The sequence below is a fragment of the Cyprinus carpio genome, chromosome B8 (genome assembly GCF_018340385.1).
Source record: "Cyprinus carpio isolate SPL01 chromosome B8, ASM1834038v1, whole genome shotgun sequence".
NCBI classification, from domain to species: Eukaryota; Metazoa; Chordata; class Actinopteri; order Cypriniformes; family Cyprinidae; genus Cyprinus; species Cyprinus carpio.
Window position 1 is genome coordinate 8,110,044 of NC_056604.1, and position 955,000 is coordinate 9,065,043.

General features: G+C 37.1%; 19 protein-coding genes and 7 long non-coding RNA genes across 71 annotated transcripts in view; 14 read left to right on the plus strand and 12 right to left on the minus strand.

The window, feature by feature from the left end:
• The window catches only part of cep350 (centrosomal protein 350), a 34,207-nt gene extending 26,311 nt beyond the window's left edge, over positions 1-7,896 (minus strand). For 10 of the 17 annotated variants that reach the window (XM_042729506.1, XM_042729504.1, XM_042729505.1 and 7 more), the window contains exons 1-8: positions 7,747-7,896; positions 6,764-6,854; positions 3,793-3,889; positions 3,664-3,710; positions 3,334-3,448; positions 2,429-2,585; positions 1,720-2,279; positions 1,369-1,482 (exon numbers count right to left, since the gene is read on the minus strand). In XM_042729506.1, the coding sequence (XP_042585440.1) occupies positions 1,369-1,482; positions 1,720-2,279; positions 2,429-2,585; positions 3,334-3,448; positions 3,664-3,710; positions 3,793-3,877 (1,078 nt within the window). In that variant the 5' untranslated portion in view covers positions 3,878-3,889; positions 6,764-6,854; positions 7,747-7,896. Of the gene's footprint in view, positions 1-1,368; positions 1,483-1,719; positions 2,280-2,428; positions 2,586-3,333; positions 3,449-3,663; positions 3,711-3,792; positions 3,890-6,763; positions 6,855-7,742 lie in introns of all 17 variants that reach the window. The other 7 variants (XM_042729510.1, XM_042729507.1, XM_042729511.1 and 4 more) reach the window with 4 other exon arrangements.
• Positions 7,897-9,484: 1,588 nt separating this feature from the next.
• LOC109101305 (voltage-dependent R-type calcium channel subunit alpha-1E-like) lies at positions 9,485-147,029 on the plus strand. Its single transcript, XM_042729512.1, is given in 51 exon segments — positions 9,485-9,739; positions 30,650-31,151; positions 54,720-54,986; positions 64,212-64,317; positions 64,962-65,101; positions 103,354-103,457; positions 103,855-104,013; positions 104,953-105,143; positions 106,771-106,874; positions 108,077-108,192; positions 108,663-108,716; positions 110,192-110,281; positions 110,389-110,598; positions 110,697-110,809; positions 111,840-111,951; positions 112,090-112,222; positions 112,578-112,647; positions 113,144-113,261; positions 113,663-113,730; positions 113,815-113,906; positions 118,691-119,450; positions 119,453-119,529; positions 120,531-120,793; positions 121,648-121,756; positions 121,856-121,985; positions 123,022-123,081; positions 123,199-123,305; positions 123,666-123,677; positions 123,801-123,865; positions 123,868-123,896; positions 124,983-125,143; positions 125,340-125,474; positions 126,534-126,735; positions 127,924-128,088; positions 130,601-130,711; positions 130,911-131,003; positions 131,210-131,320; positions 133,947-134,012; positions 134,162-134,253; positions 134,422-134,590; positions 134,854-134,981; positions 135,609-135,705; positions 137,834-137,939; positions 138,040-138,147; positions 138,367-138,467; positions 138,745-138,851; positions 139,757-139,880; positions 141,752-141,880; positions 142,688-142,829; positions 143,158-143,333; positions 144,603-147,029. Coding segments are annotated over 50 exon segments (7,350 nt in total). The 5' UTR covers positions 9,485-9,739; positions 30,650-30,675; the 3' UTR covers positions 145,095-147,029.
• Positions 147,030-163,452: 16,423 nt separating this feature from the next.
• Positions 163,453-166,828, plus strand: LOC122138227 (collagen alpha-1(XXIII) chain-like). Of its 3 annotated transcripts, none has more exons than XM_042729514.1 (14): positions 163,453-163,498; positions 163,590-163,680; positions 163,767-163,839; positions 164,072-164,129; positions 164,224-164,277; positions 164,426-164,533; positions 164,656-164,709; positions 164,798-164,851; positions 164,921-164,974; positions 165,061-165,078; positions 165,350-165,412; positions 165,541-165,619; positions 165,775-165,919; positions 166,218-166,828. In XM_042729514.1, coding segments are annotated over exons 4-13 (489 nt in total). In that variant the 5' UTR covers positions 163,453-163,498; positions 163,590-163,680; positions 163,767-163,839; positions 164,072-164,126; the 3' UTR covers positions 165,777-165,919; positions 166,218-166,828. The 3 variants fall into 3 exon arrangements, with proteins under 3 accessions (XP_042585448.1, XP_042585449.1, XP_042585447.1); XM_042729515.1 differs by having other exon boundaries at positions 163,471-163,498; positions 163,590-163,701; positions 163,786-163,839; XM_042729513.1 differs by having other exon boundaries at positions 163,479-163,506.
• Positions 166,829-167,219: 391 nt separating this feature from the next.
• On the plus strand, positions 167,220-175,790 carry LOC109059086 (sterol O-acyltransferase 1-like). 2 transcript variants are annotated; one of them, XM_042729517.1, is made up of 16 exons: positions 167,220-167,371; positions 168,186-168,298; positions 169,488-169,546; positions 171,336-171,478; positions 171,731-171,790; positions 171,966-172,073; positions 172,894-173,176; positions 173,338-173,416; positions 173,506-173,587; positions 173,775-173,820; positions 173,939-174,068; positions 174,223-174,320; positions 174,516-174,614; positions 175,004-175,139; positions 175,431-175,576; positions 175,655-175,790. In XM_042729517.1, exons 2-16 carry the CDS (start codon positions 168,193-168,195, stop codon positions 175,730-175,732), a joined length of 1,653 nt encoding a protein of 550 aa, XP_042585451.1. In that variant the 5' UTR covers positions 167,220-167,371; positions 168,186-168,192; the 3' UTR covers positions 175,733-175,790. The 2 variants fall into 2 exon arrangements, with proteins under 2 accessions (XP_042585451.1, XP_042585452.1); XM_042729518.1 differs by lacking the exon at positions 168,186-168,298 and having other exon boundaries at positions 167,271-167,371.
• Positions 175,791-177,821: 2,031 nt separating this feature from the next.
• On the plus strand, positions 177,822-229,482 carry LOC109059082 (tyrosine-protein kinase ABL2-like). Of its 3 annotated transcripts, none has more exons than XM_042729519.1 (11): positions 177,822-178,547; positions 216,310-216,474; positions 218,474-218,769; positions 218,854-219,126; positions 219,339-219,423; positions 220,159-220,336; positions 220,444-220,628; positions 220,758-220,910; positions 221,414-221,503; positions 221,811-221,972; positions 224,850-229,482. In XM_042729519.1, the coding sequence occupies exons 1-11, from the start codon at positions 178,313-178,315 to the stop codon at positions 226,559-226,561; spliced, it is 3,534 nt and encodes a 1,177-aa protein (XP_042585453.1). In that variant the 5' UTR covers positions 177,822-178,312; the 3' UTR covers positions 226,562-229,482. The 3 variants fall into 3 exon arrangements, with proteins under 3 accessions (XP_042585453.1, XP_042585455.1, XP_042585454.1); XM_042729521.1 differs by lacking the exon at positions 177,822-178,547 and adding an exon at positions 212,967-213,633; XM_042729520.1 differs by lacking the exon at positions 177,822-178,547 and adding an exon at positions 214,598-215,232.
• Positions 229,483-230,198: 716 nt separating this feature from the next.
• Positions 230,199-275,613, plus strand: LOC109059090 (formin-binding protein 1-like). Of its 2 annotated transcripts, XM_042729524.1 has the most exons (15): positions 230,199-230,394; positions 257,785-257,900; positions 260,337-260,387; positions 261,901-262,048; positions 262,147-262,209; positions 264,159-264,263; positions 264,455-264,583; positions 265,093-265,239; positions 267,696-267,899; positions 271,292-271,401; positions 271,798-271,930; positions 272,206-272,300; positions 273,046-273,188; positions 273,307-273,465; positions 274,283-275,613. In XM_042729524.1, exons 1-15 carry the CDS (start codon positions 230,371-230,373, stop codon positions 274,288-274,290), a joined length of 1,635 nt encoding a protein of 544 aa, XP_042585458.1. In that variant the 5' UTR covers positions 230,199-230,370; the 3' UTR covers positions 274,291-275,613. The 2 variants fall into 2 exon arrangements, with proteins under 2 accessions (XP_042585458.1, XP_042585457.1); XM_042729523.1 differs by lacking the exon at positions 274,283-275,613 and having other exon boundaries at positions 273,307-273,924.
• Positions 275,614-276,278: 665 nt separating this feature from the next.
• Positions 276,279-340,906, minus strand: bcar3 (BCAR3 adaptor protein, NSP family member). Of its 5 annotated transcripts, none has more exons than XM_042729526.1 (14): positions 340,531-340,906; positions 332,147-332,270; positions 328,695-328,809; positions 309,950-310,295; positions 304,719-304,758; positions 285,703-285,831; positions 282,413-282,852; positions 281,308-281,408; positions 280,078-280,811; positions 278,719-278,834; positions 278,357-278,528; positions 278,136-278,247; positions 277,851-278,057; positions 276,279-277,106 (listed from the first exon to the last, which is right to left on the minus strand). In XM_042729526.1, the coding sequence occupies exons 2-14, from the start codon at positions 332,234-332,236 to the stop codon at positions 276,931-276,933; spliced, it is 2,778 nt and encodes a 925-aa protein (XP_042585460.1). In that variant the 5' UTR covers positions 332,237-332,270; positions 340,531-340,906; the 3' UTR covers positions 276,279-276,930. The 5 variants fall into 5 exon arrangements, with proteins under 5 accessions (XP_042585460.1, XP_042585459.1, XP_042585461.1 ...); XM_042729525.1 differs by having other exon boundaries at positions 332,129-332,270; XM_042729527.1 differs by lacking the exons at positions 328,695-328,809; positions 332,147-332,270; positions 340,531-340,906 and adding an exon at positions 320,628-320,874.
• Positions 340,907-345,563: 4,657 nt separating this feature from the next.
• Positions 345,564-346,546, plus strand: LOC122138175. The gene is made up of 3 exons (XR_006155356.1): positions 345,564-345,834; positions 345,933-346,038; positions 346,225-346,546. It is a non-coding gene; the product is annotated as an uncharacterized LOC122138175 (long non-coding RNA).
• A 236-nt stretch (positions 346,547-346,782) lies between these two features.
• On the plus strand, positions 346,783-348,043 carry LOC109085148 (39S ribosomal protein L55, mitochondrial-like). Its single transcript, XM_042729530.1, has 3 exons — positions 346,783-346,982; positions 347,335-347,536; positions 347,798-348,043. The coding sequence occupies exons 1-3, from the start codon at positions 346,933-346,935 to the stop codon at positions 347,945-347,947; spliced, it is 402 nt and encodes a 133-aa protein (XP_042585464.1). The 5' UTR covers positions 346,783-346,932; the 3' UTR covers positions 347,948-348,043.
• A 329-nt stretch (positions 348,044-348,372) lies between these two features.
• LOC109085060 (sodium/glucose cotransporter 4-like) lies at positions 348,373-353,947 on the plus strand. Its single transcript, XM_042729532.1, has 13 exons — positions 348,373-348,574; positions 348,678-348,749; positions 349,080-349,184; positions 349,339-349,503; positions 349,627-349,732; positions 349,831-349,911; positions 350,003-350,208; positions 350,311-350,446; positions 350,615-350,722; positions 351,228-351,351; positions 351,695-351,863; positions 351,976-352,191; positions 353,420-353,947. Exons 1-13 carry the CDS (start codon positions 348,392-348,394, stop codon positions 353,753-353,755), a joined length of 2,007 nt encoding a protein of 668 aa, XP_042585466.1. The 5' UTR covers positions 348,373-348,391; the 3' UTR covers positions 353,756-353,947.
• Positions 353,948-354,539: 592 nt separating this feature from the next.
• On the plus strand, positions 354,540-359,579 carry LOC109085167 (glutamate--cysteine ligase regulatory subunit-like). The gene is made up of 7 exons (XM_042729541.1): positions 354,540-354,856; positions 357,056-357,121; positions 357,666-357,747; positions 357,833-357,889; positions 358,443-358,645; positions 358,732-358,846; positions 358,979-359,579. Exons 1-7 carry the CDS (start codon positions 354,734-354,736, stop codon positions 359,149-359,151), a joined length of 819 nt encoding a protein of 272 aa, XP_042585475.1. The 5' UTR covers positions 354,540-354,733; the 3' UTR covers positions 359,152-359,579.
• Positions 359,580-360,515: 936 nt separating this feature from the next.
• Positions 360,516-366,057, plus strand: LOC109085158 (deoxynucleotidyltransferase terminal-interacting protein 2-like). 2 transcript variants are annotated; one of them, XM_019099796.2, is made up of 7 exons: positions 360,516-360,673; positions 362,020-363,992; positions 364,088-364,226; positions 364,359-364,454; positions 365,049-365,213; positions 365,436-365,545; positions 365,696-366,057. In XM_019099796.2, the coding sequence occupies exons 1-7, from the start codon at positions 360,599-360,601 to the stop codon at positions 365,799-365,801; spliced, it is 2,664 nt and encodes an 887-aa protein (XP_018955341.2). In that variant the 5' UTR covers positions 360,516-360,598; the 3' UTR covers positions 365,802-366,057. The 2 variants fall into 2 exon arrangements, with proteins under 2 accessions (XP_018955341.2, XP_042585467.1); XM_042729533.1 differs by having other exon boundaries at positions 360,520-360,673; positions 362,023-363,992.
• Positions 365,783-379,471, minus strand: LOC109085079 (spermatogenesis-associated protein 6-like). Of its 6 annotated transcripts, none has more exons than XM_042729536.1 (13): positions 379,323-379,471; positions 378,286-378,423; positions 378,135-378,183; positions 377,987-378,028; positions 377,397-377,521; positions 377,097-377,177; positions 373,432-373,848; positions 372,459-372,576; positions 371,560-371,600; positions 371,359-371,465; positions 369,421-369,517; positions 368,555-368,649; positions 365,783-366,348 (listed from the first exon to the last, which is right to left on the minus strand). In XM_042729536.1, exons 1-13 carry the CDS (start codon positions 379,410-379,412, stop codon positions 366,165-366,167), a joined length of 1,584 nt encoding a protein of 527 aa, XP_042585470.1. In that variant the 5' UTR covers positions 379,413-379,471; the 3' UTR covers positions 365,783-366,164. The 6 variants fall into 6 exon arrangements, 4 of the variants coding, with proteins under 4 accessions (XP_042585470.1, XP_042585474.1, XP_042585472.1 ...); XM_042729538.1 differs by having other exon boundaries at positions 366,205-366,461; XR_006155405.1 differs by having other exon boundaries at positions 366,327-366,348; positions 369,392-369,517.
• A 255-nt stretch (positions 379,472-379,726) lies between these two features.
• agbl4 (AGBL carboxypeptidase 4) lies at positions 379,727-706,964 on the minus strand. 2 transcript variants are annotated; one of them, XM_042729534.1, is made up of 13 exons: positions 706,776-706,964; positions 704,904-705,026; positions 680,885-681,009; positions 583,692-583,786; positions 528,848-529,064; positions 480,357-480,396; positions 418,246-418,335; positions 415,798-415,912; positions 412,996-413,107; positions 402,520-402,672; positions 398,445-398,607; positions 382,492-382,588; positions 380,835-381,441 (listed from the first exon to the last, which is right to left on the minus strand). In XM_042729534.1, exons 1-13 carry the CDS (start codon positions 706,810-706,812, stop codon positions 381,360-381,362), a joined length of 1,449 nt encoding a protein of 482 aa, XP_042585468.1. In that variant the 5' UTR covers positions 706,813-706,964; the 3' UTR covers positions 380,835-381,359. The 2 variants fall into 2 exon arrangements, with proteins under 2 accessions (XP_042585469.1, XP_042585468.1); XM_042729535.1 differs by lacking the exons at positions 680,885-681,009; positions 704,904-705,026; positions 706,776-706,964 and adding an exon at positions 606,472-607,516 and having other exon boundaries at positions 379,727-381,441.
• LOC109074942 (BEN domain-containing protein 5-like) lies at positions 458,389-467,178 on the minus strand. 2 transcript variants are annotated; one of them, XM_019090944.2, is made up of 6 exons: positions 466,813-467,178; positions 465,133-465,254; positions 463,594-463,966; positions 461,939-462,087; positions 459,720-459,933; positions 458,389-459,444 (listed from the first exon to the last, which is right to left on the minus strand). In XM_019090944.2, the coding sequence occupies exons 1-6, from the start codon at positions 466,979-466,981 to the stop codon at positions 459,248-459,250; spliced, it is 1,224 nt and encodes a 407-aa protein (XP_018946489.2). In that variant the 5' UTR covers positions 466,982-467,178; the 3' UTR covers positions 458,389-459,247. The 2 variants fall into 2 exon arrangements, with proteins under 2 accessions (XP_018946489.2, XP_018946484.1); XM_019090939.2 differs by lacking the exon at positions 466,813-467,178 and adding an exon at positions 466,459-466,702.
• A 4,968-nt stretch (positions 706,965-711,932) lies between the features above and the next one.
• Positions 711,933-790,548, plus strand: LOC122138228 (ELAV-like protein 4). Of its 10 annotated transcripts, none has more exons than XM_042729542.1 (9): positions 712,354-712,493; positions 713,055-713,183; positions 744,777-744,863; positions 749,760-750,000; positions 763,596-763,699; positions 773,101-773,254; positions 780,773-781,007; positions 784,104-784,142; positions 786,523-790,548. In XM_042729542.1, exons 1-9 carry the CDS (start codon positions 712,446-712,448, stop codon positions 786,848-786,850), a joined length of 1,365 nt encoding a protein of 454 aa, XP_042585476.1. In that variant the 5' UTR covers positions 712,354-712,445; the 3' UTR covers positions 786,851-790,548. The 10 variants fall into 10 exon arrangements, with proteins under 10 accessions (XP_042585484.1, XP_042585481.1, XP_042585476.1 ...); XM_042729543.1 differs by having other exon boundaries at positions 780,782-781,007; XM_042729547.1 differs by lacking the exon at positions 713,055-713,183 and having other exon boundaries at positions 711,935-712,493.
• Positions 712,844-713,388, minus strand: LOC122138229. Its single transcript, XR_006155406.1, has 2 exons — positions 713,256-713,388; positions 712,844-713,177 (listed from the first exon to the last, which is right to left on the minus strand). It is a non-coding gene; the product is annotated as an uncharacterized LOC122138229 (long non-coding RNA).
• On the minus strand, positions 719,734-728,037 carry LOC109068986. The gene is made up of 6 exons (XR_002014127.2): positions 727,936-728,037; positions 726,693-726,772; positions 726,331-726,453; positions 724,792-724,826; positions 721,151-721,259; positions 719,734-721,073 (listed from the first exon to the last, which is right to left on the minus strand). It is a non-coding gene; the product is annotated as an uncharacterized LOC109068986 (long non-coding RNA).
• Positions 790,549-793,885: 3,337 nt separating the features above from the next.
• On the minus strand, positions 793,886-800,525 carry LOC109068987. The gene is made up of 3 exons (XR_006155357.1): positions 800,176-800,525; positions 799,905-799,998; positions 793,886-794,281 (listed from the first exon to the last, which is right to left on the minus strand). It is a non-coding gene; the product is annotated as an uncharacterized LOC109068987 (long non-coding RNA).
• Positions 800,526-821,526: 21,001 nt separating this feature from the next.
• Positions 821,527-851,662, minus strand: LOC109089496. The gene is made up of 4 exons (XR_006155407.1): positions 851,508-851,662; positions 850,244-850,326; positions 822,776-822,870; positions 821,527-822,394 (listed from the first exon to the last, which is right to left on the minus strand). It is a non-coding gene; the product is annotated as an uncharacterized LOC109089496 (long non-coding RNA).
• LOC122138230 lies at positions 826,857-832,431 on the plus strand. Its single transcript, XR_006155408.1, has 3 exons — positions 826,857-827,166; positions 827,652-827,724; positions 831,167-832,431. It is a non-coding gene; the product is annotated as an uncharacterized LOC122138230 (long non-coding RNA).
• Positions 851,663-853,461: 1,799 nt separating the features above from the next.
• On the minus strand, positions 853,462-856,452 carry LOC109059299 (DMRT-like family A2). The gene is made up of 2 exons (XM_019076484.2): positions 855,525-856,452; positions 853,462-855,142 (listed from the first exon to the last, which is right to left on the minus strand). The coding sequence occupies exons 1-2, from the start codon at positions 855,985-855,987 to the stop codon at positions 854,286-854,288; spliced, it is 1,320 nt and encodes a 439-aa protein (XP_018932029.1). The 5' UTR covers positions 855,988-856,452; the 3' UTR covers positions 853,462-854,285.
• A 47-nt stretch (positions 856,453-856,499) lies between these two features.
• On the plus strand, positions 856,500-859,365 carry LOC122138231. Its single transcript, XR_006155409.1, has 2 exons — positions 856,500-856,929; positions 859,177-859,365. It is a non-coding gene; the product is annotated as an uncharacterized LOC122138231 (long non-coding RNA).
• A 6,265-nt stretch (positions 859,366-865,630) lies between these two features.
• faf1 (Fas (TNFRSF6) associated factor 1) lies at positions 865,631-934,456 on the minus strand. 3 transcript variants are annotated; one of them, XM_042729556.1, is made up of 20 exons: positions 934,137-934,456; positions 931,335-931,403; positions 928,013-928,059; position 927,899; positions 921,567-921,831; positions 920,217-920,308; positions 919,764-919,855; positions 912,422-912,527; positions 906,157-906,243; positions 898,819-898,914; positions 897,545-897,668; positions 897,384-897,447; positions 897,077-897,158; positions 890,243-890,397; positions 886,554-886,690; positions 885,727-885,815; positions 880,999-881,079; positions 880,707-880,784; positions 877,666-877,881; positions 865,631-866,347 (listed from the first exon to the last, which is right to left on the minus strand). In XM_042729556.1, exons 1-20 carry the CDS (start codon positions 934,185-934,187, stop codon positions 866,264-866,266), a joined length of 2,016 nt encoding a protein of 671 aa, XP_042585490.1. In that variant the 5' UTR covers positions 934,188-934,456; the 3' UTR covers positions 865,631-866,263. The 3 variants fall into 3 exon arrangements, with proteins under 3 accessions (XP_042585490.1, XP_042585489.1, XP_042585488.1); XM_042729555.1 differs by lacking the exon at position 927,899 and having other exon boundaries at positions 934,137-934,455; XM_042729554.1 differs by lacking the exon at position 927,899 and having other exon boundaries at positions 912,422-912,530; positions 934,137-934,454.
• A 1,441-nt stretch (positions 934,457-935,897) lies between these two features.
• Positions 935,898-940,342, plus strand: cdkn2c (cyclin-dependent kinase inhibitor 2C (p18, inhibits CDK4)). Its single transcript, XM_019075308.2, has 3 exons — positions 935,898-936,084; positions 936,498-937,175; positions 939,169-940,342. Exons 2-3 carry the CDS (start codon positions 937,044-937,046, stop codon positions 939,538-939,540), a joined length of 504 nt encoding a protein of 167 aa, XP_018930853.1. The 5' UTR covers positions 935,898-936,084; positions 936,498-937,043; the 3' UTR covers positions 939,541-940,342.
• A 7,245-nt stretch (positions 940,343-947,587) lies between these two features.
• rnf11b (ring finger protein 11b) overlaps positions 947,588-955,000 on the minus strand; it is a 17,328-nt gene continuing 9,915 nt past the window's right edge. The window contains exons 2-3 of the mRNA XM_042729561.1: positions 951,056-951,225; positions 947,588-950,040 (exon numbers count right to left, since the gene is read on the minus strand). Of these exons, the coding sequence (XP_042585495.1) occupies positions 949,869-950,040; positions 951,056-951,225 (342 nt within the window). The 3' untranslated portion in view covers positions 947,588-949,868. The remainder of the gene's footprint in view (positions 950,041-951,055; positions 951,226-955,000) is intronic.

Genomic DNA, 955,000 nt, shown 5'->3' on the forward strand with positions numbered 1-955,000 from the left:
AAATAAAAACACAAAAGCACCAAAAAAAAAAAAAAAAAACCAACCTAAAATGCAATAAATTAAGCATAAAATTAAATGCTAATCCAAAATATAAATAAACACTATATTAGTATATAAATATTACTAAAATTGCACTGCTGTTCATTGCACTACACTCTTGCATAATGACCACACAACCGCCCATATTTACACATCAATAACTAATCAGTATTTATCAAATTGCCCGGTATAATAGTAAAACAGGTAAAACTACAATGATTCAATGAATATTCACAATGTAAAATTAAATGGCGTGAATTTTCAAAATGATATAATACACTTAAGTGTATTAAGTTCCCTTAAGTGTCCTAAAGACCATCATTAAACTAATTTGACATCTAGTTGGTATGAGCACATTAAGACGGATGATTGATTCATTCTCGTAAATATCAAACTACTAGTTAATTCAAAATTTGGAACAGATAGAGTATGGAAAATGGACATCTAAAACAAAATTGGATTTTTCTGTGAAGCAAGAATCCTTATATAATTATAAAACAACTAAAATGGACTGCTACAAATGTGTACCATATGGCCTCTTTAATGACAGCAACTCAAATCTATAGTAGGCCAACAGGGAATTAAGCAGCACTGTTATGCACATTATAAATGAGCTTGTTCCATAATGCTATTTTAAGGAATGGTTAAGCAAACTGATGCAATCCTTACAAATAACCTTGAAGAAAACTCCTATGAACAGTCTGGGCAGACTGGTAACTATGGCTGTGGCAAAACGCCTGGAAACTCTGAGCCAATTAGGAGGATGTAAGTCATCGTCCAAGAGCGGTTTGGATTAAGCATACTTTTTGACCATACTGCAATCCGGCAGAAACACATGAATTCTGTAAGTGTTTCATCTCCTTTGAGTGGCAGGTAAAACAGTGTTTTTGTCCTACTTCCTGTTCATTACTCATGCTTCCTGACTCAGAGGGTAGTAAAACACATTTGAGCTCCAACACATCAATGGATAAACATTTTAATTCCATATAAATAAATAAATAAATGCCCAATTCACTACGCTGCAATTAGGCTGAAATCAAGAGGATGACTCAAATGTAAAACACATTTATAGATAGCATCATTGACTTTAAGATGACAACCAATGAACTGTGTATGATCGAGATACTGTAACATTTTTGTGAGTACCTTAATTACACCACTCATGTAGTGTGAATGTGTTGTTTCTTATAGCACAGGTTAAATACTGTGGCTACTCTGTTGTTGTATTGCTGTACTTCTTGAAATGTTTACACAAAGATATTACAATAATGTATACTTTTTTTATTATATTACACTACAAATTATAACATTCTGGAAAACTATGTATACCTGTGAGCCGTTTTGTCAGGTCTTTGTATATTTCCCTGCTTAAGTTCTGGAAGTCCTCCTCTGCCCACACTTTCCCATCAGTTGTGCGAATCTTAGTCTCACTTGTGTTGAAGCCTAGAAAATGAGAAAACATAGAAGTGAGCTTCCTCTCATTCGACAACCTCATAAATCATTTATCTGATGCTTTTATCCTAAGTATTTTCGAGAACAGCTATTTTTGAGACGGAGCAACCTGATGTGAAGCGCTTCGCTCAAGCTCAATGGTGAAAGCCTTTTCAGGGTTTGAATCTGCTACCTTTCGGTTACCAGCCCAACACAACGGAGTCACTTTCCTCTCTGTAGTCAGCTTACCTTTGTAAATAGGCGCTGGAGGGGCTGGGGCCACTTTCCGAACTTTAGCAGTAGGTACTGTGGTACTATGTGCTGCCGCTCCAATACCCACAGGTTGCTCCAAGTATCCCAGCAGCTTGTTTCTTTCTTCTGTCTCCTCCAAATGTTCCCTCTGTCTGCGGATCCTCTCTTTCAGCTTTTCCAGCTTTTCATCAGGTTGCCGACGCCGCAGGTTCTCCAGCCGTAAGGAAGCTGTGACTGAACCGGTGATGGATGTCAAGGAAGTCTGGGATGTCTCTGCCTGTAAATGTGTTCTGGGGTTGACCTCTGACCCTAGCGGGGCTTGGTCAGGTTGGTGAATGGCGTTGAGAGCAGACAGGTCATTAAGGTAGCGTACAGATGTGCTGTCTACAGCTGAGGAGTGTGGGCTGTCCAGGTCTGCAGTCTGCATGTCTCTGGTGTCACGCTGATAGACCAGCTGGCTTAGAGCAAAGTCAGCCTGAGGGACGACCACCTCTGTTGGTAACGAATGGACTTCTGGTTCAGAGTGAGTCTGGGACACTGGCAGCGGAGATGCTTCCCTATAAAAACAAACAAAAAAAAACAAGTCAGTTTAAAGTGAAGAGCATAAGAGGATTTCCAAGAAAAAAAACTATTATCATTATTATTGCAGTTTCTGGTTGCAAATAAACACTTCAGCTTTAACTTATTAATTCTTTGCAGCTTTAACCTGTATGAAACGAGTGGTTCTCTGAACTCCACTGCACTGAGTTTCCTGGCGTTACTGTCCAGAGTGCTATTCCTCAAGGGACTACGGGAACTTTTGTCTGGACTGCGTCGACTCCGTGTTCTGGACTTGGATCCACTTTCCTCCACATGACACCCATCTGTAGTAAATACATGGAAAACACGTAAACAATGGAAGAGGCAGAACTTTGAAGAATGTTGTACTATTCCCAATTTTATATATTTTATATATATGTGTGTGTGTGTGTGTGTGTGTAATAGTTTCTATTCCACATTGCATACCTGTAGAAGAATTAGAAACATTAATTGTCACGTCACCTTGACTGGCTCAAAAACAAGCACAGCAACTAGTGTTGTCCAATTCACAAATGACGAATGACTCTCATGAGTCAGTTTTTTGATGAATCACTCAAAACTCACAGAGCTGTTACTAAATTAACATATGACTCACTGCATTTCAAGCCTATAATTTCAGTCATATCTGACTTTTAATGCAGCAAGAAAAGTGTTTGTACTAAATATTCATGAAACTTCATGAAGAAAAAGAAAAGCTAATTCTAGTAATAAATGTAAAAAATATGTTTAAAATTTAATTCAATTCAACTGAATACATTTTAAAAGACTGACCATTAAAAAAGTAACTTTTAAAAACATACAAAAAATACAATTCTGACCACATATTAAATAAAAAAAACCTGTTTTGACAAGTTAAAAATATATTCCATTTAAAACATTCCACTGTATGTTTCATAGCGATCTGGTACAATACGATATAAGGTGACATTAAAAACAACTAGCTTAGGGATGTACAATAACGATACCTAGCTATATGAAATAAATAAAAACGGACTGCCTATGTATGTGTTACAGAGGATGTGTCTGTCTCACCTCTGCGGCTCATTTTCCGACTGCCACTCACAGATGCTTTCTTTGTGTCAAGCACTGAGTCCAGAAGCACTCCAGTGCCTGGCGCTGCCTCCAGACGATTCTCAATGTGTCGCAACTGAGACAAGACCACAATTAGCCATTGAGTCAACAGATCTCTGCACTCATGAGGATATTGCTACAAATTCTAAACCTACAGAGCATACCTCTGAATCTTACTTTCTGATTTCTTATAATTGGGCTTCTTCAGAACTATTATGTATGTAACAGGTATCTGTTTTGGCATCATAAGTAGGCCAGAACCTGAAACCTGGAAAAAAAAAAAATACTCACGGCAGCTTTGGTTTGATTTAGACTATTCCAGGCATGAGATATCTCTGCTGAGAGATAAACATTAACATAAGTAATCACGCAGACATGCTCATGATGATGTTCGAGGTATAAGGTAACAGTTAGACAAACCTCTCCTGTTGTCTTGCCCAGCAAGGGCAGACTGGGAAGAGACAGAGGCTGGCAGCCCCGCCTCACTTCGCAAGCGACTCCACATCGCTATGCCAACCTTAGAGGAAAGGGGAAAAACAGGCAAACAATGTGAGAGAAGCAATTATCTTGTCAACATCTGCTGTCAAACATTGTTTTCTCTGGCAATGGCTTGCTTAGATTATGACCCTAAGTGGCTCTAAAGCACATGACTTCATTCACAGTTACTCTTTGTGCTATAAATTTGGCCAAACCATAAGTTTAACTGATAATTACGAAGATAGATTGATCAAAGCATACGACTTATAGATTTAATGTCTCACCCACAGGCTTCAGTTGTTCCATCAAAGTGAGGTTTATAGCAACGTTGTACAATTTGTTTGATTGCCTGGAGCCCAGACATATGACATCTCAGAGCTTTTCAAGTCATTTGAATCAGACTGTCTTCCTCTAAGCACTATAGTTGTAACAAAGAGTCCCAGTCCCCAGAGCAAACAGATTCAGTGGTCTATTCTAGAGTAAAAAACAAAATGTTTTGTACAGATGCAGTGGCAGATGCACAGAGTATTCCAAAGGGACACTGAAATCACTCCCTGCTCAGAACCTTAAATTATATTGAATTAATAATACATACATATCTTAGAGGCTTGCATGCATGTTTTATTGATTTCAGGCCTATGCTGGAAAGCAGAGGTGAAGAATCATTTAAACATGTTCTGCTGCTTTTCTAACAGAATGGAATGAGGTAACAGAGATACCAAATGTGTCTGGAATGAGGAAAACAACTTTAAAATCAGCATTAAATTAATCTTATCTATTTTCTCAATGCATATTATAAACCTTAGTAAACAATGAATCTGTTTATACATTTGTTTCACTGACTTCGTAGTGTAATCAAAACATTACATGGAGGTCCAGTGAAAACAAAAGACTTCTCTCTGGTGGCGTACGCCAGATAGATACATCAGATTACATTAAGATATTTTTAATGAAATCTGAGAGCTTTCTGACTTTGCATAGACAGCAACTGCACTACCACTTTCAAGGTCCAGAAAGGCAGCAAGGACATCGCTGTGTCCATGTCCACGTGACATTAGTGGTACAACCTTAATTTTATGAAACTATGAGAATATTTTTTAGTGCAAAAGAAATAAATAATAAACAATCATTTTATTCCACAATTTCTTATCTTTCGTGTCCGTCTTCGTTCACGAGAGTGTATTTTTTCTTTGCATACAAAACATTTTCTCGTAGCTTCATAAAATTATGGTTAAACCACTGATGTCACATCGACTTATTTTAATGATGTCCTTGCTGCCTTTCTGGGCCTTGAACTTGGTAGTTACGTTTCTGTCTATGCAGGTAAAAAGCTCTCAGATTTCAATCAAAAATATCTTAATGTGTGTTCTCAAGACAAACAAAGGTCTTACAGGTTTGGAACGACATGAGGGTGAGTAATTAATGACAGAATTTTCATTTTTGGGAGAACTATCTATTTAAATATTTTTAGCCAATCTGATGCTTTTAGCTGCCAATAAGAATATAGGCCTAATACTGTAAGTTTCATTTAGGACAACAGTTCACCCAACACTGTCTTCATTTAATCACCCTCATGTTGTTCCAAACTTTTTTTTTGTACAGCACAAAGAGATGTTAGGTAGAAAGTTACACTGACAATTTCATATTCATTATCTTTTTTCTATACTATAAAAAAATGAAAGGTAACTGAGACTCATTCTGCCGAACCTATACTTTTGTGTTCCAAGGAAGAAAACCTGCCATACGAGTTTTGCCCAACATTGAGGAAACAAGGAAATCATCTAATTCTACAGAACCCATCATGGAGAGAAAAACACTGAAAACTGTTCTTTTTAATGACAAAGATTTTGCTCATAACAAACAATCCTTAAAAGTGACAAGGTATGTGTCAATGACACAATCTATTGACATATGTGACCCTGGACCACAAAATTAGTTATAAGTAACATGGGTATATTTGTAGCAATAGCCCAAAGTACATTGTTGTGGTCAAAATTATCGATTTGTCTTTTATGTCAAAAATCATTATGATATTAAGTAAATATCATGTTCCATGAAGATATTTTGTAAATTTCCTACATTAAATATATAAAAACTTAATTTATGATTAGTAATATGCACTGCTAAGAACTTCATTTGGACAGCTTTAACTGCGATTTTCTCAATATTTTGATTTTTTTGCACCTTCAGATTCCTGATTTTCATATATTTGTATCTCAGCCATATCCTAACAAACCATACATCAATGGAAAGCTTATTTATTCAACATATGATGTATAAATCTCAATTTTGAAAAATTGACGCTTATGACTGGTTTTGTGGTCCAGGGTCACATATGCAAGGATAAATGTTCAGTTAAACACTTTTTCCAATTATAACATGCCTGTGCATGTTAGGTTGCAAGGGACTTTGATAAGAAATAATAAGGCCACCTGTGACCCTCACCTGTTAATAAAAGAGATTTGGATTTAGAACTGTAGAAGTACAAACAGAACAAGCACTTGAGCAAAGTGCTTTAGACTGGAGATACTGAGAGAAGCAACAATCTGATCCAATTCTATTTGAACTAATCAACACTTATCAAAAACGAACAAAATAAGCACAGCAAAAGAATCAAAGCTTTACTTTGATTTAAGCAACTGCCAAGAAAAGCACAAAACATCCTTTGATTTACCCATAAAAGCTACCCATCGCTTCAATTTCACATCACATTTTGGGAACTGACACTTCATCTAACCTTATTTACACAACACATACAGTTATGAGATCATAGTTTCAGTTAATGACTGCTCACATTTAAACAATTCTAACACACTGAATGGATAAGGCATTCATTTAGTGCTTTACTAATGACTAATGAGCAAGATGGACATGTTACGCCTCCATACATTACGTATAATGTACCAGGACTCACTTTCCAGCAGCTTTATTCAGAGAGACATGAGTCCACCTTGTCTTCCGGACTGCTGGACACATCGGACAGCTGGTGATTCTGTCACCTCTACCTGCACCAAGACCCAGTGAAAAAGATGATTTGACAGTGAAAGCTCAAAGTCTTGAAGTATTAAACTACCAGTTCAGAAATATTATACAAATCAAACTGACAACACTCTTCAGTAGTAAGGTGCTGGAATCAACACAGCTAACTTTACAGCAACTGATTAGCCCCCCCAATAACCAATCATAAGGATCACTCTGAATTAAAGGTAAAAGGAAACGTGACAGATAAGCAGCATCAGCTGACGTCACATTCAAATTCAAGATACAATCTTCAGCGGAGGATTCTAAAGAGTCTGGTCGAATTAATATATATATATATATATATATATATATACTCTGCTTTGCCAGAGCTAAGCAAATAGACATAAAACATAACTTAAAAAATAAAGTAAAAGAGAAAATAAACACAAATTACAGCTAAAGAGCAGCATACGAAGCATCATACGCTTTATACTAAAACGGAATCAGAACTAACTTACAGTACTCTAACAGACAAGAAGAAAAATATATATATGAAACTTTCATATAATACACGAATATAAAGAAAAAAAAGCTGACGTTCAACAAAACACATATCGTTAGCGTAAATGTCAATCACACAAATACAACTTCACCTGAACATCCTTATTGAGGAGAAATCCAACAGCGACTTAAATCAACCAAACAACCAACTAGACGTCTATTTTTTAACCGACAATTACGCACCTTAGGCAGTTTCACAATATTTAAACGAAATTTGTGGACTATGTTTTTAAATCCTCTGGCGAAAGTTATTGCTAACAGCTGCTGCTAACCGGCTAAACCATTAAAGCTCGCTAACAAACTTTTTTTGCGTTTCTGTGACCAGGTTGTCTTTCATGAAGCGTTTAGGTCAGGATGTAATTGGTTAGTACCTACCCAGCGGGTTTGTTGTACCCGCTACCCGCCTTTTGGTGTGTGTTTCCCGGCTTTAATGATAAGTTAGGGCGGCCGTTGGCTAGATTTGACGGTCCGCCATTATCCAAACAACTGTTCCAGGAAGTTCTCGTCTGAAAAAAACTCGCGATACTTCCGTGAAGAACGTGTTTTTCCTTGGCCGTGTTTGACATCTAGTGTTCACTAATGGAATTGCAACAATTTTTTGAAAGAAAGGTTGTCTGTGTTTTCTCTTGCTTTAGGATTGCACAGAGCAGAGTGAGGTGGATTCTTGAATCAAAGGATAGACAGAAAGACTATTGTAACCATGAAAATTGGTTTGTCATTTTGTTTCTACAGTAACTCATTAAAGGAATAGTTCAGAAGATCACTGTAATCCACAAATTATCCATACAACTCCAGTCCATCAGTTAGTGGCTTGTGAAGGGAAAAGCTGTGTGTTTGTAAGAGGCCAAATCTATAATTAAGCCATTTTATTTTCTTGCTAAAATACCAGTCCATTATCCATAATATCGCTTCCTCCAATGAATCAAAATTCACTGACATTACAGAACTATTACAGACTGTTTTTTGTTTAAAAACAATACTTTATCCATGCATATTTCTCTTTTGACTTAGACGAGGCACTTTTTTACTGGAGAAAGCAATATTATGGATTGAGGACTCGTATTTTAGCCAGAATCAAAATTTGGAAATTAAAAATATTGTAATGATGGAGTTGTTTCTTACAAACCCTGATGTTAGCTGATGAACCAGTGTGGATTATTGTGATTATATGTTGGTTGGACTCATTCTGACGGCACCCATTCATTGCAGAGGATCTATTGGTGAGCAAGTGATATAATAAATTTCTCCAGATCTGTTCTGATGAAGAAACAAACTCATACAACTTGGATGGCATGAGGGTGAGTTAATGGAGTTAATTTGGTGACCTACCTTTAAAATAAACCATTCAATGCACAACTTATTCAAAACATAACAACAAAACATAATGTTCAGCTTTTCTAAAAGCAAAATTATAGTTTTATATAGTTATATACCTCTACAGAGGCCGATTTTCAACCTATATTTCAACAAAATGGAAAGGTCACAAAGAACAATCTCAGAGCGCTATTAGGCCAGCCTTTATCATTAAATGTTATGACATAAAGTAAATCTATAGAGGAAAAGACGTTTGCTCTACAGAAAACATATTTAAATTACAGATGCATATTCATAGTATCTTTTTCATATTTAAAACCTGAACTTACACAAATAACAGACATTTAGAACAGATGAATGCAGAAATATTGGCTGAAAAACTGAAAAAATATTCCTCAGTAGGCTGTATAATGAAGCATAGCCTATTCATAAGCCTATACTGATCATTTGAATTTCCGTACTGACCTAAAAAAATCTAGAACAATAACTCAGCCAAGGATAGGTTGATAGCCCATCAGTTAGTTTGGAATTTCTTTCTCCAATAAAATCAATCAAGCCATGCATTTAGTCTAATGCATGCGTGAAATTTCTCGCGCCACTAACCTAAAACTATTTCCAGATTAAATAGTCATTTTAATAATAGTCGTATGAACCGGGCTGCTGACCCTACTATCATTGTGTTAGAGCCATAATGTGACACATTTAATAATTTATGTTTCCTAATTACCGAGACAGTGACTCTCGGACCCCCTCTGGTGATATAACCTGTCGTAGGCTACTCAGTTTGAAACCGGGTATTTGTGTTCAGCACCCGCAATCTCCCCCGTACATTAACCATTGAGGTGCTGTATCAGAGAGCGCGCGCGAGGGAAAGACAGATACTTACTCGCTTAACAGAAACATATTTTCAGAATACGAGCACGGCAGAAATGGAAAAACGGCATCCACTCGCAGGTGCATGTGAGGAATACTGAAGGAAACTCTGCGTTCCTGCGCGCTATTGCGGTGATGGAGCTCAGAGCACTTGTAGCTGCGCTCCGTGTATCTGATGCTGGTAAGCTTATGTTTTTATTCATCCACATTATTGTACAGAGGAATTACATAGATGTTTATGTTTAACATTGCTATCCACTCAAAATGTATAATTACAGTGCTTGCAGACGCTTTGGTTACGTTAGAACTTCTTTCAGTGTGCTGAAAAATTTATTTTTGATTCATTTTTATTTATTTGTTTGTCATTAGTCTTATTTGTAGTAAATCAACGTGATTTGCAATGTTGAGTCATTCATCAAATCAAAGTGAAATTTAAATTCTTGTTGCATTGCGGCTGCTCGGATGAAATTGTGATTTATGAGTATTATTTCAACAGAAATTATAACAGTCTATTAGAAATATAAGCTATAGGCTAATATTCTACTTGCAGTGTGCATGTGTGACTTTTAAAATGACTTTTAACAGACTGATCCTAGACAAGCTATTAAATAACAACACTAAATAAACAAAAATGTGGTAATTTAGTTAATTCATCATTGTCGTCGTCGTCGTCGTCATCGTCATCATCATCATTATTTATAAAACGACAGAAAAACTCATAATGTATATATATATATATATATATATATATATATATATATGTGTGTGTGTGTGTGTGTGTGTGTGTGTAGCTATCTAACTAAAAGTTGTCAGCCAGTACTAAGTTACCAAACTGATTTAAGTGTTAAGAAACTTAGCTACAACATAACATAGTTATAGCCATTCTCAATTCGAAAGCAATAACTTGTGATTGGGTCAGAGATGATTCATAAGAATCGGTTAAAGAGTCGAATCAGTTAGGTCATTCATTCATTCTTAAATGGGACACGCGAGATTCGGTTCACTAAAAAGAACCGGCTCACATGAGTAATTTGTTCGAGATTCGGACTGCTAGCGTTGTATGTTGTTGATTCACTAAAAAGAACCGACTCAGATGAGTCATTCGCCCCGGAATCGAACTGCAATGGTCGCGTTGCATATTTTGAGCGCACCGTAGATCAGCTAGGTTGTAGAGCAGGAACACTGACTACGTCCGAGAGTCAAGTCAAGTCATCTTTATTTATATAGTGCTTTTAATAATACAGATTGTGTCAAAGCACTTTACAGTATTACATAGCAAACAAGTGTGTCAATAATGCAAAATGACAATAGTAAACACTCAATTTTCAGTTAAAGGCAGTTCATCATTGAATTCAGTGATGTCATCATACAGCTCAATTCAGTTTAAATAGTATTTGTGCAATCAAGTCGACGATATCGCTGGATATTAAGTGTCCCCAACTAAGCAAGCCAGAAGCGAATGCTGCAAGGAACCAAAACTCCATCGGTGACGGAATGGAGAAAAAAAATTGGGAGAAACCAGGCTCAGTTGGGGGGTAAGTTCTCCTCATGGCCAGACGAAACCAACAGTTCAATTCCAGGCTGCAGCAAAGTCACATTGTGCAGAGCTGAAAATACTGTTTACTACGGTGCCCGAGAGAGCTCAGCGCGCTGCAAATAGAAAAAACTCCTGCAAATTAAGACAAAAAACAACTTCATCAATTTGACAACACACGCATTGCAAATGCTCCCAAGTTACAACACAACCAAATAAAGAAAGGCACTGCAAATAGAAAAAAGCACTTGCAAATTAATAAAACAACTTCATCAATTTGACAACACGTGCGCTGCAAATGCTCATAATACAACCAAATAAAGAAAAGCACTGCAAATGTCCACAACACAAACAAATAAAGAAACATACTGCAAATGCTCACAACATAACCAAATACAGAATTTTAGTTGCAGTACACTTCTTTATTTGGTTGTGTTGTGAGCATTTGCAGCACGTGTGTTGTCAAATTGATGAAGTTGTTTCATTAATTTGCAAGTGCTTTTTTCTATTTGCATGTGTTTTTTGAAGTTGCGGCGCATTGAGCTCTCTTGGCCACCGTAGTTTACAGAGGTAGGAATCAATAGAAATCATGGTCGAACTGAATGTTCTAGATCACGAGACGTTAAGTGTGAAACTAGTTTCACACAGTTCATACTACCAGAAACGTTTTCGTTCGCCAGTGTTACTTTTTGGTAGCTAGTAGTAGCTAACACCCTGCGTTTGACCAGAAGATTGACAAGACAAAGCGGATGTTCTTTGCAATTAAGGCCATTTATCTTTATCTTTTCACGTTGTGTATAGCAAAATATACTTATAATTGCAAACCTTACCCTTTAAATGCAGCTTAAAAGAATAAGAGCTACACCTGTCACTGACCACAGTCCAGTCAATGTTCATTTCAGGATAACATGAGCAAGGGCCTCTCAGTGCACATTGATTCTTGGTCAGGGAACAAGGTGTTAGTCAATACAGGTTCTCTGTTGCACAGTAGATAACAGACATCCCCATTTAAATAGTCAGCACTGCAGGCGGTGCTGTCGATATCCAGGTGCATTATGTAGTGCTGCTTGAAAAACTACAGAACTGCCACATCAGTCATTAACTGTAACAGAACTAACAAATGGCTTTCCCCATTCACTTATTACTGCATTATTTATTACTTAAGCAGTTACTGTGAAAAAGATGTAATGTTCATTAAAATGCACTTGAATGGAAGTTCGATTCACTTTTTAATTTGAGAAATAAATATGGCTATAAACCAGTGGTTTTTAGCCTTAGATCCAGCAATGGTTTCTTTGGTAACACGTTATATAATGATTTGCATTATTAATAATATCATAATTATTTTCATTATTAATACTGTGATATTGTTATTTTATATTATACACACACACACACACACACATGCACACAGGATTTAATAAAAATCTAACATAATGAGAGATTTTTAAGCAATTTTTTGAAGGACAGTCATTTTTATTCTTTTTTTTTTTTTTTTTTTGGAAAATCGTTAAACCCTGTGTGAACGAAGTCAGTAAGTTTTAGTGGGATTTCATTAATCAGCATTTTCGGGGAGAAAAATCCTCTCCAGGTTGAAATGACCGAAACACACACACACACACACACACACACAAAAACCTTTGGATTCAATATTTTGTCAACCAATTTTTTTTTAGTTGACAGTTGTTTTAAATTTCATGAAATCGTATACCTCATGCATCTGAGATTATGCTTGTTTTCACTCAAAAATATAGGTGCATAAATGATGAATGATGAATTAGGCCTACAATCAGGCACTTCAAATTGACAAAAAGATTGAATCCAAGATTTGGTGATAATAACAAGAGGAGATATAAGACAGATTTTTTTTTTTTTTTTTTTGTGGTTTTAAGATGTTTTTGTGTATATATGATATCTATAGTTTTGAAGAGTCTAGTGTCTAAACCAAAGAGATATTCTTTATAAAAGTTAAGACTCGTCCACTCCCTCCTAAAATGACTTGTTTAAAAATGCCCCCACGTGTCTATGTCACTGTGTGGGAAAATTTGCATAACGCCACCCAAATGTTCATGCAAAGAAAAGCGTAACTTTTATTCTTGCTGTAGTATTGTTGCTGCCGCCGCCATGTCGTGGAGACACTGTGTGTTTCGTTGTGAAAGTGAAACTACTTTGTTTGGTCTTCCAAAAGAGGATGTAGTTGAGACGCTGTCCGAAAATTGTTTTTTTAACACTGTTACAGAACTGTTAATAAGTGGTATTCAAATGTGTGCAATGCATTTTACGGAGGACGAGGACTGTTTCCTGGGAGAGTAGCCTACAATGCTGTGTTCTGACAAATAATGCTGACCCACAGCCTGTAAGTAAGTTTTTATTTTTAAAGAATTTGCCACTGACTATTCAAACGCGAGTTTTGAGCAGTGTAGTGTAGCACTTGTTGTTTGTGTTTCTCCGATCACAAATGCAGACATGGTTTTATGTTTATGCAGCACGATATGCAGCACAATGCATAAAAAGACAGTATAAGTCATTATAATCAGTAATTATGTCCCCACTGGATGCTACAAATGCCTTGTTTGTAATGGGTTTTGTTAGTTTTGTCTCGTTGAGCCAGGACACAAGGCATCACAGTATGTTAAGGGGCATAACATTAGACACATAGATAGCTGGCCAATCAGAGCACACCTCACTTTTCAGAACGATGAGCTTTGTAAAAATGTATGCGTTTCAGAAGGCGGGGCATAGAGGAGAAACAATAATGTACAGTATGTGGAAAATAATGTTTTTTGAACCTTAACTTGCATAAACACATTTCATTAAACAAAATACACAAAATAATGTTCTTTTTTAGCAACGTCATATGACCCCTTTAAAATCAAGGTATTTCAGCACAGCACTATCAGAGTTAAAATATCATATCATTACTGTACAATATATATTATGAACAACATATGTTTTAGTTCTGTGCAGTATATATTGATTTAAGTTTTATAAGAAAAGTTAAACAGTGAATAAAATGTTACCTACAAAGACAGGGTGCCAGCAGTTCCACATCAGGGTGATTCGATGTCTGGTTTAGTTTCTTTTCTGTTTTGATCTCCATGAAAGCTGCCTGTGAAGTCAGCAGATCTCCTCACCGCATGTGCCCGGAACTTGTCGGTCTGAATTGCAGAGTTAAAGAGGCTTGTACCAGACATGCAAAAGGCTTCAGAATATTTATTGAAGTCCCAGCCCATTTATCCTATTTGCTGTGCACATGTGAATGAGGTCTGAGTGAATACACCACGCTTGTGCTTTGATCCAGATTCCCTAGTGCGCAGAGTATGAAGCAATGTGAAATTTTCTCTTATTAATGTATATGACATGGATTCTTTGTTTGTTGTCATGGAGACAAGGGTTGAAATTCAAGTTCATTGTTGTGTTCCTCTTAAGTTTTAATTAATAAAGGTTTTTTGTTTTCATGCATCATCTGTTTGAATGACCCTCAGAATATGACTTCTTCATGTGACTGTGAAGACATGACCTTGTTGACAACAACTTTTGTGCGACCACAAAGAAGTGTTGTTAAGACACGTTGCTAGAATTAATTAATATCCCACAGGGGCATCTGTTGTTTATAATAAAAAAAAAAAACAGCTAAAAAACTCACTCATATGAGGTGGTCTTTCAAATGTATCTTCTATCTTATAAAGAATATATTTTAAATGTGATAAAAAGATGGGAAAGAATATATTTGATTTAGAGGACTGTACCGTACCCATCACTCAGCCATAAGAACATTTGCGGCGAGTTCACCAGCCCTCTTTTCACATTAATAAGTCTTTTATTGTAATGTGGTGGCTGCACTAGAAATTTCTGAGTACATGAGTGGTAAAATAGGCCTTTTTCTTAAAAAAAAATCACAGCTAGTTCTTAGCAGCGAGCATTAAAAGTGCACCAATGCATGAGCGAGGCTGTAATTCAGAGTCTGGCAAGTCATCGATTAAAGCATCTTTTTAGCATAATTAGCCCCTGATTAGTTTTGAGCTCATTCTCTCCATCTGCTCTGATGTGAAAGTCTCCTCTCTGTCCTCAGAGGACGTTATATGCACCTTGATTAAATTAAAAGCTGTTTAATTCAAATGCTCCTAAGGTCTTCAGCACCAGCATTTACAGAAACTCAGCGTGACGTATGGAGTCTCATTTTCAAAATGGGCAAAGCCGTCATGGTGACACAGGCCATTTAGCATGCCATTATAGGTGACTTGTCAGGGCTCTCCAGAATTCAAACACGCCTTGTAACCGAGTATTGTTTTTTCAGGTTTCTAAATGAGATAGCCAGACTATCCTATACTTGCTGTAATTGTATTTCACCCCAGTAATAGGGTCCTTTATCATTTCACTGAATGTGATACCTCTTGCCACCTTAAATGTGACTCTCAGAGATTAATAAGATAAACTGACTTGTTATTTGCACGATAGACCTATTTTTGAGTTATACGATAGCAACATGTTTATTTATCTCAGGGGCCATTTAAGTAGGATGTGTTCTATTGTTCAGTCTTTGCAAGAGTCTTATGGCATTTTTCTACAAGTTTTAGAGTTTAAAACAAGTGATTCATGGCATAAGATGTGGAGAAAGCAATAAGATGCATCACAAGGGTCAAAGACATTAAAGTAATGTTATTTCTTTAAACTATTATGCAAATGAGCTGAATCTGTCCAAATGTGTTGTTCGCAAACTAAGTGCTTTGGTTTGTTTTCTTTGAAGCTCTTACAGTCTTACGAGTCTGTATGAATATTGAATCTGATGGTCTGCATAACAGTAAATCTCATGGCTTTCAGGCCCTTGTCTTTGAACCCAGAACTATGCTAATAAATATCCATGATTTCATGCGCCGTAAGAAATGATTTCCAAGGGCACTTTGAGCCCTCGCCATATTTCCCAACTGTTCTCAGCTGTTTCATCATGCTTTTTGAAGAGGAGTAACGGATGATCTTCATGTGTTTAGTCTTGTTTTGTGTCCACAGTAAAGTTGATGATTGTTGTTCAAAGCAGCTTGGGCCCATTCTATTCACGGTGGTGATAATTAAAATGCATATAGTGCAAATGAGTGTAATTTTCATGGTAGACTAACAGCAGGGGACGGGGCAGAATTTTTAACTCAAACTATTTCCTTAGATTCATGGTTTATTTTCCCAGCCTTGGTTTAGGATAACCATGCAGGTCTGGTATAGCCGCTATTACACCAGAGAGAAACAAAGTGGAGAATGTTGAGAGGTTGGATAAAAGAAATGGATATATTTTCTCAGATGATTCTCCCGAAAGCTCTTTAGGAAATCAAAATAGTCAGAAGTGAGACATTGTTGACATAGAGGAAGTACATTGCTGTATAATTAATGTGGCTAGCATAGCTCAAATAATCTGGTCCTGGAAGAATTTGATGAAAAATGTTGAGGTTATATTGAAATTTCTCATTTTCGATGGCAGACTTTGGTATCTTAATAAATCTGAGCACAATTTGTTAAATTACACACATAAATATATACATATACATACGTACATATATATATATATATATATATATATATATATATATATATGTGTGTGTGTGTGTGTGTGTGTGTGTGTGTGTGTGTGTGTGTGTGTGTGTGTGTGTGTGTGTAATTTAACAAAACACACACACACACACACACACACACACACACACACACACACACATATACACCCACATTTTTTGTTTTTGTTTTACTGGTTAGATTTTTCATTCTTTAATTCTATTTATACTCTCAGTTCTACTGCTGGACATAAATATGCCTGCATGCCAAACACATCCTTTATATATGTGTGGATATTTCTTTGGCTCCTTCTCCACAACTCTATAAACATTTTCATCATCTTTGAAGTGATGTATTTGATTTGAACCTCAAAAGCAGAAAAGTGTACAATCATGAGGTCAGGCTGCTTCTGGCTGAAAGTTTTTAAGTCCTGTGTTGAGGGGCACTAAAACATTTGTGACTAAGCCTGGATTTATTTGTCAGGTAGCTTTCCAGAAAAGGATACATTTGATATTAAACTGTTTTATTATTTCATAACTTTTCCTGTCTTAAAGTTGCTTCTATAGGAGTGAGTTTCACTAACGTTTGTTAAGACTGATGCCATATTTTATCAAGCTATTATTCTTAAAACTATCAAGTATCAGCTCACATGAAAACTCCCCAATTAAACCAAACTAAGAGATGTGACATTCTTGATTTGATGTAAAAATGGCAAAACTAAAGCAAAAATGCTTAATGAAGAGATGTGGTTGTTTGTTACCAGAAGTTTTACAGCTTAAATCAATGTCATTATCATTATTTTGAGATTAATTTCATGTGTCAGAGGTTTCAGTGGTGTGAAAATAGATTTCTGTCTCAAGAATGTGTCTGTTCATTTCAATGAGTGCTAAACTATATTGGCAGTATATGTAGGCATTAAAGCTCAGTGTATTTAAGGCCAACCAGAAGACGTGTGCAGTCTTCACCACTGCTTAGTGAAAAGGCAGCTGTAGCACACTGTGAAGGTTTCAGCGGCTATTCTTATCTTCCAACACAGTGGCCTTCATTTCAATGGCACCTCAGTCACACACAATGCCGGTCTGTATTCAGAGACTTAATGTGCAGAGTTTTCCTTGTGATGAACTTAATTAAATTCTGAATTTTTTTTTACATCAATTAAAATAAGCATTTTATTTATTCATTCGTTTTTTTTTTTTTAACTGGAATTGTATTGGTCTTGTTGTCACATGAACTTTGTTGAACTAAGTTTAACATCATAATAAAACTACTGTACTACTGCCAAACTATGGTATGTGTTTTTAGCATACATCAAGAAATGAATTAATTACCATATTTTAATTTAGTAGAGTGCTTAATTAAATAAACTACATGGAGGATGATGTTTGGCTTAAAAAAAAGCTAAATTAGATTACGTTGTTTCTGAATCTGGATTTTGATATACAGTATATCTGGTTATGGTAGATAAAAATCATGTAGTCCCGATGCAAATAGGTTTGCATTCAATTTTATTTTGTATATTTTAAGAATGAGTTCACCCATAATTGAACATTTACCGTTTGACATTCTTTCTTCTGTCAAGGTTTATGGACCATGCAGTTTTAGGATACTCTTATGGTGCTTTTGTGTCATCTTTGAAGATTGAATGCTTCAGTCCACATTTATTGTAATAGAAAAGAACAGAGCGACTAAAACATTAGTTAAAAAAAGGGTCAAGTTGAAAATTTAGGTGTGATGACAGAATATTTGTTTTGAGTGAACCTGTAAATTGATTGTTTAATGAAATTATGTAAATTGTGTCCAAACCTTTCACAGAATTATCTCATTTTAAATAAATTATTTTGAACAAGCAGCGAAGAATCACTTTACGTGGTCCAACTACTAAACATAGTCAAATAAACAAGCAAGCACATTCCTGTAAGTGCCAATTATAACACATCCATTTTCTTCCCTGTGGAAGACACATTTTCTTTGAATCTGGTTTTGTTAACCCCAAGCTCCTTACTGTCTATGTCTTTCCTTTCTTGTGTTTTATCTCCCTTTCATTATCGTTTGTTATTTACTTTCCTCTGCGCACAAATATATTCTTTCTCTGGTAAATAAACCGCCTCCTCCAGGCAGCACGGGATGAGCCACGTTCTGTTCATCATCTGTTTCAGCTCTGCAAGATACGCACACACACTCCAGTCACCATACTACAGTAATTAGACACATGCTCTCTGCTGTCTCTGTCCCCTGAGCTCTATTGTTTAGGGACTGACAGGTGCTGTAGCTCAGGTGGGCATAGAGGTGAGTTCCTGCAGATGGGTCTTTGCCCCTGGCTGATGTGAGAAACGGCCAGACTTTAGGTTAGAACTCGTTTCTGCTGGTCTGCATGTCAAACAGACAGCACTTCATACCGTTTCAGTCTGTCAGCGATGAGTCATGTTCATTGTGAATGTAGCAGAGGCAGAAAAAAATAATCCTCTCCATACAAGGTTGTTTAGTCTCTCTCTATTCCTCTTATGAATTATATTGTTTTTCAGAAGAACAGAATTGCAGAAGAGTTAAACTTGCTGGGAATATTCTGAGGGCAAAGAACTTTCGGGCAGGTGTTTGAGCAGGTTGGAGCTACGCTATTGTAGTGCTTCTCAAACCTGTCCCATTGCATTGGCAGGCTTCGTCCTAGAAAATCAGCATATCTCGACTGCCACATTATCAAGATCCATCAAAGGATGTCTCAATTTAAAGGATCCTTGGAAGGCGGTCTTCATTTCTCATTCTTGTTCGCCTGTTTGGAAGGATGCATCAGCTGTATCCTTCAGGACCTTCAGTCCCCTTCAATCTTTTGCAGACGTTCCAATTCACGAAAAATAATTAGCTGAAAATGAATTGGCACTGAGCTAGTCCAATGTCATTATGTAATGCAAGACACAATAAATGGTTTTGGAGATGAAGGCATTGTTTTCTTTTGTGTTGTTGTAAATTAATCACATAATGCTATTCTGTGCATAATATAAACCACTGGGAGACCAAAGGCACAGATTGTTGTCATTGCCTGTACTGTATTAATGTGAAGTAAATTAATATAAAGATTTTTAATATGAAGTGTTCTTCAAATTATAATTTTAATAGTGGTTTCGTGTGGGCCACTCCTGCAGTCACAACACAAAAATACTATTAAAATTCATTGGATGCCCATTTTCCACAAGTTGATATGATTCTTTAGGGTCTTAATGAAAAGTCTGTAACATAGTTTGGTTAAAATTTCTCAATGTTAGTGTAAAAAAACACCTCTTTTACCTTGTCAAAAACAGCTCTTTTCAGAGCAAACCGTTCTGTAGCATTTTCCTTTAAATGTTAATGAGCTCTGCTGACCCCGCCCCTCTCTTCCGAGCTGCCCGCTGTGGGACTGTTTAGTTTAGCTGCATTCATCGTGAAACTTGCTGATTAGCACATTATTAGGAAAGACGATTTGCAAAGATTTATTAAAAAAACTTAAACTCACTTCTTCTGTAGGTGAAGCTGGATCAGGAATGATTTGCGCGAACATAAACAAACAAACAAACGTAATCCACTGCGTCTTCAGCGGCTCAGATGTCGGGAGTAAATTATGACTGCTATGTTAATTATTACATCCAACAACAGAACACCTCAATCGCTTAGGAGTCATTCTTGTGTACATCTGCTCCGGCGGTGAAACAGTGGCGGACTAATGACAGCTCAATCAGGGTGGGTCTAAGGTAAGACACCAGTCCAGTCTGTGCTGAAATGTCAATCAAACTATCATGGGAGGGGTCTGCTTTTGTGACATCACACAGACAGGCATCTGAGATCGGCTAGAGATTTTAGTAGATTAAAAAAAACCCCACTGGGTGTATTTTTATGGCGGTTGTGTACACACACTGCAAACACACATTTCAGTTCAAACAACTTGTAAAAGTGCAAGTAGCATCCTATGACCCCTTTAAAGAATACTTTCTATTGAAAATATTTATATTATCTGACTTTCTATTAATGCAATACAGGAAATGAGAACCATCTGTGGTCTCCCAAAGGTTCATATTATGCACAATTTATCATGTGATTCATTTAGAAATAAACAAAACAACAACAACAATAAAATGCCTTCACCTCAAAAATCTTTTTTTTTTTGTCTTACATAACATGATGAAATTTATCAAGCTCAGTGTCGATACACTTTCAGCTGATTCATTTTTTGTGAATTGGAATGTGTGCAAAGAACTGTGGGCAACTGAAGGACGTGAAGTATACACCTGATGCATCCTTCAAAACAGGCCGAATAAAGGACATGAAATGAAGACTGCCTACTAAGGATCCTTTAAAGTGAGATGAACTTTGATGAAGCTTTATGATGTGGCAGCCTAGAAATGCAGCGTTACAACTCATAAGCTTGTTAATATGAGACTACAAGACTTGGGTTGCATCTGAAAATGTAGGCATCTGACTTGTTGCCTTCTCAGGCAATGACTCTACAGGCAGCATTTCAGCACAAAGGTACCTCCCGAAACTGATTTTTAGAAAGACTTATGAGGCAACATAATATTTTAATGATCTTCAACAAAACAGTGAGAGTTTTGGTGATAACTAAGTGAATATTTAATTATTAAAATACAATTTTTTTTGCTAGAAAAGACATCAAATGTGGAAACAACTGGTCAGAACATACATTTACACACAAAATGATCACCAACCACAACTTTCAGATCTTAATTTTTAGCACAACTGTCATGGAATGGAATACATGGGATAGTGGAAAAATATTTTCAGTAGGCTGTGAGCTACACAATGATATTTACTATGTATTACCCATGTTTAAGAATCTATATGTGTCAAGAGTCCTCATAGGCTAGCATAAACCAACCCACACATGTGAAAACAATACAGACCTATTTATGCATAAATACAGATTTCTGATATTTAGTAGCATTATTTACATTTGTGAAAGACCTCCTTTACAACAGAATATAGTGACAGATGGAAAAGGTGGAAATAGTAAATGCATAAAGGTTTGCAACTGTTACAGTCTACCAAATAACTTTATACTTTTTATAATGAATGATAGATATTATTCTCTAAGCCTCCTATGTGCAACTTATTTATTCCAGATCTTAATGCAGAATGAGACAAATAAACTACTTTCAAGTCTTTCAGGTTTGTGGTTTTACCTTATAGCATGATAAAAATTAATGAATCAATAGAGAGATTCGCAGTTCAAGTCCTGGTGACGTAATACAATAACATAAGTTTAACTGTTAACTGTTATGTGATGCAAGAGTTTGAACAAAGGACATTTTCTCGGAGGGTGCTGCCTGTACTGTCAGAAAAACTACATTAAGCATGCTAAAGTGATCTGTTGCTAATTCAGTCACCTAATTCAGTCAGTTAGGTTTCTACACAAGGTATATGAAAAACCCATTCCCAACTGAATTAAGTTATAACAGAGCTTATACAGTATATTTATTATTCTGTTCTAAAGTGTGTTTTGACATTGATGGTCTCTCTTTTTCCCTGTTTGCTCTGCGATGACGATAATTATAATGAGGATGATGATGTCGATGATGTCGATCATGACTAATAAAGCTATGATTAATCCTTCACACAGTGTAATGTACCATACAAAAAAGGACAAAAACAAACCACAATCCAATGATTCAGCCAAGAATTTGAATGAAAACCTCCTCTTTTCACAGCCATGTCATAGCTGACACAATGCAACCGAAGCTGTGTCATTTATTGCCTGTAGTTGTTTCAGCGTATATTTTCAGCTTCTGCCATTTGTGAAAACTGCACCAGTACTTAACCTAACAATCTGTTTCCTGGTGAATCATGAGAATGCCCTCTTACAACCTTATGTTTGTACTAATGTCACATGTTGTAAAAATACCAGTATTGCACATAGTGTAATCATATAGCCTATAGTTTTATGCAATAGTGTCTATAAAATATTCTTATTCTGTGATAGAACAGTAAAGCTGTCGTAAATGGACTTTTATGGTAAAATTCATTTTGTGCCATTAATTCTGTTATGTTGATGCCACTGAACACAGTAGAAAATTTCAGAGGAAAACAACATTACCATGCTAGATACCTCAGCTGACACATTAGATTTTGACTCTCATTATTTATCTGATGGAAAAGTGCTTGAAACCATTAACATTGACCATTTTTCTTCACTCAGTGGTTGTGTGAGAAAAACTCCTTATTTGTGGCTCAAAACACTGAACTTGGAAAAGAGCTTATGCTTTTTATTAACAAGCATACAAGCATGTAGAAAAATAGTAGACACTGATTGTTGTTTACAAAGACTTGTGAAAATTTGAAGACACAAAGAACCACGTTTATTATTTATTTTTATTTTTTTAAGTATGTTAAAAACAGGATTGTACACCCGGTGTCTATCGTTCTCTATGTCCATATGGGCTTCAAAACTACATTAAAATTAGGAAAGAAATTAGTACAACATGGCCATGATTTAACTTAAATGAGAAAATGAATAAAACGTGCCAAAAAAAATTATAACTCATGGGAACTAATTCTTAAAGCTTTTGTTCACCCAAAAATGAACGAAAATGGAAATTCTATTAATTACTCACCCTCATGTCACTCCAAACCTGTAAGACCTTCGTTCATCTTCAGAACACAAATGAAGAAATTTTTGATTAAATCCAAGAGCTCTCAGTCCCTCCATAGATAACAACACAACTGTAATGTTCCCAGGTCCAGAAACGTAGTAAGGACATCGGTAAAATAATCCATATGACATCAGGGGTTCAACCATAATTTTATGAATTTTATTAATATCTTAATTTGAGAAGATGAACGAAGGTCTTACGGGTTTGGAATGACATGAGGGTGAGTAATTAATGACAGAATTTTCAGTTTTGGGTGAACTATTCCTTTAATCTATGGCCACAATATACTTTTCTGTGGAAATCATATGTGGAAATCCATATATATTCCTGCAAAATTATTAAGGCTTCAAGGCTTTTTCAACTTTAATTTACTGAATAATATAAGGTCTAGAAATAGTTTTTTAGAAACAGAAATAGAAATACAAAAAAAAATACAATTGTAAAGAACAGGCAAGTATCGCATTGAATTAATCATGAAAGTAGAAAAATTAAATTAAAATAGTATTTTATTGTAAAACAAACTCCAATAATCTTTTTTATATTTAAAACTTAAAAAAACTTTTTTTTTCCCCATGCCAACTTCTAAAGTTTCTCTTGACAAACTTTGGATTACATATACACTTATGAATTCCTTAAATTTAGTTTCAAATTTGCAATTGCAAATATTTTTTTTCATGCCAGCATCTAAAGTTTCTCTTTAACAAACTTTAGATAACTTATTGAAAATTACAGTTATGAATTTCTTAAATTTCGAATCTTTACAGTCAGTTTCAAATTGCTGCCTCAATTCAAATTCAATTCAAATTCAGTAACTGATTTGAAATTTAAAAGCCATTTTCAATTGAATTGTGAATGGCGCACAACCCATGTAAATTCCATGGTAATCATCCAGTACCAGGGTATTTTTTCAAGGTAAGTTTTTGTAAAGGTCATTGCACACTGAGTCCAAAATTTTCATCCGAAATTTTTGCATGTTAAAAAATAAGTCATAAAAAATTCAGATCAGGTTAGATATTCTGCGTTTTCGCATTCCAAGCATTTTCATAGGAAAGGATGACAAATATGAAAAAAAAATTATACGAAAATTTCGTACTCTGTGTGCAAGGACTTTAAGAGTTAAGGTCCATTCACACCAAGACGATAACTATAACGATAACTATATTAGCGTCCACACCAATGATAACTTTTTTCTCTGCTGCTTTAAATGCTCAATTTTAATTGTACATCTATGTTTTTATCATTCATCAGCTTGAATCATTCTGAAAGTTTCAAATGATACCATTCCTCTGTGCCATTATCGTTATAGTTGTAGTGCGAAATTCTTTTCAATTTACATTTTTTTTAAAACAATATTGTTATAGTTTAGGGATATGATATCTTGAAATTAATGTTTTTTAGTATTCTGTTAGTCTCTTAGTTAGCATAGTGCATTTCAATACAAAATGTGTAATTGTGGCCTTTGTGTAGCATGTCAGCTAGTCATATTAAAAAGCCCTTTCTGCTTTTAGCCGTATTTGTGTTATTTTGCATCAGATGGAAGTGATTCTAAGAGCTGTGGAGGTTCAGAAGTTCTCATTAATGAGATAGAAATGGTCCACTGCTGATGTTCTCTTCACCTCCCATGGTAAAGCAATAAAGGGAAATCAATTTCATCTCCTGTATTTCAGGCTGTCTCTGTTGACTCGAGCTCTGATAATACTCCCAGACAGGCTTGCTAAGTGTCGGAGGTGATGAAGGAGGGCAGGAAAAGAGGGGGAGGACAAAAAGGGATTTTGCTGCTTAAAAGGGATTTGGTCAGGGTAGCAGGTGTTTGCAAAGGTTACACGCTCTTTCACCCTCACCTTGAATTATCCAGCGCTAAGGGATTCGAGTTCAAATTCCTCTGAAAAGCGTGAGGGCATGTTTCCGCTCTCTCTGCCTCGCTAACACATCTGGTTCACTGTTCTAAGCATTCAAGGCTCTAAAATGTTCGCTTTTGTCCATTTGACTTGAAAGAACTCGAGTCAGTTTTGATTATATCTGGTTTCCAACCCATTCAAAAACAGGACATTTCTCATTATTGTCTCTCCTTTCACTCTCAAGTGAGTAATTCTTTCCTATGATTGATTCACCTGATGTTCCCCTGCATTCCTCTTTTGCTGATATAACTGACAGTTTTTTCAGAGATGCAGCCTATATATGACAAAAATGTTAAAAAAGAAAAAGCATGTTAGATTTCCTAATGGACTAAGACTCTTTGAAATGGAGTACTTTTAAATATGCTGGGTTAACATAGACAGCAGGAAGGAAAGATAAACAGTACTGATAAAAAGAAGAACCTCCAAACCAGCTGTGTTCCTCTTGGTCCAGGTGCAGCTTGTTAGCTATTGGAGTGGAATAATGGATCTGCGTCATTCACTCCCATATATGATTATTACTGGAGACGCTCTGCTGTTGTGCTCGTATTTCTTGAGATTTACAGTTTGGATGTTTCACTTCTGTCAGAGTGTGATGGTAAATGGAGGAATGTATTGCTATAACAATGTACTTGTATTTGTATATGATGCTACAATTGATACCTTTAAGTTGCTTACAGTATATGCACCCTTTAGGTGTACCTTTTGAAAGGTTATTGCCCCAGTGACAGCTTCTATGATTTTTTTTCTGAGAGTGTATGGTAAAACCATTGTACTCCTTGAAGCATCTTATACACGGTGTAAATGACTGGTATATGAATATGGTAATTATTCGGGAATGAGAGAGACCAGGGCTAGTCATACAGTCATACTGTTATCCAAAATTATGATTTAATATTTTTTAGATGTTACTTTTTACATTTTTGCTGTTTAATGTATCATCGTTACTTTTATTATTACTTCGTTATTGTTTCAATGTTTAAATAAAATAAGAGGCTGTTTAATGGCTTTTTTTCTGACAACTTAACTCTTATCATTTGACCATAAAGTATTTATTTCTTTTCTTTTCTTTAAATCTTACTTAACCTTACTATTACTTTGAATAGTAGAGTGTCAGTCACATTACCTTATATTAAATTAAACTGTAAATAAAACAGTACTATATTTCAATTTAAAAAGGCAGTAAATAGTCTACAACAGGTTGTGACAATGTACCCCTATATAATTTGACAATATAATAAACTATTGGGGCATGTTGTCACAAACTTGTGTAAAAGAATACTATATATAGTAGCCAGTATATAAAGTTATATGTCTGGCTTATTAATAACACAAACTGACTTATAAACAAAGAAGTATTCACTGGAATCTGTTTTCAAAAGACCATGATATTATCTGATACAATAGTAGTGCTACAGTTCTTTTTTTATATATCAGCTTTCTCAAAGGAGGTCTGAAACTTCAACTGATTTATATGTACTGAGTCATCAGTTTAAAAACAATTTCACAGCGGCATTGTTCAGATGTGTTTAGTTCAGATGTGCTCCGGGCTCATTTGCTGTGATCACTTAGGACGGTTTCTTTGATCAGTGTAGGAAATGGAATCATTATGCCCATAATTAACTGACAGTCTGCCACCGAGAACCTTTCCTGGTTTTTGTTTTTGTACAAATGCATTTTTATTTTTCAAGCATCCGTCTTCTTTTTCATTTCTCAGAGTCTAATTAATGGCCTCTGCTGCAACTTGGCACAGGCAGGTGTATGTTTCTCCCTCACTGTTGGAAGCTCTTATTCGTTATTATGCAGCTGCAATTAATCCCTGTACTTCCGAGTCAATACGTGGCCTGTCATTAGCTCGCCACGGGTTAGGCTACAGCGAGACTCACAACTGGGCAGAAATGAAATGGATGACTTGGACCACTGGCGTCAGAATAAAGGTGTGACAAAAATATCTTCTCACAATACAATTTTGTCTGTTGTTTAAATAGTGGTAAATAATGATGACTGATTTGAGAAGTCTTCATCTGGACCTAGACTATTTAAGAAACTGTTAAATCACAAATTAGATCTCTTTAGTAGCTCAGTTGTGTCACAGCAATAAGATAAAATGGAGAGCTAATGGTGCCTTTTTTCTAAAGTCTTCTGCAGTTTTCTTTTGAGGAAGAAAAGTCTACAATCAAAGTCAGAGATGGCAATGATTGTTTTTTATTTTTTATTAAATTTTTTATTTTACCCCACACTTTTGTATTGGTAGTTTATCATTTTATTAAGCAATACAGCTATTTTCAGCATTGATAATGTTTCTTGAGCACCAAATCGACATAATAGAATGATTTCTCATGTGACACTGAAGACTGGAGTAGCTAATGGCTGCTAAAAATTTGGCATTGCCATCACAGGAAAAAATTAAATTTTTAAAAATATGAAATGAAAATAAAATGATAATGATTTATGATATAAAATGAAATGAAATGAAAACTTAAAGCAAATGAAAGCATTCTTCTGAGAATTAAACACACATTTACATACATAGCCACGTCACTGAGATAATAATATCCACTTTTAAACTCGATTTGGTCTTTTCCCCGTTCACCGAAGGCTAGCATCATACTATATTTCACCCCTATTAGTGTTTGAGATGATGTTGGATGTGGGCCACTGTGGTAAATATAGTCTAAACACAAACACCCCTGCATCCTGCTGCAACTGTCAACAGCTGCCCCATTTTCAGCTGGGGTTTAATAAGATGCCACACCGCTTCTGCGTAGATTTGTGTGATGAATCACAGAGCTCGCAGCGCAGGATCAGTTTGTATTTTTCAGTCACATTGTTTTATTTGGCCAGTCTTACTAATTTATGCCCTGTCAGCTCTGGCTTCATGGTGTGTTAAAGGGGGCGAATAATTAGACTTGGATCCTGCAAACAAGGTGCATTGAAAAGGAACAGATATACACTGAAAATGTCTTTTATATTAGACTATAAATAGCCAATACTATTCCAACAGTATTTCAACTTGAAGCTGCTAGAGATCAAAGCACATATGTATCAGATCAGCGGAGTAAGAGTCACTATGGTGAGCTGACTAGTATTCTGTGATCATGTGGTTGTATGGTAATGACCTGGTTTTTTGAGAGCCAGCTAGTGACGAATGAGATTAGTTACCAGAGAATCCACCAGTGTGCTGTATGAATCACGCTGAGAGCAGACTTTCTCTGGACTAGATGTGTCTGCCTAGATGATCAGGTGTATTAAAACTGTAGTCTGGGGTATGCTGAGTGGTCCATGGAAAATTTATGTGGGGGGGGGGGACTAATTATTTTACAAATCATATTTTTTAGGACTGTCAAAGTTAAAGGAATAGTTCACCCAAATATGAAAATTTGCTTATATCCAAGACATATATGAGTTTGTTTCTTCATCAGAACAGATTTGGAGAAATTTAGCATTACAACACTTGCTCACTAATGGATTCTCTGCAGTGAATAGGCGCCGTCAGAAAGAGAGTCCAAACAGCTGATAAAAACATAACAATAATCCATAAATAAACCATATGACTCCAGCCCATCAATTAACATCTTGTGAAGCGAAAAGCTTTGTGTTTGTAAGAAACAAATTCATCAAGGTGTTTTTAACATCAAATGGTTGCTTCCAGTGTTGAATTCATTATGTAATATTGCTTTCTCCAGGAAAAGTTCTAAATAAATATGTTGGTGGGTTTTTATGTGCGAGGACAACAAGGGATGGACTTTCTCATTTTTTGAACTATTCCATTTAGAAACTTAAGATATTTAATATATACAGTTATTTAGTACATTTATTTCTTTATTTACTTCTGCTTATAAAGATTGGAAATTATGATAGTAGTTACAGTTATTTTATTCTGTTGACAACTTTTTATTATTCTTATATATATTTTTTTAAATAACTAGCTTCTTACTGTGGATTTTAGGCCACTGCCTTAAAGTACTGTGAAAATTATTAAAAGATGCATTTTTATAGCACATTTTCTTTTCAGGTTTCTGCATCTATTGTTACTTTCATAGTGGGCATAATAATATAAATAAATATTTATCAAAATATAGGAAATATAGAAAGCCAGCTATTTAATCACATTGCTGTTAAATACATATTATTTTATAATAGCATGCTTATTTCTCACACAGTAAGAATGGGTCTTTAGATATTAAGTTGCTGCCTATATTGCTTGGCTTTTACTGTAGGAAGGCTTCTCTGAGAATTCTGGCACTGTTGCGTTGTTAAATGAAGTCTAGATATGTTTTGTCAGAATAATATGAGAAGCTAATATGAAGAGGACAGACATTCTTGAATGAGTTGTTTAATAACACTCTTTTGCATGATTTGTGAGCTTAGCTGGGATTTTATTAGGATTTAATTTGTTTATACACAGCATAACTGATTCCCTCATTAGGTTGATGTGACTCTACTAGAACATTGTCATGATTTTTTTAGGGCTGTCACTGTTCCAAAATTGTTTTAAAGGCAACACATTAAACAAGCTTCGTAATGACAGCATTCTTTCTACAACAATGAGGGCTCCTCGTGAATGATACTTGAGAGAATATGTCATTTAATTAGTGTCACATTTGACAGCGAATAAGCTAGGGATGCTAAAACTCTTTTCCTTAATGCTCTTGGCATTATATCAGCTCTGTGTTTGTTATTAATATTACAGTCAATAGTAAATGTGTTTTTAAAACCTTTGTTTCATGTTGATTACCTCTTTTTTAATTTACAGGAAATAGAAGGGGCAAAATATGAATATAATTAATTAAATGAATATAACTTGAAATTTCAAGAACTAAATGTTCTTCATGGTCATATTAATGGATTTACATAATTTACATGACTCTTCCAATCGTTCATTATTATGGGTTTAGTAAATTTTTAAAAAATATTGTTTTACTCATAAGTAGCCATTTCTTCTAAAGAAAATATTTTACAGCTTGGCCAAATTATTATTATTATTTTTAAATGACCGTTGTTAGAGGGACAAATTAAAATAAGAAATTTGATGTCAGTTTACATCTTGATTTTTAGCTGTTTTTACTTATTTTAAAGCCTGCTTTGTCTTATTTAAAATCATCTTATATAAAGTCATCTTGAGGTCCTTGTGGTATTTTAGTTTTGTTGAGATACTGTTAGTTTAAAAAAAAATTAAATCTTTGTTTTTTATTTGTGTATATTTTTTTTCATTAATTTTAATTTCAGTTTTAGTTATTTTATTATTTTAACATCAGGTTAATCTAAATGAAAATGAGATATGTTGCCTTGACAACTAGTTTTTGTCAGGTAATGCACATTTTTATGGTTTTTGTTTTAATAAACTATAATAACCCTGCTTTAGGAAGTGTGCTGAGGCCCTCTAATGGCTCCTGGCCGCCTGGTTTAGAACTTACCCACTGTTTGAACTTAAAATTGATTTCTGAAATTAATTAAATATAATTGTCTCCTCTCTCTATTTCCTCCTCAAACAGAACAATGCTGAGAGTCTGGCCTCAGGATGTTGGAATTGGGCACTTGTTCGGTCAGCGCTCAGACCCTCTCTGACCGCAATGCCCTGGCAGTCCCGTCTTTCAGTCAGGGCATGTGTGGCGGGAGCCCTCCTTCGCGATGTTTCCTCCTCCAGCCTCAGGATGCAGAGAGCTGGCTCAAGCACCGGGGAACCCTGGAGGACGGATCCCGCTCCTGTTCGCTCCTGGAGCCCCAGAGCCTGGCTGACAGCTTCCTGTCCCATGCATCCAGTTTCGACACTCTCTACGTCCCCCACGCCCGTCCCATGGGTCTGGCGCCATCCTCCCTGGATCTCGGAGGGTTGTGCGAGGGGGCGGCAGCGTTGGGTCTGGACCCCGACATGCCCGTCAGCCCGAATATAATTAAACGGCGCAGGGGGGGACTCATTGAACAACGGGACATCATTAAAGCACACCAGGCACACAAGATCCAGAGCACCCCACAGGCCCGGCGCAAGGAATGGGAGTAAGTGGCACATGCACACGCACAGCATGCAATTTAATAAGCTCTTCACACACTTTGTAGAACTTTCTCTTTTGCCAGGCTTTTATTGGTCAGACTACGTAAAGGAACACTTCACCCAGAAATGAAAATTCCACCATTTACTCACCCTCATGTCATTCAAACCAGTATAAATAATACATTTTTTAATAATGTTCAGGTTCACTGCCATTACAATGAAGGAGTCTAAAGCTTTCAAACTTCAAAAGGCAACATAAAATGATCATAAAAGTAGTCCACATGACTTGAGTTCCAAGTTCCTGAAGTCATATGATAGTTTGGTAAGATGGACAGTCCGAAATGTAGGATGTTCTTCTCTTCACGTTCATGAGAGAAGTAGCAATGTCTGATTCACAAACAAGTTGTTGTTTTAGAGCTTGAAAGCTCCATTCATTGTAATTGCATGCAAAGAGAGAGTAGTAAATTGCTAGAATTTATTTTTATGCCCTTCTTGGAAGAAAGAAACTTCTATGGGTTTGGAACAACATGAGATTGAATAAAAGATGAGTCTGAGAAAATTCCTTGAAGATAACTATGACTAAGCAAAATTTTTGGCATTTTAGGGAAACAGTTTACTTCTGGGCAATTACTGATATCTAGTGTTTAAATGGAAGTGATGACATGCTCAGAATAGGCCTCCTATGTTTGAAATATTATCCAGGCTTATACATTGGCATGTATTTAACTACATTTTTAAATGAATCTGAACTAGCATATGTAAGACGCACTTGTGTTGGGTCAATAATCTACCAGCAGTCAATTGATAATGCACAATTTTATTATTATTTTAAATGTAAATATAGTGAATTTTGAGTAATTACTAATTCAATATTGATACATACAAGTTAATCTGATATGTTAAATTCAATTTTAAATTTAAATGTAATTTCACAAATACTTAAAATGTAAAAAATCTAGTTTTGACAGTATTTTTTATCAAATTAATTATTAAAGTGTCAAATTTTGAAGCGTGTAGTGTATTTGTTAGCAAGATAAAATTCATCTGCAAATCTGTTTCCAGATATTGTCACGAGTTATTGAAACCTAAAAAAGTTTCACAGATGATCATGTTTCCATGGTGATTAGATTCTGTGTATTTCAGGTTCCGAAGGTGGAGGGAAACATGGGATTTCACACTGTTTTCCATTGGTGATGCTTTTATATACACCAATGTCGGCTTTGTGTGTTTTTGAGGGCTAGTCTTCATCCACATACACTTTTTCATCATTAGGGCATGCCGGTGTGGGATTGACAGTTGTTAAACCAGGAGAAAAGTGGGCAGAAAATAACTATTTTATACATTCTGAGCTTACTTGTTATCGCTGCCTTATATAGTACATGTCATAACACTGGGAAATTATAGGTGTGTTGCATCAAGCAAGATTTTCAGTATAGTCATTTGAGTGAAAGGACTACTGTATGTTAGCACAAAAGAAAAGACTACTGTACCTTTGCAATGGCTATTTTTCATCTCATAATAATCCATATAATAAATGAATGAATGAAAGAATGAATGAATGAATAAATAAATGATTTGAAAAAATAAGTGAGGCATAAAATAAGTGTTTTAGGCATAGAATTATGTTAACTCAACCGCTTTCATTAAAAACATGTTTGAATATCAGTTGACAGCACACTTTTATGTTAAGCATATTTTCCAAAAATTATACAATTTTTAAAATTATAAAAAATCATAAAAATTATTAAAGTCACTGATCACATAGTTTTACTTTGATCTGTTCAGCAAGTCATCTGAAATGATATTATGTAAAAATGCTTGCGTTTGATTTATAATTGTGCTGGATAAAGGGTCAGCAACCATTTTGACATAATGTCTGATTTTTCCTTTTTCTTTCTGTATTGTGGATTGTTATTATTATTCTATTTAGAAGCAAGAAGTAAAAAAAAAAAAAAAGAAACTGGAGGCAGACCAGACTTCATCACCGCTGCAGCACTTGCATGAGTGTGAATGGCTTAAGAGAGTGTGGAAAGAGAAAGAGAGAGCTGTGTCCCGCAGTGCTAGGACATTACACTACTGAAATGATTACCTCTCATTTGGCTTTAAACACAGTATGAGGGCATATAATGACCCTAACACCCCTGAGACACACTCACACACTCTCACAGCCTCCAGATATACTTGATCCCGCTGAGCTGAGCACATACTGTATCAGCTACTGGTTTGTTCCCCGTTTTGTTTTTGTTTTTTTTTACCTAAATGCACCCTAGTGCTGATTCTGATGTACAAAATGTTTAAACAGTTATGGGAATGTGTCTAAAAGGCATTTTATTAGATAAGATGGTGGAGTTAAGATTAAATATATTAGGCGACCCGTACTTTGTATTTGATATGTCCTTATTTGATCTATGAATGGCAAAGTAATCTGTTAGCCTGACAGAAAAGCACTGTATGTTCTGTCTCTAGAGCTCGAGGCATGTTGTCACTAATATAAATGGTGGAAATGTTCAGTGTTTTGTTTTTTTGGAGTCAAGACAGTATAATCATAATTATGTTAATGGTATGGTGACCAAGAAGTGCAAAACAAATCAAATTAGCTAAGTTGTGTTTTTCTTTTACACAGTATGGCTAGAATTTTACTATAAGGGTTTAATTCCACCAATGCAGCGACATTACCTGAAGCTGTTCACAAGTACAGTGTTTCTCATCCATCTAGCCCTGCTGGATAATTAAGACTTCGAGGGAGAGAAGAAAATGAATGTTCCATTCTTTGCGCTATAAATTGTGACCTGGACATGACTGAAAATGCAGCTTGTAAGAGAGACTGCTGCTGATAATCTTTTTCTGGTTGTGCAGTTTGTATATATTATAGTGACTTATTAATGCAGTTTTTATGAAGATATTTTGCTTTCAATAGAATTGACTAAATTTAGGTCACGTAAATGAAGGTAACATAAATGTATTAATGTAAATGAATGTATATTAATGATTATTAATGTTTAAATAACCTAAAATGAATAGTTCACCCAAAAATGAAAATTCTGTCATTAATAACTCCACATTTTGGTCCAAACCTGTAAGACCCTCTTTTATCTTTGCAACACAAATTAGGATATTTTTGATGAAATCCAAAAGCTTTCTGACCCTGCATATGCAGCTATGGAACTGACACGATCAAGGCTTAGAAAGGTAGTATGGACATCGTTAAAATAGACCATGTGATGTCAGTGGTTCAACCGCAATTTTATGAAGGTACAAGAATACTTTTTGTGTGCAAAGAAAACAAAGATAACGACTTTATTCAACAATTTCTTCTCTTCTGCCATTCACGAAAGTACCACAACAAGTTTTCATTTTTGGGTCAACTATCCCTTTAACAGAATTTATCTCAAGGGTTAAGCTTAAATGTGTGAAATGTACAGACAAATATAAATTGTGCCTATGTGAATTTTTTTAGATTGATTCATTGATTCATTCTTTCTTTCTTTTATTAATTCAAACAATATTTATAATCAATACATTTTCTATAGCCTATATTTTTTATTTTATTTCTGTGTATTCTATATATTTATTTCTATGGACAAGTGTCTTGCATACAATGGAGCTCCATCACTACTGATAAAGGCATCCCAGGATGCATCTCATGTAGTTTATTGAGAGAATGTCTGGACTAATATGCAGAGCTGGAATGTAGTCAAAGGATGGTGAAGGAGCTCAAATATAACATAGATTAGTTTTATAATTAATACATTCTATATTAATGTATGCATTTATTTATTTTGTACTGGATAGTGATAGTGTGGTTCAGATGTCCAGACTTGTTGCTGGATTGGAGGCAAAAGTGGTGACTTCGAAGAAACTTAATTATAACAGTTGTATATGTAAGCTTACATATAACATGTTCACAGCATAATTTCTACAGTTGCATTTGTGTTATTTCATACATTTGATCACTATTGTTTTTCTAATTATGTGTAATAGAGTGGTAATAACAAGAATGAGTCTAAATTATGGACATAATATGTCAAAATGTGTCTTTTTTATGGGAAACCTTATGCATGATACAGATAAGCTACGTGTTTTCTTGTCTATATTATGCTCAGCGTGCTCACCCATCACCCGTCAAGATAGTATTTCAATGTGACTACAGTAAGGTTACATATGAGTCACAGCTCTCATAAAACATAAGCCTTTATCTTCCTTCAGCACATACGTAAAAGAGCCTGTGCTTTTCTTGTCAGCAAACAACTGTTTCATATCTTTCCTTTATACAGGAAAAGGTTATGTTTCTTTTTTTCTCCAGTCACTGGAAGGACACATTTACCAGTGGTTTACAAAATGAGCAGTTTTGCATTTAGCAGTTAACATCTGTCCAAGCACATAATATCGAATCTGTGAGCTTAGCCCATTTTTCTGTCTTATATTTGGTCCAAATTGTTCAGATAGACATGCAAGTGTACTAAAACCATGTTACATGACTCTGTTGTGTGTGTTAATGTGCTGTGTGACTGCGTGGGAGTCTCTGTTCAGTTGTTAAGTAGCAGACAGGAAAAAGACAAAGCCTAAAGAAAAAAAAATTGCTGTCACAAGCGCACAGCGTCATGTGTCATTTCACACACATGCAGAGACAATTGCGCTTCGCAGTATGTCTTGCACTGGGCTATTATCGCCAATGTCTCTACAGATGCCTAATGGTTTGTTGATGCTCGCCTGGGTTGCGTGATTAAGCACTGTCAGGATAATCCAGTGCATGACAGTAGACAATAGCACCGGTTCAGTCAAGAGTGACACAATGTTTTCATCTCCCATCTGACTTTACTGTATTTAAAGAGGCACAGGTCATAGGCATCGCCATGGCAACCTGGCCACTGAATGCGCTAAAATCAAAACTCTTGAAAAGTGGCTGGAGCGGATCCTCGAACCACCCGTCCCCATTGCCTCCTTTCAAGATCAAATTAAACCTCTCACTCAAACTGAACTTTGACCCTCATTCTGTGAAACATAGGCAGCTTTGAACACACTTTACCTAGGCCTTTTCACGGAGGTGTATCAGAATGCAACGTATATGCTTGATCACTGGTTATAACTGAAGAAGCAAAATAATGTTGTCATTTAATGGCACTGTTTTTTTTAATATAAAGACTAATAATAATAATAATAATAAATTATTGTAATTCATAATTAATAATTAATAATTAGCATCTGTAGATAATAGGCAGGTCTGTTGTCACAGATTTGATCTTCAGTTTTGGTAAGACTATTCTATTCTATTCTATTCTATTCTATTCTATTCTATTCTATTCTATTCTATTCTATTCTATTCTATAAACCACTTGCACGAACCACCCTGGAACCACCCTTGTTTCGTTTTGTTTTATTTTATTGTTCTATTCTATTCTATTCTACAAACCACCTGCATAAACCACCCTGGATGAATGGCAAGCCCATCACAGTTTTTATTTTATTTTATTTTATTTTGTAGATTTCATACTAAGTATCGTTCGAATCTATTACCATGTTTACTGACATATTGCTCAAGACTTCTGGATATAAAATTATGATTAAACTTTATTTGAAATACTACTTGTGCACAATGCACATTTCTTAATGTTAAGCCTAAAATGTGTGTGTGTTTGTGTTTGTGTGTGTGTGTGTATATATGCATGATACAGATACATATATATAGTTTTATTTTTAGATATAATGTAACATATAATATAACAAACATTACGAACATCATTTTTCTTTAACAAAAGCAAAACTAAAAAAGAGAAAGAGAAAAAGAAAGAAAGAAAGAAAGAGCAACTCAGAAATAATCTATTTAGCTGTCTTAATTATTAATATAAAATAAAATCTAAAAAAATAATGTACGTCCTTGCAATTATTTTGCAATAGGAGAAGGTAAATTCTCCAAAAAAAGAGCCCCGATTTTTTTCAAAAGATTTTGGTGATTTCCTAACATTGAAAAGGATGTTCTCGGGGGTGCAATGATCCAATGTTTTCTAGATAGAGAATGAGTCGACTTCTAATTCACTAATATAAATTTTTTCCTAGCCGTACCAGACAAAAGTATGAAATACTTTTTTCAATGCAAGATAGAATTATAATAGCAATATACAGCACAATCGAATATACTTCAGTATATCTTTAGTTGGACTTCAGCACTACTTCCACACAATTAAAGTGCATTAAGTAAAAAACAGGTTGTTCAAATTTAGCAGACTTTAAGTATACCAGTTTATTATACCAAATTGCAGGTTATTTCACATCAATATATAAATGTATTTGTTGCATACTTAGCATAAAATAAATGTATTTCAAATACATTTTAGTATATTTATTATTCACTAGGGCAGGTGTCCTAAAAAAGCACATTTTATTTATTAAATGGTTTGTTACACCACTGAGGGTCAACTCTGTTTTTCAGTCAGGTATATTTACATGTATTCGTTACAGTTCCTTATGAGGTTATATTCAAAGCCTATTTCTTCTCAATAGGTGTTAATTTTGGACCCTGTGCTCAGGATGTCACTGGAAGGGAGACACATTGTAAGATAATGAGAGAAACAGGGTGGGCTGGAGCTGCTCTGAGAGGAGAACAGTGTAGAACAAAGGCCAGATGACAGACAGGCCTATATTTAGATTATATTCATAAGATGGAGTTACTCGCACATACATTCACAAAACATACAGTACGGTAGCTGCACAGATACATATACAAGCTAAACCTAACCCTTACACAAAAGTTATTTTCCTAATGTCTGTAGGTTTTATTTTTACTATTTGTTGGACATTTGGTGACCCAGATGCAGTCACAATCATTCATGAAATCACATAGATATGCTTAGAGACATTTATGATAAACACACACTCACAAACATTCATAAACACACACACACATTGAGTCTGCATTGCCCGTAGCTTGTGTGATCCTCCAACAGGAGTCGGGGTCGTTCATCCAGGTGGTGTTCTCTAGCGTGGACCTGTGGTTGTGACGTGTAGAATGGGATGGCTCGAGGCGCTCTGCTGTCTCCATCATTCACCATCATTCTGTGCTCTGGCCAAGGGCAGAAATGGGGCAGATAGCTTGTGCAGACATTTAGATTTTGTGTCTCAGATGTCCACAACAATCACTGAAAGCGGTGCATGATAAGACTTTGTATGTGATCAGTGTAGTCGATGTATCAGGAATACTGAGAATGATTGATGTTTATTGTCATGATGCCAGGTGCAGCAGGTCAGAGTCACACTTACTTTTCTGTTTATAAGTTTTGAAACATGTTTTAATGGAAAATGTATTCTTTCGATTTTTACATATCTTTTGATATACCCTATTGTTTAAAAGTTTGAAGTCAGATATTAAAAGAAAGAGGTCAGTAAAAAAAATACTTTTGTTTGGCAAGAATGCATTAAATTGTTTAAAAGTGACAATAAATGCATTTATAATGTTACAAAAAAATTACATTTCAAATATTTCAAATCAAGAAACCTACCTGCAAAGCTACAGTACTGTTAAAGGTTTCAGGCACTTGTAGAAATGCTGTAAAATGAGGATGCTGTCAAAAGTAATGTCATAAATAGATATTCTTTATCAATTAACTTGTATTAACTAAATTTAATTTAATTTTGTTGTAGATTTTTTGTGTTTTGAGGATGTTTTGAATAGGTTAGATTTTGTTTATTTTTTAAGTTGTATTAACTAAATTTAATTTAATTTTCTGGATTTAGTCTGTCTCAGTTTGTTCTGTTTCTTCATATAGACAGACTTGATGATGATGAGATCAGATCTCTGTGTGGAGCATTGGATGTTGTCAGACTTCTTGTGCAAACAAAACTCTCACTGGATTATTACAATTAATGGCAAACTGAATGTTTGGAAATGTAAACTGATATTCCCTACTGGCACACTACTGCAAAAGATAGAAATAACTTAAAACCATTTTTTAGCTGGTGAAAATACTAGTGTTCTAATAATTTTGGCCACCACTGTATACAGTAGCATTTGTGCAATTGAGAAATATAATTTTCTCTTTCACTTATGTTGTTATAATAAAATATAACTGTTTGTGCAGAATTATGTGTGTTTTTTTTTTTTTGGGGGGGGGGGGGGGTTGCGGCGCTTGAAGGGGGTCTCGCCCAGGGTGTAATGTACAATCGCCACTGACTGTATATAAGTAATTATTAATCAATTTCTCATTTCTTATTACATTCTTTTTTCTTATAAGTCCACCCTGTCTCCTACGAGAAAATTTTCCAATCACATATTCCCATAATAGACATAACGGATCTTTGAGCCCAGGCTTTACTGTACTGCATGACATTATCTTAAATGGCAAACTGAGATATCTCTGATCAGACATGATCACATATTCAGGGTGCTCAACTATTTTAAGAGGTGTGGGTGTTTATTTTGAGAGGCTGTGGGTGTTTTTGTCTTCAGGGGACATTTAAGATGCATTTGAAAGCATTTTCACCTTAAATTGTTCTCTTCAACCTATAAATGCCCCCCCAACAACAACCAGCAGAGTTTAAATGTCAGACTTTGTCAATGCTGAATAATTTATGTTGACATGTTGAAAAGGCCTATTCATCAGCCTGATCTGATGTGTTTGTCAGTCACAAAAGGAGGAGGGACAGAAATGAAGAATGATGTGTTTGGATGCACGAGCACAGTCTCTTATTTGTCAATGTGCTCATACATTTAGCTTAATGCACAGTATCTAGTCAATAATCAATAATGCTGAAAAAAGCTGACCCATGTTGTTTTACATAGCCTACTATTCTGAAAGGTTTTTGATAAATTCTAACAATTTGCAGTAATACGTGTAATGCTTTACCATCTATTCTGTCTAATGTGTGTGTGTGTGTGTGTGTGTGTGTGTGTGTGTGTGTGTGTGTGCTTTACCATCTATTGTGTGTGTGTGTGTGGTGTGTGTGTGTGTGTGTGTGTGTGTGTGTGTGTGTGTGTGTGTTTATAATATTCAAAATGATTCTACACTTGAGATGTCTAGTGAGGTAAATAAATTTAATCATTAAGCAATATTAGATATTCAGGGGCATTTTTGACCCTAACAAGGGCAAACCATGTAAAAAGCACAGTGTCCATCAATTTCAAGTACTTCAATGGAATGAGTTAACTGAAATAAATTTTCAGTCTGAACAAATCATGCTCTGGTAGAAATGCACTTTAAATAATTGTTTGGTCCCTCTTTCCTGTATAATACCACATGCACAAAACCCATAAATAGATTGGTCCAAAATCATGAAATGGGAATAGCATGAAATATATCAGATATTGGATACAAACAAATATAAAAATATAAACTGAAGCACATATTAGCAATATAAAATCATGTAAATAAAGGGTCACTTTTCATAGAACTTTATAGTTGATATAACTTACTTATTTAAGATAATTAAGTTAGTTAGTTATTGACTTAATGTGTTAAATGAGACTATTTATTTATTTATTTTAACAGTACAGTAGTTTGAAAAGAATAGTTTGAGGTTGATAGGGAGGGACCAGAGCATGCCAGGTTGATGCATTACATCTGAATGAGTTACTTTTGGATGTATTGATCATCTAGATATGTCTTCAGTCTGGAGAGAAGAAAAATGAGGATACTGACAGAAAATGTAATTGGTCGCTAAAAATGTTTTTTTTTTTTTTTTTTTTTTTAAAGGATCTGAGTGATGCACATAGGACTTGGTCTGGGATAAACATTTTCAGGAACACTTTATTTGACAGTTCATTCCTGTTTTTACATAAATACTATTACTTGTTATTTCTTGAAGCTGCATGCTTTGAGTTATACTTGTTACTGTTATGACTACTGTTATGTTGCAGTATTTCTATAGGAATATGTAACTGTAAACAAGTGTTACTAAATAATTTCTTACAATGCAATAAATAAACAATTTCTTGCAATATACCAGTTGTTTGCTAAAAACCAGTGCTTTTCACCACAGATAGACATAAGCATTACTCACAGCTGCTTCTGAAAAGACTATATATATGGAGTCATAAGGTGTCCAGGACTGGTTTGGGAAATGGTTTAATGTAGGGCTCATGTAAGCTCAAGAAAAACCAGGGCAAGCTTACAGACTGACCTTCTGGATAGATAACCATTAAACTGACAGTTTCCTCCTTTTTTCTGTCCAGACACCTTTAACAAACATCTCCCGCTGACCGTAAGATGAAGGCTGCGTCTCTTAGCTTCAGAGAAAATTGATATTTCTTTTTTTTTTTTTCAAATCTTTTTGTTGTTGATGATAGTCTGCATTCAGTCTTTGTAGCGAGAGCATTTTGAGGTCCTTTTAAGGTCTAAATTTTTTTCCATTTTGCTTTTAGGTGGAAAATAAGCACTAGTTGTACCTGGAGCAGACTGATGATGTATTTTTTACAATAGTTTACTGTATGTAAGACTAGATTTGTAGTATGCTAGATTCTATCCTGAAATGATTCCTCTTTAATAAATAAATAAGTACATTTATTTAGGAACGAATACCTTTTTCTAATAAACCAAAGCCTGTTGATTGCAGATTGCATGGTTTTCTCTATAGTTATTTTGCCTCTAATATATAATGATATGCATAATGTAACATAACCTCACCAGCTGTGATTTGATGAGTCATTTCAACACCAGGGATGAGCAAACTCATTAAATTATGTAGCTTTAGAGATTGTTTATCACCTGTATATAATAATAATAATGCAATAATAATAATAAGCTTTTTCAAAAAACACAAATAGCACAAGGCGTGTTATATTGCACCTTTCATCCTTGTTACTAAACGTTAAACACCCAGAAATTTTATTTCACTACACATGGGGTGATAAACGATCCATCCATACCGTTCCATTTTTAGCATATTTAACATTACATTTCTGCCGATTTAAGTACAGCGAATGAGATCAACCCATTTGTTTCAGCCGCATTCTAGGTTATGGGGTAAGTAACACAGCTTGTGGAACGTCTTTTGTGTTAAGAATAGACTTCACAAATCATTTTGTTTTTAATTTCAATCTCTCTCCCCTTCTGTTTCTTTGAGATCATTGCCTCTATCAGCTTTCTGTAGTAATGTTGTTGTAGCTTTAATAGACCCAGTCTCAGAAAAACAAAACATGAAATATGTGCTCTCACACTCCTGTCTGACTCTGTTGTACACCAACACACAGTCTTGTGTGTTTTTAATTATTTATGCCCCAGATTTATTGATTTTATGGAAGCCGCTGCTGGCAAAGTCATGAAATTACATGTCAGCCTCTTTGCTTGATGAAAGCGCTTCATTGTAAATTTGCAAGTTTGTCAGTTTGTTAAAAAAAAAAAAAAAAAAAAAAAAAGGATGAACTGATTTTTTTTTCTTTGAAAATAATTACAGAAAATAATTATAAAAATTATTAAATGTTACTGTCACAGATGTTCATTTGACTGTCATTTTTCATTAGTGTGTGCTAATTATTTAGCGTTCTCATTCTCTTGATTAATTAGTAATAGATAGAATCTAAAGATATTTGATATGAATCAAAGGATTCTCATAATAAAGGGAGGTCATTGTCTAAGGCTGAATCATTCATATCAGACCACATGAAACAGCTTATGAATTCATTATATAACATGCTTCTTCAGCCATTAGGACATAATTTGCATGAACAAAAAGCAGAATCCAAAAAGAAGACTCCCACATACTTCTTGTAGTCTGTTAGGTTGTTTAATTAATTTTCTTTCCCCATTAGCGAATTTCATAAATGAGATTAAAAGTTCCACTCACTCTTATTTTCCCATTTTCTCCATTGATGTGTCCTACAAATGAATTCAAAAGGAGTTATTACAGTGGTCTGTACAAAAAGATTGCTGCTCATAAAAACTACATCATGTTCGTGACTGAACTGGGTGGTTAACTAGTGTCTTGTAGACTGTATATCCCCCTAATAAGCAATGTGTTATTGGTCTAGAGCAGTGGTTCTCAATTGGTGGGTTGATAAAGCAATGCTAAATGCAAATAATAACATGCAACATGCTAACCTTATAACTGTGCATGTAGTTTGAATGGTAAAATAGATGGCAGGGCTCAACCATACACATGGCACACTATTCTATGATTTTGCATGTTATTGTACCTGTTTAGTTCATAGTAACATTTAAAGAAACAGTTCACACAAAATATGAAAATTCGTTGAAAATGTACTCACCCTCAGGCCAAGATATAGATGAGTTTGTTTCTTGATCAGAACAGATTTGGAGAAATTTAGCATTAAATCTGCTCACCAATGTATCCAGTGTAGTGAATGGGTGCCGTCAGAATGAGGGTCCAAACAGCTGATAAAAACGTTATAATAATCCACAAGTAATCCACATGAATCCAGTGCGAAAAAAAAAATCCATTAACTTTGTTAAGAACTATTTTCATTTGTAAACACTGCTTGATCTGTGCATATTTCTCTCTTGAATCACCTTTTTCAGTTGAGAATACAGTATTATGAATAGAGGACTTTTTTTCTATTTTAGCCTGAAGCAATTGTTTGAAGTTAAAAAGCAGCTATTTGCTTTAATTGATAGACTGGAATTCATGTGGATTATTTGTGCATTATTGTGATGTTTTTATCAGCTGTTTGAACTCTCATTCTGACGGCACCCATTCACTCCAGAGGATCCATTGGTGATCAGGTCTTGTAATGCTACATTTCTACAAATATTTTCAGAGGAAGAAACAAACTCAAACTACATCTTGGAAGGTCTTAAGGTGAGTGCATTTTTAGCAAATTTTAGTTTTTGTCTACTAAGTAATATTTGTTTACTTTTGTACATTTTGGGACATGATTTCTTATGTAAAATCTTCATCTGAAGACAAATCTGTTGAGAATCTGGTCTTCAAGGGCACTTTGGTGCTTTGCAGCTTGTGACGTACAAAGACAAGCATTAAGCAATTGTAAAGGGAGGTGAGTATAGTTGGGGTGGGAGCTTTTAGGAGCATTGCTTCATGCTCAAAACATAAAAGTGATGAGAATACAGCAGGCCAGATGGATGTCAGATCTTTCCTTTGCTGTGGAATCACTCACATACACGTTCACACCACATTTAAATATCAAAGGTGGCAACGTGTTTGGAAACCCTCGGCATACCTGTGAAACAGTCTGCTTTGGGAAAGATCTGACGAAAGAATAGCATTAACCCCATTTTGGTCTCATATGTGATTATGACAAACAGCTGCAGTGCCATTCCTTATAGTCATTATTACAAAGTAGGTCTTAATTAATGTGTCTGACCTAGCAGTTGTGCACCTGGGATAGCCTGAGGATTGTTTGGCCGGTGAAAGATGGTATATGTGTGTGTGGTTACTTGTTCTCTTTAGATGCTCCATCATCTTGCCTCTCCATACCTCTGTTGGGAGGCCACAGTCTTAGCTCATGTGTGATGAGTAATGTTTGTTTGGAGAGTGTGCTGATAGATGGAGACAGCTTATAGGTGCATTTCATGGAAGCATCTCACACCTGCTTCCAGCATTATACTTATTATATATCTCATCATATATCCCCCCCTTGTGGTGAATCATGATACTGCATTAACAATCACATTTTATTGGAAATACTCAGTTTTTCAGTTGTAGAGAAGGAAATCTATAATATTGGGAGAAAACTATGCATTTTAGCATTATCATTCATCTCAAAGGCAGCAGCTTTTTTGGTGTAAGACTATATATAGCATGGATTGTATGTAGCAAGGTTTTTGAAAATGAAAAAGAAAACTGAAATAAAATAGAGAGTGCTTGAGGGTCAAGCTTACACACACACACACACACACACACACACACACACACACACACACACACACACACACACACACACACACATATCTGCATGGTTGGTTTGGTTCACAGCTTATAACTCTTTATTGAAGATTTTTTTAAAATCCCTTTGAAGTAAATGAATGGGAAAAAAATGCTTCCACAACCAAGGCCGCTGAAAAATTAGGTGGCACTGCTGTGCTCTATTATCAATAGACCTTAGTCAGGGTAGCACCATGTTTAATTTTTGACAGGAATGAAAGCGAGTTTGTGAGGGACAGAAGTACAGTGTGTTCAATGGATTGCATTGTTGTTAAACACCATACCGATTTGTACAGTGTGTGCCATTGTAAAGACTAAGTTTCTTACAGCCTTATTTCCATCCATTAAATTCAGTATGGTGTTAAACCTAACTAGGGTCTATAGAGTGAATAAATCCTTTGGTTAAAGGGATAGTTCACCCAAAAAGTTTATTTTCGTACAGTGGAAGTCAGTGGCTACTGTCAGCTGTTTGGTTACCTGCATTCTTTAAAATGTGTTCTTTTATGCTCAGCAGAAGAAAAAAAACTCATACAGCTTTGGAACAACTTGAAATGAGTAAATGACAGAATTTTATTTTTGGATGAACTAACACTTAAAGACTTAGCTAATTCTCCTTTAGACAAAAAAATCTCTGAAACTGTATTAGTGCTTGGACATTTGTGACCCTTATCCTTGATTGCTTTGCATGCACTTTTTGTATTCAATGTATTACATTGTCATAATCAAAAAATCTATCTTTGATCACTTGATCACATGGAGCGATGCTTCACTTACAGATACTTACTGTAACTGAACTTGCCAAACCAACACATCACTCAGATCTCACATACACAGAACTATCTTCCTCCACCTCATCCTCAGCCCCATCTGTCCCTACCCTGAATCTGTGCCCCTGACGCCCTTGTCTGTGCCAGCGGGGTGAGAGCCAGGCATGCCATCCATCCTCCCTGCCATGTGGGTTATAAACCTCCGGCAAATGCTGCCAGGACCATCTCCTGAGGAAAGCTTTTGAATGGCCACTGTACAGGCATTGTAATTTACAGTGCTGCTCTGATCTCCTCTCCAAATGCCAGTATGAATAATAACATTCATTTTACTTCATTTTAATATTCAGAGTAGCAAAATGTATTTTACAGAGATGGATTATTTAATCTCAAAAATAGGAGAACTGTGCTATGGCTTTGATTAGGAGGTCTGGTGCACTTATTAGAGCTTGTTAGAATTGCAGATTTTTACTAGCTGTTCAATTTTTTATCATAAGGTTTCATACAGTGATGTTTGTATGCAGCCAGCAGTTGTTTGAAATAATCCTCCTTCATTCATGCCTCTCTGAGGCTAAGTGTCTTTAAAATGTACTTATATTGCGTCATACAAATATTTATTTACTTAGTTAACTTAGTCTACCATTTAGACAGGCTAGAGGAGATGCTACTGGTTTTAGACTGGAATCCAGGATTCAGGAGGCTCTGTTTTGGAAATAAGACATATTATTTCAAATCTTATTAACATTATTCTTACAAAAACATTGTACCGAACGATCATTTTTCAATTTTAATATGTACGGTACATGACTCTTCAGTATTCAGTTATTTAAATCATTATTATTTATTTATTTTTGAAGGAACAAAAACAAATTAGTTGAATTTCCGAATTGCTCTTTTTCATTTTATGACAGTCAATTAGGATGGATTCTATTAAAAGTGTAAAAGCACAAACAAACAACTAAATAAAATCACAGAAATATCCCAAATGAGCCATATGGGTAAATGATGACAGAATTTCAATTTTTGGGTGGACTATTGCTTTAAACAACTGTTACTCGTGTTGTTATTGTTAACTAAACATAAGAATTGAAAATGAAAGATGAAATAAAATGAAATATAAATATTAGATGGAAAACTTACACTTAAACATGCAAACAAAAATTATAAATATTGAAAACAAACAATTGAAATAAAGTTTAAGTACTACAATTACATAATACTTATTTAAAATAAAAATAAATAATAAAAATGACAAAAGCAAAAAACACATTTACTAAAACATAACCTAAAATTAAAATAAAAACCAAAAGCTAATTTATTAATATTAATAAATACTATCATTTTTATTATAGTTTATATATTATATATTATCTTAACAATAATACTAAAATAACACTGTTATTCTCACGTCTATTGTCTGTCAGATTTCCTTTTACGCTGTTGCTTCAAGCTACTACCACAAGATGGGGCCAGGTGTCTTCACTTCACACGCACTACAAAGAGTAACAGGTGTCTCAGTTTTTTGAGCCATAACCAAATATGCTTTCACCTTCACAAAAGGGAAAATGCATTTCAGCCCTTTGATATTTTTTTTGACAAAATTTTTTTTGGTTTTTTGAAAATATGAGGGGGTTTTATTTTTAGTGTGATTTTGTACTATGTCACATCAAAAAAGAATGAAAAGATATTAAACATTCATATTTTTCTCTTGAATAATTCAACATACTTAGTGTGATGTGATATCCTGGTCATACTAAGTAAACATTTACTTGGCTTGGATTTGCCATTCGTATCTTACTGTATATCTGAAATGTTTGTAAATTCACAGTGCAATCAGCCTTTCAAATAATTACATTTTTAAGAATGATGTAGAGTGAGCATGTATAATAATTAATATCCTGTTTCATGTTGTTGTTCATAGTCCTCCTGTTGCCCTATGTAATTATGAATTTCTGAATCACTGCATAGGAAGGTGGAAACAAGATTGTGTGGCATCAACCTAAATCAAACAAACACGCATTTATATATTTTCTGCTGTCCTCCAACTGACGATCAGTTGTCATACACTAAAATAAAACTCTGAACATGTGATTTATATAAGCTTGAGTTATGGTTTCAGCCCAGTCGGTTGAGATGAGGAGAAGACGATGCTGTTGCTAGGTAACAGAGCACAGAAATCACAAGCCAAATCGCTTGAATTAGGGCTCGGTTGAGATACTGCACTGATCCTATAGATGGGCTTCATTTAGTCTATGTGAGTTATGATCAAGTGCTCTCGTCTGGGCTTTGTGCTGCCGGTGCTTTTGTGGTGACATTTCTAAGGTGATTATTTCAAAAGCTACCCAGGCTCATTGTGCATGAAACGGGATGTGAGAAAGTGTCTCACGTCACTAGATTGGCCAGGACAGGGTGTGTTTTTTCCTGCTGAAACTGTATTTCTCCAATTTAAATTACATTTTGGACGATGTTTAATGTTACAGATACATTTATAAATTTTAGTTTATGACGTCTGAAAGAAATAAGGGGGCTTTAAAGAGATAATCTGTGACATTTATTGTTGATAAAAATGATAATTAAGATAATTAAGTCAATAAAACATGCACTGTTGCAATAAAAATGATAAGAAGCTTCTGGTTTAGTGGGACTCGAGGTGTGTTTCATATTTTGCAGCCTCTCATTTCAAATCCCATTTGAGCTGAACAATTAAATACAGGAGACAATTTGTCCTTGACGACAGATATAATGGATTAACTTTCCTCTTGTTTATAGTCCATTTGTACCATAAAAGAAATAAAAGCTCTGCACTATTTTCTGGCATTTTCACCTTTATTATGAAAGGACAGATCAGAGCTGACAGGAAGCGAAGTGGGACAGAGATGGGAACTGGGATCGGGAAAGGTCCGCAAGTCAGGTTTCTAACTTGTGCAACGGTGCTGTATTTTGGTTTGCAGCCCAAAAGGTTATCATCACCAACAACTCTGCCTATGTGAGTATAGGAGAACATAAGTCTAAGTATGTGCGGAGTCCCACAAGGCTCAATTCTTGCACCGCTCTTGTTTAGCCTGTATATGCTCCCACTAAGTCAAATAATGAGAAAGAACCAAATTGCCTATCAAAGGTATGCTGATGATACCCAGATTTACCTAGCCTTATCGCCAAATGACTACAGCCCCATTGACTCCCTCTGCCAATGCATTGATGCAATTAACAGTTGGATGTGCCAGAACTTTCTTCAGTTAAACAAGGAAAAAATGTAAGCCATTGCATTTGGAAACAAAGATGAAGTTTTCAAGGTAAACGCATACCTTGACTCAAGGGGTCTAACAACTAAAAATCAAGTCAGGAATCTTGGTGTAATTCTGGGGACAGACCTTAGTTTCGTAGTCATGTCAAAGCAGTAACTTTATTTAGCATACTATCATCTAAAAAACATTGCAAGAATTAGATGTTTTGTTTCCAGTCAAAAGTTATTCATGCCTTTATCACCTCCAGGGTGGACTATTGTAATGGTCTCCTTACCGGCCTTCCCAAGAAGACCATTAGACAGCTGCAGCTCATCCAGAACGCTGCTGCCAGAATTCTGATTAGAATCAGAAAATCTAAGCATATCACACCAGTCCTCAGGTCCTTACACTGGCTTCCAGTCTAAGATTGATTTTAAAGTACTTTTAATCGTTTATAAATCACACAATAGCCAAGGACCTAAATACATAGCAGATATGTTCACTGAATATAAACCTAACAGACCACTCAGATCATTAGGATCGAGTCAGTTAGAAATACCAAGGGTTCACACAAAACAAGGGGAGTCCGCTTTTTGTTATTGTGCCGCCCGCAGTTGGAATCAGCTTCCAGAAGAGATCAGATGTGCTAAAACAATAGTCACATTTAAATGCAAACTCAAAACTCATCTGTTTAGCTGTGCATTACTGAATGAGCACTGTGCAATGTCCGAACTGATTGAACTATATTTTATGTATAATCATTTTCTATTCTTAACTGTTTTAAACACATTTTAAACCTCTTAAATCAATTTTTGAATCATTTTCAAAGTTTTTTTAATTCCTTGTTTTATTGTTGTGATTATTTTTTGGATTATTATTATTTTCTTTTCTTTTATGTAAAGCACTTTGAATTACCATTGTGTATGAAATGTGCTATATAAATAAACTTGCCTTGCCTTGCCTAATGAAACAATCTGTCATTTTCAAAAAACCACAAATGCTCGTCTTGCACTAGCTCCACTTCTAGAGGATAAATTATCAGGAAATGATTATTCTGGAAGTGAACTAATCTATAAAGGAATAGGTTACACCAAAAACTGAAAATACAGATGAGTTTGTTTCTTCGTCAGAACAGATTTGGAGAAATTTAGTGTTTCTTCATTAATAGATCCTCTGCGGTAAATGGGTGCCATCAGAATGAGAGTCCAAACAGCTGATAAAAACATCATAAGAAATATGCACAGATCAACACTGTTTACTAGCTTTTTAGAACTGTTAAACAAGTATGTCAGTGTATCTTGATGTAAGAGGACAACAGCAAATTGACTTTTTCATTCGAGGAAGCGTTGGATTATGGACACAATAATGGAATTAACAAACATGCAGACTGGAGTTGTGTTGACTATTTGTGGGATATTAACTAGTAAACTATTAGTAAACTATCCCTGTAAGAACTTTAGTTTGCTCTGGAAGGATGATTCACAATTGAGGTATATATCTAGATTTCATTTGAAAGTCGCCTTGTAAGGGAGTGTGTAAATCCTGCAGGTTGGACATTTGGATTGCCTATAGCATATACAGCATGTCTCTGAGTGTGACAGTGGAACGTACGTATAAGATTACAGCTGTGAAAGGTGTCTTCTTGTTGAGCGAACCTTGTGCATCCAACAACAGGAGGGACAAATTAGAAATTCAACGGTGTACAGTCACCATGGAGACCACTATTAGGATGACAAGGACACTATATTATGTGGGAGCATAGATGTCTCGCAGGTTCATGCCTCTTGGTTAGCTTTTAATTAGTTTAATATAACTACTAATTAAAATAAAAAACTTAAACAGAGAGGTCAGGGTCTGCTGATTTACCTTGGATTGAGGTACTACTAGAACTGTCAAATTAATTGTGTTTTCTGTGATCAAACACAGTTCCGTTGGACAGAAGTAGGAGGAGGGAGAGAGAAAGACAAACACAAACACAGAGAGAAAATTACCAGTCTAGACATTACGTATTTTAAATGATTTCTTTTATGATCAAGTTTATGAAATGAATTGGCTTATGAAAGGCAGTGGGAATCTGTAGTTTTGTCATTGGAAAACAGCAACAAACAGCCAGCATGTTTTTTTTGTTTTTTTTTTTGCATATTTGACTCATATCTGTTTATATGTTCATTATGTCTACAGCTAAATCTGAACTAATTTTACTCATAAGGCTTAAATATGTAGTGAATATTGAATGAGTAAACAAACAAGCAGTTTCAAACACAGCATGATGAAAATATCCTCTGATTTTGAAAGACACAAGGAGAGGTAAAATTCCAATTTTCTTTGCTTTCCTTTTACAGAGCTTACAACGAATAGGAAAAATTAAATAAAATAGTTCAAATTAATACAATAACAAAATGTAACTATATATGTGGTATTTTGTAACAAGTATTATAACACTGAGATTCTATATTTTTGTTAATATTTTGAATTGGATTTTTATATTTCCAGCTTTCATGTTCATTTTTGTTAATGTTTTAGTAATTTTGCTGTGTTTTTGTCACTTTTATTAGTTTTTGTTGTTTTTAAATGATTAAATCGTTTTTTTTTTAATTCATTTTAATTTCAGTTTTGGTTTTATAAATGAAAATATGAAATGATTTCAGTAAAGTTTGACTTCAACATGTTGCTAACCTACCTGTAATGGCGTGATTCTCTTGTAAGCATAAAACACATAGCACTAAGAAATACTGCATCATATTAAACTTTTTAAATGTATTTTTTCAATATAAAACGAAATATGTTTATAATATCTGCCTAGGATTTTTATTTATTAATTTATTTATTTACTGAGCTCTGTGCATTGCATTCTGGGACTGCACTCTCTGTGAACAATACATTTGATTCTGCCGAATTCGGCCAAAATAAGGTATCTTAAGAGGCAACATAATTAAGTAGTCTACCTTGATGAATATGACTAGGTTTTGGAACAGAGCAACAGTTCCTCTGTCAGCACAGTCAGGCCGACTGCTGCTCTGACCACTCCCATGCTTTTCATAAGCCTTATTCAACAGAATATAATGAAAACGTGTTGACATCTGATGAATGCATATGCTACAGTACTTCCACCCTGCTTCTTTCATTCTACCATTGTCTTTTTCTCTCTCCGACACACTTTCTCTCATTTTGTCACCCTTGCACACACACACACACACACACACATATGCTCTTTTTTTCCATCGCCTCCATGGAGCACAACTGTACTTTCGCATTCTGAGTAATTGGCCATTGAGGATGGACACTGGCAGCTCACTGTGTGTGTGTGTGTGTGTGTGTGTGTGTGTGTGTGTGTGTGTGTGTGTGTACGTCATTTTATTTATAGTAGACCTCGATATAGGGCACCTGTTTCAGTGTACTACTTCACCTACTCATCTCAGCTGATAAAAGTATACACTACCCAGATGTATCTGTAACTGGGGCAAAAATCACAGTGGTCCACACAAGCACACCCCGAAGGCTACTGAAGATCATTAAAGTCATCAAACAGGAAGCCTTCAACTGTATTTTACATTTTCATCATCTGTGCTTCCTAAATCAGTCGTTTCTATTCATTTTTGAGGGAGAGAGATGAAAAACGTCTTTTCATTTAACGTTCTGTGCTGTTTTGCGATAATAACCTCAATCTGGAATGATCTACTGGCTCAGTGGACTATTGCTTTTTCCACCATCATTTTTATTAGCCGCATCCATTTCCCCCCTTTTCCTCTGTGTGAGATCTCTCACTTTGCAGTTGACTATTATTAGCAGGTCCTTTCGGGCCCTTAAACTGTTCTGCTCATTAATTTTAAACAGATTAAGTGACATCATGGAATGCCTCACTGTATCTCCTCACATTTTGTTGGGTGCGGTTATTTGCTATGGATATTTTATTATTTGGTTTCTTTAATTCTCTGTGCATTTCTCTGTTTTTATCTGTAGTGAGGTAGAGGTGCTCTACTTCTTAAAAATAGAATTAGTTATTTTTTCTTCTTCTTTAATGGCCCAATTGGGAAAGGAAGTGGTAAAAACATTTTATAGCTGTTTTTATTGCCTCTTCAACAAATGTAAAATTCAGTTTTTTCTGTTGCATGGTATTATTTTAATGGTCCAATATGTGAAAAAAAAAGAAAATGGTAAAATCTCTAGGCTAATTTACTTATTTAGTATGAAAAAAAAGACAGAAACTTGTAAAAATAGTTTTTCTTTTTCAAATAATGATGTACCATGTTTCAGGAGAGTACAAGGTTTAGTTCAGGTTGATTTAAAGACAAATGCATCCTGCATTACACCTGCACAAACATCTTTGAACTGTGACAGCTTTGTTCCACTGATCCCGCCTTGTCTTGTTTTTTTTTTTTGTGACAGTTTGTGTCGTTACCACGCCAGCAAGTGCATTCTCTGGCACAAGCCTGTCAGTAGAGCTTGCACACGCGCCTGAAGAGTGAGTTTTAAACACCAATTATCTTTGAGCTCTAAGTCAACTGAACAAGCTGCTCCCAGAATAGAGACGCTTACACTTGGTACAGGTGTCTGTTATGAGTGAAAAAGATGTTACAGTGCTTGAAATTGATTTCCTTCAAACATTCTGAGTTTTTCTTTATTTGACATGTAAACTGAAACATTGAGGACGGGTCTTTTATTTATATTTTATTGAGGGAGAGAGGTAGAAAAATAAAAGGGCGTAGTGACGTCTGCGGGAAAGAAATGCTTTTTTATGTTTTTATTTCTTCCTTTATATTTTGCAATAGTGCGAACCGAAAAATAGTCCAAGTAGGCCTTTATTAAGAAAAAAATGTCATTTTGATTCCAAGCTTACTTTCTTTTTATGTACTTACTGTAAAGGAACTACGTAAAAGAAAGTCTTAAAAGAGAATACGTTTTAAAGATATTTTAGTCCAGCGGCTGGTTTACGTGTGAACAGTTCAAACTTTGTGAAATGAAATGCTTTCACTCCTCTTTCTAATCGCTCGTTGATTGACAAAACTTTAATAATGACAAAATATCGTAACCTATTGTTTATGAAAAACAAAGTACCCTATTGGAATCGTATTTGCATGTCTATAGAGGTTATTTGTCTCGCTTTCAGATGAATTTGCGCACGGTGCCGTTTGGAGAGGCAGCACGCGCTCAGATACATCGCGCTTGCCATGGTGAGAGCCAACCTTAAACAAACCACATCCGCGCCTCACAGCACACAGAGTGAAGATGGAGCTTGTTGAACACTGTCGTTGACGCATGGAAAGATTAAAAAAGAAAACAAACAAACAACAACAACAAACAAACCAAAAAAACTTACAATTAAGTAAGTGTGACGAAGGAGGTCAAAACAGACCTGGAGAGATTTAAAAACGATGGCTTTTTAGTTTTACCGCGGTGTACTGAAAATGGGAGCTGATTTCTACTGTTCCTCAGAAAATAATTTGCTCTCCTCCTGTTAAAAAGAACATCTTCATGGGATGTACGACTGGATATTCGGATTATAAACGGTTTTATTTCCCATTTTGCGTTCAGGTAATGTTACTTTTGGTGTTTGGCGTTTGTAGGGATGTCTGTTGGAGTAAGCTTTACGTGTTGCTCGTGCTTGGAGGATTTAATGGTCGTTTAATAACTCGTCGTTTGTCATAGCAGGGAAACTCTTGCCGTTTGGATGCTTATATGCAGTGCACTGTGTGGAAGTAAACGTACTTTTTTTTTTTTTTGCACTTGGCTTAGATTTCTCTGTTTTTGCTCCACACAGAATGGCTCGCTTCGGAGACGATGTTCCCGGTCTGCTGGGAGCCGGGGATGGGGGTTCGGAGCGCAGTCGGAACCGGGATGCACCGGCGGTATCCACAGGTGGAGTTTCACCAGCCTTCAAACAGACCAAAGCGCAACGAGCCCGAACCATGGCCCTGTACAACCCCATCCCGGTCCGACAGAACTGCTTCACCGTCAACAGATCGCTCTTCATCTTTGGAGAGGACAACATCGTTAGGAAGTATGCTAAGAAGATCATAGAATGGCCATATCCTTTTGTCTAAACGGTAAAACACGCCCTGCCCCTTAAAACACGCTAGATATGTGCTGTCAACACGTATTTTCAAAAGCGCTTGCAACTCCTGTGTTCATTTCTGCTGATCTGAAACTCAAAATTGTTTACTCATAATCAAACTTATTGGTTAAATTTGTTACAGTCTCCTCAAAATCTCGACTTTAATTTGAACTCACTTGCTTATATATGGTTCATGTAAAGAAACTTTTGGGTCTCAGTAGTTAGTAGTAAAAAAAATAAAAAAAATAAACCTTGTAATAAAAAATGACTATTAGTAAAAAAAAAATGTACAACAGGTGTATTCAAGTCTTTTTTTTTTGTATTTATAAAAAATTACGTCTATAAGTTAGTAAGAAATGCATCTTCAAAATGGAATTCATACAAACAATGACTTTATAAATACAATTTAATATTTTATGGGGCTTAAAGTAAAAAATCTCTCTCTCTCTCTCTCTATGTATATATATATATATATATATATATATATATATATATATATATATATATGAATATTGCAACAAAAAAAAAGCTAAAAAGAAAAACGAATGAAGCGTTTTTTGTTTTGTTTTAAAATATATTAATAATTCAATGCTACTGTCTGCCAGTCATTAAAACTTTGTTTGTATACTCATGCCTTCAACAGCACTAGACTAGTTTCTAGTCATTAAATTGATTTTAAGACAATTATATAAATGTTTTTTTCAAATGTTACATTTCTAAGAATTTGACGTTTTAAATAATTTTTTCAAAGATTTTTTTTTGAATAATCTCTTTCTCAGTGACCCACTAACATAGTGATTTGCATGTGCAAGATCTGTTAAAAGGCTGGTGCGTGAGATTGTACTCATTGACCTGGTAATGACACAAAAGTAAAAAATTATGTATTCGGTTTGTAAATGTATTGAAAATTTCAAAACACATCTTCTTGTTTTACACTAAATAATTCATTGAACTGACTTGCTTTCAGGACCATGGACAGAGACCATGGACATGAATGTTCCACTGTTTTCAAACATCAGGAGCAGGGCTTTATAATTCAGGGTTAAGAATAGTATGTTTTAGCATTCCAAATTACAATCTGTGCTTTAGTGTCTTCTATTGATGATGAGGTTTATGTTTTGTTATGAGCTCTCTTTGTAATTAATGCTCTGTCAAGATGGTTCCCGATGATGAAAAGACATATAAACAATCGTTGATGATTTTGTCAGATGAGGGAGGAGAGATCTACAACATAATCCTCATAGTAGGTGTTTGGACGCATGTCATTGATTACAAACTTCAAAGTACAACGGTGTGATTAAAAAAGCCTTCTCTATGATGCAAATGAGATGAGTCAGTGACAGGAGATGATAAGCCCATCGACCATAATTGTCACATTTGCACACTACTGGAACAATTGTTGGGTTTTCATTTGCCCTTTTTTAATGTCACAGCAGACTGTCCAGACATGACCGTGTGGCTTAGCATTTACTTAAATTAGGCAGAGCTCAGCGACTAACTGTAAAGGATCAGTTGAAACCTTGTTGTAATCCAGTTATTACAGAGTTTGCTGGTTTAAATCAATAGTGTTTGAGATTTAAAGTCATTTTAGGGATAAGTAAGAGTGTTGTTTGATGAAAGCCATTGTCAGGTGGAACACAATACTTATGTAGATATTACAAGGTTTCTATGGGACGTAAAAAGTCTTAATTAGCCCTTCAACAAATTAAGGCCTTAAAAAGGTATTAAATCAGAGCAAAAAGTCATAACATTGTTAAAAAAGTAATATTTTTTGTCTTGTTTCCTATACAAATATCCTAAACATCCTTAAATCAAGATACATTTACTTGAGATGCAAATTTAAAATAATAAGGCTTGTTTTCTGAGTAATGTATCAAAATTATGTGAGCTTATGCTTAAAACATGAGCAAATATTTGTCAATTGGGTATGGAACTTGTTCTTGGTTTAATCATAACTTAATTTTGATTGATTTCACAGAAAACAAGACTCATGATCTTATGTTATTTTGAGTCAATTTATTTTAGGAATTTTTAAACATTTGCACCGGAATCTTCAAACATTTTTTAATGGGAAACAAGAAAAAAATACTAACGAAGAGTATCACTTTTTGCAGAATGATCAGAAGGTACAAAAAAATTATTCCCATATTCTAGTGAAGAAAAGGGGCAGTAGCATTCATTCCCTTATGGTAAAACCTTCAATACCCATAATGCACCCTCACACTTTTTGGTGCCACTTATCTGTTGATCCAATTGCCTGTGGGTGGAAATACAAAAATGTGGAAGTTTGATCTCTAGTTTTAATAAGATCTGTGAAAAGTTCTCTTTGTGTGACATTTGATGTCAAATTTGAAATGAGAAAAGCAGCTATTTGCTCCCACATCTAAAAACAAACGTCTACATGCCAAATGCGTATGCATGCTAAAAAGAGAAACTTCTCACTATGCAGGCGAGGGCTGTAAAGTGTGAACCAATCTGAGTCTTACACAGAAGTGTAATTTCCAAAGAAGAGAGACTTTCAATAATGTGTCAGTGTATGTGTTCCCTTGTTTTCAGCTGACTCCAATCCTTGCCTTGTGCTGAATGTCATTCCTGTTGTTTTGAATGCCACGAAGGAGGGATAAAATTAGAGCAGGCACATGCTACAATCATGTGACAAAAGGTTTGGTTGTTTATTGATGACTGTTGTAAGACAGTAACATGCTTAATGTTAAAAGCTGTTCAGCAATCTAATGATGAAAGATGGAGAGCGATTGAGGCTGGTGATATCATGGAAATGTGCTTGTCTGCACTGATTGATATGTCTTTGTGCGTTCCCTCTTTCATTTGCGACATCGTGACTCAGAATGTGTGTGTACCCCTGCATGGTAAATTCAATTATATCATCTATCTGGTCTCAGCTCTCTCATGTACCTAATGGCCCACTTGTGACATAATGCAAGTGTCAGTGTCAGCGATCACTTTAGGCAGATTTTAAACATATGGTCACACATCTCTCGCTCTTAGACAGAGAGCTTCAGGGGACTGAAGAGACATAGGCTCGGCTAATGGTGCTGTAATGACTTGGCATTGCCCCAAAATAAATGCAAGAGTCTGTTCCTCAGAGAAATGAGCAAACTACATCCATATGGGAGTGATTCTCAAGTGTATTACAAAAAAAGATCAAGAGCGTGATTAAATATATGTTGTAGCCTCATTATGTTTTGGATTTGGAGTCATTAATAGCCAATGGTCATAAGTTGGCAGTTTTTTATGACTTTAGAGCTGTTCACACCCTTGTGAGGAATTGAAGAGTTTTGATCCAAAACCCAGCAAACTGCCTATGGAGGGAACACTTTAAAGCATCGTAAGTGCAGCACTGAGACAAAGAGTGTTCTAAAAGGTAGGCGTCTTATGCTACCTCTTAAGGTACCTTATTTTGATCAAGGTTACCATCACATATATCCTTCAGGTACAAGGCAATCCCATAATGCATAGTAAGAAACTGTGAAATTCAAGGGTGAGAGAAATGTTGATTAGAAACATTAGAAACATTGTTATTGCTCAACTCTATTGAGATCAGTTGTAAGTCAAGTGTTTCTTTGTGTGGCATGAAGAGATGTTGGCTACTGTATATAGGTGTTCCAAATCACTCACTTAAGAATAGGGTGACCATACGGGCCATTTCTACGGGACGCGTCCTTGCCAGGATTTCTATATTGCCTAAAATATCTAGGTTTTGGCTGTTTGCACTGTGCAGATCGATCGTTGTATGACATTTACAAGAGCTATAGAGAGCAGAACAAATGGCTCCTTATGTTTTCGAATCGCTCTCACGGTACTTTGGTGTTATTTAGTGATCAGTAAGCAGCTACGCTTCAAGTAAAATGAACAGCAAACACGTGCGCATATTTGCATCACTTTGATTGTTCTCTTTGGATCTCACCTTCTCACGGACCACGATTGGTTGATTATATACAATACCTGCATGTTATTGGCCAAACTACTTTGGATGTTTTAGGCAATATAAAAATCCTGGCCAGGATGTGTCCCATATGAACGGCACATATGGCCACCCTACTTAAAGGGGTCATATGATGCTGCTAAAAAGAACATTATTTTATGTATTTGGTGTAATGAAATGTGTTTATGCGGTTTAAGTTTAAAAAAACACATTATTTTCCACATACTGTACATTATTGTTTCTCCTCTATCCCCCGCCTTCTGAAACGCATCGATTTTTACAAGGCTCATCACACTGAAAAGCGAGGTGTGCTGTGATTGGCCAGCTATCCAGCGTGTTGTGATTGGCCGAATGCCTCAAGCGTGAGACGGAAAGGTTACGCCTCTTAACATATTGTGCAGCCTTGTCCGGCCAGAGCGACGATGCACAAAAACATAAAACCCATTATAAAGGTGATATAAACATAATTTCTAGTCGTGTTTTCTTTTGGAAGGCAAAAACATATTATTTTCACTTTCTCAATGGAACAACGTCACACACCGCGGCCGGCTTGAATGAGCAGAGGCGGGCGGCTTGAGAACGGTGCAGCAGGCGGATTCTACGAAGGAGCGTACCTTGGTCTTGCTGGGATTACATCTGATGACCCCGGGCTGGATGCCGCTTCGTCCACGGTGAAAGCCGATTTGGCGATCCACAGTGCAAAGTTGATGTATTTCCTCAGCGACCAGCACGGATCAGCCCCAGGCATGACGAAGCGAATATCGTCCTCTTTTGGAAGGCCAAACAAAGTAGTTTCGCTTTCACAGTGAAACACACAGCATCTATACGACATGGCGGCAGTGGTAACAACAATACTACATCGAGAATAAAAGGTACGCTTTCTTTCTTTGCGTGAACATCTGGGCGGCATTATAAAAATCTTTCCACATACTGATGTAGATATGTGGGGGCGTGTTAGAACGAGTTGTTTCAGGGGGCGTGGACGAGTGTTAACTTTTCTAAAGAATATCTCTTTGGATTAGAGACTTTAGTCTTTGCAACATCACAGATCTTCTTTATTCACCAAGAGCTTGTAACACCCCAAAGAGAAAGGTTTTGGAAAATCTCTTCTGGCATATTTGTAAGCTTTATTTTTTTTTTGTAAACTTTCTCCTGTTCTGAATGTGTGACTGAGCACTGTGCGTGATTTTTTTTTCAAATACATGTAATGCAACATGTATTTTGAAATACAATGTAATGAACATGAATGTGTGAATAGGTTCATATGTATAACCCACATACTTTATGCATTTCTGTTGCAAGCATCCTATATGGATGGTTCTTGTTGTATCACGTTGCACTGTATGACAGCTGTGGCAGACCAGGAAAAGTATTACCTCCTGCCATGTCTCATAATTATAATGCAGCCGAACAATATATGGAACAGCTGTTGAATAAGACTTTTCTAGGTGCATTTCAGGTGCAAATAAAGATATTGTGACCTTCCCAAGGGCAAAATAGCTCCCATGCTAGTCTGTCAAGTTCTTTTTGAGTGTTTTTCTAGATGCTGATTATATCAGTCAAGATGTCATCAGGATGCTAGGGTTTATGTTGTTATGGTTTCCACAAGATTACATTGAAGCTATTACTTGGTGTTTGCTCCTCTGAGTGAGAAAAAAAACATTATTTTTGACAAAAATAAAGTTGAATCTCCATGAGTCAAACACACTTTAAAAAAGCCCATCTTGCTCCAATTTAGATGCATGCATGTCTCCCACACAGTGTTTATTTGTATGGGAGGAACAGTCAGCATTTGCATGTGATAGTATTGGATGCTGCCCAATTTTGCTAATCTTGTGTCTTTCTAATAATGAACGTTCCTTTTTTAGATTTACTAATGTGATACTGTACATCATGGGATTTTATCAGAGCAGTAAATTTTAATGGTAGACTTTTGAAATATATCTGAAATCATTGGCTTTTCAAAAGGATTATTCAAGCTTAAGCTTGTCAACATGGATTTTTGTAATATCATTAGTAAATTTATAATAGATTTTTAATTAATTAATTTATTTAGCAACCAGTGTGTCTTAACCAGGTGTGACACAGCAAGTTTCCATCAACAAGTAATTTGTCTGTTCACACTGAAAGCAAAGATACTGCAGAATGTGACATTAACAACCAGTCAGAAGATGTCAGAATGTTTTATGCACAGTTATGAGGAGATTTTGGACCATTGAGTGATGTGGAACATCAGGAATAAAAACAAATAACAAAATGTTTGGTTGTCATATGGACTATAATTAGGGAAAAATAGATTTTTAATTTGTATTTTTAAAATTTTTTAAATTACATTTTGAATTGTATTTGTCTGTTGTAAATAAATGATATCATAATAGATAGCAAATTTGTGAAAAAAGACACGCCTCTCCTCATATGTACACACAAACATGCACACACATAGCCTGTGGCATAACCAAAGGTCACACCGGTTTGCAAAACAGCATGTTCACGAGCCCTGTGTGGTGCAGCATCGACAACCTGTGTGTGAGAGCGGTAATTTAGGAAGGCTTTGTTTGAAGTGCCGCTCGACATGTGACTTGAGCTCAAGCTGATGGAGTGCTTGGAGGAGGGACAGAGATGTGTCTGGAGAGAAATGCAGTCATTTGGTGAATTGGAAAACTTAACTGATGGAGTCATTAGGGAAGAACATGTTTGTTAGGGTGTGTAGGCAGTGAATGTCATGGAGGGGTGGAAGCATGTGTTGTTGCCTCTGTTAGTGACGCACATGGGAAGGAGATGATCAGGGGATGTCATTATTTGGCATCTCGATTCCTGAAATGGGCCGGTTCGGCCACGAGGTCAGGTGGACAGGTCGGTTGTGGTGGATCGATGGCATCTGCGGGAAGGACAGGGGCTTAATGAAGCGAGTGGGGTGCTTTGCTGCTTGGCCAGTGGGGAAGCCGCAGCTGTTCACCCCTCTGATCCCCACTGTATGGCTGAGGGAGGAAGTACCCCACCGTGCCCATGCTTACTCAATAATTGATCCTGTCAATCGGCCCTAGGCCTCCCTCCAGTGAAGAGGAGCGGGAGAAATAGAGGATGTGGTGGGAGCTGTTAAAGATATCTTAATTTGCCTTAATCAGGTTCGGAAATTCACCTGATGAATGAGAGTTCTAAATTCAAATAAAAATTAATTCTGTTTGGTTTCCTAAATCATGTTCCTGGTCTTATCTTGCCTGGTATTCTAAAGAAAGAAAGTTTGCATTTTGCTTATTATTATTAAAGAAAGAAAGTCTGAAATGTTTCTTGAGCACCAAATCAGCATATTAGAATGATTTCTGAAGGATCGTGTGACATTGAAGCTCAGAGTGCCAATGAGAGTTCACTGTGGGCTTCTCAGAATGATGATGTAGAAATAGAAAGTATTTTTCCACGCATTTATTCTCTGTATATCTCCTAATCACTTTCTCTCTCTCTCATACGCCAACCTTTCATTGGATTGAAATGCAATTCATTCTTTTTGCTCATTGAATGTACTTTGAACTGTATCACATTACATTGCCACTACTTGCACTGCTATCTTGAATTATATTCAAGCAAAATGTAGAAATAGAATGAGAGAGCTTGGAAAAGAGAATTTGCTGATAAAGTTGCTGAAGGTAATGGTGATACCTGTGATCCTGTGGCTGGACTATTCAATATTGCCAAATTTCCTGAACTTATTTAGAGCTGTTTTGAAGAAATATTGAGCATCGTGTGTCATGGTGGGTGCATTGAAAGGATGTTTGTGTAGTCAGTATTGATTGTACGAATGCATTCGGCAGCATGTAGAGAACACTGATGGCTCAGAGACCATATTAACTCTGAGTACTGACTTATGGCAGACAGGAGAGAGCCTGTTGCCACGGATACCGTTCTCTCTCCCTCTCTCGCTGTCTTTCTATTGCTCTTTCTCAGATTGCAATGGCTGTGGTCTCTCTTTCTCTCTCTATGTTGCTCTCACACTCTTTTGCTTCTAATAAAAGCTAAAATAATGCATCCACCTATTAAGTTACCAGCAGCACGTTTTTTAAAGAAATACTGTGAGAAATGGCAACATTGTAGCCAAAAACATGTCAAAACATAGCAAATTGTAGCATAGAGATGTCAGATTCATTTCTGATAAAGAGCCGTACTGTAGGGGGAAAAAGTCACTTTTTGCATTCAAAAATATATTAAATATATGCAGAGCATGTGCATAAGTTACTTTAGTTTTGAAGATTATACAGCCTTTTTAGAACACTATTACTTTTGAAATGATCCTTTTTGTATTTATCACATTCTTTTATTTAAATATCCTTAACATATACTGTCTATTTTACCAAAACATATGTTGATTTTACTGTTCATGCCAATGCCAAAATGTTGCCATTATGCTACTAGAACAAGAACTAAGTAAAGTCTGGGCTTAATTTAATTAACACAAACTGAGGGAAAGAAAGGCACAGAAGAGAGAGAGACTTCCCCAGAGGTCTGTCCTCTAGCTGCCTGTTCTATTTGTACTGAACTCCCTCTATATTCTCTGTCTTAAGCAGATTTGGGCTCTTTTATTTACTGTTTTTTTTTGTCCCCACACACACTGGCAGAAATTGGCAGGTGCCAACATAACCACATCCAAAAATTTTCTGTACACATGCAAATCAGTGGCTGACTGTGAACTCACAACCACCAGGGGTCCTGAAAACATCTTGTGAACTGCTGCTCTCTTTCAGTTGACAGGACAAGGCATTGGTCTTCATGCACTTGTTGGCTGTGTGTGTGTGTGTGAGGGAGAAAGAGAGCAGCTTTTTTACACATGCACACTGAAACATGATCTAGGGGTCCCACCACCATGAAAACCCTGGAAATATTAGGAAGTTCTTTTAATAGTTTGGAAGTTTTTATAGTGACTACAGATTTTTTTTTTTTAAATGACAATCCATAGTGGTTCAGTTTGTCAGATATGTGAGTGAATCATTCTCTCAAGTCGTTTCTTTTTAAATTCAAACAGGTTCACAAATCAAATAGGCTGTTTTATTAATGTACTATTAGGACTATTAGCAAGGAACTAGGATTGTAATAATTAATAATTTAATAGTTTTTATATACTTAAGTACAGTATGTGCTGTTTAATTTTTTATAGTGAGCACAGTAACAGGGTATGATCTTGTGTTAATATGCATTCCCATGAACAAACATCATCAGTTGCACAATCTGTCTCAAGTATGTACTCTTCCTTAACATTCCTCCTCAACTCCGTTTGAATATATGATCCTGGCCACCATTATTGCCAACTGCATCGTCCTGGCCTTGGAGCAGCATCTGCCTGGAGACGATAAGACACCCATGTCAAAGAGACTTGTAAGAACACGTCTACACTCTTAAATATACATACTGTATATATACTGTACATGAAGCATTGCTATCCTTATCTCCTTTCAGCTAATTTTCAGTTTTCATTTGAAAGTTTAAAATTTTTCATTTTTTATAAATGAATCAATTTGGCCTTAGTTATCTACTTATAGATGCATTTCAAGCAACTTGTATAATGAGAAAACCTACTATTCTGGATCATGGTCTAGAGACCACAGTTATTCTTTAAATGTACCACAGCAGTTTTTCTTGTGTACTCATATTCTTTCCATCCTCATATTCTTCGTTCTTGACAACTTTATTCAGACTGTAGTTTCCCCCATTGAATCACTCACCACAAGCTTATTATTCCCATTCAAAGAGTGTTTCATTACTATTTTACTTCTGCAACATATTTCTGAGGAGTGCTTGTTTAAACAGAGGCAAGAAGTGGCACTCTTACCTCAGTAAGTAAAAACTCAATTAAGGCTTAATAATGATTAAATCTTAAAAATGAATTTGTTGAACTGAACATTCAAAATCTGATGAGCAACCTGCCTAGTTTATGTTTAGGGCAAGTTTGAATTCTACTTTTCCCCCTTTTATATAGGTAGCTTCTGTAGTCTTATACCCAATCTATTCTCTTTTTTCAGGAAAAAACAGAGCCCTACTTTATAGGAATGTTTTGCTTTGAAGCTGGAATAAAAATCATCGCTTTGGGATTTGTATTCCACAAGGGCTCGTACCTGAGGAACGGCTGGAACGTCATGGACTTCATTGTTGTCCTAAGTGGGTGAGTGACAAGTGCTACTATCTTCTGAATGGCGCTGTGTTTGCTGATTTTAAATCTTCACTGGTTATGAATTTCAGTACATGGTTTTATTCCACCTTTGCTTGTAGATCAGAGTTAGTCAGCTGAATCTTTTGATAGTTTCCTTGTATTTTGCACTGTTGAAATGGAGAGACTGCATTGGCAAGATGTTGCACAACACAAGGTTGTGGATTTGCTGAAATTTGCTGGACTTTTGCCTCATTTTACCTCATTAAACTCTGCTTGATTGAATCATCTGGGGAGAGTGTTAACTTTCAGGCCAGACTGAGTGGAAAAATGAACAGCACCTTGAAAACACTCTATCGCCAAGAACAGATATTGCTTTAGCGCTGTCAAAACAAAAGTGTCAAGAAGTGCTCTCCTCAAGGGAAAGGCTGCTGCAGCTTTCATTTGCAGAGTAAACGACAATTTAGAAGACTAGGTGACGGGCAGTGGCCATTTTGCTCAAAATGCTCAGTGCCGTTTTTTTTTATCTGTTTTTCAGAGAGGGCAGCTGTCTAAAAGAGAAAGAAGGAAGATAAAGAAAGAAAAAAGCAGACACACACATACACAGTGCAATGTAACGATACATATTAAATATTAATCGCTGTCATTGTGTTAAAGTACAAAGGGAGATGGGCTTCTTAGAGAATTTTACATGATTCCAGCTCACTTTCATTATTGATGAGCCCTGGATCTTTGTCTGGATTAAGAGAGAAATAAAATGCGAGAAAGGCTTTAACCTCTCAACCCCAATTTCTCATGGGCCTGTAAGATGTATACTGACACCTGACACACACACAGCAATAGCAACACACACAAACACCCTCGTTTATACACCTCTTTGCCTGTAAGTCAGGACAAAGTTGTTTATACAAGCAATCATCAGCAGCATAATATAATCGTTTTAGAGACATCACAGTAGCAGCACTGAGGTCTCGTAATCATAAAGTACAGACAGGTTGAAGTGTAATTAATTTGATGACTGAGAGTCTAAAAACACTTTAACATGACTCATATCAAGAAATTTCCTCAGCATGGATCCTACATAATTCTGGTTTTGCATCCCAGCTCTAAAATGGTCATTCTGTACCTACACTACTGTAAAACAATTTGGGATCAGTAAGTTTTTTTTTTAATCTCTTATGGTCACCAAGGCTCCATTTATTTAATCGAAAATAGTGGTAATATTGTGGAGTAATATTACTATTTAAAAGTTTTGAATATAAAAATGTATAAAAATGGATTTATTCATGTGATGAAATGAAATGTCAATGTTGAAAACCTTTTCTGCTGCTTAATATTTTTGTGGAAAACGTATATATTCTTTTCAGGATTCTTTGATGAATAGAAAGTTTAAAAAACAGATTTTTTTTTTTTTTAATGCCAAAGACTTTACTATCACTTAACTGACACTTTTTTAATTCATTCATTAGACTGATTCAGATCGATAAGCTCTGAGATGGTGAGTTTTTCAGATTCGTTCACTAAATGAAAGTAATTTGTTCATTAACTGGGCTGTATGGTCATACAGCATGTTTTTGTTAGCAGCTAGTGTAGACAATGCAGTAAGGCATTTTGTATATTTAATGTCTTTGTGTTAATTTTTTCTCATCACATTCAGACTACAAGCTAAAATGAGATTAAGTAGCAGCACTGCTGAATGGTGGTAAAACATGTAAAAAGTGATTGTACTATTTATTAATTTCTGTAGAATATCTGTTGTGTATATGATGATGATTAATTTCTTAATGTCTTTGTCGTTGTGCTGTACATATTGTTTCTGTATGTGCACAGGATCAGTTTCTGGCATCCTGGTTAGATTTGTGTGCTGGCAGTGACCACATAATGATATTCCTGATTATCTGGTTATCTTTGGTTGATGAGGTCAGAGTTAAAATTGATTCAACTTTGAGTGTCATGTTACTACACTTGACCTGTGTGCAAGGTGTTGCCCCCTGTAGCCGGATGATTCCTAAAGTACATGATTTTTCCGATGGAACAAAGGTGTAAAGTCGGTAGTATTTTGCATATGTGTAGACTAAATGTAGGCAGTCAGATCTGCACAAGTTTTCTCTGTTCCTTTTAATTGCACTTATCCTGTCTATGTTCCTCTGTCTAGATGAAATGTTGAGGCAGTATTTCATCAAAGCCTTGCACCCTCATTAGGAGTTGAGTGAAGATTATAAGATCTGGTGGTATCAGATAAGTCATAGTCACTCATTAGATTTTAATGAAGTCATGTGCACAGAGAACAAGGAGAAAGAACAGAAAATGAATGATAGAGAGAGAGCGAGAGAGAGAGAGGCAGGAAGAGGGTGGAAAGCTCATCAAATATGTGACATCATTGTTACTGCATAAAAGCTGCATTGAAAATTCATGGTAATTGCAGTTATTATTTTCAATTTACTAAAGTCATTATTAAATAAACAATTTACTGTTGTACAAGCTTGCAACAGTGGCATGCCAAGTAATTAACTACAAATGCACATTTTGTCTTACTGAATATATTGTTTTGGGACATTATTTATTAATTGAAAACTGATTGATTTGTGAAAACAAAGCGAAAAGAAAAGCATTTCGGTTTACGAAGGTGAACTTTTTTTTATTTGAAATAACTTGGACTGATGAATCATGCACCATAAGACCAGGAATGTATCTTAAAGTAAATAGTTTTTAGGTTTTTTAAGCACATACTGCCTGGTTTATCCAAGCACTCAGCATCGCATTGAAGCATTTGTTGACACTAAATTCATGTGTTCTTGTGTCCTTTCCAGTGTCGCTGCATTCACAGTTATCAGTGCATGCGGGCGTGTTTTTGTGCTAGTTATCATTCCTCTGCTCTTGACTGTGTCTTAGCAGCATTGTGTACAGGAAGTACAGATTAGTGCAGTATGGTGGCATGGTGCAGAAGTCTGATTGTATAGTCGCTGTGAGTAGGTGGATAAATGGGTTGCCAGTCCTTCCTTAAAGCCTATTATCGGCTGGCTCAGGACTCCAGTCATTTAAATGCAAATGGTGTCTTGGCAATCTTGGGTCTGGTTGCAAGTCAACATCCAGCACCCAGAATCTTAGGGAATGAGAGGACCTCATCCCTAATGGCGTTAATAAGCACTGGTGTCTACTAGTCACCCGCCCCCTCTTTAAGCTTTGGGCATGTGGCATGGTGTACTCCCCTCGCACGCTCTATCTGTGTCTCTCCAGCTCTGCCAAACATGTAGAGCTTTCTCAGAGAATCTGAGAAGCATCCTTCAAATCCACCAACATTGGTCTGTGATGCCAATTTTATGAAAACATGCATGCATGACAGTAGACATGATTTCTTTGGATGATGAAAATGATGAATTCCTCTAGTGCACAAGCACACAGCAGTACTAAAAACAGTAATTTTTACTTTAAAACATATTTAACCCTCACATGTTCAAGTGTTGATATTGGGTGTATTGTTTTCCACATTAAACGTGTTTTTAGGGAGCCATTACTTTTAAGAAGTGGAATTTTTAGCTGCTAGGTGCTGTTATATGCCATTTTAACTCAAATGGTCAAAGCTTGGCTGGTTAGCATGGCCCAGTTAGCCCCTGTTGGCTAGATACTATAAGTATACCATCTGGTTCACTATTGACTGCTATTAAAAATTCACTTTGTATTTTGAATTGCAGAATCTGCAAATTGTTACGAATAACTGTAAACCTCTGTAAAATAGCTTATTCATGCCAGTTAGGGCTGTGCAATTAATCGAAAAACAGTTTAGATTTCGATTTTGGCCTCCAACGATTATGAAAATACAATAATCAAGATAAAACGATTATTTCACCCCATTCTGCCCCCATTTCAGTGCAGCACGTCCTCCATAAAATCACAATTTTACGTGGAAATCAGTAAAATCATGTAACATGACTTTTGCAAAATCGGACGTACTTGATTTATAGAAGTACATTTATTTATGTTTTTAAAAGCGTGAAAGAGAACTTGCGCTGCTCCTCAGGAAGATATATAGCGCTCAGCTAAAGTCATCTTTTAGCTTAAGGTGTGCGCCTAAATGGTCAAATACATGCAAAATGCGGCGCTTAGTGGTTATTCATGTATACCTTCGTCAGTCATGTAATAAATAAACTTAAAACGTTGAGAATGTAAATACGTGTGTAACTGTAAATTGGATCCGTGTGGCTCTTAAAGTGACAGCGGGCTATACGGCTGCGTTTACATTTGGCATTAACCCTCTGGAGTCTAAGGGTATTTTTGGGGCCTGGAGAAGTTTTGTCATGCCCTGACATTTGTGCTTTTTTCAGTTTCTTATAAATATCTAAATGGCTAAAGTCTAATCTCACTGTAATCAGCACAAACTGGGCTATAATAATATGTGAGCAGCATGTATGTACATGATTGTGTTTTTGAGAAAAAAAATGTTATGTTATGTTAAATCACTTGAAAAAGGCAATAAAACACATACAGAAAATTGGTTCCGAGGACTTTTGAGAACTGGAGCTTGTAGCCTAGAATTTTTTTTTTCTAAATGATGTGAAAATCATCTTGTTTACTCACTTACAGAAAACAATATATTGATTTAAATTTTCTAAGACACTTTTTGTTGGTAAAAGTCATATGCGAGTAGGCGTCAACTATCATGAATTCACACCTGATTCACACCTAAACATTTTAGACTTTGTTTACACCACACAGAGAGGAGCTTACAAAGCCCTCCCCCTCCCCCACCTCGGTGCCTCAGACCACATCACTGTCATGCTAATGCCTGCATACAGACCGCTCGTTAAAGTCGCCAAACCAGTTCAGAAACAGATTCAAGTGTGGCCAGAAGGATCGTCTGAGGCTCTTCAGGACTGCTTTGATACAACTGACTGGAATATGTTTAAGCAGGCTGCCACTTATAATAACTCCACTGACCTCCAGGAGTACTCGGAGACTGTCACTGCCTACATCACCAAGTTTATTGAGGATGTAACAGTCACAAAAACCATTACTGTCCGGGCCAACCAGAAGCCGTGGATGACAGGGGAAGTCTACAGACTCCTGGAGACGCGGAACGCTGCCTTCAGAGCTGGAGACGAGGGGGGCCTGAGAACAGCCAGGGCCAACCTATCCCGCGGCATCAGAGAGGCTAAGAGACAGTACTCCAGGAGGATAGCCCATCAATTCAGCGACAGCAGAGACACTCGGAGCCTGTGGCAGGGGATACAGACCATTACGGACTACAAGCCCCCACAGCGGACCTGTGACAGCAACATCTCTCTGCTGAACGAGCTGAACATCTTCTTCGCTCGCTTTGAGGCACAAAACAGCTCCACTGCACAGAAGACTCCACCTCCTCCCAGTGACCAGGTGATGATGCTGACCCCAGACAGCGTGAGGAGATCCTTCAGGAGGATCAATGCACGCAAAGCTCCGGGTCCTGACAACATTCCTGGGCGTGTACTGAGAGACTGTGCAGCAGAACTCACTGATGTCTTCACAGACATTTTCAACATCTCACTTAGTCAAGCTGTTGTTCCCACATGCTTCAAAGCTACCACCATCATTCCAGTCCCGAAGAAGCCATCTCCATCATGCTTCAATGACTACCGTCCTGTTGCACTTACTCCCATCCTCATGAAGTGCTTCGAACGGCTAGTCATGCACCACATCAAGTCTGCCCTCCCCCCCCTCCCTGGACCCATTCCAGTTTGCATATCGGTCCAACCGGTCGACCGATGATGCCATCTCAACTACCCTCCACTCAGCACTCACACATCTAGAGGAAAAAGACTCATACGTCAGAATGCTGTTCATAGACTTCAGTTCAGCATTCAACACAATCATCCCTCAACAGCTCATTCACAAACTGGTCGAGCTGGGGCTCAACACTTCGCTGTGCAACTGGCTGTTGGACTTTCTGACTGGAAGACCTCAGGCAGTACGTGTCGGCAGCAACACATCCAGTACCATCACGCTGAACACTGGGGCCCCCCCAAGGATGTGTGCTGAGCCCCCTCCTCTTCACTCTGCTGACCAATGGCTGCACAACGTCACATAACTCTGACCTCTTTATTAAGTTTGCGGATGACACGACTGTGGTGGGTCTCATTGGCAACAGAGATGAGACAAACTACAGGAGCGAGATGAGCCGCCTGGCCGGGTGTTGCAGTGACAACAATCTCTCTCTGAACGTGGAGAAGACGAAGGAGATTGTTGTGGACTTCAGGAGAGCGCACACTCAGCATGTTCCTCTGACCATCAACGGTGCGACTGTGGAGAGAGTGAGCAGCACCAAGTTCCTGGGTGTGCACATCACAGAGGACCTCTCCTGGACCGACAACACCACAGCACTGGCCAAGAAATCACAGCAGCGTCTCTACTTCCTCCGCAAACTGAGGAGAGCCAGAGCCCCACCCCCCATCATGTACACCTTCTACAGAGGCACCATCGAGAGCCTTCTGACCAGCTGTATCACTGTGTGGTATGGCGCCTGCAACGCGTCCTGCCGGAAGACTCTGCAACGCATAGTGAGAGCAGCTGAGAAGATCATTGGTGTCTCTCTCCCCTCCCTCCAGGACATTTATGGAACCCGTCTCACTCGAAAAGCCCTCAGCATTGCAGGTGATCCCACTCACCCATCACACAGCTTCTTCAGTCTGCTGCCATCAGGGAGGAGACTGCGGAGTCTCCAGGCCAGGACCAGCAGACTGAAGGACAGCTTCATCCATCAGGCTGTCAGGAAGCTGAACTCGCTCCCGAACTTACCCCCCCGTCCCTCTTCTGCCTCAGGCACCACTGAACTATGAAACCCCCCCCCCCAGGTCCCACATCCCCAGGTCCTTCCACCCCCCCCCTCCCTCTAACATACGAATGTCATGCACCAGTCACTTTGTGCAGCAGTGGTCTGCTCACTACCTCATTCACCATGGATCTGACATCATTCTACCTCCTCATCAGTCAGTTTAATAAAATAACTGCTCTGAGCCCTTTGTCACTTTGTCACTTTTAATCAGACTGAATAAGCTATTTTTTTATGCACTAAAAATCTTTTTATCTGCACTGTTTGTTCACTGGTTTGCACTCTATCTGCCATGTGCCTTGCGCTGCTTTTATTTAACCTTATTTTTATTTTATTTTTTTCTATTATGTCTTTTTTACATTCCCTTATTGTATAGTTTTATCTTATATTTTATATTTGATCTAGATTTTTAGGCTCTACTGTTAGTGTTATCTGTATGCACCGGGGGTCTGAGAGTAACGCAATTTCGATTCTCTGTATGTATGTACTGTACATGTGGAAGAATTGACAATAAAGCAGACTTGACTTGACTTGACTTGACTTGACTTGAGAAGACAAAGGCCTGCATAATGAGCTGCATAATGAGCCATTCAGTCAGCTGTGTCACTGAGAGGGATGAGTTACAAGAAAGAATGTGAGGACAAAATAAATGTATATAATTTTATGTTTGTAGTTTATTTAGAATATATTTAATTATCCCACAACATAATTTAATATTCACTTGTGAGTGCAGTTAAACAGTTTATTAGGAACAATCAAAGCTGACTTTCAAACTGAATTTTTTGCATCATTACTCCAGTCACACAATCCTTCAGAAATCCTTTTTACAATCTTATTTTCTACAAAAAAAACATTTATTGTTATTATTATCATTATTATTATTATTATTATTATTATTATTAATGTTGAAAAGAGCTGAGAATATATTTTTTTCAGGTTTTTTGGGGGATAAATTGAAAGAACATTATTGTTTGTTACATTTGTTACAGTTACATTTATTTGTTACATTTATATTAGTTACATCAAGCTTTTGAATGGTATAGTAGTGTATATTGTTATTGAAACTTCATAATATTTCACTTGATTATACATTTAGTCAGGAATAATATTTTGGAAAAAGTCTTTGGAAAAAGTCTAACTAGTAAAATGTTAACACATTATGTGAAAACTAGTACAAGTATATAAATAAATAAAAAAAGACTTACTCATGTTTATGATCTCTGCTGAATAAAGTGCTTCATTCTTTTTACTGAGGAAATCCAAATCTCTAATCCTCAACCACATCACATCTTTTTGGGGTGAATTATGTCTTATTCCTCTCATCGCGAAGCAAACAGTAAAATAAAAAAACTTGAAGAACAGTCTCGCTGCGTTGTCTTCTGTTGTGTGGGCGTATTCAAAAGCCGCGCGCTTCAGTGAAACATTTGAATCTCAATAGCGCGCTCGCCGGCGCGGGGGCGTGGTCGCATTAGAAGATAATGAAGGGAGACGTGAAAAACGGACATCGCGTTGTTTTCATATGGATTACTTTATCACAGAATATGTGTTTTCGGCAGCACTTGTTTAGTTTAAAAGTAGACATGTCAGGCTTTCTATAGATATCTCTCTCATGTCTCTGTGTTGAGTATTCACTGAGTTACAGTTCATTTTAATGACGCATTTCTAAATGAAGATCAGCGCAGACAAAGGCTGCAGACAGCACTCCTTGTTTGTTATCTTTATTTTATAAGTGCACAAAGTTTTGTTGTTATTATGTCTGTATACAAAAAAAAGTAGACCCTTTACAGATTCTATTGATGTATTGCTCTTATCTGTATGATCAAAACTGAAAGTGTAGTTTAAGTTCTTTTCGGGGTTATCAGGACAAAATGCCTCAAAACGCGTATACGCGTTAATCGACTTCAGAGGGTTAACATGCGACCTGTATCCGGATGTTGTCCACATATACATTGAAAAGACAAGTGTAAACACACTTCTGATTAGAATGTTATCCAATCAGCGTGTCCTGGTCCAGAGGTAGTCGAGGATGCATTGTGATCGGATCTCAGTGTAATGTAAACGCAATCCAGCCATCGTGTCTGCATTCGCAGGTGGACGTCACACAAAATGCCGCCCCTCTCTTGCAAACTGTCAGAAAGAAAGACGGAGAACACCCATGTGGAGCGCTAATGAGACACCTACACTTCTTAGGGGGCAGCTGTGGCCTAATGGTTAGAGAACTGGACTTGTAACCAGAAGGTTGCAGGTTCGAGTCTCGGTTCTGGCAGGAGTTGTAGGTGGGAGGGAGTGAATGAACAGCGCTCTCTTCCACCCTCAATACTCCCCGGGCGTTGGATATAGCTGCCCACTGCTCTGGGTGTGTGTTCACTTCTCACTGCTGTGTGTGTGTGGACTTGGATGGGTTAAATGCAGAGCACCAATTCCGAGTATGGGTTACCATACTTGGCAAATGTCATGACTTTCACTTTCTTTTATTTACTTCTCTTTGATTTGTAAAATGTCCCGCGACTGAAAATGCTTTTCAAAAGAAAACCAACCACTTCAGGTTGACTTTGCACCCGCCCATTCTCTGTAGACTTATTTAAATATTGCGCGGGAAAGACAGATCCGATCAGTTATCCAGATAGAAAAGTCCGTCGATGTTGCCAAGTGTAAACACGCCGTGTTCTGCTTGATCGGATCACGGTGATCGCATGTTAATGCCAAGTGTAAAAGCAGCCATTGATGTTTCATTAACAAGGTTCAGGAGGAGCACAATCAGATAATCGATTAGTCTGGCCCAGGTGGAGCTCGTCAGCTAATTACCTTAACAAGCACAATACAAATTATTGTGCTGAACAGCATGCCAAATATGCTACTAATTGCTCAGTCATATTATATGTTAGTGCGAACTTGTTAATTTACTGCTGTGACTGTGTGCTTAATATTAATCAAACAACAAAAGATAAATTCAAAATCACACATGGCTCTTGAGTGAAGGGCTTTTGTATCTTTAATAAGAAACAAAAAAATGTAATTCTTACAGTGAAGACTATGCTGTTTTAGTTTACATTTGATTATTCATTTCTGTAGTAGGCTGTAAACTGCTTGAGACTTGCATAAAAACATTAAAGCACAGTTTGTTTTATTTGTATCTTTTTATTCTATTGTATTTGTCTTTTTTTATTACTGACAGTTTGATTATTTTAAACAATTTTGAGGACTTTTTTTTTTTTTAATTCCGCCAGTCTCTACAATGTAGATGTCGTAACAACCTTATTTACAGTAAATATATATTTGATATGTATCACTAACTTTAAATAAATCACTCATATAAAGTTTTGGTCGCATGGCCCCCTCATAATCGTGTTAAATAATCGAGATTACAATATTGACCAAAATAATTGATTTTTGTCATAATCGAACAGCCCTAATGCCAGTACTAAATAAAACCCTCTTGTTTTTTTAACTGACATTTTGCAGATTCTGGAGCCTATGACTAGCATTAGCATGCTTTTCTGGATTTAATCAAAATCCCACCATCATTGTACTGTTGACCCTGTGTTCAACATTCATATCTACCTGTTATAATTAGATTAGAAAAGCAAAATCACAGTGTCGGAAAAACACACTAAGCTCCAATTAATGTTAGGTTATCATGTTTGGTGACAGGTAACAAATGTAAACACATATCCTAATGAGATTGTGTGCCTGGCCTGCTTCACATAAGCCCAGCGGTAGCCTAATTATCATAAACAGCTCTTGATTTATTGATTAATCAGTTTAAATCTGTGCTTCCCATCTCCCCGCGGATGTGTGCTGTAAAGAAACTGTGGCATGAGCCTACAATAATTTCTACTTTTGGTGAATAGGCGAACATATAGGAGCTTTCCCTCCTGACAGGAGTTATGAGTTCGTCTGCCGGGAGCCTGTCGCACCATGGAAGGTGTCCACCCTCTGACAGGACAGACAGCTGTCATCCATGCAAGGCCCCCATTGTTCTAGCAGGGCTTTACACCCACGCTATTTTTAAGAAGTGCTAGGCTTGAAGGGAAAATGCTGTAATAGAGGGAGCTGGGTGACGTGAGAGCAGGGAAAAAGAGCCTGCCTTAGTTTTACCGCAGCTCACCTGTCACAAGCTTGCTGGAAGAAACCCAGCTGATATATTCATAATGAGGAGTATATAGAAGACAACATCAACTGGGCTAGTAGACAACACTGGTTGCATGCTTTTCCCCATATATCTGTGACACACTAAAAGTATGTACTTCACTGTTGATGGAAAGGTACATACTTTTGAATATGTAATGAGACCACATGGCAGTATTGTTACCATGATTGTTAAAATGGTAATATTTAAGGCATGTTAAATTAAGAAAGCTTGTCAGTTATTGATATAAATGTTTGGTTTACAATCTGGAGACCTATAGCATGCTATAGCATGCCATTCTTGCATTTACAATACCACCTATGAGAACATGCATGTAAGCTAAGCTTGTGTGTGTCATGTGCACACGCTTTGTGAGTTAATTATAGTGCCTGTCTGCTAGCAGCTCCTTTACTGAGCCACGTGACTAGCACAATACAGCTTCTTTTGGATAATGCGTTCACACACTCTATCATTACCTCAGCTGCTGATGTAAGAACAGCAGGCTCGGGTCTTGACTATGAGACGCAGATGCTCCAGTGAACAGGAACAGTGTGAAACTCTATGTCACCCTGAACTGTTGTAAATATAAAAATCATTTTTTATTTTCCATGTTATCAAACACTTTTGTACAGTTTTGTTTTACACTTGTATGTTTCATGACAATATTTCAGTCCATTTCTGAACCTTAAAAAACACCCTAGGCAACCTGTTTTTGTACTTTTAGCACTTCTATATGTAAATGACCCCCAGTATGATTACTTAACCACATTATACCGGCATACTTTGGATTATCTTTAATTGAGTGGGTCAGTCATATGTTAATGTTCCCATGGTTCTACAAATTTGACAATTTATGACCCTGTTTGTTGCATTTACTTCCCATAAATGCTCTGGGTGGACTTGGGAGTGTTGAGATGTGACCATTAGATTGTTTGCTTAGGGCATCACATTTCCCATGAAATTAAATTATGTGTAAATATATTGCAGTTGTTTGTATATTTGCTTTTTCTAACCAAACTTTTTGCCTGATATTTGCATTGCATTGCTCTAAAAATCCTCTCTACTGCATGTCTTGTCTCAATAATTTTGCCACAACTGGTGTATGGATGGTTGATCTTTAAAGACTGCAGGCATCCAGTTGTCATTCAAATGCTCTGGACCAATCAGCTGTCAGCTTGATTGATGTATATGGACAAGGTGGGGGTCTGAGCAAAAGACCTCACCCACTGCAGCTTTCTTTTGATGTATTAGTAATGTTCCATATGGTGCTCCAGGATCCTGTAGTATGTTGATATACTGTACTCTACTGCATGATCTGATCAGCCTTAAAGGGGTTACAAAAAAGGCAGATACATTCCTTCACAAAACACTTCTGTGGTTTGCTCGGAGACGTGCAACAGTTCTTCTTTGGCTTTGCATGGATTTTTTTTCCAAATTCCATTCCAAACTGCCAGCAGGTGGTGAAGACACTGGAAGTGTTTGAGCGACCATATTGCTATTCCCTACCGACAGAGGGCATCAATGACTGACAGCCTCATCAATGACCTGACATACAATCACCCAATTTTCAGCATATCATTTGCAAAGGATTCTTTTTTAGGAAAAAAGTATGTAAATTAATTGTTACTTCAGATGTTATCTGTAATGATTAGGGTCTTTTCAGGAAGGATAAGCAATATATGGAAATTGTTATGGTGGGTGTGACATGCTACACAAAATCGCATTCAAAATCACTGGCGATTCATTGCCGATTTTGAACATGATTTCATGTAGCTTGTCAGTGAACTACAGCTCTGTGTTGTAAATGCCCTTCCTGGAGTGGCATTTACATTTACTGGGAGCGGAGTGATTAAATGCTCAGAGCGCGTAGGGGAAATTGTTGCCGCTTCACTCCACTCATATACTCTGATCTGAACGCATGTGCAGGAGATTACCCACTTATCACAGGAGCGCCTTTACTGAGGAGATGCGCATGAAAATCACATTTGATTTTTTGCCCAGCCCTAGCAGTAATATTGAAAACTGAGAATGTGACACATCGCAATAATTGAGTTGATGATAATTGTATGTAATTTATTTGAATTGTGAAACCAGTGAAGATTCACACCCCTATTTTTAACATGGCAGTACTGACATACAGAGATTCCAACTATAAACAAAAAGCATAGAAACTGCAATTTTGGTTCAAATGTAAAGTTGTAAAGATATATTTGCACAGAAGTATTAATTAGTGCCTGAAGGTTCCCACCCCTAGTAGTAAGATGTCACTAGGGGATAATTGAATTTTGCTATTTTTCTGACAAAAATGTACTTGCAAAATTAGTACTGCAGCTCTTTTAATGAAGAAATATAAGAAGAGCAAATCAATTGCAAAAACTTTTCAAATCCATACTTTGAGTCTATGGGAAAATGAAGATGTTAGACACCTTTTTATTTCATAAAAAAGAATGAATGGTTTTTTAATTGATTTTCACAAGCTCACTGTCTTTTCAAAGCAAAGCAAACTTGACAGTTAACAGTTTGCTGGATGATGATCACATGGTCAAGTGTTTTGATAGTGTGTTGGTGGAGTGTGTGCTTTAGATTGATGTAGTTGAAGTCCGTCAGTGATATTTTAATAGACTTGTGTCCGCATTGTTGTCTGAAAAAGCTTGTAGGCTGCTATTTCTCACCAACAGCTGTTAAACTACAACTCCAGGATGAATTGTGACATCAAAAAAGGATTGAAAAAAGGATTGATTTAAATGAATGGCTTCTTTTGTAACCAGATACCCATTAACTATAAGTGTTCAGAAGTTTGTGTATAAAATTTGTTCCTATAATGAATTTTCAGCATTCATTGCTCCAGTTTTCAGTGTTGTGATTCTTCAGAAATCATTCTAATATGCTGATTTGATATGAAGAAACATTTCTTCTTATTAATGATATTGAAAACTTGAAAGCTAAATATTTTTGTGGAAACTTTGAAACTCTACCATTAAAAATATGCAGTAAGTAATATTTTGTAAAAAAATAAATAAAAAAATAAATATATATATATATATATATATATATATATATAAAATTCATACACATTTAATAGATCAAATATGACATTAAAGACATTTATTGTATTACAAAAGATTTATATTTCACATAAATGTTGTTCTTTTTAACTTCATCAAAGATTCCTGAACAAATGTATCATGGTTTCATGGTATCATGGCCCTCAACAATATTCACATTGACCACCACAAATATCCACCACCCACTGACATTGGCTCCTACATCTCACACACACGAGAGCACTGTAGCATTGTATTTAGCATTATATTTAGCAACTTTCAGACCCTTTTAGCAACTTTTCCCCATATAAGGTACATACTGACAAACTTAGCAACTCTTTTGGATAAACCTTAGCTATCCTTTAGTTAGAATATTTTGCCAGTACTGCCCTGTGAGCGTGAGGTCTGACTTTCCTGGCGTAGTATCCCCACTCTCAACATCTATTCTGTGCAGTGAGTGGCAGAGAAGAAACACATTCAGTTGGCCATACCGCAGCTGACTCGTCAGTAAAATTAAAAATCAAGTCAGGAATCTTATTGTGATTCTGGAGACAGACCTTAGTTTCGTAGTCATGTCAAAGCAGTAACTAAATCAGCATACTATCATCTAAAAAACATTGCAAGAATTAGATGTTTTGTTTCCAGTCAAGACTTGGAGAAACTTGTTCATGCCTTTATCACTAGCAGGGTGGACTATTGTAATGGTCATCTCACCGGCCTTCACAAGAAGACCATTAGACAGCTGCAGCTCATCCAGAACGCTGCTGCCAGGATTCTGACTAGAACCAGAAAATCTGAGCATATCACACCAGTCCTCAGGTCCTTACACTGGCTTCCAGTTACATTTAGGATTGATTTTAAAGTACTTTTACTTGTTTATAAATCACTCAATGACCTAGAACCAAAATATATTGCAGATATGTTCACTGAATATAAACCTAACAGACCACTCAGATCATTAGGATCGAGTCAGTTACAAATACCAAGGGTTCACACAAAACAAGGGGAGTCTGCCTTTAGTTACTATGCTGCCCGCAGTTGGAATCAGCTTCCAGAAGAGATCAGATGTGATAAAACATTAGCCACATTTAAATCTAGACTCAAAACTCATCTGTTTAGCTGTGCATTTGTTGAATGAGCACTGTGCGATGTCCGAACTGATTGCACTGTATTTTATGTAAAATTATTTTCTATTTTTAATTGTTTTAAAATCATTTTAAATAAGTCATTTTTTAAAATCATTTCCAAAGTTTTAATATTGCTTGTTTTATTTTTGTTATTATTTTTCTTCATGATTATTTTACTTTCATGTAAAGCACTTTGAATTACCATTGTGTATGAAATGTGCTATATAGATAAACTTGCCTTGCCTTGCCTAAATGAGTACAAAACAGCATTTCCATTTCCAACATGTCGCTTACTGACTGTTTGGGCTTGTAACTGTGAATATAGTTTGTCTATTAATATGCTCATAGTTTGTTACTCAGACACAGGCAGTGCACTGCATGAGACAAAAAAGTAATATAGACAAAACAACTGCACACAACTGCTCTTTAGTGTAGAGGTATATTGATTTTATCAGATGATGTCGCAATTATAAATCAGGATTTAAAGAGTATAGTCAGAGTGACTCCTGGTAAACAAGTAGAATTAATGGGTCATGTTTAGTCACTTTCTTTTTCTTTCTCCTTTCTCTTTTGCTCACTGTTCAACACCTTAGCAGTAAAATGATAAAGAGCAGGTAATAACAGTAAGTCTCTAAGAGCTACGAAACAGCATTGTGTGAATATGCCCTTTGGGAGTATTGAAAGTGCTGTTTCCAGTAATATAAGTGTTTGTTGAGACCAGTGGGTGGTCTCTTCTGACTTGACCACAACCTCCTGGTATATTCTTGCTGCAAAGACTACCTTCTGTCTACCACAGACAGTCAAAAAGATAACATGATCTGCTCAGCCAGGGACTTGTCTGTCTATGGCTGGGGTCTGCAACCTACCAACCAACAGTGGCACGCAGAGGGATAATCACTGGCATGCGAACAATAGGGAAAACTACAAACTGATGTACATTTTGAAGTAATAGTAATAATAGTCACACAGCCTGTTAGGAGCTATTAATACTATTAAAGTGTGAGAATTAACTTGCGCTAGTCTATGGATGCACGCATGACCACTGCACATACTAGGCACTTCAGATCAAAGCCTCAGCGATCTAACAGTGCTCGTCAAAGTCAAAATGTCTGAGATGGCAGATCAAACCTAAGTAGGTGTGGTTTACTGTTCACAGAAGCAGAGTGCAAAGCATCAGTTTAACGTTAAAATCAACTCATTTAATATTAGTCAACTTTTAACAATATGTTTTATGATAGAAATGTTAACCCTCTGGGGTCGACCAATGCAGATATGCGTTTTGTGGCATCTTCTCCTGATAACCCTGAAAAGAACTTAAATTACACTTTCAGTTTTGATCGTACAGATAAGAGCAATACATCAATCTAATCTGTAAAGGGTCTACTTTTATTTGTATACACATAATAAAAACAAAACTTTGTGCATTTACAAAATAAAGAAAACAAACAGGGTGCACTGTCTGCTGCCTTGGTCTGCGGTGATCTTTATTTAGAAACGCATCATTAAAATGAACTGTAACTCAACAAATACTCAACAAAGAGACATCTATAGAAAGCTTGACATGTATACTTTTTAACTAAGTAATTCTTATCGAAAAAATAAAGCAGCGATTCTTTTTAATTTTACTTTTCACTTTGCGCTGAGAGGAATAAGACATAATTTACCTCAAGACCCGCTGAGAGGAATAAGCTTTGGATTGCCTCAGAAAAAAGAATGAGGCGCTTGATCTAGCAGAGCTCAAAAACATGAGTAAGTCTTTTTATTATTATTATTATTAATCTACTTCTATTAGTTTTCACATAACTTGTACACATTTTACTAGTCAGACTTTTTTCAAACTATACTTCCTGACTAAATGTATAATCAAGTGGGGATAAAAACGTCATGCAAACCCGCTCTGACGTCCCGATCTGAATCAAATGATTCGCGATACATGCTCTGACGTCCCGATCTGAATCAAATGATTCGCGATACATGCTCTGACGTCCCGATCTGAATCAAATGATTCGCGATACACGATCCGATTGAAGCGCTTCGAAACAGTGAATCATTTTGCGACGCAATGGTTTAACTGATTCAGAGTTTCAAAAAGCTCTGTTGTGTTCTTTGCGTGTTTTCTCTATATAATTTGTTGTTTGAATAACCATGGACATTAAATCATTACAATTAATAGGCCTAACGTAGGCTTACAATGTTTATATTAAACTGAGATCACACTAAATACAGTTTCTGTCGTATTAAAAACATTTCATAAAAATTTTCAAAAGCACCCCCCCCCTCTGTTTTTTTCACAAATCGCACCCTGGTCATGCCTATTTGCATATGTCCTTTCGAAACAAAAAGTGTCTTAGAAAATTTTAATCAATCTATTGTTTTCTGTGAGCGAGTAAACAAGATGATTTTCACATCATTTTGAAGCAAAAGTTCTAGGCTACAAGGTCCATGTTTTGGACAGTCTTGTGAACAAATGTTCTATATGTGTTTTATGACCTTATTTCAGTGACTTCAAAATTGTAGTTTTTCACTAACCACGCATCATTGTTTTCTCAAAAACACAATCATGTACATACATGCTATTTACATATTACTGTAGCCCAGTTTTTGCTGAATACAGTGTTTAGCCATGTATATGTTTATAAGCAACTGAAAAAAGCAAAAAATTTAGGGAATGTCAAAACTTCTCCAAGCCCCCAAAACCCCCTAGACCCCAATGACCGACATCTATATCCAGTGATGCAAACTATTTTTTTCTCTCAAATATGGCCATTTTTAGAGAGAGAGAGAGAGAGAGAGATGTAAATTGTCTGCGTATGTGTCTCTCTCTACAAACAATGAAGCTGAGTTTAGTTACTTAAAAAACAGTGATTTTACCCCCCTCTTTGCTGAGAAATATAATGTAGTGATTCAGTATCGATTAATAAAAGTCACGTTGCAGTGCTGACAACGAGTTTATGAGCTTCTGAATGTTACTTTTTGCACAGTGCTATCTCAGATCACTTTGTGCGAGTGGTGTGTGTGTGCACACATTAATATAGAACGGTGATTAAACTGAACAATTTTAATGCATTGGCCTTGTGACACACACACATGCAGTGAAGTTTAGTATGGTCACACTTTATATCTGTATATAAATTAAAAATGGCACCTCATGCTGAAAAGGTTGCCAACCTCTGATGTATGACCACGAGCTGAACTGATATTCTGTTGAGGCCTTTTAAAGGCACACTGAGATCAGTATGTTGCAGCACATCATTGGGTAGTCTGATTCATTTTACTGAATCAGTTAGTTTTGACAGTTACTGTACTTGTCAATGAATCAGAAAAAAAAAGTCTATGTGTGATATGTAACACTATTTCATTGTAGGATATCCACGTTCAGATTTTTATAATGCTACTATGTTTTTCATTGAACCATGTATTGTATTATTTTTTTTTTGTAAAACTAATGAGCTCTGGAAATTGATTCTAAATGATATTGAAAAACAGAGATGTTACAAATAGAGAGCTAAATGAAGGAATAAGCAGATAAAATGGATGCAATAACTTTCTCTTCTTCAGGCTGATCTCTACTCTCTATTTTAAGTAATTAGGGTAAACAAGTTCCTTCAGGACAACGACCTGTTCTGGGGCCTGTAATTTCTACTTCACTGGCTCGGCACACTGACAGGATGGGTAATAACTGGCTGGGACACTCTGTGTCTGTCTAATCATTTTCTCTCTCTCTGTCTAGTAAAGTAAGCTCCTGTGGAACAGTAATGCGGTCAACAAACGTGGAACTACTACTGCATAGCTGTGCAAGTATAAAAATGTAATTAACACCCTTGGAACGTGCCAACCAATCAGGAATCTAGCATTTCTGTAGTAAAAATGCATTTATGAAACCATTCATAATACAGTTCGATTCTAATTATAGTAACAATTATACGATCACACCAGTGTTTTAAATAATATTCACTGTAATCAACAGGAAAGACCATCATGGGCAGTGCTAATTGGTCTTGGGGTTGCTATGGTGAAAGCAGGGAGTGTGTCTTATAACCAGATGGAGGTAGAATTTCCCCTGCTGCTGTGTGAAGCTTCAGTGACGGTGAAGGAAACGTTTGAACCTCAGATGATTAGCAAACTGATACACATTTTGCAGTGGGGGGGAATGGAGTCATAATCCAAACGAAGGATGGGTGGGCATCACTGTAAATATCAATATCTGGGGTAAAGCACACATTAATTTATAATTAATCTGAAAGAAAAACAATCTAAATAATTTTTGGTTCCTCTCTGAGGGAGGTCTTTGAAATCTATGAGATATTTGCAGTTGACCCTCCGAGGTCTAGGGGGTTTTGGGGGCCTGGAGAAGTTTTGACCTGCCCTGACTTTTGTGCTTTTTTCAGTTGCTTATAAACATATACATGGCTAAAGTCTAATAACACTGATTGTCTTTTTGAGAAAACAACGTTTATGCGTGGTTAGTGAAAAACTACAATTTTGAAGTCACTGAAATAAGGTCATAAAACACATACAGAACATTTGTTCACAAGACTGTCAAACATGGAGCATGTAGCCTAGAATTTTTGCTTCAAAATGATGTGGAAATCATCTTGTTTACTCGCTCACAGAAAACAATAGATTGATTTAAATTTTCTAAGACACTTTTTGTTTTGAAAGTACATATGCGAGTAGGCGTGATTGACAGTGAATATTTGTGTGATTCACACCTGAGAAGACAACGGCCCACATAATGAGCTGCATAAAGAGCTGCATAATGAGCCTTTCAGCCAGGTGTGTGACTGAGAGGGAAGAGTTACAATAAAGAATGTGAGGACAAAATAAATGTATATATATTTTTTATGTTTGTAGTTTATTTAGAATATATTTAATTATCCCACAAAATAACTTGAGATTCACTTACAAGTGCAGTTAAACAGTTTATTAGGAACAATCAAAGCTGACTTTCAAAGCTGAATTTTTAGCATCATTACTCCAGTCACACGAGCCTTCAGAAATCATTCCAATATTCTGATTTTCCACTCAAAAAAACTTTTTGTGTTTTTTATTATTATTATTATTATTATTAATATTATTATTATAATATTTTTTGGATTAATTGAAAGAACAGCATCGTTTTTAACATGATTATTGTATTTATCATCACTTGTGTGCTAAATAAAAGTTTTAATTTATATATATATACACTGACTCCCAGCTTTTGAATGGTATAGTGTATATTGTTACACTGGGAGTAAGACTGGAGTAATGATGCTTTGATCACAGGAATAAATAAAACAGCAATTTAGCTTTGATCACAGGAATAAATTAAATTTTAAAATATTTTCAAATAGAAAGCAGTTATTTAAAATAGTTAAAACATTTCAAAATACAACTGCATTGTTTTACATTTTGTAATTAAAAGACAAATATTTTGTCATTTGAAAATTTCTTAAAAGTATTAAAACATTGTCTCATTCTAGTGAACCAAGTATCTGCATTTTGTCTCACCTTGTGAGCTAACACTGTGTCTACACCAGACTCGACAGTTATTGCGCTGCGCCGCACCGCACCGCCGCAACAGCTAAAGACTGTCTACACTGGACACGACAAAGCGATAGCTTTCATTCCTCAGGTCAATCATATATTCATGAAAAAAAGAAAATCAGTTTGAATAAGGAAAGGATAACTTTGCCATAGTATCCTTTCAAATGTTAAAGTTGCCACAGTCACTGCGTTCTTTGCATGTGCTGCACTTTATTTGTACCATTTTGTTTTATTAGTTTATTTAATAGAATTTGAAAGAAAACAACATTTTATATTAATTTCTTTCTTTAGAACAAAATCATTTCAGAAATGTCATGTTTTAGATTGTAGATCATCTTGTACCCTGTTAAGGACAAAGCTAACCAGCAAAACTTGATATCAAAAACATCCTAAATGTTAGATGTGTTTGCGCCATATTGTAGTGAGTAACTTTTCTTGTTATTGCTGTTTCAAATATCCCACAAAAATCTGTAGTCTGAGCCTGTCAAGGGCTAATAGCAATGGCAGATACGTTACTAATTAGTTTCAAGGAAAATCATTTTCTTTTTTTTGTGGTAACCCTGTGTATGTGTCGGCCCCTAAAAAAAAACCCAAGCCCCGGAAAAAAGTTCAGGCTCAAGATTTTTTTTTAGCTTGAACCCCTGATAATTTAACGAAAACAAAAATTGCATAATTAAAAAAAATACATTTTATAAAGAGATTTAAATTACACTGTGAGATAGTTTGTGATTCTCAGGTTAAGTACTGTTTGGCACAGTAACAAGCTCCATATAATTAAATATATGAATGAACAAATGCATGAATTAATGAATCAATGAAAGAATGAATGAATTTATATACGACAACAGATTTCATTTATTATCGGTTAGTTCAGAGGTTCTTTTCGTCCAAGATAATATTTGAAGGTGCTTCTTTCTAAGCTAATATGTACAGGTCCTTCTCAAAAAATTAGCATATTGTGATAAAAGTTCATTATTTTCCATAATGTAATGATAAAATTAAACTTTCATATATTTTAGATTCATTGCACACCAACTGAAATATTTCAGGTCTTTTATTGTTTTAATACTGATGATTTTGGCATACAGCTCATGAAAACCCAAAATTCCTATCTCAAAAAAATTAGCATATTTAATCCGACCAATAAAAGAAAAGTGTTTTTAATACAAAAAAGTAAACCTTCAAATAATTATGTTCAGTTATGCACTCAATACTTGGTCGGGAATCCTTTTGCAGAAATGACTGCTTCAATGCGGCGTGGCATGGACGCAATCAGCCTGTGGCACTGCTGAGGTGTTATGGAGGCCCAGGATGCTTCGATAGCGGCCTTAAGCTCATCCAGAGTGTTGGGTCTTGCGTCTCTCAACTTTCTCTTCACAATATCCCACAGATTCTCTATGGGGTTCAGGTCAGGAGAGTTGGCAGGCCAATTGAGCACAGTAATACCATGGTCAGTAAACCATTTACCAGTGGTTTTGGCACTGTAAGCAGGTGCCAGGTCGTGCTGAAAAACGAAATCTTCATCTCCATAAAGCTTTTCAGCAGATGGAAGCATGAAGTGCTCAAAAATCTCCTGATAGCTAGCTGCATTGACCCTGCCCTTGATAAAACACAGTGGACCAACACCAGCAGCTGACATGGCACCCCAGACCATCACTGACTGTGGGTACTTGACACTGGACTTCAGGCATTTTGGCATTTCCTTCTCCCCAGTCTTCCTCCAGACTCTGGCACCTTGATTTCCGAATGACATGCAAAATTTGCTTTCATCCAAAAAAAGTACTTTGGACCACTGAGCAACAGTCCAGTGCTGCTTCTCTGTAGCCCAGGTCAGGCGCTTCTGCCGCTGTTTTCTGGTTCAAAAGCACACGCCTGTGCACGGTGGCTCTGGATGTTTCTACTCCAGACTCAGTCCACTGCTTCCGCAGGTCCCCCAAGGTCTGGAATCGGTCCTTCTCCACAATCTTCCTCAGGGTCCGGTCACCTCTTCAGGTTTTGGTGCTTTTTTTCAATCTCCCTTTTTCCTTCCCACAGACTTCCCACTGAGGTGCCTTGATACAGCACTCTGGGAACAGCCTATTCGTTCAGAAATTTCTTTCTGTGTCTTACCCTCTCGCTTGAGGGTGTCAATGATGGCCTTCTGGACAGCAGTCAGGTCGGCAGTCTTACCCATGATTGCGGTTTTGAGTAATGAACCAGGCTGGGAGTTTTTAAAAGCCTCAGGAATCTTTTGCAGGTGTTTAGAGTTTAATTAGTTGATTCAGATGATTAGGTTAATAGCTCGTTTAAGAGAACCTTTTCATGATATGCTAATTTTTTGAGATAGGAATTTTGGGTTTTCATGAGCTGTATACCAAAATCATCAGTATTAAAACAATAAAAGACCTGAAATATTTCAGTTGGTGTGCAATGAATCTAAAATATATGAAAGTTTAATTTTATCATTACATTATGGAAAATAATGAACTTTTATCACAATATGCTAATTTTTTGAGAAGGACCTGTACATCTAGTACTTCTGCTGTAACAAAAAAACTCAAAATTATGATGTCAGGTAAAGGTTCTTTATTTTCAAAGTATCTTTATTTTCAGTGCACTCTAAAAAGGACTCACATAGTACTATGCTGCTGTGTTAAAGTAGCCTATACTGATTGCTTTATAAGGCAAAATAAATCAAGCAGTTCAGGTGACGAGTTAAAACACTCTGCTCATGCGTCATTAGCACTCATTTGTAATTTATTACGGTTTCAGATGTCTGCTCTGTCTCTTTCTGTTTTTTGCTTTCTCTGTCACCTTCTCTCTTTGTCTGGTTTTCCCTGCGTGTTTGACAATTAGTTAAGTGTTTGCTCTTTACTCATGATGAATAATTGATCTACTGGTGTCTTAATGATTCATATGCCATCTGTCACAATGTAACGGTTGCATGTGTGAGTCAGGGGCCCATCAAAGAGCCATGTTTCTGCAGCGGGCAGAGAGGGATAATTAACGGCAGTGTCTGGCTAAGTGACAGAATACAGGAAATACCACAATATCTACATAGTGAGGTATGCAGACTGCTAAAATGCATATGATATAATCTGAGAAATCTTGAGAGGATTTACACATATTGACATTTGGTTTGCAACTCGAATTAGGTGTTATTTTAAATGGCACAGAGCTCTTACATGGTAATTAAGGTTGGGATCTGCAAAAGATTATGTTGACTAACAGAGATAATACCACCCACAGGTGTTGTATGTCTTTTTTTTATAGAATAGCCAGTCTTTTTTAAGGCAAGCATAATTATTTCTGTTGCCCTTACTAAGGGATTTGAACAAAAACACAGTATTTGCTATGGATATTAAATGACTTAAAGGGGTGGTTGATTGCGATTTGACTTTTTTAACGTTAGTTAGTGTGTAATGTTGCTGTTTGAGCATAAACAATATCTGCAAAGTTACGATGCAGAAAGTTCAATTCAAACGGAGATATTGTCTTTTAAAAAATGGCTGGTAGGGACTACAACGAGCTACTTCCCGGGTTCGTAACGTCACGAACCCAGAAATTTACATAAACCCCACCCCCAGGAACATGCAACAAAGGGGTGCAGCTATGTTGCGCGGCTTTAGAGAAGAGGAAGATTTGGATTCTCAAGTTTCAAAATCAGTGTTCCAAAGCAGTGGTTCCATACTCCCCCGGGGAGATTTTTTTCACATTTCTAGCAATACAGTCACGTAACTCAAGTGTTACAACAGTGGATTCACAAACCTGTAACACTTGTCCGCGGTTCATCTGACGCTGCTTCTGACACTCTCTCCGGCCGGTGAGGTTTACTGTTAGTGTTCCTTTAAAAAAAAATTTAAAGCCACCAGCCCCTGATGACAACGACGAAGAAGAAGATTTATATTCTTCTTCTTTAGTTTTTTATTGGCAGTTGGCAAACAAGCTGAGTGATGCGTGATGCATTACCATCTGCCACCACGCACGGTAATACAGCTTTTGTTTCATTTTTTGCTGCTCCAGTCTGAAAGACTGAGAGGAAATGAAACAAAGTTGAAGTTATTTTAAAACAACTAAAACATTCGGGGCTTTTGACAAATCATTCAGGGCTTAAGCCCAATTAGCCACCCCCCCCCCCCGCTCCACCCATGTTTTGCACGTCTCTCTTTGTTAACACACCTGATTCAGATAATCAGCTCATTAAAAGTGAGTTCCGTGCATGAACTGTGTTCCCATTGACATGCTCACTACTCCCTGAGCAGGGGAAATCTGTTGAAGTTTACCTCACTTCAGAACATTCATTTACGGATTTGCGTTATGCAACGTCTTCACACACGGACAAGTGTGACATCATATACCTTTGTAAATAAATACAATTAAAGTTCACGTCTCACACACTTCAATGCACTTTGAATGGAACATACGTTCGTTTCGAACTGGAATCATGGCGGAATATCCTGGGATGTCCACTTCGCAGGGCACTTATGTTCGAATAGAACAAACGTCTGAAGCCATAAGAGAAACATACAAAATGTGCAGAGCAGCAGGGCGCGAGGACTGGAATAGAGAACCGCTGCTTTAAAGCAAATGTTTTATTACTTTTTTTTACACTACACATTTGATCACTTGAGCCTTAAGTGATCAAACGTCACTTGGCACATGTTGAAACCTGCAAAACAATCCCGACTTATTCTGAAGGAGGGGCTGCATTATAGAAACTTTATCTTAATCTTAAATCAAGATTAGTGATCGACAGATGTGCCTACAAAGTATTTGGCATTTTTTAATACGTTTTGCTGTTTGGCCGATGTAGAGCAGAGTTCCCATTCACGGTTTCAAACTAGTTTAACAAATTGTTAGGCAGAACTGTTAAACAACAAAGTAAATGTTATAGGAAATAGTATTATTGCATTTATTTTTATTATTAGTAATAGAAAAGGCAAATTCAATACTTTTTCATCTACAGTCATGGCCAAAGGTTTTGGCAGTGACAAATGTTGTGTTTTGCAAAGTTTGCTGCTTCAGTATTTGTAGATTTTTCCACATGTTTCTATGGTATATTAGTTTTAAAGGCTTTTTTACAGTGTTTTACAGTGTGGACCCTTGTTTATCATAACCTCTGGAATTCACACTGGCATGCTGGATATTAGCTTCTGGGCCAAATCCTGACAGATGGAGATCCATTCTTGCCTTATTAGTTCTCGGAGTTGATCACAATTTGTGGGCTTCTGCTTCTCCTCTCGCCTTTTGAGGACTGACCTTAGGTTCTCTATGGGATTGATATCCGGGGAGTTGCCTGGCCACAGATCCAAAATTTCAATGAACTGATCTTCGAGCCACTTCTTTATCACTCTTGCTTTGTGAAATGTTGCTCCATCATGCTGGAAAATGCACGGATCTCCAAATTGTTCATGGATCGTTGTAAGAAGTCGCTCTTGCAGGACGTTTTGATACTATTCTTTATTCCTGGCAGAATTATGAGAGCCCACTCCCTTGGTTGAAAAGCAACCCCACACATGGATGGTCTCAGGATGCTTCACTGTTGTCACAACACAGGACTCATGGTAGCATTCACTTTTTCTTCTCTGAACAATCGATTTTCCAGATGTCCCAAACAGTCGGAAGGGAGCTTCAGAAAATAACTTTGCCCCAGTCTTCTGCTGTCCAATCCTTGTACTTCCTGCAGAATTTCAGTCTGTCCTTGACATTTTTCATGGAGAGAAGCGGGTTCTTTGCTGCCCTTCTTGACACCAGGCCATTGCTCAAAAGTCTTGGCTTCACTGTGAATGCAGATGCTCTCACACTTACCTGCTGCCATTCCTGAGCAAGCTCTGCAGTGCTGGTGACACTATTCCGTAGCTGACTCCTCAGGAGGAGACGGTCCTGGCACTTGCTGGACACTCTGGGAAGTCCTGAAGACTTCTTCACTGCAGTCAAACCTCTCTCCTTCAAGTTCTTGATGATCTGGTAAATGGTTCTTTCAGGTGCAGTATTCTTTGTAGCAATTTCCTTGCATGTGAGGCCATTTTGATACAATACGATCATGGCTGCATGTGATTCTTTGGAGGCAACCATTGCTAACAAAAACACAATGATTGGGAATGCTTCTTCCCTTATTTTATAGCAATCAGTCTGCTCTTACAATCTAATTAGTATGATAATGATTTCACCTCACTAGAACTCATTTACACTTTCACATGTGCTGCTGATATGATTAGTGAATTAATGTTAGCTGGTCATTTTGTGTCAGGATCAAAAAACAGTGAATTTTTTTTTGTTTTTTGTTTTTTTGTGAAAAGTAAATTTTTTGGTCAATGAAGCTTTTAGCAATTATTTAAAATACATCTGATCACTCTACACAATAATCTAGAAAGAATGTATATGAACACCACAACAGCTTAAGCAGCAAACTTTGTAAAACACAAAATTTATGTCACTGCCAAAACTTTTGGCCGTGACTGTACCGTCAGCATTCTTGCTGATGGACTAGTTATATGGAACATATATCATAGTTTATAGTTATATGAAAACAAAATTGGTTAACATTCAACCTGTTATTTTTCATTAGTAGTATTATTTGTGATTTGAATTTTGTGAACGTGGGTTACTCTTTTGCTATGTTATAAGCCGGGCTTCGGATGCTTTCACTTTCATATTTGCGATCTTGTTGTCATGTTTTACATGTTTAGATAATTGTCTGTTTTGCTTACATCTTTACACCTTTCACTTTTAAAGACTAAACAAAAGATGGATTCTTTGTTATTCTTAATTAAAAAGCACAACAATGATAAAACCGTAAGATTCAATGACATTAGGCATGGCATACACATGCTGTATTACTGTATATGCCAACTAATAAATTACAGAATGTTAACATAAGGTGAGGTAAACTTTGCTGTTTACCTCACGTTATGTTAACATTCTGTAATTTATTAGTAACAAGCTTTTCAAAATGAAAACAAAAAGAAAAGTAAAACTAAACTTGCTGTCATTAACAGTGCTTGCATGTTTCCCACAAGAATACCAACATTCATCTTCTCTGGTTTAAAGCTGCAGTTCGTAACTTTTTTTGGTTAAAAATGTTCCGAAATCAATATTTGAACAAATACATGACCAGCCAGTGTTCAAAACTATCGCCTTACTGTAGCCCAATTCACAACAGTAAGCTTATAATAATGTTTTTTAATTTGAGTGGTACGGGTAGGTTTTCGCAGGAAGTTCGAACATGCTGCTGCGTCAATACGTCACGTCTGTAAACATTAAGAGGTTGTCCTGGCTACTAGGCTATCGCATGTGAGGATCCTGCAGGAGGTGGATCGTTTATAGCCTTTTCTCACGTCAGCTAGAATACTAATTTCTTTTATCATTTTGATGGCAGATTGTAATCCAGAAATGATTATGTGTTTATGAAACACATGTGAATGAAATTAAATTATATTTCAGTTTCAAATGTGCTTATGATTACAGATAGCCTGGGAGTACACAAGATCTGTATTTTAAAGACAACCAGTTTGAATGGAGCATAATTTGCTTTTTGGGTTCAAAAAATTTCTTAATATGAAATTCGAATGGTATGACAATTAGAGATTAGACTGTACAGAAACTGAAATCACACGCTGATACACACTATACACATATTCACATAATGGTGATGTTGTTAACATTAAGAACTTGAGAATAAAATTTAACAATAATAATTTGCACGGTTTGATGTGATATGAGCTAACTGATTGTTACATTTAATCACCATTGGTAGCGCTATTTATTGTAATGCTTTTTTCCTCAGTTGGTCAGAACAAATGTGGCAGACTTGTTACTTGTTTAGATGACAGTTTCCGGTGAAAATTCTTATTTGGGTCATATATTGCAAGACGTAGGCTAAAATCTGTGATTGCGAAGTACAGTAAATATCCACACCGGATCCGCGCTGGAGCACAACCCACGCAAGGAAGATAATTCCACACACAGCTGCAATCCCCGGTTTTAAGAAGCTTTGAAAAGCGGTCTTTTACTTTACTTTAGCATTAAAACCATCCATCGTTTCCTCAGTATTCATGTCATTTTTGCTGCTCGCACCTTCGTGCTCCTGCTGACGTGGCAAGTGTAAACCAGTCTCTACACTCTATTCGCTGCATAGTTCAAACGAGTAGCGCAGTTCCGTTATGCTTTCAGCTACATTTGATGTTTCTCATATGCAACAGAAATGGCAGCGTTTAGGAGTTGAATAATGCAGTGATCGCGCCAGTGCGACTGCACACAAAATTTAGTCGCACAGGCAGAACATTTTTCGCAGTCTGGAGCCCTGCTAATAAACATTTCATTTCGCAAACATTGTTGAATCCTGTTGTGAAATCTTTTGAAGTATGCATTTGTTGTCTGAGTAATGGGCCATCTGTCCATGCAAATTGGATGCGGACAGGAGAGTTAAGCTATTACTGCATACTACTACTGCTACTTCATGGTCAACAGATTTTGAATCCTTGATTTTAAACCATAGAGCGCAATATCAAGTTGGCCACTATGTCATATTCATGTCATATTCACTGTGTGCTGTATATGAAATTAGTACTACCTTGTGTTTATTAGAAAAAAAAGATTCCCAGTGCGCATGACTTACCTGATCCCTTACTGCACTGCTGGTAACAGTGCTTACTTCCATTTATTCATATTTTTTGACAATTTCTTTATTTGTGAAAAATACTACAGTGTCATTTCTATATATTTGCGGAGCTTAATCTTTCATGTTAATCAGCTATATTTATGGTATTTTGGTCTTTTGTTTGTGGTAACATGTCATGCTATTCATTCAGTGCCAGGGAATTGTCTTCACACCAGCTTTGTGTTCCTGACCCGCCTACACACAATATTGTTTTCAGTGAAAACAGTCAAGATCTCCCTCCTTCCTCTCAACCTCCTCTCAAAGTGAGGAAGGAGCTTTCCTCATATGAAATTAGTGTTTTTTTCTGTGTATATACATATGAATGCATGTTGGCATTAGGCTTAGAGAGCATTTGTCTCTAGGCAGTGATGGTTTGTAAATGTTAATGTTATAAACACAAGCTGTTATGAATTATGTAAGCATAATTGAACATGTGCTAATGTTACACAATTTGTACTGATGGATTCATCTCAGTACTTGCAGGGGGCATGATAGTTTTATAAACTTTTGACAACAGATTTCATGGTGACAGGTATCATTTTGTCAGTTAATAAATGCAACACATAATATTGTAGGATGTCTCAGAGTATCACGGTAATCATAAAATTTTCCATTGAAATTATTATCCATTTAAAGATTTTTTTAAATCATTTTCTGATAGCACCATTTGTGGCCTTGCCATTTAAAGACTCCCAGAAGCTGTAGGAGCAATTTTCTCTCTTTCTTTCTTTAGCAGTACTTTAGTGAAGTCTTTCATCTCATTCCTGTGTTGCTATTTTAATTCTTTCTCAGGTCCTAATTGGAATTGCTGACATCCTGCTACCTTGACACCCCAGATGTGACTAATATGCAGGACAATCTGGGATTAATATTCCACTCTTATAAAGCCCTGCTGAAAATGAAGTGAAAATATTGAGTGGGGAATATTCTGTGGTTTGTGCTATGCACTTATTAATTTCACTATGGGTGGGCTACTGGAGCTGTTTAAGGCTGTATTGAAGTCTTATTTTATCTCTGATGCATAGTTTAATAGATTAGATTAGATTTAGATTATTATTTATTGTCATTGTACTTACATCCAATGAAATTATAGATTTACCAACATATCCAACTGCAGATTATTTAAACAATTAATAAGTAATAATTAACCCTCTGGAGTCTAAGGGTATTTTTGGGGCCTGGAGAAGTTTTGTCATGCCCTGACATTTGTGCTTTTTTCAGTTTCTTATAAATATCTAAATGGCTAAAGTCTATTCTCACTGTAATCAGCACAAACTAGGCTATAATAATATGTGAGCAGCATGTATGTACATGATTGTGTTTTTGAGAAAAAAAATGTTATGCGTGGTTAGTGAAAAAAACTAAAAATGTTAAATCACTTGAATAAGGCAATAAAACACATACAGAAAATTGGTTCCCAGGAATTTTGAGAACTGGAGCTTGTAGACTAGAATTTTTTTTTCTAAATGATGTGAAAATCATCTTGTTTACTCACTTACAGAAAACAATATATTGATTTAAATTTTCTAAGACACTTTTTGTTAGTAAAAGTCATATGCGAGTAGGCGTCAACTATCATGAATTCACACCTGAGAAGACAAAGACCTGCATAATGAGCTGCATAATGAGCCATTCAGTCAGCTGTGTCACTGAGAGGGATGAGTTACAAGAAAGAATGTGAGGACAAAATAAATGTATATAATTTTATGTTTTGTAGTTTATTTAGAATATATTTAATTATCCCACAACATAATTTAATATTCACTTGTGAGTGCAGTTAAACAGTTTATTAGGAAAAATCAAAGCTGACTTTCAAACTGAATTTTTTTGCATCATTACTCCAGTCACACAATCCTTCAGAAATTATTTTAACAATCTTATTTTCTACAAAAAAAAACATTTATTGTTATTATTATCATTATTATTATTATTATTATTATTATTATTATTATTATTATTAATGTTGAAAAGAGCTGAGAATATTTTTTTCAGGTTTTTTAGGGGTGATAAATTGAAAGAACAGCAATGATTGTTACATTTGTTACAGTTACATTTATTGTTACATTTATATTATTTACATCAAGCTTTTGAATGGTATAGTAGTGTATATTGATATTGAAACTTCATAATATTTCACTTGATTATACATTTAGTCAGGAATTATAGTTTGGAAAAAGTCTTTGGAAAAAGTCTAACTAGTAAAATGTTTACACGTTATGTGAAAACTAGTACAAGTATATAAATAAATAAGAGACTTACTCATATTTATGATCTCTGCTGAATAAAGTGCTTCATTCTTTTTTCTGAGGAAATCCAAATCTCAAATCCTCAACCACATCACATCTTGTTGGGGTGAATTATGTCTTATTCCTCTCATCGCGAAGCAAACAGTAAAATAATAAAAACTTGAAGAACAGTCTCGCTGTGTTGTCTTCTGTTGTGTGGGCGTATTCAAAAGCCGCGCGCTTCAGTGAAACATTTGAATCTCAAAAGCGCGCTCGGCGCGGGGGCGTGGTCGCATTAGAAGATAATAGGCTTGTTTGAGATGCACCTTGCCTCGCCTGAAATGTAGGCGAGAGTCGGCGGCTGCAGTAAGGGGAGGGGTCAAAAAAGACCTTTGAAGTCGGACACTTCCTGAATCTCGCTGTTTTGTCGCCTGCAAACGTCAGCAATGGAGGAGATCGCGATCGCGTTCGCGTTTTTTATCGCAGACGAAGTGAATGTAATCGAAATACCACTGTTTTTGTCATCATGTGCATCAATCCTTTGTTCTGCTGAACACAAAGGAGGAAATTTAGAAGAATGTTCGCAAACAAGCAGGTTTCTGCCACCATTTCACGTCCATAGTATTTTTCCATACTATGCAAGTCAAAGCTGTTTTGTAGCAAACATTCTTCAGAATTTCTTCCCTTGTTTTAAAGCCAGACCCTGACACTTCTCAGATGAAACCACACAAAGATGAGGCATAATGGCTAAACAGTCCATTTAGATATGTATGTGTGCATGTATATTTTTAATGGATTGATTTATTAATTCACACAAACATACAATAGAATAAAGTGAAAATTACAAGGAAGAATTCTAATTAAGAGAAAAATAAAATAAACGCATTTCCTAATTCTTAACTTCACTAGGCGTGTTTTGTTTTTGTTTAGTTTCCATGTAATATATAAATAAATGGGTAATCTAATTCTTAGAATAAAGAGAAAATGTATCAGTTGACATTCTCAGCCAATGAGCATGAAGCTGTGTCGTCAGTCAGTCGTTTCCCATCATGCTTTTGAATAGCGCAGTCGGTGGAGAGCAACTGCGCTCGACTGCTCAATCCGACACAGCCGCCTCGCCGTCGCGAGAGTTTTTTGACACACGTCAGCATGACATCAGAGCAAGGCGGACGTAACTCGGACACTTTTCTAACCGGCATGCTTATTTTGGTGGTGGGTGGAGATTTGGCACAAGAAGATTTTGCTCATCTCAAACAAGCCTAATGAAGGGAAACGTGAAAAACGGACATCGCGTTGTTTTCATATGGATTACTTTATCACAGAATATTTGTTTTCGGCAGCACTTGTTTAGTTTAAAAGTAGACATGTCAGGCTTTCTATAGATATCTCTTCCCATGTCTCTTCGTTGAGTATTCACTGAGTTACAGTTTCATTTTAATGACGCATTTGTAACTGAAGATCAGCGCAGACAAAGGGTGCAGACAGCACTCCTTGTTTGTTATCTTTATTTTATAAGTGCACAAAGTTTTGTTGTTATTATGTCTGTATACAAAAAAAAGTAGACCCTTTACAGATTCGATTGATGTATTGCTCTTATCTGTACGATCAAAACTGAAAGTGTAATTTAAGTTCTTTTCGGGGTTATCAGGAGAAAATACCCCAAAACGCGTATACGTGTTAATCGACTCCAGAGGGTTAAATAAAGACCATATTACACATAAAGAGAAAAAAAATGATAATAATAATTTAACTGAGTGAAATAAAGTGCTCAGTGCTCAAAATAATTACACATGACTGGTTCTTCTTACATGTCAAGAATGTATTTTCAGGTCAGTGTTCAGTATGGTTATAGATTCAGGATAAAAACTATTCAAAAATCTTGTGGTACGTGTTTTGATAGACCATGTGCAGGGTGATACGAGTCCTTCAGAATATTGTGAATTTTCTGCAGACAGTGGGGGGTAAAAATATCGTCCAGTGCAGGCAGCTGTTGTTTTGTGATGATGTTCTGTGCAGTCTTGATAACTCTCTGCAAAGCCTTTTTGTCAGCTGCAGAGCTACTTCCATACCACACCAGTATACCATATGTGAGGATACTCTCGATGGAGCAGCGGTAGAATGACAACAAGAGCCGTTGTGACAGGTTAACCTTCCTTAGCATTCTTAAAAAGTATAACCGCTACTGTGCCTTCTTAACTATTGCCGTGATATTTATTGTCCATGTAGGCGCAGGTCTTCATTAACGCTCATGAGCATGGCTATTGGAAGTTGGCAGAAATGAGGGTTCTGCAGAATACCGTATCCTCATCTGCACTTACAGCAGATAAAAACCGTGCTTTTTTTTTTTTTTTATGTGCTTTTTTGAACTTATGATAAAGTTCAAATTAGAGGGCTGCATTGGGTTTGGGCTCCCACAGGACCCAACGCAAATCTCGCGGGAGCGGCCGGTTTTACCTTTGCTGCGGGCGGGTGTGGGCGGTCAGAACATTTCGTGGGAGACCCGCAGGGAACGGTGGTGTGTAGTAGAAAGGGAGCCAACACAAGAAGTTGAGAAGAAAATTAAAGCTGCTGTTTACATGACAAAAGCAAAGCAAGTCAGACATCTGTAAACAATTCTCATTTGTCACTGAAAAAAATGGGAAAGAGCAATTTCCTGCCCTCTCAAAATTCACACGTTTTATTTTGAGCTTTCCGCTTCTAGTGCGCCGTCAGAGAGGTGTATGGGCGGATCTTGGAAGAAAGACGCACACGTCTTTCTTCCACGTGACCGGGCGGGCTCACTTTTAATTGTGCATCAAATTATAGATTTTACAGTTTTGAATTGCAGACACTTCTGAACATATTCATATAAGATAAACTTATTTTATGTGCTGCCCACAGTTTACTAATTAAACTATGTAAAATAAATGTATCTGTAAAATAAATTGTTTAACAGTGTTAAAAGCTATTGTGTGTATTTTCCGTATAGAATATAAGAACATTTTCATAATTATTTTCATGAATTTTCATTAAATTAATTAATAAAACTTTAATCACTTAACAACAAAACATTGTATTCTTATATTTGTAAAATAAGAGTCTGCACAAGAGAACTGTACAAATTGGCACATTCTCTTTGATCTGTTTTCTGTTTGTTTAAATCAGTATTTTACATAATTCATTTTCATCCTGTTACATACTGGACATGTCTTTAAACATCTGTTGAATTCAAAATTTGGAAACCAGTGGAGATAAATTCTCAGTTGCTTCAGCTAAAGCCAAATCTTATCTGATTCTCTCACTCTCTGTGTATCTTCCTCTTTTTATGTGTCTTGTGTTCATACACCTTTCTTTGGCAGTCTTTTTCATCTCAGTGGGGTGGAAGGGGATGAAGTTTAATTAGCCAACAACAGGAGTGCCAGGTGAATTGGGATATGAGAGAATCCAGAATTTCAGCTTTGGTAGAAATGTTGGAAAGGACGGTTCATCCCAGGTTACACACATGGCATCCAGTTGGTAGCTGTTAGGAGCCGAATGCTGCCAGCAAAAGCTTTTCTCTCACATACACTAATGCTTCTTTCATTTCCCTCTGAATGTTGCATGCAGCATCACAGATGAGTTGCTGTTTCCTGTTAGGTGGCACAGCAAATAAGGGACAACATTTGCATTTTATAATGAGCCGTGTCCTTGATGGGTTCCCTTTGAGAGATGAGGGATTCTGTTCATTCTAACCAGAACAACAATAATCATATCATATTATTGCAGGGTCCTACTGGCCAGCTTCTTGGGAGGGTGCTAGTAGGGATGGGTATGATTACTTAACCCTCTGAGGTCTAGGGGGTTTTGGGGGCCTGGAGAAGTTTTGTGACTTTTGTGCTTTTTTCAGTTGCTTATAAACATATAAATGGCTAAAGTCGAATAACACTGTAAACAGTACAAACTGGGCTACAATAATATGTAAATAGCATGTATGTACATGATTGTTTTTTTTGAGAAAACAACGTTTATGCATTGTTAGTTAGTGACAAACTACAATTTTGAAGTCACTGAAATAAGGTCATAAAACACATACAGAACATTTGTTCACAAGACAGTCAAACATGGACCTTGTAGCCTAGAATTTTTGCTTCAAAATGATGTGAAAATCATCTTGTTTACTCGCTCACAGAAAACATTAGATTGATTTAAATTTTCTAAGACACTATTTGTTTCGAAAGGGCGTATGCGAGTAGGCGTGATTGACCATCAATATTAGTGTGATTCACACCTGAGAAGACAACGGCCCGCATAATGAGCTGCATAATGAGCTTTTCAGTCAGGTGTGTGACTGAGAGGGAAGAGTTACAATAAAGAATGTGAGGACAAAATAAATGTATATATTTTTATGTTTGTAGTTTATTTAGAATATATTTAATTATCCCACAAAATAACTTGAGGTTCACTTGCGAGTGCAGTTAAACAGTTTATTAGGAACAATCAAAGCTGACTTTCAAAGCTGAATTTTTAGCATCATTACTCCAGTCACACATCATCATTCTGAATGCTACTCAAAAAACATTTATTATTATTAAGGTTGAAAAGGGCTAAGAATAATTTATTCAGTTTTTTTGATGAATTGAAAGAACAGCATCGTTTGTAACATGATTATTGTATTTATCATCACGTGTGTGCTAAATAAAAGTTTTAATTTCTATATATACTGACTTCAAGCTTTTGAATGGTATAGTGTATATTGTTACACTTGGAGTAAGACTCGAGTAAAGATGCTGAAAATTTAGCTTTGATCACAGGAATAAATTACATTTTAAAATATATTCAAATAGAAAGCAGTTATTTTAAATAGTAAAAATATTTCACAATATTACTGCTTTAGCAAATGCAACTATGTATTTTGGATCAAATAAATGCAGGCTTGGTCGGCTGAAGTTCAATTCTTTACAAAAACATGAAAAATCTTACTGTTCTAAAGTTTTTGACTGGTATTGTGTCATGTTGAAATATATAAATGAACATCACATACCTAGAATTTCCAAAGAGTATATTGTTTATGTGCTCTGAAGGACATAAACATTTTTTAAGAGACTCATGGTAGTGTGTTATAGAACATAAAAAAAAACTCCTGGCATCGTGAAACATTTAGATGATGTGAATGAAACTTCATAATGTTGCACTTGATTATACATTTAGTCAGGAGTTATAGTTTGGAAAAAGTCTAACATACGCATGTTTATGATAAAGCTGCTTCATTCTTTTTTCTGGGGTAATCCAAATCGTATTCCTCTCAGCACGTGTTCTTGGTGTGAATTATGTACCGGTATTATTCCTCTCAGCATGAAGCGAACAGTAAAATTAAAAAAAACTTGAAAAACAGTCTCACTGCTTTGTTTGCTGGTATGGGGGCTTTTACACGCCGCAAGCTTCACGTTGTCTATTAAAATATCTATAGCGTGCTCGGCGCGTGGGCGTGGTCGCATTAGATATAATGAAGGGAGACGTGAAAGACTGGACATCGCGTTGTTTTCATATGGATTACTTTATTACAGAATATTTGTTTTCGATTTAACTAAGACTTGCTTAGTTTAAATGTAGACATGTCAAGCTTTCTATAGATAGCTCTCTCATGTCTCTTCTTTTGAGTATTTGCTGAGTTACAGTTCATTTTAATGGCGCATTTCTAAATGAAGATCACCGCAGACCAAGGCAGCAGACAGCGCACCCTGTTTGTTTTCTTTATTTTATAAATGCACAAAGTTTTGTTGTTATTATGTGTATATACAAATAAAAGTAGACCCTTTATAGATTTGATTGATGTATTGCTCTTATCTGTACGATCAAAACTGAAAGTGTAATTTGAGTTCTTTTCGGGGTTATCAGGAGAAGATACCACAAAACGTGTATTCACGTTGGTCGACTCCAGAGGGTTAAGTTCCTCAACAGCAATGATCAATCATGAAAATGCATTTTTTGAGTTCAAATACTGTTTTTATATATTGTCCACATTTACACTCCTTTTTTCCTCAGAGCAGTCACATTTTAAAATCTAATTATAACATCTACAAACTCATCCAAACCATAGCCCTAAAATAAAATATATACTATACAGTATATGCAAAAATTAGTTTATAGTATAGTTTGGGTAGTTTTTTTCTAACATGTTCCTCAAGAAAGGTTTTTTTTTTGTTGTTTCCATTGTTATTTTTCACAGTTGGCTAGTTCTGTGGATAAATAGATATAGACACATCAACATATACAAGGTACAGATATGTAAACACACTTTCATTTTTGGGTGAACTGCCCCTTTAAATTCATCATGAGTGTCACATCTGGTTCCTACTGGCATCTTATTATTGTCACACAAATATGAAAAATCAGGTTTCTCCCTATATTAAAGTTGTGTGCTCCTGTCTGATTGTGGCTATACATGAACAACCGTGTGGAATGAAAGACAGAGATTGGTCATTGGTCATGCCTCATGAATACCACTTGTGCTTAAAAGGAAGCTGTGAATCAGAAGTGACCCTTATTAGAAACTGTGCTGCCCATCATTCACTGAGAGGGATTACCTCATTAAGGACCACACACATTTAGCACCACTGCTCTAATTGCTCCCCTTTACCTACAGTATCACTATGAGTCATCACTATCTCGTTGATTACCATGTCACTAATGATGGAGATTGCATAGTTTACAAAATATCATCATTAACATTTTTGTGAAATATTCATATATCGTGCATAATTTCTGTTGATTTAGTTTCTTTGCCTAACCTATGTTTGTTTTTATTTTGTTAACAGGATTCTGGCCACAGCAGGAGCCCACATGAATATTTCATTAGACCTGCGCACACTCAGGGCTGTGAGGGTATTACGGCCCCTTAAACTGGTTTCTGGCATTCCTAGTAGGTTTACGGTTCTTTGAAGTTTTTAATCAAACATTGTGTTGTTTCATTTGAAATGAGAAGTATTTCAATGCATCCTAATCAGGTGCAAAGTGATAAAACAAGACATAAATTGCAGCAAGATACATGCAAGGCATTTTCTTTGTTGCTAAGTGTCCAATTATTTTGGTAGCTGCACAAAGAAATCTCACTGGTCCAAAAACCCACTCCATGTATCTGATTTGTCACATCACACTTGGTTAGGACACAGTGTTATAGTTGTTCTTTTACATGTGGATGCTGTAGTGTTAAAGTTTTTCCACATGTGAAGGAATTAATAGTATAGTATTTTTGTTTAGATTGTTTATGTGTAGAAAGGTTTGTTGATATCTATATATTTTCATGTTTTTTTTTAAAGGTCTGCAAATAGTTCTTAAATCCATAATGAAGGCGATGGTGCCACTGCTACAGATTGGTCTGCTGCTGTTTTTTGCCATTCTCATGTTTGCTATTATTGGATTAGAGTTCTACAGTGGAAAACTCCACAAAAGATGTGTAGCTTTTTCAAATATTACAGGTGAGGATCATACTCTGACAGACACAGGAAAAATAACATGCACAGACCCACATATCCACATATGTACAGACATACAGTACATCAATATATTTATTACATGTATGTGCTTTTCAGATCATGGAATCCAAACCAAATATTTAAATCTTCAGAACACTAAAAAATAAAAAATAATGAATAAATAAATAAATGGAAACAGTATTTCTGAAAATTTTCAGTAAAAAAAAAAAAATAATAATAATAATAATTGTTTCTGTGAAAGTTGGCAACCATTTAACATCTTTTAGAGTCACAAATAACTCCATGTTCTTAAAGTGATTGTCCGCCCAAAAATGTAAACTGTTATTATTTACTCTCCCCTGAAGTAATTCCTAATCTGTATGCATTTCTTTCTTCTGTGGGGCACTAAAGAAGATATTTTGAAGAATGTTGGTAACTAAAGTTTCGGGTCTCATTGTCTTCCAAAGTATTTTTTGTCCATACAGCAAGAGTCAATAGGACCCAAAATCGTTTGGTTACCAACATTCTTATATATTTCTATAAAATATTCCTTTCTGTTCCACAGAAGAAAAAGTTATAAAGGTTTGGAACAACATGAGGGGAAGTAAATGAATTTTCATTTTGTGAGTGGACTAAATACAGATGCACATTATTAAATATTAAATTGAAGATTACTATTGACAAGAATACCATCATTGACATTTGCAAGAGCAGAAAATAAAATTTGGCAATCCCTCACGGGTCCATACAGACCTGTCGGTCAGGGGCTCGGCTCCTTCTATACAGGAAGTAAACACTTCATTCTTCTGTTGGCCTCTTCTATTAGCTGCATGAAAACAAATAGCAAAACAAGCAAACAAATGACACGGATGGATTAAAAAAACACTTATACAGTTAGTATGCAATTCATGAAAAAAAAAATGTCTTTCTCATCTCATGCAGACTCTGAGAGAGCAGACTCATCTGAACTTGACTTCCCGTGTGGGGCCAAGCCTTGTCCTGAAAATTATAACTGCACTGGCCCCTGGCAAGGACCCAATGATGGCATCACTCAGTTTGATAACATCTTATTTTCCATACTCACTGTCTTCCAGTGCATCACCATGGAAGGCTGGACAGCTGTACTCTATAATGTGAGTTACTCTCTCAGCTGAATGATATGTAGCAGTTTTGTTTCTGTGCTTGAAATGATGACACTTCTGTATTATAATTCTAATACATAAAATTATAATCTTATAGTCCATTGTTAAATCGTTACTTCATGTAAAAGTCTTCCTCAGGAGATCTCGGGGTCATTAGCTTCTTTGTAGTATTTCACGTTATATGCTTTTTAATGACTGGTTGTAAAGTACACTGATTGAGTTTTTGGTTGGATGATGATATTGTGGCTTTGGGAGATGTTGTGTTCATGCAGGCAGCTTGCATTTACATTGTTCCCTAATCCTGTTCCTTCTGTTCTCCCCAAAATAAAAAACATAAATCATTCTAGTTTTGAATGATGAAATTGCACTTATGGTTGGTCCATTTTAGCTGAAATAGTTGCAGTTTATGTTGGAAGAACTTTCTCTTTCTGTATTCTATCCATCTGTGATCGTATTTGTACACTGGTTGTACATACTGTACAGCATGCAACACTCTGTAGCTTTCCCCTGACTTCTCATCTTTTTTCAAGCGGATTCAAGCACAGTAACAACTCCCTTTTCATAACAAGTCACATTTGGAATGGTTTGTCAAAGTGGTTTTATCTCCAAACAGCTCCAAGTACTGGAAAATGAGGTGTTACAGTAGATACAATCTTTATTCTGCATTAGATTATTGGAGCTTTTGGTGAAATTAGCTTGGATGGTTGACTGCTATCATACTAGTGCCATTTATATGCTGAGTTGGCTCTGTTCTTCACTGTCATCCAATAGTGCTGGTATCTGAGCATGGAATTTCATTTTCTTAGTTTTAATATGTATTTTTTGTGGAGGAGGACTTACTCAGGCTTTCATGCATTTAGTTTGAGATAAAATCTTTATACAACAAATAGAAAGCTTAGAGACCTTGTTTGAAGGAATTGGAAAGTTTGGAGGTATTACTGTTTGCACCTCTGTTGTTTATTCATGATTTTTGAGGATGAGTCGATGACTGCATTGACTGCTTTAACCAAGTGCCAAATGAATTTGCACTGAAAAGACCTGTCATTCCACTTCTGGGTTGTAACACTGCAACATTCAATTAAAACAAGTAATTTTTTATTTTTTAAGGTGACTTTAAAATTTAGATTTCTGGTACTTCATGAAAAATCTTGAAAAGCCATGGACATTTCTAGAGTTAATTTTTTTCTAGTTATGCTCACCTTTAAAATATTTCAAAATTATCCTTTGTGGGTTTGATTACTTAAAAATTATGATCTCATAGTTTTGAATGTCTGGAAGAGTCCACAGTGTTTTTAATCAGTCACATGGTGTCATGCGTTGACATGAGTCATGCTGCCACAGTTAGAGGTGTTTTTCACACTCATAACTGAGCTGATGCAGCTGCATCTAGATGTGGGGAACACCCTCTCAGCTTGGCTGGGCAACAATGCCACCTGCCCACACACTGATCACACCCTTTGCACTGCCAAGCAGAGCCCCACTGAATCGTCACTATTGCAAGGGCAGGGTTTATGGTTTTCTGACCATCTGAACCCAGGAATTTAGTAGCTACTGCAAATTATAACCATAATGAATTATTTTCATTGTTTTAATCACTTCCTGTTTTGTGTTTGCACAGACCAACGATGCCTTAGGCGCTACTTGGAATTGGCTCTACTTCATTCCTCTAATAATAATTGGATCCTTCTTTGTGTTGAATCTGGTATTAGGAGTCCTGTCAGGGTAAGTACTGATTTCCACAATGGACTCTATGACTAACTGACTCTACACCTAACCTGATGTCTGAGCTGACACAGGGGTAATGAGTTTTATCAGAGGTTAATGTGTAATGTATTAACTTAATGTAAAATATTATAAAAAACAACAACTATTTTCTATTTTAATGAATGTTAAATTGTACTTTATTCTTGTGATGGCAAAGCTGAATTTTAGCAGCCATTATTTCAGTCTTCAGTGTGAAATGATCCTTCTGAAAGCATTCTAATTTGCTGAAAAACATAAAAAAAAATTAATTATTTAAAACTTTTTACCGGTAGTTTAGTTCAAGTGCAAGCTAAATGTGCATACTTCTCTTGTGACATAAAAGCGTATACATTTGAGTATGACGAAATACAATACAACAGTATTAAGACATAACTGAAATTTTATAAAATTGATGACATACATCTTTGTCATGTACTATAATGTGAGTATTTGTAAGTTAAATTCATTGCCTTAAAATTCATTTATCAGTTCATTTAACTTATCAATTTGTTGCCATTTTTTTGCCAGTTTCTTCATGGGGGAAAAAAATGTTTAAGGGGTCATGTGATGCTATTTTCAAAGATTATTGTTTTGAGTATTAGGTGTAACAGAATATAATAGCATGCTTTAATGTTCAAGAAACACATTATTTCCACATACTGTACATTATTGTAGCTCCTGTATTCCCAGTCTTTCTAAAGCCTGTTGACCTTTACAAAGCTCTTTCCTCCAAAAAGCTCAATGTTCTCTGATTAGCCAGCTGACTCAGTGCATTGTGATTGACCGTTCATTACAAGCATGTGTCAGAAATGTAACCATAATCAAAAGCTTCAGCTTTCAAAGCAATTATAAAGACAGTTAATAATGTTGTGAGTTTGCACGACTTGAGGAGAATGTATCAGAGTGGAGCGTGACTCTGCCAACAAACAGCAACATAACACACTAAAGAAAAAGGAATACATAAAAATGCATCATATGACCCCTTTAGCAGTGATGATGTAATATGTAGATGCCACAAGTTGGTGTGATTTCAACTTAAAAAAAAGGATGCAAATTGGGATGCAGCATCTCTCTCTGCCTTTCATTCCTTCACTCTGCAGGTGAAACACTTTGATAAATTAAGTGTGTCATCCCTGTGGTTCTTCTCTGTGTGGGTAATTGTATGCTGTTGACTCATGTAGAGAGTTTGCTAAAGAGCGAGAGCGGGTAGAGAACCGAAGAGCCTTCATGAAGCTCAGGAGACAGCAACAGATCGAGAGGGAGCTGAACGGATATCGGGCCTGGATCGACCGTGCAGGTACTCTTACATACTGAGCTGGCAAATGCACCATGCAAAACAAATAAAGTAAATCAAATCTGTCAAAACACAACGTGTCACAGCATCACTCCATTTTACAGCAGATGCTCAGACCCATTAAAATGAGACACACTTGTAAAAAATATGCTTCTATTTTGCAATTTTTTTTCATGCCAAATTATGTTTGCTATATATCAGTGTAACAATTCAAGTGAAACATAAACTAGAAATATATACGTTTCAGAATGCTTTAAATTACATCAGTTAAATTCCCAAAACCTAGTGATCATGTTCATCAGCATGATTTAAAAATGATCCAGAATGCACTTTGTGCTAGAAGCAGGAAAATCTGAAAATAAAAAGCGGTGCACATGATTTATATATATATAAATAAGAATATGAAATGCCAGTTTTTCAGTGAATTGTATGTGCACAACGTGATAACATTCAAATGCGTTTTTATTTTGCAGAGGAGGTGATGCTTGCAGAGGAGAACAAGAATTCTGGACCTTCTGCTTTGGATGGTGAGATGTTTGACCTCTGCTGTTTTTCTCACGTAGATTATTTTCCCACGTAGATTTGTGGGATGCAGTTTTTTAATTATGTGTCAGGGTAAGGGTCATATGATATTTTAAACACAATAGTAAATACACAGTCTCTCTGTCCCAGATTTCATCATTTATTCAATAGCCTGTTCTGGAGTATAAAGCCTGTTCTGGTCCCATAAAACAGCACAGGGTTTGTACAGTATATTCAATAGACTGATGTCACAATAAACAAAACGCCATGATCCTGCTCATGGCGCACATCTGTGAAGCGAAGACCCACCACATGACATCCAAACCCTATACAAGGCGACAGGTTTTCCCCAGAATAAACTTTTTTATTTTTTATTTTTTTTTATTAAATGTTGATTGACAGCTTCCCAGAGGCTGTGTGAATGGAAAACAGGCAGTTACCATGGTGAACTGTTATTTCGATTTCCCTGCTGTTCTGCTGTAAACGTCCCATCATCCCATTTAAGATGATTGTCTTGGGCCCTATATGGAAAACATTTTTTAGGAGGTCAGGAGAGACTGAGACCTGTTTTGGCCCTTGTAAATGAGGATTGACAGCAGTAGGTATCCAGGTTGCACTCTGAAGAGAGTATAAAACATTAGATGTAATTGCAGGCATTCGTATTTACTTCATTGTTGCCATGACAACAGCGAAATCTAACAAGCGGACTTATTTGCAGTTGAATGCATCCCTTAGTGCAAGCTATTAGGCTAGATGCTTTGATTTAATTGGGGAACTCTCAGTTGCTGCTGTCTAGCCTGTTATATTCTATAAATGCTTGAGAAGTAAATTATTACAACGGGGTGATGGCTGTACATTTGTCATATTATGTCCTAAGCTGGCTGCAGTTTTCAGTGATACATAGTTTCTCTGTAGCCATTTAAAGCATAAATTCACCAAAATATATTCGATGTTTATGAAAAGTTACCATCACTGATTAAAAACGGAAATAAAATCGAAAAGTAAATATTTTCCAGATAATATTTTAATAGTTTGCTTTAGGTTCAGTTTTTCCACCTCGGCTTTGGCTACAGATGGAAATTAGCCACCCTGACACATTTTACATTGATTTTATGCATTATTTTAAGTGCATTGTCCCTGATTAAATAATAATTAAATAAACAAATGAACACAAATAAAAATGTATACATAGATTTTTGGAAGGTGCTAAACATATTTTGAGTTACATAAAAATGTGAATGATTTTTATTTGTTTATAATTGGGAACATGTAATACAATAATTTCCCACAGGACATGGGCAGGGCTATTCATCGTGACATGACCAAAATGCAAATCAAGTGTCTGTCAATTTTTTATAACCCGTATATGCTTTCATTTCTTATAGTTTTTGGTTTATTAATCTGTTATTTGTTTAGTTGGAAATAAAAGAAATAGAATAAGATAAGATCATGGGATAAATTATTTGATATGTGTTCTCAGTGCTAAAAAGAGCCACCACAATAAAGAGAAGAGGGATGGATGACGTTCGGAGAACTCCAGAGGAACAGTATGCTGACATATCGTCTGTAGGTGAGTGGTTTCCTCCCACAAGCCTCCTTCATATCCTGTCTAGATGATGCTAAATATTTACCCACATGTCATTATATGCACATATTACACACATTTTTGTCCATCAGGGATGCAGTTGAACAGAGCCAGCATACGCAGTGCTAAAAGAGGACCAACGTCCTATTTCCGTCGGAAAGAACGCATGCTACGGATCTCCGTTCGCCGTATGGTGAAGACTCACACCTTCTACTGGATCGTTCTGAGTCTGGTGGCCCTCAACACTTTCTGTGTTGCCATCGTACACCACAAGCAGTCTCAGTGGTTGTCTAATCTCCTTTGTAAGACCACAAGCAAAATGAAACTTTTTTTTCTCTGTGGATATGCTGTCATACATGATCAACAGTCTTAACTTTAAAGTGATTCCTTTCTATTACAGACTATGCAGAGTTCCTGTTTCTGGGCCTGTTTCTTACAGAGATGTTTCTCAAGATGTATGGACTCGGACCCAGACTCTATTTCCACTCCTCCTTCAACTGCTTTGATTTTGGCGTAAGTGTCATCCTTCCCATACTCTTCTTTGGAATAAGGATAGCACAACAGTGCAAGTGTCAACGAGGATCAAGGGTATGAGTCCAAAAATGAGTTGTTGTTTTTTATCAAGAAAGATAAAAGCAGTGCAAAGAAATAAGAGCGGATGAAACCGTAAATCTAATTTGATCTTTTTTGAAGTTACACTTCTCCACTCTGAGCACTATGAACATGTCTCTAATTGCTATGTAAATTTGAGGACCCAGCACTGAATATCAGTATGTAGCTTTATTTAATTATAATTCAGTTGTAGTTCTGGACTGTATCAGTATATAATAATTAGCTAATGGCTAATCTTTAATTTAATCAGAACTTTTGTACCTGGTCCTTTCCATGAATACATATCCTGTTACATTTTTTTAAATGAGTAAATCTCATGTTTTCTGTTTGTCATCTAACATACAATTAATGTTTGATTTAATTTTGTATTTAATGTGTGCATATTATATATATATAATATATATATATATATATATATATATATATATATATATATATATATATATATATATATATATTGCATATGTATACTGTACATACAGATAGATAGATAGATAGATAGATAGAGTAGATAGATAGATAGGATAGATAGATAGATAGATACTGTAGATAGATAGATAGATAGATAGATACATAGATAGACAGATAGATAGATATACAGATAGATAGATAGATAGATAGATAGATAGATAGATAGATAGACAGATAGACAGATAGACAGATAGATAGATAGACAGATAGACAGATAGACAGATAGATAGATAGACAGATAGATAGATAGATAGACAGTCTCATTTACCATTGTGTGGTGAAGTTTCATTGTTGAATTTCATTAGGTAAGTAACATTTGTTGTGCTTCATACTCATTGCTACACAACTGACAACAGACAATGGACCTTATTTCCTTGTGAAATTTTGCTTATGTGACTGCACCTTTATTTTTTTTAACATCATTGACATCATCATTTTGGCATATTTAAATTTCATCCAGGTGATAGTGGGCAGCATTTTTGAGGTGCTGTGGGGGTTCTTCAGACCTGGCACATCCTTTGGGATCAGCGTTCTGCGTGCCTTGCGATTGTTGAGAATTTTCAAGATCACAAAGTGAGTGCAAGCTTGCCTGGAATAACAGCCTCTTGGGTTTGTTTGCTTCTTGCAGAGACAATAATCTATTTATTGACGTCTTTGCTCTGTTCTGGTTGTCCCTATTTTGAACTTAGAGATGCTGTATTTGTGTTGTTAGTACTGGGCGTCCCTGAGGAACCTGGTTGTGTCTCTGATGAACTCCATGAAATCTATTATCAGTTTGCTCTTCCTGCTTTTCCTCTTCATTGTGGTCTTTGCACTTCTGGGCATGCAGCTCTTTGGTGGAAGGTAATATCTTATCAGTCTAAGCACAGACAGCGCCCGTAGACAGTTTTAAATTTGGATTTATGACTGAAAATGTCTGAATGCTACACCTGTAGTTATGAGCTGCTCTTTATGTCATTTGCAATAACAATGTTAAATCTTCAGCTTGCTTTAATCCTGACTCAACAATACCCATATCAACATTAAAAAATAATGTTTAGAGTGGAACTATAACTCTATGTGACAGGTGTAGCAAGACAATAGAAAATAGATCAGGTTCAACCAGTTGGAGAAATGCAAATAATCTATTATTCAGTAACCTGGTCAGACACATTTTGAATATAATGGCTTGCAAATAGGTGTTTTTTTTTCTTTACAGGTTCATTTTTGAAGACTACACACCCACTAATTTTGACACTTTTCCAGCATCCATCATGACAGTGTTTCAAGTAAGATTTCACCCAGTTGTAATCTGAGTATAATGCTAGAGTCCGGATGTTTCTTAGTGAAAAAATGGCTTAGAAAGGAAGGCTAATTAATTAGACCAAGATTTAATTGCACAGATAGAGAGGAAATTAGGATCAAAGTGCAGAACAAAAACATACTTAGTCACAAAACATAATCTATCTTCCCTTTATAATAATGAAAATAAAAAAAGGTCCAGCACAGAAAAAAATACTTTTAGGCCCAAGCAAAATTTGTAGATTTTGTGTCTGTGGCAAATTTCAGGGAAAAATCATTACAATTCTGGGGAATGGAATTTGGTAAAATATGTTATTGGTATCACTTTTTATTGGTTGCAGAAAGTATTATCAGATTAGCTGAAATATTTAATAGACAGACATGCAAGGGAAAGCATCTGTCAAATTATTCTGCTGAAGTATGGGAAGCTCTCTGTGAAGTTAGATTCCACATGGGCCTGAAATAAGTTCACTGTGTTTATAGATTCTCACTGGGGAGGACTGGAATGAAGTCATGTACAATGGAATCCGGTCTCAAGGTGGCGTGAAGTCGGGGATGTGGTCATCTGTCTACTTCATTGTTCTGACTCTGTTTGGAAATTGTATCCTACGTTGATTCTTTCTCTATCCATGACCAGCAATACCTAGTGTGTGTGTGTGTGTGTGTGTGTGTCTATGTGTGTGGGTGATATTCTTCAGGTCTATAATAATTTTTAAGTCAACATGAAATCAAAATTTATCTTATTTACTTCTTAATACACATTCCTTTTCTTTCTGTGCATGATTCTTCACTACAGTTTTCTCTGTGATCCTTCAACAAAATTTAACTAGCTTTTTGTATTTGCCTGACTTTGCTAAGATTATAAGATTAGTGCACGTTTACTTGATACTCTGTGCTGATTGCATAATACTGTATGTTGGGTTAAATCTGTCCTCCTTAGTTTTGGTGGTTATTGCTGTATAGCTCATTGTTTTGAGCCAAAATCCTTGACAAAATGGTCAGATACACTGCTCAACGTCTTCTTGGCTATCGCTGTTGACAATTTGGCCAATGCCCAGGAGCTCACAAAGGTATATCCAGCAAGGTTCTTTTAGCTTTATATGCTGAAGGATTTGTAAGGCAATTGTGTAATGATAATGCATTGCTGTTCCAAGGATGAAGAGGAGGAGGAACAGGCGTTTAATCAGAAACATGCTCTGCAGAAAGCCAAGGAGGTTGGGCCCATGTCCTCTTTCATGTCCTCAGAGTAAGTGAACCAAGTACACCCTTGCCTGCTCGTTCGCCCTATCACAAGAGATGCTAACACACCAACTAACACTACTAACACCAGTCTTATGTCTGAGATATTTTAGTCTGGTTTCAGAGACATCTAAATTGGCATGTCGGCCAAATATACCTGTAGGACTTTGCAGCTTCAGTACCTGGCCAAATTGACCTAGATGCACAAGCTAGTTTGAGCCTACAGGGTTATTGCTGTATTGTTGCCAGAGTATGTAAACAGTTGAAGTCTTTGCTTTTACAGATATGTCTTTCACTCTGTACTGTTTAAATCAAATGCTACACAGTTACAGAAACAGTAAAGAAAATGTATTACAACCTTTAGGGTTTTGCTTTCCCAGATAGTTTGCGAGAGGTAGTTACTTCAGACCAACAAAATTATTTACCATTGTTAAAGGTTGTACACAATGTTCTTTCGGTTGAATGCGTAGGGATTTTTGGGGCTCTTTATTCTCAAAGCACAATAATTTGCTTCAAAATCAACAGCAAGTTGTCGTAGCAACCGGCAAGCTTCCCAGTCTTTGCAGGGATGAGTCTATGATGTTGTCATAGAGACGACTTCCCATCAAAAAGAAAATTACAGAGTTTTGAATGCCTTTACACTGGTCAGACTGGATATGTAGTCATATGTTAAATCCTTTGCAAGAACAGAAGAGGCATCCAGCTACCCTAAATCTCAAAACATAAAGAGAATCTTATAGCTAAAAGGGAGGGTAACCCACAGATAAAAGTTTCTATAGCTGGAGTTTATACACACATGCATCTTTCTGTGATTTTGGGAATTTAACACTGCATGGATGTGTGATGTCAGACTCCTGGAGCTGAGCATGTGCAAGTTGGGATGACCAGTCATAGTGTGTCCTCAACGTTACAATCCAATCACCTTTACATCTCTTGATTGATCATAGATGCTGTAGAAGCTAATTTTTCCTTTTTTTCTTTTCATTGATAGCACAGTACATTTAGTGTCTTGAGTGAGTTTTGGATGCTGAATTGAGAGTGGTTATATATCATGAAAGTCCCCGTACTCATGGATTCACCTCTGCTAACATGCTATTTAATGCTGGGGGTGATATATAGGGTGCTTCCTGAACCCATTACGTACTGTGACTAAAAGGGGAAAAAGTCAAGTGTGAAGTTTTCAGTCAAGAAATGTAAAATCAGGGTCCAAAATAACTTTTTGCTACACCTTTTTGCCTATAGCAAGTGATATGAGAAAAATGATAAATATATATATATATTATAATTAGGGATGACGATATGATTCACAACAATTTTCTCACAATATTTTTGAACAAAATGTAATTTAAGATTACATTTATTATCTTTTCAAATTATAAATGAAAAGATGTCCTTTCATTATTTCTCAGACAAAATGCTGCACATTTCTTTGTGAAATTTAAATATGTCAAATCCAAAATCATATAAACAAATCATACAAACAAAAGAAATCTCTTTATATAAACAAACTAAGGGTTTGCTTGTGCCTTTTACATTGAAAATTAGAGGCAACCACTGCCATTTTAATCACAGTCCAAACAAAGATCCTGCATACATGCTGCATGAGCATTTTATATAATTTTCTAAACTGGAGCCCATAATTTTCTAAATTAGATTGTATAATTTCAAATTTGAAATGTGACTAGCTTTGTGAAACTATAATACATAAAACATACCTTAACATTAGCAGACGGGCTGAATGAGAGCGCAAATTCACTTTCTGACAGCAGGTGGCAACTATGGAACAGCAGCATTGTAGCATTTCTTTGGTTACTGCTGTAAACAAAACGGTGCTGGGGTTGTAAACAGTGCTTTGTTGTGAATTGTGTTGAGGTAAGATGAAAAGAAAATGCCATTTAAACTTTTCTGAAGACAGTTCCCACCAGAGATACATTCATATAAACCCCCACCCCCAAATGTATTACAATTTGTTTAACATTTCGACCAACTTAAAATGTCACTTATTTTTATAGATTTGCAACCGGCTCCTTACATGCATTGTCACATCCCTAATGATGATTGATTTATTTAGCTGTTTACCTTGCCTATTGGTGGCAAATAGCACAAACAGCATTATTTATAGGATCATCATCACAAGATGAGTCAGTGTTCATCTAGTTGTGAATCTGCACCTGTCATGAATATGTTAAGCTACATTGTGATTTTCTTTCTATTATTTTCATTTGGTGGCTTAATAAGAGAAATATTGTGTTGCCACATGGAGTTCTGGAGAAAAAAAATTATCCCAGCCTCCTAGATAAACTTCTAATGGTATGTTTCCCACTGTGATTAACATTTTTAGAGGATACATGAGTATTTTTAAAAGATAGTTTATATCTTTCTCATTTTAAGACGTTCTTTTACATGTCTTACATCATTCTTACAGTTTATGTTGAATTGCAACATAATACATAATTTCTTATAGTTGCTAGCCATTGGCAATTTGATTTCCTCAAATCCAGCTTTTAATCTCATTTGGTGCTTGGCAAGTGTTATATTTGGACCCTGTGAAAACATTTGTTGTAATATACTGTATACTTATATACTTTTTTTGGGCATGCTCGCAATTTGAAATAACTAATAACCAATGTTTGTGATGAGTGTCATTATATAGAAAAGAGGCTTTACTGTCATTATTGAATGATGAGAGACTAATATTATACATCTTTGCTGGATAATTACTGAAAACAAAACCAAACAAACAAGATTCTGTATGAGGCAATGGAGGCCATGCCTTTGTCAGAATAAATTGATGTATGATGTGAATACCACAGGGTCTCTTCTCTACTGCATTTTGGGAGATAATGTGAGAGCTGGTTTGTTGACAGTGAACTCAGACTGGAAATTGTGGCCTGTGGCATTTGGATCTTGCATGTTTACTTTAAAGTTAAAAAAAGGCTGTTGCAGCATGTCCGAAACTGCTTGACAAGAACTGGGAAATGAATGCATGTCTTCAGTTAGCATGACAGCTATGGACGTCATCCCTGGGAAATGCATATGTATGACCAGTTGACTACTAAAGAAATGAATCAGGGTGCTCTCTCTTTCTGATATTGTGTGCTTATGCATATGGATCCCATTTATATATGTCTTATATCTGTGCCATGTTTCTTACTGTCTCAGCATTTCAAAATGTTTCAGAATACTGTATTTGTTGCTTCTTATATAATATAATTACCATCATGTTGTCATGTGACGCTTTGCTGCCCTGCTACGCAGCCCAAAACTTTTTTCTTTTTAATTTTGAAAAACTTTGTGACTTTAGTCCAGTTGTAACGTTAAATAAAATAGTATAAAAACATGTTAAACGTAAAAAAAAAAAATTGGCAGAGCATTGAAATACAACTGAAAAACAGTATTTGTCTCTGCTTTAGTCAATGACGTTTTTGGGCTGTGATGCTTGGCTTGTTTTGTCCTTGTTCTCGAAAGCACTAATGTCTTGTTTTCAACCAATCGCTCGTTGATTACACGGACCACACAAGAGTACAAGTACCAGTAAGTAATAGTCTGTTTATTTCCATTTTAACATTCAGCACCCCCTAATTTATCTATCTGGGTGAAGCTTTCTGTTCCACCATCTCTATCAAATGTCTGATTTCACATTTTCAAGTCTGATCTTTGGTTGGAATTTGATTTGTCAGTTTCCTGCAATGAAATTTCCTGCACTCTTTTTTCTCTCCCCATTCTGAATCAACTCTATTTCCAGTTTCGCTGTTTCGTTTTTCACTTTGATATTGCAACTCTATCCAGTTGTTTTCCATCTCTGCTGTCGTTACAAGCTGGACCATGAATTCCAGTCACACAAAAATACAAAGTCATGAAAACAAAATTAATGGACCCTTTCTACCACGTTGCAGAGTACTTGTTAACAACAGTCTGTTAAATGTTTTGCCCACAGATACTTCAATTCTCATATTCAGCTACCCTGCTGACCTGACCAGTACACCTGGTCACCATGTTGTTGTTTTTTTATGCCGGTGCCCTACATATTTCTTAATTAGTAAAATGTTCTTGGTGAACCAGCTGTTAACTGAATGATCTAAGCCAGTGGTTCTCGACTGGTGGGTCGCAGGTTTTCTCGGGTGTAAACTAAATATCAACATAAATCAGATATTTAGAATAGCAATATAAATAGTCTTATCAACATTTAATAGGAAAAATTGTTTTTGTCATCTGTCCAATCAAAATCTACTTAGGTGCAAATTCATCTGTCACTTGGTAGAAGCTGCCCAAGTGTATTTCAATGTGGACAGGTGTGTTTTGTACAATGAATTATTGGCTGCTAAGAGCACGAGTCCATTGAAATTCTAGATACATGTAGAAACCAAACATTCAAACTGTAAAGGTGAGGCTAAACTGACAGTAAATGGTTGATTTTAATGGATCAAAATAGCTCATGGTTGGAATAATAAATGTCAATGTTTAATTTTTGAGATTTGTAAAACTTCAGATAAATTTTTATAAGCAAAAAAAATGTGAACAAACAATAAATACATGAATAGATAGTATTAGTTATAGTTGTACAGTTTTTTTTTTTTTTTTTTTTTTATCTCACTTGATGTTCATTGTAATATAGAGTCCTAAAGCGAAACCAACTGAGAACCACTGGTGTAAGTTGGTCTTTTCAGATGGGTAGAAAGGGTTTTGTTCTGCTCAGTGATAATTTTTATGTAAACAATTGTTGTGGCATGGCAGTTGAAACATTTAGTTAGGCATCCAGTCTTATTGTGTGTCCTCTCTCTTTTTCCTTAGGAGGAGGAGGAGGCCCTACCTGTACAGGAAGCGTGCAATTCACCGGAGCCGTGCGGCCTACTCCTTTGAGGATTCAGAGATTCTGGCTGATGCTCGTCCACTCAATGCCTCTAACTCTTTCATGTCCAGGAGAGAGAGAAGGAGGAGATTGACCATGTCAGTTTGGGAGCAGAGGACCAGCCAGTTGCGCCGACACAGACAGATGTCCAGCCGCGAGATCCTTTTCAGCAGCCCCAGTGAGGAGCACGATGGACCACCTGGCTGCCATCACCACAGGAAGCCTGGAATATCTCCATCTAACAGCAAGCGCAGCGCCATAGAGACCACAACATCCACCACCATGCCAGATGCTACCTTGGAGCCACCTATGCCTATGGACATGCCTGTGGATGAGCAAGCTCTGTCCATTCCTATTCCTGAACCCCCTTTAGCTATTCCAATACCGGAGCCACCAATGCCTATGGACATATCAGTCCCTGAACCCCCAGTGACGCTGAACCTACCCCTGACAGAGCCATCTGAATCAAAGACCTCATTCGAGGGCACTCTGGACATCAACAACCATTGCCCCAGACTGAATGGAAACAGGCGGCAGCGGGCAGTCCGTAAGTACAGGCCTCCTGCACAGGGGGACATGCTGACCCCTGATATGGGGCCCAGGCCCCGACGCCCACGCCACCGGGAACTTCACACAGATGCAAGGGGTAAAGAGACACAACTAGGAGATGGTGGTGTTGATGTGTTGGTAGAAGGGAAAGGGGGTGATGGAGTTATGGAGATGAAAATGATTTAAAGAATGACAGAGAGATCAGTCCAGAAGGCAGAGTGCCTGAACAGAGGTAGTTTGTTTAATTATTTATTTTGATTTTTATAATTGTATCAGTTTTTGTACTTTATATACACAACTGTTCAAAAGTTTGGGGACAGTATTTTATTTTTGTAAAGAAAGTAATACTTTTATTTAGCAAGGGCAAATTAAATTGATCAAAAGATATTTATGATATTACAAAAAAAAAATTCTTTTAAACTTTCTATTTATCAAAAAATCCTGAAAAACAGTGTATCATTGTTTCAACAAAAATATTAAGCAGCACAACTGATATCAACATTGATAATAATAAGAAATGTTTCTTGAGCACCAAATTAGCATATTATAATAATTCCTGAAGGATCATGTGACATCCATGACTGGAGTAATATTCAGCTTTGCAATAAAACAAACATGAGCGTCAAGTTAAAGATACAGTTCACCCAAAAATGAAAATTCTGTCATTAATTCCTTAACTTTATTGTCTTTTATGTATTTATAAGATCTTTGTTTATTTTTTGATCTTATGTTAAGATATTTTGATGTTTTCTGAAGTTTTATGGGTTTGTGTTTTTTTTTTTATTTTATCGATGTCCTTACTACATTTCTGGGCCTTGACTGTGGTAGTTGCTGTCTATGCAGGGTCAGAAAGCTCCAGGATTTCATCAGTAATGTCTTAATTTGTTTTCCCAAGATGAATAAAGGTCTTAAGGGTTTGGATCGACATCAGGGTGAGTAGTTTATGACAGAATGTTCATTTCTGGGTGAACTATTCCTTTAACCACAGACCTTATTTTACTCATAAATCAAAAGCTATTGCTTCAAAAACCCATTGGAACTTTGTGAGGAAACTGGCCCTTCAGGTTGATCTACAAATTGACATCATGACTGAACAGCTCTATTCACATAACTTCATGGTGACAGTTTACATAAATTTCACATATACTTATTTATTTTTTATAGCCAAGTTCAGTGTTCTTTGTTGAAAGACTGGAGAGAGAAATTTAGCTATTAACTTCTTCTTTTCCACAGGCAGAACAAACCAGACAACTCTGAATCATCAGAAACCAAACCAGCCAATTCCCCCCGCAAAAACCCACCTCAGGACTCAGAACCTGTAACTCTGCAGCTCACTGACAGCACACTCCAGCAGTCCCCACAGGCAACTTTGAGTTCTGGCGAGAATGATAATAACAACCATGGATGCTTGAATCAGGATAAGTCCTCTCTCAACACCAGCATCGTGATAGAGGTCACCGACACTCAGCCATCCATGGAGCTGACCTCCATTACGGGTTTGAGCATCCCTGCACCTCTGATAACCCTACTGATAAGACCAGCTAGACTGATTGTTGTTAGTAAGTGCTGGATTGGTGCTGGTCTAGCTAGAGGAAGACAGCAGAACCAAGCTGTTCATTAGCAATGGCCATTAACATGCTCTTTCTGGTGAAGCTGTGTAGCAAAAGAAAATTTTGCTGGTTAAGCTACTTGCACCATGACCAGCAACACAAGTCTTCTCAGCAGGGAAAGTGCACAAATATAAACTTATGTTATTTTATTCAAATTTCTTCTTATTAGTACAATACTTCACCTAGACTTGTGACTTTGACTCCAATATATTTCTAATGCCCAAAAAGGACAGTCTCATTTTTTAAAAGATTTTCAGCAAATGAATAATTTCTCTTTTATATATTCCAATATATTCTATAGAAGATCTATAATATTTAATGTAATACAATGTTATAATAATAGAACAATTATAGGTGTATATATACATGATATTTATCCTATATGCAATAGCTATATTAGTAATATTGTGTAACAAGCTCCCAGTTGTCTTCATTTAATGAGTCAAACTGAGTTGAAATAAACATAAAAATAACATTAAAATTAAAAATAAAAATAACAATAAAATTGAGCTATTCAATTTTTATTATAAATGATCTATAATGTCTTTAATATTTAATATTAGATAATAGTGTTTATATATATATATATATATATATATATATATATATATATATATATTTTTTTTTTTTTTTTTTTGTCTTTTTTTTGTCTTTTTTACTGAGTTATAATAAGATAAAATATCCATAAAAATCCATCATGTAGAAGCTCCCAATTTCTAATAAATACCTGGATTTCACAGGTAATAGTAAAGATGTGGAGCCGTCAAAGACAGAAAAAGAAGAGGAAACCCCAGATGCACCAAAAGCTCCTCCTCCTGTCAGCATGTTCATCTTCAAACCCAACAACCCGTAAGGCTGAATGTTTATAGAGCCACAGCTGTATTCTATATTTTATGAATATTTTCTCATTTCGTCTCTTACTCTTTCTATTTTACATCTCTTTCACAGGGTCCGGAGGGCCTGCCACTATATTGTCAATCTTCGTTATTTCGAGATGTCAATCCTTCTTGTGATCACCGCCAGCAGTATCGCCTTGGCTGCTGAAGACCCTGTCAACACTAATTCAGACAGGAACAAAGTAAGAACTCCCCTCCACCACCATGTCAAGAGCATTTTCAATAATTTTGTATACAACAACCATATGTAAATAGTTCTGCTACAGTTCTCAGATGGTTTAAATTAGAATTGCATTTGTATTTTATTAAGTGCTTCTAAGGATACTTAAAAGCAATTCTGAGTATCTTTAACTCACTTAATTTATACATTACCCATCATTAAATGACATAAATATTTTGGGATAATTTTCATGTTCTGCAGTATGACAGGCTATATTTAAAACTACTGTAAACTGTAATTTCTTTATGCCTTTACAATGCATGCAAGTTTCATGACCTCATATTAAATGAGATACTAAATGGAATATTGTACTTTTAAAAATTAATTTGTCATCTTAAAAAAAAATTCTGACCTAACACTTTTCATAATGCATGCATAGGAAATGTAATCTAAAATGTTGATTAAAAACAATGTTACAACTACCCAGTGTCATTACAAATGCAACGTCTGTCTGTTACTTTGAATAAATAAAAAAGACAATTATTTCCAAATAAAATCTTTCATTTTTGACAATATAAATAAATAGACAGTAGATAGATGTTTGAGTTTCTTTGGTCCTGATGATATTGTTCCCTGTTGGTCATGGAGTGTTTGGCATAGTTTGCAAGCTAATAGAAATTAGATTTTTGTTGCCGGTTTTAAATTTCCCTAGTGACAGCGCACCAGCTGTATAAAACCACAGCTAATTACATGCTAAGACTCTTCCACTAATAGTTGATGAGATCTTGTGTGTATGTAAACGAATTACATAAGCTATGTTCTCAGTGTTGAAGAAGCTGAAGAAGTCGCCTCTTTCCCTTTCAGAAATGCATAAACTTGTATTTGTCAGTGCTGTGACGTTGGCAGTTGATCCATGATGAAAATAGCAGCATTCTGGATTGTTCAAATTTAGTCGTCAGTGGCAAACAATGCTAACGTCTCATAAGTCTAATGTATTTTCTTGTTTGTTAATGCTGACATTGTAATCCTTTTTGGATTACTGTCTTTATGTGTAATAGGTGCTGCGCTACTTTGACTATGTATTTACTGGTGTCTTCACATTTGAAATGATAATCAAGGTAAGTTCATGGATTGTTCTGGCTTTCATGTGCTGTATGTTCCTCAGTCAGTGTGTATGCATATATGCAATATATAACATAAATATACTATGTATGTTGTTATCATATCTTTCTCAGATGATTGAGCAAGGTTTGATCTTACATGATGGCTCCTATTTCCGTGACCTGTGGAACATTCTTGACTTTATAGTTGTGGTGGGAGCTCTGGTGGCCTTTGCTCTCACGTGAGTCAAAATGAATCCAAACATGAGATATAACAAGTGTAAATTAGCAGTCTGTTGGTAAATCTGAAACATGTTGATGAAGCTTTTTAATGCTTTTTTAAATGCATTGCTCAAATGTTTTGTTATTCATCTTCAAATTCCATTAATGCAGTGTGACAACTACATGAGTTATGTGAGGAAAAACATTCAGACATTTCAAATTCTTGACACATTGATTTTAGTTGATGCTCTCTTTTCTGTGTTGTTAGTGTGAAGCATTTCTTTGTTCATTGAGAAGCTCTCTGGTTCAGAATGCCTGTCTGTTTCTCATTTTTTTCTCTGTTGGTCTTCTTGTGGATTGTGGCTCATGGCATCTGGCAGGAATGTGATGGGGTAAACACATTCTCTTGTGATTTTGTGCCATATAATAGTGTTTGTGTGTGTTTGTTTGTACTTATACATGAGAAATAGGACAGTTTTTTGATTGTTTAGTTACACATGTTTCATGCTATACAGGAGTAACACAGGAAGAGACATTAAAACCATCAAATCACTGCGTGTTCTCAGAGTATTGAGGCCTCTTAAACTATTAAAAGACTTCCCAAACTCAAGGTATGTGAACCTGAAAGGAATACACAACCGTTTCAACAAAGGTATTTGCAGCACAACTGTTTTTAACATTGATAATAATGAGATGTTTCTTTAGCAACAAATGAGCATATTAGCATGATTTCTGAATGATTTCTCATGTGTTTTTACTGTGGTTTTGATCAAATAAATTCAGCTTTGGTGAGCATAAGAGGGTTCTTTCAAAATAAATATTTTTAAAAAATGTTTGTGTTTGTGTAGGTACAAATCTTTGTTGAATTGCAAGACATTATTGGATTAGGCAATTAGTTGAATACTTGATTAGTTGAACAGTGTGTATCTGCATTGCTCATTTTGAATTACTTGAAGTTGATTATTTGACAAATGTGGTCAGCAAAGCAGCAGAACGAGATCAAATAAGAGGGAAAGTGATGAAACTCTCTTGCCATGTGTGAAAAGACTGCATAAGTATTTTCAGTTCCCAGTCCTCACACATGGGAACTCTCTCCGGTCTGACAGAGCTCTCAGTGTGTATGTGTGTTTGTGTATTTTGGGTTTGTGTATGTAAGAACGTGGTGGAAGAGGTGGAAAAAGAGCCAGCAATGTGTGGAAAAAATAGGCAAAGTGATAACATGTGAGAGACAGATTTAAGAGACAGAAGGACAACTGCTTTTATAAAGCAGAGCAAATTTCACTGGAGACTTAAGGGTTGCAAATTTCTCAGCTGGGAAAAGATTGCTTTTTTAACTGCTTTCATTTTGTACTGACCATTACAAGAACACTTTAGCACAAGATTCAACTGAAATATTTATATTATCACCAAAGAATGTCAATTTTACATGCCCAAATTTTTGTCAGTCCATATTTTTGTGCATGCATAATTTCAGTTATAAAGCCGAAATAAAATAAAATATGAATATTACAAGAAAAATGTAAATGAAAAAAAGAAAAAAGAAAAGAAAATTAGAAATGTTGCCGTGGCATTCTAACTGAAATAATGTTTAAGTACTAAAATTACCAAAATAAAAACTGAAATAACAATTAAGCTTAAAAAGAAATAATACAGTTGTCATTATCTCTCATTGTTCTTTCTCCCTTTTTGATTTGCAGGCCGTGTTTGACTGTGTGGTCACATCGCTAAAAAATGTCTTCAACATCCTCATCGTCTACAAGCTCTTTATGTTCATATTTGCAGTCATTGCAGTGCAGCTTTTCAAAGGGAAATTTTACTACTGTACCGACAGTTCCAAAGACACAGAAGATGAGTGCAAGTGGGTGCCCATTACATCTGCAAAATAAATTCTAAATATAATTCTAAAATTAATTTTAAAGCTGCTCAGACATTTTTCAGTGCACAGAAGACTTTAGAAAATGTCAATGCTGCTATGAATAGAAGAATGACATTTTAGGAGCACAAAATCTGCCCTGCAAATGATGTGGAAAATATTTTTTCTTAATGCTTTACAGGGGTTACTACATTGACTATGACAAAGACAAGAAAAAGGAGAAACGAGAGTGGAAGAGACGTGATTTTCATTATGATAACATCATCTGGGCTCTGTTGACTCTCTTCACTGTATCCACTGGGGAAGGGTGGCCGCAGTAAGAGCCAACTTTAGTATACATGTTTTCACACTGTATCATTTTGACAAACTAATTAACACCTTAAGAAGATTAACATTCTACTTGACACCTTTCTAGAAGCTGTGTGCTGATATCTGTTAATTCAAAAACTCAAATTTTCACATTCTAAAGCAGTGGTTCTCAACTTTTTTTATGCCAAAGCCCCTCTCCTCTCCACATCAAAACAGCAAGCCCCCCGTCCAACCCCATTTTCTTATTCACTATTCTTTTTTTTGCAAATATTTAAAAATAAATAAATAAATAAATGTCACTGCACACATTCTTTACAGCTTAAAAGTACTTACTCTGCTAAATCTGGTTAATTTGTGCATCAATAATAACAGATTCACGTGTGCCTAATGTACGACTCCTGTATGCTACTGTACTTCAATTACAGTCATCACCAGTCAAAACTTTACTAGCATGATGCTGGTTTGTTTTATCCAACCAAGAGCTGTAATTTGTGTATCATATGCTCCTGCAGTGGTTAGGTGTTTTGAGCCACCATTCAGTCTGTGTTTCACAGCACTGAAAGAAATGGCTTGGGCTGTTCCGAACAAATCACAGAATACATAGGAGAGATTTGGTGTTTTGTTAATTGTTTAATTTAACATAATAATTGTACAATTAATGAATGATATATATATGTTTAATTCTCGTGGCCCTCTGGAGAATCAATGATGCCCCATAGTGGGCTGCGGCCTCCCGGTTGAGAGCCACTATTCTAGAACATTGCTTGCAAGTCACGTGGCTTCCAACTCAGTTGGCATATTTGAACAAATGTTGCAAGAGTACTAACTTCACTTTTCCGAGCCATTTTGCAATGATATTAAACAAACTACTCTAAAGTAGTTGTGAATGTATGAAATCAGCTCCAATCAAGTTCAGACAGGTGTCCTTGCAGAGTAAACAATGTGGTTCATCACTTTAACTATTCACATGTTCCACTAATGTTTGGCAGACACAAAGTGTCCAAATATAATTTAGCATAGATAAATGTATATAGTCTGTCTGTAATTAGATTCTTTGCCATTGTAGAGTTTTGCAGCACTCTGTGGATGTGACCGAGGAGGACCGGGGTCCCAGTCAGGGAAACAGAATGGAGATGTCCATCTTTTACGTCATTTATTTTGTGGTGTTTCCCTTCTTCTTCGTCAACATATTTGTGGCCCTCATCATCATCACCTTCCAAGAGCAGGGTGACAAAATGATGGAGGAGTGCAGTCTGGAGAAAAACGAGGTTACTGTTCTCCTGTTTTTATGTTTGTGTTGCAAATCCAGCCAAGTGCATGCGTGTAGTTATGTGCATAGAAGCAATTGCACATACTTGAGGCAACATAAAGATAAATTTTGATGTTCTTATGTGATTTGCCGTTGAATGTTTATCAGTGCACTGGCTCTTGTGTACACGACATGAGTGCTTTTCATAGAAGTATTCATTTTCTTCACTTCAGCAGTCTCAAAGGACCTTTTGAATGAAAAGTGCTCTGGATTCAAGACATTATTTTGACATCCAAATATTTGTGCGTGTATACATTATCAACCCAAAGCTAATGTCTCTGAAACTGGCATGTGTATCATTCATAGTGAACTCACAGATAAATCTACTGGTGCAATATATATATATATATATATATATATATATATATATATATATATATAGAGAGAGAGAGAGGAGAGAGAGAGAGAGAGAGAGAGAGAGAGAGAGAGTTAGTCCAGGCCCGTTCACAGAACTTTTGAGGGGCATGTGCTGAAACTGAAAAAAAGCCCCTCCCCCTTTTTATTGGTCACATCTTAGTGACAAATTAAATAGTCCTTATCCCCCCGCCCCTCTCTCTCTCTCTCTCTCTCTCTCTCTATCTCTATATCTCTCTCTCTCTCTCTCTATATATATATATATATATATATATATATATACACACAAAGAGTTCATTTGCAAAAACAGATAACAGATTTTTAACAATTTTCAAAAATCGTGTTTTTTCATTGTGCATTCCAATTAATCTCAATCAAACTGCAGTTGGGTTATATTTATTAGGTAAAAGATAACTTAAAAATACACCTAATAAACACAATAAAACACAATAAAACGTGATAACAATAAAAAACATGATTTTTGAAAAAAAAAAAAGTTATCTGTTTTTGCTAATAAAATAAAAAACAGCACCAACAAAAAAGGGCACTTCGAAGTGTACGGGCACGGGTTGAGCCCTACAATTTTCATTGCATTTTTTGTCCATACTGTGGAAGTCAGTGGAAATCTGAAACCATTTTTTGGCTAGACTATCCCTTTAACCATCAATAATGTCATATTAGCTTTTTTCTCAGACATTGTGACCTGAGTTGTGCAAGCGATTTTATGTAATCTTCTAAAAGGTTAATTGCAAATGTGTTCGAGAAACATTTTTACTGTATATTTCTCTCTTAGAGGGCTTGTATCGACTTTGCCATCAGTGCCAAACCTTTGACTCGCTACATGCCCCAGAACAGACAGACCTTACAGTACCGGCTGTGGCACTTCGTGGTGTCTCCTGTATTTGAATACACCATACTGACGATGATCGCCCTTAACACCATCGTTCTCATGATGAAGGTAAGGAGGAATTTCTTTATGTTGCTGCACTGTGATCTTTCTTTTACCTTAATACAAATAATTTAAAATCACTGTTTCCTCCACTTATTTATTAATTTATTTGATAAGTAGCCATGCAAAAAAAAATACTTCCCTTCAATTTGCGTTGAGTTATGCTTAAGCTGAAAGGGTTTGTTTGCAATAACTGTACATTATCTCTTAAATATAATGACAGAAATGTAAGGATTATTATTCTTTTAAATGTCTTTATGAAAATTAAATGTAAACTTATTTTAACCCTGTGAGTATTTCTGGGACCATACCTCTTTCTCTGTGGGTGTATTTGTCAAAATAAATTAGGTTGATTTAGCTGTTTTTCAGCCCCTGCTGGTGACCCCTGGTTTGTGATACTGCTAGAAAACCAGACAGTCATGAGTCACAGCTTATTAAATATTGATTTGAAGCACCAGCTACTATTTAACTTCTCCTCGTTAGCTTTAGCCTGACATCTCCCGTGACTAATTTCACCTGGAGTTAGAGGTCGGCATCCACTAGTCACCGTGTCTGCAGTGGTCTGCCTAACACTGAAGCACAGAGAAAGTAATAGAGCACAGATATTATTAGCTATTGTACTGAACAGATTCCTTTCTCTCTGTCTGTCGTATTCATTTAGTTTTCAGTTTCAATTTTCAGAGTGCTTTATTGGCATACTAGCATCCATGCAGGTTTTAATTGGATCGTGAAATGTGGGAGTCCACATTAGAATGGCTCCAGACCTGAATATGTGTAAAATGATGCTTACCGTAAATAGCTTTGGCTATTACTAAACATTATTTGTAAGCCTGCACAGCACAAGTGACATTAGTAGAAAAGGATTGTCTGTTTTGTAATTAGGCCTAGGTCTTAAGTTGTTTGAATACCTGGGCAGTTTTAAGAAAGATTTGAAGTTGGCTCTTAGTGCTTTGTATTGATTGTAGTGATTTTAATTACTAAGCTATTGATATATTCAGTGGTTTCAAAGACATTGCTAGGCAAAAATGTATGATCGTGATTCGTATAGACATCAAAAGTTTATGGCAAAAAATTGGAATACATAGAGTGAGACAGACAGAACTGCGATATTTGGTCATCTGTAGCCAATTAATGCGTTTATTTCTAACATTTTAATAGCACATTATATCAGTGTTGTTTTTAAAACATTTTAATTTACCATGGTTAAAGATCATGTTGTTGTTGTTTTTCAAGTCACGTGTAATCAAGTTTTAATGTTCATTGTGGTTTTACTAATTTCGTGAGTCATGGTTACTGAGGATCTAATTAATCTTAATCACACATTGTTGCAAATAAGTGAAATATAAGATTAAATTAAATTTAGTTTTGATTTATTGTTTTTTGATTTTTATTCTTATTTAAATTTCTAATATTTTTATATTTTTATATTATTTATATATTTAAATTTATTTTAGTTTTTGTTTTTGTTTTTTGATTATATTTTATGCATGTTGACTTTTGCTTTTCACTTATTTACAGCAGTGTATTTATTAATACATTTCTAATAATCCAAATAGCATGTTTTCCTTGTATATGAAAGTTTCTACATTACAAATCTGTTATCAAATGTGACTGGGACAAAGTAATATTACAAAAAAACACTTTTGTATGTTGATTCAGAGTTGGCATCATCTGAATGTCCTCGCAGGGGTAAAAATCTAAATATGGCTGTAAATATGGCTGTAAAGACTACAACAACAGAAAAAAAAATAATAATAATAAAAAAGTGATGTAATCATACTTTTCCACAAATTTCCACAAAGATAACACCAATAGGAAGTTCAAAAGAAGTATTTTCTCGAATTACTCAGTGATAGATGAAACTGCATTAAAAGAATTGATTTTACAATTACTGTAATAGGCTGTTTATTTTTTTGTTATGCATTGCTAACTAATCCAGTAGACTGTCCCAGACAATGGTCTCTTCTTCTGCAAGTGTGCTGATAGTATTTGCAATAAGTTCCAAGAACTATTGAGAGGCTCCATGATCAGCCATTGCCATAAAAACAAAATGGTCTGTTGGAGTGAATGTAAATTGACACAACTCTCTCTCTCAGTGGCCCTGGTTTCTAGGTGGTTGCTGGGGTGTTGCTCATTTGTTGCTTAGGAGCTTATCTGGTTGCTAAGTCGTTTTGGGTGGCATTTGCAAACCTGTTGCTGCTTGGGTGTTACTGTTGTTACGGTTGTTAGGACATTACCAAATAATTACTAAGGTGTTTTGAGTGTTTGATGTGGTTATTAGATAGATAGATAGATAGATAGATAGATAGATAGATAGATAGATAGATAGATGATAGATAGATAGATAGATTTGTTGTTGTTTTGATAGATAGATAGATAGATAGATAGATAGATAGATAGATAGATAGATAGATAGATAGATAGATAGATAGATATGTAAATTGTAAAAAATAAGTTATATATAAAACTAATGAAAAAAATAAAACCTTTCTGTTTGTCTCTCTTTTTTGATTTCTATCAGCATTATGACCCTATTGACGGCTATGACAATGTACTAAAATACCTCAACACTGTGTTCACTGTTATATTCACTGTGGAATGTATTCTCAAGATCCTGGCATTTGGTATTATGGTAAGCAATTTCTTTCTTTCTTTCTTTCTTTCTTTCTTTCTTTCTTTCTTTCTTTCTTTCTTTCTTGCTTTCTTTCTCTCTCTCTCTCTCTCTCTCTCTATATATATATATTTATATTTATATACACTGTACATATATATACTGTATATATACAATGAAATGCATTTCTAGCATTCATTATTACTTTTATGTCTTTCAGAATTATTTCAGAGACACATGGAATATATTTGACTTCATCACAGTTCTAGGAAGCATCACTGAAATTGTGGTTGACAAAGTCCACACAGCAAAAGTGAGAAATCAATCAGCCTCATAAACAGAATGTGTTCTTTGTGGGCAGTAGTCATATGCATAAGCAATTAGAATACATCCGTATTCTAATTGCTTTTTAGCTAGTATTTATTTGCAAGAACAAGTAGTGACCTTTGTATTCAGATTGGTTTGTGTCCAGTATTTATTTGCATAAACAATCACCTTTGTGTTCTGATTGGTTTGCAGAGTTTTAATATGGGCTTCCTGAAGTTATTCCGGGCAGCTCGGCTGATTAAACTTCTGCGTCAGGGCTACACCATCCGTATCCTGCTTTGGACTTTCGTCCAGTCTTTCAAGGTCAGGCATGGCTTTTACTGCAGTAGCACTACATTGAAATGCTTAGGCCCCAATCAGACAGAATTAATTTTTTGCAGTGAGAGGCACTTTTTTTTAAATTGTTTTCTATTGGCAGTGAGCATTATGTGCATTATGGGCACCTTGAGTTTTAGCCACCAGCTGCTTCTCACATTTTTGTAGGAGTGCTCTGAGCGCCTGAAATTGAAAAAAAGTCCGAGCAGAAAAGTGCCCAACGTCATTCTTGCTTCTTTTTTTTTGGTTGTCCAATAGAATGAATGGAGAGGCGGACCTCCCATTATGGGGACGAACGTTTAAAGTTGCTTGAGAAGTCCGGAGACTGCAATAATGGAGGAGAAACTTGTGGTGGTGGCTGTAATTTTTTCAAGTTTCTGCTAATATGACAGTTTACTTAACAGCAAACCAAAGATTTTAAAGTGCTCGTGCTAATCCTGGATTAGACTGACAGGACAGCTGATTCCGTAGTTTCCTGGAAACATTTTAAAAAACGCAGCGTACTGCTCTTTTCATAAATTAAAAAAAGTCAACCAAAAAAGGCAGTGCGGTCCGCCTCATGTTTTCAAACCTGAAAAATGTATTCTGTCTGATCGGGCCCCATTCTTCTTTTTTTAACTTTTGAACACTCTATTTGCTTTTATTTGAACCAAACATGCTTATTATAAAAGATTTTCTTTTAGAGAATAGATTCAGATATATGCAGTTCTGCAGTTTCATAAAAGCCACTCAAAGTTTTGCACTGCATGGGTTTTTTTTTTTTTTTTTTTTTTTTTTTTTTACAAAATGTTACTTTTAAACCTTTAAACCATTAAACCTTTGTTTTGTGGATAATTTCAACATTAATTTGCTTTGTATTTTTTGTAAGATTTGTACTTTAGTTATTGCTATTCAGTAACTATCAGCAGTTATGTAATCATAATATTTGCACATTATTGAATAATGATGGGTCTTTATCAAGCATCTGGGTTACATAGTTTATTAATGGAAAGAGTCATTTTACCTAAAACTTTAACACTATTTTTGAACTGGTATTTTCATCAGGAAATGTAAATAAAATTTGGGCTGTCAATTGATTAAAATATTTAATCGTGATTAATCGCATGACCGTCATGAGTGAATAATCCCAACTTAATTGCACTTTTTAAATCTGTTTTAAATGTACCTTAAATTATTACTTTTCAAGTTTTTAATACTCTAATCAACAAGGGCATGGATAAATATGGATGCTTTATGCAAACTTATGTTTATTATTAGTGAGACCATAGTCAACATAGAGCATGAAGACTAAACATGTTTCAAAAGTCATAGATGTTTTTCAAAGAACTTGTTCATGTCTATTAGACACATGAAAAAACGACATAGAAATACCAGGTTCCCATTACTTCTCTTTCTCTGCAGTGAGCAATTTACTTACACAAGCCTGTTTACATTATTTGCAGGACAGGGCAGCTCACTTCTTCTGAAATTGCAAAATTAACATTTATTATTTATTATTACATTTGTTTGCCTCTCTGTGCCCACATACTGTATTTTGATGCAGCTAAATTCTCAATAAAACTGTTTTCATTTATGTATGTTACTGTTTCTGTTGTCAGACAACGGAATGAAAATTAAATGAATATTGAATGTTGACTGAAACGCGACCCATTAAGACTACAGCTCTCCCTTCCAAGATGTTAATCTGCACAAAAATCCTGATTTATAATCAAGCCGTCATCTGATGAAATCAAATAGGCCACACATAAGATAAAGACAATTGTGCTGTGATTTTGGCTATATTTGCATGTAAAATTAGAGAAGCAACATAATATCTGTTATAACTGAAAGCGCTGCTCCTCACCGCCACTTGCTGAACAGAGCAGATGCAGAGAGAGGTGTGTACGCAGCGGGAAAGAGAGACCTCGTACTCGCACGGAAAAAGAAAAGAAAAAAAAGTTGCTAAAGGGATCTGAAAAGTCGCTAAATCGCCAAGTTGGCAGCACCATGCATCTCCATTGCTCCAACTGCAGGTTAGTCTCGCGTAGCCAGACCTTCAGACTGACAGCTAAAGGTCGTTTCGTTTCGTTCATCGTCACGTTTCGGGACGTGGAAATGTCGCCACAATAACAGACAAGAGTAAAACTCTCGGACATATTTTAAAGATTCTATGCCGCGAACTTTAAATATTTCACACACTTTTGAAAACCCAGCGTTTAGTTGATCCTGATAAGCACTCGTCGTCACAGTTGTAAACACTGCGGCTTTCTTCTTTCGTGATGGGGGTTTGGTGCAACGGCATCTTTGTTTCCAGGCGGAACGTTAAAGAACGCGACACACATGTCTCCCGGAAATCCTATAGAATTCAACCAATCCGATGACGACTTCGACACTCCTGAAGTGTTTCCACTTTTGTGTCCCATATGCATCAGACTTTTAGCCAACGGTCTGTGGGCGTGACATCTGAGACAAACTCCGGGTTAGACAGAAAATGCATGCTGTGTTAATAAAATTAGTGCCGTTAAAATGAATTTGCGTTAATGCATTATTAAGGCGTTAATTTGACAGCCCTAAAATAAACATAATTTAATATACATTTTTGAGTTCAGTGTTTAACATGAAATTTGTTTTGCAGGCTCTTCCATATGTCTGTCTGCTAATCGCCATGCTGTTTTTCATCTATGCCATCATTGGCATGCAGGTAAAGGTGGTCTTTGTCCCCAGACAGTCCATTTTTATATTCTTCCCTCTATCTTTTCCTTTGTTTTTTTTCCACCTTTTTTATTACTTTACCTCATTAAGCCTGTAAATGTGACAGACACCTTTTATGTGTTTGTAATTTCATTAAAGGTATTCGGCAACATCAGGCTAAATCCAAAAAGCCATATCAACGAACACAATAACTTTAAGACATTTTTCGGTGCACTCATGCTGTTGTTTAGGTAAGATTAACTTATTTTTTGTTGTAAAAAATGGGTGCTATAATTTATGGCATGTTAATTATTTTACTAGGAAGCTAATACAATGAAGCAGTCCACCCTTTGGGGATGAATAAATGTGACTTAATTTAAGATATACATATATGTGTCTGTGTGTGTGTGTGTGTTTAGGAGTGCAACAGGTGAGTCATGGCAGGAAATCATGTTATCGTGTTTAGGAGAGAAGGAATGTGAAAAAGATGAGTCTCTCAACAACTCACCAACAAATGTGAAAAAAGATTGTGGTACCGACTTTGCATACTTCTACTTTGTCTCCTTCATCTTCTTCAGTTCTTTTCTGGTGAGACGCAATTCATTTTAATGACACAAGTACTCAGCGTTACACTCAAAACCTATTCACACCAAATCCAATTTTTTGGCACATAAAATATATATAGTGAGATTTTAAAATGAAAAAAAAAACATTAAAATATTTTGAATAAAATGAAACTAGTATCATTGAAAACATGAATATCCGCCACTGCTTAATACTCTGAAGCTCACTCTAAATACCTTTCTGCCTATTTCGCTGTCTCTATTTTCACATCTATAACTCTCTTTTAGATGCTAAATCTGTTTGTAGCTGTGATTATGGATAACTTTGAGTACCTGACACGTGACTCGTCCATTCTGGGTCCTCACCACTTGGATGAGTTTGTACGGATCTGGGGAGAGTATGACCGTGCAGCATGGTGAGAGAAACAGCTTTCCACTCCTTTCAGTTGATCACATGCAACACAGATGTCAAAAAAAAGATTTATTTTCTCATTGTGCAACATAATATTGAATTGATTATAAGGTATTTATAAATACATACAATTGTTTATTTACCTTTTTTTTAAGCGTATGCCTCATGAATGTCATGTTTAAAAAATGCAGAGGGAAATTTGCTTTGTCATTAATGTTTCTGTTTCTTTCTTAACACAAATGTGTAACCCTGCAGGATTATTTAAAGGGGTCATATCATGACGAATTTTCACATTTTCTTTGGTCTTTTGAGATTAAAGAGTTAATTAGACTAAGAAAGCAAACTCTTGCTGAATTTGGACCTCATTTACTGAAACTAACCTGCAGAAAATGGTTGTCTGAGCATTTATTTTGAAAATTACAGCTGCAAAATTACAGTAGTTTGATTTTACAATTCAGAGAAAGGGTGTAAAATGGAATAGCTGTATCATGATGGTTTTTGGTGCAAAAAAAACTTCAGTAATGTATGGTATGACCCCTTTAAAATGTATTTAATGAAAAATAACCTCTCCTACTACATTTATCTTGAAGTTGTCTAATTTACTGTTAACGGCCAGTATTTCCCTCTCCAGTGGAAAACTACACTATAAGGAGATGTACAAAGTAGTACGTTCAATATCACCTCCACTGGGCTTTGGAAAGAATTGTCCCTACAGGGTGGCATGCAAGGTTTGGCTCACCCACAAAAAAACTACCCCTCTGCCTCTCTCTCCTCCTCTCCTTTTATCGTTCGCCACTCCTTCACTAGATAACACCCCTCACCCTCTTCTCGTTTCCGTGATCTACTCCAGTGCTACTTTCAACCGGGTCAAAGACTGGCAGAGACAAGAGCTCAGTGCACAGAGAGACAGCTCATCCCTTAAGCCCGTGTCCTGCTCCTGAAGTGTGAATAACTGCTGCAGTTAATGACACTGAGAGCCATCCATCAGTGAACTCCATTAGATAATATCTAACACTGCCAATGGATGTCAGAAGGGATTCAGTCTCTCTGTGTCTGAATTGGATTTGGGGCTTTTATTGAATATTATTGCATAAATGTGGGTTTTAGGTTAGAGGAGGGCAGACTCCTCATGTTCGCCATTGCCTCACCTGTTTGTAAATCAAGAGAACATTATGCTCATCTCTCCCCTGACCTAACTTAACTTTATAAATTAACTTTAATTAATACAATTATATTACAATTCATTTTTAAAGGAGAAATATTTGCTATTTGGCTGTTTTTATCTTATGATGGTATTTTTTAAACCTTTTTTATTATAAATAACATGCATGTTACCATTTTATATTTTGTATTAGAATTAAATAATTAATATATTTAATCTAACAAATTATATAAAAACATTATATATTATATATTTTATATTATATTTATGTATTAATATAATCACACACACAATATATAATATTTTTATTTTTATATTTCACTATATTTTTTATGATTATCTTTTATATGTATGTATTATATTTAATAAATATTATTTATACACACATACACATACATTTAAAAAATATATATTTTCAACAAGTCTTTTTTTTTTTTTGCTGCCATTTTTAACCAGAGCCCTTGTTCATTTCTGACTCTAAGCACAATGATCATTGTGGGTTAATTTATTATAATAGCAGTGCTTCCTTTTCAATACAGCCAGTCAAATCCTCAGATCCACCTGCTTGACTCATCAGATCTTTGGCTGCTTTAATATTTTCTCTCCTTTAGCCTCTTCTATGCCTGCATTGCATAGAAAGTCCTCCACCTGACCTCACCTCTATGTTTAATCAGTTTCCCTTTTTGACAGTTTTTCTTTTCTTAAGTATGAAACACATTAAAATGACCTTCCCTTTCCTGTCTCTTCCTTCTCCCTCTATTTTTTTTTTTTTTTGTTTTTTTTTTCTTCTACAATATTCTTCTTCTCCTTCGTTGTTTGTTGGTGATGAATTATTCTTCTTCCTCCTCTTCTTCTTCATATTGTTGCTGGTGGTGACTGCCCCCTCCTAGTGGTATTCATTACACTGATATGTACGAGATGCTGACCTGCATGTCGCCACCGCTTGGCCTGGGCAAGAAATGCCCCTCCAAAGTGGCGTATAAGGTAGTCTGCAGTATTACAATTTGAATGAAGTCTGCTTGGTTTCAAGAGGCTCAAGCTCAGGGCCGTAGTTACAGTGGCCCAAAGATTTATTTGGACACTTTAAACTAAAAGAATATGAATTCTGTATCTTTGCATTATGTAAAAGCATATTGAACCAAGTGATAATGATTTGTGAAACACAAGTTAGCTAAAAGTTTGCACTTGGTTTTATTTTTTCTATCTAACGCAGTGACAGCTTAAGAGTTTTAGGACCATTTTATGTCAAATAATTACAATACATATAGTTATAATTTGTAGAAGATCAGTTATGGTATTCTTTGTCATTGTCTTTTAATCATCCTACCGTGAAGTCCCTGTACATCTGCCAGTGATACTTTATTTGAATATGTCACCTTAACTTCTTCAAAACACTGTCATAACCCTGACATTTATTCCAGTGTTAAAGACAAATAACAAAGGGCATATTCATAAAGTGTGATCCTTTTACTATTTCAATGCATAAATCTCTAATCTGTCTCTATCCAGTATATGTTTCAACTGTGTGCATGAATGTTTGATGTTGTGACGTCTTCTTAGTGTTAACTGTAGAAGTTAAAAGACAGCTAAACCTAGATGACTATTAGATCATTATTTTAAAAACATGCTCACTCCCAAGCTTTGCAAAACTTGTGTTTCAACTGTCTTCTATCCTTATGGTGACTTTCTCTCAGAGGTTGGTTCTGATGAACATGCCAGTGAATGAAGATATGTCCGTCCACTTCACCTCCACTCTTATGGCCCTGATACGCACCGCGCTGGACGTTAAAATCGCTCGAGGTTGCCACTACTGCTAATTTTCAGTTTTGTAAAGATCAAACATCGTTTGATTTGTCTTTTTTTCCAAAGTAATATTAGTTAAATGGTCTTTGTGTAACAGGGGGTGAGGACAGGGGTCAGATGGACATAGAATTGCAGAAGGAAATCAGTGTCATCTGGCCACACCTCTCCCAGAAATCTCTTGATCTGCTTGTACCCATCCACAAAGGTGAGAGATCTGAGTGAGAATTTTTTTATATATATTTTCTTAAAGATTTAACAGCATTTTACTTACAATTTCTGAGTATAATTCACCTTGAACTTGACAGTTTAGCTTGTGGTTCCATTATTGGCCACTAGGGGCGCCCACTGACTCCCCTGAAAGTGAGTGTAAGTTGCAGCCAGCATAGAAATCATAGTTTTCACAACAAACAAATCTTTCTTCCAGCCAGTGACATGACCATTGGGAAGATTTATGCAGCCATGATGATCATGGACTACTACAAGCAGAACAAAGCTAAGAAGCTCCGACAACAGCTTGAGGAACAGGTAAAGTGTCTTTTACTTTCTACAGCACTAGAACTTCAGAGCTAAAGACTTTTCATGCCTATTCAATCAGCTTGCAACATTGACATTGCCAATGCCATCATATATCTAACTGTATAGAATGCTGTTCAGTTTACTGAAGACACATAACAAAAAAACCTTTATATCTCAATTTGAAGCGTAAATTTCCTAAAGTTGAAAAAGATGTACTGTTTTTTTGGGGTACTGGATCACTGTGTCGCTGGAAAGATTGTGCTGACCATCTAATGTTGTCTTGCAGAAACATGCACCGATGTTCCAACGCATGGATGCATCTTCACTGCCACAGGACATTCTCTGCAGTGCCAAAGCTCTGCCATTCCTGTCCCACAGTGCAGGATCTGCCCTGTAATTGTACATGTTGTGTGTGTGTGTGTGTGTGTGTGTGTGTGTGTGTGTGTGTGTGTGTGTGTGTGTGTGTGTGTGTGTGTGTGTGTGTGTGTGTGTACTTAAAGTACATTCGCCCTGTATCTGTCTGTACCAGTCTTATTTTAGTATCATTGATATACTAATATAGTTTTTAAGATTTTGAATAAGATTTTAATTTTATATTTTCTGTTTTCATTTTATTTTTAGTTAAGTAATTTTTTGTTGTTTTTGTAATTGTTATTAGTTTTTTAAATGCTATATATTAATATAAAGTTCTATAATTGAGTTTTAATTTAATTTAGTTTGTTGTTTTAGTACTTCAGCTTAAATTAAATTCAAATGAGAAATGATGCTTTGGCAACTAGCTGAAATATATTTCAGTTAATGTATATTTTAAGAAGTGAAAATGTTTTGGATTTAGTTTTAGCTTATAGGGTTAGGGTTAATAATAACCCAGGCCTGCTGCTGTATATACACTGTATATACACAATACAGTGCAGTATTTTAAACCATTAGCGACACAATTCTCTATAACAATTTTTGTGATAAAGATTAAAATGTTATATATACTTTTACATAATATACAATTTACCTGTCGGTTACATGTTGTGCTATATAATTAAAAATATGTTGTTTTTTATGCATCACAGGTTTATATCCCCCTTCTTAAAATTATAATTTTGGCCTGTCCCAGCTTGGGTCAGCTTGAGGTTTTGATCTTTTTAATTATATTCAATCGCAATGTCACAAACATTTGAAATGACTTGTGATAAAAATCTTAGTTCTTTATCGCCAAAAACAATGTTTGGACCCACAGTTTGCAACCTATTTGTGGTGCAAGCCAACATGAGCATAACTGACAAGTTTCTCTGTTGTTTCCTCAGGAGTAGAGGTGGATTTGTGGCACTGAGTCCCATCTCCCCTCAAGATCTCTTCATGCAGCCCTTGGCCCAAGACAGCATGGAAGAGAGGGATGAATACCAACACCATTATCACCTTCAGAGTATGGTAGGAGAAATTAAATACACAAAGAAATACATCTCACCTTGACATGTCTTGCATGATGTGTTTTATTCATTATTTTATACATGTGCATGAAATACCTGATAGCTACTTTGTTTCTGAAACAGCATTCAAATTCACAATCTATTTAAAATTCTCAAACTGCATGTGAATTCAGGCTCATTCTCAGTCAATTCCCTAGCGATTTATGAATAATTCAGTTTGGAAAACCGATACAAATGGTAACAGGGTCTGAATACTAGACAGCTAGACACTGATCAGTTTGTAAAAGTCTTAGGAATAGAAAAGTGTAACAAAATTTTCAGAGTCTTAATTTTGAGATATGATTTGCAAAGCACTGACTGTAATTGGCATTGATATTTAATCTATCAGAGAGTCATCTGCATGGACATCACTTCCCTGATTCACAATCCTGCATGGTGCTTCTACTTTTCCTAACTCATTTTCTATTCACATTTGCAGCTGTATTGTCATCCCTTTATTATTTGCTATCTGGCCTTGTAAAGGGAGAGATTTTAGAGAGCTGTTTTTTTTTTTAAGTTTGGAAGGGTGTATTGATGTGGTTTCTCAAGGTTAGACTGCCAGGTCCAGATAACTTCCAGCACTTATATAACCAGTGAGCAGCTTAGATGTCTTTCTGTACTCTTATTTTCTACACCTCCTGGTAGCTTTTTCTTTGCCTCTCTGCCATGAACTGTGATATAACACTAGATGTCTTATGGGATTTTAAGTTGGTTTATGTTTGGAACTCTTTTGTGCAAGAGTGCTTGTGTGTATGCACAATATGTGTGGCTTCTGCTTTGAAACTTTCTACACCCTCTTTGAGTTGCTTATACGTATTGGCTCTATGTTGTGCTTATGGTGCTTCCCTTTTGCCACTTTACTTTTCCTCTATGACATTTTTGGATATAAGCTTATCTTTTCTTATCTTTAAATAAATACTTGCTCCTAAAAAGGAGTATAAGATTAGCCAGGTTATTTTGACTTTAGTACATAACATTGCATTTTTATTCGATGTCCACTCCTAACAATGACACACTTGGTGCGGTGATATTTGATGCCTGTTCACACCAAAAACGGCAATAATAAATAAGTTCTAAAAATCATTCTAAATTTAGGAGAATAGCAAATTTCACACCACAACTATAACGATATGGGAAAACAGTATTGTTGGGATAAATTTCAGAACAGTTTTTACAACTGATGAACAATAAAACACTGACAGATTTCATTTGAATTTGTGCATTAAAATAGCAGAAGGCATTGCGGAAATGTTCTACAGACCAAACAGTGTTACATGAAAACATAAAACTACCTCATGTATGCAGCACTAGTTTCGACAACATGTTTTATTCCACTACATTGACTGCATTAGCTAAATTCAATGTTAAATCAAATAGATTACACTAGCTAGATTTAATGATATGCTCAAAACAAGGCATTCTGAAGACATCTGCTGGTTAAAGCCATGTAAATGCAACAGCAAAAAATGATACTGACCCATACAGAAGTATTAATAAAATTTGCCTTTAAACACTCTTTAAACACTTGAAACTCTATTAGCAGAGTGACGGATTCTCTTAACTCTTTCGTCTTTATCTCATGTAGGATATCGATTTCTCCTTTGTTGTCTTTTCGAAACGTAAAGTAACAGCAGGTCACTTACATTGTTGTATGTTCATTTTAAAACAGGAGTGTGTAAGCTTAAAAAAAACAAATGCTGGTGTGAACGCAAATATAGTTATCGTTATAGCTATTGTTATTGCTCTTGGTGTGAATGGGACTTTAGAGCTGCTAAGTGTTGTGGACTGAATGTCTTTCCCTCCTCCCCGTTTTTTCTCTTTCTAACTGCGTAGGTGCCAGAGCACAAAGAATTTAGCAGTGCGCTGTGCCCCACTAGCATGCAGGCCGATCCTCTGCAAGTGCCAGGGAGAGGCGTCTCTATCCGAGCCTCTTCCATGCCTCGCCTGGCGATAGAGCCACAGGTACTACCTGTGTCCGCATAGCCTAGAGATAACTTGCAACTCTGTCTAAATCTGCTCTGTGGTTTAGCGTTGCAGTTGATCCCAAAGAGAGAATGGAAGCAGTGAATAGAAAGGTGTCGTTTGTGATTTGGTGGCAATGTAATGTGTAACCCTGCTGGAAATTCAAACTAAAACCAGCTTCTGATTTGATTTGGTAACATGTTTATATAGCAAAACCTCTGAGAATATTAATATGGAATCATAGTGTTTAAAATATGAATTCTGAAAATATCCTAGTTATATAAATATATTTGATTTAGTTTTGATCATTTATATAAATATAAAAGTAAGATCATATTGATATATTATTAGTGTATACAATAATTATTAATATTATATATGATTTAATTGGGGTAAAATGTTTTAGATGGTGATTAACTGGTGTGCCCAAGGTCAACCTGTTTAAAACTGTTGGACCACCTTGTTTAATTTAGTAGGGACCTATGGTGTAACCAGCAACCAGAAACAAACCATCTTAACCAGCTTGTCCAACCTGTTTTTTCCAGCAGGGAATGTAAGGAGGTGGTGGTTGCCTTTGTTAGAGCTCAGTTCAGAAACTTTTTTATAAAGAAACTCATTTCATTTACATTGTTTAGTGTAATGTCATTATGTACGGTTTCAAAGAGAGAATGTGTAAATCTTACAGCATAACATGAATTTGTTTCATTTTGTCTCTGTTTTTGTGTTCTGTTTGTTGATGCATGTGTGCTCTTGGGGTTCGTGTGCGTGTTTTGTTTGTTCGCTTTGTGTTTTGTGCATATATAGCAGGTGTCTTCAGAGAGTAAACTGATGAAGCGCTCATTCTCCACAATTGGTGATCAGTGTGTGAATGGTGACTGGCAGGAAGAGTTCTCGCTGGAGAGGGTGAGCCCAGACCGACTGGAAAGACCCAGGCAAAGAAGCTTCAGAGGTCAGTTTGCAGTAGGGATGTCAAAAGCACTGGTACTTTGGTACCAAGTCAATAATAATGTTGAAAAAATAATTAAATCCCGGTTTTGGGGGTCTCTCCCTTATTTAATGCACCTGATTCAGATCATCAGCTCAGTTGAGAGCTCAAAAAATTGAGTGTATCAGACAAGAGAGACATACAAAATGTGCAGACAGCAGGTTCCCCAGGACCAGAATTGGTATCGGACATGTGTATGTGCTTTATGAAGATGCCCAGGCTATGGCAACATTTATGTGTATTTTTGTGTCTGTACTTGTCCTAACATGTGCTTATGCTTGTGCATGTGCAGCTGTCAGGTCAAACCTGCGGGAGCCAGTGGACAAAGAGAGAGGACGGTCTAAAGAGCGAAGACACCTGCTGTCTCCAGACGTGTCTCGATGCAACTCAGAGGAAAGGAGTCAGTCCCAGGAGAGACGGCAGTCTCGATCGCCCAGTGAGGGCAGGAAGCACACGACCCTCAGACAGGTGAGGACACAAACACATGTGCACACTCTGACCTGGCAGAATATTTAGTGTTTGCTATGGAAAGGAAATGCTAAGGGTTTGTAATCTGAACAAACCCTTAATCCTGAGTATTGCACTTTTTCATGTACCATTTGTGCTACAGGTATTATCATAAAATCACGGTGCAAATTTAATAGAGGTGAGCCATTAGTTCTTTAAATGATTGGACTTAAATGGTCAAAAAATCTCACTGACTTACAGTATCATTCAGAAGTTTAGGGATGGAAATGAATATTTTTATTCTGCAAGGATTAATTAAATTGATCAAAAGTGACAGTAACAATGTTACAATGTTACAAAAGATTTATATTTCAAATAAACGCAGTTCTTTTGAATTTTCTTTTTATAAAAGAATCCTGAAATGCATCATGATTTCCACAAAAAATATTAAGCGGCACAACTTCTTTTAACATTGATTATGATAATATGTGACCCTGGACCACAAAACCAGTCTTATGTCGCTGGGGTATAATAGTAGCAATAGCCAAAAATACATTGTATGGGTCAAAATTATAGAATTTTTTTAATGCCAAAATTCATTAGGATATTAAGTAAAGATCATGTTCCATGAAGATATTTTGTAAATTCCCTGCTGTAAATGTAATATTAATAATTAATATATGCATTGCTAAGAACTTCATTTGGACAACTTTAAAGGGGATTTTCTCAGTATTTAGATTACAACTATGACCTTTCACATAGTTGTATCTCAACTAAATATTGTCCTATCATAACAAACCATACATCAATGGAAAGCTTATTTATTCAGCTTTCATATGATATATAAATCTCAATTTTGAAAAAAATACACTTGAGACAGGTTTTGTGGTCCTGGGTCACATATATGTTCCATGAGCACCACATCAGCAAAATAAAATGATTTTGGATGGGTCATATGACACTGAAGACTGGAGAAATGGCTGCTGAAAATTAAACTTTGTCATCAAAGAAATAAATTACGTAATTATGTAAAAATATATTCAAATAGAAAAGTTATTTTAAATTGTAATAATATTTTATTGTTAATTGTGATCAAATAAATGTAGTCTTGGTGAGCATAAGAAACTTCTGTCCACAACTTTACAAAATCTTAGAGACACCAAACTTTTAAACAGTAATGTGCATAATTATGCCTTTTATTTCTTCCCTCCATCATCTCATTGCTTTCTCTCTATCTCTCTCACTTTATTTACCCATAATCATTTACCCCATCTCTTCTTATCCCTATAGGGAAATAGTTCATGCAGCCCAGTTCCCTCCACTTCTGATTCAGGGACGCCTCGAGGGCGCCGTCAACTCCCACAGACACCTTCTCGGCCTCGGCCCCACATCTCCTACTCTCCATTAGTGTGCCGCGCTAATCTCAAACAAGAGGAGGTTCAGTCACGGGCCCAGCCTGCAGAGGAAGGGGAGGTACCAACCGGGACGGGGCCAGGCACTGCCATGGCCCACTCCACCCCTCACCGCTACATCTCAGAGCCATACCTGCCACTGCAGGAGGACGTTAACAGTCCAGACTCAAGTGGTTTACAGGAGACTCTCACTTTTGAGGCTGCCATGGCAACCAGCCTGGGTCGCTCCAACACCATTAGCTCCGCTCCACAACTACGTCACACCTGGCAGGTGCCTAACGGACATTTCCGTAAACGACTAGCACAAGCCACGTCGGGGACGTCAGGCTGCGAGCTTCTCAGTGACACTGATGAGGATGACCGGTGTTAGATTGACGTTCAGATTGATGCCTCTGAACTTTGTGCCTGGATCTAAGGAAAACATATGCCTGTGTGTGTTTATTTGTGTGTCTGTAAATGTGGAGTCTGATCAGAGATGTGTAATCATCTCAGAAGGACCATACTAAAGAACTGATTGTGGTGAAAGGAAAGCAGCAAACATGTTGAAATGATCAACAGTCCAAGCATGAGCACACTGAGATTGAAGATCGGGTTTGTGCCCTTACACTTTCTCTGAACCCGCCCATAGATGAAGCGCTGGCTAATTCAGATGCATCCAAATGCATCATCAGGATTTTGGTCTTGCCTGAACGCACTCAGGTTTCCAAACCTGCCTTCACATATTGAGATGTCCCATCAGCAGAAAATCTGTATACTGCCATTAAGGACAGTGTGTTCAGACACACCGTTTACATTGACCTTTCCTGACATGGTATACAGCAGTGTACATGTGGATACCACTTGTTTCTGATTTTCAGAGGCTGATGGGCAGATGACAGATGCGTAAGGGGGGCTTTGACATCCTGATTGTTCTGCTACCTGTGTCAGAGGTTTATTAAGGAGGTACACACAAGCATACACTCCAATCCACACACTCAGAATGCAGGCAGTCATGTTCAGTCTGTTTATGACGAGAGGTAAATACCCCTTTAACTACATATCGTAATAATGACTGATATTCCGTGAAGGTAACAGGGATGTGAAGAGCCTGATAAATAGTGCATGACGTTAATGCAAGTGGATCCAGGTGATTTTCCTGGCCTTTAAAAGTGGAGTCTATATGAAGGACTCATGTATCGTATGTAAATAATATAAATCCAGTATATGTACTGAGAAGTTTCCAAGCCATGTTTTCTGTAAAGAATCTAAATTGTCTTAAAGATGTTATCTTTTGTGACACAATGACCAATCCCTGTCCTTTCTATTTGTAATGCAGTCTATTTGAAATGGTTCACATATACCATGTTATGTTTTATTAGACTTATCTCAATCTTTTCTAGCTGATTATTCTTGGCCCTTAAGAAAATTTCTAAAGTTTCTCTTGGGGTGAATCTCACAAAGACTGTCAGGGTCATTATTTCACCACAAAGCCAAGAGGAACAATGAACTATTATATTTTGCGGAAAGAAAATAAAGCATCCAATATGCAAGCAACCATTATGAATTTTTGCATTGCTACATAGAATTTTTACCTGTGCAGTAAATACATTACAAAAGTACAATGGGTTGCGAACATTATATCAAAATGCAAAAATAAAAAAAAGGATATTGTGAAGTTGTGAAGTATGAATACAGGAGAGTCTTATGAGAATATTGTGAGAATAAAAAATTCTGGATCCATTGCAATCATGAGAATTTGGGGGAAATAATGTCCTTAAAATAATGTCACAATGCAAATAATCTTAATGGTACACAAATAGGGATCCTTGCTTCCTATGCAAATTATAATTTCTGAGCAACAACAAAAATGGTAAGATATGACCTGTACATATTTTACTGTGATTCACCCCTCTAGCTCTGTTAAAATAATGGGAAAGCAATTACAGTGAGTGTTCGTTGCCTTCCGGTTCATTTGTAATGTTTATTGTGAATTTCCGTTTATAGTTTGGCATAGAAACTGAATGAGTCTTGTAGTTTAAATTGATGAGAAGCATCACCTCCTTCTTACGTGCTAGGCCTAGCAGAAAAGCTGCTCTTGCGAATGCATTTGCAAAATTCAGAATGTACCTTTAGCCTGAATATGGTGAGCCTGGAATGAAAAGTAGCAATAGGAAATGGGCGTAACTTGTAATATTAGTCTTTTGAGTATTGTAGCAGAAGTATGGAACCAGTGTTGTTGGTCACCCAACATGCCTCCGCAGACTGGTCTCCTCTCTCGATTCCACATAAATGATTAAAAAAAACAAACAAACAAACGAAACAAAGATAATTAAATAGCATTTGTGAATTAATAAATATATTTGGTTAGTTTCTGTATATTCCAGCATCTTATTATAAGCATTTTAAAATCAGTTGCCCCTCAAGAGAATTTCTGTATCATGTGTTGTGTTGTAATTTGTTTTCTTGACATGTTCCTGAATGTGAATTGAGAGTATTTGGTACTTGTTCTTCATGGCCTGCTGGGGGTCGCTGCCTTGTGAATTATATTAAATAAAAAAAGATTCCCATTACAGCAGTCTCTGCTTCCTAAATCTTATGGTTGATGTTCTGTGTGATTTGTTTTACAGTTTATATTTGATGCAATGCCATGTGTGAGTGAGTGGTTAGAGTGGATTCTCTGATCTAGCATACTGTTTTCAGTCAGCTCTGAGGGTGTTGAAAACTATTTATTCTGTCCTATATGGCTCTATTGGCAGCATCGTGGTTATTTATAAACTCTATTTCAAACTGTGAGATTCTCTATAGCGCTTCAGCAGCATGTTGTTGATGATGATTTACTGCTGCTGTCTATATTTGGCCTGTCCCACTTTTCTGAAAGCACAACCATCTGTTTTTTTATAAAAACAAAAAGTGAGAATGCCCACAAATGTGCTAAGCATCTATGTAGCATTAGACTGTAAGGATCATTTTAGAAGCATTTCTGAGGAAAAGGATATCTTGTGTTCCCTCAAGAGATGGGTAGGCAGTTAAATGGATGGATGGATGGATGGATGGATGGATGGATGGATGGATGGATGGATGGATGGATGGACATATAGGTGTAGATAGATAGATAGATAGATAGATAGGTAGATAGATAGATGATAGATAGATAGATAGATAGATAGATAGATAGATAGATAGATAGATAGATAGATAGATGGATGGATGGATGGATGGATAGATAGATAGATAGATAGATAGATAGATTTACACTGTCCCTTCTTAAAGCATTTTTAATTCAAAAAATATTGTGCCAGGGTTTGAGGAGAGTCCATATAGACATACCACACTGACAGTTGAAGCGTTCTTTCTTTCATGCTCATGGATGAGTGACGCCAAGAACGCTATATAGAGCTGAACCTGTTCCAGGTGCTGCCAATCTGGCTGTTACATCAGGTCAGCATATGTGAGGGAACTGAGACGAGACGGACCATCTGCCGTTGGTCCAAACGAATATATCCATTGGTCAAACTTTTGTTTGTATACAGGAGCTGTCACATTTTAACATGGGACAACATCATGGTCAACGCGTTTCTTTATATCAAAACAAAAACCTTAAGATACTGGCAATGGAAGTGGGCTGGTTTGATGCTTCACAGTCTCTTTGTGTCATCAGTCTACTCTTTGTATGATATTTTTTTATATACAAGTATTACGTTTTAGAAATCTCTTTGATTGCAGATGAAAATTGTATTTGTTTGGATTTGATATTAAGTTAGACTTTTCCCTCCAACACTTTCTTTTACTGAATGTACTCGTCAGGTCTATGGTAAACCTAACATTAGTCTGTGAGCTGAAGCTAGGTGGGGAAAACATCACTCACTGTGTAGTGTGTATACAACAGCAGAACTTAATGATTCATCACAGATCTAAAATGATCTTCTGTACTCGTGCAGACTGATGAAGTGCTTCTGCTATATTTAGTGAAAAGTAGTATGTTATTTGTTCTAATCAATTGCTCACAGCAATTATATTTACTTTTTTTCTGTCTGTATGTGCATTGGGTTATTTGTTGGTGCGTGAGCCCATTTGAGAGAGAGAGAGAGAGAGAGAGAGAGAGAGAGTGTGTGTGTGTGTGTTTGTGTTCCAGGTTCTCTGATGAGGTAACAGTTTATCTATGCAGAGGGGTTTGAGCAGTGCAGGTGCAGATCACTTTCATCACCACCTGGATCTGCTGATATGTATGAGACACAAAGACACACACTTACACACACACACCACCAAAATAAAGTAGACCCTCGTTTTAGCTCATTGTTCAATATCATCCCAGACAAGAATTCTGTATCCCTTAATTAATAGCAATAATTCATATGTACCATTGTTATAGGCATGTATGTAAAGGACAGTTAATGATGGTTTTAATTTTATTTAATTTTATTCATCATTCATTTTATAAGAAATGCTGTATCCCATAATAACAAAATAACATGTACCATTCTTATGGGCATGCACATGGAAATGAATTTTGTTTTTTTAATGTTTTTTTTTTTTTTTTTTTTACAGCTCACTTAAAATCACATTTGCATTAGTGTTCATTAAAAGGATATTTCCACTGAAAAGCCCTCTCAGTGTGGAGTTAATTTGAAGTGACATTTGCAACAGCTATATTAACTAGAATGTGTAACGATATTAACTGAAATTCAGGTCACCGTATAAACACTCCACTTATGTAACATTTCTCTAGAGGTATAAAAATTGCTTTTAAAACCTCATAATTGTGTTCGTATTTTCAGTGATGTGGCATTTGAACGGGACCTCACTGAATGACTGACTGTCTTCCAATAAACCCTTGTAACTCTGGGAGGAGCCGCACAACTTTGCCTCACACCCTTTACTGTAAGTTAGACACTCCTCTAAACACCTTGTCACATTCCTCACTGGAGCCATATGTGAACAGAACACACACACACATATGCTTAAGAAAAAAAGAGCTATAGTGATGATGAGAGAGCTTTCTAGACCAATGCTTGGTGTGAATATGACTCGCTGCCCACAGTAGACTTTAAATATTTGGTTGTCCCATGAGCTCATGGTTTAGTAACAAAACCAAACAGTAAATTACTAAGATCAGTATGAATCACTAGTTAACAGTAAATCCTAATAAAGGACCAGCCATCTAATGCTCATCATTGTGGCATTTAATCTGTTATTCATTTGCTGTAAAGTACACTTTAAAGTAGTGCATCAGAACCCAGATTTGACTTTAGACATAAGGTGGCAACCTAACTTTGTCCCTATGGCTCTTCCATACTTTCGGTTGCTGTGGGAAGGTGTCCAAATGGCCCTTCTTCATCAGGGCCATAGTGAGGGTCTCTAGCATTTCCTCTGGGATCTACATTGCTTATGCACTAAGTTGTGTTATGGAGAGAGTGTGTATGGCACAGCCCATCTCTGGCATTTCTCCAGGTGCCATTCTGTTTTAGTGGCCTTCAGAGTTCAGAGACTGATATTCCCATACCTCCTTCTGAAGTGCTCACAAACCGGCCTGCCTCTCTGAAGCCATGCAGGACTCTGAAACTCTTCTCAAACTTCTCTGCTGTGTAGTAAGTGTCTCCTTTTATTCTCATACACAACAAATGCATGAAAGTAAATTTACATTTGTTTGTTTGGAGACCTTTTTTTATATAGTTTGTAGCTATAATTCCTTTATTCTGAGCATGATTCCTGCATTTAAACACTAAGCTCTCTGTACTTCTGTCTCGGCAAGCACCGGTGAACGAATTTCCATCTGTGTTTTGATGTGGTTTGAGCTTGGTGTGCATTCTGAGTGTTTGATTGCCCCAGACCAGGCCTGAGGCCTTTGTCATGAGCATGTTGAGGACAGGAAGAGGCTTTCAGGAACCAGAGCTAAAAACCTCAAATCCAAGAGAATGTCACACTCTTGCTTGTCTTCCTTTTTTTAAAGTTCAATTTATGTAGTTATACACAAAAACATTTTCATTGAAGAACTTCAGTGATAGGTCTAAACCTATGGTACATTTTAAAATAATTTATTCATACACTACCGTTCAAAACTTTGGGTTCTGGAAGATTTATTTATTTTTGTTTTTGGAAGATTTATTTTTTTGTTTTTTGTATTCTTTTGATGCTACTTAGAGAAAAATTTTAGATTGTAATAATATTTCATATATTACTGCTTTTTTAATAAATAAAGAATTTCGGTCTTGTTAAGCATAAGAGACTTCTTTAAAAAAAAAAAAAATTTTTAAATTTTTCAACAGTTGTGTATATATATCTCAGTAACCAAACATTTTTGAGTGCCAAATAAATGCCAATATCATATTCTTTGGTATAGCTGCTGGGTAAACAAGTGAACACAACAAGACCACTACATATTTTTTTACTGTTAAAATTGGGGTAATTGGCGACTTACATTGCCATTCAAAAGATCAGCTGGATTTGAAAGGTTTTTTAAGGTTTTTTTGGGGTTTTTTTTTGATTATCTTTTGTTCATTTATTTCATAAAAAAAATAAAAAAAAAATCATATTATTTCAGAATTTTCATCAGCCTTTACTCCAGTCTTCAGTGTCACATGATCCTTCAGAAAACATTCTGATTTATTATCAACAGTTGTGCTGCTTAATTTTTCTTTCTATTTCTTTTTTTCAGGATTTTTGATGAATAAAAAGTTCAAAAGAACAGCGTATTCAAATTAGAAATCTTTTCTAACAATGTCTTTACTATCACTTTTTCTCACATTTTTTCTAACACATCCTTGCTGAATAAAAGTATTCATTTCTTTAAATTCTAAAACTGATCCCAAACTTTTGAACTAAAAAAAAGAATTATGAACAATTAATTACAGTTACTTTATTCTCAAATAACTTAAACTAAATACATAATTTAAAAAACGTCAGAAAAGATAAATCCAACTTAAGTCCCAATATAATCAAGTAACCTTTTTAAATGTTATGTTTGTTAATGGATGTCATCATGATGTATCTTAAGAATAAAGTAACCATGTAGTTGCATGCACTGCAGTCTTTATAGTTTGTGAGGACATTGATGCTTTCTTGCGAAACTGTTGCCCCTGACAGCCGCCTTTGCCATAATCACAGCCCAAGTTCAATGTCGGCTGGAGCGCTGGCACAAACAGCTAATTCTCTTTGCAATGCAAACTAGCCAGTCCCTACAACACCGCAGGCTGGATGAAATGAAAGTGGAGTTCAGAGAGCTCTGGAGCCCATGTGAGAAAAGCAAACACAGGCTGTTATGCAGTCAAAGGATTGCCTTCAGCTCAACAGCCGCTTGAGAGAAACCTTTCTAACACTGCTTTATTGAGGCTTTACTTTTGTTATTATGATGCTGAGATTGTTTCAACAGACAATTCCATACTGCATGTCACATTTAAACCTATATACAATAAATCCCCCTCTTCTGGACCTCAGAATCAATGCTACAGCAGCTAATTAAACTTAATGTTTCCTTACCAAATTACATGGTTTCAGCCTTGTGTTGACTCAAGCCATTAAATAATCCAAACAGCATATCAGTATAAGAAAACAGTGGATGTTTGCAGTCTGTCACAAGCTGACATAATGTTAAGGAGGATGCGAAAATTATAAATTATTTTCACATCTGGTCTTTCATAAAAATGCCATGAGACATTGTCATGGCAACTGTGGCTGTGTCTCACGTACAGTATTTGTTGCTGATAAATTAATGAAAGGTCAGTGACAAATAATAAATGTCTTCAATACTTTATTTTTGGGCTGTATTTTATTTGGAGCTGTTTGTTGTTACATGATTTATACAGTTTATTGGGTAGTTTATTTTATGAACAGTTGTCTTGTAATAATCAGCATCTCTGTTTGAACTCTATTGATGGCTGAGTTCAGCCACTAATATAAGCTCCTTTATTTCCAATATTTGCAGATGATTTGGTTTTATATAGTCAGGTGTAAATGTCAGGGAGGTGCATTATTGCAGTCAGTGTAATTGCTTTGAGTATTGCATGTTTTATTGTGCTCATCAAACACATTTCCCTCTGTATGGATCTTGGGAATTTGTTGTTTTCTAGATGTCTATTGTTTGCCTTCAGCAGTCAAAAGTAAAATCTGTAGACTGGAGATGGTTGTCATCCTTTACAGGGTATCATGCAGCAAATGACCTTTGTAACGAGTGACCTGACTGAAGATGACCTCAGCTGTCCTGATCACAAATCCCACTGTGTCCAGGAGTCACAGGTAAAATCACACAATGATTAATTTCCTTCCTCACAAATCCCACTGTGTCACCACTACAACTAACCCAGTCAATGAGAATGAGTCACAACTGCATCTTGATGAATGAAATCCAAACAGTAGGTACAATTTTGTCTAATTTACTGTTTAAAACTTTTTTTGTAAGGTATACTACTGTGCAAAAATTTGAGGACGGTAGCATTTTTAATGTTTTTGAAAGAAGCCTCTTTCAAATAATCCAGCTTCACCAAGGATGCAGTAAAATACTGTCAAATATTACTGCAATTTCGGTAGGATTTTTAATTTTATTGCAATTTAAAATATAAAATATAATTATATTAACATAATTTAGAATGCAATTTATTCTTCTGCTCTTATTTATTGTGAATATTTTTTTCAGGATTCTTTGATGAATAGAAAGTTCAAAAGAACAGTATTTATTTGGAATACAAACATTTTATAACATTATTAATGTCACTTTTGATCAATTGAATGCATCCTTTGTAAATTTTGTTTGATTGAATGCATCCTTGCTAAATAATAACTTACTGACCACAAAATCTTGAACAGTGGTACATATTTTACTGTCACTTTTGACAAATGTGCTTTATTTTTAAAATGTGCTTTAGGGATTTTTTTTTTTGTTTTTTTTTGGTTTTTTTTTTTTAAAAACTTTCCTTATTGAGTGGTGGATTTTTTTAGATGTCCTTATCAGATAGTTGTCATGGAATATCTGTGTACCTGATATGCAAATCTTTGGATAAAAGAAGATATTAATGGCACATGAATTTATCTCTGCTGTGTGACTGCTTCATGTTTGGTTGGAAATGTGGTTGTAGATTCTAGATTGTGTGTTTTTCCATTATGGAGATCTAGAGAGCCATGAATCAGTCAACATCAGTGTACTAAGTTTACGAGCGGATAAAACTCAGTTTACTTTGCTCACAAAAGTGTCACTCAAGAGACGCTCTGTGTCTGATCACTGCTGTCTGGAAAGCTCTTAGATATAAATGAGAGGACATTAAAATGGGTTGATTTTAGAGTTTATGTACATCATCTAAATTGTAAACCATACTATATTACTATGTATCTATTCAATCTTATTTCAAGGACGAAGATGAGTCAGTTGCGATGGTGGATATAGAAGATGAAAATAAAAAAGTGAAGACTGACACAGAAAGAAACATTCGTCAGTGCCAACATATGATGTCATTTCCTTTGTCACCTGTTGATTTAAGCAGGCCAGATTCACAGACACTAGCAAATGGATCTTTGGAAAGACTTTCCAAATTAGAGATGGCAACATTGAGGTGCCATGCTGATTCTACATATGAAATCAAATCTGAAAGGACCGAAGCCTCTAGTTTTGACCAAGAGAAGGCAGGTGGAGGTGGGATATACATGAAGTAAACTTTAATTTCCTCTCTCGCCATCCACCCGACTAAAACAACTCAATAATTTATTTTTCCAAAGAACACAAGCATGCTTGACCCTGAACCTCAGACCGTAAGCGTAAGAAATATCGATTCTACAGCAGGTAGTTCGGTTTCACAATCTAAAGAGTCTTTCAAGATGAACACTGAGGTCAAATTAGAGGTCAAAGGTCAAAGTAATAAGAAGCCCTTGCAGACACTACAGTCATCTGTCATAATTCTGAAGAACAGTACAGAGCTTGCCATTTCAGTGAAATCAAACCCAGTGGAAATGTCTAGAACAGCAACAAATGTCCATCCGACTGATATTTTAGGTACAGCCAAATATGCGTCACAGAGAAAATCTGTTAAGGATTCAATCACAGCCCCAAATGGTTCACTTCGAAACCTGACCCGTGCAACCATGGAAACCAGCACTGGCAGCGCTTCAGTCAATAAAGTAAAGTCACTGGAGAAGAATGAAGAAATCAGAGCGACTAGTCGACCCACGACACCGATGCAAACGCAACCCGTAGCAATTACTCAGCAAATGCCTTTTCATCAACCTGGGAGTCCCAGTACTGAAAGAGAGGAAGCTAGTACTGCACTGGAGAGAGAGCAAGAGCAGATTAAAGATACAGATGAGACTCCACAGATTAGACAGGAGGATCTCAGATATAGAAGTGAGCAAAAAGCCCCTGTGACTAAAGAATCAGAGACCTATAAAAGTCATTTTTTTAAGCTGAAGTGTGTACAGTTTAAATTCCATAATATTTTATCCTACCCAAAATGAATTTGTATGTAAGCCATTTGCCTATGTTAATTCCACAAATAATTAAATTAAATTTGCATTTTTTATTTTTTAGTTTATTATAATATATATTTAAAATAATATATTTGTTTTTTAATTTTTACTGATTTAATAAATGCAATATGTAGATAATGTCTAATTTGGCTTTTTTTTGTTTACTCAGCCAATCAGATGCACATAAACATAAACAGAGAAGGAGGTCTAGTACGCACATCAGGTTTCAGAGGCCTAATGGTAAGAAACTTACTTATCTCTGTAATAATCCATTAATATCACATTATCTTTGCATTGATGTTTGTCAGTGAAATCTATTGATAGTGCTGTATGGTTTACATATTACTTTAAATTAATAATGGTGTTGTTTATGAGTCTCTGCCAAATATACTGTTATACTGACAACTTCACATATCTGTTCCACTTTTAAACGAGAGAGAAATGCAGTGTTTTGTAGAAAGTTAAAGAAAATCATTACAGCCTTAAAGATATGAGGGATTCTATAGTACAATATTCTTGAATACAGTATATCAATATAGCTAGATGGTTGTTTTGAAGGAAAATCCTCTTCTCTGTTTTCTAATACTGCAATTCTCACCCACATGGTCATCTCAGGCCCATTACTAGCCTTTATAGGAAATTGAGTTTGCAGAGGCATTATTCAATTAAGTGTGGAGAAGAGGAGAAGGAGGGTCATTTAGCTCCAGTGAATGGAGGTTATGAACAAGAACTGACTTATTGTATGACACTGAGAGAGAAATATTATCCTGAGAAGAGGAACAGGATTACAGGAATTATTTAATAATACCAGTGCTGAGAGAGAGAATGAGGGAACAGTACTGACACTACATAGGCCTTCCATTTTTAACCATTTTAGTGTATTTACTGCACTTCTTGTACATTAAACTGTTAATCTGTTTATTTCATTATGCAGTTGTTATGTAAATTCTAAAATGCTTAAGCAATGTTATAATCACTTTACATTACTGAGGATAGAAAGGGAGAGAGATGTAGTTGCAGTGAAGCAACATTAACTGAGCACTTGCACCTCCCTGTGGTTTCAGTGTGTCTGTACAGAACTGTTGTCTATTAGATATTATACACATTAGATAGATAGATACTGATTATTATATTATATTATATTATATTATATTGTGTTTTTATATTATATTATATTATATGTATATATATATATTATATTATATTAAATATAGAATTTATATTATATTATGGGGTATCCAGGCCCACCTGGTTGCCAGGTCCTCCAGGTAAAAAAGGAGACAAAGTATGTATTAATCATTAATTATCCTGAGTCATAAATAAATTTCAATCACATTTTTAATAAACCTTGTCTTCTTGTAAAATATTTTCAGCAAAATCTTGTCGTATTCATTTTTCAGTCAAAAGATTGAATGTTTTAATGGGTGTTTGGGTGTCACACAGGGGTATGCTGGAGTGATGGATCGGATGGGCCAGACAGGGTACAGAGGACCGATCGGACCACCTGGCATGCCTGCTATTATAGTCTGGTACACATCAGAAGAAAAATGGCAAACATTCAAGGTGCATACCAATATTTTTGCTCATTTTAGATTTATATTTTGCTACCATTTATTCTGAAAACATACAACTTAAGTAGCTGATTCTGTGGATAGTTGAAATTCAAATGTTGCGTACATGCTTGAAGTCCTCGAAAACACTGTGTGGTTCTTATTATACTTTTAATTTTGCTTCCAGAAAAAGAAATTCTACAAAAAACTAGTGTCACTGTGGCCGGTGGGTTAATGAGAGCTTTATTTGAACTGCATCAGTACACTGCAGATTTTCCCCTCCTTTTCTTTAAAGAGTGAAGGGATAACCAGGACCTCTGAGACTACATGGACAGCCGGGACCACCCTTAAGTATACATATATTCTTTGACACATCATCTCCATTTCTTTGTCCATGTAATTTCCACAAACTGTTGGTGCCAGTGACAATGGAACCAAATTCCTTATGTGTGTGTGTGTGTGTGTGTGTATATATATATATATATATATATATATATATATATATATATATATATATATATATATATATATATATATATATATATATATATATATATATATATATATATAAACATTCTATGATATAATTATATTTTTACAGTTTGTTTATCTATTTTAAGGGCCCTCCTGGAGTTCCAGGCAAACAGAGGAGGAAAGGAGAGCGAGGGAAACTCATAGGTATCTCTGTCTCCTCTCTTCATCACACAATCATCTCTGGCAACAGAAAAATGCTAGGTCACAATTACATAGAGAAACATGGTGTGTAGTGTGATCAAACCATGTGGAGACTTGAGATGGGTTAGAAAGAATTTGACAAGCTCAATGGGTCAACAAGCGTGAAGTCAACAAGAGTCACGTTGTTCAGATTCTCAGCTGATTCAAAAGCAAAGGCATGCTATGTTTGACTCATGCAGGCTTGTTGCCATTCAAATCATAAGAGCAGTAAAATCATTGGCGTCAAGGGAGAAGATCAAGATGACATTCATCTGAACTTCTGTTGGCTGCCTCCTCATTTACAAGCTTTTATGCTTTTGTAAATGAAAGAATGATTTAACTGGTTTAATAAAACCTTACTCATCCCATCTTCTCATAATACAACCTGCCATTGATGACAAATAGCAAATCATGTTTCTTGGCTGTGATGTAACTTAAAGGGATACTCCACCCCAAAATGAAAATTTTGTCATTAATCACTTACCCCCATGTTGTTCCAAACCCGTAAAAGCTCCGTTCATCTTTGGAACACAATTTACGATATTTTGGATGAAAACCGGGAGGCCTGTGACTGTCCCATAGACTGCCAAGTAAATAACAGTGTCAAGGTCCATAAAAGGTATGAAAGTCGTCGTCAGAATACTCCATCTGCCATCAGACGTGCAATCTTAGTTATATGAAACGACGGGAACACTTTTTGTTAGCGAAGAAAACAAAAATAACGAAATGTCTTAAATTGTGTTCCAAAGGCGGATGGAGCTTTTACGGGTTTGGAACGACATGGGGGTAAGTGATTAATGACAACATTTTCATTTTGGGGTGGAGTATCCCTTTAAACACTGGCTAACTTAAAAGAAAAGAAAACTCCCTGTTTAAGGAAATACAAAAACAAAAATTTTTTGTAAAATATTTTAAAGTGTTTTTTTTTTAATTTTTATTAAAAGTAAAGTCCAAGTGAACATAGCTCAGCTGCATTACATTATTAACTTAACCCAGTCAATAAATGTGGTTGATCTTATCTGATGAGTATATTTTGCATCTGTCTGGTATGCGATTGCTTCCTCTAACAGAGTTGGGCTATATGGCAGTAATGCTTCACTCTGATTGGTATTAAGAAACCATTCATTTGCAAGAAGATTCTAAGTAAAGAACTACTGTGAAAAAAATCCTTGTTAATGCTAAAAAGCTTATCTATAAATGTTGATAAGGAGACTGAACCATATGCTATACTATCTGTATCTTTTGTCACGTACTAGGGAAGAATAGGACCGGTTGGAATGCCAGGGTCACCTGGGAGACCAGGACCAGAGGGCACAGCTGGGAAGGATGGGGAGACGGGCCCTCCAGGACAACCTGGGGAGGATGTAAGACTTATGGGAATCTCAATGCTCCATATGCATCTTTCCAAAGTGATTTAAGTTTTAGTAGTGTTAAATATATTGTATATTCTGCCTATAATTGCATACATGTCTCTGTGCGTTTTTTCTGTAGGGCCCAAAAGGTTATGTGGGAGAGAAGGGCAGGAGCTGGGTGAGTGGGTAAGAATGACCAGGGTTTTTCTGTGGTTAATGCAATAACTAGTCCCTCAGGAAATCTGTGCTTACAGAACTCCAGTGAAAACTGCACAGTTTTCCACAGAACTGGAACTTCTATCAAGCATTCAATTCTGCAAATCCTTTGACACATTTGTGCCAGCTATTTTGAATACTGACATTTTGTAATATTGAATTATATTCTGCAGAACTCCGCAAATTCCATTTGGGCCTAGCCATAACATAACATAATCTAAATATCCAAGACATAAACAGGAGTCCACTACTGTCCACACAGCGTGCTTATTTGACATCTCAGCCATAAATAAAAAAAAGTGATTGATTATATCACAGTCCATATTCCATTATGCAGATTTAAAGAAACTGTATCTGGTGTGTTCAGGGTGATCTTGGCAAACAGGGGCCACATTTCTGATTGTGTGTCATTTCTTTATGAAGCAGATATTCTGTCTGTACGTACAGTACAGTGCCATTCAAACGTTTGAGATTGATATCTCGACATGATATTGAGATTGAGATTTCTAACTATTTTTGAAGGACATCTCTCATGCTCACTAAGTCTGCATTTATTTGATCAACTATACAGTAAAAACATTAATATTATTACAATTTTACATAACAAAGAGTTTCTTAAAAAAAAAAATCCAAATAGCTCAAGAAAAAAGTCATATGCCATTATATATTTCAGGGAGAGGAAGGGCCTGATGGTATTATTGGTATTCCTGGTGTTCCTGGACCCCAGGTGCTGTAGACTATGCATTTGACCTTTCTCATTTACATAATGTATTTGTGTGCTCTTGGTCACCATGATTACATGCATAGTATTTTACAGTTAGGATCCATATTCTGGTTAAGCCATTATTCTGAAATGAAGTTTCAGTCATAGTTTTATATAACTGGATTTTGTAATCCATAGTGTAGTATTGTACTTATGCTGGAAAATGTGGAATATGACCCAATTCTTATATTAATCTGGATATGTATTTGCATGTAAATGTAGAGAGTCTGTTCTCTCTCTTTCCTCTCTCAAAGTACTATGTCTAACCACACTCATTATCGAACAATCTATTCAATTTCAACTTAAATGATTTAAATATACAATCAACACTTTTCAGTGTGTTGTGAAACGGGACTTTTATATTGTATTTTAATGCTGTTTTTGTTATTTATTTTTGACATTTATGAGCAGCAGTATGAGATGTTGATATGAGATGAGATTAAATATTTTCATATAACAGGTCAAATTGCAGTATAGTGATGTTGATTATTTGTATGACACTAGAGAAAATAATATAATGGTTTTAGGATAATTAAATTTGTTGTCTTTGTCTGTCTGTAAACTTCAGGGATTGAAAGCACAGCGTGGAATGAAAGGAGATTCTGGCCAAAAGGGAGATTTAGTGAGTTCACTAAAATATTTACAAAAGCTCTGGCCAAGTAAACAACATTTTTTATTTAGAGCCAGATGTACACTGTTCTCAGACCAAAAAAAAAAAAAACCAGAGACCTAGAAATCGAGGGAGTAAATGTTGAAAGAACTAATCTATCTTTTCTTATCTGTGGCTTCTCTTTGTCAGGGTCCTCCAGGGCTGCCGGGTAAACAGGGATTTGGAGGCGGAGGAGGGCAGTCTGGTGTACAGGGAGAGATTGGCCCTATTAGACCTGCTGGTTTATCAGGGCCAACGGTGAGCGGCGATGGGCCTTTTAACTGGTTAAAATCTGACTCACTGAAAGCCAGCCGCTTAGTCATTACATTGCTTTTACTTCAGGGCTATGATGGGTCTGTTGGAGAGGGAAAAGATGGACCTAAGGTACAGTACTGTATTTCTCTATTTGTCAAAGTAATCTAATATAATGTGCTATTCCATAAAAACACAGTTACCTTATTTAAATGGCATCTTTAGGGAGAGAGAGGCCACCCTGGTTTCCAAGGTGCTTCTGGACCACAAGGAGACAAGCTGATTGATAATTGTTCACAATGTCTTTTTGACAAAAGTCATACATTAGATTTCACATACATAATTTCAATAAGACAACATTATTTGACATTAAAAGGGTCGGACTGGCCAAAGGGGATTCGCTGGTTTTAGTAGATTTGTTTGATCCTAGCACCCCTAGTGGTAATTTTAGGAAAAAAGTATATCCATAGATTCAGTGGGGTTTTTTTAGCATCATTGATATACTATTATAAGTAGATTATATATTTTTTTATATATAATTTTTTACATTTTGTTGTGTTTTTTTCATTGTTATTAGGTTTTTTTTTTAATTATTTTTGTTTGTTTAATGTGTCGTTTTTAGTTTTAGTTCAGTAAATGTACCATTATCTATGACTGCTAAAACCAATTGACACATTTGACCAGTAGGTGGCACTGCAAACTGCAAACAACATGCAAACATTCATTCAATTCTAGGGCCTATAGACTTGGGAAAATTATAATAAAACTAAAAAATACGACACCAGATGCATATGTACAGTACCTTGGACTAAATAGTAAAAAAATATATATTTTTCCAAATGTTTGTTTTACAGGGGGAGATGGGAAAATCAGGAGAACCAGGACCTGAAGGAGAGCCCGGTATTAAGGGTCCATTGTACACCAAATCGTTAACTTTTAAATATAAAAGAACTCATGCAATGATTTGCATGATTTAGTAAGGTTTGATCATAATTTCCTTGTTCCTTTGGTCAGAATTATTTCAGTTACAACAGAAAATCTCATTCATGCTCATGGCCTAATTAACCCTATATATCAGATTACTTACATTTTTCATTTTTTAATGGGACAGGGTAGACCCGGAGTCCCTGGAAGAGCTGGATTTAAAGGTCAAAAGGTAAACCCTAAAGATCCAAAGTTCCCTAATGATTAGTCTAATAATATAACACTGAATGTCACAACAAACTTACAGAATAGACTATGGTGGATTAGCATCCATTTTAGCAAAGTCATGATGTTTATGATCATTTAGGGACTGCTGGGTGTTTCAGGGAGCAGAGGACAGGATGGCACTCACGGTGCAACTGTAAGAGCCACAAATACACAATTTTATACAGAATGCCCTGTTAGTTTGCTTCATTAGCCACTAAAAGTAATTTGTGTTACAAGGATCGATTGGACCACCAGGATCAGATGGAGATAGATGACCTCAGGGTCCCCAGGTAAGACCTCCTCTTATTTTTTCATGCTTTGTTAGACAATATTTATACTGACATGGACAATACAACTGATTAAATCTGATGTCTGAACAGGGTTTACAGGGAAGGCCTGGTGCACCAGGAATCCAAGGTCCTGTTGGAAAAAGTGTGAGTTTTATTTTCCTTTCCTGATTGACAGGATTTCCAAGCCCTTCAGTCTCTTAGTTATGTAACTCTCCATCTTGTGGTATATTTAGCTGTTAAAAATGCTGACATTACGGTCTAAGAATATGACATCCAGCACAATGCTATTAAATACTTTTTAAAGGGGGACCCAGGGAGCTTGGATCTCACTGGCAAACCTGGAAAGCCTGGAATCAGAGTAAGTAATGATTTCATAAAATTCCGACCAATTTTTTATATTACATGACACCCAGTTCTTTAGATCAGACTTTGTCCAAATTTGGATATTTGTTTTTTTTGTGCTCTTTTATTGCAATTGGCAATGAATTTTATATGGCTAGTTCAGTCTTAATAGATTTTTTTTTTTAAGATATTGTGGTCTGTTTTCCTCAGGGTGTCAAAGGCAGAGAGGGTTCAGAGGGGCTTCACGGCAGTCCTGGAGACAAGGTTAGTGGTTTTGTAAAATGTAACACTCACATCATGTGACACACCATATGATGACAAAATGTAATGCAATAAAAAGCTGAAAACATTATTAGTTACGTTTAACAGTAATCAGCAGCAGAAGCAAAAGTTTCCTTTCATTTTTTGTGTTCAAATCAAACCTCCTTTCATTCACAAGCCATATGTTCTACTGTCTGTTCTCTACTTATAATTTATATCCAAATGCATTTTAGAATATTTTCATTTGATATAAGGGAAAAATGGTCCTGAGGGGCCCAAAGGAAAACCTGGTCAGCCAGTAAGTGCCTTATAGGTTGTATATATTTACATTTTTTCCTCATTCAGTAACATTAAACTTTAGGTTCCAAAACTCTTTGAATATATTGATTTCTCTGTTTAGGGTCCTCGAGGCCTACCAGGAGAGAAGGGCTACCGAGGACCTCCCGTAAAGCATACATATAACATACATTTGCAGTCTTTTTGTCATGATGCAATAGCAGGAATATTACTATGTATTTATCCAGTTAGTAATGATAAAACATTTGTAAATGTAATCTTCTAAAAGGCCCACAAGGAAACATAGGCCAGTGGTGTGAGACAGGTCTGCAGGGGCCAGTAGGAAATCAAGGGCCCATAGGGCCACCGGGGCCACATGGAGTGGCTGGGTACCCAGTGTGTATTTTTGGTTTATTAACAAAAAATGTTGTGTATTTGTTTTTTTGTCAGGGGCTGAGTGGTGCTCCAGGGCAGAAGGCAGATCCTGGATCCCCTGGTGAAAAAGTGAATTTTTTTGATGAAGTTTGCACAGGTGTTTGAGTGAAATAGTGCATTGAAATATTTTTATTGTTGACATGTTTTCTCAGGGTCAGACAGGTCTGAGAGCTTACTCGGGGTTGGTAGGAAGGTACGGTCCTGGAAGGAACATGGGAAAATCTGGTGGAAAAGGCGACAAAGGTCTACGTGGACTTGTTTTGGGTACCACTTCCTCTTTTGCAGCTAATGAAGCCTATGAAGAAATGAATTTATTTTGTTTATTTCAGTGTTCTATGGGTATCATAGGGCGCTGCAGGAACAAATGGGCCGCCAGGTCCAAATGGTGCTATTGGGTTACCGGTAAGTTAGGTTTGATATATTTAACTTATTGTATATTTTTGGATATACGGTTGACATTAATTTATTCCATTCAAATTTAGGGTTTGCCAGGGAAAAAATGATTTGTTGGACAAAGTGGAAAATTTGGACCAAAAGCATGTTTTTATTATTATTATATTTTTTTTTTACTGATTAGACTTGACTATTACAACATCGTATGAGTAAGTGCATCTGTTGTTTTTGTCCCCTGCAGGGAGTGAGAACCTGGAGTTAAAGGGAATCCAGGCAGCCCTGGGAAGATTGGATCAATGGTAGGTTTTTAACTTTGAAGATGCATGCATTATTTAGAAAATGTTGTCTGGTCTTACTGACCTGAATTTGTTGAATTTTGCATGTTGTTTACAGGGCGTTTCAGGCCCAAGTAAGAAGAAAGGAGAGCCTGGAACAAGAGGCAGAATGGTGAGATAACACTTTACAACCAGATTGGTTTCCAATCTATTAAAAAAAGGACAAAGACTAAGCTATTAAAAAAGACATTTCACACTGGCATATGTTATGCTCAAATGGACAGTGTTAACATATCTAAATGATCTATGCTCCTGTCTAGGGGTCATTGGGTCAGCCAGGAGCTGTGGGTCCTCGCGGACTAAAGGGAAAACCAGGATCTTCAGGGCCTTCAGCGGAAAAAGGAGTCAAGGGTCAACCAGGGCCAAAAGTCAGTGTCTCAATATTTTATAGACGTATCATTTAATCTGGTCATTTTAAGTCTTCACCAGTTGTTTTGATCATATCGGTCACTTCAAGGCCTTGGTCATTGCTCATTAATGTAATTTACAGGGCCATGTTGGTATTAGAGGATTGCAAGGGCCCAGTGGACCACCAGGAGAAAAGGTAATTTCAAATGAAACATAGAAAGCACATAAAAAAACAACCAGTTGCTTTTTTTCAGTAGTTAGGAATGTTTTCCTTCATCTTGCAGGGAAAGCAAGGTGCTCCAGGGTACAAAGGACGACCTGGGCTGAAAGGCATACAGGTAAATAACTGCCTGCTGTATTTTCGTGGACATATTATTCTTTATTCATAAATATGTTATTTGTTGCAGGGTGTAGCTGGTGCTTGTGGGCCTCCTAGTGGCAAAGGATTCCCTGGTTCACCTGTATGTCTCTTTGTAAACACACTGACCAGCTTTATCTGCTTTAGAACTATGGCATAGATGGCACAGTTTCTTGTTTTGCTCTACAGGGTCCAACTGGAAGGAAGGTGTGTACTGAAAGTACAGGTGTGATTGTAATTTATATTGTTCTGCTTATCTTTGCCCTGTACCTGAACCAGGTAGGTACAGTACAGATAACAGATCTTATTAGAGTCAAACTGACCTGCAGTGCCCCGGCATGCAATATTTAAACAGCAATGTACAATAGGGTGACACTGAACCACTGAAAATATGGGATTTGAAATATGATTTCGACCTCATTTAATGATCTGGTTACAATTATTTAATGATGAATTTGTAATAGTGATATATTAACAGTGTCTGAAAGGAATTCAGGGAATATCAAGACAGAAAGGTGTGAAAGGTCAGAGAGGACTTCCTGTAAGTGGAATAGTTTCCCTGCATGTGACTTTAATTTCACACTAACTTTAACGTCTTACTTATTTTATTCCTTTTTAAGAGATTGTGTCTTAATCTTATATTCTGGCTCACTCTCACCATCTCACAAGGGAAAACCAGGTGTTCCCATCCAGCAGATACCAGGGCATCATAATCCACCTCAAGCTCCAAGAAAGAGGATCACAAAATGTTGGTACAAACTCAAACAGTAAACCTTGGTTTGTCGAGCACTGAAACACACTTTTTATTGTCAAATATAGAGGGAAATGTGGGGTTGGGTAGCAGAAAGACCTAAGATGAAGGTTTTAATATATTGATTGATTGTCTTTGCAAATTATTTTCAGAAAGCAAGGTTATTACCCAGAAAGTCTCGATTTGATAACCCTGAAGAAGAGACTGAGGAAAGTAGCCGCTCGCAAAACAGCACCAAAGACAAACCAGCAAACACCTGCAGAGAACTCTGTCTCATCCAGCCTCACCTCAGAGATGGTGAGCAGACTTCATAACAATAAATGTTGCTCGTTTTTAAAAAATTAAATCACAGAGTGGACTTTTAATTTACTGTTGTCCAGTTTATAGGAAATCCATCCATCCCATGTCCTCATATCACAACATGGTTGTGAGGTTAGAAGCAATCTTAGGGCGTTTAATTAGTGTAGGACACTTGACAACAGCTTTTCTAAATGAGAAGTTTACAAAAAATGGCATACATCCAAACCATGTAACGTAAAGTAAAACTATTCCATAACAGGAAGTCACCAGGTATTTCCCTGCCTTATCTTTACAGGTAACAGCACAGGTGAGGGTTCTTGGGAATTTGGACCTCCACGGAGGGGACATACAACTCCTTCCCATAAGAGATGTTCTTTTGCAGGGTGGAGGAGAAACCTGGGAAGGAGATCCGAGCATTGTCCTTGGACATTTGTGCTTTTTATAGAATCTTTCCAAAATTAGATTCCATTCACAGAGCACCTGGGAGGAGTGCATTGTTCCCACGATGTATGCTACAATTAGGCTTTGAATATTGTATAATAATGTAAGCTAGATTATGATTAGTGAATTTGTTCTCCGGGTTTATATTATTCAGATTATTGTTACACTGAAAGTGGTGCAAAAACTGTGTGTTTGTCTGTGAGAGCATGTCAGTTTATCTAGACTTGTGTGTCAGTGGGTTGTGAGTATTTATGTAATGATTTATGTAAGTTTGTAAGATTTTGTTATGGAGGAAAAGATCATTTATTAAACCTTTACCTGGTGCCTCTTTTTTAACTGATATAAAAAATAAATTAAACCCTATAGGGCATTTGTACTTTATATATTGCAGAAATGTTCTCATGAAAAATATGTCATGAAATTCTCAGTATTTTTGCCATCTTCCTAAATGATGCAATAAACAACCCCTGGATAAATAATTTTTTTTTTTTTTTTTTTTTTTTTTTACATTTATACATCATTTTACAGTTATACATCCTCACTTTAATTCAGTATCATACATGTAATATTCACAAAGATAATTTACAATATTTTATCATTTAACATAAAACACATAATTAAAACTAAACAGAGCTATAACCACATCATTTGACACATTTGTATTTGGGGTGAAATATGGGCATATATTCTTGAAGGGTTTTGAGATGCATATATTTATTCCACACATTACATCTTTGAGAAGCGAGAGATAGCAGTAATGACAAAAACCAGGCAACGCTGTATTGATACTGTTACTGTACATTTACGGTGGAAGCCGCTCGTCCAATCAGATGTCGTTTCGAAGCAGACTCCGCCCCCGGTAGAGAACGGACGCCTGTTGTTTCAAGAGGCCTGATGCTGCTGAACTCTTTCAATCATACGGCGTCGCCAGCGTCAACATTCACAGAGTTCGTCTTAAGAAAGCTGAATTGATTATTACCAAAGACCTTTTAAGATATATTACTTAAGGTATGCTATAGTCTTTGTTATTACACACGTGTTTATTGAGAAAGAAGCACAAGTAAGTGATCTAAACGTTGTTTTTTGTCTTTCTTAAACGGAGCCTGTAAAACAGACACTATTTTTTATTTCCTGGTACGTTCAATGAATATATATTGTGTAAGTTACAATAAGCGTATAGAGTCTCGTGTGTGTATTTAGTGTCGTTTTAAGTTAGTTCTAAATACAGACGAATAGTTGAACCCCTTCAAAAATGACAGCCCAGCATCAACACAGCTAATTTAGTGCAATGTATAACTCCGTTTTAGGGTTAAAGCTTGAGTCATTTGCATTTGTGTGGTAAGCCATTTTAACGTTTATTCTATCAACTAACGATGGTCTTTTTTTTATCTTGGTTGTATACTTATACTTATTTCCAATAAGTAATTAAATATTAACTAGTATTCGTTAAGTTTGTCGCTTACAGTACTTTTACCTTTGCTACTAGGAACTATCCTAATAGTGACAAGTAGGGTTTCCTTTGCACATTTTTGTTTATTGATTTTTATGGAATCTATGGTTCAGTTTCAATTGCTCACTTATCCTGACTAGTACTGTATGCAAGTTATTCTGATACCAGTTACAGTTTCACAAGGATAGATAATTTAGCTTATTTCTAGTTGCTAACTAATACAAATCTTCTTGCTAATTACAGTATTTTTTTCTGTCATATTCAATGACTGGCAAGAATGACTATTTTTAAAATTCAATTAAAATCTTACTAGTAAGTTTAAAATGATTTAATAGATGCAATCAAGATGTGTTCTTGGTGTTGGGTTTCCTGCAGCAGGATGGTGAATGAGGGTGCTGGCGCCCCACGCAGTCGCAGGGGGTCTCATAAGGTGGTTCCTTCATCAGACCAGGATGGCACAGGAGAGGTGCCCTGTCCCAGTAATGGTGAGACTGAATCACTAAACAAAAAAAAGACCTGATCCTTCAAGTGCAGAGTATTATTATTTTTTTATTATTCTGATTGCCCAGTCTGTTTAGGAGTTTGCAGTGGGGAAATAATAAAATAGATTTTTATGTGGTAGAAAATAGGTATATTATTAACTAAATGTTAATTTTGCTTAAAGTAAAAGGTTTTAGCAATAACCTTGCTTGTATTGAGGTCTTAATTGAGCTGTGTAGTCATATATGCATTAAATAAAAATGAGGAAACAATGGCCATGACACATTCATGTTACGTCAGTGAAACCATTAAGGTTAATTCTGGGATGAACAGACTGCCTTGTGATTTGCCGTGTGACCTGATGGAGAAATTGCCATGTCCTGCCCAGTACTGTTATCAATGATGCAGTCATTCCCATTAACTCTGACATGATGACACTGAAAATTCTAGAGTAGTGTTTTATTGCACAGCCTCACTGTCAGATAGATTCAGGTTAATGCTTCTCACTGTAGCATTTGAATTAGTGTTAGTGGTTTTTGAAATAAAATATCATATATAATTTAAGGGTTTCATTGGGACATAATATAGTGCTTTTTGTCAAAAGTCATCAAGTTCTATGCTTACTATTAATTCATTGCCTCTTCTTTTTACTGCATTTTAAAACTTTAACTGCATTTTGAAACTTTTAATGAATTGTAATAAGTCTAGTTCATTCATTGGCTTTGACATATGTATCCATCCATCTAAATGAAAGTGACTCTTTTTTTTAGTCTTCAATAATATAGCAATGAAATATTTGTATTTATACTGAATAGTAAATATTGTATCTTCATTTGGTTAAAACCTGCGGCCTACAGACTAATGAAATAATTAATTTGTTTTTTTGATTGTATACATGTGGTGACTTTTTTGATGTCATCTTAGTGCATTTTATCATTATAAAATGAGTTTTCAGTGCTTTATAGAGCATTTTTCTGATGTCAGTGTCCTTATTTATGTTAGTGTACAGTAGTGTTGTATGAATCACCGTCTCTTCTGTTTGCACTCTAACGGATGCAGGTGTTCTTTTTGCATAATGTTAGATTAGTTAAAGATTAGTGGTATGGTAACCAGGATATGTGTCCAGAATGACCTGCTCCATCTGTGTATATTTGTGAGTATTCATGAGAGAACTGTAGTGATGTCTCATTTCAGGAACAGTGGAAGTGAAGCACATTATCAGCGCAAAACTACAGCTGAAGAAGAAAGCTGAGGTAGGATGGCTCAGAGGCTTTCAGTACTTTTTTCTTGTTTTAAAGAAAATTAAATATCAAAACAATGAATGCAACGGTGTTAAATGTCATATGTGTGCAAATCTTGTTTGTTATCACTGTATTGTAACATATTATCAGTATTATCAATATCACAGATTATCTGTATTATAACGTATTATGTCACAGATTAACAGATCCTAAACTTTCAAGCATGACCTTTGGTTTGACTAAATCCTTTCAATGGTTTAAATGCAATGCTTATTATTGTGAAACATATTAGTGCTGGGCAATGATTAATAGCATCCAAATTAAAAGTTTTTGTGCACATAATATATGTGTGTACTGTGTATATTTACTTTACCTACCTACAATAATTGTAGGTAACATACATACGTACATTTTTACATACATTTATTTATTTATTAGTGCTGGCCTGGGCAACGATTAATCGCATCCAGAATAAAAGTTTTTGTGTATATAATATATTTGTGTAGTGTGTATATTTACAATATATATATATATATATATATATATATATATATATATATATATATATATATATATATATATATATAAATATATATTGTAAATATATATATATATATATATATATATATATATATATATATATAAATACACAGTCACACACATGCATGTATATATTTGAAAAATATATGTTGTTTATATATTAAATATATTTATATATAATATAAATATATACATGTAAATATTTCCGAAATAGTGTCTTTATATGTACTTAATAAATATACACAGTACACAAACATGTATATTATATAAACAAAAACTTTTATTTTGGATGCAATTAATCACAATTAATCGTTGCCCAGCATATATATATATATATACAATTTTATACATATGTATTCGTAATATAAGATTAGCATTAGATTTAATAATATAAATAATATAAGATTAGCAGAGTTATTGTTAGTATTTTATATATGTATATATGTATGTGTATATATATATATATATATATAATTATATACATGTATATTAAACATCTGATCTTGACACATTGTGTCTACAGATTCTTTATGAGAATTATTTTTTTTATGATTTGCTGGCCACATGACAATTTAAAATATCAAAATATTAATTGCATTTTTTCTATTAAATATTAATTGTGTATTCAAGTGTATTTAAATCTTCATGTGAATTGTATAATTATTACTGAATAATTTAATAGATTTAGACAAAAAGTATATTTTTAATAGATTCAGACTGAAAGGTATTTTTTTCATTAGACTTTTTTGACTTTGTTTTTAGGGGTCAAACATTGTTTCATGCTTTAGATTGTTTTGCGCTGCTTGATGTAAGTGCTTGTAAAGGTTACAGGAAGTGCAGACAGAATAGGGAAGGATGTGGTTGTCAGACAGGGGCAGTGAGGTTTGGGAAAATATAATGTCCTTGTTTGTAACACACATATCTTCTATCTAGATTTCCCTAAAAAAGACATTTCGTCAAATGATTGGACTTAAGAATTTATTTGAGTTACAGACCTCCGATGTATTGCGTCATCAGTTCAGTTTCAGTTCAGTCTGTGACCGAATTTAGTATCTGTAAAAGTTTCTTTGAGATACAAGACCTTCATTTGTCTCCATTAAGAGCAGCTGCAGTTAAAAAGACATGACCATGACAGCTTGAGTTATCACATGGGACCTGATTCTCTGGCGGAATTACTCTTATCTTGTGGATATGATGCGTAGAGCTTCCTTAGAAGAGGCTAGCTGTTCTGTGTCTTTACTGTTTTGCTATTTGTTTTCAGCATTTGAAGGCAGACCTGATGAGGCAGTTTGACACTCAAGTCAATGAATTCATGGACAGTCTGATAGAGGAGTCTGCCAGTCTGGGTTCCTCCCATGTGAGCACAGTCTTTCCTCTCTCAGATAAGGAGAAAAGCAAACTCAGGTAATGAAACCATGCCCAAACCGGATTGCAATGAGTGCCACAGCTGTCTAGTACACTTCATTCTCTTCTCTTTTACTGTCATTCAAATCTGCTTGAATTCACTGCATTTGTGATCTCTTTTTCATTGAATGATCTCATCACATGACTAGCATGCCAGTCTATCAGCATAGTGCTTTTATCTCACATTCTTTTTTCCTTTTTCTCTTTTATTCTGTTGTCTAAGCCTTTTTATCTTCCTCTCTGCTCCTGTAGGCATACACGACCTTCACAAGGCCAAAGCAAGCAGTTTGTGATCCGTCGATCCCTGTTAGAGTAAGTCATGGATGATCTTGCTGGTATGTGTAAAATCTGAGATTTGTTTCTGTCTGTGGTCAGATTAGCTGACCTTAATAACCCTTAGTGTTTATTAGGAAGACGAGAAACATATGGTTGTACTGCTTATGAATATTTGTAAAGTAATAGTGCTTATTACATGATTTTTTCACAGTGAACTGTTTGAGGTGAACCACATTCGCACCATCTATCACATGTTCATCGCCCTCCTCATCCTCTTCATCTTCAGCACACTTGTCGTGGATTTCATCGATGAGGGCAGGTTAGAACATTCACCGTTCATAAACACTTTTGGAATCTGTTTTGCTTCAGTTTTTGAAGCTGCAACCTTGTTTTAAATGTTGAAGTTCTGACCTTGCCAACAGTGTGGTTTCATAAATGCATAATAGTTTTGTTTTTGCCAAAATAAGAGGAGATATATTTTGTCTTCGCAAGCACAATGTTTGCAAGGTTTCCTAAATGAATGAAAAGGAGCCCTGAAACTATTCAATCCATACTACTTCTGTCTCGTGTTAAAAATACATTTCTGATATGTGTTAGAATTTTGAATAGTTTTGGCTCTTTATGTTATTTAAATTGGATTTTCTCCACATTAAAAGAAAACTAAACTAAAAACATCTTCACACATGGAACATGTTTAAAGTTAGTGTATTCTAGCTGGTGTAAGGATAAAGTTATGAAATAATATGACATTTTCATTTGTGCTTATGTGAACAAAAAGAATAAACAAATCAGTGATTTTTATCAGACTGAAATATAATGTATTAAGAATTGAGAAAGTAATATGCTCTTAACTATTTTGTTAAAATGATTTTATTTTTAGTAATAATATGATGGTAAACATTTTAGTTTCTTATGTAATGTTATTGGATAGCCTAGGAAAATTATTTAGCAATTTCAGCAGAAGCTAATTAATATTAATGTATCAAAACCCGCTCTAAAATACATGTAAAAAGATTCAAAAGTGTTTTCTTATTAGTTTATCATGTACCTTCAGTGTTACTTGGAGTAAAGTAAGACAGTGAAAGGAGATTTACTTAATTGTGGAATCTGCAAAAATATGTATTCCCTGCTCTCTGTAGATTGGTGCTGGAGTTTGATCTGTTGGTGTACGCGTTTGGCCAGTTCCCCCTAGTGGTTGTCACGTGGATGTGTATGTTCCTGTCCACGCTTGTGGTTCCTTATGTGTTGCTCAGTGTCTGGGCCGGTGTTTACCCCACGTCAAACCATCGGGCCTTATGGACAGTGCTGGCCGGTTCTCTCTTGCTGCTGTACCAGGGACTGTGTTTGGGTTTCCTGCCCACATATGTGGTGCTGAAGAACGGCCTTCCCCCTGCTTCATGCTTCATACTTATTCTAGAACAGGTACTACTCAGTAACCATAGCAACAGGATTTTTTAATATCACTGTTGATTATTGGATGCTCTGTTTTCTGCTTTAATGTGTTTAGTAAGTCTAGTAATATTTGAAGGTATTTACTTTAATTTCACTGCTCAGTCTAGTTGTTGCTATTGTGTTTTAAACAGGTGCGACTGATAATGAAGGCTCACTCTTTCATCAGGGAAAATGTGCCAAGAGTGCTATCCTTAGAACCAAACAAAGCAAGTAAGAGCCTTACTTAGATGATAGTAACTTCACAGAAATAAAATGACAAGAACTTACATTTTATTTTGTCTTTTTCTTTTTATTTCCAGATTCGTTAGCTGTACCTCAATTCACCCAGTACATTTACTTTCTCTTTGCACCCACCCTGATATACAGAGACAAATATCCACGGTAAGAAAATAAGTGTATAAAAATTAAATGTACAGACACACACATTTATTCATTTATTTAATATTAAGCTAAAAGTTTTTGCAGTGTATTGGTATCTGTTTTCATAGATGTAGCATGTATAAAAGTAATAAATAAACATATATTTTTATTCAGTTTTGATTTCACTTATGTTACTTTGTCCTTGTAGAAATCCATGTATTCGGTGGGGTTATGTGGCTACAAAGTTTTCCCAGGTGGGCTCTTTAAAAGAGTACATGCTTAAGTTGTGATTTTTATAAACATTTATGTCAAGAATTGGTAAATGTTATGTTGAGATCTTGAAATTTTTTTTTTTTTTCTGTGTCATTCCAGGTGCTCGGCTGTTTGTTTTATGCATATTACATATTTGTGCGGCTTTGTATCCCTCAGTTCCGCAGTATCAGTATGCAGCTCTTTGACCTGAGGGCCATGGTGTTGTGTGTCTTCAACTCTATACTGCCAGGTAGAATGTCGACAGGACGGACACTTTTTAATTTAGTACATCTTTAGATACCTTTATACTGCTAAGATATCTACACACTGAAGAAGACACAGATGTAATAAAAGAGTGTACAAATAAATGCAGTTTGTGTAATGGTGTTGTCCTATATTCATAGGAGTGCTGGTGCTTTTCTTGGCATTTTTTGCCTTTCTGCATTGCTGGCTTAATGCATTTGCTGAAATGCTACGGTTTGGAGACAGAATGTTTTATAAGGTAACAGACAGCACAAAAACGTGCCCTGTATTTAATTTAACAAATATAGACCCTTTGATCTTATAGACTTTATACTGCAGTGTTATTCTTCATGTTCAACATGATCAAATTTGTTTTATTGAATAAAAAAAAGATTAATGCTAAATTATGTTGCCATTATACAATTGTTCATTGAATATTGTGCTTTTTCTCTAGGACTGGTGGAACTCCACTTCATTTGCTAACTATTACCGCACATGGAATGTTGTAGTACATGATTGGCTTTATTACTATGTCTACAGGGACTTCCTGTGGGTAAGTCATCAGTCAAAAATTAGCACAGAATATAAGATAAATGATTCTAGTTATTCTTTATTTATTAATAAATTTTTATACAGTTGTCTTATTATGTAAATATTTACTTGTATTTAATTGGTTATATATATATATATTAAATGATCCTAGTTTTTATTTATTTATTTATATTTTTTTATAACTTTGAGTGTACCTCTTTACAAAAATCATCCAGGAATCAGCGAAATTTATTGATGTAAACAGTGTTTCAGATTGGACCTTGACAATGGCCCTATATTGTGCTGTATTTCAATAAACAGTCTGTTTTCGGTTTATTTGAGTGGAATTTGTGTGAAATTGTGTCCAAATGTGCATCAAACTAAACCAAGTGTGATCATCCATATCTACAGATGACACAGAAGCGATTCCGTGCGGCGGCCATGTTGGTTGTTTTTACTGTGTCTGCTGTGGTGCACGAGTACGTTCTGGCCATCTGCTTTGGCTTCTTCTATCCTGTCATGTTCTGCCTCTTCATGTGCTTTGGAAGTAAGAATCTCATTTATTACAAGAGCATGTCCCTGCTAAAAAAAAAAAAAAAAAAAAGGAAGACTTAGATGGATTGAGGTGGTTTTATGGCTTAAGATGGTTTTGTTTATGTGGTAGGTGGTTTTTATATGGTAAGAAGATGGTATCAGACCAATTTAACCAGCTTGGGCAGGCTGGGATGCCAGATAACCACCTAGACATTGGTTTAAGCTTCGGTTAAAATGACTCTGTTTTATATGACATAAGAGAGCCTGAATATGAAAGTCTCTAATGCACTCGTGTTTCTCTCAGTGGTGTTTAACTTCGTTCTTAACGACCGGAGAAAAGGGCCGATCTGGAACGTGATCATGTGGACTCTACTGTTCTTGGGTCAGGGCGTTCTCATCTGCCTGTACTCTCAGGAGTGGTACGCACAGCGATTCTGCCCTATTCAAGAGGTAAACAAAGTGCTTGTTCTTGGTAGGTTCATCTAGTTTGTGAATTTATTCATTCATTTATTCTTTTTGTTTCCTCAGCCTTCTTTCTTAGACTTGCTGAAGCCTCGATCCTGGACGTGTACTCCACAGACTAACACTGCTGTAGATGCTCACTAAAGCCACACCACCAGCCTCCAGATGAATCAGATTTGTTCTTAACGTATTCTGGAACCTTTTTTTTTTTTTTTAATTTTTATATAAAAAAAACACTCTGACCAAACGAGGTGAAAAATGACAAGCTTACTCTATAATCATGAGGACAATGTTTTATGAAGAGGCCTTAGATATTTAATATTAATTATAGCATCCATAATAGAATTTAGAATGTCTATAATGTGCATTATGAATATTTCTTTGTTTCCTTTCAAATTCCTAGTTAGCATTTGACAATCTATTTTAGGATATATCTGATCTGGCTAAAGAGATTCTGTTTTTAGAAGCCTCTGTGATGTTGTTCATCAGATTATACAGTACATGTGTTTTATTTACTGCCACTTCTTAGATAGTGTTTTATATTGTGGTGTTACTCCAGTACACATGTTGTACATTTTAATCAGTTTGCCTGGACTACACAAAACTGTAGAATGTTTACAAGCGGGGTTGCGAATTCTAAAACCCCAGTGAATTTAAATGATTTGCCATACTGCTGTGAAACACAAAAATAGTACTATACTATTTTACTATCACTGATAGTCTGGACTTTGCAAATTTGGACTTCATGTTTTTTTTTTCTTTCTTTCCCTAAACTAATTAGATACTAATTTAAAAACCATGGTTTAGGACTTATTTTTACAAAAGAGGGTATCAGATTTTTGGATGTGTTAAGATTTTGCAGCTGGCTGCACTCGTGATCATTATTATTACTAATGGTTTCCAAGCACAATCCCTTTGCTGGTTATAAATTATTATGTACAGTGACATACAGGGGATTTATTTAAAAAAAATAGCAATAATAAAGTCTAGGACATTTTGAATAGCATTTTTTAGTGCAAAAAAGAGTTTTGAGTGAATAATATCTCCAATCCTAAAAGATGTTTGAGTGAGATTGTATTATATTTTAAAAACACACCTGCAATAACTGTGATGACCAGCAGGTGGTGATGGAGAGTTGAATGTTAGGACTACTGTATGTCTGCACACAGCATTTTAAGAGTTTTTTTTTTTTTATGGCACCTGCCATGTAAATGTTCCACTGTAATTTCTAGAATAGCCATTGACTGTAATTTTCATCACAAAAAAGTTATCAATATTTTGGAATAATCTAAACTGATGCCATATTTTTAAACTTCTTGTGAAATGTTCAGTGCGTAGGTCTGTAATGGACAAATAAACAGTTTGACTGTAGTTGACACTTTAACTGACTGTAGTGGTTTGCTTGTATTCACTATGTACCATGTTGTGTATTAATAAGATATCAGTATAATATATCAGGCTAATATGTTTCATGTGAATTGACCATGTAAAATCAAACTTGAAGAGTGAATTAAAATATTAGCCTATTTCTTTACAGATTAAATCATGTTGCCGAAATTAAAGATTATTATTTTAATATTAAGACTATTAGTATTGCTCTAGGTAGAGGTAAAAATGAATTAAATTAGGAGCAAAACAGATATTTGCTATATTAAGATTATTTATTTATATTTTAATTAATTTTTAATTTTATATTGTCCATTTTCTAGTTGGAAGCTGTATTCATTTAGGTATTTTTATTAGTTTTAAATATGTCTCCATAGTTTTTATTTTTAGTTATTTTAAGACATTAAGTCAAATGAAGGTAAGAAATGTTGCTCTGGCAACTAACTGAAATAAAATGCATTTAAATAAAACACACACATAGGTATATAACCTATATATATAACCTATATATATATATATATATATATATATATATATATATATCAGTTTTATTTTATTTTAAGTAAATGTTTTTTTCATTGGTTTTAGTTTTAGTTAACTATAATGATCTTGCTATCAAAACACATGATATTGATATAAGTGAGGTAGCGTTCTATGCTTTATATTGCTTTATTAACACGCTTCAATAACACCTTTTTGTTTTTATTATTGTACTGTTGACATTACTCCGTTAATGACCTTAAGATGTTATTCACTGTACATTATGAATGAACAATTCTCTTAATTTTGCTTATGTTAATATTCATGTATTAAAAGAGAGGATCTTTGGCATCACGGCGATGATGGTGTGCTGCGCTCTCCGTCATTGGCTCGTGCAGCGCACGCCACTGATTCTGCGGTAAAGATGGCGGCGGCGGAGGGGGAACGCAGCGGCTGGAGCAGAACGGAACGACCCCAGACGGGTCCGCTTTAAGAGAAACAGCCCTGGGGGCAGGAGGATCGTACATTCCCGTTTAATAGAACCGCTTATCCGGTGCCGTTTGGTAGAATTTAACGATTAGACTCTGCGTTGTTAGCTGTTAGGTGGTGGGTGGGTTCTCTCGCTCTCTCTCATACACACACACATAACGTTACACAGACGGCTAAGCTAAGCTAACGGAGCTCGGTCCGGTCCGGTTGAGGAGGAAGAGAAAGGGTGACCAAGAAGGGGAAGACTATCATCCCGAACAGAACAGGCCGTCGTCCCGCGGGTTGTTCTTTGGGGGATGTGAGCGGTCCAAACGGACGGCGGGTCTTTCCACGGATCTGTGTTATTTTCCCACCCAGAACATTCGCAGGATGGGACAACAGGTAGGCCGCGTGGGAGAAGGGGCTTCCGCGGGGATCCAGACCCCACCGCAGGGGCAACAGCAGCAGGGCAGATCGAACCGGACCAGCGGCTCCGGGAGGAGACCCCGAGACGGCGGCGGCGGCAGCAACATCACCGGGACTCCACCGGGCAGAACTGCCGCCGCTGCCGCTGCAGCGAACATCATACTGGATCCAGGAATCAATGTTTTCACCCTGCATTCAGGTATGAGCCCATTCAGCTCTTCATTGTGCATGTTTATTGCTTTGAGCCACTGCCAACTTGCTTATCATTCTCGGTGAAGTGCGGAGCTGCTCTCCGGTTTAACGTTATGGATCGGCGGAAATACTCCTTGACTCTCAGGCTGTGTTGCAAAGTCTAGTGTGCTGCCTATCTAGACAGTGCTATTTTCACATCACGAATGAGTTCAAACACTTATTTAATCCCTAAACTTGCTCTCTAGGTAGACAGCTTATCACAATCACCGAAATGTGTTGAATATAAGAGCTCAGGTCAGGTTTGAATCGCTATTTCTTATAAACAACACTTTCATATCTAAGTGACTTGGTAGTAAACAAGACTGAAACCATGTCTTGAACATTGAGGGGGACCAAACAAATAGCCTTTGATGGATTTTGACATGGACAAGCACTGTTAGACCAATTGAGGCTGACCATCCTAAAAATGTAGCCTAACATATTAAACTTGTTTCATCCTAACACGCACAGCAGAGCAACATAAAGACAGTATCTGATTTTGGGAGTGTCTGTGGAGTTTACAGCTCTGTAGAAGCAGTTTGTGAATTTAACATGGGTTTTGTAAATGGTCAAGCACAGTCCAGCGTCTGGTCACCTTCCTATAGTACCTTTCTATGTAGAGTATAACAGTGTTGCTGTAATTTTTAGGTTCGAACCATGTAGATCCATTTAATAACAACATTGTACCTATTCCAAGATTGACTGCCAGCGAAATTAGTGTATTGGGAAACTCTTGATTGGTTAAAAGCATTGTCAAAATGACAAAATTAGTGTGCTGTCACTTAAAACTACCCAAAATATACTTCTGATATGTATCAGCCGAACTGACAATATTTACATCTTCTTTTGAAGATCTTCTTGTTAAAGCTATAGAAATATACCTGTGGAAATGTTTTTTTTTTAAAAATAAAATTAGTATTTTTATTATTTATTTTACATGTAAATTTATTAATATGATTTGAATATGAGCTAATTCCTCTTGACCACCTTAGCCCATAGTGTAAAAGTATATAGATAAAATGCTGCATAACTGCATTTATGCCACCTCTAAGCAGCATTAAACATTATGTGTAAAGAGACGTTTCTGCGCCACCTTGGCAGTGTAAATTTACCATTTGATGTAGACGATTGTGGTTGTTTAAGGGCGGTAGCTAACTGAACTGAGAAGGGGAAGTTCAGACACAATACTATCCTAACTGTAGAAATGCTATCTGATGGCTGTTATTTGATAGGGACTGGCATTTATTGTCTCTTATGAAGCACTTGCTGGTGGGAAAGCTGCTGGGGAAGCCACCGCTTTCTCGGATTTCGCTTGTGAGTGATTTCACTGACTCATTTGTTTCAGGCAGTAACACAAAACAGATATTTGATGGTAATACTGTTTGTCTGGCAATAATGTGTCACACAGATTTATCTTTTCCTAAATCTCATATTCCAGGTGTTGTTGGGATTATTGTGACTGTGGCTGGGATTACATTAGCTGTCTTGGATGGTTTTAGATGAACAGTGTTGTCTGTTTTCCATTACCCAGGAGTTGTGTTAAGTCTCTATGAAGCGTTGTGCCCAGTTTTGGTCTCTTCTCCACAGGGTGGGTTGATCAACACCAAAGAGGAGCTTGTCACATCTTGACAGCGAAACCCTTCGGCTGGAAACACTGACTTGTGAGGGCTGCAGATGAGTTATTTTTACTCATTGCTTATAGCCAGATGTATAGCTGTGGCCGAAAGTCATTTGAATAATCAGGATAATAATTGTAGGGTTACAGGCATGACTAACTGCCATGATCAGCTTCATCAGACACATCTTATATATCCGACGCTGAAGTCTGTTAAAGGGAGACTAGGACATCTTTTAATGTCTGTCTAGGAAAGATCTGATCTTGAGTCATTTTCCTCAGTCAAACCAGATTGTTTGGAATAAACACTGATTTTTCTCCCTGTAGCACAGTTAGTTGGAGTGACTAGCTTAAAGATTTAGAGGTTTTTAGAAGATTTAAAGATCGATGCCAAAATATTCTGCCCTTGGTCACATTTAGTTGTTTATCTGTGAAATAGTTTTAATAGGGTGTCAGAGCCTCATCTCTGAGGTTAAAGAGATAATTCACCTTAAAATAAAAAAAAATGTGTTGTTGTTTACACATCCTCATACAATAAGGTCTGATTTGTTAACATTACTTAAGTACATTAGTTAACATGAACTAACAACAAACAATACTTCAGCATCCTTTATTAATCTTAATTTTTATTTTGATATTTACTAATTATTTCCTTTTAAAGCAAAAGTTGGACATTGTCATTAATCCACTGTAAGCTAACATGAACAAACCATGAACAATTGTGTTTTTGAAACTCACTTAAAAAAAAAAAATGCTATGAAAACACATTGCTCATTGTCAGTTCTTGTTGGCTAATGCATTACAGGGGTCATATGATGCAATTTCAAGTTTTCCTTTCTCTTTGGAGTGTTACAAGCTGTTCGTGAATAGATAAGATCCCTAAAGTTGCAAAGATCTCAAATCCAAAGAGATATTCATTATAAAAGTTAAGACTTGTCCACGCCCTCCTAAAACGCCTCGCTCAAACACGCCCCCACATGTCTACGTCACGATGTGGGAAGATTTGCATAACGCCGCCTAAATGTTCACGCAAAGAAAGAAGGCCTAACTTTGATTTTCGCTGTAGTATTGTTGCTGCTGCCGCAATGTTGTGAAGATGCTGTGTTTTGTTGTGAAAGCAAAACTACTTTGTTTGTGTCTTCCATAGGAGGACACGACTAGAAATCAGTGGTTAAGTTGCATTTACAACACTGTTCCAGAACAGTTCAACCCAAATAATCAGATGTGTCTGTAAGTACGTTTACATATTTAAAGAATTTGCCACTGATGATTCAAACGCTTTGAAGCAGTTTTGAGCAGTGTAGAGTAGCGCTTGTTGTTTGACGTTTCTTCGATCACAAATGCAGACATGATTTTATGTTTACGTGGCGTGATAAGACAGTGTAAGTCATTGTAATCTGTAATTATGTCCCCACTGGATGCAAGAAATGCCTCGTTTGTATTGTTTTTTTTATTTTTATTGTTTTTGTCTTGTTGTGCCGGTGTTCTGACTGGGACTTGTCTTGTCAGTATGTTATTTTGTCTAACATTTCTGTCACACGCTTGAGGTATTCGGCCAATCACAACGCACTGGATAGCTGGCCAATCAGTGCACACCTCTCTTTTCCGACCGATGCGCTTTGTAAAAAACGACGCGTTTCAGAAGGCGGGGCATAGAGGAGAAACAATAATGTACAGTATGTGGAAAATAATGTGTTTTTTGAACCTTAAACCGCATAAACACATTTCATTACACCAAATACACCAAATAATGTTCTTTTTAGCAACATCATATGGACCCATCTAGAGACCATATTGATGTATTGTTTTCCATTACTTAAATTTTCTTAACTTCATTTTAAAAATGTTTCTCTATAAAATCTTTTAGTAATCATCATAAATTATATATCATTTGAAAGCTTAGAAGCCCAAGATTCATCCTGTGAAAAAACCATTTTGAAATCGGACATTGCGTTACCATGGAAATGGTACTTTAAAAATCTTATGGCGGTCTCCTCCCCCTTAGTGGGCAGTGTCAAGTGTCATATTACAAAATGCATTACGATCTTTTAGAATCAAAACTTTTTATAATCTTGGCAACAAACATATCATTGGAAAGGTCTGAGTCTCAGGATTTCCATATTTGGTGGTTATTTTGAGTATTGAAGTAAAATTGACAGAGAAATCTAGGGAAAAATTCATTAAACAAAATTCAAAGGAGTTTTGATGGCTCCCAGTGGCTGTTTGTGGTATGACGCCCTAAATAAAATCTCACAGGAACCTCAATTTTTTTTCATATCAACTTCAAATTTGGAACATAACTTATTTAGACACAAGGCTTTAATTTTATACCAATTTTAGAGTAAAACCTGTTATGAAAAATATTTATAATAAATAAAATAAAATAAAATTAATATAGCGCATTTTATTTACAGTACATTTAAACTTCTATAACTTTTTAATACTTTAATTTTTTGAAAAAAATTCCACTTTTGACAAAATCTGCTAATTTTCTTCTATAAAAAGAGACCAACCTTAGTTCTATATTTCAAAGTGTTCATAAAATACAACAATTTAAGTTTGGATAGTGCACTTTAATGTCTATTTAAAAAAATGGGGGTGACAGTTAAGGGGTTAATTAATGATAACATGTAAAACATTATTGCAAAGTGTAAGCCTACAATTTTTTCTAGGAACAAAAAATATCTAGGCCTATGTCATATACCAATATATCAAAATATGGTGACCAATATATCAATAATATGTGATCTTGTCTGATAATTGGCATTTTTTAAATGATCAACATCAGTTGATATGTTTTTCTGTTTGGCCAAGGAGTGTCAGAAATGGTACTTATTTCTCGTATCTCTTTATTTGTGAAAATTATTAGTATGATTAGTATGATAAGATTTTTGTATTAAGTGTTTATCTTAATTTTTTTTTTTTTTTAACAGTTTATGTTTTTCCAAGTTTATTCTTTTATATTGATTTATTTTCAAATGTAAATCTTAAAAGGAAATGTGTGATGTCATTTAAATTGCCCATCTGCCACTCTTATCTCTAATATAGCAGCATCGGTACTTAAAAAAAAAAATCCATATTGAAGAAAAAAAATGCATATGACTTTGGATTTATTTTGGAATTCATTTTAGTAAATAGGAAAAAAAAAAAATTAAGATGAAATGTTACTTGAAATCGCTGAGGGTTGCAGAATCACTGTAGTACTCTCATTAACATTCTGTTATTACAACATCAACAGGAAGCTTCCTCACTGTTTGATTTTGAAACTCTGCAGTGCGGTCATCACTCAGAGTCTGATGACTATGCAGAGGCATAGGGGGAGGTGGACTACTCGATTTTCCAAATAATTTCGGCCCAATAGGGCATTTAGGACATCGACAGATGACTCATTTCAAGCTCGGAGCAAAATTTCGTCAGATCCAGGAGAATAGAATATGCATCTCTTTTCTAACTAGTGGAATTCCATAGGAAGCGACTGTGACGAATAGTTCTAAACTGACCTCCCTGGTCAGACAGAGGGATAAATGAATAAATGAGTGGTCCTGTCTGCGTCTCCCATCCCCTGCGGACAGCCAGTGAGTCAGCCTGCTGCCGTTCCGAGGTCACAAGGCCAACTCCACATTCTTTTTATTTATTTATCAACTCTGTCCTGTACAAGCAGGCTTTTATTATTTCAGTAGGGTGGTGCAAAGTGCTGCCCTGAATCTAATGTAGTCCAAAGTACCCAAAACCATTGATATTTAGAGCTCAGAACAGTGTGGACCATCAATTGCCACATTTTCAGAAGGCAAAATGTATAGACAATTTGTCTAAAGCTGTTCCATCATTTTATATCTATGCATTTTCAAGCCACAACAGCACAGTTAGACACATTTAATACAATATTGATATTTTGCCGTGGCTTCAAATGAGACTCATTCAATGAGAATTCAGTCCAGACTGACTGTTAAAGAAATATGAGAGAACAGTGCGGATGGTTTTGAGTGAAGTTGTGGCTTTTGGGCTGTATGTACATCATCATTTTGTTTCTGGTAAGCAGGCATAGTGCTGCTGTAATTGAGTTGTAATTGTGTTACATAAATCTCTGTTTTATCTTTTATCTTTGAATGCACAGCACCATGACACGTGTGAAATTCCCAGGGTGGAAGATGATAGGAATTAGGGACTGAATTAGATTAAACAATCCATTTTTTGATATGTGAGAGAGATTGGAGCAAAACAGCTGAGGAGAAGTTTTATAAAGTAGTCCCAGACTTCTTTCTGACTCATTGTGAACTTCCTGATCAGACTCTCTTGGCCCACGGTTCGATTGGGTTCTTGTTGCACCACTAGAGGTCATTAGAACACTTTATTTGGCACTAGGCTCAAATAGAGTATTAATGTTCATTTCATAGTTTTTTAAATGTGTAGTTGAGATTGCAGTCGTCAGTTGTGATTTGGATACTTATTTTAGTGTGAAAGTGGTGCCTGTGCTCTCCTAGCCACCCTCTAATCCTGCTTCATTTTAACAGCCTTATCCGGTTCCATGCTCTCCTTGTGTCCTTATTAAGGACTGGATTAGATGACACACTGGAGTAATTCTTGTATGTTGAGGCAGTGATGGAGATAAGGATCTCTTCAATTCAGTGTCAGTGCAGATCAGTGGTTTTCAGTGTTTTTATCTCTTGGCAAGTCATAGTTGGTTAGATATTTTTAGCACGTTTTGGCCTTGATTTAATGTGTGATGATACGAGTGAATCACTGAATCAGTGCTTTGAACTGATTCACTGAAACAGGTAATTTGAAAGAACTGATTCATGGAAATTAAAACAATTAAAAGCATTTTTCTGCACTTCACTGTGAAGAAAATTTTATTTTTATATATTTTTTTAATCCAGGCACTGAAAACGTTTCGACTGTGAAAGCAAATGTTATTTACATTTTTTAATCTTGTTTTTTAATATTTATTTACTTTATTTTCCCCCCCAAAAGACGATTGTGTCTTCATCTTTGCCTTTAGATGGTCTTTGCCTTCTCCTTTAGTACAGTTAAAATATCCAAAAAACATTTCTGACCCAATAAAAACTCTGTTTGGTCTTTCATTCTTGGTCACATACACATCAAAGTAGTTCTAATGAATCCCAGTTGAATCCCATCAGCAAGGCGTCTGTAGCCTGTCTGAGCGCTACGATATGTCTTGGAACGCAGAGTGAGTAATCCCACAATTCAGTAGTGAAATCCAAAGGGACAGAGGGGATATTAGGGTTAAATCCAGGAGACCAGCATTATCACCAGAGCGAGACGTGTCCTAGCATCTGCTTAGTTTGAGTGTCATCGCCATTCACTTTCCCAGCCTTTGTGCATTTTTATGTTGTGATTGTGAATGTTGTTTTTGTTTATTTTTTGTGCGTCATGATCACTCCACGGGAAGTTTCTGAAACAGAGTGTTCTGTTTCACTAATAACATAGATTCACAGTGTTATATCACGATTTTATCACACCCTCGAGCTGTAGTACAGCCCATTTGGTATTGATAATGGACGTTTGAATCAAACATGTTATGATCTGTGAAGTACACATAATTAAATCCACTTTAAGGTTTGTCAACACCCAGCAACCATGGTAGTTATTAAATGGACAACGCCTCCTTGGCGCTATTGAGGTCCTGATGCGTGTTCAGACAGGACCTTCACAGCCTGCCAACACTTCCTTATTGCAAGACCACTTGGCTGATTCAATCCATCCATCTCATTTACTCTCCATCAACTGTAATGGGTTTAGCCCACCAGGCTCATTAAATACTGAAGGCTTAAGCTGTCTTATCTATGAGACAGAGTTAATGCGGTCACCCTCACCTGGTGACGTGGTTGGCTTAACCACCATGGTTTAATTTCCTTTGAGAATGTGTATTTTAAAGCTTTCGTCTTTAAAAATGTACTTCTCACATCCTATATGAAATGCAGGGCCTGTAGGTGTTGCTTGGTTAAGAAGGCTCTTTTTAGACCGGCACAAAGAGGTGTTATGTTTGTGCTCACAGAGATTTGTCTAACACTAATAATAATTCATATTTATTATATGACTGGTTAGACATAACACTATCAAAAATTTGGGGCCGGTAATTTAGTGTTTTTTGTTTTTGTTTTTTTTTAAATAAACTCTTATGCTCACCAAGGATGCATTTATTTGAATAAATATTATTATTATTATTATTATTATTTGTGAAATATTATTACAACTTGAACTATTTTTTTACTTTAATACATTTTAAAATGTAATTTATTTCTGTGATGTCAAAGCTGATTTTTTGAGCAGCCATAACTCCTGTCTTCAGTGTCACATGATCCTTCAGAAATCATTCTAATATGCTGATTTGGTGCTCAGAAAACATTTTTTATTATCAATGTTCAAAACAGTTGTGCTGATGAATGTTTTTGTACAAACTGTGATACTGTTTTTCAGGATTCTTTGATAAATAAAGAATTCAAAAGAACAGCACTTATTTGAAATTTAAATGTACTGTCACTTTTAAACAATTTAAAATGTCTTTACTGTCACTTTTTTTTAATTTGTTTTTAATGTAAATTTTTATTTAATGATTTGTTGTTGTATTGCATAATGTAATTCCATTTCATCAGTGCCTATATGGAATGAGCAAGTTAGCTGTTAAGAACCACAGAATGAGGCTGCTATGAAAATTTCATCAGATATGGAGGATATGAGCATTCTGACGCATTCTGTGCTACCCACTCTGTTGTGGCAACCAGATCAACCAACGGTGCATCAGATTTGTGTAAGCTGAGGTGGATGTTATTTAGAGGGAGCAGCCGCAGGTCTGGATGCAATCTGCACAAAAAATGACTCAAAGCAAAGACAAGGATGGAAGGATGGAAAGAGATTAAGGATTGTCTGATTAAGTATGTAAATATGTAAATCTGTGTAAAATCTTTTTCATTGATGTCACATCTTCTGGTTACATTGCAGTGTTAACTAAAACCTCATGCGCTTATACAATCTAACACTTTTGTGGTTGTTGCTGTTATTGTTGACTGCAGCAGAGAAAAGATGATACGAAATTATGCAAAAATCACATTGCTCCAGTGAAAAGAACATATAATTTCATAGTTTCATCCTGATGGGGCTTGTAAGTGTCTTGAGGCGGCGTTGTGTTGCATAAGCTCTTTATAAGTACCTTTATGCTGTAGGGTGTGTGTGATTTTATTTTTATTTTTTTATGCTTGTACATGCTTGTAGAAAATTTGCATAAGATTCGTACCATTGTAAAGAGCATTGTAAACTTTAGAGTATGCCCACATGTTCAATCAAACTTGTGTCAGGTCAATAAAGACAACGCTGACACCTGACCACGGGGTGAAAATATTGATCAGGTATCAAAACAGTGTTCCTTCAGAAAACCTCCTTCCTTTAGGTTATTATGTTTGCGCTGACTTGTCAAGTTTGGTGTTCTAGTCTTCTGATCCAGCATAAAGGAAAAGAGGGTCCCCGGGAGAAGCATTAAGCAGCCCCACAGTGCTTTGCAGGTGTAAGTGTACTGTGTGAAGAGCCCCATTAACACCTCCAATGGACAGGTAAATTACAGTAGCCAGGGTTCTAACTGCTGTGTAAGACATCAAATGTAGGCCTGAATGAATGGAACTGGGCAATTTCCCATAATCCCAAGTGCACTGTTATTCAGACCAGCCTGTCAGATTGATGGCCATAGGAATGGGGACCAATTGAAGGTTCACTCAGCACAGGTAAAAGGACATATCTGGAGAATTTATGAGAGATGTGGTTGAGATTTTCTAAAAGCTACAGTAACTGTTCAAAAGTTTGGGGTTTTGGAAAGAAAAACTTCTATTCAGCAAGGATGCATTAAACTAATCAAGTGACCATAAAGTAAATGTAATAACACAAAATATTTAAAATAAATACAGATCTTTTGAACTTTCTGTTGATCAAAGAATTCTTAAAAAAATTGTATTATAGCATAATTTGGGCTGGGCTATAATTCTATAGTGATAATTTGCCTAGATAAAATTATATGACGAGTTCAGTAAATGTTCGATACAATGTTTATGCGCCAAAAGCAGAATGAAACAGCGCAACTCATTTGAATCGCGCCACACAGACCGTTTAGCCGCTCTGATCAAAGTTCAAACTTCTGCGATTAATCACTTTAATTCAGCTTGCACTCACTGTTATACACCGAAGCAGTGTGATTACATATTGAGGACGTATTGACGCATCAACGGAAGGTTGATGATGTATGAGGTCAGCTTTGCAAATGCGCCGCTCAGAAGTACAAAACGAGGATTTGTAAAGAATGTCAGAGAATTTCGATATAAGCCAAGAGGAGACTAGTTTTCCTTTGCTAAAGTAAGGAAACTTTGCTTCCTTTGATCCTGTAAACAAACGTTGGTTTTCACGAGACTCACTGGCGCATGACCTGACCTCATACTTCATGCTCCCGGAACTGCTTCTGTGTACAACTGTTGGCGCAAGCTACATCAAAGTGATTATTACATTTTGAATATGAATATTTTTCTTACAAAAACTCATCAATTTGCTACAGGAGGCCTTTGTTCACCCCCCGAGCAGTGTGAGACACATTTTTTTTTATGAATGGGCGCTTTTTATTTCAATTCTTTTGGACTGAAACACTGCAACACCCACTGAATGCAATGATAGAGCTTGGAGTAGCCAGGAATTTTTTTTATATAACTCTGACTGGATTCGCCTGAAAGAAGAAATTCATATACACCTCGGATGCTTCTGGGGTGAGTAAAACACAGCCTAATTTTCATTTTTGGGTGAACTAACCCTTTAACTCAAGCTACTTTCAAATGTGCATTTCTAAGGGACAAACAGTTATATTATTATTATTAACAGGCAACCCAAACCTGTTTCTTGATTTGAACAATATCACTCATTAGAACATGCATAAACTAAGAAATTAATTTTTCTATTTAGATATTTATTTTGTAAAGAAAAATTAATGGTCTGGTTTCTACAACTTTCACTTTGGAGCAAAAATCTGGCTTTAAACTTGAAAGAAATAAAGATTTGACATTTATTGTGATAATAAGGGCTGGTCCAAATACCATTTTTTGAGCTTCGAAGCTTCGGTAGTAATCAACACCGAATAGTCGAAGCTTCGGAGGGAGGGGCTGAACATATTCTTCTCTCTAATAAAGGCAGGAATCTCTGTGTGTCTGTCTGTTTGCATTTTTATTATGTTGAGAAGCGTTCATCCAATCGACTTCACACGTGGTGGGTGTGTTGCTGCGGACCCAAGGCAGTGAAGTATCGCATTTTGGTGCAATATGGACACACAACACATTCAGAATTAATAAACTTTTAATAAACTAAGCGGTGTGCCTCACGTGGGCAGGGCTTATATGCTCCGAGAACAGACATTGCACTAGTGATGCAAAACACACAGGTCTGTTACGAGCAATACTTTAAATATAGTCAAATAATTATTAGACTGGGCTACTGTACGTTTTTTTTATGATTGGCGTATTCTCAAGTATTTTCAAGCAAATTAAGTGCATGTTTTTATCATGTGTAAAATTACTGACTAGTGGATAAAGGCAGCTTGTTTTTTTTTTTTACACCAACAATATACTGTAGGCATACTACTTACAGAACTCAGGTGAATTTTCAAACTTTATGTGCTGTTGTGGTAGGCCAGTTTCAAATCGCATATCTGGCACACTGCCTTTGTCTTGTCCTCACTTAATTTAAAGTGCTCCCACACATCTGAGGTCTTCGGCATTTTTGTCTTCTCTTCCAGATTAATTGAATCATGACATTCACTCATGGGCGATTCATAAGCCGCTTTTCCACTATCGGGCCGAACAGTTCTCTTTGATTAACTGTTCGATTCCATGCCGATCTGGGCCAGTCAGCACAGATACGGTTTCATTTTCCACTGTGGTGCTGATAACAGAGCTCTTTGGAATGCAATACAGTTACTTTGGTAACGCAAGTGTAATATAATCAGCAATATGGATGATGATCAGATATTTCTGTTTTTGGGACTCCTTTTTTATCTGATATTTACTTCGTAACTCTTGACGTGAAAAATAAAAGAAATAGAAGGTGACGACTGGTATAATATCAATAAGCGCAAATGTTTCCTCCACAGACCAAACTGTCTCAGACATTTTTTTTCTTTTTTATATTGAACGTAGCATAGCTGTTTACTTGGCTGTTTGATCAAATAGAGCACTTCTGCTTATTTAGCCTGCTATGGAGAAACTGGTAGCCAGGCAACAGAGTGGCAACGTCACGCACATGCACTCTTAACAGCACCGAGAATATCTAACCGTGCCGAGAATTCCGGGCCGAGAATGTTTTGTAATTGTGCAGCACTGTACCAGGCTCACTGTAACCGTACCTGACAGTTCTTAGAATTGTTCGGCCCGATAGTAAAAAAGCGGCTATATTCAAGAGCGAATGAGAACAGTTTCGCGGGGGATCCGAGGTGTTCAAAAAAAGAAGAATATTCAAATCTCAAATTTCAAAATCGAATGCCAACCCACCAAACGAATATTCGAAAAATCAAATATTCTGTTCCAGCCCTAGTGATAATTATCGATATCGACTGATTATCGTGATTATTTTTCTTTTGGCCATATTGCCCAGCCTTAATATCAACCATCACTCCTGTCAGCAACTTTTGTAACCTTTAATTGGAAATTTCAGCAAAATCTACAACTCTTTATGAAAACTTGACAGAACTATTGTAAATGTATACGTAAACATCAATTTTGACTTTTTTGTTTCACATTTGGAGGTAGTGAAATACAAATAACTTGATGCTTAAGTATTGTCAGTAGTGTTTTATAAAAATACATGAATAAATGAAAAGTTTATTTTTTTGTAGTTATTAAATATTTGTATTTGTAAATATTAAACATTTTATATGTTTATTTAATATATTATAGTATAACCTATTAAAAAGTCTGTGTAAACACTAAACAGACCTTTGAGATTATCGTATCATTTCTCATTAGAATTGCATTCGTTTCCAGATATTTCTTCCTCAAAGGAACTAACAAAATAATTTATTGGCTGTTAAGAATGGGAATTGTTACATTCATTACTATTACTATCCCTGTTGTTGACATTCAGTTAACTGCATGTGGTAATTTCACAAGTTCTCTCTTTGTATTGTAGTTTGTCTTCATTATATTGTCTGTTGGCCTGTAATACAGCAGTAGTCTCTTCAACTGGAGAGCCATTTACTGGAAAAGAGGAAGAGACTGAGTGAGAGGGGAGACAACTGTGCAATTGTTGTTGCTGAGTGCTTATGTTGGATCCTCATTATTGAGAATGAACAGGATCTGTCCTTCTGTTTATGTGGGCCCATTGTTTGGGGAATCATTGTTCGGTGGTTCCTCTGTGCACGTACATAGTGTAATTATTCGGGGGGTATTTATGGCCAGATAGTTTTGTTTTGTGCTGGATCTAAAAATAGACCTCATCCTGCACCACATGGCTTCTGCTGTGATGTGCTGAGCGCTTTCAGATAAACAGGTGAGCATGTGCTGTCATTCCCTAGTGAAACACTTTACCAGCACTCTGGAGTGTAATGGATGTTCTTGCCTCACACCTCTGAAAGCGCCAACCACATTGTTCATTCTTGAAGTAAACTGTTTTAGACCACCACTTGAATTGAACGCGTCACGTTTGTGTGTGTAATACCTGTGAGTTGTCCGTGCAGCACTACGCTTTTACCAAGCGTGTGTCTATTATTTTGTCATTGTGATTAGATAATCATCAAGTGTTCTAAAACAGAAGCAAGTAAAGTGTGACGGTACCATAGTATGTGAGCGGAGTGGAGCAGCAACAATTTCCTCTCCACGCTCAGAGCATTTAATAATCACTCCGCTCCAGCTCCGCTCCGGGTTCACAATTTCCCGCTCTCGCTCCACTCTGCGCTCACTGATACCAGAAACACTGCTCCGCCTTCGCTCCGTGGCTAAAGTATTTTAGTATGTTTGAAATGTTATGTTCATAACATAGCCTATATTCAAATAAAAAATAAAAGAAATAAAATAACAGGAGAGTTTCAAAGTGGCTTAGGCTGTTGTGTGCAAACTTTTTTTCCTACCACATGCCAAACTAATAACATGGTTGTCAGCATTACATGGTATAATTGATGCTTTCTGCTGTCCAATTTATTTTTTGTGATGAAAATAACAGTACATTTTCGTCAGTTATTTTTATCTACAGATCGATGCATTTCTTACAGATTTCTGCTCATTCAAAATCAGATACAGATGATGTAGCACTGTAAGATAACATTTGTTTGAATGCATTATTGCGAAAGTGATTGTGTGTGAATGTGCTGTTTTACCCGAAAATTTTCAGTAAAAGGAACAGACAAACTCCTTGAGAACTTCCTGCTCGGCTATTGCCGTCATTATAACCTTCTGATTTGAGAGATCCATCTGTATCAAGCTATAGCTAAAAATGTTTAATATGTGAATTCTGGCATAAATATGCAGTTATATTATGGGCCGTTGGCATGAATTGTACTCGTGATGGAGCGGTGATCGAGCGCTCTTGTAGTGAGTGAAAAACACGACTCTCCAACTTTTAAAAAATCTGCTCCTCGCTTCAGTCAAAATCACACCGCTCCACTCCGTACTTCGCTCCCACTCTGCTCCGCTCACCTACTCTGGACGGTACACATACAATATCCATATGAATGTAATTTCAATGCTATGGCCTTTGTGTAGATATTTAAAGATCTTTAAGCATGACTATTGAAATTAAATGGTAACACTTTACAAAAAGAGCCCATTTGTAAAATGAAGATTAATGAAAGCTGTATAAGTATTGGTCCTTGTTGGAGTGTGTTAATTTCAACATTTACTATTACTAATACATTTTAAAATTTTAAAGTTTGTCAACCTTAATAAAGTATGAACTAACTTTTAATGATCAATATAACATAGTAATAGTAAATCACTGCTTTGATTTTCGTTCAGTATCCATTTTAAAAACCATCGGTTGATTAATCGGTATCAGCCAGTGCGGTTCAACCTAGCTATCAGTATCAGTAAAATCCACTATCGGTCGAACTTTACTTTCTTCTATCCCAGTTAATGGAGTAGTTCACCATGAAATGTAAAGTTTGTCCATTCATAGATTGATTCCCACTAAAAAGTTAATGCTGTGGTGCTATCGAAATGTGACTCTGTTTGCCCAACAAAAGCACTAATTAGCTCAACTAACTGCATGAGTTTGGAGTGGAACTATCTGGCAGAAAGGGAGATTTTGTTGAATCCTGATCAAAAACAGTCAGTTTTGCATTATTTATTATTTTTGGTGACTCAGAAATTAGTTCATTAGTTCGTTTCTTGGAAATAACTGTTTGTCTGTCCATACTCAGGCAATGAACGCAGGCAATTAACACCCTAACGGGATACCTGGCACCGTTTGTCTACCTGACGATTTGCTTATCTCTCTGTCTTCTGGTATGAAAAGTTCTTCAGTCCAGAGAAAACTCCTGCAGTATAAGGGAACGTGTTTGTCCTTGAGCAGAGCCGTCTCCTGTGAGCTGCTGTTGCATATGAGAATGTTGGTCGTAATTTCCTGCATGACAGATGTACTTGTCTCATTCTAGTGTAATCTTATGGGGGCTGTTCTGTACCTTGGGAATTACAGAGCTGGTGACGGGCAGGTGAGGTGTCTGGTTTATTGGATTTCGGAGAGGAGTTGAGACTGTTGGCCCATCGCTATACCCTGCCCCCTCTTGTTTAGTCCTCCTTACTCAGACAAACTTTACAAAACATCCTGTGAATAGTGGGATTTTTGTGTGAAATGGTCATAATTTGGTGTAATTATTTTTGAATGGGGTGGACTAAAGTGTAACGCATATTATATTGCATAGAATTGTTAAAAATTACAGTTATTTGGGTGGTGTGTAATAATGTTTAATGAATATTATATTGGTTTTTATTGTTAAAAATTACAGTTATCAATTTGTCATATTTTAAGCCAGTCATGTAAAACTTTATCATTTTTGTTAAGGAGACTTGTGCTGCGTATATTTTGACATGAAACCGAGCTCGTGCAAAAAAGTTACATCGACGATCCAGCGTAATATGAAGACGGAAAGCGGCGGAAGAAAAATGGACGAACATATACAAGACGATGACTCTCCTATCTCACTGAGAGCACTTAGAACGGAACTGCATGCACACCGAGAAGCTGTGATTAAGGACATTAAGTCACAAATTGAAAACCTACATCTGGAAGTGCAAAAGAATCGAGAAGAGATGAAAGAAGACATGCGCGCGCGCTGCGAGAGGAAATCTTTCCTGAGCTGGCTGCCTTACACAAAGCGCAGGCCGAATCGGCGAGTGAGTGCACGGAGATGGGGAAAGCGCTGAGTGACACGATGGACAGGGTGGCAGCACTAGAACAGTCCCACGAAGTCGTGACCAAAGAACACAAGAAAATGCACGAAAAAATGTATGGATTTGGAGAATCGAAGTCGGAGACAGAATTTACGTTTCGTTGGGGTTCCAGAAGGAGTGGAGGCGGGAAAACCCGATTCGTTTCATTAAAGACTTGCTGTTGGAGTTATTCGGAGCCGATGACTTGGGGGATTCCAGTATGATTGTAGACCGTGCGCACAGGACTCTCGCGCCAAAACCGAAGCCGGGAGAGAGGCCCCGAGCAATAATTGCTCGTTTTCACTATTATTCTGACAAGGAAAAAATTCTGAAACTGTCGAGAAATAAAGGCCGTCTTTACTACAAGGGATCACCGGTACACATCTTCCCCGATGTAAGTCCAGAGGTTGGCAAACTGCGCGCCGCGTTCAATCCAGTGAAGGCCAAGCTGCGAGCCGCCGGGATAAACTACAGTTTGTTCTACCCAGCCAAACTGGCAATCACCATGGACGGAATCAGGTACACGTTCGAACACCCTCGAGAAGCCGAGAAATTCATCGAGAAGAAAATTCAAGCCTGATAGCCGAACTGTAAGTTTATACTATTTGATAGGCTGAGGTGCCGCATCTGTTATCATTTACAGCACGTAAGCAAAGACTCTTATCATTTAAACACATCTCTGAACTCTTATAGTGGCTAAGTATATATCGGTCAAGTTCACCAGGAAAAGAACTGTAACCTAACCACTGACTATGTTAAAGTGAAAAAAAACATAAGAGTGTAAATAGGTCTATAGAGCATTTTTTTTTCTTTATTGTTTCTAGAAAGGAGCTAAGTGGTAAGTCAGATTGATTGCTAACCTTTTTTGTTGGAATGATGGGTAAAAAGGGATTTCTAAACTTGCTCCGTTTTTTTTTGTATAACTCTCAATCAGAGAAAAGTGAATGGAGCTATTTTTCAAACTGTTCATGTTGTTCGAAGTTAAGGAAAACGAATTGGCACTTTTTTTTTTTTTTTTTTTTTTTTTTTTTTTTTTTTTTTTCTTCTTTCTTTTTTTCCTTTCTCCTCTCCCGTTTCCCCCCTTCTCTACAAAAACCACACTTTACAGTTTCAAGTTTACTTTTCAAGTTTCTTAGCCTGAAATGAAAGTAAATGCTGCTAGGAAAAATTCAGTTCAGTTTGTCTCATGGAATTGTAAGGGACTTAATGGGGCTATTAAACGGGGTAATGTACTATCTCATCTTGGAAGACTGGGGGATGATATCGTGTTTTTACAGGAAAACGCATATAAGGAACCAAGACCATGGCCGATTAAGAGGAAAGTGGGGTGGGACAAATCTTTCATTCAAATTTTAGTTTTAAGTCTAGAGGTACAGCAATACTCATAAAGAAAAATGTACAATTTACTGCAACAAAAGTTATTTCTGACTCCAATGGGCGTTATGTTATAGTAGCAGGAAAACTCTATAATACATTAATATTGTTAGTTAATATATATGCCCCTAATATAGATGATGAACAATTTATATCATCTGTTTTAAACATTTTGCCCAACCTAGATACTCATCAATTGATAATGGGGGGTGACTTTAACTTTGTATTAGACCCATTCTTGGACAGATCTTCAAGTAGAACGGTACCCCTTGCTAAATCAGCCAAATTGTTACAAACGTTTATGAAAAACTTTAAAATTATAGATCCATGGAGATTTACTTTCCCAAACCAACGAAAATATTCTTTTTTCTCACCCGTCCATCACTCCTATTCTAGGATAGATTTTTTTTTTTAATTGATTATAAACTTTTGTCAGCGGGTTTACATTGTGATTATGAAAAAGCAATGGTATTATCTGACCATAGCCCCCTAGGTCTTCAGATATTATTTGAAGCCAAATATGATGCTATTAAATGGAGGTTTGATAATAATTTATTGGCTGATAAGGTATTTGTAGAACAAACCAAAGCTCAAATTGGATTGTATTTAGAGACAAACTATACGACTGATGTTTCCAAATCCACAATTTGGGAGGCATTTAAAGCGTATATGCGCGGACAAATTATCTCTCATAGTATCTCGATCAAGAAACAGCATAAAGAACAAAAAAAGAAATTAATGGACAGAATACTAGAAATAGATCGTGAGTATGCAAGTTTCCCCTCACCAGAATTGTATAAGAAGAGGCTCTCTCTCCAGTCAGAATTTCAGTTACTTTCCACCTCAGAGACTACTGATCGGTTGAGGCGGGCAAAAGCCACATATTATGAGCATGGAGAGAGAGCAGGTAAACTCCTGGCTCGGCAAATTAAAGAAACAACAGCATCAAGACTGATAACGGAAATTAGGAAAGATACAGGACAAAGTACATTTGACCCACAGGAAATAAATAATATTTTTAAGAGATTTTATGTCAAATTATACTCCTCAGAATCTATTAATGACCCAGCATGTATAGAGCAGTTTTTTGAATCACTTGACATTCCATCTTTAAGTATGGAAGACAGAGATATCTTGGAACAACGCTAACTATTAATGACCCGTTTCGTTTCTTTTAAAGACTGCTTTTGGGAGTTTTTGGGAAGACTTGGGGGATTCCAGTTGATTGTAGACCGTGCGCACGGACTCTGCCCAAAAACCGAAGGGGGAGAAGGCCCCAGAAAATTGTCGTTTTCCTATTTTTCTGAAAGGGAAAAAATTCTAAAACTTCGGAAAAAAAGGCCGTCTTTATAAAAGGGGACCCCCGGTACCATCTTCCCCGAGTAAGTCCGAGGTTGGGAAACGCGCCCGCTTAATCCAGTAAAGGGCCAAGCTGCGAGCCCCCGGGAAAAATCAGTTTGTTTACCCACCCAAAGGGCAACCCCCCCTGGACGAACGGGTACACGTTCAACACCCTCGAGAAGCGAAAAATTCTCGAGAAAAAAATTTAAACCGATAGCCAACGAATTTTATACTATTTGATAGGCGGGGGGGCCCCCGGTTATCTTTACAGCAGAAAGCAAAGTTTTCATTTTAAACCCCTTTGAACTCTTATAGTGGTAAGTATATGGGCAAGTCCCCCGGGAAAAAAAACGTAACCTAACCCACTGACTTTTTAAAAGTAAAAAAAAACATAAATGTAAATAGGTCTATGAGCTTTTTTTTTTTCTTTATTGTTTCAAAAAGGGGAGCTAGTGGTAAGTCAGTTTGATTGCAAACCTTTTTGTTGAATGATGGGTAAAAAGGGGTTTTCAAAACTTGCTCCTTTTTTTTTTTGATAACTCTAATAAAAAAAGGGAAAGGGACTTTTTTTCAAACGTTCTGTTTTTCGAATTTAAAGGGGAAAACGATTGGGCCCTTTTTTTTTTTTTTTTTTTTTTTTTTTTTTTTCTTCTTTTTTTTTTTTTCCTTTTCCCTCCTTTCCCCCCTTCTTACAAAAACCACATTTTACAGTTTCAAGTTTACTTTTAAAGTTTTAGCCTAAAGGGAAAGTAAATGTGCTAGGAAAATCAGTTTTTTGTTCAGGGAAATTGAAAGGGACTTAAGGGGCTTTAAAAAGGGGTTTTAATGTATTTTTCACTGGAAAGCGGGGGTGATATGGGTTTTTTTAAAGGGAAAACGAAAAAGGGAAAACCAAAAACCAGGGGCCGATTAAAGGAAAGGGGTGGGGACAATCTTCTTTCAAATTTTGTTTTAAAGTCTAAGGTACGAAATCCCATAAAAAAAATGTAAAATTTACTGAAAACAAAAGTTATTTCTGACCCCAATGGGGTTGTTATAGTGCAGGAAAACTCTTAATACAAAAATTTGTTATTTAAATATTTTGCCCTATATAGATGATGAACAATTTAATCATCGTTTAAAATTTTTGCCAACTAGAATATAAATTTGATAATGGGGGGTGATTTAAAACTTTGATTAGCCCCATTTGGCAGATCTTCAAGTAGAACGGTCCCCCTTGCAAAATCAGCCAAATTTTTAAAAACGTTTATGAAAAATTTTAAATTATAGATCCTGGAGATTTACTTTCCCAACCAACAAAAAATTTTTTTTCTCACCCGCCAATCTTTCTAGGAAGATTTTTTTTTTAATGATTAAACTTTTGTCGCGGTTTTCTTGTGATTAGAAGAAAGGGTATATTGCCATACCCCCCCTGGGTCTTCAGATATTATTGAAGCCAAATATGATGCTATTAAATGGAGGTTTGATAATAATTATGGCTGATAAGGTTTTGGAAAACCAAAGCCAAAGGGATTTTTTTTTGGGGGAAAAAAACTTAGACTGTGTTTCCCAAACCACAATTTGGGAGGCATTAAAGCGTTTCCGGGGAAATTTATCTTCAAGTTCCGAAAAAAAACGCTAAAGAACAAAAAAAAAAATTAAGGGACGATACTAGAAATAGACTGAGTATGCAATTTCCCCTCACCAGAATTGTATGAGAGGCTCCTCCCCATCAAAAATTTTCAGTTTTTTCCCCCCTCAGAGACTAGATGGGTTGAGGCGGGCAAAACCCAATTTTATGGATGGAGGAGAGAGGTAAACTCCTGGTGGGCAAATTAAAAACAACGCTCAAGACTAAAAACGGAAATTAGGAAAGATACAGGAAAAAGACATTTGACCCAAAGGAAAAAAATATTTTTAAGAGATTTTATGTAAAATTTATACCCCTCAAATCTTAATGCCCCAGCTGTAAAAGGATTTTTTTGAATACGACATTCCTTTTTTAAGTATGGAAACAGAGAATCTTGGAAAAGGCTAATTTTAAATAAAATAAAAAACAAATCAAATGCAATTCAAACCCCCAGGCCGGACGGTTTCCAACCGAGTTTTTAAATCTTTTTAGTGATAAAATCTCCCCCGTTTTTTAGAGGTTTTTAATGAACATTTGAGAAAGGTGTTTACCAAAAACTTTTATCAGGCAAATTTTCTTAAACAAAAGGTTTAATAAAGCCCCTTTTAGCCCCGGGTTTCTATAGACCATCAGCTTCTGATGTTGTAATAAAATACGGGCCCAAAGGGTTTTTTGGCCCCGTTTTAAAAAAGCTCTTCCAACTGTGTTCCACAGATCAAACGGATTCATCAAAACGTCTTTTTTTTTTAATATTAAAAGATTATTAAATTTTTATACACACCTATCCTCCCCCCCAACCCAGGTATTTTTCATGGATGCAAAAAAAAAAGCTTTGTGGGGTTGAGGGGATTACCTTTCGCCACTCAAAAAAAAATTTTGGGTTTTGGTTTCAAATTTTTTTTTCTTTATTAAATTGTTATATCCCCACCCCAAGTTAACAAACAAAAAATATAACTCTATTTTTTTAAATTAAACGCTCTAAGACGGGGATCCCCTCTTCACCCCCATTGTTTACAATAGAGCCCTTAGCAATTTTTTTACGTGCATCACAAACCACAGGGAAATAAGAGGGGGGGAAAGAACACAAATTTTCATTATTTTTGGAAGTTTTGTTGTTTAATCCCAAACCCCTTTAAAATCGTCCCAAACCCATTATGTCAATCTTAGATAAATTTGGGAAAACTCAGGGTATAAGATAAATTTTTTCAAAAGGTTAGTTTCCATAAAACCAAAGGCCCAATTTTAAGCTTTCCCCTTTCCTTTTTAAAATATAAACCATTTAAATACCTAGAATTACCAAACAAAATTTTTTCTTGCTTTTAAAAAATTTTTCTAAAGTTGTATGAAAACAAAAAACAGATTTTAGAAATGGTAAAAATTTTTTATTTTTTTAGGGGGTCGTATTAATAGGGGAAATGAGTATTTGCCCAAAATTTATTTGTTTTTCAGGTAACCTTTTTAATTCAAAATCTTTTTTAAAAATTTGGATAGAATAACCCCCAATTTTTGGAAAACAAAACCCCCAGATAAAAAGATTTTTACAGGGGATCAATGAAAGGAGGATGGGTCTGCCCATTTCCAATTGTATTAGGGCATGTAATATAAGGCACTCCTTGGCTTACGGAGGGGTCAACAAGGGTGTGTATGGAAATAAATATGCCCCTTCCTTTTGGGCCCAGTTTAATTTTTTTTCGCTTTTTCGCCCCACTCAAACCGATAAATAACCCGGGGGTTTTTCCAACTTTTAAAAAATTTGGAACCAGAAAAGAAAACACTTTAAAGGGCCGATGTGCTCTTTTTTAAGTTTTAACGGCTAATCTTCCCCCACCTTCCCAAATTGATTCAATTTTTCACCGGTTCAAAAAAAATATTTTCCTTCCAAATTTTTTATTAAAAAAATGTTTTCCAACATTAACAATTACAAAAGTATTCCCCCCTAATACTTTTTTTAAAATATACAAGCTCGCATTTTGCTAAAAAGAATTTCTCTCATTTCCTAAGAGCCTAGCCTCAGATGGTCACGTTTTACGGGATCCATTTTTAAAAGGGGGGAATATCCATTATAATAAATTGTCACAGTTGGAATGCGATGTTCATAGAGCTTTAAAAACCCGCATGGCAAGATGATTTTTGGGAAGACTTGCAGAATGGCAGGGGAAGAAGCACAGGAAGGGGTTCACTCTTTTTCTTTGCTTGACTTTTTTTGATCAATTCAGATCTTACAAGATTTCACCGTCAAATAAATTTTCAAAGATGTTTTCTTCGGTGGCCCCAATATGTGACAGATGCGTAAGACCAGTTCACTAGGCCAATGTTCGGAATTGTCTAATTCTATTAGGATTTCAGTTTTCAATTACATAAAGGTTTGGGAAAAAACCCACTGTCCAACCCAAAATCTGGATTTTCGGTGCCAGTGGACATTGGGAGTCCAAAAAATCAGGTATTGTGTGGAGTTTTTTACACTTTGGGACGTAGATTGATTTTGCTTAATTGGAAAAAAAAAAAAATCCCCCTCACGCCTGCCCTGATTAAAGTTAGACCCCCCTTCAGTTGAAAAAGTTTAGATTTTCTTTAAAAACAAGAGATCTTTTTATGCAGTAGGAAACCCTTTTAAATTTTTTTAATAAGACGCAAAAAAACCCCAATTCCACAACCCCCCCCCCCCTTTTTTTTTTTTTTTTCTTTTTCTCCTCTTTTTTCCCTTTTTCCCCCAACTTTCCTGAGTTAAAAAACATAAATATTTAAATGGAAAAATTTTATTGCACTTGTATCAGAAAAAGGAATTTGTTGGATTTTTTTTTTGTCCCAAATTTTAAAAACCAATAAAAAAATGTTCAAAAAAAAAAAAAAAATTCAGTTATCATTTGTATATTTTACCTTTTTAATGTGATGCCTAATACTTTTATTTTTTTTAAAAATGATGAATTTTCTAGGTTTTTTTTAAGTAATTTTTTTGGGAAAAGAATGTATAATTTGAATTTTGGGGGTTTTTTTTTAACCCCGGGGCCCCGGTGTAAAACTGAGTGTGCATTTTGAAGTAGTGGTCGCCCGATATTGTTTTTTGAAAGCCGATCGTTCTTGGAAAGCAGGGGGCCAAGGCCCGAAAAAAGCTGAATAATTTTTATTTCATATTAAAAAATAAAAATTTTGAATGGAAAAAAAAAAAAATTTGAAAAAATAAAACGTTATATTTTAAATGACAAAGTATTTTTCCTATAAAAATATTTAATAAAAAAAAAAATTTAAAAAAGGAAGTAACCCTGTAACCAACAGGCACTCTGTATTCGGGAATTTGTGGATTGGGGAAACAAATTTTTTTTAAAAAAAGCCAAAAGGGAACCCTTTTTTCATACAGCACACAGTGAAAAGAACGGGTCCCTCCCGTCCAAATTTTTTTGCACGGAGGGGCCACCCGATACACACGTCTTGCAGGAAAAAATGACCTCTAAAACCACAGCGGATTCGACTAGGTTTTTTTTTATTATTGTTCATTAGTCATTTTAAAAATTTTTTTAAATTAATAAAGATTTTGCGAATGCTGACAGCAAAAAAGAAAGTTATAAAAATTTTGCTTTTTATTTCTAACAAAAATTTAAAAACAAAACGTTAATCTTTTTTTGTACATTTTAATTTCCTTTTTTTAACCCTTTTGTCTGATTAGGACAGATTCTGCCATGACGAACTCTTTCAGCAACAGCGAAAAGAGGGGAAAAGGAGCATTTTGCTAGGGGCTGCCGTTCTCAGGCCATCAAAAAAAGTCCCCCCCCAAAAGCATCGGCCCCACAGAAAAAACCAGGGGGTCCCCTCGCCCCTTAAAAAACTTACAAGTTTAATAACGTTTTCCTAATTAAAGGGCCTTAAAAAATCTTAAAATGCTTAAATTCGATTTTTGGGGGCTTAAAATTTTTGGTCCATGGGCACACAAAAAAACAACATTTGGTCGGCAAGTTTCTTACCCCAAAAACAAAAATATAGCCTAAAATTTCCTTTTTTTAAAGCCGAAGATGCTGAAATTTTTGTTGAGCGTTCACCATTGTTTTTTTCTCCCCGAGTCCTCTCAAACACATTCAGGGGGCGCGGGCCCCTCGGCACGACTTAATATTTCAGTGTCGTAAATGGACGTCAAAAAAAGAACGGTCGGAAGGGGGAGATTTCCCCCGGTCACCCTCCAAACCCATCAGGGGGGAAAAAAACGGTAATTCCGGTCCCTGGCCCCTCATCGGTGCATCTCTAGTTCATAAGGCAGTTTTTGAGAGCAGCCAAAATAAAGAGGTGTGGTGAGGGCCCCCAAGCCGCCTCAGCCCGAAAAAACAGCTGCGCTAGATTCCCCCAGGACAAAGGGCCCTGCAGGGCATCCGTTTAGTATGGCCATCACACCGCACACCAGTTCTCCCCCGCTTCTCACAGCGAAGTCCTGCCACAAAGAACATACAGAGACACACCAGGGGCAAAACACATGCGGGCCCCGCGTGGCCAACGCGCTCAACGCTACCTCGGGAGCGTTTAGATAGGGGGGGAAATTTTTTGAAGAACGGGGCAGGCTTCACATTGTATCTATTGATCTATGCTGTCCTTTTTTGTCTTCATTTTTTTTTTTTTGATCGTCTGCATCTTTCTTCTTCTGTCTATACATCTATCTATTACTTTATTATCATTATCTTCTATCAAGGCGCGTAAAACCCCTTTTATGCCAATTGGTTAAGGACCCGACTAAGTTATTTTTTTTTTAATCTTTGGAAGAAATTAATTTCATCATTAAAATTCCCGGAATTCCCCAATAAAAATTTTTTATCATCACAAATTTTTATTTTTTTTTTCTTTCTTTTTTTTAAAAATAGTTTTGGTCAACCCTTTTTAAACACAACTGGGTCTAAAAGGGCCCCTATCTTTCCTATGTTATTTCAGTTGGGAGTGTTTCTATGGAACTCGAAAGAAAGTTTTTCAAATTTTTGTTATTCCCGATAGTCTTTAAAAATCTTGTTTGTTTCAAAAAACTTTTTTATTTGACCTCCTTTACTTTTTAAAAAAAAAAAGACACTCTTTTTTTTATTTTACAGGGAAGGCAAGGGTTTTTTTGTTTTAAAAGTTTTTTTTGCATTTAAAATTTTTTTTTATTCTCTCAAGTAGTTATAGTTTAAGTTTCAGCAAGGGCTGCCTTTTCCCCTCAGTGCTTGACAGAAAAGGGTGCGTGTGATGTGACGAGACGTGGTTTAATGTTTTTGAGATTTGGGTGTTAAAAAAATGTTAAAAAAAGTAATGACCTGGGATTCTGGGGAGTAAAGAATGAGAACTTAGGGGGTTACCTTTTATTGCACATCTAAAAAAATTTTTCCCGGAGATTATATTTTTATTTTAAATACCCTTCCAATGGTAAACCGCACTGAATCCTACCCCCTTTGTCTCAGATCATCCGTGAGTTGTAATTGTCTCCTGATTTTATCAGAGGGCCAAAAAAATGGGTTTTTAAAACAACCCTTTTGCAAAACGAAGACTTTGTTTTAAAAGTCGTTCCATTTGACTTTGTTTCTTTAAAAAAATACGGGTCATTATTAAACCCCCAAAACCCAGGGAAAAAAAAAAAGTTTTTGAGAGGAAAAAGTATTTCTTTTGCTTCTATATAAAAAAATCCGAATAAATAAAAAGCTCCTTTGAGGGGCCGTTAAAATTAGAGAAGGATCTTAAAAAAATTTTCGGAAAAAAAGAGTAGGATTTTAGGAATTTAAGAAAAGATTTAAAAAAATTTACTAAAAAGGGCAGGGAATTTTTTGTACCCGTCAAACAAGTACTTTTTAATGAACCCAGTTAACTTGGTTTAATTTTTAAAAAAACGAGGTCTGTCCTCTATATGCCATTAAGGGTAGTGCAGGCACCTTCAAAAGTCTGGGGGGGTTACGGGGTTTTTAAAAAAAATTTTTTTTAAATTAGAGTCAAAAATTTCCCCCTTTCTCTCTGGTTTGAAGAAAAGGAAGAACCCCCTTTTCTGTTCAAGCTTAAAGGCCAATTTTATTAATTGGTATGGGTGCTAAGATACGCAAAATTCTATCCCTCGTTTAGGAACGTTTTCCAGTTCCTAATTCCCCTGACCCGAAGAATTTTCCCCGGACGTTTTTGTACATTAACGGGAAAAAAAACTTATTAAGGCCCCGTTGCATCGGGCCCAAAACTGCATTAGTGTCCCCCCGATTCCCAATTTGTGGACTTTAAATATTTAGGAATTCAAATTTTCCCCCTGCAGCTATTGTAAGCAAAATTATATCATTTATTCACTGCCCATAGGCGAAAAACAGAGATGGGGGTTTCAGTTTTCCCACAAAGGCGGGTCCCAAATTAAAATGAAATCCTTCCTATACTTATTTTGTTTTTCTATGACCTTTTATAAAAAAATTTAATCCTTGATTCAAAATTATTTGGAAAAAGAAAAGCCCAGAATTTAAACTCAAAAAAATACAGAGAAGCCGATAAAGGAGGTTTTGAAATTCCAAAATTCCCGCTTTTTTCTGGGCATTCAGCTGCCTTCTCAAAACTTGGTTGAGACTGACAAAGACGTTTCGTGAATAAGCATCGGCAGTGCTTCCGCATCGGCTTTAGGTGGTTTTTTTTACGGTTTTCCAAAAAAAGCCAGAAGTTTGGAAACCAAAATTTGGGGAATTCTTTAAAAAATTTTGGGCAATGTCTGAAAATTTTTTGGGGTTTTATTAAGTTTTTAAAAGAAACCCGATTTTGGCCTTACCCCACTTACAATCTGGTAACAAAAACCCCTTTTCTTCAACTAAACTTTTTCACAGACTTTGTTGTCAAAGTCTGACACAGAAATGATGTTGGTTAAAAGAAAAATTTTTTGTTTCTCTTTCTGGATCACGCAGCCGAAAATTTATAACATGGGCAGCGACAAAATGTGCTTTACGCTCTAGACACCCCGATGTGAAACAGTTGTAATAGACAAACTGTTGTGCTTTCGGAAAAGGATTGCGTGTGTTTTTTGAATGAGATCGCTCTTTAAACGATTAATTGGCAGCTTAATGAAACGGCAAATTTTTTGAGGTAGTCATTTTTTTGCAGACCAGCCATCTCGCGGGCACATCGGATTGCGGATCTGTACCCCAGACCTATCACATCCCTGTAGTTTTTTTCATCATTTAGTCCTTCACTACAAATTACTACAGTTGACAAGAAAGCTTCAGTGTTTTTGGTTATCTTGGGGATTAGTGGGCAAAAGGGGGAAAAAACGCATTTAAGTGTAAAAAGTGCTGGTCTAAATAACTGCTAAAAAAAATTTTTTAAAAAAATACTTTTTCTTTTGTTTTTTCATGCTTGCGTAATGGGCATTTTTGACCCTGTGTGAAAATTGAGCGTAACGAAATTTTTTTTTATTAATTTGTGTATTGTAAAAAAATATTTTGAATGTCTGGATATGGAATTTAAGTGGAAAATTAATGGGAAATTTTTTTTTAGCAGCGACGGAAAAAATTTTCATGCCTGGGTTTTTAAAGGTCCCCAAAAACTGATATTTTGCCCGGAAGTGTTTTTTACCCGGGGGACCCTGCCCAAAAAACTTTTACCCCCCGGGAAGTAATTTAATCTGGAACCCCACTCAAAAGTGTTTTGGGTTTTTGAGTAGCAATTTGGGGGGGTTTTTTGTGAAAACCCCGGCAACCCCGAACCATTGATTCCACAGCCCAGTACCCACTAGTAAAAAGGGGGATCAAAAGGGTGATCAGTTCCGCTTTACCTATTGGGGGTCTACACGATCTATCAGCCACTTAAAAAGTGCCCAAAATGGGATTTATTGCTTAATTTTTTAATAAAATGGGTGGAATTTGGAATTTTGTTTCATTCAAAAGTAAAAACGTACAAAGTTTGCCTATTTCTATGTACTGGAGGGGGGGGCACTAACGTATGTGCGGTTCATTTATAACCAAAAAAAAATCGTTGGGATTTTTAAAAATTATATTGGGGCAAAAATGAGAATTATAAAATTGAAAATAATTTTTTTTTTTCCCAGCCTTTGCAAATTTTTTTGTTTTTAGTTCCTTTTTGGGGTCACTGCGTGGTAGTGTTTAACATGAAAAGGTGCCAGTTTCCCCTTTCTCTTATAAATAAAAAAAGCATAAGCCCCATAGCTTTTCCGTAAAATTTATTATTAAAATAAAGGAACAAAAATCAGGCAATTTAAAGTTTTTAAAAAAATTGAAAATTAAAAGACGGTTAAAGATTGACAGAATTTTTTTTAAAACCTTTTTCCGTAAAAGACGCACAAAAAATTTTTAAAATCTAACGCACCTCTGTACTGGTCGTGTCTCTGTCTGCTGTCTCAATATCTTTTTTTTATTTGTTGTCTGTCTATCTATCTTGCATGTCTGTCATTTCATCTGTCTGGTCTGTCATACATCTGCCTGTCCGGGCCTATGTAGCTGAATTTAGATTTGAAATTTTTTTTCTTTTTTATTTTATAGAAACCTTTTATTCATGTATTGTCTGTTGAGGTCTTGTGTGCTGATTTTTGATTATTTTGAGAGGTTTTTGGGGAACGAAAAACTGAGCTCCATCTTAAAACATTTTATGTTCTCTGAAATCAAGGGGACGTTTAATGTGGCAAGGGATTTTTCATAGGTTTCCCCCCTCCTGCTTTTCCAGCCTTCCCAAGAGGATGTTTTGGGGAGGCAGCACCTGGTGTAGAAATGGAACCATCTGTCATTCTACCCCCTTTTTGAATGCTGACAGCAAACAAGAAAGTATTATAATGTTTGCTTTTCTATTACTAACAATATAAAAGCAATCGTTATAATACTTTTTTTGTGTACATTTTAATTCCTTTGTTTAACCATTCTGTCTGATTATTGGACAGACTTCTGTCCATGGACAGAACTCTTAACAGCAACAGCGAACAAGAGGGAGAATGTGAGCACTGTGTGCTCAGGCGCTGCCGTTCTCAGCGCCATCAAAAAAAGTCCCGCCACAAATGCATCGGCCAGACAGAAAATCCAGGGTGTCCGCTCGTCCTTAAAAAGTCTTACAATGTCTTAAATAACGTTTTCCTAATATAAGGCCTTAAAAAGTCTTAAAATGTCTTAAATTCGGATTTGATGGGTCTTAAATATTTTTGGTCACATTGGTCACACAAAAAACAACATCTTGGTCGTGCAATGTTGCTTACCAAAATCAAATATTATAGCCTAAATTCCTTTTTAACTGCCGAAGTATGCTGAAGTTTTTGTGTGAGCTGTTTCACTCATTAGTTTTGATTTCTGCACGAGTCTCTCTCACACACATTCAGGCTGCGCGAGCCTCATCTGGCACGACATTAATATATTATCAGTCGTCGTAAGTGTGACGTCAAAACAGAACGGCTCGGAATGGGTAGACTTACCGGCCGGTCACCGGTCCAAGCCGATCATGGGGAAAATCGGCTAATTCCGGTCCCTGGCCGGTCGATCGGTGCATCTCTAGTTCATAAGGCATGTTAGTTGAGAGCAGCCCAAGAGTACAGAGGTGCTGGTGCAGCTGCCATAAGCCTGACCTCAGCCCAGCACAACAGCTGCGCTAGATTCCCATCAGGACAAGGCCGTGCAGGTCAGTCCGTTCAGTATGGCCATTCACACCGCACACACAGTTCTCCCTCAGCTGTCTCACAGCGAAGCTCCTGCACACAAAGACACATACAGAGAGCACACACAGGACAAACACATGCGGCCACGCGTCGTGCCCAACGCTGCTCAACTGCTACATCAGTCAGAAGTATTGCATTAGATAGTGAGGAATGTTTGTGAATGAACTGGAACAGAGCTTCACATTGTAATCTATTGATCTATCCGTCTGTCCTTCTATTTGTCTGTCATTTTGTCTTTTATTGTATCTGTCTGCACCTCTTTCATTCTATCTGTCTATCTATCTATCTATCTATCTATCTATCTATCTATCTATCTATCTATCTATCTATCTATCAGAGGTCGCGTTAACCCTTTGATGCACAATATGGGTCTAAAGTGACCCGACTAAGTTTATTTATTTTTTTTATATCTTTGGAAGAAATTAATTTCATCATTCAAAATTCCAGGAATTCCTCAATAAACTTTTGATCATCACAAATTCTTATTTTTATTTTTTCTTTCTTTTTGATTAAAAATAGTTTTTGTGTCACTACCCTTCTAATGCACAACATGGGTCTAAAATGACCCGTATTCATTTCCTATGTTATTTCAGTTATGGATGAGTGTTTCTATGCTGAATCTCTGAAAGAAATGTTTTTCTATTATTTGTTATTCCAGATAGTCTTTAAATATCTTGTTTTTGATTGCAACAAATCATTGTTTATTTGACCTTCCTTTACTTTATAAAAAAAAAAAGACACTCTTTTTGTATTTCTACAAGGCAAGGCAAGGTTTGTTTGTTTTAAATGTTTGTTTTGCATTTAAATAATTTCTGTTTTATTTCTCTCATAGTAGCTTATAGTTTATAGTTTCAGTTCAAAGTGGCTCGCGCTTGCCCCGTCAGATGCTCTGACAGAAAGGCTGCGTGTGATGCTGACAGAGACGTGCTGTTTAATGTGTTTGAGATGTGCTGTTAAAAAAATGTTAAAAAAGTTAATGACCTGTGTGATATCTGGAGAGTAAAGAATGAGAACTGTAGGGACTATACCTTTTACTCTGCACATCATAAATCATTTTCCAGGTTAGATTATATTTTCATTTCTAAATACCTTACTCAATGTGTAAACCGCACTGATATCCTACCCATTCTGATCTCAGATCACTCCGCTGTAGTTTGTAATCTGTCTTCTCTGATTATACCTCAGAGTCCAAAAAGATGGCGTTTTAATACAACCCTTTTGCAAAACGAAGACTTTGTTAAACAGCTACGTTCCAATTTGACTTTGTTTCTTAAAGAAAATACAGGCTCATTTATTAACCCACAAATCCTATGGGAAACAACTAAATGTTTTTGAGAGGCAACTGTATTTCTTTTGCTTCCTATATAAATAAATCCAGAATAAAATAAATAGCTCACTTTGAGGGCCAGATTAAACTATTAGAGAAGGATCTTAAAAAACTTTTACGGAAAAGAAGAGTAGGATTTTAGGGAATTTAAGAACTGATTATAAAACAATTTTACTAAAAAGGGCAGAATTTCTCGTACACCGTACAAAACAAAGCTACTATTTTAATGAAGCCCAGTTAACTAATGGCTTTAATTTTGAAGCACAACGAGGCTCTGTCCTCTATATCGGCCATTAAGGATAGTGCAGGCAACCTTCATACAGCTCTGGGAGAGGTTAACGGGATATTTAAAGAATTTAAATTTAGAATTTTAGAGATCAGAATACTGCCCTTATCTCTCTGGTTCTGAAGAAAGGAAAGAACCCCCTTTGCTGTTCAAGCTATAGGCCAATTTCATTAATTGGTATGGATGCTAAGGTATACGCTAAAGTTCTATCCCATCGTTTAGGAACAGTTGCCAGTTCCCTAATTTCCCATGACCAGACAGAATTTCTCACAGGACGTTATGTACTATTAACTGGGAAAAATCTGTATTAATGCCCCTGTTAGCATCGGCCAATACTGCATTAGTGTCCACCTCGATTCCAATTAGTGAGACTTTTAAATATTTAGGAATTCAGATCTTTCCCACACTGCACGCTATTGTCAAGCAAAATTATATCACTTTATTCACTGCTATAAGGCAAGACCTACAGAGATGGGGCGCTCTTCTAGTTTCACTACAAGGCAGGATCCTAATTATTAAAATGAATATCCTTCCTATACTCTTATTTTTGTTTTCTATGATCCTTTTTATAAAGAAATTAACTCCTTGATTACAAAATTCATTTGGAACAAGAAACGCCCAAGAATTAAACTCAAAACACTACAGAGAAGACCCGATAAAGGAGGTTTAGCACTTCCAAACTTCCAGCTTTTTTTCTGGGCATGTCAGCTGCGCTCTCTCAAGACTTGGTTAGAGACTGACAAAGATCGCTTGGCGTGATATGGAAGCATCGGCAGTGCTTCCGCATCGGCTTCAGGATGTGTTATTTACAGGTTTACCAAATAAAGCCCAGAAGTTTGGAAACACAATTGTGGGTAATTCTCTTAAAATTTGGCGCAATGTCTGCAATTTTATGGGAAGTTCTATTAAGTTTACAACTGAATCCCCGATTTGGCATTACCATCACTTACAATCTGGTAACAAACCCTTTGCTTTCAACTATAAACTTTTATCACAGTACTTCTGTTGATCAAATGTCTGTCACACAGAAATAATGATGTGTGGTTGAAAAGAATTTTGTGTTGCTCTTTCTGGATCAGCAGCAGCCTGAATGATTCATTAACATGGGCAGCGACAAAATGTGCTTCTCACGCTCTACTGACACTCGCGATGTGAAACAGTTGTAATAGACATAGCTGAATTGTTGTCTTTCAGGAATAGGATTGCGTGTGTTTCTGAATTGAGATCGCAATCTTTAAACGATTAATTGTGCAGCTGTAATGTAAACGGCAAATTGTTTTGCAGGATATCGTCACGTTCTCGCAGACCAGCCGGATCTCGCGGGACACATCGGATCTCGCGAGATCTCGTACCACGAGACCTCATCACATCCCTAGTAGTTTTATTTTCATCTATTCAGTCACATTCACTACAATTCACTACAGTTGCACTACAGACTAGTCAATTTCAGTGTTATTGGTTATCATTGATGTGGATGTTATGTGTGACAAAGTGGCAAATAAACGCATTTCAGGTGTTAAATGTGCTGGTCTAAATAACTGCTAAAATAATTATTTTAACAAAATATCTTTATTCTTTTGTTTTATCATGCTTGCGTAGATGGGTCATTTTTGACCCATGTGTGTAAACTTGATGCTGTAACGAAATTTTTTTTAGATTAATTTGTGATCATTGTAAAAAGATATTTTGAATAGTCATGGATCATGGAATTTATAGATCAGGAAATATTAAATGGAATTTTTTTTTAGCAGCGACGGAAAAATCTGTCATGTCCGTGGGTTAAAGCGTCCCGAATAACGTGATATTTAGCTCCTGGAATGTGTGTTTTACCGGAGGAACCCTGCCAAGAAACTTTTACCCCCCGGAATGTAATTTTTACTCTGGAACCCCACTCAAAACGTGTTTGGGCTAGTTTTGAGTAGCAATTGGGTGGGTTTGTTGTGAAAACCTGGCAACCCTGATACCATTGATTACGCACAGCCGAGTACCCACTAGTAAAGTGGGATGATCAAGAGATGATCAGTTCCGCTTCACCTGATCTGAGGTGTCTACAGCGATCTATCATGCCACATTAAAGAGTGCCAAAATGGTATTTATTGCTTGAATTTCCTAATAAAATGGGTGGAATTGGAATTTTGTTTCATATCAAAAGTAACAACGTACAAAGCTTAGCCTATTGCTATGTACTGGATGGGAGGCGCACTATACAGTATGTGCGGTTCATTTATCAACTCAAAACAGAATCGATTGGGATTTAAGAATTTATATTGGATCATAAAAATGAGAATCTATTAAAATTGAGAAATCAATTTTTTTTTTACCCAGCCTTAGCAAATTTTCTTGTTTTTAGTTGCCTTTGGTGTCACTGCTGTGTGTAGTGTTGAACATGAAAAGTGATGCACAGTCTCTTCATCTGATCTCTTCATAAATAAATAAATGCATAAGCCTATATGCTTGTCCTGTAAGTTCATTATTAAAAATGAAAATGTGAACAAAAATACAGGCAATTAAATGTCTTATAATTAAAATATGAAAATTAAAATGACAGGTAATAATAGATTGACAGAATTTTTACAACCTTGTCCGTCAAAATGACGCACAATGTTAAAAGTCTAACGCAACCTCTGCTATCTGTCTGTCAGTGTCTCTGTCTGTCTGTCAGTCAATATCTTTCATTTTATCATTTCGTCTGTCTGTCAGTATCTATCTTGCATGTCTGTCATTACATCTGTCTGTGTCTGTCATTACATCTGCCTGTCTGTCTGGCCTATGTAGTCTAGAATTGAGATTTGAATCTCTTTTTCTTTTATTATGTTTATAGAATCCTTTTATTTCATGTCATCTAGTCTGTTGAGGTCTTGTGTGCTGATGTCTTTGATTATTGTTGAGAGGTTTTGGGTGTAACTGAATAACTGAGCATCCCATCTTAATACATTTTACATGTTGCTCTGAAACTCAAGGGTACGTTTAATGTGGCACAGGCATTTTGCACTAGAGTTTCCACACCTCCATGCTTTTCCAGCCTCTCCCAAGAGGATGTTGGGTAGGCAGCACACATGGTGTAGAAATGGAACCATCTGCTCATTCCTACCCCCTTCTAAAACCAACGGGCCCCCCACACGCCTCCCCTCACAAGACATCCAATAAAACCACCCTCAGAACTCCACTCTTCCCATATCTCACACAAGCACATGTGGACATTTCTTACTCAAGGCAGTTGGCATGGAGGCCCACAATCAAGTCGCACTGGCATTCCGGCTGCGGGGTTGGAAACTCTGAGCTCTGAGCTGCACTGGAGACTCTGAAATGATTCAACAAAGAGGAGCGTTGCAGATTTTCGACTGAGTGTTGTAGTGTGAATTAAACTCATAGTCTGAGGATAAGGAGCTAGAGTGGTTTCCCATTAGCCCTTATACTGGAACTGGGATCATGTACTGGGAGCTGTGGATAAGTCAGCTGACTAGGACTGGGAAGCACTGTATGCTGGTCAGGAATAAAGGTAGGGCTGTATGTATCTGTTTGCATGTGTGTCTCAATGTCTTAAACCTGACTTTGCCACACAGGCCTTGACTGTCTCAGCTGCGTGTTCTTGCAGGTTTATTAAGTTGTTTAAGACCAGTCTTTGTTTTGTCTTGGCTATTGTGTCTTTTATTCATAATGATTGTTTCCTGTTTAATTTATAGGGACATTTTAGACTTGTTGAACCATTGATTACATTTTGCCCTAATATTATTTTTAAGGGTTATTTATTTAGTCAAGTCTTATCTGCTGTGTTGTTATTTCTGTGGATAAATGTGCATGTGTCAACAACACTAGGAGTTTTGTGGGTTCTTTTAGGGATGTTCAGAACTACATATTTTAAAAATCAACTAGTTGATAGGGGTGCTCAAACTAATAATTTACTAATCCATCTTAACTGGTAGCTTTGGGTTTACTTGATCTGATTGAATGAGTTTCTTAGTTGGCATTTACATAAGACACATTCTCTTATTTAACAACAGTTTGTATAAAACGCTGATGTGTTTTAAAAACTTAGACCATTGGTTATTGCTGGTATTTTTGTTACTGTTGTACACTAATAATTCAGAAGCACTGTTAACTGTAATCTGTACATTAATATTTGGTTGGTAATATAATGCTTTCAGTTATTATTTTGTGATTTTTAGCATATGCAATACCATTCAAAAGTTTGGGGTTGGTAAGATTTCTAATGTTTTTAAAGTAAGTCTGTTATGCTCATCAAGGCTGCATTTATTTGATCAAAAATACAGTAAAACTTATATTGTGAAATATTATTACAATGTAAAGTAGTTGGTTTCTTTGAATAGAAAGTTTTAAAGAAAAGCATTTATATGAAATTGAAATAGAACTTTTGGCTGCTTTTTAGAATTTTTTTGAACAACTAGTCACCCATTGTGAGCCATCTATTGTAGCTATTTTGTATCATGATGGCCTTTTTTTTTTGATGTTGTTGATTTTGTGATACATGTTGAGGATGAATAATTTAACTGAATTTAGCTATTTTTTTAATGTACCTTGGGATGTGAATGCGTTCAAATCTATGGTATTACTATTTGATTCAGGCCCTCTACTATGGTAACGCCACAGTAGTTTTGTAAAGGTAAACCTATTGCAGCCTTATCTCAGTGCCAGAATTTGTTTCATAATGATCAGTAAATGGAGCTACTGATGCCTTTTCATTTCTAACTCATCCGACGGTTTGTTCTGCCACACTTTTCCCTAAGGAAAAGGGCAGCTGCCCAGACATGCTTGATGGGTGTGTTTGTGGCTGGTTGACAGCTGTAGAGGAAGACCAGCAGACACAGGCATGCTCAAGGCGTGGGGACTCTCCCACACCATTTTTCCAACCTCAAAGCCATTTCATGCTCCTCCTCTCCTTAAGAAGTTCCTTAAGAATCAAACCCTCCCAGACAGAAGCAGAACCCTCAACACATCAGGTCTGTGTTTTAGTACATGTGAGATCACTGCTAGATTATGCCATTGAGGACCCTGCCGTCCAGCAGCAGTTTTGAGGAAGAAAGGGTCAGGCTGACCAACCTGTCCAACCCACAGGATGTGGACCACTATTGCTTCGCAGGTAGACAATGTTATAACGGTGCCCTGAGTCGCAGTGATTTTTTTGTGTGTGTGTGTGTGGAGGATTTCAGGTTGAGGGATGTGTATTTGTTGTTTGTGTGTTCAATGTAGAAGCTGTTACTTGGTCAAATGGTTTGCTCTTGGGGTGTTTCCAGTAGTCATCTACTTTTCACAAATTAAGCATTTGGAGTTTTTTAGGAATTCATTAAAAAAAAAAAAAAAAAAAAATATATATATATATATATATATATATATATATATATATATATATATATATATATATATATATATATATATATATATATATATATATATATATATATATATATATATATATATAAAATTTATCAATACTGAATTATTATAAATATAGATGTAATGTATAGTAAAATAAATTTTATTATTTTGAAAATATTTAATATTTTATAAATTTCATTCTGCTGCATTTATTGCATTTGTATTGAAAGAACTTCGGTTTTTATAATTTATTTATGTATTCTAACATTTTAAAATAATAATAATTGTCATTAATATTATTATTTATATATATGTTAAAAATATACATGCAACATTTTCTCCAATAATTCTTTTTGGACTGTAAAATATTTCAGAAATTATTGATTGTATTATTGACAAAATTAATATTGTTAATTTATTATTTAAATTAATTGAATGTAAAATTAACCATTAAACGTCCCTAGCATCTAGTACAGCTTTGTTTTTATTTTGTTTTTTTAAAACAATGACTTATCACAGTTTTGTGTAGCCTTTGTAATATTGTTTGTGCATTAAAAGTGAGTTGAATTTATTACTGGTTTTTTATTATTTTTTTCATTTTAAATCACCCTCCTTGTTCTCATTTTGCGTCAAATGGTTGCGGTTTCTTCACTTCTCTTCTCCCTCCCTACCTTGACGTTAACATGTTCGTCAACTCCTGAACCCCTCCCCTCATACACTGACTCATTTTGCCCTTCCCAGAAGCCTCGTCTCATTTGAGATGCCATATGCTCCATCAACAACTGCTTATGTTTTCTGTTACTCATATAGCGTGTTATTTCTCTCTCTTTCTTCCTCACAGAGGCCCTGCACAGGCCGTTTGGACTGGACTCGACGTCGCTGACGGAGGCGGTGCGCTGGAGCTCGAAGGAGAATCTGCTAGGTGCTGCGGAGAGTGACCCCAACCTCTTTGTTGCGCTTTACGACTTTGTTGCCAGTGGTGACAACACACTGAGCATCACGAAAGGTATGATTGTCGAAAGGACATGTGTGGTTGCGCAACATGCAGTGCTTAGTTTCACTGAAAACTTTTAACAGTTTGATCTCCACCTCTGTACACAGATGACAAATCACATTGTATTGATAGTGTAAACTCAAGTGAAACCCAAGACCAATTTTAATACCTGGAAAAAACAAAGCTGAAGAATGTCTTCACAACTGTTATGGATAACTTCCTCTTTCTCTATAACAAAGCCACCATGCATCTTTCCTTTTCCTTCCATCCCTCTCCTTCCTCTTTGCTGTACTTCAGAACTATTTGTTCCTCTTCCCAGCAGCAGTTTGTAGGATCAAAGTACCAAGCTAAAAATGAAAGCGGATGCTAAACTTTTTGGTTTTTATTCAACTGAGGAGCATAAGCACATGGGCACCGACTTTAGCCATATGCGCTAACGCCCACAGCGCTTTCCATAGACTTTGGGACATGAGTCAGGCGATTCTGTGCTCAGATGCTCCACACTGAAACAGCTACTGCTAATGCCCATTTTAAAGTGTAATCCCATCAGCTCGGTGAAACACAGGTGGGTAAACACACTAGCTCAAGAGAAGAGAGTTCAGAGAGAGGGAGTTAGCAGTCTGCTTTCTCCCTCTGAAGTACCCGCTAATGGCCGGTAATGTACCATATAAACCAAAGCACCAGCCTCTTCTTGTCTTTTCGCAAGGGCCATGTTGCCGCGCCAGTGTCGATTTAAGATTGGCAAAAAAGCACTTGGTGTCTGAAAGCTAGCAGGCCTGAACTGTGTTTCCTTGGCAGGAGGAGAGCACCCTCTGCTGGACCTATGCTTGATCAAAGCAAGAGGAAGGAAGAGGACGGAATTAAACAAAATTTATCATTCAAACTAACATTCAAAAGTTTGGAGGCAGTAAGATTTTTCAAAGCAATTATTATTTTCAGGAAGGATGCATTAAAATGATCAAACGTGACAGTGAAAGACATTTATTATGTCACAAAAGATTTTTATATAAAAGAAAGTCTTTTGAAATTTTTGATTTATCAAAGAATCCTGAAAAAAAAGAATCCGGGAAATAATTTCCACAAAAATATAAAAATTCAGCTTTCTCAGCATCACAGAAATTAATTAATCTTTTTTTTGTCAAATAAATGCAACCTTGGTGAACATGAGACTTCTTTCAAAAACATAAAAAAAAAATCTTACCAACCACAACTTTTGAACATAAATTTACATGCCTTTTATAAAAATACAAATAAAAATTCAATAAAAATTCAGCAAAAAAAATACACAAACATGGCAAAAAGTGGCCTTATTTTTATTTTGGTAATTGTTTATATAATTTTTTTTGACTGTGCACCGTACACACAGATTTAACACTCTGCAGAGGGTTTGGAGCGTTCTTTTTTCCAACAGCTTGATGGAGCACAGCTTAATTAAACAGAACACAAGGCTCGTGGGATGTTCTCAAAAGTGCTTTTTGGAGGCATATCTTGTAAAAGAATTAATAAAAAATTATATTTTTAACTTCCATGGCGTCTTAAGACACGCATATTTGCTGAAATTAAAAAACAGCACATTTCATCGAATACTCATTTGATATATTTGATTGTCATGATTGTCACTTTTCTTCCTCCACTCTCAGGTGCCTTCGGTGTTTGTTCAAATCTCAGAATTCTTATATAAGACTCTAGGTTCTTCTTTTATGGGTTGAAAACATTACCTAATGGACAAGTTCAAACTGATCTTATTTATGAATTATTACTGTAGTTACCTACATAAACATGCACTTTGCCTTTTTGAAAGACCTGATGTGCTTTTATAGCTGAACGGTGGACTTGTTGTGGCTTGCATTTCTAGTCTCTCATTCCATTCCATTCAAGGGAGATGCACTGGTATGAATAACAAGGGATTACATTGCTGAATCATAAGGAAAACATTATGCACAAAAATGTGAGAAAATCTGAATATCAAGTGATTGCTTTGTACAATGATCTGTTCTTTTTTGCATTTCAGGAGAGAAGCTGCGAGTGTTGGGGTACAACCAGAATGGCGAGTGGAGTGAAGTCCGGTCGAAGAATGGCCAGGGTTGGGTGCCCAGTAACTACATCACCCCTGTGAACAGTCTGGAAAAGCACAGCTGGTATCATGGGCCCGTGTCCCGCAGCGCCGCTGAGTACCTGCTCAGCAGCCTGATCAACGGCAGCTTCCTAGTGAGGGAGAGTGAGAGCAGCCCTGGCCAGCTCTCCATCTCGCTTCGCTATGAGGGACGGGTCTATCATTACCGGATTAACACCGCCTCTGACGGAAAGGTTGGGCTGCTTTCACTCTACTTTACAAAAGTAAAGCTCCCTTTCCTTTGATTTTAAAGTTGGTCTCCTTCTCTTCTGCCTCAGGTCTACGTAACAGCTGAAAGTCGTTTCAGCACATTAGCTGAGCTGGTTCATCATCATTCCACAGTGGCCGATGGTCTGGTAACCACATTACACTATCCTGCTCCAAAATGCAACAAGCCAACCGTCTATGGCGTCTCCCCCATCCACGACAAGTGGGAGATGGAGCGCACTGACATCACCATGAAGCACAAGTTAGGCGGAGGCCAGTACGGAGAGGTGTACGTCGGAGTTTGGAAAAAGTACAACCTCACTGTAGCTGTAAAAACACTAAAGGTTCGTGTTTTTGTGCCTATGCTCCCATTTCAATATTTCCCCCCTATTTCATTGGTTTTTATCCCATTGAACAGTTTATGTGGCATTGTGTGCCACCAAGTGGCTGGTCATTTTATTGCACCCATGGATTTCTGTTTTTGTAGTTGTTTTGCTAGTTCTGTTATGTATTATTATTTCATATTCCATGTTTATTGTATTACTTTGTTTCAAAGGAGGACACCATGGAGGTTGAGGAGTTTCTGAAGGAAGCTGCAGTCATGAAGGAGGTGAAACATCCCAATTTGGTACAATTGCTGGGTGAGTGTACTAGGATTTTTTTAACTAGTTGATATATTGACTAAACAATTAGTCAACAACTCCAAATTTGAAGCTATATGTGACCCTGGACCACAAAATTTTCATGCAGCACGGGTATATTTGTAGCAATAGCCAACAATACATTGTAGGGGTCAAAATTATGCCAAAATTCATTAGGATATTAAGTAAAGGTCATGTTTCATGAAGATATTTTTAAATTTCCTACCGTAAATATATCAATAGTTTTGATTAGTAATATGCATTGCTAAGAACTTAATTTGGACAACTTTAAAGGTGATTTTCTCAATATTTCGATTTTTTTAAGCACCCTCAGATTCCAGATTTTCAAGTAGTTTTAAATATTGTCCTCTCCTAACAATCTATACTTCAATGAAAAGCTATTTATTTATTCAGCTTTCAGATGATGTATAAATCTCAACTGAAAAAAAAAAAGACCCTTATGATTGTTTTGTGGTCCAGGATCACATATATGCTTTAACTGGTTTCGGTGCAGTTGACCAAATAAGAGGTGTCCTTGTCTAGACAGTTTAGAAAAAATCTCAAGAAACTTGTCGACTACATTAATCAACCATTAGAGAGTATGCATTACCCTCATGATTCCACTATAGAAATCCAGGGTTTTGTTCACATAATAAACAACAATTATTTGTTTTAACCAAAATATGTTTCTAGATTTGTCCCAGATTGGTCATTTGTTTTGATGCTTCTTTCTAGGTGTGTGTACATTGGAGCCTCCATTCTACATAGTGACCGAGTACATGCCTCACGGGAACCTGCTGGACTACCTGCGTGAGTGTGACAGGGAGCAGGTGAATGCAGTGGTTTTGCTGTACATGGCCACTCAGATCTCCTCTGCCATGGAGTATCTGGAGAAGAAGAACTTCATCCACAGGTGAGCGTAGCTCTTCAAATGTCAGTAGATTTCAGGAGTTCTCATTGGTTACATAGTCTTATATCCCACTGAGAGATCTCACTCCATCTTCTCAATTTCTTTCTCAGGGACTTGGCGGCTCGTAATTGTCTGGTTGGAGAGAATCACGTGGTCAAGGTGGCTGATTTCGGACTGAGCCGGCTGATGACAGGCGACACCTACACTGCTCATGCTGGGGCCAAATTCCCCATCAAATGGACAGCACCAGAGAGTCTGGCCTATAACACCTTCTCCATCAAATCAGATGTGTGGGGTGAGTTACTAATTTCATTTTGTCATTGTGTTGAAAGTTCTGATACTCCATAAAGAGTTATGTGTTACAGACAAAAATGCTCGATTTGCTTATAATTAAGTGACTTGCTTATTTTCCCCAATTTTCCAGCATTTGGAGTTTTGCTTTGGGAGATTGCTACATATGGCATGTCTCCATACCCAGGAATCGACCTGTCTCAGGTGTACGATCTGCTGGAGAAGGGCTACCGCATGGAGCAGCCCGAGGGCTGTCCTCCTAAAGTCTATGAGCTCATGAGAGCCTGTGAGTATCAGCAGTTCCTTCATAGTTTTTACTTAACATAAAAAAGTATCTCAGTAGTGTATATTCAAATAATGTCAAGTATCATTCATATATGTTCATACATATTAAGCAGTGTGCAAAGTTGTGAAATATTATTCATATTATTTCTATTTTGATATATTTAAAATGTAATTTATTCCTTTGATGGCAAAGCTGAATTTTCAACAGCCATTACTTCAGACTTCAGTGTCACATGATCCTTTAAGAAATCATTCTAATATGCTGCTTAAAATGTTGTGGAAACTGGACACAATTTTTCAGGATTCATTGATAAATATATTTTTTTAAAGATATGCATTTGTTTGAAAGAAATTTTTCAACAATTTTTTTTTTTTACTTTTACTGTCACTTGTGAGCAATTTAACGTAACATCGCTTCTTTTCAAAACAGTCTTGCATGACCCTAAACTTTTTAACCATAGTGTAAGTTTAACGTAAAGCCATATTTTGTTTGTGTGTTGGTAGGTTGGCAGTGGAGTCCACTAGATAGACCCTCATTTGCTGAGATTCACCAGGCCTTTGAGACCATGTTCCATGACTCAAGCATCTCAGAAGGTATTATTGCATCATCTGTTTTGAGTGAGAGAGGAAGCCGTAAACCAAGCTGACTTTTATGCAGATCTTATATACTTAATGACTAAACAGAAAAAAATTAATGCACAATGTAGTCTTAAACATGCTTAACAGGAAACAAAGAATAAATAACATAGGTGCAACTTGTATTGAATTTAATATAAAAAAAAAAACATTTATGGTAATTTACCATTGAAAATTTACTGAAATAAAGTTGAAGATACGACTCACAGTACTTAGATGTAAAACAGTATTAACATGTGCCTTCTTTCTGCTGACTCCTCTCCAGAGGTCGCCGAAGAGCTGTGTAAAACCGCATCTGGTGGGCAAGGTGGGCTCGCGCACACCTTGGGCCACGATATGCCACTCTTGCCCTCAAAGTCACGTGGGCAGAAGAAACACTCTGAGAACAAAGAGAATATGGAGGAGGCAGGAACCCACGGCCCTGCAGGTATACAGGCTCAACTCCGGCTCAATCGGCTCAGACAGAAGCTGAAGAGAATGGGAGTGGTGTTCCTTATTGATTAACAGAGCTACATAGTATATAACCCTACCAATATATATTCACAAATATAGCATGATTTAGAAAATTCTGTGTATTATATCACACACACACATATATATACACACACACACACACACACACACACACACACACACACACACACACCCACATACGGGGTGAGTGAAAAGTAACTAGGCATTAAAAATTGGTAGTAAAGTCCATATTTCTTTGAGATTTATTGAAACAAATTGTACATGTACTTTATTACATAGGAAAATGAAAGCAAATCTTTAAATGTCAACGCAGGCACCGGTGGCATCAACCAGTTTCCTTAAACGGTTTTCCTCAGTTTCCTAAACAGTCAAGTGGTTGGCCTTGCCTCTCACAGCTGATTCCTGAACTATGGACACAGGAAATAAAATCCTATTTACAATTGTCTATTTAGAAACCATTTTCATCATGAATCCATTGATACTGCAAGTTCTATAGCCATTAAATATTGCCTAGTTACTTTTCACCCACCCTGTGTTTGTATATGTATATATATGTATATATATATTAGTGCTGTCAACTTTAACGCGTTAACGCATGTGATTAATGTTACTATCCTTAACATGTTAAAATAATTTAACGCAAAATTACTGAAGCACAATTTCTATTCTAACTCTTTACCCCAATTTTGCTTCTCTGCTTGCGATCAGATCATTTTAAGCTGCTAAATTCTGGGAAAGTTTTCAGTCCAATGATCCAGTAAGCCAATGCATTCAAACAATCCGTCCAAAACTGTGCTAATATAAAGGAAACCAGGCTGATTACATCAGAGATTGCAGAGAGAACAGAGGCTCGCGTTGCGTTTTCAGTGAATTATTAATTCCAGTGTGTTTGGCTTTAAAACACAAGCTCTGTCATATTCTGTGATTGTCTCTGAAGAGCGTGAGCCCTCACACGTAGTACAGACTGAACTTATTGTCAGCACATCCCACTGCTGTATGGCCAGATGAGACACAAACTAGTAAAGTCTCGCTAGTAAAGTTTTGATGGATGAAGACTGCAATCAAGGTAAAGACGATTGCGGTGGCGTACAGGAGTCTTGCGCTGGGATAGAGTGGTTATGTTATAATAATGCGTGTATGAGTGCTCTTGACACACTGATCACACATTGTATTTATGCACAGGCACAGACATTTCTATACATGCACATTGTTTCCACACACATTCACAATAATGTTTTGATTCGTCATTTTTATGTGGCTGTGTTTAGTTATACTGAATGGATCTGTGTACTGTAGTAGATGTATTCAGTCAGTAGGCGGTTGGTTTAGTTTTTTTGTTTTTTTCACATCTCCATGTGGTCCTGTTCATTATTGAAACATTTTAAAATGTATAAGAGCTCTTTGCTGTTGCACTGTACACATACTATACAATTCTGATTCATATGTGCTTATATGGGCTCCTTATATCATTTGGGTCTTTGGTGTCTTTTTTGGAGTTTCAAAGTGTCCTTTTTTGGAAAGACATCTAAATTTATCTTGAAAAAAGCTTGCAGAAAATACAGATTTTTGAGAATCACCCTTAAATCTTTTGGTTTATTTTGTTGGATATAGCAAATGATGACCAAATAAACATTTGAAACAAGATAAATGGTCTATGCTTAATTTCATGAAGTGTGCAATTAACAAACATTTGAAACAAGAAAAGGGTGTGATTAATTAGATTAAAAATTGTAAACAATTGACAGCCCTAATATATATATATACTTCACTTTTTTTTGTTCTCATGTTTGTGTTTCAGGTTTAAAATGTATTGTGATCAGAAAACTGATGTTCATGAATGTTCATAACAGATATTTCCTCTCATGTTTTAATTACCTTTTTGTAAATACATCTGATTTAATTCTATTTGTCCCGTTTGCTGCATGTCACTAAACCCCAAGTATCCATACAAGCACTGCATGTGTATCTATATTTTGATTAAAAGTTGTTTAAGCATTTTTCATGTATTGTGCAATATTGTTTTTCTACATAAAACTATTTATATGATATTTATTAAAATTACATAAAGTTTATATAAAATAAACTTTCAAGGTGGAACTGTTTATATTTATTTTTTTGGTTGAGATGCATCTTTTTGTCATGTTATTAAACCTTTCAAGCATGCAAAAAGTTTATTTTTAACGTTTATACATTTCTTGTTTTGTATTCCTGTATCTTTATTGTCCTGCCTTTGATTGCCCTGACAATCTTTCTTTTCCGCACATATCAAGTGATACTCTCTATATACAGCAAATACCTAGACATCCTGTTTGCCACCAGACCTGTAAATAAATAAATAAATAAATACATTAAAAATATCTTGGCCCACTCATAAAAAAAATTGCCCCATCAATTAAAGAGATGTGTCATGTTTAAATTATGACAGCAAGTAGTAGCAGTAGCTCATAGAGACACTACACAGGTTCTTGTATAAAAGCATATACCAGGCTATTTCTTACAAATTGCAGTCAGGATTAGCAGCAGTGTTATCTAATACCATCCCACAGCCTTCATTTACACCAGGCGTCACCATGCTTTACTTCTATATGTTTATTTTTGAGACCTTTGCTTGAGACACTACTATTGGTAACAATGCAATAAATTAAATATTTATTTTATAGCCAAGCAATCATTGTCTTGCACAATATACTATTAGTGCACTGTATAATGCAGTAAGCAAGTGTTCCAGCTGTTTATATATGAAAGCACTGAAGATTTAGTTTGCATGTCTACTGCTACCACTTATTTTTCTGTTCTTTGACTTTTGGTTTTGTTGTCCTATTGTGTTCAGGTCTTGCAGCATCCCTTTTTGTGGGTGATGGACGCTCCAGCAGCTCTCCTGCCCTACCACGTAAACAAAGGGATAAGTCTCCCTCTAACCTGCTGGAAGACTCCCTAGACACTACCTTCACCCGAGACCGCAAGGCTGGCTTCTTCAGTTCTTTCATGAAGAAGAAGTCCATGTCTTCCTCTTCTACTTCATCCTCACCTCAGCAGCAACAGAATCTCCCTATGCCTCCCAAGAGGAGCAGCTCTTTCCGGGAGATGGAGACCCAGCCTCATAAAAAGTATGAGCCCACGGCTGGGTTTGCAGGCCCTCCTCCTCCTTTGCCCCAAACTGATGGGTTGAATTTTTCTCCATCTCATGCAGAGGGGAACCATGTGCAGTCCCGCTGTTGTGGGGCCACATTTGGACAGAAACCCTCAAGTTCAAACTCTGGAGCAACTTCTGGACAAGTGGGAAGCAGCAGTAGTTGGGGAAGCCTTGCGGGCTTCTTTACCCCTCGCCTTATCAAAAAGACCCTGGGATTGCGGACTGGTAAGCCTTCTGGAATAGATGAAGGAAGTGGAACCAAGCCATTCCCTCGTTCCAATTCAACTTCCTCTATGTCTGCCGGGTTGCCGGACTTAGAGCGCATGGCGCTGACGTTACCAAGAAACCGAAGCAAACCCCCATTAGAACGTACAACTTCCACCACCTCACAGCCAGAGAATGGGGCAACACGACCTTCAGATGCAATCCTGAGGAAGCTTGACGAAGGTACGGCTCAGATACGAGATCGTCCCAAAGCCAAACTCTTGCCACGAGGGGTCGCAGGTGGAGTTAGGGCACCAGGTGTAGGGGGAGAGGCAAATTCAGACTCCAACACACGAGGAAAAGATGGGCAAGATGACAGGCAAGGCTGGTCATCTCCATCGAAAATCTCCACTCTTGGTTCGGTCAATCTGCACAACCACAAAGTTCCAGTGCTGATCTCCCCAACCCTAAAGCACAGCTCAGCTGATGTACACCTAGTTGGTGTGGACTCTCAGGGCAACCGCTTTAAACTGCTGTCCGACAGTGGCGATCGTGACCGACCGCGACTGGTGAAGCCCAAATGTGCACCTCCTCCTCCGCCCATGCTCCGCTCCCTCCAACATGCCTACAGTGCCGATGCAGCTGACGAAACGGTCAGTGGAAACATAGAGGTCAATGGAGATGGCGTCAAAAGGTCAGGAAGAGACGCCAGAGGAGCACGTCCATCAATACCACCACCACAAGTGCCTCCAGCCCCCATAGTCCCCTCTAGTAACAACAACACCCAAACTAAGATGGCCAACGGTGCTTCCAGTGGTGGACCTGGCCCTACTTCCGCCAAACCCACCCTTAGACGGACTCGGCAGCAGACAGAACGAATCCCACTGGAGAAGATCAGCAAGGAGGCTCTTTTGGAATGTGCCGAATGCTTGAGTAGTGCTCTTCAAGGCAACACTGAGCTTTCCTCCAGCAGCCAGGTCCTAGATGTGGGACACCAACTTTTGGACTACTGCTCGGGGTATGTCGATTGCATCCCCCAGACACGTAATAAATTTGCCTTTCGTGAGGCAGTGGGGAAACTGGAGTTGAGTCTACAGGAGCTGCGCGCCTCCTCTACAGGTGGGGGAGTGGGACCTGGGACCAACCCGGCTCTTGACAACTTGCACACGTGCATTAAAGAGATCAGTGATGTTGTGCAAAGGTAGCCACTGTGTCCACCTCCAAAACTCCTCCTCCTGTACCCCTTGAGACTTTTTGCATCAGAATCAATTTAGTTTTATTTAAGTGTTGGGGGACAGAGAGTATTCTCTAAGAAGTACCTCAGAAAATTACTACAGACACTCTCTCTAACTTTTTATTGTTTACAGGTGACTTTCTCCTTGAAATTGCCAGGTGGGAACAGAGTTCTTTGTATATAAGCTTTTTGTCACTACCAAAATACACAGTTTTGTTATTGACAAATTAATACTTACAGTTTTATCTTGGTATGACAGAATCAATTTTGACAAATATACAGGGGTTGTACATGTTAATGTGAGCCGACTACAAATAAACTGGTCCGCTTATCATGCATTTTGTTTTTAGTTACGGATTTCCATTTGCTTTTTCAAGATTTCATTTGCATTGTTTCCACAGTAACTGGATATTGCATCAGAATGTCAATGCAAACATAAAAATGCCTAACATTTATGCCATAAATTGAACATAAACAATATTGCTATGTGAACTAACGAATGTGGATTGCAAACAGCTCTTTGTTCAGTCTCATATTACACACTAAAACTGCTTCTGTCTACATCCCATACTGTCATTTTTTTTATTTGACCACATTTGTTAAACAATACAGCATTTGATGACCATTCATAATTTCTGTAATTAGTCTTTATTTTGACATGGTCCATGCATTATTGTTGCTAGCAGTGATTTGCTGTGGCATAGTTGAAATGGTGTTGGGTCTGTCACCACATGGATCATATTTGCCATTTTATATCCGTGGCCTTTAGATAATGCCCCCATCAGCCAGATGGCACAAAGCTACAGTCTGACTCTAGAGTTCTCAACACTTAAGAATTCAAAATATGTTTCTAGATTTTATTGATTTGCTATGGGGGAATTATGTGATGTGTGGAAAGTCAGAATTTATTTTATGACCATCATGGTGCCAACACAGAAGCAGCAACACTAGAGATACAAGTATTTCCAAGTCTTTTAACACAAACTGCATTTTCCTTAGCACATTGATTTGTGACTTTATTTTGATTTCACTTTAGAATGTCGCCATTTGTAAACTTGAATTTTAAATTATTCTTTATTAAAAGCACAGGCGTTTTTATGATATTGTAGATATTGCATATTATTTTATACCCACAAACAGCCATGAAAGGTCATGCTCACTTGTGTCCTTGTGTTGAGATTTTGGTGTGAGGGTCTCCATCTGTGCATCTACATTATGAATGTATTCATTTGTTGAAAACAGGATTTTGTTTTTTTTTCGTGCGTGTATATGTTTTCCATAGTCTCACACAGTTCAAACTTTATTATTATAAAAAAGAACCATTATTAAAAGAAACATTTTCTTCAGGACATTAACAGTTGTTTTTCCTTGTCTGCATTCATAAAATGATAGATTTCTATTAGAATTTGCAAAAATGAGATTGTTGTGGGTACCCTGCAATGTCATAATTAAAATGTAATGAAGATGATTTGTACTGATTACACTGGAGCACATTTTTAAAGCATAAATGTTAATTGCCTTGCCTTAATTCACTATTCTAGGGTATGTCGTTTGGAAATTTTGGAAGGAGAAATTGTTTTTGCCATGCATCTCCATGACATTTCAATTCCACTGCAACAGAAAATCACACATGTTGTTTGTTCAAACCCATTTTTTGTATTCTAAATCATTGCATAATTTTCCTACACTAACTTAGCTTGTTTTGCCTTTTTTTTTTCTGCCGTGGGCAGTGTTTTTCTGATATTACATGGTGCCTTTTGTGAGAGATTTAATGTTTTGTGCACTGCAAGGTCATGTTAAAGATCTGTTTATGTAAATATGTTTTGCGCTAAAATATTCATTATCAATTTTAAGGTGGCAAATGGGATTTTTCAAGCCTTTATTATCATTCAAGCTCCCCTGTTCAGACATCTGGGTATGTGAGGTGTCCAACTTGAATAGGAAAAAGTGCAATGATCTGTCCTTTACTTAGAAAAAGACAGTGCTTGAAGTCTGGTCTCCTTTTACTGAAAGAGCTCATGAATTTGTTTTGCTTTGTCAGGAATACCTCTCGTAATCACATTAACAGAGTAAAAATATTTTTCATGTGTGATTTAGCAGTTTGTTCTTTCAAACACATGCAGGTCATCTATTCCATTTATTATGATGTCTAAAAATATTTCATTACCAAACAACTGAGGGGGAAAAGAGTTAGTGACTGTTTTTGTCAGTTTTACATGATTGTCAGGGAGTGTTTTGCCTTTTAAACCTTTTAGTAAACAGCAAAGTGTTTTTCTTTTTATTGCCACTTATCAACGCAATTTATATATTTTTTTTCTTTTGTTAAAATCAGTCAATTTTATTTTAGTAAACCTCCTCTGAAAGTTTGTGCATTAAATAATGTTTTATTGTATCATGTATAAAGGAACAATTTGGAGAGAACAATCTTGTCCTATAGTGTATGCTTTATGAGCCACACAAGGCCTCTGAGGTGCAAAGTTGTACTGTTTGTCTCAAACTCAATTACCCAATTTTTTTCCTTTTAATTTTTTGTTTGTCTGTTTTATTTATTTTTGGTTTATTTATTGATCTTCTTTTTATGTTGAATCCTGGAACTCGCTTTTTTTTTTTTGTAAGGTCAGATTTTAAGTGCTGAAGAAATATATACCAAAGGCCACCTCTCTAGTCCTTCAAGTGCAATGAAAATAAAACACTTAATTTTGAATATGTGAATTTAACAGGGATTAAAAAGGCAGAGGTTGACAGATTAACAGTATTTTCTTTCTGTTTTGTAAAAAGTATATTTTGTGTGATTCTAATTTAAAGCTCACTTTTAATATTATATTACTGTGAAGTCCTTCCTCGTTGTTACACTTGATGTAAATAATGAATAAAGAAACTGTTGAAACATTGGTCTGAGAGTTTATTTTCTATTTTTATTATTATTATTTAATCTTTTAATTATTTTTATTACTAAAGCATGCCGTGGTGTGACACGCTATACTTTATCAAGTAATGAACGTTAATTGAAATATTTGTAAAACCTTGCCAAACCTATATTTCTCATTTTCATTTAGTTTAACTTGAAACTGAAATAAAAAAAATAACTAAATCTGTGTAGACTACAATATATTTAAAAACACAAGAACTAGAAAGGACAAAATCATATCAAAATGACAAAAACTTAAAAAAATAGATATTAAACAAATATATAGTATACTACAGTATATCAATAATACTAATATATATATTTTTAAATCTAGTGTAATATTCACATGCAGATCTAATGGGCACATATTAATAGATTGTGACCTAAATTCTTCATTGTGAAGGAAAAAAGTTAATGTTTGATATACATAGTAATGGATATATAAAATGAAATTAATATAGCAATATGAATATATTTCTTAGCCTACAGATTACATTATTTCGTATTACATACATTTTATATATATTATATTATATGATATTATATTACATATATATATATATATATATATATATATATATATATATATATATATATATATATATATATAGACACACAGAGGTTGTGCAGTTATTCAATCTCTCCACTTACAAGCTTTGGTGAATAGGGGGCGCTATTGGACAAACGCATCCCTCCATTTCCCCGCGGCAGAGGTGCATTGTGTGTCGGAAATGGGAAAACCCTGAGCCGTGAGGTTGTCGCTGCTGGCTTCATTGAAGGAAAGAGAGTTACACGACGGCGGAGAGAGGGAAGAACAAGCAACCCTGGAGTTTTAAGCGGCGGAGACGTCAGTTCTTGGAGTTTTTTTCGCTATGAGCTGGGGAACGGATCTTTGGGTAAGCGCACTTTCCCATTCCTTGCTCCTTGTGGCCTTTTGTTCACAAACAAACAACTCGGTTTCTGACATGACTTCAGGAAAGGTGTCCTAGTCAGGCTGTCTGTGTGTTCTCGGTCTGACCTGCTGGTTTACAAAAACACCTTTACCGCCAGAAACAATGCCAGAGTTTGATACATTATAACGTTTAGCTTTTAGAATGTATCAAGTTTTATATAAATATCACGCGTGACGTTCCGTTTCGTTTGATTCTAGTGACATTCCAAATCAAACCCAGTCTAAAGGTTTCACACCCAGTTTCGATGACTAATAAGTGGGGAAAGAATCACCATCTCGTTTTCCTAGCATACAACCGATGTAATATCGTATATATGTATTATTAATTTAAGACAAACAACAGTTTCTCCCAGCTGTATCCAGAATCTGTTTCTATTGTTGGTTATTGGTGACGGAGACAACGCAGAAGATGATGTGCTGTAAAAGAGTAACCTGAGATGAAATCTTCTAATGTGGATATTTGTTAGATGGATTTTATTTGTTTTTTAGCTACCGGTTCCATTTGGCAACGCTTCTGCAGTTTGATCCCACATCTTTTATTGTCTGGGTTTCGAGTCTGCCATGTTTCATTGACAAAACCTCGCATTTTACATAAAGAATAAAACATCGTTTCGGCATAAGCTGAACTATTGAGAGACAATGAAGCCCGTCGAGTGTGTGTGGGTCTGTTACAGGGGTGTTGCCCTTCAGATTGGGCTACTGGACAAAAAGCAGAGGATGTGTGAGGTATTGCTTGAAATATCCCATGCATCATTCTGTGTTTTTGAGGTTTATGGGTTTAATCTAGATGGTTATTTTTGCTTTAATTGCTATGCATGGAATTGCCAGTTTTGTGATTTGGTCATGCAGATAAATAACCATAGTTACTTTTTTGTGAGTGAGTTTCTGGTTTCTTATGACACTGTAACTTGACTCATAATGTATTTGTAATGAACAGATTTTAAAAGGTTTAGCTAAAGATTGGCTAAAGCTTGTTTTATTGTTATTAATAACTTGAATAGTCTTAGGGTTCCTGTTGGTAACATAGTAGCTGGGTTCTAACTGGTTCAAGCTGGTCATTAGCTGGCTGACCAGTAACCATCTTCCAAAATCCAGCTTGACCGTATTAAACTCTTATGACCAGCTGGTAGTTGGTTTGTTCCTGCTCCAAGATGGTCTGTCTGCTTGGACCATCTAAAGACCAGCTAGAATCCAAATACTATTCAAAAATTAGGCTAACTACCATCTTATGCTTGAAAATGTATGGCTTTTTTAAATCCTGTATTCTACCAAACACATTGTTTTGTAATTAAGACATTATTACACAAAAGAAAAAGACTTTCCAGCACTTTTCAAGTTACCAGCAATGGAGCAAATTATACTGTCAACTGAACGTGTGGCTTGTTAGACTGAACAAATTCCAACTTTTACGTGTGGCTGGATGTTCGATACTGTATGTTTGACTTGAATTGGCTGTCTTAATTTCCTGTACCGTAAATCCCTTATGCTGTGAAATATGGCATATCCTCCATGGTGGCGGTGGTCTTTAGTAGATTGTAGGCGTCTGTAATCCTGTGGCAAATCCCTTTGTACATGGAACATGCTGAGTAATCATGTTTGTCTGCTTGTCTCATGGTGAATGTCTTTTTAACCATAAAATGTGGAATTATTTTCCATCCGTAGCCTTGGCTCTGATGAATGAAATGCCATTCTATCCTTTAAATGCATGTGCACTTTTCATCATGGTTATCCTCAAATGCACTCTGCCTTAGATCCATTTGTGCTCTATTAAGAGTCATGTAAGCTCAATTAAGATGTTTAATGCCGCTCATTATCTGTCAAGTGTTGATTTTGATTTAAAATGAATGGTGTAACATCTTTGGTGTGATTGGTTCACACCTTTCACAATTACCCAATTGTAACACATAACAAGAAAACGCCTTATGCACAAGACGACTTGTTAGTTCTGAATGTCCTAAAGGATATTAGTGTGACATATTTGTTGTGCAGATCTGTTATTAGTGCAAAGTGGACTTTAAACAAATCAAGAACAAAGAGCTTGATTGAAATTTAATCACACAGTGCTCTGCTGAGTACGTTTAAACACACTGTTATTATTAAAGCGGTTTCCTTGAGTTTGTTGCATCTCCTAATGTCATTTATTTGTTTAAAGTCTGTATGATGGTCTCAGAGGAGCCAGTCCAGAGTTCTAATGATTTGTATACATCTTTATGGAGTGTGCGGATGGAACTGTCAGTGTGTGCTGTTAAAAGAATTGCTTACAGGGCTTGGATGTAGTGATTCAGTCTTTTGTAGAGCAGACTGGTCAGACCTGTTAGTGCTTGGAAGGCTTGGATAGTAATTGTTTAGTCCATGCGTTTCGTGTGTTGTAGTATTTTGGGTTTCAGAAATGAATTGAATTGGGCAATGTCAGCCAGCTAGTAAGTACATGAAAAGACTTCCTTGTTCTCTTTCAGGTTCATCATTTTAATATATTTTAATATATAATTTATATATTGTAAATATGTAAATTATATATTTGTTCTCTTTCTCCCTGATCTAAGATCACACACACTTCTTGTAAACAGTCATGTCAAGATTTGACTGAGAATCTTGTTATACATCAGCTTAAAAAGCAACTTCTGTCTTCAACCCCTGCAGTGACCCAAGACAAAAGGCAGCTGTATGAGGCTCCTGTCAAGATGGTTCAGTTAAAGGTTATCTGTAGGACTTGAAGGCTGCTTTCTGTTTTTGACTGGTCAGGCTTTTGACAACCTGACTTTGTGTTTTTACAAATAGCACTGAAATCAGGCAATTGTACATTCAAAACAGGCACACTCAAGTAAACTAATGTGATTTGTTTTATCTAACCTTAAAATAACCTCCCAAATGAAAAAAAATGCCAGTATTTACTCACCTGCATATCCATTCCAAACGTGCTGTTACTTTGTTTTATTTAAAGGCATACTCCACCCCAAAATGGATACGTAGGTGTGATCGTGAATCTTGAAAGTGATTCCAAACCCATAAAAGCTCAGTTCGTCTTCGGAACACAATTTTAAATATTTTGGATTGAAACCTGGAGGCTTGAGACTGTCCCATAGACTGCCAAGTAAATAGCAGTGTCAAGGTTCATAAAATGTATGAAAGTCATGGTCAGAATACTCCATCTGCCATCAGACATGCAATCTGGGTTATATGAAGTGACGGGAACACTTTTTGTAAGTGAAGAAAACAAAAATAATTACTTTATTCAATAATTTCTTTGTCAACGGTCTCCCCTGTGTCTCTCCATGTCACCGTATGCTGTGTATGCTCCTCTACCATAAAAATGCAATGTATTCTACATTTTATTTTTAATCAATATAGTATTACCAATATAATTGTTATTGGAAAGTTGTTTACTGATGTTTTTCTTTAGTGATACTATTCAAAGCTTCACAGTTGAGGTGTGCAGATTGCTGGAGCTGGTAATCTTGGATACCTGGAGTTCAGTCAGGTGAGACTCTGCCAGGTCATTATGACCGAGTGCCAAGACTGCTGTCGCTGCAAATATGCCAGAGGATCTATCTATAAACACATGCTCTGAACATAGTCGTGGGAAAGAGTAGGTCAGGAAACAATTTGCTTAAACCTTTGACCCCGACATTTAGTATGTCATTCCAGTGCTTTCCGAAGTTTATTGGCATGTGTGAGTAATGCTTTGCTTACATATTACATGTGTCTGTGGTGAGAGAACCAGTTTGTGCTTTCGTTGTCACTGACCCAATTTTAACAGAATGAATGCTGATCATGAATGGATAGCTTTCTGTTTTTCTCCCTTTATAGTGTGGTTATTATTTAGTTTTTGTGTCCTGTGTCATGTTTGATAATTTCTCTTCTTGGCCCCTTTATTTTTGGAGTTTTATGCAGTTTTATTTTCTGTTGCTTCTGCCATAATCAGAACAAACCTTTTAAAGTCATTTCACAGTTTCCTCCTTAAACACAAGCTTTCAATATCCACACACAAATGGATCTTTGTAGTATGTAAACCCCGCTCTTGGCTCTCTCTTCGGGCCCTGGTGCTCTCTGAAAGACCAGCAGCTGGGTGCAAATGTCCGTCCATATCATACAAACATTAATTTAGTTTTGAGGTCAATGTTATCGTAACCAAGGGTGCGTAGCTTATTTTTCTGCGGGAATCGACTAATTGGAACATCAAACTCTGGGCTAAAACCATTTTTTTTTCCACACAGCCAATATTTATAGAGCACGACTCACACAAACAAGTTTTGTGCTCCTTGGCCCAGAACCGGAGTTTGAAAAACTGGCAGAACGTCCTGTGATCTTCTCTACCAAACCCTTTATGATGTTGGTCCAAAAATAACTGTACTCTGAAGCTCTCCTTTGTCCTTTGCCATAGATTTGGTGGCCTCATCAGAAGCAATTAGCCCAGGTGAAAACCTACATTGAATACATGGTGCCACTAGGCTCCACTGTTTTGGGTAAACAGAGACACTTTTGGATCCAGATCCTGAATAATTGTGCCCAAGCCATGAAGCATTTCATAAGACTAAATGGATATAGGGATCATTTTGGCCTGGGAATTTTCAGCAGTCACTTGTCACATGATGTCTGAGCCTTTAATATCAAATTTACATAAGTGGGGAATTCTCTTTTGGTTTGTTTTTAAATCCTCTTACTCACTTCCTTTAGAGGAATAAATTCTGTCATTTGAGTCACCCTTATGTTGTTCGAAACCTGTATGTTGTCTTGTTTCCATGGAACACGGTGTTCTTTTTTGAAGAATCCTCACTTCTGCAAATGTAAAATTATTATTCTTTTTAACAGTTTTTTGCTGTATATTTCCCCTGAGGGTCTTTAGACCCTGGGTTTGAAAACCTGTGTGTTAAATTAGAGTAAGCAAGCATTAAACACTCCTGTACTGCTACATGCAGCTAATGAGCTTCTCTTGCCTTGCTGTTTTCAAAGGATTTTTAGAACTCTAGGAGCTACTTGGGGAAAAGGTGTCATAAATTCAGCTCAAATCCATTACATTATAGCTCTGTTACATAACCTGAAGAATGAAGAGGCCCTTCAAAACAAATCACCTCACAGGATGCCACTTCTGCACATACTTTTTAAATAATTCATAAACTCAAGACCTCAGCATTTGGAATTAATTGTTTGCAGCTCTTGAATGGAAAATGAATTCAGCTTTTGCACAGGCAAGCTTGATGAGAATTGGCTCGAAACTGTGTATCGAGGGTAACGGAGTTCATTGTTCACACAGCTTCTTTCACGTTTACAGGGCCCCTCAGTCCCCTGACAAATCACACAGGCCTGTTTACAGAAAGAGAGAGAGAAAACACAGGGAACCAGACTGGTCGTTTTGTCGTCTCTCACCTTTTGTTGGATGACACATTTTGCGTTGCATTTTTTATGGCCTGTGGAAATGATTCTGGAGCCGTGAGACCGTTGCTTGGAATGGTAAGAATGCACTGGAAATGTATATTTATTCACTTAGATTGGTATCATAGGGACAGTTTTACAGGAATTTTTTTTTTTTTTCACACGGGGACGGCATGGTGTATCAAAACAGCTTGAGATTGTTTCTTGTTTCTAACAAGTGAATTGTGGATTTGCATAGGAGAGAAGTGGTTTCCAGGGTAATCTCCTAGCACAGTACGCTAAGTCGGCTCTGTGCTGAAATGCACAGCTCAAGTGTCTTTTGTTTTTAATCTAGTTATGCAAGTCAGGTAGCAGCTCATTAATCTGTGAGCCTTAACCTGACTGAAAATCTTGGCTCCATGTGTTAAACTTGGATTAAACTCACACACTGTTAAACAGTCTGGACAAACGTAGCGTGATGGAAGTGCCTGCTGTCTTGAAGTTAATCATTAAAACGAGGTCTATGAGCAGCTCTGATAGTTAAAGCCCTGCCCTTATAGATTATACAAGGTGAAGAGGGCTTGCTGAGAGCTTTAGGAGAACATGTATGTTAAATATCAAATCATGGTTAAATAGCATTCTGTCATCCTATCATTTATGATATATGAAAAGATCCAAATGAAGTGAAATGCATTTCACATGACTGACAGTGCAATTAAAGAACATCCTGGTTCATTTTGGAGACTTTGTTCCAGCCTAGTGAGCTGCCGATGTATGCATCATTTTAAAGCCTCATAAGCACAATTGCAAAGGTTTACTATTAAGATGCATTCTTTCGTCACATCGATTATATGTGTAATTAATTTAATATTGAAAGGTAAGGGAAGTCAGAGTGGAATATAATCCAAAATGTTTGTGGTATTTACTTAATGCTTAGAGTCAGTCAAGTATTGTTAGCTTACGCCAGTCTCTGGTGGAATTCACATGAGCAGCAAGATTTTTGTGATGCAGTGTTAATTTTAACAGACATTTTTGATTTAGTCTTAGTCTTTATCTTGAGACGAAAATGCTTAATAGTCTTAGTCACATTTTAGTCATTTGAGTCTTTCATAGTTTTAGTCTAGCTTTAGTCGATGAAATACGAAAGAGATACAAATTAAACAAATTTTTCAGATACCGTAGGTTTACTGAAAATATTTAATATTTTTAACATTAATGACACGGATAGGTACTTAATTAGGAATGCTGTTCCTTTAAGACGGAAGGCAGGCATGAAATACACATGTTCAAGTTTTAACCAACCTGTTCACGTTCACTTAATCCATAACTGTATTTATGTGAGATACTCTACACGAAAGACATTTGGACTGCTGTGTGTGTATTTGAGCGCTGAGAACTGATCGCGCAATGTATATGAGAACTGAAGAAGTGGAGCGTGCGTGAAAGAGAGCACTTCTATCATCCTGCCTTCACTAATTTTTAAGTTAATCGACAACGAATTGTGACTCCCGGGGAAAATGGGACATCTGGTCACCTTATCTCTACCCTTTCGCATTCTGAGGCCATTGTTTCAGATCACTAGTTCGCCTTTTGGTAGCCTGACTAGATATGCAAATGCCCCTTATCCGAGATAGTCCAAGACAGTAGCATATAGAATGTATTTTGTATTTTGAATGTCCGGTAGTCTTCAAATAAAATTATAGTCCTGTGTCGAAGACGCTGCATTAATTTAGTCATAGTTTTTATCATCAGATATTAGTTTTAGCTCATCAACGTCTCGTCTTCGTCACAGAAAAAATGTTCGTTTACAATTATTTTTCGTTGTCGTCTTCGTTAACTAAATTAATACTGTTTTGATGCATAAATTTAGCTAAAATATTTGATAAACAAATGTATGCGGCTTGACGTTTGTAGGACTTTGTCAGTGCCCATTGAGAGTGACATTTCAATTCTGTGGGAAGATGCGGAGTTATGCAAATCTACTTATTTCAGTTAAGATCCCTAGAAGATTGACTGTAGAGAGCAAAGCATCTCCTAGATGTTGGAATAAAGCCATGCATTGTATTAAGCTGGAGGGGTGTATGCTTGCATTTTAGCTGTTGTAGGTGTGCTTTTGTCTGTGTAATCGGGGTTATTTTCATACAGGAAGACAGACAGGTGTTTGGGGGATGGAGGTCTTAATTCTTAGGCCTGCTTTAAACATGGCTTCTAATGATTTCCAAATGATCTCCTCCTGCGACAGTGCAGCCCTGCACTGTAACTGAAAAATGAACCCCACTGATTTGCATTGACTCGCATCAAGTTCCATTGAAATTCTAAAGCTGTACGTGTGTAGCCTAATTGCCTTTTACTTCTGGAATGTAATATTTTTTTCCGATAACCGTAAACTAACGATGGGATCTTTTTGTACAAGGCTTTTTTAATGTCGTCCTCATGTTTTCCTTTTTGCATTCGGGTTGATAACAGAAATCGACATGGCTTTTTAGAAAGAATGCATTATATATCAGGGACTGTTTCAGTATTGTCCAGTATTCACATTTTAAAAAAATGGATAATGGGACAAATGATAATCAGATTTTTTTTATCTGATTTAACAGGTTACTGTTGGAGGTTTGAAGGTTGAAGGTTTCAACATTAGTAAACTATAATACCATTCGGAAGTTCAGTTTGATGTGAATGCAGGGTGCGATTTGCTAGGAGGGATGGACTATGCATCCCTGCCTCTGCTGAATTACTTTTATCCCCAGTGGGGATAAAAACATCCTGCAAACCCACTCTGACGTCCCGATCTGAATCAAATGATTCACGATACATGCTTTGAAGTCCCGTACTGAATCAAATGATTTGCGATACGTGATCCGATTGGAGCGGTTTGAAACAGTGAATCATTTTGCAATGCAATGGTTTAACTGATTCGGAGTTTCAAAAAGCTCCGTTGTTTTCTTTGCTCGCTTTCTGTAAATAATTTATTGTTTGAATAACTGTGGACATTAAATCATTACAATTAATAGGCCTAACATAGGCCTACAATGTTTTTATTAAACTGAGATCACACTAAATACAGTTTCCGTTGTATTAAAAACATTTCATAAAAATTTTCAAAAGCATCCCCCCTCTGTTTTTTTCACAAATCGCACCCTGCGTGTATGTAAGGGAAGTGTATTTTACTTGAGGGGGAAAAAAAAAAATTGTTGCAACTTCTTTTGTGAACTAATCGCATCCAAAATAAGTTTTTATTTACATAATATGTGTGTATGTATTGTGTATATTTATTATATATAAATACACACACATACAGCATATGTTTTAAAAATATTTACATGTATTTACATATAATTTGAAGATATAATTATATAATTTATATCATATATAATCATATTTAATATATAAACGTAACATTTTTCTTAAATATATACATGAATGTGTGTGTATTTGTATATACATGAGAAATATACAGTGCACACACATATATTGTGTAAACAAAAACTGTTATTTTAGATGCGATTAATCATTTGACAGCACTAATAAAAAAATTTAAAAAGGGAACTGCAAGTTTCTCTCGTTATTTTTCGCACAATTGGGAGGTTATATCACGCAATACTGAGAGAAAAAGTCAGAATTGCGAGATGTGAACTGAACTCGCAATTATGAGGAAAAAAAGTCTGAATTGTGAGATAAAAAGTCGCAATTACCTTTTTCTATTTTTAATTCAGTGGTGGAAATGGGCATCCATAGTTTTTCCAGAGAGATTGGACAGAGAATTATTATGAATATTTATTTTTTTAAAAAAGTTTCTATATTATAGAATCCCTTGATTTTAAGAATTTAAGTCCTATGTATGCTCAGTTTTGCACAGTTTATGAATTGTTGTTTGACGTTTCAACTGTCTTATTGGAATCAAGCTGGTTGTATTGTTAATCTTTCTTTATTCACCTCAGTTTCGCATATTATGTTTGGACGGCCTAAAATGAGTCGGGCAGGAGGCCTGAATATCCTGGAGCGCTCTTGCTTTGCTAGCAGCATGCTAGTGCTAAAGAAACCTGCAGCTCTAACTGTCCGACACAAAACTGTGTGGGACACAGGAATGCATGACTTGCTGAAACATGACTACAGAAAAACATATCCTTTTGAAAACTTCTCTGCAATGCAAGTACAGTTCATTTGACAGGTGCTAACAAGTGAATAGGTAAATGTTGTCCTCTCTTTTGTCCTTTAAATCCAGTATAAAGAGCTAACAAGAGGCAAAACCAAGTCCTGTTTCAGACGACATTGGGGCCTTGGTGGTTTAACACTTTTTCATGAAAAACCCAAACCTCCATGTGAAGCCCCTCACAGTCTGGTGCATCCATTCTGCTGGCTTCAACCTGGCGATTGCGGTCAGACTGTGTGGTGTTGGTGGTGTTATGTGGCCTGCTATATCCTGCTCGTCTACAGGAGAATTTGCTTACATATTCAGGGAAACCAACCTATTCAAATACTGTTGCCTTATGAGTTTACTTATGGTTAAGGTTAAAATTAGTGCTGGTGGTGCGAATAAGTTGATTTGGATTGGCTGCTAAAGTATTGTTAAAGATATTGCAGGTCATTTTTAGCATTTAAATAGTTACGTTGCTGCTTAATATCCAGGGACAGCTATAAGTAAACTATTTGTACATTGACTTCCCAGAGGGGTGTAAACACTGTGATGCTTTTAAAACATTGTTCTGTTTGTTCGAACCATCTGACATTTACATTCATGCATTTGGCAGACTCTTGTATCCAAAGTGACTTACATTTTATTCAAGGTATTTGAAAAGTTCATGCATTCCCTATGAATCAAAACCATGATCTTGGTTTTGCTATCGCCATGCTCTGGTTTTTGAGCTTCTGCCATAACCAGTGGCGTGAGTATCAAACTTTTTATCTGAGCAATGGTGTTGGTGTTGGTGTTTAAGAAGCCTTTTTGGTGCTTCTAGCATCACAGAAACAACACACTTTATCTTTAAATAGAGAGAAAGTGATGGTGGTATGTTGTCCATTATGTGTCCTTATGCTGTTTGTCTCCAATGAAGGAAGGAAGCCATTTCTTTCCTCACCAAGCGTACTGCAGGTTTAATTGATTGTGGATGTTTGAACCTCTTTTTTTTCTTTCTTGGTACTCATGGAAGAGGATCTGTAACAGCAGTTTTAGAATTAAGTTAAGCTCTTAAGAGTTGGCTGCTGTGTGTGGCACTTATAACAAGCCATGGCTGACACATCTCTGTGGGATGGAGAGTGTGAAGTGCCGTCTCCAAACTAGGGCTGGCTCGATACCACTTTTTCAGAACCGATTCCGATCCAATACCAAAAATTCTGAGTATCTGCCAATACCGATATCGATCCGATACCAGCACAGTTTTTTTTGTAAATCAGTGTAGAATTTCTATACCTCAATGTGTGTTGACCTGTTCATCACTCATTTGTATGTTACGCAGTCTACTAAACATAGACAGCTTCATTATAAAGAAAAATAACAAACAAAAAAATATATAATCATAATCTTCTGTGTCAGCCGCAGTGCTGATGCACTGTTTTCTTTCAAACCAAAGCATAAATACATGTAAAAAACGTATCCTAGTGGCGCGGCTGACACAGAAGAGCATACACCACCTGCGTTCTGTTCAGATTTGCCAAAATGGCGCTACGCTGATTTGGAGAAACACAGAGGAGAGGAATTGTTGAATAAAGTCATTATTTCTGTTTTCTTTGTGTACAAAAAGTATTCTCATCACTTTATAACGTTACGGTTGAATCACTGATGGCAGATGGACTATTCTGACGATGCTTTTCATACTTTCCTGGACCTTGACAGTGTTACTTACTTGGCAGTCTATGGGACAGTCTCAAGCCTATCGATTTTCATCCGAAATATCTTAAATTGTGTTCCGAAGACGAATGAAGCTTTTATGGGTTTGGAACGACATGGGGGTAAGTGAATAATGATACATTTTTCATTTTGGGATGGAGTATCCCTTTAATAATAATAACAGAATGGAATATGTACAATATTGGATTTGGAACGGTCTCATCTGACCGTTACCCGATTTGGCAGAAAATGCCAGTATGAGAGAGATACCGATATTGAATATCGAATCGGTGCACCCCTACTCCAAAAACACTTCTTTAGCACATCCAGTGACGTGCATTCAGTTCCAAACCACATGCAAACTTTGGAACTATGAAAATGCATTGCTATTTGTACTACTCCCAAATACTCTGGTCAGAAAAACAAGTTGTCTCACCCTGATCTCATGTCATTGGTTGAGCCCACGTTGCTATTTGGGATGCTCAGAAAAAGCTTTTAAACTTCTCGGTGAAATGAGCCTACAGTGGCTTACTTTTTTGAAAGAAATTAACTTTTATTTAGCAAGGATGCATTAAAGTATGCTGTGCATAGCTTTTGATAATAATAAGAAAAGCTTCTTGTGCACCAAACATCATATTGAAAGGCATATTTGAAAGACTCCTAAAAATTCAGCTTTGCTGTCACAGAAATAAATAAAAATGTTTTAAAAAGTGAAAGTGAAAGTGAAAGTGACGTGACATTCAGCCAAGTATGATGACCCATACTCAGAATTTGTGCTCTGCATTTAACCCATCCGAAGTGCACACACACAGAGCAGTGAACACATACACACACACACCCGGAGCAGTAGGCAGCCATTTTATGCTGCGGCGCCCGGGGAGCAGTTGGGGGTTCGATGCCTTGCTCAAGGGCACCTAAGTCATGGTATTGAAGGTGGAGAGAGAACTGTACATGCACTCCCCCCACCCACAATTCCTGCCGGCCCGAGACTCGAACTCACAACCCTTGGATTGGGAGTCCGACTCTCTAACCATTTGGCCACGACTTCCCACCTTTGCTATTTTATTTATGTTAAAATAGCAAATCAAAACTGGTTAAATTTCATCTTTAATGTCATTGTTGGTGGTATTGCACAATAGATCATGTTATCTCAGGCAGCTTGTAACCTTTAGCAGAGAAACAGGCATTGTCCATGTTTTTTCTCTCAAGCTATTTAGCTTTAGAGACATGATTGTGCAGTTGTTCACCGCTCAGTGGGCAGTTTTGTAGCGAGACAGAAAATGAAGTGTCCCTCAGAGCAAAGGATAATCAGTGTCAGAGCATGCTGTAATGGTTTAAAAAGTGTGTGTCAGCCTTAAGTCACAAGGCAGTGAACCAACTCCCTTTTTACACACACACGCGTCTCCTTCAGACTGGCATGCCTTTTAAAGTCCTTTAATCTTGAACACCAGACCTTTACGAAGTTTCTCCTCGGGGTACAGAGGGATGTGACCGTGTTAGAAGGGATGTAGGTGGTTTTGGGTACATTTTAGCAAGTCTTCAGAGGCAAGGAGATGAAAGAGACTGTCTGTGATGTGAGGCGCTGACAGCTACGGGAAGAGTGTGAATCTGAAGTGTAGAGAAATATGAGATATGACAGGCATATGAGTTGTAGACTGTGTTTCCTGCAGGATTTTAGTCTCTCTTCATTTCCATCACCACAGCATGATGATGTCCTAATGTTCTGCATTCCATGTCAGGTGCTTACAGACACGTCTGGCTCAAATTATGGCTCGGACAAACGTGCGCTACATGAAGTTTTATTGGGACTGATTCATGGCAATTTCCTTTGGGAACAAACCAAATAAAACATGTGGCTCTGAAACACTTCTGACACACAGAGAGTGCAAATTATACTGCCTTGTGTGGAGTGCCTTTGACTCATTGCTGAAAAATATGAGTGCACCTTTTAATAAACTATAGCTGTTTTATCTACTGTTTGGTGGCTATGATAAGATTAAATGTCCCTTGAACATAGAGGTTACAACATATATGAATAATGTAGGCTTTCTCAAATGTGATTTTAGATTTATCAATTTATTTGTGAGAAAGTTTAATGCTAAACTTCTCCATAACTGTTCTGATGAAGAAACAAACTAATCTACATCTTGGTACCTACACTCTTCAAAATAAAGGTGGTTAAAAGGTTCTTTATTGTGTTGTGATAGAATTAGCTTTTTTGGTTATTTATTCAGTGGCGGAAATGGGCTTCCATAGAAATCAATACATTCAGTTTTGTAATATGAAGAAACCTTCTTTCACCACAAAGAACCTTTTGTGAAACCATTTAGACAAAAAAGGTTCTTCTATGGCATCACTGTGAAGAACCTTTATTTTTAAGAGAGTATAAAGGTGATTTTAATTTAAAGCAAAATTTGTTTTTGGGTGAACTATTTCGTTTCCAATACTTGAAAGTGTTTTTGAATGAACTGCAGAATTAATCTACATTAAGGAGCGCTTCTAAATCCTAATATTACTGGCAATCTTGCCTTCCACCATAGCTCAAAAATCATGTTTTAAACTATATTTTGTGCTTTTTTTTTTTTCTTGTCCTCATTTTTCTTTTTCGTATTATGTTCTTATTCGCATGCGAGTTCTTTTTATATCATGAAGACCAGAAAAGATGGATAACTTAAATTTTGATTTAGTGAATACCACACAAAGCTAAATAATGACATAATTTTTATTTTTGGGTGAATTATTGCTTTACCTATGTGAAGGACACATGTTCTTCTCAGACAGGTTCTTCTTTAGAAACTTGAGCCTTGTTTGTTTTGGTGTTTTTGCAGGCCTCTGTTTTCTTTTCTTTTTTTTTTTTTTTTTTTGTAGGGGGTGGGTACTGAATACAAAGTCATAATTGGTACACAGATCTCCTGTTGTTGTTACCCAGCCCCCTCCTGTACCCTGCATGTGCTGTTAAGGCTTTTGTTTGTTATGTAACTAAAACTGCCCAGTGCTGAGGACCTAATCACAGATCAGTCTTCTTGCAAATCCCTGATTCTAGATTTGTCTTAGACTGTATTTATCTAAGAGTTTGTTTACATTTTTTAGATTTTAGATTTCTTAGGGCACCGTTTACAGGAACCAGACATGTACCTGTGTTTCTGATAATACAAGAACTGTACTTTGCACAGTGTTGTTATCAAGGGTACTTAAGAACACATGAATAATTCTGTGTAACATATGTAAATTGTTTTAGTTTTTAGAATGCACATTAGCTTTTTTTCCAGCAGTCAGTTATTGGCTGCAAATGTTCTGATTCTTTATATTTGTTCTTTTGCACCTAAATCTGTTTAAATAATTTGTTTAATTAAAATTCATTGTGTATTGTTTTGTTGCATATTTAATGTTTTTGTCTTTTTGAAAAAGTTATTAAAAATATTTAGAGGACAACAGTGGGGTTTAATTTTTTTTTTTTACCTGTTTTTATAATGTAATTTAGTACTGTAATTTAGTACCGTATTTCGTAATATGTTTCACTAGATATCTGGAAAATGTGATACTGTCAAATGCAAAACAAGAACTCCATTCATTTAGTTATAAATGTATTAATAGTTCATTAGTCTTGTTTTTATTGGAATATACAAGAACTATTGATCTCTTGTATAATGCATTTTATTATGTTCATTGATGACTTATTCAGGAAGTTACTATAATAAAGCACCAATCAGTTGTTTATTTCTATGATAGTTTACTCATGCATAAATGTGTACTATTTAATTACAGAGAGTGTTTGAATGATACAACCACAAAGTCTTATGCAATTATGTTTCACTATTATAATTTAATATTTAGTGATGACACTCCCTGTGGCTTTGAGAGATGCCTTGAGCATGCGGTGACCTCTGGGCTGGTTTAACCTAGACTCACCCAGGCAGGCATTCATGAAACTCATGCCCATCCTGTCTGGTTCCTTACTGAGCACTAGTGAGGACTGGCGCTGCAGTGACAACTGTGGGATTCACTCCTTTTGTGTTTGTGTGCGCAACTTTTTAAAAGTAGGCTAGTTTGTTTTACATTTATATGATTGTTTGTTGTAGCATTCTGCTATGAATTTGAATGTGTGCATATGTAACATCTGTCTGCACTCTTCTGTAGTTCTCCTTAGGGAGACAGGAAATGTCACTCTCTGGCTTGGCCTCAGCGATGACCTCACCAGCTCGGGCCCAGATGGTGTACAGGTCATCCACTCTCTGCTACTGGCTACTTTTTCATGGCTAATGAAATGTTTTTATGTCTGAAAATATAACCTCACCAAATTTCCTTCTGTTGCCTCAGTTGTACGCCAACAATTACTCATGTCACTGCAGTAATGAAGGAGCAGAATGTTCTATTTCTGTATTCTGTATTACCATACTTGTTCCTCACTAAGCAAGGTAGGGCATTTAATGGCCTCCGGGTCAGCTATGTCATTTGATTAGTGATATAATTAGGTTTCTGTGAGTAAATCTGATTTATGGGCTTATTAGAGATATCCTGTATCTTTTTAAAATGATTAATCCTGTGCTCACTGTCTCCTTAAAGCAGACTTTTGCTAATTTAATAAGTGCTTATAAGATCTTATATGATCTTTATTGACCTGACTTTGGAAAGGGAGATCAAAATGAGTTTTGCGGCTTTATTCCATGTGTTAAATTTGAAGCAATATTGACGAATGTATGTTACTATACTTCTAAATGCTGGCAGTCAGAATTGTCCAATTAAATGCTCTCTAGAATGAGAATTGAGCAAGTCATAGTTTTTGGCTGTGAGGCACCAAATTTTCTCAAACCCAAAATATTCAACTGATAATTAATTCAGTGTTGATTATTAAATTAATGTGATCCGTTAATTGATTATTAAATAAACTTTATATTCAGTTTCAGTTTTCAACTAAATCAAAACTTGAATTGCGGTTTCTGTAAAATCTTTTTTGTACTCCCTTTTTCAATAGGCAAGCCCTTTGGTATAGTTCTCTCTCAAATTTCATGTTACGAAAGGAAATGCATAAAACTGCACTATTCAAGCCACTTCATGGGATCTTTTTTGAAGCTCTTAGGCACATCTGGTGTTTAGAATTGTCTTATTCAGTGTTTCAATCAAATAATGATGTCCTGTTTGGGTTAGAGGTTATGTTGAGTTTCCTTTTTGCCCCCTGACTCAATGGATGGCCAATTTATCAGATGCTACAGTCATTCTTTTGTTCTTAGAGTAAGTTTTCTGGGGACATAAACTGTCCAAGTGTCCCTAGCACCACAAAACAACAATTGTTCCCACTCTCAGTGGTCCTTGTGTTAATGACCCCAGTAATGTGTAGCTTTACAAACATGACTTGTGACCTAATAATGATTCAGGCACTAACCCATTTCCTCCAGATGAATGTTGCTCTTTGATTCACAAAGCGTTCAAGTGATGCCTCATACAAAGAATTTATGTTTTTATTTCTTATACATTCTTTTGTTATAAATCATTAAACAATTTTGAAAATTGAACCAGTCTTATGAGTCAATACATTGAATAGATGAAGAATGGAAAAAGATTTGTTGATGACTGAAACTCTACTAATGCCTTTCCTGCTCCTGAACGTCTCTGTTTGGCTGATGAGTCACGCTTATCTGTGGGTTTAGTTTGACATTAAATTGCAAGTTTAACTTGGTGTTTAGAGTTGGATATGACTTGCATGTGATTGCCGGGTGCGTCTTGTGAGCCTTCGCTGTGATACACTATACAGTGGACTCTTTTTCTCCCTCTCTCACAACTTCCCTTGCTTTTATGGACCAGTGCCACTGACAGGAACTTGGACTGTAGTGAACAACCTCTCCTGAGGCCTTTTCCATATGGTTTCCTGTTCCGGCTCCTCCGCAGGCAGACTGATCACTTTCAGTCTCAAACATATGATTCATTGCCCAGTTCTCTCAAACCTTTAACGGATACAAAGTAGTCTTCACCTTCGTTCATGCCATTGGTTCATAGCAGCTGTATTCTACTTTGACCCCTGGTTCACCATTGGTGTTTGAGTGTATAGTGGGAATGGCACATTGTTGGGGAAGCTACAGAAAACTGTAGGTTGTCAATCAAAAATTAGTTACATCTATTTTATTTAAATAATTGTAAAAAAAATAAATAAATACAAAGTAGTGATGCTGTGTGTTATTGTGTACCACTTTAAGGAAACTGTTTGCATGAGAGACTGATCGATGTAGCCTGTAGCATTCTTCCCAGACATTTTACAGAAGCAGACCATTGGGACGGAGATCCAGGTTTGTAGTTGTGTAGGCTGAAAGTGATCTTCCAGTCTCCTTTTGTCTCTCTCTTTTCCCCCTCCCCCTTGCATCTTCCCCTCATGTGATCCTTTCATTGGGCAGACAGACTCACATTTCTGCCACCACAGGTCTACTGTCATTTTCTGGCCAGTCAGCTTTTGCCCCAGTTCAATACCTGCAGATCAGCTAACCACAGCTATAAATGCTTCACTGCTGCTGGCAACTTAATACAAGGCAATGTTTTCGTCTTAACACTTTGATTCTCCCTTTTTTGGCAGCATCAAAAGAAGTGCCATGTGGAGGCTGAATTAGGCCTGTCCCTTGTGTTGCTAGAGAGGAAGGATGAAAGAGAGAGAGGAAGAGGTGGTGCCCTTGGGCACTTCATTAAGCACAGCAGGTTGTACTGAGGATGTGGTGAGATTTTAGAGCCCCCCCTGCCCCCAATTCTTCATTCAGAAGGGAGTTTTGGAAGCATCTTGAGATGAACTATTTGAATGCTAATGCATGGATTAGCCAAAACAATGGAAAGCTTTTTAGAAAGGCATGAATTTGAATGAACCCAGTGCCACCCTAAAAATCAGACTGAGAGTACTGTAATCAGTGGGTGGTATGACTCTTGGAGAGTCTACCAAGAGTCATATGTGTGTGTGTGTGTATGTATGTATGTATGTATGTATGTATGTATATGTTTGTTTTAGAAATTATTAGATTTTTGTATTAATTTTTTTGTTAATTGTATTGTTAATATAATTTTATTTATATTTGTTTTATCTAAATAAAATTATAATACTATTACATAATGTTTACTATTATCTAATTAGTGTCTAATGTAGCTTGATAAACCTTAGTGAAGTATTTTAAGTCTCTTTTGTATTCCATGTATAACTCATGGTATTAAGATGTAGATGCAGATCTTTTGGGGTCTCTCTGCTACATTTAGGATATATTGGGAGGACTGATATTAAACAGTGCCTGAGGCTTGTACTCTGTGATTCAAGGAATAAAGACTGAGTGGCCTTTCTGCCTTTCCCCGCCCCCCAACAGGTCATAGCTGTGTGTGTGTGTGTGTGTGTGTGTGTGTGTGTGTTTTGCATGGTCACTGTGTAGCTAAGATTTAATCTTTTTTGTTTGAATCTTCCAGACATGCATGGGAAGATCTAACAATAATATCTAAGAGCCATCAAGGAACAGTTTGCATGAATTCCTTAATGTCCTCAATTGCAACCGTATGCAAGATGTTCACTGACATGACATGTTCACAAAGTAGTATGGTTCTATGATAGTTCTTTTGATTCTACCGTGGTGGAACTCAGTGAGATTTTCAAGTTATTGTTCATGTACTGACCTCACTTCCTGTCATTATTTGAGCACAGGATGTTTGCCTTCTACGAAATGCCTCTCCTGAGTCGGCCATTGTCCTTTAAGACCCCCAGATTTTTGTTTGTGTTGTGTTATCTGTGATTTTCAGAAACATTTTGTTCTGTTTTGGAAGTTTTTAAAACCTTTGTGCTTTGCAAGCAGTCTGAGGTGGTATTTGGAAAGGTGCAGACTTTAGAAATCGAAAAGAGCAGATCAATTGAGTTGTTTCTCACTAAAAACATTTTTTGAGGAATGACATAACTGAATATCTGTGGGAAAATTGGCTGCTGAGCTGCTAGTCTCCCTCAGTCTTTTAGTTTTCTTAACTTTTAATGTGTTGTTGTGTACTGCATTCTAATTGGAAATGTTGTCTTGTAGGGGGTTTTGCTTCAACACCCAAGTGGTACCATTATCTCAACTCTTAACTAGTTTAGTTTGTTCCTCATAGTCTTCAGTCTGTCTAGATTCACAGATAATCATACTGTTCTTCGGACAGTTCTAGTTTTCACATACACAACTCAACACTTTTGACTTAGTTTGTGTTTTTCTGTTCCATGTTTTCTGTTCTCTTCTCATTGTAATGTTCAGTTTAGACATTTACTTAAGGTCAGTTTGTTGACTTGACTTTCTTTTGTTCCTGGTGTTGTTTTGCATGATTGTTCCAAAGTTCATGTTACTCCAAATAATAATTTTTATTAAAACATCCAGCCAAATGGCAATCTCCTGTTATATAGAAACATATCGTGCCTTTGTAAAACTGATTTGTCTTACATTAAGGCTCAGGAAAATATGTATTTGTATAGTTGCTCAGTGATCTATAAAAACACAAATTTTTTAGTGTTTTCTCACAGTAGATGAAAGTGGCAAAGTTGTGCATATTGAAGAGCCTTGGAATTATATATGCAGATATTATTCACAGAAAGTCTTGATGAAGATCATCATAACAAAAACAGAGGCTCCCCTGAGAGAGATGGAAAGAAACACAAAATAACTAGCAGAGAGACAGGAATCATGAGATGGGAATGTCTGGAAAAATGTTAAAGGAGCACTGCTGGAATCACCTTGCATTAAAGTGCTCTTCTTTATTCAGTGGAGGGAAATCCAATCTGCTTTTGCAAGCACCACAAGTTATATGAGAACCTCCTTTTCTTTTCTCTCAGAATATTCTCATTTGTTGCACACATCAGAAGTGAATCTGGGCATACTCACCTCTGCAGGGGGTCTGGGACGTTTCCTTCCCTTGAGACTTAACTTTATGAATTCTATCAGGTTTCTGTAAGCTGAGATTGGCCCACCTCTTTTTGTCTCCTAGCAACTGCAGTTGCCAGTCAGCCTGTGGAGGCGGTGCCTGCATGAGCTCATGGCATTAATTATTCATGAGCGCTTGGAAGAGAGGGTGATGTAAGGATAGAATCTGAGCATGCTCGCCTAACTCTGGCACCAGCGGTAACCGGGCACCAGGCAGAGAATTGGATGTATTATGCCAGCCCTTGGCTACTGCCTTTGTTTCATTTACACTATAATATATGAACAGACTGGGTTTTGAGTGTGAACAAAGATGTGTGAAAGATTTTAATTTAGCATCCATAGTCATGAGCTTGTGTAATCACTCCAGCCAAAAGAACAGACCCTCACAACAAGATGACAGACCAGCATCTCCATATCATCGACAGTCCATATGAGCCAGTCAGAGAACACATGCCACTAAGAACCATGGATCAAGCTGTTTGTTGGATGCCATAGGTGTATTTTGGTGTGTGTTTGTGTGTGTTTAGAGAGAACCCGCTGGTTGGCCAATCTGCCAGTGTGTAGTTCAAAACCCTATGACTTTGTATGTATGAATACATATATATATTATACATTTATATTTACATATATACGTGTGTGTGTGTATATAAATATAACAAAAACCTATTTTGTGATTAATCGTTTGACAGCATTAATATATACACACACACACACACACACACACACACACACAGTAACATTGTTAATGTGAAAAAATATGAATGTTGATATAAATGTTAATTTTAAATTATATAATTTTTAATTATTCATGTTAACATACATATTAATGAAAATACATATTTTTAAAAGTTAATGAAAAAAAATATACAATTATAAATGCAGCAAGTCAAACCTAAATAAATAATAAATTAGGAAACCAAAAAAATATTTGAACTGAAATAGAAAGGAGCAAGTTATCTCAGCCAAACCTTCCATTTGTGTTCAACTCGTTAGTGTTACTGTAGGACATTTCAGTTATTATTTGTGTCACTATAAGCCACACCCACTCCAGGAAACAATATTCTGTTTATTGGTATAAGGTTCACTAGTTATGTGATATGACTTATGCCTATGTCGATAGATGTCCCTCTTTATGCTGACCAGTTTTAAGGTTAATCTTAATGAATGGAGCTGGGGTAGTTTCCTGCATCCTTCAAAGTATTAGAATATATAGGAACAATTATTGTAAGATATTAATATTGATGGTACTTTTAATAATGAATAATGACAATTCTAAAAGTTCAAGAATAATTACTTTTAAAACTTGCAGCATAGAGACAACTAAATGCTATATTATAAATATTTTTTTTTTTTTTTTTTTTTTTTTTGTTGATATTTTTATATTTAAAAAAAATAAAAATTAAATAAAGGACTTCCACTAATGCCAACAAAGTTTTCTGGTCTATTCAAAAGAATGTTGTGGTCGATAGTGTCTATTGCATCGCTAAGATCCAGTAGCACTAATAAGCCCCCTTCACACTGCGATTCCAGCAAATACATGGGTAATGTGTCCCGGCATTTGTACCCGGGTAGCTAGATTTTGCACTTTCACACCGCCAGTGATTACCCGGAATATGTGCGTGCGTTCACACACAACCCGTAAAGGTCCCGTAAAGACACGTGATATAAGGGTGTGACGTGTAATGTACGAGTCGAAAATGCTAGGCACGTTAACTTTCACTGAAGCTGGGGAACGATCTCAGCTTCAGCGCGGAAAGTAAGGAACTAACTGATCTCTGCTTCGTTACAGTTTGCACATATTTGCTTCGTCGCGAATGTTGATCTGCCTTCAAAACATGCTAAAAGAGTCGCGCGATAACGCGCGTCATCACTAAGACACGGCATTAGTTCTGGCTTTTGTTCACACAGCGCTTGTTCCGGGACTGAACCCGTCAATGTTACTAGGTCCACGACCCGGGTTCAATCACGGAATCAGTGTTTTTGATTTCACACAGAAGGCGACCCGGCAATGTTCCGGCAATTTGCCGGGTCCAGCGTGCAGTGTGAAAGGGGCTATAGAGAGATACAACCACAATCAGATGACTAGAGCAGGTCATTTGTATCTCTAATGAGAGCAGTCTCTGAGCAGCACTATGATACGGTTGGAATCCTGACTGGAAATCCTCACAGATACCATTTTTCTCTAAGAAGGAATATAATTGTGAGCATACTACCTTTTCTAGTAACTTTGACAGAAAAGGCAGATTTGAGATGGGTCTGTATTTAGCTAGTTTTTTGGGGTCATATTGTGTATTTTTTTTTTTTTTTTAATGAGAGGACATGTCCTAGTGACAGTGACAAATTAATAATAGTCAGATCTTTGACTTCTGGAAGCACTTCTTTTAGGAGCTTAGATGGAACAGGGTCTAGCATACATGTTGTTGATTTAGATGATTTAATAAGTTTATACAGTTCTTCCTATCCTATAGTAAAGAATGAGTGAAATTGTTCCTCAGGGTCTGTAGCGCATTATCTGATGCAATACTGTAGCTGTATCAAGTACATCATCAAGTTGTTCTGAGCTATTGGATATGCTGAGGGATTGAGATAGATCAGGAAGATTACTTACAGAGCAGTCTTTTGTGGTAGAAGTGATGGTTCTACCATACTTGTAACAAGGAGTAGAATTTATAGTTTTAGTTTTATGGAGTTTGCACAAGACTAGATAATAATCTGAGATATCATTGCTTTTCTGCAGTATTTCAACACCATTAACATCAATTCCATGTGACAGTATTAAATCTGGAGTATGATTTCGACAATGAGTAGGTCCTGAGATGTGTTGTGTTAACCCCAATAGAGTTCAGAATGTCTGTGAATGCTGATCCCAATATATTTTTTTCATTATCAACATGGATATTATAATCACCAACAATTAAAACTTTATCTGCAGCCAGCACTAACTTGGATATAAAATCAGCAAATTCTTTAAGAAATTCTGTATGGTGCCATGGTGGCCTGTATACAGTAGCCAGTACAAACATCACAGGGGATTTATCATTAACACTTGTTTCTCTGGATAATGTAATATGAAGCACCATTACTTCAAACGAGTTATACTTGAAGCCCGCCATGGCTCATATTTATAACCGTAATCTTGGGGGGTAGACTCGTTTAAAATAATGTAATCATTAGGTTTTAGCCAGGTTTCTGTCAGTCAGAGCACATCTAGTTAGTTACAAAAAGTTTGGATGCGTGTCTCTAGTTCTGAAATGTTCTCTGTCAGTCTAACTATTTCCCTGCATTTATCACATGTGAATCCCTCGTCGCCGACAGAGAGAGATAAACTGAACATGTGGCAAGCAGTGCAAATAACAATAGCAGGAGAAGACATTACTCGCTGTGATTAATTAATGATTCTGACTTACCACTGTTGTTAGATGAACTCTTGAAAAACGGCGCGAGAGAAAAAAGAAAACGGTAATAGATGCAAATAGAAGCGCAAATGGAAACATGAATGACAAGCTAACCAGCTAATAAATGCTAATGGGCTGCACTCGCAGTTTAAAATTAAAAGTGAATGATCAAATTAGTCAGATTTGTTTGATGGATAATATCAGATATATGGTGGGAATTAAGTTATATTTAATAGGGGGTGCTCAAAATATCGATTCTTAGCTACATACGATATAATAAAAAAAGATACAGTATCGACATTCTAGCCCTTAGTATCGATACTCCGCCCAGCCATTAGGGGACGCAGCGGCCCGCGAGGTCTTTAAGTCATAGGATAAAGCTAGCGATTACCAAGAGTATCTCAGGTTATTGTTTTGTTGCTGCAGTGATTTTTGTTCAACCTGCCTTTTGAGGACAAACCTGGTTAGCCTTAAGATTTTAAAAAAATCCATCCTGTTATGAGGTAGATTAGATTTGTGTTGTGCCAGATGTTAAAGCAAGATGTAGCATTTAAGTGATTTCATAGTGAAATATGTTAATGGCAGTACATGGTGTCACAAAAAAATTATAAGAAGATTTAATAAGAAGAATAATAATAAGAAGATTTTGTGGCTTGTGTGAGCTCAGACTGTACCCTTGGAAAGTTAAATGTTGGGACTTGTGGTAATTCCAGATTAATACAATTTGTGTACAATTAATCAGAGCACTTAAAGTTGCAAATATATTTAAGCAAAATGCACTTTGTTATAATGCACTTTTGTCTTCAATAAATTGAAAGAAAAATGCCAGAGTTCTGTTTGTTGAGTAAATGTGGTTCAGCATTAACTAATTGGCTCTGGCCCATGTATTTTTATTGAATCGGATCGAATCGTGTCACCTTGTATCAAATCGTATCGAGACAGCTCTGTATCGAGGTACGTATCGAATAGTGACCTGGTGTATCGAGGTATGTATCGTATCGCCAGGTTCTCCAAGGTATACAGCCCCTAGATTTTATTATGTATATTTTGGGGAGTTTGTCTGTTTTTAGCTGAGATAAATAGTGTAGATTGGAAATGTGTCTGATCAATATCCTGTTGCCCTAAAAGCAGCCTGACAAGCAGACTTGTTAATTTGGAAAACTTCCCTATTATGTTTACTTGGATATGAGTGATCTCAGTATTTTTACCTTAACTGCCGTGTATGAATGTGTGTGTCAAATGACACTTAAAGTCTGGCAGATGGAGGGGGGATGCTGTTTTTCCACTTGAGTGAAGCATCAGCGTGCTGCTAAGGTGATTTCCTCGATTTCAGCAGCGACCGGTATTAAACTAACAGGACTGTGTGTAATACTCCCTGGTCTGGAGACTCACCCTCACATGTCTGCGTTATGTGTTTATCAGTTTTAGGAAGATAATTTGGATTTAAACCTCCCACCTGATGTGATTTGACTGTCAGGTGCTGTCGTTGAATTGCTTGCTCTGTTAAAGGTGGGCAGGATTCTGCCTAATGCCTGTCATGAGAGTTATAGCCCAGAGTAATCATTAACTACTGGTCCTGTGTGCAAACATAGCAGGAGAATTCCACTTTTATCTTAATTGCACTTCATTGTCCCCTCTGTTTCTCTCTCTCTCTCTCTCTCTCTCTCTCTCTCTCTCTCTCTCTCTCTCTCTCTCATTCTCTGATTTGTGCACTCATTAGCTAAGTAAGATGCTGTCAGTATAACAAAAACATCAAGTCAGCTCAAAATACAGGCCACTGAACAGATGAGCCCCAGTGTGTTCTATTGGCTTGACTGAAGTATTAAAGTGTTAGGCTGAGGATCCTGTGACAATGTTAAATTTAGCATATGCGTGTGTGTGTGTGTATGTATATGTCTATGTCTATGTAATGCTGCAATGGCTGAATTCACTTGTATTATTTACAATGATTGATTTCAGTTGTTAGTGCTTACTGTTGTGGTGCCAAAAGTAATATTTGCTATTTATTGGTTATTATTCAAACCATAATTAATATAGCCTATTTAAAATAATAATTGCCTTATTTGTATTGATTATCATAATTTATATTTAAATATGCATCCTTGAGTGAAGTGAAGTGACATACAGCCAAGTATGGTGACCCCTCAGAATTCATGCTCTGCATTTAACCCATCCAAAGTGTGCACACACACAGCAGTGAACACACACACACCCGGAGCAGTGGGCAGCCATTTATGCTGCGGTGCCCAGGGAGTAGTTGCGGGTTCGATGCCTTGCTCAAGGGCACCTCAGTGGTGGTATTGCCAGCCCGAGACTTGAACCCAAAACCTCAGGGTTAGGAGTCAAACTCTCTAACCATTAAGCCACGACTTCCCTTGAAGAAATAGAGTATTAATGAATACTCTATTAATTTTGTTGGGGTCAGTGTGTTAATGTGCTTTTCCCTTCCTGTTGTGTACGTCCTTGGTATAACATCACACAATAGTCAGGAATCTTTTGCTGGGTTCACCCAAGGTTCCACTTTTTCTCATCAGTCATGTGCTCTATTCCTGATGATGTTCATCAGAAGTCCTCAGGGTGAGGCTGATTAAATGAGCTTGTAATCTGTGCTCCATGCTCCGTGAGGTGCTGTAAAGACGTTTGTTCATTGTTCTTCAGTGGAGGAAGTACGCTGACTGCATCTAATCTCAGTGTGTCTCACAGGGTCAGTGCCAGAACTCCAGAACAAAGCTCTTCTCTTCTCTTCTGCCATACAAAGGTTGTAGGTTCAAGCTCTGCTAGCTGTAATGTACCTTAAAACGGAATGGTCATTATTTTTGACAAATGTTGACTAGTCACCATATTCGAAAAAAATGTAATAAAATGATAATGTGATATCATACTTTGTTAGGACACATAAGTAGTTGTGGATTTGTGATGAATCCTTTGAAGCTGCATTACTATGTCTCTCTTGTCTCCTGTTGAACAGTGGATAGTCTTGTGCCCCCTGTGAACAGAATGACTCGGCCTCGGGCAAATACACAGCTTGTCTGTCCCTCTCTTTCAGTCTCTACTTCTCAAACATCATCATCATCAACAGAAAGCCCTGTCTGACCCAAGACAGACTTAGCCTATAAAGCCTGTTGCTGCATTCACATTCAGTTACAGGCAGGTCTTCAGCCTGAGACCTCACAGGGATCCACACTGTTACTGCAGTGTTCAAAAAATAAATAAATAAATAATAGTTTATAATATGTATCTATATGTAATTGATTACATTTGATAGATTATTTAGCTATTCAGTGTTTGTTTTAGAAGCCATTGTAGGTGTTCTCACTCTCAGTCTGGCTACATCCGAGGCTTTACCATAAATAGTTCTTGAATGTAATGCTGTAGATGTCACTTACTCCTCCGTAGGGTTGTTTGTCGCTCAGAACCCAGATGGACTGTGTTTGGATCCACCGTGTCTGTGTTGTCGGGTTGGTGGTGAGGAATGTGATGTAACAGAGTTGAGCTGAAACTTTCAGCTCACCCTTTTCTACATCCAAGCTGGCTGGATGGAGGTGGTGGAATCGTTCTCAGCATGTCTGGAATAACAGATAAAGTTAAATAGCTGCAGAGGAGAATCATATTTGCCAAAACTATTCCTTGACTTAAAACGTCTCTTAAAAGATTTTCCTCTTGAGTTGGTTGAAAATGTGTTCAAAGCAATGAAACAATCTTTGTTTGCAATGTGAACGTTTATTCATTGTTGATTTATATTCTGCACTCACCCTTCAAATGTTTCATATTCTTCAAACGAGTCCTTCCATATTCATGTTTCCTGTCTGGCACCAGCAGCCAGATCAAACTCCATCTCACTGGACCTCTTTCTCTTTTCTGCTTTCTTCCCTGATCAGGACCAGTTCGAGAATCTCGACAAACACACACAGTGGGGCATCGACTTCCTAGAGCGCTATGCAAAGTTCGTCAAGGAACGCCTGGAGATCGAGCAGACCTATGCAAAGCAGCTACGGTGAGCATCTAACAACATGCCTTAAACAGCAACTTCTGTAGACTCATCTGATGTCAGTGAGGGGTTTTATTGCTCTGATTACATGAAATAAGTAGGTTAATAAAAAAATTATGCTATCAGTGAGTGATACTGATGCACTGGTTCAGATTCAATATTTGTAGCCATGTGTAGAAGAGATGCACATAACTGCAAGCTTATAGAGTCAAGTTGGTCAATTTCCTGAACAACTAGTTGACTAATTGGTCAAAAAAAAAAAGCTCAGTGTATTATAATAATGATTTTGGTCCATTGTGATTCATTCCTGAAGTTTACAGGCATTGCAACAATTTATTAACAATATCTAATTCTTCATCTGTGGTGATATTGCTATTAAAATTAACACACTAAATAAAGTTTTTCTGTGGTTGTATTGATTTTTTAATTATATCTATTTATTAATCTTTTGTGATTTTGAATCTCATGTGCTTTTATTATTGGCAGCAGCAAAAATGTTAAGGCCATTGTCAAGTAAATAAAGGCTGATTTGAAAAGTGGAGATAAAGTAATTTACAGTACTCTACATTTTTTTATATTTTCATTTTGTTTTAATATTTATATGATTTGACTTTTGTGGTGTTTATGTTTTTAATGTTTTTATTTTTATAGTGGAACAATCCATTTTATAATAAGGCTTTAATTGTCCTAATGAGCACATCTGGTTTGACCCATGTTATTGATTTCTTTCTTTTTTCCAGCCTTCAGTTCCTTATGTGGTAATATTGGTTTTTGCCTTGCGATACAGCTTGAGGGGTGGGTGACAAATCAGGGGTCAAAAATCCCTGCAGGCTCTAAGTTGTAAGATTTGTAATGAGATCAAACTGAGAATGAGACACACGCCGTGATTTTGCCAAAGGACACGCAATGACTGCAGCTGTGGCCTCCTATCCTCTCCCGGGATGTCTCTGTCCCTGTGGACATTCTGCTGTTGCCTGGATACGGTTATAGAGTCTCTCCTCTTCCCTCTCTCAAGTCTCATTGAAGGTTCTAGTGTAGTACCACATTCATTCTACCTGACAGGTCCCACACTGCTCTGTAAACCCCCCTCGAGACACGGCCAGTCACACATGGCAACACCCAGACTCTTTTCTCTCTCAAGGGTTTCCATAGTCAGGGGTGAATGGAGCCGAACCACAGTACCCTTGTTCAATTTTAATAACTTTTTTCAAATTAATCATGTATTACTGCATTATATATTTTATTTGTTCAGCAGGATTGCACATAACAACTATTTTGGATCATTAATCAATTAATGATCCAAAATAGTTGACCAAATTTTTTTATTAATCTGTTGGAAAAAAGTCAGCTATTGCAGCATTTTATCAAAAGCATATTGTTCCGCATATTGTCCAGTTGTCTCCTTCAAATCCCGTTTAAATTTAATAAATAATGTTAGTAATTATTTTTATAAAAGTTGTTTATAAATTAACATGCAAATTAACATAAAATGTATGTTATTTATTAACATGCATATGTGTATTTATAAAAAGAGTTTATAAATATTTAGAATGGAAAAAAATATCCTAACAATATTAATACATTTTTAATTTAAGTTTTCACATTGTTTGATGACAATAATTATTATTTCATTTTTATTTTAATGTTTTTTTTTTTTTGATGACAATAATTGTTTTAATTATCAGTTTGTTAGCTTAATCTCTTTACCGTTTGGAAATAGATTTATTCATACAATGATACAAAATGTTTGACTGTATTCCTGCCGCTACTATTCATAGTGTTAAAAAACATTTTAACATTACACCTTGAAGTGCACATATCTTATTTTTCCACAACTGTTTGTTGATTATCAGATTATTACTGCAACCCTAAAATTCAGCAAGATCGTCTGAATCAAAAATAGATTCTGAGATACTTTGGGTATGAGTGTACTAATCAAAACCAGACTAAAGGAGAGGGGAAGTGAGTGTTTGTTTGATTTATTTCATGAAGTGAATTTGAGGAAGCTATCATAAAGGAAGTGCAGAACATCAATGCAGCATAGGGGTCTGGGTTGGGGAGAAGCACACTCAGCGGACCCCCCACACCATCCCCCATCCCTGAAGACAGCAACATGCCTGAGCACAGCAGTGCAGCTTCTCTCAGGAGCCCCCACAAAAGATTTGTTTCTGCATTCCTCCCATGAGTTTATACTGCGTGGGACAGCTTAGCATACCATCAATTTTTGCCTGTTTACCATGGCCTACTTTAATTCTCTGATGCACAAAGTAAACACACTGTGGACAGACTCCTTTTTGTCTTCATGGCTGTATGAATAACTTTAGTTTTGATGTTAAGGGATATTATAATCCCTAATGAGTAGTTTTGTTTGAATCATTCATAAAATGTGCTGTTTTTGTGCCAAACTGTGTGTTCTGAATATTTATTTTTGTTGCCCAACAGGAGTCTGGTTAAGAAGTATTGCCCTAAGCGGTCCAAAGAAGATGAGCCCAGGTGAGATAAATTGCATACTTTTGGTTCTTTTCAATAATTCTAGCATGCTCCAGTGATTCTCAAGTGGTTATTTTCACAGCTGTTTACATTTTTAATGAATGATAGCAAAAAAAGTTAATTGTGTACAGGTAGTAACAGACTATTACATATACCTCTAGAATATTTGATTCTGTTTGGTCTGTCAGGACATTATTTTGGTCAAATATTCAAACTGTATTATTGACCATTATCCACAAAATGTAATTTCCTGTATAGATAGGCTAGTTCCATGTGTCTTATTTGACTCCGCAGTCTATTTCCTCCATAGATAGACTATCTAAAATGAATAAAAACATTTCTGGTTTGAATAAATGCTGTTCTTTTTATCATTTATTTATCAAAACATCCTGAAAGAAAGTTTCACAGGTTCCAAAAAAATATAAAGTAGCACAACTGTTTCCAAGATGGATAATATATCAGCATATTAGAATTATTTCTGAAGGATCATGTGATTCTGAAGACTGTAGTATGACTGATGAAAATTCAGCTTTGCCACCACAGGAATTCATTATTTTATATTGTAATAATTACTATAATTTTATTTATTATATTTATTATATTTTTTTAAATAAACTAATAATAAAATAATATATGTGTGTGTGTGTGTGTGTGTGTGTGTATATGTATATGTGTGTGTGTGTGTGTATATGTATATGTGTGTGTGTCTGTATATGTGTATGTATATATTACAAAACTGGAAATATAAAAATAAATGATCGAACTGTCATTAATTCTTTAAATTTGAACTCATGATATTATTTCATTGTATGTTTTGGTTGCAGTTGCTATCTTAAGCAGCATGTTTCTTCCCTGTTGGCTGTAGTTTTAGGTTGAAAGCTCCAGACCCTCCCATATCCCGTAATGAATTCCATTAGAAAGGCATAATTTCTCCCAGCATGTGTTTTTGTCCCAGGACATTCATGTAGTGTACAGACAGCCCACCGATTAGAACTCAGCCCTGGAGGTGGGGGCCATTTGCTTTGGACAAAAAAACAGCCTTCCCAACACACACACATGCCTAAGGAGGAGAGACGAACAGCTTTTTGTGTGTGCATGTCTGTAAAGTTTTTATATATATATATATATATATATATTATATATATATATATATATATATATAGTGAGCTAGTCATACCTTGCAGACTGGCCTTTAGTCAATATCAACATATAAATAGAGTCTGCTGGCCCCCAGGGCCCATGATGGCTACTTGAGCAGAAGCTGCATGTGACTGGTGATAAATGCACTTAATTTTTAATGAGGTAATCTCTCTAAATGTCTCATATTAGAACGTAGGCCTTAAGTTCAGATGCAAGACATTCACAAGTCCAAAAATTAAAGTTTTTATTGCAGTGTTTTACTTTGATTTTGCCCTAAAAATGGTCATTGATGCTGTTATGCCAATAATAATAAATAAAAGATCTAAACCGATCATGTTTACCATTTTCTTCATTGTTGAATATTTTTTTCCTGTAGGTTCACATCCTGTCTGTCATTCTACTCCATACTGAATGAGTTGAATGACTACGCAGGTCAGCGAGAGGTCGTTGCTGAGGAGATGGGGCACAAAGTGTATGGGGAGCTGATGAGGTACTCACAGGATCTGAAGGGAGAGAGAAAACATGTGAGTGCCAGATACATGCACCCGAGACACCTGCACGCTCTGGTGAAGTTCAGTACATGTTGTATTTTAAATATTGTTGTGTCTTGTCTGATCAACAGCATCTCCAGGAGGGACGGAAAGCCCAACAGTCTCTAGACCAGTGCTGGAAACACATGGACAACGTGAGTCATTGAGATTTGAGATGTCAGAAGTACTGGTACTTTGCTACCCAAAAAATTACAGTCGATTATGTCTGCAACAGGTGGGGAAAAAAAGTGTGCATTTATGTGCAAGTAATTTATACTACTACAAGTACTTCAAAAACTTTTTTAGTTTGCATCATTTTTTTTGGTCTCTTTATTTCAATTTGTTTAATTTTTCATTTATTTTATTAGTGACTTTATTTTAAAAAAAAAAGTTTTAATAATTAAAAACTTGAAGCAGTGTTTGCATAATTTAAATACTGAATAATAGGGGTGTACTGGTACAGCAGGAGAGAAAAAAACTAAACTTAAATATTTTTTTAAATAAACAATGGTTTACTGAACAAATAGCTTTTTCTTAAAGTAAATTCAATTAAATTTATTGAATAATAGCTTTAAAAAGTCTACCTCAGCTTCTGCTCTAAACTATAGGGAGCCCTTTTACATTAAGGATACAGTTAAAAACAAAGCCCAAAACTCAATTACTATTTATTTTTAACAATAATAATCAATACTCAAACACATTTTTTATGCAAACATGTAAATTGCACAAAATGTAGTTTTTTCAATTAATTTCTTAATGATACAATTTATATGTTGTTGTTGAAATATAATCATTTACACAGTGGCTGTCATAAAAGATTTATTTAAACATATATTAAATAATTAAGACATCACTAACAGGTAAAGTAAAATATAAAGAAGTATAATGTATCTCAAAATGCTCTTTTCTAGACTATAACGAGCTGTAGACACTGATGACTTGCCTGAGGTAAGTTTACAAGCTGTTTTAATGCCGTCTTTTCGCAATTGAAACACTGATTGAGCGATTACATGAGATGTTCATTCATGTATATTTCACGTTAAAACTAGTAGTAATGATGAAGGGATGCTCGCACTCAGCGCTTCCGTCAGAACCGAGGCTTCTATACAGCGATCTGTTGCGCCACATCAAAGAGCATCAAAAACGGCTTTTATTGTCTGAATTTCCTGAAAAAATGGAATGATTTGTTTGTTACACATTCGTCCCGAACCGAAAGATCCGTACCGAAGATTTTCGGTACAAATATGTCTACTTTTACACCCCTACTAAATAATAATAATAATATGGACAATTAACAAACATAACAAAACTACAATTCGTAGACCAAGAGCTGAAGTGTGTTTCTAAGCAAGGAGGAAGCGTTACTGTATATATATGTTAATTTATAATAGTAATATGGACAATTAACAAAAGAAACGTGAACTTTTACTGGTATTAGTATCAACCACAGAAGTTTTGTAATAGCGTCAGCTCTATTTGAGATGGTTTGTACATCTGCTATTTGCACTGTTGTGTCAGTCAGTGACCGATTCACTACCTCTCCTCCAGCTGTGACCTGAGATCCAGATATATCTGTGTGTGTTTATGTGCAAGTATAAAACAGAAGAAAGTGTCAAAGACTGTTGGCAGTGTACGAATGGAAACCTTCCTGCACCACATTCAAGTTATCAAGCTCTCTCTTTCCATTCTCCCTCTCTCTCCGATTCATACCCTGCACTGCGTTCCTGCATCCTGTACATTTCCTGCCTGTCAGTGCGTCTCATAGTCTGTACTGCTGGAGTATTTTTGCAGCTTTATGGTTGCTGCAGCTAAAGGCCAGCAAGAGCTGAATTTGGCATTGAGAATGGCCATGTCGTAATAACATCGGTATTCCTCGTTCTTGCACTGTCACGAAATGAAACACAGATGCTTTGGAAGCTGTTACACAAATTTCATTATCGCTTTCACTCTCTGTACTGTTTTGGATGTTTGTTTGTATGTTTATCTGTATTTATGTTGCTACTTGATTTAAACATGACAGTATTTATGACTGTATTTCATGCAGGAAGTCATGTGTGTTTTGACAGCCCAAAAACATGTCTCCTTTTCCGTATGGATTTTACAGAGTAAAAAGAAGTTTGAACGGGAATGCAAAGAAGCTGAGAAATCACAGCTCATCTATGAAAGGCTAGACAGTGATATCAACGCCACAAAGTCAGAGGTGGAAAAGGTAGTTTGTGTGATCCTGATATACTCTACATGACTTCTTAAAGTTATTGACTGAATATTATCTGAACCATTTGAAAAATCATTGTAAAACAGCACAAATGCAGTTTTTGGCCTAAGACTCTAAGTTGTCCGGGGGCTTGAGCTGTATTCCTGAAGTATTAGTAATACAGATGACCATTCATTCTGTCTTAGGCAAAGTCCCAGCTGTATTTGAGACAACACATGGCGGAGGAGAGCAAGAACGAGTATGCAGCCCAGTTGCAAAACTTCAACTCTGAACAGTGGAAACATTTCAACGTGGCCATCCCTCAGATATTCAAGGTGATGATATCCCTGATTTGTAGTTTCTGATATTTCAATTAATTTTTTAGTAAGTTTTTAAAGGCTAAGCTTTTAAAGACCATACTTACTGAATAAATTGTTGATAAACTTGTTATTTTAGTATTATTTTTAAACTATTGTAGTATTTATTAATATTCTAAATTAGCTCAGATTTTTTCCCCTCAGTATTTTAAGTTTTAGTAATTTTTTGGTGCTTTTTATTTATTTTTTTTTTATTTTTTTTTATTTATTTTGTTTTTTTTTTTTGTTTTTTTTTTATTTTTTTTTTTTTTTTTTTTGTTTGATTGACAGGGCAACATAAAATTGTAATTTATCATCTGATATTTATATTTTATTTCAGCTTTATTTCAATTAACAAACTATTTTTAGTAGTTTCAGTTAACAATAACACTGTAATAAATTGCATTTGGTTTATGACTGCTCACAGAAAAGATCTCATAAATCAAACCTCTAGTGTAGTAGTTGAACGTTTGTGTCTGTGCTTGTAGAATCTGCAAGACATGGATGGACGGCGGACAGTCAAGCTTGGGGAGATGTACCAGAGTTTTGCTGAGGTGGAACAAAGAGTCATTCCCATCATCTCAAAATGCTTGGAAGGCATGGTTACTGCCGCTAAAAATGTGGACGAGCGTAGGGTAAGTACTGAAATGCTATTAAAATATTTAAGAACCCTACAAAAAAGAATTCCATATTAGTAAAACATCTATAAATTCTAGGATTAAATATTAATAATATATACTGCTATTCAAAAACAATGTATTAAAATAGAAAACAGTTATTTAAAATTGTAATAATATTTCCGATTATTACTAATTTTACTGTATTTTTGTTCAAATAACTGCAGCCTTGGTGAGAATAAGAGACTTCTTTTAAAAAACATTTGAAAAGATCTTACAGAACTTCTGTGGTATATATTTATGTTGCTTGCAAAAAAAATTTTTTATAACTAGGTGGTGTAGTTATGACATCTTACTTGCTTTGATAACCAGCCTTCATCCATTTGTTGCCTCAAGTAACTTATTACACTCCATTATGAATTTAAGGAAAGATACCATACTTCTCCCTGAGGTGATTTTGTACCTGTGATCTCCATGGTAGCTGCGGTCCGCTTGAAAAAAGGGGTTATCAGAGACGGCGAGTGGGAGGGAGGAAGCGAGGGAGTGGATGATTGAGAGCAAGGGAGGATGAGAGAAACATAAGTTGCTCATTTTCTTAGTGCTGTCGCCAGCTCTGATGCTTATGAAAAGGACGCTTGTGGCGCCGTAACCACTGATTACAATTTCATCGTGCCCTGTTTTAGTCTTCCTCTCTCTTTCTGTCCTGTTCTTGTATAAACACTACAGTTAAAAAATTTAGTGTTGGTTAAATTTTTTTTTTTTTTATGATTTAGAAAATTCTCTTATGCGTTATTTAAAATAACAGTTTTCAAATTTAATATATTTTAAAATGTAGTTTATTCCTGTGATGGCAAAGCTGAATTTTTTGCAGTTATTACTCCAGTCTAATGTGTCACGATCCTTCAAAAATCATTATAATATGCTTAGTATTTTTGTGAGAACAGTATTTTTTTCCCAGAATTCTTTATTGAATAGAGAGTTCAAGAAGTGCATTTATTTGAACCATAAATCTTTTGTAACATTGTAAATGTCTTAACTGTCACCTTTGATCAATTTAATGCATCATTCTTGAGCCCGAACTTTTAAGAATTGCTTTGACTTTGGAGTCAGAAAGTTCTAAGCTAAGCAGGACTTCAGCTCTATATGAAGAAACTAAAAATAACTTTCAGTGAAGTCTAAGCCTTCTTTAATACAGGTCCCACTAGCCAATTTTTCTTTTGCCAGTTTTCCATATTAAGTTATGTTTTAAAGAGGATCCCCCTTATTCTTGATCAGCTATGTGTGTAGCCTCAGGTGTGTTAATAGCTGTGCAGATCTTCCGACAAGGTCTCAGTGCTCATAACACACACATTTAGCAGCTCCTAACTAGGTTAGGATACCCCTCCAGGTCTCTTAAATAATTTAGGATTTAAAACCTACTAATTTATGCACAACTCTTTCTTTATACCAGGAATAATGCTGCGTTCACATTTTGGCGAATTACTGTAATTTCAAGATTCTACTCGGAGCAGTTAACATCTTCATACTCAGAAATGATTAGTTTCTTTGGTAACACCCATAGCTCCATGCCACCCTTGTTTTTCCTCTTCTCCCCTCGCTTTCCTGAATTCATTGGTGGATACTTGCCCTGCCCAGCAACAAACCAATCAGCTCTGATTGTGACCTGATTCTGTTTACGGTTTTATTTATGAGCTCGCTTACGTTGTTTTGGGATTTCCTAATGCCCTCTGCTCCAATGCTGAGGTCAAGAGAGGCTCGTAGAGGCTGTTAAATGGGTGACTCGAAGCCAGAGCACTTTTGTAATGGTACCACACCCTGGACAAACACACAGTTGTCCCAGACCAGTTAACCATCCTGCCTCGTGCCTCATTTCACAGTTTACCAACACTAGAGCACTCACTATTCCTTCCTTCGCATAACATTAGATAGATACATAGATTCTTCCATGATAAGTTCTCTCTTTTTTTCTCCCAAGATATGAATTGTTGCAATATCTTTTCCCTCCATGCAGTATATTACTGCTACTGATGGTGGGACATGGTGATATGGGCTGGTAAGCATAAGGTTGCTAGTTCAGTCTTTGAAAGGAATGAGCTTATGCTTATAGTACTGTTAAACTGTAAGTGTCAAGTGTTGATGTTCAAGAGTGTAAATAAATAAAGGAGTGGTACCAGTGTGCTCAAGAAACATTTCTCATTAACAGTTTTGAAAACAGATGTGCGGTTTAATATTTTGGTGGAAACATTTGTGATAATTTTTAAGGATTATTTGATGTATAGAACATTTAAAAGAATAGCATTTATTTGAAATAGAAATCTTTTCTAACAATATAGATGTCCCCATCTTTTTTTCTTTTTTTTACAATTTGAATGTATTGTTGCTGAAGAAAGAACACTCCAAACTTCTGAATTGTAGTATATGATTCTTGCATTTGGCTTTACAAAAAGGTTATGCATATTGTTGCTGTCCCACAGGATTCTGGGATTGTAGTGGAGTCATTCAAGTCAGGGTTTGAACCCCCGGGTGATTTCCCCTTTGAGGACTTCAGTCAGAACATCCAGCGAACAGGATCAGATGGCACCATTGGGACCCCCAAAACGGAAGGAGGCAAACCGGACCCTAAACACGCTGTTAGCAGGACCAAAAACAAACTCTGGCTTTTTGGGAAGAAACCGAAGGTGAGTTTCACAAACTCTTTTCATTGCTAAGCAACTTTGTTACATTTTAAGGCTCATTTGCTCAGAATAGTTGATGAATTAAAAGTCTGCATGATGTCCAGGCTCTCTGGTTTGGCTTGTGTAAACAGTAAAGGATTATATGGCTAGGTAAAACTTTAACTTCTGCTTTCAAACCTATGCTGTCAGTACCTACAACCTTCCTGACCTTTTCATGTCTTTTTTTAACAACATGACTTCACGTTTTTCCTTCCCTTGAAAGTAGTTCTTGTTTTTAAAAACCCTTCATTTAAATGATGTGATGAAAGTTAAAACTTACTTCTAAGCAACATTTAACAAGCTAGACACTGTTCATTTAGGCATTTAACTAGCTAGATGAGCGATTATATTTTTGCATGTTCATTTGTTTGTGTTTGGTTAGTAGTTCACCTTAAATCCTTGTTGTCCCAGCTTCCCCCATCTATCCCTCCCCGTCCCCCTTCCCTCCCGAGGTTTCTTTCTGGCCATTTCCAGCCTCCTAAATTTTCTACAGAGCGGATAGCTAACCATCTATCCAAAATCAGAAATGCAAAATCTAAGATCCCATCCTTCCGAGCTGTGAAAAGAGGGGTAAGAGTCGGCCCGGATCTGGCGTGTGTGTGTTTGCAGTGATAATGACGTTAGTGCTTATGCTTGGGCCGGTTTCTCTCACCCAAGGTTTAGCTAATTTCTGCACGCGAGGAAAGTGTGAATCACAATTATTTTTGAGTGAAGGAATAAGGCTTTATCTGGGTCCAAAGAGCTGTGCCCCTAATTTTAGCTGTGGGCTTTGATTGTTGCATAAAGCAGCAGAACATGGTGGAGGGAGTGTTGGGTGTTTGTTTTTTTTCTTGATTTTTTTTATTTTTATTTTTTTTATGCACATGCAAATTTGCATATTACAGAATACAGCTTAGTATTTATTTTTTTCTACCTGCGTTTACACTGACTAGCTGGGTAAAAAATTATTGATATCTCGACATTAATTGATTCTCGTTCTTACGTAACAATATCGATTCCTAAATCCCAAGAATCTATTAGTCTAGCCTGTTTTCATATAATGGATGGAACATTGAAGGGTACTTCTCATCAAATAAATTGTAATAAGCATTTTGCTTTGGCACTTTTAATATGAAACAAATTCTGTTTATTGCATTGCAGTATTTAAACAATAAATGCCATTTTGGCGATGTTTAATGTGGAGTTACAGATCACTGTAGCACTCAGTTCAACAGACGCAGCAGCGTGAGATGCACGTGAACTGATCATCTCCTCCACTTTAATACTAGTTTCAGCACAAAGTAAACATGACTAAACATCCAAAGTTAAGTTAAAAGAAAGAGTACAACTTTACAATCCGTATCCTGTCTCATGTAATCGCTCAATCAGTGTTTCAGCCGCACAAAGACGTCAATAAAACGGCTTGTAAATGTCACATTTACCTCAGAAAAAAAAACATATTTGGTGGCCATAAACTCATTAGTCAGATAATAAACTGTAGAGAGGGGTATTTTGCTTAATATATGCACCATATAACTTATTCATTATAATTTTTACTTCAATGTTTAATTTATATTTGAATAAATCCAAGTTTTTATGACAGCCGCCATTTAAATGTTTATATTAAAAAAAAAGTATTGAAATTGAAATTGAAAAACGAATATGAATATGTAACTGTAACTTTATTATTGTAAAAGCTACATTAATTTTAATCTTCAATATTGTTGTAATGTTGTACCAACTGACTCTCATGTATATTTTACAGCATTAGTTTAGTTTTTTTTTCCTTGAGAAAATTTGCCATGTACTGTACGTGATGTATATCCAAAATAATCGATAATGAATCGAATCACAAGCTTGTGAATGAAAATCGAATCGAATTGTGAAATTTGTGTCAAAACCCAGCCCTACACTGACAGTAATTTTTGGTCACACAAGTTGCATTGCCTGCACTCTCATTGGTAGATGCTGCTTTTCTGCATTGACACGATTGATGTTGCTTATTTCTGTCATTGTAACTTGCAGTTACTTTAACAGTATAAATCGCTGTCATTGTGAACGTCTCTCTAAATAGACTTGAGGATGGGAACACAGAATAAATTTACAAACATGAGAGGATCGTCTTCTGGATATATATACATTGAGTTTAGTCTGGGAGACTCATTATTTTGAATAATTGTCCTTTCAAGTTCTTTTAAATACAGAACAAAGCTTTTTGGATGAATACCAAACCAATTTTGTTTACCAGAAATGTATAACATCCAATTGTGAATTGTTTTATAGAAAAGTGTCCATCAAAGTCATTTTAATTATCTTCAAAGAGTTCCAGTCTGACCTTTTCTAAACAACAGAGCAAACAATGACACTTCAAATATATATATATATATATTTTTTTTGCGCTAAGGTTTAATATTTGTGAATGGCTCTTTTAACTAGACACAGCTATTCTGAAATTTCACAAGCACCATCTTTGTTTTCTCAAGATTTTCTTGATGTACGTATATAGCCAAGAATCATTGTGCAAAAAACCTGCTGAATGTTTGCAAATTCAAATTACAATAGAAGCATATTGGATTGCTGTCATTATTTAAAACATTTGTTCTAGTGTTGACTAACACACTGCCAACTGCCATAACGGATTACTTTTTCCTAGTAGTTCAGATGAACTGATTCGAAAACCACATCAGGGCCTACTTCTGTAAAAACAAATGCCATGATATCACCTGTTCTTTTTGCTTCTACTTTATAACCAAGCTAAAACACAAATTTTGAAACAAAGATGAGATTGTTAGGAGGTTTCAGGCTGGTTCAGGTTTTCCATCACTGACCAGACTTCCAAAATGCCTCTCTTGTGGTATAAACCATACTATACTCACAAGAACTGAGCTAAAGCTATGATATGATGGTGCCATTCTGTGTAAACATGACTAAAATCATCAGTCAAAATGCATTTGATTGACTGATGTTTATAAGTGATTTGTCTTTGTTCTTTTTGAAATGGCGTGACGTAACCATAACCTCTCAGTGGTCTTTAAAGCTGGTAAGTGATGTGTGTTTTAGACTGCTGTAGTATAGATATGAGGTTTAAGAATAGACTTAGTGTTTAGTTCTAGGACATTATGACTGCAATGAAACCCTCTCTTTCCTCATGTCGTACAGCTTAAAGATGTATTTCTTATAGTGTGGCTAAATGTTTATACATAAAGTGGAATTGCAAAATTGAAATGTATGCAAACAAATGAGCCTATTAAAACCCTAGGAAGGACATCTCTCTTAAGAATGGCTGTTTATACCATGTGCTATGCGATTGTCTTCAAATGCGACTGGATGCTTGTCAGTGCTTCTTTGTCTCAAACCAGTAACCTGTGTTTGTACAGGCACCAACACTAGAGGATCTCAGCCACCTTCCTCCTGAACAGAGACGCAAAAAACTTCAACAGAGGATCGATGAGCTGAATAAAGAACTACAGAAAGAAATGGACCAAAGGTAGACTGTGGAGAATGCTTTTTTTATTGTCTTTTTTTTGTTTTATTGGAAAATGTGTTTTTTTTTTTTATGTGTTTTTATTATAAAATTCTCTGTATAGCATTGTTTCCATAAAAAAATGTGAGTAGCCGTTTTTTCTTTTGCTGAGAAAAACATCTTTCTATTGGCTAAACTTCCTTTTGGCATAAAGACCAAAAAAAAATTATTTAATTTAAATTTTTTTTTTTTTACATATCCATTTATATTTGTTATTTATTTATTTTAATTGCATTGTTACATTTTCCTTCATTTTTTTCCCTGTGTGTTTGCAGCCATGCATGCTCACAGCTTAAACACTTAAAAACCTGTTAAATAGCTAGAGAATAGTATCTCAAAATCATAATGTCTTTATCGCAGAGATGCTCTTAACAAAATGAAGGATGTTTATGAGAAGAATCCTCAGATGGGAGATCCTGGAAGTCTCCAGCCCAAGATTTCAGAGACCATATGCAACATGGAGAAACTTCGCTCTGAGATCCATAAAAATGAGGTAACTTCCCAGAGGATCAGCTTATTGTTGCAGTCTTATAAGGAAGCACAGCCTCCGGGAATGTACATCTGGATAAATTTGACATAAAACAGCTGAGCGGCTCTATGTGTCAGCGCCATCTAGTGGAAGGATGGATATAATGCGGTTTCTGCATCACATGAAATGCAATTCATCTTGAAGTTTCTCATAATAAGCCTTTGAATTTAACAGATGTTCATTAGTAGTACAGAATGTTTGGACCTGTATCACTCTTCACCTCTGTCTCTCCATCTCAGAGTTGGCTAGCAGAGGTTGAAGGAAAGCATGGATCCCGTAGTGAGCGACGTGCCAGTGCAGATGTGAACCATCATGCACCTCATGGCAGAGAGAGGTCTGCATTTCCTGATTACGTTCTTCATTCTCAAGATAGATAGACTAATAATATGCCTATGTATACAGCCGTCTCTTTTATGAGTGCCTGAACTGTTTGTAAATCCATGAGTAGAGGGAGCTGTTGAGCTGTTCTGCAAGACTTTTCTAGATATAAATGAGTAGAAAGGCACAGCAGTGGTATTCAGATAGTTCTGTAGTGGGAATACCAATCATAAATCATTCAATGCTAAGGCAGATTGACTAAAATTTTATATCAGCTGTTTTCAGCATTGATAATAATAATAAATGTTTCTTAAGGCACTAAATCATCATATTAGAATGATTTCTGAAGGATCATGTGACACTGAAGACTGAAGTAATGAGAAAATTAATTCAGCTTTGCCATCACAGGAATATTTAATTTATTTCTAAATATTACTGTATTACTGTATTTTTGCTCAAATAAATGTATGAGTGTAAGTATAAGATGTTAAGAGACATATTTTAAATAGTAGTGTACTTACTGCAAATGTACTTAATCTCATTACATTTTCTTTTTATTTGGATCTTGATGTACGTGAACCAAAAGAAATGACAAAGATACATGAATCACTAAATATGTGATATCAGTGGAACAGTAGCTTGTCATTTATATAGCATGGTTGTCATATGTAACGACTGTGCCTTCCAGTCTTATTCAAATACATGTCACACCGAACATAAAGGCTGCTTTAAAACATTGACGCTCTTCTTCTCTCTTTCAGCCCTGAAGGCAGTTACACAGATGATCACAGTCAGGAGCATCGGTCTCCACCGCAGCCAGACCCACATGAATTTGATTATGAGTTTGACGATGACGATCCTCTCCCTGCCATTGGCCACTGCAAAGCTCTCTACTCTTTTGATGGTACAAAAACACCTTGCACTAAATGTTCCTTGTTTACACCTTTGCACATAGTTTCTGTGTTCATTTATGTGGCGTAAATTCAAAATGTTAAAGTACTAAAAATGTGTTTGTTCTTTAGGCTCTAACGAAGGCACGTTGGTAATGAAGGAGAACGAGGTGCTGTACATCATAGAGGAAGATAAAGGCGACGGATGGACAAGGGTTCGGAAACAAGGCGGAGAGGAGGGCTACGTCCCCACGTCCTACGTGGAGATCTCACTGGAGAAAAACAGCAAAGGTGCGGTCACCTACATTTGACATCACCCACGGCAGCACCGCCTAGTTATGACATCACACACTGGGGAGTGTGTTTCAGATTTACCGTGACTCATCAAGTGCAGCTCGGCTGACTGCCATATGCCTTTGTTCACCATGTGACCTCAAAGACAAACACACACAGACACACTGGCTCAAGTGACTATTTCCTCTGCACTGTGACTTTGCTGCAGCAGATTTTACTGTAGACCTGTAGAGATTTGTATAGCTTTTATTCCATTTTTAATTAGTGCTTAATGCAAAATGTTTTTAATCAGTTTTATATCGTTGGAGCAAACCTGAACAAAATGCATCAGTTCATTTTCAAATGTCTGTTTGTCTGAGCGGTAATTTGCTCATGATAATGAGAAAAACTGTCACACTTCAATCATGAGCTCTTATGTTTGTATGCATGTTGAAACTAAAGTACGCTCTACTTGGAGCATCTTCTCCTTGTTCCTACAGTCCGATCACAGTATGTACTTCTGACCTTTCAGTTCATGCAGTTCTTCCAGCTTTTTCCAAAGTGTTATTTCCTTGCTGCTAAATTTTCCTCATTGCAGCACCAAACCTGATTCATTTCAACTTCTCCAGCAAGTGCTACTCTTCTGTTTAAATTTGTAGTGGCACAAGTTCCTTTTTAATTTGTGCCCTGAAATTGAAAGCATATAATAAATATGATCCAAGATCGACTTTGGCTGGCTCACAAGAGGCCTCTAACCTTTTCTCTGTCGCTGATCGATCTTTGTTGTCGGTGGACCTGTCAATGACTCTGTCCTCTCTTTTCTCTGTGGCTACAGGTTCCTGATTGGATGAGTGGGGTTCTGTGGTGTTTGGTGGACGGGACTCACTGCTGTGGGTCTGTTAGTGGGGTGAATTTAAGACCGAGATTGTGTTGGGGCAGGTTGCATGTTTGCATGTGGTTTGTGTCATGGCCATTAACATCATTCCATTGCAGCAGACATTCCAGGGAATATCTAGTAGGGCATGGGAGAATGGGGAAAGACGCTCTCGAGCAATAATGGAGAAGCCAAAAAGAGTCGTTGTCTGGCACTAACATATTCAGCAGAATGCGTGTCTGTCTGTACAGTCATCTCATGTTCGTCATAACATGCACCTGCATGATCCAGCAGCCTTTCATTCCTCCTTTCATTCTGACCAATTGACCCCTTATTAGGATTTAACAACTTTTTATCCCAACCATTCTTTTAGTGTCTGTTTCCGTTGACTTTTCTCTTCCTCATTGATGCATTCCATGTTAACCATGCTGTGAGTCTCAAAAGCATGACCAATCAGAGTAGAGGAAGCATGGTGCTTCGGTAGCCAATGCAACAGTCCCCACAGCAACATCCGCCCACTGGCCCCGCCCCCTTTTGCCATGTCTGGAGGATGGAAGGAATCGGATGCAGTTCTTTGACCAGCAGGGGGACCCAACACCATATAAAACAAGCAGAGAACAACCAGCGAAGACTTCTGAACACCAACCATCATCTCTGCCTTAATTACAGGCCTCTGTGTGGAAACAGGGGTCTATCTGACCTTCGGTGCCCCAAAAAAATCTGCTTCTTGTTGGGTTGCCAGCTCTCTGCAGTGCTTTCTCCATTTCTCATCCAGTTCCTGATGTCACATGTGCTAAAAGAACATGCTCACTGCCTCCTAACAAGGGACCACATGTCTCCAGAATCCCATCTCAAGTGTGTGTATTTGTGAATGTGATTCTTACATATAAAACTGTGTATGCATATGGATGCATATATGCATATGTATATACCTAGTTAGTTTTTATTATTAAACTGTATGTATTAACATCTTTATTTCAGAATGAATGTTTTTATCATGACTTTTTTAACCGAATGAGTGACTTGCAGGCTTTGCTTTTAAGAACCGTGCCGTAATCGCTTTGTAACCAGTTCTTCTTCCTGTCTGAACTCTGTTCTCAATAGGACCCTGGTCTTAACCGATGCACTTTTTACCCCGTTGCATTTAAATTGGAATTTTAGGGAGTGAGTGATGTCGGATGTGAATGCTTCCTTTTGTGTGAATGTGTTGTACAGTAAGACAACGTTGACCACTATATACTGGGGTTTGTGTTGGAGCAAGAGCAACTGAGAAATAAATACCTATGTCTGTCTGTCTCGTTCATCCTGCCTTTTATTTCTTCAGTCTGTGTTTAGCCTGATGTATTTTGTGATTTATTTCATCACTATTGCTTGTTTTTTAGCAGCCAAGGATTCTAACCTGAAATTGTGTATATGCAGTGCATTATGTGCTTTTGTAGATAATAGTTTTGTCAATAACACACACACACACACTACTGTTCAAAAGTTTGGGCTCAGTAAAAAATTTTTTTTTTTTTTTTTTTAATGTTTTTAACCAGAAATCTAATATTTTAGACTCACCAAGGCTGATCAAAAATGCAGTAAAAATAGTAAAATTGTGAAATATAATTACAAAATAGAAGAACTGTTTTGTATTTTTATATATTTTAAAATGTAATTTATTCCAGTAATTATATCCAGCTATTACTCCATTCTTCAATGTCATATGATGTTTTTATTTGGTTCTCAAGAAACATTTCTTATTATAAATATTAAAAAACATTGTGCTGCTTTATATTTTTGTGGAAATTGTGATGCATTCTTTAATTAATAGAAAGAACAGCATTTACTTAAAATAGAAATTTTTAAATTAAAAAATGATGCTACTTTTAATCAATTTAACGCAAGCTTGCTGAATAAAAAAAAAAAAACATACTGATCCTTATACAGTATATTTTACACATGAGGAAAAATTGTGTAACAATTAAGAAGCTTTATTAGATATTTATTCAATATTTTCAGAATATTTCATTTATGGGTGACTATTTACAGGTCAATAATACTTAATACAATATATTACACAAACTAGCCTTCACATGCTTACACTAGTGATGATTATGTACATCTTTTTCTATGTGGGATTTTTAAACCTCAACATTGCTTTGACCAATTGGCTTCATGATATTTCTAAGTGTACAAACTTTACTACCTTGTGTTTCTTCATAGAGCTGCATCCATCATCTCAGTCGTCTCTTATCCATAACTTCATGTGTCAAATGATTGAGCACATCCATACACCTCTGTGTTCTCTCTGCCTCCAACATTATATGTATTTCATAGGGTGGATGAAATATAGGAAATTAGAAATATTCTATTTACCCTTCCTTCTTTTCTTGAAGGCAAAACTGGTACCTGCTCATTTCATAAGTGTGGAGCACAGCATACCTCTGGAAGATGCATATGGAACAAAGTAGCTGTCCATAGACAAGTGCCATTTCTGCTCATGAATGGCTTTTAACGCACAGCGCAAAATCTGGTGAAGAACATCCTTTTTCAGATGCCGATGACCTTTGACCTGACTCCACAGAGAGGTTCAGAGAGTCTAATATGTATATAAAGTGTCTGGTTTTTCAGAGTTCTGTGTGTTTGATTGGAGGCTCCAGTTTTCTGGACAGGGCCGTAAGGATGAGTTTGAATTTGTCGTATCGCTCTGTCTGGTCCACGGCCGCCCCCCTGCTGCCCCAGAGCAGACGCAACTGGAAATCAGTCCTCAAGATCTCTAGCATGTCATCATTAGGTTGGAATCCTGGAGAGAGAGTCAAATGTCATTGAATGATTTTTGGTAACACTTTACAATAAGTTTCAATTTATTGTCATTAATGCAATGGATATCAGGAAATAATTTTTTTTTTTTTTTTTTTTTTTTTTTTACAGCATTTATTATTTAGGGTCCTGGTAATAATCACAATTGTTCATTATTAATTTGTTTTTACTTTAGCTAATGTTAAATTACACTGTTAAAAAAAACATATTAGTACTTTCTTTCAGTATCTCAATATTAGATTGTTCTTTCTTTTCTTTCTTGATTATCTTGTAAAAATGTAATTGTTTTATAATAACCCGGTTGGTAATTATACTGATTTAAGTCTCAGAAACCTTAAGTACATATCAGTGTACTTGTGAGTCAGACATGACTAAAGTAATAACTTGTTCAGTAGATAAAGGATTTCTTAAACAGTTTGTGAGTCTTTATGAGAGATTCTTTTAAAGAACTTTCTCATAAGAGTCTAGGGTTCGTAAATCAGACTACACTAGTCATGCTGTGTGCTTGTTTTGGTACCCAAGCCTTTTACCTTTTAACTTCCTGAGACAACCCATGATTTAAATGCAAATTTTCTTCTGTATTTCATGACTATGGCCTGAACAGCATTATTCCAAATCAGTATCAATCCAGTGGCATATGAACATTCTATTACATAAATGTTTTTGGTTCACCAGTTCCCTCAAGTTAAAGCACTATGTTATTCCTGAAATGACTGCCTTGTCTTACCCTGGAGGATCCGCTGTGCATTGCAGGTGTATGTGTCCGCATTGCGTGCAACAGCACGAGCTCCTTCCAGGTGCCGGAACATGATTTCGCAGCCTTGGTCGTTGTTCTCCCAGACGTCCATACCTTCAAAGGTGACCGCAGGCCTCTCCATCAAGGTGAGCAGCGGCATTAGCAGCGGAACACTAGCATTGCTCAGTGGCATTTCAGCTAGAAAGACAAGAACTAGAACTTCACTAAAGGTGACCTATGGAGGGCATTTAATGTGTTTTATTGTAAGAAACTCACCACTTCCTTCATAGAGTCCTTTGTAGAATGGTTTCAAAGATTTCTCGTACATAATGGCAGTCTGCGTGTATTTTCTTCGCAAGCTAGTCCACGTATGATCCAGTCTGGTAATCTGTTCATACGAGAAAGATCACACAGATTAAAGCCTGTTTCTGTTGACCACACACTAAAGGAGGAAAAGTCTCAAGCACAAGTGGCAGCTAGAAGTAGCTGTTGGGTACCTGAGGCATGTCCAGTGCTTTCATTATGGAGGAAAAAGCATAAAGATCACCCATGGAGTCTTTCAGCTCTAGAGCTACTAGAATGATCCGGTTTAGGGTGGCTGCTCTCTCCTCCAAACTTCCTGTACACCCCAGGATATCCACAGCAACTCCAATCGCCATAGTGTTATGCCTGTTTAAGAAGAACCAGCCATGCATGTTAAATGTGTGGCCTACATGACATTGGATACTGCAAAAAAAAAAAAAACTCAGTTTTGTTAGTTTATCATATGCAAGAGTTAATATTCTATGAGAGATTTGTCCGTCCTTATGAGACATCAGAAATCTGCTTAATACATCATATGTTGACAGCATCTGTTTACCTTTCCGTGAGGTCCTGTCGCAGCTGCCTCCCATGTGGAAGGGTCACCAGCTCCAGCCCAGAGGTCACACCCATTTGACCTTTCACCTCCTCAGAAACATTTAATATCCTAGCAACCTGTAGCATGTACACACATTGTTTGCATCAAAGGACTTAACATCCAGAATAGAAAAGTATTGCACAGAAGCGAAGCTAAATTTGGGCTGTGGATGGGTCAACTGTTTTTGTCCATAATATTGGTCCTAGGACTGCCATAATCAGCCAGCTTAAAATTTAATTCCCGTATACACAGACAAACAACCTGGAGCCGCTTTTTAAAAGCAGAAAGACGTGGAGAAGTGGATAGTCACATGTATAAGAGGCTTTTTCTACATTTAGCCCCTGCTGTGTGGCACTACTGTGATCTTGTCCTCTGGCTGGCTGGAAGAACCAGTCTCCAACCTGAAGAATAGGCTGACTCACATAACGAGCCTGTAATTACAGACCTGTTGGTCATGATTGTATTCAGTAAGTAGGTGTGGATGGCTGTCCCTAATTCTGTTTTCATCTGTCTTGATTTTCTCCTTTGTTGTTGAGTGCTTAGTTTTACTTTTTTTTCCCCTATTTTTTGAAATCGAAAGCTATCAGATATACAATCTGTTATGGATAAGCAGTGTATTATCATACCATTTTATAGAGACTATTTTAGGATTTTCATGATCAATTTTAGCTTTTGTAATGTGTGACTGTGCAATACTGTTTTATTCAGCGAGGTTGCATTAATTGATCAAAGTGACTAAATATAATTATACTGTTCATGTAAATTATACTCATTTTTATTGATTATGTAAATGTATGACATTTTGCATAAATTCACAATTTTTAAATACAATAGAAGCAGTTGTTTTAAATTGTAATATTTTACAATATTACTGTTTTAACTGCACTTTTTTATATCAAATTAATCAAATTAAGTGAGCATTGCAAGAATATACTACTTTCAAAACCTTTGAAAATCAATTTCAAATATTAAGGCTTAAAATTGCCTGTTACATATTGGCATTTAAGCTACATTACCAGTAATAGTTATTTGGAAGGTCCAGTTTAGTTAATCCATTAAGTTTCATGAACTACTAAATTTAACTATAAAGTTAATTTAGCACTTTTAGCATTTGTAGAGATTTATATTAATGTATCATCAACAAACATAAATTAACAATGAATAATGGCATATTTATAAATTAACATGAACCTAGATTAGATGTTGTTCATTGTCAGTTCATGATACCTAATGCATGTTGATAAATTAAAAAGAATAAATATTAATTCACCAAATTGATTTGATTTTATGTCGACTTCAAAGGCTCATGATTAATATTACCTGACAGTCTGCTTGCAGGATGTGTTTGGCGATGGTCTTTGGATCCTGACTGACGAACAGCTCTTTGGCTTTCTTAAGCACTGTCATCTCTAGTGGTTTGTTCTCCACTGGTAGAAGCCGGAAGCTGATGTCACCAGGTCTGAACGCAGACTCGGTTTCAAACACAGGTCTTTTGAAACCTTTCTTGCAGTCCTGTTCTCTATCCACATCCTCCCCATTGTCTTCCTCGCTGTCGTTGTCTAGGGCCTCAATGGCGTTATGATAAGAGCTACGGTCAAGTTTTATGCTACTATCACATCTCCTTAACTCCTCCTCAGTCTTTAGCCTCTCCACATAGCCATTAGCTTGTGAGCAAGTCATCTTTTCCCAGTCAGCAGGGCTGCATGGACTCAGTTCACAGTAGCTTAGTTCTGGACCCGATGGGCTGCCCAAGTGCTGCTGTTGCTGGAATGAAGGTCGCTGTTTGTGGGGCTTTACTGGAGGGACTGGTGGGGAGAGGGTCTTCAGGCCAGGGGTGCAGGATACTCTCATAGAGGGAACCTTGCTGGGTTTAGGGGGCGGTTTGGGACACAGCTGGCTGTCGGATCCACGAATAGCCTCACCAGCCTGGGTGTCAAAGGCCATTCTGCGTGGCACTGTGGGGCTCAGAGCTGGTTCACTTCCTGTGCGGAAAACTGGAGATTTGGGGCACGGCTGGTGCTCCATATGCGGAACCTGAGCCTGGGGCCTACAGCCTGAAAGCAAAGTCACATACAATCAGCTTTTTATTCATTAAAGTATAAAATAAGTTGTAGATGGACATGGTAAAAAGGAAGTTAAATTCAAAGCTGCAAAGTTTTCTTTCTGCATTCTGCACAGTAAAGCAGATTCAGCGCTCTGGATTCTGACATTGACAGCAGAGCTGCATTTTTCGCATAACCATATTTATTCCACTGACACAGGCATAAATTATCTCTATCCCCACTTTCATTCTTTTCCACAGAGCTTCTTCAACAAAACATTTTATTTTGCATTTCAATCCCATGTCTCATTTCACACATTTATTGTTCCGTAAGCCAAAGTGAATTTCAAAGGCAGAAACGTCAGCTTGACTTTGAGAACCACTTTCTCTTTGGCACAGAGTGAATGTGAGAAAGATGACTGGTTTTCAGGGCTGTCAGACGTGAGTATCACTGGAGGGTTGGAGGCGTGATGTGGTATCAATTTGGATGAGAGCTGACAGGCACTCACCGATAGGGAGAAAGCTCTCCGACTGATGGGTCTTCAGTGGCCGTCTCCTCTCCTGAACGTGGTTTAGACATGCTGGTTGACTTCCACACTTATCTTTGTTGCTGTGAAGGAGAAGGACAGGTCATTTAGTTTGTTCTCTAAAAGTATTTTGGACTATGACATGAAGTTTACACCGCTTTAAACTGAGTTCATTTCAAAGCTGCGTGGCATGAATTTTTTAAAGTACAAAAATAAGTGCAATCTCTCACTTAATGTTAGGCAACCTGCACAATTATTTTAATACCATTTTTAAATTGCTAAGTTAATAAGCTATTTTGACACATTGTTTCGAAAAGTCGACTCCCATGTGCTGAATCTGCAAAAATAAGTAAAACTTTCACTTATTTTATGATTATCGATGCTAAAAATCTCTTTATATTATTGTGGAGCTGTCACATTGTGGGACTGAATAATTGCCTTATTTAATTCCTCCTGGGTTCCTAATGAGCAAACCTGTCAAGGATTTCCAAAAAATTGCAGTTAAGACATGGGAGTTTATGATTTACACCCCAAGACCCAATAACCATTGACACAATTCTATAGGTTTTACTGTATAAGCTTGGGGATAATATGCAAATTCACGACTAGTCACTTTTCAAAGTAGACCCCAATTATATATTGCAAATTTATTTCAATTGTATCACTAGTATTGTTTATTTTGATGCTTCTTTTCTAATTCAGAGTTCAAGATGGACAGTCGAACCACAGATGAATTTCCTTTTACTTCAAATTGCATAAAAAGATTGAATCGTGAGCTAAATCTCTGTGATTTACTATCTAGCCAAGTGTTGAAAATATGAAAGGAATTAATTATTGGCCTCTCTTTTAGAAGCAGCAAAATTGCATGTATTACAAATTACATGAAAAAAAGGCTAAATACAGATTCTGAAAAGGCCACATTACACACACCGTTTGAGAACTAGAATCTGTAATTAATAATTTGTCAATCCTTTAATGGGTTTAATAATTAATCTCTATTATTTTCTCAAATATATCATTAAAACGCCTTCCAGAGTATTTCTTCTTGGCAATGCATAACAGTGCCATAGGACAGTCTTTCTCTCACCTGAGGAGATTCCCACGGCTGAGGGTGTGATCCTGGGTGTGTCCGTTCATGATATTCAGACTCAACCGTTTGGAAGTCAGGCTCTTTCTCTCGGAGTATCCCGCCTCTACACGTATAGATCCAACTCCATATTTCTCCTCCAGGCATCTTAGAGGCAGAGCTCTGTTGATTGGCTGAAAGATAATCGCTCCGACAACCTCAGATACCGGCTCACGGTTGCCTACGTAGTATCGCACCAACGCGGGGACGCTGTCAAATCCCTCCTTCTCAAACAGGTACTGAACACGCGAGTAGGCCTCGTTCATGGCTACCACGCGTTTGTTGATTTTGAAGTGTTGAGGGGTGTTCTTCCACTGGCAGGTCAGAACGTAGTTCCCCGGGCTGGACAGCGAGTCTCGGATCAGAAAGTCTCCATCTCTCTGAACCAGGTTTTCAGCCACTTAAATTCAAACATACACACACAATTTTTTTTGTTTTTGTAGTCACTGTTTTTTTTCTTTTTCATATATATTTTCCTTCCTCTTTAGTTTCAAGACTATTGCATGCAGGATCTTGGCCTAGATGTTAGTGCACATGAAGTTTTGGTGCTCATGCAGGAGCTCAAACAGTGGAGGAAACATTTTGAAGCTTTGTACTAATGATATTCTGTCTGATCAGATTATGTACACATCCTGCAAACATTACCAGACTACTTTTATGACAGTGATTTATGGCATGACCTAGATATTACTTTCTTTTGAGGATCACTAGTGCATTCAACCAGTTTAGAATGATGGACTACCTCTCCAAGCTGAATGTTAGGTTTCTGGAAGCTGTTCAGAATATTAATGAGTCTGCATGTAAATCATTCTGGAGATCAGAAAAATCAGCCTGGAATAATTGGGGGGGTATTTTTATATATTTCCTTATTTGTTTTTAATATCATTATGTTGTACATTTATTAGTTTATATGAGAAATGGGATTAGATTAGATTAAAGTTTATATGTCATTGTTTCATATTAATTCTCACTATGTGCTCATGAAAAGATCAAACACTAATAAATCTGTAAGCACGTGTGTTTGGAGCTGTGGGGCGGCAGTGGCTCCAGGAAAAAGTCATTAAGTGTGATTAGAATCTCTAAGTGTTTATGACTGTTTTCATGACGGTGTGCTAAACCGCTATTCTCAGGACTTATAGTATAAAACAGCAGCTAAAAAGCTTAGCTTAGTTTCACAAGTTGCTGCCTGTCTTGTCATCTGTTATTAATAAATATTCGTCTTTTACCATCTTTTCTTTTCAGTGACAAACAAAACACAGACAGGCATTTACAGGAAACACTTTTTAAAATCAAGCACAGGTCGTTTCACACCACTGGTCATAAAGTGATGCATGTCAAATCGGAAAATGCCTGTCTTTCCTCTTTCCTTGTCTGTAGTTTGTTTGATTAACTCGAGCCGAGCAGGTCAGACTCGTCCAGCTGAAAGACTCATGGGTAAACACAAGCTGTAGTGCACCACACACGCTGTCAGGGGTTTTGTGATAATCACAGTGTGTATAGTGATCCAAGGACCACTCAAAAGAATCAGACTAACTGCTGATTCCTCTTAACAGTGCTGATGGATAGCATGACTGTAGAGAATGAATTAACAATCAATCCTCACAGGTATGCAGTTTTAAGGGCACCTTTTTATTCATTGTTGTAAGTTTGTCTTACTCATGGACTCGATGAACTACAGTAGTCAACATTTGAAGTGAATCAAAAAAGTTCTTAGGCAAGGACACATTTTGTTTTAGGTTTTAGGACAACTTTGATGAAAGGTTTTGATCCACTTCAAATGTTAACTAGTGTATATTCTAAGGTCATTCATAAGGTGTGTTGAGCCATGATGAATAAGTTTGTTCTTTCTGACTATGTTTGTAGTGTAAGCAGTAGCCAGACTCTGAATGCTGGTAGTTCTGATTATATGATGCCGTTAAATAAATACACCTCGGGTCAAATAGCAGTCATGATTCATCACTGCATTAACCACTCTTGCTCTGTTACATTTATGATGGATGAGTTGTCAGTTTCAGGGGCATATCCTGCAAAGGAACATGGGAAAGAGGAGCCAGGGTACATGGTTTTCATAAGGGCGGATCTGTAGCTGTCAGCACTGTGGTGTTTGCCATGATGAGAAACTGTTGATGGCTGTTTTTGAATAAATCTTGGTGTTAATGAACCATCCAGAATATAGTGGTTAAGCACAGTGAATTGTACTAGAGATATTGTTAGTCTGAGTTATGCTGTTTGACAAGCATTTAGTCCAGACTCCACATTTAGTATTTTGTTTCAGTGTGAGGTGTTTTGTTTTCCTTGATCATGGATCAAGTGTGGGTGTGAAAGTGACTTTTCTTGTTCTGGACAGGTTTGGCGCCTGTAACCAGTTCAGAACAAGTATTGATCAACCATAACATAGGTTCTTAAATACACCATAGCCCTTGGGCCTTGCAAAGCAAATGCTTGCCACTTCTAGATGCTTATTGTTTTTCTCATTTCTAGCATCTAATCATTAATATGCACTTTCACATAGTTAAGCAAGTAAAATGGCATATTAAAGGAACATTTTTAGAACACTAGACACTGTATTTATAGGTTATTATTTTGCACAACATGTCTACATGTAATCTAATGTTAGTAAAATGTATAATGTATACATGTTTTAAAATCTTTGACCATTGTTTTTGAAGTATAAGGACACTGTAGCCTATGAATCATGATGATACAGTAGTATTCTTTGAAGTAACTTGTAAAAACAGATGCAAGAAGGAAAAAAAAAGTACATGCAAGTGTGATCAGAGAACTGTGATACTGATCTCCTACATCATTTTGTCATGATACTTCCATGGTACCTTTTGTACATTTAGCAAGTTATCCATAAGAACATCTAATGCAAGTCATATCCTCAGTGTTTTTCTTCCCTTAATCAAGTATTACTGGCCAGAGCTCTAGCTGAAGCAAACATGGCCACATGTCTTTAATTCATTATCTTTTCTACAAAGAAAGTGAATGTTTGAGTGCCAGATACAGGCATGACTTTGCTGTCACTAAAGGAGAGAACAGCTATGCTTTGACAGCAGAAATATCTCTACTCTCTGCCATATTCAACTTCTGAACAATATTGCAGACACGTGGTAACCATACACATATATTAAATCACAGAAACAGCCACTCACAACAGAAATATTCTATAATCCAAACATTATCCCATAATGATCACCCCCCCCACACACACACACACACACCCCTTCTAATGGCCAGGAAGGTTGTACCTGTCTAGGGATGGCTCCATGATACCAGGCATGGCTCCTTGGTTCCTCACTGCTCAGTTTCAGTTCTTCTTCTAGTTCTCTCCGAAGCTTCTCCGGTGGTCCATCCATGATGTACCTGTCCCTCGAAAACTGCACATAGATGGGCACAGAAGAGTATGTTAGAGCCATGGTGGCCCTAGATAGTATGTTGGTCTCTATGATTGAAGTATATGTGTATCAGTCTTTTATTAGTCTTGTCTCTCTTTCTATTCCCCTCCCTTCTTTTTGCCCTGTGACTCAGTATCTGACTGGCTGATGGATCCCGTGCTTCCTGTACTGATCTGTTTACTGTGATGCATAAGTCCCTCCTTCTTCCTGTCTGTCTCCGCCTCCTTAAGCCGCGGGGCAAGCCGTACCTTTACCTGCACACACGCCCCACTGCTCTGATTCATCATGTATTTTCTGGTTTGTTGGAAAAATGCGTGTCACCTTAGAGGGTTGTGGATTTCACAATTGAGGAATTTACGAATAGTTCTTTTCAATAAGCTGCTTAAAAGAAATGGACTCTTGGTCATTTTATATGAAACATGAGCTTTGTTTAGTTTGTACTAATGCCATAAATCAAATTTGTAATATATTTGATAAAGCACAGTTTATCTTTACCAACTAGGTTGTGTTTCATTCATAGGCTTGCTTTCAGTGTCTCAATAACATAACTCAGTCATGTGAGCAACAGAATTTAAAAACAAATGACACAAAGAGCACTTTATAATCTCATGCGTTTCAACATTGATCCCTATCCAACAACTGAAATGTACACAGATTATGCAATTTTAATTCTCGCAATATTCTCCATGTCTTAACAGCACATGCCATTGTTGTTTATCAACAAAGTAGTTGTAATAATGCTCTTCTGTTGTCAAATGGAATGGTATAGAGTACTATTGTACTGCACATGTAATATGTTATCAATGATAAAAGCTTTATTAATTAAATAAGAAATTATTCATTGTTAGTTTGTGAAACCTAATGCATTAATGTTAACATTCTTTTAAAATATTATAATTTGCTTGGCGTATACATATTGCTCAAACAGTATGACTAGTACAGACCTAGTAAAAGTAGTAGTACAGGGTTTGGGGCAGTGCAGCATGTGAGAGAAATCTGTTATAATCAAAGAATTTTGGGGGAAAAGTTTCAATGGTTTCCCCAAAAATATTAAGCAGCACAACTGTTTTCATCATTGATGATAATGTTTCTTGAGCACCAACTCAGCATAAAAGTTATTTTAAATTGTAATGATATAGTAGTTAACAATATTACTGTTTACTGATTTTAATCAAATAAATGCATCCTTGGTGAGCAGAAGAAGACTTCTTTCAAAAACGTTAAAATCTTACAGATGCTAAACTTTTAAACTTTTCAACCTGTTTTTCTCAATCATAAACCCTTATTTTCCTGAATTTGTGATTTTTATTAAAGGGATACTCCACCCCAAAATGAAAATTTTGTCATTAATCACTTACCCCCATGTCATTCCAAACCCATAAAAGCTTAGTTTGAAGACTTTTTGTACGCAAAGAAATCAAAAATAACAACTTTATTCAACAATTCGTCTCCTCTGTGTCTCTACGCATCACCGTAGAGCCATTTTGGAGAATATCCGCTGGACGCAAGCAGCGTATGCTCTTCTGTGTCAGCCATGCCACAAGGATGCGTTCAAATCAAAGCATAAATATACATTAAAAAAAGTATCCTTGTGTCGCAGCCATAGACTGTATAAAAACAGGTTGCGGCTGACACAGAAGGATATTCTCCAAAATGGCGCTACGGTAATGCGTAGAGACACAGAGGAGACAAATTGATGAATAAAGTTGTTTTTTTTTGTTTTCTTCGCTGTTTCTTCATAACGTTACGGTTGAACCACTGATGGCAGATGGACTATTCTGACGATGTCTTTCATACTTTTCTGGACCTTGACAGTGTATTTTACTTGTCAGTCAATGGGACAGTCACAAACCTTGCAGTTTTCATCCAAAATATCTTAAATTGTTTTCGGAAGATGAACGAAGCTTTTACGGGTTTGGAACGACATGGGGGTAGTGATTAAAGACAAAATTTTCCTTTTGGGGTGGAGTTATCCATTAATATTTCTATGAGGCTGAGGGCTTAAGTGCTTTGTGGTGTGCCTAACAGCTTGCTTTCTCCTTTCATGGGTTACTATCATGGTTCATTGCTTTATCGGCCATGAAAGTTTGAACTGCATGCTGTGCTTGTGTTACAACCAGGGCAAAAAAAGAGGCTTTTACATAATTTAGATGGGGGATTTCAAGCACAATCATGTGTTTCCTTCTTTTTGGTTAAGTGCTTGGAATGTCAGCTATGTGTGGTACCCAACCTCAGAGACCTAAAGTGGTACCTTTGTGCTCTAGCTGGTAGTAGTACGCAGTAGGTACTCAAGGAAGGCACTGCAGCATAACCCCAAGCTAAATCTGTGTGTGAGGGGAAAATTCCCAGCAGGACTCCTCGTTTCAACTTTGTAGTTGTGGTCTATTGAGTAATATGTCAAATTAAACCGATAAAAGGGCAAAGGTAATTGGAATTGATGAGTGACTGACTTTTTGCTTTTTTTTTTTGTTTTTGTGTATTGATTAGTGTGTGAAATTGTGTGTGTGTGTGTGTGCGCGCGCTCAGTAGTGGAAACTTAAATTGATACACACTGTTTGATTTAATTAAGTCAGCTGCATCGAACACTGGCCAAAGAGCCAGTGATGCTGTTGTGTATTTTTATTAACATGTCCCATTTTAGTGTGTCGCTGTAGCTTTGTAGATTGAAATAGCTTTTATGGCTTGATGATTAAGAGCTTTGGGTTTTCTTAAAACTGCCAAGACATCTGATTATGGCTGAGAGCCATGGTGATGTACAATGACATCAATAATCATAACAAGTGATCTCATAAAGACAATGTGCTGTCCAATAGAAACTAGAACCTGGTGCCTATGGACTACTGAGGACTCTTGTATTAATGGGCAGTGTTTATAATATTATATAAAATATTTATCAATACACACATTATTGTGTAAAGCCATGTAAAGTACAATAAAAATCTGTGTAGCATGTTAAAATCACATTTTAATTATATAAAAACTGACTATACATTTCATGTTTTTCTAGGACTGACAGTAGCACATGAGCTACATCAGTTTTCTGTGATGTTGAGAAGAAGCTTAGCTGTCACTTTCTCTCTCTGTCTATGTCCACTGACCCACAGCTCAAGGAGCGTCTGTCAAGCATGTCTTGCAGTTATTAGGATCTTACTGCCCACAATCTTTTACTGTGGTCCACCACAAACCACTGCACACAGGCCTGCCAATGCTGGACATCTTTAAATCTGGCAGACACTTCTCTATATAGCAAAAAATTTTGCAAAGCACCTAAAAAACTACACGGCCCACAGGGATGAAAGCATGTGCAATCGATTGAAAGTCCTCTGATTACAATATATACCAATCATTCTAAATTATTTGACTGATATCAAGGATTACAATAGCCTGTTGGCTTGGCCATATTCAAATTATGTTCTTCAATTTTCAGTTATGTGAACTATGTAAACAGATTCACTGTTATTTATTTCTGAATAATTTTATGGGTGTTGATAGGCACATTGTGAAGCAAAATACTTTAAATGCTCTTAAAAATAAAAAGGCACTCTGCAAAAAAAATGTATAAATTATTTTAAATTGTTAGTTTATAAATATTTATTTATTATTTATTTTATGGGGGTTTCAAACACTTTGCTTTACTACTTTATAAAACATTTGACCCTAAGTGGATAGTCAACAGATTGCTTGGAGAGATATACATTCTGCTATAAGAGCTCTTAATTCTAGCCTCTGAGTTGCTGATTTGTGTTGGGAAAGCATCTCACACAAACATATGGCAGAGCCTTGTCGCTTCCTTTTTTGAGCAGCTAGTGGATAATCCTGGCTGATTTATCCTCAGGTCAACTCTCTGTCACTGATCATTCAATAGCTTTAAAACCGCAAAATGTTTTCAGAGGACTCCATCTGAAGGGCACTTTTTAAATGGTCAGGTATTATGATTACTTGAAAGGCTGTAACAAACCCGCTGAATTAAGGAGTTGTGCATTTCTTTGAAAGCAAACTATAAAAGCAATACTGCGCTTTTGTGAATTTATTCAAGTCATGCCACGCAAAAGACGGTTTTTCCCTTTATATGGAGAAGCTTCTAAGATCCTTACTATGTATAGAGACTGACAAACCCAGGCCACAGTGAGGACTGAAATACACTCTGATGCCTCTGGTATTGTAGTGAGGGACGGGCGTCACACCCCTCTCCATTTAGACAACAGCGAGCCAAGCCAACACCCCGCAAGCCACAAATTACAGTGACCAGACGACACATACTTTTACCCTGGCTGGGAAAATCATTCCAAAGCACTTGTTTGTGTTTAGTGTCTTCAACTGTATTACACAATACAGTGACTAAAACAACCGATCAAAATAGAACTTTTAGTAAAAGCATACGAGTACGAGACTGTATTCTGGTTATGCGGAATGCAAATATTTTTTGGACCTTATGTCCACGTTTTAGGTTTTATGACTGCTTTGTGATTACATGCCAGCTGAGGTGGTGTTTATCTGGCATGGCCGTTGCATTCATTCTGCGCTACGACATCGTGGATCCATTTAGAGGTGCACTGAGGCCGTAAATGTTTAAAAATAGCCAAAGCTCAATTGCTCGAGCAGCTCGATAGCAGCATGACGAATAATCTCGCCATCGAGCAGCAGTGTAGACGTATTTGTACATCAAATCAATCACCTCTACTTTTAGTTGTAGCCATTTATATATTGCCATTTTTATCTTTGCACGTCTAAGGGGCTGATTGCTAAGGTTCTTTTTAAATAGTGGCATGCATTTTGAATGTGAAGCATTTGGATATATTGAATTAAGGTTCAAAGGTCTCATTTGGTAAGTGCAGAGCACAGGTTAGCTATCGACAGAAGGATCAGCGTCATAATGACGATATATGAGACACTTTGCAGTATTAATAAGAGTCATTCTCTGTAGTAGTTTGTGAGACTTCAGAAGCATGGCTGAGTGACTAAGCGCACATTAGATCATATTGGCACACGTCAGAACTGACTCTTCTCATGGCTTTTCTGGTCAAAGATGATGCGCTCAGAGGCTGAATTTGATCTCGAAAGCTGCTTTTGGATGATGATTATGGAGATGACATTCCCCTGCTGATTCTTGAACATCTAATCCTCTTTAGTTTATGCCACAAGTGTTCGTTCAGCAGCTTAGTGAGTGAACGGTTAAAAATCCATGTTTGATTTGTAAATTGTGCAGATTATGGCAAAGTGCACGACTGAAGATGGAGTTCATTTTCATGAGTTTGAACATTGTGATGGAAACCAGCAGGACTGCTAATCCAATGGTACATGTAGAAAGTTAGTCATACTTGTACTAATGATTAGAGATTTGAACACCATTTGTGCTACAGACATGAGTAATACCTTTAATGTTGCAGCTTGTTGAGAACTAATTCTTTTCTAAGTGATCTGACTTACAATAGCTGGACGATGGAGGAAAAAATTACACAGACTTACAGGACCTTATTAAAAGAGGTATCTTAGTCATACCTAGATAAAAAAATGTAAATATCAAAGAGACTAGCCACTCAGAACATCCTAGTGGCTGTATAGTGATGCGCTAAAAATGACTTTGAAGACCTTGGCATCAACTGTCCTCACACTGTGGTGGCAACATTGCATGGTTAAGCATCACTCACATTAACATATAAAATGTAAATATCTTGTTATTTCCTGCTTTTTCCTGTGGGGGCTTGAAAGATGGAGACCCCCTGTCTCAACCCTGTAGGTTGAGATTCCCAAAGGGTTCAGTGGGTCATTAGCAGCCTCTTATGTGCAGGACAATCGACCTGGTCTGGGCTTTGGTGTTGGGTCACACCCTTCCTGAACCATAGTAAACAAAGAGGGCCATCAGAGTGTCCCATCAGCCTCCTGGGACTTTAAACACAGGATTTCTTCCTCTCTTATCTCACCCCCATCACATTGTCCATTTAGATGGTCCCTGGGGTGTCTGCCATCGTCATGTATTCCTGGACAGGGCGGGACAAATCTTAGCTGAAAGAACAGACCATCAGAGTCTGGGGATGTGACTGATGCACATGAAAGATTTATAGTCCTTTAAGATTAATTTAAATTACACATTTTAAGTGCAATTTAGGGTTGAGAATCAGTATGAACCTGGCTATACAATATTATACTCTGCAATTTGTCAATGTATTTTTTCTGTTGTATTCTCACAACAATTTTTTTCAGTTTTTTTTTAGTATAAACGTGTATATGTTTATATATATAATTTATTATTTTTTAGTTTATTATATTTGTTACAGTATTATACTGATATCTAACTCATTTTTTCCCTATTTTTATTAAAAGTATAGATTTTTTAATTCACAATACATATCAGTATACAATACTATCAATATACCAATTTATATATATATATATATATATATATATATATATATATATATATAATTTGTTTATATTTTATAAATCTATATTTTTTATCATTTTTGTAAAATGTACAATTTTTAAATGTTTTCAGTTGTCATGAAATGTCAATACTTTGATATATTGACTTTTCTCTCCATTCTTACTGAATAATAATCTAGTCAAATCATATTTTGTGGATTGAGAGGGCATCTTAGTATCAGAAAAAAAAGCAAGATCCTCTCTCTCTTCCTCTCTCTCTCATTTAATCACATTTTCTCCATTTCAATCTATGATCCCCCAGCCCCCTCATTTCCACTCCAGTTCTGTCCCAATCAGCGTGGCCCAGCCCAGGCTTTGTAAGGAGGGCAGAAGGGGAGATTAGGGCCCGGGGCAGCTGTGCTGGATCACTTTGAACATGGCCTCTTTTTAATGTTTCCTCAAGCATGCTCAAATTGCTGTATAGCAAATGAGAGAAGAAGGGGAAAAGTAGGGGACACGCTTGTCCTGGGGACTCAAATTTGCTGGAAGCCATCCTGTTGGAAAGGAAAGCCTTGAGCCTGGAGAATGCCTTGAAGTCCTATGGATTGCTTGAGGAAGGTACAAATAAAGTAGATAAAACTGACAAAATACGAAATTGTTACAAACTTTTTTTTTCTCAAGTTCTCAAATTATACATTTTTGATTTTTTTTGAATTTTGGATTGTAGATGATTTTGAAAGTCAAAATTATTGTTCATGTTCATGCTATGACTATGAATGATTCAGTGCACATTATTGCATGAAAAATTATTGTAATTTTTCATCAAAATGTAATAGCTTTCTCTGACTCTGAAATGTCTTTCCTGTTCAAACACAGGTGTCAGTGTTGTTTCAGGAGGGTAGCTGTCCTCCAGCTGAATGCTCATTCATAATGCCTACTTTTCAATGGATAAAATCTTTTTTTTAAAACAGTGCAGGAGTAGTTGTTGCTTGGTCACTCTGAACACATGAAGTGCTTTCGAGAATTATGTGTTTATTCCCTGATCCAAAAACATATTCTTTTATCACAGACAGGAGGTGAAACCTTGGGGTAGACTGAAGGGACTGTGCCAGGCTGTGTCAGCAGCTCTCCAGCAGCCTGTCAATCAGACAGCCTTCCTGCTGTCCCACTGCTCTGCTGAGCTTTTATTTCTGCCACTGCCAAGATACTTCTGCTTGTTACATTGTCAGTGCATGGGGAACCTCTGCTGCATGTCCAGTGTGTGTGGGAAGTGTTAGAGAAAAGGAGACATGATTCCTTTCAGTTAATTTCAATGAACCAATTTGTTTGGGTGTTTAAAAATGACTCACTGATTCGTTTTAGCAATCACACAAGATCGGGACTTTAACACAGAAACAGCTAGACAGAACCAAGAATGAAACCAAATACAGGGATCTCAAGACTCTGTTCGGAGTTAGACTACTTTTAACTTTATGCCATCTTAAAAACACTATTGGCGAGACACTCACAAAACATATGCCGTAAAGTTTTAGTCCCAAACAGTCACTTAATCATTAGAAAGAACTAACTGAGAAGAACGATTTATTCGGCATTCATTAGAGTTCATGTCTGTCAGGTGTAAATATACATCTCTGCCAAACGAGTAAGCTTGTTTATTTAAGGCTGACTTGTCACAGTTTGAGTTTCAAGCCTCTGCAGGGTGGAAGACATTCACAGCTGTACCGTACAGTACACGCCGCCCTCCTTCCCACAGCTGCCCCTCACACTGACCAAAATAAAGCCCTCAAGTTGTTTTCACCACTGAGAAATTTACTTAGAAGTCACTCGCTGCCAGATGAAGCTTTCTATGACTGAAGCCGTTCTGTGAGAAACTTCCTCGCAAAAGAAAGAATTCATACAAGAGGCACCAACACTGCCCTCTCTGTCCCTGTTGCCCATTGACCCCCAACACCATCGCAAAGACCGGAAGTCTCCATGACAACCTAGTGCTATTTTTAGAAACAAGCCCAAAAAATGTGGACCAGACTCAAATGTTTTTAACAGACGTTCTAGCCCTGAGAGCGAGGATCTGATGAGTTGGCCAGCCAGACGCGAGAAATAACAAACATGCTGCTATTTCTGGCCAATTCAGCCTTAGAATTCAAAAATATAGACTGTTCTGATAAACAAGCCAGGAATCTGTCATCAGTGTTGGTGCAATTTGCATTCATGACACTTTTATTCGAAGCAATTCTATGCATCTTTTCAGTTTATGCACTCCCTGGGAATTGAACCCATGACCTTGGTGTTGCTAGTGCCATGCTCTGGTGTTTGAACTACAGGAACACTGCTATGAAAGCAGGACTGTTCAATGAATTTCTGTTTCCTAACATGCTCTACTTTATTGTGTTCTAGGCTTTGAAGGACCATAGATCAGTAGTTCATGCGCCCTCAGAAAGAAAGAACCGATTAGCCACACCTGTGGAGACTCCTTCAGTCCACTCAGAAATTTGAATGCATTTCGTCCTGTTGGCCAACACCCCCTGTAGTCTCTGTGTAATGTAAGTCTTTGAACATTCTTGCTATTAATAATCCATACGTTTTGAATAGTTGTATGACCCGCTGGCTGATGGTTTCCTTCCCACATCGGTTCCATATAAAACTGTAACAGCCTCATGTAGGGCAACCAATTTTATATCACCCATAAATTCACTCAACCCGACCTGAGCAGCTCTCTGTCCTTATCACATGACACATTAGATGAGTGAATAGAACTGCACGTGTTCACACTTACGACCCATTTGTAAGCCACAGAGATAAAAGATTTCAATCAATACTGGTTAAATGGTTTTGAAGACAACGAGGAGGATGTGCAGCTAAACAATTACAAGTGAATGGGAAGAAACACACATACACACTTGTAAGTGAGCGTGTGCCTGACGCCTTCACTTACTATAATGAAACAAAGCCATATATCTAAAGAACCCAGACCAAAGACTGCCACAGTAAAACTACACATGGACCTGCTTTTTATGGCACCTCTCTATCAATCTGTTCTTTTCTGCCACATTTTTTGCCTTTTTAAAAATTTCCCTGCTTTTTAAAATAATCTGTAATGCTACAATCTATTTATAGTATTTTACCCTTTTTATTTAAATTTTACTGCTAACCAACATAAATTGTTACATAATTATGTAAATGAACAGTAAACCGTTGTTAAAATATAAATATAATAAATATTACACATGAATTAGATGCTACTAAAACGCTTAAATTGACATAAATTTATACAGATGTAATTTTAACAAGCTTTCACTCACCTTGGCTCCAATAACAGAGCTCTTCTGATAGAAGCAGCACAAAGCTGCCGTGATGGTCCTTAAAATATTGCATCTCTCCGACATCTCTCTTGTTTCTGTGGCACTCATCAGTGGAAATATTCTTACACGCTTTAATCTCCAAAACTCAGTGCTTTATACCTCCGGTGAACAGGAGCATGTTAGCTGCCCAGCGACTGTCTGTGAACTCTCTTAGTGCGAGTGTGCATGAGTGAGTGTGAGTGTGTGTGCATGTGTTTGAGCGCTCAGCAGTGCATATGCTGCTCCATGCTGTTGCTCTCACCCCCGGGCAGCCCATGTAAGGAGCCGTGCTAAACTCCATGTGATATGACTTTCCAGCCAATCAGAGTTCAGCCATCTGCATGAGCGCCACACAGCCAGCCTCTAAACCAACCCCCCTTTCCCCAAAACCTCTAACAGCTTGTCAGAAAAAAAGATGAGGAGGGAACGGGATAGAAAGATGTATTTAGATTAGGACTTCAAATTTCTTAGGTTCTTGCATTTTCTCTTAGAAATTCCAAATTTCAAAGCTTTTTTCTTTAGGTATATGCTAATTAGGGATTGAGCAAAGATTATATTTAGCCATTTTGAGATTTTCAGTCACTAACTGGCCAATTAACAGAAGCTTGTTTTGAGTTCTGAGATATATAGCTGCATTCCATTGGCCATTCAAAAATCCATATTGACTGACCAATGATCCTTATTTCATGGATCATATTCACATTTAATTTCTAAATGCAATCTGCACACTTTTCCTGATTTTCTGCACTGATTTTAGAAGATCTGTGATTTAAACATGATAAAATGGGTTAAATTGAGTAGAAGTACTACCTCCTTATTTGTAGCTAAATGCATAATTAAATTAACCAAAATACTGTTTAACAAACTAATACTGGATTTTACAGAAATCTGCAGCATTGCATATGCTCAAATTCCATGTGGGCCTGGTTATCAGGGTTTAAAAAGATGAAAATTATCACTTCATACCAAAACAGAATAAAGAACATTGCTGACCTATATTGCAAGTAAATGAGAACATGCTGAGAGACAATCTGATATCCAGCAGTTCAGTGACATGAAAAAAACATTGCTTATCACTAATGACATATGAAATTAATCTTTTTAGACAGGAGCGAGCATTTCCTGTGGAGGACTTTCAGGAGCAGTTTTCCAGGCAGATGAGGAGAGTGGTGATACTGTGTGACAGGTCTGCACTGAAGGACCAGGACTGTGTCTTTTAGTATCATCACAACATTACACTGAAATCCAGCGGGGTTTCAGTAACAGCAGGGGGTTAATATAAAAGAGCATTCCCCCAGCAGGCAGGGCTCTCTTCCCCAGCTGGGACTATCCTGACCCTGAGAAGAAAGCTCGGTTGAGCCTGAAGGGTCCCAGACGGCCAAATTCACTCATTTTTCCCACTGGGGTTTAAATAACAAGACTACTGTCTCTAGTCACACGCAAACAGCACTTAGTGATATTGTGGCTAGTTGGTTGGGGGGCTAACAGGGGCTTTTTTCTTGATTAGCTTATTTGTTAACAGCATTATGAGTTCTGTCATTTTCAGGGAAAGGAACCCCACCCCATAGAAAAGGCTCAGAGAGTAAAAGAGGCATTTGGAAACCAGTAAGTTTAGAAGACAGAAGAGAATTCATGTTTTCCAGACCATTTCACCGGACTGAATAAGAGCTCACAGTGTTTGTGTGAGGTGAGTCTGTTGGTGTGGGTGTGGGTGTGTGTGTGTGTGTTATTTGCACCTTTTAATATTGTGTGGCTATTTAGTGAAAGGACCTTTCAAAAATTATTTAATAATGTCAGAATTTTTGTGGGGTCTGCACACAAAAATCCATTAGTAAAAAATCCTTCTTTGCATTTTTTTCTCCATATATGTGTTTATTATTATTATTATTATTATTATTATTATAAATTATTTTATTCGCAAAGCAGTTTGAGTAAAAAAATTAAACAAATTAAGGTGATTATCTTTTAAAGGGGTCATCGGATGCCCATTTTCCACAAGTTGATATGATTCTTTAAGGTCTCAATGAAAAGTCTGTAACAGTTTGGTAGTTGGTAGTGTAAAACAACACCCTTTTTACCCCGTCAAAAATATGTTTTTTTAGTGTGTCGATTTTGTGTTTTTTTCATTTTGGTTGTTGGTGGTGTATGATGACCCCGCCTCCTCTTCCAAACCGCTCTCTGAGGGACTGTTTAATTTAGCCGTTAGTTAACTTGCTGATTAGCACATTATCAGGAAAGGCGATTTGCAAAGATTCATTAAAAAACGTAAAAACTTAAACTCACTTTTTCTGTAGGTGAAGCTGGATCAGGAATGATTAGCGTGAACATAGAAGCATTTAGGTAGATCGGGGGTGCATTCCCTTCAAAAACAAACGTAATCCACTGCCTCTTCAGTGGCTCAGATGTCGGGAGTAAATGACGACTGCTATATTCATTATTACATCCAACAACAGAACACCTCAATCGCTTAGGAGTCATTCTTGTCTACATCTGCTCTGGCGGTGAAACAGTGGCAGACTGATGACAGCTCACTCAGGGAGGGTCTAAGGTAAGACACCAGTCCAGTCTGTGCTGAAACGCTACTGTCAATCAAACTATCTGAGATCGGCTCGATTTGAGAAAGAGGAAATGATTTAACAAGAACAACCAAAAAAAAACACTGGGTGGCTTTTTAACAATATAGGGTGGTTGTGTACACATACTGCCAACACATATTTCAGTTCAAACAACTTGTAAAAGTGCATGTCATCTTATGACCCCTTTAAACCTTGTTGTATATTTTTTTAAATAACCAACAAAAATAAATGAATATGAAGTGGAAAGCAGTATGAATATGAGGGAAAACAGTAAAGTGTGCTGTTTGTCCTACATAATCCAGAGCCATTTTTGGACGCAAAGAGTTGGATGTCTATCAACAGATTTGTTATGTTTCTCCCAGATTGCTCTTAAGAGGTAAACAAAGACGTTATGGCTGGCTGGCACACCCTCGGACCAACACTGGAATGTTCTCCCCGAGTGGGCTCCTAAACTACCTAATTATGCTCAATAAAATCACCATGGCCCTGCAAGCAAATCTGCCTTTCCACAGTCTGCTAAAGAAAGCAGCCAGCGGGATGTTTTTGTACATAAGAGCAAAAAATATATTTTAAATACATGTCTGACTTCACTTCAAGAGAGCATAGTTCAAAGGGTAAAGTGCTTGCATGTGACCGTTTCTAGCTGAATACCATATTTGTATTTTAAGACACATTAGGGTAATCTGGGAAACCTTTGATTCCATCTTGCTCATTTTTTTTTCTGAGCAGGCAAAAAATGCAGACAAGAAAATTAGATTTACAATTCAAAAATGTAAAATATTACAGTGTAATATGAGCAAGTTCTTTTTCTAAGGTGACAGGCCAGCAGCAACTCCAGTGCATAAAGTCTGAGAGTTCAGACTTCATCCAGTGGTTAGACCTTAAGTTATTTTTGTTTTCTTGTTGAGATTTCATTATAATTTGTGACCCTGGACCACAAAACCAGTCATAAGGGTCAATTTTTTGAAATTAAGTAAATAAATAAATAAGCTTTCCATTGATGTATGATCTGTTAGGACAATATTTGGCCAAGATACAAATATTTGAAAATCTGGAATCTGTGGGAGCAAAAAAATAAAATACTGAGAAAATAGACTTTAAAGCTGTCCAAATGAAGTTCTTAGCAATGCATATTAATAATCAAAAATTAAGTTTTGATATATTTAAGGTAGGAAATTTACAAAATATCTTACTTATTATTATTACTTAATATTATTACTTGATTAATGATGACTAATGATTATAGGCATAAAAGAAAAATCGATCATTTTGACCCATACAATGTATTTTTGGGTATTGCTGCAAATATACTACTTATGCTACTTATGACTGATTTTGGAGTCAAGGATGACATTTGCTTTTATTTTTCTATAATGTTTTAATATTTTTATCATTACATATTTTAATATAAATTTTTTATTATTGTACACTACAGAAACTATGATTGGAAACTTTTTCACTCAAATCACTAGACCTGCTATTTCAAAGGACTTCACTTTTTATAAATTCTGATATTAAATCAAATGTGAATGAAAACTTGCTGTAATTTATTAGATAGTGCTGCAGTGTGTATACATGAACACTAGGAGGTGCTGTGCCTCTGTAATGTGTGCAGTAGTTATAATAATCAACGCAAGCTTTAGTCATAGCGGCTTCCTCATAGTTTTCCTATTCTCACCTAATAATGTTTGTTAAACCTCTAGATGCACTGATGATCTTCCTCTTTGTTTAGTGATGTGACAGTTCATCTCTGTTGCACTATGTAATACAATGTTCATTCAGCTTTTGCTTTGACCCACTAATGTTTGGTTTTATCAGTCTTGATCCAAGTTCACAGTCATGTAAAAATCAAGAGATTTTCCATCCTAATAGGAATGTGATCAACGATCTTCAACACCAGTCAAGTTATGCCTGTGGACAAGATTTTAGTACAATCTACAGTGTTCCCTGAGGTAAAGCTCTAAAAATACTACTTTTAATATCACTGCATTAAGTTCTGGAACACATGCCAAAACACTGTATTATAATAACTGGAGGCTTTGAAGCAGGGAGTGTGCCACATGCTATTTCTTTCATTTCGATTTAATGAAAACTCTGGATATCTGACAACACATTTATTTACTTATATAAAAGTAAAACAATAAGTCATAGCATTCATTAGGGATAATCTGCTGAATTTTTTACATGGTTACTTTAGTAACACTTTATATTACCTTTGTTAAACATTGTTACATATAATGTTTAATCGATCATTAATGTATCAATAGAAATATCACCCTTGTAATATTTTCATGTGTATTTACAGTTGAATTCTTTAAAGAATTATATGTTTGTTAATGTAAAATAGTGTGCTGTGTAATAATAATGTTACTGATTAAATCTTTAGCATTTTCTTCTATGCAGACTGACCTAAAGTTCCTACTGTACCTACTTTCATGGCCATTACTCTATTCTTTGTCTGTATATCTACAGAATATGAAATATCAAGCAATGGTGATATGATTTGCTATAACAATATGAGTGGGTGTGTCAGTCTCTTCCATCAGGTCTTCATGCTTCCTGTCTCTCTCATCTTTTGAGAGACAGAAGCCCTTTGAACTGTTCAGTCTATGTTCTCTGTTCAAAACCGGGGTTTCTGTGCTTCTGTCTCTAGCTGCTGTATACTTTCAGAGAGGCTGCAGGCCGGACTAAGGAGGTCTTTCTGTGGGTTCACAGGGCAGCAGATCCCACAGAGGGAACAGTGCCTCATTGTTCCTGTAAAGCTCTTTCATGAGTGCTTAGCAGCTTACTGAGCAACAGTGTGTGTGTGTTCTCCATCAGGCCATCAAGAACAGAAAGATGTGTGTGTACATGTGCATGTGTGGGAGAAAACAGGAAATAAATCTGTTGTTATTAAATATAAAAAAAATATTAAAAAGTATAACATAGTAGTAGTGACTAGTCAAACATCTGAGATTACAAGAATATAGTCAGTATCACAGTTTTGTGATTGACTTTTTTTATTTACATTTTACTCAAATTATTATGACTGTTACTACAACTTTATCCTGCTAATCTTTGATTTTTATGTATTTATTTATGTATTTTTATTTAAGCTCTAAAATGCTTTCATATGTATGTTTTTTTTTGGAGATTATAAAAAAAGTTCTTGATAGTACATTATAAGATCTTCAGATTAGATCACTTTTCATTTTGTATCGGCCTATCCTGATTTTGAATAGTTGTGTATTTATCTTTCTTAAAACGTGTAATGTGAAAATTAGTGTTTACGTGCCAATGAGACCAACATGTCTTGTAATTTATATGAAAATTAAATGTGGCACTGATGTTTCATTTCCATCCATGAATCACAACAAGAAGTCAGTGATTCATGTGTCATATCCGCAGATCACAGATTTGATTCCCACCCTTTAAATTTTTTTTACATTTTTAAACATCAAGTCACCCAAACAATTTCCACCCTCCAGATCCTCTTCGATGATAATAGCTCCAATTTCTTCAATCTCTGCTTCACACGCAAGGAGAGAGACAGAGAAAAATAAAGGCTTGATATTGTAAAAGGAAAAAAAAATCATATCATTCTTGCTTGATATTAAATATTAGATAGATGACTTGCCATTAGTTGCTTGGCAGGTTTTGTCCTGGGGTTACATATGTAAACTGAGTAGAAGTTGTGCATTTGAGCTTACATCTAAACTTGACTCATTCAACCCCGAACCATGATGGAAAGCACCACCTGATCTGATATCATCTGAAAACAAACAGTTTTCACTAACAATGCTAAAACCAGGGTCATCTGACTTCAGGAAGTGATATCAGTGCATGAGGTCTTGGAAGTTAATTATCCAATATTTTTGATGGCTGGCTTCCTGTTAACTTTGAAGAAAACATTCCTTAGCTAACAGCTCTTCATAAAAAAAAAAAAAAAATAGGCCAAGGTTTTAGGTTTTGAATAAATGATATATGAAATAAAAAAATAACCAAGACACGCAAAACTAGCCAGCTGAATGTTGAAATATGTTAAACCTGATAGAAAAGAAACGCTTTTAAATTGATTATTGATTACAGACCTTGTGTATAGATAGCGTATTTAATGTAATGTGGATAAACAAGCTGTAAGAGACAGGAGTATCATTTTAAGGTCCTTTTTTGTAGCAAAGACTACAGTATTTTCATCGTTTCTTGGCTGAATGATCAACATCAGGTAACAATTTGAGAGGAAAGCAGCATAATTATAGCAGCATAATTTCAATATATACGTATATTATATTAAATAAGTTACTATTTTAGATGATAAACTCCATCTGTGGCTTTCTGACTGACGGATTGAATTTGTGCACAGATCTGCATGGGAACCTTCTGTTACTAAGAGAGATCAGAGATCCCAGATTCTGTTCAGACCCAGGTGTTTGATAAACATGATGCTGGAAACTCAACACCACCTGAAGAGGGCAAGTTGAGGTCCACATTCATTCAGTCTGAGGGAGAGGACGGGGGATTATTTACTGAAGCTATGACTACCTCAGACCTTGACGCAGACACCCAAACACACAGGTGTGATGAAGACTCTGTCAACATCTAGATTTAGTTGTTTTCAGCTGAGTTTTTAGTGTTGTAAACAGAAAAGCTTCACATGGCAGTACAGATTACTACAGCTGCTGATGCATGCTTACAGATGGCCACACATTAAACAGGCAGACAGTTCTGAGAATAGAGTATAAAGAGCCAGTGTATATGCAGTTCATCTGATTGAAACATTTCATGGCTATGTAATTCCCCTGAGGATATGTTTGTCAAGTTCTGTTATAGGCCTCTCTAATTGGCGGGTGAATCTCACGAATGTCTGAATCAGATTTTGCTCCAATTTTTATTTTTTATTTTTTTTTATTTCATTAATGAGATTACACTCCATTAATATCCAGATGAGTTGGATTTTTACAGTAATATTGCCATATATCATTTGTATAAACACAATCATTCATTTATTAAAATAATAATTTTTCACTTTTTTAGTCATGTAAATATTAATTAGTAATGGTAAAATGCTAAAAAATAAAATTAAATCACTCCTATTTATTTATTTTCAAAATTCAGTTCAAACAATATGTACTTTTTATATTAATTATAACAATTGCATTAATGAAAATTTTGTGGTAAAATGTGTTTAATTGTCATAAAAATCACAGTGCAAAAAAAACTGTACTGGTACAAAAATAGGCTTGTGCAAAATACATTTTCTGTAAAATATGGAAAACATTCTTGGACAGGCTGTGGGATTCACCCTGTAATGATGTTTTATAAAAAATAATCTTCGATTATGGTGACCGTATGTTCAACTGTGCTGGAGCACTGCTAAGGTATTGTTGCTATTGACTGTGTGTGTTTGTGCTGTTTGCTTTGGTTTGTTGTCTGTGTGAGGTAATGCTATGAAGTGTTTATTCTTCACAGGGAGCTGCTAGACCCCAATATGATGCAAGCCACTGAGCTACTGAGTACAGGGAGGACAGAGAGAGTGAGACGGATCGTTTCTCAGCAGGCTGACAGAGGTAGCTGTGTGGTGACAACACATTCAAGGCTGCAGGTGATCACAGTGGAAAATCTCATTCAGGCAGTGCTAACAGAATGAGGCACTCAAGATATATGTCACACCATATCTTTCATCAGAGTCGTGGGTGCTGTAATACAGTCATGTTGTGTGATGGAGAGCTTTCATAACTACTAGATGATGCCCCAGGTCAAAATAAAGCCAGGGAATGTTTCTGCCTTTGCTGGCAAGTGAAATTTGTCATTTGTTCCTAACTTGATAGTGTAAATTCAACTGCATATGTTGTTTGCAGAGCCTTGAAACATCACCAACTCATTTCCTCCTTGTAATTGTGCTGTTTTAATTGAGGATGTGTCTACAGGGGCCCCTCACACAGTAGGAAATGCAGAAATTGTCAGATCTTTATCGAAAATTTTGGCTGTAGAGTTTCCTGTGTTTTAAGAACAGCTCTGGCTTAAAGTTGCAAGAGTCTAAGGTCTGATATATTAATTTATACATTGCCTGTCATTTCCCTCAGAATCAAATGTGGTCAACTACCTAGACGGGTCAAGGAGAGTGCACTTTATTTGTTAACTCGGAGTTAAATAACACTGAGAAATGGAACGAAAGTATTGTTTTTGCAATTGGCTTAACTGTAATCATTCTTAACTAGCACATAAGATACATCAGGAAGCGTAAATGTTTATACAACAAAGATAATCACTCCCACTGACGCACACATTTATCTCTAATGCAAATCCAAGTATGCAATGTAATACGTATATTTACTCAGCACTCGGTCAATAAACTACAGTCCTTCATATCCTTAACATCCAGCATAGATGTCATTCCTGTCCTGTTTTAAAGACTCTACACTTACAAAACTCCTTAAGCTGAATAGTATTGGATATCTCAAAGGGTTAAGGGTTGCCCTAAGATCATTTCTGTCTTCTATAAACCCTCACCCACAATACCATGATTACCTCATACACTGCCAGTGGCTTTTCACCATAATAAAGCAATCATTTCAAACTCCACACGCACATGTTAAGGTAAAATGCGAAGCCTTACCTTGACATACTCCATGGTAGGGTCCATGCCTGCACCGTCCCTGCAGGAAAAAGAAAGAACTCTCTTCAGCGAACACATCAACTCTCCTTTAGCTCAGCTGGCTGCCGGTTTAACTGTAAGTGTGTGTGTGTGTGTGTGTATGTGTGTGTGTGGGTCCTTCTCTGGGCAGGCTGTACATTGGACTGCAGTAAAGCGCCTTTCAGTTCAGCCCCTCTCGCCTGAGGTCATTACACCACAGTATATACCACAACATGTGGACACAAACACCCACCATCCCCCCAAACACACACAATTACTTTCAATTACTTCCAAACCAACCCAAATGCACAAAGTTCAGCTGAGATTAATGCAGATATCAATTTTGACAATGAATACAAAATTTAAGCAGGCTTTAAAAGAGAAAAAATGTAGGGTTAAGCGATCAGGGATGAGCATGTCAGGTCTTTTACTGGCTCTCTGTCTCACACACAAACACACTCTTGTGACTCTCCGGATTTATGCTTACGTGAAGACTTAAACCCCAAATTCTAAAGGATTACAGCCAGGAAAAGGGAAATTAATTCCTTGAGTCTAAATTTCCCACCTGCTCGATAAACAGCATAAATAAACTTTCAGTGCTGCCTTCGGGTAAGAGACAAACTGTAATGTAACACAGACTCTATACAAAACATAGGAGACAGGACATAGCAATTTGTTCACATGACCTCTATTCTTGCCTGCAGCTTTAGGGTTATGGTCTAGATGTGACTTACCCTAACTGCAGAGATGGCCCTTGGTCAGAACTGCATTTTTTGTTTTATTTAGATTCTCTATGTGAAACGCAGGAACCATGGTGGTGAAGAGAGTCACGGAGAAGAACGAGCAGTCGAGGTACACTGCACAGCTCAGCTTTTTCTCCATTTAGATGTTTCCGCCCTCTCTCTTTCTGCCTTTCATCTCAGCTTACACAAAAACCTGACTTTTCTTTATGACTCTTTCTTTCCTCCTTTCTTACCACCAGGGTGTGTGGTGGACTGTCTCACCCCCTTAGGGGAATAAGGGTGGCTTTCAGGTTCAGTGTGGAGGTGGCACCTGGGGTGAGAACTCGGATATATAAAAAGTGTCACATAACTGGAAATATGAGAATGTGTGAGGATTTTTTTTTTTTTTCTTTTTTTTCTGGATTGTTTGTTTGCTTCGCATTTGATGTAACTTAAAAGCATAACTGATTTCCTGTTTAAGTTCCCACTGGACATTCACTAGAAAACTACTCTAGAGGCGGTAGGTCACGCTTTAAAGCTTCTGAACACTGACATTAGAGCGCTATAAGAGTACACTGTCAGCACTCCCACGGGTCGACCCAAGAGTGACTTGAGTTTGGGACCAGGCCGAACATACCGTCTTATCCGCAAAGAGAGGGCATGCTGTGAGGACATGTCCTCAAGAAAAACATCCATCTCCATCTCTGGCTCGTTCTGTGCCAAGCCACAGCTGTATTGTGTCTCAAAGTGATGATTTGTACCTCACAGTCTTGCCAGTCATAATTAGAAAGCTGAGGGAGGACATGTCAAGTTAGAGAGATGGACAAGCTATTATTGGGTTTCCAGAAACAGATTCATAATGCTTAAGCCACAGGAGAGAAATTGGACATTTGACATGCAACACTCCCAAAAATCACCCACACATTGAAAGACATAAATCAAAGGCAGTTCACAGCCAAGACGACAGGGGCATTGAACCGATACCAGTTAGGTTCACTAGGGAGCTCAGGGAGTTTCAGTAGGAAATCAGTCCATTGATGTGATTGTTCTGATTAGTGTAAACTATGGCGAGAGTGTTCTAAGATGTGTCTGTGGTTAAGCTGTGTTGCCCCAACGAGTAAATTGGAGATGACCTATGACTATACCGTACAAACCTACCTTCCTATGTGTGAGGAAGTTTAATTACCATTTGGGGACAAAATTTAAAAATAAGGTAAAAACTGTCATTTATTTTTGTTTTATGCTTTTTTTATGTTTATTTACAGTATTTACCTCAAACTGCAAAGGTTTTCCTTCTTTATGCAGATTTAGGTGTGGGTTCAATATAGTTTTATATAATGTAAATGGGTGTGTGAGAGGAAAGAGAGTGCAAAAGACTCCAACAAAAACTGTTTCATGTAACATCAGCAGAACTGTGTGGCAGAAGGAAATCCTTTGGACCACCTGGTAGTCTGGGTGGAATGTTTGGGTTCCGTAGAGCTTAGCAACCCTGACAAAGTTACATAATAAAACCGGACGGCCCAACAAAGACCTGAGTCTGCCATCACACACAGAGCATTAATATCATTACTTTTATGCATTTCATGTCAACTATCATTACTGTTATGCATTTCCTGTCAACTATTCATGACCTAATTTTAATTAAATGACTACATGGAATATTTGTCCTTTTAGTTCATAATAAAAAAGCTCTCATGTAAGTACATTTATCTACTAAGGTAATAGTATAACCAATAATACAACTGATCTCTTGAAAATGATGTTGAACATTTTGAAAGATAGGTGGCACTGTCTGGTGACAAAATATGCTGGTATTTTTTCTTTTATTTATATATTTTTTTTTATATATATATATATATATATATATATATTAAATTAAGTTAACAGGTAAATTTACTCACACGAGAGATCTTATCCTGTATAATGCACAATGCAGGTGTGATGACAAAGTGATGGCTGATTCATTGTGATAATAGCAGTACAACACCAGGAAATTGCTGATATCTTTCCATCAGAGATTTAAAACTGTTTAATCATTTGATTGTTTGGTTTAATGTTTACCATGTGTCATTTCTATCATTTGGCAGACTGAACCAAAGATCATTTTGGCATGTTTCAAGACAAGGCCTTGTAGTTAAAGAGGGTGTTGAGTGGATTCTGTCAACAACTAGAACCACTTTAATCAGCTTTAACAAGTAAATCAAATGGCACTGTTGCTCCTCCATCTCTTTCATCTGTCTCATCCTCTCCCTTTGTCTCTCTTTCTTTGTGTTTTTATCTCAATCTCTATTCCAATCTGTGTCTTCAAAAATTCTTTCATCTCTCGGTCAAGTTATAAATCTACAGTCCTCAATATAACCTGTGAAGAGTTATGTGTGTCTGTGTTGGAACAGCTGGCTCACACATGCAGGTAGTAAAGCAAAGCACTTAAATCCTTGATGTTTCATAAAAGGTAGATGTTTCAGTACTAGAAACAAAACCTACAGGCATCTTGTCTCATCTGACTATTCACCTGCAGGCAGATACTCAAACTGGTGAAGCATTCTGCAGCCAGACGTTTAGGAGGTTGGCATTTAATCACAATGCCATCCAAGTCTCCAACTCTGATAAATCTAATGTAAGAAAAAGTCATCCAGGAGTAAGCTAGTTATTGCTTCTGGGCTGATTCAATGTAGGTCCATGTTGATAATGAGAAGTGTCAATCCTTTTCTGTGCTGTAGGTTCCTCTCTCTCTTATACCTACACATTGTTTATGTTCTACCTATTGCTTTTTCCATGTGTCATGCAGAGTCGCAATAAGGTGTTGTTATGGTGACTGGGCCGCTATGAGAGGTCGTTGCTAACCTTGCTGCCAGCACGGAGCAGCTTCTTTTGTGTGCTGTGGTCATTTTTCACCTCCCATCTCTCAGTGAGCTTTGTGGCTGTGAAATAGTAGTCTAATATTAGGTAACCTTCAAATGTCAAGGGACAGATGCAGCCCACTGGGCTTACGGAAACCCAAACACACCCCTACACCTCAACAGACACACAATCACACGTAGTTACACTTAATACTGTTTTTATAAAAGCCGCTATTTAGTCTGTCTAGATTTCCTGAGGTGCTTCTGGTAAAAGTACTTGCTGAAGATGTTAACAACAGCTCGAGTTATCAATGATTTGTCTTATGGTCTGTAAACTCTTTCAGTTGTGGAAACTCTTTGGCACTTTCCATATGAATCCTATGTTTTTATTTTTTATTTTGTTTACCTGGATTCTTTTTTGTGAAACATATTAGATATGTTATGTCAATTATCATCCAGCAAAAATAACTTTGTAATTTCAAATGTTTCCAAAAATTAAGATCACAAAATAATGTTCTTTTTTATTTGATCTATTGAATTGATTTTTAATTTAGCAGTAATAATTAATTATTTGTTGTTTTTAACAATTACATTTTCATGCTTTAATCATATTTGTGATGCTGTATTCACTGTATTATCTGTTTGACTGAGTTCATCTTTGCATCCAAATCACTTTATAGGTTATATTTTAGTTTAAGATTATGCTACATTTATACTAAATTTATGTAATTTTTATATACCAAAAAAAAGCAACCCTTGTGGGGTCACAAACCCTAAGTTTAGAAACTGTTCAGTTTGATTGTTAAACAGTTGACAGTAGATGACATCTTATTACCCATTATATAATACAGTGTTTAATTCATAACACATTGTACTAAAGGTAAACGGTAATCCTGAGCTCTTAATGTCCCATAACTCTGTGCTCTAACCGGGCGAAACACAAGTGCTTTTATCAATTGTTCCATTGTCATGATTAGGACACGGTGTAATAGTATTGTAGCATTTTTGTAAAATGTAATCTGTTCTTGCTAATCAGTCTTATTCTATAATCTGACAAGCTGCAAGAGGTAAATTTATATGTATATGAATTATATGTGTATATATATATATATATATATATATATATATATATATATATATTATTATATATATATATATATATATATATATATATATATATATTCAGCCAATTCTGAGATATAAAAGTCTTGATCATATTCTACTTTTAGTCAGAAAAGTGACCAGTTTGGCTTGTTCACAGTCACACTGTCATTTGTTGGGTTTTAGATATACTTAGTTAAAGAACATAAGCCGTCGTGAGCAGGCAGGTTAAGCTGCTGTTGTGGCAACCTTCACCTAAATCTTGACCTTAATCTTGACTGTGTATTTGAAAGCAACATTGCTCTAATCTGGAAAAGAGCAGCATATGATTACATGAATTAGGACTGTGTTTTAAACCATATTACATGTTACTTCCTATTTACCTAAAGGAGCATTCAGACTGAGACTGACAAGTCCATAGAATAGCAACACCTGAACAATTGGGTAGCTTTGAGTTCTTTGCAAAGATTTATTTTTTTGCAGGTGCTGTAGGGCTTTGAGTTTGAATCACTGGGAGAGGACAGGCGTGTGGACGTACTGTGTTTCTTACCTAGATGTGACACTGCTCTTTCTGTCTGAGTGGAAAGACTGGTGTTCTTCGATAATGTTGTGTATGAGCGGTGATGGTGGCAGGCGATATCGGCCTGGGTATGGTGTTACTGATGACCCCATATTTCCATTCATCTCCCACTGCTTCACAGGAGAACCAGTGCCATTTTTCTTCTTGCGAGGCAGGGTACCATGGATGGAGACTCCCTGGTAGCCGCTGACTGGCATCTCGGCCATGGCAGGCCGTGAGCTCAGCAGATCCATAGAAGATGCGAGTGGACACTGGCGCCCGACGTGCAAGTTCCTGGGCAGACTAGAAAACCTCCCTTCTGCCATCATCCTCAGCTCTGTAAAATGGTAATAAAGACAACATAACATGAATAGTCTGCAAAAAAGATATACAGTAAAAATGTAATATTATGACATATTATTAATACAGTTTAAAAGAAATGTTTTCTATTTTAATATTTTTTCAAATGTAATTTATTCCTGTGATGGCAAAGCTAAATTTTCAGCAGCCAGTCAGTGTCACATGATTTTTCAGAAATCATTCTAATTTGCTAAATTTAGTGCTCGAGACATTTTTTTGTCAATGTTGGAAACCGTGATACATTTTTCAAGATTCTTTGATGAACAGACCAATTTAATAAATGTCTTAACAGACACTTTTGATCAATGTATCGTGTCCTCGATAAAATAAACATCAATAAAAAACAACTTTTGAATAAATTTATATGTATGGTGATTTATTTATTTTTAAAATTTTGGTTATAATACTGACAGTAGTCTGTGAGTCTGTGTTTAGCCTGTATCTATTATTAACAACACAGATATGGCAAAAAGCTACTGGGTGTTATTTGTTCTGACATTTCTTTCAGGTGCTATCAACAGCTAGTGTTTATACGAAACCTCCTGCCATGTGTGCCCTGTGGCACAGGTAAGTTGGAAGGCATCACTGTTTAATAGACTTGTCTCTTGGCAGCAACAGAGAAAAACAATATACAGACATCACTCTCAAAGAGAGGGAACTCCGTTCAGTCTGACCACAAGAGGTGCAGATAAGGATCTTCCCTTGTTGTCTCCAAACGCATGTTTACTTCAGCATTCCACAGCTGCACGGAGACCACTAATTGGTGCAGTGAAAGTGGAGACTGATTTTATGAAATTATGGATGATGATGGAGATTTGATGGCATCACTCTTTCTGTTGAGCTTTCAAAGGAATAGTTAACCCCCTACTGGTGTCCATAAGACTTTGACTTTCATATGTTTATTGAGGGGCTTCAAATTAAGAGAAAACTGTGGGTGTGTGAGTTCAATGACCCAGACGCTGGATGAATGTGTGTACGTGTTGACCCAATTAAAGAGCGCCGTTAGGGTTATACGGAGCACACATGCACACAGCAGAGCTGGTGTTGCCGTCACCCTCTTTTGTCTCTTTTGTGATGAGTGAAACTCAATATTGGACCCTGACAGCGCTTCTGTTTAAAGTCTGGCATGATCTCATCTCATTCCACACCACCATTGGCCCCCAAATGTTCTTTCTCTGCTACATGTAGCTGTGCATTAAGTTCTGGACTAGCAGCTCATATTGTTTGTTTTCTCAAAATTTGCAGTGCATCCCGGGTCCAAAATGAACACTCACCGAGCTTCAAATGTGACTGAAATTTGGCTTTGGTGAGTAAATAAAACATCTTGATTCATTTAAATAAAATAAGATGCCCAATATAATGATAGACTGTCCCTCCCTCACTGTTTATTTATCTGATGCAAGCAATGTAAGTGAATCAAATTGTTAGGAATAGATCAAGTGAAATTATGCTCAGAGAAGGGTCTTTGTTTTAACATTATATAACACTTGAAATAAATATGGCACCATTCCTAACATTAAGAGTAACAAAAGCTCCCATTGTAATGTTTTCATTGTAATATTAACACTTTTGTTAGAGGTTTCACAGACTGTATAGGATTCTGTGAATTAGAACTGCACCCATCATAATCAACAAGGTGTAGGCACAAGCTGAATAAGATTTATTCTGTGTAGACAGCTTAGTTGATTATTGCGATATAGTAATAATAGGATATATTTATATTGTTATAATATTGTCACATAGCTTTTTTATCATTTATTTAAAATGTAAATTATTGTTTTGTTATCTGCCACAAGGGCTAATGTTAATTTAAGGAGTATCTTGATTTACTGATTTATAAAACATCAAATTATTTCAGAAACAGAGTTCTTATTTTGAATGTGTAGCCTATATAAAAACTATAGCATAGATGCCACAAAGAAAATAAATATTTTAATGTAAATGTAAAATTTGAAACTAATAATTGTCATAAAAATAAGAGAAAATAATTATGATTTATCATAATCGTGCAGAACTACTGTGACACAATGACCGGTGTTTGTTGCAAATAAGCAACATTTTTTGTAACAGAACGAAACTTTTTTTTCCAAAGAGTTAATTTTGGTCCCTTACACAAACATCTGTGAAGAATTCCCTGGTAAAGCCCTGCTGGGATGTTTGAACCTACAAACTAACCAGTCACCTCCACCCCACAGATCCACTCATTCATGACCACCAACGTCCTGAATCAGCTTATCATGTGACTATGCTCATTTAATGTTGTTATTCAGTTTCTCACAGTAACAGTTGGGCTGGGTGTATAGCTTAGAATATTTTGTTCTTAAAGGATAACAAAACATATGAAGAGTTTGGTTCCAAAACGTGATAAATGCCTTTTTTTTCTTTTTTTTTAAATTGAATTTCAGCCAAAATCAGTATTGTATCTGGTTGGTTTTGAAAAGTAAATTTTTTATTTTATGCAAAATGCGATATCAGCAGGGTTATTCTGTCATGTTTTCTCCCTTTTTTTCCATACCGCGACAAATGCCAGTCTCCTTTCTTTGTAGAATGCGATATATCCGCTCAACCAATCACAGAGCACCATTCCATGCACTCTAGACAGTAATGGCGGTGCTTTGAATACTAGTTTTCCTCATCTGCTTTGTACTTGTGATCATTAAACAAGGACTGCATGATAAATCTCATGTGATTGTCATGCGCATCTCGTCAGTAAAGCCGATTCTGTGATAAATCTCCATTGCGTGCTTTCAGATGGAGCGGCATTTAATACATAGAGCCGTAGATCACTGGCAAGTTATGCAATATCACATTCATAATCGCAGATGAGTCGCATTCGATTATGAACACGATATTGCATAGCTTGTCAGTCTAAGTGTTTTTATTAATGCCATTAATGTTTTTATTAATACAGCATATAGCACTAGTCAACTAAATGAATGTAACATGGCAAAGAGGAATGCACTTTTGGCAGCTAGTTGAAGAAGGGAAATATAATTTGGAATTTCTGTGGTCTACTGTGATGTTGTTGTTCATGTTTGTTCATGATGAATTTTTTTTCATTTTAATAAATTTTTTAATTTTAATTAATTGATAGCATTAACAAGATGACCCGTTGAATTCATTTTGGGAGCGATGACTGATTAAATGTATTTTTAGTCCAGTACCTGTACATAAGTTTAGTATTGAGTTCAGAGGTCAATAAGCTCAGAGCCTGTCATATGTGGATCAACTTACTATGTTGTATATTTTCAATAGTTTCAATATGAAAAAATAACTTTTATATTGATTCAATGGAGAAAAAAAAAACGTGTCATGGATTATTGCATTTTGGGAAAAAAATAATGCAATTATATAATAAATCTTTGAAAATCAAAATCTGGATTTGAATTTTTAATGTTATTATAACCTAAAGATGCTATGTCAAAGTTTAAAACAGAAAATAGTGGTTTTCATCTTGCCACGTTCTTGGTAAAAAAAAAATGGTTAAAATGGATTTATTGCATTTTGTAACCAAACTCTTCATATGCACTGTCATACACCTGTAAATCATTTTTTTATGTGTTTATGTAATTCTTTACACATTCTGGGTGTTCTGGTGTATAATGACTAGATCCACACAGCGGGTTTTTAATGGTTTGATCAGGGCACTTTGCAGTGTTATGAAACCCTGCTAGAAATACCTGAGCTGTATATTTATGCACCTGGAGCACCTGTGCACCGTCCCGGGGCCCTGAAACATGAGACTTCATTCACTGGAGCTGTTTTCATGTGGTGTGTAATGGCTAGGAGACATTAAAATCCACAGATCAGTGTTACTGAGTTATCATACTGGCTAGTCAGGAATCCCCTGTTGGTTTCAGATTAATTTGTCTCACATGTCTCAGAGTGTGAGGGATAGTCATGCTCATCTGAGAAGGCAGATCTGTTCTTCCTCTGTCAGGGGAAGTGAGGGGTCTGAGTCATAATACTCCATATACATCAGTGATTTTAGGATGGCAACTGTGACATTTCTAAAAATAAAAATAGCAACATAGAGTGGAAAAAGCTGGGGCAGACCCTCCAGGTCCCTGAATGAGGCCATTTCAAAAGGTATGATTATAAATCTTTCCCTAAATGTACATATTTCACAGGTGATTGTAATTTTAAAGGTATAGATCACTGAAAAATGCCACATTTTTTCAGCATTTACTCACCCCCATGTCTTTTAAAATCCATCATACAAATGTTTATTGTAAAGGAAACATAAGGAAAAAAAGTCATACAGATTTAGAATGACATGAAAGTGAGTAAATGATGAACATTTTTATTTTTGGCCAAATTACACTCTAAAACTTTTGACTCTCATAAGAAGCCTTACTGAGGTAACAAGGCAATCAAATCATATTAATGTGCATTTAAACAGCCAAATAAATTTATTTCAGTGTAACTGGCTCTGGTCATTTTTTTATTGTGAAGAGATGTTTCATCATTAGCCACAAGAGTCTTTAAATTAAATCAATGCTTTTTAATTACACCCATTGTCTAGGTTGGATGAACTTGAGTCAGGTATAGTCACAGACAAAAGAAATCTCCAGTCTTACTGATTTCATCAGTGCTTTTTTTAACTTTATACTTTTAAATAATTAAGAACCACTGAATGCCTTTTTTCTTTAATTCAGCTACTTTTACCTAGATTTTTATTGACACAGTCCCCTTAGTATAACCTAAGTACAAGTTTTTCTCTGTACAAAATGATGTATGGTTATAGTTTAGAAGATATAGCTGAAGTAGCAATGTCTAATATTGTTTAATCTATTAATAGCAGCAACGTGTAACATGGACACTATAATGTAAATTGTCCCTGTTATTTGTAACTCTTACATAAAGTACTCTGTGTAATAGGAATCTGAAACATAAGTGATTTCCCTGCTCTCAGCCCAGGTCAAAAGGCCACTGTAGGCTAACATGGTGTCTAAGAGCTCTGCATGGTGTAATTTTCAACATTTCAGCATGCAGTGAGGCAGAGAGACAGCTGTCAGCCCTGCAGAAATGCAGAAACGAGTCCCCTGTGGCTCTAGATTACATATGCTAAACAATTAAACCATTAACTTTCTCTTCCTCCCCAGAGGTCATGAATATGCAAAATGCTCATTAAATGGTTCTTAATTAATTCTTTGCTCTTCTATTATCTCTTTAGACTCCCTTTGATTATCTAGTTCTCTCTCAAGTGCTTGTTTTATTCTAGACTGACATGCCATCATATGACCTAACTCTAAAGTGTCAATCACAGTAGCCCATTCTCTGTCTCTCTGTCTCTCAATACTGCAAAGCACAGCTGGTTGCTGGCTGACATCATCCTCTATATCAAACACTTATTTGCCTTGGGCTAATACAATGTCATGTCTGGGAATGTTAAAGTGTCTTTGTTCTCCATGAAAGCCATTATCTTATTCTTTTTTTCGACTGGCTTGGACACACTATAAAGATAATTACCCCCAAAAAAATCTGTCATCATTTATTCACATCATTTATTCCGAAATGTTGGAAAAATGAAATGATGCTTTTAAATATGAAACCAAACCACCAGTAGGTGGCGGCAAGTCACTGTCTTAATGAGTGAGTCACTGATTCAACCAGTTCATTCAAACGGCTAATTCATTCAATAAAGCACGTGACTGTCTTTAAGAATGGCTCACTGAATCATTGACTCAAAATGCTGAATCATTTAGTAATGAAACATCACTGTGTGTTTCTCGGAGAGGCACAACTGTTCTGCCGTGGCTTTGCTTAGAACTATTTTCGTTAGCAAAACGAAAAATACTGTGTCTAAAATGTAAGTCAGGTAATATTAACTACTTGTTAATTGAACTTCTGTTATCGTTAGGGGGGGCGGAGTCAAAAGTAAAAAAAAATATATTATATTATTTTTATATTAATTTAAGCAATTATTATCAAACAATTATATATTTATTTAGTAACATAAATATATCTTAGTAGAGTTTTATAATTAATTATCTTCTTGTCGATCCACCAGTTCACATTTACAACTGCGTGTTTTTGAAAAAAGGCAAATTCATTATCTGCCAGCAGGTGGCGCTCATCTCCAGGAATATAGCTGTTTCCCCAGTAACCACAGTAAACAAAGTAACCTTGATATTTGTTGTTGTGATTATTCATATAATGAGGTTTGGCTCATACAAATTACGGGAGTTTTACCGGAAGCGAATGTAGCAATCCGGCTAAAATCTGGCCAGTGGGTTTTTTTTTTTAAAATAGAAAGATTAAAAATATGGGAAAATATTTAAAAAGGATGATAGTGGGATTGAATGATAAAATACAGGAGAATCCCGGGAAAAACGGGAGGGTTGACAGGTATGGTTTGGTCGTGTGATGTTGCTTAACTATATCATATGTTATATAGAATATTTATCTTTTATCTACCGCAGTATGTTTGTACATGTTTGTTTCCTTGTGTGTGCAGTTGTGCCTATTAGTTTTGATTTCTCCGCAAGTCAGACAGGTGCACGAGCCTCATGTGATGTAACCTTCACGTACTGTCAATACATTATATGTTGTCAGTCACCGTTTACACTGAAAGTAATAAAATCAAAATCGTTCTCACCCAAGTTTCAGTGCTGTCCTAGTTATTTGTTTGTTGTTAATGTTTTTAATCAGGTTACTTGTCTGGTTGGGCAAATTCTTTCACGTGCCCCTTCACAAAATCCACTTGTCCCGGACAAGCGTTAATGTCGAGCCCTGTATATGACTTACTTTCTCTTGTGGAACACCAAAAAAAGAAGTTTATCAGAAGGTCTGAGATGCCCTTTTTAATGCAATGAAAATGAATGGGAAGCAGGGGTGTTCAAGCACTGAAAAAAAAGCTAATTTCAAGTTGTTTTAAAAGGATTATCCTGAGGCAATTATGCAAAGGTATTAAAGGGGTATAGATGTAGGAATTGTACTGGGCACAACAACAATCACAGTCAAAGTCGCACTGTTTTTGTCATACTCAAAATGCGCATGCAGTTTTCAAAGAGCTCTGACTCTCAGAGCAAAAAGGTTAAACACATGAAGGAGGAGAATTCTCTGCGCATTTCAAAACAACAAGATGACTATTCTCACTCTGGCCCTTTCACTGTCCAGCCATCCCCCACAGGAGTTGGTGGGAATCTTGTGAATAATGCAGTTCTCCTTTAATTAATTCAAACCTGCTTTTGGAACACAAAGACTCGAGTGAGAGGAGAGCATGTGTAGTGTAGGGTTTAAAGAAGTCTTAACACACAGCCATGCATCAACCAGGATGGCCTGAAGGAGTGGAGAACACATTCTGAAGTTCTTATAGAACCAACCACTAAATTTTAGAATCACAGTGCATACATAAGTTAACAGAGTAGTGCAGGTTCAATACAAGTTAAGATGTTTGATATCATGTAGATTACTGCATACAGTTATGTTTGTTTAAAGCTGTGAAGCTGTCTGAATTGTCCTTTTAATGGTGGGATTATTATAGGGAGATTTACATCTGGTTATTCTGACATAATTCCTGTGGTCATGTCCTAGGTCACGTCCCTTTCTGGTATCCCTGCATGGATCATGTGAAAGTTACCAGGTGTAGCGGCTTTAAATTGTCATGACAGAAGTCGAAAAATTGGATTATAACTTTGCAAAGACAAGGCAAGTACAGCTTTTTATCACATCTCTCATGGTTATATGTAAGCCTTGTGGCTGTATGAAGTGGCTTAAGAAGCAATATGTATTTGAAACATTTTTAAAGTACAGGAACTTTTTTGACTTAAAATATGTACTTAAAGTGCCCCCTGATAGTTAATATTACAATAATTTAACAACAATCACATGTTCACGGTTCTCTGATGTTGAATAATGATCACATAACATGCAGGAAAACTAATTAAATAGTTCATGATATTTAGTTTAGTTTTCTTATTCAGCCAATGGTAATATTAGTTTAATTTAAGGACCGTTTGGTTGTATTTTAAATTATTGTGAAACTGTATTGGGCCAACAGTTAAATATCCAATATAAAATGTACACTCAAAAGTCTGGGGTCAGTGAGGTTTCTTTTAAAGGGATTGTTTACTCCAAAATGAAAATTTCTGTCATTCATTACTCACCCTCATGTCATTCCAAACCTGTAAGACCTTTGTTCATCTTCAGAACACAAATTAAAATATTTTTGATGAAATTGGAGAGCTTTCTGACCCTGCATAGACAGCAACGCAACTGCAATGTTCCTAGACCCAGAAACAAAAATAACGTCTTTATTCAGCAATTCTTCTCCCCCGCGTCACCGTCTTCCACCATTTTGGAGAGTACCACGAGGCATGTGCACGCTTTCCAGTGAACGTAAACAACACTGATTACTTTCTGTTACTTTACTTGTTTTCTTTGTGCACAAAAAGTATTTTCATAGCTTTGCAAAATTGAAGTTGAGGCACTGATGTCACATGGACTGTTTACTGATGTCCTTACTACATTTCTGGGTCTGGGAACATTGCAGTTTCATTGCTGCCTATGCAAGGTCAGAGAGCTCTCCGATTTCATCAAAAATATCTTAATTTGTGTTCCAAAGAGGAACAGAGATCTTACGGGTTTGGAAAGACATGAGGGTGAGTAATTAATCACAGAATTTTAATTTTGGGTCGAACCATCCCTTTAAAGAAGTTAATATTAAGCATAACAGCAATTTCAAACATTAATAGTAAAAATGTTACACAAGAACCAAATCAGCATTAAAATGATTTCTCACAATTTCACAATATTACTGTTTTTACTGTATTTGTCATCGTTGTCATCATCATCAAAAAATAAATCTTACTGACCTCAAATTTTCAACAGTAGTACTGTAGGTCTTGAAGCAAAAGTAGTTAAGACCATTGGTCTACATTTTGTAGAGTGAGAGTTCTAGTACTTCCTCTATGACATCACTGTGTTTGTCTCATTGATTGAGGGTCCCATTATCACTGACAATAGCAGTAAAGCAACAGGAGACAAAACAGCCAAGAATGCACCATAGTTCTCCCAATGTAGACCACTCAGCTGCACACAGAGAGAGGAACATATGGGCAACAATACATCAACATCTCTCCTCCGCCCCCATGACAGACGCAACACTTTCTGCTTCAACTCGGACTCCTGTACCAGTAGTCAACAGCCACAAATCAGGCCTGAGCAGTTCATTACGCAGCCCCAGTACTAAGGCTTATCAGAATAGAAAGTATGGAAATACATACAGACTTGTGAACACACCACACGCCCATTCAATGAAGGCGTGGAGCCAGCAGTCACATCCGTCTCTCTCAGGTCTACGTGCTAAAAGTAGATCCTTTAAGATCTTCCAGTCCAATCACATGCAACACAGCTGCTACCTAATTACTGTAATAAGCATATTGAGCGGAAAACACCATAAACAAACAAACACCAAGAGCAACGATGGGAGGACAGAACGAGGCCAAAACAAAAAGGGTCCTGCTTCCTCTGCTGGATATTTTAGAAGTTATTAAGCATGTTTACATGGACAATCTTACACTGATATGCTTAATAAGATAAGTTAATCAACCACTAGATTTTCAACATTTTTATGTACTTATTCAGTATGTGCATATATGTGTACATTTTGACATTAAGATGAGAAAGAAACCAGTTTTTACATGTAGACATGATTTTGTTTTTGTTTTTTAAATGAGCTGTTTTTGATATAATAGTGTTTTGTTGTACAGGTAAACACACTCATTGATAGCTGTTCTTGTTATACATTCATATTCATAGCTTTCACTGGTACAGACTACTACAGTCAAACAATACTGCCAATTTCTGATGGACTGTTCTTTTGTTGAGAAGGAAGGGGTGAGAGGAGATGTCAAGCCCCAAACCCCCTGCTACCCATCAAGTATGTGACCCACAGTGCTATATTCAGTCTGAGAGTCAACTAGTGAGATTTGGGACATATTAATCACAAATTTATTAAAGTCCCCTGCAGTGACTACCACTTTTTTCCACATGAGCAACTCAAAAGACAACAGATGCTGCTGCTGTGAGACTTTATAACACACACACACACACACACACACACCTCTCTTAACAACATCTACTATCAGCTACTGAATGTAACACACAAAGTGTCACAGTTTGCAAGCTTAGACAATCATATTTAGCATTATTTGTTCAAAAAAACAAAATTATACTTAAAAACTACATATATGTATAACTGTGTATGTAGTCATGATAGATAGATAGATACATACATACATACATACAAAATTAGAGGAAACTTTAATAACTGTACCACAACCATTTGTATTTTTTTCCTTACCTGGCTAAAGGTTGTAGCTTCTCCAAGTACGCAAATTCTGAAATATTCTCCTTTGCAGTCTGTTAGTAAGAGTTTCTCAGTTCCACAGCAAGCATAGTGACCTAGTGCATAGATTCACACTGACTGACAACAAGTTAAGCGTGAACGACAATCCTGTTATGTTGCCACTGACCTCCCACTATGAGCTGTGCCGGTGTTTCCCAAGCAATCTTACAATCTCCTCCAAGTCCCTCTCTCTCCTGCTCACGCTCTCTCCTTAGTTCAGCCCCCAAGGGAGTGATTTAGATTTGCCAGAAACACCCTCTCCAGTGGGCGGAACTTATGGAGTCATCTCACAACTGACTAGCCGGCCCCTGCCCCCAGCAGCTCTCTCCTCTGTCATGTGTCCAGTCCAAACATTATTGGCCCTTCTTTGTTCAAGTTAACTTTTTGGACAAGTAAAGTTCGTGTTGTGTGTCAAATGAATACTGAAGATGTCAATGTTAAAACTTAAAATAGTCTAAAAATAAACTCCTCCTCTCATATTTTGCACCTAATATGGTCAACAATAATTTATTTAACTGTCAACCAATGCTTTTTCAGAAAAGGCTAATCAGAATGGCAAAAAGTTTTTTTTTTTTTGTTTTTTTTCTGTTGTCTGAGAGGAACAGAATTTCCCTTATCTTTGTCCTCAGATTCCTTTTCATTGTCAGTAGGATGATAACAAATGACAGAGGCAGAGTTCCTTCCCGAATGATTCAGGCAGAGAGATGGGGTGCGGTATGATCTGACTAAAGGCTGATGAGAGTGCGGTGATCATGCAGGTTGGTTTTGTCATTCAGTTACTGTCTGTATGTTGTGCAAAACATTGTGCAAACATCTAGAACCAAGCTAACCATTTTAATACATTTTTAGTATTGTAGGGTTGCATATATATATACCAGAAGTGCCTAAACACTAGTGCCACAACAATGAATTCACTACTAACAAAGTGTGTGCACTAGGAACACTGAAAAGGATACATCTGGATTGAAATAGGCCTCCTTAAGTTACAGCACACCTGCCTAGAGTACCATTTGTCAATTGTCAAAACCAGACATTGTCCTGAAAACAGAGATATATATCTGTCAAAGATACCACTCGAAGCACTGTTATCAATCTTCAGCTCCATGCAATTAAACATGCAAACTTTGAAATTGAGCGTTTATTATGTGACATGGGCAATAGATCACTAGAAAGGAAGAGTTATGGTGAATCTGTCAACATGTCAGCTTTGTTCAGCCCTTGAATTCTCAAGTAATGTAGTATAGACAACCAAAGATAACAATATCCATAATGAATGATAAGTCTGGCAAAACAGCTTCACATAAAGTAACACTCTAAATTCTAATTGCACATCAACAACAGTAACCGTTTCAACTTTTTAACTTGCTTTTAATAACAAGGTCTTCTTCGCCTTGACTTGTATTCTCTCATTATTCCATGCTTTTTTTGTTACTTTCGCATATTCTGTCAATAACATAAAGTAGTCCTGCCTGCTGACTGTGATGTCAATATCTCTACTGTGGTATAAACAGTATTGCACAATCTCTAGTGCTTGACACATTTCTACCATTTCATGGCATTTACCGTCATGCCATAATGCCAGTGACTGAGAGGAGAAATTCTTTGCTTTAATCTGATGATCTCATCACCTTAGGCACCTTGACGTGGAGTCAGACCGCCTGACTGGACCTATACAGCCTCCAGCTGAGCAGTTTTGACTGGAGGAGGACTGGATTCAGTAATTTGACTAGTAGCTCACAATTCAAACAGGTTATAGAAGACACAATTACAGACAAATGAGAACAACTCAAACATAGTTGTTTGTTTGTAATGGTCTGATGTATTCTGACCTCAGTGGGAACAATATTTACCATTATAATATTTAAAGCAATAATAAAGTTTCTGTGAAATCAGTTTTCATGATATATATATATATTTTTTTTTTCCATACACTTTAATATTGTTATCAATTCATTGGTACAAATTATTTTAAAGGTAAAAAAAAAAAAAAAACTATTTTCCTACATTTCTCTGAAACTCTTTAGGTGACATGAATTAGGAAAATTATAAAAATTAAAATGACAATTACATCTTGAATAATTCTGTTTTTTTTTTTTTTTTTAAGAAGAGTGTCCTTATTGGAATGTAATTTTTGCAGTTGTTTTCCTTATAAATTTGTGGCAAACAACATAGCTTGTTGAGTATTCATGTGATTAATGAGTTAAGTATTAAGTTGCAGTTCCTAATAAAGTTACCAGTAAACGGACAAATAACTATTTTTACCTTGATTTGAGCTTGGTGAGCAATTTTGAAAGCAATTTTGTATTGAACTATTTTATGTGTTTATGTGTTTCCATACAGGAACAGAAACACATGTGAAATGGAATGCATCAATATGAGCACGACAAATTCTGTGTCTCACAAACAGTCACAGGAAGTTTCCCTTCGAAGGGATATAGAGCTCATCTATTTCTGCCTCTCTCTCCTACTGGTTCCACCCAAGGCTGAGAGTTAGAGCAGTTATCAAAGTATGAAATGTTATCTTGCCCCATTCCACAACACGTAATCATCAAGCCAATGTTTTCAACAAGAAAATAAGAATTTCCTCTCATGAGCGATTTTCTGAATCATAAAATCGTTGACTGTAAATAATGGAATAATCATCATTCTTCGCTGACTTTTACAGATTTTATCAACTGAAATAAGATTTTAAGTCTTTACACAGTGATTATTTGTGCAAGCATAATTTCTTTGTGTATCATGGGAGAATAACTAAAAAGCCTTATTAAACTGTGTTATTGGATAAAACCATGTTTAAATGTTAGCAATAACTTGCCTCATTCTTGCCAGCTTTATCTTATGCCCTGTGCCTCAGATAAACATGATGTGGAATCTGCTTGTCATGACTGGTATTTTCCAACACTGGCAAATAGCTTCTCAACAGTGAGCACCACTACATCTGACCTGTCGGTTTACAGTCTAGCTGTCATCAGATGGAGTTAAGCTGCCACTTATACATGGTCAAGCACGGTCATATTGATGGACTAAGTGGCCACTGGTGACTGGTTGTCCAATTCCAGCCCCACATTCTTTCTTATGTAAGTGTAACTCTATTCCAAGTCCCTGGATAAATATGGCTAGTGAAAGTAAAAGGGTCTTTACTAGGAAGGAGAATTGATATAGACTGTATTCAGAGTAGACAACATATTTCATATTCAAATTCATGTTAAGCTCCCATCTAATTTCCACAACTTTCTGGAGATTTTATAAACAGGAAATTTATTAAGATGTATTCTTCTATATTTAAGTCTCCTGCTATTTAAGTCTATTTAAAAAGGTAGACTCAACCTATTTTACTTCCATGTGACATATTTCAGAGTTTTATACATATACATTTTTTATAATTATAATTTTATACATCAGGATTGTAAAAAGTGATTTGGTTAAAATAGAAAAACTAAAAAAAAAAAAAAATGAGGGCTTGATGATTTCAGCCAAACAAGGAAAGCTTCATCAGAGGTGGAGTAATTTTTGATTATACATAATCCAAAGACATTTTTAACATCTTTTTTTCTTTAAACTAATGTGCATTGATGAATCATTCACATTAAGACCAGGAACATGCATTAACAAAGTAAAAAGATTTCTTGAAATCCTCAGATGTTTTTTTTTTTTTTTTCCATTAATGCATTTTGTATTTTTAGAATAAATCAAATGTGGCATCTGCTCTGAGTCAAGTCTTTTGGGCATGTTGTCGAACTTGGCAAAATGCTAACAAATCCCTCCTCCTAAACATATTTAAACTCAGAAGAGTAATGGACACTTTCTACAGGTGACATTTGTCTAGCAGACAAGAGAGCTTAATGCAGGTATCTGAAAAGCTTTTTAACAGAGCAGCAGCAATGACTACTTTACGACCCAGTATCATCCTTCATGAAGGATATATTTTGGACATGTATTAAATTTCAAAACAGAGGTTTTTTTAAGAGGGGCCCAGCTGTCGTTCTGGCTGAGAAATGTGTTTACATTTATGAAATGCTGGCACAGAGCTGAATGTGACTGAGGGGTGACGGAGCTGATGCCAGCTCTATACTCTCACACCCAGTATGAGCGCAAGGACAGGGAAGAGTTTCCCACAAAACGCCCAAGAAACGCCCAGAATATATCCAAGAGACACCCTGGGCTTTCACCTAACTGTGATTTAGTTTTCTCACGTTTTCTCACAAGGCTCAGCCCTGGCTCACAAAATATTTAGAATTATGCTGCTTTTTCTAATGCTTATGCTGGATTAGGTTTTACAAAGCACCCAAAGTGCTTAATGAAAGAACTGCATAATTGGGATTTAATTTGAGCGTATATCCACTCTGTAATTCAACCATTTTTCTGCTTAGTCTTAATCATAGTTTCTGCAACAACAAAACATATACTGGATAATAAATAAAATAATAAGAAACAAAATTATGAAACCCACATAGAAGGCATTGCTGACCTTGGAGTTTATGTAGCTCAGAACTGCTTATGTATGGAATTTTATATACTGTATGGTGGCATCCCTTTGAATGAATCTGCAATCTGCACTGAGAGCAGGGAAGGCAGTGAGCCAACCACCCATTTAATAGCATGCTTAATTTAATAGCAAACTCCAGGCCTTCTATACAAGAGCAGCCTGTCATCATTGCACATCACTGCAAATACATGGAGTACTGTGTTTATGCATTGGCACACACTTTTCAACTACACAAAAAGCACCAAATAAAATAGTGCCTTAAGCTAAATGACTACTGGAATAAAGAAAAAAAACAAAAATCATCATTTAGACATTTACTTGATCTCAAGTCATGTCAAACCTGTACGTTTCTCTTTCTTCTAGGAAACACAAAAGAGATGTTTTGGAGAATATACAGTCTGTTCTTTCTCCTACAACAAAAACAGTGATTGTCAAGCTCCAAAAAAGTACAGTTCATATATGAACCATAAAGTAGTCCATATACAAAACAATCATGTGGCTTTAGAAGTCGCACAGACCACTTTTTTGGTCTTTTTGCTTACAGATGATACAGGTTTGGAACAACATTAGGGTGAGTAAACAAATGACAGACATTTAGTTTTTGGGTGAACTGTTCAATTAGGAATGTAATGCTTTAAATTTAGCACTTTAGCAGATTGAAATGCTTGGGAGGTTGATTTCAAATAACTATAAAAGTGAAAGGGTAGAGGGTAAAAACTTTGAAGGACATAAAATAGTAAATTGGTTGTTACTGGAAATAATAGTTTCAATAAATGTATGCATTTTTCAGTATAAGATTCAAAAACACATCTGTTAAAATAATATTGCAGCTGTCCAGGAAAAAACAAGATATGTTTCACAGGGCTGCAGCGGTGGAGATTTAACCTCTTTGGTCTGAGGAAGGTGGTCTATGAAATTGTGTGTGCAACATTTGCATTTCTCACAGGATGTGAAGGCTACAGGAGTTGAATTGAGATTCTACTAGAATGGGATGTTAAAGGTGTCGAACCCGGTTTAATCAGACCACCTATTGAGTCCTCAAACAGCCAAAGCATTTCAGGGAAACAATGATTGTTGTCCTCAAGCATGGGACCATGCCAGTAGAGACCAGACGTCTTTTAACCACTGACAGTAAGTTTTTAGACTGCTTAAAGCTTTTGCTTATGCTGTAATCCTTTGTAAATTTGTGTTACAGACTACTTGATTTGTAATATTAAATAACCCAAGCTTTTGTTCAAAAGCTGTTCAGCACTATTCCTATTGGTTACAAAACATAAAAACCATTTTATTTGCAAAGTCGCTGATCCAAGACATCTAATTCAACAGCCCATTTTCTAAAGTGTCAGAGTCTCTATAGCAATGGAGTCGAGACAGTATGTTATGCCTGGGAAATGAGCCTCGGCCCGTCAGCCCACTGTTTGTATGTGTGTGTCTTGACATGCTTTTTAAGGACTTAATTACACACAGTGGAGGGGTGCCCCCACAGCAATGCTGACTGCCGGGATTGCGGGATTTGTGAAAGAGTTTTTAATCACCTGGCAGCTCCTGCACACAGCAGCGTGTGTCTGCTCCTCCTCTACATAGACATGCATCTGTGTGTCTGTTTGATTGAAGGTTAGGGGTGGCAGTGTTGCCAGATTTTTCTAAAAATATAAAACAAGCCCAGAAAAAGTGACCTGCCTCACTAAAATAAGCAGCAAGTCAGTTTCTGTGCTCTTGGTGATGGGTGGTTGGTGGTAATAGATTAAGGAGAATTCCTTATTTCGTTAATTTTATTTAATATAGAAAAAAAAAACTTCTTTTTTTTTTAAATAATTTATTTTAAAAAAATTTATACTTTTACAAAAAAAATGTTTTATGCATTCAACTGCCCATTTAGATTAACTGGGTAAAAGGTCTTTTTTTCTTGTAAACTATGGCGATTAATGATAAAATGTGAAGTGTGGCTTGATTATCAGATGGAAAGTTTTTTCATGATAGTTTTCAGACATACTTTATTGTAATATGTGGGGCAAGCGCTATCAAATACGTGATTGTATTTCGCAAATAAACCCCATAAGAACACAACCCGCAACTGCCCATATTTATAAGAAACTTTATTAAATCTATGACAATGTGAAAGAAGTAATTTTTATAAGAAGCAATTATTACTTAAAAATCCATGTTGTTTCAAAGTAAAAAAAATTTTTTTAAATTGTGACCGTAAAGCCCCCCATAAGCAACTTTGCAATGAATGTACTTGTGCTAATAATTGTCTAGCTATAAAGTATGTAATCCAACTCGTGTTCATTGAATACATTAAATTATACAATTTTCACTATGTTAGTAAGGCAATGTTTAAATTGTAAGGATAACGATTTGTTTTTTGTTTTTCAAGTCAATGCTAAAATAAGCAGACATGGCAACTCTGAGGGGCGGATAGTCTGATGTTAGGATGTCTTTGTGTGTGAGTGTGCGGAAGCAAGTCCATTCATGACTCACTATCAGTGTTGACAGTAAATGCTTCTTATGTTTCTTAGTGTTCTCTGACGAGCCGTTATCTCCATAATTTTAGCATGCTGATTAGATGCATATCACTTTCAAGGTTTCGAGATGACTCCTTGAAGATCTTGAGGATAGCATAATTATGTTTGTCTCAGATTAAAACTTTTCCACCAAGCTGAGCTGGCAATGAGTTTACTACCATTATACCCACACAATACTCCACAGGGAGATCTATCCCATACGCCAATGCTTAGTTTTGTGAGCTAATCCCTGTTGATTTGACCCCATATGCATGTGTCCCCGTGCATGCAGCCTGAACTGCTCTCCCACCCTACGTATAGCCTTGCTGTGATTAACGAAGCTCTTCAGTGTCGGGCTCTACGCATGGACAGACATGGTCACAGGCTGTCCAGTAGAAGCAGGACTATGGAGCAGCAGACTCAGCCCAGCCAGAGAAAACATCCACAAAGAGATAAGCTCCTGCTTCTGTTTTCACCGCTGTGGTTTATGAGGAGGTGTGTGCATGGAGAGAGATACTTTAATTGCTGGTTTAGTTCTTGAGTTTAATGATTCTGTTACACCTTTTGTATTTTAAAAAGCCCTTAAAAATAGCAGAAGGCAAGTCAGTTCAGTAGCCACCCCTTGAGCAGCTATCGTCTATGTTGGCAATCAACAAATTCTGAAAAAAATATGTTAGTTTCCACAAAACTATTAAGATAGAAGCACAACTGTTTTCAACATAATAAAAATGCTTCCTGAGCACCAAATGAGCATATTAGATTTCTGAAGGATCATGTGACATTGATGACTGAAGTGATGCCCGCTGAAAATCCAGCTTTGCCATCACAGGAATGTGAATTTATTTTAAATTCTAAAAACAGTTATATTAATTTCTAATACTATTCCACTTTATTACTGTTTTACTGTATGTTTGATTAAATAAAATCAGCCTTAGTGAGCATGAAATACTTTTTTCAAAAACATTGAAAAATCTTACTAACCCCAAACTTGTAAACGGTAGTGTACTTGAGTGGGAAAAGACCGGGACTAACCTCTTTTTGTTTCACGCTCTCGCAGCACTTGGATACTGGAGAGAATGTGGATGCGATGGAGATGACTTTGGACCCCCATACCCAACAGATCCATCTCTGTAAGGTGCAGCAAGTCCTAAAGAGAGACAAAAACACAGAGTTGAAGTGGTTTAAATGTGTGGTGAGAATGACAAGGGCTATGACTAATGGCCATCTATCATTCACACACAAAAACAAACATCAGAAAAGTGTATGGTTTAAGCTGGCGGTGTGTCATTATGGCCGGTGCTTCACCATTCCTCAAAGTCAGGCCTTGTGTGGCTTTCAAAACGATGCATTCCTTTTGCTTCTGACACAACAAAAACGCACGGCTATGTTTTAGACGGCATCTCTGCTTTCATTGTTCCTGGCAGGACAAAACAAGAGCTGTTTAATTGAAGGTTATGTGCTATTTTCTGCTGTTTAGTATTTACAGTCCACATGCCAAAGCATTCCTTCCAAAATAAACAGTAACAAATGTGCTTTCACAACATATTGGGTTATTTGGGACTGCCCGTATTTTCTCAATGCAACTAAAATTGGTTTGCTCAGATTTTTGAGGCTGCATTCCAATTTGCATACTATCCATCCTAAATATGCAAGATTTTAATTTGTTTGTCTTGAAGTTAGTTATTTCTGTGGATTGCATCTATAAGAACGTATCCGTTCATGGAAATGCCAAAGATATCGGTACACAGGAAAAAACATAAATTGAAGAAAGAATTTTCACTCAGAAATTGCTAGTAAAGATCAATATTTATTACAAAGAAAAAGCATGTAACATTGAATTAAACATGAAATTTTGAAACAGAAAGACTGCAATCCTGAAAGCAAGATTTCCTACTTCAACTCGTTCTTGTAAATTGTTCTCCAATAATTTATTTACAACTTCTCTGTTTTTACTTTGCTAAACGTTATTTTAAACATTTTATACTACAAGTATAATATTGTAATGCCTGAATATACTTACTATATCATTTAAAATGACCAATAAAAAGTTTTAGTATATTATTTTTAATAAAGAAAAAAAGAGAAAAAATGGGAATCTTAGTGCTGTTCATTCTCATTATTCAAAGGCCTTTACCAAGTCATTCGTTAAGTTTAGCTATGAGGATCCGTGTGAAATCTGTTGTGCTGAATTGGTGCAGTGAGGTGAAGCAGTGTTGATCTAACTTTGGAGTAACAGATGCATGCTGCATTGCTCTCTTTGTGTGTTTTATCTCGTCTGCTCCAATGGTTTCATCGAATGGATTCTACCCAGAATCTCCTACATCAGCAGCAAGTACTCTTTCCCACTGCCATGTCTCTGTTTTTACAGGCTAGTTTGGGGAAGCAGAGAGAGGGTGGTGGACAGGGACGGACAGAGTGGCAGACACAAAGAAAGTCAGTGAAAGGCCAGAGTGTGGGAGAGAGAGGGGGAAGAGATGGAAAACTAGGGGATAACATGCTGGTAAGGGCCTATTGTTCTTCTGCCTTCAACCCACATCTAAAACCCACAGCTAAATCTAACAAGCCATGATAAAGCCTCTGCACCCTCAACTCTTTATTTACCATGTGTGATCTCGTATCAGTCTCTCATGCTGAGACTTCAAAAACATGTCACGAAGCATGCAGCTTTTCAGACACCTCCTCTTGAGTGGGCAGGTAGATGTAAGAGATGTGCTACTTTGTTGTTGTTTTGGCAGAAGGTTTGTAGATCTTAAGCCATTGATTAAGCCATCCTATGAAATGGGTGATTTGCGTGCATGTGTGTGTGCCCATGACTCATAATCTAAGCATTACTAGTTGCCCTTATAAAAACTTCCCTGGTACAGTGATGATATCAAATGACAAATCTATGGTACTTTGATATGATAATAGTGATGATGGTACTAAATGCAGGTTTGTGCACTCTGAATTTAACTGACAGTGTTTTTGAAATTCTAATCAAATTCCTGAATTTTAATAAACTTGATGCTGAATTGAAATTTAAAACGGATTTTATGGTTTTATATAAATGTGTGTTTGTAAGTCAAACATATTAGTCACTCAAATCAGTTATAAAATAAAGGGAAAACACCTCTTTCGTCATTGGTTAAAGTGGTAATGGATAGTTAATAGCTGTTTTATTGGTGCTGTTCTTCATTCAGGCTTTACCCTGCACTCCATTAGTGAGTTGAAATCACTGAAATATGATTCACCGTTAATGTGCATTGCACAGAGTAATCAGTGAGCCTTTAATGGACATGTACTGTAGTTGTCTCAGAGTCAACACTGCTGTTGTTTCTGATCCACTGTTCGTTTCTTTCTTGGCAGTTGAGTGTTTTTTTTGTTTGTTTGTTTGTTTGTTTTTTCTAGTATTTCTAGAAAATAGGGAGCTGGTTAAATTGTAAAGTGGATACTTGTGTGGAAGACAGTAACCTATACATCATGTTATTTGTGGAGCATACAATGAATTATTTCAGAGCAACTGGACTTCTTTATAGGGCACTGAAAATGAGCCACCTGGGGCTCATGTTGTGTGTGACAGGTGGTGATCAAAATATTTCCATCGCATACAACTATCATGGTTCTGACTAGAATGAAAATTATGTTTTGAGGTGCAAATGCATTAATGTACGGGTGTCCAATCCCGCTCCTGAAGGGACACCTTCCTGCAGAGTTCACCGGCAACCTGTTTCTTCACAGCTAATGGGAAGTTTTTAGTTATCCTGAGGATCTTGATTAGCTGGTACAGGTGTGTTAAATTATGGATGGAGCTAAACTCTGCAGGAAGGTGGTTCTCATGGAAATACATTGGACAACCCTATACTAATGTAAATGGGATGCCCAAAAATTAATCTGAAATGGAGAATAATAAGTATTAAACTATGTTGGACATAAACCTTTAAAAAACTCTCACTCTCCTCCTGAGTATTTGAAAAGTTACACCAGGAAGTGAAGATAAAAAGTAAAGTACAGTATGTGTGCAATGTAGAGTATGTGGATTATGTGTGTGGTTAAAGTATTTTGTTGGCAGTAGCTTAAGAAGTGAAGTTTAGCACTATAGTCAGAGTCAAGCATGCATACCTGTATCTGTAAGCCATGGAAATACTTTCAGAATCTCTGTTTTACTTCTGTTCCTGGACACACTTACATTCCAGGTGAAGTGTACTGCCAAGAGTGCATGGTTGAAAATGCAGATGTCAGATCAGCTGGTCTAAATTCAGTGAGATGCGTGCTTTTAGATTTCACTTTTCTGTAGGGTTTGCTGCTTTTCAAAGCTCACTTTGACTGACTGCTCTATAAGTTGTTTATGATTATAAATAATAAAGAGAAGCTCACAGACAGTCATGCAATTTCAAATAACTGTGTTTGAATAATTGCATGGTACAGTGTGCGGTATGCAGCTCTGCGTACATGTGTGTATAAGCATGTGCATGTATGTCTAAACTCACAGTGTGTGCTGACTTTACCTCCACTCCATCATATTCTTCATCGAATAGCGTGCAGTACTGAGGTAGCCCCAGCTGACTTAACCATTTCGAGATGGACATGTGCTTCATGATGGAAATTTCAAAAACCCCTCTGTATGGAAGGCTGGAAGAAAAGCAAAGCATTATTTGCATTAATATTGTGATTTACTGAATACTGTTTTCAAACAGACCAGAGATCAATTTTGGGTCATGTCCCACTGGTCCAATCCACATCAGGTTTTTTCCTATATAGCATGATGAGTTATCTGACACATGACATTTGAATCATTATTGAGCCTTCCCTTCAGACAAAAATAAAACAAATTGTACAGAATCATCTGCCCTCAGATTTGACAGCTCATCCTGGAAACTCATATTACGGGGTTGCAACATTCTGTCTGCACATTATTCTTTCTCAGGGAACCCTGGGGTTCCACAAAAAGAAAGTACATGGTACTTAAGGTGAGCAATGCAGTCCTAAGAAATCTAATAAACAGTTTGAACGGTTTCATTATGATTAAGAAGTGATTCACAGTGCATTTTTTGAATGAGTGTGTGCATGTGTGATGGGTGGAGCACATGTGCATAAATGCATATGTGCAATTTGGATGTGTGCTTGACTCTGAATATCCTCCCTCTTACTGACTGTGAAACCGCAATATGGATTTATGGTGTTGGCGTAGGCTTTAATTACTATATGAACCAGCTCCCCTTAGTTTAATAGCTTATTTATGATAAGGCAGCATACCCCTTTTCTCCTTCAAAAACTCTTAAGTATGATTGGTCACATCAACAGACGTTTCTCTTCTAAAAGACATAATCTGTGTGGGCAGTTATGCACAGCTCAGAAAGATGTATGTCTTCTTTTTAAAGGCATGAATTCTAACACAAACAAATGACCAACAAAATGCAGAGGAACTGAATTATTAAATAAGTTGGATGAGGCAGCAGAGTGTTTTTTCAAATCTTGGCATGATATGTCCAATCATTTAAAAGATCACCCAGAGAGGAGGCCATTACAGTTATTAGTATGTGAGTGTGTGTGTATGAGAGAGAGAGACAGAAAGAGTGTGTATTTATAGACTGTATGGGCTCAAGTTAGAGAGCAGAAGACCCTGTCACCTTGCCTGAGAGAAGTGCTTTGTCAAGGGTTACTCCTGCCAACAAAAGAATCCACTTCACAAATCATACAACTAATCATACCCTAAACATCATCACATGCTTTATTTAGTACCTCATCATGACAGGGACATAGATTCAGACAAGCAATATGACTGCATATAATATTGCTTCTACACAACTGCTCCTTGAACACACTATTTCCAGTTAGTCTATTTCCAGACTCACACACTTATTTTATTTCTGCATGAATTAGTGTGTTTCAATGAAAGAGTTGAAGAATTTATTAATTGACTCACTCACAAACACACTTGTCACCCCCTACTGGAATATCCATGTAACTTGTATCAAGTTCCACTGTTGTAACTACACCTGTTGTATGCACTGTTGTAGTTATTATTACTCATACTTCAGTATGAGCAATAAAAATAGCAATATTTTCTTTAATAAGCAGCATTAATTATATAGTGAAACATTTCCTGTTTGTTCTCCCCCTGCATTGATGAGACATCCTTGAGCCTACAAATGACAGTAAATTAAAATATGATTTGGAGTGGGGAGGATATTTGGGACATTATATTACATTTCAGTTTCTAAACTCAATAGTCATCTGTCAGCTTCAACTATCTTGTTTGTGAACCCTGCAGTATTTCATTTCACAAATGCAGACGTGCACCAGTTAGAAAGATCCTGATGTCCCTGTTTTCCCAGCAATCAACTTTCATCCACTCTCACACAATGGGCAATAAAAGCAGCTGTGGAAGTGGTGGAACATGGCTCATAAAACACTGCTGGGGCAATACAGCATAAAAAGTTGCAGTTAATCCAATATAGCTCACAGGCCCAGCTGTGCTCGCAGTCGGCAGCCCATCCCTGGGGTAAAGCAATCAGAGGAGTAGCTTGTACAATTGTGGGGAGGTTTATTTCTGTCATGAATGTCAATGCCCCTGTGGCAACATGAAGAGATGTATGGCGGGTCTCACACCTTAGAGGACAGGTTGTTTGGCTGACAAGAGAAGACTGACTGTCCTTGGAGCACTTAAACCAAACAAAATGCCTTTGTCTTTAATCAAGTGATAGTAGATGCGGTTTATGTGATATTCAAGCCATTAGCTTCACAGTTTAAATTATATTCAAGCCATTAGCATCACAGTTTAAATTATATTCAAGCCATTAGGTCCAATACACAGCTTGCTGTTTAGTTTCAAGCCATTAAAACTATTCCACTTAGCCATTTGTACAATTAATATATTCACTGAACAAACTAAAAGTAGCTTTTAGCCTTTTTTTTTTTTTTTTTTTTTTTTTTTTTTTACAGATTTATTTATTGTACAATTACGTGAAAGAATTGTAAGCTAAATGTGTTAATGTGACCCAAGTGGATTTGAAATAAAGTAAACAAACAGCATGTAGAACATGACAATCTTTCAGTAATTCTTCCACATTAACATACAAATAACTTAATTGTTTATATACTACATTATTTTTGCCTCATGTAATGAAGCTGAAGGTGGATACCCTTTCGGAAGCATGATGATGATGATGATGAAGAAGCACAGTTATTTGGCTGATCCAATCTTCTTAAAAGCCGTTTCGTAGATACATCCTTACATGGCTTAATCGCATTTAGGGTTTAGTATGCACACGCACTCACATATCAATGTCATATATGCCTGTGAAGCTTTACCATCAATAGAGTGCAGAACAAGAACATGTACATCATATTCAACATATTCTTCCTGCACTCCTTTAAAGGTGCCATGTGTAAAAATTGAGGTAAAAATATCCAAAAAATGACCTACATGCATCAAAAGAATGAGAAGAAATAAGGGCGATGATGTCATTAAAAAAATGTCAAGTTATAGTGCTGCAGAGATATCAACCTTAATTAGCATTAGCATTACTAGCCACGGCCCGACAGGTGTCGTAATACCAGTTTCGGCCATGGGAGGCGGTATGCGGGCAACATAACCACCAGCCAACCTGCAATACACGAATAACTCGCACGGCTTGTGGGCGTACTTGAACCTGATGTCAATCGTGTGGAAGGTACAGCCCTCTACTTCGTTTCAGTTCAGGGAAGAGAGCGGAAGGATGGCTGAAGCCCTTGGCAAGAGACACCTACCACCACCACCCGCTACAGGTAAACAACCGCGCTCGGAATCACAAATCAAATCCGATAAGAAAAGGAGCCGAACCAGAGTAAACTTCGGCACTGCTTTCGATCGCTGGAGACAACTGATGGACTTGAAAGAAATGAGGTTCGACTCCGAACTTGCAACATTTCTTTTGGATTGGTAAGTAAGATGCTGTTAGTATTTCGCTAGAAGTTTGTTTTATATGTTTGCGTATTTTTTTCGGGAAGTTATAATATAGAAATGTATCGAAGCCTGTTCGATAAACGTGCTAATGTTAGCGATGGCTAACCGTAGCTGCGTTTGATAATTAGCTAGCTATAACTTACCCACAGATCCGATCCGGTTTTCACCTGTTATCTACCAAAGCCCGTCTCTACCAAGCTGATGCTAAAATGTAACATTACCTAAGAAGCTTGAAATGTCTTCGATGATAATGAACCCGAGAGAGAGAGAGAGAGAGCGCCCCGGCCGCGCGCGCGCACTCACTCACTATATTCAGAGCGGTCAAGTTTTTGAAAGCGTGTGAAAAGAGTCAGTTGCGTGTGTCTCACGGTGAATGCTTGAGAGTTGGCAGCTCTGGTTACGTTGGTTGGCGCTAGCTTGGTCAACATCAGCTGTCTGATGTTGACCAATGATGTTGACAGAATGCTGTCTGTCAAATTAATTTAATTCAAATAATGTGTATATACAACTCAAAATGTAATATGAACAAAACGAATATGAACATATTCACTGGTAAAGGTGAAGGGGAGTAGCTTGAAGATGTCATGTTTCAAAATCACTTGACATCACCCAACGTTCCTCTGGAGGCAAAACGTCCTTTAGGCTTCGGCTATGGCTCTAGGGTTGTTGTGAAGGTAGGGGCGGAGCATAGAGACTATGCCGTTTCTCGTTTGTTACTCTAGAGTAGACCAATTCACTTTATTGAGGCATACTGCCCCCATCTGGTATGGAATGTGGAGTATGACTTGATTTTTTTTGCCAGACATTACACATGGCTCCTTTAAGATTCAATCAATAATCTGTTCTTCTATACTACATCCTTCTGACTGCAATTCAATATGCTATAGCATTCACTGTTGCTGTGGTGTCTATATACTGTACATACTGGGTCCAAAAAAGCTCTGATGATTAGAAAAGCATGCAACAGGAACTAATTACTGCAAACTGCGAGCTGGAGACACGTGAAGTCACACACTGTGTTACTTTGAACATCCTGTTTGGGAAACAGAAGCCCCCTTCCTGTTTCCTCTGTTGTGGTTGTAGAAACAAGAGACTGCCTGGCTCCTTGGAACTCCAATGACTTTGACTTTTAATTTTTAATTTACTTCTATTAAATTACTTCTATTTTTCTTCTTTTATGCTTGATATTTTTAAACTGAACTTTCTAAAATATTGATTACATTGTTTTCAATGGCTCTGTTTTTAGACTAAACTAGAAGTTTGGGTGAAACAAAGGATTTTTATCTGTTTATATATTTATAGATATATAATCTGCTCTATGCACATATATTCTGCTACACACAAGGGCCACAAATGGGACACACTATTTTTGCATAGACTTGCAACTTTTAATCAGCTAATTCAATTTTACTTTAATTCACACAGGAATCTTGCCAGAATAACCATCACTATGGATATGTTCCACTAACATCTGAGAACCAGAAAATGTACAAATATAGACTATACTCAACAGTAAATCTTGTTTTATTGTTTGTCCCACACAAAGTAATATATTACTTTCCGTGAAATGTTTTGTTTGAAAAACATTCTTTAACATAAATGCCACATGGTTTGATATTTCTCTAATGCAATGACATTCATAAATTTTTAGCAGTGCTTTTTCAAAATAAAAAATAAATAAAAAATTCAAATACTTTTTGGTTCGTAACATTTTCCTAAATCTAAATCTTACACTTACAGCTGGCATATAGAATGCCAACAAACATATCACAGAGAAGAGCTAAAAATTGCTGTGTATAAAGTGAACTGAGATATTTTTAATCTTCATATGATTAAGAATGTCATTCCATTACCAGATGACAAGATGTGATTGGACGTCGGCATTGGACTGTCAGATTTCAAGATAAGTGAGGAGAGTGAACCCAGATTCAATGACATCATTGTTCTGAGTTAAGCATTCCAGAACGACACGTGGGAGATCTTGCAAGAAGTCAAGAGCACACGCAGCGCTGATTTATGATGATGTTGCATGTGCACGTGTGTGTGTGGTGGCCAGCAGGATTGAGATACATATGAGTTACATATGTGACCTGCATGACTTGAATATGTGGTGGGTGTAGAGTGAATACAGTATGGGTGTGTATATGTGAAATTATATATATGCTGTGTCAGGTCAAGACTAGAACACCCTCTAAGATGAAGATGCAGGCATTTTGGGAATGTGCTGCCAAATTTTGACGTTAAAACAACCAAGCATATCTGACTGGTAAATTGTGTGTGTGTGAAGTTCATTGACCAAGAAACTCCTGCTGGTTAATCTAAAACCTGATTTTCTTCCAGCATCCCATGCTGGAAACCATCATCCAAAACACTACACATGCTGGTCTTTTCAACAGGGTTGAGATACGCTACAACACTTTAGCAATCAGTCAAGATAGTGTGGCCATTTTGTCAGTTCACATGAAGTGTGTGAGCAGATGTTTTGTACAAAATGGTTCTGTCCTGGTAGTCCTCTCTCTCGTGTTAACATCATTTGGGAGTTGTAGAGGAGGCAGGCACCACTTTCTCCCCATCCACCCCTTCTAATCTCTGCTTTAACCATGAGGCAAACAACTCACCTAAAATACATCTAAAGAATTCTAATGCAATAAAAAATCACATTTTTAAACTTAAGGCAGTCAGGATCAAATGATGCTTGTACTTAAATTACAGCAGGGTGAACTTACACAGGGTTTAAAATACATAAACAGTATGCAAATTAAATATTGTGTCAATATGTTATGGTAGCAAAGTGTTCCAATATTTTCAACGTATCCATGAAAAGTTTCTTATCTCTTCTTAGTTTTGATGAACTACTGATTCTTTCCTCAGTACTGCCCCTGTGTTCCCCAACGTGCTCTGTTTCAAAGTTATCCCTGAGGAGGAGGATGGTCTACCCTGATTCCCAGCATACCGGCCGTGCCTAAAGTCCTGAGTTCACGCCACAGTTAGGCTAATAACATTCCCTGGCAATGCTTGACTCATCCTAATAGACAATCTGCCAGATACTTTTGCCATTACAGCTGTTTGGGATACAGTAAACAGTAACTAGAAACCTTCTCCTTCAAGGTGTTGTGAGAAATTTTGTTTATAGCAGTCTATAAGTGTAATGCTTTTTATAATGCTTTTGATTTTAAACATTTAAAATTGTGGTGTAGTGTAAAGTGTCCTTGATATTAACTCAGTTCAGCTTCATGAAATGTAAAATTGGTAGCTTCTATGCACACCACTTTTCTGTGAGTTACTTTAAGATACTCACTCTAAAAAATGCTGGGTTGTTTCAACCCAACTTTGTGTCAAATATGGACTAACCCAGCTTTTGGGTTAAAAATTTAATTGGAAACAACCAAGCATTTTTTTAGAGTGTTGTTTGTGTAGATTTATGTGTGTTTATTATATATTGCAGATATTAGAAACATAGAGTGTAACTTGAGAAATGTGCACTAGGTCAGAGGTCAAGTGGAACTTTCTAACTCCAGTTCATTCAAAGTTCTGTCTCCTCAAACAGGCTTTCTGAGGACAGTTGTGGGAAACTCATAAAAACAGCAAACACGTTGTGCCCACAGATCATTAAAACCGCTGTGGTATTGATTTGTTTCCTCAAAGTAAAACAGCACAGAACCATCAATATCTTAAATTTAATTTAAAGCATGAAAAATGCATAAGAACTCCAGTCATTGTGCTTCAAGATCACTCAGTTTTAATAGTTTTATTGTATTTTAATGTCCTATCGATCAATCCTTTTAATCAAAAATGATAAAGCTAATAATTTATTGTGCTCTTTAATGTAGTTTAGCATGAATGCACACATTAGAGAGAGCACACAGAGTATAAGTAAAAAGTAAACTCTTTTTCATTGGACATACACAAACAATCAGTAAAACCTCTATTTAGATGCACCCACCTGACTGCCCTGTGGTCAAGAGTTCAGCATCACACAAGCCACTGTTTAGAGCATGCTGGGTTCTAGCCTCTTTTAAAGCATGGAAAACACCATTGCTAGACTGTCTGCAAAAACTAAGATGCCAGATGCACTGCATGCCTTCAGTGGCGTTTATCAGGATGTGAGCAACCACATAAGAAAGCTCTCAGCATGCCACTGTAGTGTGTGGTGGGGTTGGGAGCTGAGCAATATAAGGGCTCTTTAACCCTTTCTCTCCCTGTCCTTCACTTACCTCTATGGCAAAAGTCATACTGAAGCCAAATAACTTGGACTTTTGGTTTCAAAAGAGCTGCACCCACATATTTTAATTTCTTTAATGGAAGTTTGTTGAAGCAGTGTGCCATAAATGCAATCTGGGTCTAATGTCAAAACTTTGACAAAGGGCAAGCACTTATCCAACAAACTTTTAAGAGAATCGTTTAATTGACAGAAGAATCCTGAGGGCAGATGATTTAGTTTCAAAGCACGCCATTACTGAACCTGTGAGGCATTTAGTCAGTGTCAGGAGACTCAAGGTTAGGAGTGGGTTTTTTTTTTTCCTCAAGAACCCTGTAGTATCAATTCTGCATATATTAGGTGTTAGGTTATTTATTATTTACTAGAAACTAACAATAGTTCCAGCTTTATTAGTAACGTTACTTCATTAAAGTAGCTATAACTAGTCATTGCACATGACAATTAGCTTATTTGTTTTTATTGGGATAGTGACTATACCATAGTTGTGACTAACTATTAGTCTCTAATGGAAAAAGTCCGAGTAACATAAAAACAAATATAGGCCTATTTTAATAGATAATTGGTGAAAGAAAACGTTAAAATTGCTTGTCATAACTTTGCATTTAAAAACGAAGTTTTTCATGACTAAATGGATTTTTAAATTGTTATAGCCTACACATCAAATCTGTCGGTCACGTGTATTAAAAACGTCAGCCAAACACCAAATGTTTAAATTCAAAACTCACCTTGGCGCAAGCGTTTTTACTTCAGTAGCCTAATGTTCTTCAGTCCAAATTAACCAGCTCCCCTCAGAGAGCAGACGCTCACAAGTCAAACACTCATTCTGCATGAATTGTCCCTGCTGTTACTGCGTTTCCCTGCGAAGAAAGCTGAATGATGCTGACTGCTGACAAATCCCGCAAGGATGCGATTACTACGCGCCTGAACGCGCTTTCACTGGAATGCGCGCCGGGATGCTGCGTCGGCAGGTCTACACTCCGCGCACGCGGCGTCATTGTTGTGAACCGATATAGCCGATTCCATGGGGCTGTTTGTTCCCCAAACAGTTTGTTTTAGCTCTCTAATAGCCTACATTATGTAACATAGGTATATTAAAGTTGACACCTGTGAGCAACTATTCAGCAGAGAAGTCGAAAATGATTTTTGTGTCGGTGAGTCGCAGGTATGACCGTTAACTTTTAAAATGTGTGAGCGCGCGAATTTCTCAGGAGGACAGAAAAAACTGCGTGATGAAAGCAACATAGAAACAAACGCACACTTATGTTTATTATTTTATCTGCTTTTCTCGCATGGCTAACCCTGGTTTAACACTTCCGGCTGTGAAATTGGGGCAGATTGTATCTATTAAATTATTTAAAACAGTTTCTTAAATGGCTGATGTTTGTAGTAGCCTAGTCTATTTAAAATGTGCGGAATAGACAAACCTCATAGATGATAAGCTTAAGGACCATGCAGCAGGAATTAAAATATTAGACTGCTGTTTGGCGTTGCGCCAAAACTAATTCAGCTCTGAATATTGTTCTGCAGAAGATTTGACCTTAGGCTGACATTCTTCCTCTATCATAAAGCTCCTTGCCAGAAATATCTAATTCACATAGATACATCAGTATTTAAAGTCGCAGCTGAAGTGTTGGACTGGTGACTGATTCAGATTACATTTCGAAGACGAATAGTATGTCTTACAGTTGCATTTATGGTGTGAAAGCAATAGTAAATCATGAAAAGATGATCCTGCAATCCTCAGGGAACCCATCTTATCATCTGTTTATTATATTCTGTATTCTAGAGACTGCAAATTCTGTTGGTGGCTGAAATTTTGTAAGCCATTTAGTTCAACCATTCTGTTAATAAAATATGGTTAAGCATGTAATTTAACGCAGTCCTTTGATAATTCAATACTGAGATGAGTTTCTAAAAAATAATTATGGGATGAGTTAGTTACTCTGTTGTCAGTCTAATGGCCTTCCCCTGTGTGAGAAGATGAGAGCTTTTGGTGTCTCATGTTTCCTTTAGAGTCCCCTGCCCTGGTAGACAGGAGCACTGAGGCATAATGATTACATGAGTGAATCATTGCATGCCTTTCTCTTAACCATGCTGTCATTAGTCTTACAAATACAGCGTGCATGAAGTTGGGTGATTCTGAGACAAACGGATGACATGACTGGCATACCCATCTCTTATATCAGAAGGCAGGGTGGGCACCACCGGGGGGACCATTTGCCCTTTGTGCCCGGAGAAACTGATGGAGAGCTCACCAGCAGGCACACAATGAGCTCTGTGAGGCGCAAAACAAACGTAGTATTGTTTGGGCTACTTTTTGCTGTTTACTGTGCTGGGAGAAAGTTGCACCCACACAGAGCTCTGGAGCTTCTGCCATCTTTGGTCCATACCACCAACTTTTTTGTACAAGTTTTTTGAACATTTTTGGACACTTAAAAATGTGAGATTTTCCTTGCAAATATACTAAAAATAATTGGCATCTCCAAACAAATGAAAGCCTAATACACAGTTTCAGAAATAATTTTATTCAGTTATTTTAACCAACTTTTAACTATTATCAACTATTATAATTATTACTATTATTAATAAATGAATTATATTTTTAATTGAAATTAAATTAAATTTTGGCACCACTAGTATAAATACGAACAAAAACAGATTTAGAAAGAAAATGTAAATATCAGTAAACACAGTTATATAATGCAGATATTTTAGTGAACAGTATTGTGTCTGGGGGCTTTGGGTTTTTGGGGTGGGCCTGTCTATCAATAAAACAGAGGATCCAAGTCACTGTTGCCTCTGGACTCACCTGCCCTGACAAGTTACTTCATTAAAAAGTGAAAAACTGCACCATGGGAAAAAGTACTAATACTTTCTCAAACCAAACATTCTCCAAATCCCACAATATCCTTTAGTCATCATCTAATCATCTTGAGAAATATGGTTACATTGATGTTTCCAAAACACTCACATGAGTCATGACCAATGACAGATTTATGATAATTTCTTACAGATAAAAAACACATAAACAGCGTGTTGCGTGTGTAAAGCATGAAAAGTATCTTTTCAGGGGCACATTTCTGTCACAGTGATAAACAGCTATCAAAACTGTCCGTACATGCAGTCACTGGCTGTCCAAACAAAGATAAACAATGAGAGTGATGTCACTCCCTCCGAGTGCAGCAGAAGATGCCTGTTGTTTGTTGGTGTAGTCTTTTCACTGCGATTTGTGTTAAGGCCACAGATTTTACCCCTCACCTGCTTCCCGCTGGATCAGATCTGGTCGACCCTGCTGTGAGACAAAGCACAGATTATTGAAAACTAATCCTGCATTCAATGACGCCAAAAGATGATAAATTACACCGATGATGAATTAATGTCACAATAAGGTCATTGATTCATCCGAGCCTGGCTGAACAAAAGGTCGGCTCAAATTGTGACAAAAGTGAATGACTTGGTTCCCCACTGGTTGATGTGGTATGATGTTCACCATAATTAGTACAAATCTTTGCAAATCCAACATAAGATAACACTAAATCACCTGAATACAAATAGAATAAAATAGTATTTTATCCTATTATGAAAAATATTATGTACTTTTTCTTTTACATATAATCTTCCAGACACTATTGTCTAAAGTGCACATGGAGACACTTTCCCTGGAGTAATCTGGTGATCCGTGTCTTTCTCAAAGGAACAGTGTAACATCCTGTGGGTCACCGTGAACAGAGCTGTTTTGACAAGGTAAAGAAGGTGTTGTTGCACGCTAAAGCTGTGAAATTTTAACCAAAGTATGTTATAGACTTGTTTGGAAAATGGGCATCCGATGACCCCTTTAATTCAAACGTAGTCCATTACAAAAGTGCAAAATTAGACTTAAATTCTTAGGATTTTCTGCCCCCTAATGGACAAATGTGCATACAACGACCCGAGAAACAGAAAAACAGTAGGATGTGTTTCTATCTAACGTTACTTGATATTGTGCACATTGCCCACTCTGAATCAACAGTCATAGCGTTCAAACAGGAAGTAGAACTAGGCGATACAACTACATGCTAAAAGGTGGATAGTCAGCATTTAGCGCCGTTACAAGGTAGACTTTTCCTTACAAAATATTAGGCTTAAACTATAAATTGATGCAACCATAGCAATAAAAGCCTTTCATATGAATGTCAGGAACTGTAGGCCTACTGTCTAAATATGTGTAAGATATTATTGTATTTATTTATTTGACTTTTTTTTAATGGGGTCATGTTTATAAACACATTTTAGTTTTTTTTTTTTTTTTTTTTTTTAATGCCAAAAACTGTAGAAATTGAATAAATTCAATCAAATATCAATACAGTGCCTAAAACCCATCAGTACTGTAGATAGGCCTAGGAAAAAAATGGGAAATTTGGGGCTTTGAAATAAAATATAAATGATGATAAACATAAAAGCAAAAGAACTTCATGGTCTTTGTGCATTTTAAATATCTAGGGCATTTTTGTCAAATTCTGTAACATTTTCTCACAAACCCTGGTTAATTTCTGACCCTGTAATGCACTATTCTATGCTGTATTAATATTTAACAGTACATATGTCACTGTCTTTCTCTTTTTATGTCCAAGGTAATGTATGTGTTGATACTGGAGCACAGTACATCCATGGGGCGTCAGGAAAAAAAAACAGTCTTCTGTCTACTAAAAAAGTCTGGCCATCTCAACCAGATCCCTGAGATGAGCTAAGAAACATTTTACAGTAGCAAGGGACATAAAATAGAGGCAAACTTCACCAGATGTGCATATGAAGCTGGAGAGGAAATCATTCGATACCGTGGTTCCAACATGGGAAGGAGTTTAGGCGAACACTATGCAGAAAAAACCCATTGACAGCTTGCAAGATGATGATGAGAAACCAAGAATGCAAAGTGTTTTTGATTTGGTCGGAAAAGACATGCCGATTGATGTTTGAGCTTCAGACCTCCAGAGGGATCTCTCTTGACTCCTGGCAGTATTATATCAACATGGGTGACAGTCTCAGTGTTGCAGGGTATGATGGGTTGAGAAGATGATGTACATTTATTTGCAGTTATTGCTCAGTAAATAATTCATAGTGTTAAATGTTGTGTATGTATGTCAGTTTAATGTTTCCGCTTGTGGATATGCTGCTGGAGGACTTCCCTAAAGATCGTTTGCTGCTGAAAAGAGAAGTTAAGATCAAATGGGATGGATCCTTTTCTGTTGCCCCTTCTCATAATGAACCTCTCCCTGCTCACACCGAATCTGCTTCTCAAGAAAAAGCCCGCCAGTACCCAGTTCACATTATCTGTGAGAATGGAGAAGACATTCTAGCTGATCATGTAATTCTGACCATTTCATTAGGTATGTGTTGATAAGGACTGAGTATTATGAGGATGATGCTGTCCGAAGTGAGTGCTTTTATATATGTAAAAGATCCATTTTGTCATTGCAAATTGAGAGCTTTGTCTGAATGTGTATCTTGGAGAGGCATTCTGGGAAAATGATGTTGGTTCTATCAGCCTCATTTATGAGGATGACACCCCTGCCTCAGTATCCACCAATAAAATGCAGTGGCTCAAGAATGTGCAGTCCTTTTCTTTCCTGAGACCCAAGGAAAAGTTAGTTGTATCAGATGACTGTGAAAATTTCAGTAATTTTAAATATATGGTAAATTTATTCTTTTACATTTGCATGTATAGATGCTGTATGAGAAATCTGGATATATACATTTACTCTTAAACACCACTGACTATAATTAATAGGAAAATGTAGGAAAATCAGCCAAAACCCATGCTTCAAAGATTCAAAATAATAATGACAATAATAATTTGTAGTAGTAGTAGTAGTAACATTATTATTATTATGACTGTTTATGGTGCAAAAAGCTGTAGTAACATTATTCTTTCTTTTCTAGGTTTGGCAATATCTTAATTGGTCGGTGTCCAGGAGACATAGCTGACCTGGTTGAAACCATGACAGATGATGAGCTCTCAACTGCAATCACTTATCATCTCAAAATGTTCTTTGGTAAAGAATCCTCTTTTAGTAATTGTGAGTGTTTGCTAATGTGTCAGTTATAAGACTTTAAGGTTTTTAAAAGTTATACTCTGCACTAATTGGCGCAGCAACAAGTTCATACAAGGAAGCTACGCTTTCCTCACTGTTGGTGTTGCTGGCCAAGTTATGGACACATTGGCCCAACCACTAGTGGGCAGCCAGCATCCTGAACAAGTATTTTATTTTTTATTTTTTTTTATTTTTGCATATATCATTATTTTGAATTTAACATTATAATGGAATATTATTTTTATTTAAATATGCCTTTGGTTTATGTGCTATCAAGCAGAAGGTTTTGATAAAGAATATGTTTAAAAGACAGCTGGGTTTTATTTCGATTTTTTACTCCATATATTTCAGGATCTTCAGATCCTGTCTGCAGGTGAGGCAACGATGAAGACTCTTTATGGCACAGTGCAAGGAGCTCTATTCTCGGGACACAGGGAGGGACAGACTGGCAGCACATTAAAAGAAGACTTCCACTACCTCATTGGACAAACAAGTTTAAATCTGTTCATAATCTAAAATTTATTCTGTAATCTGTGATGGTGTCCAATAAGAGGGAAGTTTTCAACTGAGGATGTGATCACAACAAGCCTTCCCCCATGAGGCTGTTCTATGAAAAAAAAAAAATAATTGTAACTTTTTTTGGGGACAAAACTGTTTTAATTAATAAATAAAGAATGATTTAAAAATTTGATATAGTATACTATGTGTTTTGTATTTTTTATGACGAGCTGAACAAATTTCACACTATATTTTTAAATACAACATTGCATGCTAAATTGTGGTTTGATTATTAAAATTGTAAGCAGATGGTTTGGATAAATATATTTTATATAGAGAAAAAATAACAGCTGCTTTTTCTTCACAAAACAAAAATCAGACAGAACAGACAGCGGAACTATTGGATTTTGCTGCACAAGTTTCCAGGGGGAGCATTCTATGCTGATACACCTCCATGCCGTTTGTTTGATGTGACCTTCTCCATTCTGAAGTGTTCTGCTATTATCTTCTTACACTTATGAATATATTTACTACGTAGCCGTTTCCAGTGTTGCAGATTTTATGGTCATGGCTTTAAATGCAATTGGCCAGCCTTGCAAGAGTGTATTTAGGTAAGTAGTGAACTGATAGCACATTGAGTTCTCTCATCTCTGATACAGTGTGGTAGTCAATGTGCTTTCCTTTTTAAAGTTGTGTGTTCGTTTTAAACGAAGCCAGAGTGACTCATTTGACCACTTTAACATATTTTTTGTTCCCATTCAAAATTTATAGGACCTGCTTATGGAAGGATTTTGGTTTCTTAACTATTTCCTCAATGACAAATGATCTGACTTTGCACTAAATGATTGAGGTGCTGAAGCTACAGTGATTGCATTATTTTTCGATTAGCTGCAGCTACAGAAACATCATCAATGATGCTCAAAAATGTTTACATTTGTAATGTCCTTTTGTTGTTTTGAATAGGTGTCTTCAGGCTGTTGTCACCCACAGGTGCTTGCAGGCCACATCCACATTTCACACTACAGTCTTTCAGTCAGACTCCAACAGAACCTGTGTGGTCCGCTTTGGGAGGCAGAAGTATGAGAGGATGTATCCAGTTCTGTTGGTGAGACCTGATGGATCCACCATCAACATCAGATATAAAGAGCCCAGAAGAATAATGAAGGTGAGTGGTTTATATTCCAGTTTCCAAGCTTTTTTATTAAAGGTACACACTTCACCTAAAAAGGAAAATTCTGCTATTAAGCACTCAATATCATGTTGATGGTCTTTTTTATGTGTGTACATAAAAGGAGTTTTTTTGTTTGTTTGAAGAACTGTTATACAATGGTAGTTCAAAATGTCATCAAGTTTTAAAAAACGTCCTAGGTTGAGTGTTTTGAATCAGTTATCAACCGTTTTTACTGTATTTTATTTTCCCTCCCAGATGCCCGTGGACATCACCACCCTCTCGGAGGAGGAGAGGAAAATCAGGATGCGGAAAAGAGAACCGAAGAGGGCAGCAAAACAGAAACTGGATGATTTTGAGGATGATTTCAAAGTTGATGATTACAGCAAATTCTGGAAGAAGAAATAAATGGACTGACATTCGGAGTATTTATGTTGTCTCACATGTACAATATTGCAATTTTGTTTTATATGTCACCCTGCAAATAAAAAGTCTTCAAATGTTTGTCATTCTCTGATTTTTTTATTATTATTCTTTTGTTTTGGGGCTAAATTGCATCTTTTTTTATTATTATTAAATATTCTTATACAGTACTAGTACTGTCACAATTTTCAAACTTTTTTTCCCTTTTTTTTATGGAATTAATTCATTTAGATTATTATGCTAAATAACCCCACAAAATTATATATTTTGTATATAAAGAGATGTAATTGTTTTTCTAGACCATAAACGGTTAACTTTAAAATATATTAGTTTACAGCATCCTCACTTGGTGATGTGTAGCTGTCATATAATGCGTAACTCTCAGCATTGCATTCTCAGCATTCTCTGGAACAGGCTGGTTAATTATTTATGAAGTTAGCACCTGCTTCAAAGTTCACACTTTTGCCTCAGGCATTGTACAAAATGCCAGCTTCACCTGAACTTGTAACGGGCACCCCAGAGCCCGAGGCGCCCAGGAAGTTTACTTTGGAGGCTGCTGATATTGCTGTGGTTGTGGTCTACTTTGTGTTTGTGTTGGCAGTTGGAATCTGGGTAAGTAAAAGTCTGCAGCCTGGTAATATTTGCATTGATGTAAACAATTGCGTATGCCTAATTCTTGATGCAGAGATGGAACAGGTGTTTTTTTGATTTGTAGTCTTCAGTCAGAGCAAACCGTGGGACAGTGGGTGGATACTTCTTGGCCGGACGATCCATGACATGGTGGCCAGTGAGTTTTTGTGTGCTTACTTAATAATGGAGCTGGGATGTTTATTTTGTGGATGCCTACAAGGAAGCATCTTGATTTTTAAAGTCCTTGCCTGGAATTAGAACCAGGAAAGCGGAAATAATAAATCAATCCAGTCTCCTAAGAGAACTGATTTCATGTAAACACATTACGACGTGAATGTGTTTTGTGTTAAATGAAATGAAATCATATACATCAGTTATACACAAATCATATTTACAGAAGATTCATATTTAATGTGAAGACATGTCTCTTTCATTTAGTTTTGAGAGCGTTTTCTCAGTATGTCTCTCTTGTGTTATGTTTCAACAGATCGGAGCCTCTTTGATGTCGAGTAACGTAGGCAGCGGTCTGTTCATTGGATTAGCAGGAACAGGAGCTGCAGGGGGACTCGCAGTTGGGGGATTTGAGTGGAATGTACGGCAGACAAATCAGTCCTCATCCTAAAAGCTTTCAGTGTTGTTTTAGTAATTACTGATTTCACTTGAGAGATTGTTGTCTTAAGCTAATCAACTGTTTGACAGTTATATTGCATCACATGCTGAAACAAAACAAGTCTGATGCTCTTTAGGCAGCATGGGTCCTCATTGCCTTGGGTTGGATCTTTGTTCCTGTATATATTTCTGCTGGAGTAGTCACAATGCCAGAGTATCTGAGAAAGAGGTTCGGGGGTCAGCGCATCCGAATCTACATGAGTGTGCTGTCTCTCATCCTCTACATTTTCACCAAGATATCAGTAAGACTCCTTAGTTTAATAAATGTAAATGAAGTATTATTAAATAAAACAATTCAGCATAGTTGTAATAGTGTAATGTGCATGTAATAAATTGAATCATAATCATAACTCTGTTCTTGCCAGACAGACATTTTTTCAGGGGCTTTATTCATCCAGGTGTCTCTGGGGTGGGACCTGTACGTCTCCACCGTTGTGCTGCTAGCTGTCACTGCACTCTACACTATAGCTGGTAATAAAACAACACATAAATGACTTAGATTTTAGATAACTTGTGCCTAAATGTGATTCTAGTCGAGGTGCTTTAATTGATGGCTTGTTTTAATGCAGGTGGACTGACAGCAGTAATCTACACTGATGCCTTACAGACTGTCATCATGGTAATAGGAGCATTCGTCCTCATGTTCATAGGTATAGATCTCTCGTTGATGAAATGTTATACTTTCATTAATTATTCCAGGGTAAGTACAGTGATTCATTTAAACTGAATTTCCCCTGTCAGCATTCGACAAAGTTGGCTGGTATGAGGGTTTGCTGGTTCAGTATGAGAGAGCTGTACCTGCTATCACGGTTCCCAACACCACATGTCATCTTCCTCGGTCCGACGCCTTTCATATCTTCAGAGATCCACTGACAGGAGACCTTCCTTGGCCAGGCCTGATTTTTGGACTCACTGTTCTGGCCACATGGGTGTGGTGCACAGACCAGGTGAATTTAAAATACTGTAGATTTTAGCTTGAATTAATATTCAGGAGGGGATTTTACAAATGTGTCTCTTTAAACTTGCAATTGCATCTATTTCATGTTTGGGTGATAGTGCAAAGGTCTCTCTCTGCCAAAAACCTGTCCCATGCCAAAGGTGGTTCGGTACTCGGTGGCTACCTCAAGGTCTTCCCTATGTTCTTCGTCGTTATGCCAGGAATGATCAGCAGAGCTCTCTACCCAAGTACTGCTCAGTCATTCTTTGCATTTCCCTTGTACTATGGTCTGGATTTAAGAAAGATATTACCTGAAGATTTATTGAACCAGTGCACTATCCATGCTATTAAAATGCATAAATGTAAAATCTCTCTTTTTATGGTAAACAGTGTGATGATGTTTGTGCATTTTCTAGATGAAGTAGGATGTGTTGATCCTGAGGAATGTATGAAGATCTGTGGGGCCAGTGTGGGCTGCTCTAACATTGCCTACCCAAAGTTAGTTGTGGAGCTCATGCCAATGGGTATGACAACCTTATGTTTTTATCAGAATAATCATATGTGCAAATAAATTTTCTGTCAATTAGTATAATTTTAATGACTATAAGAAAATACTATCGAAAATGCTAACAAACTAACAATTATAAGTTATAATTGTTATAATAAGTTATAATATAAATAGCTATAATTGTATTATAATACAATATTTAAATGATAATATATGTCTATATAATGTAATATATAGATATAAATAATATAATATTTAGTTTATAAGGTATATCTTTGATAAATTATAATAGATGTTATATTTTAAACTTTTTGTTATGTCTCTATAGTTACTTTTTCTTTTTTTTAAAGATAAATGTTAATGTTACTTTTGCCAGAATTACAATTTTAAGCTTGTTTTCTACCCATAATGTTACTTTTGCCAGAATTACAATTTTAAGCTTGTTTTCTACCCAGATTACAGAGCAACAATGATATTGTTATTCTAATACATGTTTTTCTTTCCCTGTAATTGTGTTGTAGGTTTGAGAGGTCTCATGTCCTCTCTCACCTCTATATTCAACAGTAGCAGCACTCTGTTCACCATGGACATATGGCAACGGATCCGGCCCCGGGCCTCTGAGAGAGAGCTCATGGTAGTGGGCAGGTAGGCTGTTAAATGCTTTGCGGAAAAACTTCGGAACACTTTTGAATTTTTTTTTTTTCAGAAAATAAACAGAAGTATCTAAAAGAAGTGAATGCTCTCATTATAAGCATACAAACTAGTTCAACGAAAGTGGAAACAGTCCACCACCAATTCCACCAAGTGGTTTAACCACATCAGAGTGGTTTTGTTGGCCTGTTTTGGGGCGATAAAAGATACTTGATATGCAAACTGTCAAATTAAAATTAAAAACAGTTGTCCTTTTCCAAAATATACACTTTTATTTCACTAAACAGGCTGAGTCTCCTGGCTCTTTTTAATTGCTGCTGTTTATTTACATCCACAGGGTGTTCATTTTATTTCTAGTGGCCCTGAGTATTGTGTGGATTCCAGTCATTCAAACAGCCAATAGTGGACAACTGTTTGACTACATTCAGGCCATTACTAGCTACCTGGCACCTCCCATAACTACAGTGTTCCTTACGGCAATCTTCTGGGGGCGAGTAAATGAACAGGTGAATTAATTAACCTTTTCTTGTGCCTGTGCAATAAAGTGAAATTTAAATGGCCCATAACACTTGGCAGTTGCAAAACATTCAAATTTAAGTTTCTTTTTATCTTTTACAGGGTGCTTTTTGGGGTCTGATGGTGGGACTAGTGGTGGGCACCGTGAGGATGGTAATGGAATTTGTGTACAGCACCCCATCATGCGGAGAAGCAGACCTGCGTCCTGCTCTGCTGAAAGATGTACACTACCTGTATTTTGCTCTCATCCTGCTTGCACTGACAGCTCTGATCATCACAGCTGTCAGCCTCTGCACTGCACCTATTCCAGAGCAACATGTAACTATGAACCGCAATCCTAATGCATACACATTTAAATAATTATTTATATCCACTTGTATAAAAAACTTACAAAAAGGGGATAAAATGCTGCATGCCCAATTACCTGGGGACTATCCATGTACTACGCTTAATTGGTAAATTGTGACCCTGGACCACAAAACCAGTCTCAAGTGTCAATTTTTCAAAATTGAGATTTATAAATCATCTGAAAGCTGAATAAATAAGCTTTCCATTGATGTGTGGTTTGTTATGATATGACAATATTTGGTCAATATATAACTTTTTGAAAATCTGGAATCTGAGGGTGCAAAAAAATCTAAATAAAAATGAGAAAATCGCCTTTTGTCCAAATGAAGTTCTTAGCAATGCATATTACTAATCAAATATTAAGTTTTGATATATTTACGGTAGGAAATTTACAAAATATCTTTATGGAACATGATCTTTACTTAATATCCTAATGATTTTTGACATAAAAAAATATCTGTAATTTTAACCCATACGATATATTTTTGGCTATTGCTACAAATATACCCCAGCGACTTAAGACTGGTTTTGTGGTCCAGGGTCACAATTTTTTTTTTAAATTACATATTACAGACTAATCCCACAAATTTTTCGTTTGAGTGATTTTATTTGAAATTTATTTTATTTATTTCTATTAATTTCAGCAAAAAGAAGTTTAAGCTACCTACAGTACCAAATCAACATGTACACTGACTACCTTCATTTTGAAAATTAATTTATATAGGCAATACATTTATTTTTATTTTTTAATAGCATTAAAAACTGTTGAGATGGTTTTATTTATTTTTTTATTTATTTGTTTTTATCCTCTTTGATTGTGCTTAATTTCGGTAGTCCACTTTAGATATTCCATTACCTAGTAACTTTTAACTCTTAATTAATTTGCAACTGTATTTAAACTAACTCTAGGATTAGCAGAATAAATTGATGTATACTTCCAAAGTTACTTATAGTCAGTAGACTGTCTGTTGGGGGCCATCAAAATAAAGAAACAGATATTAAGTAGATGGTCTAATACTAATACACTAGTAATACTGTAGTTGACATGTAGTTACAAGGTTATTATAGTTAGTTGAAGGTCTAAAGTAGACTATCAAAATAAAGTGTTACCTATATATTTATAAGCACAAAACAGTATTAACAATGATATTGTAGGAGAAACACACACTGAATATAAAGAGATTATATTTCATTTTAGCTTGTTCGTTTGACCTGGTGGACAAGACACAGTAAAAGGGAGCGTGTAGAGCTGGAAGACCCCTGGGCCAGAGGGTCCAAACCAGCAGGCTCTGATCCCAGCACTACAGAGTCAGAGGGGTCAGATGAGGATACGCCTGCATGGTGGAAGCGTGCTGGAATGTGGCTGTGTGGTCTCTCCCATGTGGCTAAACAAGAGATGAGTGAGGAGGAGCGGCAGGCTCTGGAAAGGAAACTCACCAGTATTGAAGAAGACCACACCTGGAAGACTGTCTGCAATGTGAATGCCCTCATTTTACTCACTGTCAATGTCTTTCTCTGGGGGTACTTTGCATGAATGTACTATAAAGTTCTGAATGGCACTTTTTTTTGTAAGAAACTCACCAATATTGATGAAAAACACATCTAGTTGTCTGCAGTTACATGCTCTCATTTTATTTACTGTAAATGTCTTTTTTTCCGCTATATGTACAATAAAAGATGTGAATGGCACATTTTTGCTGTTATTTTTGGTAAGTTTTTGTTTTTGTTTTTGAAAAAGGGTCAAATTTTGAATTAACCTTTAATTTTAATAAAAAAACATTTTAAAAGCAGTTCGCTGTCCCAATGATAATCACTAAACATACTGTAATAATGCATGCTATGTCATAATGACAATGCATAACAGGTAAGATGCCTCGTAATCGTTCCCACCCAAGGGTGGGGCCTCACCAGGCTGTAAATGACTTAAAAATATTAGTTATTATTATTTTATTATTTAATAACTTAATTTAACTTATTAATGCTAAAAACGTCAATATTTCTTATTTTAGCTGGTCCCTTTTTTATTGTTTTCATTGTTGAACATGCAGTGTAGAAGTGAATGGAGACCTAAGGTACTATTTGGGATTCTTTTGATTCACTTCTTGTTTCTATAAATAAAAAAGCTTGAAAGCCAGCACCTTTGTTATCATTCTGAAGAAGAGGCAGAGACAATGACTTTGTCTTCATGGGGTCCTTTAAATATTGTGTTGGAAACAATAGGGGGCCTCAGAAAGGTTGACCGTTGCTTTGAATCACTCGTCCGATCCACGTCGGGCTGATCCTCGCCAGGTTTTCCAGCGCAACCCATCCATATTCTTATTATAGGCGTGAAACTCTCGGCTCTAACCACCTCCTCTCTACTTGAATGAACTACAAGTGCAAACTCATACTACACTGTTTAGTGCACTCGAGAGAGAGAGAGAGAGAGAGAAACGTTGTACCCGAGGGCATTCTACGGTTAATAGTTACTTAGACAGCAGCACTTGTTTCCAGTCACCGATTTTTACGGACAATGGAGCCTCATGTAAACGCGAAGCAGCTTTTAAATCACGCGACAACCCTGAAGCTTCACACGGGAAATTTAGTCAACCGCAGTCGGCTTAAGAAGAAATGTCCGTCTTCACCTAGTGAGGAGGTAACTTTAAGTGACACGAGTTTGCAGTGATAATAGTGCACCTTGGTCCATTTCGGCAACACGAGTATGACATGTTTTATAGTGTGATATTGCTCGGTGAATGAGTTCAGCCACGGACACCCCATTATTTATGTTTATAAGGTCGTCGTTGCTTTTGTGAAGTCCGGTTCTTTTTATAAGCATCGACTCCTTCGGACGGTTCATTCACTGAACCGGTTCACATAATCATTTGAGATATCACTCAAGTGTTCCTAGACGTCCGCACGCATCGTTTACAAACGCTTAAAAAAGTTAAATATATGTGTTTTCAATATAAATTTTGTAACATGAGTTGTTTTAGTTGTATACACTGGTTTTTGTGTACATTTGTTTTGTATTTGGATTCTGTCATGATTAGCCTAATTATACGTTTCCTCGACATACTGTAATTTCCTTTCGAAAAAAAAAATGGTTATAAGTTTATTTTATGTTACAGCACAACATTTTACCACCGAAAGCTTTGCGAATCGATTCAGTCGAATCATTAAGATCGAGTCGGCACACAATAACGATTCCGTGGCTAAAAGATATGATCCGTCTGCTTCCATTAATGACGTCAATGACCAGCTAGCCTCGTGCTGCTCATGACATGCCACTGTATGCAAAATGTGGTATGAGAAATTGCAATGCATCGCACTGTTGCTGCATTCGCGTTCAAATGACCAGGACTTTGCCATCTGTAGTGTTAGTTGTGCAGACAAGCAATGCTTCTGCCTGGTAAGACTCACTAGACCTGTCACAGAAGATGTACATAATTAACCCTCATCCGGTTATTTTGATTGTTAGAAGTATTTTGGAATATTTTCTTAAATAGGTTATTTCAATCCGTTTACCACATTTATGTGACTTGTACTAAAATTTAGATTAATATACACTACTGTTCAAAAGTTGAGGTCACTAAAGATTTTTTAAATACTTTAATTCCTTTTTAAAGCATTTAATTTAAAATATTTTAAAATGAATGCTTATTCAGCTAGTATATAGTAAAATGTGACAGTAAATATTTCATTTCAAATAAGCATTGTTGTTTTTTTAAATGTGATATGACCTGACATGCTGGAATGAAGCATTATGCAATGTCATGCTGATGTCTTATAATCTCAACAGATGATTGACAAATGACTGTGCATTTTCTATAGCTACTACTGGCTAAAACCTCTCTTATGAGGCTTATTGTTCAAGCCCACACAAGTGTATTAGTAATGTTTAAACATGTAGGCTAATATGTGTAGATTGTACTGCAAGATTTTAACTAGAATGGAAATGATGTCTTAAATCTTTTTGCTCAACAGGGTGTTTCTGCACTATATATACACAATATTTCATTTTATTATGAATTATAAACACACACACTGTTGTTCAAAAGGTTGGGATCAGTAAGACTTAATGCTTTTGAAAGAAGTCTTTCATGCTCATCAAGGCTGCATTTTTTTAATCAAACACTGAAAAGAAAAAAAAACAGTAATATTTTAAAATATTATTACAATTTAAAATAACGGTTTTATATTTTTATATATTTTAAAATATAACTTATTCCTGTGATGCAAAGCTGAATTTTCATCATCCATTACTCCAGTCTTCAGTGTCTTTCACAAATCAATATGCTGATTTATTATCAGTGTTAGAAACAGTTGTGCTGCTTAACATTTTTTTGAAGCTGTGATTTTTTTTTTTTTTGGGATTCTTTGAATAAAAAGTTAAAAAGAACAGCATTTATTCAAAAATAGAAATCTTTTCTAACAATATAAATTTTACTATCACTCTTTTATCAATTTAACACATCTGTATTACTATTATTAATTTCATAATTATTTCTTTAAATAAAAAATAAATAAATTACTTACACCAAACTTTTGAAGGGTAGTGTATGTATATTGTTACAAAAGATTTCTATTTTAAATAAATGCTGTTCTTTTATTAGAATTTCTACACATAATATATAATGTTAGATGTGATGTATATGTTAGAAAAATACATAATTAAATTATGTACTCTTTTTTTATTTATTTTTTTTAACTAGATTTTTCTAAAAGCCCACAGGGCCAAAAGCCAAAAATGTCTATGAATATAAATATTGAGAAATGTTTTAGAAAAGGCTGCCAAGATGTTGTATTTATGTTTCATAATTTGAATGTTTTTCACTGTTTTCTGAATCCACAGCTACAAGACTGCATCCAAGGCACACTGAGCGAGTGGTTTGCCGCAATGCCGTCATCTCTGGACTCTGTAAGACCTTGCATGACACTCATTAAGAAAGTGAAAAAGGAAACCTTGAGAACTTATAAACAAGCTGATTTAAGCTAAACAAATGTCATCTTTGACATGTTAAAGATTTCAGGTGCATGAAGTAATCAGACCCACTGAACATAAACAGTTGAGCACTCTGTGGATTGTGGGAAAACAAACCGTCTGCCTCTTTTGCACCATTAAAGCATATATAGGCACTGGGATGAAAAGACAGTTGTTATGGTGATTGTTCATGGCATGGGGCCACTGTGCCTCTGCTCTGGCTCTTTCTGCCATTGTCAGCGAATCTGCCTGAGAGCTCAGCAAGTAGTGAGTAAAGGTCTTAGCACACAAAAGCTGAGGCTTATTTATGCATTCCTTTCATGCAGTCCATTAACAAGGTGTCTAATGTTTTCACATGCAAAGGAAATTGAGTTCCATAGACACAAGACTGCCAAAAACTATAATGCATAATCCAGTAAGTGACTGGATACTTTCCATGATAGCATGGGTTTACAATTACCTTTGTTTTTCTTCTCTGGAGCTTCCCAGCATTCTTGACTGCACTATTCCAGAAAACACAGAGGCCATCACTCCAGAGGAGAGAGAGGAGCTGAAAGTGTCTGGTGAGGATTACTGATCCTTAATGCACTAAAGAATACTGTTGCAGTGCATGTGCTTGTTATTACATTTGTTTAAATGTCTTTACAGTCAAGCTTTTTCTCACTGAGTCAGACCGTTCATCCATCAGAAGTGCGGTGGACATGGGTAAGTTCTGTTTAATGTGATGCTGTGTATATTCTCACTGAGTCAGACCGTTCATTTTATATATATATATATATATATATATATATATGAATATTATTATGTTTAATTAGGTAAAACTTTATGTAGATTTAGTGCAAGCTTGCTACCCTAATCTAACTGCATACTAAGAGCGTATTTGAAATGTTTAAGGTTCTAAGAAATATATGAAAATGAGTACTGAAAGGGATCACATTATATATATATACAGCAGGTATAAACAGGTATTTAACACGTTACCATTTTTCCCAGTAAATGTTTTTCTAAAGGGGCTGATAACATGAATTTTTCACCAGATGTTGGTAACAACCCAAGTAACCCATACATACAACTTTTTTTTTTTTTTTGTAACAACGTGAAAGTCTTTATTGTCACTTTTTAGCAATTCAATGCACCCTTGCGGAATAATTATTATTAATTTTTTTTATGAGCCCAAATGTTTGAATGGTAGTGTATGTGAATATTAATTTCATTTGATTTGACCATAACCCCCTCTCCTCTTCTCTGTGTTGTTCAGCTTGTCTTTCGTTAGGCGTATCTCAGTTGGACTCTGTGATCATTGCTCCACCTCCTCTCCCCGAGGGTGAGGCACAGACGCTGACCCACCTGCAGCCGCTGTGGGAGGAACTGGAAAGTCTTGTGCACAGCCAGAAGATCGCTGCCATTGGCACGTCCGACTTGGACAAAACTCTTTTAGAGCAGCTGTATAACTGGGCTCAGGTCTGCTGTGAGTGTGCATTTCTTCTGCACATAACAGAATAATTGATTATTTACAGTGTATTTTTGTGCTCTTTCATGCTATGCAGGTAAAGCCAAGTAGTAATCAGGTGAATCTGGCCTCGTGCTGTGTGATGCCTCCAGACCTCACTGCATTTGCTAAAGAGTTCGACATACAATTGCTTACGCACAGCGACCCCAAAGGTGTGTATTTTATGCTGAGTCATTGAGCTCATTGACTGTGCATGCATGAACTGGTTCTGTGATTTAATTATGAAACTGCATGAGCAACAGCACAGGTAATCTAATGATGCCAATATTTCTTCTTGCGTCTAGAGCTAATCAGTGCAGCAGGCTTCCAGGAAGCAGTGCAGGGGAGCAGTAAGGACCTGCAGGCGGCCGATTGGAGGCTGGAGTGGGTCTTACGATACTCCATCATAGTCAAGAGCAGAGGCATCATAAAAGCAAAAGGCTACATTGTTCATGCTAAAAAGGGCAACAACCTTTAACATGATCCAGTTTGAACAGGGTTTCCTAAAAATGTAGGGAGCTACTAAATTTTTACAGGCATTTTACAGGTGTTTTTGTCAACACTAAAGTGAATCAGAATTTTCAAATTAACAAAAATTCACTTGACCCACTTTTTCCTCATGATTTAGAATATTTAGACAGCTACCTGTTCTTGTAGATAAATGCAAAGTGCCTCTTTTTTTTCCTGGCCTGGCCTGGTCTGGTTTAATTCTCTGTATTATTCAAAAGGGTAAAAATTAAAGATAAAACAATGGTTGATAGGACAACATATTAAGATGCTTCAAATACCATAAGATTGTTTTGTTAAACATTTTCTGTTTTATTTAAAAATGTTAACCACTTTTTTAAAAAGAGTGGGCCACATAGTTGTATTTTTTACTTTAAATTTTAATGTCAAATTTTAAGTCCTGCTGGCATTTTAAGTTTGTATAATTTATTTTGATCGATGCTTTGCTTGGAATGTTCACTAAATGTTTTCTTACCTGTTTTCAACCGATGATTCTATCTCTTTTGCATCCCTTTGTAAACAAAATGCTTGCTTATCTGATAAAAAGAAATATTCAAATATGTAACTATGGGAGGCTGTAAACATGCATGGCAGAAACGGCATTAACTCGTTGTATATAAGAACACTGGAAAATTCCACACTTGGAGGAAAATAACGATTATAGTTCCAGGATCCAACGAATTGTGTGGTGTGGTTGTTTTATGTTTGGGGTGTCGGAATTTCTATTTTAGGGTTGTGTGTTAGTGTATAGGGGATTTTGGTAATTGTGGGTGGGGGAGTGAATGTACAGCGCTATTCCACCCTCAATACCACGACTTAGGTGCCCTTGAGCAAGGCACTGAACCCCAACTGCTCCCCGGGCGCCGCAGCATAAATGGCTGCCCACTGCTCAGGGTGTGTTGTTACAGTGTGTGTGTGTTCACTGCTCTGTGTGTGTGCACTTCGGATGGTTAAATGCAGAGCACAAATTCTGAGTATGGGTCACCATACTTGGCTGAATGTCACGTCACTTTTCACTTTAATAGTCAGAATATATATTTTTACCTGTGTTATTTATTCAATGTAATGACGTTTCCTTTTGGAGCCAATCGTATAATACAGTTTTTCTTTCAAGTACTGTACATGTAATTCCTATTTTCCCATATTGTGTTAAACATATTTAATGTGGTTTATAAACTTCGGAATTGAAAAACATGGACTGGCTTTGGGGTTCTTTCATTTCAGTGTTTATATGTTAGATTTAAGACCTAACGCAAACTAAAGTTTTTTAGTGTCTCAAGAAATCCATATCATTATTTGCAACTCACCCAACGCTCAAAACTGCTCACGACGCTTTGCTGCATCGATTAGTCACGCCTGCGAATCCGGAGAACGCGTCTCGCAAGCGGAAGTGCGTCTAACGTCATCATCGTGGCAAGATGGTGGCCACCAGGAGAGGAACACGCGTCGGCTCCCCTGTGAAAAATACCAGCGATGAAAACTCTGGAGCCACGGTATGTAGGGTCCTTAAGTAGTTTAGTTTATATATTCTCCGGAAGCGCCAGTGTGTGTTTGTAATCGCAGTGTTGTATGTATTTTCATGTAAAAATGAGTCGCCGCGTGTGTCCAAACATGCCCGAGCAACTCGAGATAAACTTGTTGACTAACAAGTCACGTTCGTTGTCAAAAAGGTAATGTCGTCCGTTCGTATTTTTATGTCGTCAATTTTGCATTCTTCTTCGAGTTTAGAGTTATGTAAACAAATAAGAAATAAGTCACACCATGTGTGATCCTCCTGTTGTGCACATCTTGCCACCCCTCACCACACATGTATACATAAATGAGAATTATATTAGTTTTCAGTAAAGTGATCATTTGTTTTGGGTGAATTGTAAGTTTTTTCATCCTCTATGACAAAGCACGTGATAATTTAAATATTTTAAAAGTGTATTAATAAAACCCTCATGCAACCTTTAAATTATCAATGGTCAGTTCATCACTGAGCAATGCCTACTTTTATTTCCCTTTTGATAGGTTTAATTTCATTGTATAAGCAAAGCCAAACTTTTGACTGGTTGTGTATGATTAGAATTAACTTTTAGTGCATATCAACTACAGCTGCACGATTATGGATAAATTTAGAATCACTTATTATTTTTTTTTTTTTGGTCTCAAATAGAGATCACGATTCTCACATGATTCTGAACTAAACAAAATAATGTGACAAAATATTGTTGCTGCAGTCTATTTAAAAGTGTTTAATGAATTTAAATGAATTATTAAACATTTGAATATGTATTTAAAATATATTTAATACACCCATTTTTAATATTAAAATTATGAAAAAGTGCTTTGAATGATTCATTCACTCACTCATAAATACTTGTTTCATGACTAGATGAATTCAGTAAGTCAGCGTTTGATAGAATAATTCAATGACGACAAATTCATTTTTTAACAGTCACTTGTCGCCACCTAGTGGCGAAACAATCGACACAAACGTTATTTGAAGCACCAATTACTTTCAAAAGGGGATTTGCTCTATTTTGATCGCTGCCATAGACATCAATCCCAGAATTTCGGTGTTAATATGAATGGCCATAAGACCGAAATAATACTGTGCAGTTGAAAAGACTGTGAAGCGCAAATTTGAATTTGAATGTTCTGGTATGATTTTTAACAGTTTAATAGACAAGGGCGAATCGTTGTCATTTAAATATGGGATTGAATGGGTGTTTGAATCAAGATTGCAATCTTTTAATGATGAATCATGCAGCTCTAATCTCAACTCAAATGTCTGTTACATTATTCTGATGAGGAATCCTCAAATAATCTGAAGCAAATATCCTTGTTCTCACAGCAGCCTACTCCTTCGACCAGAAGAACACGGCGCACAACACTAATGGAGGAAAACCAATCCCACTCTGAACTTGCAGGTGACTCCCAGCCAGATGAGCTGAAGGATGACAGTACTGCCTCTTCCTCAGTAGCTAGTCTGCTCAAGCGAGAAACCAGAAGATCCACACGTCTCCTTGCTGACAAAAAGGAACCAAACTCTACCAATGAAGCTGATGTGTCTGAGTCAGAGTCTTGCTGCTCTGTAGTTTCTGATGTGCAGGCCACACCCAGAACCCGACGGAGGACTGCAGGCAGGGAGAAGCCCACTGTGCAGGACGAGGCCTCCGAAGTTGAATCCTGCTCATCTGAGGTGTCCGCGACCCGTTCTCGCAGAGCTCCGTGCAGCCTGAGGAAGTGTGTTCTGACTTCAGCTGCTAAAAAAGATGCAGCAAAGAATGATGATGATGATGATGATCCCTCAGGGGCCGAGTCCTGCAGTTCTGCTGTATCCGTCACTACAGCTATGGACACTCGTCGGATAACAAGGAGCCATCGGAAGACTGCTGTTCCTTCTGCAGAAGCAGATTCATCTGGACCAGAGTCATGCTCCTCCAGCGTTTCTGGCCTTCATGGATCTGTGGTCCGCAGATCTGCTCGAAACCAGAAGGTCAAACCGACCCAGCCGATCCCTTTGAGCTTTGAGGAAACCACAGACACTCCAGTGTCCAAGAAGAGAGACCATATGCACAAAACAGGACCTGACGAGGAAAATGAGTCAGACGGATGCAAGTCTGGTCCTAGCACGAGTCCGTGGAGATCCACCAGGCGTCAACCCAAACCTGGTGAATCAGATTCAGAATCAGTAGCTACTGATGTCTGCCATTCTCAGGGGAGCCCAAGCCTTCAAAGAGGAAGCGGGACTCCTTGTAGTAGCCGAACTGGGTCTGCTAGTAGTACCCGTGCGGTTCCTGTAACCAGGTCAAGAAGTAAAGCAAAAGTGAATTCTGATGTAGGTGACACCATTACAACTGTTGCTGCCATGCCTGAGGAACAGGCTGAAGAGCTTGAACCTCATTCTGAAAGTATTCCAGTACCTGATGAAGATGAAGCTGAAGACACGAAACAACTGGATAGCACTGTGACCATGGAGACCAGTGAAGCTCAAGAGTCCACCATGATTGAGGAGAGAGCTGAAGATACCACTGTAGTTCTTGATCAGGATGAGGCCATCGAGATGCAGGAACCCCAGAGCATCTTGCAAGATTCTGAGGCGGTGGAGGACAGTGGAACTGAAACGCTGACACTTCAAGAAAAACCTGTGGATGGAACTTCTGCTACGCTAACTGACGAGCCTGGAGAGGTTGCCATGGAAAATGATCAGCCAGAGTTTGTGGAGACATGCCATGTTGTTGAAAATCAAACATGTTCTGAGCCCGTCAAGGAGGATCTGGTAGCAACCACCCTAGAAGATCCTGTGTCAACTGTGGTTGGGGAGCATGAGAACAAGGTTGAGTGTGAAAAGAAAGGTGTAATTGTTTATGAGGAAGCTAAGGACACCATTAAGACAACTGGATACGATTTTGTAACATTGAATGACCTTGAAGGCCCTTCTACAAGCTCACAGACTGAACCAAATTTGATCACCACAGAGGAAATATCTAAGAAACCTCCTCCCCAGAAAAAAAGCATCAGTTTACTTGACAGCAGCGAGGACGAAGACAGTGCTGATGAAGGTCTGTCTTCAGAGGAGGAAGGTTGTTCACAGAAAGCTGAAGATGATGTGATGTTCCCTGATGGAAATCGGGCGTCAGAAAAACCAGAGGCACACGGTGACGGACTGTTTGTCATAGACACTAAACCTGGACTACGGTCTGAGAAACAGTATTATGTTGATCCCAAGCAAACCGAGGAACAGGATGAGGAGGATTTTGTTGATGAGGAAGGAGATGACGATGATGAAGATTCAAAAGTGCTGTTCACTTCCAAAAAGCCTCTGTAAGTTATTTTTTTGTATTGATTTTAAAAAATTAAAAGTCTTTAAATGTGATGTTTAAATTATTTTTAATCTTAAAGTGTTTTTTCTCGCTCAGTATACAGCTATCTAGTGCCATTGACACAGGTCTGAAAATGAAGGAACTTGGTGGTTTGTACATCAGTTTTGATGGAAACAAGCCAAAGAGTCTTTCCAACAATTCGAAAACCCAGAAGGACCTGAACAATCCAGATGAGGTAAATAATACTCATTTATTGTGAAACATTGACTGTATTTGTAATTTACATTTATTTGTATTTTTTTCATCATAAACATTTCAAAGCATTTTGTAGATGTTGTGTATGAAAAATGTTGTATTCATTTTGTAGTTGCTGAAGAAGAGCGTTATCGTTCCGGATTTTGAGAAAAAAGATTCTGTGCCTCCACACAGTGAATCAAAGCACGCTGCTAAACTCAAGCGCAAGGTGGGTACGCCAGTTCATGAACAAATTTTGTGTCTGCTTGAAGGGAAAGCTGTTTTAGTTTTTAACTTTTATTAATTCATCTCAAAAACTTATCGTTCTAAAAGAAGAATGTATTAATGTATGCAAGAATGTATTAAATTGATCAAAAGTGAATGCTACAAAAGAGTTCGATTTAAAAATGTATCATGTTGCTACAAAAAATAGGTAACTGTTATATAAGTGTTTACAATAGTTCTGAAGGATCATGTGACACTGAATTCTGGAGTAATGATGCTGAAAATTCAGCTTTGCCATTGCAGGAATAAATTACATTTTAAAATATATAAACATAGGAAAGTAATTTTAAATAGTAATATTTCTCAAAAATACTTTTTTACTATTTTTTTTTATTATAAATGTAGCCTTTGTGAGATAAAAAATTAGAAACAATTGTGTGTCACTTTAAATCTTCAATACTCAAAAAATGGTTCTGATTTAACTCAAGTCATTATATACTTATAATTATACGTGAAGTTTGTAATTCTCATGCTTTTGGCGTCACTTTAAATCTTCAATACTCAAAAAATGGTTCTGTGTGATATTTGTCATATACAGGCGGAAAGAGAAAAGACGACTGGTGATGGTTGGTTCAACATGAAAGCTCCGGAATTAACAGAAGAGCTCAAAAATGACCTGAAGGCACTTAAGATGCGCTCCGCTATGGACCCAAAGCGCTTCTACAAGAAGAATGACAGAGAAGGACCTCCCAAGTACTTTCAGGTTGGTTGGGAAGTCTTTATCAGCAACAGACTTTCCCCTCAAGCAACTTTTCAAAAAGCCATTGTTCCTTAGACAAAAAAAAAAAGAAAATGGTGAAAACACAAAATGACAATGGTTATCAAAATACTGACGCTGCAATCAACCATTGGCGTACATGTTTAAAGAGAGCAGACAATGGCATATTGTTCTATTCTTTAGTATTTTTTGCTCTTTTTGTTTCAGGTTGGTACAGTGGTTGACAACCCAGTAGACTTTTATAGTTCAAGAATCCCTAAGAAACAAAGGAAAAGGACCATGGTGGAGGAGCTGCTTGCAGATGCAGAGTTTAGAAGGTAAGAAAGCTGTGGCTGATTAGCTTTATATAAAGTAAATTCTGATGAATGATTCGTATTCATGACAATGGGCTTTTATTATAATTTTTTCTCACTATTGTTTTAAATTAATTGTCATGTACTAAAATACCTCTTTTCTTCTCTTTTCAGTTACAACAAAAAGAAATATCAAGAGATCATGGCAGAAAAAGCAGCACAGGCCGCTGGCAAGATGAACAAAAAGAAGCACAAGTTCCATAAAAAGAAAATGAATTAATAATTTTATAAGGCAACTATATTTTTCAGTGGATTGAACACACATTTTTAAGTGTTATAATTATATGCATTGCATGTAAAAAAAAAAAATTAAAACATGCAACATGTACAGAGATAATGCTTTTATAGATTTTAGTTTTTTCTAAAATGGATAGAGATTGGTTGACTGATTACACCTCTGTTGAGTCACAAATCAAGTCCAAGAAAGTGTACTTTTTTTAAACTAGTGCCGTTATTATGGAAGTTTAAAACAAAAATTTAAATAACATCTTGTCAAACTCCCACCACCCATACAGTTTTCCTGATTCGATTTAACAGACATATGCAAATACATTAAATGACTGATTGAATGTATCTATTAAGATCACTGTGTCCAGGTGCTTTGTCCACTGTGTCCTGTCTGTGATGCGTTGCTGTAAAGGTTCGTGTAGATTTTGCTCAAACTGTCCTCAAACACAGCTCTGTGGGGCTTTCCTGTGTACGTTCCCGCTCTGTTAGTCCAGAATGTTCCATTGTCTAAATGAACAGACGGTTCACCAGGAATAAGCCTGCAGTATGGACAGGACACAACGTTTATGGAATGTCAAATTAAGACTTACTGTATTTTCCATTGCAAGCTCAACTTTGACAAGCTCACGTTTTCAAGGCCAAGTAGAAATTGCTAAGAAATACGAAAACAATTATATAGACGCACACATATATATACTCACGACATACAGTCTTGAGTATACACAGTCTGATTTACAGTTATACATTCAAACTCACAACAATATTTTTGGATTAAATTGTATTAATTCAGATGTTTAATTATAGAGTCAGATTAACTTCTATACATGTATTCATGATTTCATTGACATATTCCAAAACGGAATCTATATATTAATATAATCTCTATATCTGATAATATAGCTGCACATCTGTTCAGACATATCCATATATAATAATAATAAATTTTATTTGCGCTATATATTCGGAATTATATTCACATTCACAGATGTATGTCTATATATTGATGATAGAATTGTTTAAATTACAATTTGTATCTATATATTCAGATTTTTACCTATATATTTGGATTTACGTTTACATATTCAGATTTACTTATATATACATATATATTCACAATTTACATATGTGACCCTGGACCACAAAACCAGTCAAGTAGCGTGGGTATATTTGTAACAATAACCAAAAATACATTGCATGGGTCAAAATTATAGATTTTTCTTGTATGCCAAAAGTCATCATCATATTAAGTAAAGATCATGTTCCATGGAGATATTTTGTAAATGTTCCTACCATAAATATATTAAAACTAAATTTTTGATTAATAATATATATATATAAATAATATTATTAATCAAATTTAATTGGCCCTTATGACTGGTTTTGTGGTCCAGGGTCATATATATTCAGATTGTATATAATTATTTTCTGTTTGGCACTTCATATGTACAAACAAACACACACATCAGGGTTCATACAGAAACTGCTAAATGAAATTCTAGGACTTTCCAGCACTACTTTTTTGGTTTTCAAGGACTAAAATCATAGATCTCACTTATCAAACAATATTGTTATTATCTTTCAAATTCACATTCAAATTTTAAAATAAAGTCCCGCACAAAAGCATATGACTGTGGCAACTTTAACATTTGAAATGATATTGTGGCAAAGTTATCGCTTTCCTTATTCAAACTGATTTTTTTTTTCATGAACATGATTGACCTGAAGAATGAAAGCTGTATCATACTCTTGGGAAATGATGAGCTCTATCGTTGCTTAACACTACGGTGTGTGACAATACACTTAGCTCATGAGATATACAGATACTTCACTAGAATTAACTAACATTTTAATACTATTTTTAAGAATTGTTTTAAAATGACAAAATACTTGTCTATTAAATCACATAAATCAAAACAATGCAGTTGTATTTTGAAATATTTTACTAATATAGGGCTGTAACTAATGATTATTTTGGTAATCAAGTAATCTACTGATTATTTTGACAATTGAGTAATCTGATATTTTTTACTAATACAAATAGACCTAAGTGAAAAAAAGGCTTTAGCATAACTTTATTTATAAACTAATGGTGAGGCAATAATAATTGGTTTAAATAAAGTATCAAAATCAAGTAATTGCATGGTTTTATAGAACAACACTAATAAAACAGGCCTACATAATGTAATATGCCTACACAAAATATGAACATAAGCAATTTAAGCATATTGTGTTAATAGCTGTATTATAACAAATACCTGCAGAGGACGCCAACGGCCTGGCCATGCTTCACTTTACAGCATGATCCAAAGACGTTTAAATCCATGTAATTTTAATATTTGGCCACATGCAAACTCAAACTCAAATGCAAGTTTTAGCACAAGTCTTGGGGGACACATGGTTATGGACGATTAGCTGTTCTTCCTGTCTCCCCGTAGCACTGTCTTGGGTATCTTACAAACATTAAAGACATTGCAGTTTATTTCTCTGGCCACATCTGCAGTCCTCATGCCTCCCTGCAGCAGGACTATGGCATGTTAATACAGGTGAGCTGCGACTTTGGGCATCTATCTCCTGCTGTATTTCCAAGAGTTTTGCTGCTCTTACTGCTATTCTAAGACATTGTAACTGTGACCTTGTGCAAATTTTATACATATATATATATATATATATAAAACCAAAGAAATATTCTTTAAATTTTCATTTAAACTAGAAATCCTAAACTGTTTGAAATGAGGCGATGTTTACCTGTCCTGCGGTAGCCGGTTGTCAATCACTGAGTCATGGTGGGTGGAAACATGTGAACTCTGTCTGACCCCCTCTTCCTCCTTACTCTCTTCATCCTGACAACACGCACACACTTTAGTCATGAAAACATTCAAATCATTATCACTAAATAATGCAATAAACCTAAATTTAATTATAATACGGTGAAATTAGCACAAGGATATGCAGCGCTGCCGAATATCCCAAACTAATTAATTTTTTACCAAAATCTGCTAATGCAATAAGAGTGAAACTCTCATAAAAGCAAATCCTTTGAACTGCTTGATTAAAACTCTTAAAAATAAATCCCAGTCCTTCTCTCTTTTTAACTCTGGAGTGGATTACACAGTTCCCTTCTCGAGCTGGGCTTCAGCCACGCAGCACTTGGCACCCAACTGTGCCACTGTGGCATCTCTTCTCTCTCTTCAATCTGTAAAAGATGAGCCTGTAACGACAGCCGTCAGCCTGCAGACCTTCCTCCCAATGAACATGCACTCCTTTTTTCCTCTAAGGGAGGATTTGGGGAAGCTTTAGAGTAATTAGAACTCTTTCGCTTTTCTTCCAGCGAAACACGGCGTGGGCGGTGATGCGTTTAAGCGGCCCACGACTCGAGCGAACAGAAAGAATGAGCACATAAGGTGATTACCTCGTTCACTTCCTGGAAGACAGTGGCGGCACATCCTGACACAATGGATGTGAAGAACACAGAGCGCTTGACAGAATCAATGGAGGACGTTTGAAACACTGACATGTGCCGTAATGAGTGTTTTGGAGATTGCTTTTGCATGGGTTAACGTGCACACTGAATGACAGCATTACTTGCAGTTGCGATCTCAGGCGAGACGTACAAAAGAAAGCTTGCAACGAGGTCCGTGGATGTTTAGGATTCTCTGCACTCGTTTGTGGATCTCCTCCGACGGTGAAGGACTGGATGAACTCTGGAAACTGCAATGAATGGAAAACAACAGGACTGAAAATACAAATCAAAGGGACCAAAGTCTTTAACCAAATATGAAAAATGAAGTCTTGGAATTTCACAAGAAAATCAATTACAAAGGACTTAACAGAGGCAACAACTATAATGAATTGTCACAAACTAATATTTATTGTATTATTATAATTAAATAAATTTAATGGGTTTTTATATATATATATATATTGAATTATTAATATATATTTTTTTTTGTATTATTATATATTATAAAATTTTAATTTATATATAATTATATATATTTTTTTAAATATATAATTAAGTATATTAATTAAATATATATCATTTTAAATATAAATAATTGTAACATCATTTATATATTTAATTAATTTTTTTTAAAGTGTAGATACAAATCATGTTTCATATATTGCTTTTTGTATATATGTAAGAATAAAAAGAAAGTCTTAAATTAAGAATTAAAATTAATTTGGGGAAAAAAAATACTGAAATAAATACCAACAATACCAGCTCAAGCCACTAGTCTGTGCTATTGCCCTTACATTGGAGCTCTGTCATCTTGGGAAATACATCTTGTAAATTTCAGACCAGTTAAATCATGAAGTTAAATCACAAATGCACATACAGAGACATTTATCTCCAGCCCTGTAGCAAATGCTGATATTTTCTTTTTATGCATCTAAATATGCCACAAGAGAGAAGCTCAGATGAGGAATTACCCAAACATTTGAGCCGTGTCCTTGGATTTACAATATTAAAACCTGTGTGTGAATAAACTAGCAATATATTATTAACGCACTGAGCCTGTTAAAAAGATAGAAGAAGATAATTAATTAGAATCTTTATTAAAAGGAATACAGAAGTAAAAAGAATAGCAGATCTGTATGAAAGGTCATGCATCACTGAGGTTCTTTATCTTTAACGGCTGTAATGCTGGCCATCTTTAGAATTACCATACAAGAAGGCCAGAGAGGGCCAGCCTGAACTTTACAAACCGTCGTTTCTTTCACTCCCCCCATCAGCAGCTCAAAAAGACGTGCCTGATCTCTCATTGTGCGAATCTGCGGAGCGAGCCTTAATCTCCGGGCCTGTGACTCCGGTCATGCTTTCAATTGACAGAATAGTATCACACATTTCCCACTATTTACTCTCAAGACTTAGATTGTCTATTGATTTTAAATGTTTGCTCATGCCCCTGCGGAAAAGGCACTGGCGGTTGAGAGACTAGCAAACAAACAAACAAACATTTGCTGGTTTCGCAGCCGACGTTCAGATCAATGACAAGGGTCTCTCGGAAATTTATTAAACTATGCGTCGGGTCAAACGCATTAGAGCTCACTGAAACCCAATCAATAGCATTTCCCCTTGTTTTCTCAGCAGCTTCCCCCACCCCGCTTCTCATAAGTAATGAACAAACATGACCAAACATCAGGTTCTGTCATTTGAAGGTGAGGCAGTAAATTCATCTTGTCTGTTGTGTGTGATCACAGTATAGATTTGTGGAATGGACGCTCTGTTTACTGGGCTTTGTTTTTATGATCCGCACATTTAGTCAATACTACATAATTGGAAATTCATAGGAAAAGGACGAAGGGGTGGCACTTTTTGTTTCGCTCACTGCACGTTTATAGGTTGGAGAAAAATGCATATCATAAAGGATGGATTTTAGGAAAAGCACAAGCATGACATATAATAAACATATGGAAGGATAAGTAAGTACAATGCTTCTGTGTGTTGGTCCTAATGAAAAAACAAATCAATCCAATGACAAAATCGAACAGTATGACAGTGTGTTAAATCACTTTGCAGTAAATGCAGTATAGAATGTTAAACGTACCGTTCTCTCAGGGAGGAGAGCGTCAGGACTGGACTCTGAGCTCTGAACGTGCTGGACACAGGGGTGGAGTGATCTTTGGGGGAACTTCTGGCTGCTTGCATGGATGCCTCCCCAAGAGATATAGTGGAGAAAACAGTGTCAGAATAGGCAAGAATTCCTGCACATCTCGAATTAATTCAAACCAAGCACTTTGTAACTTACATGTGAGGGCTTTGATCTCAAACTTCCAAGGAGAGAGCGATCTAGAGAAGTTTAACGGGAAAATATGGTAAAATGCAACTTCCACAATACACAGAAAAACACATCTGATAATACTTAATGATCAGTAATGGATCGAAATACTCAAAACAAGTATTTAAAGGGATAGCTCACCCAAAAATGAAAATAATTTGTCGCTCCAACCTGACTTTTTTCTTCTGGAGAACACAAAAGAAGCTACAGTACACTACTGTTCAAAGGTTTGAGGCTGGTAAGATTTTTTAAAAAGTTTTTTATAGAAAGTTAAATGCTCTCTAAGACTGAATTTATTTGATCTATTGAAATATTCATATTCACATCTTTAATTGTTTTCTAATGTAGTACATTTTAAAATGTAATTTATTCCTGTGATAGAGATGCTGAATTTGCAGCGGCCATTCCTACAGTCCTCAGTGTCACATGATCCTTCAGAAATCATGGCAATATGCTTATTTGGAGCTCAAGAGTCATTTATTGTTATTGATGTTGAAAAACAATTGTGCTGGTTAATACTTTTGTGGAAACTAAAAGTTTTTTTTTTTTTCAGGATTCTTTGGCAAATAGAAAGTTTGAAATTTGAAATACAAACCTTTCATAACATTGTTTTTACTGTCACTTTTGCTCAATTTAATGTGTCCTAGCTGAGTATTAATAAAAAGTATTAATTTCTTTTCTTTTGAATAGTAGTGTCTTTTCAAGATCTGTGTTTGTCCATTCCGTACAAGTCAGCAGGATCCAAAACAACACTGGACCCCATTTTTTAAAATATCTTCATTTGTAAAAGAAAGTCATACAGGTTTGGAGAGACGGGAGAATGAATAAATGCACAAATAGATATGTAAAAACACAAATATCATAGTGACCTGTGAGGTCTGTGATGTAGCTCCGTGATTGCAGACGTAGGGGGCTTCTTTTAGGAGAAGACTGAGATGTAAGACACATGGAGGTTTCCATCAGCGACGTGTTTGGGCTTCGGGGCACCTGCAAACAGAAGATGCAATCAGCTACGTTGCCCATTAAAAGATAAATACTCGCTCATCTCTGATTTAGCAGGTGAAGCGACGTGCATCAACACTCCATTGACACACAGAGCATTGATTATTCAAATGGATTTGACTTTCATTTGAGAGTTAATCACTTTTCTAGGAAGGTGAAAGTGAGGAGAGAAACTTCAGAGGGAAGTTACTCAGACTCAGGTGCCTGTGTATACACTCAGACTTCAATTAGTCCATTTGAACTTAATTTAAATAGTAAAGTGACCAAGCGAGTTAATGAAACAAGCTATTTCGTTTTCATGCAAAACAAGTGTGCCGACTTTAAACACACATAAACTGAATGGGCTAATCTGCTGAAATAAGAGGGAAGAATTTGCTAATCACGGCCTGACTCTTAATTACTTAGGTTAATTGTAGCCTGGGGATTTTCTTTGAAAAGGCTACCCACTTTTTAAAAGGCCTGTGACAGAAAATGCCATGATGATATCAGACACAAATCCAAGAGCTGCCTTTTATACCATGACAGCTTTGATATTTGCACCCCAGGATGTACTTACTGTTGTTTTAATAAACACGGAAAAGAAACAAGAGGGAGAATTTATGCTTTTACTTCAGTCATGAAAACGAGTAAAGATTTTGACACGGCTGTCCGTCTCCTGTAATCTATGCCCTCTGAAAAGAAATACTGCAATTCACCTGTCAAACTTAAAAATAAGTGCATACATGTTAATAACATGCAGCTGACCTGAGCTAATGTTCCGTGTCACAGTGATCATTAATCAAAGATGAAAAATACACAGTAAACTCTGCTTGTATTGTTTCATCAGTAAATCTGACCCACCACAAATGGAGCCTGAGGGACCGTCTCTTTTTTAAATGTGTAGGGCCCAAGTTTGAGGTGGCTGAGTCGTTGTCTGGCCTCTTCAGACAGCTGACACATCTTGCGGTGGGTGTAGGGTGAAGGAGCACGGCTTCGGGACGCCACCGTTGGCTTTTCATATCCACTGGATGGCACTGCGTCTGGCTTCTTCTTCTTCTTCTTTGAGTTTGCAGGGGAAGTTCTCACACGACAGGGCTTAGTTGAGGAATGACCACATGACTGGATAGGGACATTAGAGGTGTGTTCGACATCATGCAGCGCTGCGCAGACCGATCGGTGAGAGTAGCCGCTTGCAGTTGGGGGTGGAATTGAAAGCGGAGATGTCAAGTCAGACACTTTCTGCTCCCGGTAGTGACGCTCTTGCAGTGTTTGCATACTCTATCACAGAGGAAGTGAATAACATGCAATATTTGTCAAATACACAGATGTTTCAGAAACGTTTTAATGAGCAACAGGAACACTTTTTATGTACCGCTTAAAGGGGTCATCGGATGCCCATTTACCACAAGTTGATATGATTCGTTAGGGTCTTAATGAAAAGTCTGTAACATAGTTTGGTTAAAATTCTCTGAGTTCATGGAGCTCTCTCCTAATAAGCTGGTGATCTAAAGCACCTGTCAAAAACAGCTCTTTTCAGAGCAGCTGTTTTGTAGCATTTTCCTTTTTGTAGCCCCTCTCTTTCCTGCTTGAAATGTTTACTTGAGCGCATTCACCGTGAGCCCTAACCACATTCTTAGGAAAGGCGTTTTGCAATGATACTAAAAAAACCTTATGCTCTCTCTCTTCCGAGCTGATACTCACTTCTTTTGTAGCTGAAGCTGGATCACGAATGATTCGCGCGAACTCAGACACATTTAGGTAGATCGGGGGTTCATTTGTTTCTTAAGTGGATGTGATGTAGGGAGTAAATGACGACTTCTATATTCATTATTACATCTAACAACAGAACACCTCAATCGCTGAGGAGTCATTCTTTTATACATCTGCTCTGGCGGTGAAAAAGTGGCGGACTGATGACAGCTCACTCAGGGATGGTCTAAGGTAAGACACCAGTCCAGTCTGTGCTGAAACGCTACTGTCAATCAAAATATCATGGGAGGGGCCTGTTTTGTGACATCACACAGACAGGCATCTGAGATCCGCTCGATTTGAGAAAGGGGTAAAGATTTTAGTAAATTAAAAAAAAAAAAACACTGGGTGGATTTTCATCATTATAGGGTGGTTGTGAACACACTGGCAGCACACAATACAGTTCAAACTACTTGTAAAAGTGCATGAAGCATCCTATGACCCCTTTAATACACCGCCATCTGTTCAAGAATAAAGTTCAACATAAACATATACTATTTAAATACCAATAAAGTGGGGCTATATATGCTTTAATCAGTGTTTTTTGATAAATGTGACTCAATATAACATTGCGACTACAGTAAAAAAGCTTTTACTGTCCTAAAAACAGATTTGTAAGCAGTATTGGAATTGAAGATGTTAGAAACACATGTAAAAATTTCTAACCGGCATGCACTGCATAAAGTCAGCCGCCGATCGGTCTGCGCAGCGCCGCATGAAGTCGAATGCAAGACTTCACTTAATTATTTACTGAATAGAATTCATAGTTGTAGTGTAATCATTAACTGAAATTAAAACTAAAACTATTACAAAAATGTTTGTGGTAATGAAATAAAATGAAATTGTGTTGTTTAATGTGGGTATTGGTATAAAATGAAATACAAATATTTCATGAAATGAAAAATAAACCGAAGCTAAATAGAACTATAAAAAATGAGAACTAATAAAGATGACAAACACACAAAACTAAATGTAACTAAAATAAATGTAAAATAAAATGAAAATAATATTAAAAAGGAAATTAAATGCTATTTCAAATGATTAATAAATACTACTATATACATAAATAATGCTAAAATAACATGAAATAATATTTAAAAACTTTCAGAAGTTTAGGAGCAACAGAAAAATAACTACATTTAGTGAAGAAAATGTCAAGGGAATATGGGTGGTTGCTAAGGTGCTCTATATGTTTATTAGCATATTGCAACACAGTTGCTAAGGTGTTGTGTGGTGGCTATTCATGTCCGTAGCACAGTTAAACAGTGTTTAATACTTAGGGTTAGGGGTTTGTTCAAATCCCTTACTATAAGCAATAATAACAGCGATGCCTTCGCAAGCACCAGTAATATTAATACATGGCCTCTGTGTGTTTGGAAACAATCGCTATTTTTCTGTCTGTTGCCACTAGTAACGCAGAAATGACACTCTTCACCTTTGAAACAAAAAGGGAAAAGAAGTTCCCAGAGGAATAGAGTATAAGGTCACGCTTTATTGTAGTGATATTGCAAACGTCTTTCTGTTCGTACGGTGCTAATCCACTCATTTCCTTGTTATGTACACATGTAACCTGATGTAAACCTTTCCTCAGTGTTCCAATCTCACCTTTGCAGGCAAATGACTTCAATAACTCTAATCTCAGCTAACATAATTCTGAGCCCCAATAACAACTGTTCCTGCAGGCGCTGCCTGGGTAAATACGTTTTTAAAAATGTTAATTGCATTTGATGGCCGGTCTCAACCTAATATGATAATGGCATTACATGGATGTAAAAAACAACGATAATTTAAATGCTAATTGGAACATCCTGGCATATTAAGTCATTTTTAAAAAGCAGAAAAAGAAAAAAGTAAATCCTGATAGCGATTGCTGTTTGAAGAGTCGAGATTTAATGAAATTAAACTAAGTGGCTTTTTCTCCTTTTATTCTTCTCTCCCTCTCTCTCTCTCTTCCTTTTTCTTTGGACGGAGGGACAAAGAGGCCGTTTTAAAGCAGGAGTCGTGCTTGTCTGATGTGATTAGTGGCTCGGCTGGTGTTGGTAATGGGAGATAAAGCCGGATGTCCTTGAAACAACAAAGCCAGCACCACAAGTAGCTTATTAAACAAGAAACAAGCGCCGTTCAAATGCATGCAAATCGCGCCGAGAAAGCCCGCTTTACAGAATGCCGTGTCAAGTCCAAACTAGAGACATCCACAAAGGGAGGACACGCACATGAAACAGGACCGACGAGACGGTCAACAGCAGAAGCCGTCTAACGAGGGTCTGAGAAACTTGACATGAAGGATGCAGACTCAATCAGCGATTCTAAACGGACCGAGAGGTTTGCGAGCAAGTAATGGAAGAAACAAATTGGATCGGTCAAGTCCAACTGATCAGCGCCGATCCGAGTAGAAATGAGCCAATTCTCTGTAATTACCTGCATGGTAAAAAGAACATCCTGAAAGGGGGCGTGAGGCCACTAGAAGGACAGCAGAAAGTGGCACAGATGGCAACAGACAGTTTGATTGACAGGGAGACCCATCGTACTCCCACATACATCTAAAAAAAGCCTTCGTTTGATCCTTTTCGGTTAAACCTCAGTGTTGCTTTTCATTTAGCATCACAAATAATTGCTCTGTTCCAAAACATAACGGGCAGAAGCATCATACAGAAGCCATCGTTCCAGAAGCCAGACGCCTTCAAAGGCAGCTGCCTATGTAGGCAGCGTGCTAGCTTTTGGAACGGAGCACATACCAGCTGCAATATAATGGCAATAACAAAAGCCCCGAGACTCACAGACATGGCAGGCTGACCAGGTTTCACATCACACTCCTCAATAATAGACGTCGTTGAAAACTCCACTTTGGGAGAGATTCCCTGAGGGAACAAGACAGGAGAGATAGAGAGCAGAAAAAACATCACATCACAAAACTTTTCGAATGATGAAAAGACAGAGGGCAAATGCAGATAATAACACTCTTGGCAGATCAATTTACCAAAACAATCTACGTCTTCAAGCAAATAGCAGGAAAATGGGACCGGCTTTTAAGATGCATCAGAGATATGACAAAAACGCTGAGAGGAAGACACACGCACGGGGAAGGAGATGGATCTCTTCATCACAATCTCTCTCTCTGGGCCGGGGCTTCTGGGAGTCAAACGAGGGCCTGGATACAGAAACTCCCGGGTGTCTTCTTCAAATGTGGCCAGGATCTCACCTTCTGCACAGTCAAATAAAAAATACATGATGGAACGATGAATTCTTTCCGTTTTTCTTGACAGCTTTGGGTAATCAAGTTGTTTCGGGGTAATAAAGCTGTTTCTTTGCATTTTAAAGCAATAACGTAACAGGAAAGAATGAGTGTCAGATTGTGTGCAAAAAAATAAATAAATAAATTAAATCTCAGCCCAAGAGACCTCCTTTGAAAGCAGCATGATTTATGCATACTGTAATGAGAGTGCTCGGTCCAATAATGTATGTATTCCCCTAGTGATGTTGGTTAATTTTTGAAATTGTACTAGCAGGTCTGAGAATTCAGTCGTTGTGTCAACAGCAAAAGCTGGAGCCTTCAATCAAAGCTGAGCTCAAATGTAATGTTTTCAGTTTACAGTGCTATGTTGGAGAACTCAATCTACAGCCTCAAATATCTGTCAGTGTTACAGCTGGAATGGATGTGAGATCTTACCTGAAGGAACGAGCTGAATGAGCTCGAAAGATGTTGTATCATCTGCAGCAGAGGAAAAAAAAACATGATGGAAAGGTATATACGTTTATTGATCTGAGGTTTATGAAAGAACACAGGACAAACTGAAGTCAGCCCGAAGGATTCTTACCTTCCAGATGCTCAGCTACAGCACTCGGGTCAACTGCTCCCACAAAGGTCTGTCGAAGAGAATGGGAGAGGAAATTAAATAAAAGAAATCAGATAGTAAGATAGCATGTGTAAGGTTGAAATGAATCAAAAGCGTTTTAATAAAGTCTTACCTTCACAAACACCATTTTTTCATGCAGCAGCAGAGGGAAAACTGGAGGAACGCACTTGGACTTCTGATACTGGCCCATTATCCGAACACTCATATAAATGTCTTCTTGGGATGGTAACACCACCCCTGGACAAGTTATCTATAGGAGGAAAAACATTAACATAAGGTCATCTTACATCATATTTTATATCATTATATTTGACATGATTTTTTATGTACAATGCTGCTCCTTTGAGCTTTCTATTCATCAAAAAATCCTGGAAAAAGTATCACGACTAAAAATTTTAATGTTTCTTGAGCACAAAATCAGCATATTAGAATGACTTCTCAAGGATGTTAGGACACTAAACATGTAGTAGTGGATGAAGAAAATTTAGTTTTGCCATCACATTTTAAAATACATTAAAATAGAAGTTATTTTTTGTAACAGTTCATAGTATTACTTTTTTAGTTTTTTTTTATTCAAATAAATGCAGATTTGAAAAATCTCTTAACATGAAGAAAAAAATCTTACCAATCGAACTTCTAAATTTACAAAAACCTACATATTACTTAAATAACATGTCTTGCCTATCTCTGGATGTAAACCAACTACTTCCTCTTCCTACTAGTCACACATCAATGTGAATGTCTAAAGAGTGATCACTTTGAGTACAGTATTAAAATAACCATCACAATTTCCTGCAGATCAGAAGATAATTTCTCTTATATTCGGGATGCACTATACTGTATGAAAAACAAAAGCTCTGTCTGATCCGGAAACTATTCGATGCTAACAGCCTGGCTGAAAATGAAGTAGTTTGCATGTGCATTGCTTTAAATAAACACATCGGAGGCTGGAATGAAAGCAGGAGAGTTTACAATCATGTTTCTGCTCGTTGCAGCTTTGATTGATGGCTGATGAACATCCGTGGTACAGTAGCCACTTGTTGCTAACAGTATGCTAACACGGAATCTTCTATCATAACACGCAAACAGGAATATTTGTGTTGTTGTTGAGCGGAAAAGACAGATTGGGACGCGGGCTGATATACTTACAGATTGGATATCCACCTCGACAGTGCATTTTAGCGCTTTTTGTCGCATTTGTGAAGCTGAAGGCTTCTTGGGCGACGTCAGTCCACCCATGTTTTTAAAATTCGTTGCTATGACAACAGCCCAATCGCCCACTGCCGTGAAACTGCGAGGAAATTACGACATGATCAAGTGAAAAAAAATGACAACAAATTAAAACCTTAAAACCTTTAAATAAATGTAAAAATAACAGTTATCATAGATTGTAAAAAAGATGATCAAATAAAAAAAATAATAATTTAAATTAATAATAAAAATACTGTAGCGGCTATAGTGCTGACTGCTGTAATGCTATTACTATTAGGCTACTATTGCTACTGTATACTGCTGTAAATTAACAGCTGAATGAATTACTTCATAAAACAAATAACTAAAATTTAAAGAGCGGTAATAACAGGATATTTCTATATAACACAAACAAGTGTTGGATGCTAAAGAGCCAATCTAAGATTTGTGTCAACTCTGTCAAAAGTGAATTTTTTAAAGATTTGGTATAAATGCACAGTTAGCAGTTTTTGGTCCTAAAAACAGCTTTGCTTCAAGTCAGGAGGGGCCATGAGTGATTTGACAAATGAGGACACATTCAGACACGGGAATTTGAAAAGTAATTACTATTTTTAAACATGTAGGGTGAAGGGAAGTAGAAATGTCTAAAAGTGGGGTGACATTAGTTCACTAAGTCTCAGTTTTAAGCAGCTTATAATGATGTTAAATAAGAATCTGCCCTCGAAGTGAACCACACCACCGCTAGTGCTGAGAGACAGACCTCACAGAGAATCACAGAGGACAGTTAACTTGTGCACAAGAATGGACCATGTCAATGTTTAAGAAGGGAAATGCAAACAGTCCACAGCAGCCTAAGGGCAATTAGGATGTGTATGTGGCAGCGAGGTGAGCCAAGCTTAAGGGACTAATGGTTCAAGGCTCTGGTTAAAATGACAGGGCAGTGGGAAGGTGAGGCTCTCCATAAGCACAAAGGCTTTTAGGTATGACAGCATCATTACCTGTGTGTGTACGTGTGTGTGTGTGTGTGTGTGTGTGTGTTTGTCGAGATTCTGTAGATGGATGTGTTTTCTCATTCACATTAGCTCTCGCCATCTTCTCTTCTACCATCTAAAATGCAAGTCATTTGTTTTTGCCTTTTCTGACTGATTGCCTCAGTTATTCCGAATGACTGGCCTGAAAAATCCACGCTGTTATTCACACTTCTTGACTGATAGTTTGAGCCATTGAGTATTTTAGCCCCCTCACACTGTGTTCTGTGTGTGGACAGATCAGACATTGTTTGGAGACGCTGTGTTACAGGCTTAACAGACTCTGTATTAGAGTACTTCGGTGAACAGCAGAGTAAACATGTGTTGATGCTTATTGCCCTGAGACTATGATGAGAGGATTAAAATGCATTGTTTTTTTAACAGCATTTTCAAAATGATTTCAATATAAGCACTTAATAAGATACTGGAAAGCCATTTTTTATCAAACACTTTATTAGAAGCAAATTTATGACCGCAAAGCATGAATATAATAAAACATTACAGGTCAATTGCTTTTTATTTAAGCAACTTTCAAACATTCAGGTTTGAATAAACAACTCAAGATGACTATCTAGACAATTAAAGAATTCATAAAAGTAATCACTTTATCAGAATGAGTACAGCTGAGTGAAATACAATTTCTGTACTGATAATAGGCAACTCCAAATGCAAGGCAAAGAAAGTAGTTGGTATTCAACAAAGCACTGAAAAAGCAATAAATGTAGCCGGTGGGATAATTTACAGTTGATTTTTTCTCTGCGCAATATCTCACAAGTGAGAATTAATACCGAAGACTTTTTCACAGTCGTTGAGTCCTATCAGCACATAAAAACTTAGACAACAAATATCTGGTGGATTGCGGTGGGCTGATTTGAAAACTGAATTTGCAAGTGGACCATAGTTCACAACGTCGCAGTCGACGATGTGGAACCATACAGTATTCCCTGTGTTTTTAGTAATCCCTGACTCAATGGGGTTTTCTGTCACCTTTAACCTTCCCATTTCCAGCCTTGTTTCCTTGATGACTAGTGGATGTTCCATCAAAAGGGCTGAAAGACATAAAGGATGTGTCTTAGAAGACTTTTGTAAGAATCAAAAGTTCAGGGTTAGATAAGCCATCCCTTGTTTTGAGACAATTATACAGAAAATAAAGCATGTGACAGTACTTGCAAGAGTGGACAACCATTAAGCAGTAAATATATATATGATTTCCGTATTATTTGATGATTAAAAGTGGGGTTCTCTAAATAAGGTGTTTGTGAATTAATGAAAAGCTAATAATTATATTATAAAAATGGCAAATTAAAAATAAAAATAAAACACAAAAAAGATCACATATTTTCATTGTTTACTGTTTACTGTATGACGTGAACATGAGCTGAGCAATTTTCTGTGAAATTATTAAAATATTAAATTCTACACTAAAAATTAAGGTCAAAAATTTGGGATGAAGGAAACCAAATGTTGAGATGCATTACATTAGATCATCTGAAAACTAAACAAAAATTTGAAAGCTATGTGTTGTGTGAAGCATTTAACACATTATGTAGTATTGGGTGCCATTGAAGAGCAAAACGAGCATTTGTGATTAAAAAGTATATACATTTTTTTTTTTTTTTTTTTTTTTTTTGAAACTGCATTGAAACTGCAATTTGGACCTTCAACCCTTTGGGTCCCAGTGAATTCTACTATATAGAGAAAAATCCTGCAATGTTTTCTTCAAAAACCTTAATTTCTTTTTGACTGAATAAAGAAAGACATTATGAGATGGGGGCGAGTAAATCATCTTGGTGAAGACAGAAAGACATGAGGATCTTTGAAGTTTTTATTATGTGAGTGTATTGATGATTTGGGGAATTGTGATTGATAGGATTTTGCTGATTACCACCTTAGGTTTCAAGTTGTTTAAAGATTGCAATTATATATTCTCAATTTAGTAATAAAAAAAGTACAAATTGGCTCATCTTATGCAAAGAGTGTCTTCTAGTAGGACTGAAACTATCTATGTAATATTATTCATAAGGATATGGAAAACAAAAACAAACCCAAGATCAGTGCCATTGCTGTGATTTAATGAAATATGTGATTGCATTATGCACCTGTTAATGTGTCCTGTGGGTTTGCTTTCATCTATCAGGTTGTTCAGTTTGTAGTAATCCAGGAATGTTCGGGCCACGTTTCTGCCCAGCCTTATGTCTATATGAGGAAATTAAGGAACCTCTGAGATCACATAACACAGGTTATTACTGTACAGTGACTACACATCTCAGCTGTGGAACCCCATATAGATTTTTTTTTTTTTTTTGGTCGGAAAAACCGCAATATAAAGTGACCTTAATATGCATATATATTGGTCTTTTGACTGTTTTATTGTCATTGGTAAAAACTTGCCGGCATTGAAGAGTCAAATACCTTGAGCCCACTCCAGCAGTCTGTCTCTGTATTCCTAAAGAGACAGTCGACAACTAAGCAATATTGGAATGCCTCCTAAGCCCCAGCACAGTTAGAGCGTCGGATCCCTCGGAACCTTTAAATCTCTGTTCTGACGTGCCACTTTTAATTGAAAAATAAATAAATAAGAGCCCGATTTTCTCCCATCTCGTACCAACGCGACCATTTGCAGTAAATAACTGGCCAATACCCAGCAGGGCAATGCGGAGAGTAAATAAGCGGGACAGGCGAGCCAGCACTCAGCTTCTCGTGAGGATAAATCAAACGCCTCTCAGTCAAGTCAGCCAAAAGGGAAAAAATGCATCTCATTCCTGCAGTTACTTACAGCCGGAGCTTTATTTAAATTCATGCATCTACTCCACAACCCCCCCACAAGCCTTTCTTCCACCGTGCCCACGTTACAGAGCACATCAATTACCAAAAGCACTGCATCAAAGAGCTGTGAGGGCACTTCCAATGCAGCTGAAAGAATGGGAGCCGTTTAACTCCAACAACCACAAGCCAGGCGAACGTTAAACGGAAATCATTTTCTTTTAACCTAAAGGAATAGTTCATCCGCAAATGAAAATTCTGTCATCATTTACTCACCCTCGTGTCGTTCAAACCTGACTTACTTTCTTCCACCGAACACAAAAAGAGACATTTCAAAGAATGTACTGGAAATTTTTTCCATGCAACTACAAATAAAGGAGAATTGAGACCGGCGCATTTAGGCTTCAAAATAGATGCCAAAGAAGTAGTTCATATGACAACATACAATAGTATGATCATAAACGAACAGACCGAAGCTAATATCTACCCTAGCTTTATTTGGTGATACAACAGAGCCGATGATGTCCAGCTGAACAAATTGAACAAATCATTGTTTTGAGTCAGTTCTCAAAAGTGGTCTGAATGACTCATTCCAAAATTAAACTGAAGTTTCAAGTTCGATTCACTGACTCAATAGTTAACATCTCACTAATGATGAAGGTTATCAGTGAATAATAGCTTCCATTTGTGTTTGTTCCTCACAAAACATACATTATGCATGAGTCTTATAAACTGCTTTTGTGATTCATTAGCTTTTTGTGTCTTTTTTGTAGCTCAGAAGCTCCATTACATTATTTTAAACATCTTCTTTTGTTTCCCACAGAAGAAAGTCAGTCATACAGGTTTGGAACAACATGAGAATTTTTTATTTTATTTTATTGGTGACCTGTGTCTTTAAACTGTACATTTTTTATACAGGATTTCAAATAAAAGCTTGATCTTGTGATATAGATCATACAGTGTGTTATGGACTGTGATGGATGTCTGTGTTGCAGGACACTGGCTCAGAATAGATGTTCCATCATGATCTGATAAGGAAGGTTTTCTCCAGCTGTGTGTTGTGGTTAACGGGCTGCTCTTTTGGGGCCGGACACTGTTGATGAATGAACACAGAGGTGTTATTTTTCACCTTTGGCTGTCAGCCCTTTACCGATGTTCTGAGATGACATGTCTGACTGTCAGGGCTGTTGGAGTGAAACAAGAGCCCTGGAAGAAAAACAAGGTGCAATGCGATTCAGTCGTTTTTTATTTTTATTTTTATTTTTCCAATTTCTTCCAACAGTCAAAAATCTCCCTGGTCACATAAATCCTGAGGCCATGGCTGGAATCCTATTATCCAAAGCTGTTAACTCATAAACAATCCCTCCTTGATGGGAATGCACCAACCAAAGGACTTTCTGTCATGTCTCGTGCATGTAAATGACACACATATTCACACACTAAATGACAATTCAATCCATTTTCTACTCTGCTTGTGCACTACTGGGTTATTCATAACCGCATCAGTCGCCAACTATATTATGACCATTTGTCAGTGTAATAAACAGGCGCTCGACATGACCTTGATTAGCAGAGAGGTCAAAGCGTCTGTGTTTAAACCTCGGATCCAGCCATTTGCTCATCACCCCCTGCTCTCTGTGGCCTTGACAGCCACTGCAGTGTACAGAGCCATTCTGGGTTCCATCCCTCACCCAGCGGGCTGATGGGAACTCTCTCCATGACTCCAGCCCCTGTCTTCACACCCCATCTGGCCAGGGTTGCAAACACTGCAGCCCTCCAAAAACAATGGCTATTTTTGGATGCTGGGCAGGGAAGATGGCAGGGTTCACTTTGAAAGGATGACACAGAAGACATGGCATGGCATGACATGGCATTTCTGTTATGTTTCTAATGTGCACTGTATTGATTAAGCCATAGTGTAAAAGACTGTATAGAAAATGGCTACTTTAATGGAGCTTAACTGGTTTTGCTTTGTCTCAACTGAACACGGCAACAAAATAGTTTATTACTGTAATGTTGTAATATAGAAATATATTAAAATATTACAACTACTAATAAATGAAAATAAATATTATGAAAAAAATTCTGAACTGTATTACAATAATAATAACAACTGAAAAAATAATTATTTTATAATATAATATTATAGGAAAATTAAAAAGAAAAATGAATGACTGAACTGTATAATAATAATAATAATAGATTATTGATTTAGATAACAGTGTGCAAAAGTAAATATATTGTTTGATTAATAATAATAATAATAATAATGCAAAATGAAGTTGCAAATTAAAAAAAAAAAAGTTTGTTTTAGAATAATAAAGTAAATAATCCTACATTTACATTTATTTACATTTATGCATTTAGCAGACGATTTTATCCAAAGCGACTTACAGTGCATTCAGGCTAACATTTTTTACCTAACATGTAATAATATTGCTCTGCAAAATTAAACATGTTAATAATAATAATAATAATTATAAAGTTATGCAAAATAAAAGGTTGTATGTTTTAAAACGAAACAAAATAATACTACATTAAATAGTCTAAATAATAACAGTGAGAAAATGTTGTAATAATAATAATAATAATAGTAAAAGTAGCTTTTATAACAGCTGTTGTAGCACTTCTCAGAACAGACTAGCAATCCATTTTCGATTTGTAACCCACTAGTCGAGAATCACTGGCTTTTTGTGTTATCAAGTCTGGCAGAAGCAATAAAATATTCTACCAAAGTGTCCTCAAATCGCTCACATCCATGACATCTTTGCTTTGACCTCGTAAAAAGTTTCATGCTTCCCCTCGATAAACAGAAACTCTTCCAGCCAGCGAGTATGTGCGTACGTGGAGCCCTGACAGAAATAGCCTGGGTCCCTGCCATGTGCAGATGGCCTCTCCACTTGTGATGTCACATCATACCCATTTATAACAGGAAATATGTGATGGAAGGTCTGATGAGGAAGAGGAGAAGACTTCATCAGCATCACAGCTGTGAGCGGGACTCTCCTGCGCTCTGATTGGCTGTTGGCCACAGCCCAGCAGCAACCAGAATGCCTAGAAAAACCTGGAAGCAGGGGGAAATGCGAGGTACTGCCAGAATGCGGGATGAGGCCTGTGGAGGGCCGGAATTTTCCAAAACATCCGCCGTTCCACCTGGACAGTAGACCAGAGCTGTTGCATAATAATGTGACATGAAGGTTAGGCATCCCGTGTGGTGAAGTGGTCACGATCATATAACAGAAGCCAGACTGCAAACATCATGAGACAGAATTATGCTTCACATTTAATCACTCAGGTGTGAAGGGAATACTAATAAATGGGGGGAATTTTGTTTAGAAGTAAACAGTTTAACATTATGAAAGTAATCCTATAAACCAGATGTTCTCTGTCATTTTTACATTTAAAAAAATGGGTCTGTGACTATTTGTCTGCAAAACTTCTCACGAAAACTAACACATTTTACTATTTAGTCTACTATTTCATTATTATTATTCAACAAGTTAAAAGCAGATCAATTAAAAAACACACACACACATGTAAATGACACATGTTCAGTATATAGCTGAAAGAGAACACCTCCCTGCTCTGTAACATCTAATATGTATCATATTTGGTCTTAATGCAATCAAGAGCGCTGGATTTTGCACAAATAAGTGCAAGCTGACAGTACCAGCTTTTTTAGGGCACTCAGTCTGTGATTCTTCTGCATATTCACCCTTTGCAGCAGCTGGCTTTGTGTGTGTTTTAGCCTACATTTCACATAATATTTTAAGAGAAGCTGCATATTTTATATCTATGGCTATGCTAAAAAACCAATAAATCAACCTATAAATTTGATAACCTTAGCCATATTTTTAAACTGTTTTTGCCATCTACATGATTAAATATAAAACAGTTTTATTTGTATTTTTTTTTTTTAAATAAACTATATGCATGAATGGAAATACAACAGTTCTAAAGGCCCTAAAGTCTAAAATCTCAGCATGGCTCTTCACACTATGTTGCAGAAATCTGGCGGCTTCAGTTAACATATTAATATGCCCAGATTTTTCCCAGATATGTCGTAGTAAGAATCATTTGCACAATGTTTCATACTGTGCAACATATTGTGCAATTTTTAAGTGTGTTTTTTCATGTAAAGTTGCTTAAAATACAGCTAATTCTCTAACTCTAAACAGAAATTCCAACAGAAATGAATGTATACACTGGCAGCATGAACTAAACACCACTGCATGACACATTATCAAGCAGTCAAGTTTTCAAATGCTCTTTCTAAAGTCACCCAAAAACTATTTACAGACTGAGCTATAGAGCCTTCTTCAGTTTCCCGTGGGCTTAAATGGGTTAAGCAGTCCGTGTCATTGATGCGTGTGAGGTTTTTAATGTCATCGGCATACGCTCGGATGTTTGGATCGATTGCTGTCTTTGTTGCGACTCAAGGACGGGTCTCCAAGGGGCTGATGAGATGAGACAGAGATGGACGTTTCCATGGCCTGACAAATAATTTGTTTACCGGACTGTGTATCCGCACGCAAATGCTCCCGCGCAGACAAACGGACAATGATGGCCCAATGACAAGAAACAAGGCACCCTGGTCTGGAACCGGCCGTGTGTTAACAAGCACACAAATTAGGGACAAGAGTGGCATCAATACAGTGGAGTGACAGGCCTGTCACCGGGGTGTCACAAAGTGCCAATTAACAAAGCTAATTAAAACAGTAAACAAGAGCACATAAAGCACGCAGCTATTGTCTCCCCACTGCTCCAACTCTCAGTAAGGACCTTTCGTCCGGCCTCTGTAGGGCGAAACCCAAGTTAAGAGCCATGGAGGACAAACTCAGGCTTTTGGAATTGCATTTGGCAGGAATCCGAGCAGGAAATTTCAATAATGCTTCTTAAGTACCTCAACATTTATCTATGTATTTAATGAAATATATCAATGTGTCACGCACACACATGCATCCAGACAGTCTGCAACGTACATGATATTACTTTGCAGACCGCTCACTGCCATTTTCCCATCAGAGACAGCCCTGCTGTAGTGTTAATAGGATGGAGATGACCATGAGCAGTGGTGCTAAAGAGCTGAGATAAGCACTCTGGTATGAAGTATTGGCTTTAAGAGCAATGCAGAGATACAGTGGCTGGATTGGCCACAGGCCGGATCTGACTGCACCCACACAATCAAATCCATTTCATGCCATAAAGCTCTCAAAGACCAGAACACTGCCGTATCTGATGACCTCTCAAGACAATCTACTCCACAGATAGAGAGAGAGAGAGAGAGAGAGAGAGAGAGAGAGAACCATACCCATTCCGTTATAACCATTAGAAGTTTCTTAACTCACATTGAAAAACACTGAATGCATCTAAACCCATCTAAACCATCAGCCAAAGAGTATAAATCAACAATCTGATTGAGAACCGACAACTGATGACAAAACCACATCTTATTTCCAAACACCCGAATCCTTTTAAAGGTATAGTTCAGCCAAAAATGGCATTTCTGTCATCAAATATACCACACATTATCTTGAAAAGTGTTTCAACTGTTTTTGTCCACATAATGAACGTCAATGGTGTCCAAAAAGCATTGGACTGACTTTCATCGAATGGACAAATGTGACATTTATCAATATTTATGCTCCACAGAAGAAAGTAAGTTGTTGAAAATTTGGAACAACACGAGTGTGAGTAAATGATGATAGTTGTATTCTTGAGTGAACTGTCCCTTTAAGTGTTCACAATAGCAAGTAATTAAAATCTTAATTTATCACTGCTGCAGACATGCTACACATAAAAATTAGGAACAGCTAATGAGGCATTAAGAGTGTCGCAGTGAGAAAGACACTCTGAAACTGTAGCTTGTAAAGCTATTTATAATTTCATTTAAATACAGCCAAGCTAGCTTTTAAAAAGTCTTCAACTCATACTACAAGATAACAAAAATAAACAAATTACATAGAAGCTATAAGGGGCACTATCTTTAAAATTATATAATTATCAGATTAAAAGATAATTAAAGCTGATTTATGAATGAATTAGAGTGACAGGATCAAATTTAAATAAATAAATAAATAAATAAATAAATACCCTTGTCATGCCAAACCTTTCTGGCTTTTTTTTCTTCTTCATGGAACACAAAAGGAGCAATTAACTGGTAGCTTTTTTCTATACAATAACAATAAATATTAAAATTAAGCTTTCAAGCTTTGAACAGACAATAAAGCATAAAAATATAAAAAAATGCCATGGGAATGCTTTTTGACTATTTTAGACCTTCTTGACTCTATCCTCAACATATTTCATTTATTAACATTAATATAGTGAACGTGAACTTACAAATTTACAATACTTATACATCATCTATTAATTGTAGTTAATGGTAATTTTAACATTTACTATAAATTTAGTTTACAAAAATTTTATTTTTTAACTAAGATTAATAAAAAAGATGAATAGGTATCGTTAAAAAAAAAACATTGCTTATTCTTAGTTCATGTTTGCTAATGCATTAATTAACTAATGTTAGCAAATGAGACCTTATTGTAAAGTGTTACAGACTGTTATTCCAGGACCAACAGAGGACATTGATCCAGGAATATGTCTGTCTTGGGTAAATCACATTAAGCCTTCTGCAAAGCATGCATATGATTTCCACAGTCTTGCCGAGGCCTGTGTATCCCTGCATTGTTGTATTACAGGTTACTGTTAACTCAATTTTCTGGAGGATTTAAAGACCTCTCATCCTTTTTAGTTTGATTGAAAGGGCTAAATTTCAAATATACTGTATGAATATGGTCTTGTATTGTCATGTTTGAAATGCTATTATTTGGTATTCAAAAAAGGCCCTTCTTATGTTCTTTACTACACCTCTGCCAATCAGGCCATTGTTCGGGCTGATCTCGTGTCAGCCATTGGCAGTTAACTTGAGGATCAACAGAATTGTCTTTGGAAAAGGCTGTGACTGATGTTAAAGGCAGCTGGATCCATTGAGCCGCCTGATCCGACATTGTGCTTGTGCTGGATTGCTTTATATGTACGGCTCATACTCAAGACAGCAGTGCAACATTTAAGCTCGCTAGATCCAAACTGAAGCGTCTGACATTGAAAGGCAGTGCTTGATTGAGTGGGACTTTTATAGCTTAGCCCAGGGATAACAGCTCTCTCAGTAGCCGTCTGTAGCCTAAAGGACAAAAGAAAATGGCACGGTCGCCATAACACTGTGCGGTTTTTCTCTCTCACGCTCCCTTCATTGATGACTTGAAGTAGAAGACTTGTTAACCTGTCAGTCGGTAAAGGGCAGAGGCAAGATTATTGTGAATGTCTCTCTGAAACATTCCCCATTTCGGGCTTCTAGCACTGAGCCTAATACTAATCTTTACCCAAAAGTTAAGCTTTAAACTTAACATGTTGTTTAGTTCAAACACCACATCTTTAAATGCCACTGTAATTTGAATCAATCTCTCAGCACAGCTTTGATTACATCATTGAAAATATAAACACAGATGTAAACATCTCAATCTGTAAGGAGAGAATGGAAAATGACGCGTACAGCTAAAACTGTGTCATTTCATCCCTTAGGACGACTAGCTATCATAATTCTAATAGATCCCCATGCACACATTTCTTATGTCATGACAAATATCTCCAGAAAAAGTAAATCAGAAAGGATTCTAATATGGATAGCGCACACCAGCCAAAGAGTATCTGCACCACAGATGTCTGCTTAACTCAACAAACCAAAACTTTATTCAACATTTTCTGAAGTTCTTAGGACGATGAGCTCTGAGACAGCCGTACAAAGTAATTTGAAAGTCACAGAGTGAGCTCGCTCCATCAAAGCATCCAGCTGGGTGTTGAACGAGATCCCAGACTCACTCGGCGCTCACCTGTTTTCGACATTCTAACGATGGTGTGTCATCCGAACTTCTCTGCCACTTTTTCAAATGAATTTGGGAACAGCACGACTTGGACAAAAAGCATTCTATTATCCCTCATCAATTAGGTTGTTTGGTTGCAGATAAATGACAAGGAATGTGCTTATGAAGTGAGATTACTAACAAAAGCAAATATCTTTCATTAAACTGATCAACTTTAACAATAATTAGGATTGTTTTTTTTTTTAAACGTACATACACACACACACACACACACACACACACACACACACACACACACACACACACACACACACACACACACACACACTTTTTTTTTTATATATGTATGTATGTATATGTATACACACACACACACAAACATTGCAGTTGCATTGCTGTCTATGCAGGGTCAGAGAGCTCTCAGATTTCATTAAAAAATATCGTAATTTTTGTTCCTAAGATGAACAAAGGTCTTACGAGTTTGGAAGGACATGAGGGTGAGTAATTAATAACAGAATTTTCATTTTTGGGTGAACTAACCCTTTAAAATGAGCAATTATTTTCTTAAATTCAACATGTTTCAGTTGACACATAAAGCTCCTTATAAGGTAATTCATTATAAGATATGTTTAAAGTGACATACATGAGATTTGGTGTCGATGATGAAGATGTGGGGGTACTTAAGACAGTATTGTTATATAGCTGATGTACACACATTCATTCAGGGCTCATCGCACTAAAAATTCATTTCAAACCACACTCTATGCTGTCAATCTAAATTCATAAGATGACATAACCACCTGCAGCAGCTTCGTACAGAGGCACCTTGCCACCACAGGCATTACCCAGCTTATATTGCCCGGGGGATGCTGTGACGACGATAAAAATCAGTTACAGGTTACCAACGACCGGGCTGTGCATCCATCATAAATTTCCTCAGTTTTGTGCGACATTACAGGTGGTGATAAATCATTAAATGTGCTAAATTATTCCCTCAGTGCTGCTGTTCTATATTTCCGATATGCTCTGTATTCTATAATGATGACAAAGGTGGAGCAAAAATGTAGGCGATTGAGCCCGTTGACTGAAGGATCTTTCAGTGTCTTCTGTCAGGAAATGCAGCATTATGGAGTGTGGTGAGATCTCTATCCAGGTGGTGCCACTGTCAACATTAGCAGTACATTATGCATGTGTGTATGGGTGTGTGTTTGTTTAGTGAGGTTAGGAAAAGGTGAATTAATTCCTTTGCAGGTAATTATAATGTTGTCATTGTCTTGGTTTTTATCGGAGAGTGAAGTCATGTCTGTAAAGGTCTCTGCTGATAATTTGCACGCTCCATAGACCTGCCAACTGGCCTGTAAAAAGTGGCATGTCACATTCTGGTAACCTCTTTGCCCCCAATCTTTGCACTACATGCCATGGCAAATACCCTTCCACTACTGGAGGCTGACACCCTCAGCCCTCGCGTGCCACACACACTAACACACCCTCCCAGATCTACAACGTAATAACCTTTACAAAGTCACACCATATTCAGTTTTTCCTCAATTGTTTAGCCATTCTATTACACTAACACTTTAAAACCAGGGGTTTTTTAAAAAAATGTAATGCCAAAAACCCCCAAACATGATCAAATGCTTTAAAATTCTGATATTTTCTAAAATATAAAGGTAGCTAGAATATATTTTCAGACCAGTGTTATTTTATTTTCACTGACATAGTATTATAGTTTTGATTAATATTTTGATTATTTTATACTTTATATTTTCAGTTTTAATTTTAATTTTAAAGTTTTAGTAAATTTTTGTTCTCATTTAAGCAGTTTATGTCTATATAGTTTTTTTATCCATTTTATTTCAGTTTTAGTTTGTAGTTGGTTTTATTTGTTTTAGTTATTTACATCAAGTTAAATTAAATAAAATGAGAAAAGCTTCCCTGGCTGAAATAATTTTTATTTAAAAAAAAAAATATATTTAACTTTATTTTATTTCAATTAACATGTTTTATTTAAAATAATGAAAATGACTATTTTATTGTTTTGTATTAAATATAATAACCCTGTTTTAGGCTCATTTATGCAAGATTTATAGCTCTCTAAGAATTAATACACACAATGATATGAAATAAAAACAATAATAATGATTAATAATGAATACAATTATATAAATAATAACAATCATAAAATATAAAAATCTATTTAATTCCTTATAGTACAGAAATGCGCTATATGTTACACAATGTGAAACTATATGTTTTCATGTTTTTTTTTGTAGCAACTGAGAAAAACTGCATTTGTTTTGCAATGCTAATCTATCTTCCTCTATTTGTATGTATAGCTATACATATGACGGCCAAATTTAGGAAAATGTCATTGTAAACATAGTAAAACATGTTAAAAAGTGAATTGTCAGAACATTTAAAGCAGTTCTCACTATTTGAAAGGCTCATAAATGTCTGTGTGTGCCCAAATGTGTACAACATAAAGTCTGTACAAATTATCTCCCACTAAAACATGCAAATGACTGTCAGACTTTACTAAAACATCTCACACACTTCTTCTGTGGCAGGTTCCTCATTGTTAGCTCCTGTTTTGCACACCTAATAAACAGCACAGCCCACAATCAGCTTTAACCTGTCGCTACTTCACGGCACAGCTGTTTTAAGTGATGGGAAAAAATGGTGTTTCAAGGAGAGAGGCCTCACAAGTAAGTTATGACTCTTTCCAGCAAGCTGTAAATTGCCTTTTTTGTTGTTTCTATCTTTTCTCTGTCACTAAGGGAAAATAATCTGCAGGGCTGTGGAGTAATTCTACATGGATGGGTTTCTTATTACCGCGACTGGAGCGGCTGGGCCTTGGAGATGACAGCCCAGTGAGGCAGCAGGCGAGTGGAGAGAAACAGTGAAAGCGATGAGGCATCAGTCAGCAGCTTTACTGCTCGCTCTGAGATAAACACCCAACAAATAAATAAATTAATGCAAGAGAAGTCTGTAAATATGAGCGTCTAGCAGCTGGGTGCATGACAGAGCGATACTGGGGTGAAATGCTCACATGTGTGCACACAGTCACACACACACACAAGCTCACAGTAAAGTTCAACCAACCCTTTTCCGATCACTAGAGGGCACTTCAGCTACACACATCTTGGGTTTGCACAAAGACACCTTTTAGCAGTGGAGTTCACTCCTTTATAAAGAGCGGCTTTCAACCTCAGATTCAGATATGAATCTGCACAGAGCACCAAAGAAATAAAAATAAATAAATAAATTTAAATAAATAAACAAAACAGTTTCCCAAAACCTCTCTGGTTCTGTATTGAATGAGAAAGTATTATCTAACAAAAAAGTGTTGATTTAAGGTCTTTCATCTCAGCCCCATCTGTGATTAACGTAGCCATGAATTCTTCAGTAATCATTGAATGTACTTTATAATTAAATATTATTCATCCTTCTAGACAGTGCTGAAACAGGTCAGATCCGACATGTTTGAAATATTAGGTATTTTAAGTCAGCTGAGCATGATTCAAACTCCTATCCTCTTCCAATTAAAAGAATAATTACTCCCTAAATGAGTCCATGTGGGACTAAAATCCTAGAATTGTCCCTAATCTTCCTAATGGATTGGACACCTGTTGGTGTTGGCACAGAAGTGTATACACTGCATCCACATTGACACAACAACGCACTTCTGTTGGCCGGCCAACGTCTCTCGCGTGTCTAACAGCCAACCGGGTCAACAAAACCTCGCTCTCTGATAATGATTCCTAGAATAATTAAGAGATCAATGAGTGAACATTGCTCGCAGTAAATAAGGGGATGGAACTGTACGACCAGCATGCAGCTTAAACGCAGGGAAGAGAGCCGAGCTTCAATAGAGTGACATTATCACCCCAGCCTTCATTATCGAACAGTGACACCACCCCAGTATGTCGCTCAGTACACCTACATTGGAGAGATCATTTCAGAAAGTGAGACAGCAGCACAAGTCATTGGCTTTTATCTACTGAGCTGCAGCATCAATTCAAGAAAATCGGGTCTTTACACCAGCCATATGTTCCTCATGAGGGGGAAATTCAATGGGAGTAGACTCGATCGTTCTAGGTGGAGCATGAGCTTTCAGGGAAGATGCATAGTGACCAGGCTGTTTGTTTGTCACTGAACAAACCAACTCACAAACAACCTATAACCAACAGGAACCAGCTCCACTTCAAAGCCTCTCTGTCAATAAAGCAACCTGTGGCTCCTGTATCTAAACACCCAGAACTTAATCAGTTCACTATGAGACAGAACAAATTTGTAGAGGCGAAACAAAATGAGAAGTTTGTCCTTCATCTGATCATTTTATCTTCCCTTCCTCCTTCAGACAGCAGGAGGCTTCAGGGTCAGAGATACCCGAGGAGAAACGGAGAGAAATAGAAGTGTACAAGGTGGTCTATAAAAACTGAAGAATGCTATCTGTTAGCATTCCCATTAAACCCAAATCCTTCACTATAGTGACTATTTTGAGATGTGACATGAAAGGTGGCAGACAGGGCAATACACTATATATAAACAGATACATATATACCATTCAAAAGTTTGAGGTCGGCAAGATATTATGTTTTTGAAATAACATTCAAATGGATAACAAGACTGCATTTATTAGATCATTAACATTAATACTCAAAATAAGTTTTACAAATTAAAATACCTGCTTTCTATTCTAATATATTCTAAAATTGTACAAATTTAATTAGTCATTATTCCAGTTCCCTTTCAGTCGGTCACTCTCGACGTCACGTCGGTGACTGACGAATTGGGATATCGCTTCGATAGACCAATCTACCTGTACTTCGAGTGTAAACTAAATGAGCCAATGCACATTGGCATGCAATTACTGCATCCTGCTGCCGCTGATCAAAGCATGAGTATAATAAGGCAGCAGGTGCAATGCATACCAGCTTTTCACTTCGAAACCGAGTGTTAGTATGGTTCTGCTCAAACTGTGTCTAGCTGTGAACTACGAGTTCAGCATGCTCTTGGAAGCTTTGTGTGTTGGTGAGACGGGGCTTCAGCGTTGGTAGTTCCCGAGTCGAGTGGGTTGCACACTTCAGGCTGCATTACCCCCTGTCATGTTGCAAGCATCCAATTCCCCTGTGCACCTCAGCACTAAAAAAGCATTTCCTAAAGAGCAAATTTCTCTAAAAGAGCTTCACGGGTGCTTCTTTGTAAAGACGACGGATCGTCCTTATAAGGATGCCGTTTCATCCATGCGTTTCTGGGTGCGGTTGTTACCTGGCAACGGGTGATGGCCATGATCGCTGCCTCACGTGTCTGGGCATCAAGCAGGCTGAGGTGGCCTCGGTGGATGAGTCATGTTCCCACTGCGGGAAGATGACCATCTCGGAGCTGCGTACCAGGCTCCGCTACCTTCAGGGGGGCGGAGTCCTGTTGCTGCTGCCATGATCTGGGGCTCGTTCTGGCAACGGACAGATGAGAACCACTTCCAGCAGTAGCACTTTACTGGCGTTACTGCAGGTTCACCAGGCCAAGGCACTGAAGGACCTGCACGAAGGTGGTCACGATCCAGAAGTTCTGAAAGAACTCCGAACTGCCACTGACCTCTGCGAGTTTTCTGGGTCGTGCGATGTCCACGATTGTGGTCCAGGAGCGCCATCTCTGGCTGAGTATGGTTGAAATGAGGGACGCCGACAAAGATCGGTTCCTTAATGCCCCTGTGTCCCAGACCGGCCTCTTCGGCAACGTGGTCGAGAACCTGGCCCAGCAGTTCTCGGCTGCATGGGAGCAGACTGTGGCAGTCCAACCTTCTGCCCGGCGGGTAGCTGCTGCCTCCACCTGTTACATATGAGACTGCTCCAGCACGGGCTTTATGGCCGAGTCCCGAGGTGGGTGTGGAAGCGCGGCACTCACCAGGTCCAAGTTACACCGGCCTGTCACCAAACCCTCACCCCGTGGTCAGATCCTGCATTCTCCTGGGCACTGGCTCATGGTGCCTTGCTGACAGATATTTGTAGAGCTAGATTCTATAGCCTTTGTGTAAAGCTGGTATCCTCCTGTGTTCTCACCTCAAATGGGTAGTGGCACCGAGAGGCCCCGGTTAGTGTCGGCTTGCTAAAACTGCTCCAGAGTGTCCGTACTGTAGACCCTGTTGAGATCCTCCATCACCCTAGTCAGCCGGATGTGGCGGAACATCCGGCACCAGGCCTTCATGATGAATCCATGAGAACCGTGGAAAGGCTGGGTTCTATATTGAGACCTAAGCAGTACTCATATGTGTATAGTCCACAGTACAGCCTTAGAGCCCGTGTCTCCCCGGCAGACTTCTGCCTTCCCTAGATGGTATTAATCACCTCAAATTTCTCCATATACACCTAAACGTATGCTATATGTGTATTTGCTTCCAAAAACTCCTTCGGGAAGGATGCTTCTGCAGCGTCGCTGTTCCAAGCGGAATGGGTACGTTTTCCCAGTGTTATCCAATCTCACCCAGTGAGGTAGTGCTTTGACAGTGGTGAGTGGAACTACTTGTTCCGAGCCCCGGCCTACACCAAATAGGGGCACAGGCGGCTCGCACAGGGCACTGGAAGGGGCAGCACCCATGGTGCTTTGGTAGGGATCCCAATTCGTCGGTCACCGACGTGACATCTAGAGTGACGTCCTGTCGCCATGGTTGCTGTTCCACCGCTGAGCCGCCGGGTCACCGGCACGGCTCCTCAGCGAAAACCTGGTATGCATTGCACCTGCTGCCTTATTATACTCACGCTGTGATCAGCGGCAGCTGGATGCAATAATTGCATGCCAATGTGCATTGGCTCATTTAGTTTACACTAGGATGGAGATTGGTCAGTAGATTGGTCTATCAAAGCGATATTCCAATTCGTCGGTCACCGACGTGACGTCTCCATTCCCTCCTACGTAACCGAGACGTTTTTAGTGTCACATGATTCTGCACAAATCATTCTAATATGCAAATAAGCTGACATTTCTTAATATGCTGCTTAATATTATATATATATATTATCGTCCTTATATTACACTGTAATATATATTATACTGTATATAATGAAGAAAGTTCAAAAGAACATAATATTTAAAATGCATCAACAAAAATCTTACTAAACCCAAACTTTTGAACTGTACACTGAAAAAACAAACAAACAAACAAACAAAAACAAAAAACAGTGGATTTACTTTGAAGCAGTTTTCACTCAGAAAATCCTTGTAAATTTCACAAATATTATAAAGAAACAGTAATTAACATTGAATTAAGCATTGCATTTTGAAGTAAAAGACAGTATTTTCTTGTAAAACATACTCCAATAATATTTGATTTACTTTGAACTTCAGATTCCAAACATATATTTTAGAGTATAGTGTTACTATCAGGTGAAGGAGGAATAAAAGGATACAGCCATCCTCAGTGTACGGCACAGGTGAGGTGCTTCCTGCTGTCAGGTAGCTGTAGAAGGAGACCTCCAGTGTGTAGCAGTATGATGTGTCATCCAACAGACCACCCAGGAACCGTCGGCCGGTACCAGCCTTGACCACATCACGGTTAAACGATGTACTGGACTGGAGAGGACACACAAAGACATAACACAACAGAATGATTAATCACAGTAAAACACAGATAATAGAAACAAACAAAGAGACATACTTGGAAGCAGGGATGTTGTTTGTTGTGTTGGTTGCTTTGAGTAAGGAAACCACAGAAAACATTGCTGTGATTGGCTGATAACCCTTTCAGTGCCCACCTATTTGCACGAATGGGTAAAACTAGTGAAAATGGATGGAGTAAACAGCTCACCTACTCAGAAATTACCACGTTTGATTTTGTCTGAATATAAATGAACTTGAGATTGCTTAGGGGGGAAAAATCAGAAAATGAGTGTTTTTTTTTTAGTGAGCACACAGCTCGGTTAAATTAAAAGGGCATCTCTTCCATACCTGCAATGATTATGACACCTGCAGTGTTTACTGAGGATTTGTTGACTAATGGTCTGAAAAGACAGTGACTATAAATAATAGATGAACAACAGTCAGTATTAACAAATAAAAGCACAAAATATGCTTGTTACTATTTTTGTATATAGCCATTATTTTTGAAGCAATGTAAAAAGTGTTAGTTAATGTTATTTCAGAAGGGAAGCACACAGGGAAATAAATCAATAAATAAACAAAAATGTCTCTCTCTCTCTCTCACACACACACGCGCGCGCATGTGTGTGTGTGTGTGTGTGTGTGTGTGACCCTGGACCACAAAACCAGTCGTAAGTAGCACATGTATATTTGTAGTAATGGCCATTAAATGGATCAAAATTATAGTTTTTTACTTTTATGCCAACAATCATTAGGATATAAAGTAAATATTTGATTTGTAATATGCATTGGTAAGAACTTAATTTGGACAACTTTAAAGGCGATTTTCTCAGTATTTAGATTTTTTTGCACCCTCAGATTACAGATTTTCGAATAGTTGTATCTCAGAGAGAGAGAGAGAGAGAGAGAGAGAAATTAAAATGAAATAAAAATTGTGTTGATAGTCCCAATTGTATCAGAAGGGACTTCCTTTTTCCTCATTTCATAAAACAACCACAAACATATGCTCAAAAAAAAAAATAAAAAAAAAATAGCACAATTACCAGCCTAAAAAGATTTCCCAACAAACCCATTTTATCATACACTAGGCACAAAGTTGTCACGAGAAAGAAAGCTATTGATTGGATTTAGGAAACTATTTATGGATCGCACTGGATTGGCCTAATAATTTATGCCACTTTGTCCATTACAGAAGTACTTAAGTATGCTGGCAACTTTTCTCTGCTCTCCACTTTTCCTGCAGTTGTGTGCTTGCTTACACTGCACTCTCCGTGCCTTTCCATGGCTCAGCTATAATGGTTGGTAAATGTTTGCTTTTGCCCAAGAAAGGTGACTGATCTAGTGTCAGTGTGATGTGTAGCTGGTGGCTAAGCACAGTTGAGACAAGACTCTCTCCAGAGGCAGCTCTCCCTCAATATGCTGGATGAACTTTGGGATGGTTGTGTGCTGAATAGGCAGAGAGAGGGGGCAACATGCCAGCTGGAGACTTGCCCTCTGTGCCCTCCCGTCACCACACACACACACACACACACACACACACACACACACACACACACACACACACACACACACACACACACACACACACACACACAAACACACACACACACAAAAACAAACGCACGACAATGCTTAAGAGAGCATAGCTTCAAAACACAAGGCATTAGATCCACAAAGACAGAGCTTACCCTTAAAATGTGCACACATGCACACATACAAAACACAAACAGCATCTATAGAGGATCATAAATAATGTGGTGACATTTTTTTCAGCGAAGCAGAGAATAGTCATAGGCTGTGAAAAGCGGCTCTTTGTGTAAGAATGAGAGAAGTCTGTGAGTTCTAAATGGGTGACTGGGCAGTAAAGGTTAGTCCTCTGCCCGTATTCTGCTGGCTGAGCTACTGAAATGTCACACTTCCTGCATGCTGAAGGTCACTGTTGCAGGCTGGAGGAACTGCATGCTGACAAAGAGAGCAACGCAGAGCATTTAGGGGCCGCAGGGAGGGGAGAGGGGGACCTCCACAATGGGACCATCACTGGAGTAAAACTGTAGGTAAGCAGAATACAGTGCTGTGTTGAGGTCACACACACCCCTCCGCCCTCCAGGAAGCAAGCACATCCATCTGTACATCCATCCATTCACTTGTCCACCTATTAATCAATTTAGCAATTCTCCATCAATCCATCAACACATATTTCTATCTATCCACCTATCTACCTCTATCTGTTTGTCTGTCTGTCTACACATCTCTCTATCCATCTATCTACCCACATTTCATCCATCTTTCTACCTGTATTCCAATTCATCCATCTATCAACCATCTATCCACCCTGTCTGTCTGTCTGTCTGTCTGTCTGTCTATCTATCTATCTATCTATCTATCTATCTATCTATCTATCTATCTATCTATCTATCTATCTATCTATCTATCTATCTATCCACCCTGTCTATCCATCCATCCATCCATCCATCCATCCATCCATCTATCCATATTTCTAAATATATTTATCTATCTATCTATCTATGTATATATATATATATATATATATATATATCCATCCATCCATCCATCCATCCATCCATGTCTATCTATACATATGTTATCACTTTATCCATTTTCTGTATATCTATTTATCTATCAATCCATTCAAACACATAACATTAATACATTTATCAATCAATTTGTAACATCCTCTGGAAACTATAATGGAGCCAAGATGAATAGAACGAGAAAGAATAATGTTAAAAGAGTGGAAGGGGTGCAATGAGCTGGAAGACACATCCATCCAAACAATCCTTCTAAATACAGACGACAAATAAACCAGAAGTAAATTTGTAAACAAACAAAGCAAATAAAGACCAACCAATCTTTTTGATTCATGTTATCCTATTTTGACACTGAAAACCATGTGGAAATTACCAATTAATATAGCTGTCAAGTGAAAAAATGAGAAGGGGGCTGAGATATAGAGGATTCGGTCTGTGCTGATGAGCAGACGCAATAATGTCTCTCCAGCTCTGTGTTATGAAGGCACTGGGTGCACGGATGGTTCATGTATCTTCTCAGATGTATATAAGCGTATCCTCATCAGCATCCGATTCCCGACTCATCCAAAAGAGCTTCACCGTGGCAAATGGTTAAAGTGTTTCTGCTCCTCTCATATAGACACCTCATCAGCAATATTGAGTCTGGTTATTGTCTTGCTCTGCAGAATTGAAAAGGTTACTTGCCGTCCCCTGGAAAAATAGCTTGTGTTGATGCGCTTCATCTTGCAAACAAAAAATTTGCTAATTTATGGGGCGTATTGAATTTTTGGAGAAAATACCAATAATGCTTTTCCATGCACCGTTTGCTAATGAGTATAGAGCTGAGAGGGAAAAGGCTGACGGAGATGAAATTCAGCCAATGATTTTCTTTTGCTGAAGAAAAGAAGAAACCTATCAGCGTAACTATAGAGCGGAATTCCAATGTTATCTGGTAACATCATGCGCTACATTTTGCATTTTACATTCTTAATTTTCATTTACATGCAGTCACAAATAATGCAATAGTAACATATTAATAATTTCTAGGATATAACACACTGTATTTTTAAGAAACTGGAGTAAATTTATAGTCTAGTAGTTAGTTAATATGCTCCAACACAATAAAGAGAAAAAAAAAATTGTCATCACAAAATATTTTTGAATGTTGTGGTTCAAAACGACATTGCATTTTTCAAAATGCTGTTTCACATGCAGAAGGAAGAAAATCACATGAGAGATTGAGTAAATGTGAGTAAATTATGACAGAATTTTAATTTTTGAGTGACCCATCCCTTTAAGCCAAGGTGTTTATGCATAGAGCATTAAAAGTAACTATGGCAATACCCATTACACTTACAAGAGAGAAGTCAGGTGCGTTTTGGCACAGGAGTCGAGGAAAGACGGCCTGTCTCTGCCCTATCTCCTCTTCCTCAAAAACATTACCATACATGAAGCCATTCATCATGGTGGAGTGGGCGTGCACGTCAATGTAGAACTCCAAACTCACTTTCTGTAAATCACATGGAGAGAGATACAATGATTGAGAGAGATCAGCTAGGCAAGTGGAAAGATGAACAGGCAGAACACATCATGTCAACAGTATTTAAAATAACTCACCATTATCAACAAGAGAAAAAAAAAATCTTTTCAAAAGGATTGTTCAAATGTACATTCATCTTCATACAATTCATATACATAATACATAACAGCACAAATGTTTGTAGTCATAAAGAAATGATTATTTTTTGAAAAGGATGCATTTAACTGATCAAAAAAGACAGTCAATACATTTATAATGTTACAAAAGACTTCAACGGCAAATAAATGCTGTTTTTTTTTTTTTTTTTTTTACTTTAAATATATCAAAGAATCCTAAAAAATGTCTCAAACAGACTAGTGATGGTATATATATATATTTTTTTAAATATTACAATAGGAAAATGTCATTTAAAATTTTTTTTACTTTTACTGTATTTTTGACCAAATAAATGCGGCCGGTCTTCTAAATATCCGCATTTTGTGTTCCATGGATGGAAGAAAGTCATACAGGATCGAAATGACATGAGCTTGAGTAAATGCTGACAAAATGTTCATTTTTCCAGTTAACACAGACAGCAAGTGAATGACTGTCCATAGAAAAACAGAGCAAGCAAACATCTTAAATATTAAACTATCAAACTATGCTGTGGTTTCACATCACCGATGCTCCGAGTGCAAAAATAAGCACAGCATTATTCATCACGGCCCTGTGAAAGAGCAACAACACTCCTGGGTGTTTTATAGAACAGCTGTCACAACTGCCATAGTTTAGAGGGATTAATTCATGTTCCTGAGTCAGCAAGCGAAGCAGGCACGCCTCACTACCTCAACCGCGGTCTGGATTTCAGGCGTTTAATGCAGAATAAATGATTAATATGGACCAGGAAACACATACAATAATATTTGTCAGCAAAAAAACGCACAGAGCAGAAATTCAATTTAGAAACAAATGGCAAAGTGTCACCAGAAAGAAACATCTCAACAAAGAAGACCGAAAACATGTATATACTTCTGCGAAAGCAGTAGAAAGAGACGTGAAAAGTGTTTACATCCTCAAAAAAGCTTTTAAAGTGTTCAAACGGTGGACAATCCTTCAGATACGCCCCCTCTCAAGCCTCCCACACGCCATTTTGGCTCTGTGTTGTCTCAGTTACAGTCTAACAGCACTGCAGTGCAGGAAACTACTGCTCCATCATGGCTGCCACATCATTAAGCTTGCGCTTGGCAAGATGATGAGAGAGACACTTCTGTGTGGTTTTGTGTGGAGAGAGGATCACGCTGTCGAGCAGAACGAGGTGTCGCCACGCAGAGGGCTGCCGTTTGATGCGCCTCGCCTGCGTGTGTGTGTTATTGTGTGTGGGTGAGAGAGAAAGAGTGAGTCACGGCGCTTTGGTGACAAGGCATCAAAAGGAGCATCCTGCTCCACGTATCTATACGGCGACAAAGTAATGGCCATTTTGTTCAAGGCTGCCTATCATTCTCCATCCGTTGTGTACATTGTAAGCATCTGATGCAGGCATAATATGGCCCACTCCTCTACCCTTTGACCCCCCTCCTGTGCTCTCTCCATCTATGCCGTGCCTTTTCATTCTTCATTACGCATTCCGAAGCGCACCTCGAATCCCGCAGGTCGTCGGGAGAGGGAGGTAAACCAGAAGTAAGGAAGAGAGAGTGAGAGAGAAAGAGAAACATCAGGAGTCAAAGACCTAGAGAGAGAAAAAGAGAGAGAGATGCGAGTGGGGGGAGAGATCGGGCAGCACCCAGTGCTTGAAATTCCGCTCACAGCCAAAGCAATTTCCTAGTGAGCGCAGGGCTGTCAGGCCTCTGATGGCAGGCGGTGAAATATGGTGGCTGAGAGCGGGGCGGCTGCACGCATGCCAGTCTGATAGATGGAGCCCGCAAGGAAGAGGGAGAACAACACACAGACAAAAAAAAAAAAAAAAGAGGAGGAGGGAAAACGAGAGAGAGAGAGAGGCACTGGTCACTGTTAAGGTAGCTCCATCAGCTCCTTCAAGGGGTTCCCAGTGTGCAGTAGAGGGGGGTAACTGTCTTATCGCCCACATACTTGCCGTACATTACAAAGTCGGGGTGGGGCCGCTGACTTTGCTTACATGTATACACGTTCACACACACATTTATGACCTTTTCTCTTGCTCAAAGAGATGCTTACGATCACACGCTGTGTAATGGCAATGTATGCGTGAAGTGCTGTGTTCCTTCAGCAAGGACCGTTGGCTCATTTTGCACCGTTAACAACATAATTAAGAGTGGAAATGAAATGGCCGCTGCTCCGCTCTGCAAGAGCTGTTCTCTACCTCCGGGTTAGAAGTAACCTTTCAACACTGATCTGGGACCAGGTGCCTTCTGTCATGGTGCTGAGCTCTTGGAAGACAAAGAAATGAAAAGCGAAATGCAAAAAAGAAGACTTTCATACCTGGGTCATTCCTTTTATACAGTACCTTAAAAAAAAAAAAACTAAGGAAGTTGTTTGTTAAATAGATTTTTATAAAAGTATAGGATGAAAATGAATTTGAGGACATGGTAAAAAACAAAAACAAATGAAGTGTTTAGTGTTTTATTTGATATTTGTATTTTGTATAGAATATGAATTTTATGTGTTTTTTATGTTTATGTTTATGTGTTGTTATTAAAACTAGTTAAATAACATTAAAATTAAACTAGTTTAAAATATTTGCATAATTTAAATAAAATATATATAGCTATATAGAAATACATAAGCATAAAAAACAAAAACGTAAACTAAGATTTTAAATGTACACTAAAAGGGAAAGTTCATGCAAGTACTTGAGGGTGAATAAATGATAGCAGAATTTTCTTTTTTTGGGGTAAATCATCTTTTACATCTTTTTAACGTAAAAATAAAAGAGTTAAAACTGTTATAATCGTATATAAATAATACTAAAATAACTTATTACTTAGAATTTGTAATTTTTCTGTTTAGAAGTGTATAGAAATTGGGGATATGACAAAATAGCAACTACTATTTAAATAATTAAATAATATTTAAATAATATTATGAAATATTATACACTATATCTAAATATATAAGATAATGAATATAATCATTGTATAATTTACCTCAATGATCATTTAATTCTAATACTGTTAGGAAAATAAAATAAATATGAATTCCATTTTCAAAATCTGTGAAGTGAGTATTATCCCTATTATTATAAAATAAAACTAGAGTATTAAAGTTCCTTTGGTATAAAAATATCCTTTTCAAGGTGAAAATTACATCCGTCTCGAAATTACGACTTGATTTTCCTTATGCAATATCAAGGACGTTCATGACAGAAAAGTACAGTCACCATCTACAGCCCTCAATGTCAGCAAACAGACAGCCAATCACACACTCTTAATGTGCTGTCAATCAAAGGTGGACAATACTCCGCTAGCTTAACGCTGATTGATTGTTCAATTAGCGTGCGTCTCTGACCTCCAGATTTGTTCATTTGAATTTGTAATTAAGCAATTAAGGGCAATTAAGAAATTAGGAATATGAAAATAGAGCATAATTTGAGTGTCGATGTGTTGAATATGCAAGTACATATAAAAAAAAAAAAAGGAAGTTAATGCCCATCACACTTTTTGCATGTGAGGATAGCAGGCAAACGTCTATCTGTTCCTTTGAGTAGAAATGGAAGGTCAAAAGAATTTAGTCGGACGAGCACTTATCTAAGGAATAGTAATTAGTCTGGGCTGTTAAGGCCCATAAATGCTCTGCTTATCTGTATGAATTAAGAAATGGTGCTGATTTAAGCAGGATTAGAAGCTGATGCATTTAACCACAAAGCACTTGGCATCAGCAATACCTATAAAGAGAAAAGGACGCAACAGATTCTGCTCGCTCAGAAGTTTGCCCATCCTCCACAGATGAGAAAAAAAAGAGATTTTGATAATGCAAGACTTGAAATACAGTTGTGATGTGGAAAATATTCTGATTGAGGTCAAAACACAATTACATGCAAAGCGAAAGCAGAAAAGGAAAGATGGAAGGCGTCTGTGTGCGTGATCTTTGAAAAGACAGCTCATCAGACAGAGTTCAGATTATTTCTTGCTTTTAAGATTTTTGCCAGGGTGGAAAATGGCTTCGCTCCATAATGCAACAGTTTCCATCCTCCTTCCTTCATTACAGATGGTATACCCAGCTCTTCAGCACAACACAGATGTGACTTAATACTCGAGCTGGGTAAAATAGCTAAAATAATAAATATTTCTGAATGTTGTGTCGACATTCATATGTGATTTTTAGGAAACATTACAGTCAAATAAAAAGCTTAAGATTAAAATCCAAAGTCCATACCATTTCTAATCAAACATCAGAAGCTCATCTGTGTTTCTGACTTCTCTTATAAACAATACGCTTAAAAACATGAGAGGGACAGAGAAAGAAAGAGAGAAAAAGACAAGTCAAGATATTTCAGAAGATTCACTGAAAGTGAGATGATGGAAGGACAGAGGACAGGAAGTGATGATGGACGTAAATTGCCCGTAAATCTCGGTGATCGCTTAGAAAGGTGCGTCTGACACCAGAGGACGTCTCAACTCTATCTTTCTCTGTCTTTCTTTCTCTCTCGTTCTCTCGCAAGACTGCTTTCTGCCACTATCAGAATCACACACAACAGCTCATAGACACACACACAAAAGAGCAGCAACCACACAGGGAAGAGGAGGGGGTGTTTCAAGGTGCAATATTCATCTGGCCAGTCTGACAGGATCTAATACATTTGTTTCAGAAGGAAAATTAATTTTCTAATATTAAAAAGGTCAGAAATGAACCATGGCAATACCGGCCCTTTTGTCATCTTTAACAAATTATCCAAAATGCTGTTGTCAGATTGGTGGGGATATCTGGGCCATGATGAATGATCGAGGTAATCAGCCAATCAAAAAGAATCCCTCTCTCTCCATGATAAATGATCTGGAAAAGCAGCGTGTTATACGTGGGAGATAGGTCCATTTGTTTCCTTATTCTTTCCCCTTCTCTCTCTTTCTTTCTTTCTCTCACTTTTTAATTTTTCCTAAAAAAATACTTGGCGCTTATGGACAGATATACACCTGCATCACTAACTTTGAGTCATTTTCTCACCTGCTCACTCGAGAGTGTAATATGGCGAATTGTTTCGGTTTAAAAACCACTCAGGTGACTTTAGTGCTCAAAGAGATGGATTGAACACAAAATCACATCAATGATGTGTTCAAAATGTACCTAAATATGGGCTTGTTTCTGGCACAAACAAAAAACTTCAATGACACCACTGAAAAAAGGCAATGAAAACACTTAGCATTAATAAACTGAATAATTAGGACACAAATAGCTGTATCCTCAAAGCAAATACAAAGTCATTGCCAATATCAGTTGTAGAAATGCAATAAACTTTATATTAGTAACTGCTATAATTTGAGCAGTGCTGTGTAATTGGTGTAAAGTACTTTTTCTGCTAGCACTGGTTTAAACATATTTGCCTGAGAAAGGCATGCAAGCTAGTGTGTTAACCAAGAAAGGTTTGTACAATTAAAAGGTGAGTGTCGTAGATTAGCATGCGTTAGCTTAGTATGGTCTTTGTTAGCATACTGGGAACGGGGAGCTGGTGTGTTGACTTGGCATCGAACTCTGCCCGCTGTTGAACCAGTTGCAGCCTTGCAGACTAATTAATATCCATGCTACAGTTTGTGTGCAGTTGAATATGAGAGCATGTCTATGTGGAAACATGCACTTTCTTAAAAAAAAAAAAAATCAGGAGGTGCTTAACCTTCAAACTATTATTTTTCAACCCTGCTAGCCATATGTAAATACAGGTAACTTAATTTGTGTGATTTTGCTATTGCATTCAAACAATAAATTGACCAAAACATTTATTTTAAAAAATAATACAAAATAAATAAACTTAAAATTTGAAATAAACTGTCCTGATAATGGTGAAATATCAGGTCAGATTCAAGGACTCACAAAATATTAATATTTATTTGTATGTGTATGTGTGTGTGTGTGTGTGTGTGTGTGTGTGTGTGTGTATACATAACACATATATAAAGTATATGCTAACATATATTAATATACAAATTCATATTTAAGAAATTAAGAAATTCATACAGGTATACAATGCATTAAATTCACAAGTAGGTAAAGATTGGTAAAAATCTCTATTTGACATTTTTCTATAAATCTATTTACGATGTTTTTTTTTTATGTTTAGTCAAAGAACCCTGAAAAGGTATCGTAGTTTCCACAAAATTATTAGGCAGCACTACCATTTACAACATTTATAATTAGAATTATCTCTTGAGCACCAAATCAGCGTATTACAACGATTTCTGAAGGATCAGCTGATCCTGAAGACTGGAAACTTAAAATACATTGAATTTGAAAATAAATAAAATAAAATAAAACATAAAATCAATGAATTTGAAAATAAAATAAAATAAAATAAAATAAAATAAAATAAAATAAAATAAAATAAAATAAAATAAAATAAAATAAAATAAAATAAAAATTTAGGAAGTGTCAAAATAATATTATCAATTAGTTTTCAATATATTTTCTTTCTTTTTAAGATACAGATATCTGACAAACAAATTAATAATAACTTTTCATTCTAGTTTTATTTGGTAATTTAACAGTCTGTTAAACATATCTAATAGTTCTCTCTTTTAAAAAATAAATAAATAAATAAAATTGGCAGTTATGCCTCTAATGCTTTAAAAAATAACGGCCCAAAGTGTACCATCTTGGAGGAATGTGCCAGTGGGCAGTGGGGGCACTGCCCCCTGTCAGTGGGCTGGCACAGAGATTGGCATCCCATAGCTTTGATCTGTGCTGTGTCTAACGTGATTAACCATAGAGAACACAGCCAATGCCAGTCTGGCTTGAGATCTTGCATGGCACGCATATTTGTATGTGTCTGTGCATGCATTTGTGTATGTGTGAGAGCACTTGTTTGCATTTGTATGTATTTGTCAGTATAGCTGTGAGATGCTCAGTGTGATGTTGGGGAGGGAAGTGTTTCCCCATCCTGATCTCTCCTCCTCTGTTGTGCATACTGAGATGTATTTATCAGTCAAAAACCCTCCATGCCATATTGTGAACAACAACAACAAATGCACAAGTACACCAAAACTCCATCCAAATGTAAACTGCCTCACAGACATTAGCAGCTCATATAAGCTCAACTCACAATAGCATACTTCTCATTCTGCAAATTGGGATTTCTCTTGATTTCCCAAGATTATTACTTAGCGGGGTGAATCTTAAAACCAAGCATAAGAGACATCAAAATTAATACAAAAGCCATATGAACCAAAAAAAAATGATGCCCCATGACAAAATTAATATTTTACTTGAGTTGCAGTCCAAATAGTATGTGAGAAGATAACGAGAGTTATCCTCACAGAACATTTCCATAAAATACATCAATATTTTTTAGATAAACTGTATTGTATTTATGAAAAAAAAAACACAAATATAATTAATACATAATAATTTAGGCCCTATTTTTAATTATAACTTTTGTAATGTACAAATTTAGGGGGTCCCCAGTAAATTTACATCAACAGTTAAGATGATGACTTTCATTTGTCAGAAAATGGACATAACAATATTGCATCAAAACGATATCAGGAAATCTATCAATATTATTATTCTGATTAAATTTGAATGTCTATTTTTATACTGCATAGAAGTCACAAATGTGACCCTGGACCACAAAACCAGTCTTACGTCGCTGGAGTATATTTGTAGCAATAGCCAAAAATACATTGTATGGGTCAAAATGATAGATTTTTCTTTTATATCAAAAATCACCAGGATATTAAGTAAAGATCATGTTCCATGAAGATATTTTGCAAATTTCCTACCGTAAATATATCAAAACTTTATTTTTGATTAGTAGATTTTTTTTGCAGCCTCAGCTTCCAGATTTTCAAATAGTTGTATCTCTGCCAAATGTTGTCCTATCCTAACAAACCATACATTAATGGAAAGCTATTTATATATCAGCTTTCAGATGGGGCATAAATCTCAATTTCTAAAAATTGACACTTAAGAGGTTTTGTGGTCCAAGGTCACAAATATACTGTATATTTACACACAAGAGCAGATTTTGTCAGGTAAACTGCTTTCGTGGAGCTAAGGAAAGATTTGAGAAGCAGCTCCATTTTAGAACATTCTCGTTCTGCATTAACTGTTTGGTTCAACATTTAAATCTACACTGCTACACAGCAAGCCAAAAGCATTGTTGTAGCCCAAAATATCAACATTGTGTTAATTTTAATGCTCGTGTGACACCCCTACTTGTGGTTTGCACAGGGCTGTCAGGATTTGTGGTACACTGCCTTGAGCAACTAAACTCCAGGTGGATTGTTTCTGTAATAAGTGTACTGCAACTCACTTTGGATAAAAGCATTAGCTTAATGACTAATAACATACAAGGGAAATGTCATTTTCCTGGTTATGTTCCCTTGGTGACCCTTCTAAGTGATAGGTGAACTTCTGACTTCATGTGCTTAAACTGGCAACTACTCAAACGTATTGTGAGCTTGTTATTAACAACAACTGCACAAAAAAGAGAAAGGGGCACTATGATTTCCCCAAAACCCCACTAAATCTCTTTAAAAGGACAGAAGGGAATGAAACAAGGACACAAAGTGAGGGATCCAGAAAGAGCTATGAAATGTTTACCTCTCCCCTGAGTCCATCTCTCCTGCCTACACACACTCTTTCCTCATAAAACCAGTGTCCTACACATCTGTCTAAACTAGCTGCCTCTGTCTTTTTTTTTCTAAAATAAAATATTCTACTCAACAAAAGGGCATTAAAGGGTTAGTTCACCCAAAAATAAAAATTCTGTGATTATTTACTCACCCTCTTGTCGTTCCAAACCTGTAAGACCTTCGGGACACAAATTAAGATATTTTTGATGGAATCTGAGAGCTCTCTGACCTTCCATAGACAGCAAGGATATTACCAAGATCAATGCACAGAAATGTACTGTAGCAAGGACATCGGTAAAATAGTCCTTTGTGCTTCGTAAAATTACAGTTAAACCTCTGATGTCACATGGAATATTTTACCGATGTCCTTGCTACGTTTTTGTGCGTTGATCTTGGTAATATCTTTGCTGTCTATGGAGGATCAGAGAGCTCTCAGATTCCATCAAAAATATCTTAATTTGTGTTCCGAAGATAAATAAAGGTCTTACGGGTTTGGAACGATACCGGATACTGTTTTTTTTTTTATTAAATAAATTTAGCATTGGTGAGCATAATTGCATTTTTTTTATGCAGTGACAGACTTTAACCTGTTGAACCATTTTCAGACAGATATCCCGAACACACTTTTTGTCTGCTATTTGTCGATTAAACCAGTGCTTTTGTTTTAAGGTGACTGGGGTGCTCAATCTAACGGAGCAATCAAGTAAGAGTTGTAAAGCTGCTTGTTTGGATCCATTTAAGACTCACGGAAAGTGCGCGACTGTGTTACTATGGAACGTTCCTCACATCTAATCTCACGATGTAATGAAGCATACGTGTGTGTGTTTGTTGGGATGTGAGGGACATGAGCAGATCACTCTGCCGTGAAGCAACACATTGATCAGTGTGTCAGGCCTAGGGGAAAGGTTAAGCTGCGTGGCACTGCCCTCCTCTCCTGAGTGTGCCTGCCGGTCTTATCAGGATGTGAAAGAGCAGGAAAGGGCAGACGATTCCCAGGACAGCATCTGACCTTCACTAATCCAACAACCTCACTCTTCTGCTATAATTAACATAAAGGAAGTTGAGGCGGCGCTTTCTCAAACAAAAGACAAGACAAGTGAGAGTGTGTATAGGTGACTCACCTGAGCAGAGGGAGAGCAAACACTCACATAGATACACTCATTGAGAAAAATGCTGAGTTGTAGCTGCTTTGAATAGTACATTGGTTCCTATATGCTGAGCCAGGTTCCAATACATACTACACACAACCTTGTGTTTCAAAGACAGTGTGTAAGTGTGTTTTTTTATTAAAGCTCAATGATAAAATACTTTCTCCTAACCCAGTTTAATGTGTAGAGACAATTAAAAGTGCACCATGTGAAGGCTGTTTTTCCCCACCATATAATATACTACATTTCACTCGTGCACTAAAGCATTAATTTGTTTATTTAAGCATCCAGCCCAACACTGACTCAGTGCTGTGGTTTTAGGGCAGGACAGTCTGTTAGAAGAGCGAAAGGAAATTTCAATGGGATATTTTGTTTTCACCAAAAAGTTGCTGCTTTACTATGTGGATACTCACTGGGTCTTGGTTCATTTGGACAATGAGTTGTTTGACGGCATGTAGAGTGGGATGGGCCCAAGGGGAAGGGTCCTGCCAATGACGGTTCAGATCGAAGCCCATTAAAGAACATCTAAAATAAATGCAAACAAATCAACCGTTCAACTCAGTAAAACAACTTTTTTGGCAGACCTCACAGAAAGCAAAATACTGTGCAAAGTGATAATATCACAGTGAATATGAACATATTTGATGTTTAATAGGTAACTATGAGGAGACTTTGGACCAGTAAGATTCCATGTGGGCAGGGCTGTGAGACCACAATCTTTCATGTCATTTACTATTGGGTTTGAACATCACAGATAAGCTCAAAGTGAAATCAACATGCATTCTGTGGTCAGAACTGCAGAAAAATCACACACAGTACATGTCCACTTGTGCAGAGCGAGCAAGAGAGATGAGCGGCAGGTACATGCAGGACATTGTGGGATTGACAGCGGAGAGGTGTACGCATCGAAAAGTTGTGCATCATTCAACATTATGCAAATAAGAGGTGAAAAACATCAAATCGCTGTGAGGATGAACGCTGTGGCGTCTTTTAAAAACATTTCAATATCAGCAGATTTACATTGATTAGAGTTTCTGGTTGGTTCACGTACTTAAATTACATATTACTAATTTTAATTCAGATTTAAAAGTTTACACAGTTTAATTGTGGCTATACTATAATAATTTATATGTAATACTTCAATTAACATATTTTATGGGAAGAGCTTGTTTGTTCAATTGGAACAGATTTGGAAAAATTACATCATTTTCTCACCAAAAGGATCCTCTACAGTGAACGGGTCCCATCAGAATGATAGTTCAAACAGCTGATTAAAGCATCACAATAATCCACAAGTAATCCACACAAGTCCAGAAATAAAAAGCTACTGTACAAGTTAAATAAAATCAGCCGTTTTAACCTTAAACCACTGCTTCTGGACAAAATGCAAATCCACAATCCATTATTTAAATCCATTTATCGGCTGTTTGAACTCTCATTCTGACGGCACCCATTCACTGCAGAGGATCCATTGGTGAGCAAGTGATGCTCAATTTCTCCAAAGCTGATGAACAAACTAACTCATCTACATCGCTGATGGCCTGAGGATGAGTACATTTTCAGCAGATTTTCATTTTTGGGTGAACAATTCCTTTAAAAGCAATCACGACACACACTAAAGACAACCCCACAGCTCTACATTTACAGACAGAAATTTGTGTCTGGTGTTTTGGGCAATATTAAGAGTGTTCTTCTTCCACACCATTGGACATGTACAGGTCTCTGTTTGTTATTTTCCTCTCCCTGAGGCAGTGGACTGATGTGGGGAATGGACAGATGCCTAAGTCCCTGCTGCGGTCCAGCTGAGACTCTGTGACTGTGACTTTGAGCTGAACCTGTAGTCAATGCTGCAGCTCTCAGAACAACACTAATCCCCAGTCAGCAAGGATTGATCCCATGTCCCCTCCTGCATCTGCTTTCTCTCTCTCTCTCTCTCTCTCTCTCTCGACCAATAAACTACTGATTCAGCACAGAGGGAGAGAGAGAGATGGATCTGATCTCTAATTATGGAAATCAATGGCTCTCGTTGAGGCAGCATCGGTTAAAGTTGCTGTCTAGGGCACCTTTAAGGGTCAGTAGTGCCGTATGTCGTATGTCAGCCCTGTCACCACCACTGAACCATTGAGCCGCCTCTGCAGTTCATGAGAGCCATCACAAGGTGGCAGCCACTGACGCAGTTTCTGTGGGCCTATGGGAAAACACAGCGAGCCTCTGATGTATTCAGAATGATCACCACCATTATATAAAAGCCAATAACGGGATTAGGAGAGAAGATAACACATGCCATGCATGAACAACTGCAGCCCTAGTGTAGAGAGGCCACTGCACACACACACACACACACACACACACACAGTTGTATTACAATTGACTTTTGTAGACTTTCACTTCACTTGTCATAAAATACTGACAGATAAGGGGCTTTGAGTATGATGACAATAATAATAATTATTATTATCCTTATTATTCTTAACATTAACATTAATATTATTATATACATACATACAGGACTATTTTAAAGTTTATTGTCTGTAAGATTTTTGTTTTTGAAATAAATTTCTTATGCTCACCAAGGCTGCATTTATTTGATAACAAATACAGAAGGAACAGTAATATTGTGAAATATTATTATAATTTTAAATGCTTTCTTTTTAAATATGTTTTAACATGTAATTTATTACTGTGATGTCAAAGCTGAATTTTCAGCAGCCATTACTTCAGCATCACACAATCCTTCTAATATGCTGATTTGGTGATTAGGAGACATTTATTATTATTATCATCAATTTTAGAAACAGCTGTGCTGCTTTATATTTTTGTGGAAACCATGAAACATTTTTTTTAAGGCTTCTATGATGAAAAGAATGTTTAAAAAGAAGTAACAAGGTTTTTTTGTAACAAGGTAAGTCTTTACTGACACCTTTGAATTGCATCCTTGCTGAATAAAAGTATATTAAAATGAATAAAATTGATTGAAAAAATCTTACTGACCCATATAATATAATTTCAATGATTACATTAAATAAAATGTAAATGATAATGATAAATAAATGATAACATTTATATATCTAATAATATGCATAAAATATCTATTATATTAAAATTACTATGCGATACTGGAAACTGTTATATGCCTGTTGCAATAAAAAATACAATGTAAATATAATACAATTTAAAATATTATATTATGTGCACAATTGTTCATTTCAGCTGACCTGTAGTTTCCCAGGTACACACCGTCAGGGTTGAGCATGGGAACGATCTTAAAGATCACATGATCACGCAGAACCTGAGCGATGGGATGCTGGCTGACCAGGAAGTCGATGACACCTGCAGGAAAGACAAATACACGCAATAAAGTATAACTCACGACACGCAAAAGAAGTTCATCATATCAAATTGAGTTTGAAAGACAAAACATTAATTGGACAGCAAATGGCATTAAAACAACAGTGAAGGATATCAGAGTCACACATCTCCAGTCAATACAAATGAAATAGACCAGACAATAGAATGAAAGAGAGAGATTTGAGAAACAAAGATCATACTAATTAGAGCAACAAAATGAATAAGAGACACAGACAGAGGCCAGACGGAGAGAATGGCAGAGAGTGAGGCATGTCGATAGCGGCGGTCACCAGTTGTCCTTCCATTTGCCCTGTACTGAGAGCGAATAATTGACAGGTAAACAAGAAGCATAGAAAGAGAGAGCAGGAGTGTGTGTGTGAGAGGGCAGACCCCATCTCATTCCCCCATCTTCCTCAACCTCTCACCCACTCTGTCCTGCTCATTAGTGCTAATGGAGGCATAACAAGCTCTCTAATTGAGTCAATGTGGCACAGAGGCAGGCCACACTGCTATGCTATCTAATTGCTTGAAGTTCCTATATTTATTCATGCATATCTGCATGTGTGTGTGTTATTAAGGTGGCAGGGCAGGTGACTTTGAAGCTTCGTACTGACTGAACTTCAGTTAAGCGTAAAAGCCCTCTTCAGAATTACAACAAGTCCAAACTCAATAATTAGCTGCATGAAGATTTGGGCTGAGTCCTAAATTATTTGGATGCACACAGAAGTTATAGACCGACTGTTTTGTTTTCAGTGGCAAATTATAATGCAGGATGACAGACGGTAGAAGTCATGCAGATACAGTATATACACAATTATATAATATACATCTACAACAATACAATTTAATATTGGTAAATAAAACAAAAACAATTCAATTTCATTTTAACATTTTAGAAAATGTGAGTGTTCCTGAGTGTCACCATGGTTGCCAAGGGCCCACAGCACTTCCTAGAAATATTTTAAAACAGGGGTCTTAAAAACTTTTTTAGGCTCAAGGCCCTTAACTAACCTGTGCATGGCACATTATTAATATATTTTTGATTTTAGACATGACATGACTAATATATACACAGGTAAAACAATAATGTGCACTACTGTTCAAAGGTTTTGGTCATTTTTGTATTTATTTATTTTTATTATTTAGCATGGATGCATCAAAAGTAACAGTAAAGACATTTATAATATTACAAAAAATGTATATTTGGGGAAGTTGTGGCCTAATGGTTAGAGAGTTTGACTCCTAACCCTAATGTTGTGGGTTCGAGTCTCGGGCCGGCAATACCACGACTGAGGTGCCCTTGAGCAAGGCACCGAACCCCTAACTGCTCCCTGTGCACTTTGGATGGGTTAAATGCAGAGCACGGGTCACCATACTTGGCTGTATGTCATGTCACACTTCACACTATTTTAAATAATTGATGTTCTTTTTAATTTTTCTATTCATTAAAGAATCCTGAAAAAAATAAAATAATATATATATATATATATATATATAAAACTGGATTAATGGCTACTGAAACTTCAGCTAGAGAATTATAGAAAAAAAAATATATATATATATATATATATTTATATATATTTTATGAGTGGTTATGAGTAAAACTCATTACCATGTGGTTTCCCGAGTGTTGCTTTAGCTTTGTTGATATTTAACTGCTATTGTATTTTTACATTTAGTTTAGATTAGTTAGAGCTGAAACAAAAACTAGCAGACCCCCTTCAATACCACATCATACTCCCTGTAGATAGAAGACCCCCATTTTAGGGTAACAAAGAGCCATTAATGATTTTACATTAAGCTTTGGAAACCTCTAACATAATCCACCTGTGAAAAGACTGCATTGTATCATCATTTGTCAAGGACACTTTCAGGGAAGCTATGTCTCTGTATTGTAATGCAGAGTGAAAGCAGACTTTTCTATAGAATTGATGTTATTGATGGTATTGCCTTTGAAATCCGGGCATTTTGTCAGACTGTTGTGTCAGCAAGTGTTGTGCTCTGTGACAGGTAAGGTCTTTGCATTGCCGGCTTTAAACAGATTTAGGAGTGATGCAGAGAAGGTGAGCTGACACTTCCTCTAATCTTCCATACACTCCCTGACCTCCTGTTTTTCTGTTCATCCATTGACCTTCGCTCACAGCGGAACCAAGCCATGCGCCAAACTTAAAGTACAAAAAGAAAAGCGTTCTGATGAACCGCAGAGGCCCACCAAGGCCATCGTTGGTCAGTGTTCTGTATTTCAGCAGATTACAGAATCTCAGGACATCATCGTGCTGTGTATGTTTGTGTGTCGAGACGAGACAAGGTCTTACCGTGACAGATGAAGGAAGCAGGTGATTCTCCAGGGTGAACGCGGGCTGTGAGAAACACCACCCTTTTTTCTCGCTCTTGGTTCAGATGGGCTGAGACACACACACAAATGCAGAAAGGTTAGTCTCAGCAGGAAGGGGTCTTGGCAGGACAGTGTATGTGTGGTCAGGAGCCATATGTCTGGACCCTGGAGTTTCAGACCTCAGACATGCACCAGGAAACCCAGTATGACAGGACTGAAGTGATAGGAAATGTCAGAGCTAATGAAGACTCCACAGGAGGACAAAACACAATGAGCTACTGATCACAAGAGCAGGAAAAAAACATCTTGTGGCAGGCGAATGTATATGGATCCTCAAGCGCCTACATCTTTTCAATTAAGACTTTAACTACACCAATTTAATATTAAATTAATAAAAGCAACCACCCTGAAGTCTCTATGATGAGGCCTAATGTTCTAGACCTCTTTCAATGTACGTTTATTGGATTTTTTTTTCTCAGTTTTGTTGGATTGCTTGGAAAATGAATAGCACTCTTTTCGATAAGCTTCGTCATTTGAAGCATATAAAAACGCTGCAGGATGATTTGTTGCTCAGTAATACAGAAGCTTCCCTTAGCATGTACCACTAATTAGCATTTATTTAAGACAATATGTACTCAGTATTTACTAAAAGCAGAAATTTATTATCCAGCCCCATCCACTCAGACCATTTATGTAAATTAAGCTGCAAAAATGGGTCATTCAGAAACAGCCATTAAAAGTTATTAAAGACAGTAAGAAATATACCAGTTTGTATTTGGCCAATCATAACAGAGGTCATTTATATATAGAACTCTTAAAGTTATAGCAAATAGCCTGTTTAATTAAAAGGGTCAGAGATAGAGGGTAAAACCATCATGCAAAACTAAAATGTTTTGGTTTACAAAAACCTGAAAAACCTTATAAGCAGGCTTTAGGGAATATATTAAAAGCTACTTTTTTGTCCCTTTTAAATTTTCTGGCAGATAAAAATGTTAAGGTCCCTGCATTTAAATGAATTCAATGCTGTCAATAGAATATGTAATAATAATAATAATAATAATAATAATAATAATAATAATAATAATAATAATAATAATAGGACTTTAACAAGAATAATAAAATGTTACAAAACCAAAACTAGTTATAGTTATAGCCCTTTATTAGTATTTGGTAGATAGGATTTTAAGGTTACTGTGTTTTTAAATGAATTCTATGTTAGGTACTTCATCATGGGTGCTATAATAACTCCTAGATCTGTTTCCAGATATTTCGTCCTCTTCTCCTCTTTTACAATCTCCAAAATGATACAGAGAGGAATTTTAATGCTGCGTAAATCAGATCAGTCCCTCTTTGTGAGCGATGCCAGTTGGGAATGGAATGGGAATACCATTCAAGTTAATGAAAAGAAAGGCTGGACGAATGCGAAAGGACTGCTAACAAAAGCTCCTCTTTAAAAGTCTGATTCGCTTCCAGGCAGAGAAGCGAGAACATTTTAGTCTCAGAGCACTCCGTTCCTTAAGGCTAGACGCTACAGGAATGTGCACGATGGGGAATTCGTTCGGCCTTCACGGTTTCCTCTTATCGGTTTGTGCCGTGGGTTATCCAAACAGGTAAGCCAGAAAGAACTTTTTCTAGCAAGAAAATCACATAATGACCAAGAATTTACACCTGTAGGGACACACACACACACACACTTGCAGTATATAAGGCCACTGTTATCACTTTCTATAAGCAGGCACATAAGTTAAAATATAGATAAAATATAGTTTTTAAAGGACAGACACTGATGACTAAAAATGCTAAATTGGTCTTTGTAATAATATGGATGATTTTATTCAATGCAGAAGTAATGCATCAAGAGGAAAAATGAACATGCACTGTCTTCTGTGTGTGTTTGAGTCAGAGGAATATCACAGAATTAATAAGGCACAAATGCACATGCGTGCTGATGCCTCAGCAGTCTGAGGAACAGCAGAACACAGGTCAGTTCTCAAAGATATCCTCCTCACTTCCAGACTTGACCACGAATGAAACATTAAAATATCCAAATGCATTATTCAGCAAGCTCCTTGAATATTATATCCATCCATCACTAGCTGTAAAGACAAGCATGGCCTAATACATTATGTCTATGGTGACTTGGGCTCCTGTGGGGCCATCTTTAAGTCTGTAAAGGATTGCGGAGGCTGAAGGGAAATGATTAGAACTGTACCTGAGATCATTGTGGCAGTTTTGCTCTTAAAGCAGTTCAAGGAAGCCTGTCGTCTCATAGCTGGCTTTTACTAGTAGTAAGAGGGATTGGATTTATAAAAATCTACTGTGGTAACAACAGCTTCTGTAAAAGTACAGTTATTGCTACTACAAGAAAAATGTGGTAAACTCACCACCACTTTCATCATAAAAAGAAACGCTAGATTGTTCCAGTCCTGAATGCTGATTGGTCAGTAAAGTGTTCCAGGTAGACACACCACCATAGGGTTTTCAAACTTTTTGATGCCACAGACCCCAAAACAGGATTACAAAGGACCCCTTCCTAAAATACAAAAGGTGATTTCATATTATAAAATAAGACCCACTTTATACTGTTAAAAATGTCAAAATAATAAATGTCAATATTGTATTACCTTGAAAATGTCAAAAGGGTATCTGGAAAATATTTAGTTTCTACTAAGCTAAAAGAAACAGTGATTATTATTACTGCATTTTTCTGTTTGTACAATAATTATTTATTATTTATCATCTTTCTCTAAACTCTTGACTGGCCCCAGCACTCCCTTGTCCCCTGCCATGTTATTTTAATTTGCCTAAAAATATTGTTTCAATAATACTTCATATACTAAGACAACTACTACTACTACTAATTATACTACTACTACTAATATTTACCATCATGGTTACACGTTTAAGGTCCAATTCTCGCTATTAACAAACCATTAACTATGACTTTTGCCTCTAAAAACTCCTAATTTGCTGTTTAGTTGTTAAGTTTAGGTATTGGGTAGGATTAGGGTCGTAGAATATGGTCATAGAGAATAAATGCTTTATAAGTACTAATATGTTAATAATAGGCATGCTAATAAGCAACTAGTTAATAATGAGAACTGGTCCCTATACCAAATATTTTTATGTAATATAACATAGTACATTAATATGTATTCTTTTAAATAATATTTTAGAAAATTATTATAAGCTAATTTAATTTTTTTATTAATATTTTTTTATATAATTATTATTTTATAAAATAATTATTTGTTTTTTTATTTTGCAGTTGTATTATTATATTGTACTATTTGTTTATAGTTGTATTCTACAGGGGTGGGGTATCCTATAGATGTTTATGTTGACAACCTTGGTTAAAAGACATTCTCCTTTTAACCACCTCAGCGAGGGAATTCTCACCAAAGAGATGCCACCCACTCCATCTAAAAAGTCCCCACGTTCGGCTCTTCTACTGGCCCCGCTTGACGTGCAAGGAAAATAAATTGTTGACAACCTTGGTTGAGACAACCAAACACCTGAGAGCACAAGGCCCACGTTGTGACGCAGGAAATAAAATAAACATGAAGGATTGTCTGTCAGGTGCAATAAATATGTAAATGGCGTCAAAAGAAGAAGAAGTGTCTTTGACAAAAAGTGAATAAAACTAATGGATTTTGAAGGTTATGCAGATTGTGCAGTTTGGCTTTTCTCCTGCGGTCGACGTGCCACTTTTAATGCAAGCTGATAAGACATGAAAAGGGCCCTGATGTAACACAATTACCTGGGATCTTTAAGAGAGCTGGAACCTGAGCAGATCAAATTCAGCAGAAATGGCAGCTTCGCTCTGTTCAAGACGAGCCGAGTAAGTTTCATCACGCCGGCCTGAGATAGATGACTCAAACATGACAGTTTGCATTTATTTCTGCTGTGTCCTTTCTGTTGGGTCAGACGACGCCGAGTCCAGATCTACTGCTCAATAACCACATGCCCTCCATTTTTATTAGCATTACTATAATGACATGCAGAAATGTACAGTGGGGTCTGAAAGTCTGAAAACATCAGTGAAAATGTTCTCTAATTTAATACAACTTCTATCATGTTGTACCATTGTACTACCATAGTTTTCTGGATTTTTACAATTTTTATAACTTTGTTCTTTTGTTATGATTGTGCTATCTTAATATTATGGTTTTTTGGTATGAATAGTATTTTTGTGTTTGAACAGTTCTACAATACATTTACAAAACAATATAGGACTGTACAATATATTATTTATATTATAGTATATATGTTGGCAGTGTGTGTATAGCGCTATATATCTAGTGTGGTGTGTATGGTGTCGCGCTATCTAGCTATATATTTAATATTATGATATAATATATTGATAATCAAATATATATATATATATATGAGATCTATATATAGTAGTAGATATATATCAATATTATATATATATATGAGGTGTGTGATGTGTGTGTTATAGCGCCTCTATATTTATTATGGTGTGTGTGTGTGTGTGCGCTATCTAGCTATCTTAAATATTAATATTAATGATATATTATATTGATAATATAAATAAAAAATAAATAATCATTACTATTAAAATTATATAATATGTCACACTAGTACCATCTGATACTATCACTGCACCATACTACTGTCACAGTACTTTTCTGTAATAACAGATACAGTAAATGAATATATATGCCTTAAAAAATATAGAAAATTATTTTTATGGCTGTCAAAAGTTTGTTTTATTAGTGGTTGGAGGAATACACAGTCTTGTTTTTGTGCCCTCCAACCTCCACCCCAGGGAGTCCAGGGCCTTCTTCCTCCAAAAGCATTCAGTTATTCTGAACGGCACCCGGCACCTTCACGCTGGAGTGCATTAGCATCAGTTTGCAGCAGCAGTGGAATGACACGCTCGCCCATGTGTGCGTCATATCAGCCGACACGGACTAGCTGTAAATTGTCAGTAGTGTTAAATTTATACAGGGCGCAGGCTGCTGTACAGGGTGCTGGAGCCGAACAGTCATCAACCTCCCTCTTTCTCTCACTCCCATCTCACTTTATTCTTCAAGGACAGGCTTTAAAAGAAATAGAGCTTTACGCCTGTGGATTCCTGCCTGTGTACAGGTCAGGTGGAAGCAGAACAGGCAGTACGCACCGCATCTCCTTGTGGAATTTCTTCAGCCACAAGGTCATAAACCATTTTTCACCCCAGGGCTCCTCAATGTTACTCTCTCACCTCAAAGCATCATACTAGCTCTTCAGTCTGAGATCTGATTCTATTCAAACGCCGCCTCTCTGAAAGAAACCCTTTGAATACATCCATCTCATTCTCTTACATCACATTTATCGCCAGCAGTGGGCCAGATCGGGGGCGCCACAGAGCCGGACTGTGAAAGGACCGTGTCTGAGTCAAAGTCGAGGGGATAACAGAGGTCAGACCGGAGGAGAAAGGGAAGAGAAAGTGCATGCCCGAGTCAACAACCCGCTATACATGATCCAAAGTCAGATCTCAGCCTGTAAGTGGAAGCTGAAGTGAGCAATCAAGGGCCGGAGAGATTTTGGTTCCCACATCGCACTGTAAGAAGCGAGTCACTCCAGAGGATCCAATGGCATTTTTTATGGACATGGTAATCAGACAGAGCTGAAAGAGAGGATGGACGACCGCAAAAACTCAGCATGTAAATACAGCTCTGAACCCTCTTAAGCCTCTTGGATGGTCCGGAGGGATAAAAGCACTGAGCGCGGGGTGATTAGAGATCGATTTAGCACAATCAAGAACCCCCTCTCTCGCTCACGCTCATCTCCGTGAAATGGAGAGATCTCTGTTCTCAACAATTTCATGACAATAGAAGTTGAGAGAGGTGGAGGAAGTGTCAGGCGAAAGGCTAGAAAGAGACAAAGAAAGAGAATCGTGCAGCGAGAGAAAGAAAAATAGTCATTTAGTGGGTGGTCATTGCTCGTTGCTTGTTTTAGTCAAACAAAGAACTTGAGAAGATTTGTGTTGCAGAAACGGCTACTAATTAGGTTGAAAAGGAAAGGGCGACCTGCGATCCGGCCCCTGTGGCAGAGATGGAGGACTTTTAGAGTGAATCATTCAAACAGAGGAAAGAAAAAAACACTCTAAAAATGTATGAATGTCATTGCAATGAAATAAACCAGGTTTATTAGGTTTTTTAAATGATTGTAAACAATATGTTATACCATCATAATTAATAATAACAGCCAATATGTTAATAACATGTTAATAACACAAGGCTTAAGTGGTACACTGGGTTATTTATTTTTGGTTTTATATTTATGTTTGTTTTTATTTTTATTTTATTTACATTCATACAATTTACACAAGGCTTAAGTGTCTAAATTCATTTTGGGGCCTCTATATATGGACACTGGGGGGTCAACTGACAAATCCAATACCATCTTTCTATCCTTTTAACATATGAGCTTTCACAGATGACAGACCATGTGAAATTGGGACTTGAAAAAAGAAAGAAGAAAGAAAACAGCAAACAGCGAGCTGCTTCTTGACATTAAGGAGAATAACAAGAGAGAAAGAGGGAGACAGACAGACAGAGAGGGAGAAATCTGTCATGCTTAAAGCCCTTTTGCCAAATTGCTCGCCCTCGATTTGGCAGCATTGGTCATAGTCTCCCTCCGCTCTCCCCGACTCCTGCCTCGTCCCTTCAAAACAGAAAAAAAGGTGGAGAGAGAAGAAAGAAGAGATGCATGTCTGTGCTCTAAACGACAGGGAATCAGAGAGAGGCAATAATAGGTTTTTTTGAAGAATGCACGACTGAACTTTATGGCTGCCTTGCTTGAAAGGACGAGTTACAAACAAGAAGAATAAAGCAGTGGTGATTTCTTTGGGATATGCCCCTAGCTGTGCCGCCCCCTCCATATGTGACAGTGGGGGCTAGAAAGGCGTGTGGGGGGAACTGTTCGCCACTTGACAGCCAACCGCTGCTACCCTGGAAACAAGTCCGGTGCTGCCGTGGAAACAGGCTTAGATCGAAACAAGCATTGAGCAAGCACAAAGGTAAACCTAGCATGAGATTCAAGAACCTTTTAAAGGCTGAGGTACATCATACCTGCTGCAAGAGAGAGAGAGAAGGAAGGAAGGTATAACACAGAAAATCCTCAAGATGCATCACTTCATCTAACATGTGTTAATACAGTCTCACTTTTTGACTAGACTAGCTTAAAGTCTGGTCATTACTTTAGTTTACTAGACAAAATGCCCACCATAAAGTCTACTTCAAAAATGACAAGAATGGGAATCAAAAATAATTTTAAAATTCCAATGCAAATTGCTCTCAATGATTCCATTTCCTTAATGATTCCAAGAAAGATTCTTTTAGTACTTAAAAAAATAGTTAAATATAAATAAATGTATATATAGTATTAAATATTACTATTAAATGTTAGTTAAATTATTATTATTATTATATTAAACAATACAGAACAAAAAATGTGGTAAAAATTGTCATGCATTTATTTTTAGATTTATTTTTACATATTGCCATACAGACAATAAGTCTCACAGGTTATGTGCTTGATTCACTAAAAAGAAAATCAGACTAAATAAGAATCATTCTGTATACAACCTACTGGACTTGCTATCAGTTTCATATTGTGGATGTATTAGTGGTCTTGCGGTGCTGCTGAATACGTATTGCAGGACACTCTCAGAGTATTTTAGTATGATATTCTCTCTTTTTTTTTAGCTAGTGATTTCAGACAATATATGCACCAGACGGTTAGTGAACGGACTGTGGGCGGTCTGTGGGCGTCCCGTCTGAGACTATGTAGGACATATCTAGCCTTGTGCATGCAATAACAAACCCCTGCAATCTCAAAAGGTCACTTGGATCATGTCAGGCTCGATACAATTGTACTGAAACATATCTCCGGCTGGGACGAAGCAAGTAATTTTACACAGTTCACCCACTCAGATTCCCGAAAAAGCTCGGTCTGTAAGCGCAGTTGAAAGAAAGACAGCTTTTTTAATATAGGTTATTAGTTTCCTGCCCCCCATAGAGTTCTAAATAATTTCTGAAAGCAACAAAGTCCAGACGGGAAACCTCTCTCTGCACCCAACTTTATTACGTGGTTACAGCTCCGAGGTTTAATTTCTCTCATGATTTTTTTTTTTTAGCTCTTATTCCTTCTTTTTTCTTTCCTTTTCTCACTACATAGTGAGATCCCTGACACTCAATTTACAGCCTCACCATCTCTGTCAATCTCAATCTTATACTCTCTAAAAATATATTCACACACAGGCCTCGCTTTTAGCCTGGGGCGGCAATTGTGGATGGCAAACTATTTTCTTGAGAGCTCTCTCTCTCTCTTCTCTGCTGTCTCACTCACTGGGTTGTCAGTGGTTTATTGATTAAGCAGTGAGAGAAGAAGGTCTTTCAGATCTCTCTCCACACTAATCAGGAGAGAGGGAGCACTTCTGGATGGAGCACAAACTCAACATGGTCATTTCTCAGATGTCAGTGATCAGAACAAGACGGGACTTTGATAGGAAAACACAAATGAACACATTTGTTTTTCTAACAGTCGCACTGGGGACATTCGATTGACTTATATTGTTTCTTCTATATAGAATTATTTTAAAGACATTTTGTGAATTTTGGAATTTATTAATGTTATAATAATAATAAAGTTATTTAATTAAATACATGTTTAGTAATTTACAAATTTTCTACTATAAGTAAACCCACTGCATCTTTTAAGTTTGCTCCTAACTCTAATATATATAAAGCTATCATGAACAAATCAAAAGGATCTTAAGGACTTAACACTACTAGAACCTAGATGTTTCTTGATGCTTCATTCCCTCCCATTACTTAAAAAAAAAAAATCATATTACCACTTCTTTACACTCTCTCCATTACTGCAGATCAGCAAAGCACATTATACAGATAAATAACACACTTCAGGACTGTTAAACCATTGTTTTAATTGCTGTCATTTTCACCTACACACATTACCACTTCAAACCTGCAATTGACCAGCCCACTTCAGCTCTGACTGCAAACCCTTAATGTAAATGAATAACATTATGCTGCTATTCAAGATGTGAAATCAAAACTTGCCCTACTGACTCTTTTCTTATAAATACAAATGTGCATGATTCATCTGGGCTTGCCACTCTACTCTAAAGTAAAAAAAAATTTCAATGTCAGAACAATCTTTATTCCAGTAGTTGCTGACAAGTGACTTTATGAGTCAGTGATTTGAATCATTAATTTAAAAGATTTGTTCAAAAACACTAATTTATTTAGGAATGAAACGTGCTGCACTTTGAGTGAGTCATTGAGTCATTTACTCAACGATTTGCTCAAAAACACTGGCTGCGTTCAAAATTCTGAAATTGCACCCTATCTTAATAGGTACTTCTTTTTAATAAGTAATTCCTTTGCCACAAATGTGTTCTATGTAGTATGTTTTGCATAAATTTAATCCGTACTTACTATATTTGCCATGTTGTCATTATCATGACCAACCAGTGTCAGAAGCATCACTTCATGGGATAGTAAAATATCCACTGAAAGCACACACCAAAATCTTTCGCTTACTGTTTTAAAAACACTGTAAATTCAGACATAATGCTGTTTTCACAGTCTGTTTTTTGTCTACTACATAAAAAAACGTAGGAAAGTATGTGATTTCTTATGCAGCAACTGATACACTGACCCAACACATTCATTCAAACATTCCATATTAACTTCTTGCTCATCGAGCTGTTGTATAAAAGCAACATACTGAGCAAACATACTCGAAAACAGCTACATGTTCTGGTTCATATGAGATGTTTAGTTCTCAATTTAAAGGGCAGAAAGTATTTACTTGAAGGCAGAGGAAAATGTTTGGCTAGACATATTAAGAATTGATCAAGAGTGGTTGTAAAGGGCATGGACACAGTTTGTGCTTAGCATGTCCAACTGTGCACTTTTAATTTAGCTGAGTTTGGTTTTAAAGAGACAGATGCCAGGTGCCCTTTAAGTCGAATACGTTTGCCATTTCCTTTACAATGATACAAGCAAATTTAATAACGGCCTCCAGGGCTTACTGCAGCCACAGTTGTGTGGGATGCATTTAGTCTGACTTTGATACAGATTAATGAAATGTCACTTAATTGAGGGGGATTTGCTTGTTGAAAGAGGGTCCAATTTCAGCCCTTGTGTCACATTTAGCCCGGGAGGTGATTGATAGAGTTGACTGTGCCGGACCGGGTCACAATTACACAACATTTCCTTCTCTCACTCTGGGTTTCTCTTAAGCCCAAGGAGCCGCTTTTCCCCACAGAACATGAAACATGCTCACACTTTATTGGTATGTCTGTTGTGGGACTTTCTTCTGAGGGAAACAGAGTGGGGAAGGAAAGAGCTCTTATGAGGTGTGTTTTTCTCTCTGAGGAGTTTGCTGTATTCCTCGTCTGAGCAGATACATTTTAAACTTAAAGGCTTCAAAACGTGCAGAGAGTTTGAAGCTGTTCTACAAAAGATGGGCCCTGAAGGAGAGAGCTCTACATCTCACCGAATATGTTTACACGAACAGTGATTTTTCAAGTGTATATGGTATTCCGGGGGTTTAAGATGGGCAGAGTAAACTGGTATCGTGAATATATCTTTTATTGAAATTAGATATTTTGTGCATTCCTCTGCCAATATGAATATTCAAGACAGCTATATGCATTTCTGAATAATGCGCCTGTGTGGTATTAACACAAGAATATTTGTACTGGTAACATCTGCTCTTATCTCACAGAATATTTAACAGCTTAGTCTGAAAATATATATGCATAAATGTGCTCTCGCTGCATCCTCAGCATTTATTCTAACCTCAAACAGTAGTCTACAACAAGGCAAATGTCTGAAATGCCATCTGCGGCAGTACAAATGTGCCACTGTAAAGGCCATGGCAGCGAGTTCAACCCCAACCACGGTCCTTAAAACCAGACAGGGTAAAAATAGAAGATGAATTAATTTTCAGGGCAAAGGTTGAAAAAAAAACTGGGGCATGCAGTAATTATGATGAATGACGAGAAAGCAAAATAAAATCCACAAAAGTCAATGCATCAAAACTTAAGTTTGCTTTTCTTCTTTGACTAAACTTAAGCACACTGTAAACTTGCCCTGAATTTGTTAGTACTTTCTTTAATGTCAGTTTCTTTAATGTGCTGAATATAAAAAATTAAAATCAATATATGAATGTGTGCATTCGTTTCCTTTTGCCTGTTCTTACCACACAGATTTCACTTAAATGAGCTTCTAATAAGAATAAGAGTCGATAGAATGATAACATCTTTGGTCCGCCCGCACAGTGGGATAATTGCACAGTTGGGATTTTGCTTTAAGAGTTGTTCATCTCCCACAGGGAAGATGCTATTAGCTCATCGTTCTTTTTCTCAAAAGGCTCGGCTGCTCACTCACTCATTCACATGAATATGCATTAAGGGCAATAAAATTCCATATGGAGCAACACACAGTGGGCTGCCATTTTGTGAGAATGTACGTTTGCATATTACAGGCAGTTTGTTATGACAATGCAGTAAACTAGCATTCAGCTAGCATTCAAGTTGCAGTTTGTTTGTTAATCACAGAGCGCATTCCTCACCAGCAGAGCAGATTTGTAACACTGTAAGTAAAAAAAAAAAAACATAAAAAAAACATAATTGTGAATTAACAGTAATTGGCTGCAAGTTGCTGTACCTTTACAAGTTTTACATAATAAATCTACCGTGTATACAATCAAGTGACTTCACAATGAACAGAAGCAAGAAATGATGTGGCAGAATTGTGCTGTAGAATCAGTGATTTGATGTGCATCGTGGTTGTTTCATATATTAAAGGTTCTGTATTTAATTTTTTGACTGAACTATAAGTATAACTATAACTATAAGTACTAGAAGTATAAAAATACTATAAAGTTTGCAGATATTAACATGAGTTCTTACCCATTCATAACCATTTCACCTGACCACTGATAAAGGTGCAATATATAATATTAATGCAGCTAATGGTTGAAATGGCTAGTGCAATCCTAATTCAAAATATTGCAGAGTGTTGCTTAGTTATAGACCTTCTTAGATGGATGGCGAGACTTTTTAGGTCAAGTAGAATCTGCTATCTCTGACCCAGTTTGTTTGAAAGCTTCCGTGGTTGCAATACGCTGTGTTTTCCTCCAACTACTAACCCGTTGTGTTGAAATACTGCTGGGTAAATTAGCAGTGGGCGGAATCATACAGACCAAAACAAAAACAGACATTCTGACATGGAACACACATTTAAAAGCAGAATAACTGGCTGTAGCATTGTTTTTCAGAGAATCAAGTAATTGAACTTACCATGTTTCCTTAAAACTTTATCAGAAACCATACATATTAGTGACAGGAGAAACAAAGCTTTTTGAAGCTTCAAATCAATTGAGCCAATTGCTTCACAAAATGATTTACTGTTTTGAAGCGCTCGAAACACCACATGCTGGTGAAGCTTGCTGATCAAAACTCTACAAGTGCAACAACAACTTAGGCCAAAACATGCAAAAAACAGCTTTTACAAACCCACTGTACATTATGTAACCTTATAAGATAAATTATTACAGCTTCATGTGTCAAACACAGCTATGAAAAAAAGCTTTATTTATTTATTTATTAAAATTTTTGGCCATATGACAGAGATCTGATATTCTAATTGTCGTATTTCTGTTTTGCATAAAACTAAATAGTATACAGTACATCCTATACTGTATTCTAAAATGATCTGATATTAACGTTTGCATGGATTTTATTGAAACAGGGTTTCTGCAGGTATCATCAAATCTAATTTAATGCTTTTTAATGCCATTTTAAAAAATGTTTAATGCCATACATGACCGCCTCACACACATATATGTATGTGTATATAAATATATATATATATATAAATAAATAAATAAATATAAATAAATAAATAAATAATATAATATATATATATATATATATATATATATATATATATATATATATAATTAAAGTTTCTTAAATGTTTTTGAAACAAGTATCTTCTGCTCACTAAAGCTGCAGTAATAGTAATATTGAGAAATGTTATTTAAATTTATAACAAATGTTTTCTATGTGAATATCTGTTAAACTGTAATTGACTGCTGTGATACAAAGCTGAATTTTCAGCATCATTACTCCAGTCTTCAGTGTCACATGATCCTCCAGAAATCATTCTAATATGCTGATTTGCTGCTCAGTTATGATTATTGTTGCTCAATCATTGATAACAGTTATTATTATTATCAATATGGGACACATTTTTTCTGCTTTATATTTTTGTGTAAATCATGATACATTTTACTTTTCAGCATAAATTTTATAAATAAATTTCAGCATAAATAATATTTCAAATGAATCAGCATTTATTTGAAATAAAATCTTTTGTAACATTATAAATGTCTTTACTGTCACTTTTGATCAATTTAATTTGTCCTTGTTGAATACAAGTTTTATATATATATATATATATATATATATATATATATATATATATATATATATATATATATATATATAAAAAGTGAATGGTAATATACTATGGTTTCCACACAAAAAAAAAATAATAATAAATAATAATAATAATAATAATAATAATTAACACAACTTCTTCCTATATTGATAATCAGAAATGTTTCTTGAGCAACACATCAGCATATCAGAATGATTTCACTGAAGACTGGAGTAATGATGCTGAAAATTCAGCTTTGAATCATAGGAATAAATTACATTTTAAAATGTATTCACAATAAAAACTTACTATAAATTGAAATAATATTTCACAGTATTACTGTTTTTATTGTATTTTTGATCAAATAAATGTAGCCTTAGTAAGCATAAGAGACTTCTTTCAAAAACATTAAAAAATCTTAATGATCCCAAACTTTGACCAGTTATAGGCCTGTTTTAAATTAACCATTTAATTTGACAGTAATGCAATGATGATAATCTTGGATATGTAAGAAAATCTACATAATTTAAATCACTTTAAATCACTTCTATATCAGTTCTTAAATTGATTTCCAATGTGTTTTTTAACTAAAGAAAGGGCAACTTTTTCCTATTATAATAAAAATGTCTGCATTATCTTTCATATCAAATTCTTACATTTCATTAAGGAATTTACATTTTCTTTGCAAAATTACAACTGCATGAATAATGTTAGGAGCTTAGTGTTTTAAATTGATTTTTAATCTAAAAATATGAAAAGTTGGGAAAAAAATGCAATGACACTTTAAAATATGATAGTAAACTGTCAGGAGGTGGTGTCAAGTGACTGTGTTAATTAGTGAACATTTAAATCATTAGTTCAAGCCATTCATTCAGACGGCTGATCCATTTAACAATCAAGCAAATGCTGTTTTTATGAATGGATCACTGAATCATTCACTCAAATTATTAATTTAAAAGTACTCAGTCATTTAATAACAAAACACCGCTGTGTGCTGCTCTGAGATTAGTGAATGATTATTACTCATTTATAGAATTAATAAAAACAATGTCAAATCTGCAATCGTGCTGATATTCGGGAATCAACACTCTTTTGGTCATCTCATGTTGCTTACCTAGGCTACATCATATGGTATAAATATAAAAATTCCTTTTTTCCACAGTATGTATGTTCTATGAGTTGTCTTTGCAGTTACGCTCATTTGTTTTGATTTCTCCACGAGATTCTCTCTCACACACACACACCGGCTGCGCCAGCTTCAACATGCAGCTGCTTGTTAGTGCTTATACATTATTCTTTGTTAATGTAAATTTACATTTACAAAATGTGTTAAAATAGGATTGGTTTTTTTTTAAATTGCTCAATTGCACTACACAATTTCTTTCTGGCTTTACAAAATTGACATTCTCTGCTCTTAGTTTTACTCCAGTCTGCCGCTGTCCAAACATCTGGCTTTACGTCAATTCCGCATCGACCGAAGGCGATTACCAAACTGTTTTGCGCGTGTATCACACAAATATACATATTTTGCAACAGCAAATTCAAAAGTTCTCAATTATGAAGGCGCTTTATTCAAAATAAACTGGTAATATTTTTATTTAAAACCACCTTAAAAAATGTTAATGCCTGTAGAAATAAATGTAATGACTTTTAATGCTATTTAAGGCCTTAATTTTCGCAAAATCCATTTGAGTTTTAATGCCTTTTAATGCCCCACGGAAACCCTGTGAAAAAAGCTTAGATTAGATTAAATTAGATTCAACTTTATTGTCATTGCACATGTAAGGTACAAGGAAATATAAATGCAGTTAGCATCTAACCAGAAGTGCAATAAGCAGTGAGTACAGGATATACAGTGTCTATAATATGTTACAAATGTACAATAAATATACAGATAAGGCAGTGCTATGGACATAATTTACAGATTTATAAATACTATCAGCATGATATACAGATAGGTGTACTATGAACATACTATACAGATGGATTATGTAATAAGTGTATGTACACTATAAGCAGAAACTATGAGCATATGAACATTATTTACACTAGTGCAATGGACAGTAAAAAGTGCATAGAAAAATATTCCAGTGTGCAAATGGATCATTCAGTGTTCTGGATGAACAGACAGTAGTGCAGGTCTGTTTGTAAGCATGATATAGTGTTGAGGAGGGGTGAGGAGTGTGTGTGTTTGGTGTGTATGGGGTGGTGGTGGTTGGGGGGGGGGCGGTCAGATGGCAGAATTCAGTAAGGAGACAGGTGTAGGGAAAAAGCTGTTACTGAGTCTGCCGGTCCTTTTCCGGGGGCTCATGAAGCGCCTCCCGGAGAGCAGGAGGTTAAACAGTCTATGGTCAGTAAGGAGGTTGAATCTGCTGGTCCTTGTCCGGAGGCTCCTGAAGTGCATTCTCTGGATGTCCTCAATAGCAGGGAGTGGTGTCCCTGTGATGCGTTGGGCGGTTTTCACCACCCTCTCCAGTGCCTTGCGGTCAGCAACTGAGCAGTTTCCATACCAGACTGTGATGCAACTGGTCAGGATGCTCTCGATCGCACACCATTAAAAGTTCTTTAGGATGGCTGAAGACAGCTGGTTCTTCTTCAGTGTCCTGAGGAAGAAGAGGTGCTGGTGAGCCTTAGTGACCAGGCTGGAGGTGTTTGTGGTCCAGGACAGGTCCTCCGAGATGGTGGTTCCCAGGAACTTGAAGCTGGAGACACGTTCAACAACCATCCCGTTAATGTGGATGGGGTCATGCTTGCTTCCTTTCTTCTTCCTGAAGTCCACAATGAGTTCATTTGTCTTGCTGGTGTTAAGGAGCAGGTTGTTGTCAGCACACCATGAGGCGAGGTGCTGTACCCCCTCCCTGTAGGCAGTCTCATCGTTGTCTCTGATAAGGCTGCACAGGCTTGCAGTCATGGGTGTAGAGGGAGTAGAGGAATGGGCTCAGCACACAGCCCTGTGGTACGCCGGTGTTGAGTGTGATGGTGGTGGAGCAGGTGTGGCCTGACCTAACATGCTGATGTCTGTTGGTCAGAAAGTCCATAATCCATTTGCAGAGGGAGTTGTTAATGTCCAGGTCTCCAAGTTTTGTGATCAGCTTGGAGGGAATGACAGTGTTAAATGCTGAGCTGAGTGAACAAACAACATCCGTACATATGTATTGTTATTGTCCAAGTGTGTGAGTATAGAGTGCAGCACTGTGCATACTGCATCCTCTGTGCTCCTATTGCTATGGTAAGCAAATTGGTGTTGGTCCATTGTGGGTGGGAGGCAGTCCTTGAGGTGTGCTAGGACCAGTCACTCAAAGCACTTCATAACGATAGGTGTGAGTGCTACAGGGAAGTAGTCATTCAGGCACATCGGGGAGGAGTGTTTTGGCACTGGCACAATGGATGTGGACTTAAAGCATGTTGGCACAGTTGCTTGGGTGAGGGACAGGTTGAAAATGTCTATTAAGACCCCGGCAAGCTGCTCTGCACATGCCCTAAGAACACGTCCAGGAATGCCGTCCGGGCCAGCAGCCTTGCAGGCGTTGATCGGGCTCAATGCAGTGTGGACATCTGTGGAGGTGGGTTTGAGGGGTTGGTGGTTTGCTGAGAGTGTGATCTTGGTGGTCATCTCCTTGCTGTCGCTGTTGAAGCGAGCATTAAAGTCATTTAGCTCATTAAGGGAGGAGACGTCTGTGACCGTTGGAGTAGAGTTGCTTGGCTTGTAGTCACTAATGGCCTGGATGCCCTGCCACATGCATCGGGGGTCAGAGTTGGAAAAGCGCTCTTCTACCTTTATATTGTAGCAGTACTTGGCCTTTTTGATGCCCCTCCTCAGGTTAACCCTGGATCTGCTGTAGGCCTGAGCGTCATCTGATCTGAATGCAGTGTTGTGGGCTATCAGCAGGAGTCACACCTCCTTGTTCATCCATGGCTTCTGATTAGGGTATGTTGTGATCTGTTTTTCTGTTGTAACACTGTCAATGGTGGTGTTGATGTAATCCCGTACAGAGGAGGTATAGATATTAATGTCAGTGTGAGAGCCACGGGCAGCCTGAGAAGCAAACATACTCCAGTACGTGTGTTGAAACCTGTCCTGAAGTAAATAGTCTGCTCCAGTTGGCCACACTTTGATGGTCCTCACTGATGGTTTCACATGGTTGATGAGGGGTGAATACTTAGGGGTGAGAAACAAAGAAAGGTGATCAGACTGCCCGAGGTGGGGGAGGTGGGGCGCGATGTAAGCTCCATCAATGTTTGTGTAAACATGATCCAAAGTTTTGTCTCCTCTAGTGTGGCAGGAAACATGTTGATGGAATTTGGGGAGCATTGTCTTTAATTTGGAGTGATTAAAATCACCCGCGACAATAAAAGCAGCCTCCGGGTGAGCAGTCTGTTGATGCAGTTCGTTCATAGCATGCTTGCCATTAGCATCCGGTGAAATATAGACTGCAGTTATAATGGTGGAAGTGAACTCCTGCGGCAGATTAAAATGTCTACACTTAACCATGAGGAACTCTAGGTTAGCTGCGCAGTGTCTCCCAACAATGACAGTGTTCGTACAACAAGCTTTTTTAACATAAATGCACAATCCGCTGCCTCTTGTCTTGCCGGAGTCATCTGCTGTCCTATCTGACCGGAGCATGTAGCGTCTGGCTAGCTCAATAGCATTATTGGGTACATCGCTGTGTAGCCATGTTTCTGTGAAAACCATAAACTTTTGCAATCCAAAAGTCTCTTACTGTGGGTGATGTGAAGTCGTAACTCGTCCATTTTGTTCACCAGTGACCGCACATTAGCGAGGAAAATGCTGGGTAAAGAGAGCCGGAGTGGTGTTAGCTTTAGCTTAGCTCTTAGACCTCAGTGCTTCCCCTGCCTTTGTTTGCGATCTCGATGCCGCCTGCGAGCACTTCCGCCTTCTTGCCTCATGGGTTTGCATCTTAACAAGCAAAGCCATTCAACAATTTCACGGTGTGTCTGTGAAACGTTGAGGTACCATCGTAGTAGTTTCGTGCATGCATGAACGTCATGGCAACGTACAACACAAACTAACGTAAATCAAGCAAGCTAGTATGCATAGGCCACAAAGTGTTGACGAAATTACACATTAGCGGACCGGAGGGAATAAATATGGATTTTTTTGCACAAATGGAACTATGGAACTTCTTGCACAAAATAAATTCAAGCACTTTCAAGGATTTCAAGGACCTGTGGGAACCCTGTACATTAAATGCAATTAAAATAATCAAATGCCATTAAATACGAAGTGTTTCTTTAATGTGTGTTTTTAATTGTTATTATTATTATTATTATTCATTTGAAGGGCTTGTTTTGTGAAAAACTTATAATAGCTAAATAATAGATAATTGACTACTACTCTTCCTTTTAATTACACAAATGTCTCATTAAAAATGTCTACAAATGGATAAAAACTGATCTAAAATCAGGTAAAAAAAAAAAAAAAAAACAATCATAGATGCTGTTTCAATTATGCGCCACTGGGGGTGATCTCAATGAACTCGCATGATTTATGAGTTCACAGAGATCACCCCCGCCCCCAACGGCAAACCACTGAAATTTCGAAAGGTTTTAAAACAATTATGATGTAACGAAGCCTCGTTTATGGAAAGCACGTAACTTTGGCAGTTTGATACACGCTCTTATCCACTGGTTCGAAACAAATTATTCGCAAAGGTTTCGAAGCTTTATGAAGCAGTACTTCGTAAGTGCCAATCACTAGTACATATAGACTTAGTACCAAATATGTCCTAGTTGAATCATTCTGTAAAATTCTGAACACAGTTTTTAACTGAGAAAAATTTATGTTAATTCTTGTGAAATCCTGGGAATATTTTACACTGTACTGTTACCCAACTTCCCTCTAATGTTAAAACCAAAGAGAAAAAAGGGTTGAACCAGCAAAATGAGAATCATCATCAGACTCTCATTCCCTCTGTTACCTGAGATGGCAGGCAGGGAAGGAGGGCGTGGATTTGGTGATTACAGCGTTGCCATAGCGATTGGCAGTTCGGGCGGAATGGGGCGGAAAGGGCCTACGTTTGAAGTGGTAAGTCCTTTCATAATACTTTGATCAGAGAGATGTTTGTAGTGGGGGCAAACCTGAAGAACAAACAGGACTTCAGAAAGATCAGCTATCTGTTCGGTAACATTCAGCCTCTAAAGGGAACAGAAAAAACCCTCAACCGATAATCACTGACTTTTTTATGCAGATTACAGAGGGAAGAAAGACAGAAAGAGCTTGGACAGACAGGGAGAAAAAAAAAAAAGGTGTCGCTGAGGGAACAGCCGTTCTTTGACTCTACCTGTCGCGTGCCAGACTTATATTTGCACAAAGACGCTGCCAAATGAAATTCAGTGTAGAGTAAATACTTACACAGCACACATGTGTGTTTCCCACTCAGGAACTCTTAAAACACTAGAAAATGTAATTGAAAACAAAGCGAATAGGTGACTGGCACATGTTAGTGCATTTAAGCGTAAATTTTCTAGCTTCATGCGTTTGCCTCTATATGTGGGTGTGTGATTGAGTATGTTCTGGTAACTGTCAGTAGGTGTGTGAGTGCGCAGTGCGCAATAACTCTATACGTGTAGTGCCGCCACACTAAAGCCATTAGATCTCAGCTAGAGAACCAGAAGTACTTTAGTGCTGTAGGTGTGACCCAAAGCCCCCAACCTCCTCCATCACAAAGCCGGGGACGGCAGAAAGCAAACCAGGACAGGACAGAGCGCAGCGGGGGCACCAGTTGGGGGGCTATAGCGGGTGTGGGCAGGATACTGATTGCCCCTTTCTCATGCCTCAAAATCACATCGTTCCCTAGCTAAAAATACCCAAGAAAACTCTTAAACAAAAAGGGAACATGCTCTCCTCTGGCGCTTCATAAGAGAACACTGCATACTTCATAAGTGCAAACTCTCGATTTATAATTACCGCTTTCACCGTTCTGTCTATAGGAAAGCTTTGAAGGCTAGCACTGAGCAAAAGCATATGGTGCAGGATTACATGGCCTTTTGAGTCTGATCTCGCCAAAGAACTTAATTGAGGTCCTTCGCTATAATAAACAGCGAGTGACTTCATCTTCTTCTCAATAAATAGTGCTATATGAGCTTTGCAACTCCCCCTCCTCCTGTTGAGAGTTTCCAGGGACCGCGGTCCACAGAGAATGTGGGAAAGGCAGGCTTCTGGTTGCATAGAGGGAGCATCAGATAGGATAATGTATTATTAAAACCCCCAATGTCTCAGTGTTTAATATAATCAGCAGCGGAGCAGACACGCTCTACTTACGGCTCTGTTGCCTGCCGTCTCATCTAATCCATACCCCCTTTGCTCTCTCAGAATTTGCCAAAGTACCTGTTCATGAGCGTTCCGAGGAGACCGAGTCTCTGAGGTAATATGTGGGACGGAACAGGTATTTCACAGAAGAGGGGGACAGAGATGGGATTATATGCAAGTGGCTTACAGTACATTCAGTGGAAAATTTGTAATTATCTTAGGCACTCAGACTGAACAAATAAAAAATGTTTGGAGATATTTTCTGTCCCGTAGAATGGCACAGGGAGTTCTGAATTTGAGCTTAGCTTGACAACATTCGGGATGAGAGCACAGGCCACGTTATGAACCGGCACAAAATACTAATTAAATATTAATTATTATCCTCATGTGTCAGTGAGATGAGCCCGGGCGGGTTCCCACAGGAAGACCTGTCAGCGGACTGAGGAAGAAGGAGAGGGAGAGTGAGACAGACAGGATGAGGAGGCCCTGACCTTTACTGTCAGTCGAGAGAGAGGGACAGCGACAGCGAAGGAGGGAGAGAGAGAGATCAAGAGAGAAAAGAAGCCCCAGAGCCCCCTGACTCCTTGTCTTATGCCAGTCATCCACTGGGACACATCATTCTGACCTGCTCTGATCCATGACTGCTCTGCTCAACAGATTTCAACCAATCAGCACGCAGAAAGTCCTCTGACTACCACACGCAGCGCAGCTATCGTCTGCATGGGAGACAAACTAAGCTGTTTAAAGAGCATAGCTTTGATTTGTAGAACTTCACTAAAACTTTCAGAATGCATCATAGTACTACAATGCTTTTTTCGACATGCATTATCAATGTTGAAAACAGCTGACCATTATCCAAACCTCTGCTGTGTCTCTCTATTATAAGGGGTGATATTTACTCAGCAAGCTGCAAAAAGATCTTATGTACTGCAAAACAAATCTGTGTGGACATAAGTAATTGCTGTATCTATTCCAGTACACACACACACACACACACACACACACACACACACACACATTTAGACATGCAGATATGTTAGTTATCACTGAATAGTGCCTCCTCCATAAAGGGACAGCTGTAGGAGTAATTGAAGGGATTGTGGGGTTTTAATCCACTCTCACTTCCTAGCAATTCACAAACAGTTAACCACAACACTGTTGTTACCCTACATTCATGAGATCAAGCATGGTGGACTTCACAGTGAAAACACTGCAAAGTGTAATATAATCACAACAACCATACACCATACATCTACTCCTATGAAGAAACCAGTGCCAGTATTTTTTTTTATTTTTTTTTTACAAGAACATCAAACTCTCACACTCTTAAGCTGTTTTCACACTTGGTTTGATTGCTAGGTCTGAACTCAAGTTCAATTCTACCCTTTCCCTGCAGGTCTTTTTTCACAAATGATATTTTATTATTTGGTTCTGAACTAAAGTATGGTACATTTGCGTCATCTATGTAAGTGCTACAGGCAGCTGTTTGCCACTGTAGCTAGCTATCAGTTCACAAGAAAAAGGTTGTCATCATGTCATTTTTTTCATGTGTTTTTATCCCTTTGGTTTTACTACCAAAACACAAAACAGCACTTGCAGTGTGACTGGAAATGTGCAGAATGTTGGAGTTAGTACGTGTGTGTGTGTGTGTGTGTGTGTGTACCAAGTGTGTATATATATCATGTGGAAACTGCTGAAAAAATGTCTTTGATAAATGGAAAGTTCAAAAGAAATGCATTTGTTTGCACGTGATTTTTTTTTAAACATTTGAATTTGCAGTTAATTTGTAAATATTTTGTAAAATTATAAATATATTTTTATTTAATTTTAATGCATCTTTCTGAAAAAAGCATTTTTTTTTAAATAAAATAAAAATAATAAAATGTACAGACCTCAGACCCCCCAATATAATATAATGGCTGTGTCCAAAAGCCTAGGCAGATGACTTGCTGCCTCGCTGCCTTATGAGACAATGACTTTGCAGGCAGCATTTTTGTACGAAGGCAGCTCATGAAACTGATTTCGGACAGGCTTCTGAGGCAGAGTAATGGTTTAATGATCTACAACAAAATAGAACGAGTTTTGATGATAACTAAATGGATATTTAATTATTATTATACTGATTTTTCACTAGAAATAACATCAAAAATCCTCAACTGTCACGGAATGGAACGCACAGGATTGTGGGATATCATAGGCAGCGAAGGATACATCTATGCTGCCTTAAAAATTAGATCAGAAGGAGGTACCTCCGGAGACAGGAAGTGAAGCACAATTTGTAATCGGATGTGCCTTGATGCCTTCCTGTCTTGGAATGCTGCCTCCGAAGGCAGCATTTTAGAGCTTTCGGACGCAGCCAATGTAAATATCGGCTGCAAACCATAGATGTCTCCAAAGTACAAAACCTTAAGAATCCAACCTAACGAACCAAACACTACGTCAAATGGGCTCTGGTCTACACTGTGTGAAAATGCTCTTACTGTCATTCTGCTTACCCTGCACTCGCTGAAGTCCGCTGAGCAGAGACCAAAGCAGCACTGAAGGCTCAAGCACCGCATGTCAGCTCCACAAAAACCCCCAGAACATACAGCAGTCAGAGTGCTTCAGATGGCCCAGTAACAGGAGCACGTAGTCCTCAATGACAGCTCTCAACACGGGACATTACTTTGTCCTGTGCTGTGGGAGGGGAAGCAGGTGTGTGTTGTGGTGTGACAAAACCTGAGGTGACAGCTTGTGTTTTCATTCGGCCCCCCGCAGGACACAGTATATCGGTTTGGTCACGCTGCTTCAATCTCACTCGCTCTTCGTTTCTTTCTATCAGTCATTGTCCAATAGGCTTTCTCTCTTTAATTCATCTCTTCAACATAATTCCTAGCATTTATCAGCTTCTTTCCATCTCAGGGGCTTTGACATGACTTGAGTAAACAGTGAAGCAATGCAGTTTTTCGGAGAGGAAAATATGTAAGTTAATACCAATCGAACCAATAAAAATATGCACATGTTTGATGTGTATATTTAAATATGCTCCCGTACACAGATTTGACATTCCCTCGATATCATAAAACTGTCTCTATAATAAATAATGTGTTATCTTACTAACACAACACTTGTAATGAAACAGGCCTATTACATTTACTCACATATTAGTAAATTCTCCATCCTCAACTCCATCATTGCAAGTTTAAGTGTTGATTTCTCACTTGTTTTCAGGTCCTTTAATTTGTATTTCATTAATATTTTAGCAAAAGTTTCCGTTCATCTGTCATTAAAACCATAGATATGTGGACGGCTTATGTATAGTGGCACAAAGAAACAGAAGCTAATATAGGCTAATCTGCCTAAATCTATCATTTGAAATGCATTGATTGGGCCTTTCTTGGACACATTTTTGACTGAAGAAAATTACATTTTGTTATATATTTAAGTTATTTATACCATGTATTAAAGGGTACGTCAACACTGCCCGAAGTATTAAACTCTATGAAGCGGAGCTGAAAGCTGCAGTTTACAGCGTAGGTCAACTATTGTAATGTGAGTTCAAATAATTTCAACTCTGAGCCCATTTGCCACTGACCTTTTGAAATGCAGCCAAAAGATTTCATAATTTGTCATTATGTAAGCAGCATGGGTGCAAAAGTCAGCACAAAACTATAACATAACGTTAAAGCCATATCGTGAATTATCAGGAATAATCATACTATACATAAGGCTATAAACAGCCTTTTCCCCTTTTTTACTGTATTTTATTCATTCATTCATAATTGGTTTTGAAAGGCAATACATAAGTCCAATATTTAGTGTTCAGTTTATAAATAAATAATATATATATATATATATATATATATATATATATATATATATATATATATATACACAATTATAATTGTGTTATACACAATTCATAATTAATCAAATTTATATCAATATTTACAATCCCACAAATTAAGATAATTCAGATTACTAAACCATTTTTTGCCCATTGCATCACATCTCCCAGTTTTACATCATCTTGTACCACACATTTTAAAGATGCTGTTAAAAAGGTGCTTTAAAAAGTAGTAAAGACACTTTAAAAATGCTGCAATATGTTCTATTCTGTTGCACCCCGTCCAGTTGTTTTTGAACACAAGTGCTGACTGCAGACTTAAAAAAATACGACAGTGGCTTTTCAAGTTTACAGCTTGAGTTGTTTCCTCTTTCCACATTAGACTTTCTCTGTTTCTCTGGGAGGCCAATCAAGGCCACTTCTGTCGGCTCTCATCGTCCCCTTTACTGAAGCCTTTGTGGCTACAGCCAGATCCCTTCCTGCCTGCCAAGCTATCAACACCTCTCTCACCCCGCTCTTGTACCACACACACCCTCGCACACTAAAATACATACACGGGCCACCACTCAAAGAGTCTCAAGTGATTCAAAACAAAACCCTCAGACCGCAGTTATTAAGCACCGACTTTAGTGAGTGTAACTCCCAGCTGCCTTTAATCCCTCCGCAGGGGTGACATCCAAAGAGCCAGTATTCATGTCCAACAATGCTGGCAAAACCAACCTGGAGACTTTTAAAGCACCCAGCTCAGGCTTGGTAACCATTCTCTCATGGGAATGGGCATGAAAAGGCTTTCAGAAGAACAAGGAAGGATCTTCAGATCTGAGATTTGAAATAACTCTATATGAGTTTGGTTTCTTGCCATTTATACTCAGCTTTTGCACAGTGAGGCCTCTTCATCTCATGGCTAAGACTAGTCTCAAAGCAAGAGAGCTCTAGCAAATGAAGGTTCTTTGGCCCAATATGAAGCTTTTGTATTTTCCTTTTCAGCCACGAAAAACCATCTCTTCAGTCCTCGCAGAGCACCATCTCAGGAAATGAAAGTTCACTTCCTCATACTGAGGCTTGACACTTTTTTTGCGGCTTTTGTCCACTTGAACCTTCAGAGAAACACAGGTGAACCTTGAGAATACTAATCACCGGGGCTCTGAAATTTTAATACTCGCCACGCACACACACAAAAGAGTGTGTGCACACGTGTGTACCGGTGATTGTGGCATTGAGTACAGAATAATTCATCATGTCTAATTAATTATTCAGAGTAACGGGGGAAGATGTCATCTCGGTACAAAACTTTGTAGTGCAGTTAAAAAGCGAAGATAGGCAAAGACAAACTCCAGCAGTCTTCCTCACCAGAGCTGGTGTGTGTTTGAAGATCTGCTTGCTCCACTACATTCACAATGGCTCTTTAAATCACACGTGATTACCATTTAAGTAAAACAGCACGCTAAGTAACTCCTGGCCACTTCTTATGGAGTGTTTTACTATTATATGGCCACTAAAATAGATTTCCTTTGTAATGTCTGGACACTCAAAAGGCCAAACAATGCATCCTAAAAAAGAACCAGTTGTTCTATCAGGCAGTATATTTAATGACTGCAAACAAGGGAGATGAATGCAATTGTATGCCTCACTTATATAAGGGTTTCGCTCATATTAGGTTCATGTAACTCTATAATATAGCAGCTCCTACTGAATGTCAACCTACCTCTGAATTAAAAAAAATAATAATAATAATAATAATAATAATAATAATAACCCATGCTACGGACCACAGGCCAAACGCTGAGAGCTGTTATGGAAACAATAATTTGAACATTTTCATTTAGAGAATTTGTTTTTGTTTACTCTGCCACAATCCTTCATCTGCAAGAGGCAAGCTGTCACTCATAATTTTGGCAAAATCTAAGTCTATGAATATTTCATTGGCATCGATTCCTCAAAGCCAATAAACTATTGTACAAATTGCCTTTGGTTCTGTTTTTTAGCCTTGGCACAAAGTAGCTATCTGCCAGTACTGTGTGATCTACTATCTCCAAATAATGTGTATTGACTAATATATCACACTGTTAATGTTTTCTTAAAGGAACAGTTCACTTAACACCAGTTCCTCATACAAAGCTATTTGTACTGATGGCTAGACTTTGCAAAAAGAACAAGATACACTTTTTTTTTTTTAAACTTAACAAATACTAATTTGAGTTATATGTGTTATTGAATTATTCAGGTAACATACAAGTTATAATCTATAAAATAATTATAAAAATATAATTACTTAATTTCAACTCAAATCAGTATGCTATTTGGCAAAACAATAAAATAAATAAATTAATAAAAATACAGAAGTCACTTGGGTCATGTTCACCGAGGCTGATCATTGAGATTCAAGATGGCATCAGATGCGAGATAGGATAAGTCTATGATGTGATGCCCACAATTGAACAATCAAATCAAGTATTATTCATAAAGTTGTGTAATAAATAATGGTATAATAGTGATAAACTGTTTGCCTGTTAGTTACAAGTTTATAAAATTTGTACATATGATAATGAGCTATAGATGTGTTACCATTAAACTGTTCAACTAAATGTTATTCTAGACTGAACATCTTGTCTAGCTTTCATGCCGTGATATGACTACTGATGTCATCATATGAAGAAGACAATTTAACACTTTTAGAGGAGACTGTCTGGCTAGTATAAGAGAAAGAAAGGCTGAGAGAAAAGAAAGAAACAATGACATGAATACTAAGCAGCTCTGATGATTAGAAGTGTTGCTAAAGAGCAGCTCTGTGACAGTGACATTGGCCATCAATGTCAGACGTCTCCGCCGCGCCTCGGCAAAGAGCTCCATTTTGAGCCATAATTAGCTTAAACATTCCCAGTATGAAAAATTCATGATAGCTTTGGATTTTTTAATTGCGGGAGCATTCTGCGTTAATCGAAGTCATTTAGAGAGCCTTCTGCTTGACACGCGGAGGAGAGGAAAATAAATCAGACGTCTGACTCTCTCAGCCAGTTAACCCGTTTCTTCTGCAGCGAGCTGTTTATTTTAATAGGGCCTGATCTGACACAGTTCTGGTCCACACAAATCAATCAAACGCTGTCAGCATGATACTAAAACATAAGAGGAGGTAGCAGTACAACAGGCCATCTCAACCATTGACATTAAGCACTGCGAACATTGCACTCTATGCTTTCAGGAGATAAGCACAGCCCTTTGTTAAAATAGACTTCTAGCTGCATTATTTCTATGCTTAAAGGTGAAGTGCATAGTTTCTACATTACCAAATGAAATTGTAAATATATTAAGAGGTTTGAACAAGTTTCCCCCAAACACTCCCTTTATCTGCCACTGGTCAAGACAATAGATAGTCCCACTCCAAGCAAACACAATTTGTTGAGTCAATTTTGCTCTGGACTGCTCAAAATCAGAGCAATATTTTATTTTTGTGATGTTTTGTTCAGCATGGCATTATCACTATATGCTTATGTTCATGTTATCAGCCAAAAAAAAAAAAAAACCTTATAAAACCTTAAAAATGGCTTACTTATTGTGGGAATGCTGGAATGATTAAGTATTTTAACAATGTTTTCCGTGCAGTTACAATGAACAGGGACAGATGCTTTAAAGCTTCAAATAGGACAAAAACTACTCCATGCTAGTATTTATAAAAGTAGCTAGTCTATACAACTTGTATGGTCATATTACTTCATTTATATCAGCAAGATGGAGAAATGAATCAGAAAGTTATAAGATTCATCAGGGGAATCATACAGACTGATGAATAGAAATCAAATGATTCATTAAAAAGATCCAACTCAACTAAACAATTCATTCACAAAAAATGAACTCATGAACGTGCCAAGCTAGGTTGCATACTGAGATTTTCAGAGCGTACATGTTCATTTTGTTCTATTCCTCACAAAAAAAGAAAAAAAATATATTGCTTCAGAAGACTTAGAACGTGATGCATGAGTCATTCTCATATGATGGTTTTTGTCATTTTGAGGCTTAAAAGCCCCATTCCTTACATTTTAAAAAGTGTTTCATGAAATAAAATAAGGTTTGGCATGACACGTACGAGTGTAAATAATGTCAGTATTCCATTTTGGGTGAACTATCTCTTTAAGAAGGTTTGAAACTAAAGGAAGAATGCATTATAGCAAAGTCTATTTTTCATCAACAGAAAAGCACAGAAAGACCCGATTGGCCATGTAAAAAGAAGATCAGTGTGCGATTTGTCCTTGTCTCTTCTTCTCCTTCGCTCTCTGAAGTATTGTTCAACGTTTTTCAGGTTGAGGGCTGGACTTAATCAATGTCCATGCATCAATATATCACAGCCATAAAAAAACTATTTACCTAGAGCAAGATCTTGCCCATTGATTTGTTTCTCTGCTATAAAGAGCTGTGTGCAAAGGTTAATAGCATTTACAGAGGAACGTAAAAAATTATATGCTATTGCTACACGTTCACATATAAGAAAAAAATTAATTGATCATTCCAAGCATTTGAGGGAACTTTGGTTTTGGGGTGTGGAAAATGTCAACTGGACAAGGACGCGTTTCACCGGGTCTTTCAACTGGAAAACTACATTTCATTCCCTCGGGGCTTTTATGTTCATGTTTCATGTATATCAAAAAGCAAGAGCGAGCGCACATGTGAACTGTCACTGATATTCTGCCTTATGCTTCATTGTATTAAATGCTCTGCTGGTTTTGATACACACAGCACACGGCCACTCTAGCAAAGCTCACCAATTTATTATCATCACTTGTGGAATTCTAAACAGCTGCCCGAAAGTTCTATTCATCTCCACATATTTCCAATTCCATGCTGCCTCCATCACTCCAGCCCCCCTTCGGTGACAGCGTTTGTCCCACCGGCTGCTCCTGCTGCTAAAGGATGACGAGTGGAGTGCCGAGCTGCAGGTAAAGGATGATGTGTGAAGCCCTGCTGCTGACGGCAGCGTCTCTGTGACAGCACATCAATGAAGGCCGTGATGGACGTCGGGTTGGAAGCGGGCCCTGATTAAAGAGCCCCACGCCCAGCAGCGCATCTGCCGCCCATCCCCAGTCTGCTGTCACCGCGGCTGGATACAATAAAATAGCGCTCAGGGTCATCGGGGTTTTCGGTGATGTGACAACAAGCACATTTCACAAGTGCCAATCAAACATGTCTCTCACAGGCCCCGCCTCATCCCTTTCTGTCCTATCTTCCTCTCATCTGCTCGCCTTCTTCCATACTCGCCCGGAGATCAGAGGGAAATTCAGCAGTGATTTCAGCAGAGATTTAGTAATAGGCCTATATCTATTACACAGTATGAAAAAACTGGCTTTGAAACAATTTTCACTCAGAAATTGCTAATAAATTTGACAAATAATTAAAATGAAACAGCAAGTAATGCGGAAATAAACCTGAAGGACAATGTCAAACATACATAATTGATATCATCTTCAAAGTGTAGGCTATAGACTGTTTATTAATTTAAATAGTACAGGTGCATCTCAATAAATTAGAATGTCATGTAAAAGTTCATTTATTTCAGTAATTCAACTCAAATTGTGAAACTCGTGTATTAAATAAATTCAATGCACACAGACTGAAAAAGTTTAAGTCTTTGGTTCTTTTAATTGTGATGATATTGGCTCACATTTATCAAAAAACTACCAATTCACATCTCAACAAATTAGAATACTTCATAAGACTAATATAAAAATAATAATTTTAGTGAATTGTTGGCCTTTTGGAAAGTATGTTAATTTACTGTACATGTACTCAATACTTGGTAGGGGCTCCTTTTTCTTTAATTACTGCCTCAATTCGGCGTGGCATGGAGGTGATCAGTTTGTGGAACTGCTGAGGTGGTATGGAAGCCCAGGTTTCTTTGACAGTGGCCTTCAGCTCATCTGCATTTTGTGGTCTCTTTTTTCTCATTTTTCTCTTGACAATACCCCATAGATTCTCTATGGGCTTCAGGTCTGGTGAGTTTGCTGGTCAGTCAAGCACACCAACACCATGGTCATTTAAACATCTTTTTGTGCTTTTGGCAGTGTGGGCAAATCTTGCTGGAAAATGAAATCAGCATCTTCAAAAAGCTGGTCAGCAGAAGGAAGCATGAAGTGCTCCAAAATTTCTTGGTAAATGGGTGCAGTGACTTTGGTTTTCAAAAAACACAATGGACCAACACCAGCATATGACATTGCACCCCAAATCATCACAGACTGTGGAAATTTAACACTGGACTTCAAGCAACTTGGGCTATGAGCTTCTCCACTCTTCCTCCAGACTCTAGGACCTTGGTTTCCAAATGAAATACAAAACTTGCTCTCATCTGAAAAGAGGACTTTGGACCACTGGGCAACAGTCCAGTTCTTCTTCTCCTTAGCCCAGGTAAGACGCCTCTGATGTTGTCTGTGGTTCAGGAGTGGCTTAACAAGAGGAATACGACAACTGTAGCCAAATTGTAGCCAACTTCCCTACATGTCTGTGTGTGGTGGCTCTTGATGCCTTGACCCCAACCTCAGTCCATTCCTTGTGAAGTTCATTCTTGAATTCTTGAATGGATTTTGCTTGACAATCCTCATAAGGCTGCGGTTCTCTCGGTTGGTTGTGCATCTTTTTCTTCCACACTTTTTCCTTCCACTCAACTTTCTGTTAACATGCTTGGATACAGCACTCTGTGAACAGCCAGCTTCTTTAACCAAAGACTTAAACTACTTCAGTCTGTGTGCATTGAATTTAATACACAAGTTTCACAATTTGAGTTGAATTACTGAAATAAATGAACTTTTCCACAACATTCTAATTTATTGAGATGCACCTGTATGTTAAACAATATGCATTATGGAACAGAAATCCTGTCAAATGGTACTTTTCACTGTTGTCACATAACCTTATATTTGAGCCAGTGGCATCGTGTTATCATTGGTTTGAAAAGTCGTTTTGCAATTTTAATCCACTTCTGGGTAAATACTATAATAAACACTATAATAGTATAAAACACTAAAGTACTGGTTAAAAACCTTGACCGATGTGTCTGGTTTATTTGCCACACTAGAATGCAAGGTCAGTTTCATACATACGTACTGTGCATACAAACAGTATATGCATGCAAGCATACAACTGGGAGAAAGGAAAAAAAAAGTAGGACTTTTGAGTTTGAATAAGCCATGCCATGTCTTAATCCCATTTCCCTTTCTCTTTCCATAACTCCCTGTCCACTCCGAGCTGACAGAACACTGAAAAGTTATAGCCTCAAAACTCAAATCGAACCTAAAGATGAATGCACTTTAAAACACACTGAGAGTTTTCTGTACTTTTTCTTCTAGAGGGTGAAAAATCCAATGCAATGAAATGGAGGGAATTGCAGCAAGTCTCTCTGCAGTGAACACACGTCCCTGCATGTGCCGGCCCTGACGCCCAGCTCAATCCATCATTACTACACTAAATCATCTCTCTGTCAATAACACCACTGCAAAATATTACAGTCATGTGGATACTGTTATATTTAATGACATTCAGCAGTCCCCTTGGGCTGATGGAGCGAGTGAGAAATACAGAGAGGGAGAGAGACTGCATAGGTAGGCAATAACATTTGGCAGAAAAGTGCTTAGCAGCTTGAAAAGAGTCAAACGCGAGTGAGCAGTGGAAGTGTTAAACACTAAAGGAAGACTGTTATCTCCATGACAGATAATTGCTAGTTTGTTCAGTCGAAATGTTTTAAGGATCTATGAAAGATCTTTGAGATTCTGGGAAAACAGGAATGGGAAAAAGTTTCCAGCAAGCTGGCGTTTCCAACTCCATCATCTAATTGCTCATTTAATATTAGAATAGGTTTTTGACACTCTCATTTATTACAAGAGCTCAATGCAACCTGGACTTCTGAGTGTGTGAGTACGTGTGTGTGTGTGTGGTCTGATATCAATGTCACGCCTCCTCAATAACTCAGACAGGGCAGTGTGCTTATCTTTCTTTGACACTCAGATCAATCTTGCTTTTAATCCTGAACCCATTCGCAGTTTTTCTCACTTCAACTCCACACATCAAACACAAACATCACATCCCTCCTGTGAATGTGCGTGTCTGTGTCCAATCGAGTCAAGGACACAGGATGGGGGTGGCTGATCTTCCAGAATCCACATTATACACTTCATATAGGTAGTAAGCATTGCTTGGTGATGTTAAACGCTCTTAGAATCTTCATAGAATTATAGTGTGAAGAGACTGCTATGCTGAGAATAGGAATATACGGTGAATTCAAATTTTACATGTATTTGTTTCAGATTATCTATTATCTATCTATCTATATATATCTATATCTATATATCTATTATAAATAGGAGTAGGCAAGGGAGACAGTGTCTCAAAATATTGCATGAGAAAAAAATAGCACAAAAATAAAACAACGCCAATATTAAAAAAATCTAACAATAAAAAGTGTATAAATACATTTTTTCCTAAAGAAACATTTTCCAACAGTGACACCAGAAGGTAAAGTTATAGAGGAAGTCCACATCTCTCTCACCTTCCCTGAGCCCACGGAGTTTTAATAGATTGCCTAAAGCATGTGGTAAGTTTACTTGGGGGTTGGGGTAGGTATTTGAGAATGAATGGGGTAAAGTCACGTGAGAGGAGGCAATGCCTCGATCACGATATAATTGGATATGACTGGTTATGTTCAGCTGTGATTGGTTCATGCCATAGATCCTGCCTCGTGTTCACTTGTGTCCCACATTCGTGAATCAGTCTGAATGAACGATACAATGGCATTAATGAAAAGACTAATTGAAAAAAGTAGGTAAGCAACTCGCACTTAGATATAACCACTTTGTTAGGTCAAAATAAGATCGAAGACGAAGGCATGAAAACATGATCTGTGGGAGTTTTTGGTGAATAATCAGCTTGGTGAAATTTAAAGTAAATCTCAGTTTCTGCGACCAATATTTACCGAGGATTGATGACCCATTTTTTTTTTTAAATAGTTAATTATTAACTATTAAAAATAATGGCTGAACATAAGTTCACCAATACAGTGCCCTCCACTAATATCTGCACCATTGGTAAATAGGAGCAAAGACGGCTATGAAAATGAATCCGCTCCGCTGATCTTTTTGATCTTTCATTCCAAAAATTAACAAACATTCTAAGATTCATTGAAGTACAGTAAATCAATGTAAATCAATTTAAAGTGAGGAGAAAACCTCATGATGAAATGTTTTTCTCCAATGCATGTTGGCCACAATTATTGGCACCCCTAGAAATTCTTATGAGTAAAATAGCCCAATAGTATATTTCCATTCATATTTAAATTTTTTAGCACCAGGGTGACTAGGAGCATGACATTGTCCAGCCATGACTTCCTGTTCCACAGGATTAAATATGAGGAGAACAAAGGCCAAACTTCCTTAATCATCCATCAAAAGGAATGAAACCAAAGAATATATTTCAGATGTGCAGAACGAGATTGTTGAGCTTCATAAAATAGAAAGTGGTTGTAAGAAAAGAGCTAAAGCATCCAAAATCTCCATTTACACCATCAGGGCAATATTTAAGATGTTCCATTCAACTGAAAATGTTACAAATCTGACTGGAAGAGGACGTGTGTCTATAATGTCTTAGTAGAATTCTATTACTATCCAAGGATCACAGCTAGAGAACTGTAGAGTTTAGTTGAGTCTTGGTCTCATTAAGCCTAAAAAAAAAAAAAAATCAATCAAACAGCCCCTACATCACCACATTTTGTTCAGGAGGGTTTCAAGAAAAATGACCCTCGCTCATCCAAAAACAAACTCCAGCATATTCATATTTTTGAATGAAAGATCAAAAGAACAAACAATGCAAAAAAAAAATTCACAGCCACCTTTGCTCATATTTACCAAGGGTGCCAATATTAGTGCAGGGCACTACATAATACATTGTTTAAATTGTTACTGCCTTTTAATACAGTAAACATAAAATGCTTAAAAACAATGTTTCTTAAAGATCTCTCTCTCTCTCTCTCTTTAGACATAATATATAAATATTAACGTTCTAAAGTTTGAGGTCACAAAGATTTATTTATTCTTAAAACTTGTCTATGTTATAGTATCAATTCAACATTTATTTTTGTGAAAAAGAAACAGCTCACACTGAGAGGGTTTGTTTGTAGAATAAAAGTCTGAATTTATTCTGTTGATCTGTACATTGAACAAGAATACTCAGACTGCAGCACACACACGCATACATACACACACGCACACACACACACACACGACTGATGTTAACCGGTGATACCAGCTGTGCACAGGTGAGGAGTGCAATTGGTTCACGTGGAAACATTTGATTTCGCTTTCCATTGTCTTTCGATCCTTGTTCTCCATTTGAGTCCCCGTGGAGTCGGACTCAAGGTGCAGTGAGGCCAAGTTTAGCTGAAATTAAGCCGGGTTCAGCCTAAAATCACAGCATGAATAAAAATTCTCCACTGAGAGTCCTTTTAGTCCAGGCTTAGGCTTGATCTGTGTGCAAGTAAAGCAGATCTAACGTATGGGGAACAGAGACTGTTGATCCCGCTGACAGCAGCCATCGCTGACTCTGTGGTAAAACCAATACTAACCAGTATGTGACCATATCAAATTAAAAAAAAAAACCCACAACCACAGACCTGAAATAGAGCATGTTCACAGTTATTTCATCCAACATTCCCCATCAACAACTTTCCCGAAAAATATTGATTAAAATATTGAAAATATTGAAGAGTTTGAATATTATATATATATATATATATATATATATATATATATATATATATAATATATATATATATATATATATATATATATATATATAGGTTTCTAGATATTTATTCAGCAGCAAGAATGAAGAAATTACATGATAAAGACACAAAAAGATAAATGAAAATGCAAAACGTTCAGATTTAAATTCAATACTATTGATTTACGAACTCACTGTCTGGTCTTGAGGTCAGTTCATGAAGCCCATGGCATATTCGCGTCACATGACACACAATCATTCCCTAACAAAATCTCACAGTTTGCCTTCAGTTGTCATGTAACGCGCTCTAAATGAATCGACTGTCTGTATTAATATAAAATGTCATGGAAACATGTGACTGATTGTATTTTCGTGGACGGACTAATTTACGTTCTGATGAGCGGCAGGCACTCAACACACCCGTATATCTGAGACCGTTGTCACTGAACTGAAACACAAATTGGAGACTTTGTTCCCAAACAGTTCTTAATGACAACAACAAAGAGTTTCTTTGGGAGGGAACCACTTTGGTAAGTTAGGAAAACACCCTACAGTTAACATACTGCAAAATATCATCACCACCACCAAATGTAAGACTACCATGTTAGTTGCACTGTATTTCTACAGTGGGATTGACTAGCACATTAACTGCTGAGGACCACACTGCTGTGATAGTCAACTGCCCAGTAATATTTAGGTAGATGGTTTGGATTATCACGTTTCTTACTCCAGCATCAGGTTTGTTTTGTACAATAAAGACAAGGTTATATGGCCACGGAAAGATCTGGCATGCACGGTTTTAATAGTCTGTTAATTTGGAACAGAGTACATGAGGTAATTTGTTAGAGAGGTATGTCTTACTCGAAATATGAAAAAACTAAATCTTTACGACATGCCGGATGCAATTCTTAAGATTCTTTTATCTGATGCTTTTATTTTTATCCCAAAATTCCTGCTGCTATAAAATGAACATTAACCAGTTTAATTCATGCAAAGTGGAACAACCTCCAGAAAAGTAGAAAAATTAGCACCATCTGAGGTAAGTAACACAGATTAGACAACCCATGCCTGCTGTAGCACCAATGGGATAAAAATGTAATTACTGCAAGGAAACGCCATCTACTGCCACAGAAACATTAACACAGTTGTTAAGGGAGTAAAATACGACATCTGAAATGAATCTATACCATACAGACTGATATATATCTCTGAACGAGGTACGAGGGTGGCGAGAGGAACACAGACGATGAGCAGCAATGAGGTAGGACTGTGACTCTACATGCTTGTTTTCAAACTAAGAATAACCTGAACTTGAGTTTTATCAAAAATACATTTCTTTCACTAGTAGAGCTGAGAATATTGGTTGTTAAATAAGACTGAGTAGGGTCCTATAATTGTAATCATGGGCATGAAAAAAGTGTGATTTTTTTTGCTATAGCGGAATACTGGGCAGTTTTGGGAATTGCTGTGGTGTGTGGGTGGGTCCTCAGCATTTGATTGACAATCTCAGAATGTAGGTTAGTGCAGCAGGCCAAAGCAATACTAACTATTTTTTCCCCAAGAATGTCTGCATACTACTTTTTTTGGCATCATAAAGGAACAAAAAAACAAACAAATGACTTAAGATTTTTCAAATTGATTAATATATCCATATCCATTATCTAAAGCTTAATGCTCTTTTGATACAAAACAGAAAACAACATAAATCAGACAACGGAGATGTCGGCAGCACAGCACGTCTTTTTCAGTAAAAATATATTTTTTCCGGCTGTTCCTTTCCTATTGGTTTAGCTAAGATAACTGTGGACAATCTTAGCAGGGGCCGTTTTTGTTTAAGTTCATATTCATAAGTCTGAACTGTCTGTTGTTGAGAATTTGGCTTGTTTTTAACAGAACGACACAAACTCCCAACACACATTCATATTGGACGAAACTCATCTGACATGACAAAACGTCTCCTGGACAATACGCAGAGAACAACTTAGATGATATGTTGATCCCTCACGCGCTTTGCACCGGACTTTCCATTTTCCAGAGGCACAGACCAGCTCAAAGCTAAGCACCGCTATTACACAGCCACTGAAAGCATAGGCACCAGCCTCACCACAGTCTCCCAGAAGAGAAAAACACAGCCTCCACGAGGCTACTGCTTCGCTTTTGTAGCCTTTTAGCCTATAAATACTGTACATGATTGTATTTAAAAGTCGGATTTTCCCTGATGGGATTCACTGGTTTGATCTCACAACTGAAGAAACTTTTAATTTTTAATTTTCCTCGGATCTGAACGCCGCCATGTCTGAATTTAGTCTCGGCGCAGCTGCGAGGCAAAAAAAAAAAAAAATAAGAGCAATAAATAACGCTGTAGTCTTTTTCAAGGCAATGATTCCACTAGCAAATCTCCACATAGAAAGTATGGCCACATGGACCCATGATAAAGTTTGGCTGTCATTCAACCTCTGCACACCTAAAGCTGTCATTTTCCAGTATACCCGCACAGTACGTACGCTCATTATGGAACATCAAATATTCAATAAGTGTGGCAATACATATCACACAATACAGGAAATATCTACAGAAAAAAAGAAGAAGAGAAAGACATTCAGTGGAACAAAAGAACCTTAGTACAATCTGTCCTCTCCCGTAATTACCTTGACATATTGGAGGTACGTTGCTGTAAGAAAGAAAAAAGGAATCGCTTTCACAGTCTCAAGAGAATGAGAAACAAATGGTTGCTAAACTGCTATTGAGTAGCAGAGAACTGATAGCTGGTTTATGATTTCTCGTGAACGTCTTTTCACAAACATTGTTAAATGTTTATGTTGACTTTTTTTTTTTAGATTGGCTTGGGTAAATCACAACAAAGAAGCCAACATTGATGGATTTTTAAACTTTTTTTTTTTTCCTTCTTAGGATTAAAGTGCTACATTGTCGAAGATGGACAATGACTTCCTCAGAATGGAAAGGCAGGTGACGGCTGCCTTTAGACGGAAATGACTGCAAATTAAATTATAGTCCGTAACAAATGACTCACAGTGAGGTGAAATTCATAAATTGAAGTTCTTGAAGCATCAAGATACCTGCGGTAAAAAAAAAAAAATCCATGATAGTATCAATTTAAGATATGGGTTTCTGTCATTTGAGATGATGTATTCGTGAAGAGCCCTGCATTCTTTGAGAAACATGAGTACCCAGGATCTACGTTAATAGCGAAACATCACATATACAATGTAAAAGTAGAAATGATTAGAAACTATATATGAACCAGCAAAGATATAGACAGAATTACAACATTGTCTAATGCATTTGAACCAGAAGCTTAGTGAGATAAGGTGCAGCCTGGATGCAAACGATGAAATGTTCAAAAACATAAGAATATATTCCAAATATACACTGAAATTTTCTCCCCACTAATGAATGTACTTGATTAAAAAAACAAAATAAAACAAATGAGAAAATAAGAAAATAGGGAGGCTTTTGCGTGGCAGATCGGTGATCTGTTAATTCACAGTAAGCGATATGGCATCACAGTCAAGAACCCAAATCTGCAAGAGGGTCTTTTTTTCTATCCTTACGCCGACAAGACTGTTTGTGATGAAAATAAAGGCGACAAGGGGAGACAAAGGAGTAAAGTGTGGATGGCATGGCTCATTGTAAGTTGTCACAATATCTTATTTCCTCCACTAATGAGTGCGCCCTCTACAGGTGGGCTGGAGCAGAGACCCTGCTGTAGGTGCAACCAGAAGGATGAGGCTAATGTTTAACTCCCAAGCACTGCTGACAGTCTTACCCCACGTCTGCACACGGTGCCCGGCATCCCTCCACACTCACACCAAAGTGCAGTTAAAGCAGTATCAGCTCATATTACAATCACAGCTTGCTATAAAATGGAGAACACAGTTCCCAATGATTGCCAGCTGGAAAAAGGCCCTGCAGCCTAGCTCAGATTTCCACTTACCCTCCGTCCCAAGTGCAATTTATGGCTGGTAAAAGGTCTTAGGTGGTCTCCATCTCTGTAGACCTGATAATACAATAACTCCCATCCCATGGCTAGTCCATCAAGTACACTGAAATCAAACCAGATGTGCTCGTTGTTGTTTACAAGAATCTTAATTTATACTTTACATAATTTTTACTGCATTGTCGTGAACTCTGGGGCTTTTGTAAACAACAAGACATCTCCAATAATAAGAATTCAAGTATACTTTAAAATATGGCATTAAATACTCTTCTTCGGAGTTGAATCAGATGAAATGTAAAGAGAAATCTGAATTACTGGTGGATATTTCTTCAGGCCACAAATTTTACTCAAACACATTCGTTTTGTTAGAATATACACTGCTATTCAAAGGGCGATATGATTTTATTGTACTTTTTTAAAGAAATTAATACTTTTATTCAAAAGACCTATATTTTAAATAAATGTCATTATTTTGAACTTTCTATTCATCAATGAATCCTGAACAAAAAGCATCAATTTTCACAAAAATATTAAGCGCCACAATTGTTATTAATATTGTTAACAGTAAAAATACTTTTTGTCTTGAGCACCAAATCATTATATTAGATTTCTGAAGGATCATGTGACACTGAAGACTGCAGTAATGGCTGCTGAAAATTCAGCTTTGCCATCATAGGAATTAATGACATTTTAAAAGCGCATTAAAGCGAAGAAAAAAAAACCAAAACACTTATGTAATACTTGTAATAATATTTCAGAAATTTACTGTTTTACTGTATTTTCTTTCAAAAACATTATTGTTTATTATTGTTTAATTAAAAAAACTTTTGAACAGTAGTGTAAATGACTTTAAAACACGTCACCATGATCACAACTTTTAAACCACAGGAACTTCCCAACAGGACCTGAAGGCAGTATACAGCCTCAAACAAACATAATTCTACTGATGATTGTAAAAAGTCTAAATGTAACTTTTAAGAATGTTTTGTTCACTCTGATAGTCTGTCTTCCAGGGTAGCTGTTTAGCACCACTTACTACATGTGACCTCTCCACCCCTAACAACCATCAAGAACAACAACAGACCATCAGTAGTCATCTCAGGAAAGCAATTAATGGGAGCAATTAGGCCTAGATTGATTAATTAAATCAATCGTTTATTAAGACGATGCAGGGTGTGACCCTGTTTAAAAGTGCAACTCTTTATGTTATGTACCGTTAGCAGATGGTCCCTGCGAAGTGACCTACCTCCCCTTAAGACTCCGACTCTAAGCCAGCATTTATGACACCTTGCAAACATCTTCCTGAAACAAGACGACTTCTCCTGAAGGGAAACCTCTTTAGTACATTAGGACATGTTCTGACACAGAACACAAGCTGATGTGCCAAACACATTTTTCTCGCACACGATTTAAAGGATCGCTCCTGTCTATCAGGCATAATATCCGACCCATCCCGAGATCCCCCGTCAAAGCTTAAAAAAACCCTGCCCCATTCACAGAATGCACACCAGAATGCTAAGGCAGTGCGGAGAGAGGTAAAACTGTCAGACAGGCTGTAAAACAGGGTCTATGAGAGTAAGAGACAGAGAAGTCTTGGGAGGGCATCAGCGCCCCTGATTACGTGCACCTTCTCCACCAGAAGTCCTTGAGGAGTAGAATGAGCTATGGTGACAACTTCAGTGCCCCCTACAGACCATCGTAGGGGAAGTTCTCCATCTTCACCGTCTGCTGGATGAGAAGCTTGGACTCTCGGCGTTCCTCGTTCTTGATAGATTTGTTGATATCCATGATCTTTTCGCAGATGTATTTGTTCACTTTGGATAACCGCTGGGTGATTTCCGCACTGTCAGCTGTTTCTTGAGACACACGGTCGTACAGACACTCTGGAATGAAATATTAGACTAGAAATTAGCAAAGAAAACAGAAAAAAAAAGTCTTGTAATTTGATGTTTTTTCCCCCATACATTTTTTAAATATTTAAGTTTAACTTCTTTAAATGAAGTTTTAAGTGCCATATCAGTTGTTTCTATGATACTGAAATTGTTTTGGAAGCTAAAATTTGTTCTACAATAACAATTCCCCAAACTTCTATCAGCAGAACTAGAAATACAACACAACCTAATTTTAATAACAAATCTTTTAAAGACAGTGTGTTTACCTCGAACAATTTTGAGCTTGCTCGGTGAGAGCGGTGGTTTGGGCAGGGCATCTTTCTTCTTCTTCGTAGCGACACCAGTTACGCTGCGGTTCTTCAGGGTTTCTGTGCCCCAGATCATCACCGCCAAATTTTTGGTGAATTTTGAGTCTCCCTGTGTCCGTTGTAGCTGGTGCCACTTCTCCTCCTCCACCCAAATCCCTCCACCCAAGTGCACCTGCAAGAGACAGACTCTCCTTCAAATAAGCAGCATACACACACGGTCACTGACAAGATTTTGCTTTCACATTCTGCCACTTCAGTGCCATGTGCCCTATTCCCCGAAGTGTGTCTGAGACATGGCAGCTTTCCCTTCACAATGAATTAAACAGCTCTGTTTAGGGAGAATGAAATGCAAGACTCTACGTGATTCAGATTTAAGCTTGCTGACAGCTGTTTGTGTTGCATGTAGTACAGTTGTGCTCCTAACTTTACATAAACCTTACTGATCCTGAAAGATGTTTGACATAAAAAAAAAATATTAAAATCATATAAGACAGGCAGACAGATAGATAGATACTTGAGGAGGGAGCAAGTAATATAAACCAAACCTATATCAATGTTTGAACAGGATAATAATAATAAAAAAAAAAAATACAACTAATAAATAATGCATTTATTTTATGCATATTTTTATTACTTTAAATAAATAAATGCATGTTAAAAAAACAACAACTTTTGACCAATGAATTTCCATGAGCTTTCTAGGTGTTTGCAAGCCAGGTTTTACTGTACTCAGAAGTGATAATTAGCTGATGAAATATCTTAGAGCAAAGTACAACCAGAAAATACACATTTATTATAGTAATTACTTTGACAAATTTTCCTTGACTGTAGGAACCCTGTCCAGTGAAGGTTCAGTTGTTTTGTGGTATGCAACGCAACAACACTAAACCCTTCCGCATACCCTCTGAGATCTAGGTACCGATCACCACATACGAGAGACGCGTCACACTTAAATTCAGTGGTGAGGTGTCTGGGTTCATTAAATGCAGTAATGCGTTTTGACAGATGCCAGACCAGAGTGTTGACTTTTAAGCCACACTGTGGAGGACACAGCCCAACAAGCCATCAGGTGGATTGATGGGCAGCTGCTGAGTAACAGCTGAGGTAATGTGCCTTCTGCTTTGTCACCCTGAGCAGTCTTCAGGCTCGGATCCAGTGGCTTTTCCCAAATGCAGCTAATGTGCTTTAGGCCCTGGTCCAGCAGACAAGCTTTTCACTGCTCTTAACTTAGAGGAGATTTGCCTTTCTACGGCTACCTGTCACTCAGGGCAATTCCTGTGGTACAAATAATTAATGCCGGATATGTGTGCGTATGTGTAAGGGCCTAATTTGCTTTTGTTCTTCACGCTTGAACTGAGAACCCTTTCAGCATGTAACACAAATTCCCTCCTGTCATGCGAGGCAGGCGGAGGAACGCAAAATGCGGACCCGATGTCTGCTAACAGGGCTCAAATCACAGCAAGCGTTCTGGTTAAAAGGCCCTTTGAGAATGATGGGGATGGGGGGTGGTGGGGGTTGTAGAAGGGATTTCACTAGTTAATTAGACAAACAAAACACCACTGCAAAACATTAAAAGAAACACTGAATTGCGCTAACATGAGGAGCATTGGCAAAATCACTGAATTGTGTTGTTTATACAACAGTTAAACGAGTAGCTGGAATCCAGACTGCATTGAACTAATGACTGAAGTCAAGTCACATTTCTTTCATGAATAATGCTTGAATCTATCCAATAAAAATCAAGATGACCATAACTTTGGAAGGTCTCATCACAATTGACATGCTGTTATGAAATAAATATAAGGAACGAGGTGTTATACATAACATATACTACCGTTCAAAAGTTTGGGGTCAGTAAGATGTTGAAAACACTTGTGCTGCTTAATATTTATGGTGATACCCTGACCATTTTTCAGAATTTTTTATGTAAAAGAACAGCTGAAATAAAAATCTTTTGTAAGATCTTTTGTAAGGTCACTTTTGATCAACTTAACGCATCTTTGGTGAATAAAAAGTATTATTAATTTCTTTAAAAACAACAACTATCAACTTTTAAAATGGTAGTATTTTAAATATGTGGCTTTTCTAATAAAAAGGCTAGAGTGAAGGAAGACTGGGCGTCATGAATTTTTGGGATGTTTGAAAAAGACAGTAAAAACACACACAGGACTACATACTTTTCCATCATTGAAGGTGTAGACGGTTCTCGGGGATGGGGAGTGGGTGGAGCTAGTGTTGGCTTCCTCTTGACACACCTCCTGTGGTTCACTGATCGGCTCCACCACCTCTGCTTTGATTGTCTGTGTGCCATTGTCATGCATTGGCTCTGTATGAAGCAAAGCAAAACACTGCTCACCATTCAGTGAAGCACAATTTAACAGGAGAAAGATGAGTGTAATCCTGAGAAAGTGTTGACGGCAGAAGTTCCCCGCTCTCTAATGACAGTATTGAATTCAGTCCAGTGCGGCCGGAGTAAGTCCTGGCCCGCTCCCTTTGGAGCGCTGCCTGAAACATGGCTCTCCCATGCCTCAAGACAACTGGGTCATTTTAGCTCAGTAAGCTGGCTTGGTGGCTGGCCGCACTAAGCTCTAATGTATCTGCTGAGTTTTAATATCGGTCAGTGCACTGCATGTCTGACCCTAAAGGACCCTGGCCGGTCTAATCTTCAGCCTGCTCCACCAGCTCGCTCCAGACCACAGTCTGTTCCCCCCAAACACACACACACAGGCGCAGCAGCTGGCTGGGATACTGGCCTGAGCGCTCTGGACACTATGTCCTCTTTAAGTGAATTATCAGTCCCTGCAGCTCAGAGCTATGTGGAAAATGTAATAACATAAAAAAAAATTTAAATTATTAGGGCTGACAATTTAACATGCTAACTTAGTACAATTAATGAAAGAGATGCTGGGAAAAGAAAAAAAAACAATGGTGAAAGAGTCAAGCATTTTTCGTTTTACAAAAAATAGTGCAAAAGGATGCCAAAAACATGTTTTGTAGACTGCAAAATGGATTGCTGGGGACTGCAGGATGGTAGACTTATATTTAATAATATAAAATGACAATATAATACAATATATTGACTTTTAAAGCCACTTTTTGTAAAGTCTGTTTAATGTTTTCAGCCGCAATGATATGACTGTGAATTATCTGCATTTAGAGGCTTTTCTCAGCAAATATTGATGCGTGCGATTAATTTGATTAATTAATAACATAATTACATGACATAATTAATTACTTGATATGCAGAATATTAATTAAGTACTTGTTATGCTAAACAATTATCAAATTAATCAAATGATGAACATTTTAATTGACTGGCAACCCTAAATGTTACAAAAGAGCACATTTAAATTGCTGTCTGAACATGCAGTAAGTCCTTGATCGCCACTGAATCGGGCACTAAATACGTCACTCACTATTGCCTACTTAAAGTTGACTAACCATTGCTGCTTTTGTATTAAGTGAAAAAAAGCTCTATGGAACTTTAAAAAAATGCTAACAAGCTAAATTTGGATGCAAAGCAAAATGGATAATTCTAACATTAAATTCTGATTGGATGAGCCATGTTTGAAGCAGTTATAATATAAAATGATACTAATTAGAAAATCAATGTCAAGGCCTGTTCAGTACGAATTTACAATACAGATTTATTTTAAGGTTTAGGTTTTAATCAAAACAATGAATTCCTTCGATTCAGCAACCAATCAAAATTCTGCATTAGATCTGTTCAACGAGTGCAGTATGTGCATACTGTTTCATTGCATCAGCGTTGGTGTGAACAGGCCTTTAGTATGTCAAGTGTGTCGATGCGTATGATTCATGCAAATCTCACCACTGCCAAGCCTCATGAGCAGGACGTCCTGTAGGCGTCGATTGAAATCACGCAGCTCCTTGACTTCGGTCAGCAGACTGCCGTACTCCTTGAGCTTCTTGGCCTGCTGCAGCAGCTGCCTGCGTGTGCGCTCCAGTTCCTGCTGCAGGCGTCTCATTTCCTCTTCCTGCTGCCTGTAGCTGTGCACCAGCTCCTCATACAAGACGCGAGGCACCACAGCCTCGTCCTGCTCTTCCTCTTCCTCTGTTGTGAGTCTGTCCAGCTCCTCTCCCTCAGTGCTGGAGTTGACAGCGTTCCTCTCCAGCCGTGCCACCACAGCAGCCAGGCTCTTTGAGGAGTTGGAACTGGCCCTCTGTTGTTCCTGTGACTGGACCTGCATCACAACATTCAGCATCTTGACCAGTGCAAATTGCATACAAATAAATAATAATATAATATTTTAATTTTTTTTATCTACCTCTCTCCAGAGATAAATTAACTTGCACACCTAATGAGAATTTTTCAGTTCACAAAGATCCACATAGATTTAAAGAGCTCATTTCATAAGTAATCTAAATTTCCTTGATCTCCTGATCTTTTCAATTCATTTAAAATGAACAGCACAGCACTGTGATGTCACATGAATCATGGACACATGACTCTCCAAACAGCTTCTCGCGTGTAGCTCATAGTTTGTTTTTGTTTTTTTTTAATGTGGGTATATATCTTTAAGTGTATTACTATAAATTATAAATAACAAATAATCTACTCCACTTTCCCCACTGGTTTAAAATGTTAACATTAAGAAATGAGGTCAAACTTTGATGTTTAGATCAAATCTGTTTCTACTATCCAAATTTGTAGGCCAGAGTTCACCAAAATTGAACTTTAGTACACAAAATCCTTCTCATATGCTTGCATTCACATGGGTATGAATGGAGGAACAAAAACTAGTGTAACAATCCTTTTATAGCATGGTTGGAAGAAAACAGAACTCGAAAAGCTGGACTGCTTTATAATGATCAAACAGTATTAATACGCATGATAATACCTTCTGATTTTATTGTATAAAATTAAAACTAATAAAACTGATAACTAAAAAAAAAACCTTATGGGTCAAAACATTGCTATCCTTCATGATTTAATAAATGTCACTGTAAGAGCTGAACTGGCTCAAGAAAATTCACTTCTGTGCTGAACCTGCTCATATGTTCTGTGAAATGAAAACTAACCAAGTCAGTAAACTGTAAACTTATCAGACTGTACAATTAGTGAAACACATGGCATTTCTGGTATCTATTAAAGCTGAAATGTTAGATTAAAAGGATTGGGATTTTTGAGTTTTAAGTGTAAGTTCTGTTTGCGTAAGAGTATGTTATTGTTTTTTTTTTTTGTCTTGTTTTGCTTGCGGAATATAAAATACACTCTTAATATCAATAGAAAATCCCTGTTGAGCCATTCCTGATCTGTCCACATGTTCCCCATCTACAAATCCAGACCAACAACAGCAAGCCTGCAAATGTCTTACAGTCTCCCAAATCTTAAAACCTGCATACCAACCTTTTTATGTCTAAGGGGCACTCTCTCCTCGCCAAAATGATTCTCCACTGTGTTCCTGTTCGACATCTTGGGTATTTTCATCTTCTTTTGCATAATACTGTGCTCAAATTCCTCAATGCTTTCTAAAAAAGAGGAGGGGAAACAAGTCAGAGACGCAAATATTCCATCTCTTTGCTCTGGTATGATGATATGGTTAAAACAAGGACACATCAGCAAGAGAAACATTTTATGAGTTTGTTGGAGAAGCTTCCCAGTAACCTTGTGATGACACAGATGACTAGCTATTGTTGCAATAAACTATTAATAGAGCGTTTAACTTTGCAAAGCAACGTTGATAGTGCAGCATCAATATGGTTTTGACAGGTGGGGTCGTCACAGCTGTCAACGCGTAAAGCAGGGTCACTTGGAGAAGATGGACCATATAAATGCGCCTACCTAACCTCTTATCATGTCAAGTGGAAAATGCCCTCAACCATCATTCTAAGATCTTGAATGTTAACTATGTATTAAAAGTTTTACATTGGCCAGGTATGAGAGATAAACCTCAAGGTCGGCCACAACAGATTGCAGACTGCTTAAGCTAAAGCAACTGATTTAAAATCTGTACTGGACTCCAGACTTCTGTCCCTAACGAGTTCAGGGTTGTAAAACCAGGCTGAGCCACACATGTAGATTAGTAATGCATCTAAATAGACCTGGCTGAAGAGTGGCAAGAGTGAAAGTAGTTGGAGGTTTTTATAACTTGAGCTGAAGCAGGAAGTGTCACATGATAACAGATGTGCAACCAGCACTGATTTAAACCACACATAATTCTCTGACAAGTTATAATTTAACAGTATAATACGCTGACGTAAGCTTTCAAGCAAACTGAATAGCGTAAAAATATAAAAATACATAAAATATCCCTTACCTGGCTAGCTAATGTGATGACAGTAACCTAGCTACTAGAGCTAAAAACAACAAATCGTTAAAGTTCACAACTTTTTGGTTATCATATCTGCTTTTCCGTATCTTTATCAGTTTAAAAAGACTGTTACAGTGGTTTTATTCGCGTTTAAGCTCTTATGCACCGCCGATAAATGAAGGAAGTGTTAGCAGGAGCAGGCTAACAGTCGCTTAGCATCCCGAGCCTCTCTCTGCTTTAAACCCCTATTATCTTTCGTTTCTACTTTCACGAACTTATTCAGACGTTTTCGACACGCATTTCTTCTAGTTTATATTCAGATTGCTGGGCTTTTCAAGCACAGACACTATTACATCTCTCTGTAACAAACCCCGCAATCACGATGAGCTAAAAACACCAGAACAATCAAGAAGACATCAAACCCATGACATATTCTCCGTCTTCATCCATTTATCACATCAAAACAGTCAGGTTATATCATTAGTCTTCTCTTAACACTCCAATGCATGCGTGTTAAAGCATGTTCATGCAACTCATGTCAAATTAAAATGAGCATTTGTGTGGTAACTTTTCATATTACGCCATAAATATAACTGAATGCTTCACAGATGATGTTTCATGCATATGCAAATAAAAAATATGATTTATATCAAAGTTGCATGACATTTGAGATGATCCGTTAAGCTTTTATATACTGTAGCATGCGTGTTATTGTTATTTATGGAGGTTTTTATTATAAGGTTAGTTAATAAGAAGAAGAGAAAAGCAGAACTCACCTGCCAGGGCGAGGATGTGTGCTTTGGCAGGCTGGCCTGCGCCTCTCAGCACAACATACACCTTCTGATCATCAAAATCTCTTTTGTGCACAGGCTGGAAATCTTTCACGTCTGACACAGGTAACGCGTAGCACATATCGTCCTCCAAGAAACGCACGAAAGCGTACATTATTTTTGCTCTTTGGTCCCTGCTCTTTGGGATAGGGCTTCACAGTTTCCCTCAAAAAAGATATTAAAAAACACATAAACACAAAGAGGGGGGAGACCGAGGGGTGGCCTCTGCGATCGACTGCTTCTGTCTGGCTGGTGCGTATCAGTTGAGGAAATGCAGAGCCTGGTCGCCACAGACTGTACTAATCAAAACAGATGTGACGAGAGGTTTATTTTGGGGGTTAAAATGTCGTTTGTACTTAATTATAAAAATAAATCAATAAATTGTAATAGAAAAATATTAATAATGTCAATAATCATTGCAATTATAGTATAAAACAGGATAGTATATCGTCATCATCACCATTAACCATATAATAGTAATAATAATAATTGCTATTTCTGAAATATGATACCCTTAAACTCCAGAGAGAGTTCCATAATTATTATAATAAAAATATGCAAATAAAAGATCAGTTGTTGTTGTTGTTGTAAAAGCCTGTTAAATTGCTAAAAAGTAATGACTGGTATCAAATAGGTTTACAATATCAAGTAATTTTTCTAAGTTAGAGGTACTTTACAGACAAATTTATCAGATTGAATGACTAGAACTGTAAATTTATCAAAGTGTAGTGCTTCCAGTCACCCAGAATCCTTTGTGTTGGGGCAAATTGCTTAAAGAGACTTCTAAAAAGCTAATATATATATATATATATAGCTTCTAAAAAGCTAATATACTGGCTGCAAGGTACAAGTCACAACTGGGAAGGAAACACTGTCACAACTGGAAGGAAACACTGTCCAACACACATAACCTGACATTACAGGATCCAGTCCTTCTCCTGTCTCTTTATTATAATTTTTTATCAGTACTTTCCTTTTACTGTATACAGATATATAGACTCTATATGCTATATATACTTCTATTCTTGTGTATATTTTGTGTTAAATGTCTATTTAAATGTTTCTGTGCTTTGGCAATGTAAAGATACTTTTTTACCATGCCAATAAAGCTCCTTGAATCTGAAATATATATAGCCAATAAAAGTCCAGGATTGTGTGTAATATCAGATGTTGTGTATGTGTTACCACTTTTGAGCTGTTTAGTCACAGAAGTATAATACTGACCATATTTAATAGTATTTTTAACCATTCCATACACTCTGAATATAATATAATATGTATTTATTTATTTATTTATTTATTTGTGGGAGCAATTGTTGTTGGATGTTATAATAGATATTAAATTGCCACTTGCTATTAAAAGCATGTTTCAAAACAGACCCGATCCAAGTCCATTCTAAGAAATTTGATTCGGTCCAGCAGACCCAGCATGGAAATACTGAGGGATGAATGCTCCTATTGTTGCAGCTATTTGATTTGCACTGGAGATTCATCACAGTGTTTTGTATGTGGTCTATTATGTGGAACATCAACATAAGTGTAAGGATCACAAGTCAAGGATGAAAAAGGCCCATGCCTGCCTGCTAGCACACTGTGGTTTTCCTTCTCTGAGTATCCAGTGCTGTATCTCCATTAATGCATTTTCAATATCTCTCATATCCCTCTTATACGGTATAAGAAATATCTTTCAGGCAGCCAATCATTACCATAATCGATTCATTCACCCATTACTTTTGCTCTGCACCAATGGTCTCAGCTGAATGCTGTGAGGGAAAAGGTATTCTTCAGCATCCCACCCGACTGTATCAGTGCATGCTGTTTTGCTATCCCTGCCATTCTCTGATCCTTGTTTCTCTCCAAATAACAAAGGCTATCCGACAGAGAAGAAACATTTTGTTATTGTAAAACAGGCAGGTTGTTATACAAAAGGATGGATTTCTTCACTAGTACTTTAATAACGAGAAAGGCACAGTCAATAAATGGCACTAACAATTCGTTCTGCTTCGCCTGCCATAATTGAAAAGTAAGTGATGCAGAACTTTGGATGCTTTGCCCTTTCTTCTTTTTTCTCTCCATTTATTTCCTTTCATTTTATGTCACTGTTTGAGTCAGATCTGCCATCAAGTCCTGAGCTGAAAGTGCAGAGATGCGGTTTGCTCCAGGGATAAGACGTGTGCTTATGGTACCGGAGATGAGGACAGACTGCAGAATTTGTGAGGCCAACAGACAGAATGTACTTTCTGTCCATCTATTCTGCTAAACGCCACAGAAGCAAAATGACAGTGATTGTGTCATGAGCTATACGAACAGTAAAAGGAACATCTCAGTCTCAGTGAAAGGCTCGAGCTGAAGACCTCTTGGCTGGACTGGGGCCCGGGACGTGCTGCTGGACAGAGAGGTGTAACTGATGCACTTTGCAGAGACGGGCTCAGCGTGCAGCGAAAGGATTATTCTTAATCTAATCTGCCCCTCAATGGCTGGCTTGTCCTGTACGCAGAGACCGCTCCAATAAGACTTCCCAGATCCCTGGCTGATGCGTTCAAGTGGCTCCAGTTCAGGACAGAATGTATCAAATGTTGAATTTCCAACTGAATTCCAAGCTGTTGTGAGCAACTTTCCAGCAAACAGGTCTGGAATTTTATTTGAAGCTATAGTTCGCCCAAAAATGAAGTCTGTCACTCATTTCCATCTCTTCCAAACTTGGATGACTTTCTTTTTTCTGTGAAATACAAAAGAATTCTGAAGAATGTTTCAACAGTTTGTTCATACAATGTTGATTTTCATTGTATAAATCAAGACATTTTTTTTGTCAGAATATCGTCTTTTGTATTTTGCAGAAGATGGCTTTGGAAGGACATGAGAGTAAGGAAATGATGACAGAATTTTTTTTTTTTTTTTTGGGTAAACTATTGGTTCAACATGAACACTTATGTTATGAGGTTGATTTGAAATAGTAACTTGCATTTAAAAAAGATACAAAGTAGCTTTGCATGTGAGCTAGTCCATGTGACCGTAGCTTTATAAGTTGAAACACAGTGAATGGAACAGTGGGAAAATTTTAGAGCACTCCTTGAAAACAGACCAGATGTGAGAATTCAGAGAAGAAAAACTACAAAGAGATCCATGTAACTACAGTATAGTCCAATGGAATAATTCACTGAATATTGTGTTAAATCAGCTTTGTCATAACTGCATTGTCACTTTTACACTTTCCCAAAGGAAAAAGTCTATAATAGCAGAACATGATACTAAAGGTCACGAGTTCGATTAAAAATAAATCACATTACAATGTTTTTATGATGGATAAAACTAGAGCATGACAGAAAATTTGTCAAAGTGACTGATAATGATTATTTGTAGTGGCTCACAGTGTTCTCCTCATCATTTCCTGTTCCTGTGCATTTCATATTGTTCTTATACATAAAAAATAACAACGAAAGCTAAATATGTCATCAAGACTTTCAATACACAGACCAGGCCAAGAGCTGATGGGAGAAAATCATGTCATTTTGAATTTTAGCACACAAGCAAAACCTCGCACGCAAAACTCATGAAAACAGATCAAATAACACTCTCTCACGCGCAGTTATCAAACAATGAGCACTTGAACTAAGTGTCTGCTCCCCCTCCACCTCTAAACACACACTTAGACTGGTGATGGCGCCTCATAAACTGTTTGGCAGTGTCGACATTATCAGCGGCTCAGAGTCAGACATCATGTCCCTCCAATTAGAGCTTCACAGCTCCCCTCATTCATCTTTATTGGTGATACATTAGCCACCATTAAATAAAAGACATGGGATAATCTCCATAATGATGTGGATGATGAAGCCGAGTGTCGGAGAGGGAGGTAGGAGCTCTGTGACTAGAATAGGAAAGAGGGTGGGTGTCGGGTGAGATGATGGCGGCAGGCATGTTTTGGGTCGGTGCCCGGGAGAGGATGAGGATGGTGATGAAGGTGGAGAGGGATGGACATGAGGAGCTGTGACAGCAGCATTAGCTGGGAACACATTAGCCATTAGCACGCAGCCAATCAAAACAGCGCACCTGTGCCAATCGGGGAGATGGACAGACGCTTGTCCAGGTGCGCGTGTGAAAGCGAGCATTGGCGCTGGCTGGCTAAGTATAGAACCAGACGGCAAGCTCCAAACCTGCCGTTTTTGCCAGAATCTGTGAAGCACAGAGGGGGACAGCAGGGATCGTTTAGAGAACATTAGAAATATGGTTTAAAATAACGGCTCCCGCATGTTCGGGGAAAAAGATGCCGCGTTTGGGTTTGGAAAAAGTTGGCGGCGGTGGCGTCTTCTATTGACCGGCGACTTACAAGGCAATGATCACTTCTTCTTTAATTGAACTGCCCTTACTTGGGTTACTTTATTTTGTCCTTTAATTAGTGCCTCATGAATAATTGATTAGCCGTGAAGCCATCAGTCGGGCAATAAAAAAAGTGATAGCGCGTGAAATGAACAGTAGCCCTGAAACGGAGCTCTGCACGGCACTGCCCTGAGACAGACTTCAAAACTGACAGGTCGAGCAGACGCAAACTATATTGTATAACCGCTCCTCAATCCCTTCATCAAATATTTACAGGGGTATCATTGCCAGCACGGTGTCCCGCTGCGCATTCTCCGAGGGGCGGCAGGGGGACATTGATCTTCCTTTTAAAGAACAAACGAGAGCTTCAGAGATGTATCTTATACTTCGGCCCTGTTCAGTGTGCTTCATCTGGATTTCTCTGGGGCGTACGCTATCGATCCGGCCAGGTCAAGAATCTGCATCGCCTCCCAAACCTCCAAATATGATCTCTAGGCTGCATTAATATGAAAGACTAGACTGCGCTTTTCCCCTTCGTCCTGGATAATGTCAGACTCACGCTGCGCCGACACTTCATTTGTCCTCATTGTACTCAGACGATAAACTGTGAATATTTGATTGCTTGGAGCTGATTACTGGATCCATCTGCACGATGAAGCCACGCCAGAAAGAAGTCATAAAGGGTTCACCGGCAAAGATGACCATATATAATCATTATGCTTTTGTCAAAAAGATATAGATTGTCAAATTGGAATCTGAGATCTGAAAGTGGTAGCATTCAATATTTATATAGAGCAAAATACATAAAAGTGGTGAAAATGAAAGTTTAAAAAGTTTTTTATAGTAAAATGTTAAATGAAGAAATGTACAGCTACATCTACGGTCTCTGTGAAGGAAGTCTACAGTTTCATGAAATTTTTCCCCCCTGAAAGTGGTGTATAATTTCGTAAAAACTAATTGACTCTGCAACATATTATTGAATTAAGTAGCCTACATCTAATTTGAAATCTTAATTAATCTTAAGAAAAACTTTAACTTCCAAATCTAATGTAAATAGCACTAAATAACATAAAACAGTAAGACAAATTTAACTTTCAAGCACACTTTAAACAGGCCAATAATGTGAAGAGCTGATTGTACAATGTTTAATCCATGAAACAATGCAACCTCATAAACTATATTTACAAATCAGTGCACCCAGCTACCCACACAGACCTAAACACGTACACAAAACACAATAGCACTAATTATCTTTGTGCTACAATAACACAAATCATTCTGAGTAGAAAATGAACTCAAGATGTCACAAAACATGTTGCTTGACAACAGCATCAACATAAGCAACAGTGCAAATAACCCTAGAAAACTGTGGATAAATGCAACATTAATAATTATTCACACCCCAGTGCTTGCTGGGAACACCTGCATTGTACAGTTAATAAGTTTTTCCTTTTCTGAGTTTAAAATGAACTCAATAGGATACAGAATTGCAATCAGAATTTGTGTATAAGAAAGCAAAATTAAAATAAATGGAAATTAAAAGAAATGTACACTATTCACAATGAACTGCTATTTTTAAGCAAAAAAAAGTGGTCAAGACAAACTTTGAATGTTGGCTTTACAAAGCCTTGTTTTCAAAGATGGATGAATGGATGGATAGATATTCTTAAGATACAAACATATTCAATTATAAGATATACGATACAAACACATGTATGTGTTTATGTAGATGTGTATAGATAGAAAATCAGTAACTCAATGTCATAGAAGCTGACACAGATTTTGCTCATTTGCTATTTGATAAGACATCTGATAACAAGAAGGCCCCACACACTCACAGCATGACATCACATTTCAGGAGCGATTTTTGTCATCCTGGTTCTCATCCTCTCTTAAGCAGTCTCAGCTCTCCAGCCCTAATGGGAAGTGACATAATGTTTACCAAGAGTAGCTAATTTCTCGTCTAGATTTACTGGGTGTGCTAATATGACAGCGGTAAAATCAAGGCCTGCAGTTGGCCATCACTGTGCGCTAACGTTTGAGTGTGCGTGGGTGAATCCTATAACAGGGCAGCGGCAGGTGGAGCGTGAGAGCGAACCGCTCTTTGTTGAGCCGACACAAACATAAACACACACCAACGCATGCCACCATTTCACCAGGAAAAGAATTAATGAAGTGACCCTGCAAACGAGGCCTGGCGGTAACCAGGTAACCACATCAAGTCTCCTCTCAAGCTAGCAGCTGAGAACGAATAGAAGAAATCAGCAGAGAAGGAGCGGGGGTTGTTCAGCGCGAGTGGTGATGAAGTCTCACAGGATTATCCCTGTTTCTTTCTCTCAATCACTGTTTCTTTGTCCCCTTCTGACCGTATAGGTTCCTTATCTCAACTCACCTCTATTATTCACTCTCTAGCAGCTAACCAGTGGCCATTGTTTAAGAAGTCAACGTGAACTATTTTTTTGTGACACATTTCACTCCTTTAATTTGAGGTATTTCTGAAAGAAACAGTATTTGACACAAAAATATGTAAAACTCCAATCATACTTTGGGGTTTGGTAAGATTTTGAAATGTTTTGAATGTTTTCAAGAATTTTCAGCAGCCATTACTCCAGTCTTCAGTGTCAAATGATGCCCCAGAAATCATTCTAATATTCTGATTTGATGCTCAAGAAACATTTCTTATTATTATCAGTGTTGTAATCCATTATGCTGATTAATATTTTTGGAAACCAAGAAACATTAAAAGGGTTTAAGTATATAGTTAGTTGTAGGTTTATGTTTCACTGTAATATTGTGTTGCCTTTATAGTCAAAAAACAACACACCATTTCTTCAGATAACAAAATATTAGTTTTCCATATGAATATGTCTATACATGTAAGTGGTACATACCTGAACACTTTATTTTAAATAAATGAAGCATAAATTTTCATTGAACATAAGGCTCCAAACGGGTTTTTCTTGGTTTCAGTCAAATGAAGTACTTCACTGCAAATCTATAAGGCCATCATACTGTTTGCATTGGAAACAATAACTGATAATTCTTAAGTCCCATCATATATTTATGTCTCAAGTGGAACCCCGCCTTCTCTATATAATGATTGGCTGAGCTCTCAAATGTCCAGGTCTTTGCAACAATGACTGACATTGTTTCGAAACATAAGTGCACAAACAGTGCCCCTGATGGTTTAACATCGAAATGTATATGCAATTATATAGCTTGACCTTATTGAATATGCTTTTGTAGGAGTTTCCCCTATTAGACACAAAATTTACTAATGCGATTTACTAACGTTTGTGCTCATCAAATGGTATTAACGGCATTATTTAACACCCAAAATAAGCATGTCTTAAAGCAGGCGGTAATTTGCGCTGCTCTTGGAAGATTGCGCTGGTCATTATGGAAATGATCTGGCTGTGTCTGTGTTCTTTAAGGTGCGCATTGTCAGTAAATCGCATGCAGAATTGTCCCCTCCCATTGGCACTTTTATGGAATTGCGCTCTAATGCTAATTTGCCCTGTTTAGTAAAAATGGCCCTAAGTATCTTCACTTCTTAGTATTAGTTTATGAAGCAGCTTTCAGTGGCAACTAATAAAAACAGATCTCAGTACACCTTTTGTCATTGATGAGTGATTCCCTGCTCTTGAAATGCGCCAGCCGTCACCACAGGAAATAACAAAAGTTCCTCCGACCTGAAATCTCACTCTTTTTCCCCCCTTATGGATTTGCTGCACTTGGCAACGGCAGTGGCCCTGGTGACAACGAAACGCTGTCTAGTCTGTCTCCGCAGAAAGGCTGCTAAAGCACTATTTACATTTTCCCACATATCTTCCTTTTTCTCGCGCACACAAACACAAATACGTACAAATGGCAAGCCGTGAAAAGAGAAATAGCAAACAGCACACTGCATTTTCATTTAGTATCTTTAGCGTGTTGTTTTGTTTTTCACACGGCGAACAGAAAAACCCATGGCTGATTATGTGAAGAAGGCGTGAAATTGTGATATTTGCATGGCTGGGGATATTAACTAGAGGCATTAGTTGTTGAAAAGCTTCAAGGCTGGGCTCCAGACATGTTTTTAAATAATGGTTTAATGATGCATATTTTACAAATATTTTCCAAGCCAGACTAGCGGCACACCCTCTCTCTCTCCCTCTCTCTCTCTCTCTCCTCCAGACTACATTAACGCTCTTATTCTTTCTTCATTAACAGGCTCACAGCCCTTTCGCTATGCTCCTTTGTGTGCATTTGGAAAAAATCAACTGGAAAATAGACAGCATGAGGCAGCCGAACAGACGTTTTGGTTTCTCTATCTCTGTGTGGACTCTACCAACCGCTGTTCATTATTTATTTATTTTTCATTGCATTCACTTTTAACCACCTTCCATCACTCAGTCACTGATCTGGGTGTAAAGACAAAATGTTCACAGAGAAGTTTAAATGGGTTATGATCATTTCCTATCTCGCTTGCTGGACTTTGCACTACATCTTCTCCTCTCTGTCTCTCTGTGCCAAGCCTGGTCCCTCTGCTCCATTAAAGGCAGATCTCAATGGTGCAGGTATTGGCCGCTGAGAGGTGCAGCTGTCCAAGTTGCTGCTTTGGCCCGGAGATGCTGTGGCCAGACACAAAAGCACATACATCAGGGTGTCTGGCCACACGGCCCCAGTCCAGAGACCATCAGGCTCAGACCTGTTTTACTGCTGGATGCCATACAGACAGCATCACAGAAATGGCCAAGAAAACACTCAGGGACACATTTGCTCAGGCAGGGCGGTGGAACTGGCTGGGAATGTGTTTTAAACATTTATATCAGAGGGCCATTGAGGCCAGTCACAGCAAAAGAAGGGATTCACTGAATATGTGATATTCTTACGCATTAGGCCAAATGCTCTTATGCAAAATACACTACAGCAATAAACCAGAGTGGCTGCGTCTTACAGTGGAAAAAAAAATTACTGTAATGCAAAAGGCTTTGACTGATTTATTGCTGAAAAAAGTTACAAATTCAAACACTGACATTCAATAGTTTGGGATCAGTAAGATTTTAAATGTTTTTCAAAGAAGTCTCTTATGCTCATCAAGGCTGTATTTGTTTAGAAATACAGAACAAAATTGTAATACTGTGAAATATTATTACAATTTAAAATAATGATTTTCTATATTAATATACACTGAAATATAGTTTATTTCTGTGATGCAAAGCTGAATTGTCATCTGCTATTACTTCAGTCTTCAGTGTCACATGATCCTTTAGAAATTATTCTAATATTCTGATTTTTTTTTTTTTTGATCCTTTAGAAAATATTCTAGTTATTTTTTTTCCTGGATTCTTTGATGAATAAAAAGTTAACAAGAACACCATTTTATTTTTTCAAAATAGAAGACTTTACTATCACTTTTTTTTTATCAATTTAACGCATCCTTGTGGAATTATTTCTTTAGTATTCATTTCTTTAAAAAAAAAGGTATATGATAAAATTCTTTTTGCTGAGTCCAAACTTTAGAAAGGTTTTTGTTTATTGTTAAGATTTATTTTTTTTTTTTTTTTTTTTTTTTTTTTTTTTTTTTTTGATCAAATAAATGCAGCCTTACTCTGCTCCTACACACACACTATATGTATCTTATATCTAATTATCTTAAATTATCTTATATTTGACTATATATATATATATATATATATATATATATATATATATAGATAGATAGATAGATAGATAGATATATAGAGAGAGAGAGAGAGAGAGAGAGAGAGAGAGAGATAGAGAGAGAGAGAGAGAGAGAGAGATTTTAATTAGTAAAAGTTTATATCATAATCAGTTTATTTTCATACTTTGAGCTGTCAGTGTAAACATGTCAATAAAGGAGGGAGCAGCTGAACAGAACAACAGTATTGATCGCTGTTTTTCTCAGACTGAGAAACTTTACAGGCTCTCATTACAGAGATGATTTGCAAATATCCACAGATGAAGACATGAGAGCACATGTGTGAGCTTGTGTGTCTAGCACAGAACAAGAGCTAGCAGCATTTGAGAAGATCTGAAGGTTGTCTAATATCTGTTCTCAGAGCAGTGAGCTTGCACATCTCTGCAAGTCTCATGAATGTAATTGACCTTTTTTTTGTAACACAGCTGAGATGGTGGCCATGGGGGGGGCACTGACACAGAGACTAAACACCAGCCAAGCAAAGTTAATTGTCCAGCTGAACAATAACGCAACGGAGACTGCAGATATGAAAAGGGCATTCAAATCAATAGATCGACAATAGCCTTTCCGTAAAGAAGGCTGAACTCAATTTTCTGGCCACAGACACCCTCAAAGCTCCAAACACACTGCAACCCCCCTTTAAGACCCCCACAACCCCAAGTCTATCACAGTGCCCAAACCTCTTCAACTGACAGAGAGATTTTTATGTTTACAATGCTTATTTTTCTTGCTCTTCCTTTTTATTTTTCTCTTCAATAATTTATATTTATATACTGTAAAATTGGGTATATATATATATATATATATATATATATATATTCCCTTTTCTCGCGCACACAAACACAAATACGTACAAATGGCAAGCCGTGAAAAGATATATAAATTGGTAATTGGTAATTACCAATTGGTAATTGGTCCCCATATATATATATACAGTATATATATATATATATATATATATATATATATATATATATATATAGTATATATATATATATATATATATATATATATATATATATATATATATATATATATATATATATATATATATATGGGGACCAATTACCAATTCTCACCATTAACTAGTTGCTTTTTTTAAGCATGCTTACTTATTAACATACTGGCTGTTTATTAGTACTCATATAGTACATATTCTGACCATATTCTACATCTCTAATCCTACCTAATACCTAAACTTTACTACTACCTTACTAACTATTAATAAGCAGCAAATTAGGAGTTTATTGAGGCATAAGTTGTAGTTAATGTTTTTTTAATAGTGAGAATTGGATCTTAAAATAAAGTGTGTTAATATTTTTATATATAAATAAAAAAAAAAAAAAATTGATATAATTTATATTTTCACAATTATTTTATTATTTTGCATTTTATTCATATATATATATTATTTATATATTATTATTGTTTTTTATTTAAAATATTTATATTTAAAATACAAATTAAACATATTTAAAATGTATTAAAACTATACTGTTTAATACTTTAATACATTTAAGTTTTACAATTTCCTTGTGATATTGTTTCAGGGTTTGCCATTTAAAATCAAACCTGCAGTGATGATGTCATAATTACTTATTAATTATGAATTGTGATTTGTCTACTTTCTTGCATTTATCTGCATACTGAATTGTTATTGGTCTCTTTTTTCTTGCATAAATTTAACCATTTAGCTTCCTTTCCACTGGAAAAAAAAGTTATTTTAGTGCACAGCTGACAGAACACAAGACACATATTGAGTGTCATAATGGTTATGAAAATCATTTCATTTGAACAAAACCACATAGTAAAACCCAGCACTAGGACTTTCTTCAAATCTAGCTCTTTTATTAAAGTAAAACTTGAACAATTCTTTTAATGCCTAGCCAGCACAAGTATTTCCTTCAAATGTAGTCCTTTCATTCTAGACTTCCTTTGTGTTTAGTTTGCGTTCTGCATTGCGATGGGAACGGTGGGCGAGGCTAATCATTCTTTAGCTGTTCTGGCCTTAGAAAGGTCAGCTGTTTGAAATGTCAGGCTTCAATGGAGCCAGATTCACATCGTGCTGCTCAAGTGTCCAATTAAAGAGGGTCTGGCAGGGGTTGAGTGGGAAGCACTCTTCACACAGAAGAGCTAATGAGGGGGCCAGGGCACCGAGACCCCCTCGGCACTGACCTACAGGGCCTCAACCAGAGCGGCAGGTTCCAACACTTGGTGTACTCCAAAAAGACCTCCAAGGGCACCGGGAAGGACACGGCTTGATCTCATTAAGGACTATGGATACATGTATGTTAATTTTTATCATCCCTCTCTCACATATACTCACACCTACTGTATGTAATATGTGGATAGGTCAGCGCGTCCTGTTGCTGTATCTGCCTCAGTCATCTAAGAATGCAAGCTGCTTTCCATATAGTAGGAAAACAAGTTTCCATCACACACTGCATGGACAAACACAGGTCAGAGGTCAGTGTAGTCGCATATACACTTTCACACAGAATCCTAATTATTATAGAGGAAGACAGGGACAGACGAGCTCATTTACAGCAGCGATTCTTCATTTACAGCAACTAAAATCCCCCATTCACCTCATCAATAAGTCATTAGGCCCATCTGTAGCCCAGTGATCTAATACCGGTTTAAGTAGTTGTTCTTTCAATGGTTAGTTTTAATATGTGCATTCGGGGAGTTCTAGATCAGCAAAAAGCGCAACGGCTCTCCAGAGGCCCTCTGCAGACTGCTTGTGCACAATTGTGGAGTTTTTATGGAGAAAAATTAGATTTTACTGCACGCTGAAATCAGCAAAATTACCCTCCCAAAATGGCAAGGGCTATAGAGTGAGGGGAAAAAAAAGTCACTTTCATTATATAAGCTGAAACGGGTAAGCTAAAAACCATGTTGCACTGTGCATGTCTTTTGTGAAGTTGTGAAGGTCAGCGGTACAGTCTTGTGTGGCTTTGGGTAACAGATGCTGAGCAAAGCTGGGAAAATTAGCCTACTCCACGTGCCTTACATAAACATTATTTTAATCAAAGTGTATTAGAGCAGCCAGATATTTTAGACATATGGGGGCTGCATCCTTCCTGGCTACCCCATCTGTCTCTCCCAGAGCTCTGAATGCAGTTTCAGCTTTCACCCAGATGCATTGACAAAACTTTCAGCTTCCCATAGAGACGCAGAAGCGCAGGCTGTACCCGCTGCTCTGGGACAGACACGCCCGGGGTGCTACGACAGGATCACGGAAATGCTGACAAGTCGTGGGAAAAGGCCTCTTTTTGCAGGTTTTTGCTCTTGGGGTACAGCTGATGCTTGTTGTGAGAAGTAAGAGAAGGCACAGAGCCCTCACAACCAACCCTTGTGAACAAACAATTCTGTCCGTAAAGCCCCATGTAAGTATTCAGTGTTGTTGCGTGATGTGCTGTGCAGTGAATAACAAACACGTATGCACACAAACCAAAATGTGCATACTCACCGGGGTTGGTGATGGTCAGAAGATCCAGCCTTCGTTGTTGCTGAAAAAGAAATAAAGAGACATTACAGGTCTTCTGTTAGAAAGATGAAACAGATCCAGTCTGAGACATTTTTTCTTTTTTACTCAGAAATCAAAGTTTGTGCTGTCTGCCTGTTAAGCACATTTTGCTCTCTACATCTCTCTCTGGAGAGATAAAAGTGTGTCATGCATTTTACATAAATTTTATGTAAATATACAGTATGTACATATACAGAGCACATATATAACTCTAGGAAACAGAATTGCTCTAAACTTACACTTCTCTTTAGGCCTATTCACAGCAAAAAAAGAAAAAAAAAAAAAAAAAAAAAAAAAATAATATATATATATATATATATATATATATATAAATAAATAAAAATAAAAAATTGTCTCAAACAATGTATTTACATGTTTGTTGTAGATAAAGTACATAGAAAAGGATAGATTTTTAGCAATATTATATTAATCTTTCGAGTCCTACATTGAGCTCCAAGGTAAAAATTAAAATGTGTTTAATAGCTGAATTCTCAGGTAAAAAGTATATTACCCAGAATTCTTATGAGTGATCCACGAATCAGATTTTTTGTTTACCATGGAATTTTATATTTTATATGTTATATTATAGCACATGCGCCCACACACACACACACACACACACACACACACACACACACACACACACACACACACACACACACATATATATATATATGCGTGTGTGTATTTGTGACCCTCTGTGTGAAATCCAGGTTAAAAACTCAAAATCGAATTATGAGATAACAAGCATCAAAGTTTGATTTCAAACATTAATTTAACTATGATTTAAAATTTGACATGGTCTTACCTAGGCAGTATTAAAGATATCAAGGTTACATTTTCACAGAATGTTCTTTACCTTATGAAGGATGATTTTATGTAGAAAATAGTAAATCACCAAAAAATGACTTCAGCTGGGATTTCACAGCCAGGGTCATACACACACACACACACACACACACACACACATATAATATAGCTTTCATTCTTTTGTCTGTACACATTCTCTCTCTGTCTTGGTCTTTTTTGGCCTGATAAGATACTTCTCCAGTACTGGTGTGTGTTTGTGTACGTAATCCATTGCGTTTTGTGAGTTATGTATTCATGTGCTGCAGTAGATGCGGGTTGTTTCCTGGAGAGAGGGCGTGACAGAGGCTACAGCAATCCACACAGGTCACACTCTCAGATCGATAAGTGCCCAATCAAAGACTGATGGCGTCCTCAATGGCGCGCTGCAGTGTGAGGCGGACACACATACTGTGAGGCCAGGCAGCTCAAGAGCTGTACTTTAACACTCTTGTGGTAACAGTACTGCAGGTCCTTCTACATGAGAGCCACTACACGCATAGTGGAGCAGAGAGCATACACTGATATCATTTAAGCACACACACACACACACACACACAGACACACAGACACACACACACACACACACACACACACACACACACACACACACACACACACACACACACACACACACACACACACACACACACAAACACACTCAGCTCTGCTTTTCAGTCTCTGGTCATTTCCTGATGATTAGCAATTAACCAGAGAAGCCACAGGGTTTTAACTTGATTTTGAATTCATAAAATGTTCCTTTTTTTGATGGCTCTCTGAGAAGCTAAGTTTGAAAATATGAAAAGAGAGTTAGTGAATCAGTTTTAATGAACAGTAACTGTGTTTGTAATGTATGTGGAGTTTGTTGTGTTATACATTGTGCTTGTTAGCAATATGCATTTATCATAACGTCTTTTACTGGGGCCACTTGACTTATATATGATGTGCATTTTCTATCTGCTAACAATAATTTTAAAAACAGTATAATTTATCCATAAAATATGCTGGCACCTGTCAAAAAAAGTATGTGTTAATGTGTTGTTTATGCGATAATTGGAAGATACGAGTCGTGACTCATAGGTGCTTACTCTCACTTTTTTTTTTCTCGCAAAGTAATAAAAAGCTCTTTAAAAGTGTCCATATAGTGTAATATAACACTAGTTGACATTAAAGAGTAATTGTAGAAGGTTTTGTTTTGACAAACTCTTGGAATGATGTCCATTGTTTAATTTTCCAAATCGCCCCCTGCTGGTGAATGAGACAAATACAACACAATTCAGCTCATTGTCTGAGCAGATCCTAAGAACAGGGAAAGTAAAACTGAAAGAGATGCACTGCATTACATACTTTAATATTTAAGATCATTTCAATACAAAGGTTTGTTTTGCCTTTTAAACACTAGTTAACTTGAAATATATGTGCATACATTTACATATCAGAGTCATGGGATCAGAAAGTCAATATCTCTGCTCTAAAACATTGCTGTCTACTGCCTACATAGACTGCATCCTAATTGAAATGAAACCACCATACAAATACCACTCCTCTCACAAAGTGCACAAGATTTACAGTTTGTTTCTTTGTTTTATAAACTATTTCTTTACTGGTAGACATAAAAAATAGGGGGAAAAAATAAAGTATTGAATGAAATTAAGTATGTATTGTCAATATGTCTTAGAATCAGCTGCTGTCTTGGATTTATGCATTGCTGCCTTAAAATTGGGCCAAAATTAGTTATCTTACAAGGTTCAGGTTCTTCATATCAGAAGCATATCTATGGTGCCTTAAAATGCTTTCTAAGTAGGCAGCTCAGTTGGTTTTAGAATAGCTAATGTTAGTCTTTACGAAATGATCCATGACAGAGAGCGGCAACACTACAATCCCCCTTTTCCCCAGAGCCTGAGACAAGAGGAGTTTAATTATTTGGTATTGGTCTTGCACTATTGCTACCTGGAAAGCAGGCAGTAAAAGGCATTTTATTTTTAAAGGAGATGATTTGCGCTGAACCAGGTGCTTATACAATGCAACTATACAGTGCTACCTCTGGATGCAATTCAGTCCATGTGAATACTCCCATTGACAGTTCAAACCAGGTGAAAGCTTCCTTTCTTCTCTGCCAATTAGAGGCTCTGAAAAAGGCCAGTTGCTCCATTCCTTTGATCTGACCTTTGTTAGTTTTGCTTGGCCTTGTTGGTACAGATACAGCATTTCAGACGAAAGCAGCAACTGGAATCAGCCAGTGGATGCTGCTTTGTATCTGTCTGTCTATTGACATGAGCCTTCACCTCACAAATATCACTCTTAGCCTTGTACTTCTGGATTGCATTCCAACAGTTATATCTACAAGCACATTCTTTCATGCTAATCTTGTGAATTGACAGCTGACTCCTGATTTCTTATGATAAATCTATTGAAAAGTGGAGACAAGCTCAAAACTCTCTTTAGATCGTAGTTTCGTTTACATACAATAATCTGTTTTTAATCCAACTGATAGCTCAGTCAGAACGAAAAGCCTTTTTCTAAACACCCCAATTGATCCAATTAGGCACGATCCATATTGTTGCTGTGGATTTGGACATTTAGAGATTTTCTTCTAAAGTCCACAAGGCCATAGGTGCAAATCATCTGATATTTTCTTCAGATTACACAGTTTCGTGTAAAATATAAGCGGTACTTAGTGTTTTCCAGGAACAGGGGGAAAAGGAAAGACAGAAACACACACACACAGAGAGAGAGAGAGAGAGAGAGAGAGAGAGAGAGAGAGAGAGAGAGAAGGAGAGAATCACATTAGGAGAGGCAATCCTAGGCATGAAAATAGGATTGTATTAATCTTTATCAAAGAGTGCCAAGGAATCCCCTCAGAACAGTGCCAGTCTGCATAGGAGTGCACAGTGGGTGTCCCTGGCCTCACTGGAGTCAAAAGACTTTTTATATTTTGAATGGAACACAATTTCTATTCTATATCAACACAAATGACACAGCCACAGGTGAACGAGACAGGAAGAGGGATTGTGACTTGTGCCAAAAGTCAGAGATCTGGGAGACCGGGGCTCAGACACAGGCCGTGACACATGGGAGGCCTGCTCACCTCAACAGATGCTGGGGTGAGAGCCCTTCACCCTATGTCGAAAAACCCCAATGCACTCTGTCCAATTACCAAAGCCAAAATCAAGACTTCTCAAAACACACACACACACACACACACACACACACACACACACACACACACACACACACACACACATGCACATATGTTTATCTAAATGAGGCCGTATTGTTGTCACAATTCCCCCGGGGGTAACGCAGGAGACACTGGAGATTCCTTTAAACATGGACTTTAATTCGTAAAGGGTAAACTCAGGAACTCAGAAGACATATAACAGCTGACGAAAAAACATAGAACAGGGAACACTTTAAATACACAGAACAGGATGATGGGATGACAAGACACACCTGGGATCAATGGAAACAACATAGGAAACACCTGGGACAAAATAACTGAATATACTGTATGGGAGACAGAAACTGGGTCACAGAGCACATGGGTAGCAAAACACACACAAAGCTCCAGTCAAGAATGTAAAGCACTGCAGAGAGTCGTGCGCTTAGCTGAGCGCATCTCAGGGTCTGCTCTCCTCTCTCTGCAGGACATCTACCTTAAACGCTGCAAAAGGAGAGCTGTTAAAATCATCAAGGACTCAAACCACCCTAGTAACAGTCTTTTCACTTTGCTGCCATCTGGTAAGCACTTCCGTAGCCAGATGGCAAAAACTGAGAGACTTAGGAGGAGTTTCTTCCCCCAGGCCATCAGGCTCCTAAACTCAAAACCAGCCTCTTAACATCTACATGTCTCCGCTTAATAATCACTTAATCAGTAAGATATTCATCATTCTCTACCTCATACTGACAGTGTCACAATCTTTTTGCACATTCGCCTCTTGTACATTCCTGTGTATCTTAATATTTAAGACTACAGTATACTTTCATGCACATTTTATTTTCTATTCTATTTTTAATTCTACAGTATATTTTTTTATCATTATTATATTTTATTCTTATTTTTATTGTTTACTTTATTTTATTTTTTCATACCTATATTTATGTATATTTCCTCTGTGTTGTATTCTTTAATAATTGCACTGTCCATGGACCGGACATGACTCACATTTCACTGCTGGTTATTCTCTATATAATCGTGTATGTGATGAATAAAAATCTTGAATCTTGAAGCTTGAATACCCAAGACAGAGTCTGACAATTGTAGAGAGATCTACTGTTTTCGTATAGAGCTAAACATAACTACATACTGTCTCTTCAAATAATAAAAAGTATATATACCATATTTCTTTTTGAGTTTTTGATTTATTACTATATTTATTAATATAGTAATATTAATATTGTTATGCTGTAATTTTAGCATGATACAAAACTTTATGCATTATTAAAATATATAAATATATTTTAGTTATTTTATATTAATATTTAAATATAACATTTGAGAAAAAATATTATTGTCCTCCAAAGTTTAATATCTAAAAATGTATATTTATATACTGTTATGTCCTAAGCAGTTGAAGAAGTATATGATTTACAAATTAAATATATATTTTAACTAATAAATATAATATTTTTATCTTAGTAATATAAAACATTTTCCCATTATTTTAGTAGCTTTGCACTGCACACTTTTCTTGTTGTATGTCATAGTTTGTGCTCCTACAGGCAGACATTTTTACACTATTTTATTTTGAATATTTTAAACAAGTTATCTAAACTTCTTCTTGAAACTTTTCTCCCTTGCTTGACCTACATTCAGTCCAAAACTGCAAATAGGCCAGACATCCCAAACTTTCCCCTTAAAATGTCATTAATCTTATCAGGGGCATCCGTACCTTTTCAAAAGAGTCTTAATCTTTGCAAGGTGCAAAACTGCACGACTGCAATTAAGAGGGCTGGCCACCAGACAGACAAAAAAAAAAAAAAATATATATATATATATATATATATATATATACATATATAATATATATAATATACATATATATATATATATATATATATATATATATATATATATATATATATATATATATACATATATATATATACATATATATATATATATATATATATATATATATATATATATATATATATATATATATACATATATATATATATATATATATATATATATATATATATATATATATATATATATATATATATATATATATATATATATATATATATATAATCATTCATTTACTGGACCTATCTTCTTATAATGGAATTAAATATTCATGCACAGCCTCCCTGAAAACCCATTTGCAATATTTCCCCATGAATTTACTCTTCTTATTTGCGGATGATTATCATGGGCGGGTTACGATCTGGCCGTTATTGAAAAATACACCCAACAATTTGAGTCTCATTTCGCATGCATGTAAGGTCAATATAATGAGATTAACCTGAGCTCCCTCATCTTAACCACTCATTTAAAAATACATATGGAGACTGCAGGCTAAATTATTTGACTTAAAATATCGGATACACAGTAAAGAGAAAGTTATATTAGCAATTTAGGGAGAAGGGAGGCAGGCTTTATACGTTTACTCAGGGATAAACCCATTCTGTGCCATAAACAAAATGGTGATGGTGGGGATATGTCATGAATTATGGACCCCAAAGGACGTTCCTTCCTCTATAAACACACACATGCACAGCCCAGTGGTGATGAGGTAAGGCAGATTAACACTGGACTATTTAAACCATCTGCCATAGTCCCAGTAGCAGGAGACATCGTCACTGGCATCAATCCCCAAGGACCCCTTGGTCTGACGCCAACCTTCCCATAAAGAGGAAAAGAAGAGGAAAAAGAGAGAGATGCGAGTGAGTCAACAGTCTGACTCACCTCATCTTAGTGAGGGAAACACTCCTGTGTAGGTGAGTCATCTCCGACCAAAACACAAATACATTCACTTCTCTACTCTCTCGCTTCCATCTAGTGCTCGGTTCACCTTTCTCCCCTCTGGGAAGACGCTTCGCTCTTTTATAGCACAGATCTGAGGGATGAGCTCACGATGAGGTCATCTTCCCCTGGGTCTCTCTTCACTGAGCACTTACTGTCACATTCACTGTAATGCTCTTCATCATGCTCTGAATATGGGATGCTTTGTCACGTAAAATACCTCATTGTGTGGCAAAAATGAAAAGCAACAGATACAATGTATTCCAAAACTCTTCATTAGGCCAGTTACAGATATACAGCCAATTATAATATCAGCTTATAATAGAGCAGCAGGCCAGGCCAATTAATTGACTGATTGGTGAGATTTTGATCTAAAAGCTTTTCTCTTAATATGAATATTAGTGCTAATATCTAAATATATACACTATATTAATTAGTGCTGTCAAATAATTAATCGCCATTAAAGGGGTCATGTGATGTTGCTAAAAAAAACATTATTTTGTGTATTTGGTGTAATGAAATGTGTTTATGCGGTTTTAGGTAAAAAAAGAACAACATTATTTTCCACATACTGTTCATTATAGTGTCTCCTCTATGCCCCACCTTTCTAAAACGCATTGTTTTTTACAAAGCTCATCGGTCTAAAAAAGCGAGGTGTGCACTGATTGGCCAGCTATCCAGTGCATTGTGATTGGCCGAATACCTCAACTTGTGATGGAAATGTTACGCCCCTTGCCATACTGTGATGTGTGTCCTTATTGAACAATAAGGTTCAATTTGTTAACTATATTTAATGCATTAACTAATATTAACTAACAAAGAGCAATATATTTGTTACAGTATTCATTAATCTTTGTTAACGCTAGTTAATAAAAAAAACTGTTCATTGTTAGTTCATGTTAGCTTAAGTCCATTAAATAACATTAATACACTGAACAAAATTATAAACGCAACACTTTTGTTTTTGCCCCCATTTTTCATGAGCAGAACTCAAAGATGTAAGACTTTTTCTATGTACACAAAAGGCCTATTTCTCTCAAATATTGTTCACAAATCTGTCTAAATCTGTGTTAGTGAACACTTCTCCTTTGCCGAGATAATCCATCCGCCTCACAGGTGTGGCATATCAAGATGCTGATTAGACAGCATGATTATTGCACAGGTGTGCCTTAGGCTGGCCACAAAAAAAGGCCACTCTAAAATGTGCAGTTTTATCACACAGCACAATTCCACAGATGTTGCAAGTTTTGAGTGAGCGTGCAATTGGCATGCTGACTGCAGGAATGTCCACCAGAGCTGTTGCCCGTGAATTGAATGTTCATTTCTCTACCATAAGCCGGACCCACTGAGCATGTTTGGGATGCTCTGGATCAGCGTATACGACAGCGTGTTCCAGTTCCTGCCAATATCCAGCAACTTCGCACAGCCATTGAAGAGGAGTGGACCAACATTCCACAGGCCACAATCAACAACCTTATCAACTCTATGCGAAGGAGATGTGTTGCACTGCGTGAGGCAATTGGTGGTCACACCAGTACGCACACCTGTGCAATAATCATGCTGTCTAATCAGCATCTTGATTAGCCACACCTGTGAGGTGGATGGATTACCTCGGCAAAGGAGAAGTGCTCACTAACACAGATTTAGACAGATTTGTGAACAATATTTGAGAGAAATAGGCCTTTTGTGTACATCGGAAAAGTCTTAGATCTTTGAGTTTAGCTCCTGAAAAATGGGGGCAAAAACAAAAGTGTTGCGTTTATAATTTTGTTCAGTGTAGATACAACTTTGATTTTAATTGTGTATTAGTAAATGCTGGAATCAAATAATCATTAACTAAGATTAATACATTTATTGTAAAGTGTTACCAGTGATAAAAAAGTGACATATTCAGTATAAAATAAAATATAATAATGGATGAATGAAATAATGCATATGTTTATATTGTATATCTTGCAAAAATTCTTATTTTCATAAATTCATATTTGCTATAAAAATTAAAATAAAAAATGATGCAAATTTCCATATAAATACATATATTTTTTCATTTAAACATTAAATTTGCCAAAACAAGTCAGCAATGTTTTGGCAGAAGGCTGCCCAGTATCTAGATATCAGCACTGGTTACTGGAAAAGCAATATCAGTCGACCACTAATATCAGCAATAATTCATGTTGGATAAAATAAATTTAAACAGTAAAAAACAACAACAGTAAATTTAAATGTTTTATATCATGTAGGCATTCTTATCTTGCCATCACAAAGGAAAGCTCTATTTTGTTCCTGTTTGGAGAGTGAAATGGACAGCCAGATCAGCTGTGGAGAAAAGCATCAGGACTGTCTGCTGGGGTTACTCTATCGCTTGACCAGGACAGCCTTGGTTTAAAAATACACCACAACAAATAAAAGATTCATTTCTTAGGAGAGTGCCCGCTCCCCTCAGCCCTGAAACGTCTTGCTGCCCACCTGCAGAAGGACTGCAGCCCAGACCAGAGAAATCTAATCACCTCACAGTCAACTCTGCATCCAACCTATTCAGCACTTAAAAGCCATGATTGAATTTCATCTTGATGCCATTAAATATTTATAAAGGCCAATTAGAAGGCAGCTCTTGCTGGCGGTAAAGACTCCTCTCCATCATCTGCTTCTGTGCTCTATCAGGTCCTGCCTCTGAAAAATCGCCCTTAAAGGCCACAAGAACAAACTCTTCCTACGCTCTCTCTCTCCTATTCCCACCCAGTTGGACTGAAGCATGCATGTCGGATGAGAAGTAAATGCGTCTAAGTCCTGAAAGAGCAGATATGAATTGATCCTAGCAACTAACATGTAACAAATGAGACTAATGGAAGGCAGAAATGACATCATACGGGAATAAGAGCAGACAACATCATGCTCTATAAGGAGAGGAGTGTCTTGGGCCGGACCATCGGAAGACAATTCATCCCCTGCGGGACGTTCTGTTGTGTGATAAATGGAGCATCAAAGTGAGTTAACTGTGAATAGACGCTGGAGGAGAGATAGAGGATGGACAGGAGGATGAAGAGAGAGTGAGAGAATAGGTGGTTGGTTAAAAAAAACAACGGTATAATCATTTCTGATGCTATAATTGGATTTATAGCTGCGGGAAGGGGCTGATATCAATCTGTGCAGGGATTTCTGGAGTTTGTGTCTGTATATTGCTTGAGTGCATTTATCTAGGCCAGCTTACAGCATTTGAAGAGACATAGGGCCAGATATACTAAACAGGGCAAATTATTGTGAGAGCACAATCCCATAAAAGCGCCAATAGGAGTGGAAGGTTTTGCTGGTGACTTACTGACAATGGCCAAATTAAAAGAACACAGAGACAGCCAGTGCATTTTCATAATGATAAAAGCCATCTACAGGTACTACTAACAACACAGGCACAAAATGTTAAAAATGCATTTTTTTTTGGGACTACCACAATAGTAAATCACCTTACATGATTCATTTAAATACTGTCCTCCCATACATTTTGTAAGAAAAATAGAAAATGCTATAAATGCATATGCAACTTTATTTGCAAAAATAACTGTCCACACCTTTTCATTGTTAACGTTTCACTGGGTGTCTTTAGTAAATCCTGACAGTAGTTTCCACTGGCGGTTAGTAGGGCCGGGCGACAAAACGATAATGATAATTATCGCAATATAATTTTCCTCAATAAAACGATATCAACAGTTTGATAAATGTTTGATATAATGTCTATGTGACAAAAATGGAAAGAACAGCACTATTCATTTTAACCATGCCACATGGAGCATTTATCCGCTTGGGTCAACGTTTAAACAGCAGCACAGTGCAAGCTTACTTTTTTACTATGCTATTGAGATGCTGTATGTGTGGCTTTAACTGTGGTTATCATAATCTGAATATATGCTACTATGGAAGACCAATTGTTAATTTAAATAAAACACAATCAGAATGATTAAATTTCACCAAATAAAAATGATAACATTTTTACAGATGTTACTGTTTTTGATTATGAAAATAACTTTACATCTGCATCCTAACTCAAGCTACTACTACTATCAACTCAAGCTACTGTCAAATGTGCATTTCTAGGAGACAAAAAAAAATAAATAAAAAAATAAAAAATATCAGTAAGAGTGACTCATACCTGCATGTTGATCAAGCTTGACCATGCTGGACTTGTTCTCAAAGGCGGCCCATTTTATTCCCTTCCCCAAATTGCCATCAGCGAGGTTTGAAACAATATCACTCATTAGAACATCCAGAAACTAAGACATTATTTTTTCTATTAATATATTATTATTATTATTTTTTTAGGGTAAAATGACTAGAAAAGTTTTTGTCATGTTCTAACCATAAAGTATTTTAAAACCACAATTAATGGTCTGCTTTCTACAACTTTCACTTAGGAGCAAAAATCTGCCTTTAAACTTGAAAGAAATAAAGGTTTGAAACTGATATAATAAATGTTATCATGATAATTTTATTTTTGCCTTTTTTTTATTTTTATTTTTTTGCCCAGCTGTAAATCTGGTCCTAACAGTGAATTGCATTCAGAAGTGACCATTACTGTGACCTGCTCTGGAGGGCAATGCACTTCAGCACTCTGAAGGGTGCAGGACATTACCATCTAATATGTGCTGTTTGGTACAAGAAGCTACTGGCCAAAGACATATATTATTCCCACTTTTTTTTCTTTCAACTCAGACAGTTACCTTGGCAACATAGCAGCAAAATTCTTGTTTATAGCTGCTTTTGTTGTGTCAAATAAAAACAGTGCATTAAATATTGACTCTGTGTGTCTTGTTTAATTTGAATGATTTCTGTAGGTGTATCTAAACTACAGTTGAACAGTTTGAGGTCAGTAAGATGTTTTTTCTTTAAAGAAATTAATATTTTTTTTTTATACAGCGAGAATGCATCAAAAGTGATAGCAAAGACATTATGTTACAAAAAAATATATATTTCAAATAAATGTTGTTCTTTTGAACTTTATATTCATCAAAGAATCCTGAAAAAGGTATCACTGTTTCCACAACTGTTTTGATAATAATAAGAAATGTTTCTTGAGTAGCAAATCAACATAGAATGATTTTTAAAGGATCATGTGACAGGCTGGAGTATTGAGGCTTTAACTTGAGCTTTGCCATCACAGGACTAAATTACATTGTATAATACATTAAAATAGAAAAAAATACTTAAAGCTTTATTAATATTTAATGATGTTACAGTTTTCACTGTATGTTTTAAACAAATAGCCTTGCTGACTATACAAAAAAAAAGCCAAGAAAACAAAAAGTATGCCAAAGTTAAATATCTGAAAATATCTAGCATATCTAAAACACACAGGATGCCCATGTGAACTCCAGCCCTACTGTCCTCTCTCACCCCAGACCCCAGCAAACCCCCTCTAGATGAGCAGCCGCATGGGTGACACACATGAACTGATATTTACAAAGACGTGAGATCAATGACCTCCCGCCAGCTCTGAGAGGAGCTGACACGCTCTGCTGTGTAATCCGGCCCAACACAACACACTGCTACAGGGACTGCTGAGGGACAATTTCACATCACATGTCATAACCTCGGCTCACGAGAAGGTCGATTGTACTTACAAAATGATCTAAAAAGGCTGAAAGTTACGGTGACCCTCCTGAGACATTCACAGAATGTGCGTGCTGTAATTTTTGCCTTCGAAAGTCTCTTTTGTTGCGCTTCAGAGAAAAGCACCTTTCTGATGCATCTGTTGCTATGATACCAGATGATGGAAACCCTGTTGTGCCAACAGTACAGAATTAGAATGAAAAAATGATTGCTCAAAAAGCTTTATGATTCATAACTCTGATTAACAAAAGAAACTGATCTAACTAAATTGGTTTTGAGCAGCCAGGATAATCTGTTGGAGTACATCGGTTACTACATTATCGCCAGTCTTTTCTGACTGAAAAGTCATTTTGGTGAAATTGGATTTGGTAGTGCATCTATTGTACATCCCAGACAACAGAGCAAAAACACCGGCTCTGTTCCAAAACTTGCTTTGCTGTCTACTGCATACATAGGCATCCTCCTAATCAAGATGGAATCTCCCAAGTGACCATACGCAGGTAGAAACTCATGTACAGTGATGGACAAAATTATTAGAACACTGATATTTTCACCAGCTAAAAAACGGTTTTATTTCTATAAGTTATTTCTATATTTTTATGTTTTGTTTTAGTGTGTAATTTGGGTTTATATTTTTAAATTTTTAATTTTTCATTTTGCCATTAATTGTAATAATCCAGTGACACAACAGCCAGTGCTCCACACAGAGATCTGATTTCATCATCATCCAGTCTGTCTGGAATGACATGAAGAAACAGAACAAACTGAGACAGACTAAATCCAGAAGAACTGTGGCAACGTCTCCAAGATGCTTTCTTCATGATAAAGTTTTTGTGGTGCTAAATGTTTTAGGCACTTGTGTAAAAATGCTGTAAAATGAGGATGCTGTCAAAAATAATGTCCTAAAGAGATTTTCTTTATCAATCAAATTCTATTAACTGAATTAAATCAACATTTGGTGAGACTATCCTTTGCGTTTAATGCAGCGTTTGCCCTAGGTGCACATGTGCATAGTTTTTCAGGTAGCTTTGCAGGTATCTCTTGAAACATCTTGGAGACATTGCCACAGCTCTTTTGGATTTAGTCTGTCTCAGTTTATTTATTCAGTAGCCCCTTAAAAGCACACTGACTGTTTAACTAACTCAAATTATCTTGCTCAGTAAGATTCTCTTTAAACTATCATGACAGTATTTGACCTCAAAGAGAAAACCGAGCCTATGTTTTTTTTATACTGCAAGTTAATAGAGGAAATTTGATAGTTTACTGAAAAATATAAATTCTGTCATCATTTCTATATGACTTAATTTCTTTTGCAGAACACACACACACACACACACACACACACACACAAAGATATAAACAACACCAGACCCCACTGACTTTCAATGCATGGCCCAAAAAACATTATTCTTTTTTGTGTGTTCCACAGATTAAATCAAGTCATACAGGATCATAATAAGTTTAACATAGACACCTTGTCCAAGAACCTCAAAGTAACAAGTACACTAATTAAAATGCATCATTTTCAGCTAATTCATAAAAAATGGCAGCAATAAAATCAAGCTGAAGGAGTAATGTAATATTTGAATAGCAATCATACATATCCATGTGTGTTCGTGTGATGCGGAGATTAAAGGAGCCGCTCTGGCCAGATCTCATGGGCGTCTGAATGACTATTTCTCTCTCTAAATGCCTTTTTAAAGCCACAGAAAAGGAGAAAGCATTGTAGGACATCATTATCCCTGACAACTGTGACTAAAGGCGGAAAATGTTTTGGATTTATGGTGACAGGATTTGTCTGAGTTATCAATCTGTCCCGCTGGCATTGAGAACATCTCACCGAGTAAAGCAAGTTAAACATGGTGCTGTGCACTAGAGGAATGCTAACTGCAGCTAATGACACTGTAAGGGCGAAATCACAGATTTTTGGACATCTACGCAGCTGATTTGGTTTCATAAAAGATTTTCACAACCTAAAGGCCTGTCAGTCATTCATTAGATAAGGTTTTCTTATAAACGAAGTAGAAAAGGATGACCTATTTCATGTTTAATACCAATATGAATGACATCTGCTGTATCTCTGGATAATGCAAAACCACGGGGCTTCAACATGCACTGAGACGGAAAAGAAAGGAAGCTGAAAAGTTGAATTTTTTGTCCTCTGCTGCAAGAGATAAGACGGAAAATGACAGCCTATATGTTCCATGTAAACGTCATGCGGTAAAAACTGATAAGGCAAAGTGACAGAGCAACAGATGCTGTTAGACTGATACAGACTTTTTAATACCTGGATTATAATGTACACACACACACACACACACGCGCGCACACAAAGTAATAGGGACTGTAGATTAACAAGATAATCATAAAGTCATAAAAACGGAGTAAAATTTTAGCGGCCACAATCTTATGATTTATATGTGTACTGTTTGCATAAATAGAAGGATAAAATGAAGTGATATTTCATTCTGACAACACAGAGATGTCTTTGGTTTGTCCTATCAAAACAAAACTGTTGTTTCATCAAGAATAAAAAAAAAAAGTTTCATTTCACAACTGAAAACAATTCAGTATATAGTTATTATTGAAAGAAAGATCAGTTAATTAACAGCCCAGGGCTCAATATTAAAGATTTTCCTCTCAGATTTGTATGGCCTGCTGATATTTTTATTTGTCTCACCGCAAAAAGGTATTGTTTTTAGCACTATTTTATATTGATTTTATATACTGTATAGCTAATGAATAATATATATTAAAAAGGGGTTTCATAAAGTTTTCTTTACAAAAAGTTAAAACAAATATTTTGTTATGTTTTAAAGTTGCAATAATACCTGCCTTGCTGAAGAACATCTACATGTTATATACCAACAACAAAAGACAAATCTGAGCAAAGTATTTTTTGTGACATTTCTGTGGATAGCAAGTGGACTCTGAGGGTACAGACCAACTAAGAGGTAAAATGATGCTCTTTGTTAAAAAAAGAGCTTTCCATTTCCATGACGTAGTTAACATCTTTAAAAGGTGGCCTACCACTCAGGCAGGTCAGAAAAAAAACCTCCTTGTTCTATAATGCAAGGCCATGTACAAAAAAAAAAAAAAAAAAAAACTCATTCATGCTCTTGAGAAACTTCATGAAGCTTCTTTCAGTAGCACTTCATTAGATCCTAGACACATTTAAGGCCTAGCATTGAGGGAAACCTCCCGTCAATCTGATGAAAAGTGTTACAGCATGACAACAATAGATCATGAAACTGCTTTTTATAATGATACTTGAAACCAAAAACAGCTTCTTTTATTATGTGCAACTGTGATTTAAATACAGCTTTAAGGAAGATGCTTTAAAAAACAAAACACACCATATCCACCCACACCAATAACAAAGTACAGTGCTGTGCACAGTATTTTCCTAATTTAAATGCTTTAACAATATGTTATGAATGTGAAAGTGTAACCAGAGAGTGAGAGGAAGAGAGCAAGAGGCATAGAATGTAATGGATGTTTGGCAACCTTGGAAGAGACAGCTTCACACCAATGTAGATTTCTACAGAAGCCTGAAAAGAGTGAAAATTAGTTTTTAGAGTGTCTAAAGAGAGGTACTACTGAGAATACAGTTATATAATGATCATCTGTAAAAGACACTGCTTGAATTCCCTATGCACCAGCCCTAGTGATCTCACATTACATGTATGCAGACACACAACATATACACGCTCGACATGCTCGCCTCCTCCTCCCCACACAAAACCTACAAGAAAGCCGTAATTTGACGCATCTGTAATCACCTTAGCCGCATCCAGAGAGCTGTGCGCCTTAATTCTGCATGCTTTTTAATTTGTTTTCACAGCGGTTTGAGCAAATTAAATTTGTTAATTAAAGCCGAAAAATGAAATGCTGAACATTATTGAAGAGATGCTAATTGTGTTAGAGTGGAGATTGGGGAAGGGGTGTGTGTGCGGGATACGGGGTGTGCTAAGGGCTCAGGAGTATCAATAGCTGGACAAATTATATTAGGGAAGGACATCTGATGATCACAACTGGCAGGTCATCAGCACATACATACAGTACATGTCTATATGAGTGACTCCAGCCACAAACCATTGGTTGAATGAGCAAGTTACATAGTAAACTTTATTTAACCAGGATAAAACTCATTAAGATAAAATTTTTCAAGAGTGATGTGGCCTAAATGGCAGCAAATGACACATTATTGTACACATGACAAATAAAGCAAAAACACTTATTTTTTTTTTTTAATTATAAAATTAAAAATAAATTGAAATAAATCAAAAAATATAATGAATATAATAATTAATAATAATTATTATTATTATTATTATTATTTTTTACAAAACATAATATTTAAAAATGATTTAAAATAATATCTATATTAAATAAATGCACCTATATACTTGCATATAATATAAAATGTATAATCATCTAAATCTAGCTACATTTATAAATAGACAATGCCAAATAACAAATTTAATAAAGAAAGTATAATATAAACATAACATGTAATATTATGATATAACATTTTAAATAAATACTGAAAACATATAATAAATGATATAAATGGAAATTATTAAATGTAAAGAACAAAGCTATATAAATAGCACAGCATCTAAAAAGTCATCTCTGTTGATATAACTGATACATTTATAAAAAAATATATATATATAAAATATGCATATAATTGTATACAATATAGTTTTTTTTTAAATATTAACACACACACACACACACACACACACACACACACACACACACACACACACACACACACATACACACACATACACAGACAAATATATACAGTGTGTGTGTGTGTGTGTGTATACAGTGCCTTGCAAAAGTATTCAAACCCCTTCTCTTTTTTTCCTGTTTTGTTATTTTGCAGCCTTATGTTAAACTGCTGTAAATTACTTTTTTCCCCCACATCAATCTACACTCCATACACCATAATGGCAAAGCAAAACAGAACTGTCACAAGTTTGATGAGCAGATGCGGCTGCTCATCTAGAGGGGGTTTGCTGGGGTCTGGGGTGAGAGAGGACAGTATAGGGCTAGAGTTCACATGGGCATCCTGTGTGTTTTAGATATGTTAGATATTTTCAGATATAAAAAAAAAAAGGGATGGAGAAAAACTTTTGTAAGTATATTGCATAAGTATTCAAACCCTTAACACAGTACTTAGCTGAAACACCTTCACAGCCTCAAGCATTTTTGGGTATGATGCGACAAGTTTTGATCATCACCATTTGGCAAGTATCTGCCATTCTTCACCTCACCTGTTCACCTCTCAAGCTCTGTCAGGTTGGATGAGGGCAGACTCACATTTTCAGGTTTCTCCAGAAATATTTTATTGGGTTCAATCCCAGGCTGTAGCTGGGCCACTCAAGGACATTCACAGAGTTGTCTATAAGGCACTCTTGCAGTGTGCTTAGGGTCATTGTCCTATTGAGAGGTGAACCTTCTGCCCAGTCTGAGGACCTGAATGCTCTGGACTGTGTTTTCATTAAGGCTAAAGTATCTCTATATTTTGGTGTGTTGAGCTTTTCTTCTACTCTGATGTGTCCCTCAGTCCCTGCTGCTGAAAAATAGCCCCACAGCATGAGGCTGCTACCAGCTCACTTTACTTTTGGGATGGTACTCTGCAGGTGATGAGCAGTGCCTGGTTTCCTTCAAACATGATGCTTGGAATTGTGGTTCATCAGACCAGAGAATCTAGTTGTCTGAGGGTCATTTAGGTGCTTTTTAGCAAATTCCAAGTGTGGAGAGGATTGAATCTGGCCACACTGGCATAAAGCACAGATTGGTAGAGTGTTGCAGCAATGTTTTGTAGGTTTCTCCCATCTCCACATATGATCATGTAGCTCAACTAGAGTGACCATCAGCTTCTTGGTCACCACTCTAACCAAAGCCCTTCTCCATCAAACAGACAGAGAAGGGGCAATTCTAATCTCTAAGGAAGGGTATTTCAAAGTCGTGGCCCTGCCACCGCAAATGCACGCTCCCCTCTATGCTTAAGCCTAACGTAAGGGACTACCAACAAAGCCTGGTCGCAGGATCGTAGATGGAGTGTAGATGGAGTGTAGAGATGAAGAAGTTCAGACTTCAGAGAGGTAGACAGGAGCAAGGTTATGTAGGGATTTATATACAAAGAGGAGAATTTTAAAGTCTGAATGTTAAAGTATTTTTCTGACAAACCGGCAACCAATTTAGAGATCTAAGAATTGGAGTGATGTGTTCATGTTTACAACAGTCTGGCTGCAGCATTTTGGACAAGCTGAAGATGCGCAATTTGAGACTTGGATATACAACAATATAAAGAATAGACAATCTAGACAAGACTTAATAAACACATGAACAGCCATTTCTAGAGTTTAAGGATTAAGAATGTTTTTAATTTTAGACAGTAAACGAAGCTGATAGAAACTGTATCCGATAACAGAAGAGATATGTTTATCAATTTTTTTTTTTTTTTTTTTTAAAGATTTATTTATGGGCTTTTTATGCCTTTATTGGAAAGGACAGTGTAGACTAGACAGGAAAGTTGTTTTTTTGGTGAAGAGAGAGGGGAGCGGGATCGGCAAAGGACCACGAGCCGGGACTCGAACCCGGGTCGCCGTCAGCGCAGTTGCGCTGTATATGTCGGCGCACTAACCGCAAGGCTATTGCCGCCGACAATGTTTATCAAATTTTAAATGCTGGTCAACAAGAACACCTAGCTTCCGCACCCGTGAGGTTCTAAAAACGGATAAACTTTCTAACTGAGGGCTTTTACACTGAGAGTTCTCATTTGGACCGAAAACAATTACCTTGGTCTTGTCTTCATTTAGGAAGAGGACATTTTGGGCTACTCATGATTTAACCTCCTCTAAACATTGCAGAAGAGAAGTAATCGCAGTGGAATTGTTTCTTTTGATTGGTAGATATATTTAAGTATCATCTGCACAGAAATGAAAAGACACACCATGTTCCTTAGAATAGAGCCCAGAGGTAGCATGTGAAGGGAAAATAGAGAGGGATCTAATATAGACCCTTGTGGAAAGCCACAGGTCAGAGGTGCAGGGAAAGAGGGTAAATTACCCAGCTTCACTAAAAACTTTCTGTCAGACAAGTATGACTAAAACCATTTCAGGACGATACCATACCCAAGACTCTAATCTAGATAATAGTGAGGATAATGGAGTCTACATGCTTCTATGAACCTTCAATGCAGCAGAATTTTTTTTCTGAACTCTTCCCAAGATGTGTGGTTTGATGCAATCCTGTCTCTGAACTCTACAGGCAGTTTTTTGGCTTGGTCTTTGCTCTAATATGCATTTTAAGCTGTTAGACCTTTTATTAAAACGTGTGCCTTCATACCCATTCAACTGAATTTGCCACATGTTAGCTTCACTCAAAGTGTGGTAACATTTACAAGCAAAATGAATGCACCTGAGCTAAATTCAACTTCAACAGATAAGGGTATGAATACAATGGAATCATTTAAGTTTTTTTTTTTTTTATAAATTTGCAAAGTTGCTAAAAACTTGTTTTTTGCTTTGTTATTATGGTGTATGGAGTGTAGAGTGATGTGGAAAAAAAGTAATTTAAAGCGGTTTAACATAAGGCTGCGACATAAACTGCAAAAAAATGAGGGGTTTTGAATACTTTCGCAAGGCACTGTATATATATATATGTCTATATATATATATATATATATATATATATATATATATATATATATATATATATACACACACACACACACACACACACACACACACACACACACACACACACATACAGTACAGTACATTACAGCATCTGAAAAGTCCTCTCTTGTGACAACGGATATGAGGTGTGTAAGCAAAATCTATGAGTGATATTATCTTTCCTGGTCAGTCCCATAACCCCACTCTGAAGAAAGGGTCATTGACTTTATGATTATTGGCTTGCATGATTATCCGTCCTACTGCTTAATTTTGCATAAGTCTAGTGGTGATATGCATAAATCCTTAAACAGCTCATTTGGTTTGTAAGATAGAGCCCCTTAACCAGGCACTGTTACTAACAAGAGGAATCCCCTCAGTCACAGGGGGCTAAGAGAGCAAGGTTACAAAGAGAGGAGAGGAGGAGTGTTAATGAAATTGCAGCGTGTGTGTCTGTGTGTGTCCTTGCAGAGGCAGAGTCGTGCATAACCATCCTCAGCTCTTAAATGACCCAGGTGATTATGAAGCTAATTACTGACAGTCCTGCACTATACTGCACTTCCACACCCATTCAACCTGCAATTGACTATGCAGCTCCCACCACAACATCCCCAGTCTTTACTGCAGAATCTCTCGACCAGAACAGCGAGAAACAGGAACGAAAGAAGCAAAGAGAAAGAAAGGAGACAAGACAATAAGAATGATGAACAGAGGTGATAAGAAAAGTGTACAAGTGGACATAAAGCATTAAGTGCTGGAGTATTATGGACAGTGCTCATTTATGGCTCTTTTACTGGCTGAGCTTTCACAGAGATCTCAGGCTCGACTGTGATTTGTCACCTTGTCTCAGTCAAAGACAGCAATAGCACACTTGCGGGAGACAGGAGCACACCGAGAAAAGTACTGTGCACACCAAATTATTATGTATTATGTATACATAAATACATAGCATGGGCTGTTATAGTGGATTCTAAACGTGAATAAAGCATGTCTTGTCAATCAGAATGTACAAAGGTGATCATTTGAATGTTTTTTGTGTGTGGGTACAAATCTACTCCGTTACAAAATAGTATAACACTAGTGACTGTCCATTGCAAATAATGGATCATTTACTGCTTGCATTAATATGATCTCAATAGAAAATGACTAATACAAACTACTATAACAACTAAACAAACTAGCCCAACAGAGCTACTGTTCTACACACAGAAATGATATCTTTGGAAAATTTATTCAAATGAGCTCTGACTTACCAACACAAATAAACCATTCAGATCAATCTGTCTGATGTGGTATTTATATATATAAAAAAATATCCCTAAAAGTTTGGATGGCTATATGCATTTTTTTTTTTTTTTCATTCTAACAAACAAAATTATCAACCTACTCTTGGGGGGAAAATAAACATTCGGAATCATTATGTTCAGAGTTCACTGAGACACTGTTTCATTTTCAAATTTTGTCAAGCATATTTTGTGATGAAAAAGTAGGTTTGGTGAGATTGGACCTGATGCCTCCTCTCCATCAGAAATTGATTTGATGGTGTGGTTGTTACATACAACAACAGACATATGCAGCTAACTTGAAATCTTACAGTAGACGGCATGTTTAATTCTATGTACTGAAAGATTGTGAGGTTGTCAGTGACAGACATGTGTCTGTTCAGTGTTCAGCGGGTTTCAGAGTTACTTACCATTTTTGTATTAATTGTTTAGACAATAAAATACACCTTTTCAGAACAAAAACATGGTTAATGAAAATAAGACATGACAAATTACCAGTACATCTATCCCTCTACATCAAATAAAACATGGCATCTAAACTGATTGAAGTCTATATTAAAAACATTGTAGAAAAAAGGTAAAAAAAAGTCGCTTTGTAATGATAGCTGAAAAGTTGTTTCAAATAAGAGCTAATTATTTTCATCATCAATATAAAGTAATGGCATTTTTCATCATCATCACAAAACATGACTACAAAACATGCCAGGTTTATGAGAACGCTAGATTACAGGAGCTTGGGCAGATCTGGAATGTATAGAAGAAATGTTATATGTGTGTCTGTGTTTAAGGGCCTTAGTTTAAAGATGTGAAGTGGTTACGTTCTTGAGGAAGAAGTGTCTTCAGTTGCAGAATCATCAAGTTTAAGCCCCTTTCACACTGAGATTCTGGATAATACATGGGTAATTTGTCCAGGCAGTTGTTTCTGGATCGTTAGATTTTGGTTCATTCACACTGCCAGTGATTTCCCGGAATCTGTGCATGCGTTCACACACAACCCTAAAGGTTCAGTAATGACATGTGACATCAGGATGTGACGTGTAATGTACGAGTCGAAATGCTAGGCACGTTAACTTTCACTTAAGTTGGCGAACAATCTCAGCTTCAGCGCAGATAGTGAGGAGCTAACTAATCTCGGCTTCATTACAGTTTGCACATATTTTTTCGGCGCGAACGTTGATCTGCCTCATCACTACGACACATTGGTTCTGGCTTTTGTTCACACTGAGCTCATTCCGGGACTGAACCCGGCAATGTTACTATGTCCCCAACCGGGGACTGATCCCGGAATCAATACCGGGACGTGTTTGCGTTCACACAGAAGGCGATCCGGCAATTTTCCGGGACCAGTGTGCAGTGTGAAAGGGGCTAGTAGTACAAGTAAATTTTGACTTTTTTTTTGGTCCCCACAAGGAAACAAGCTTGTAAATCATACTAAGAGATCTTATTTGAAAACCTAAAAATACAGAATGTTTTGTGTGAGAGGTAGAATTAGCGTAAGGAGATAACTACCTATTCTTTCAGGCAAAAAGAAGCTCTAATGTGCAACACCATCCATTTGTGCCCCTGATAGACATCATCAAGCGGCACGAGAGAAATAAACAACTACACAAATTGTCAATAAGGCAATTTGGGACAAAAGCAATGTGTTCCGTTTTCACTTTACACTTTTTGTAGTGCCCAGTGCTTGATTTGAATTGAATGAAGCACACACTAAAAAAAGAGCCGCAACTCTTAGACGTCATAAAATGGCATTTCATCGCTCAGTGTAAACCATGAAAATAAAAGCACCCTGGTGCAATTTGGCGGAATTGTTTCTGCCTGTTGTTGTTACCAGAGTGTTTGAGCAAATTTGACACCATACTATTAGCTGAGGAAATTGACAGTTTAATTTAAGGACAATTGAGAATCCCCCTCACATACACGTCTAAACTTGTTTTCACACTCAAGCAACCAACGTCGTGAAGCTTCCTGATAAAGAACTATACGAAGCAGACTGGTGAAATCAGCAGATGTGATAATAACTTTAAACTCCGGCTTCATCTCTCTTCTCTCTCTCTCTCGCCGTATCTCTTTTTTCTCCCTTCTCTCCTGACCGCTTTCATTAAAGGCTGTGTGCTGCGAGGTTTTCTGTAGGAATGTAATTGTTCAGGTTTAATGAGCTGGGAGAGAAAAAAGGAAAGACCAAACCTGGGACTATTAGGAAGGAATGAGAGGAAAAGTTTTAAAAGCGACAAGGTAAACAGTGGCTCATCAAAACAAACAAGGGCTTCTCCTGCGGGATAATTAGGTACTGTAATTGGGATGAACGTGGCAACAGAGAAAAGGTCGGAGCCGTGGAAACGCGGGTCATCATCCACTCCTTCACCGTTCCATTAATTTAATTGTTAATTTCTTAACGCAGATGCAAATCAGGCGGTATAAGATTGACACATGCACAAATGCGCAAACACAGTTAAGACTTAAAATAGCGCTTCAATGTCAACTTTCACTTATCTAGAATCCTTAAAGAAGGAATTGTGTTCTCTCCAGCTCATCTGACAGTAAACATATTGGTCAGGGATCACAGAGGTTGCATTAATGACTGGAAGAACTCACCATGACGGTCACAAACACACACGAGCGCTGCATATATAAGGCCATGAGGGGCCTCAGACCGGCTACTTTAATATCAATCTGGGGTGAAAAATAACTCAATCTTTCTTTCAATTTTCTTTTTTCCAACACCTCCTTTTTTTTCTTCTCTTTTTTTGTGCATGTATGTGCGTGAGGGGGTGAGTGAATCCGGGAGGGAGAGAAAGAGGCTTTTTTCTAGTAAATTGAATTACACAACATTTTGACTTTCAGGCAGGAGAAGGGCAGGGAAGTGCTATCAGCCGCTCCAGATAGCATTGATTAAGATCAATTCAGAGAGAGAGAGAGAGAGAAAGACTGGAAGCGTTCTGTCAGACCACTAAGAATCAAACTTCTTTGACTTGTTCTGATCAGAGGGAGTAGCTGGGGAGGAGGATGGGGTTTTTAATTAGTGCTGTGGGCTATCTCATCTTGATTTGTGACGCAGACAAAGTAATCCCTCAGCCCCCCGCTGCGGACTGACCACTCCGTCACATCTCTAATGGTTCTTCTGTTCGCTGTTATCTGTCCGTATGTTCATCCATCATTCTGCTTCCGTTTGTCAGGTGCTTAAATCACTCATTAGAATATTAAATGTTTTGATGGTGGATCTTCAGTTGGGTCAGAAGGAAGAGTTTTAATAAAAGATATTATTAGTTTAACTCATGTACCGACTTTTGCATCATGATACAGATTTTACTTTGGCGACTCAACAGGAGTGGAAAAAAACATGGTATAAAAATAGTTCAACATAAAGTAAATAAAAAAGTCAACAAATATGTCTTGTGAACTTTAGAGCTATAATGCTGTCACATCCACACAAGGAGAGGAGAAGACGGGTAAGTATTTTCGTGAAGCTTTATTAGCATAGCACTATAACAGAGCAGGTAAGTGTGGTCACAGACGGTGAATCTTCAAGCACTGATCAACTGGTGAGTTCAAGTACAGAGCTAAGCCAGTACAACAAAGAGTCACTTCCCTTAATCGATGTGTCTGAATCTCCACAGAGCCACAACTACGGTCCACGAGGAGCAGGCAGAAGATCCACAAAGAATGTCCATGCAATCTTGATTCCAGCCGTTGAGTGAGTGAGTGAGGTGAGTATTTAAAGGGTGTGGTGATTTGCTGGTGCAGGTGCAGGTAATTAGTATTCAGGTGACGGTTCACGTGGGCGGTGCATGGGAGATTGAGTGGATGGTGACTGGCAATGGTGACTGGGGCTGAGGGAACGAGCTGAGGGTGTGACACTACCCCCCCCTCCACGGGTGACTCCAGGCACCCTAGAGCGGCGACGGGGACGACCACGACCTCTGGGAGCCGGGCGGTCCGGGTGTTGTCGGTGGAACTCATCGAGGAGAGCCGGGTCCAGGATGTCGTTGCGTGGTACCCACGACCTCTCCTCGGGACCGAACCCCTCCCAATCTATGAGGTACTCCAGGTGGCCGTTCCGCCGCCGGGAGTCGAGGATCTCTTGGACCTGGTAGATGCTGTCTCCGAGGATCTCGGGTTGGTCTGGAGGGGGAGGCGGTTCCGGTTCTGTGGAGGAAGGAGAAACTGGATCAGTGTGACGTTTTAACAGTGAGACGTGAAACGTGGGTGAAATCCGGTAGCGTGGTGGTAGGTCCAGGCGGTAGGTGACGGGATTTATCTGGGAATGGATGGGGAACGGCCCTATGTAGCGGGGACTCAGCTTTTTGCAGGGCAGTCGGAGGCGGATATCCCGAGTGGAGAGCCAAACCTTGTCTCCAGGTAGATAGACGGGATTAGGCGATCTGCGGCGGTTAGCGGTCTCTGTGTGCCTCCGGACTGCCCGTTGGAGATGGATGTGAGCTGAGTCCCACACCCTCTCGCTCTCCTGGAACCAGTGATCTACTGTGGGCACCTCAGAGACTTCTCCTGACCAGGGAAACAGCGGTGGTTGATAGCCTAAAACACATTGAAAAGGGGTTAAGCCTGTAGTGGTTTGGCGAAGGGAGTTTTGGGCATACTCAGCCCACGGCAGATACTGGCTCCAGGTATCCTGGTGTTGAGAGCAGTAAGTACGGAGGTACCGTGAGATTTCTTGAATCTTCCGCTCGGTCTGGCCGTTGGTCTGTGGATGATATCCAGAAGATAAACTGACGGATGTCCCGAGAAGCTGGAAAAACGCTCGCCAGACCCTGGAAATAAACTGAGGGCCTCTGTCCGATACAATGTCCTCTGGAGTGCCATAATTCCGGAACACGTTGGTGAAGAGGGCTTCGGCGGTCTCGAACGCTGTGGGAAGACCTTTTAAAGGGATTAGTTTGCAGGATTTAGAAAAACGATCTACAGCAACCAGAATGGTAGTGTACCCCCGTGAGGGGGGGAGGTCAGTGGCGAAATCCACCCCTAGATGGGTCCAGGGTCGGCGAGGAATGGGCAGTGGTTGTAATTTACCTACGGGAAGTTGACGAGGTGTGGTGGTAACGGCGCAGACCGAGCATCCGAGGATGTACCGGGCAACGTCACGAACCATGTTCGGCCACCAGTACTTCTGCTGGATGAGCGAGAGGGTTCGCCTGCTGCCAGGGTGTCCTGAGCCAGGTGACGTGTGCGCACTTTCCAGTAGAGGGAGTCGCTGGCTTGTGGGCACGTATATAAGACCCGTGGGAACCTCCGGAGGTGCAGGCTCCTCGAGGGTGGCGGCTCGAATTTCCTCGTCGATCTGCCAGAGGATGGGCGCGAGGAAAACGGAGGGTGGCAGAATCGAATCAGGCTCGTTGGTGTCTGGTTCTGGTGAGTACACACGGGACAGGGCATCTGATTTAGTGTTCTTGTGACCGGGCTGATACGTGATCTGAAAATTAAAGCGAGCAAAGAAGAGTGACCAACGAGCCTGACGAGCATTGAGTCTTTTGGCGTTCTGCAGATATTGGAGATTTTTGTGGTCGGTGACAACAGTGAATGGAAACTGGGCTCCCTCTAGCCAGTGCCGCCACTCCTCAAGGGCGAGTTTAATGGCTAATAACTCACGGTCTCCGATACCATAATTGCATTCGGCAGGAGAGAGTTTCCTAGAGAAGTACGCACACGGATGGAGTGAGCAGGGTTCACCAGACCATTGGGATAACACGGCTCCAATGCCGTGGTTGGCCGCATCAACCTCTACGACGAAAGGCTTGGACGGGTCAGGATGTCGAAGAATGGGTGCTGAGGTGAAGAGGTGTTTAAGATGGCCGAAGGCCTCTCGAGCTTGGGATGTCCAGCGCAGCTGGCGCTGACCTCCTTTTAGGAGGGATGTTAGAGGAGCCGAGTGCAGGCTGTAGTTCTTGATAAAGCGTCGGTAGAAATTGGCGAAGCCAAGGAAACACTGGAGTTCTTTCACCGTTGTGGGCTCCGCCCAGTTGGCCACAGCATCCACCTTGGCAGACTCCATATGAACTCCCTCCGCAGAGATCACGTATCTGAGGGAGGAGACAGTAGTGCAGTGAAACTCGCACTTCTCAGCTTTTAGGTAGAGGTGATGGTCTCGGAGTCGTTGTAAAACGTGGCAGACATGGGTTTGGTGTTCTTCTATGTTCCGGGAGTAGATCAGGATATCGTCTATGTAGACAATGACGAATTGGTGGAGATAATCACGGAATATTTCGTTCATGAAACTCTGGAAGATGGATGGACTGTTAGCAAGTCCATAGGGCATCACCTGATATTCGTAGTGCCCAGCAGGGGTGATGAAGGCAGTCTTCCACTCGTCTCCCTCTCGGATACGGATCAGGTTGTAGGCACTGCGGAGGTCGAGTTTGGTGAAACACCTTGGCTTCGCGCAGTTCCTCCAGAGCCGCCGGAACGAGTGGTAACGGGTAGGCGAACTTGACGGTGGCGTCATTTAGCACCCGATAGTCGATGCATGGTCGAAGTCCGCCATCCTTTTTGGGGACGAAGAAAAAAACTGGATGCAGCTGGAGATGTGGATGGTCTGATGAACCCCTGATCGAGAGCCTCCTGGATGTATTCCTCCATCGCCACCTGCTCAGGACGGGAGAGTGGATATATTTTCCCATGCGGTAGTTTGGCACCTGGCAGCAGGTCGATACTACAATCCCAGGGCCGATGAGGTGGTAACCGGGTGGCTTGTTCCTTGCTGAACACATCGGAGTAGGAGGAGTAAAGGGCAGGTCTTCCTATGGAGGTGGAGGGCAATTGAAGAGGCGGTGGCGCAGACTGTGAACTCTGGACTGGTGAACGATGAATGTGACTCTGGCATTCCGGGTCCCATGCCTGGATTTCCCCTGTGCTCCAGTTGATTTGTGGATTATGTTGGGCCAGCCACGGCCTACCCAGGACGACGTCAACGGTAGCGCGAGGAAGTACGAGGAGGGCCAGTTGTTCCCGGTGTCCGTGGGGCAGAACGAGTTGTAGCTCGTGTGTCCTTCTAGTTATTTTGCCACCGCCCAATGGTGATCCCTGAATGGTAGTGATACGGTAAGTAGTCTCATTCTGGATGATGGGAATACGGTGCTTGGTTACGAAGTGAGATGAGATGAAGTTGCTGGCGGCTCCGGAATCCACCAGGACATGGATGGAAAGATTACGTGAGTTAATTGTTATCTGGGCTTTGATATGAGGTATGTGAGATACTGATGGGGTAAATGAGACTGTACTCACCATGGGGCGAGGCGGACGGACGGGGCAGGCGTGGATCAGGTGAGTGGCCTCGCCACAGTATAAACACAGCCGCTCCTGGATACGGCGCCTCCGTTCAGAGGCTTCTAGGCGGTAGGAGTCGGTGATCATGGGTTCCTCCTGGTCTCGTTGGGGCGAGGGCGTTCTGGCCGATGGAGAGATGGCATATGAAGCCGTTGAGGCACAAGCCGAGAGGTGCTGAGCAACATTTATTGTCTTTCTAATGAATGTCTCTAGACTGACATTATCGTCGTAAATGACCATTTGCTTTCTGATCTGGGGTTTTAAACCTTTACGGTACGCAGCTAGTAGGGCAATTTGGTTCCAACCACTGGTGGCGGGCTAATGTTCGGAAACGGAGAGTGTAGTCGTGTATTTCAGCGGCTCCCTGCCGGAGATTTAAGAGTTCATCATGGATTGAGAGAGGAGTTAGAGCCACCCCGAACACTTCCTGGAGGTGAGTGACGAAGGCGTCGAATGAGGATAGAACTGGACTTTTGGAGCTCCAAAGAGCCTCTGCCCATTGTAGCGCTCGTCCGGTGAGAAGAGAGATCACAAAGGCGACTTTGGTGGCCTCATTGGGGAATTTACAGGTATTCGCGTTGACGAACAGTGAGCACTGCAGAATAAACCCACTGCAGCCGCTCGGTTCACCCGTATAGCACGTGGGACGTGCAAGGGGCGTGCTGTTGGTGGCGGAAGCACCGGTTTCGGTGGGTGGTGAAACTGACTGTAGTACTTGGCGGAGGGCAGTCACCATTTCGGTGAACGGGTCCGGAGCCGCTCCCTGAGCTGCAGCGTTAACATCCATGGGAGATATGAAGTTCTGTTTAAGGGGCTGGAATCCTGTCACATCCACACAAGGAGAGGAGAAGACGGGTAAGTATTTTTTGTGAAGCTTTATTAGCATAGCACTATAACAGAGCAGGTAAGTGTGGTCACAGACGGTGAATCTTCAAGCACTGATCAACTGGTGAGTTCAAGTACAGAGCTAAGCCAGTACAACAAAGAGTCACTTCCCTTAATCGATGTGTCTGAATCTCCACAGAGCCACAACTACGGTCCACGAGGAGCAGGCAGAAGATCCACAAAGAATGTCCATGCAATCTTGATTCCAGCCGGTGAGTGAGTGAGTGAGGTGAGTATTTAAAGGGTGTGGTGATTGCTGGTGCAGGTGCAGGTAATTAGTATTCAGGTGACGGTTCACGTGGGCGGTGCATGGGAGATTGAGTGGATGGTGACTGGCAATGGTGACTGGGGCTGAGGGAACGAGCTGAGGGTGTGACAAATGCATTTTTCTCAATGGATCAATTTAAAGTCCTAGCAATTCAGATGTTCAGTGTTGAATTAATGTTCAATTTTGAATTATAATTTTTGTAATTTTTTATTTCACAATTTTTTAAGCAGCTCTTTCTGCAGGTAACAAAGTTATGCAAGTAGTTAGTGACGTTATTAGTGAGTTAATGAGTTACTCAACTGATTCATTCAGATCTGTTCACATTTTATTAATTCAGTTTCCTATTTGGAAAAGAATAATGAAAAGGAAAAGTAGGCTGATTATTTATTTATATATGAATTTTCACAAATGGTAAATGAGAATTGGGCTTGTTTTCTTCTTTTTCTTTATTATGTACAAATTGCTTTATGGCTTCAATATTTCATTTGCACTAAAACGCTCCTTTTATTTGAAAGCCTCATTTTCTGTATGGCATTAATTCGGTCAGTCAAATAAGAGTCAGTACAACACTGAATGTGTTTACACTTAAATATTATATTATTACAAATCACCATTCGCTGTTCACTATGCATGCCATCTGAAGCGGAATATGTTGCTGGGCACATAATTACCTCTGCTCTTGTTTATTGTTTGTTAAATTACAGAAAAAAAAATGGAAAAAAGAAAAGTTGTTTTCTTTCTTTTTATATCTTTCCAGATAGGCAATGAAATTGTTTATTATTCTGTTGTATTAAAGCAATATCACACTCTCAGTCATGCTGCTGACCCGAATTTGCAAAAATCTGGTTTCTAGTGAACTGTGAATCAAATCGATTCACAGATTCACTGCACAGTTCATTCCTCTTGCAAGTGAACCTGTATTTATTGCAGTCTAGTAGTTCGATTGAATGTCAATAGATATAGCTAGATATAGATATAGCCAACATGTGTATTTATTGTGCTACCTTAAGTATACATGATTACACATTATACTTAAGGTAGCACAATTACACATTACATGCATTTTACTATTTGTATGTACTGTATTGTTTTTTTGTTTTGTTTTTTTACAAAGACTGATCAATCCGGCTACAATCTTGAATACATTTGCACAGCCTCTAATAGCATGAACAGGACTGAAACCCTGTAATTAAATCGCAATGTCCATTATAAGACCCACAGGTCTCCTGTTTTCTATACACACAGGCCAAATGCACATTTAAACACCTCTCTGGTTAAGCAATCTGCAGCATTAACGTTGCTATGTTGAAGAACTAAAGCCTTTCGCTTTCAAACGCATCTTTACAGCACGATGATAGTTCCAGTGGAATAAGACTCCACTTCCAAAAGCCATTTTCAGCTCACACGCATGGCCTGAGGGTTTTACTCTAATGCGGATCGCTGGAAAAAACAGAAACTGTGATTGGGGATCCTGTCAGATTCAACCACAGGATACAATCATGTTTACAGTTTGTCATAGGAAACGTGTGATTTTTGTCAGCAAACAGGCGATACAGGAAGAGATATCTTGACAGAAGCGCAGCTTTGAATCTCATTTAAAGGCAGCTCTGACATAGAAGACAAAACCAGCTATTGATCCTGTCCCTGAAAGGCAGAGAGTCTTGTGTAAAAAGCAAGATTGTGCTTGAAAAGAGAGGGATGGCGGATGGATAGCGGTAGAGATGTCCTTTGTGCAACAGAGAGGAAGGTTTCAAATCAGAGGGTGGCAGCTTGATGCTCTCACAATGGGGAGCCATGGGAAGGTAGGATCTGACACCCGTACCCTTAGCAAAGGTTACTGCCTTTTCAAGTGGCCTCTCCAATACACTCCAAACGATCCCGCACACACACATGCATGCGCTCCTCTCCGGCCACTGGGGAAATTTCTTCTAGTGCTGTTCAACGAAAGTTTAATGTCTCCAATTCATAGTCAAAATAATAAGTGACAGCGAGCTAAAACCCGCTGCTCTCGGCAGGGTTGCCATGGGAACCGTAGGGTGACTTTTGGCGGGATGTCATTGTTGCCTGTCAGATAATCCCTAATATTTAACCCCAGCTCTCTTGACCGGCCTAAACTTTATTGTGTGTGACAGGCCCTCACATCAAAATGCAGGCCAGCGTGAAAGTGACGCGAGTCATTTATCTAAACCTAATCCAGTTAAACAGAGACAAGCTTAACATGCTTACGGTTTATTATGATGTCTAAAATGCCCATTAGCTGTGGGTTCCAGTGTTTAAGGGACAGAGTTTGGATGGAAGAGCTCAGTCTTGACAACTCACTCTCACATACAGTACACACACACTGAGGGGAGGCAGCTAAGAAAACATCTCATTTAAAATTAATTATGAAATGTTAATACTGGAATCATTTCCCTGACAATCTGTCAGTACATTACTACTGCACTAAAAGTAATATGAACTATTTCTGTCTTTAAAGCGCTGGACACATTACTGCAGTTATAAATGTTGATGCAACACTTGATCCCACTTAAGTGGCCTTAATGTACTTTCATCAAAAAATAAGTACAATGTACTTACTGTGTTCATACTGTGTTGCAATACCCTATTGCTGCTATTGAGGTGGGATATGGGTAAGGTTAGGGACAGGTTTGCTGGTATGGGTAGGTTTAAGGATGGGTCAACAGTATAATTACAGAAATTAATTAAAGATGTAATTACATGCAGGTATTTTTTTTAAATATAAGTATAATGTCAAAACATGTATGTACACAGTAAGTGCATTGTACCAAATTATTAATTTACAGTACATAGTAGTTAAGGGGAGCTCAGTACAGAATCCATGTTTATGTAGACATATAAATACATACATACATACATAACAAAAGGTATATTTGAAAACAGCTATTACCACCTAACTCTATTAGTACTTGTGAAGTATATTTGCACTGTATTTGTTTGATTCACTAAAAAGAAAAGACTAATTTATTGAGCTCAACAATTCAGTAGTTAAACACACAAGAGTGTTTTAGACATTAAGGCCTGAAAAATGTCTTGACATAAACAAAATATGGCTTCATGGCCACAGCACTTGCTAAAGATGTGTAATAATTTTCATTATTTCAATGGCGCATCAATTATTCCTGCAATTATTTGATAGTGTTCCTAAAGCATTTTAAAATGTATTCATGATGCCCATCAGCATATATCATATATTTATATATCATATGTGATGCAAAATATAATATCAAGTGTGGTAAAAATTCTTTGGAAGAAAATATCACTGATTCTGAGGGTCATTTCAAGCATTATGAATAGAATAAATGCCTTACAAAATATCTTTATGTAATTCAAGATGTTGGACATTTCTACCCACCAGTTTTTTTCCTATAAAGCTAAACGCTTACATAAACAAAGAGAAAAATTGGTCATAAAGCAAACAAGCCAAACAGAAGGCTGTGTTGTAGTTTATCTGTCTGTTCTACAGAACCTGCCTTCCTTATGTAGTGCCATCTATAAAAAAACACAGCTAGATTAATGCAGTGAGAAAACAATATTCCAATTCTTTCACAGGTGAGTGTGATAAATAGCGAATGACCATGTGAAAACAAGCAAGAACAAAAGAGGTATGAATGCCCACCTGTCTGCTAGACCAGGTGCCTGCTCTCGACATCCGTGTGAATAACCTCACCGCCCCCCTCCCCACCATCCTCCCAGAACCCACTGCGCGAGAGTCTTGTCAGGCCATCTCAGCTGGCGTCCGCTTCTGTGAGTCCCTCCAGACTCTCCAGTCCGGGCTGAGGCCTAATGAAAAGCAGACCACTGTCCTTTTCAATTCCTCCGGCCCAGCCAGACCACCACTAAAAGCAATCGACTGACTGAATGGAGTCACTATATCACAATATGCACCTTACGGCATGCCAGAGACACCACGTCCTCCGGGACAGAACGCTGTGTCCGCATTCATCTCTCTTTCTCTCTTAAGAGTTTAATGGTGAAGATTGTTGATGGGGGTGGGAGATGACAAGAAGAAAGAATGAAGCCGTGAGACTGTGGGCTGCCTCACATTTGTCTTTTGTCCGGTGCACTAAAAAGAAGAAGACTAGAAGGTTGCTTTGGGGAATGAAAAGAGAAGGATAGAAGGAGAAAAAAAGGAATATATGGACAAAAGGAGGTGTGTGGGCATAGAAAGATGTGTACGAGTTCCTGCGTGCGGATTTGTGTCCGCTCTCGTGCGTTCGTGGGAGGAACTGTTGCGCATGGTTAGCGGCGTGTGTGTATCTGTGAGTATCTGTGCGTGAGCGGCTGAAGCGCGTAGCTGGAGGTGTGTGTTATCAGCACTCTGCAGTTGCTGTGTGAGGCGGGCAGGGCTGGGACGAGGGCAGGAACTGGAAGGGCAGGACTGGTGGAGTGTGTCCAGGGTGGGCGGCTCCAGATCCAGGGATATTTCACTTCAGTACACACACTCACTCCTGCTGCTAACCTCTGGAGCCCTGACACACACACACAGCTGAGTCTGAATGAGCTGAATTCACTCAGAAAGAAAAGGCTATATGAGTGGTTTTATGATGTTACAAAGTCTTTCACTGTCCACTGGTTTTATATGAGGTACACATAACAGCAACTCCACAAAATTATCATTAGCATACTACAAATCAGAGAGTTAGAGAGTTTGACTCCTAACCCTAAGGTTGTGGGTTCGAGTCTCGGGCCGGCAATACCACGACTGAGGTGCCCTTGAGCAAGGCATCGAACCCTCAACTGCTCCCTGGGCGCCGCAGCATAAATGGCTGCCCACTGCTCCGGGTGTGTGTTCATGGTGTGTGTGTGTTCACTGCTGTGTGTGCACACTTTGGATGGGTTAAATGTAGAGCACAAATTCTGAGTATGGGTCACCATACTTGGCAGTATATCACATCACTTTCATCACTTTCACTCTTATGATGTTCCAACCCAGTATTCATTCTGCAAAACATAAAAAGTGACGTTAGGCAAAATGTCTGAACTTCTGTTTTCCATCCAAAGAAAGTGTATGGTGATTTACACTATGCCAAAAAGCACATAAAAGTAGTCCATATGACTGGTGCCAAGACTTCTCAAGACATACAATTGCTGTGTTTGAGAAAAACAAATCATTTATAGCTCAAAATCTTTTTCACTGAAGCTCTCAAATTTCATTTAAGCGTAGGTTCAACAAATACGGCATCTTTGAACTCCACACTTTTGATGCCACATTTCACATGACTGGGAAGAAAACAACATGTGGTTGGAATGACAGGGTTTTGCTTGCTAGTTAGTTCTGTAAATCCCTGTTGAAAGGTGCTGTAACATCTGAGGGCAAAAATAATTGCAAACATATGTATTGCAATTAATTAATTAATTGCAAACATTACATGTCAGTAGATGTTTTGGCAGCGATTCTTATTTTGGGTTCTGAACCAGATGATCAACTGCCATTCTCCAGGTTTTATAAAATTTCTTGAGCCACAAGCGTGCACACACACACACACACACACACACACACACACACACACACACACACACACACACACACACACACACACACACACACACACACACTCTCACACTCACTCATTCTAAAGCAAAAGCTTAATACATACAGTAGAACCTCCTGCTATCCTGTAGAGCTAAATGCCACATTTCTTTGTGGTCGGGGTCATGTATGTTATCACTGATAATGTCAATAGTTCAGCCAATCGGCAGGCTGAATGATGCTGATGGACAGCTTGGGTGACTGACAGGTGTCAAACAGACTGGAGATCTCTAAAACAAAGCTAGACTAGTTATTCTAAACATTAAAATCATATATATATATATATATATATATATATATATATATATATATATATATATATATATATATATATATATATATATATATATATATATATTTGTATGTAAAAAAAAAAAGGCCAACATTACATCAAGCCTACAAATGTAAAACATAATATTATATACAAAATAAACAAATGAATAACTGAATAAATGATGACTAATAATTTAAAGAAATTAATACATTTAACTTTAAGCCAGTCAGTGACTGTTAACTAAAACAAAAACTATTCAAATTGTTTCCATGCAACTGAAATAAATATAAAATAACATTTAATGAAAACTGAAAATAAGTTGAAGTACAGTCACTAAAAGCTTAAAGCCAACTAATTCTATTAATAAAAAGTAATTAAAATGAATAATTACTACAATACTATATAAATAATACTAAAATAACACTGATGCCAAAAGTCAAGTCAAGTCAAGACTGTCTATGTACAGTGTAAGACTAGTTCTACCTCAAACCATGGCCAATTACAGTTATCAGACCTCACCAAACATCCTTAGTATGGTCACCATTTAATGGGCAGTCTTATCAAATCAACTTGAAGATAGCCAGCCCACATGAGAGAGATCATTAGCTGCCACCATCAGCTGCCCGCTTTAACTAGCAGGAGAGAAACACCACTGCTTCCCTGTAAAAAATGTGCTGACAGAAATCTTGCACCTTGGCTTTCAGCTCAGACAGTAAGAGCTGAGTCCATATTGATCCAAGACACAAACCCACCATACTATAATCTCCTTAACCATAGTTAGAGAAGAAACGTGCTGAAAAACACTCTTCCCAATTCCCATTTGTTTTGCTGTTGGTTGTGCAGGTCTGAGGTTTGTGGAAGGTGGAGGAAGCAAGGATGAGGGCTAATGATGTAACTCACATTTCAGTAGCTAACTGAAGCTGCCTTCAAGTCCTCCTGGGAACCTCCTGCTTACGAGTTCGGAAATCATTATAACTACATGAAATGTGTCATTTCAAAAAAAAGAAGAAGAAAAATGTTAGGTGAAAAACAGGAAGCTTTTTATTGCTAGTGCAACATAACAGAGTGCATACAATGCAGATTTAAACTGGTAGATTGTAAAAAAGTATTGCAACATTTCAATTTAATTAATAAAAAAAAAAACAGTTTCCAATTGTAAGCTCTTCATTATTTTGACATGACCTAAAGGCATGACCTAAAGGCAGAATGAGACCTGTTGCTACCTGGTATATGAACACTTAGAAAATACAGTACATTTTATTCTGTTATTTACCAAACATCTTTTCTCTATTTCTTTTACTCATTCAAATGTGCTCCCTTCTTTTTCCCACACGCCCTCTATTTTTGTCTCTTCCCTTTTCTCTCTTTCTCTCTACACCCCGGCTAAATATGTTTCTCAACCCATCTACAACAAATTAAGTTTCCCCTCAAACTGAATTTCAAGCTTGGCTGCTTTTGTAGGGTGAGAAATTCACTTTTCATTAATTCTTTTTCTTTTCTACCCAAAAATGATTAAGTGTATCACTCGTATTTCTCCATTCCCCGCTCGCTTTTCCTCTCTCCAACCAACCTGGGCCCTAAATTTGGTTCTTGCAATTACACTCTCAGAAAGGTGTATTTTTTTTACTTATTAAAAAGCCCTAAAAGCTCTTAGAAACACACTTATTTTTCATTTTGTTTTTTACTTGCTAGCAAGCTGTGATCTGTGGAAAATAATAATAAAATGAGTGTTAATTTGTACACATTTTTTTTAGTTCTTTCAAGGAAAATGTCTTTTTAAATGTAGTCAAAATTTCATTTTTATATTTTTCTAAAAATGGCATAATATTAATCAACAATAATTATGTTTTGGTTGACACTTAATTACACACACACATACACACACATACACACACACACACACACACACACATATATATATAGATAGATAGATATGGCTTTGCATGGTCGTAAATACATTTTTAACTTTTGATACTTTCACTTCGGGTTATATTCTCTTTTGTTTTCCTTTTACCACCTTAAGTGTTTTGTGCATCCATCTCATGACTCTACCCCTTCAGCCCCTTTGACCTAAAGCTGGAAGTTGGGGGCCTTCTGAGATTTCAAGATATGCGCTTTGAAGACTGACGGCACCAGGGAAGGGAAGAGCATTGCTTAAACCGGACAGAGTTAAGTGACAGATATGAACCCACGCTGGGAGATAACCCCATGTCAATAAATCCCCCTCTCCTAACCAGATCCATCTGCCGACCTCTGCATAACAAACAGCTCGCAAAGCACTTCCAAAATATTGAAACAGAGTTAAGCCCTCAAGGTGTGAGCCATTTCAATTTCAAAAAATAAATATTATCTCTGACTAAGCAAACCTTGCATTACAATGAGGATCGTTTTACAGTTTCAGGAAGATGAAGGATGCCTCTCTGCAGACGAAGAGAAGTCGCCGTACCTACCGGTCATATTTCTGCCCTCTCTGTCCATGCTGGCTTGATAGGCCCCCCGCTTTCTTTTATCTTATTACGGCCTCAAGAAAACAATATTCCTCTGTACTATTGCAGCTGCCCCTCTTTCTGTCTTTTTCCATTTCCCGCTCTCTCTATTTCTTCTCACTCCATCCTCTCTTTATTACGGTCCTCCATATCAGCTAGATGATTCCTCTGCTGCTGATATGGGAGTCTCAATATGCAATAAAGCAGCGGGATCGCCTACCGAAGGGTCCATTGGTCTCGATAAAAGGGCGACTTGATAAAACGGGGTCACATCAAACTCTTTATCTTCAATCTAATGTAAAATAACCGCCCTGCAGTCAAGCTCGGGTCACGACTTCTCCGTGGCTCAATCCAGAGTCAGATTCGTTAAGCGTGAGCGTTCACATTGTTAGGTGTGAATGGAAAAGACAGGTTCCATTTGACACCAGCAGAGAGAATGCTGGCCCTTGGTGCTCTGAGGGACCTTCTGCCAAAGGTCACACCCTGGCGATGAAACGTTATTAGGCTTACGGTAGAGGATGTTTACATTAAATAGAACGGTTGTATGGAGGCATTTCACAGTGGTTAAACACATCGCAGTTGTAACAACAGACGTGAAACATTTGTTGTATTTCATGTTTTTAAACTTCTTGAAATGCTATTTTATTTTTGGCCTTTTGCCACTCTTATTGGCAGTGATAGCACAGAGAGCACAGGAAATGTTGGGGGGAATGATATTGGAAAATGACGAGAGACAGACTCGTCAGCATAGCCTTGCAAGGGAAACATCTCAGTAGCAGCATTTATTATTATCCACAACAACATTGGCCTGGACACATTTAAAACTTGGTTTAGAGGATTGCGTAAGGCCTTGGTTGTCTTTAGACATTATCACGTGTTTGAATGACACCATTACATCTTTCTCTGAAGTTAATTGTGGCAATATGTTAATGCATGAATGATATAAATGTTTGATTGGCAACATAATGCAACAAGTAAGTGCAGGGGTTTTCCTGTATAAGTCAAGAATTAAAGCATAGATATCAGTGTATAAAATTAAGTAAAACCTGGTCAACTTTTCTGATACTGGTGTTCCCATCATGCACTGAAACATGAATATATAAAAAGGTTGATTTTTTCCCCCAGCTGTATTTACACAGTTTTATCATTGCTTTTGTTGTTAGGTTTAGTTATTTTGTTACACATTTAGTTCATTTTGACGTGCTGTATTGAATACAGTCAAATTACTGGCAAGTAAGCTTTGACTATGTTAAAAATAAATTACTCAAACTTTTACCAGTCAAACTAAAGTTGCTTAATTTCTTTGTTAAATTTACTGAACTTAGGTAAGTATATTTTACTTAATTCTACAGGTGAAATTAAATATAATTATTTAATATTTACTTAATTTCGTTACGAATATTAAGTTCAATATTAAGTAGATTTTACTCGACAATTACGGGTAAATTTTACAGAGCAGTAGCAGTAAAATCTACTTAAAATGTGTTACAGTACATTTAGTACGAACTGTTACGGAAATTTTATCAAGCATATCCTACAAATTATTTTTTATTGTACTACTACTACTGTTGCTACTACAAATAATAAGAAATGACATACTTGTTTGTTGCATGAATGCATGAATAACATGAATTTGTTTGATTGTCAACATAATGCAACTAGCAAATGCAGGGTTTTTTTCTAATTCAAAGTCAAAAAAATTAACAAGATTTAATGTATAACAATAATAATAATAATGTTTAATATAGATAACAATAAATAAGAAAAGAATAGGAAACAACAAGCATATGTGGATAATAATACTGTACTACTACTAATAATAAATTATTACTATTTATTTATTTTAACACATGATGCAACATTTAAGTGGAGTTTTTTCAGCATGTCAAAAAGCTTGCAATATGTAACAATATTTAGGAGTAATAATAATAATAATGAAATTATTATTTTTTTCTCTTTCCCAATATTATTGTCATCACCCATTTTGATATTTTATATAAGAAACCAATCAGTCCAAAACAGATGGGAAAAAAAACTATCCAACTCAGTAGGAAATGTTTCCTTGCATCACAGATCAATGTGTTGATGCACCTATACTAACAGCTAGACCTCGGCTCAAACTAATTATGTGGAAAGTAAAACATACAGTAAATATATACGGTTTGCAAACATTTTAAAAAATAACAGTTAAATAATACTGTTGGCAAGGAAAAAAGTTCCCTTCTCTTCTTTTTCCTACACCTGTACTTCTAGTATTTCAGAACTCCTGAGGAGAAATCAGATGTGGACTCTAAACGAGCTTTTCACTGACAAAGAGATATAAAATTTCACAAAAAATGACAAAAAAAAAAAAAAAAAAAAAAATCTCTCAGTTGTGAGAGACTGATGGTAGGATTTACACCCACTGTTTGTGAGTCCTCAGTGACAAATAGAGGAAGACTGGTCAGCTATTGAGAGGACAATACCAGGCAGCTGCTGGTGAGCTCTTCAAATTACTAAACCTTTTGAACGAGAATTCACAAAAGATTTGACAAGTAAACAGCAGCACAAATGAGAGAGAGAGAGAGAGAGAGCAATGAGAGATTCGCCATGTGATGGAGGAGGACTCCATTTCTGCTCTGCAGTCCATAAACAACCAGATTTCATGTGATTATCCATCACTGTTTCACAGCTCATGGATTCTGCCTCGTCTCCTTCTCATCCTCCTCCACTCCTCCTCCCTCTTCTCTTTCCTCCTGTCTCTTCCTTCTCCGCCCTCCCTCCATCTCTCCGGTCCGACTTTGACCTTCTCTCTTCACGCAAGGCAGAACTGCTATTGATTAAATCTTGGCACGGGGTGTACAAACACGGAGATAAACCTGGGCGTAAAGTGAGAGATAGAGAGAAGCTTGCGAAGGCAAGAGACGCGTCCGTCCAAGGAGCTTTCCATCCTTTATTCCAGCTAACAGGCTCCCGAACAAGATCCCCCATTGTTCATCTGTCTGCAGGGGCTCCAGTGACCATTAGAACATCATAAAATGACCTTCCTCCCCTCTCAAATGTTTGTCTATAGATTCCATGCTCCTTTCCTCTCCTCCTCCTCTCTTGTTCTGTCCTTCTCACAGCCAGCAATCCCTTTCCCCATTTTTCAGACTAAAAGGGCCTACAGAGCCGTTTCGTTCACACAGAGAGCAATGAATGTGTATGAATGTGACGGCCACATGTTCCACTGACACTGAGATCCAATTATTTTAGAGGGTTCTAAAGTTATCCTTAGTTTCAGTGTGAATTATGAAAATACGTAGAAGGGATTTAAATAGGGATGCACCAATTTAAAAATTTTAACCAATGCAATAAGCTTAAAAATATTGTCTATAATTTATAGACATTAAATAGCAGATATTAGATTGTTTGTGTAGTATTATTGTATTAGATTATTATTATTGTTGTTGTTGTTTTTTCATTGAAATACATTGTATGAGTGGTAAAAATAAAATTATAAATACTGTAGTTATTGTAGTTTTTTATTTTTTTTGTTTTTTTTGTGTTTTTTGATTGTATTTTGGATTTAGGAATTTTTAATGTCTATTCTTTTTTATCTGCTAAAGGAAAAGGTCTGTATAAATAATTTTTTTTTTTTAAAAAGAACTTAATATAATAGAGGTGAGACCTCTGTTATATGGAAGACTATTTATAGAGATGGGACCTCTATTACAGGAAAGTGCTCTTCAAGAAATGGTGCATAAATCCCATAATCTGGATTTATGCCCTTTAAGTTAAGTGTAGAGATGATGACAAAAGTTAGATTGATAAAATAAAAAATAAAAAACTAATATTGGCCAATATGGTATAACAATTAAGGTACCAATATATTTTGCATTCCCAAATTGAAAGATGATAAAATGTGTTAAATGGAGTAGCCCCCCCCCTTTTTTTTTGCAAGTTTATATAAATATTTAATACATAAACAAACAAGGAATGGGTTTAAATGAACAACTGTCTGGTAATAAAACTAGAAACATTGTTAATGTTTGTAATCTACACCTTTGATTGTAGCTCTCCAACATCAACCGCATCCTTTATCAAATATCAAACTTAAAAAGTAGCTTTCTGATAGGACAGAAGAAGTAATTCATCTGTGTCAACTAAACGTCTGTTTTACGGATTTATTAAGAGAATTTCATTTTGCCTCGAGGTTGTTCTTGTACGTTTGGCTCTTACTGATGAAACATGAGAAATCTAGCAGTGCCCAGCATGCAGCTCAGGGGTGCAACTCTGAGATGGCCATTAAAGAGCCAGTAATCACACACACACATTTCAGTCCACCTTCCATTTGAGGAGCTGTTATTAAACTCACTCCTATAAGCACTAGCCACTGGTGAGAGAGGATAAAAAAAAGGACTTGAGGTAAAAGTGCTAACCCCACACCCTCTGACTACATCCATAAACCTGTACTCCATCAAACCAGAGACGGGACCCCATTTGCCTGCTTAACGTTCATCCTTCACAGAAAGCCGGTCAACTCAACTCACATTTTAAAATGCTCAGTCAATTCCAGGACTAGATGATCGAGGGGGATTTCTTCAGCGCTGGCTATGAGACTCAGGATTTTACAGTACGTCAGAAGACTTAAGGATGTTGAGAGAGGGGTTAAGGACAGCCAGAATAGTGCTAACACCGGTTGCATGGAGTTTTGCACAGCGCCTCAGAAGACTGCCGTCCCTACTGGGAGATGCATCGGCTTCTTGTATTAGAAGAACAGGAAATCTCAAAGAGCGAGATGAAGGAAAACAGCAAAGTAGCCGTCAGCAGCTCAGAGTCATCTCTGTGGAAACAACCGTCTCACATCACAGAGGTGTGAGGCAGTGTAACCCATATAAAACATACAAGAAAGTGAATATTTACTTTGGAAATGTGAGTATAGGCTGTTGTATATAGAGACTGACAAGATATTTTTTCACTGGGTCATTCTGCAAAACATTTAGGATCCCTACAGTATATGCATAAAATTGGACTGTCTTTGACAACGAGTTTCCGTTGCCAATATTTAAAATGTATTTAATATTTAACACATCAACAAAAACCCAATGACTTAATTTGCAAAATAAAAAAAATAAAAAAATAATTATTAGGATTTTTTTTATTTCTTTTATGTATACAGAATTAATTCTTTATTTTCAATGGAGTAAATTACATTTTTAAAAATATTGAAATAGAAAGTAGTTTAAATTTCACAACATTACTGTTTTTTGATTAAATAAATGCAGCCATGGTCATCATATGACACTTATTTTAAAAGCATCTTTTAAAATCTTTCCGACCCCAAACCTTTAAGCAATACTGCCTACCTATAAAGAATGACAGAAAGATATTTATACTTCTTGAACATACAATCAACCTACAAATCAGATTTTTCAAATCAACCTGCAAATCAAAACAACTTCATCATAACAGCATCATCATCCCTTCAAGAAACAACTCCTCAAGGACAAGTTAAAGCCTCTCCTTTTATTACTTTACTGTTAGTTTTGTTAAAATGGAATACTACAGCTAGACATTGCATAACACAGTTTATATGCACATTCTGTTAATAGAATGTTTAAAATTTAATCAAAGTCATCTTATCAAAGTGAATATGACACTGTTTAGAATGACACCACTGATCTCATCGATGTTCTCTCTTTTTAGAGACATGAAAGGTGCAGTGAACTGACCGTATTGGATGAAACACCACCGCTAAACAACCAGTAACCACAGTCACTCTGCACCAACCTGACTCAAGGCTCTTCCCTATGGAAACTTTATGTGCCATAAAACAGACAGACAGAGAGTGAGCATAAACTCACAGAATAGTTCTGAAAGTCTGGCCATAAAAGACTCAAGGCCTGTTTTAAATGTACATCACTTACAGCAATGGACATGAAGATAAAATACCATTCAACGTTACCGCAGAACAAATTAAAAGCAAGTTTTTGAAGGATCTGGCTACTCTCTAGACATGACAAATGAATCAAGTACAAACTTGTGGCCTACCTAAAGCTTTTAAACATTTAGAGCATGCACCATTAGAAATAGGTCTGCTATGATTAACATCATTCTCCCTAAATGTTGGTGCTTATAGACCAATTTGGAGTAGACATTACAGTTACATCACTTGCAGCTGCGCGTGCATAGTGGTGGCAGAAAAACTGGTAACAAGTGGAGGGAAACAGGTCAAATTCATGGAAGAAGAGGAAAAAAAATTGTGTGCCTTTTGATGTCAGAATCGGAATGGCGTCCTCAAAGACGCCATTTGAAGATAAACGCAGACGTTTAAACGGACATACTATGGATAAAAACTGCGATGATTACTCTACTTTTAAAGCATAAATTTGATTTAAACAATAGGTCTACATAGTATTCACACATGCAGTTCATAGGGGACGTATTGTATTAGCCCTGCAGTTACAGCATTAAATATTATTTAAATCTATCACTATTAACATTTTAGATAACATTTATATATTTTGTCTCACAATTTTGACTTTTCTTCTTGCAAATGCAAGTTTATATCTTCTAGATCAGACTTTATAACTCGATTTAACTCAGCAATAGTGAGTTTGAGTTGTTTTCCTTATCAGAATTGTGAGATATAATCTCGTAATTGTGGCAATAAAATTAGAATTTTGAAATATAAAATCAAATTAAATTGTTTTATTCTTTTATTCCATGCCTTCCATCCATAGACTGCTACTTGAAAACTGCCACCAGATAGGCTCCACCCACAAAAAACATCATCACTGTTTGCAAACACTGAATTGGCCTATACAAACTAATTTTTATAGCTGAAAAAAAAAAACCCAAATAAATATTTACTTCAATATTTAATAAAACTGATTCAAGGAATCTCCAAAAGAAAAAATAAGTAAATAAATCACTTGTTTACTGTCTGGACAGTATTCAGAACATTTGGCCTTATGCATTATAGAAGCTCTAAATTTACACAGATGAAAAACAATTACACAAATGAGGGAACATTTACCTTACAATTGCTCTCTATCTGTGAATCATTCAAATAACAGCCTCATTTTCTAGGTGCTACAGGACTCATTTTCTCCTTGTACCTTCTACAAAATTCGATTTTGATCTACATTTCAAAGTAAAATCAACAAAAAACATCCGAACATACTAAATTGCAATATAGCATTTCAATATCGGTTCAGCAAAACTAGGAAATCATAAAAAAAATAAAATAATATGCGAATGTAAACCTGAATATATATAGTTGTAAATGGCAACAGGAAGAGACAGAGAGAGACGTGAAGTGAAGCAGAGAGTGCCGGTCAGGCCCTCGGGCTGGATTCTGTCTGTCTGCTTGTCTTTGAGTCTCTGCTCTTTGTTGCAGTAAGTGCTCTTGCTAGCTTGTCAGATCCACAACTGTTGCTCTGTCTTCACATCTGGAGAGGAGCAGGCACTCAGAATTCAACACAACAAGGCACCTGTGTGAGGCAGCGGGGCTCGAGTCACGTGACGGGCCTCTGTTGAGATTGACGGGCTCTGGGCCAAAGGAAAATGACTGAAGGTTGCATGAGAGGAGAGGATGAAACCGGGGAGCTGTGTCTAGACAGGCAGGTCATCTGAGTCATGATAACTGAGCATCAACAAAGACTCACAGGCCTTCTGCTTTTATGCAAAATAAACATTTATACATGCTTAAATATTTATTCTAACACACTTATTTTAATCTACAAAGACCATGCTGCTTGTGCTATATGTTTCACCGCACGTCTAAATAATTCACATCCATAAATGCAGATCTGAGTTTGATCTCTTTTAAATATTCAGATGGCTCGAGCGTTTCACACTAGGATGTGGATAATGGATCTGGATGCGCAGCCTTCAAAACAACTTCATTCTCCATTTGCTGATGCGAACTCGACATTTGAAATGGGCAGCGGTGAACAGACGAGCTGACGATAGAAGAAGCTTCTATGCATAATCATCCATCAAAGCGACTGTCAAAACCCGCTATGCTTCTCTGTCTTTATAACGCTGTTAGAGGACTTTTATGACTAAAGATACAATAAACAGATGTGACGATTGCTGTTGAACATGACAGCTGTTGCGAGTCTGCATTTTAAAGTCGTGAAAAGTCATATTTGGGGCGTCTGGACAGTGATTGGTTGTATTATTTGATTCATCTTCAGAGACCTCTGGATAGAGAGGCATCTGATTGGTTGTTGTATTACAAATGCCATTGTAAAACATTTGTGCTCATATATACCTCACCAGCAAGCAGACTTCTAAAAAGAAACAAGTTGGACCCTGAGAGGCAAAGCATTAACAGAGCAAAAGAGGTAATTGAGATGTACTAGAGGACTCTTTTTGTGGAACGCTCTTCGCATTTTCTTGCCTCATTGAAAGTGAAAGATATGAGAGAAGTAATCCCAGTATTACATTGAATCCAGGCTTGTTCTCTGGTGCTTTACCTATAGCATGTGTGTGTGTGTGTGTGTGTGTGTGTGTGTGTGTGTGTGTGTGTGTGTGTGTGTGTGTGTGTTAGTGCACACTAACTTCATCCTCACAGTGGCTCTGTTTAAGTACATCACGTCTGTGTGTTACACCAGAGAGTGTTTTACTACTGCAGTCCAAGCTGTTGTAGCCTCATCCTGCTCTCTTTTTCTTCATTCCCTCCCTCTCTCCTCCATCTCTGCAGGTCATTAAGAGTGTTGTACTGCCACGTACCCAAGAACAGAGGACATAAAAAGACAAATAAGGCCATAAAAAGTCCCTATGCCTGCGCATACAAATACATTCGCTCTCACTCTCTCTTGTTCTATCACAATGTCCCTCCCTCACTTTTTCTCCCTGATTCAGTATCTATTCTTTCATTCTTGCTTTATTTCTGACATTATATCTTCTATATGAATTATAAAAAGGCTGATTATACATACTAATGAAACGGCAAGGGAGGCACAGTGGCCCAAAAGGTATTAAGATGAGGTATTTTTTGTCTTTACCAAAACTCAGAAGTTATTTTAACTCCATCTGTTATTTTAATATTATTTATATTATAGTACTAAACAATATTTTGAATTTGCTAATTTTTAAATCTGCAGGTTTAGTAATTTTATGTAATTTTTTTTTCTGTTTAGCTTTACATTTTATTTCAGTTTTATTTTTAGTAATTTTAGTACTAAACTTATTTTATTTTGTTTAATTTTTTTTTTTTTTTTTTTTTATTTTCATTTCAGGTTTTTTTATTTTTTTTTAGGTTTTTTTAGATTTTACTTTATTTCAGCTTTGTTTTAATTAATAACTTAATACTTTTTTAAAAGTTTTAGTTTTAGTTAATAATAGCAACACTGACCTTACTCCCAATGAACCAATTCAGAGGCCTCCAATATCTAAAACAAAATCCAGAATTTTCTGTAACACTTCAATAAAAAAACAACAGTGGAACGAGTTGCTTATATCATGTAGCAGCAGCAGTACCAAGTATGTTTTGTATCTTGTTTTAGGACCATGAGAAACTGAAGAACTGGAGTAATGGGTGCAGCTTTGCCGTCACAATAATAAATTATATTTTAAAATATATTAAAACAGAATTCAGTTATTTATTTTACAGTATAACTGTTTTGTACTGTATTTTTCATCAAATACATTACAGACTTAAAAAGAATTGTAAAAATCGTATTACACATAACCCTTGTTATCTAATGAATTTTGAAGAGACAGAAAATATGGTTACAGAACTGATCTAGGTTTATGCAGTGAATTAACTGAAATAGGTGATTTAAAAAAAAAAAAAAAAAAAAAATAGCAGCACCATATTCACCTCCAAGTCTGTAATTCTGTTCTTGCATGGCTTTAACATATAGTTTTGCCATTTATTTTCCCCCTGATATATTTGCCCTTTCAAATCCCATTTCATGTGAAACTGATTTCTTTTTTCCATTGACACCATATTTCTTATCAATAAATGTCCTTTCATCAGTGGCTTCCCGTGCCTGGCTCTCCTTGACGAACGTGAAAGTGATGAAGGCCCTAAAAGAGGGCTTTAATCTCTCGAGCATTCCTAATGAGTTTTCTTCTACAATTATTTGATAAGAGCGAGACGGGACTGTAGGCACTGTGAATGATCCAGTACCTGTGCAGATCATGCACACACACAGTCACGCATCCTCAAAGAACTTACATGTGTCCGTCCCCTTAAAGAAAATGAGTGAGCAGTAAACAGCAGACACAGGAAGATGCTAACATAATACACACTGACAGAAACACTGGAAACACTACAAAGACGTGCAGTAACGCAGTGTGCAAACATGCAGAGACTAACCACACTGAGGCCCAGCTGCTCTCGCTGCAGGTAATCGAGATTTCTGCGCTCCAGGCTGGCCAGGTAATGCTGCAGACGGGAGTAGGTGTAAGGGTAGCAGTACGCAAACTGATAAACGTCATCCTCGCGGTCGAAACAGAAGGCGAAAGACATCACGTAGTTCCTCCGATGGTCGGGGCAGCGATAGTAATACACATTCTTGGCTGGCAGTCTTTGCCTGTGACAAAGAAAGAAAGACAAGATGACAATGAATGCACCTTATCTGCTTTCTCAGTGAACATTCATGTTTTAATTAGGGGTTGTTCTGAAGAAATAAGTTTGCGTTCATAATATTTAATAATTATAATGTAAAAGCATTCTCTGTAATGATACTTTTCAGCTGATGTAACTAAGGCTGCATAGATGAGGAAAATATTATTTTTAATCAGCCATACCATCACGATCACAACTCAATCAAGTCTTGATTGATCACATAAAACCCCAGTCTAAATTATTTACTGCCTAATGTTCTTGTCACTGGGAAATATCTTACATTACTGAAGTTTAATGTGTTTCAAATAGCTTTTCATGTCATCAGTGGTAGTAAATAAGATTTTTGGGGTGTGACAGACGATTGCTTTCTGACAAGACTATTTACTTACAATATAATAAAAAATAATAAAAAGATAAAAAGGTGTGACAAGAGAAGAGAGGATGAGATGAAACGATAAAATAAAATAAAAAGAGGAGAAAAGGTGAGAGAGGAAGACTAGATGAAGTGATTAAGTGAAGAAAGGTATAAATGAAATAAAACAAATAACTAAAAATCTAAAGAAAAATAATAGGAATGAAAAAGAGGTGAAAAGAGAAGAGAAGATTTGATAAAAAATGACTTGAGAAGTGAATAAAACAACATCAAATAAGAGAAGTGAGAAGAGAAGATTTGATGAAATGAGATGAAGTGACAAAAAGAGTACAAATAAATATTTATAATGAAGTAGTAAAAGTAAATAAAAAATGAATAATAAAATAGATAGGAAATAAAGATGAAATTAAATTAAATAACAGAGATAGGTGACAAGAGACAACTATATGAAATGAAGTGAAGAAAATAGTATAAATAAATAAATAACAATGAAATAAAAAAAGTCTGGAACTTGCAGGACGATCAATCCTCTACATCCCCTACAGTCATTCACAGTACTGTTGTTCAGTCAGCTCCCTCTCTCTCTCTCTGTCTCTCTCTCTTCCTTTTAAAACCCATCTAGATGAAGGCAAACACTACCAGCAAACTGTAAACAATGAAAATTTCTGCAGTGCACAATGAGCAGCCTGAACAATGAAAGCAATGTTATTTGCATATAAAATGATATACTGTGCTGTTAATCAGTTTTATGTGGTGCTGCTGAAAGTAAATCTGCACATCTGCGGAGAAAATGAGAGAGAGAGAGTGAGCAAATAGCAGTGAAGGACAGGCAAAGAACATACGATGGAAGGCATTGGAGGGAATAACAGGGGGAGGGAGATAGTGAGAAGATGAGAAAGAGAGGAAAGATCAGAGCTGGGCTGGGCTGACTGTGGGACAGGGAAGAGAGAGAGAGAGGAGAGAGAGAGAGAGAGAGAGAGAGAGAGAGAGATCAGATGGAGATGCTATCTATGTGAACAGCACAGAAGCTTCCACACAGCCATACTGATAAGAGAGGAAACAGCTCTCTAAAATCAGCCTCCAGTCCTTCCATCTCATTCTTTTCTACTAAACGACTCACATACACACTGTACACTGATGGAACTGGGTTTGTGTCTTTGTTTGAACGCTTGAAAAGTTCTAAACACACACCTGTTCCCTTATCTTCAGTGACCCATACGCATAAATGCATACAAACACACTGGCATATACAGTGGGATCCAAAAGTCTCAGACTATTCTGAAAATATGAGATTCTAAATTATATTTAAACCTGAAAATATACTTTTTAGGATTTCTAACATTTGAAAATGAAGACATGTTCTAATTCTGCACTAATCTATGTTACTATTTTAAAATGAAAATAAACAAATTTATGGCACTGAACACCATCAAGCTAAATATACTAAAACACTCTGAAATTCATTCATTAACTGATATAATGATCATGAAAAATATGAAAATACAACTATATATGATAATATATGATTATGAAAAAAATAAAATAAAATAAAATAAAAAGCCTGAGACTATATTGAAAATATGAGATTCAAAATCCTGGTAATAGAAGTTTAAAACAGTTTAATATTAAGAAAAGTTATAATGTAAAATGAAACAGTTCTTATTCTGCACTAATGTATGTCACTATTTTAATATTAAAATAAAAAAAATATGGCATTGATCAAGCTACAAATACTAAAACACTCTAATCTGTGTTTTAATATTAAATATGACAAACTACTAAAACATTCTGAAGTTCATTCATTCATAAGCTAAGCATAGGATTTTATGATTCATTCTTCATTCATTTATTCATTTAAATAAAATGAAATAGCATTGCATTATATAAGAAACATGCAAAATTGAACTAAATGTTAGAGGTACAGTATATGTCTGTTTTTCAAAAGTGAGCTAGCTACATAAGTATTGTTTTAAAGAATCATAGGCCTGTTCCAAATGCTGTCAATGTAGGCAGTTTACAGCAAACAACATATAACATATGCATTGCTTAGCTTAGCTTGTTTCCTGTATTAGCAAGCCCCCCGGGTGCAGCAATGTGATTGGCCGTTTAAAAGAGCATGCTCCACCCTGATGTTCATTAGGAACCCCGCGAGAAATAAAGCTACCGTATGTAAAACTATGCAGATATGAAACAGCCACACACAGTGCAAGCCAACTTAACAGAGCATCATCCACACACACACTGCAGAATGTACACACTCTCATTCCCAGACTCCTCTGCTGCCTGAACAAAGTGAACCGCTGAGCCGAAATAAAAGTGAATGAGCTTTTCTCTGTGGAGGAAAAGACAGCAAATGAACGATCAAGCTGAGAAATCCTCTGGGGGACTGGTATCTCTACAGGCCTCAAAAGAGTGTTAACACACAGGACAGGTGCCTGCTTGGTCCAAATTCTATTCTAGTGCTAACACACACTCACTGACACATTACATGATATCTAATGCATGTCAGGCTTGGCGACAAATACACTACATCACAAACAAACTCATGACCCTTCACCGTCTGTTACTTACATCTTAACACACAGCCATCCCACTCACAGACACAACGTTAAGCTCAAATGTCCCTTAACAACACAAACCAATTCGTTTTTAGAAACAATTATAAGATATAAAGTAATTGATTCATTTGAATAGACACAGCTAAACCTAAATTTGTGTGTAAATCTCACAAAGGCAGTCTGGATCCCCAAACTGAAAATAAATAAATACATTTTGTGCACAATCAAAACAAGGCCTACATTTAGGACCATTAAAATATTTTTCATGATTTTTTTTAAGGAATGTAGGCATATTTTATCCTCTTATTCTAATTACCGTAATGCATCTACTGTTCTTACATCTACTGCATGCACTATTCCTGTCATTTTGAAAATCAGTATTTGTTTTTAATAAAAATGTTCAATAAACACCATGAGATATACACTAATGTTCAAAGGTTTACTAAAACATTATGAAATTAATTAATTTTCAAGATGATGTTATGACTTGCAATGAAAAACAAAATAAACATATACCATTATATTATATTATATTATATTATATTATATTATATTATATTATATTATATTATATTATATTATATTATATTATATTATATAAAAAATATACATAATTTTTTTAAACAAATTAATACTTTTATTCCGCAGGGACATTAGAAGGAAGCTGATCAAAAGTGTCCTTCGAGAGATTTTACAAAACAATTCTATATTAAATGCTGTTTGAAATGTTCTATTTATCAAAGAACCCTGAAGAATTAAATCAGTTTCCTCAAAAATATTTAACATTGATAAAAATTAGAAATGTTTCTTGAACACCAAAGGTAAAATGGTCCTTAAACAGCTCTTCAACATCCATATTTTCTAATTTCAAATATATTTCATTTATATATATACATGCACATATATTTGTGTATAGAGAGTATGTATATGTGTATACTGCATGTGTGAGTCTCATGCTCAGGGTCAGCTGTGCTCGCTGCAGTATTTGGCCTGCTTTTGAGTGGGGTTAGCTTCAGGACCTGCGGCTGTTTGCCGTACACCCCGACTACCCTGCCAAGCAGACATTAGCCCCCCCCACACACACACGTGCGCTCACACACCTTTCCCCACGCAGGGTTAATGAAACAGCGTGACACCTCACTTTATTTTTTTATTTATCTGTTTGGGCATTATCCCGGTTCCTCTCCAGCGTTTGACCTTGTTGGCTACTGAGCGAGTCATGGCTATTGATTTTAATTACCCAGCGGGAATTTACTGCTCGCCTTTCCCGCGCCGCTGCGCCGCTATTGGCCAGAGAAAATAGCTTTGTGTGTTGCCCCTCTATGTGATAGAGAGAGAGAAAGCCTGGTGAATCTCGAACCTGCTGGGCGTTTTTCTATCTTCTCTGCAGTGTATGTTCTCCCCTCTATCATTCTCTCTCTCTCCCTCTCTCGTTGTGCCTGTTGGTAATTTGTTTTATCTAAATGATAGTGCCCCATGCCTCCCTGTGCTGGTGGATGTGGTACAATGCCCCCCGTTCCAAAACACATTTATCTCGCTGTGTGTCTGAGGGGAAAAAGAAAAAAAAAAACAGGCTGGCGGACAATAACCTACACACACACGGCTTAACAATTGAGCTGCCCACCAAACGCCTCAGCCTTTTATACACACTCCCCACCCTGAGGAACACACACACACAGCGAGCTGTTGCTCTCTGGCTCTCTTTCCATATAGAGAAAAGGTCAGTGCCTGAAGCTCAAGGTCATGGTCTTTAAAAATGAAAGAGTTTTCATAACTTGCTAAAGAATCCCAAAGTTTCTTCAACTCGAGCGGACAGGGCTATCGCCGACTAGCGCTTGTATCTCTGTTTTTTTTATTCTTTTGTGTGTGTGAGTGTGCTGTTAGCTAAACGGGCCGGCCAAAACCGAGGTGTCATTCCCCATCGCGATGCTTTTCAACTCCGTTAGCAGGAACACGACGGGGCCTTTGATGACGCCGTGCCTGTCGGCTTCCCTCTGAAGGGAACTAGACGAGGGGGAAAATTGCTAGCTTTTATACGGAGCGGGACATCTTGTCTATATTCTCAAATCAATCAAGCGTAGAGGTCATCGCAGTGGCTGCTGTCTCTCTGACTCTTTCTGTCTCTCTCGCTCGGCGATTGTCGCCCTCCCCTATTCTTCTAAGAGCACTGGCTGTCATCTGCTTAATGGTGTGAAGGTTAAATGGTTTCAAATATGAGCATGAAGCTGTCAAGTGCCACGATTCTTCTCTCATCCTCCTGACAAAAACAGTTGAAGAAAAAAAGGGGATCTATTACACGTACGGATATTACATTTCATCACGACAATGATACTCTCAGATCTGTGCAGGCTCTTTTGACTTTGGATGTAGGCCCGTATTGTGTAATTATTGCTCAAACAAGCGATCCCTCTTCTAATGCATTTATTGTTTTACATTTGATACCGTTTCTTTTCTCTGGATTTTTCCGCTGTAATGTGAGAGGTAGAGGGAGTGGAGTGGCCCTCCTGTGATTGATCTATCATTTGGGACATGAATCAGACGGGAGAATAGCACTGGATGGCACAGTTACTAAGCAACCTCACTTGCTTTGTGGTCGAGCTGTCCATGTGCGATGGTATGTTTGAAATTAGGGGGTTTTGGCGTGCGAATTCACTGTGTGATTCTCTAAATGGTGAAGAAAGTTGAATGCATGTGGAGGATCAGAGATAGCAGAATGAATCTAGGAGCTGGGACCCAAATTAGCCAATTTAGGGAGGAGGGTAGACATTGTATTTTTTGCTGGTTAATCATAGTAGATACAAGTCATGATGGCGGTTGCCAGGTCTTCAAGATATTCTAGACTCTAGATATGCCTTGAGTCTATGGCTTTTTTACTAATTTTTTCATCTGCCCAGAGTTGATAATTGTTTGAGTTGTTTTATTAAAGTATTTTAGAATTGAAAGAAATTTGATTTCTTTAAATATCCTTTATTATATCTCCAAAAAGTAAAATATACAACAAGCTGGAAGTTATAGTTATAATGTAAATTCTCAAAAGCACTTTTGATTAAAAAAAAAAAAAAAAAACAATGGCAATTGATGCAAAACATTACTAATTAGTTTGTAGTTTTCAACACTGTTTTATTGATGCTGAAGACTATCAAAAGTAATTTTTGCTATTTATAGCAAGATTTAAAAATACAATCTTGACCACAAATCAGCATAATTTGCAATAACAATGCAGAATAAAAAACATATGAAAAAAAAATGGATGTATAAGATCCATAAATCTAACATTCTCAGTAACAAGTCTGTGGTCTAATATAACCCACAATAATGTAAAATGGTTATTTGATTTAATATTCCAGTGTCATTTAAAAAATTGTGATCCAAACATCACTGACAAACTAGATCTGTTAACCTACACTGTCAAAAATTGTTTTCCAAGTTGACTGATGTACATTTTACAAGAAAACCTATTTCGGACTTTCTACTTAAAATTTCATGTTTAATTCAATGTATTGCTGGCCTTTTCATAATAATGATTTTTTACATTAATCTCGGCACAATCTCAAAAATGAATTACAAGAGGCTCCTAATATTGATTACAGCACAGCATTTTATTTTACTAATGCTAAGTGAGCCTATAGGGGTTTACTGTCTTTAATAAGCAGTGACAGATTAAATCTGAGTTTATCGTGATCTATTACCCTCACTAGATTGAAATGCATAGCTGAATTTGAGCTCAAGTGTTTATGAATTCTGCAGAATAGCATGAGCTTGAGTGGTATCATGGCTGAACATGCCAAGTGCATGAATTAAGCACACTGACACACGCACACACACACACACACACACACAAGGAAGAGGAAGGAAGAGCACACACACACACACACACACACACACACACACACACACGTGTTGGAGTCTGAGATGCAGTGCTCTTCACAAGCACAGGGGGACACGTGTAATATTAGTGCTAAGAGCCCTGGCCATCATACTGCCTTCACAGCTCGTAAATCATCCACTCATTACAGCTCAGATCATAAACGTACACCCCTGAGAGAGAGAACGAGACAAACTCTCAGGCTAATGTATTCCAACCTAGCACTCTTTACGACTGCTGCCCACCAAAAAGAGCGTCCGGGCACCTCTGGGGTAATATTGGGCAGATAATACTAGAACATTGGAACGGCAAACGGCACATTCAGATGCACTACGACACGTTGGCCTGTCTTAAAAACTAAGTGGGGAAAGGATACAGATATCCCGGGTGTGTCGGTGTTCAGATTAGCTCTGAGATTAAGCGGCCTGCGTACAGGGGTGCTAGGGAGATCTGGCACACGTTACTACTGAACAAAATACAAAAAGTTGCACCAAAGGCTATAGGAGCTATAAAGGCTAAACTGTAAGTGGTTAATCAATACAGCAGCTCTGCATAGGGCACGTTAATGCTGCGCTGGCTGGTACAAACACATCCTGACAAAAAGGGCAGGCTCTTTTATTTTACTTCAAGCATAGTACACACTGCAAAACAGGAACTTGCTGCCCTGCCCACTTTAAAACACTCACAGTTCCACTTACTGTCGTGTTGCCAGCATTATGGGGCACACTTTACAAAACTAATCACAGACTATGTCGATTATGAGATCATCTCATCCTTGGCTGTTTGATCTCACACAAACTCATTCATACATTGATTCTAGACAACATGCCAAGTTAACAAACAACATGGAGAAAGTGTGTGGTCGTTTTCCATTGAAAATAACTTAAAAATAAAATTACTCTTAGGATTAAATCTGAACTTTAGTATCATTGATATATTATTAAAGTTTTTTGTATTTCATATTTTGAATTTGCATGTACTTGTTTTAGCGCTTTAAGTTAAACAAAGAAAATGAGAATTTTTGTCTTGGCAAATGCCTGAAATGTTAATATGTTTTGATTTTTTTTTTTTTTTTAGTTATAGTTTTAGTTAACTATAATAGTAATAGTATTAGTAATATTAGTAATAGTATTAATAACCATGATTTGAACATCAACAAATAAGATTTATCTGAACAGTCTGAGGTTAAATGATCTAAAAATATATAGATTTTATTAAGTGAATATTAAAAATGAGACCTTTTATGTAATACGCCCCCATTTGTTGCTGGCATTTGTATTATTTAATTTAATCATTATTATAATTCATGAAGTTATTATTTAAGAATTCCATGAATTAGATGCACATTTAAAACATGTTCATTATTCAGCATAACCTATAGGCCAAATTGGGGAATCATTCAATCTGTATAATTAGTCTATTGCCACTACAACATGGTTTCAGTTACAACAATAGGCTTATAAATAATTGATAACTTTAGCCGTAAGGGATTCTGTTATTTGATTTGTCTATCTTTCACGTCTTCACCTAAACTGTTCAAATAAACAAATGTACATAGAATATTTGATTTAGTATTTTACAGTAATAATATTTTGTAAGTAAAATAAACAGTAAAAGCAGTTTTTTAACAGCAGCATCTTCCACCATCTTGCCCTACTATACAGGAATACATATCATCTGTCTCTCTTCTATGCATATTGCTCATTTCTCTTGCTTGCTGAAGACGGTGTGCACACCTGGCAGGTGGGTCAGATTTCAAACAACTTTGGAAACATAGTTACGAGCATGACTCACAAGTGTACATGGAACACATTATGATCTGGGGCTGTTACAGACATGAAAGGGTGACAAGCTTCTGTCTTGTAGTGTTCACTAAGGTTTTATGGACATTTAACAACATATGCAAATGCACGGGCACTAAATAAATGAAAAACAAACAAACAAGCGCAAGGAAATTTGAACAAACATGAAAACAGTAATCTTCAGATAATTGGTTACCGGATGGCTCCAGCAGTGTGCAGGTGGCTAGTGCTGCCCCTGTCATTGGCTGTGTGGGAAGAGATGAGATTTCCCTATAGTGTCTATAGTGATGCTATAAGAAGCAACATACACAGACAGAGAGAACAGACAGAGGGTCAACAGCACAGATTCTCGTTACGAATCAACTGCAAGAGCCTGAAGCGCTTCTAACCATGCAATCGCAGACACATATATGCACTGAAATTGGAAAAAATATCCAAAATCCCTACTATTACCTAATAACACTTACATTCAAAGACGTCTATAGTGCATGAAGAAAGCTAACCATTAGCAGTCTCATTCATCCCAATGGCAGTTGCTCAGCTGGTGCAGAACCGTTCAGAAGGATGTGATTTGAAATGTTTCCTACCTCATTTAACTTTTTGAGTCAATTACCTGAGCTGTAAATGCCTGCAAATTTAGCTCAACAGATATATACTGTACATATAGACACATAAATGAAAATTCTTTTAAACCTTCTATTCATCTATTCATTCTTTAAAAAATGTATCACGATTTCCTCAAAAATATTTGAAATGTTTCGTGTGCACCAAATCAGCATACTAGATTGATTTCTGAAGGGATTATGTGAAACTGAAGACTGGAGTAAAATTTAGCTTTGCAATTACAGGAATAACTTCAAATATATTTTAAAACAGAAAAATAGAAGTTAATTTAAATAGTACTAATATATAGTACTAATATTTAGCAATATAACTGTTTTACTGTATTTCTTGATCAAATAAATGCAGCCTTGGTGAGCATAACTTTTTCCCAAAACAATAAAAATTGAAAACTCCACATTTAGGATCGGAGATCTTTTGCTAACATCTCAACCTCTACACTTCAGAAAGCACTGGCTGACAGAAAACTCTTTCCTTGGCCAGTAGATGGCCATAGATCTTGTGTTTAGGGCCTCAAAGAACTGACCCAACCCTTTAATCCAAAATGACTCATCTTACATCACACTTATAAAAAGGGGGGAAAAACATGGGCCACACCTTGTCTGCCTGCACACAATGAGGCTCATGTGATCTCCCTCTCTCACTCACTTAATGCGTCATCAGTAAAATACTCCACAACACCCCAACCCAGGGCTGCAAGTCCCAGGTGGCTCATCCCATCTGTAGCAGTGGCGTAATGGTGTACTTGTGTGTGTGAGGGTGTGCGTATAGTGATCAGGCTATAGCGAGCCTCATCCAGCAGTGGCTAACAGTGGTAATATAATGCTTGTGTGTATGTGTGTGTGTTTGCATAAGTGTGACCCCACAGTGGTAAGTAGCTGCCCTGCTGCGCTGAGGGATGTCTGGGGTAATTATCATAGAGCAGATGAGCCCTATGAACCAGTCAACATGGCGCCATGCCCCCTCATGGGGCACAGGGGCAGAAATCACACAGGGCCCGTACACACATCCATATGCAGACTGTAGGAGGTGGAGGCAGGTGTGCATTAGAGAAAAGAGGGTAATAACAGCCAGACAGTGTGACGTCTAAGAGGTGCCCTGGTGTGAATGTCTGTGTATGTGTTTACTTGTCGGTTTTCCGTGGTTTTACCGACTTTCCCCACCTGAGTACCCAGTGGCCTACTGGGACATCTGAGATTATGAGGGCACAGACGGTGTCGTCAGAATTCCCATTACACACATTTAGTTATTTGAGTAAAAAGCTACTCTGCTGTTTACGTGAAGGTGAAGGTAATGTTGAAATGCATTTGCTATCCCGTGCAATAAATAAGCTATAGGATAATTTCCCCAAAGAGTGTAAACACTGCACCCTTATGGTGCTTGCAAAATATTTAGCTTGTTTGTGCGGTTCAATGTGTCAGCTTCTGGTGCGATTTTGGGTCAGGACTACCTGTTTGTCTGAACAATAACAGATGGGATTTGAATAACCTGTTTGGAAGTCATCATTAGTGGTGCAAGCATTTGTGCTGTGGACATGAATGGAACCTCAGATCATGAGACTTGTTGAGAATTGGTTTTGGAGGACAATAAAACTGCTGAAAAATCCCACCGAGTTAAGCAAGGCATAGACTGTGCGATTTCACATTAATACCTAGTGAAAAATAAATATAAATACATTTGAAATACATTTTCTAAGTATACTACAAATACATTTACATAATTATGTACTAAAAAATACCCTGCAATTATAATATTGGACTACAATTTAAAGTCTGCGAAACTGAAACAACTAATTTTGTACTTTAAAGGGATCATCGGATGCCCATTTTCCACAAGTTGATATGATTCTTTAGGGTCTTACTGAAAAGTCTGTAACATATTTTGGTTAAAATTTCTCAATGGTAGTGCAAAAAACACCTCTTTTACCTTGTCAAAACCAGCTCTTTTCAGAGTAAGCCGTTTTGTTGCATTTTCCTTTAAATGTTAATGAGCTGCTGACTCCGCCCCTCTCTTCCGAGCCACTCTGTGAGGGACTGTTCACTTTAGCTGCATTCATTGTGAAAAACCTTATACTCACTTCTTCTGTAGCTGAAGCTGGATCACGAATGATTCGTGCAAACATAGACGCATTTATGTAGGTCGGGTGCATTCCCTTCAAAAACAAACGTAATCCACTGCCTCTTCAGCGGCTCAGATGTTAGGATTAAATAACGACTGCTATATTCATTATTACATCTAACAACAGAACATCTCAATTGCTTAGGAGTCATTCTTGTCTACATCTGCTCTGGCGGTGAAACAATGGCGGATTGATGACAGCTCACTCAGGGAGGGTCTAAGGTAAGACACCAGTCCAGTCTGTGCTGAAACGCTACTGTCAATCAAACTATCGTGGGATAACCCAGAAAACCCTAGCAACCCCACAGCCATGTGCTAAATACTGTCAAAACACCATAACAACTGCTTAGCAATGTTAATATTAATATTTTAAAGTTTTTTAAAAGATTATTAATACATTTTTACAATTTAAATTTCACATCTTTGATTTATTTTATATAGATTTTTTTTAAATAATGAAAAAAGTCATTATATTATAATAATATTAATTCAATTAACATTTAACATTAATATTTATGCTTAAGAAAATTAGAACATCAAAACCTGATTACTAAAATGGTGACAAATATCCTTAGTGGCAGTATTAATATATATATTTTTTAAATTAATTAATATAATGATTAATAAATTTACAAATATTACCAGTAAATAAAAGTTAAATTCATATTATTAAACACATTAATTAAACATAAAATATATGGCCTGATTACTGGGATGATGACTAATGTTCTTCACAAGCCCCTTTCACACATAAAGTCTTTACTGGCAAATTACCGAGATCATGTGTGAACAGGACCTTCTTTTAAAAAATACCAGTAAATTCATTCCGGCAATTCACCAGTACGGGAAGTTATAACATTAAAAGTATATTAGCGGTATGATTCTCTGTGATGAAGATTACCGATATGTGCAATTACGATTTCAGATAACACTCATGCAAGATGTCTACTCTGTGCCAATCATAACATTTCGACACACATGACACATTTACTCTGCGTTGTGTAGTTCGGTTTGAAGTTTTCTATACGATGTCTCTAGGCCAAAAGTGCTGCATGTGAACACTTGACACAACATCGACATAACCACTGACTGTGTATACCCCTCCATGTTTACAAACACAACACCAGGAGGCGCAGCCGTTAAGAGGTCATTTCTGGTTCATGATGTTGAGACGTATGTGTGAATGGTGCTTTACCGGTAAAAACACAGAACATTGCTGCCTGTGTGAACAGTTGATTTTTGTATAAAGTCATGTTCTGGTAATTTCACGACAATTTACAGGTATTATTGTGTGAAAGGGGCTACAGTCAGTATTGGTAATAGTATTAATATTTAATATATGTTAAATATATTAATATATGTTAAATAAATAAAATATAAATATAGCACTATATAAATATAGAAAAATATATTTATAAATATAAATATGATATTTATGTTATTTTTTTTGAATATATGTGAGTAAATAAAAGAATGTTTATTGGTGATTTTTGTGATGTTGTTTGTTGTTATTAGTGAGATCTAACACTTCACATGGCAAATGTTTGTAAAAGAGAGTGTTTTTTAAAAGAGGGGGGGGGGGTGAAGGGATGCTCTGATGCAGGTGTGCCGTCTCTTTTCCCTCCCTCTCTTCCTCTATTCCTCTTTCCCAGGGGATGGCTGAGATGTGTTGGCTGACTGCATCAGCAGAGTAGGTGGAGTGGACCCAAGGAGACAGCCTGGCACCAGTTTGCACTCCATCTCTACTCAACTCAAACACACATGTACATACACACACAGAGACACTGATAGAGATGGCACTGAGATAGACTGAGAGATGGAAAAACAGAGGGATGAGGTAGATGCAAGTGAGATGGCAGAGATACAAGCTGAAATCCATCCACATTAGTTCCATTAGACATGAGCATCAGGTCCAGGTTGAGATCGTACAGCAGGAAGTAGTATCGTAGGGTACGGCCCGCCGCCTAATGTAGCCCCGGGCAGTGCTGTTGTTAGGATGCTGAGAGCAGACAGTGATAGGGTTTACTCTCCTCATAAACCCACCACAGCATCACTTCTGATTTGTCTTTCTCACAGTCAACAGGAAAAGTGTTCATATACGCTGGAGTGCAAGAGCAGTTTTCAATTGCGTAATCTAATAACGCCTTCTGGGAAAAAAACCCACAGTTGTACATTAGCTGGACACTGAGGGTTTCATATTAATAAGTAGATCTGTTTTTCTTCAGATGAATGGGCAGCTGGATTTGACCTGATTGATGTCAAAGCATGCCAGTAAGTCGGTGATGTTTGCTATTGTAATGTAAGCAGGGACAGCGATGATGTCAGCTGTGTTGTTTTTGTCCAATACCACGCAGGGTGACTCTTGCAAGATCAAAACAATGACACACTCGTCTAAATAAGGTCTCAAAGGAAGTGATGTCAGTGCAAGACAGAGGTAAAAGCCAGATGAAGGTCAGAGGGCTGGTGAGTCAAAGCAGAAACAGTAGAGGAGGAAGAGATGGACCACTCGTAGAAATCTCAATGGGAGACACTGTGAGGCTCATTATGGTGGCTGTACAAATCCAGTTAAATGACCTAATCAAATGGAATGTGAAAAGTACAGTTGGAATTTCTGAGGGTAAAACAGGCAATTATAGCTATTCAACATTATATTTCGACCACAATCTGCCAATGCATGTGTCTTTCAGCATGATTTTCCCTTTAAAAGGACTGGAAGATATGGAAGCTGGTTTCCGCCGTGGAATGAATGAATGAACGAATGAATGAATGAATGAATGAAATAAAAAGAAATAAAAAGATATACTGTAAACTAGCACTTGTGAGTTATAATGTCAGATTTTCCAGATAAAATCAAGCAATTATGAGTTAGAAAGAATAAAGAATTTAGGTTTAAAGTTTTTATCACAATTTGTGAGTTCAAATCCGCAACGTCTTTTCTCAGAACTGTAAGTTAAAAGCAATTGTGAGTTTTGAAGTCCTGGGGGAAAATAAATTCTTACATTTTCTCACAGTTGCGAGTTTATATCTCACAATTCTGAGAAAAAATTCAGAATTGTGAGATAAAAATATTAATTACTTTATTATTTTTTTTTTATTATTATTCAGTGGCAGAACAAGGCTTCCATAGGAACAACTAAATTGTAGCTTTTTTTTTATTTAAACACCAGAATTGATTGTGTTGGTTATTAGATCTCACTGTTCAAAATCTACAAAACTATATTTTAAACATCAAATATGATGACCACTTTCAATTTCCAGTTACTCAGAATCTTGTGTCATGCAACTTTCACTATCCTACACTACACTAAACAATTCCACAGCATATTAATCAATTCTTCTACTGCACACAGATCTATAGCAGCATCATTCATCTCAGTAATGCTTCTATTACTCCTGAAAGTCTAAGGCCTAGAACTATCAAAAAACGAGAATTTAGATGGCTCGCCCTATTTGTGTAAAATTAATTATACTGCCAAATTCTAAGTGCTGCATTTTAATCTTTAAAGCAAGTAATTTTTTGCATTTGTCAGGATCTCATCTCTCTTTCTCTCCTTGCATCCTGTCCAGATCTGTAAACCATCTGTCCCTTGGGGGCGTCCCTGCCTGGCACAGCTTGCCAGCCTGTCTGACCACATCCCCGCTGGCAAGAATGCCAGCTGCAAGTTTGCTCTCTGCATCTCTGCTTCCCTTTCGCTCTCTACCCCATCCACCCCCATCACTTTTGGTGCCTACAGCCAGGCTGGTGTCTCCAGATGCCTGGGGGGGGGGGGGGGGGGGGGGGTTGTAGGGGGTTTGGGAGGGTACGCTGCCTCCTAGACAGCAGATGCTGCCAATTAACTTCCCCGCCACGGGCTCTCAGAGGGAGTGTGTGTGGGTGCAGGGGCAGAGGGGAAGTTGTGGGGAGGTATGTATGTTTGGTCATGGTATTTATTGAATTGACCCAAGTCATCTTGTCTCGAGCAGACAGACAACACCATGCTCTCTTTTCCCCATGTGCTCTTGGCCTGTCCCTCAGTGCCACATGCCACACTGGAGCCTCTGAAACATCTCAGTTACATCCAGAGAACAACATACCAGCCAACCGGCCATGTCTCTTTGAGGGCAGGAGACACAAGATTCTGCTCAACCTTGCAGTTTAGTTTTACCACTCATTACAATACAAAGTGGCACTTATCATGCAAAATTATTTTTATTGTTGGAAATAGAGAAGTTAAATATACTATATAGACACACTGTCCATTAGAACTTTCCACACAGACCATTCCCAGTCCATCCTGACTACCTGTATAAATTGACAATGGTTATGACATTTGCATTGGCTCCCAAACTCTGGAATACCCTTTCCTGATAATGTCCGGGGTTCAGACACACTCTCTCTGTTTAAATCAAGATTAAAGACACATCTCTTTGGCCAGGCATTCAAATAATGCATCTCATAATCCTGTACTGCAGTTATATGTGATCGAACGCACATTACTATTCTTTAGCTTGGGTTAAACAAATAAATTTTGCTTGATTGGAACAGCAGCTATGCTAATTATGTCTCTATTTGTTTCTCTGTTTTTGCCGTGGAACTAGGATTTACACAAGCTTCAGTCTGGATCCAGAACACCTGAGAAGAGATGATGCAAACCCCTCAGAGGACCTCAGATGATGCCAACCCTGAAACCACATACAGAACTACCACATTTTTGCTATAAGTTTGATTGCAACATATAATAACTGCTGTTAATAGTGTTCATTGTCTGTTTGATTACATCTTTAATTGATTTTTCCATACATTTCTGCCATATGTACATTAACTGACAGTCACCACTGTTAAGCTACTACTAAATATATTGTAGAAACTTAATTTTCCGTAAAGTTGCTTTGCCATGATTTGTATCGTGAAAAGCGCTATACATATAAACTTGAATTCAATTGAATTGATGCATATGGAGGTACAAATAGGTTAACCAATCGGAACAGAGGTCATTTACATATAGCAAAAAGATAAAATGGTAAAATGGTCATGTAAAATGAAATTGCTTTACTGTTTTTGGTGCACAAATTCATTGTAAGTGGATCTTATTTTAATTATAAATATCTGTTCTGGATCTGTTGGAAAAACGATGGAAAAATAAGAAAATGGGTAAAATCTCACCACAAAATCAAAAGAAAACAAACATAAAAATATATTTGGCATTAGGAAAAGACACATTTACTTCATGTCAAAAAATCTTGTTCTAATTCCTGTAATAAAGTCAGGTACATTCAAACATACTTCATAACCTAGTGAAAAATAAATATACGAAAATGTATTTGAAATTCATTTATTTCATGCTAAGTATACTACGAATACATTTACATATTAATGTACTTAATAAAAATACCCTGCAATTGTACTTTTAGTACAATAAACTGGTATACTTAAAGTCTGCTAAATTGGAAAAACTAATTTTGTTCTTAAAGCACTTTGATTGTGCGGAAGTAGCGCTTAAGTCCAACTAAAGCTATACTGATACTTTAGGTGTATTTTAAATATCTTGCATTGAAGGACTGATATTATTTTTTAAAGATCATACAATATTCATCAACAGCTGTACGACATTAAAACACATTTTAAACTTAATATTTAGTACTCCAGATAAAGTTTATTTATAATTTTGAGCGATGTGTCAGTAAATATGTTAATAGATTTGATTAGAACAGAAATTGAAATACGACAGTATTTCAAATATGATACCTGAAGAAATAGTTTAGTGGATTTGCACTCAGGAGGAGAAAACAACATGAGGTACAAAACAAGACAAACAAGGAACCAGAGAGTCTCAGATGTCTAGTGGCACGTCAGCAAATGTGCTTGATTGACAGGTGTATGTGTGTGGAGGCAAGTGTGAAAGCAGGGGCAGCTGGGTACTGGCCAAAGAAAGCCTGCACGAGCCATGCGACCGGCTACATGCACACATGGTCAAAGCCAAACGTCTCTGCATTTATGAAACTGACTTATAAATAAAAACCAACTATTAACAGTGCATTATAACTCAACAGAAAATAGTAAAACCCTCATGGAGGGTAAACAATTCAAACAGTTAACTAATGGAAAGTGATAAGTAGAGTAGATTAGTAAAGCCCATTGTAATTCTTCTTTATGAGATCGCCAGAGCACGTTGTGTGGGCTTTAATTTCTGCTTGAGAGATTAAAATGGCGACTTCCCTGCTTTCTGTCTCTCATTCTTGTATTAGACGAGTAACAGATTACTACTTACTGAGGAAAGAGAAAGAGAGAAAACTTTGGCTGCAAATGCCGAAGGAGAAGCTGGAACTGCGGCATTATGCAGTAAAGGTAAATCACTCAGCGCGATGGAGCTCTACAAAGCCATTTACACATATAGCACCTCTGCATGCAAATTCATAAATGGCTCGATGCATGCCGGGCAGGTACGTGCAGGGTTGAACGGGTTTGACTGAGTATAACCTCTCCTTCTCTCCCTCCCTTGCTCCGTCTTCTGGATGTAAAGTACAGCCAAGCATCTGCTAAGAGTCTGTGCGATTGATGAAGCTGATGTGGCGGGGATCGAAACCGTTTATAAAGTCAATAATGTTGGTTTATTGTTGGAATACATACAAATCAGAGAATAATTGCATATGCTGCTGATGGAGCTATAGAATCTTTTGTTTATGATATGTGCAATTCCATGAAAATATGACGGTGTTGTGCTAATAAGCTTTTCCCTTTGTACTGTGGAACTGTACTTAAAGTAATTACACAGGAGGGGGAGGGGAAATAGTAATTAACCTTTACGATTATTACAGAAAAACTTGCAGAAATATTTTCGTCACCTCGCAGGTCGATACCAAACACAACATTTTTGAAATCACAAATAGTATAAATCATTTCTGACCTGTTGTCCCCCAAACCACAGGCTAATTAAGCATATAAGGTCCTTCATCTCCAGCAATGGCACTGAGCTCTGGTTGGGCTTGATAACATAGACTCCATAGTTCTAATATCCCTCATTTTTACAGGACCTATTCGTCCATTCTTCCCACTGAACAGCTTGACGGATGGTTTGCCATCCTTGTCATTTAGCATCATTAGGAAATTACGTGTTCATTATCAAAAAGCACATACACCTATTCTCATTCTAGCAGCGTTTTCTGCCATGCGACCATCAGAATGGTTACCCCAGGGGCCGCAAATCACACGTAGCTGGTCTAAACTACATGCAAACAACCATTATCTCTACATAATGGTTGAGAGTTCAAAGTGCATCCTTGAGAAACTCACAAATCAATAGCGAAGGCTTTCATGGTGAGCTTTAATGAAGGCAAAGGGCCATGGGAAAGGGGAGAAAGTGACCTTTTATATACTCCATACAGTACAGTCATCCATTAGGCTAACCACAAATTAGATGCAAATGGGATATGGGATGCATGTATCAATATCATTCATTCAATGATGCCTCCATATAAAACATAGAGTGGAAGATCCACTGTACTGAGTTTATTGGCATTCATGTTTATTATTGCATACAAGGTAAAATGTTCAGTTCCCGTCTCAGACTTGTGAGTCACCTGATGGACCAGCGTGATCGGGGCTCTCGTTAATCTGAAAATATGTTTGGGATATGCGTTCCCTCTCCACACTTCGCTACTCAGCCCTGCCTGAGCTATAAGCTCCAACACCGGCAGGAAATGGCATTCAGCCAGAACGGAGATAAAACATAATGCAAAAACGCCACTCTGCCTGGCCTTGTCATCCACCATGTTATCCTTCCCTCCAGTCTGTCACTCTGTGTCTACCCTCCCCCATTTCTCATTTCCTTTCAGGAACGAAAGAACAGGACCCCCAAAATGAATAATGAAAGATTGGCATCAATGTTTTATGAAGTAGCCACCATATTATTTTGAAGGAAGGCAAGGATTAATGAAAATATCACTTATTTATTTGTGTCTAGAGGAGAGAAAAGAGAGAGAGAGAGGAGGGGAACCGCATTAGTAGAAGACTTCGGCTATACGGTGACCACACACTCCTCTCTCAAACCTACTGAGATCTTTCACACATGCCGCAGAACACTAATGGGCACCGGTAAGCTTCATAAAAAAAAATCAACCCCAGGTCAACCAGAGGAATTCATTCAGGAGGAGGGAAACTCAAGTTTATTAAAAAAAGGACCCAGGTCGAATGAATTATTCTTGCTGATTCTAAAATGTGATCTAGGATCTGATTTACTTGAGTGTTAGGGAAACCTATGAGGTTTAAAAAAAAATCAGAGGCAATGCAATGACCCAACCCTACACATACACAAATACTATATGAGTGATTCATAAAACCAGTCAAGAACATCCATTCACCTCAAAGTCAAAGTCAAAAAAAAAAAGTTTTATTTGGCTTAAAGAAAAGGTCTATTGTTGAGCCATTAAGATTTTCTGTATTGTGACAATATATTCATGACAGTTAAACACATTTTACCATCTCCTTATTAGGGTATGACAACAAAATAACAAAAAAAGAAAAGAAGATTTTAAAAAGAATAAAAAGTAAAATAAAATAAAATAGTACATTTAATAGTAGTGTTATAGTACATAAGAATAACCGCAAAGGGTTTGTTAATGAAAAAAAAAAGTGACTATATCTCTTCACAAAACTTGGAATGAAGAGCTCAAATGATATGGAATCCTTTTACAATGCCTTTATGATCTTTTTTTTTGGATCATTTAAGTTTTGGTTACCTGGACAGATTTGTGTTTAGAGTCTAACCAAAGTCTTATGGGTTTGGAATGAAATGAGTGTAAGTAAATGATGACACAATTTAAATTTATGGCTGAACTACTCTTTTAAGAACAATGAGAATTACAAAAAAATGGTAAAAAGAAATCAATGGAGAAAAGTGCAAAAACATCACTCTAAAAAACCTTCACAATTCAAAAAACTTAAAAAGCCTGCATTTTCGTTGTACAAAATATAATTTCTTTTTTTTTCTTTCTTTTTTTTTGACGTCAGGGTGAAACTGGGCATGTTTTGGTGTGATTCACCTATACAGACAGAGCCCCAGGTGAGGTTTGCATGTGTGTGGGGCTCTAGGCCTAAGATCAAACAGACGGAACATTCAAACAGAGCAGGTGCCTCTGCCACATTCACTCAGTGTAACACACATATCTGTAATAGCCCACACCTGAGCTTGACAACACACGCCGAAACGGGTAAGCACACACAATGATCACAGCTGAGCCTGCGCTGCAGTCGCGTTTCCCTCGGCTTGCTGACTACGGCTGGCCGCCATCCCGTCCTGCTCCCCAGCAGAGAGATTACAGCACTGCCATTCTTCACTGTCTGCTTATGACTTCCTGCATGCACTGGATGACTTTCATCTAAACCCACTGAGGCTGCATGGCTCCACGCTCGGGCCCCTGCTCGGGCCCTATTGTTCATTCATGCAAGGGAGGGGCTTCGCTCCGTATTGAACTGAATGCTGGGATTGGTACCGCAGAGATATGGGTGGATTGTTGCTTACTCTGTAAGAAATAACAGTTCACAACTGGAAAATGGAGAGCGGAGAGTTCGTGACCACAATTTTTCTTTGCTGGTCGAAGCCAGACACACACAAACTGGAAAACGCTTTGGAGCATTTTCCCCTGCTCTCGTAATGCGCACATACATACAATCAGACGGCAGAATTTGTGTCCTGCAGTGGTTTTAATCTTCATTCTCTGCTTGTCAGAGCTCTGTCTGGGCCTGTGTCCCTGTTTTACCACTGCAGCTCACTGTTGTGTGTGGATACTTCACTTGTGTACAACATTCTGAATTTGAGAATTGGCTGTGTTCAAATTCAATTGAATTTGCCACTCTTTACAGGATTTTGAAATAGAACAGACATCTAAAAAAATATTTTAAATAAATTCTGTTCTGTTGAACTTTCTATTCACTAAAGAAGCCTGAAAAATTAAATGTATCACAGTTTCCACAAAAATATTTAGCAGCACAACTGTTTTAAATATTCCACAAATATTATGATTTTATTTTGAGTTTAAATTCATGACTTAAAATTTGAGTTGACTTGGTGACTCTTCACAGGATTCTGAAATAGAATTTAAAATGAGAATAGGAAATACATAGTATTCTGGGAAAGTATGTGTTTTCATATTATGGTCAGTATAGATATATATATATATGTATATATATTTATATGTGTGTGTGTGTGTGTGTATAGTATATCACTTATTTATTTATGTCTTTACTATCACTTTTTATTATTTTAAATCACTGATAAATAATAGTATTAATTTCTTTTAAAAAAAAAAAGTACTAAACCGAAACTAAATGTTAAATGAAACAGTAAATTGTTAGAAAAGATTTTTCTTTTGATTAAATGCTGTTCTTTTTTAACTTTATATTTTTCAAAGATTCCTGAAAAAGTATCACAGGTTCCAAAAAATATTCAGCAGCACAACAGCTTCCAACATTCCAACATAGTCGAATGATTTCTGTAGGACCATGTGACACTGAAGACTGGAGTAATGGCTGAAGAAAATTCATCTTTGCATCACAGGAATAAATTACATTTTAAAGTATATTAAAACAGAAAACTGTTATTTTAAATTTTACAATATTTTATATTTCACAACATTATTGTTTTTTTCTGTATTTATGATCAAATAAATGCAGTCTCGATAAGCATAAGAGATGTCTTTAAATAAATTCAGAAACTGGCGTTCCTTATGTACATGTATGTGTGTGTATGGGCGACACTGATGCAGTGACATGTGATTGAAACAGCTCTCGTCATAAAGCTGTCGGCGTGCTGATGAAGGAGAAGGACCGGGTGAGGATGCACACCTGTCTCACTTGCTCTACTCTTTCTCCTCCTGACATGCAGCTGAACGGGAGGATTTGCTTCTGTGGCCTTAAAGTGGAGTTCTGAATCACAGAGTGGCAGGAACATTCAGTGCTGACCCCGAGCTCCCATAACAACTGAACTCTGACACTGCGACTTCACTGTACCAACCCAGCTCTGAAACAATGCTCCAAATGCACTCTATTGCTATTTGTATACTACAGAATATATAAACACACACACACACACACACAATAATATATATAGACTCCAGTTCTGAGAGAGATTCAGCACTGGCAGTATTTTGATGGAAAAGGAGTCTCTCTCTCTCTCTCTCTTTTCCTGCGGGCACTGGAGCATGTGAGATTTGCTGGATTCACTCCATTCACATTTCTCTTTGAGTTTTAGCCCCTCACCTTACACACTCTCTCTCTCTCTCTCACACACACACACACACACACACACACACTCGACAGCAAGGAAGCAGCGTGCTGGCACTAGGAGGTCCGCTCCCTCTGGGCTCTACTCCATTTTACTTGAGATTTGAAGTGACCTTTGCGGTGCAGCTGCAGGTCTTATGATTTATGTACCCAAACAAAGAGCAGTGCAGCGAATTCTAACCAGAACCACCATATGATACCAGAGAAAAACAGAGAGCAGGAGAAAGAGATCACAAAAGTACACAGAGAGGGAAGAGAGAAAGACAAAATGTAGATAAATGCAACTTACACAGAAGAAAATTGTGCTTAATGTATGGATAAAACACAACTGGAGATAAACGAAAGGGCTAATTTAATGTGATTACATTCAGAGATTTTATAGAATTTATAACATTCCCAAATGCCGGATATTATAAACATAAAAACTATTTTTTTTTTTTAGAAAATAGAATATAATATTTATTTTTTTTTATTTTATTCAGTAATAACAACATACTGTTCAAATGTTTGGGGTCAGTAAGATTTAATTTCATTTTTTTTTCTGTTGAACTTTCTATTCACTAAAGAAACCTGAAAAATTAAATGTATCACAGTTTCCACAAAAATGTTAAGCAGTACAACTGTTTTAAACATTCCACAAATATTATGATTTTATTTTTATTTTATTTTTATCTTCTGTATGGTAGTGTAAACAAAAAAAAGAAAAGAAAAATGGTCACAATTAATTTTAAGGTCCAATTCTCACCATTAACAAACCATTAACTATGACTTTTGCCTCAATAAACTTCAATTTGCTGCTTATTAACAGTTAGAAAGGTAGTTGTTACGTTTAGAAATTGGGTAAGTTTAGGTATGTAGAATATGGTCATGCAGAATATGTGCTTTATAAGTACTATTAACAACCAATATGTTAATAATAGGCATGCTTAAAAAATAAAGCAAGTAGTTAATAGTGGGTATTGCTCCCTATACTAAAGTACAAAAAAAAAAATCCCACTCACAACTACCAAAACTTACAAAAACATACAATATTTTTGTTCATCTGACCTTTTTCAAGCATTCAAAATGTAGTCAACATTAATAACTAAACAAAGAAGACATGACTGAGGAGACAAATCACTTCCTTTCAAATATTGGGGTCATGTCCCCTCTGTCCCCTTCCAAATCTATGCCTATTGAGAGTCTCATGGCTGGAGATGGTGGTATTAGGCCATGTGCAAGACATCGATTAATAGACAACTTTCAGAATTACACGCTTACCATCTGTTGACAGTCTCAGATTTAAAGCTGAACTATATTTTGTGAGTCGCTCTGGATAAAAAACTGTTTTATTTTAATTGTATGTAGGTTTTTGGTTTTTAGTACTGGTGAAGGTTGGCTAACCTGTAAGTAGGTAGGGCCTGATGCTCGTGTGGAGCCGGGCCTCCAGGCGGGTGCCTGAGAAGGTGCTGAGGAGATGTGAAGAGGGAGATGTATTAGTAATTAGGCAGTAAGGCAATTAATTAGTATGGGGCTGCAACAGTGCAGCAGGGGATCTCTGGCAGATCCCGGCTATGGCAGGCGTGCTAAAAGGGAGAGACAGAGGGCGACCCACACATAAGAACTCTCGGAGACGATGGCAACACGCCATCCTGCCGTCAGCAGACTCAATGTGAGTTAGTCAGTGGGTCAAAAGCACAAAATTTATTTCAGTTTCTCAAACTTCTAAAACTAAAATCCCCTTTACAAACACTCCCATGACTTAATGCAGAGCCTATTATAGAAAGTCCAAAAACAATTAAATTAATAAACAACTGTTGATCACAATACAGAAGACTACATTCTTGTCAAAAAGAAAAAAATCAGAAAAATGCCAGCATACATAAAGGAAAAAGGCTTTTTTTTTTGGTATTAAAAGTTTTATTCATTTTCTATTGTTTGAAAAAAAAAAACGTACTATGTCTCGTCTTAGTGAATCAAATGCAGCTTATGTAGGGATCCAGGGAACACAGACACGCGGCATACTTAACTTCATAGAGACTGTTCGAGTGAGCCTGCAGGCCTGAAAGCCTGATTTAACAACCCGTTTGAGCTCAGCCTGAAGATGATGTGTGATGTGTGCTATCAGAGACTCTCAGATCAATGAATGCAATGAATGCACCAAACACAACAGCTGAAAAAAAGTGAATATTACAATTATACAAAGCATGCATACTTTGATACCACAGATCTAAAAGCTTCGTGCTTAAATAATGAAAGAAATCAAAGAATATTTTGAGGAAAGGTTTGAAATTATATGTATGTCAGCATGAGAATGCAACTAAACGTTAAATCACTGCTGTTATTTAAAGCATAATTAGGTATCTATACTAGTTAGTACATTATATTAATGTTTTCATGAAGAAAAACTGATTGGCCTGCTTGCTCCTTTGACAAAGAAAAAAAATGTCAAAGGGAAAGGTCACAGTTTATAGAGTGTTTATACAAGATAAATGTAATACACTACCATAAAAAGGTAAATAAACATAATTCTCAACAGTAGCCGAGGAGCCAAACAATAAAAGAAAAAAGTGAACACAATTTTTAGTTCCAAATGAGGGGTGCTAAGAGTCCTGGACAGCCCATAAGAGTTGAATAATATGAAAAATAGTAAATAATAATAAATGCAAAATGGAATAAAAAAAGTAAAATAACCATTTGGCTGATTTGTACATAAACAATTAGCACATCATAATGGCTTAAGCAAAACACAAAAGCTCTCAGTAAGAAATATACACAGTACAAAACACATTTCAAATAATGCTGTTTAAACACATTCAACTCAGACAAAGGGTGCTTTCACACTAGCACTTTTGATGCGCACCCGGTTCAATTGACGTCAGAGTTCGGTTCGTTTGGATGATGTGAACTCTGTCTTCCGAACTTGGGTGCGCTCCCGTGAACCGCACCCGAGTCTGCTTAAAATGGGTGGTCTGGAATACGGTTCATGTGAACTCCGGTACGGTTCGCTGCTGATGTGAACACAATCATACCAAATTGCGGAAGTGAACCACTATTAATGACGCATTATTTGATAATAATGTGTGTTTGTGTGTTGTGTTTCACTCACTTTCCTGACGCGCTGCAAACAGAGATATATAATGTATCTCATTTCTGTTCGCCTTCAGCGTTCCTTAGAGCAGTTGCAGTACATTAATAAGACAGACGTAAGTGCCCTTATGCATTGAAGCCTTGTAAACAAAATGAACGGTTCTAAAACGTAAATATATAAAAGTGCAGAGAGCACTGCATTTGCATTTGCCGCCTTCTCCTGCGAGAACTTGTACGGCAACTCATTACTAAGCAACGGGGTAAACAGCTGCTGGCTTGATGACGCAAACGAACCGCGGTTCAGATCCAAATAACATAATATGAACGCAGTCCAGCAGGGCCAGGGGGAAGGGGGAGCAATTGAACTCGGGATCTGACCAGGCAAGTGAACCAAGTGTTAAAGCACCCAAACATTCATACATGTCGCAAAGAATCCCATTTGACTCCAGGTTAGCATTTAATAGACTGCGTGTCTCCAGTTTCTCCATACATTTTCTTACCCTTGCACATGACTTCCACTTCCAAGATGGGAAGGGCCAGTCACGGCTGCAGCGATGCTGATATTGATTGGTAGTTTAGTATTAAACAAGCACTCTGGTTTTGATAGTTCTCGTGATGAATTCTAATGGATTTTTTCCATTGATCACATGAGCGAATATAAATGGAGTTTCAAGCTGTAACCGCATTGGCAGAGACACGCTCATGGGTTCTGACAGAAGCCTTGCGGCTTCCTGAAAAACTCTGCATTTTAACTTGGAAACACTTCTAATCTTAAATGGAAGAGCGCACCAAGCAGCCAAACAAAATGGGCTCATATTCAACATTCTGCAGGCCAAACAACGCTGGATCCAACCCGAATTTGACCCTCTCTGGGAACGGCGCTAAACATGTCAGGATAAATGACACTCGTTCCCGTATTATGCTTTTAATCAAACCCTGTTATAATTAATGCCACACTCCATTGCCCAAACAAATATCTTTGTCAAGGTGCTAGTTGCCGTACAAGTTCTCCTCAATGACGTGATAACAGGGGGCATCCTAATTGCATCTGTCCAGAAGACGCTGCCGTCTATGGGCGCAGATTTATCCTGAAAACCTCTCCTGTCCAACAAGTCCATAAAATATTTTATCACTCTGGCGCTGGCTAACTTTAATAAAGCCAGTGACCTTGAGGGATTGCCCAGGGGAGAGATGAAGCCTCTCTCTCCGAGCAGCAGATGCGGTTCTTCCACGCAGGGGTCCTTATCACAGCTCTACTTAATTACCTGCTCTAATTTCAACAGTTTTTAAAATGACCTCCGCACCAGCACATGACAGGCTGCTTTAATTAAACAAATGAATTCGGTGCTTATCTAACAAGATCAAAGCACTCATTTGTCACAGTGATAGTTAAGAATGCTGATAATATTATCTGGACCGGACTGAGTTTTTGCCACACAGAAAGACTGGTGATCTCATCTTAAATGAATGCGATAGTACGGCCAAGATTACGAATGCTTGTACCATCAGATTAGGAGAAAAAGACAAAAGCTGTTTATGTGCTATGTTTTTCTTCTCGTACATTTTCACTGCAAAGTGTGAAAAATGGCTCTGAATTTATGAAATCTGCTGGCGACACAGTGAAGGCAAGTTTTAAACGTGTCAGATCTTTCATGCACTGTTTATATAAAGTCTGTGGCCACACATAAAATCTTTCAATCTGTTTTTCGGTCAATATATCACTCTCTTAACCAGAAGGGAAACAAGAATTCTAAAGCACGCCTCAAAAGGGATATATCCAAACACTGGTAAATGTCACACAAACACATGCTGATCCTGAAGTTTCTGACAATGTCATGAATCATAAATGCTGCCAAACACAGTGTGACCATGCAAAATAAGAACTAGTGGTGAACAAATCGTCGTCTTCCACTTCCATGCACTGATCCGTAAAGCATGTGACTTGATTACTTGTCTTACATTGTGTGCAACACAGCAAAAAGAAATATCACTTCCACGCTAATCCTAGTATATTAAATATCAAACATGAAATGAGAAGAGAGTGGAAGTTGAGAAACATTGCATATAATATCATAAGCCCTACATAAGCCCCATAAGTTCTACAAGAAAAAAAGATGTCGCCCGGTTGTGGGTTTAAATTAACACATTGAGTTAAGATTCAATGACTCACTTGTAATACTTAAAAACATTCTGATTGTCTGGATAAGACACAACCTATACTAGTATACTCAGTTTTAATGTGGAGATACCAAGGGCGCACAATATCCAACAAGGGAAGACCGATTTGAAAATATATACATACAAACGTGTGTGACTTTAAGACCACATAAGCATTCTAACACAGAGTATTCCAGTTGACACAGTAAAATGCAAACTACTGTGAATTAATTTCAAACTACGAGCACATTAGTGTGTTCTCTTCTGTCTGTGTTATCTTCCACAGCACACCTAACACAGCTCAGCTCTACCATAACTGCATTGCCAATGGACTGCCGCCCAGAGACTTCACAACATCTGTGTGATTTTACCACTAAATAGAATTAGCATTCTGTAATACGATCTAGCTAAACATTAGCATAACTAGCACCGCATAGCCATGCTGTTTTACTAGATTATTCAAACTGGATGCTACATGTATAGAGCTGTTCTAGTCAAGCTATTCAGTTGAAATGTAACTATTACAAAAAAAGTATCACGATATTGCCATAACATGCCATGGTATTACCCGTTTTTTTCATGAATTGTTTTGAAATTATCATAGTGACAATAAAATAGTTTAGAACAAAAAATAGTTCAGAATAAAGAGTGCTAAAAATAATAATAATAAAATAAAATTAAATTACATTTTTTTTTCCTTTGCCAGACAATAAATAAAAATAGTTCATAAAGTTAACAAACGTTGTAAAAATAAAAAAAATAAATAAATACAAATCTACTTTCTAAAATGCTGGTTCTAAAAAAGATTCAAACATTACCATAACTAGCACCGCATAGCCATGTTTTTTTACTAGGTTGTGCAAAATGGATGCTACATGTATAGAGCTGTTTTATTCGAACTATTTTGTTGAAATGTAACTATAACAGAAAAAGTACCACGATATTGCCATAACATAATGTTTTTTGGGAATTACCATGGTGGTAATAAAATGGTTAAAAAAAAAAAATAATTCAGAACAAAAAATAAAATAAAATAAACTTAAAATAAAATAAAATAAAATAAAATAAAATAAAATAAAATAAAATAAAATAAAATAAAATAAAAATAAATAAAATAAAATAAAATAAAATAAAATAAAATAAAATAAAATAGTACCATGATATTGACATAACAAAATAGCACGGTAATAACGGTGTTTTCCCAAACTTTTTGGGAACTATGGTGGTAATAAAATATAAACAAACATAAATAAATAAATAAATAAAAACTAATTTGCCATGATTACCATTTTTCTGCTTTGTAAAATACTGTTTCTAAAAATACTATATATTAATATTGTTATATAATCAGCATAGCAATTTCACAAAAAAATCTAACTGAAGAAAAAAAAAAGAATTTCAGTATTGCTTTAATATATTAAAAATAATAATAATAAAAAAATAATTTAAAAAATCTGGTTAACATTGGATTTTAAATCCCAGATTTTCAGTGTTAAATGTTAAACTCCACTGTAAGAAAATGCAAATTAGCAGTACCATGATATAAATCAAAGCACTATAGCATTACCATTTGATGCCATCAATGAATCATGCAACTGCCACATACTTTTTTTTGTAAGGGTGTTATCATCATCATTATGATCCAAGTGTCTCAAACAAAGGATGGAGACACGTAATCTGTAGAACACCACAGCGTTATCATGTTAATAATCCACAACAGCAGCTGAGGACAGAAAAACAACAACAGCATGACAAATAATACCTGCTTGACAATGCACTCGAGACACTTTACTGCATGATCAAGAGTCTTAATGAGCTGGCCGAGGAGATACCTGGTTGGCAAATAGAGGGAGAGAGAAATGGAGAGAAAGTTAGACAGGGAGAGAGAAAGAGTGCCAGTTTGACTGAAGACTCCCTCTCTTCAACTGCATGCCGGAGGGTAGAGCTGAAGTCTCTTCAGGAAGCAGCAGGCTGGATCTATGGAGGCACCTCTCTGAGACACAGACATCTGCAGGCCTGACAGCCTCTGACAAATGAGATCCAGTTAAAGCTAAACAGCTCATTCTCAGCACCCCTCATCCCAAATGAAAGAACCCCAAACACGCACACACAGACACACACACATACAGGCAGGCTGAAGACCTGTCAAGCACGCAAGAAGACTGGATGGCCTCCGGCAACAATCTCACACATTCAGTGGTGGAGGTAGCTAGGGGGCTACACCCCAACGCAGCATCCATCCGTATGACCGATCAGAGACAGCAAGATGGGAGAGAGAGGAACTCTGTGCTAAGGACTGATTTCTACACATTGTTGTTGGTGGCTAAGGTGTGAGAAAAGCTGTCATAACAGAACAGTGCAGGCTGTGTCTGTCGCTGAGCTGTCCTTGAACTTGTGAAAGTGCAGTTCCACACTCGCCAGAAACATGACGTAGCATAAGCCCTACGCGCCACGGACGTCACATCACTGTCACTCTTTAGTGCCACTGAATCGCACTATGCAGCCAAAAACAGGAAGTGATGTCATGAGGAATGCTTTTGAAACACTACAGTAGCTGGTCTCTAGGGGTCAGGGTTCGGCTGGTTAACATGGCACCTTTTTACCTGCTGGTAGAGGCTGGAACTGCACTGTGTGGCCTAAAAAGACAGTTTCTTCAGTGACAGGCATTTAAAAGACTCTGCAGCTGTATATTATGGCAAAATAATTTTAACATACAGTACACTACTGTTCTGGGGTCAGTTTTTTTTTTTTTTTTTTAATGTTCTGTGGTTAGTTTTTTTTTTTTTTTTTGTTTGTTTTTAGTTGATTGAACTATCAGGTAAATACAGTTTACAAAATATCATGGGGGATCATTGAGGTGGCAGTATGGTCACAAGACTGTAGTCATGGGCGTCGCTAGGCTATTTTTAGGGTGGCTTTAGCCCCGAACATACTTTGTAAAACAATCAAAATTTAACTTTCAATATAAAACATACTACAGTACATGTGGCAAAGAGTTTTGCACACTTAAGCTAAAGAAAGAGATTTGCACTAGAAATGCAAACAGTAAAATTCTGTGTTTGTACAAAAATTTTGTGTAGTGTGTGTGTGTGTGTGTGTGTGTGTGTGTGTGTGTGTGAAGACTTGTATTTGGCTTACTCAGTACTCAAATGTATATACAGTATTTATATATATATATATAAAGTTTAGTACACCATCATACCCTATTGGTTAAACATGTTTTATTTATTTATTTATTTATTTATTTATTTATTTATTTATTTATTTATTTAAAGTTTAGTACACCATCCTACCCTATTGGTTAAACATTTTTAATACTTTTTGGGGCCACTGCAAGTGCAAATCTGAGAAACGCACTCTGATTACTGACATTAGCAAGAGGACACACAGCGTTTGTGAAGCAATTTAAAAAGTCTGAAGCTTTTTATCCCACCTTGAAGACACATATCCATGCATACAGATGCATTCATCCATTCAACACAACAGGATAGAGATCCAGATGCAGAGAGTGTCATTCAACACTCATGCTATGTAAGAGGGGGATTAGATTTTCACCTCATCAAGCCATGGGAGGACATGGAAGGAGTCTCCTCAGTGAACTTTTCCCTCTCCTTCTCCTCTTCTCTCTGCTCATGTGAGCTACTAATACAGTAATTCCCAAAGACTGATCCTCACCTACCCTTTCCCTCTCTCTCAAGGGCCACTAACTGAAGGAAAATGGCCTGTGTAATGTCCTCCAATCCGGTGTGGACGGTTGATTACAGGTAAATGGAGTTTGCAAAAGCAACGGGAAGTATTCTCTGACTCATGTGGCCATTAGAAGTAAGGATTACAAATTCAGCATATCCTTGAGGACTTTATCATAATAAAATCTTCCTTAAGAGGCTATGGTGTAGTGGCTATGGCTCAGGGCTTGTAGCCAAAGGTTGATGGTTCAATGGCTGTGAGTCAACACCATTGTGCACTTAACCCAAGGTTGCTCCAATGGGAATGTTCCTGAAATACATCCATAGTGCTGTTCTATGGCTATGTATTTTGGAAGATGTAGAAACTATTTAAGCAGGCTTGGTCATATGCTGGCAAAGCCAGAAGACACAATAGTGTGTTTTACAGTCTCTATAATGTTTTTGAAAGAAAATAATCTTTGATTAATTGATGCAATAGAACAGCTTTAAAGGGATGGTTCACCCAAAAATGAAAATCCTGTGAAATGAAAATCCTCCAATTGTTCCAACACGGTATTAGTTTATTTCTTGTGTTGAAAAAAAAAGACATACAGGAAAAATATATAAAATATAAAAAAATATATTAAAAAAATATATAAAAAAAAAAAAAGAGAAAAAAGAAAGTTGAGGCTCCCCATTGCTCCATAGTACTTTTTCCATACTATGGAAGTCAATGGGGACCATTAACTGTTTGGTTACCCATATTCTTCGAAATATCTTCGTTTGAGTTCAACAGAAAGAAGAAACTCATAAAGGTTTGGAATAACTTGAGGATGAGTAAATGATGACATAATTTAAATTTTTAGGTATAATATCCCTTTAAGAATAGTAATAGGCTAAATAATAATAATAATTTTAAAAAACTTGCCCCTTTTAGACTCATTAGCACTCATTTGCTAACTGCTTGTTTTCTTTAAAAAAAAGCTTCTCTGTTCTTTTTGTATTCTATCTATTTGGTTTCTTTTTATTCATTATACAATTAACAAAAATAAAAAAGGCATCTAACACTAGCTTGCTCTATGCTATTCTGTTTTCTTTTTATTTATTATATAATAATAAAAAAAAAAACCTTGCTGCGTGTATGGCGTTAGACTAATGGAGACTTGTCATAACACCTGCATGATTTCTTAATGACTTTGAACAGTATGTGTATACACACACAAAATGTATATACAGTAACTAAATTATATATAAATATATACTAAATATAATAGATACATTATAAAAGCACACTGGAGTCAACTGGAGCTGTTTTTCATGCAAAGAGGATGTTTTGTCAACATTTATTACTAGTGGAAATAAACAATTCTGCCAACTAATATAGTTCATTAGACTAACTGTAGGCAGTTTATGGTTACCAAGCAACACAGCAACTTGGTGCATTAATATAGAATTCAATTGATGTGAAATGATGCATATACTGTAGCTTCAATTTTAAAAGAACTTCTAATGTGGGGCATACAATCAGAATCAGAAGTATATGTTTTTATAATGAAGACCATTGAATTGTATGGAAAAAAACTTAATTTAAATTACTAAAACAGAGGCTGACTCACAACTTAACAGTGCATACAAGACAACTATGGGGCTGTTACCACAGGCACATTATTTTTTGCAAAACTTAAAACAAGAGTTTGAATACATTTAGGGCATCATCTCCATAACATAACAGGCCATTTAGAAAGATAAAAGACACGCGTCTTTCATGGTGAATTTCAAAGGGAATTACTGTGCAATGTGTATCACTAATCACTCTCTCAACTCGCTTAAATATTACAACCACTCTGCAAAGAGCAACGTATCACCCATCATTAACCACTGACAGAAACAGTGAGAGAGAGACAGTAGAATTTAATGGGAGTGACTGAATTTACAAAAACACACTTGGGGCAAATTCACAGTTGTGCTGGTTTTGTAGACACCTGCGTCTTATTCACTAACCACACACAAAGTCATCATTTTTAAATGATATTTTAGTACAACGTGCCTGTTTCAATGCAAATTAGGCTTATAATAAATTAAGCTTTATTAAAAAAACAGACCTGAATAAATAGAGGATCGTAACTGGTGCATGTGACAGGTGTGATTCATTTTTAGTAAATATCCTCTTAACTTCACTATGTATGAGCATATTTATAAGCATGTATGTGTGCATTTATTATTAAATAAGTGCAATAACTGGAGAATGCAGCATACTGTGCATCTACATACAGTGAGAGACAAATCATTATGAAAGACATTAAGGAAACCAGGGTGCGAGCAGCATGAGATGCTCATACACACTCACACACAGCACATACACCCACACCTACCAGGGGCCCCGCATGCCACCACTGTAATGGGTTAATCTGCAGGCCTCTGATGGAGTGCTCTCTCACACACTCAATGGCCCAATGATCATTTTAATGGACTCCAGTCACTCTCTGTGTCCTCTAGCAAAGACATCACACAGAGCTATCTGTTCATACGGAGGCATGGAGCAGCGACGGAAATAGAGGAAAAATTCCACTCTTTTTTTCCCTTCATTTTTTCACCCCTAATCACAGCCCTAACACTTCCAAAGTAATATCTCAGAGTTTCAGAAACTGTGCCTACGTGACCGCAGCTCAGATGAGGAGGGGGTTCTGGGAGGTGTTGAACCCGGTCTAATACTCTTTGCTGGATTGGTGAATCCATCTTAATCAGCGTGGCTCTCTACCTTTTGCCAGAGCAAACGGTAGAGCTATTTCAGAGCCAGCGCTAAATATCGCACAATATAATGAAATATTATCAGCTCGCAAACAAGACCAGACATTCAGCATTGACATTCAGATTTTGCATTATTTTTTTTATTTTTTTTGAGCAAATAGAGGACCTTAAAAAAAAGCACTTGCTTTTAGGTATTGTGTCATTTGTTGTGTGTAAAGGGGTGGTTTTCCTGAAAGCAGACTGTGTGATTACAAGAACATTTCATCTAGTAATTTTAGCAAAGATTCAACGGAGCAAAATTTGGCTGTATTGTGAGGGAGTCATCAATCTTTCCCGCCTCTTTAATTACTTACAAAACACCCATATAATTATTTAAACACAGGTTCACAAGAAACAGCCTCCTCTTTCTCCCGAACTGACTGTTATCATCGGGTTGGACATTTTATTCTGGAAAATTATTAACGCCTTGGTCAAAACAACTGAAACTCAAAGTAACTCGTCATGTGACATCAGACATGTGTAGACATGAGGGGGAAAAAAGTTTCAGAGTTTGGATGAAATTTACAACATACAGAAAAATCACATCTTTTAGGGCAAAATAATGATTGGAAACGTAAGGTTTTTTGTTTGTTTGTTTGTTTTTTATCCGAACAAATTTATTACCAAACCAGGTATCGTTCTTTTGGAACTATATACAAACAAAGTATATATAAAATACAAGAATTCAGACTAAGTCAGACTAAGGTTATATATATGGCTGTAGACACATTTCATATAAAAAAATATATAACTAAACAGAGTCTGCCTTATTGCATTCTTTTCCATTGTTTTGTAATTTCAAAACCAGGGGAAAACGCACATTCTGTCCCTCCCAATCACAGCTACATTTTTCACCAGGAAAAGGCGAAGAGACGGCAATAAAAAGCTAAAAGAATTGCCCCCCCCTCCCCCCCACACACACAGTCCTTTTTCATTTCCAAGGGGAAATGTAGTGAAAGACAGAAGTGCAGTACTGTAATATGTTTAAGTGGGTCTGTAGCTTTGGGCTGGCTGTGTGATCCAGCCACCGACGGAGGGTCAAGCCACTGTAATACTCATTCAGTGGAGAGGCAGAGGATGTGCTGTGCTTATAATGTTTGTTTTTGGGCTAGACAGTTACTTTCTCTCTCATATCAGCTCTGGGTCAAGAGTGAAACAACACTTCACAGAGTTACCAGAGTAACTTTTTTTGATAGACAGAATAATAGAATGATAGAACGATAGATAGATCACAGTCCTCCATCGAAACAGCAAGTCTAACACACATATGACCCACCTGCTGCTCTTGAACTGACAATCTCTCAATCTGTCTCTTTCTCTTTGTCTTTCTATCTCTTTTTCACACCCAGGCCTTTTGTTTCATTAGAGCACACAGATGTGCTGATGCTTACCGAATTACAGACGAGTGTTGCCAACCCAAACCAGATGGGACCAATCTATATTCAGATTCAGATCATTCATAATAATGCACACTGTTACCCTTCGGTTCATGACAGTTGGCTCACATCGACTGCCTGGTGCTCCCTTCACCTTTGTGTCCAGCCACAACAACAAAACAGACAAATCACATAAGTGTATTATCATGCATACTCCTCTGATGAAACTCATCTGGGGCTGGGCTATCATATTTAAAGGGATACTCCATACCAAAATGAAAATTTTGTCATTAATCACTTACCCCCATGTCGTTCCAAACCCATAAAAGCTCCGTTCATCTTCGGAACACAATTTAAGATATTTTGGATGAAAACCAGGAGACTCTATTTCATCTTTTGTTGTGTATGCTCTTCTGTATCATTCACCCCACAAGGATGCGCTGTTTCTACGTGTATTTAGATGATTTATTATTTATTATTTTGATCTGAAAGAAAACAGTGCATTCTTGTGGCGCGGATGATATAGAAGAGCATATGCAGTATACAGTGATATGGAGAGACACAGAGGAGACTGTTAACAAAGGAATTATTGAATAAAGTCGTTATTTTTGTTTCTTCGCTTACAAAAAGTGTTCCCATCGCTTCATACAACCCAGATTGCACATCTGATGGCAGATGGAGTATTCTGGCTACGACTTTCATACCTTTTATGGATCTTGACACTGTTATTTACTTGGCAATCTATGGGACAGTCATAAGCCTCGCGGTTTTCATCCAAAATATCTTAAATATTGTTCCGAAGATGAACGGAGCTTTTACGGGTTGGGAACGACATGGGGGTAAGTGATTAATGACAAAATTTTCATTTTGGTGGAGTATCCCTTTAAATATCACTGAGCATCATCAAAATCTGAAATGCGATTAGTCAACAATAAGGTTAGAGGCTACATGTAATTTGCATACTTCTTATATATATACTAAAATATTTATAAAAGCATGTTGTACACCTTTGACGTATTAATTTCATCACTAAAATCTTAAACTTACACAGCTGAAAGTGAGGCTAGACACCAAAGCTGCACAATGTCACCAAACATAGTTTTCTGTATATAATTGGCATTATTTATCTTAAAAGCAAAAATAATTTAATAAATAGTTAAATTTAGTTTAACTTAGCTTGCTTTGTAATACTAATACTTCTACTACTAATGATATTTATTACTAAGTAGTAATATTAATTATAAAATAAATAAATAAATGTACTACTATTAATTAGTAGTAGTAGTTCCAGTAGTATTGTTTTTACTATTATTGCTGTCATTTTCTTTTAATTTATATAAGTTCATCTTGATTTTAGGATAAATAATGCTTACTTCTGAAGTGCATCATGCTTAAGCTTTGAATGAGCAAATTTAGTAAAAAAAATAAATAAATAAATAACAGTTTATGCCACTCTTCCCGACTAATTGGACTCAATATTCCTAATCTAGAATACTATTAAGGATGCACTGCATGCAAACTAGGATGCAGCCTTTATGTATTCTCCTGGTCAGCAGCTCTCCATGATGAATTAGGCACAGAGACAAACTGAACAGATAATGTGAACTGGATGGCAGCCATTGCTTCCTCAGACATTCTGATTCCATGTAATTTGATTGGTTGCCCGCATTAATTCAGTCAGGCTAGAGATTTTTAAGATACTCAGTCCCGCTCAGCTCCAGACTGCATTTAATGCATTTCTCTCTCAAACACGTGCAGCCAAGCATGACCGCATATCATATGCTGAGACACAAACCCGTAAACAACATTCGACTGAAAATAGGCATAGTCACAGAAAGATAAATGTTCAAGTTAGTTGTGTTCCACACTGTATGTGATTTCAAGTTTCAATTATGGTTCATTTAAAACCTAAAATTTCATATTTAACAAACAAAAAATCGTTTCAATTGCATTCCCTTTGATTTACATGCGATGCAGTTTGCACTATGTATTTGAAGTTCAACACTGGCAGACATTTAATTGCTTGTTTGCTGTTAGTACAAGATATCTGGCTAAATAAAAATACTCAAATTTTAAGGAATATAGCTGCTGAAATCATATCAAAATTACTTTTATAGACAGATAGCTTCAGGGAGGTTCTCCATGCCAAGCGTCAAATAAATGCATTATCAATTATCATTGATTAGCTGTTGCATTCCAATTTAGATTACATATTCACGAGTTTCAGAGGTCCAATCAAAGGGATTCAATCCCCCGAAGCAGCAGTACTGGTAGCTAATGAGGAACAAGTTGTGAAAATCTAGCTCGCAAAGGCTTGCGGTCTGAGAGAGGGCTACTCTTGGTGGAGAGCAGGAAGAGAGGAGCGATATGGGGAAGAGAGAAAGAAAAAGAGGCGGGAGATGAGAGGGGAGAGGAAGAATGGAGGGATTGGGCGTCAGCTGATGGATGCAATTAAGGGCGAGTAGCATTTCTTTAGGATTCATCTTCAAAAGCGTGCGGAAATGCATGGAGAGGTCTGCGCTCTGCAGATACAGGCCGCAGCTTTACTCTGTGTCCCACCACTCAGCCTGTTGACACAGCAGTCTTTCTTTGCTTTTTTTTAATTCGCTATGCTTTCTGTCTGTCTCTGCTGAGAAATTATCCACTCTCCGCTCGGATTTTCCCCATCTCTTCCGCCTCTGACAGCTGCGCTTTGTGGAATAGCTGTGATACTTGCAATACCCCAGCCGGGGTCAGAGGTCACCTCACAAGCACAAGCATTCTGTCTCCTCTCAAACTTCCACGCCAATCAACTGTGAGAAGATGATACCCACAAAGCCTCTTCTCATTGCTCACCCCCTGTGGTTTATTAGATTGGAGTGGGAGGGAAGAATAAAACAGGTAAAGAGGCAGGTACGGCTGGAGCTAATGGTGAAAGCAGCATACAGTAATCATCAGACTGTTGGCCGCAGAGACGCAACACTCAAATAGTTCATTATAAGATGACACAACCAATTTGTAGCAGGGGCGGCAGCAATCTCAAAAATCTCCCCTGACAAAAGCATTTAGATTAGACTGCTTTTCAACCAGGAGAGCACTGACACGAATCGCTACGCTCAACTGGGGGAATGGAATCTGTTTTAATTCTCCTCCAGGCAAACATAAAACTGTCCAGGTAAGTCACATACAGAGAGGGAGAGGGACCGTTTCACCCAAAAAAAAAGATCTCTTTGTCTCGTATGCATGCTGCGCTAAGACTATTCATCTATTTGTTACATTTCCTTCCATTATTTCTCTTATAATCTTCCTTTACTGGCTCAGCTCATGAATGCTAATAGCTCTCTTGGAACAACATTACTGTGTAGATTATTTCCAACTGGAGAGCAACTTGCTCTTTTTTTTTTTCGGCGATTTTAATACACATGTGAATGAATCCTTCTAGATGAAGCTGGTGGGTGAAAATGGAGTGAGGTGCTATTTCATCTAATAAATATAATTCCGTAATTACATTCTGAAAGAAGTGCTTAGACCCCGCTGGCTCTAAAGAATCTCCCAGAGTGCAAGACCACCGCTCACATCTCAGCCAGACCTAATGAACTCCAATACTGCGCCATCAAATAGATTCTTTACACTCCCTTTTTCATTTTATAGTTACTCTATTCCAACTCCGACACACACACACACACACACAAACACACACACACAAAAAATGCAAAGCAGATGCTCTGTTGCTCAGAATAAGGGCTTAGGCCTTCATGTCTTATCACGCTACATGCAGAAGCCCCAGTCTGATTCCTCTACAGCTCGTGTTAGGAAAGCCAAACTCTACAAAGCAGCATGAAGACAAATTCAGGAAGGGCCAGGGGGAAAGGAAGCATCTAATCCTGGAACACAAACATCAGAAACAGAGAAAAGACATGTTGGTTGTGTTTGGCAGGGACTGGGGAAATTCAGCAACAAAAGAAAGAGGTGTTAGTTTGCTAATAGCCCTTTAAGTGTCAGTGTAAATATTTGTGGATTTCCACACACAGAGTGTTGGTCAAGTGTCCAAATGTGAGATGCTAAATAAATGAGCTTCTCCCCGCAGAACTGAAGCATCAGCCCTCAAATGCAGGTCACCAGGGACCTGATGCGACAGGCTCCATTCCTACGGCTGTTTCCAAGAAGAGCATATCTAAGGGACAGTTTGTTTATTCCATCAAGAAAACCGCACAATGCAAGCTTGGCGTATGTGACTTAGTGTTAAAAAGAATTTGTGTTTGTATGTGTGTGTGTGTGTTTATACAATACAAACAGCAACAATAATGCATGAGAAATGTTTGCTCACACAGCAAGTGTATATCTAGACTTTTAACAACATAGTACAGTTATACGTAATGTGGGTGGCGGCTAGCAGGGTTGAATGCCGTTCAGAATTAAACTGAGAATGCCTTTAAATTTCAATCCAACTCTTCAAAGAGGAAAGGAAAAGAATTGCAATTCAAATTTGAATGTACAATTAAAATGTTTGATGAGGTCAGTGGACCAACATATAGCACCATTACACTTTCTCTCTACTACTCAAATACTGATGAATTATAGACAGATTCTGTTCTGGGTGGTTGATTATTGGCCCAAGTTAAAAAGCCAACAATAAAATAACTAAATTTGCTCCAGCACTAATGTTTATGAGTGCACTCTGCTTATTTACAGCAGCATGATGGACAGAGATGCTCTTGGATCCATGTGTGACACCGATTAAGTTTAGTGAGAGTTTAGGCCAGACTAAATCAGGGGCTTGATTTGTTTGGATATGAATCCTTAGGCTCGGTTTTACTGCTCAAATTAGCTGAGCCGGTCCTTGTCCTGTATGCCCTTAATTAACAAGCCTTCAATTCCCCTATTAATTAGAACAAGCTATTAGCTATTTTACATCACTCTTCATTTGTCGACAATTAAAAGGCCAATTATTAAAAGCAAGCCACACGGTTAATTGTGCAAGGGGGTGGGCAGCCACATCAGTGTGAAGATGCTGGAGACCTGAGAGAATCAGAGCGGAAGATTTCTTTGAGCTTTTCCTTCCTGATGCTGCAGAGAAGACTGATTATGTGAATGATTATGTAAAGAATAATGTACAGTCAGATGATTATTATCACTGATCATACTGTCAAAGAATATTTTGCAGTAATGACTGACTTACTGTACATTGGAAAAAGCCAAAAAACTATAATCTGTACACTAATATATCAACACCACTTACCGACCATGTGCAAAGTCAAATCCAATCAAAAACCGTAAACACTGCTGCTTTCGTTTGGCAACTGAGGAACACTGAAACAAAATTCCCACACATACACATCTGCAGCTACCAATTTGTTATACTTTGATCACTTGCTAATGTTAGCCTGAGGAAAATGATGGGGAATGTTAAAAGTAAGTGCTTCTTAAAGATTTCATCAACATCAACAGCATGTGGAGGAGATATTCTGTTTCTACAACTCGCAGATTATGCTTGCTTAATTTTAAACAAATGCATAAGTATAGAAAGCATACAGAAATATAGGAAGCATTATCACATTCTTGGATGCATTTTCAGGGGGCAGGTATAAGGTCTTAGGTTATTTTTACCTGACATGAATGCACAAGGCCAGAGGACAAAAGATACACAAGACTTATCTAGTATCTTTAAAAACAGAGCTCTTAAGTTCCAGACCTGAGACCACTCACAGCCATATAATACAGCAGAAACATTACCAATTTTTCCTGCATAAAGATCTACACATACTTTTCAAAAATCTAAGTGCTATGCAATGGCAAAACTAAGATTAATCAGTCTAATGCACTGCAGCACAAATGCATTCCCATTTAGAGGCAGATCCCCTCTTGGCCACTATAATCAAAGAGCAATGTAAGCCATTACGAAATTACTTCCATCATAGTTTCCGTGCCAAGCTCCTCCATCTCACATTGGCATTCACTGTGTCAGATGTTTGGAGCGACCCTCAAAACTTTGAGCCATAAACCACACCGACACAGAAATCCAGCGTCAGAGTCTCTTGGAAGGGACAGAATGGGGACACAAAACAAAATGGCTTTTCAGTCTGATGGCAAATATAAAAAAGAAACTCAACGAACCCCACGCTGTCCTTCTATCGTTCATTGCGAGCTCTCTTAACAAGGCAGATAAGACTGTTTGTTTTTCGTCTTTGATGTGTGTGTGTGTGTCTGTGATGTACAATGAGGTCCAAAAGTTCACTAGTGGAATCAACTTCTATTTTGCAGTTTTCATTTTGTTTCCATTACAAATTCTATTACCAGCATGACAATTTATATTTCAATTTACAAAAATTCAATTTACAAGAATTATAACTAGATATTTATGATTTACATCTATATGCATTAACATTTTAAATGTATATATTCAGAATTAGAACTACATATTCACAATTCACATTTATATATTAAGATATATTATGTTTGTATATACTGTTTATAATGGGCTGAACCCAGCATTTGGGTAAAAAAAATAATAATAATCCAGCATTTTTTAGAGTGTAGGGAATACATATTCACTATTAAATATGACTTTTCCCTCAATAAACTTATTAATAGTTAGTAAGGTAGTAAGGTAGAATTAAGGGATCTAAAATATGGTCATGTGGTTTATAAATACTAATAAACAGCCAATATGCTAGTAATATGCATGCTAATTAGCAACTAGTTAATAGTGAGAAGAGGTCCTTAAAATAAAGTGTTACCATAATTATTTACTTTTTATAATCTTACACAGAAACTGTTACATATATGTAAAATAACAAAATGAATAAACAAACTGCTTGACAGCCCAAACAGCTCCTTTAGGTCTACTACCTCTAGGAAAGATTGAATTATTATGAGGAATTTTTTTTTTTTTTTTTCAAATATGTTTATTGATTATGTGGAAAATTTTAAAGAAATCCAAAAAATAAGGAAGAAACATTTGTCCTACATCCAACATGCCACCTTGACTTGTTTGTTTCAACAGTACGCAGGCCCTGTAAGCAGCAAAGACTCCCTGAGCGACCAGAGGCCCATGGGGTCTACAGAGAAAGAGGGTGAAAGAGACGGAGAAAGACGGAGAGCGAGGAAAGAGTTTCCTCTCCTCTAAGGTGAGCTTCCCCTACCCACAGCTTAACCAATCAGACTCAACAGCAGGAGCCCAGTGATTGACAGGGCAATTACCGCTAGCAGCCTCTCTGGTGGATCCGGAGACATCTCCAAATACAATTTCACTATTTTGTTACATCAGACGTTCACAGGAAGGATTTAGTACAAAAGCAAAATTGCCAGGCGGACTCATGGTAGAGCAGTCCTGCTGGTGGAAAACTTCCATACAGTGTGTGTGTGTGTGCATGTTTTCATTCCACGCTTTATTCATAAAAACATACCCTTGGCCAAGGTTATTTCCCACTAACCCCTGTGCTATTTTTAAAAGTATTTTTCTCAATAATAGTTTTTCTCTTTGAGGAGTGATAGAAGAGGTCTTTGCTGCTGGTAAGAAAAGAGAGACACCATTAGAAGTATCTCTTTAAATACATAAACGTAAGGACAGCGGTGAGCTACTTATTATGATAATAAGAATGGCTTTTTACAGTGATACATTAAGACAAGGTGAAAGCTAGTCTTTTTACACTGTACACTAGAGGAGAGTGGGGTAAACTGTGCAATTTTTTTTTTCTTTTCTTTGTGAAGTTGTCCTCCAGGCAAGGAGAAATGAGCTAGAATGAATAAACCTCATTTTATTTTAGAATGCATTAGAAGATCTTTAGAAGAATGCCTATATTCAAATAACAATGTAAGTAGAAATATACAGTATATATATATACTACAATAAATTTTTTTTGTGTAGAATGTTTTTTATCAAATTAATATTTAAGTTTTTAATTTAATTTTATTATTTTATTCAGCAAGGATGCATTTAACTGGTCAAGTGACAGTAAAGACAATATTTTAGATGTCCAATTTTTAAAGATTTCCGTTTTAAATAAATGCTGTTGTTTTGAACTTTCTATAATAATTAAAAAATATACCATGATTTTCACAAAAATATTAAGCAGCACAACTGTTTTTAACACTGATAATAAAAGAGATGTTTCTTAAACACCAAATCAGTATATTAGAATGACTTATGAAGGATCATGTGACACTAGAGACTAAAGAGCATGGCTGCTGTAAATTTAGTTTTGCCACTACAGGAATAAATGACGTTTTAAAATGTATTAAAATAGAAAAAATTATAAGCTTATAAATGTATTGTGCCAAGCAAGTTTTTATCATAAACAATAAGTTTATCATTTTTCTTATGTACATCTCTCAGTCACATGTAGCTGTACATGATGGGCCCTTTCTAAATATAAAGTCATGTGACGTACATTAAACACAGTTTGCTAGATTAAGCTAGTGACACATCTTACCCCGCTCTCCCCTATGAAAACCCGTCATTTTGCCTTGCAGTTCTCCTGCAGGCGTTTGAATCCACATTAATTCACAAGTGACAGCTCTGTAGCTTTGTGCCAGGAGATGAAAAGCTCTGTTGCAATCACAGCTGCGATCCTTCACCGTTCTTTGAAACGACATCCAGCGCAGGACTGATCGCTGCAAAAGTTTCTTGTTTTTCGGTGCGGATGGCGCCCGCTCTTCTCTGCATTCACTGCATGCTGAGAGTGCCACAGAGCCCTCCATATTCACAGAACCCAGAATGCCAGAAGCTCAGTGACACTCCACTCGCTGCGCTTGCCGTTTATGCCGGCAGAAAGAAGCTGCTTGCTAATTCTCCGCTCTATCAGGCTAACAAATAAGCCCACACGGTGGGGGGTGGGAAAGGGAGGGGGGCACCGGCTCCCCTTTTCGGAGTTGAGAAGGTTGTCACCTTGGAGTGTGAATAAAGGGGGGAAAGCTTTCCATAAAAAGAGATGAGAAAATAAGAGAGAGGGAAGATCCACAGAGGCACTTCAGCAGAGACTACACAACCTGCATATTATTTACAGCTAAACTCACTTTAGTGTAAAGAGAGTGCTAAACTCAAATCATTCTATAATAACTGAAAAAGCATTCACAATTGTGAAGCATAAATGTGGCATAGAAGAAAATGTATATCATAAGAATACACAACTACTTTTGAATGGCTGTCATCAGAAAGATGTTGCTACTGTATACTGTAGTGTAGTATACTGTATGTGACCATGCTAAGCCACCCATCGAGCTAAACTTAGGCAATGTTAGGGCTTTAAATGTGGTCTCAGGACCGTCTTTCACACCACTGAGCAGTTCTAAAGTAAATTCAGAAGTTAAGAACAACAGGTTAACTGCATTTAAGACCAACCACACTTCTACACTGATATAGAAACCTAATAGGGTTATATAAACATCAGAATCTGTTCTATAGTTTCCCTTTACTAACAAAACTCCCTTAAGATGAAACACATTGGTCTGGCTGACAGCCTTCTTTTAAAAGAAACAAGCAGCAGAATCACTTGAGAGAGAGAGAGAGACAGCTGAGGGAACCAATGATGCAGAAGAAAAAGAGGTACAGTCTATCCTACAGTAAGCACCCAGAATCTCAATATGGCCATAGAATGGATCTAATGTGTCAGGAGGATCAGCAGTCAAAGGTCTCTCTCACTCTCTCTTGTGCTGAATACTAAACAGCTCTCAGTCCTGTGAAGAGCTCACAACCACTTCATCCTCCCACTTAAATGCAATAAGCCCAATGTATCAGTCCTCCTCACCGGTGCCAGCCTGCTAAAACACGACCACATGGGCCACAGCGCAAGAGAGTGATACCTATAACTAGTCCAAAACATCCATTAGGCTAACAACAGTCTCAGCCACGTACCCAGACCGCTCCCGGACTGTCTGATGCTTACTGCACACAAATACGGCAAGCTGTATTCTGATTGGTTGGCCATGAGTCAAGATACACAGATTTATCTAAAGAAACAAAGCTGTGTTTAAAAGTTAGCTGGATTTGGCAAAATTTGGGCTCACGGAACAGAATCTTTGAAATATGTTTAAGAGATGTGTTTGCACTATAGATCTACATTCTTGCAGAATTCCCATGAGACCAGATTAAATTTGTTGCGACGTGGGACGAAATTTCTGAGTTGGAGGTGGATGCAGGCGATTCTGCTAAGAGTGTGCAGTTTGACAGTAGCCTATGTATAAATTAAGAGTTTAAAAAAAATTATATATATCTATATATATCTGTGTGGAGCACTGGCTGTTGTCAGACTCCTTGTGCAAACAAAAATCTCACTGGATTATTACAATTAATGGCAAAATGAATGTTTGGAAATGTAAACTGATATTTCCTGTAATTTTATGAAGCTACAAATTTTTGCAAAAGAAAACAAAACTACCTTTCTAAGCCTTGAACGTGTCAGTTGTGTTAAAGGGTCAGAAAGCTCTCTGACTTCATCAAAAATATCTTAATTTGTGTTCTGAAGATGAACAAGGGTCAAGTTTAAAATAACACGAGGGTGAGTAATTAATGACAGAGTTTTCATTTTTGGTGAACTATTCCTTTAAACACAGTTATATTTTATACTATCACATTAATTTTGAACAATGAACTTTCAATTATTTTGATTCAGTTCCAATTTAGTAATGCATCATTCAGATTGATTTACAGTATGAATAAGTTTGAGCAATGATTCACTCACAAATTATGTGTGCAAGTAAATTTTACTCTACACAATAGCAATTTCTAACACAATAAATATTTTACAACTCAACATACATAACTAAAAAGAAAATGTTACATATTTCTACAACTTTGGAAGACCTGGCAAATTGATAATGATACTTCCAATTTTACTATGAGTGTGGAATTATTGGAAAAACAGTATGTGAACAGAGTTGTCTGAAATAAAAAACAATGGTTGCTTATTGATTGCTACAGTGTGGACCTGAATATGCCAGATTAAATTAAAATCTAGCTACACAAGACTAGGCTACTTCATATTAATGAGACTCATGATCTTCACGCAGCTGCGGCAGACATGAGGTCAAGATGAAAAACAAAGACGGACTGTCTGAAATGATTGCGTGCCGTCTTATGTGGTATAGCTCCAGTGCTGTCAGATCTTCTGCTGTAAGATGTTGCTTGTCAGCTGTTATAACCTGCTTCTGGAAATTCCCTCACCCCGATAATTACTGCACCTGTTGCTGGACTGTAGGCACATAAACACGCATATATCCAGAAACAAACATGCACGCATCCAAGTTCCAATCTGATGCCTGTCTGTCTATCATGGAGGCCAAGAACAGATGAGCCCCAGGCGGCGCACGCGCACACACACACACGCTCACACACACACCCCAACACACACAGCGCTCCAGCATCAGCCAGCCTTGAGGAAGAACGGTCTCTGCAGATAGAGATAAAGGTTTCAACTTTCAGGTTAAAAGTGACTTTTTCTGCAGATAAAGGCAGCAAAGGCAATCTGTTCTCTTCTTTTTTTCTTAAACTGTCTCTCTCTCCTTTTCTCACTCTCTCTCCCACGCTCAATCTTTTTTCTTGACTTTATCCAATGCTGCATACAGGGCTGGATCAGACAGTTAAAGCTGCTCTTTGCTTTATTTCATATCTACTTGTCAAAGAGAGATTAGCAGTTTTTGAGCAGTTCCACTTTGCTGTCATGATGGAAAATGAGTGAAAAGGAGAATGTGAAAGAGAAATTCATGGGCAACAACAATACAAAGCAAATGCTCAAGAGAAACGAAAGATGGCTGCTTGGGGGTTTTAAAGCTCAAAACATTGATACTTTTTGTCTGCAAATTTCAAATGTCTTCTGAAATTGCCCCTCAGCAACTATGAATCACAGAAGAATACTCACATATTTGGTTGAAACCATATATTTGGGTGGGACATACTGAAAGGGATATACCCCTTTGTTTTTTTAAATGGCCGACAGTATTTAGTTTAAACTTCTACTACACTTTTATGGAACAAAAAGCTAAAAGGTATCTTTGTACCTTATTTACCCCTTAATGGTACATATTAGTACATTAAAGGTACATATTAAAACATTTAAATATTAGTACCTAAAGTGTACATATTAGAACCCTTTGAAAGGGTACTGCCATCATATTTCTTTGTGTGTGTGTTAACCCTAACACACTAAAAAACTTTAGGACTGAAACAACAAAATTTGCTACTTGCTGTTGATTGTCAGAAACAGGTGGCATTTATAATTTAGGGGGAAGAGACATTCTTGTTATGAACAATAAGTTGAATTTTGGACAATATCATCTTTTTTTTATATAAAATTGTGCCATTTTGTACCTTTTTTGTGCATTAAACTAACTTCTTCACTGAAGTCCAAAAATAATGTTTTTCCTTTTCATTACATAATAACAGCAATACCTGTATATAGATGTCATTATGTTCGGACCAATCAGAAAAGCTACAAAGGCCTGCTGTTTGAATAATCTGCAAAAAAGACACCATGACCCTTTTAAAGCAGGCCTTTGTAGCTTTTCTGATTGGTTGGCAGTTAAGGTTAGTACACAACAGGCCAATCAGAACACAGAAATGGTTTATACTGTAGCTCAAGTGTGCATTTATTTATGTTTTTATTTTTTTATTATTTGTTATCATAGTTTGTGTTGTCCCTTATTAAATCAAAGTCATCACAAAATTAGTAAGGACTTGTGATGATATTGCTCAAAATCCCACAACTGCAAACTGGTCAAGGACGCTTGGGAAAATATTGACAACTCTCACACATTGCATGGAGATAAGGTTGTACTATATGTTCACAGACATGGAAAGAAAAACCACAAGATTTTGATTTCAAGGAATCTTTAAAGTGTTATTATGAACTATGGACTCCAAAAGCAATGGTTTCAAGTTAAAATGCCTTAATGATTTGTTTCTTACATACAGTACACACAGCTTTTATAGTCGTGTGGATTACTTGTGGATTTTTGTGATGTTACTATTAGCTGTTTGGACTCTCATTCTGACGGCACCCATTCACTGCAGAGGATCTATAGGTGTAATGCTAATGAAGAAACATCTAATGAAGAAACACCGTCTACATCTTAGATGGCCCGACGGTAAGTAAATATACAGCAAATTTTCAGTTTACATGATATCATAAACTTTCCCCTTTACTTCGGTTTCACACACAATCTATTAAATACCATATATAGCCATTATCACGTGTGCGATTGTGTATGTCGTGAGAATGGAGCATGTGTACCTCTATGCAAAAGTGTGTGTGTAAGGCCTCCCTTTGTTTCACAGCATGTTGTTTTCACACCTCTATAATTGGATGTGAAACGGAGAGGATCGTCTTGCGGTTGAGTGAGAATTACGTGGTCTTATTGAAGTCCTAATGCCTGAGTCTGCACCGCAGCGGCGGCGACCAGTGTGCGGTATGATCAGCTCACCCTGATCCCGCCATCTGATGGCTATCACTGTGGCATTTGTACACAGAGGTTCTCCGTCGCTTTCGCCTGGGTATTCAGAGTCTCTAAATGCTACAGGCTTATTTTCACACTGCATGCCGCAGCCTGACACAAGCGGCGGTCCTTTGAGCTTCAGATTGGTATAAAAAAAAATGCATGATTCAGACAATGACTTTTATGCCGGTGGAAATAAAAGAAATGTCGTCTAATGTCAGTCTGCCTCCTCCCTGCTATGAAAATGTTAGAAAGTTAGCCAAAATTGCTCCATTTCCAGTTAGCAAAAAAGTTCATTTTTTGAGAATGGAAGACTGAGTTTGTGTTACTGTTAAAGAACTGTCACAATTTTTTGAGAATGACAAAAAGTGTGCTTGTGGCATCCTGGGTTTTCAGCCCGGGATTGAGAATGTAATATCTAAAAAAAAGAAAAAAGACTGAGTTTTGTTAAGCTGTAACTGTTAAAGAACAATTATGTCAGAATCAGAAAGAGTAGAAATACGACTGATGCGCATACAAGGAATTTGTTTTGGAGCTGTACACAAAAGACACAGACCTTTGGTATATTGAGAGCTTTGGTGCTTGTGGCATCCTGGATGTACTAGGATGAAGGGGTAACAAATAAATATAAAGGATATTGCCCATTTTTATTGTATAAGTGGGGATACTGTTCATGAGGTAGTGCAAGTCTTATGACTGTCCTGGTTTTTCAATGGCAAGAGTAAGATGGGGTAACTTGGGTCTGAGGGAAAATTTTTCTGAGCCCTTTTCCTCACTCTGGAAAAAAGTGGGCAGGGGAGTAAAAAAAAAAGTTTGAATTTTAATGACGGCTGTAACTGTTTTGAGCTGTAGGTTAAATGGCTGCTGGCGAAGGAAATTTATGGCTGCACAATTATAATATTACATTGCAAAATAATAAATGAATTATTATTTACTTAATCAAATAAATGATTGAGACTACGAAAACCAGACATGTCAAATGTTGATTATAGCATTCATTTAGGTCTACTCCTGTTTTCATGTTGTTCAGGGCATAATTATTATTGATAATTTATGTCCCAGGGAATGTTTTTTACTAAATGAACTTACTAAGTGAAAAATTTACAAAACTAACAGATTAAACATTTTTTCTTTTGCTAATATGACGGATACAACTTTTACCAGGCCTTTATCCTTGCTATTTTTAAAAAATGATTTTCATTGTTTAACCTTTCACCTGACCCAGACTTAAAATATGAAAATCACTTATAAAAATATAATTTTTTTGCATGTTAAAAAGTATTACAATCTAAAAAAAAAGAGTGAAAATTAAGGTAATTATAATTTGTGGGCAAACTGTTTTTATTCATATTTGTATTATTCTTTTTATTATGTTATGTCATTTGCCTTAGCCTATATATATATATATTTTTTTTTTCAAATATAGATAGATTGAGAGAGATAGATAGACATAAATAGATAGACAGACAGACAGACAGATAGACAGACAGATAGATAGATAGATAGATAGATAGATAGATAGATAGATAGATAGATAGATAGATAGATAGATAGATAGATAGATAGATAGATAGATAGATAGATAGATAGATAGATAGATAGATAGATAGATAGATAGATAGATAGATAGATAGATATGTAAAGATAGATTGATAGATAGATAGATAGATTGTTAGATAGATATGAAAATTATTAATTATTATTTTATCATAATTGCGCAGATGTAGCCCTATTAATTTCTAAAAAATGGTTTGCAATAAGAGTGAGCTACAGCACGCCACAAACCCCTAAATAACCTCGGCACACTCCTGAGGGAAATGTTAAACACGGACACGTAGGAGACGTCAACTTGACTGTGAAATGTTTTGCAGTCCATTGTTTTCCGGCAGCATCTCCATCTAATTGTCTTGTCCCATTAGGCCGTGACCAGGGTTTGGCAGAGGAAGACAGGCTCCCTTGGCAGATGCCTGCCATTTGTCTGAATCCCCTTGATCGACTCGTGACAGATGTCAAGGCTTCCGTTGAGCGGGTACTCTCCGTCACATGACCTCTGTTCGGTGCGTCAGGATAACGTGGCGTAGTGGCTCTCTCGCACACACCCATATGGATGCATGCACACTTTGGCATCCATCAGTTCCCTGCTATTACCTCTGACAGGCCTCACCTGCCCAGATTGCATGGCCCATGCAAATTCAACCTGGCAGATGAGTGTTTGAATGGTAATGCACCACTCTGATTGATACTGATAGGAGGCGTGGATGTGTGTGTATCGGTGCGTGTGCGGGTACGTGGAATTTGCCAAACTTAACTTTTCCAAATGTTATCGGGAAGTGCTCAAGGTACACTGGCACACAAGTCATTCGCACACTAAAGGACTGAAACTTGTTGCTGGAACAAGTCTGTGAAAACAGCCCCAGGGCACAGCCAACTTTTAAAGCCCTTATAGCTCTTTTCCCCACTGTGTGAGAATCTGTGCAAAACCGATCACAAAACAAATCCTCCATGTTGTTGCTGGCTGACATGATGTCCAGAATCTGTAAGCTGGGAAAATAATTTATCTTAATCTACTAGTGAAAAAAAGTCTGTAATATGTATATATGTACACACACACACACACACACACATATATATATATATATATATGTATATATAAATTATGCCCCAATAAACATGTATTTATAAAGTGACAATTTGTACAGTAAATAAGATATGCTTGTAAATGCAATACTGGTCGAAAATCTGTGGATTTTTTTTTTTTTTATATAAAACTTTTATTCCACAAAGATGCATTCAATTGATCAAAAGAGACAGTAAATACATTTATAATGTTACAAAATATTTATATTTTAAATACATGCTGTTCTTATGAACTTTCTATTTATCAAAGAATCCTGAAAAAAATGTATCACAGTTTCCACAAAAATATTAAGTATTTTTTTATTCTGATGAATGGTGTTTTTGATGATGAAAATTCAGCTTTGCCATGACAGAAATAAATTACATACTCTGATATATATATATATAATATATATATATATATATATATATATATATATATATATATATATATATATATATATATATATATATATATATATATATATATATATATATAATGTTTAATGTTTGTACTGTATTATTAATCAAATCAATGCAGCCTTGGCATGAATAAGTGACTTTCAAAAAAAGAAAATGTTTTTACTAATTAATGTATATATAAAAAAAGATTGTTGCCTCAACTTTTATTTGTTTTTATGATTTTTTAACTAATTCAGTATAAACATTTATATCAATCATTCATTAAACATTACATTAAAAAAGAATAATTTAGAAGCAAATTTGTGGGAAAACTAATTGCAGGATCATAAATAATCAAGGATTCGAACGTAACTGACTAATCTTGTAATCTTGTAACTGACCCAACTAGACTGTAATTAGAAGAGTACACAACAACAAGACACTAAATAAGAAACTGTATGTACTTATAGTGTGAGTTTGGCTTAAGTATAGACAAAGATATCAAATAAGCCATGAAGATATGTGAAGAATAGCAGAACCCACACTGAGCAGGAAGGATTTGATCTTATCTTCACACTGATGTAATGCATGTAGCCATTTAACAGACATCCAAAACTACACACAGCTAGGAGACTGTATTTGTCTTTCACGCATCTCCTCCTCCACGAAGGCAGATGTGTTTCTATTAAAACCATTCCTAACGTTGACAGAGCGCAAAGAGTCGAGCTGATTAAAAGACACATAAATGTTATATTACGTTACATTAGACAGCAACTTGTCTTTTGAAAATCATATTTCCCATGTTACAAAAACAGCATTCTTCCGTCTTAGAAACATTGCCAAGTTATGGAACATGCTACCTGTTTCTGAAGCAGAAAAGCTAGTTCATGCATTCATGACCCCTAGACTGGACTTTTGTAATGCACTGCTAGGTGATTACTCTGCATCTTCAATAAACAAGCTACAGGTAGTCCAAAACGCAGCTGCTAGAGTCCTTACCAGGTCAAGAAAATATGATCATATTACCCCAGTTTTACATTCTCTGTACTGGCTGCCTATTAAAGGGATACTCCACCCCAAAATGAAAATTTTGTCATTAATCGCATGTTGTTCCAAACCCGTAAAAGCACAGTTCGTCTTCGGAACACAATTTAAGATATTTTGGATGAAAACCGGGAGGCCTGTGACTGTCCCATAGACTGCCATGTAAATAACAGTGTCAAGGTCCATAAAAGGTATGAAAGTCGTCGTCAGAATACTCCATCTGCCATCAAATGTGTAATCTGGGTTATATGAAGCGACGGAAACACTTTTTGAAGCGAAGAAAACAAAAATAACGACTTTATTACAAATAACAATTCCTTTGTCAACAGTCTCCTCTGTGTCTCTTCATATCACTGCATGCTGTGTATGCTCTTCTGTACCATCCATGCCACAAGGATGCGCTGTTTCAACATGTATTTAGCTTTGATTTAAAATCCATATTGTCTTGTTAAAGCATAGCAGATAAATTATGAGAATAACCCAGCAAAGAAAACAGCGCATCCTTGTGGAACTGTTGAATAATGAGCTTTTACGGGTTTGGAATGACATGGGGGTAAGTGATTAATGACAAAATTTTCATTTTGGGGTGGACTATCCCTTTAAGTTCTGTATCAGTTACAAAACATTATTACTTACTTTTAAGGCCCTAAATGGTTTAGCTCCTGCATACCTAACTAGTCTTCTATCATGCTACAATCCATTCCGCTCCCTAAGGTCGCAAAACTCTCCCAAACTCTGGAATAGCCTTTCTGATAACGTTCGGGGTTCAGACACACTCTCTCTGTTTAAATCTAGATTAAAGACACATTTCTTTAGCCAAGCATTCACATAATGTATCTCATAAACTTGTACTTCAGTTACATCTGAAAAGCGCTATACAAATAAACTTGAACTGAATTGAATTGAATAAAACCATGTTTAGGGAAAATAGCACCAGTGTGACATGCCGTAAATAGTCACGTATAAGGAAATTGTCCAGCCTGAAGCTCACCTCCTTCTCTGGCATTTCTCATAATTCCTCTATCAACAGCCCTGTCACTGTCCCTTTTTTCTACCCAGACGGCATCACCATGGAGACAAAAAACATCCCCAGCAACACAACCTCTCATCTGGAACATCAAACACACAATTGTCAACTTGGAGAAGGAAGAGAAAGTGAGAAAGCGTTGAATGCTTCCTTTAAGGAACACCGGCAGTGTGATAAACCGAAGAGGTGGTAACGAAAAATCCTGTTGTTTGCAGCAGAGAGATAAGACAGTCAGATATGATGAAAGTGTACACAGTCAAGTCTTACTGGCCGTGTCTGCAGGGCTTGTGTGGAACCCATGCACGGGCCTGTGTTACACAAATGGGAAGAGGCACAAGCTACACATGGAAGATAAGTCGTGGATTTGTTATTTGGAATTAAAGCATGGAAAGCGCAGTGGCGAACAGCGTGTAGGTGGAGATGTGATATTTGCAGAGGGTATGAATACCATTTAGGCCGGCTGGTCGACTTCACCACGGGGGACATCCCATCTCTGTACAGGCTCTTGGTCTTGCTGAAGTTCACAATGTTGAAAATCACCCTCTGAAACAACAAGAAACAGACATTTGTAATCAGATGGAACCAAGGTTATTTTATTATATATGAAACACACGCAGTGAAGAAAACAACAACAACAACAACAGAAAATGAGATTTTGCGAACAAACTGAAAAACAAAACATATTTTGTATGTGACATTAAGGGGCAGGTAAATAAAAAAAAAATTGGTGGGATAAAATATATATAGTGCCCTCCATAAGTATTGGAACAGTACTTGCTGTGGAGTAAAGGCATTTGCAAATATAATTAAAAGATGAATATGAGACCAAACTACAGAATTGTATTATTAGCTGTTTCAACACATACATGTTTTAACAGACAAAAAGGACAGCACTTTTAAAATGCATCCCAACATCTGATGTGTGCATAAGTATTGGAACAGTTGAACTTAGGGGAGATGTAAAAGACTAAAAGATCAGACTGTTGTTGGCTGCTGATGTCACCAGTGGTTTCCAAACTTTTGATTTCTCCATGCCCTTTGTCTAATTGACTTCCTTTTTCTTTTAGTATCCAAATTGCTCGCTTTTCTCTCAGTCAACTCCCTCATCTTCATCCTGAATTGTGTGTCATCATCAAATGCAAGACTGCAAGCAATGGATATAACTGATACAACACATTCTGCTTTTAATAACTTAACAATTAATGCAACAGAACACAGCTGATCACGTAGAAAGACCTGTGAGGCAACTGTTCCAATCCTTATGCTCACATCAGATAGGGGGAGGAAACTCTAAAAGTGCTGACCCTCTTGGTAAAACATGTGTGTTGTATCATCCAATAATAAAATGTGACAATTTGCAGTTTTGTCTAATATTCATATTTTAAACATATTTACAGGTTTCTTGACTCCACAGCAAACAGAGCAATTTTGTATACTGTTCCAATACTTCTGGAGGGCTTTTGTTTAAATAAATAAATAAATGGAACCAAGGTTATTTTATTGTATGAAAATGAACACTAGCAGTAAATAAAAAAACATCATAAAATGTGAATTTGCAAACAACTGTAAACAAAAAATGTGTGTTACATTTATTAAAAAACAGACAGACAGACAGACAGACAGACAGACAGAGATAGATAGATAGATAGATAGATAGATAGATAGACTGTAAACAAAAAATGTGTGTTACATTTATTAAAAAACAGACAGACAGAATAGATAGATAGATAGTGGCTACAGAAAACAATTAAATGGAGTTTCATTGCGTTGACAATGAAAATTATCCAAAACAAAACTCTTTTATATATTATTTACATTCTACGCCATGAATTTCTCATTCTTCCCCCCTCCCAAATCTGTCTTGTTGTCTGCTGAAGGGATCTGATCCAGCCCATTCTGTTGAATCATGAATGCCCCAGAGATCCCAAAATGATGGTAGTTACAATTTAGTATTAAACGCAGCAGCAATCTCAGTCAGTATAGCTCATTAAATTGTCCCCAAACACTATAGTGCACTGTGTTATGAATTAGATGAATAAAACTTCAACTTAATGGCACTGAGTATAATGCAGTTTCTGATCAGTTGTTGTGTGTGAGGCAGATGGAACAATTTGTAGTGCTATGTAATCAATACCATACAGAATATACAAACAAAACAAAAACTTTAAAACTAACAGCTCTACTTTCAGCAAAGATCTGAAATTCTCAATCGGGCAGCTCTTCACAGAACCTCACAGTACGGTTCAAAATTAGCAGCGCAAATAGGAAGTGCTGTACGAGACACCAAACGTGTTAAAAGAATCTTGCAGGATCTCGCTGACTACGTAATGTGAAGATTGTGTGAACTTACAACACAAAAAGACAATAGAGACAAAACTGTAGAGAGATGTGAGAGTTTCTCTGCATTTCCTCAACATATGAAACTGAAGAAATAACAAAACACTGTCTGCCACTGGATTTGCAAAAGAAACACAACACTGCAGGAAGTGAAGGTCAGGTTATGTTGAGGTGAAAAGACATCTCATATCGCATTGTACCGGGACCTTGAGAAAACCTTGGCTATTTTCCAATTTGTATATAATCCATAATGTATACTGATACAGAGGCAAACATGTCCTAAAACATAGAGTATTAAAAATGAGGGTTCCAAAGGTGAATAGATAACATTATCAGTGGGTATTTGGGCTAATATTACCCTTAGCCCCTTGCACCATGAAAGGGAGAGTTTATGACAGTTTGCTTCAACTTCTTTAGGGCATAGACAAAGGTTAGGAATGGGAGACCAAAGTTACAAAAGCTGATTTTAAATGAACAAACCTACAAATTAAGTAATAATATTTATTTTAGATATAATAATATATAATAATTTTACAGGATAAACTATTTTAGTACAAACATTTAAATTACTCATCCATCCATTACATTAAAAAAAAAAATTTTTTAGAAGCAAATTTGTGTGAAAAGTAATTGCAGGATCATAAATACAGAGACAAGCATGTCCCAAAGCATAGTGTGTTAAAAAATGACTTTGAAAAAATGACAAAAGAGTTTGTGATCCTTTGCTTCAACTTCTTTAGGGTATAGACAATGGTTACACAAACCTACAAATTAAGGAATAATATTTATTTTAGATATAATGGCACCATTCATGTATAACCAGTACACAACAAAGGCATAATATAATAGAAATTATACATTCTTTTACTATGTAGTAGAAGCATACGAACATGGATGCAGCCTAGTTCAAGCCTCATTACCAACAGCTAGCGTTTCTCCATTGTCACATCCCTCCTCTCACCCACCTGTCATGAGTCTAGACCTGGAGTCACTGCAGCATGACTGGGGCAATTTGAGGGCAGGTGGATTTGTCTTCAAACCCATTTCCTAATATCATGAGAGAATGAAGTTTATGAAATATGAAGTGTATAAATAGTACAGACAATGCTAATAATGATATGTCCAAACTGTAAATGACTCCTGGTGATAAACCATATCAAATTCCCAATTAAGCCCAGGTGTAGAAGTCAACAGCGTGCAAACGAAATCCAATTACAAGCATTCTCTCCTTTTTTTCAGTGCCTGCTTTCTCCAAGAATCAACCCCCACCCCCCCCACCCCCCATCCACCCACCCCGCTGTTCCCCTCCCATCAGCGGCTGCAGTCACAGAAGATGGGGGATTGTGGTCGGCCTGAATCAGCCAGGGCTAAAATGACATTTAACTGATGTTCAGACGCGAGGTAGCTGCTGGAACGGGTAGATAAGACCATTGCTGCTGGCATTTCAATTACACTTTTACTGCCCTACACATCTGTTGCCAGCCTACTTTCAGTCTTTTTTTTTCCCACAGGCAAATACATCCTCATTCCACCACCTTTACATCACGCCACTCTTTCTTCTTCTTTTTTCCACCACAAAATTCAGATTGTCTGCATTGGCAGGTGGTTTCGGGGTCTAGACTGGAATGTATTGCTGCATTTGAGGGTGGGACACAGTGGGGTCAGTTCTCTCTCCAGCCCAGTGGTTCTCAACTGACCCAAAAATGGGTCACAAGTCTGTTCTGGGCCACATGATAGCAGGAAAAAACAATGCTAAATGCAGCCAACAAAATAAAGGTATAAAGGGTTGTAAAAAACAAGAGAGAAAGGATTGGGGATATGTTGCAAGCCAGATTCAAACACTTTATCTTTCAACATTTTATCTCACTTTTTCACTTCACTCACACCATTTTTGAGGGTGTTTTTCCACGAGGCTCATGCAAAGATGGCAGTCAGTTGTCAGCTGTCCAGTAGAACAAAGCTGTATGCCTCTGTGAAGTTTAAAGGTGACTCCTTTAGCTGACGTTGTCAGAATTGATCTGTTTCATTCATATCTTTTCGCCACTTATATTCATAGTATTACGAGAAGCTTCTCTCTCTGTCATCATTTGCTACAGCGTCTTCATCACAGTCAACAGGGGAGTTACTCAGAAGAAGGGAGGGCTGTGGGTTAAATTGGACGCACATTTCATCTCAGGCTCATTAAGAGCTTTATGTAAGAAAGAAAGAGAGAAAATGCACACATACATACTGTAAGTCACTGGTGGTCTCCCTTGTGCTAGTTAAGCCAATGTATCTACACTGAGGAGTAATTTGAAGTTGGTTCCCAAAACAGCACAGCTCAGTGCAGAGCTGGCCATGGAGGAGCTGTGAGAACAGTAAATTTAATTACTGATAGAGAGACAGGAACACATTACCATCCAGCCTGCCTGAGATGTCATTTCCATCAGGCATGTCAAGTTCGTTCAGAGCTCTTTACACTGACACATATTCACACTCACTTGGTGTCTTGTGTCATGAAGCCTGACTTTTGACTTAAAGTATGGTCCACTTTGACGCTTATTCTAGCAGTTTCTCCCATAAAGGCTGGAAGAAACCATCTGATCAACATGTAATTACAGTTTACTATGAACAAAAATATGTTATTTAAAAAAACTACAATGAAGCTACGTAACAGGCAATATTTTTATTTACATTAGTACTGGCATTATATATACCTATGCTAATACCATTTTTTACATGATAAAACATTTACATACAGTATACTACAGCTCAAAGTTTAGGGTCATTAAGATTTTTAGGGTCTTTAGGATTATTATTTATTTTTAGAATGAAATGAATACTTTTATTTAGCAAGCATGAATTAAATTAATTTAAAGTGACAGTAAAGACAAAAAAAATTATATTCCAAATAAATGTTGTTTTGAACTTCCTATTTATCTAAGTTTCCACAAAAACATTAAGCAGCATAACTTTTTTTAACATTGGTAATTAAAAATAATAATAAAAATAATAATAATAATTAAGCACCAATTCGGCATATTAGAATGATTTCTGAAGGATCATGTGACACTGAAGACAGGAGTAATGGCTGCTAAAAATTTACAGGAATAAATTACATTTTAAAATATATTAAAATAAAAAACACTTTTTAAATTGAAATTTAAATACACTAAATAAACCTAGCAAACATATCTATAATTTGCATGCAAAGATGTAGAGGAAGAAAGAAATGTTAGAGGAAAATATTCTATACATCCTTGCAGACTCTGCAACTAATAATTAAAATAATACTGTACTTTTGTGGCACCATAATACAATAGCAACAATATTATGTTAACAGCTGCTGTTGTTATATAGTTAGTGGCTGCATAGCTGTAGCAAAGATTTCATTAAAACCTGATTCTGGGATTAAAGAAGAATCCTCTTATTTACATTAGTCACACACACCTGCTCCAAAGGCGAAAGTTCTCCTACATCACAACAACAAGCTGCTCTGAGCTGCACAGGTGAACTAATGATTTACACTCTGTTAAGAGACAGAGAATAAGAAACCAGCAGAAAAGTGAATGAGAAAAAGACTGCCAACAAGCAATGACCTACCCAGTGCTCCTGAACAGAAATAGCTGGATGTCAAACAGTGTTTGGGGGCAAACGGTGTCTTTTGATACTGATCGATCTGCAGAGTCCTGCTCTGGGGAAAACACTGCTGAAATATTTAAGAGACTTGTCTAAATGGAGGGAGACATAAATAATGTACTTTGTCCTCTGTAAGTCATGTTCTTACTAAGAAAGTTCAATGTAGATACATTAGCTTAACGACACTGAATAATGCAGAATGCAGTGGGGCATATAAAAGTACATACTGAAGAGTGACAGGGGTTAAATACAGAGTACACTGAGCCATATACAAAACTGTAAATTACATCAAATTTCAACTGTCTCTTCATTAAAATAAAATTAAAGTTATAATATAAGTACACTGGGAATTCAGTTGAAGATAAAATTTATTTTTGCTCAACAAAATTGAAACGGTAAATGGAAATTTTGCTTTGCTTTGTATGTAACCAGTATGATTGCAATTGGTGCATCTCTAAAATTCTCAGACTTAACTTTCTTAAAGGGTTTGTTACACCTGTGCACATGACCTCCAGAAAGAAGATGACAAGGCCAGTTCCTGTCCTCAAAGCTCAGAATTAGCACAAACACATTTTTGATAAAGAAATTTCACATACTGACTAACTGTGAGCGTGTCGAGCTGCAATTTAATGTCAGCTTTTAATTTCCTTCTTAAAAAGGGATGTATTCAATAACTGTGATATCAGATAACAGAAAACTCCGGCAGGCATTTCTGAAGCAGCAGGCATGTAGACCTTTTGTTTGGTTCAGGCATTCAGAGCCTTTTGTGCAGGAATATTTAATTCCGCTGGAAAACCAGGAAGTGGGTGTTTTTGCTGTATTTAGTGAAAAGGCAATTGCAATCTACCGCCTCATTGTGTGGCAGCAACACGTGATTCTAACATGTTTAATTAGGTCCCTCCATCGCCTTTGACTGACGGTCCAGCAAAACACAGACGACACAATGCAAAAGGTCACAGCCACTCACACAATGGTGCTCGGAGAGCTTTAAAAGTATTCCATTAACCTACTGATGGCTCCGTGCGCAGCTATGAGGGAAAGACCTTTGTATACGTGTTTGTAATACTTAACCCTATGCCGGTAGCTTATATGTGCGAGTCACGCTATTGTGCATGCAATAAATCAATGTTCTTGTGTGTCTACGTCAACTTACATTACCCATAATTAACAAAAATGAAGTCAAAACTTATTGTAATGCATGGATCGGTCAAACTAAATGGACTTTTACATCCTTTCTTCTCTTATTGAGTTAGTTCATTTTGATGTCTCATGGTTCATGATCTCACCCTCCATTCTGACATGACTTAAAGGGATAGTTTACCCAAATATCAGAATTCTAGTTTCCTTTACTCGCTCTTAGATCAATTTCAAACCTGTATGATGATGTTTCATCTGTAGAACATCATATTAAAAATCAAGTCAAGTCAGGTTCACCTTTCTATAGCGCTTCATACAATTCAGATTGTTTGAAAGCAGCTACATAGTACTAAACAGGAACATCAAACCAATTATGCAAACTTCTTCAAATATGAGACAAATTCCAATTCTGCAGCAAAGCTGCTCTACAAAGACAATAGTGTCATTAATCAGCTAAAGTCAGTTCAGTTCAATAAATGCTTGAAAATCATCAATTATGAAATTCTGCTATAAGCAGCTCTACAGAAGACAATGATGTTGTTATTCAGCTCAAATCAGTTCAATGCTGATTCAGTTCTGTTCAAAAACAGTGTTGATTTTGCTAAATTAATTAATAATGAAACAAATTCGATTCTCTGAAATGTCATCATCCAGTTTAATTCAGTTTTGTTCTCATCCGATGGTGTCAGTGCAGTCAAACTGATTATATAACAGAATATTAAGTGTCTTTTACACCCTCATGAAAGCAGATGGGGATCAGGGCCTGTCAAGATCAAAAAATAGGACAAAACACCATAAAAGCTTCACAGAAGTACTTGTGCAATATAAATCAAGTGTTCTGAAGTCATTCAACACCTTTGTTTCAGGAACAGACTGAAAGTTAAGAAAATCACACTTGACATCCATGGTCACCATTCACTTTAAATGATTAGAAAAAAAGCTTAGAAATTTAGTTTGAAACAGCAGCTACCATGAACAAATGAAGTCAAGAGAGGAGAATAAATAACAGAATTTTCATGTTGCGTGAACTGTTCCTTTAAGGGATGTTTGACTCCAGATTACGTCCCTACTGTACATATTACAGATGCCAGGCCACTCGGCTCTGCTTCCAAGCACAAAACTGAACAGTAGTGCCACAATCTCTCACTCAGGATCAGACAAATACATAAACAAAATGGAACAGTGTTGCCATCCTCCTCTATAAAAAGACAATCTGTTGCTATCTCTCCCATTCGCTCGGGGTCTTCCGTCAAGTAAGTGGCGACAGAGAGGTGGAATTGTCAAAAGTGATGGATGACTATCAACCTTCTGCTCTCCCCCTCTTCAGTCCTGGGAGATTTACAGAGCTGCTGACTACCAGGCATGAAAACCAATCTCTTTCTCCATTTCTATCCTTCCCTATATCTCGCCAGCACTCTCTCCGTGTCTTTCTTTTCCCTTCTATCTATCCATCTATTATCTTAAGCCATTTTTTTTCACTTCTGACAGATTTGGAGAATGTCGTCTATCTATGCAACCAATCAGCTCGCTTCACTGCTGGGTAGTACGGCGGAATACAGGTGACACGTCTGTCTCAGACGAGGGCGTAAATCGCCGCGGTCTATGACAAGCGTTCCGCCTCCCGTCCTCTCCTCCCAACCGGATGAGGAACGGAATGTGTGCACGTCTAAATGTCGCAATTATAACATCACAAAGGGTGGCACCGTAGGCTAATTGTGCTCTCAAAATAGTAATGGCTTTATTATCACAACTATTTTGGTGAGTGTAATGATCGTTAGGAGGCATTATGTTAATGCAATTAAGCGCTAGCATTATTGTTCCAGACCTCTCTAATTGGGGGGATCTCAGAGGGCACCCTGTTTAAATATACTCAATGATACATTTACACGGCCCTATAGTAAAGTGGCAAGGAGAATGAAGAGTTTAAAGATTAATATGCTTACAATAAAAACAAACAATAAAAAAATAAACAATACAAACACTGGCACAACCAAACTCCTGTTTCCTCTTGCAGCAAGGTCGGCCACCCATTACTGGCTCTGATGGCACACTAAACGAGATTATATTATATTTATAACATATTTTGAACATTTTCAAAATAATATATCATAGAATAAAACTCATTTTTTAATTAGTGTCATATACATAAACATCAAAACAAATAAATAAGCCAGACATTCAATAAGATATTCAGTTAGACTGATTCAAGTTACTGATTCCTTTTAAATTATTTGTTAAAAGAATCAAGCCATGAGATTAATTTGTTCATGAATCAGACTCTATTCTTGTCAGTAATGAATTTATATATACAGTATATACAGTACAGTATATACAGTATATATATATATATATATATATATATATATATATATATATATATATATATACACACACACACCATAGAGTGCCCTTTAACCCTCACAATACTCAGAAATATTGGTTTTAATTTCCCATTCGCTTTATGTCATATCATAAATAGTAGACACTCAATTACTATAGAAACATATTAGCTGAGCTCCCACACATTTTTTTAGATAATTATGGGCCATTATTCGAAACATAATGCATAGGATATGTCCACCCTGTCATGGACATATATATTACTGTTAAATAAGTTTTTACTGCAAAATTAAAATGCTAATTATATTTTCTGAAAGGTATGACATCCCTTGTTATGATGGTATGATGTTGGTTATTAAAAAAATATATATAATTATAATAATAAATAATATAATTACATCCTCAATTACATTGATATACCCACCTCATATGCTCACCTCAGCCGTTGAAATTCCCGCCACTGAAGAGACAAAAAATCTGTTGTCCTGATGTCACTAAAGGGGATGACCTTTTCTTAAATGGGCAGATTCCCCAATACGACAGGGTGGACAACCATTCAAGGGACATGGACAAACTTTTCATTTTTATTAAATAAAAATATAGTTTTTATTACCAAATGATCAATACACTCAAATTGAGTAATCTCTTATTTGACAAAATATTAATAGGAAAATGTATTATATATTTTTTTATTTGACAATATTCTATAATTGTATCTAAAGAGCCGTCTAATGCTTTTGTTATGAATTTAAAAACTTAGCCTAATATAACACACCCTTTCATAGTCATTTTTATGTTAAGGTATCATAGGAAATGAGTTATTTATGTACATGACACCAAAGGGCACCTTACAGTGTTACTGACCCATATAGATAGATAGATAGATAGATAGATAGATAGATAGATAGATAGATAGATAGATAGATAGATAGATAGATAGATAGATAGATAGATAGATAGATAGATAGATAGATAGATAGATAGATAGATAGATCTTATCAACCACAACCTTTTGCAATACAGATTAAATTAAATCTTTTTTAAAGTAGCAAATAGTAAAATATTTTAGTGTTGTAAACTGGGCTAGGCTTCCAACAGTACATTCCTCCAAGCAGGCATGTGTCACATGCTGTAATGATATGCAAATGTTATTCAAATTGACATCCAATCAACTGTAGTGAGCCTGTGAGAGTGACCTTAGACATTTGAAGAGCTGGGCGAGAGAAATGGCTGTTGGCAGGGGTTGCCCTTTTGCTGCACATCTGAGACCATTTGTGTGGTTTGTCTTATGATGGTTAATATGAAGATTTGGGTTAAACCTTCAGCGCTTGTTGAAGATCAGCACAAAGGGCAATTTCACCATCTAAAAGCCACAGAGAGGCCTGTAGTGTGACCTCTCACCATGATCTCTCGCCTTTCTGTCATCGCACAGGCATGCGGTCTACCCCAGGTTAATCAGATATGTTCATGTTTTCCATTCATATTTCATGGCTCATCAAATTCAAATGAATTCCGCTAAAAAAAACCCAGCAACTTTCCATGGAGGTGTAATATTCTCGTGCTGGTGCCTTGTTAGATTTTTTTAAATTTATTTATATTGGGTTTGTTTGTCTATTTTTACGCCACAGGACGAGATGGGCGTGATTACCAACATGCCAGCAGCACGATGAGCAAATTTAGACCGGAGTGAGAACACCATCACAAAAGGCTCTGTACAAACACACACATTTTACGGGAAATACACACTTGGGCTGGGATGTCGAAGCTAATTGCTTTTTGAAGTCATTTTTAGCTTCTCTCTCACTGTGTCCACTCTCTGTCAGTGGACTGGTCCATTGGGGCAGCATTGCACAGACAAAAAGAGAGATGGAAGGAGAGGGAAAAAACAGAGAGAGAGAGAGAGAGAGAGAGAGAGAGAGAGAGAGAGAGAGAGAATGGAGGGAAAAACTGACAGAGTTGATGCCTGATGTTCCAACAAACAGGAAACCTCAGCTGACCTGTGGGTGAATCGCCGAGACCATTCCTGACCAACAGACTCTACTTTTTAAATATTAATCTTCATAACAATCATGTAGTTTTCTGAGCTGCACTGATATACAGGAAGTTTGGACTGATATTCTAAACAAACAGAACATCTGCATACTGTGTATAACATACATACTATATATTTTAGTGAATGGTAAGAGTAGTGTGGTGTTATGCTATTCTGAACATAGCCCATAAATGTTAAAAAAATACAAAAAAAAAAAATGTTGACAATTGTGTTCAATGTTGTATGAATGCAATCCTGATACGTTACATTTACCATATTGTTATTGTCATTTGACCTACCAGCATCAGCTGCATTGCATCACTGCCATTCAATAAACTGTCAAGTCTCCATTACATGCATACTTCGGAATCTCACCGGAAGTCATCCAGGTACTTTTCTCCTACTGTTTTGTGAGTACTATCAATTCAGACATATTACTTTTTCATAAAGTGTTTTGGTAGGGAAGTATGCGATTCTGGATGCAGCCATTCTCATTCTAGAAGGATTTGATTGAATAAAAATCCTGATCTGGTGAAAATGAATTTTAACAGATTTAAAAGCACTAAAAGTCACAAAACTCTCATTCTGATACCATTGGCTCTTTAAGCGCCTGCCTCCTCTGGGCCAGCAGCCAATCGTATGACAGGGTGGCAGATGGGCAGCTGGGAGGGCAAATGTGGAGCTGGCTTCAGTGCGTGTTGGTCTTTTACAGGATGAAAAGGTCAAGAGCTTTTTTGTTCTTGTTTCTTTTTTTTTATTCCCCTCAAGTCTGCCACTGTACTGAGGTTTTCTGCAATCACGCACACATGCACACACAAAAATTTACCACAGGCTTGCGAGAGTCAATATGTTATTCAGTTTTTTTCTCAATCTGCTATAATTACAATACAGCCCCCTGGTCAGAGCTGACACGGTGCCAAAATCCCCCACTGGCCGGAGAATGAGTCACAGAGAAATAAATATTACAGCAGAATGTGTGTGTGATTGTTTATGTGTTGGAGGTGAGACAGAGGCTATGAATACCGCTCTCCGGGACAGTTCACACTGTTACTATCAGCAGGTATTCTCTCATCCTTCTAACGTCCAAATGAATATGCAGATTTTAAGGAGAAAAGGGCAAATAAACAAAAGTGCATAAATCCAGCCTTTTTTGCGTGAACGAGGGGGTTCCTGCAATCGTACGGATGGCGACTTTTGACCCTTGCCGTTCTGAAGTGGAGGATGATAGATTTAGCCTTCTGTCCAGCTGCTGCTGGTCCATCAACGCTAGCTGAAATGAGAAAATTGAAGTGGGCCTGTGTTATTGCCTCTGACCCTCTAGAGGCCAAGGCATCGTGGGGTGGATAGACTGAAGGAGGGAGAGTGAGATGCGGTTGCGGAGGAGGTAAATAATGGCACAACATTGTTACTCACTTCCGTTGACTTCAGAAACGCCACAACCGCTCTTAATAACACAGAGGATAAAAAGAACAGTGTCAAGAGCCTGAAAACTTCCAACGGCCCCCGACAGCACTGCTGCGTCGGCAGGAAGTGATGTCACAGGTCAGTGTTTTTAATTCGGAACGTTCCCAGGGGTACAGCGACCCCTCGGCCCTGCCAGATCAGCAGCGGTGATGGAGGGAGGCTGAGTGCGAGTGGCACGCCATCTCTGTGGAATATCAATCTGCTGCATCTAACCGTCTCACCCCTCAGCTAACGACCTTATTAATTAATCAGCGCCGAACTGACTCGCTTATTTCTCCCCTTCTCGCCTGCTTGTCTTTAACCCCTTCCTCGTTTTTCCCTCGGCTTCACCGGGGAGAGCGTTTTGTAGATGTGAGGTGAGCTCTACCCCCATCTGTGGTTGCAGTACAGCTTGGCAGTGTGAGTTTTTGATTGAGGGGCTGTATAAAAGCAATCTTCCAGACCTGGGGAGGGAGAGAGAGAACGAGAGCAGGCAGGCGACACTCATCTTTCTGCACATTGCACGTCTGGCTGCTTGCCTGCCGGGGCCTGCGTTTCACATAGCACATAGTTTATTATGGTGGCTGCTATCGGGCTCGCAGGCCTGTATCTGCTTAGGATGAAAACAAGAGTTAAGAAAAACCCCATTCAAGGGCATCTGGTGTCTCTGACAGACATACAAACCAAGACAGAGGAGATCGAGGGAGGGAGACGTGAAAATGGATGTGAAAATGGATAATAAGCTCGCCTCCGACACCTGGAAAACGCGTCAGAGTATTCAATGCATCACGTCAGGTGCGATGGGAATGGCTGTTCTTGTTTGCCGAATGCATGAGATCTTAAATGTGTAGGCTAACCTTTGGAAAGTCACACAGAACCGAAAACGATGGCGTTTCCTGCACTTGAGCGATTAAACGCTGATAAGCGTGGAAAACACCACGCCTGCCATTGATTCATGCAAAATAAAATCAATATATGCAAAACACGCAAGGAAATGTATAGAAACCACCTTTCCTTTGAGGCAAAATATACTTATTTGAGAATATTTATATCTCTTGGCATATGTTTTGTAAGGATAGGCTTAGAATTTTGCAGTTATACTAAAGAACATTCATGGAAATATCATATGATGCAGAAATTCTAAGCATAGCATCAGTTCTGCATGGGCTGTTCTCGTTTCTGGAGGAATTGAATGCTTGGCAAACAGCAGGGGACCAAGGGATTTAAAGCCTGCATGCTGCTGTTTGAGGGCTTTGTTTAAATGAAATACTTTAGAATGGCTAAAACCTGTTCTTTAACTGCAAAGCATAAGTCTAAGGAGCAAGAATGAAGCACTGGGTCTCTTAAAACATCCCAATTGTTTGTTTTACAGTTTAACAGCCAGGTACCAGTGTGAAATACAACGAAATGCTAGCAACCAACAATTCTATAACATATTAGTATTTTTAATTTTTTTTGATTTAACAACCTATAATTAAACACAGCCAGTTTAAATACGTAAAACATTTTTAAAATCAAGATGAAAATATGGTAGAGGATGTGATTCCCAAGAACAAAAGTCAAGGAAACCAACAAAATCCAAAGTGCATTTGCTACAACAAAAAAACCTTCTATCCAGTATTCACAAACAACTGGAGGAGTCGTGGCAAAGTCATGGAAATATGTATGACTGGCAAGTCTCATTTCATCTGCCATTGACAGGTGTGACAGTTCAATTTGGACCCTACATACTCATATTCAACCTTATTTGAGTCCATTAGTTAATTGAGTAGGAACATTCTCAAAAATGACTGTGAGTAGACTGCCCTGAGAGCTTCACATTTACACAAGAACAAATTCAATGTTAGAGTCTAATATTGATTTATCTATAAAAGGATAGGCAGGCCCGAGGTTGGATTACCTTCATCATATTACTACAGTAAGAGTTGCACATGGGATCTCTAATGGTGTCTTGCTAACACAGGCTGCAGGGAAGGTCAGAGATGAGAGCTGGGATAAGCAAGAGAAACACACACTAATGTCTTTAGCTTACAGACTAGTGTTTCATCCAGCCTGCTCCAAGCACAAAGTTAGAAATGGTCAATTCAATCAAAGGGTGGATGATTACAGTATCAGAAATTTCTATATTATAGAGACTTCATACAGAGCAATACCGTATCTGTTATCTATTAGAGTCGAACACAAGCCTTTATACAGTATCTTTTGCATATAAAGGTTTCTGAAAGTACAACAGTATTTGTACTATATAGTACAAACAATATTGAGCATAATAACTATAAGATAAACAAATGTTAAAACAAATACTTTTACATGTTCATGACACACTGGTTTGTGAGATTGGAATTGATTCTATACTAGCATGAACTACTACTGTGTATATGTATGTGTGTGTGAGACAGAAAGAGCAAGAAGGAGAGAAAATGTATTGGAGGTAATTCAAATGCAGAGGAAAACCCATAAAGATGATCAACTGAACATTATTTCACGAGGTCAAATTAGATTAATTAATCTAGAACTTGCTGCAGACCTGTGAAAACAGGAAGAACATTAGTATGTGCCCAAGCAAGCTCGCTTGGAGGAAAGAAATGATAAGAAGAAAAGAAAAGAAAAACAGAAAAGAATAAAGGGGAAAACAAAAAGACAGGAAAAAGGAAAGGAAAGGAAATTAAAGGAATGTTGAAAGAAAGAAAAACAATGGGCATTATCAAAAGGAATGCTGATGTGTGAGTTGCCATAGTGACTGAAGAAGGTGTGCCAGTCATGGCCATAATCAGAGCCATCGCTAAGTGTAGCTGTCATCGGAACAGCGCTAAAGAGAAAGAACCACCGGCACAGACGTCTCTCTGACTGCTAAAGAGGACGGATGGGAAACGTACTGCCTCTAAATACAGCTGCAAACATTCAATCATTGCCACCCATGAGAAAATATGCTTTTTGGTGCCAAAGACTATCACCTTAATGTGCTGAGAGAGAAAATGTTTATTTGTTGATTTATTTATTGAAAGATTTACATTGTCAAACTGCATCTGACTCTAAACTGGAAGCGTACTGAAGATTTTGCCATGTCTAGCATCAGGAAGGTGAGATGTCAGTATCGGATGTGAAAGGAACCCGGGGGTGTTGAGGCTGAGTTTGTAGGATCAGATTTATATGATGGGAATCATTCAATATCAGCCTAAAATGGATTAGAGCACAGCTGACTGCTCATTTCCTTCACACAGCCTGTATAAGTACCCATAGTCCTGAATTATAACTGCTGATCCACACACACACACACACACACACACACACACACACACACACACACACAGCAGTATGTGCTGAGTGCATGCATGTATTCAATCATTTTATGTAAGTTTGGATTGGAACATTGAATTGAAGTGTTTGCAGATAATCTAGGATTTGGCTTTATAAAAGGAATATTCTGGTTTCAACAAATTCACTTGACAGTGGCATAATGCTGATTGGAACAAAAATAATTATTACATTTTTAAAAATTTAATTTATTCATTTCTTTGTGTCATGTTGTTTTTTCTTTGTAAAAGTTGTAAAATTTAATATAACGTCACACAGAAAAGGTTAGTGATTTTTTCACAGTACAATCATGTGGCTATATAATTAAAATGTATGTAAATGTATTTTGTCAAATGATGTCTTAACATTTATTTGAATGTTAACATGTTTACAACAAATGCAAATTAATGTTTGTGGTAATCAACATTATGACTGACTGAGCTTAATCTGTTCCAAACCTGGAATATTGTTTTAGGATCTGAATTTAAATCCAGAATGAGTGTGAACAGTACAGAACAGTATTCCATTTTCCATAATGCTGCACTGATACATGATCTTTTGGGGTTCAAGTTAAGAAACAAATTCTTAAACTACTGTACTTGTACCTTTTTAATTGTGGTTTAATCTGAAAAAGTGATAAAACCATTGTATAATATGCATCTCGTTTTAAATCTAAATTTAAATGACTGTGGATAACAAACAGCCATCAAGATATTGCTTTTCTTCATGTCAATTCAGGAGCTCGGTTCCATTGTTTACCTGAGCAAACTGCCAAGTGCTTTTCTTTAGCAACACATTCCACTGTGGCATCTTATTTAGACTTTGCATTTCATAGCCATCCAATTGCAGCATCCAAAGTAGCCTGCAATTCCACACTTGATTCGTAAATTCAATACTTAATTAAATGAGCCAGATAAAATCATAAATACATTAGGAAAATAAATCACATCAATTTACGTTAGCATTTCAAGGTCTGGTGTTTTTTTTTTTTTTATTCTCTTCTCTTCTCCAAAAACCTATTTAATTGTAAATGTAGCTTACTGTTTTCAAGGTTGTGGGTAATATATCTTCAAATTCCCCCTGCATACATTTCCCTATAGCGTCCATCCAGAATTTGTCTCTTCATTATCTCTCAATGCTGTTAATGCTCTGATGGGGACCTGGGCTAATTTAAACCCAGCCTCACCTGAGGAAACTTTATTCATGCTGGGAAAAGCTATGTGATATGAAGTTATGAAACTATGAATGCTCTGTTAGAGAATAAGAGCAGTTGAGTTATCCAAACTGTACCGTTAGGATAACTCATTTCCTCATTTTAAGGAAACCAGTTGCCACAGTGCATTTAAGTTTAGAAAACAATAGTTAGGAATACTATGAACTTATTGTACTTCTTACTTAGTATGTCACTGTATTGATTAAAACCATTAAAATGAAAAACCTAAAAATTTGTCTGCTTCATCTCTTCACATAACTGTTTTCTATTAAGTGCAATGAACTTTCAGTAATATTTAAGTGAAATGAACGTGTTTCATTTAGTACATTTGACTGCGATGCTGTACAGTGATCAAAGCATACATGAATGGAAGCTTCAAAGAACTGGATGAACATATTTATTTGAATATACTCAGTGATTCACCGCGCAAAGTGGGTTGCAGATCTGAAGAACAATGCTAAATGAAAATAATTAAACAGCCACTAACCACATAATCGTGCACAGTTAGGATTGAAGTGCCACTGAAATTCACAGACCACATTGACAGCCCTGATTAGAATCGCAAAATAAACAGACTTATTAACATTTAAAAGCAAGGAGAAAATGCTTTCCATTTCTTTAGTGCTTCTCAAATATGCATAGACGTTTACTAAGGAAAAGGAGAATGAAAAGTACTTTGCGTAGCACCAGCCATTAAGAGTGAACGCTCCTGCATCTTAAAAGGCCTCATTCAAAGTAAACGGAAAAATAGAAAACACAATTTCAAGAGATTTGGTACATCAACCTTCTGATAAAAAGAAACATCTTCCAGCCAGCTCGCTCAAATCCGAGAGGGTGGAAGAGATACAAGCTTCTGTTCCAAGAGTTCTCCAGAGTTTGGGTCAAGGTGGGTGGTCAATGGAGCTGAAGAGCAGCGTGAAACGGGAGCATGAGGTGTGTTTCGAGAAGAGTGACTTCACCTTTGAGAGGGGCGAACAAAAGCAGAGAGCGAGGGGGGCCGCTGCGATGGACTTTAGCTTGATTAAATGGTCAGTGAGTCGGAAAACAACACTGATGTGATCTGTGACCTCAGGACAAAATCTTTTTACGGAAAAGATTAAATGAAAACACCTTCAAAAGAATCCATGGGGACAAAGTCAAGTTAGCTTCCCTGAAGAGGAAAAACAGAAAAAGAATGATGTTCTAGAACTCACATTAACATTGAGCACATAGAGTACTGACTGTAAGCTTTCAATGTGGACCATCTCCTTTCTATAACAAACAACAGGTTCTCTGGCTAATGGACTATATGGTTTACAACACTTTGACCTTTTTTGTTTTTTGGTCCTCAGTGTGCAACATCATGCACAGGAGCAAGCAAAAAGTCAAAGATACATAAACATGTGGATTACAATCTGCTCTCGGACTATCATCGAGGACATCTCATCAAGGTTGCTGTCAGACAAAAAATATAAGCAGTGTATTTCCCAATGACAAAGAGAGAACGGAGAGAATTTATCACCAGAGGAATTTCGGCAGCTGCAGCAATTCATTTACTAATGCAAGAGTAGCAACGATCTCATTTAGTAAATCAGATTCATGAAGCCACACACTGAACACTCATTCATATCTGCTCTGATGTGAATACAGCAAAGAACCTCTCTGACAGATTTTGCAAGACAGAAGACTGTCATAATGAAGTTATTTAAATACATTTAAAGGCCCTATGAAATCAAAATCTAATTTAGATTAACCTTTAGAAGCTACACACATTAAAACTTTACAGACTTTTTGTTTTCTGGTATCATGGACTGCATATTGACGGCTCATCTTGTATTTTTGTCCAATCAGGTCTAGGTATTCAGGTTTTAAGGTTAAAAGCTAATATGTTCTGCATGATTAATGAGAGGGTATGAGAGTTAATTCAAATGTAATTGTATTTATTTATGTTTTACTGTATAAAGCAACAATTACCAATTCAACCTCATTTTTTTCTTCTGTTGGCTGAAAATGACCTACTGTCTGCCTGCTGTATTTTGTAGACAAAGACAATGGTAAAAACAATTCACTTCTGTACTTGTGTGACTTTAGTAGGAAGAAGAATTCTTGATCTGTAAATAGCACATAACACCTATTTCAGACACATGCAAAAAATGTGCTTTGTTCTGTGGGACTCTTACTTTTGCAATTCAACACCATTTTAATCAGTGACAATCCAATCACAGTCATTCTTATGGCAATCAGAGAGAGAATACACAGAAGCGTGAGACACAGAGAGAGAGAATGGTAGGGCTGCAGACTTTCATATCTTCCAAGCGGCAGGGACTCAAATCATGTCTCTATGAAGTCTTGATTAAAACGACTTTACAGAGTCAACTGCCCTGTGCGCACAAAACACATAATTTAGTGTTACAATTTAAGTGAAGAACATCTTGCAGAGATGTCAAAGCTTTGTCAAGGGATTATAGCGAAAAGTGTTGACTCTCAGAATAAAGTATTCTTATCAGTCACATTCAAACCAGAGCAAACTGAAGTTGAGTTCTGAATGTGAGTGCAGACTTGAAGAATACATGAAGAAATAATGAAATAAATAAGTGTCACATAGATGGGAGGACTCATACATGAGGTGTCTGCATGTCTCTCGGTCTCTTTTGACCAAAAACCTGTCTCTCTTTATATCAACATGAAAGGTAACTCCCAAACCAGTAAATTAATAAAATAAAATAAAACTATAAAGTATTCTTGTCTGTCATATTTAAACCAGAGCAAACTGTGTCAAGTTCTGAACATAAAGAGTGCATTGTAAAGACTGCAAAAAGAAATAATAAAATAAATAAGTGTCCTGTGGGACAGACCATCTCAATGTATAGTTTTTCCTAAGACTTATTGCTGTTTCATACTATACACACTGATAAAATAAAAAATAAAATCTAATAAAATTACAGCAACGTAATAACTATATCATAGTCATATTTTAGTAGCCTAAAGCAAACCTTAAAATAAATAACTATTCACCTTCAATAACTATTCAACTAGGTGATGCAAGCCAAAAAGAAAAATCATTTCAGAGGTAGAGTATGTTTATATTTTGATGAAAAATTACAAAGACAAAGCCTTTTTTTTCTTTAGGTATAATGTTAAATGATGAATTATGCACCAGGAATGCTTAAGAAAATAAACAGTTCATAGCCAACAGTATGAAATCAGACAACAAACAGCCCACACAAGCTACGGCCACCTTCATCCTCACCTTTCTAAACGGCCACACCACATGGGAAGTCGTCCTGCTACACAGACCGACATAAAAGCACAATTATTCCAATGTTACACCACCTCACTCTTCCTCTCAAAGTCTGCTTCCCTTCCTAGTGTGGGGAGGAGAAAGGTGACTTTCATAGAACAGCAAAGAAGCTGACTCAGACAGTCCTGAGCCCCAGCAGGCCACAGGGGTGGCTTTCACTCTCTACCCCAGTCTGAGCTCACCGTGTCTGGGTATTTTTATAAGACGGCTGCCTGTGGTCCGTAATGGTCTGAAGCCAGATATCATTAGGTGTGTGAGTCAGGGCAGACTGATCTACTCCTGCTGTATTGAGCTGGATAAATATAATCCATCTCTTCCATCCATTAGTTATTTATACCCAAGACCTTAATGCATTCTTTTTTTGGAGCACATTTAGCTTGCAGTGCCAGATCCGTATCTGCAGTGGTGTGTCCGGCTGGGTTCAAAACCACCCGCCCCTGCAGGCGAGATGTACATCTACTAGTTATCAGATACAACAGCTGGTTTATTGTTCGGGAAAGCTCTCATTGGCCAAATGAGGCGATCAGTAGCGTTAAGGAAAATGAGACTGCGGCAGTTATGCACATAAGCCGTATCTTTTGGGATGGAGGTGTTTTGATGGAATGTGCCGTGAAGGTGAAAAGTTTTACATCAAAAAAAGAAGGGCACGAGGTGATGCTAGGCTTTATTTGGAGAACGAGACAGACAGAGTGTGTTTCAAGGTCTCAGCTGCCCCGTCCCACCAATGGGCCCAATCTGAAACTGTGCCACACAGTTCTACCACAAAAAAAAAAAAGGTAGTTCTAAGTTATGAGATCAGCAGCATCTCAATCTGGCAAGACTCTTGAGTAATGGCCCTGGAAAATTCAGCTTTGCAATCATAATAATAACCGTTATTTTAAATTGTGATACTATTTCACAATATTACTGTTTTTACTGCATTTATGATCTAATAAATGCAGCCCTTGTGTCCATAAGAGACTTCTTTCAGAAAACATGTTAAAAATCTTACGACCCCAAAAAAACATTGTGAATATGAATTCAATTTATTATATATCAAATTTCTGACCATCAAACGCTGCTTGTACTGTATAGAGATAATGAATTTAATTTATTTTGGATATTAAAACATATTCTTAAAAGGATAGTTCACCCAAAATGAAAATTACCCCATGATTTATTCACCCTCAAGTCATGTGTACGTGACTCAATACCACGACTGAGGTGAGACCTTTGAGCAAGCAACCGAACCCCCAACTGATCCCCATGCGCACAGCACTATGGCTGCACACTGCTACGAGTGTGTATTCACAGTGTGTGTGTGCACTTGAATGGGTTAAATGCAGAACACAAATTCCAAGTATGGGTTGCCATACTTGGCCACATATCTCTTCACTTCACTTCACTTCAAAGAAGAAAGTTATATACATCTAGGATGGCTTGAGGGTGAGTAAATCATGGGGCAATTTTCATTTTTGGGTGAACTATCCCTTTAATTCATAAGACTTGCAAACTCCAGCCTTTTCTGTTTATATATACTTTATTTATGTGAATCATATAGCAACACAGCCAGTTATGCCATCACTCATTTCTTAAGTAACCAAAAACGCAGGTTGGGTTTACAGTGCACCAGCTCCATTTTGGTGGAAAAGGGGTTAGAGAGGCCTCAGGACGTTCAAGTGGACTAGTTTTGTATTTCTGGATGTTTTTGAGACTTTCAGATAAGTATGATGCCCTGCTCAGAGTCACCTAGTGTCATCATCCGTCAGTGCAGAGGAGTGTGTGTATTTTTGAAGGGTCACTCTCTTTCCTCTCTCCATCTCTCTCTCTCGTTCTCGCTCTCACTGGATTTGACAGGTAAAGGAAACGGAGCGCCAGAGCATGACAGCTAACAATGACCCTCTTCTCCCATTACACACACACATATACACACACATTCAGCCCTTTGGTGGTCAAACCCTCTTCCTTTATCTAGAGCAAACACTTAAGGCCAGTTTAATGGGTCTACAGGCAGCCTTCCGCCAAATTGCAGCTCACAGGCTCATAAGAATGTGGGTAGGGAGATGTGTACTTCTTGCGCAAGATTAAATGTGTGTGTATATGTGTGTGTGTGTTTGTTGCAGCACCTGCTGTCAGGACTGGATGTGATGCTGACAGGTCAGTAATGTAGGATTAGGCTGGAGGGATTTCTGCTTGCTGCTGCTCTGCGGAGATGTCCTTGGAAAGGACGCAGTCCACTGCGGAGTGACTTCGCTACTTCGACTTCCCATCCCACAATGCGTTTAATAGAGCGAATAGTATGAAGGCAGGATGTTTGCGTCGCATCTACAACTCGGGGATTCTTTACCTGCGGTATTATCTAAAAGGCCTCTTTCAGCGGCAGTCAAAGAAACACTTCCCCTAACAAACGTGTCGTATGTCCTTAAGTCGCAAATAAAAGGGAAAAGAGAGGGAGAGTGTGGGCGAAAGAGAAGAGAAGTGGCTCGTTTTATTTTTTATGCGTCTCCGTCGATGCAAAGACTCGCCGGGACACAAAGGAAGCCATTACTGCTTACCATTTGTTGAATTCTCTGGTGCCAGAAAACTGACAGGTCCATTTCTCTCGCCGTTCAGAAAGAAAGCGCGAGAGACAGCCATCGCATAGGACACCTAATTACCTCACATTGTGAGGGACAATACAGCCGGCGATAAGCCACCCTACTTAGGAGAGGGCCGTGTGTGAGCGTATGTGCGTGGGAGGACACGTGTGCGCCGGGCAGACGTGAACTGCATGATCTCTGCATCCGTTTCGGTCCGAGCGGCAGACAGCGATGAAAGTCGCTCAAATGACTAATGTCTTCGGTGGTGAAAAATTAATGATTTTTCTAGCCAGGGTTAATGGACATGTCAAACACAGAAAATGAGTTGTTTGAAAGTAAATTACTGTAATCTATATTTAGGCAACTCAGTTAGCCTCATCAGGAGAGCTTTAACAACACCAGCGAGACTCTACCAACCCGATACTCTCTCCCTCTCACAAACATGCAGAGCTTCTTCTACCTTCTGGCTCACGAAGAGACACGATACAGAACTGTGAAGGAGATTAGCACATCCAGACACTCGTCCGGCCGTTGGAGGAGCAGAGGATCAGGTGATCTTTCGTAAGAACACACTGAACAATTCATGAGAGCAGCGCAGAATGGGACGGTTCATGCGCAACGGCCCGTCCTGAGGAGGAGTAGTACTTGGCCAACAAAAGCTTGATAAATGTGTTTTGCAGCGGCTTTGTTTATGTCCTGAAGTCTTGAAAAGTGAGGTTACAAAGCACATTCTGGAAGAAAAAAGCTTAGAGGAGGGAGATGCAAACAGCAGCTATCAGAGATTCCATAGGGGGAGCTATTGATGTGCACAAATGCCATTGCAGCACTAAAAGGCTGTGTGTGTGTGTTTGACTGTGGGACCTATCCCAATTCAGACATGGGCTGAGCTCAGTTTAAAATGAGGATTGGACTGGAGAGAATGCAGGTTTCTGTAAAGAATGATTCCGACTATTTTAAGCAAACACAAAAAGCTACTCTGTGCTAATAAGATCTGGTATCCCAAAATGGGATTCAAAAACACATTCAAAATAACAATGAAGAACAAAATTTGCCATCTGTCTCATAAACTGATATTTAAATGGTGATGGATTTTCAATATTATGTCAAGCATTATAAAACAGCTACTGTAGTAAAGTTTTTTTTTTTTTTTTTTAGTTTTGTTTGTCTTATTGCTACAGACCAGTAAGGCTGCACGATTAATCGGCTACTGTCAACAAAAGAGAAGCTTAAATGGCTCCCTGTGGTTTTCTGCCATTTAAAAGCTCCATGGTATAATGTTTGATAAAATTAAGAAATTAAAACAGTTGTAAATATTGGTATTGTAATTTTAAAGTTGTACTGTTAAATAAAAAATAGTATTATTATTATAACTTTTTTATTATACAGTGAAGAATTTCAATTTCCTAATCTGTTTAATATTTGAAGAGTTTATTTGCAAAAACAGATAACTATTACTTTACATAAATCATGCTTTTTATTGTTGTTTTTATTGTGTTAGCTGTATTTTTTTATAGTTATATCACATATAACATAGGTGATATAAAAATAACATATTATTTAGTTAATCAAAACAACCCAATTGCAGTTTGATTGATATTAATTGGAATGCACGAAAAAAAAAATTAATTAAAATTTTTTAAAATGGAGTATATTTTTATATAGTAAAAACAACAACAAGAATAAATTATTATTATTATTATTAAATACTCAATTATTTTACAGTGAAATACTGGTAATATTTAATGGTATACTAATGGTAATATTTCATATTTTCTCATTATTCTTACAGTACATACTATATTTACTTTACAGTAAAATATTACTTGGTATTAGTAATATTTGCTATTTTGTTTAATATTTTTAAACAATTAAACAATACCAACTATATTTATAATTATAGTCAAGATAAATAAATACATGTATATTTTATTTTTGCTGAAATTGTGCTCTGCAAATTTTTTTACAAAAAAAACAAAATTTTTAAGCAGGAAAAAAGTGAGCAATTCTACAGACCAGATATCAAAGTGTTTAAAAGTATAAAACAAATATAAAATTTATTAAATAATCAAATCATATTTCAGATAGAATGTATCGATGGTAACAAAGCAAAATCTCAAATTTCAATATTCCTCCTTCCAGTCCAAATCCCTTTTTGTCTGCACTGTCTCCCCGTTTACATTTCAACAGAAATCATATTTCTCCCCCTCCTCTCTCACTTTCTCTCATTTTCTTCCACATTCACATGCCCTGTTCTTATCTCTCTATCCATACCGCACAAGGGCGAAACCCCCGAGCCTGCCCACCACATACGACCAGGCACAGAGATAACACGTGTGTGTTTGTGAGTGGGGAGCCTCAGTGAGTGACAGACTGCAAACACAAAGATATGTACCTTGGGCAAGCGTTTGCTGCGGGCTCAGATTGTGTGCTATTAGCTGGTGTGGTAAGTGAGTTTGACGGCAACGAGATTGGAACAGGGAGGGCCAACAGCAGCCAACACAATACACACACAGCACACTGAGGGCCCCATGGCACTGAGGGCAAGAGCAAAGCAATATGCCAGCATATGTGAACCAGTGCAGGGGAGAGAGACGAAAACAGACCAGAAGAGATGGCACAAGATAAGCAGAGGTGAGGTAGCATGAGACCAAAGACCAGATCAGTCCACATGAGAAAAGACAAGACCAGGGGCCTGATGTATAAATAATAAACACTGCATATGCAATAAATGTGTATTTATGTTAGATAATATTTTAAACCAAAAAAAGTTTGACAGTATCTTTGTTTTGTTGCCAGTAAAAATCTGTAAACCATGAATGTACCAATAAATCTAAATATCTAGTACATTTCAGTTTGACAATAAATCTAAATATCTAGTACATCATTTGATCACAGTAATATTTTATAGTGAAATATTATTCATTATTACAATTTAAAATAACTGTTTTATGCTTTAAAATCTATTCTATTTCTGTTATGGCAAACCTGAATTTTAAGCATCATTACTCTTCAGCATAACATGATGTATCTTCAGAAATCATTCTAATATGCAGATATGATGTTCAAACAACATTCTATCTTATTACGCATCTTATTATCATCATAAATTATAATGTTAAAAACAGTTTTGCTGCTTAATATTTTTTGTGGAAACTGTGATTGTTTTTTTCTTTGATGTCTAGAAAGTTCAAAAGAACAGAATTTATTTTAATTTTTTGTAACAAACCTTTACTGTCACTTTTGCTCAATATATTGACATATTGACCCAAACTTTTAAACAGTTAAGAGAAGCAAAATCATAAATAAATGAAAATACATAGATAAGTAAACAAAGTGCCAATGGGATAATACACTTACATAATCAAAAACTATTCTCTGAAATCAAACAAAGTTTGTTAAATTGTACAATTCTGTTTCTCAGATCAATTTATAAGCAACACTGTTTTTTGTTTTGTTTTGTTTTGTATTGTTAAACAGCAAATAAACAGATAAAATAATTTTAGTCATGTAATATCCATCTTATCGGTATCATCTATTTTAAATTTCTTTACTGTTAAACACAGCAGTATTCTATGGCAATTTGGATGGCAAAATGACAATTATTTGTACATGAAGTACATAAATTAACAAACACTCCAAGGTGAATATGTGCAATACTTTTAGGATATGCAGGAGAGATGAGGAAAAGTGAATCATATGGAACTATACAGGCACGGTTTCTCAGCAACAGGGCTATGAGAAGATGTGAGAGGTTGACTAGTGTCAGGACTCCACAGCGCCACCATCCAGCAGCCACTATGCTCTCTCTCTCTCAGTCGGTGTCAATACACCACAACTGCTTCTTAAACACTGACAAATTTAAAGTAAATCTCTTCATGCTCTAGTAAGAACCACATCTGTTCGTTCGTTTTGTCCAGTTGAAGATCAGGAGATGTGAATGTGGTGAAGCTGTGAGAGAGACAGCTCAGGGAGTAGGGTCTGTGCCCGCCTGTCTGCCTGGCATCCACAGTCCCAGCAGTGCCTGGCCTCTTTGCCTTCACTCCAGCTCCGGTCCCCAAGCTGCCACTAACGATCACTCGGCCTACCCCGGCACATGCAGACCATGCTAAAACACTGCAGCGAGACAGACACACACGTAAATTCCCAAGCACACATACACAATCTGAATATAAGACTACATGACAGAGAGGGTCTTACATAAGCAAAACAGTCAGCACTGCACTATTTTGATCTCTAGAACACACAATTTTGCACACAATGTTGTCGAACTCATTTTGATCAAAGAGAGCTGACTGATCATATGTCTAATATCATTTAAACATACTGTAGATACACTTCAATATCATACATGCTAACTGGGCCAATGAAAAAAAGTTATATAATTTGTCTAAATGTATTTTTATAGAATTAAACCTAAAAGTAATTTTCAAAATATTTATTTTAAATTTTAGTGCTGGGCAATGACTAATCACAAGTAATTGCATCCAAAGTTTTTGTTTCTATAATATATGTGTGTGTACTGTGTATAATTATTATGTGTATATGTAAATACACACACATGCATATATTTAAGAAAAAAAATATGTTTATATAATAAATATATTTATATATAATATAAATTATATGACTATAAATATATAAATGTAAATACATGTAAATATTTTCAAAATATATACTGTATGTGTGTGTATATTGTATGTATATATTGCACACACACACACACACACATATATAGTGTGTGTTTATATATACACACACACAACATATTTATTAGTGGTGAGCCGTTATCGGCATTAACGTGCTGCGTTAACGTGAGACTCTTATCGGGCGATAAAAAAAATATCGCCGTTCATCTATTCTCAAAGTTGGGTTGGGAGCTGGGTCTATACTACGCAAGCTATGATGACTTTCACCGTGATAGTTTAGCGCGGATGTATACCTAGACGAATTGCAATGTAGGGGGCGAGAATGAGTCTTCGAACCTGTGTGTATGCCTACTGTGAAATTACTAAGCTTCCCAAAAAAACCTCGACAAGACTCACGCCTGTTTCACACATACTCCGTCTGCAGTGCGTATGCAGTCCATGTGCGTTTTTTTTGGTATGTGGAAGCAGCACGGACTCATTGTGCTTTCACACAGGACGCGTTTGCAGCCCGCTACTGTTTAGTCCACAAACACAACATTTGTTCATTATTCTATATTTCAAACCATGTTAAAAAAAATTGTGACTCTTATCACAGAACAGTAACAATCTTTCATAATCATAGACATTAGTTTAAACTTAATAAATATAAACAACATATTATTCATTAATTGTACTTCTAGGTTTGTATAATAAGCTGCTCAAGCAAGCGGCAAAACATTTAAACACAACAATTAGCCTTCTGCTTCCATAAAAGTGCATAGGCCTATATCATGTTGCCTCGTTTATCTAAAGGTGCTCTTTTTCTTGTTTTAAATCTAGCCAAAAACCCATGTGTTGCGTGTGAAACACAGAAGGCTTTAATTAGTATACATTTATTGTGAAATTACTGCATTTCCATGTCAATCCATGTTAATTTTTACCGCAAACAATGCGCTGTCATTTTAATTCAGCGCATGCAGCACAGCAAAAAAAGACTCGGTTACGTAAACGATCGCTGCACTGCTGCAGACGCACCGCTCCTGGAATGCAACCACGTGAACACTGGAATCCGTTAACATGGGTGCGTAGGGTGAGTAAAATTGAAAAGATTGCTGTGCGTACTGCAGACGGAGTATGTGTGATACAGGCATAAGGTTTGTTTGCAACTTGTGCAATGCGGAATTAGTTTACTGTAGGAGTTCTTCCAGTCTCAAGTACCACTAAACACCAAAGCATCCCTTAGCTAATGCGGAAGATGCCGGGCCAAGCAATGTAGCGCAGGGGAAGAGTCGTCGTCAAACTACTATGTTTGAGTGCAGCACAGCTCTATCAGTACTAACAAGTACATCTTATTGAACATAATTTGAATGCCTTCGGCAGAATTCAAATGAGCCATTTTAATCTAGATTAATCTAGATTAATTCCAAGATTACAGTGAGATTAATCTAGATTAAAAAAAATAATCTATGCCCACCACTAATATTTATATAAAAAAAAAGATATAATATAAATTGTATTAATATAAATATATACATTCAAATATATATTCAAAATATATACTGTATGTGTCGCGATTAATCATTATACACACACACACACACACAAATACATATACATATATATGTGTGTATATATATATGTCCTGGCCAAATTGCCCCCCTGGCCTTTGTCAATAATCCCCAACCACTTGACTGGCTCTGTCTCTCTCTCCTCTCCACCTGTAGCTGGTGTGTGGTGAGCGCACTGGCCCCGTTGTCCTGTGGCTGCCATCGCATCATCCAAGTGGATGCTGCATTGTTCTCAACAAAGCTATTTGTTCTCAACAAAGCATTGTAAAGCGCCTTTGGGTGTACAACAATACACAATAAAGTGCTATATAAATGGCATCATTCTTCATTCATTCATTTCATTCATATATATATATACACACATACACACACACACACACATGTATATATATGTATATATACACACACAGCATTTATATTATATTTACTATTAATAAAATAATTAAAATATACAAATTATACAACAACAAATTAACACACACATATAGATGTTTACAATTATTATTATTAAATAATAATAATAATTATATAATTTAAATTAAAAAACAATAATTAAAAAAAAATCTAATTGAATTTTTTTATATTAAATAAATATAGTGTAAATATATTATTTAAATATTTTATATAACAATATTTTATTAAATTAGGACCACCTACTCACCTGTTAACATGTGTGAACTGAATCAATGTCACATACCCTAAGCCACAGCTCCTACATAAATACATCTGACACCAAAGACACTGAAGAAAGAGCTAAACGATTGTGTACTGCAGTTTTTCAGATTCATAAAGAAAGATAATAAATTACTATCTCCATGGTGAATAAGCTGACGGCTACATTTCCATTTCCATTTCTTTTGTTCGTCTGCATGCTTTGCTGTCATAGCGTGCAAGAGAGGTGACCGGCGTGCTAATGAGTCCTAAGTGGCACTGTTTGTGTTTACACCTGTTTATGTGCAGGCTGTTATCAAGCTTTACATGGAGTAAACATACACACACACACACACACACACACAAAGCCAGTGGATGTGTGTAAGCTGCTCTTCTATGAGCCAACATCACTTCTGTTCGCTTCCTGCCTGCTGTTTCTGTGTATTTCTGCCCTGCATCTGTCTGCTAACAGCCATCCACATATAAAGAGAGACCCCTAACCGCCCATCTGTCACTTCCATTCTTTTCTGATTCAGTCTTGCTCTCTGTGCAGTAGGGCTGGGTGCTATGATACTGTAGATACAGAAGTAAAAATGCAGCATATAGTATATATTGTAGAACATACAATAGGTTTCAAGTTACTTAGATTCTGCGATAGTGACTTTTTTTTTTTTTTTTTTGAACAGAGGATCCTCTTTATAATCATTGATGGAATCCCTATACCACAACACTCTTTTTTCACTTATAGATTTTTATTTTCTGAAATACTTTTTTGCTTAAAATTCTTTTAAGAAACTCCCTGGAGAAAATTAATGGGAAAATTCATCTGGAGCCACTAAGCGGTCACTTGCTGGGTCTCCATGCAACTACTTTTTATGTGAATTTTGAAATTGTGCTTAAAAATTAATACACTTGATTGAGATCGAGGTGTATTTTCATCCACAATCAAAATGTGCATTAAGGACGGTTTTCTCGTTTTTTTTTTTTTTTTTTTCAAAATGATGACACGTTGTGACCATTTTTGCACATTTACAGGCAATATGCCACTCCATGACACACAACTAAGGCAGGTTGCCTCGGGATAATATGCATAATGTGCATTACATAACTGAGGGAAATTAGCCATATTATGCATTCTCTCTCGTCAAATTTTCAGAAATAATCTTTAAAATGTTAAACAACTGAATGGAAAACCAGCAAATCATTTGTTATGAACAGTGGTTTTCTTTGCATTCCAAAATAAATATGTGATATTTTGTTATTTATATTGGTTTTCTTTGCATTCCAAAATAAATATGTAAATAAATGAAAATTATATTTATTTATTTATTTATTTATTTATTTATTATTTATTTATTTATTATTATATGACACAATATAACGGTCACACTTTCGAACCCAACAGTGCAGTATTAAATATAAGAGCTAAGAAGGTGACCGGCTATTCCTCTATAAAGAGCGATAGATAGAAAGAGAGAGAGGCAAAGAGCAATGCAGTGTTTGGATGGAGGTGGGTGGGGACAGGCTGCTGTATCAGCAGAATATGAGCAGCCCTCTCTTTCCCTCCATTCACCTCTCTCTCTCTATCTCTCTCTCAACCCCCAACTCCTCCCGCTCTCTGCTGGTGTCTGGGGAACTCAAGGGCAAGCACTCAGCTGTCACCTCCCCCCGCCTCTCTCTCTCTGTCCCAGCCCTTCTGCACACTTACCTAACAGAGAACAGTCACCTTACCGTATAACACACGGGACACTCTCCCATGAAACCTCAAGCTGGAACATACAACATACAGACATTAATATACCACCGGAGTAGTGTGACCAGCTGAAGCCTCGCAATGTGAGGTAAAAAAAAAATGATGTCACACACACATACAACATGAACCAAAGTCACCTATAGGCATATGGAACATAGTCACCTATGGTATATATAGAATACCAGTAACCTTAACAACACCTTTACCTGTAGAACATATGAAACGCAAAGAATACAGTCACCTTGGAGCACAGCTAACACAGTCACCTCACTTACATCATACAATACAATGAAAGCAAAGTTACCACACATCCCATCCAGTGCCAGCAGTGTCCTGCAGGGTGACATGCTATACTTAATATAAAAGTCTTTGAAGCAATTAATATATGATTATTTTAAAATTATTAGGTGTGGCTTTTACATGGTTTAATTGTTCTTTTAAAATTTAATTGTCACATTTAATTGAACAGAAAACAAATTGGTAAAAGAAAGGTTAAAATGGTAAAAAATTCACATAAGAAAATAAACAATAATTAAATTAATAAATGATAATGAATTAAAATACATAGAAATCAGTGATAATAGTTATATACTGTGTGTGTGTGTGTGTGTGTGTGTGTGTGTGTGTGTGTGTTTGTGTGTGTGTGTGTGTGTGTGTGTGGGTTTTCAGTGGTGTTTGTTTTATTCTTTTTGTGTGTGTGTGTTTTGTTTATGTATTTATGCTGGATTTTGCAAATATATATATTTAGGATTCTGTACAAGTGTATACAGTATAATGACTGGTCACAATTTAAAATTTTAATTTAAAATAATATTACTTTATTTTTTTTTTAATATAATTTTAATTTTGTTTTTTTTTTAGTAATGTTTTTAAGTAGTTTTTATGATTAGAAATTTTTTAATTTGTTTTTTTAATTAATGTTCTTATTAAAGCTGCATGTATAAAATAATAATAATAATTATTATTATTACTTACAACCTGTTTAAAACCATTTTAGATGGAGTACAGTACATCACAAAAAAGTATTTAATTCCCAAAACATTTTCATGCCAACTGGACAACATTCGGGATTGAAAAACGAATTCAAATCTGGAAATGTACAGAAAATGTACAGAAATGTTTTGAAAAAATATTTAGGATTCTCGGTCACTAATCAAACCATTTCTTGGTCACTCTAACCATTTCTTGGTAACTAATTAAATAAGTAAATTAGTGACATTGATGAGAAGTTAGATGTCTATGCTAAACATGATCATCAGGTTTTAATGAAAAAAATGTAATGAAGAAAAAACTATTAAATTACAAACATGCAAAACAGAAGCATGTTCACAAGTGGACTGTATATTTATATTTATGTCGAAGCTAAAGGTCACAACCATGTTATGTGTCAACTTCCCGGTTATCTATACAGCGTGCTTCTGCCTGGGTACACAGGCGAATGTATTAAGCAGATGCCAAACACTTCTCACTCCACACTTCAACACACTTAACACCTCTTCAACTTTGCACAGCTACTAAACTCCTTATACAGCACTCACCTCATTTTCAAATCTGTAGCTCTCTAGGTGATCGTTTTTTTTTTCAAACCATTTACACATGCAACAATGTTACCAAAACTGTCTCCTAGCATCCGATCTGATAACAACAAAAGCACCTCCAGCAACACATACTGTACAGTACAAAACAATCACTTTAAGCAAGTCTCCTTAAAATCAACATGAAGAATAAGATATACGACCATACGAAACAATCCTAAGCAGTCTCCTAGCAACCCCTCCAACACCATGATCAAAACAGCCTCCTATCAACCAGCCCAACACTGTTACCGAATAGCATTGTCTAGGTCTGTTAGTAGGATCATCATCACCATCAACTACAGTCTCAATCCCACGGCTGCTAACAGTCGGCTTCTGATAGCTCATACACCACAGTCAGACGATCTCCAAGCTCTCCCTCCCACAGATCAGAGCACTATCGTAACAGCGCTCCCAAGAGAACATAGGCAGGGCGGAAACAAATATGTTCCCTGACTTCGGACTTTCTGACACAATACGCCACTGCTACAGAGTTTGGCAGCAGCGAGACGGGAGCTCGCGGAGTGTGTGAAAATACGTGTGTGATTGTTCCTGCAATATGCCGTGCTGCTCGTAGACTGTAGATACTGACAGTGCTTTCATCTCTATGTGTTTATTAGTTCTTGGTGCAATAGCTTCTGTGCGTTTTGCCTAAATGAATAAGGATTCACTTTGAATTTTTAAACACTGCAATAATTTCTGATTGTGTGAGCATCAAGGCTAGAATACTAACAGCCTTTAAATATGTGCCCACCAGAGATGTATTTTTGTTATTAAAAGTAACATTAAATTACATGAACTGCAACGAACATAATGGCACTTGTGCTTTAATTCAGAGTTGATATACAATAAAGTCTAATTTCAAAACCTATTAAATAAACAGTTAGGTTTTCGCTAGATAACAATCTTGCTCAAATTAATTGCAGAATATACACACACACACACAGTTCTCCTGTAATCATCTTTCTCAGTGGGAGGCCTGTAGAAATAGAGCTGATTGACTATAAGAACAATCAAGGCTACTTTAACAAGTGGTTATGTCTTACTGAATAGAAACAAGACATATGAGATCTCTTTAAATATCTTAATTGGTTCTTCAAGACAACATTGAGTTTTCTCGAGAAAAAGACTTTAGTAACAAGTGTCTTCCAGAGTTTAGATCTCAACGTCTCAATCTACCATCCATATTTGCCAATTTAATAAAGTTTTCCATCAAAACAGATTTTAGCTCAAACACTTCATCAAATATTTCCAAGACCAATTTATCTGAGCTATGCTATTTATATTTATTTTATATCCCTATGCACTTAAGCTGCGTAACAACAAAATCACTGATGTTGCCTTGACACTAAAAAAAATCGCTGTCAATGTGAACAGCATTTTAATCAGTATTAATCATTTTGTTGTATTTTCCATGAGTTTATAGTTAATGCACTTAAATCAGTAAACTTTTTAATGTTTTTAAAAGAAGTCTTACCAAGGCTGTATTTTTTTTGCTAGAAATCGAGTAAAAACAGTAATACTATGATATATTGTTACAATTTCAAAGAACTATTTTCTATTTAATATATTTTAAAGTACTTCTGTGATGGCAAAGCTGAATTTCCAGCAGCCATTACTCCAGTTTTAGTGTCACATAAATCTTTCAAAAGTCATTCTAATATGCTGACTGGTCATTTTTTTAATATCACAGTTGGAAAAAAAAATTGTGCTGCTTCATATTTTTGTGGAAACCTTGACACGTTTTTCTTAGAGGAGTTAAAAATGTAAAAAACTAAATAAAAATAAAAAATAACAGCATTTATTAAATCTTTATTGTTTCTTAAATGCTCCTTGACAAATAAAAGTAATAATTTCTTAGTTTTGATTAACCAAATAATGATTTTTCTCAAGGGGGAAAAACACCATTTATGGTCTACACCACCTTGCATACTGTTCAACTTATTTAACACAGTCAGTTTAAGATAGGATGTAAACACAGCCTCTATTCTTTCTCATGAGGAATTTTGGAAAAAGTAAAACCTGAGACTAACTATGAAAGAGCCTCTTCTGAGCAATAAAATGTTCCTCTGGTGTATTAATAACAGAAGCGTTTTATCGTTCCATCAGTCATTTTCATCAAGAGAGAAGCTTTGGACCACTTTTATTCATATCCTACAGAATTCAGACTCCCAGATTTCTCTGTCTCTGTGCGAGAGATAAGGAGAGGACGTCCATGCCACGTGAAGGTCGTGCGTCTGCAGCAGGAAGCGGGCTGAGGCAGCAGGGTGGTTCGCTCCTCTAATCTAATCTAAACGGGAAGAGGCTTCTGAGGGAGATGTAATTTCAGAGGCCCAAAAAAAGCAGCTTCAAATGCGGCTGATCACATTAGCTTGCCATCACTAAATAGGATTTCTCTACTGTAACAGCAGAGCGTACCCATTACAAATGACTTAAGCTCAGAGACCAGTAACTCAATAGGGGAAAAAATCAATATATATCAGAAATAATTACCCCCCTCTTCTTCCCCCCCAAAAAACCTGTTATTCCACCCACCAAACATCTCCGCCAGCCTCGCCACCTCCCAAGCTCTCAGATCTGTCATTAATCACACTGAGATTTCTGGGTTGGATAAGATAATTAAGACAGGAGAGGAAAGACAGAGAAGTGAGGTGTTGATTTTAAGGTTAGAGAAACCAGGCGTGTTTGAATGGCAGAGATAAGTACAGCAGTTAGAAGGTGACAGTTCGGAAAGAGAAAGAGAAGGAGAAAAAGAACGAGAGAAAGAGAGGGACTGTCTCACCTCTGCTGTGTGTGATCCATCAAACAAGGGAAAAACACAGGAATTCATCATAGAGGAGCATTCGGACTGTGCAAATCAACATTATGTGAAATCGCCCGTCGGCAAGAGGAGGAGGAGGAGGTATAAAATGAAAAACAAATAAATCAAAAGTGAAGAAAAAAAAACACTGGCAGACCTTTATCTGTTTCTTTGTCTCAAGTTGTTTTTCAGAAAACACACGAGACAAAATATGAGGCTAAGTGACAATGTTTCATATGTTCAGACTGAACATTCATGTCAATTTAATGTGCATGTATGTGTGTACTATGTCACGTTATAAGATTGCATTAGGAATCCATGCATGTATATAGCTTTGTTTCATTCCTGTGTGTGTGTGTGTGTGTGTGTGCGTTTCCATCACTCTCTGCCAGTTCCACCTGATTTCATCTACTTCTGCTGGAACAAACAGCCAGTTGGGAGGCAGCTAGCATCGGATTGGGAATGAAGAGCCTCGTATCGAGACAGAGAAACAGGCGAAAAGACAAAGCGGAGAGGAGAGAAAACTGCCGGCATCTGCTACTTCATTAGCTGGTGAGGTTAAAGAAGTATTGCTTCAGCCTGGCTGACAGAGAATGAAGAAATATCCACCTGGAGTCAAACACAATGGAGAAGATGGGCAATTCGTCACTCTGAGAGGCTGGGAGTGTGGATGAGAGAGCCACTGCAGATGAGCCAAGAGCAGATGATGGAACACACACGTATGCGCTCACACATACACAAACACGGGCTAAACAGCATGTCTATGTTGATTTTTAGACTCTCAGCTTGAGTTTAAGGTATTCTGCTGGTTCACTGTAAAGGACTATTCACGTTAAACCTTATTTAGAGACTTCGCTGGGAAGTAACAGTGATCCAAAACCAGGCAGCTGAAGGGAGAAAGGCAAAAAGGTAGAGGAAAAAGAGATGGAAGATTAAAACTCAAACTGTAAAACAAAAAGTTTTTATATTAAATTGTATTTAATTTTATTCAATGAATAAACACACAAAGGGTGTAATATGTTTAACTAATAGTAAAAATTATAAATTTTTTGTTGCCTTTAAAAGACAGCAGCAAATTCACTGTTGGCTTAAAATACCCTGTACAGCAATTTTTTGAAATGTAATATAGATGAAAGTTAGAAAATAGCACACAAGTGTTTTACTAAAATCAATAACTTTGCATCTTAAACAGTTCTGTAAACTAGCCTGCAGCTTAGAGGTGACAGCTGGCAATTCCAGTTTAAGGCCTTGAGTATAACCTACTCAACCTCTAGAGGAGCATTAGAGGTCAGAGGTGAAAATGAACCATAAACTGAATGGATTTTCATTTGTAGTTGTTCATCAATTCAAATAAGGCAAGTCACAGTACAAAAATTGATCTAAACTGAATTCCTTATAGCAAGAGCTCATGAAAGAGTCCAGTTGGGCTACAGGATGATTTGAGGGAAAAGAAAAATCACACATATACTAAAAGAAAACATGCTTTAAAAAATTATACCAATACATATTAAACAAAACACAATAATGCTGATTCAAAACTGAGTCTGATGATGATCAATATTAAATGTCAATATAATTTAAAGGCCTCTTCTTTATTAAATGAGTAAATTCCATGTATCCCCTTTAGTTTTCCCCTAACATTAGTAATTAAAGCATAAACTTGCTCCTGGAATTTATAAATATCCTGAAGAGCAAGTGTGCATGCACTCTCCATAAACACATGGCTGTATAGATAGAAATGTTTGCTTCATCAACAGCCCCATATGAAAGACCAAGATGTGCACGTCTTTTGCCGCTTTAATGTGAGGAAGAGCGTCCCATGGTTCACATTCCCTTTAGAAAGGCTGATTTGTTACATAATAAAGTGATGAGTGGGGAGGAAGATGGAAGCTCAGTGTGGTGGCACTGCGATCAGAGCTTCTTTACGGGTTATTAAGATGTACCTGGGTGTGACAGGGCATCAATAACTTCAGCGCTGGCAGAGACAGCCCGCTGAGAGGCAGATGGCATACATGACTGGATATAAGTGATTATGCAGCATAATTAAAGGCAATCATAATTTCACAAAGTTTCACTTGCACTTTTGCAAGAGGCTGCAGCAGGCGCAATTAAGACGTTATACTGCAGCCTGGGCTCAATGTGCATCACAAGAAGAAAGAGAGTGATCAAGAAGGAGAAAGAGTAAAATAAGGAATTGCAGGCTTACTGTATATGCTCTTTGGTATCAAGAACCAGATTTTTATATTTTCTGAAGAAGAAGCCATCATGATGCTTCGGATGTTCTAGGTGGTTGGCAGGCCTGATTAAATGTGATGAAAAAGTGTGATGTGTGATAAAAAAAAAAAAAAAAAAAAAAAAAATGCATCCTGCAAAACAATGGCAAGAAAGCACATCTTTCAAATGAGTTGATCTCAAGAGCTGCACACAATGACATATACCGAAGCACTAGCAAGGTGAACCGGTACTTTATAGTGAATCAAAAACATACTGCTCAACCAAAGTAGTCCAATTCATAAATAAATGACTACTATGAACTGGTTATTTTTAGTGATTCAAAAGCATACAGTGGAACCAATGTAGTCTGAATCACAAATGCCTCTTATGAACAAGTTCTTAATAGTGATTCAAAAATCCTGCACAGTCAGGGTAATCTGATTTACATACAAATCGTTATTATGAACGTGAAATTTAAAGTGAATCAAAAACAAAACGCAACTAATGTACTAATGTAGTATGAATAAATAGCTATTTTGTACTTTTTATTTTTTTGATTTTTTAGAATAATTTTAAGCAGGTGATAATTTGTATTTTTAAAATGAATACTTCACTTGATTAGCAGTACAAAACAATGTATAAACACTTTAACTAAAATAAAGCCAAGTGAATCAGAATTGAACTGAATTACATACTGATTTCAAGTCTTAGAAATGTTTTAAAAAATATTTCCTTAACACTTTCCCCACATGTTATTGGTTGGTAAAACAAATAGCTCCACCTCAATCAGGCGTCATTGGATGAGTCCAAAAAGTCAAGTGGAAGATGACATTACTACACACACTGTGGGCAAAAAGCATCATTCTCCATGGACCACTAACAATAAATGTGTACATTACACTTGATAAGTAGAGGGACAGGGTCAGAATGGAAACCAACTGTGTTGTCATACACACAAACACACACACCATTAATAAAATGTGTGGAAATAAAGCATCACAAGAAAACCTTTTCAATGGCCTCCTGACCCTCTCATCATGCATATCACACAATGCCAAACTGGCAGCCGTATAGCGCCGTATGGATCAACAAACACTTATGCTTGCATGCTGTAACACACACTGGGATCAAAGTTAAGCAATACACTTTCCAAAAAAAAAAAATATATATAATACTCACTAGTCACTAGGGTGGTAGCCTTTCAATGTACTAATACTGTATGTGACCCTAAACCACAAAACCAGTCATAAGGGTAATTATTTGAGCTGAATAAATTATCTTTCCATTGATGTATAGTTTGTTTGGATAGACAATATTTTACTGAGATCCAACTATTTGAATATCTGCAAACTGAGGGTGCAAAAAATCTAAATATGGAGAAAACCGCCTTTAATTCAATTAAATTCAATACACTTTATTGTCCCTAATGGGGAAATTTAACTTGGACCCTGGAGTCTACATACACTGATCAACATTGCATTGCATAATAAAAATCCACATACTGTAAACATAGATAAAAACCAACATTTCAAAATACAATAACAACCATAACCAACAAGGAGTTACATCATGTATAAATTACATGCTTAAAACACTTTAAAGTTGTCCAAATGAAGTTCTTAGCAATGCATATTACTAATCAAAAATTAAGTTTTGATATATATTATGGCAGGAAATGGTCTTTAATAAATATCCTAAAGAACTTTGGCATTAAAAAAAATCGATCATTTTGACCTATACAATGAATTGTTGGCCATTGCTACAAATAAATCTGTGCTACTTATGACTGGTTTTGTGGTCCAGGGTCACATATTACTTTATAAAAGGTACTTTTGAAGTACTTATATGTACCTTAGGGGTAAATAAAGAACAAAGGTGTACAATTTAGCTTTTGCACTTTAGGGTACTGCCCTAGTGAAAATTTTGTACTTATTTTCTGTGAGTGTATGAAAATAAAAATATGGAGAACACACTGGATTAAAACAATGCATATGAATGGTATAAGCAGAGGAAATAATTTTAATTTAAGCCACATTAGCATATAAAATACTTTGAAAACATATTTAATGACTTTTTACCCACATATTAGCTATCTGAAAACACACTAGCTAATGAGGGTACTACTGTCAAGCTGAGAGGACATATTGAGTGTGTGCAATTCCTTATCTAGAGAGCACACAGTCTCACAGGATGATGGCCTCTCATTGCTGTCCTTGTGTGGACAGCGGTGATGGGAAAGCAGATGGAGGGTGGGAGTGTGTTTCTGTGTGTGTGTGTGTGTGTGTGTGTGTCCCTCTTGGATAATAGACTATTGGGATTAAATATTGGCTAGTGCTTCAGGTGGAGGGCAGTGGACTGGCTTGTAATGCATCACACTCAAGGCCTCTCCTCCTCTACCCTCCCTCTCTCTTTCCATCCATCTCTCTTTCTCTGTCACTACAATCCTCTGTATGGTTTATTTATGATAAGACCCCCCCCCACCCGCCCGCCCCCGCCAGACGAATTTGCCTTGTCCAAACAAGACAGGCTGAGAAAGCGTCTAAAATAAATGACAAACAGGATTCAATCTGACTTACATTTCGAGACAGATATAATTACCTCCCATTTCTATCAACTTCATTGCTATTTTTGTCTACTAAATATCATCTTCAAGCAATCTGCTCCCCAAACCTTCAATTTCACATAATCACTTACGTGCATAAAGTTTCCCCCGCTTTGACCGGAATTTCAGATATCTAAATGTTGGAGTGACTTTGCCTCGCCCAGGTGCTGTTGCGCGTGGATAAACGTGACATTTCGCCACTAAATTAGCATAATCACATTGACGACCGTGGAATCATATTGACTGCAGTACAATGGATTTGATTAGTTGAGGGGGAGCAAACAGCAGCATTATAATCAAGCTGGAAAAGTCACAGGTATTTTTCTCTGTTTCGTTGGAGGCTATCTGTGGCAACACTCCTGTCTGACATTATGCATCCTTGCCAATGAAGGCTGGAAGCGGCTAACAAGCAGCATGCTAACTGCTGTTAGTGCCGTTGTCCGTACATTAGTGAAGCTTGGTTGGTTTGTTTCGCATCATCTGCGGTGATAAATGCCAGTCTCCTTTTTCCGCAGCTATGACATTCATTTTCTTTTCAGCACTTTGAAGGTAACTCATTGCTAACTTCGGAGAACAAAACAAAAATCGAAACACATGAAATTTAACACATTAAAAAGTCTTAATTTCTGAAGAAAAATGTGTATATTTCAAAATACATGTGTGGTGAGATAATAACATGTTAGAATTAGCTGAATTAGCATGTCTTTGAATCATCCAAGGGCTCCGGCTTATTTAAAACAAAAGTCAAAACTGCTAGTCAGGGTTATTTTATCATGACTTTGTATGTTTATCTAGTAGTCAGTTCGACCTTGACCATCATTAACATGAATCTGCTCAGCACAATCTACTAAAGCTTAACATAAGCAAGTCCATAAAAACCAACCAGGGGCCTTTGTGCAAGAGAGATTCTAATTCCTCTTTACCGCCCCTCTGTTGTAAATAAAACTCTATTTCAGATGTCCAATTACAATAAGTACCTTTCATTTAACAGCTCAGTCTATGTTGTGGCCTTATCATTGAGAAAAGAGAGAGGGAAACGAGAGAGATAGAGATAAACAGAAGGAGAAATAAAGAGAGAGGGCTTTTATTTAGATCGCATACAATTACTCACAGTCGTTTTGTAAGTGCAGCAAACTGCAGCGGGTTTCTGCACCGCTCATTTGCTTAACAAGGTAAAAGCCAGAGAGGCCAGTCACAGAATCAAGACAGATGTCTTCACGAAGGCGGAGGATCCAAAAGGAGACCAAACAAGTGTGTAAAGCATCACTATTACTATTGCTCAGATCGCTCAAGTTAGTGATTTGAACAAATGAAACTGTTTGTGCTACAGGCATGATTAATATCCCTCAAAATCGAGTGGCTTTTCTTTTTTAAGCAATTAGACATAGAATTGTATATTTTGGGGTGGGGTCTTTTGACTTGGGCTGGCAAGTAACCAGTCTGAACAGACTAAAAACCACCTAGAACACTCTATGAACCACACAGTAACACCCTGACAGCCAAACTCAGATTTTTTAATATTACGGCAGCATTTATTATGTATTTATTTTTACTTTTTATATAACAGTGCCATAAAAAAATCTACACAAAAAAATACTGGCACTACATTTCTAGACAATGTGTTAAAATTAAGTTAAAATTACTTCAACCTTTAAAAAAAATGCATCTTGGGACACTTCCATTTTAGTCAAATCACTTAATCTGAAGGTTTTTGAATGTGAGAACCCTCTAATAAACACATCCCCAAACAGCTACAGTAATTATGCAGGGTTTACTTAAAGGAATAGTTCACCAAAAATGAAAATCATAATTTAGTCACTTTCATTTCATTCCAAACCAATATAACTTACTTTATTTTGTGAAACACAAAAGATGATATTTCAAAAGTCAGTTGGGTCTAAACAACAATGGACCCTACAGATTTTCATTGTACGTTCAAAGAAAAAGACACTTAGACATTTTCAGAATACCTTCTTTTGTGTTCTGATAAAGAAATAAAGTCATGCAAGTTTGGAATGACATGAAGATGAGTAAATGATGATAGAATTTTCATTTTGGGTAAACTATCTCTTTAAGGCTGATTAATCAAACCCAACACACCATATTAAAAAAGCAAAAAGAAAAATGTAGCTTTTCTGTATGTAATGGAAGCATGCGCCTGGAGGTAATTAGGTCTTCTCAGCCTCCCAGACATACATTGAGTCCTTGAGGAGGGCAAAAATCTGCCTTGCAAGCTCCCCATCTGATCTCAGGACTTTGTGTTTGTACTTCGTTACAGTGGCTGATACAAGATTAGATAGACGCTGGCATATCGCAGACGTGCATCTCGATGGCTTGCAGAGTGCACTTTCCAATTCCAGAGATGACCTTCTGAAAGAGCAGAGCGAAACGAAAGTGAGAGAGGGAGAAAGCGGGGGGAGTTTCAGGAAGGGCACGGGAAGCTGATACCAACTCTCCGATTATAATCACAGAAATAGGCATCCTGGCTGCCTAAGACGGTCCTTAATGAAAAGAGATATTCACAGTGTAGCTAGCGGTAAATTCTTATTATCTTAGATGTTCTACCGATCGTCGGGGCGTGGGGGGGTTCAGGGGGTGTGAACTAATTACAAACATTGATGGCTTTGATTGAATCTGTTTGAGATGAATGACTCAGCAATGGGATTTCAATACACCTTGTCCCAGTGTGGGCATTGCAAATCAATGTACCTTAGTAAGCGTTTTGCTACTATGACTCAAAACATGCAAGAGTTAATCCAAGAAATGAGTCTAAGAAATTATTAAAATATGAGAGCGCACTACAGGGAGCTACAGGTCCACGATCATTTAAGCTATAAAGCTGCTGTGATTTGAGCTCTGAGGACCTATATGAGGAGCTATAGTATAGAAAGCAAATCATTTCAGCTGCAGAGAACCTATTATGTGAGCTAAAAAAGATTAGGAATCTGAACACTAATAATCTGAGCTAAAAACCTATGGTCTGAGATATTAAGATATTTTAGCATAAAAATGCAGACTGCACATCTCACCCTCTTCAGAAACAAACTCTCCAATATACATCGCTCTCAGGACGTGTAGCTGTCAATCTGTGTTTACCGCTGATCAATCTAGGGAACTGAAACAGCATGATTTCTAACAGCAGAGATCAATGAGTCACAATGAGTCTTTGTTCGACAGGCCTTGGAGACTATGTTTACGTATTGGACGGCATATGCTGATTCATAAAGGGAACTTTTTATTTAAGTACATGTTGAGAGTAAATGCAACAGTGAGTAATAAGAAGTCCATGGACATTGTGAACTATTGTAAACGAGTCAGACTTTAGTGTGCAGAAACCTATGCAAATCACATCACATATTACATTCTGTTCCCAGTTGCAACAAGTGAAGAAAACACTTAATTACCACTAAGGGTTTGCGTAATTTTTATAACTTTCAGGGTTTGTTGCAACCAGCTGCAGATTTCTTTGTTAGCCAGCTTATACCAGAAGACGTTGTTCTGGTAATAAACTCAAATCACCAGACTAAACCAACACAGCTCATCCTGAATGACTTTTTCCAGCAGTCTTATCACTCATCAGAAGACTACTGTATCATATTTATTGGATTTGTCTTACCTACTCCTATAACATGAAGCATAAGGATATGTAATCTATAGCGGTTCTGTAATATGAGCTATACAGCTTTCGAAGTCAACATGAAACTTGCAACCCGTTTTACTTCTGCAATCTGACATAATTCAAGTAAATCAGGATATTCAATGCCAGAATAAAACTGACAGACAAAAAAGTTTTAGAGGCATTATACATTATTGTTTGGAGATTATGCATTAATACATTAAAAAGAAGATTGTTTTAATGTATTAATGCATAATATTTTTACATTGATCCAATCTTTTGAACTTTCCATTCATTAAAAAATGTAACATGGTTTCAACCAAAATATTAAACAAAATAATTATTACACAATGAGCACTAAATAAGCATATTACAATGATTTCTGATTTCTGGCTGATGAAAATTCAGATTTGTCATTACAAAAAATAAATCACATTTTAAAATATATTTAAAGCTAAATTATTTTAAATTGTAATAATATTACACATTTCAAAGGTTTTTACTTTATTTTTGAACAAATAAATGCAGCCATGATGAGCATAAGCAATTAAATCTTGCACAATAAGACCTGAAGCATGTACGGCACAAGCAGATACTCTTAACATATCGCCAGCAAAAGTTTTGTTTACCTTACTTAGATACTCAAGTATCTGTTCACAACATTTTTTGTATTATTTTACAACAATATTGCACACATTCCCAGCATGCATTGCAGCTTGAAAACATTTTATGTTAATTATTATTAAAATATTATAATTGTTTTAAATTTTACTGGCTTAATTTATGCTGCTGCTGTTGTCCCTGTCAGTTAGCTGTCATGTGGATCAGAGTTCATATTTTTACTGATTTAACATTTTTGTTGATCCTCACCATGGCTGAGATTCGTGTGCTGAGGTACGGTATATGTGCATCTCAATGCAACTTGTTTAATACATTTGTCGATCAGCATAAATGTTTGCCTTTAGTTTTAAGAGGCAAATACTACCCATATTATCTAGAAGGCTTTGAAAAAAACATAAATCTAAAAGAAAGAGGATTGTTAAAAAAGATTAGCATTGCTAAATGCTAAAAATCTTTGGTTGCTCTGACAGATCTTTTAATACTCCGTACACTGACTTTTATTCATTAAATAAACTATAAAGTTTTTAAGTTGTTGGTTGCTAGTTGAGTTAACTTAAGTTGAGTACGATAGGTTGCCTTATTTTTTGAGGTAGGTCATTTTTATTTTTTTACAGTGTAAAGCCCTTTTCACACCAAGCACGATAACTATAAAGATAACGATAAAGATATACAGTACTGTGCAAAAGTTTTAGGCCGCTAGTGTTTTCAACAGCTAAAAAATGGTTTTAAGTCAGTTATTTATATCTTTTTCTGTAGTGTGTCAGTAGGAAATATCCGTTTACCTTTCCAAACATTCATTTTGCCATTCATTTTAATGATCCAGTGAGATTTGTGTTTGTACAAGAAGTCTGACAACAGCCAGTGCTCCACACAGAGATCTGATCTGATCATCATCCAGTCTGTCTGGAATGACATAAAGAAACAGAACAAACTGAGACAGAATAAATCCAGAAACCTACCTGCAAATCTACAGTACTGTTAAAAGTTTAAGGCACTTGTATAAAAATGCTGTAAAATGAGGATGCTGTCATAAATAGATTTTCTTTATCAATTAACTTCTATTAACTAAATTAAATCAACATTTGGTGTGACCATCCTTTGTGTTTAAAACAGCTTTTGTCCTAGGTGCAACTTGCACATAGTTTTTCAGGTAGCTTTGCAGGCAGGTCACTTGGAGCATTTTGGAGATGTTGCCACAGTTCTTCTGGATTTAGTCTGTCTCAGTTTGTTCTGTTTCTTTATGTCATTCCAGACAGACTGGATGATGATCAGATCAGATCTCTGTGTGGAGCACTGGCTGTTGTCAGACTTCTTGTGCAAACAAAATCTCACTGGATCATTAAAATTAATGGCAAAATGAATGTTTGGAAAGGTAAAAGGATATTTCCTACTGACAGACTACAGAAAAGGATAGAAATAATTGACTTAAAATCATTTTTTAGCTGGTGAAAACACTAGCGGCCTAAAACTTTTGCACAGTACTGTATTTCTAAAAATCGCTCTCAATATTAAAGAATAGCAGAGTCCACACCACAACTATAACGATAAAAGCACAGAGAAACGATATCGTTGGAATCACTTTCAGAATGATTTTTTTTCACCTGATGAATGATACAAATATTGACATCCAATCAGAATCCATCCTGCTATAAGGAACTCAAGAATTTAAAGTGGCAGACGAGCGTGCACTTAGAATAAACAGACGATATCGTTCGCTGGTGTGGATACTAATATTGTTATCTTTTTAGTTATCGTTCTTGGTGTGAACAGGCCTTAACAGTGAAGTATGAAGGGCAGCTGGAGTCATATCTTTATCTTAACTATATCCTTTTATGTTTTAGTCTTTTATCTTTCTTCTTTAATGGTCAGAGTCCAACACACAGGTGTACACAGACATAAAGAACATTTGTGGATGTCAAGCATCCAGCTCAGCCTCTTTAACCATTCAAAAGGAAAATTACTTATGACAGGTACTGCTAAACATGGAATTAAAACTACTGAATTGTTAATCCTGCAGTTACAAGCACAATATGCTACTGGGAAAAATTGCATTTCTACAGAAGTATATGTGATACTTCAGTAACTCTGACAGATTAGCGAAAATATGGATGCAAGGTGTGAGCGTACGTGTGCGTGAGCGAGAAAAGGAAAGACTTCCATAACACATCAGGTTTCAACTCTGTAATGACTCGGAGAGTGAACTGCATTGGACTTGACATCAAGCTGATTTGAAAAGCTTGTCGCTTGTTTAAAAAAAAAAAAAAAAAAAAAAGCAGCTGCTTGTGAAAACTCACAGGTTTATTTCTGTTCCAGGATTCTCACCTCCGCTTCTTTATCTCCTGTTAATTAGCATCACTGCTAACAAGAACTCTAGCACATATGCAAACCGCATGCATCTCCTCCTGTTCTCCTGTAGAGTGTATGTGGGTGAGAGAAGACATAATCTCTAATTCTGCAAGCTTTACAGAGAGGAAACTAATTAACTTGGGCAGGCTCTTAAAATCCAATTGGGTTTTCACCCGATGCAGATTATTTTTAATTAATCTGCTATGAAATGAAATGAGCGACTAACAGAGAAGCTGGACTTTGTCGATGTTTTGTTTCATAAACATCAGACACAATGCTGTCATGCTTTAGCTGCTAAATGCAAGGCATTATGTTCACAGTCTCTGCTGTAAACAAAAGGCAAAATACTGCCTAAAAAACCTGTAAGGTGGGAGAGAGAGAGACAGAGACTGTCTGTAAATGTTGTGACAGTAAAAGGCCTCTTTAAAATCACTGCTCACCTGATTGGCAGGGTCACTCAGCTCCTGTCTACCCATCACTCACAAGGCACCTCTCACCTCTTTAATATTCCTGACGTCTAACGGGGGCTTTCTCTTCTTCCTTTTTCAGTGTGAGTTGGCAAAATATGAGGTAACCTGTCAGTTTCAGTCTACATGGCACCAAACAGTCAAAACAATTATCTTACCATAACCAATTCACTACTAAAGTTGGCAGATTTAACATTCATATACAATAAAAAAAAAAAATTATATGATCAATAAGCCAACTTAATTTATATTTATTTATATATATATATATATATATATATATATAACACACACACACACACACACACACACAAAGTGGTGTGAAAAAGTGTTGGCCTCCTTCCTGATTTCTTTTTTTCTTTTTTTTTGCATGGTTGTCACACTGTAATATTTCAGATCATCAAACGAATTTAAATATTAGTCAAAGATAACACAAGTAAACACAACATGCATTTTTTAAATGAAGGTTTTTATTATTAAGGGTTCAATTTCTCTAGGCACACCCAGGCCTGATTACTGCCACACCAGTTCACAATCAAGAAATATCTTAAATAGGACCTGCCTGACAAAGTGAAGTAGACCAAAAGATCCTCAAAAGCTAGACATCATGCCAAGATTCAAAGAAATTCAGAAACAAATGAGAAAGAAAGTAATTGAGATCTATCAGTCTGGAAAAGGTTATAAAGGCATTTCTAAAGCTTTGGGACTCCAGCGAACCACAGTGAGAGCCATTATTCACAAATGGCAAAATCATGGAAAAGTGGAGAACCTTCCCAGGAGTGGCCAGCCGACCAAAATTACCCAAGAGCACAGCGACGACTCATCCAAGAGGTCACAAAAGACCCCACAACAACATCCAAAGAACTACAGGCCTCACTTGCCTCAGTTAAGGTCAGTGTTCATGACTCCACCATAAGAAATAGACTGGGCAAAAATGGTCTGCATGGCAGAGTTCCAAGAAGAAAACCGGCTTGTCTCAGTTTTGCCAGAAAACATCTTTATGATCCCCAAGACTTTTAGGAAAATACTCCGTGGACTGACAAGACAAAAGTTGAACTTTTTGGAAGGTGTGTGTCCCTTTACATCTGGCGTAAAAGTAACACCGCATTTCAGAAAAAGAACATCATACCAACAGTAAAATATGGTGGTGGTAGTGTGATGGTCTTTCAGGACCTGGAAGACTTGCTGTGATAAATGGAACCATGAATTCTGCTGTTTACCAAAAAATCCTGAAGGAGAATGTCCTGCCATTCCTCAAGCTGAAGCGAACTTGGGTTCTGCAGCAGGACAATGATCCAGCAAGTCCACCTCTGAATGGCTGAAGAAAAACAAAATGAAGATTTTGGAGTGGCCTAGTCAAAGTCCTGAGCTGAATCCTATTGAGATGCTGTGGCATGACCTCAAAAAGGCGGTTCATGCTCGAAAACCCTCCAATGTGGCTGAATTACAACAATTCTGCATAGATGAGTGAACCAAAACTCCTCCACAGCTCTTTAACAGACTCATTGCTAGTTATCGCAAATGCTTGATTGCAGTTGTTGCTGCTGAGGGTGGTCCAACGAGTAATTAGGTTTAGGGGGCAAACACTTTTTCACACAGGGCCATGTAGTTTTGGATTTTGTTTTCCCTTAAAAATAAAAACCTTCATTTAAAAACTGCATGTTGTGTTCACTTGTGTTATCTTTTACTAATATTTAAATTAGTTTGATGATCTGAAACATTAAAGTGTGACAAACATGCAAAAAAATAAGAAATCAGGAAGGGGGCCAACAATTTTTTACATACAGCCAAGTATGGTGACCCATACTCAGAATTTGTGCTAATTATATAAAATTATATAAAATTACTAATCACCAATCGTAACATTTCATTTCAAAGTGTAAATATTTTTGTTAAGTTACATTAAATTAGATAAACACATTTAAAATTTAAATAAAAACATTTATAATTAAAGACACTGAAGACACAAACTAGGGTTACCCTAATGAAAACATTTAGTTACATTAATTAAAAATACTTAAATTTAATCTATTACAATTTAATAAAAAAATGTATACTGCATAAAAAATGTAAATTATAAACAGATGACTTTCCATAACCTTACTGAATATTAAATGACTTAGTAGTGGTAATTAAAGACATTGAAGGCACAAACTAAAGGTTACATTAACCAATACATTTTTTGTTGTTGTTTTGTTTTTCTGTTTTTTTTTTTTTGTTGTTGTTGTTGTTGTTGTTTTTTTAGCTACATTAAATTAATAAATAAATTATTTAAAATGAACTTCAACAAAAAAATGAATACAAAAATAAATAAATAACTAATGGAAAAATAACATTAATTCAGAATTTCTTAACAGTGACTCGTCTACCTCTAATTCACCACAAAAAAGAAAAAACACAAACATTTTTATTCACATAACCATAGCGGATTTTTATTAAAGTCTCTGATTCATGTGGATTAGTATTTTAAGGCAATAACTGCATCTTTGGATGGTGCTGTTATCATTCCTTTCCCCATTGTTCTTTTTGCGATTTTAATTTCCTTTTTAAATATTCCATTATCAAAACACAAGGTTAAAGGAAAGACAAAACTCAATACGTGCTAACTTCTATCTTGAACAAAGAGTTAGACACACTATGAGAAGAAACTGTCATCTTCAGAATTCTCTATTTATTTTCTTTTCATTTGAGAAATAAGGTTTGCTTCCAGCTTAAAATAAAAATGTAGTTAAGTGAGTTAATAGATTGAGTATAATAGATTATCTATTATAGCAACTGTTAAACTCGCTTCTATTCATTTTAAGATATCAAACTCTTTCACTATGACTATGTATGAAAATATTTCCTAATATAAACCTAATACGCAACATATGTTGAGATTAGACATACCGCTTGTCATTTCAAAAGTATGAAAGGATCTGTATAGCAACAGATTTGCAGCTGCAGATAACTGCAAGTTCTATTTATGACCCTCAAGTTTGGAAAAGATTACAAAAAACCCTACAAGAACTCATTTTCCAGTATGTGTCGGCACTGATGGAGGCCTGGTTATTGTGAGTGTGTGAGAAAGGAGGGTGGACTGAAATTTCAACCACTTTAATCACTGCCACATGCTGTTTCTTTTATTAACGCAGCGTTGGGAGGAACATTCCTGTTGAGGATTGTCAAGTGCTTGACTGATTCATATACTTTTTTTTTTTTTTTATCTGTCACCTTTTCAAATACTGTGACTGGGAGACACGAGAGTGTGCATACATAAACCCACATTCACATTCACACACATAAACAATGAGATACCATGTTCAACGTGCGATTTTCAATCTATGGCACAAGGGAAAAAAATAAAACAAGGCAGATATTCAATTTAGATAGAGAACAAGGCCAAATCTTCTCGTACACTGGAGACAATGCTCCATTTGCCTCAGCAGGCTTAAAAAGAGCATGCAGGGAGCACACGGTGCGAGAAACTGACAGCTCAGGAGTGGAAATTTCCAATTATGGATCTGAAGAAACAGAAATACAGAGAATGAAAAGCAAAAGGTACATGAAGTCTGTGTGAGGAGCCAGACCTGTGTGCTGCTTCCTTTATGATTTCACTTGAAGGTTTGGACACAGCTCTCTGAGACAGTGAGGAAAACAAAGAACACTGAAGGTAAGAGTGAACCAGAGAAGCAGAGAGAAAGAAAGATGTACAGGCTGAAAAGTAGCATCCACCGTACTGCGCTATAGCAATAATAATAATTAGCCAACCTGGCCAGTCGAGATCAACTATTCATATACTACAAATATCACCAGGACTAAACTTAAAAAAATAAATAATAATAATAATCTTTATCCTCAAATCAACCTTCCTCAACAAAAAGCAATAACATTCTATAATAATTTACTTATTTTTCTTTAGGGTTCCCACTATTTTCTTTTTACCAACAAATTCCCATGACCATTCATTTGTGATTTTTGTTAGAAGATTAAAAGGAAAGGAAAGGAAAGGAAAGGAAAGGAAAGGAAAGGAAAGGAAAGGAAAGGAAGGAGGGAAGAGGAAAGAAAGGAAAAAGCAAACAAAAGGAAAGGAAAGGAAAGGAAAGGAAAGGAAAGGTTCTAATGAGCAACATAACAGAAGAAGAAAAGAAAAGAAAAGAAAAGAAAAGAAAAGAAAAGAAAAGAAAAGAAAAGAAAGAAAAGAAAAGAAAAATTGCATTAATTTGGGGTAAACCATCTGTAAACTAAAAATTAACCATCTCTTTGTTTAAACTATTCCTTTATATATTCTAGAGCATAAACAGAAAAACACTAATACATTCACTATGGAAATCTACCAACTGACTTTTTCCATGACTTAATAATTTTTCAAGCCTTAAAAAAACCCTGATTTTCCATGACCATGGGAATCCTGGTTCTACGTGAGACACAATTAGTGGAGTTCAGCATATCTGTATATCATAACTTTAGAATTTTCACTAGGGAAAAAAAAAAGAAGTACTAAAAACAGAGCAGCTGGCAAAGTGCAGACATATAGACTGCACTTACACTTTAAATAAAACAAAATTACCCTGATCAATGACAAACCCTTTACAACTTTGCATTGGTTATCCCAGCCCTTGTCCAATCTTATTGGTTCAAAATCAGCATAAACTATACATTAAACATAAAACATTGTCTCCTTATTTCAGATAGTGTCACGTCACACAGCAGTTTGAATGGACAAGGTGCTTGCTACTGGATACTTGTTGCATCAAGCCTGGTGTAACTAAAGTCAGCTATAGCACACAGTCACACTCCACTAGACTCAGTTCAACTCAGTTAAACCCAAGTTTCTAAGCAAAGTTTGTAATTTCTACCTGATCTGTTTTGGCACTCAGAGTGTACATTTGTACTGTGGAAGAGCACGGCTACACATCCAACTCCTCCTCTCCATCTCAGCCAAGCATTACATGAAGGCTGATTGACAGCTCTTGGAATTGTATCAAAGACGAGCGCCAAACTAAGTGTGTGTGTGTGCGGAGAGAAAATAAATATAAAAGTGGCTGGCGGCAGAGTGTGCCGAGGAGGCAGTGGCTGGGTATCTTTCACATGCAGTGTGTCACATTCCTTTTCCCACGCTATATCTCGGAGAAGAAAATATCAGCTAAAGAGGCAGAAGCCTCTTTGAAAAGGGCCCTTGAAGCCTTTTCACTCAGACCTACAGTGCTTAGAAGTGTCTCATGTACGTTTGTGGCATAAACAAAGGTAAAGAAACCCTCTCTTCCACCTGCCTCACCTTTTCTCACTCATAATTTTATCAGGTGCAAAAACTGTCCCATGGCTGAAATTAGACTCCCAAACGGTAAAATTATCTCCAGATGAATTCATTTGCAAACAGCCCAGCAGAGAGCGTCTCGCTGTGTGGCGGGGGTGGTGATTTCATGATTTCAGGACGACGGACAGCTCATCTCTCTGTCTTGGCTACAGCAGTAGCTGGGAGACCAGGCAGACTGCCAGTCTTCAACTTTTCTTTCTTTACTTGTTTCAGTTTCCTTCTAATTTCTTTAAGTACTCCGTGCTACATGCTTTTTTTGCGTAAGCTACACTAAACACGAAACGGTTGAAGAAATTCTACAGGAAAGTGCAGTTTTTTGATTAGATTAGAACTATCCTCAGGCGACGTGAGACAGGGGAGGTGAAGGCTGGTCTGGAAGCCCAAGGGAGGAGATGAGATTTTAATGGGCCATGCGGTCCTGCTCTAAAGAAAGTTCTCTTTAAGACCCGAGCTGACCCAGACATGGCTCTATCCGCTGTAGGAGGCACTTCACAAGAGGGGAAAGGCGCTGATCTCAGATCAGGCCTGCTATGGGACTGCACATGCACTCGTGGCAGAGAGCTGAAAATAAAGACTGCTCCGGGAAGAGTTTAATTACATGAGGTTGCTGCTGGCGGATAATGATGGGCATTGATTGGCTTGTGTGTGGCAGCTGGGAATAAGACTGGAGAGTGTTGACCGGGGTGTCAATTTCATTCACATCAATTAACAAAAGCAATTCTCCCTCTGCACAAGCTCCCACCTTATTTCAGACCTACAAACATTACAAGAACACAAACAGGCATTTCTATGTCTACTTCTTTCTCTGTCCATCTCTGTCTCTCTCAATATAGCACTTAAAAGGTTCACTCCAAACCTGACTTTCTTCAAAGGAACAGAAAAATGAGTGATCATGCTGCTGTTTATCATACATACAATGACCATGTGCTATCAAGCTACAAAAAGGGCAAAAAAGCACCCCAGAAGAAATATAAAAGTAGTTCATATGACTTGACCAATATAATCCAAGTCTTCTGATGGCGTTGGAAGTGTTGTGTGAGGAACAAACAGCATTTAAGTCAATATTCTATGTTAAATCAAAGTAAAATCTTCATTATGATCTTCTCTGTGATCAGTTCATTGCGGCTGAACAGAAAAGATTCATGACATTATTTCTCTCCCAAATGTGTCCAGGACTTGTTTTTTTGTGAGCCTTGACCTACATTTTGGTCTGTTCTTCACACAAAGCTATGTTACGACTTCAGAACATATTTTATGTTGCAGGCCATGCTGAGATTCAGACCAGCAGCATAACTGTGAGTGTGATATTGCTTTTATATAACGTTTAATCAACAAGATGGCCATTTGGAGTAATTTGCATTTTAAACACAATATTGCCAGTCTCTCAGTCTACTATTTCTACAAAAATAATTCCAATGAAGCCATAGCAGAATTTACAGATTAAGAACACACATTACTTGTTGTGTTCTAGTGTGTTTAAATTGAGTGAGAATATTTCATATCTCATATGTGATAATATTTCATTGACTCACTCATACAGACAGTCAATGAAATTTTAAAAGCATACTGAAATACTTCTCTAATGATACCTGCCAATATTATCTTTATAATATATATGTTAACAATAGTATCAGTTTCAGTAAAATGATTAAGTAGAAGAACTGCTTTCAACATTAACAATAAGAAATGTTTCTTAAGGATCAAATCTGCATATTAGAATGATTCATATACTTTTTAAATTTTAATAATGCCATTTTTAATCTAAAAATTGCAGCCTTGGTGAGCATAACACACATAATATACAAATTGTACAGACCCTAAAGTTTTGAATTGTATGCCTTTTAAAATTCAACCAGTTACTTGTTTTGGTCATTTTGAATGTATCGGTTAAATGGATGATTCATAAATCTGTGGTCCAGAACTAAAAGTGCATATACCTCACCACATCTGTATGAAGTGCATTGTGAACACAGTGACTTCACTTCCTCCAGAGAATAAAGCTGTACTTGTGGCCCTCAGGGCTACTGGTAAGTAAGACAGTGGTATCTGTCTGTGCAGAGGGGTGAGACAGCTGTCACTGCCAATCCAAACGCACACGAAGACGAGGTGAGGGCAGGGCAAAGCATGATGGGAGGGAATGGAAGAGAATGCAACAATCTGTAAAGCTTCACACACACATGCACAGATATACACAGAAACACACACTTAATGGCCTGAGATGAGAGGGTGAGACCAGGTGCCGTAGAGATCAAGTTAGCTGCAGTAGAACAGTAATTGAAGGCCTACAGGATGAGGTCAAACTCTATAAATAATACATCAACAGAGTACATTGTCTAAATGGTGGTTGTGCAGGCAAAAGTCACTATGCTACTGTAGGATGTAAGAAGATTAACAAAGCATTGCTATGCAGTGTTCTGAGTGTTTTTAGCGAATTAATATCCAGTAGCTAAGGTGACTTCAGTGATTGCTAGGATTCATTCATTCATTCCCCATTAATTAAAAAAATTCGAAGTAAAAATATATCTCTAGACCTTTCTGAAAAACATTTATTTTTTTACCTAACAAAATTGAAACGATAAATCAAATGCTCAATTATAAAATAATAAATCAATTATCTCAAAATGGCAGCTCAAATGACGAGTGAAATGTTAAATGGAATTTAATTTCCTCATTTGATGAAGCATAAACTATAACAAAAACAACATGAAACACTATTCGATACTTTTGTCAGTTTAAGCATTTGACATGATTTATGTTATTTTGACTATTTGTTTTGTCTTTTGTTATTTCAGTTTGAGCATTACATTCTTCATTTGTGATGTTGATTTTGGCATTTGTTTTATTATTTAATCATTGAATTATAGTTTTAATTATGATTTTAATTATGATTAAGATATATGCTCCCCCAAATGCAGAAATAAAATTGCATTTAAGCATCTGATGTATCAGTTGAGAAGGCTTTTAACTCATTTTAATATTTGATCATTTATTTTAATTTCGAAAGGAAGAAAGTTCCATACATGTGTTATTGTAAACGCTTCCTAAAAACACCCTAATTGAACCATTAACTAGCCTAAATACAGGGTGTCTTACATACAAATCAGTCTACTAGTTTTGCACAGTTTTGATTAATGATAAAAATTCTTGATCATTTAATGTAGCAGACAATATAACTGCAGTGTGCATTATAGGTGTTCTTGGTGTGAACAGGCCTTTAGTCCTAACACAAGTATAGCCAGGGTACTGTAAGCGCACACATCTCCCTGGCATGCTGCATGATTTGAAATACAGTATAATCCATGTCCACACCCAATTAGTGAAGGATAAGTTGACATAGCAATTTACTTAGGGTTAGGGGTTTGTTCAAACACGCATAAGCATTAGCGAGCATCACTAATTATATATACAACATGCACCATCATCTCTGTGACACTGTGGATTAGTAAACATTCTATTGGTCTATAAAATCCTTACCAATAATCTCCAGGCAGAACATGAACCCCCATATCTTTAAAAACATTGTCCACTGGAGGCTACAGGGGTTGTTTGTTGATAAAATCTGGCCACACACATTAACAGCGGTGCTTTATGATCAAGAGCGTGAAGGTGTGGACTGGATATAGAGTAAATGCTCCTTTTGAAATTGACTCTGACCTCTCATATACCTACTATGCTGCACTCCTAGTATGGAACACCAGAGCCTGGATCTTTCTTCATACCTATTATCTACTGTCTGTTTCCCTCTGGAGAACCAGAGAGAAAGGGAAAAAAAGAAAAAGATGAAACAAACGTACTATACTTTATAACTTTTTACAGATGATACCTCTACAGATGAGAGGACAGTACTTGGTGTAAAGTTAAGATGGGCTCCACCAGGCCCAGAACTACTATAATTAACAATCTGTCTCTCAGACACACACAGTCTCTGCATGTGGCATAGCAGATCCAAGTGTCAGAGCTTGTTTTGGTGGCGTGTGGGTTTCAATATGACTCCACTAAATGCCAGGCAGGATCTCTAAAAGAAGTAATAAATCATCATATGGGAGCAGCGCGCCTCAATATGCACACGAAACACTGCCATCTCCCCAGGCGACAGTCACACACACACATACACTTCACACTCTCGCTCACATACAAACCTCTCAGTTTCACCTACATGCACACACACAGACACGAATACAACAATGTGGCATAATAAAAATGATCAAGTGAATTCCAAAGAACATCTCAAGCATATGTTGATCACTCACTGCCTCCGTACAGAGTAACACATATTCATAATGCAAGACATCATAACCCACTGATACAGAAGGAAACTAATGTGTTTAGTTTCAAGAGGTTTTATGATACACTATAGTCACACCTGGATACACCTACACATTTTTTATATTTTATAATAATAATAAAGTCATTAAAAAAAATGGAAGTATGGGAATTATGTAGTGATGGAAAAAAGTCACATCAAAAGTCTTATCACAAACGCACATTTGCATTCAAACTTTTTCATGGGAAACAACTATTGATCAATTGAATGTGCCCTTGCTGAATAAAATTTTTAATTTCTTTAAAAGAGAATACCTAATAAAATACTTTTTGCAAAATAAGTATTGCAAAAATATCCAAATACTTTTGAGACCATTGTATATTCTTACTGTTTACAGAGAACCACACTTGTTTATTGGTATCATAAGCTCACTGGCAAAGCCACTCCATAGTACAGATTAAACACTGTCGGATTCAATATCTTAACCAGTTGTAGGAACCTCAGGAGATTCTCCTTCAAAGCAGAGGAAAGAGAGGAGAAGAAGGAGGGTTTTAAACACTAAACCCCCAGCTAATGAATCCATATGATCGAGGGAGGAAACAGAAAAGAGGAACAGGCCTTGGGGAAATCGCAGATGAAAATGGCTGACAAGGTTCTGCGTGTGCATTGTGCTTTAACAGAAAAAAATGAAGACACCCAGTGCTGACAGGAAATTAAACATGTTCGTTCTGGGTGACACGCGCCTGCTCGTCAGAGGATGAGTGAGGGAGAAAGTAAAGGGGGAGCATTTTTCACGTAAAGCACCACAATTGGGCCTGTAAAGCACACATATACACGACCAACCCAGACCTGTCAATTATTCCTCTTGCTTCCACGTATAACTGGAACAACCACAACACTGTGAATTCGTATGTCATAAAGTAAAGCATATTCACACAAATGCATGCACTTTTGCATCTAAATGTATCTATTTACTTGGATATCGTTGACTGCCAGGACAATGACCTACATGACTCAAATATGACAATGTGAGCACAAATTACTTGCAGAGTTCACATGGGTATTTATTTCATGAACTTTAAGGGTATAATTTTAGGAGAACATCTAAACAAACCATTATTCATCTGAGTCCGGATATATGAGAACTTGGAACTCGGAATAGTTCACCCAAAAATGTTTTTTTTTTTCTTACAAACAAGCAGCTTTTCACTTTATTAGAAATTAATTGATGGACTGGAGTTGTGTGGATTACTTCTGGATTATTGTGATGTTTTTATCAGCTATTTGTGCATTCTGATGGCACCCATTCATTGCAGTGGTTCCATTGGTGAGCAAGGGATGTAATGCTAAATTTTTCCAAACCTGCTCTTATGAAGAAACAAACTCATCTACATCTTGGATGGCCTGAGGTGAGTAAATTTTCAGCAGATTTTCATTTCTGGGTGAACTAATCCTTTAATGTCACATCTAATTCAAAAACTTCATTTATTTCAACAGAAACGAGAGGTAAATAGAAAATACTGTACCACTATAGTAAAGGATGACTGAAAGAACGCATAGGCAGTAGCCTGTGCTTTAGCAGTAATTTGTGTGTGTGTTTCTTGTCCTCTCTTTCTTCTTCATTCTCACGTCTCAGAGGACGTGGGCTGCAGCGAAAGCCAGCAGCATGTACAGTCAGACGCCTGTCTCTCCCTGGAATTCCCGTCCTGTAGGAATCTCATTATGAACAAACGCTGGCAGATCAGAGACAAAGAGAAAGTAAGCGAGACAGAAAGAGCTCAACGTGAAGAATCTTTCACTGTAAAATCCATAAGAACATGTAAGCTTCAACCATCTCAGTCCTAAATGAACATTTACTGAACTACCCACAATCCCAGGGATTGTCTTCAGGGATTGTATTTTTGAGATTGTCTTGGGTTTTTTTCTGGGATTGAGAACCCTCCAGTGTAGAGGAACCTGTGAAGCAAAATTACCTCTGGAGGTGGTGCAGAGGTCAGAAGTAGGCATGGGCCGGTATGAGATTTTGACGGTATGATAACCTTAAGCAAAAATATCACGGTTTCATGGTATCATGGTATTGTCGTTACAGCTCTAAAATGTGTTATTTTTAAATGACTGGATGGAAAAAAATAATAATAATAAACTTTTTTTTCCCCGCTGAACACTATATATTTTGTTTTTGAGCAACATACAGAATATTAAGAAAAGTAAAAATGTGCGTATTTTTTCTTTTCATTAGTTTCCTAAAAAGAAGAAAAATAAAGACTGACATCTTTATTTAACCTAAATCTGTAATTACAGTTATTTAATTTTAGTTGTATAATTCATATACATATCATTTATATAATTTCATATCTTTTAGTTGTATAATTTCATACACATAATATGATTTAATAATAACCCAATTTGACGCAAAAACAGAATGTTCTGACTAGCTTTGTAAAATTATACTACATGCCTGAATAAAACAAACAGCAGAAGCTCTGAATGAGATGCATATTCACTCTCTGACAGCAGGAGGCGCTTCTGGAACACCAGATATAGTGTTTCCATGATTACCGCTGTAAACAAAGCAGCACTGCGCTGAAACACTGCTTTAATATGAACTATACAGAGACTAGATGAAAAGAAAATACCACGTAAACTTTTCTGAAGATAGTCGGTTCCCCTCAGAAACACATTCATATAAACCCCAAAAATCAATATTGAGGATTTTCTTCCAATAGTTCTTGCATCATGAACAGTGAGTGATCTGCCTGCTACAGTATTTTTCTCTGTGCGTCCTTTTTTAGTGTCTCTGGCTTATGTAAACAGGTGATTATTTTACAGACTTCATTTTTTCACATAAATTACATTTTGGAAAATGATTGCATTGCAACGCAGTTTGTGCTAGTCCAGACAAAAAAACGGCCGGTTGCCGATCACGTAAGCTCTAGGGGCAGCTCATTAAATTCGGCCATCCTACACACACGTGACTAACTGCTCACACCAACAGGAGGGGGTCTGTTACTCTACACTGCACTCAACCTGAGGGATTCCTACACTTTTAGTCTTTGAGGAGGCATGAAAATCAGTGCATACTGCAGGAACGGTATAATGGAAAATATTAGTGGTTTTGAAACCGTGAAATTTTCAAATCGTGGTATACCTTGAAACCGGTAATCGGCCCATGCCTAGGGAAGTTGAGTGTGCTGGTTGTCCAGAGAACGATCCCAGCAAACTTTGCAAAAATGTGACTTCTGGCTACTAAATCTGCATTTATCTACCGCATTAAGACAAACTGTTTTGCTAATGAGAGATAATGGATTGTGAACATCTTTAAACTCCAGGTTCCCTAACATACCTTAGTTACGCAATTTAGATTTTGAGTAATCATTCCTAGGGCTAATTTATTACATATATTGCAGATTTTTTTTGTTGCGGCACTATTTACATTTCTGCATTGTTTGAACAATTGCACAATTACTTTTCTAAGCAAATAGACTTGAGAAAAACAAAACAAAATGTGATTGTTCAGATGAAGAACAATTTAACAAAGTTTTAAATCATGAAGGTGGTTGGGATCAGGCTTGGAAAAATCTGATTTGAATATTTCTCCCTTCCTGAACGAAACTTCAGAAACTTGGGCCTGTAAGTGGCTACCACACAATAGTATCCACACAGAACACCACTGCAACCACCTTTATCACCTTAGCAACTGCATAGAAACACCCTGGCAATCACTCCATCACCCTGGCAGTGACTTTTGCATGGCTAAGCATCACTCACATTTGCCTCAGGAAATGTAAAAATCTAGTTAGTATTAGCAGGCATCCAATGCCTCATCTTTACCCGAGTCAGTGGCAGGAATCAAAGGGTTTTTTTAGCCAGTGAAGCGGCTCTGTGATCAACAGAGTGTTAGCTGTCATAACAGGATTATTGGGAATTCATCTGATGATAAGGAGATTATGCCGAGCTTTGTGTTGCCAGAGAATTCACCCGTAATCCCGCTAAACACACACCCAACTTGGCAACCTATTACACAAACAATGACCTGTTTTACACGATGGCCTCATATGAACATACAAACAGACAACACGGTTGAGAATAAAATAAAACTGTAATAATTCCATTAACCGACAGATTTCATTCCCAAACACTAATTGTCCTGTTTAGTCATGGGACCTCATTCAATCAAAATCAGTTCAATCAAATATGCTGACACAACAAAGAGGTAAAGGAGTCTAAATTAGAAAAACGACTTCCAAATATTAACAAGACTAGCTTGTTTTCTGAGAAAACACTCCATCTCAGCTTACATATGGAATTAAACTACCATAAAGCAGCTGAGAGTTCAGAAAGTCAATCATTTGAGATATAAAAAGACTTGCCTCCCTCCAAGTAAGGACGATCTGTTTAATAACATTTTAATTTAATTAAAAATTTTTTTTTTAAAAATGTACAACTGACAAAAATATATAAAATATTCCCTTGAAATAAAATTATATGGCAAATGACCAAAAGTAATGAATATGGCATAATGGATATTTTTATTAAAACAAAAACTAGGACTAAAACAAACAACTGCTTGAAAATGAACACTGAGGTGAGAATGAAAAGTGACGTTGCATCTCATGAAATCAGAAAGCTCAAGAGTATTGTGCGTTTGTGTCGCTGCGTTTTAAAATTACACAGACTAGCTTACATTACAAGGCAACACAGGTAATTTTTCAGCAAATTACCATGCTGGCTTTTGCAGGCATGGAAAAAAAAATTAAAAGAGGTAGCAACTGTAATGTTCTTGAAAATACGGCTGTGCACTGCTGTGGCTCGAGGCTAGACTAAATTGAACTCTGTTGTAATTGATGAATTTATTAAAATGACCTGCACGCAAATGCCATTAAGCCCAGGAAACCTATCGCCACACACGGCTGAACATATCTTCACCTGCGTAGGAATGTGTTTTGGAAATATTAATTGTGAGGTGAGAATTAGTTAAAAAAAAAAAAATCGCTGTTAACTCCAAAGAGAGTCTGATAAGCCTGTGTTGAGATTAAACTGACCTTTTCTTTCACCAGATAAAAAAAAGTGTTGGCGGATAACATGCAGACTTACCGCCCCCTCCTCCTCAGTGAGTGTGTGTGTGTATCAGGGTGTATGTACAGACATTAGGCTGAAATGGGTAAGAGAGAGCATTTTCCCCTCCCTGTATCATAAAGCTATTAAGTTACTATCAGCTCACCAGCAGCCGTTGCTTCCTGTGATACATAGCCACATTTCCCTCGCAGCTATGGCTCTGAGCCTTTACTGCACACATCTTATCACACACAGCTTATCTACAACAGACAGTTAGTAAAGAGCAGAGACTAGCCACAGGTGATCCGGCCTCTGAAATCCTGAGCTCGGGTCTGAATCGCGGCCCGCAAGGCCAGTCCTGTCACGAGTCATGACTTGAGGAGAAGAGATCTGGCCTGAACCGTCAGAGAAAGTCAACTGTCCTCTCTTTTAACTTTGAACCCAGACTCACACAAGGACTCTGAGAAATTGCTAGTTTAGCTCCAGTCAAACTTTAATGAAATTTTCACATGAATGGGGATTTTTCAGACTAATGCAATGTAGACAGAAGATTACAAAGCATAAAGAAGGCAATGGAACAAAAGATTGCCAAAACAGCGCGTCACTGCCAGCCAAAACAAAAACACTGCAAGAAACATTATGAACGAGAAGACAAATTTAATTAGATCTGCATGATACATTTCTTTGCTAAAGGAAATTTAGACGTCTAACTTGACTCTCCCGATTTAATGAATTACTAAATTGAAATGTAGTATTCGTTGGAGTTTTTCCCTAAGACATTAAATACAGACAAATAGTCAATATTAAATAGACTGTTTGCATAAACAGTCTCAGTAGTGTTGCAAGTTTACTTGACCTAATAACAAAGCATCCTTGATATTGTCCAAGGTCAAATATGTTAATTAATAAATACAAACAGTACTTATAAAAAATGCGTAGGTATACATACAGTACAATACTGGTCAAAATTTAGAGGTTCATCTATTTAATTTTCATGTTCCATGAAGAAATTTTGTAAATTTCCTACTGTAAATATATCAAAACTTAATTTTTGATTAGTAATATGCATTACTAAGAACTTCATTTGGACAACTTCAAAGGTGATTTACTCAAAAATTTGATTTTTTTGCATCCTCAGATTCCAGATTTTCAAATGATGTATATATCTAAATTGAAAAAAATTGACCCTTATGACTGGTTTTGGGGTCCAGGGTCACATTATACTTATTTACTATACTTAAAAATATATGGTATATAAAAAAAACAAAAAAAAAACAAAGATGAGAGATCAAGTAAAGCCTTCTATACACAGCACGATTTTAGCAAAGAATCTATAAGATCATTGGTGGTCACACTGTGGAACATGGATCTAATAAACTTGGGTACAACATGCATTTAGACTGTACGATGATGACACCTGTTGACTCGTAGGCTACGACGCACATTTCTATAGAAGAATAAAACGTCATTAGCATGTGCTAGTGGTATACAAAAAGAGTATAATGAATCACACTTATACAGTTGTAGTTTTTATGGGTGCTGAAAAAAAATGGAAGCAGCGAAAGAGGAAGGAATACGAGCTTGAGTTAAGCAGTTTTATGTTTTAGTGCCATGTCGCGTTGATTTCATGTCGCATTTTTATTGATTGGTCATTAAACATGGGTCGTAACTGCAAACACACTGTGCGATGATCATGCTGAATTTCTGACACTGCCAGAAAATGATCATGGCTATCTTTGGTTGCAAGACTGTGACAATGCCCATCTTTGAACCTCTCACTGTACAACATAGGACAACCGATTAGGAGCCACGATCACAGAAATCGCCACGATTGTTTATCGGGGACAGACGAAAATCGTGCATTGTGTCTCGGGCTTAAGTTGAGCAGCTGAGAAGTCTTGGTTGTAATATGTAATGAAGGTTAGAAACAAGAATGGTTAACCACATTCAAAGTAGGAATAGATTTTGTAATTAAATGAAGCAAAATTAGAGTTTTTTTTGCCAAAGTTCAAAGCAATAGGTGTGGTGCATATCTAAAACTACCCAAATCTAAAATCCCCATACCAGCAGTGACATATGGTGGGTGCAACATCATGCTGATTGAAAAATCAAATAAATTAGAGATTGTGACGACCCTGGGTCTCCTGATCCTATTGGAGGAGAGCGTGGAAGATTTTGATTGGTTGTCAACCTGTTAATTGATCATTAGCTTGAGTATTTAAAAGTGTTCTGAGTTATTTGGGGTAGGTCCTCCTGGAGGGATAGTTCTCTCAGGAGTGTCGCTTTCTGTCTCCTTTCTGGTTTGTTTCTTTTGGCATCTCTTATATTGTGTGGTTAACGTTTTGTTGTTATATTAATTTAATTATTTCCATTTATACCCCTAGATTATTGTTTGTTATTATTAATTTTTGTTGTGATAGTTTTATGTAATAAAACAATTTGTTTTGATTAGACTTTGTTGTCTGATCCCTCTTTTATGTTGCGACCTTAAACGAGCTGGTCATAACAACATCTTATTAAATTCAAGTCTGGAATGGCTCAGGAACACTCAAGATGAAAACCACACACTAGTCTTGTTAAATTTGGCAGGAAACACTATGAGATCCAAACACCTTCTTTATCTTTGGTTTCATGTGTGAATGAATGTGGGCACAGCCTCACATGCTGTTTAATGCACTAATACTTGTTGCCTTTGGGGTTTAACATTGACCTTGTGGCAAACTGAGTTTGTGAGGGATTTTAAAGCATGCTGGTGGCAAAGGAATTACTAGAGATATAAAAAAAGAAAGAAAGAGGAAACAGAATGAGAGAGAAAAAATATGAACAGCTGTAACAAATATACTGTATATGTGGAGACACAGAGGTAAAAATACAGGCTGAGTGTAAAGAAATAAGAAGGAGAAAAAGACTGAATGACAGAGGGAGAGAGAATACCGTTGTTGAGGTGAAAGGGGAGGGCTGCAGCACAGGGCTGATTTATTTTCTGTGTATCTGTAAAGAAGCTTCCATCTGGCACGGCACAAAACCATCAACACTGTAATTAAAATGCAATTACCACCTCTCTGCTCCCCCAGCCACACTGTAATCCCAGAGAAATCATTCCATCTGTGTCACACATATACACAGACACACAGCCATCATTTTCCTTGCATCCCTCTCCTCTGTGTGTCCGTCTCTTTTAACAAGCTTATGGACTCCAGAGCATCTACGGATGGGCTGTAGTCACCATAAAAAGAACATAGACTTCACAATCGCTGCTTAACAAGAGCACATCCACAGGCAGAGCTCTGTCACTCAGCGAGGGGTGAGATGTTATTGCTGCTGTCTTCAACTTTTCAACTCAATGAAAAGCAGCTCATGCACTGGACACCATCTACAGGATATGAGCTATTCAGACTGTGTGAAACAGAGGGTCCATACAGATGCACCACTTAGCGCAAAACTCATCAATAAGAAAGGGCCGCTTTCTGGCCAGCTAAAGGGTCATTTCTGCCTTTTCACTACATCTTACAATCAGTAATGTTTTGCACTGCATGCTGTTATTTTCCAAGACGAGCATGTATATGAATGTAATCATGTTGCATAATAGCTTTTAAAATTATTATTATTATTATTATTATTATTATTATTATTATTATTATTATTATTATATTGGGGGGGTATAACAAAAAATTTGAAAATATAATAATATAAATAAATAGTCTAACTTGTAACTTTTTTCTTACAATTATGATAATGATGGATTATATTATTCATATATATATATATATATACATATATATATATATATATATATATATATATATATATATATATATATACATATATATATATATATACATATATATATATATATACATATATATATATATATACATATATATATATATATATATATATATATATATATATATATATATATATATATATATATATATATATATATATATATATATATATATATATTGTAATGCAGCTTCATTACATCCTCACCAATATATGAAAAAAAAAACAGCTTGCACTGTTGAAAGGAAAAATAATTCTGATCCCACTTTATATGAAGTGAAGTGCCATACAGCCAAGTATGGTGACCCATTCTCAGAATTCATGCTCTGCATTTAACACATCCAAAGTGCTCACACACAGCAGTGAACACACACCCGGAGCAGTGGGCAGCCATTTATGGGGAGCAGTTAGGGGTTCGGTGCCTTGCTCAAGGGCACCTCAGTCGTGGTATTGCCGGCCCGAGACTCGAACCCACAACCTTAGGGTTAGGAGTCAAACTCTCTAACCACTAGGCCACGACTTCCCCCATATCAGTTGGCCTTAACTACTATGTACTTAAAAAAATAAGTACAATGTACTTATTGTGTTTGTACTGCATGTTGTACTGCAAAACCCTTTTGCTGCTACTGTGGTGGGATACGGGCAAGGTTGGGGACAGGTTTTGTAGTATGGGTAGGTTTAAGGGTGGGTTAATGTGTAAGAGATGGGTCAACAGTGTAATTATATATGTAATTACAGAAATTAATTACAGATATAATTACAAGCAAGTATTTTTTTTTTAAATATAAGTACATATATTATTTAAAAATATATAAGTAAAAACTTGTATGTGAAATGACTAATTTAAATGCAAGTACATAGTAGTTAAGGCCACCTAATATAAAGTGGGACCATTTTTCTTTTCTTTTTTTCATTAAAACACCATTTTGACTCTGTCTAGATATAAATAAAACACAAAGGCTTGGCACATATGCTCCAGATGTTAAGTATTGGTGTTTTTGTATAGGAGATATACAGATTCAAATCTGCATCATTGATTTCATCCCCAAACTCTTTCTACAAATAATGTCCTCTCTTTGAAAGCCTCTTCTCTACTAACCACAACTGGCAAAACATAAATATAGCATCTTAAAAATAATCTGTATGAAAAGTGTTGATGCATAAAATCCATCTGTTTTCAGTAGAATTAAATATCACCTGTTCCTATCTTTAAGTCTCTGTCCTTGAAAAAGTAAAGTTCATAGGAATCAAGAAAAGCATTTTGTTCCAGAGAGCTGCCGAAACTAAATGAGGTGAAACATTTGCCAGACTTGAGATAAATTTCCAAAGAAAGCAAAACAGCCTTGCAGGTTTGTGTCTGAACTGTATCTGTAGCCTTCAGTGTGCGTGTGCATGTGTGTGTGTATGTGTGTGTTTGTGTGTGTGTGTGTGTGTGTGTGTGTGTGTGTGTGTGTGTGTGTGTGTGTGTGTGTGTGTTTGTGTGTGTGTGTGTGTGTGTGTGTGTGTGTGTGTGTGTGTACAGATCTATTGTTGTATAGAATAGAGGGGAGTATTGAGCTGTCCCTTCTGATATAAAAGCTTAATTACTTCTGACTAAATCTGTAATTAAAATATATCCCAGCAGCAGCCCTACCTGTCGGAGAGAGAGAGAGAAATCACTGATAAATCACGCGCACACACAGTCTCTGAGCGCAGACGGGGGAATGGGAGAGAGATTAGAGAAGAGGAGAAAGAGAACATGAGGGAGAGGAAGAGACAAAGAGGAGATAAAGATAGAAAGAACTAGTTTCTGCAGGGATGAAGAGTTAGAAGGTCAACTGAGAGAAGAGAGAACTTATGAAGTATGGCAGCAGACACAGAGGGAGTTTTTACCGTACAGATGTTTACAAAACACTCATTTCATGTAAATCATGTAAAATGCAAATATATGTGTTTCTAGATCACACTTCTAAATCTGTGTACTTAATTTATGCATGTAAATGAATGCATAATCATTTTACTTAATTAAAATTAGTATATGTAAAAAGTCATAATTAAGACAGCAATAATATTTTATACAGTATATTATATATTATATTAATATTTTATTTAAACTCCATTTAACAGCTTTTTTGTTGTTGTTGTTTTATTGTAATATGGTCTCAGACATTTGTGCGACCCAGTATGTATTGAATTGCACAAGAACAACAGGTTAGGATGGAAGATGCAATGTGTCTAACAAAACAGACTTACTGTGGAGGCGGACAGGAATTTCCACTGGGCCCTGTGCGGACGAATGGATGGGGAATGAAAAATGGCAGCACACTGAAGCCACTGGGTTTAAGTACAATTGTTGTTGCCAAAAAAAAACAGAAAGAAACAACATTATGGGAAATGGCTTTGCTACCTTAAGTGCCTGGTGGAATGACTTCTGCCTCACTGCAGACACCAATGAATTTCACCAACTTCCTTCAAACCATTCCATCAGGGCTAAGGTGATATTTTAGCCCCAAATACGTTCCTCCTCCCCTATTGCGCATATGATTAGGGGTCTGAAATCAACGCTTTAAATCTTCACAGCCAGATCTGATGCTAACGCTATGTGAGAAATGAACATTTTAAAAGAGAGAACTCTGTTAGGTGGAAAGTACGGTGAGCATAGAAGAACTGACAACGTGTTGATCTCACGGTAATTTGTGTGAAGGCAAAGTCATACGCAGCTGTCAGCACGGCGGGGGCAGAACCACACCACAACACTGTTAATTATAAGTGGGAAAACTATCAGGTTACCTAGCTCAGGGAGCCCATGCTGCTAGATGCTCTAATTCTGCTCTGTATTCAACACAATCCTGCAGTCTATTCATAAATGTTTGAAATCTGGAACAAGACTTGGAACACTCCAGGAAAGAAAGACAACTGCAATGAATTCTTCGACAGTCCCTAATTTGACCTCCAGCAATGACTGGCGTCTTTTCAGGGAGTTTGTTGTGGCGGAGCCTGGAGTGCTGATGAAATGGCTCGTATTTCCTGTAGTGGTGAGAGTCCTTGTTTAAACTGGAGAGTTTGAAAGAATGACAAAGAATTAGTAAAAATCAGAGTACTTCCAAACTGGCTGTCAAATAATGCACACAGATTAAAATAATTTTTTTATTATTATTTTAATTGGATGCCTCAATGCCTTAATGAATAGAGAAAAGCTTCAACAGGAAAATCCCTCTTGACTTTGGCCAATTTCTGAGTGACAATAGCACACTTGAGGCTTGGATTGATTAGCCTGTTGATTAGAGTGAACAGGGTGCTGTTTTATTCCGTCTCATTTACTGATAGCATAATGACAGAGCCCGGAGTTACTCCAACAGGAACACCTACACATCCGTAAACCTGGAGGTAAACCTAACAACACAGACCCATCCAAAGAAGTCTGCAATCAAATGCTATATGTAAAAACATGTTCTGAACTTAATTCACATCAAGTCAAACTTTTTTTTTAAATATCAACACTTGTGCATCTCATAGATGGATGGATAGACAGTCAGTTGGACAGATAACAAACAATGACATTTTTTAACAAAAATGACAAGCGGACAGAATGACAGATAAAATGACAGACAGACAGTTTAAATGACAGGCAGACAGACAGATATTTAGGCAGAATGACAAAGACTGACAGATAAAATGACAGACAGACACACACAGGTAGTTAAATTAAATGACAGAGAGACGGAATTAAACAAACAAAATGAAAGTCAGTTAGAATGACAGGTAAACAGACTATTAACAGTGACAGAGAGAGAGACAAAAATAAAATGACAGACAGTTAGATAAATGACAACCAGATAAAGAGGCAGACAGACTGAGAGACAAACACAAACAGACAGATATAAGTGGATAAACAAGTGGGATATTGACAGACAAACAGACAGTTAGATACTAACAGACCGACATGATGACAGACAGACACAGAAAGATGTAATGACAGACAGACAGATTTAATGAGAGACAGACACAGACAGACGTAATGACAGACAGACACAGGCAGATGTAATGACAGACACAAGATATTGTATAGACAAACAGACAAACAGATAAAATGACAGATATTGACAGACAGATCAAAAGGTAATTTGACTGTGAAACGCTCACACTGCAGGTCCACATTGTCCCAAGGAGCGATTTTAACTTCAAGTCAAGGTCATGGGCAAATGACAGCTCAGTCATGCTCACCGCAGCTGATCTAATGAAAAACATCCCCCACCAGTGCATAAAACATACCATATGCTTATTGCACAGAGAAGTGTAATAAATGGGGCTACCATCCTCCGTGGCTCCACCTCAACTGCCGCATAATTCTGACCTGATTAAGTGACTGACAGTAAGAGTGGTGACGATGAGGAGATAGAAATGGATTGAGTCTGGTGCCTCGAGTCACTGATCCATCTCAGGTAGAACTCCAGCTAGCACTTCCCTCGAATCATCAATCACCTCGAGTGTTCCTCTGTCCCAGATTAAAAGGCCTGTCTGCTACATCCTCAGGCCAGAGCCTTCATCACAGCACAGGCTCAGCGGATGGACGTCTCGTGGAGGCGCCTACACTATAAGATTGGAGTATAAATGGATCAGTCAAACCATCACCTTTGTCATCTTACACCTGCAGGTAGTGAAATGGAATTTTTTGATGTACTTTGCTTAAAACTGTTGAATGTATTATTGGTAAATGAGTACTAATGATGAAATTGCTAAAATATTAGCCATTTGATTTCAACATATGTTTCACAGCATGCTCATATTTAGCTAATGTGATTCTGTTGAGTCCATTTCTGCTCTGAGAATCTGATGTGAGAAGTTTTTCGTTGAGGCGAGTGAGGATGCTCTGCATTGCCTAAGCGAAGAAACAGCCTGGACCATTGATTTGTTTACTAATAGTGAATGGATGCAGCAGACTGGCTCTTGGCTCTCTGGCTGGCCAGCCTATTGAATAATCAATATCATTTTTGTTCTTTTCGGGCTATAAAGACACTGCTGATTCTGATCTGCTGGACACATAAGACAAGAGAAAGCTGAACCTTTTAGCAAAATCCCCAGCTTCTGGGAAGGCAGACAAACTGAAAATGATAGCCACAAAAGATTCTGGTGTTGTTTACAAGGTGAAGTATTGAATAAGACTTAATGCCCTTCAAATGAAACTTTGTTCCCTCTGAGAGAACAATTGTAGGAATTTTATGAGAATCACATATAAAAAAAAAAAAATAAAAAAAAAACTTGCTTTGCAGAAAATCCTAAGCATACAAATGGAATACAGATGGAAAGAGCAAATCTTAGTATTATCACTCAGGTTTCTATTTGATCGTGGCCTATTGCACCCTGTGTACACTGTAAGTGAGGAACAAAACAAGATCGCTCATATTAGCATATTTTTAGGAGTTTTCTGAAAAAATGCGCAAGATTTTTTTTTTTTATTAAATTTTTGAGCCTGTATTTGATGATACAGACTGGGTACAGTGAAACAAATACAATAAATTCACAACATGCCTTTGTATTTGTAGTGCCTTCACTGGCTGCATGCAAAAACAGCATCACCAGTGCACTCCATTTCATTTACAAATGACTTTTATGAGCTAGTTTGTGAATTAATGAATCAAGCGAACCACAACCAACAGACAAAAAAGAATGTTCAAATTAAAAAAAAAGTAGAGAAAACTTTTATAAACGATTAACTGACTGTGTTCTGCAGAATTATATTTTTAGAAGAATGTTGTTTGATAATCACTTTAAGATACTTTAATAAATGTGTCAGTGTTTTGTTTTACACACGATTTACAGAAGAAAGCAAGTCATACAGTTTTGAAACAACATCAGGGTGAGTAAATGATTATAGAATTTCATTTTTGGGTAATACTTTTTACTATGCCAGCTTAATATGCAGAAACAACTATAAGCATAATAGGGCATGAAGTGTGAACAATAATCCTTAGAAAAACACTGGTAATGTAGATAGTTAAGTGTAATTCTACCTTTGAAATTTTATAAGTCAAAGGGTCAACCTTAAGCATCTGCATACTGAATGAATGAGTACTTTCTCATCTGTTCCGGTAAGAAGAGGAGCATGTGTGGTGCAGATGGAGTGATAGAGACATTGATCTAATCGAGTCTGACTTCCCACCACCACCCACCGCCACTGTCCATCTGTACAACACCCCAGCAATGAGCACACACGCTCTCTCCTGCGCTCTCTCTCCCTCTTTAAAAATCTCCTAACCAGTCACCCCTGTCTGTGCCACAACATCTGGACAAGTTTCAGGCAGACCGAACCTGATGCCAACCTGCCTAATAGCCTATGGAGTCAATTATAAAAGAGAAAATGTTGCAGCCTAATTGTTAATGGCACCATCTGGATAATGGCACTTTTCAGGGAGAAGACTCCTTACCTGGTCATCAGGGATTTTCCATTCCAACGGCCTCCAAAAGCAATGGAGGAGAACCAAAAGAGAAACAGTTTTTCATACCTAATGAAGTTCCCTTTTAACAGTGCTCGTTGTGCACGATATAGTGCATTTTTGTGTGTGTGCGTGCACATGTGTGTGTTCTACTGCGGCAACAAAGTGTTTCTCAATCTTCATTTCGATGTGAAAGCAACTGGGGGCAGTCAACAAATTAAATGCAGCATTCTATCTAATGGCTTATAACAAATGTTCTCCAGAGCAGTGTCTTTTCAAATATTATTTTCTCTTTCCTTTTTTCGTCATAAGATTTGGTTCAAATGTGCCAGAGGGAAAATGCCTGTGTCATAACTATTAAGTATAGCAGCACCTTCACAAAACAATGTAAGCTTTTAAGGTGGATTTTGTGTGTTGAATACTTGAATACTTACAACCAAGTACCATAATTAATAACATCATGGTATATTAACAGAGGCCCCAAAAAAGTATTTGAAGAAATATAACAAGGATACTTGTTCACTGAAATATTTCACTAAATGAAGTTTAAGTGTGACCCTGGACCACAAAACCAGTCTTAAGTGTCAAATTTTTGAAATTGAGATTTAAACAACATCTGAAAGCTGAATAAATAAGCTTTCCATTGATGTATGGTTTATTAGGATCGGACAATATTTGGCCGAGATACAACTAATTGAAAATCTGGAATCTGAGGGTCCAAAAATATGAAAATACTGAGAAAATTGCCTTTGAAGTTGTCCAAATGAATTCTTAACAATGCATATTACTAATCAAAAATTAAGTTTTGATATATTTACGGTAGGAGATTTACAAAATATCTTCATGGAACATGATCTTTACTTAATATCCTTATGATTTTTGGCATAAAAGAAAAATCGATAATTTTGACCCATACAATGTTTTTTTGGCTATTGATAAAAAATATACCCCAGCGACTTAAGACTGGTTTTGTGGTACAGGGTCACAAGTTACAAAAAATATTAAGTAATAAATATATTGCTAGAAACTAAGTCTAAAGTCTTGAAAAACTGAAGTTAATGCTTAGAAAAGGTGTGGTAACTTTCTGGGAGCACTATATACATATATATCATGTTTTTGAATAATTGCTGTATTTACCTTGACAAAATGACCACCATCTTGTATGTCATCACAGTCTATTCCTTAAATTGGCACCTCTTTTCAAAAGACTAGTCTCTTCTTGTGAAAGCACATCACAGGTTTTCATGGAAGGAAGCAGACATGGAATCCTACATGGAATGAAGTACTGGAATTCCCTGGAAGCATGTCACAACTTATAGACCAGGATGCTGGGATGTCAGGCCCTTCACTCACTGGCGTTGCAATAGAGGACACCACCACTACTTATGTCCAAACCGAGCGGCAACCTCCCGCTCTCTCTCGTGAAGCCAACAAGGAAGTGACTAAAACTGTAATTCATTCAGTTTTGTATTTCCACTCATTTGAGTTTTTTGGACATTCTGTTCTCTGGATATTTAGCACCAATGTTGTTTTTAAAATGATGTTCATTTTATTTAAAATGAATGCCTCACACCAAGGCCTGATGCCAATTCAACTGTGTCTGTCTTCAGTCACCCCAGCAAATTATATACCATGGCAGTCAACTCTAAGTCACTAAATTATAATTTTCATTATTCTAAGAATAACATACTATCACCAAAACAATGACATGTAACTGTACTAAGGATGCTAGCTTACTTCACCTCTCTCTCTCTTCTTGCTGCAAAGAACAGTAACATAATTTCCTCAGTACAGGTTATGCTTAAACAAACGCAATTGGACAAACAATGTGTGTTTGTATGTGTGTATGATTTGAGCTATCTATCCAGACCAGCCAAAAACAGAGTGTGAAGGAGATGACGACAGGAGAGAGACAATATTACATAGAACCAGACAGGTATAGGATCCTAAAAGGAGGAAATGGCAGGACGGGAGGAAAGGGGGGGAAGAGGGGGTAGATTGAAAAACACATTTACTTAGCGTTTGGCACACGGCTCACAAATTCAGCACAGCATGAAGGACAATTTGCAGCTGAGAAAGGCAACACTCCATATGAAGGACACTGGCATGAGAAAGAAACGGAATGTTAGTATGTGTGTGCTGGAGAAGCCTAACGAGATAATTCCATCTCCATCTAAAGTTCTTATGCTCAAAACATGAGCCCTCAGATTCTCTCCATTCGTACATTACAGCAGCAATCTGTACAGTTACTGCTGTGACCAGTTCATAAACACGCTGCCACATATGTAAGAGTTATCCAGTTGTGTTTGAGCAGAATTCCCCTTTCACCAAACAAGCCATCCCATTATAGGAGATCAAACACAAACTAAAACCTATTCCCACTGCAGCAGCGGAGCCGGCGTCGAGTCTCGCTCGTGAAATGCACACTTGCACACCCCGCTCTAATTGAAACAGTAGCGTTGGCAGTGAGCTGTCAGCCATGAGCTGAAACAAATGTGCATTTGATTTGTTATGGTTTGTAAAGGAAGGGGTTAAAGAGAAAAGGCAGGTGCACTAACGGCCGGCTGACAAATGGCGAGTGAGCTATATGAACCATGAAATGAACAATCAGGCAATAGAAGGCAGCAGGCCTTTCAGCACCATGGTCAGCAACAAAGTGCCTGCAACAGCTCGCTGCCTGAGCGATGGTATTCATGAGGACGGAGAGAGTAAAAGAGAGAGAGAATGGGGAGTGATAGAGAGAGGATCCTTCTGCATAGAGATTACAAGCTGTGTTTGGATTTTAAAAAAATTATTGGAAGAAAGCATCCCATCACAAAAGTAATCACAAAGAGTAAACATCCTCATCCTGACAGGCCAATGGGCAAAAAGTGGTTTCAGACTCCACCTCCAGTGTCTCCTGATGTTTCTCACATCCTCATGCATTAGATTTTAGTCAATATATAGTCTGATATAGTCAAGTTTTATTTTCTATAACTATTATGTGGTCTACAACTGCAGAAATATTATAATTTTTAATTATGTGCAGATGAAAACTACAGTGAAAACTACAATGCTTGAAGATGGGGCATTTAAAAATCAAAGATGTTAACAATGAAGATGTTATAAGTAAGTTATTTCAAATTTTTCATAATCCATTTAACTGATTAACAGCTTTGTTTCTTAAAAACAGTTAAAATTCCAACAAAATTTAGTGTGTGCAGATTAATTTTTGCCTCCAGCAAATTATCATGAAAAAGCATGAGAGCTTAGTGAGCGATCATACATCCATGCTTTTATGAACATGATTTAGAGCTTTGCTCCAGTATATGGTCCTTAACATTAAAAAAGCCATTTAAAGTGTAAAGAAAAAAGCTGCCCTCACATATATCCTGAGTCTTAAACACACAGGCACAGGTTAATATAAGTTATATCACCTATGACAGCTATATGTTCAAGCACACACACACCTGCACACACACAAATAAACATACGCGCCTCCACATGCACGCTCCATTACATTCTCACAAACTCTATGTGTGCGTGTGAGAGAACTTACAGCCATTTCCTTATAACAAGGTGACCTGCAGTTACTAAACCATGAAATTCACTTAGGTGTGCTGTCTGTGGCACAGTTTGAATTAATGGCAATAAGTTATGATGGTTTGACCACTTCCATTATGTCCTAAAGCTTAGCTCTGCATTACGTCCTCTTGAGACAAAAAGCTAGCCTTTTTCCTATCTGTGCAAATAGTATTGCTAGCTGACTGTCTTTCAATTTCATTTCAAATTCGGTTACATAAACTGTATTTTCTTTTTATTATGTGAAGACAACATCAGCCTGCATCTGAAGTGATTTCCTACATTCATCTGTATGCATTCAATGTAATAAAAGTCTCTTGAAAATGAACATATAAATAAACAAACAAGCAAAAATAGGCAACTCGCACTGCTAAGAATGAGTACAGCCTAATATGGGTTATCGTGTACCCTGTTGCTGAATAACCATACCCGAAATGGAGGCCAAACAGTGCTTATTTATTTGCTATTTTTCATGTGCTTCGCCTACTTTATATATAATGGACTCTGATCAGGAAAACAGCGATAATGCTAACCGCCTCTCCAAGCGCCAACATAAAACTTTAACATTGTTTTCTCTTACATACTCAATGATGTTACAATATTTTTCAGATTTAAACTTACTCTGGAGTGAACTTACCTACTAGAGATGAGGTTGTCAAAATCGCAAGGAACATCAATAAGAATACGTTTACAAATTACAATCCAAATCAGTAGATTTGCATCATATTCTATAGCTTTCCTGCAAAAGTGTGTTTATGAAATTAATATATTAAATATTCATACACACATTTATTTACAAGCTAGCTATCATTTCCAGTTATTACGATAATTAAAAACCTAAATTTCAGATGTAGATTTGCAAAGAATATACATGTATGCATTGTTTCTAGAACATATAAAATATATAAAGTATTTTTTTATGTGGTGGAGTCAATTTTGGACATAAGGAAACATCTGAACTATTGTCCTGGGCTGACAGAAAAGATACTTACTGCTAAAATGTTTCAATCTTTTTAAAACATTAGGAAAAGAAGGAGCGTGGTTCTAAAACTTCACCAAGAAATGACAAAATGGTGTCATTGTAATGAGGGTGTAATTAAAACCTGCCTCTCATCAAACTGCAGAGCAGATGAAGATTCTTTGTCTTCCTCTCGATGAATGTTTGAATACAGAGAGTATGAAATCATTCTTAATTAGCCACAAGAGAAGCATTCAGTCTCCTCTCTGTGTGTTTTAATGGCACCTTCTTTGCTAGCGTATTAATTCCACAAAAGCCTCGTCCTAATGCCTCATTACATTAGAAAACTTTCCTTGCATCTTTCATATGAGCGTCCATTTTTTCCTTCACTCGTCATTTGCCTCTCCCAAACTTAAAATGTTTATTTAATGTTCTATTCAATGGTTTCAAACGCTGGTGATCTCTAGGGACCAACGGTTTGACAACACGGAAAGCCCATCACACATTAACATGGGATAACGAATCAGGCAGAGTTATGCCACTGGATTTCAATTACTCACATTTACGTCCCGTTCCATATCATACATGGTTGTTTTCTCGTTAAGGCGTACATTAAAACTCATCCGTTAACTGAAGTGATGCCTTCCACAAACTACTCAGTAGTCTGTAAAATCCTGCAACATAATGGATGTCGTTTGCTGGTTTAATTAATGTAATGTTAATCTTTTATTAAATCAGGGGATGTTCTCTCAATTACTCAGTCTGACTGTGAGGGATAAATTAATAACTCATTGATATTTAAATGTAAACCTTTTTTGTAAGAGATTCTGCAGATTACCAAAATCCATTGTTCCTGAAATCACATGAAATTAGATTTAGTTGAAAGTCAACTGTAAAAATCACAGCCCGAGATTAGGGTTGATATGGAGGATGAAAGATATAGCCTACCAGATACCTGCTATCTCATATCACAACATGAAACGTTAACGTTCACAGAACACTACGACTTTCTATGACTCTCTCGGTCACGGACCAGCCTGGATTGTTCTGGCATTTCAGAATATACAAGTACATGTTTACTGATATCTGGGTTTTAATTTGGGGCCGGGAAGTGTTATAGGCTGTTAATCAGGGTCCTTCAGGTACGTCCTAACCGTGTTACATCTGGCCGCTGAGCCGCCTGGAGCTGCAGCTAGTGCTGCTGATCAAATTCCCCGCTAGTCTCCTGATGAAAACATCATTTGTTTTGCATCCCGGTGCTGAAAAACAGGCCTGGCTGTGACTCTCTTTGTGGGCTCAGCATACTGCAATTTACACTGAATGAAAATGACAGCCACTGAACAGCGGCATAAGCAATTATGGAATGCATTGGCCAGGCAAACGTGTGTGCACTTGAATCGCGATAATACAATCTGCACAACCAAAGGCGCTGCATATGTTTCAGTTATTAATGACATGTGAATTCATCCTGCTTTCGACGTAAACATGGCATTAAAGCGCTTCCTGGGTGAGATTATTATACAGTCTCTTTATTATTATAAAAACTGCTGGAACATACATTAAAATGACTGCATTTCATACAAGCTGTGAATGATTCTGCGATATTACCATGATTCGGTTGACAAATTTAAGAGGATAATTGGCTTTATTTCCTCTCTGGAGAGACTGGACCTTCTACATCCAGAAGACAAACACCAGATGTTTACTCTATGCAAACTTTCTTTGGTATACCTGTGAGTATATGCACCGCTGAGAATATAAGAGTCAATGCAACATCCATCTCAAAGCAAAGTTTTATTTTACTACTCAATAACTGTGAGGAAATGGAGATTGGAATTCAGGTTCCTGCAGGTTCCTTAACAGATTAAAAGGGTTGGTTTCCTTGAAAAAAAGGGTAAATCTAGTATCAGACTTACAAAAAAAAACTATTCAATAGGAAATCACCACTGACAGTGTAATTTAGCCTGGGACTAGACATAATCTCTATCTGAGAAACTGTCAGTGAGGGAACTGCTGTGAACGAAAACTACATTTTCTTCTTACCTCTTCTTGAACTGAACTTTGTGTCAGAATCTTTAAAGAAAAGTGGCATATCTATCATCTTAAGATCAACTATCATTTTCTTTCCTGCAGTACTAAACATGCTTGTTTCAAAATAATAACAAAAAATATGCTTTTTGCACTCACCTGGCTCGCTCTTTCTGTGACGTAAAAATAGCAAGGTAAATCTCAGACTAAATGCCATAGTTGCTGACAAATGTCTGCCTAACTGACAACTTTCCCTAATTGTGTGCTTTAAGGGATCAGTACTACTTAAACAGACCTAAGTCTTGATTGTTGTTGGTCCATGTATGATGTTAGTCCCCACACATACCATGACACAGATCTTTATGTGTGTTATGCATTCCTGTCTGTTGCTTGGATAGAGCGCATTTGAATCAGTGTGCCTGCATGCATGGTCATTCGGTTTCACAGATAAAGCAGCGTTATGAAAGATACATGAAATTTGAGGTGGGGCATGACGCAGGAGGCCTTAAAAAGCTGCTGGCAGCGGTGAGAGCCGTATCTCCCCTGGGGCACATGGGCAGCACGGAGCCCTGTGGGTAGTACACTGTGGGTAAGAGCTGCTTTGTTTCACTTTTACCCTGCCTCATTCACTCTAACTGCAGTCATGGCAGACAGAAAACACGGTCAGGCCCAATTCTTGATTTATTAATCTGTGGTACTCAGAGTTCTATGGACATGGACCACCAACAATCAGGAGCAGCCATCTCACCTCATATTTAGGTACGTTGCAATCACCCAAAAGTGTCCTGTAAAGTGGACATCATAGGTCAGCAGTCATCATCTTACTGAAAGGAACACTTGGAATCATATGGACCTTCAGTCTGAGAGGCATTGCAAACGCAAACGCATTCAATTGTATATTGATGGTACTTCACAGTTGAGAAGGAAATTATATTTAACATTGCAATATTCATCACTAAATAAAGATGTTTTGAGTGCAAAAAATGTTAAATAGAAACATGAATTATATTACACTAACATTGCATTAAATATATAAATTATATTAATAATTTAATATAAAAATATAATTTATTATATATAATATAATATATAATATCACATATATAAATATATATAAATATATAAATAAAAATAAAAATGAATATCTAGATACAGACAGATATACAAATATTTGAAAATAGATTTGTATAAATACATTAAATATAAATGATATGGCAAAAAATAAATGGCATTCTAGTAAAAAAAAATTGGAAATGTAACAAAATATTGGCATATACAAATATGATAACAGACTTGAATAAATATATTAAATATAAATCATGCAAATGTTACAAAAATAGTAAACATTACTGATTGTTTTATTGTGTTGACCCAAAGGCAAAAGAACTGATAACCATGTGGGCAGCGCTCTGTCATATGCCATAGCTGTGCACAAGGGGTTTGTCACAGCTCCAGACTTATTTGTTTATTAATGATGTCATCAGCGACTAGTCAACTTCAACTCGACTTTTATCACATAAAAGTCGGCTTTAAAAACATCAGAAGTCATTCAACCCATAATATACAGTAGGAGTGTGCGATATGACGATTTTTGATTGTGGATGATAAAAATGTCTCAATCTGCTTTTGAAGAAATATCAAAGTATCGTGGTACAGCGCCACATACATTCACATCAGTGTTAACTCAGCGGAAGAGTTACTCTCACAGGACACTGCACTTATTTGCAGTCACAAAAGTACATTATTTGCATGTGTTTTAAATCCTTGCCGGTTAAACATTTCATTCGCATGCTGTTCTGACGTGTGCTTTTTCTGAGAACAAACGTTCTTTGTTTGCATTTTTTTAAAACCCTGTCAAACAGCGCCTGGTTAAGTTACTGGATTAAGTTATCTTTTGGGCTAATACTGTCAATACACACAAGGTTTACAGTACATATAGACTTGTTGGTTATGTCAAAATGAAAGTAAATAGTTGATAGAAAAACGGATGTGTGCCTGTATATTAGATGCGTGCAGCTCTTAAAAGGATAGTACTAAACATGCTGCCGACTGTCATTAAAGGGATAGTTCACCATAACATTTTGTTTCTGCCATTATTTAGTCACTCACACATTGTCCCAAACCTGTATTAATTTCTTTCTTGTGCTGAACACAAAAGGAGATATTTTGAAAAATACTATGGAAGTCACTGTGGACCAGTAACTCTTTGGTTTTCCATTTTCTTCAAAATAGCATTTATGTTCAACAGAAGAAAGAAAATCATTCAGGTTTAAAACAACTTTTGAGTGAATGATGGTATAAAAATAAAACACTGTATTTTTGGGTGAATAATTCCTTTACTGTTAATAAGACACCAAAACAAAGAGAAAAAATAAATTACAAATAAAATAATGATAATGTATATATTCGTTCTTATTTTTTAAATAAAGACAAAATAATGTTACAGATTTTTATCTCCACCCACTTTGGCTTTGTTTTTTTAATTTGTTTTTTAGTTTGGCTGTAATGCTCAGACGACTTGCAAAATAGAAAAACCAACATGACAAAGAACCATGATAAAATCGTGAATCATGATATTTAAAAAAAAAAAAAAATTGTGATATGATATTTTTGCCATATCGTCCACCCCTTATACAGTACAGACCAAAAGTTTGGAAACATTACTATTTTTAATGTTTTTGAAAGAAGTTTCTTCTGCTCATCAAGCCTGCATTTATTTGATCAAAAATACCGAAAAAAAATGTAATATTGTGATATATTATTACAATTTAAAATAATTGTTTTTAAATTTATTATACTTTAAATTATCATTTATTTCCATGATGCAAAGCTGAATTTTTAGGATCATTATCAAAGTTGGAAACAGTTCTGCTGCTTAATATTTTTTCAGAACATGTGATACATTTTAAGGATACTTTGATGAATAAAAAGTAAAAAAAAAAAAAAAAAAAAAGAAAAAAAAAAGAAGCTATGTTTCTAAAATATAAATATTTTGTAATAACAATATACACTACTGGTCAGTAATTTGGGGTCAGTAATTTTTTTTTCTTTTTTTTTTTTAATAAAATCGATACTTTTATTCAGCAAGGATGTGTTAAATTGATAAAAAGTGATAGTAAAGAAGATATATTATTAGAATATATATTATTAGAATTTTTTTTTTTTTTTTGAATAAATGCAGTTCTTTTTAACCTTTTATTCATCAAATATATTAGACAGCAGAACTGTTTCCAACACTCATAATAAATCAGAATATTAGAATGATTTCTAAATGATCATGTGATAGACTGGATATTACATGTGACACTGAAGGCTGAAGTAATGATGCTGAAAATTCAGCTTTGCATCACAGGAATATATTTTTTTAAAAGTATATTCAAATAGAAAACTATTATTTTAAGTTGTAATAATATTTCACAATATTACTGTTTTTTCTGTATTTTTGATGAAATAAATGCAGGCTTGATGAGCAGAAGAAACTTCTTTCAAAAACATTAAAAATAGTAATGTTTCCAAACTTTTGGTCTGTACTGTATATATTATGTATACAAACATATACATACAGTATATACTGTACATATATATATATACACACACACACACACACACACACACACACATATATACACTGTAAATATACATACATATATACACACACACACACACACACACACACAAACATACTGTATACATACATACATATATACACACACACACACACAGTTAAACACAATCTACCACATACAGACAACTTCAAGTGTAAAGAAAAACAACAAATTAATAAATATATAATCATAATCTATGATAAAAATACTACTATAAACTAGGTTAGTGGATAATTAAGTAGCAAAAGTTACTCTAGAAAAATAATGAGTGCACAATAATTTTAATAAAATCCAAATATTTAGTGAACAAAAATATTATTTAGTGGGGAACAAATAAAAGTGAATAAGTGTAGAGCTAAATCTGGTAAAATGTTAAACATGCTCTTTGTATTGTAAAATACATTGATGAAAAACCAGTAGGCTAATATATTTATTTATATATTAAAGTGCCCCTATTATGGATTTTTGAAAATTACTTTTCATGCAGTGCAATCGAACCAATCACTGCAGATTAGCGTCACGTAAAGGAGGTGTTTGGAAAAATTAATCGTTAAGTGAATCATTTGGGAGTCTTTGAGAAAATAGGTAAAAATAAATGCATATTATAAGACAACGAAAGTGTTTTTTGACCTTGCATGCATGTCAACCTGTTGTTGGGGACTCCCCAAACAAAAAATATTAACCTTTTATTTTAAATTTTTGTTGCACTTTAATTAATATACTATAAAATTAAAAGACATTTCTTTTAAATGTATAGCACAGTAATGAGGAAGCAACATATGATAGATAAGGCAACAAGAAAGGCTATTAATAATCTTTCATTGTGCAAAAGTATTATAAAATGCTGAAAGGCTCCTATACGGAGCGATACAAAGCACTTATGCGCTACCTGTGCACAGAATGATGTGCTAGAAGCAACACTGAGTCACAGTGTGGAGCGCTCTGCATGGAAAAGTTCAAACCTCAAAGAGAATATGATTTTGATGCGTAGTGTATTATATTTGTGCGATAGTTTATTGAGCCTTTTCTTTTAACAGTTTTAAATTTCAGTTACTGTGCTCGTGAAGAACAATTTATAGTGCTCTCTACTCCATGATCTTTTAGACACCCAGTAGAAAATAACGTTAACATGCTTTAGAAACAGCACTAAACTCCAGCAAGATAAAGTCCTTTTATGCAAAACAACTGATCTTTATCTACAGATCAAGTATAATAATAGGTACAGTGAATCATCTTGGAGAGAGTATCATCGTCTTGACTGTCATAACGGAACATGATGCGCAGTTTGTTTGTTGAATGGAGGATGACAGACAACTGCAGCGGAGCGAAGAGTTTAAGTGAACCTAAATTTTAAGACTTAATCTGTACCACACATTAAACTTTGGAACGTCTCAGAACACTTGAAATATAGTGCAAGGAAACTTTATGGTGCTTTATAATGATTTTGTGCCTTTCTTGGGGCTTAACAATGACAGAATAGTATACGCACAATATCGGATTTGGATCGATCTCGTCTGACCGATACCCCAATCCAGCAGAAAGTGGCAGTATCGGAGTGACCGGTATCACTCCGATACAGCCACTTTCTGCTGGATTGGGGTATCGGTCAGACGAGATTGATCCAAATCCGATATATATATATGCACGATATTGGAAAAAAACTCACATTGCAATATTGAGTGTTTCTGCGATGTATATCGCAATATGAAAAGAAAAAGAAAAAAAATCACCAGATGACTTTTATAGCTCTATTTGGTAAAAAATAATCAATGATAGGGGTGATTTTGTAGGTGAGTAAATCAGAAAATAAACAAATTACAAGCATAGATAAATATAATAGAACAAAGATACAAATGAAATAAACAGTGCTTTATATTTTCAAGTAAGTCTAACAGTATTCGGGTACAGAAATTAAATAATCAAATGTAAAATAACTGCATAGTCTTCGTTGTATAAATTAAATCTAACAAATCTGTTTTAAAGCTACAAAAGTGATTTTTCTCTCTGTGTTTTGTTGTTTGATTAACATTTATGACACATAAAGACATAATATACTGTTACACATCCATTTTCTTTGTCAATTGTTTACCTTCACCTAAGCCATAAGCAACTGTGTTTACAAGGATACTTACAGAAACATGCATTTTGACATAGTTGTGAACAGTTCACATGCATCTGCGTGGCTCTCACCGTGTCTACACTGGATACGAGCAGCGCAACGCAACAAAATACTATAGAACCCATTATGATGCTGTCTGACTACACTGGATGCAGCACGGTGCAGCAGGGTTCCCACACCTTGGTTAACTTCAAATTCAAGGACTTCCAGGTCCAATACCCTCAAATTCAAGAACTTAATGTGGGGACACATTTCAAGTGAGAGCAAGGTTACATTGTGTTACCTTGTAAGATACATTGTTACAGTTTTCATGTGTCAAATACAACTTTTTAGAATTTATTTTTGGCCATATAACAGAGATCTGATTTTCTATTTGTCATATTTCTGTTTTGCATAAAACAGAAGAATATTCTGTACATCCTATACTGTATTCTAAAATTATCTGAATCTGAATCTAAAAAAAAGGGTTGCTCAAAATATTTGTTCTGTACACATCATTTCCATGTCTACAGTTAAGTATGTGTAGAAAAGGTGTAGAAAAGGTTCTCAGAAATAATAACCTTTGTTTTGCTTAACCTATGTACAATTATTTAAAAAAAAAAGTTTAATGTCATACAGAAAATGTCTTGCATGTTATACACAAAGTATCGGCCTGAGTAAATTTTACCTCTATAGAATTGTGACTGCATAAGTGGTGTAGTAATTTAGGAGGTGAATATACTGTGAAATTACATACAATATGGCATAAAATTTGAAAAGTTAACAACTGAACGTCTTAACTATGAAACTTAAATCAATAAAGCATTTTTTTTTAAACAATGACATTTAAAATTTTGAACTAAAATGTTATTGCAACCATATAGCCTATGAATTCATGGAATTTCTTTTTTTTTTTTCAATTAAAGAGAACTTTGAGTGTGTGGGCTACTTTTGGTGCTTGAATTTGTTCTTCAATATTAATGAGGTCCAGGTTTAGGAAGATGCTAGAAGTTACAATTTTAAAAATTGTAATTTTGTTTCTCTATTTAACAACATAATCTTACAATATTGAAAGACGTCTTCCCTCAAGTAGATTGCATGTTGTCTTGCCTAGCTGGATGTTGTGCTTATGATCAATAATCATGTTCTTTGCATTCACCCAAACTGATTTGGTGAAATCAAAACACGGATGGTGAAGGGGACTGCCGCTGTGAAGTGGGAGCAACCAGGCGGCAGATGATTCTTCAAGGTCTTAAAACCTTCCTTGAGTGGCTACGTTCGCAATTCAAACAATGATTTGTGCAAAAAGAATGATTAATTTGTTATTTGTATTGTCTAGATGGCCATACAACGTATGCATTCCGTATAGCTTTCATATGGAACGCTTCTCTGATGCCTTAAATATGGGATAATTCCGTATTAGGCTAAACGGAATGGTTGGCAACCCTATTTTGCATGAATTTTATTGAAAAGAGCTTAGGCTCATGTAACCAGAAGTTTAAGGTATATTAATATGCTTTTAAGTTTTTCTTGTCTCATGGGTTTACATTATCTTAGCAAGCAAAGCCATTCAACATTAATTTCATGGTGTGTCTGTGAAACTTTGAGGTACCATAGTAGAAGTTTTGTGCATGTGTGAACATCATGGCAACATACAACACAAAGTGTAGACAGACTGTAGATGTTATGGCGCAGCGCAACACAATAGCTGTCGCGTCGGGTGTAGACACAGTGTCTGTGTGTAAGCAAAGAAAACGATCAGTGTAAATATAATGATCAGTATACTAAACATTGCACATCCTGCGATGTGAACATCAGAGTTTTCTGCCATCAATCCACAGGCTGCCTAATCTTCTATACAAGTTTCATGCATCTCTGTTTGAATTTTCAAGCACATTGTATTAAAATGTGAATTTTTAAGTACATTGTATTAAAATTTGTGAAAAGATGATGATTATTTATGTTTTGTAAAGAAATAACATGTAACCTATTTATCTGGCAAATTACACACAGCATCAATGAATTAATACCTTGCCAGGCAAAACGTAAGATAATTGGAGAACACGGCATCTCCCTCATTTCTCTCCATCTCTCTTCACCAAGTCACCAGCCGGCCCCCTGTTCACGACACCACGCATTGAAAACAACCATATTGGCTTTACTTAACCACATTAGCCATGAACACAGATTGACAGCACCTCTCTGCGCTGCCTCCACATCAAATAATACAGAGCAAATGGCATTCAATACAGCCTCATAACCACAGAATTGGAGATTCAAAAACAATTTTAGAGCAATAAGTGGAAGCCACTGAATGGGATGAAAATGCAAATGCGGACAGCTCTCCGGCACATGTTTCATTCTAGGCCTCAGTCTGCCTTTCATAATATCCACATTCAATGCATTAAGAGTGTCATACAAAGGCAGAGCATGTTTGCATTTTGTAATTTGTGCCTTTTCATAACCACCAATAAACGTGGAGCTGTTTAGAAAGAAGTCTAATGGATGGCAGTGCCCGTGAGCGACAGCAGCACTCGTGAAGATCCTGCTCGTTTGGACACTGGTGTCTGCACACGCCACTAATTCTGACACACGATTTCTATGAGCCCATCTAGTGAACGATAACATTCATCTACTGCAAATACAACCAGGGTAACTGAGAACAGACAACGAAAAGGGGTATGCATTACAGATTATGAGATAAAGGTCACTAAAGGTGCACTGTGGGTGTAAAAATGATTGATTAACTGATACATCAGGAGCTGTCAACTGGTTTTGCTTCTGTATCAAGACAAGACGGCATAACAATTGTTCAAGTAAACAACAACGTAATATAAAAATCAAACACTGAAATTTCACACCATGCTTATTAATTTGTAAATGTTAGTTTTATAACATCACAATGAGTAAAGCTGAAAAATGAAACAGGCCTATGGAGGTAAATTATACAACTTCATATAATATAATATATATATATAATTAGTAGGGACCTATGATTTCCGCGATGCGGAAAACGCAGACGGAATCGCAGAATCCAGTCATAAAAAATCTTGAATTAATTAATCAAAAAGTAGGTCATAACACTTAAATCAAGGAATAAATGAAATATATAGGAAACATTTTTTAAAGTTTTTCTGCTGTTAGCAACCCAGTCAAAACAATCCTGTGGCCCACCAGTTAAAAAAAAAAATGATGTAAACCATTAAGTGTGAATAAAAATGAGTATCTAAATATTTCAGGAAAGCAAAGCAATGCCCTTTAGTTAAAGTCTAAACACAAACAACTTTACGAGGCTCCAATGTAGCGATCATTTGCTTTGTCTGCAGGGTTTCTTATTGGTAGGTAGAGAATAGAGGGCTAAAGCCAGAAAATACCAGCTGCACACCTTTCTATATAAGGCATTTCTGCAGCCCCCCATAGTAAATAAACACAGATATAACATCAAGAGAACGATTTAGGCAGTAATTAACGGCGAAGAACAAACAGCGTGGTTAGAGGGGGGCACGGAGCTGATTGAATTAAGTGCACAAACAGAAACAAAAGCTGCAACAAAGCATCAGTGTGCCGCTGCTCACCAGCTCCTCTTTGTTTAATAAACTGCAGACTCCCTGAATGCTAGTCAGCATAATGAATCTGACTTGGGCAGAGGGGTTCTGAAGGGCCCAAAGAGTCTATAGCCTCAGATTTCGCATTCAGCACATTGGGGCCACAATGGGTTACAACTCAGATAGAGATCAGAAGCTACAAAGCAAGAGGGAGATAGAGAGCCAGCCTGTACAGAACCCTCCTGTTTAAAAACAATGGTCTAATTACAACATTTATAACCCCAGAATTCTGGAATTGAATTTAGCCTTGACTTAAGGAGTATGCTGGCATGAAAAGACTATTTGATTAGAGCAGCAGTTGTTTCATTTTCAGCACAGCAGATTGCCGAGCATCTCGATCCGGCTGCGCAATCTGTATTCATTACGGCCTGTAAAAGGATGATCCTCGGCCCGCCGCTGCGCATGTTCGTGCAGATGCGCGGCGCTCGGCATGGCCCCTGCCATTCCCTTACAACACGTCCTGCTAGCCACGCCAAGCACAGTAGCACCCGGCCGCCAAATTCAGCCTTTTAGCCACTCAAAAGGGCCCCGTGGGCTCCCTCCCCTTCCCAGCAGCGGCCTTCATCAAAAAGCCCTGAAGTCGAGGCATGAGATGTTTGGCTCTTTTAATGTATATAAATGGGCCACCTGCCTAGCTGGTTGGTGTTTCGGGGGAGGAGGACGAGGGACGCTGCAGATGAAATCTGAAGCCTTCATGTTGGCAGGGGGTCCGCGCATGGCACGGTCTCTGTCTTTCCCGCAGAGGGAGTGTATTGGGCTCTGTATGGAGCGCAGATGCACCCGCCATCCGGATGATCGCCGCAGAGCCGAGGTGCTGCTGGAGCCTCTCTGTGCAGCGTGCTTATATATCTGTGAAATGAGCTTCCTGTGCAGATCCCCCGGCAGCCTGGCCAAATCACAGTACATTAGCCACATTAGCCGCTTGTATAGCAAGACTGTAAATAGACACGCCATATTGGGAGGAAACATTCTGCTTGTGTGACCACATTAGCAATGGCTTGGAATGATCGGAAAACAAAGCTGGGGCTTAATCATAATGTTTTTCTGAATGAGCAAAGAATATAACCACTGTTCTACTTTCCGCTGTTATGAATCAAAAAATCATATTAATAATACGGCTGTCAATAGATTACAAATTGTAACTGAAATAAATGAATCGCAATTAAATGGCGTACTTGAATATTTGCTGAGAAAAGCCACGTATGAAGATAGTTCTAAGACACTAACATTTGGTGGCAGACAAAAGCTGTCAATAGACTTTATAAGAACTGAATTTTTGTACACAAGATAAATATCTTTAAAGCTGTAGTTAATAGTAGTTTTATTATCATCACAACATTCTTATGGCCTGTTCCATTCTGTTGCGCTTTACATATGGGTCAGGGGGCATGATTAAAGGGATACTCCACCCCAAAATGAAAAATTTCCCCAAAAGGAATTGTTGAATAAAGTCGTTATTTTTGTTTTCTTCGCTTACAAAAAGTGTTCCTGTCGCTTCATATAACCCAGATTGCACGTCTGATGGCAGATGGAGTATTCTGACGACGACTTTCATACCTTTTATGGAACTTGACACTGTTATTTACATGGCAGTCTATGGGACAGTCACAGTCCTCCCGGTTTTCATCCAAAATTTCTTAAAATGTGTTCCGAAGACTAACGAAGCTTTTACGGGTTTGGAACGACATGGGGTAAGTGATTAATGCAAAAATTTTCATTTTGGGGTGGAGTATCCCTTTAATTGTGCTAATTTTGCATTTAACAATTAATCCCACTAAAGCAACATGTTAAATTGACAACCCTAATTAATAATAAAAAATAAAAATAAACAACATCTGCAAGTAAAATCAGAGCTGATGGATCAAGGAAGGCTGTTTATTTCTAATATGACAAATGCCATTTTAATATAATGTTTGTGAAGACTCCAGCAGAACCTGTATGAGAATACAGGAGGTCTATGTCTTGCTGCTTAGGCTACTTTACCTAAATTACAGGTGTAATCCTCAAACAACCTCACTAAGGGCTGAACAGGACCCCTGCCACATCCTAGACATCTGTTCTCTAGGAGAAACCTCAAAAACAGTGGGCAGAGAGATGACAGGGAAATGACTTAAAAGCATTTCCACACACAGACTGGAAGAAAATACCAGCCAATACACAGAAAGACTCTAGAGGAAAGTGAACAGAACAAACGTGAGTTGAAATAATGTTCTTTTTGGTTTGTTGTTCTGCTGTCTTTATTGTAGTATGAGTTGTTAAAGACAGCATGCAACATATTTAACTTCCGCAATGTAATGTCTTTCATAGTGCGTGGGTTTTATCATTTGGAAAACACAAAGATAACCTCTATGAAATCTATTAGAATCATTTTACAATCTATTATTTACCATTTTGCTTTCTTTGTACCTGTCTTGTAATGCTATATGCAGTTGGCAAATCCATTCAGATAATATTCATTGAAAATGGCTGCATGTTACAGCAACAAAAAAAAAAATTATATTATCTTTTAGTTGTATCAAACATTTGTGATACAAAAAAAAAATCTAGGCTTTTTCCATTTCTGTTATTCCACATACTCCTAGATGCAACCTGTTCCATGCTCTCATATATGCAAATGTTAGGAGACTGCATCGGTTGCCCTCTAATCCTACACTTCAATATCAAATACACATGTCCGCATATACACTTACACAAGTATACACGAATGGCACAGCTCTTGGCCACACAGATCTAGCACCAGTCCTCTAGAGACAGACATTCATTACCCCTCCCATCATGTCCCTCAGTCCAGTCTGAAGGACGACAGAAGGGTTAAATGTCCCTGTACAAACACAAAGTATTGCATGAGTTTGTGTGTGTGTGTGTGTGTGTGTGTATGTGTGTGATAAGAGTCCATTATGCAGGTTTTCAGAGTCAGATGCAGAGGCCGGGCTTTGCCAAAGATCTGATATTACACAGCACAACCTCCAGCAGCCTTCCCAGAACACACAGCCAAGATCACTCAGCACACGCCCATTCCCGCAAATCTCTCTCTCTCATTCACACACACACAGACACACATACACAGACACCATCACATTCACACACTCACATAGACACACATTGATCCTGATGCACAAACTCACGCTAATGCTACTGTTAATACAAGCACACACCTGCTCCACCCAGTCTCCCTCCACTCCAGCAGAAAAATCAATATGCATCTCATCCATTACAGCACTCACGGATGGGCCAGGATCTCTACTCCCAATCTCCATCTCTCCTTTCTCTGTTCTGTCTTTTCCTTTCTTTGTGCAGATACAAGACGTCAAAATGTTTACACTGCGGTGCCGTCACTCTGATGAGCTAATAGCAGTCTTTGACTCTCACACAGAGCATGAAGGGGAAAAAACACATACTTAATGACATTAATTAGGAACATCATAAGAATGACTCAGAAGGTCCTTTTGTCTATGATCAGGTGTGATCAAGAAACTTTGCTTTTAAAAGTCAATGAAAATGTGTCCTATATGTTAAGCCTTGGCACTCATGCAAGTGATATTGGTCCACATCTTGCTCCACAATGTACCTTTTTTATGAATCTAATTACGTATGAGGTCAGCTTTGCACCGCTCAAAAGTGATGCACGCGGAAACGCAGCGGAGAAATCAAAACAAAACAACGGTCACTAATTAGAAGTACAAAACGAAGATATGTAAAGAAGAATTTCAGAGCATTTCAATAAAAGCCAAGAGGAGACTGATTTTCCTATGCTAAAGTAAGGAAACTTTGCTTCTTTTGATCCTGTAAACAAACGTTGGTTTTCACGAGACTCACTGGCACATGGCACTGATCTCATACATCATGCTCCCGGAACTGCTTAGTTTACAACACTGAGCACAAGCTAGATTAAAGTGATTATTACATTTTGAATATGGATAATTTTATTACAAAAACGCATCGCTTTGCTACAGGAAGCCTTTGTTCACCCCCCGGAGCTGTGTGAGACATTTTTTTATTTTTTTTACGTCTTTTGGACTGAAGGAATGCAACACCCTTTGAGTATCATGAAACAGCTTGAACGATCAAAGACAATTTTTAATATAACTATGACTGGATTAGTCTGAAAGAAGAACGTCATATACACCTAGGATGCCTCGGGGGTGAGTAAAACACCTAAAGGGCACCTTAAAGGGTGAACTAACTAACCCTTTAAACCTCAAATGTCAAATATACATCGGATTGGTTTCTTCTTTAAATTATAAAAAAAGGAAAAATATGAATGGTATTATTAAGTCAAGTCAAGTCAAGTCAAGTCTGCTTTATTGTCAATTCGTCTACATGTATGGCACATGCATACAGACAATTTAAATTGTGTTACTCTCAGGCCCATGGTGCATACAGATAACACTTACAGTAGAGCCTAAAAAATACACATAGATACAGATTAAAGAGCTCAGAGAGCAGTTCTTTATTTAAACTGACTGAAGAGGTAGTTGAATGAGGTCAGTATGCTGAATGAGGTAGTGAGCAGACCAATACTGCACAAAGTGACTGGTGCAGGTCACAGTATGTTAGTGGAAGGGGGGAATAGAAGGACCTGGGGATGTGGGAGCTGGGGGGGGCAGAAGAGAGGAGGGGGTTCAGAATTCAGTGGTTCCTGAGGCAGAAGAGGGGAGGGGGGGCAAGGTCGGGAGGAAGTTCAGCTCCCTGACAGCCTGATGAATGAAGCTGTCCTTCAGTCTGCTGGTCCTGGCCTGGAGACTCCACAGACTCCTCCCTGATGGCAGCAGACTGAAGAAGCTGTGTGTCGGGTGGGTGGGATCACCTGCGATGCAGAGGGCTTTGCGGGTGAGACGGGTTCTGTAAATGTCCTGGACGGAGGGGAGAGAGACACCAACGATCTTCTTAGCTGCTCTCACTATGCGTTGAAGGGTCTTCCGGTAGGACGCGTTGCAGGTGCCATACCACACAGTGATGCAGCTCGTCAGAATGCTCTCGATGGTGCCTCTGTAGAAGATGCACATGATGGGGGCCGGAGCTCTAGATCTTCCAAGTTTGCGAAGGAAGTAGAGATGCTGTGCTTTCATGGCCAGTGCTGCAGTGTTTTCAGTCCAGGAGAGGTCCTCTGTGATGTGCACACCCAGGAACTTGGTACTGCTCCCTCTCTCCACAGTCGCACCGTTGATGGTCAGAGGAACGTGTTGAGTGTGCACTTTCCTGAAGTCAACAACAATCTCCTTCGTCTTCTCCACGTTCAGAGAGAGATTTTTGTCACTGCACCACCCGGCCAGGCGCTCCTGTAGTTTGTCTCATCTCTGTTGCTAATGAGACCCACCACAGTGTCGTGTCATTCGCAAACTTAATAAGGAGGTTGGAGTTGTGTGACATGTGCAGTCATGGGTCAACAGAGTGAAGAGGAGAGGGCTCAGCACACATCCTTGGGGGGCCCCAGTGTTCAGTGTGATGGTGCTGGATGTGTTGCTGCCGACCTGTACTGCCTGAGGTCTTCCAGTCAGAAAGTCCGACAGCCAGTTGCAAAGCGAAGTGCTGAGCCCCAGCTGGACCAGTTTGTGAATAAGCTGATGGGATGAATGGGATGATTGTGTTGAATGCTGGACTGAAGTCTATGAACAGCATTCTGACGTATGAGTCTTTTTTGTCTAGATGTAAGAGTGCTGAGTGGAGGGCAGTGGCAATGGCATCATCGGTTGAGTGGTAGGAACGATATGCAAACTGGAAGGAGTCCAGGGAGGGGGGGAGGGCAGACTTGATATGGTGCATCAACCGGTCACCGGGAGGAGGTGGAGTCTTCTGTGCAGTGGTTCTGTTTTGTTCCTCAAATTGAGCGAAGGAGGCATTCAGATCATTCAGCAGGGTGATGGTGAATTATAATACTAAACATTATAATGTTGTACTAAAGCTAAAACAATGGAAAAAAACACATCTTAAGCGCGCAGAATAACATAAGTGGACTTTGAACGATTAATTTGCTGCTTTGAACGATTCCATAATTGTGGCATCCATAATTGTAATTGCAAATAGAAATTTGATTAATTGTGCAGCCCTAAAACCAGCTTTATCATTCACAACTATACATTATAAATCATGGATATGAACATTAAAAATGCCCAGAGCAAAATCACAGTAGCTGTAAATTTCCAAAAATATCAAGTACAAAAACAGAGGGAGAAATAACACTAATTAAAAATGCCTATGAATTGAATATAGCATCATAATCACATCTTTAGATATGTGATCAAACCAAGGTGTTCTCTTGCAAACATGATGATCAAAGACAATTAAATCCCTAAAGCATTTTTCTTCAACACAGGAGCCAGTATAATACACAATTTGGATGCACATTAAAGTGGCTTCATGACGACACACACACACACACACACACACACACACACACACACACACACACACACACACACACACAATTACAGTCGTTGATTAAACAGAAGCTGCAAACTCCATCCCATTGCAAAATAATTAACCTCAGCTCAACGACAAGGAGGGAGTACAGGTTCTAAGGTAACAGATTTTTTGGGTAGAGAAGAAAAGGAAAAAGACATCCATCCATCATAAAAAAAAAAAAAAATGCTGCAGCCAATTTCCACAAAGCCGCTAAGCTGATTGAGACGACCAAATCTGTTTCACCAGCTTACATTTACTTCAAAATGGTCATCTCAGCTTCAGTATTAAACACTTTCACTGCTTCATATTCCCCTGTTCTTTAGCAAAGAGAGAGTTGGTGGGTGTACAGGAATAAAACACTTGTCAACTTCTCTGTGCCTGGCCTGATATCTCTCTAGCGCAGGGCTGGCCAGATCAGGACACTTTTATTTAACTATTCTGTTATTCTGCTTATTTGTGTTCTTATTCTCCTTTTTTAAAAAAAAATAATAATAATTAAATAAAAAAATATGCAATATGTGTTGCAGTTGTCTCTCTCTCACAGACGACCCTTTCCAAACAAACTCCATTCTGCTAAACCAACCGACCGCCCCCACCTCCTCCCACTGAAGTAGATTAAATTCACACTAGTCCTCATTTTAAACGGAAATTGGATTGATGGAGAAAAGATTACGGAGACAGAGGGCAAGGTGGTGACAGCGGGAGAGAGTGGGGAGGGTGGAGTCAGCATCAACAAAGCACCTCCGAAGCTAATAGTGTAAATGTTTCTCTTTTGCCACCTGTAGCATGCATGGTGTGTGTGTATGTGTGTGTATGTGTGTGTGTGTGTGTGTGTGTGCGTGTGTGTGTGTTTTCTTCCCCTCCTGATCTTTCTCTTTTTTGCCATAGCAGCAAATATCCTGTTGGCGCAGGATGCAGAGTGGTATCTGGCCCTAAAATCGATCAGACTCCTGGACTAGGGCTTCCATTCATCTCTTGCCCATAAAATTTGATTAGCGCTGACTACAGCACTGCAGGGAGATGGGCTGATAGAGCCAGGCTACACGAGATGGCAACAGCATCCCGCATTTTCGTCTAGTCTCTCTCTCACACGTTATATTTTGTCTCTCTTTATATTTCTTTTTAAAGCACTTCCTATTAATAACAGCTCCGTCCCTCCTCATATCGTCCTCGGTGTGTGCAATCCTTGCGTGTAGGTATCTAAGATCAGTGAGATAGTGTGCATGTCCTCTTTCTGCCCCTCCTTTCTTAGTGTAAACCGTCCTCTAGCTATTAAACAAAAATGACAGCCGTGATGAGGCTTCGACCGGCGTTAACAAAACTAAACAACTGCAGCCCGGCCCAGCCAGCTGGCCTGTCCAGTGGACACGCCCTCTGTTCCCACATATCACTGTGGCATGTGACCACTTCTCTCCACCAATGACAATGTCCTGAGCTCACGAGTGGATATTGTCTGTCTGCGCAGTGACAAGCTAAGAGGACAGAAGAGGGAAGACAGGCTTGAAGCTCGACAACAAGATGAAGTTTGTCAATTTGACTTGCGCACATTGTGTTTCCTCAGGGGAATGCTGCCACTTGTTGATTTGTCACGTGATATTTCAAACCATGTGAGAAAAAATAAGAAATGAATTCATTTGAGAGATAACTTGACTCAATCATCCATAAATTTCATTGTGTATAAACCAATCTGTGTGCCTGACGCGTGTACCACGAGGTCTCTGTAAATTGATTACAGGCACGAACTGGCACTTGAGTGTCACGCTTCCGGAGTAAAAGTGATTTAAATTTATGTAAGCTTGCATGATTTAAGATTCATTTGCGATATCGATTCTTCCAGGAGCCTGAGATGTCATTTAAAGCATCAGTCATCCAATCTGCTGAGGATTCACGTCAGCATAAGGGATGAATTTATTTTGCTGCTAATTGTCAGCCTTTGGGATTTTGTGGGTGACACTTGAAAAACTTTTGGCATATCATCAATGTGATAAAGACAAGCAGACCTCACTGTCCCAAATACCTTTCAATCTTTCATGGCATTTAAAACTTCTAGACAGTTTCTTCAAAAGTCACTTGTGTTACAACGTGCTTCACGATGCAAGATTGCACCAACAAAATAGAAAGAATGACAAAAAAAGACAAAGGTTGAATAACATTTCATAGCTGTGAACTGACAAAATTTTCTGGTCCAAATAATAACAACAACAGCCATGTAACAGCTGTGAAACTATTAAAAAAAAAAAATACCAAAGTTTAGCTTATTTTTTCTCACACAACTACACTACCATTGAAAGTTTATTGTAAACTTATTTATTTCACGATTTTACTGTATCTACTGTATATTTTAAATAAATGCAGTCTTGATGAGCATAAGAGATGTCTTTTCTGAAACATGTATACATCTTTATCCAAGGCTGAAAATTTCTAGGAACATTTTAAAGGAGTTATTTTTGGTAAGGAGTATATGTGCAGGTCTGGGCTTACCTGAGTCTCTCGAACGTTTTCCACTGTGAAGTTAAACCACACTCTGAATCGCGGATTACACGTGTCAGGCCTGATGAACAGATCAAACTCAAATTCACTGATGTAGTCAACACGACCCAGGTTACCTATGGAGAGACAAACAAACAAATTTCAAGCCTTGACTCTATTCAGCAGCTCTATGATATGCTTTAACATATTCATACAGAAACATATATTTCAAAATGTGTTAATGTTTCGTTTAACCTGGCAGACACAAATATGTCCACACAGAGAGCAGTGACTGGGAGAGATTTCCCTGTAGACTAATCAAATGAACTATAACTCAGTTGGGATCCTACTGAAAATAAAATACAGTGTTGCAGTTTAACCTTTTCTTTCCCCATAGATTTTGACACACACATACACACACTCTTACTGGGTGGGATGGAGGAAGTCAGCCGAGATGCTTGGCAGTCGCTCAGGTGACGACTAGACAGTTTTGGTAGCAGATCGCAGAATAACAAGCCTCAACATGGCTGCCTCAAACAAATAAATAATAACAAACCAGAAAAGTGCTTTGTTGGGAACATATTATCCTGCAGTCCCCTCACAAATGTCAAATTGCAGGTAATAAAGTTCAGTATTAAACAAGCAGACTAATATGAACACATGGAATCACAAATACTGGCTGAATTTGGAGGCCTTTATTTCCGTTTTAACGTCTTTTGCTTCAATTATTGATTTTTTGGAACATCAAAGAAAGAAAAGCTGAAGCTAATTACTCTAGTAATAAAGTAAATATGGTGATGTGGTATAGTAGTTTAAGATCTAGACTAGTAGCAGAAAGTTTGTTGGTTTAAATCCATTGGCAATCCCAATTGTTCACCTGAGAAATACACTTATAGAACACAAAATGGTGTGATGTATTTAGTATTTATTGTTTTTAGGAATGCTACCTGTTGGAAGGACCTCATAACAATCCCAGAAGGTGCTCTTTGGTTGGGTCTTATTCATAAACATTAAGAGAAAAAAAAATTATTGTTTTATTATTGAGCCTTTATTATATTTTTGGCTGGACACATTTGGACTAGAAGAAGTGCTTTGGATCCTTTCATCTAATGTTTCATTTAGTCCACTTTTAAAACTACACAAACATATAAAAAGGAACAGGCATTAACTAAAAAGCACAGCACTCAATTTAGGTTTCAAGCCATTTTCAAACCCGTGGTTGAAAGTTGTTCCAGAGGGATTGTTGCTATAATACATAGATAAAAGTATCTGTTGAATGACAACTAACTTATTATAGTGAAATGCTGCATTGACAGGTGCTATTCCAGCAGCCCCATTCTATGGAAATGAGAACAAAAAGTCAACTCATACGGCTGGTGAAATGAAGGAAGGAGGGGAAGGGGGTGGGGGTGCATCTGGTTGCCCTGCTCATGCAGTTTAGGTTCAGGGAAAGAAGTGTGGAAGTCATCGACTGGTGGAAGCTAGCTCAGAGCTAATTACTGACAGATGGAGTAACCACCATTCCGTCACACAGGAGCCCAGCGGAACGTTATCCTTCTGCCAGAACAGAGACAAGTTACACATCCCAAACTCATTGCAAACTCACTCTGCCTGTCCACAAAACCAGCAGGTATGGATTCTCTCAGGATGAAACTGTGAAAGTGTGAAGTTCATCCTTTTCATGTTTCAACTTCCCGATACAGCCAGTTTGCAATGCAGCCAGTTCAGATTATTATAAATCAAGCATGAAAACATGCCCCTTCATCCCCCTTAAATATATAACTTCATAAACTAATTTATACATTTCTGTTTATTTTCTGAACAGCTGCCCAATGGTTCTAATGGTCACTGCGTCTTTCTTCCAGTGCATTGGGTACAGATTGATAGTTCTCTCCAGATGAAATGGATATTGGCACTTTAGCTGATTAAAGTCACTTTCTTTTATACACAAATCTCCTGCAGCAGAAATCCAAGTATGACAGCAGTAGCACACTCCTGATGGAAAGGCATTTTATAGATTATCAGACAACTATTGCAAAGGTCAATAAATGACCTTTATAAACATATCTGAATGAAATGGAAAGGTCCATATGTAACGCAAACATGACACATAGCTTTTATGTGTGGATCAATAGATGCATTTTGCAACATTTTCTGAAAGCGTGTGTGCATAAGGGTTCGGCTGATACAAAAATGTTGGCTTTAGTATGATATCAGCCCCTGGTCCCTTGGCATTGATACTAAATCAATACTAAAACAGTCTTGAGCGACTAATGAAATTAAACTAGGGCCATTAAATTCAATAATGAATAAGAATAATTTGAGATTAATCTCATAATTAATAATGTTCTTAAATTTGCTAATGATATTGTAGCAATGTCAGTTTTTGGTATTATGACATTATTTTAGTACCAGAATACCATAGAACTGTGCTACACATCCACTTTAAAATGAGGAATCTAGATTAATTTAATCAGTTTTATAGTAGCTGGGGTTTGCGGGGCCCCAGTACAGGTTGTACCAGTGGGCCCTGTTTGAAATTGTTTAATTTGTATGTTCGTTCTATTTATTTATTTGCACTATTTACACAATTTTTTTTACGTTTTTTCAAGTTTGTAGGTGTCCAGGTACAGAAACAAAATAATTAAATGTAAAATAGCACTGCACAGTCTGACATTATCACAGTTTATTTGCTATAGTTTAGAAAATTTAAAAAATATGACAAGAACTCAGAGTTAAACTGTGTCAGAACAAATCCATCTTGTTAATGTCAGATAACCTTGATAGAAAGGTATGTAATGGATTACAATCAACCAAAACTAAACTGTTAGTAGGACAATATTTATACAACTATCAATACTTTGTTGACCAATTACCAAGCAATGCTTAATTTTGTTCAGTGTGTGGTGTAAAAAGGTTGCATTAGCAATTAAAGAAGAAACACGTAAGCAAAACATGGTCAGGTCAAAGTGTCTGAATAATTTTTGGTCCCAAATTTTTTTTTATCAATTTCACTGGTAGTCCACAGTATGAAAAATAGCATGAAGCAAAAAAGCAAGCAAGAGGCAAATTCAGTTGATGTGAAAGAGCCCAATCCAGCACCCCCAGTGTTCTGGTGTTCAAGGCATGCACAGAGAGATGTGTCTCAAAACGCTTGAACACCAGAACACCGCGGGTGCTGAATTGGGCTCTTTCACATCTTTTTCTGTTTGTTTAAACTTTGATTTGCATTTGTTCGTTCGGGTGCAGGAGGACGCGAACTTCGCGAAGGAGAACTCGGTTCGGTGTTGCTGTCTGTGAGACGCGGCTCTCTGTGTGCACACCGAACATGGCACGCGAGTAGCCTACTCAGTTGAGCTTTTCCGCGTCTTGTGTTTGAATGCTTTAAACTCTTTTGAATGTTCAAATTGGCCAGGCTTAAAAACACGTGCGAATGATAAGCTTTCGCGATGATGCGTAGCAGTAGTACCGTCAACTGTCCTGAGCATTGAGATCGCCGGGCCCCCTCTCCCTCAGCCGTGGGCCCCTGTAACTGTCACCACCTTCCACCCCACTAGCAACGGCCCTGAGTTCAAAACCTCCAGGGCAGCTAAGAACAAGATGTATTGCCATTTCACATTCCCCTTCATATCTTAACATGAATGACAGACATGAACTCCCAGCAGATGTGATAGGGCTCCATACCGCAGCTCTCAGCAACTGAGAAGAGTCAAGTCAAACACACTTTACACCAAAAATAACATCTGTTTTACAGCTCTAACATGTATTTTTTATACATCAGCCAACCATACAGAGAAAGAGAGAAAGGATCAGTAGCTAAGCCAGTCACTGGAGGAGAAAGAGAGAGAAGGAGAGAATGGGAGATTGGTGGCTGCACCTGTTCCAGACAGATGTGCATGCTAATTCATCATTCATCCATTCCAGCACATTAACCATTTACACCACTTTTAGCATCAAATATTGGCCATCGACATGCAGTAACAGTGATCCAGTGATTTGGTCTTAATTGCGAGAGTTTAATTGCATGAGATGAGATTTCTCATAGTTTTCATGTGATTGTAATACAAACCACAATTAGTAGAAGAAAAAAGAAAGAAATGCCAAAACTTTGTTAGAAAATTGTTTGTCTGTGCTGGTATTTGAAAAAAGAGATTATGACTGTCCACCTATACTATATATATGTATATATATATATATATATATACATTTGTTTTGTGTCTATGCTGGCTTATGTTGATCATACACACACACACACACACACACACACATGTAAAGTATGTATATATATATATATATATACATACAGTCAAAATCAGAGACACGTCATTTTAATAGCCAAATTTAAAGATATTTAAGATTATTATTAAATATTAATGTTTCACAAATATGGAGAAAAAACAGCTAAATAATTGCATTTTCATAGGAACAATTTTTTATTTATTTACTTTTTTTTCAAGTAAATTATTCAAAATACAGTGCCAGTAAGAAAAAGCTCTGGTTATTAAATGTTCTTAATTTACTTGCTATTGGCAGGTACACGAAAAAAGTTAATTTTGGACCCTGGCTATATCTCATGTTATTGATAATGAAACCAACAGTCTCAGTTGTGAAAAAAAAACAATTCTGTACAGAAAAAAAAATAATAATAAAACAAAATAAAATTATATATTGTTATGTTGGGAAACAAAAATTTTAAAAAGTTGCCTCGACTGTTTTGTGCAAATGTAACAACCTCTAGATAAATAAACCAGACCTTCAAACACATGATTTGAGGTGGGGGGAGGGGAAGTAATTCAATCCAAGGGGGGACAGGCCCTCAACAACTCCCAAAACTATGCTCACAAGTACAGGTGTATTTTCTCTGAGGTTTGAATGCGAGTGCGTGTACAGTAAACCAAAGCACACACACACCCTCTGAATCTAAATAGCAGGTCAAATGGCCTTTCTTTCAGAAACGGACTATTCAGCACCTAAGACAGCTCCATAGCCGGCAGAATGAAACCGCTGTCCATGGTGCTGACAGATCCACTGCGGTTTTCCTCTTAAAATGCATTGCTGGGTAACTTAAAAACTCTCAATCATTAGTTCTCTCGATCATGCTTGCAACTTTTTTGATACACAAAATTTTAATATCAATGCAAGCACACACAAAAATGCTGATTTAGCAGCAAACATCAGATTCATTGTCCTTCAATCTTCATTTGGTATATAATGTCTCACAGCCTTATATTTCTGAGAATAAGAAAAAAACACTCTTCAGGGCTTCAGGGCAACAGGGCAACAAGTCTCTGCTCAGCTTGATGGGAGAGGATATGATACACCATTGATTTGAGTTTTAATTTTATGGTGCCTGACTCCAGAGTCAGACCATGATGAGCTATAATCTACAATGCTTCGGCCAGCCCTAAACAAGCATAAATACTACAGCAGAGGAGAGGTCCGGCCATCACAGCGTGGATGACGAACGCCATTTTGGATGACAGTTCACTGACAACACAGATAATTCAATGTATAACCAGGGGAGTAAAAATCAATGACTGTATTTTAACGTAGTGTGTGTGTGTGTGTGTGTGTGTGTGTGTGTGTGTGTGTGTGTGTGTGTGTGTGTGTGTGTGTGTGTGTGTGTGTGTGTGTGTGTGTGTGCGAGTGTGCAGAAGGACAGAGTAGAAAAGAGAGAAAGAAAGAGTGGGAAAAAAGATAATGCAAGCAAATTCTCCTATGTTTCAACTGTCTTGAGAATTTCATCTACATACTTTATCATAAGAAACTTCAACAATGCAGTGCTTAGGATTTAACAAATTGTTTTTTTTAGCAAATAATGCAACAAACTCAGCTTAGAGGAAAACTCTATGGAGTTCAATGGGAATAGAGGCAGTGTTGTTTTTATAGCCTGTTTGCTCTCAGCAGAACAACACCACCGAGCTGCTGGGAGGAGAGACACTTTCTCATTTATAGGGAGTTAATTCCCACTGTTATCAGCAAACTGAAATAAACATTCCATATAGAGAAAAGAGTGGGAGGTTGAATCATCTTATCTGGTGGCTTGTGTGTGTTTGAGTTTGAGTGTGTGTGTGTGTGTGTGTGTGTGTGTGTGTGTGTTTCTCATGTGGTTAACCTTGTTATAGATGTAGAAGAGAAAAGCAAATGGAGAATCCGTATTAATGTAATGTGTTTGCTGTCTGGAGTAGCATGTGGGTGGTCTCCACTCAGCTACCTCACACTGCTCGTTCCTTCCAGCTGTTCAATTCAAGACACTTATTTCTAAAACATACACTTGGCCTCCATTGGTTCTCAACTGATTTGCCTCTTTTATATTCTTTGGTTTCTATGACTAACTTTCAACACCTCATATAGTGTAGAATCTACCAAACTGTAAAAAAAATATTGTGATTTTAACAGCAAAATAATGTACAAATATGTTAATAAGTTAGTTTCTGTACTATATACGATGAATAACTGTAATTGCATGTAATGGTTTTTGGGAGTAAAAAAGAATGAGTCATTTTATAATTTACAGTGAAAGAATATAAATTCACATTTCCTGCATGATACTTCATATTTGATGCTTTTTGTTGCTTCTTAGTTTTTTATTTTTTCTTATCAGTTCTGTACATTAGGGTTTTATCTAACATTTAATGTTGTTAAATTACTGTTTATTGCATTATTTCAGTATTGTGTGTTACCATGGTGGTGTTTAGTATTTGTGTGAATGACACTGTGGACCTTCTATATTAGGGCTGCTCGATTATGACAAAAATTATAATCACAATTAAAAAAATGCATAATCTTCAGTGTTAAAATTAAACTTCATTTGTTACTTATTAAAGCTATAGAAAGTCCTTCAGTCTAGAGCAGTAAGTTATTTTGTCTTTATCTTTTGTTGCCTGATCGATATTAAGCACCCAGTCTACAGCAGGAATATAGCCCCATCACTTTAAGAGCCACACGGATCCAATTTACTGCTAAGCCCCATTCACACCAAGAATGATAACTATGAAGATATAGAAAGGGGGCGGCATGGGACGCAATACTTGTTTTATCTCGATTACTGAATTTTCATAATCATTGGAGGCCGAAATCGAAATTGAAACCATATTTCAATTAATTGCACAGCCTTATTCTATATTTAAGTATTTCCCTCCTCAGCTTGTGGAAGAACTGCTTGTGATGAGCTTTGATTCAACATGTGGCTTGCTCATAACATGTTTTTGGTGGTAATCAGTGTATTAAAATGGCACAAAACAGTAGTACTTAAATGTCACTATATTAACATTATATCAAATATGTTTTTTTTTACTGCAAAATTAAATTAAGCCTGTAAAACCTCAAGTGTTGCTGCCGTATTTTTGACGGTAAAGTTCTGGCAACATATGTCACCGATTTTTTTTCCCTTTGTATGTGTATTGGAAATATAATGCAAGCAACTGTGTTGTACCTTTTAGACAACACGCAAAGATATGCAGGTGAAATGGAAAACATCTGGAAATTATTTTAAATTTAAATATTTTATAATAATACTGCTTTACTGTATTTTTGATCAAATAAATGCAGTCTTGGTGAGCATAAAAGACTTCTTTCAAAAACGTTTGAAATAATTATAAATAATAATATAATACAACACATTTCTTTAATTAAACATTACTTAAGCTTTTCTAGAGTTGTCTATAATGACTTCATGGAAATTTCTCTTTGAAATGCCCTACAGATTGTTTTGTTTCTGCATGTGAAAAAGAGATTGTTTTGTTTCTGCATGTGAAAAAGAAAAAACAGAAAAATTAGAAGCTTCGCAGTAGCAGAAAAAAGAAGAGAAACAGAATGGGGGGTAGATCTGTCAGACATTGGCATACAATAGGAACATGGCTTGGCTAATCCCATTACAGAGCTACAAGCCTGGTCAGTTAGAGCAGTCCTCCTGCTCATCCAGAACAATGGAACACTCTGCAGTTCACGGCTGCCTAACAACCCACGACCGGAAAACAGGACCATACAGGGAGGAACTGAGAGACTGAAAAGGGAACGTCAGAGGAGAATAAGCCAGCAATGGTGGAGTGAAGTTTAGTCATTGTAAATTAACTGACAGATTATTTAATTCAAATATACATGGTAAAACATAGTACTCATATACGGAAGCTTAGATTAAGTCACCATGTTATGCAAAATAGCTGATTATAAAACAGCACATAACAGGAATAAACACATCTATTTGAACAACAAGTACAATCTGGTATCTATTTACTAACCGTACTTTAATTACTGGTGAGAAATGTGGTAATTTGGTGAGTCTAGAGCATCCCAGGTACTGATAACAGCATTGGACACAGATATCTTTCAACCTTTCTACAAGTTTTTTCTCTTCTCTTACCAACTGCATTGGAAATTAGAAGCCACTCTGGAGACTGGCCACCTCTTAAATGTGTTTTTGCCATGTGCTCCTTTTCATTATTGGAAAACACATCAGCCTCTCCCACAGGTGAGAATACCTGGACACGTACAACTGATAAAGCTGGAATTGATTCAAACCCCAGGAAAGGTATCTGGCTCAAGACCTCCAGCCAAACTCACTTCATGCAGTTTTTCCTGCTCTCTGTCTAAAGGCAAAGTGTCACAGAGGCACCATCAATCTCTCTCTCTCTCTCTCTGTCCCTCTTTTTCTCTTTCTCCATCTCTGCTAAACTTTTTCACATCTTTATCGTTAAATCAGGACAAGAATAGAGCCATGTTCTCTAACTCTCAGAACATCTGTAACAGGTGTCAAAACTGCAAAAGACTTCAAACTAGCATTCTTCACAATGCTACAGCTATTTCCATCACCGTTCCGGGAGTCCCATGAGGAAGGCCATGCTGCGCATGAATGTGGGTTTTCAAGCTAAGCGTCCTCTAGATGCTAATTAATGACATCAATTACACAATGTCACCCATATCACTAGACTGTCATTAAAATGGGACTAAATAGTAAAATAATCACACGCATTAGCATTTTATCAAAAATGGGGCAGGAAATAAATGCAAAAGTAGTAATTGCTTGACATCTATCTTTTAGCATGGATATGCAGAACCCTTAGTGGCACAAAATACAAAGCGTCTGCATCTGTGCTTTGCAGCCCACATGCTTGGCAGCAGTGATAAAGGGGCCAATGAATCTGAAAAGGTTCAAATTTTCTTGCTGCCCTTGTATCGGTATTGCTCAAATAAAAAAGGGCCCAAAGCAAGTGTGTTCATTTCATAACATTCGGCAGGTCACGGAGAGGCATTCACTGTGAAATGTACTAAATTGTACCATCGATCTCAGCCATGAAACATGCCAGCTTTTCTGAAGCCCCAGACTCCTGGAGGCACTTTCTTAAAAGAGCCACTCACCGCCGTCAACTGTGGTCTTCCCTCTTCATCTCATTGTGAAGAATGTGGGGTTAACGTTGTTACCCCTTCAAATCCAGATTTAGATTATGTACCGCTTTGTTCTCCTTCCCTTTCATTCCATGCCTTATCATTTTGTTAGCTGTACGGTTTGAGTTCTTAGTGGGGAAAACAGAAGTCACTTCAAATTTCATGCTATCTCTTTACGAGTTAATTATATGAAGTCCTACAAAGGACAAAAGGCGCTTTGCCAGCAAGACAACAGTCCAGGTCCTTTTCTGTTCCTGTCGGCTGTTTCTTCGGGCTTTGTCTTTTTGTTTTCATCATTCTCTAATACACTCCCTTGCTCTCTTTCATTATCTCTTCTTCTAGTTCCTGCTCTATATCCCTGGCCTGGCCATAAGAATAATCTTTCCTGTGGTGACTTGGAAGATAAAGACAGAAGAAGCTGAAGGGTCCTTGGTGAGCCTGTGGTGAAGAGAAGGTCAACAGTGCTGCTAAGAGGGGTTTGTTATCAGGGTGGTAGCATCCTATTGGGGAGGTGGCTGCCCTGTTTATTTACAGTTAATGCTCCCTGTTGGTGTGCGCTATAATGCCCGAGGCTGACTGGTCTGTAATGGGAGGTGTGCACCAAAAGAGGAGATAGGAACAAGAGAACCCTGAAATTAACAGCAACTCCAATAGGTCACCAACAAAAGAAGGGGAGTTTATTATGAGATGCATGACATATATGTGTGTGTGTGTGTGTGTGTGTGTGTGTGTGTGTGTGTGTGTGTGTGTGTGTGTGTGAGTGTGTGTGTGTGTGTGTGTGTGTGTGTGTGTGTGTGTTTTTGTGACATATCAGGACACAACTTTGTATAATGACATGGGGTATGACACAGGTATTACAAGGAGAGGGTGACTTATGAGGACATAACCCATGTCCCCATTTTTCAAAATGCTTATAAACCATACAGTATTAGTTTTTTTTGAGAAAGTAAAAATGCACAATATGACAAAGGTATTACAAGGAGAGGGTGAAGGGTTGGTGTAGGGCGATAGAATATACAGTTCGTACAGTATAAAAACCATTACGCCTATGGGATGTCCCCACTTTTCACAAAAACAAACGTGTGTGTGTGTGTGTGTGTGTGTGTGTGTGTGTGTGTGTGTGTGTGTGTGTGTGTGTGTGTGTGTGTGTGTGTGTGTGTGTGTCATATATTGTGTGTGTGTGTGTGTTTGTTTTTGTGTGTGTGTGTGTCTTGTTTTGACTGAAATGGAAAATATTTGTTAATTTAATTTGTAGTTTTTAAAATTGTTAATGGAACAAAAACTAAAATAGTGCTTTATTTACAAAAAAATAAATAAAATAAAAAACTGTACTGAACCATACTAGTAGTAGTAGTAGTAGTAGGAATAAAAGTAATAATAATAATAATAATAATAATAATAATAACAGTAATATTAATAGTAAATGTTGAAATTACCACACTCTAATAGGGCCCTATGAAATCTGTTTAATTTTTTCCTAAATTCCATTTTTATTTATTATTTATTTTCTCCACTCCTTTTAATTAATTAAATTAAAGTTTATTAATTATAAAGCCATTCTAATTAGTTAAAATCATGAAACTTATACAGTTTCACATCAATTTAATAAAATTACGTTTAGGGCCCTATAAAATGTTTTATTTTTTCTCACCATATTTTTTATTGTTACCAAATTCTGTTTTAGCATGTCTAATTATTTGAACGCATAAAACAACTTAATTTTTTCTTAAAGAAGCCTAATGATTTTTTTTCCCCTCAAAAATTCTGTATCTAAATTTTTATTGTTATCAAATCAAAGCATGAAACAATTTCATTTATCTTTTATTTACTGAAAATTAAGCAAACTTTTTTTGGCAAACAAAGGGGATTTACTATTAAAATTAAAACATGGAAGAAATGTTGTGTGATTATTCCTTTAAAAAATAATGTTTGTTTCATTTTAGTAGTAGTAGTAGGCTATGTACATTCTGCTGAACAATAGACTTCAAACCGGACTTTTATTTTGACGGGTTGCCATGAATACCTTTACAGTTCTGTGCATATGATATGATGCTTTTGCTCAAATCAAACGGTCAGTTGCTCATGAAGTGACTCTCAGAGCAGTTCTGGAGATGTTCTTCATGTGTCTTCGTCCTCATTTAGTGAGACGGCAGACGTTGGAATCACCACGAGCGTCACACGCGCTAAACTATGAATTCCGTTTTTATGAATGGATTCCGCGATTCCGTCCGCGTTTTCTGAAAACATAGGGACCTACAATTATACCAGTACAATGTATACTCTCACACTTTAACTGCTTCTATCCTTGAACACTTAATGATTATCTAATCAAAATGAAAGAGCAGCGCTGAGTCCAGGAGAACTAGGAGAACCGGTATCACACACAATCCGGACGCGTCGCGTTCAACTCCAGCAGCGGTCTAAAACAGTTTATTTATTCACCAAATGGACACAAGTTTACTTCAATAATGAACAATGAGGCATAGATAAGTTTGAAGTTCACTGTTTTAAAAATGGAGCAAACGGAAAGAGCGATCTATATTATAGCTCTATAAATGAAGCATACAGACTTTATTAGAGACACAGAAAGACAAACGTTTCGATGAAAATGCTCAATATACAATTTATTATGTACATTAACAATGATTCAGGTGAATATAATGTAATTTAACAGAAAACTATGTGAATGGCGCTCTGAGGCGCGGCACGATTTTCTGTCAGCTGCATTTAAATCCGGGACTGAAGTTTCTTGCTCTGTTCAGCGTGCAGTATCACGTGTCTAAACAAACAGCACGTGCTGTCAGTGATTTCAAACACTAGAGGCTGCTCTCACACTGTATTATGAAAACAGACCCTTCTCAGTTGCTCCAGCAACAAACGCAACCCGGAAAACTATCGGCATGGATTTTTGCCGATAACCGATTGTTCCAGCAATCAACTACCGGTGCCGATTAATCGCCAAAACTGATACATCAGTCAACCGCTAATATATACATATATATACATATATATATACATATATATATATATATATATATATATATATATATATATATATATATATATATGTGTGTGTGTGTGTGTGTGTGTGTGTGTGTGTGTGTGTGTGTGTGTGTGTGTGTGTGTGTGTGTGTGTGTGTGTGTGTGTGTGCGTGTGTAAAAATGGCTTTTTAAAATATTAATTGTAACTTGCCTTGTTTGAAAGTTATATCGCGTTCATTATCGCAGATGAATCGCCTTTGATAATGAACGCGATATTGCGTAGCTTGTCAGTGATCTACGGCTCTATCTATTAAATGCCGCTCCATTTGAAAGCAGGTGATGGCGAATTAGCGGTAATCAAGGAACCAGCTTCACTGACGAAATGCGCATGACAATCGCATGCGATCTATAGCCCAGAAATTAAAAACAGTTATTCCAAATTGGAATTATATTTCACAATATTACAGTTTTCACTGTTTGTGTGATTAAATAAACGCTGTCTTGGTGATATCACACAACAACCTTGGTCGTCAGATGTAGGCTTACATCCAAGCTTAATCAACTGATTGTGTTTCATCTGGACTGTGCCAGGGAATCGGTTGTGAAAAAAATAACACAACTCTCTAGCAATTCAGCAGTTAGCACTAAGGGGTTGGTATGCAGTGATAAACTCAGAGTTGAGTCCCATAGCAGTACCATGCAGTAACTAGTGCACATCTGGTCTGCGCTGTCGTGTTGTGCGGCAGTGTGATAAAACCACAGCTGAATCAATGGCGTGCAGCCACTGTGGACCAAGATGGCTGCAAAATGCCAGGAAGGCTTCTTGGCCATTCTGAGCTATAGACACAGAAATTTCTCAACGGGCAAAAGCTTTTCATAACAGGGAATTACATAAAGTGATGCTACTGTCAATGGCCTGATAGACTCGAATGGAAAGAAAAAGAACGGAGGGGTTCAACTGCAAGCTGTTCAGAAATCTTGGCAGAAAATCAGTGCTCCTTCTCACCTCCCTTTGCACAAGCACTCTAGAAAACTACACCCACTGCGGTGTAATTACTTAAGAGAATTAAGCAACAGTGCTCTAAATATATAGTAAAATAAAAAAATAAATAAATACAAAAGTTGAGAAGCTCACTGGGGGGAAAGGCACAATTTTCTGATTTCTGCAAGGCAGCAAAAACTATTTCAGCTACACTGCTAGCTTCATTCAAACAGTCAATGTTTGGGACTGACAACCATATTCACTAACAGGAGACACTGATTTGAGAAACTGTTTTGTTCATACACCAGCTTACATTTTATTTGAGCTACAGCTGTATGAACAAATAACATACGGCAAGCCCTTTTGTATTCCATGTATGATTTATGTATTTATTTAGGCATTGTCATGTCAGCGTCTAAGGATAATTTCCGGGTAAATAAATAAATACATATATACGTAGGTAAAAGTTCAAAATTAGTTTCAAGTTCTCAGTTAAAACATAAGCAATTTAACCAGATTTTAATCAGATAAACATACTGATTAAAATATTTGAAAGAAGATAAAGGAACAGACAAGCTGGATAAATAATTTACATTCAGAGAGATGCAATCTATATACAGCTTTTTTTTTTGACCGCACTTGAGATAAATGTGGTTAAGTGTCAATTGGTTTATAAATTACAGCTGTCACTTCGGTTTAATCAAACTGTGTGTCAATGGAACCATATTTAGCACTATAAATCTGGATTGACTACTGTATTTTGCTGCTGTGTGAATGTAGCCTATGAGGGATTCAATTTACATTCGATATTCATTCTGAATGTCTCTTATTTCAGGGTAAAAATAAAGCAGGGATGGTCATTTTGGCTGCATGGCAGGAGGCACTGGAATCAGCGGTGGCTGCCAAGAGCAAGGAAGCTTCTTGAACCCTCTTCAAAGGACAGATGCAAAGTTTTTGCTCTAATTAAGGGCGAAGTATTTGCACACTTAAAATGTTCCCGATTCAAAGACGGTGGGCGGTCTAGAATTGGTTTTCTGCTAGACGCTGGCCTTTTCAGACTATCTCAAAGATTCTTTTTGCGACAAAAATCTTCTCTGACACTCCTCACAGCCTACAGCAGCAGATGAAAGGCTATAGATTTTGCTATTAATGTTACCATCTACCACGCCAAATTTAGACTGAATAATATTCTTACATGATGAATATCACGTCCTTTACAGATCAATACCATTCACTCTGAATTAAAATGATATGCTGTGTTCACAGAGATATCACAGAGCAGAGAATGCAAACAAGAGGTGCTGTTAGTAAAACAGTAACTCTAGATGCACTACGGCACTTTGTGATTTTACGTAACACTGAAGTGTTTGAATACAATCTCAGCAGAGAGCAACAATCAGAGCTTTTATCTTTGTAGGGGGGAATGTGCTCAAATGATGAAGAATAACAGTCAACAAGTTTGAAGACGGCACACAGGAAGCAGTTTTCTGCTGGCAAAACATTCGTTATATATACTCGAGTAGTACTGTACATGCATGCGAAACGTTACAGATTTCAGCAGTGGCAAAACCTGACAAACAGGTTTTGGTTCAGTCTCAAGAAGCTGTCGGAATCCAAACAGATGGTATTTCTATTCAAACTCCTCTCTGTTCTTATGCATCGGTTTACAAACATACCCAGAGCATACAAATGTGTGATATCAAACGCAACCTGACACATCAATGAACTTCATCTCCAAGAAAATGTTTTAAATAAATCAGCAATATAAACAGAGGGAGTGTAAAATAAGAAAAAGGAAAAACACAGAGCGCTAAAGCTTTACAAATCTCCAGCGTTTTCCCAAACTGCATGTCCTTGCCTAGAATGAGGAATGACATGTCCGCCTAGCGCCTGTGTTTATGGCATCAGGAGAGCTGCTGAGGAAATGGATTACTCCATCATCGTGTAGCAGCGTGTTCATGCGGCAACGTATCGCCACACGGCTCTGTGTGTAGTCATTTTCACCTGCGAGACCCTCTCTATTCCCTGCTCGCTGCGCTGTTTCCAAACTTTGCTTTTGAATGCACAAAAATGGCATGTTTTTGATCAAGAGCTTTAGTAGAAAACAATGGCCCGACATGCAGCCGCGAGTCCTTGAAACGTTAAATACAAAAGATATATTTAAACAAAACCCGAACTGAGAAAACAAGTTTAAATGACTTTACTACACAAAGTGGAACGGAGCAAATGGTGATACTGACTCGATCACTTGACCTAGTATATTAAACACTCTCTACACAAGTGGCGGCTTAGAGATCGGGTTAAAGAGCTCATTGAGAAAAACACACACATACGGCATGACCCCGCGAAGACAGTCAGGAAAGCCGCCATTTGTTGGAGGCTCTCCTAATAGGGGTCAGCGTCCGGCTAAAACGGCACAGATTCCATTTGCTTTAAAGAAGAGGCATTTGTGCTCTGCGTTAACCTTCTGCTAATAACTGTAAAATAGAAAACGCTGAGCCTGTGAGTGTTATGCTAGTCTTCATACCGCCCATTATAATGTGCTGGTGAGAGCATGTGAAGGGTGCTAATTGAAGTATGTGTCACGTTCGCAAGTAAAACACATGGCAGGAATTCGTTTCTAAACTGAGTGGCTGAAAGTGGGAACGTGTTGTACGGTTTGAAAACTGGTTCCCTGTTGTGTCTAATTTGATAGCACTGAACCAATTTAACATTCAGTAACGGAACATCTTTTGTGTTCTTCTGGAGGAAATATGGCAAAGAGGACATGTGTTAGCAATCACAATACTTCAATGGAGAACAAACAGAAAAATGATTGGTCATTAACCACAAGGTAAGACTTGCTGGATTCAGAGAAAATTATGCTTGTGTTTTGCCATGATACGATAAGAGTTTGGCTCATTTGACTGGTTTTGAAGCAGTTTTCTGAATTTTGATGCACCCCAGTGAACTAAACCTAGCGTCAGCAACACCTAGAGCATGGATTCCATTCCTGAGGAACACATGAATATGTACATGCATACCTTGGATACTTGGATACCAAATACATAAATGTGGGTGAAATTAAATTTGTGGACCAACTAAATAGAACAAATGATAAAAATTGTCAAAATTAAAGGGAAAATGATTCACACTACAAATTGTGCATATTTTATACATTAGAATAGGTATAAAGAAAGGTCGCCAAAGCATGCAAAAGTGCACAAGGCACTAAAACACATTTTGACAATTCACAGAGCAATATACCAGAGGAAATACCTCAAAGAACACGTCAATAAAATATGCGCAACCACACGTGCACTCCATGACATTCCCATGCAGGTATCTCAACAGCCATCAATAGCCTAAGAGCTGATGTTTCATTCCAGATCTCTCCAGGCTGCAGGGCTCTGATCAAACACAACCAAGGCTGATGGTGGGAATGTCAGACAGGATTATCACCTGTTTCATTTGCTTGTGCACATTTGAGATATCTGCTCGCCCAGCTCGTTCCACAGAGCGGACATACACTCTATAACCGAGCACTCTAGGGGTAGGTAAATATTACAGCATGACTGTGCGCAGACCACTGTGCACTTCTGCTCTGAGAAGCAGTTGCTATGCCGGCAGGAAGAGTGAGGACCAATTCAAATTATAGTTCAGCTATGCAGTTCATCTTTGTGCATGAGACTGTAGGATGTGGTATAGACATGCAAAGTTCAGTGTGCAAATACAACTGCTTGTTCTTTCATGTTAACTTACGTTGGAAAACACAGGTCTAAGGGTCCAAATAATGTTAAAAATGAGAGACACAGGCCAGCGAAAAAACAAACATGCTTGGTTTTTTTTTTTTCAAAATTCAGTAAGATTTAACACCACTGAAACAAACTTTACATACTTCTGACATTATCAAGGCCACAAAGACAATGAAAAATACTACTGACAAATAACTTTACAGTTTAGCAATCAATATCAAATCCTCAAGTACAATCCTATATGGTTATTTCTGCCACGGAATAGAAAAATAAAAAAGGTAATTGTGATATTTTATCTCACAATTTTGGCTTTACATCTCCCAGTTCTGAGTTTATTTTATTTGATTGATTGATTAATTTGATCGGTTGATTGTGCCAGAAATAACTTCCATGGTCCTACACTTAAATATGTTTAACTCAGAAACATACATAGTAAATTGCAGAAGCTTAATGGTTTGCAATTGTTGTTTCATGTAATTTTTTACAACAATCTAGTGGATAGAAAAAGAAAAATACTATTTTGTGACAGAAAATAAACTGTTCAGACCAATTTGTGAAATAACTGTAAATTTTATAGCTGTTTGGCTTTGTGCATTGACTGAGTGATATATGAGTAAAGGGCCACAATGAGTAAGGATGTGTTACAGTAAAACTAAAGAAGCGAGGCTGTTAACCTTGTGGTTTAGGAGGGGAAGAGCGTGAAACCCCTTCCACACATGGTTTCTGAGTGCAAGGATATTTTCTTCAGGGTCAGAGCTGTATAACACCACAGGCCTGAGTATCAGTTAGTGGAATGAAAGAGATAAAGCTACGAAATTGTCAAAGGACAAGCAGGCCAGCTTCAACTAGAAAGATGGAGGACAAAAACGCTTGATAAAAACAATAAATCAGAAACCTGCTCTGGGTTCTTCTCAGAAAACAGCCCAAATCAATTCAATCCTCCTTAAAACCTCAAGAAAAAAATAGAGAGAAAACCATAAGACACTGGACAGTGATGTAGCCTTCTTAGTAGGAGCATGACTCTTCTGCTAAACACCAAGGCATTTACAAGCAAAACTTTCATCTTCTAAGCGCTAAGCACAAAATCTGTGACTAATATCTCTTCCACTTGTCTTTTTATGCTTGCCCATGTTGTTATGTTTTGTTGAGGACAGGAATACATCTATAGTAGCCTAATATCGGTGTAAGTACCCTTCATCCTCCCTGTAAGCCCTTCTGTCTCCTGCAGGCACTTGTGCTGAGCATAAAGCCTGATTGTTAGAATGTTTCCACTTCTTTAATCAATGGGGATCTGACTGTCTTAATTCAGGGTACATCTGAAGTATATAAATATCTGCTGGCAAGCCTGGCTGCTTTTTATCCCCTTTGCCTCCTTTTTTCTCTCCCTTCATCCCCCTCTTGTATTTCTGGGGTGTAAAATGTAATCATTCATCCACTAGATGCACTCTGCAAGAGTGACATGAAGCATGAGGACTTTTGACGGAAGACAAAAACAGACAGAGAAACTCTACAGAACGGGGGGGTGGGGGGGGCAAAACAATTAAAGCCCCATCAGCGGAGAGATTTTTCCCTACTGTTTATCCTCATTAGCAAACGTGCGGCTGAGGCCTTGTCCCCTCTCCTAACACATTTCTTTTGTTCGCTGAATCGAAGGAGTTTTTCATCTATTATGATTACAATGGATAATTTAAAATCTCCAGTGCAAATCCGTTAAATGCTTAGGGGGTACCGCACATCTCGGATTATCATTGGTGGATACGTTATATTCTGCCCTTGGTAGGAATCGAATCATTATGTAGACACACATACACATATATGCACTTGTGTAGACGCGCACACACCTTCTTCCTCTGCCTCTAGCTGTCACCAGATTTAATCAGCAGCTACAGTCAATAAGTTTTATCACTCAAAACCTCTGATAAGCATCAGCATGTGGAGAATTTTTTTTGACATAATTTGCCCCCAGAATGAATTAGGAAACTGATGTGAGAACATCTACACGAAGGAAAGAGAGGGTGTGAGGTAATAAATGACGTGCACTTCAAAAGATTTCTTCAAAATGCAAAAAGGTTTACAATAAATGTACTTTTATTCTTGATTCTAGCATGCTAAATTTGAATGCTTTTATCCAGAGGCCATAGACTAATGAAAAACTATCAATCCTCTCAATGTCTGTTATCATAAAAAAGTAAATTAAAAAAGTCAGCTACTCCAAAAGAAAAAAAAAGACATAAACAAATGTTTCTGAACTAAAACAAAACTAGATCAGTTTATTAAAAACCTCAGATAATATCACAAGATTAAAGTGCTAATTATAACCATTAAAGCTCTTTTAAATTCAAGAATCTATGGAATTTACATAATGCGGCAAACGTAAGTATATCTATAGAGCCATCAATACCATTTTAATGACGCCTTCAGGAAATATTCATTATGTTTTTTACTATCAAACTGTGCATAATGGGGGTTATTTTAATAAGTGTGCAAAAAAAAAAAAAAAAAAAGATACAGAGACACAGAAGTGAGAGAGAAACCTGTAGGCTCAAATGCCTAAGAAAAGATATACCACTGACCTAATCTGCATATGGCTGACAAGAAAATGAGTTACATCTCATCTAAATGTAAATTAAGTGTTTTATGCCTTCAGTAAACAGTTTACGTATCCATGGTCTGTTTTAATTAACCAATTAGAATTTATTACCCGGATACTAAGATAAGAGACATTTTTCTGACTTTTTTATTCATGACAGCTGTCTAAAGGGAAAAAGAAACAAGAAACAAAATTTCTGGCAGAGAAAAGGAACTTGAGTGATATATTGGCTTTATACGTAAAACACATTTGCCCCCTAGTCCCATAGATGGTATGATCCTGGATTGAAAGCTTGTACGTAACAGCCACAGTGTATACATCAGTTTTGGGGAAGCTACTCTAAAACTGTTGCTTAACAAGCTACAAACTAACCATAATTTGCAGTAGTTACTGTAAGCTACACTCATGCTTAGCAATAACTGTAATTAGATACAATACAAGATACAAACATAAAGCAGTTACATAAAGTACACAAAAGCTTTTTTTTTTTTTTCTATTAAAAATAAAAAATATAACCGTCTATGTAATTTACAACAAATTAGAGGTGGCACAAAAACAGTAAAATGAATGACTGATCAATCTCTCCTATCAGGCACCTGACAGATACTTGTGCTGTTTAAAGCATTCGAGATGTGTTTTCCTAAATGCAGAACTTACATGTCACAGTTGTATCCTTATCTGTAAATTTTAAAAAGTCAAAGAATTAGGCCTATTTCCATTATGCATACAGGCTAGTCCTGAAAGCCAGCAGGTCTCTGCAAACTTCCCAGGCTTCACTGAATAAGTGTAATGTGTACATGTGCGTCAAACAGACAGAACAATACAATAGCATTAATACATTTTGCTAAAATATTTCTTGTTAGAGATTAAACATAGGTTTAAAATTCTACATGAACACAAGTAATTTTATTTTTATGAGAACAGTAACAGTAAAGGGACTTAAAGGGAGTTAATGGATGTAAATGTACAGTAATATACTTATGTTCAGATGAGTGGGCAATCCTCATACCAGTTAACATTTAGTCTGTGCTTTTGTTTTTATTACCATTTTTAATTTAGTGATTTTAACTTTCGCTAAAAATGTTAGGCAAGCAGATTTTTTTTAAAGAACTGAATGTTTATATTTAACCCCAGAATGAATAACAAAGCCTACATAATTATATTCACCATACTTGCTTTTATAGTATTAACATTGCATAGGACACATTTGGGCAGGAGGTAGAAAAACATTTTTAAATTTATAATGAATTAAATTAAGTTTTTTTATTATTATTATTATTAAAATTATTGCATTTTAATATTTACTAATAATCTGATTTTTATCAGATTAATCAAACAAATAATAAAAGATTAATCAACTATCAAAATAATCATTAACATGAACTTCCTAAACAAAGGTTTCCATAGAGCTAAATTTACTAGAATAACTAAAACTTTCACCAATTTAAAAACAGATGAACTAAAAAAGTCATGCAACTAAAAAAAAATCTGTTAAGTTAGTAGCATCACTAGCTTTAGTTAGTTAATCAGCCAACACTAGTATATACTGTATATAAACTGAAACTGCTAATACTGGCTGCACAGCCATTTATTTTGCAAAAAAGTTAAACTTTTTTCTCAAAATCTGAGCAAGTGATATCTAATGCATCTATGCTATTATTTTCATTTTTTATGAGCCATCCGAGGGGATATTTTATCCTCTGACTGTGTATTAAATATCATTTTCATTTCCAAGGTGCTGACTTTCACCGTAACAAAGGAGAGGCTGCGAACGGTGAAAAGTTATCACTTGCTGACAGGTGGCTTTCTGACAAATGAGCCCACATCGCCACAAACCTTTACATTTCCACATCTTTTTCAACATAAAGAGAAGAGCGTTTGATTAATGACTGAATGTGCCTAACTCCGGAAACTTTGCTGAACTATTGCGTCTTAAGTCCTTCAATTGACACGAGGGCTTCAGCTCTCAAAGGCACTTACGTCAAAAGCCCCAATTGTTGTCAAGGAAGTGTCGCTTCCCTTTTGTCAGTGTGTAAGTGGTTAATATCATTTCACTGCAGTTGTTGCTTTGCTGAAACAGCAACAGGACATTAATTTGACATTAGCGCTGTAACATCAATTCCTCTCCATTTTCCAACTTGGATAATGCGTTTACTGGAAGCAGATTAATATCTATTCCATAAATCATTCAGAGAATTTGCCGAGCCAGAGACATGGGGGTAATGTCATATATGTTAGCTGATCCTGGTCTTGCGGCTGGATGTTCATTAATCAGTGCCTCGGGGTCCTCGGGGCAGTCAGAGGGGAAAACAGAGAAACTTATAAAACGTCCTAATTATTTATTTATATTGACTTTGGCTCTGTAACTTATGTTAATATTCCATGTCCTTTTATTGCCGCAAAACAAAACATCCACTCACAAACATGGCTACAGTCAACATCCTTACGAGGAACGTCATTATTTTGATAACAGTAATAAACATCTCTATGATGACAGATGGCTCAACTGCTGAAGCAGGATGTGAACAGTGTTTATTATTAGTTCTTCTGGTAGAGTTGCTCAGAATCATATTGATCTATCAAGTTACGCTGGAATTGATTTGAAATGGTCAGTCTTACATTTGAGACACTGGCTCCATAACCAACTGTTTTCTTTCATCTTAACATTCAACCCAAACTCACAAGCAACTACCTGATAATACCAGAAAGACTCACTATTACAGAATATTTCCAAGACCAAAAATCTATATAAAAAAACCTCCCCACAGGGAGTCTAGCCACAGGCGAGCTCTTTCCCCGCAGAGGGGTGAATTGGTTGGCTGTCAAGAATATGAAAGCTGAGTCTCATCTGCTGGAGACCCTGAACCTAATCTCCCAGCAAAGAATGATATTGTGCCTGTTCCAGCCATACTGATTCACTGTCAATCTGGCCCAAAGCTGCTCTCAGCTGCCCACTTGACCTTGTCACTGCAAAAGCACTTTATTTTCATTACATCACTGCTCATTCAGACCGGCAAAAGTGCCAAACAAAGGCCATTTAGTCAAAGCATGCTACAAAATATCATAACTTGCTTTAATTACAGTTTTCAGTGAGTAGACCGACAGATAGAGCAGTCACTTTCAATTGAAACGCTTCAATTTTTACCCCCTCCATTTAAAAGGGAGATAATTATCCATTAAAAGCCCTGCTCACACGGACAAAAGTCTCTCTCAGGCTGTGCTGCCATATGCTAAAATAGTATGGTTAAACAAAAGACACTGCCAATGATTTTCATGCAAACATGTTTGATGACAGAGATCTACTGCTCTTCTGGGAATTCAAGGGTGTATCACATTTGTAGAGGTATAGATGGTTATTCTAGCTGTTCAGCGTATACATCCTTCTAAATCTTTAATTAACTGCCATGTTAACATATTGCTCAATTAAGGTGCTTTTTAATTGATATTCTGTTTATACACTAGATAAATTAGATCATGAACATGTCAGCATTACACGCTTAATATGTTTGTACTCATGAAATTCAGCACAAGATTATAATGGCAACTTAGTGTTTGTAAATTGCTTAAAAAATATTGGGTGCACATTCCTTTACCTTTTTAAACAATGAATATTAAAAGTGGATTTGATCATACCCAAAACATAGGTTGATCACTTCATAATGTGTAAATTCTGCTGTGCTTTCAACACTGTTTTAGTCATTTAGACACTGTTTTAGTCATGGGGAAGTCGTGGCCTAGTGGTTAGAGAGTTTGACTCCTAACCCTATGGTTGTGGGTTCGAGTCTCGGGCCGGCAATACCACGACTGAGGTGCCCTTGAGCAAGCCCGAACCCCCAACTGCTCCCCGGGCGCCACAGCATAAATGGCTGCCCACTGCTCCGGGTGTGTGTTCATGGTGTGTGTGTGTTCACTGCTGTGTGTGTGCACTTTGGATGGAGCAACAATTCTGAGTATGGGTCTCCATACTTGGCTGTATGTCACGTCACTTTCACTTTCATTTCAACTTCAATAATCTCAGTCAACAATGTAAGTTTCTGCCTGTTTGTCTAAATAATGGAAGATGAGCTGAGTGCCAAGAAAAAAATGCTAAGAATGAGTTTTACTTTTTGCAAATCCATCCTGTGCTAATGGTGCAGTAATTGCACTACCATTAAACAGCTCTGGGTCAGCTCAGTGTTTTTTTTTTTTCATTATTATACTTATTCAGCAAAGATGCATTAAATTGATCAAAAGTGTCAGTAAAGACATTTATAATGTTACAGCAGATTTTTATTTCAAATAAATGCTGTTCTTGAACAGTAGAGTTCACATAACAGCATGAAAAGGGGGCTAAAAAATACAAATACTCAGATATCTCACCACTCTCAAAGCAGGCATCGAAGATGATATGACCTTTCTTGGGAGGTCCAGTGTATCCTGGAGGGGTGACCATCAGTTTGTTCACATTCCCCACCAAAGCATCCTCTCCCCCCGCTTCATTATCTGCCACAAAAATTTCAGAAATACATATAGGTGGTGACAAAAACATAAAGGAAATTAATATTTCAGCAATGATAAACTGCCTGTTGCTGACTTCAAAATTAATTGGCAATAGTTATACAATATTCCTCTAACACAGCAATTAAAACCTGACAACCAAACAGGGTTGTGGTCTGTGTGCATGACAGAAAAAAAAAGTTCAGTCTGAATCTGAATAATTTTTACACAAACATGAGTTGAAATAGGACAACAGAAACAAAACCTAAAAATAATAAATGTGAAACAATTAAAGAAATGGTCCAAAAAATTCTTATGCAGAATGACAGCACTTACAGTAGACACCATTCACTTCAAATTGTATGAGAATTTTTTTTTTTTTTTATTAAATTGAAGTGAGAGTTAAAGTTAATGGTGACTAAAGCATCCATTCTGCCGAATATGAAGTTAATTTAGGGTGAACTAACAATTTAAGAAGTGAATATCCAAAAGACAGACCAATTTTATAATTTAGTATAAAATTAGTGTAACTTTAAAAATCTTTTATGTCCATATTTAACATTTCCAAGCATAATATTAATTTAGATCTGTGTTATAGAGATAGATAGATAGATAGATAGATAGATAGATAGATAGATAGATCATATTTATATAAATATATAGATATAGATAGGATGAATAACTTATATTGAATACATTATATGTAAGTGTTATATATGAATATATATATATATATATGTTGATTTCAGAAAATTCTCAAATAAAGGCAAATCTAATCAGATTACTAGTAACCTAGCTTGTACACTATTAAAGTAGTAAGGATGTAGTCCAGCTACTAGTAAATACTTGTGATGTGAACTTCGACCACAAAACCAGTCTTAAGTAGCACAGGCATATTGTAGCAATAGCCAACAATACATTGTATACTATTTTCAAATTTTATATAAAACATATATTTTCCAAAACATGTTTTACTCAAACTGTAACAAAATCAAAGCCATTAATCCAAATAATTATAAATATGACACACACACACACACACATACATATACATATATAGATGTTTCTTTTATGCAACAAATTATTAGGATATTAAGTAAAAATCATGTTTCATGAAGATATTTAGTAACTTTCCTACCGTAAATATATCAAAACTTAATTTTTGATTAGTAATATGCATTGCTAAGAACTTAATTTGGACAATTTTAAAGGCAATTTTCTCAATATTTTGATTTTTTCCAGCCTCACATTCCAGATTTGCAAATAGTTGCATCCTAACAACCCATATATCTACGGAAAGCTCATTTATTCAGCTTCAAGATTATGTATAAATCTCAATTTTAAAAAAATAATCCTTATGACTGTTTTGTGGCACAGCAAAGCTAGTACATTCTAGTAAATAGAGCCAATAAGTGTAAATATGTCAGTCACCGTATCTGGAAGTGTCCACCTTAACAAGGCTGGATAACAATCACACGTGGTGTACCGTTTCATTACTTATGCCGTTATAAGTGAATATCCATCGCAATACATTGACGCTAATGTTTTGACACTCCAAGTTCCGGAAAGACACATAAATAGGGTTTATTCGGCTAACGTTAGCAAACAGTCACTGTGTTTACATGGACAAAGCGCTCATATCATGCACCTAACAGCGAAATTTGCTCATTATACAAGCACAGACAGTACCCAACGAGTGTCTGTGAATAGAAAACGGTAAAATTAATCTGTATTATGTGTTTTCTTTTTACACACCAGTATCGAGATGTTCTCTGCTGTTTTCTTCCATCATCCGTCCATAAAACCTCACAGCCCTGCGACGCTGAAGGAGCGTTTCCAAGACGACGGCGTGATGCCGCTCTAGGAAGGATTTGACGTAACCAGCAGGTGTAAGCGCGCGAAAAGCGCACAGCTCCCCCAGCCACACGGATGTCTTCTCACAACTCGCCAAATAATGCTGTGCAGCCCTATAAAGCATCCAAACGGAGAGGAAATGTCAGCAGTGTTTACTGAGACCAAGCCCTTTATTAGCTGCTAATAAAACATGCACTATAACATCCACTTTATTATGCGTTCATGGCTGAAAAAGAAATACAATCAGGGATTTGTGTCTTCAAGTCCATGTCTATTTGATTTGATTTTAATTTTCTCTTCTGGGAAAACAGTTCAAGAATATTCATCCTGTATTACAAATCGATAGCAAGATTGCATAATGCATGGCTGCCACTTACCTACAGACTACTGACAAGAAAAATCTTTCCTTATACCCAAACTTCCTGTTCTTATGGAAAACGCAATATATCAGGACACAAAGCTACAGTATGTTGTAAAACATTTCACAAGATCTTAAAATTATAGGGATGCGGATCAGCGTTGTAGTATGAGTTTATCTGGAGGCTGAGCCAAAGACCATATTTTCATGATCTTGGTCTTGTCATAGACCTTGGCTTTGGATCATTTGGACGGATTCAGCCATCCTCTGGTCTCGGTCTCAACTCAACCTACTTAGGTCATGACTACAATACTGATGTGGATGCTATTTCCCGGTTCGTATCAAAATAAACTGAGCAATTGAATCCCTTCACAAGGGACCAATTAGCCAAGGGTACATTCACTTCAAGTAATTTTATCGTTTACGATCATGTGATATTGGGTGATACTGTACATCCTCACAATTAATTTTGTCACAGACATTATGGGATTTAATCCCAACTTTAATTTTTCTTAAACAATCAAGCACCACAGAACCAGACAGTTAAAATAAATGTGTAAGAAAGAAGTTTCTTATAATGACACACAGAGGCCATATTCAATTCAAATATTTATTTGCCACAGCAATGTTAATCTATAAACATGAACTTTGCCATTACTGTATGTCATCAAGGTAACATTCAGATTCATAATAAAGTGGCAGGAAAGTATGGCTTTGTGTAGGATGGCCACATACAGTACTAGACTTTGCAGTGACTAGGATAGAGTGAATGGAATTCACCCTCAGAGTCTGGATGAGAAATAAAGAAGGTAATCACACATCATTTAGGCCTTGTATAAATATGAAGAAATATTATGATTTCTAGCTACCTTGAACCTCCTATTTCTTATATTGTGAGGATAAAGATTGTAGTCATCAACTGTCCCTTGAAGTGTCTCATATTTAAAATTGCAATGTCCCTCACAACCGGCACTGGCTGTCTCGCAATATAGATTGATTAAAGTGTATGGATTCCAGGACAATTGGAGCATAGCCTATGCCATCAACCACAATCAAATCCGACCTCATTCATTTTCCATTAATAGTGCAGCTTTCTGATTAGCCTGCAAATGAACAACCATATGACTTGCGTTTCAGGAGGACAGGCATTGAGACCCTCAGCTGCTAATTTTCAGGTTATGAGCGGAGCGGCGAGTGTCAGAAGCAGATGAAGAGAACGGGGGTCATCTTTAATAAGACAAAATTGGCAATGATTTTTTCCTCGCGATCATATTTGACGGCAAACTACAACCAGCAGGGCAGCAAGGGTAGTTTGATTGTTTTTAAATAATGAGGAATTGTGCTGCACGGTACACCCTTCAAACTGAAAATTGAAAAGCTGTCCTTCATGGTATGTCATTCCCTAACATCTCCAATTATCTGGCTCCATGCCTCCCTGTTTATTTATTGAGACTGTCAATTCGTATTATGAATCAGGCGACAAAAATATAGATCCCCTCCTCGTTCTTTTGTGTCTGTGCATGCTTCAGGATGCACGCGATGTTCATCCGTATGCATGTATCTGTGAACAAGAAAGCAGGAAATAAAATTGTAGGGGAAACAGAATCATAGCAGATATTCCTATGACAATTATGACGTTCCTGCAAAAGCAGAATTTCTTCTCCTCACGCTGGTCCTGTCACGCAGTCTGCCAAGTGAACAGATGATTTAATGAACCCATCAATCATAGAATACAAAAGCGAAGTATAGTCCACTTCTTGATCCTCAGATTTTTTAATTGGTTCCCACGAGACACAATGTTTTTCCACATCAAAATAAGTTTTACCCCACAATTATAACAGACTCTGGTGCTAACAATCATGCGAGAAGGGTGTGACGCCAGCGACTAAGATGGCAAAACTGGATTGAGTTAAACATTAAAGATGAGACTTTCTTTTTGGGGTGGAGGCATTTGAAGCAAGGGCTATAAGGCTATAAGAGTCAACTTTAGTGTTTGTGAGTGTGCGTTACCAATGTGCCCAGCATGTTTTTGGTGGTGTACAGGGAAACCCTTTTTAGACGGACCATGTTGGGACTCCATGCACGAGTCCCTTGCAGTGAAAGGCAGGTCATCTGTATGGAACAGACAGCACACAGGAGAAGCGGTAGGCTCTGAACAGGCTTTATGAAGACACATAGAGTCACTATGGAGACAGCAATCAGAATCCCCCTGGGACCCTGGTGGACAGAAGAGGGAGAATGAGAGGCAGATGACTCTGGAATTAAGCGGTAGACTCCATGATTCCAGTGACAGCCCATCCCAGTGCGTGCGCACGTACGTGCACCATCTCCTGAACCATTTTAACCAGGTTTGTTATATACGATAAAATCCGGAATAGGCTACGGTGCTTGACAAATAGAAAATCCTGCAACATCGATAACGCAATTACAATGAGAGTGAGAAAACGGTGCTCTTTACATGATCCCTCAGTAGCATGCAACACACTCTGTGGATTCTTAACTTCATAAGATTTGCCTATAATGTTATTATTCTAAATGGATTTAGCATTAAAAGTTTCAATGTTGACTCGGTGGAGGTACAAACTGTTCTGTAATAGCATAAAACAAATGTGATGCAGTTTTAACTAATGGCTCATACGCACACATAAACACCCTCTATGACGTAAAAATGTTAGCATTCTCTCTCGTTCTCAAATACTCTCTCCATCTCCCTTTTTTTATTTGGCTTCAGTCCACCCCAACAGATGGTTCAGTGTCAATAGGCTGCTATTAACTGGACACACGCCTCTCATGGGGCCTGGAGACCAGATCATACTGTACCATACGCAGTTTTCAAAAAAAGAAGAAAGAAAGAAACAGCTCATTTTCCTGCAGTCATACCCACTTTCAGCTAACCTCTGCTTTTCACACTCCAGAAACAACACAGGCTGAAAATGACTTATTCTTGCCTGCTTTGTTATTTTGAGAGAAAAACATATGGTTTTGTGGTATGTATTGTACCTGAGTTTAGCTGCTTCCGTTGGCATGAAGATGATGATTAGGCATTGTCGAAGACAATATGATATTTAATATCAAACAATTAATAGTTAATTGTTTAGCAAAAAACATCATAATGAATCTTGACTAATTTTATCCACTCTTCTTAATTACAGCTAAACATTTTAAATTAAACATCTTGTGAAAGTCTAATTTATTATGCACATTGAATATATTTTTTTTTAATGGTAAGATTTCAGTGCTATGCAGTCATTGGCTGATGGAAATACATCTGCGAGTCTATGACTAAATCAATGAATAACAATGACCTCATGATTGCTCATACTTTTTAAAGTTTGTCTATATAAAAGAATTATAAAGGGACATAAAACAACACATTTTAAAATCTAAAGCCGACATTGAGAGTCACTAAAGCCAGTTATTTATAGTAAAAATAATTATAAAATAAATTAAGTTAAAATAAATATTATATTTTAAATATAATTTGATTACTGCATTAATCTATAACAAAAAGGGCTGCACAGAAAATTACCTTACAAATGTTGGACAAGAGTCAGGTTATCTGTTTTTCTATGCCATTCTCAAACAAAATTAAAGGGTTTGGTTGTTGACGTTTAATTATTGAGAGGACAGGCCATTAATCCTCTGGTTTCTTCTGATATTATGTGCGAATCTGCATTTAAATTTCCATCTAACTATTATTGTATTATATTCTTTTCTATCTTTTTTCAATCTTTTAAAATACTTCTGATGAATTATAATAATTATATTTGAGCAAATACCAACACAACAAAATTGGAAGATGAAAAACTGTCTTTGCAATTTAATAATCAGGCATTATGCCCATTGTTCATCTATACTGTATGACTCCAAAACTTAATTGAACACTTAAGCCACTGCATCAAACAGAGTATCAAACCAAGCAGCATAAGTGAACAAAATTCCGCTAGTTCTTACAGAACTAACCAAGGTCAAGTAATATTAGTATCAAACAACTTCACACAAGTGCTGCTAGCAGAGTAACCACAGGTGTAGTTCTTTATATTAACTATGGATATGTTCTACTGACATTCGACAACCAGAAAGTATGGTTGTGCAACCCTTCTTTTTCAAGGGCATTTATATATTTACATTCATACATAAGTGCCCAAATGCATTTTGGGGCCATTGTAGCTATGTAAACAGTGAATTGGAAGCATTGAATTGTGTAAAATTATACCAACGTCTTGCTCTAATGGTATTTTAGAGGAAGAGATGTGTCCGTTTCACAAATATGCTCCGGGAATGATATGCCGACATCTCAGCTGGGGTTTTCTCCGGCGAGGTGCCTCTGGTCAGAGTTTTCTTAATGCTATTGGTCTATAAATCAACCCCATTCCCATACATCAAATGCGGCTGAGGCGCGGGGGGAGGCGAGAGAGAGGAGAACGGAGGTGAGCGGGTGCCAAAGCGATCATGTGTTCCCCACAAGCAGCAGGAGGAGAGCCGTGAAGCCAAACAGAGAGGAAAAGATGAGCCAGGAAAGGCAGATGTGCCTGTGTCATGTCTGTTATGAACAGTCTTCCCACCTTGTGGTAACACTGTGAACTGTAACTGCAGGAGAGCGTGATCGAGAAATAGAGAGAGGGAGCGAGTGGAGGGTGGGGTGGGGGTAAAGAGAGATAGAGAGAGAGGGAGTGTGAGGAAGGGAGGGAGCAAGGAAGGAGAGAGAAAGAGAAAGGGTGAGGATGGAAAGAGAGAGAGAAAGAGAGAGAGAGAGGAGTTTAAACTAAGAGCTATGTTTTGGGAAGAACTAATCTGCTAGAGAGCAGTGTGAGGATCGGAACGCATTGTGCGAGCGAGTGTGTGGAGGACAGATAAGGGAAGAAGCCCGGCAGACCGACTGCTTGTTTTAATGTGCTGACTCTGGGGAGCTAAAAAAAAAAAATATTGACTCTTCAGTCGTGCGGCGTGAGCCAGGGCACAAGCGCCACATTTAACAGAGGTGCACCAGAAAACACGGGCGCGACAGAGGAGAAAATACATCCAGCCAGACAGCACATATACAGGATTTCTCCTTCCTTTTCTTCTTTTTTTTTTTAATCTGTTCATTTTTCTTTCTTTTTTTTCTCGGGACTGATTCCCATTTCCAGTAGAGAAAAAGGAGCCGTAGAGCCACAAGAACGCAAAAAAAAACCCCACCAAAAAGCGACAAGAAACGAAACACCGCCAACAAGATGTTTGAAATCAGCCGAACACTGAATGCTGCTTTGTTGAGCAATGAGGTAAAGGAATTGGATTTTCTTCTTCTGTCACCTCACTTCTCTAAGTGTGTGTTCATAATTCTGTCGTGCGTAACATTTCTATGTTTTATCAGTGTGTCCCTGCTTCTAAATGTGGCAGCTGACAGGTCTAAATGAATGTGCAGGTATTGAACATTTAGGTCCAGTTAAACGGCTGCTAGCTGAAGGCAGAACCTCTTTGCTATCCGAGCGTACTGTAATGGATGAGAGACTAGACTCACTCTCTCTCCCTCTCCCACTCACAATCATTTCATTTTCTCATTTACTCAAAGCAAGATAGCTGTAACTGCTGAGCTTGCTTGATGACTTGCCCATCTGGGGCTTGCACTGACTGTGTGCGTGTGTTTGTTTGTGTGTGTGTAGTGCGAATGTGAACGTAAGCACACAGCTCTCTATCACTGTGGCAGTCCAGTTTTCTCTTTCCTTCCAGCTCTAGCTTTTTTCTTTAGCCTGTATATTTCATTACCACCTTGGCTAGCATTCTGTTCTCTTCCTCTTCTCTTCTTTTCTCCTCTTCCCTGTAAACGCGCACCTCGCGAGCAGTGTCTGAAGATGATGGTAAGGTGTTCACAGAACTCGGCAGTAGCCCAGGCGGAAGGCTCCTTCCCAGGCATGGGCTCGCTGCTTTTCCCCCGAGATCCATCCAGCCAACTGGGGGCCAGGGCTCTGGGGGTAAGAGGATAGAAGGATCCGTCAGACAAATGAATGAGAAAATAGACAGCACAGTAGAATAAGAATACTTACTTCATTTAGGTAAATGTGTGCAGCCCTTAGGCTTGAATTAGCCAATGTTTTCATGCCTCATTGTGTGATGATACAGCCGCCCACTCCGACTAGATCTTTCTATCAGTTACCCAGAGAGAAAGATAAAGAAAGAGACATATTGCGAGAGAAAAAGCAGCTTGTGTTAGTGTATTGTTTGTGCATTCCTGCTCAGAATGTGTTTGTGTGGTGGTGTACTGATGCCTGAAATTGAAAGTGCGCCGTGTGTGTGTGTGTGTGTGTGTGTGTGTGTGAGTGTGTATGCTTAAAGTCATTTGAGCATAGTGATGTTAGATGGCTAAAGAACAGATTTTTGTATGTACATTTAGTTTCAAGCATCATTTTGAATTTCAAACAACTTTCCCGAATGTGTTGTGCTGGCGCTCTGCAGCCTTTTAGCACGAAAGTGCTCGAAAGCATGTGAAATAGAAAGCATGTGTCTTATTAGTATTATGTAACCAAACTAACTCAATATATGAATGTCTATTGTAATTATTTAATTTTGTAGCACATTAAAATTAAGTTGTTTTATTTCTCCACTGATAGGTGGCCATAATTGAGCATACTAGTAGATAAATAGCTGGCAAAGGCTTTTCCTGATTATAATGTGTTTTCACTCAAGTCTGAAGCTATGAAAGTAGATAACCATCCTTTACGTTCTCATTCAGTCATTTCTGATCTTCTGCTACAGTCTTGGGGGGAAGAGAGATGGTTGTATGGGAAAGCCCTGGCTGGCTGGCTGGTGCTGTAAGCGCCGGTCGGTTAAGAATAAATCCCTGACTTGGTGCATTAAATCGACACGAAACTGTGGGTGTCTAATCTGTGATGGGCTCTCGTTTCTCGTCTCCACAAAACAGGATCAGCTTGCCTGCCTTGGAGCCGCACCACATTCTCACACAAATCAGACTCATACTGACAGCACTGGAGCTCCTCTGCCAGTGCACAAACACACACACGCAAGTGTACACACACACACTGCGATCGCATGCAGCTGGGTGTTCATCGGCAGAGAGAGCAGATTTTTAAACCCTTCTTTGCAACCTTTCTGAGGTGCGTGTACACACTTGCCTTAAAATCCTCCGCAGCTCAGGGATTTGAAACATTTTGCATATTCATCCTGGTGCTTGTCAAGCTCTAAGAAGATAGAAAAAAGAAACAAGGCATGTAAAGTCACGACCACAAATATTCCAATTTGAACTACAAAATTTTTACAAATTAATCAGGAAAATCATTGTCATGTAGCATTCAGTCACTATTTGGCCTGGGAAAGCGGAAAATCTATGCAACATTTAATATATAATGAAAATTAGTGACAGCGATATGTATGCGTCACTAGTTGTTGGGAACCGTGTGATTGCGCAAAGTGTTGTTCCAGATTTTTAACACTGGCAGAACACTGATCCTTTTCACAAAAGTAGAATTTTTTTGAGAGATAGTTAAAAGATGGTTTAATAAGAGGTGGTTTCTCTGTTTCTCTTTCCACCTCGAGAGACTGTCAACAAACTGTTTTAATGTTCTGCTTCTGCACTTTTCATGTTAAATATAGAATTAATAGAATAAAACACTGATATATTATTTTTTCAGCTGCTATGTCTGGCATCATTTCATCTATTTTTTACTGTTATGAAATAACAGTCATTGTACATTGTATGTGATTATTTGTTTTATTTCTGGATATAAAATATACCCTCGCTGATTTTCTTGTTTTTTTCGCTTCATTTGGTTAATAAATTGTGCTGTTTATTCATTTGGGAGCAGGAAAATGTCTTTATCTCTGCTGGACTGTTTCTTCTCCTAAAAATCTGCATTTGTGACTCACATTTATCTGCAAACACATAACTCACATTTCAGATTGTAATTAACCAGGTTAAATCAGACCATCGTTACAGTGATTAATTGTGCCTTCATTAACTGAAGCCAGATAATTTGCATACATTAAATCATTGTACAGGAAAGAGGTAGAGGTCTATCTAGGCGTTTTTTGTGAGAGGGAGATTTTATTCTCTTTTCCAGTTCTCTGTCAGTATTTTTTTTTTTTTTTACATGCATTAGGTTGCTCTCACATCTTGCCGTGCAAAACGACTAGAACATTCCATCTGGATTCAGCTTTTTCAATTATATTTCTATATGCGCAGCATGTGTAGAATTCATATATCAAAGTAATGATTGTATTTTATGATTAAGTAAATCAATCAAGCAATGAAAACACTCAGAGCTAGATCTGAAGATGTTTTTACAAACATGAACTGACATTAAAAGCCAAGCGCAATCATGAGAAGCAATGGATCACTAACACTGAGATCATTTATTTATCAGCGCGCTTTAACATATACCTATAAACAATCTGGAATAACTGAATAAAGAAAAAACGTTTTATTTGCGAATAAAACAGCACATAACAGTAGCTATGTTTGATTTTGGTATTCTCGTGCCAATCACTCTCATGGGTTCTCGAACATCCAGAAGACACTGAAATGACTTCTAATCACGGTTAATAACCGCAGTGTTTTTTTTTTAATTAAGCATGACACATTGCCACTTGAGATACTGCGCTAAGCAGGATACGGTGTGATTTCCAATTATAAAACATTTTTCAGCATTCAGCACAAATGATAGAAACCTCTGAAATAGCACAAAAGTACAATTACGGGAAAAACGGCACATTCTGACTAAACTACATCAGATTTGGTAGGGTTGTGGGTATTAATCCAAACACATGCAGATTTGCTATATTAAAAATTTCCTGTGCTGATTGGAGACGCTGTTCATGTGCACACACACACACTCCAGCAGTCCACGGGTTATAGCTGCTCTATGTCAAACAGCAGTGCGCTCGCTTTCTAACTTCATTTTTTAGCCATTTTTGATGGTTACGTTCACTCCTAAATTCGTTGGAGGGAGCTGAGAAACAAACAGAGATGAGGGGGAGAGGAGAGGGAATTGAAGAGCGATTGGCAAATGTCTGTTGGCAGTGTGAAAGATAGGCAGGGTCATCTCTATTTCACAACAATGATTAGCTCTGCCCATCTGCCGGCTCGACAGGCTCCTCCTGCTGTGATTGCAGTGTTCTCTGTTCAATGTAGCCCTGGAAATTAGTTCATTTGTGCTGCTCAACCCCAGCCTAACTGTACTGAGAACAGGTGCAGCATTCTACCCCCGCACAAAGCCGTAGCGAGCATGTACGCGTGTCTGTGAATCCTCTACGAGAGCAGCCGAGCAGCAAGTAAAGCAGACTCATCAACTGTGAAAAGATTCACATCTCGCAATACAATGGCAGTAGATTGCAGTGGATCAACGTCCTGTTCAAAAATAAGAACCTTTTTCTCCTTCTAGTAGGATGTCTCTCCTTGTTAGCGTTCACCTCAGAATTCCGACATCAATACCTTTTTACTTCTGTGTATATTTAGCCTGCCACAAAAGCTAAACCTAATATGACACTAGCACTTTATTCTTGCTGCTGAGAATTTTTAGTATTTCCCATCAATATTCTATCCAGATTTAATTTCCGACGCCTCAGTCAAGGACAGCCTCAGTCCGTGATTCTGTACTAGTGTGGAAATGGCAGAGCCATCACACAGAAAGATCTGGAGCCCATAGCCCTGCAGCTTCAGAGGCCGCAGCTATTGTCAGGGCGCTTTGCCATTTTGGAAGAAAAGGCCACAAGAATGAGCTATTTAACCTGTGGGTCACTCAACGGTCACTGCGCACACACGCACAAGGCATTCGGGAGAGAATTAGCCACCTTGCACTGCTCAGACTTGCGTGTGTGTGCATGTGTAAATGAGAGAATGGAGAAACAGAGACTCCTGTTTCGTAAACTAGCAATGCAGGACCACCTGTTTTTAATAGACATACGCCAAATGTTGCACAGAACTGCATCCAAATACTGTGTGAGCATTATGGTGACGCTCTGAGCTCATATGGAATGCAAATAGATGTGAAATTAAGAGAAACAAAACAGCATATTCTGAACTGTGTGAAACCAAAGTAAAAATAGTTGTTGTTGTTGTATTTAAGTATTAAACTGATTATGGTAAACACTGTATTTCTTTGTCTAAGTACCACAATATCAGTGGCATTGACAGAGACAACATTTACTATCTATCTATCTATCTATCTATCTATCTATCTATCTATCTATTTATCTACCTACCTACCTACCTGTACCCACCTACCTACTGTATCTATCTATCTATTGGTTAAAGATCTGAGCTTGATAACTGAAAATGTGTACATTCAAAGGCCACAAGAGGCGTGTACATTTGTGTTTAAAACATTTTGACCAGCTAATTTTTTTAGTTAATTTTTTTTATGGTAAAACATATTCTATTCTAATGTATTCAATTTTACAAATTTGAAAATAAAACAACAGGATGGTACACTCAGGATAAATGTGTTTCCACCAGCCCACATTGTGTGGCACAAAAAAAAATATATATATTTTATAACTATGCTCAAGATCAGTGTTTGTCTACCAGAAAAAAAACATAATAAAATAAATTAATAAAATAAAAATTCAAAATTTGTATTTTAGATTTCTGTTTTGTTCTGTTCTATAATAAAGATCCTAATATGAAATAGCAGGAAGGTATGCTCAAGAATAGTTTGACTGCAATAATGGTCCAGTTGACTACTGAGTTTGGATCTAACTAAAGGGGCAAACCCGAGCTACAATACACAGGGGACCCTAGATATCCTATGAAAAGTGTCTAAGGACGCATTAGCTCAAGCGATCTGGCTGCAGAGCTATAAATGCTGGCAGTTTTGTGTTTTCGGGCATAAGCATGTTAAGCAGGAAAAGAGGATGAGAGTGTTCATTAGGAAACAAATGTAATGAAATTAAGTTTGTACTGTCATCACAAGAGTGCATTTGTGATAATATGACACACAAACGCATAAACATGACACACAAACAACACACCTCACTTACAAATATCCACTAGCACACCCGCAGTGCTTCAGGATGCTTGTGCATGTGAAAGTAGATGAAAAAAGCTCCACTGGGGGCCGTCACCAGTGAGGCGAGGAGCAGGTGTCTCCAGCCAGGCAGAGAGAGAGAACCAGGGCAGCCTGCCTCGCTTGAGTCTTAGCCCCACCAGTGCTCCACTCGCCCGGGAGGACAGGTGACATCTGGCCCCTGTGCCTATGGAGTGGAAGACTCTTCCTCCAGGGACGACAGTTACTACTGAATCTCTAAGCCCTTACTCAGTATGGAAAGATGTGATTTTTTTTTACACTGTCTTTACTTTTTGATGATTTCACAGGGACTGAGTGTTGATGAAGAGAGCGGGAGATTGGAGGTCTTGAAAGCTCTCCCCTTTTTCTCTTTGAAAAGACAGTCAGCGAAGAGAGGGGTCAGCGTGAGTGATACAGGCACCATGACCTGGAAGTAAAAAGCCTGTGATTTCAGCAGCAGGGGGCGAGTGCTAGCGATGATGGTCCCCAAAGAAAAACACGTTCACATACCTCTCTCCGCGTAAAGAATAAAGGTCTAGTCTTCATCTGGAGTTCCAGGGCTGTGATTTCTGCAGGGAAAAAGAACATCAAAACTGAGGATTCAGTGAACAGCGAGAGCTGTGTTTCAAGTGAGACTATTCAAGCAAAGCCATAAAAAGATACAAAATAAAAGAAAGAGCAGAAAAGGGGGGAAAATTACAAAGGAAGAGTAATTTCTATGGCTGAGCCAGCACTCAAGACTGTTACAGAGAATGCATAATAAATTCACAGTATTTCCAAATGCAGAAAATAGATCATGTTTTTTTTTCAGCACCGGTGCCGTTTAATTCTTCCAGAAAAAGAAATAGACATTTTAATGATTCAGTATTTCAGGAATGATGATGGAGTGATTTTTAAAAGAAGAACGTTAAATGCTTATGCAGGAATATGTGTTAAGTGCATGAATGCGTGCTTGTCTGGTTTACCCCGGCTTGCTTAAGTACTATAATTAATGGTTTTGTTAACTGAACAGGAATTGGGAAGGCACTGTAGTGTAGAAAGCAGCACCAGTAATTCATCAATTTCACTCTTTTTCTCCTTCTCTCATTCTCTTCGCACACGTTTACTTTTAAAGCTCGAGGACATTAGTTGTCGAATTGTACAGCCTACAATCTTTTGAGATGAACTCGATTTTAAATTAAACTGGCCACTTGGAAAAGATTTGTTCCCTCATACTGAACAAAACGCTGCTGTTTATTTACAGGAAAACAGATTCCAGAGACTCCTTGAAAAACTCCATCCATTATGTTGGAGCGCATGTTAAATAAATTAATAAAAGCAGTCACGACCAATTGTTATTAAAGAAGTCCAATCATCCATCAGAATCGGGCAGCCATTTTGTAGTAGGATTATCCGCGTTGCTATGACACGCAGGCTGTTTCTAAAGTGATAAATGTGCTCTCTGCCTGAATGATAGCCTGTGCCCAAGATCTGACACGTTGACAAACGGCGCTGTTTCCCCGAATTGATAGTTTCTGAGCCCATACATTTCATTGATTCGTTAATTGTTCGAGGGAGTTGGAGGCGCCTGACTGTCATGAATAAATGATAGATGCCTGGCATGTGTGCATTACTGAGGAAGACCTTTGAGGCGTGGTGTTGCTTCCTCAGAGACGCCAACCGTCCTCTTCACAGCCCCGAGGAGCTGCTGGTCCCCGTTAGTTTCCCCTCACATTAATAATGCATTCTCTCTAACAGCAGTGTTCAGCATTAAATGCTCTGCCATGGAGCCTGTTCAAAAACATCAATACAAACTCACTGAAATAACCCCGTTTCAGGCAGAGGGGGGAAAGAAGTTACATATGCTAATTGCTTCTTAAGGCATTCCTTCTGTCTACAGCTAGCGGCTCTTGTATCTTTTTCTCTTTCTGAATCTTTTCCTTTCTCTCGTCTTGCTCTCTTCTGCTCTGACTAAGGCACCATGAATTCTGGGAGAAAGGCAGCATGGATGGAGGGGAGTGGTGCAAAAATACTGACGAAGCTTTTCCCAGGGCTCAGAAAGACAAGGTGATGGAGTGTCTACAAACAAGGAAAGATAGGTGGGGGAATCAGGGGGAACGAGAAAAGGAAGAAAGAGAGATCGATGGCACATTTCTGTTCAATTTTACCCCAGAGATATGAGTTGTACATTCAATATCAATGAGCTAAAAATGACTTACTTTTTTCAGATAACTCATAGTAGTTGCTCAGAATCAAATTCAGTCTGCACAGCTTTGAAAAATTACTATATGATTGCCATTTATCATGAATATCAAAGACATGTAGATTTGTTAGTCTAGTGGTACAATTTTAGTTTAGCATTTGAGGGGACTGGAGTTACAAAACTGACCTATTGAGTATAAATAATTGTGTGTGTGTGTGTGTGTGTGTGTGTGTGTGTGTGTGTGCATCATTTAAACAGTGTAAGATATATAGTTAAGAAGCTATTTTTCCATGGGTATGACAAATCTGATCAAAGATATGCCAACTTTTTTTTCTTACTTCTATAACTTAAAACCAACTGAAATCCACTATAGATATTCACTGTTGTAGAGTGGTGAATAATATAAAGAATAAGCTACATTCATCTTGTGGTTGCTCGTCTAAGCAAAAGCTGGCCTGGTCAGCACAGTGAAAGTGTGGCCCCCTCTCTGAAGGGAAGCACTGATTAAAGACCAGGCCAGATGGACCACAGCGGTCTTCCTCATCGTGCTCGAGAGCTCCAACTGCGATCAAACACAGCAAAGGCCACCCTACAGCCAACCGTCAAAAAACGCGATCTTCACCATTGCTCAGTCCCCCTCCAGCCAACCGTCAGTGACTGCACTACGCAAATGAGATGGAGAGAATCGTCAGTGATGTTAATGATCAGAAAAGAGCTCAAATGTCTTGCTCAATGTCACCTTCATTTGGAATTGGCCACGAGGAGAGCCTCCTACTAGGTTCGATATCTGCTCAAGGATTCACCAGTGCCACATTCATCTAATTTTCCCCACAAATAATGAGGATTTCCTTAATGTAAAACAGAAAAACCACTCATTAAAAGTCATAATGATAAGTACCATCAAAATCAGCATAATTATTAGTAGTCATATTTTTTAACCTTGATAGATTTTATTAGCACTGAAAATGTACAAAACTGAGCAAAAAGTGAACAGACATGGATGATACATATGTTTTTACCGGTTAAATCATAATTCTAACATTACCTGTATCCACATCCTCTAAAATATCTGAGCTACGAAACACAAGCGTCATTTTCAGACAGGTTTTTCATATCTAAACGTAGCAAGCATCATCTGGGTGAGCCGAGCCTGAGCTCAGCAGCCTGACACATGCAGTTCTGCCTGGCGGTGAAGCCGCCAAAAAAGTTGATGTGGTGTCGAGGTTCTCCTTTGAGGTGACAGGAACAGGAATTGGACTGGGTGATACTCATGTCCTCTGACAGAGAGAGATATTTGCTTCAGAGGGAGAAAACTTCACCCCTTACTCCCAAGGCGAATGAGAATTGTGACGATCGGGATACATCAAATAAGAGAGAGAATTTGATGTGTGGAGAAAAAAAATTACTGTATTTGCCCTTCAACAAATCAAAATATTGATGCAGTATTTCTGATATCAGTTTTTAGTTTTCTACTTAATATTTAAGTTTTTTCAAAAATAAATAAATAAATAAATAAATGTTATAATCATATTTTATATTCCAGTCAATATTTCAATAAAAAATAGGCCTGCTAAACTTTGTTTTCTGGAAAATACTAACTAAAATTAAACATGTAGTGTTTTGAATGTGTTTGAGTTTTTCTCTTCCTAATCTGCTCGTGAATAACAGGACAAAGTGAAGTGCCTTTAGAGAATTTTGTAAAATTTTAAAACAAGGCTCCAAATGAGATGTGCAATTTTTAACACACTTGAGCTGACAGCTTGCAGGGGATCTACACTTCACTGTCTTTAAATAAACCTGTTATTATTCAGGGTGAAAATTGAGACAAAATAAATGTTCCATCTCACTGGAAGATTTTGCTCAGTTGAAACAATTATCACCACGTCTGTTGCATGTTTTAACATGTTAAACTCTCAGAATAGATGCCTGGTGCTCATGCTGGAAGCAGGAGTGAATGTGAAGTGAATGTGTAGGATGCATTCGGTGGAAATCGATAACATTGACGGGATACTGATGGAGCACAAGTAACACACTCATCCAAGGGGACTGCAGGTTTCAAATATTTGACAAAGAGGAGCACTTGGATTTGTGTTTATGGCTAATAGAAGGAGTCAGGTGGTGTATGTGTGTGTTTGGAAGCAGGGAGAGATGGGGCATGCAAGGTTCAGAGTAATTAGTCAGATTGAGGGCTGAAATGAGGCAGTGTGAGAGAAGGCTGGGGCAAAGCATTTGTGTGTGTGTGTGTGTGTGTGTTTGTGTTAGAGGCCAGGCTGGTGGGATGCTCTAATTGGAGCTAAGCGGCCGCAGAGGATCAGAGGTACTCCAGAAACAAAGGAGCACAGGCAGAGAAAGAGAGAGGGGGAGAAAGAGAGAGGTTGCTGTACTGGGTGTGTGCATGTGTCTCTTAGTGTTTGAGTGAACAATAACTAAAGTGACATTTTACATGCTCAGCTAGCAAAGGCTTTGACCAAACCTCTGACTGCATCAAAATCACACACATGCCCAAACTCGGTTTTGAAAAAGAGAACAGACATTCTAGACTTTTTTTTTTTTAAAACAGTGTTTTGAAATTTATACATAAATATTTTCATTTCCAAGAAAATGTGTTCTCAGTTAAAAAACTGCACAATGACTCAATCAAATATTACAATCCAGTTTAACTACTGTATACCAAACACATCCAAGATAAAAAAAAAAATACATTTTCAGTGTCAATTAGTTAGCTGAGCATATAAAACACCATTTTACAGAATGAAAATAAATCAATTAGCCTCGTTGCTTTTAGCTCGTTACTCAATTCACATGCTGCTTCACTTTTAATGGATTTTTGACAGCCGATAAATGATGTGATTTACATTAGCTGGCCTGTTATAAAACCCCTCCACCGGTGGTCAGAACAGCCATCCTTCAGCTCGACAATACCTGCATAAAAAGCCCATTTGACAAAATGGCTGACATAAAATGCATGTGGGTTGGAGGACAAATAACGGCATCTTATATAAAATGATGCTATCTTAGTTTGACTGCTATTACCTGCTGTTCGTTTTTCCGAAAGGCTTATCCAACGCATGATGACTAAATGAAAGTCATTTATGTGTACAGACACACACATACACTTTTCTGCAATAGTAAAGATCCTTGAGGTCACATCCTCCCACTCAAAACCTCCATGTATTCTTGGCCAAACCTCCCACCACAGGCCTCATGCCAGTCTAATCCCTAAGACCCCTCCCTCCATCTGTCCCCACCCAGCCCAGGAGTGAACAGAGAGACAGAGGGTCACACGCAGCCTCTGAGTCATACTGGACACGTTCCCTCAGCCTGCACGTCTACTGCTGGTGTACACGGCCTCGATTCAAAACACTCTCTCATACGGAGGAATCATAGCGGATGCTGCAAATGGGTAGCAGACAAACAACATGGACTTTTTTTTTTAATTAACAGGATTTTAGGTTCATTTTATACATATGTGTAAAGGAAAGTGTGCATTTTTAGATGTTATGACTGCTCATTTTCCCACTACTATTTGATTCTTAAGTAGTCTTGTGTTGTGGCTTTCTTAAAAACGAATATTCCACGTAGTGGGGTCATATAAAAATGCATGTGTAATTGTACACAATTTGAAAACAGTTTTAGTTGGGATTGGCAAAATGTAAAAGTGCCACTATTATGGATTTTTGAAAATTACCTTTAATGCAGTGTGTAACACAGCTCTAAGTGAATGAAAACATCATGTAAAGTTTTAAATCTGAAAGTGCACCGTGTATAAAGTTATTGTCTCTCAAAAGAAAGAGTCAACTCTGAATCATTTAAACGAGTCATTTTTAAAGCGAATCCCAAGTCCTTTCATGTTGGGTCAACATGAAACATTAGCATACTGCCCGCCCACTTGTCGGTCTTTAATGAAAATTCATTCTTTGACACTAGGTGCCGCTTTTGGAGTGGTAAAATAGCGGTTTCCCTGGTAATGCTGTACGTAAAGCAGCATGATAGCTAGTGTATTACTATATAGCAGATATTTCTTATTTGTCTAATGCTTGTGTGTTTAGTAATCTAGGAAATTTTTTATACAAGGAAATTCAAACTGAACCTTCCAGATTGGCCTTGTCTCCTCTTCTATCTACAGTATCAGCTGCTATAAAGAGCAGAAGCTGACATTTAGTCCTTTATAAAGATTTCTGAGACTGAGACAGGAAGAGAGAGACAGAAAGATAACTGTCATTGTAAGAATCATTCTTGTTGTTTATTTAAGATTTCATAATGTTTCTTTGATTTATAACAAAAGCAACCATAGTGTATAATTCTTGGTAGTGATGAATATTAAGTAATGTCACAGCGATCTATTCTATTTTTTGTTATATATTGTTGTTTTTTACTTACTTTTGCCAGGAGCTGATCTGTTCTGCCATTATTGTCTGAAAAAGACATAAAGAAAAAAAGTCAAGAGAATAAGAGAGCAAAACATTCAGTCTATATACAATAAATCCACTCCACTGAACATACAACATGTAAACATGTACATCTGCATAGACGCACTCAGCACTTTGTTTACATGTAAACATGTACATCTGCATAGAGGCACTCAGCACTTTGTTTACATTCAAATAAGAGCACAGAGACCTTGGCATTGAATACCCACATGAATACGTCTCTTTCACACATATATATCTGAAATGCCTAATGGTCAGACATAGTAGAGAAAGTAAAAAACCTACCGAGAGTAGTATTCCACTACCCAACCTTTTCTCTGTTGCTCTGCATAAACACACAGTATGAAATTAAAAATAAGCGTCTGTGAAGTCAAAGCACACATTTCCTCCTACCACATGCCATGTGACGAATGGTTGGTGGTATCAGAAGGTAGTTAAGGGTGGAGAGCATCACTGCTCGTTCTTGTTCAGTTTGGAGGTTGTGAAGAGCTCACTGATGGTTCCCATCAGTGGTTGCTAGACTTTAGATTGGTGAACTCACACAGAGGTTAATGGACTGACTCAAGTTTGCCTGTGCTGTGATGAGAGGTCCTGTGTATAATTGAATCAAGCCTGCATATGAATGGAAGGACAGGCAGTTTTTTTCTCTCTCTCTTTCTCTGCTGGTGGGAGGGACCTGAATTAATGTCTTGTTGTGAGGAAGATGAAAGGTAATGCCTTCCATAACTCACATGGTGCCACATGGTTCAGTGAGCAAAATGGGAAGCAAAACACAATAACTAGTTTATGGTGTGTTTTGTGATGTGGGCTGAGCATTGCGTTTTTAAATTTTTTTTTTTTTTACTATCATGTGAATGTTTTACACACATACACACACACACACAGGTTTGGGTTTGTGTGTGTGTGTGTGTGTGTGTGTGTGTGTGTGTGTGTGTGTGTGTGTGGGTTTGTACTTGTTTATGTTACATGGTGGGGACCAAATGTCCCCACAAGGATATTAAAACCTGAAATTTTTGACATTGTGGGGACAGGCCTGCAGTCCCCACGAGGTAAAAAAAAAATTTAAATAGTAAATTATGTTTATCTGAAAGTGTAACAATGCAAATTATATTTAAACTATTATATATATGTAAAATTGTACATTTAAATATAATTAAATAAAATATTTTATATTAAATTATATTTTGATAAAAAAAATTTAACAAAATGTAATTAATACTAATAATAAAAACACATTTACTTTTGTCAGATGCGTTCATTTTAACTTAATCAGCAAAAAGCACAACATCATGCTACTGGGCCAAGAGCATTTTAAAAGAACAGGGGAATATAAATAGTCTACATAAAGTTTGGGTTTTCTAGGGTTGAGTGCTCAAGTACTGGGTCCCCAAGAGTGAGGCCTGGCCATCCAGTGAGAAATGTCTTTCATTTTTTATAGCTCTGCTGGACTCTCATGCCAAAAGTGGTTCTTGTCAAGTCAGTAGCTCACCATGAGGGACCTCCGCCGTGGTTTTTAGAAGTGCAGGTGCGGAGACGATAAGACCACAGCCGTTTCCTAGCCCATTCCAGCCCTGTGATTTGTTCTATTGTACCAGTACAGCTGCACAAAGACCTGCACCATATTAAAATGACACCCCCATTATTTCCCCGCAACAAACCTGAGAGCAAAATGCATTCACACAAAACTCCCCAAAGACCCATTGAATGTGTAACATTAGGATAGTATATGTGGAGTAAATGGGTGCAAGCAGGAAATGTGTTTTTGCCTGTGATGAATTCCATATCTTGGTAAATAAAACAAGATCTGAAATCCCTTCATTCAGCAAGCAGTCGCTCTCGGGCAGCCCTCACCGGTGGAGATGTGAAATGGGTTTTGTCAGGGGTGGGAGCGGCTGGTCTCGCGGTTAATTATTGATTCAGTCCGCGTGCAGCTGCGAACAACAGAATGTGGGAACAGTTTGCAATAATATTTAGAAAAGCGTCAATGAAAGAAAAGAAATAATGGATTGGATGACATTATTTTACAAGACTGTCCTTCTCACATCAGTAGATGCAACTAAATGTAGTATGTGCTGGAACAAGTTTAAGAGTGTCGGGGGGTGGGGCAAGATGTGCTTGTTATGTCAAATATGAGAAGATAAAGTTATGAATATTAATTAGCTTGTGCTGCTGTTACTGATGTTCTACACTGATTTGACATTGAGAAGCAATAACAGACAGATACTTAATTTAACCTCAAGATACTGCAAATAAAGATCAAGATATCAGAAATAAAATGTATAAAATTGTTTGCATTTAGTTATTGGTGATTATTATTAGCAATAAATAAAGTTACTATACAAAGTCAATAAGGGTGCATTAATTTTTCATAAATGATTTCACATTTCACATTATAATATATATATATATATATATATATATATATATATATATATATATTATTATTATTATTATTATATAAATATAAAAATTTCACATTCTATAAATATATAAACATATAAATGATTTCACATTTATTACACATTTCACATACATTCTCTAAAATAACCGTGATTTGCTAAGACATTTGTTCTTTTTGCTTTATACACAAACAGAATGTTTTATTTTATTTGTGTTTTTGTATTATGTTTCCTGGATTAATAAGAGCTAGGATGCAGTTTTAACCTTTTTAAAAAAAAAATTAAATAAAAACCTTACTTGAACCAGCCATTATAGTCAAGCCATTATAGAAATGTTTATATCACAAATATATCCCAACGTTTGAGTTAACGTTAATTGTTTAAAAAGTCTTAGGTACTGCAGGTAACTTTGCAAGCGGCGCCAACTTATTGCGTGTGACAATCTAAAAGTAATTTTCTAGTTGCAACACAACGCAAAAACTACATTTAGAAATTCCTTTTAAAAATATTCGCTCCCTTTGAAAATCATTGCATAATTCACACACTGATATCGACTGAGGTAAAATACTCTGTGTGCATTTGTGTTTTCCCTCGGGTTCCAAATATTAAATGAATCCATATTTATTAACCTAGTCATCACTGATACAGTATGCATTTGACAGACTATACTTAAAGCCAAAACGTTTTACTTGTACCTGTCTACCACCTGCAAGCGAAGGTCAAATTATCTGTCAATCAGAGTCGCTACTTCCCCAAAGGAACAACGCTCCCCACTGACTCGCGCCTCACCCTCTCCAACCGTCTCCTCGAGAGCAGCGCGCGCCACCCTTGTCTGTCCCCGCCCAGCCAATCAGATCTCACTCCAGCCTGACTCTACGTTCCATAAATGGTGTGGAGGAAAAAGGGACGCTCGCACTACTAGCTCCACAGAGTGACGGAGGAAAACGATCTTTTTTGTTTTTATTGTTTTTATTTTGGATACTTTCCCCCTTCATAGGCGAATAAATAGACACTCGTCGACCGAAGCCGCAAGTGTCCGACTCCGTCTCTCCATCTCTCAACCGAACTGTCTGCATCCGACTGTCCTTGGGTCCACGCGACACCCTCATCCAAGACTTTCGGGAACGACTTCCCCCAAAAAACGCACAAAAGCGCAACGTTTAATTTTTCTGACCGGGTTTTTGAATAAAATAACGAGCTTTTTCCCTGTTCACCTCCGGACACGAGAATGGTCATGGTGAGTAATGTGCTCGCATTTGAAAGAGAATTAACGTTACGTTACACTGTAGTGAAAATCACTGAAACACCGTCAAGCGCAGCCTTAAGAATAATCCCTTCATCCCTCATAATACTCCTAATTTCACAAACTTTGCTCTTTTCCTTTCTGTTAATCACATAATCGGCGACAGTATGGATGAAGACAGAATATTAGTATCGAGAGATTATTTTAGGAAGCTCATTTTGCGTATAGGTGTGTGTGAATGTGCGAGCAGTTATGGTTTGTACAGAGCAGGTGTGATCAGTAACCTGTGCCTTCTTCAGCCTGATAACAGTTACTCAGTACATTTGGCGTCTGAATTGCTTAACTCTATTGAAACAAACTGGTTTATTGACATCTTTTTGCGGTTTTTAATAGCAATACACTGAAGGTGTACAAATAAACATAAATAATTATCCATTATGTTTAATTAATTTACAGAATTTAAAAATGTGTGTGTGTATGTGTGTGTGTGTGTGTGTGTGTGTGTGTGTGTGTATTAGTGCTGTCAAACGATTAATCGTATCCAAAATAAAAGTTTTTGTTTACATAATGTATGCATGTGTATTGTGTATATTTATTATGCATATATAATCACACACATGCAGTATGTGTTTTTAAAATATTTACATGTATATACATTATATATTTATATTTTATATTATATATAAATATATTTAATATATAAACATAACAGTTTTTTTTTTTATATATATATATATAAATATTTTTATATATGAACATAAGTTTTCTTTTTTATGCATGTGTTTGTATTTATATTTACATAATAAATATACACACATATTATGTAAACAAAAACTTTTATTTTGGATACGATTAATCGCTTGATATATAATGTAGTCAGAGTGGTCACATATTTCCAAATAATGACCGTTGTCAAGGGCAGAACTGTATAATTGACTGTTGTTTCCTACCATGTTAATGTTGATGTTCTGTCTCATCAAACAAGTATACAAAATAATTTCAATTAAATCCAATATTCAGTGTTAAAGTATTTATTTAGCCTATTTGGTCATTTATTTAGCCCTGAAATAAAAGGGATAATGTTAAGTCGGCAGGTCATCATTGCAAAATAAAACCTGCAATAATGGCCATCTAACTTTTCTTTATCCCTATATATACATAATATGAATATATAAAAGCTTAAACATACTCTGCAATCATTGCATGCTTTTAACTTGCATTAATTAGCAGGCACCCTATTACCATAATGCCTGTAGGTGCAATCAGTCTGCTCTAACTCAAGCTGAGACCTCGGTTGCGATTGATTGCCTGTGCTGCTTCTGAAAGGGCTTCTGCTAGCCGAAGCGCCTGTGCCTCCGTCTACAAGGCTGCCAGAGCGAAAGTGTTAATTTTCCAGAGTAGCGCAGATAACAGACAGCTGAGGCAGCCAGTGAGAGAAGTGAGGAGGAGGGGGCTGCTCTGACCTCACCAATGAGGAGGGGGCAGGGAGTGGGGCTGCAGCGTTCAGCTCAAGCCGAAGCCCGTGCATTCACAAGCAGCCTTGCTCGGAGGAGGAATGCCCACTCTCTCTCCTGCTGGCCGCACGCTGCCTCGCCACCGCTGAGACACATACAGAGAGAGAGAGGAGAGACCGAGAGAGATCTCCAAGTGAGGAGACATTAGCACGGCTATAGGCGAGAACTCTCCCCGCCGACTTACAAATGGAGTGGAACGGGTTTAAGATGGTAAGGATGCTGCGGTGGTTTTGTGCGGACAAGCGTGTGTGTGTGTGCATGTAAGTGCACAAGTGTGTGTTTGCCCTTGCTGTGTCTCACTGCCTGCAGCTGCAGTGGCAGCATTGGAGTCTCTCTCTGTCTCTCTCTATCCGTTCTCCTCTTTTTCAATTCTGCATGCTACTCCTCCCCTTTATCGCAGGATGAGAGGAGCTTTATTTAAGAACAAGGCTGAGGAGAAGAGTGGAGAGGAGATGAGAGGAGAGAAAGGACAGGTGTAGCAGGTTCTAAGATGCAGCAGTTTAAACCCCATTTACGATGTAGAGGCAGTGTTGAATCTTAATGCTCACCTTTTTTGCTCTCATCTTCCATTTCCACCCTCATCTTAACACTCGCCGCTCCGGTTTGATCTGTCAAAAGGATACAGCCGTATAATTCATATGATTAATGTGATGATTGTATCATTTTTCTTTATGATTTACCAAACAAATGCTTTTAAATGTGTATAAAATTTACATTTAGGTAGAAGACAATGCATACGTAGAAGGTTGTGTAACTGTGTACTAGCGTACATGCCAGAGTGTAAGTTTGTAAATGAGAATGAGTGGGAGTGACCTCGTGTGTACGTGTGCATGAGAATCTATTAGGCAGTGTGTGAGGGTGTGTTTCCATACATAGTGTAGTTAGTGTTCAGGCACGTCTGGAGATCACTGCCTCTTCTCTGATAGAGGTAGGTCAGGCTGCACTAAACATGCTGCGCTGTGTGTGTGTGTTGTGCGAGTGTATGTGTCCATTGTTGACTAAGGGCTCAGAGACTGCCTCCCCCGGCTGTCACCAGGCTAGTGGGAGACTGTGCCTGCCAGGAACCAACTCTCCCCAAGAGAGAGAAATGAAGAGAGAGAGAAAGAGAGTAAGGGAAGTAGCGAAGCTTACAAATGAAGCTGGGTAAGAAAAATCCTAGGCCTGCGTTAGCACATCACATAAAGGTGGAAGACATAATTGCATCGTTTCGAATGGCCGAGGCAGCACAGATATATGTATTTACTAACTTGTAGTGACTGTCAAATCCCCCATCTGAGCGGCGATCGTTCAAATTTAAATGTGGGCAGCATTATTCATTTTTCAGGCAAATGTTTGACTGTTTGTGTGTGGGCTTTAACATGCAATCAAAATGCTAATTGAAAAGAGAGCGATTTCCAACAGTGAATCCCTGCCTTACCTCCTGCCTCCCTTTCTTTTGTGTGAGCGAGGTAGAAACATAGTTTTTGCAAGGCAGAAAAAACATTGGGGCAGTGAGGGGGCTTGTCAACGATGCTTATAGTGAGAGAGGAAATAAGGTGTGGGAGGGAGGGAGGAAGTTAAGGGGAAAGAGCGTCCACATAGGCCTATACATTTCTCCTCCTCCTCCGCAGTGCTGACGTCCCAGCTACATGCGCTCCTAACGGCCATTACACAGAACTATGGCCACGTAGACACAGCCTCTCCTCTTCTTTCACCTCGCATCCTATCCTCCCTACCTCTACTTCACCTCTATCCTTCCTCATAATTTCACTCCCTCCTCCAAGCAGCCTCACTACTCTGCTTTAGGGCTTTCTCCTTTGTTGTCCGACTCCAAGGTTGCATATCAATGCTAATAAGGATAAAGCTGGACTGAATATTAAAAAGGGGTGGATGAGGGCGCAGGTGGACAACCGAGAGAGAAAGAGAGAGCGGGAGACGAGCTGCCGAGATGCTGAAATCTGGGCAGCAGGGGTGGGAAAAGTGCCCTGGGATGTGTGATGGCTGGGTGGAAGAGTTTGCACCCCTCTTCATACAGCATGACTACACATGACAGCTGAGTGTCAAAGTGGGCCACTTGATTTTTCTGAGAGTTAAAGTAGAGGCTCAGGTTGCCCCCCTCTGGCCGTGAAGACTCTGGGGCTTTGCAAGCGTGTGACACCACTGCATCCATCCCTCATGGTTCCCGCTGCAGGAGAACAGCAGCATCCATCTGACCGACTGCCTCAGAGTGCTTTTGCAACAAGCCTTCAGACGGTGGCGCCGTAGAGCTTCCACCTGAGTATTAAACATGGTTCATTGTGCAGGTTTCAGTTTCAGTATTTCAGGCACAAGGTACTTTCAGTATTGCTTTTCAATATAAAGGAATATTAGTTCTGTTTTTGAAACTTTTTATCTAGATTAGAAGATATTCATTTGAAGATGCTTGGACTGAATAGCTATTTAGTTTTTTTGACGCAAGAAAAAGTCAGTAAAAATTGACAGTTGGGTCCAAGAACAAATATTTCTTTAAAGTGCCCCTATTATGCCATTTTTATGGTTCCGCATTTTATGGTGTCAGAAACCTTATGCCAGTTTCAAAAGTTCTGTATTTTGAACGCTCTATAGAAAACAAAAACATCTATTATTTATCATACAGTACTTACAGGTTGTGATTCAGTGGAGCAGCTGGCCAAAATAAACATGATACTGTAACTCCCCTCTGCAAGAGAAGTAGTAAAGCAGTAAAATGACATGTTTGTGGGGGGTCAAGTTTGAAGACGGCCAATGCAGAACATAGGCGCACATTATGCAAATGTGTGGATTCGAATTACTAACGCCTCGTCTAGGCTGTACAGGGTCGATTCTTTATTTTGGGAGACAATAACTTTATTTTTCGTGCACTTTCAGCTTTGCAACTTTGCAGATCGTTAACATTCACATAAAGCTAAATTACATACTGCATGGAAGGCAATATTGGAAATGGCATAAGAGGGGCACTTTAATATTCAAGGAATCAGAGGATGTGCCAATGATAAATGTATTATAATAGCAGTAAATGGACTCCTCTGCTCATGAAGACACAACAAATGACTGACATTAGATCAGATAACCTGGGATACATGAAATACAGCCATTGAAGGGAAGCTAGACATGACAGGCAATGCTAAGATGTCTGTTTCTACAATCATAGATAGAAAAACCACACAAAATTGGATTCACTTCTCATCCACTGGATTTAGCATACTACATTAAAGATTAAAGGACAACAGAATAGCCGTGAGTCTTGTATATATCTGCTAAATAACATAATTGGCAAGTGTAGCCTTTGCGGTATAGTTTTATAATTAGAATCCATGCCAGATGCCATTTTTAAGCGTTTATGCTCTCGCCGCTATTTCGACATGGCATCGTTAAAAGAGTAAACAGCACTCTGTAATCTATTTGCTATGCTCTTCATTCCGATTTGAAAAAGTATCCTAATACTTAATCGTTTTCAACGGCTCTGACAGATTTAGAACACAAATGTAACCTCTGAATGTAATTACTGAATGAGTCTCACTCTGCCAACTGATTAGAGAAGATGCCTTGAGAGTTACTGAGGTAACTGAACATCCAGCTCTAGGGAGGATAGAGCGCACTGACAGGTGAAGTCAGAATGCGCTTATTAGACAAGTCTCACATTCAGACTTAAATAACTCAGAGAAGATTTCAGTAGCTAATGTGAGCTTTCATCACATTCCATATTTGTGATCACATCACTTCTGGGAGAATTTTACCCTTAGTGTTCAAATGAGAAGCGAGTAAATCTACGAAGAAAACCTTAGAAATTGTGCTTGTAAATTTTGAGCTTCAATTAAAATTGATCTGTGAGATGTTCAGATAAAAACTGCCCATAGGAAAGAGATATCGCAAATGAGATCTCTTTAACATCTCAGTTGTTTCCTGCAGAAGGCAAATGAGAAAAGTCTCTTGCTTCTCAAAAATGGCTTAGGAGAAAAGTGTTTCAAAAGACAGATAGCAAAGTATGCAAAATGTTCCAATATTAAATTACTGATGCTATATTATTAGCATTAACTTCATAGCTCTTACTATAATTCAATAATTGTTATTAATGACAACATTTGTGTCTTTTTTTTTTTTGTTCCAAATCATTTTGAGCAGAAATATCTAAAAATATACTGATGAATGAAACATAACCAAATTATCCAATATGTCTTCTGACATTTGAAAGAGCATCACCTGAAATAAAAACTTGGTGGAAATCCAATGCCCTTTACGTTAAAAAAGATCTTATCTAATGTATTAATAAGGTTTAGGTAAGATTGAACAATGTGCTATGAATAATAATCTGATATAATCTCAATAATATCCTTTCGCAAAGAGGCCTTTTATTATGTCAAAGCTAAATATACATGAATAGCAACAAAATGTTCAGGTTTAAATTTTAATAGGCGTCCACAGTGATTTCTCAGTTTGATTCATCCTCATTTCCATTGCAAAAGGCTGAGCAGAGAGCAAGAAGGAGAGAGGGAGAGAGCAGGCTTCACAAGCGCAAGCATAATAATTCCTCTGGCGCAAATTCAAAGTGCCACGCACAGACAGACGAAAATCAGACGAATATACACAGCACACACAACCTGCTTACCAACACAACACACCACTTGTCCTGGCACACTGACAGATGCCTCTCCAGATACATATTGCAAATATATATAAAATAATATGTTCACCAGAGGCTCGATCACAAACAGTGATTGTTGGTTAGAGTTGATCACAAGATATAACAGAGAAAGGTAAAAGAAGCGCATTACCGCCCATTTCTTTCAAGCTGGCTCTTATCCCCTATCATTCTAGCTTCCGACCTCCCTCATCCTCCATCCCACTTCCTTTGTTTCATTCCTTCTCCTGGCTCCCCCTCCCTCTCTCTTACTCTCTGCCTGTGTGTTTTGGTATTCATACAGACATTCGGATTTGAGTGGCAGGCTCTCTCGAGACTGTGCACAAACTGCATATTTCTCTGATCTACATTTTGCACCCCAGGAAAAGACATCAGCAGCAGGCGAGTCTTTGCTCGCACTATTGCAAACACAGTCGCGTTTTCACTCCTGCCCATTAGCCAATTAACTGACCTGCCTCCCGTAATGCTAAAGGATATCTCAAGGTCATTCGCATTACGGTGGCTCGCCTCACACAATCACACAGAAATCTAAACCTCTAAAACCTTTACAACCCATAGGTTTGTAGCTAAAACGACTGATGCGTTAAAAAAAAAAAAAAATGCAGATTGTGGCGTAATAATGGTTGGTATGGCATTCAAAAGAGCACACTTGAGGAGAGATTTTATTTGTGCTCGTTTCCCGTGGGTAAAAAGGGGATACAATGAGAAGAAATAAGATGAGAAAAGGGGACATGGGTATAAATGTCAAAGATAGTTGCGCTCTCTGAATATCAGTGCCCGGTGGTCAAAGGTCACAACAGAGTAGGGTTATGGAGCACACCAGGCACGGCAGCTTCTGCAACAAACCCTGACTGAGAAAGGGCAAACGGGGTGGCCCGCAAAAACCATCTTCCCCACAACAGTAACCATAGATACCACTGTTGGCATTTCATGAAGGGATTGTGTCGCGTGAAATCTTGCCCCTGTAGATCGGCTCGGGTTGTGGATATTGTTATCTCACTGTCAAGAGGAGTTAGGCTGATTAGAGGTGAGAGCAGACCTTTAGCAGAAGTTGCTGTCTTGTCCGGGAGCAAATGTCTTCCCTTACACAAACACACCCTGCTTTTTTTCCCTCCAAGAAGCCAGGCATTTATTCCATTAGGTCTCCATCAACCTACAATCAGAAAGTCATGGTTAGTAAAACAATGTCAGACAAACACTGATAAATATTCCAAGCACGAACCAGAATGCAAAAAAGAAAAAAAAGAAAAGAAAAAGCAGTAGTCCCTGTACATTACGCACAGTCATCACTGAACTCTGATTCTAATGGATTCTATGAGGATAACCCTATATTTTTTAGTACATCTTTGGCTGCGTTTACACTTGACATTAACATGCAATCACCGTGATCCGATCAAGCAGATCGGATCATCAGTCAATCAGAACACGGCACGTTTACACTTGGCAACATCAGCTGACTTCTCTATCTGGATAACTGATCAGGGGTGCGTTTCCCAAAACCATAGTTGCTAACCTGTTAGCAACTTAGTTGGTTGGCAATGGGAAATTGCATTGCAACTATGGTTTTGGGAAACGCACCCCAGATCTGTCTTTCCCGCATAATATTTAAATAAGTCTGCAGACCTGAAGTGGTTTGTTTTCTGTTGAAAAGCATTTTCAGTCTTCAGGACATTTTACAAATCAAAGACAAGTGTAGAAATCTAACTAGTGCTCCACACGGGTGTTCTCCGTCTCTCTACGGACAGTTCACAAGAGAGGGGGCGGGGTTTTGTGTGACATCCACCTGCGAATGCAGACACGATAGCTGGATTGCATTTACATTACACTGAGATCCGATCACAATGCGTCCTCGACTACCTCTGGACCAGGACACGCTGATCGGATAACATTTCAATCAGAAGTGTGTTTAAACAATTTTCAGTGTGTATGTGGACAACATCCTGATACAGGTCACATGTTAATGCCAAGTGTAAACGCAGCCATAGATGAGCATAGATGGTACCCTGTAGGCATTTTCAATTACAGTGTACCCCAGCATTGGAAGATTAATGTGCTCTTTTGAATGCATGCCACATTTGCTGCTTTCGTTGATATTCTGCAGAGGTTTTGTCTAACCAGCTGCAATGGAACACATTAGGTCGCCCTTTCCCTCCTAATTCCATTCTTTATATCCCCACATCCAAAGAAATAAGGACATCCTGGAGACATGTTGACACAGCGTTTAGGTCATTACAGCTTTGTAAAACAAGATGACAGTAAAGTCTATCACTTCATTATAGTTGCAGAAGAGCAGGGAGAAGAAACGCCCTCTTGTAAATGACACCCATTCATCTACATTTTGGAGCATGCAGTATATGACTAGATTCTAGCCCTGACATATATGAAGAGGTTAACAGATTAAATTTCATTCACCTCTTTGTCTCTCATATTGAGATTGGTGCTATTTATTAGCTGCCTGTGCTAGTTAGTAATTCAGTCAATCTTCCATCAATTACCCAGGCGTTCTCTTATTAAAGCAGATGCTGTGGGGTTGCCGCTCTGTCTTGCAGCTACTTTCTTTTATGAGCTTGAGTGCAGAACTTAATCAATAACTAAACTGACTTCATGCATAGAGATGTTTCTCCACCAGCTGTGAGTTTTGGAGGGTTAAAGATAGGGATGTATCAGTGCAAATATTTTGGCCAATACACATATAATTTATTTGGATGATTTTATGCATAGGATGATAAATTTAGAGTTTTGTATGTTGTCTCAAAATAGGAGTGATCACAATACAGCTTTGTCTAACATTATAAATGCTTGAAATTTACCCATCAAAACATCATAATGTATAGTAGAAAAAAAAAAAAACTTTTTGATTCAAAATAAAATACCATATGTATATATACATTTAAAATAGAAATATACAAAATAAATTATTTTTGAAGCTACTAACAGATAATTCGAATCGGCAGGTAACACACTGAATTAATTATGAAATTTTGAAGTAGAAAGACTTAAATAGTATTTTCCCGTAAAATGTACTACAATAATTTATTTACAACCTGTATTTTACAGTGTTTTAGACATTTTTAAGTGCTATAGGATATATTTTATCCCATACTGCATGTCTGCTCATGTCCTGGATTTTTACTTTAAGTAATTTTGCCCCCCTCTAGCATTCAGTTTTTAAAAACACTAATAATTTAATAACACTGTTCAATGTAATCTTTAGTAAATCTTAAAATGGATATTTTCATACTGTACATTACACTGTTGTGATGCCTCGTTCACTTGTAGCATTGTAAATTAGTTTCTAGTGTTTATTTTTTAATATATTTTGAATAGTATACCATTTTAATACTAGTTTTAGTAATGGAGATTCGGCAGCTGTAAAATTAAACTTACCAGCTTTTTGTATCAGCCAGAATTACAATATCAGGGCATTTGTTTTTTTTAATATTTTTACCGAAACAGTCTAAACATTTTAAAGGGTTGGCTTTTTCATTTCCCTGTAGTTTTGTCAGACCGTGGTTCTTCCCTGTAGAATGAAAACAGGCAGAAATTAGGTGTATTGTTGGTGCAAAGAAAAGTCCAATGCGGGTGAAGAAAAAATGGTTTAAAACATGCAGAAGGTAAGGGAAAACAAAACACCACAGGGGAATGAGAAGAGAGATTGATGGAGGAATTGTGTGTTGTGTTGGAATGGAAATGGGGAAAATAAGAGATAATGTTTTGGAAAAGAGAGAGTGTGGAGAAAGGGACTTTGAGAAAGAGGCTGCAGGAAAATGAGGAGGCTGAGATTGGATTAACCAGAGCTCATGTGTGGTTTGTTAGAGTGAAAAATAGAGAGAGAAGGAAAGCTCAGTGTGTTTATGTGTGTTCAGAAGCCCACCTCATCCTCTCAGGAACTTGAGACTGCAGTTAGCTGCCTTACGTGCATGTCTTCCTTTCCTTATGCTCCCCTCACACACAAACACACACATCTACTTTCAGGCTATTTGTAAAGCTTTTAATGTTTCTCTATAATGAGCAAACATTGCATGACAAGCTTAAACAGAAGAAATAATTAAAAGACAAATATATGGTGCAAGGTCTTTAGCTGGGTTTCACTCTCCGCATAACAAAACACATTCATCCTCATTTTACCAGCTCTCCACACTCAATGCAATACTCACCAAGGGCTCCCAAGCGCAGCTTTAAAACTCATCTGTATAGCCTCAATGTGATTTTTAGTTGGTAAATCAGCTTGTTAGCCAGAGAGGTTCAGGAGTGCACAGTATGCATAGTTTCCAGGGCGCGGAGGAACGAGGCTGCTCTCTCTCTCTCTCTCTCTCTCCCTCTCTCTGCCTGGCGCAGGTGTGGCACTGTTCTGCCACCTGCCAGCTACCTACAGCCATGTCATCGCCCCACCTGGAGCTGACACAGCCTGCATACTGCATGAACAGAGTAAAAGATAACCACATAGACACACTTGCACAACTAGAGAGACAGGACACATATACACATAACCTTGACAGAGGTGATATCTGAGAAAAGACTGCATTTGCACAGTGTAGGACTGGGTAGAAAGACAAATATTCTATGATAGTACATAGTTATATGTGTGTGTATAAACCAAGCAATTTTATTAAATAATATATATATATAAAACACTTTCACAGATAGCATTTTATGAATGTAACTGTTCACATATTTCATATATAGTATTTAGGGGTCAGTTATATATTTTTTTCCAACAACAATAACTATATTGTGATATATATACCATTATGTGATTTAAAATTACTCATGCCTTGATGTAATACTTTGGTCATATCGCCCACTCCTAGTGTTGCTCAGAAATTTCCTCATGCAGACATGGCAAGGTCACCTTTATTGTAATACAGAAGTCCCCTGATGGTGGGAGGTACTAGTGCAATATCTATAATATATGTAGGGGTCAGATAGAGTGAGCGGAAGGGTATGTGAAAGAGAAAGAGCATGTGGGGGTGGGCAGTGTATCTCTGAGCCTGTCACTGACAATCAACTCGTGGTCCGAGGCTAGTTTACAGACAAGGATAACACATGCACACACCCAAAGAACTCCCCTGTCTCACTTTGATCATCACCTAGCACTAAAGTGTGTTTCGTAACACAGATCTGAGCGATTTTAAAGACAAATCTACCAAATACTCTCCCGTAAATTTTCTTTAATATGACACAAGAGCCTCAAGTCTGATAGTGAAGGCCTCTCCGCGTCACAAGCAGTGTTCGTGTCCACGGGAGATATCACAGAGATGGCCAGGGGCTGGACTATGTCAGTGGCACACCACTGGGTGTGTGTATGCGCGCAAAGCCAGGCCCAGCAGGCCGCTTACCCCATACTGCCTAAAGGAAACGAGTCCTGTGGGCCGTGCATGAGCAGGCAGAGGGCCAAACTCTCTCATATTTCCATCCGGACCCTGAGGATAGAACTGGTCACTGGAGCCACACAAATTTAAGTGTCATCCCTGAATCAAGATGCTCACCAATTTTCTGCTCGCCTTGGCAGTGAGCTGGGCCGCTACCAGCGGCTAACAGAGCCAGCGGCCCCGTGGCAGCATGGACTAGATTGTGGATTATGCAAAATGCAAATATGCAGTCGAGAAATTCAGCTCTATTTGACTTTTTTTTGTATTATTATGGCGCATTTGTTTGTTTTTTCATCTTTATCAGCATGTACCGCAGTTGTGTTACTTCATGAAAACATTCATTTTTGCATTGCAGTTCATCAGCACAGCATTGAAGGTTTTTTTTAGTTTTTTTTGTTGCCTTTTTTTATTTGAAAACTCTGCTGAACCCTCACCAACACATTAGCCGCACTGTCACGTTGGGCGCTAATTCGTCTCCACAGAAGATCTGCGAGAGAGGTTAATTTAAGGCCAAGGAGATCCCACGCACTGAGAGAAAATACAGCCATTCATCCAGAGAGAGAGGGGGGGACTGCAAAGGAGTGACGGGTGATAGAGAGAGTGAGAGAGAAAGAGAGTGGGGTCAGCTGATGAGGTCAACGTTGTGAGATTTGGGTGGGTAGAGTGGGTAGGGAGAGATGCAGGTGTTTCACCAGACCTGTAGCCCAAAGGAAAAACACGGCATGTGTTAGTGATGCTGCCGTCCCCCACATACACCCTCACATTTCTCTCCTCCTATCATCTTTCCAGTTCTTTTCATTTAATCTCCTCCTTTTCCTTTCGTTCTTTTCTTACAAGAGTTGTAGAATTCAGAACCAAAATTTTGTGCTTAACCTCAAATGCTTGCTGTGTCAATCTGTATTCATGTTTTTTTCATTATTTAAAATCTCTGATAATGGTTTCAAGCAATTAAACCCTCAGACAATCAGTCATCTCTCCATTATCCAGGCATTTAAGTAAGAAAATTGATTTTTTTTTTTTTATTAAATTATTTCAATTTGGACAATCTAAAAAAAGCTGGGTAGTATTTTTTTTAAAAGAGAAGACATGCTTTATTATACATGGTAGGCTATATCATCTGAAGCTAGGAAAATCACATATTAACATTATAAATGTATTTACAATCTGCTGACCTAAAATTGAACTGCTTAAAAATCCTAATTCTTTATTAACATAATACTGCTCAAGCATCATAAATTTGCAAATCCCTGTGATCATGGCTTTCGGCATTCGAGTGTTTATGTTTCTGCAGTGGCCTGTGTTCAACCTCACCTATTACTCCACAGACCTGTCATTACACAGTCACCCTGAGTCAACCCAGGAAACGAATCCCGCCTTTGAACGGCAAAAGGTCAGAGTAATTCCTCTGAGATATTCACGGGACTTTTAGATGGGAGCAAGGAACCCATCTCTGAGAAACAGACGCTAAGAAAGATCACGATGCATGGGCCAAATGAACAGCAGCCTTCATTACTGATCAAATGAGGCTCGCTCTAATGATGGGGTAATGTGATCAGGGTGTGGTCCTCTGCTATCCGCTGGACCAGGCCCATCACCATCCCCCAGGGGAGAAAGGCATAGAAATTATGGGAGAACTGCCTTGGAAGCTTCTATCGATCTGGCGTAACATAAAACCGGACTTCACCTAGAGAGGGAAGAAGAAAATGTGTCAAGCAAAAGTTAAATGAAAAATTTATTTTATACTGAGGCATTTATTATTCGAAGTCCCTCAGAGGAAGAATAAGAGGGAGAGAGAGGTACTCAATGAGAGAAGGGAGGGAGGGAGGGAGGAGAAGAAAAAATCCATTTGGTAAAGTAGATGCGGATCGATGGTGCCGGAGCGGAGCAGTCTTGGCGCATGCCGTCCCACATTACTGCCCTGATTGATCTGCCAGAGTGGCAGTCTGACCCGAGGGCTCTGGAGGAGGTGTCCCACTGAGGAGGGGAGCCCACGCAAAACACAGGGAGAGAAAAATAAAAATCAATACACACAGAGAACTTTACTGACCTGACGTTAAGATACAAGAAATGTATGAAGCTGCGTACCTGAATGGGTTCTGACAGCTCACATCCCCTCCAGCAGTTCAGTGCACAGGAGGGTTGGAGTCTCGGGCAAGTGCAGCAACCTCTGCGAACATTAAGAAGACTTGTACCCTCCAACCGGAGACTCTTTTAAGTACAAATTTGTTTATTTCTCAATCTGAGAATTTGTTTTTAGGGGATTTTGTCTAGGATTATTTACCAGGGTCATGCTGTTTCGTAAAAGGAGCTAAAAAATTATTGAAGGAAAACTTTATTCCCCGGCTACATCTACCTGAGAGGTATGAGTAAACAGAAAATGTAGTGGAAGAACAAGATGAAATTCTCCTTTCCTTGGCTTTGAACCCCATGAGTGCTTGTGGCAAAAACAGCAAGATCATACATTCACATATATATCTATCTATCTATCTATCTATCTATATATATATATATATATAGCCGCTGAGGGTGACCTCCATTTTGTGGCAGGCACTTTCAGTTTTAACAGCACCTCTGTGATGTCAATTATCCACCGCAAGTTTGTGTGATACAGGCTGTAGGTGCATGGAAATGATTGTGCAAGATGCTTCCAAGTCCAGTGTGGCTCCTGTTTGGGTTAATTACGAGTTGTTTGACCAATAATGTCAAACAACCATGGATAAGGTGGCTGATTTATTGACCATTACATGAGCAAAAAAGAAAAGCGTGGGAGACTTTTTTGATGTCAGAAGGTGAGGTGACATCTCTGTTTTATTTTTATTTATTTACTTATTTATTTTTGCCTTGGCTACTGTGGTTAAAGTTATGGCGGACTTATGCTGAGCTAAAACGAGATTCAGTTTTTCTTCAGGTTTTAAAACCCCCATGAAGTCGTTTGTCAGCTGCAGTTTTCTGATGTGTTAATGTATTAGCCTTAACAGAAAACAGGAATGTTTTATAACATGTTATATCATCAACATTATCAGTCCATTTTCCCTGAAGAGAAAGATATTTTTAAATGCGTATATCTGCTAAAAGTCATTTTGTCAATGTTTAGGAGAACATTAGCATATAGATGGCCTCAAAGCTAACATACATAGTAGACTAATACCACAAAACTCTCATTTGGATTTCATAGGGTATTTAATATTGGTAGATATTTTGTAGAAGAAAAAAGGCAGATTATCAGTGATCCTTTCTCATCAGTGTATTTGTGAGCATCTACATTTAGTGTGTGTGTTTCTGTTTATGTGTGTGACAGAGAGAGAAAGAGAGAGTCAAAAATTGAATCTAAGAAGTAAATATATCAAGGGAAATGCCTTCAGATAACTTACCTTTCATCCTACAAACTGCGCTTCTAGCACATCTGACAAATGATTTAAAGAAACAAGCATTAATTTAATTTACGTGTTTGCTGACATTGTTTAATTGCTATGAACAACAGCAGTTTGAGTAGTTTTATATTCTCAACAAAAGAAACGTAGAAAAAGAAGGAAATAAGACAGAGAGAAAGAGAACAAAAGGCTATTTCTCCATTGTTATGTATTCCATTTTTGATTCCTGTGAGCTTTGAGAAAAGGTCAGTGAAAACAGAAGATGAATTCATTTATAGTCTGTCCTCTTCCTTCTGTCACCCGCGGACATTGATCTGTCCTCTGTAACCAGAGTAACAGTGAGCACTTTTTAAACCTTACTTTGAATGATGCACCAAAATTCTGATGCATTATTTGGCTGTGTCATCCCGCTTCTTGTTTTTTGAACGATTCAGCATGTTGATCTAAAGCTCTGGACTGGTTCATGCAGATATGTTGTTTCATTAGAGAACAAATACACATCACGTTTAAGCTGAATGTACACTGATGTTTCATCACCAGAACAATAAAAGTGTTTTGTTACACCCTGCGGTCCTCACTAAAACTAAAACCAAGGTGGCACTTGAGATTAAAAAAATAAATAAAACCATCCCATGAGGCTCTTTTTTTAAATTACAGACCCATGCCCCAGATAACACTACACCAAGAGCTGTCAGCAATCCACCTGCCCACCCCATCCCTCTCTTCTCTCCCTCCTCCACTGACAGTAAATTTTTCGCTAGATCCCGACACCTGGGCACTTACCCAAACGTTTTAAAGATCTGCAGAGGACGCTGAGCCCCTCCCCCCAGCCCCCCTCCATCCCTTCCGAAGCAGAAGTGTCTCCTCCATCATGTATTGCTGGATGCCTCCTATTACACTCCTCCTCTATTCCATCCATCCAACAGAAAGGTCACGCTCAGAGTCTCCCTCTTTTCCTAAATTGGCTGTTTTCGCTGTTAGCTCCACGGCTCAAGCTGTGATTGCGGCAGCCTCGGTATTGGTCCTCTAAGGTCTTGTTTACGAAGCTGGATTTGTCGGAAAACCCATGATATTAAATCTACAGTCGGAGGCTTGCTGTTTTTCACCACTTGCAGTTTCTATATCCTACACAAATTTGTCTATGGCCTGGAGCGTGAAAAAATTGTTTAGTTTCGTCAGCAAATAGGCCATTCTATATTTCACCTGTTCTCCGCATGCCCCTATAGCACCCATTTCCATTAGAGCATATATAAAATCCAACTAAATTCAAACTATTGTGTTTTTTGAGTCCAAATCAAAGCCACCTGTGTGTTTTAGTGTGCCTGGAGACCGTCAGGAGTGTTTGTTTGGTATGGAGAAAATGGGCATGTTTGAATATTGACCCTGCCCCCCTCCCGTAGGGATCGACAGAGACTCAGTGGCGTCAGGCAGACCTGCCGCAGCTCCAGGGCTGGGCTGAGAAGGGACTGCTGACACAGCCAAAGATGGTAAGGAGACTGCTGCCCACTAACCGCCATTTTTAACCCCATTAATAGCCATATTGTTGCTATGAAGTTGTGCTATGAGAGGGAGGGTGTGTGCAGGGGTAGAGTGAAACAGGTGTAATAATATGTTTTAAATGAAAGTTATTATTAGTGTTATTACTGTAATTGTTATTAGGGGTGTTACCTGATAACATATTATGGATGGGAGTTGTATTGTCAATATGTATAAATGTATGTGCAACATTTCAATGTCTTGTGCTACTAGCAAAATACTGCATATATGCTTAAGGAATCACTTTACTATGTAAAAAAATATATACATTTTGTATTTGGATTGCAAGACAAAAATGTTTTCCTCTTATACTTGAACCTGAAGATCATTACCAGTGTTGTTTTCTCATAGATTTAGCCCTCACAGGACAACATAAATAAGAGTAGACATCTATAGGAGTGTAGGCTCCAGTAATAACTGGAGAGCATTACCAGTAAAAGCACACATCATAATAGAAGCCTGACATTTTATCATCTTAGCTAATAAGGCTATTAAAGTGCAGTGTTGAAATGGCAGGTATCAGCGACACACACTGACATGCATCTATCTGCAGTGCTGTGAACACACAAACACACACCTCTGGCTCTGCGTGACTCAGGGACATTGGACTGGTTGAACCTGTATTTTTATCCCCGTCTTGACATCCTCTAAGGCACTTATGTAAGACAGAGTGGCAGAGCTTCTTCCTTCCTGCATTCACACACACACACACACACACACACACACACACACACACGCTCGTAGCCTGAGCCGGGCCGAGCAGCGTTCAGAAACAGTCGGCATATCTGCCACTGCGTTTGAAAAAAATAAAGGAGTGTAATCTGGGGCTACTGTTCAGTTGAATCAAAGGGAAGATGATGTCTGTCCCCCGGCTGACACCAAGGCCTTTGTGATGGCTTAGCATGTCTGCCTGTCTGCTCGCCTTGCCTGTCTGTCTGTCTAACTGTCTCCCTGCCTACTACAGCTACAGCGCAAACAGATACACCCAGCTAGGCTCTGCGTTAGCAAGCATCCAGACAACTAAAGTTTATACTGTACTATCCAAGTTAAAGGTGCTGAAAGCAAATTTTTAATGCCACACATTAAATGTCCCTATACTACTTGATAGATAACACTAAAATCACACCTGTTTTTGTGACAGACCTAGGCTCTGCAAAACCTGGAGAAAGCTATCTGTTAGCATTCGCAATATCAATAGCTGTTGTTCAGCTAGCAAGTGACCACTACGCTAAATGGTCAATGCTAACCTAGCTGTAAACAGAAAAAAAAGAGAGTCAGAGAAGCAGACTGCCATTTTTTATCTAATCATAGATGCTTTCTGCCCTTTTATGTGTTTGAGTTTGTTGACAGGTCCAAAAGCTATTCTATTTAACATGTATATAATAAAATGGATAGTTAAAATTGTAGATGTTGATTTGTCAATTAAGTATACAACCTGAGATAAAATACACAATATAACAGGGTTCACATATTCTACTGAAAAAATGACACTTAATGAATTAAGTTGTTAAAAAATGTTTGAAAAAATATGTTACAAAATATATAATAGCCTAATTTAATATATGTAACATTCTAATAATATTTTAATAAAGTTCTTTAACAGAAAAGTTTTTTTGAACAAATCGCTTGAGTGAGTGATACAATGACAAACATATCCAGTTCAATGTTTTGTTCCTAAATGATTCAGCATTTTTAAATGAATCAGTTGGCCGAAAGACAGTCAATTCTCTCCACCTACTTGGACAATGAGAAAATCTGAAACAAATCACAAACAGTAAAAGTTCCCAGTGTTGTATATCAGCACCTGATTAAATTATTGACAGATTTCTAGGCAACATGAAGCAAAGAGTTTCTGTTTTGTTTTTGTTTTTTTGGTTGGTTATTTTTAATGGCCAATTTCGCATTCAAATCTAATCTTTAACTACTCAGGAACAGTAGTTAAGAGAAAGGAGGGGAAAATGAGGAAAAGTCTGACCCCTGTCAGCAGCTAGGGCAAATGTCCAGCAATAGTGAGTGTGTAAAGGAACAATTACCCTTCTCAATATGACAACGAGGGGAGTTCATCTGCAGGAAAATAATAAGAGCTAGTGAAGGAATTACAAAGGAAAGACAGGTCTTTAATTGGCCATCGAGACACAACAGGTCCCTGGAATCAGAATGAAAGGTGTCCACTTTCATCTGTTCCTTCTCTGGAATATTCAAAGCTCTCATCCCATGAGGTTTGAGCATTTCTTTTTTTTTCCCCACTGAAAGAACAGTGCACAGCAGGAGCTGCAAACAGACTTAATAAGTCTCCCCTTTTTCATGCACACATAAAAACACCATGAAATAAACACATACACACACACACATCAATCAAGACCTGCTGTGGCGATGGCTATTTTGTCCCTTTGTGTCGCTCCATCCCTCTTTGCTGCAGAGAAGTGTGGAACAGGATCCATTTACATGCATATCCTGAGAGCTTTGCAGATGAGCCTCCTATGGGCTGCCGGTTGCTTTTTTTCTATTTGTCACATCGAAAAAATGTGAACGTATAAAAAGACTAAAAATGGAGGCACAGTAATTGATCCAGAAAAAGGGAGAATGCAACTGCATCTGCCCTTTTTGTAACCATTTCACAGAATCAAAGTGTAACTTAAATAAATACACACGCACATATACAGTGTATATATATATATATATATATATATATATGTATATATATATATATATATACACACACACAAACATACATACACACCCATTAGGGCTGCACTATTAATCGAACGTGATTAATCGTGATTGTCGTGTACATTTTGTCAGTAAAGCCGGTTCTGTGATTAGTAGTATATATCCATCACCTGCTTTCAGGAGGAGCAGTTCTTAATAAAAAGAACTCAGATAAACCATATATTGCCGTACTCGTGTGTTTATTAGTCACGTTGAATCAATGAAAGCAGGAATTTCAGCAGGAGAGCGCCCTCTGGCATTTGGATCGAGATTTACTCCTGATCACAGAACTGTGCTTCACTGAAAGATATGCATGACAATCGCAGCTTCTGTCTAATTGTGATTTACTGCCTTTGCGATTTAATTTCAATTAATTGTGCAGCCCTAACACACACACACACACACACACATATATATATATGCATTAAGGAAGTAAATAGATTAGACATTTATGGGAGCAGAGAAATGAGGCAGTTATTTTTGATGGCTTCATACACAACTGAATAGCTTTGTTTTTAGCATCCTCTTTACTGTGCCTGTGTGTTTCTCAAAAATACTCCAAGTGCAAACACTAGCGTGGTGTCAGATGGGGAAAAATTGTTAACCTTTCTAAATATGCCCACTTTGATAAAGGAGAGTTGAACTTCAGAGTGCAGATACAGAGTATTTTTTTGAAGAGCTAAAAATAAGTGCAGCTGAATTTCAGCTTAGATCCATTTTTTCTCCTCCTCATCTCTATTATTTTCCACTCTTGAATCTATCAGCAGGAAACATTAGCGCTTTTCCTTCACCCTCTCAGTGCAGATCTTGATCCAGTCAGAGTCAGGAAGAGAAAATGAATATTAAACATGGTTGACTTACAGAATCAGATTAGAACGAGCTATAATCAGGTCATGCTTGCTGTTTTAATTCTTATTTGTTTATTTTTAGAGTTTTTTGCTTCTATTGTCTTTTTGGTCTGAGATTTTGTCTGAAAGTGAAAGTCCTCATTAAAGATTAGAGCAACTTGCAATTTGTCTGTCTACACTAAATGCGAAAAAAAAATGCCTAATGCAAAAAAAGAAAAAAATCCATAGTCAATCAGTTGAGTATTATCTTAAATTCCTCCTCTTTCAGTCACTCTTGCTTCAAAATATTGGTCCAATAATATTTCAGCATGGCAGCGGTGCTACCCGATATGAAAAAAACAAAATGTAGTGTTGCTTTGTCACATCATGTCTGGTTAGGACACCGTTTTAGGCTTCACCATGGCTATCCAGACAGTTGGAAAAGGTCAGGTTAGTGTTATAAAAGGTGCAAAATTAAAATTTGTTTTCAACATGCACCACTGATCGACATAGTTATTGTTTCTTCCCCTGAGAAGATCTCATGGCACGTTGCTTTCGCAACCATGAAGATTTCCCCCCAATCTGCACTCTCTCTCACACGCTCCCTCACGTGCATATCTTCAACCTTCGTGACAGTCAGAATATGACACGATTCTAGATGTCACCCAGCCCCCTCAAATAGAGTAGGGTGACAAAATTAAACACACATGAGCTCACACACAAACATCCTTTATGCAAATGGATGAATACATTTAGCTGCGGTGTGGAACAATCTTGAAATAAAAAGTTTGAGGCTGAAAAGCAGCACAGACTGGGGCCTCCTCTGTTCCTACTTCCCCAGGGCCAGCAAGCTTCTCTTCAAACACCTGCTCTTAAAAGCGCACGGCTAAACCAGTGGCAAACACTGTTCACCATGACAGTCGCTCCATGCTGAAGGGCTCACATTGTTACCCTGTCAAGTTGAGCCAACCATCAAAACGCACAGCCAAACTCAAAAATATCAGTGATGGAGTGAGGGGGAGGGAGGGTGGAAGAAAGCTACTGAAAGTCTAGAGATGCATAAACAGTTTTTCAGTAAGTGTGTCATGCATTGTATTATTTAGAGTCAGTCTGTGAGGTTTCGCAGCTAAATGTTGCAGTTGCAGTTACATACACCAGATTATTCCAAACCCCTTTATCTGACATGTCAGTAACTTCCACAAATTGTATTTAAATGATTAAGTACTTAATATATACTGTAGGAAATCAGATATGTCAATAAACTGCTTACTTTTCAGATGCAATATTCTTTAACTCTTCTTTTGTCTGCAGATAATCAGCAACATGGAGCCTCAGGTGACAAATGGGCCGAACTCTGCCACGGCCAACGGGCCCTCCAGCAACAGCCGCAGCTGCCCCTCGCCCATGCAGACTGGCGGTCCTAATGACGACAGCAAGACAAACCTCATTGTCAACTACCTGCCCCAGAACATGACCCAGGAAGAGTTCCGCAGCCTCTTCGGCAGCATTGGCGAGATTGAGTCCTGCAAGCTGGTTCGAGACAAAATCACAGGTACTAATAAGGGCATAAAAAAGAAAACAAAAAAGAAAACGAAAACTGCATTTGATTTACATAATGAACTGTGTCTAGTGAAGACAAAAGAGACACAATGTCTTGGGTATTATAGGTTAAAAAGAAAAACTTTGGAAGGAAGGGTCATTATCTTTTAACCCAGCTGTCAATTGATTAAAAATGTTAATGAAATGACTTACAAGAATTAATTGCATATTTAAATAATAGCTGTTGAGAAAAGATTGAATAGACCATATATATATATATATATATATATATATATATATATATATATATATATATATATATATGCAAAACTATATATTTATATATTTTTATTTATTTATATATTCATTAATGATTTGTTTGTGTATATATAAATACTGTGTTTTAAAAAATAAACTAAATTATAAAAATGTAACAAAAATCATGATATTAGTCATTTTAGAAAATTCAGCATTTTGAAGGTCTGTCCAAAATCAACAACCATGTATCTTCACATAAAAAATGGGACAAATAGGACCAATCAAATTAAAAATGAAGTCTTAAACTAAAATTGTTTCTTTAGGTCTGTTTAATGCAGTTGTAGCAGGTCAGACTGCAGTTTCAGGGCAATTCGGGAGTTGGAAACTTTGGGTGAGAAGGGCTGTTGTTTTGTTTACAGTGCCCAGAGAAAAGGAGGAGAGAGAAAGAGGACATAGAGGTGTTTAAGCAGCACTCCCTGGCTAATCAGAGTTCTAATCCCACCATAGTGACTATGTGGGTGGTAAGCAGATGGATGGGGAGGCTGCTCAGAAATAATGCCAGATAATGGCCTCCATTTTATATCCTACCTAGTGACACTTTGCTCTGGATAATCTCATTAAAACAGGGCCAGGCCTAAAGCCACTGGTTTTTAGACAAAAGGGGGGAGAGAGAAATAGAGAGAGAGAAACTCTTGGCTCCTGACCACAGGTTTTGTAGGATTTCATTGCCAGGCAGTCAGATGGTCGGGCAAGAGAATCGTCATTAGAATCGTCGTCATGAGAGTTGACACATGCTCCTTTTTTCAGTCTTTACATGTGGGAAATTCACTGAAGTCTCGGGATATCCTCGCATACACTAAATGGAACATGTTTTATTAAATTGCCGGTTGTGAAAATATAACGTTAACCAGGATCACTCACTCTCTTACCGCTCTGTCCTTCTTCTGGCTCAGGAACACAATGTGCATCACAAATACGACTCTTCCCTGTACTGCACTCTTTGCTCTGGGATCCCATGGGTGCAATTTCCCAGTTCAGAATTTTAAGCTAACAAATCGCTTCTTGATCATTGTAAAAGCAGAGCGAGCTATAGGCTGCGAGTTCTGTCTGCTGCAATCATTAGCTGCTGTCTTGGGTTCAAAATAGATTGCGGGGCATCAGAGATTGTATCTGAACCTCCATGTCAAAATATTTGACCAGCACAACCTTCCTGAGCTCTCCGCTTGGCTTTAATCTATAGGGTATGGACGTCGACGAGAAGTCACTTCTCAGCTTTTCAAAGAATTTTGACGTACAAGAGAGCCTTTTACATGGCAGTTGAAAAGCTAGAGAGAGACGGCTCCTTCGACAAGGTGAGAAGATTTGGGCCTTTGCACATAATAGACAGGCTTCTTCTTTTCGCTTTTTTCCCTTCCCCCACTCCTGTCTGCTTTGATGAGACGCAATGCAGTGATGTACCGTTTGCCACTACTGTTCTCTTACCCTGTCAAGCCTGGGTTACTGCCGCTTGCCAAAGTGCCACCCCAGATTGTTTATCCGTCCTTCTCTTTCCTCTCCTTGCACTTTTACATACACACATGCTCTCTCATCATCTTCTTTCTGACCTTTAGCTGTACTCGCAGTACACCGTAGATCTGAGGTTCAATCTTTTATTTAATGCAGTCATACACATATGGATGTTTTCATCAACTATGTGCACTCTAAACTCACTATACAAACTAGTCTGCTAACAATGTCCAAAAGTTGAAATACATGCATCAATGTTTCATTTCCACTACATCTCAAACAATCATTCATTCTATGATTCAAATTACATTTTAAACCTTTTGGAATGAAATTGGTCATCACCTTTGTTTTGCTAAAGAAACATTGTTAAATATTTCATGGTATACTGTATGTGCTTGATTGGTATCTAAATAATAATAAATAAAAATAGTCTATTCAAAAGAGAAATACAAATAAAATAAATGTAAATGTTTATGGTGGACTTTCATAGTTTATAATTGAAAGTCTGGGTCTGAGCAAGGGTAAAACAACAAAATGGTATTTTGGAAAATAGCAAAAATAAATAATGAAGGCATAGTAGGGTTTCCCAAAAAAATTTGAATATGATCTTCATGTAAGAAAAGAACTAAATATAACCTTACCTTTTAATAGAAATAATGTCATTCCTCTGCATTCCTAATGTCAATAATTTATTCCTGTACACTCTGTGAATTAAAAAAAAAAACAGTGGGCCAATATTTATCAGCGATTATGTAAACTGTCAGCAGAAACGGCTTTATCACATTCCTCTCAGTGGGGAAAGCATTTCAGAAGTCATTACCGCAAGGATTGTGTCGAGATGCCGAATAAAGCAGATGGCAATGCTGCTAACTTAGCGGAAAGCCTTTGTTTTTAAAGGTTTGAATCAAGCTGAAAATCCCCTACTCTAAATGCACACATCCCCACCCCAGTGTTGCTACCTCAGCAACACCTCGTTCTGTGCTAATAGTGAGGATAAACACATAGCCTATAGGGAGTAATAGTGATTTTCTTGTGAGCCAGGAATCATATTGAATGAAAACTTTTAATGGAATACATTAAGAAGGTGTTAACGCTTCTGGCTATCAGCACAAAGCAAAATGGAAAAGACTGATTGAGCGGCGGTTCGAAAGGGAAAAAGAATTGGATACTTGTCTGGTTCTCGGGATCGGCGGATCCTTTTCTGCGTGAAAATGAACACAATTGTGTTTATAATGATACGGCAGAAAAAAAGACACACTCAAGCAGGGCCGTGAATTGATTGCGTCTGTGATTTTCCATCTGATGAGGAGAAGGGGGAAAAAGAGCGACTGCAGATAATCTTCTGTTCATATTCTTCAAGCAGTAAATAATTACCGCACAATTAAAAATGGCTTCTGAGAAACAGCGCCAACCCCCCTCGCACCAGCCCCCTGTGGTTTAGGCCTCTCCCTGTGTAGCAGAAAAGCAAGCGGCACATGCTATCGCTCCCAGCCTGCTTTGTCGCCTGCCATTTTGCTTCATTATTTTCCCCTTCTTGCCCAATCCGCAGATGCCATTGTTGGTATTTAATGGCTTGGCACAGGCGGCAGTGCTGCTATCAGTTCACTCTGTGTTTAACACTTATGTAGCTTACATCAAAGCTGCTTTGTGCGACTGCTTGTTCAGGTACACAGCCCACTCGCACGCCGAGCACCCAACCATCTGTCACGCTGCTGACCCGAACGCAGTGTCCGCTGTCTGCTGCCAAGCGTAGCACGTGCTATCCTTAGCGTCAAGCTGAGCCGACATCGATACGGAGCCGTATATGACTTCTGCCTCTATACTGACCGGAGAGCAGCTTGCTCCACCCGCTAGCAAATTAACAACGGCATGTGATTTAAAGCCAGACAGACATCTTACCATTCCTTCGCAGATGTGCTGGAACTCATACCATCATACTGATGAAAAACTGCAGGGAAAAGCAGATGTAGTGGCATGAAAAATTCATTGTGCTTGATGTTTGCAAAAGCACGTTGAGGTTTGAAACACCTCGGTAAGTGTTAGACCGATTTGAACATGTGAAAAACCTCCATGTCAAACATGCGCCATGTTTATCTGATGCTGTAGAAATAAAACATGAACAGCTTTCCATGTTTGGTCATTTCCTGTTAAAAACAGCATAAGGCCGAATTAAAACAACCCAACACATGCAACACGCCACAAAATTGACAAAATTGTACAGGGTATTAGGGGAGAAGTCTGATAGAATAGCAGGAATTAACAACTGTAGTGATTGCAGGGAACACGCACTTCCTCACATAGTTCAGTGTTGTGATGTGTTCCGCATTCAGCCTGGAGTAAACAGAGTAAATGATAGGTTGTAATTCAGGGTAAAACATTCAGACCTCATTTACATTGTTTGACAATGAACTTTCTGTCACCATCCCAAAGCCGCTGACAAACATGAGCACAGGAATAAACCAATCACCTTCTGTTTAGTTTTTTTTCCTCCAAAGAAGGCTATTTACCCTCTATTGGGTTATAAAAAATGTGCATGGGGAAAACAGACATTATTTTCTCTCTTTTATCTTTTTTTCTCTCCAATTGTTGCTGACATCCTTTAAGCAATCATGTACATGTGTTTGAGCCATGGCCTTGTGGTTAGCTCTTGTGCGCCAACACTAGATTGGGCAAAATTCAGAATTCAAGATTTGACTTCCTTTTAGCGTTTTTGAGTATGACTTTGAATTGGAATGACAGGAAGAGGAAATTACTGAATTGCAGTTCAAATAAATTCAAAACAGGCAATGCATTCTGGGAAATTAAGTGGCCTTCCACCCTGTTCCACAAAAGTTAATATTAAATTTTTTAATATTATTAATATTAAATATGCAAAAAAGACAAATTTGTGGCACCTAGGTGGCATTTCGAACTTTAAAGGCTTTTTAGAGTTGTCTTTTTTAGTTTAACACAATTGTGTAAATTTCCATTCTACTATTTTACTTTCAAATTCAAATGGAAATTCTACATCCTGTTTGCTACCTTAATTCAAATTGAGCAGTGGAATTGAAGTTTCGGGACTTTTATAGGAGAACCTCTTCAAATCTGGTTCACATCATTTCACAAACTTATCCCCCCCATTTCCTTCATCTTTTCCTGTCCTCTCAATACCCATGTACATAAATGGCTGAAAGGTTAAAAAAACAACCACAAAATATTTAGAGCTTTGCTTAAACTGAATGAGTCAGCATTTATCCATATGATACAGAATGTAGCTTAAATGGCAACAATTCTCTGAAATCCAACCAATATTTCTATTAATGCTCTTTCTGAGTAGTACTGCAAACTTTATTGTTCATGTTTTCCCTAGCAATTTTACTAGCCCACGAAGTGCTGCTGAGGTTAGTCACAAGCGTTACCTTGCGGTTAGCTTGGCATTAGCCACTGGCTCCATGCAGCTCCAGCAGTTCCAAGAGAGCGTGGGATCTCAGCGTTCCCTGGGGTGGCTGCCAGTGTTGTCATCTAATATGCGGGGTCTGACGTCGCTTCGTTGGGATGTCCCAGATTTACAGGGGCTCCTTTCGTTTCCACATGCACACTCCTCCCAGACAGCCCACACACTGCAGGCTACACGCCAACACGCCGCAGGCTCCAGCACAGCAGAGTGGGGGAACGGGGGCGGGAGATTCCTGTGTCTTCCAGCTGTCGCCAGCCTGGCACAGCAAAATACAGACGCACAGTTTTACAGTATAGGGTACACTCTTAAAAATAAAGGTGCTTAAAAGGTTGTTCACAGCGATGCTATTGAAGAACCATTTTTGGTTCCACAAAGAATCATTCAGTCAAAGGTTCTTTAAAGAACCATCTCTTTCCTACCTTTTTATAATCCGAAGAACCTTCTTTCACCACAAAGAACCTTTTGTGAAACAGATATTCTTCAGATATTAAAGATTCAGATATTAAAGATTCTTTATGGAACCATTAAGACAAAAAGGTTCTTCTATGGCATTGTGAAGCACCTTTATTTTTAAGAGTGTATACTAGGGAGTGAGCTGGTATAGACATCTTGTAGATGATAAAATCGGCTGACATTACCTGTGTGTCAGACCTCACGGCATCGGTGTCTGCAGAACTCTGTAGAAACTTCTTCGCTTCTCCAGAAAACAGAACACACAAAATGTTCATCAGTCTAAGCCATATTATCTTCATTTTCATTTAATTCATAATGTAACCCAAAATCTTTTTTTTTTAAGTGATTTTATATTTCACAATTGCAACTTTGTACTTAATTGTGACTTTATTTCTCATACATTAATTTTTATTTTATATCTCACAATTACTCTACCAGTAAAATCAGTAAGGTCAGTATTTTTTAGTTTTTTTTTATAAAAGAAATTGGTACTTTTTTCCTTCAGCAAGGATACATTAACTTGATCAAAAGTAACATTATTATGCACTGTTACCAATATATATATATATATATATATATATATATATATATATATATATATATATATATATATATATATATTATATTTAAATAAATCATGTTCTTTTGTATTTTCAATTCATCAAAGAAGCCTGAAAAAAAGTTTCCACAAAAATATATAGCAGCACAAGAATTAAAAAAAAAATAATAATAATAATAATTAATAATAAAAATAAATGTTTCTTGAGCACTAACTCCGTATATTGTTATGATTTCCAAAAGTTCATGTGACACTGAAGACTGGAGTAATGGCTGCTGAAAATTCAGCTTTGTCATCACAGGAATAAATTACATTTTGAAATACACTAAAATAAAAAAGTTGTTTTAAATTGAAGTAATAGTTGATTTTGCTTATTGTACTATCAAATATAAAGACAGCCTTTTTGATCAAATTCTCCAACCCCAAACTTTTGAACGGTAGAGTAAATCTTAACTTTATATTTCAGAATGAGCTTTAGTATCCCATAATGGAAATTAATATCTTATTTGAAACATCTGTCAATTACCTTTATTAATTTTCACTCTGATGCAGCTTCTATATAATTTTCAATATCTCTATGTAGATGTACAATAATGTAAAACACAGTGAAATACATAGCTAGGTACACAAGGAAAAAGACCTTAAGTTTGCGCAAGGTGAGGTAAGCTAATGGTTTTACACAACCTCTTAGCGAAATATGAATCTCTAATGCAAATCCAATCAGAATGATGCTTTTGTCTGGGAGAGAGCACTTAGGTATCCCTTAAGTGTTTTATGTACAAATGGGTCGAATTAAGGCTATTAGATGCAACGATAAACAGCATTAAGAATAGAGATTATCTCATTGCACCTTACATTATCTAATTACACTTCAGTCAGCTTTTGTCTCTTTGGATGGAAGATCACTAAGCTAATTAAAAAGAAGCCGTAAAGTCGGTCGTACTTGCCATCTTCCGGCATTACACAAGCCGTCATGACCTCAGTAATGCTACTGTGTATTTATATACCACATAAAAAGGAGCAAAAATGTCTTTGAGATGTCTTTTACTGCAGAGACATGTCCCTGTCCCAAGATGCTGTTGCAACAAGGACAGAATGTCAAGCAAGCAGCAGCAGTGATACATTTGTTTTGACAAATTGAAATGGATTTTCGTCCTTCCTTTCTTTTTGCCTTCCACATCCTAAATGTGCCTAAATTTAAGTCTGACCAAACAGATTTTCCTGTTTGTAGCCAGAGAGCTTTGTGATATCAAGGTGGGTTAGCGTCACATGCTCGTTGAATTGTCATCTTGTGTCTGCGCTGCTGTTCTCTTCCAAACTAATGCAAGTTTCAGCTTTCCCACCTGATTCAAGCAACTGTCGGCACAACATGGCTGCCGGAGGGTTTGGATGAGGGGGTGGGGGGTGTTGCTGGAGGCAGTGCTGTGTTTGCTACAATGTTCATCTCATTTTCAATCAATGGAAGCACTGGGCCTTTAAATTATGTATCAACAATTGATGTAGAGAGAGGGGGAAATTAGCGAGAATCCAGCGTGAAGACTTTTAGCTCACTGCCAAGCAGCAGAACAGCGAAAATCAGTCAAATATATCTTTCATGTGCAAAGCTTTGATGATAAATGATGTTGAGCACAGAGGAATATGTGTGTGTGTGAGTGTGTTATTGTAAATGCTATGTACCATAAAGTAAAAGCATATATATGAGTGTGTGCATGAGAAAGAGAGGAAGGACACCCACTGGACACACACTCATTTTATCATCTCACACACTATGACTTCTGCCGCTGAGGTAAGAGGCGTAATGGTTCAAATACGACTCCTCCAAATGGAGCCTCTCACTCCAAAACAGCCTCAATTTAACAGAGAGAGAAACATCTCATTCCTCCCATTTAACTCAGCATGTTCCTCAAGAGCTAAAAGAGACTCAGACAGGGAGCAGCTCACGCATGCCCTTCCTCATCTTCCCTATCACGGAGATGGTGATTATGAAAGAAAAGAGGACACCGGTTTTGGGACCTCGTGACTCCAGTGTAGCGATGCTACAGTTAATGATACTTTTTTTTTTGCACACACACCATGGGCTCACAAACATGACAACACGTCTCTCGGGACCAAAAATACAGCTGTGCATATTATGAATCATATTTTCTGGATCAAAAATATGCACCCGAGTTATAAAGTCATACAGCAGGAGGTCTGTAATACCTGTTTTCCGTTAGCATTCCCATTTATCTCAATGGCAGATGCTCATCATGGCGATGGACCCCCTGGAAGTATGTGATTTGTAATCGGCTATCCTCGCTCTTCTTGGGACACATCGCTCTGGATCTGCAGGAAATGATAATGCTGAATGGTTGTCAGCACCACAAGAATGCACACCAAGCAACTATCCGAAACTGTGAAGTGAAAGAACAGAGAGACAAAAAATACTAAAATAATAGAAATAGAACACATAGAAATGTGTTCTTTTGAACTTCATATTCAAAGAATTCTGAAAAATAAATAAATACATGCAGCCTTGGTGGGCTTAAGAGATTTCTTTAATAAATAAATAAACAACCCCAAACTTTTGAACAGTATTGTGTTTCTTGCAAACAATTTTATTTAATCAAAAGGCATGGATACACGTGAATTGTTCTCAAAGGAGAAGGATGCTTTTTGGATCCAGACATTGTAGTTACAGTACTTACCAGCAGGGGCTAACTAGGCCGTGCTAACCAGCCAAACCTATACTCTTTGTTTAACCTGCACACTCACAGAACACACACAACCTTTGATCAAGCTCTCGCACATCACTATTACATTCCAGCTTCAGCCGTGTCCCATCGCAATGAAAAACCCATCAGGAGCCTACACACTAATAGTCATAAGCTGTTTATTTGTGAAAAATATCCTTTTAATTGGTTTTAAGCATTGTCTTTGAAAAAGCCTTTGCAGTGTTTCCAAATTTGACTGCAAGTCTATCCTGCTGGGGAACAGAAAGTGCTGGAAAAATGGAGACCCGCACTCATTAAAAGCTCATTAAAAGCACAATGCATCATTTCAGTTTCAATTTTAATTGACAATTAAAATATATAAGTTAACGTAACCATTATACTAATTAAACAGCATAGAGGTAATTCTCTTTTGCTGTGCCATTTGATGTTTATAGCATCTAATGGGCTCTGTCAAAATCCTCAATCATTTTTTTTTTTGCAAATTCACATTTTATACAGCTGATGTATATCGATCATCTTACTTTCCAGCAGAGAAATGAGAATATTCTCTCTGATTTCATGTAAACAGCACCATCGGCTCTAAAAGCTAATGACAGAACAGCACAAAATATAATCACACTTTTGTAGATAAAACATGACATGAAATATTTACAGAATAGGTATGATGCAGGATAGCAGAGCGCTGGCTTTGCCATGAAACATTCTCTGTGATTCTCACTTCCCTCAATAATAAATTCATGAGGCAGCCCTGACTGTAACCCTCTCCGGTACCTACGCTGCTGTCCATTGTAGGTAACCCTGGCTGTGCTGAAGAGATTGTGTTTGTGTGTGCTTTGTATTCATGTGCTGTCTCTGCGTGGGTATATGATCTGATTGTGTGAACAGAATTTTATATTCTGTGTGTAGGTGTGTATACCACATATGTATTTCCAAGTATACAGTACAGAGTATATATACTCATGTATAGGTGTCATATGTGTGATATTGATTTTTATTGTGTCTGTGAGATTTAGAGAAGTACAAGAACACATGGGTTGTCAGGTTTTACTGTATCCTCATATAAATGGGTCCACCAGATGTTGCTTAGAGGCTGTACACAGGATGCATCCTTGTATTCAAAAACAGCTTCAAAAAAAGACAAAATGGAACAGAATGCAAGTGGTCTCAAGACACGTTTTTGAGTTGAACTATTTTTAACTTGACACACCGTCTTGAAAACACAATGATCATGGCGCACAATGCTGAAAAACACAGCAAATCCTTGAAACAATGGCCATGGATGCCCAGTCTTTTCATTTAAAAACTGCACAGACTAAATACGGGAACATACAGCCCTTCAAAAAAAGGACATATTTAAGTTATAATGTTAATTTTGTTTACATATAAAAGAAAATCTCTCTCGGTAGAAGAATATGGTACATTTAAAAAATATCATTTTAAAAATTAACAGCAGGGCCTAAACTATGCAATTCATTTGCTATTACACTAGATATCAACCAACACAACCAAAAACTGGTCTGAAGATATATACTCAAGTAAATTTAAAATCGCTTGTCTATTTCTTGTCTAAAACTGTTAAAACACTGTGTAAAGTCATTACAAATGTATAAATTATGAACACTTCAGTTATAAACCCACGAGTATAGAAGCACTCTGAATAAAACATGTCTAAATCAAAACATTTCAAATAAAAATTCAAATGAAAGAGTAAACAAAGGTTCTTATAAAGGAGTAACAGTAATGCTCTCTAATAGAAAAATGTGTCTCTTTTAAGATTTTGAAGATGTAACTTTTTAGTGCAGCATGCTAAATCTCTCCCTGCAGAGTTGCATTTTATAATTCAACCCATTAAAGTCATGTTTGTATGTCCATAAACAGGTGCAGCAGTAAGTTGTTTATATAGAGGGAGTTAGGTACGTGTGTGCATGTCTGTAATATTGCATGTTTTTTTTGAGGTTGTGCCTCTGCAGTTTGTTACAGAGCACAGATGAGATATGAGATGTTTAATAGAGATCAGTTTAAGGTTCTGTTAATGTGTCTGTTCGCAGGGAAATTAAATTAACTAAATAATTGCCTTGCCAAAAAAAGGCCCTTAGAGATTGTCAAAACAACTCGCAGCCTCCTTTCTTTAAAGCAGGATGATTTTATTCTTTGTATTGTCATAGACTACAAAAACTAATAATGAAATTATGCACTTAAATTAATAATTAATGAACTCACTAAGGGGTTCGTCTTTTAATTTTCTTAAAATATTAAGAATATGACTCAGTTCCACAACAATCAGCGTGACCCGAGTGTACGTAGGTGTGCGTGGCGCGCTGGTGCTTTTTTCTTTGCAAACAGCCTGGTTCTGGTGCCCCACTGAGATCTCCACTGTCGCACCGCTGTGTGATGGAGAAGGGGTGTGTGGGTGTGTGTGTGTTATACTGGTAGGAGAAATCCCTTTGACTGAAGCAGTGGCCTTGGTCGGCCTCACCTTATCCTCAGGCAAGAACTCCAAAGGAGGCAAGAACAACTGCTAGCGACGTTATGGAAATGCCATCAGGCAAAGGGGCATTACAAAACAGATTGTTTTATGAACCCATTATTGTACGCTCAAACACACAATCATGCAAACACACACATCCACCCACACATACATATACACACAATGAAAATGGCAATACGGGGCATGCCAACATGGGGCCAAATGCTCTGGGCCACAAAGGGAGTAGAGCGAGGAACACAGCTGAGATGGTGGAGATAGAGAAAGACAAATGGAGAGGTTAGGCAGAGAGAGTTCTCAGTGTCTTTCTTTTCTCGGTGTGTTCTCTGAATGTATCATTATCCAGAGCTGAAGTTCTGCATGACAGCGCTTTGGAAACACACTTCATTTACACTAACCTTTCCATTTCTATTTTCCCACACACATTTTCTCGCTTTTTTTGGCACAGCACATATCCAGAATTTTCACAACCACATAAATACACTACTGTACCAAAATTTGGGGTTGGTAAGATGTTTCTGCTATTTTTGAAAGAAGTCTCTTATGCTCATCAACGATGCATTTATTTAATCAAAACACAGTAAAAACTGTGAATATTATTAGATTTTAAATTCATTGCTTTCTATTTGAATATATTTTAAAATGTTATTTATTCCTGTTAGGGTAAAGCTGAATTTTCAGCAGCCATTAGGCTACTCCAGTCTTCAAGGTCACATGATCCTTCAGAAATCACAGACGATTTGCTGTTTAAAACATTTCTTATTATCCATGTTAGAAACAGTTGTGCTGCTTAATATTTCTGTGGAAATTATTATTATTTTATTATTATTACTTATTTATTATTAATTAAATTATTATACATTTTTAGGATTCTGAAGTCCAAAAGAACTTAACTGTCAATTTCAATCAATTTAATGCATGTATCCTTGCTAGAATAAAAAATACTGACCCCAAACTTTTGAACAATGTAAAGTATAATGTAAACATAAATATTATTGATAGAAAGCACACTGATATTTCTCATAGAAGTTAGAATTTGCAAACAAAAGGCTTAAATATTAATTCAAACCAAATTATTTCAGTATCAAATGAATAGGGCTATGCCATAGACACTTACTGTGTAAGAGACACGTCAACAATAGTCTCATTATAGCTTCTTTTAGCAAACAATTAAAAAAAATTGTGACAGTAAACAGAAGTAATGAATTAACAGCAAAAATGATTGGTTTAAAAAGATTTTCTTCAATTTCCCCCAAACTCACACTATTAGTTGACCCAATGTTGCTGTTTTGTGCTTGTCAGGATGCTGTAAGCTATGAAAGAGTATTACCTGAGTCATAAAACACTGTCTAGGATCACACTATTTATATTTAAAGAAACTTTGAAACATCACTGTCAGGCTTTGAATAGTGCTGTATCGCTGCTTCTCGGTTTTTCAGGGTTTTAATGAACGACAGAGGGATTAGTAATCCTCCGTAATCCAAAGAGAAAGAGAAGGAGGCATGCCGTTTGAAGCCAGGGCAGCGAGTAGTTCTTTATGCCCCCTGCGGTATCTGGCGTGCTTTAGCTTGTGTTTGTTTGGCGCAAGGCGTAGCACTCTTTCACATTTGTGATTCACTTTGTGTGTACACTGTGGACTTAGCGCTGTCTGTTTCCATTAATGAGGATAAGTGCAGCGCTGTTCTAGAGTTCCACTGAATTTGTGTGGCGAGATCTTTAAAGAACGAAAAGGAAGGGGGGGGGGCAATACCACACAGGCCTTTAGCTGCAGGGTTGCTGTTTAAGTCAAATAGCAGATGATGGCTGCCTTGCCTTCAGAGGAGCAGCAGACGGTTAGAAGAGGTTAAATCAAAATAATTCCACCAAAGACTCTGTCAGAAGTTTCCAGCGGAAGCTTTTGCTTAATATGCGCTAGCCAAACACAAACTCAAACTAGTCACTGCTAGTCAGGCTAATGGTACATAGTTTGTTAAGTGTTAATGTTGTCTATCTCATAATGTATGCATAGCTCTTGTGATGAATGGATTTAAGTGGTTTTAAAGACTTTTTAAGGGTTGGTAAAGATAAGCGGTACACTTTGAAAGTAAGGATAGTTAAAAGAAATGCTTTCACAGTTTTATGTCTTTTTGCACATTGAATGTTTTAAACTAAAATATATGTATTTTCTCTTTCTTCCTTGTTTTTCTTGTAACTACAGGGCAGAGTCTTGGCTATGGTTTTGTCAACTACATTGACCCAAAAGATGCAGAGAAAGCCATCAACACGTTAAATGGACTCAGACTTCAGACCAAAACTATTAAGGTAAGTAACCACACTAGCAGAAACCATAAAGAACAAACCTTAATTGCATTAAACAGCTTTGCCATCACTGAAATAAATTACATTAAAATTATATTAAAACAGACGCTAATTTAAAATTGTGAAGATATTTCACAATATTAGCTTAATTGTATTTTTGATAAATTAAAATGTTTGATGCAAAACAAATCTGTGTATATACAGTATATATATATATATATATATATATATATATATATATATATATATATATATTTGTCAATCACAGAAATAAATTGCTGAATTTTAAAATGTTAAATAGAATTACATTTAAAAGTGTCACATTTCACAGTATTACTGTATTTCTGAATATTTTTTAATAAAAAAACAAAAAAAAAGTAATGACCCCATTCATTTGAATGATAGTGTGTGTGTATATACATACGTTATAGTATAGTAATATTACTATAATACACTATAATAATAATAGTAGTAGTAGTAATATTTAATCTAATTTAATTCATTTAAAAAAATATTTAATAAAATCTTTTTTTTAAGTGTGTACACATTGCTATTGTACAGCATAACATTTTAATTAAGTGAATTTATTAAATGATATGCCAATAAATTAATTAAATGGAATAAACAGATTCTTTAAATCACATTATTTTTTGTATGATTACTCACAGTAAATTAATGTCAAAAACAAGAACAGCTGTATAGTGTACAGTTTAATGTGTATGTTGGGATCAACATTCGGGTTCATGTTGTTAGGTTACTGCCTGCCTGTTGTTTACCAAACACTTTTCAGCCAAAGCAACCCACATTACGCTAATTGCAGTAGCGGTCCCCCCTGGAGCCAGCGCCTCTCGCTCAAGGGCACAGCATTGAGAAGGTTCTCTCTGTGCCTCTCCAGTTAACAGGTCACCCGCACCTGGAATTGAACCTATTTAAACATAACAGATAACAGACAGTAACAGAGCAACATCTCATTTAGGTGGAAGCGTTCTCCCAGTCACCATTTCTCACGTCTGCGCCAGTCAATTCGCCGAATGTTTCCTGTCACCGTTTGTGCCAGTGGAGCTGCAGTGATTAGTACATGTGGCGTACACTGGCTCGTGCTGGGCTGAGGCGCGGCTGCACAAAGAGAGAGGAGGGCAAATCTGACTCATTAAGATGCAGAAGGAAACAGGAAAGCAACTGAAGGAAGAAAAGGGAAAAATAGTGTAATTGATATGTAAATGAATCTCCAAATGTCAAATCATGAAGTCACACAAAAAGAGGGAAATAGCATGTATAATGAAATAATGTGGACATGCTAAATAGATGCCTTAAAATGTGTCTGGGTTTTCACAGTGGAAATTTTGATCTGTTTTATTCTGTCATGTTATATTATATTTTATTCCATTTAATTCTGTTCAGACACATTGGTATTTTGTTATCTATGATGTTTCAATTTTCTGTTCAATTTTATTTGGATATATTTTATTCTGATCTAATGTCACATTATTCTGATCTGTCATTCTTTGTCATTCTGATGTTCTATTCAATATTATTTTATTGTCATCAAATCACATTTTATTCTGTTTGGTTCTGATGTGTTATTTTATATTCCACTGTATTTGGTTTCGTTATATTTTATTATTGTTCTGTTTGTTTATTTGATTTTATTCCCTTTTGTCATTCTGCTTCTTTTCTCCTCAGTTTTGTTATATCAATGTTCAGTTTTATTCCATCTCTGTTATCATTCTATTCTGTTCAGTAATGTGATCTGTCATTTTCTGTTCTATTCAATGTTTTAGCAATGTTCTGTTTTATTTCATCTCTATTGTTATTCTATTCTGTTCGGTATTGTGATCTGTCATTTTCTATTTTATTCTATTGTCTTATTACATTATTCTCTATTATCATTCTATTCTGTTCTGGTCTGTCATTTTCTGTTCTACTCTGTTTTTAATTTTGATTCCATATTACATTATAATCATTTTATTATTTTGTCATTCTACTCTGTTGTCATGTTTTTGTTCTGATCTCTCATTTTATATTCTATTCAGTTTTATCAATGTTAGATTTTATTCCATTTTATTCTTTGTTGTCTCTTAGCTGTTCTGATATTCTATTCAATTCCATTTTATTCTTTTCTGAGTTATGTTCTATTCTGCTCTGGTCCGATTTCCTCTATTATTTTCGATTCTACTCATTTCTATTCTATTATTAAACTAAATCACGCAATGAAATAGACAGATCCGCCACAATCTGATGCCTTCCATTTTCCTCAACAGCGCTTTGTGGTACATTTTTTAGAAGCAGCAGCAGGTTTTAACAGTAAATTCTGCCTGCCGCTCACGGCATAATCTGGCTGTGTATGTGTTTTCCTCTGGCCTATAATCCCAGACCTCTCACTTACATCCGCCCTAATCTAATCAGATTGGATTTCGCCTGCTTATGAAAACACGGCTCAGTCTGCGCGGCTCAGTACCTCTTAACATAACAGCAAAAGAACGCACGTGTTTGTGTGTGGGAGCAAGAGAAAGAAAAAAGAGAGAGAGGAGAAAGAAAAGACTTGTCAGGGCTGTTTTTGAAAGAGCACAGCACAACGCTCACAAACGTGGGCGTTTTCCAGAGTGGCAGCATGTGTATGTGTTGGCCGGCAGTGTTTCTAGTACTGGTTTCAGCATCAGCTAAGAATCCATCAGAGACAGAATGACTCACTCTGTGTGTATTTGCCGATCATCACAGCTTCCTGCCACGCGGCACTTCTCTCAGTGACAAAACACACTTCCAGGGAGGCAGCGGTACACACACACACATAAACACACAGTTAAAAAACTGCACTTATCAGTCAAACACACCTCGGGATTTTGTCCCCGTCCTAGGGCTATAACCAAGTGACTCTGGAGCTGTTTCTTTTTAACCTCACGCCCCTTTTGTACTGCACAATCCTGAAAAAGACACAATGCAGAAAATAAAATGGCTGCAGTTCAAGTATTGTGAATCAGTCAAAAACTCCTAAGTTATCAGTTTGAATCATTCTAACAAACCATTTATTCAATCCATCACAGCAGTTACTGAATTAACATCTGACTCACTGAACTGCAAGTCATCACAGCTGTCATTCATCTCCGACTCAAAATAAACCAACATGTTATGGGAACCACATAAGGAAATGAGAATTGTGAGACTTGCTTACATTTGACGTTTCATAACATTTTATATTGATTTTATAAGAACATTAAGAATTTTGCATTAATGTAAAAAAATACTTTTTATATATAATAATTAAAATATTATATATTTAAAATATAATGCATTATTTATAATAAAAAAATAATAATAGTCATATTATTTTATCATACATTAAATATGATGATTGTTATTATTATTATTAAAGACTGCTATTAAATGTAGTATCATGGTATTATGTTTTGAAATCTGAAACACTGAAGTGAGCATACAGCGGTTTGGCCCGAGGGCACAATTTAGTGTAACACAAATTTTCATGCTGTCTGTTGGGGAGTTGTCAAAACCTTGCCGGAATGATGTTGCTGAGCATACTTCTTCTAAACATGTTTAGTTTTTCTCTGGCAACATACACACTCCAACAAACACAGACTTTCAAGTAATGAAGCAAAAGTCGTCTTCCGTGATTTTGCATGCCTACATACACAAACAAAACACATGCTACTGTGCACTGTGAGGTTCACACGCACATCTCATGCATGATTGATTTTTTTTGCTTGCACTCATGAACATGAATGGAATCGGCACAACCAAAGATGTTCATGTTTCACACACCATCTAAACCAAGTGCAAAACTACGAGCAATTTGTCTGTCCACAATGAAAGCAAAATGCTATGTGAAGAAGAATTGTGGACCAATTTCGTATTAGACGGAAGCTACCATGTGTTACCAGTGGTGCCAGAATAAATTTTGAATGAGTAGGGGGTTTCAAATTAAGGATGGCTATAACTCATGAATATTAATTATCTAATAGTGAAGATTGCACACTGATTTGAAATTGAGGTATAACATCCAGCAGGTTTTACAGTTCCATCTTTGGAGAAATATCACCTATTTAGCATCAAGATATTAGAAATACAGATTGAGATACTAAAAATAAATTCATTTGGAAATGTAAAACTGTCAATAGTTATTTGATTAGAAGTTTCTCTCCTGAAATCTCCATAATTTGTTTGATATTTGTTCTTTTTGCTCAGTTAATGAGTCACTTTTTTGCGCTAAACTTTATACTAAAACCATATGAAGATTTAGCACTGCATGATTTTTCCACCTACACTGTCAATGTCCATCTCTGAATAAGAATATTTTGATTATCTGCTCCGGTAATTAACCAAGTCTGCATGTAGACCTGCCTTCTTTATTCCTTTTTTTTTTTTTTACCTCTATGAAACAGAAACTATAGCAATTTGACATCAGAAATAGTGTGCTTTTAATGCAAGTCATACATATTTTTTATATCAGTTGACTATGTTTGGTTAAGTGGGCTAAAAGTCCTTGGGCCCATAGCAATGCTACAAAAATAGAAACCAAGCTATCGTGTTTCTTGTGGTCTCAGCTGGTAAGAACAAAAACTGCGATTTACACGAAAGAGCTTTTATTGCTTATCGCTTCATCATTCTTTGCCTGGTCAGGACACGTTGTCACTCCAATCTGTGTCCTTTGTTAATCATGTAGATCTTTTTATATCCATATTTTCTCTCTTCATCCATCCGTCCATCTCAGCATGGGTCAGAGAAGTCAATGTCTTTATCTCTTATCTCTGTGATCTCTCTTTTACACCTCTCACACTCTTGGCCCTCCCTGCTCGGTCTCCTTTCTCTTGCACTCTATGAAACCTCTTATTCAGACCAGCACCAGCCCTCTCAAAAGATGCTCTCCTGCTGTAATACAGCAAGAAAGAGATGAAATCCTCTGTCTCATAACTCCTAATAAGTGTGTTCCAAGGTCATCCTTCTCATAAAGCCTCCATCGTAACCCCACCCCCCATCGAGCCGGGATGAAGACAGACCATCTAATAGCAACAGACAGCTGCATCTAAGAGTGGATGAGCGAGAGAAAGGGGGAAAAAGGAGAGGGCAATTATCCGAAGTGCAGTTCTTTGCTCTTTTCAGCCAAGCAAGAAAAACGGCGTTTATGAGGGCCCTCCTGCTGAAATAAGCTGATGATGTATGTTTACAAGAGGCTGTTTAGCCAAGAAAAAGGAAGTGAGGAAAAATGTCTGTGGCGGTTTACGATGAGTTTATATTCTTTCGCAAAACGCCAGTGTCAAGTTCAGGGACACGCCATCGCTCAAGCACATCAGCTAATGCAGGAAGTTCATGAAAACCGACCAACAAAGCTGCATCTCACTGGCTGAAAAATCAAAAAAGAGTGAGAGTTTCACTTCAGTCACAACTTCTACATGCTCATCATTTTGTAACACACACACTTCTCCATGACACTTCTCCGTTTCTCAGCAAAACTCCGGCTTTGCCTTCCTGTCGAGGTGTGATGGGAGAAATCCCACTGAGGGCGAGAAGAGCGTAGCCTTGTGCTGTGAGATACGTGTATACATACACACACACACACACAGCTCACAGCAGACAGGGTGTTGATAGATCTGACATCTGGAGCTGCTTGACAGGGCAAGAAAAAAGCAAAAAGAAAAGAGGAGAGGAAAAGAAAAGAAGGGAAGAGAGGAGAGGGAAGAGTCTGCCAGAGTTCCATGCCTTTTGCCTTCTCCATTTAAGTGGATTTGAGGAGATTACGGCGGAGTGTTTAGCATGTTTAGCTCAGCATTTGTAGCAGTGTAACAGCCTGTGATGGCTCTGCTGCCCAAATGTCAGAACTAATGAAAATATGAGATGGAAAGGCTGCTTCAACCATTAATGGGAACAGATTAAATTGATGTGAGCATTAAAAGGGCAGGGAGATAGAAACATCTCTCTATCTTGAATTAAAACTGAATCGCTGTAGTGAGAGAGAGCGAGACAGACAAAAACGTATAATCAACAAGGAAATTCAGAAAATGGGTTTGTTCGCTCAAAGAATGAAAAATCTGTCATAATTCTGTATACTGTAATCAAATTCTGTACTCACCCACGTCGATTCATACCCATATGACTTTTTTGTGGAACACAAAAGGAGATGTTTTGAGAATAGTACTGGTCGTTCTTTTTAGTACATATATGATAAATTGGGATTGGAGCTTTGCAGCTTCAAAAAGGACAGTAAAGCACCATAAAATTATCCATATGACTTGCATTTATTTAGGTTATTATTAAGCATTTATTTTTATTTTTAAATAAAATGTATTATTGTTCACATTATAAAAATTTAATATTTAAATGAAAAAAGAAACAATACTATTGCAATAATACCAGAATACTGTAAGGTTTAATATATATATATATATATATATATATATATATATATATATATATATATATATATATATATATATATATATATATATATATATATATATATATATATATGAAAAAATATTTTATTTTATATAACACCATATTACAATAATAATATTTATATCATTATTACTTTGCTTTTAAATTATAAATTATAAAGCTTTCATTTTGGTGGAAAAACCTTGGGAGAACTTAAAAGTTTCTCTTTTGTTAAAAACACATTAATAAAATTCTCATTACACATTTGGGAAGGTATCCAAACATTTAAAATGCATGCATTTTTTTCTCATTGGATTTACACAATCCGTGTGGCTAATCCTTCAGGTTGCAAAACCTGAAAATGTGTATAAATTCGGAAGAATCACATACTTGAAATTCCAAGTCTTCTAAAGACATACAACAAATTTGTGTCATTAATAAATTGGAATTTAAGTGATTGTTTACTAAAAATCTTGAACTCTTTTAGAGTTTGTGAGAGAAGTAGCAATGGTTAAATCATGAACAAATCATTCTTTTGAGTAGGAACTTTTAAATTAATCAATTGATCTGGTTAACAAAAACCAAAAAGATCAGGCTTCCAAGTCCAACACTGTGAGTCATTTAGAGCAGTTAACAGAGTGAAGGGAAAGAATATTGGTGAATAATGACTAAAATTGTGGTCTGTTCATCACATTAAACTATTTTATAAAGTATTTGTAATAAAAGTAGTCATGTGAAATGACATTAATATTTGTATGAAAGCAGTCATATGGGCTATGATATTCCGTGGAACTGAAAAAAAAAGTTTCATGGGTTTGGAAAGACATAAGGGTGAGTTATTCATTTTCATTTTTGAGTGAACTATCCTTTTAGGAAATAATTCTCATTTAAGAAAATCCAGGATGAGCCACAGCACTAAAGTTTCCCACAAGGATTACTTTAATTACTTTAAAAAATAGCTAATTATCTCTGTACAACTGTGTAAAGTTCAGTGACATTATGGTATTAAATTTGCCAACGACTCTGAAATTTGATTGAGAATGGTTGCAATGGGTGAAAATTGCATCATGTGTGTAAGAAGAGAAAGAGACTGGTATGTGAAGTTGAAAACAAGTAGAGTGTATTTTAGAGTGTGACAGACACTGTCCAAGGTGCTGCAGAGTTTGACAAGTCGAGAGAGGTGAGAACGTGCCGAGTGAGTGCTAGATGGAGGGAGTATGGTGGAATGAGCGCTGTCCAAGGTGCTAGTAAGCGCAGCGCGCTGATATTAGAGCGTGTGGGGAATGCGAGGGTGAGAGAGCTATAGATGGCTTGGCTCTCACTCTAGGCACAAACAGAAGGTTCCAAAGTGTTATTCAGCACAGATGACAGCCAGCCTTCTCTCTCTCACACTCACACACAAGCTCTTCCATCATGTGTGTTTTCTGAAAACAAATCAGCCTTTATCATTTACTGCTGTGGGTTTTAAGTGAGGTTCATGAACCTTATTCTAAAAACAAGTCAATCTGTACAACTGTAGAAAAGAAACTAAGACTGTCCAATTTGTACAATTGATACTTAGAGTAATTTGTTTCTAGACCTGAACTAGGAAAGCATTTAATAGAAAATTAGGTAAAAAAATAAATAAATAAATAAAAATAATGATACAAACTGCATTAATAAATCTAAGTTCATGTGTATCTCTTTATATTCTATTTCAAGCTAAACATGAATTACAATAATAAAACACAATAATATATAGTAAATATATAGAGTGTGTGTGTGTGCATACACACACACAAACACACACTCACAAATAGAGTATTGTTCACTTTTGATATATAACAACGTATAAATATGTATAAATTTAAATTTTGACATTAATTTAGAATAATACAGGCTTTAAAGTTCTGAACTGGGAAAGTATTTAATAGAAAAATATTTGGTAATACAATATTTACAGCACAATACAATACAATAAGGTTCTATACATTACCAATAGGTAATGCTGTAAAAACAAAATCATGATACCAACTGCATTTAATCAGTTAGTGTTTTACATTTTGTATAAACTATTAAAAATACATAACATAAAAAATATAAAAAAAAATTATATATATATATATATATATATATATATATATATATATATATATATATATATATATATATATATATTGCTTGTAATAAGAAACTATATGCACACACATTCTATATACACAAAATATTATTAAACTATAATATAAAACAATCTATATAATAAATTATATGACAAGAAACATTTATATAAAATAACATTTGAAACATTAACCTAGAATAATAAAGACTGTAAGAAAAATAACTGCTACATTTCGAGATTTAATAATATATATATAAAAAAAATCAGTTTTTCTTTATGACTTTTGGAGACTTCTGAGAATAGACTGCAATCATGCCTGTAGTTCAAAGGGTTCATGAACTTCAACCACTGTACTTTGGATATCCAATTTCTTGGGTATATTGTTTCTCTTCAGAAACTGGGTTAGAGGTGGTGCACGTTAATATTGAATTTACATTTTCATTCCTCCTTTAAGACAATTTGCAAAGCTCTTTAGATGTCATGTGTATATCCCTTATCTGTGAATGAGCAAGGATCACAGAGAATCCCTCGCAGCAAGTTGTTCCTTTTCAAAATATTATAAGAAGTCAAAGAGATTCTTCTTTGTTCTTAAGTGGAGGATTTGGGGGCATTATCTTTCTGAAGTCTCTAGCTGCTCAAGGTCAATGCAAGAATACAGACCACCAGCACAGTGTGAGACAGAACAGGTGCGCAGACGACCTCTGGCATCTGAATGCTACATATTGAAAATGCTAGAAGCTGGTTAAAAAATCCCCTGAACAAACATCCCCCAGAAGCCAAATTGAAATGAAATGTTTAACAAGCACATGTGGATGTGGAGTTTAAGAGATCAGATTCCTACACGACATACTGTACAGTAAACCACTGTAGTTTGATAATTGCAACAAATGCTTAATGTGTTTATGTGTTTTTTGTCTCACAGGTTTCGTATGCACGGCCCAGTTCGGCTTCTATCCGTGACGCTAATCTGTACGTGAGTGGGCTGCCCAAGACCATGACCCAGAAGGAGCTGGAACAGCTCTTCTCTCAGTACGGACGGATAATCACCTCCCGCATTCTCGTCGACCAGGTCACAGGTATCAGTGGGACCGCTTTTCTCTCACCCTGTAGCACGCAAACAAACAAATTCTCCCATTTAACAAAAAATAAATAATCATACACAATTTATTATAAGATTTCACTTTATTGCAGCTTCTTAAAAAAATGTATAAGACAGTAGGAATTCTTCTACTCTTTGAATGATTTGTTGGGTCCAAATTAAATTTAATGGAAGCCAGGCTAAAATGGCATTAACCAGATTAACCAAATTTGCAAAAACCAGACTTGCGCAATTTTATCATTGACATGACATGTATAAAAATGAATTTTTGTTTTTGTCTGACCGAAATTAAGTTTGTAAACACCCTACAACTAATACAGGGTTTCTCCAGGTATTATGAAGGTAAATTTAAGACTTTTTAAGAACAAATAAATAAATTGAAGGAAATTGTTTTATCAACAACACTTCACATTTTTAAAAATACAACTTCCAACAAATCTCCATCACTTTTTAATTAATATATATATTAAAAAAACATTACTTCCAACCACTAGAATATAAAAAATAACTTTTACTGTACCATATGATCACCCTGCAAAAAAAGTGTTCTTCAGTATTTCTGCCTTGTTTTCCAGTGCAAATGACTAAATATTCTTAAATTAAGATACTTTACTTGACGAGCGAAATTACGTAAAATATCTTGTTTAATGAGGAATGTATGAGTTCATGATTAATCCAAAAGGGAAAACAAGTTTTCACAGCCTATTGACAGGTGTTCTTTTTTAAGCATAAACTTAATTTATTTTTAGACCTTAATTTGTATGAATTAAGAATTCTGAAGACCTTTTAAAGACCCACAGAAAACCTTTAATAGAAACTACACACACAAACTCAGTCTTATAGTCATCTTCTGTGAGTAAATGTATGCGCATGTTGTCTGTTGGTATTTTACCACAAACATGAATCCCAATTTTTATAATCATCGAACATTAGAACCGAGTCCATGACATGGAAAGACTGATGAGTCTATTTTAAAGCATCCAGTCATCTACTTGGCCTACCCTTATCCAACATCATGAATAAATCAACCAGGATATAAATGGTCATAGAGCTGAATTTCTTCACATTCAATATTTTTACAACTGCATAATTCATAACGGCACTCACCATGCAAACAATATTGCATAAGCCACAGGAAAATGTACTCCACGTTCTAGTGGTGCCAAACCCTTTCTGAAGAACCGCTGAGGAACGTTGCATGGTCACATGCACACAGAGGCCTTCCTCCCTTGACATGCATCCTTCCTCTGGCCCTGCAAAGGCTCCCCGGGAGAAAAGGGTTAGGCAGGAGAGAGCCTAATGATTAATTAAACCTGAGTAGCTAGTGATTAAGAATCAAGGAGTGTTTTCTTTTTGAAGCTACTGATCGTAAAGATACATGGAGCAAATATTACAACCCTATTTGAAACCATGAAAACTGAAAAAGGATTCTGCCTGTCTAAAATGAGAGTTAAAGTCAAAGAGGAATTAGACATGTTACTCAAGACCAGTTAATAGTTTAGTTAAATCTCCTATGAATGTTGACAATTCAGATTGTCACCTGCCCATATCTGAATACTGATATCATTAGCAAAACAGAACATTTTGTATAAGTGCATTTATGGCAAAAGAATGATTCTTATGAGGCAATTCTTTTAACTGAATCAAAATGAATCAAAGCATCTACTCTTGACCTAAGTCACTGATACTGAATTTCTGAATCGATTGATGCCTCACTGAAACACATTAGCATGGAATACCATGCACAATTAGGATACATTATTTATTTATTTTTTGCCAAAAATACCGCAAGAATCATTAAAGCAATTAAGAAACTATAATCAGAATCTCAACCAAAATCAACTTTCATCCCTACTCATTAATGAGTAAATCAGTGTGTCAGTTTGGTAGCCCTCACAAAGCTAGCATGATGTCAATCGAGAATCAAGTCAGCATCTGCTACATGCTTCTTAAGGCAAATCTAATTCTGTGTCATATTCCTCTATACACCAACATTTTTAAGAAAAACAGCATCCTGAAATAACACCGAAAGTCATTAATAAAGACAAACACATATGCCATGATAAACTAACAGTGGCTTTGCCTTTCTGAAATAATAATACATCATACATCCTTGTCAAAAGATTCTTGGTAATAATTAGGGAAGCATGTTCTCTGTTCGCCCTCACAAAAAGGATAATGTATTGCGATGGAAGTCCTCTTCCTACATGTCTTGTTTATATAACTCGTTCCCTAGGGTGTGTCTGTTTGTTTTGAGTTTATTGGGAAATGTGACTAAATTGCAGGGATTTAAAAAGCTTTTGAGCATTTGACTGAATCCACGGCATGAGTACTTAATTCTACCATGTAACCTAAGTGAAGTACGATAAGTTTTGCCCTTTGATCAATAGTCAAATATTCAGAGAGGCTCCACCGAGCCTTGCCTAGCAGTCAATGCATGTCCCGTCAATGAGAGCAAATACAATTGATCCATAACGCCGGCTCCTACAAGCTGCGCCTCTTAAGTGAAAAACGGCTGTGCTCCCATGAGCTACTTGTAGAAATCCCTCTTTTAAAATGCTATGCTTTCTCCTCTTCCGCTGCCTTTTCCCGCTCATTGATATTTTCCCATGACTTGAATTCTATTAACTATACAGTGTGAGCGCGCTGTCAGGAACGGTTAGAAACACAACGTCAAAAAGCATTCGAGCCAACGTTGCATGACGAGTGTCCAAATCAAGGCCTGTCGAACACAAAGGATCTGTGATGTATACAATGAATCGAGATGCTCCACCAGACATCGCAAAGCATGCCATGACACCGCTGCCTTGACCTCCAATTACACAAGGACAAACAGATGGATTTATGGCAGTGTGCCGGCAGCACCAGGCAAAGAGCTGCTCAAGTCTTCAAAGACCTCCCTTACTGAGCCTTTTCAAAAACCATCTGTAGCGGCAGCAACTAAAAGTTACATAAAATGAGGACGTCGGTCTCCTTTCTCTGATTAGGCAGAAGCTACGGCGAAGAGGTGTAGGCTTTTTTCCTCATAATATATTTAGCGCACTAGTTTAATAAATGTTCCATACAGTTGGCACAGCCACTTAAAAGTGAGAGAATGAGAGACAACGGAGAGGTGCTTATGTTCAGACAGAGGAGAGAAGGCTTTCATTAACAGCCGAGCTTTTCTGAGCTTTCCCTTTTTCCCCAGAGGACTCTCTCTCTCTCTTTCTCTCTCTCTCTCTCTCTTTCTCTTCCGTACACAGTAAGTGTCGAGGACCAGAACAGTGGGCGTGCAATGGAAAGCGCTTTGTCAGGCTGGCTATGGCGGTCTCTTGCCACTGTTCCTTGTGCATTCGCTCTGTGTGTCACGGTTATTATTAAACTCAGCATTCTCCGGCTTCATGTGTGCTGAGCCGAGATAAGTACAGGTAGAAAGTTATGTAAGGTAGGAGTGATTACCGGGAGAATAGTGCTGTTAACTGGCACATTGTAGCCGTAACTCTGTTCGGTTCATGATAAGCTCTAAAAAGGAGCTAGTGTCTCCGGTTTTAGCCCGACCGCTCGCTTTGTTTAGGCAGCCTGTTATAGAAACGGCTGCAGGCTCATTATGGTAATGTCAGGGAAGCGAGGAGAAAAGAAAAAAGTAAAGCACAGTCAACATTGAGGCGCCATTTGCATTTTTAACCATTAAACTGTGAGCTTTTTCTGGACCCTAATTTTAGTGATTCTGCGGGCGTCTGATAGATCATCAGCTGTTTGCTGAGTCGCAGCCTGAATGACACTGGTCAGCACTATTTCTACCCGAAGAAACCGAGATCCCATCACAATTTCATTATAGTTGTGTTAGTGCACAGTGCTGAAAACCTCTGGATTGAATCATACTACAGACTACCTGCCCTACGGCTCTACTTTGTTTTTTTTAAAGGTATGATACAAAACAGACTTCCCGAGAACAAAAGGAAACAATAAACATTAGTATAAAACATTAGTTTGCTGTTTAACAGTCATCAGACCCATCATTCATAGAGATATGCAAGGATGTGCAAAATTCTGAAATGAAAAATTGGCTTTTTCAATTTACAAGTTTGAATTTAAAATTTGAAATTAAAAAAAAATTAAATTTAAAAAATTAAATTGAACCAGAATTTAAAAGCTTTCCTAGTTCAATTATGAATGATACAGTATACGACTCTGATGTTATGAGTTGTTATGGCAAATGCAGGCTATGTTCAGAATGGAATTTTAGCATTCTACTTATGGCTGGAATTCACTACAGAAAACACTGGGCATTATATACTTACCGACTTTGTAATAGTCAGAGAGGAAAAACTGGCCATCACACACTAAACGACTGAGGATCACACACTACCAGACTTTAAAGATCTTTCGATCACAACAAAACAACACGGAAACATGCACATTGTTGCTACGCATGACAAATGAAAACAAAATGTGTTCTAAGATCTGCTCAAAATATCAAACATGTTTGATATCCCCTGACTGGATGGATTCACAGCCTGAAGCTATAAAATCGGAGACTGTGACTATGTGATTTTCTATGAAATCTATCAACTGCAGACTGGCTCTAACTTCCGGCAACTGCTGTTGACTTCTCCAAACTGTAAATCGGCGAAAAATCGGGACAAAAATCATATAGGGCATTCCACCTTACTAAATACTGAGCCTTCTATACTGAATACAGTTTACTTTAAACAGCTTCTGATACTCCTGGATACTGTGCATATATAATACAGTGCAGAAAAAGTAGCATGATTTTCCAAATATAGCCATATTATAGGTTTAAAAGGGCTTGACCTTTAACCTCTGAGTCTGTTACGCAATGACAGCATTCAGAGGCAGCGTGGTATATGAAGATTCCATCAAAGGAAACTGGTTTCAGATAGGCTTCAAAGTCACATCTAATGAGCTAAAAAGAACTTTAAAGCAAATATTTAGTCACCACAATACTTGTTTCTAGAAAGAAATGGAGACATGTTTAAAAAAAAAAAAAGAATTTATAAGAAAAAAATCATGTTGTTTCTATTTATTTCACCAACTGTCAAACCACACATTGTGGGAGATATGGAGGATACATCTCTGCTGCCTTCAAAAGCAATTAAGGCATTATAGTAGACGGGATGTTACAAGACATTGGATTTATACATGTCTTGATGCTTTCTTCTCCCTGCTTCAGGACTCAGCCAGTGTTTGTGTTCAGCCTAAACAAGCAAAAGCAAAGATAGCATATAGTTTATGTCAGATCCATCAGTTCATTCCTGCACACTTAAACTGACAGACAGAAACAAAAAGTCGTCTAGTTTCGGATCAAAATTTTATGAAACGGAATGTGTAATCTCTTGTATTTTTAGATACTTGAGCTGTTGCATGTCAAATATCTTCTAGACAGAGAGAGGAACAGAGAGAGGAGGTGTCATTCCCAGTTTCCTCTCTCTGCTCCACTTTCGAAGGATTCTGCTTTGACCTCAACATCACTCCACGATGAGCACGAAGCTAACTGTGCATCCTAAACTCTCTGGAATAATGCATGCTTTTCGTTCCTTGAGCCTTTACTTCTGACGGTCTAATTAAAGAGAGCAGGTTTTAGGAAGGGAGAGGGAAAAGTGAAAAGCTGTCAGGAATGACTCACGCTGCGAGGGAAAGAGAGTAATGCAGCCGCAGTCTGAATGAAAGCTCACTGCATTGAAAAGATTGTGTGCAAATATTTGTTTGCAGAACGGAATGCATCAAAAGACACTGATTTGAATAGACAATCAGGCAGCACAACAGAAAACATCAATACTAGCGGGTGACAGCTGAGAGAGTGAGAGGAGAACGAACTGACAATATAGAAAGCAGAGAGCAGACACACACACGCTCTCACACAAATACGTGTTCATTGTATTATGCAAATTGCCCTCATGGCAAGTCATCTCCACACGCACCTCCTCAGAGCAGAAGGATTGTCTCATTAAAAACCAACCCAACAAAAGACCTCCCAGTAAGCCAGGCTCTTTTAAATGTTACTTTCAGGTAGTGGTCAAAAACATTGCCTTGGAAACAGCGGAAATGTCGCGGACAAGCTTCGTACCATGAGGCGGCGTGTGGCCGTCAGCTGCCACAAACCACACAGCGTGTGGCCGTCGCACACACGCGCTCAATTTCCACACCAGCGGTGCGACAGCATCTCCACACAATATCACCATCCTCTCATGAAGAAAAGAAAACAAATTACACGTCTGCCTGACAGCACCGGAATGCTGGCCGGCCAATAGAATCTCCCCGTTCCATCGTGCCTCATTTGCATAATGTGACACCAGCAATTGAATCCGTCACACAGGTTGCATATCTCTGTCATTTGTCGTTTTCGACACTGAATCATTTTCGGTCTCTAAATATAGGAATGAATCATTCTGAATGTAGGTGTGCAAGACAGGAAGTGTGCATTTGTGTGTTTGGTGCGTTCAAGTCATGTTGGAAAGATTGTATTTACTAGTTGAAAACACAGAGGCAACCACACCAGTGTGGAAGGAGTTATAACTTTCTTTAAAGGAGTAGTTCACTCAAAATTAACATTTTTGAGAATTTTTTCACCCTTAAGCCATCCAAGATGCACGTAGATGAGTTTCTCAGAACTGATTTGGAGACACGTAGCATTGCATCACTTGCTCACCAATGGATCCTCTGCAGTGAATGGGTGCCGTCAGATTCAGAGTCCAAACAGCTGATTAAAACATCACAATAACCCACAATTAATCAACATGATTCCATTATATGTATTAACATCTTGTGAAGTGAAAAGCTGTGTGTTTTTAATAAATTCATCAAGGCATTTTCATTTTAAACTGTTGCTTCTGGCCAAAATCCATAATAACGCTTCCTCCAGTGAAAAAGTCCATGCCCTGTTGTCCTCTCACATTAAAATCCACCTACATGTTTGTTTAGAACTGTTTTGGATTGTTTTCAGATGAGGTTTGATGTATTAATGATGTATTTGTTTCTTGCAAACACAGCTTTTTACTTGACAAGACATTAACTGATGAACTGGAGTCATGTGGATTACTGTGATGTTTTTATCAGCTATTTGGACTCTCATTCTGACGGCACCCATTCACAGCAGAGTATCCATTTGGTGGGCAAGTGATGTAATGCTACATTTCTCCAAATCTGTTCCAATGAAGAAATAAACTCATCTACATGTTAGATAGTCAGTCAATTTTCTGCAAATTTTCATTTTTGGGTGAACTATTCCTTTAAGCCCAGAGCTTCTGAGTTGGGGGCGTGTCAGTGAAAAAAAAAAATCAGATGCAATGGATGTAGCGTCTGTTTTTTAAAATAAATCTAGCTGAAATTTTTGTAGAAAAGATGCATCACCATCTGGCTCCAACCAAGCACCATAATTACGACTTTCCAACTCATAAATACTAACTTTCCAGGAGGACTTGAACATATCATTGATGTTGCTGTTGCAGGCTGGATAAAGCCAGTAAGCGTATGGTGTGTTGTTTCTGGTGTGCTGGCCCCACAGGTGGCTCGCGGGGTGTGGGCTTTATTCGCTTTGATAAGAGGATAGAAGCGGAGGAAGCCATCAAGGGTCTGAATGGACAGAAGCCCTCAGGTGCCGCCGAGCCCATTACGGTGAAGTTTGCCAACAACCCCAGCCAGAAGACCAGCCAGGCACTACTGTCGCAGCTGTACCAATCCCCCAACCGCCGCTACCCGGGTCCTCTTCACCACCAAGCGCAGAGGTTCAGGTAAATACAGTCATTCTACAATAATAATATGTATATTTTCTTACATAGCTTCCTTTGAACCTCACATCAAAATTGGTGGAATAGCAAGGTAAAGTAGGTGTCTGGATTGTGAAACAGTTACCTGTAGAGCTCAAGTCGTGTGTGTCATGTCACCACTGAGGAATAGCTGCTCCCAAAAATCTGCAGAAACAAAATGAGATTCAGAAAAGAAACGGAAGCAAAAGGACTGATAAGAGACAGTGGGGTTCTGTCGTTCACAACGTCCCTCTGATTTCTTTTTCTCATACGCCATCCTCCCCTTCTTTCATTTCACATCTGTTCCTTTCATTTCAGTTCAGCAGGCCAGCAATAACTTCACTCTGGCAGCTAACACCTTTACAGCCCTGGGCAGCACTTCTCAACGTTTTTAAAGGCGATGTGAAGTAAATTCTCTCTGCCGTGTCCCCTCACTACACATACAGTTAGTCACAGGCAACAATAACAACACCTTTTGATCCTTCTGTTGACTTGCTAGGACTTTTCTTACGATCTCCTTTCCTCGCAGGCTAATTCACATTAGCTATGAGTCACGTCTTATGAGCTTCGAGCTGGCGAAGCCTGCCAAAATAGATGAGGTCATTTTGCAGTGAAAGTTTACTGCTTAATAGCAGCAGATATCAACTCACAATCAAACAGATTGAATATAGTATCAACAGTGTTAGTTTTAGCCATTTAGCAAAATGATACATCCAGCAAGGAAGTATTAAATTAACCAAAAGTGAAAGACATTCAGAATGTTACAAAGAAAAATTTAATTAATGCTATTCTTCTGAAAAATCCATTATTTTAAATAATCCTTAAAAACATATTATTTTCCACAAAAAGCTCTAATATTTAATAATACAGTTTTACAGTATTTTGCTAAAATAATTACAGCCTGACATCTTTCAAAAACAAAACAAAAAAACTGTACCAACCCCAAACATTTGAATTTTCACAGCAGTGCAAATCAATGAAGTATTACATAATGAATTTGAAATGTTAAAATATCAATTTCTCACAAAAATGCTAACCATGGAGCTTAGAATGTGCAGACCGTTCAAGCATACATTCTTTATATTGTGTGAATAGGTTTTTAATGCGTGGTCTTTTTATCTTCTATTGGTCAAACATCTTTTTTACTATACAAATTCTCAGGTCAGAGTTCACCTAAAAGTGTGTGTTCACAATCGCATGAATGGAAGCATAATGGCCTCTAGTATGCAGCTCATAACCATTCAAAATATTTCATTATTCAGTTGTATCATAAATATAAAATACTTTGGATGAGTTACACTCTATCTCCTCTAGATACATGAACTGTCGGTGCGATGTTTACTTTAAAGCAAAAGATCCTTTGTTTAGACAAACAGGACTCGTCAAGCAATTAGCACTGCACAGCAATACTGATGACAGAAATCAGTAATTAATTTCTCATACATCACAAGCACTTATTATTGAAGAGATCTGAAAAGGATGAGTCCCATTTGCATGTATTAGTCGGCCTTACAAAGGCCTCATTGTGTTGTGTGTGTGTTTGGAGAGGAAGTGTGAAAAGCTGTAGGCCGGGTTTAGACACGTCTGCATATATCTAACACATCGCCTGCTCTTGCACCTCAGACCCCTCTCTTCAATTAACTCATTTACCCACAACGCAACCTGCCTCCCTAATTGGCTAATTGGCATCTTAATGACTCGACATGCTGAATGTCCTCGCTTTATTTTGGCTCCGTTTTTCCTTCAAGTTCACAGAAGGCAGAGTCACCAACTGTTGAACCACTGCAGAGAGGGAGGGCCAGCATGTGTACGTGTGTGTTTTGTCTGGAGAAGTTCAGTATGAAATGTGAGAAAGCCGTAATTAGCCCTGTCGGCCATCTTGCAGCAGTTTTAATAGGAAATGAGACAAGGCCGAGCCGAGTGAGGGACGGAGGTCGCAGAGTAGCCAAACAGACAGGAGCCTAAAATGAGAATGACTGACGGGGAAGGAAAGTGTAATACACCGGCCCACTGGGTCATTGGGGCTAATAGAGAGACCGTACAAGAAAGAGACAGCAAGAAGAAGAAAGGGCACTCCCAGTTAATGCTGCATTACATCCTGCCTCCAACTTCATTGAAATGTCATTTTATATTAGTTTTCAGGTATGCTGAAAGATGGCCCCACACCAATTTCATCCATAACACTAGCATATTATCTGCACATGTTCAGACACTAAGATTCATTCTTTATAATTCACTCTGAGTATCTGTTTGTATGATTCATTTATTTCTCTTTTTGAGTTTTGTTTTTGATTTGCTCATATCCTTGTTAATCATTCTTTAAATGTCCCTATAGAAATACATTACAGTATTGGAATATATATTCGAAATATACACATTCTTTTTTGGGCGAATTCTCCATTTTATTGTATTAAATATGTAACCAAAAAAAATGTTTCCTTGATAGAAATATGTATATATTACCTGAATAAATTTAAGCTCCTGTTTTTGAGGCGTGGCTTAGGGTTATTCACAGGAACTTTAAAATATAAATAAAATATATTTATATATTCATCATATTAGAAATTATAGCATACACAAATCTAAATAAATACCAGTGCATTATAAATTAAAAATATATACAGTATATACAGTATATATATATATATATATATATATATATATATATATATATATATATATATATACAGTATATATATATATATATATATATATATATATATATATATATATATATATATATAAACTGATCTAAATAATTAGAGCCAACTTATCGCAATTTTATTTGAATATATGTTACATAAATGATGTAGTGAATAATATTTTAGGACTGCAGCACTGTTAGGCTACATAACTGGGTGGGCATTCAAGTGGCCTCCTGTTACCATTAGTGCTGCTGCAAGTCTTCTGTTCTTTGGATGTATGATTGACTCTGTGAGATGCCTGATGGGGCAGCACAGTGTAATGGCCCATCGCTAGATGGGCGTCTTCCTTCAGTGAGGCAGGGATGTAGCATTAGTTCCACTGAGTGAGTCAACCATCTGCCTGGCATTAACCCCAGAACCCTCCTTCTCTTTACAGGCTGGACAATTTGCTTAATATGGCCTATGGCGTTAAGAGGTAATTAAAACTTTACCGAATGCCAGATGTCCATGTTTGACAGTATGATTTTTTTTCCCTTCTTTTTGAAAATCACATGCATTCAGTTCAGTTCAAGGTTTTTTTCCCTTCTCTTTAGTTCTTTTGGCTTTTTTTTTTCTTGATTATTTTTATTTCAACCTACCAATCCGTAGCCCTAAAAGTGTAAGTATCTTTTATCATTTGTAGTGTTTGATTATGATGATTCAAAAATTTTTATGAGTTCCGTTTTGGTATTTTGTGTTTTATTGTTGTGTAGCTCCTGTTTTGAAGCGTGGCTTCCACAGGATTCAGGGGCTGAAGCCGTACCTCCGTCCAGCTCAGAGTTACAAGCTGCCAACAATTGAACAAAATTATGTATATTACTAATGCATTACATATAACAGCTAAAATGCATGGATCGATGGAAGGCTATTATGTTTTTTGTCTACTTGTTTCCATTTTATTTGTTGGAATGAGCTGGTCTAGAGCAAGACGGAGGGGGTGACAGCTCACCTGGATCCCTGCAGGAAATGTACTGTTTCACTGCAGGTTTAGGAGCCTCTGATCAGTTGGGTTTACTCATGTTCTTTTGCTTTGTGCTGCTGTGGATGTAGTGAAAAGGCTTCTTTTGAACATGTTTTAGTGCTTATGACATTTTGTTGCATATTTTAGTATCTATTGAAACACTTTGATGTCCCTCGAACACTCAAGGCTAAGATGGAGGGAGTAGCATGAAAGGTTGTGCATTGCGCACGTTTTTTTTTTTTTTTTACAGATACCTCTCTGTTAAGACTAAAGGCTCCGCATTTACTAGATTTCTCCTCTTTCTAGAAAAGTCCTTTGCATTTTGGCACTGGCTGATCAGAATCTAACAATTGTTGTTCGAAAGAAAACATGCTTTTTTTTTGCAAAATCTGACAAGTAATGGGAAGTGCAACAATGAAACAGGATATGCAAACAAGGCAGCGGCGTCTTTCAAAACAAATGACGAGACGAAAGATTCCTTTTTATTTACACTCACTGCGATCGGCTGTCAAATAAGCCTGTCTGCCTCAAGAGAGGGAAAATTTCGGGGAGATGAAACCAACGGGGGGCAGGGGAGGCGTTGTGCTCACAGAGCACGCCGTGGAAGGTAATTAATGAACAAAGACCGGTCTGAAGAAGTGAGCATTGCTAGGTGAAGGTGGGCAGCTCGGAAGGGTGGGATGGCTCTAGGTCAGTCACTTGTTGCTATGCAACTCCTCGTCCAACTGTTCGCCTTAGTTCGAACAACAGACAGCACTCGGCCCTGCCCTAGTAGTCACCAGACAGCTCTGTGTCAGCAATCCGCTAGTCCGACCCTCGCCCGCTCGCCCCTAGCAGATGACTGGCATTCGAATTACCACAAAGCCATATTCGATGAATAATGGCTACGGATTCATTATTTACACAGAAATACCAGCATAATTGAAGTCATGAGATGGTTGCTTGTCATCAAGTGTGCCGACTTACCATTATACCCTTCATTTACATAATGAGACGCAAGCGACAGGACACAAAAGCGAAAGAGAGAGACAGATGTATTGACTCTGCCAGGACGAACGGCCTAAAACGCAGATGAAACGTCTGAGTAATTCTTGGCAGAACAAGAAGCAGGGAATTGGCCGGCCCTGTAGTCCGTGCAGTGCTATCGATCACAGTCACACACTGCGGAGCGGCAGAGGGTGTGGGTGGAATACACTCTGTTCCCCGTGCTAGCTGGCTGGAAAATGCCGCTTCCATTTTCTGCTCGCTGGCAGCTTCCTATCCCCCTCCCCAAACCTTTCCGATTCGTAGACGATGGCAGCAAAGTGGAAATCTCAATTAAAGCACACCCCAATAATGCCTATAGTCATTCCTTGAGAGGTGGCACACGAAATGAACCTTTTATCCAATTTACCTTTTATTTAAAGTGGAAATTTCCTTTAAGCGGAAAGGCAATTAAGTGAAATCAACTGAGCATTCAAATCTCTGTATCATGAGGGAGGAAAAAAAGGCAAGAATGGAAAGATTACAAGGAGAATGAGAGCAGATTTACTCGGTTGCATGGAAATCTCTGATGAATTTTGAAGGTATTAATGTGCAGAGTTCCTGTAATTTATTTCCCCAATAGATTCTGCGTCTCGGCACCCATCGCTTCGGCACAGCCCCCCGCAGCCAGCACCGGGCGTAGCCTTTTCACTCAGTATTAAAAAAAACCCTCCGGCTGCCTTCCGCCTGAAAAACAAGGAGCAGATATTTAGACAGGCTGAAAAGATTATGGCACTGAAATTGTTAGCGTAACCCTTGAAGAGTCAGCTGGAAGTTTGTCTAATGGCAGCTTGACTTACGCATCTTCCTCACTCTCTCTCTCATCCTGCAGGTTCTCCCCCATCACCATCGATAGCATGACCAGTCTAGTAGGGATGAATATCCCCGGTCACACAGGAACGGGCTGGTGCATCTTCGTCTACAACCTGTCACCGGACTCGGACGAAAGTGTCCTGTGGCAGCTCTTCGGACCATTCGGCGCCGTCAACAACGTCAAGGTGATCCGCGACTTCAACACCAACAAGTGCAAGGGGTTCGGCTTCGTCACCATGACGAACTACGACGAAGCGGCCATGGCCATCGCCAGTCTGAATGGGTATCGGTTGGGTGACCGTGTCTTGCAAGTGTCTTTCAAGACCAACAAGACCCACAAGTCCTGAACTCCCCTCCCATCACTTGTGTAGCTCCTTACAGCTCCTCTAATACTAAAAACCCACCTCTGCCCACTCAGTTACTCAAAACAGGAACACACCAACCAACAAACCCACAAAAAAGAACTGGATATGGCTTATAATATAACTTTGGACCTATAAGCCAATGTTGCCTAAGTATTACAAAATGACAAATTGAGAATATTCATTATTTGGAGACCCTGGAAGTGGTACAGGGATTCTGTTGTATATCTTCTTGAGTTCTCGTGGTTGTATTTACTTTAGTCTTTTTTTTTCTCTGTAAACAGTAGCAAAACCAGACCGCCCTTATTTTGAAGAAGAAAATGTCCTTCTTTAGATCGAACTCTCTTGGTGTCGATTCAGGATTTTTTCTTTCTTTTTTAAATCCGGATCCACTGTCGTTAGAATAATGCCTCCCTGGTAAGAGAACAGGAGGGGGCTCTTTTTAAAAAAAAGAAGAAGAAAAAAAATCAGTGATCATTCATTCATTTGTTTTGGTGTAAATTGTTAGAGATCCCCAAAATGAATTGACAGGGATGAGGCCATCCCTTTTCTCTAATGCAGAAGATGTTTCTAGCATAGTTTTGGTTTTGTACTGCAAACAAAACACACGTCTGTCCTCACGGGGGATTCAGGGGGAAGGGGCGAGGGAAGGGACGGGCTAGCGCTCCTGATGACACGTTGCGTCAAAAAAAAAAAAAAAAACCTACACACACACTGTTGCCAAAGAGAAAATCTCTTTGCTTGAAAATGCGTTTAGAAAAAATGAAAAAATAAAGAGAAAGAAGATCTATTTTTATAAATAATGATTCAAATAATTATTGAAGAATTTTTACAAGAATCTGGATTTGAAAAAAGAGAAAAATATTTTGACTGGCTAATTAGGGACGGGGGGAGGGGTCAGGTGCCACCTTGTCTTGTTCGTTCTGCCGTGGTACTTTTTAGGATCCAAGGTCGTTTGTTTTTCGGGGAGAACCGGATTGGCGATGGAAGAATTTTGTAGATGGAAGAATTTATCAAGGGATGCAAATTCAGGCAGGTAATTTTTCATAGCAGTAATTATTCAACAGCGATACCCAATAGGAGAGGGGGAGGGGTCTTCCCAGGCCAACCACATCTTCACAGTCAAGAGCCCAAAGCAAGGCCACTCATCGTCCACTCATTTACGTTAGACCATCCGTCTTTGGAATATAAGTAATAAAGATACACACACGCGCGCACACACACACTTCTTTCACCATTCGGATGACATATACATGGTTACGTTTAATTCGCTATGATTTTGTGATATCGCATTCAAGATGTACTTCCTTTAGCGATCAACAGTAGGTGCTATATTACATGGTTCACATATCTTAAATATCCAACTTTGTTGTTCTTCGTGTTGTTTAGAGAGAAAAAAAAGAAAATTTCGATGTTGGCATTATATTAAGCTGCTGTTTTTCTTCTTTCGTTGATGTTATTCTTTCGAAATTGCCGTCGTCGGTCGTCGTCTGGTCTGGAAAAGGTCCAGACAAACAAATTCGGGCGTCCACGACGACGTTCCTTTGGCTTGCTTACTTCTAGGTTATTTGCTGAGTGTACAGCGTTTGTCAAAATTCAGCGATAATTAGCTAGTTCTGTTAGTCTAGTATTTGTTTCCTCAAAGGATCTATTACGACTGTGTCTTTCTTTGTTGTGTACAAATAGATAATATATAGTCAACATTTTCTGTTCCAATATCTATATCTATCTGAGTTGTCACTGTTTTTCGTTCGGGATTGTCTTTTTTCATATGAAAACTTTATGAAGTGATGGTTCAGTTACTTAGAAAAACTCGTGAGGAATCCTGTTTAATATGTTGTCATGTCGCTTGTGAAGATAAAGAAAAAAAAACGCAAAAAAAAAGAACTGAAAAATTGGATCGATTTATTTGATTTACCGCCGCAGCAAAAGAAATCGAACAAAAAGCTTCTTGAGAAAAATCTGTATTTATTTATTGATCGATTGATTGATTGTCTCATTGATTAAATTATTTATTTATCTCGATTATTTATTTATTTACTTGTTCCTTTCTTATGTTGTCTGTGTTTTTGCGTGATTATGGTACAGGGAGGGGGGGTCTTTCTGAGCTAAAGGGAACAAATGACTAGGGGAGACGCTCTTCCATTAGTCCTGTGCACTGAGAAATTTTAGTACGTTTGTGCTTTGTACCAATATATCAAAATTACAATACAAAAAAATTTAAAAGTCGAAAACGAAAAAAATGTCAAGAGGGTTGGTGAGGCTCTTCCCTTATTAATAGAAACAGTTACTCGCTATGCATAACCTAGCCGATAGTTCAATTTGCTATTGCTTTTTTCTTGTCTTGTTAAACATAAATCTTTAAATCTTTTTCAATAAAGTTTAGTCTTAATAGAATGTTATAACAGTTGTTCTGGTTCAATATAACCTGTGATAAGTTTGTGTAGTTTTAAAAGCCACTTCCCGCCCTCCCTCCACACACTACCGTTGCTTCGTGATTAAACTTTATGCAAAAATGTGGGTCTGAAATGTAGTTTCTCATGGATCTCGACGACGTTCATGTCAGGCTTTGCTGCCCTAATTTGATTGATCGATATGTGTCCATTGTTTTAGTATGATTCATCGACTCATCTGAACTGTAACCTTCATTTAAACCACATTGATACTCCAGAAAAAGGAGAAAAGAATAAAAAGCATTGACTCTGATTGTACTGGTTGAACAAAAATAGCTATAGCAGATAATATTTGATAGATGACACCTGTTATATATTTTCTAAGATATAGTCTATTTTGAAAGGTAAACTTCCTGAATGGAGAGCTCGGCTCTTGTTAAGACCGGTGTGAATGCTGGAGAACGGAAAACAAAAGTCACGTTCATGAGCTGTCTTACATTCCTCCACCTCTAATGCCATCCATCCTCCTCTGCTCCGTCTCTAAGGGGGCGGCTGAGGCGGCACGGCCCTTCTCAAACCCCGCTGCGGTTGGGAGTTTGAATTATGCAACGACCCCAGTAGAATGTTGTTCTGATGTACGAACAAATTTCCTGCATTACGTCCTCCTCTTTTGGTTAATGGCATCACCCTCCGCGTGTCTGAGTGTGGATGACTGCACGGGAGAGCGTCTAGGACGCGTGAGAGTTTGCGGGGGTGTTGGAAATGCGGGGCCGTGCCTCTATAGTGCGTGCCCATATCGCAGTGTCTCTCCCCCTGTAGCGCCTTATAGTGGCAGCCTGCCAATAGGAACCCATCAGCCAGTAGTGTAGGAGGGAAGGCAAAGTGAGGAACAAGGCTCTTGTCATAATTCATTTTCTCCTGAAATGTGTTTGTTTACTATCTGAAAAATCTATAAATCTTTAAAGACAAAAAAAGATGAAAAAAAAAGAAAAAAAAAGTTCACCGGACCAAGCTGGTCTCTCCTACTTATGTTATTACTTATCTATCGATTATTGATTATTGTTACTATGATTAATATTATTCTCATTATCCTTATTCTTATTACGAATCAAATTACTGCGATGAATGACTTCATGTTATCCTTGCTAGTTTAGGTCATTTCTGAAACTGGAAACAAAATATGGAAAAAAATACTTGCTGTAAATGTTTTTTTCTTTTTCATAAAACTGTTGTGTTTGAATTATTTGTACTTTTGAATGTTGGGACAATAAAATAAGGTGTTGAAAGCTGTGTGCTGCCATGTCATGTTCAAGAAAAGCTTGCTCCTTACGTAACACAAGGTGATTTTAACTAATACCCACTAATCTTTAAAATATTCCCGGGAAGTTTCATTTTCTCAAGACCCCGGAGGTGCCAAATGTCACTTGAGCTGCACCTTTTTGATAAGAATTTGATCAGTTATCCCAAAGAGCGTGAATGCCAGAGTTATTACTCACACAAAAGTTGAGATTGGCAGAGAGGCACGGAAACTACTAGTAGGTCATTATTACATTAAGCAAATCCTCTCCTAGGCTGTACTACAAAACAGACAGATGTGATGTAGTAAGACATGAGAGCACAGCGCCCCCTGTTTCCTTCCTGGAGAATTACTGCAGCTCTCTGCCCTTACTACAAGCAGTCATGCTTTAAAAACACACAAGTTTTTAATTAAAAAGCTTTCATAAAAAGCAAATAGCAGTAGAATATGTGACCCTGGACCACAAAACAAGTCATAAGTGTCAATTATTGTATCTAGGACAATATTTGGCCGAGATACAACTATTTGAAAATCTGGAATCTGCGGGTGCAAAAAAATCTAAATATTGAGAAAATCGCCTTAAAAGATGTCCAGATGAAGTTCTTAGCAATGCATATTACTAATCAAAAATTTAGTTTTGATATATTTACAGTAGGAAATTTACAAGATATCTTCATGGAACATGATCTCAATATCCTAATGATTTTTGGCATAAAATAAAAATCAATAATTTTTACCCATACAATGTATTTCTGTCTATTTCTACAAATATACCCCAGCGACTTAATACTGGTTTTGTGGTCCAGGGTCACGATATGGTAAAATACAATGATATTTAATATTTAAAATGATGTAGACTCACATGGGAGGAAGAGTCCAGTCACATCAGTCTTCTAGAAAAAAATCTTGTCTTCTGGAATCAATAAAAACAATAATAAATAGTGTTATATAGTGCTTTCAGCACAACCACAGAACACAGTATAACAGTATATACCAGAAAACAAGGATAAATGCTTGGACATCAGAGGCCAACTACCAAAGTTTGTGTGAACTAGAATTGAATTTGTATTGCAGTAGTAAACAGGATGCAGAATTTGAATAAAGCATTAAATGAACTAAAAACCCAAGAAGCATATACAACTGCAACGAGTGTCATTTTTAACGAGAAAGCTTTGACAAACTTTAAGTGATGGATTCACAAAGTTAAAGATTGCTTACAACTTCTTGAAGTATAATGGTATTATAGGCCTTACAGACAGATAAAAAGATGTTTAAAATATAGAAAATAAAGAAGTGAATAAACTGTTGAAACAAAAAGGCATATCTTCACTTTAAATGATGGCTTCACAAAGTCTTGTCTGAAAGTTAAAGATGCTTAAAAATTCTGAAAGTATACCATTTTATAGGCATCACAGACAGATAAACAAACATGTTTGAAATATAAAAATTTGTACTTAAATCTATAAACCAAAGTGGAAGAGCACTTCATTTCCCAGAATTCCATTAACTGTGCTAAATTAACTTCCTTTAATTCCAGTTAAACTTTCTGTGAGATATGGCCACCTCACCTCAAATTCCAACTTAAAAAGAATTTTTAAAAAAGGAACAAAAACAAGATAAACAGCTTTTGGTAAAAAAGCAGCAGCGGATAAGTCAAAGTCTGAAGCGACTAGGATGAAGAAGAGCCACATGAAGGAAATGTAATTTAAATAAAAAGTAAGCAAATATATTTAATTAATTTATCACCCCTGAAACAAAAAGTAAAGCGCTATTCACTGAACAAACAACTTTTGTATTGACGTATGGATATGCAATTTGCCTGTGGTGGCATTTATAATATCAAAATGTGGCGTAGGATTCATTAAAGCAAATTAGTATGGTAGTGGGTGCTCTGATTCACCACATGGATGGTTGACCTCGGTTTGTGGCCTGTGGCATTGGGGTGGGCAGGGCTTAATGGTGGTCTATGTCCTTAGAGTGGGCATGGCTCAATGCTGAGCTGAAGGGCAAAAGGGGCGAGGGGTGTGATAGAGCCATCAGGTCGTTCCAAGTCTCTTCACACCGTTAAGTATTTAATGAGCCAAAAACCCCATGAAGGAAGAGAATCGGCATCATGAGTCATCTGCCTACTCTTTAAAAAATTCCTTGACTACCCACAGTCTCCTAACAAAGGCAGGAGATCTGATCCGTCTGATATTGGATCTAACTGATAGGGCTTATATCTTCATTACACAATGGCTTCACCTTGTGAGGTATCTGCTGTGAAAAGATATGGCAGATGAGCAATGCACACATCCGCCGTTTGATTGCTGTCTTCTGTAAACATCTGGCATGATGCCATATGTGACAAATTATTATGCAACTCACAATCTGACATACATTTGCTCTGAAGATAAGGGGTTATGTCATGCACCATGAAATGGAACATGAATACATTCAACAGCTAGACAGATCTCTCTTGATATGAACATATGACCGTACACACCTGTTGAACAGGTATCTTCACACATTCACCAATGCTGAATATCTCAAGACTAGTGCAGCCAGTGACTAATATTATACTGATGTATTTTGGACACTTCAGTCACACTAAAAATAGTTACAAAATATTTAGTTTGCATTAAATTCAGCCAGAAAATTTGTGGTTGTGATACAAGTATTTTTTTAAATAAACGGCTATTGCTATCATAGTCTGTTGTGTAAATTTATTTGCATTATATCAGACTTAAGTGTCCAAATATATAATATAATTAATATAATATAATATAATATAATATAATATAATATAATATAATATAATATAATATAATATAATAGCTAACAAAATGGCCACAAATATTAAATCTATTGAAGGCAATTTCCTCTTCAAAATAAAAAAAGGTAATTGCAAGTTTATTTCTTTAATTGTGGTATTTTTATATTTGCAACTTTATATTTCAAAATGATTTTATCATTTATACACCACAGATGCAACTTTATTGCTCATAATTTGCATTTGTTTTTGTTTTTTTGTTGTTTTGTTTAGTTTTTTTGTTAGAGATGAAAAAAAGCATATTCCATACAAAACACACCTTTCATGTTTTTCTATGTAAAAATGATACACATAAAATGTACATTCATCACTGTCGACTGCAATTAACAAAGAAGAGCTACCACTTCTATAACATGGTTTAGTATTTCAAAAGAGCCAGATATAACTTGATTAAACGGTCTAGTCCATATACTATAATGAAATTATATACTACAAGCTTGGACTACAATCTACATTTAATGAAAGAAATATACCTCTTACATGTTCTAATTAATATATCCATCAAAAAGGCATCTTACTCTTTAGTTGTGACTTTTTCACCCCGCTCCATGCTGAGCGCTCCATTAATTCTGCCATGAGGAAGAGCTGGGCAGATGCAGCATTTCTGAGTTGGACAGTCTGTGGTTTGAGTTCCTCTCACAACCAGACACATATGGCCCGCTGGCTTTGCTCTCTCTGTCTTTCTGTCAGACGGCGTGTGGCCGTTCGCCTCCCTGCTAGGCTCTAGAGGCGAGGGAGAGATGGCGGTTTGGGTGGCAGGGCTCCCCTCTGGCCGGGGCCCAGGATCTGGTGCCTGTTTATTAGGAGACAGACGGGATAGGTCTGCTTCATTCGCTTCATTCTTCAGTCTCAGACCAGGCGGTCCACCATCACCAGTACCACCATCCACTGGCATGGGTCTCCAACTTACTAATCTACACACAGACATACACACACACACATATAGCATTTGTTATAGTTTGCACTCTTTTAATCTCCAATATGATTCTTTTGTTAAATAACTAATTAAATTTGATAGTAATTTTGATAGAAAAAATGCTACAGTAAAAACCTGTTAATTGGTTAATGGTAAATTTCCTTACTATATACAAAGTGAAAACCTGTAATAGATCTAATCTAATGGGAAATTTCATGCAATTTTAATAGTAAAATACTGTTACCTTTTTTTAGTATAATACTTTTACTGTTTTTAGAAGTGAAAAAGAACAAGTCATCTTGCATTTTACAGTGGAAAAACTGTAAATTGACAGTGCCAGAATTCTCTGTGATAAATCTTTTTTATTTCTTATCAGTTATGTAAATTAGGGTTGTATGATATCTTATGTTGCTAAATTAATGTTTTTATTGCATGATTTTATCTGTTACTATGATGGTGTTTTGTATTTGGGTGTATGGCAACAGTAAAATGTAAAATGATGATACCATATTTTTTAAATGGTAAGTTTTGGCAACCACAGATGCTAATTTTTACTGTAAATTTTGCTGATTTTTTTTTTTTTTTTTACAGTGTACGTATAAAAAAACACTGATTGCTTGATTTTTTTTAAGACTTTGGACATTTCACACAAAAAAAACCTTCTGGAAAATAAGTAGCATTTTTATCCCCTTTAAATCAATACCAGCTATACCATGGGGGGAAGAAAGTGTGATGTTTCACAACAGCCACATTATAACTTTTATATATCAGCCTGGTTTGATCTGGTCTCTAATCTGTTGGCTGAGCCAAAGACCAGTTTGACCAAGCTGTCAGACCAGCTAAGACCATCTAAAACCAGCAAACCAGCTTAGACTGTATGTTTTAGATTCTTTTTCAGCAAGATTCATACAAATATTTCCATTTTTATCCTAAAACCAGCTTAATTATTCAGGACCTCATTCGAATTAATTACTCTAATTGTTTAAGCAATCCACCAACTAGTCGTGGTTAAGCACAAATCTAGTGTGGTGCAGACCGAAATATCTACTGCCGTTGGGGCCTCTTGTATTTACATTTTATGAGATCAGTATTTCTGGTACAGCTTTAATGTGAAAATCAGCTAACCGTAAAATCAGCTTGACAAATTATTATAGAGAATGGAGGATGGAAGAATGAATTCCCACTTTCAGAACATCCTGAATGGATATAAAGAAACAAAAAAGCAATTTTGGGTTTCTCTACAAATCTGATCAAGCCCTCTCCCTCTGTCTGATCTCACCTCAGTTTTTCCCCTTCTGCTCTTTATCTTTCTCTCTGCAAGAGGCTTTGCTCTGGCCAGAAACCCTCTTCACATTCTCCAAGATCAGATTTGAATATCTCTCCTCAGCACTTGCTGTTTTCCACCATCTGTCACATACAACAGTGAAGTCTCTGAGCCAAACCTCCATTCAGAGGCCCATGAATTCTCACTCTGTATTCCGAACACACACACACATGCGCACACACACTGCATACTGGGGCAAGAAAGATAGCCAGTTCCTAAATCATTCACACACAGCCAGTCAGCATAGTTCATGGACCCAGTTGGCTCTGAGCCAATAGCACACACCTGCTAGTTCTGAGACATTCAACATCAAACTTTCCTCCACTTGATGGAGGCTTGATGGCTGCATTCACACAGTCAGAGACTGACAACTATTTACTAACAGATGCAGCTCTCAAACTGTCCTGTTCTTAGTACAGCCTACTGAAGCAGTATTTTTGTATAAACAAATAACCAAAGGCAAGCAACTTTTATACAGCGATAATCGTAAATCATTGCTGTAACTATAGCGCCAAAGAAAATAATACACATAATGTGAAACTGTATCAAAATTGACAAAATATTTAATAAAAATGAGTTACAGGTTCTTTAGAGTAACCATCAGAGGTTGATAATAATAATTGTCACGATCATTAGTTGGAGTGCCCATTAATTTTATTTTAGTGATATATTATAAGGACCATTTTACTAATATTCAAAATGATTTTGGTTTGAGTATGATACCTCTCTACTCTTGCACCACACCCGAACTACATTCCCCATGAGTCACTGCATCATAATCACCTTGCCACACCTGCACCTCATTCATCAGCCAATTTCCTTGCCACACCTGCACCTCATTTACACACACATAAAAGCAGCAATCACTCTCACTCACTGCGAAGTCTTGTTTAGCCTGTCTAGCATTTCCCTTTCCCGTGTCTGATCTTGGATTGTGTATTTTTTATTGCTTGGTTCTGTTTTTTCTTGATATACCTGATGCCATTAATTTCTGCCTGGACCATTCTTTGAATAAAGTTCTGCACTGGATACGCCTCTGACTCCTTTTACAATAATAATATATTAAATATATTCTATTTGACTACCATCAGTCGGGGTCAGTATGATTTTTTTTTTCAATTTTTTTCTTTGATTCAACAAGGAAATAATTTTTTAAAAATAATTTTATTTGAATTTTTTATACTTTCTATTTTTTTGTATAGTATAATTTTTTTTTTATATTTTTTTTCTTTTTTTTAAATAAAATTATTTTCAACATTGATAATAATTAGAAATGTTTGTTAAATCTTCTTAAATCAGCATATTTTCATGATTTCTGAAAGATCAGGTGACACTGACGACTGCAGTAATGGCTGCTGAAAATTTAGCTTTACCTCTACAGGATTAAAAGATACTAAATTTGATAGTAATTTTTAACTTAGTAAGTGATAGTAATTTGAACACAAATTAAAATATTTCTGATGCATTCTGAGAGCTCTGACCCTCCCATAGACAGCAAGAATCCTTACTCGATCAAGGCTCAGAAAGGTAGTAAGTAATTTTTTTATTATTATAGATGTGACATCAGTGGTACAACCGTAATTTTCAAGCTATAGCGAATATTTTTTTGGGAGAAAACAAAAATATATGTATCAAATTCGTCTCTTCAACGTGAACCAGTGAGCGCCATTTATCATATATGTAAACAACGGTTGAACCACTGATGTCACATGGATTATTTAAACGATCTCCTTGCTACATTTCTGAGTCTTGATCGTGTAAGGATCCTTGCTGTCTTTGGAGGGTCAGAGAGCTCTCGGAATGAATCAAAAATATCTTAATTTGTGTTCCGAAAATGAACAAAGGTCTTACAGGTTTGGAACAACATGAGATTGAGTAATTAATGACAGAATTTTCATTTTTGGGTGAACTATCCTTTTAAGTTATATTTTTAATATATTTTAAAATAGAACAGCTAATTTAAATATTTTAAATATTATTTTAATGTTATTTTAATAATATTTCACAATGTTTTGTTTTTTACTGTATTTTTGATAAGATGCTTCTTTGAAAAACATTTAACTTATTATTAAAATGTTATTTATTTATATTTGGCCCTCAGTTTGAAAGCACCCTGATATAAAACTAATTTCACGGTCATGTTTAAACAGGCTGAATATTTACAGAAGGTCAAAGTGAACTAGATATCTTAGCAAAAGTATTCAAATTGCTGATGAAGCCGGTGTTGGAGAGCACATTCATTTAAAACGATCGTCCTGAAGATAAGATTTAACAAAGCTTGAAATTTTAATGCGCATTCCTTCAGCTTGGGCTGTAAATGTGGCCTGTAGAGTAAAGCTGGAGATAACTCTCTCTCATACCCTGATCTTTTGTCCTACTCTGTGCAATATCCAAACTATCTCCAGAGTAATACCCACTTATTTTTCTATAAGCCTTGGGATTTTATAGGCGAATGAAAGAGAAAATATATCTTCCGTGCTCAATCTTGATATCAGGGTTTTTGATCCAAACAGGGACATTTCTTTTTTTAAGTGAAAGATGAGATATATGTTGTGAGCAAGCAAATATGTTCACATCTGCAAGCACACATGCACACAGTCCTGCTCCTCTTGTTCATGGGTTTCACAGCTGTCAACACTGCTAGTCCAGCCCTGAATCCTCTGTCTCAACTGAGAGTACCATGAATGGGAGACCTGTTGGTAAAGACCAAATATGGCATCAGCTGTCTAAAGTTGCTGCAGGCAAAACATCCAAGAGAAACCCAGGGGCAATGATTAAATAAAGAACGGACCCTGCTGTAAATATCAGAGAAGCCTACAGGTACACACACACACAGTCCTGTATCCTGACGCTGTCTGTGGCCAACCTGAGAGGAACCAATCATCAGCCAGCTTGCGGAGTACTGAATTAGTCATATGTCTGTCACAAAGTGACCTTAATTTTCCACTATGAGAAGAAAAGCAACTGAATAAAGACACAAGCTATGCATATACACACATATTTTTTTCCAAACTAAGGAAGTAAATGTCTACCATCAACTGTTTGCTTATCAAAATTCTTTAAAATATCTTCTATGTATTCAACAGATTCAACAGAAAGTCATATAGGTTTGGAACAACTTGACGGTGAGTAAATGATGACAGAATTTTCATTTTTGGGTAAACTAACCCTTTAAAGGGCACCTATAATGGAAAATTCACTTTTACATGTTGTTTAAACATAAATGTGTCTTGGTAGTGTGTACACAACCACCCTATAATGATAAAAATCCACCTGCTCCTTTTTTTAATCCCCATAAATCTCAGAACAAGCCCTTTGCAGAATCCGTCAAATGTGTCACCACATTTTACAGGCCCCGCCCACGACTGTTGATGGCATTTAAAGCAGCATTCAAGTAAGAAATGTCTTCTTATTAGAGCTACAGAAATTATTATTTCAAGAGCAGTGAGTGATTTTCTGTTTTTATTTCATTGTTTGGGTCATATAGTCAGCATAGACAGCAGTCCTGTATATTACGCTGCTATCACTTAATACACAGATCTAATATAAACATGTAATTTCTTTCCCAGCTGTTTACCCTCACAGACATAACCTACTGTTTTTGTAACTTGTGTTTGTCTTTAACAAACCTGTGTGTATTTGACAGCTTAAGCACAATAAGACATGAAAGAGAACTTAGTTTAGTACTCACATGCTGTGTAACAGATGATTTTTTTTGTGCATGCGTTGAATGTGTGCACTCAGAAAACCGTATAATCAGAAGTTCAAACTGATGGTTTAAAATGCATGATTTCAGCATGATGGACATAATAATCAAAACCAACCAGATGTTTTATTTTGTCAGTCAGAGTATCTGAGGTATGAGCTGTAAAGGCACAGCCCTATTCTGGAAAAGGAGGCGGGGAGCAGCAGCTCATTTGCATTTAAAGAGACATGCATGAAAACAGCCTGTTTCTGCTTCCACTCAAAATAGGCATTTTCAAAATTATATAATAAATGATCTGTGGGGTATTTTGAATTGAAACTTCACATATACATTCTAGGGGCACCTGATACTAATAGTATATCTTGTAAAAATGGGCATAATAGGTGGCCTTTAACATTTTATTAATAACAATAAATTTTACATTTAACATTTTGGTCACTACATAATGCCAATATTTTCATTTGAGTTACTTATTATTCATAATTTCCATGACTTCTTTACAGCATTTTAAAATAAAAATAATAAAGAATGAGTAGTCCAAACTTTGGACTAGCAGTGTAAGTGGGACATACGACCGACAGCTTCTCTCACCTGTTAAGAAACCTGTTCTCTCCTGCTGACACTGCTGTCTGTCCTCCACGCATCACTTCACTTCTGGGTCAACATCAGCACACCTCCCACTCACCTCCAATCAAACACAAGCAAACATGTATACACACATCTAACACCATTACACTTAAGTTGTTCTTCAGGTGTGCTTAAAGCTGGTCAAGTGCACAGGACAGTCCCTATGGTCTATACTAAGTAAAGAACTAAAGGAATAGTTCACCCAAAAATGAAAATGTGCTGAAAATGTACTCACCCTTCAGGCGATCCAAAGCAGTAGATGAGATCACTTGCTCACTAATGGATCCTCTGCAGTGAATGGGTGCCGTCAGAATGAGAGTTCAAACAGCTGATCCACATGACTCCAGTCCTTCAACTGACATCTTGTGAAATGAACAGCTGTGTATTTGTGCTAAACAAATCCATCATTAAAACATTTTTAACTTCAAAGTGTTGCTTATGGCTATTCATAATGTTGCTCATCTGAATCGGAAGAGAAATATGCACAGATCAAGCATAATGTTTCTCATCCGAATCAGAAGAGAAAAATGCACAGATCAAGCACCATTTATACTGTAAGCAAAAATCAACATTAGTAAATTTTTAAACTACAAAATGTATAAATTGTACACTAAATCCATGATAAAGTCATATAAGTTCCTTTAAACAGTGTAAGAAGCTACAGAATCTCAGTATTGTCAACTAGTGAAAGCTCTGAGACTACTATAAACACCTTGTAGAGTTTTCTCTGCGTTCAGTGCCCTGTGAGCACCGCAGAGGTGTCAGGATATATTCGGATGTATTTAATAGCAGAGGTGGGTGGTTGATGAAGTGGTGGCCATTTTAAGAGATCAGGCCAGAACATTGGTGTGAACAAGCCACTCGTGCTTATGAAAAAAGAGAACGAGAGCAGACGGAAACCTCTGGTCAGACCCATCATAAGCTCTCGGCTGCCGCTCCATATAGGCGAGTGGCCCATGCTCCAGTGCTTTTAAAACACTCTACCCGAGTCGGGCTGAAGAGGGCCGGGCAGACACGTGGCTCTCCAGCTGCTGTATTTACAATCAGTTCTCATTAGCTTTGCACACCAGCTCTCTCTATCTCGCTGCCTCTCAGCCTGTCGGTCAATTATAATCAAATTGAACGAGCGGCTGAGGAGAGAGTTCAAATCTTGACCCCTTTTGTAGCACTGCCTGGAATCTTGATATGGGTGCTGGATTAAGAACACTACATGCATTGCTAAACAAGAGGACAGTTCACAGGACGGCGGCATAGAGCAGTGGTTTTCAACTGGTGGGTCATGACCTACAAATGGGTCACAGGTCTATTCTGATAGGGTTGATGGGGTAAATGAAAATAATAAATACTAATCATACAAAATAAACAGGCCTAGCCAGTTTTCAGTCTTTTCCACATCTAATGCAATTCTGTTGATTAAGGTTTGCTTAAGATTACATTTAACAGTGTTATTGAATGTGGAGTATTTTTAAAGATTAACTTTGAGTGCCAGACAACAACAAAGGTCATCTAAATGTAAAATGAGCATATACAATTAAAAATATAATATTATTGGGAAAAGATACTATATGGTACCTTTACAAGGTTTACGGTTTCATCACCCCATTTTAATTTTTTAACATAAAAGTTGTGTGCTTATCTACCAAATTCATCTGTCAATAAGCAGAAGTTAATCAAATGGACAAAGGGCAGTCAGTCAGATTTTCTTTGGAGTAAAATAATTTTATCAAAAGTGACAATAAAAGACATATTTAATGTTACAAAAGATTGCTATTTTAAAAAATGCTTTTGTACTTTTTTTTCAACATGTATAATAATGAAGAATATATATTAATATATACAGTGCCCTTCATAAGTATTGGAACAGTAAAGACAAAATTGTTCTGTTTGCTGTGGAGTCAAGAAATCTGTATGTATGATTAAAAGATGAATATGAGACAAAACTACAGAATGTCACATTTTATTATTGGGTGATTCAACACACATGTTTTACCAGCTAAGAAGATCAGCACTTTTAGAGTTTCATCTCCCTATCTGATGTGAGCATAAGGATTGGAACAGTTGCCTCACAGCTCTTTCTAAGTGTTCAGCTGTGTCCTGTTGCATTAAGTCTTCAGATATTAAAAGCAGGGAATGTGTCTTATCAGTTATATCCATTGCTTCTGCATTATAAGTCTTGCATTCCATGATGATACACACAAACCAGGATGAAGACGAGGAAGCTGACTCTGAAATGAAGTAAGCAAAGCAAGCAATTTGGATGCTAAAAGAAAAGAGGAAGTCAATTAGAACTATAGGAAAAACAAAGGGCATGGATAAATCAAGGGCTTGGAAACTACCGGCGACATCAGCAACCAACAACGAAAAAAACAACAGTAGTTGATGACAGACAAATCATAAAAGCTGTGAAAATGAACCCTAAAATACATGTCTGTAAAGTCACCAACAACCTCCAGAAAGTTGGGGTGATGCTCTGACAATCTACAGTCCGCAGGAGAATTTGACACAGAATTACAGAAGCTACACAGCAAGATGCAAACCTCTGATCAGCACCAAAAATAGAAAGCCAAGATTCTTCACAAATGTGATGAGACAAAGATTAACCCTTATCTAAGTGATTGGAAAGCAAAAGTTTGGAGAAAAAAGGGAACTGCAAATGATCCTTCTGTAAAGCTTGGTGGAGGTGGGTTCATGGCATGGGCATGCATGGCTGTCTCTAGAGCTGGACCTCTTAATTTTAATGATGACTTAATGTATGATGGCAGTAGCAGAATGAATTTGGAAGGGTACAAAATCATCTTGGCTACCAATATTCAAAAAAATGCCACCAAACTCATTAGAAAGCACTTCATATTGGATCAGGACAATGACCCAAAACACCTGCCAGTTCAGTCAAGGACTTTGTCTTAGATTGCCCAAATCAATCTCCAGATTTAAATCCAATTGAACATTAATTTCACCAGCTGAAGAGGAGACTAAAGACAGAAACTCCCCAAAACAAGCAACAGTTGGAATTGGCTGCATTAAAGGCTGGGGAAAAGCATTTCAAAGCATAAGACCAAGAGTCTGGTGATGTCTATGTGTTGCAGACTCACTGCTCTGATTGCAAGCAAGGGATCTGCAACTAAATATTAGCTTTTAATCTTTTACATCTGCCTTAAATTCAGCTGTTCCAATACTTAGGCTCACATCATATAGTGGGATGAACTCTAAACGTGCTGTCCTTTTTATTTGGTAAAACATGTATGTGTTGAAAGACCTAATGATAAAATGTGACATTCTGTAGTTTTGTTGCATATTCATCTTTTAATCATATTTGCAAATGTCTTGACTCCACAGCAGAGAAAGCAATTTTGTCTTTACTGTTCCAATACTTATGGAAGGCACTGTATTTCTGAGACACTCAGGATACAAGTTATACCATCACAGGAATAAATTGTATTTTAAAATACATTAAAATATAAAAATGTTATCATAAATTTATTTTATTTTATTTTTACTTAATCATGATTTTGATTTTCAACATTACATAAGTAATAATGTTTTGTTTTAACTTAAAAAAAGCAGATAAATGCTTGACTTTAGATTAGCTAAGTTAAAAGCTGGATATTCATAAAAATCATGAACAACACTATGCAAAGTAAAAGAAAATAGGACTCAACTACATTACATATGTTTTGTGCAGTGAAATATTGACTAACGAAACCATTAAAAGATATTTAGAAAATAAAACTTAATTTTCCTTATTTTTTGCAAATTGTTGTGCCTATGTAGTTAATGGCAATGTTAATGAATTTAAATGTTTGACTTAAAAAAAAAAAAATTTGTTACAGTTTTGGGTTGCCAACACACCACCAAAAACCAACTGAGAACCACTACCATAGAGCATCTGCTCAAAAAAAAACAATCTCATAATATTGCAGGGTACGTACAGGGTTTCATCAACCATCAACTACACAAGCGTGATGCCAAAAACATCTGGAGCATTCACGAAACACATTTCAGCTCACTCTTAAACACATTCTGGCATAACACGGAGCTAATTTCCTTTGGAAAGACATCGTCCCGGTGCTGAATCATTCAGAACCCAGTACAGCTGGAGGGCCGAGCTGGTATTGACGTGGCTGCTGTTACTTACAAAAGAAAACGCTTCTCTTGCATTCAGAGGAGCATTAGGCTCCTTTGCCGTTAACTCTGAGCACCGAGCATCTCATTCAGACCTTCACTTCAGCTCATGCCTTGCAAATGTAATCAAGATCTATTCGCTCGCTCGCTCGCTACTTCCTGCGCATACACAGACACATATGTGCAGAATCTAGCAGCCGATATATCATCACACAGCAGTCGTCTTCGCAAGACAAATGGAGAAGCACACACACCTATAAAGAAGTGTGTTAAAATAAGTGGAATGTGACTTTACGGTTGTGAGAGAAGAGACGGAATACGGAACAAGTGCTAAAAAATCCTCATAGGAGATTTTTTGTCATTCTTTTTTATGGTTACCTCGGTATCCCTGAATCTGGAAGGCATTTGGATCCAATTCACACATGCACACCACCCCGTTTTACATGCATGCACACAAACACACACACACCCTTCTTTACAAATGGCAGGTGGAATTCTGCATGCATGGCTGGGCCTCTTGGCTGCAGCAGTGGTTGCTAGGCGACAGCAGAGGGGAGCTGACATTAGGAAAAGCAAATTGACCACAGGAGGGCTAATCTAGCATGAAACAGCATCTGGCCAGCCACTCTCCATCACTAGGCCCCTGTCGGGGGGGACACACCCTGCTATCCCAGAATGCTAAAGCCTCTGCCGGAGAACAGTGAAAGAGTCCTTCCATACCTCGTGATCTGAATCCATACTGGGCCACGCGTCGACACGCCATTGCTAGACAGAGCCTTTCTGGACCAGGAATTCTCAGACCCGGATGATTTGAGTTTACAGTTTGTTGCTTCAAGCTGTGCAGCACAGCTGATATGAGTCTGAATCTGTTGTGGCTGGCAGTGGAGCGAGGTTACATTTTGATCGTGCATCTGTATGTGTATTAGGGTTACAGACATCATTTGCCGCAATGCGATACAATCATTTTGCAAATTCTGCTATCTGTTGTGGACAACAGTGTGCTGCTGAGCACAGTTTTGCAGTACAGGTGTTATGCATAGGACTCGTTGAATGTGTTTTTTTTACATAACAACTGTTCCATTCTGTCATTTATCTCATAAATCAAACCCAGATGGGATGTTTAACAAATTTGACAGTAAATGGTTTCTGTATACTGGGGATACACACATTTGGGTACTTGGCAGCATGTGACCTCAAGGTAAATGTTCTTATATTCTGATATTGGTCGATTAAACTGCAAAACTGAAAGCAATATTTTTAAAGTAAACATAATTTTTTGAGTTTTGGAAAACTGCAGTAAATAAAATTCTCGGGTACTTCATGTTCCTTTCCTTTTGGGTTAAAATCATTTGCAGAATTTAATTATCATCTAAGCTCAACAAGTTTGAAATATGGGTATATATTCTGCTACATGTGTTGTCCAAATGAATTACTGAACCCAACTTTTTTTTCTTTCCTTAGACAGGAACTCAGTTATATCGATTAATTTGGAGATTGAATCTATCAGCAGCCCTGTTATATAAATACATAAAGTGTTCAAACATTCTTCCAACATTCCCACTTTTGCCCTGTGTGAGTCCTATTTGATCCCAATCAGTATTTGTCTCTCTGCTCATATTTACACAACTTCTCAACACCTAAGTCAACACCAAGATCCCCATTAACATTCCTTAGCCACGTTTTTAATTTTTTACATTCACATTTTTGCCTTTTCATCAAATAACCTTAATTAATGAAAAACTAGCTCTGTCAAAGGATTAAATTTTATATGGTGATATTTTGACTATGTATTTACTAATGAACTGTAGGACAAGACATTATAATGTTTTAATGAATCAAGTGTAAACTAAGAGATAAAATGTAATCTGTTTTCTAGTATATAATGCTAAATTGCTTTATTTAATCAATTTATCCACAGAAATTTGGGGGGGGGGTTAGTTGAGGTATTAGTATTGTTACAGTATCCTTGACAGTACTTCATATGTACATTTATAAACATTAATTTATTTATTGGTATATTCTGCTTACAGGATTTGTCACATTTACACATTTAAAAACCCAAAGCAAAAAATAACTTTTACCATTGTGTTATATTTAAATCAGAATAACTGTTCAATGCATAGCCAAATGTTTTCAAAACATACATTATATAATCGTACATTAAACGTACATTAAACATACTTATATAATCAATGCAGCACTTTCCCGATCAGGTTACAGCTCCATGAACTGACCTGAAACACTCTTGCCATCCCATACTGTTAAAAACAAAACTGACACAAAATATTACACAATATAAGTCATTCACTCTAAAAATATTATCAAAAACTATATTTAAAAAAACTGTAGTGTCTCTCTCGTAACGGATAGGTTAGTTTGGGTATGTGTGTTTAATATCTACCATTTATGTTACAAGTGATTATTGGTGTAGTAAGAGCACGCGTGTGTGGGGGTGAGTGGCTAAGGACTGCACTCTGAGCCACAGAGCTCACACAGTTCATAGACAGAGAGAGAAAGAGAGAAAGAGAAAGGGAGGAAAGGCAGTCGTGAGAACTACTGGCTCTAATGAGGGACTAGCTCTAACTCTATGACAAAACAACTCACTGTAATGATGTGGTGGGCTTCCCTGGCTGCTGCCGCTGGGTAGGGGGTCTCCTTCCAGTCAACACACAGCCTGGATAATCACAGGTCATCATACCAACGCCCCACAGCCTAACAAAGCTCCCCAATCAGCCTCCCATTACCTCTATTAAAGGCCTTCTGTAATAACATTAGACAACGACTCTGAGTCTTATCTGCTCAACTTTGCATATCCAATAATTACAGCACGAGCAGGATTTCACAAGGGGATGGAAGGGGCAGGAATACTTTAAGGGCACTGTTAGGTCAGTATGGTTACATAATGTATATATCTTGTTAAGACACTGGCATATACAGTAGGCTAGCTAAAGTGACGTTTACTAGGCTTAAGTAATCTTAAGTAGCCAAACATTTCTGCTCATTCTGGCCTATTTAGAAAAGAAACAGTCTGTTTAACCAACATTTAAAGCTATGAACCTTTGGTAAGTGCTTATTGTAGTACCATATTTGTGGTTGGTTGGTTTTTTTTTTTTTTTTTGTTTTTATAATGTTATATAGTTGTTTATGTTTTAATTTTTCATTTATCATATATAACAACTTCCCAATTTCTGTGGATAAAATGTGTTAACAAAGCTATGGACATATTTTAAAAACATGATTTTAAAGATTTTAGTAGGCCTAAACTACAAAGCAGAATACATTTTAACTTTTAATTGTAAACTGTATTCATAATTTAAAATAAAAAATTTTAATAACATATATGTAAACAGCTTTTTTTCATTTCATCAAAAAAGTTACATTAATTTTCAGACAAAATAAATAATTCTTGGGTGCAAATAAAGCTGCTCAGTTTACAGTCATAAAATTTAGAAAATAATATTTTTCAAGACAAGAGTCACTAAATATAGCTACTACAACAATGTGAGTTTATGTTGCTGTTGAATCAGACAGCTGTTGTAGGTACAGTTTTCAAACCAGTTTTGGGTATGCCTGCATGTAATTTATGTTTTATAATAAAAGTCTCGTCATGTCATGTTAAACACGGATCTTATTTTATTAAAAACCCAAAACTACTATTCTAAAAAAAAAAAAAAATAAAAAACATTAGAAATTATTGATGTAGTTAGTGGTTAATTAGTAAGAGATTATTTTGTTGGATTCTTTTTTTTCTGAAAGAAGATTATTATTCTGTTCAAGGCCACAACTACTACATTGCAACAACAACATTAATGAAACTGTGAGCTGAAATAAGGTGAACCTGCCAAACTGGAGCTCTTAGAGCAACAACACGTCAATACAACAACAGGACTCACCGCTACATTCAGAGGACATAGTGGATCTCGATCCAAACCCAGATCGGTAGCAACAGGATCCAATGGACTTGTCTCACATCCTGAGGTTTCTGTGCTGCAAATGTCTAGTTATGAATAGTTATGAAGCACTATTTGCTGAGACTTGAAAATGTGTTTGGTGAAACTGATTTCATTTACATTGCATTTATTCATTTAGCATAAGTGAATTAATGTAAATGAAATCAAAATCTAACACATGAATAACAATTATAGCATAAATAATAAATATGTATTTTATTAATTGCATATACTAGAAATAAAAATGTTTATATATGCATCTGTTAGTTTAGACGGGAAATATTAAATCATTTAAAAACAGAGAGAATGAGCCTTGAGATAATTTGATTTCATACTAACGTATTCACCTGTAATCGTCATATTTTCATATTTCAAAACCCTATGATATTAGGCAGCATCAGACCAAGCTGCAGAGATGGAAAAGACTAAAAATTGAAGTTTATGTTTTAAATGATTTTCATTGGTCTTTGACCACCTTTGCAATTTCCATAATATATTCTTGTACAAAGTCCTCAATTTACAGCAATTACTGTCGTTTGACAATTTTTCCTATGCCTTCATTACAAATGACATCTTTTGGACGATATTCAAATCATATCTGATTTAATTAAGCTGTCTCACATGCTCATCAGATTATTACATTTAAATCACAGATAACTCATTCTCTGCATGAAGTATTAAGTTGTTTTTATGCCTTGCTGACAGCTTTCCATTGTTCTCATATCAAAAACAATGGGAAATTAATGTCAATCACAATTTACCTTTCAAGGGTTTAATTAATTGAAATACTGGAAACAAAATGTAAATCTTTCGTCTATTATGCAGAGAAAAGTTCTTTGTCTTTCCACAGTAAACTCTTGAAGTAAAGTCCTTTTGAAGTTCTCCAAACAATGGCAGACAGAGAGAAAAGCAGGAACAGAAAAGTGTTAAAGGAATAGTTCAGCCAAAAACAAAACTTCTGTCATCAATTACTCATTCCCATGCTCTTTTAAAATCTGTGCTGGTCAGTCTTTTCCATAAAATAACAATAGCTAAAAACTGAAGCTTTGAATCTACAAAAAGACCAAAAACGCATCATAAAAATGGCGCAGTCATAAAAAGAATCTTCTATTCTATTTCTTTCTTGGAAGATTTAGTTTGGAAGCACATGAGGGTCAGCAAATTATTATATGATTTTAATTTTAGGCTGAACCATCCGTTTAATGATAAGTTGGTCTGACTTTCCAAGAGTCTGCAGTGATATCTTTTATCATAACAGGCATTAATACCATACTCTTGAGCTCTCGGCTTTCCATTCATTAACCTGCAGCAGCCACCTGAGAATCCGAGAGGACGCCGTGCTCCTCTTAACTGAGCAAACAGGTGAGTCATTCTGTCTTCGTCAGACCCATGTGATGCTGACTCTCAAATCCTATTCTTCTGCATGCAAATTTTGTCCAAAGTTCTTTGTTTCTGTTACTGCCGTGACGTCAGAGCATCGCTTTTCATTCTCCAATCATTGAACGCCATGTAGATTGACCTTGCTAATGCCAGGCTTGTAGGGGAATCACTACACAGCTTGTTACTAAAGCATTTGGTCTCATTAAACACACACTAATTAATGATTAACATCAAATCATTTTTGAAGGCCATGTTCTAATCCCTTGAGGGGACTGAGAAGGCTGCGCAACATTCTGAAATATCTCTTCAAAAAAAAATATCACACAGAAAAGGAAAGTCGAGCTTGAGAAATCAGTCTCATGAAAATTTGTAAATAAACTCTTGAGACTCAACTTAAGCGCTATTTGGAAGGAATTTGATATCTAAATGATGTATGAGTTACAGTTTTAGCACAGGATGTCACAGAAGATTTTTTGCACAATGCACACATCACAAAACCTAAAATATGTGTAATGTATGTTAAATAGTTATGTATACTGTATAATGAAGAGAAGCAATTGATGAAGATGAAGATCATACCAGTCGGTGCTACTCCAGTGGCTGATCTGAACAGTTTCCATGATCGGACTCCTTATTGATTCCCTCTTTAAATTGGATGGTATCCCAGCAGAACTGAAACCACCAACTGTTATTTTTACTCCAAGAATTGCCAAAAAAAAGTTTCAATCTATAAAGAAGGTTCAGATAGTTCTGTAAAAAAAATTAATATATATATGAATATATATTAAAATAAATAAATAAATAAAGTAGCTTCAATTTAAGTATTAAAAAAAGATCAAAATAAATAAATACATAAGAGAAAAACAAAAAAAGGAAAATAAATGAATAAGATGAAAATAAAAATAAAAAAACAAGATTAATAGAAAATAAATACAATTACAAAAATAATAAAACAAATGTAAATAAATACAGGAAAATAAATAAAATAAAACAAGTAAATAAATCTATATGTGTGTGGGGGGAGAATCATGTTTGATTTGGACAAAATTAAAAATCACTAAACATTTAAAACACAAATTTACCTGAGCTCTTCCTACAAAAATAAGTCCATCCAAATAAGTCTTCAGATACAAGACTGGTGAACATCATGCACTCGCTGCCATTTTCTCCTGTATTTCATAGCAGCACTTCAACTCGGACCTACAGACAATATACAGTATATACAAGTGTGTGATGTCTATTTTAAATGCTTGTAGCTCAAACTGTATACACTGAATTCAATGAAATTCACCTTGGATAAAAGCAATTTTGCCATGCAAACAATGCTAATAAAACAGAAGTATATAATGATAAGAATGTGAAGGTAAACCAATTCAGGTTACCATAGTTACCAATTCACTTACTATAGGGAAAACAAATAAATATCCTATTGTGCACACATGCAACCTGAAACCTGCAATATATGTAAAACTAAAGGGAACTGAGACTTAACTCATAACAAAAGACTTGGACTTTAGAGATTTTAGAACATATTTGCTATTATTTGAATTGAATACTCAATAAAAAAAAAAAAACCTGTTGACAATCAGTTTTCAATGATGAATGTAAAATGTTAGTGGTGTAGTCAAATCAACAGGTACACAAACAGAGACACACAACATCATAAACAGCAAATGAGCATTTTGTGGGTGCTAACTGGAGCATGCAAAAAACCATCAACAATGCGAGAGGATGAGTGGCCACTGGGGGCAGCGTGGAGCGCTCAAGGGGCCTCAGGGTCATTAAGCCACTAATGGAGCCATATGGTCCGAAAACAAACAGAAAACAGCCATTTTCTCCTCAATAATAAGGTCATGAGATGCCTTTGCTTGTTTGGCTAGAGACCAGTGGGAAGTTATGAGAAAGATGAGACCATTTCAGCATGGTGTCTTGTAACGATAAATTGATTTATTTTGTCGACAGAGCCTTCGGCAAAGGCAAAAGTTAAGTCCTCTTGAGTGGAGAACACAAAGAATCATGCAGATGGTGGTAATATCACTTTTAGGGCAAGAATACTGGCAACATTTTGTATTTATGACTGTACTTTATGAAGTGTATATGAAGGAAAATATTTTCGATGACTATGAATCTGGCCCTTTCCCAAAAGGCACAATTACTTACAGTCTTATGGTCTGAGAAGACCACTTAACCATAGGGTGCCTAAGCAATTCATTTTAAAAACCTGAGGTCTTTATTTGAAATCTTCCTTGGGAATTTAAAGACTGTCATGTGCAAATTTTACACAGAGACGTAAGTATTTTGTAAGAAATCTGACTTACAGTAAAGAGGACAACTTTTGTCACAACAAACTAGCAAAAAGCCTAGTTATACAGATTAAATTTGCACTAACATTCATGATATCATGATGACATTTTCATTTAGAATAAAGTGCCAGTGGTGTATGTCATCAAGTAAGTTGTTCCAAATGCACACCCTACACCCTTCAAAGTGCTCACTGCAAGTGCTTTGCCCTTTAGAGTGTGTAGGGGATACTTTTAAATGGAATCCGCCCAATGACAGCATGAGGAGGAGGTCTTTTAAACGTCTCTCTGTGGGATCAGGGTCAATGAGCCGCACAGAGGTGGACCTAAATGATCACAGCCTGACTTTGATTCTTAGCCTCTAACTTTGAATTATCAGTGGTATCCAGTACCAGGTCAAAGGAAGCTGCTTCACCACACTGTGACAACATACTCACGTTGATCTATGTATTACATTTCGATTTCTGACACATTTTTTAAACACATTTCTAGACAAATAGGACTGTCAGAACACCAGTGAACCTATATGAATATACCTAAAACCATGACTTTAATCTATTTCTAGTTTAAAGAAATAGTTCAACCAAAAATGAAAATCCTGTCATCATTTACTCACCCTCATGTCATTCGAAACCTATGGGACATTCATTCATCTGTGGAACACAAAAGAAGATATTATGAAAAAGGTTCTTGATGCTTTTTTCCTTGCAACTAATGGAGGCTGGTGCTTTCAAGCATAATAACTGTCAATACATAAAGTGTGGGCTGAATTCCAAATGCATACAGAAGCTTTTAAAAGTTTTGTGTCCGTAAGATTTTTAAAAATGTTTTTGGGGATTCATTTGACCAATAATACAATTAAAATAGCAATATTGTAAAACATTATTACAGTTTTTGTTTTGTTTTTGTTTTTTTTAGCATCCATTACTCCAGTCTTCAGTGTCACATGATTCTTCAGAAATTATTCTAATACGCTGTTTTGGTGCTCAAAAAACATTTTTATTATCATATCAGTTCAATCTGTGAATGAAACAACCAATTAATTCAAAAGATTTGATGTAAGAGAATTTGTTCTTTTCACTAATTGGACATTGCTTTTTTTGCATTAAGGAGAACTACAGTAGATCAGATTTCAACATATTCAGTGCTGGAATGTAGCACACACAACTACGTTTTTGGTGGATTTTTGCCCATTTTAAAGCTTGAAATGGTCCAGACTCCATTTATTGTAAATGAATGGAAACAACAAGCAGCACATATATGAGTTTAAAGGTGAGTAATGAGGATGAGTAAATGATAACAGTCTTTTCATTTTTGGTTAAACTATTCCTTTTACTTACAGTCTTCGTGGTATTTTGTTAACTTACAGAATTTTGCTTATTCGGGTGTTCTGCAACCGAATTACATAAGAGAATTTAATTTTTAGATGTATAGGGCTAATCCAATTTTAAGAGACAGTCATGTGATCCTGTGTAATGGTGTTCAAATTACCCCTCCAAAACGCAGAGAAAAAAAGTGGACAAATTTGCAGATATTTCATTTCCCCGGTTCCAGCAGCTGTCATCTCTTTCACTCCATTACCCAGGCTTCTCTGTGCAAACCAATTGCCGCCATCCACCATTTAACCATACATTTGCAAGAAAGCGCCGTTCATCATGGTGCCTGTGGACGGTGGGGAAAAACACGGGACGTAAAAAAAATGCTTTCGCACTGTACGGGCGAAAGAAATTAACATTTCGATATCATTTGCCATGTCTGTTCCTCTCCAGGGATCTCTTGTGTGGAGGAAAAGACTAGAGTGGTCTCAACAAGTCACTCTGAAATCACCCCAGCTCTTGCCGTTTCTGCCTCCACCTCATCGAGGTGCCTGCAGGGGAAGCGTGGAAAACAGCCAAAACGAGTATTTAATATTCACGCCCAGATTGAGAGACGTGGGTATTAGTCGAAGAGAACTTTGATGTGGCATTAAGCATGTGCTGAAAAATACATAGCTAAATAAATAAAAAAGCACACATGGCATCTATTTTTGTCTCTGTTTCTGGCTTCTCCTGTGCGCACACCCTTCTTTGGAGAGGGAGTGAAAAGAAAAAGTCCCTTCACTCGACTTCTTTCCTCTTTTCAGGAATGTGTTGGGCCAGCTGGTGAGTTTTTGATGTGTTTCACTTTAATACTGACTCTGACTCCTCTCCTGGCTGAGATTCTCTCTCTTTCGTTCTCTTTATCTCTGGTGCTCTCTCTCTCTCTCTCTGTCTGTCTCCCTCTCTTTCTATCCATCTCTCTCTTCCTCAACACCCAACAAAATCCTTCTGGGTCCCAATTAAGACTCAAAGCTGCTGTTCTCTGTATGATAACAACACCAAGCGCTGACAACATGCTACCTGTCAACGAGAGCATCAACACCCGCCATCTGTTCCTGGGCAAATTGTCTTCATTATACACAAACTGCACAATACAACACACACACATTCACTCAATCATATATATATTTATATACCTTAAAAGGAAAGCGCCTTCGATGTGCACAAATCTAATTACAAGCTAATCTCAGAAATTACGCCACTATATGTCTCGTTTGTATATTTCAGTTCTGTTTATTTGTACAGATTTTTTTGTTTTGTTTTGTTTTTTGTTTTAGGTGCTGCGAACTATAGGAAAAACCCTCCTGATCTTGCTTCTTGCTTGTTAATACAACAACTGATTAAAATACAGCCTGCTGTTGTAGGTAACCACATTTCCACTCACACTCCTGTTACTCACAATGGTTTTGTCAGTCGGAGCAAATTATCCTGAGGAGGTGCTGATAGATTTTCTTCTCTAATTAAAACACATTTTTTTTCTCTCACCGGTCTATTAATCAGAGGATAAAACTGCTTTGTCAGGAAATATAGAGGTGCAGTCCTTTCCAAATGGGAACATTCACCTAGAGAGCATTCGAAGCGTGCACAGACTGATTTTTTTCTTTCTCTTTTGCTAAGGATTATAGACTAAATTGGTTTCATAAGACTCGTTTTACTGAATTTTATCCCTCCGCTTACCATTTTACAGCTCAAAAAGTGCTTACATATCCAATGGGACAGCGACACACTGTTTGCAATGAATTAGCTGGTTGCACTGTGCAGAAATGTGGGATATGACGGTTATTGCGATTGTCAGCATTGTCATTCAGGTCCATCTGTGTTGCTTTATGTTGTTTAGCTCAGGGCAGTGTGAGACGATAACAGAGTTAACTTCACCTTTACTACCGCTGTCACTCCACTCACAGATTCTCATTAGGTCTTATCTTAAGAGCTTCCAACACAGCAAACACAGCTTGTGTGTACCCGTGTGTGCTCCTTGTTGCACACACACTTGCTGGTAAAAGGCCCACAGGCATCTCTCATCCTGCGGCACTGACAGGAGGGCTAAATATAAACAGTGTGGGCAGCTTACCACACGGCGGCTTGCGCGACCATCTGAGGTGCATTATGGGTCTGATGAGCTGATGACAGGATCTCTGCTATCAGGCTGTGAGGGCCCACACTGTTTGAACGCGGTAACAGTGAGAGTCGGACGCAGGGAGTGGATGAGAGCACTCTGGACTGTCTCACACTGAGAGAGTTAATGAGAACAGCACAGCCCCCAGCAGATGTGAGTTCAGCCACTCAGTCATTTCTTCTCACTCGCTCGGTCAGCGCTGTTTAACCACCCTGTGTCTCGTCTGCGTTTAGCCCCCACTAAAAAAATGCCCTCTACAAAAGCGGCTTGGCATGGCTGAATTGTATCAGATCTGCTCCGATGACTTTTCTTTGCATTTAATGTCCAAGTGCAGTCATTACACTCCCTCAAATGAAGCCCTCTAAATTGCTCGGTCGAAAAACTTATGAGCTGCCTACGGAGGCTACACATTAAGGAGAGGCACCAGCGGTGGGAATCAGCAGGGACCTGGCGATGCAAAATGATACTGTTATCTGGCTCATGATATGATAATACTGTGACTATCAGTTAAAAGTTATTCAAAACTGGGATAAATTGTGATGTTTTACTCAGTTGTGTGTTTACAAGAGTTACATTTTGCATTCTCAAGATCTGCACCAAATTAGAATTTTTTTTTCTCAAAAAAAAAAAAAAAATTTCTGTGAAAAATGCAAAGAAAAAACTAGAAAATAAAATAAAATAAATAAATACAAAATAAAATACACAATTCAAAAGAAAAAAGAATTATGCTGTCAAATGATTAATCGGGATTAATCACATCCAAAATAAGTTTTATATATCTGTGTGTACTGTGTAAATTTTAATATGCATATATAAATACAAAAACATGCAGTACAGTATATATTTTGAAAATATTTTACATATACATATTTATATTCATATAATTTATACTATATATAAATATATTTAATATATAAACGTAACATTTTTCTTAAATATATACATGCATGGGTGTGTATTTATATATACGTAATAAATATACACAGTACACACACATATACTATGTGAACAAAAACTTTTATTTTGGATGCAATTAATCATAATTAAAAATTTGACAGCACTAAAAATATAAATATATAAAATACAAAATAAAATGTATTATGTAATCAAAAAATATAAAAAATAAATTTATTGTTATGGTTTGGATTGCATTACATCAATCATAGTTGTAGTTTCAATGTTAATTCTTGGGGCCAAAATCTGAGGCAGTATTACATTTATTCCATGCTGAGAAGGCAAACCCAAAAGGCACTGCAACAGGCTCTGTGAAAAATAAATCCAAGATGAATGATTTGAGAGAAAAGTTGCATCTAAATAAAAAATAAAAGTTCAATGTGAATAAAAATAAATAATTGACCCAATATTTATGTTATGTATTTTATTTTACACGGTTAGATTTGCGGCATGTCAAACTCAATTGAAATTTACTTTGAGTTAAGTGTCCCATGTGAAGCTGCTTCCTATGTATGTAAAGTGTTCCAAATCAATCACAGAGGTTCCATAATGTTCAGGATGCCGCATTAGAAAGCATCTGTCTAGACAGACAGTAGACGACGAGGCAGCTCACTAAGTTTTGGAACAGATCTAATGTCTATAAGAAGGCAGAATCCATCAGAAACTGTCAACTCAGGAACAGATAACCATTTTCCTCAGGAGAATGCTCCAAGTCGATGACAATTTATGAGTCACCTCAGTCTTTTTTATGATTTTGTTTTCACTTAATGCCATTACTTGGCGTTCCATGAAACCTGCCTTCTTGTCAGAGAGATGGCAGCTATGTCATTGTGAAGAATGCATGGGAGTTTCCAACATTAGATGTGTTTCTGGAATTTTATAAGATTCTACTTGCTGTAAATTTATAAATGCAGAGGAATCCAGACAGACTTCCTCTTTGAGTTCTTTATTGCAGGCTTTTCAACTGTGGGTTGTGTGACAACATATTGCTTTGGAATGATATTTATTGAGAAAAGTGTTATACAAATACAATGAACTGAACTGAAATGGTTTCTGTACTGCTAGGCAGAAAGAAACAATAGTATATTGGGTAGAAAATGTAAAGTAAATGCAAAAATAAATACTTTCCCAATAACATTTAAAATATTTTAAAACATTTTAATATTTAAAAATGTTTTGGCTTAAGTACAAAGGTAAATCAAATTCAATAATTTATCATTATATTTGGGGCTCAGTTTTAATTGGAACTAGAGTCTGTTTTCAAGGAAAAAGAAACGATCAGGGCACTGAGATGAACTACCTACGAGGAGTAATAACTCACAGAACAGACGAATGATTTCCACATTAATGATTAAAACACTGCACTCTTGTCTCAGACTCTTGGATCTTGAATGGTGTTAAATGCATTCTCACTGCATCGCCGCAAGCAGGCTCTTGCGCCAGAGTCCCATCAGCAGTCGTGGTGCAGAGATGAATGGACTGAAATTCTCCCTCGGTATAATGTCATCTCTTCGCCCCATCTCTCTGCCTATAATCTCTGGCCCACAGGCCAGGTGAAGACCATCCTGCACGCAAACACCATGTCATACATTATGCATTACTGCACAGCTAATGCGTTCAAACATCGTCCGCTAGCTGCCCTTGTTATTGGAGACCTCCTCACTTGAGTAATGAGAGTCTCCGTGCCCAATGTCCCATACAGCAGACAATGACTGCATTCAGAAAAGAGCAAAAAAGTGTTGAGGAGAGAAAGAGAGAGAGAGCACATCTGCCAGGCACAGCCGTATGGTCTGCCTCCTTCAGCGTCCTTGCAAATCTCTTAACTTTAGTCCTTCTTAAATTCTCATTGTCCCAGCATCAAGAATTAGAAAGGTAATTTATAAAGTGAAGGATGCTCAAGACTGATAACTTGTAATACACTCTGCAAGCGAGTTATCTGGAGGCCATTCACATACGTTAAAGTAAATTCGAACTATTTTTGGTACACAAATGAGTAGCATTAGAAGTAGACTTGGAAAGAAGTAATGTCACAAGTGTAGAATAAGGCACCTTTGGATGTAATCGCTAATGACAGTAGATGAATTCTTCAGTTCTAAGGACATCTGATTATGTCATCTGTCATTGATTTCTGACAACCTTACAGGGTGCAGGGAATGAAATTACAGATATTGCCATAAGGTCAAAGGTCCAAACAATTACTCGAGTGAAATAATGACAGTGACTCATCTGGAATAACAAGCAGAGTGATATATTTGACCAATATTGATTGACAACTCTGACCAGCAGCCTGTTTGGAGTGTCAGACTCTCCTGAGCTGAAGCACAAACTCTACTGAAACAGCCCTAATCAAAGTCTTTTCTCATTACCAATCAAACTCTCATCTGCAGGCAAAACTGTCAAATGGATGTACCCAAATGTGGCATAAAAATAAGAATAGAAGCTGAGGGAAGGAAAAAAAAATTATGTGCTGACAATTTCATATTATAGGGAGGATTTGTGGACCTTATGAATATTTCCGAGCCTGGGGCCAAGATATATCAAGGTCATTTGCTTTTCAAAAGTTGTTGGGCAGTTGCAGTTTAAATATGCTGACTATGGAATTTATTAACATTAAATGTTTGGTTTTATTTACAAAAAAAAAGTTTGTGTATTTATATGTGTGTGTGTGTGTGTGTGTGTTACCATTCAACAGTTTGGGTTCAGTACCATTTTTTTAAAGAAATTTATGCTTTGAATTTTTTAATTACTCTTTAGAATTGTCTTTTCAATGTATTCTATGAAAATATTAAGCGGCATATTTGTTTTTAAGATTTAAATGGTTTCTGAATGATCATGTGACACTGAAGACTGGAGTAACGGCTGCTAAAAAATTACATTTTAAAATGTATTAAAATTGAAAACAGTTCTTTTAAATTGTAATAATATTTCATAATATTACTGTTTTTACTATATCACCGATTAAATGCAAAATGCAAGTCATAGTTCTATCAACTGGCCGGATCTTTTATCCTCCCATCAGGGCATCTTTATTGTTGAGTTCTACAGTTTGTATGTAGACGCAGATAAAAATACACAGGTAAAACACTGAGAACATTAGGAGCAAAAAAAAATGCCACAAGAACAATCAAGAGGATTCATTAGCGTGTGTCAGCCTTGGTTAAAATATATTACGACATGAATAATGAGCTAATCAAGCTAATAAACCATTAAACATCCTTTCAGCAGCTGTTGAAGATTTAGAATTTTGTGTTACAAAAACTGAAATCATTAATGCACAAGCAAATAAAATGTATAAATTAGCCAAGCTGCGTCAAGTGATTGGGCTCTAGAATGCAATCATTAAGAAAAATATGTCTGCACAAATATATTTCCATGGTATAAGGTTGACAATCACAAAGACAACATAAACAAGCATTTCATCTCGACCAAAAACATACATTTAGCATCTGTTTTCAACGGCAGAGAATACCACCAACTACTTAAATACAGAGTATGAGTGCAATAGATAAATCCAGACACACAACAATATCATACTACCACATAACCGTTCACTGCACAGTGGGGAGATCTGGGACCCGGGCAGATCTGGGACTGCGTACCGTAATAATTCACCAGCTAGTAAATGTAAGACCCTCGGTCTCCCATCCCAGGAGTCTCTCTTTACTGCCATGTCATAAAAGCACGGGTACATGTCATTGCAGAGGGATAAAATACTTTGTAGATGGCTGTAAAAAGCAGCAGAATGTCCTGAGGTCCCCCCCTCTTCCTCGTGGTCTGTGTTCATGGTGTTTTTTAATTAAAGGGAATGTACTGCAGTAAGCCTCCACTAGCTCACATACTCCCACATTATTCTATCGCATCTACTGCAGGGCTGTAAAGCTGCGGTTAATGTCTGGTTGTAGCTCGGTAGAGGGGAAATGGGAGGATATGGCACAGCTAGAAATGAAAAGCAGAAACACCATTTATTCCCCTCCGCCCCCTCGCCCCGCTCTCGCCATTTCCTTCTCGTTCCCCCTTGCGTCTGTCCAATCTCTACGATCTGTCATCCGCTGGCATTTACAGTGCATTTCATTCACTCTTTCCTTAAGGACAATTGGTTTTCTCCCCTGATTCCATTAACATGAAGGCAAAGAGAAATGAGAGGCGCACAGAAGCTGGAAGAACCGCACATTTACCACCCCACCCGTCAACACGTACACAACACGCTACACACGTGACGCAAAATGCCAAGGTGCACAAACACATTCAAGTTCCTGAAAAAGGAGCCGTATTTTCAATCTGATCTTTTGCATTATACTGTAAATGAAAAGGCTCATGAAGGTCAGGTTTGAATGCTAAACAATGCATCACACCAAAAGCATAGCTGGAGCCATTTCAATGTACCAATCAAAGAGCATGCTGCTAGTTTCTTAACACTGGATGCATGGGCCAACTTTTCTTTCAAACATGCAATGTTTATGGGGGTCACTGCTGCTATGCAACACCTTTTGAACTATGTAAATGAATATGCCTGACTTTTAGAAATATGTTCTGGTCAAGCTTTATAAATTATAACTTAATTATTTATACCATGGCAAGAAAATGAAAAGGATGCTTAGCAGTGGGGAACCTATCAGGATGGGAATGAAGAGCTAAAGTTAGCCATTACTCAATGGGAGACTGAAATTTACATGAGGTGTCAAGTCGCTGTTCATTTTGATATTTATCCAAAGATTTCTGTAATTAAAGAATTACATAAAGTACAGTGAGAGAGTGAGAGAAACTAAGTAATTCCAAAAAGAAAACATCACAGAATTCACTTAATCTATTTCTATAACTTGATTTTGTGGTTTTCCAATCAAAAATAATGACACTTCCTGGAGGATGATGCTATTAAGGACCTGTTTTTATACTACTATGAAAAACTAAAGAATGGAAAGTGATATTAAGGACACAGGGGGAAACTACAAATCAATTACTAATTAAAAAAAATATTACCAAGAATAAATTAAAGGAAAAAATGAAGAAACACTTGGAATATTTCTTAATAAATGTGTTTTTCCATGTTAAAAGTTATTGCGGCTGTGCTCAAATCCTCCTGGAAAGTTCCTACTTACAAGTTTAGAAATCTTAATTAGGACGTGGTGTGCGGTGTGTCAGTCCATTTAGTAAAATGGACTGAAACAAACACATATTTCTCTCTCTTTTTCTCAACAAAGACAGAGAGCTTTTTAGCACTAATACAACATAATGAAAATCAAAAAATATTGTTTGGTTTCACAATTCTGTCTCCTCCAAGCTAAATGAGTAGCTTTTTGTGACTGTCAGCACACATTTTTTTCACAAGCTAGTGTTATTTTTGTGTTATTTATATTATAGTATTTATTCATATTTTTATTACCTTTTTATTTAAATTCTCAGTTTTAGTAATTTCATTATGTGCTTTTGTAATTTTTATTAGTTTTTTTTTTTTTCATTTAGCTTTCATTTATTTTTATTACAGTTTAAGTAACTAAACTGATTTCAGTTTAGTTGCCAAGGCAACATTACTAATTTTCATTTAAGTTGTTTAGGCTTTCAATAAAGGAAAACTTTAAATAGTTTTTAGTAACAACACTTCAACCGCTCCACTCACTTTAATACAACTGTTACCACCTACATCAAAATTGTACCATTAATTTAAATATTATCACAAATAATGAATACTGTTTTTACATATTGTGAGTTGAATGTTTTATACAATATCTTAAGATGATATTATTAAGATTATGATGAGGACATAAAATGTACTGACCAACAGAACCGAAGGAGCAACCTTATGATTTTTCATGGACCAACTGTACCTTTAACAGCCAGCGTGTTTTGTGCAAGGTATACCTGAGTCTCTCTGTTTTAAGAGACTTCAGCAGTAGGATTGTGAGTCCGGGGCACTGTGGATCACAGCAGCTATGATGGAGGTAATTATTCAAGAAAACGGAGGTATTAGAACAGTCTTAAGCACCACAGCTCTTCTTTCGTTCAGCCTCACTGCATAGACAAATAACAGCCGCCATCCGCCTGATCCAGTGCCTCAAGGAGAAAATGGCCTTGTGGGGGGAAAAAACTTATAAGCGATACAGCTTTTTATTTCAGAGGGAGAAAAAAATATCGTGACAAATAAATTGCTCACCATTGTAATGGTCTTTCTTTGCTCCGGCTCCAGCATGTGGGGGAGAAATTTCAATATACTGGAACATCTTAATACAGAATTTATCAGCGAGCTTCACTCACAGGGCCACGGTAATAATCCTCGTTCCTGCAGAGGGATGCAGTAAACCCACTTTACTCCAGGTTTTTTCTAGTTTGATGCTAAATCCTGCACATGATTACATAAAGACTTTTTATGGTTGGACTTGTTCTGTCAAATTAGGTCTTTTAGCACCCTGCCCTGCTGGAATTACAGACTTATTTCCTTATTCTGAATACAGATAATCAGGGTCTCACTATGGGTTTAGAAGAAACTCCCAGCCTAGAAAACTAGAGGAAAGAGCGAACGTGAGAAGAAATGGAGCACAAGCAAGACGGAGAGAATGGGATACAGATAGAGTGAAAGGACTGGAGAACGTGAGAGTGAGAAAAAGAGACAGAGATGCTCTTCTCGACTCTAAGAGATCTGAACATATAAAGAAATTCTCACCTTCTCTATAATCATAGCATGAGATGATTCTTCCCTCTGAGAGATTACAGATGGTAAGCACCACAATTCCTTCCACTTTGAATTCTGCCCTTGCTCTGAGAGAGAAGGAAAATGTGCACACTCAAGGGCTCTCTATGTTTCTCTGATTCCCTAGGCTATAACAGAAATAAAATCACTCATTTAACACAGTGCAGTGAATTTATTATAACCTCTCATATTCTGTTTGGTGTCTGAGAGACACCATTTTAATAGCCTTAAAAACCTACTTAACATTAAAGTATGAGCTTGAAGTCACTGATCACATGTCTCCCATCAATAAAAAATAGCATTGTGATTAAGGTCTCAAATATAAAACATATCTGGGAACCTAGATATTAAACATGAATAAATGCAATACAATTTTCTAACTGGTTATACAGAAATAATATTACTAAGTCACATCTACTATTAAGTAAATTATTAATCATCTAGTCACATTTCTGACATTTAAAATGGTATACTTCAGTATTAGTTATTAAAAATGAACATGAATTAACAGAAAAACAATAGTATAAATATAAATTAACATTAACCAAGATAAATTATAAAAAAATGAGGTTACACTTTATGTTAAGGTCCAATTCTATTAAAATGCTATTAAAAACCATTAACTATCACTTTTGCCTCAATAAACAACTAATTTGCTGATTATTAATAGTTAAGGTAGTTTAGGTATTTGGTATGATTAAGAATGTAGAATATAGTCATGCAGAATACGTGTTTTATAAGTACTAATAATCAGCCAATATGTTAATAATCAGCATGCTTATAAGCAACTAGTAAATAGTGGTATTAAAAACGTGATCCCTAATGCATTAACTTGCTATTAATTGTAAAGCATTAGCCATTTTTCTCACAGGATATCATACTGAATATGGCAGTCTATATTAAAAAAAGCAATTTAACTGCTCACATTTTTAGAAGCAGCTATAGTGGTGGCATTGACTCAGATGTCAGGATACAATGCCATCAGTGACCTCTCTATATTAAGACAATTTCCTTTCACAGAAAGTAAAAACAATAAAGAGTGGAAAAGTACGCACCGGACATAGCGATCCATCAGTTCTTACTCACAAATCATCTATCTTTGTGTTTGTGGTCAGTGGCATGTCCAATGAGCACTAAACAAACCTCACAGAGTAGCCCAAGGTCTATCGACAGATCCTCTGTGGATTTGATTGAGTGTGTTGAAAAGCTAGGCTAGCAATATGAAGCCATCGATTTCCTGCCATATTAAAAAGGATTACGGTAGCCATAAATGCAACTGGAAAAAGACTTAATGGGCCATATTTGTGTGCTAAACTTTAATGTCTGCTATTTTTTCCCTTTATTCAACACCATTAATCACATTTCAGCTGCGATGATAGATGGCTGTCAGTGGAGGCCGATCCGTCTTACAGATCTCAAAGGTCTGGCTTCTTTCTATCAATATGAGAAGGTGGCGGATGGAACTAGAGCGAGACATTCTTCTTTTCACATCCTCAGGCAATGGATTACCAAGGTCAAGTGTCCTTCATCTCTCCCAACATCCAATTCCTTTTTTTGCAGTAGAAGTCATAGTTAAATGTGGCATCCCACACTAATGAGATTCTTTAAACAGAGCTGTTTCACAGTCCTGAGTATATAACGCCCCAATAGTATCGTCCTAAAGATCCATGCTGTGAAATGTACCACATAAAGCAGCATATCGCTATAAAGCGTGGAGGATTTTCAGTGTGCCATGACACACAGCCTCGATGCCGGAACGTCTAATGCTCCGTGAGAATTCTCCAAAAGTTTAAAAGGGCTTTCGATCGCTACAGGGATGAATCTGTCCTGCTTTCCCCCCTCGCAGTGACATTCACAGACAGACTAAACTTCTCCCAACATGACTCTACTGAACATGATTGTCCCTGACATTTCCCGCAACGGGCTTCTAAGAGACAAATCACGCACCCTCTCTCTGTCGTACAGCAACCAGGAGCCCGGCATACCAGAGTTTATTACACCAAACCCAGAGAGGTGAAGATACAGTAAATCCATTCAGCTGGGAGGAAATAGTAGGTGAGAAAGTGAGAAAGTGAGCGAGCGAGCGTGCGTGAGAGAGAGAGTGAGTGAGAGATAGTGGTAGACAGACACACAGACAAAAAGCAGGAAAATGAGGGAGAGAGGCTGCTGTAAGACCCCAAGCGCTCCCTGAAGGTATGCTGTATATTTCATACTGTTATGAGACACTCTGAATGGTATTGTTTAATTCAATCCCAACCACTGCTGCTCCTGTCAGCTCTCTTACACAACAACCACACACACACAGAAACCACACAGTAACACTCAGGCACAAACAGAAGCAATACACTGAAATACACAGCTATGCACATTCACACACTAATACACAACCTAACACACTCACATACATACAAACATGCATGTGTAGATACACATCTGGGATATATGGAAAACGTGGGTATGAGTATACATTCTGATTTAATGCTGATTCATTTACAATTGATCTGGACAGTTATTGATGTCATATTTTCTAACAATTCTCTCAACTGTTGCTATAAACGACACAGGAGTTCCTCAAACTTGGTATATTCATGTAAAATTTACCTTAAATTGCATTTAAAACTATTATACTAGAAATTATATATGTTATATATATATATATATATATATATATATATATATATATATATATATATATATAACGAGAGAAAGAGAGAGATGGATATGCATGTGATAGTAACAAATGATAATTCCCGAGTTGGTCTTTCTAAATGATACATTAAAAAATATCAGCTGAAACATTTATTCAAGAAGTGAGCTGCAAAGTTTGATTCATTAAAAAGAATCAGTTCATAAGACTCATTTGTTCACAAAAGTGAATATGGGTATTGATACATAAACAATTCAAATTAAGTTCACTTTTAAATGGAAAAAAACACTTTTTTTAATCTGTGAAGCACCACAAACAGCCTCACACACACCTCACCAGGGCTGCCACACACATCTTTACACTGACTCACACAGCATTAACTCAATCCCACAATCCCACGCAGCACATCTCTTAATCCTCACTGCCACAGAGATTAAGCAGCACAGACGGAGAGCTAATGCCACTAACACCTGAGGATTCACCTGAGTATGCCTACTGCAGGTTCACAATCGTGAACAAGAACTCCAGACCCCATTCAACAATACCCCCCACCCCCCGATCACTTCATATCCGAAGTAAATACAATACTCTGTACATGGACACCTTATATCTGCCAGGACAAACTGAGTATTTTTCTTGCAAAACGAAAACACCCTGGGAAGACAAACGCAAGGCAACCAGCTGACATCAGCTTCCTGTCACAGTAACTTTACAGTTTGTATTCTAATACCACAACATAAAGAGGTGAAAGTGTGTATGTGTGTGTGTGTGAGTCCACATTCTTTCCAGCTGGCATCCGTCCTATCAGACCACAACAGCTTCCTTCCTAGTGTGCTGGAATTCAGTCTTTCCCCCATTTTTTCGCCCCGTACGGACTAATGCATAATCCCGTCAGATATTTCTGGCAGCGTCAAGTGAAAGTTAATAAACACCTCTCTATTGACTCACAAGGATTAAAAGTCATCAGGACATGTTTGCACTCCTCGCACATGCCTTCTGCCAGGGCTGTGCCAAACAATTTATGCCGAGATGTTTGCGACAACGAGCTGGCTTTCTGCTGCACGGATCCCCGGTGACATGTCAAAAACCGAACGGGAAGTAATTAGCATGTTCAGTGAAGTTTCCCATGCATTTGGCGTGAAGAGTCGGGGGGATACATGCAGGATTCATGCCATGAAAAATAATATATTCATTCAGGTCCGTGCTCCAGATTTGCTCACATTTCAAAACACGTAGTGTACATCTTTGTGCTTTTTTAAACAAAACAAGAGCTAGGCATTGGAAATCTGTAGGGCCATTTGAATTCCTCCTTTAATCTCCCTGCATTATAGCAGCAGCAGAGCTGGAAAATAACATACATTTTCACCATTATACAGAACATATAATAATCTTGTAATGGTACTTGACAATATCCATCCCACCTCCCTCTGACAGACATTTTGAATATGTTTTGACTCCAGGGAAATCACATGGTCTTTAGTAAAAGCATTAAAGGCTGCCCAGTTTGCGCTGCTTAAGAGCGTCTCGCTCTCCGTCGGCCCCTGAGGGTCGCGAAACTCAGCCCTCCTCAGGTACGACTCACTACAGAAAACAGTAAGACTTGGAGGCAGCGCTATGGCAACAGCAGAGCCCGGCATTAAGATTCCGGTGGCGTTCCGATCGCGAGCACACTAGTCACAGGTTTCTCGGGGAATCTCCTCCAGGCTGCGCTTCCAAGGTGAGTGCGCACGCTCCTTAGGAGTTAGGAGCGAGAGATAGCGGCCAGAAGCTATTAAAATATGGGCAGGAATTTCTGTTATCTGCCTGACGGGAGGCTGTGACGGCAGCTTTGTGTTATTACAGAGATAAAATGCACAGCCGCTTGGAGAGCACAGGGGGAGCAAGAAAGGGAGGAGGAGGAAGAGGGTAGTGGTGGTAGAGGAGGAGGAAGGGATGGTGTTGGAAGCTCAGATTTATAGAACTAGGGAAGCTTAAGGTTATTAAATCTGAAGATTACTAGAGTCCAAATTTGTTGGAGTTTTTTAGACGAGAACTTGAGGGATTTGGTCCAGTATTTAGCCGAGGGCTTTAACGGCCAATGATATAATTCACAATTATTTTTCCTCGTCTTTCTTGCTCCATCTTTTGTCTATTTCTTTGTTCGTTAATACCAGAATGAACCACTTATGAAACTGTTTCTCAATTCTCTCTGTTCTGCTGTAGGTCTTTCTGCAGTGACGGGACCACACCTGCAGCACGTACGTCACAGATACTGTAAATACAACAGAGATAACAGGTAGAAATACACATCACAAGTGTATCTCATGAATAATATCTCAGCTGTATCTTCTCCACTGCAATGTGAGCGTAAACGATAAGCAAATGGACACTCTTGCTTTGTGATGAAACATTAGTAGTGACAGATCTCTTCCTACATATTGTTACTTACATCCAAGTGAAATTTATTATCGTAAAGACAAAATAGGACAGGGACTTGGTTCTGTCCATTGGTTGTAGACTGTATGGAAACTGAATGGCTGAATGTGAGCTTGTAGTTGATTGTAAGAATGAAGCTAGGTTTAGGCTGATCAAATGATTTGAGAAGTGCAACATAAGTCACCAGAGACAAAAAGATCACATTGTAACATTTTGAATTATGAGGCCCGTTTTCCTTTTTTTTTTTTGTAAGTTAAAATACTTTATCCTAGGGACAACTATAAGTAAGCCTTTCTTAGGTTAATTTACCCGAAAGAGTAAACACTGTGACTCATAGGTTCAAAAAATAGCATTAGGTGTTTATCTGACCAGTTGCAAAAAATTTAGTATTCATTCATTCCTGTTTGGTCTGAAACATACACACTTCACATTCAGACCTCCTGCTTCTCATCTTTGTCCTCAGACCCTAGTAATCTCATGTCTCCTCTAGAGTTCAGATGGGGATCTTAACCATGCCACAAACTGCTCAGAGTTGCTAAGATACCAAAGTCATCAAAAGTCAGAGATTTTAATATGAACTCAAATTCTCTTCTCATCAAAGGCTATGCTACACATTCATTTCATAGCTCTATGCTCCTGCTGAATATCAACAGTTTCATTTGTGTCTATCTGATACTTAAGTGAAACATAATTAAGAGCTCCATTAAGTCCCCAGAGTACTTAAAGAGCAACCTGTGAGAAATAAACACACTCTCATCTATCATTCTTCAGTTCCAGTTCTAGTGAAATCACAAATAAAATGTGACTGATATACATCCACTGACATACAATAAATACATCCACGGATGTTTTATAAAATAAAAAAACAAATAAGATTTAATCAAATCCAAGAACTCCTAAAGCAGCATGTAAAACTTTACAATCAATGGGTGATGGCAATCACAGATTTAGATGTAAAGTTATCAAATTTAAAGTGTTTTGAATAAGTGTATCATGATGAATTGTTTAGAAAGAATGACCGATCTCTCAAAACACTGTGTAATAACTTTTTTTATTAACTATAACTTCATGTGCTACAGAAATTGTTGTTTAAATTATTTTTGGACTTTTCTTATCATAAATCCTTTTGGTTTTGATCACTTCAGATCTGATTTCTGGATCAATACACCACATGCTCTAAACCAGGGCTTCCCAAACTGGGTTTCTTGAGCAACTTCAGAGAGTTTGTCAGTTGGTGAAAAGCTAGTAATTAAACCATGTAAATGTACATTTTAAATACATTTATTTACCTGCATGTCACATGACCATTTAACCGACACCAGCAAACTGTGAACAAACTGTTAATTTGTTGATAAATTAACTAATCACTTAAAATTCCTTCAAGTAAATCTTTTACATCAAAAGAGTTTGGCTGGCAAAAAGGTTTGGCAAACTAAACAGTATAAGCACTAAACAGTATAAGATCATGTCAAATTATTTGTGCGTAACCTAATCAATATTCATGAGCTAAGCCTCTGGCATTTTTTACACCACAAGCCCAACAACCCAAACCATCTCCTCTACTTTTTAACACAAAAAGATGACCATAATTCACATAATTTCATTCAAAAACCTCCACAGAGTGCAGGTTTTTTTAATCTGTCAGTCATCCAGCCAAGATCTTCAGAAATAGAGATACAGAATCTGAAATGACACTTCAGATACGAGCAAACCCATCAGGAGGTTTTTGAGGTGGGGAATGGGGAGAAGGATCAGGTGCTTTCGTGACTGTTTACTAAGTCCCTTTTCCGACTCAAACTCGTCACGGTGAATAAACGGACCCCCCACTGTGATCTAAGGAAAGAAACGCTCCTTTAAGCGAGACTGCTTATGCATAAGTTTGTGTGTGTGTGCGTGGACAGGAGGATTCAGATGGCATTTGTTTACACATAAAAACCTCTCTCAGGCTGCCATCTCGAGATCCACTTGTTAATTTCTGGTGCCTTGCTAAAGAGAAAATTCATTAACCTCAGAGCCACACAGCCATGTGGTGAAATGTGCATGTTTAATGTGCCTTAAAAGAGCTTTTTAAAGACGTAAACAGGCTAATTGGCAGGACTGTAGGCAACACAGCGCATCACACACACCAGCTCACTCCTAAAGAGCTATTCGTGTTCGCACTTCATTGGTCCTCTGCCCTGAACGCATACATGTACAACCCTGTATATACACCCTCGTGGAGGCTTGTTCCTAATATATGCTAATTATGATAACTATAGACTAACTACAACTAACCCTAAAATAAACAACAAACAATGAGGTTGTTCATTAAAGTCATTAGCTGTTATAATAATAACAAATAGCATATTAATAGCAAAACCCAGACAGACACAAATATGTAAAGCTTACAACCACGCCATATTTATAATAATGGCTGATACTGATGAGACAGATAATTATTTTTTTAAGTTAATCAATAAAAGCATGATAAAAATTCTCTCTCTCTCTCTCTCTCTCTCTCTCTCTCTCTATATATATATATATATATATATATATATATATATATATATATATATATATATAAACATTAAAATAATATTTTGTGTAATTAAATAAAAAATAAAACCCTTAAAGCCAGTCATTTTAAATGTTACAGGTGATTTGAGGCATTACAAAATTAACGTACAGAGAGAAAAAATGGAAATTCATTGTAAAATTTGCTTGTAAGAGTGCTAAGGAATTGTTAGTGTTTAAGATTAACTTTAATTAAGCACTAGACAACGACAAATGTAATCTAAATGTAAAAATAGTAAAAGGAAATGAGCATGCACATTTAAAATAATAATTAATGCAATGATTTATATCATTATCAAAAATAATTATTATATATTAGATATTGTTTCTTGATTTTTTTATTATATTATTATTTTTAGTGTTATTATTAATGCTATTTAATCTCTAATACAATAAAATCTCTAATAATCAGACTATATATTATGCAACTCAACTATATGATGAAAATTAGGCATTTAGTAATGCCCATGGTCCTCCAGCAAGATTGCATAATGTGCATTCATTTAGCAGACACATTTATGCAAAATGGCTTACAAATGAGGAACTTTGCAAGTAATATACAGTAACTAATGCAACAGGTGTTGCAAGTCATCCCTTTTACTTTCCTGCAATTATGTATTTTAGTTAACTTTAATATAGTGACCAATAAACAGGCACTAACAAAAAACAACAACAAAAAAAAGATCTGTTTCCCTCAAGGCTGGTACTATTTTGCCTCTTTTACTCTCTTTGTCTTTCATTCCGTAAAGGTGGAGGTCGGGCGTGGCTGTTCCTGGTCGAAGCCTTGGAGGCAAAATCTCTCTAATGCACTTAGAATCTGGCACATACACCTTCCTCCCACTCAGGAAGTCCTGATGGGGCAGAGAGCACTCACTGCAAAGAAGACAGAGGGGAGAGAGAGAGAATCCACCGGAGCATAAACCCCCTGGAGACTGACAGTACAGTGCTTGTATCTGTGATGAGGGTGTGTATGCGTGTGTGCGTGTGTGGGTGTATTTCAGAGAGGAAAGGACATGTGGCAGATTTAAGAGCACTTGTGTGCAGCACGAAGGTGTTTTCCGCCAAGTTGGGAAATTTTTTTTTTGTCAAAACACGGGCTGATTGCCATGGTTATAATTACGCTAATGGCTTCATTACGGGCATTAATTCAGCCCTCATCAGTCTTTTGCCAGTGATTAGTTCAAAGTGGAGGAGAGGTGAAACATAGAGTTCTCAAAAGAAAATGATTTTCCTAAACAGGCAGAATCTACCGGATCAAGATGTCCTCCCACAATCCCTCATGGTTTTGTAACACACAGAGACTCCGGCCAATATCATCAGATGGAGTTTGTCAGATGGAAACTGATATAATCCTGATTTACTGTTATGACACCAACTGAAGATGCACTCGAAAGAAGAATTCTTCGGCTGAACTTAATTCAATTGTGGACAGCACTTCCACACGTTGGAAATGGGTTTTCCTGACATTAAATTAAACTGTGAACCTTGTGAAGTGGAAACCTAACAGAATAGAATAAATGCAATAAAATTAGACATATCAAATTAGACCAACCAAGGATTTGGTATTTACATCAGACTTCATGGATTTTTATTATCGGGTAACTATGAGATCAGATTTCCATGAAGAGGATACTAGCTGATATCTGGACCAGCAACATGTTTTTTTAATGCAAATAATGGCCCCTTCTCACATTTCCAAGTTTCAAAAGTCATCATAGTTGCATAAAGTTCTATAGTTTATATGGTGAATGATAACTACAACAAATCAAATGTTTATGTTACCATTTAAGCCAATACCAAAAATAAATAATCCATGATATAGTGTTTCTATGACTTTCCAAAAAGTAAAAAAAAAATATTGAATTATTGATTACAGTAGTCAGAAGTGAGAACAATGTCAAATTTGCTGTCACTCCCTCAGCTGAAATGGCAAGGTAATATAATACAAACTTTAGTGTTATAAATGTACACAATTTTTGTAAAAGAATATTGGAAATGCTGAAAACACCAGCAGAAATTATTCATGTGGTCCTAATGTGAATGGATTTAAGTAAACTTTTATTTTACAAATAATGGATTGCACTCAATTAAATTAAATTGTGACAAAATCTCCATGAATTGTGATGTATTAGCTCACTTTAATTACGTAAATTAAGCAAGCTGCAAAATTATTTTTGACTGTGTGTTCTAATGAGTGCATGATATCCACATGCTAAATGAGTTTCCTTCCAGCGTTACTGCTTCCCGTTTATGATAGGAAGAGAACATGTGATCAGCCTAAGGGCCCTCAGTATGTTTTCAATTCCCTGTGGTCTTTCTCATGAAATGTAAGATTTGAAAGGAGAAAACACACACACACATAAAGTGGTGTTTTGAAGCGTGACCATCACAGCACCACTCGTCAAATGAAGCAGTGTCTCACAGGCGCTTTTGTCTGGTCATTTCTTCTTCTTAGAATCCTCTACATTAAAGCTGTGGAGGGAACCAGCTGAATGTATCTGTTCAGAAACAAACACACAGACAGAACATCAAAGCGTGTGGACTGCAGTCAGAGTGGACAGTGAGTGACCTGTTCAGACGCTGAGTGCAGAACAAGATTACATGAAAGACTACAGGAAATCTAAATTAGAGTTTTATGGCTTTTAGTCCATGTGTGTTAGCTTTGTGGCCATCTATATGCTAGACTTTTGACAAAATGTGCTTTTAGCAGATATTTAAAAAAAAAAAAAAATTAATGAAATAAAATCAAATATAAACAATTATTAAATTAAATTAATAAAATTGTGATGCAAACAATTTCGTTTGGCAACAATAAACAGGCTGATTCAATATAATTTTCCACCTAAACCTCTAGAAGCAATGGGAAATATGTCAACACAAAAAAATAGTGTCAAGAAAATCCATGTGGACTAGCTACACACTGACTTATACATATAGATAACAGAACAAATGCTCCATAAAGAGTCATTTAATAACAGAGAAATATGTTCTCTAACATTTTCAGTTGTCAGCAGATGCTGGGACTCTTGAGCTTAAAATGTTCTTGCAATAGATTATATTTATTTATACTATTAATTTATTTTTGCTCTTACTCACATACACCCCATGCAGCTCTACTTCTGAGAATGTGACTATTACATAACATACACAACAGTCAAAAGTTTGGACACTCTTAAAAAATAAATAGATGAATAACTTTTGGATGAATAATATATTTATAAATAAATTATAACTATACATTAGCCACAGTTATCCACAGAAACCATCCAAAACAGTGTCAACTCATAATAACTGACCACTCTATCTTCATCATATTTCATCAGATGCTGGTGAATCATCTTTACCAAACATGAAGAGCTCCCTCTAAAGGTCTGAAGGCCTACTGCAAGGTATCACTACTGTTCTTTTTCAAAGCCCAACCTCTCATACACACACATCCCCTTAAACTCAACTCCTTCTCAACCTACTCTCTCCTCACACACTCTCCTTCAAATCGCGATCCATCATTGTCCTCTAAATCAATAATCAATCTGCAGTCTTGTCCTCTCACCCCATCTGTCTCCATTGGCCGGAGCGTTGCTCTCTGCCTGTATAGATCATCATTTGGGTCCCTGTAATTGCTGGTCAGAGGGAGGGAGGGCATTAAAGACAGTATGGCCACTGGCTCTTTCTTTTCCCCTCTCTTTGACCCAGTTCAGGCACTTCTTGGCTTCTCTCACACCACTTTTCCCCACTCTCACTGGCCAGAAAACTCTAACAAAGCTATAGATGAAGATGTCAGCAAAGGTACTAAAATAAGATCTGTACTTTGTTTAGAGGTGACTATCAATATTAACAATTGCATTTAAATTTTAATTATCATTTTACATTTATTTTATGCTCATTTTATGTTCATGCTTTGACTAAGTGATAGTCAAGATTGTTGTAATGTTAAACTAAAAAACTGATCAGAAAAAGGAATTGTCTGACACAGACTCACTGGAAAAACAATTTCTGTAAAATAATATTGCATTGCTTCTTGCACATTTCACAACACTTTTTGCATTGAAATGTCCAGTGAGTGGCGCTAAAAGTGCATCTAGTTTTATCCGGGTTTATCCAATCTGGTAACATTTTATGATGTGGATTTTTGCACGTATTGCATCAGTTCGGAAATGAAATGTCTGGTGAGTGGAACTAAAATGTTAATTCTCTGTTACCTTTGAAAAGAACATTCCACCTACACTAAACCCTAAACCGACAGTGTTAACAAAACCAAACAAAAGACAGAAACACATTTGTTGAAACAAATGACATTTTAGCTCGCTTCTCCAAGTCTTTCAGCTCTTCTATTATGACTATGATTCGTACCTGAGTCCTTCGCATCTCAAGTGCAATGCTATACCAGGTGGGCTACCAAGCAAGTTTACCACATCAGAAAAACATACATATGGAGCTGGTTATGTGATGTGAATTTCAAATTGTTCTAGTAGCAAATCATGCACTATGGTAAAAGTGTTTTGAGGTCATAACACAGTATTGTGCAAGGTATCATGCAAAAATAAGTCTTTATTAATTGATAATATGCCCCATAATCATAATTTGTGTGAACAGCAATAAAAGCTTATGTTGTTTTACTGCCTCAAGTGTTCACTTCGGCTGAAAACTGCAGTAAATTGTTCTGTATGTATAGGTATTAGGGGTGTGCATTATATGGTAATATATGATAGTCTATGATAATATTGTAATTGTTGTTTAAACGACATTATCGAGTATATCACAAAAACTAAATAAAACACACCCAAAGAGTGCACACATACACTATGAGATATAGGTTATACTGCGTGAGCACATTTAGACTTCTTGGTTTTCACTGTTTTATTTGGTTTATTTAGTCTATTTTATTAGAATACCCGTAAAAAATGCCCCCGTTTGAATTTTATGTCTTTTATATTTATATCTTATATATTTAATATCACACAAAGATTACAGTTTTTTCTCCAAACATCAGGAATATTGCAGATTGAACAAATCGTTGAATGAATGACTCAATGACTCACTCATGCAGTGATTTGCCACAATCTACTGGTGATTTTAAGTTTATATTTAAAGTACATTTTCAATTTTTTCCCAAAATCATTTCAAATATTAATATCCAACTTTTTTAACACAAAAACATTATTTATGCATTTGTGACTGCAGTTTAAATGCATTCATGTCCTGCATTAAAAAGACTTTAGAAGACACCACTTTAGATGCAGATTCTGTGCCACCTCTGCATTGCAAACACTAATTATGTTCAAAATGATTTCATTTGATTGGTAACAGCCCTGTAGTGTCTTACTATTTGAATTTATTGATTAAATTTAAGAATTTGACACAAAAGATGATGCATACATTTAATTTACTTAATTAGGACTTATAAAGGTAAAAATGCTCAGTGAAAGATCAGTTTAAGATTTATTTCTGTTTTTTATTAATGCAATGTAATTAATGTGAAGAGTATATGAAGAATATAATTTGGTTTTCGGCTGTCCAAGGCAGTCCTAAACTTGCCAAATTACCAGCACAATAAGCTAAATATTGTCTAGTTATCGTTATCAACAAAATTCCATAAAATATTGAGATATAATTTTTTTGTTATCAACAAAATTCCATAAAATATTGAGATATAATTTTTTGAGATTTTTGTTTATGTGTATGTTTTTTTTTTGGGTTTGGGTATTTGGGTGTTTTTATGATGAGATTAGGTTGGATATACCACTCTGATTGCTTATTACCTAAATGGGTTAAAGACATCACAACTTTTGATTACAACCAAATCAAAATTAACTTAAAATTCCTTGCAATCTGCAGTGGTTTGACTTCTAGTCATGGTTGCTAGTATTTACTAATTAGTGCAAACAACATCCGCTATTAGGTTCACAATGAGTCAGTCCACAAGGTGATTCACTCGACCGATTTAAATATGTATTTATATTTATAGCAAAAATATGGGCTGCTAAAAAAAAAGAAAGACACAACCAGGTGACATATTTTATACTTTTTTCTTCTTCTCCAGCAGTAGCTGTACTCCCCCTAGTTCATTTTGTGCTGCATCATGCCTGTAACCCTCTGTACCATCCCGGAAACCTTACATTTCATATCTACCCAATTCTAGGCTACATTTCCCATCTCCTTCTGTGCTTCTGACATCCATCACACATTAGCTACTAAATTGTTGCAGTGTCATAACATGCTCCAACATTGTTTCATAACATCAAATAACAGGTTATAACATCAAGTCTTTCGATGCTGCTCACATCCAGCTCCGAGTCGATCAGAAGCATTCGACTAGCCGTCAAAGAGCGGCAGCTGAAGAGGCGTGTCTTTAAACAAAAGTACCGAGTGCTGAGTTGTCTGTACTGCAGGCTATTATGGATTCACAGCATTTCCCCTCAGAGATGTGTGTGTATTTTCTCCCTGTTTTTCCCTCCACCATCAGGGGAACCAGAATCAGTATGCAACTCGGCGGGTTAGCGGAGCATTCATCTGCATCCACTGCTTCTACAAAGTGATATGCTGTTAATTAATTTACACTGAGTCCCAGCACTATGCTAACCATTGTTTGTGCCTGCTGCAATTCCCCATTCCAAACACATGGGCGTTCGTTCACGTATGTGCCATGTGCGGGGCGCGATTATCCAATCAACAACACAGGTCAGCACAGGCCAAAGAGTAGCTGGGGAGCGTTGGAAATCAGTGAGCATCTTAAATGGGCTTTATAACTAATTTACCATAAGTAGGATTCATGTTTTCCCCACTGGCTTTGGTCAAACAGACACCAGGGTCTCACGAAACATCCACACACAACAGCTGTCCCTTCCAAAACCGTACGGGTGCTAATTTACAGTCAACGAAGAGGAGCGGCACCGGCCTCCGCAATTCCTCCGACGCTAATTGGCTGCTTGTAAAAGATCGCCCTGGAGGAAAACAAAGGGCTCTTGAAATATTAATGCCCTTAACAACTTTGGAAGAGTGCCCACTCCAAAAGCCCCTGCTGTGCGACTCCTACTTGTTGTTGTTTTTTTTTTTCTCTATTTCTTTCAAAACTCTCCCACTCTCTCGCACAGCAATGCCGAAGAAGGCCTGTGAGTCACAATGCATTTGTGATGGGCTGCTTACAGCACTGGCAGACCAACATATGCCTTGTCAGGACACAAACTGCCCCCTTCAGTAAGTCTGCTATCTGCTATCTAATGGTCAAGAGAGTAACTGACAATGGCTATACAAGAGGCTGTCTGTTCAGGAGAAAACCTGTTAGCAGCTTATCTCTGTCCAAGAAGCTGACATGGCAAACTCAGTTTTAAACTTATAGTTTTTGTGTAGGGATGTCAAAAGTACCGGTACTTTGGCACCAAGTTAATAATAAAATAAAAAGATATACTAGGTAAAAAGTACAAAAAAAGTATTATATTTTCATCGTACAGTACAGTACTGACTCATCTCGATAACTGTGCAGCCTGACTGATTAATATTATAATATATAAATATATTTTATATATATATATATATATATATATATATATATATATTATATATATATATATATATAAAACTTAATTACTTCATTAAGAATAACTGAAGGGTACATTACACTATTTTAATTTGATTTGCTCATTTTCATCAAATTAACATGTATATAAATTATTAATAATTATTAATATGTATATAATATTGTCAATAATAATAACTAGTAGTAGTAGTAGTAGTAGTACTGTTATGAACATGGATTTGATAAAAAATTATATTTTCCTTATGAAAATAAAAATAAGGACAATATAGATAATATTAATAATAGCAATAAATATTAATTATTATTATTGTTGTTTGGCTGTTATATAATTTATTATTATTATTATAATTATTGATAATATTGTTGTGTTATAAATTTAAAAAATCTGTTATTAACTAAATAAGTAACATTCATATTTGCTTTTCATTTTTATTGTGATTATTTATAATATTTTTGTGTTTTAATTTTTAAAAATATGGCCTATTTCTCTCAAATATTGTTCACAAATCTGTCTAAATCTGTGTTAGTGAACACTTCTCCTTTGCCGAGATAATCTAGCCACCTCACAGGTGTGGCATATCAAGATGCTGATTAGACAGCATGATTATTGCACAGGTGTTCCTTAGGCTGGCCACAATAAAAGGCCACTCTAAAATGTGCAGTTTTATCACACAGCACAATGCCACAGATGTTGCAAGTTTTGAGTGAGCGTGCAATTGGCATGCTGACTGCAGGAATGTCTACCAGAGCTGTTGCCCCTGAATTGAATTTTCATTTCTCTACCATAAGCCGTCTCCAATGGCGTTTCAGAGAATTTGGCAGTACATCTGACCAGCCTCACAACCACAGACCTTGTGTAACCACACCAGCTCAGGACCTCACATCCAGCATCTTCACCTCCAAGACCAGCCACCCAGACAGCTGCTGCAACAATTGGTTTGCATAACCAAAGAATTTCTGCACAAACTGTCAGAAACCGTCTCAGGGAAGCTCATCTGCAAGCTTGTCATCCTCATAGGGGTCTCGACCTGACTGCAGTTCGTCGTCGTAACTGACTTGAGTGGGCAAATGCTTACATTCAATGGCGTCTGGCACTTTGGAGAGGTGTTCTCTTCATGGATGAATCCGGGTTTTCACTGTACTGGGCAGATGGCAGAAAGTGTGTATGGCATAGGCATGGGCCGATTACCGGTTTCAGGGTATACCACGATTTGAAAATGTCACTGTATCAAAACCACTAATATTTTCCATTATACTGTTCCTGCGGTATGCGCTGTTTTCCAGGTCTCCTCAATGACTGAAAGAGTAGGAATCCCTCAGGCTGAGTGCAATGTAGAGAGTAACACTGACTCCTCCTCCTCCTGTTGGTGCAAGCGAGCAGTCAGTCACGTGTTTGTAGGATGGCCGAACTTAAGGCTCGGGTACACTTCACATTCAGCTTTCCTTTCCGTCTCGCGCACAGCCGTGTCCGCACAGCTTTCAAAAGTATACTTAACCACAGATGAGCGCGGATGGATGAGCTCGACACATGAGCAGTACCACGGGGTGCACGGCTGTCCGCGAGCCCTCTTGATGACGAAAATAACGTAATGCAGACGGTGCACAGATGGCCAAAATATAGTTTAGCCTTTAAGCGATCGGCAACCGGATGTTTTTTGCCTTATTGCAACTCTCTGTTCTGGACTTGCACAAACTGCGTTGCAATGCAATCATTTTCCAAAATGTCCTTTATGTGAAAATATGAAGTCCGTTAACGCCGTTAAACACAGGCCAGAGACGGTGAAGACAGACGCACAGAGAAAAATACTGTAGCAGGCAGATCACTCACTGTTCATGATGCACAAACTATTGGAAGAAAATCCTCAATATTGATTTGGGGGTTTATATGAATGTGTTTCTGAGGGGAGCTTGACTGTCTTCTGAAAAGTTTACGTGGTATAATTTCACAAAGCTTGTCAGAACATTCTGTTTTTGCTTCAAATTGGGTTATTATTAAATCAAATTATGTGTATGATTATTATTATATAACTAAATGATATGAAATGATATAAATGATATGTATATGAATTATATAACAAAAAATAAATAACTGTAATTACAGATTTAGGCTAAATAAAGATGTCAGTCTTTATTTTTTTCTTTTAGGAATCAAATCAAAGAAAAAAATAAACTAATTCTACTGTTTCTAATGTTCTGTATGTTGCTCAAAAACAAAATATATTGTGTCCAGCGGGAATTTTTTATTTTATTTTATTTTTTCAGGCATTTAAAAATAACACATTTCAGAGCTGTAACAACGATACCGTGATACCGTGAAACCATGATATTTTTGCTTAAGGTTATCATACCGTCAAAAACTCATACCGGCCCATGCCTAGTATGGCATCGTGTGGGTGAGCAGTTTGCTGATGTCAACGTTGTGGATCGAGTGGCCCATGGTGGCGGTAGGGTTATGGTATGGGCAGGTGTATGTTATGGACAACAAACTCAAGTGCATTTTATTGATGGTATTTTGAATGCACAGAGAAACCGTGACGAGATCCTGAGGCCCATTGTTGTGCCATAAATCCATCACCTCATGTTGCAGCATGATAATGCACGGCCCCATGTTGCAAGGATCTGTACATAATTCCTGGAAGCTAAAAACATCCCAGTACTTGCATGGCCAGCATACTCACCGGACATGTCACCCATTGAGCATGTTTGGGATGCTCTGGATCGGTGTATATGACAGCATGTTCCAGTTTCTGCCAATATCCAGCAACTTCGCACAGCCATTGAAGAGAAGTGCACACCTGTGCAATAATCATGCTGTGTAATCAGCATCTTGATATGCCACATCTGTGAGGTGGACAGATTATCTCGGCAAAGGAGAAGTGCTAACTAACACAGATTTAGGCTGCATTTACACTGCAGGTCTTGATGGCCAAATCCGATTTTCTGACTATATCCGATTTTTTTGACGACCCGCTTACATCATCTTTTAAAAGTGACCCGTATCCGATTTTTGCATTTACACTATACACTGCTGAAACTACCAAACGTAGACATTCTGACCCGGAAAAAAGGAAGTAAAACAGCATGAAATACAATGGATGCAGATGCAAATAAAATGATACAGTGTTTTGCTTTTCACAATATTTTGAAAAGTCAACAAAAAAATCAGCAAAACATTGGTCTCGTACGGCAGAGAAAAAAGAGGACTTAAAAGACATGAAAACTCCGCATTGCTCCACTGTGTGTATCCTTCGTCCTCCATCGCGCCTATAATAAGTCATGTGATCTCAGTTGGTGGTGTCCACCTGAGTTGACGTCACTTTTTTTTATGACATACGACTCGCATTTACTGGGGAATATCTGATTTGTCTGCTTACATGGCACACGCAAATGCAGGTATCCGATTCATATCCGATTTATTACCACATATGAATGAGGCCTGAATCCGATCTGAGAAAATCGGAATCCATGCGGTTTTTTCCTGCTTGCACGTTCACCGGTCATATCTGATCTGTGCCACATGAGAGGAAAAAATCAGAATTGGGTCACTTGAACCATGCAGTGTAAATGGGGCCTTAGACAGATTTGTGAACAATATTTGAGAGAAATAGGCCTTTTGTGTACATAGGAAAAGTCTTGAGATCTTTGACAAATGGGGGCGAAAACAAAAGTGTTGCGTTTATAATTTTGTTCAGTGTAATTATGAAATTTCACCCATACTAGCACTGACTACAATGCTTTGTACTGCATACTGTTAAACGCAAGAGACAACTGATGGTATTCCTGGTCAGCTAAACACTATAGTCTCTCAATCCCTTCAATGGGTGCCTATAACTTCAAATTATGAATTCAGGCACGTAATCAAATGGTGAGAGCTTCAGTTTTTTTTTTTTTTTCATGGCTTCTTGCAGTTCCTCATCAGTACTTTCTGCTGAAACGTACTGTTTGCAATATGCAATTAATGAGTTGTTCAATGCTTTGAACGAATCCATTTTAAATGTAATTGTCTCTGTTCCCTAGAGGCGAAAGGACAGGCCCAGAGACGGAGCTGTCAGAGAAACAGGGCTGTCTTTAATCTTCATTTGATGACTCTCATACTTGTACGCTGTGCTATAATTTAACATGAGAGAGAATGAAAGTGTGTATGAGGTAGTAAGTGACAGGGGGAAAAAAAGTGGGTGAGTGTATGCTTGTGTGTGAGAAAGATATCGAGAAGGTACAACATAGTAGACTCAACGTTTCAGACAGACCTACTTCTGCCAATCAGACATCGATTGTCTCTCATCTCAGGTACAGAGACGAAGCGATTGCTTTGAAAGCGTCCGATGCTACAATGGACTGAGACGGGGGAGTGTTGTGGAGGGTAATAGAAGAGTTGGCACAGTCATACTTAATAGAGAGCACTTTGTGTCTCATCTTTTATGTTTAAAAACATCAAAGCTGCTCACAATGATGCATATCAAACTGATCTAACAATCACACACTGTGAGTGAAAAGAATGTCTGCTATGTCTATGTGTCTGCTTAATCTGAGAATATTTGAGGGAATACATAGTGGAGTAACAGGAAGGCAAACCAAGGCCTTTGTCTACTAATAAGCAACTACAAAGTTGGTGAAATGGGCATATAGTTCAACAGAGATACCAGAGGTGGTTCAGGTGGCTGCCTTAGCAAACTTTCAATGGGCATGCAAAATGATTTCAAATTATTTTAAAAAAGCAAAAGTAAAAAAAAAAAAGATCAAATTCACAAGATATTTCTTATTTAATTCATCCCTTCATATTCACTTAAGAATAAGATTACTATAAGCTGACAAAACCCAAATATATGTTCTTGAAACTTCTGGAATCACAAAATTAAACAAATTGAAATTATAGTTGTTTTGCCTATTGAGAACATCATTACATCAGTAACAGCAGATATTCTGTATGTTGACCTGCCTGCTAAATAAAAAGGTTGAGAACCACTGCTCTACATGATATGACTGTCCATTCTCCAAACTTTCCTGTCCAACCAAAAGATACAATGATGATGCATAAAATGTGACACCAAGGTTCTGCTTCCACTGGTAAAAAAAAAAATTAAAATAAAAGGCTTACTTCATTGAAAACCTGTCCAGCTCTTCTGAAGCCAACCACCAAACACCTTCAGGGAATTATTACCACCACGCATACTGACCGAATCAACTGGCCACAGCAGCTCCTGGTACTAAATCCACATGCCAAGTCATAGTATTACTCTCTCTGAGTGATGATCTTTTTGTGGTCAGATTTTTGGGAGGCAAAAACACCATTGTGCTTATGTTAATGAAAGATTCAAGAGTAATAGCAAGCAGTGCTTCCTGCTCCAAAAACTTTTTGAGGCAGAAAGATGCAGTGAATAGACTTCGAATCGTTCAGGTAAAACTGAGTGGGAGAGGTGAATTGTGTTCCTCCCGCTGAGATTCTGACACTTCAAAACCAAAGAAGACGGATCACACCACACACACCCTAGAAAACGCCACCAAAAAAAGCACAGACCAACTGTTCAGTTACAATTTTATTATTTTATCTTTTACAACAACTTTTGATTTGTTGAGCAGTTTTGGTTTAACAGTATTTTATTGTGTAATAAAAAATTGATTGCTATATATATATATATATATATATATATATATATATATATATATATATATATATATATACAAAAACTTCATTGCTTAGCATACATAAATTAAAAACATTATTATAATTATAAAAGAAATATACAAAATATATTACACAATAATCTTTGTGTATTTATCTATGAAATGTACATATAAAAGAATGAAATATAATTATACTATACTCATATAATTATAAATAAAAATGAAATATACAAAAATTATTATACATAAATATTCACATATATTTATAATATCTGTACATTTTTTAATAAATATAAATATACTATCATCTCATATAATTAATCTTTAAATATATAAATAATATTATAATCAGATATAAAATATATATTTTATTATTTCACATTTACATATTTTAAATTTACATGTATAGCCTATATAATTGAGCAAACAATTATTAAATAATATGTAAAATAAAATATTAATATAAATATGGTTATATATAATGATAGTTTTGTTATTTATATTTACTTTTTACTATCAGGAATAGTACTATTCTATAATTATGAATATATTTCCAATTCACACAATCACATATGTAATATATAAAGTTAAGAACAAACAGATATTATTTTAGATTGATTTTAAACTGTATTTTTAATTTTATCTATAAACACATAAAAAGTAAATGAATTCTATGTACACAGTATATTGGACTGCACATGATTGAAAACTGACGTTGTGGGCAATCACACAATCAAAACTGGCCTTTGCCTACAACGTCCTGACATTTAATCCCACTAGACACAGGACAGCAGCTTGGCAGTGATATGACACTGACCACGTGGGTCATGAATAGGGCCTGAAAGGGCAGATGCCAAGGTCACATGGGGACATAAGCCCTCTGTAGACCTTCCCCTCTACAGACCCGCATTCAGTTACTCTTAAATCAATGTATCAAATGACGCCCCTAAATCAATAATCCTCAAGGTGTTCCTTGAAAAAATGCACAGTTTGCTGACCTCCACCTGCCTCTGAATCTCCAATCCACTCCTGCCGACTGGGGTCAGACCCCTTACCTTAACCCCCGCATAGGTAATGCACTGAAAGCCATCAACCCAATGCTAAAGTGAGTCACCCTTCCACCCCCCGTGAGACTGCATCCCCTCTTAACCGAACACCATCCTCGCACCCCGGAGACAAGGAGCGTTCACCAACGTTCTCTATTGAGCGGAAAAGTAATTGCCTTTCTTTTGTTTGTTTATGCACTTTCTATTTGTTATTCAGCATGGACAGTAAAGGCAGCTCTTAGAGTGAAAATGAGTTTTATGTAAGGAGTAATAACCTAAATGGATTTCCTCAGTAGCAGGAAGCCCCATGGCTATTTATCTTCTCCCTCCACTAATTATTCATTACAGCTCAGCCAGAGGAAACTCGCAAAAACACACAGTCAGATAACGGCGGCGAAGCGCTCGCAAAATTACTTTCTGCTTTCGCCTCTTAAAAGATTCTCGCACTTCAATGCGTTTCATTTCAGCAGAGCTTCTGGAGGAGACGCCCACCGTAAGCAGCTGATAGCTGGGAAAATATTCAGAAACACTGATTTGTAAACGCACAAACAGCATCAAGGAGGAAGCGATGAACTGAATGTTTTTCATCACAGGTGGAAGTTGAACTTGTGCATAATGCGAGAAGTGCGTCTCCTGCAGTGCGCTAAAGCATCTGCGTGTTCTGTAATCACTGCTGTCCACCTCGTATTTGTGATTCCCAGGCAGAGGACTACTTACTGCTGACCTCATATTCATAATTACCCTTCACCTTTACCTGACTGATGTCACAGCAGTGACATTTGTGTCCAGTCGTGCCCTTTAGTGGCTCCACTGTGACTCTGTCTAATCGCACAGGCCCAAACTCATCACACAAACCTATCAGCTCACTGCAGGATAGCTGTCACGCTGACAACAACACAATGGAGGCTAAGCGCTGTGAGGTAGTAGATGGAGAAACAGACACATTTCACTGAATAAAGAAAAAAAAGAGCAGACACATGGTCGTGTTTCTAATTTTAATTCATTAAATGTGTTTGGATGTTTGGAAACATTAAAATGATTAGAAATGGCTTAGTAATGAGCAAGACTATTCAGGAAAGGTAATTTTTCACATACTCAAGAATTAAATAAAATACTGACATTTTATATATATATATATATATATATATATATATATATATATATATATATATATATATATATATTATATATATATATTAGAAGTAAAAAAAAAAATATTGTAAAAACCTGCTAATTTGTTAAGTGTACTGTACCTTACAATAAATTTAAAAAAAAAACATGTAATTTAACTGTAAAAATAAACAAACAAAAAAAACTACTGTTCAAAGGCTTGAGGGTCAGTACAATATTGTAATGTTGTCTATTATGCTCACCAAGGCTGCATTTATTTGATCATAAAATTAGGTAAAACTCGAATATTGTAAAATAATATTACATTTTAAAATAACTCTTCTATTTTTATATATTTTAAAAATGTAATTTATTCCTGTGATGGCAAAGCTGAATTTTTTCAGCAGCCTTTACTTGAGTCTTCAGTGTAAAGTGGTATTTTAGGAATAATTATTATGTTCTGATTTGGTGGTAGAGTTTTATTTCTTATTATTATCAATGCTGAAAACAGTTATGTTGCTTAATATGCTGCTTGTGTAAACCAAGATACTTTGATACTTTTTTCAGAATTCTTTGATGAATAGAAAGAAGAGTATTTATTTGAAAAAGATTTTTTTGGAACAATGAGAAAGTCTTTACTTTTGATCAGTTTAAAGTATCCTTGAATTAATAAAAGCACTATATACATTACTGATCCCAAACTTTTGAAAAGTACTGTATAGCCATATAAAGATTCATTTAAAAAAAAAATACAAAAAATGCATGATTGCTTTTTTAATTAAGAAGTAGACTATGAAATATTTTACAATTTTAAAAATTTAAATAAATAGGCATTCCAAGTTATATTAACATTACATATTTTTAATAACATATACAGTTGGGAACTTAAATGGCATTATGCAAAACTTGAAACAGCATCACTGTATTTTTTACAGCAGCCAGTTTTTTTGTTTGTTTGTTTTTACAACAACAACAAAATACAGTCTTCTTCATACAGCACCTAAAAGCCTGTTAAAATTACAGCTGGCTAATACATACTTGCATGCATCAAATTTCAAAAGTCAACAAAAACAAGTGATTTTTATTTTGTTTCTCTGATTGGTCCAACAGGATCAGAGAAACACTGCAGCAGAACAGCTTGACATTGTAACAGTGCTATGAGCGTCATGGGAATCATCCGTGTGGTAAGACTGCCATCTAGTGTAAAAGACCACCTGATACACACACAACCTAAACCTCTGAACTCCATCTACATGATCTTTACGGGGTCTCTTAGCAAGCCAACACTGCTAGCCAGGCCAAATTGATATCAATGCTTGCTTTTGAACCTAATCTAAAATATATTAACACTTAGAAACACTGATTTCACCTTTGAGTTCAGAGGAATGTTCACAAATTCTACTCTGTGCTTCCTGAGACAGCAAAGACTGGGTGAATGGATGCAGTGTACTGAATAAACAATACCAGTTACGCCTAATTAATTTGACAAGTGATTAATACACACTCAGACAACAAAAACAAATGGTTGCTGCTCCCTGGGTCTACTTAACCAACAAAGAGCCAAGTAAATAATTCATAGGAAGGAAAAGGTTTTACAAAGAGTGCAGGTGTAACAGAGCAATAACCCTGCGACACAGCCCCCAAAGCCCTCCAGAGACAAACCAATAACAAACAAAAATAAACACAAGCATTCATTATGCATTTGCTTTCAGGCTATAATTCAGTAATTTGCAACAAATGAATGAGTATTATGTCAGAGTATGTCTTCTGAATAGGCCACAGAGGGCAGATCCTATGACCAAACTGCTTTTAAATAGTGTCATTATTCACATACATGCATGCATGCATACATTTAAGGAATAGTTCACCCAAGAATGAAAATTTCATGAAAATTTACTCACACTCAGGCCATCCAAGATGTAGATTAGGGTTTTCTTCATCAGAACAGATTTGGAGAAATTCAGCATTACATCACTTGACCACCAATGGATACTCTGCTGTGAATGGGTGCCGTCAGAATGAGAGTCCAAAAACAGCTGATAAAACCATCATAGTAATCCACAATTAATCCACATGAATCCAGTCCATTCTTGTGAAGTGAAAAACTGCATATTTAAAGAAGTTTAACTTTTAACCATCACTTTTGGCCAAAATAGTCCATGATCCATAAGAACACTTCCTCCAGTGAAAAGGTCACCTGTTGTGCTCTCACACCAAATCTATCAACATGTATTTTAGAACAGTTTTGGACTGTTTTCACTTGTAAATGGCTATCGATCTGTGCATATTTCTCTTCTGATTCAGATGAGACAACATTTTCAATGGAGAGGACGCACAGAGAACTCATATTTAAAATTCATATATAACAGTTTGTTAAAACATCTTAATTATAGACTTGTTTTTCACAAATATGCAGTTTTTCACTTCGCAAGATGTTAACTGATGGACTGGAGTCATGTGCATTACCTGTGAATTATTGTGACGCTTTTATCTGCTGTTTGGACTCTCCTTCTGACGGCACCCATTCACTGGAGAGGATCCTTTGGTGTCCAAGTGATTGTAGTGTAATGCTTAATTTCTCCAAATCGGTTCTGATGAAGAAACAAACTCATCTACAGTCGTGGCCAAAAGTTTTGAGAATTACATAAATATTGGAAATTGGAAAAGTTGCTGCTTAAGTTTTTATAATAGCAATTTGCATAGACTCCGGAATGTTATGAAGAGTGATCAGATGAATTGCATAGTCCTTCTTTGCCATGAAAATTAACTTAATCCCAAAAAAACCTTTCCACTGCATTTCATTGCTGTCATTAAAGGACCTGCTGAGATCATTTCAGCAATCATCTTGTTAACTCAGGTGAGAATGTTGACGAGCACAAGGCTGGAGATCATTATGTCAGGCTGATTGGGGTTGAATGGCAGACTTGACATGTTAAAAGGAGGGTGATGCTTGAAATCATTGTTCTTCCATTGTTAACCATGGTGACCTGCAAAGAAACGCGTGCAGCCATCATTGCGTTGCATAAAAATGGCTTCCCAGGCAAGGATATTGTGGCTTCTAAGATTGCAACTAAATCAACAATTTATAGGTTCATCAAGAACTTCAAGGAAAGAGGTTCAATTCTTGTAAAGAAGGCTTCAGGGCATCCAAGAAAGTCCAGCAAGCGTCAGGATCGTCTCCTAAAGAGGATTCAGCTGCGGGATCGGAGTGCCATCAGTGCAGAGCTTGCTCAGGAATGGCAGCAGGCAGGTGTGAGCGCATCTGCACGCACAGTGAGGCGAAGACTTTTGGAAGATGGCCTGGTGTCAAGAAGGGCAGCAAAGAAGCCACTTCTCTCCAAAAAAACATCAGGGACAGATTGATCTTCTGCAGAAAGTATAGTGAATGGACTGCTGAGGACTGGGGCAAAGTCATATTCTCCGATGAAGCCCCTTTCCGATTGTTTGGGGGCATCTGGAAAAAGGCTTGTCTGGAGAAGAAAAGGTGAGCGCTACCATCAGTCCTGTGTCATGCCAACAGTAAAGCATCCTGACACCATTCATGTGTGGGGTTGCTTCTCATCCAAGGGAGTGGGCTCACTCACAATTCTGCCCAAAAACACAGCCATGAATAAAGAATGGTACCAAAACACCCTCCAACAGCAACTTCTTCCAACAACCCAACAACAGTTTGGTGAAGAACAATGCATTTTCCAGCACGATGGATCACCGTGCCATAAGGCAAAAGTGATAACTAAGTGGCTCGGGGACCAGAATGTTCAAATTTTGGGTCCATGGCCTGGAAACTCCCCAGATCTTAATCCCATTGAGAACTTGTGATCAATCCTCAAGAGGCGGGTGGACAAACAAAAACCCACTAATTCTGACAAACTCCAAGAAGTTATTATGAAAGAATGGGTTGCTATTAGTCAGGATTTGGCCCAGAAGTTGATTGAGAGCATGCCCAGTCGAATTGCAGAGGTCCTGAAAAAGAAGGGCCAACACTGCAAATACTGACTCTTTGCATAAATGTCATGTAATTGTCGATAAAAGCCTTTGAAGTGCTTGTAATTATATTTCAGTACATCACAGAAACAACTGAAACAAAGATCTAAAAGCAGTTTAGCAGCAAACTTTTTGAAAACTAATATTTATGTAATTCTCAAAACTTTTGGCCACGACTGTACATCTTGGATAACCTGAGCCTAAGTACATTTTGAGCAAATTTTCATTTTTGGGTTAACTACTCCTTTAGGAAAAAAAAACATTTTTGTGTACAAGACAGCCTACGATACACATAAAGGATATTAAAGCACCTAATACAATAATAATAAAAATAAGCTCTCAGTGCACATGTAGCCACCAGATTATGTCAAAGATGTTTTCAAAGCATTGCAACTAGAGAATTTTTTGCCTCATGCGCTCCGACACAATGCCTCTTTCTCAGGCTAATTTACTTGAAATACATTTATAGCTGGTTTTAGTCTTCTCATGAACAATTACCCCATATTATTTATGCATCCAAAAACACTCACCTGAGAGACAGTGAAGGCGGATATTGCACAGTTTGAGGTCACTATGGAGTCTGGAAAGGCACCAAATCCATAATTAGATAAGCCTAGAAAAAATATGATTAAATATAACAAACGTTAGATAACTAACACAAGAGGGGAAAAAAAGATTAACAATACAGTTTATTTATTTATAGCATTTTTGCAACAGTCTGCTCAAGTAACAGCACTGCATATGTGCACAGTTACCATTTCATTGTGCTTATAATGTATTTTAGAACTTTTAATGGTTTAACCCTATAAATCCTACTGTATCATATTTGATACACGAATTTCTAAGGCCTCTAAATTATCAACATGATTAAACCTACAGGCTCCGTTACATGTATTTTCGATGTGAAATCTTAAATATATATATATATATATATATATATATATATATATATATATATATATATATATATGTATGTATATATATATATATATATATATATATTTGTTAGTCATATTTCAATATACTGGACAACAGCAACATATTTGGTCTAATTGATTTTCCACACATCATTTTTTTCAGTAAAATTATGTTAAAATGTGAGTATCAAATATGATATATCAGGCTTTTAAGGAACATTTATTTGTCCATCTCTCAGTCATCATTGAATTGCACTGCATTATATTGCATTGCAAATGTTGTATTGCACTACTGGTTTACTCTGTAAACTGTTAAACTGTTACAGTGTAAAGCATCATTATCTTAGTCACTGTTCAACACAAATAAGACAAAGAAAGAAGCAGTAAGTATTATATCAGTAACAGTCCAGTAGATGGTGCTACAGATCTGTCTTATTGCAAATTCGCACCTGATAAACATTGTAAAAATGAAAAAAGTTTCTATAAATGATACAACAGAATGAAACAATATGTATACGCACAAATGTCACCTGTCACTTTACTTATTTCATCATTTCTCACAGAGAAGTTGCTAAAGTTTACATCTATTATAGTAGATGCATTTTCTCTTACATTAGATTGTATATTAATTAAATAAGAGCTTACGTACAGTTTCCATGCTAATAATAATACTGTAAATACTGACAGGGTGATCAGGACCATTACATGTCTTGCTTTAAATGGGGACCAATGTGCTTCTGGTCATTTTTGAAACGTATGCTCACAAAAAAAATTATCATAATTTGAAGTTTTTATTACAGTCGGTAGATGCACGATTTGTTTCTAAGCAAAAACATGAAAGACCGTGTCCAAAACTGCACTCTATGGCGAAATTTACCTGTCACTTGATAGACTCTTGTCAAATTAGCGTTGTAGTACACTTAAACGTCTCTTCAAGTGATGTTAACTATACATAAGCCTACCTTCTTTTAACCCTAAATCGAAACCCGCTATTTTAGTATAACTCCATCATAAATTCCCGCGTGAACTCGAGAAACCGTCTTCCGGTTTGGCCTACTAATTGACGTCACGACAGAACAGGTCTAACGTTACTCTCTGTTAGGTGCCTCTGTGTATGCTCTTCATACGTTTCACCGCAAGGTGGCGACATAATCAAAGACAAAACTATTAGACAGTCACCTGTGAATCCACTGACAGTCTCCGTTTATTCCATATTCTACCATAAGAGGGCGACATACTCTCGCATTGAAGGTCAGAATTTTAACATGATGGCAAAATTCGGAAACAATTTCAAGACAAGGGAATTTCATCAGACAGTTTGTCAATGGTGTTATTTGTATTTGCGTTTTTAATGACTCTTTATATTAGTAATTGGTGTTCATTTTATTCTTTTCTATTTAATCTTTATTTTTAGAATTGTAATAGCCTATTATTGAAACTCTTTTGAACAAATTGAACGAGAACAAACGGTATCATATTTGTTTGTTTTGTTTGTTTCAACATTTTGAAAATAATAAACTTTGCATTGCATTTCAAAAGCAGCCTTGCGTTGCTTCTAGGAAAATTTAAAATAGCTAGTCTATTCATTATAAGAAAAAATATATTAAATGGAGCTACCATATTCCTGTCTTTTCTCTTTCTGAATAAGAGTAGCCTAAATGTAAAATTAAAAAGACAAACAGGCGTATGCTATGTATTTCAGTTTTTCTTGTGCAATGTAAGTAAAAATATATAGAAATTGATTGAAACTAAGATTAAACATGCTTGGTATCTGAACATACACAAACAAAATCTGTCTAATAACATATTTTTCCATTTCCAAATGCAACGCTTTTTTTTTAATGTAGCAGCCAAATAAATAAGCACACATTTTGAATGTATTTTAGCATAGGCTTATATGTAGGCTATTAGGCTTTTTTATTTAGCTGAAATATACTTGATAGTTTAAAACCATTTTGTCGTAAATCGTTTGACCGACGATTTCATTACTTAAAAACAATAGACTATAACATAGAACATGGTATAGTATTTATAACATAGTATTACATAGTATTTTTATTCGATTTACAATTAGGCCTACCGAAATTGTAATAATTATGTGGACTGTAAAATAAATAACACTGAACTAAATAAAAAAAATGAGTTGAAAAGAAAGCACCTGGGCAGAGGAATTTATCTCAAATTTATTAAAACACTATCTCTGTAAATATTAAACAAACCGAGAGAAGGGTCTGTTATCATGCACCTCATCAAATGTGCATTATGAACATTGGAGTGCTCGGTTTCTCCGTTAAATGAAGGCACACTGTCAATCCGACACTGCTGTTTACACTGTTTTATCTGCGGGGAGAAAGTAAACACTTGAGCTCAGGCGAGGGGGATTATGTCTCCATGGCATCGCGTTTCAATAGTGCAGCTATACACTCCTCGTGCGAAAATACAGTGGACTCCTGCTTTGAGAGTGTCTCTGTTTAAAGGCTTTCACAATCTTTTAAAAGAAGAGAAGAGCTTATAATATAATATCTCTCTTTAACTTGGACTGTCGATACGAAAAATAATAACTAGACATAGGCCTATTGTTATGAAAGAATTAACAAATTTACTTTCTAAAATGTTTAGCAATTCATTTTTGGAAAAATACATATGGTAAGTATTTGTATTGAAATACATTAAACGTATTGATTTTGTTAAACATTGAAAATATGGAATTGTTTTTTTTTTTAGTTTGTATTATATGCTAAATGTGTTTTGAAATGTCACAATGCGACAACTGATAGAATATGGATAAACAAAAGAAGTAGTAAAAATTAATGCACAAAACAAGCAAAACGTAAGAATAAAATAACATTTATTTATTTTGCAAAATTTACACAGAGGAATGTACACTTCGCAACGCAGCAAGATTTCATTCAACAAACAATCGTTTTACATCTTTTTTTAGATCCCTTTTGATGCTTTTTGAGAAAATGACTTTGACAAATATGACTTTATCATCAAGAAATGCAATATACATAATTTAGTCGTGTAACACAATATATCACTCACAAAGGGTACACAAATGTCTACTTGAGCCAGTAACCATATTAAATCCAAAGAACTTCTGTTCTGTTGAATGAACATGGCACGATTTAACAGACACTGAGCAGAAAAAGAGTGGATAATAGACGTTCCACAATAACAATAACGCTAGAATATTCCCTTTTTTAATGATGAAGCGAATTATTATTCTAGGAATTGCACTATTATCACACGGGGGCTTAATCCGTTTGGTAAATAATCTAAATGGATTGTAACAAACGTGAAGGATTTTAAAATACACAATTTACATTACTCGAAAATACTATGGTTACCCTGCTAAAGATCTAAAATAATTCACCTCTGGCTCCTTTTGCGCTGAGGCAGTGTTGGTAACGCCATCCTGCAGTAAGATGGGTAACTACTTTAGCCTTTACGCGTAACCATTTTCTTTTTGATTAAATCACAAACTTCAAAGAAGCCACGACCACCAAACACATTTTTTTTTCCTGGTGATTAAACTAGACGAATTTTATATACAGAAACACAAGGCCCGTGAGTCTTTAAGGATGAGGAATCTTTAGGTCTACGAGTCTTTAAAGACAAGAAACACTTTTGTCTACATTTGAGAAACACTATCTCACTGTTTCTCTGGAGTGTTGTTGACCAGAGGACCATAGAGTCCATTGGTGTAGCTCTGATCTTTATGCAAGAGAGTCCTGTCTCTGATCAAGTCACTGAAGGCATAGTCCATTGGCGGTCTGAAGCCCAAAGTTGGCATCAGACCCGTGGTGGAGTATGGAGCCATGAAGGCCAGGCCTCTGCTGTGAGCCGAGTACGCCAGTCGGAGTGGGTTCAAGCCCAAATGCGTACTGAGAGAATACGTGCTCGGGTCGGAACCAAAGTGTGGCGCGTTGGGTTGCAAAGGAGAGAAGGCAGATCTATTGCTGAGCGTCATGGTTCCAGGTAACAAAGGCCGCGGGGTGGAGGACATGGGAGGCTGTGCGCTCTGCAGCATCCGATCCGCCGTCCAGGACTCCTCTGGGCCCTTGGCTTGACCGCTGTTGTTGAGGATTTGCTCTATGGCTTGCACCACGTCTTTGCCGCATCCCTGCAGCACAAGCTCCAGGACGCTGCGCTTGTGGTTGGGGAAAACCCTGGTTAGGATGTCGATGGCGTTCATCTGTCGCGATGCTGCGGAGGAGGGCGAGGGTTCCTGATCATCTTTATCCGTATCCGAGCCGGAGTCTGAGCCGAGCGGACTGATGGAGCCTGGCGTCTCATCGCCGTCTTTTAATGGTTTGGCTATCGGGGAGCTCACGATGGACTCGCGGTCACCGTTCTCCGAACCAGAGCCGTGACGCATATCTGGAGACGACATTCCTGGAACGGATTCGGTGTCTGTGGATACGGACTTTCCAGGCGCCTGCTGTGGGGTCACCGATCCAGATAAAGATGTCTTGGGGAACAACTCGAACTTTTGAATGTTCGATTCACCTGAAATAGATTGATGCACGTCAATAATTGCCATCAGCTAACATGCCTTATTACTTCTTGGACTGTATGAGAGTGAAACTTGGAATTCAACTGGAAATTAGCCTACACAGTACGATATTATTCTTTGTATATCACATACACTAGCTAAATATTTAATTCTTTAAAAGAATTCGTTTTCCATATGGTTCTTTGGATATTCAAAAAGTTTTTGATGTTTCATTAGAGATTCTTTGGATTAATTATAAGAGCGCGTATTAAAAAAGTGCGTAAATGTTTTTTAGAAAATTAATTTATATTTACAATTCTTTAAATATGACTGAAACTTTTATTTTTAAGAATGTATATATTAGCTATATGAGTAGGCTATAATTTATCCACCTACCAGAGTTTGTTTCGTTGTTAACTGGGGCAAAGACCTCATAGTTTTGCCGGGGAGGTATGATGCCGTTGGCAGCGGCCAGGGCCAGACCCTCTGCTGTGCCGTAGAGCAGCTGAAGTTCTCTCGCCTCGTTCTCCTCCTGCGCCTGCTGTCTGCGGAGCGCAACCTGAGCGGCCATGACGCGCTGTCTCTCGGCGATCAGAGTGCATTTGGCACACATGCAGTCCTTCCATCTGCAGTAGCGCTTATGCCCCTTCAGCGCGGACACCACGCCGTGGTTCCTGCACCGGGCGCACTTGGGCGTTCGTGGATACTTCTCCGTAGCGCGAAGCAACAGCGGCGGGGCCCTTAAGAGGTTACTGGCCATGGAAACCGGGATGGAGGCGGCAGCTGCCGCAGCAACGGCGCTAGGATGAACCTGCGACCCTGCCTGAGAAACGGGTGGGATCTCTGGACGAAGATCCATATTCTCCGAATCAACAAACAGCCGATCGATAGGTTAAAAAACGTGCGCAACCGAAGTCTTCGATCGGAGACGTTTCACAAGCATTAAGCAGAATCGATACACGGCGAATTTATTCAGCACAGCACTTGAGGAAGAACACAGCCCGAATGCCAGTGTCCAGAGAAGAGATCAGAAAATACTTATGATTGCTTATAAAAGTCCTCTTTCCAGCGAGATCTTCAACTTGTTGCGCGCTGTCCACAAGCCCAATAAACTTTATCTATTAGAAATTAAAAATACGTTTAAAACTAATAAAATCAATTTTAAAAACACAAAAATCCATCGAAGGTAATGCAAAATTAACTTTAAACTCAATGATCAGCCGACAGTCTGAGAGAGAGCAGAGTTTGCTGCTGGAGCCAGTGTGAGACACTAACTTCCTCGAGAGATCTTCAGTGGATACAGATCCCTCTCGATCTATTGTTGCGCCCACGTTTTCATTAGACAAATTTGACAACAATGTGGCGCCTGTCATTGGCCAAAGGGGGAAGGAGCGATCTGATTGGCTTGTCTCTTTTTCAACTGTGTCCACCTGCGTTCTTTTCTCAAATAACAAGCATCACGCAGAGCTAAAACATAAAACTTTTATCATAAGAAATTATTTACTAAACTACAGGCAAAAGATCCTGTAAGACAATCGACTATTGATACTACAATCTTTAAACGCATTGTTTGACGATTTGGCATAGGTTAGCAGTTAAAAAGTTTATTACGGGATTATTTCAGACTTTTTTTTTTTTTGCAGATAAATGTATTTATTATTTACACGTAATTATTAGCCAAAATAAGTTTCGTAAATTTTTATTATCTTTTAAAAGACAAGATTTTGTTCTAGGGATTTGCTGTACCTAGTGAAGAGCCCATTCCTCGTAGAATGACGTCAATATCGATAAAGGCAAAACGGTAAGTTGCTACGCCAGACTTTAAGGGCAGTTCGTTTCCGTAATTGTTTACTGCATGTTTGTAACTGTTTACTGTAAACATTGTTGCGTCGTTTGGAAATGTCATTAATTTGTAGCATTATTGTAGAACTACAGATTTAAACGCCGGCTGCTAGAGTCAAAAAGGTTCAATGTGCTTGCCATTTATCATCGATATAAACAAAACATTGCGATATTTGATTGTAATCTAATTAAAGATGAACTAAATGAACACGGTACTGATTGTTATGGTATTAATGTGGTTTGGCGCCATAGGAATAGTTATATCATTCTAGCCTTTGCAAGACAAACTATCGCTTCTGTTTCTCTGTATTTGCCGAACATTTATACTATTAAAACTCTATATTTCTCACCGGCATTGTATTGTTTATTGCAAGCGTTGTTCTCGTTGCTTAACTTAGTCTTTTTGTTTGTTTGTTTGTTTTTTATCGAACACATTTCATGTGACTATTTGATTTTATTAGATTTTTTAGCGCTCTTCATACTTTTAAAAGTCAGTGGATTGTTCAAAACACAAACATCAAAATAAAGTGCTATTCTTCTTCTTCTTCATCTTATTATTATTGCTAAATGATTTTAGAATTGCATGCAGTTGTGTTGTTATGATTCGACACATTCTAGAATTAAAAGCGAGGATTATTATTGTAAAACTAGCCAGGTTTTAAAATGTTATTTTTGCAATGCTTCAATTTATCTACCCTTTAGATTAGCGTAATTTTTTTAACAGTGTAGGCTACATATTTTTAGCTAGCCCATTTTTACATAATTATCCAATATTTCAAGTTTGTGGTGTAATAATACTAAATGGCTTCTGAGCACGTTAAAATGTCTTTTGAAATATGTTCTTGTAAAATACGAGTTTCTTGTAGCCTAGATAGGCTTACAAGATTACTGAATTTATTCCTATATTGCTTACTTATTAAAGGTTATAATTGTACATGACTACAACATGTTTTCAAAATAAAAAAATACAGTTTACCAGCTAAAAATGAAATGTTTGCTTGCATCTGCTAACCAAATCTGCTTGACAACAACAGATTTAAATCTGAACATTATTTCTTGTTCGTTCGGATTAATGCAAATAGGTTTTGTATTTTTCAAAGTATTTAAAGCAGAGCGCCATGGTTCTCTTTGGTACCTGGACTTTGAATTTCTCGTCCCCCTCGATAAAGTGATGTGGGCCTGTACTGTTGCCCTGTCGCTCGGTTTCTTATTGTTTACACACTCAATCACAGTAAGCAAATGCCATCTGTCCCATCCACCCCCCCTCCCCCCTCCCCCTCATCTGCACCTTTAATTACCCAACCAGCACACTAATAGAGACGATATTAAACTAAAGCTTTTTGACATTCAAAGTCATTATCTCGGCAGCGATCTCACGCGACTGAAAATAGACATCCCGAGATCATTACAAAACCGCAAGCAGGCGTTGATTGTTCATAAACTGAGAGATGATGAAAGCACAGCTCTTTTGACAGATATGAGAACTAAGCCGGTTTTATGTACGCTTTTATGTCGATGATAGCCATATAGTCACAACTTTCGGTATGTAACTAACTCAAAGTAAACGACTTAGGCTACATATTACATTTTATGCAACCCACTTATTCAATGCAAAACATTTAGTGTGTGCAGAATATCAAATGCATTTTAAACATTATTTAAAGCTCATTATATCTAATAAACTTGGCTTTCACAATTACTTTCTATCCATTCGAGAAAACGTTTATGAACCCAGAAACCAATGCACAGCTAAACATTAAAAACTTTTTAATTTTCAGAATATCCACAGAGCAAATTTTGGTAAGAAAAAGGTTCTACTCTGAAACCAAGAAGCGCTAAAACCGCTTTATTTTTAAGAGAGTAGGCAACATTTACTAATTCTGTTCAGGCAGAACCTATATATTCTATGAAGTTTAAATAATGAATCCGGCCCTCTACACACTTTACTTGAAAAAGAAAATCTCTCCATTGAATGGGCGTCTCTGTGAATTCCAATTAAATGCCCCCGGGCAATTAAAACTGACTGTGGGCACTTAGGAAATTCAACATTCTTTCAACAGTTCATCAGACCTATGCATCAAAAACCCATACAAGGCTTTCACTCCTTTTAGAATCTCCACCGCTGACTGAGTTTTACACCTTTTTAAAGCACCACAAAAGAGATGCTTGACCCGACATATGTAACAGCATGTCTCTGTTCCTCCAGCACCCCGGAGCGCTATTGTACGGATCTTTCTCTCCGCTGATAGCCGGCCGGAGCGCGGCTGGACCCGAACTGCCTCCCTGCGGAACTCCTGCTGGAATGGTTTGAGTGCGCTGAGCGCAGCAGAGGTTAGAGTAGCAGATAAAAAGGGGAATGAGGGTGCCGAGCGCGCTTTTTTTTTTTTTTTTTTTTTTTAAGAAATCCCAATGTATTTACACGCTTCATCTCGTCTCCAAGTCCTCATTAGGTTGTTAACCTCTTGTTCACATGAAAAGCTGCCGCGCCGCGCAGGACCCTCAAGCGCAGCAATGGCATTCCCCTAAAGGCATAGAACAGAGCGCTTAAAATAACTGCGTTAAATTAAGCTTTTATTGGCTTACTTAGGATGGACGCACGATTTGACTTGTTTTAGTTATTTACCTAAAAAATATATTTTTAATAGTTATTCATTTAGCGTAACCTATTAAAATTAGGCTATTAATTATCGCTTATTTATCCATCCGTATACTTAGGCTATTTTAATTTACGTAATTAAACAACCTTCACATACAATTTCAGAAAAAAAGTCACAAAAACTGTCACTGGAGTGGCACCTTTTCAAAATGTAAACTGTTGTACCTTATTTAGCCCTAAACATAGAACATTTATACCTTAAAGGTACACATTTTACCCTAAGTGTATTTATTAGTATCTAAATGATACATTTTTAAAAGCTACAGTGACAGATTTTGTACATTTTTCCCTGAGAGTGAGCAGTAGGCTACTTTATACCTTTTGATGCCTTTTTGTTTTAATAAAACAAAGTAGTTCGAGAATCATATAGGTTTCATATGTTACAAAATACGTTTCTTAAATCTTGATGGAAACGCAAACTTTGAAACGGAGCTGTTTCTGTCTTATTTTAAAATCATAATGCAATCTATTCTTGGTCTGATGCTTACAATATAGTCTACAGACTATGCTTCTATAATATTGCAGTCTTCCTTTGGTTCTGCAAACTTTAAAATTGCAAGATGGGAAATAACTTTATTAAGACGTCCAGTCTTTGGGGGAAAATATACTACATTATAAAAACAACTTATTACTGTAATTTTACTCTGTAGACTCACTTCCACTTTTTACATCAAGGATGCACAGCGCCGATGACAGATGAAATGATGTGAGTGTGTATTCAGGCAGCAGCCAATTAAAATGCGGCCTCCATCCCTCCACATCTGCCTCCCTTTACAAACGAATCAAACAGAAAAGCAGGAACCCAGTGAAAGAGCGCTCATTGAGATCACAGATGGAGTATAGGTTTTTGCAAGAAATTTGAGAAACACCATTGTCCCAAATCCAAACTCAATGTGGTCCCTCACAATGTGGTCCCTTTGAGCTGCGCCGACTCAATTGGCCTTGTTTTTTAAACTTGAAGTGTTGAGCACAAAGACCGGCCTCCTAAATGTCACAACCGCTCCAAGTGGGGCTCTGCAGCGCGATGCTGTCTGAAAAAAGAAAAGAACACAATTATGAAGCAATAATTACTCTGCTTCTCTTCGCACGCCACTGCGTCTATTCAGGCCCCTTTAGCCCCATTTAATGCTTTATCCTCGTCCACGATAATCCGAATACCACAGCTTTATTATTTTTTCTTCTCCCTTGCAGAATTTTCTTATGAGACGGGAGTGAGAAACGGGAATTGTGCAACCTGGACAATGGCCGTGTTAACTAACTTTCTGGACAACTTTTTAATATCGAAAGATTAATGCTTAGTGTCACAGCTGATAGCTGCTGAACGATACCAGATATATTTTAATAAGCTCATCCGTTTAATTTTTTGGTTTTTTTGCAATTAGCCTACTGCTTACAAGTAGCACCGTTACTCACAAAAATAAATAAAAGTAGTGTCTTAATTAAAAGTGTGTTTTAAAGAAGAAGCAAATGAAAATTATAGGCTAAATTCTTAAACCAGATGTGTAAAAAAAAAATGCTGATATTAATGTCAAGGACAACCGTATAACAGCTAATATACGATAATTAAAATCATTAAACGATGATAAACAAATCACATTTTTAAATAGTACATTATGCCTCTAAGATTAATATAGCCCAGCAAAAGTATAAAACACGAATTTTCATTCAATGTAAAAAAAAAAAGAGGGGGAAACCGTTTCATTTTATTCAAGTTCTGACAATAGGCCTACGTTTAATTTAATAAATGCATTGTAGGCATCTTTGTAAAACGAGAAAATATTCTCATAAAATAGCTTCCTTCATTATCTTGAAGATTTGCCTAATTGCTTTGCCGAGTAAAATATGACGTCTTAATATATAATGAATTTCTACAAAGAAATCAGTTAAATGAGTCAGTTAATATTACTAGACGTTGTTTATCTATCAAGACAAAATTGGGCGTTTGTGATTGATTGGTAAATAAAGTATACAAAAGTTGTGTATTTCAGTGTATTTATTTTATTCATTTCGTGAAAAACGTTTGATGCCAGTTGACAATAAATTAGAAAGTTTACGTTTCTCAAAAATATGTACAAAATATACGATTTCTCAGTTTTAAATAATATTATGTAAAATGACATTTCTCTGGCAGAGATGTGCTCTCATGTCATTGCTCATTTTTCCACAACCAATAAACAAATAGAAACTCAACCCTTTTTGGAGAAATTGTTCTTAAAAAGCAGTATTGGCTACAGTATTTTTTGCTATTAAAGCATGAAATGAATTAAAAGTGTGATTTTTATTTCCCTTAGGAAAAATTGAAAATTAGAATTTCAACAATGCATTAAAGTGGGGAAGAGATACTCTATCAAATTTAAATCTATTTAAACTTCGAAAACTACTAAAAAATAAGACAAAACCAATCATTAAAAAAAAAAAAAAAAAAAAAACAGAGTAAAGTTTCCCTAATTGAAGAAACATCCATAAATAGTCAAAAAGTAAGTTCCACCTACAGTAACCTTAAGGGCTCAATACCTAATGAAATGAAAACTCTATTGAAAACTCCTGGAGATCTGTCAGGATGACTAAAGCATTCCTTTTGGAAGCAGCCAATAAAACGATTTCTGTCCACACCAATCCCTCCCGTCTCTCTCACTCCATTCGCACACATTGCCCACCACAAATGAGCCCCTTTTTCGGGTGACTCTTTAAGCCGCATAGATTCTGTTTCTCTAGTGTCTGAGAAAGTAAACTTTGAGTGACCCTCCAGGTTAGTTTAGTCTGGGATTTCAGCATCGTTGGGTGAGTGGATGCTGTGGGATCAGGAACTGCTTCAAAGAAGAGATCACTTGCGTCAGGAATTCTCTTTTCTCACCAAGGGCCAGCAGCATTCTTGACCCTTAAAGACTAGTCAAACGTTATTGAACGCTTCCCTTTTGTCATTGAAGAATCAAACCACCACCTGATGTTGCCAGAGCAGAATCTGTGTCACAAGAAGCCACAAAATAACTCTATTGTCCCTAAATAGAGAGTTTGGGATCAAACCATGATGGCATTGGAAAATCGGATTCTTGACTGACAGCAGCTACAATACAATGATGGGTCACGGATTGAGATGTCACAGATCTGACAAGTGGGCAACAGGGTAACTAAATGAAAAAGATAATCACATTGACAACTTTTTAAAATGTATATAAATAACAAAATATTTATAAAGTATAAAATAAATAAAAATATTTATGAAATCGCATGTGTTTGTACACACACACACATACACATTAATGTAACATAAGGGAACAGTAATATAATATAAAAAAAAAATTGCTCAGTGCTTGAGTAGTCTTTAAGCACCAGGAATACAATAAAGACTAGTTTATATGATGTCTAACTAGGTGATATGAAGGTAATAAAATATATACTGTATACATATGTGCATGTTTTTTATATATATTATATAATTTTTAAGGCTATCCTTTTTTCAAGTTGTGTCCTTTTTTTTTAAAATATAATTGTTCAATAACTTGGCTAGTCTTTAGTGTCAAGAACAATATATTTTATATATATATATATATATATATATATATATATATATATATATATATATATATATATATATATATATATATATATATATATATATATATATATATATATATATATATATATATATATATATATATAAGCTGAATTTTGAAATAACTTGAATTTTTAAGTAAAATCAACTTACAAATGACATTACATTAAACTGGCTTAAAAGTGAGTTGAACCTTGTACAACTGATAAATTAAAGGTGAAAACTGCTGAACTTATTTTGATGAGTTAATATAAAAACACGTCATAACTTAATGGTCATATATATATATATATATTTTTTTTACAGTGTATAAAGTCTAAAAGCTAATAAAAATATTCAAAATGGCAGGAAAACCAAAAACCCATTATGTCCTTTTACACAGGACTATTTTTTTCCAAATAGGAGGATTACTGTTTCAGTTGTGGGCATTATTGTGCTCTTCTCATGTTGCTCAGAAGACACCTGCCAACAGAACGCCGATAACGAAGTGTAGACAAGCTGGATCAAGCTAAAAAAAATATCAGTTCACTACTTAAAATGACAGCATTTCCGACCTGCTCATCACTGCTGTCCATGTCAGTACAAAGTCAATGTCTGCATGCATTAATCAATCATTCAGTCATTGAAACAGTAATATCACATGCACACAGGAGCTGCATAACCAGCATTTCTCCCTCGGGCTGGATTTACCCGTCTTTCACACCTGATCGAGCATGATGAAAACTTGAAAATCTTACCTTTCACTGCTTGCTCTCTCTTGAAAGCATGAACACGGAACAGCAGACTACGCCAAGCTTAAAATGCTACCTGGAGAACAGCGATCTGCAGATTCTGAAACGCATTCAAGTCCAATTCACACAGGCATTACTCATATTTGACAACATTAAATTGCAGAGCACATATAAACCACAAGAAGGAATTAACATTCACATTTTGCGAATGCTCATTTTGGGGCTGACGAACACACACAAGTTGATTTCAGAGAATTGTGTTACCCGACCAAGCTTGAAGAGAGCTGTAATTTAGTTTGTTGTTGTCACTTTGAATAAGGCTGCTTTCTCCTTTATCTGAAATGAATACTGAACTCACTGACCAGAACACCACAAGGGTGTTTGAGTTAGTTTAACATACTAATCTCATTCTCACCAAACAGAATGATTCATGTCTTCTCAGGGCACATCACCTACAGAAGAAGTATGACTGGATGCACACATTAAACGTTCAGATTCCTTGCGTGAGAAGGCAGACAACACAAATGAAACAGCCTGCAGGTTAGACTCCTTCTATCCAGTTAAAAAAAGGTCAAGTATGCATAAGGAACAGTACTTTACGTAAAACACATTGTTCACTACTTATAGTTATAGCAGATCAATTCATTAGCTTTCAATACATCGACCAAAATCCACAAAGAATCAGGATGGATCACTGAACCATCATATATCATATTTTGACTGATTATTTAACTTGATCAATCCCGAACAAGAGCACAGTCTTGCTTTTCTCTCATTAAAACGTGTGGAGTTTACAATAAGCATTTAAATTTCAAGGTTCAATGGGGAAAATAGCCATAATGGCTAATAATACTTATCAGAAATGACTGAAAACCTCAAAGAAAACAAAAAACAAACTCTAAAACATCTACTGTCAGTACTTTGGTGTCTCTGGATGTCATGTAGCATCCAGACAGTTCCTCAGAGTGATCAGTGAAGATTCTTTGAGTCCTGAATACATGATCAGTCATGTGACCGCCACTGGCTACATTCTCATGCACACACAAAAAAAGGCCACAAGCTCTAGTGAATTACAATGTTAACCCATAGTTCACATCAGCAGTGAAGATAATGTGCTATTCCCAGGGTAAATTCCTTACTGAATCAAATAATAACTTGTAACAATCCTGACTGCAGCAATCTGGAAAATAACTGGGTAAAAATAAATTGGTGCAATATTATTTTACTCCTGTCATAGGATGTTAAAAGAATAGTTTAAAGCAAAAAAATGAAATGAATGTCATTTGATTTGCTTAATATTGTTTTGTTCCTGTATTTTTTGTTTTAATTGCACTGGTCGCTCTGTCCGATTCATTAACAAATCAAAAATGAATCAAACATTATTATACCCCACCATGATAGACCAAGATTTTCATTTAAACATTACTTATATGTCTATAGAAGACTTGCTATACAGCACACAAATCATATCGACCATGTTTATGATGCTTGCGTCATTTTTGAAGATCAAATCATCATTCAAATGGTCCTCAGAACAGTGTTTCATAATTTCTGTTTGGAAAACACTCATGCAACTTTGGAAGGACATTACATAAATAATGTAAGAATCCTTTAAATTTACCTTAGCAGTCATGAGGCCATGTGATGGTTTGATGATGTCATGACGATATAGTCACCCACACATGAAGGTTAAAATAAATGTAGAGTGGCAAGACACATGCATGTTCATATATTCTTTATATAATGTATATTAACCTAAATCTAATACAGCATCAAACTTAAAAATGGAGGGAAAGTGAGAAAAATAAACAAGTATTAATTAACCAAATATAATCATTTTAGGTATAAGGAAGAAGCTGAGATTGTGGGCTGTCCAGGGCTGTGCTGGGAATCAGGGACTCTGAGAACCTTGGGAAAGGAAATGGTCCAGCGTTCTCCAGGAAATGTCTCTTTGTATGACTTTTATTTATTTGTCATTTTTTTAATTTATATTTTTTGTCTCATTTCAACACAAAACATGTCTAAAACACAGCCGCAGTGAGAAGTCCTTGTCTGTGAGGCTGAATATTTTAGACTTCCACACCTCTGCTTGTTTTTTTCTTTTCGGTTACCTTACATTTTGGATGGAAAAAGAACATTACACTGCAGTTATGGGAGGAGAGTGATCGTTTATCCATGTGCTTGTGAAGGCCACCGTGTGCATAAAATGTACACTCAGCATTCATATACAACGCACTGTGTGATAGTGTGTGAAGGCTTGTGTGTATGTGGGTGTGTGTCTGGTTGCTGTGGACATCATGCTAAAAGTTCTTTGCTTATTTTCTTGTTCGCCTCAGCACGTCACAAATCAGTCCTACTCTTTGGCCTCCAGGAACAGGGTCTCCTGAGGGAAGAGTTTAGCCTCCACCAGACTCCACGCTGGGTCTATCTGCGTTATCTGGGAAGAGATGGAGAAAAAAAAAAGCAAATTTGAGATGTTTTTCAATGCTCAAGGAATAAAAAGTAAATTTTAAGACCCACTAACACCGAGGAGGATGACTATAACGACGTATCTGTGGGGGTATTTTGAGCTAAAACTTCACATACACACTCTGGGGACATCAGAGACTTATTTAACATCTTGTAAAAAGGGGCATAATAGGTCGCTTTGAAAAGAATAATAAAAAAATAAAAATGCATTTTATTTAATGGCGCCTTTGTAAACTCCCAAGGTCACCTTACAGCAAGCAAAATAGCAAAAAAAATACAAAAAAGTAACAATAGACAAACAAATCCTTAAAGCATTACAAAGTTCAACAGCACAACTGCATACATACATCATAACTACAAGTGAATAGTATGGAAGCCTGTTTCCGCTATGGGATAAAAAAGAAAAAAAAAAAAAATTAATTGTGACTTTTTCCTCTTACTATGTGGACTTTCAATTCTGAGAAAAAAAAAAAAGTTAGAATATACTCTGAAAAAGTGTCCAAAATGCAATATATAAACTCAGAACCCTTTTCGCAATTGAGGTTTTTTTTGTTTGTTTGTTTATATCTCACAATTCTGACTTTTTGGTTCTGCTACAGAATAAAAAAAAATGGGTTATTGCAACTTTTTAATCACACAATTATGATTTTATTTTCTTGTAAATGCAAGTTTATATCTCAAAATTCTAACTTTATTCTCAAAAATGCAAGTTATCTCGCAATTATGATTTTTTTCAGCTTATATCTTGCATTTCTGAGAAAAAAAAAGTCAGTTACCTTTTTTGAGTGTTTTTTTATTTTTATTTAAATCTTATAGTGGAAACAAGCTTCCATAATCCACATCAAAACTGTAACAATAAAATCACAGATGAATGATATAGTTGGAATCACTTTCAGAAAGAATCACTTTTTTCCAGCTGATGAATGCTAAAAACACTCAGAATCCATCTTTTTTTAAAGAGCTCAAGCGTTTCAAGTGGCAGATGACAGAACTGCAGGATGCACTTACAATTAACTGAACGCCTTATGGATGCTAATATAGTTATCATTACAGTAATCTTTTGCTCTTGTTATGAACGGGCCATTATTGCAATATTAAGATTGTAAAAAAACAGTTCATGAGGTGTGCAGGTTAAGTCTGGCCATTCCTCCTAAACTAAGCGATGTGTGGGGTCTAGCCTTCTGATGTCATTGGTTAACGCTGTAATGCGATAATGTCCCCGTGTGAGGTACGTGTCCTGTTTCCCCTTGGGATAGTAGCTGTTTGTTATCGCAAATGGTCCGATCCAAACCAAACACAATAGCAATGGGGTGAGAACTCATCAGCCACTAATAATCTCCATGAGTGAAGCCCGACTTCATTATCCAAGAGCAATGCAATCACTGGCCACACTTTTAACAGCAAACTAACTGACATTTGTGTTGACTAGACTATCATCCACATCTCGGTTCAGGGATTTTCCCAGCCGATGAGGAGTGACTAGCGCTTGTGTAAGCGGCTTGCGATCCTGCGCAGAGAGAGAAAAGGAGAGCGGGAGATGATGGCTGTATTGTAGTGAGCTAATAGCAGAGCATTCTCTTGTTACACGGGGCCTTTGCTCACACCTGGGTGTCCACACATCGTACGGCCACAGTGCTCAGGACAGGGGCTTAACTGCAGCTTGGTGACAGGGCTCTGATTAAGGCCTATTCTCTCCTCAATAGAACCCTCCAGCTCTACGTGTTTGTAATTAAAACACAGAGCTGAAAGCAGCTGGACTGGAAGGTCGCGGGGTCAGAGAATAAAGCTGTGTATAGTGTTATTTCTGTTAAAGCAGTCAGGACATTGGACAATATTACAAAACTGATGGAATAAAAAGAATATATGCAACATACTGAAAAATTGTTATTAAATCTCAAAACCATTCCATATTTCATGGTTTCTAAGGTGTCATGGGTGCTTTTCTTACTGGCCCAAATCAAAATGCCTACTCATTTTTTGCCACAATAACGAGAAAAAGCTCTGTAAAGTCCTTTTTGAGAAACTAAAGAAAAATAATTAAAATAATTTTCTGTGATAACTGGCAGCATGCCCCATATGTGTGTGTATATATATATATATATATATATATATATATATATATATATATATATATATATATATATATATATATATATGAGTGCATTATACATTCATGAAATCATGAATAGCAATTTGTACAGCATTTACAGCACAGATTGACTTTAATAATAATTATACTATTGTTCATTAATGTTAATTTACATAAATAGCTAAAAATGTATGTAGTACTGTTCAAAATTTTGGGGGACTTTTTACATTATTGAAAGCGTTCTTACACTCACAAAGGCTACATTTATTTGATCAAAAATACAGTAAAAACAGTAATATTGTGAAATAATATTACAATTTAAAATAACAGTTTTATATTTTAATATATTATTTATTCCTGTGATGCCAAAGCTGAATTTTCAGCAGACATTACTCCAGGCTTCAGTGTCACATGACTCTTTAGAAATCATACTAATATGCTGATTTTGTGCTTGTGCTTGATTGTGTGTAATTTTGAAATGAGCTGTGCTGCCTAATATTTTTCTGGAAACTGCAACAGATTATTTTTAAGGATTCTTTGATAAATAGAACAAAAAAAAAAAACAGCATTTATTTGAGATTTTTTTGTACCAATTTAAAAGTCTTTACAGTCGCTTTTGTTGAAATACATCCTTGCTGAAAAAAATTTTAATTAAAAAATCCAACTTTCAAACATTAGTATAAGTAGAAATTAACAATCAAGATTAATAAAAAGTACTTTTCATTGTTAATTTTTGATACTTAATTACACACAATTACACACATATGTTGTCAATACATTTTATTTAACTTGAAACATACTTTAAAGGCAGAATTCTGCTCCATAACAAAAACAATAATTCTAATGTCTAAAAAACAAATTTTACATTAAAAAATGAAATGTTTTGAGGTAAAGGCCTCGTTGGGACACACCTGACATGAAGCACTGCACAGACAACACTAAGTTCAAAGTGACAGCGTATTATCGGCGGGTTTGGCAGATATCACACCCGCTTCAGCACATTAGCGGTGTTGCCCCAAACCTCATTTTAGTGTGTGACTTATGCCTTTTGTTTTTCAATCTGACCTGAGGGCACAGGAGGGGGTAGTAAGATGTCGTAAAAACACGTCGCTCCCACCAGGATGCCTTCCTTTCTTTCATACGAGCACTTAAGAAAAACTTCCAATGGAAATTAACCCGAAAACCTGCTATAACACCACAGCATCAGGTAGAAGTAAATGAGGTTCTAGGGTGGCGCAGATGTGTGTGCGTGTTTGTGTTGATGACTGTTCTCTTTTAAAGGGGAATGAGAGAAACAAGGTGGCACTCCAATGGCAGGAGACAGATGCCATGGGTGACTGTTTACATTGTTATCCAATTAACAGACCATAAGAGGAGAAGCATCTGTCAACAAACAAAGCTGTTGCTTTCCTCCACTCTCCTTGTCTTTCGCTCTTTTCTTGCTCTCACTCCCTCGCTCTTTTCCCAGCACTTGTTAGTTTCTTCAGAAACCTTCTGTTTGGCCCTTCTGAATTAAATTAGAATTCGCTATGCAACAGCGATTGCACTTGTACTTCTAACACCTCGACTGACACACAAACACACACTCACGCAGTCTCATAAAATTAAAGCACGATTACAACCCCCCTGACTGACAACCTTAACCCGCAGTGCACCGGCGGGGGACGTTAAGACCAAATGAATTCAAACGTGCCTGGGTAGTGTGATCTCCACTGATGAACAATACGTTCTCCGACGGCCAAAGTAAACAGAAGAAGAAAAAAGATCATTTGAAGAGTGTGGAGACTCATATCAGCGTAATCCTGAAGAGGTTTATTAAAGCAAGAAGTAGCTGTGCGAAGGAGGAGAGGCCCAGGCGGCTGTTTTCTTTGGGCCTTGATGATGTTGATGGCAGGTAATCCTGTTAAACCTTTAACACACTCATCTTCAACGGCCCCACACAGTCACCAAACAAACACAGGACAGATGACCACAGGAAAAGAGAGAGAGAGGGAATCCTGCTCTCCAAGTGCTACTCGACTTCTGAGCCCTAAGTGGAACGATGAATGATTTAACAGGCCATTGAAAAGGAGCAAAAAAAGTAACAAAAAAGTTGAATGTACACTACCGTTCAAAAGTTTGGTGCCATGTTTTAATGTTTTTGAAAGAAAGTTTCTTATGTTTATCGAGACTGCCCTTATTTGACCAATACATTCAGTAAATATTGTAAAATATTATTACTTTTAATCCATTTAAAATGTAATTCATTCCTGTGATGGCAAAGCGGAATTTTAAGCCCTTACTCCAGCATCGTGTCACATGATCCTTCAGAAATCATTCTAATATTCTGATTTAGTACTCAAGAACCATTTTTTTAATCAGTTTTGAAAGCAATGTCATGCATCCATGAAAACCATGCTACATTTTTTTTAGAATTCTATGATTAATATGAATTTCAAGAGGAAAGCATTTGTAAGATTAAAAATTTCTTTAGTGATGCTTTTTGAACAATTTACTGCATCCTTGCTGAATTAAAGTATTATTAGTTGTTGTAGTAGTAGTAGTAGTAGTATTTAAAAAAGAAAATCTTACTCAAACTTTTGATTGGTAGTGTACAAAAAATAATAGTTAATAAAAAAAAACAAAGGCAACTAAAGGCTAAATGTAAAGATTTAGGCCCAAATATTGTGGAACTTATAATAAATAGTACAATTAACTTCTATATTATACACAATAATAATTTTTAAAAAGTGCAGCTGAAGGGAAAATTCACCAGCACTGTTAGTGTAAATATGTCTTCATGTGAAATTTGAGCAGTACTTTTAAATTAAAAAGAAAAAGAACACAAAGAAAATTCATTTGCATCACTGACTGTCCTGTGTACATTTCTACAAGCAGACTATTTGAAAAGTCCTGAGGGAATCAATGCGGAGTTCACCGGAAAACAAAATAAAAGCTGAATGTCTCAGAGCATTATTAACTGATGTCACTTGCAGCTGCTAGTTCAGTTTAATTAATTTCATTATTAGTATACTTAAGGATTAACCTGATCAATAACACAGTAAAAACTAATTAAAATGACAATACAGAGTTTCATCATAAAGCAGGTGTATATTACCAGGCCGCTGCAAAGTAAACTACGCGAAGGCATTATTATAATTTAAGAACACACAGGTTTTAAGAAAGGTCTGGCTTCCGAATCATGAAGGCAAAACATTTAAAGCAAATTAGTAATAAGCTGAATGCCAGTCCTCGCTGATTCGTAGTGAGACTTGTTTAAACTGAATATCTCCTCTTTGAAAGCCAGGCAAATAAATATTGCCATTCATTAGCACTAATAAAAGGACCCGCAATAAGAGAGCAGGCTAAGAGAGAAGGAAAATAAAGACCAGACACATAAGATGTGGTTTTCTAAACAGACGGAAAAAAGAAAAGGGAAAAAAGCAAACCAACATAAAAAGAAAAACAAATATACAGCTGAAACAACGGTTCTAATGAAGCCATTTAGGGTCCTCCACCATTAATTAAAACGCAATAGCCAGGTCTGTGTTAGCGCTGTGTTGTAGAGTGTTTATTTGGCCAATTAGGAAAGCGGTGGGAGATCATTATCTGCCTGCAGGAGCGGTGAGGGCGTTAGCGTTCGCAGTGTTGGAGTAAGACTCTGCTAAGGGCCGGCCGAGGGTGGAGACGGAGGGGGGAAGGAGGGTTCCCACTTCTGGGGAGAAGTCAGTTCTGGCTCCCTGCTTGTCTTTAGCATTACCACGAGATGCTAAGGGGGGGTCTAAAGGCAAGAAGCCAACGCAAACTGCACAGACAGGCCAGGCGCTGACGTAAAAGATGTGAAACTACACATCCAAATGGCTCTCTGAGGGTAGAAAGAAACAGATGTTTTATCAAGCAGTGGTTTTGCAACTGGTTTGGTCTGGTGAACCAGACTTTGGACATCACACGATGAGCCCAAAAGATTTATAAAGGTGAATAATAAAAAGTGCCCTGTAAGCCACACTTTATAAATATACAATACATACATTTTTATATTATACATTATATTAGAAATTATAATATATAGTATTGCAATTATGTAAACAAAAAAGCTGACACGCATATACATATATGTATAACATATATTATATATATATAATATATATGTGTATATATATACATATATACACAGTGCTGCTTGATAGTTTGTGAACCCTTTAGAATTATCTATATTTCTGCATCAATATAACCCAAAAAATAATCAGATTTTCATGCAAGTCCTGAAAGTTGACAGAGAACCCAATCAAACAAATGATATAAAAATATGTACTTTGTCATTTATTTATTCAGGAAAATGATCCAATATTACATATCTGTGAGCGGCAAAAGTATGTGAATCTCTAGGATTTTAATTTGCTGTTAATTTGAAGGTGAAATTAGAGTCCATCTGTTCAGAGGTGTTTTTAATCAGTGAGATGACTATCAGGTGTCAGTGCGTAGCCTGTTTTATTTAAAGAACAGGAATCTATCAAAGTTTTATGTTTGTGGAAGTGTATTATGGCACAAACAAATGGGACCTCTGAGGACCTCAGAAAAAGAGTTGGTGTTGTTCTTCAGGCTAGAAAAGGTTACAAAGCCACCTCTAAAGAGTTTGGACTCCACCAATTCACAGTCAGACAGATTGTGTACAAATGGAGGAAATTCAAGACCACTGTTACCCTCCCCAGGAGTGCTCCACCAACACAGAACATTCTAAAGGCAAGACGTGTAAAAGTCCACTAGGTTTCAAAGGACTGCAGGCTATCTTCTAAGCAACTAAAGGCCTTTCTCACATTGGCTAATGTTAATGTTCATGAGCCTATCATCAGGAGAACACTGAACAACCATGGTGTCCATGGCAGAGTCGCAAGAAGAAAGCCACTGCTTTCCAAAAAAGAACATTGCTGCCCATCTGCAGTTTGCTAAAGATCATGTGGACAAGCCAGAGGAATACTGGAGAAATGTTTTGAGGATGGATGAGACCAAAATAGAATATTTTGGTTTAAATGAGCAGCGTTATGTTTGGAGAAAGAAAACACTGCATTTCAGCATAAGAACTTTATCCCATCTGTGAAACATGGTGGTGGTAGTATCATGGTTTGGGCATGTTTTGCTGCATCTGGTCCAGGATGACTTGGCATCATTGATGGAACAATGAATTCTGAATTATACCTGCAAAATCTGAAGGAAAATGTCAGGACATCTGTCCGAGAACTGAATCTCAAGAGAAAGTGGGTCATGCAGCAAGACAACAACCCCAAGCACACAAGTCATTCTACCATAGAATGGTTAAAGAAGAACAAAGTTAATGTTTTGGAATGACTGAGTCAAATTCCGAACCTTAATCCAATTGAAATTTTGTGGAAGGTCCTGAAGCAAGCAGTTCATAGGAGGAAAGCCACCAAGAAATCACGGAGTTGAAATAATTCTGTACTGAGAAATGGGCTAAAATTCCTACAAACTGCTGTGCAGGAAGACAAAAGCAAGAAATGTTACTTGCAGATATTGCTGCTAAAGGGGGTCAACACCAGATACTGAAAGCAAAGATTCACATACTTTTGCCACTAACAAATATTTAAACACCGGATCATTTTTCTCAATAAATAAATTACAAAGTATATATTTTTGACTACTTTCAGGATTTGTGTGAAAATCTAATTATGTTTTGGGTCATATTTATGCAAAAATATAGAAAATTCTAAAGGGTTTTCAAACATTCAAACAGCACTGTATGTATATATACTAGTGCGGTCAAACAATTAATCGCATCAAAAGTAGAAGTTTTTTTTTTTTTACATAATATATCTGTGTACTGTGTATATTTATGTATATATAAATACACACACAGTATATATTTAGAAAATAGCTACATGTATATATTTATATTCACATAATTTATATTATATATAAATATATTTAACATAAATGTAACATTTTTCTTAAATACAGTATATACACGCATGGGTGTGTATTTATACATACATATTAAATATACACATTGAACACACATATACTATTTGAACAAAAACTTATTTTGGATGCGATTAATCACGATTAATTGGTTAACAGCACTAATATATACATACATATATATGTGTGTGTGTGTGTGTGTGTGTGTATTAATGTATATTAATCTGTTTATTTATTGCATTTCAATACTGTCTAATGTTTAAACAGGTTCTATCTATCTATCTACACACATGCAATTTATATTGTATATATTACAATATTAATATTATAGTGTACATTTCAATTTTAAATATTTTGCATATTCTGCATTTCTGTCTATTCTTTAAGTGATATATATATATAATAAATAAATATTTATAACATCATATACAATATAACATTATATATATATATATATATATATATATATATATATATATATATATATATATATATATCTATATATATATATATATATATACATAGAGAGAGAGAGAGAGAGACAGACAGATAGATAGAGATAGAGATAGACAAACAGACAGACAGACAGACAGACAGACAGACAGATAGATAGACAGATGTGCATTATATTATATAAATATTATATTGCATATTACAATTATAAATATTCTGCATATTCAGCCTTTCTGTGTATTGTTTAGGGCTAGGTTATATAAGTTAGGGCTAAATATATTGTATATTTCAATTATAAACATTAACAAAATTATACAACCTTTTATGAATTTTTTTATGAATTTTTATAGAAAAAGTTGCCAAGCTCATTCATCTTCATTTCATGGTTAGTTTCATTTAATTATTTGCATTTAGCTTTGTTTTCTCTATTCCGAACAGACCTGTTACTCATTTCTGGGTCAGAACCCACCAGCTGAGAAGCACCGTTCTACAAGCAACACACATGAGATTAGATTACTCATCCAAGAGATCCTCATGTATCCCGAGTTGGATAACTTTAAAAAAAACAACAGAAAACAAAAAGAACTCGTCAGATGATTGGAGGTCCCCTAAGCGCTGGTGTGAGTGGCAATGTGACTGTGCCATGACATTAATGAGTGTTATGAATAGAAAGGGAATCCTGAGGCTGCTTTTCTAATCCTTCCTCACGCTCTCGCTCAGAAGAGTGCAGGTGCATTGGATCTGTCCATCAAAGAGAAGAAAAGAACAAACAAACTGACAAACACAACCCTCGCAGGCCGCAAATGAAACAAAAGCCTTCAGACACTTTTCCATCTCTCTCTTTCTAAACTCCTCTGTTTAATCACTCTCTTATTGCTGGCAATTATCTTGGTTTTGGATGCGTGGGGGTGGGGGGTAGCTTGGAGAGAGAGAGATGAAGTTTAAACATTTGTGCAGAATTACAAATGCAATAGTGCTCATGGCCTAATCCTGTGGGAGGGATAGAGCGAGTCTGTGGCAGAGATGATTTTAATTAGAAAAGACAGAGAGAGAGAGAGAAAGAGAGAGAGGATTAAACTCAAGCACTGTAGTCACAGTCACAAACACAGCCTGTTTTTCCTGCTTTTTTCCTCCCTCCTTTTGCTGGATACACATTTCACCCTCCGCAGAAACACGCAATTCGATTCTCTTTTGATTTCCAAACAGAGACTGTGAATAAATGCAATACAACGTGTGAAATGGTATTTGTTGGGTGTGAGGCTGCCCAAGTAGGAGTGTTTAAGGTGGACGTTGAGTGTTTATGAGCACAATAAGGCATTTTGTGCGTGTGTTTAAAATTGTGAGTTTGTTGGGGGCCTTAGCGCTGGTCCCCAAAGGTATTGGATGACATGCTGTCTGGGCAGGCCTGCGCACATCTCTTGATTAATGGAAAGCCCATTTCTGTTTCCATGCTGTTAATTAGTCAGGTCGTTAAGAGCAGAGCTTGTTATCTACCTGCTGCAGAGTGCACAAACGCAGCACTTTAATGACGCAAACACACACAGGAAAAAGAACTGCTGACTGTATCTGTGAGTAGCCAGTGCACCTTTCTGCTTCTGAGGACGGCAATTAATATTCCATAAATTATTTATGCACTTGTAGATAGATGTAAAAAATAAATAAAAAAAGGGAAAAATAAAATACACAAGAGGAAAAGAAATACTAATTAACCAGGCATGGCTTTTAATTAATGTGCAGGTGTGTGACTATCTGTGGACTTGTACAGTACACACACACACACATAAAGATGAGCAACAAACTTCTGCCACACGCTGGGATTAACTAGCCAATTATACACTCTATTTTTCCTGCTGAGCTGTAACACTCACACACACTTTTTGCACACACACACGCAGGCACACACAGTTATTAGTGCACCGCAGATGGACAGGAATTAAAAGATATTCACCATCAGTGGGGCTCTAGACTAATATCAGTCATGTTCCAGCATGGGGAAAGTTGCCCACAGAAAATATATTGAACAGGAAGGAGGCGGGTGTTCCAGGACTATGTGGGCACTTGGGTACTTATAATAGCTGTTATGAGTGGGGTTAATAGTCATGACCGATATCATTATGATATACATGTGCTACTCTAGTTATTTGCACCCAAATTTGCAGAAAAATGTCCTCAGTAGTTAAAAATAATAGCTAAAAATATATAAACAATGCTTCTTTTTTTTTAAACAATATCCTTTAAAGAAAAAATGTGATTCATAAATACACAATAATAAGAAGAATAATACATTAGTGATATACACACTATATAAAATATATTAAGCATTATATAATAATAAAAATATTATTATTCATCATTTTAATATTAATTATGTTTTAAAAGATATATATATATATATTAACATATACAGTTAAAATAAACAAAATTAATTATATATAATTTAAATTAATTTAAATACATATAATAATATATAAATAATAATATATATATTTATATATATATTATATATAATATATATAAATATATAATATAAAAAGTATCTATTGGGTCATATATATATATATATATATATATGTGTGTGTGTGTGTGTGTGTGTATATATATATATATATATATATATATATATATATATAGCGCTAATATGTCATTTTAAGAAATTATAAGTGTAAATTTATGCATTTATTCATATTCATTTTAACTCGTATTTTAAACAGTCTAAAAAGTTTTATTGTAAATTTAAGGATTATTTTAGGGTCAAAATGCATAGAAATTCGAAGACATTTATTTGAAAACTACATAAATCTATAGTAAATGTTTGTGTGCATGTGTGAACTCACATTTCTGCGTGGAAAGGTGGTGAGCAGTTTGAACTCGTCGGATGGGTAGCCCTTGGAGGCGATAAAGTCAAACAGGACCTGGAGTTTACAGCTGCCCAGGAACCGCCTTTCCAAAAACTCGCCGCTTGGCGTCCGGATGCGCAGCTTGCTGACTGGCTCTCCGCCCTCCTCTTTGGGCTCTGGTGGCAGGGCCTGCTCCAATGAGAGACGGATAGCCTGCACAGGGGACAGCAAAATGGTAACATTATGGCAAAACAATCCTATCTCATATGCATCTCATGAACTAACCACTTTATAAATCTTCTCTTTTGAATGTGAAGGTTTAAAGCTCATTTAATATTAAAATGGCTATAAAACCACACTACTGTACCACATAACATATATATGCATGGATCTTATGAAAATGCAGCACGCAAGTCATGCGTCAAAGGTCCTAAATTTAGCACTCCATCACAGCTTGAATGTGCCACAAAAAAAAAAAAAAGAATCTTTCCATTTTGCACGTCATAGAAATATCACACTGTAAAAAAAATAAAAACACAATGGGTGAAAAGTGAGGGACGGGGAGGGAAATGTGTATGAGAAGTTGCATACAAATTTAAAGAGAACAAGAGTGAAAGCAAGAAGGAGAGGTGAGGGAATTGAGCCGTCTCTAGTGACACGGAGCACGACCTGCTGCTCCTCTGGGCTTTTCAGCTCCAGCTTGTTGTTCCTGTTGTGACACTGGGCAGCATATGCTGTGACAAAACACGCAGGCTTTATTTACACACCATAATGCAATTATATTTCATCAAAGTGTACAACAGTAGCTCATTAGCAGCAGGTGGCTTGTGTGAGCGCGTGCCGGCCCCGCTCCCTTAGGTAGGGGCCGCGTGTAAAAAGCCCTCTGGGGGGGCGAACGGCGTCTCTCCCCAGCCCTGCTCGGGATGTATGTGTGCATGTATGTGTCTGTGTGTTTCCTGGTCCCTGCGCACAAAAGACACTAAGGAGCATCCTTTTCACTGCGCTAAACAAACAGTGTGTGTGTAGCACCTGACGGCAGAGAATAATGACATGACCACTCCCCCTCGGCCTTTCATGCACTGTCTGGGTCACAAAAGAGTCCAAATCACAGAGCATTTCCCCTCTCTACTTCTCTATACACTTCTGCTGATTGTTTCCCTCCAGTGCGCCTATTGTCGCCACAGACCCACCGAGGTGCTGTGGTTTGGGCGTGTGCGAGGGTGCGCGCGTGCTTGGATAGACTCCAGGTGGAGAGCATCTTACAGCCTTGTTTATACACACACACAACGTCAAAAAATGACGCACGGAAAGAAACGCAGATACATGCAGGCCACATACGGCCGAACTGTAACAGCTGCTGAAAATCACAGAAAATGTATGCACGCCATTTGAATCTAATCTTTCCCTTCAAGAGCAAGAGGTTAATTACGATTGTGTGCGAATCCAAACCATGGCATGAAACGTAACGGGTGACCTCTAAGGTGCAGGAATCAAAGAGATGTCACCCGTTTCACAGCTTGGAGATTCACGTCCAAAGGCGTGACGTTTCAGCATGGAAGAAAAAAAAAAAAACGGTCATTTGGAGTTTATTGCAGGTGATTTTATCTGTGTGTGTGTGTGTGTGTGTGTGTGTGTGTGTGTGTTTCAAGCCTCTTCTCCCCTTGGGTTCATTACAGACAGCAGGAGAACAACTTTAGACCCTGCTCTCATTAAAACACAAGGCTGCTGCTGAGTTAACAGCTCACACACACACACACACAGGACTGACACAATTACTTCGCCTCCAGGCCGTCTTTGTGTTTACCTCTCCACAATATGCCTCATATTAAAAGCTTTGTCCAAGACGAGCATTAAATGAAGCTAAAGTGAGCTATTGTAGGGTATCATATGATTGAAGGTCTATACTGTAGCCTACACACCACGTCCTGACAAGAATGGTACCATGGCAATAGGAGATTGAACTAATTACATGCTTTTGTTGAAGCTTAAAAGTGACAAATTATCTCATATAGCAGTTTCACCTGAGCTGGTCCGGTTAGTATTTCCTGCTGAATAAACAGACGATAATCTGGCGACACTGGTGTGGTGGCTTTCTGTGTTTTTGGTGAGCAAATATCTTATTAAAAAGAGTGTGTGTTGAACTTGTAAGCACACTAAATGAACAAGTACACTTTGTGCCACAAACTGTCTTTAGAAAGAGCGCTAAACCGCACCATCTGTAATAAATTTGAATGTTAATACGGTGGTATTGTATTCTGCTGATCAGCTGATAGGGAAGGGGTATATTTGCTTTCTCCTACATCTACAGGTGAGATTTAACTTTCCGTGACACTTTTTCATGCCGTCTTTGTGAGAGTGTCAGTGTTTTGACGTGCACCTGTCGTTTTGTACAGCTTGTATACGGGGCGATAGCGCAAACACTGCAGGAGTACGCGGGCGGATTGCAAATAAGTATGTGATTTGTGCTACAATGTAAACTGTGTGTTTGATGAGAGTGGTAACGACAGGACATGAAGCTTTATGGCTTATGAGGCGTGAAATCCCATTTAAGTGACAGAATATCCATAAACACATTAAATGTCAATGTGAGTGAAACTGTCAGGTTTAAATTTGGACTTAAAGCATGGGTGTCATTTTTGTGCTCACTGTTTCGGCTTCAGTGGAAGAAAGAGTGGTTTTAAAGATTTAAGATGTTTTCAAAAGCATTAATGGCTCTTTTGAACCAGTTAACTGGAATTAACTGGTAACGCAGAGTAATTGCAACATAGTGCAGGAAATAAGTCATATTTGGCAAGTAAACCAAGCTTCGCTGGGCTCTACGTAGAATAAAACAAGGAAACTAGTAAATTTCTGTGAATTCCAGTTCTTTTACAATGAAAAAGGATCATGATTACATGGCCTGCATCGTGCTGCTTTTAAGGTGAATTATTTAGGGTCATTCTCAAATTTTCTTCTGTTCACCAACCTTTGAGAGCTTGTCATATAAACCGTGTTATTGAAACAGTCACCAAACCGGTGAAACTCAAAGTAAACCTCACCTCTCGTTCCTCCTCCTGCTCTTTCCTGATTCGCTCCTGACGGACTTGCTCTGCCTCTTCTCGCTCTTGCGCTTCTCTCTGAAAAAAAATAAATAAATCACATTAACTAGCAACACACTATACTAAAATAACTCAATAACAATTTTACACAATCATTCAGCAACTTTATATTTCATTATACTTCTAAATTAAATTAAAATAAATCAAAATTTAAATAAATGAAAAACAAACAAACAAACAAACAAAAAAAAGGAAATCTGGGCAAAAAAGGACATTTAATATCTTGCCAAACCTTTTTACGGTCAGCCTCCAGAGACAAGCGATAAGCTTCATCCTGCTCTCTTTTGACCATTTCTCTGGCTTCACGTTCATCCTGAAAGAAAAATGAGGGTTATTAAAACTAATGTCATGAACTAATCATCTAAAATTAAAACAATTTTTAATTTCTGAAATGAATATGAACATTAATATTTACTTTTTTATATGCAGGGGGATCCATAAGTAAAAATAAATAAATAAACTTGGAAGTAAACAATAATAGATTTTTCAAAATTTAAGACATAATAATAATAATAATAATAATAATAATAATAATAATAATAATAATAATAATAATGTTTCAAAATAAGTTAATAAATAAACACCAATGTTAGAATAAAATTTTTTGGTCTATTTTTAGGTCACTGATTGGAAAAGCAAGTAGACACAGACCATGTGAACTAACTTATCCAAAAAGACTTGATAATAGCTTGATAAAAGCTGATGATATAATTAGAAAAAATGAATTTTTCTAGTAGTCTCATAATATTTATTTATATTATCACTATATTTCTATCTATTATCTACATCTTACACCAGCTAGCCAATAAGAGCATGTCTATCCAGATAACAATCCCACTGGATCTTTGACGTATGAGATGGTTCCTCGTCATTGTCAGCAGTAATGGCCACATACTGAATGCTATTGTATTGTCGGACACACTAACTGGGGACGACTGAAAGAGTATCTTATAGAAGTGAATGCATGGAGTTCCTCTACATACAATGGACAGGCTCTTTTATTATTGTGAGTGTGTGTGTGTGGATCCTGTTTGTTAAAACCCAGCTGCAAGTCTACCTGCTGAGACTGAAGACTGTGAATAACTACTGTTGCTTTTGTGCAGTCAGGCTCGTGCAATTGTCTGTGGCCGCTTTTAAGACTAAGGGTCTTTTCTCCTGGCTGGACTTTGTGTGGAAATGTGAAAGAGTTGTGACTACACAGAGCAGAGCAGAAGAAAAGGAAGGATAGAGGGGAGAAAGGAGCGATAAAGCACAGAGGCTGATCAAAGGAGAGATACATCCTCAAATTCTATTCAAACGAGCTGTAAAAGAGTGTGTGAAAACCATGTTGAGGTATAGGAAGAGTTTGTGGGTTGATGTTTGTGGGTCTCTATTCGTAAAGTCAGAACACTGAAACAACTCAGGTGAATTGGGATTACAAACAACGGGATCTTTTATCTGAGGGCTGGAAATAAGAACAAATATATACTGACTTTTCCAAACACACTGTGCTTTTGAAGAACTACTCATACAAGGCAAAAAGGACTTTCAAAATCTATTGTAATAATAAAGCAATTAGTCATGAGAGGTCATGTTTTACATTGAATTCGCCATAGATAAGTGTTTTTAGATACAAGGCATGTCAATAAAAACTTAATCAAGGTTAAAAAAAAACAACCTTATTATTATTATTATGAAAGAATAATTAAATTGATTTACTACCAAGTAGTATAGTAGTATAGTTCATTATATGCCAAACGGCAACCTAGAGCAACAAAACAAAAAACAACAAAACAAAACACAAAACAAAAAACAAATCAAAACAAAAACAAAAACCAAAAACAAACCAAAAAACAAAACAGGAAAAAAAATTTTTTTAGATGTTTTGACTGGTCATACCATAGATATACAAAATTAAAATTCATAGTAAAACTAAAACAAAACAAACAAAAAAGGTTTAGGCATAGTGACTGGTCATTGTGTAGATATACACATTTAAAATGTACAGTACAACTTACAAATTAATAATGTTAATGGTGCTGAATTAAGTTTTGGTTTTTTTATAGTTAATAATAATTTACAGCCAGTCTCTTTTGGGAAAACCTAAACTGTAACATTCAAAATGATTTCTATAATGCCCCTGACTAGAAATATCAAGTAGCAAATCATAATTCATGGCTGTCATCAAAGCTAAAATCTATTAAAAAATTTTTTAATGAATTTTAACATATAAAGATAATGCTCAAATTTACAAGTAGTCAAATTTGACCAATTTGATTATCCATTTACTCCGCTTGTATCCTTCTACATGAACACAGCAAAGCATTATTTCAATGCTCTGTCAAAGTGTCAAAGAGAAAGAAAGTGTAAGATGAAAATAATTAAACAGGGTGAGTAAAGAATGTGAAAGCTTTGTCCCATGTTTTTTCCCCCTCTGTTACACTCTACATACAGTGAATCAGTTCTGTGACCTGTACTAGAGCTAATGGAGCAAGTGTATAACTATTTTAGCCTTGACTGCACAACCCCACGTCATGTCACTTACACACAGAGGAATGCTGGTGTGATCTCGGTGGATGAGTGTGTGCTGTCTGGGTTTGCCTGTTGATCCAGACAGTGTATGTAAGGGGTGTATATCTGTCCATACAGACAGACAGACACACACAGGTCACTATGAGTCACCTGACTGTATGGGGCAGGAATGACACACACACAGGGACTTTTCGGTTAAGGACTTTAAAGGGCAAACTTAAACTGCCTCAAATGGCAGGCTGTTAGTGGTGGCACAACAACAAATGCTTTCAAACACTCCAACACATTTCTAAGGTGGCTCACTCATTTGTGTACAAACACAAGGTTAACAAAAGATTTGGATTCAAGCATCACACCCATGATTTGAAATGAGCTGGAATCACCAGCTGTACTTTAATCAACACATTTAATTTAAAAGTCAATGCTACAATACTTTGACCCTTCAAAACCATTCGTAGTCTGATTTTCCTTCCTTTCTAGTGAACATAAAACATTCAGTGCAACCAGTATAGTCAAACTTGCAATGAACTGGTTCCTTCTGTTGAACCAAAAACATTTAATGTAGTTAAATATCAAACAGACTCACTTGAAACAGACTCACTTGAACCAATTAAATATTTTTCATCCAACCAGTAATGTCCAATGCATTAAGAAATTATTCTTATGAATCGGTTGTTCTTGTTGAATTAAAAAAAATAAAATAAGCCAGTTTAGTCCAATTCAGGACTTTTATGAACTGGTTCATTTTGCTGAATCAAAAACCTTCTCCACAACCAGTGTAGTCTAATTCAAGAAAAATTCATGTTTTCTCCTTTTGAGTTAGTCCTTTTAATTAATCATTCAAAACTCATTTGAATAGTTTAGACTTAACTAAAATAAAAAGCTGGCGAATCGAAATCAAATTGAAATGTTTATTGATACCCAACTCTAGGGAGTAAATATTATAATTTTACTTTTTATGTAAACTACATCTTTGATTTCTACCACATGAACTGTTTTTCAGTAAACAGAAAATGAATGGAAAACTTGTGCTTCACTTTCCAGCTAAGGGGCAAATGTGTGAACTACATAAAATGCAAAATATCTCCTCTGCGTTTTCCTCTGGCACCTCACTAACCCCGGCTCCCTGTTTGTGTCTGTTCACATCACATTTCCTTCACAGCCAAACAGATTACAGCCATTAATTGCCACGAGGAGCAAACAGTCAAGACGCTTCCAGCAGAAATCCATCAACGTGTCAGAGTTACTCAAGCGCTCTTGACTGAGGGAAGCAGAAATTTCACAGGCTAATGGATCTAATGGAACAGATACAATTCGAAAATAACGTTTTTAACGGAACTTATTCACCAAGCCGGGAAACCGGCCTAATAGCAGATGGCGACTGAACAAATTACCTGAAGTCTAGCAGAAATATTTTCACACTGAGACAATGGTAAGGACTATGACAATTATGACATGGCATAAATATTTTATGTTGCTATTCGTGATTGATAATTATTCAAAGCATCCCACGCAGGGGTGCGAACTGAAAAGAAAATGCTGGGACGAGGCATGAAATGTCATGACTTATCAAATCACTGAGTCAATGTGCCTCAGGGTGACAGCAACCTATGTTTGCTGTCTGTATATTTCCCACCAAACTACAGATACAAACATTAACAAACACAGGTGAGGATGACTAATTAGCTCAACTCAAAGAAGTGTGGACAGACCTGTCATGACATGTAACAAAACATTAATAATTAGTGTTTTTAATTAGGCAGGAAGTTAATCTCTTAAAAGTTGCCAAAGAGATCCACTATTTGGAATAACCTTTCACTAAAAACCGTTTCCAATTCATTTGAACAGATGGACACATCTTGTTTGAGCTCTTTGTAAGTGCGTTTGTTTGCAGACCTAGCATTGATTTGAACAATCACATACCGCATGCAGACATGACACACTAAAATCGCATCCTGCCAGCATTGTGTCGACTGCACAAGCACAGGCCACCGCAAGCTTACATTACACAATTGTGCTTTTTCTTCCAGGGCTTGTTTGAAACCCAGACAAACACACAGACGCAGACGGACTGTCTATTCTTACCCCTGTGTGATGGGCCGACTCGTACGAGTCAGACAATGAGTGGTCATCTGCCCCAACATGCCCCTTTTTGTGGCCTAAAAATATGACTTTGAATCTGCCTAATAAAAAGCACCTCTCTGTGCTAATCAGTGTCTGGTGTGGTGAATTACAAGTAGCGTGCATTTCATAATTTTTGGAAGAACAGAGTTTATATTGTCACAAGACAATGTGGGATTGATTTTTCCATATAGGATACATGCAGTGCTATCTTAGAATTTGGTCAAACGAAGCATCTTAGGAGGCAGAATAACTAATGTGCCCATTTTTGTTTCAGAAATGAGACCTTAAAATGCTGCCTATGAAGAGAGCTCATCTTGGATCTCACCTCATCTTTGATGTCTTCTTGTTGCTGTGCTGTGAAGATCTCCATGGCTCCCATGAGTCTCATCATAAGCTCATCCACTGTTGTGTTGCCCATCACACAAATAGAAAAACAACAATGATCAAACTGTAGCAGACTTATCTAATTTTGCAGTTCTACATACTTTAAGATGCATGCAAAATGTTCCAAATGGAAAATAATTGCATACGGTATGACAATTTTTATTTTATTCATTTTTTATTTGAAAAACTATCCGAATTACTATGAATTATTAATATGAATGCAAATCGATGCTAAAATGAAATTCAGCAGACATTTATTAATTTGTTTAAAGATTAAATAATTAAATTATTTAAGTTTTTATTATCAATTTAATTATGTATATAACAATTTATTTAAATATTTATTTAAATATATTTGGAATAATTTGGCCCTCCAGAGACTAAATTGAGCCTAATGTAAACTTAAAAGTTTTATCATTTTTAAATAAATAACAAACATTAAGATGTAAAATAAATAATAAATAATTGAGATATGCACAATTTTTTGTTATTTTGTGAGATAAGTTGATTTGTGAAAGGTTTTTTGATAATTTGTTGAGTTAAGTGCATTTCAAGCGCTGCTATTATTAAACCAAATTTTTTTTTGAAATTATTTTATGTAATTTTTGAATTGTAATCTTTAATTTTTATGTTGAATGTTTTTGTTGTTTTTTATCTATCAATCCATCCATCCATCCATCTATCCATATATGGTCTCATATTTTCTGGTAGTACCAAGTAAGTGTAATCTATCATTTTATTTGTAGTTCACTTATATATATATTTTACCTTGAATGACATTTAAAACTTCATTTGATGTCCGTTTGCCCATAACAATTAAAAGTAATGGGAACTGGTCAGTCTTGTACGTCCGAATGGTCTGTGCAACAACACTGCCAAAGTGCCTTGTACACATCGTGAGTAGTCTGGAAAGAGAGTGAGAGAAAAGAGAGAGAGAGCCAGTAATTTAAGTGGACAGTGGACAGACAGCCAGTGAAACTCCCCTGAACAATCACTGAGCTTAATAAGAGTACACAGCTCATCATATTAACAGACTTTAAAACCAATTCTGCTCTCCGCTCAGAGGATGGTCCTTCTCCAAACACTCCCCCGGTCCGAATTAGTATTCAGCTCCCGCCGCACCGAATTTGATAGGGCAGAGAGGATTTCTTATTCCATTACAAAGACAGAACTTTAAATTAACGTTTCGCTGAAGGAAAAGGGTAGCGGGCAGACTCAGAGAGCTCGCAGTAAATGTCATAATATTAATGAATTGCTATAGAGCGAATGCAAATATAGATTAGCTTCTCTCTTCTTATAATAACATCGGCTTTAATAACTGGAAAGTAAAATAGAGGAGAGATGGAACACACTAGAGTGAGGGGCCAAGACCAGCGTGGGAGGGAAGAAAAGAAATATTGAAGATTTTTTCACACCAAATTCCACCATATTATCCGAGAACTTTATAAAAAAAAAAAGTTGCATCAGAGGAGATGAGTGAGCACTTTTTGGACTCTGGGTATATTCAGACTAAATAAATCTAAAATGTATGAAATAGTATGTATACTGTGTGCAGTAGTTATTCAGAATACACTACATGGAATGATGTATTTCTAGTTATGATTATGCACTCATCCTTGACTTCTTTAATTACTTGCAATTACTAGAGTTAGTTAAGTTAAAATTGAGACACAATGTGGTTATTTAGCATTTTTATTCAAATAATGTTGTGACAATGTAGCATACTACAACTGAATATTCCCTATATTTCATATACCATTAGAAAACAAGGAAGTGAAGTGAAAACAAGTGAAAATAAGCATGACAAGAGTGACAAAATTTAATTAAGTTAGCGTACTAAAAATAGAGTGGTTAACTAACAGGACAACAGGTGATCTATCTTCTGTGTAACTTGTACAGATCACTAGATTCCACAGAGCTGTTTCACTGCCCAAAAAAATTAAACATCATACAAATAACACTTGTGTTTACAGAGGTCCCATCAGGCATTGCAGTTGGCAGTTCATTGTCACATCAGTGATGCGTAAAGAAATCTTGAAGAATGTTCAGAGTTTTCAAAGGACCTCAGGGGAGTTATTTTTGATTTTCTAGTTAGTAACACCAGGTGTTTCAAGCGTCTCATCAAGGAGGGCTTTGTAATTGGAGTGACACGCTCTCGTCTCCTCCTCAACCCTCGCTCAAGTCGAACACTCTTGAGTGTCTGAACCGTAATATTTCCCCATCGCCTGAACTGACAGAGGTGTGGCACAGTATCAGACCATCTGCTGGGGCCGCAGGGCGTGCACTGCTCTATGACTGTTTCCCTGAGAAAACTGTTTCTCAATCACAATGATCATGATACTCAAACTATACATTGATTTTCAATGACACAATTGCACAGCAACAACAAACAACAGAATTCAAAAATGTTTCCTGGAGCTTTTAAATACTTCTGTTGATTTAATCATATTAAATTGTTTTTAGATTTGTTTTTTTACTTTTTATCATCCACAAGGAAAATTCTCCTATAGCCCACCTGTCCTCAAAAAGTCACATGATCTGATGTATAATTTACACCTGCTGCAAAACAGGAAAATGCATTTTATACTTTGAATTAGGGATTTTGTTATATCACTGGAAAAATAGCCTTGTGCACATCTCTTCATCTCCAGTTTGAGTCCTGGCTAGTGTTTCTTTCCTGATCCCTCTCTCCTAACACATCCTGCCTCTTCTCAACTGTTCTTTACATAAAGGCAAAAAAAGGATGATCAATTGTAGCAATAATGTTTTAAATAGTATCTTATGGCTATAAAGCTCTATAATGATTCAGTTTGATTAAGTACACAATTAAATTTGATTTAACAACAATTCAACTTAGTATTTTTAAAAATGCATTTACATTATTCTTTAAATACTTCCCCATTGTATCTCACAGAAAATTCTTTAAATACTTCCCCATTGTAGAAACTGCTGTGGCTGTTGGAAAAAAATAATTGAGTACTAAATTGCAATTATTTAGATTTTTAGCATTGTCAATAAATCACAGCTATATGAACCATCAGGATTTAATGGATTGAAGAAAAAATAAATAAATAAAACTTTGTATCTGCTAAAATACACCGTCAAATTGTGACCTGCAGCTTTTTCTTACTTATACCAGTAACAAAGAGCACCTGTAGCACCTGTGGGTGCTAATTACATTCACTCTAATTACATTTGGGCTCTGGATTAATGCACAATTATGCTGAAAGTCTATGTGATCGGTGTCAGCGATTAGCGATTCACAGGCTTCATTCACAGAGTTAGCTTTGAAAAACACTGTCAGTCACCATCCACAATCACCAATCAGTCAGGCCTGGCTCGGGAGCGTGAGAATGAGGTGTGTGTGTGTGTGTGTGTGTGTGTATGAGTATGTCAGAGTATAAGGATGTGGGGTTGTGTGCGTGTCTCTCTCTGTTCGCATTATGAATAGCCCCAGATGTTGTCCGCCTTTAATCTGTGGTAGAAAGGCTCAGCTGGGGCAAAAAGCAGAAGGGGAGGGAGCGGGGTATAGAGGCAAGGCTGGACTGAAGGAGCCCCTGCAGAAGCAGGTCACTAGCTGGTCTTTCTCTACCCGTCCACTCCGGAGGGAGGCCTTTAGGGTGAAGCCTACTGGAAGGAAAAGTAGAGGCCTGCTCAGAAGCAAAGCCTGCTGGGACCAATCAAGAATCCATCTGCTGCCTGACCAGCTTCTCCCTTTTTCTCTCTCGGTTCGTTTCCTTTTCTGGCCTTACATTTTTATTTTGCATGCTCCGTTTCTACCTGAAGCAATCTGGGATCTTCGTACAGTTTACTCAACATCTCGAAAACAAAGCACATTTGAAACAGGGAAGAATTATTTATTTTTACAATCTTAATACTGTTTTGGGTATAAGTTTCTATTACTTCAGAGGACCAAAAGTTGCATTTGACCAAAGAAAAAGCGTAAAACCACCATACCTGCCATTTAGAAATGAAGCATTTGAATATATCTTTGCACGGGTTTAATCAAAGTACATTTGAAACAGGGCAGAATAGATTGTTCTTGCAACCTTAATGCTATATTTGGTGCATGTTTCTCTTGCATCTGAGGGCCAAAAGTTGCATTTGCTCAGCGACAAAATGTAAAACCTCTGTAATTGGCATCCTGAAATGAAGACATTCTGAGGAGTGTGCTCTATGATGGCTGTGTGTCTAACTGACCCTTTAGCGGCGCAGATTAGTGCAGATTGCCCTACCGGGGCCTCAGTGAGCAAACACAACATCTTTTGTTAAAGCCCTCTATGAGGAGAGAGAGTCCGAAGAGGAGAGGGGGGAAGGGAGGAATGCCTCTCATTAAGAGATCATCCATTTTGAGTGTGAAAATGTTTCCGATCCCCACCGTTCTGGATGGTTTGACTGCCATTGTGAGTGCATGCGATGAGAGAGATGAAAGGAAGAAACATGCTAAACAGTGTTACCTGGCTTTATTAGCTTCTTTAGTAACGTCCCAGGCCCATGTGATGAAGTTCTGGCTGAGATATGACACTATGGAGTCTGCGCACATCATCTGAGAGCAGAACACGTTACCGAGGACACTCTCGTCATTGTGGAGGTAGATGGCCAGCAGTTTTCTCTGAATGACAGAAGCACAACATATACAAACAGTTATAGGTATCATATGAATATATGGATATGATTCAAATTCATCTTGATGCTTGTGGTTCCTTAACAATTCATTTAATATCGATGTTTTAGTGATTTGAAAAGAAAATTTGGTAAACAGAAAAGCATCTGCTGCCCACATGAGTCTGTAGCCAAATGAAGAAATCATTTCAGAATAAGTAAAACAAATCAAATTTCAAAAAATAGTTCCAAATAGGTGCTAATGGCCATACAAGTTATTCCATCCCCAACATCTAATTTGCAGAAAAAAAACATAAAAATAAAATAATATAAATGTTTTGTTATAAACATAAATACAATAAAACAGAAATATTACAATATAATAATATAATATGTAATTTATATAATATAATATAATATAATAACATTGTAATATTTTAAAATTATATAGATATATTTGTGTTATAGATGTGTAGCTGGTGTAATGGATATTTATGTAAAACTACACTTGTGGTCAAAAATGTACATCTTGCAGAATGTTATTAATTTTATCAAAATAATATGGATGTATGTAAACTTTTGGACCACAACTATATAAAAATTGTATGTACAAACACACACTCACTAAATAGTTCAATTCGCATCAGGGGAAGAATGCACACTTGACAAAAAAAAAAAAAAAAAAAAAAAAAAATCCAAACCATTCAAATATCTGCACTGAATAAAGAGAGCCATTCACCCATTTATAAACTAATACCCCCACAAGTTATTCCATTCCCACATCCAATTTTCAGAAAAAAAGAAAAGAAAACAACAACATGAAAACTGAGGCTTCAATGGCCAATTCACTACCTATGAAGCCAGAACCCATCTAATCCCAGCACACTGATCCACCATCAGACTTTCTGAGAGCTTTAAAGCCACTAATGGTTCACCAGAGTCCACGAGTAGAAAAAGACAGCAAGTGCCCTCCCCGCAAACCCTGAGCAAAGCAAACATCCAAACCAAATCAAACTGATGCAGGCTAAATCAAACTTTCTCTGAAAAACAAAAACCGAACAAATCACTTTATTTGTTTTGCATCAAATGCCAGTGCCCTCCTTTCATCCTCGCAGGCTAGCACAGTAAGGCACCGCTGATGTCGACGCACACCCAAATCCACAGATATTTACGTCGTCAGATGGATGGCGTTCACTCGCATAACCCAGCAACTAATTAAAAAAAAAAAAAAACGGACACCGCCACAAACATGAAAGGTTTCACCAGACAAGGCAGGGGAATAAAACGCACCGAATTACAGAACAACTCTGAACGTTTCCTACAGCTATGACCCCCGACGGTTCGTCGAATACAGCAGGAGGGATTTCTCAACAGTCCGACGGTGGAAAAATAGAAAGCAATGCGGGTAGGGAAGCAAAGGAGGGCGTCAACGGAGGAGAGAAAGTTGGGCTCTACGGAGGTATGGAGGGAGCGCTGGTGTGTTTGCACAGTGATTAAAGCTCTCGAATGAGCTGCACGGCCCCTGGCGGGAGAGAGCTCAAGCCTTTTTCACTCGCCCAATTCACGGCCCTGAAAAGATTAAACACTCATGCTGGGTAGACAAGCAAATGGGTCCTGGAGAAAGGGCGAGATTTTACTCGTCAAAAACTAGAAAGGGGTGGATGAAAACGAGACATGAACTTTTCCACTCCTCTCTTGTAGTCTGTCCTAAAACTGACATGGCTGTTTCAGCACTGGCTGAACGTATTCGCTGTGAGCTGAGAAAACGTTTTGACCTTTTGAGGCCTCTAAGATTTCACTGAAGAGGTGGGGAGCAGCTACTCTCGCTAATAACAGTCTTTGGTCAGCTCTCTCGTTTCACGCCCCTCCATTACCCACAGTCACTTCTCTCTACTTTCATCCCATTGTTTTCTCCTCCTTTCTTTCCCTCGTTTTTGTGGAGCTTTTCTTAGTCTGCAGAAATCAGCGCTCAGTCCAAATTACTGGGTCTGTTCTAGGGAAGAAACTGACCCAAAAGCTCTTTCTGTCACCTTGAGCTGTCCCCCACCTGCTCGGGACGAGAATCCTGAAATGGTGAGGAGGAAAGGGTAGAGACGCGAGAGGAACATGGGAGGAGAGAAAGCTGATCTGTCCTGTGAGTGGGACAGAACTAGCTTTCACACAGTTGTCTGAAAGTGAGGAATTCCCAGGATAACTTTGGACATGTGAGTCAGTGTTGCAGCAGCACGACTACAAAGCATGTTTATCTGCTAAATGACGGCCTATTCACACCAAGCATCATGAAAAACATGAATGAAACAATGTACCACTTTGTAGTCCTTTACACAAATCAGTCATTATTCATTCAGATACAAGTCATTAAAATATATATATATAATAAAGATATTGAAATTTGGAGGAGGAGGATGATGAAAATTGAATGCAAAAATATGCATTTTTCAAATTGTGTGTCATTTAGTTGCGTCAAGCTTGATGTGAACAGGCCTTGCAATTGAATTTAGGACATGCTAATCACCTTGAACGAAGCATTTGCAATTAGAAAATGTGTCTAACAAATGTAAAAATAATGGTTTGAAATGTAGCATTCCCAGTGCACTAACCAGACATTGTTTCCAGCATTAATGTGACTATAAAACTGAAGCGAAATGCTATGAAGCACAAATCAAAGCTAAGCAAAACACATTTAAATGTTTAAAGTTAGCATGAAATGAAAATTTGAAATGAAATTCTTTTTGTGAATGATTCATCCAAGCATGTTTCATTTTTTTTTTTTTTCATTTTTGAATCAGAATGTTATAACTTGATCTTCCAGTTAAAGACGGTCTTCGCCAGCCATTAAATCTTTTTATACAATCAATTGCAAGCTTGCATTCAGATCTGCCTCCATTCAATCAACAACCAAAGAACAGAACCAAGTCACTCATCCTACATTTCTTCTTTTTTAATAATCTACTTCACTTGGACGTACATCACAATGCAGTCTGCTACTACTTCCATTACATTGTGATTTTATTAATGCGCTATCAATAGAGAGTTTTGGACCAATGAGATTTCACTATGGGCGGAGCTACCAGTGTAACACTGCAGAAACAGAAAGCGAGTGGCAAAATGTCCTGCTAATGATATTAACATCACGTTATTTCTTATGATGTAAGTAACAACTAGTTTTTATTTAATGCTTTTTACAGGGGCCGGCTGCATAAAAGGTTTAGACTGGTCTTATAAGTCATCTAATTCTTTAAGAGTGGTCATATTTTTTTTAATTCAGTTAAATAAAAGCATAGATTAGTCCAAGCTGAATCCAAAAATAAGACTGATTACCCTTTGGTGAACTGCTAGTTGGTCAACCTCAAACTTAAGGCACTGTCTTAACATAAGTTTATGCAAACTGGCCCCAGCAGGACTCCTGGAGTCTAGTCACACTTCTACTGACTGAAAAAAAAAAAATCTTGATTTTTTTCAAATTATCCCAAGACATTCTGTTGATGGCTCCACCTGCTTGACCGTGAGAGTAACGCTAGTTATACAGACGATCATCTTGTAAAGGTATTGTGAAAGGATGTTTTTAATTACAGGCAACGTGTATGTGCTGGAGGGGGGAGACGTTGAAAGTGATCATCCTCTTTTGCCTGTAGGAAAGCAAACAATGGGAAATGAGGAGTTCATATTACTGCTCTCTCTTGACCTGTAGCGGACTGCTTTAACAGATGGCACTTACAATACTATAAGAGATTCTCCCACAAAAACTGAACAATAATCTTATCTTAATCTTAATAATAATAATCTTGTTGCATAATTAGAGTTTAGCTTTAAGAGCTGCGTGGCTTGTATATGTAATACAACTCTTAAAGGGCCAGTCCACCCAGAAATGAAAATTCCATGATTATTTAGTCACCACATTTTTTTATTTCTTCCAGAGGACAAAAAAAGGATCATTTTTAGAGAAAAGTTTTTTCTTAAGGTTTGAAAAGGATGCAAAAGCACCATAAAAGTATCATAAAAGTGGTTCACATTACTAGCACACTATATTCCAAGTCTTCTGGTAGCTATGAAACAAACAGAACAATATGCAAGTCATTATTATTTATTAAATTATAACAGCAATTTTAATCTTCCTCTCCAGTGTGCAGTGAAACATTAGGTTCATTCACTCATGAATCAGACATTGTTACTTCTCCTGTGGATGTGCACGACTGACACATCAATAAATTATTTTGATCAATGTATATAGACAAGATTCCATTTTCATCAGTCCTCCTATTAGAACAGCACTGTCAAGAACAAGTCTTTCGGGTGTCAGAAAACTCATCTCTCTGTATCTCTTTTCTCGCGGACCGTAAAATCACTTTGTCACGGAGGCTCCTTTATGAAGCTCATGCATGAAAATCCCATGAAGGGCCCGAAGAAGCTATGAATTTTTATGTCTGTCTTTGTGCGGGTGGCAGAGGAGGGTTAGTGTGATTAGTTGGATGTTAAGGGGATTTGTGATGAGGCCTGTGTGCTGATGGGTGGCCTGACTCAAGAGTCTTCCACTGATCCTCCGGAGGACCTCCAGCATTTTCATTAAGGATGGATTGGGAGCATCTCCCACTCCAGAAACACTTCATCACATGTAGTGTTTTACTTAGTGATTAGCCTCTCAGGCCTATGAGAGAGGGGCACAAGTGCCCTCAGTAAAATTCATCCCACACATGCACACGTGCACATGAAATGTTCACAGCCGTGGCTAAACAACTTACACTTAACAAGAAGACCAGCTGACTGAAAGGTGGTGAGCACAGTGGCTCAAGCAATGGCCTGAGTAGTTTGAAATGGGTTTCTTGAATGCTTCCCTTTGAGAATCCTATTTTACTGGTCTTTGTTCTATAAGGTGATGTTGGCGTGCAGAAATTTCATCAGTGTTTCCCATTAACTGCCTAGACTTTGGCGGCCTGCCACAATCTAATCTATTTGCCACACTTTTGATAATAAAATAACACATTTTGCACTATTGCTTTGACAATGCATCTGTCAATGAAACCAAAATAAAAAGAAGTTATTTAATTTAATAAATAGTCTGTTGCACAGCACGTTTGAAAGAGAAGAGTGCACATGATCACCTCGTGATCTGATGTTTTTACTTCACAGAGCATGTGAATGCAACGGGCACCAGTTATGCATTACTTTCACATTTGCATCATTTCCAACATATTTGTGGTCATATGATTAAAGCATTTCACAAGATTTATTAATAGACATGTGTGCACCTATGTGCACTGAAACTGCAATCTTCCACCAAAATAAAAGCCTACAAGTGAAGATATTAAGACAAAATCAAAAATATAAACTTTTTGTGAAATTCAAATGAAATGTATTGTTCATTTACATTTATTTTATCAGTGTAGTTTTATTACAATAGTAATACATTACTGTATTATGGATAATAATAATAATAACAAAAGTATTATTATTATATTCTAATTGTTTGGCTTCCACTTTAACGTCAATGCAAATCAACGCAAGGTTTTTTATCCTGTTTAATTTGGACACCAAAAATGAGTTGGAGCTCTTAATTTTAAACTCTCAAAGTGCACCAGATTGAGGCACTTAACTTCAAAATGAACAAAAATATTAATCTGGGGGTGGCTTCCCCTAGGTCCATCCCCCATATTCTCACAATCCTATGGGAAACACGTTACGTCATAATTAACTAATACCACAATGTAGTGTTTATCGTAAAATACGCTTAAAATATTTTCATAAGTCAACTGGGACTTTGCTGTACCGGAACAACATTCAAGTTGACGGCGATCCATTTTTAGAAATGTCTATTCATCTTTCATCATTTTTACTCAAAAGTACTTTTTAATGACGCATACCTTAAATATGTCCTGTTAAATCCTTCCAAAAGATAAATCCTATGGCTGACGCCCAAAAGGAGAACAACTGTGAATGGCATACTAGAGAAGCGCACATGAATAAAAGAGTGAAAAAGTATGACCCATGAAGAAAAACACTGACTGTCTGCAAGAGAGGAACACAGAAGGTCACCTCTTCTACTAACATTAGTTTGTTTTTACTGACACACTGAACTGTTTCCTCGGGGGAGAGCGGCGGCCATATTGTGCCTGTGCTGAGGAGAGAAGGAGATCAGCTGGGCTGCAGGCAGGAAGCCATTCCAGCCCGCTCAAAAACCCCCTGAACATCTTGCTGCATCCTCCCAGTCTAATAAGACCGTAATCCACACAAGCTGTCAGTTGATACAAGCCTCCTTATGAGGACACAGCGGGAAAACCAGCGCAAAGCTGTTCTAAATAAAGCTTCAGCTGTTCAAATGGGAAACGGAAATTTGATGGGGATTTATCATGATGGGGGAGCAGTTCTGCCAATCAAACGTTTAGCGTTGTTTATATACCTGAGCATATGAATTTCAAAAGAAATGTTAGAGACGTGACCTGGTAGTGCATATGCTTATTTGCGGGCAACATAGGTTTCTAGAATCTGGCTCTGGTCATTTCCTGATCCCACCACCCACTGGTTTCAAAACAAAACAAAACAACAAAAAACAAAACAAAAAACAAAAAACAAAAAACAAAAAACAAAAAACAAAAAACAAAAAACAAAAAACAAAAACAAAAAAATACATTCAAATAAAATCATGATATAAATTACACATTTATTAATTGGTAAATTTTGGAGTTTATACGCACATCTCTGGCTTTGCCGTAAAAGGCCTCTTGAGATGCTGCTTCCAAGGAGCCGATGTAGAACACAGGATGGCAATCGCCATATCTACAAAACATACATGCACAAACTGAGCAAATATCACACACAAATAAGCAAATACCAAACATCAGAGTAGCTATTTTCAAACATTAAAAACATCTTATTCAAAACCAGCATTGCTGAAAACATGTGTACAAGACACCGCATACTGAGCTACAAAGAAATGCAGTTTATATTTGGTTTTCTTCAGTGAAATTGGAATACAAATGTTACTTTGTCCAGGGATCTCACCTTCTAGAAAATTCAGCAGTAAAGTGCAGTAAGGCATCACCCTCATTTTCACTGTTCTCTGGCACTGAGGGAAGATGAAGGAATATATCAACACAGATATCCAGTAAACACCATTCCTTCATGGTCAACCCCAGATGAAATATAACTTAAGTATAACTTACTCATCGGTGACTTTTGACAACTAGCGCTTCCCATGCCAAAGACTTCAGATTCATCTACACCAAACTCAGGTGCATCCTCGAAATCATCTCCCTCACTGTCACTGACCATGTGAACATCTGTGCACTGTAACACAGACACGGAGGCAATTTCTTTAAAAAAAATAAAGCAATTAATGTGGCAAAACTAGAGATGCACAATTTCTCTGTGATCACACCAGTGGGGATCTAATCCAAAATGTAGGAACTTGAACATTTCTAAATTAAATAAATCCATAATCTCTCTCTCACTCTAAACTGCTTCAGTGTCAACTGTGGCATGAATGACTAAATTGGTCAATCCCTAGATTTGGCTAATATATTTAAGATGATAATAATATCGAAACCTATTTTTTAAGTAAAATTACAATAAAATAAAAAAATTTAAAAAATCAATTATAAACTTTTCTTTTTTTAAATAAACTGAATATTAATAATAATTCAACCATAAAAGTCCTCTTAAAGATTTGTTTCTATGAGAGGTTCTAAAACTACTATAAATCTTTTCTACTGTATATCAAAATGTTAAATCAAATTTTTTAACTGAAATGATATATTTGTGTTTATAATCGGGGGTGTATATATATATGCTTTTGCCCCATAAAATATATTTTGCCCCATATATATATATATATATATATATATATATATATATATATATATATATATATATATATATATATATATATATATATATATATATATATATAATATATATATATATATATATGCTTTTACAACTCATGCTTTTACAACATAATATATTTAAGATGATAAGATGATAAGATATATGATGCTTTTGCCCCATAAAATATATATATTCTGTTGAAAGGTTGCCATCAGACTTCACAGGGGCAAGTCTGGCTGCCGTGTTACGCCTGGCAACTCAACAGTGATCCCTGTGCCCACAACAAATTATTTCATCAATTCAGAGTGGGACTGCATTTCTATTCCAACAACGAGTTTCTCATTAAAGATAAAAATGGCAGTCATTTATCCATTTTGGCTGAATGGAGCGGTCTAATTAAAAATTCCACAAAACATTAGAATTGCCAAAACTGGCACCACATCCTGGCTTTCCATATGTTGAAAAATTCAAAAACAGCAGAAATGAAATATATAAATGTAAAAATTATGAGAGAAACAGAACTTCTTCGTGGTTCTCATCTACAGGTAAAGGACAGCAGCTTTGACACTGTTTGTGCATTGTAGTGGTGTTGATGTGTGTTCTGCTTTACCTCATCTGTCTGGTCCACCGTGAGCGCAGGGGAAGATCTTCTGCACACAGTCAGGTGGTGGCAGGGGTAACTGATTCCACTGGAGGCCAGAGTCATCTGTGCAATTAAAAAATTTATTTATTAGACATTTTAGCATTGTTTTCCCAACATTTTTGTTGTGTGTAAAATTAAACACCCCTTTTTGTTAACAGAAAAGACCACAGAGTCATCATAGATAACATTTATTAAGTTATCATTTTGGGTTTGGAACATCATAAGGAGCCAGCGATGATAGAATTATTGGGTGAACTATTCCTTCAAGATAGCATTTCCCAGTAAAGTTTGCAGAGACCATCGGTATTCATCTACGCAGGGTTTCTCTGGCTCATGACAGAGGTACTGTCTGTTTGGCACTCTAAAGAGCATCACATGCAGCATACGGTGAGCTTCTGGTGAAGACCTGAGTACCTCATTAACTCTCAGACTAGAGTGGAAATGTCAGCAGCACTCCACACTACAGGGACTCATTACAGACCAGCCCCATACACACACACTCATAACTCCCACAGAGGTCTATTCTCTCGACTCTTACCTGACATTACCAATTACACACTATAATCACAGTCTGTTTTACATATTCATTTTCAATACCTAAATGACCACAGTGGTCTATACTTTACACCAACAGTAATGATAAACATTTTTCAGCTGTTAGTCTATCTTAAACCTGTCTAAAGTAGCAAGACGGACACATTAGAAGAAATTAAAACACAAGGAGACAAAGAGAAAATTGATACCTGACTGCAGGGGGCTCTTGTGCTCTTTTACTTTCATGTGCTTTGGAGAGATTTTTGGTTCAATTCAAGCTATATTTATACCAGTTCATCACCTACTTAAGTTATTGGCTCTTCCATTTTTGATCTACTTATAAATTGCATCATTAGGTGGAACTCGAAACAAATTGCACCCAATAACACCATTTACATAACAGGACATAACTGTTTTCACAGGTAAATTACTTAATGTACTGTTTGCATCAATCACTCAATTTTTAAGAAACAGTAGACATAGTGAAATACATGCAATTTAAGTTTAAAGTTAAAGCTCAAAACAAAGATAAAAATAAATGTGACAAATAAGATGCCAAAACAACTTGTTATACAACAAGTATAACAACAATAATAATTTATTATTTTTATTATTATTATTATTTAAATTGTTCTGCACATTGGACATTTTAAACAAAAAAAATTATCAGCTGTTAAACAAGATATCTCTGATCTGTAACTTTACTCAATAAAACATAACTCTCTTGAGCATCTTGATCAGGCTTTAAATTTAAATAATTTAAGCTTGAACTGAACTATACATTTTAAAAGTTAAAAGTTAAAAGAATAGTTCCTATTGCCGAGCCACTATGACATATGCAGATGTTGGTATGAAAATTAAAGCAGTATGAATATTAAAGCATGGGAATTTTTTTACTGATTTGTTGGATTTTTTGACTGATGTCTAGTATTGGTATTGTTTAAGTTTAATAAATTTTTGAGTTTAAGGGAGTTTTGTTTTGTGTTGGTTAATATCCCATAATGCAACTCAGAGAGGATTTTAGAATGTCAAGTACTTTAACAGGCCACTAACTCCCCCAAAACACACAAACACAAGACACTCTCTCTTTCTTTGTGATGGCCCACACAGAGAGAAGAATCACAGTGTTTCTCTTCTACAAGGACTAATTAAAGACAGACTGTCTGTACAGAGAGATAATGTACAGTACTGCTGGGTGACACAAACAAAAGCACTGTCCAAACATCAGACATGTTCTTTTTGCAGGAGGATCAGAGTGTTGGAGGCCAGAGAAAATGAACAACTCACTAGGGAAGAAATCATAGGGAAGAGAGGGTAAACTGTGCCACTAGTGAAGGTGCCTGCACAGTAATAATTAAGTTTTCCATAACACTTCTGTCATCATTTACTCAAGTTCATGTTCTTTCAAACCTATGACATTTTCATAATTTCTGAATCCCAAACAACCCTTTCCTCTAATGACTTTTTATTAGACAAAAAAAAACAAAAAAACCTCTACACAAAATAAAGTCATAAAGGTTTTTAACTACATTAAGTAAACAAGAATTTTCATGTTTAGGTGAATTATCCCTTTAATGCGCTCATAATGATATATTTTTTCCAGTTTAGTTCTCATAAATAGTCAGGAATGTAAATATTACAGTACATCTACATAGTAAATAACCATTTTCTAACGAGCTAAATCCTGTTTTCCATGATTTAACACATGAAGCAGGGTAGAATTAGGGCACTTAAAGTCACAGGTAAGTGGTGAAACTTCCATGTTCTGACCCCACTGCCTAACGGTATGAGTGTGTCTGGGTGCTTAAGTGTGTGCGTGTTCAGAGCTGCATGCTACAGGGGAGAGGTCACCCCCTCATCTTTCCACACCTCCCTCTCCACCTCCAAACAAAGAACAAAATCCTCCTCTTTTGGACCCCTTTCATTAACACTTGCATTAAAGCCCCTAGCACTGAGCACCATGCAAAAGAGGAATTCAATTTCTTTTTCTCTGTCCTCATCTTAGAGGACTTCTCCATCTACTATCAACTAAACATATCTCGCTGGTTAACTTTTACTTCTCCTCTTGGATATTTTCAGCTATTTGTTGTCATTCTCCATCGCTCAGACTGTGAAGGAGATAATTACTGCTGACAGCTGCTCAAGTCGTCCGAAAGCCCCAAGCTGCACCTTGTGTCTGTCTTCTTTGATAGATGAGGACAAGAGAGCTACAGAGCGCGGAAAAAGCGAGAGAGTGTGGAGTCCAGAAAAGAAAAGAAAAATAAGAAGCCCCACCCTAAACACCTGTTGGACCCTTTCAGGCTGGGGTTTGAAGAGGTGTCAGTCTTGATTAAGATCTAGGGTCAAATACAGTGTTTAAAATGCCCAGTGAACCTTTCAGAACTAAGCCCTTAGAGAAAAAAAAAGTGTGAATAGGCTAGGCGATGTTTTGTTTTCACCTGTTTAAGGTGTAATCTGTAACTGCTACGATTTGCCTGATGCCGGATGGCAGACAACAGCAAATGCCTCTTACAATAATAAAATGTTATAATTCTGTAGTGCAAAACTCAGTGTCACAATACTGATACTTTAAAACAAAAATATTATTTGAAATACTTCATCTAAAAAAATTGTAACTGACATGTCCAAACTTTAAAAAAAATCAAAGCTGGTGATGATAAATTTATATGCATTAGATAAATATATTTACATTTATTTATTTATTATTTTGTATTTACTTACATAACTGTGCATGCATATATGTACATACATACACTTTTATGTGGGTCAAAGATGAAAAAGGGTTTATGCATAAAAACAATAAGTGTAATACTGCTTTAAATAGTTGTTGCTGTTCCCCAAAAAATTTAAAAGTTTTCTGTTTAATTTAATTGCAATTTTGTTTTTGTTTTTTTGAGCAAAAAATAAATATCATACATTTTTCCCTGATTTGAAGACACCCACTAAAATGTCATTCAGTGTAACATTCTTGTCAAGCATATTTACAACTAAAATCAATTTATGACATATTAAAAGACTAATTACGTTCACCCCAAATACTAATTAGTTGAAATTTGATATTTTAAAAATTGACCACTATTCTAGGTTTTGCCCATTTGTCAGTAAGAATTTTTTTACTCATTTAAAACACAAGAAAATTATATATGTTCCCTTATTCTTTTATATATTTTAATATGTACAATAATGAATAATCATGTTGTTTGAATTGTTACATAAATATTGTGTTACACTGAATCACAATGTAACATTATGTAAAACAAATTTGGACATTTTATTCACCAAAAACTTATTTGAAACCTTAAAAGTAGACACTTTACTTACATTTAATGTGCTTTCTATGGATATAAAATCACTTTTGTAAATTTCTTTGACCCATATATAACTGTAAAATAATAAAAATAATAATTAAAAAATGAATAATGTTTATTTACAGTTTTCTAAATTAAAATAGTTTCCAAATCTATTATGCAGTGTGAAAAACTGAGAACTGAAAACACATGAAGGAAAAACCCCTCCATTTTGAAATCAAACATAACAGATCCATTTCACCTGCATATGATAGATCTCCACTACCCACTGATAAATAAGACACTGGCATAGTCAGCAGGGTGTTGATCTAAACATGTAAAGCATGATTTATGTCAGTCGGCCCCAGAAAGGCACAGGGAGTGGAGATCGACAGCAAGCTGAGGATTCTGAAGACAGAAGATTGGCAATATAAGAGTCTATATACCTCTCTCTCGAAAACTTCACCTGCAGACAGCAATCTCACAAGGGGCTCTGTACGGGCTTAGAGCTGAGCCTCGTCGCTACGGCAACCAGCGGGCCCAATAAGCCGCCTCCGCAGGTCTGTGACGCTGAAAGCCCATAACAGCCGTGGGCCACAGAGACCCTCAGAGAGCAGCAGCAGTAATACATTAGCAAACACCAAGAAACACTGGATAAATGTCAGCAATTAAAGGGGAAAAGACTCTAATAAGGATGTTCCAGAAGTTGTCAATCATTCCCATAGGTGCTTCACGAGGTTGGCAGTGAAATATGAAAAGAGCTCAAAAGAGTTTTGGCTCAGGATGTGTGTGTGAGAAAGGGAACTCAGAGGTGGGAAATGGACCAATTAGGAGCCTAAATTAAGAGAACAAATAAAATAAACAAGAACATGAGCTACAATTTGACGCTGGGACATTTTTAATGATAGCGTCAAGGGAACAGTGCACAGTTAATCAATCTTGAATGCATTACATTTTTTTCAGATTACTATATTTACATAAGCCATGAAATAAATCTTCATTAGTAAAACAAAATGATGAACTGGCATTATTTACATAAATCATTGGAAATCTCCAGAACACAGTAGGATTCAACAAAAAAATGTAGTGCAGCCCAAGTTCGGGCAGAAAAGATATCAAAGTTTGGGCGGTTAATGCCAAACACAGTCTGCAAACAGCAGTCCTCAAGTGGCCTGCCATATGAAGAAGCCTGTGTCAGCCCCTCAAACACACCACACGCATCCTGACTACACCCACTCAAACAAACAAGGGCTAAAACATGACTATGGTAAACAGCCTCCTTTGAATTTACAGACACTGCATAGGGACGTCAAGACAACTGCTAAGATCCACCCACAGATTCAAAAGGCATAAGAAGGTACGCTGATTTTTACACTGTAATCCCTTTCTCCCCGGAGACAAATTTACAATACTAATCACAAATCCAGTTAAAAAAACCACACTGTTTAAATGTTAACTGCTTAAACAGTTACACTGCAAGAATGGATCAAAATCAAACCATATTTTCTTAATTTGACTCCCTGACAGTAATACAAAACACGAATACAGAAGATGCACTGAGAGCCAAGTATACGTTCTGACTTCCCTCTGAAACTGATTAATATATTTAATGCCAATCCATTTCAACAGTACAAGAAAAAAAAAACCTGTCGCTAGCTCCTTCAAAACCAATATGCTTAAAAGCTCACTTGGTGAAATGAAAACTGACTACTGATCAGTTTTCCATTTTTCACCCTTATGAGGTGGAACGGAGCACAGAGAGACTCGCCGTATATGAGCAAGCCAAGGGTAATGAAAGCACAGTGGAGTAGGCATTGACTCAGAGTGCTGGTAAATGTATTTCTAAGCCTGGGCTGTCATGTTTATTGGTACAAATCCGGGGAGATGAGGGAAGGTTAATGAGATACGCGCAAAAAAAACGGCCTGCCTGCCATGCGAGAGCTTTGCATCTAATGCAAGGCTAGGCATTTCAATAAGGGCCGGGGGCCATTATAAAGACTGGTGCTTTAATAATATGTCCCTCCCTATAAGCCAAGATGAGTTGAGGTGAAAAGCTGGTCTGTGGCCAAGTGCATGATGATGACCACACATAATCAATCACTGCTTGGGAATTAACGGTTTAATGTGCCTTAAAGAGTATTCATGAGCGGTGCCCTCTTCATCAAAAAAAAAACTAGATTGTGGGTTGAGGTCTTCAGTGAGTGCACTTCAGCCCTGAAGTGGCCCGACTCAAGTGGGCAGTCTGTGGTGAGAGGGTGTAATTCAGTGACCTTGTGACTGTTGTGCTTTTCGCTAAAGGACGGAACGATCTCTCCAACCGCCCTTTTAACAATATGAGCTAAATGCAATGGGTGAGATACATGAGCCATACAAACGCAGACTGAAAATAAACAATACTGTCATTGTTAAAGAGCTCTGTGAAACACTGCTCATAAAGCTACTGACAATGGGGTCATAGTCTTTTGTTCTGGTACTCTCAAATACTAAGTAGTCACAGGGCTTTATGTTTTATTTTGTTCGATAAATAGTGGTAACCAAAACCATCTTAATAGCTTCAGAAAAAAAATAAAGCGGTCAGATACATTTTACTCTTTTGAAAGATGACAATGCAAATATGGAAGTTGTGGGGGAGGGGGGGACTTTCAACACCTGAAACAAACAGTGCTCACAAAACAGGTTTGTTCATCAGGCCACTCCCTTTGAAATTGTACTTGCCCTAAATTAGGCACCTGACAGCAAATGAAGACACAATGACAAGCATAGACCTAAGAAACACATGGTTAAAAACACAAGGGCAATTTCCATGCTTAAATGGTCAGTTGCACAATGACTAGTGATAAGTAAAGAAAAAGTTCCCATGGTCATTGTACAGATGATTATCGTGGATGTCTAAGCTGGGAGGTGGGGTTCCTCAGGGTTCGGTGTTAAGGCCCTCTCTGATCACTGTGAACGAGTCGTTCTGAAAGGCTGGGAGCACAGAACAGGGCGAGAAAGGTCACTGACCCCCCACTACATGAGCTGTAATGTCCACACAGAGAGGACAAGGGAGAGGAGCTGCTGTGTCACATCTTAATTAGTACCAACATCTTACTTTCACATTGGGTGATGCTTAAACCACTACAGAAAAGAAGAATTTATTCTATTCAATTTGTCTAAACTTCTATAAGAAACTTGTTGTCTTACACTCAAAAGGCACAATTTTGTCATGTAATTTGTCATTTCACACTGAAATGTAAAAATGCAACAATTATAGCAAAGCAAAACATACTTGACGTTAGAGTTATGCAGTGGTGGATATGGGCCAGTGAGAGAGATAGATTTATATATAGTTAGCGACACTTCTACTAATCTTAATTTTACAACTTATTCTCTATATTGTAATTATTAAATCTGGGCAGTTTTTATTTAAACTGGAGCAAAAGGCAGGTGCACAATCATCACAGGGTTAAAAAAAAAAAAACTAAAAGAGAGAGTAAAAACATACCGAGTCATCTGAGGCAGAGGCAGGCCAGCCATCCCACTGTTGATGCCGCACAGGGATGTTTGTCAGGTCTGAAATGTTCCTTTTCACCTGAGATATAAACATACAAAAATATTAGATAACAGGTACAAGAACACAAAACAATCCACAAACACATTCAAGTTTATTTCACAAACACTACCAGACAACACTTTGTTTAGACACTATCAGAACACAAAGTGTACCTACTATTTTTGCTAAGATATATGTGACTGTGATGGGAGGAAGACAAGGCAAGTAGTGGAAAAGAGCTCCGTGTTCAAAAAATTCCACAGATGCCTGTCCTAATGCCCAATGCCAACAGCCCTTCACTCGAAAAATGGACAGTATTTCCCTTCTGCTATTCAGCACTGTGTAACTGCACTTAATAACATTGCGTGCATTTAAACAGTTGATGCTGGCGCCTGCTCCTATGCCGCTGTTGGTTTAAAGCCCAACGCCAGGCTGATGTGCGGAGGACGGGGGTGATCAAAGCAGGTGTCGCCCAAAGCTGGATGGGCCGCAGATTCTAGTGCATTATCCCCAGAGAATGCACTACCCCGCGGCGCTAGATACAGAGGCAGAGAAAACTAGCCATTGTGGCGGAAAGCCCTCATAGCGCATGGCCAAATCCCACCGCCAGCGCACTGAGTGGACATGTATCCTCTGCCAGACTGAGGACTCGTGCCCACGGAGGCAGAAACGATGGCTGCAAGATGCTTGTGAATACAAAGGACATGAAGCAGTGTTGAAAGAGATTTAAGGGTTAAGAATTCATTAACAGATACAATCATGACATTTCTGTTGACAAAATATAACCACTAACAATATGAATATTTATAGATGGAATAATACAGAGGTTGTGACCCAAAATATGCCAGCTGATTTTATATACTTTTATACTTTTTATATAGTACTTTTATATACTACTTTATATACTATTTTTTCAAGACTTCAGAAATTAAAATGATTAATACTCTTATGTGATTAATACTTATGCTATGTCATGTCAATAATTAAGCATATTGTTGGGCTTTCAGTACATGATAATAACAATAAGTGGATTTAAATCACAAAGGCATTTGTTGACTCGTGCAATTTTGGTCAACTAAAAAAAATAGTGATTTTCACTCAGAAACTGCTAATAAATTTTACAAAAAGAATTCCCAATAAACATTAAATCAAACATTGAATTTTGAAGGAGAAAAAATTAAAGTATTTTCTATTAAAACAGTCTACTTAGTCTATTTACAACCTACAAAATGTAAAATCTGTGTTCTGAAGCAAAACAATTTAAAACCTCTGCATTCATTAATAGAGGATTTTTATAAGGATACAAGGATGATTTAAAGGCTTTCCATACAGATAGAAAAGTTTATTTTTTATGTTTCAGTAATATATAAAGAACCATGGCTAAAGACAGCTTCCTGACCATTTTGGTCAGGCACAAACTCAATAAAGGGAAACAAATTCAGATATTGACAACATCACCTTGGTCGGCTGAAGTCGGAGACTCTACCAACACACACACACACACTCAAACATCAACAAGCCCACACACTGGGCTGTGCGTTTTTCTTATTAAAGCGAGCAAGGGTCAGCTGGGTTGGCCAATGTTATTACAGAGTGTAATATCTGTGTTTGACCAGAGGGCTACAGGGATTTGGCCGCCCAGGCCTGACCGGCAGGCTGCCGTAAACACCGGCTCTTGGCTGTAATGAACCGTTTAGGGTCAAATGGCACCACAGCCCAAGAGAAAGTAGAAAGTAACGCCATCACCAAGGGCCAGACAGAAGCATTTAGCTGCTATAACAAATCGGTCCTCTGCGAGAATCTGATATGTCACTGCTTTACTTCATTGGGTCTTTTTTATGAGCACTGCCCTACTGTCAATATACCTATACCACTCGGTACTACAGCCAGACTTCATCCCATCTTGACAAACATCCAAAGAGAAGCTATTCACTGTTATTTGACTTCAAAACAGATTTAGCTATATTGCAAGGTGAATTCGAAACGCTCTTGGAGAATAAGAAAAGAAAATAGCAAATAAAACCACACTGAAAACCTGTCAGTGAAAAAAAGGTGGTATAAAAGTTCATTTTTCAGAGGTGACTTGTTAGGTGAGGGGCTTTTTCTGCAACTACTGCAAATTATAAATGAGTTAGAAGGAGAAAGCCCCATACTGCTGCAATATTCACAAACACAAGTATCATTACCTATTCATGAGCTACGAATTCCTCCTCTTAGCAGTCAGGGGTCTGCAAATTAAAGCCAACATTACCCAACTAAATGAGAAAAAAAATATACACGGGAAGGATAAACAAACAAATCCACCGAATAACAAGTTTATTTACCACTGATTTCCGAGAGAAAGTAAAGAGAGTTTGAAGATGTTCGGTAACGGCTGACATTTGTTCTGTCTTGCCCAAACCGCTGTCCATAAGGGACAATGAGGTTTGATTAAACAACGAAGGAAAAGACTCAGTCCTATTAAACCCAGTTCCGCTGACATTTCATTTTAAATGTCACAATAGAGTTTTTAGCATCAGGGAACAGACATCCACTGTTAAAAGGAAGAGGGGAAAAAAAGCAGAAAATGTTGACATTATATCAGAAAATGCGGGAAGATCTCACGGATAAAGACATTTCAGCTGCCAGGATTATATTCTTAAGGACTGCATGTAACAGCGCCTTTCATTTAAAAAGGTTTTCTTTCATTCATACATGTGTGGTTGTCATATAAGATAAATATTATATATCTTTCTCAGAACAAACAATTCCATGGTCTCCAAAAATCCAGCTTAGATGGACTGCACAAAATTTACAAAGATAAAGAATAGTACTTGAGAATGAGATACAAAGAAATTGAAATGCATGTGTATTGCTGCCCACTTATTGACAGAGCCTAAACTGCAGAGATCGATTTGAAGATTAATCTACTCTTTTATGTGTAGTATTTATAATAAAAAGAAAAACTGTTTAATTATCAATTAAACAATCTAGAAAATTTTAGTAAATTCAGTTATGTTATTAATATTTTCATATAAAAGGAAAAAAATTAGTCAAAGTGCTCAACAAAATTAAATGACTTAGATGCCAATAAACACGTACGCTCTCCCAGACAAACATGCGCGCACACACACACACGCACATTAATGATCCAATCTTTCTAAATGCCAAGTACTGGTAATCCTTGGCTGGAGAGAAATCAAAGAGAAGAAAAGGTTGCTGTTAAACAGTCACAAGCTCTTCAGCACCAGATGCCTTTCATTCACACTCTTTTACGCTCCATCCTTCTTTTCTTCCTCTGCGTTCATCTCTCCAGCTGCGGAGAGAAACGCTGTGGGGCCGGCAAAAATCCCTGGGACGAGTTGTCTGGTCACGGACGGCAGAGCCCTATCGGACGGCCCTATTCTCCCCGCCACTTTCCTGACAAACATTTGCTCTGAGGCTTAAGCGTGGCCCCAAACTCGGGTTTGGGAATGCCAATCAGAGGAGGAGAGCAGGGCCCAGGGCCGAATAGTGGAAGGGTACGTTCCCTGGGAGCCTGGAGGCAGAGCAAGAGCCTTTGGCAAAGACAAACAACGGGATAGCACTGAGGGACTCTCTTCTCTCTCTCTTTTGCTGCTCCTATTGATATGCACATGCAGAAAAGCATCGGCTGGTCTTCAGCAAAGACAAAAGATGAGCAGAAAAAGAAAGGCTGGAGAGGAGTCCTCTCCATATGTGGCTGCGAGGGGGTGAATGGGGAAAAGAAGAGAGAGGGGAGACTGTGAGAGCTCTCTGTTGCTGTTTTGTTGCATTTTCACACAGGCCTTCAGTTTTAGGGCCACAACTGTAAAACAAAAACTTTTCTCACTTGTTAGTAACTTTTTCTCAACGAGACGTTTGTGAAGAAATGCGGTGGAACCCGCTGAGCTTTTGTTTCTCGTTCACATGTTTATTTTCTGGCATTTTTGGGCACAAAAGCGAGCACTTGGACACGTTAGATAAAAATGTTCCCATCCCAAAAGAAGGAAAATCTTCCTGTGGAGCCAAAGTAAGTAATGAACAAACTAAACCAACTCTAAGGTGTTCCCTAACAAAAACAGTTTTATTGCACGCAATTTGTTTCTCTTTAGAAAACAAATCTACTTCATCTCCCCCTCGTTCTCCATCTTAGGAAGAAAGAAACAGAATGCCTGAGGATCAAGCCAGTCGGGGACACAGCGGCCAGTTTGATTCAGCTTTGTCCAGTCCCTCGCTCCCCTACCAAGCCAACAGCTTCGCTTCCTGCTTCTCTTTTCTCTACCCTGCAGGCTCTACTCTGCAGTTGTTGTAATCCCGGCAGAAACACTTAAGGTTCACAGTAGGTGCTCATCAAAACCATCTGCTGAGGAAAAGAGAGCGCTCACCCATCTCACTTTAATCTCTTCAATTAGCACCATTACAAACCTGTCAAGTAGTCTGATTACTGTAATGGTGACCAGCGCCATCAAGGCGGCAGTTTCGCCGGGAAAGAGATTCTGGGATTGCGTATACAAAGCCGAGGTGGGGAAAATCTGTTTTTCAGTTAAAAACAAAAGAACTAATACTTAGAATTAATAAAAGTAAACAGACTTAAAATTATATAGAGTATGAAACGTATGAACTACTTTTCCCAGAAAACAAGTCTCAATATCTTATATACTGTTGCGGTAACACTTTATTTTAAGATGTCCTTGTTACATGTACTTACTATTAGAATAACAATAAATTATACATAATTATGTATATTTTAACTGTTGTTGGTTCTTAATTTGAATTTTTTTTTAAGTTTTTTCTTATTTTTTTGATTTTGAATAAGACAATTTCATGTTTTTTATAAGAGTTTTTGCAGTTAGAATCTGCACAAGTTAAACAAGTTGAATCAAGTAAAAAAGTACAAAAAAAAAAAAAAAAAAAAAAAAAAAAGAACATCACAGATGTCTGTTTCTTCAAAACGGCACTGCACTGGCCCAACATGACTCCCCCAGCACTGAAGGAGGGGTTCAAGTGGTGCTGTCAGTCCACAGGGAGCTTGTTACACTTGACGTGGTGCGTGCTACCTGCTGTGAATAATTAATGGAGCCATTTCCAGAAAGCTGTGTGTAGGTTACTGGGGCAGGCTGTGGAGAATGTGAGGGACTCGGGGAGGGGTCAGTGTTTGTACAGAATGGAGCGTTTGGGTTTTGTATCCCACACAAACCAACCTTAAATACAACACAGTGTAGTTAAAAGGAAAGTGATGAAAAGAACAGGTCTGATGGGAGAGGGAAAGGAGCTGATGAGCCACAGGGGGGTTTATGCTGCTCAATACTGAGTTCTGGTTATTGCAGACAATTTGATGAGCAGAAAGACGCACAGCAGACAACAGTCTTCTAGAATATTAAACTCACCTGCTACAAAATATAATGTTATCAATAAGAGGAAATAAGTACTCCCTCAAGACTTCAGAGGTTTCCATTCCACAGAACAGAGAAGAGTGAGAAATTTAGCTGTAATAATTTTTACTTAAGTTGAACAATAGACCACGAGAAATAAGAGGAAAAAAAGACTTAAAAATTGTTATATTTCAGATTGTCTGCTATCACTGGAAATTAGAAAACATACAATATGCCAAATAAAAATCTGTATTAAGTGGTATAATAAAGGGAAAATATTTCAATGATTTACATTCATAAATAAAACAAAAAAAAATACTGTACTAAATATACTACTCATGTTCCAAAGTCTTATTGTGCTGCATGCTAAATAAACTATAAGTTTAATATCTGAATGTGGTACTATATGTACAATATATATTTGTAGATCTAAATAAAATGTGTTTTGAATAAATTACAATGCAGAAAATTTGCATCGAAATGCAAAACAATGTGAATCTCTTAATCACAGGAAACTGTATATGATGGGCCCATTCTACATGTATTGGTCACATGACAAAATTTACACAGTTTCACTCAAAACACACAGTTATGACATTTTGAGGCAGTCCTGAAGTAAGTAGTTACATGGGCATTGTGGAAAGGAAGAACTTTGACTGGGAGCTAATTAGCTTTGGCTCAACACAGGACGTAATTATTTCCAGCACAATGAGGAGTATTATTTTAGCATGTAATAATTAAATTGACGCCCCACCAAAAAAATCAGAGCAGTTTGAGAGAACATGGGCAGAAACACAATGGAGAGACAGACAGACAGACAGACAGACAGAGGTGCTAGGTGACAGACAGGTGTGCGGTTGTCTCACCTCCTGGATGGTTTTGCTGGCGGGGAAGTTGAGGCTGTAATCTCTCTGTGCTTCACGGTGGCTAATGACAAGCAGGTAGTTCTGATTCGACAACCCTTGCTGGGCACTGCTAAACGACGGGAAGGGCAGAAGGGGGAAAAAAGAGAAAGAGGAGCATTAGAGTTCAGCGGTGGACGAGTCAGGGCTCGTCTATGTCTCCCCAGGGTCTCTGGGCTCTGACAAGCCTGTGCCACCCCATTGCTCTGCTTGGGTAGCGGGAGGCCAGGGCAGAGCCAAGGGCCACAGCATGGGCGCACACCAGCACCAAAGCCATCTGGAGGTATCGATTGGGGCTAAGAGGTGTAAACGTAACACAAAAGGACAAGAGGGCTTGTGCCGCTCGTCCGCTCCGCCGTCACACTGACCTCAGAGCGGGTTTGAGATTCATGGGAGCCGTGGTGCTGAGCTGTAGGAGAGAAGAACTCATCTGATGACAAACGATGGGGGTTAAGTAGCGCTTTGAGCAAATGCTCCGTCTGTGTGTGTGAATATGAATCAACAGCTTAGAGGCGAGCCTGACGGCTAATCAGGGTTCGAATGAAAGCAGTCAGGAAGAGGAGAGTCTGGGAATTAATATGTAACGCACACATTAATTATGCAACCAGCGCCTTAATCTGAGGAGCTTTGGACAAGCTTATGTTAACAGAGGACCAAATTTACTGTAATGGCAGCTTATTTACATTGACTAAAACTGCGAAATCAATATGTAAATGTAATGTTTGTTGTAGCTAGCGATGAAGATTGAAACGGTGGCCTAGGAAAGGAGGATGCATATGCGATGCTGTGGAGAGTGGAAAAACACAGAGTCACGAGTTGTAAAGGGGGGGGGGGGGGTTTAATTGGGTATCTAACCAAATAAGAACGATTTGGAGACATTTTGCATACTGATACAATATATTTGCATTGACTTATGCGCATAACTAAAAGTAAGGTATGGGTAAAAAATATTGATTTAAAGATTAATAACAATCTAATATTGATTCTTAAAATCCCTTAAAAACCCCTATGAATATATATAATATGTAGTATATCTATATAATATATACCTATATGATATTTTATATATATTGTTTTATATATATGTATATATATATATATATATATATATATTGCTAACCGGTGTTTATTATCTGCTATATACTACTAGCTATATAAAAGCAGTTTATTTAGTACTGTTCACATAATGTACTTCACATCAAAGCAAAATACACATTGTAATTGTACTATTTCTAACTTAAAGGGGTCATATGATGCTGCTGAAAAGAACATTATTTGGTGTATTTGGTGTAATGAAATGTTTTCATGCGGTTTAAGGTTCAAAAAACACATTATTTTCCACTTACTGTACATTATTGTTTCTCCTCTATGCCCCGCCTTCTGAAATGCATCTATTTTTACAAAGCTCATTGTACTGAAAGGCGAGGTGTGCTGTGATTGGCCAGCTATCCAGTGCGTTGTGACTGGCTGAATACCTTTAAGCGTGTGACGGAAATGTTACGCCCCTTAACATATTGTGATGCCCTGTCTGCCTGGAGCGACGAGACATAAACATAAAACCCATTATAAACGTGATATAAACATGATTTCTAGTTGTGTCCTCATTTGGAAGGCCAAACAAAGTAGTTTCGCTTTCTCAAAGAAACAATGTCACACACCGCGGCCTTGAGTGAGCGGAGGCCAGAGGCCTAGAGTGAGCCGCGGCCGGCTTGAGTGAGCAGAGGCGGGTGGCTTGAGAACGGCGCGGCTGGCGGATTCTACGACGGAGCATCTGGCGGGCTTACAGCAACCACATGTGACAACCCCGGGCTGGACGCCGCTTCGTCCACGGTGAAAGTGAACAGTGAAACACACAGCGTCTATACGACATGGCGGTGGCGGCAACAACAATACTACAATGAGAATAAAAGGTACACGTGCTTTCTTTGCGTGAACATCTGGACGGCATTATGCAAATCTTCCCACATAGTGACGTAGACGTGTTAGAACAAGCTGTTTCAGGGGGGTGTGGTTGACTTAACTTTTATAAAGAATATCTCTTTGGATTTGAACTTTAGTCTTTGCAACTTTACAGATCTTCTTTATTCACCAAGAGCTTGTAACACTCCAAAGAGAAAGGAACAATTTAAATCACATCATTTGACCCCTTTAAGTGATACTGAATCAAGTGAGAATCAGAATTGTTAACTTGCAGATCACAAGTGATATGACTTTTTAAAGTGTTTAAATTATTACAATTATACTAAATGTGAAAACACAAAATCTCATTTAGATTCCTATAAAACAATACATTTTAAATATTCATATACAAAAAAAAAAAAAAACATCTATTACACACAAAATAAATTTTTATGTAAAAATACACACACACAAACACACTATTGTTAAAAAGTACAATAAAAACTGTATAAAATATTATTACAATTTAAAAGTTTTCTATTTTAATACATTTTAAAATGTTAATGTTTATTACGCTTACTATTTTTGTGGAAACTATGATACACTGAAATTTTATATTCCTTAAATATAGCTGAAAGTTGAAAAGCATTTCTTGGAAAAACAAATATTAACATTATAAATGTCTTTAATGTCATAAAAGAATAAAAATAATTTGCTTTCAAAACAAGAAAAAAAAAAACATCTTACTGACCCCAAAATTTTGAACGATGTTTTGTGCTGTGTGTATATATATATATATATATATATATATATATATATATATATATATATATATATATATATATATATATATATATATATATATATATATATATATATATATATATATATTTCAAAAAGCAAAATGCATTGTTATATAAAAAGAATATACATTTATTCAGAACTCTGGGTTTGTCCCCCTTAAGATGGTGTTATGAAACTGTGGGTTAAAAAGTAAACTGCAAAGTAGAACTTTTCTCTCTAAGGAGTTGAAACTATGTGAAATTTCCTCTCACAACAGATCTACAGCATAAGGTTCATCTGTAGGAGCTTAACCAGGTTCAGCCCTCTGTGGTCCCAACAGCACCTGGAGCTGACCCCCCCAAACTCACCCTAAAAGCTTCTCCACACCATCAGAGGCACTGGAAATAGAATGTCACTGGCTGCTATAGACAAAAAATAAACCACTGTGTAAATGAAGAGCAGATTGGTTTTATTCAGAGATAAGTCTGCCGTCTCAGAAACCTGCAAGACTGAGACTTTATTAAAGTCCTACCGTCTCGTTCCTCTCATTCCGCAGTACCAACCTCTTGCTCTAATTTCTCATACACACACTCTTAGGGTGACCTGTACCAAGACTAAAAAACACAAACATACCCTTTCCTTCTTTTAAAATTTTATTTTTCCATCCGCCACTTACTCAAAATGTTTTTTCTGCACTGCCTGTTTAGCTTTGACAAGTCTAAGTACTAATTGCTGTAGTTTAAACAGTTTTTCCTTTCTGCCAAAACCAGCAGATTCCTCGGGCCCCCAAGTCTCACAGGAGATCAGATGCAGAAAATGAGATAAATACCAAATGCGCACTGACTCATTTGCTCATTTGTATTTGAAATAGCAGAAGTTCAAATTAAAATAACCTTAAACACACACATCTCCTGGAAGCAACAGAAATAGATGATTTGTTTTAAATTATTCATAAAGTTCCATTATTTATGCTGGAGATTAAAGGTTTGGATACCTCCACGAGAGAGAGAGAGCGCGAGCGAGATGAGCTTGGCTCATCACTGGATTTCTGTAACTACCTTGGATGGAGTGTCTGTCTTGAAAGCTCCAAAGCCTGTGGCGTATTTGCATTCAAAACAGAGGGAAGAAAATGAGGCAGGCGGTCCAGTGTGAAGACGAGTTTGATTAATATGTTTGGATATGGTGTGCTGAGGTATGCTTTGCAGTAATTGCCTACAGTGGCTTTTATTTGTTGAGTACTGTCCCAATGTTCACAGCCTGCATCCTGAGACCTCACACTTCAATTTAAATTAAAAACAAGCTGATAGAGAACTTTTATAATGCTTTTTTAAGGAGCCTCTTGTGCTCACAGAGGCTGCATTTCTTTGATTAAAAATACAGTTAAAAAAAAAAAAAAAAAAGTATTATTTCAATTAGCCTAATATATATGTATTCCTGTAATGGAAAAGAAGAATTTTTAATCAGCCATTACTGCAGTCTTCAGTGTCACATGATCCTTAATGATCTAATATGCAGAGTTGCTGCTAATGAAACATTTATAATTTTTATCAATGTTAAAAACACTTGTGCTACTTTTTTGTGGAAAAAAGTGATTTTTGAAGTTAAAAATAAGAGCATTTATTTAAAAGAAATCATTTGTAATATCATTTTTGATCAAATAAATGCGTCTTTGCTGAACAAAAGTATTAATTTAAAAAAAAAAAAAAATCTTTCTGACCCTAATCTTTTTTTTTTTTTTTTTTAAGAACCAGAGCATCAGTTTTGTAAATGGCAACTGGGTTATTCCTGTTTTGCAGCATCATTTGAATATTGTAAAATGTAAAAAATGTCATTATAATAATAAAAATAATAATAATAATAATAATAATTTAGGAAATAATTTATATAGAAGGATATACAAGACTTTCATATTTAAGTTTATACTGTAATCGAACAACCCAACGGCACCCACTCTGATAAAAGCAACATTTAAATGATTATGTAAATATGTGCTGCTGGTTTTTCTCTCAGTAACATATTAATCACAACAAAATTATTGATTATTTAAACGATGGAAAATTAGCAATTTAGAGCTTAAAACTTTGTTTTACTTTATTGTGTATTGTTATTTTTGTAATTACCAGTAATTATAAATAAAACACCTATCAAAAAATAAATAAATCAATGAATAAATAAATCATTCCCAAAAAATCAATACGTTTTCATTTTTCTTTCTCCCAGGCAATCCTTACCAACCTCTCGCTGTATTTATGCTGTAAAACAATCATACCAATAAAGTGCCTTTTAGAGTGAAATTAAATGTATTTAATATTTGCCATTTTGTTCACTACTTTGTAATTTGGTAATTACAAAAAGCCAACTAATTTAATTTCCATATGTAAAAAGTGAATTAAACATTTTATCAAATAAATTCCGACATGCTTGACAGAGACAAGAAAAAGTACTGCATAACAGAAGTGACCCAGTTATCATTTACACAGTTTCTTTCTATTAATTTGCCAAATCACACAGAAACACTGAAGTTCTGCTCAAGCCAGGTTTAAAATAAGTGTAAGTAAAGATGCCTGAGCAGATGAGAAAACAGCATCTGAACTGCCCCTGAGAGATTCAACCAAAGAACAGCAGTACAGCAGGAGCGAAGTCTGCTGAGGAACACTTCACTCTCTCCCCATCTCTCTGTGACAGTTATTTATAAAGGCAGTTAACAGCTTGTCTGCTCACCCTCCTGGAAGCCCTCTTCTCACAGCACCAGGAGAGGACAATCACGGGCAACAATGGGGTCACACCTAACTAACACCGGCCCTCTCTTTTTCTCCCCATTCCGTCTCCTCTAAAATAGTTTATGTGAAATAATTAGAGCCTGCCAGTGATGATAAGCTCTAGTAGATGTTGGATATTAGATATTGTGCCATTTAGAGACAGAGGTGACAAGGTATCTGTGGCACGTCACCTGCCCGATAGGGAAAAACGAGTCGAGTGAAAGCAGCTGTCAGGATCACAGTAATATATGTAATCTTGACGGATCCGTTGAACTCATGAACAGCAATGTGCTCCACAATAGCATGCGGTACGTCACATTAATGTGTGTTTTTGTTGCAATCTCCAAAATGAAAGCTAAGAGAAAAAAACACACACAAGCACGCACGCACAAAATTCTTCTGGACCACATAAAATGCAGGCATTTGAAAAAGTGCCAAATAACAAGAGGGAAAAAAATGAAGTGCTGATGTGCTTTGGAGGGTACTGTTATCACAATGTTAGTTTACAGCCCATTTAGTACTTCTCTCAGAATGTTTTCGCACTCTAGAGTACAGTGTCCACACAAGCTGACAGAGATGCCAGTTTATACCCAGTCTTTCGACGGCAGTACCACCACCTCCCGCCGGGGCTTACAGCAGTGCTAATCAACACATAATTACACACACAAACACATGCACATCAATATAACATACACACGCAGCCCTTTCTAATTGAAGTTACTTTCATTTATAACTTTGAACCGCACTGCTCTGACCACAATGTCAACACCTTGCTTATTTAAATAAAGACATAGGGCGGTAGTCAACTATATTTTTCTTTTTGAATGTAATGTATGTCACAGCATCTCTAAATTCACATACGTGTTACTAAATTCCTAAACTGTCAAAAGTTTAGGGTCAGTCAGATTTTTTTTTTTCAAATGAGTCTCTTATTTGATCACAAATACATTAAAAACAATAATATTATTATTGCAATTTAAAATAACTATTTTAATTTAAAATGTCATTTATTCCTATGACAGCAAAGCTTAAAAAAAAAAAAACGTGTCACTTTTTTATATATTTAAAGCATCCTTGCTTTACTAATTCTAAAAAGAATGACTAATCTCAAACCTCTGAAAAGCTTTGTAAATATAAATCAGATAAATAAAACCACAAATAAATGAAAAAATTGAAGCTGTTCATTTAAATAAAATGTCTTACAATCAAAATGCTGATCTTTGCTGATGTCTCTATCTAAAATGTGGTCATGCCACGCCACCTAGCGGTGAGTGTGGGAATTATCTTAAACGCAAGGAATCAAGGTTTGTCTGGTTAACAAGGTTCAGTCATCCCCTGCTGGTAGATGTGTTTACTGCAACATTTTGTTGCCAAAAAGCATCTTTCTCTACTGACTGCAATTCACAGGTTGCTGTGTATAATGACACATTATATTAAACACATTATAGAAATGCTAATAGACATTCTGCAGGAATTATAGAGTTCCTTGTCTAAATCTTGTGAATTTGATACCATCAACCTCATTTAAACAGGATTTTTAAGTACTGAGAACACAAATGTATAGTGCCCATATTTTTGAAAGTTTCAGTCTTTAGATATGAGATATATTTATATAAAGAGATGGGCCACTCATATATAAATGGCAACTGCAGGAATGGATGTCCAACCTTTTAGTTAGAAGAGCTAGTGTCAAGCTTGTTTGATCATTTTTGTGTACTCCAGGAAATGCATGTACATGACATGTTTTTAGCATTGTTTTAGCTTTTAGCAACACAGTTTGAGCTAAATAGTCAAATAAATGCAATGTATTTGTAGGCCTAATGTCAATGCAAAAAATATATGCTCAGGGCATTACAAAAACATACCTGCTCTGGCTGGTGCTGGCTGAAGGGGCAATATCAGGGGTGAGCACATATAAACTGTTGTTCTTTGGCAGATGTAAACTCCGCAGAACAGTCTGAGAGAAAGTGAGAAAAAAAGAAAACCATCAAAGAGGTCATAAATACTTTTAAAGTTGCCATTTTCTAAGTACAACATATAAAACAAACTACAAAGAGTCATTTAATGAAAACAAACAAATAAAAAAACTGAAATAATTTCACCAATAAAAATAATACCAATAAAACAGATATTTTTAGATTCAACCCCGCCCCTCAAAATGGCAGTCGCAAGTTTCACCATGAATTTGTGATTTATTTAAATACTTTTAAACATATGTATATATTTTACATTCAAAAAAAGATCAATAATGCATTAAAAAAATCAATACATAAATAATCTGAAAATCAGCAGCATGTGTTCTATAGTGTCATTCTTACACTGTCAGATACATCGCCACTCTTCCAGCCTTTTAACTGCATTTTAGAGACAGGAACCTGTAGCTCAGTCTCCAAAATAGATTTAATATCTCCTGCAGAGAGAAAGAAATAAGAATAGGTTATACAATTTTCATGGCAGTTTAGTATGTTACCACTAGAGGACAGCATGTATCTAGTCTAGTTTTGTCATGGTTTTGTCAAGTTTTAGTAAAGTACTTCTTATCTTTAGCCAGTTCAGGAGCCAAACTGCTAAAAAAAAAATTTTTGTTTGCCAAAAAAAATAAAAAAAACCCTTTCACTTGTCAACCCTTCTAGTATATGTGTACTAATAAATGTATATCTGTACTGCAGACAAGCATTCACCAGAACATCGGTTCTTAAAGTGTTTGGTATTTCTCCTCATTCCTCCATGGTGGCACCACACACAAAAAATCATTCTAGCTACTGGTTTATGAGCACAGTGATTTGAATTGCATTTATACTGAAATGCATTAGTATAAAAAAACATGCTTGTGTGTCAAAGACTTGTCACCCACAAAACAACCTCTGCATGACACATATCCACAACACATTTCATGTTTATAACTTGGAAAAAAGACCCAAACAAAAGCAACATAATACATAGTAATAATTTAAATTAATGAATAATATTCATTTATATAAATAACAAATGCACACATTAATATATAATAACAATATTCATGTAGATTCATGTTTAAAATAAATTTAAAGTACAAAAAAAAAAAAAAACTCTCTGTATGTTTAACACACCAATGAGTCTACTATTAGACTATCACCAATAAGGCACAGCAGCGATTTTCTTCTTTTTTCATTATATTTGTGTAGCTTGCTGAGTGCCACACACCCTGCAGCTCACAGCTCTTCCTGTTGACTTTGCTCGTGACATAAGATTCAACTTTCATTCACAGAAATACAGTCACGTAAACAGTTTGTGGTTCAGTTCAGTGGCTCGTGTCATACCAAGAATCAAAGCTTAGTATCTACATCTACCAAGAAAATGCTCCAATCATTTCTGAGAAAACAGGTTAATTATTGCAGATGACATGCTAATTATTGTCTATTTGACAAAAGTCCAATCTAAATGGAGAAACCTGTCAACATTGTGGGTAACAGAGCACATGAAACCTGCTGCTAGATGCTCTGGTTCAGCATGACGTGTACTTCTAAGAAAGCACAGGGCTAATCATGCGTGCTGCTTTTGCAAGAGCAGCATTGATATGCAGACTCTTTTTGTGGATGTGGGCCAGTAAGCAGCCTATTACCAAAAGACTAAACAATTAAATGATCATGTATATTGTGTAAATGTATCAAAACATTGTGTGTGCTCACCGACTGTGCTGGCATCCTCTAGCACCACTTCTGTGGAGCGCTGTCTGTACTCCACACGGAAGCTAAGCATCCGCGACTGCCGTTCCAAGATGTGCCGAGAGGGCTGGACAGGGCAGAAGGCTGGGCTGGATGAGGATGGGGGTGAGGAAGATGATGATGCTGATGCTGATTCTGAAGAAGGTGGGGCTGAGGGCACAGGTGCTGTGGCTTCTGATTGGCTGTGGGGTCCATAGGGGCCGGTCTGAGATGCTTCCTTGAGAAATGACTACACAGGAAAGAGGAAAATGAGGATTAGCTAAATGTTAAAATTGCTACGAGAAGCACCTCTCCATCATAGCTAAAATCTGATATATACATAAATTATTATATACTGTATATACACACAAACAAACAAACAATGGTGTTCAAAAGTTTGGGGTCAGTAAGTTTATTTTAAGAAAATAATACTTTTATTCCAAGAAAATAATACTTTTATTCCATACTTTTTACTTTTATTATTAAATTGGCATTTATAATGTTACAAAAGTTTTACATTTCATGTAAATGCTATTCTTTTGAAATTTCTAATTATCAAAGAATCCTGAAAAACATAACTGTTTCCACAAAAATATTACGCAGCACTGATAATTAGGAGAAATGTTTCTTGAGCATCAAATCAGCATATCAGAATTATTTTTGAAGCATTATGTGACACTGAAGACTGGAGTAATGGCTGCTGAAAATTCACGGCCCACTCCGCCCACTTTGAGCTTAAAAAAAAACGCTCTTTAGGAATCTACGGGTGACGTCATGGACACTGCGTCCATGTTTTTATACAGTCTATGGTTAAGCCTCTTAACATATTGTGATGCCTTTTCCGGCCAGAGTGATGAGACATAAACATAAAACCAATTATAAACGTGATATAAACATGATTTCTAGTCGTGTCTTCTTTTGGAAGGCAAAAACAAAGTAGTTTCACTTTCTCAACAAAACAGCATTGAAACAGCGTTCTAGAGTGAACCCCGGACGGCTTGAGGCGGATTCTATGAAGGAGCGTAGCTTGTGAAAGCCCATTCTGCGATCCGCAGTGGAAAGTTGATGTATTTCCTCAGCGACCAGCACAGATCAGCCCCAGGCATGACGAAGCGGATATCGTCCTCTTTTGGAAGGCCAAACAAAGTAATTTCGCTTTCACAGTGAAACACACAGCGTCTATACGACATGGCGGCGGTGGTAACAACAATACTACAACGAGAATAAAAGGTATGCCTTCTTTCTTTGCGTGAACATCTGGGCGGCATTATGCAAATCTTCCCACATAGTGATGTAGAGATGTGGGGGCTTGTTAGAACGAGCCGTTTCAGGGTGGCATGGACGAGTCTCAACTTTTATAAAGAATATCTCTTTGGATTTGAGACTTTAGTCTATGCAACTTTACAGATCTTTATTCACCAAGAGCATCTAACACTCCAAAGATAAAGGAAAATTTGAAATCGCATCATATGACCCCTTTAAACTTTTAGAAAACAAGTCGCGAATTTGTGAAGGTTTCTCTCATTTCACTACGTCTCATGTTTTTAAATGCAATCTGTGAATGGTGCTTTGGCTCTTTGTACTAAGCAATGCATAAATACATGATGCTGTTTTGTTCATAATTGTATAATGAAATTATATTTGATTTCTATATGTTAATTTAGACGTCATGCACATTTTTTTATAGACAGTTTTTATTTTATTGCACTGAAAAAACTATTTAATGCACTGCATTATTTTGCTCATTGCGCCCTCCTGTGGCCTCGGGAGACAAGACAAACGTTTTCTTAAGACTCCCAACATTCAGATAGTGAACTTTTTGATGATTTTAGAAAAGGAGATTTTGAAGGGAGAAACAGATAAAGTGAGGGAGAGACGAAAAGAGAGAGAGCAGATAAGCTCGCACCTCCTTACACCACTCTGCATGATCCACAATGGCGGCAGTGCTGAAATCCAAACAGTATCAGACTCAATGTAAACAGGCTTTACTGGTATAATAATATGGGCAGGGCCCAACAGACGCTCGATTGTCCAACCCAGAGAAAATCACCCTGTTTTTTTTTTTTTTTGCTCTGCTGAGGACACAAAACGTCTTTTTCTGGCACTTGCTCTCTCTCTCTGTCGTACTCTCTCTCTCAGTAGCTGATGGCTGAATTCCCCTGTGCCCCCGTGTTCCCCTGTGGCAGTAAATAATGTCTTTTCTATGAGCGCTGGTGGGACAAAGGCTCCTCTCTTCTCCTCCAGGGTCAGCACATATCGCTGTAAGAGCAGGAGCGGGGGGCCAGGCACAGCACACAATGCCTGACATTATACCACCTTATTACAATGCCAAAAGGTTAAAGACGTTAGGCTCCTGGGGCATTCAGAAACTCGTTAGACACAAAAAGGAAAACCCAAACAATGTATAAATTAAAGAAATGTCCAGAAAAAAAAAGAAAAACACAGTCATTGCTGCAGCCTCAGTGACATCTATAGGTCACAGTCACACAATTCAATGATTTTAATAAAACAACTATTAGAAAAATTAGAAAAGTCAAGTCTAATTTATTTGTATAGCGATTTTCACAATAAACGCTGTTTCAAACAGTTTTACAGAAAATCATTACGTTAATGTTTATAATATCTTTATGCCTTGTATTTAGCAGATTACAGCTGTGCTATGTATATAATATAGCAGTTGAGATATGCTATGTATTATATAACATTACTGTATGTATGAGGATAAATTTGAACATTTATATATCCAATTTTACTGGAGCTGGGTTTTGTCACAAAATTACATTTTGTGACAAAAAAAAGAAAGAAAAAAGATTTGTTGACTCAATCCAGTCGTAGTAGTTTACAGCTTACTGAAGGGAAACAAAATGACCACTAAAACGGTGGTCCATTTCTCATACAAAACATCAATTTATATATGCCAGGAGTTCACAATTGTAAAAATTCCACATTTCAAGATTTTCTATAACTGTAGGAACAAAAGAAACGTAGTACTTCAAGGAAAAGTTCACTCAAAAAATGAAAATTCATTCACTCTATACATCATACACTCATTTTGATAACCAAACAGTGTTTGGTTTCCAGCATTCTTCAAAATACCGTCTTTCTTCTGTTAAGCACAAGAAACTCATAGATGTTTGGAACAACTTGAGGGTGAGTAAATGACAGAATGTTCATTTTGGGTGAACGATCCCTTTAAAAATAAAACGTGAGGCTTAAAATAAATAAATGCATCTTTCGTTGGAAAACCAAGAAACAGCATGTGACAAGGCCAAGATGATGACAAAATACAAATCTGGTAAACCTCAGACATTAAGGATGAGGTTTCCCTTGTACTTATTTCAGAGTTCGGCCTACACAAGATGACATTTGTGAAGTTGACATGGTTAGAAAAGGAATTCACCAATGAGACGCTACATCAAGCTTATTAACAAATCTAGATGTTCATTCTTCCATGGTAATATAAGAGAGCGGTTAATAATACACATCTTTCTAGAGCAGAGCTGCAAGAGTTCCACAGCCTGCGGCATCTTCAAACCATTTTTAAAGAATCTTGTGATCTGTATGTAATTTTCACCCACTAATGTCTATCTTTTCTCTCCTCCCATCTCTCAGAAACTGGCATTCAGTCAACAGTTATTCCACCGTGAGCGTCTAGATGGCAGTCTACACACACACTTGGCTTGGCAGCAGCGTGTAGGTCTCTGGGTCCCGCCGAGCAGAGATCCAGCTGGCGGCGGGCGACTCAATGGGGGCACTTGAGTGAACCGTGCCATCCTACAGCCTGCAGTATGGTGCCAGCCACCCACTGAATGCACAGGCTGGAAGTCGCCATGCCAGGCTCCATTCATAATTATGTGCCTTTGAGAAAAACATGTCCTCGTGTCCAAGCTCTTACATTCACACACCCTCTAAATAAACCGTCACAGATCGCGCTCCGTCTGAATATATTTGTTCTTAAGACTCTGGTGCATTCATGAACGCTGACCGTTGAGGAAGGAGAAATGGACGACGGACACAATGAGTGTTCACAAATGCCTTTTGTTCCCCAAAGTTTCAATTCCTATTATTGGGTCAGATTTTTTTTTGCTGTTGTGTTTGTGTGCGTTTCTGTTCAATTTCTCTCTCTTTCAGGCTAAGGACACTGAGGGAAATCTCAATACGGCTAAATGCGTAGTGTAACACTTTACAAACTCTTCAAGCGAGACAGACAAACAACAAGAACTGTTTGTTGCATTTGCAATTGTGGGTGTCAACGGTTTAGTGCCCAACTCTGTGCCAAGGTTGTTGGCCCCTCTATATACCTTCACAACCCAGTGAAGAGCGCACAACAATGAAAGCTGTCAACTACTTTTCTTACCCACAATGCAACTGGCAGAATTTAATTGGTCGATGGAATGCTGAAAAGCTTTACATTCAGCCTAAACACACCATGAATGAGATCACTGCGATCCAAAGCGGACCAAACTAAAGACACTGGGAAAAAAACGAGTGGGGTGGGGGGAGAAGAAGAAAAAATTGCATGTATGAAATAGTGGTGACCATCTAAGTATTCCTACCGCTGGTCACAAACACGTCACATTAAACAGTATTTTAAGGGCACTGTATTATCGCACTGAAATGTGTCCAGCGGCGCAGAACCCACAGTTGGCTACTTCCGTGCAGATTCCTATAAAAAGCTCCCAACTTTGTTGGTTGTTCTCCTCCATTAACAAGGTCATCAACCAACCGCTATGAAAACCCCCGCAGTAAACTTGATTGTTTGATTTCCTGTGACTCTGGTGTTGAAATGGCACGAAGGGGGTAATTGCTGGGGAGCAGACTTCCAGAGGGAAATGAGATGACAGCCTTTTCTGCACTGCTATTTCACCGCAATTATTTCCGCAACACACTTTAATTCTCACTTTCTTTTTCCTCCCCTCGTGTTTTTTCTTTTCTTCCCTAACCCTAAAGTAGCAAGGAGAATGGTTTTAAGACATGGTACCAAAGTGATGTACAATAGATATAGAATAAATGTTATATACATAACAGTGATGCACAATAAATACGACTGTAGTGTATAGAAACAAATGTATGGGGTCTGTTTTTTTTGAAAGAAAGAAAGAAAGAAAGAAAGAAAGAAGGAAAGGAAGGATTGAATTGCTTTGATAAAAATGTATTTTATTTAAATGATGTTCTGTTCTTTTGAACTTTGACAACGATAGCAGCACAACTGCTTTCAACACTGTTTTCTCAGGTATCATGTGACACTGTGACAGGTAATGGATACAGAAAATTCAGCTTTGCAATAAATAATGGCATTTTAAAATATAACTCGAGAGTTATTTATCAAATAAATGCAGCCCTGGGCAGCATAAATGACTTCTTTAAAAATCATTTAAAAAAAAAAAATCTACCCAATTCCAAACTCTTGACCGGTAGTGTAATAAAACTATACAAAAAAAATAATAACAAGAAGAACAACAAGAAGAAAAGTTTGCATTTAAAAATCATAAACAATGTCTTATGGGCCTAGTGAACTTCCAATAAAATCTAAAACTCTTTCTGTCATATTTCTAATAACTGTCGATCACAAAAATTACATTATATTATAATAAAGTGTGTATATGTGAACACATACAAACTGTATTATAATGTAATTATTTGTGATCAAATTATTTGTCTGCTATAGTTATTTATATTTATTCATTTTATTAATGATAGTAGACGTAACATTTTATTGTAAATAACTATAGTGTTCCAGAAGCTATAAGTAGGCCTACCTTTAGAGTGATAAAGGTGGATCATATCAATATTGCTTTGTCCTGTCAAGTAACAATTCCTCAAGATTTACATTTTGTGCTTAATTTTCTAAAAATTTCCACTTACACTGGGCTGCATCAGACACTGAAGTGGCCACCTAGGCTAACTGTGGAAGAGATCATGCACTGATTCCTTTACACATAATTGTCAATTATGAAATTAAGCTAGATCAATATTAAAGTGCAGGATTTTGTGTTCAGTAGTTAGTTGCTGATTAGCCAGACTTCTGATTTGACTAATCAGATGAGCAGACATGATAAGTGTTCTACCAAAGGCCCTACAAGCTGAAACACACGCTGCTCTGACATTTCCCCCTCGATTCCTTAACATTCAGGGAACCAGCAGCAGCCACAGCTGGGTCTCATTATAGCTTAGAGACGAATGCCCTTTTGAGAGGAGGCCAGTTTCATTTTACAGGGGCATGAAAACAGTAACCACCTCGTTCGGGCCATCAAGCTCAGCCGAGTCTTGATTTAGGTAATGTGCCGTCTTTGGAGTTTACCAGAATTAATCTCTACACTAAAGACTACCACATGCAATTCAATGGAGTAGAATCTCTGCCATAATCTTGTAAAAGGAAAGCCTGAGTTGATGGTTTTAGACTCATAAGAATCAACAAATCAACATCATACCTTGGCAAGATCCCATTTTCTTGTGGTATCACTCCATTGATGGCTGCCTACAAAGGAAACATAAATATATTTTAATGACAATTCAAATTATTGATGAATACAAGAAATAACTGTTGGGTTGAGTTAAAATCAAAAGTGACATAACATGAAACCTGTTAGTCAATGTTTGTGAATGTATAAAAGGAAACATTTTAGGTGATGTAACTAGTCATCATTTCTTTGATGTAGACACAGCATGTCTGGATATGTGTACTTCCCTACTTTATAGTATGCAAAAGAACACAGTTTATAAATGGCCGAGAAGTAATACAGAACATACTCCACAGTATGCAAATTTGGTGCACTGTTAATCACCCTGCTGTTTGCAGTTTATGTATATAATCCTGTAATGTGACACAACTAGCACAAATGTAGTTTATAAATTAATATGAAGTCTTGACTAATGAGGTCATAAATTCTTGTTTCATAGATTAATTTTTAACTGTAGTATATAATAAATAGACGAGAATCAATTTACTTAAGATATGGCATAGCATATATCATATCACACAGCAGGACTAAGTGCTGTCATACTTGAAATTTCACAGTGACTACCTTAATAAATAGTGGTCTAAATATACTGATCCTTTTTTAAGATGATAATGCAAATAACAGAGATACAGAGCAACCCAAACATAAAACACACAAGCAGTCTCCAGCAATGAGGGCCACATATTTCCCCCTCTCTTTCTCTCATCAGACTGAAGTGGAATGCACAGAGATGGGCCTGATGTGTTTGTGTCTGTGCGTGTGTGAGCAAGTGGTTTCTGGAGCCAGACTGTGATAAGGAGACTTACTCTTGGTGGATACAGATCTGAATGGAATGGCTTCTGATTGAGCCAAATAACAAAGTGTATACAGAGACGTACATCGCAATGCTTGCTATGCTCTGAAATTTTTTCCATGCCGGTAGAGGCCACAGAAATGATGTTTTGTCTGCTGTAGAGACAGAACATCAGATATTTTTAACCCTTTAACGCTTGCAAATATGTAGACGAAGTGCTCTACACATCTAAGGCCATCTGACGTCTCATGAAAGATTTGCTCAGGTGCAGCGCAGTGTTTGTGTGAGGCACACATCCTGGTTTCAGCGTGGGGTGTTCAAACACTCGCTGGCTGTCCCGTCTCTACATTTTTTAACTCAATCAACCTCACAACCCTGAGTAGAACAGCGAGTCATCATATTCACAGGTGCACTTAACCAAGCCGTGGCTCGGGCCTGTTTTCTTTGAACTGCTGCCAGCATACAACCAGCTTCCTGCTAAATATAGTAAAACAGCATGCTTTTAAGATAAAAAGCAACTTTGTGGAGGAAAATCTGTCTGCAAAACCACAATTTCTTCATTTTGTTTGAAAACTGTCGCTTTAGATCTGTCCTGACACTGCATTCTTTATACGGCCATTACTGTCTATAAATACGAGATGGCTTGAACCCTATTTTGGGGGTGAGAGTGGGTAACATGCAGTCCCTCATGCAAATTTGCACTACGGAAACTGCTAGAGGACACACCCTCTCTTACATTCACCCAATCAAAACAAGCTCTGCACGTCTGCCTTTGTCTGTGGTGTGACACCTGTCACAGCTGCATATTTTTTAGGCTCTAGAGATGAAATGTTTGTGCGGCGGCAGATGAAAGGTGATATACCAGACTATAAATCACCAGGATGCTTGTTAAAAGAATAGCCACACCATGTATTCAAAGGGAGGGATGGGCTCCTGCAATAAGGCATTTTTAGGACCGTTTTGATCTGTGTAAATGACCTGTTTGCAAAAGATAAGATGAAAGGCTATAAAAAGCTGTGCGTATCTGCAGACTAGACTGCAGCAGACATTACTGTCTGTTCAAATAACATTATCGATTGAAACAGACACTTAAGACACATAAGCTCTGCACAGTAGAAGCAACAAAGGAGCTACTATTTGTTCACTAGGAGTGAAACAGTTCCTGCTTGAAAAAAAGGTACAGACCTTGTCCCTTGTTTGGGCATGCGTTTCGCTACTGCAGTGCCTCTAATGACGCCTCTTTAAAATGAAATGTGTATGAACTGTAATGTTATTCTATGTATCACATAATCGGCATACAATTAGACAGAGAGAAAAAAAATGCAAACTGATGTAACAAATGAAATAAAAAAACTAATTTGAGGATTCTTGATGGAGTAGCAGCAGTGAGACTGCATCAGACTGAATTAAAGATGCAAACTGACAGAAACGGTTCATGCTCATATTGTGATTACTGATAATAGCAAATTCCAGTTTATCCTGAAATATCAAAACTTAATCATGTTTTCACAAAGATTTAGTTATTAGTGATTTATATAACCAAACCTAAACAAAATCCTAAAAGCACAAATAATTCAAAGTTACTAATGCTTTATCATTGGATCAGTATTAAATAGACTGTTTATGTGCTTGAATGTCATAATCTTTCACAATCTGTAAAATAATTTTACAGTGCAGTGCATTCTGATGTAGTATGTGGCTTAAAGCTCTTAACAGCTTTTAAGGTGCAGTGTGTGACAATCACAGAATGACCGCACATTTAAATGGACTTGAGTTTATTATTGCACACACACATACACACAGAGACTGCTTACTAACACAAGTTTATTATGATTTGATTATGAGTTGAAATTAAATGAAATGAAATGTAATACCTGTTGTCTTTGTTGTATTGTCTGTACCATACTGTTAGTGGTTCTACGGTAAATCAGTGGAGGGAATCTTTGGTTCCACTAAGGTGGGAAATCTACTATTGTTAATTGAACATAGGGGTTTCATGAACAACTCGGCCACGTTGTCCATGAAACAATCTACAATCTTGTTTGGTTGATTATAAAGATTTATATTATAATATATTATCTGAACCATTCCCCCATGCATACCATAAAATTACACCACTACACAATCATGACTCAAAGTCTTAGAAAGAAGTGCTAGTACTGTTACTGATGACCCCTAAAAAAAAACTAGATACATGATGCCCCTGATTATAACCAAACTGTTCAGTGTCAAAAATATAAATAAAAATAAAGCCTTGAATTACAAACATGTCAGACTAGGTTCTTCTGCTGTACAGAACTGTGCCAGAATGTCCTGTGAACAATGGTACCAATAAATAGCCTTTGTACTAAACATAGTGGCTTTGTCTCTGATGCATCGCCACAATCCACAAACAAACAATAAACAGGAGACACAATCCCTTGTTAAAACTGTTTGCGGTTTGAAACAAATCTAGCTGTGTGTCAGTCTTACAGATTTAACAAATAAAGTGCATCTTACCACCAAGTCCCAGTTATTGAGTTCTAGAAGTGTGATCGCCTCAGCAATGTTGTCGATTCCGGTACATGCCTGAAACAAAACCAATAAACTGGTTTTGATATTTACATATTAAAAATAACAAACCAAAAAGTCCTCTTTTTATATTGAAAGAACAAAATAACAGAACAGGCCAAAAATACATTTCTGAGAATGATACATGAATTTCTACTTTTTTTGCACGCTACATAAATATGCATTATGCACTGAATATTATATATATAGAGAGAGAGAGAGAGAGAGAGAGAGAGAGAGAGAGTTTAGTTGTGTACATACATTTATATATAGGTTATTATGTATTAGTTAGAGTTCATTTATTTCAGTAATTCAACTCAAATTGTGAAACTCGTGAATTAAATAAATTCAATGTACACAGACTGAAGTAGTTTAAGTCTTTGGTTCTTTTAATAGTGATGATTTTGGCTCACATTTAACAAAAACCCACCAATTCATCTCAACAAATTAGAATATGGTGAGATGCCAATCAGCTAATCAACTCAAAACGCCTGCTAAGGTTTCCTGAGCCTTCAAAATGGTCTCTCAGTTTGGTTCACTAGGCTACACAATCATGGGGAAGACTGTTGATCTGACAGTTGTCCAGAACTCTCTTGTTAAGCCACTCCTGAGGCATCTTACCTGGGCTAAGGAGAAGAAGAACTGGACTGCTGCCCAGTGTTCCAAAGTCCTCTTTTCAGATGAGAGCAAGTTTTGAAGTTCATTTGGAAACCTAGGTCCTAGAGCAGGGATCCTCAAATCTGGCCCACGAGATCCACTTTCCTGCAGAGTTTAGCTGTAACCCTAATCAAACACACCTGAGCATGCTAATCAATGTCTTCAGGATCATTAGAAAATCACAGGTAGGTGAGTTTAATCAGGGTTGGAGCTAAACTGTGCAGTGCATTGGCCCTCCAGGGTAAGATTTGAAGAACCATGTCCTAGAGTCTGGAGGAAGGGTGGAGAAGCTCATAGCCCAAGTTGCTTGAAGTCCAGTGTTAAGTTTCCACAGTGTGTGATGATTTGGGGTGCAGTGTCATCTGCTGGTGTTGGTCCATTGTGTTTTTTTTGAAAACCAAAGTCACTGCACCCGTTTACCAAGAAATTTTGGAGCAGTTCATGCTTCCTTCTGCTGACCAGCTTTTTGAAGATGCTGATTTCATTTTCCAGCAGGATTTGGCACCTGCCCACAGGGCTGGGCGATATATCGAACGATATAATCATGCACATCTAGTCAGTAAATCGGGTTTCCATGATTACCACTCAATCGCCATCACCTGCTTTCAAATGGAGCGGTATTTAATAGACAGAGCCATAGATCACTGACAAGCTACGCAATATCGCGTTCATTATCACAGATGAATCGCCTTCGATAATGAACGCGATATTGTGTAGCTTGTCAGTGAACTATGGCTCTGTGACAATCTCATGCGATATATCGCCCAGCCCTAAAAAGCACCAAAAGTTGGTTAAATGACCATGGTGTTGGTGTGCTTGACTGGCCAGCAAACTCACCAGACCTGAACCCCATAGAGAATCTATGGGGTATTGTCAAGAGGAAAATGAGAAACAAGAGACCAAACAATGCAGATGAGCTGAAGGCCACTGTCAAAGAAACCTGGGGTTTCATACCACCTCAGCAGTGCCACAAACTGATCACCTCCATGCCACGCCGAATTGAGGCAGTAATTAAATCAAAAGTAGCCCTTACCAAGTATTGAGTACAGGTACAGTAAATGAACATACTTTCCAGAAGGCCAACAATTCACTAAAAATGATTTTTTTTTATTGGTCTTATGAAGTATTCTTATTTGTTGAGATAGTGAATTGGTGGGTTTTTATTAAATGTGAGCCAATATCATCACAATTAAAAGAACCAAAGACTTAAACTACTTCAGTCTGTGTGCATTGAATTTATTTAATACACGAGTTTCACAATTTGAGAACCACCTATATCTATCTATCTCTCTCTCTCTCTCTATATATATATATATATTCATACAGTATGTATATGTGTGTGTGTGTGTATATATATATATATATATATATATATATATATATATATATATATATATATATATATATATATATCCACATACATAAGGTCATGCTAAATCTTTCTTCAATATAACACAGGAAAAGCTATTAAATTATATGAGATGTTTACTGTAAACCCATACATTTATAGTCACAATGAAACAGTGTATATAAGCAACCTTCAATTTTGGTGAATGCCACCTCAAAATATTTGTAATTGCTACATACTTCTGATCTCTTTCAGTTTCTATTAAATAAACAGATTGCAAATCAATACACATATTGTCAACACTCGTAAACTGACTCATTTAAAATCTCAAGGTAAACAAACTGAAACACATGAATGTGACAGGTGATGGCAGTGTAGAAACAGAGAGAACAGTACAGGGTCATCTGACAGCTTCTGGCCATTACAGGGTCATAAAAACACAGGTCAGGCTTCAGATGACAGTCCAGTTATGTTTTCTAGTCCCAGATGAGCAGACGACACCAAAATGGTGTCTTTTAGGCGGTCTATTGTTCTTTTGTCTACTCACGTGCTTTCCAGATTTCATTCTTGCTGAATAATTCAAACAAAGCCACTGACAGCTGATCATCCGGAGAGATGTCAACAAAAAGAAGTGACTTAAAAAGCCGTTACCCGGCTAGCACTGAGCAGCCACAAAAACGGGTCTGATCTACACATCCAGAGTTTATGAAATCACAGATTAGCAGTATTTTTGTGAGGAAACCCACCTGAAAGTCGGCCAGGATCATTTCTCTGTCCATGTTGCTGTCGGAGGCCATTGCAGTGAGAGGCTAACGACTCATGTAAAAACCTCAAAAATATCAACCGCCGATTTCAAAACAACAGCTCAGGACACGGCTTATCAGTGTGCGGCAAGTAACTGAGTTTAAATGCTGCTCTTTGGGGCCGTGTTGTCTGTATTTGGTGGCTTTCAGTTTTTCTGTTATCGTCACTTTGCTGTTCTGGATCGGCGTTCAAAGCAACGGAACATCTTACGGCTGCCGTAAAGAAGTGCCGTGAACTGTCGCGCCCCTCTCACGGTTGGAAAGAGCTGTATATTTTTAAAGCAGCAGCAGCAGGGCCGCGGTTGAATTTGAATCGACTGTCGTACAAGCGACATGTTTGACTGCCTTGTGACATTTTACAACAAAAAAATCTTTACATATATTTTCTGAAATATGTTTATGGACACTGTAGGCAGTACTAAAACAATGACTGTTTTGTCAGTACCAATTTTTTTACAATTCACTACCTGACTGCCACCCCACCAATTTTTTTTTTTTGTAAACATGAAGATATAACACAACCATGATGAACAACCAAACGTTAGTATGATTTTAGAAAAATCTTAAAACAAAATTTAAGAAGGGCTGATTTCATTTTACTAATGGATACTCTGACTAAACTCACGGGTTTACTTTATGTCTTCTATGCTGAAAAAAGAGTTAAACCAGTTTAAATTGGTTTGCTGGTCTTAGCAGGTACATGCAAGCCCTACCAGACTGGTTTTAGATGGGTTTAGAGCATTTTTAAATTAGTCAAAATAAGAAATTAGCTTGAGCACCATCTTAGCCAGCAAAAGCCAGGTAAAACCATCCTAAACCAGCAAACTAAAGACATTTGTTGCAATTAAACTTGCTTAAACATTAACCTAAAAATGTAAATCTTGTCTCAAAAATAATAATAAAACATAAACATCAACAAACCAGTCCACGCTGGTCTTAGCAGCTATGCCAGCCCTACAGTGCTGGTTTTAGAGGTGTTTAGATCAGTTTTCAGTGAGTCAGGCTGAGAGGCCTTGATCTAGGCCAGGCTAAGAAACAAGCTAGACCATCTTAAACCAGCAAACCAGAGTCATTCGTTGCAATTAAACTTACTTAAGTTTTTATAAGCCTTGCCTTGCCTTGCCTGCCTGGCCTGAAATAAAAATAAATAAATAAACAAAAAATAAATAAACCAGTCTAAGCTGGTTTGCTGGTCTCACAGCCTTGCACAGTGAAAAGTGTCCAAAATCCTCTAAAACCCAGCAAATCAGTAGGCTAGTTTAGTTTGTATGAGCAGGGATGTAGTTGTATGTCTCAGTATAGCCTACTACTAATATATTAGGGTGTACTGTTAATGTAAACACATTAGGCTAGCTACTGCTGTGCTATATGGCTTTAATTAAACAGTGCGATGGAGAATGGCCATTTTCAGACAGATTGTAGGCTACTGGTCATGCTCTGTAAGGTTTTATCTCGGCAGTTTACATGACTGAATATAAACCTTGCACTGTCTTACACCCTTTCATCTTACCAGTAATTTGAATACATTGAACTTCAAACACACATTTATGGAGAGAGGAATTTTATATTGGTTATACCAACACTTCAAAGCCTTTACAGCTCAAGGATGAATGTTTCACACGACAGAACCTGTGAGAAGAAAGCAGAAAGTGCATCTCTCTGCCGCCTCTCTCCCAAGCAGCAGCATTACCGTTGAGTCCCGCCTCACTCCGCGTCTGTTAGTAAAAGTGGGCGGAAGTGTCGGCCCTTTATTTCAAAAACGGAGTGATGTCAAACAACAGCGGCAGACTCTCTGACAAAGTCAGCTGTCTTCTAACCAGCTCATTCAACGCCCATAAACCGGTCGAAGAGGATAACTCGATGCCCGCGACGTAGCCTAACCATTCTGCAGGTAGTGGATACAATGTTTCATTTTAAATGATCCATTATGACGTCGTCCATCATCGGCTGAATCGTCACCGTGTAACTGCACCTCCGTGCGCGAGGAATCACTACGACAGAACATTTGTAGATATTCACGCCTGCAGTTCGACATGCGTGATCGCAGACCGAAAACCTATTTACGCTTCTGTCTACGCGTGTCAGTTTGAAATACCGGACTAGTGTCAGTTAACAAGTTTTGATAACCCTCACGCCAGCGTTCTTTGATGTGCACATCAAAGAAGATTCGATTTTGACGTTTCATATTCAAAATGGGCGGGAAGCTTGCATAAAACTTACAACAATCCTTGCAAACCCAACTGGATGCATAATAGAAATTTCCTCGCGGAATAACAGTCTTCTCCCTCCGTTTATCTGTTTCAGAGGTCGTTGGAAGGCTTGAAATGACAACATCTGCGAATGCCATGAACGCATCGCAGTTCTCCAGCCCGTTGCACCTGCATATAGTTAATATCAGAGGACTCATGAAAGGAAAGTTTGCCTCTCAAATACGAGCATTTGTCATGTGACTACTACAGATCTTTTTGAATGTAAGATCATATCTGGACCAAGACCACAAGAGAGCTTCATGTCATTCATGGACACGGGGAGGAACTTCGCGCATTGATCATACAAAAGAGGATATTTGTTTGTTGTTGTTTTTTCCATATAATTCTTGATTGTGCATATATTTTATAAGCGATGGCATGGCATCCCTGTTTTCTCCGCTGGTTCCGATGCCTTCGGTAGGACGATATTAATGTGGGTGGACCTTGGCGCATCTCCAACGGATATTTTTTAGGGGGGCTGGATGATCGGGCTATTTACTACAGCTTTGTAGTACTTTTTACATCTAAACCAGCGGACATCTAAACCAGTTTTTTTTAAACGCAAGCATCAGAGATATTCTACCTCCTTTGTCAGGATATAATGGCCGAGGACGCAGCTATAGATAGGCTGAGCACTGCAGCTGCGATTGGAGATCTGAAAGAAATTGAGCAGACACTGCAAAGCAACGTGAACGTAAATGAGAAGAACAAGTACGGCAGGACACCATTGCAGGTTAGACTCACATCTCCACGAACGACTTTTATATCTAAACACGATGTTTATAATGCATAGTGCATCAGCCTCAGGAAAACATTTTGTCCTTTTCTTTTTTTGCAGTCACTAGCAGTGGCCTGGTTGATTTACTTTTTTATTTTTTATAAAGTTTACCTGCGAACCAACAAGTACTCACCTGTTGATCTGACAAATTATCTATATTTTATTATGCAAATAAATTAGCGTCACTCGTTTTCTGATACACAAAGAATTTATTGTGGAAACTGAGAAGTGTTTTATTACACCACAGTCAGCTGCACAAGCTAAATGAAAGCTGACATTAACGTACAGTTTTTGGCAGCCTTTTACACTTAAATTAGGATAATTTAGATATCATTGTATTTGTTTATATAGTTTTTATACAACGTAAGTGTAACAACAAAGTTAAAATGTATTTTTAATGACCATCGAGTTTCTGTTTTAATATAGGCAATAAGGCCCGAGGTGGTTGTAGATGCTTATGTTTATTATTTCCTTTTATGGCGTAGGATAAAATTCTAGAAATCAATAAAATTAATAAATCAAAATCGTACACACCTTGAGAGGCTGTTTTTGCTTTTTAAACTATTTCAGTTATACATAAAATGTTCTGCTTATCAGAAGGCCGTCCTGACTTACACCAAGCACAATATAGCTGCTTAATTTCGGTCAGTATTAAATATTCTGATAATTGCTCATGTTCTCTTGTCATATTCACAATATAGTATCTTGGCTACAGAATGAGTGATAATTTTAACACTAGGTAATCCCCACCCTCGATGTTTAAAGCTGTAGCATATGCCAATTTCTGCCCACGCATATGTGGCATATAGGTAGCCTACATGACACGTTAAATATTTTGTTAACAACATTATGATTTTAGGTTCAAAGAATTATATGAGTGAGCAAGAAAAGTGTATGTTTTAGGTGCTGTGACTGGTCACTGCTTTTTAGGTTTTGACTGTTTTATCACCTTTTACCTTCACAGGGTCATTTTAAATGGCTCTGCAATGTGACAAAGGAATTCATAAAAATAAGTATTCAGTGTGGTCTCTTAATTAATATGAGTAAAAAAAAATGCACGCATAATAATTATACGAGAATGAGCTGTGTAAAATGGAGCCTTACCCATATTAAACAATTTGTGTGATGTACTGGTGAACTTCCTCGTAAAATTTCTAAAAACACAATTAATAATTTAGGGTATTTTTTCCTGGGTATATAGATTAGGTCTATGCCATCACTTCATAATTTATGATCAGGGGTCAGCGAGTAATTTAGGAGGTCGTTATGTCCCTAAATCTGATTTCACCATGATTAAATTTTTTTTATATCACATGTATTGAAGTCGTGGTTATTCTTTCAAAATTCTTTAGATTTCTTTCTATTTACATGATAGTTACATAATAATTAAGTCTCTTCTAATAGGCTAGTAATAATAATAATAGGTACACAGCATAAGATATACAGTGTGTGTGTGTGTTTTTGTTTGTATGTATTAAACCATTAATAATTGAATTATTAAATTAAATTCTCACTTTACTATATGTTTTATTTTTTTATATTTATATATATATATATATATATATCTATCCCTATCCCTTAGATCAGAGGTGTCAAATCAGTTCCTGGAGGGCTGCAGCCCATGCAGAGTTTAGTTGCAACCCTGCTCCACCACACAAACCATATAGTTTTCAAATAAGCCTGAAGGACGTGATTAGCTGGATCGGATGTGTTTAATTAGGGTTGGAGTTAAACTCTGCAGGGCTGTGGACCTCCAGGAATTGAGTCTGATACCCCTGCTTTAGATACATTCCCTTTATTACCCTTTATCTTGATAAGAAATGAATAATGCACTCATGATGCTTAATTGAAATGCACACTTTCATCAAAAAGTGATTCGTGTAATTGATTATTATAACAATATTTTTAAGCAGCTTAATAGCCTACATCTCTTTGGGTTGTGTCTCAGGTGATGAAGCTTGGCTGTCCGTGCATAGCGGAGGCGCTGCTTCGAGCGGGCGCCGATCCAAACGCGCGCGACCCCATCCTACGACTGACCGTCAGTCACGATGCCGCGCGAGACGGATATCTGGACACTCTACGGGTGCTCGCGCAGAACGGTGCTGATGTCAATCTCCCTGACAACGACGGCAACCTGCCTCTGCATCTGGCGGCGCGGGAGGGACACCTGGCTGTTGTGCAGTATCTCGTATCTGACTGCAGCACGCCGCCTTTTGTGCCTAACGCGAAAGGCTACACGCCTCGTGACCTGGCGCTCATGCACAAAAAACACAGAACTGTGGAGTGGCTGGAGAACATTGCGCCTTCACAATCCAGCTAGAGATTATAACTATGGGCCTGTGTGTTTTGTTGTGTAACAGAGGTAGCAGACAAACGCTGAGTAAGCGATTTATTGCATTGCAGACATTTCAGCCAACTACCTCTCATTGCATTGTAAAATATTGGGCTCAGGGGCATGTCTGTTTGTGAAGAACAATTAACATTTCAGTTGACGTTGCATGTTATTCACATTGCCCCCAATTTCAACTGGCTAAGTGGATTTCATTTTATTATTATTTTTTTTTTAATAAGATATTTTTTAGGTCATCTACGTCTCCATTTTAGATTTGTATTAATAATTTTAATTTCTTTCACTAACTTCCAGGCAGGTCACGCCTGTACTATATGTCCTGTTTTATAACAAGAAAAAAAGAGAACCTAAATTAACTGATGTGCTTAAATAAACCCATCTCCCTTTTTGTTAAAGTAATTGCACTATAATGGTCAGAATCCACTTAACCCCTGACTGCTCTGTTTTTGTTGTGTTTATAGTTTTATGACATTGAACTTGCACTTTTGCTTGTAATTAATGCCTTGTAACTGTTGATTTACTGTGAAAGCTTGTGTTTTGTCGCATTGAAAATATTAAAACCTTGCAAAATAACCAAAGACAGCTGTTAAACGGTTTCGTGACGTTGTGTGTTTAACTCTGGCCTCGTGTCACTGAAATACGGGTAGGCCTAGAAAACATTTCTGAGACTGTATTAAAAACATGAAAAATCATTGGTTGAACATTGATAACTGTTGTTTGATGTTGTCGAATGTATAAAACAGAAAAATAAAACGCTGTGACGTTCGCGGTGGCAGTTGTATATTTTTAGTGTAGTTACAAAGTTGCCTGCCGTTCCCTCTGTAAACAGAAAAAGCCTTACAGTTGACAATAATCAGATTTAGCTTTCATTGTAGTGAAAAAGCCCAACTAAATTAATATAATCTAATTTCCGTTGTCCTAAAATTCATTTGACTGGAATTAACTGCATTTCTCTCACCTTTAAAATACTGCAGTTGTCAATTGAACATTGTGTTTCTGCCCGGATTTTAATTTCTAAAATAAAAGTCGTTATTTATTTTATTAAAATAAAAAATACAATCATAACTGGTGGTGTAACTGATTAGAGACTGTAATAAAAAGATTTGTTGTTGTTTTGTTACTTATCTTTTAAGAATTCTAATGAAAATTCTAATATTAAAAAAAATATTAATATTTAACAAATACTGTGGTATAAGTAACAAACATGAAGAATTATTTTCAAATATTTTGACCTTTTCATGACAAGGCACCTCTTATTCAGGTCGAACTGAGTATAGGCCTAATCCTAAATTTTCTAGACTCAAAAATTCATGATGTTTACTAATAATAAAAAAATGCTTCACATTGATTACTAAAAGTTATTTACACTCACATTAGGGTGCAAGGACTGTATTTTGGTACTGCTATAAGCTACATTTTATAGTCATTAGCCTAAATCATACACGTTTTCTCCCCTATAGATGTATGAAACAAAGAATTCAAAGATCACATATCTAGCAACTTGATACACGTGTTTTATACTAGATTATCAAAATATCCTTTTCATAATCTCGAACATCCTTTTTGTTATTGACCCATATCGAAACAGCAACAGCAACAGAAACGCGCGCACAATGAAATCTAAATATGCGTCATGTTGGGCACATTATTTCTGTGCTTTCTCTCGCAGTAAACTAAAACAAATATTTTGACGTGTGGTGTGTAGCAGTCATTCATTTCAAAACCAGACCACAAATAGAAGTGGGTGGACACGTTTCAACCACGAATTCGTATAATAATGTGCCATATTTCCTTGGATAAGCTGTGCGCTTTTATTTTAATGTTCGTGCGTCGTGGATGCACGGATTGTTGTGATTACGTTTGCAGAATACAAAAGGACAGACGATGAATGATAAAATGGTGACTCTCAGGGTTTTCATGGTCGAGCAGCAGAAATCCGTTAGATCGGTGGGAGGAAACAGTCCAGTGCGCAGTGCCAAGATTTTCAAATTTAGGCGCTTTCGGTGTAAAAACGCTCACGATTCTCTCCAAACCTACCCTGGGAGAGAAGACGACACTTGTAGTGTTCAAAACGCAGTTTTCTTGTTTATGGAGTTGCCATGCATTGAGTTCTTCCTGGTTGCGCAGCTGCGTAAAATCTTCCAGAAACGCACGATGCTTGCTCAAGCTTTATGCTCCAAATCTAATGAATTACATTTCTTACAATTATTCAGCTATCGGCATGGGTTTATATCGACTATCAACGAGAAAAAGGTAAATAAACAACGTCTAAATGTGCAAATATTCGAGACATGTTTGGGCATGTCTATGGTCAGTTTATCATTCATGTATAGTTTACAATATAAAAAAGAAAGCTTTTCATGTTTTTTGGGAGAACTGTGTGTAGGTTTGTCAAAACAGTAACTTATAATCATTATATAATATGTCGAATGTATAGCATTATAATGTGAAATCGAAAGTTAGAGATGACAAAGAAAAAATAAAGATTTTACTAAAGATTTTTGATAGTTGTCAGTGTTGAAAAATATGAAAGCAAAGATGATGACCCTGCGTCCTCAGTCATATCGATACAGACTATATTGTATGAGCATATGCTCGCATACATCCTATTGGTAACCTAAAAAAAATGGTGGCATTAATTTATACCAGCAAAACTCAATCTTATGGGTTAAATCAGGTAGAAATTGCTTTTTAAGGTAACAATCTCTTTTTACAGTGTGGCTACAGTGCTATCTTGTGATAAACTGTGATGTTTTGTTCATTGATTGTGGAATATGTGGGTGTAGAGGTCTCAATATCTGACTTTTCAGAGAGTTTGATCAAGCTGACAGTTAACAGTTATATGGGAACAGCTGCTTAAGTGGTCTTATGTGGGTTTTTACAATGGACTGAGTGACCAATGCAAAAAATAATAATTTTATACTTGAGAACATTTTAAGAGAGGCCATTTTATTACTTCAATACTAGTAAAAATAATTGCATAAGGGTTTTTTCTGATTGCATGAATGTTGGAGTGATTAGTTCACTTTTGCTCATTCAATAATGCTATTTTAATCACAGACTTGGTCACAAAGAAAAACATACACGACAATACAATTTATAATTTAAAAAATAATAATTATACACATTATTTTTATTAACAATATTTATTTATTTATTTTATTTTATTATTTAGCCGCCCTGCTACAAGATCAGTTCGATTTTAACCAAATGAAGACATGAGGGAGCATCATGTGGCAGACCTTTCATCTGCATTTCACAAACTGTTTGCCGAGGCCTGTGTCTGATTTTTTTCCCAGTGTCTGATGTTTAATTGCTCAACTGCAGTATTTTGTTTTGTCACAGTGAGGTCAGTGAGTGTCAAAATCTTTCATCTTAGAAAAACACTTGTTTGTCATTATAGTGACCCGGTCTATTTATGTGCATATCTATTTATGTTATGTTTTCCATCAATATAGCATAATAGTTTAAGTGTGTGCATAGGATTATTGCCTTTTAACCCCATGCTTTTTTTTTTTAAACACTGTTTTTAAATGTAATATATATGCAAAAAAAAAAAAAAAAAAACTGTAAAAAGTGGTAACATGCAATTATTACCTTAAAGAGCCATTTCTGCCTTATCTAACAATTAAAAGGTAGTTTTGTTGAAATAAATTGATAAATATAGGATGGCTATTTGAGACAGATATCTGGACACACTGGATGGCTATGGCTAAATGGTATGTTTCATTTGTTTATTTTTTCAGTGTAGTAATATAAATAAACGTCCGACCTATCTTGCTTTATATTTGAAAGTTAAAGCAGAATGCTGAATAAAACACCCATTGCATTACAGCCAAAGTGTCATTGATTTTGTGGCCAATATAACAAGTTTGCTGCTTTGTAATTTATGAGTGTTACTTGTGTGCTTAGCTCATGTGAGCAGCTGCCAGGTGGAGTGCCACTTGAAAACTTTGTTTTTCCCACAGAAGTGGTGATACTATACAGTATGTCCAAAAGCCCTGTGGTGGTGAGCCATTGGTCAACAGGGCCACTTTTATCAGACTTTTGGGAAGAACTGCTGTGCATTTTGCTTTCCATTTTCATGAGAAGTTCATCTGTGGTCGCAGTGACTGACAGCACAGAACTCAATTCAAGTGCAGCTTCCTTCCACTTTGTGCAGGCACTGGGGGTTGTGACACAAATACACAAATGATGAACAGAGTTTGCTGATAGATACAGTGGGGAAAGTATTTATTTGATATGATTTTGTAAGTTTGCCCATTACAAAGAAATAAAGGGTCTTTAATTTTTATGGTAGGTTTATTTTAATGGAAAGAGTATTATTATGAAATAATTATTTGATCCCCTACCAACCAGAAAGAATACTGACTCCCACAGACTGGGTTATGTGCCCATGTGGAACACAGATTAGTCCTGTCGCTTTAAGATGTTACTCCTAATCTCAGCTCGTTAGGAGTATAAAACACCTGTCCACACAATCTGTATCTTCCATTCCAACCTCTCCCACCACCATGGACAAGACCAAAGAGCTGTCAAAGGATGTCAGAGACAAGATTGTAGATCTGCTCAAGGCTTGAATGGGCTACAAGACCATCAGCAAGAAGCTTGGTGCGATTATTCGGAAATGGAAGAAATACAAAACAACCATCAGTCGGCCTCGGTCTGGAGCTCAGTGCAAGATCTTGCCTCACGGGGTAAGGATGATCACGAGAAAGGTGAGGGATCAGCCCAGAACTACACGGGAGGAGCTTGTTAATGATCTTAAGGCAGTTGGGACCACAGTCACCAAGCAAAACATTGGTATCAAACTACGCTGCAATGGACTGAAATCCTGCAGCACCCGCAAGGTCCCCCTGCTCAAGAAGGCACATGTACAGGGCAGGTCCGTTTAAAGTTTGCCACTGAACATCTAAATGATTCAGAGAAGGCTTGGGAGAAAGTGCTGTGGTCAGATGAGACCAAAATTGAGCTCTTTGGCATCAACTCGACTCGCTGTGTTTGGAGGGAGAGAAATGCTAAATATGACCCCAAGAACACCATCCCTACAGTCAAGCACGGAGGTGGAAACATTATGTTTTGAGGCCGTTTTTCTGCTAAGGGTACAGGACGACTTCACTTCATTGAGGGGCAAATGGACGGGGCCATGTACTGTAAAATCTTGGACGAGAACCGCTTTCCCTCAGCCAGAACACTGAAGATGGGTCATGGAGTGGCCTAGCCAGTCTCCAGACCTCAATCCTATAGAAAATCTGTGGAGGGACCTGAAACTTTGAGTTGCCAAATTACAGCCAAGAAACTTTTAGGATTTAGAGAGAATCTGTAAAGAGGAGTGGATCAAAATCCCTCCTGAGATGTGTGCAAACCTGGTGACCAACTACAAAATACGTCTTACCTCTGTGCTTGCCACCGACAGTTTCTGCACCAAGTACTAAGTCATGTTTTGCTTGGGGATCAAATACTTATTTCACTCACTGAAATGCAAATCAATTTCTAACCTTTATATTATGTGTTTTTGTGGATTTTTAGTTTTGTATTCAGTCTCTATTTGTTAAAAAAAATTACAGACCCTTAATTTCTTTGTAAGTGGGCAAACTTACAAAATCAGCAGGGGATCAAATAAATATTTTACCCACTGTAGATAGATAGATAGATAGATAGATAGATAGATAGATAGATAGATAGATAGATAAACTATTACTACAGTACATATCACATACACACAATGATGAAATTGTGTCCATCACTGTTGTAATAATGTGGATAAAGTAAATAAATAAAATAAAAAAAATAACAAAATGTGGAGCCTCTGATCTGGCAGAAGGATTTGGCAGAAGTTACTGAAAATGATCTTCTTAGATTATCTGATGTGTCCCTGTAATGTTATGATAGTAATGCAGCTGCCTGCTCAACTGTGTCTAGCAGTGCTAATAGATGACATGCCAATGGCCTAACTTTGCTCCTGGTCACATACCTTTTTAAAGGTGCCGAGCAGGAATCGTTACACCCAAACCTTATTTGTTAAAAGTGCACCTAATGAGGTTTTGCGTTACTGGCAGTTTGCAGGGTGTCTATGCAAAGTATATTGCTGTACAGCAGATATTAAACAAATTTGTATTTGCACATATAATTTGCTGTGTATGTAAATACACATATAGGAGGAATTTCAGGGACTTTCAGGTCAGGTTGCCACATTTATAGTAGGGAAAATGAATATCAGTAATTAAAATGCTTTTTGAAAACATTTGTGTATATTTCCAGATAAATGGATATATTTGTTTCCAAATATAATAAAAGTTATTTTATTTTACTATATTAAAAAAATATATAATAATTCATGTAAATTTGTATTAATTTATTCCAAGTTTTTACATGTTGCTAAAAAGCCAATTAATGCAAACAGAGTATTTAGTTTTTAATATTTATATTAAAATGTAATATTTATTTTTTCAATAAAAAATATGCTCCTCAAATCAATGTCAATTCAAAGAAGGATCCCTTTGTGACAAATTACACTACATGCAGTAGTTTGAGTTATTGTTCTAATGAACTGTATCTTTTTTTCCTTGGAAACAATTGTGGGCCAAGTGTGTGTTCAGCTGCTTTTTGAAGCAAAGACTTTAAGGTATGTACTAGTACAGAAAGCGAAAATAAACCTACACTGAGAAATATTCACTGGGAGAAAAAAGAATGACACATAACCCCATTCTTCTCTTTATGAATTTGTATGGTGCAGGAATTATCACATACATCACAACAGATTAATGGCACTGCACTAAAATATAATACACAATAAGAAAACAATCTCTGATTTGTGATTAACAGCACGATAACAAAATAGCTAATCAGATTTTCCTTTCTACTAATGGTCACCCCAAATAAAGTTTTTAAATCTAAGTGAAAATGGCCGTATGGCCTACAACAAAAGTGACTCAGCAGTTCGTGTGCTTAACAGCAACACGCGCCCTCTAGTGACGCACAAGTGCTACTGCGAAGTCAACAGTGACGGACAAGTTCTGATGATGAAGAGGTTTTCAACACGCAACGCAACGCATGACGTACTGACGTCATTACAATTGTTCGCATGTTGTTAGTTTGGTCAGACTGTGTTGGTCTATAATTGTGAATTATATTAAGACAAGACCACATTTTAGAAATAATAAATGGAGAAATCCATGTTTTTTTAAAGGGTTCACAAATGAAAATGACCTCATGTGTTACAGACAACCTTCTTAATATAACAAAACAGTATACACACAGACAATTTCATAGCACAAATTTTATTTATTATTTGCCTGTAGTACATAGAAGATGCATAATTATGTATATACATACATGTTTATATATATATATATATATATATATATATATATATATATATAATTATGCATCTTCTATGTATACAGGCAAATAATAAATAGAATAAAAAGACATTGGATATATTATATATATATATATTCACAGACAGACATAATATATCCAATGCCCTGTGGCACTGGACATATATTTTCAGATAAATGGATTTATTTGTTTCCAAATATAATTATATTGAAAAAAAAAAAAAAATTATTTTATTTAACTATAATCATTACTAATTTAAATGGAATATTAATTTTTTCAATAAAATATATTCTCCTCAAATCAATGTCAATGCAAAGCAGGACAAAAGTGTGACAAATTACCCCAAAAGGAGTAGTGTGTGTTAATGTGTTAATGAACTGCATCTTTTTTTCCTTGGAAACAAATGTGGGACAACAAGTGTGTTCAGTGGCTTTCTTGAAGCAAAGACTTTAAGGTATGTACTAGTACAGAAAGCGAAAATAAATCTTACTTTAAGTAATGCTTTGTGTCTGTGTAAAGTTTCACTACATTTTTGAGTATCATTTAATAATCTGCTTTATTATATAATGTATTTCAATGAAATTCTCACTGAAAATTACCTTGTGTGTTATAGAAAACCTTCTTAATATTAAAAAATTGTTATTCAAACAAAACAGTATACACACAGACAACTTCATAGCATAAATTCTATTTATTATTTGCCTGTAGTACATAGAAGATGCATAATTTTATATATACATACGTTTATGTATATATTCACAGACAGACAAACGGGAGACTCTCACAGCCTTACACACACACACACACACACGTGTCACATACAATCAGATCGCAGATAATGTCCATGTGCTCCCAGCACATCATGGAGAATCAGTTTCTGTATGGCATTGCATTGATGACATGTCCTCTCAGGAGCAAAAATGGTCTTAATACGTCCAAATGCTCATTCATCATCATCATCACTCTGTCCTCCCGATGCTGGTGTAGAGCCCCCATCAGCCCAGGACGTCCAGCCAAAAGCCTCCTGCTTGTCTGGTCTAAGGCAATGGAGCTCCATGTTGTATGGAGAGGCAGGGTAAAAAGAAAAGACAAAAACTACAACTAAAAGTACTGTGCAAAACCAGATCAATGGATTTTCTATGAAGAATATATCCCTCACCTTCATTAACTACACACTTACAGTCACTCCACACAAGGCATGAGTTCAAACACGAGGAACAACTGAAAATCTCCACTTCAATAGCAGCCACTAACCACCAGAACTTTTTTTTTTTTTCGTTTTGATTAAGGGGACAGATTTAATGCCAAAGGCGCATTACCTACTACCACTTCTAATTTCTAGCAATTACTTTGTCTTTATATAACATTTGACAGTTAAGAAAAATAGAGACTTGATTTCTATGCTCTCTTGTGCTTTCCTTTTTTAGACAGAGCGAGAGGGCTGGGCGTAATTTCACTAAGCATAAACCATCTTTCATTTCAAAAAAACATCAAACAGCTTTTCAAGCACATCCCAGCTTTGGGTGTGATCATATTGCCCGTGGTCTTCTATTAAACAAAAAACGCAAATTAATGCCAAGAATTTGAAGTCTATGAGAAAAACTTTTTGTTTTTGCCCCCACAAACAACAAAAGGGGAAAAAAACTCATATGTCACTCGGCTGAATCCATGAGGATTCACAATATTTTTTTTTTCTAAGTTTATGTGTCCCTTATGATGTCATAAAAACTTATTTTAAAGTATCTGGTACTGAAAATTCAAATAAAAGTCACTAAAATATATATCATTGCACTATGTACAATAAAGTTAACTAAACACACAAGTGCACAAGCAAAGAAGGTGAAATGATCATTATTGAACAGTTTCACACACTCATACGTGTACTTTCGTGAGTCACTACAGCCTATATTGCATTAATCACTTCAGGCTGACCTCACAGCCACCTTCAGACTTTCGATGACTTCAGTGTTTTTATCGTTAAATACATTTTTCGGTTGAGTTACTACAATAGACAGTATTGATTTTAAAACTAAAGGGGGAAAAAAAAACAGGATCCACAAAGAAAAAAGCAAAAAAACACTTCAGCTTGACCAATATGTGAGATCAACCACTATTGTGACATTTTAATGCAAGATCAAAAACTATGTAATGCAGGAAAAAAAGTGTTATATATTATAAATGTAAAAAAAAAAAATATATATATATATTTTATTATTTATTTGCTCCACTAAATCCACTCAGACTTAGATTTAGAGAAATGCTTATTTCTTAACACAAATTGGGAAGCTGAAGTGTCCATTGAGTAGTTTAAAACAACCAACCAAACATATAAACTCAAAAAAAGCTAATGTGGTTAAATAAAAGTCTTATGTGATGCACATTTGCATGTGTGTGTGTGTGTATAAAGTTGGGCTTAATTCTTTGAGTCAAAAGTGCAAAATTCATCATGAGACTTTTTTTTTTCTTTCTTTGCGTGTGTATGTACAATGCCATTGGTTTTGCTCCACTGCAGCTTCGGCAGAAATCAAACAAGCCCTTTGTGGAAACAGACACTGAGAGAGAAAGAAAGAAATAAATAGAGATTGACTGTTAAAGATGTGTTTTTAAAAGTCCTCCGGTGTGTTTCTTGAAGGTTTGTCTCCTTCCAGTGTAAGTGTTATGTGGAATGGTGCGTGACCGGTTTGTCTGGGTGTCGTCGATGAAAGACAAAGGAATCACATGATAAAGTCATCAGGGTGCAAAAGGGCTCCTGCAGATTTCCCTGTCCAGCAGGACCATGCAGGAGAGGTTTAATTATCACTGTGGCCTCCTTTATCCCACGATGCCACAGGTACACCATCCCGCCCCCCAGCTGAGCGGACAGCTTGTCTCTTTATGCAAATGGGTCGTATGAGGACAGGACTCAAGGGTTGTGTGTGTGGGTGTGTGTGTGGAGTGGGGATCAGTGCAGGCAGCAGTCAGTTAGTTTCGTAGGACGAGAGCAAGGCAGCATCTACAGGCTCCATACAGGAGGGACACGTGAAGGACCTCATCAGCCAGTCATCTATGCAGTCCAGGTGGTAGATGTGCATGCAGGGGAGGAACCGGATGGGGTCTCCATACACAAAGTCCATCATGCAGATCACACACCTGCGCAAAGAGAGAACGTGTTAACACACACCGCAATAAGCTTGGCAACAAAGGGCACAGCATTCCCATAGGCTGCTGACAGGGTTGGGCATAATGCAGAATTTAAAAAGTTGGTCACGCCCTGCAGGAAGTTGAATCGCAATGACAGAAAAATGAATTTACTGAACTGTAATTCAAAAAAAAAAGTTAAAAGGTCACACAACAGAATGGTCAGGAACAGACACTTATGACATGTCCTCATTAAGATTCCATTTTGTAAACCTGCTTCATTTAAATTAGAGCATTCTGGGAATGTATAAACTACCATTCAAAAGTTTGGAGTTGTTGAGATTTTGATTTTTTATCAAAACTTTTTTATTTTTTATTTCAAAGAAATCTCTCTTTCGCATAAAGGCTGCAGTTGTTTGATAAAAAAAAGAAAAAAAAGTCATATTATGAAATGATAATAAAATTTAAAATAACCTTTTTCTATTTAAATATATTTTAAAATTGAATTTATTTCTGTAATGGCAAAGCTGAATTTTCAGTAGCCATTATGTCTTCAGTGTCACATGAACCTTCAGAAATTATTCTAATATGCTAATTTGCTGCTGCTAAAAAAGAAAACATCACAGTCACAGCTTTACATTTATGGAAGGCTTCGGCTTATGAATGGCTTATTTATAGATGGGATATAAAAAATAAAAAAAATGTAAACTGGCTTATCCATGTGTTTGATATTTTCTACTTGTTGTGCAAGTATAAAATTTATATTTTATACTCACTTTGATCATAATTAAATTCCACCATTATAAATGTAGGCCTAATTTCGTTAAACATTTAAATAATCTCAGAATTTAACATGTTACAATAGTCCTAGTCATAGCAAGTTTCAGATTAACTTTTCGTTATAAACATGTTGTGCTTTCATGTGCATTCACATTTTTTGAGCTAGATTGAAAAAAAACAAGGTTGTGCTCCTTCACAACCTTTAATATAACTAGGAAACAGACAGATACACAGTATCATCACTTACTCTCGAATCTTCTTCTCAGTGCCATCACTGCCTGGATCATAGACACCTTTGGGAAGATGCTGGATGAGTCCGATCCTTTGAGCGATCCGCACCTGCTCCTCTTCGGTCAGTTGGGTTGCCAGCCGGGCTTGGCTGGGAGTGGGGTGATACACGGGCACATGGATCTGCTCCTGAAAACACACACACACACACACACATATGGTATAAGAACATATAACAATAGTGAATATTCATGAATCACTTCTTGTGGGGATCTTTAACCACTTCTATGCCACTCAATATAACGCAAAGTCATATATGACCAAGCTAATCCAGAACTGAATATGCAGCTATACAGTACAATGTTTAGTACAGTTATGAGTAAGCATCTTAATATTTGAGGCACATGCAACCAAAGCTCCACCAGGGGGCGATCTTTCCCTTTTTGCACCATTTTGATGTGAGAAGCCCAAATGGGACCATATGAGTCCAAAGGGTACTTATGAAGAGAGGGAGGTGAACAATAGCTCCCATTGAGACAGGTGCCTGCTCAGCATTCACTAATGAAAGCTGTTTGAGAGACTGTGAGTATGTTTAAGCTCTGTGTGCTACAAATTCTGCTAAAAACATTAGAACAAGTGATGTAAACAGTATATTTCATAGCAAATGAGAATTAAAATAGAAGCATTTATCTGAATTTCATAAAGAAAAACTTCTATTATACACAGGAGAATCTGTAAATCTGTATAACAGTAAACAACAGTAAATATTAGACTTATTTTAGTGTAGAGACACAACTTATAAGTTAACACACTTATGATCAAATTTTTTCAACACTGCACTGAGGAATATACTTAAATATCCATTATTCGGGACTTCAGTTATATAAATTATAATTTATGATAATATAACACATAGAGCCTGACCGATATATCTTTTTGCCGATATTATCGGCCGATATGAGCCTGTCTTCAATATATAGGTATCGGCCAATATGGCGCTGATATGAACATTTTTTTACAGAATGTATAATGCAGATAAAATGCTTGTTCCATTGTTTTCTACTGGCTACCTGGATGAAAAATGTGTTTATGTATATATATTCTGTTTATGGATATACTGTATTCTATATATAGTACCAGTCAAATGTTTGGACACATGAATGGGAAAGTGTCCAAACATTTGACTGGTACTGTACTATAATATACAAAAAGAATATCGGCCGATATATTTGAAAATCTGGAATCTGAGGGTGTAAAAAAATCAATCGCCTTTAAAGTTGTCCAAATGAAGTTCTATATTTATGGTAGGAAATTTACAAAATATCTTCATGGAACATGATCTTTACTTAATATTCTAATGATTTTTGGCATAAAAGAAAAATCGATAATTTTGACCCATTATAATGTATTTTTGGCTATTGCTAAAAATATGCCCCAGTGACTTAAGACTGGTTTTGTGGTCCAGGGTCACATACACACACATATATACACATATATACACATATATACACACATACATACATACATATACATATACATATATATATATATATATATATATATATATATATATATATATATATATATATATATATATATATATATATATATATATATATACACATACACATACACACCATATATATATATATATATATATATATATATATATGTGTGTGTGTGTGTGTGTGTGTGTGTGTGTGTATATACATATATACACATACATACATATATACACATACACGTGTATATACATATATACACATACACATATATTATATATACACATTATATATATATATATATATATATATATATATACACATATATATATTATATATATCACATATATATATATATATATATTATATATATATATATATATATATCTAAATATATATATATATATAAAATGTGTGTGTGTGTGTGTGTGTGTGTATGTATACATACACACAGACATATTTGTGTGTGTACGGTAAGGTTTTAAATCCCTTTTTTATTATTATCTCTATATTTAACATCTTACTGTTCTGCTCACAATTTCACATATCTCTCTTTTCTCAAACGTTTACACACCCCTGTGCATGATCTGTATTAACCTAACCACCACTACAGCGCAATACCATTGAATTACCACTACACCCAAGAGAGGACATTAATATATTGTTTCAGGTGTCAACGATTGCACCCTGGAGTTCAGATCACGTCTCTCTTTAAACCCTTCAATAAATTAGCCTTGTAAATGAGTGTTGATTTGTGAATGGTGGTGTTGATGGTTATTGGATTGGAGGTTTACACTCGGTGACTTTGCAGTCTTGGGAACAACAACAACAAAAAAATCATTACTGCTTTGGCTCAGAACGGCCACAGCTCAGATATTGCTCCATGGATAATCATACTTGCCAGATATTTATTACTTCCTTACATTATAAACCTCTAACCCACATTCATATACGCACGCACCACAATAACGATTAATCAGAAGTAGGACACTCCACACACGGGAGTAATGCCCATAGGCCGCAGTTAGACGCATTTTGTAGAAATCAGGCCCGAGGACTGGGAGGTGCTGCTGGGAAAAGCAACCATGGCGTAATGCAGTTCTGATCTCAGATCAGATTAAAGGTGAGCTTTGAGATCAGGTTCAGAGTTCACTTGAGAATTAGGACACACAGCAGCCATATTGAATACAATCACATGACGGACAGGTTACACTACCTATCTGAATACACACTTATTTGTACACCGGCTGAAGACACAACCAAATAGAAAGAACATTTGTAAGGCATGTACACACTCATAACGTAGTGGTCAGCATTCTGGGATCCAGCAAATAAAGGTGTGTGTATGTTTAGCTGGAAGCAGAACCGAAACATGATCATTCTGACAACGACGGCGTCGCCTTCTCTGACACAGTCTCTGAAACTATATCCCACTCTCTGAAAGCTGATGACTTCACAGGTAGCATTTTTGTATGAAGGTTCATCTTAAAGGTAATATATTTATGTATTTCTGTGGCACTAGCCTCAACAAACAGAACAAAAAAAGTAATCTGAACACCTGCCCGATCTGCTATTGGCTGAAAAATAGATAGTGTCTCCTCAAATGCACTCCAATGTTGATCTGTCAGGCTGGTCAGAATGTTTAAGCAAAGAAAGCAATGTTTTGATATAACAACTAAATATAAATTATACAATATATTATATGTAAATGTTGCTCTGTTGGGCTGGTTGTCATGTTCCAACACACACATATATACACACACACACCTTCTATAATCTATAATAAAATCTAACATATAACAGTTTATACTTTTTTATAATAATAATAAATTATATATTTTTAATAGATAGCATTTTATATATCAATATATATTATATTTAGCATTATAAAACAATTACATATTTAATCTTTAAGGACACAAAACTCAAAATGGCCTCACCAGACTGATATAAGCAAGGAAATATTTAAATGCAATAATGCTTCTTCTGTAGAAATACTATAATAAATCATATTTGTAATAAAAACTATAAATATTATAATACAGACTCATATATTGAAAAAAGGTCACATCAATGCACTATTTTAGGCACTAGAAAATTAAATGAAACAATGTCGAAACATCAGACTTGCACTATAATTGCCTAACCTTAAATATATCTATAAAACAACCCTAACCTTGTCAATACATAAATAAAACACTGACAAGAAAAAGAAAATCATCACAATCAAACAAACAGGATTGTGGGGTATCATAAGCAGTGAGGTATACATCTACTGTATACTACCTTTAAACATTTACCAGACAAAGGCATCCTGACTGACTGTATGTTCCAAGACCAATTTATTCAGACATTTCAGGCATCAAGAGCACAGCTCTCATTTGAGAACAACAGGAACAGCATCAGACAACCCAAAACCACGAGTACAACAGAGAATGATTTGATTGGTTCAAAGAAACAGA

What these genes read in the sequence shown, in the direction of transcription:
- LOC122138227 (XM_042729514.1), top strand. An exon ending in AGGGTCAACCAGGGCCAAAA is followed by an intron (nt 164,534 to 164,655) that starts GTCAGTGTCTCA and finishes TGTAATTTACAG; the next exon opens with GGCCATGTTGGTATTAGAGG. An exon ending in AAGGTCAGAGAGGACTTCCT is followed by an intron (nt 165,413 to 165,540) that starts GTAAGTGGAATA and finishes CCATCTCACAAG; the next exon opens with GGAAAACCAGGTGTTCCCAT.
- LOC109059086 (XM_042729517.1), top strand. Translation starts at nt 168,193, where the DNA reads ATGGTGAATGAGGGTGCTGGCGCCCCACGCAGTCGCAGGGGGTCTCAT. An exon ending in TCATACTTATTCTAGAACAG is followed by an intron (nt 173,177 to 173,337) that starts GTACTACTCAGT and finishes TGTTTTAAACAG; the next exon opens with GTGCGACTGATAATGAAGGC. An exon ending in CTTCAACTCTATACTGCCAG is followed by an intron (nt 174,069 to 174,222) that starts GTAGAATGTCGA and finishes CTATATTCATAG; the next exon opens with GAGTGCTGGTGCTTTTCTTG.
- LOC109059082 (XM_042729519.1), top strand. Translation starts at nt 178,313, where the DNA reads ATGGGACAACAGGTAGGCCGCGTGGGAGAAGGGGCTTCCGCGGGGATC. An exon ending in CACACTGAGCATCACGAAAG is followed by an intron (nt 216,475 to 218,473) that starts GTATGATTGTCG and finishes TTTGCATTTCAG; the next exon opens with GAGAGAAGCTGCGAGTGTTG. An exon ending in TGACTCAAGCATCTCAGAAG is followed by an intron (nt 221,504 to 221,810) that starts GTATTATTGCAT and finishes ACTCCTCTCCAG; the next exon opens with AGGTCGCCGAAGAGCTGTGT.
- LOC109059090 (XM_042729523.1), top strand. Translation starts at nt 230,371, where the DNA reads ATGAGCTGGGGAACGGATCTTTGG. An exon ending in AAAATGTGGACGAGCGTAGG is followed by an intron (nt 265,240 to 267,695) that starts GTAAGTACTGAA and finishes GCTGTCCCACAG; the next exon opens with GATTCTGGGATTGTAGTGGA. An exon ending in CTGAGATCCATAAAAATGAG is followed by an intron (nt 271,931 to 272,205) that starts GTAACTTCCCAG and finishes TCTCCATCTCAG; the next exon opens with AGTTGGCTAGCAGAGGTTGA.
- bcar3 (XM_042729525.1), bottom strand. Translation starts at nt 332,236, where the DNA reads ATGAAGCACATGTCCATCTCGAAATGGTTAAGTCAGCTGGGGCTACCT. An exon ending in AAGAGCAGTGTCACATCTAG is followed by an intron (nt 304,759 to 309,949) that starts GTAAGAAACACA and finishes TTTTTCCTGCAG; the next exon opens with GGACGGTGCAGGCATGGACC. An exon ending in AAGCACTGGACATGCCTCAG is followed by an intron (nt 278,248 to 278,356) that starts GTACCCAACAGC and finishes TCGTATGAACAG; the next exon opens with ATTACCAGACTGGATCATAC.
- LOC109085148 (XM_042729530.1), top strand. Translation starts at nt 346,933, where the DNA reads ATGGTCATGGCTTTAAATGCAATTGGCCAGCCTTGCAAGAGTGTATTT. An exon ending in CCTTGCAAGAGTGTATTTAG is followed by an intron (nt 346,983 to 347,334) that starts GTAAGTAGTGAA and finishes TGTTTTGAATAG; the next exon opens with GTGTCTTCAGGCTGTTGTCA. An exon ending in AGCCCAGAAGAATAATGAAG is followed by an intron (nt 347,537 to 347,797) that starts GTGAGTGGTTTA and finishes TTTCCCTCCCAG; the next exon opens with ATGCCCGTGGACATCACCAC.
- LOC109085060 (XM_042729532.1), top strand. Translation starts at nt 348,392, where the DNA reads ATGAAGTTAGCACCTGCTTCAAAGTTCACACTTTTGCCTCAGGCATTG. An exon ending in ACATTTTCACCAAGATATCA is followed by an intron (nt 349,504 to 349,626) that starts GTAAGACTCCTT and finishes TGTTCTTGCCAG; the next exon opens with ACAGACATTTTTTCAGGGGC. An exon ending in TGCACTCTACACTATAGCTG is followed by an intron (nt 349,733 to 349,830) that starts GTAATAAAACAA and finishes GTTTTAATGCAG; the next exon opens with GTGGACTGACAGCAGTAATC.
- LOC109085167 (XM_042729541.1), top strand. Translation starts at nt 354,734, where the DNA reads ATGGAGCCTCATGTAAACGCGAAGCAGCTTTTAAATCACGCGACAACC. An exon ending in CGTCTTCACCTAGTGAGGAG is followed by an intron (nt 354,857 to 357,055) that starts GTAACTTTAAGT and finishes CTGAATCCACAG; the next exon opens with CTACAAGACTGCATCCAAGG. An exon ending in CAGAAGTGCGGTGGACATGG is followed by an intron (nt 357,890 to 358,442) that starts GTAAGTTCTGTT and finishes TGTGTTGTTCAG; the next exon opens with CTTGTCTTTCGTTAGGCGTA.
- LOC109085158 (XM_019099796.2), top strand. Translation starts at nt 360,599, where the DNA reads ATGGTGGCCACCAGGAGAGGAACACGCGTCGGCTCCCCTGTGAAAAAT. An exon ending in ATGAAAACTCTGGAGCCACG is followed by an intron (nt 360,674 to 362,019) that starts GTATGTAGGGTC and finishes TTGTTCTCACAG; the next exon opens with CAGCCTACTCCTTCGACCAG. An exon ending in TTCACTTCCAAAAAGCCTCT is followed by an intron (nt 363,993 to 364,087) that starts GTAAGTTATTTT and finishes TTTCTCGCTCAG; the next exon opens with TATACAGCTATCTAGTGCCA.
- LOC109085079 (XM_042729536.1), bottom strand. Translation starts at nt 379,412, where the DNA reads ATGGGTGGACTGACGTCGCCCAAGAAGCCTTCAGCTTCACAAATGCGA. An exon ending in AAAAAATGGTGTTTGTGAAG is followed by an intron (nt 378,184 to 378,285) that starts GTAAGACTTTAT and finishes TCTCTTCGACAG; the next exon opens with ACCTTTGTGGGAGCAGTTGA. An exon ending in CTACATCACAGACCTCACAG is followed by an intron (nt 371,601 to 372,458) that starts GTCACTATGATA and finishes AAACTTCTCTAG; the next exon opens with ATCGCTCTCTCCTTGGAAGT.
- LOC109074942 (XM_019090944.2), bottom strand. Translation starts at nt 466,981, where the DNA reads ATGTACGCTTTCGTGCGTTTCTTGGAGGACGATATGTGCTACGCGTTA. An exon ending in TGCCCCTTAGACATAAAAAG is followed by an intron (nt 463,967 to 465,132) that starts GTTGGTATGCAG and finishes GTTGTGATGCAG; the next exon opens with GTCCAGTCACAGGAACAACA. An exon ending in ACACCTTCAATGATGGAAAA is followed by an intron (nt 459,934 to 461,938) that starts GTATGTAGTCCT and finishes TGTCTCTTGCAG; the next exon opens with GTGCACTTGGGTGGAGGGAT.
- agbl4 (XM_042729534.1), bottom strand. Translation starts at nt 706,812, where the DNA reads ATGATGGAAGAAAACAGCAGAGAACATCTCGATACTG. An exon ending in TCTGACCATCACCAACCCCG is followed by an intron (nt 418,336 to 480,356) that starts GTGAGTATGCAC and finishes TGTGTGTCTCAG; the next exon opens with CCCATCTGAACCAAGAGCGA. An exon ending in GTGTACCTGGGAAACTACAG is followed by an intron (nt 413,108 to 415,797) that starts GTCAGCTGAAAT and finishes CATTTATTTTAG; the next exon opens with ATGTTCTTTAATGGGCTTCG.
- LOC122138228 (XM_042729542.1), top strand. Translation starts at nt 712,446, where the DNA reads ATGTTTGAAATCAGCCGAACACTGAATGCTGCTTTGTTGAGCAATGAG. An exon ending in GGTTCGAGACAAAATCACAG is followed by an intron (nt 750,001 to 763,595) that starts GTACTAATAAGG and finishes TTGTAACTACAG; the next exon opens with GGCAGAGTCTTGGCTATGGT. An exon ending in ATGGCCTATGGCGTTAAGAG is followed by an intron (nt 784,143 to 786,522) that starts GTAATTAAAACT and finishes CTCATCCTGCAG; the next exon opens with GTTCTCCCCCATCACCATCG.
- LOC109059299 (XM_019076484.2), bottom strand. Translation starts at nt 855,987, where the DNA reads ATGGATCTTCGTCCAGAGATCCCACCCGTTTCTCAGGCAGGGTCGCAG. An exon ending in TAACAACGAAACAAACTCTG is followed by an intron (nt 855,143 to 855,524) that starts GTAGGTGGATAA and finishes AATCTATTTCAG; the next exon opens with GTGAATCGAACATTCAAAAG.
- faf1 (XM_042729556.1), bottom strand. Translation starts at nt 934,187, where the DNA reads ATGGCCTCCGACAGCAACATGGACAGAGAAATGATCCTGGCCGACTTT. An exon ending in CCTCTGCCTCAGATGACTCG is followed by an intron (nt 898,915 to 906,156) that starts GTATGTTTTTAC and finishes TTAATTGCACAG; the next exon opens with ATGACTCTGGCCTCCAGTGG. An exon ending in TTGTCAAAAGTCACCGATGA is followed by an intron (nt 897,448 to 897,544) that starts GTAAGTTATACT and finishes ATCTTCCCTCAG; the next exon opens with TGCCAGAGAACAGTGAAAAT.
- cdkn2c (XM_019075308.2), top strand. Translation starts at nt 937,044, where the DNA reads ATGGCCGAGGACGCAGCTATAGATAGGCTGAGCACTGCAGCTGCGATT. An exon ending in ACGGCAGGACACCATTGCAG is followed by an intron (nt 937,176 to 939,168) that starts GTTAGACTCACA and finishes GTTGTGTCTCAG; the next exon opens with GTGATGAAGCTTGGCTGTCC.